The sequence below is a fragment of the Gorilla gorilla genome, chromosome 6 (assembly GCF_029281585.2).
Source record: "Gorilla gorilla gorilla isolate KB3781 chromosome 6, NHGRI_mGorGor1-v2.1_pri, whole genome shotgun sequence".
Classification (NCBI taxonomy): Eukaryota; Metazoa; Chordata; class Mammalia; order Primates; family Hominidae; genus Gorilla; species Gorilla gorilla.
In genome coordinates this window covers 44,109,804-45,263,236 of record NC_073230.2, presented here as the reverse complement: position 1 = coordinate 45,263,236, position 1,153,433 = coordinate 44,109,804, and the positions used below count along the sequence as shown (strand labels likewise).

The 1,153,433-nt window shown below is 40.5% G+C and overlaps 3 protein-coding genes, 2 long non-coding RNA genes, 1 other non-coding gene and 5 pseudogenes across 27 annotated transcripts in view; 4 read left to right on the top strand and 7 right to left on the bottom strand.

The window, feature by feature from the left end:
- Window positions 1-64,506: 64,506 nt before the first annotated feature.
- GPR141 (G protein-coupled receptor 141) lies at window positions 64,507-67,961 on the bottom strand. Its single transcript, XM_055347638.2, has one exon. It carries the CDS (start codon window positions 67,945-67,947, stop codon window positions 67,030-67,032), a length of 918 nt encoding a protein of 305 aa, XP_055203613.1. The 5' UTR covers window positions 67,948-67,961; the 3' UTR covers window positions 64,507-67,029.
- Window positions 67,962-221,871: 153,910 nt separating this feature from the next.
- On the top strand, window positions 221,872-222,872 carry LOC101138485 (adaptin ear-binding coat-associated protein 1-like; annotated as a pseudogene).
- Window positions 222,873-357,202: 134,330 nt separating this feature from the next.
- Window positions 357,203-949,360, top strand: ELMO1 (engulfment and cell motility 1). Of its 19 annotated transcripts, XM_063708468.1 has the most exons (25): window positions 357,388-357,920; window positions 388,412-388,529; window positions 412,360-412,455; window positions 463,478-463,628; window positions 490,328-490,368; window positions 491,368-491,440; window positions 529,880-529,930; window positions 542,355-542,524; window positions 557,452-557,487; window positions 568,698-568,797; window positions 576,876-577,027; window positions 579,214-579,292; window positions 584,162-584,206; window positions 585,224-585,274; window positions 588,463-588,585; window positions 590,402-590,533; window positions 670,208-670,312; window positions 706,845-706,953; window positions 790,269-790,405; window positions 908,756-908,919; window positions 916,083-916,195; window positions 925,617-925,724; window positions 933,256-933,338; window positions 941,991-942,068; window positions 947,974-949,360. In XM_063708468.1, exons 4-25 carry the CDS (start codon window positions 463,551-463,553, stop codon window positions 948,172-948,174), a joined length of 2,229 nt encoding a protein of 742 aa, XP_063564538.1. In that variant the 5' UTR covers window positions 357,388-357,920; window positions 388,412-388,529; window positions 412,360-412,455; window positions 463,478-463,550; the 3' UTR covers window positions 948,175-949,360. The 19 variants fall into 19 exon arrangements, with proteins under 19 accessions (XP_018886826.1, XP_055203611.1, XP_063564538.1 ...); XM_055347626.2 differs by lacking the exon at window positions 412,360-412,455 and having other exon boundaries at window positions 357,388-357,735; XM_055347631.2 differs by lacking the exon at window positions 388,412-388,529.
- On the bottom strand, window positions 386,481-386,620 carry LOC115935484 (uncharacterized; annotated as a pseudogene).
- LOC101138102 (small ribosomal subunit protein eS10-like) lies at window positions 430,192-430,712 on the bottom strand (annotated as a pseudogene).
- Window positions 455,001-455,100, bottom strand: LOC115935448 (uncharacterized; annotated as a pseudogene).
- Window positions 633,651-633,752, top strand: LOC115935502 (small nucleolar RNA U13). The gene has a single exon (XR_004071123.1). It is a non-coding gene; the product is annotated as a small nucleolar RNA U13 (small nucleolar RNA).
- On the bottom strand, window positions 910,584-919,986 carry LOC109027788 (uncharacterized). Its single transcript, XR_008667478.2, has 5 exons — window positions 919,748-919,986; window positions 918,954-919,076; window positions 913,414-913,573; window positions 911,778-911,862; window positions 910,584-911,143 (listed from the first exon to the last, which is right to left on the bottom strand). It is a non-coding gene; the product is annotated as an uncharacterized lncRNA (long non-coding RNA).
- Window positions 949,361-976,932: 27,572 nt separating the features above from the next.
- LOC134758910 (uncharacterized) lies at window positions 976,933-996,895 on the bottom strand. The gene is made up of 2 exons (XR_010134638.1): window positions 996,739-996,895; window positions 976,933-977,188 (listed from the first exon to the last, which is right to left on the bottom strand). It is a non-coding gene; the product is annotated as an uncharacterized lncRNA (long non-coding RNA).
- Window positions 984,086-984,820, bottom strand: LOC101135785 (nucleophosmin-like; annotated as a pseudogene).
- An 84,145-nt stretch (window positions 996,896-1,081,040) lies between the features above and the next one.
- AOAH (acyloxyacyl hydrolase) overlaps window positions 1,081,041-1,153,433 on the top strand; it is a 224,651-nt gene continuing 152,258 nt past the window's right edge. Inside the window, exons 1-4 of one of the 4 annotated variants that reach the window (XM_004045314.4) lie at window positions 1,081,041-1,081,556; window positions 1,118,869-1,118,964; window positions 1,131,708-1,131,774; window positions 1,146,396-1,146,495. In XM_004045314.4, the coding sequence (XP_004045362.2) occupies window positions 1,081,430-1,081,556; window positions 1,118,869-1,118,964; window positions 1,131,708-1,131,774; window positions 1,146,396-1,146,495 (390 nt within the window). In that variant the 5' untranslated portion in view covers window positions 1,081,041-1,081,429. Of the gene's footprint in view, window positions 1,081,557-1,118,400; window positions 1,118,479-1,118,868; window positions 1,118,965-1,131,707; window positions 1,131,775-1,146,395; window positions 1,146,496-1,153,433 lie in introns of those variants that run through there. The other 3 variants (XM_004045315.4, XM_063708467.1, XM_055347624.2) reach the window with 3 other exon arrangements.

The window sequence follows — 1,153,433 nt, the reverse complement described above, 5'->3', positions numbered from 1 at the left end:
CATTTAACATGTTTTATCTCAACAGACTAATAGATCTTTTAATACTTCTTAGTCCTCAAAATAAATTATTAAAAACTTTGTATTTCATGTCATATTATATAAGAAAATAGAATTTTGAAGAATAATTCATGCTGTTTTAAATTTTTACATTGTATATTTTAATAGCTAATCAACTCTTTTTTTTAATATTCTTTTTTTTTTTACTTTTTTTATTATTATACTTTAAGTTTTAGGGTACATGTGCACAATGTGCAGGTTAGTTACATATGTATACATGTGACATGCTGGTGCGCTGCACCCACTAATTCATCATCTAGCATTAGGTATATCTCCCAATGCTATCCCTCCCCCCTCTTCCCACCCCACAACAGTCCCCAGAGTGTGATGTTCCCCTTCCTGTGTCCATGTGTTCTCATTGCTCAATTCCCACCTATGAGTGAGAATATGCAGTGTTCGGTTTTTTGTTCTTGCGATAGTTTACTGAGAATGATGATTTTCAATTTCATCCATGTCCCTACAAAGGACATGAACTCATCATTTTTTATGGCTGCATAGTATTCTATGGTGTATATGTGCCACATTTTCTTAATCCAGTCTATCATTGTTGGACATTTGGGTTGGTTCCAAGTCTTTGCTATTGTGAATAGTGCCGCAATAAACATATGTGTGCGTGTGTCTTTATAGCAGCATGATTTATAGTCCTTTGGGTATATACCCAGTAATGGGATGGCTGGGTTAAATGGTATTTCTAGTTCTAGATCCCTGAGGAATTGCCACACTGACTTCCACAGTGGTTGAACTAGTTTACAGTCCCACCAACAGTGTAAAAGTGTTCCTATTTCTCCACATCCTCTCCAACACCTGTTGTTTCCTGACTTTTTAATGATTGCCATTCTAACTGGTGTGAGATGATCTCTCATTGTGGTTTTGATTTGCATTTCTCTGATGGCCAGTGATGGTGAGCATTTTTTCTTGTGTTTTTTGGCTGCATAAATGTCTTCTTTTGAGAAGTGTCTGTTCATGTCCTTCGCCCACTTTTTGATGGGGTTGTTTGTTTTTTTCTTGTAAATTTGTTTGAGTTCATTGTAGATTCTGGATATTAGCCCTTTGTCAGATGAGTAGGTTGCGAAAATTTTCTCCCATTTTGTAGGTTGCCTGTTCACTCTGATGGTAGTTTCTTTTGCTGTGCAGAAGCTCTTTAGTTTAATTAGATCCCATTTGTCAATTTTGGCTTTTGTTGCCATTGCTTTTGGTGTTTTGGACATGAAGTCCTTGCCCATGCCTATGTCCTGAATGGTAATGCCTAGGTTTTTTCTAGGGTTTTTATGATTTTAGGTCTAACATTTAAGTCTGTAATCCATCTTGAATTGATTTTTGTATAAGGTGTAAGGAAGGGATCCAGTTTCAGCTTTCTACATATGGCTAGCCAGTTTTCCCAGCACCATTTATTAAATAGGGAATCCTTTCCCCATTACTTGTTTTTCTCAGGTTTGTCAAAGATCAGATAGTTGTAGATATGCGGCGTTATTTCTGAGGACTCTGTTCTGTTCCATTGATCTATATCTCTGTTTTGGTACCAGTACCATGCTGTTTTGGTTACTGTAGCCTTGTAGTATAGTTTGAAGTCAGGTAGTGTGATGCCTCCAGCTTTGTTTTTTGGCTTAGGATTGACTTGGCAATGCAGGCTCTTTTTTGGTTCCATATGAACTTTAAAGTAGTTTTTTCCAATTCTGTGAAGAAAGTCATTGGTAGTTTGATGGGGATGGCATTGAATCTATAAATTACCTTGGGCAGTATGGCCATTTTCACGATATTGATTATTCCTACCCCTGAGCATGGAATGTTCTTCCATTTGTTTGTATCCTCTTTTATTTCCTTGAGCAGTGGTTTGTAGTTCTCCTTGAAGAGGTCCTTCACATCCCTTGTAAGGTGGATTCCTAGGTATTTTATTTTCTTTGAAGCAATTGTGAATGGGAGTTCACTCATGATTTGGCTCTCTGTTTGTCTGTTATTGGTGTGTAAGAATGCTTGTGATTTTTGTACATTGATTTTGTATCCTGAGACTTTGCTGAAGTTGCTTATCAGCTTAAGGAGATTTTGGGCTGAGACAATGGGGTTTTCTAGATATACAATCATGTCATCTGCAAACAGGGACAATTTGATTTCCTCTTTTCCTAATTGAATACCCTTTATTTCCTTCTCCTGCCTAATTGCCCTGGCCAGAACTTCCAACACTATGTTGAATAGGAGTGGTGAGAGAGGGCATCCCTGTCTTGCGCCAGTTTTCAAAGGGAACGCTTCCAGTTTTTGCCCATTCAGTATGATATTGGAAAGTCAACAAGGATACCCAGGAATTGAACTCAGCTCTGCACCAAGCGGACCTAACAGACATCTACAGAACTCTCCTCCCCAAATCAACAGAATATACATTTTTTTCAGCACCACACCACACCTATTCCAAAATTGACCACATACTTGGAAGTAAAGCTCTCCTCAGCAAATGTAAAACAACAGAAATTATAACAAACTATCTCTCAGACCACAGTGCAATCAAACTAGAGCTCAGGATTAAGAAACTCACTCAAAACCGCTCAACTACATGGAAACTGAACAACCTGCTCCTGAATGACTACTGGGTACATAATGAAATGAAGGCAGAAATAAAGATGTTCTTTGAAACCAACGAGAACAAAGACACAACATACCAGAATCTCTGGGACACATTCAAAGCAGTGTGTAGAGGGAAATTTATAGCACTAAATGCCCACAAGAGAAAGCAGGAAAGATCCAAAATTGACACCCTAACATCACAATTAAAAGAACTAGAAAAGCAAGAGCAAACACATTCAAAAGCTAGCAGAAGGCAAGAAATAACTAAAATCAGAGCAGAACTGAAGGAAATAGATGCAAAAAACCCTTCAAAAAATTAATGAATCCAGGAGCTGGTTTTTTGAAAGGATCAACAAAATTGATAGACCGCTAGCAAGACTAATAAAGAAAAAAAGAGAGAATAATCAAATAGATGCAATAAAAAATGATAAAGGGGATATCACCACCGATCCCACAGAAATACAAACTACCATCAGAGAATACTACAAACACCTCTATGCAGATAAACTAGAAAATCTAGAAGAAATGGATAAATTCCTAGACAAATACACTCTCCCAAGACTAAACCAGGAAGAAGTTGAATCTCTGAATAGACCAATAACAGGAGCTGAAATTGTGGCAATAATCAATAGCTTACCAACCAAAAAGAGTCCAGGACCAGATGGATTCACAGCCGAATTCTACCAGAGGTACAAGGAGGAACTGGTACCATTCCTTCTGAAACTATTCCAATCAATAGAAAAAGAGCGAATCCTCCCTAACTCGTTTTATGAGGCCAGCATCATCCTGATACCAAAGCCGGGCAGAGACACACCAAAAAAGAGAATTTTATTTTATTTATTTTTTGCCTTATTTTTATTTTTTTTTATTATACTTTAAGTTCTAGGGTACATGTGCACATTGTGCAGGTTAGTTACATATGTATACATGTGCCATGCTGGTGCGCTGCACCCACTAACTCCAATATCCTTGATGAACATTGATGCAAAAATCCTCAATAAAATACTGGCAAACCGAATCCAGCAGCACATCAAAAAGCTTATCCACCATGATCAAGTGGGCTTCATCCCTGGGATGCAAGGCTGGTTCAATATACGCAAATCAATAAATGTAATCCAGCATATAAACAGAACCAAAGACAAAAACCACATGATTATCTCAATAAATGCAGAAAAGGCCTTTGACAATATTCAACAACGCTTCAGGCTAAAAACTCTCAATAAATTAGGTAATGATGGGACATATCTCAAAATAATAAGAGCTATCTATGAGTCCCGTTTCTTTATCCAACTTGCCAGTCTGCCTTTGAAGTGAGGTGTTTAGCCTGTTTACATTCAAGGTTGATATTGATGTGTGCTGATTTGATCCTGTCATCATGTTCTTGGTTGTTACGTAGACTTGATTGTATAGTTGCTTTACAGTGTAAATAGTCTATGTACTTAAGTATGTTTTTGTGGTGGCCATTAGTGGTCTTTCACTTCCATATTTAGCACTCCCTTAAGCAACTCTTGTAAGGCGGGTCTAGTGGTAACTAATTCCCTTAGCATTTGCTTATCTGAAAAAGATTTTATTTCTCGTTCACTTATGAAGCTTAGTTTGGCTGGATATGAAATTCTCGTTTGGAATTTCTTTTCTTTAAGAATGCTGAATATAGGCCCCCAATCTCTTCTGACTTGTAGGGTTTCTGCTGAAAGGTCTATTGTTAATGTTGTGGGGTTCCCTTTATAGTTAACCTGCCCCTTCTTTCTAGCTGCCTTAATATTATTTCTTTTGCATTGACCTTGAAGAATCTGATGACTATGTGTCTTGGGGATGTTTGTCTTGTAAAGTAGCTCACAGAGGTTCTCTGAATTTCCTGAATTTGAATGTTGACTTATCTAGTGAGGTTGGAGACATTTTTGTGGATAATACCCTCAAATTTGTTTTCTATGTTGCTTGGTCTCTCTCTCTCTCTCTTTCAGGGGTGCCAATGTGTTGTAGGTTTGGTCTCTATACACAGTCCCACATTCCTCAAAGGTTTTGTTCATTTTAAAAATTCTTTGTTGTTTTATTTTTGTCTGACTAAAATAGTTTGAAATTAAAATAATTTGAAGAACTGTTCTTCGAGCTCTGAGATTCATTTCTCAGCTTGGTCTATTCCACTGTTAATACTTCTGATTGTGTCATGAAATTCTTTTAGTGAGTTTCTCAGCCCTATCAGATCAGTTTTGTTCTTTCTTAAAATACCTATTTTGCCTTTCACCTCTTGAATCACTTTACTGGATTTCTTAGATTCCTTGGATTGAGTTTCAATTTTCTCCTGAATCTCAATGATCTTCAATGCTATCCAGATTCTTAATTCTATGTCTGTCATTTTAGCCATTTCATTCTGGTTGAGAACCATCATTGGTGAAGCGGCATCATTGTCTGGGGTAAATAACCAAGGTTCATCATCTCATGCCAAGGAAATCAAGTATGCATATGCAAGAGGTAGGTTTAGGGGAGGAGGTTTAACAGGCAAAAGAAAGAAAAAGGAGAACACTTCTCTCTCCTGCTTTAGAGAGGGGTGCCCAAATGGGACTTCTGGCCCACAGTGGAGTGCTCAGGATTTTATAAAAAAGCTTGAGGAGGCGGTGTCTGATTTACACAGGACCCGAAGATTGATTAGACTAGGGTGACATTTACATAGCATGTGAGGAAGCTGGCTGCCCCACCCTAATCTTATTATGCAAATGGGATATTTGCCCTGTCAGCGCCATGTTGTCTTCGCCTTACTGTACATATGGTTTGGCAAAGAAAAGGAAAGAAGGAGCTGACATTTTGAACATGCCTAGTCCCCAGGTAGCTCCTTTCCTACTGGCATAGCTGCCATCACTTCCCCGTGCAAACTTCTAGCTTGCCTTTCTATGTCTGCAGCTCGATTTTACAGGTTGCTCCTTGTTAGAAAAGAAAATGATTTGGGGGCTGCTTTTCATTAAAAGGAAAACCTTACTAAAGACTTTCTTACCTCACTGTCTGCCTAAGTAATTTCTTTTTAACTCCTACATCATTGAGGAGCTAGTGTGGTCATTTGGGAATAAGAAAACACTCTGGCTTTTAGAGTTCCCTGAGTTTTTGCTCATCTGTGTGGGCTGATGTGCCTTTAACTGTGGTGTAATTTGAGTACAGTCAGTTGAATTTGTTTCTGGATGTTTTTAGAGGGCTGATGCTTTGTGCAGGGTCTTTATTTGTGGCTGAATTCTTGTCCTTGATTTTATGGGGAGGTATGTTAGCAATGTATTTTTGGTGTTAAAGTTTGGGCTTCCATCCAGTAGATGGCACTTAACCATAATGGCTGGTAGATAGGCTCTTACCCAGCCACATGATTCCTCTGTATTTCCTCAATTGCAGCTATGCTCTCTCTCAGTGCTCTGAGAGTGTGGGCCCCTCTCCCACTCAAGTGCTGGCCATATATCTCAGCTTGGCACTCCCAGGCTGTGCACTGTAGCCCCTTTGTGAACTCCAGCTTTTTGTTCTCTCCCTAGCTTGGGGGTGGCAGGGGTGGGGACCTTGACAGTGGCAATGGCAGAGGGCCTTTCACTTGTCTTTGAGGGATTCACCCCAGAGAAGCACAGAGCTGCTACCAATCAAAATGATCAGCTGGGGGTGGGGCAGCTGCATTGTGGGCCTCAAGCCAGGCGGCCCTTCCTGGTGAAGAGCTGGAGGATTGGAGGCTTGCTGTAAAATCAGTCTGGCCTCTTCTCCATAGAGCAGCTGTGGCATGGAGGTGTGAATAAAGCACTCAGGCTCTTTGTTCCTTGCCCAGTCTGGTGGCAGCAAGGGTGGGCATCCACTGCAGTGGCAGTTATAGAGGGCTGTTATTTGCCTCGGGGAACTCCACCCCAGAAAGACATGGAGCTGCTGCCAATGAGAACATTCAGGTGGAAGTAGGATGGCTGTGCTGCAGGTCCAAGCCAGGGGATGAAGAACAGAGAGGTCAGGGGCTCACCAGGAAGACAGACTGGACTCCTTTGAATGTGGTGGTGAAAGGAGCCGGGCACATTCCTCAGCCCCGGGCTCAAAACAAACAAGCCCAGTACAAACACATCCCATCCTCCCATCCCACCACATATCGCCATATATCTCTCAAACTTCCTGAGCCCAGTACAAACACCACCAGGAAAGTCTCCGATAAGGAGACAGCCGTTCAAAGTTTTACTGAAAGAGCGGGAACCAAAAGAATTCCTTTGTTCCCCTGTAACTTTCAGGCTATAAAAAGCAAACACTCGCATTGTTCAGGGCCCTCTTGTATGCTGTGGAATGGAGGGACCAGGTTCGAACTTGTAGTAAAGATCCTTGCCGCTTGGCTTTGACTCTGGACTCTGGTGGTCTTCTTTGGGGAACTAACGGTCTGGGCATAACAGTGGCTTCAGTGTGCTGGAGGTACAAGCAAAACAATCAGTGTCTTCATTCACTCCACAGCACAGTTTGTTTAAAATAATAATAGCAACTATGCATTCAATTATGTATACTTATGTGTATATCGTATGCATATATGTCTATCTGTGCTTATATATGCTTACATATAAGTAAAATGAATGACAGCAGTGATACAAGGGATAGAAGGGAGGAGTTTGAATTATTTTGTTATTATAAGGTACCTGCACTAGCTGTGAAATAGTACAGTGTTTTTGGAAGTTGCCTTGAAATAGTTATACATGTATATTGCAAACTCTAAGGCAACCACTAAAATAAGTGAAAAAAGGCATAACTGATATTCTAAGAGAGGAGAGAATATGGAAACATATAAAGTTTTCAATTAAAACCACAAAAGGCAGAGAAAGAGTGAAAGAAAAAATAAGAACAAAGAACCAAAAACAACAAATAGAAAACACTAACAAATATGGTAAATATTAATTCAACTATATCAATAATCACTTTCAATGTCAATGGTATAAAATAACCAGTTGAAAGACAGAGATTGGCAGAGTGGATGAAAAAAAATGACACAACTACATGTTGTCTACAAGAAACCCACTTTAAATATAATGACACATAGATTAAAAGTAAATGGATGGGCCAGGTGTGGTGGCTCACACCAGTAATCCCAGCACTTTTGGAGGCCAAGACAGGGGGACTGCTTGAGTTCAGGAGTTTGAGACCAGCCTGGGCAACATAGTGAGACCTTGTCTCCATAAAAAAAAAAAAAAAACCTGCATGTGGTGGGATGTGCCTGTAGTCCCAGCTACTTAAAAGGCTGAGGCAGGAGAATCACTTGAGCCCAGGAGGTTGAGGCTGCAGTGAGCCATGATCACTCCAGCTTGGGTAACAGCAAAAACTTGCCAAAAAAAAAAAAAGAGAGAGAGAGAGAAAGAAAGGGAAGGGATGGAAAGGAAAGGGAAGCGAAGGGAAGGGAAGGGAAAAGGAGAAATATGCCATACTAACACTAATGAAAACAAAGCAGGAATCACTGTATTAATTTCAGGCACAATGGACTTCAAAACAAGGAAAGTTAGCAAGGGTAAAGAAGGACATTACTTAATAATAAAGAAATCAATTACCCAAAAAGACAGAACAATCCTTAACATGTATGTGCCTAACAGAGTAAAAATACATGAGGCAAAAACTAATTATGCTGGAAGGAGAAATAGGTTAATCTACCATTATGGAGGAAGATTTCAGTACCTCCTATCAGAAATGAACAGATCCAGCAGGCAGAAAATCAGCAAGGACATAGTTTTACTCAACAGCAACATCAATCATCTGGACATCTGTAACTCTCTACAACAACAGCCGAATATACTTTCTTCTCAAGCTCATGTGAAATATTAACCAAAATAGACCACATTCTTGGCCATAAAGCACATTTTAAGAGATCTAAGATAATAGAAATGTCATGTAATATCTGGTGTATATCACAATGAAATTAAACTAGAAATCAATAACAGAAAGATAATTGGAAAATCCTAAACTACATGGAAATCAAACAAAATTAAATAACACATGAGTCAAAAGAGAAATTTCAAAAGAAATTTAAAAATTTTTGAACTAAATTGAAATGAAAACACAACTTATAAATGTTTGAGGGGTGCAGGAGAAGCAGTTCTTAAAGGGAAATTTATAGCATTGAATGCATATATTAGAAAAGAAGGGAGATCTAATATCAATCATCTAGGCTTCTATCTTAGGAAACTAGAAAAGGAAGAGCAAATTAAATTCAAGGTAATCAGAAACAAAGAAATAATGAAAATTACAACATAAATCAACACAGTTGAAGATAGGAAATCAATAGGAAAAAATCAATGAAACCCAATGCTCGTTCTCTGAAAAGACCTAGAAAATAGGTAAGATTCTAGCTAGGTCAACCAAAAAAAAAAAATTCTTCATATCAGAAGTGAAAGAGGAGACATCACGGGAGATCCCATAGACAATAAAAGGATAATCAAGAAATACTATAATCAACTGCATGAACACAAATTTGATAAGGTAGACGAAAGGGACCAAGTCCTTGAAAGACACAATCTGACAAAGCAAGAAGAAAGAGGCAATCTAAATAGGACTATATCTATTAAAGAAATTGAATCAATAATTAATAATATTTCAAAACAGAGAGCACCAGGCCCAGATGGGTTCACTGTTAAATTTTACCATACATTTAAGGAAGAAATTATACCAATCCTCTACAATCTCTTCCAGAATATAGAAACAGAGGGAATACTTCCTAACTCATTATATGAGGTCAACATCACCATAATATTCAAACCAGACAAAGGCACTGCAAGAAAACAGGACTACAGACCAATATCTCTTATGATCATAGACGCAAAAGTCCTCAGCAGAATATTAACAAATCAAATCCAGCAATGAATAACAAGAATTATATATCACACCCATAGTGAGATTTATCCCTGTTGGGCAACTGGTTCGACATTCAAAAATTAATTAACGTAATTCATCACATCAACAATCTAAAGAAGAAAAATCACATGATCATATCAATGGATACATAAAAATCATTATAAATTTCAAGATGCTTTCACAATAAAGCTGTCAGTAAACTAGGAATAGAGGACACTAGATAAGGAATATCGAAGGGTGACATAACACGCCACCTCAAAATATGCCACTTTGACATAGTATTACTTCAGACTAAAGGCACTTAAAAAACATCAGTTGCAAGAAGGCATTCTAATCTTCCCCTTTTCTTCCTGAAAACAGAAGAGAAAAACTCATAGGGAAGATGCCCCCTCTATAGCAGGAGAAAAGAAACATTCTTCAATAGAGAATCATATCCAGAGAATTCTGGGCAAACAGATCCTGTTAAAATAATTCTACCTTTTCTACCTTCCATTAGCCTCCCCATATAATTTAGTTACTTTTCCATCACTACCTCTCTTTGTTCAACCTAATATAAAAGCATACGAACTCGCCACTTCTTTGGATCATCATTTCCTTATGAGGACTCCATATCATATAAAATTTAAATTCAATTTGTATGCTTCTCTCCCATTACTCTCTTAAGTGAATTTAATTCTCAGGCTTAACTGGGACTTTACAAGGGTAGAGGTAAAATTTTGCCTCCCCTACAATATTTATCAAAAAACTGACAGCTAACATTACACGTAACGATAAGAAATGAGAAACTTTCCCACTAAGATTGTGAACACGGCAAGGATGGTCTTCTTACCACTTCTTTTCAGTATCATACTGGAAGTCCTAGCTAACCAAATAAACGAAGTTTTTTTTTTAAAGCATACTGACGGGCAAGGAGAAATAAAAACCATCTTTGTTCACAAATGACAGTCATCTATGTAGAAAGTCAGAAAGAATAAACCAGATAATAAAACCTCCTAAAACTAATAAGCACAGCAAGGCTGCAGGATGCATGGGTATTATACAAAAGTCAATCTGTTTTCTATATACCAGTAATGAAAGGTGGAATTTTACATTAAAAATGCAATAACATTTACATTTATGCCCCCCAAAATGATACACTTTTGTGTAAATCTAACAAAATATGTGCAAGATCTACATGACGAAAGCTGATGAAAGAAATCAAAGAGGAGCCCAGTAAATGAAGAGATATTCTGTGTTTACGGAGAGGCAGACTCAGTATTGTCAGGACATCAGTTCTTCCTAACTTGATTTATAGGATCAACACAATCCCAATTAAAATTCCAGCAAGTTATTTTGTGGATATCAACAAAGTGATTCTAAGATTTATGTGGAAAGGCAAAAGACCCAGAATAGCCAGCACAATGAAGGAGAAGCACAAAATTGGAGGATGAAGAGTGCCTGACTTTAAGACATATTACAAAGCTATAGTAATTAAGTTGGTGTGGTACTGGCAAAAGTATAGGCAAACAGATCAATGAAAAAGAGAGGCCAGAAATAGACCCACATAAATAGAGTCAATTGATCTTTGACAAAGAAGAAAATGCAATGCAATGAAGAAATGCTAGCCTTTTCAACAAATGTTGCTGGAACAGTTGGACATCCACATGCAAAAAATATGAATCTAGATTCAGATTTTATACCCTTCGCAAAAGCTAATTCAAAATGGATCACATATGTAAATGTAAAACACAAAAGTTTAAAACTACCAGAGGATAACATAGGAAAAGATCTACATGACCCTGGGTTTGGTGACTACTTTTTAAAGACAGCACCAAAGTCAGAATCCATAAAAGAAAGAAAGCTAGAATAGATAAATAGAAAGAAAAGTAGATGATTGATAGCTAGCTAGATAGAATGGGTTAAACAAGTTATATTATTATTATTATGGATTTTGCCTCTTCCTTTTAAAATTTTTAATATGGCAAGTAGAAAATTTTAAATAATACATGTGGCAATTATCTATTTTTATGTAACAAATAATCCCAGAATCTAGTGGTTTAAAACAACGATTTCTTTCATAATTGTGTGGATCAGGAATTTAGGCAGTATTGAGTGGGCAATTCTTCTGCGCCATGTTGTGTGGGCTGAGGTCAGTTAGTGGTATTCCCATGGCAGATAGGTTGTTCTGGAGGGCCCAAGACAGCTTCTTCGTTTATGTGCCTGGTGCCTTCACTGGAAGTCTAGCTATATCTGGGCACATCTCCATGTATCTCCATGTAATCTCAGGCATCTCTAGATGTTCTCCAGCATGCAAGTCAGACTTCTTTCATGGAGTTCAGGCTCCAAGAACCCATGCTTCAAGAGACAGGAAGCGGAGGTTGCTAGTTTCTTAAAACCTGCACCTGAGAATTGGCACAGCACCACTTTCCTTGTGTTCTATTGGTTGAAGCAATAACAAATTCCACCCATAGTAAATCATAGGAGATATAAATTCCACCTCTCAATTGGAGCAGTTTCAAAGAATTTGTGTCCATTTTCAATTTATCAACTTAATCCAGTGCAGTGGTTCTCAGATTTTAGCCTGCATCAAAATCACCTGGAGGGCTTGTTGAACCTCTAACCCACACCCAGAATTTCTGAATCAGTGGGTCTCAGGTGGAGCTCCACTGATTTTTCCTTCTTAGAATTTTCACTTCTAACAAGGTCATAGGTGCTACTGCTGCTGGTAGTAATGGTCCAGGGCTACATATGGAGAACCAATGGTCCAGATTTCAACATGACTAACAGCAATTCTTACCCACTCTTCAACTGACCCCCTTGCAATCTTTACTCTAAATGAGCCCAGTGTATCTCTATGTACATTATATGCTCATACCCCTAATTTTCAGGCATAGAAGTAAAGCTTCTAATACAGTACCGGGCACAGTTCTTATTGACTCAAACAACAGGCAAGGATATATTTTTATCATCAGCAACTGGAATAAGCAGAGACTAAGAAGCAGGTTGTAAATGTCAGACACTAGTGTCTTATGTGGCAGCATTCTATAGGTGTAAATAACTTACTATATTAGTTATCTATTGCTGCATAATACATTACCCCAAGACATGAGGACTTAAAACAACAAGTTTCAAGTCAGGAATCTAGCAGCAGCTTAGCGGAGTGGTTCTGGCTTAGGGTCTATCATGAAGCAGCAATCAATTCCCAGCCAGGCTGCCAACATCTCAAGGTTCAAATGGGAGAGGTGGGAGAGGATCTGCTTCTGAGCTTGCTCCACAGCTATTGGTAGGTCTCAGAAGATCCACTTCTAAGCTCACTCGCATGGCTAGTAGAAGGCCTCAATTATTTGCCACATGGGCTTCTCCATAGGGCTGCCTTATGACCTGGTTTCCTCCAGAGTGAAGCAATCCAAGAAAGAGAGAAAGAGTGCTCGAGATGGAAGCCACAGCTTTTTTGTAACCTAACCTTGGAAATGACATTCCATCACTCTGCCTTGTTCTATTAATAAGAAGTCAGTAAAAGGGGAGGAAATTCCACATGGTCATTATACAGGAAATATTAGGAGGCAGGAATCGTTGGAGCTCCTCTTAGAGGCTGCCTACCATATTAAAAACGAACTTGTGAAACCTAATGAATTAGTAAGTTGAGTGCTGACAATAATGAATACTGTCTATCTTGAGAAGACTGACTTAAAACACACCATGTGCCCTAAGAAAATTGATTAAATATAATTTGAGTGCACTGCCATTTATCCTGTTATGTGGTAGCAAAATTATAAAGTGGGTCTACTATAGCATTTTCAAATATAATTAATAATTATAGTAACAATAATAATGGCAAGTTATTATGCCTAGTCATTCCTGAAAGAGTTTTCTCTCTGTTGACTTCCTACGTGAGCTAATGTTTTCCTCCAAATACCAAAGCCAGTAACTGAAGCTTTACTGACAATCAGTAGTTTTCAAGAAGCAGCTATGTCAACTTAAGTATTCTCTAGAGCCCAGTTTATACTGTTCCTATTTCCAGGTTCTCTGGATCTTAAAAAATTGATAGGTGGAGATGGAGGGAAAGAATGTTCTAGGGTCAGAACTCAAAGACAGAGCAAATGTCACAACTTTTGCTCACAATGTAATTTGAGTACACTGCCATTTATCTTGTTCTGTGAAATTTCTGAGCAAATTTCCCTGGAGAGTACAGGGAAACCAATTGTTGTGCTTAGCTTAAGTTAAGTACTGCATGAAGGTAGTTAAGTCTGGAAAAAATGATGCAGTCAGCTTATATAGAGCTAAGAGATTGAACATATTGTATGGTAAATATAGAACTGGTAATGGTTCTCTAAAGAGAGGGGAACAATCAATCCTCATCACCTTTTTGGGAAAAAAACAATTCTGATGATGATTAAGATGAAAAATTTTGAGATCACAGTAACACTCATTCAATTAAAGCATTTTATCACAATGGTGGGAAAATACTGTGAAGGAAGAGACATAGGAATGCTTAATGTATACCCCACTTAAGAAACATAGCATATCCAGGCAACAGACAGTTGTTAAAGCAACACAAATTTCATTATAAAGAACTAAGTCAGAAGCTTTTCTCTCTGAATTATTTTGAATAAAGTGTACCCAGGATGCATGGTGGGGTACAAAACAGACAACTATTACTAGAAGGAAGAAGAAACTCTTGATTTGGGGTCTATACTCTTGATGGTCCATATGTCAGGTCAAAGAGCTTTTATCAGTTGAATGATGACAGCTGTCTGTATCAGGAAGAGGATCACGACCATTGTCATCCATAGTGACAATCACAGAGTAGTTCATGATAATGAATTCTCTGTGGTTAAGATCTTTGCAGAATTCAAAGCATCGTTGTTCTGAGTAACTTGGATCTATGCCATACTGTAAAAAAAAAAATTGACAAAAATGAGGCAACCCACCATCCAAATAATAATGCTTAAAACTACTACATGGTAGTTCTGTAACTGTTGCATTTGGAGTTTCTTAACATAAATGAGTAATCAGAGTATGACAATGGCCACATAGAAAACAAAAGTAAAGTACATATGCCCATATATGATGCTAACCACTCAGCAGGTAAAGAAATCCAAGCTCCCAGATGACTAAGACATAATAGCTGAGGTGGAATGGAAGGCTGACCAGGAGGATGGAGTGCAGCACTATGATATTGAAGATGATTGTACCAATCATTGATTGGCTGTTTGTTTTGAAGATCATACGTAACATCATAACCATTCCTGCAGTGCCACTAAGTACAACCACACTGTAGAGTGTCATGAGGATTATCCTACAATGCATGTCACAGTGATCTAAGTCTATGTTTGAGGAGTCTGACAGGGTGGATGTATTGATCATCTCCATGTTTTGCCATGCAGAGCTTGGACAAACCCCTAAGTGAAAAGTTTTACAAAATTATGATAAACATATTGAAGCTAAACAACTGTGTATTAATATTATTGAATTTGGCAACCCCAGATAATTATTTAAAAACCAAACCTATATACCAAAAAAAAATTGTCAGAGATTCCACCCAATTACCAAACATATTTAAGAGACAGAAGTTGGTGAAATAAATTAACAACAAAAGTTTGTTTGAATATAAAATTCAGAGCTGTGCACCTAGGTATTCTACAGACAAGTTTAAGCACACATATCAGGGTCAGGGCTAGTATGAGACATATTAGCTTCAGGGGTAAAATTTAGGGAAGGGCCAAAAAACTCAGGAAACAAAATAAATAATATTTTGAAGCAACATTTTTAAAATAAAAATTAATTCAAAATATCATGAAAAAAATAACAAAATTTTAAGTAAATGCAGGATCAGTATACATCCAGTCCACATTTAGGTCAGATATATAAAGGTCGTTCTCCTATTGTCATGCAATCCAACTGGGGAAAACGTAGAGAAAAAGACACTAATCATGTGTATTTATTGTAAGACAGTATATCAGACAACATTTTAGAATATTTTCTGTGGGATCTATTGAGCAGAAAGTAGCATATAATATATATATTTCCTACAGTCCTTTCTTTTTAGACCTGAATCTCTTCTTGCACTGATGTGTTACATTTTGGTGAAATGTTGGGGATTGAAGATGGTTCTTTTTAGTTTTTATTTAAGTGAGAGTTTAAGGGGCAGTGATCACGCAGCAGAAGGACAGAGCATTGTCGATCTGCCACCCTGCAAATAAGTGCCAACTCTGTCATTTAGTTACTGTGGGCCTGCCGTGAGTTACTTGGCTTCTCAGAGCTTCAACTGTGAAGCGAGAAAGGTTGTACTGCCTGACTTAAAGGGCTATTCAAAAATTAAGTAAATTGGCAGGGTGTGGTGGCTCACACCTGTAATCCCAGCACTTTGGGAGGCCGAGGCGGGTAGATCACGAGGTCAGGAGTTCGAGACCAGCCTTGCCAATATGGTGAAACCCTGTCTCTACTAAAAAAAAAAAAAAAAAAAAAATTAGCTGGGTGTGGTGGCACGCTCCTGTAGCCCCAGCTACTCAGGAGGCTGAGGCAGAAGGATTGCTCGAACCCTGGAGGCAGAAGTTACAGTGAGCCGAGATCATGCCACTGCACTCCAGCTTGGGTGTCAGAATGAGACTCCATCTCAAAAAAAAAAAAAAAAAGCCATATAAATGTTATCGTTCTTACGGCAAAACAACCACCACAAGATGATATTATTTGCCTCTTCCTCTCTACTGTAAGTAGGGGCAGAAACATAGTTACGATCCATAAAATTATGGTTGCATCAATAGCTATTTAGTAAATATCTAACTATTTAAAAACAAACAATAACTTTTCCAGACTTTTTTCTGACAGTATGAGAAACCCAGGCACCAACAGCTCAAAATATTCTCTCTGGGAAGACCTGTGTCATTTTCTTCATGTATCTCCTGCCTACCTGGCCAGATTGGAGTTTGATTCTACCAGAGTGAAAAGTTATTCCACAATGAAAGTCTAAATATCTTAGAGCTTTTCCTCTGCTACTACAGAATCTTCTTAGAATAAGTAAGCTTTTTGTTTGTGATAGATTATATTGGACTTGGCATATTTACTACCCTCAATAAGATTTTATGGCAACTTAAAAACATAATTACAACTGACATAGTGATCTAAGTTTTATGTGTTAAAATATGCATTTTTAGAAGTATATATATATAAAATGTAATGCTTATAAGCTTTTGGGTAAAATAGAGTAGGTTTATATGACTTAATAAGCAATAAATATGATACTGATTTAGTTTTAAAATATTGGTCATCCTTAAGTCTAAGCATACAGGATCTTTTAAAATAATTTCAAGAGAATGAAAAACCTAAATTATTTATCAGTTCCATGGTTTATATGAACATATCTCCTAAGGCGGTGTGATGTTTGGAAACAGACAGGTAGTGCCACACCTTACTACCTGGTGAATCATGAGACAGATACTTAACTCTGTAGCTGTTTCTTCAGCTATAAAAATGAGAATGATAATGCCTATTTTGTAAGATTTTTGTAGGTAGGAAGTTAGATCACATCTGCAAAGAACCTAACAGACTCTCTGACATCTTATAGGTTATTGAAGTGTTGACGTCATGTGTCCTTCTATAATGGACATAAAGATATTTCACAAACACAACGTGCAAAAGCCCATTCTGCTTAAATTGCCTCTCAGAAACCTACAAATATTTAAATTCATAAGGACAAATTCAGAAGGAGGGGATAAGTTACACAATCACTTTTCATATCCCTCAAGACCCTATCCTATGACTGCACAACCACTCGTAACATTATCTTTCAAAAACCTTTAATTTCTGGGATGGTACTTGCTTATTAAAACCAAGTAAAGACATTTTTGGATCTGTATTATACTCAGAAACAAATGGCTACACAAACTATTTACTTGTTCTTTTCCTGTTACAATTTGCTTAATATCACAGTGGGTATATAACCTGTAATATTATTTGCAATATCATCATAGGGGAATATTACCCCTAATATCATAGTGGGTGTACACCTGCTGTGTACACACTGTGATATTATTCATAATAACTTGGGGGATATTACTTCTAATATCACTCTGGGTGTACACCCTGTGATATTATTCATAATATCTTCAGGGGATATTACTCCTAATATCACAGTGGGTGTACGACCAGTGTGTACACCCGGTGATATTATTTGTAATGCCTTTGGGGGCTATTAATCCTAATATCACAGTGGGTGTACACTCAGTAATGATATTCATAATATCTTAGGGAAATATTACTTTTAATATCACAGTGGGTGTACAACTGGTACACCCTGATATTAGGAGTAGTATCTTAGAAAGATATTTGTACCCACCCAGTGTGTACAACCAGTGATATTATTCACAATATCTTAGAGTGGCATTACTCCTAATATCACAGTGAATGTTCACCCGATGCGTACACCCAGTGATATTAGGAGTAATATATTTGAAAAATATTACTTCTAATATCAAAGTGGGTGTATACCTCAGGGGATATTACTCCTAACATCACAGTGGGTGTACCCCCAGATATATCACAGTGGGTGTACACCTGGTGTTTACACCTGGTGATATTATTCGTAATATCTTAGATGGATATTCCTTATAATACCACAGTGGGTGTAAACCTTGTGTTATTATTCATAACATCTTCAGGGAATATTTCTCCTAATATTACAGTGAGTGTACCCCCTGAGATATTATTCGGAATATCTTAGGAAGATATTCCTCCTAATATCACTATGAATGTACATACACCCTGTGATATTATTCGTAATATCTTAGGGGGATATTCCTCCTAATATCACTGTGGGTGTACACCCTGTGATACTAATCGTATTATCTTAGGGGGATATTTTTCCTAATATCACAGTGGATGTATACCTGGTGATATTATTCGTAATATATCAGGAGGCTATTTCTCCTGATATTGCAGTGAATGTACACCTGCTCATATTATTCATAATATCTTACAGGGATATTACTCCTAATACCACAGTGGGTGTACAGTGGTATTAGAGGTAATCTATAATATCAGGAGGATAGTACTCCTAATATCACAGTGGGTGTACATCCAGTGATAGTATTTTTAATATATCAGGGGGATTTTACTTTTAATACAGAAGCGTGTATACACACGGTGATATTATTCTTAATATCTCAGAAGGATATTACTCCTAATATCACACTGGGTGTACACCCGGTGATATTATTCGTAATATCTCAGATGGATAATACACCTAATATCACAGTGGGTGTACACCCAGTGATATTATTTCTAATATCTTAGGGGGAAATTACTCCTAATATCACAGTGTGTGTACACCTGTGGTGTACATGCTGCAGTATTATTTGTAATATTTTGGGAGATATTTCTTCTAATATCACAGGTGTGTGCAACCTGTGAAATTATAAGTAATATCTGAGAGGGATATTTCTCCTAATATCACAGCAGTTGTACACACTGTGATATTATTCATAATATCATAGGAGGATATTCCTCCTAATATTAGAGTGGGTGTACACCCTGTGATATTATTCATAATATGTTAGAAGGATATTCCTCCTAATATCACAGTGAATGTACACTCTGTGATATTATTTGTAATATCTTAGGAGGATATTCCTTCTAATATAACAGCGGGTGTACACTCTGTGATATTATTCTTATTATCTTAGGGGAATATTTTCCTAATATCACAATGTACACCTTGTGATCACAATGTGTGTACACCTTGTGATCACAATGTGTGTACACCTTGTGATATTACTCATAATATCTTACAGGAATATTCCTCCTAATATCACAATGACTATACAGCCTGTGATATTATTCTTAATATCTTAGGGAGATATTCCTCCTCATATCACAATGGGTGTACACCCTGTAATATTATTCGTAATATCTTAGGAAAATATTCCTCCTAATATCACAATGGGTGTACACCCTGTGATATTATTTGTAATATCTTAGGGGGATATTTTTCCTAACATCACAGAAGGTGTACACTCTATGATATTATTCCTAATATCTTTGGAGGATATTCTTCCTAATATCACAGTGGGTATACATCCTGTGATATTATTCATAATATCTTAGGGGGATATTCCTCCTAATATCACAGTGGGTGTACGCTCAGTGATGTTATTCATAATACCTTAGGGGGATATTCCTGGTATCACAGCGGGTGTACACCCTGTGATATTATTTCTAATATTTTGGGAGTATATTCCTCCTAATATCACAGTTGGTGTACACCTGGTGATGTTATTCGTAATATCTTAGAAGGGTATTCCTCCTAATATTACAGTGGGTTTACACCAGGTGATATTATTTGTAATATTTAGGGGGATATTCCTCCTAATATCACAGTGTGTGTACACCTTTTGATATTATTCCTAATATCTTAAGGGACATTACTCCTAATATCACAGTGGGTGTACACCTGGCGTGTACACCCGTTGATATTATTCATAATATCTTAGAAGGCTATTACTCCTAATATCACAGTAAATGTACACCAGCGTGTACATCTGGTGATATTATTCATAATATCTTAGGAAGATATTTTTTATAATATCACAGTGGAGGTACACCCTGTTATATTATTCTTAATATCTTTGGGGAATGTTCTTCCTAATATCACAGTGGATGTACACCCTGTCATATTATTCGTAATATCTTAGGGGGACATTACTACGAATACCTCACGGTGTGTACACCCTGTAATATTATTCATAATGTCTTAGGGAGATATTACTCCTAATATCACAGTGGGTGCACACCCTGTGAAATCATTCATAATACCTTAGAAGGATGTTACTTCTAATATTAAGGTGGGTGTACACCCTGTGTTATTATTCATATCTTAGGGGGATATTATTCCTAATAATACAGTTTGTGTACAACTTATGTGTATGCCCTGTGATATTATTTGTAATGTATTAGTTGCTTATTACTCCTAATATCACAGTGGGTGTACATCTTGTGATATTATTTGTAATATCTTAGTGAGATATTACTCCTAATATCACCAATGGTGTACACCCTGTGTCATTATTTGTAATATATTAGGGGAATATTACTCCTAATATTCCAGTGGGTGTACACTCGGTTTGTACACCATGTGACATTATTTGTAATATCTTACGGGGATATTACTCCTAATATCATAGTGGGTGTACACCTGTTGTGTACATCCTGTGACATTATTTGGAATATCCTATGGGGATATTGCTCCTAATATCACAGTGGGTGTGATATTATACCCTGTGATATTATTCATAATATCCAAGGGGAATTGACTCCTAATATCACAGTGGATGTACACCGTGTGATATTTTTCATAGTATTTCAGGGGAATATTACTCCTAATATTATTTTTTATAAGGATATAATTTACCATAGTCATTTGCTAATCATGATCAGGGCAGGCAATGAGAGCAGTTTACTGGAACCAATACTTCGCTAACCTCAACAGTCTTTAAAACCATGTGAAAAATGAGGAAGCGAGAGAATAGCTTTAGACTGAAGGCTCACAAGGAGGAACAGTGAAAATGAAGAGCCCAGATGAGCCATCCCAGCCACAAAGGAATGTTTCTCTCTACAGTTAGTGGTGAAACACATTCGAGAATATTCTCATAAGTAAATGCTTCATTTTCACTCTCAATGTCTTATTTTCAGAAATATTTCTTATTAAAATTAAACACTTAAAAGGTATTTTTCAATGCTGTTTCTCATTGTACTTTTATGTATTGCCCCAAATGTTTCACATTCAGAATGAAAACGACCTGTGGCATGACTTCCTGTGAGACTTTTGTATTCTCAGCAGTAAGCGTCCAATATTTATAACTATAATTTTCCATTTTCAAAGGTCCCTTCTCTCATCAACTGCCATTTGGACATATGGTTTTCTTTGAAGTCCAATCCTCTGGTGATGTAACTTCAACAATGAGGGTTGTTTTCCTCAAAAGTTTTTAATTTTCATATGTCAACCTTCTCACTTTCTGCCCTAACTTCACAGTCATCTGTAGCTGTGCTAAGACATCAAAGCATAATTTTGAGGAAGTATTGGGTGACTACACCCTAAAGATGGAAGGAACTAGCAGTTACAGGCAAACTCAGCACCAAATCATATTACTGCTCAGCTACAGGAATTCAAAAGGACAAAAATGCATAATGCAAGTGCGTTATGGCCTACATTTAGGTAACAACTGATAAAGTTCTCATTTGCTTTGGAAAAGAGTAAGTATTGTCCCCCCCTGTGCCATCTGCTCCACAATCATCCAACAGTGCTTGTGGCCACAGAGATGTAAAACAACAGAATCCAAATGTTATGGAGCCATATGCTTAATTATTTCAAAAAAAGCTCTCAATAAAAGATAAGATTTCAATTCTTATTATCAAAATCAAATATGTACCAATTCAACTCAGCTGGAAAATTTCACATGAAACCAATTTTTCAACTAATTTTAAACAACCCTACTTAAATGAAATTAATTCAAAAATATAAAACCTGGGTTATAGTCCTGAATTTGGACGTATTATCTGACAGTTCCTTATTTTTCAGATAAAATGTGTTCCTGGAATCTTCAGGAGAATGTATGTTCCCATAGAAACCGTGCTATATTTAGGGATTGCTTGTCTAACAAAGGACAAACTAAGAAATAAGTTAGATGTGACCAAGAGTGGAGTATAAAAATAAAAATCAGCTACAATTTGGAACTATGACCAACACATATTTTAATTGTTCACATTGATGATATTAGGATTTCAAAGTACTAAAATCTGTACATATTGCATTTGCAACACAGCTAGAAGAATGCAGGTGTTTCATATATTTTCTTACTATACTCAGAATTCAGCACTTTTTTCTTGGGTAGTGCCAAGATTTTAAAGAAAACTAACAATTCCTTAACACGAGAGCTCAGAAATAATTTACTCCAGAATAGTACAATTCTCTTATTTAAGAGATGAAGCCACCCCAATTCGGAGTTTAGGAATTTACCACAAGGTCACAGGGCTACTTAGGGAGAAGATAAAGATGAAAACCAGGGTTTGTGTTCCAAGTCTTCATTTCCACTGCCCCATGATGTACACATGGCAAGGAATTTGAGATAGTCTCTGGCAGACACATTAACTATCTATGGCTTCATTTTCCACCTTCTTTTTGCTATCTGGAATCTTATTTTTGAGTTGGAACTTAACCTTTAAGTAGAAGTATATTTTTAAATCCTAGAGAATTAAAATTCTTTAAATATAATTATTTTCCCCCTCTAAACTGTTAAATTAAAACATTAACATAAATGATTAGCCTAATTTCATTTTCAGAAGACAAAGTGAATCTGTCCTCGGCTGAGGCAAATCCAGAGCAAATGCTGCTGGAGATGCCACCAACTTGCTCACTTCTCCTTTTCCATGGAAGTGCCATTTGAAATGGCCATTGCTGGGCAATCTCTGCCCTGAAAGAATGGGTGGAGGTCACTTTTCTTCTCTAGAGTCCTTAAATTGCCACTCTGAAGTATTTTTAGGAAAGTGGTAACAAAATCTGCATCTGCCAATTTCCAAACCTGTTTACACTCAAAAGTCATTAGCCAAAAACTTGAGATGCCAGGCTTGGTGCCCTGTTTGATCTAAAAAATCCCAGAGTCTTAGCCAACCTAGAAACTAGGAGTAGTGTGTAGGCTCTTCACACTAGGCACCTACATTCATAAAGTATCTCTCTTTATTCATCTTTCCTTCTCCACGTATGTGCATGTCTCACTCTGTCTCACTCTTGATTGAATGTATCCATGCTCTGGGATGCTTCCAAAGTGTTAAGATACACAGTGCCCTAAAAAGGCCATCTTTGGAATTTGGAGAACCCTCCAGCTGTAGTGGATTTGAGATGGTCACGTTGGGTGGCAGAGCTGGTTAAGAAAGGAGGATAAACTGAGAATCTCACAGCCAGGGCATTTCAGTGCTTTCCACTCAGGCTGACTCTCTGGGTTCTGTTGCTAAAGTATTTTACAGGGAAGAAACAGAACCCAGAGAGGTAGCCTGAGGAGAAACCACAAAACGGAGATTTCCCAGCAATGGTACAATAGACCTTTCTTCCATTGAGACATGAGATTTCAAATAAGAAGTGTCCAGATAGGTTATCCCATCCCTGTCTTCCACCTTGCAGATGAGAGATGAAGGCCCACAAAGGACATTCTGTCTCTCTCACTCCTCCCCCAGAGGAAGGTGATCCAAGGCAGCATTTCTGAGCATCCATAGGACCAAGAAAACAAGCATGTTAAAAAAAAAAAAAACATATTATCTGGCATTTATTTTCTAGTCTAGATATAGTCTCAAATAATGAAATCATAGTTGGCACACAAAAGTCTTGGATGGTTGAAAGCTGTGGATATTAGTCTTCAAATATTTATAAATGCATACCCTGCCCTATAAGAGTGCTCTCTACATCTAACAAAATGATAAATGATTTTAAGTGCAGCAAGAGAGTTGAGATTAGCCACTAAGAAGGGATCTCTAATGAATACAGAGAGAGATTTATGCTGGCCTACGACACCCTCCTTTTATATGCTTGACCATAATTCCTACCATGCCACGCTCCATCCCTTGGATTTTATTTTGCTCCTGGAGCCCACCCAGCTCTTTGCGCATTGTGATCTTTCCACCTGTGAGTTTCTCTGCCTGGAGTGCTTTTCTCACTTCCACATGTGGGGCAGTCCCTGGTCATTCCATTCTCAGTATTAATGGCACCTACTTGGGGAAGGCTGCTTTGACTGCCGTAGTGTTAGGAAACTGCTCAAGCACTATCACATTGTTCTATTTGAATTCTTTGCATATGACTTTCCACCAGATGTTTTTATTGCCCTATTACTTGGCTTGGGTTCCTTGCCTGCCTTCTGCTGAGATATTCTGCCTCCAATATCTTAGTGGACTTAGCCACTATACTTTAAAATCAAACAAGGCACCCCCACCTGGCATTTTATAGTCTTGATCAGTGTAAACAGGGAGGGTAAACAGGTTTGAGAATTAGCAGTTGCTGATTTAGCTAACACTTTTCTAACGATATATTCCACATGGCCCTAACTATATTGTTTATTGTTATTTCCCAATGCCCAGAATAATGCCTTGCACATATTTGTTCAAGTAATTCAATATTTTCAATGATGGTCTAACTATACATGATTTTCTGAGAATAGTCGTGGAATAACCCTTCTTTTGTAGATAGCTATTTAATCATTCTTAACTTGATTTTCAAAACTTTTCTGGGATCAGTGTTGAATGTGAGGAGAACTGACCTAAAAAAAGGCTCTATCAAATCCATATACATTATTTTGCAGGGAAGGAACAGAACCCAGAGAGGCAGCCTGAGTAGAAAGTATTGAAATGCCCTGGCTCTGAGATTCTCAGTCTGTCCTCCTTTCTTAACCAGAACTGGTACCCAAAGGGACCATCTCAAATCCCCTACAGCTGGAGGTTTCTCCATTTCCAAAGACGGCCTTTTTAGGGCACTATATATCTTTATTTTAATATTAATATGTGTGTTTCTTTATTAGTATAGTAAATACAGTATCTAGTGACAGGTTTAATGGTCACTGTAATATTGAAGTCATGATTTGCATAAATGGTATTCTGAGAATTTGCCACAGTTGCAGTGTAATGTCAAATGATCTGTGATTCCTACTGGTGACAGAGACACTGGCTTCTCTAATACAATTCTCCTTTTTTGTCTATATTTTTAATAGATAGAAATGACAGATTTAGTTATAGATGAGTGAAAAATAAAAGTCAATTGTTTTCTGATCCCAGTTCACAGTTGAGGGCATTGTATATCTTAACACTTTGGAAGCATCCCAGAGCATGGGTACATTCAATCAAGAATGAGAGAGGGAGGAGCAAGATGACTAAATAAAGCCCTCAATTTATCATCCTGCCAAAGGAATATCAAATTGAACAATTATCCACACAAGAAATCACCTTCTTAAGAAGCAAAATTCAGGTGAGCAATCACAGTATGTGGTTTTAACATCAGATCAAGGAAAGGGGAATGGAAGAGGGTAAGAAAGACAGTCTTGAAACACACCTTTCCCATCATTCCACAGCACCATGTGGAGCATGGAGAGATAATTTGTGTGCTTGCAGGAGGGAAAGTGAGTAATTTTGGGGCTTTGCATTGGAAATCAGTGCTTCCCTGTAACAATGGAGAGCAACACCAGGCAGAATCCAGCTTGTGCCCATGGAGGGAACATTCCAGAGGAGAATCGCTCATCTTAGTGGCCTGAACCTGAGCTTCAGTTAGCTTCACCACTGCAGGTTAAAGTGCTCAGGGTCCTAAATAAATTTGAAAGAAAGACAGTCTAGGTCACAAGGAGTGCAATTCCTGGGCACTCCAGTGGACTTGGAGTGCATGTGACCTAGTGAGACACCAGCTAAGATGTCAGGGCCAAGAGATTGCTTTCATCACCCTCCCCCCAACTCCAGGCATCACAGCACACAGCTCTGAGACTTCTTCCACTTGAGGGAAGAACAAAGAAGACTTTGTCTTGTAGCTTGAATATCAACTTAGCCACAGTAAAATAAAGCACCAAGCAGAGTCCTGAAGCCCCTGTTCCAGGCCCTAGCTCCCTGGGCCAGAAAGGAATCTGCTGTCCTGAAAGGAAGGACTCAGTCCTGGCAGGATTCACCACAACCTGCTGGCTAAAGAGCCCTTGGGCCTTGCATAAACATCAGCAGTAGCTAGGCAGTAGTCAGCATGGGCCAGGGCAGTGGCAGACACAGGGAGAGACTCTTGCTTGAGGAAAGGAGAGGGAAGAGTAAAAGGACTTTGTCTTGCAACTTGGGTATGAGTTCAGCCATAGTAAAATAAAGCACCAAGTAGACTCCTTCAATTCCTGATTTCAGGCCCTAGTCCCCAGATAACATTTCTAGGTCAAACCTGGGCCAGAAGGGAACCTGTTGACCTGAAGGAAAAGACACAGGCCTGGAAGGATATACCACTTGCTGACTAAAGAGCCCATGGGCCTTGAATAAACATAGTGATAGCTAGGCAACAGTCTCCACAGGCCTTGGGTGAGACCATACTGTGTTGGCTTCAGGTGTGACCCAGCAATGGAGGCCACAGGAGTGGTTCCATCACTCCTTCCCCAACTCCAGGCAGCTCATCACAGAGAGGGAGACTCCGTTTGTTTGGAAGAAAAGTATGGAAAGTGAACCAGAGACAATGCTTGGGAATTCAGAGAATTCACCCAGATCTTACCCAAGACCACCAAAATTATGCTTTTACAAGTCTGCAAGAGTCACATTGTTACTGGGCTTGGGGTGTCTCCTAATGCAGATGTGGCTGCAGTGAGTGACCAAAGACTTAAATCACAACACTCAATTCCCTTTGAATACTTGGAAAGCCTTCTCAAGAAAGACAGGTACAAACAAGCCCAGAGTGTGAAGATTAGAATAAATATCTAGCTCTTCAATGCCCAGATATCAGTGAATGTCCACAAGCCTCAAAATCATCTAAGTAAACGTGACTACATCAAACAAGCTACATAAACTACCAGTGACCGATCCCAGAGTAACTGAAATATGTGACCTTTCAGACAGAATTCAAAACAGTTGTTTTGAGGAAGCTCAATGAATTTCAACATAACACAGAGAAGGAATTCAGAGTCCTATCAGATAACTTTAGTAAAGAGATTGAAATAATTTTTTTAAATCAAGCAGAAATTCTGGAATTAAAAAATCAATTGACAAACTGCAGAATGCATTACTGTGTCTCAACAGCAGAATTGATCAAGCAGAAGAAGGAATTAGCGTGCTTAAGGATAGGCTATTTGAAAACACACAGATTAAACAAAAGAAAAAAAGAGTGAAGCATGCCTACAAGCCTGGAAAATAGCCTCAGAAGGGCATATCTAAGAGTTATTGGCCTTAATAAGGAAGCAGAGAGAAAGAGATCAGGGTAGAATGTTTATTCAAATGGATAATAATAGAGAACCTTCCCAAAATATACAAATATATTCATGTTTAAGTATAAGAATGGTATAGGCCACCAAGCATATTTAACCCAAATAAGAATACCTAAAGACATTTAATAATCAAGCTCCCAAACGTCAAAGATAAAGAAAGATTCATAAAATCAGCAAAAGAAAGAAACAAACAACATATAAAGGAGCTCCAATACACCTGGCAGCAGATTTCTCACTGGAAAGCTTAGAGGCCAGAAGAGAGTGGCGTCACATATTTAAAGTGCTGAAGGGAAAAAACTTTTAGCCTAGAATAGTACATCCAACAAAAATACCCTACATAAATGAAGGGGAAATAAAGACTTTCCCAGACAAACGAAAGCTGAGGGATTTCATCAACACCAGACATGTCTTACAAGAAATGCTAAGGGCAGTTCTTTAATGTGAAGGGAAAGGATGTTAACAGGCAATAAGAAATCACCTGAAGGTACAAAACTCACTGGTAATAATGAGTACACAAATACAGGATATTATATCACTGTAACTGTGGTGTGTAAATTATTCATATCTTGAGTAGGAAGACTAAAAGTCACACCTATCAAAAATAATAACTACAATGACTTTTTAATGCAGAGATAGTATAATAAGATATCAATAGAAAAGCAGTAAAAAGTTATAAAGTGGTGTGGATGAAGTTAAAGCATAGAGTTTTCATCAGTTTTTCTCTTTGTTTATTTTTGTAGTCAAAGTTTTATCAGCTGAAATAATGATTTATAAGACGTTATGTGCAAGCCTCATGGCAACCTCAAATCAAAAAACCTGTAACAGACATAAAAAATGAAAAGCAAGAAATTAAAACATACCATCAGAGAAAGTCACTTTCAGAAAAGAGAAGACAGGAAGAAAGGAAGGAAGACAAGACCAAGAAACAACCAGAAAACAAATAGCAAAGTGGCTATACTAAATCCTTACTTATCAATTAAAAACATTGAATATTAATAGACTAAATTATATAATCAGAAGACACAGAGTGGCTGAAAGGATTGAAAAAAAAAAACAAGATCCAATGATCTACAAGATACTTCACCTGTAAAGAAGCACATAGACTGAAAATAAAGGGCTAGAAAAATACTCTATGCAAATAAAAATAAAAACAGAACAGAAGTAGCTATACTTATATAAGATAAAATAGATTTCAAGACAAAACTTATAAAAGAGACAAAGATTGTTATATAATGATAAAGGGGTTAATTCACCAAGAGGATATTGGGTAAATATATATGCACCCACTGTTGGAACACCCAGATATATAAAGCATATATTATTAGACCTATATAGAGAGATAGATCGCAATACAATAATAGCTGGAGACTTCAACACTCTCCACTTTCAGCATTGGACACATCATTGAGACAGCAAATCAACAAAGAAACATTGGACTTAATCTGCACTATAGACCAAATGGACATAATAGATATTTATAGAACTTTTCATCCAATGGATGCAGAATACACATTCTTCTCAGCACATAGATTATACTCAAGGATAGACCATATGTTAGGCCACAAAACAAGTCTTTAAATATTAAAAAAATTGAAATCATATCGAGTAACTTCTCTGAGCACAATGGAATATAACTACAATCAATAATATGAAGAACTTTGGAATCTATACAAACTCATGGTAATTAAACAATATGCTCTGAATGACCAATGCTTCAATTAATAAGTTAAGAAGTAAATTTAGGCTGGGCACGGTGGCTCATGCCTGTAATCTCAGCACTTTGGGAGGCCGAGGCAGGCGGATCACCTGAGGTCAGGAATTTGAGACCAGCCTGACCAACATGGAGAAACCCTGTCTTTACTAAAAATACAAAATTAGCAGTGCGTGGTGGCACATGTCTGTAATCCCAGCTACTCAGGAGACTGAGGCAGGAGAATTGCTTGAACCCAGGAGGCGGAGGTTGTGGTGTGTCGAGATCGCACCATTGCACTCCAGCCTGGGCAACAAGAATGAAACTCCATCTCAAAAAAAAAAGGAAATTTAAAAATTTCTTGAAGCAAATTAAAATGAAACCACAATATACCAAAACCAATAGGGGTGCAGCAAAAGCGATACTAAAAGAAAAGTTTATAGCAATATGCACCTACCTCAGACAAGTAGAAATTTTTCAATAAGCAAGCTAATAATCAATAAACAACCAAATAAACAGTAAACAACCTAATGATGTATTTTAAAGAACTAGAAAAACAAGAGCAAACTAAGCCCAAAATTATTAGAAGAAAAGAAATAGTACAAAACAAAAGCTCAATGAAATGAAAAGTTGTTTTTTTAAAGATAAGCAAAATCAACAAATGTTTAGCCAGACTAAGAAAAAAAAGAGAGAAGACCCAAATAAATAAAATCAGAGATGAAAAAGGAGATATTAAAACTGATACCACAGAAATTCAAAAGTCATTAGAGACTATTCTGAATAACTATATGCCAATAAATTGGAAAAACCAAAAGAAATTGATAAATTTCTAGATACATACAATCTACCAAGATTGACCAATGAAGAAATCCAAATTCAGAATAGAACACCAACAAGTAATGAGATTAAATCTCCTAGCAAAGAAAACTCTGGGACTTCATGGCTTCCCTGCAGAATTTTGCCAAACATTTAAAGAAGAACTAACACCAATCCTACTCAAACTATTCTGAAAAATAGAGGAGGAGGGAATACATCCAAACTCATTCTATGAAGCCATTATTGCCCTAATGCCAAAACCAGACAAAAACACATCAAAAAATGAGAGACAGACAGAGAGAGAGAGAGAGAGAGAGAGAGATAGGCCAGTATCTCTGATGAAAATTTATGCAAAAATTCTCAACAAAATACTAGCAAACTGAATTCATCTGAACATTAAAAAGATGCATTATAATCAAGTGGGATTTATTCCAGACATGCAAGGATGGTTTAATGTATGCAAATAAATCAATGTGATACATCATATCAAAAGAATAAAGGACAAAAATCACATAACCATTACAATTGATGCTGAAAAAACATTTGATATAATTCAACACCCCTTCATGAGAAAAATCTCTCAAAAAACTGGATAAAGAAGAAACTACTTCAACAAAAAAAAGTCATGTATGACAAATCCACACCTAGTATCATACAGCATGAGGAACAACTAAGTCTTTCCTCGAGATCTGAAACAAGACAAGGATGCCCACTTTCACCACTGTCATTAAGTAAAGTACTGGAAGTCTCAACTAGAGCAAAGATATGGGGGAAAGAAATAAAGTGGATCTAAATTGGAAAGGAAGAAGTCAAATTATCCTTGTTTGCAGGTAACACGATCTTATATTTGGAGAAACCTAAAGACTCCACCAGAAAAACTATTAGAACTGATAAACAAATTCAGTAACGTTTCAGGGCACAAAGTCAGCATACAAAAATCAGTACCATTTCTATATGCCAACATCGAACAATCTGAAAAAGAAATTAAGAATATAATCCCATTTGCAATAGCTGCAAGTAAAGTAAAATACATAGGTATAAACTTAACCAAATAAGTAATAGGTCTGTATAATGAAAATTATTTTATTATAACTATTACTGATACTCAGTAATTTATAAAGGAAAAAAGGTTTAATGGGAACAATTCAACATGGCTGGAAGAGACCTCAGGAAACTTACAATCATGGTGGAAGGGGAAGCAAACATGTCCTTCTTCACATGGTGGCAGCAAGGAGAAGAGCCAAGCAAAAGGGAAAAAGCCCCTTATAAAACTGTCAGATCTTGTGAGAACTCACTTTCAGGAGGACAGCATGGAAGTAACCACTCCCATGATTCAAATACCTCCCATCAGGTCCCTCCCACAACATGTGGTGATTATGGAAACTATAATTCAACATGAGATTTGGGTGAGAACACAGCTAAACCATATCATTCCACTCCTGTCCCCTCCCAAATCTCATGTCTTCACATTTCACAACACAATCATGCCTTCCAAACAGTCCCCCAAAGTCTTAACTCATTCCAGCATTAACTCAAAAGTGCAAGTCCAAAGTCTTATCTGAAACAAGGTAAGTCCCCTCTGCCCATGAGCCTGTAAAATCAAAAGCAAGTTAGTTGCTTCCTAGATAAAATGGAGGTACAGGCATTGGGTAAATACGCCCATTCCGAATGGCAGAAATTGGCCAAAATGAAGGGGCTACAGACCCCATGCAAGTCTGAAATCCAAAAGGGCAGTCATTAAACCTTAAAGTTCCAAAATGATCTTGACTCCATGTCTCACATCCAGGTCATGCTGATGCAAGAGGTGGGCTCCCATGGTCTTGGGCAGCTCCACCCCTGTGGCTTTGCAGGATACAGCCTCCTTCCTTGCTGCTTTCACAGGCTAGCATTAAGTATCTGTGGCTCTTCCAGTCGCATGGTGCAAGCTGTCAGTGAATCTACCATTCTGGGGTCTTGAGGACAGTGGCCCTCTTCTCACAGCTCCTCTAGGCAGAATCCCAGTGGGGACTTTGTGTAGGGGCTCCAACCCTACAATTCCCTTCTGCACTGCCCTAGAAGAGGTTCTCCATGAGGTCTCTGCCCCTGCAGCAGACTTCTGCCTAGATACACAGGCATTTCCATACATCCTCTGAAATCTAGGTGGAGGTTCCCAAATCTCAATTATTGACTTCTGTGCACCTGCAGGCTCAACAGCATGTGGAAGCTGCCAAGGCTTGGGGCTTGCACCCTATGAAGCTACGACCTGAGCTGTACCATGGCCACTTTTAGCCATGGCTGGGGCAGCTGGGATGCAGGGCACCAATTCCCTAGGGGGCACACAGCAGGGGGGTCCTGGGCCTAGCCTGCAAAACCATTTTTTCCTCCTAGACCTCCAGGCCTGTGATGAGAGGGGTTGCCAAAAAGGTCTCTGACATGCCCTGGAGACATTTCCCCCATTGTCTTGATGATTAGCATTTGGCTCGTCATTACTTATGCACATTTCTGCAGCTGGCTTGAATTTCTCTGCAGAATATTGGCTTTTCTTTTCTATTGCATTGTCAGGCTGCAAATTTTCCAAACTTTTATGCTCTGCCTCCTCTTGAATGCTTTTCTGTTCAGAAATTTCTTTTCCAGGTATCCTAAATCACCTCTCTCAAGTTCAAAAGTTCCACAGATCTCTAAGGGAGGAGCAAAATGCTGCCAGTCTTTTTGCATAGCAAGAGCGACCTTTACTCCAGTTTCCAACAAGTTCCTTATCTCCATCTGAAACCACCTCAGCCTGGACTTCATTGGCCATATCACTACCAGCATTTTGGTCAAAGCCATTCAATAAGTCTCTAGGAAGTTCCAACCTTTCCCACATCTCCCTGTCTCTTGAGCCCTCCAAGTCTCTAGGAAGTTCCAAACTTTCCCACATTTTCCTGTCTTCTTCTGAGCCCTCCAAACTGTTCCAATCTACCCAGTTCCAAAGTCACTTCCACATTTTTGGGTATCTTTATAGGAGCACCCCACTCTCTGCAGTACCAATTTATTATATTAGTCTGTTCTCATGCTGCTAATAAAGATATACCTGAGACTGGGAATTTATAAAGGAAAGAGGTTTAATTGACTCACAGCTCAGCACGGCTGGGGGAGCCTCAGGAAACTTACAATCATGGTGGGAGGGGAAGCAAACACATCCTTCTTCATGTGGTGGCAGCAAGAAGTCCCAAGCAAAAGGGGAAAATCCCCTTATAAAACTATCAGATCTTGTGAGAATTCACTCACTTTCAGGAGAACAGCATGGAGATAACTGCCTCCATGATTCAATTACCTCCCACCAAGTCCCTGTGGGGATTATGGGAACTACAATTCAAGATGATATTTGGGTGAGGACATAGCCAAACCATATCAACTGTAAAAAGTTGATGCAAGAAATTAAGGAGGACACAAAAAGATGAAAAAATATTCCATGTTCATGGATTGAAAGAATTAGTATTTTAAAATGTCCATAATACCCAAAGCAATCTACAAATTCAATGAAATCCTTATCAAAATACTGATGATATTGGCCAGGTGTGGTGGCTCACGCTTGTAATCCCAGCACTTTGGGAGGCCGAGATGGGCAGATCATGAGGTCAGGAGTTCGAGACCAGCCTGACCAACATGGTGAAACTCAGTCTCTGCTAAGAAATACAAAAATTAGCCGGGCATGGTGGCACACACCTGTAATCCCAGCTGCTCAGGAGGCTGAGTCAGGAGAATCACTTGAACCTGGGAGGCAGAGGTTGCAGTGAGCTGATATCATGCCACTGCACTCCAGCCTGGGTGACAGAGCAAGACTCTGTCTCAAAAAAATAAAAATAAATAAATAAATACTAACGATATTCTTCACAGAAGTAGGAAAAAAAACCCTAAAATTTATATGGAACTACAAAACACCCCAAATAGCCGAAGCCATCCTGAGCAAAAAGAACAAAACTGGAGGAATCATGTACCTGATTTCAAATTATATTACAGAGAAATAGTAACCAAAACAGCACAGTACTAGCGTTAAAATCGGCACATAGACCAATGGAATAGAATAGAGAATCAATAAATAAATCCATACATCTACAGTGAACTCATTTTCAACAAAGGTGCCAAGAATATGCATTGGGGAAAGGACAGTCTTTTCAATAAATGGTACTGGGAAAATAGGATATTCATATTCAGAATAATGAAACTAGACCACTATCTCTTGGCACATACAAAAAACAAATCAAAATTGATTAAAGACTTAAATCTAAGACCTCAAACTATGAAACTACTAAAGGAAAATATTGGGAAAACTCTCCAGGGCGTTGGTTTGGGCACAGATTTTTTGAGTAATATCCCAAAAGCATGAGTATCAAATAATGGTCAAGAGGGATCACATCAAGTTAAAAAAATAGGGAAAAATATAATAATCTAATTTAAAATGGCATTTATCAGAAGAAGACATACAAATGGCAAACAGATATATGAAAAGGTACTCAACATCATTGATTATCAGAGAAAATGCAAATCAAAACTACAATTGGATATCATCTCACCCCAGTTAAAATGGCTTTTATCCAAAAGACAATCAATAATGAATGCTGGTGAGGTGGTGGAGTAATGGGAACCCTGATACGTTGTTGGTGAAAATGTGAATTATCATAGCCACCCTGGAGAACAGTATGGAGGTTCCTTAAAAAAACTAAAAATAAAACTAGCATATGATCCAGCAATCCCACAGCTAAGCATTTACCCAAAATAAGAAAATCAGTATATCAAAGAGATATCTGCATTCCCATGTTTATTGTGGTACTATTCACAATATCCAAGATTTGGAATCAATCTAAGTGTTCATCAACAAATTTTTTTCTATTGAGTTGCTTGAGCTCCTTTATACATTGTAGCTATTAATCACTTGTCAGACAGACAGTTTGCAAATATTTTTTCCCATTCTTTGTCTCTTCACTTTGTTGTTTCCTTTGTTGTGCATTTTTTTTAACTTGATGTGATCCCTGTTGTCCATTATTGCTTTGATACTTGTGCTTTTGGGATACGACTCAAAGAAATCTGGGATAAAGAAAATGTGGTACATATACACAATGGAGTACTATTCAGCCATAAAAAAGAATGAGATCCTGTTATTTTCATCGATATGGATGTAACTGGAGATAATTATGTTAAGTGAAATAAGCTAGGCAAATAAAGACAAATTTCACATGTCCTCCCTCATTTGTGGGAGCTAAAATTTAAAACAATTGAACCAATGAAGATAGAGAGTAGAATGATGGTTAGTAGAGGCTGGAAAGGGTAGTGGGGAAGTGGCAGGGGGCAGAGTGGGAATGGTCAATTGTTAATGGGTGCAAAAATATAGTTAGATAGATGGAATAAGATCTAGTACACACATACAGTCTACAGTAATTTATTGTATATTTAAAAATAAATAAAAGCATAATTGGAATGTTTACAACACAAAGAAAGGGTAAATGCTTGAGGTGATGAATACCCCAATTACTTTGATGTGATTATTACGCATTGTATGCCTGTATCAGAATATCTTATGCACCTCATAAAAATATGCACCAACATACCCATAAAAATTCAAAATTAAAAAGTAAATAAAATGAATGAAAAAACATTTTGTCCAATGTAGACTTTTTCTCTGATCTTCTTTTTAGTCTTAGATCCTTAAATGTTTTGTGCAAATCTTCACTCATGCCTTAGAGTACCAGTCTGATTTTAGTATAGAAGAAGCAAGTGACCTCTTTACAGGTTACTGCACAATGAGGTTTAATTTTTTTCATCTTCTTTATTCTATGTCTTTATGAAAGAAAGAAACTATTTATTTCCCCAGAGCACAGGAAGGGAGCTGGCATTTTTTCTAACAAATGATATACTCTGGACTAAAGAATGACATGTAGCTCAGATCAGTAGATTAAACTCAACTGTTCACAGAAACAATTATCTTAGAATTTTGACATCCAGAGGAATGTCAATCAAGATATAATCAACAATATATCTGATTAATGTGACAAGGAGGACTCTGTAAGAATTCACATAAAGCACTTTCTTCAGGGTATAATAATATCCAGAAGTTGTACACGTCTGTCACTCTAGTGGTTTAAAAGTTAAACTTCTAAAGCAGTATTTCTCAAATATTATTGTGCTTACGAATTATCTGGTGATCTTGCTAAGATGCAGATTCTGAGTCTGTAGGTCCAGGGAGGAGCCTGAGAGTAGGCATTTATAACCAGCACCCAGGTGATGCAGAAGCCACTGGCCCATGGACCACATTTTATGTGGCAAGACTTTACAAAACACTGTCCAATATAATAGCCATTTGTCACATGTGGCTCTTTCAATTAATTTAAATTAAATTACCTTTAACAATTTACTTCTTCAATAACGTTGGCCACATTTCAAGTGCTCAATCAGAGAGAGTTCTATTGAATATATTTACTAAAGAAAACACAATTTATCAAACAACTCCTAATCCCTGTGATCTCACCTCATCTCTCTTTTAGCTGTAGCCTGACAGCTTACATTTGGAGAAGAGCAAAAATCGGCTGGATAAGCACTTGGATTTGGAACTGGGGGCAATGGGACTGAAGAGAACCAGTGAGAATAATTGTTAAGGAATCAAAAGAACAAGCGGATTTCAAGAAAGGCATGATCAACAGGGTCAAATGCTGCTGGGAGGAAAAAGAAGCTAAGGCTTAAAAACTGTTCATTGACCTTGAGGAGAAGGACAGAGTAAGAGGGCAGGAGTTGGTGGAATATAGCATCAAACAAGGGTTTCTGAAGATGGAAGATTTTTGCTTGTTTACATGATAACTCTCAAAATGGCCATGAGGATATACTGGTTTTGAATGCTCAAGTCGAAATGGGCCCTGTGGTGACCTAGTTTATGCTCTGACAGTTCAGAGAACTCAAACAAACACCATTAGCTGTTAAAGATTTCGGTCTCCCGTTCTAAGAAGCAGATCTCAAGCCTTCAAAGAAACCTCCCATTTCCTTCTGGCTAAGTAGAAAAATAATTACTTTGTCATGAATACACCAGTGACTACAGAACTCTTCGCTGTTTTGCAGGCTCTAGTTAGGATGAGGAGCAATTTCACTAATCATTTTTTACTCAAAATCTCACCAGACCCTTAAAAATAAACCCTCTAGGCCAAGCCCTATGGGATTTTGCCAATCGAAATCTGAAGCCTTGTTCAGAATGTGAAAAGCAGTTTTAATTAGGAGCACAGGCCAGCCTCTTTTTAAAGGAAAGAAAACTTCTTAAAATTACATTAATTGCCCTATTATTAGTAAATTAAAAAAAAAACACAAAAGTCTGCAGAACTCAGTGATGGGTGAAACTGATTGCATTTTCCCGTTGCAGCAGCAGAAAAGCCCTCTCAAGGAGAATGGCATGCATCATGTGCTGGGGTAGATAAGGTTTAATTTCCCCCAGGCAGTGCCGCGCCTTGAACACTGAGAATATTGCTTCCTGGATTGTTCCAAATTACTACCAGAGCATTGCATTACTGCATTACATGCTGGCAAAGGACAGCTGACAAAGTTACTTGAAAGGACTCTTGGGACCAGTTGGACAATGAGAGTTTGGCTCAAATGAGTACTGCGTGACTTCGGGCAAACCATAGATTATTTTAATTCTTTTATTTTTAAAATAGTCAAAACATAATTTTTTCTTAAGAGATTTTTTTAGAGGAACAAAAAGCAAAATAAACAAGGACATAAAAGGCATCTTGATTTCTTCAAGTAGTTGAGCAGTGCTGACCCAGCTCATGCACCGAACATTAGTTGATGGCTTATACTTTTATTTTAAGCAATTTTTTGAAATCTGAGTTTCCTTTGATTAACTCATAGAGGTCATTCATGGGGACACGGTATCAGTGGACATCTGGGAGATGACATGATTGAGTTGAGCTTAATTACAGGCACTGGAGAGAAAGATGAAGACAGAAAGGATGGGACTGAGGGAATGGACACCACCAGGGGGCTTGCCCCATTGGGGCAGTGGGGCCATCCAAGGGCAGGCTCAGATGAAATGACAGACTCAGGCAGGTTTGACCTGGTGAGGACAAGGAAGCAAGAGGAGATCCAGGTGGTGGATGTATTCTAAACCCAGGCAGGTAGAGGCAATGAACCTGGTATTATGTTCATTCATGCATGGGCCCAGTGAGAGAACAGTCAGAGGGTATGTGGAACTTTCAGCTTTAACCCACTTCTGAGTCATCTGGGAGGCTTGCTGACATGACCCTTCCTGATGGACTGTGGGGAGCTGGGAGGAGACCAGGCATCCACACTTTTGAAAGCCGCTAGGTCATCCTAATACAGTTGATCAGATGACCACTTCTAAAGCAATGGAAAGGAGGCCTTGTCATTCCAGGTGTCAAGGTAGCACGCAACAGGGCCAGATTTTACCTGAGGCCCACCTAAAAAGGAAGCTAGTGTTCTAGAGAAGAAATAGAAGCAGAATCATAGTTGTGTGGACCAGGCAACAGGCTGATGAGCAGAAAACGATTAACTCGGGCTAGCCAGTTGTGTTCACCTCATACATATTGGCCAAAGCCCTACCACTCTTCCTGCATGACTATGGTCTGTGAGATATAACCCTAGAGGCAGGGTTTAGAGGCTGATCCAACCATAGAGAAGCCTAGAAGTTAGGGATACATCACATCTAGAGTAGCCTCAGTAGTATTTATTACCAAGTGATGCCTTCAAGTTGAAGAATTCCAATACAAGAGTCTTGGATAAAATGAGAAATTTTGTATCCCACATTACAAGAGATTTGGGGTGGATGGCTCCAGACTAGGTTATTCTTGAGCACTCACTGATGGCAGAACTCTAGCTTGGTTTCCCTGTAGTCTCATGGCCTTCTTTTCATGACTACAAAAAGATAAATGTTGCTTCAATTTTCAGGCCATCACACAACCTTCTGGAGAGGAAGACAAAGAAACTATATCTTCCTGGTGCCTCTTTTTATCAGGGAGAAAAACATTTCCTGAAGCCCTCGTGCAGATCTGCCTTTACATCTCATTTGACAGAATGAATATTTGTTGATTCCTCAGTCCATCTTAGAAGCATCATAGTTCACACTGTGGCTAGAGAAGAGCCTCTTTTCCCTGAGCCTACTCCTCCCAGTACAGAAAAGTATTGTGGTGGCAGTGAGCAAGGCAAGAATTGGCATATCTCTTTAAAGACAACACATAGTGCCTTTACCCTTTGACTCATGTGGCAAGGCTTGAAACCGCTCTAGCTCTGATGCCTTATAGTAAAATTAGTGGTTGTGTTAGATTATTGATGTTTCGTTTGAACACTGATGATTTTATGATCCTATGCTTTCTCTCAGCAACTAGTCTTTGGATTTTTTCATTTATTATCCAGTCATCAGGACTTTTACCTAAATTCTAGATACAATGGCTAAGTGCCAAGAACACATCTGTGCAGAGTTTACTGCATGAATTCTTTATGGTCTGCCCATTATCAAATTATGGCAGTAAAGTCATGGTCAAAGAACTAAGCTCCAAATACAACTGAGAAGACTGTAAGTCCTCCTTCCATTCATCCTCCTCTGAAAAACAGTAAAACAGTGTACATTCCCAGCACACAGCCTCCTGTGCAGGATTCTGCGGATCTTCTCTGTGTCATTGCAACCCTTGTTGTGATGCACTTAGCAATATTTCATAACTTGGATGTTTCCTCACTTTTTTTTAAAAAAAACATAAATTCCTTCTTCCTACTTCTTTTCGTTTTATTTTTCTCAAGGCTCATCTTAAGATATTGCACCTCTAACATATTTCCTTCTTCAAGGGAAAGTGTCTTAAGAAATGCTGTACAAAAGTAGTCTGGGTTCTGTTTTTGAAATGACATGAAATCATGTTTTTCTATATGCCCACAAGGACATTCATGCCTAACGATTTCTGTGAATAATGTAACTTAAAAACATATAGGCCAGGCACAGTGGTTCATGCCTATAATCCGAACACTTTGGGAGGCCGAGGAGGGCGGATCACTTGAGGCCAGGAGTCCAAGACTAGCCTGGCTAACATGTCAAAACCCCATCTTTACTAAAAATACAAACAAACAAACAGACTTCTTGCTTGGTTCCATTTATGTTTCATAATTTTATTATCTGGTTTGCACTTTTAAAGCTGTGGCAAGAGAATAAATACTAGCAGTAAGAGTATCTTAGTTGGCTTCTGTATTCCTGCATTCCCTTTTCTTTGGCAAAGGTACATTTTAAAAAATCTCAATATCAAACAACTTATGTTTGAATATTCAAAACAAGCTTTTTTAGGAACAATAAAAAATGTTATTGCAGAACAATCAGCCATTGTATCTAGAATTTAGGTAAAAGTCCTGATGGCTGGATAATAAATGAAAAAATCCAGAAGACTAGTTGCTGAGAGAAAGCATAGGATCATAAAATCATCAGTGTTCAAATGAAACATCAATAATCTAACATAGCCACTAATCTTACTATAAGCCATCAGAGCTAGAGAGGTTTCAAGCCTTGCCACATCTCACATGAAGGAGGATGCGGAGACAACCCATGTCTTGCTTGGGCTTATATCTTGGACCTGTACTGCTTAAGGCAGCAGCCCCAAGTCAAATGGGGCTGAACCCTTGAAATGTGGTCGTCCTAGTTGAGATGTGCTTGAAGGTAAACTACACACTGAATTTTGAAGTCTTACTATTAAAGAAAAGAAATGTAAGATATATTGTTAATATCCTTATATGGATTACAAGTTGAAGCGATAATATTTTTAACATATTACGTTAAACAAAATGATATACGAATTTCACCTATTTCTTCTTACTTTTTAAAAAATGTAGTTACTAGGAAATTTAAATTTTCTCACATGGCTGGCATTATATTTCTATTGTATTTAAACTTAGATGGTTAACTCTTTTGGTCCTGAATACTAACCCTATTGAATGAGAAGAGCATAGTCTGGCCTCATGGAAGGTTTGTCTCACTATGATTTAAGGAGTTTTGGGGGGGGCGGCGGGGGCATAAATTGTGATTTTTTAATTGGAAAAATAAAAAAATCAGCTCACAATGGGAGTGGATTTGAGGCAAATTGTGCAAGCAGATTTTCTTTAAGTGGCTAAGCAAAGTTTAAAAAGCAAGTAACAATGGAAAAAAAAATGTTTCTGGTACAGGACCAGCAGTACAAAAATAGTGTACGAGTACCTGGATAACATACCCATTTTGCAAAGTGCAACTTTTAAGTACACTATTTTAATGACTTTATTTGTTGCTTAATCCTTTGGATCATTATAAAATAGTTTTATGAATCAATCAATAGCCAGGAAATTTGAGGTATATTTCCTACCTCTATTGTTTATCGTACGTGTGTTGGTCTATAGTCCCACTTAAACTCTACAGCCCATGCCTGGCAATTAGGGACTAACTAACACTATGGATAGAGGTATATGGTTTTACCAGAATTCCTGACTGGAAAAAACAATCAGCTTTAACTGGTTAGAAGTCATCAGTGCTGGTTTACATATTAAATAAATCACTTCCGTAAGTCTGACAGTGCCTTAGAAAGAAGCACTTTTCCCTGGAGACTTCACCCATGTAGAGCACAGAACAATGAACTCCAGAGCCAGCCATTGCAGGGAGATGGAACAACAGTAAGGAAAGCTGAGAGAAGCATGGTGTCAGTCCAGGGCTATTCCCTGCAAGCAGCAGAAACTTTGCCTTGGCTGACATTAAACAGAAAAGGAGATTTTGCAAGGTTATTAGTTTGTTCACAGAATAATTGGGAAGATGCAGAACTAGTTTCTGAAAATAGGCATGAACGGAGGGCAGCCAGAACCACAGCCCAAATCAAGACTCAGAACTTGATTTTAGGGTGGTCAACGCTGCACTGCAGATGCTGCAGCTTCCCCTGCAGTCACTGTTGACCCTGCACACTGAGGCTGAAACTGCCACCCCCAGACTCCAGCAGCAGGTGACCCACTTGCACTGGTATGCTCAAAACTCTTTGCTGGTTTTAAACTGATAGTCTGGGCTCCTGAGAACCCCCTCTGTCCTCAGCAAAGCAGGACAGTTGGTCACACTAGTCGGAATAAATTCTCCACCATCCACGGCTCCCATGTTCAAGTGCTGGGCATGTATGTCTGATTAGACCCTGCTGGGTCACCTAAGTTCTGGCTGCCAGAGAGATGAAGAGAGAGGGTCTGGCCATCTATCTTCCCTAGTGGGTGGCTGCCCCAGCTTTCCATCAGAGGCTTATAACTAAAACATAAGCAGACTACTTCTCAGTAATTTAAGTTAAATAGAGGAAACGGAACACAAAGAAAAGCAGCCAGGAGCAACAGGAACTGGTGGCTCTCCTTCTGAGGCAGCGTCCTGTGGTCAAAGGAGGAGGTGCTTTGCTGGGACTCATTTTGTTCATTCGTAAGTTGGAGAAAGGACTCTAAAGGAGCTCATGTAAGGAAAGTGCCTAGCCCACATCACGTGCTCAAATATTTCTTTCCCCTTTCTTCTGTTTTTCACTTTCTTTTCTCACCCCTTCATTGGAATCTGATGTCACTGCTGTAGAAACTAAACTGATTTACATTCTCTACCAACTAGCCATTATTAAAAATTCAAGTAATAATGTGTAGAACTCATCAGTTACTAGAACTTATCAATTACTGTGTTTTATTTATTTATACTTTTGAAGTTACTTATGTCTTAGTTGCAAGTTGCGAGTTCTACATAATGCTGTGTCACTGCACATCTCTTCCCAAATCTGTGTTTGGTGACATCACTCGGATAGCTTGAAATTGGCCTGGTGGGAATTGGCAAATGCTACAAATCAGGGCTCAATCTAGACTTATGGAAGTGGTAGAGAAAATGTTGATAAAGCAGATTAAACTTAGAAGTGTGTTGTGTGTCTGTAGTTATTACACTGACCAGCACTGAAATGAAAAATACAGTTTTCTAGTATTCAACCACTATTACACAATTCAGCAGAGAAGTTGCTCACACCATGGACGAAACAGTGAATTTCCGAGACGTGAGTCTTCATTGTTTGACTTTTGTCTTACATGAGATAAACAAATGTGTCAACTAACTTGTTCATCAGTTGCAAACAAAGGTTGGCTATAGATAAGAGTTTGGTAAAAATTAATAAAAGCATTCTGTGGGAACTAACTGGCTGTATGGAATTTATAATAAAGAATATTGTGTATATACATATATATGTATATACACATACATACACACACACACACATACATACACACACACACACACACAGTTTTTTTTTAGGGAGAAGGGAACCAGTTGTTCAAAAATTACCAGTACACCACAGTGAGCTGCCCTCTTTATACGTGATCTATCTTTACAATCATATTATTATTGTTGTTTTTAATTTTTATTTTACTTTAAGTTCCTGGATACATGTGCAGAACGTGCAGGTTTGTTATATGGGTATACATGTGCCATGGTGGTTTGCTGCAACTATCAACCCGTCATCTAGGCTTTAAGCCCCAAATGCATTAGCTATTTGTCCTGATGATCTCCCTCTCCTCCTCCCCATACAGGCCCCCATATGTGATGTTCCCCTCCCTGTGTCCATGTGTTCTCATTGTTCAACTCCCACTTATGAGTGAGAACATGTAGTGTTTGGTTTTCTCTTCCTGTGTTGGTTTGCTGAAGAAGATGGCTTCTGGCTTCATCTATGTCCCTGCAAAGCACATGATCTCATTTGTTTTTATGGCTGCATAGTATTCCATAGTGTATATGTACCACATTTTCTTTAACCAGTCTATCATTGATGGGCGTTTGGGTTGGTTCCATGTCTTTGCTATTGTAAATAGTGCTGCAATAAACATACATGTGCATATATCTTTATAGTAGAATGATTTATATTCCTTTGGTTATATACCCAGTAATGGGATTGCTGAGTCAAACGGAATTTCTGGTTCTAGATCCCTGAAGAATTGCCACACTGTCTTCCACAATGGTTGAACTAATTCACATTCCCACCAACAGTGTAAAAGCATTTCTACTTCTCCACAGCCTTGCCAGCATCTATTGTTTCTTCTGTCAGTTCATCCATGTCATCCTCCGTCCAGTTCTGTGCCCTTGCTGGAGAGGTGTTGTGATCATTTGGAAGAGAAGAGGCACTCTGGCCTTTTGGGTTTTCTGTGTTTTTTGTTGATTTTTTCTCATCTTCATAAGTTTGTCTAGTTTTGATCTTTGAGGCTGTTGATCCTTGGATGAGGATTTGTGGGGACTTTTTTGTTGATGCTATTGTTGTTGCTTTCTGTTTGTTTGTTTGTTTAATAGTCAGCTCCCTCTTCTCTAGGGCTGCTGTGGTTTGCTGGGGGTTCACTTCAGGCCCTATTCATCAGGTTCACTCCCATGCCTGGAGAAGTCACTCGAGGAGGCTGGAGAACAGCAAAGATGGATGCCTGCTCCTTCCTCTGGGATCTCTGACCTCGAGGGGCACCAATCTGATGCCAGTAGAAATGCTCCCATATAAGGTGTCTGACAACCTCTGTTGGAGGATCTCACTCAGTTGGGTGGCATGGGATGCAGTACCCATTTAACGAAGCACTTCGGCTGTCCCTTGGTAGAGGGGGTGTGCCTCGCTGTGGGGAAACCTACTCCTCTGGGCTGCTCCGATTCCTCAGAACTAGAAGAACGAAAGACCGAGTCTGCTGGTCCACAGAGACTATGGCCACCCCTTCTATGGGCTCAGGCCCAGGGAGATTAGAGTTCTGTCCCTGGGCCCCTGGTTGGAGTTGTTGGAATTCCTGCAGGGAGGCCCCACCCAGTGAGGAGGAATGGGTCAAGGTCAGGCCTGAAGAGGCACTTTGGCCGTAGTCTGCCACAGCCGGTTTGTTAGGCTGTGGCGAATACCTCTTGGGACCCAACCGTCCAGCCTCCTTGGCTCCAGCAGAGGAAAAGCGTGGCCTGGAGCTATAGAGATGGCTGCCGCCCTTCCCCTGCCCTGGGAGCATAGTGTGTTAGGCAGCTAGCATTCCCAGTGTTGCCTGCCGCCCCTCCTCCAAGGAGCCCAGACGGCTTAGACAGCAGGCAGCTGCAGCTGTGGTGATGGCCTCCCCTCTCCTCAAGAACTGGGCAAGCTTAGGCAGATTCTAGCTGAGTGGCTGTTGAGAATCTGCATGACTCCATAGTTGGGACGCTAGGCCACGGTGGCTTGGGTTCACGAGTGGGATCTTCTGATCTGTGGGTCGCTCAGTTGCATGGAAAAAGCACAGTTTCCCAGGCTGGGTAGTGTGCTCACTCACCACCTCCGTTGGCTGGGGGTTGAGGTCTCCTCCGCCCCGTATGGCTCTCAGGTGGGCCGCCCATCACACTGCTCTTCCTTCCTCTCCGTGGGTCACCCCAGCCTCCTACTCAGTCCTGATGACAGAACCTGGATATCTGGGTTGCCAGTGGAGGATTCGCACACTGTTTGGTTCTTTTCAATGGAAGACTCTGATTGACACTGATTCTAGTCGGCCATCTTGGCCCTGCCCCCAAGTCATATTATTTTCCAAATCAAATAAAAATACATGATTGGACAGACTTATTTTCTGAATTGTAGAACTTTTTACATGAAAATGCTTATATACAATTAAATCACATTTAGTTTTATGTTTACTAGGTTGCCTTCACGAAAAAAATTGTCACATAAAACTAATACACAATTCTATATAAATTATAACAATGCATTACCTATTTGAACAATAATAATGTACTATATTATGAAAATATAATCAGAAAGACTTAGTGTTTAGCTTTTGCTGTGTGATATTGGGCAAATTATCCTGAGTATCAGTTATCTCATCTATACACTCAATTAATGATATCACTCTCTCATCCTTTTATTCAAGTCTTTTAAAATAATTTCAACTTTTGTTTTAGATTCGGGGATAGGCGGGCAGGTTAGTTACATGGGTATATAGGATGATGCCAAGGTTAGGAGTACGAATTATCTCAACACCCAGATAGTGATTATAGTACCCAATAGGCAGTTTTCCAGTCCTTCTCTCCCTTTCCCCCTCTAGTAGTCCCCAGTATCTATTGTTCCCATCTTCATGCCTGTGAGTTCTCAGTGTTTAGCTCCCACTTATAAGTGAGAACATGCAATATTTGGTTTTCTGTTTCTGTGTTAATTCACTCAGGGTGATGGCCTCCAGCTACATTCATGTTCCTGCAAAGACATAATTTTATTCTTTTTAAAGAACGTGTAGTATTCCATGGTATATGTACCATATTTTCTTTATCCAGTTTACTGTTGATAGGTACCTAGGTTGATTCCATGTCTTTGTTATTGTGAATAGTGCTATAGTGAACATGAATGTATGTGTCTTGTTTGTAGAAGGATGTATTTCCCTTGAGTATATACCCAGTAATGGGATTGCTGGGTAGAATGGTAGTTTGTTTTTTATTTCTTTGAGAAATCTCTAAACTGCTTTCCACAGTGGCTAAACTAATTTACATTCCCACCAAGAGTGTATAAGCTCAACAAATATTTATTGAGTACCTACCATGTACCTCACACAGCACAGAGTGCGTTGAACAAGACATGGTCACTGTTCTCAAGGAGCAGATGATTTCATGTCATATGAATTTTTTTAAATAACATGTAGAGTGTCAAACACGGCAGGCTCTCAGTAACAGTTGGTTTCTTATTTTCTTCTCATTTTTCCAGTCATCCAGGTCATATGGTCTTCAAAACTATGTACATTTTGCCCTCCCTGTGCTATTAAAGAACCTATAACTTTCTTCCCTTTGACAATCTTAATCATAAGATCACACACACACACACACACACACAAACACACACACAAATTGGAGAACAAAAATGTTTCTTCTGCAACTGGTCCTCTGACCTAATAAACCCTAAGTGTCAGAAGCAGAGAAGAGAAATTCAAAAATCAACTAAATTAAGAGCTGAAATAATACAGAAGACACTGTTTCCCTAGAAGCTGAAAGTGATATTTTCCTTACTCCTCTGTGAGTGAACTTAGCTGGCCCCCTGAAGTCTTTCCTGGCCAGAAATTGTCTGTGTAAGTTCCCTTTCTTATCCTCAATTTCTATCTCAAAGTAGAGCTATTCTGAGCTTGAAGTTTTATATGCGTCTGGTTTTGCCACAAAGGAAATTAAATCAGCACCTGGTAGAGATATCTGCACTCTCACATTCATTGCAGCATCATTCACAATAGCCAAGTTATGGAAACAACCTAAGTATCCATCAATGGATGAATAGATAAAGACATTGTGGTATATATCTACAGCGGAATATTCAGTGGCCTTATAAAAAGGAGGAGACACTGCTACTTGCTACCACATGGATGAACCTGAAGGACACTGTGCTAAGTGAAATAAACGAAATCACAGAAAGAAAAATACTACATGATCTCACTTATATGTAGAATCCAAATAAAAGTCAAATACATAGAAACAGAGAGTTAGAATGGTGGTTATCAGGGGCTGGAAGGAAAAAGAAATGGGGAGATGCAGGTCAAAGAGTCCAAATGCTATGATGTATGCTGAACAAGTCTAGAGATCTGATGTACAGCAGGGAGACTATAGTTAATAATATTGTATTGTATATTGAAAATTTGGTAAGGGGGTGAATTTTATATTAAGCATTTAAAATGAAAATGTTTACATATAATTAAATCACTTTAATTTTATGTTTACTAGATTCATCTTAACTGAAAAAAATTGTAACATGAAAGTAATACACAATTCTACATAAATTATAACATTTAATGCATTATCTATTTGAATGAGGCATGTCTCTAGATAATGTACCATAGTACAAAAATGCAATCAGAAAGACAGTGTTTTGCTTATGCCGTATGATATTGGACAAATTATTCTAAGTATCAAGTTATCTCATCTATACATGCAATTAATGATATTTCTCATCCTTTTATTCAACACTTTTAAAAATAACTTCAGCTTTTATCTTAGATTCAGGGGTACATGTGCAGGTTTGTTACATGGGTATATAGCATGATGCCAAGGTTAGGAGTACGAATGATCCCATCACCCAGATAGTAAGTATAGTACCCAGTAGGTAGCTTTTCAGTCCTTCTTGCCCTCTCTTCCCATTTCTAGTAGTCCCCAGTGTCTATTGTTCCCGTCTTTATTTCCATAAGTGCCCAGTGTTTACATCTGACTTATAAGTGAGAACATGCAGTATTTGGTTTTTTGTTTCTACTTTAATTAACTTGGGATGATGACCTCCAATTACATCCATGTTCCTGCAAAGGACATGATTTTATTCTTTTTAAAGAACGTGTAGTATTCCATGCTATAAAAGTAAAGGTACTCCAAGTTAAGTACCTATACTTTACTTACCTGTAATAATAAATTCACTACATGTATGAATACATCATGTTGTGCACTATAAATATATACAATAAAAAATGAATCAACTTATTAGTTCATTAATGAAAACACAGTCATATTTCCTCCAGTATTCAAACTGTAATGACAATGTCCCCAAGCACGTGGTTGGAAAGTGAGATTTTATTCTGGACTTCTATCCAGGTCATGCTAAGACTCTCTACTGTAGTTTATACTCCTGAATAATCAGCTCTCCTTGGTGTTTCCCTGCTGCTGCCATCTGTCTGGAGAACACAAAACCAGCTGTGCCCATGACAGCTGATCTCTAATCTGCTCACTTCTGGGCAGGTGGTGCAAGCCCCGTGTTCTGCTGGGACCCAGCGAGCAGTAAGCCAGTGTGATCCCACAGCTATAAGCTGGGCTCTGCTTGCCCAAGGAATCACCATGGTAACCAAGGCCCAGCCATCCTTGCACAGCTGGCACTCCAGCAACCCTATGTAATATGCTGTTTACAGCATTGATCCTTCAATGTTTCTCTGTAACAGATGAAAGTGTTTGACTCTTTAATAGTACACTCGACCAGGGGTGTCCTACAGCAACAGCCACAGGACGCAACACCCAACTGCTCTGGGCTCTGAGACAACAGCTCTTTGAGTTTGCATACATGCAGCCATCTTCCCAGTAGAAGATAGGAGGAAAGAGTAAAATAATGGGAACTGCATCAGGAAAGGGTACGGTACAGCCACAAATTGTGTCTTGATCCAGCCTTTTTCTGAGAATATCTAGGCTCTGGGGTTACATCCAAATCACTCATTTAGATCCACCCCTGATGGTGAGTTTCCTCCTAGGGTACCCTGTTGACCTTTCTTGGTAGCTGGTTTTATTTGCCACCCTTCTAGTGCATCAAACAGATTCTAGTTAATTATTGTAAACTTCAGAGATGATATTTGTGTTCTATTTCTCTTTCTTCCAGAAAAGTCCTTGGCTTCTAGGAAAAAACATAAAGCAGAATCAAATCAATACATAAGAGATACACTTTGCCTAACCATACACAGCAAGGTTTCTGTGTCCCAGACTCCTGCTAGGCTGACATGGATGACACATTCTTCTTTCAGAACAGTGAGTGGGGTACTTGATCTACAGCAACATTACTAAGAGGGACCATTGAGAGCAAAAGGGTCTATTTCAGTAGGTACGAAACTTCAGGTACAAAAATATAAAGTCTGCTCATCTCCAGCCCTAGGGAGAAAACTGCTTTCAATGGAAATGTGAGCTTCTCAGCCTGCATTTAAGTTCCATCTGTTATGACATCTTTTCCATGTGTTCCAACATGTTCCCTGGAAGAGGAGAGGACAATGCAGAATTACAGCTATTCCACAGGGAATATCCTCCAGCCTCCAGCCTCTGTGTGCTTTACTGGGAGAGATAGTGTACCATGTGTGAGTACTATCCATCACAGAATAGGGAAGAATAGTTGAGAATGACTGTGCAGAACTACATGCACCTGCCTGTTCACTCACTTGATGCTGCATATGTCACCCTTGCCTACATGGGCACAGAAAATATTTCTAACAGGTAGTTTGTCAAATATTTTGTTGTCCCCAAATTTAGTCAAATTCAGAGAATATAACTGGGCTCCTGTCTGAGATGACTGTCCAAATGTTCTTGGACATCGCTAGACTGCAGTTGAACTAGGAAAGCAGGCCCATCTCAACCTTTGCCCTCCTGATCCTGACACTTGCCTCTCTCCACTGTTTCTTCCTTAGTAACTAGCCCTCACGGACTCCTACTCAGAACCCACGTTCCAGGCACTCGCAGTGATTTTCTGTCAAAGTCAGCCTCCAGCGAGGATTAGTTTCTTCACACTGAAAGAAAAATGACTGGTCTGACCAAGTGCTGCTCTTCCCAAAAGCCCCAAAGAATGCAAAAGGAGAAGAATGAGAATCTGAGAGCTCCCCACTCTCCAAGTTATGCTTGCAGATACATCTTATTACTTTGGAGAAAAGCAAATCATCAAGACTGAGAGTTACACAAATTCTATTTCTTCCAAAACTCTGTAGCTTTAATCAAGGCATGCTGACACTAGATGTTGTCTGGTTTACGGCACCACAAAGTGAAATTAAATTAAATGATTAATTTACACTAGATTAAATATTTAACTGCTATGACCACATGGCAGACTTTGAAATAAAGATTGTTTCAGCAACAGCCCCTGCCTTCAAGGAGCTCACGATCCGGAAGACATATAAACAAATACATAAGAGCAGAGTATATCAAGTACCTGCCAACAAGTGCACATAAGGGACTGACGACTAGAACCACAGAGCCTAGGGAGGGTGCAGCCAGGTTTGTGTCCTACTAACACTCTGTGGAAGTACTGCCGTCCCTACCAATTGTCTTTTGGTTTTGACAAAAGTGATGAGATCGCTGTGGTAAGAGCTAATCAGCCACCTCTGAGAGCACTGGTTAAAAATCAGGTCAAGGCTGAGTGAGGTGGCTCTTGCCTGTAATCCCAGCATTTTGGGAGGCCAAGACAGATCACCTGAGGTCAGGAGTTTGAGACCAGCCTGACCAACTTGGAGAAACCCCATCTCTACTAAAAATACAAAATTAGCTGGGCGTGGTGTCCCATGCCTGTAATCCCAGCTACTCAGGAAGCTGAGGCAAGAGAATCGCTTGAACCCAGGAAGTGGAGGTTGCAGTTAGCCAAGATCACACCATTGCACTTCAGCCTGGGCAACAAGAGCAAAACTCCATCTCAAAAAAAAAAAAAAAAGAAAAAAAAAATCAGGTCAAATGCTGCACTAGTGTATGGCCAGAGAAGACAAGGCTCTGGCTGTGGGGCTTCCCCTGGAGGGCTCCCATCATGCGTGGCAATGCCAGGGGACTCTTCCACAAGGGGCCCAGATGATATTCTTTTACCTCACTTTTATCTGAATATCCTTATTTTAAAACTTTGGTTATTTGTTCTATTTCTGAAAATATTCACTTAAGCACCTAGGAAATATATTATTGAAAAGAAAAAAACACAAAAATGAAGAAATTGTATTGAATCTAGTTACACTTCAAAACTAAACCTTCTCTGTGAAGCTCAATTCTCTCTCCTCATTCCAACAGAGAGTAGTCATGTGATACCACCTCCTTCCAACTGAAAACCACCCTTTCTCCTTATCTGTGACTACGGTTTACTGTCACTAGACACCCAGCCCTCACAGCAAAAAATATCCCTTGGCAGATCGAATGAGATTGCCTCATGATCAACATTCTTTCAATTCTGCTTTTAATTGTTCACCAAAGGTGGCCATTGCACCATTAAATTCACCTTTTCCAAGAGTGAATAGATTGCTTTCTTAAACCTTAAAATATTACCGAAGTCATACACATTTACTACTTTAAAGTCCACAGGAGTAAAGACATTCAGAAAAAAAAAAGCCAATCAGAATCAACTGTGAGTACAGCTAAAATCTCAATTTAAATTCTTCTCGATAACTTTACATGTAAAGATAAACACACACACTGTATTTGTCATATGCTTAGTTTCCTGAATAATACACAAAGAACATTTTTTTCATAGAAAGAAAAGTTCAGCAGCACCATTTTTAGGACTGCATAATAAAATAAAACACCTATGGATAATAGGCAGGGTTGCACAGATGAAGGAATGATCAGCTCTTCTTGAAGGAATGAATTCTGTTCTGGGTTTTAAAGGACAGTCAGCAATTTGCTGGGCAAACAACAGAGACCACTGCTGGCAGCAGAGAAACAAGACAATGGCGTGTGCAAAGTCACTGAGGCGAGAAAACATGTGAAGTGCTTTGGGAGTTTTAAAGAAACTTCATAATGCTAAAACATAAGAAAGTTGTAAGTGATGATTTTCTTTCTAGAAAAGTAAGTAAGGTTTTTTAGTTTGATGTAGCCCTACTTGTTTATTTTTGCTTTTGTTGCCTGAACTTTTGGTGTCATAACCCAAAACTCACTGCCAAAGCCCATGTAAAGGAGCTCATTCCCTATCTTTTTTTCTAGGAATTTTACAGCAAGTCTTACACTGAAGTCTTTAATCTATTTTGAGTTGATATTTGTGTATGGCGTAAGATAAGAGTTCCATTTCCTTTTTTTGCATGTGCATATCCAGTTCTCCCAACAGCATTTATTAAAGAGACTATCCTTTCTCTGTTGAGTATCATTGGTTCCCTTATTGAAAGTGAGTAGTCCTTATATGTTTGGACTTATTTCTGGACTCACTATTTTGTTCCATTGGTCTAGATGTTTGTTTTTATGCCAGCACCATACTCTTTTGATCACTATAACTTTGCAGTATAATTTGAAATCAAGAAGTGTGATGCCTCCAGCTTTGTTCTTCTTGTTCAAGATTGCTTTGGCTATTTTGGGTCTTTTGTGTTCCATTTGAATTTTAGAATTGTTAAAAATGTCACTGCAATTTTGAATAGGAATGCATTGAATCTACATACTGCTTTGGATGAACATTTTAATGATTAATTCTTCTAAACCATGGACAAAGGATATATTTCCATTTATTTCTATCTAAGGACTGGGGGAATATATTTCTAAACAATATATCTGATTAGCGGTTAATATCACAAATATATAATAAATGCACATAACTCACTAACAACAACAACAACAAAAAAACTCAAGTGGTTTAAAAATGGGCAAAGGACCTGAATAGATGTCTTTTAAAAGAAAATATACAAATGACCAACAAGTATATAAAAAGAAGCTCAACATTACTAATCACTAGGAAAATGCAATTCCAAATCATATTACCTCACACTCCTTAGGATGGCCGTTACCAAAAAGACAAAAGATAGCAAGTGTTGATGAGGGTGTGGAAAAAAAAGGGAACCCTTGTACACTATTAGAGGGGCAGCTATTATGGAAAACAGAATGGAGATTCCGTAAAAAATTAAAAATAGAACTGCCATATGACCCAGTAATCCTTCTGTTGGGCATATATCCAAAGGAAACGAAACCAGCACATGATAGAGGTACCTGCACTCCCATGTTCACGATAGCCTTACTCATAATAGCCAAGCTATGGGAACAACCTAAGTGTCATTTGGTGGATTCATGGACTAAAATGGTGGATTTATGGATTAATATTAAAACTAATAGATATATATACACACACACACACATACACACTATACGTGTGTGTGTGTACAGAATAGAATGTTATGTGACCTTTAAAAAGGAGATACTTCCATTTATGACAACATGGATGAACCTGGGAGACATTAAGTAAAATCAGCCAGACACAGAAAGAAAAATATTGTATAATCTCACTTATATGTGGAATTTTAAAAAGTTAAATACATAGAAATAGGGATGGGGAGATAGTTGAAATGGGGAGATGTTGGTCAAAGGGTACAAAGTTGCCATTCTGTAGGATGAATGTTTAGAGATCTAATGACTAGCAGGAGGACTCCAGGTAATAAATCTGTACTGTATATGGAACATTTGCTAAGAGAGTAGATTTTAGGTTCTCTCTCCATAAGAAAAATAAAGGCAACTCTGTTTGTAGATGGGTATGTCAATTTGCTCAACTATAGCAATCATTTCACTATGCATGTGTGTAAGCAGACGTCATGCTGTACACTTTAAATAAATACAATTTAAAAAAAAAAAGCAGGCAAGGGCCAGATCAAGTTATGGAGGTCATAATGAGGAATGTGGGCTGTATCCTGCATGTCATTACTTTCTAAACTTCTTTTGAGTTGCATACTGACTTTGAAAATCTAGTGAGATCTATGGATTCTAAACCCTGAAAATACAGGCATACGAGGTACACACAAACATTTACAAATAATTTAGGAGAATCAGAGGCCTCTGAAGTTAAAACCAGTGAAGTATTTTAGGCAGCGAGGTGACAAAGTTACATTTGTCCCTGATTGGTTTCTAGTAATAATGCTTAACTGGGTTATATTCAGTCCCACACACATCCTTCAAATAGCTTTGTCACCTAAAAGAGAAAAGTAAACATATTGTGCAATCTCTAATGGCCATGTATAACAGTGATTTGTCATTTGGGATATGTAAATTCACAAAATAAAAACTTATACACTAAGAGATCTCTTTCTCTTAAACACTAACAGACACGCAAAATATAACCCTGTTCTTTAATTCTGCTACGTATATCTTGAAACTTTTGTCTTTAATTATTATCATCCTCTATAAATATTCATAGACCTCCTAGCAGAGCACTCTTCTAAATCATGTAGATAAAAGGGGAAAAGAGATTTTGTTCCTGCTCCTGAAAGAAGTAAAACTTTAGAAAGTCTGTAATGCTTTAAATCAGAATCTTTACCCAGCCTTAGCTCATAGTTATCTCAATTCCTTGGCAAAGTTCAGCTGTCATTGAGAAGGAGACTTGACTTCTTTTCTAGATGGTTTCTGTTTTCCTGTAGCTTTGTTGTGATTTTTTTTTTTTTTGTAACCAGAGGTTTTCCTCTGCCTGTCTTGCATAGAGACAGAGCACCAGCTTTCAGCCACATATACCTGGGCATAGCCACATCCATGTCTCTGCCAAATTTTAGCCCTGTGTCCTCAGACTAGTCACTTAACTTCCCTGACTCCTATTCTTAGCCTTGGAATAAGTGGATGATAAGACCTATGCTTGTTGTTATGTTACTGTGAACATGTGTAAAAGTAGTACATATAGTTTTTAATAGAAGAAGACTCCTGATTCATCAATGAAACAGGAAACAGCAATAACAGCAGCAAAAACAACAATGTACCAATAAATGTGCTATGAGTAGGCCATCATCCACCTTTCCTATGCCCATACCACAGCTCTTTTTCCCACTTGAACTCAGAGAATCGTTACAATTCTTCTCAACAGAGGGGTCCAGGCAGACAATACCATTCTAATGTAACTGGTCCTCAGGTTGAAGATTCTTTGATATCCTGAGCAGCTGATTCAATCACAAAGCCTCACAACACAGGACAAGCATCAACTCCTTCCCTAAAGTGCACACCTGCTCAGGGATAGGCTCTCCTCTCTTCCTTATTACATTTAGGTTATTGAAAAAGTAATTGTGGTAAGTAATTACTTTTAATGGCAAAACTGCAAGTTACTTTTGCACCACCCTAATATCTTTTGTTTATGTAGAAATGTTATTAATTTTTTAAATTAATCAAAGTCACTGAGAGAGAGACTCTAATTATGACTCCCACAACAATTCTGTCAAAATTATTAAAACAAGAACATAGCCTATTAAGGCCTAAGGCACTCCCGAAGTTTATGCTCTACTGGACCAATTCGCAAAGTCAAAAAGAGTCATTACAAACCCATCAGAATTACAGAATTTCCCCAAGCACATAATTTATCATCTCTGAAAGAATCATTTTTAAATCATCCAAAAGAAACCAAAAAAACCATTTTATTAATGAAAAGAACTTTTCAAAGAAGCGAAACCATGATGCTTTTAACTGAATACAGGCTGTATATGCTAAGCTGCTCAGTGACGGGCGATTCACTTAGATATCTACTCTGCTTTATGGCATTGTGCATATGGGCTGGCACTATTTCCACACCTCACAAATACCATCTCACTTGAGATCTGGAACCAAAATACCTCTGTCCCATAAACAACGCCATAGAACATACTCTCCTGCCCCAGTGCTAACCAAATCTGAGACAATATATTCTCCCTGTTTCTTTATTAATCAATACTGAGAACAAACAAAACACACTTAGCTACTTGCTCCTTGAAACACTTGCTTGTAGAATATAAGACTGTAAGCCAACCCAATCACTTATTCATTAGGACTAACAGCTTGCTAACTTAATTCATTTTACCACCCTCACCCTACTGTGTCCATCAAAGCACAGCTGTTTCATAAACTCTGCCCAATCCAAACCTTAATAAACACTCTTTAAAATCTCCCAGGCTGGCCTGTGGCCCTATAAATATCCTGCCCTAATTGCTCTTTTTAAGAAACTACTTAGACTCCATCAAGAGATGGCTCTGCTTGATCAAGAAGTCTTTCTGATGGTTTTTTGAGGAGATATCATCCAACCTGGTGAATTTTCACAGTAAGCTTGGGAGAGTTAAATGTTTTAAACTATCATCTTAGAGAAGAAGAATTTGAGGTTCTTAGATATTGAGAAACTGACTCAAACTTTATATGCTAAAAAATGGCAGATCATGGGTTCAAATCAGTGTCGAAAAGCAGGAATTCATTCCTTTACCCATTTTTTTATTCTTTCAACATATGTTTATTGAATGCCATTAAACCTTAGCTCACAATAACCAGGCAAAAATAATTTCCTTCTTTATGACACTTAAATTCTAGTGGACAAAAATTTAATTAATTCTTGTTAATTAAGAATACTTAACATAATTTGTGGTAATAATAAATGCCAAAAAGAATATAAAGTAGCCAGGTGTGGTGGCTCATGCCTATATTCCCAGCACTTTGGGAGACCAAGGTGGGGAGGATCACTTGAGGTCAGGAGTTCAAGACTAGCCTGGCCAACATGGTGAAACCCCATCTCCACCAAAAATACAAAAATTAGCTGGGCGTGGTGGTGTGCCCTTGTAATCCCAGCTACTCAGGAGGCTGAGGCAGAAGAATCTCTTGAACCTAGGAGGTGGAGGTTGCAGTAATCCGAGATCGCACCACTGCACTCCAGCCTGGGCAACAACATGAGACTCTATCTCTGAAAAAAAAAAAAAAAATATATATATATATATATATATATATATATATATATATATATATAAAATAGTATAAAATGTAGGGAATGAAAAGCTACAATTTTACATAGAGAAATAGAGAAATCAGGACCTTCTTTGCAGAGATGACACTGGAGCAGTTATGAATGATACAGAGGAACCAGCTATTTGAGGAAACGTTCCCATCAGAGATAACAGAAAATTCAAAGCTTATGAGGCAAAAGCAAAGGAACAGAAAGAAGTTGACTGAGAGACAGGCAAGGGTCTGATCATGGCGTTTACATTTTCATCTGAGTGAGATCAAAAGCCACAGGAAAAATTTTAGTGGAGACTATCATGATTTAACATCAGTACTATAAATTAGTATAACATTGAATTTATACTTTCACATGATGTATGGCTAATGTGCAGAGAACTGACCACAGTGCAGCAAAAGTGAAAACAGGAAGAGGGAGAATGTTGTGCTAGCCTGAGAAGGTAGTAGCAGTAGAAATGGCGAGAAGTGGTCAGATGAGAGACATGCTTTAAAGCAGAGTCATCGGTATTAGAAGATACAGCATATGTGGTGTGGGTGTGAACAAAAGAAAGGCTATCCATCCATATATTGTCTTCAGCTCCAAATCCACCCTCTACTGCCCTGCCATGAAACTAGCACGTTTCTCCCTTACCAATGGGTGGGATGCTAAACTAATCTTCATCATTACAAGGCGCTGAAGCAGCACTTGGGGAAGAATAGGCTTTTCTCCCTGGCTCTGGTACCTGCTTTCTCGTAGCAGGCTCCTGCCTAATGCACGCAATGCATGTGGCCTCCTCGTGGACAGCCATCCCTGCCCTTCAGAGAGCAGCTTCCAAAGGCATTCGGTTCCTTGGGCAGATGCCCAGCATGGCCTGAGATGCAGTTTCTCCCCTTAGACAGCTTTTTCTAATACCCCTATGAGTGGCTTTTCAGCAAGTTCCATCAGCAAAGCACCTTTGTGAACTTCTCCATCATCCAGGGGACCCACCCTTTCCTGCAAGGTCTGCATTTCAGTGCTGGGTGTGTGTGTATGTGAGGTGGGCTGGTGGGGGTAAGGAGACGGATTCCTTACCCAGGTTTGTTTTTCTTTGCATGCTTTGCCTCTGATCTGAAGATAGTGGCTGCTGGCTACATCTCCTACTCTTGTATTCTTTAGACATCTCTTTACCTCTTAGCAGCTAATCTCTCAACACTTCAGTCTCCTTTTATAGCTAATGATTAAACTTTCCCTGTTTAAATCACCAAGCAGTTTCTGTCTCATAATTGGAACCTGATGGACACAAAGGGCATTGAGCATAACTTCTTGGTATTTGGTTTGAGCTAATGGGTAAACAGTGATGCCATTTTCTGAGATGGGGAAGGCTGCTAAGGGAGGAAATCCAGTGTTTTGCTCTGGTGAAATTAAATTGAAGTTGCTTATTATTAAAAGCAGAGATTTCAAGTGTAGCTGGAATCTAGGAGGGAGGACAGAGTGAGAGATATAAATTGGTGAAGATCAGCATACAGATCACATTCAAAGCCACAAAACTGGTAAGATTTTTTAGGGAGGTGTGCAGAGAAAGGCAGGAAGGTTGCTGAGGATGAAGCCCTGTGCACTCCAACCTTTAGAAACTGGGAAGAAGAGGATGAATAGCAAAGAAATGGAAATGGAATACCTAATGAGGTAGGAGAAAACCCAAGAGCAGGAGACATTTTAGTAATTAAATGAGGAAAGTATTTCCATAAAAAGAGATTTCTCAACTGCATCCTACCTTACTTTGAGATTGAATAAGGTGAAGACTCAAACTTAACCATTGAATTATATAATTGATACCATTAATTACCTTGACAAAATTGGTATGGTGGAGTGGGGCATAAAGGAAACTATGGAACTGGGCCAAGGGAATAATGGAAGGTGAAGAACTGGAAACAGAATGCAGCTTTGGGAGGCCAAGAGGGGCGAATCACCTGAGGTCAGGAGTTCGAGACCAGCCTGGCCAACATGGTGAAACCCCGTCTCTGCTAAAAATACAGGAATTAGCCAGGTGTGGTGGCTGGCGCCTGTAATTCCACCTACTCAGGAGGCTGAGGCAGGAGAATCACTTGAACCCAGGAGACAGAGGTTGCAGTGAGCCGAGATGATGCCATTGTACTCCAGCCTGGGCAACAAAAGCAAAACTTCGTCTCAGAAATAAAATAAAATAAAATAATGTGGGTGTTACTTTCAAGGAGTTTTCTTGTAGAAAACTTATAAAGGGAGGCAAAGCAATAGCATGGCATTTACTGGAGATGATGGGAGTGGTTTTGTTTCATTAATACTGTATCATTTATGCAGACATGGGTAGTTCAGTAGAAAGAGAGAAAATGATGGTGCAGGAGTCTGAGGCCACAGTAGCAGAGGCAAAGTCCTGAGTGGACAAGAGAGGATGAGGTCTGTGGAATAAGTACGTATTTATATACCAACACTCAAGATTTGGTAGTTTCATAATTTTGGAGCATTTTTACTTCAAAAAATTATCTGCATTGATCTTTTAGCGTAGTATCTTATATTTAAATGTATTTAAAGGTTTTGTGGTTTTAAAGCATTAGAGCAGACAAAACTTATTAATATCATGCAGTAGAGTTGCTTTGATCATTTGCATTTAGCTCAATAAATCTGAAGTGAATATGTGAACACTCATATTTTCAAGTAACTCTGCATGACCCTCCTTGGCAGGCTGGATGTTATTCTCATCATGCCCTTCTGTGAATTTACTCACAACACAATTCATGGCATACACATGTTTACTCTGTCAGGTCTTTTTAAAAACATTCAAGGCCAGGCGCTGTGGTTCACGCCTGTAATCCCAGCATTTTGTGAGGCCAAGGCAGGTGGATCACCTGAGGTCAGGAGTTCGAGACTAGCCTAGTCAACATGGTGAAACCCTGCCTCTACTAAAAATACAACAATTAGCCAGGCGTGGTGGCACACATCTATAATTCCCACTACTCAGGAGGCTGAGGCAGGGGAATCACTTGAACCTGGGAGGCGGAGGTTGCAGTGAGCTGAGATCGTGCCTTTGCACTCCAGCCTAGGTGACAGAGCAAGACTCTATGTCAAAAAAGAAAAAGAAAAAAAAAGAACATTCAAACAGACCAACTGGAACAAACTTCACTTTGATATGTTTAACATTATTGGTCTTTTAATATCCATAAAAGGTAGAATTAATTTTAATCATCAAATACATCAAAAGTCAGGACTTCGAGAGAAATTCAATGTGTCTTCACTTATTGATTTTTTACAAATAATTCCAATCGCATATAAAAATTTATTGTTTTAAAAACTTTGCCAGATATTTTTGGAGCAATGTGTCATCTGGGGTGACTTTACTGATAACAACAGCAGATATAACTCATTTTGTGTCCATGATATACCAAGACAGGCCAAAAGACATCTAAGGCCAAAGACTGGAAACTGACCAATATTGTCAAGAAAATTGTCTGTGTGCGGTTCTTAGCACAACCACCATCTTTCAGATTACTTAATTATAATCTTATAAATGGTGCTTATAATAGTTCTAGTGCATTATGATATAATACAAATAGAGTGAATTATAAAAATATGTCTCTGAATATATCATTAAATATGTTTCACTTTAAGAAAAACTCAGTGCATCATTATTGCATTTCTTATTTCCCTGGAAAAACAAAATTTTATTATGAATCAGCACCTCTCGTGTGTGGATTGAAGATTACTTGGAGGTTCACTGACATTGGGTAGAGGGGGTTTGTACACACAAAAAAAGGGCAGTTTCTTCACTCCAGAATCATTCTGGGTACACAGGGCTGACCACTTTACACAAGGGAATTAATAACTATACAAAAGAAACTGCAAAGTTAGTAGAGTTTTCCATAATCCCTACAGCCTCTCTCTTGCCCTTGGGCACTTAGCACCAGGAACTGGTAATCAATCTCCAATTTTTACATTTAAGTGGAAGCCTCTAAGAGCGCCTGATAATAAGGAGTTGCTGAGAAGAAGCCACTGACACAGTTGATAAGGAAAACTAAGGCCTGGTGATCTCTTACTTAGGAATACAGGAATAAGGGGAAAAAAACTACATGTGGCCAATAACCTGAACTGCTCAAATGGTAGAAAGAGCACGTCTGAAAAGAATTTTCTGAATGAGACAGAAAGACATTGTAGACTGCACTGGTCAATTTTAAACCATTGATAAAACTCAAAATACATGTTTTCTATAGAACAAGAGGTTAAATGTGCAATATGTTAACAGGTTGTGATAAAAATGGAGATGAGGCAGAAATTTAATTTTAGGAAAGTTTAGGAAATAAGGTTGTGAAACTAAATATGCAATAAAAATTTAAATGCAAAGCAAAATTTTGAAGATGGTTGTGATAGGAGGAGACAGACAATTATTTCAGAACAGATATCTGGCTCTCTTTCTAATCTAAGGAAATAGTGACTTGGGAGCGGCTCCGAGCGGGAATGGAACATGAGAACAAGAGGCCAGGGAAAGCTGCCTTCCTATTGTAAGAATCATGGAAAAAACATTTTTCTAGACCGAGTGCTGAATGGATCTTATTCTAAAAGGAAAGTTAGGTTTCGCCAGCAACTTGCCTCCTGAAAAGATAATTTGGCCTCAAGATAACCAAGTGGAGTTGCTCTCCTATCTGGGGAAGACCCTGGAGTGGGAGAAGCAATGGCTTTGGGATGATAAGCCCCGAGATGGAGAGGAAAATCCGTCTCAAGTTCCTTTGTCTACGCAGGGGCATGCACAGTAATTGCCTGCTTAGAGAGTTCTTAGCCATGATATTTTAAACCAAAATCCAATAGACATTGCTTCCCATTTTCTGGCATTAGGCTGTGAAGGAAAATACTTAATACCTTTCTAATTGTTTTTCTTTCTTTTAGAGGTAAACATTTCTCTTGCCTGGCTTTTTTTGTACTAATTCTTTGTTCTTAAAATTCAAAGCATTCTCCAAGGATATGTCCAGATGTGAAGTGTTTTCCATTTGCTTTCCCTATAGATAGTCCCTTGATAGGAGGACTGAAGTCTTTCTATGTCTCAGACTAGCTTTTTTCTTTCTAATATTTTAACTTTCTCCATCAGCTCAGTTCTTGCCTATTAAAGTTTCTAAATATATATATATAGAAATGTTATATATATGTAACTAAATATATATAAGATATATATATATCTTCTAATTTAAAAAATTGCTTATTGTGATAAATATGCATGACATGAAATCAACCATCTTAGCCATTCTTAAGTGTACAGGTCAGTAGTGTGTCCCACTGTTAAGCACAATGCTACGAAAATAATGGAATTCTGAGAGGCAAAGGACAACTCAGAGAATGGGGTACCCAGCTGGGCTGTGGTAAGAAGTGTGCTGTGTTATACAGAATTGAACATCATTGGAGAGGGGGCCTAGATGTCTTTCCAGACCCTCCTGAGGGTGCCAGAGGCTGGTGTAGACTTTGGCAAGTGTCTACTCCTGACATGTAAGATGATGCTTTCCTGAAAACAGAAGGGAAACTCTTCAGACCCTTCTCTAAATTCCAAGGGATTCTTTTCTTACTTGACTTAAGGATGAGCTGGAGATCTTTATCCAAAATCTCTGATCAGGTTGCCAGTGGTTACATCTTTTTAACCACACCCTGTCCTCCATGAGATCTATGGCCCAGATCAGCAACAAAGGGCAGAAATAATTCATTGCTAATGACATAAACTATTAGGACAAACTGCAAATAAAATAAACCATGCTCTCCAGCACTTTTTTACCTCCTGTTCAAAACAGTCTTTGTTTGCTGCCTCCATTGCCCTGTCTTCCAAGAGCAGTCCTGTTTGCTCAGAACTCCTGAGCAAGACACACAAGCCCCTCCTGCTCTCAGCTAGCCATTCTCAGACCTGGGTCTCATTTCCCCAGCAGCTCCTGCTGGGTCTTCAGATTCCCCTGGTTTCCAATACCCATGGGTGTCCCTTGGCATGTTGCAATCTCTGGGCATTATCCCCGCAGTTCTGCCATCCCTGTGCCCCTTTACCATGGAGCTCTCAGTACCAACTGTCTACAGAATGCTGTAGTTGGCCCCTATAACAAGAAGAGCTTCCTTGTTCCTACCAGTACCAATAGGTGTGAGAGTATTTGGCCTATGTCTGTCTCATAGAGGAAAGTGGGCAAAATCTATCCAATCAAAGCTATGACAGAGTCCCAAATTCTAACTTCACACCAAAAGCCAATGACTGAGAATGGATTGACCCAATACCCTCCTTCAGAAAAACTGATTCTTAACCCAACAATCGAGTTTTCATGGCAGCTTCATTGAGGAGGATTTGGGGAGGCAGGAGGGATTTATTAACACCTCTTGAATCACTTTCCACAAAGTTCATTTCACCTACAAGTGAAACAATCTTTTTCTCCTTAATTTAAATGAAGTTGAGGAGGAAGGCAGGGGACTCAATGATCCTTTCACAGGAAAATTAAGGAATAAACAAGAGCCAAATAGTGTCCCTTTTAATGGGTGCCTGAAGAGATCTTTCTCCCTGGGCCTCAAAAATTATTATGTCTGGGTTAAAAATCTGGTAGATATTGATCAAGAGCCAATCTGAGAGTGGTGAGGCTCAGAAAAAGTGTATTTTTCTTATTAAAAAAGAAAATACACATGTATATTTTCTTCACATTTTTCTAAAAGTTGCATTTAATTGCTGTAGAAACAAAAGAAGTAATTTAGAATTGAATGAAGATGAGGTAAGTATTTCAAAAACACCGAAATATTTTTCCTGTTTATAATGTTAAAATTTATAAATTTCCCTCTTATTTTGTCCCTTTGTGGTAATTCAGTGGTTCTCAGCTTTCTCAGACCCAATACCTTGCTTTTTATCACAAATATTTGGTAATACTTTTACCATTCTAAAAGGAAATTTACAGATAATTTTACCGTTTCAAAATGAAATGTATATGCTTTCTACACTAATAATGTAAACATACACATTATTTTTACGTATAATGTTCTCACTGTAATATAAATGAGTAATGAAAAGAAAAGTTATGGATAACAGTATATAATTCAGTGTGTAAATTCTCAGGCATAATCACATAGACAAAATGAGTGAGTCTGTTGCTGACACCTGTATGTAATATCTCCTGAAAACAATAGCTACAAATATTGCTTACAGGTATGTTGTGTCATATTTTAATGTCATAAATGGTATTGCTACTTATAATGTCATTTCCAAAGGACTGAACAACTCTTGGTAAAGCTCAGAGGAAACCAAAGTAAAATCTTTCTTCAATCCATGATAGTGGCATTTCCAGAAAATTCAGAGAATTAAAGCTATACAAAAAAAAATTATGTGTTTACGAAAACTGGGTAAAACCTGATAGCTGCTCTGATTGTTATGAGTATATGTTTCACTTCATTAATATCTAATAGGGTATTCAAATAGAGAGCAAGACCTGATACTTCTTTATTGTACAGACAATTATGTGCAAGGCAAGATGTCTATTCCTTGGTTCCCACCACCAAATGCTAATACTAGTGCTCTCTTATAATGGTGATATCCAAAAATGGCCCTAGAGGCCAATATCACTCCCAATGTCACATGAGGTTCATTTCTGTATTGATTCAAGACAAAGAACAGGAAAACTAAAATTTTTCTATTTATTCCATAAATACTGATGAAAAAGATATTTTATATTATGAAATATTGCATTTCTATCTTTTGAGAACATTTCTAATAAGCCCTTTATTATAATATATGAAAATAACATAGTGTTATGTTAACATTATAACAGATTAATACAGAGATTAATTCTTTTGAATTGCCTGACCTCAACATATCTAAAATCTGGAAGAGAGTATGACATAATCTACAAGGTAATGAAATTCTCATGAATACTTTTAATTTAAATATTTTTCTAAATTTTTTTACATATTTATAGGTATTATAAATTTTCTTAAAACTATCAGGGGTCTTAGTAACTGTCTTACAAATTTTATGGTTCAAAATGAGAAAGAAAAAATGTAAAAAATAAATGGGAAAAAAGGCAAGAAAGAAAAGAAATATTACTTGTTTAAAAGGATATTTAAAAGAATATATAAAACAGAAAATATATGGAAACAAGTCGTGTTTGAACTATGTTGCTACTTCTGCTTCCTCAGAATTAATTTCTGTGGCTCAGTAATTTCAGTGGTCACAGAAATTCACAGAGGTATTTCTTATTCATCTGAGGAATTTGTGGATCCACAGAGTGATAATAAATTATGAAAAACTTTTAAATCCCGAACATACACCTTGATGAAAAAAAAAGTTCCCTTAATTCATTCCGTTATTCTATTCATGTTACTAATCACTTCGGGTTTTCTGAAGCATTAAATATGAAACTGGATCAGATCCTGGGAAAATTTTAAGATAAAACATTGAAGACACTGGAAGTATGGGCAGGAGCAAAAAAAACCCAAAAAGCAAAACCCCACAAGCCTATGTATCAACCTAGCCAGTAATAGAAGTTCTTGAAATAAAATCAGTTTAACATGCCACATGTCACAAGTTATTAATACAATTTTACAAAAAGTAATTCCGAATTTGAAAAGAAAATCCATATTATTTTATTATTATTACTTTAAATTTTATTTTAAGTTCAGGGGTACATGTGCAGGTTTGTTACATAGGTAAACATGTGTCATGGGAGTTTGTTGTACAGATTATTTCATCCCAAATATTAAGCCTAGTTCCCATTAGTTATTTTTCCTATATTTTAAAGGATTATAATTTTATTGCTTTCCAGTACATTTATTTATCCACTCTTCAAATATTCAGAAAACCTTCTTCATGCAACCTAATCTCACAGAGTCTAAATTAATGGTTTTTCTATATACTTCTCAAAAGTCCTCTTTTAAAAACATAGTTTTCATTTATTTAAAAATATATAATTTTAACCTGGAAACCATCATTCTCAGCAAACTAACACAGGAACAGAAAACCAAACACCGCATGTTCTCACTCATAAGTGGGAGTTGAACAATGAAAACACATGGACACAGGGAGGGGAACATCACACAACGGGGACTGTCCAGGGGTGGGGGGCTAGGGGAGGGAGAGCATTAGGAGAAATACCTAATGTAGATGGGTTGACAGGTGCCGCAGACCACCATGGCACGTGTATACCTATGTAACAAACCTGCACATTCTGCACATGTACCCCAGAACTTAAGGTATAATTTAAATATATATATATAATTTTAATGGTGGAAGGGAGCTCTAAAGATTTCAGTATAACTTTCTGTCCCCCCTAAAAATCTTAATTAACTGTGGGCCAGGACATCTAGAAATTCTCTCAAAAAACAGAAGAGAAAAAAATTTTAATCACTTCCCTTGGGAACTCATTTTAATGCCTACCAGCACATTGGTCAGGGATAGTCTCTAAATTACAGTTTCACCATTATGTAGATATGTCCAGTAAGCTTTTAAATGATTTTTGGAGCAACAGTGCAACTGGTGATAATTGAGGAAATTGATCCCCAAGTCCTTAAATGACCTTTCACAGGACAAATCTAGAAACCCTTGTTATAACAGGAGGCCACACGTTCTTTTTCTCTTGATTTCTAGACAGATGACTTCCTACCAGAGTTATGATACCTTAGAAAAATTTTTAACTATTCTCTCCCCTTATCAGTTTTTATCAGGGCATGAGATGAATGGGACATCTAACCTGGTTAGCGAAGGAGAGTTTGTGTCTTTGGAACTGGGTGGTGGCCAGGATTTACTTACCTAAGGTGAAGTGGGATGAAAAGAACTAAATGGCTGAGTTCAGTCCAAAACCTAACAGACCATGCTTCAAACAGAGGAACTTAGAATGAGCTAATGAAACTCTAAAACTCTTAAAACCTATGTTGCTTTCATGGGCCACACAGACATTCTGTACTGGAAAATAATGTAATATTGCAACTCCAGGTGGATTCAACAACACTGGTCTTTGTACGGCCATCACTCAGAGATGGGAGGGATCCCATAAGGACTACAATGAGGGCTCTTGCATTTTATAGTCCTTTTGTTTTGGGTAGATCAAGACATGGTTTTGATCAAGTAATGAAATACCATTCTTACCTCCCCTATACCCATTTTTATTCCCAATATAAAGGAAGCAAATATGAATACTGTAGTTTGTGGCTAACGGCACAAAACACAATTCCATAAGTCAATTATCTTTTGCTTAAACCAATGGCTTCCCCCAAAGACAAAGAGAAGCAAATCATAGCAGCTAATTGCTGTTACACTCAAGAAGATTTCGTTATAAAATGCAACCTTGCTGTTACAGGCATTGGAATGCGTCACAACATTCAAGTAATAGATCCTAAAGAACTGGTAGGGAAGGAAACAAACAAGGATGACCCCTATAAAAAATAGGTTTTTCAGCTGAGCCCAGAACTCCTGGTGGGATAGTAAAGAGTGGCGTAGCTTCTGCACCATCAACATAATGATGAAGACCTGGAAGACCAACAGAGTCACAGCAATGGCTATGACAAAAATGACTATCATATAGTTGATGACTTTCACATACGTGTAAGCAAGCTCTTTGTGAAATTTAAAACAGTGCTCCTCATTGTATTCCTCATGGATTCCATACCGGGAGACAACCAGGGGTACCACAATGACAATCACCAGCGTCCACATGCCAGCACTGGCCGCCACAGCATGCAGTTTTCTGTAGAATTCCACTTTGTCTTTGCACTTGAAGAAGATGAGGTATCTGGTGACCAGGATCACCACATAGAATAGGAACGTTAGGTACATGTGGATGTGCAGCATGGCACTCACAAATTTGCAGAAGGGCAGCCCAAACATCCAAGTCTTCTTGATGAGGTAGGTCAAGCGAAATGGCACTGTCAGCAGAAAAACGCTGTGGACCACCACCAAGTTAATGACCGCCATGGTGGTCACTGACCGGGTGTTCATTTTCACCAGGAGGAAAAGAATGGAAATGACACCCACCAGCCCACCAATGAGCACTATGAAGTAGAGGCTGATTAAGTGGGGTGTCACTATAGGATCGCAAGAGGAATTCCTGGAGGTATTGTGGCCAGGCATACTTGGGAAGTCACCTGGAGGAGAAAAAGCACCAGAGTAACTGACAAGCTTTCAGAGCTTTGTTCCTATCTCTTTTACAGCACTGACAATGTGACTTTGCCATTTATCTGCTTATATGATATAAACTTTACATGCTTTAAGAATGAAGATTATTTCCTATGAATGTTTGCATACCCTAGACCTAAAACACAGTAAGCCATTGATTCCTACTCTTTAATAGGAATAAAAATCGAATCTTAATCTTCAAGTTGCCCCTCAGAGAGATGTATGTAGATAAGACAATTTACATAAAACTTCAGGAGGATTGCAGACCATCTGGAGCTAGTACTTGGATACTAGTACTACAGTAACCCTTTAAAAAGTTGTAAGATGGATAGAAAGATCGATGGATTCATGAAGTATACAATTTTTTTTTCTTACGTGCATGATTATAATTCTCTAATTCTTTCTTACTTATTAGCAAATGACCCAAGAATATTCATACTTAATTCATTTAGAATACTGATTAATTTGACCAAAAATACCATCTAAGTCAAGAGAGCAGCAAGCAATAGGAAAGTTTACCTGAATTTATCATTACAGTTATGTTATCTTCTAGCAGTGAGTGAGGCCTTGCTAAGCCTTCCCATGGGCCCCACTGAAATATAGCATGTTTTCCAACTCTCTCATCTCCTACTCTCAAAGGCCTTGCAAATTCATGACAGAGCCATTGGCATTTATCCCCTGGACTCCTGAAAGATCCGCTCCACAAATACTCTCAATCCTTTCTAATTCATTCTCCATATTCTTATTCATTGCTTGCTGTAAAAGATTTAGTAATCTTTTAATTTCACTAAGAAAGTCATGTCAATTTCCTATCTAAATCCCTTCAATGGCTTCCCATCTCTCCTACGATAAAGATTGATAGCCTTACATGTCTGGAATGTTCTGGGTTACAGTGGCAAAATCTGATCCCTTGAGACAAGATTCAAGCAATAATCAAGAGATGAAACTGGCAGGCTTTAATGGATTTGACATGGGGAAATGAGGAAAAAAGAAGTGTCTTGATACTCTCAGATTTCTGACTTGAACAATTGTGTTATTAGAGGTATGTCTACTGACACCAGGGAGACTAAGGTTTGAGAAAGAACTCACTCCCTGACCTTTGCAACACATATGCAATTATTCTTATTCATTTATTGAATGTCTCTTTGTATAATGGAATATTACCCAGCAATAAAATGAACCAACTTCTGATACACACAATACTGATGAATCTCAAACACATTACACTAAATCATGTATTCTCAATGGGGTGATAGCACCTTGTGAGGGGCAAAACATTTTGAGGTGTGAAAAAAAATCTTACTCTGTATAAAGCACAGGTGTATACACAGTACATAGACATATAGATATATCTGTGGTATCAAAATTTCATTAAGTGGGGAGAGACAATTAGGGAAAAATATTCATTAGAGGGACCATAACAAACACAAAAAGTTGAGAAACATTACTAAATAAAAGGTTCCAGCCACCAAGATTATATATTGTATGATATCTTTTTCTAGAAAAAGCAAAACTAATGTGACAAAAAGCAAATCAGTTAGCCCAAGGTCTGGGTTGTGGGGGAAAGGATTAGTTTCTGTTTTATATCATGTTGGTTACCATTGTAGTTATTCATCAAAGCTCATTGAATTGTACACTTAAAATTGGTTATTTTTATTGCATGTAACTTATACCTCAATGAAACTTAAAAAAAAAAGATAATAATAACCCAACCTCACAGAGCCTTCTGCATTTGTGGGCATGGAAAAAAATTTTAAGGAATTGTGACTCACTTAACTGAACATGATTTTTTTGTTGGCTCTGCAACAGCTGTCTCATATTACACTGTGTATTTCATCCGTAGGCTGAAATCTCTCTACTTGCCTTTTATTTTTCCTTGTAGAAAAGTAGATTTATCAAGGAGACATGAAATTATATTGTGTTCACATGTGAGTCAAGAATGAATGTGCCACTATAGGTTCTGCTCACCATTTCCTTTGGCTATTGGCCTAGTAGGATTGACTCCTAATTGATGAAAATAAAGTAAGTAGCACATCACTTATCCCAAGTCCTCTTTCTTATTATAAACTGCCATGATCGTTGCCAGATATGAGAAACACATCTTCCATGTTTCAGGACTACACTACATCCTTGCCTGTACTTTGTCTTATTTAATTTAACCCTTACAACAGTTAATTGTGTAATGTATTGTTATACTGAATTTTAGATGACAAAACTGAGTCCTAGCAGGATAAGTCATTTGACCAAGGTGTCCAAAGCACACATACACTCCCAAAAACTCTTTATTATACGTTATGGAGAAGCATTGTGAATCTCCTAAGTCCAAGTTTCTAAACTGCAATACAAGAAGGAAAGGAGGCCATGAAGAAATTTGGTTCTACTCACACGGCTGTATGCCAACATATCTTGAAAGGTGCTTTTCTCTCTTTTTGGATATCTTACTTTCCCATTCCCTTTACTAGGCTTATAGTCAATCCCATAGGTTAGTTCACGCAATATCCACCCGAACCCTTTCTGGACTGCTTTTCTGTACAGACTTTTTGCATCTAGAGTGCTTGTACATGCCTTAGTTTCTGCTAGTCTGTTGCACTATTGCAAAACTTGGAGGTAAAAGTGAACCAAATGAGGGATGTCAATGTGCAGACAGATTAGACCAGAGGTGTCTAATCTTTTGGCTTCCCTGGGCCACACTGGGGAAGAAGAAGAATTTTCTTGGGCCATATAGAAAATACACTAACAATAACTAATGAGCTAAAAAAAAAAAAAGTTAAAAATAAATCTCACAATGTTTTAAGACAGTTTACAAATTTGTGTTGGGCTACATTCAAAGCCATCCTGGACTGTACGTGGCCCATGGGCCGCAAGTTGTATAACCTTGGATTAGACCATTTGACAAGACAGTAGTATGTTTATCTGGTTCCTCTGGGACTGCTGTAATAGAATCCTGGATTTCAAATACTAACATGATATATTACACATAATTTCAATCACATTTTACATTAAATGTAAATAGAGTAAACAGTCCAATTAAAAAATAAAGGTTGTTATACTGTATTAAAGAAACAGGATCCAGCTACATGGGTTTTAAGAAAGACATTATAAACATAGGAATTATAATAAAAGTGATATATTCATTATGAAATTTCCTCTTTATTTCAAATGATTATTCCTCAAGATCAACTTTTGACACACTCAAGCTTCTTTTCTTTAGTGTGTGTACTTTATATCTTTTCCCTTTTTCTTGCAATCTTTATGATTATTACATTTAAAATGTGTGTGTTGTAAATAGAAATTTTGACTCTTATTTAAAATGTTATAAATTCAGAGCATTTTAATTCCATTTACCCACTCCCTTATTCTCAGTTTTCATGCTTTTTATTTCTACATATCTAATTAAACCCCACACAATATTATTGTATTGTATCATTAACATTCAATCCCTAGTCATTTATTTTTGTCCATTTAGTTTTCTTATCCATTGATTTTTATGTCTTCTTGAATTTCTGTGTTTCCATTGGGTATAACTTTCCTTCTGCTGAAGAACTCCATTTTAAATTTCTTTCAGTACAAATTTCTTAGGGATAAATTCTCTCAGCTTTCGTATGTGTGTGTCTGAAAATGTTTTCATTTCATCTTTATTTTTAGGATATATTTGTAAGACATAAAAGCCGAGGTTGGCATTTCCTTTCAGTACTTTAAAGATGTTATTACATTGTCTCCTGCCTTTCATCATTGAGACTTCAGTTGTCAATATTGCCATTGCTTCTATTATGGTTGCATGTCTTTTTTCTTTCTTTCTTTCTTTTTAAGAAAGATTTTTTTGCACTTTTGCCTGGGTGGTTTTTTTTTTTTCTCTGTTTATACTGTTTGGGGTTCTTAAATTCATAGGTTAATGTCTTTTGTCACTTTTGGGAAATAATCAGTTTTACCCCGCCAAATATTGCTTTGTCCCAATCTGTTATCTCCTCTTAAGTTCAATTATAGCTATGTTAGACATTTTAACTGCTTTCCTTCTGTCTCTACTTTTTTTCTGAATTTTATATACATTTCATCCATCTCTTCTTCCCTTTTTCCATTTGCATATATTCTTTTTTTTTTTAAAGAGTCTTGCTCTGTCACCCAGGCTGGAGTGCAATGGCACGATCTTGGCTCACTGCAACCTCTGCCTCCCAGGTTCAAGCAATTATCCTGCCTCAGCCTCCTGAGTAACTGGGATTACAGGTCTCCACCACCACACCCGGCTAATGTTTGTATTTTTAGTAGAGACGGGTTTCACCATGTTGGTCAGGCTGGTCTCAAACTCCTGACCTCAAGTGATCCACCCGCCTCAGCCTCCCAAAGTGCTGGGATTACAGGCGTGAGCTATCATGCCCGGCCTGGATATATTCTTGTTCAGTGCTTTTATCTTTGGCTGTTTCTATTCTGCTGCTAAACCAACTAGAATTCTTAATACCAGATATGAAATACTTTCAGTTCTAGGCTGTGTCAGTCTTACACATTCTACTTTGTGAAATTTTCTCATCTATTTCATTTTCTTCACCTTTTCCTTTAATTTCTTAAATACTTTAATCATAGTTATTTCAAAAGCCTCGTCAAGAACATTTATAGATATATTTCTATCATCTGTTTTTTTCTCTTGGTTTTCCATTATGTAATCTTTTCCTTTGATATGTCTAGTAATTTACTAATAAATTCTGTATATTTTTCTTAAAAAAGGTAGTGGTTCCAAGTAATGTTCTTTTCCTTGAGAGGTGTCATCCTTTCTGCCACTATACTAACATTATTTTGAGTCAAGCCTTGTTTGCAGTTCTAGTAAGGCTTAGTGTACTTCTGGGTCTCCTTAGCTCCCTTTGTAATTTTAGCTACAGTCAATAGTCTTATCTCTGACCACTTTTTCTGATGAATCTGGCCTGGCTTCAAATCCTGGTCTTATAAAACTGCTGACATCTTTGCTATATTTTTCAGCTGTTTTAAGGCTTAGGATATTAGTCTCCCAGCCCCCCAAGTCCCAGAATTCATCAAAATGTCTTCATGCATTGGTGAAGAATTTGGATTCTCAGCTCTGAATTGGAAAAGCTACTGTTGTGAAAGAAGTTGCTTTGAGCTTTTCTCTCCTTGGGAGTCATGACCTCTTCACTAATTGCCTCAGCTGTGCTCCACTGTCTTCAAACAAATAACTTCTGTATTTTACTTTATTTGATTTCTTGGATTATTCCTGGTGGGAGCTCTAATCAGTTGATCAACCTTCCATCCCATGAAGATGCAGAAGCTAATGCAATTTTTAATGTTTCAGTAGTGCAATAAATTTTTACAGTCTTGAAATTAATTGAATTAACAAGAGAAAGGTAGCTTCCTCCCCAACATACAAAGATTAGTTCCCTAACTTTTATAAATTTCAATTATAATGTAAATATGTTATAGTACTGTTATTTGTACATTTTAAAGTGCATCTTCTAATCCCTGCTGGCAGCAGCCACACTCCATAACACCTTATCTTCACTCAATGCCTCAAGCTCTTTCTTGCCTTAGCACCAACACCTCTTCTCTCCCCTCCCCATCCATCTACTAATCCTTCAGGTCTTAAGTCTACTATCAGTTCTTCAGGGAAGTTTTCTCTGACTCCCATACTAGGTAAGATCTACTTGGCCGTCTCTTTCAGAAGATAAGTCAGAGAACTCCTACACTACATGAGATCTATCTGACCTTCTCTTTTCTCCTCTTCTGAAGATAAAAGAATCACCTCTACAAGGGTGATTAAATAATCACTTGGGTTAATGGGTGCTGGTTGCTGGTATCTTCCCTCTTCCCCCCAGATTGTAAGCTCCTAAGCTCCACAAGGACAAGGACTGTGCATGTTTTTATTATTTTCCACTCTTTTATCCATAGCAATAGCCAACACATAGAAGATAGTCTCTAAATATGAAGTGGAAGAGTAATTAAATATTCATAACATGTAGCTAAGAGAACAATGCATTACTTCAATTCTTGCTTCTGCTACTGTTTGCAGTGTTACTGTGAACAAACTACTTAACCTCTCTGAGGCTTATTTCTCTCACCTAAAATGTGGATAAGCCCTACCTACTTCATATAGTCATTATGAGACAAACTAGATAATTTATGCAAAATTAAAACAATATACAACATAATAATATTGATTAATTGAGTAATTAATGAGTTGGGACAGTCTCATTCTGTTGCCCAGGCTGGAGTGCAGTGGCATCATCATGGTTCACTGCAACCTTGATCTCCTGTGCTCAAGTGATCCTCCCACCTCAGCCTTCCCAGTAGCTAGGACTACAGGTGTGCACCACCACGCCTGGCCTAACTTTTGTATTTTTTGTGGAGACAAGGTTTCACCATGTTGCCCAGGCCGGTCTCAAACTCCTAGGCTCAAGAAATCCACCTGCCTTGATCTCCCAAAATGTTGGGATTACAGGCATGAGGCACCATACTCGGCCAATATTGATTAATTTATGAGATAAATATCTAACGTATGAAGTGGAAAAAATCTTCTAGGAATATTTTAAACATCAACTTTTGGCTGCAAAATTCCTGCAAACTTCTGTTTTTCTGAGGCGTCTAGCAAGTTGGCAATAACTGGAATGGTAACTTAACAGTGATGCTAATCCTAGCAATACTTTTCTTTTCTTTTCTTTTCTTTTCTTTTTCTTTTTTTTGAGACGGAGTTTCACTCTGTCACCCAGGCTGGAGTGCAGTGCTGGGATCTCGGCTCACCGCAACCTCCGCCTCCCGGCTTCAAGTGATTCTCCTGCCTCAGCCTCCTGAGTAGCTGGGATTACAGGTGCCTGCCACCACACCTGGCTTATTTTTTTGTATTTTTAGTAGAGATGGGGTTTCACCATTTTGTCCAGGCTCTTCTTGAACTCCTGACCTCAGGTGATCCACCCACCTCAGCCTCCCAAAGTGCTGGGATTACAAGTGTGAGCCATCCTGCCTAGCTGTAATACTTATTTGTGGTTTTCCTCATCCACGTCCCTGCTCCATTTGCTGGGACAAGTCACCATGTGTTATGGTGACATCACAGTTATTCCCAGGAGCTGGGGCTTCTTCCCGTCCCAAAACCTAGGACCCAAGCTGTTTATAATAAAATTCCTTGCCAGGCTGCATGATAATAAAAGCACCTGTAGATATAGCTGCAAAACATTCAGCTAGCCAAGCACATAGAGCCAAGTCCATATCTTCTCAGCCCCGCCCAGACCTATCCATGTACTCTATGTTACTCATTCTTGACTTGTCACCTGATATCTGGTTTTGGTTCTCTGCCTTACCTGACACACTTTGGTTCACTCCCCACCAGCTCCCTGGCTCAGACTCAGCACTCTTGATTGTTTCCCAGGCAAACCCATCTGCCTGACTTTAAAGCCTAATTTTCCCTTCTAGGAAATGCCTCTTCATGTCTCAGCTCCCCCATATATTCTTGCTACTTTCCTGTGACTACATCTCCACCTCAAGCTTTGTAATAACCTTCTCCCAATCAGAAAAGGTTTATCTGCATCTCAGGAGATTCTGCATGAACCACTGCTGTGCCAATCCTCTCCTTATGAACATCTAGCTCTTATAAAGAGTTCTGCTCTGCTCCTTTGTTACATATCTATTACTGAGACTCCTTGGTGGTGCTCTTTACCTGCTCATTATCTTCATAACCTGTTTATTGTTCCTATAGTGTAACCTTGAGGTCAAGTTCCATGATCCCACCTACCTACGATCACTTGTCCTGAAATTGAGTCCTGATAGGTTTTCCAGATGCTGCCTTTTATGTCTGCCTGAACCCAGCATGTTTCCAACTTCCAAATTCCTTTTTTATGGTGCTCTGTCCACACTTAATCAGGACATTGCACAAGACTTTCAGATGATCTGCATCAAATTGCAACATCTCCATTCTGTCCCATGGACTACAGCTAAAATTATCCTTCTGCTAAACCAGGCACTCTCTCAATCTGCCTGCTGGGGGCAGACTCTCGCAACTCATCACTCTCAAGGTGAGGGGGCTCTGACTCTAGCCTAGGTAATAGGTTGTTGCAAAAGTAATTGCGGTTTTTGCCATTCAAAGCAATGACAAAAACCGCAATTACTTTTGCAACAACCTAATAACAAAAAGAGAGGTTGCAGTGAGCCGAGATCACGCCACTGCACTCCAGCCTGGGTGACAGAGTGAGACTCCATCTCAAAAAAAAAAAAAAAAAAAAAGAGAGAGAAAGAAAAGGAGAAGTTAGAAAGTTCTTCCTTCACGTTGTGCACATGTACCCTAGAACTTAAAGTATAATAAACAAATAAAAATAAAATAAATAAATAAATAAAAATAAAAAAACAAACAAAGAAACCTCTCTTCCTCTTTCCTTTGCTTCTTTCTACAAGGCACTTACTCCCTTATTGTCCCCTTGAAGACCACTTCATCTCATGTAATGGACACCCTACTCCCAAGATGGCTCCCCAGCATCTAAATGCAAAGCAAGAACTAGGATGGGGCCAAATGGAGGAAGACCATGAAGCAACAAACATTTCAAGATTCACATTTAGTAAGAAAGGACAGAAAGGGATTGGGGCACAATTTTTTCCTAATGTGACAAAAAAATTATATATCTGTATAAGAAGTATTCCTTTGCGCCTGTAATCCCCGCACTTTGGGAGGCCAAGGCGGGCGGATCACGAGGTCAGGAGATTGAGACCATCCTGGCTAACTCGGTGAAACCCCGTCTCTACTAAAAACACACAAAAAAAAGAAAAATTAGCCGGGCGTTGTGGCGGGCACCTGTAGTCCCAGCTACTCGGGAGGCTGAGGCAAGAGAATGGCGTGAACCCGGGAGGCGGAGCTTGCAGTGAGCTGAGATCCTGCCATTGCACTCCAGCCTGGGCGACAGAGTATTCCTTTGCATATGGGATGCTATTCTAGAGATTGATGGGAATTTTTAATTAGTTGACCTAAAATTTTCTCTCTACATTTCTTTCAGAGAGACACCTCGTTCTCCATGTGCATGACTTGCTTGCAGCCATGACTACATCTGGTGCCCGACCAGCAGAGCTGGACAATCACCTCCCCACCTATGCAGGTACAAGGGGGATTGCTACATACTCGTAACAGCCTGTTCTCTAATCCCTGAGAAGAGATGAGTATGCAGGATCAATAACATGATTTTATCAGTATTACATTAAAGAAGTGAATTCTCCAAATTGAATTTGAAACATTAAAATCTGCAGATAATTCTCATTTGAGTTTTAATTTTAGCAGTGTCACATTTATCCTCCAGGGCATATTTCTTTGTACAGTGGTTTATTTCAATAGCAATTAATAGCAACATCAATTCAGCCAAAGTAAACATATTTGTTTGAACTTAGACCGTTAAATATTTCCTAGTCTATTAATTTATGTGTCTGTTAGAGTTGGATGCCCACAAAGAATGAAGGAAATTTCGAGCCTTTTCACAAAAAGGAAAGTTCAAAGCTTAACAACCTTGAAAGGAAATGTCTTCATTGCTAAAAAATTGAGCACATACAAAAATAATAAATGCTGCTCAGAAATGCTTCCAATACCTCACTTCAGAATATTAGCTTGCTATTTAGAACAGTCCCTGAGACTGTGGGAAAGCCAAGAGAATGTCTGAGAGACACAGTGAGCTGTGAAGCAGTGAGCCTGCCAGGTATGAGACAGACAAGCCTGAGAGACAAACACCATGGCCATGGCCGGGCCCTGGGACCCTGGAACAAGCAAGCCAGCACCTGCAGTCACAAAAACAAGTGCAACTGATGGCTTTGATGTGTGTTATATACAGAACCTGCCAAGTGTGGTTAAAACAAACACTTGCAGGTAAGAAATATGCAGTCTCTGATCAAATGAAAAGCTCTGTTTTCCTGGATGCCAGCTTTAGATGATATATGTTTAGATTTCTTAATATTCAGGTTCAGGTTTTGAAATTTGTCCTGAGCTTTGGGACACAGGCACTTTGAAGAGAAAACAACTGAAGCTTACAAGGTGCCCAGGATAGACTGTTTGAGATACACTTGTTGTTATTATTTACAGATCCACCTCACACTTTATTTTGTAGAAAAAGATAGCATGTGCCGTAGCTCAGAATTCGGAACATGCTGTCAAGTACTTCTGCAATGATTCAATGAATTCATGAAAGAGAGCGAGAGATCAAGAAAGTGAGGGAGGAAAAGAGAGAAGAGAAAGAAGGGGGGAAACAAAGAAAAGGAATAAGAAAAAGAAAGAAGAGAAGAAGATGAAGGGAAAATAGGAGAGTAGGTTCTGAGGGTCAGCCAGTGATGCTGGTGTTATACTCAGGCATTGAACTGACCGTAATATTTTCCTGGGCTCTGGTCTTTCTTTACACCTAGAAATGATTGAAATGTCTCAGTTACTTTCTCAGTTGATTCTCCAATATACTTTTGCTAAGGAGTGCAGCTGATCCCAGGAAAACCTGAAAGAAGGTAAGAGAGAGGTAGTTTCTGCTTCCACGGAGACAATCCATTCCAAATACAAGAAGCCAGGGAATTTTTTTTTTTTAAACAACGTTAACAACAGTTATTTGTTGATGCTACTTAGATATTTCACCTATATATCTTCATTGCGCTTTCTCTTCCCAAAATATTACCCCCACTCACACAGTCTTGCACATCTTTGAGGTGTAAACACAGACTGCATTTTCTTTCAAGCCCTTCAGGACCCCGGGACATTCTCAGCTGCTTTCTCAAAAAGCTTTACAGGTGCCTTTCAGTCCTTCCTTTGTTGTCTTATTAATTTCTCTGTTTTAATTATTTTAGTCATTTGTGGACTTGTTTTTAACTTTGAATTTCTTTCAAAACTAGCATATAATTTTTAAATAGTGGTCATGAGTTGTTAACTGAATGGGTGAAATAATGGTGAAAAAGTGCCCTGACTGGATTAAACATTTTTTGGATATGGCCACATTTGGATCTAGACCAACAACTGACATCAGGATCCCAGAAATAAACTGCAAACCCAGAGCCAGCTCTCTCAGGGGGCAGGGCTGCCTCTCTGGCTGGCTGTGGACCTCCTTGTCCCACATGAGGATCCCCTCTTTACCTCTGTAATTGACCTTGGAAGGTCATCATGAAGCCTGGCCTCAAACTCTGATTTTCCCCTGCCCTCTATCATGTCTCTGCTTAAAATCCTTCTTTGGTTACTGTTAGAGAAAAGAAAAAACTCCGAGTTCCTACCATGACATGTAAGCCCTTTGCAAGCTGGCCTCAGCTTCTATTTCAAGGGACACCTCCTCTCTAACCCCCTTCCTTCAGCCTCGAGCTGTGACTCAGACTTACCTGTCATTCTTGGAATGTTCTCTTTCATACCTCCAGCTTGTTTCTTGTTTCTCTAGGCCCCAAATGTACAGCTAAACAACTAGAATGAAGTCCAAATTGCATCATCAATGATTTCACTTCTCTTTTTAAAAACTTTCCCTGGCATCCCATTGTCTATGGGAGCTGTGGAAACTGACATATTAGCTGACCTGACATACCAGGCCAGGTCTTGCTGGTATCTGTAGCTCTAAACAAGCCTCTCCCCTATCCTGGTGCACCAGGATTCTCCCATCCTGCCTGCATGATTCTCTTGTGATTCTGGTCTGATCTCATCCCACACACAAGAGAGCTCCTCAGGTCTGCCTGAGGCCTGGCTGGTGGCTATTCCCTTGTATCTTATCAACCCCCTTCCCAAAGCCTTGCCCACAACCTTGCTTGGGTCTCAGTGGTCACTGTCCATGGCCTGAGGACTACGTCAATGTCAAAAGTGAGATATGGAAGTGGTTTCTGTGGCTGTTTTATAAGAAACCTATGGTAGAGCCAACATCAGAGACCAGCCTACAAAATGAGAGTCCTACACAATTTATAGAACCCTGCAAAATAACATTAAATAATCCAAATGCTCATTAGCGTGTAGACCTTAGTCACCAGAACCCCTCCCTGCACCATTTTAAAACAGACAAACAAGTATAACCTACTTTGGGATTTCTCACTTCATTAATTAAACAAGTGATATCACTCTAACTGTCTACTGTACAGTAGGTAGCAAAGATTCTGAAATGAATAAAACACATCACCGCTTTTAAATCTCCTTCTGTTTGGTAGGAGAGAAAGAGGCACATCAATTATTTACAGAAACACCTACGGGTACGTGAAAAATGCTGCAAGAATTCAGAAAGAGCAGTAGTTATTTAAGAGGTACTTGAGGATGAAGGCATCAAAATAAAGTAAAAGATGCTTGGGTACAGATATGTAGCAGTTACTGGATCTTGAATGATGCATTGAAGTTCTAGATGTAGAGAGGAGGAAATAAAGCACTCCAGGGAAAGAGAAGATTCTGGGCAAAGGCTTGGATGCACATTCGGGGAATTACCAATAGTTTGATGTACCTGGGACATTTGACATGTTAGGAGAACGTGGGTGAGAATCTGTAGATGAGGGTTCCCATATTTACGGCATGTTGCCACTCTAAGGATTTTCCATTTTATTCTGAAAATTATGAGGGATGCAGGGAATTTTAGAATACTAAATGACATCTTAATATTTCAGTTTTGAGAGCTTGTTTTGGCAACAGATTGGATAGTTGGCAAAGGGTTATTCAAGTTTAAATATTATAAGGATTGGAGCAAGATGACACCCACCTAGGAGAGCTTGCCCCCAAATTAAACAAAAATTGAAGAGTCTGGGCTTGGAAAAGAAAAGTACATGCTTCAGGTAACTTCATCCACATTCAACAGTAAAAAGACAAAGAACAGTCACTGGACATTTTAGGAGAGCTAATGACACATTAGATGGATACCAAATTTCCCAGACAAAAGAACTAACAGATGGGTTGGTTTGCTAAGAGGGCAAAGTGGAAAAAAGTAACTTTAAAATGTCCTCAGAGAGAAGAGAATGGTGTGAAATAAGACTCAGAGTTGTTATTTTAATTAAGATGTACCAAACCACACAATCAATGAGCTTATAAGAAGGTTGAGAATACTCCCACAGATAGAACCAAAAAAGGTCAAGAGATGGAAGATTTAAAAGAAAAGCTAAAAAACCCCAAGAACAAAACTATTGATAGAAGTTCCAACATCATCTGGAGACAGCAAAAGAGAATGAAATGCTCAGATAAATAATTAAAGGACATTTTCTACACATAGAAAAGATAAAATCTTTATGTTGAAAGGTCCCACCCAGCATTGAGCTAAACTACTAGAAAAGACTCAGATTTAGACATATAAAGATGTTATTTCAAATCACAAAGAACAAATTAGCATATCCACTTCGATGTATAATAAACATCTCAAACTTAGTATATCCAAGGCTGAACTGTGCCCCAGACATACACAAAAACTTCTTCCTTGCAAAGTCCTCGCAGTTTCACTAGTAATACTAACTCTATTTTCTACTTGCACACGTGAAAAATCTTACAATTATCCCTAATTCCTCTTTTTCTCCCATAATTCACCTCCACTCCTTCAGCAACTCCTATCCCCTGTCTCTCATATTAGTCCACATAGAGTCCATGGGCCAGATTTTTTCTATAAAGGATATTACTGATATAATTGGCCAAATATTAACACAGTCTGCAGATTAAATAATAGAATTGTATCATTGTTATTTTCCTGATCTTGACCATTGTATGTGGTTGTATAAGAGAATATCCTGTTCTTATAAAATATACACCACATACTATAAGGATAAAGGCAGCATGCTTTCTATTTATTATCAAATCAATCCAAAAAATTACAATATGTATATATACAAAAAGAGAAAAGCCAATGTGGAAAAGATTACAATTGGGGAATCTGGGTGAAGGTTATATTGGAGCTCTTTATCATTCTTATAACATTGTAAATGTTTTGTGTAAAATTATTTCTAAATTTAAAAATTATGAAAAATTACATAAAATAAACATAGAGTTGGTCGACTCTTCATTGCCTACATTGCAACAACTGGGATTCAGCCACATTAACTCTTAATGGGATTATTACAGCAAGCCCATGAATTCTCCCTTTTTTTACTCCTAACTCCCCTATTTCCAACTCAGCAACCAGAGTAATCTTTCAGAATGTAAATTAGAAGATGTCATTCTTCTTATCTCAATCCTCCAATGGCTTCTCACCTTTCTCAGAATCAAATCAAGATTTGGAAATGGTCTGAAAGGCCTTACAGGATGTGATCCCTCCTCCCCACTCTCTGTCCTTTGATCTCACTTCCTACAGTCAAAATGCAGTGAAACACATTTTAAACCTAAAATGCTCATGATCATACCAAATTAAAACACCCATTGGTTTCCACATGGCGGCAGTGAGGGAAATAATAGAGAGAAATTGTATGTGAATATCTCAATATGTTTTGGTGGGGAGAAGGTTAAAGGTACTGTTTAAGTGTAGAGAAATAAAAAAATGAATATAACTTCTTGATGAAAACTTAAGAGCAATCAATTAGTGAACCAAAGTTGCATGTATGGCTTGCAAATTATGAGAAGGAAAAATGGAACACAGTAATAGCAGTAACAGAGGCAGGAAGGAAAAAAAAAACAAAGCAAACATGGTAAATAGACATATTTTAAAATAAAAGAATGAAAAGTCCAGACATCTGAAATCACACGATTTATAATTTGTTCCTTCTTCCACCTACAAAAAGGAGAAATTTTGTCTATCACTCTGTGACTACACTAAAAACCACTGAATTGTGGTTCACCAACCATAAAGTTGTCCTTTGAAAAAAGAATGACTTTTATAGTTGGTGAATTATATTTCAGTAAAGCCATTGTGCAAAAAAAGAGAGAAAGAAATTGCATCTGAGCTGAGCCTTGGGGATGAGGGAGGAGGGGGAGAATTATTGACAGAGAATCAATGCTGCCGGTGACTGCCTTCATTCATTCATATCGAGGGCAGAGCAGGAAACTCCCTGGTTAGAGGACTAGGAGGATGCCGTGCCAGGAACCAGGAGCCCTGGATGCCTCACCCTGCTCAAGATCGCAGGCCTGGTCCCTCCGATGTGGCCGCTCATTCCTCCTTGCTCCCCGCTCCATCCCTGGCTTCACTTCTTTCTGCTGCACCTTGAACAGATGGGACTGCAGATTCACCTTCTTGATTCTTGACCACTCAATACAAGGAACCAGCCCTACCCAAGCCATGTTCTTCATAGCACTGATCACTGTCATCTCACTTTTTCTTTGTCATTTTCTGTATTCACCCCTTCTTCCAAGAAGAAAAGATCCATGAGAGTGGTCATGGTGTCTCCATCTCCAGGAAAGAAGGAACCCTTGGACCAGGAATCAGAAGAAAAAATCACAAATTCTTAGTGTCAGAGTGAAACCTAGAGATTATAGCATCCAGTGCACCCATTTAACTAAGGAAGACACCGAGGCCCACACAGCGACCTTTGAAAGCTAGCACGACTTGTCACTGGCTAAATTCCAGGTTCTGTGTCTCAGTCTGGGACTATTCCTGTGACACAGCACTACTAAAGGAAGACTCCAGAGGCCCAGCAGGACAGACAGCAGCTTCTAATCAACAGAACTATGCTTTAAGTCCAGCCCTATAGGCCCCACCTCAAGGACACCAGTTGGGAGCCAGGATGGATGTCCAGCCCCAGCTAGAAGAGGCATCACAGGTTGTTCTGAGAAAAGGTTATCAGCAGACAAATGGCTTCCTGCCTTTGAGCTCTCCTTAGAACGAATTATAGTTTGTTGTGTTTGCAGAAAACAAATAGGAACAGTCACTTTAATCACTCACTCAGGGAAACTCAAGCAGCAGTTCATCCAAAATATATTGAGAAAAGATTCTGGGATGGCAGCTCCCACATTAAGGACGAGCTCAGTGTAGCCAAAAAACCAAAACCAAAAAAATCTGTCTGAAAATATCTGAAGCAGTGTGGGAAACAATAAAAAAGAAATATCAACTCTAAAGAAATTCACTGCAGAAGGTTATATGCCTAAGTAACATATAAAAATTGCCCCCTGCTTTGTTCATATTCGAACTCTCTCTCACAGTCCTCCTCCTCTGTACATCCTATTTCTGAAGTTTGAAAGGACTCTCTTGGGTTTTCTATGGTTTTTTTAATAGCAAAAAAAATGTATATATACATTTTTTAGGCAGTTTCAAGTAAAGTTAGATCTGCAGCCTCACTCATCAAAGACATCATTTTTCACCAAAGAGCAGGCTTCTGGATTTGAGCTATCCTTTCTCTCCTCACTTGAGGAGTTCACCATTGCTGCTGACTCTCTAAAGGTGAGGATGCAAGTTCTGGTTACCTACAAGGGAAGTGGGAGCTGAAACTCAGAGGCTTTGTGTCTGTGTAGAGTGAGCCACACTGCTCTGCAAGGCACCCAGGGCACCCCTGCTGCCACCCATGTTCTCGAAAATAAGGAACTGTCAGTGAGTTCTTTCCATTCCCAGGGAGAGCCTTGCATAGATCTGTAGGTCTGCAGATATTGAAATGTGCTATGAATTCTGATCTTTGTGAATGTCCATCTCCTTACCAGAAATTTTGCTTCAAAGAAATCTTTCATTGTCCAGGAACTGTGCTTTATTCTCAGAAACTGTTAAATCTGGGGGACTGTGTTCCTGGAATTCCTGAGTGTCCAGTGCTACTACAGCCTTGTTGCCACCTTTGACACACCATCTGGCCTACTTAATCCACCCAACTTCAAAAGACAGAGAAACATGTCTATACGGACATGTAAGGGACGAGGCCTTCAGACAGGCAAAACATGGTATCCAACAATGCTGGTAACTTCCTTGCCTCCAAGCCTCCTTATGGCCCATGAAGCACTAAAATGTGATAGAGCAAGAATAGGACATCACTAAAGGAGACTGCTTTTCACATCGTCATTTCACAGGATTCATTCTGTGCTTCACCCAGTATCATAGTTTCCTCCCTCCCTCACCATGTCCACTTCAGGCATTTCACTATCTGCTTGCTCATCTTCCGTGCCATTCACTTTTTTTTTTCTTCCTAGTAACTTCTAGGGTTTTATTTCTTTTTATTTTCTCAGTGTTTCTGGGATTTTTTTATATTAATAAAAAAAGAGGCAACTAAAAGGCACTAAAGAAAAATTAGGCATTTCTGGACTCTTAGGCCAGGCACGGTGGCTCATGTCTATAATCCAGGCACTTTGGGAGGCCGAGGTGGGTGGATCACCTGAGGTTAGGAGCTCAAGACGCGCATGGCCAACATGGTGAAATCCCGTCTGTACTAAAAATACAAAAATTAGCCAGGTGTGGTAACACACTCCTGTAGTCCCAGCTACTCAGGATGCTGAGGCAAGAGAATCACTTGAACCCGGGAGGCAGAGGTTGTAATGAGCCAAGATCATGCCACTGTACTCCAACCTGGGCAACAGACTGAGACTCTGTCAAAAAAAAAAAAAAAGAAAGAAAGAAGGAAGGAAGGAAGGAAGGAAGGAAGGAAAGAAAGGAAAAAGAAAAATTAGAAGAACAGAATTTTTCCACTTTTTAAAATATTAGTGTATTTTCTGCTAATATCTTTCTATGCATCTGTGTTAGATTGTTAGATAGTGATAACATTGCACCTCAATTTTCAAACCATGTTTTTTGCTAGTAATGTATAATACCAAAGTACTTAGCCTTGGAGTTTCTGAACTTTTTTTTTTTTTTTGAGATGGAGTCTGGCTCTGTCGCCCAGGCTGGAGTGCAGTGGCATAATGTTGGCTCACTGCAACCTCCGCCTCCTGGGTTCAAGCAATTTGCCTGCATCAACCTCCCAAGCAGCTGGGATTACAGGCACCTGCAACCATGCTCAGCTAATTTTTGTATTTTTAGTAGAGACGGGGTTTCACCATGTTGGCCAGGCTAGTCTCGAACTCCTGACCTCAAGTGATCTGCCCGCCTTGGCCTCCCAAAGTGCTGGGATTAGAGGCGTGAGCTACTGTGCCCGGCTTTTTTTTTTTTTTTTTTTTTAAGAGAGGGAACCTCACTATAGTGCTTAGGCTGGTCTCAAGCTCCTGGCCTCAAGTCATCCCCCTGCCTCAACCTCCCAAGTAGCTGGGACGGCAGATGCAAGCCAGCATGCCTGACCTGTTTCCGTGCACTTTTATACGACCGTATAACATCTCATCAAGTGGATGTCTCCAAAGTGATTTAATCAAATTTTCAATGATGCTATGTTTCTAACTTATTGTTATAAATAACTCTAGGACAATCACTTTTGTGAATTTAGTGTTTTACATATTTCAGATTTTTCCAGAAGGTGGTGTCCAATAAAAAAGTGGTCATATGACATGAAAGTATTTGTGGATATAGACTGATAGTGCCAAGTTGCTTTATGTTGACAGACATGAAATATTTCCTTAAAGTCAAAAGTTTATTTCTGCTTTCTAATTTAAACTATTCCTGTCAAGAAGTTTTCCAATATGTTATCCAGATGACTTCAATCAACCATCAATCTTTATTCACTGTAGGTGAAATATACTTGTAGGCAAAATTCTGAAATGAACAAGACAAAAAAGGCTGTGGATAAAATACATCCTTCAAGTAACCCATTGCCCCCTGAGACAGACACCATACTTTCAGGCCTCAGCAGTCTACGCTGACAGTGAGAGAAGACTCTCCCAGAAGTTCTAAAAATTGTGTCTCCACTTTACACCCAAACAGAGACGTGGAGAAATTGTCAACCTTTGTCTTGGAGCCCAATATAATCTGCCAACAAGTTCAGCTGCCACGCCAACAAAAAATCTAGGGAGGACCAAGAATGGAAAATAATTTTAGGACACGTTGGGCATGTTTCTAATGGGCATTTCATCTGTAGAAGTAACCAACATCTATGGATGGAAAACACCACACCACCAAAGTGAAAGCCGTTCAGAGAAGACCTTTCTTAAATCAAAGCTACTGAGACATTAACCAGGCCAATCTGTCCAAGATCACCCTTATTCTGTCTTCAGCCCCAGGTACCTCTAGGTTTATGCCTTTTCACCAATAACGGGCACATCTATTGTAGCATAATGTATTGATAACTTTCGCCACCAGGTCCTGAGTGCCTCTTCAGTTCCTGGCACTAAGATGGAAATTTCTTATGTGATACTTATAATCCTCCCAAGAAATCCAGGACAAGGGTACTTTTATTCCAAATATTAGTTGAAGAAATGAAGCTCGGAAAAGTTAAGCAACTTTCTGGGTTCACTCAACTAACAAATGACAGCCCTGAAATTGGAGACCCAGGCTGTTTGACTCTGAAGCCTAAATGTTCTGCAGCACATCACAGGGTCACAGCAACACAGAAGTCCCTTTCCTATGAAACAAGAGAAAAAGTGACATTTCTTCACTGCTCCATCCCTGCTCTCCTTCGGAACTGTGGATTCCCCTAGACAATTGGTCCTTGTTTTTCAACTGTATTGTTTGTATCTCTATGACCAATTATCAGCGTATTGAAAAGCAGTTAATTAGAATACTAGAAGAGGACTTGGAGAAGTAATTAAAACAGGCCTACTCAAGTTCTCTAAAGCCAATAAATGTTTGAAAAGCAGTTCATCAGATTGCAATGTAAGAGAAAAATAAAACTGCACTAAAAATTTAATTCCCCAAATTTAATTTATCCCAGAGAGGGTTCTGAACCCTTTTCTTAACTTCTCTTTTTTTTTTTTTTTTTTGAGACGGAGTCTGGCTTTTGCCCAGCCTGGAGTGCAGTGGCGCAATCTCGGCTCACTGCAAGCTCCGCCTTCCGGGTTCACGCCATTCTCCTGCCTCAGCCTCCTGAGTAGCTGGGAGTACAGGGGCCCACCACCACGCCTGGCTAATTTTTGTATTTTAGTAGAGAAGGGGTTTCACCATGTTAGCCAGGATGGTCTCGATCTCCTGACCTTGTGATCCATCTGCTTCGGCCTCCCAAAGTGCTGGGATTACAGGCATGAGCCATGGTGCCGGACTAATTTCTTTTCCTTTTTGAACTCTTAAGTACTTAACTCTCTGCTTTTGTTGAAATTGGAAACTACACTCAGAGATTATTATGGTGTGCTCAACTCACATGCTCAGCTCCAGGAAGACCTAGCCCAAAGTGGGCCATGTAAAGCCATTGATGGGCACCAGGGTCAGGTATCTCTAAGTGCCTGCTGCCCTGTGCCCTGTGAACCCAGGATGAGTGCCTGGGGCAGGCCCTCTTTTGAAAGTGCCAGGCTTGAGTCATGGCACACCTTTTCTCTGCCTGCCTTCTGCCCAACTCCTGGTTCACCTCCCAGGCCCTGCTGAGTCCCAAGCCTTCCTGAACCCCATCAATCTCCCCACACCCTGGAACCCTTTTCTTTCATGTCGTTGCCCTGACAGTAGTTTAGATGTTCCTCTTTGACCAGTAACCCTCCAAGACTAGTCACCCCTTCAGAGGCTGGTTCCAGGCTGGCCCTGACACTCTCTGGGGGCTGCTTTCCCCATTATTCCTGCTGCTCCCCATTTCCAAAGGCTGCCCTGGCTCCCCCATCCTTGCCTTATTTCTAATGGGATCTCTGGAAGGATTCAAGCTCCTCCTCACACTCTCATTCCCTCATCTCTTCCAATAAGCTCATTCCCTGCTGTATCTCACAGGAGTCAAAGGAATGTTTTTAAAAAAAAAAATTCCTGACTGGGTGGAGAATAACTAATTTCACTCATTTCCTCAGTTTCTCACCTAATTCTCAGCCCCCTTTTTCTGGTTTTCTGCTCAGCTGCCTATGAACTGTACATTCTAAATATGGCCAAGGCGAACTCTAAGATTAGACAGTTTAGTCCCTTACAACAATAACTCATAATTCGCAGACGTGTGTGGCAAAGGTGAGTGTCAATATTTTTGAGGAAAGGAACTAAGTTGCTAGAATCATTTTGATCCTCCATATAAGATGGGAGAGGACCCATCTGTCAATTATTTAATACAAGATGAGATCCATGTTAGAATGGTTAGAAGAAGCTACTAACCATCAATGCTGGATGAAGGAAGAAGAGATGCAGATATCCAAGCATTATCAGGAAACTTCTTGCCAAACTGAAAACTTGCAAGATACAAAAACTTATCACTGAATCTGATGGTCAGACAAGATGACTAATCCCAAGAGTGTATGATTTGACAAAGCCCTGGCTTTTGCAGTCATATCTTACCACCTCTCATAGCTCACACAGACTTCCACCTTAGACTCAATCAACACAACTGTCTTGTGATAGTGCTGGTTACCAAGCAGCCAAAGGCATTTCTTTCCGGGCCCAACCTTTGATTGTGGCATGGCAGAACCAACCAGAACTGTGTGGACATTTTTAAGTATAAACTGGCCATGCTCCACATCACAGCTTTCCCAGGTCACAGGAGAAAGCTGAAATCGTCTGGTGAAACTCTTCACGCACAGGCAAGAAAGCTTATTCTTCTTGCCTCCATAATGCCCTCCAACCCTATCCCCCACCCTGCAACACACATACACGCACACACAACTTATCAGGGAAGCCTAAAATAAAAGTGTATTACAAATGTGAGCCCTGCTTAAGATACTGCATCTTCAGTTCTATGTCGCTGGTGTGCATTCAAAGCCTAATAGAAGCCCTTGGTTAAGGTTCAATGAGCCAGGGAGATCTACATAGGCTCTATCACCCTAGTGATCTCAGAAGAGCAATTGTTAAGTGGATGTAGACAGGGCTCTAGTATCAGTTTCTCTCTCATTTGTGCTCAGGGCAAATGTTGTTTCCTTTGCCAACCAGTGGCTTTTTCATGCATCTCCATAAATGAGGATAGCTCAATTTGTCTTAAATCAAGCTCATCAGCAGAAATGACTTTCTAACCCACATTTTCTCTAAACCTTTTTTTCTAGAATCCCTTCCTTCTTTCTTTCCTTCCTTCCTTCCTTCCTTCCTTCGAGACAGAGTCTCACTTTTGTTTCCCAGGCTGGAGTGCAGTGGTTCATAGCTCACTGTAGCCTCGAACTCCTGGGATCAAGCAATCCTCCTGCCACAGCCTCTCAAGTAGCTAGAGTAGCTAGGATTGCAGGCACACGCCACCATGCCTGCTAATTTTTGTAGTTTTTGTACAGATGGAGTCTTGTTATGTTGCCCAGGTGGCCTTGAACGCTTGGCCTCAAGTGATCCTCTCACATCAGCCTCTCAAATCACTGGAACTGTTTAATTTCTTTATAGCACTTATACAATGTCTATCTGTGAATCTATTTGCTAATTCGCATATGAATTGACCATTTTCCTCACTAGACTATAGTCCCCATGAGGGTGCTGAGAGTGACTATTTAGTTCATCACTAGCATGATACTAGATACCTAGTAAACACCAAATACTTTGCTGAACATTTGCTGAATTTAGGGCTTCTAATCACCCTTACTAGTTATAAACTTTTTAACAATTCTAACTTTCAATATAATTGACTTATTTCACCCCAGAGAGAAGAAGGAATACTTTGCAAGGCAATTAGACCAGGGGATCCACTTCCTGGTACATTTATCACACAATTATATTTAACAATTATACTTACGAGCAATGTAAACAATCAGATTTAAGATATATGTGTTTGCCCAAGAGATGTATAAAGATTGTTCAGTAATGAAGGAGGGACACACAGTAAAAGAAGAGCAGTCCTGCCCTCAAGGAGCTTATAATTTAGTGAAGGAGACAGATGCATGTTGTAGAAATTCATGAAGGTAAAATAAGATAGTGCATCAGAGCACTGTTGTGGGAGAACAAGCCAAACTGGGAGAAGGGGGAATCTGGGAAGGCTTCATGCAGGAAGCTGGTTTTCGAGTGACACTTGAAGACAGAAAGGATTTAGTACACAACGAGGGGGGTGAGAGAAAGAAAGAGGGGGCAGAAAACGTCAGGGATGGACAGCACGAGCCACAAAAGGCAGGCACTGATATGGAAACGTTTGTTAATGAACAAAGTGGTCTTCTCCATTATGGTCTGAAATGCATCAACCAGCAAATACACGACCTCCACCTAGACTTTGACTATCTACTCCTCCTTTTTCAGAAATGTCCTCAATCCTCTTAACCTTTGGGGGAAAGGGAGATTTCAATAAGAAATATATTTGCAATTATCTTTTATTGGTTCAGTTTTAGGCCACCTACTTTAAATGTAGAAGAAAGAAACTGAGCTTTCCTTTTGTAGCTTTGAAAACAGCTTTTCATTCTTCTTCTCGCAAGCCCTCATGCATATTTTCTGAACCACATTCCCTCATAGTGTCTATTATGTATTTAGGAAATGAAGCAAATTTTCACCTTAGTGGAAGACGCACATAATTACCAAGGCCTATCTGTCCTCAGATGCACCCATGGTTTGGACATGGCTTGATTCTCTTTTGATCATATCCATCATGTAAATTTGAGGCTCTTAGATAGAGGACCTCTCACCTATCTTCCTGGGAACCTTACATAGAGCTGAGCCCTTTTAAATGCTCACAACACCCTCAGCCCCTTGGCAGGCACTTTATCCATCTCCAGTCTGTAAAAGAAAACCCTCCCCTTAATACCTAGAAACAAAGAATTTGAGTTGAAAACTTAGCTGAAAGCTCAGGTATTTTGTGTCTTCTTTTAAAGCAAAAGAGATATAAGTAAACAAATACAGTTGAAACTTTATTCAGAGATAGAAATTCTTAAGAAGGAATCAGATAAGCTGACAGAAAATATACTTTGCAATACACTGGTTCCCTGAGCAAACAGCTAACTCAACGAAGAATATAGAAGTTACCATTTTTCAGCCAACAAGAAATTATACTTTTGTCCACACACTTCTGATTTTTTGACCACACTTATTGGAAAAACTGATCCCAAGTAAAACAGTGAAATTAGGTAATTTTTGTTCTTTGGAGCCCTATATTTTCTACTAAAACCCCGGGCATTACCTCTCCTCATCTTTATGTCTATCTTATTCCCTAACAAGTCTTACTCTCCCTGTGTCCCAGTTTCTCTCAGCATCATATCACACAGAGTTAAAAAAATTCCTAAGTACCCCTTCTAGCTCTAAGAAATCTTTCACCCCCTTTGAAAATTTTCCATTATTTGTACCAAAAAGTAATTCTCCTTCTCACTCTAATAGGTAGTTGCCACTTCTATGTCACAGCATTTCAGGTTTTGATTATAGTTATTAATTTAGCTCCTCCCTCTCCATAATAAATTATAGGCAGCCTGGACAGGAACTATGTGTAATTCTTGTCAGTTTCTCCCACCGTTCTTAGCAAGCGTGCTCTCTAGATGCGTCTTTGAAAGAATAAGTGATGTTGTGGACAGCTGGGTTTGCCTGGCTCCCAGACTCCCATGTCTGTCTGCCTTCCTCAAAGCCTGCCACTTCCATTTCAAGATCCCTGTCATTCTGAAAAGTTGACTCTGTCTCAACTCCAAGGATGGGATTCTTGACTTGGGCTATGTTAAACGGAGCAGTGCATTTCACCCCCACCCCACCCCTAATCACAATTGCTAGTTTGGGCTGCACATAAGGCTTATGGTGGTTTAATCAGAATGAATTTCAGGACTCGTTTCAGGAAGGGTGGGCAAAGGCAAATTCTCTTGTTTTAGGTAGTGGAATGTGTGCATTGGCGGCCTACAAATGCTGCCACCATGTTATTAACATAACAGAGGTCAATATTTAAACTAATACTCACCTCCTGATGCTAATACCTGCTGGCCACAGACTTTTAGGGATCTGGTAGAAGAACAGTGTTTTAATATGAAAGGAAACAAACAAAATTTCCTATCAAATTTTGAACCCATCAAAGCCTGACAACCAAAAAAGCTACATTAGAGATCTATGCAGTTTGCATTATCAAAATGCCATTGTTTCTTCATCTGTAATATGGAACTAACATTGCGATCAACTATGTAAAGCACCCAGCATAAGACTGGATACTGAACAATCACTCCATAAATATCATGTTTCCTTTCCTTTTCCTCCTCATCTCAAGGTTTTTTTTTTTTTTAAAGGAGGAAAAAAAACACTATTTAAAGGAGAAAATAGACTGGGCACAGTGGTCCCCAGCACTTTGGGAGGCCGAGGTGGGAGGACTGCCCGAGGCCAGGAGTTCCAGACTGGCCTGGGCAACATAGTAAGATCCTGTCTCTACAGAAATAAATTTTAAACAAGAATTAGACACGTTTGGTGGCTCACACCTATAGTCCCAGATACTCAGGAGGCTGAGGCAGGTGAAGTGCTTGAGCCTAAGGAGTTCAAGGCTGCAGTGCGCTGTGATCATGCAACGGCACTCCAGCCTGGGCAACAGAGTGAGACTCTGTCTCTAAAACACAATCAAATAAGATAAATAATAAATAAAAAACTTTAAAACCACTAACATATATCAATAGCCAACAATTCTTGTTAATAATAAATAAAAAACTTTAAAACCAGTAACATATATTAATAGCCAACAATTCTTGTTATAACATGTTTTGCAGAATTCAGGATAAAGACAAATAATATCCAGAAAAGAAATGCTATTTTCCAACTTTCATGAAGATAAAACTAACCCAAATCAGGACTCATAGGGTTTTTTGAAACTCCTAATGCTTGAGACACAGATGAATGGGAAGCCATTGCAAAGAACATAATAGCTTACATCCTGTTTCCACACATCAAAGTAACTGCCATGGCGTAACAGTGCTTGCTACACAAATGGCATATGAAAACAACATGAAGAAAAATAAACACGTTTTTGGACCATATCTTTACAGTAAAACATGTTCATTGGAAAGTGAGGACAATGGAAGGGAAGAAATTTCAATTGGCTTTCTTCAAGATTATTTAGATAAATTGAAATTAGTTTGACTTCTTTTTGGGTTATTCTTTAACTTAAATTGTCCAAGAAGTTAGGTAAACAACCACTAGTAACAAGAGTCCCAAGTTATTCAAAAATCCTTTTATAAACCCAACACTCTAGAACCTAGTGGGCTGTATGGCTGCATAGTAACTATCCTCTGCCATCTTATTTCTATGTTATTGCAATGTGAAGAACACCCATGCTATTATTATTCCCAAACTCTTCCAGAACTGTATAAAAAAATATAGTCCTTTAGGTCCAAGTTCACTGGCTAGTTCCAATAGCAAAATTATAGACTCTCACACCTTCGATTACCATGATTAAACATAGTAATTTAAATAAGAGACGAGAAAATTATACGGAGTCTGCATCCCAGTCCCTGTAAATCTCTTCACTTCAAAGTACTAGTCCCTGCAGCTTTACAGAGGATAATAACACGTGTTTCCACACTCACAGGCTCTCAAGAGAATAAAAAGAGATGGCACTAACACTTGCCACCCAAACATTCTTTACTACATCTCAGAGAAAAATCTAAAAACTCAAGTATGTGGGTAAGAGGAGGGGACATGATGAAAAAAAAAAAGATAAGTGAAAAATAGTAGAAAAACCATTGGCTTCATAGCCAAACCAAACTATGTGAATTCTGATCTTATTACCATTTCATCCTTAAGCAATGTATTTAATCTTCCTGAGTTCAGTTTTGTTTACATAATGGGGATTGCTCAATCAATACTGCAGTATTGCTGTAAGGTTTAAAGGAGATGACAAACAGATATAAAGGATTTAGTGTAGATTCTTCCATTAGAAGGTTCTCAGTATGTGGCAACTAAAATTACACAGGAGAGAAATAACGTCTCAGTCACGTAAATATATAACTGATGGGTATTCTGCAGAATGAACTGGAGGCTTTTTCACAGCAACTTTAAAGACATAGTATCTTTAAAGTGGCAGAACAATTGCAGATATAGAGTCTGAGAATTTTAATTGAGTAATAACATTGGAGGCAGACAAGTATAGCTTTGGAAGCATGAGGAACACAGAAAAGAATTAGAAGAATCTATACACAGAGAAGCAAAACAATTCTGAATGACACCAATCAGATTTGGATACATTGACTAAAGTGTTTTAACAGTTTATTCATAGGAAAGCATTATAAATTAACATCAGGCCAGGCACAGTGGCTCACATCTGTAATTGCAGCACTTTGAGAGGCCAAGGTAGAAGGATTGCTTGAGCCCAGGAGTTTGAAACTAGCCTGGGTAACATAATGAGATCTCTAAGAAAATAAAAAATAACAATAAAAAACTAGCATCAGAACCTAATGGTATTTTATCTAAATTTTCTTACATGTATTTAACTTAATTGATAACACATGGTATATATTTGTGTTAGGGACACTATTTGCCCAATTCTTCATGCACTGCCTATATGAACATTTCCTGACATATAACTTTGCAGTTTCTTCCACTGTAGGAGCATAATGTACCTCTGGCCCTCTTGACCCTGTGTTTGGCCAGGTGACTTGCTTTGGCCCATAGACCAAAGTGGAAGTCACAATGTGCTAGCTTCTGGCTCTGGCATTAAGAGATGGTGTTTCTGTACATTCCCCTGTGCCTCTATCATTACCATGAGAAAAACATGCTGGGCTAGCCCCTGGTTTTAAGAGGAAGATGAAGACACATGAAGCAAGTGAAATCATCCAGGACAGCCCAGCTAGAGTCAGCAGACACCAGACATGGAAGCAAGCCAAGCCGAGCTCTGCAGAGCCACCAAACTCAGCCTTGACCAACTGGCTGACCCTCAGCCAATACACAGGTCCATAAGGATAAATGATTGCTCTTTTGTGCTATTGAGTCTTGGGATAAACTTATTAGGTGGCATTTTGCTGGCAGTAGCTAACTAAACACAATGTTCTTCAGAGGCATCTTATTTATCTTATTTTAAAATTATTGTCCCCATCTGCTCATGCATTGCCACCAGAAGGGCAGCCACTGTTTCTCATCTTTCAGGTATCAGGTGTGCTTAAAAACAAAAGGCCTTTGATTCATGACCTGGTGTTCTTGACCTGAGGTATTACCTGGAGAAACAGAGGGGCAGGTAGTGTGAGGAGTAAATATCAGTCTAGCATCATTGGTCCAAACAGAAGCAATATTCAGTAGGCAACATTGATCACTTTATTACCCTCCTTGTCTTTGTTTCTTTCATCCTCTTTATTACTTGACCCACCCAGCCCTCAGACATACACACCCTGGGTCCCTTAATTCTTGGGTCCTCCTCCCTATACCATATACCACCGATTCAGACCAGCCCAGGAGATATGGAGATGAATAGTCACTGTTATCAAGGGGATCACAGGTGGGAATTTGATTGCTTCTCTCTTGCTGTGTACCAAAGGCCAGCCAGTTTCTCAGTATCCCAGGGATGCCCCCACCCACTCTCCCCCTTGGGACTTCTCTCTAGAGCAGATTCTGTCTCCCTGGGACCTACCTTTTGGATTTTCATATTCCCCTGTTAATCAAGTAACAGGAGATGAGAAACTCAAATACCCAGGGAGAGTTACAAAGCTTCTAGCAACTTTAAAATCCTAAAGGTGCTTCCTGGACTTAGATTCCTGAATTGTTATGAAATGAAGGTATCTCCCCTGACTTTGAGGGTATCTGTCATCTATTTTTACCATACAGACAGGACTGAGTTTTCTAAACCTCCAGCACTCTGGCTGCGACAAATTAAACCTGGAAGCCGTTACTCGAGCGAATCAGTGTACTCTTTTGTCTGGAGTTTAAAACTTGCACCTCTGGCATAACCTAGGTATCTAGATCACTGCCTGTTCAAGAATGTCTAAACAGATGCAGTAGGAAGTACTCAGGGACAAGAGAGGGATACAGGCAAAGGCTGTGGGATTTCAGAGAAAGGTTGCCTCCAGTTAGGAGATTCACATAAAGATATCTAGCAGTGTTTGCAACAGGCTTACATTGAGATCAGTGGCTTAAATTCGTCTGGAGAGGGAAAACCTTTCTTAAGGACTTGATTTTTAAAAGGAGGAGTTATCTCAAAGGAATGAACCTATGATGAAAAATTGACAACCCCCAGTAGTAGTGAGGCAGCTGAGTCTTCTCTATCTGTCACATCAGGTAGGAAACAGCGTGGTCAACCCACAATTCACCTGCTCCTGCCCCATGACTTGATTTTTCCACACTTACTCCCATGTAGCTCAAAGTGAGTTCATCTGTACTTTAGCAGGGCTGTAGCCAAGAAGATGCTCCCGTTAGCTGTTATTTAGGCAACACGTAGATGGATTAGTCCCACTAAATCAGTCAGTGCACTGGCAGCATCAGCATCACCAGGGCCCCACCCAGACCTGTTGAAACAGAGTCTCTGGGGTGAGGCTCAGCAATTGGGTTTTAAGAAGGCCTCCAGATGATTCCTGGTCATATTAAATTTTGAGAACCATTGATTTAGATCACCTTGAGCAAGTCACCTTTCCAGCCTTAGTGTATCTCTCTACAAAATGAAGAGATCAACTAGAATGATTTCAGTAGACCCCCGTAGCTCTGTTATTCTGTGATTTTAATTTAAGTAACATCAGTCTCTCCACTTGCTTTATTTTCTTTTTGATTCATTGATGTTGCAGAGTATAAAGGAAGATTTTGAAAGCCAGGTCACATGGTAAGTCATCCCTATTCTCACCCAGAAGAACCTAAAACACTATCAGTTACAGTAATCACACTGAGTATTTAACTAAGAAGATACAGAACTCTGATACTCAGGAGGGAAAAAATGTTGTACTGTTATATAAATAAGTAAATAGCAATCAAAATATTGTGTGTAAAATAAAAATACCCTCCTATTACTTTCTAGCTCTGTCCAGAAATAATAACCATCAGAGTCGCAATAAGCGTCCCTGGCACTCAGACTGTGGGCATTTATTTAAATACCATTTCCCACTAAAAGTACTATTTATTTACACTTATTAAAGTGAGTACAACAACAAATCAGCAAATGCAAGATACAGATCTTGTGTGGAACCCAATTCAAGAAATCAACTGTAAAAATATGAGGCAATCAGGAAAATCTGAACAGTAGTTGGCTATTTGGCAATTTTAAAGAATTATTTTGGGCAAGATGATAGGTTTTTCAAAAACCATCTTGTAGAGATACATACCAAAATATTTATGGATAAATGATATTATATCTGGGATTTCTGGGATTTTCTTCAAAATTATGTAGCTGCGGGGTTGGAGGGGAGACAGAGTAAATCACTCAGGGCAGCCTTGCATGGAGTCTATGTAGTTGCATGTAGCTGAGTAATGGGTACATGGGGTTTATTGCTCTCTACTGTGCTACAGATTTCAAATTTTCCATAATAACATTTTTAAATTAGTAATCTAAGAACAAAAGAGTAAGGGCAGAAAAAAAATACCCAAAAGAAAAAAAATCCAAACAATAACGAAAGATAGTTTTACTCCCATTTTCTATTATGAAGAGTGAGATGACTAAACTCAATGCCTCAAAAGGAAATGTTGCCTGTGGGGCATCCTCCAGGTCATCACATACTCTCAGTTTCTCTGCTTGCAACCCATTCTTGTTTTACTCTTTGCAGAGAGAGCTTCATGAACAGAGAATCCATGCTGTGAGAGAATGCTTACTGCGGGCGTGCAGGGAACCCGGCAGGCATTTGGCAACTGTTCATGCAATGAAAAATACTCAAAGTGGAAGAAAGAGAGGCAAGTTGACAAACAACAGACATCCTTTAATCCCTGCTGCTGTGATCCCAGCTCTTGTACGCAATACCCAAGCCTCCCTCACCCTTGAGTACTTACCTTGGCCCATTGAGAGTTACTTTGCCATTGGAGGGAAACATCCAGTTAAGCTGCCTTTTACAGGGATTTCTTTTATCCATGTCTTTAATAAGTTGTGTGGACAACGTAAAGTGACCATGCAAAGTGAAAATTAAAACAACAATATATTTTAATCTATAAAATTGGTGAATTAAAATATTGTGACAATCTTCAATGCTGGCAAAGGCAAGGTGATGTTGCTCATTAGAGCTGAAATTGGTACCACTTTCTAAAAGTCACTTTGGCCATATGTGGCAAGATCACTAATAGCAATCATGCTCTTTGGGGTGGTAATCCCTCTTCTAGGAATTATGAAGAGGGATACCAGCAATAGGTACAAAATACATATACTATATGCAAGAGATTTGTTAACAATAAGTTAAGTAAATTATGCTCCACTCATGTAATCTACTATGCCATTAAAATGATGTTTACTAAGAATATTAAATAAAATAGAAAATTTCTGTGATAAAGAAGACAACCCTGTATGCACACTATGATCTTTACCAAATAATCCAAATATATTTATTTATTGGAAGTAACTGTACCAAATATTTAAGCATTGCTGCTTTGGGCAGGTGGGTCATGAATAATTTTTATTTCTTACTGTGTACAATGATTTCTCATTTTTCAGCAATAATAATAAGACTATTTTCATATGTTCTTCTAATATACCTTCACCATGCAAAATTATCCTATATTTCTTAGTTGCCTAATGACAGAAACAAAACAGTCTTAGATGCACTCAAAATAGGTGGTATAGCTTGTGGATATATATATAATTTTACTTGGCTTAATTAAAAATATAGTTTAATAATACCTCCATTTCAGAGTCATTTAGAACATAAATGAGATATTACATATGAAAAAACCTTCATAAGCCTTTACATACATAGTTCGCTTTGAATGTAAAATGTTGAGAAGGCTTGAGTGAGATGTCAAACCTGAACACACATTGTAATCTATGAAATGTTGTAAAAATGGTAGCCCCTATGATGACTTATTTAAATGGGTACTTTAAGGAAAGCATTTGAGCTTTGATACCTTATTGCTCTTCTACACTCTAGGTGGCTCTTACATAATGAAGCTAATAGTTATGCATGAAAGGACCCTGTCTGTACGAGGTCAGTATCCTATAAATGCCACCCTGATTTCCCTCTTGAGTTTCTTGGAGTTATCTGCCTCTTCCCAGAGGAAACCCCTGATTTTACTGTATGCACAGCATGATATTATTGCTCTCAGACAGGATGCGTACTCATTTTTCCCAGGTCTTATAAGGTCAGCTTTAGCTTTCACCACTCTCTGAACATGGCACCTTATTGGGACACCACCATTCCAGTACTTCTTCTAAAGCATAGAGGAAGAAATGTGTCTTCCTAGTACAAAAAATAAATTCAAGAACAACTCTCTGCTTAATTCAAATGCAGGCTGCTTTTGGCCAGCTTTTGTGTTTTGTTTTGTTTTGTTTTGTTTTTTTGCCAGCAATTTGTCAAGAGGCAGCATGAAAGAAATGCTGGCAAAGACTAGAAATGCTCACAAAGACTAGATTCTGAGCTGAGCTCAATGACTAGATTAGTCATTTACCTGGATTCAACCACATGTCCTCATCATGCTTCAGTATGGCCACTTATAAAATTTTATCATTACATCTGTCAGGCTGCTGTGACGGTTTCAATGAGCTAACTTCTACATCCAAAGCATCTAAGAGGTCACATACTAGCTTAGAGGTCATATACACTCCAATGTTCTCTTCAATTTAGGAAATTTCTTTAGCATCTGAAAATTTCCAAGGTCAAAATATTCACACTCTGTTTTGAGAGGCAGTCTGTGGTGTTGTTAAAAATAGTTGCTGGAAAGTCCTTTATCACATTGTGCAGAAATCTGCCTCCCGAGAAAAACCCTGTTGTAGCATTGCAATGTAATTGTTTTTCCTCTCTAGCTGGCATTTCCTTGTCAACTGAATATTCCTGTTTTCTCTCTTTGCTCCCAACCTCCATCTTCCTCTGTGTCCTGTCATCCTTCCTAGTTCAGGCAAGTAACTAAAGTTTCTAGTGTAGTATATGACTATAAGCGTTGGCTCTAAAATCTTGCCTTTATCATTTACTAGCTGGGCCATCTTGGGCAATTTACTTAATGTCTCCATAATTTATTTTCCTTATCTGTAAATTGGGGTGATTATAATGTTACCTGTTTCATAAAGTTTTTGCACTATTTTACAAGCATGTGAATAATCTATATAAAACACATCATAAGACTTGGCATAGAGAGTACACTTGATAAATGCTTATTGTTGATGAGAGTGATAAAGATAGTATGGTTTTCAGTACCTTCCTCAGAGGGCCAGGATATTTGGACACTGTAGTTCATCAATGACCTTCATAAATTATAATGCCACAACTAGAGTCATAAAAATGTTACAATCAGGGAAGCTCAGAGTACAGTGGGATGTATACCACTTGATTTGAATATTAGCTGTCTGAAATTGAGCAAGTTGTTTGACCTCTCTAAGCCTACATTGATAAAATGGGGATAATGGTAATAACGGTATCTACTTGTAAGGTACAAACTATGTGCAAATCACCATTCTCAGCACCAAATTTAAAAATACTTAGAATTGTCTTGGCAAGAAGTAAACATTCTATTATTATGTAGACGTTCTGGGAGGTTCAGGATGCAGCTGGCTGCCTCTAGGGTAACTTTTCTCTCATAGGCACAGTACCTGAGGTTACCCTGCCCCTGAGAAATCCCACAAGGCTCTGACTACAGCTCTGTCTGGCTCCACCACCAGACACTTTTTAACAGGAAGGAGGTAAAGGGGAGGAGAAGAGGGTCAGGGAAGCACTGGAGGGAAAGGGAAAGAGGAAGAGGCAGTGGGAGTGGAAGAGAAGAAAACATACCAGGTGGGTGGGTGGTTGCTCTCAGGAGAAAGAAGAGGGAAAGCCACCAACTCAAGAAGGGGCAGTTCTTATTTTCCTTTGTCCATGCTCAGGCTATTTGCAAGGGTCTCTGGTCAATCATTACGATTTATATGAAAAGAAAATGTATGTGAAAAAGCGTCCTACAAAATTCACGCTGTCACTTGCATATAGAGAGGCAATGATATGGAGAACAAAGGATGTGAACTTTGGTATCAATACATTTTCCTTTTGTATAGTCACATTTTCATGACACCCATCATGAAACCTCTCCATTTGAGTACTAGGTTCAGCTGAGCCTCTGCCAAGTGTGGCCTTTGTTTGGCTAGAATCCTCTTAAAAGTTATTTTTGCCATTGATTTGTGAATTCTTTAACGCTTCCAGAAGAGCGGAAGGAACTATAGTGGGGGGTCAGGGAAGATATTCCCACTTCCTCCTGGTACTCACAGAAATCTGGAGGGTGGAAAAAAGCTCTTCACTGGGAGTGTTAAACCTCAAGCCTTCTTCTTGAATCTGGATAAATGCTTTTACAAATATTTTGCTGTTTAAAGTTCACTAAAACAACAGAGTACAACAGTGCTCTGAATTTTGGAAGTTCATCTATCCCAAACCAATGATTCTCAATCTGGTTTTTAAATGCTCTCCAAGTATTTCTCAATCTATTGACAGACTTGCACCATCTTGTCCCTTCTATGCATCCGTAGAGTCCCTGGCCACAAAGGTTAGCGTTAGACGCCATGAATGATAAGAGCTGTTACTGTGACACCTGCAGGTAGAACTGAAGAGAAGCCATTATTTGTGTGTGTGTGTAAATACCATGCAGGCCCGAGAGCTTCTGGAGAAAGAAGACCTGTAGTTCGCCAGTGGTTCTCAGGCTTCTTCTAAACGACCCTCATTGGAGCAAAGCAGCTGCCCTCTTTAGTGGTAGTTTCCAAAGATTCTCGCATTTCCTGATTTCTGGAACAGGAGCAGCAGCTTTTTCTGGTCTTTCCTCTCTCGGCCCGTTCAATGCTGTTGCAGCCTCTGATTCCCTACATTAGACCCCTTCCTGTTTCAAATACCTGGAGTGGTTTCAGATTTCTCATGGCATCCGGATTGATGCATCAACTGTGGCTGCCCTATAGAATTGCCTGGGAAGCTTTTGCAAAATAGTGACACATGGTTCTCACTTCTGGGAATACCGTATAGCTGTCTATATTTTTTATTGCTCTCCAAATATTTTCAATAGACATCCCAGAATGAAAACCATTTTCTTAACTGCAAATTTGAATTTTCAGCCTCAGGCTTTGGTATCTTTTCCCTCAGACCCCCATCTCATTGTCACTTCAAATCAGGTTTACCAAGTCAGAGAACTCACTTTATTTCTTGCCCTCAATATGTTTTCTCAACATATTGAGAAGAGGCCAGCAAGCAATTTCCAATGTAAAAACCCTAGATTTGCAGATGTACTTTCCTTCAGACAATTAGCATAAGCCAGAATCCAACTGATATATCGCAGTCCCCAGAATTTCCTTTCTCTACTGAGGTTATAGAAATAATATTATAAATGGAGAATACATTCTCTAGATGTATTTATGCTGTGATGTAAATAATTTATCAGTGATATAGTTTTTACCATTTAGTCTGGTGATCAAACCAACATTTAGAGTATTATTTTCTATGGCAGAATATTCTTCAAAAGAGCAAACACCTGAATTGTGGACTGCCCATCTGAAGTCAATAAAAATTCCTAAAGTTGCAGATTGAGGCCCGCATTCTGTTCAGAGCTTTAATAGAATGTTTTAAATTTAACATATTTTAATTGTCTTCAATATCAAAGTAAGCCCTTGCGTTTTTAGAGAAATATCTAAATAATACCAGGGTTACATTCAACTATACGTATATTTATTCATTTAATAAGTATTATTAGAGTGGCTATTGCATACTAAGTATTGGGCTTGTCACTGAGCATATAGCAATAACTCTGATGTGGAATTTGAGGCAGAGTCAGTTAGTGTTGACCTCGGTTCACAGTGGAAAGTACCCTAAAATGCGAAAAATCATTTTTTAAACATCTTTTAAAAACTCATGGATGAGTTAAAAATAAGTAGAAAGTCTTAGTAGAAAAGAATAATTTCATAAAACATAAATCAAGAAAGGTAAGCGAGTAAATGAGTACTAAAAGCAGAGGCAGCTCTGAAGTTATTCATCAGTGCTGGAGACTTAGATCTTTCCTGTTAACAGACCCATATACACAGGACAACAGGGACAAAGCCTGGGCCCCATATAAGGTGTAAAGTCAGATTGGACTGGACCACACTGATATGATTTAGCTGTGTCCCCATTCAAATCTCATCTTGAACTGTAATCCCTACAATCCCCATGTGTCACGGGAGGGACTCAGTGGGAGGTAATTGAATCATGGGGGTGGTTTCCCCCATGCTGTTCCCATGATAGTGAGTGAGTTCTCACAAGATCTGATGGTTTTATAAGCATCTGGCATTTCCCCTACTGGGTCTCATTCTCTCTCCTGCCACCCTGTGAAGAGGTGCCTTCTGCCACGATTGTAAGTCTCCTGAGGCCTCCCCAGCCATGCGGAACTGTGAGTTAATTAAACTTCTTTCCTTTATAAATTAACCAGTCTCAGGTATTTCTTCATAGCAGCATGAGAACAGACTAATACACACACAAAGCTACAACCTAAGAAAAGGAAAACACTTGGAAAAAAAAAAATCAACTCCAGAGAAAGACACAGTCTACTTACTTGTCCTAGTTTTAGCTTTGGGTGGAAAAGAAAAAATATATTCTCCCCACAAAAATTCATAACCATAAGACAGCCTTGTCAGAGTTTGGACAAAGGAATCTATACTATCAGTGGGTCTCAAAAAATCCCATGTTGAAAATTTAGTTTGAAATGGCCCAGGGTTTCTGGGTATCTGGCAGAAGGTAACTAGCAATAGCAAATGCCAATGCAAACGTACATATATAAAATAATGTAATATATTAAAAGTAAGTGATTTTTAAGAATGAATAGGCATTTTGAAAAATACCCAAAAATTACTTTTGGAAAGTTGTATTTTTGAAAGTGAAAACTATACTAATAGAACCAGAAAGAGAAAATAAAAATTGGTGAACCATATAATAGAGATGAAAAAAATTGCTCAGAATGCAACACAAAAAGAAAATAAGAGCAAATACACTGTGCAAGCTTCTTAGCACTTTACACATATTTCATCTTGCAATCTTTACAACAGTCTTATGAAGTAGATACTATTGCTCCCTCCATTTTAGAACTGAGGGAACTGAGGCACAGAAAGCTTAAGAAACTTGCTCGAATTTATATACCAACTAAGAGTTAAAGGCATCATTTCAACCCAGAGTTTGGATTCAATTCTGTTTCTTAGCAACTATGCTATGTTCCTGTAAGAAAAATGAAAATTACAAAAAGGAAGTCACATGGAGGTTAAATTTGTTCCAGAGTAGAAGATAAAGAGAGCAAAGTAAAGGCAGTTTTTTTGAGAGATAATAGCTGAGAAATTTCCAGAATTGATGAAAAACATCAATCATCAGATTCAGTAAGGCCAAAAGTTCTTAAGCAGGGTGAATAAAAAGAAATCATACCTAGACACAGCATAGTGAAACCACAGAATACTAAGGAAAAAGAAGCTGATATTAAAGGCAGCCAGTTAGAGAAGACAGACCACTAAAAAAAATCCTCTACACAGACAAACAGCTTCTTAAAAGTGGCAGTGGAAGCAGGAAGACAGTCGACTACTATCTTTAAAAAAATAAGTGAAAATAATAATCAACCTACAATGCGTACACAGTAAAATTATTTGAAGAATGTGAGCAAAATAAAGACCTTTTATACAAACGAAAATTGAAAGATAATACTACCGGTTTACCCTTACTAAAGGTACATATGGAGGATACATTTGAAAAACAATGAAAGTTACACAAGAAGGAAAATCAAATAATAAAGGAAGAAATGTTACCTCAAAACACTGTAAATATGTGGGTAAACATATTTTGTATGAATCAACAATATCTGATTTATCAGTTTAAAATGCTAGAAAATACTAAAATACTAGGCAACAATATTATATGACTTTGGGGGGACTTTTTTTAATTTTTATTTTATTTATTTATTTATTTATTTTGAATTGAACTAGGTTTTAATTTTTTATTTTTTTATTTTTTTATTTTTATTTTTATTTTTTTTATTTTTTATTATACTTTAAGTTTTAGGGTACATGTGCACATTGTGCAGGTTAGTTACATACGTATACATGTGCCATGCTGGTGTGCTGCACCCACTAACTCGTCATCTAGCATTAGGTATATCTCCCAATGCTATCCCTCCCCCTTCCCGGGGGGACTTTCTGTCTATGTGTTCCGAGATATGTGTATTGTTTGAGAAGAAAGTAAGATTATTTAACTTCAGTTTTCTTAAACTAATGTGAAAATTTGTATTTGACAGCAATAAAAGAGTAAAAATAGAGTGTATATCTTCCGAACTAGTAAAGGTAAAAACATGAAGTGAAGAAGAAAAAAGTTTACTTGATTAAAAAAGAAATGAAGGAAGGAGGAAAGGAAGGAAGGAAAAAAAGACAGAAGGGAGGAAGGGAGAAAAGGAGGGAAAAGGGAGGAAGAAAGGAGAGAAAAATAAAACCTACAACAATATTGACAAATAGTAAACAAAAAACTAAAAGGCAGAAATAGATGTACATTTTGTCAATAGATAATTTGTGTACCAAACTCTACAGTTAAAAATGAGATTTTTAAAATCAGACTTTATGTCTAAAAATTGCTTAGAAGGCCATTATTTAGACGTGTTTTAAATAAGATGACTTGGAAAGTTTTGAAAGAAAAAAATCTTAAAAAGTTATGTCTGACAAAACACAAACCAAACAAGAAAGAAATTGGTATGTCTATGTCATTATTACAAAACAAGCCTTAAACCATGTAGGCTGCTGCAACAGAAAGAAGTACAGCCTGTTGAAAGGGAAAAGGGAGGAGCTCCTTATTCTTCCTGGAAAGGTTAGGAAAGCATGGAAATAAGTTTGAGAGGAAAAAAGAAAATAAACATTTACCTAATAATTTTCGAGCAGCTGCTGAATCCTAACCTGAACCTAGATTTATTTGCATTCTCTCCATTTAATCCTCATGACAACTCTACGATATGAATTATTAGCTGCAGGTTAAGCAAGTCTTCTAAAGGCTTATGTGTGGTTGTGCAGAAAATTAAATACAATTCCATTGAACGAGAAAACTCTCCACATGAAAACTCAGAGCCTTAAGGATTTGTGTGTAGGGTTGACAGATAAAATGCAGGATAACCAGTTAAATTTGAAATTCAGGCAAACAACAAATGATTATTTTGTATAAATACCCCATGCAATATTTGGAACATAGTTGTACTAAAAAAATATTTACCATTAATCTGAAATTCAAATTTTACTGGGACTCCCGTGTTTTCATTTTCTAAATCTGGCAAGTCTGTATAGGAAGTGAAATAGAACAGAAGACAGAATTGAGCTGAGATCTAGTGGTGCTTCTCAAAGGCCTTTCCTTGGGTCATGAAGCAAGTCTCCCTCTATTCCTCTCCCAACAACCCACTCAAACATTAAAGTGAGAAATACATGGATGACCATTTTTCTATTATGATTTATATTTCCTATTATTAATAGTTATTACTATTTTCATAAATGAATGTACAATGAGGTACTGGAGAAAGAAAGAGACTTAGGAAAAATAATCATACATTTTCTTCTATATTCCATTTGAAGCACTTGGAAGACTTTTCTTTGCCAAATCACGATGAATCATAAGATGTATTGTCCCCAAGTTTGCAAATGGAACTACTAGGAGTATGTTCACTATAATAATGTCCTACCACAATGACATAGTTCCATGTACAATGGCGTATATGATCACTTTTCAGCATAAGCTAAGGATGCAAATCCTGTCTAGACTGGAAGAATAAAGCATCCACACTCAGGTTAATCAGACACAATTTCCTGGGGCAGGTGAGTTTACTAGGCTGGTGGTAGGAGAAAAATATAGGTTGGACTCTTCTAAAAGAGAATACTGTTTAGTGGCGATATTAAAGATTTGAAGATTTGAAGATCTGGCTTCAAATTTCATCTTACATATATAATATACTTGTGATAATGTTGGGATATCTTCCATATTTATCCATAGAAATATGTAGGAGCTGGGTATATGGTATAAATGAATGTATACATTGTATGACTAGGAGGTCGTTTTAATTAATTTGCATGAAAAATATCATTTGTATGTTATTTGACTATAAACATAAAATCATAACAATGTACCGTACCAGTTACCTATATATGTTTGTATTTGTTTTCCACATTTACAGAATAGGAGATTCTAGTTGAAAATTCCTTTTGCCTGAGATCAGTGGCATAGCATGTGGTAGAGGAGGTTCACAGTGAATCTCTCTCATGATATGCCTTACCTCATCTTTCTACCATCAAGCTACAGTGGAGACAATCTGACATGGTGGCGGTAGATAATCTTGCTTTTCAGGTGGGGTTATTATGCTATGCTTTGCCGAAAGAAGAATCTATAAAAAGGAAATTAGCATGCTGAGGCTCAATATGCAATGCCCTTCAACACTATGGTACTGAATTGTGATTTCCACATTTAGCCTCTAATCCTAATTTTTCAAAAAAGTAAAATGTAACAAAATACACTCTGCACTAAATTCAATCTGATCACATCATTTTAGTTCGATGATTCAGAAGATGATCCAAGATCTTCTTTTGGCCCAGAACATCAATTGAATAATTTGTAAAAATTGAGGGATAAGGTATAGTGGAAAAAGTGTGAGTTTCAGCACCAGCTCTACCACAATATCTGGATGACTGAGGACAAATTGTTCACCCTCTCCAAGCTTCAGTTTAGCAAACAAGAGTTATCATTTAAGGAATAATAAAAGGAAGGGCCAAGCATGGTGCCTGATAGACTGAAGGACAGAAAAGCTATTCAATAACCACTTTGGCCTCACAAGATCCAGTTGTCACTATACAGATGGAAAAAGCAAATGGCATGAGGCACCATGCTGATTCTCTGTCGTGTTTGGAAATAAGCGTTTTTAAAAATAAGTAAATAAATAAACCCCTGAAAAAACAAAACCTCACAACATTTATATTTGCTCATATTTATATTGATTACACATATTTACTTATTCAAAGCAACTTTAAATGTGTTCAATACATTTTAAAAAATCCAAGTTCATTTGGGATCTTGTTTACTTATCATATAGATAAAAAGTTTGCAAACTATAGCCAAAGGGCCCAATCCCACCTGCCACCTGATTTTATAAATAAAGTTTTACTGGAGCATAACTACACCTATTTGTTTTGTTTTGTTTTGTTTTGTTTTGTTTTTTGAGACGGAGTCTCACTCTGTTGCCCAGGCTGGAGTGCAGTGGCACGATCTCAGCTCACTGCAAGCTCCGCCTCTCGGGTTCACACCATTCTCCTGCCTCAGCCTCCCAAGTAGCTGGGACTACAGGCGCCCGCCACCACGCCCGGCTAATTTTTTGTATTTTTAGTAGAAATGGGGTTTCACCGTGTTAGCCAGGATGGTCTTGATCTCCTGACCTCGTGATTCACCCGCCTCGGCCTCCCAAAGTGCTGGGATTACAGGTGTGAGCCACCGTGCCTGGCCCACCTATTTGTTTACATATGATCTATGGCCACTCTTTCACTACACTGCCAGTTGGGTAGTCCTACTAGAAACTTTATGGCCCACAGAACCACAGATATTTACTATCTGATTCTTCATAGAAAAAAAAATTGCCAATCCATGATTCTGGATCAAAGTATGTTTTCTATTATAAGTAAAGTCAAAGCCAGGCCATTTCAACAGACAGGCAGGAATTCATTCGCATGCTCTAATGGTGCCCAAAGCACAGCTCAATAAGGTGACAGCACACCAGACTGGGAGTTTCAGTGGTTAAAAGTCAGCTAGGTCTGGCTTCAAATCCCACCTTATGTAGATAAGATACTTGTGAGATTCTCAGAAGGATCAAAGTTTATCTTGACGTAGGATACAGAAACTGCTCAACAAATATTCAATGTCTCAACACTTCTTCACCTTTCACAATTCAAATATATATCAGCTTTGCTCCTACATTTTCTTTTATTTCAGATGTGAGAAATTAAAAAAAGAGAGCAGCTCAAGTAAGATCACTCTAAGGCCATGACAAAGTGGTACAAAACAAGTCTATTGCACAATTTTGTCTAAGCACAGACAAAAACAAGGTCATTGGGCCACCCATAAAATACCAAATACCCCCTTTTCTGGTTAAAATTAGTGACTGACATTTCTTTACCTAATCATAAAGTTGTCCCTGCTTTCTGACAGCATCCAATACATAGCAAATCCCCAGTCACCCAACCAAAACCCAAATCCTTCCACAGACTGTTTCTAATACTCTCTTACTAAGTTGCCTCAAGATTCCCCATGGCGTGTGTTTTCCCTCCCCGCAATGAGTCATAAGCCCTACACACAGGTTCTCGTGGCCTTTGGCTGAAAGTCGTTGACTGATGGAATAGTGAGACAGGATAGTTTATTTACAGATGTTATAAAAACTAAAAACTGTACCATGGTGGTAGGAGGGAAGAAGGGTAATAATTTTGAATAATGCTCTGTCCTAGGCATTTTTCACACATTATTACTTTTGATCCTCACAATTTTCATTTGAGTTAAATATCACTCTCTTCCTTTTACTTACATGAGAAGCTGAGGCTTGATGAAGCTGACCAAGGCCATGCATCTGGAATATGGCAGGTGTGCTTGTTTCTTTAAAGTACTCAATAGCAGAGAGAATCATCACGGTTTTTATAAAGAAAGTCTAGGCGATAAGGAATAAACTTACTAGCCTATATTTCCCCCTGTGGCATAAGCCTCCTGTATGTATCCCATGCTGCCAGGCACAGGGGCCAGGATGCACAGGGTGTCTCTGAATATCTTAGAAACTTCTCTATTCCTCCTTCTCTTAAACTTAAGCCCTCAGAGCAGCTGTTAGTTATGTCCTTGGTATTGGCACTTACTATACAAGATTAGGATACAAGATGAGAGATAACCAGGCTCCTAACCACTAGCCTTCATAATCACCTAAAGAGATTAATCAAATCCCTGGTGCCCAGAGCCTCTTCTCAGACCACTGGATTAGAATTTGTGGAGAGACTGGTGCTGATAAGTGGTTCAGGTGATTCTGAAACAAACCCACTTTGAGAATCACTGCCTTAATGTGCCTGAGTGTCAATTTTCTTGTTGTTTATCCAAATGCCATTTGTACATTGAGACTCAGTGAAGAGTCAACCTTCTGATCTCGCCACCTTCACTGATCTCCCTCCTTCCTAAACCACCACAGTGTTCAGGGTCCACATCCGTAACTCATGCCTGAGCATGGAGGCTGCTGAGACACACTTAGAGCTTGAAGTCAAAATTCACTCTCCTGACTGGCTAGGTGACCTTGAGCCTTGATTTTTCCATTTGCATTATAAGGCTTTAAAGTTTTTAAAATAAACTTTAATTGTATTAGGACATATTCTAGAAAACTAGCTACAAAACTAGCTACCCACTCAGTCATTTGGTTAATGATATTTACTCAATGTTATTTTTCCATTTATGCTAACAAAGATTATCTAATCACTCTGTTTTTCTGCAAATGTCTCCGTATTGGCCTGTTTTAGATCTGTTCCTGTGAAGAAAATTTGACGCTTAACTTGTAATTTCTCGTAATTAAGTATCTGGGAAAAAAAACAGTAAAATAAGAATTATTAATTCTACCTCCTCTTTATAAATCATAAAGCATTTTACAAGTATAGATTTTCAGAAAGTCTTCTGATCTTGGCATTAGTTTTACATATATAAATTGTGTCCTTCTAACTAATTATAGTCTCCTGGAATGCATGGGTTATAAAAATATCTTTGAATCTCTCTCTCTCTCTCACTCTCTATCTATCTATGGTATTATAAAGATAAATTAGGTAAAATCATTTCTATTTTACTATTAAAATTTTTTCCAGAAAACTCAACTAAGAAAACCTGTATATGTTTGTGTCAAATTTACTGCATCTGAAATGAGTATGAAGGGTGACTTGGGAGAGGAGAGAGAGAGAGTAGGCATCAAATTAATGTGACAATTGTTTAACTTTTTAAAACATTATTGCATCTCATGCCAAAATTTTAAGCAAGGTCATCACATAGCATAAAGACTGGATCCTGTTCTACAAGGAGATTACAACCAAATAATAAGATTAAACCTAAACTAAAATTATCTTTGTAAGGCAGCATAGATGTGCTATATGAGTGCCATTATACTAGATGACACAGAGAAATGAGAACAATTCCATATGTGCACATCAGCGGTCCTTGTGCTGGGTTGAATAACAAGTCGCGCTGAGGAAAATGAGATGGTTGAATGCCAGGCATAGAGCATAACATTCCAAAGAAGGGAATTGACAATATATGTTTGCAGGAGCAACAGGTGGAGGACAGTGGGCGGTAATGCATGAAAAACACATAGCAGGGTATTCTTAGACAAGATTCCAATATGGATGCTCCTCAATTTTCAAAGGGGTTTTGTCTCTAAAAACTCATCGTAAGTTGAAAATACCATTAAGTTGAAAGTGTATTTAACATACCTCACCTACCAAACATCATAGCTTAGCCTCAACTACTTTAAATATGCTTAGAACACATCCGTTAACCTACAGTTGGGCAAAATCATCTAACACAAAGCTATTTTATAATAACGTTATTATAAATGATTTTTAAGCAAAAGTCAAGATTCAGAGTCTGTTTTCTACTGAGTGAGTATTGCTTTCACACTGTTATAAAGTTGCAAACTTATAAGTCAACCATTGTTTATATGGGGAATTGTCTGTACTTCCAAACCAGAGGTGGCTGGAGGCCAAGGTGTATGGGTAACTTATTTTTTTATGTAATTCCAAGAACAGATGCAAGAATTTATCTTTAAGCAAAAGAACAAATATTATGTAATTTCATTTATACAAGGGACCTAAAATTGTCAAATTTATAGAGACTGAAAGTAGAATAGAGATAATCAGGGGATAACCTCCACTGCCACACAGTGACAACACGACATGTTGGCTTGTCAATATACATTTTTAAATTCAAACACTACATAAGTGCTGAAAGAGAAAGTATAGCTGAGTGACAGAAAGATGGCTGACTAGAAGCCCCTAGCACATGTCCTCACCACAAAGACAGACAAAACAATGAATAAATAACTACATTTTAATAAAAAAGGCTAAAGCAGAGTGGCGGAGTTCCTTAAAGAAGTAATAGAAACCTGAGTGAACACGGAAACTTAGGATACCCACATAGAGAACGGAAGGAAACACAAGGACTCCTACATCCCATCCCCCAGCCAGGATCAGCTGGGAGCCAGGAGGAATTTCTCCCATTGTCAGAAGGGTGAGCAAGAGAGCCCTAGCCAACATCATCCACATTTTGGACATCTACAGACCTTGCCAGTGGGTCTCTACAGTCCTCACAGGCATTAAGTCGAGCTGAGGGAGCTGCCTGGAGTCCACACAGCTGTGCTCTTAGCAGAGAAGGAGTGGACACAGTGCCCCACCCCCAGTGGCCTGCATGGCTACTGTGTTATGCCATTTTGGAACTGGAACTATGTTGGAATGTGTCTTGCTCCAGGGGCATGGAGCTATGGGTGCCTCTTCATCCCTGAAGTTAAGCTGCCACAGAACCACCCCCATTCTGTGGCCTGAAATCCCCAAGTTGAGCTGTGAGCAGCTGTTACACCCTTCCCTGGAGACCAAGCGGCAGTGGAACCACTCTACCTGCTCCTCCATCTGCCCCCTTGCCTGGAGCTAAAGCTGAAGCTGTGCAATCCCTCCTAGGGAAACCTTGCTTTGGCAGAACAGCTCCATATACATCTCCCAGTCGTGGCTGTGCCCTGCCTTCAGGGCCCTAAGCTGAGGCTGCACACTGCCTGCTGGGAAAATGGTGCCTTAGTGGAATTCCTTTATCTACGCTTCCCAGTCACTGAGCTCTAGCCTTAGGATAGAGCTGTAGTTTGGATATTTGACCCTCCAAGCCTAATGTTGAAATTTGATCCACAATGTTGGAATCCAGGCCAAACAGGAGGTGCTAAGGTCATGGGGGTGGATCCCTCATGAATGGCTTGGTGCTCTCCTCATGGTAATAAGTGAATTCTTGCTCTATTAATTCCCGTGAGAATTTCCCTGAGAGCTGGTTGTTAAAAAGAGCCTGGCACTTTCCTCATCTCTCTTGCTTCCTCTCTTGCCATGTGATCTGCACACCTGCCATGTTTCTTGTACAGGCTGCAGAACCATGAGCTGAATAAACCAATCTTCTTTATAAACTACCCAGCCTCAATATTCCTTCATTGCAACACAAATGGACTAAGACAGGGCCTGAGCTGCAGCTGCACGCTCCCTGCTAGGAAAACAGTTCTTCAGCAGAACAGCTCCATCTACCTCTCCAGTTGTTGCTGCGCCCTGCCCCTTGGGGCCTGAGCTCAAGTTGCACAATCTTTCCTGGGGAAATGGTGCCTTGGTGGAGTTGCTTCATCTACTTCTCCCAGTTGCTGCTGCACCCTGCCCTGAGGGGCCTAAGCCAAGGCTGTGCATTGCCTCCCAAGTAAACAGTGCCCCAGCAGAGCTGCTCCAAAAGCCCCTCCCACTCGCTGCTGCACCTGTCCCACAGGACCAATACTGAAGTTGCACACTGCTTCTCATCCCTTCCAGTTACTACTGTGCCCTGACACAGGTTTCAGAGCTGAAGCTATGCCTGACATCCCAGGGAAACAGTTCCTTGGCTGCCCAAAGCAGTCATACCTCACCAAAGTCTAAGTTGAAGCAACAACCTGCCTCCCAGGAAATGGTGCCTTGACTGTCTGAAGTGGTCATACCCTGCAGCACCTAAGCCGAAACAGTGCCCTATATCCCAAGGAAATGGTGCCCGGGTCATCCAGACTAGTCATGCCTTCCAGGACTGGCTGAAGTGGCACATTGCCCCTTGGGAACTCTGTCTTTACAGACTTCAAGCTAAGAAGCTGCACATCTAAGGCTGAACTGACATGACACCCTACATCCAAGGGAAACAGCAATGGCTGAGCTGAGACACCCCACATTTACAGGCAAAACAACTCTAGTATTCTGCTTCCCTGGAGTTGGACTAGCCCCCTAGAGTCTGAACTACTGAGATACCCCTCTTCCGAGGGAGTAGAGTCATTGTTGTGCTGCTTCATGCTCCCCCAGGGCCCCAACAGCTGTGCCCCACCATTCCGGGGTACTTGCTGCCACTGTACCTGCTCTCACAGAGTCTGGGATGCTGCTAAGCCCCACCATCCCAGGGTCTAGACTCACCACTACAAGGTGCTTCATCCCCTTTGTCCCAAGTTGCCACTGAGGCCTATTGGCTCAGTTTACAGAAATACAGCCATATGTGACTCCTCAAGCCCATATAACCAAGACAATCCTAAGCAAAAAGTACAAAGGTGGAGGCATCATGCTACGTGACTTCAAACTATACTACAAGGCTACAGTAACCAAAACAGCATGATACTGGTACCAAAACAGACATATAGACCAATGGAACAGAACAGAAGCCTCAGAAATAATGCCACATATCTACAACCATCTGATCTTTGACAAACCTAACAAAAACAAGCAATGAGGAAAGGATTCCCTATTTAATAAGTGGTGTTGGGAAAACTGGCTAGCCATATGCGGAAAACTGGCTAGCCATATGCAGAAAACTGAAACTGGACCCCTTCCTTATACCTTATACAAAAATTAACTCAAGATGGATTAAAGACTTAAATATAAAGCCTAAAACCATAAAAACCCTAGAAGAAAACCTAGGCAATACTATTCAGGACATAGGCATGGGCAAAGGCTTCATGACTAAAACACCAAAAGCAATGGCAACACAAACCAAAATTGACAAATAGGATCTAACTAAACTAAAGAGCTTCTGCACAGCAAAAAAAAAAAAAAAAAAAAAAAAAAAAAAACAACTATCATCAGAGTGAAAAGACAACCTTCAGAATGGGAGAAAAATTTTGCAATCTATCCATCTGACAAAGGGCTTATATCCAGAATTTACAAGGAACTCAAACAAATTTACAAGAAAAAACAAACAACCCCATCAAAAAGTGGGCAAAGATATGAACAGACACTTCTCAAAAGAAGACATTTATGTGGCCATCAAACATATGAAAAAAAGCTCATCATCACTGGTCATTAGAGAAATGCAAATCAAAACCACAATGAGATACCATCCCACGCCAGTTAGAATAGTATCATTAAAAAGCCAGGAAACAACAGATGCTGGAGAGGATATGGAGAAATAGGTATGCTTTTACACTGTTGGTAGGAGTGTAAATTATTTCAACCATTGTGGAAGACAGGTGTGGTGATTCCTCAAGGATGTAGAACCAGAAATGCCATTTGACCCAGCAATCTCATTACTGGGTATATACCCCAAGGGTTATAAATCATTCTACTATAAAGACACATGTACATGTATGTTTATTGCTGCACTATTCACAATAGCAAAGACTTGGATCCAACCCAAATGCCCATAAATGATAGACTGGATAAAGAAAATGTGGCACATATACACCATGGAATACTATGCAGCCATAAAAAAGGATGAGTTCATGTTTTTTGCAGGGATATGGATGAAGCTGGAAACCATCATTCTCAGCAAACTAACAGAGGAACAGAAAACCAAACACTGCATGTTCTCACTCATAAGTGGGAGTGAACATTGAAAACACATGGACACAGGGTGGGGAACATCACACACCGGGGGCTGTTGGGGGATGGGGAGCTAGGGGAGGGATAGCATTAGGAGAAATACCTAATATAGATAACAGGTCAATGGGTGCAGCAAAACACCATGGCACATGTATATCTATGTAACAAACTTGCACGTTCTGCACATGTATCACAGAACTTAAAGTGTAATAAAAAAAGAAAGAAAAACAGCATGCAATTCAGCCCACACAAAAAAAAGAAGTCAAAGACAGCGAGAATTCTTAAAACAGCAATAAAAAGTATAAAGTCACTCTAAAGGAATCCCCGTTAGATTAACAACACATTTCTTAAGAGAAATCTAACAGGCCAGGAGAGAATGGGATGACATATTCAAAGTGTTAAAGGGGGGGAAAAAAACTCCACTCAAGACTACACCCAGAAAAGCTATCTTTCAGAAATGGAGATAAAAACATCTTTCCCAGACAAACAAAAACTAAGGGAATTTACTACCACTCACCAGCCTTACCAAAAAATGCTCAAGGGAGTCCTACATCTAAAGCAAAATGACAATCATCACGAAAACATGCAAAAGCATAAAACTAACTTATACAGCAGATACACAAAGGAGAAACAGAAAATAATCAAACTTTATACTACAGAAAATCATCAAACCACAATACTAAACAATAAGAGAGGAAAAAAGAACAAAGAACATACAAAACTACAATAAAACAATTAACAAAATAACAGGAGTAAGTCTTCACCTATAAATAATAACCTTAAATGTAAATGGATTAAATTCTCCACTTAAAAGATATAGACTGACTTGAACCCGGGAGGCAGAGGTTGCAGTGAGCCAAGATGGCGCCACTGCACTCCAGCCTGGGCAGCAGAGCGAGACTCTGTCTCAAAAAAAAAAAAAAAAAAAAAAAAGATATAGACTGGGTAACTAGGTTAAAAAAAAAAAAAAAAAAGGACCCAACTATATGCTGTTCACAATAAACTTACTTCACCTGTAATAATACAGATAGACTAGAAGTGAAGAGATGAAAAAAGATATTCCATGTAAACAGAAACCAAACGTGAGCAGGAGTAACTATACTTATACAGATAAAAGAAATTTTAATCAAAATTCTAAAAAGATACAAAGAAGGTCATCAAACAATGATAAAAAGGATCAATTCAGAAAGAGAACACACCATTTGCAAATATATATGACCCAACACCAGAGCACATAGATACATAAAACAAATGTAATTGAACCTAAAGGGAGAGATAGACTACAATACAGTAACACAGGAGACTTCAACACTTTGTTCTCAGCATGGCCAAATGATATAGAGAGAAAATAAACAAAGAAATATTGGATTTAAGCTGCACTTTGGATGAAATATACCTAATTGATATTTACAGAACATTTCATCTAGCAGCTGCAGAATACACTTTTTTTTTTTTTCATCAACACATGAAACAGTCTTCAGGATAGGTTACATGTTAGGCCACAAAACAATCCTCAACACATTTAAAAGAATTGAAATAATATCAAATATCTTTTCTTACCACGATGAAATAATCTAGAAACAAATAACAAGAGTGTATTAGGTTACTCTTGTATTGCTATAAAAAATACCTGAGACTGGGTAATTTATAAGAAAAGAGGTTTATTTGGCTCATGGCTCTGCAGGCTCTACAGTAAGCATAGTGCCAGTATCTGCTTCTGGGGAGACCTCAGGAAGATTTTACTCATTGTGGAAGGCGAAGCAGGAGCAGGCACGTCGCACTGTGAAAGGGGAAAGGACAGGGCAAGTGCTACACACTTAAATGAGTGGATCTTGCGAAAACCCTCTCGCTATCAGGAGGACAGCACCAAGCCGTGAGGGATCTGCTCCCGCGACCCAAACACCTCCCACCAGGTCTCATCTCTAACGCCGGGAATTACATCTTAACATGAGATTCGGAGGGGACATCCAAAGTATATTACAAGAGCAACGTTCAAACTGTAAAAATGCATGGAAATTAAAAACAAAAACAAAAACAAACAAACAAAAAAACATGCTCCTGAATGACCAATTGGTCATGAAGAAATTAAGAAGGATATCTTAAAATTTCTTGAAATAAATGAAAATAGAAACCTAAAATTCCAAAATTTATAGAGCACAGCAAAAGCAGTATTAAGAGAGATGTTTGTAACAATAAATGCCTACATCGAAAAAGTGGAAAGATTTCAAATAAACAATGTAACAATGTATCTCTAGGGACTAGAAAAACAAAAACAAAACAAACCCCAAATTAGAAGAAGGAAAGAAATAATAACGATTGGAGCAGAAATAAATGAAATTGAAACTGAAAAAAAATAACAAAAGAGAAATGAAACAAAAACTTAACTGTTCGAAAATATAAATGAAATTGACAAATGATTATCTAAACTAACCAAGAATAAAAGAGAAAATACCCAAATAAATAAAATCAGAAATGAAAAGAGACTGTACAATTAATAGCACAGAAATTTTAAAAAAAAAAAGGATCACTGAAGACTACCATGAACAACTGTACACCAACAAGTTGGAAAACCTAGCAAAAATGGATAAATTCATGGACACATACACCCTACCAAGACTGACTCAAGAAGAAACAAAAACTCTGAATAGACCAATTATTAATAATAAAACTGAATCCATAATTTTAAAAAAGTCTCCCATCAAAGAAAAGCCCAAGACCTCATGACTTTGCTGCTGAACCCTACCAAACATTTAGAAAATAACTAATACTATTTCTTTTCAAACTCTTCCAGAAAATTGAAGAGAAGGAAATTCTTTTAAGCTCATTCTACAAGGCCAGCATTAACCTGATTCCAAAACCTGACAAGGATACAACCAAAAAAGAAAATTATAGGCCTATATCCCTGATAAGCACAGATGCAAAAATCCTCAATAAAATACTAGCAAATGGAATCTGGCAGCACATTAAAAAGATTATTCACCATGACCAAAAGGGATTTATCCTAAGGATAGAAGAATAGTTTGACATATGCAAATCGACAAATCTGATATATCACATCAATAGAATGAAAGACAAAAGCCATGTAATCATCTCAATAGATTCAGACAAAGCATTTGATAAATTTCATCATAGCTTCCTAAGATTACCAGGGGCCTGAGAGAAGGAAAGAATGGGGAGTAACTGTTTAATGAGTAAAGAGTTTTAGTCTGGGATGACGAAAAACTTCTGGAAATGAGTTGTAGTCCTGGTTGCACAACAAACTAAATGTATTTAAGCCACTAAGCTATCTGGTAAAATATTTACAATGGTAAATTTTATATACTTTACCATAATAATAATTTTTAAAAGAAAGGGGAAAAGAATTGTCTTTATGGCAGACTCTCTCTTTAGTCAAGAAAGGAAAATTTTGATAAGCCCTTTAGTGGTGTGAATGGAAGGTAAGTGCTACTGGTAGTTTCAGAGATGCTTCCGACCTCCATGGACCACATTTCTGTTCAATGGGCCTTCCTCTTGTCAGATGACTATGACATGAACTTGTTTTTCACATCCCTAGCTGGGGCTTAACATGTGCGGAGAAGAACCTGAAATTGTGGAAGTGAAGGCAAGGAGAAGAGAGGACTTCTGGCCAGGAAGGATGAGTGGGTCTCAGTAGCATGGCCTCAGGCCAGGGCTAAAATGAATGATGGACACCTCCAGGAAGGGAAGTGCTGATACCTCCGGAAGGCATTCTCTAACTGTGAGTTTTATATCTCTTTTTACTACATTGTAATTTTATGTATTTATTTATTTATTTATTTTCTGAGATGGAGTTTTGCTCTTGTTGCCCAGGTTGAAGTGCAATGGTGCAATCTTGGCTCACTGCAACCTCTGCCTCCTGGATTCAAGTGATTCTCCTGCCTCAGCCTCCTGAGTAGCTGGGATTACAGGCGTGTACCACCATGCCCCAGCCAATTTTTGTATTTTTAGTACAGACGGGGGTTCACCATATTGGCCAGCCTGGTCTCGAACTCCTGACCTCAGGTGATCCACCCACCTCCCAAAGTGCTGGGATCACAGGTGTGAGCCACCGCGCCCGGCCTACTACGTAGTAGTTTTTAAAAGTTGACACAAAGCATTCAATATAGTCCATGGGCCAGCAAAGTACATCCCATGGGCTGGCCACTCGTTTTTGTAAATACAGTTTTTATCTGATCACAGCCAAGCTTATTTATTTATGCATTGTCTGTGGTTGCATTCACATTGCAATTGTAAGTTGTATCGTTGCAACAGAGATTGTTTGGCTCACAAAATCTAAAATATTTATGATCTGGTCCTTTAAGAAAAAGTTTGCCCCAAAAATAGCTTTGTCACAGATTTAAGTTTACTTGTGTTTGAGAGGGAATGGAAGGGGTCTTGATCACGTTTTGGAGTAAAGCCTTCCAGGGAAGTGCAGAGGTCATCTGAAAATGGAGCTCGGGACAGCAGTCAAAGCGAGAGGAGTGTGTGCTACCAGTCTTGAATTTGTAGAACATGCAAGCACTGCCCAGGGAGTCTCAGAAATCCTCAGAGAGGGGACTAAGCTTCCTGCCACACCCAAGTGAGACCTTGGATCATAAGACATATTCGAGCTCCCATTCATGAAGCATGTGGTCTTTGGATTATATTTGGGACTTATCTCAATCCTTAAGGAGATCCGGGAATATGTCCTCGGTAGAACTGCTAAATGTGTGAAGAAAATGGTGCTATTTAATATACAGTGATACTGCACAAGCTCACTGTATAATTGTATCCCAAAGCAAGTAGTATATTGCTATTTCCTAACAGCTTCTGAGATGAGGGGATGACAAGAGTACAGGTGAGAGGCACTTTTTTGAATAAGGATGTCTCAGGCATGACAGCAACTATATACAAAACTACTCAGGTTTTTCATTACCGTTTCTTAACATTTTAAATCTTAAATTTCCCTAAGAAGTGAATGAATCATATACTAGCTATTATAGATTGGATTTCCTTTAGTGGAATTGTCCCTGGAGTGAGAACAGAGCTACGGTTTGATTGATCACAAGTTATTCCCCTGCCCTGGGTAGCTGTGGGAAATTCCCAGGAAACAGTGCTCCGACTGACATCATCAATTGGGCAGGCAGTGGAGCTCAGTCTGAACTTCTTTATCAGGGAGCAGAGTGGTGCCCTAAATTCTACCAGACTTGACTTTTGGATTTCCCAGAAAAGCTACCATTTATGCATGATGCTCCAGCTGATACTATCTTCTACCCAGTCTCAGGACACGAGGGGCTCAGATGCTGATGGCAATGCTTTTCATTAACAAAATTTCACTCTCCACTCACGCCATCCCAGAGAGTAGGTTACGAGCAACCTTGTAAAAAGCATTTCTCTCTCCTATGTTAATTAAATTCCACAAATTTCACTCTTTTTAAAAAGTGACTTAATCATCAGGAACTGCAATATTGAGTTGGCCAATTATTTTGAAATCACAGTTACATCCAAATTTGAAAAGAGAAGCCATCTTTGGACTTAGCAACTACCGCTTTTAGGCCATCTGGAGTTCCAAGCCTTCAGTATCTATGGTATGTAATCTCCATGATAATACCTTCATCATTTCATTCACTTATTCACTCATATAACCATTCCAAAGATGCTGGGTACTTATTATGGGTCAAACCCTGTTCTAAAATATAAAGGTAGCAAAGGCATAGTTCCTGCCCTTAAGGAAATTATGTTTTTAGGAAACAGACTATGCTTAGGTTAAGTTTGATTATGACTGTCACGAATAATAACATTGTCATTCAAAATAAGATGGGACAATAACAAAATTTGGAAAATACTTTGGTATAATGCATGAACTAGCTTTGAAAACACTTTGCAAAGCAATGTCTCAGAAATCTTTGACCAACTGAAAATTGTTTTCAATGTTATTACTTTGAAAGACAGCACAGACTTGCACACATTCTAACTTCTTTAAAATATTTTTAGTCTGAGTCTGAGTCAGGAAGACTGCTTGAGCCCAGGGATTTGAGACCAGCCTTGGCAACAGAGTGAGACCCCCTCTCTAAAGAAAAAAAAAAAAAAAAAAAGGCAGGCAGGGTGGCTCACACCTGCAGTCCCAGCTATTCGGAAGGCTGAAGTGAGAGGACCACTTGATTCCAGGAGGTGAAAGCTTCAGTGAGCTGTGATTGTGCCACTGCACTCCTGCCTTGGAGACAGAGCGAGGCCCTGTCCCAAAAATATATTTTTTAACATATTATTTAACAATATATTTAACACATTATTTTAGTCACAACATGCTACGTCTCTTATAGTGCTAGCACAATGGCTTATACATAGTAGACACCAGTAAACATTTCACAGGCTCATTGATTTTAAATTTGGAAAGCACTTTTAGAAATTAGCTAGACCTGTGGTCCTTAACCATAATTGGATTTTGGACCACTTTGAAAATCAATCCGTGTTTTTCTTATTTAAAAAAAAAAAAAAAAAAAGCGCTGCCAGGCACAGTGGCTCATGTTTGTTATCCCAGTATTCTGAAAAGCCAAGGCAGGAGGATCACTTGTGCCCAGGAGTTTGAGACTAACCTGGGCAACATGAGCAAGACCCTGTCTCTATTTAAAAAAAAATTATTTAATTAGCTAGGTGTGGTGGCAAGTACCTGTAGTCTCAGCTACTGAGGAGGCTGAGATGAAAGGATCACTTGAGCCCTGGAGGTCGAGGCTGCAGTCAGTGAGCCATGATTGAGTCGCTAAACTCCAGCCTGGGCAACAGAGAGAAAGGCCCTGAAGAAAGAAAGAGAGAAAGAGAGAGAGAGAGAGAGAGAAAGAGAGAGAGAGATGGAGGGACGGAGGGAAGAAGGCAGGCAGGCGGGCAGGAAGGAGGGAGGGAGAGAAACACACACACGCACAAAAGGAAGAAAAGAAAAACACACACTTACATTTTTGCATGCAATTTCAGAGGATTGGTGTATCAATCTAAAGACCATCCAGGAACTCCCTCAGCTGAGCATCTCTTATCCAGTCTACAACTTCCATTTTATAATTGTTGAAAATCATTGCTAGAAGAATAGTTGGAAAATTGTGTCCCCTAAGTCAAAGCTGGCTCACTTCTTGTTTTTGTACAGCCTGTAAGCTACAAATGGTTTTTATAGTTTTAAATGGTTATGTAAGTACCAATATATTAGCCTCAGTTCTACCTCTTGGCTTGCAAAGCCTAAAATATTTGCTATCAAGGCTTTTGTAGAAAAAGTTTGCCAACCCCTGGTCTGGAATCCTTAGACAATATTCCCCCAAATTATGCAGCCAATTACTAGAAAACAGAGGACTAGAGTTCACACCACCTGATTCCTCATCCATTGGTCTTCCCATTACTTCTATTGACTGATTAAAATCCTAATTAATTGATTTAAACCCAATAAAACAGAAAACAAAGACATGTAATTCTGGAGTACTTAATAAGTAATTTCTCAGATAAGTAATTGTGTAGTTATGTAGAACGCTGAAGTCCAGAGAATTAAGTGACCTATCAAAAGTCATATAACAAATTTGTGAAAGAAACAAAATTAAATGCCTATATTCAGGTTAGGCATTACTGACTTATTGTTTAAAAACTTTGCATTATATTTCATTCCACATATTTGAAAAATATTACTTCTTGGAAGTAGAAAATACTGGTATAGAAAGTATTTTACTTAAAGTAAAATTATTTGAACAGATGTTGTTCTTTTTATTTATCTTATTTAAGAAGTTATTTTCAGATCCTTCCTGTTAAGTAGTACTTTAAAAGAGGGATGGAAAGAATTATAATTACCATTATTTCACGTTATTTTGAATATACTTCTTTTAGAAATTTCTAAGTACCTGATTGCTTACAGATTGTTTCCTTCTATCGACTAGGGCTGCCTGAATAGTTTCAAACTCTATCTGAAAATAATGCAGTAATAGAGTTAAAGGATTTTCATAACAAAAGGAAATTAAGACATCACTTAAAAGATAAGCATTTAAATAATTATACACAAATTCAGTAGTGCCAACTGCTCTAAAAAATTCTATGATATGTTTAGCTGGTTTTTTGAAAGAGAGATTCTGAAATCATTTTTGTTCATATTTACCAATAAATATTAGGTTTTACTTTCAGAGCAGCATATCCTAAGCAGTAAGAATAGAACAATTCTTTCTATAAAAGAGGAGTTGTGGTCAGAGAATAAGCTTGCTTTTTAGAGCAGAACCATTTGAAGATTCTGAATTAGGACTATGCCAACAAATTAAGTGTGCTTTATTTCTATAGCACTTTCATTCATGTCTCCCCAAACCTAAGTCGTCTGCACTTACCTTGAAAATCCGGATTTCTCAATGATGGCTACAGAGATGGGCCACATGTCTGCCTTCCAAATAGGATTCTGTTTCAACAGCATGGCAGCTGGGGCATTTCCATGCTCTGCATGCATTTGCAAAGGCTCTGGACAGCTCACCAAGCAAAAGGAAGTGAATGTGTTCTAAGTTCCTCAGAATGTCAACAGACCATAAAACCTCAAAACCATTTGAAACACAGTAGTCTTGAAAAACCAAGCTCTTGAACATGAGTAGTCCAGGTTGCAAACTACAGAGAGGCCAATTGTCAAGAAATATTTATGAAGGATTGATGACTACGATGAATCAAGTTTTTAAAATGTTATTCAAACTAAATTTTGTAGAGAATGGGGAACAAAGTGATATTATTAAAAACAAAAAGGGAAGGTAAACTGTGTATTGTTCTTCTGGTGAAGGAATATGTGTAATACTTCCTTTCAGTAAGGAGAAAATTTCCAGAGTTGCTCTATACCTCACTGGTAACTTAGGGCTCCCACTTTTATAATTGTGTTAATTAGCTGTCACTGATAAATGGCATTGACTGGGATATGGCACTATAATTATGTCATTTAATTAGAATTAAGAGAGAAAATATTTAAAATCAGAGTGTGCTATAGGGGCAGGGGAGGGGAGTAAATCGTCACAGCTTAACTTTTTAGACTGTCAACATTATCTCCAGAAGAAGCTGCCCACACAGTCATAGAGATGCACTGCAAGTATTGAAAAAAAAAAATCATCAGTTCCTCAAACTGCTTGAACTTTCCTACCATTTGATGACCACTCTATAAATTAGGATTTTATAAACTTTCTAATTACGTAAATCGGTGGTCCCCAACCTTTTTTGGCACCAGGGAAAGGTTTCATGGAAGACAATTTTTCCACAGACAGGGGTGGGGATGTTTTCTGGATGATTCAAGCACAATACATTTATTGTGCACTTTATTTCAATTGTTATTACATGATAATATATAATGAAATAATTATACAACTCATCATAATGTAGAATCAGTGGAAGCCCTGAGGTTGTTTTTCTGCAACTAGATGGTCCCATTTGGGGGTGATGGAAGACAGTGACAGATCATCAGACATTAGATTCTCATAAGGAACACTGCAACCTAGATCCCTAGCATGGACAATTCAACAATAAGGTTCATGCTCCCATGAGAATCTAATGCCGCTGCTGATCTAACAGGAGGTGGAGCTCAGGCAGTAATGCAAGTGATGGGGAGCAGCTGTAAATATAGACGAAACTTTGCTGGCTCACTCATGCACTGCTCCGCTCCTTCTGTGCAGCCCAGTTCCTAACAGGCCACGAACCAGTGCTGGTCTGTGGCCCAGGGGTTGAGAACTCCTGATGTAGACAGCAAGATAATATTATATAGAAATTGGTCAGTTAAAAAGTACTAATTTATTAAATATCAACATTTTCAACATTCCCCTATTTTTAAAATCCATTGTGACATTTCACTATTTCAAAAAGAAATTTTAAAAGGCATCAAAATGATACTGGCCCTGGGTTCTTTCTATTTTAAGGTCCCTAAGTAGAATGATAACTTTGGTAATTTGGGTTGATTCCTGGTATTCTTTACAATGCTAAAACACTCATTATTTTAGGCAAAATTTTTGCAGCTCTGTTTTCATCAGTTTTCACATTTCTTACTCCAAACATAATGTTCTAAGTGCTTCCAACTTTGTTTCTCAGTTTGAAGAGAAGGCCTCTGCATCAGGAAACTCTTCAATTTCAGCAGATGTGCGTTCTTTCTGCCATATGAGTTAAAATGTTATCTGCTTCAAAATAACTCATGCTAGAGATATTTCAAGCTTTATTAGTTGTAGAGAAGATTGTTGCTGACAAACCCTCCTGCTGAGAGCAGATTACAAAAATGAACAGAATGCAAAACCTATAAGTTTGAAGGCTTCAGAAAGCTGCCCAGGCAATGAGAGCTTGAAGAAATAAAATCCCCAGAAGACAGGAAGTACAAATCAGTGAATCTGATTTTCAACTCCTGAGTACTTTTTACTCAAGGCACTGCTGATTTGAAACTGGACACTGAGAGGTGAAGAAACAGGTGAAATACAGTGGCTAAGATGCTCAGAAGTTAAGGAAATCTAGTTTAAGAAGCAAAAAGAGACCACCAAGGAGGTGGTGCCGTTATAATTACCTCAAATTTTCAGTTAGGACCCCTGAAGGGCTACACCCTAGGAGACAGCATGTGCTAAAAATATTGTACCATCACAAAGTGGGAGCCCAATTTCAAATCACCTAAATTGCTTAATTAGGTAGACAATCACTGAATAGATAGGAGATTTGCCATCGTCATAACGACCTCCTCACACACATCAAGCAAAAGTAAATACTCTCTGGAGGACGATAACACTAACCAGATCAATGAATTGACTCTCAAACTTTTTAAACACAATGTCCAAATTTCAATAACTATTAAAAGCCATGTCTGAAGATAAGTCTAGAAAAACAGACCATGAAAATAAACAGAAAATAGAAACAAATGCACAAGGGCATTCAGAATTGATTGGCTTTAAAATAGCTGTAATTAATTGTTTGAAGAGAGTACACAAAATATAGAAAATTTACACTAGAGAATTTTTTTAATAAAATAGAAATTCTGAAACTGAAAAATAAAACAACTAAAGTTACTTAACTGATGAAGACTAATAGAAGATTAGACACAGAGGATGATGGAATTGAAATATATATAGGTCAGTAGAAAGTAGCAGATTGGGCTGGGCATGGTGGCTCACACCTGTAATCCCAGCACTTTGGGAGGCCAAGGCAGGTGGATCACCTGAGGTCAGGAGTTCAAGAACAGCCTGGCCAACATGGTGAAACCCCGTCTTTACTAAAAATACAAAAATTAGCTGGACATAATGGTGGGTGCCTGTAATCCCAGCTACTAGGGAGGCCAAGGCAGGAGAATCGCTTGATCCCAGGAGGTAGAGGTTGCAATGAGCTGAGATCATGCCATTGCACTCCAGCCTGGGTGACAAGCGCAAAACTCAGTCTCAAAAAAAAAGAAAAAGAAAAAAAAAGAAATACCAGATTGAATAATGGCAACAAAAAAAGATAAAAATTATATAAAATCACACAAAAGTCATGAAAGACACAGGGCAAAGTTTTAACATGCCTATAATGTTGATCTGGAAAGAAACAAGAGGAAGAATTTGGAAGAAATGATATTTTAAAGGGCAGTACATTTTTTAAAAAATCATAATAAAAAAAGACACAGACTCAAGAAGCACTATGAATCCCAAAGAGAATAGAAACAACAACAAAAACTCTACCAAGGTCCAATATATGAAATAAAAAAATGAAGAAAGAAATTTTAAAATTATGTTACACGAGAAGCTGAGATGATAGGATTGCTTTCAGCCAGGAGTTTGAGACCAGCCTAAGCAACATAGTGAGACCTCCATCTCTAAAGAAAAAACAAAAAACAAAACTTAAAATCTGTTCGGAGGCAAAAAACTTTTAAGTGTGCAACAATAAGACTGAGGACAGCCTTTTCAACAACAGCAATGGAACCCAAAGGAAATGGAACAACATCTTCAAAATTGTAAAAGAAAATAACTGCTAATTTAGAGTTCTTTATGCAATAAAAATATCCATCATCTTGATGACAAAATAATATTTTCAGACAAACTGAAACTATGATGATCTGTAACCCACCAACATGAACTAAGGGAAATGCTAAAAGGAGTGATTCCAAAAGTGCAAAGGCAATCCCAGGTGAGAGCCAGAACTGCACAAAGAAACCAAGAGCAATAGAAAGAGCAAATGTGTGGGTAAACCTATGTACATATCGAAGATTTACAATAACAATAGTAATCACCTAACAGGATTTGAAATATAGGTAGAGTCAAAATTCATGACAATAATGGGATAAAGCATGGAGAGATATAAATTGAATTCAAGTGTTCTAAAATCTTTGCATCTTCTTGAAGGTGGTAAAAGTACTAATTAATATTAGACTTTAATCAGTCAAGAATGCTCACCATCATCTTTGGAATAGTGACTAAAAAATAACAAAATTAGCAAGATAAAACAGGAAAAAATGGAATGAAGAAATATTATCCAAAAAAATGCCAAAAAGTACAGAAAAGACATATAGAATGAATAGATAAGTAGAAAACAAAGAGTAAGAGAGCAAATTTAAAACCCCAAATTTGATGATAATAATATGTAAGTGCACTGAGCACTTACCAGATTAGACTTTAAGGCAAGAAACATTATTGGCAACAAAGAGAGGTAATTTCATAATAAAAGTGTCAATCTTTCTAAAACATTACAATTCTGAATTTGTTGCAGTTTTAGTCTCAAATATGTGAAGCAAAACAATGACACGACGAAAGGGAAAATGGACAAATTTATTATCATAGTAGAAGATTTTAACAAACCTCTCTGTGATACAACAAGCAGACAAAAATTCAGCGTGAATATAGTACACTTGAACAATGCAATCAATAAACTTGACCTAATTCATGTACCTTATACTCAGCAAATGCAGAATTCACATCACATGAACAACCTCAATTAACCCAATGGTAGATATAAAGCAAATATAACAAATATAATAAGACTGAAACTATACAGAGTATATTTTCTGATAAAAGGCACAATTAGGCTAGAAATCAGTAACAAAAAGATAATGTTAAAACCTTTATATGTTTGAAAAGTACTCAATATACTTCTAAATAAATCACAAGCTAAAATGTGAGTACAAATGAAAATTAGGAAATACTGTTATTTGAATGATAATGAAAATTCAACTTATAAAAACTTTGATATTACAATTAAGGTCATATTTAAATGCATATAGTAGAGGTGGAAAGGTGAAATGAATGAAACTCGAGGTAAGCAGCAAGAAAGAAGAAAAATCAAGTGGAAGTCAATGAAAGATAAAACAAATATATAAAAGAGAAAATAAATCTACAAGTTCATTCTTTTAAAGACTAATAAATTCAATGAATCTCTAGAAAAATAGAGAAAAAAAGAAAGAGGGCATAAAATCCAAGTATCAAGATTTTTTTAAAGAAAGGGCTTAACTACACATCCCTCAGGTAATAAAATGCTAACAAAAAGATATCATAACAGTTTTAGAGCAATGATTTCAATAAAATGGTGAAATAATTTAAAAAGCCATAATTTATATACTATACTGCCACATGAAGAAATATATAATACAAACAGTTAATATCTAGTAAAAGAAATGAAATCTGTAACTACAACCCTTTGAAAACAAATTTCCAGGCCTAATGATTTTATGTGAATTCTTCTAAACATTTAGAAATAACATCAATTTTACATATATTATTCCAGAGCACAGAAAAAAAAGAAAGATTTCTAACTCATTTTTTGAGGTTATCATAACTTTGATAGCCAAATCCAGTGAGGAAATTATAATAAAGGACCTAAGCAAAGTCTACTCTGATTTATATAGACACAAAACTCGTACACAAAATATTAGCAAATAAAATCTAGTGATACATATATATAAATTATAGCTGGGCATGGTGGCTCAAGTCTGTAATGCCAGCATTTTGGGAGGTCAAAGCAAGAGCCCAGGAGTTCAACACTGCAGTGAACTATGATCAAGTCACTGCGCTACAGCCTGAGCAACAGAATGAGACCTGCCTCAGAAAACACACACACACACACACACACACACACACACACTAAGGCATGGCATTATGGTCAGGCGAGAAGTATTCCAACAAGACAACACATGTAAAAATCAGTGAGTGCAATTCACCACCTAGGCAAAATAGAGGAGAAAAATCATAGGATCTTCTCAAACAGAGGCAGAAAAATCGCGATAAAATTCAACATCCATCCATGATTTTTTAAAAGGCACCTACAAATGAAGAATAGATGGATACATACAAAATCCTACAGCAAACGACCTGCTTTAATGGGAAAATATTGAATGCTTTCCTCCTGGTAGCAAGTATAAGTCAAGGATGCCATCTGTTGCCACTCTTACTAAAGATGTTTTATTGGATCCTAACAGAATGCAGTGAGGCAAAATAATTAATAAAAGGTATAAATATTGGAAAGAAAGAAATAACACAATCTTTATTTCTAAGGGACATTATTTTATACATATAAAATACAAAGACTCCATAGATAGACTTATAGAATAAATTTGTTAACTATTGTAAAGCCAAAAGTTACATATTAATTTTCAAAAATCAATTGCATTTCACACTTGCAACAAAGAAGCAAATAATACAATTTTTAAAAATAATACCATTTTAATTAGCATCAAAATGAAAAAACTTCAATGCCTAGGAATAAATTTAACAGTAGATAAGCAAGTCTTCAATGTAGAATAATGTAAAATATTGAGAGAAATTAACAAAGATCTCAATGGGTGGAAGACTATGCATTACTTTCACATAAAAAGGTTCAATATTGTGAAGATAGCAGTGCTTCCCCAAAACTACCTATGTTCAATATATTCCTAATAAAAATCCAAATAAACGATTTTGTGAAAATTAACAAGTAAATCCAAAAATTTATATGGCAATGTAAAGCACCTTAAATGTCCAAGAAAATGGAAGAAAATGAAAATATTTGAAAGACTGAATTACCAGATACCAAGATTTATTTTAAAGCTAAAATTATTAAAACTGCATGGTATTAGCACAATCATAAAGAAGTATAGTATAGAGTCCAGCAAATGATCCACATGCATAGATGAACACTTATTTACAAAAACGGTGGCAATGTAAAGCAGTGGGGAAGAAGAAAAGAAGAAAGAGGGAAAGAAAGACAGGGAGAGAGGGAGGGAGAGAAGGAAGGAAGGACGGAAGGAAGGAAAGAAGGAAGGAAGTCTTTTTAATAAATGATGTTGGGTCGATTAAACATTCAAATCAGGGGGAAAAATGAATCTTGAGTTTCTACCTCACATTATTTGCAAAAAATCAGTTCCAGATAGATTGTTGACCTAAATGTGAAAAGTGAGACAATAAGGCTTCTAGAAGATAACAAAGATTATCTTCTTGACCTTGGAGTATAGGAAAAATTTTTTAAGAATACAAAACTCACTAATCACTAACAAGGAGACTGAGTCAAACTACTTTAAAATAAGACTTTATACTCATCAAAGATATCAAGACAGTAAAAAGAGAAACCATGGAATGAAAGCAGATATTTGTAGTTCATATAACTGACCAAAGATTCATATCAAATATGTATAAATGAGAAAAAAGATAGATAATATAATAAAATTAGTACATACAAAATACCTGGATAAGCAATTTGCAAAAGAAGGTTTTCTCATAAGTACAGGCGATGTTACTCATCTAAATTGGTCACTTGGTAAATGATAATTAAAAACAGCCATGGAATACCACTAAATATATACCAAATGGCTAAAATTAAAAAGACCACAATAGCAAGTATTGAGGAGGATGTGGAGCAAATAGAATTTGCATACGCTGCTAGTGGTACAGCTAAAGCTTTACTTCTCAAGCTCAACATTCCTTTGTCTCATGATCCAGCAATTTCATTATTAGATATGTACCCAACAGAAAATGCATATGTATATGTGCCAAAAATACTACAAGAATGTTCATAACAGAAAAAAGCACAGTAGTCAAAATCTGGAAATAATCCTTGATGTGGCTTAACAATAAAATCTATTCTTTTTGAAAAAAATATGGACGTGTAGTTGCTCTTTAACAATGAAAATGAATGAAATACTGTTACATGCAAAAACATAGATGCATTTCACAAACATAGTATTGAGAAAAGAAGCCAAAAACAAAGAATTCACTGTGTGGTTACATTTATATGAAGTTTAAATACAGGGAAAACTGATCTATGATGTCGCAAGTCCTGCCAGTGGTTACCACTGAAGGCATGGGAGGAGTGGGAGCAATTAGGGGAAGAAGGGGTACTTCCCTGCTATCTCTTGATCTGGGTGGCGAGCACTCAAATGTGCTGACATTGTGATAACTCATCTGGTTGCACTCTGTGATTTGTGCATTTTTCTGTGTAAACAATATACTTAAATAATAAAAGTTCATTTTTAAATGTTCCACACTAAAAATTTACTGGTACAGGTGATTTGGCACTAATTATTTTCACAGTTCCATTATTATTATCGTTATTATTTTATGATGGAGTTTTCGCTCTTGTTGCCCAGGCTGGAATGCGATGGCGCGATCTGGGCTCACTGCAACTTCCACCTCCTGGGTTCAAGTGATTCTCCTGCCTCAGCCTCCCTAGTAGCTAGGATTACAGGCGCGTGCCACTGCACCTGGCTAATTTTTGTATTTTTAGTAAAGACAGGGTTTCACCACCTGGGCCAGGCTGGTCTCGAACTCCTGACCTTGTGATCCACCCGCCTCAGCCCACAGTTCTATTATTTCTAAATAATGATTCAGCCAACATTCTGTTTTCTCACATGAAGCTTCACATTAAGTGTCCTCCTTTTCTGAATTACCTGCATGCTACAGCTCATTTTCCTGGGAACAATGCTAAAACATCCTCTTCCTCACTTTGAAATATATTTGTCCAGTGCTTTATCTCATTGAAATAAATGCCAGAACAATTAGTTCCAAATCCATATTTAGAGCTCATTTAGAACAAATTTGCATATGGCATTTGTGAGCTTCCAGCTCTCACCTATTAAATCAACGTGCAAAGTAAACTCTGGTTGAACTCTGCTGCAGATCTTCAAAATTATCTGAATCACCTAAAAAGGATGATTTCCATTATTGGGAATCCACACAAAAAAGAGGGTGGTGATAACATGCCAAATATTTAAAGAGCAAAGGAGGGATCTGTGAAGCACAGAATCTCAGTGTTCAGAACTACTCGCTGATACTGGAGATACCCCTCCAAATACCATCCAGTCTCCAGTTGTTCATCTTCTGACAGCTCTGGCATTTAAAGTTATTTATTACTTACAAACTGAAATGTTTCCTTATACTAACGACCCACATTTTAAATTCCCATCTTATAGCCAAGGAGAAAAAAAGTTTAATCCCTTTTCTCCCTGACAGCCCTGCAAGTACTGAATGATGATCGTCTTGTACGGTCTGAGTCTTCCCTTCTCCGTGTCTGGAACTGTGATCTTCTAAAGCAATATTCACATGATGTTGTTTTGAGTTCCTCCATTCTCCCAGCCACTCTGTTTACAACATCCTTCAGTTTCCATAAGTTCCTCTTTCTTAAAGTGTTCATCCAGAACTGCACCAAATGCCTTCAGTGTGCTCCGATTTGTGAAATAAAATTTCTCTCCTCTTATGTGGTGCTTTAAGAACTGCCTTCAAGCACAGCTTTCACCATCCTGTGATTTGGGACCCAGGAGAAGGACCTTTTATCAATCATTATTAAACTTTAGTTTGCTCCTGCCTTCTTCAGGACTTTTTAGATCCTAAGTCTGACCACTCACCTCATTCAAGATGTGAAAAACTGTCCAAAACAACAGACCTGAGGTACAAGTCCTCCACCAGCTACCTGATAGCCTCCAGTTGGGCACCAGTTCATTCACGAGTGTCCTTTGCCTGGAGGTATTCTCCAAATATCATACAGGCTGTGTTTCTGTAAGGTCAACATAGCCAGAAGCGGCCTTGCCAAATGCCTCGCTGAAAACCACATACCTGTGACTAATGAATATTGTCCATCTTCATTCTGATAACCTGTCCAAAATATCCCTTTTGCAACTGAGCTTTCCAGCCATGTGAATTAGGATGTAGATGCTGCATTCACAGTAGTACAAAGAGATTTGGAAGTTCATCTGCACTCAATTCCTCCCCTTCATCTAGCAAACTGAGTGCCTGTAGAAAGACCATATAGACTTTCTGAGCGTCATTTTGCTAATTACAACAGTGGGGTAATTGCCTATATCTCTATTATAGATTTTTTGAAAATTTCTTTGTTTTGCAATTTGTGTGACCTTTGTTTAAAGCAGTATTTTCTCTTTAAAGTGTTCAACAAATTTCAAACTTCACACTTCAGAATGATCTGAAACAGAGGCCACCAAACATCCCCACCAGTGCAGAGGCAAAGGTTCTTACCATTTAATGCATTCAGATACTATATTTAGTTGTAGAAACCTTTGTCACCTGTAAAGAAATGTTGTGAAAAGAAATAGTGATATCATGAAGATGACGAAGATGATGATGATGATGATGATGATGATGATGATGATGATGATGATATCCTGGCTTCCACCCTGAAGTCTACACCTGGAAGACTTCTGATGTTGGAATAACTTATGTCACTTGCTTGGCTTCTCAGAGTCTGAGAAATTGTATTTATACTCATGTCAGGATATTACAAGGTATTTTAGGGCAGTTGCTAGGGTGACAAACATATTTTATGGGGAATATGAATGCACCTCAAATCTGTACTTCATCTCAGCAAAGGACTAGATTCAAGTCGTGTGTAATTCTCAGGAAACAGAGTTACAGAGTATCATTTTTAAAGCAGAATGTGTTTTTCCAGAAACAGAGCAGCAGGCCCTGCTCTGTGGGAGAGAATACCCCTATAAATAGAGAAGAAATCTAATGGTATTTTGTCTTAGGCAGGAAGGCTTAGAATATCAGGGCAGAATTTCAATTTTTAATGTATTTATTCATCAATAAGTTTCAAACACACACATGTACACATATCAAATAGATCTAGTAACTGAATCACCAAACAAGAGCTTTTATTCCAGGCTAAGCCCAGTCAGCCCCCATTTATGAGCTTCACACATCCTATCCAAGTTTACTGGAAGAGTCTCCGACCTTTTCTTTTGACCTTAAACCTTAACTTCTTGCCTCATTGCCTACATTAGTCAGGGTTCTCTAGAGGGACAGAACTAATAAGATAGATGTATATATGAAGGGGAGTTTATTAAGGAGTATTGACTCACACGGTCACAAGGTGAGGTCCCACAATAGGCTGTCTGCAAGCTGAGGAGCAAGGAAGCCAGTCCGAGTCCCAAAACCTCAAAAGTAGAGAAGCCCACAATGCAGCCTTCAGTCTGTGGTCAAAGGTCCAAGAGTCCCAAAGCTGAAGAGTTTAGAGTCCGACGTTCACGGGCAGGAAGCATCTAGCATGGGAGAAAGATGGAGGCTGGAAGACTCAACCAGTCTAGTCTTTCCATGCTCTTCTGTCTGCTTTTATTCTGGCCATGCTGGCAGCTGATTAGATGGTGTCCACCCAGATTGAGGGTGGGTCTGCCTCTCCCAGTCCACTGACTCAAATGTTAATCTCCTTTGACAACACCCTCACAGACCCACCAAGGAACAATACTTTGCATCCTTCAGTCCAATCAAGTCGACACTCAATATTAATCATCACACTGCCAAGTCTACATTTACTCAGCTCTTGACAGTTTAACCTTAATTCCTTTTAGTGGCCCTGGGCTGCACCCTGGACTTGAAGGTAGATTTAGCTTCTTCAGTTCCAGGCAATCTCTCTCTCTGATGGAGTCCCGGCTTGGAACTCATCATCAATGATAGTTTTAACACTCACTCATTCCCTGAGAGGTTCAAAGAGAATGGCCAGCTCTTGCTTGAGAAAGATAAGAAACAGTTACGCTGTGTCTTCACCTTAGTGGCTTTAAAAGAGTTTTACTCTCTTTAAAAAAAAAAAAAAAAAAATTCTGTGGCTTACTGTTTACTTAACATCCTTCTCTTAATCCTTTATTTTGGTCCCTGAATCTTCAGAGTGTATTTCCTCCAAGGATGACTTTATCAATTCATTCAAAAATGCTTATTACACCAGGCATTGTACTTAACAGCGTAGGTCCAGAAGCTGCCTGTTAGTTTCATTCTGCCTTTGCTAGGGAACGTGTCATCTGCTTGTGCAATGTCACTCAACAGCCTCCTTGCATTTGCCAGCACTCCATTAGACACAGTCTCTTTGCCTTTGAATTCCTTCACCTTTATGCACCAGTCTCCCTCTCACACACTCTCACTTTCACTACCATTTCAACTTGCACATCGAAACCTTAAATTATCTACCATAATAAACTCACTTTTGTTAGATTCAATATCCATATTTTGTATACAGTTCAACAGAAAGGTGGGTCTATGAAATTAGGAACTATGATTTATCTATTTCCCTATATTATCCTAATTTCATAGGGAATTTTCTATGAAATTAAGAACGATGATTTATCTATTACTGCTTCACCAGCACTTAGCACAGTGGCACCAAACACACTGTATGTGCTCAAATGTTTGCTTAGTGGGCGGATGGACAGATGCTTACTTTGTGCCAGGCAGACAGTAAGAATTTCATAATTTTTTAGTATTATCCCCACAACAATTTTATGAGGGTAGGAATCATCAGTTTCGTTTTATAGATAGGGAAGCAAACTAGAAATATTGTGGTAATTTGCTCAAGGCCATTATTAACAAATACTATATATATATATTACTTGGTATTATGTTAGTCAGATTTGCATTTATGATATTTATAATCCTATTGCTAGCGTTTATTGGATACTTATGCCTTCAACAAATATTTTCTTCCTATTATCTTACAGAGTCCTCAGGCAACCCTGCAAGATAGTACAATTATTACATTCGTTGTATGTATTCTCTACGTGCAGGACAATCTAAATGAGAGCTGTTAAATGCGATCTTTTCACTTACTCACACTTCTCTCTCCATGGCCAACCCAGGAAATGGAGCATACAAAAAAAACTTCTGCTTTCCTAGAAACAGCATTACCTAAAGAAAATAAAATCAGTTTACATCTACAGTTGCTCCTCTGGTTCTCCATTACCAGAAAGTCATCAGGATCACTAAATTGTCATCACTAAATCAATTTGAAACTTCATCTTCCATTATTGATAGGGACCAGGATGGAACCACAGGTTTTGACATGCTTCGATATTATTAAATATATGTATTTGTTTTTTCTTACACATCATATCAGTTAAATAGGAAATAAAACTGTGGTGTGTTTTATGATAGGAAAACTCAACTATGAATCAGGTTTGTCTAATTTCTTCATTCTTCATTTAAATGTACTCTACCATCAGGTCAATATATCTATCAATTGTTTTCAGGTATTGAATCTTTCCTAGTCTTCTATTTCCTCCTCTTCATCTACAGAAACTAAAGTAAGTACCAAACACCATGAACCAAAAGTTGACACAAGGATGAAATTTCCTCGATTGACATTTTTGGAAAACACAGCTATTGCTCACCCAGGGATTTTCCCACTTCCTTTCAAATGGGATGTCGATTTTGTTTGGTTGAAAGTGCCCAGCTGTGGTGGATCTATTCTCAGCCAATAAATTTTTAGCCAGGCTTGGTGATGCACATCCTCCTTGCTGGTGATTGGTCTAAAGATGGGAATATGACGCAGGCACAGCCACTGGAGGTTCCTGAGAAAGACTTTGCTCTCCCATTTTTTAGGGGGTTAGCAGGGAGATAACAAAGACACCTGTCCTTTCTTTTTGAAACTGAGTTGAATGAGAACAAGCTTCCATAGCTGTACCCATGCGGGGGTACTTCTAAGAACAAGTACCCAACATGCTGAGGTTGGCATACTGGATTATTAAAGAGCTGGGTCTTTGACATCTGTCCAGGCACTGCACAAAACCCCTGTTCCTCCATGCATTCTAAAAATTCTAATATGAGATAATTTAATGTCTGTAACTTTTGTCATATTTAGTTAAGCTTTCCATTTCTTTAAGTGCAAAAAAAAAAATCCCTAACTTAATCAATATGTGTTACTAGTTGCAACTGAAGAGAAAAAGAGACCATTTGCATCCTTAAGAGACAATTTAACTGTGCTGCCAGCAGCCAGAGCTAACATGTGTCATGTCCCTCTGTCAACTTGGCCAAGTTGACAAACCACAATTTCTTTAAGGAAAAAAAAAAAACACAGGAATATAATACTTACCTCACCTGATTACTTTGAAAAGAAAATGTACATGACACATACCTGATATATAACTAGGGTCAGGTAACTGATAAATACAAGTTTCTGTGATTTCTTTAGAATTATCTCAGTGGGTGATGAAGTATTGCTGAGTAATTGATTGTTCTTTTTGCACTTAACTGATATTTTTTGTATGACAAAGGCTACAGGAAAGGCAGGAAAATCCTCTCTCTCCATATTTCCAGAAACCCCTCTGAAGAGCTTTTTTCATGAATGCCCACTGTGCCTTTTTCATTGATGCCACTTGCTATTTCAACCTTTCCTGTCCTAATTTATAGACAGTGTCCTACCACTGCAAAAACAAGCAAAGAAACAAAAAACAAAACACACAGACACATACACAATTTTCAGACCTTCCACCATCCAGCTAATTTTACTGAAAAGCTGTAAAATAAACCAGCAGGCAAGTAAAAGTAGATATTAGTGAAATTTCCCTGTTTTTTGTTTGTTTGTTTGTTTGAGACAGGGTCTTGCTCTGTCACCCAGGCTGGAGTGCAGTGTCATAATCATGGCTCACTGCAGCCTTGACCTTCCAGGCTCAAGCAATCCTCCCTCCTCAGCCTCCTGAGTAGCTGGGACTACAGGTGTACGCCATCACACCCGGCTAATTTTTTGTAGAGATAAGGTCTCCCTATGTCGCCCAGGCAGGTCTTGAACTCTTGGGCTCAAGTGATCCTCCTGCCTTAGCCTCCCAAAGTGCTGGGATTATAGGCCGTGGCAACTGACTTCCTGTTTTTTATCTTTCTCTCAGCATTTTTTCTAGAAAATAAATATTGCAAGACCTCATCTGGGGAAAACTGGAGCAACATCACGAACTCATCCCAATAGTATTTCTCTGAAGGGACACTGGTAAGCTTGTCCAATACCCAATATAGGTGAGCACCAGACACACCCAAACTGTGGCTGCACATGCCCTGAAAACTTGCATACGAAATTTTCCCATTCTCCTCCAGTTTTGGTCTAATTTTAGACAAGAAATCTTTTCCTATCTAGCTTTCTCATCTGAAAAAGGAGCAATTAATATCTTCTACCTTTTAGCCATTGAAGGGATTCACAGATTGCAGGAAAAACAAAGTACTTGTCACGAAGAAAACACCAGTGACTCAAATACCACTCTTAGAGGTGAGAAGACCAGATACATATGCGGATTCCTTCTTCCCCAGATATGATAAAATGCGTAATGCCAATGTGAACTTCTTGGCAGGGGGATTCTCCCTGTTAAGTGTATGTTTACCAGTCTTGGACTCATGACCATTAAGTCTTGACTGACAGACATCCCAGTGAGCCTGAAATCAAGAATATTTTCATGGTCTGTCTCCTTAACTTGCACTCCCATTGTGTTTCTGCTAACATATTTTGCCTGGGATACATTTTAGAAGCTAGGACTACTGTGATAAACTTTAAAAATATGAGGCACTCAATGACTTAACATTGAATTAATAACTTCAAAGGAACTATATTCTTCCAACTCCAAGACCGCAGAAAAAAATGTCAACTCCACCTTGTATCAAAAACCCATCAGGTTGACAGAATAGATTAAGAATTGACTAAGCTAAATCTGGAAGCTTGGTTTCTTTCAATTTTAACTTTCACAGCCAAGTAAATTGGGTGTCAGGCCTTACTTCTTTTGGTCTTTGATGTGTTTGGATTTTAACTTGCAAGAAAATTTATTCTTTGAACTCAATTCTCTCCCTTGGGTTATCATGATGGAAGTCACTTACATTCCAAATTGGGGTGTCTCTCTTTTTTTTTTTTTTGAGGCGGAGCCTTGCTCTGTCACCCAGGCTAGAGTGCAGTGGTGCGATCTCGGCTCACCTCCCAGGTTCAAGTGATTGTCCTGCCTCAGCCTCCCAAGTAGCTGAGATTACAGGCACGCACCACCATGCCCAGCTAATTTTTGTACTTTTAGTAGAGATGGGGTTTTGCCATGTTGGCCAGGCTGGTGTTGAACTCCTGACTTCAGGTGATCTGCCCACCTTGGCATCCCAAAGTCTGAGATTACAGGCATGAGCCATCGCGCCTGGCCTTGGAGTTTCTCTTCTAACTCAGCATCTTCATGTTATATCTGATCTCAATGCAGAAGCCTATTATGTAGCTAGATATAATATAGGATGAAAAATAATATAGTCAATAAAAATTTTAGCTTTGGGAACAGAGTGGCTACAGGGTTAATTTTATTTAACATTTTGTCCTGATCCTTTTCAGAGTGTTCAGTGAAAAAAAATAGTTAAAGTCCTAGGAGGACCCTAAAATGAAGAGTGATTGATATTAGAGGAGGAGATCTGTGCTAATAGAATCATAATCTTCCCTCCCAAAGGGGTAAACACAAACTCCTTGATTAGCATGAGCTTAATGGTTAACCCCACTGAATTAAGAGAAGCAGCAGCTGAGAAAATGTTAGATGGTTTCCAGAAGAGGAGGTTTTTCCTTATGTTCTCTTGCCTACCTCTTAATTCTCCCCACAGAGGTGAGAAAAATTATCGTATTGATGAACAATAGCAGTTGGTCTCCATACTTCCATATTGGGTGGAGCTAATTTATCAAAAGCCCTAGACATGGAAGAGATTATCTTTTTCTTCTTTCTCCTCTTCTACCTGGGACCTACGGAAGTCAGCCCCTCAAAGTTTCCTCCCTGAAGGCCATTCTCTGTGGTCATGAAGTTGGCAAGCCCATTTAGCTCTCACACCAAAACCACGGCATTCAATATCACTTTATATGCATGATAATCTTTATTTGGTCTCTCTGGATCCTTCATCTTATATCTCCAGTCACGTGGACCTCATGCAAAGAAACGGGCGCTCTTAGCCTCCCCTCCTCCTCCCACAGCCTGCACGTTGGCCAGTTTCTGTCTTCTCTCAGATTGTATCTTATACTCTTATCCTGTTTTGTCACCTTTCATCTCATTTCAGCATCCACGTTTTCTTGTTTGTTCTTGAGAACAGAGTAAATGCTCTCAAAGGCATTGTCTTTTCTTGTGAATAAACATCAGAAGAAGTTAATTGTTAGGATTCTTATATTTCTCCTCCACATGACTTCATGAGCCTTGAGTTTGTGCTGTTGCCTCTTTCTCTAAGTGAATGAGAGTAGAGACATAGTGATGAGGCTGCAGGAGAGAAGGAGGGTGAGGAGAGAAGAGGAAGGAGAGGGAGGAGGTAAGGAAAGGAAGAGGGGAGAGAATCCTCACTGCCTCAGAAAGGAGGTCCGCACAGTAAGTTAGGAGTTTCCTGATCTTTTTGCTTGAATATGCTAAGGATGCCTTTGTCCTGTCTGGCTCTGTAGTTTAGTTTCAAAATTATAATAAATGTTGGGCAACAGTGATTGCTCAAGACAGGACCAGTCATGCTATACAAACAGGTAATGCCTCATAGGGTTGACAAATCATTGAACAGTATGTGAGGTTCTTTCAGAAGCAATTGTTAAGAAAGAAGATTCATGCTGGGCAAGGTGTCAGAGCCTCAGCAACAGAAAGTGATTGTCTCACAAGTAGTAAGAAGAATTTACCAACAACAGTATACATTTGAAGAGGAAAGTTTTATTAGATAAAAGAACACTGCAGAAGAGTGCGGTGGGGTGCCTCAGCAAGAGAGAACTGAGCACACAGCGGTGGATTTTTCCTTGGAAGTATTTATGGGCCTTAAAGCGGGAGCTTAAGAGTAAATTGGACCACATTAGCCATGTAAATCATGATAAATGATTACATTTGCAGGAATTTTGGTGCTTTGACGTCAAGAAGGGTTATGCAATGAGCTTCGACATGCAAGCATTCCGGAGATGTATAGAAATTCTAGTTATAAATTGTGGGGAAAGAAGCCTGAAACCAGGTGCTGGCTTTAGATAATAGGGAAGTCTAATTACTTCTGAATTCCCCGGATGAGGAGTTTGCCTCTGGATGGTCTGCCTGATGGCCACCAGGTGATCTTTGCTTTCCTCAACGCAGAAAATAATAAAGTCGAACTAATGGGTTTGACTCTCAGTCCACAAACTAGGCAATAAGAAATGTCCTGTTTATATTCTAGTCACATGATTTTCTGACTTCAAGCCCCCATTCCCACAGGCTATAGAGAAAAACTTAACACAGTTCTTTCTGGAGATTCCTTATCTGCCCTGAGCAGTGCCTCATGTCCAGAGTCTCCAATGCTGCCAAGGCCCAGCAGGGCAGAAGGAAAAAGGCATCCGATCCTTCATTGCTTGACTGTCATTGCCCTATCAGGTGGCTTTAAGAAGACATTAAGCTCTCTGTCACTGCAGCTGATGAAAAACACAGGGAACATCTGCAAGGTACCCACAGCCCCATCTTTCCAGAAACACCAGGTAGCCTTTCTCTTGTATTCGGCTGCCCCTATGGCAGTATACCACCAGGACAGCACAGGATCCCTCTTTTCTTACAGCCAATAAATCCGGCTCCTGCACTGCCTCCAACCTGGGCAGACCGAGTCCTTCTCTAATCCCCATCAAACCACTTCTCTAGCCACAGATAATCTCCCTGAGGACCTGAGAATGTACAAACAAAAAACCACATCTATTTTTTTTTAATATCGTGACAAATTTCTGTGCTTGTTTCAATGTGGGGAAGAAAAAGGGGAATAGATCAGTAGAAAAAAATATATGAAACACTAACCAGCCATCCACCATCCTAACCACAAAAAACGTTCCTCTTATCTTTCCCCGCCCCCTGCCTCACAGCTCTGTGTTAACCGCATATTTGCAATAACAAAGGATTCAATTAAATGTAGAATTTTAAAATAATAATTGTGTTTTTCAAAAAATGGTATGTAAGAGTACCCCCATTTTTCTAAGAGACAGTTATTTTTCTCCTTTTCTCCTTTCCCCTTACCCCTACTTCTCACTTAGCCCTTTCTGAAATGCAAAATAACCTCCTGCCTCTCCCTCACCAGATACTCCCTAGAAGGCAAGCTCATCTCTGTGCTCTGGATCTCTCCTCTAGAGAGTTGACAGTCTATTTCCAGATCAAAGCATGTCCCCATGGAGCTCCCACCTCCAGGTGCATGCTTTAGGCATGCCCACTTGGCTACTTCAACAACTGACTCCTGCCCAGAAAGATGCCAACTCAACTGCCTAGTTGATAATTTCTGGGTATCAGAAGACCCCCTGCCCTTGCTTACTTCATTCCTTACCTAATAAAAGTGCCCACTTTTTGTTCCAAAAGCAAAGGGGCACATTCAAAGCAGGGTGAACTTCCTCCAAGCTAGCTTCAGAAATAAATTCCTTTTCTTGTACCAATGAGGCAAGAGAACAGGGTCTGGAGACAGGGAACTTAAGGCCAATTTATGCTAACTTCCTAAAAGAGAAAACACCAAGGTCTGGGGGCAGGAAATCTACGGCCAGTTCACACTGACTTCCCAATACCTCGCTTTTGTTATTTGGGCTCTTCATGCAGAGGGCAACTAACCTGTTTTGTGGCTACAAATACATATTTCCTTTGGATGCTTTGGAAAATTCATAATACTATAGTGAAAAAATAGTAATATACAATGCCACCACTCTGAAATAAACACAAATGAGGTATTGATATGCACACATATGGGTAGTTTTCAAGAATTTTATGTGGCAGGTTAGCTGAGTTGGAAATTAAGGGTTTGATTTTTCTCAGCTGTAAGAAATATTGTAGCCAATATTTCTATTTAGTTAGGCATTATACATTTCAATACTCAAAAATTTGGAGCCCAATATTTTATGAGGTTATTTTTACTATGGAATGTTTCTTTCGCTAATATAGAGTAACATTAAATTGTTCTGTTTAATTTTTAAATTTTTGCCTTAAATATGCTTTTAATATTTCTATTGTCGGCCTTGAGTCTGTTCATTGCTTCCTCATATCTAAATTTTACTTTTAAGTTAGTTCTGATTTCCCTGTTTTAACATTCGTTTTACTTTGAGAGTCTTTTATTTAGTAGGTAACTTTACTCATGACAGATATTATCACAATTTCTGTTTCGTCTTGCTCCTTGTAAGGCTTAACAGGAAGTATGGCTAGGAGGACTCAGGAAACTTACAATCATGATGGAAGGCAAAGGGGAAGCAAGCACATCTGACATGGTGGTAAGTGAGAGAGAGGGCGGGGGGGGGAGGGAGGGAGAGAGAGAGAGAGAGAGAGAGAGAGAGAGAGAGAGAGAAGAGAGAAATTGCCATGTATAAAACCATCAGATCTTGTGAGAACTTACTGACTATTCTGAGAACAGCATGGGGGGAAATGGCCCTCATGATCCAATCACCTCCTACCAGGTCCCTCCCTTAACATCTGAGGATTATGATTTGAATAACAATTCAAGATGAGATTTGGGTGAGGACACAGAGCCAAACCATATTACTCCTGTAACCGCCCAAAGGGTTCACCTTGCCCAATGCCTAGGCAGAGTCAATTTGTCAAGAAAGGGGAATTATGATGGAGAAAAAGTAATTCACACAGAGCTGGCTGTGTGGAAGATGGGAGTTTTATTATTACTCAAATCAGTCTCCCCAAGCTTTCAGGGATAGGAGTTTTTATTTATTTATTTATTTATTTTGAGATGGAGTCTCACTCCGTCGCCCAGGCTAGAGTGCAGTGGCGCCATCTCTGCTTATTGCAAGCTCTGCCTCCAGGGTTCACATCATTCTCCTGCCTCAGCCTCCTAAGCACCTGGGACTACGGGCGCCTGCCACCACGACCGGCTAATTTTTCTTAGTATTTTTCGTAGAGACGGGGTTTCGCTGTGTTAGCCAGGATGGTCTCCATCTCCTGACCTCGTGATCCGCCCGCCTCGGCCTCCCAAAGTGCTGGGATTACAGGCGTGAGCCACCGCACCCAGCCAGAGATAAGAGTTTTTAAGGATAATTTGGCAGGCAGGGGCTCGGGAAGTGGGGGGTGCTGATTGGTCTGGTAGAAGATGGAATCATAGAGGGTCAAAGTAAGTTCTTCTTGCTGTTTTCTTTTCCTGGGTGGGATTGTAGAATTGGATGAGCCAGATTACTGGTTTGGTAGTGTCAGCTAGCACATCAAGTGCAGGGTCTGCAAACTATCTCAAACACTGATTTTAGGTTTTACAATAGTGATGTTATCCCCAGGAGCAATTTGGGGAGGCTCACCAGTGTATGTGAGGTGGATCTATTTACACACAGGTGGAGTCTTCGACAATGAATGTCCTGATCACGTTTCACTAATAAGAACAAATAGAATTGGTATAGGAGGCGATCACACTGTGAAACAATTTATTTTAAGATCGCTCCATCTTGTCAGAACCAGGTGTTGTCTCTTTGCCCAAATGTTAGCTGTCACTCCTCAGGCTTTTTCAATTGAGACAAACGAGGCTTTCATTCCTATTGATTACCAAGTCCAATCAACAGGTTAGCACAATCAGTTTAGGGTAACTATATTTAAAAGAGCTGAATAGATTTAGCAATAACAACACAAAAAGGTTTCCCTCACATTAAGTATAAGATCTGACAGAATCTGTTATACATAATTTTGTGTATGTTCTCCTAACTCTTTTGCCTACAGAATAAATTCCAGTGCCTCTCAGGTGAAAACTAAAACCCTGGCTCTCTTTGTATGTACTAAATCTGTTTGTCTCCAATCACTCCACAGTTCTGACCACAACTTTTCTACTTGCCAGACCTGATTATTTACTATTTTCCAATTTAACTACAAGCTTTTATATCTTGATGACTTTACTCAGGTTTCCAAAATATATGCTCCCCTGCCTGTCCAAAGAGAAGACTTTTATTTGTTTCTCATGACTCAGTTCAAATATCTCATTCTTTGTAACCTCACCTTCCTTTTGAGTAAAATTATTTGTTTCTTCAAGCTTATTCCTATAGCAATTACCACACTGCACTACATTAGTATGTAACACTGATATCTTTGAGAGAAGGAACTGTGTACTATTTATATTTGAATCCCCAGACCTAGCACAAATGGAACAGACATCTATTCCTTCACTCATTTACTGAAAAAACAATTCATTACTATTAAATCAAGTTTAGCCTAAAGCTGCCTCCTTACATATTTAAGTTCGGCCTGAAGGTTTTTCTGTACATTGTGAACTATAACAAGTGAAGGTGTAAATCAACCATAGCCCACACCTGTGCCAATCACTGAGTTTTTGGCCAATCAAATGTAGCCAACTTTTCAAACCATGTTCAAATAAGGCAAACACAGAGCCGTAAACAATCCAGTTGCTTCTGTACCTCAATTCCGTTTTCTGTACATCACTTTTCTTTGGCTGTCCGTAAATCTTCTTCCACCACGTGGCTGCACTGGAGTCTCTGAATCTGCTGTGATTCTGGGGGCTGCTCAATTTGAGAATCATTCATTGCTCAATTAAACCCCTTTAAATTTAATTCAGCTGAAGGTTTTCTTTTAACATGACTTACCGTATTCCAGACACTATTCTAGGCTCTCACAATACAATAATGAAAGAACAAAGTCTCTACTTTTTTAGAACATCCTCAATAAAAAACAGTTTAGTGGAATTGAAACTTTTGAAAATATTATATATTTTAGATTGTATCCTTATGAAATTGGATGGCTGACTTTAAAAGAAATTTAGTCTAACTGATTTATTCTCCATCTGACTTATATGAGAAATCATTCCTTTGTGATGCTATTTAGCTGCTTTTTTGGAATTTATTGAAATAATTCAGTATTTTTTCTTCATTAAAACACACTTAGCACAGAGTTATGAGCTTCTTTCAAAAATTGTAAAATGAATAAAGTAGGCGTGAATGTTTTACTGAAACTTGAAACTGGGCTCAGCAGGTGGCCTTAGCACAAAGTAAGGGTTCACTAAGTATTTGCAGAGTGAATGAGTGAACGAATGTATTTACAGAGCAATGCCTCTGTTATAAGATAGTTATTGAGGAAGGTAAAATGATAACTGCATACTGGTTGCTTAAAATAGATACGATTTCTATATACAGTATATTTCTATACGTATGAGTCCATTTTTTTTTCTCAGAAATTCAAATTTTATATTCACCACAAGGTAGGATAGATTCTACTTGATTATTTGAAAAGATTTTATTTCTACAGCAGGAAAGGAATGAATCCATCTGTCAGAGGTGTTTGAACCAGGGCAATTCCATCTTGAATAGGGGCTGGGTAAAATAAGGCTGAAACCTACTGGGCTGCATTCCCAGGAGGTTAGACATTCTATGTCATAGGATAAGATAGGAGGTTGACACAAGATACAGATAATAAAGACCTCACTGATAAAACAGGTTGCATAAAGAAGCAGGCCCAAACCCACCAAAACCAAGATGGCCACGTAATACATTAGCATGCTAAGAGACACTCACACCAGCGCCACGGAAGTTTACAAATGTCATGGCAATATCAGGGAGTTACCTTGTATGGCTTATAAGCCGGAGGGGAGACCCTCAGTTCTGGGGAATTGCCCACTCCTTTCCTGGGAAACTCATGAGTAATCCACCTCTTGTTGTCCATAAAAATGGGCCATCAGCAGGCCTCAGGGATGCTTTGCCTATGAACTAGCCATTCTTTCATTCCTTTACTTTCTTAAACTTGCTTTCACTTTACTCTATGGACTCCCCTCGAGTTCTTTCTTGAGCAAGATCCAAGAACCCTCTCTTGGGATCTGGATTGGAAGCGCTTTCCAGTAACAGATTCATACCCTTAGTTGTATCCAACTACATATAAGTTTCTGAACATTCAAAACAAAACAAAACAAAAAAACACTGAATGTATTTGAAATAGAATGTAAAAGGTGAAAGAATACAGTAAGAAGTTTTAACACTGATGTCATACAAAAGAAGCATGTCAAAAGAAGTCATTTATAAGTACAGAGGTGGTGTACTCTGAAAGGAAATGGACTAATATCCTTGGCATAGTTGAGGTTTTGCATCTCAGTTCATCTTGCTGTGCACCAGCCTGTCAAACTGAAGTGATCTCAAAAATGGTGTGAAAAATACTGTCTGGGTTTAGACAGATTCTTTTGTTTTGATTTTGCAATGTTCTTATTTTTTGACACATCTAACATTTTTCCTTCCTGAAGTATTAAAGAAGACATTTTTAAAGGTTAAATATCATATGACTATCTTATTTTAAGAATCCCTGTATTTCTAAATTTCCAGTTGTCACTTTCATAGGTGGGTAATTTGAGACAAAATAAACACACACACACACACACACAAATATACAAAATTGTATACTTTTTACAAATATAGAAAACTATATTTTTATAGTTTTAAAGTGAATTTAATAGATAATGTAGTTACGTGATTCAAAATTCAAAATATACAGTAGAGTGACAATCTCTCATCCCTCTCTCTTCTTCCTCAGAGGCCAATAATATCATCAGTTTCTTGTTTCTCATTCAAGAAGTATTCTTTTCTATTTCTTTACTCCCCCCCACTTCCTTTCCATACATGGAAGCATAGAAACATACTACATACAATGTCATGCATGTTACTTTTTACTTAATAATCTTGGAAATTGTTCAATATTAGGACACAAAGTAGTTCTGCTATCTTTTCCTACAGTTGCATTGTTTTCCATTGTAAGAATGGGCTACAAATTATTGAAGTAGGCTATTAACAGAAAGCTATGTCTCCAACCTTATGTCACTGCAAATTCTTATTAAAATTCTTCAATAGATAGCCTATGTGTGGATATATATATGAGATAAATTCCTACAAATGGAGGAGTGGTTATTTTGGGGTTTTTTTAACATTTATTTTAGGTTCGGGGTACATGTGAAGGTTACATATGTAAACACGTGTCACAGGGGTTTGCTGTACACATTATTTCATCACCCAGGTATTAAGCCCAGTACCCAATAGTTATCTTTTCTGCTTCTCTCACTCCTCCAACCCAAGGATGGTTATTTTGAAAAATTATTGCCATATTATAATCTAGAGAATTCATTCCTATTTGTCTCCCTTACACCCATATCAAAGGGATGTTTCCCCACACCTGTCAATAATGTGTGCTGCCAAACTCTTTTGGTTTTGCCAATATGATAGGAGAAAAAGACAACTTCAATGGAGTGTTAGTTTATATTTTATTACCATGAATGATGATGACTATCTTTTTAAAAGCCTTTCGTGTTTGCCCACCTGTAAACTCTCAGTTCAATTCTTCACCCTCTCTTCTATTGAATTACTGGCAGCTTTTTTTCTTATATAGTATATATTTTCTATTTTAAGAAAATTTGCCCTTTGTTTTTTTCAATAAGTTGCAAATAATTTTCCCAGTTTGCTGTATGACTTTTGACTTTGCTTATGATATTTTTGCTATACAGAAATGTTGATTTTTAGGCACTACATTTATGAATCTTTTATATCACACTTTCTGGGTTTTATGTCCTAATTGAAAGGACCATTTCTACTTCTCACAGTTTCTTCTAGAACTTAAATGTAACTTATATTTATATATAAATATATATATATATTTACATATGCTTGGTCCTATTTCTAGACATTTATTTGGTTCTATTCATGGTGACATTACCAGGCTATTTTAATTAATTAGTTGGTTGTTATAGCCTTAGTATATGTTTTAGGGTTTGGTAAGGATAAATCAACTTCAGTACCTGCTTTTTACTGAAAAATTTTATTGCTATTCTTGCTTATTTTTTCCCACTTGAAATTCAGGATCATCTTCCCTAGCTATAACAGTTTTTAAAGTATTTACTGTGATCACATTACATGTATACTTTAAAGATAATTTACATCTCCATGATAGTGACTGCTCCTATCTGAGTTTACAGTATATCTTTTTCTATGTTTGCATCTTCTTTTAGTTCACTGCTGAGCATTTGCATTTTCTTCATATAGGTATTTATAATAAAGGCACATATTTATTTCTTGGTGTGGCAGTTACTGCAATTTGACACCTACTTCCACCACTTCTCACACATCCTCCTCCACCACAGAGGAGATAAAGCTGGAGGTCCTTCCACCAAACAGAAATGTTCACACAAGACTTAGAAGGCAGAAGTGAGCAGTGTGAGATGACATCTAGACTCAGGCAGATGGAATGTCCATGGGCATCTGCAGCAGAGGTGCCACTATCACAAGTACTGAGGAGGAGGTGGCAGCTTCGAGGTTTCCACTAAACAAACAGTGGATTAATCTGCATCAATCCTGCCTGTGAAGTAACCAAAATAGTTTCCCTGATTCTTGCCGAAATTCTGTAAAAAAAAAATTCTTTATGATTATTCTACCTGATATCCTGTTTCCTGCAATAATTAGAACCCCCTCCAAAAAAGTTTGCAGGCAACAGACCATAAAGGCAATTGGAATTTAGAATCAGCTCTCTGACTCAGTCTGGGTTAAAGAGTTAGCATTAATGGGTGGGACATCATATTCCATAACTCAAAGTGGTAAAATAGTTATGTCAAGGATCATCTTTGGGAGAGTAAGTGGCATCTGTGATAGACTACTTTGATGTGGCACTAGGTATACAAGGATCATGGAGTAGGCTGGCTGCGTCTAACTACACTGGAAGGTTAAATAATAGGACTCCATTTTTGTATTTTGGGGTTAAGACATGGTTGGTAGCCCTGGTAGACTGAACTTCTTACCATGGACAGCAAGCGACTGTCTAATTTATTTAGATTCACACACCATTAGGCTGGGTGTGCCCAGCAGCATTCTACCCTCAAGAGGAAGTGGTCTATATGAGACTGAGTTTGAGGAGATCCTGAAAGCACAAGTACATTGCCTGAGCAGCTGGTGAGCACTCCCAATGTGCCTACTCCTGCCACACGGCCTCTTCACTCTTCTCCCATATCTACAGCTCCATAGGGATCATCCTGCAACCCCCTTACTAAGGCCAAAAACAGTTAAGCACTGCACTATGTGCTGGCCCCAGTGGACTACTGAAGAATTACTCTCATCTCAGGGCTATCCCTAATGACTCAGGAATCCTCACAGTACTCACACCTCCAAGCAGTGTATCTCTTTAAGCCCTTTCCCTGAAAGGACAGGTGGCCAGATATTTATGCTCCTGTGTTGATGCTGGTGATTTGGTAAACAATCAAAGGTTCAGAAGGAACAAGATTTGAAGATTAATAACAAGGTTTGGAGAAGAGGTTTGTGCAGGTGCCTCTCAGAATGCTAGAAGAGTATGAGTATATTTGCATCCTAGAGAACACTCCTCAGGAAGTGTCTATAAAAGAGATTCTACATAAGAAAGTGAGCAAGAAGACATGCTCTATGAATGTCAGTCAGCCTCTTTCTCCAGACACACCATTGATCACAATGGGCTAATGAAGAGATGACAAGAGGAGGCAGGGAAGGAGATTCAATGTGAGTTTCACAACATGTACTTCCCCTCACCAAGTCTAACCTAACTTCAAGTCAACCAGCAGGGGAGACCAACACTAATTCCCAAATATAGCCCCATAGCCCAGGGGAACCAGATTGCACCTGGTGGCAGATCAACAGAATTGGATCCCTTTCATTATGTAATGGGCAGTGATATATCACATTCAAATAGAAACATATTTTTGTTATACTCTGTTGCCTGCAATTCCTCTAGCAATACCATCCATGGACTTAACAAAATCCTTATTCATCATAATGATACATGGCTTCTAACCAAGGATCACATTTTAGGCAAAAGAAGTAAATGCAATAGGCTGATGCCCATGGGATTCACTAATCTCACTATGTAATCCATCATCCAAAGATCGACATTATAGAAGGGTAGAATGACCTATGGGAATCTAAGATGTAGCCTCAACTAAGTTTTAAAAAAGCCTGTGAGTTTGGGATACTAGCCAATAGGTACAGAATATACTCTGAACCAGCAGCCGATATGTGATGCTGCTTCTTTTATCACTGAACTATAGGAGGAGTCTGAAAACCTAGGGATAGAAGTTGGAGTGTCTCTTTTTAATATGGCACAAAATGATATGACACAATATGAAAAATTTTCCTTCCTATTATCACAACTTTGAGCTGTGTTGGTTCAGCAGTCTTAGTACCCAAGAGACTAATGCTTCCACCAGGCAATACAACAATGGTTCCATCAAATGGAAGTTAAGAATGCAACTGGCCATTTAGTTCTCCTATAACATTGGAAAATCCGGTAAAATACATGCTTACTGTAGCATTTAGCTGACGTGATTGATCCCAAATATGAAGAAGCGGGTTTCCAGCTACATAATGGGAACTGAGATGAATATTCTAGAACATGGAGATTCTCTAGGGTGCCTCCTAATACCATCATGTGTAGTGGTTAAAACTAACAGAAGACTCCAGTAATTCCATACATTGCAGGACTCCAAGGGCTCAAATGAACAGGAATGGAGGTTTGGTTTACCTGATTCTTTAAAGATTTGTACAATATAAAGGGAATGTGGAAAGGGCAGGCAAGAAGTTATACAAACTTTTCCCTTATGACCATTTGCAGAAAGAAGACTCAATTCGCTACTCATATTCTTCCTGGTTTTCGTATGTGGATGTGCTCTTAGATTTTGTATGTGGATGTGTAATGTGCTCAGTGGCCACAGTGGGGTTTCCACTGGCACCAGGTCTCTTGGTGTGTTTGTGCATTTTGCCTTGCTGTATTACTTCATGATGTGTTGCTTCCAATACCAGTTCCCTTTCCCTTGTGGACATTCTGTAAGCTACTTAATACCATGTGCAATTGACTGAATGTGTCCCCTCCAAATCTTGATGTTGAAACCTAATCCCAATGTGATGGCACTTGGAGGTGGTAGATTTGGGAGGGGATTAGGTCAAGAAAGTAGAGCCCTCAAGAATGGGATTAGTGCCTGTGTAAAGCCCCAGAGAGCTAGATTGCCCCTTTTACCATGTGAGTACACTGCAAGAAGGCAGCAGTCTATGAACCAAGATGTGGGCCCTCAGCACACACTGAATCAGCCAGCACCTTGATTTTGGACGTGCATGCCTCCAGAACTCTGAGGAATAAATGTCTGCTGTTTACAAGCCACTCAGTCTATGGTATATAGTTAAAGCAGCTCAACACACTAATACATCAGGTATTTTCTCTTTAAACTAGCACAATTGGGTTATGTTGTCTGCAGTTAAGACAGACAACAAAAAAACACAAGAAATTTTTATTTTCTTTTATTTATTTTTGCTTCAGAAAACAGCTTCTTTTCTTTTACTATGTCTTCTAAAGTGCTATTTCTTCCCTTTTTGTGGTGGATGCTTGGGTATACAATTATGTCATCTGTACATAATAAAGTTTACCTATTCTTTTCCAATATTTATACATCTATCTATTAGTTCACTAAGACTGCCATAACAAAGTACCAAAGACTGCGTGGCTTAAGCAATGGAAATTTATTGTTTCACAATTCTGGAGGCTAGAAGTTTAAGGTCAAGGTGTCGGCAGGGTTGGTTTCTTCTGAGGCCTCTTTCTTTGGTTTGTAGAGAGCTGTCTTCACCTGGTCTTACCTCTGTGATTCTCTGTGTCCTAATCTCTTTTTATGAGGACAAAAGTTATATTAGATTAGGGCTCATCCTGATGACCTCATTTTAAAACTGAATTAGCCCATTTACTAAACCTATCTTCAAAGGCAGTCACATTCTGACGTACAGGGAGTTAGGAATTCAACATGAATTTCTGGAGGACACATTTCAGCCTATAACAATCTACCTCTTGTTTCATTTTTTGACAATATACTTATTTGACAAAATAATAGAAGTGATTATTGACAGTAAATACTGTCAATAGTATTTACTGTCAATAATCAGGAAGCTGATTTTGAAGGAAGGATTCCATTGTTTCTCCATTAAGTAGGATTCAGGATTTTGAGTTAAGATATAAGTAGATTTTATCATGTTAAGAAAGAATCCACCAGATCCAGCAATTCCACTTCTGGGTATACATCAAAAGGTATTAAAATTGGAATTTTGAAGATATGTCTTCACTCCCATGTTCATTGCAGCATTATTCACAATAGCCAAGACATGAAAGCAACCTAAATGTCCACAAACAGAGAAAGAAATAAAGATTATGTGGTATATACACACAGTGGAATGTTAGTCAACCTTATAAAGAAGGAAATCCTGCCATCTGTAAGAACATGGATGAATCTGAAAGACACCATGCTAAATAAACTAAGCCAGATGCAAAAAAAACAAATACTTCATGATATCCCTTACAGTCATACACTGCATAATGATAATTTGGTCAACAATGGATCACATATATGATGGTGGTCCCATAAGATTATAACACCACGTTTACTATACTCTTTCTATGTTTAGATGCACAAATACTTGCCATTGTGTTGCAACTGCCTACAAGATTTAGTACAGTAACATGTGGTATAGGTTTGTAGCCTAGGAGCAATAGGCCATACCACGTAGCCTATGTGCGTATTAGGCTCTACTATCCAGATTTAAGTAAGTACTGTACACTCTATGACATTTACACAATGATAAAATTGCCTAATGACAGCATTTCCCAGAATGTATTTCCATTGTTAAGCAACACATGATGAGTCGAAAATAGAAGCAGAGTATAGAGGGGTGGTTGTCCATGATCAAGTGGGCTTCATCCCTGGGATGCAAGGCTGGTTCAACATACGCAAATCAATAAACGTAATCCAGCATATAAACAGAAACAAAGACAAAAACCACATGATTATCTCAATAGATGCAGAAAAGGCCTTTGACAAAATTCAACAGCCCTTCATGCTAAAAACTCTCAATAAATTAGGTATTCATGGGACGTATCTCAAAATAATAAGAGCTATCTATGACAAACCCACAGCCAATTTCATACTGAATGGGCAAAAACTGGAAGCATTCCCTTTGAAAACTGGCACAAGACAGGGATGCCCTCTCTCACCACTCCTATTCAACATAGTGTTGGAAGTTCTGGCCAGGGCAATCAGGCAGGAGAAAGAAAGGGTACTCAATTAGGAAAAGAGGAAGTCAAATTGTCCCTGTTTGCAGATGACATGATTGTATATTTAGAAAACCCCATTTTCTCAGCCCAAAATCTCCTTAAGCTGATAAGCAACTTCAGCAAAGTCTCAGGATACAAAATCAATGTGCAAAAATCACAAGCATTTCTATACACCAACAACAGACAAACAGAAAGCCAAATCATGAGTGAACTCCCATTCACAATTGCTTCAAAGAGAATAAAATACCTAGGAATCCAACTTACAAGGGATGTGAAGGACCTCTTCAAGGATAACTACAAACCACTGCTCTAAGAAATAAAAGAGGATACAAACAAATGGAAGAACGTTCCATGCTCATGGATAGGAAGAATCAATATCGTGAAAATGGCCATACTGCCCAAGGTAATTTATAGATTCAATGCCATCCCCATCAAGCTACCAATGACTTTCTTTCACAGAATTGGAAAAAACTACTTTAACGTTCATATGGAACCAAAAAAGAGCCCGCATTGCCAAGTCAATCATAAGCCAAAAGAACAAAGGTGGAGGCATCATGCTACCTGACTTCAAACTATACTACAAGGCTACAGTAACCAAAACAGCATGGTACAGGTACCAAAACAGAGATATAGACCAATGGAACAGAACAAAGCCCTCAGAAATAATACCACACATCTACAACAATCTGATCTTTGACAAACCTGAGAAAAACAAGAAACGGGGAAAGGATTCCCTATTTAATAAATGGTGCTGGGAAAACTGGCTAGCCATATGTAGAAAGCTGAAACTGGATCCCTTCCTTACACCTTATACAAAAATTAATTCAAGATGGATTAAAGACTTCAATGTTAGACCTAAAACCATAAAAACCCTAGAAGAAAACCTAGGCAATACCATTCAGGACATAGGTGTGGGCAAGGACTTCATGTCTAAAACACCAAAAGCAATGGCAACAAAAGCCAAAATTGACAAATGGGATCTAATTAAACTAAAGAGCTTCTGCACAGCAAAAGAAACTACCATCAGACTGAACAGGCAACCTACATAATGGGAGAAAATCTTTGCAATCTACTCATCTGACAAAGGGCTAATATCCAGAATATACAAGGAACTCAAACAAATTTACAAGAAAAAAACAACCCCATCAAAAAGTGGGCAAAGGATATGAACAGACACTTCTCAAAAGAAGACATTTATGCAGCCAACAGACACATGAAAAAATGTTCATCATCACTGGCCATCAGAGAAATGCAAATCAAAACCACAATGAGATACCATCTCATACCAGTTAGAATGGTGATCATTAAAAAGTCAGGAAACAACAAGTGCTGGACAGGATGCAGAGAAATAGGTACACTTTTACACTGTTGGTGGGACCATAAACTAGTTCAACCATTGTGGAAGACAGTGTGGCGATTCCTCAAGTATCTAGAACTAGAAATACCATTTGACCCAGCCATCCCATTACTGGTATATACCCAAAGGATTATAAATCATGCTACTATAAAGACACATGCACACATATATTTATGGCAGCACTATTCACAATAGCAAAGACTTGGAACCAACCCAAATGTCCATCAATCATAGACAGGATTAACAAAAATGTAGCATATATACACCATGGAATACTATGCAGCCATAAAAAAGGATGAGTTCATGTCCTTCGTAGGGACATGGATGAAGCTGGAAACCATTATTCTCAGCAAACTATCACAAGGACAAAAAACCAAACACCACATGTTCTCACTCATAGGTGGGAATTGAACAATGAAAACACTTGGACACAGGAAGGGGAACATCACACACCGGGGCCTGTTGTGGGGTTGGGGGAGGGGGGAGGGATAGCATTAGGAGATATACCTAATGTAAATGACGAGTTAATGGGTGCAGCACACCAACATGGCACATGTACACATATGTAACAAACCGACACATTATGCACATGTACCATAGAACTTAAAGTATAATAAAAGAATAATAAAATTTAAAAAAAAAGTTGTGTAATCACTTACAGTGTATGAACAGAATATTTACAGCATTATAAAATATTTTTATAGTTTTAGTTTGTAGAGTTTACTAAGCTTACTTTTTAGACATTAATGCAGTTTAAATCGTGGAATAATTCTTTACAACAATAGGATGCATTTCAAATTTGACATAAGAAAGTCCTAATTTCACAAATACTTTTAAAAATCGCTTTTAATTTTTACTTGTGTCTAGACTTGAGGCTTTTTGTTAATTCTGCTCTAGAAAATGTTGGATTAGGAACCCCTTTTCTTCACTCCAGATACATACATAAAATTTTAATTATAAAATGTGCTATGGCTTTAAAGTGAAATCTAAGGTAATACGACTTTAAATGGGTTGCATGGTAACATATACTTGGTGGGCATTTTTGTACTGTTTAAAAATTTGAGTTCAATAAACAATGTACCGTTCTGTATGTCAAAAAAAAAAAAAAAAGAAGGGTGGTTGTCAGGGGCTGGGGAAAGGGGGAAACGAGGAGGTAGTAGTCAAAGGGTACAAAGTTTCAGTTAGGCAAGATGAATAAATCCTAGAGATCTACAGTACAACATAGTGCCCATATAGTTAATAATATTAATAATATTTTATTATGTACTCAAAATTGCTAAGAGGGTATTTTGTTGTGTTCTTATTATACACATACAATAATAATAATAACAGAGAGGGGGAGGAGGAAACATTTGGAGGTAATGGATATATTCATGGCATAGATTGTATTGATTCTTTCATAAGTGTATGCTTACCTCCAAACTTGTCAAGTTGTCTACATTAAGTATGTATAGCTTTTTGTAAGTCAAAACACAAACAAATAAAAACACTGCTGATGACAAAAGAAAAGGAAAGGAAGGAAGGATGGAAGGAAGGGCGTATTCTACTCTTCCTTGTTTATTAAAGTTTATTTTTCAGAAAGCAATGTAAAAATTGTATCAGTTATTTTAATATGACTGATACAAGTGGTCACTTTTTAAAATTTTTTCCTTTGAGCTGGGTGTGATGGCTCACACCTGTAATCCTAGAATTTTGAGAGGCCAAGGTGGGCAGATCCCCTGAGTCCAGGAGTTCAAGAGGAGCCTAGGTAACATGGATAAACTCCATCTCTACACAAACAAACAAACAAAAAAAATTAGCACAGCATGGTGATGCACACATGTAATCCCAGCTACTACAGAGGCTGAGGTGAGGTGGAAGGATCCCCTGAGCCCAGGAGGTCAAGGCTGCAGTGAGCCGTGATTGCACCACTGCACTCCACCCTGGGTGACAGAGTGAGACCCTGTCTAAAAATATTAAATTAAATTAAGAAATAATTTTTTTTTGCTTTGAAGTAATTGTAGATCCTCAGAAACTTATACAAATAGTACAGAGGGTTATATCATTTTTACCAGTTAGTATTATTGATCTAATAAATTTCCATGATAGATTTCCTAATGTTGAACTATTGCCTGCATTCTTGGAAAAAAGTCTACTTGGTCATCGTCTACTTTTCTTTATAATATGCCACTGGATCCTACTTGCTAAATATTTTGTGTAGTACTTTGGCATCAATATTCTCAAGTAAGATTCATCTTTTTTAAGCAATTATTAGGTGTAGATATCAATTATGTTCTCATCTTCAAAAGAATTTGTAAACTTATCTTCCTTTTCTATGTTTGAAGCACTGAAATTATTTAATTTTTCAAGGTTTGGTAGAAGTGTCTCAACTTGCTTTGTTTGCTTTTATCGTTGCTTGTTTGTTTTTGTGGGGAGTCGGTAGCTTTTAGATAAATTTCTCTATTTCTTCTAAGATAACTGAGCTATTTAGGTTTCTTTATATCTGTTTAGAGTTACTTTTGATAAATTATATTTTCCTGGAAAATTATTCATTTCATCTAGCTTTTCCAAACTTATTAACATAGGCTGGAGTAAATTAGTTCTTCATGATCCTTTTAATTTTCTCTGATTCTATAGTTATTTTCTCATCATTGCTTATTTTTGCCTATTTGTGCCTTTTGTCTTCTTAATTAGGGTAGCTAATGATTCATTTTCTTTTCAACAAGCAGTACTGAGAACTTTTAATTAATTCTGTCACTTTTCTCTTTTATAATTTATAATATTTTCAATTTTTATCCCTATTATTCCCAATCTAACTTCTTGAGTTATATGACTAATTTATTGACTTTCATTATTTACTAGTAGAATGCCTAATGCTGGCCGGGCGCAGTGGCTCACGCCTGTAATCCCAGCACTTTGGGAGGCTGAGGCGGGCAGATCACAAGGTCAGGAGATCGAGACCATCCTGGCTAACAAGGTGAAACTCCGTCTCTATTAAAAATACAAAAATAAAATCAGCCGGGCGTGGTGGCGGTCGCCTGTAGTCCCAGTTACACAGGAGGCTGAGGCAGGAGAATGGCGTGAACCTGGGAGGCGGAGCTTGCAGTGAGCCGAGATCGTGCCACTGCACTCCAGCCTGGGTGACAGAGCAAGACTCCCTCTCAAAAAAAAAAAAAAAAAGAATGCCTAATGCTATGCATGTTTCTCTGCGTGCTGCCTTCATGTCTAGATTGTTCTGCCATCTCATTTTAATTTCTTCTATACCATGAGTTAGTTAAGAAAATTTTTTTATTTCCAAGCAGTAAGGAATTTCTGATTTTATACTTAGTTTGCATTCACTAGTATATCATTCTTCATATTTTACTTTCAATTTTATAAATCACTTTGTGTTAAAATGTCTGAAATATACCAGAGTTGATTTTTGCTTGGCGATCCTATACAACAATTTCTTTCTTTTAAAGCATGTATATGTAAATATAATTTGCATTTATCAGTATGATAGTTATATTAGGATTTAGCTCTCCTTTGTGACATACTTTCTGCTTTTATAATTCTGTTTTTAAATCTGAGACTATTGGGCTCTTTGTTTTGTTTGAGAGTATGTGCTTCTTCTGATAATTGGAAAGCCTGTATTTTTCTTCTAATGGTTACTTTGTGGCTTTTTATAATATCAATAATAGTCTGAATCTTCTATTTCATAATAATAATATAATATCAGGAAACATTTTTTGGTCTGATTTTGATAATTCCCCATTCTGAGCAATGACTAATTGAGAAAGTACCCCCTTTCTCCTTACCTATCTCCTCTGTCACAACAGTTTGGTTTTTGCCTTCTCATTATGTGTTTTGTGTTGTTAAATATACATATTCCTCTACTACTTGGTTTATTTATTTAAAATGATGTCTTTTGGGTCCTGGGAATGAAAAGATAGATAAGACCATCAAGAAATTTAGAGCACCTACCAATTCTTTTTTTTTTTTTTTTTTTTTTTTTGAGATGGAGTCTTGCTTTTTTGCCCAGGCTGGAGTGCAGTGGCGCGATCTCGGCTCACTGCAAGCTCCGCCTCCTGGGTTCACGCCATTTTCCTGCCCCAGCCTCCCAAGTAGCTGGGACTACAGGCGCCCGCCACCACGCCTGGCTAATTTTTTGTATTTTTAGTAGAGACCGGGTTTCACCGTGTTAGCCAGGATGGTCTCGATCTCCTGACCTCATGATCTGCCTGCCTCGGCCTCCCAAAGTGCTGGGATTACAGGCGTGAGCCACCGCGTCCGGCCTAGAACACCTGCTAATTCTTATTAGTAATATCATATTAATATTGTCAGAGTTTATAACATTTACATGTCTTTAACCATACTGTTTCCATTTATCTCTTAATTTGTTGACAATCTCAAGTAGTGCCTTCAAGAAGACACAGGGATAATATTTATAGGAACAACATTCCCTGGACATTTGCATGTTTTTAACCACATCTTTCTCCACTTCACATTGGCATGGCAGTTTGACTTGGCTTTAAAAAAATCTTTTCTCACTTTCTTTCCATAAGGACTTTTTCCCTGAGGATATTTTGACCGATTTAGAAGGTTGTGTTGTATCTGAGACAACCCAACTTGCTTGTTTGTTTAATTATAAGTTAGTAGATCCTTTTAGTCTGGCTCGCCTAAAGATTTTTTTCCTTGGAAACCTAATAGGTCTACTGAAATCATTCTCCATTTTGACACATCTCTATTTTTCCTAGATCATGATATGCCTTATCAAGCATAGATTCAAGCTACCTTCTATATTTTGGAATATTACCTTGAATCATATTGTAGAATATCTGTACACCTCCATTTCTTCTTCTAAGACTCCAATTTTAAAAGATATTAAATCTCTTTTGCCTATCCTCTGTTTCAGGTGTCAGCAAAGTATGGCTCATCGGCCAAATTCAGCATACCACCTGTCTTTGTAAATAAATTTTACTGGAATACAAGCTATTGTTTACGACTATTTTGATACTGCAATAATAGGATTGAGTTATTATGACAGAGAACATGTGGCCTTCAAATCTGAAAATATCACTACTGTCAACCCCTGTTCTATATCAATCCTTTCTCTCTAATCCTTTTTAACTCTTTATTCCTATTTCATTTCGCTGGGCTTTCTTGTTCCTGTCTTTTATGTTCTGTGTTTTTTCATTCAACGGTATATTTTCTCCCCAGAGTTGTTTCCAAATGCTTTTATTTATGATATTTTAATTTTAGTCTTCTACATTTTTCTGAGTTCCACCAGAAAACATCACTTCATCTCCTTTTCTCTCAACATCTCTGATCACTGACTTCAGCATATATACACATATGTGTATATATACACACATGTATGTATATGTACACATATATGTATACACACATGTATGTATATATACATACATGTGTGTATACATACACGTGTGTATATGTGTGTATATATACACACATGTATATGTATATATACACTTATATGTGTGTGTATATATATATGGAATTTCTTTCTAAATATATTTAAATTTGTAGCTATATAACAGGTCATAACGTCAGACCTTCTCCATGGCAAAATTTTTCAGGTAACCGTTCTTTATTTGCGATTTGCTTTTCCTTTCTCTTTCTCTGTACTTCTTTTCTTGTAGCATTATTATACAGGTATTATTCTGATTCCCGTTTTGTTTCAGACATCTATTTGGTTGATTTGACTTGGCATCTTTTCAGAATCAGCTATTTTCAGGAAACAGGGACTATGGGAAGTACCAGGCCTTGTTTTAGAAAACATTTCTCGTGACTTGAGGACTTCTGTATTCAATATTTGGCCTTCGCTTCTTCCCAGAAAATGAAGCTAGGCAGCTGTGCAGTTGTCCCCCAAGCCACAGTTTCTGCATAACTCCTCCACATAGATGACTATTTCTAGTAACCACAGCTTCTCTACGTCAGCTTCATTTCTGCCTCTCTGGCTTCTGAAACCCAGGCTTCCACCATCAGCCTGAGAGTCCGTGCACACCTTTGGCTTTACAGGCTCTAGAATCCATCTGTCCCTGTGTGGCTCCTGAGAGGATTCTGCTTTCCCCTTTCCCTCCTAATTTCCACTTTGCTGGGTCCTTTTCCCACCTATTTTGTGGTTTGGCATTTCACGTCTCCTTTTTTTTTTTTTAAGAGTTTACATTTCTGTTGTTTTTTTTTTTTAATATCTCCATGTTGCTTTTTGTTGGTTTTCTAGAAAAGGTGGTTGAAATGCTGACTTCATACTGCATCATCACACCGATATCTGTCCTTAATAGTTTTAAGTTTCACTTTCTCAATCTGTTTAATGAGGTATTAGCTGCCCCACGGAGTTACTACAAAATGTATTAAGCAGTCAATGTAGATTTCCTAGAACATCTTTCTCTATCATCCTTAGTATCTACTCAGGAAAGGGTAAGAGGCTAATTCTATTGCTTCTCAGTCTTTCTTGCTAAGGTTTAATTTCAGAACCATGCTGCAAATGTAAAGTTGCACTCATGTCTTCTGGTTATCGGGTAAACTTCATGTATATAAAAATTAAATTAAATATTTCCCTTCTCAAAGTCTTTATTTAAGATGTTATTTAGATAATTATAGTAAAATACTGGGACTAAAATTTTAGGGCAAAAGTAGAAGTTTTCCAGATAAAAGGTGTATGGAAGAAAGCATTGTAGGCAAGGCAACAGAATGTATATTGCAAGAGAACTACCAAAGATGGTGGAATGTTTGAGACCTTAAAGAAATTCAGCATTGATGGCTGGAAAGCATGAGATCACAAAAGCCCTTTAAGGACCTAACTGTTCTGATCAAAACACTGCATCAATTGTTTAGTCTATTGTGAATTTAGCTGTGTTGATATACTATCTAATGGATTAAACTTACAAATTGGACATTTTTAGCACCCCCTTGAGCAGTCCAGCATATGAATTATAAATTATGATACCCTCATTGGAAGAACAAAGTTGCTTCACCTAATAGTTTATTAATATAAATGTCTTCGTTTTCTGAATAAAAATACTGTTAAAAATTATGTATATGTATATGTATACTGAGAAGAAACAGAATTAGCCTCTAACCCTTTCCTGAGTAGGTACTCAGAATGATAAAACAACGCTGTTCTAATAAACAAATGTGTGTATATGTATATTGTTTTAAAATTATGCATTCTGTGTGTGTGTGTGTGTGCATGTGTTCAGAAATGGCACGTATCAAATTAATTGTGGTTAACTCTAGAGAGAAAAGAACAGAACTGGAAAAAATAAATAAGACTTCAACTCTATCTAAGGTATTTTATGTTTTCTTCCTTTATTTAAAAAAATCTAAGAAAATGTTAACTGTTAACTCTGTAGAGCAATCAGGTGTCAAGGTGGAAAATTCAGTCAACAAGACAAACTGAAAGCAACAATCAAGCTTCCTATTCACTTACACAACAATGCAAGCAAGAGGTGCAAAGGGGCTCCAGCTCCCCCAGTGTTTCATTTTTCCTCCACAGAATGGAACTGGGTGAGGTTCAGGAATGAGGGGGAGTCATCTCACTGCTGAAAAGCCCCAAACAAAAGGCCTTTGTCTCTTCATGGACCCATGGACCTGGGAGAAGAGGAGAAGGGCTTCAAGGAAGAAAGTACTAAGTCAAAATGAGGAAAAGTGCTTCAGTCAAGGCTGCTGAGCAAGAGGCCTCTGGATGGCAGCAGCAGGGTGAGGAATTAGATATGCAGGTGAGCATGGCTGGTGGTGGTGGGGAGAGGGGATGAATTCTTGACTGCAACTCCCTGCAGAGAACTGCAATGCACTGGCTGTGCACCAAGTCTGTAGGAAAAGCTGTTTCCTCCCATAAAGCTCCAGGCTAAGCCTTGCATTTGCCCATGGTTAGGCCTAAAATATATGTAAGATTTTAACCTGGAGACAGACTCCTCAAATTCTAGTTATAAATAAAGTCATTTGTTCTCTATACCTTTCTGTATTTTATACTCTGTCGAAAATTAAAGTTATACATATACATTGAAAAAACAATTCAAATAGATACATAAATGAATAAAGTAAATAGTGAAAGTCTCACTGCAATCACATTACCCAGAGATATCCACTGGTAGCAGGCTGGTGTCTTTGCTCCTGAATATTTTCTGTGCTTCTATATACAAATGTATATAGAGAGACATATTTACAAAAATTGAGTAATTTTTAAATGTATTAGTCTATAACCTATTTTTACATTTAATAATATAGTACAGCATCTTTCCAAGACAAGAAGTATTGATCTAGCTCATCTTTTAAAATGGCTGCATAATTACAATGTACACAGCATTGCAATATTGCAGTGATGTGGCAAAATTTTTTGCCCCATATCTTACAATTTTCTAAATTGAAAAATGTAATTTATTATCACATTTGCTATAATTATAAAAAACTGCAGTGTACATTCTTATACTTATGATGTGCACATCTTTGTGTGTTTAGCTATTTTCCGAGTAAACCCTTAAGGTAGAAATGCTGGGTCAAAGGATATATTAATGTTGACATATTGCCAAACAGCCTTCCAGAAACTGTGTGCCACCACATGCATCTTCCAGGGCTACATGAAAAAATATCTTTTAACACACTGTTGCCAAAACTGGGTGTTTTAATAATTTTAATTCTTAACAACTGATAAGCAAAAGATAATTTTACTTTCAATTTGAATTTCTTTTACTAATAAGGTTTAACATTCTTTAATGTTCACTGATCAGAACTAGCAATTTTGTGAGTTCCTTATTCATTTTCTTTGACAAATTTTTCACCAAAGCTTCCTATTTTTCATATTAATTTTAGGTTGATATGTATTAGTACTACCTAGCTAGATAAATGCACACATATTTACATATATAAAATGCTGTCATAAGTATGACAAATATATTTTTATATTGTCATATTTTATGTGTTCTTTGCTTTTCATATGTGTTCTTTGCTTTTCAATTTTGTGATACTTCTTGACAAAAGAAACTTAATTCTTAGAAAACCAAATTTGGAGGAGGGGCAAAGATGGCCCATTAGAAGCAGTTGTAGTCCCAGCTCTCACAAAACGGCCAGTGAATTCTGCACCTTCAACCTGAGGTATCCAGGTTCTCACACTGGGACTGACTAGGCAGATGGCTTGACCCACAGAGAGTGAGGAAAAGCAGGTGGGGCGACAGCACACCCAGGAGTCCCATGGAACGAGGGAAGCCCATGCCCCCAGCCAAGGGAGGCAGTGAGTGATTATGCAACCCTGCCCAGGAAACCACTCTTTCCCTATGGATCTTTGCAACTCATGGATCAGGAGATCCCCTCTTGAGCCCACATCACAAGGGCCTTGGATCCAAAGCACAGAGCTGTGCAGAGTCTCAGCTGAGCAGCTGCTCACTCGCTTGCTTGCTCAGGCACGCAGGGAAACCTGGGAGTTTTGCATACTCTGGCCACAAGAATTCAGGCAAGGCGAGAGATCCCGTGCATTCCCCTAGGAAGGAGGCTGAATCCAGGAAGCCAAGCAGTGTTGTTCTGTGGGCCCCACTCCCACAGCACCTCACAAATTAAGACCCACTGGCTTAGAATTCCAGCCAGCCAGTGGCAGCAGTCTGGAAAGACTGAGACAGCAACCTGAGACAGACTGAGTTCCCAGTGGGAGGGGTAGCCGCTATACCTGCAGTTGGAGTAGGCCATTCTAACGGGCCAGCACTGGAGACTGGGAGGAATTCCCCACAACTGAGCACAACTGCTGTGCCTCATCATGGCCAGTCTGCTTCTTTAAGTGGGATCCCAATTCATCCCTCCTCACTGGTGGGGCCTCCCTGTGGGAATTTCAGCAACTCCAGCCAGGTTTATACAGACAGAACTCTGATTTCTCCCTGGGATAGAGTCTGCCAGGATGCTGGTTCTGGAGAGGTCAGGTAGTCAGTGCAGTGCACCTGCTCTGCCAAGGGGCAGCCATACTGCCTCTTTAAGCAGATGCCTGATCCTGTTCCTCCTGACTGAGTGAGACTTCCCAACAGGGGTCACTAAACACCTCCTACAAAAGTGTTCTGGCCAGCATCAGGTCAGTGCACCGCTGGGATGGAACTCCCAGAAGAAGGAGAAGGCTGACATGTTTGCTGTTTCACAGCCTTCACTGGTGATACCTCCATGTTTCAGGAGGGACCACGATGACTAGGGTCTGGAGTAGACCCCTAGCAAACCACAGCAGCCCTACAGAAGAGTGGTCTGACTGTTAAACAAACAAAAAACAATAACATCAACAAAAAGACCCCACAAAAACCCCAATCAAAGGTCAGCAACCTCAAAGATTAAAAGTAGATAAGCCCATAAAGATGAGAAAGAATCAATGCAAAAATGCTGAAAACTCAAAAAGCCACAGTGCTCTTCGCTTCCAAATGACCACAGCACTTCTCCAGCAATGGCAAAGAACTGGGCTGAGGCTGAGATGGCTGAACTGACAGAATTAGGCTTCAGAAAGTGGATAATAATGAACTTTGCTGAGCTAAATAAGTATGTTTTAATCCATTGCAAAGAAACTAACAATCATGATAAAACAAAACAGGAGCTGATAACCAGAATAGCCAATTTAGAGAGGAACATAAATGACCTGATGAAGCTGAAAAACACACAAGAAACTCACAATGCAATCACAAGTATCAATAGCAGAATAGACCAAGCAGAGGAAAGAATCTCAGAGCTTGAAGACTATCTTTCTGAAATAAGACAGGCAGACAAGAATAGAGAAAAAAGAATGAAAAGGAATGAACAAAACGTCTGAAAATGGGATTATGTAAAAAGACTGAACCTAAAACTGATTGGGGTATCTGAAAGAGACAGGGTGAATGGAACCAAGTTGGAAAACTTACTTCAGGATATCATCCTGGAGAACTTCCTCAAACTAGCAAACAGGCCAACACTGAAATTCAGGAAATCCAGAGAACCCCAGGAAGATGCTCCACAAGATCAGTCCCAAGATACATAATCATCAGTTTCTCCAAGGACAAAATGAAAGAAAAAAATGTTAAGAGCAGCCAGAGTGAAAGGCTAAGTAACCTACAAAGGTCAGCCCAACAGACTAACAGTGGGCCTCCCAGTGGAAGCCCTACAAGCCAGAAGAGATTGGGGGCCAATATTCAACATTCTTAAAGAAAAGAATTTTTAACCCACAATTTAATATCTGGCCAAACTAAGCTTCATAGCAAAGGAGAAATGAGATCCATTTCAGACAAGCAAATGCTGAGGGAATACATCACCACCAGGCCTGCCTTGCAAGAGCTCCTGAAGGAAGCATGAAGTACAGAAAGGACAGAAAGGAAAAACTGTTACCAGCTACTACAAAAGCACACTGAAACACGCAGACCAGTGACACTATAGAGCAACCACATAAGCAAATCTGCAAAATAACCAGCTAGCATCATGACAGGATCAAATTCACACATAACAATATTAACCTCAAATGTAAATGGAATAAATGCCACAATTAAAAGACACAGAATGACAAACTGGATAAACAGTCAAGACCCAGCAGTATGCTGTCTTCAAGGGATCCATCTCACATGCAAAGAAACACATAGACTCAAAATAAAGAGATAGAGAAAGATTTACCAAGTAAATGGAAAACAGAAAAAAGCAGGGGTCACAATCCTAGTCTCTGACAAAACAGATTTTAAACCAACAAAGATCAAAAAAGACAAAGAAGGGCATTACATAATGGTAAAGGGTTCAATTCAACAAAAAATGCTAACTATCCTAAACATATATGCACCCAATACAGGAGCACTGAGATTCATAAATCAAGTTCTTAGATACCATCAGAGAGACTCAGAGTCCCACAGAATAATAGTGGAAGACTTTAACACCCCACTGACAATATTAGACAAACCATTGAGACAGAAAATTAACAAAGATATTCAGGACCTGACTTCAGCTCTCAATCAAGTGGACCTGATAGATATCAACAGAATTCTCGACCCCAAAACAACAAAATATACATTCTTCTCATCGTCACATGATACTTACTCTAAAATTGATCACATAATTCGAAGTAAAACACTTTTCAGCAAATGCAAAGAACTGAAATCGTAACAGACAGTCTCAGAACACAGCACAATCAAATTTGAACTCAAGATAAAGAAACTCACTCAAAAACCACACAACTATATGGAAATTGAACAACCTGCTCCTGAATGACTGCTGGGTAAATAATGCCATTAAGGCAAAAATCAACAAGTTCTTTAAAATTAATGAGAACAAAGATACAATGTATCAGAATCACTGGGACACAGCTAAAGCAGTGTTAAGAGGGAAATCTACAGCACTAAATGCCCACATAAAAAAGCTAGAAAGATCTCAAGTTAACAACCTAATATTACAATAAAAGAACTAGCGGACCATGAGCAAACCCCAAAGCTAGCAGAAGACAAGAAATAACCAATATCAGAGCAGAACTGAAGGAGATGGAAACACGAAAAAACCCTTCAAAAAATCAATGAATCCAAGGGCTAATTTTCTGAAAACATTAATAAAATAAACTACTAGCTAGACTAATAAAGAAGAAAAGAGAGAAGAACCAAATAGACACAAACAGAAGTGACAAGGGGGATATCACCACTGACCTACATAAATACAAACAACCATCAGCAAGTACTATAAACAACTCTATGCATATAAACTAGAAAATCTAGAAGAAATGGATAGATTCCTGGACACATACACCCTCCCAAGACTGAACCAGGAAGAAATCAAATGCCAGAATAGACCAACAACAAGTTCTGAAGTTGAGGCAGTAATAAATAGCCAAAAAAAACCCTCTAGGACCAGACAGATTTATAGCTGAATTATACAAGATGTACAACGAAGAGCTGGAACCATGTTTACTGAAACTATTCCAAACAATTGAAAAGGAGGGACTCCTGCCTAACCCATTTTATGAGGCTAGCATTATCCTGATACCAAAACCTGGCCGAGATACAACAAAAGAAAGAAAACTTCAGGCCAGTATCCCTAATGAACATTAATGAAAAAATCCTCAATAAGATACTGGCAAACTGAATCCAACAGCATATCAAAAAGCTTATCCACCATGATCAAGTTGGCTTTATCCCCAGGATACAAAGTTGGTTCAACATACACCAATCAGTAAATATAATCTATTACATAAACAGAACTAAACACAAAACCCACATGACTATCTCAATAGACATAGAAAAGGCCTTTGGTAAAATTCAACATATCTTTTTGTTAAAAACTCTCAATAACCTAGATATTGAAGGAACATACCTCAAAATAATAAGAGCTGTGTATGACAAACCCACAGCCAATATCATACTGAATGAGCAAAACCTGGAAGCATTCCCCTGGAAAACCAGCACAAGACAAGGATGCCTCTCTCCTATTCAACATAGTGTTGGAAGTTCTGACCAGGGCAATCAGCCAAGAGAGAAAAATAAAGGGTATTCAAATTGGAAGAAAGGAAGTCAAATTGTCTTTGTTTGCAGATGATATGATCCTATATCTAGAAAACCCCATGGACTCAGCCCAAAAGCTTCTTAAGCTTTTAAGCAACTTCAGCAAAGTCTCAAGATACAAAATCAATGTGCAAAAATCACTAGCCTTCCTATACACCAACAACAGGCAAGCAGAGAGTCAAATTATGAATGAACTCCCATTCACAATTGCTACAAAGAAAATAAGATACCTAGGAACAATGCAGCTAACAAAAGAAGGGAAGGACCTCTTCAAGGAGAACTTCAAACTACTGCTCAAAGAAATCAGAGAAGACACAAACAAATGGAAAAACATTCCATGCTCATGCACAGGAAGAATCAATATTGTGAAAATAGCCATATTGGCCAAAGGAATTTATAGATTCAATGCAATTCCCATTAAACTACCATTGACATTCTTCACATAATTAGAAAAACCTATTTTAAAATTTATATGGAACCAAAAAAAGCCCAAACAGCCAAAACAGTCTTAAGCAAAAAAAAAACAAAGGTGGAGGCATCATGCTACCTGACTTCAAACTATACTACAACACTACAGTAACCAAAACAGCATGGTACTAGTACAAGAGCAGACACACAGACCAATAGAACAGAATAGAGAACCCAGAAGTATACCACACACCTACAACCATCTGATCTTTAACAAACCTGACAAAAACAAGCAATGGGGAAAGGATTCCCTATTTAATGAATGATGCTGGGAGAATTGGCTAGCCATATGCAGAAAATTGAAACTAGACCCCTTCCTTACACCTCATACACAAATTAACTCAAGATAGATTAAAGACTTAAATGTAAAACCCAAAACTATAAAAACTCTAGAAGAAAATCTAGACAGTATCACTTAGGACATAAGCATGTGAAAAGATTTCATGACAAAAATACCAAAAGCAATAGCAACAAAAGCAAAGATTGAAAAATGGAACCTAACTAAAGAGTTTCTGCACAGCAAAAAAAAAAAAAAAAAAAAAAAAAAAAAAAAAAAAAAAAAAAACTACCATCAGAGTGAACAGACAACCTACAGAATGGAAGAAAAGTTTAGCAATCTATCAGTCTGTCAAAGGTCTAATATCCAGGATCTACAAGGTACTTGAACAAATTTACAAGAAAAAAAAACATTAAAAAGTGGGCAAAATACATGAACAGACACTTCTCAAAAGAAGTCATACATGCAGCCAACAAACATGAAAAATAGCTCAACATCCTGATCTTTACAGAAATGCAAATCAAAACCACAATGAGATATCATGTCACACCAGTCAGAATGGTGATTATTTAAAAAGATGCTGGTAAGGTTGCAGAGAAAAGGGAACACTTTTACACTGTTGATGGGAGGTAAATTAGTTTAGTAATTATGGAAGACAGTGGGCAATTCCTCAAAGATCTAGAGGCAGAAATGCCATTTGATCCAGCAATCCCATTACTGGGTATATACCCAAAGGAATATAAATCATTTTCTTCTAAAGATATGTGCATGTGTATGTTCATTACAGCACTATTCACAATAGCAAAGACAAGGAATCAACCTAAATGCCCATCAATGATAGACTGGATAAAGAAAATGTGGTACATATACACCGTGGAATACTATGCAGCCATAAAAAGGAATCCTATTATCCTCAGCAAACTAATGCAGGAACAGAAAACCAAACACTGCAAGTTCTCACTTATAAGTGGAAGCTGAATGGTGAGAACACACGGACACATGGGGGTGAACAACACACACTGGGGCCTGTTGGGTGGACAGTGGGGACAAAGAGCATCAGGAAGAATAGCTAATAGATGCTGGGCTTAATACCTGGGTGATGGGTTGATGTGTGCAGCAAACCACCATGGCACACGTTTACCTATGTAAAAAACCTGCACATCCTGCACATGTACCCCAGAACTTAAAATAAAAGTTGAAGAAAATAAAAGAAAACCAAATTTGTCTTTTTATGGGTCTGCTTTCATATCTTCAAGGTCATGTTTCTTTCTGATTTGAATTACCATATCTGAAAATGTGAAAATCTGAAAATAACTAATTAATGGCTAACGTAAAAATAAGTACAGGGGGAGGGAGGGAATTTTTGCTTCTGGGATGATGGTACAGACATATTTTTCTCTGTTCTTTCCACTAAGTAAAAGTAAAAACCCTTCTCATTTTATATTAAGCAGACATAAGTAGACACTGAAAGGTGGAAAGACTAAGGCAGAGTGGCTGGGGTTCTCTGAACCCAAGCAATGACAAAGCAGTGAGTTTCCTGGGCTTTCTTTTTGCCTCATACATCCCAGATAGAGTTCTGGAGAAGCTGGAAACTCAGTGTGCCCAGACAAAGAAAGTTCCAAGTAACTTACTCTGTCTAGCAAATAGATAAAGAGGGAGCTCTTTAGCAAGACAGAAAATTTTTAGAAAAGTACTGCTTTATGGAAGCCATAAAACCACAGGACAAAAAAAACTGGCTCCATCCCCAGCCACACCAGCGAGAGTTGAGCATGAGCCTAGGCTCCCACCATTGCCAGGCCATAAAGAAACACCACCCACTGCTGATATGGTGTCAGAGGAGAGTAGAGAGCTGCAATGGCATCAGCAGAGAGCACATGGGCAGCTTGGACTTCCACTCCAGCCTGGCATAAATGAGGCTCCCTCCTGCAACTGAAGTGTGTCAAAGGAGGCCTGGGGAAGCATCAGGACCTTCCACACCACCCAGTGGTAATGATGCCACCCACCTTATGGTGTCAGGGGTGCCATGTGAGCATCAGGAATGAGGCATGCCTACCACTCCCAGCCACTCCCAATGGAGGCCTACTCAGCTACTGAGCTTCCACTTCCACCCAGTAGTAATGCAAAGCCCCAGCTTTGGATGTCAATGGAGGCTGAGTGAGGAACCTGGATTTTCCCCTATCTGGCTGTAATGAGGACATGCCCCTTCCTTGTCCTTCCAGAATGGTGTCACAAAGAGCCTGCTAAAGTGGAAAGCTAACTGAGATGCAGTCTCATAACATACTACCCCAAATGCCCAGGCTTTGGTCAAAAATCACTCCTTATACCACGACCAGGAAGATCTCAAACTGAATGAAAATGTATGACGTACGCCAACACAGAAATGACAGAAATATTACAATTATTTGACGACAATTTCAAAGCCACCATCATACAAATGCTTTAATAAGCAACTATGAACACACTTGAAACAAATGAAAAAAAGTCTCAGCAAGAAAATAAATGACATAAAAAATAAGCAAGGGGAAATTCTAGAGCTGAAAAATACAATAAGCAAAATAAACAACTCAATGGATGGACTCAAGAGCAAAATGGTGACACAGAATTTTAAAAAATCCATGAACTTGAACATAAAGTAATAGAAATTACCCAATCTGAACAATGGAAAGGGAATAGACTAAAATAAATAAATAAATACATACACACATACAAAAAACAGAACCTCAGGAACTATTAAATGATAACAAAAATCTGAAGTTCAGATTATTGGGGTTCCAAAAGGAGAGGAGAAAGAGAACAGGGCTAGACAAGTACTCAAAAAAATGGAAGAAAACTCCTAAAATTTCACAAAAGACATAAATCTACAGATTCATGAAGCTGAATGATTCCCAATCAAGATAAGTGAAAGAAATACACACCAAGACCCACCACAGTTAAATTTTTCAAAACTTGAAGAAAACGTTTTTAAAGAATCAAAAGAGAAACAACTACTTCTTATAAAGTAAAAACAATTTGAATAGCAGCATACTACTCATCAGAAACTATGGAGGCCAGAAAGAATAGCCATATTGTTTTCAAAGCACTAAAAGAAAAGAACTGCCAATCCAGAATCCTATACCCAGTGATAATCTCTTTCAGGAATGAAGGGGCAATAAAGACTTTTTTAAATAAGATGAAGGGAAAACCAAAAAAAATCATTTTTTTTAAATAAAAAGAATAAAAGAGTAGCTAACAGAAGTTTCCTAAATAGAAAATATAATAATAATAAAAGAAGCAGCCTTGGGACATCAGGAAGAGAGAAATAATATGATAAACAATAAGATGGGTAAATACCATTTTTCTCCTTTTGAGTTTTCTAAATTATGTTTGACAGAAGAAAGAAAAATCTTAACATCATCTGATGTTGTTCTAAATATATGTAGAAAAATTTTTTTAAATAATGTTATAAATTGGGAAAAGTAAAGCAGCATAAAGAGAAGTAAGCATATTTCATTCAAACTGGAAAAATGATGACAGTAGACTATAAAGAGTTACGTATGTGTAGTGTAATACATAGAACAACCACTGAACAAAAGCTATACAAAGTGATACACTCAAAAACACTATTGACAAATTAAAAGAGAACTCTAAAAAGGTATAAGTAACCCATGAGAAGGTAAGAAAAAGCAAATAAGAAATGAAAAACAGAAAGAACAAGCAGAAAATAAAAAATTACAAATCTCTTCCAATTAAAGACAGAGGTTGGAAGAGTGGATAAAAAACATGACCCAACAATATGAACTCTATTAGAAACTCACTTCAAATATGACAATATAGGCAGGCTGAAAGTAAAAGATATGGCAATGCAACCATTAATCAAAGAAAAGAGTGGCTACATTAATATCAGATAAAGTAGACTTCAGAGCATAAAAAAAAGAAAATCTCCAGAGACAGAGAGTAACATCATATAGTGATGATTTCATAATCCATCCAAAAGACACAGCAATCCTAAATGTATACATACCCAACAACAGAGATGCAAAATATGTGATGCAATTTTTCAGTTCAATCGATTGAACTGAAAAAAGAAATAGCCAAATCCACAATAATAGTTGGATCCCTCAAAACTCCTCTATTAATAATTGACTGAACAACTAGGCAGAATATCAGCAAGGATACAAATAACTCAGTAACACCATCAACCAGCAAAATCTAATTAACACTTTTGGAATACTCCACCCAAAGACAGCAGAATAAACACTCTTTTTAAGTGCCAATAAAACACATACCAAGAAAGACCACATCCTGGGTCATAAAACAAACCCCAACAAATTTAAAAGAGTTGAAATCACACAAAATATAATATCCAACCACAATAAAATGAAACTAGAAACCAATAATGATAAGATAACAGGAGAATCTACAGACACTTCAAAAATAACAATTCATGTCCAAATAATTCATGGGTCAAAGAGAAAGTCTCAAGGGAAATTATTTATAATAAATTAAAAAGAAAATAAAAATGTAACATATTAAAATGTTAGACACAGCTAATGCAGTTTTTTTATTAGTTTCATCTTTGCTTGTTTGTTACTTTGCTTTTGCAATCAGTATTAAGTTGTCATCAGTTTGAAATATTGGGTTATAAGATATTATTTGCAAGCCTCATGGTAACTTCAAATTTAAAAACCTACAACATATACACAAAAAATAAAAAGCAAGAAACATACCACCAAAGAAAATAACCTTCACAAAAATGAAGGAAGGAAAGATGGAAGGAAGAAAAGATCACAAAACAACCAGAAAACAAATAACAACAAAAAAAGAAAACAAATAACAAAATGGTAGGGGTAAGTCCTTACTTATTAATAACATTGAATGTAAATGTACTAAACTCTCCAATCAAAAGACATAGAGTGGCTGAAAGAATAAAATAATAACCAGATCCAACAATCTGTTGCCTATAAGAAACAAACTTCACCGGCCAGGCACGGTGGCTCACGCCTGTAATCCCAGCACTTTGGGAGGCTGAGGCAGGCCGATCATGAGGTCAGGAGATCGAAACCATCCTGGCTAACACGGTGAAACCCCGTCTCTACTGAAAATACAAAAAATTAGCTGGGTGTGGTGGCAGGCGCCTTTAGTCCCAGCTACTCGGGAGGCTGAGGCAGGAGAATGGCGTGAACCCGGGAGACAGAGCTTGCAGTGAGCCGAGATCGCACCACTGCACTCCAGCCTGGGTGACAGAGCGAAACTCCGTCTCAAAACAAAACAAAACAAAACAAAACAAAACTTCACCTATAAATACAACACACATAGAATGAAAATAAAGGGATGAGAAAAGATATTCCATGCAAATGGCAACCAAAAAACAGCAGGAGTTTCAAAAGAACTATAAAAAGAGACAAAGAAAGTCATTATATAATGATAAAGGGGTCAATGCAGCAAAAGGATGTAACAATTATAAATGTATAAGCACCCAACATTGGAGCATCCAAATATATAAAGCAAATATTATTAGAGCTAGAGAGAGATAGATCCCAATAAAATAATAGCTGGAGACTTAGGATGCCACTCTCAGCATTGGACAGATCTTCCAGGCAAAAAAATCAGCACTCTACACCAAATAGGTATTTACAGAACATTTCATGCAGCAGCTACAGAATACACATTCTTCTTCTTAGCATATGGATCATACTCAAAGACAGACCATATGTTAGGATGCAAAACAAGTCTTAAAACATTAAAAAAAATTGAAATCGCATCCAGTATCATCTCTGATCACAATAGAATAAAACTAGAAATCAATAACAAGAGGGACTTTGGAAACTACCCAAACACATGGAAATTATACAATATGGTCCTGAATGACTAGTGGGTCAATGAAGAAATTAAGAAAAAAACTGAAAAATTTCCTGAAGCAAATGAAAACAGAACCACAACATACCAAAACCTATGGGATACAGCAAAAGCCATACTAAGAGGAAAATTTACAGCAATAAGTGCCTATATCAAGAAGGTAGAAAAGCTTCAAATAAACAACCTAAGGATGCATCTTAAAGAACTAGAAAAGCAAGAGCAACCATACTCAAAACTAGCACAAGAAAAGAAATAATTAAAATCACGGGAGAAATAAATGAAATAGAAACAAAAAAATACAAATGATCAACAAGATGAAAAGTTGGTCTTTTGAAAAGATAAGCAAAATTAACAACCTTTTAACTAGACTAAGAAAAAAACAATGAAGACCCAAATAAATAAAATCAGAGATGAAAAAGGAGACATTAAAACTGATGATACAGAAATTCAAAGGATCTTTAGAGACTACTATGAGCTACTATATGTCAATAAATTGGAAAACCTAAAAAAATGGATAAATTCCTAGACACATAAAACCTACCATGAAGAAATCCAAAACATGAATATACCAATAAGTAATAAGATCAAAGCTGTAATAAAAATTATCCCAGCAAAGCAGCCCAGAACTTGATGGCTTCACTGCTGAATTGTACCAAACACTTAAAGAACTAATACGAATTTCACTCAAACTATTCCAAAAAGTAGAGGGGGAGAAAATACTTCCAAACTCATTGTATGAGATCAGTATTACCCTGATACCAAAACTAGACAAAGACACATAAAAAAAAAAAAAAGAAAGAAAACTAAAGGCCAATGTCTCTGATGAACATAGATGCAAATATCCTCAACAAAATACTAGGGACCTGAATTCAACAACACATTAAAAAGATCGTTCATCATGACCAATTAGAATTCATTCCTGGAATGCAAGGGTGGCTCAACATATGTAAACCAATCAATGCGATATATCATATCAACAGATTGAAGGATAAAAACCATATAATTTCAATTGATGCCAAGATAGCATTTGATAAAATTCAACATTCCTTCATGATAAAAATCCTAAAAAATCTGAGTATAAAAGGAACATACCTTAACACAATAAAAACCAAATATACAACACACCCATAGCTAGTATTACACTGAATAGGGAGAAACTGAAAGCTTTTCCTCTAAGATCGACCAAAAAACTGGAGAACTGATAAACAAGTTCAGTAAAGTGGCAGGATACAAAATCAACGTATAAAAACAAGTAGCATTTCTATACTCCAACAGTGAACTATCTGAAAAATAATTTAAGAATGTAATCCCATTTACAATCACTAGAAATAAAATAAAATGCCTAAGAGTAAATTTAACCAAAGAAGTGATAGATCTCTACAATAAAAATTATAAAATATTGATGCAAGAAATTAGAGAAGACACAATAAAATGGAAAAATATTCCACATTTATGGATTGGAAGACTCAATATTGTTAAAATGCTCATGCTACCCAAAGAAATCTACAGAGCCAATGCAACCTCCATCAAAATACCATGACATTCTTCACAAAAGTAGAAAAAAAAAAAATCTAAAATGTATATGGAACCACAAAAGACCCAGAATAGCCACAGCTATACTAAGCAAAAAGAACAAAACTGGAGAAATTATACTACCTGACTTCAAATTATACTACAGAGTTATAGTAACTAAAACAGCATGGTACTGGCATGAAAACAGACACATAGACCAATAGAACAGAATAGAAAACACAGAAGGAAACCCATACATCTACAGTGAACTCATTTTCGACAAAGGTGCCAAGAACATGCACTGGGAAAAAAAGTCTCTTCAATAAATGGTGCTGGGAAGACTGGATATCCATATGCAGAAGAATAAAATGAGACCCCTGTCTCTCACCATATTACGAAAATCAAATCAAAATGTATTAAAGACTTAAGTCTAAGACCTCAAACTATGAAACCACTACAAGAAAACATCAGGGAAACTCTCCAGGACATTAGGCTGGGCAAAAAATTCTTGAGTATTACTCCACAACCACAAGCAACTAAAGCAAAAATGGACAAATGAGATCATATCAAGATAAAAACCTTCCACACAGCAAAGGAAACAATCAACAGAGTGAAGAGACAACCCAAGGAGTGGGAGAAAATATTTGCAAACTACTCATCTGAGAAGGGATTAGTAACCAGAATATACAAGGAGCTCAAACAACTCTACAGGGGAAAAAATCTAATCATCTGACTTAAAAATGGACGAAAAGGTCTGAATGGACATTTCTCAAAAGAAGACATACAAAAATGACTAACAGGCATACAAAAAGGTGCTCAATATCACTGATCACTAGAGAAATGCAAATCAAAACTACAATGAGATATCATCTCACCCCAGTTAAAATGGCTTATGTCCAAAAGATAGGCAATAACAAATGCTGGCAGGGATGTGGAGGAAAGGGAACCCTCGTACACTGTTGGTGGGAATGTAATTTAGTATAATCACTAAGGAGATTAGCTTGGAGGTTCCCCAAAAACCTAAAAACAGAGCTGTCATGAAAAGTCGCAATCTTACTGCTGGATATATACCCAAAAGAAAGAAAATCGGTGTATCAAAGAGATATCTGCACTCCCGTGTTTGCTGCAGCACAATTCACAACAACAAAAATTTGGGAACAGCCTAAATGTCCATGAACAGATGAATGGATAAAGAAAATGTGATACACACAAACAATGGAGTACTATTCAGTCATAAAAGAAGAATGAGAGCCTGTTGTTTGTAACAACATGGATGGAACTGGAGGTCATGGTGTAAAGTGAAATAAGACAGGCACAGAAATGCAAACATTGCATGCTCTCACTTATTTGTGGGATCTAAAAGTCAAAATAATTGAACTCTTAAAGACAGAGAGTAGAATGGTTACCAGAAACTGGGAAGGGGTGGGAAGGTAGGGGAGAGGTGAGGATAGTTAATGGGTACAAAAAAAATAGAAAGAATGAGTAAGACCTAGTAATTGATAGCACAACAGGGTGACTACAGTCAATAATAATTTAATTGTACATTTTAAAATAACTTAAAGCGTATAATTGGATTGCTTGTAACATAAAGGATAAATGCTTGAGGGCATGAATATTCCATGTTATATGATGTGACTATTGCATGCCCGTATCAAAACAACTCATGTAATACTCCATAAATATATACACCTACTGTGTATACACAAATATTAAAAATTTTTAAAAAATGGCAAACAGGTATATGAAAAGGTGCTCCACATCATTGATCACTATAGAAATGCAAATCAAAACTACAGTGAGTTCTCATCTCACCCCAGTTAAAATGGCTTTTATACAAAAGACAAGCAATAACAAAAGCCAGCGAGGATATGGAGAAAAGAGAATCCTATTACACTGTTGGTGGCAATGTATATTAGTACAGTCACTATGGAGAACAGTTTGGTAGTTCCTAAAATCCTAAAAATAGAATTACCACATGATCCAGCAATCTCACTGCTAGACATATACCCCAAAGAAAGGAAATCAGTATATCAAAGGGATATCTGCACCCCCATGTTTATTGCAGCACAATTCACAATAACCAAGATTTGGAATCAACCTAAGTGTCCATCAACAGATGGAGAGGGAGAGAAGTGAGGATGTTTAGTGGCTATAAAAGTATAGTTAGAATGAATAAGATCTAGTATTTGATAACACAACATAGTGACTACAGTCAACAATAATTTATTGTACATTATTAAATAACTAAAAGAGCATAATTGGAATGTCTGTAACAGAAAGAAATGATTAAGTGCTTGAGGTGATGGCTATCCCATTTATCCTGATGTGATTATCACACACTGTATGCCTATATCAAAATATCTCATGTACTCCATAAATATATACATCTACTATGTACCAATGAAAAATTTTAAAAATTTCTAATTAAATACAATTTCTAATTGTTCAAAATAAAACATCTACTTGTATATCTAACAAAATATGTACAGATCTTATATGCTGAAAACTACAAATATTAATGAAGGAAATCAAAGAATACTGAAATAATGGAGAGACCTTACATGTTCATAGATCAGAAGATGCAATATAGTAAAGCTGTCAGTTCTTCCTAAATTAACATACAGGTGAAATTTGTAGACAAATGTTTACAGCATCTTTATGCATAACAACCCAAAATGAGAAACAACTCAATATCCTTCAACAAACGTGCGGTTAAGCAAATTGTGGTACTTTGTACAATGGAATATTACTCAACAATAAAAAGGAACAAACTATTAATCCACACAATGATATGAATAATCTCCAGAGAATTGTGCTGAGTGAAAAATGCCAATGCCAAAAGATTATATAGTGTATGAATTCATTTATATAATATCCTTGAAATGACAAAAGTGTAGAAATGGAAAACAGATTCATTGTCGTCAGTGGTTAAGGAGGGAGTGAGGGTAGGAAGGAAGTGGATATCACTATCAAACAAATCTCAGGTGTATTCACTTTCCCTGTAATGAGGGCATGTTTCTTTTTCATTCTAGCGAACTTACATAGAGTCATTTTCATACAAAGTATATACATCTTTTCAAAATGCACTTATGCACAGCTAAATTGTGGAAAACCAACTACACAGAAAAGTCTTTTATTGAGAGCCTTTCTTTCTAAGGCCCCACAGAATCAGAGAATCATTTTTCTAATGATTTCGGTGCATTTAATATGATTAAGCACATTTTTGTAATGAGATAATATGTTGCTAATGGGCTGAAAATTTTATAAATGACATAAAAATTTAAGGAACAATTATGATTATCCTACAGTCATCACTATTTTGACATGTAGATTCATATGCACTATTTTGACATTGTATTTATTGAAGAAATATAATTAACTATCTATTATCTCTTCTCAAGACTCCGGAACAACTTAAGATTTTACCATATTGTTAAGTGCAAAGTGATTCAGGAAATTTTATTCCCGTGTTGTTTTATTTTTCTTAATAAATATTTAATGTTTAGCCATTATTTTGTGACACAATTATTTTGAGGAAACAACAAGCCATATTATATTCTTAAAATATCGTCATCTTAAGCTCTATTTAATTAGAATAAACCCATTCATTTTGCTGACTAATTCAAGATAAAAAACAACTTGATGAAATTTGTTTCTAGAGCATTATCATTATGCTAAGAATTGTATTATAATACTGTTAAGAATAGTGATATAATGCCATCTACTTGTTACTTTGGAAAATAACTTACTGAGAAAAATAACTGCTAAAAAAATTGTAACCCACAAAATTTTTCAAATATATTTTAAATTATTATGTCAGAGATAAAATAACAACCACCAGGTATTTTTCTGCAATTTTTCAAATATTTTAAACGTCAAATCTTCAAAAGTCACAATTGTATTCATTGTAACACACGTTATTTTTTCAGTTGAAATTGTATTAGCACTGTCCCCAAATGCCCTAGCTGCTCTCACATATTTAAAAAGTACACTCCATGAATGTTTATACTTTACCAAAGTATTAATAGTTTTGATAGTGTTAATTATTTTAATGATGTAAATTTTTGTGGTTTATGTAAGAAATGTAGTTAGACTTAAACCCTAAAACTTTATAATAAACACAAAAGTATTTCTTTGCTTTTCTTTTAATAAGTAATCATGAAATAAACTTTTCATTTAATCCTTCATTAAGCTACATTACCTAAGAGCATTTTACTTGGGCTACATGCTAGATTGGTAAAAACAAATAAGACATGATCTCTCCCTAATGAAGTTCTAAATTTATAGCATAAAATGAATATATCATTTATAAGTACCATATGCTAATCTACTGTGCAACTGGAGATACTAAAGATGCCATTTAAATTAAATGCATGGCATTTCTATATATATTTTACTTCCGTTAGTCCAATAACATTTTAATAATAAGTAATAGTAAGCTAACTTACATAGTAAATGTACCAAGCATTTGCATATAATTCATTTTGAAGTTTTTTTAACATTTTCTTTTTCAATATAGAATGATGAAATTCAAATAATACATAAAGTTGCATTATAAAATATCTGAAAAAATAAAAAATTTTAAATACATTTACAATGTATTTAATTATGTGATAATTTATACCAACAAAAATACAGTATATATTTGAAATTGATGGGTTATTTTAACAAAATCAATTCAAGATTAAGGAGAAAACATAAATAACATGAATATACCAGTAATCATAAAAGAAATGTAGAAGTTAGGCAAGCTACACTCTCAAAATGAAAACACACCCAGATATGTTTACAGCATGTTTTATTAAACCTAAAGAAAGGCATATTTGTTGTTACCTAACCCGTTCCAAAACCAGAAGGAAAACACAGAAAGTTAACACCTCACTTACAGGAAGAGAGAAAAGCTATTGTATCTCATTCTGATGCCAAAATCAGCCAAGGAGAGCACAGTTATCACACCATCCCTATCCAGCACACACACACCTAGAGAGCAAGCTTATTAAAAAGTTTTAACGTCATATTTTTAGGTTAAATATTGTAGTTTATTAAGAGAAGAATGCATTATGATCAGTAATGTTTTATATAAGGAATATAAGGATGGTTTAACGTCATATTTTTAGGTTAAATATCATAGTTTATTAAGAGTAGAATGCATTATGATCAGTAATGTTTTATATAAGGAATATAAGGATGGTTCAACATTTAGAATTCTATTTCTGTAGTCACTACATTCATAAATTACTAGATTAAGAAAAATATTATTGTCCTGATAGAGCCTTAAAAAAATTTGACATATTCCTAATTTAAAACTCTCAGTAAAGTAGGAATAAAAGGAAACATCCTTAACTTAGAGAGTCACAAAGATGAAATGTTGGAGGCATTCACATCAAAGACGGGAAATACAAGGAAACCTATTATTATTATTATTGTTACTAGCCAATGAAATGGGAAAACAGATTTTAGAAAAAGAAATGATGTATAAAAATTAAAAAGAAACTTTTAAAAGTTATTATTTTCACATTATATAAATGTTTCAAGAAAATTACCTGGAAAACTATTAGAATCAATAATTCTAATAAGGGAGTTACCCCCAAATTGTATCTTTTTAATGTATATGCAACTGTCCAATTTTAAAGTGGAATCAAAACTGTGCCCATTCAAAATGGAGATAAAACTAAGACATCCAAAAAAATACCCAGAAATATTAAGACTTGAAAAGAATTGTACAAATATGCTGAAAAGTGATTTTCAGGTAAGAGAAAACCTGACATACCAGGATCTTGCATGTAACGACATCAATTCTCATCAAATAATTTAATAAATTCAAAGCAATTCAAATTAACCCCTCAATATTTTTCCCTTGGAACTTGACAAGTAGATAAGGAATCCCATCTGAAAGAAAAGTGCAAAAATAGTCAAGACAACTTTTTTTAAACAAACAGGAGCTTGCCATACCAGGTATCAAACATTCTATAGAGTCACATGAACCACTGTAGGTGGTATTGGTGGGTAAACAAAGAGATCATTGACTTCAAATAGACTCAAATCATGTACCCAAATATATACGCCAATTTAGTGTGTACTGTAGGTAGCCCTCTAGTCATATCTACCTACAATCTGTCCTTAGTTTTCACCTAGACACCAATGATTCCCATATTTGTATCTTGAACACTGTTTTCTTCAGTTGCTTTATATGATGTTTAACAGCAACTCAAATTTAAAATATCAAATAGAACTTTTAATTATCAGCCCCAGAAAATTAGTTCCTGACTCCATCTTCCTCACCTTAAGAAATGGCAATACTTTCTAGCCAACTGCTTAAGATGAACATATAGGTGTCATCTATGATTACCACTTTCCTGTCAACATCTTTAAGCAAGGCTGATTGACTCTACCTCCCAAATAAACCTCGAATCCAACTATCTCCATTGCTATAAGCTTAACCTGAGCCACTGCTCCTCTGACCTGGACTCCTGTTAATAATTTTTCTCTTGCTTCCACTACAGCCCTCTACAATCTATTCTCCCATATCAATGTGGTCTTCTCCGAGGAAAAAACAGAATCCATTCATTTGATATCAATATCCATTGTGCTTCTACTATGGGTCAGGCACTCTTCTAGGCAAAGACTTTTCTATTTTATTCTTTGCTATAGTCTTTCTACCTAAAAGAGTGCCTGGCCCCACCAACCACATTCTAGTGGTTGGTGCAGACAAAAAAAATTAAAAAGTGAAATACATCATAAGTTAGAGAGTGATAAACGCTAAAAAGAAAATAAATAAAGCAGGGAATAGAGATAAGGTATTTGGTTGGGTGAAAATTTAAATAAAGTAATGAGAGAAGTCCTTTCTAGGAAGACTTTTGAGGAGAAGAACAAAAAGGGAAAAGGAGGATGAAGAAGAGAATGCGTGAGCCATATTGATTCCTTGGGGGCAGGGATGAGGCAGTCCAATCAACAAAAATAGGAAGTCCAAAGGCCCTGATATAGGATCATGCCTATTATATTCAAGGACAGTGAGGATACCAGACAAGCTTAAACAGAATGAGGAAGATAAAGCATGTATAGATTATGTCAGAGAGATAAGAGGGAAGGTGTGGTGTTGGCCAGCGCTATGGACTAAATGATTGTGTCCCCCAAAATTTATCTGTTGAAGCTCTAAACACCAATGTAATGATATTTGAAGGTAAGACCCCATGATGGAACTAGTGTCCTTATAAGGAGAGAAAATGAGACCAGAACTCTCTCTCCTCCATGTGAGGACTCAGCAAGAAGCTAGGAAGGGAGCCCTCACCAGGAGTCAAACCTGTTGGCAATTTGTTCTTGTTCTTGGACTTCCCAACCTCCAGAACTATGAGAAATAAATGCTGTTTTTTAAGCTACCCAGTCTATGGTATTGTTATAGTAACCTGAGAAGACTAAGACCAGCAGAGAGCAGATCATGTAAGGAGTATGTCATAATAAGAACTCTTCTTTTACTTTGAGTAAGATGGGAAGCATGGAAGGTTTTGAGCAGAAAAATGACACGATCTGACCATGGAAACTGTGATGACAGGATCACTGTGGCTGCTTTGCTGACTGAAGACAGGCAGAGTGGGAAATAGTAAGCAGATAATGGAAACAATCCTGGCAGGAAATGATGATTGCTAAGCCCAGGTGGTGGTAGAGGAGATAAATAAGAAGTAATAGGTTCAGGAGAGAGATTTAAATATGAAGCCAAATGATGTACTATCAGATCAGATGTAGAATGTGAGAGAAAGGGAGACAATAAGGACAGAACCATGGTTTTTGGCTTAAACAATTAGAAGGACAGAATTTATTTTTTTATTTTTTTATTAATTTTTTTTTTTTTAGATGGAATCTCACTCTGTCACCAGGCTGGAGTTTTGTGGCTCAATCTCGGCTCATTACAACCTTGGCCTCCTAGGTTCAAGCGATTCTCCTGCTTCACCCTCCCGAATAGCTGAGACTACAGGTGCACACCACCACATTGGCTATTTTTTATGTATTTTTACTAGAGATGGGGTTTTGCCATGTTGGCCAGGATGGTCTCGATCTCTTGACCTCGTGACCCACCCGCCTCAGCCTCCCAAACTGCTGGGATTACAGGCGTGAGCCACTGTGCCCAGCCCAGAAATGGCTTTTACTGAGATGAGAAAGACTGCAGGAGGATCAGGTTTGAGGAGGAATCTTAGGAATTTTATTTCAAACATGTTAAGTGTAAGATGCCAATTAAATTCCGGGTGGATATGTTGGTTAGACAAATGGATATGTAAGTTTTGAGTTCAGGCTAGAGACAGAAATTTGGGAGCCACAAGTACAGAGGTGGTATTTAAAGTCATGACACTAGATGAGAGGAAGTTAATGAAGAAAAATAAGATATCTAAGAACTGAGCTCCAAGGAACTACAATATGTAAAGGTCAGGAAATGATATGGATGATTCAGAAAATAAATTAAGAAGGTAGAGTCAGAAAGACAGAGAAAAACAAAATAAAATGTAGTGTCCTGAAAGCCAGGTGAAGGAAATGTTTCAAAACAGCTTGATCAAATAGGCCAACTTCTACTAATAGCTCTGGTATTATGAGGATTAGTACATGAATATTACAGTTAACAATGGAATGTCATCATTGACTTCAACGAGAGCAGTTATGGGTAAAATAATAAAATAAAATCCTTCCTTGAGTGGGATCAGGAGAAAATGAGGATCAAAATGAAGCAACTAAATCTCACCCTCCACCCCCAGCACACATACACATACAGAGAGAAAGAGAAAAAAAAAAAAACCAACAACCAGAGCAAAACAGACAAAATATATGAAACAATGACATTCAAGACACTTAGCGTTAGACAACAAAGGATACTAATCTCTGAGAGATAGGAAATAAATGAGGTCAACTCTATGATTGCCCCAAAGTCCTGCCTTGGGAGAGTTTCTAAGCTATAGCCAAGGAAGGGGGAGCCCAGGAGGAGCCCAGCAGATCCCTTGATTTGAGATGGAGATAAGAATCCAGTGAGAACAAGGTGGCTACAGCACACAGAATTGAGTACTGCAGAGGAGAGGGCTGCAGAGGATCCTTGTTGAGTTTTCATCTGAGTAGCAATCAGTCCATGAATGTGAGGAAACTATCGGAGGCTGCGGGAAAAATTACCAGAAAAGATTAGAGGAAACCCAGTAATAACACAGGACTATAATAGTGACTGTACCTACCAGCCAAAGACTGGAAATCCACACACTGGAAAATGGACAATGCATAGAGTACTCAGAAGGATCTTGCCTCAGTAGCGGTGGAAAAATAAATAAATTCATGAAATACCATTAAATGCTTACATTAGAAAAGAAGAAAGGTCTCAAATCAATGACGTTAGTGTCTATCTTAAGAAACCAGGGAAAGAAGAGCAAATTAAATCGAAAGTAAGCAGATGAAAGAAAATAGCAAATATCAAAGTGGAAATCAATGAAATAGAAAACAAAAAAAAAGAGAACATTAAAGAAACCAAAAGCTAATTCTTTGAAAAGATAAAATTGAAAAACTTATAGCTAGACTGACCAGGAAAAAAAGAGAGAAGGTACAAATTTACCAACATCAGAAACAAGAGGTGACATCACTACAGATTTTACACATATTTAAAGGATGATAAAAACTTTGTAGCAATAAATTTGAAAACTTAGATGACATGGATGAACTCTTTGAAAGACACAGACTGCCAAGCTCATTCAAGATGAAATAGATAGGTTGAGTGGCCATATATTTATTGAGGAAATTTAATTTCTAGTTTTAAAATTTTAACTTGTAGTTCTAATAAGTTAAATTTATTTTATAATGTAAAAGTTGAATTTCTTCCCATAAACTACAGTTTCTTAACTAATGAGTTCCACCAAATATTAAGGAGGAAATAACAACAATTCTACACAAACTATTCCAGAAAACCAAAGAGGAGGCAATACTTCCTTCTCATTCTCTGAGGATTAAGACATTTAAGCAGGTGTTGCCCCGATTTAAAATATTAAAAAATTGAAAAAGACAAAGATATTAAAAGAAAAAAACTACACAGATATAGATATAGATAGATATACATCTTATGACCATAGATGCAAAAACTCTTAAAGTCAGAAAATATAACGAGAATAATATATCACAGATATTATAATAGTAATATGTGAAATATATTACATGGTACGATTATGTGATATATTTTGTCATAATATATTGTTATAACAATGTATAACAAAGATAACATTATGACCAAGTGGAGCTTATCCCAAAAATGTAAGATTGTTTTAACATGCAAAAATTCATTCACCATGTCAAAAAATTGAACAAGAAAAACCATATGATTATCTCAATAGACACAGAAAAGTCATGTCACAAATCCAACATCTGTTAATGATATGTATGTATGAAAATGTCTTGGCCAATTAGGAATATATGAAAATGTTTTCAAGCTGGTTAAGGGCATGTACTTTCTTTTGAAAAAATTACTGTAAGAGCAGGAATAAGACAACAGTGTTCACTCTTGCACCTTTCATTCGACATCATCCCAAAGGTTCTAACCACTGCAGTAGACAAGAAAAAGAAATGAAAGGCATCCAGATTGGAAAAATCTACCAAAAAGGCAATTAGATCTAAGTGAGTTTAGCAAGATTGCAGCATCAAGATACATACTTAAAATCTATACTATTTTCATGTACTAGCAATGAACAATCAGAAATTGAATTTTTAAAATATCATTTATAGTAGGGATAAATCTAACAAAAGATGTGTAATAACTGTACCCTGAATAGTATAAAATATTACTGAGAAAGATTCAACAAGATTTTAAAACAGAAAATATATGCTTAGTCCATGTGTCTGAAGGTTCAAGGTTGTTAAGACATTGATTATACCCAAATTTAATTGTACTAGTGCCCCCTTATTTGTGAGGAATATGTTCCAAGAACCCCAGAGGATGTCTGAAACCTCAGATAGTACTGAACCCAATATACACTGTTTTTTCCTATACATACATACTTACAATAACATTTAATTCATAAATAAGGCACAGTAAGAGATTAGCAACAGCAACAAATAATAAAATAGAACAATTATAACAATATACTGTAATAAAGGTTATGTGAATGTTCTCTCTCTAAATATTTTATTGTACTGCACTCATTTATTTTCAGACTTCAGATGATTGTGGGTAACTGAAACTGAGGAAAGGAAACCCATGGATAATGGGGGACTACTGTATTGTTTCAATGCAATTTCAATCAAAATCTCTGCAGGCTTTTTTGGAAAAGCAGACAAGGTAAGTCTAAAACTCATGTGTAAATGCAAAGGACCTATAATAGCCAAAACAACTTGTAGAAAGAACAAAGTAGAAAAGCTAACTCTGTATGATTTCAAGGCATATCAAACTACAGTAATAGAGAGTATACTATTGGCACATAGATAAACAAATGGATGAGTGGAACAGAATAGAGTCCAGAACTATATCCACACATATATGAACTACTGAATTTCAACAAAGTTACAAAGGCAATGCAGTAGAGAAGACAGAGGCTTCCAACAAATGGTACTAGAACAACTGATATTCATACACACACATACACAAAATTTTGATACTGTATTAGTAGAGTTCTCCAGACAAACGGAACCAATATATAGATTTATAAATATAAGAGCAGACTTATGGAAATTGGCTTACCTGATTACGGAGGTGAAATCCCACAATATGCCATCTGCAAGCTGGAGAACCAGGAAAACCAGTGGCATAATTCAGTTCAAGTCCAAAGGCCTGAGAACCAAGAGCTTTGATTTCCCAGGAAAAGATAAATGTCCTCACTGAAGAAGAAAGAGAGAATTTGTCCTCACTCTGACTTTTTGCTCTGTTCAGGTTCTCAACAAATTGGAGGATGCCTGCTTACGTCAGCAGTGATCCTTTTTACTCAGTCTAGTGATTCAAATGCTAATCTCTTCTGGAAATACCCACATAGACACACTCAGAAATACAGGCATATCTCAGAGATATTGTGAGGAGTTCCATTCCAGACCACTGCAATAAAGGGAATATCACAATAAAGCAAGTCACACAATTTTTTGGTTTCTCAGTGTATATAAAAGTTATGTTTTCGGAGGAGCCAAGATGGCCGAATAGGAACAGCTCCAGTCTACAGCTCCCAGCCTGAGCGACGCAGAAGAGGGGTGATTTCTGCATTTCTATCTGAGGTACCGGGTTCATCTCACTAGGGAGTGCCAGACAGTGCGCGCAGGTCAGTGGGTGCGCGCACCGTGCGCGAGCCAAAGCAGGGCGAGGCATTGCCTCACTGGGGAAGCGCAAGGGGTCAGGGAGTTCCCTTTCCTAATCAAAGAAAGGGGTGACGGACGGCACCTGGAAAATCGGGTCACTCCCACCCAAATACTGCGCTTTTCTGATGGGCTTAAAAAACGGCGCACCACGAGATTATATCCGGCACCTCGCTCGGAGGGTCCTACCCCACGAAATCTGGCTGATTGCTAGCACAGCAGTCTGAGATCAAACTGCAAGTCAGCAGCGAGGCTGGGGGAGGGGCGCCCACAATTGCCCAGGTTTGCTTAGGTAAACAAACCAGCTCGAACTGGGTGGAGCCCACCACAGCTCAAGGAGGCCTGCCTGCCTCTGTAGGCTCCACCTCTGGGGGCAGGGCACAGACAAACAAAAAGACAGCAGTAACCTCTGCAGACTTAAATGTCCCTGTCTGACAGCTTGGAAGAGAGCAGTGGTTCTCCCAGCACGCAGCTGGAGATCTGAGAACGGGCAGACTGCCTCCTCAAGTGGGTCCCTGACCCCTGACACCCGAGCAGCCTAACTGGGAGGCACCCCCCAGCAGGGGCACACTGACACCTCACACTGCAGGGTACTCCAACAAACCTGCAGCTGAGGGTCCTGTCTGATAGAAGGAAAACGAACAAACAGAAAGGACATCCACACCAAAAACCCATCTGTACATCACCATTATCAAAGACCAAAAGTAGATAAAACCACAAAGATGGGGAAAAAACAGAACAGAAAAACTGGAAACTCTAAAAATCAGAGCACCTCTCCTCCTCCAAAGGAACACAGTTCCTCACCAGCAACAGAACAAAGCTGGACGGAGAATGACTTTGACGAGCTGAGAGAAGAAGGCTTCAGACGATCAAACTACTCTGAGCTACGGGAGGACATTCAAACCAAAGGCAAAGAAGTTGAAAACTTTGAAAAAAATTTAGAAGAATGTGTAACTAGAATAACCAATACAGAGAAGTGCTTAAAGGAGCTGATGGAGCTGAAAACCAAGGCTCGAGAACTACGTGAAGAGTGCAGAAGCCTCAGGAGCCGAAGCAATCAAATGGAAGAAAGGGTATCAGCAATGGAAGATGAAATAAATGAAATGAAGCGAGAAGGAAAGTTTAGAGAAAAAAGAATAAAAAGAAACGAGCAAAGCCTCCAAGAAATATGGGACTATGTGAAAAGACCAAATCTGCGTCTGATTGGTGTACCTGAAAGTGATGGGGAGAATGGAACCAAGTTGGAAAACACTCTGCAGGATATTATTCAGGAGAATTTCCCCAATCTAGCAAGGCAGGCCAACGTTCAGATTCAGGAAATACAGAGAACACCACAAAGATACTCCTCGAGAAGAGCAACTCCAAGACACATAATTGTCAGATTCACCAAAGTTGAAATGAAGGAAAAAATGTTAAGGGCAGCCAGAGAGAAAGGTCGGGTTACCCTCAAAGGGAAGCCCATCAGACTAACAGTGGATCTCTCCGCAGAAACCCTACAAGCCAGAAGAGAGTGGGGGCCAATATTCAACATTCTTAAAGAAAAGAATTTTCAACCCAGAATTTCATATCCAGCCAAACTAAGCTTCATAAGTGAAGGAGAAATAAAATCCTTTACAGACAAGCAAATGCTGAGAGATTTTGTCACCACCAGGCCTGCCCTAAAAGAGCTCCTGAAGGAAGTGCTAAACATGGAAAGGAACAACCGGTACCAGCCGCTGCAAAATCATGCCAAAATGTAAAGACCATCGAGACTAGGAAGAAACTGCATCAACTAACGAGCAAAATAACCAGCTAACATCATAATGACAGGATCAAATTCACACATAACACTATTAACTTTAAATGTAAATGGACTAAATGCTCCAGTTAAAAGACACAGACTGGCAAATTGGATAAAGAGTCAAGACCCATCAGTGTGCTGTATTCAGGAAACCCATCTCACGTGCAGAGACACACATAGGCTCAGATTCATAAAGCAACTCCTGAGTGACCTACAAAGAGACTTAGACTCCCACACATTAATAATGGGAGACTTTAACACCCCACTGTCAACATTAGACAGATCAACGAGACAGAAAATCAACAAGGATACCCAGGAATTGAACTCAGCTCTGCACCAAGCAGACCTAATAGACATCTACAGAACTCTCCACCCCAAATCAACAGAATATACATTTTTTTCAGGACCACACCACATACCAATCCAAAATTGACCACATACTTGGAAGTAAAGCTCTCCTCAGCAAATGTAAAAGAACAGAAATTATAACAAACTATCTCTCAGACCACAGTGCAATCAAACTAGAACTCAGGATTAAGAATCTTACTCAAAACTGCCCAACTACATGGAAACTGAACAACCTGCTCCTGAATGACTACTGGGTACATAACGAAATGAAGGCAGAAATAAAGATGTTCTTTGAAACCAACAAGAATAGACACAACATACCAGAATCTCTGGGACGCATTCAAAGCAGTGTGTAAGGGAAATTTATAGCACTAAATGCCCACAAGAGAAAGCAGGAAAGATCCAAAATTGACACCCTAACATCACAATTAAAAGAACTAGAAAAGCAAGAGCAAACACATTCAAAAGCTAGCAGAAGGCAAGAGATAACTAAAACCAGAGCAGAACTGAAGGAAATAGAGACATAAAAAACCCTTGAAAAAATTAATGAATCCAGGAGCTGGTTTTTTGAAAGGATCAACAAAATTGATAGACTGCTAGCAAGACTAATAAAGAAAAAAAGAGAGAAGAATCAAATAGACGCAATAAAAAATGATAAAGGGGATATCACCACCGATCCCACAGAAATACAAACTACCATCAGAGAATACTACAAACACCTCTACGCAAATAAACTAGAAAATCTAGAAGAAATGGATAAATTCCTCGACACATACACTCTCCCAAGACTAAACCAGGAAGAAGTTGAATCTCTGAATAGACCAATAACAGGATCTGAAATTGTGGCAATAATCAATAGCTTACCAACAAAAAGAGTCCAGGACCAGATGGATTCACAGCCAAATTCTACCAGAGGTACAAGGAGGAACTGGTACCATTCCTTCTGAAACTATTCCAATCAATAGAAAAAGAGGGACTCCTCCCTAACTCATTTTATGAGGCCAACATCATTCTGATACCAAAGCCGGGCAGAGACACAACCAAAAAAGGGAATTTTAGACCAATATCCTTGATGAACATTGATGCAAAAATCCTCAATAAAATACTGGCAGACCGAATCCAGCAGCACATCAAAAAGCTTATCCACCATGATCAAGTGGGCTTCATCCCTGGGATGCAAGGCTGGTTCAATATATGCAAATCAATAAATGTAATCCAGCATATAAACAGAGCCAAAGACAAAAACCACATGAATATCTCAATAGATGCAGAAAAGGCCTTTGACAAAATTCAACAACCCTTCATGCTAAAAACTCTCAATAAATTAGGTATTGATGGGACATATTTCAAAATAATAAGAGCTATCTATGACAAACCCACAGCCAATTTCATACTGAATGGGCAAAAACTGGAAGCATTCCCTTTGAAAACTGGCACAAGACAGGGATGCCCTCTCTCACCACTCCTATTCAACATAGTGTTGGAAGTTCTGGCCAGGGCAATTAGGCAGGAGAAGGAAATAAAGGGTATTCAATTAGGAAAAGAGGAAGTCAAATTGTCCCTGTTTGCAGATGACATGATTGTATATCTAGAAAACCCATTGTCTCAGCCCAAAATCTCCTTAAGCTGATAAGCAACTTCAGCAAAGTCTCAGGATACAAAATCAATGTACAAAAATCACAAGCATTCCTATACACCAACAACAGACAAACAGAAAGCCAAATCATGAGTGAACTCCCATTCACAATTGCTTCAAAGAGAATAAAATACCTAGGAATCCAACTTACAAGGGATGTGAAGGACCTCTTCAAGGAGAACTACAAACCGCTGCTCAAGGAAATAAAAGAGGATACAAACAAATGGAAGAACATTCCATGCTCATGGGTAGGAAGAATCAATATCGTGAAAATGGCCATACTGCCCAAGGTAATTTATAGATTCAATGCCATCCCCATCAAGCTACCAATGCCTTTCTTCACAGAATTGGAAAAAACTGCTTTAAAGTTCATATGGAACCAAAAAAGAGGCCGCATCACCAAGTCAATCCTAAGCCAAAAGAACAAAGCTGAAGTCATCACACTACCTGACTTCAAACTATACTACAAGGCTACAGTAACCAAAACAGCATGGTACTGGTACCAAAACAGAGATATAGATCAATGGAACAGAACAGAGCCCTCAGAAATAACGCCGCATATCTACAACTATTGATCTTTGACAAACCTGAGAAAAACAAGCAATGGGGAAAGGATTCCCTATTTAATAAATGGTGCTGGGAAAACTGGCTAGCCATATGTAGAAAGCTGAAACTGGATCCCTTCTTTACACCTTATACAAAAATCAATTCAAGATGGATTAAAGACTTAAACATTAGGCCTAAAATCATAAAAACCCTAGAAGAAAACCTAGGCATTACCATTCAGGACATAGGCATGGGCAAGGACTTCATGTCTAAAACACCAAAAGCAATGGCAACAAAAGCCAAAATTGACAAATTGGATCTAATTAAACTAAAGAGCTTCTGCACAGCAAAAGAAACTACCATCAGAGTGAACAGGCAACCTACAAAATGGGAGAAAATTTTTGCAACCTACTCATCTGACAAAGGACTAATATCCAGAATCTACAATGAACTCAAACAAATTTACAAGAAAAAAACAAACAACCCCATCAAAAAGTGGGTGAAGGACATGAACAGACACTTCTCAAAAGAAGACATTTATGCAGCCAAAAAACACATGAAAAAATGCTCACCATCACTGGCCATCAGAGAAATGCAAATCAAAACCACAATGAGATACCATCTCACACCAGTTAGAATGGCAGTCATTAAAAAGTCAGGAAACAACAGGTGCTGGAGAGGATGTGGACAAATAGGAACACTTTTACACTGTTGGTGGGACTGTAAACTAGTTCAACCATTGTGGAAGTCAGTGTGGCGATTCCTCAGGGATCTAGAACTAGAAATACCATTTGACCCAGCCATCCCATTACTGGGTATATACCCAAAGGACTATAAATCATGCTGCTATAAAGACACATGCACACGTATGTTTATTGCGGCACTATTCACAATAGCAAAGACTTGGAACGAACCCAAATGTCCAACAATGATAGACTGGATTAAGAAAATGTGGCACATATACACCATGGAATACTATGCAGCCATGAAAAATGATGAGTTCATGTCCTTTGTAGGGACATGGATGAAATTGGGAATCATCATTCTCAGTAAACTATCGCAAGGACAAAAAACCAAACACCGCATGTTCTCACTCATAGGTGGGAATTGAACAATGAGATCACATGGACACAGGAAGGGGAACATCACGCTCTGGGAACTGTTGTGGGGTGGGGGGAGGGGGGAGGGATAGCACTGGGAGATATACCTAATGCTAGATGAGGAGTTAGTGGGTGCAGCACACCAGCATGGCACATGTATACGTATGTAACTAACCTGCACAATGTGCACATGTACCCTAAAACTAAAAGTATAATAATAAAAATAAATAAATAAATAAAACCCAGCACCAAGACTTAAAAAAAAAAAGTTATGTTTTCACTATACTGTAGCGTATTAAGTGTACAATAGCATTATGTCTGATAAAATCATGTACATGCTTTAATTTAAAAAATACTTTATCACTAAAAATGTTAACAATCATCTGAGCATTCATAATCTGTTTGCTGGCGGAGGGGCTTACCTTGATGCTGATGGCTGCTGACTGATCTGGGTGTTAGTTGTTGAAGACTGGCATGCCTGTGGTAGTTTCTTAGAGACAACAATGGAATTTGTCACATTGATCCCTCTTCCTTTCACAAAAGATTTATCTGTAGGATGAGATGCTGTTTGATCACATTTTACCTACTGCAGAATTTCTTTCAACATTGGAGTCAATCCTCTCTAGCCCTCCTGCTGCCTTATTGAGTTTATAGAATATTCTAAATCCTTTGTTGTCATTTTAACAATATTCACAGCATCTTCACCAAGAGTAGTTTCCATCTCAAGAAACCTATTCTTTGTTCATCCACAAGAAGCAACTCCTCATTCACTAAAGTTTTATTATGAGACTGCGGAAATTCAGTCCCATCTTCAGGCTCCACTTCTAATTCTAGTTATCTGGATATTTCCCTCACTTCCTTAGTTTATTTCCTCCACTGAAGTCCTGAGCCACACAGTCATCAACAAGGGTTAGAATCAACTTCTTCCAAATTCCCATTAATGTTTGTATTTTGACCTCGTCTCATGAATCATGAATGTTCTTCATGGCATCTAGAATAATGATAATGTTAGGCTTTGTGTTCCCAGCCAAATCTCATCTTGAATTGTAAGGTGTTGAGGGAGGGACCTAGTGGGAGGTAATTGGATCATGGGAGCAGTTTCCCCCATGCTGTTCTGGTGATATTAAGTGAGTTTTCATGAGATCTGATGGTTTTATAAGGGGCTCTTCCTCCTTCCCTCTCTCTCTCTCTCTCTCTCTCTCTCTCTCTCTCTCCCTCCCTCTCTCACTCTCTGTGTCTGTCTCTCACCTGCTGCCATGTAGGATGTGCCTGCTTTTCCTTCCAACACGATTGTAAGTTTCCTGAGGCCTCCCCAGCCATGTGGAACTGTAAGTCAATCAAACCTCTTTTATAAACCTCTTCCTTTATAAATCACCCAGTCTCAGGGAAGTTCTTCATAGCAGTGTGAAAATGGACTAATACAAATGGTAAATGCTTTCCAGAGGTTTTCAATTGACTTTGCCACATCCATCAGAGGAATTACTATCTATGCTAGCTATAGCCTAACAAAGTGTATTTCTTAAATAATAAAACTTGAAAGTCAACATTACTCCTTGACCCATGGCCACAGAGTGAATATTGTGTTACCAGGCATAAAAACAACATTAATCTCCTTGCAAATCTCCACCAGAGCTTTTGTGTGACCAGGTACATTGTTGATGAGCAGTAATATTTGAAAGTAATTGTCTACAGCCATACCACCCTGAATGCACTCAATCTCCTCTGAAAGGAATCTTTTTCCTGAACAGTAGGTCTCAACAGTGGGCTTAAAATGTTCAGTAAACCATGCTGTAAACTGTCATCTAAGCTTTGCTTTTACATTTCTGAAGCACAGACAGAGGAAATTTGGCGTCATTTTTATGGGCCCTAGGGTTTCAAAAATGGTAAACAAACATTGGCTTCAACTTAAAGTCACCAGTCACATCAGCCCTTAAAAGAGAGCCAGCTTGTCCTTTGAAACTTTGAATCCAGGCATTGATGTCTCTAGATGGCATCTTCTTCCAACAGAAAGCTGTTTCATCCACATTTAAAATCTGTTGTTTAGTGTAAGCCCTTTCATCAATGATCTTAGCTAGATCTTCTGTATAACTTGCTGCAGCTTCTACATCAGCACTTGCTGCTTCACCTTCCACTTTTTTTTTTTTTTTGAGATGGAGTCTCGCTCTTTTGCCCAGGCTGGAGTGCAGTGGTGCGATCTCAGCTCACTGCAAGCTCTGCCTCCTGGGTTCACGCCATTCTCCTGCCTCAGCCTCCTGAGTAGCTGGGACTACAGGCGCCCACCACCACCCCCGGCTAATTTTTTGTATTTTTAGTAGAGACGGGGTTTCACCATGTTAGCCAGGATGGTCTCGATCTCCTGACCTCGTGATCCACCCGCCTGGGCCTCCCAAAGTGCTGGGATTACAGGCGTGAGCCACTACCCAGACTCACCTTCCACTTTTATGTCATGGAGTTGGTGTCTTTGCTTAGATTTCATGAACCAAACTCTACTGGCTTCATGCTTTTCTTCTGCAGCTTCCTCACCTCTCTCAGCCTTCATAAAATTGAAGAGAGTTAGGTCCTTGCTCCAGATCAGGCTTTGACTTACGGGAATGTTGTGGCTGATTTGATCTACACTGACCACTTAAGCTTTCTCTGTAGCAGCAATAAGGCTGTTTCTCTTTCTTATCATTTATGTGTTCACTGCAGTAGCACTTTTAATTTTCTTCCCAAACTTCTTCTTTACATTCATACATTTGCTGTTTGGTGTAAGAGGCCTAGCTTTTGGCTTACCTTGGCTTTCAACATGCCTTCCTCACTATGCTTAATCATTTCTAGCATTTGATTTAAAGTGAGAGACATGTGACTCTTCCTTTCACTTAAACCCTTAGAGGCCTTTGTAGGGTTTCCTAATTGTCCTCATTTTATTTTTATTGTATCTCAGAAAATAGGAAGGCTTGAGGAGAGGGAGAGACATGAGGAAACCGCTGGTAGGAGGAGCAGTCAGAACACATATACCATTTATCAACTTAGTTTGCTGTTGTATATGAGCATGGTTTGTGGCATCCCAAAACAGTAACAATAGTTATATCAAAGATCACTGATCACAGATAATCATAACAGACATAGTAATAATAGAAACGGTTAAAATATTGTGAGAATTATCAAAATATGGCACAGAGACACAAAGTGAGCAATGCTGTTGGGAAAATGGTGCTGACAGACCTGCTCGATGCAGGATTGCCACAAACCTTCCATTTGTAAAAGATGCAAAAATCTATGAAGTGTAATAAAGTGAAGTGCAATAACACGAGTTGTGCCTAGACACAAATTGTTTTGGTTTTGTTTTAGTTTAAGTTTTAGAATAAAACAACTTGTCTGTATGATAGTTGGAATGACTCCATTGGGATGAGAAATTTAATTACATAGAAGCACAGAGGGAATATGGCTGGAAAAATGACATTAGTGACCATAAAGGAATGGCATCTGGGATATATGGGGAAATTGATTTAAATAGGACCAGGCACAGTTTATCTCTAATAATAGGAAAGAAGGGGGACTGTGTGGGCTCCGATGTAGGCAGATGGGTCAATGTCATGGTGGCAGCCTATGAATAGTTGCATCACACTCACCCATACCCCAGACACTCCCAAGGATCCAAGTTGAATTTAGAATAATAACCAGATTCCTCTAAAATGCTATCTGGGCTGGCTCTGCCCTGCTGTTCTGACGCTATTTCCTGATTCACTGGGCTCCAGCACTTTGGCCTTCAATCTCCTATGTGAACTTGCCAAGTTCAGTCCTGCCTCAGGCAACTTGCACTTTCTAGCCTCTTCTGTGGAATCTTCTTTCTGCAGATCTGAGCTTCCTGGCTGCTTCTTGTCCTTTATCTCAGTAACTACCGCCTTGGAGAGCCCTTCCCATACTACACCATTCAAATTAATTCCCATCACTTAATCTTTCTTTATCACATGACCTTGTCAGTTTTTGTTATGCACTTCTTGGTATTTGGAATTTTCTTACTTGATTACTTGTTCATTTTCTTCTTTCACCAACTAGAAGTCAAGCACCATGAGAGTGGAGGAGGCCATGCCTGTCCTGCTCATCACTGGATGCCCAGCACCTAGGAACAGGGCATGCTGTTTAACAGGTTCTCAACACAACTTCTTGAATAGGAAATTACATTTATCTCAAATCAGTAAGGAAATGATATTGAAAAAATTGGGTATCTATGAGTAAATAATATAGGTAGACTCCTAACTTATATCACATCCCAAATCAGTTCCAGATGAAATAATATTTTAAAGAAAATATACAAGAATATTTTTATAATCTTGGGATAGAGAAACTCTTCCTAAAGAAGATTTCAAGCCCTGAATTTATTTTTTAAAGATTGATAAATTGTTAGAGCTCACAATTGTTTAAAACTATCTATAAAAAGAAAGAAAAATTATGGTTAAATATAGACTAGAAAGTTAAAGACTGCCAAATTCATAAATAACAGATTAACAAAGATGCTAAAAGTACATTTAAAAAAATCATCCAATATTTTGCTTAATTAATAGTTTAAAATATTTGCAGGAAATTAACAGAACAAATTCAAATGACCAGCAAACACAAAAAGCTTCTCAATCGGGGAAATTGAAATTTTAAGTGTCAAGATTATTCCCCTCAATGGAAAATCTTTAAGTGACTGGTAATATTCAGTATTAGACTCTAGGTGAGTTGGCTCTTTCTTAGAGTGCTGGTGTAAATACAATTGGTGCAATTTCATAAGGACAGTTTGGCAATATCAATGAAAATTTAAATGTGCATACCATTTGAGACAGCAGTTCTAATTCAAAAATTTATTCTACAAATGTGCACCAAAAAACACATACGAAAGTTATTACTGACAATGTATAAGTGCTATTCTGAACATTTTAATTATATTAATTCAATGAGTTAGGCACTATTATTATCTTCATTTTACAAGTGAGGAAACTGAAGCACAGAAAGACAAAATACTTTGTCCAAGCTCATTTGCTTAAACATGCAGCTTAGGTTTGAATTCATCCCAAGCATGTACAGAGGCTGCATCCTTAACAACTATTGGAAACATGTTAAGGCCACCAGCAGGAGAAGGGTTAAATAAACTATGAACACCTTGGCCGGGCGTGGTGGCTCATGCCTGTAATCTCAGCACTTTGGGAGGCCGAAGCAGGTGGATCACCTGAGGTCAGGAGTTCAAAACCAGCCTGGCCAACATGGTGAAACCCCATCTCTACTAAAAATATAAAAATTAGCCAGGTGTGGTGGCAGATGCCTGTAATCCCAGCTACTCGGGAGGCTGAGGCAGGAAAATCACTTGAACCTAGAAGGAGGACTTTGCAGTGAGCCAAGATCGTGCCATTGCACTCCAGCCTAGGCGAAAAGCGCAAGACTTTATCTCAAAATAAATAAATAAATAAATAACATCCAAATTATAAAACTCTAATTTTAGGCCAGGTATGGAGGCTCATGCCTATAATCTTAGCACTTTGGGAGGCAGAGATGGGTGGATCACTTGAGCCCAGGAGTTCAAGATCAGCCTGGACAACATGGCAAAACCCCGTCTCTACAGAAAAAATAAAACAAAATACAAAATACAAAAATTAGCCAGGTGTGGCTGTACATGCCTACAGTCTCAGCTACTTGGGAGGCTGAGGCAGGAGAATTGCTTGAGCCCAGGAGTTTGAGGCTGCAGTGAGCCAAGATTATGCCATTGCACTCCAGCCTGGGGTATGGGAGTAAAACCCTGTCTCAAAAAAAAAACCAAAATATATTCTTTTTAAAGATATGTTGATAGGTAAAGATTCCAAAGACATATTATTGAAGATCAAAAGAGAAATTATTGAAGAGCAAAATCACAGAATAATATTTGCATAGGACTTGGATCATATTTATGTAAAATGTTGAAACCTCTGTATATATATATGTTTGTGTACAAATTATAGGTTGATCTGCAGAAAATTGTTTGCAGTCATATAGAGTACAATATTGGAGGTTGGAGGAGAAGAAATGGAGATTTTGGAGCTGAAAGGAGACTTTTCAGGTTTTCTCATGTACTTTTTTGCCTTAGTTTCTTTTCAGTATTGTATCGGCAAAAGTAAATCAATATACAGTTGACCCAGACAATGCAGGCGTTCTAGGCACCGACTCCCTGCACAGTGGAAAATCCAAAGGTAACCCTGACTCCTTCCACACTTTACTAATAGCTTACTGTCGACCAGAAGCCTTATCAGTAACATGAACAGCCAATTAACACATATTTTGTAAGTTATATGCATTATATAATATATTCTTATAATAAAGTAACCTAAGGAAAAGAAAATCATTAGGAAGAGAAAATACATTTACAGCACTGCACTATGTGTATCGATCCTGTAAGTTTCCATCTTCTGCTTACAACATGAATCATCTGTCTGAAATAGCAATACCTGCAGCTGCAGACCTCAGTCTCTGGTACACACCAAGCGGTTCAAGTCATGACTTTTCTCTGCTTCTTGGGAGCACTTCCAGCATCACTAGTGGTACTTAGTATGGATGCCATGGTGTCATTCAAGATTTACAGGATTGCACTAAACACGATGAAAACAAAATATGCAAAAACCTCAAGAGCTCACGTTTTGCTGTGATACACAATTTACTTGAGAGAGAAACTACTCACTCGGAGATGATTATCATCACACAGCAAGTGGATACTCACAACCCTGGAGCTCACCACAACAGCAACAAGAGGCAGCTAAAAAATTACTATAGAAGTACAATATGCTGTACAGTTAATTTTATGCAGTTATAATTTAATACTGCGTCTTTACATTTCTCTCAACTTCTATGCGCTATGCATGGTCTGTTAAGTGTTTGTGTGTGTTTTGATAAATTTAAACTTCTTATAACAGATTTGTGTATATTTTATGGTAGTAAATGATAAAATAGACTAGTGTCTACATATATTTTATACATTCATGACATACCTAACATTTTCTTAATTTTTTGATATTTCTAGACTACAATGTTTATATGAAAGTCTTTTTCAAATTGTTGCAAATCTCCAAAAAGTTTTCCAATATATTGATTGAAAAAATCTGCATATAAGTGGACCTATACAGTTCAAACCCGTTTTGTTAAAGGGCTAATCATATATACAATATAAGTAGAATTTAAAGAAAAAACAGTAATAGCCTGTACCCACCAACCAGCTTAAACATTATAACCTGACTTCTCTGAGGGTTCTTTGTGCTCTACTAAATCCATGTATGGAAATTACCCTAGAGGCAAAGGGATACATGCACACTGCCAAGCAAGTGTGATGGCTGTTTTATATCACATTATATTTTTTCATTATCATTACTTTTTTTTTCAAGGGTGGGTTTGAACTATATGGAAAATATGTGTATATGGTTTAATGTGAGTGCTCTGTGATTCAATTTATTGTTGAAATAAACAGCAGCAACAATATTATTCCTTTATATTCACATAGCCTCATTCACAATGTCATGGTCTCAGTTGTCTATTATGTGAATATGGGAAAAGCTACAATGAAAAAGCAGCACCAGAACTGGCCACCACTACAAGAAGGTTTAAAAAAAGTGCTAATGTCATAAAAATGTGTGTTATTGTTATTTACATTTTGCTAAATTTAATATCTAGATATAAAAATATTACATTGCAATCTAAGTGGTGTGATATAGAAAACCAGAAAAGAAAAAAACGGTATGATAACACTGCAGATTTCTCTAGACTGTAAAGAAAATACTTGCAGACTTACAGACTCATAGTTGGAAATGAGAATATGATATTAGTCAGGATATAGTAAGCCATATTCATGACAAAGTGTTAGCATAGATTGAGAGGTCAGCATATCAAGCCTTCTCCAAGATGTGGTCAGCCTCATACACATTGGATGTGCAGCACCTGTGGGGTTGAAGAGCTTTTGGCCACCTCTTCACCACCTCCAAACTCTGAAGCCCCATAACAGGGTTGGGATAGCCTGTGGTTGCAAGTAAATTCCAGAGCTATGATGCAGCCTGGCATCCCTTGGACTCACTCCACACAATCCCAACACACAGTCCCTCAGAATCCTCAGAAAATAAAAAAGGAGGTTCTGAAGTCACTGAGAGAAGAAAAGGGTGATTAAAATGACAATAGACACTAGGAAGATGGGCCTTGAAAGAACATCAAATTATGGTAGACGTTTCCAAAATGTTGAATATTACAATAAATATTGAGTTTTTAAATAAACTTATCCAAGATACCATCATTTCTAGAAGACATGGAAGTGATTAACTGGAACTTGCAGATATTCATTTATGAGTTTCATAGGAAATATTTTAGTAAGTTATGCAATTAAGGTTTTAAGCAATCCTCCTCTTGTACAGACCAAGGACTGGCGAGCTAAATGCTTTGGAATTTCTAACTAATTTTGCTAATGTGGTACAGAACAATACAGAGTTTATCTGTGCTGAGTTGTTTATGTTAACAGTAACAACAGTAAGAACTTTGCAGGGAGTGAGGGCAGAAAGTTTCATCTGTAGAACCAGTGCCATGTTGACAACTGGAATTACCTGGAATTCAGTAGTTCATTTTATTGGGATCACTAATATCCAGTACTGATTATCTGGAATTCAGTGGTTTCGCAGCAGCCCTTTTTAAGGGTAGACTGCAGTCAAACTGATGTCCCAAACAGAAAGGCTTCAAAAGACATTGAGATTTTTCATTTAGAAAATTATCCACCTGAGTGCAGTCTGTGTGTAAGGGCTACCTAGCCTTTACTATTATCATATTCTATAACAGGCATAGGCGAGAGCAACCCTGTTGTTACCTGCAGTCCCCAGCTTGCAGTGATGCAAACAGTTTTTGTGCTAGACCCAAGGATGATTTTATGCCTGTGCATGTAGGATCTTCAGGTGATGATTCCATCTGTGACCAGTGTCACAGTGCTCTTTGACACAAACCCAAGGATTGTGATAAATCAGTGTTGTGGGGAGAAGGGTGGAGAACCCATATGGATACTCCCAGTCTGAGGCCATCTGCTGCTCCAAACTTTGCTTAAAATGGCAGAAAGTGAAGGCTGCTGGCGGGGAAATGAGACATAAAATATATTGTTTGGAGAGTGCTTCAGGGATTTCTCTCCCCAGGAAAATGAAAGTGAAGCCTTTTATTATGGTGTCCCTAAAAAGTCTGCTTTAAAATTGATAAACATCTATTTTCTGGGGCTATGGGTTTGGAAACTCTAAACTCTCCAAGGATTAGAGTGTATGTGATTTCGACTGTAAGTAAGAAACTGAGATAAATACCAAAATTCTATGTATACTACACACCTGTTTAAGAGAAAGTGAGAGTGGGAATTTTAGATTGTATGTTATGCTTGGTTGTTTATAAAGAAATCTATGACTGCTGATTTTCTGGGGCATATATTTATCACCTATTATTTAGTGACAGGTGCTGGATAATTTGATTAAATGCTCCTAAATTTTATGACACAGATGAGAAGTTATGTTCAGAGACATCAAAAAATTAAATATCACTCTTTATATTTCATACAATTATTTGTATTTCTACTTTTGAAGCTAAGTAAGCTTTCACAAGATGTGAAATTTCTAGGAAGTAAGGACACTTTCCCCATTTTGTAAACATGGTTCAGAGTCAAAATTATATGACTCCTATGCTGATTCTAACATAACTCTCAGCATATTATGCCATGAAGAGAGAAGGGCTTCTGAAGTGGTACCAAAAATAAGCAGTGGAAAGAGTAGTAGCATTTACTCTATAGCGGATGATGAGATTGGAAGAAGGCCTTGAAGAGATGACCCTAATGGCCTTATGCAAAGTTTCAAACATGCACATCAGGGCATTGCTGCTTAAATTAATATGTTTAATCAGTAGCAAAGGACACATGGACACTCTCAGTATGTGAGGCCAGCATCCATTCTGCACAGCTATGTACAGGCAGATCGCCAGATGCCTTGGTGCTTTTCATTTCTGAAAGTTACCATCAGCACCAAAAGCAATACTGACCCATAGCATCTGTATGAAGCATTGGGATATCCACATGCCATGCTTCCAGGTGGCCGCAGTCCATCAGGCCATATTTTGATAACGATTATGGTGCTCTTTAAGTTTCATGGATATAATGTTAAAGGCTGTCATCCTACCCACTTCAAAAACACTATTCTCAGAGCTTCCAGTTGGGTCTATGTGGAAAGACTCACTTTTGTTTTTCAAGTTCACTTTTGGAGTCTCTCTGGGGGTCATACGAACAACATCTATCTACACCATGTTTTAAAATGTGGGTACTAGAGACATTATTATGTTGTCACAAACCTGTATCTTTTTGTAGATAAGTCCAAGAAATACTTGCAAGGCACACACAAACAAATCCTGATAATTTCAAAAATCTTCAGAAATCCCACTTGGGGTTGCTGAAGGTGAAATTTCACCCAGGCTATAATTTTCCCATACTGCACTCCGGGGCCAGTGGAGAGCCTTCTACTTTACCGAATCTATTCTGAAATTTCCCAGCATATCAAGGGCAACCACATGAATAAAGAGCACTGCTCAGCGAGAACCTGACGCAGAGTGGAAGTGAATGTGGTACTGAGATTTATGAAGTTTGGCATTTAAAAGAAACTTCCATGGACCTCTTTAGTGATCTTCGTGCCCACAACTTAGAAATAAACAAGAGGCTTCCAGCTTTCCCAGATGTATGAGACTCTATGCCAGAAAACACAAATGTCTCGAGGATTATCACCCTGTAGGGGATTTGCTTGAATCCCCAGCAGCTGTAAAAGAAGCCCACAGGAGACAGATTGCCAAGCCATTTTTTATTTCACGGGATTATAAAGTTGCCCAACAGTTAAATCTTTCCAACACTGCCTTAGTGAAGATACATGTAGAGCTTGACCATTTCCTGTTGTCTCTTTCTTATGCTATGTCCTGGTGCCAATTCATAAATGACTATACCTCTATGATTTGTTGGAAGGGTGATTTTAGAATCACCTGCCTAATAGAGAAGAGGGCTAAAACTGTCATTGCCTACTTTAATTCAGCATTCATTCACAAGGAAGTATAATCTACTCGATTGCTTAAATTAATATGTTTAATCAGTAACAAGGAGTTCCTTTATTTTAGCAGCACAGAACAGAGACTAGAACCATCCTGGAGCTGATAAGCTGGCTGAATTGAGTAGGGGATTTGTTCCTCAGGTGTATATTGCAGAGACTACTTCTAGGGACCTCGATCCATCAGGGCTAATGTTCTGCCCCATCTCGGAAGCATTACACAGAAAGCTAGAACAGTACCAAAATCAATGTTGATGTCTTAAGGAACTCATGCTTGTTTACTTCCTCAAAAAGGCAGGTAAATATGAAGACATTTTTAAAAGAGCAGTCCATTGTTTGACCAATTGAGACAGACCATGTGAAAAAACATCAGTGAACTGTCTACAACAAACATAGTTTGATGGCTTTAAGACACTTTCTTACTGCTGAGATTTCAGTAGTCTGACAACACCGCTTTTCAAAAAACTGAACAAGCCCTCTAAGCTGGGAAGGATGGAGCCGCTTGTGTGAGTGTGTGCAGTGTAATGTTCAGAGCAACAGAGCCCATGGCAACAATAAATTTAAAAAAAAATCCCACCAAGTATGACATCTCTGAATCTCAGCCTCTTTAACATGGTTCAAAATATATTTTGAAGGATAAGGGAAACTGTGCCACCATAAGAAAAAGTCATGGTTCTTTTTCAAAATGCTTGGGACTAATTACAGGTAACACTGGCCCCACAGATGTCCATGAACCAAGCACTCTTTTTTTCTGTAACCTTGCGTGATGCTGCCATAGTCTCCAAGGATACCTGTGCTGATTGTGTTCATTTCCTGGGGCTGCCATAGTAAATTACCATGAAGTAGATGGCTCAAAAGAGCAGAAATTGATTCTCTTACATTTCTGGAGGTCCCTAGTCTGAAATCAAGGTGCCAAGAGGACTTCCATAGCCTCTAAGGGAGAACCTTCCTTGACTCTTCCGGATTTGGTTGCTCCAGGCATTCCTTGGTTTGTGGCAGCATAATCTAATCCTAATCTTCCTAATAACAGAATAATCCATAATTCTAATCTTCATTTTTTTAACGACCTTCTCTATGTATCTTCTCCTTCTGTCTCTTATAAGGACACCATCACTGAATTGAAGAGCCAACCCAAACTAGGATGATCTCATCTCAAGATCTTTACCTTAATTACATTTGCAAAAGACTAATTTCAAATAAGATCACATTCTGAGGTTCTGGGTGAGCATATCTTTTGGTGGCCACAATTCAACCCACTGCAGTAGACCTAAACACAGCTGCATGAACACAAGCTGCACACTTGCTTCTTATGCCTCCCTGGAGGGTCATGACTGTCTTTCTTTGAGACGGTGTTATAAGTACATTCCCACAGGGAACTGCTACCATATCTTCCTGAATCCATGTGGCAGAGTCATGTCTTGCTATGTGATGGGAAGCCCAAAACTTTTGGAATTACTTCTGCAAATATCCTGACAGAGAAAAAGCATGTTCTCGGGTGTATTTGATTATCTAGTTTTTGCTGTCCTTGAGACTGCCCTCAATACTCTAAAAGGAAACATCCCCCCGATAGCACACTGTTTTCAGATTTTGAAAATGACGCAGGAATGACCAAAGATTTGGATAGTACTACAGCCCCCTTAAAATGACAAAATGTCCATGGGGCAAGAGGAAGGTTTTTTGTATCCCAAAGCTTAACCCACCTTTGCTTCCAACCCCTGAGCAGTCAGTGATGAAAGGTCCAGAGAAGCTGTATTTAGCAAAAAACTAAAGAATATACCTGCTGAGGAAAATGTGGTCACCACCATTACCCATATCATATGGATATGAGCATTAAAAAGCCTTAAATACTCTGAGTGTCTGAAAAAAAACTTTTAAGAAAAGATATAATGAGTCCATACTTCAACAAAGGTCTATGTTTCACACCAGAGTAAACAAGAAAAAGAGACTGCACCTTTTTTTGAACTAAGAGATCCATCAATCAACTTTTACCTAACCCAGCATAAATCAACCATATAAAAAAAATACAGAGCTGCTTCTGAACAAGATGAAGCAGGTATAGAGGTTAATGTATGGCTAGAAGGGCCATTAGAATGCAATAGGAAGCACAAAGCTGCTACCCCTGACAACAGGGACTTGGTCTGTTTGCCAAACAGTTGAGCACAGCTAACCAACACTCTTAAGGGTGGGAAATATTTATGAGACTCTTATCAGAACTAAACTTTCTATTTAATATCTTGAGGAAACATGCTCAGAGATATCAGCTGGAGCAGATGAAACTTAAATCACCAGGCAACGTTCTTCTCAGCAAAATTGCCTAGTACATTGGCTCTGAGGAAGTGAAAGATTATCCTGATATAGGTATATCAGAACTAAATATTTTGAAGAAAAAAATGACTTGCTTTGTTAAAAAATAGAGTTTTGTTTTCCTAAAAATAAGGGTTTTATAAACATTGTGCTTGCCCTCCTTAAAAGGGAAAAATAAGAGGTGACAAAGGGCAGGGGAGAGAAAAAGGAGAGTCCAAGCCTCAGGGCAAGGTGGTAAAATGGGTGATACTGGGCTGATGATGGCAAGCGCTATGAGGCTGGGCTCATGATGGACATACAGCAGAGGTCATAAACTTTTTCTGTTAAGAACAAGATAGTAAGTAGTCCAGGTTTCACAGGGCCAGATAGTCTCTGTTGCACTACTCAATTCTGACATTGCAGGATGAAAGCAGTCATTGATCACAAATAAACACATGGCTGTGGCAGTGTCCCAATAAAACTTTATTTACAAAAACCAGATATGGCCCATCCACATTCATGTAGAGAAGGGATGATACAAATCATTCATGGAGTTAAAAAAATTCAGAAACAGATTCTATATTATCAATTATAGCAATTTTTTAATGTGCATATTCACAGATGACCAAACACTTCACTGGTCCATCTCTTGGTAAGCAGTGAATGGAAAAAATATTTAAAATGTGGCCCCATGTCTGGACGTTTCAGTTACATGGCATTAAAATGTAACTCTTCATGTTTATATGTAGTGAAATAATGTATTCCATCTCTGAGTGACATCTATGACAGCATCCAAAACACTATAGGTGACCATGTTAACACCGTCAGCAAAAGCTCTGGTGAACCAGTATCTGCCCTCAGTTGCTCATATTAGGCAGAGAGCAGTGTTCTGGGAAGAGGAGACTGGACCATTCAGTGACTGGTCTAATGGCAAAATGTGTGATCTTGACTTTACTCTTCATGGTTCTCAGACAGCACTTGTTCCTTTCTGTGTTGTTCTCTAGCCTGCAAGAGAGTCACTTCCTGATTAAGTTCCTGGGTTCCCCACCCACATCCAGAGTCCCTAAGTCAATACCATAATCTTTAAAGTCAAGAGGATTTTTATAATAATCCCCACCGATAGTGCCATTATCCATGGATGACAGAACCCAACATGAGTTCTGTTAGCAACTGCCTCTGGAAGGGATTTTCCTGTTTACATTCTTGGCTTCCCTGAGGTATGCTAAATACCTTCCTACTTTCCCAGTCCACCAGGTACATAACATTGGCTGGGGACAAAACTCCAGCAAGACCCCAACATACAGCAAGCACCACCAGGGTCTCTCAGCAAACAGGGAAGCTGAAAGGATGTACAGTTTATAGAGTTTATGGGTAACATCTATACTATTTAGCAGTATTTTTTCTTGAAAATATATATGTAGTCAGGGTGAAGGTTCAAAAAGTGGAAATATCTACGTCTAGCAGTGAAATATGAATGTTTCTTAATGTCCTCATTTCCTCTTTGCTTTGCTATGTATTTCTGGTTACTGGCAGCATCTTTGTAAAATTTACCTTCTTGTGTATCAGTTAGCCTTTACTGCATAACAAGCTTCCTAAAACTTAGTGGCTTTAAACAACATTGATTATTTGTCATGATTGGCTTAGTCCTTTGAATGGTTCAACTGGCTTGGATTAGGTTGGCTCATTATTGCAGTCAGCCAGTGGCTCAGTGAGGACTGGATGGTCAAGTCCTCATATGCCTATACGCTGATGGCTGGCAGGCTGGTTGCTCCAGGGGGCCTCACTGGAACAATGGCTGGGACCATTGGAGTCTTTCTCCACATGGCCTTTCATCCTCTAGGGGCCCAGGCATGGCTGTTCACACAGTGGCCAGAGATGGCAAATCTAATGTGCAAGCATTTTTTTCAAAGCTTTCTTGATTTCCAGTGCTAATGTCCTATTGGCCAAAACAAGTCCCACGGCAAAGGTCAGAGTCGTGAGGGTGAGGATGCAGAAGGCATTACAAAATTGGGTACCACTTCTGCAACAATTTACTTGCTCTGGAAGTTGTGTGAGGGTGAATGCTCACTGCAGTTGATTTGAGTGCAGGTTTAATGAAGACCCTCATGATTTGGCTGGTCTTACTGATGGTAGTGCCATGAGTGTAGGTCAGGACTACACAACTTTCCTGTACATGTTGGCTTGTCACACTTTCCTATGAATGGAAAACGAGCAGTTTTTAGCCCAAGGTCATCATCATTTTGGAGAACATAAAATTCAAATTTTTCCAATCTAACTATATGCGTTGTATCTTTTAAAGGTCCAAATCTAACTTGGTATTTTTGAACTTCAATGTATAAGTGTCATTTGCATAAGATCTTTTTAAAATTTACTTTTAAAAAAAATTAAATAAAACCTGTTGCTATGGACTGAATTATGCCATCCTAAAATTCATAAGTTGAATCCCTAATCTGCAATGTGATGGTATTTGGAGAAAAATGGATGGTAACTGGAGCCTTTGGGATCTAATTAGGTTTAGGTGAGGTCATGAGGGTGGGGCTCTTATGATGGGATTAGTGGCCTTATAAGAAGAGACACCAGAGAGACTCCATCTATGATATTTTGTTATGGCAGCCTGAGCTGAGTAAGACATCTATGGAGGAATAATTTGCTCATCTTGATGTCTCCTCTCTTCCTCTTTTGGTGTCCGCTATGAAGTCTGAAAAAGCTAACTTGTTCACTTGGGGATTTTTGCTCTTCTAAGGCATAAATATCCTAAGTTTCATCAGGAGTCTTGAAACCCACCCCTTAATTTTCTATTTCTTTCTTTTCTATATTTTTAATGTGTGTGGCTTTTTAAGTATGCACCAACACATCTCCCCAGGATTATTTTTAATGCTTTTTAGTGACCTCAAGACCTTTTCTTTAAAAATGCATTACCTTCTACAGGCAACAATAATTTATCGTACATTTCAAAAAAACTAAAACGGTATAATTGGATTGTTTGTAACACAAAGAAAAGGTAAATGCTTGAGGTGATGGATACTCCATTTACCCTGATGTGATTATTATGCGTTGCATGTCTGTGTCAAAGTATCTCATGTACCCCATAAATACATACAAAATATATACACCTACCATGTATCCACAAAAATTTAAAATTTAAAAAAATAAATCAAATAAATAAAAAATAAAAAGAAATGATCTTAAGGTGACCAATTTGTCTTGGTTTGCCTAGAACTTTTCTAGTTTTAGCACAGAAAGCCCTACATGCCAGGGCACCCCTAGGTAGTCAGCAAGCAGGGATGGCTGGTCACCCTGCATGCCCTTCAAAACAAGCCTCCAAATGAGCCCCACACATATTTAGTGTTCCATGAATATGTGTGAATCCACAATTCTCCTCTATTTAGAAAGCCACATTTTTTTCTTTCTATTAAATAGTTCATCTTTTTCAAAGTACAACTCTCAATAATATATGTTGGTCCTGCTCAGCCTTTATTGTGATGCTGCTGCTGCTGAAAGGATGGTTGCTTACCAGCTATGGTGAGAAGTGTGAAAAGTGAGCCTCTCACCATGTCGTAGCTCCTGGCTCATGTGTTGTCGGTGATGAGATGTGCCTCAGCCAGGACATACCTCATCGGTGGCACAGGATGATTTCCAGCCAACCGATGCTACATCATAAATATGTGGATATGCAGAGGATTAAATCTCATACAGCTAGGATGCTGGTAGACTCCACATCTGTAGTTACACTCTGTAACAGGACCAGAGTGTCCCTGATGATAACATAACGGTGACCCCAGCAGGCTTTAGAGGCACCACAGGGTGGGGTCAGAACAAAGTTTAGTATGAGTTTAGTTTATAGTTTAGTTGCTTAGCTTAGTTTTATCTATACCAATGCACTCATTCACATTTTGTACCAAATTGTTGTTCCCCACTCTTGTGCCCTAGTTTGAACTAACATGTTCAGGGAGCATGTATCATGTTCTGGGATGCTCTAGGCAGGAGTCAGCACACTTTTTCTATAAATAGCAAGATAGTGAGTATTTTAGGCTTTCTAGGCCATATGAGCTCTGTTATGACTACTGAACTCTGCCATTGTAAAGCCAAAACAGCCATAGGCGATACACAATGAATGGGTATGACTGTGTTCCAATAAAACTTTATTTATAAAAACAGGCAGCAGGCCAAATTTTGCCTGTGGGCTGTAGCTTGCCAACTTGCAATCTAGTGAAATATAGTCAGATGCAGACTTCTGAAGCAAACAAATGTTAAAGTATTTTTGGGGATTGTAATAGAGAATCCAGTTTTATCCATCTTTAGACTGCTAAAGGTTTCAAATCATTATTTAGAAAGCCACATTAGTATTTTTGGGGATTGTAATAGAGAATCCAGTTTTATTCATCTTTAGACTGCTAAAGGTTTCAAATCATTATTTGGAAAGCCACAATTAGATCTTGATCTAATTGTTCAACTTTGGGGGCCACTCCAGAAATTTCACTAACACATTGCCACACTTCTTGACCAGGGGCTTTTGGGAGCGTGAGTGCAGATCTTCTGAAGCTCATCTGGGTTAAAAAACAAAAAACTCTCTGCACTCTTTGAGTATATAAACTGGGCAAAGCCCATGTTAAAATCTTTTGCCAGGCTGGTGCAGTGTCTCATGCCTGTAATCCCAGTGCTTTGGAAGACCATGATGGGGGGATCATTTGAGGCCAGGAATTCAAGACTCCATCTCTACAAAACAATTTTTTTAGTTAGCCAGTTGTGTTAGCCCGTTTTGTGTCCCTATAAGGGAATAACTGAGGCTAGGTAATTTATAAAGAAAAGAGGTTTATTTGACTCACAGTTCTGCTGGTTGGACAAGAAGCATGATGCTGGCATCGGTTCAGCTTCTGGTGAGGACTTGGGGAGCTTTTACTCATGGCAAAAAGGCAAGGGAAGCTGGTGTGTCACATGGTGACAGAGGAAGCAGAGAGAGAGGAGGAGGTTCTGGGCTCTTTTAAACAACCAGCTTTCATGTGAACTAACAGAGTGAGAACTCACTCATTACCATGAGGACAGCGCAATGCCACTGGTAAGGGATCTGCTCCCATGACCCAAACCTGCCCACTAGGCCCACCTCCAACACTGGGGATCACATTTCAACATAAGATTTGAAGGGGACAAGCATTCAAACTGTATCACTGGGAGTGGTGGTGTGAGCCTATAGTCCTAGCTACTTGGGAGGCTGAGGCAGGAAGATTCCTTGAGCCCTGGAATTTGAGGTTGAAGTGAGTCATGATCACACCACTGCACATTCCAGCCTGGGCAACAGAGTGAGACCCTGTCTCTTAAAAATACATATATTTAGCCAGAATAAACATCTCATCTGAATGTTGCTCTAACACTTTTCAAATTTTGCCTTTAACTTAAAGGTTCTCATTTCTTCAACTGGTACATAGTGGGCCTTGCCAATTGTTCTCATGTCTGGTGCCATGCACAAAAATGTTCCAAGCCTCTTTGGAATTTGCCTCAGTAACATCTAGGGACCTGGGAGGGTTGACTAGGAGGCTGAGTGTTTGTAGCCAATCATAAAATCTTGAAGGCCACTTGATATGGTTTGACCATGTCCCCACCCAAATCTCAAATTGTAGCTCCCCAAATTCCCACATGTTGTAGGAAGAACCCAGTGGAAGATAATTGAATCATGGGGGTGGTTTTCCCCATACTGTTCTCATGGTAGTGAACAAGTCTCACAAGATCTGTTGATTTTACAAGAGGTTTCCCCTTTTGATTGGCTCTGATTCTCTCTTGCCCACCACCATGTAAGACATGCCTTTTGCTTTGCTTTCTGCCATGATTGTAAGGCTTCCCCAGCCACTTGGAACTGTGAGTCCATTAAACCTCTTTTTCTTTATAAATTACCCAGTCTCGGGTATGTCTTCATCACCAGTATGAAAACAGACTAATACACCACTTAAACTCACCCATTTTAAGTGTCAGGGTCTTGGTAAATCATTCAACAGTCTCTACCTTAACTGAATCATTGTGAACAAAATGGACTCATTATATAAAGGCTTTTTAAAACTCACACTTTTTGAAATGTTGAAACCTACTCTCTGTTCAATTTCTCATCCCTTTCCCCAAAATGTTCCAAAATAAAAGAGACGTCCATTTTGGCTGCCAGTGGCTCCCCCAAAATAATAAATTTCTTTTAACAGTAACTTCCTTTTAACATGTGCCACAGTTATGTTAGAAAACTTTGTCATAAAAATAAGCATCTTTATTCACATAGGTTAACTCTAAGGGAAAAGCACCTATTTATCACATGAAGGAAGGTTTTTTCAGACAAGACCCATCTTGGGGACATGTCCAGACAAGCTGCAATGCAGTCGCTTTGGGCAGGTGGCTCCCTGGGGATGTCTACTCTGCCACAGCTCTGCTTTAATGATCTTGCAGAATGCTCCCATAACATCTGCCAAAACATCAAACTGAGCTGTGAAATTGTTGCAAACTCCTGTACGAGTTTGTCTATAAACAGTCCAGATTTGCTATCATAAAATTAACAGCTTCCCTAGTAAAACACAACATCTGCATCAGCCCCAGCAGAGCAGGTATTTTGAGTTTGCCTTCTCCTCCTCACTAGGTGCCAGGTAAAGCAGTTCTGAGCCCCAGATTATATGGCCATCCACCAGAAGGTATTTAGAAATGACCTGCTCAACCATGGTGAGCAGGAGACGGTGGAGGCTGATGGTCCATTCACACTGTCAACCATACCTAGGTTCTTACTTTCTTGGTCAGCCATAAAACCTTAGCATAGAAAAGGAAATGACATGAAACAAATGAATTCCTACAAAAAGTTAAGCCAACCCTATTAATATATAAAACCCACCTCAACTGGAGTTTCCTGCACATCAACTTTACTGATACATCAAAGCCCCAGATAATAATTTGTTGCACAGTCAGGGGCCAACCTCTTGAAACCATATCAGCCTACTTTTCCTTCTGCAGTGAGTTCTGGGAGACTTTTTCTTTCTGTCTCTTAGACCACTAACTCATCTTTACCCAAGGCAACTACCCTATCTAATCTACCTATTGTTTGTTTTTAATTGACCAGAATTCTATCTCATTCTTGACAAGTTATGAGCCCTATTTTGTAAATATTTTCTGTTGCATCCCCCATTAACTCTGCTTCCTCGCATAGTTCTTGTGTTTTCATAATATTGGTGACTCTGTTTACATTAGTAGTTTTCTAAAAATTTTTGGAGATTTTGGACTGTATCCTGCTATTTTAAGTTGATGGTTTAGTTGACCACAAATGTACTTTCATTATCCAAAGAGAATCCCTATTCACCTGTGTGTGACTAGAAGTCCTGACTATGGACTGTGGTGTTTGCTGAGAGGAGGGGCCAGGCAGAGATGAGGCTGGGTGGAGTGCAGGCTGCCACATGAAGAGGGAAGGGTTCTTTCTCCAATCTTCCTGTCCACCAAATGTTTTTCTAGGAGTCTCTATCAGAACTTTCTCTGGAGGAATTTATGCCCTTGCTTTAAGCTAGGGGCAAAAGTGCCACTTCCTCCAACTTAAAGCAGAAGTTTCAAGAGGTTATTTAATCTTGTTATTATAAAAGGAAATTAAATCTTGGAACCCTAAACTCATTAAGCCAAAGGGAAAAGTCAAGCTGGGAACTGGGTCAAGCAAATCTGCCTCCCCATTTTTGTTCCTAAACAAGATGGCTACAAGACGAAAAGCTACACGTCTCCCCCATATTTTGCCCACAAGGAAATTCTTAGTGAGCTGCAAGATCTTTTAAGATGTTTCTGTGAAAATTTCACCATGGCAATGCAAATTGATAGCTTATCTTTATAGGCACAGTCACCCCAGCCCACCACACACAAATGCATATCTGATTGTTCCCCTGCCCAATTTTGTCTATGTTATCTTATGTAAAATGCAGATTTCCTACATCTTTCCTCTGCCACATTTGTCTATGTCATTTTACGCAAAAAAAAAAAAAAATGCAGATTCACTGAGCCAGACAAAGGCATGAATAACCGTTTTTCCTATCCCCCTCTTACATGAAAATTGTGTGCTTCTTAATATCCCTCCCTTATCTCCTTGAATTTGGAGCCCTCAAATTCATCTTTGGAGAAAGGCATAGACCTGTCTCCTGGGCATGTCCTTAATTTTGGCAAATAAACCTCCTAAAATGATTTGAGACTTGTCTCATCATTTTTCTTTATTGACATTATCAAAAGGCAACTCTTGGTAAAAACATATGGGTTTGCTTTATCACTCTTTCTCTCTCTCCTGTGTCTCTTCCTCAATCTCTCTTTACCTCTCTCTCTCTCTACACATTTAAAACACATATATATAATTTTTATATTTATTCAATCCTTAAAATATTTTAAAGTATTATGATCATCAATTTTTATAGATGAAGAACTTTAATTGAAGGTTAAGAACTTAGTTAACTTGATCCACTTTGAAATAAGTAGGAAACTTTGTACTACACCTTACCTAATGTCATAGAAATAGACTTTAAAATATATTTGTATCTATTTTTAAGTGATTTGCCCCAACTAGACTTTGAATTCTATTGGTCAGGATAATGGTTTATTCATTTCTGTCACTGGTGCCCAACAGGTGCCTACCACTGGCTTCCAGATGGTAGGTAAAGTTTAACACAGAGTGTGTGCCATGAGCATGGTCTTCATTTCTGCTCAGAACCAATTAATCATCATGGCTGTAGCCCTGTGGATTAGTGCCTTGATGATAGGGCCACAGAACAGCTACAGGACACCCATGGAGACCTTGATGTCCAGCAAGAGAGGGTGGGAGCCCAGTGGATACTTGCGCAGGAGAGCAGTAGTATCTGGCCCAGACTGATAATGATTGTGAAAACAAATGGGATACCTCGTGGAGCTCCCTCAGGATTATTGTAGGGGGCTGCAGAAAGTGAACTTCATATGGGACTGCATGTTCTATGAGATAAGGCAATCAGCCCCCTAAAACTTGAGAATTTATTTATTTCTAACTTTCAAGTTCAGGGGTACATGTGCAGGATGTACAGCTCTGTGACATAGGTAAACAAGTGCCATGGTGGCTTGCTGCACTGATCATCCCATCACCTAGGCATTAAGCCCAACATCCATTAGCTATTCTTCCTGATGCTCTCCTTCCTCCCAACCCCCACCCTCCTACAGGCCCCAGTGTGTGTTGTTCCCCATCATGTGTCCATGTGTTCTCATCATTCAGCTCCCACTTATAAGTAAGAACATGTAGTATTTGATTTTCTGTTCCTATATTAGTTTGCTGATACTGGCTTCTAGCTCCATCCATGTCCCGGAAAAGGACATCATCTTATTCCTTCTCATGGCTGCATAGTATTCCATGATGTATAATATGTACCACATTTTCTTTACCCAATCTATCACTGATGGGCATTTAGGTTGATTCCATGTCTTTGCTATTGTGAACGGTGCTATGATAAACATATATGTGCATGTATCTTTATAACAGAATGATATATATTCCTTTGGGTGTATACCCAGTAATGAGATTGGTGGGTCAAATGGTATTTCTGCCTATAGGTCTTTAAGGAATTGCCACACGGTCTTCCACAATGGTTGAACTAATTTACACTCCCACACACACTGTAAAAGCATTCCTTTTTTTCCAAAACCTGGCTAGCATCTGTTGTTTTTTGACTTTTTAATAATTGCCATTCTGACTGGTGTGAGATGGTATCTCATTGCGGTTTTGATTTACATTTCTCTAATGATTAGTGATGTTGAGCTTTTTTCATAGTTTGTTGGCCATATGTATGTCTTATTTAAAGAAGTGTTTGTTCATGTCTTTTCCCCACTTTTTAATGGTGTTTTTTTCTTGTAAATTTGTTTAAGTTCCTTATAGCTGCTGGATACTAGATCTTTGTCAGATGAATAGATTGCTAAAATTTTCTCCCATTCGCTAGGTTCCCTGTTCACTCTGATGATAGTTGCTTTTGCTGTGCAGAAGCTCTTTTGTTTAATTAGATCCCACTTGTCAATTTTTGCTTTTGTTGCTATCGCTTTTGGCTTTTTTTGCCATGAAATCTTTGCCTATGTCTATGTCCTAAATGATACCATCTAGATTTTCTTCTAGGGTTTTTATAGTTTGGGGATTTACATTTAAATCTTTAAACCCTCTTGTGTTGATTTTTGTATACGGTATAAGGAAGGGGTCTAGTTTCAACTTTCTGCATATGGCTAGCTAATTCTCCCAGCACCATTTATTAAATAGGGAATCCTTTCCCCATTGCTTGTTGATGTCAGGTTTGTTGAAGATCAGATGGTTGTGTGTGTGGTCTTATTTCTGGGTTCTCTGTTCTGTTCCATTGGTCTATGTGTCTGTTCACATATTGGTCTATATGTCCATGGTACTGTGCCAGTACTATGCTGTTTAGGTTACTGCAGCCTTGTAGTTAGTTTGAAGTTGAGTAGTGTGATGCCTCCAGCTTTGTTCTTTTTGTTTAGGATTGTCTTGGCTATTTGGGCTCTATTTTGGCTCCATATGAATTTTAGATAGGTCTTTTTAAAATTCTGTGAAGAACTTCAATGATAGTTTAATGGGAGTAGCATTGAATCTATAATTTGCTTTGGGCAGTATGGCCATTTTCACGATATTGATTCTTCCTATCTGTTAGCAAGGAATGTTTTCCCATTTGGTTATGTCATTTCTGACTTCTTTGAGCAGTGGTTTGTAGTTCTTCTTGAAGAGGTCCTTTACTTCCCTTATTAGCTATATTCCTAGGCATTTTATTCCTTTTATGGCAATTGTGAATGGGAGTTCATTCATGATTTGCCTCTCAGCTTGCCAGAAAAGAGTACCTAGAATTAAAACTGCACACCTAAAACTACCTGATCTTTGACAAACCTGACAAAAATAGAGAGAATCGGGGAACAAGATAGCCAAGAAGAGTTCTCCCTGGGTAAAGCCAGATGTAAAGACCACTCTTGCAAAGGAACCCAACTTTAATTGGATCAGACTGGGGCAATGTATGGCCCAAAGCGTTGTCAAAAACAATGTAGTAATCAGCTAGCAATTGGAGGAGGCTACCAGTTAGAAGTGATATCAGCCTCAAGCTTAACTGGGTATTCAGGGAAAGAGATAGTCCAAGAGAACTGGACTATGTATAGTCATCTCTGGGAAGGGAGGTCAGAGAAACTGTGTACATGCCTAAGGCTGTGCCCTCTGAGGAGTGACATCAGAGCATGCACACTGCATGGGAAATAGCATGCACTGAAGTAGTCAAACCATGTCACTAAATAAATAAACAAACAAGAAAGCAAACAAGAATCTTCAAAGGGTTGGAAGGTTAGGAAGATCAATATTTATAGTTGCTATACGATATTATTGAAAATGTCCAGTTTTTAACGAAACATGATGAGACATGAAAATAAACTGGGAAGTATTACCCATAAATAGGGGGAAAAAAGAGCAGACAATAAAAAATGCCTTTGAGGGACCCAGATGTTGGACTTAACAGAAAAAGACTTCAAAGCAGCTATTATAAATATCAAAGAGCTAAAAGAAAGCACGCCAAAAGAAGTAAAGGAATATATGATAACATCTCACCAAATAGAGAATATCAATACATAAAATTTATTTGAAAGAACCAAATCAAAATTTTGGAGTTGAAAAGTAGAATGACTGAAACTAAAATTCACTAAAGAGGATCAACAGTAGAGTTGAGCTATGAGAAGAAACAATCAGGCTGGGTGTGGTGGCTCAATGCCTGTAATTCCCAGCACTTTGGGAGGTTGGGGCAGGCAGATCTCTTGAGCCCAGGAGCTTGGGACCAGTTTGGGTAACATGGCAAAACCCTGTTTCTACAAAAAATACAAAAATTATCTGCGTGTGGTGGCATGCGCCTGTAAGTCCCATCTACTCAAGAGGAGGAAGTGAGAGAATCACTTGAGCCTAGAAGGTTGAGGCTGCAGTGAGCCATGATCATGCCACTGCACTTCAGCCCAGGTGACAAAGCAAGACCCTGTCTCAAAGAAAAAAAGAAAGAAACGAAAAAACAAAAAAAGAAAAGAAAGGAAGAAACAACAAACATGAAGATAAATCAATAGAAGTGTTGTAATCTGAAGAACAGAGAAGAAAATTTAAAAAAACAACATGATCATCTCCATACACACAGTTAAAATATGTTTCACAATATTCAACACACTTTTATGAGAAATAAATACTCAACAAGCTAGAAATAGGAGAGAATTTCCTCTATCTGATAAAAGGCATCTACAAAAATCCCACAGCTAATATACTTAATGATGAAAAGCTGGAAGCTTTCCCCCTAAAGTCAGGAACAAGACAGCAATGACCAATCTCATCACTTCCATTCAACATTGTAGTGCAGGTTCTAGCCACGTAATTAGATAAGAAAAATAAATAAAAGATATCCAGGTTATAAAGAAAGAAGTAAAGATATCTTTAGTTTCAAATGCCATGATCTTTTATATAGCCAACCTGAGGAATCCACTCATAAATGAGTTATTGTTGCAAGATATAATACTAACCTACAAAAACCTACTGTATTCTACACAGCAGTATGAGCAATCCGAAAATAAAATTAAGAAAATGGAAGCCAAGATGGTGGCCGAGTTGGAGTATGAGTCTGTGCTGTGTGTGAAGCCAAACGTCAGCGTCTACTGGATTCCTCCCTGGGCCTCCAACTGTGATTACAGGGCATCTGACTGGAAATTAGGCCAGCCTGATTGGACTGGTCACCTCCGAATCATTTCAAAAGGGAAGACTGCCTATATCAAACTCAAGGATAAAGTTTCAGGGGAGCTCTTCACTCAGACACCAGTAGAGCAATATCCTGGTATTGCTGTGGAGACCGTGACAGATTCCAGCTGCTACTTTTCAATCTGGATTCAGGATGGTCCTGGGCAGAGTGCTGTCATTGACACTGCTGGCTTCACAGATCGGGGAGATGCCTTTGACTTTAATGTCTCCTTGCAGGATCACTTCAAATGGGAATCTGAGATTTCCAAGGAATTTCAAGAAATGGACGCTTGTCCTAACTTGGATCTGGGCTTCAAAGAAAGACAAACCATCAAGTTGAGTATGGGGAACATTACAACCAAGAATGGAGGTGCTTCTAAGCCCAGGACTGCAATGGGTGGGGGCCTGAGCTTACTCGCATCCCTGCCAGGAGGCCAAGTCAGTATTCCCTCACTGTCCTCCTCAGTTGCATCAGCAATCATGTCACCCCACCAGCCATTCCAAAATCTAACCATGGAGGCAGTGATGCAGATATCCTTTTAGATTTGGATTCTCCTGCTCCTGTCACAACACCAGCACCAACTCCAGTTTCTGCAAGCAATGACTTGTGGGGAGACTTCAGCACTGCATCCAGCTCTGTTCCAAACCAGGCACCACAGCCATCCAACTGGGTCCAGTTCTGAATGGCATTGGCAGGACATTAAGGCAGACTTGAGGAATAAAAATGACCTTGAGGGCACCAATCTGTGAGGGAAGTCAGAAACCCATTTCCTCTCCAGAACCAAAATGACTGGACAATCTTTTTCATACCTTCTCCATTACATTCAAGCTGGTTTATGTCACTCCCCTGTGTTGTTACTTGTACAGCCAAGAGAGTATCTATTATCTCCTGCTTAGTACCAAGGTAGAGGACTAGTGGATCTTATCATACTTCTGGCTGACTATGCAGGGCTCAAAAGGCCAGTGTCTCTTTGAGGAGGAATGATCTAATATCTGTAAAATTTGTCTTATCTTTTAAATTCTTCAACTTATTTCAAAATAATCTCATGACCCTTGTGTGCCTCTTTGTGAAGCTCTATTTAGCAATTCCAGGGAAGTAAAAAACCTTGCAACTTCCTTCTCCACTAACCCAGGACTAAAAATGGACAGGCTGACCTCAGTGTTTACAAATTCAGAATTTTGATAGGCGTAGATATGGAGTGTAGGGAGACCCCCTGAAACTATTGCTATGGAATAAAAGATGAAATGCTCCTGATTATTGTAAATACTAAGTTGCATGCACATTGTGTAAAGACAATGCCAGGATTGACTGCCAGAATGAGCCAACAGCACGTGATGTGCTTCCCCCTGCAGAGAGCCTATCAACAGACATGCTGTCAGGGAGGTTTCACATCACTAAGATTCCTATCCCAGAAAAGCAGATGTTCATAGCTCTGGGAATGGAATGCAACCCTTGTGGAAAGCCTATAAATGGACGCATGAGGGGCGCGTGTCCATATGGATAAGATAGGGCTATAAAGGCCCTCATCTTGCCACGGCTCTTCTAGGCCTCTTTAGGGTTAAGGCATACTCCCTTCTGAGAATTTCTGGTCTAACAGGTTGTCTAGCTTCACGTCCTGTTTCTATGGATTTTTTGTAACCAGCTTTTGCTGCAACTGTTACTGCTGATTAATATCTTCATAATCATAGGTTATGGAAAGACTGTGTTTCTGTTTCAAGGCTCTGTTAGAAATTACTGATGCACACACTATATTGTAAATTCTTATCTCTGTATACTGTACTTCTACGTACAGGTGTTACATTAAAGAATTACTTCATCCCCATGTGACCATCTCACCTCATAATCAAATGACCCTAAATCCCTCACTAACCTACCCCTGCCCTCACTAAACTTAATAATAAATGCTGGTATATCCAGTGCATTGGCGGCATCGCAGGACCAGAAGGCGATGACCCCCCTGAACCCGGCTTTCATTATCTTGTGTGTGTCTATTATTTCTTGACCTGCCGATCTGCCTGGGAACAAAGAAAGAGCCCCATTGCATTGCAAGCTGCTGGCCAGATCCCACAATAATGGAGAAAGACCCGTTTCCTGGGTCTCTGCTGTATAGCCTTCTTCAGGCTTATTGTACTCAGTGAACCTCCAGTGCTGGGTGCAGCTCCATCATCCTCTTGTGTGTTTACATGTATCTTTCTATGACAAGAGGGTTGTGCTGGTGGCACCTCCACTATTCTTTTCTGTTTGCTGAATTTGAATTGTGAAACATCTTTGACCAATGGGTGTCTCTGTGATGAAGGAGGTTCAAGAGGCTGTGCTTTCCAAGTGATATTCTATAGGAGTGTTTAATTTCTTGCAGCTCCATCTAGTTGCTGCATTTGAAGCATGGCATTAATTTGTATTTGCCATGTTATTTGACCTGAAGTTGAAGAGCATAGAGTTTTTAACCTGATCTGTAGAGCAGAGAGGCTGAAAGCACTTAACTCTTGTTTAGTACCCACATTGCCTTGCTGTCTGGGTATCTGGCCCCTTTCCATAAACATTTATTTTCAGTTCATGTAGTTCTTTAATAGAAAGCTGCTATTATTTGTATTGTCATTTGTGAAGGAAGTTGGAGAGTCACAGCTTTACCGTGACTGGTTTTGCCCAAGGCTTTGATACCTGTCACCCAGGGTTAAAAGCAAGTTGTTCTCCCATCACTTTCTTTCCCCTCTGCCCTGCCATTCCTTTTACAATGCTGTGAAAAGAGTTCTGCTTCTTAGATGAATGGGTACTTTCTATTTTGTTTCTAAATGAGCAATGTTGAGGATTAAATGGGAAGATATACTTGCTTCCCTTTTCTACCTATTTGGAACGTACACTCTGGCAGAACGGAGTCCTTATGTTTAGTTTCAAAATATATTACTTTCCTGGATTTCCTTCTTAACTTTTTCTGACTTTGGGTCCATTTTCTTTTCATTGCCTCATTTTCCAGGAAGCTCTATTCTTGAAGAGCCATGGCAAGACATATTAAAATTCCAGTAGAAAACACTAAAACGAAAGTCTGTAGAAGCATTAGTGACTAAATACTGGCAACCTATTTTCTCAATCTTCCTCCACGTTGTGTTCTTTGTATTCTAAGATGATAATATGTTATGTATTTGAATTCCTGAAAAATGGGAAATGTTTAAGATATATCTATATAAAGCATATGCTGTATTGGTGCAATAATGGTAATTAAAAATATGAAAAAAAGAAAAAAAATCCATTTATAATAGCATCAAAAAGAATAAAATACTTAACAATAACTTCAACAAAAGAAACGAAAACCTTGCACTGCAAGTTTTTGCAATATAAAACATCACTGCAAATTACAAAATTAGAAAACTATAAAACATCATTGAAATAAAGTAGAAAAACCTAAATAAATGGAAAAACATTTAACGCTCGTGGATCAGAAACTTAATATTTTTAAGATGCCAATACTCCCAAACTGACCCACCAATTCAATAAAACCTTTATCAAAATTCCAACTGGCTTTATTATGGAAATTGAAAAGCTCATTCTAAAATTTATATGGAAATGCAAGTGACATAGAATAGTCAAAACTACCTTGAAAAGGAAAAAGTTGTAGGACTCAATTTTTCTAATTTCAAAACTCACTATAAAGCTAGACAATAAGGTACTGGCATAAGGATAGATATATAGACCAATGAATTCAGAATTGAGAATCCAGAATTAAACTGTTACACTTATTGTCAATTGATCTTTGAAAGTGTGTGAAGACAATTCAGTGGGAATAGAACAGTCTTTGCAAAATACATAATCGAGACAATTAGATATACACATGCAACAGAAGGAATTTGGACCCCTACTCATACCATATGCAAAAAAATCAACTCAGAATGAAACAAAGACCAAAATGTAGGAGCTAAAACTATTAAACTTGTAGAAGGAAGCATAAGCACACATCTTTGTGCCCTTAGATTAGGCAATGGTTTCTTAAATATGACACCAAAACACACACAAAAAAAGACATAAACTGGACTTTTATCAAAGTCAAAAACTTGTGTGTGTCAAAAGACACTATCAAGAAAGTGAAAAGACAACCCACAGAATTGGGTCTGATAAGGGCTTGCTATCCAAAATACATAAAGAGTTATTATGACTCAATAATAGACAACCCAATTAAAAATAGGCAAAGAGCTTGAATATAATTTCTCCAAAGAAAATGGCCAATAACACATGAAAAGATATTCAGTATCATTAATTAAAGAAATACACATCAAAACCACAATGAGCTATCTCACACCCACTAGATTGGCCATAATCAAAAAATGAAAGAAGATAAAAAGAAGGAAGGAAATAAGTACTAGCGAGGATGTGGAGAAATTGGAACCTTCATACATTGATGATGGGAATGTAAAATGTTGCAGCCGCTAAGGAAAACTCTTTAGCAGCTCCTCAAAATTTAGACATCAAGTGTCCATACAATCCAGAAATGCCTCTCCTCGGTATGTATCCAAGAGAACTAAAAACCATATTTTCACACAAATATGTGTACATGAATGTATATAGCAGCATTATTCATAATAGCAAAAAACTGGAAATAACCCGCATATCCATCAACTGATAAATGGATTAAACAAAATGTAATCTATCCATACAATAGCCATAAAAAGGAGTGAAGTACTGATACACTCTACAACATGGATGAGACTTCTAAACATTATGGTAAATGAAAAGAACTAGACACAAACGGTCACATATATTATATGATTCCATTTATATGAAATGTCCAGTATAAGCAAAACCTTGGTGGATTAATGATTGCTGGTGGTTGAAAGGAGGGGTAATTAGGACTGACTGTGAATCAATATGGGGCTTCTTTTTGGAGTGATGGAAATATTCTGGAATTAGATAAGGACAATAGCTGCACAATATTGTGAATATGCTAAAATCCACTTGTAAAAAATCTAAAATCATGAATATCACATTATGTGAAAAAAATTTTTTTAATTCTTCAGAAGCTTGGGTTATGGAAAGCCTTTTCAGATATAACATCAAAAGCACAAGAGACAAAGAAAATAGATACATTTGAGTTCATCAAAAACTTCTTTTGGGGTATAACAAAAATGTTTTAAAATTAGCTTGTGGTGATGGCTGCATTCCTCTGTAAATATACTAAAAACTATTGAATTTTATGGTATATGAATTATATCTCAGTAAAGCTGTTAAAACCAAAAGCACTATGGGGACTGTGTTGCAGAGAACAGATGCAGGCGGCCAGAGTGGAGGTGCTGAGCCCAGTTTCCAGGCAATCCCACTCATGTGAGTGAAAGATGCTAAGTGGCTGGACTGGGCTTGCAGTGGAGGTGGACAGATGTGATTAGATTCAAGAGATAGGTGGTGGGAGAAATCTGCAAAAGTGTGAAAAGAAACATGAGGATAAATAATATGAGTCAGAAATTAACATGGTATTGGAATAATTTACTCTAATGAGCTCTTCAGAGAATAACTGCCAAATAAATCTAAATAAATAATGAGAATCTGCGCCTTGACGAAGATGCAAAATTATTCTTCAGTGAGTGTTCTGCATAAAAGGCAACATCTTTCTTGATTGCACTTGGCAACTTCCCAGAAATTCTCATTTAATTGTTTTATTGTAAAGCTGGATGTCTTGCTCTATCTACTAACACCTCCTTCCCTAAATTAAAGTTTTTGGCAGGATTTAGCGGGGAAGAACAGCACAGGCACTCAGGATTCTTAATAAAAAACTAGAAAGCCATTTATTTCAATATAGATATTTAAGCCTATTATGTTGTTAACTTAAAGGATTCAATAAATGGAGGTCTAAATTTTTAAGCATTTTTTTTTACCTCGCATCTTCAGGGTCTACAATAGTTAGCAAGAAAGAAACAAATTGGATAAGTCTGCATTGTCTTGTAAATATGAGTTATTTCTCAGGATGCTAAATCAAAGGGATTAAATCTGCTGATGCTCATCCAATCATTTAAATAAGTAATGATATATTTGACTTTTAGCCTCACATCTTATACTTCAGGTGTGAGCTTTAGTTCTATCAGCAAAATTCATCTTTTTAAATTTATTACCTTCCTTTTAATAATTGATTTCTTTACACAATGTATTAACTTCATTTCTGTTCCTGAGATTATCTAATTTGAAACTCATTTTATCAAATACCATTTTAACATCTGATTTAGTGTGTGTGTTCAGAATTAGATAGCCCAGAGGGAAAATGCTGTGCTGAGCCAACAACAAAAACATTATTTAAAAAAAAATGCTACACTTTCAGATGCAGTTGATATGAATTATTAAAAAACTTAGTTGATTGTGGTTGTCCCTGGGTTTCATATTCACTAGAGTCAAAGCCCATGTTCTAATTGTCTTGTTATTGTTGGGCAGTGCTTTGTTTTGTTTTGTATTCACAGCCGTGCTAAATAGAAGCTGAATTCCATCTTAATATCAAAATTAATGTATTATTATATTTGTCATTTATGCCACAGCATTAGGATGTGAGAATTTTTTCACCTGATAAGCTCTGCAAAGTGTTTATAGGAATTTCAGGATGCAAAAATCAGATATCTTTAGGGAAAGATAGCTTTTTTGTTCCAACTAGAATTTAATATAGCTTACAAAAATATAACAGAGTAAATTAAATTCTAGCTAAGGAAAATCAGGGAAAGAGTTGATTAATGAAGTTAAGGAAAGAAAAGAATAGGTCCATACAGAAAGCCTTCTATGGAAATGTTCTTAAATCAAGCACATTATGCAGTACAGCAATATGTATCCATTTAAGTAGACTTCAGATATAACCAAGCAACTGTGACAGGCTGTTACACCGACTGGAGTAAGATTCCTCCTATATTCTGATAATAACCCTTAGGCTTAAGTCACACTACGTATCTTTCCTTAACAACCAAATTAAGTTAGAGGGGAAAGAGAACAGTAACAGTTACTTTGTGCTTATGATAGGGCTTGATCCTAGCTTTATAAATTGATTTCAGACAGTTAGGACACCAAAAACTCCAAAGTGTTTTTTCTCAATGGTAGTATCAGTAATAGTAATAGCAACACAATTAACTCCAAAGATGCCAAGCCAAATTATTACAAGTAAAAAATAAAACATACAGTTATATAGCAAAGAGCTATATAACTCTTTGTCATATAGTAGTGCAAAAAGACAAAGATGAAAATGTTAATAATTACCCACAAATATTACTAATAGCAAGCACTCTACCAAAGTTACTTTGGAAAAAGGTAATAGCAAAGTTTCTTTGGAAAAGAAACATTGGATGAAGCTCCGTGAACACAGTGGGTCAGTATTTTCAGTTATTTGGTCCCAGAGCAGCAAGTATTACAAAACATGTAAGCTACAATGTAAGATATAAACACAGGATGCATAGGTGAATGGATATTTATTTAGGTAGAAGCCACTATTTCTTGAGTACTTACTATGTGTCAGCCATTGTATCTGGTGCTATGCGTAATCTATTCATTACAATAGAACTATTTTCCTCATTTTTAAAATGTTTAAATAGTGAGGTTTATTATTGTTCCAAGGTCAAATGTGGGTAGCATTTCAACCCAGGCTTGTCTGTCTCTAAATCATGTGCTGTTAAAAAATTATTACATCATGCTCTGTCTTATAATATTAACAGTTATAAAGGAAATGTTTACTGAGTGCCAATGTGTTTACTCTTTGATTACATGTTATGTGTTTCAAATACATGATCTCATTTGAGCTAGGTATTATTTTATATGTAAGATTTAGAAAGGTCAAATACTAAATAGTTTTATGACCACCAAATCCTTGGGGTCTTTTATTGATCTTCCAAATGCAATCATTTGAAAATTAATGTGTTTACTCGTAGAATTATAATAATCAATGCACAGGAAAAACGAGAAATATCTTTTTCTGTTTTAAAACTTTTAGATGAGGCAACTGAATTACAAACAATTCAGTGGCCTGCAAGGTCTGTAGACAGTGAGGGGTAAAGCCAAAATTATAGCTCCTGGGTCTGAGTCATGCCGTTTCTCTGGAATGCTCCTTACCTGAAGAAGCTATAGCGTTTGTTATTCCACTGCCCATCAAGCTTTTGTGACCTAACCATGGCTTTTCTCCTCTGGTGGTCTTAAAGGGAGACCAGGAAGCCGTTGCTTGGTGGAAATAGTGCCTCTGTTGTAATATATCATAAGATCATGATGGGTCTGTTGGCAGTTTGTTTTTTCTCTGGGGGGGTGTGTGTGTGTTGTTTTCATAAAAGACACTTTGGTGGAGATAATGTGCTGTTTAACTTCAGTTTAAAAATAAGCTTGTTTTTCAGCTTCTAACGTCAAAGACTCTCCAAATATGTGGAAATCTAATAAAAATCCATGATAAAAGACTTACATAAGCAGAATTTATGCTACACATCCATGTGAGACCCCAAGGAGAAAACAGAAGTGCTTTGCAAAGCAGAATCTAGAGAAAATTCAGCTTCCTTCTGAACCTACATATGCTGTGAGAACACAAAGGCCTGCTCCCTGACTGGTCTTGGCAGAGGAGAACCATGATTCATTCTTATTACCATGACAGTGGGTAACATGGGCTGTCATGGGGGACAAAGCAAGGCCAGTCTCCTGTACTGAACTCTGTAATGGCCAATATGAATGAGGAGGACAAAACAGCTGAGGACAGTTACATAATCCCTGTTCCTATGTGCTTTAGTAAAAACAGAAAAAACTTCACTAGGTAATCTGAACTCCTTACCTTTCTTGATCAACATGATGATGATTTTAAAAATTAATACCAGTGATAATGATGACCTCACAGGACTGTTGGGAAGATTTTTTTTTTAAATCTTGTGTCTGTGTTATATATAAATATATGTACTATATGCATGTGTACTGTATATATAGATGTAATACATATACACATATAAAGCACTTAGCACAGTATTCATCCAATCAGGCATTCACTCATTCAAACACTCAGTATAAATACTGGTTTCCTAGAGATTTATTTTTTTTTTATTCTGCCCTCCTTCTTTATCTCAACTTGATTTAAATATGTTTGATATATTTCAATTCATTATAGTTGTTATTGATGGTTCAGTTATTCCATTTTTTGAGACAAATGGGAGCCAATTTAAGTTGGTTCTTGAGTCCTTTTGATATGACTTCAATGATTTTCAATGATTTCCTTACTTTCAAGATTGAGGTTTCAGGCTTCTTCTGTACATTTGCTGCCACAGACCTGGAATCAGCCATTTCTCCAAAGATCCCTGGTTCCTTTCGTTAAAGTTGGGATTTAGAGACTATAGTCCAGACACTTGGGATGGTCATCTGTTCTGAGTCAGTAGTTTTTCTAGAACTTTTCAGTGGAAAAACTTAGAAAATATGTTAAGTTTTTATTTTGTTTTCTTTTGGTTTTGTTTCGTGAGACAGAGTTTCACTCTTGTTGCCCAGGCTGGAGTGCAACGTCCTGATCTCGGCTCACTGCAACCTTCCCCCTCAGGTTCAAGCGATTCTCCTGCCTCAGTCTCCCAAGTAGCTGGGATTACAGGCATGCGCCACCACGTCCGGCTAATTTTGTATTTTTAGTAGAGACAGGGTTTCTCCATGTTGGTCAGGCTGGTCTTGAACTCCCAATCTCAGCTGATCCGCCTGCCTTGGCCTCCCAAAGTGCTGGGATTACAGGCGTGAGCCACCGCACCTGGCCGAAAATATTTAAGTTTTTAAAGAGAAAATGCATTTGATATTTATAAAATTTATACTATTTTACCATTCAAATTTAAGACAACAGGTTCTGATGTAATGTCTTTGATTTTATATTTGTATCTCTTCCCTTACACTGAAAATATTGAACCCTAACAGCATTAATATAATTAACATCATTACTGGTTTTCTATGTTCTAATACATGTGTGTGTAGGCATACACACACCTACTTATCCACGTTGGTTTAGAATAATAATTTTAATAATATTATAAACACTATGATTACTAAAAACTGTTTAAGATTACTTTGTTATTTTTGTCCTTAGGATATATTCTAGGAGTATACTATCAAATAATTGTTTTTTAAAATCACTTGAAATAATTATTCTCTCTTTGGTAAAACAACCAACTCAATACAGGGGTAGGTTCTTTCATGTCATTTTGACTTTCATTATTTAGATTTAATTTTGTTTATAATTATGTAAAGAATGTACATTTTTCCAGTGTCAAATTTACTACATAAGATACATGCTAAGAAGTCTATCTTTCACATTTATCACTTCCACTCTGAGTTCTCCTTCTCCCTAATCATTCATGTTAGGTTTATCATTCTATTGTTGTTGTTGTTGTTTTTCTTATTTTGAGACAGGGTCTCACTCTGTCACCCAGACTGGAGTGGAGTGGCGCTATCACAGCTTACTGCAGCCTTAACCCCTCAGGCTCAGGTGATCCTCCCACCTCAGCCTCCCTGGTAGCTGGGAATACAGGCATTCGCTGCCATACCTGGCTAATTTTTGTATTTTTTGTAGAGACAGGGTTTCTCCATGTTGCCCAGGCTGGTCTCTAACTCCTGGGCTCAAGTGATCCACCCGCTGCAGCCTCCCAGAGTGCTGGAATTAAAGGTGTGAGCCATCACACCTGGCCTTTTCCATTGGTTTTTGAATATAAACAAATGCAGATGTAAGTATTTTGCACCTTCCCATCTCAGAAGGCAGCATAGTTTACACACTTCTCTCCAGTATGCCTTTTCCATCTAGTAAACTATCCTAGCCACATTTTCTAGTGCCTGTGGTGATCTTTAGTATCTTCTTCACGCTGCATAGTCCTCTGTCGTGCAGATCTTCTACAGCTTATTCTTCTACTATTAGACATTTGGCTGGTTTAATCTTTTGCTATTACAAATAGTGTTGCAATAAATAATCTAAGGCATATGTATTTTCATATTTTCGCTAGTTTTTTTAAATACTTACTAAAAGTGGGACAGCTGAGTTAAAAGTAAATGCATGTGTAATTTTGCTAGCTACCACCAATAGGAAATGAAAATGTTACTTTCCCTCAGCCTGGCCAACATTATTATTTTCAAACTTTTGCATTTTTGCCAATCTGATATGTGAGAAATAATATCTTGGTGAAATTTTAAATTGCATGTCTCTTACTCTAAGTGAAGTTAATTATCTTTTCTCACACTTATGGGTTATTTGCACTGTTTTTCTTTTTCTTTTAAAAGTTTGTTGAAACTTTTTATTTCTATTTCTAGAAGCTCTTTATATATGAAGTGATATAACTGGCAGTATTTTTTCCCATTGGTCATTTGTCTTTTTAGTTTACCTGCCATGTAAAAGTCACTTTTGGATTTTGAGTAATAAGTAGGAAATTATTCCACGTTCCTGGTGTATAGAGAAATTCATTCACATTTTCTTCTACTATTTATATAACTTTATTTTTCCAATTTAAACTACTAATTCATTTGGAACTTAATGCTAGTACACAGTAGGCAGAGAGATCAATTTTTTTTCTCTTTCCAAATAGCTATTTAGTTATCCTAACACCATTTTTTTTAGAAGTCCATCTCCCACAAAGATTAAAAAATAAAGTATTTGCTAAAAAAAAAAGTAAGAAAAAATAACAGAATAATAAAATTTCAGTAATACTAAAAAAAAAATATATATATATATATATATATATATATATATATATATTTTTTTTTTTTTTTTGAGATGGGAGTCTCACTTCCTTGCCCAGACTGGAGTACAGTGGTGCGGTCTCAGCTCACTGGAACCTCCACCTGCCCAGCTCCAGGGATCCTCTCACCTCAGCCTCCCAAGTAGCTGGGAACACAGGTGCATGCCACCATGCCTGGCTAGTTTTTTGTATTTTTGGTAGAGATGGGGTTTTGAGCTGGGAACACAGGTGCATGCCACTGTGCCTGGCTAGTTTTTTGTATTTTTGGTAGAGATGGGGTTTTGTCATGTCACCCAGGCTAGTCCCAAACTCCTGAGTTCAAGCGATCTGCCTGCATCAGCCTCCTAAATTGCTGGGATTACAGGTGTGAGCCACCATGTCCAGCCCTAAAAAAATTAAAAGTCCATCTTACTCATCCTTTTCATCCTCTTCCGCTTACCTTCCTTTCCATTTCCAAAACAATTCCCTCTTAAACACATTCAGTGGAGTATCCTCAGAGTCCAGGGAGGATCTAGCATCCGTGTGTGTGTGTGTGTGTGTGTGTGTGTGTGTGTGTGTGTGTGTGTGTGTGTGTCTGTGTTGACTGAAGACTACCCAGTGTTAGGAATCAGAACCCAACACAGGGAGGTAGACATTCACATGTTTGCAAACCCAGACATGAAATGTAAGGGCCAAAGCAGAGTGAGAGGCATCTATGCAGAAGGTAGGCCTGGAGTAAAGTCAAAGCTCTAGCAAGGAAAAGAGGATATCCATCTGCGGGAAAACCCTAGCATGCCTGTCAGAGCCCAGATAGCATAATGAAGCTATCTGTGTAGGGGAGCAGGCATGGCAACAGTGCTGGGAGATTGGTTATATTCAGAGGAATTGATCAAATGGGTAAATATATGAAGGATTTTTTGGAGAAGGAATTACAATATAGAACAAAAGAACAAAAAAATGGACCCTCTACACTGAAAACAATAAAATGTTGCAGACAGAAATTAAAGACTTACATTATTTCAAAAATAGATAATGTTAATATATTGAAAAACTCAGTATTTTTAAGATGTGAATCCTTCTCAAGGTGATTAATGGAACCAATGTTATCCTGTTCAAAATTCCAGCATTTTGGTAGAAATTAACAAATTGATTTTAATATTTAAAGGAAATATAAAAACCTGGAATAGCCAAAACCATCTTGCAAAAGAAGAAGAAAGTTAGAGGACTCCAGCTATCTGATTTTAAATTTTATTGTAAAATTATAAAATTATTAATAGACTGTGCTATGGCATAAGGACAGAAAGATTCATGGGTTAGGTCTTCTTTAGTTTCTCTCTGCAATAGTTTGTTGTTTTTGGTGTGGAGGTTTTACATGTTATTTGTAAGTATATTGTTTACTGTATTATAAATGGTATTGGTTTTTACATTTGATTTTCCAACTGTTGGTTGCTAGTATACAGAAATAAATTAATTCTGCAGATTGACTTTCTATCCTGTGAGCTTCCAGAATTCGTATAGATTGATTTAGAATTGCCAACATAGACAATCATGTCATCGAAAAATAAAACTAGTTTAACTATTTCTTTCTTCTGTATGACTTTTGTTTTATTTGTATGCCTTACTATACTAGCTAGGACTTCCAGTACCATATTAAATAGAAGTAGTGAGAATAGATAACTTTGCCTTGTTTCTGAATTTAGGGAAAAAACATTCAATCTTGAACCATTAATTATGTTAGCTGCAGTTTTTTGTTTCCAATAATTGGACTGAAAAAGCTTCCTTCTAGGTCTGATTAGTTGAGAGGTATTGTCATGAATAGATGCTTAATGCTTTTTCTGTATGTATCGAAATGGTCATATGGTTTTTCTCCTTTATTCTGTTAAGATGATGAATTATACTGATTGATTTTCAAATGTCAAACCAACTTCACATTCCTGGGATAAAAATCACTTGGTTGTAATGAACTATCATTTTTCTATATTTCTGCGTTTGATTTTATAATATTTTTGTTAGGAATTTTTCCATCTATGTTCATGACAGTTACTAGTCCGTAACTTTCCTGTCTTTTACTTTCTTTTTTTTTTTTTTTTTTTTTGAGACAGAGTCTCACTCTGTCACCCAAGCTGGAGTGCAGTGGCATGATTTTGGCTTAGTGTAAGCTCCACCTCCCAGGTTCAAGTGATTCTCCTGCCTCAGCCTCCCAAGTAGCTGGGATTACAGGCATATGCCACCAAACCCAGCTAATTTTTAGTAAAGATGGGGTTTCACCACGTTGGCCAGGCTGGTCTTGAACTTCTGGCCTCAGGTGATCCGTCCACCTCGGCCTTCCAAAGTGCTGGGATTTCATTGTTTTCTTATCACCTTTTTGATCCCTGTGGATCCTGTGTTAATGTTCCTCTTTCCTTCCCAATGTCAGTAAACTGTGACTTCTCTCTTCATTGTCTTTATCAGTCTTGCCAAAAATTTATAATTAGTAATTTTCAAAAACTACCTTTTGGAATTATGACTTTTTTTTTTTTTGAAACAGGGTCTCACTCTGTTGTCCAGGCTGGAGTGCAGAGGTGCTACCTCAGCTCACTGCAGCCTCAACCCCCCGGGCTCATGCAATCCTCCCACGTCAGCCTTTCTAGTAGCTGGTCACCTCCTGCTTTTACCTTTACTTTGGTCATCGCTGGGTATTTCCAAATTTAGCAGACACATTTCAGTGCCCCCAAGTGTTAGAGTGACCTAGTCATGCATGGAGATGAATCACTTAGGAAATGAACTTCAATTTGTCAAAAGTTACTGCTTGATTTTCAATAGAAACTATTTAACCATTAGAGATCTTTCACTTTAGCAAAGAAAGCCAAAGAAACCTTTTAATCAAAGAAAAAATACAGATAGTAACCCTAATATTATTTGATACAACTTACATTTTACTGGTAAGCCTAAATGTGCTAAATTTTTTGAGTTCAAGAACCTGGATTGTAAAAAACACATTATCTTTATAGTATACTACATACTTAATTGCTATGGCCAAAATTTTTCCAAAGAAACTTTGGGCTATTAATGAAAATTTAAAAATCATAGACTTAAACCTTGATTGAGAAACAAAAGCAGCTTATAACTGTACATTTATGTCACTGTTAATTAGTTCATCAGTTATTCAGTTAATGTAATAGAATTTTTTCCCTAAGAAGCTGAAATAAAGCTGGTGATGCATTTCATAATTGATGATATCTCTGAATTCAAAAAACGGTAAGTACTTTTCAGAGAAATTGTACTCTATGTTTCTGTGTTCATGAGTACAGTGGTTTTTAAATATTTCCTGATTTGTTTTTCCTAGCTGTGAATCATTTTGATTCCCCATATCTTGGCCAATACAAAAGCCTTGGTTTGAGAAGGTAGAAGGCCCGATGTAAATAAGTCTCAGTACAATGAAAAAAAATATATGCACACTGGTCTCTGGAATAAAAGGAAGAAGAAAGTGAAGGAAAGAAAGGAAAGCAGTGAAACATGCAGATCCTGACCTCCTCTCTCTGGTCTAAAGTCCTAGAGCGGGTTAGTACAGAGGGAAGCCTCACTTCCTGCCGGGGGCTCTGGGAGAAGTCCACCTCACAGGATGCCCTGCTCTGAACAGTGGTGGCTTCATCCAAGTAAGGGGGCAGCCCTGCCAGTTTGCAGGAGGGAGGGACAACTGTTTCCAGTACCCCTGTCCCTCCAGTAGTTTATCCAGAACTGCTTCCAGTACCCCTGTGCCTCCAGTAGTTTATTCTGTTAGTAGGTGTCAAAGCCAAGACACCAGTCTGGGCAGTCTAAATCCAGAAACTGAACACGGAGCTACCAAACTGTGCACAGGCAGAATCCAGGTTGGAGAGAATGACTGCTATTTCCAAAGTGTAGTGAACCTTCTTCCAACTACTAATGCTACTGTTTCCCCACCTGAGCTTAAAGGGCCTCCAAGCAGAGTCAGACTTTTGGAGAGGCTTTTGTTTTGCCATCCAGCAATGTGCAGGTAAGCCTGTATCAAGAGAAAGATGCATAGCCTTAGATGTATTCATTATGTTACTGTAGGTAGTCAGGCTGACATGAGCAGGGCAGAAGACCGCCCTCCTCCCCACCCCCCACCAGGAATGTCAGGCGACCATCAGGTGATGGTCAGACAATTCTTAAGCTGTCTCTCTAAAAGAATAATTGGTTGCAGCCAGCACCAGGGAACAGCACTCTCCCAATAGATGGAGAAAACCTGAAACTGAAGATCAGCAACTTCCTGATACGATCTCAGGAACTGGGTGACGGGGCTCAAGCATGCGCACTAAGAGGCAAAATGCTGGCATTATTAAAAAACGCCTCAAGGGAGCATGCGTACAACTCCAGCAAACACACTGCACATGCGGCCCCTCCCAAGTGCTGGCAGGCCACTGCGCATGCGGACAGCCCACCCCAAGGGAAGAACCAGGGGAGAAGCAACACTAGACCCCGGAAGTATGCCAACATGTAAAACCCTAAGTCAAAGCTCAAACCGTGCCCTTGATCTTTCATGTCGCCAACCTGGCCCTCTTCTAAGTGTACTTTACTTTCGTTCCTGCTCTAGAACTTTTTAATAAACTTTCACTCCTGCTCTAAAACTTGCCTTGGTCTCTCACTCTGCCTTATGCCCCTCAGTGGAATTCTTTCTTCTGAGGAGGCAAGAATTGATAGAGGTTGGTGCAGACCCATACAGATTCGCCACCACTCACATACTTTGGTGCCGCCTGCTCAGACACGTTCCCTAAGCGCTAACAATTATGTGAGAGGGAAATAAAATCACAGGACCCCAAACTCACTATGCTAAAGGGAAAGTTAAGCTTGGGAGCTGGGTCACGCAAAAACTGCCTTCCTTTTGTTCCCAAACAGACAGCAGTACCTTCACATGCTTTCTTTATCTCATAAAATGTAGATCTACTGAGCAGGAGAGGAATGCATAATTGGCTATTTCCCCATTCCTTTCTTTTCACATATAAAATGTAGATTCACTGAGTGCTAACCCGAGCCTCAAAAGAATATGACCACTTGCCTCCTTGCCTACTCACCCCCATTTTTTTTTCTTTCTTCTTTCTTTCTCTGCTCCCCCGTTGCTATTTAAATATTGAAGTTCTCAAAACGCTCTTTGGAAGAAGCACAGGACACAGATTCTACCGTGATTTGTGTTTCGTTTTCCTGGGTGTGTCCTCAACGTTGGCAAAATAAATCTCTTATCAACTGAGAGCTGCCTTGGTCACTTTTGGTGTGCAGTTATAAAGTAAGGATGAAAATATATAGCTTAAAATTATAAGGAAGAAGTTTTAAAATCAAGAAAAACAAACAAGAAGAACAGGTGAGAACTAATAAAGATAAAAGTAGGACATTTTAATTAATTAGAAAAGAAAAAATTGCAAGCAATGAATACATACTGGTTCTTTCAAAATGTCAGTCATCAAAGCAAATCTCTGAAATTCAGATCAACATCAAAATAAAGAAAACATGAATAGGAAACATCTGGAACGAGAAAGAATATAACTACAAATACCAGAGGGTTTTTTGTTTGTTTGTTTTAAGCTCTGGGGAATGTTACCTGTAATCATAAGCCAAAGTTCTGAAAATTTCATTGATAGTAATGACCTTTTAGGAAAAATGAGTAACCAAATTAAAACAAGAAGAGGAAAAAAATCTGAATTGAGCAGTGATCATGGAAGAAAAAGATAAAGCTGTCAAGCCCAAGAGCTGCTGGCCCCAAGTGAGCCATTCCCCAAGTCTGTTTGTTCAGATATTAAAGAAAAGACAATGAAATCACCTTTGCAAAAATTATAACAGTGAGAAAATTATGGTAGTAAAAGAGATCTGATCTAAGGCCACCTCCATTTGCCTTTAGCCTTCAAACTTACCTGATGTATTCCCAGGCTTGGGCCAAGCTAACTTTGGGAGACATTTAGTTTATAGTTTAAATCATAGTAGCCCTTCCTCAAAGCTCAACCGCCTTTTTAAAGCTAAGGAAAGGCCACCAGGCTAGAAGGATAAGAGGAGCCCAAATTCTGCTAAAGTGTAGACATAAACAATTACAAGCCATTATTCCGAAGGTCACAAGATACACAACTTTCCCAATTACTCCTGCAGATAACATCACTATTACAGAACCTAAGATTGGCCTTTTGAGGTATCTTTTCAGGTTTTTTGTATGTCTGATGACCAGTGGCTCCACCTGGACCCACCCATGGCTCCTGTGGCACCACCCAGAAGTGACTCAGCACACAGGAGGACCATTTCCCACACTCCTGTGATTATACACCCAACCAATCAGCAGCAAGCACCCATTATCTGTCCAGCTCCTCTCTTTCCCCAAACTATCCTTGAAAATCCTAGCTTCCAAATTTTCAGGGAGGCTGATTTGAACAATAATAAAACTCTGGTCTCTCATTCAGCGGGCTCTTGGTGTGCATAACTTTATTGCAATTCCCCTGGCTTGATAAATCAGCTCTACCTGTACAGTGGGCAAGAAAAACCCATTGGATGGTTACAATTATTGCTTAGGTATTAAGATTCTTTTTGAGCTTATAAACAAATATAAAGCTTCCTTGTTTATAATAGAAAGCTAGCATAATCCTCATAACAATTCTAACAGAATAACACACAGAGGACAAAAAATTGCATGTTGATTTATAAACAGTAATACACAAATCCTAAATAAAATAGAAATTCTAACTCAAAATCATAAATTTCAGAAATTCAATTATTATTAGAATTTCCAGTAATATTATTAGTTGAGCATTTCTCAAATATCCAATGGAATCTACAGTTACAGAATAAGTAAAAGGGAAAGAGCTGAGTGGAACAAAGTCAAGGAAATGTCTTGACTCTAAGCCTCCTCAGTACCTATAATTTGTTCAATGTTCCTTTTGCTAAAACACTTTGGAAGACCAGAAATGAGCTAACTAAGAGCCAATATAAAATTTCACAATGATGGACTAGGCATTCTTGGTAAAGTCAAAAAAAGAGAAAAATAAGTCAGCATGCTTATTTAAGAATGGTCATAAATTCTCACTGGGGTACTGACGTGAGAAAAGAAATCGCACGCTAATATGGGAAGGAAAAAAGACAATGTAAGTTTATAATGACAAGCTATCAAGAAAATAGCTCAAAAAAAGTCAATCAGTAAATGTTAAAATAATAAGAAAGTTCAATAAGCTAATCAGCAAAGAAAGAATCAAAAGTATAGTAACAAAAAATCAACTAATAGACAGACGGGCATGGTGGCACATAACTGCAGTCCCAGGTACTTGGGAGGCTGAGGCAGGAGGATCACTTGAGGCCAGCAGTTTGAGGATACAGTGAGCTATGATCATGCCATTGCATTCCAGCCTGGGCAACATAGCGAGATCTAGTCTCTAATAAATAAATAACTGCTAGGAAATATTTGGAAGAAGTTATCACTATTTTTAATAAGCACAAAATATAGGCATTGCATAGGAAAAAGGTAAAAGAAGTTTCCTGGACCTACGTGAACAAAGTGATACAACTCCATTGAAGGACATAAGTGAAGATTTTGACAACTGAGCAACAATATGAATCCGACAAAATGAATACCAAGTTATCTAAAGACATGTAATACAAGAAAAGCAAGTAACTTTTTGAAAAAAAAAAAAAAAAACAATCAGGGGACATGGCATGGGGGAGACGTGGAATCCCAGATGTAAGCTACGTGAGATTAAAAGCTAGAGTGTGGTATCTGAATGATGCAGGACACAGAGATTAACGACACATATTGGAAGGCTTTGTAACATCCTCTGGCATCCAAGAAAATTTATTCATTATAAAAGTGATTTATCTGATGCAAATTAAAACTACAATGAGATATCATTTCACTCCAGTTAAAATGGCTTAGATAAAAAAAAAAAAAGCCAGGCAATAATAAATGCTGGTAAGCATATGTAGAAAAGGAAACACTTGAACACTATTGGTGAGAATGTAAATTAGTACAATCACTATGTAGAACAGTTTGGAGGTTCCTCAAAACACTAAAAATAGAGCTACCACATGATCCAGCAATCCCACAGCTGGGTATACCCAAAAGAAAGGAAATCAGTGTATCAAAGAACTATCTATACTCCCATGTTTATTGCAGCCCTGTATACAACAGCCAAAATTTGGAATCAACCTAAGTGTCCATCAACAGATGAATGGATAAAGAAAATATGGTACATATACACAATGGAATACTATTTAGCCATACAAAATGAATGAGATCCTATCATTTGCAACAACATGAATGGAACCGGAGCTCATGATATGAAGTGAAGTAAGCCAGACACAGAAAGACAAACATCACATGTTCCCACTTATTTGTGGGATCTAAAAATCAAAACAATTGAACTCATAGAGATAGAGAGGAGAACAATGGTTACCAGAGGCTGGGAAGGGCAGTGAAAGGGTATGAGGAGGTAGGGATCATTAATAGGTATACAAAAAAATAGTTCAAAAGAATGAATGAGACCTAGTATTTGATAGCACAACAGGGTGACTATAGTCAATAATAATTTAATTGTACATTTTAAAATAACTAAAAGAGTATAATTGGATTGTAACACAAAAGATAAATGCTTGAGGGGATGGATATGCCATTTCACATGATGGATTTTTATGCATTGCATGCCTGTGTCAAAACATCTCATGTACCCCATAAATATATACACCTACTGTATATCCACAGAAATTAAAATAAAAAACAGTTTAAAGAGAGAAAAGAGTGATGTATCTCTTAAGATAAATTTGGCAGCATGAAACAGAAATCCAAGGATGAGAAATGTACCAAATAGGAGTTTACGTTTCTCACAAATAAGTGTCGGGACCTGCAGTGGCTACTCCAGAAAGCCACCTAGGGTCGGACCTCTCTAGCCTCCTGCCCCGCCATTTTTAGCAGGTGGGTTGCCCTTATGGTGGAAAGATTGTTACCTAACCTACAAGATTCACCTCATATTCCAGGAACAAAGAAGGAAAAAGAGAAAGTAATACTTAGCAGTGCATCCACCAGTTCAGGAAATATTAGCTTCGATAGTTCTGCTTTCTGGGTCATGCAGCCAGCTGCAAGGAAATATGGGCTCATTGCTCCCAACAATTGGGTTCCATGAGTAAAAAAGAATGGGAAATGGTTATTGGATAATATTATGGAACCAGCCATGAATGCATTTCAAATAAAAGATGAAAGGCTGCATTCTTTAACACGAAGGGTTGGGACACTTGGCTAGCCATCTAGGGGAGAGGAGACTATTAGAACTCTACTTCATGTATTATATGAATCTAAATTTCATGTGGATCAAAAAATATTACAACTAAAAACAGAAATGGTACAATTACCAGGATAAATCACAGGTTAGTATCCACGTTATTATACAGCGGGTGATGCCTTTCTATGCCAAATGCTATGAGCAGAATTCATGAAGGGAAGGATCAATAGATCCCATCGTAAAAATGTTGAAAACTTTTTAGCAATAGCTTTTATATTTTATTATTTTATTTTTATTTACAAAAAAAGCCATTAATGAACACAATCCAACCAAAAGCTATTTACTAACAAAAATACATTCATTATATATGAAAAGGAAAATATCCTTAATGTAAGATTTGGTAAGAAAAGAATTCATATAACAAATGGCAAAGATCATCAACACAGTTTGCAAGAGAAAAGAAAATTAACCAACAGATACATGAAAATGTGTTTAATTTCATTATTTAGTAAAGGAATGCCAATTGGCAACAATGAACTGCCATGTTGTACCTATAAAACTCTGATGATACTCAGTGGTTAAGGTGGTCAGGATACAGACCAGGAGAAATGGTGGAACTGCTTGTCGGTGGGCAATATAACAGTAGATGTATCAAAATCTTTAAATACCTTAAATGCCACTGCTAATGTTTTATTCTATGAAAATCTTTAGAGATCTGTGAAAAGTTTAGCTATGAAACTTTTATGACCATATTGTATTTGGAATGAAAATTTGGAGAAGCATAAATGTTCACCATAGGAGGTTGGGTAAATAAATTTTGTTATACAATATAACTTTATTTGGTCATTATTAATTAGCCTATGCTGAAATTTTATTGTTATAGAAATATTCTCCTGGTATATTTAATAGAACGTATAGGTTAAAAAAACATTAAAAAGCGATTGACAAACAGAGATTGAGAATAAGACACAGAGAGACATACAGAGAAGACTGAGAAGAATATATATTCAGAAGGATATATAAACATTTATAAATGTGGCTATGTTATGAACACAGGGAGGGGAACAGCACACACTTGGGCCTGTTGGGGGGTGGGGGACAAAGGGAGGGAGAGCATTAGGACAAATAGCTAATGCATGCGGGACTGAAAACCTAGATGACAGGTTGATAGGTGCAGCAAACCACCATAGCACACATACATCTATGTAACAAACCTGCACGTTCGGCACTTGTATCCCGGAACTTAAAGTGAAACAAACAAAAAAAAATGTAGCCATTTAAAGAAAATTTTGGTGTGTTTCATTTTGTGTCTTAAATTATATGTATTTTCTTTACCTTTATACGATGAATATACAATGTTTGTAATAACAACAAAAGGGAACAAAATATATGATCCTAATCATGAATAAAATTACACCAAAATAACAATATTTACCTCCGGATAAAAGGACTATGGGGTTTTCATTTTTTTTTTTTTAGGCTTTTCTGTATTTGCCTTCATGAACAGGTAAAACTTTTGTAATCGGAATTTTAAAATACTGTTTTTTAAAAACAGCCCTAAGATGCTCTCTGTTGCCCTCATAATAGGGTCTAAAGTTTATTCAAATGTATGTAAGTTCACTCACTATCTGGCCTTTGCTCACCACACCTTCTCTACTATAGTCCAAAACCGGAATGAACTACTCTCAGGTCTCCAAAAACAGCAAAGCCTACTCTCCCACTGGGTACCAGCTCCTGAAGACATGCCCTTCATTGATTTCTCACAACCCCTTCTGCTGGAAAACCCCCTCACCCTGCACCACAGAGCTAGGTGGGCCAGGTACCCCAGGAATACCCACATCGTTGTGTGAATCCCAGCCTATTCTATTTTCTGTTTGCTTGCCTTTCTCATTCCCTCAACTCTAAGCTCCTGCAGGACAGCACCTAGTGGGTGGTCAACAGGTTTTGCTGTCAATGGAGGCAATAAATGAGAAAGAGCAAGAATGGGACCAGTCTCCCCTGTGCCTTGGATCTCATTTACTTTATCTCATTGAATCCCAACCAAGATCTCATGAAGTAGGTATTATTGCCCCTCTTTCCCAGATAAGGAGACCAAAATCCAAAGAGTTAAGAATCTGGATCACCCTCAACAGCCCCTAACGCATAGTCAGTGCTAATAATTATACAACTAAAGACCATGTGTAGTCTGTGGTCATTTCTCTAAAGGCAAAATTAAATGAAGAACCAATCTAATTATCTATATGATTAAAACAAAAAGCACCTTGCTAGGAAAATGAGATAGGGAGTGGAAATAGGAACACGATGTTTATTTTACTTTTTCTTTTTTTGTCCAGAATCCTTTTGGATAGCTACATAGAGTGACTGAATTCATCTGCATTAAAACCCCTTGAGAATTTTTATAGTTTGAACCAAAGCAGGATAATGAAGTGAACCCTTCTAGGCAGGAAGGCAAAAGCAGACTTAAAAGATGATTCCTCTGTGTTACTTGGCCTTTATAGAATGAGCCGTGATGAGCTCCTCGAAAATGCATTATTGATGTGATGTAATAAGGCAAGCTTTCTTTTTCCTTTTCAAATAATGACTTATTTTATATTAATCGTGCCATGAAACATTGCCACTAAAGGTTGTTTTTCAGCACAAGTGAATTGTATTTGATTTCATGCTTTGCCTTTTCCATCTATTGCAATAGCTCTCATGTTTTGTCAATGAGGTTTTATTCATATCATTATTTGATTTCTCATTCAGCATGGACTCAATGGATTCAAGATATTTTTCTTTCCTCAATTATGCCTTTGTTCCCCTATTTTCAGTTTTCTTTGATTTCCAAGTGATTTCTGGTTAATTCATGCTTACCTTAATATTCCATTTATTTTACCTTCTTCTATAAGAAAACTCTTTAATTGTGCTACATTAAAAAAAGATATGTTTGCAAATAATTAGATATTTAGTTTTTTTAAAGGGCTGCCTATTCCTAATGTCTTGAAAAATATTAAAATCCACAGTCCTGTTCTCTCATTATACATGCAAATTCCAATTGCATGCAAGGTTGTTATTGGAGTACCAGGACAAACAAACTCAAAATCCAAATAAAGGGATTTTATTTAGAATACCAATTAGATGGGGAATGTTAATTAGGATTTGATACAAAATTTATGAATCCAAATTACACATAACTAATGTTCTTCCCCAGCTACATTTGGTAATGATTTATTTTCTATTTAGTATTCAGTTGGCATAACTTGTAACTGCATACTCATAAATGCATGTCCATTTTCTTTCTTTCTACAATGGAAAGCCTTCTGCGTGCCAGGCACCATGCTAGATGCAGTCTCAATTTACATGGAGCTTGTGGCTTGTGGTCTAGGAGACAGACAATGAAATCACACTAACAAATATATAATTTCTTTAGCGCACTGACATGAGTGCCCTAAAGAAATGGAGCACAGGCCCAGAAGCCTCTCCAGGCTGGGCCAGCCAGCTGAGACCTCAGGATGAAACAGAGGTAACAAGGGCTTGCCCTCTGCACCTCTACCCTGAGGTTCACTCCCTGCAATTAGGCACATGCTCCCTTAAACCTTTAAACGCAGTACCTGAAAATTCTGTTGGATTCCTGCCCTATCACACAGAGACATTTTCCCTACTAAATGCCTGAGCTGAAAAACTTGCTACACCTGACCTGGCCTGAATTTTGAAATTCAGTGGCCTGTCCAGTTAGAAAGTCTGCTTCTACTGTTGGCCGCAGCTGCCCACCTACTAAGCTTCATTTAAAACGTGTAGTCCAAAGTTTTCGGCTGTCCACAGCCAGGGGAGACTGTGGGACAATGGCTGGACAATGTGGAGTGTGGGGCTCCTGCGGAGTCAGGGGCTTCAGTAGCAAGGAACAGGCGCTCCCTGGACAACTCAGTCCTGTTTCATCGTTGTTCACAAATAAATTCCCTTTGCACCCCCAACACATACACACACACACACACACACACACAGAGAGAGAGATTGAGACTTCACATTAAGATGTGTACCCTTGGTTAGAAACATTAGAAAACAAGTGACAAAGCAAAGTGCTGGAGTCCATCTAGAAAACCTTAAAGCCAGAAAAGGAACTGAGTGAGTAAAAGGAAGAAATGGCCTTTTGGCAAATGCACATGGTGAAGGCAGACCTTACACTTGGGAAAGGCTGACTGGACCCAAGGTTCGGTGAGTTTGTATTTGGTGCTTGATGACTTCACATGGTTCACATGAGGTAAGTATCATCTTATGGAATTACAGAAAAACACAACTCAGAACTTGTCCAAGGTCACCTGGATTCTAAGTGGTAAAGCCTAAATTCAAACTCACTCATTCAGAGTTCATTTCATATCCTTATTTGGGGAGAAAATGTTAAAATTAAAAACATAATAAAAAATCCAGAGTTCATCCTGTGATGGCTAGAAAGCTCGTGTAGAAGACCCTGGGTGGAGAAGGAAAGGTTCTATGATCTGCTCATAGCAGAGACACCAAGATCAATCAGAACAAATTATCCATCTTTGGAGAGAACCAATTATTTCCAGAGTAAAAAAAAAGGCCTATATAATATTTTAATTTATTCAGTTCTCCAGTTGATAATCTTCAAGAGTCCAGATGGAAGGGTGACACTTTCATGTTTTTTTCTCAATCTGCTCCTTTGTTCTGCCATCCCTTGTCTAATTTTTACCCTAATTTCTGTAATAATATGAGCTACGTGTTTAACAAATATTAGTTTATTATCTTGATTCTTCTGTTTCCTAGATGTTTATTGTGATCAATAAAAGTATAACGTCAATTCTGTATTTGTGAAGGGAAATTCGTGGTAATGTGTGGGAAAGAAACATGCAAATAGTCACTAGTTTCCAAGACACTTGCATAATAAAAAAAAAAAGCATTCATTCTTACCACAGCACTGCAAGTCTATATTATTCACACCATTTTACATAGAGATAAACAGAGACTTAAAATCAAGGTCCTAAGATCATGTGACCCACAGGGTATTTGCCATGAAGTTACTGCACTGTAATATCTAAGTCTGCTACAATGGGGGAAAGGTGGTAATTAATGACGTTCCTCAGCAGTGTCACAAAATGACACAATTAGGGAATAAATTCTAGATTTGAAGTTAATCTTCTCACTGCTATCACCAGAGGGTGCAGAACGCTGATCCTGCAGGCAAACACAGCCACCTGAACAACCACAAACAGCAGACAGTGGGAGATGGTGCTGGGGGCTGTGGCATTACAAGCCATTCCTGAGGCTACCCAGCAGCAGCTGAGGACTGTGAGAAGGATGAAAAGGCAGGATGGAGATATTGCTTCATAGTGTAAAGGACAAGAACAGAGAGCTGCAGAAAGATGTTGAGTCAGACCCCACCAGGACTAGATCTTTGACACCAGTCACAGAGTGAGCAGAGTCAGGACATTAACAGTAAAAGCCTCTTGCATATTCTTTAGAGCTCATCAAATATGACCAGAGTTATTTCATCAGGTTTCTTCTACTGACAACAGAAGAGTAAGGGCTGACTATATTGGCTAGTGCAAAAGTAATTGCGGTTTTTGCCATTAAAGTAGTGGCAAAAATCGCAATTACTTTTGCACCAACCTAATACAAACCTATCATCTTCATAAGGTCCTAAACTAAAGCACCCGTGCAGGTGTTGCTTTGTACCTCTCTCTGGGTGCTGAAGTAACAAACATGACAACAGATGACCACCAAGACAGGTACACAAACTGGGTACACAGACTGCAGCTAGTTGCTGGGGCAAGGTTGGAGTGTTCTGTTTAATAGAAGAGGAATTTATTTTAATGGAAAGTGAAAGGAGGAGAAAGGAGCCAGTGGATTCTGTGGGGAAAGAAAAACAAAGTATGGTCTAGGGACCATACTGCCAGAAAGTGACTTTAAAGAACAGAAATGCCCAATTGAAGATTTTAAAGTTATTGTCTGTGGAATGTCTGATGAAAACACCCTCCTCTGCCCACAAAGGACTCTTCAGTAAAGTCTGCATTGTTCCCCAGTGTTTTCCATTAATGGATTCTTAGCAGAGAATCGACCAAGGGCTGAGCTGGGCATCTGGGTTGGTGCTAGGCAAAGACGGCTGCAGGAGCCTGGGGAGATGGGACAGCTGACACAGGCAAGGCCTCCCAGTTGGGCATGCCATTCACTGTGCTTAGAGTGAAGATTCTGACAGAAGTAGTGGGGAAGAGAAGAAGAAGAAACAAAAAGAGAGGATGAAGGAAGAAAAAAGAAAGAGAAGGAGGAGGGGAGGAAGGAAGCAAGCAGCACAAGGTTGTTTTTGAATGTGCAGAATTCTCTTTGGATGTGCAGAGCTCCAGAATTGAAACCAAGTGTCAAAGCCCTGCATTTTCTACTAAAGTGTAAGCATACAACAAAATCCCTGTTTCTAAAAAGTCATCCCACTGTACGAACTCAGTCCATGCTGAATTCAGAAAGCAGAGGAAGCTTGAATGGTTCCCATGACACAGTGAAAACACCCAAACTGTGTGAAGGCTTCCCAAGCCTTCCACCAAACAGCTCCAGGCTACTGGTCTAACCTTACGTTCCAATTCCAGGAGCAGCTCTATCTAGTCTGCAGCATTTCACGCTGTATGCTGTCTCCCTCTGGACGTCCCTGTTGTCTCCCTTCTTCACCTACCTAAGTCTTTTGCATTCTTCAAGTTCCTGCTTGCATTATGCCAGCCCTCCCCACCTATCAGGAGATAGGTGCAATTCCCTTCCCAATCTCGTCACTCTGTATGTCTGTTGTCTAGATCATCTTAAGCCACCTAGGCATCCATTTACAGACTCAGCACAGTGAGGGGACCTAATTGGTTCCCAATAAATGTAGATTGCCTTGAAGTTAAAGAAGTTGTGTCTCTAACAATATTTGCAGTGAAGCTAAATAATCTGGCTTAACAAAGTGTTCCCTCTAGAGGTTTCCCCAGGAAGATAAGGAAAATCACATTGCAGTGATCTAACTCAGAATTCGGATGCAGCAACCTAGCTTGGCTGTCTTACAGGTTGCTCCTGTGACAGCTGGTGTCTGATTTAGAAGTTGCCTGCCCAACCAGATATGTGTTTCTGTTAGATCCAATTAGGAGGATGAAATAGTGCCCAACAGACAAAAAGTCCCATTGATCTCGTTTCATTCACCTACACTCATATCTGTGCCTATATGCCAGCCAGATCTAGTGTCACAATAACCAGAGCACCAAGTTTTTGAGGCGAGTCATGGGCTTGGGTGGGCACATTACAGGGGGCTTATTGGATGCTCTGGGAGATGTGCATGCCAAGATGCCATTGGGGTTTCTAATTTCTTGGCCCGGGTCCTCATTGCACCAGCAGGAACCACAACTCCAGCGGACACCAGGGGACTGTCTGCGAGGCCCTTGTGTCAAGGCAGCAGATCTGATCTTCTGAACTCCAGGAATGCAGTGCCTGCCTCTTTTTTAATGCCCTAATTGGCACAGAAATTCCATCCTCTCGAGAAGACCACATGAGACAGAAAAGCAGTGTGGTGAACAAAGTGTCCTGAAATTGAAATGCTGCCCGTTTATTCCATGAGAACTTACACCCAAATGGAAATAAACATAACATTACAAAATGGTTTATGTCCTTTTTCTTATTTGCCTTTGCCAACATTATCCTTCAGAGCCACATACTGCCCTTTTTAAAAGACCCCTCTCAGATGGTGTCTGGACACAAACATCACTAACAGAAGAGCAGACACTGCTGAGCAGCATAGCCTGCCCCTGCTTCAGCTGGCTTCTTCAAGTTGGCACCATTTGAATGTGAGGGAGGAAAAATGGTAAAGAAAAGAGCTGTATTAGACAGACAGGGAGAGTTAAAGGGAGACAGAGTGAGCCAGAAAGAAAGAGAAAGACAGAGGCAGGAAGGGAAGGAAATAAAGTCTGAGGCATAAACAAAGACAGAATAATGTACAGACAGACATACAGAGCCTGGCAGAGCAGGCTGATGGAAAGACAGACAGACCACCAAGGGTGTTCCAAGACACCCTTCACCCAAGCCACTTCCAGGGCTACTCTGGGCTAAAGGGCATCCAAGACCACTTTCCCCAAAATACCACTCCCTCTGCTCCCGACACACTTCCTCCACTCTGTCCTCTCCTAAAACACATCAGTCCTCTATGACTCCAGGTACTCAGAAAGACCCAGCCTAGGATGACAGCAACAATGAAATACTTCACAGACAGACTGAGTAGGAAATAGACTCAAGGAAAGAGACAAGGGGAAAATGTCCTGGGGAGAAGAAAAGAGAGTGAGAAGGAGGAGACAAGATGATGCTGTGACAAGGTGGGCTGATACGATATGGCTCTGTGTCCACACCCCAGTCTCATGTAGAATTGTAATTCTTAATATTGGGGAAGAGACCTGGTGATTGGATCTTGGGGGTGGATTTCCCCCATGCTGTTCTCATGATAGTGAGTTCTCACAAGATCTGATGGTTTAGAAGTATGTGACATGTCCCCCTCCCTTGCTTGCTCTCTCCTGCTGTCATGTGAAGAAGGTCCTTGCTTCCCCTTTGCCTTCTACCATGATTGTAAGTTTCCTGAGGCCTTCCAGTCATGCTACCTGTTAAGCCTATGGAACTGTGAGTCAATTAAACCTTTTTCTTCATAAATTACCCAGTCTCAGATAATTCTTTATAGCAATGTGAGAATGGACCAATATAGAAAATTGGTACCAGAATTGGTACCCAGAGTGGGGCACTGCTATAAAGACAACTGAAAATGTGGAAGCAACTTTGGAACTGGGTAATGGGCAAAAGTTGGAACAGTTTGAAGGGTTCAGAAAAGACAGGAAGATGTGGGAAAGTTTGGAACTTCCTAGAGACTTATTGAATGGTTTTGACCAAAATGCTGATAGTGATATGGACAATGACGTCCAGGCTGAGGTAGTCTCAGATGGAGATGAGAAACTTATTGATTGAGAACAGGAGTAAAGTTCTCTCTTGCTATGCTTTTTTTTTTTTTTTGAGACAGAGTTTTGTTTTTGTTGCCTAGGCTGGAGTGCAATGGTGTGATCTTGGCTCACCACAACCTCCACCTCCTGGGTTCAAGCAATTCTCCTGTCTCAGCCTCCCGAGTAGCTGGGATTACAGCCATACACTACCACACCCGGCTAATTTTGTATTTTTAGTAAAGACAGGGTTTCTCCATGTTGGTCAGGCTGGTCTCGAACTCCTGACCTCAGGTGATCTGCCTGCCTCAGCCTCCCAAAGAGCTGGGATTACAGACGTGAGCCACCGCACCTGGCCATCTCTTGCTATGCTTTAGCAAGGTGATTGGTGGCATTTTACCCCTGCCCTAGAGATCTGTGGAACTTTGAAATTGAGAGAGATGATTTAGGGTATCTGGCAGGAGAAATTTCTAAGCAGCAAAGCATTCAAGAAGTGACCTGGCTGTTTCTAAAAGTGTACACTCATATGCATGAACAAAGAGATTATCTGAAACTGAAACTTATATTTAAAATGGAAGCAGAGCATAAAAGTTTGGAAAATTTGTAGCACAGCCATGTGGTAGAAAAGAAAAACCCATTTTCTGAGGACAAATTCATGCCCGCTGCAGAAATGTGCATAAGTAAAGAAAAGCTGAATGTTAATAGCCAGGACAATAAGGAAAATGTCTCTAGGGCTTTCAGATAACTTCATGGCAGCCCCACCCATCACAGGCCTGGAGGCCCAGGAGAGAAAAGTGGTTTCATGGGCCAGGCCCAGGGCCCTGCTGCTCTGTCAGCCTCAGGACATGACACCCTGCCTTCCAGCCACTCCAGCTCCAGCTATGGCTAAAAGGGGCCAAGGTGCAGCTGGGGCCATGGCTTCAAAGGGTGCAAGCCCCTAGCCTTGGCAGCTTCCATGTGGTGTCGGGCCTGTGGGTGTGCAGAAGGCAAGAGTTGAAGCTTGGGAGCGCCTGCCCAGAATTCACAGGATGTATGGAAATTCCTGGATGTCCAGGCAGAAATCTGCTGCAGGAGCAGAGCCCTCATGGAGAACCTCTATTAGGGCAGTGTGGAGGAGAAATGTGGGGTTGGAGCCCCCATACAGCGTCCCCACCTGGATACTACCTAGTAGAGCAGTGAGAAGAGGGCCACCATCCTTTAGATGCCAGGATGGTAGATTCACTGACATCTTGCACTGTGCACCTGGAAAAGCCACAGGCACTTAACCCCAACTGTGGGGTTATCAGCTGTGGGGGCTGTACCCTGCAGAGCCACAGTGGCAGAGCTGCCCAAAGCCATGGGAGCCTACCCCTTGCATCCTCATAAATTATGCTGGCAGAGGGCAGAAGCATTGATGAAGTGTTTGTTTTAAATAGCAATTTTTAAAATTCTTGCTACTCTGAACTGTGGCTTCACCAAAGAACCCTATTTAAAATGTGGCAACACTCAGTGGAAATTTGCATGGGAACTTTGGCTGCAAAGCCTGCCTCAGGAAAGCAGCCCTATTTAAAAACTGCTATATGATGAATGCTACTGTCTTTGTGTTTTCCTGGGTCACTAGCCTAGGAGACCACAGTTGAGAAAATGTAATGTGAGACATTGAGTCAAAGGAAATTATTTTGAAGCTTTAAGATTTAATGACTGCCCTACTGGGCTTTGGACTTGCATGGGGCCTGTAGCACCTTTGTTTTGGCCAATTTCTCCCATTTGGAATGGGAGCATTTACCCAATGCCCGTACCTCCATTGTATCTTGGAGGTAACTAACTTGTTTTTTATTTTACAGGCTCACAGGTGGAAAGGACTTGCCTTGTCTCAAATGAGACTTTGGACTTGGACTTTTGGGTTAATGCTGGAATGAATTAAGACTTTGGGGGAATGTTAGGAAAGCATGACTGTGTTTTGAAATGTGAGAAGGACATGAGATTTTGGAAGAGCCAGGTGCCAAATGATATGGTTTGGCTCTGTGTCCTCACCCAAACCTCATGTCAAATTGCAATTCTCAATGTTGGGGGAGGGACCTGGTGGGAGGTGATTGGATAATGGGGGTGGGTTTCCCCCTTGCTGTTCTTGTGATGATGAGTGAGTTCTCATGAAATCTGATGGTTTAAAAGTGTTTAGCACTTCCCCCCTCACTCTCTCTCTTTCTTCTGCTACCATGTGAAGAAGGTCCTTGCCCTTCACCTTCCATCATAATTGTAAGTTTCCTGAGGCCTCCCGGTCATGCTTCCTCTTTAGCCCATGGAACTGTGAGTCAATTAAACCTCTTTTCTTCATAAATTACCCAGTCTCTGGTAGTTCTTTACAGCAGTGTGAGAACAGATTAATACAGGGGCTATCTCCTCCAAAGCCAACTTGAGGGAGTGGGGATGGGTATAGGGCTTCACCTGCACTGGGGTCCAGACATCCCAGGAGGAGGAGTGGGAGCCTTTCTCTGCACACCTTTGTAACTCTGGTGCCAGCTATCTGGAGATCTTTGAGTCCTCCAGCCTTTAGAGCTGACCCTTATTAATATTTAAATGATGGTGGCTTATATACACTTAAGTCTATAGTACTCGAGTATCATGATATTCTGCAACTCATATGCAAATGGCTCAATAAATAAATAAATATACAAATAAAAAGTTAAAACATATACAGAGAAAGATAAATAAAGTAAATATGGCAAATGTTAATTCTTGACTCTATGTTGTGGAAACACAGGATGTCAGAGGGCTTTCCTTTTAACATTTCAGGATGTTTAAACTTCTCATTTATTATAGGTTGGAATTGTTTTAAAAATAAAATAAGAAGACAAAACAGTGGGTGCAGCTTTGATATGGTTTGGCTCTGTGTCCCCACCTAAATCTCATCTTGCAGCTTCCATAATTCCCACGTGTTGTGGGAAGGACTTGGTGAGAGATGACTGAATCACGGGGGTGGGTCTTTCCCATGCTGTTCTCCTGATAGTGAATGAGTCTCACGAGATCTGATGGTTTTAAAAATGGGAGTTTCTCTGCACAAGCTTGCTCTTTGACTGCTGCCATCCACATAAGATGTGACTTGCTCCTCCTTGCCTTCTGCCATGATGGTGAGCCTTCCCCAGCCACGTGGAACTGTAAGTCCCATTAAACCTCTTTCTTTTGTAAATTGCCCAATCTCGGGTATGTTTATCAGCAGAAAACAGACTAATACAAGCTTCTTTCCCAGACATGATGGAAAATACAGGGTGCACTCCTATTTCTTCCAGGCATTGCTTATGTAGAATCCACTGCATCACTTTCATCCTCCTGCTGAGTCTGCCACATTATTCTCCTCTCACATTTGCTGGTGTTCCCCCTTCTCTTTACTCCACATTGACCCAAAGATGGAACATTGCCCCTTCTTCCTGGATTCTCACAAACCCCACCCCCACAGAGATTGTGACCAATCACCTTTACTACGGATTTGGAGGCAAAGATTGGGGGCAGGGCTTCTATTACAGAACATCAACAGACAAAATGGAATATTTTGCAATCAAAATTTAACTAATTTTGCCTTTACAGTTTAAAATGAATGATATGCTTTACTATCTTATACTTGTAATATTATTTCTAATACAGTGAGAAAACGGAAGGGCAGTCTTGCTGTTTTTAGAGGTCCCCTGGCCAGCCCTAACACAAGGAGGGCCAGATTCAGGTATTTTTATGGGTCATCTCTTCTCAAGACCCAGCTCTGTCATGTTGCTCATCTGGTTCCCTTTCCTCCTTCACCCCCTCACTCCTCTGTCCACAAAAACTCTAAATTCAGCTTGATTTCTTATGCAGAGCCATTCAATTCTCTCTATATTGTGCCCTCTGCTTCCAAATGGTGTGGCTGCTTGTACAGTAGGAGGGGAGCTGCCCCCTACGGAGCCACATATCTATTAATTCATTTGGTTAAGCAGAAAACGATTTGGCCCTAAGAGCAATTATGCTAGCAGAGGGCAGAAGCATTGATGAAGTGTTTGTTTTAAATAGCAATTTTTAAAATTCTTGCTACTCTGAACTGTGGCTTCACCAAAGAACCCTATTTAAAATGTGGCAACACTCAGTGGAAATTTGCATGGGAACTTTGGCTGCAAAGCCTGCCTCAGGAAAGCAGCCTTATTTAAAAAGAACTATATGAATGCTACTGCCTTTGTGTTTTCCTGGGTCACTAGCCTAGGAGACCATAATTGAGAAAATGTAAAGAAATCTACCCCCAGCTCATTTTCCCAACCTGGTTATCTACCCAACTATCATTTGTATTCTTGACTCAGCCCTCCCGCTGACAGCTCTATTCAGCCACCTTGGCTTCTATTCAGTCTCTTGGACCCAGATCTCAAATCCCCTTTGGGGCCTTTCTTTGTTCATTCCTACTACAGGGTCGAGGACCTGTTCTGGATCTACTCTGTTCCTGGAATCTCTGCTTTCCATGCAATGTCTGCAATGTTTGGCCTCCTGTGAACAGGACTCAATGACCTCTGTCCCTTATATCACTTTGCCACCCCAAATGTGCACAGCCAGTGTGAAAACCTTCAGGAACAGAATCCTTGCCCTGTCACTTCCTCCACAGTCCCAACTCTCACAGAAGTTTCTTGTCAGAGAGGCAAGTTCCAATTCTTCACTTTGGGGGAAGCCAGTGCTCTCTCTGCCTTGTTTCTGTAAGGTCCTCTGAACAGGCTACACCATGGTTGAGCCATTGTGACTCCTGTGACTCACACATACAGGCCTCCTGCAGTCACAAAGCCTGGAGCAACAAGAGAAGCACTAAAGAAGAAGAAACAGCTAGTTCCTGCCTTAACTGATTAACCAACCTTGCAACAATCCACCAATGTGATATGTTCCTGCCCTACCCTAAATAATCAATTGACCCCGTGATATCTTGCATTGTGACCTTCTCCCACCTTGTGACTATGCACCCTGTGACATTCTTCCCCTGCCCGAAAAAACTGCCCCTAACTATAACTTTCCACTACTTACCCCAAACCTATAAAACCAGTTCCACTCCCACCACCCTTCGCTGACTCCTTTCTCGGACTCAGCCCACTTCCACCCAAGTGAATAAACAGCCTTGTTGCTCACATTTAGCCTGTTCAGGTTGTCTCTTCAATTAGACATGTGCATAACAATTTCTAGAACTTTGGATCATCAGAAAGAACCGTGGAAACATCACTGGTCTAAGACCAACCAGAGCCCTCCTGATTCTGAGCAAGACAACCTTGGAGTCTTTTGTTTGCAATAAACTGCAAACTTCAGAACTATAATAAGAAATAGAGACTTATTCAAGGTTCTCACTCTCCCATGCCCTATTAAAGGAAGTACCAGGAAATATTTAAATAGCACCTGCACCCCTGGATTGAGGCTTCTTCAGCTGCAGAGCCATCCAACTCCAGAGATGCTAGAGCATCGATTAGAGCCACCAAAACTCTGTGAGTCATCAGAACAACTCATACCAGAGCAGGGCACCCGTCTCTGCACTCTTATTATTTCATTCAGGCCAAAAGTTACAGTCATAATCTTGTCTTATCAGATTTGGGACACTCTGGAACAAATGTCATCCTAATTTTGGTAGAAACATAAAAGCAAGTAAGCATGATTTATAAACAAAGGGCTTTCAGCCTAGGATTTGCAAAAGTTCTCCTTCACTTTTATAATTTAGTCTATCTACAGAGGGACATTTAGACCTTATTGAACCTTTCCAAAAATTCTGCAACTAAGAGTCACAGCCTGTTAATCCTATCTGCTTTCTTGGAGTCAGGGGGTCTCTTATAACCACTACATGCCAGCAGGTGCTGTTCTAGGAAAATCTGCCTTCTTTGAGGAGCTTCTTCCCCCATACTGTGCTCTTTTGTACACCCCTGTAGTCTATCTCAGTGACTGGTGACCTCTTCCTCCTGGGCCAGAGTCCTTCCCCCGGGGTGGTATAAATAAAGCTCAGAAGAGACAGCTCTTTCCTCTCCTGAGATAAGATTTGAAAACTTTGAGTTCAGAACCACCAGCTTCCCCTGTGTCACAGGGCAAACCCCAAAATTGGGGTCAGCCCAGGAAGCCAAGTGGGTCCTTAGCTATATGCAGGAAAGAATTCAAGAGCAAGCCAACTGAGTAAAGTGAATACACATTTTTTAAGAAAGTAATGCAATAAAAACGTGGCTACTCCATAGGCAAGGCAGCCTTGAGGGCTGCTGGTTGGCTATTTTTATGATTTATTTCTTGATCATATGCTAAACAAAGTGTGGATTATTCATGAGTTTTCCGGGTAATTTATTGGGGGTGGGGAGTGGGGTGCCAGGTTGCCATGGCATTTGTAAACCCTCATGGCACTGGTGGGAGTGCCTTTTTGCCTGCTAGTGTGTTATAATTAGCATATAATGAGCAGCAAGGGTAACCAGAGGCCACTTCTGTTGCCTTCTTGGTTTTGGTAGGTTTTGCTCAGCTTCTCTACTGCATCCTGTTTTATTGGAGGGGTCTTGTGTCCTGTGTCTTGGGAAACCAGTGCCGCCAAACTCCTATCTCTCACCTGTGCCCACTGCATATCCCCAGTTTACCTGCAGGAGGAGAGAATGAACACAACACAAACAAGAGCAGCGGACGTTGAGTGACCCTGCGGGTGCCCGAGGTTTCGGCATGAGAAGTTCTCAGAAGAGCCCTGGGCACAGCCTTCCCCAGGTTCTGCTTTTAGGTGCTGTTTTTCTATTCTGATGGTGGTGTTGACTTTCTAAACCACCCTGATCATTCCAATAAATCTTTTCATGTTTAGACGGACTCAAGCTGGTTTTCTATTACCTGGAACTCAAAGAATCCTAACTAACAAATGGCCCATAATTTATCTTCATCATTCAAATAATTACTATGTGCCAAGTATTACATCAGACCTTGAGGAAATGTGGATAAATAGGTTGGCCTCTGCCCTTAAGGCATTCAGAATCCAGAGGAAAGAGGCATGGAGTAGCACTCCTTTCCCTGAGTTCCCAGTTCCTGGACTTCCCACCTTGCATGCCAATGAGTTGTGCACGGGACACTGCACCCCACTCTGTCCCCCGGGGGCAGTGGCTGCCCTTTTTGCCCCTTAAATTCCCATTACCTATGGCAATCATAAAGACCCTATGAAGCCTTGTTATGGGAATAAGTGAAATGCAGTAATAACAGTAATGCTGCTTTATGGTTTTCAAAGCCCTTTCAGATAAATCATCTCAAATGTCAAGAATATGCAGTTTCAGGGATCTTTATAGCACAAAATTGACGTTTTCTGGGCATCAGAGCCAAATAAAAACAACGTTCAACTTCCTTCCTTTTCTTATCTAATCTTAATTTGGCTTTCTAAATAGGCTTCCTGCCTATGAAAAGAATGGGCTGATGGTGGGGAGCTGGGGAGCAGGAAGGGTGATAAAGGTACCTGGGTAACTTGGTCACATTTTCTGAAAATCAAATGAATTGGTTTCTGCTGAAGAGAAATGTCAGGGCCTCAGGTACCCAAAGGCCTGATCCTCTGTGAAAGAAAATACCATCTCGTGATCCCAGACTCACTACACCAAAGGGAAAGTTAAGCTTGGACAATAGAAGGCCACATACCTCCCCAATGGCCTCCTGCAGAAATTGCTCACAAGGAAATTCCCTGTGAGCCCCTAAATCTTTTAGGACAGCAGTCCCCCAACCTTTTTGGCACCAGGGACCAGTTTCCTGGAAGACAATTTTTCCACGGATTGGGGCAAGGGGGAGGCATGGTTTTGGGATGAAACTCGTGCGCCTCAGATCATCAGTCATTAGTTAGATTCTCATAAGGAGTACATAACCTAGATCCCTCACATGAGCAGTTCACAATAGGGTCCGTGCTCCTCTGAGAATCTAATGCCACTGCCGATCGGCCAGGAGGTGAAGCTCAGGCGGTAATGCTCCCTGGCCCATATCGCACCTCCTGCTGTGTGGCCCGGTTCCTAATAGGCCACCGAATGGTACCCGTCCATGGACTGGTGGTTGGGGACCAACCCCTGCTTTAGTATATATATCACCCCATAAACTAACCCTAAAATCAAATTCTGTTGAACTACTTTCTGACAATGTCAATTGCTTGTTTAATTTCACAGGACAAGGACAAGACCAGAAATCATCCCTCTGTCTACCCTGAGATGAATGTATAACTGGCTTTTCCCTCTATTTCCTCTTTTCACATGTTTGCTTTAGCTTTTTGTTTGTTTGTTTTTGAGACAGGGTCTTGCTCTGTCATCCAGGCTGGAGGGCAGTGGTAAAATCATAGTTCACCGCAGCCTTGATCTCCTGAGCTCAAGGGATCCTCCTGCCTCAGCCTCCCAAGTAGCTGAGATTACAGCCATGTACCACTGTGCCTGACTAATTTTTTTTATTTTTTAACACTCAGGGTCTTGCTTTGTTGCCCAGACTGCTCTCAAACTCCTGGGCTTAAGTGATTCTCCCACCTGGGCCTCCTAAAGTGCTGGGATCACAGGTGTGAGCCACTGCACTGGACATTCACTTTATGTTGTGTAAAGTGTAGGATTTACTGAGTGGAAGACGATATATAATTGACTTTTTCTCTAGCCCCTCTTTTCACATGTAAACTGTAGATTTACTGAGTCTAATCAGAGCCTCCCAGGAATGTAACCACCTGCCTCCTCTTCCTTTTTTTTCTTTCCTGCTTATTCTTTCCCCTTTACTGATGTTCCCAAAACCCCCTTTGGAAAAAGCACAGATCACAGATGCTCCTGTGACTTGTATTTTTTCCCAGGCACATCCTTAACCTTGGCTAAATAAACCTCTATCTATTGAGATCTGCCTCAGTCACTTTTTGGTTAATAGCTCCAAGAGTGAGCTGGCAACCAAAGTTCAGGGTCTGCAAAGCCAAAGCCTCATTCATTCAACCTATTCAATCCACGAGCTCTACTGCATGCCAATTTATACCAAGCACTATGGTAATGCTCATGACTATATCCACTCTCATCAGGATTTTACCACTGAGTACAGTGGTTCTTGAATTGACCTGTGCTCTGGAATCACCTAGACAGCTTTTAGAAATACTGATCCCTGGATCCCACACCCAGAGACTAATTTATTTAGTCTGAGATGTGATCTGGATAGCAGGAGTTTTTAAATGTCCCCAGGCAACTCTAATGTGTGGCCCAGGTTGAGGCCACTGGTCTCGAAGAGGAAGATGAAAAAGCAGAGAATCACCAGCAAGGGTCTAAGCACCCGATGCAACGAAATCATGTGGGGCCCTCACAGCCCAGGCTCAGGATCCTCTGAGAGGCTCAGGAGCCCAGAGAAGGAACACCTCAGATGAGACCTGCCAGGTCATGCCGAATGGCCAGGTGAGGATGTTGGGAAGATGGGAGAAGAAGAGTGTTCTGGGCAAACAGAACAGCCAGTAAATGCCAGAAGAAAGTGCCCTGAAGGGAGAGAGAGCCTGGTGCATTGGCAAACAGAAAATGTCCCTACAGCAAAGGAGAGGCAGGAAGTGATAAATTGAGCTTGGAGAGGTGAGTAAAGATCAAAACACAAAAACCGAAGTTTTGAGATGCAATTCTGAAGACAGTGAGGAGGCATTAGAAGGTCTGCAGCAGGAGAATGAAAATGACCAGATGTGGGTAGACAGAGCACTCACCGTCTTTCTCTCACACTCTTGGAGAATGACTAAGAATGACTCTTAGGCTCAAGCCTGTAAGCAGAAAACAGCATGGAAACAGCATGGTTAATGCAGATAGGTGATTGTGTTAATGACGTATCATTTCACTTTTTAAAATCTTGTTTGTATCTAGTCATTGGGTTTGATATATTTATAACCTTCTTTTTCTCCCCAGGAGATCAAAGCAGCTGCATCATCTCATTAACCTTCACTCAGCATTCCTGGAGGAGATTGCCAGGTAAATTATATTAGGGAAAATTTGAAACGCTTAAAGTTCGAAACATTTGCCAAAAACTCAGTGTGATAAGCTGAGAAAACGCCAAGTTCTGGGGCTGCTTTTTTCCCTGATTCTTAGGGTCCGATTTATCTGCATGATGACATTGTTAAGAAGAACAGGTCAGCTTGGAGCATCTCTGCAGAACAGGGCAGTGCCGAGCTTCAGGCTAACCTGCACTTAGAGAAAAATCAGAGGGAAACAAAATTGCTTTTTGCTCAAGGAAACTAACAATTTCAGTTCCTGGGAAAATAGTCAGTTCATGAACTGAGCTATGAGAGAAACGATTGCACTGGCTCCCAGAGGAAACAGGATCTTGCCAACTCTCCCACTGCTAATAAAAATTTTAGACTATTTTACATTTGCTCTCATAAGGGAGAGACTAGATATTGCTTATCTAAAGCTAAAACACTTTGAATTTGATTTGACCTGGTAGATTTTTGCTAACTCAACAACTACACATTGAAACTGGCCCATTTATTCTGTTTTGAATCAGTCAACTGTGTTTCCCAACATACTGCCAACTCTTGTATGCCCAGAACTGATTTTCTGCTGCTCTTTCCTTAAGTTACCTCTCACCTGCTCACTTGAAAAAGGACGTTTAAATTTGCCTTTCAGTTCCAGTGCTGAGCTCAGCCCACTGCCAGAGATCAGACAAAAATGTCAGAGCATGGATTACACCAGTGCTTCTCAAACTATAATGCACTCCCAAATTACCTAGGGATCGTGTTAAAATGCACACTGGTAGGCCTGAGGATGGCCCCAGATTCTGCATTTCTAAGGAACTCTCAGGTAATGCCAGTGTTGCTGGTTCCAGGGCCATACAGTGTCTACTGGTTCTGAAGCTCTGAGACGATCGCTCCTCTTAAAACTCTCTCCCCCTCACCCTGCTTCAATTTTCATTATCACAGAATCATCTGAGTCTTAAAGACCTTTTGCCCTTCCAGTGTCTCCTTTAAAAAACATACTCCCTGGAGGATAAATACTTGATGCTCTCTCTCAGCTAACAGTATCAGGGATTAAGTTTCAGCTAGTTGAAATCCAGACCAAAATGCAGTAAGTCAGGACTGTGTATGCTGAAGAGAAAAAGGCAGCAAAGAACACAGAAAGGACCTAGTAGTGACTTTATCCTCCCCAATGAAAGAGAAACAAAACATGAAGCCACTCAGAGGAGTTTCAAACCACAGGATGTCACCGGGAACGCGTGCAGAGCTATAGCCTTGGCAATAAATCCCACTTCGGCCCCAGGATTGGAGGCAAATTAGGTCGCATTTTGCATCTGTTTCCTAACCTGTAAAATGGAGACGACAATACACACCCCATTGTACCTCAAGTTATGGTGAGAATTAAAAACGAAACATTTAATCCTAGATACTGCCAAGCACCTAGTATGGTAGTTCTAATCATTACTCAAAATTTAGTCAAAATGTAATTAACAATGCCTGTACAACTTACAAAATCAGATTAGCTGGAGTGTGGGGGTGAAGAGAATACAGTTTATCACACAGTCCTCCAACCCCTTCTCTGTTATTTGCCTTTTTGTATCTTGGGTCCCATGTTAGTTTTCCTCTGCTCCTTTCCTCAACATTTGATTCTAATTTACTTGTAGCGTTTTCCCCTAGGGAAATGTCCTATTCAAGAATAAGAAAAGCATCAGGAGTTACCATGAATTCCTACTGGGATACCTTGCTTAATTAGAAGACACCACTGTAAATCCATTACTTCACTTGCCCTTTACTAGCTGACCTTGGACAAATAATTTTCTCATACTTTTTTTCCCCTCTGTAAAATGGAAACAACAGCAGCTATCTCATAGGGTCATTGTAGAGGCTTCGACAGAATATTGTATATGGCCCCTTGAATATTGTAAATTGGAGTCTTCTGCTTCAGAATCCCCCATCAATGTCCCTTTGCTAATTGCATCAAATAGGCATTATCCTTGGGAGTACACAGACCAAGTTAACAATGAATTCTAGCCTTATTTCTTCTTTTTCTTTTTCAAACTTGAAATGCTCACTCCTATTTTCTCAACTTTTCTCCAAATTGTAGCAGCCCAAAGAACTGTTATTGGAAAAGCTGTATCAAATATAATGTTTTTGAGCTGTTCTTTTTTAACAACAGGTCTAAATGGGACAATTTCAAATTTCTAAGGAAGTCAGCATTTTAGCCACTCAGAGTTGGATGGGAACGGCTCTCAAGAAATGGAGGCATATAAAAAAGAATGAGATCCTGTCATTTACGACAACTTAGATGGAACTGGAGAACATGTTAACTGAAATAAGCTAAGCACAGAAAGATAAATGTCACATGTTCTCACTCATGGGCAGGAGCTAAGAGAAAAACATAAGTTGAATTCATAAAGAGTAGAATGATGGTTACCAGAGGCTGAGAAAGATAGCAGAGAGGGGAAGACAAGGTGGGGAATGTTAATGGGTACAAAAATACAGTTAAGACGGAATGAATAAGGTCTGGTATTCAATAGCACAATAGGGCAACTATAGTTAACAATAACTTATTATATATTGTAAAATAACTAAAAAAGTGGATAATATGGTTTGGCTGTGTCCCCACCCAAATCTCATCTTGAATTATAGCTCCCATAATCCCTATGCCTCATGGGAGGGACCTGGTGGGATGTAACTGAATCACGAGGGCAGGTTTTTCCTGTGCTCTTCTCATGACAGTGAATAATTCTCACAAGTTCTGATGGATTTATAAAAGAACAGTTCCCCTGCACACATTCTCTTGCCTGCCACCATGAAATACATGACTTTGCACTTCCTTCACCTTCCGCCACAACTGTGAGGCCTTGCCAGCCATGTGGAACTGTGAATCAATTAAACCTCTTTCTTTTATAAATTACCCAGTATCAGGTATGTCTTTATTAGCAGCATGAGAACAGACTAATAGAGTGAAATTGGAATCTTCCTAACACAAAGAAATGGTAAACACTTGTAGTGATGGACATTTCAATTACCCTGATTTGATCATTACACATTGTATGACTGTATCAAAACATCACATGTACCCCATAAATATATACAACTATTATATGCCCATAATAATTAAAAATAAAATGTAAATGATTAAAAGAATTTCTTAATTTATTTATATATATTACTTTTATAATGTATAAAAGTAATAATTACAATAATTGTTAAAAATAAATGGAGGTGTTAGGAACAATACTCTGGCAGGATCACAATGAGGTCTGGAGAGGAGCTCTTTCTTTCCCCTTTGGAACTCAAATCACCCCAATCCAATAATCAAAAGCAAAATTGCCAACATATGTTTTGTTTTCCATCACATGATGTTCAATTTGGGCCATGATAATATTTCTAAAATCCCATTTAATATAAATTTTGTTTTATATGAGCTAACAAATGGATCCTGAAAGCTATGGAACAGAGTGGCTGTACAGTATGTCATAAGTCACACTGGTAGGGTGACAGGCTCCAGGTTTCTACGTGGCTTGGGAAGCTATTAAAAAATATGAAGAAAATCAGTTCAATATTAGGTGTTTTTAAAGTCAAAAAAATCCTAATTTGGAAATCTACAGGCTGCTCCTCTTATTTTTTTTTTGACATGGGAAATGAAATGTTAAAATACCACTTGAATAGACAACCACCTTTCAATTATCTCATCCTCTATGGGCCCCAGTTTCCTTATCTATGAAATGAGGCTCGTTTTGGGTCAGAAGTGGCAGAGATTTCATTTTGTGTGCTATCCCTAACCCATGACAGCAGCTACTGAGGCCTGGACTGAGAGGTCTGAAGCTCTGTATCAGTCAGGGTTCTCCAGTGAAACAGAACCAATAGAACGTGTGTGTGTGTGTGTGTGTGTGTGTGTGTGTGTATGTGTGTACGTGTGATTTCTTACAAGCTATTGATTACAGAGTCTGAGAAGTCCCAGGATCTGCTATTTGCACTCTGGAAACCCAGGAATTCCAGTGCTGTGTTTTGAAGGCCTGAGAGGTGGAGAGCCAATAGTGTAGATTTCAGTCTGAGTTCGAAGGCCTGAGAACTAGGAGCAGGCGGTAGACTGATGTACAACTCAAGCAGTCAGACAGAGAGAGGGTGAATCCAACCTTCCTTCACCCTCTTGTTCTATCCATGCCCTCAATGAACTGGATGAGGCCCACCCACACTGGGAAGTCTGCTTTCCCCAGCATACCAATTCCAATGCTCATCAGACATCTGGGCATCCTGTGGCCCCATCAAGTTGACACAAAATTAACCATCATAGATAGGCTCTGTCTGAACTGGTGTCACAGTAGATAATTAATATCTGTTAGGAGTCTAGGGCAGAGTCGGTTAGAGTTGTGTCAATCATTTGTAACACATGTGAATTAGATGGTCACTGATGTCCTTTGCTTTCTCCGTAGGTATTGAGTCTGATTTGCCTACCATAAGATGAAGGACACATGTGGAGGGGGAGAAGCAGAAGATCGGATTGGAAAGCCCGAGAGTCATCTGGAGGTGCCCTAAGAGTGTAGCTTTGGATAACAGACATCCTGAAAGCTGGCTTGCCTGCCACTGAACACCACATGCAAATTCAAGCCCAGTGAATATGTGTGGTCTCAAGTGAAATCAAAAAAAAAGTTTTTTAAAAACCAATACAGATTTAGGCCCTCACAATTCCCTCAGCAACTGTAATGGGTTGAATGGTGGTCCCCAACATTATGTCCATTTCCTAACCCCTGGAACCTGTGACTGTGACTTCTTTCAAAAAAAGGGTCTTTGCAGAAGTAATGAAGAGATCAGATCATTCTGGGTTACCCAGGTGGGCACTGAATTTAATGGCGAGTACCTTTGTAAGAGACAGAAGAGGAGAAGACACATGAGGAGGAGGAAGGACTGTGGCCACTGAGGCACACTGGAGCCATGCATCCAGGGAAGCCGAGGTACGCTGACATTCACCAGAAGCTGTCAGAGGCAAGGGAGGGTTCTACCCTAGAGCATTAGGAGGGAGTGCGACCCTGTCAATAATCTCATCTTTCAATTCTGGCCTTCATAACTGTTTTAAGCCACCAAGATGGAGGTAACTTTTATGGCTGCTGGAGGAAACTAACACAGCAGCCTACAAAGGCAGTAGAGCAGCTCAAGCTTGGCCACAGGAGGAGTCAGGCCTTGTGCATAGGACATGGGCTCAGATCCCTACCACCCTTCCCAACTCCCCTGCTCTGCAGATCCCCTCCTTACACAGGATCCCCCAAGTAATCAGCACCCCCGCCTGCCTTCCTTTGGGCCTTGCCCCTCATCTGCGCCATCTCCGCCCTCAGACAGCCTCACCCAGGCTGCTCCTTGGGCCTACCTTGACCTCGGCCAAGTTCTCTAGTCCAACTCAGCTGCCAGGCTAGTCATTAATCATAATTCTATTTGCGCAGGATGCACATGGCCATGTTGGAGAGTCTGCCAAGCTATGCTCCTTCTCCTTTATTACCCAAGTGACAACTTGCAACTGCACACACAACCCTGCCAGCACTTGGCAGCTGAGGAACGGAGCAGGAGAGGCAGGGAGCACGCCAGCAAGTAAGTGCCCTGGAATAATGTCCGACAAAGAACCTTTCCTCTTCACACCGCAGGGTGAATTTGGAATTTGGTTAACAATCATTTATTGTATGTGGTCCAATGCTGGAAGAGAGGATTTTGAATGTTCCCAACACAAAGAAAGGATCGATCTTTGAGCTGACGGATATGCTAATTACCTATTTGATCACTAAACATCATATGCATGTATGGAAATACTCTGTACCCCATAAGTATGTATAATTATTAGGTGTCAACTAAACATATAAAAAAAGAAACTTTCCTCTCCCAACTTGCAATAATGCACAAAAGGGGTCATTTCTTAAATGTCATCTTTATAGCCTCTGAATTTCAATCCACAGGAAGAGCATTCACAGTAACAAGTGGTAGAATCCATTCACATCTTCGGACGCTGTTGCCCCTATCCTATCTTGTTCTAATGATGTATACTGCTTGCACACACCAAGGAAATCTAAAATTCATCATATAGCCAACCATACCCCCTAACTTGAAACTGGTATATTCCACCTCCACTTCTTATTTCATCCACAGCCATTTCTTTACATTGAGACCTCACCTGGAAAAACAGAACAAGCTGTCTTGTAAGCTGGGTCTTCCCCCACTGTCACAGAACATGGCAAGGGACTAAGATGTCATCTGGCTCCTGTGTTATGATGAGAAATGTGAGGGGAAAAAAAACTAGGCCAAAAATTCTGCTTGCTAGGTATTATGATACAATACTGTATATTACTAGAGTCTACTCTTGGCCATGTGTGTCAAGAGTAGTGATGTAGACCAATACTTAAAATCTGGGATACACCAGTTTTTTGTTATAAGAAAGGGATAATTAGAGCTTCCTTGCATAATTAGAGTGGGAATCAACATACCAAGTCTAGGGCTCACACATAGCAAGTCCTCAGTGAATATCAGCCACTGGCATTCCTGTTGCTGTTATTGGGATTGCTGTTAAAACCACCCTCCGCAAAGATATGTAATGGTTTGTTTCCCTCCATCTCCTACCTGCCCTCCACTATTCCCACTTGCCTCCACGTTTGTTCATCTAATGACGAAGGGAGGGATCAAGATGATAGAAGAAATGAAAGCAGAAACTTGGTTCCTGCTGGATCAGAGAAAGGGCCTTAGCCATTCAAAGACTAAAAGGTGCATTTGTCTATCAACCACTTTGCTTAACTCTGTTCTGTATTCTGCACGCAGAGTCATTATGAGACACTTCTGCTTCAGAAAGCACAGCAGCCTAAATGGCACTTGATTTTGTCTCCAAAACCACCAGCCTACATATAAACTATGCATCACCCCAAGAAACCACCTTGCTTTGTGAATAATTGGACACATGACTACAGAATGACACTGTCCAGACAGCCCATGCTGCCCTAATCCCTTCCCTGTAACTGGGAAGGTGCTGCCAGTTTTCTTTGGCCAAGCACAGAGGAAGTGTTTCCGTTTCTGTTCCCTCCAGCCTTGATGTTTGTCCACTGAAAGCCAAGCCTTGTCCTACCTAGGGTCCTGGCTCCACGCAGTGCATTAAGGAAACCATGGTGCCTCCCACTGTTCCCCCTTCAACCCTAAGCTTTGTCCCCTTATCTCAGCACCTGGATCCTCCCTTCAGCTCCCCCACTCCTCTCCTGACCTCTCTATGCAGCCATACCCTTCTGTTACCTGCACGAACCTAGCCCACAGCACAAAAAAAAAAAAAAAAAAAAGCAGGTTGCTAACCTTGTGTATGACGTCCTTAGACAAACTTCAACCCTCCTGATTGGTCCATCAATTTCCCTTCATGCTATGGTAGTGGTAACCAGATCCTGGGTAGTATGCCTGGTCAGCTGGGCAATGCTTCCACTTTCACTGCAATTTCATCACTCCAGTCAAAGTCGTCACTCATCACCTTGACGTCAGCCAATCTCTTAGAAATGTGTCTGATGAACTAATCACACATGCACATAAGTGGCTGAGAAAGCAAGGTTTTCCCCTGGGGACTGGTAGCAACTGGGGTAGGCATTCCCCTCTTTCTAAGGGCCATTCCTTGGGGTCTGCTGTTGGCCAAAACATTGGGACCACAACCTTTGTACACTCCTAAAAATGAATTATTTTAACTCAGGTCAACCACTTGGTATATTTGTTGGCTAGGGCTGCCATAACGAAGTATCACAAACTGGGTGGCTCAAACAACAAGAATGTATTTTCTCCCAGGCCCTGGAAGCTAGAAGTCTGCAATCAAGGTCTCAGCAGAGTGGATTCTTTCTGAGGGTTCTGAGGGACAATCTGTTCCATGGCCCCTCCCGGAGATTCTGGTAGCCTCAGGCATTCCTTGACTTGTAGATGTCTACAATGTGAAGACTGTCTTCACATTGTCTCCCTCTGTGCATGTCTGTCTCTGTGTCCAAATTTTCCTTTTAGGTAAGGACATCAGTCATATTGGATGAGGGCCACTGTAATGGCCTCATTCTAATTTAACCATCAGCAAAGGCCTTATTTCCAAAAAGGTCCCATTCACAGGTCCCAGGAGTGAGGACTCCAATATCGTTTGGGGAGACAAAATTAACCCCTAATACTTGGGTATAGCATATTCTTATTTGGATCAAGGATGCATTCCTCAAGACCCCCACAGAATTTAAAATTTTCATAATACAAAATTAATTTTTCTAAAGGTAAAACAATTGTGGAGGGACTACAATCTCAAAATGTATTTAATCAATTAATTAGTTTATTTACTTATTTATCTATTTTTGAGACGGAGTCTCGCTCTGTCGCCTAGGCTGGAGTGCAATGGCGTGATCTTGGCTCACTGCAACCTCCACCTCCCAGGTTCAAGCGATTCTCCTGCTTCAGCCTCTCGAGTAGCTGGGATTACAGGTGCCTGCCACCACATCCAGCTAATTTTTGTATTTTTAGTAAAGACCGGGTTTCATCACGTTGCCCAGGCTGGTCTGGAACTCCTGACCTCAAGTGATCGGCCCACCTCCGCCTCCCAAAGTGCTGAGATTACAGGCATAAGCCACCATGCCCGGCCTCAAAATGTATTTAATCCACAAATATGTAGCATGTTTGCTTTTTAATATTTCTTTATTTTCTCAATATTTTCTCTAAAGTTTCCCTTTGGGGACTCAAATTTACATAACCTCTACCACAAAGTGACTGATTTTTCAGCACAAGTCCAGGCAATATGGCTTAATGACAACTTAGATGATATTACGTGATTCAAAAAGTTTTAATTTTTAAGTAGCAATGAATATTAAAATAACAGTACAAAAATAACCAAAATCCCTTGCAGAAATTCTGGTGCATATAAACATGAGAGTGATCCACAGCCACCAACAATGGAAGCCACATGTTTCCATTAACCAGCTGAAGCAGCACTGTCATCTGGCAACGGCATGAACACAGCAGACAATTCCGGTGGGGGCCCTGCTTTGAAATTGCGTAAATGATTTACACTTTTTTTAATCTGGAGAATTATTGGGTTTTTTTCAAATTTACAGTGTGAACACAGCAGACAATTCTGATGGGTCCCCTGCTTTGAAACTGTGTAAATTATTTACACTTTTTCTAATTTGGAGAATTATTGAGTTTTTTTCAAATGTGCATAGCCAATTGAGACTTCGTTAATATTTTTAGGTCCCACTATTTCAAATTCATATCGTTCAAAATTGCATTCAGTGCCCCTGCGCTGTGTAACTAGCACTTTTCCTTCAGGAGGAAGAATCACAAGGCAGAACTACCCAGAGGAAGCGAGGCGGCGCAGATGGCGGCTACATGTGTGGTCACAGAGGCCAGTCATGTATAGATGAGGATAGAAATGGGTTTTAGATATTTCTCTGATCCTTGGTCTTTATGTTGTTTAGTATCTGGCCCTCTCTACCTAGCTCTGAAGGCTGACACAAGAAATACTACTTTTATTGCATGTTCTTTTGTCCTCCCCTTCTCCTGGCTACCAAAATAGGCCTGTCATCTCTTGATATAAAAGCTCAGTTCCTAAAGCAAAATGACCTAAAGGCAACACGAGGGAGGCAGTAAATACTCAGCAATGTGGTGTCGTGGTTGACCGTGAACCAAAAGTCCTGAGACTTGGCTTTCAGTCTTGGCTCTGCCACCAACTGGTTATACTTCCTGGAATAATTTGTTTAACTTCTCTGGGTTCCTACTCCTCCATAGTAAATGGCTTGTACATTTTTGCTAAATGGATGGAATGCCAAAGGCAACACACCATTGAGAATTGCTCAGCAATTCTCTCACAGAGAGAAGCATGGGTGATGTGATGAAGATCTCTGTCACAAGTCTTCTCATCTCCTCCCCACTAAACCCATGGTTTTCCTGAGTTTCCCAAGTAGTGCTGAGGCCTCACATGCCCAGAAGAGCAAGTAGGGCTGTTCCCACCAGTTTTGCCAGCTGTCTCATCCTCAAAGGCCTCACACAGCTCAGCTACCCCAGCTTTATAGTGTATGTTCACCCCAACCCCAGCAGGGAAGCAAAGGCTACCTTGGATGCGTTGCACTGACCCTGACACCTTGACAGGGCAGCAGGTCTTGGACAGGCCCATCCTTGGGCTTCTGGATAGAAGGGCCCTAAATAGATACGGCATCTTCTGAACTAAAACACGTGATTTGCTTCACAAGAGACTGGTGAGTTTTGAAAGTAAAATAATCTAAAAAATATAAAAATCAAATCACATTTAGCAAAGCCTCTAATTAATTGCCCTAATCAAAAAGGAACAAAATTGCATTAGATTCATCTACCTAAGAAAATCCATAATGGGGCATATGGTTACACATTTCCCCCTGATTAGTGAGCAACAGGAATGCTCTCCTCCCTAACCCAAACCATCTCTACTGTTATTTCCACAGATGAGCCCCATTTCTTTTTTCCAAAATCCTTCCCTCTCTCTATAAAGGAAGACATTCCTCTTCAGCCTCGTGAAAAAATAAACAAAGGAGAGAACACATCTTGTCCTAGCCTTTGGAATGTCAATATAAAAACATGTTCCACTCTTGGAGCAAAGGCTTGTTCTTTTCAGCCTATCTTCAGCAAGGGTGCTCCACAAAAGGGTCTGGAGTTTTACCTTTTGGTTCCATGCTCAACATCTGAATGGGTTTGTTTATTGTTGATTGCTGTTTGGGTTTTTGTTTTTGGTTTTTTTTTTAGCTTGTGAGTGTAAGAGTAGAGAGAGAAAGGTATTAAATAGTTAACTCTTGCCTGCTCCCAACAATACTGACAGAAACTGATGTCAATAAACTGATGTGAAAAATGAGCTGGGATTTTAACATGTGTGAACCAGGTAGCCCTTAGATCTGATGTGAAAATTGAAGACAGGAAGTTGAAGTCAGTAAAACAGGGCCTTGCCTTTGCAAGGTACAGCGAGAGCAAATAACTTGGAGAAATAAAAAGGTCTCCTAGGCATGAGCACCATTCTTCCCGTTTTCTTATGGAAATATTGCCCAGGAGAGAATTGATGAAGAGGTCAGAATACATAGTTATTTTAGAGCCATTTGGCAATTTTGTCTGTACTCAACCAAAAGGTCATTAGAATTGCAAACAGCTAATGTTGCATGCCAACTTGTTTGCAGGAGAAACCAATTATCACAAACAAAAGCCTCTTGTCTCAGATTGGTTTACTCCGACTGCTTTTAGAAAAAAGAAAAAAGCAGATGATCCTCCTGCTCTGATTTTAACGGGCCTCCCCCCGACCCTTCTGGCAACAGAGACCTTAGGATCTTAAGCCAAATGGGCACCTACGAAGCAAAGCGCTGCCACCTCCCTGGGATCTGGCCTCCTGCACTCCCAGCCTCTTGAACCCAATCAGTGCTTACGGGGAACCAAGTCTCTTCTAAGTTGTTTTCTTTATTTAAAACAAATAAATGACAGTGTTTGAAAATAACCAAGAGCTGCAGCACTAACTCTCAAGGTGAACTTGGCTGACTGAAGTGCACTTGCAGACTCTATGACCTGCTTGCTAGAGTGACTGTTTACAGTCATTAGGAGACTCTGAAGAATTGAAGGTCTTTCTGTGGATTTCTTGTTTTTTTGAATACTTAAAAATAGAGTTTTTTTTCTTAAGGGTATCATTTATAAACCATTTGACTATCTTATACTTCTTAATTTGCATATTTAAAACTTCTATGTAGTTGATCAATGTAGTACAGGCATTAATGATTGATAGTAATAAGGAACCATAAAGTTTAGAATGTGTTCATTTAGAGAGGCAGCACAGCACAGTGCTTAATGCACAGACTCTGGAGCCAGAATGCATTTGAACACTGGCTGTGTGACCTTGGACAAGTGATTTAACCTCTCTGAGCCTGTTTCCTCATCTGTAACATGGGCACGATCATCATTCATACATGAAGTCCTTTAAATGATTTACAAATAATGCCCTTTAAAAAACACCTTTTTATTTCCTCACATGAGCTATAAAGACTATAACAGTGCTGTATAGCTAATAGCTCATAGTATTTATAATTTTTCTGAGGCATAAATTTGAATCATGTGTTCTGTGAGAATGGCATGAAATAGCCTATCACCTGGTTTGAGAAACTGTCTGTTGCAGGTTAGGAAGGGAAGGATGAATAAATTAATAATGTTGCTGAATAATTGGTGGTCTTCATGAGAAAAGGAAAAAAAAATAGATTCCTAACTAGAGACATATACAAAAATCTACTGTAGACATAAATAAAGACTTAAATGCAAAGAACAAAACTTTAAATCTTTTGGAAGAAAACAAAAGAATACCATTATGGCTTCAGGAAAGGAAAGAGTGTCTTTAAAAAGACAAAATAAGGCTGGGCATGGTGGCTCACACCTGTAATCCCAACACTTTGGGAGGCCACAGCTGGCAGATTGCTTAATCCCAGGAGTTTCAGACCAGCCTGGGCAACATGGTGAAATCCTGTCTCTACAAAAAATTAGCCAGGTGTGGTGACATGCACCTGTAGTCCTTGTTACCCAGGAGGCTAAGGCAGGAGGATCCCCCAAGCCCAGGAGGTCAAGACTGCAGTGAGCCATAAGTGTACCACTGCACTTCAGCCTGGGTGACAGAGTGAGACCCTGCCACCAAAAAAAAAAAAAACCATTGTGGCAGGGGGAACTATTTTTAAAAGTTATAATATATTTAAAAACATTAAAATTAAGACCTGCTCACCAAGACATCATAAAAAGTTGAAAAGATAGGCACAACCTGGGAGAATATATTTGTAAAACATTTAACTGACAAAAGATTAATATCCAGAGTAAAAGAATGTCTATGAATTGATAAGAAAAAAGCAAACAACCTAATAAAAAAAATGAGCAAAACACCTGAATAGGTATTTCACAGAAAAGGAGACAGGAAAGGCCATCAAATATATGAAAATATGCTGAATGTCATAGACAAGGCAATGCAAGTTAAAATCACAGCGAAATACCATCCCACAACCACCAACTTGATGAAATACCAAGCATAGCATAAGGATAGAAAGCAATGATCAGGAACTCATGCACTACAGGTACACAGGTGCAACCACTTTGTAAAACAATTAGGTATTGCGGAGTAGAATTCAAAATGCTCTAACTTACAATCCAAAAAGTCCATTTCTAAGAGTGGATCTCAAACTTTGCTGTATATCACAGTTACCTGGTATGTTTTTTACAAATCCTGATCCCTAGGCTGTACCCATACAACTAAAAAAGAATCTCTGGCATAAGACCCATACATCAGTATTGTTTAAAACATCCAGATGATTCCAAGGTGAGCCAAGCTTTCTAGCCAGCAGCACCCTCTGGGCTGTAGCTTTTGACTGCTCTTCAGTACTGGCTGAAGTGGAGGAGACCCAGAATTAGCAAGACACCCAGTAGGCTGGGAGCCCCTTGAACAAAATCCCATTCAGGCTTCCCATCCACAACACCCTACGTGTAAGAAAGACATCCTCTCCAACTTGGATATTTACCTCTTGTGCCACACAAACAAGGAAGTCCTCCAGCAGCCCTTTGGTCCAAGACAAGCCAGGTTTTCCTCCCTAAATATCAGTGGGGTAGCTCCTCTCAAACTGTACAAACTGAGAAGTCTCATTTTTGGGTTCTAGGGCTGGTTGCTGGGAGGTCAGACAGGATACTGGAAGATGTAGCATTAGTCAGAGGTCTAAATTGAATGGTTCCAGCAGTTTGTAGCAGAAGGTCTCTTTTACGACATCCATTTAGCAGCACGGTGACTACTGTAGCCATGCAAGCCCACTCAGCAAATCAGAGCTTCCTCATTATTTTGTAACAGTTTATATAAAAATTTTTGATTGAATTTAAAATTGAGTTGTGTTAGCGAGGTATTTTCAATGTAACTCTTGTCAGTGAAAAAACAGAGCTTTTTGACTCATTATCATTTTTGAATTGTTATTAAATGATTTTAAAATTTTTATTACCTACCTTGACAGCAATGGTTTTCATCAGTGGTGACTATCAAGAATTTAAAGACATCATCATTTTAAATCTTGACCAGAAATTGCATGTAACCATTTCATGCATAAAGCCTGACTTAAAAAAAAAATTATGTTCAAGGAGGAAAGCTTAAGTTTCTCTTTTTAAAAATGTTGAAAGAGTCCATGCGGAAATTTTATACAAATTCATTTTTTAATACAATTATGTAATATAAAAAAATTCTTTTTTCACCAAGACCCATGGAGATGCCTCCAAACACCCTCCAGTTTACCCCTGTGTGTTGAACAAATGCTGTCATTTTCTATGTCTGTCATGATGGGTCAGGAAGTATGGCCGTAAAAAGAAACTTTTCATGAAACACATGCAAAAACATTTATAGAAGCCTTGTTTGTAACAGCAAAATACACTAGAAACCACCCCCAAATTCATCACAATGGAATGGATAAACGGTGGTGTGCTTATTCAATGGAGTAGAATGCAGCAGGGGAAACAGTGAACTACAGGGACAGGTTAACATGGAGGAATCTCAAAAGCTCATATTAGGCAAAGGAAAAAAGCAAGTCTCTAAAGAAAACTACACAAAGTTCAAAAAATAGGCAAAACAAATGACACATTTTTAAAAGAGGGGATTGATGATATTTTTAGGAGAAAATAAAGTCCCTAAATATAGCCACTCTAGCAATGCCCCTCACACAATCCAATCTCCACTGTACCTCACCCACATTGGCCCATGGATTCACTGCCTCTTCAGGCTACACCCAGAAAAAAGATGCTCTGCCGTGTCCCCAACTCATCTGGAGTTCCCTTCCCCAGATCTAGGGCTCGGCTGAGGGATAAAGAAGACCCCTTCACTTCTCAGGTATCCACTGGGGTCTAAGGTTTTGCATCCTTGAGTATCCTACCAACAAATCAGATTTGATTTCGTGTACTAGAAGCAAATCAAGCTCTCCCATCATCTTGAATTTTTCCTCACTCTTTAAAAACACAAGAAAACTCTTTTTCTGTCAAAAATCTTGGCTCCGGCTCTATTACCAGAAGTGTTCATAACAGTGGCGTCTATTCAGACACTGGACTGACTAATTCTGAGCCCGCCATCTCCCACAGCAGTGGGCAACTCAATAAGAGGAAGGCCAAGGCAACAATATGTTAGGAAACATCTGCTGTTTCCTTGAAATTTTATCTCACCACAGCAGAATTCATGGCACCACAGGAGCTTAGAGAACGGCTTTACAAATTTAGATAATGCTTTATTTACCTAATCCTTTGGGAAATCTACAGAGATATTTTTTTTCTCCATAACAGATGTTCACTACCTGCAACTCCCACGCTGTTTAATTTAACAATGCTTGATGGAAATATTTTTACCACATATTATATACTTTCCTAATTTATTCAATATATCATCCAGAAGACAATGACTGTATTTGCAAAAGAAGGTCACCTCATTAAAAATATTAATTATTGGCCAGGCAGGGTGGTTCACACCTGTAATGCCAGCACTTTGGGAGACTGAGGTGGGTGGATCACGAGATCAAGAGTTCGAGACCATACTGGCCAACATGGTGAAACCCCGTGTCTACTAAAAATACAAAAAATTAGCTGATTAGCCGGATGTGGTGGCGCAGGCCTGTAGTCCCAGCTATTCAGGAGGCTGAGGCAGGAGAATTGCTTGAACCCGAAGGCGGAGGTTGCAGTGAATTGAGATCACACCAATGCACCCTAGCCTGTCAACAGCGAGATTCCGTCTCAAAAAAAAAAGAAAAAAAATATATATATCAATTATTATCTTATGCTACCCAGTAGCTCTGGAAACTATCACGGGTTAGGAAAATGGGCAGGACACCTTGGCTTTCACTCACCCTGGCTGGTCTGTTCTTCTGTGTCCTTCCTTACATCAGCTATAGCTCATGGCTGCTAGCTTGTGGTCAGCAGTAGATCTTCTGTTTACAACAAGGTGTCCATGCTTCACCAGGTGTGATCCTTGGGCCAGCAGCATCAGCATCGCCTAGGACGTTTTAGAAATGCAGACTCTTTGACCATCCCCAGACCCACTGCATGCGGATTAACATTCTTTGGCACAGAATAATTCCTAGTATAAGGTGAGCTAGGATACTTGTCCCTTGCCATAACTCTGAACTGATATTGAGGCAGGAACTCAGTGAGGAAAAAAGAAAGTGGTAGGACAAAAAACAGTCTGAGACACAGGTGTTTTTCTTTTTTTATAGATGGGGTCTCACTGTGCTACCCAGGTTAGTGTACAATGGTGAGATCTTACCTGACTATGGGCTCGAACTCCTGGGTTCAACTGATCCTTCCACCTCAGCCTTTCAAGTAGCTACAACTAGAGGTGTACACCATCACACCCAGCTAATTTTTTTAATTTTTTGTAGAGTTGGGGGTCTCACTATGTTGCCAAGGCTAGTCCCGAACTTCTGGCCTCAAGTAATTTGCCTGCCCCGGCCTCCCAGATTGCTAGGATTACAGGTGTGAATCACCATGCCTGGCCCTGAGACACTTTTATGTCTGTAAATCTCATCAGCCCTGTTGCTACAGGAAATCATTACAATCACAATTACAAGAATGCACACAAACTTTGTCCTGCACAACCCCCAGATTATACTTTTGTTACTTATTTTTATCCTCTAAACATCCCTTGGTATTTATTCTGAATTAATTTCACTTGAATTACAACTTTCCCTGTGTTAGTAAAATGAGCATTGACTAGAGTGGGAGGGGCAAACAATGAAATCTGCTTTGGGCTCCCCTGACCCCTGTACAGATTGTATCACGTGTTATGAAGCTGGACTGCCTGGGTTCGAGTCCTGGCTCTGCCTGTGTCACTGAATGACACTGTACAAGTTATTTCAACTCTCTGTTCCTCAGTTTCCTCATTTGTAATATATGACAATGATCTTAACTGCACCTGTGTCTCAAGGTGAGCTTAACAATCATATAAATTTATGTATATATGTACATATATATATATGTAGTACCTAGAACCAAGGCTGGTAGCATTGGCAAATGCTCAATAGATCATCACTCTATCACTATTATTATCTTTTATTAGAAATAATTATATTTTTGTTATTATACTGATTATCTAAACCCAGACAGGAGGCCTTGAACCACTCATATTTGTTTCTTAACTCATTTGTTTTTAGCTATGAGACCTTGAGTAAATGTATTCACCATCTCTGAGCCTCAGTTTCCTCATCAGTAAAAAGAGGATAAAAATAGTACTTACCTCATAGTTGGCTAAGAGTAAAATGAGAAAAGTTTTTGTAAAAGTACATAGACCTGGCACATATGGGCCTTAAGCAAATGTTAGCTGCCTTCTCTCCTTTGCCATGAAAGCAAATAGTCAATACAACTAAATAAGATGTGTTATTTTACATGTAATTCACATTCAAGGTGCCAGTCACGTGTATCTTCTACTCACCGTGCAGGGCTCAGCTGAAATGCCCCCTGCAGTGATGTCTCCCCATTCTCCCTGGGGGCCCCATAACTCTATCCTGACTTCTCCTAAAGTACTTGCCTTACCGGGTCATAATGTGTCTTGCATGTGCATCTCCCAACTATGCTGTGCACTCCTTGGGGGCAGGTATCAGATTTTATTTATATTTATATCTATGTCTTTAGTACCCCAGGCAGGGCCTGACAAAGAGCCAATAGTAAATACTTGTTGCATGGGTGGGTGGATGAATTGGTAGGTGTGGGGGAGCAAGGGTGGATGAATGAACACCTAGGGTAGCTCCCTGGCCCATTCTGCCACGGAAAGATTTAGAGACCTGGGGCAGCTATTTTCTAAAACACAGTAAGTTGAATTGCATCTTACTGGGTAAACAGGGCATTACTCCATTACATTGTGAATAACAAACCCTTTCCTCCTAGGTACATATACAGTCAGAAAACACAAAAAAGTTCTTAGAATTTAGGCAGCCTCAATTCCATATCTGAGGAGTGTGTATATATTAGGGTTGTTCGAAGTTTATGCAAACCCTTTAGGATGGCATCCTAAGACCTCTCTGATCTTGCACCAGCCTTTCTCCCCGTCTTGTTTCTCCTGTCCCTTCACTACCTCCTGAGAACAGAGCAGTCCATGAACACTTTCCAGATGCCCCCTCATAGACAATTACCCCTTCTCTGCATTTCCTCAGAACACTGCACTATTTTTGTCTCTGCAATATTATTTATCCATTTTATAGCTGAGGAAACTGAGGATTAGAGAGATTAAGTAATTTGCCCAAAATCACACAGCTAGCAAGTAGAAGAACCAGGATTTGAACCTAGACTAACTGCAGAGCAAATGCTCTTGAACATTGTGCAAATAAAAGGGATGTTAACTTACTTTTGCAGTTATCTCGATATTACTCTGAAAATAAGTACTGATATGCTAGATTAGCACAAAGCATTAAGAAAAGTGATGAGTAATTGCCACAAATCGTAACTCATGGTTATTCCATGATTACTCCAATCTCTTTTTGAGGTTATTCCCATAGGAGCATGATATATACAAATACATATATACAGAGATAGGTATATAGATTATATATATGGATAGATATAGACGATATATCTATCTATAGATATAGATGATATATCTATCTATAGATATACATATAGAGATATAGAGAGTGTCAGTTTCAAATTTATAATCTATGTTACACCAAGCACAGAGTAAAGGGTAAAGTTCAAAGCAGGGTCAAATGAACAGAAATAATTATTCTTGCATTGGCTCCTTTTCCCACTTACTATTGCAGGAATTACAACTCCCTGCCAAGCCTCCCCGAGTCTGTTAATTTTATGGAATCCCTTGGGATATCATGGATATAAGACTGTGCTGGCAACAAACATGTGGCATTGAGCTTCTCTTCGCCTGTGTGGTTGGCACCTTGGATAAGGCTTGCTAAGGCCACCTCAGCTGTCACTGGTGTGGCAGTGCTATATTTTCTCCAATTTACCATCTGATGGTCCAACTATAAGGCAAGAGAATGCTTGTCTTCTTTTACAGTTCCCTTAGGACGCTAAACTCCAAAGTCATTTTAGATTGCCCCGTGTCCTTAGGGTGTAGCAAAACCAGTTCCTTTTGTTTCTACCTAGAAACCGAACAACTGGGCAGCTGACCAGTGCCCAGTATGGACCTTGAACCCCATCCTCCAGGGCCCCACCTTCTCCAGCATACACTGTCCTCCCAGTGCTTCAGGAACCAGACTCAAGGTCTGAATTTGACTTTGAAGCCTCCTGGATTTTGGTGTGCCCTGTAAATTGCTTAGGGTAATAACACCACCTTGCACTTTTATAGTTCTCTTCCAAATAAACAGTGCCTCCTTGTACTTTATCTTATTAATGTTTGTCACCAGTTGTGGAGATAGGCAAAGCTATCACTAACTGCCTCCAATTTGTAGATGATAGAAACATGGACAGGCATTAGGAAATACAGGGGGGAAAAAAAAACATGATACCTAAAGAAAGGCCAGATTCTGTCTTTGCTTAGTATAGGTAGAGAAACCTAAGTAGCCACTCAAATCATGGTTCTCAATTTCAATTACACAAAAGTCTCTTACCCAGTAGCTTGATTGAGACCAGATGTTCCTTTTCTAAGTTTAGGACAAAATGTGAAGAAATGTTTTCAAACACTGTATTCCTGAGGCCTTAGAGTCGATATGTGGAAGAAGGCTATGATGACACAACGGAATGAGATTACTGAGGGAAGTTTCAGGCCATGTTTAAAATGAGGATAGATTTTAATCTCTCTGGAATTGCTTAAGGACTTCCACAGACGGAAATAAATGATATGACTACAGGTGCTCCCCCACAATCTCGTGATTTGGGGTTTTTGTGTGTCATCTACAATTCTCAGTGTGACCAAAAGGAATCTGGAGAAACATTTTCCCAAGAAGGTTCTGTTCTTAAATGAGGAGTAGGTAGCTTATTTGATCACATAACTTTAGGAAATTCTCAGTTAAGCAAAATTAAACAGGTTTTTTTTTTTGTGTTTGTTTCTGCAATATTCCTTAAGTTTTTGCCTTTAAGCAATTTGAATTTCTATGAAAAAGAAACAGCATTCTCTATTTCCTTAACTATTTTCCACAACATTATTTTTCCAACAGCATTTTGAAGGATGGAATTTCACAAAATACATTTGAAAAACACTGGCCTCAACCCAATGTATAGGTATTATTTGTAGGAAAAACACTTTTGCTCCTGTGCCTAAATTATTTCCAAACTTATCAATGTTATAGATTTACTGCATTTGTACTTTTGAAATGTTAACACTATGAATTGTAATCTTTGTTTAAAATATTACTTATTAAAATGATTGTTTTTGTAAAAAAAAAAGCAGCAGAAATAGAGTATTTAAACAAGAGTTGAGAATAATTCTATCAGGTATTTGAGGTGCTTCAACAATTTTCCTGAAAATTTTATTGTGTAACAAAATGCAAAATCTCTTCTTCACCCCATAAGGAAAGGAAAGAAAGAGATGAGTATAAGTGAGCCAATGGGTTCCCAAAAGGCCACTTGGAGTTCATGAAAAAGGTTAGAGACCCAGAACAGAAAGCAAGGGATGTGAAGAGAGCTGCACTGAACTGTAAGGGTGATGGGTTTCATCCAGGGTGGCCTCAGTTTTCAAAATCCCTAATTTCTCTAGTCTGACCTTTTTACCCATGGTCTTCCAAGACACACCTCTGTCCTCAGCCATGCTTCCTTTTGGCTCTGTCAAGGACTAAAGCATATCCTCTCCTAGGCAAAACCTTGTGAAGGAGTGGCAGAGAATCTGCCCTTGGGTTTGCTGCAGCAGACCACACAGGAGTTCAATTAGTCCTGATGTTCAAGCTCAAATTCCAACTATCAGCCTTCATGGCTGCCTGTTAGGACAGCCTGAATTGACTAAAGCCATAAAGATCCAATCAGGTACACTAGATAATTAAAAGAAAACTTAATGCAGTAAAATTCCCCATAAGCTTCCTTAAAGAAATATATTTCTGGGACAGCTTTTGCCCCATCAGTTGCTCCTCACTCCGTTGGCTTCTACGTTTCCAGGAGAAGCTTCTCTTCCAGCTGCCTTTGAGCATCCCGTAGAATGATGACTGTCAACAGGAGAGACACTGCCTAACATCAACCACAGAAAGGCTCCCAAGGGGATAAGGAACACAGGCAGAGAACTGTATTTTCTTGATGTCTCTGCTCCTATGCAAAAAGAGGCTGTTGGAGAGAGGATTTACCCCACCTAACAAAATTGCCATAACATCATTGTAAATGACTTCCCAGTGGCTACTGCTCAATGCACATCACCCGCCACCACCCACAGCACCCACAGCCCAAATCCTAACACTTGGCAGCAATCGTTTGTCTTACACATATTATCTTATTTTCACAAGAAACTGGAGCTGCCAAAAGGCCCTGTGAACAAACACAGCCTGGCAGATGCCACGACAGGCCCGGAGTACAAGGCCCTGGAAAGGGGACTGGCAAGCTGACATGCCTCCCCACATCCCAGCAGGCAGAAAGAAGGCGACAGACACAAACTGAGCTGCATGTTAATGTCTCCAAAGTTCAGAGAACAGAACACAGGAGACACAGAAGGAGAAATTAATATGGAAGAGTTTCAAAGTGAAGCAAAACATTTGTCACTACTTCAGCCACTGAGTACATTTTCAGATTATTTAAAAGCAAAGGCAGCCTTATAAACAAAGTACAACTATATAAAATACATTTTTAACTGGAAAGAACAATCCAGGGATATTTTAAATGCTTCATATAATGGAAATATTTGTTTTTAAATAGGAGGAAGGAAAATGGTTCACTGGAGTCTTTTGAATGAAGGACCAGGAAAGCATATTTTCACAGTAAGTGGTACCATCTTGCCCATGGACCCACCAGTTTCCAGGGGTCCTTCAGGGAGCAGGTGAAATCACCCCAGGCCCAGTGCCACTCTTTGGTTATGTCCTCTAAGCTGCCACCTTGCCAAAAGGAGCTGTTCAAAATACAGGACTTTTCACATCCTCCCCTTACTTAAACATAACAGTGGCTCCTTTCTTGCCCTCGAAGTACAATCTAAAATCATCAGCACGGCCTACCAGTCCCTGCATGACTGCCTGCTGCCTGCCCCTCTGTCCTCAGGCATCACCCACATTCTCCCTATTCCATCACTCATTCTCAGGCTTTCTTCATCCCCCAACCTTACACATGCTGGTTTTTCTTCTCCTCTGCTGAGTCAATTATGAGCCATTCTTCAAGATCCCAGCCACATTTATTCTTCTCAGTGCTTCCCTCATACTTCTAGGCAGCATTCCTTTCTCCCTTGTCTACACCCCAGAATACTCTGTGCATCCCTCTGTCACGAAGTTATTTGGTATTGTGATGAGCTGTTAGAATGTTGGGGTCATGTTGGGATGGTAGGCTCAGGAGGCAGGTACTTTTCTTATTTCTCTTTGAATCTCTTTGATACCCTCTAAGCCAACATATCATCTGTTGGTCTAGAAAGATCTTTCTCTATTAAAATATGGAGAAACAAACAAACAAATTAAAAACATGAGGCGATTCATAAAATATCCTGATGCTTATGGAAAAGGTAATGCTTTCTGAAAACTTAGAAGATCACATTTCTAAAAATGGCTTTCAACAACAAAAGAGGAAGGAAGGAAGGAAGGAAGGAGGGGGAAGGAGGAAGGAGGGAAGATAAGGAAGGAGGGAAGGAGAGAGAATGAAAAGCCAGGGAAGGAGGAAGAAAGGAAGACAAAAAGGAAGGAAGAAAAAATTTAGCATATATTGGCTTGGTGTCTTCAAAATGACACGGAGGGTATGATCTTAAAAAAACAGGACCAGAGAACCATAAAGACAGAAGAGGTCAAGACAAAAGAAGAGATGTAATAGGAACTCCTGGAACTGAAAAAAAGGTAAAGAATTACAAAAGGCAAAAGCAAAACCAAGACTGAATTAGGGCAATAAAAAGTGATTTCTCATCATTCAGCCACACTTTCCACCCAGCACATAAGGTCCTGGCTTCTTCTTCCTACCCTATCTCTGCTACAGGAGTCCCAGCAGGTCTCCTGACTTAGTTCTCCCTAGTATGACATCTACAATTTCCAATCCCTACAGTCTAGAAGAATCTCAGCTGAGGGAGTGGGCAACAAGAATGGGCATGTAATCATCTTTCTTAGGCAGGTAACCTGTTGGATCTTGGTGACTGGATGCCAAAAAGCCAAAGAAAGTAAGCCATCAAAGTAAGAGAAAAGAAAACTAGAAAATAACAAAAACAGTAAAAATAAAAATAAAGGCGAGAATTTATTTTCCTCATAAAATATTCATTTTTCTTGTTTAAAGATTAAAAAAATACATATGCTATGACAAACATTAGAAAATTTGTATAACTCTATAACAAATATGAAAATGATGTAGAAAAGTATCCCCAAATTATCACTGCTGACATTCTAATCTATATATTTGAAATAACTTTCCATGCTAATACATAAAAAACTACATATCGATCATACACTCATACACATACCCTACACATCACTTTAAATCCCTGTTGCATGTATTCTATGAGAATAAATAAATCTAGATTCTCTAAGAGAGCATCCTAAAATGATAAAGGTGTATTACTTTCTCAGACCACAGACCATTGTTATTATCAATGAGTCTGCCTGTCACTCCAGAGCCCCTTCCAGGTTGTGATACTAGGCATTCGGAAGCAATATCTTCAGCATGTCTTCCAAGTTTGGAAAAGGGAAGAAGAACAAAGGTCAACGTGTGCTTCTGTAAGCCAGGCCTCCAAGAGATTGCATCACTTTTGCTCATATTCCATTGACTCTATATCAGTCACAGAGTCCTACATAATTGAAAAGGGATTAGGATATAAAACTTAGCTTTGTGCCCAAAATAACAGGAAACATACAGGTATTAGTAAGCATTAGCAATCTTTGAGATGTGTGGTAGTTTTAAAATATGTACACAAAATCTCTGGTGGAATCTAATTCCCCTCCCCCTGAGAGTGGGCTCAAATTCTAACATGACTCAGTACTAATGAAGAGAGTATGGTGAAAGTGACACTGTGTGCCTTCTGAGAGAACTGGTCAGGAAAGGCACTGCAGCTTCCTCTTTGCTCACTCTCTCTTCTTTCTTGAAACACTAAAGGAATGCCAGCTGCTGTGCCATGAAGATACTCAAACAGCCCTATAGGGAAGTTGAGTGTGATGTGGAATTTAAAATCTCTACAGGCCAGGCATGATGGCTCACGCCTGTAATCCCAGCACTTTGGGAGGCTGAGGTGGGTGGATCACGAGGTCAGGAGTTCGAGACCATCCTGACCACATGGTGAAACCCCATCTCTACTAAAAAAAAAAAATACAAAAATTAGCCATGCGTAGTGGCACACACCTATAATCCCACCTACTTGGGAGGCTGAGGCAGGGGAATTGCTTGAACTCAGGAGGCAGAGGTTGCAGTGAGCGGAGATAGCATCACTGCCCCCCAGCCTGGGCAACAGAGTGAGACTCCTTCTCAAAAAAAAAAAAAAAAAACCTCTACCAATAGTCAGTAACAAACTGAGACAGACTGCCTGCCAATAGCCATGTAAGAGGGCTAGCTTGAAAATGTATCTTCCAGCCCCAGTTGAACCTTCAGATGACCACAGCACCTTTAGATGACCATAGTCCCAGTCAACATCATGACTGAAACCTCATGAGTGATCCAAGCCAGAAACATCCAGCCAAGCTGCTCTTGGATTCTGACACACAAAAACTGTGTAAAATAATAAGTATGTATTGTTTTAAGCCATTAGGTTTTGGGGTAATTTGTTATGCAGCAATAGATAATCAATACAACAGAACACATACAGCACAAGCCTAGGTAAATATCACCTTTTTGCTAACTGGGGCTTTGGGCCCAGATCCCAATGTGGAAACCATAATGGAGTCTCTATAACTGTCTTGCTTAAACTCAGTAGCCACGGGAGTTAGAGGCAAAGCCAGCAGAGGCACTTACTTACACATTTCCTTTACATACAGACTCATACCCTAGCCTTCTAATTACTGGCTTTCAAATGGCCAGGCTAGACCAGACTAAAGAAAAACAGACCAAGGAAAAGCAAGGAAGAGAAGGGGAATCTGACTCTGACCAACAAGCCCCTGGAGGTAGGAGGAGGGCAAATAGAAAGCTTGCAGGGGAGGCAGCTTCTCACCCCTTTTAGGAAAGAAGTTCTAGAAGGAAGGAAAGAAAATTTGCAGAGAGAGAAAAGCAAAAAGAAAAACTTTCCATTCTGACCTAGAATCTAAGCCTCCTTTCCTTGTTTCTCAAAATTCTCCACCTGCAAGTGCCTGGACTCATTAAATATCTGTGTACTCAGATCCATTCACATTAGGCTTCCTCTGACCTGGATGTGGTAGGTTAATGCAGAGGCATTATTTTTCCTGTGCTTCTTCCCTGGAGGCTAAATGGTGTTATTTCCTGGTCTCCTATGGCTATCTTTCTCTACTTTCTGATAATAAAGGCTCTAGCCTGCTTTAATTCTCATTTCTAATAATAGCCTATATTCTCAAGTTCATTTCCACTTAATGTCATACTCTACTCAAGTATAATACAGAGTTACTCAAACAACCAACAAAGTGTTCCCAAATTGAGACCCTGCAAAGCTGGCTTTAATGGACAGAATATTTAGTACATGAATTGTTTATACACAGAGACAAACATTAATTATGTGAGTTCATCAAAGTCTAAAGTTCTTAAATGATTTTTCTTAATAAATTAAAACCCTCTCTTTTTATTGAATTCTTACTAATTATTTTCATCTCAACAGATAGCTCATAATATGCTCTCGGTGAATTATCAACAAATCCTGAATTCATGTAGCTGAAATTAAAGAAATATTTCACCAGTAATAGCTATTTGGCTATTGTCCAGTAGCCATTTATTCCTTGATTAAAACACTAACTTGCCTGGTGGGTCATTCCTACATGAATAGATAGATAGATAGATAGATAGATAGATAGATAGATAGATAGATAGATAGACAGACAGACAGACAGACAGGTTAGGGAGGGGGAGAGAAAGAGAGGAGATTTGGATGTGCAGAAACAAAAAGAAGAGCTGAAACGCATAAGACAAAAAGTCATTACTGCTTGGCAGAAAACACAACACATTAGGCTTTGAGACATGGTTCTATGCCCTGCTCTGGCATTTGTAACTTTTTTGCCCAAAGCAAGTAGTTGGAATCATTTTCCATGTCTGTTTCCATGTCTGTAGTAGGGAACACCATCACCCCTGCCCTGCCAGTAGTGTCGAAATACTTGAATGGAGGTGTCTTAGTCATTTCAGGTAGCTAAAATAGAGTATCATAGACTAGGTGACTTCAATAACAAACATTTATTTCTCACAGTTCTGAAGACTGGGAAATCTAAGCTCAAGGTGCCAGCAAATCCAGTGTCTAGATGACTACCTTCTTACTGTATCTTCATATAGCAAAGAAAGAGAGAGAGATACAGAGAGAGAGAAAGGAGAGAAAGGAAGCAAGTTTTCTTATGCCTTTTCTTATGAGGGCACTAATCCCATCACAATCATGGCACCCCAAGGCCTTACTCGAAGCCACTGAATTCTCATCATTTCACAAAGCCCACCCTGAGCTGCTGAGACTAACACACAGTTATAGTTTCACCTAGGATGCCCCTACTCCTACCTCCCCTAACACGATTGTCAAACAGAGCATGTTTCCTGCCCATATTTCCCACCATATATTCTGCTCACCTATGACATGGCATTTTGGTCAAAGCGTCATTGAATGAATCAGAAGCTGTGAGAGAGTTTCCACTTCACAAATAGTTTTCAATGTAGGTGGTACTTTACCTTAGTGGATTTGTCAACTGCTTTTTCAGGCTCAGGAATCATGGCAACCTGTGCAGCACAGAACTCAAGAAAAAGTAGCCAAGAAATCCATTAATGTGACAAAAAAAAACTTCAAATGTGCTTGGACAGAGAGAGGGTAAGACAGATACCTAACACTAATAAAGTGATTTATAGGCACCTGGGCGTCCTTAGAGGCCAAGGCCCCAGAAATACTTGTATTGTCATTGCAACTGTTTGTATTGACAAAATTAGTTTTTCATTTGCCAACAAAAAAATGTTCAAAGATGAGCTCTAACTTTTATTAATTCAGTCCGGATTTAGGGGGAGCTGGGGAAGAATTTCAGGAACATGTGGGTTTTTATAACCTCTACACAACTGATGAACACGCTAGTCACTTTAAGATCCTTTTCCACAGGGCCAGAAAGACCTATGCTCTCCAGCTTAGGTCTTCAGTCTCATCAGGAGGACCTCCTAGCCAGTTATGCCCACTGTCTACTCTATGTCTTCACTCAATGCCTTCCCTAACAGTCACCAGAGCTATGTTTATTAGAAGCTTCCCCAAAACTAGGCAGCTTGTAATAGATTTAGGGAGCCTGGCTTCTGCCAATGGCTGTCAAGAGTTTATAAATCTTTATTGCCATTGTCACTACTGTCACCATAGACAATGGATTAGGAAAAACCAGATCTGTTATCACACTAAATGGTAGACCCAAATAGTTTTGAGAGCCCTAGAAGGGTGAGTATGTCATATTTTAAAGTCAGAAGGAGAGTGAGGCTTTGCTCATTTTCTCATCCTAAGTAAGAACAAGCCCTGGGCTATGGCCCAGATTAATAACACTTAGCTATGGTCAAAGACCTGGCTTTGTGTCCTTGCAACTTTCTCCGCCTCTATCCCTCTCTTCAAAATTGTGTGATATGGATCCTGTTGACGTCTGTAGCAGACACCATGATGTACAGGGGGTCTTCAAAAGTTCATTGGAAAAACATATTATGAAAAAACTATGCATGGATTTCAAAATTTTTTGCACCAAAATAAACTCATAGTAACTTGTTATAAGATGTCTAAACAGGATCTAGTCTGAGGCACTAAGAAGAGCAAGACATCAGTTTGAAAAGAGCCCCACTGGAACAACATGCATTCTGCTAAAATTGAAATAAGAAAAAACATCAAGCTGATAATGAACATTGGGTGGAAGAATAGTGTGGTGTGAGGATGAGCAACAAAGTGGGCTTTATGCACTGCAAGGACAGGAATGAGAGGTGATGCAAGGGAAGCGTTAGCAGATTCCCAAAGGCTCTAACAGCAGAAAATAGATTGAGGAGGATAGAGAATGAGAGAAGAGATAAAATAACCACAACATCATCAAGGTCAGCAGCAGCCCTTGAGGAATGTGCTTGGTTCCGCTGTATACAGGCTAGACCTGAGCTGTCCTGAGGAGGGGTGTGGGTTCAGCACTGTGCCATCTGCCTGTCACTGCTCAGTATTTATTGAGTGCTTTTGAGCTGCAGACAAGGAAGTAAACACAAAAGGCAAAGGCCCTGCCCCCAGAGAGCACATGTACAAGTCGGGAGAAACTGGCAATAAACGCACTTATGTAGTATAGATGTCCGAGAGTAATGAGAGCTATAAAAATATTACAACAGGGCTGCATTGCTAGAGAGCAGTGTGAGGGCCATCTTAGGTTCGGCAGTGGGGAAGGCTTCTCAGGAAGGTCACATTCCAAGAGTGACAGGAGTGAGAGGCAAAGCATTTCAACGGAGGGAACAGCCAGGACAAAGGTCTCTTGTGCAAGGCTCTCAGGAGCAGCAAGCAGGCTGGCATCTGGGCACAGGGTAAGTTGGGGGAAAGCTGTGGCAGATGATGTCCATCCCTGTCCCTTGAATGAAGACTTTTTTTAACCCAATAGCATCCAAGCCTGGAAAAATTTAAAGCTCTCCCCAAGTTTTGCAAATTCTTGTGGATCTAGCATTCCCCGTGTCCTGTGGCTTTCAGCCTCTTTGTCCTCCTTTGCTGCATTGGTGTCACCTGGTGACAGCCAAGAATCCACCTACCATAGCTTTCTACAAGGAACTAACCACAACTAGCAGTGTACAGTTATCATATTATCGTATTTATTAAGATTGGGAGGTATGTGTGGAAAGAGGAACGGTATCCAGCCCACGGCACTCTGCCTTCTCCCTCACCCTTTCTCCTCCTCTCCTTCTCTTCCTCTCTTCCTCATCCTCTTCCCCGCACCCCCACCATGACAATTCTCCTTCCATTACATATTCCCATGCCCTTCCTTTCTCTGACCCTGGGAACTATTTTTGCCTTAAGTAGAAGTCTTCAAAGGTAGATCTCCCTAAGAAGGATTCTAGAACAACTGCTAACAGAATAAAATGTTCTCTATGTCATGACTCCTGCCTGGGCAGGTACGTGGGTAACAGCCCTGAGGCCACAGGACTTGGACAGGAAGAACATCAACTCCCAACCTTCAGGATCGGCTTGCACACAGACCTGCACAACTGTGTGCACATGTCTTCCAAAGAAAAAATTAGGTGGCCAAGCACGGTAGCTCATACCTGTAATCCCAGCACTTTGGGAGGCCAAGGCGGGCAGATCACCTGAGGTCAGTAGTTCAAGACCAGCCTGGCCAACATGGCAAAACCACATCTCCACTAAAAATACAAAAATTAGCCAGGCATCCTGGTGGGGGCCTGTAATCCCAGCTACTCAGGAGGCTGAGGCAGGGAGAATCGCTTGAACCAGGGAGGCAGAGATCACAGTGAGCCGAGATGATGCCACTGCACTCCAGCCTGGGCAACAGAATGAGACTCCGTCTCAAAAAAAAAAAAAAAAAAAAAGAAAGAAAGAAAAGGAAAGAAAAAATTAGGTCAGCTATAAATGGAGAGGACCCAAGCACTGTGAAACCTATAGATTTCAGCCGGGTTTCCTAGGGAATGATCTATGTTGCAGAGGTGTGGTAGTGTCCTCGGAACACAGGCATTTAACAGAGCAGGCTCAGCCTGCCTGACCAATAAATATGCACATTACTTTAATGCTGGGCCTGGGGAGGGTGTGTGTTTGGTGGGATGTTTTATTTTTATTTTGTTTTATTTTTCTTTTGTAACCTAGATTTAGTTGTAAGATAGGCAATGGTTTTTGGAAAGTAGATAGGCCCTAGATAATTGTAAACATTCCCTAGCCTATGATATTTTTGCAACGAAGTTTGTTTTCCTTTTTTCTCTATCCTGTCACCCTTTGACTTTGGATGTGCAGTCGTAATTATAGTAACTACCATCTGATGCTCCCCTGATATATGCCAAGACATTTTCCCTAATCTTTATAAGAACAAAATAGTTAATACTACCATCATTTTACAGATGAGGAAACCGAGGCTCAGAGAAGTTGCTTAAGGCCATGTAACTAAAACAGGGACGTGCCTGAATCCTTCTGAATTGAATTCCCATGGCCTGTCAAAGAGGAAGTCTTTGTCCTTTCTTGAGTACCTGAAAGGAATAGATCACTCTGCAGCTTTTGCAAAACAACCATAGGACAGTCCTTCCATTGAACTTGTTCCTTGGCAAAACCAGGGTGATTAGGTCACCAGTGTGTGCTGACTACCTGCCATGTGATCCTCAGTCCCAGGGTGAGCAGCTCATCAGTGTGTGCTGAGTGCCTGTCGTGTGAGCCTCAGTCCCTAGAAGGAGCGTGCAGTGCAGCAGAAGGGGGGTGTCCAAGAACTAAGAGATTGGGTCCCACCCTCCAAAGCTTCAAGTCTAATGAGCTTTTAATCATGACTCCTCGTGACTTTTTAAGCTGGCAGAAGAATCCAGGAGCAGGAAAGACAATTTTCACCCCTCACATTTCCTTACACCGTCCTCACCCCATCCTCTGGAGCTCACATAGAGGGCTAGTTGAATATTACTCTGTCCCAAATCTTCCTCATTTTGCCTTTGTGAGGCTCCAATAAGATAAAGTGTGTGAAAGTGCCCTGTAAACTCTAAATCACTGGAAAAGCACCGTGAGCAATTGTTGTGTGAAGCCCCAGTCAAGGACATCTGTGTTGCTGTTTCAGCATCCTCGCTGGGTGTGGGCCTCAGTTATAACTATTATCATTCCCAGCAGCAGCAGAAGCAGCATGAAATGTTTGCTGAACTCTTTATGTTGTGCCAATCTCTATGCCTAGCACTCTCAAATCTAATGCTACCTCATTTAAACAACCCCATGGAGCAGGTATTATCATCTCCATTTTACAGGAGAGGATGTTAGGGATTTTGTCTTTAAATAAGCAGCTTTAGATGAAGGTCAGGTATATTGCTTGCTAGAGCTGAGTATTTGGAATGCTGTGTCAAGTAACTCTTTCTTGGTTTAACTATGCCCTTCAATGAGTTAGAAGAATAAGTAAGGAGAGGTGTCCTTTGGGAAGCCATCAAATGTTTAGTAGGGGCCTTTCGACTAAGTTCCCAAACCCTTGAGTCATTGAACAATCATACAATCCCTAAATTCCCCTCATCATCAGGGGCATGAAAAGTTCCTAAACAGGTTACGCTGAAAGGTCACTGACAGCCAATTCAGGTTCTGGAGGGAAAGAGAACCAGGCTGTGACTTCTGAGGGTATCAGGCCCAGGCTACGGGTTCCAAGGCAAAGCATCTCAAGTCACCCCTGGTGCATCAGACTCTGCTTGGTCCCTCCCCGGGACTTCTACTCTTTCCCTGTTCTCTGCCCTCACTCCTTTCTCCATCCCCCGTGTCTCTCGCCACAAGTCAATCCAATATTGGAACTCTGCATTAAGAAAAGACGTCAACAATAATAGTAGTGTTCAATTACTGAGCCAGGTGATTTTCATGGATTTGGTTGTCAAATCCCCACACGTACCCATGAAGCACTGTTATTATATCTTCCAGATGAGAAAACTAAAACGCTTGGAAGAGACTTTGATAAGCCGATGCTGAAAGAGATAGCTGGGATGGGAACCCAAGCAGTGGAATACTGCTGCTTTAGAGACTATTTCAGTGATTTTTAAAAGATCATTGTATTCTGGAAAAGCCTAAGCATCTAAGAAGTTCACAGGTGAAAATGTGGCCATCAACGAATATGTCTCCAGAAAGTCAAGTCATTGTTCAGCCTAGAATTGGATTGCGAAGGGAAATAGTGACAGTTCCTCACCCATAACAAGCACTCCCTTAAAAATAAAAGTAAAAATAAGACTTAGGGATGGAACCGAAAGCCAGAGCCCCAACATGTAAGTCCAGACCCACTTTGACACTATAATATAACGAGAGCCACTGTGTGTGATGTGAGCATCTACTGCAGGGAACTGAGCTAGGTCTACAGACCATCTCCTCCATGGAGGCTTCCAACACCCCTGAGAAGGAGGAGCTTGCTAGAGGCCAGTGAGAGGGCAAACTGGCTTCTAAGAATTTTTCTGCAGGAGGCCAGATCTTGAGTTCTGAGCCACTTGCTGTGTGTTTCAGAAGTTTAGGATAGAAAGTCGTTTGCAGCTGTTCAGGGGCCATGCTGATGGAGCTAAAGTTGGGAGCTCAGAATCAGGCTAAGCGAACAAAGGATACAGGCTCCAGCCTGGAGGTGGGCCACTCACTAGCAGAGCATAAATAGGTGGGCATCACTTTGCCAGCTTTATGAGGACCCATGCAAACAGACCTCCATCCTGACGAAGACCACTCCAGGTGGACATCTGACCAAAACCAACTAAAGACACCTCTTGGCTTATATAACGAGGTAGTTCACACTACAATTATATAAATTACCTAGTCTTAGTAAACCAGAGTGGAAATATGAGTTATGCCTATAAGTCTAATTTTAAATAAAAATGTTCTCTATAACTTGACTTTGATTCCTGTGAGCCAGTTTATTGTCATATAAACGGATAAGAGTTTACCGTATTCCGAGAAATAATGCCTTGAATATTTTAACACAAGTTTTTTGCTCTAATGGTTTATTCAGCCACTAAGCATTTATTAAGTCACTACAACTCAAACGTAAATGTCATAAGAAAGCATAATATTAAGTGGGCATAAAACTGTTAAATAAACAGCAAAACAAAATCTTGTAGAAGCAGCAGATGGACTCTCTTAAGCCTAGTTGCTGTGTGGGAGGGATGGCTTGACAGTCTAGTGTGGTAAGCAACCCCAGTCAGGTCCTTCAGAGACCAAGGCAGGGAAGTGACTCTTCCAGACAGGAACTTTTTCTCTTCCCACCAAAGTCTGTTAAAACTATCAAACTCTCCCAGCACTGCCGGAACCGACAGTGAGAAGGTCACTCTGTTTGCTGTTGTATTTAAACAGCTAGTATATTTACAGAACGAGAACATCTCTCCAGGAATTGCACAGACTTGCCAAGAGCAAACAGGAACATCGGCAGCTAGAGCGTTAGAAATGCAGCAGATAATAAGGACTCTGTGACTTTAATTGTCAACTCATAGCCCCCTCAGGGAGGGCAACCAAAGTACATCAGTCCAGATGCCAGGAGACCCCCCTGGAGGGTCCTGTTGTGAGTGGGACCTAGAGATGAACCAGGTGGCAGCGGGAGGTTCCATGAGCATTTCCCACTACTCCACTAGGCTGGCGAGGAGGTAGCTGCTCAACCGTCCTGGCAATATACCAACATTAATTGGCTTTCTTTTTGTTGCTTGGTTGTTGGCTATACCTGTGCTTAGCAGAAGGAATACAGTGTGGTTTCGGTTTGTCTCAACTAATCCTTTTGCTGATTCTACAAATCACACAGTTTAGAAGCCCCCCAAGCACCTTTCAAGAAGCTTACCTAAATGGAGTAGACCTGAGGGACAATTATTGTCCTAATCCCAGGGTCGCAAGTAGTAAACAGCTACCTTTATGTTATAAGGTTTCAGGCAAAGGGTGGGATAATGGCAGATACTTGGGGCACAAGGTCTCGGGGGTCAGGCATACTAAAGTTAACTGATAGGTGATCACTGCATGCATGAGATGAACAGTGAGCAAGGGCCGTACTCTTAACCCCTGGAAAATTTCTTAACGTTTTAAAAAATGAGAAACTGCACTGGAAGAAACTGGTTCGTGAGATAAGGACATGGATCCAGTGAACCTCTGGAGCCCAAAAGGATAGAGTCAAACCAGGCTCCAGCATATGCTAGTTGTAGATCCTTGTGCAATTTACTTCTTTGGTGCTTATTTTGAGTCACAGCACATTTGTTTTTTTGTTTTTCTTTTTGTTTTTGTTTTACAGAGTCATGCTCTGCCTCCCAGGCTAGAGTGCAGTGGCTGGATCTTGGGGGCTTACTGCAATCTCCGCCTCCTGGGTTCAAGCAATTCTCCTGCTTCAGTGTCCCAAGTAGCTGGGATCACAGGCATGCACCACCACGTTTGGCTAATTTTTTGTATTTTTAGTAGAGATGGGGTTTCACCATGTTGGCCAGGCTGTCCTTGAACTCCTGGCCTCAAGTGATCCACCCACCTCGGCCTCCCAAAGTGCTGGGATTACAGGCGTGAGCCACCGAACCCAGCCAAGTCACAGCATTTTAACATGGAAGCACATTGCCAGGATTTGCTACACTGCTGCTCTCTCATTTTGTCACTTTGTTCCTGCTAACTCCCTCTCTCCTCCTTCATATGTTTGTCCCAAAACTCTTACATACTCCTTCGTTCATCTCCTCTCATTGTTACCTATATATTCTTATAGTATTTCATTATGAGTTTTAAAAATAAACATTTGATCACAAAATGACAAATACTGTATGATTCCTCTTACGTGAGGTACTTGGAGCATTCAAATTCGTAGAGACAGAAAGCAAACTGGCTAGGGGAAGGGTGGGAAGGGGCAGTTTGTGTTCAATGGATAGAGTTTCACTTTTGCAAGATGAAAAAACATTCTGAAGATGGTTGGTGGTGATGGTTTCCCAATAAGGTGAGTATACTTAATGTCACTGAACTGTATAGTTCAAAATGGCTAAAATGAGGACTTTTAGGTCTATTTTGTCCCAATTTTAAAAAACAGAAAACTTACAAAGCAAACACTTGACTCACTTTCATTATATTTACCTATAAGATTCACCAGAATAGAAATATTTGTCACACCCAGATCACCTCAACACTGTCCTGTAGAAAGAACTGAGGTGGACTAAGAGGATGTATACAATACCCAGCAGAGGGCAGAAGGGAGTCAAGGTGGCATTTTCCCCTAAATTTTGTATTTGTGATCATTTTTTCTTCCTCTCTTATTTGCTGTCTTAGTTTAATGTTCTCTCTAAAGGTGTAAGTCTTTCCAAGACAGCCATGTTAGAGAACAGAGGATAAATGATTCTCTCACAGAGCATGTTGGTTAAATTATTGCATAATTTAAATCACCACATAAAAACAATTGCTCAGTGGAGCTGGGTTTGTTAGTGGTAATAGAGTTCCAAACTAGGCTTTTTCACTTTATTCTGGCTGTATATTATTGACCCAGATCATTTTGCAAAGTACTCCACAAATAATTGTATTGATGTTCCCACAAAAGGATACTAAAAACCCTGCAAAGTCTCAGTGGAAACCCTACGGAAATAGTATTGTAAAATTAATGGGATTCAGGTTTTAGGTGTTCTTTCTCCCAGCTGAGCCATGTTGCCAGGACCAAATGCTATAAAAGTGCTGCCATTTGCATCAGCCTTAACTGATGAAATATCTATTTTTCCCCTGATTTGCTCTTCGCCTTGATTTCCTGGAGCATATTTGCAAGTTATCCTTGATGCACTATAATTATTTTGAGGAGATTGCTTTTTGGTTTAAAAGGATATTGCCGTTTTATTATTTTAGAACACCAAGGGAGTCATATTCAAGGAAGAGACCAGCATTTTAATGCTGGGCTTCTCTCTCGAAGGAAACCAAACTCTTCACTGATTGTTTTTTGACTTCTGGTTCAAATAGCCTGGGAGGTACAAGGGTAGCATGTGGATTCGCGTGGAAGGTTTTGTTTAAGGCAATGAGCATTAGCTCTCTTTGCCTTCTCCCAGGGCTGCCACTCGGCATCGAGTTAAAACGGTGACAGCAGCAGCAGCAGCAATATCTGCCCAGACAGTTCTGGTTCTTCCATTTACTCGAACAATTTGGATGCAGATGGCCTTTCTACTTCATGCATTGAATATGATTCAAGTCCCAACCATCCATTATTACTTCACCTGCCTTGAAATGGGAATTGTAAGCACTCTGATAAATTATTTGAAAGACTAATTTCCTCAAATACCCCTTTCTGCTATTAACTTGCAATTTTATAACATCTAAAACGTTCTGAAATTCCTGTGTGCATAGCTCCGAGTGAGTTGACAGCACGTGCCCCCTGCATCAATACTACAAAAAATAAGGGGGAAGGAGACACTATATTTCTCTTTCCTGGGCAGTGGAAGAATACTGCTCTCTAAGCCCAGCATGTGTGAACAATGAGTCTTTCCTATAGGAATGGTGGTGGAGCTCATAGGAATGCACACTAGGATAGGCTTCATTCATTTAATTTCTGTCTCCAGAAACACAGCCTTTTCCTTCCTAAGAATCCAGGTAAGGAGAGTGGGGGTAAATAGAGATAGAAAGATAGGAGGTCAAAAAAGAACAACTAAACAACAGAACAGCCCTATGTTGTTTCAGTGTCTGAAAATCCTCTGAGTTGTTGAACCCTGTGTTGTGCATTATGTGACTATCTGTTGCAAGATAGGGGGATGCCCTCTCTAAGCTCCATTACCCTCTGTGCATGGCGATCCATTGATAATAAGCTTCAAGAAAGCCAGCTTTCATGTGGAGCTCACCACATTTAGGAGTTCTGTAAGAGTTACTTTCATAACCCTAAAACCAGAATTTCCATGAGGAGAATCTAAACAAAGTGTACAGACTAAATAAACATCATTTTGAGGAAGGGAAGTCTTCAATATGGAAATCACAGTGACACATATGTTGGCAGGAGTTGCATGCTACAGTTGATTAAGACATAAACAACCTTCCTTGATAGAAAATCCCATACAGAAAGTCAAATCTGGCTGTTGATTATAGATCTCATAACAACAACATGTCTCTGGACTGAGCAATAGAGCTGAGTAAGGCACAGCAGGGATGTTGTGTTTATCCGGTCCACATGGAGGAGAGGGAGAAAGAACTTGCCTGTGTGGAACTCCATTGTGAAAGGCAGGCGCAGCTCTCCAGAGGCAAATTCCACTTGGCTCAGGCTCTTCGCAGGATTTGTTTCCATGGGTGCTGCCTAAATTCATCATAATGGAGACTGTGCTCTTCAGCTTCTGATGAGGGGTGTGGAAAAGAATCTATACCTGTGTGGAGTGTTCCCTATGTGCCTTGCACTATCTCTGTTTAATTAAAAACAAAAACAAAGTATGGAAAATTACGTAACAAGCACTGTCTCCAGATCCACACATGTCAACATATTTTTATGCTTGCTTCCGATCTCTTTAAATTTGAATAAAAGACACAAACTATCTCAGTTAAAATTAAAGCTCCCTTTGCTACCTGTCTCTGTCCCATTCTCCTTCCTTCCTCCTGCAGAGAAGCTACCATCCTGAATTTGGTGTGTATCATCTGTTGTGGATACTTTACCATGTCATCTCATTTAGTCCTTCTGACAACTCTTTGAAATGGATATTATGCCCATATTATAGATTAGGAAATTGAGATGCAGGGAGATCAGTATTTGCCCAAGATCACACAGAGAGTAGGTAAAAGAGTCGAAGTTCACAGCCAGCTTTCTCTTATTCAAAACCTGGGACCTTTTCACTGCATCTTACATCCAGAAGAGCTGGTCCTCTTCCTCATGTCACTGAAGACTTCAAAGACTTTTCCCAGCCAAATCATTTCACCTCATTTTATCTTGACTTACAAGCTTTACTTTCTGATTATTTAATGGCAACTCTCTTCTGAACCATTTTCAAATTTTTGCCCAGACATGGAAAGCTCAGCACAATCGTGATTGGAGAGTGATAAAATGGGAGAATTGCACGTCTTGCTGCATGCATTTGGGCATCCTATCTGTCTTCAAATATGCACAGGTGCATGGCTGCCTCCCTGAGTACCAACAATGCATTCCACGCTTCACTGGCCTATGCCATTAGGGAACTATCTGTAAAGTGGTTTCTTAAACTTCCCCATGAATATTTACACTTTGTTTTATAGCCATAACTCTCTGAAAAGGCTTTAGCAGAAAGGCAGAACGTAAGTAAACTTAGATTCAACAGTGGCTGCAGTACAAATTGAAGAGTCACTTTTGCAAAGCAATTTGGAAATATTTATCAAGTATAGTAAAACTATCCATAACAATTGACTTTAAGAACTACATTCTGAGAATCTGTCCTAAGGAAGTAACCTAAATAGTGGGAAACGCTGCCTTCAAAACCCTTCCCAGTTCTGATATTTATTATAGCAAAAACCTGGACTTAAAGTAATGGTCTAACAAATGTGTTAGCTATACTTTAGAAGGGCCCCTTGATTGAATCCTATATTGTCATTATGCTGGTAATTTTGATAAAAAGCCAAGCTCACATCCTCTCTTTGCTAATTCACTGTATTAAATTTGGCAAGCTAGCTAACCATTCTGAATTTCAAGTTTTTCATTTGCAAAATGCAAAATACTGACATCTACTTTAAAGAGTTGAGAAAATTGAGTGAAGAAAATATGAGTGTAGAAAATTGAGTAAGAAAATATGAAACAGCTTATCCCAGTTACTGAAACCAGATAGTGATCAATACATTATAGTAAATACAATAAATATCTATGAAAAAGATACAGACATAATACAGTCACCAGGGAATATGTCACCAAAAGAGTATAGATTCAGACATACAAAAATGAAAAGAATCTAATTTATGTTATGTATTTCTTCCCACAACAAAAAAGAATAAGAATATGATTGGGGTAATAGCACTAAATTTTTTTTTCCCTATACAGTAAACAATCTTGCTGTAATATTGTTAGGCAGATTTTATAAAATTTGTAAATAAAGTGATATTTTCAAAGCTGTTACTGTGTAAACTGAGACAAAGGAAAGACTTTTTCAATCCAAGAGAAAGAAGTTCTAGCATTGTCTAGATTCAGAGACTGTTATAATGGTGGAAACAGCCCTGGTCTCGTAGCCCCAAGACCTCTGGTCATGTCATGGGAGCAGCGTTTGGCTGCTGTGTTCTGCCACCCAAGGGACTGGGACCTGGTGATCCTCAGTTTTCTTACCTGTAAAATGAGGATGGTAATAATGCCTAGCTAGCAGATTTCTTGCAAAGAACTGGATAAGATCCATGTAGGTTGAAAATTCATTTGGTTTATAAAGGCTCATTTATGTTAGATTAAGTCATTTTAAAACAGTGTGATCTTACTAATATGGTGACTTTGTATTCACGTAAATCAATGGAAAGCATTGGTGATTAAACTTGAAAACTTGAAAAATATATATATGTACTCATCTCCAGGGCCAAGCTGACATTCACCCTTGTTCACTCTAGTGGCTACAGCTTACGTCAATGCTGTTGTTTTAGAGACAAACCTGCTTTTAAAACTGGAGTCAAGTAGGAGTCAGAGACCTTACTGAAATAAAACAATAGCTACTTAAGGATGTCCTTGAGCACGATGACCTTGCAAAATGCAATTATTATTACAGAATATTATGCTCTCAATACTTTGGCTTTCTTATTTTCACAGCTGAAACCAGAAATGCCAATTTATCCTAGAGTTTTTGGCATATTTGTAGACAGAAATTAGCTGACAGTGGGTTCATTTTTGGTCAGGTAATCTTCAGTTAGACATGACATTTATCTGCTAACTTAGCCAACATTTCCTAAGAAAGTTCCCTTCCCCCCTTGTTGCACATGCACACACATAAAAAACTACCTTTTATGAAGAGTTTTCCCCAACCTTACAGCCTTACCGGGGAAAAAAGGTAAGCAATCCATCAATGCAGCTGCTAACTTCAAAACTGTTGTAATAAGGTCCAAGTGAATATAAACAGCAGAATAAAGTATTCTATGCACAGAGATTCTTTTATAATGTGCTTCTAAAAATTAAGCTTTTCATGTAGAAATTGTCAAATAACTAGCTGTGCTCATTTCTGAAGAGATAAATAGCGACAGGATTTCATTATGTTACAAATTTTCAAATGAATTGGTTAAAAATCCCATCTGGCTAGCAGCCCCTGACACATCCTTCTATTTTCCATTAAAATACACATAAAGGTTTTTTTTTTTAATGACAGTCATAATACAATTTGTCTTAAAAAAAAGAAAAAAAAAAGATGCTTGCCAGAATCTGGGAGACATTTTTCTGTAACTCTAAGTCCAAAGTCAACCCATTGACAAAAACAATAGATGACTAATTGGTGCTTTCCTCTGAAAATAATAGAGGCTTCTATTCTAAAATACGAACAGATGTGCTTCCTCCTTTCCCAGCTTCAACCTCCTGATTCAGACTCTTCCATTCAGCCATTTTTCTAATGCTTGGGTAGAGGTTTTTAAGACAAGCCACGTACTGTTAGTCTTTTCCCAGGGTGCCTCTCCTTTCTCCATCTAGTCAGAAACTGCAACATCCAGAACAATGGGAGTTTATTGCATTCTGGGAGACACCATCCACCAAAGAGCTAAAGACAAGAACAGAGGACCCACATAGGTAACTGGACAGCCTAGGGACTGCAGGTTTTTAATTTTCTCCATTTGCACAGAGTATCAGGAATCTCAAGCCAGCAGAAATGTCCTAGATGAAAGCCCACTGAAGCCGAAGAAGTCTGCCATAAAACTGCATGAAATGTGAGGAAGAACGACATAGATACAAAATAGAGCCACGGGCATTCCACATACACTACTGTGTTAACAGCCACCCCACCAAGCCACTCTTTTTTTTTTTTTTTTTTGGGACAGGGTCTTACTCTGTCACCCAGGAGATTGGAGTGCACTGGCGCAATCACAGCTCACTGCCTTCCTGGGCTCAAGCGATCCTCCCATCTCAGCCTCCCACGTAGCTGGGACTGCTAGCACTTGCCACTGCAAGCAGCTAATATTTTTATTTTTTGTACAGACGAGGTCTCACTATGTTGCCCCCAGGCTGGTCTCCAACTCCTCGGCTCAAGCAATCCTCCCACCTTGGCCTCCCAAAGTGCTGAGATTATAGGTGTAAGCCACCACACCTAGCCCAATTTTTATTTGAAGATTACGTAGAAAAAAAGGGTTGGGGTAGCTTATGAAAAAAAAATCCTCATAACGGAAAGGAAATATCTTGAATACTTGAAGAAGTAAAAAATTTCTGAAATGATTTACTGCAGAAACTAATAAAAATCATTTTGACTACTCTGCCATCATCACTAGAACGCTAGAATACTTGGGTTCAAATCTTCCTTGCTGTATGACCTTGGGCAAATTACTTAATCATACAGATCTTCCTTCTTCTACAAGTGAAAAATGCAGATAAAAATATATTCTCTTACAAGGTCGTATTAAGAATTATACTGTATCAGCTGGGCGCGGTGGCTCACGCCTGTAATCCCAGCACTTTGGGAGGCCAAGGTGGGTGGATCACCTGACGTCAGGAGTTTGACACCAGCCTGACCAACATAGAGAAACCCGTCTCTACTAAAAATACAAAATTAGGGTGGTGTACTCCTGTAATCCCAGCTACTCAGGAGGCTGAGGCAGGAGAATCACTTGAACCTGGGAGGCAGAGGTTGCAGTGAGCCGAGATCGTGCCATTGCACTCCAGCCTGGGCAACAAGAGTGAAATTCCATCTAAAAAAAAAAAAAAAAGGGAAGAGGGTAGTAATGGTAGTAACAGGAGTGGTGGGGTGGTGATGGTGGCAACGTTTGCAGTGGCATGGGTGGATAACTAGACACCCAGCTTTATATACATTCTTATGCTAAAGAATATACCTGAGTTAACAGATATCGAATGGATTACTAAACTGCTCTCCAGTTTGGTAACAGAAACTGAAATAGTAATTTCAATTTCTATTGCCACCAAAAATGAGTGAGTCTGCTTTTCAACAACCCAATGCCCTCACAAATATAGAGTAATGTAATTAAGTACATTACTTAATGTAATATACTTAAACAATGGGATTCTTTTATCTATAAAACTTAAATACATATAAAACTTAAAAACTTAATGTGTTTAAGTTTTATAGACAAAAGTAGAATCCCACTGTTGTTTTAATCTACATCATCTCTTTAATCAGTACATGCTTACTGACTGTACTTTCTCCTCCATGAAATGCCTTTTCATATCCTTAAGCCATGTTTTCATTGGGATTTTGTTCTTTTTTCATTAATAACCATTCTAACATATTAAATCCAGCATTTCTTTTTAATAGACTGAAAATATTTTCCTGAGTTTATCATCTGTCTTACTTTTTTCTTTATAGTTCTTTAAAAGCACAGAAGTTTTAACATTTTTGATATCTAATGTCCTTTACCTTTTATATTTCATCTGGAATTTATTTTTAAATAAGTATGTGCCACTTTGTGACAAATATCCATCAAATTTTCAACTCCATTGAACTAACCAACGCATTCTCTTCATCCCCATCCCAATTTGAAATGCTTAATGTACCATATATATGTATATGCACACACACATATATACACACACCGTATATATATACACCCACACACAAATATACATACATGTGTGTTTTCACACTTCTACTTATTCATTTTTCTGTGGTTTAAAAGTGAAAAAAGGTACTTATTGTGAGTGGATTAAATAAATTATATTATTTCTAAACTAGCAAATCTTAGGAAAATCTAGAATGTGGCAAATATGCATGAAAAAAAAATGTGTATTCAGGGAAGTGTGTGCCACAGACAGGAAGGGGTAATAACCTCTTCATCCATCAAGCTGGAATTCAACACGTATGATGGTTCGCCACACAATGGAGTTTTACACAACCATTAAGAATTATAAAGGTCCCAGGGCAGGAACTCAACGTAAAAAATAAATAATAAAAATAAAATATTTAGTTTAAAATAGCAAAAAATAATTATGAAACTCTGTGTTTGACATTAATAAATGTCCATGAGATACAGTTAACCTTAAAAGCAATTAAACACACTGTACTGCATTTGTTTTCTTTAGTGTGGTTTCGTGTTTAAGAATACAAAGACAACATATGAAATGATATACACCAAATATATTCATAGTACATAGAATATATGTTAGTGGAATATTTAGTAGTAAAATAATGAGCTGTAAGTGGAAGAATAACTCCCCTCAAAATACTCCACAAGGGGACACAACAGCTTGACCAGGCGGAGCTCCAGGGTCAGAATGGGAGAAAAGTATTACTGTAGGAGAGGAATGGATGTGGCTGGGGGAGACTAAACCTTGTCACCAAGATAGAATCTCCTTAAGGGACAGTGCAAAGTCACAGAACAAAGGCTCAGAGAAGAAGGTATTCTCAGGCAAGAGCAGAGTCCTATGGATGTGGAAGTCAGGAACTCAGGTTCCTATAAGAGACCTACAAGATTGTTCATGTCATGGACTCAGGGGAAATTCACACTAAAGGCAAAGTTTTCAATTCTTTCCCTCATATGTTGCAATTCCCTTTAATTCCTCTGACCCTATGGTTGTTTTATTCCTCACAACCAACTTTGTGTCAGGTCACCACCTCCAATTCCCAACATGATCCATCAGTCTGCCATCAGGGACCTGTGAAGTGAGGGTCACAACACCAGTGCATTCCAGGCCAGAATGGGAATGCAATGAAAGGTCACCCACTGTGGTACGGAATAGATGCCACAGAGGAGCAGGGCTCAAGTGGAGGACTCAGGGGTGTATGGAAGACAATCTCCACCCCTCCCCAAATATGAGCAGGAAAGGACGTCTCATGTCATGAGAGAAGGTGACACTTGATGATATTAGTAATGCTGAGACAAGCTGTATGGTTTGTATTTCTGGCTCTGCCACTTATGAGCTATGTGATGTTAGTCAAGTTACCTAGCCTTTCTGAGCCTCTGTTGTATCATCTATAAATCAGGGATGAGAATAACACATTTCATAGAGCAGTTATGAGGGTAAAACATATTAATATTCATAGAACCTTAGCAGTATCTAGAACTTGTAAACAATGAATGAGGCTGGACACAGTGGCTCACACCTGTAATCTCAACATTTTGGGAGGCCAAAGCAGGTGGATTGCTTGAGCCCAAGAGTTTGAAACCAGCCTGGGCAACATAGTAAGACTCCATCTCTACAAAATATAAACAAAAGTAGCTGAGTGTCATGGCCTATGCTTGTAGTTCCAGCTACTTGGGAAGCCAAGGTGGAACGCTTGCTTGAGCCCGGGTGTTAGAGGCTGCACTCGGCCGACATTGTGCCACTGCTCTCCAGCCTGGGCAACAGAGTGAGACCTGTCTCAAAGTAAAAATAAAAATAAAAATAAATAAACAATGAATGTGTTAGCTATTGTACTTACAAAGTTATTATAATCAAAACTTTTTGTATTATCTGAATCTTTTTAAAGAGCACATAATTCTATTAAAACGTAAATTTATAAAAATTTATATTTATCTTTATTAAGCACCTACTATGTTCTAGGCTTTCATTGTACAGTATTATGAATATACTAAATGCCACTGGATTCTTTGCTTAAAAATAGCGATATTGGTAAAATACACACACATTACATAAAATTCACCACTTAAATCATTTTAAAATAGAGAACTCAGTGACATTTAACACATTCACACTGTTGTGCAGTCTAGTTCCAGAACATTTTCGGTGCCCCAAAAGGTAGCCCTGTTTTAAGCATCATTTCTCATTACTGTTTCCCTCAGCTTCTGGTAACTGCTAGTCTGCTTTTTGTCCCTGTTTCTCTATTTTGGACATTTCATGTAAGTTGAATTATACAATATGTGGCCTTTCATGTCTGACTTTTTAAATTTACTATCATTTTCTTCAGATTCATCCATGTTATAGCATGTGTCTGTATTTTATTCTTTCTTACAGCTAAAATAATATTTCATCATATGGACATACACATTTTGTTAATCTCTTCATCTGTCCATGGACGTTTGTGTTATTTCTACCTCCTGGCTGTTGTGAATAGAGCTTCTATAACCATGCATGTGCGTGTATTTGTTTGAGTAACTGTTTTCAATTCTTTGGGGTATATACATAGGCATGGAATTGCTGGGTCACATGGAAATTCTATGTTTAATCTATTAAGGATGCAAAGTATATTTTTAAGTAAAGAAAATAATTGCATAATAATATGAGAGGCAATAGAGAGTAATGGAGCCCCAAAGCAAGGGTTCGAATCCAGGATTCATCACTTACTAGCTGTTGTCACCTTAGAAAACTTATGTCCTCATTTTCCCATCTGTCAATTGGCAGTAATACTAACCCCTATCCCACCAGGTTGTTACAAAAATTAAGGGAATTAATATATGTGGTATAATTAGAACAATGCACATGATGTTACTTATTTTGGTTTAGTTCTGTTTGCATGCCTATGTATAGACTATATACATAATTGTTTAAATCAAACTATTAAGACTGGTTGCCTTTGGGAAGTGGATTTGAAGGATAAAAGACAGGGCGCTGTCAGCCGGGCGTGGTGGCTCACGCCTGTAGTCCCAGTACTTTGGGAGGCCGAGGCGGGCGGATCACTTGAGGACAGGAGTTCAAGACCAGCCTGGCCAACATGGTGAAACCCCGTCTCTACTAAAAATACAAAACAATTAGCCGGGCACGGTGGCAGTCACCTGTTATCCCAGCTACTCAGGAGGCTAAGGCAGGAGAATTGCTCGAACCCAGGAGGCGGAGGTTGCAGTGAGCTGAGATCACGCCATTGCAATCCAGCCTGGGCAACAAGAGTGAAACTCCATCTAAAAAAAAAAGCAAAAGACAGAGACCTGTCCTCTTTTTATTTTGTCTGTGCATTTCTCTCTGTAATGAGCATGTATTAGTAGTCACAATATTTTGAATTAATGAGGTTTTATTTTTAAGATGCAAAGTGACCCATTCAATGACTCAAAACCCTTCAGTGATCTTATAGCAGTGGTTCCCAAAGGCCTTCATGCTGGCTGGACACATAAAATCACTTAAAGAACTTATCCAAAATACAGATCATCCTACTCCTCATTTGGCCTTATTGAATCACAAGTTCTGGTTGATTCTAATGTGCCATGATGTTTGAGAACCAGAGAGTCTACACTATTTCCATGACCTGGTCTCTCAGTGTCTTGCAGTTTCATCTTCCCCTCTTCCTTCCTAATAAAGCTTCCCAGCCAGGCGCGGTGGCTCATGCCTGTAATCCCAGCACTTTGGGAGCCTGAAGCGGGCAGATCACCTGAGGTCAGGAGTTCAAGACCAGCCTGACCAACATGGAGAAACCCTGTTTCTACTAAAAATACAAAAATTAGCCAGGCGTGGTGGCACAGGCCTGTAATCCCAGCTACTTGGGAGGCTGAGGCAAGAGAATCACTTGAACCCAGGAGGCGGAGGTTGCAGTGAGCTGAGATTGTGCCATTGCACTCCAGCCTAGGCAACAAGAGTGAAACTCCGTCTCAAAAAAAAAAAAAAGAAAGCTTCCCACCTATTATTTGACATGCTCTTCTATGCCTCAGGATGTGTCTTTGCCTAGAACGCAAGCCCCGTTTAACTTCGTTCTTTGAATTACTAACCCCTGTTTATTCTTCAGTACTCAGTTCAAGCATTGTCTCCTCCAAGATCCACTGTTATCAAATGAAGTATGTCCAACAAATGAAATACTTAGTCTGTCCGAAAATGAAGTAAATTTCCTCTCTTTTGGTCTCCCAGAACATTCTTTAGCAGTAGCTCAAAAACATCTTCTCCACATACATTGAAACTGTTTTTTCCCCATGTCTGTTTTTGCTCCCACCCAACTGAGGTCTTGAGGGCAGAGACAATGTGCTGTGTAGCGATTCTTAACTAAAGATTTCACCATGAAATGAATAGTTCAATTTTATAATAAATACCTAAGTGTATATATATGTGTATTTATACATATATAATTATAATTATATATGTATAATTCACAGTAAACTATGTAGTAAATTACAGGGCACAGAGAACACTGGCCCAGTTTTTCCAAATTCATATTTAATATATGCATGCAGATATTTGTGCATGTGCATGGGAATACTTCTGAGTTAAAATAACCTCTGAAGCCAATGTTTCCTAAAGCCAGTTTCTAGAAACACTAGTGTCAGGAGCTCCTCAGTGAGAAGAAAGGATTTCATTGGTAATGAAATTAAACACTCTACGATAGCCTACACTAAGAGCATTTCTGGTCGTGTTATTTGACCACAACACTATTTCAAATACATCTATGAGCATTCAGAGAAAGTAGAGTTCTGTGGACCCACATTTTTAGAAATGCTGCATAACGTACTTAACCAGTTCTTTTTCTGAAGTGACAGAGTGGTCACGCTTAGTTGTCGTGGCATGGTGTGGAACAATTTCCATTGGAGTAGGCCACGCTCTTACTATGCTCTTACCACCACCAGAAGCAAAAGACACTTTCCAAGTGGCAGTCTATTTCAGGACAATCTATTTTATATTTTCCACCACTGAGAATTCCACTCTGCTTTCACAGGCAGTTCTTTCAGCTGAATGAATCGTGTTTTCTCCTTTGGGGGCGTGTGTAAATGAATTGCTAACCGTTTTGAATAGCACCCATCTGTGACAACAGTCATGCTTATGGGTGGCAGTTAATTAAGACAGCTTGGAAGATGACGATGTCTTACAAATAGGAAGGGAAGAAACAGGGACTGTCTTTTTTATACAGTCATATTTATAATATCATAATTATTGTATGTATTTATAGTATTATATTTATTGCTTGTATTCCATCTTCTTAAATTAAGGTATAGTTTTGGGACTATCAAAATGCACTCCTAATTTATAATGTTGCATGGGACAAGGACAGAACTTGGCTTCTCCTATTTTATTCCTGAAATCTTAGAACAGGAAACCCTACACTATCCATTTATGTTTGTGACTTTGCATTCAGCATAAAATTAAATTTTCTCTGGCATCATTTGTCAAGGAAGCTTTTAAAGCAGTGATTTCCCTGAGTTCCTTATGTAGGCAGTCCATCTTCATTTTATTTTATTTATTTTTTTGAGATGGAGTTTCACTCTGTCACCCAGGTTGGAGTGCAGTGGCGCGATCTCGGCTCACTGCAGCCTCTGCCTCCCGGGTTCCAGCGATTCTCCTGCCTCAACCTCCCTGGTAGCTGGGATTACAGCCATGCACCACCATGCCCAGCTAATTTTTGTATTTGTAGCAGAGATAGGGTTTCACCACGTTGGCCACGCTTGTCTCAAACTCCTGATCTTAGGAGATCCGCCCGCCTTGGTCTCCTAAAGTGCTAGGATTACAGGCGTGAGCCACCACACCGAGCCTGGTAGCCCATCTTTAAAACCACCAACATCACCCAACAAGTGTGGGACATCACCCAGCAAGTTATATCTAAGGATAAGGAACAATGTGAAAGTTGAGAGTTGGAAAGCTGACCAATTTCAGAACAAACCACCTCTCTAGCAAACATCTTATTACAAAATCAGAGACTCAACTGTAAACTCTGGTAATAATTTAGAAGATTAACACTCTGCCCTAAATCCCACAAAATAGGCATATCTAAATTATACACAAACTGCAGATGTGGCTGGGCAAGGTAGCTCACACTTGTAATCCCACCACTTTGAGAGGCTGAGGCAGACAGATCACTTGAGTCCAGGAGTTTGAGACCAGCCTGGGCTGGTGAAACCCCATCTCTATAAAAAATACAAAAAAAATTAGCTGTGAGTGGTAGTGTGTGCCCGTAGTCCCAGCTACTTGGGAGGCTGAAGCAGGAGAATCATTTGAGGCCATGAAGTCAAGGCTGCAGTGATCTATGATCGCACCACTGCACTCCAGCCTGAGCAACAGAGCAACACCCTGTCTCAAAACAAACAGGCTGGGCGCGGTGGCTCACGCCTATAATCCCAGTATTTTGGGAGGCTGAGGCGGGCGGATCATTTGAGGTCAGGAGTTCAAGACTGGCCTGAACTACATGGTGAAACCCCATCTCTACTAAAATACAAAAAAAAAAAAAAAAAAAAAAAAAATTAGCTGGGAATGGTGGCAGGTGCCTGTAATCTCAGCTACTCAAAAGGCCGAGGCAGTAGAATCGCTTGAACCCAGGTGATGGAGGTTGCAGTTAGCCAAGACTGTGCCACTGCACTCCAGCCTGGGTAACAGAGCAAGACTCCCTCTCAAATAATAATAATAATAATAATAATAATAATAATAGAAGAAGAAACAAACTGTAGATGAGTTAAACATAGTAATTATACAAGGGTGCCCAATGTACTATAAAACATACGTGTATCACATCAAAAATGATGAAATGCCAGCCTAAATCATTTCGAAAGTTTACCCTAAACAAAATACTTATTCCAGCAATAATTAATAATTTTAGGTATGTTATTAAATATATTTTTGCTAAGTGCTTAAGATTTAATGATACCTTGTGGAAATCAGAGCTCATTCACATCTCCTGGAAATGTTGGACAAAAAAGTCTGATTGCCAAATCTCCCTAGAGTCATGGAAACATTCAAAGCATTTTTGTTTTCAAAAGAACCTGCAATTACCCCTCTTTCCGCTAGGTGGTACACTCAAGGCCAAGAAAGCTTTCAAAGGGATAAATATGTTCTTTTTCAACAAGGTCAAAAAAAAAAAAGGATAATTTTTTTAATATAATTTTTTTTTAATTTCTTTTTCATTTCAATAGGTGTTAGGGGAACAGGTGGTGTTCGGTTACATAAGTTCCTTAGTGGTGATTTCTGAGATTTTGGTTCACCCATCACCTAAGCAGTCTTCACTGGACCTAATGTGTAGTCTTTTTTCCCTCACCCCTCACCTCCTCTCCCACCCTTTCCCCGAGCCCCCAAAGTCCATTGTATCATTCTTATGCCTTTGTGTCCTCGTAACTTAGCTCCCACTCATAAGTGAGAATATACGATGTTTGGTTTTCCATTCCTGAGTTACTTCACTTAGAATAATAACCTCCAATGGAGAGGATAAATTTTAAGCTTGAAGAGGCGACTATCTTACATCTGAATTCCAAAGTATTTGATGAAAAAAACAGAGACATTAAGAGAGAGAAGGAAAGGCCTGCTCAAATAGCCAGGGCCCCTCAAAGAGTGAGTCACCTACCACCAGGAATGACAATTAAAATTAGGCAAGGCCACCAGCCTCCAGTGTTACTGCATCAGAGTGGTGGGGATGAAGTAGGGAACTCAATTTGCTTTTCCAGCATGCGCTTGGCTTGACTGTTATGCAAAATTCTGAGAACTAAATTTAGATTGCTCTCAATCTTTCTAGTAGTCAGAAACCACAATTGGTTCATAAGTTTGTGATGTTCTGAAACCTTTTTTTTTCTGCTTCCTATATAGCTTGTATCTTGAAGGCCAGGGATTATAGGTTTCACTGTAAAATCTCCAGATGAAATTTTGCTAGCTTACTATCTCTCCAAGAAAATTCAGAGTGGCAGATTCAACTCTATGTAATAGGATATTTGGAAAGTACTTTCAGCTTTGCAGAAGGGGAAAAATGTATTTTATAGAATGTAATGAAAATGAATCTCTTCTGGAAAGAATGGGTGATATTTATATTAGATATTCAAAAGTTGAATCACATTGATCTGTCTTTTAAAGTAATTACATTGATCTCTGGAGTTTAAAGAAATGTATTGCTTACTCCCTGTGGATATTTTCAAACTTTAATTTTTTTTTACGCAAAGCAGTTTATTTTGTTTTTCCTAGTTTGAGACACAAAAGAAACCCATCTTCCTGAAGTTCAGCTAATTATTGTATAGGAATGTGTGTATAAGTGCGCATATGTGTATGTTGTAGGTATGCGTGTGTGCGTGTGTGCGTGTGCGCGCCCGCGTGCGCACGCTCTCTCTCTCTAGGACCCCCTGAAATGAATGTTGGTTGTTTTAAACCAGATTTTTTTTGTAGAGTCACAAGTTTGCTGCTTTAAACTCACTTGTTTTAAAATATTTCAAATGGACAATATTCTAAAATATATTTCCCACTACTCTAATTTCAACTGCGTAAAGAATAAAATGTAACCGTTTCATTACAACTTAGCACTATCAGTGTGAAAATGGATTCGTGGGCAGTGTTTGAAAGCGGCAGTGTCTTCAGGGTCCGCTGAGGTCCTAAAGGCCTGTTTGTACCTAGAGTACATGAACCCAGGCAACTCTGCTCTGGGAATTATTGCCTCTACATGTTACGGTTTTCTTATTTTTTTCCCCCTTACTTTCCATTGTTACTTTGTGTTGCTACCAACACACCAAGGCAGCAGGGAGGGCTCCTTCTGTTTCTAATCTGCAGAGGCCTTGGAAGGATGAGCGTCGTGTTTTGTTAGTTAGGAACGTGCGTAGCCCAAGTGGGAGAGCGGGGCCCGTTACGCAAGGGCCTGCTCCATGACGACAGCGGTGCATACCTTGCCCTGTGTCTAGTCTGGCTAGTCTGGTTCTGTGTTTTATTTTCTTGCTCCTGGTTGTTCTCCCAAAAGGTGAAACTGCAGGTGGTCGAATCGTGGGTAGTTGAGCTGTTGTTTCAAACAAATCTTTCTAATCTATTTTTACTTGTGGCTAGAATCACAACATTTATGGAAAAGCTTTGTGTGGCCCCTCAACTTATGTAACTCTTATGTATTTTATTTTTCATGTGCTACTAGCATATTTTCTTTAACAAAAATGTCTAAATGTGCTTCAGGGCTTTCATCTATCAAAAAGCATACCTGCATTATCACGTGTGTATATATGGATACATATAAACACATACGCATATAAACATATATACATGTGAGTGTGTGCTTATCATGAGGCAAGGTGACGAAGGGGCGCTCATTATTTTCCTTTAGGAAAAGGCTTTACTTGAATCTGTTTTCCTTGAGTTATTTTTATCACTTAATTATCTTTATCAAGGTCATTAAATGGAAAAAATGCTAACAAAAGAGGGCTAGTGGTACTTTACTAAGGAACAGTATAGGAGAGCTGTAACTGCTCGTCTGTTCTCTTGGGCAAAGTTGGGGGACTTGGTGAACAAAAGCAACAGTTTCCAAGAACAAACAATGGCATTCTCTGTGACCTGCAGCACAGCTGGCAACGCTGGGTTCTCAAACATTTAGGACCTATGCTAAATATTTCCTCCAGCCACGTCTAACCATGCCAACATCTCACACACATTGAAAAGTATTGCTTTTTCCTTTTGGTTTTAAACATTCCTTCTAATGAACAAAAACAGCATTTAATATTTTTAATTGAAGACTGGCTACAGTAGATTACAAATGTTACACCCAGGAAGGCATGAGCTCATTTCTCAAGACTTTGATCTGTAATTACAAAATACTCACCAGCTGTAAACTCTATGCAGGTCTTCCTAGCATGGCGTAGTCCCTGGTACATGGTAGGCCCACAGTAAACATTCCCAATGGACAGATTAACCAGTTACAAACTCACTTGTGGGTAGAGACTGAGTTTAGCGCATACAAGGATAAGTCAGATCGTGTCCGGAATTGGTGGGTTCTTGGTCTCGCTGACTTCAAGAATGAAGCCGCAGACCCTCGCAGTGACTTTTACAGTTCATAAAGATGGCGCGTCCAGAGTTGTTCGCGTCTCCCGTCTGGAGTTGTTCCTCCCTCCCAGTGGGTTCCCAGTCTCGCTGGCTTCAGGAGTGGAACTGCAGACCTTCTCGGGGAGTGTTACAGCTCATAAAAGCCGCACAAACCCAAAGGGTGAACAGCAGCAAGATTTATTGCAAAGAGTGAAACAACAAAGCTTCCACAGCCTGAAAGGAAGACCCCAGCGGGTTGCAGCTGCTGGCTCGGTGACCTGATTTTATTCCCTTATTTGGCCCCACCCACATTCTGCCGATTGGTCCATTTTACAGAGAGCTGATTGGCTTACTGGGAGCTGATTGGTCCATTTTGACAGAGTGCTGATGGGTGCATTTACAAACCTGTAGCTAGACACAAAAGTTCTCCAAGTCTCCACCCGTCCCAGAAGCACAGCTGGCTTCACCTGTCACTGGCACTACTTGTGAGACTGCAGCACGTAGCTCGGGCACTCCCGGAGCCCAGACGGAGCTTGTCCCAGAGAATCAAGAGGAAAAGAGGAGAAGCGAGAAAGAGAAGGAGACCTGCTATCCTGGCCAACATTCCCGCGAAGAGGGAACGGCGGTCCACGCACGGGATTGTCTCCAATCAAGCCCAGCAGGCGCCCCCCGGAACCCGCGCCGGCCAGCGAGCGCGGCGCGCAGCCCTGGCTCTAGCTCTGCCTGCGGCTCCGGCCCGCGCCTCTGCCTCCACACCTCCCGGCCGGCAGAGGGAGCCTTGGCCAGCCCCAGAGAGGGACCCCCGACAGCGCAGTGGCGGGCTGCAGGGCTGAGTGTGGCCAGAGCTGAGGCTGAGGCCAAGGAGGCGCCGATAGCGAGCGAGGGCTGCTAGCACTTTGTCACCTCTCAAAATCATAATATAAAGATGTTTTTATCTGTGTCCCCTACAGATTTCTTTACTCTTGTTTTCTCTCCTACATCTTGGAAAACACGTCACATTGTATGAGGAACAAATGACAAGTTACGCTATGACTTCTCAAATCTTTTCTGAATTCATATTTCATCTTAATTGTAGAAAAAGTAAGACAGGTTCATTGTAGAAAAAAATAGACAAAGGAAGTATATTTTTAAAAATCCTCATAATCTCACTCCCCAGAAATAACAGCTATTAAAATGTTGTGGTTTTCCATTTTTTTCTATATTTTTGGCTTTAAATTATATCTGTGTTCACATATTGAAATGATATACATATAATTTCATATTTTGCTTTTTAAATTTGATGATGTTTCTTAAACGTACACCATGTCAATTAAAACTTCTTTAAAAAAAAACATAATTTTAGGCCGGGCATGGTGGATCACGCCTGTAATCCCAGCACTTTAGGGGGTCAAGGCAGGCAGATTACCTTAGGTCAGGAGTTCAAGACCAGCTTGGCCAACATGGGGAAACCCCATCTCTACTACTGTGCTGGGCGTGGTGGCGTGCACCTGTAATCCCAGCTACTTAGGAGGCTGAGGCTGAGGCAGGAGAACTGCATGAACCTGGGAAGCGGAGGTTGCAGTATGCCAAGATAGCGCCATTGCACTCCAGCCTGGGTGACAAGAGTGAAACTCCATGTCAAAAACAAATAAACATAATTTTAATAGCCATGTTGTGTTCCGCTATAGATATGCCCAATAATCAATTTATCTATTGTTGAACATTTACATTATTTGAAATTTATCTTTATGGCCATCTTTATATATAATATTTAAGCATATAATGTTAGTGATTTTCTAGGAAATTTCTTAACTGTTTCCTAGAAATAGACTTGAATATTTTTAAGGCTTTTGATTAAGTATTGTCACATCACCTTCTAGTGTTGCTACAGTTTGTGGATTAAGGTCTACCAGCATTGTTTGATAACTGTAAGAGTAGCTGACAGCAACTATCTTTTTTTCTTTTCTTTCTTTTCTTTTTTTTTTTTATGTCTTATGGCCAGGCACTATGCCGCTATGCTAAATGTTTTATTTGTGTTATCTCATTTAACTTTATTCATAACAATATGAAATAGGCATTCTTTATATTCAGTTTACAGATAAGAAACTGAGGCAGGGACAGGTTATGTAATTTTCTCCCAAGGTCGTACAATCAAGTTGTAGACACTTGATTTAACTCCAGAGCCCTAGTCCTCACTGTGCTGAAAGAATCTGTCAGCATTGAAAAGTTCAGTATATATCCAGTATTTTAAATTTTTGCTAATTTGATAGAAAAAAAGACTCTCATTTTTGTTTTATAAGTTCATTAATATTAGCTCCTTTATGTGCTTTCCTGATATAGTTATTAGCCAGTTGTGTTTCTTCTAATGTGAATCATCTGTTTCCATCATTTGCCATTTAGTAACTCATATTATATAAACTTGTCAAACATTAAAAATTTTCATCCTTTGTGCCTATTGGTAGCTAAATATTGTTCTTGTTTGGTATTTAATTGTATTTATGTTTTGAACACGTGAAATCTCTTCATTTCTATGCAAATATATTGACATTTCTCTATGAGTGTTTTCATGCTCTGAAAGTCATCCCATATCTAGAGATCAGATCAATATTAAATTTTCTGCTAAACACTGTCTTTCCCTGTGTTGATCAATCTACTTTACCCAGAAAGTCTTGCTGACAGCCATGGATTTCTTCAATTTGTCTTAGATGGCAGTGATATCAAAGTGGAAACAAATATTTTCTAATATTTCTGGTACTCTAAAAACACAAGTCATAGAAATTTCAAAGCAGCAACTTTGTCCTCCCCATTGCTAGTAACAAAAAGGGAAAACAAAGGAAGCGTAGTTATGCATTGCTAATGACAACTGGAGCCAGAGGACTGGGTTTTGGTCCTGGGCATCTGATTTGGTGTCACGAATACAAGTCCTTTCTTTCCAGCACTGTCATTCATTGGGTTGGTTCTCAGAATAAGAATCCAAAAGAGTTACTCATGAAGTGTTACCTTTGAAATTTCAACCCTAAAAGGAAATGTTGCCAATCAGAGATATCTGCCTTCTGTGCTAGATTACAGCAGAGTAGTCTGTGTTTTCAAAGCTCCACATTATCTTATTATCTGGCGACAAAACTTCCAACTGCCACAATTAGGGCTCTTTTCATTTTATCAAGGCTATTTGCTGATAATTCTCCCTATAAAAGCTTTGCAATAAACCACTTTTTAAAAATTAGTATTTGCACCATCATAATTGGGGATGTAATATTCTGCTTAAAAAGAAGCATGAACATGTTTTAGGACAACCTTCTCCATCCACTCTAAAATCTAAGCCTAAAATTATTTACATGCAATTTTCAGTGATTTATTAATTATTAACTAAAGTAGGGCTGATGTTGGAATTTTTTTTTTTTTTTTTTTTTTGCTACTCATTACTAAACTACTCTTCAACTGCTAGAAAAAGAAAACCTACAATTATAAACAAGACATAAGCAACCCTGGTAACAGATCCACCTTTTATAACAAATAAAAATTTTTCAAAAACAATTAATGTTCCTTCACACGTAGTAAATGTTTGACTGATTGTTACAAGCAATTCCAATGGCCTCTGTTATATTTTTGAGGAAATTAATGTCTAGGTAACTGTGGATCTAGGTGCATTAACTTTAGACTAGTTATATGAGCCTAGATTATATTCATTTTAGACCTTAAAATCTTGCACTTGTTTTTGATCCAATTTTAGACTCTTTTATGATACAAGTAACTTATCAGCAAACAGTTAGTAATCTGCAAGTTATACAATTTATAATATAGGATATTGAGCAATTGTTATTTAAAAATAATAACTGTGATAACAATAGAAATGGTTCTCCAAATATAATGAGTAGTCACTACCTACTTTTCATACCACAAGGATAGAAGATGTTTTTGAAATCATGTGCACCAGCATTGAAAATACACCCAAGAAACCGAATGGAATAACAATTACTTGACAGAATACTCTGATCAGAGATGATTATGCATAACAACAGTGAAAATTTACAGATGCTTATTATATGCATTAAAGTTCCTAACCAATTAACATTTATTTCTGTAGAAAGTAGAAAAGTTCCTCTTCAAAGCTCTGCTTGGTTTAAAAATAAAATAATAGACACTAGGAATAATAGCTCCTTACTCTAAAGCCTCCTATCAATTATTAGTTCTTACATTTTAGCCCAGTTAGTTGCTTTGGCTTACTCAGGCATGCCTGGACAGGCCCAGGCAAGTCTTAGCTCATAGCTTATGCCTCTTCCTTATTTGGAAATGTTATTGCTTCCTTAAACCTTTGGTAAGCAACTTCCTTTTCTTCTTTGTTCTCCCTTGCACTTACCTATTTAGGAAAGTTTTAGGTTATTAGCAAATCAGGTATCAGTTTAAGACTCTGAAGTCCAGCTCCAGCCAATAGATGCAGGACACAGCAGTAAGGATGACCAAAATGCATAAGGGATAAATATGTCTGCTTTTCCTTTGTTCAGATATGCTCTTGCCATTATTCCATCTGCGGGGGGCACCCTTTCAGCAGAAAGTAAAGATTGCCTTGCTGAGAGATCCTTTGTCTCCATGCTGACATTTCTTTGTGGCACCGATTATCTGTTTCTAACAGTTTCTCAGGTGCTATAATTGTCCTTATATTATGGATAAGAAAATTGAGCCTTAGAGCAGTAAAGTAACTTGTGGTCAACATTCTGGTCAGGGACAAGGCTAGAGATTAAACCTAACCTGTCTGAATTCAGGATCCAAGCTCTTAACTCTTATATGATAATAAATGTTGACCACACTTTTTTTTTTTTTAACAAACCTAGGAACACAACTTTTAATAAAGCTGGCTCTTCCTTCATCCTAAGGTTCATTCATACAACATAGTATTCAAAATATCTGGAGAACTGTGTCTTACAAGAAGATACCAGGAGTGACCAGATGAACCATGAACACCTTCTTTTTTTTTTTTTTTTTTTTTTTTGAGACAGAGTCTCACTCTGTCACCAGGCTGGAGTGCAGTGGTGCGATCTTGGCTCACTGCAACCTCTGCCTCCCGGGTTCAAGCAATTCTTCTGCCTCAGCCTCCCGAGTAGCTGGGACTACAGGCGCACGCCACCATGCCCAGCTAAATTTTTTTGTATTTTTAGTAGAGACAGGGTTTCACCATGTTGGCCAGGATGGTCTCGATCTCTTAACATCATGATCTGCCCGCCTCAGCCTCCCAAAGTGCTGGGATTACAGGCATGCCACAGTGCCTGGCGAGAACACCTATTTTAGGTTACTAAGAGTCTTTGTGGGTCCCTTATTTTTGCAAGCTCCCCTTTCTGAATAAGTCACCACCTTTTGCATGGTAGGAATGGATTCCAGCAGGGTCTGGAATGGCTTTAACTGGGAGTGTGTGTGTGTGTGTGTGTGTGTGTGTGTGTGTGTGTGATGCCCAAAGAGTCCATGTGTGACTCATTTAAAACCATTCTTTAAGCAAATAGTGGACCAGAACTCTGAATATTAGGTGTGCATCTGGCTTTCTGGTACCTATTCTCTCTGGCTGTAAAAATGTTGCCAATGTCCTGATTGTGTTGATGTACTATATTATATAGGATGTTATCATTGAGGAACACTGAGTGATGTAAACATGGAACCTCTCTGTACTACTTTTGAAATTTCTCATGAGACTACAATCATTTCAAAATAAAAGTTTTAAACTACCATCAAATTTCATTTTGCCCAGGAAATGAACTCCTGATTTTTGCAGTTAGTAATTTACAACTAATCAAGGTTCTTCTTGGGGAATTTGCCATCAATTTGAAAAAGCACACCTGGGATGGACATGGTGGGTGGCACATGCCTGTAATCCCAACTCTTTGGGAAGCTGAGTCAAGAGGATCACTTGAGCCAGGAGTTTGAGACCAGACTGGACAACATGGTGAAACCCTATCTCTACAAAAAAATTAAAAATAAAAATTTTAAGTTAGCTGGGCATAGTGGCACACAGCTCTTGTTTCAGCTACTCAGAAGGATGAGATGGGAGGATTGCTTAAGCCTGAGAGGTTGAGGCTGCAGTGAGCCTGCAGTGAGCCATGTTGGCACCACTGCACTCCAACCTGGCCAACAAAGTGATACCTTGTCTCAAAAATAAATAAATAAATAAAAATAAAAAAGAATGGTGATTCCTCAAAGACCTAAAGACAGAAATACCATTCAATCTAGTAAACCCATTACTGGCCATATATCCTAAGGAATAGAAATCATTCTGTTATAAAGACGCATGCATGTGTATGTTCATTGCAACACTATTCACAATAGCAAAGATGTGGAATCAACATAAATGCCCATTGGTGAAAGATTGGATAAAGAAAATGTGGTACATACACACCATGAAATACTATGCAGCCATAAAAAGGAATGAGATCATGTGCTTTGTAGGGATGGAGCTGGAAGCCATTATCCTCAGCAAACTAATGAACTAATGCAGGAAAAGAAAACCAAATACTGCAGGTTCTCACAAGTGGGAGCCAAATGACGAGGCCACATGGACACATAGAGGGGAACCATACACAATGGAGCCTGTTGGAGGGTGGGGCGTGGGAGGAAGGAGAGGATCAGGAAAAACAGCTAATGGGTACTAGGCTTAATACCCGGGTGATGAAATAATCTATACAACAAACCCACATGACACAAGTTTACCTGTGTAACTAACCTACACATGCAGCCCTGAACTTAAAAGCTAAAAAAAAGAAGCACTCACGTATGACAGAGGCACTATCCTGTGTAACAAACCTGCACATGTACCCCTGAATTTAAAATAAAAGTTTAAAAAAAGCATTCATGCGTGAGATGGGCACTATTTGTTATTGTACAGGAAACACAGAACAACATCCATACATTTGTGACTTGCATCAGAGGGCCAACCACTTGCCTTCTTCCAGGTGTCTATCTGAAGTCCAGAATGCCTCTGAAATCCTCATTAGAAACCAAAGTTAGCCTGTTGAAGAAGAATCCCACATGCGTCTGGAGGCGCGACTCCCCCTGAGCAAGAAGAACTCGCCAGGTGACAGGATGAGACTTTCAGCAAGCAGGAAGGACTTAGCTGTGCTCCCCATCACGCCGCTGGCTCTGCATAGTTACTGATACCATATGTATCAGTGCCAAATCCTGACAGGGACAGATGATAGCAATGCTGGGTTCCAGGAAGGGAGCAGCAGTAGAGAGAAAAGCAAAGCAACCTTGCGCAGATGAGCAAGGCCCACCCAGAGCACGGCCCCTAGAGCACACTGGTGCCTTGTTTTCAGGCACAATGCTCCAGGAAATCTCCACCTTGAGCAACTGGAAAAAGTCCCCGAAATAAGACACTGACTGAAAACACTGGGGAAGGTAAAAAGGAAAAACATTAACAATTTGTTCAGAAGGCACCTATATAAAATGCAATCTTTACTTTTTGTTTCCCCTTCAAGGGGATTGGAGGGGAACTCAAAGGATTCCATAGCTTTGCCTAGTTAATGAGGCTGATTGTCGAAGTTCTTGGAACTCACTCCAGTCCATACAGACCAGAAATGTTTGTTCACAGTTAGTACTCAGAGGAACCTGTTAAAGTTCACATTAGGAGAAAGGTTGAAACTTTGAAAAGATAGAGCCATGAGCATAGCGTGAATTCTGAGGTGGAAGAAGATCTACCCACAAAATTTAGGAAGAAGAAAGGACAGGGCAGGGAATGCAAGGAAGTCTCACACAAGCCATTTCATAGACTGCCCTATAAGTGCCCATTCGTTATCTGACATCAACCAACCCAAAGCCCTGTTGGCCACTCTGGAAACAGATAGCTAAATAAGCCTACATTTTTTTCATTTGTAAAATGGTGAGTCAAAAAGGCAAAGGATTTATCTCATGCCTCTACAGATCGTTTATAATGTGGCTAAGTGGCCCAGGATAAAATCACCACAGTCAAAGTGATTCATGCAAGAAACCTATTCTGTTGAGACAGAAATGAGAATCCACATTAAATCACAGTCTATTCTATGCATGGGAGAATTGCAGTGAGCCAGCTCAGTGGATTCCCAGGCCCGTTGAAGGCTGAATGCAATTGTTCTTCTAAAATGGAGAAATCAGACTCCTTCAAAGTGAGGGTGCAGCCTGTAGTTCTGAGAGCAGGGGTGAGCAACCAGTGGCCCTGCCAAGCAGGCATCTGGAACTATATTCCCGGATGGCAGCCAGCCTGGGGATCTATTCAATTACTGCAAGTTTCTTGCCAGGAGGTTTTCACCAGTTCCACTATTTATCAAGACAATTGGACCCAGTACAAAAACCACCTTTGCAAATTGCCATTAAAAGGGCTATCTATGTGACTGAACTACGGACGTCCGCTGCTTGTTGGCATTTGAACTCAATGGTACAGTTACTGTATTTTCTTCTGGCTTTTAATACCTGAAAAAGGTGTAATCTCCTCTCCTCACCTTCCCTTCTTGCCCTAAAGTTCTCAAGCTTAGGGAATGATGTAAGTACAGGAGCAGGTTCATTGAGCAGTGGCCCATGGTCTGTTATTTTGCTCATGACCTGTTTTTTTGTGTGTGTGACATGAAAGTCCTTTCAGCTTCTCTCCCTTCCTCCAGCTGTCACCACATTTCTTGACTTTTTCTTCTGATATCTGTCAGTCTCCACTCTAGAAAACAAAGGTTGGGCTCCGGGCATTGGCAATGGCCAAGTGCAATGCTTTGTGAGCTCAAATCCTCACATCTTAGTGCTTTTCTGTGAGAAGTTGACTGATGTTGTATCCAAAGCCCTCCAATTTTATTGTAAATTAACCTAAACTGTAGAAATGTCTGATTCGTATTTTCTTTTTCTCCAGTGGTTCCTTTCTTTGCATTACATTTCATTCATATATTGATGTTGCAACTTAAAATACAGAACAAACATAAAGAACAATGTCTCATGCCACATGGAGCAAGCTGGTTGACAACCAGGACATCTGAAAGGGAGGCAATCCATTAACTACATACACATTAGTCTGGCACTTGCCGTAAATCATTGGCCCTCATCTGTTGTCTTTATGAAAGCTGACAATGGGCATTGTGAGCCATTCTAAAGGGTGGTCTAAGCGGCATGCCCAGAACTGCAATAAAGGTAGGAATTCCATCCACAGTGCGTTTTGCAAAGACACAACCTCATCAAAGTAAAGCCCCTTCCTTGAAAATAAGTAAAATCTGTTAACATATTACACTTTTATGAGAAGTATTTTTGTCCTTGGAGGCAATGGTAAATTATCTTGTCTATTGACAAAACACTTGAAAACTGCATTTCTGTAAGAATCTTTGCCTTTCTTCAAAAATACCTCATGGCCTATATTTATGCATAGAAGAGATGCACTGCAAATATTAGCAATGAAGAAGGCTTATTTTATGGCAAATGCAATCTGGTAGATTATAGAAAGAAGACCAATGTTGTCTAGTAATACAAATCTTTGGTAAGCATGAACTCTGAATGCATCCTACTGGATTTTTCCTACAAAACTACTTCTTATCTTAATAGAGTCAGTATTTTATTGTGTTCCCCTTTTAAAGACTAAGAGGAAAGATATGCTCCGGGTAACTGACTGCTTCTCATCAAACTGTATGGGGAGAATTAATTTAATGCAGAGTTTCTATTTAGAAAGAAGCTGTAAGAGGAGAGGACAACAATTGGAGCTTCCACCAGGCCGGGTGGTGTTTTATGTGCTAGAGAAGCACCTGGAAATCTGAATGACAGTTTTGAAAGATGGAAGATAAAGGAGAGGCGAGCAAAATTGAAATGGTGGGTGGGAGTGTGGAGCAGGCCAGGGTAATGTAGCAAAACTGAATCATCTCATCTGTATCAAAGCTTTTAAGAAACTTCTTTTTGCATCAAACAGTTTGCTATTCTCTCTGGTGACGAACTGTCCCATGAAAGCATAGATGATTTGCCTTTTTTTCTTTCCATCCCAATCAATTCTAATGGCAATTTTAAAATTTTAGTTTCTACAGTAAAGGATGTTCCCGTGAGACTTGAATTAAATTCTGAATGTGTGTCTTCTGCATATTATGGTTTTTGTTTTTGTTTTTAGTAAATGTTTGTTCTCCACCTTAAAAACAATGTGACTATTTATGAAGCTAACAAAAGCACTGTAGCTTGGAAAATTCCTTTGGCACAGACAGACAGGAGTGTTCAGCCACAAATGCTTCTGACTTAAAAGCTGAACCAAATAAAATTTGACAGCAAGGCGAAATATGTTATAGGCAAAGTGACATTTTATAATAATGGAATAATAGATGCAGAAGGGAAAAATGAACCAAGGCTGAAATATCATCTCAAATCCCGTGGATACTAAAGGGAAGGAATCTCAGCTAGACTTTTCCTGTTTTTATTAGACTAATAATTATGTCTGTGACTGAAGCACTCTTAAACTCAGAGAACTCCAGTATTCCTAATCACGTCGTCACCTATCTCCAATCACTTATCTATATGAGATCCAGACGATGCCTTGGTAGCATGCTAAAGTGGATAGATGCAGAAAGAAAGTAGTGGAAAAATCACAGGACCACTTTATCAAGCACTTCAATTTGGAACCAAATCAAGCAATGTGTTAAATCATTCTGATGAACACAACCCAACCCCAAACAACCGACAACTTGACATTAAATCAGATTACCAATGGAATTAATAAAGACCAAATCAGTTTACTTCCCTACCTTCATCTTCCAACCCCCTCCACTCAGCAACCAAAGTTAATTTAGGCCAGTTTCAGATCATAATCAGCAAGAGCCTGTCAATCACCCTTCTATTCCAGAGGACCACAATTGTAGAGAGGGTAAGAAGCACTGGTGTTTAGCTCTGGAAAAAGAGAAACTGCTAAGGCCTCTCTTAACACAATGGTTTGGATTAGGACGAAATGAGAGCCAGGTTTGCAAGGACAGAAAACTTGGTATGTGCATTCTTCTCAGTGCCGGAAAACATGCATTTGCCTCCTGCAAGTCCTAGTCAAATGCTGTTTGGGTTCACAGTGAACTCCTAGCTGAGAAAAGCCCATCAGTCCTTATTTTCATCACTTGGAAACAATATTTCCACAGAAGGATGGTCGTGGTATAATATAGAAGGAAAAAACCAAGGCAACGAGGAACTCACAATCATCAAATCAGTAGATTAAAAAAATGATTTAGATAGTACATTAATTGTTCATATGACATATATTTATTGATATCTACTTTATTCAAAATAGTGAGGTTCTGGAGGACAATCAGAAATCTCATTTCTGGACATGCAGTTTCATCTGGTCTAGAGTGGGATGTAGAAACAGGTCATTTTTTTTTAACTCCTGAGATGAGCCTAAGGATCAACAAGTTTGGAGTCTACTGATCTGAAACAGTGAACCTCAATCTCTGCATTGCCTGGTAGATTCAGAGAGGGAGCAATAGAATGGAATTAGAGCTAACGTGTAGAGAATTGATAATAACTCCAGTCTCTGTGCCTGCAGGATGGCATCAACAAGGCATATTGCCAGGGCAAAGAACTTTTGAACCAAATACTATGTCACTGCTTAGAAGCTGAGTGACCATGAGCAAGTCACTACACTCCACCAAAGGATAATTAATCCACCTTTCAGAGTTGTTTAAATACTCAAAGGGGATCATAACAAGGCCTCTGCCCAAGGCCAGGTCCGTGGTAACTGCTATGTTAGGCTCACCCTCCATCCTTCCTTCCTCTCACTTGGTGTGCTCTCCTTTTTTTCCCCTTTTACTTTTAAAAACTGTTTTCATTCTCCACAGCCCACATTCTCCATGAAGGCTTCCCAACGCCCTCCACTCCCACCAGCAAGGCTCACTAACCTCCCTTCTCTGTCCCCCTTCAGCCCTCACATTCAGGATCACACAACCTGATACTTAATTGTTCTCCCATGACCACATGAGGATGGCTTTGCTTTTCCTGCCTGGATTCTCCCTGAACACTCAGAGAATGTTTTCTTCCATAGAGGTGCAAAAGAATTACTTGTTGGTTAGTCAGATTTCCTGCTGGACTGCTGCCATAAAAGACGCCTAAAGAGGAGAGGAGCCTCCCTTTTCTGTGGGCATAATACAGAAGAGACAGGCCAACCCAACACTGCCACCGCCTATGGCAGGCATTAGTATTCTGAAAAAATCATCAGAATGCCAGTCTCCTTCCACCCCCACTCACTTATTTTGCTGGAAAAATGCAAAACCTGCATTTTTCCATGAACCAGATCTCACTCTATGCACGGAGTGAATGCAGTGCCTGTGTTTAGCATCCCAATGTGATAATTATGCATTATGCTTACTCTGTAGCTAAATCTTACATTTTTATCCTAAAATACAAAGAAATGACTAAATACTCCAGGGTGTTATCTTGCCCTTCCTCTCCATTATGATTTTTTCTTCTTATCCAGATTAACCCCTGCTGAAATGGGCCTGTAAAAATAACTTGAAAGGTGAATGATGAGAAGAGGGGAATTACAGAGACGTCCATGCCAGCCAACACATGAGCATGTGGGGAGAGGTCGCACTGTGTGTGTATGTGTGTGTGAATGCTGTGTGCCCGTGGAGAAAGCAGATTTTTTTAAATGGGGAACAAAAGCTGGGTTATGTAAGCAACACTGTTTGAAGTGGCATATGTAGCAAGAATGGAAACAAGGTATGAATATTCATAACTAACAGGGAAGAAGTGTTCATTTACAAGGAGGAAATGGAGATAGGATTCTGAATATTGTTTAACCACAATATTATACGGGAGGCATTAGATACGTAGACCTCATAATTTATCACACAAACACAAAATTAACTAGCTTTACTGCCTAACATTTTCCCTTCTTCAACACACTAATAGCCAGTTTATTAATATTTTCACATGTTATTTGGCCAATTTGTCTTAACAAATTTGACTCTTCCAGTCTCTCAAGACCTAAAAATGGAAGAAGAAATGACAAAAATAAAAGCCATATACAAAAATTAACTTCAAATGAATCAAAGACCTAAATGTAAAAGACAAAACTATGAATCTTTTACAAGAAAACATAAAGGTAAATTTTTGCAACCTTGGATTTCGCAATGGATTCATAATCAATGACACCAAAAGCATAAGCAACATTAGAAAAATATAGATAAGTTGGACTTAATCAAAATTAAAAACTTTTGTGCTTCAAAGGACACTACCAAGAAAATGAAAACCCAGAGAATGGGAGAAAATATTTGCAAATAATTTATCTGATAAGGACCTTGCATCTAGAATATATAAAGAACCCTTAAAACTCAGTAATAAAAAGAGATAAGCAACCCAATTTAAAAGTTCACAAGGGACCTATATAGACATTTCCAGAAAAAGATATACAAATGGTCAGTGAGCACATGAAAAGACGTTCAATATTATTAGTCATTACAAAAATGCAGATCAAAACTACAATGAGATACCACTTAATACCCACAAAAATAACCATAATCAAAAAGTCAGATAACAACAAGTGTTGGTGAGGATGTAGAGAGATTGAAATCTTCGTGCTCTACTGGTGGGAATGTAAAATGGTACAGCCACTTTGGAAAACAGTCCAACAGTTCCTCAGATAGGTAAAATAGAATTAACATTTTACTCAGCCATTCCACTCCTTGGTATATACCCAAGAGAAGTGAAAACATATAACCACACAAAAACTTATACCCAAGTATTCATAGCAGCATTATTTATAATAGCTAAAAGGTGGAAACCAAATATTCACCAACTGATGAATGGAGAAACAAAACATCTTCTATCTATACAATGGAATGTTATAATACATAAAAAAGAATGAAATACTGACATATGCTAAAACATGGATAAATCTTAAAAACATTATGCCAAGTGAAAGAAGCCAGTCACCAAAGATCGCACATCATATGATTTCTTTCATGTGAAGTGTCCAGAATAGGCAACTCTGTAGAGATAGAAAGTAGATTAGCAGTTGCTTATGGCTATGGAGGTTACAAGACTGTCATAGCTAAAGCATATGAGATTTTCCTTTGAGGTGATGAAAAATGTTCTAAAATTGACTGTGGGGGTTGCATAACTCTGTGAACACACCAAAAGTCATTGAATTTTATAATTTAAATGGACAAATCGTGTTATGTGTATTATATCTCAATGAGCCTGTTGCAAATGAAAAAGGAAATTAGAAGAGAGGGAAAAAAAAAGGAAGAAAGCAAACTCCAGGCTCTTGGACTCTGTTAGAAAACACAAACTATCAACTGAAATTCTATCAATGAAATCATCAACGAAATGAATGCTATGAAAGAAAAAATTGAAAATGATCAAATGAAACCCCTATCTCAACCTCAAATCCAAGCTTGTTCAACCCACAGCCTGTGGGCCACACAAATTTGTAAACTTTCTTAAAACATTAGATCTTTTTGCAATTTTTTTTAGCTTATCAGCTATTGTTAGCGTTAGTATCTCTTATGTGTGGCCCAAGACAATTCTTCCAATGTGGCTCAGGGAAGCCAAAAGATTCAACATTCCTGCTTCCATTTCATAAGTCTCATTCACCATGATGTGACATATTAGTGGTGAGTTTTACATAAGTGAAATTTTCTTTTTCAGACGTTTCTTTTATTGATACACAAAAAGCTGTATATATTTAATATGTACACCTTGATAAGTTTGAAGATAGGTATAAACCTAAGAAACCACTGCCACAATTAATGCCATAATCATATCCCTCACCTCCAAAAGTTTCCTCCTGCTCATTTATTTATGTTTTGACTGGTTGATTGTGATAAGAACACAACATAAGATCTACCTTCTTAGCCAATTTTAAATGCCACAATATTGTTAACTATAAGTGATATGTTGTACAGTAGCTCTCTGAGACTTACTCATCTCAGATAGAGATTTGATCCTCCGTACATTTGCTTTGAAAACCAGAAGCCCCCCAGTAAAGTTGATGGCAAATGGCAAACTAAGGAATAGCATTTGTCACAGTAATCAATCTCTTCAGAGTCTAAATTGACAGTATTTTCTCTTCTGCACGAAGCCAAGAACACAGGTAGAATGATCTTCCAAAATTTAATTGGGCAATCAGCAGATCTTGAGAATGAGATCAAATGACCACATTTTAACATTGGAATCAAGCATAGCAAGGACAAAGACTAGATCTATTTTAACATATTCACAGTATTTAGAAAATTAGCTCAGAATGAATCCTAAATCAGTTGTTCTCAGATTGTCCTGCAGGCTCCTGTGGGGAGCTCCAATGTAAACACACAACAGATTTTCTGGCTCTTGGGGAAAAAAAATCTATTGCCTTAGGTCAGAGATAAAGTTAGATTTTTTTCGTCTTGTAGCATTAGATTATAGATTTCAACGTGTTCCAGTTCCTCCCCTCTGTTGCAACCAGAGAAGCTCCACTTCTACTTGGTTTAAATGCAGAGTTTCTGCTTACAGAAGGAATTCTGTAGCTTAAAAAAAAAAATGTTGAAACCTGTACAACTAGACCATTTTAATTCGCAGAGCATCCTGAGTAGTTCCAGTCTCACAAGAATTTCTGCCAAAAAAAAATTAAATAATGAGTTGCAATAAAGGCCAAATTTTATTCACAGAGGAAACATCACAAGTTCACAGAAGACCTATTTCCTATAAAGAACTCCCCACCCCAATATTTCTGGAAGTCTCCTGGAAGTGTTTTGCATAAGCTCAAGGATAAATCACCATTTATTCATTCAGCAAGCATAGGCTCTGAGTGGCACAACACAAGTGTCAGCTGGGCTTTCGGTAAGGATGTCCGGCTCCGTCCTCACCCTTGACCTTCACTGTTTTGTCAGCAAGATCTCCACCTCCAAGCATGAGGGAGAGGGCATCTTTCCAGTCACTTTTGACCAGTGATTGTTTAAAAAATGCCTTTACCCCTTGCTAGAGGAAATATGATTCTGCCTAATTTTTCCAATGTTAACACATAACAGATTTTCTGCCTCCTGGGGAAAAAGTACTCTGTATTGCCTTAGGTCAGCGATAAAGTTAGATTTTTTTCATCATGCAGCATTAGATTATGGATTTCAAATTAATGGCATTTCACCTGTTTGCAGAAGAAACAGGCTTTAAAAATCTGGCTTTCAAAATGAGCTATTGCTGGTTTCATATGGCATCTAACTAGCAATTTAGATGCTAGTGAAAACCGGTCTCTCCCAACTTTCCCCTGAAACACCCAAGGAGACTCAGAGAACAATGAACCCTCAGACAGACCGCCCATCTAATGCCAGAGCATGTACAGCAGTTGCATTAACTCATGAGAGAAGTTCAATATTTGTGGATCTGAAACAAGATTTGGTGGCACCAAGGCAACATTCTGTGACTGAAAAAGCTGCAACCCTCCTACCCTGCTTCATGGACCTAAGCCTCTTCCAGCCATAACTTGAACAGGTATTCCTCTGCCTTGCCCATTCTGGGCACCAAAATGTTAGAGTAAACCAGCCTTTTCAGAAGGGACCTAGGTAGAAAAGATTGAATATTTAGATTTTTATCCCTATATTTGTATGTTTGGCCATATGGCTTCTATATTTTTTGGCCAATATTATGGTGAAAATTATCCTAAGTTTAAATTTTAACAGAAGGAATTCCATTTTGTTCACTGATGCATGCCCAGTACCTAGAATAGTGTCTGGCACACAGTAGACAATTAATATTCATTGTTTGGATGTTGTATATAATTAGTTTTTAAAAATCAGTAGGGTTACATTTGGCTTCTGGTCACATTTGCACCTTAATTTTTGAAGGAAATTTAGGCACAGAATTCTTTAATAATTGTCACATAAATAATTTCATTAAAAATTTTGTTATGAAATTCATCAAAAACTTAGAATAATAAAAGCAAGAGTTTGTTGGGAGAGGGAATAATGCATTTAATAAGAAACAAACAAAAATAGCTTTTGTCGGTTGGTAACCTTTAGGATACATCCCCCAGTCCTCTCCCCCCTCACCCAAACAAGTGCTAACAAGCTGGCTCATTTGCCAGGGCAGAGCTGCACGCTGTCAATGCTGCTGACGCTTCGAGGAAGAATAAATAATTACTTTTTAGAGCTATGCATTAATTTAAGCATTTGGGAAAATTCAATTTGTAAAAAATAAAGAATGAAATGGGAACCCTCCTGTGATGGTTAACACTGAGTGTCAACTTGATTGGATTGAAGGATGCAAAGTATTGATCCTGGGTGTGTCTATGAGAGTGTTGCCAAAGGAAATTAACATTTGAGTCAGTGGGCTGGGAAAGGCAGACCCACCCTCTGTCTGACTGGGCACCATCTAATCAGCTGCTAGTGCGGCTAGAATATAAAGCAGGCAGAAAAACGTGAAAAGACTAGACTGGCCTAGCTTCCCAGCCTACATGTGTCTCCTGTGCTGGATGCTTCCTGCCCTCGAACATCAGACTTCAAGTTCTTCAGTTTTGGGACTCAGACTGCCTCTCCTTGCTCCTCAGCTTGCAGACACCCTATTGTGGGACCTTGTGATCCTGTGAGTTAATACTTAATAAACTCCCCTTTATATATATCCTATTAGTTCTGTCCCTCTAGAGAACCCTGACTAATACACCCCCCAAAATAGTGTTTAATATCAGGATAGAAAGTATAGAGATGAAGATTTGGCAAACAGAACAGTGTATGGAAAGATAATGAGTTAAAACCTGGAAAAAATGCCAACTGTACAGTGCTGTGTGGCCAGCATACACTGGGTTCTCTACCTAGGAAAGGGGCTATTGCACTTCACACACCTATTACCATGTGTTTTCCTCTATCCAGAAAAGGTGGAGAACACTCACTAACCTTCTGGTGCAGATTCTAAAGGAAGTAACTTACTTGTTTTAGGAAGGTGGTTGGAGGTTTAAATGTACATGGAGGCCTGGCATCATGCTTCATGCTTGTAATCCCAGTGCTTTAGGAGGCCAAGGAGGGAGGATAGCTTGAGGCCAGGAGTTAGAGACCAGCCTGGGCAACAAAGCAAGACCCTGACTCTACAAAAAATTTAAAAATTAGCCAAGCATGGTGGCGCACACCTGTAGTCCCAGCTACTCATGAGGCTGAGATAGGAGGGTCGCTTGAGCCCAGGAGGTTGAGACCTCTGTGAGCTATGATTGTGCCACTGCACTCTAGCCTGGGTGACAGAGCAAGACCCTGTCTCTAGAAAAAAATAAAAAATAAGTGCACATGGAGTTAGAGGTAGCTCTGGGGACTAACCTTTCTCTTTTCTCCCTGCACCCAACTCCCATGATTCTTATGTCTAAATTGTTTTATTCCTTCACTCTCTCAGTTCTCAAAGACAACCACAAAGAAGTAGCCTAAAACATGTTTAATTCCTCTACTTAAAGGCACTTGCGTAGGTCCAGCTTGCCAAATTAGTAAATCAATCATTTCATGCAGTGACTTCTGTCCCAGCACAGACCTCCAGTTACCAGAAGACGAGGCTACCTACAAATTCCAAACCCAGAAAAAGGGTCTCATGTGAATGTGAGGAAACAGCCGCTATGGCCTGAGAACCATCTGCATCCTGGTCTTGGGGGTTTGCCCTCTCTGAGTGCTAAGAAAATTACAGGTGGAGAAGGAAGCATTCATCTTTATTGCTGTGCGTTAACTCATCACAATGTGATAGAAAAGGGTGGCCCTGGACTACCGACGGCAGCAGGAAAGTTATCTATCCTATGGTGAAAATCCAACCCTACCAAATCCACAATCCTACCAAGTCTTGGTAGAAGCTCTTATACCTCAATACAAGTTGGAAAATGAATTGGAAAAGTGAATTTTCTGAACATCATTTTCATGGAGGAGAAAAAAATGACAGCAGGTTATTGTCCCCAAAAGTGGCTTTTCCTGACTTCCAAAAATAAAATACAAATGAAAATGTGAGAGGGGGGAATATTCAACCACATCAAAAACTAAGATTTTCTACCACCCTATTACTGGAGTTTGGAAAGAGTGTTCTCTAACTCTAAAGTTGATGGGTTTGGATTGGAAAATGCAATCTGTGCCTTATCTGGGGGTGCTGGTTTGCCACAAAATGAGAAGAGCTTGCCTTCTTCTTGATCTGTTTATGTGCCTGATTGCCGAAACTCCAATTTTGGGATTATATAGCTTTATCTTCCTTTGGGATGAATAGGCAAACAAAACAAAAACAGAAACAAAATATGCCCATGAAAAAACTACTACCAGAGGGTAAAGAATGCCAAACATGATGCTGAAAACGGAGGAAAAACAAGCCTCCAAAATGGATTTCCTTCAGAAAGCAAAGAAAATTATTACAAACTGTCAACCTCAACAGGATAGAAGAAGCAGGAAAAATAGAGAATAAAAGATTCTAAGATGAGGGGGAGATGAATGAGATGGGAAAGGCATTTAAGAAAACTGAAAATCTAACAGCAGAACTCAAAATAACAACAATTAGGAGAAAAAATGAAAAATTCAGAAAATCAAATCTGTGATCAGAAGGACAATATTAAAAAAGCTCTTAGGAACACACAGAGAAAGAGAATGAAGAAATGAGAAATGACAAGAAATAAGATGATGAGTGTTTAGGACAGAGATTAGAGAGTTCACTGAGTAATTATTTGGTGTTCCTAAGGAAGAAAATGGAAGAACGGATCAATAACAAGAATCATTCATGAATGTAGAATACTTTCTAGACCAAAAAAATACTGAGGAATCCAACTCAACAAGTTACATTGCATTCCTAGAAAAATTAGATTACATCCTGACAAATGCTTAATTTACAAGAACTGCAAAGAAAGAGAAAACCCAAGCCTCTGAGTAGAAAAGTGGGTTACATGCAAAGAACAAAAAATCAGGCAGATCTCAGTCACTTCTCTGCGACATTAAATAGCAAAAACAAAATATTGGCAGAGTTTTGGGGGGAAATTGCAACATAAGAATTTTATCACATTTAAGAAGCTCTTGCAGTGTGAAGTCAATATAAACATAGTTCCAGATTTGTATTGATTCTGAAAATATATTAATCCTTTACATCTATTTTAAAAGGTATATATTTCATCTAAATGAGAAAGTTAAACAAAAAAACTCAAGAGTGTAAGTTTTATGGTGTCAAAAAGTCAGGCAGTAACAACTGATAGCTCTTAGTTTAAATAACTGTTTAAAATTTACTTAATGACACCAAAAGCAAATCTCAATTTTATATATAAAAAAGAAGATACAGACTACAAATGTGATTTAATTAAAATCTTAGTGAAAAACTTAAAATTATATTATGAAACCCAGGAATGAAATTGATTATGATAGAAAAAAGGTTTTCACGTTTCACAGTTTTTTTTGTTTTTTGGTTTTTTTTTTGAGACAGAGTTTCACTCTTATAGCACAGGCTGGAGTGCAATGGCACAATCTCCTCTCATTGCAACCTCCACTTCCCGGGTTCAAGCAATTCTCTTGCCTCAGACTCCCAAGTAGCTGGGACTACGGGCCCATGCCACCACACTGAGCTAATTTTTGTATTTTTAGTAGAGACGGGGTTTCACCATGTTGGCCTGGCTGGTCTGGAACTTCTGACCTCAGGTCATTCACCCACCTTGGCCTCCGAAAGTGCTGGGATTACAGGTGTGAGCCACCACGCCCAGCCCCACAGTTCTTATAATAAGGTGGACTCAAACAATTGCTCTCATTCTTGATTTTGATGTAAGATAATAACAATTTTTATTTAAAAAAAATTTAAAGATAATAACAAAATAAAATACACTATATATGACCTTCAAATCAGTGAAGATAAATGCAAACACATCATGATATGATCTTACTTTTAGTTTTTAAAATGCCTATTAAAATTCGATGTGTAACATGTGAAATGTATTTTTTAAAAATTTCAATGTTTTCTAAAATAAGCGTATATTAATTTTAAGTACAAAAAAATTTTAAGAGTTGTCGCTCATGCATAAATGGAAAAAAATTGCATTGACGTTTTCCAATCAATTGCCAGTGACTGACATTTGTTTGCTATCTGAAACTCACCATCAGAACTGTCCTTCTGTGCAGGCTCAAACAACCCATGAGAAAATGGCTTTGTGTAAACTTCCAGTTGGAGTCTTTGAAAAATGTAATCTGTGTGGCCTTAAACAAGTATTTACACATTTACTGAGGTTATATAGAGTGTTCTTCTTTTTTTGAATTCTAGAATGGCAATTGCTCCTGTGCCCATGTTTTTATTAGGTATGGGCTCTTAGAGGCTAGAGATTATTATTTTTTAATTTCCACTACCTAGTCCAGAGCCTAGGTATATGTTTGTTGAATTTAAGTGAAATGAATTGCTATAAAGTTATTTTGCCAGATGGTTGTTGCCATCAGCATGTTCATTTCCATTATTGGTCAAAAAGTATCAACATCACAGCCTCATGTTTCTTTAGTTGCCTCTTTAGCCATTTTAAACAATTCTTCCGTCTATATTTTTTTGACTTTATTCACACCTGTAAAACCCAGGTGGTGTCTGTTACTATATATGCATTTAATCATCCATAGCTTAAATGAGCCATAGTCGTGAAGCTGCATTTTCTGCTCAAATTTAAAACTCTTTCTCCATCACCTGTATTTATTTAGTTTCTGACTTTTCCCCTCAAGTTCTATGGATCTGAATTAATTTTAACTTCTTTGGAAAACTTGCTTAAGCAAACAGTTTAAACATGGCTTGCGTTTCCCACACTTTCAGGCCTTTTCTCCTGCTGTTCACTTGGCCCAAGCATCCGTTCCCCAGTATGTGTGTACTCATCTGAATGCAGCTGCTGCCTCCTCAGTGTAGCTTCTCCTTCGCCTATGGCTTTCCACTGCACATTACACAATCATTATGACAACGCTTATCAGGTAGGGCAGGACCCGTGTCTCCTTCATCCTCAGTCCCCTTGCTTAGAACACTACGACCCACATGCATTCGGTAAACCAGTATTTACCGAGAGCTGATTGCGGCCCTCTGCCAGACCTCCAGGATATAGCAATGAACAGGTAAACATGGTACTATCCTCATGGAGCTCCCAAGTTTAACTAATAAATAAGGTAACAGTTTGGGTTTTTAAATGTAAACATTTGTTATCTCACACAGTATTTTAAAAAAATTTTTTTTGAGATAGGGTCTTGTTCTGTCATCTAGGCTGGAGTGCAGTTGGCACGATCACAGATCCCTGCAGCCTTGAACTCCCGGGCTCAAGCAATCCTCCCACTTCAGCTTTCAGAGTAGCTGGGGCTACTGCAGGCATGCACCACCATGCCAGGTGAACTTCTTAAATTTTTTGTAGAGACAGGATCTCGCCTTGTTGCCCAGACTGGCCACAAACTCCTTGTTTCAAGCAATCCTCCTGCCTTGGCTTCCAAGAATGCTAGGATTACAGACATGACCTCCACACCCAGCATTAAGGTAACAGTTTCGACAGAGCAGTGGCCAGAATAAACGGAGTGGTATCCATGAGATGTAGGAGGGTCTACTTCAGATAGAGTGGTCTCCTGAAGTAGGGCTACTTCAGGAGAAGTTAGGCCAAGGTCTGAAGACAAGAAGGAACCAGCCATGTGGAAAGCTAGGTAAGTTTGCATCCCAGACAGACAGAAGAGTGTGTGTGAAGGCCCTGAGGATGGCATGGGCTTTCTCTGTTCAAGGACAATAAACAGAGCCAGTGTGGCTGGACCAGAGGGTGAGAGTCCTCAACAAGGGAGAAGAGTAGCATGAGCTAGTCAGTTATGCAGGGGACCCAGATAATGCGGCCCAGCAGTCATTGGGGAGTTTTGTAGTAGGCAGGGAAGCCATTAGCCATAGGTTCCAATTTAAGGTTTTTAAATATGGAAGTGACATGACCTCATTTCCATTTTTAAAAGATCACTGTGGAAGTGGATTGACGTGAGATGTATTTTCCTTGGACAGTGGTGCCATTTACTAAAATGGGGAAGAAGGAGGAGCATGCGTGTATTCGTCTGTTTTCACGATGCTAATAAAGACATACCCAAGACTGGGTAATTTACAAAGAATAAGAGGTTTAATGGACTCACAGTTCCACATGGCTGGGGAGGCCTCACAATCATGGCAGAAGGTGAAGGAGAAGTAAAGGCATGTCTTACATGGCAGCAGGCAAGAAAACATGTGTAAGGGAACTGTCCTTTATAAAACCTTCAGATCTCATGAGACTTACTCACTATCAGGAGAACAGCATGAGAAAAACTCGCTCCTATGATTCAATTACCTCTTACCAGGTCCCTCCTATGACACATGGAGATTATGGGAGCTATGATTCAAGATGAGATTTGGGTGGGGATGCAGCCAAACCCTATCAATGGGCTTTGGAGATAGCTGAGTTTTGGACACAATATGTTTGAACATGGAAGTCTCAAGTACGCAGGTGGATAAGTGAGCTTAAGTTTCATGGCAAATGTCTAGCTCAGAGATTTAATTTGGGTGATATTTGCATATATATGTATTTAAGATTATGGGAGAAGAACAGATCATTTAGAAAAGAATAGAATAGGACCCAGGCCACTTCCTGGGGCACTCAAACATTTGTAGGTCTGATAGAGGAGGGAAAACTGGCAAATGAGCCCAAGAAGGAGGGCCCAGTAAGGTGGGGAACTGTGACTTGGAAGAAAACAAAAGTAGAATATTTCAGAAGGACTAAACAACTCACTGAGTGGAATTCTGCTGGGAAAGTGAGCAAATCAGGGTGGAAGAAGTTCTTCTGAGCTGGTCAATAGGAGGTTGTTGGTGGCTTTGTCAAAGCAGTTTCAATGGCATGATGGAAACAAAAGTCAGAGTGAATGGATTGCAGAGGGGGCTGGAGGTGAGGAAGGAAAGAAGAGAGAGTTGGCCCTGGAGAGAAATTTTGCTGCCTAGGAGGTTGGAGAAATAATTTTCTCTCCATATCCATAAGGCATACAAAACAGGTTTTGTTTTTGTTTTGTTTTGTTTTGTTTTTTAGATGGAGTCTTTCTCTGTCGCCCGGGTTTGAGTTCAGTTGTGCGATCTCGGCTCACTGCAACCTCCACCCCCCAGATTCAAGTGATTCTCATGCCTCAGCCTCCCAAGTAGCTGGGACTACAGGCATGCACCACCACGCCTGGCTAATTTTGTTTTTTAGCAGAGATGGGGTTTCATCATGTAGGCCAGACTGGTCTTGAACTCTGGACCTCAAGTGATTCACCTGCCTCGGCCTTCCAAAGTGCTGGGGTTACAGGCATGAGCCACCACACCCGGCCAAAACAGAGGTTTTGAACACACTGTAGTATTTCTTTTTCCAGTCCACTTAAAATTTATGAGGAATCAACTGACCAAATAGCAATACTTATAATAAGTGGTTTGAGTGTGGGAGAAACCTTCCATTACTTATACTGCTTTTTTGTTAGTTTTTGTACTCTCCTACATAGCTAAATTAATAATAGGTGACATTCTGTAATTAAAATTTGCCAATCAAAATATACTATTTTAATACCATACTCAAAACTACCTGTGATGCAGGTGCTCTGACAATCCCACTTTATATACAAGGATCCAAGTCTTAGAGAGTTAAGAGACTATACCAGATAATGGAATAAGTACCACTTGTTACAGGCAGCACTGAGACCCAAATTCTGACTTCAGAGTCCGCCATTCCTAACCTCCGAGAAATAAGAGTTGGAGACAAGAAAGAAAGTATGAATGACATAAGATAAACACTAGAATTTTTGCCATCCCCATCAAAGAAAAGTGGTCTTTCCCAATTCATTAATAATTTTAGTAACAAGATGAAACTCCTTGTTGAATAATCTTCAGCAGTAATTTAAATAATTCTGCTGGTAGTTGAGAAGAAATGAATGGAGGCAGTAGGTGTGATCTTTTTTTTTTCTTCATGCGAGTGGGAAAGGAACTTAGGAAATGCCATCCACCTCCCACTAAATCTAGAATATTTAAGACGAAATGTTCTAAATATGAGTGTCTAAATATGCCCAAGACATTCATAAGGGAAGTGTCTCAGTGGAAGTAGTCAATTAAGGTTTACTGAATTTATGACTATGTGCTTATGTCAATAGTTTCTAGGCATATTTTTTTAAAAAGTAGATTCTCTAAACACTAGACTAACCGGAGCCCTGCATTCCATCAGCGTTGAAGGCAAGGTTCTAGGAGAAAAACTGAGTCTTGTCCTTTGCCTAAGAGATCACTAAATGTGTACACATCAGGAAAAGACAAAGAAACCTGGAACATAAGTCCTCACAGGATGGAGGGACCACAAGACAGAACACTCTTGGCTTTCTGTACCAATAGCTGCTCTGCCCATTCTGAGAGCAAAGAGACACAACTCAACTCTGGAGTGTTTCAGGCAGCCAGCCATTCGCTCATCTATGCATTTAGTCATCTTGAAAGTGATTTCAAGTTTTTGCAAAGTGCACAGCATTGCAAAAGAAGCAGTCCTAGCTCTTGAGTTTACAGACTTCACAAAGAAATGGTTTCCTTTGCTGATTTGCCAAGTCCCATAGGAATGATAGACACTAAAACAGGATGGTGAGAGAACTCAAAAGAAAGAAGTGACATGATATGCAAGACTTCATATCAACAGCATAGCATAAATGGTTTTTAATCTTTGAAATTTTAAGGCAGGTATGTGCCCACTGTTTAAAGTAGAAAGGAAATAAATAATTCCCTCAGAGAGCACTGGTATTCCTGGGTATACTTATATACAGTTGAGATATAATATACAGACAAATTTCTCTTTTTTCATTCAATGGTACGTTGTGTTTTGTACCACATTATGTAATTTCTAACGTTATTAAAAATTCTTCTTATATATAGACCATTTTTTTCTAAATAGTAACTTTTAAAAATAAAAATCAGCTCATTACAATGACTTTTTCTTTTCTTTTCTTTTCTTTTCTTTTTCCAGGAATAACTTTCTTCTATCTTCACCCTCCCTTTTGGCTACAGCCTTAAGAAGAAGTGGCAGACAAACATCTGAGATGAAGAGAGACCCTAGGTTCCTGACATGTCCAGCCTCTGAGTCATAGAGGTCATATAAAAAAGTAAGAGAGAGAAAATTGTGAGAGATAGGCTGCCCTAAGAGTGGAAGGCATTGAATGTTACACACAGTTTGGAGTCATTTGCAGACAATGGGTATTAACCTTTAGTTTTGGTCATGAATAAATAGCTTATTGGGAATATTAGCCTGGTAATGTGCAGTAAGGATTAAAAAGAGAAAGAGAACAGAAGCAGAAGACATTTATGAGTTTATTGATTTGGCACATTTCCAGAGAACAATTCAGTGACATATACCAACATGTACAACAGATTCATCTTTTGACCCAACTTTTTCACTCTTAGGAATTGTGTTTAAAGATGTATGTGCAAGGGTGTTCATTTTAAATAACAATATTTAAAATATTTATTTAAAATAGAGAAAACACTTTTATATCAAATCTCCAACAATAATTCACTCACTTCTATGACTGTAAAGGCATTTCCCCCAAATCCAATTAGTCATCTGATAGTCTTTGATTTTTTTTTTTTTTTTTTTTTGAGACAGAGTCTTGCTTTCGCCCAGGCTGGAGTGCAGTGGGTGATCTCAGCTTACTGCAAGCTCCGCCTCCTGGGTTCACGCCATTCTCCTGCCTCAGCCTCCCGAGTAGCTGGGACTACAGGCGCCCACCACCACACCTGGCTAATTTTTTGTATTTTCAGTAGAGACGGGGTTTCACCGTGTTAGCCAGGATGGTCTCGATCTCCTGACCTGTTATCCACCCACCTTGGCCTTCCAAAGTGCTGGGATTACAGGTGTGAGCCACTGCACCTGGCCAGTCTTTGAATTTAAGTTCTCAATAGTCCCCATAAAATCAAGTGCAGAGTTGTGGTATGGATTTTTGTCGTAGCAGAACAATTGTGAGCTCTGGAGTGAAAAATCTGCTTTCAGTCCTAATCTACCACTTGATATGTGTCTGAATTTGGTAAGCCACTTGATATGGTTTGGCTGTGTCCCCACACAAATCTCATCTTGAATTTCCATGTGTCATGGGAGGGACCTGGTGGGAGGCAATTGAATCACGGGGGCAGGTCTTTCCCGTGCTTTTCTAGTGATAGTGATAGTGATAGTGATGGTGATAGTGATAGTGATAGTGATAGTGATAGTGAACAAGTCTCATGAGATCTAATGGTTTTAAAAACAGGAGTCTCCCTGCACAAGCTCTCTCTCTTCTCTTGTCTGCCACCATGTGAGACATGCCTTTCACCCTCTGCTGTGATTGTGAGGCCTCCCTAGCCATGTGGAACTGTAAGTCCAGTAAACCTCTTTCTTTTATAAATTGCCCAGTCTTGGGTATGTCTTTATCAGCAGCATGACAATAGACTAATACACCACTTAACCTCTTTAAATTTGTTTCATCTGTAAAATAGGAATAATATGATATTTTTTCTTTGGTTATTGTGGAATTGAACAAAAATAAAAGGCCTTTCTTTACTTAATTTTTGCCTCACCAGATTAGGAATTTCAGATAAGGAATATCAGTACTTAAAATAGATTTTTTGCCTTAATGAAATAGGAACATACCCACAATCTACTGCCTAAGATGCTAAAATGTTTTTTCTTTATAATTAGTCTCTTTGGAATAAACCATAGAATCATTTTTCCCAATATTATAAAGCTTTCCAATTTTCATAAGTGCATATACAAATTAAAGAGGATCTCACCTCAATTATGAGTACTTAAGATAACATAATTATGTTATTCATGTGACCTACCTTGATCTTATATTCAAATCCATGGTGTATTTTCCAAAAAAGAAGGCCTAACCTTTTTAGGTTCATCTAAAACATTTTGCTCATGGAAACAAAATCCTACTTAGCATTTTTGCCTTCAGGCAAAGAAATAGGGAATCCTATTTGCCCTTTACTGTCCTCCTTCATGCCCTAAATATTAGACTCATTAGGGAAACAAATTCACATGCTTGGAAGCAAGTAACTACCGTGCTTGGTCATAAATGCTATTTTATTAACATGAGATTTAATGTTATTCCTCCAAATGTTATCCAAATATGTAGCAAAACTCTTTCTTTTTTTCTATAAGATTTAAGGACAATTACAAGCCTAAAGACTCAAAATTGGCAATAGTAAAATTGCTACACACTCCATCTTTTCCTTTCACATTTAATTCTCTCTCTTTCTCACTTATTTTCCTTTGAAGATAAAAAAACAGATAAGGTCATGTTTGGGGGCAAACAACATAAGGTGTTGACAATAAATTGCAAAAATTGGGACATGGATCTTAAGATAAAAGTGGTGTCATGGTGGATCTTTGAGAGTTGAAAATAACCTTTCATCAATCTGAGAGCTACATCTAAAAAATAGTGCACATAGAATTATAGATGAGCTAAATTTTTCTAGGTGTATATGTCTTCGGAGGGGTCAAGCTGGTGGATGAACTCAGTTGTGCTGACTCCTTGAGGTGTATGGTGACCCAGGACGGGTGGTTGGAAAATGTGGCTGTGATTCTTGGAGAGGTAATGAATAAGGGAAAAGCTGGAAGAGCAAAATGGCTCACAGTGCCTGATGATTGTGCCACATGCCTGGAAGAAGAGGTAACAGTGTTTCAAAAAAATTCTGAGTGGTCTCTGGAGGGTGCAAATGAGTGAGTGTTCCGCAGACTGAAAAAAGACATTTTTTAAAAAAACTAGTTTAAGGTGGCGTAATTTACATACAATACAATGCACCTTTTGAAAAATTAACCTTTTTTTGAGATAATCGTATACTCACATGCAGTTGTAAGAAATCAAGCAGAAAGATTCTATGTACCATTTACTCAATTTCTCCCAATGGTAAAATAGTAAAATATTGCAATATCACAACCATGATATTGACATTGACACAGTCAAGATAAAGAGCAGCTCTATCAGCACAAGGGTCCCTCATGTAGCCTCTATATAGACACACACCCCCTTCCTCTCCCCACTTCCTCACTCTCACTCTCTCTGATGCCTGCCAACCACTAATCTCTTCTCCATTTCCATAATTTTTTTCATTTCAGGAATGCTATTTAAATGGAATCATATAGCATGTGATATTTTAGGGTAGAGCTTTTCATCTAGGATAATTCCCTGAAAATTAATCTAAGCAGTTGTAGCAACAGTTCATTCTTTTTTATTGCTGAGTAGTTTTTCATGGTAGGAATGCACCACAGTTTGCTTCAGCAATCACCCACTAAAAGACAAAATGTATGAATTTTAAGGTTACATTTTTGATGAGTTTTGACAAATTAATACACCCATGGAATCATCACCACAATCAAGCAAAAGGACATTTACCTGAGATAAATGAAAATATATGTCCACATACAAATGATGCAGGTGCTTGTAGCAGTTTAATTCATAATACCTAAAAATTAGAAACAATCCAAATGTCCAACCACAGGTAAATAAATACATAAATCAATTATGATATATCTACATGATACAATACTACCAGCAGTAAAAAGCAACGACCTTCTGATGCACACAACATGGATGAATCTCAACAACATCACAGTGAAAAAAAGCAAGACATAAAAAAGCAATATGCTCTGTGCTTCCATTCATGTGGATTTCTGGAAAAGATCAGACCTATTGTGTCAGAAAGCATGTCAGTGATTGCCTAGGGCTGGGTGAGATGAGGGGCGGGGGTATTGGCTGCAAAGGGGCACAAGGTTTTTTTGTAGTTTAAGAAAACATTTTTGGGCTGGGTGCGGTGGCTTACGCCTGTAATCCCAACACTTTTTGGGAGGCCAAAGTCAGGAGTTCGAGACCAGCCTGGACAACATGGTGAAACCCCGTCTGTACTAACATTACAAAAGTTAGCCAGGCCTGGTGATAGGCCCTGTAATCCCAGCTACTTGGGAGTCTGAGGCAAGAGAATCGCTTGAACCTGGGAGTCAGAGGTTGCAGTGAGCCGAGATCACGCCATTGCACTCCAGCCTGGGCGACAAAGCGAGAGCTTGTATTAAAAAAAAAAAAAAAAGAAGGAAGGAAGGAAAGAAGGAAGGAAGGAAGGAAAACATTTTTTAACTCCAAATGTGGGGAGATTCTGTTGCTTAGAATAAAAGGGCCTTACTTTCTCAGAAAACAAGGAACTGGTGGAAAAAAAATTTGTTTATGGAGGATAGAAAACCTCTATAGAGGTTTAAGGAACCAAGGGATGGAAGACTAATGAAGCCCAAAAGTGAAAATAGAGGAAACTTAGAAGAAACCAATGAAAGCTTCAAACAGCAGAAAGCTGATTGGAGCAATATAACACCAGGGTCGTGACCTATCTGATGTCAAGTATGTAATATGTGAACCCCTCCTTCCTGGTTTGTGATCTTTACACAGCCATGTGCACTGTTCCTCTTTGAGCCTGCAGGAGAACTTGGCCCAGTAAACACAGAATGAAAGAGCACTGAGATGGCAGGAGAGGTCTTTGACAGGAAAATTCTCTAACTATCTGATTCCACAAATTGGCAAGACACAAAATTACTTCTACTAGCAGAAAACAAAAAAGGAATAATTACCTTGTTTTTCTTTGGACACTTCTATGACAGAACACAATGTGACATTTTCCACTGTGCTTTCCACTGCTTGGAGCCCTCTCTATACCTCCAGAAAGTATTAGTGTTGTTATAGTAAACGGCATGCTCTGGTAGAAAGAAGCTCTTTTAGCACAGTATGTATGCCCTCATCCCTGCCATGCCTAAGGAGACAGTACTAACCTGAGTTATATAGAGAGAGACACTGGAGCAAAAACAATGAAAGGCAATAGGACTGCAAACATTAGTTGAGTCTGAGAAGAACAAAAGAAGGCAAGTTCAAAGCCAGCTGAGAGTAGGACTGAACACCAACTCCAGGGGACCTGAAGGTAGGTGTGAAGTGAGATATGGTTACTGGAAGTCAGAAGTGGGGAAATACACTAAAGTAACTGGGAAGAAAGGTGGAAGAAAATTGCAACTGGGGAGAATTATCAGTAGATGCTAAAATTACTGGGTAAAATGTGGTTCTAGAATAGGATATTGGCACAATGTAAAGTATCCCTCCATAGATTGCTTATTATTTGTAAGTGAAAAATGTACCTTTTCACTGGAAAGCCTCGTTAGCGGTGACAACATTACCAAGTGTTTAAAGTTAGCACCATCATAGTAGGACAGATTGACAAGGATGTGATGCGTCTGATATTGATGTGATGCAATGTGAAGTCTCCATATCACCCATGAAGTGTTCTTGCCAAAAATGTTCAGCCTAAATCCCATGAGACCTAGTTTTTGTGGAAACGCAAAGGACAGCAGAATAAATACAATGACATGATAGGAAAAACTGACAAATCTAAAGTGTAAGATACTCTGTAAGAGGATACGCTGGGACCTCACAAATAGTAATAGTGATTGTAATCCACTGATAGATAAAAAGAAGGAAGTATTTTACCTTTTAATACTGTAAGGCATAGAAAGAGTTAATGAACAAGTTAGAACCTGGATGACTAAAGAAGAAACTCCAGACAGACTCTTACCCAATTGCTTAATGAGAAAAAAATCAGAGATAAAGACTAGCGCCTCAGCCAGGCAGTGGGGCTCATACCTGTAATTCCAGCACTTTGGGAGGCCAAGGTGGGAGGATTGCTTGAACCCAGGAGTTTGAGACTAGCTGGATTTAGAGACCAACCCTGTCTCTATAAAAAAAAAAAAAATACAGAAACTGGCTGGACATGGTGGCATGCGCCTCTAGTCCTAGCAACTCAGGAGGCTGAGATGGGAGGATTGCTAGAGCCTGGGATGTTAAGGCTGCAACGAGCTGTGATCGCGCCACTGCACTTCAGCCTGGGTGACAGAGCGAGACCCTGTCTCAAAAAAAACAAAAACAAAAACAAAAAATGGAGCCACAGTATGTAGCATTTATGAAATAGAATTAAGCATAAGTTAACTAAACAATTAAAGACGTAAGTTTTTATTCAACATAAGAATTCATTCATTTTCAACTCATCTTTTTGTGGTCCTTATAAAATCTCACATAAAAGACAACCCTTCAAATATTCTTTTAGCTTACCCCTCCCCTCAAAACACGTGGTAAATCCCAACTCATTCCAGTAAACAAGATTCTGAGGCTCAGAGAGGGCACCTTACAGAAAAATCTGTTAATTCAATGTAATCGGCCCATGTATTCTGCATCAGATAGCCACTGTAGGCAAACCTCAAGTCCCAGGTGTCTTTTGATGAAATAACTCAGGACTGCTCCCTCTAATGAGCACAATTTGACTTCAATGTTTTATTAACAAAATTTTAAAATATACAGAATATTTTATACAGATACAGAATAAAAGAATACTTCAGAGAATGCCTGTGTACCCTCCTCTTAGGTTCAAGAATTAACATTTTGCCAAATTTGATTTATATAGTTATATTGGAAAATTCCCTTCCATAAGCATACTATAATTTTTATATCTAAGAAAGTAAGACTAATTCTATAATATCATATAATCTCCAATGAATATTTAAGTTTCTCCAACTGACACAACTAATATATTTATAGGTTTCCCTCCAGAGTCAGGTTCTAATCAAGACTTACTCAATGCATTCTTTATGTGTGAGTCGATGTCTTTCATCTCTTTACTCTGGATTTGTCTTTTCATTTTGGCTTATTGTCTTTTCTTTTAAAAATCTTCATGAAATTGACATATTTAAAAATCCAGGTAAGCTGCCCTGCCCATAAGGAGAAGGCTTGGCTGCATGGAGGGACCAGGGCTTTGGTAACCACAGCAAGCGAGGCCCCCATAGCCACCTGTGGCTGAGAGTGAGCAGTGTCTACCCCCAACATGGAGGGTCTATCATGATGAGACCCAGAACAAAGAGATTTCTTTTGCTGTCACCTATAAACAGCCCAGTTCACTCCTATAATCATAGAGAGGGTGATAAACTCATAAAATAAACGGAGATTGGATCTCCAGTCAACTCAGCCAGTGGATGCCAAGTTAGGTTCAAGTGATTTAGAAAATTAAGGGAGGTTTGCGTTGAAGATGGTGGCCTGAGCATCTGTGTTTTCTCATTTGCTTCCAGAAATCCCACTGAAGTAACAAAACAGACAGACAGAGGGGATCAATAGGAAACCACAGGGAGAACAGAAAGGGAGGACCACAGTTCAGAGCTCTGAGGAATTTGTGCAGTTTAGAGAGCAGATGGGATCTTAGTGAGTGTCAACCCAAGTGGAGGGAGCTGTTACTTGGAAGAGACACAGAAGGCTGCTATAAAGGTCTAGGAGCAAATCTGTCCAGGAGACTCCATGCTGGCTTCAAGTTCAGAGCCTGCATGCATTGGGAACAAGAATGGACTGTGGAGCAATCATCAAGGACTGTGGTGACAGGAACAGGGTATGGAAAAGCTGGGCCAGTGGATTCCATCTATATTTAGAAAGTGACCGGAAGCTGTTCTGTTTACCACTGATTAACAAATGGAGAGCTGCTGTCTGCAGAGGTGGAAGATTTGCCTAGAAAAGGCTGGGGCTGCAAGTTTGTAATTGACATCCCCAAGACTGGCAGCGGTGAGCTGAGGGGATGAGAACATGCCTGCCAGTTCTGTGTACAGACACCCTAAAGACAGAACTGCTGGTATCCCCTATCCACAGAGCTCACAGGTGGTCCTCATAGTCTGGGAGAAGCCTGCTGGGGAAACGAAATTTCATAACAGCTGAAAACAGCCACACATCACAGACATAAATATTAGCGAATATAAACTAATGATTACTAAACTATCAGAAAAACACATCAGTGCCTGAGTTAAGAATCAAGGCTAAGAAACAGAAAAAATGGACCCCAGCTTAACAGACAACTCAGGAAACAAAGAGAATTTTAAAAATAAGACCCAATAACTTTTAATCAAAATGTCATCAGAGATTTGGGAAAATATTATGTCCTTAAAAGAGAAAATGGGCTGCCATAAAAAAAGGAATAATTAGAAATACTAAAACACACGATGGCTGATACTAAAAGAATTCAATATAAGGGTCAGAGGATAAAGTCAAAGACAACTTCCAGAGCAGCACTGAGCAAACAAAGGAAGAAAGGTAGGACATGGCTGGGCGCGGTGGCTCGTGCCTGTGATCCCAGCATTTTGGGAGGCCGAGGGGGGTGGATCACGAGGTTAGGAGATCTGAGACCATCCTGGCTAACATGGGTGAAACCCCGTCACTACTAAAAATACAAAAAATTAGCTGGGCGTGGTGGCATGCACCTGTAGTCCCAGCTACTCAGGAGGCTGAGGCAGGAGAATCACTTAAACGTGGGAGGCAGAGGTTGCAGTGAGCTGAGATCAAGCCACTGAACTCCAGCCTGGGCGACAGAGCAAGACTCCGTCTCAAAAAAAAAAAAAAAATAAGGTAGGAGATAAAAAGAGTTGATACAGAATACAGAAGGTCCGACACTGACTTACATAGAACTTCTAGGAAGGAGATTACAGAAAATAGAGTGAAAATGTTTAAAAAATGGGGACAAAATTCCTCAGGCTGAAGAGAGACAAGTCTTTAGATTGAAACTCCCTAAGTAGTGCCAATTGGGAAAAATGATAAAATATTCACACCCATCTCCATCCTGATAACAGTTCAGAATGGCAAGAATAAAGAGAAGATTCTAAATGCTTCTAGAAATGAGAACATATAACATAGGCACACACACACACAGACACGAGGCATACCACAGAAGAAGGTCACCTGGGCTTCAGATTTCTTATCAGCTTGAAGATAGGAACAACGCTTTTAATAATTCTGATGAAAAACATTTTGATATTTATGATCCAATAACTAAATAAACAATCAAATGTAACTGCAAAACAAAGATGTTTTCTGACATGCAGCTTCTCAGAAAGTTTACCTTCCATTTATACTTTCTGGAAAAAAATTATAAGGTGCTATGTACTTCAGAGGAGAAAGAAGTCTGTGAAAGCAGCAGACAAGGTATTCAAGAAACCGTGGAAATGAACAGAGAATAATGAGACGAAACCCTTGGCAAACAGCAGGAAAGTGGGCCAAACTGGGACAGAAAATCTGTTTTCCAAAACTTCTTCTGTCTTTTTTCCTTCCTCCCTTCCTTCCTTTTTCCCCTTCCTTTTTTTATTTCTTCCTTTTTCTAGAGTGGCTATGGAATCTTCTTTTTATATCTTTTCTTTTGGGGGGCTTGGTGCTAGAAGAAGGGTAGATATGCATCATGAGGACACTAGATTTCCACACTTAATATTACTTTTACATTTTGGATGTTTACTACACTTACATTCTGCTACCTTCTATCTTGACACTATAATTAAAGTTTATCTATAGATTTATTCTAAAAATTGAAAAACAGAATTTACAGCATTGTAATTATGCAATATTATTCATAGCAGAGCCTAAGAGCATGGCTGGACCTGAAGAGAAGGGGTATAATCCTTAGACATGGAGGATGATTTCAAGAGGAAAGTGGATTCCTTTTTATTTTTTTTTAATTTTTTATTTTTTGAGATGGAGTTTGCCTCTTGTTGCCCAGGCTGGAGTGCATGATTTCGGCTCACTGCAACCTCTGCCTCCCCGATTCAAGTGATTCTCCTGCATCCGCCTCCTCAGTAGCTGGAATTAGAGGTGCGTGCCACCACGCTCAGCTAATTTTTTGTATTTTTAGTAGAGACAGGGTTTCATCATGTTGGCCAGGCTGGTCTCGAACTCCTGACCCCAGGTGATCCACCTTCCTCGGCCTCCCAAAGTGCTGGGATTACAGGCATGAGCCACCACACCCAGGGGAAAGTGGATTTCATTTTTTACAACATAGAAGACTTCCATGTGTTTCAGCAATTTAAAACTCCAATGAGAGCAAAACACAAAGAAAGGCATGGTATCTCCATAAAGTATACTGAATTATATCAAAATTTGGGGCAACTGAGAGAATGTCAAAAGAGAGAATCTGTTTGATCTTGACCCTTGATACATTCTTCCTCAAAGGTGACAGGTTTAATGATGTAGCACTAGATCAGAGACTGAGGAGATTAAAATGGAAGGAAACCACAGCCCCAAATCTTTTTCTTTTTTTTTTTTTGAGATGGAGTCTTGCTCTGTTGCCCAGGCTGGAGTGCAGTGGCACCATCTTGCCTCACTGCAACCTCCGTCTCCCAGGTTCAAGCAATTCTCCTGCCTCAGTCTCCTGAGTAGCTGGGATTAGAGGTGCGTGCCACCACACCTGGCTAATTTTTGTATTTTTAGTAGAGACAGGGTTTCACCATGTTGGCCAGGCTGGTCTTGAACTCCTGACCTTAGGTGATCCACCTGCCTCGGCCTCCCAAAGTGCTGGGATTACAGGTGTGAGCCACCATGCCTGGCACCACAGCCCCAAATCTAAGCTGAAAATTACTACCACAAAGGTAGAAGCCATTTGGTTCAAGGGTGCTCTGAGTCTGGCATAAACACGCACAAAGACAGGAAAGTGCCCACGGGTACTGATTAATTGTGGGACTACTCTCTCTCTTCTCTGCCCCAACTATCACTTTTTACGGAGGAGCTCACAGCCTTACGCTTCCTTCCCCATAGGGCAGTGAATATGAGCAACTGGGTTGAAATGGAGGGGCTCCAGGTATCCTCTCATCTCCTGGAGGGGGATTGCTACCACACACTGGAGATAAACTACCGGCATGTCCACCTGGCAATCCATTTCTTCTTCTCTGGGATCACCAGTTGCAAGCTGCAGAAAATAGAAACAGCTGGCAGGTGAACAGAGAATCACATTAGTAAAGTTCAGCATGCAAACAAGGAGACATCCAACTTAAACTGAGTATAACCTAGGAAAGTAGAGGCAATAGAGTAAATTAAAAAAAAAATTTGGAAGAAATACTAATAGCCTCACAGCAATAAGAGAGGCTATTACATCCATAAAACAAGAGCAGCTGATGCCTTAGGTCAGGTTGTCCAGGACACATACTCTGAGACTGAGGTTTGCATACTGGAGGGTGACTTTGGAGTACCCTTGAGATCCACACTTGAGAAAAACTGAGGTAAGCAGGACTGAGCAGAGGAAGAAGTTGAGATGCAATGTAGTCACAACAGAGGACCCAGCCAACTTCATGGGGAGCTCTGGAGCTGTATTCGGGCATCAACCATCAGTTGTGTGATTGGATGATGCAGCACCTTGGTCCTGAGCCAGGGGATGAGGGAGTGTGCCCACAGCGCCCACTAGAGGTAATTATAAAAAAGTGCCAATGAGAAAATTAAGAAATTTAAATTATGATCATTAAAAATTTGAAAACCACTTAACTATATAAATAGAAAGAATAGACAAGGCTAAAGACTGACTTAACGAATTGGAAGATAGAGCCAGAGGATTGTCCCAGAGGGCACTACTAAGACTCATAGGAATAGAAACAATGAGAGAAAAGTTAAGTGACATGAATGAGAATATCAGAAGGCCCATGAGATAGAAAATTTATCAATAAAAAAGCTATTATACAATCAAAGAAATAATAGAAGATTAGGAAAGAGAGGTAAGTAAACAAAAGTTATGAAAACTTTTCAGAGGAGGGAGTTAATAAATACTGTCTGAAGTTGGTCAAACAAAATAGTACAGTTAGAAGCATGGCATGAATTACCAAAAAATTCAAAAAAGAAAAAACTCAGTGTGTTGACCTCTAGGGACTAGGACTGTGAATGTATATATTCATTATATATCTATAAATTAGTAAATATTTACTTACTAATAATATTTATTAATAATAGTAAATGGATGTATATTTATTTAAAACATTTTGAAGACAAAGTAAAGAATATTGGTACTTTCACCTGACTGTCATACAATCGATTAATAACCATTACAAGTGTATAGTGGTTAGCATTCATGTTGGCTCCATTTATTGCGCATTCAGTATGTGCTAGGTACTGTCTGAAAGAAGTATCATTATCCCAACATCCATGTTTTATAGGCTTAGAGAAAAATAAGTTACGTGGCTATTAAGAAGTAGAGCTAGGATTTTCACATCTGTAGACTTCAAAGCATGGACATTTAAATATTCTGTAAATTTGGCTCTCATGAGACTGTTCAGTCAATCCTCTTGTCAGTATTTATTGTAATATTGGAGGGATTCCTTGAGTTACTGATTAATACTATTTCTTTGGCTGTTGTTCATCAGACACCGGGTGGTAGACAATGGATATAGATCTAAGAAGTCTTGATAAATCTACCCAGCAAAACTCGAAACAGGAGAACACATCTGATTAATAGGTGACTTAGAAGTCCATGGAGATATTTTTTGTTTAAAAGCAGGGTGGAACAGCTGGAGCAGAGGGGTACTGGTGCAGACAGTAAATTTTGCATTTTTGGGTGGATGTTCTTCACCAATGGACAGTAATATAATGATTAAGAAATGGGGACACATTGGAGATGAATGCAAAGTAATGGTGTCACAGAAAGTCAAACAAGAGGGGATTCATCCATTTTACATCTTCAGTCTGTCCTCGACCTGGGAATAAATGTAGGTGATATTGTGTTGGACACTAGGCTACAAGAAAGCCAAGCAAGTTTAGTGTTTGGTTGAGCCGATGCAGGAAGACAAAAGCAAATTGCTAGTTTGAGAGCTTCCCCAACCAGAGTGAACATCAGTTCTACGTGCCCTCTACTGCAAATGTAACTAACACTTGAATTTCTCTAGTTCTCCTCAGCTTCTCCATTAATGCATGACTTAGGCTCCCATCATCTCTGACCTCAGTGCAATAATTCCATATCTGTTGGTTATGAATTGAATGCTTGTTCTCCCCCAAAATTCATATGTTGAAGCCCTCACCACAAATGTGATGGTATACGGAGATGGGGCTTTGAGAAGTAATTAGGTTGAGATGAGGCCTTGAGGGTGGTGACCTCCTACTGGGGCTAGTGCCCTTGTACGAAGAGATACCTGAGAGCTTTCTCTTGCTCTTTCTGCCATGTAAGGCCATAGTAAGGAGGCAGCAGTCTGTGGGCCAGGAAGTGAGCCCTCACCAGAAGCCAACCATGTCAGCACTCTGACCTCAGACTTCCAGACTTCAGAAGTGTGAGAAAATAAATTTCTGTTCTTTAAGCCACCCAGTCCATGGAATTCTGTTACGGCAGAATGAGCAGACTAAGACACTATTCTTCCCACATGCATTTTTGTCTCCCCACTAATTCATTCACTATTTAGTAGGATGACCTTTAAAACAACAACTGACCACAACAATCAGTTGCTTAAAACATTTCAGTGGAAAACAAACCAAATCCAAAACTTATTAGGCCTTTCCATCATCCTTAATATATCCAAATTCTGTGATATGACTCTCAAGGGCTTCCAAATTTTGGCTTTTGCCCATTGCTTTTAGATTTAATTTTGATACTCTCAGACTTCGGCCAAATAGACTTTTTAAGGTTCCTCCCACACTATGATTTCTCCTGGGGTGTCCAATTGTTTGGCTTCCCTGGGCCACACTGGAAGAAGAAGAATTGTCTTGGGCCACACATAAAATACACTAGCATTAATGATGAGCTAAAAAAAAATCACAAAAAAACTCATAATGTTTTAAGAAAGTTCACAATTTTGTGTTGGACTGCATTCAAAGTCGTCCTGGGCCACATGCGGCCTGTGGGCCGTGGGTTGGACAAGCTTGATGTGAACCTTCATACAAAGTTAACTGTTTTTGCTTAGAATCCTTCCTCATTACCAACCTACTTCCTTTTGTCTTTTTGTCCTGGATAACACCTCCTCACTCACCCTTCAGGTCTCAAATCAACAGAACTTCCCCAGGAGGCTTTTCCTGACTTACAGATGATGTTAGCATCCCTGTCTCCATACAGTCCTGCAACCTTCTGTCCTTCTCCTAATATTATACTCCTCACTTGTTTTTATGGCCATTTAAAATCTGTATTCTGAGCTAGAATGGGAGTGCCAAAAGGGGGCAAGCCATGTTTCTCTTGTTCGTGATTGTACTCTCCCTTCCTCCCTTTTAAACTCACATTTAAGGCATTCAGTGCACGTTGAATTAATGAATGATCAAGTGAAGGAATGCCCTCTCACAGCAGCCCTCTGCGTCATTCTGCTTGTTCCAGGGCTGACCCTAGTGGCTCTAAATTGCAGGTGTCTGCCTGCTGCCCAGATCTCATTATCCCTGGTGTAGCGGCTTCCTGGAGCTGAGGCAACTCTCTATGCCCCCAGAGCTGTTTGAAGACTGGAGGCAAACCAGCATGAGCCTGATTCTAACACAAGAAAAGGGAATAGATTTGTCAAACTGTAGATCAAGGAATTTAGTGCTGATTTGGAGCAGAAATCTGAAGCAAATTACTGAATGTATTATTAAATGCACAGGATCCATTTAGAATCCAATAAGTTTAAAAATTAAATTAGAAATTAATATTTATGAGCACTTAGGAAGGAGTTGATCAACGTGAGTCATCATTGATTAAAAATACAACAGGCCGTTATTGCAGTTTGGGGTTTCATGGTGACACTTTGCATGGTGACATTTTGATAGGGTCTCAATCCTCCTAGTTTGGAATTTTGTACACACAAGGAAAGATAAAGACATGGGAAACACAAGATCAAAGTATTTAAATATGAGAAACTGCCCCAAATACCTCTCTGTCCATTAACAATTCAAAGCTTTCTTATAGAAACACGGTGGGGGAATGAAGCTTAGACTTGAGGCTTAAGTGATTTTGATTTTCCAGCCATCTGTCCCTACCCTGCTCTCTTTTCCTCTACTTATCCTGAAACTAAGACAGATGGTTCTACAGAGGAGATCCTGAATCAGTCTCCCTAACCACTTGAGATGTGGATGAGGCTGGCCTGTCTGCACAAAGGTCTAGGTTCTGCCCAGGTGGGCTTACCAGAAGTGCAAGTGAAGGGATGCACTTGGATTCTGTTCCTTGCTATAAAATGGCCGTCCTCACTGCTAAAGCATGACCTAATGATTGAATGGCCCAAGCTGTGACCAGGAGCTGAGAAGGGACAGTGGCAACAGATCTTTCTCACCGTTATGGGTGGAGACTGACATGTGAAAAGAGGGAGTGGATGTTGCTCTTTTATTTTTTGAGTCTGTTAATATGACTTGTCCATTGAAGAACTATTGTAGATAATAATAGCTAACATTCAATGAGTGTTTCTATGTGTCAGGCCCTGTTAAGAATTTTTCATGAATTAACTCATTTAATCTTCACTTAACCGTATCTGGCAGACATGGTTTCAATCTCATGAGTTAAGAGTAATGCAGCCAGTAAATGGTAATGGTGGGATTTATACACAACAACCAGGTCCAAAGATGGAGCCCACATACATGACAACACCACATATTCCACTCTATTGCATCCATTGCTGACCACCAGCAGAGCTGAGGGAGAAGGCGGGTTCCTCTAAGACACTTGACAATACTTCTAAGATGTCTTTATGAATAGAAGAGAAAATTGAAGTTTGGCAATTGCACTGTTAAGCAGTTTATTAATAACCAGTGAACCAAAGAATGCTATTCTCCCAGCCTAGCAGAGGGAGCTCCTTAGTGGGATGTCATGTGGCATCTTAATATTTTTATGTAATCCATGGATATGGGGAGACACTGGATGCCTGAATTAAATCCTAAGGGACTTAGAGAAAGTGGATCAGGAACTTTGGTTCCAAAGATCAACTCCATGTTCCCGCACGTGGCCTAACCGTAACACTGTAAAGAATTTCCAGTCTTCCCGTTGCACTCCTATCAACATTGAGATGTATTTGAGAAAAAAAAAAAAAAAAGAGAAGATCTCAGGCTGTATTGTGTTTGCTAATGGTTAATTACGTAATTAATCTATAAGACAACTACTTTTTTTTCTTTTTTTCTTTTTTCTTTTTTTTTTTTAAGGGCAGAGACAGATATTCTTCTGGGAGAAGATGGCTCAAATGAGAGAGACTTGAAGCCATGTCACATGAAGAAGAGTCAGAATAATTGAGGATGGTTAATCCTCAAAAGAGAGTGTTTAGGTAAAATTTGAGGGCTAACTTCAAAGATCTGAAAGACTACTTCATGGAGGAAAGATGTGAAGACCCGGGACCAAAGGTTACAGGGGAGTGGATTTGCATAATTGCTGTGCAAGGAGGGAACAATTATGACAGCTAATGTTTACTGAGTGGTCACCACGCATGAACTAAAGTTAAGGTCTTTATATGCCTTAGCTACAAGGTTGTAGATCAAATTCATACTTATCACTACAAGCATCTCAGAGCATCGTTAGTAAAGACTCCATTTACTGACTACTTATTAAATTACTTCATTTAATAGTTGGTGCTATTGACTTTTGTTGTTATATCATTACTGTCTTATAGATGAGGAAATACAGAAGTTAAGTTGCTTTCCTGCAGTCACCCTGCTTTAGTTACTGGCTTAAAACCATCTGGACCCAGGCACTCTTGATACTAATACTGCCTCCCAGAGTCATGCGTATAATAAGGAGTTAGATCAGAGCTGTTCATTAAAAATATAAGGTGAGCCACTAATGAGAGCCTATGTGTAGCCTTACATTTTCTAGTAGCCACATCAGAAAATGTAAAAAGAAACTGGTGAAATTAATCTTATATATGCTTATATCTTAACCCAACACATGACGAATCCAACTGACTTACTACATCAAACTATTCTCATGTATTGCAATAATGTAATCAACATAAAAATACTTAACAAGTTAGTTTACATTCATTTTAAAAATACTGAATTTTATGTCTGTTTTACACTTACAGAACATCTCAGGGATAGCCACATTTCAAGTGCTCAACAGCTGCCTGTGGCTCTTGAGGGGGAAGATCTTAAAAGGGAGCTTAGTTTTCCACCTTGATTCTGATGCCTCCCTGCCCCCAACTTATTTCCTTTGCCAATTAGAAGAAAATGCCGAACTGCCTTTGACTTTTCCGGTAGAGCCAATGTAGGTATTTCTGAATTGGGGGAGGACAGGTGGTTCGCCTGCAACCCTCTTCCCTCCTGCCAGTTAGGCTGGGAGTTAACGTTTTTGATTTCTGCTTTGAAAATGATTTAAGTAGGTTGCATGAATTAAGTAATTTATTCTAAATACCAAATTATGGGTGGGACGTCTTGCCTTATGCAAAGTTATGCAAAATTAGGAAGTCCCTGGCTTAATTGGTTAGAAATACATCTTGTAGTTTCAATTGCAGGGTTAGTAAATACATAGCTGTCGACGGAGAGGGAGGAAACGTTTTTTTTTTTTGTTTTTTTGTTTTTGCCACTCTGTCCAAGGGTAGAGGCACAGCGTCAAAACAAACACGTCTTAAAGTAGCGTTCAAACAGCCCACCGAAGTTTCCCCTTAATATCCGGAACCGGTTGCCAAAAATTAAAAAAGGATGTGAAAAGATGCTACTCGCTTTTGGCCTCGCGGAGGTGGCGCTATGAGGGTGACGGAGTTAATTAGTGCCTCCAAACGACATGTGTGAGCTCATCGAAGTCATGCTCTGCACACATATTATTTATAGCAGATCTGAGGCATGCATGGTGTTTGACATTTCTGTCTTTTTAAGTAGGGGGACTTCAAAAAGTCGTGGGCATCCCCCTAGGCAAAGTGCAGTGGGCAGGGACCAGGCAGGGTGCGGGCGCAAGGCGAACGCGCAGACCACGAGTGTCCTGGCGCAGGTGCCGGGGGCGGCGGCTGCAACTCCGCAGCGTCCGCTCGGGAGGAGAGTTCGCGGCTGATCTCCGGATGCCTTGCAGATGCAAAATGTGTCTCTGGCCAGCAGGAGGAAGGAAGAGGAAGTGAGAGCAGCGGCAGCCGGCGGTGCAGCAGCCGGCCGACCCAGAGTGTAAGTGCGTGTGCTGGGGCGAGCGGGAGCGGGCGAGGATGGGCACAGGATAGAGGCAGAGCCACCCACGCCGCCGCGGCCCCACGCTGGGCGACAGAGCCTCCAGTTCCCCTTCAATGGTGGCGGGTCGCCGGAGCTCTGATCGCCGGGAACCCTTGCCGCTGCTGTCCTGCGACCCCAAGCAGGTTCGTAAAGTTTCCTGGGCTGGCGCCGCGCCCCGACTCGCTGACCTCGGCGCGGCAGGGGAGGGGGCCGGGAGGAGGCGTCCTGCTCCGGGGGACTCCGGGTGCCGCGGAGACACTTTTGTTTCCTCCCTGGGGGCGCCGCGGCTCGGGCGGGGGTGGCCGCCGCGCTCGGCAGGGTGAGGGCTGCGGGCGCGTCGGGGCGCTCTGCAACTGGGGAAATCTGAGCTCCGGGGATGGCGGGAGTGGGAGTGGGAGCGGAGGGAGGGGGCGCTGGAGGTGCGGCGCCCGCTAATGAAGCGCAGGGCCCGGGGCCCGGGAGCCCGCCGAGACGTTTCGACCAGGGTCTGCGGGAGGGGGGGCGCGGGAGGGTTGCGACGCTGGCGCGGGGTTATTGGGGACGGGGGATGTGGGGTCAAGATTCCTATAGAGCTAGAGAAGCGGCTGCAGCTCAGACTCGGCGTCTTCTCCTGCACTTGGGGATGGGAGGGAATCCCCCGGCGAGCGCGCTCGTGGGAGGGGGCGGTGATGGGCCAGAGGAATGGGGGCCAGGAGGGCCGGAGAGGGCGGTCTGGCAGCCGGGAGCCCCTGAGGCTCTGGTTAGTAAATACTCTCCTCCCGGGGACACACCGGGGTCTCCGCAGAGACCGAGAGAGGCGGCGGGGGGCTTTGTGGAGCTTCGTGGAAATCTCGGCTTCGGAGAAGCGACGCAGCGGGCGCGCCTTCAGAGAAGGGGGCGGCGGCATGCCAGGGGGCCCGGGAATCGGAGCGGAGAGTGGCGACTGCGATCGCCGGAGTCGCTTTGAGGAAGAGGAAATACAGAACTCAGCTGTCCCGGGGGTGCGCGCTTGTGTTTGGGGTTGGGAAGTCGGTGCTGTGCCGCGAGCGCGCGCGAGGCGGCGTGTGTGTGTGTGTGTGTGTGTGTGTGTGTGGTGTGTGTGCGCGCGCGTATGTATGTGTGTGTGGTGTGTCGTCGGTGTGTGTGTGAGTGTGTGTGTGTGTGGGGGGGGTGTGAGTCGGTGTGTGTGTGTGTGACCGCACAGCCAGGAACTCCCCGCGCAGTGACCCTCTCCCGCCTAGGGGGCCATTTGAAGTTGGAGGCGGGTCAGGACCTGCCTTGACCTAAAGGACCAGCCTCAGGCTTGGTCCCAGGTAGTGACCCAGCTCTGAGAGTCCCTGGACGGCTCCCGAGACTCAGTGAATATATTTGGGATGCCCCTCGCGCTGGATCATGGGCTTCCCAACACCGCTGGCCTTGAATGATTCGGGCCTAATTCGTTATGGTTAAGATTTCAGATAATCTAAGACGGGTTGAGGCCTCCAGAAGCGGAGGCTTCCTGTTGGGCGCTGCCAGTGACTTGGGGATGAAGCTATGGAAGAATATCTGAGTGTTTCTCTTTTGCTTCTATAAAAGTAATTAATGACCTGTATTTACATACCAAAACCCTGCGAGCAACTTTGGGACATAGAGGGATATAATCCTTCTCAGAATCACTTTGAGATTGCAAAGACTGGCAGCAGCTGTTATTGGGGTCTCCTCTGGCCAGGGTTCTCATATTATCTCACCTCCATGCCTACTTTCCAAGGTTGTTTCAAGCGTTAAAGTCCCATAATTTACAGATCTGGGGGAAAATAATGGTAAGTTGGGAGGCCAGATCCCCTGCAGGCACATCACGTATTTTTAATTTTTCTTATAGCTGACCTTTTGAAGCTTTACTCTTTATTATTGTACATTTCCTATCTCTGGAAGGCTGTGGTTAAATGTGCGTGCTGCCTTTTTTCTACTCTGTTTTGTTTGTTTTTATTAGGTTGGTAAATTTTGAGAAAATGACCTGGACTGCTGGGACTCTTGGGGAGGGGTTGTGTCAGGAGGGTACTGAACTGGAGAACAAGAAGTATGGTAGGTATCAGGGAGGGGCAGGCTGGGAGGCAGACCCGGATGGGAGTCTGGGGAAACTCAGGGCCTGGAGCAGTCATTGGGCAAGAAGATGGGCAGTTCTAGTGATGGTCATGCTTACCGTCCTTGGTAACTGCAGGCACCCTCACCGTCTTACATTCTTCTTTTTCACTGAGTTCTCTCCCTAGGGCCTTTGCCCATGATATTACAGGAGGAGCTTTTCTCCCACATGTCCAGATGACTCACTTCCCCTGCTTCTTTCAGGTCTCTGTCCAGTTGTCAGCTTATAGGGGGCCTTCCCTGGCTACCCCATATAAAATAGCAGCCAGACACTCCCTGGGCCTCTTACATTACTCAGTTTTTTGTCTTAGTACCTTTCACTCCCTGGCATTATACAGTCATTGGTGTATTTTGAGTATTGTCTCTCTCCCTGTTAGAGCAGAAGTTCCATGAGGTTAGTGACTACCTTGTCTTGTTTACAGCTCCAGAACCTGGATGGATTCTTAGCATGACGTCGGTGCTCAATAAGTGTTTGTTGACTGACTAAAAGAGAGGTGGCTATACTGGGAGAGATCCACCAGGGAAATATACCAGGAAAATGTTGCAGCATTAGTGCAAGTGAGAAGCCCAGGTAATGGGCTTTTGCTTTTTTCGCCGTCCTTTCCCCCATGCCAGGCCACTCTTCTTTTAGACTCTGTTCTGCCTTGAGTAGACTCCTCCCTTTTTCTGCCTGAAGAAAGGAGCAGAGAGGTGATTCCTTGGGAGATTAGATAACCAGTACACTTAATGACACATAACCATTCCAGATCTGGTGTTTCATCACTCTCCTTGGAGAAGGTCTTTTAAAGAAGTCTGTGTTGCTTTAGCCTAGGAGGAAGGGCATGATTGTAAGGGGATTGAAGTCAGAGGCATCTACTGTGTCCCATTCTGCTCTCCTACAATATGGAAGTGAAGACAGGAGGCTGTAAGGGAAGCTGTGTGGCAGATGCAGGGGAGATGAGAAATGCCTAGGAGAAGAAAAATAAAAGTGAGAAAACATGAAGGTGTTCTGCAGGTGCAGCTAAGTCTTGAACATTTACTAAATTACTATATTGAAAAGAAGCTAACACTTGAGTGTTTCAAAGTAATTTAACCCCTTTGGGTGTTTGGTGTGAGTGGGTGGGGCGGGTGGGGAACGGGCTTTAGAGCCTTTGCTGGAGGATGTGGCTGGGGGTGAGGCAAGGAGCTCACCTGATCACACACTTTGCTTACTTCATCAGGTTGCCTAATGCTCAAGGGTTAAAGGTGATCATTCCTATGGAGGTAACATTTCCCTTCCAGATCTAAGACAGTGGATACCATTAAGGTTTGTAACTCAAGCTTGTAACCACTTTTTGGTGCCTGAAACCATCCAAGTAGATAGTTTGGTTTATAAGACATTCTGTTGAATCTGGAAAACGTGGTGGATTAATAAACCCTCTCTGCATCACAAAGCCTGGAGTGTTTGCTACTGATTGTGCAACTTTAGTTCTGGTTCCTTCTAGTCAACCAGAGAAGTGCTTTTTAAGCTTATGGTTGTAACCCATGAGCGGATCATGATATCACTTTAGTAGGCCAAGACCAGCAGTTTAAAACGTGAAAGAGAAGAGTGGTGTGGAAAACAGCATTTCACAAAACAGACACCCAGTCTTAATGTCAAAGTATTGCTCAATGTAGGTAACGATTTTAAAAAGCCTGTTTCAATAATTCTGGGGAAAACTACATTTTTAACCAGCTTGCCAGGGATTCTGATGACGACGTTCTAGAGGGCTATAAGAAATACTTAGCTATCTCCTTTTAACAAAATACTGTTGGTTTAACCCCCTGCAGGAGATGCTATTTCCAAATGTTGAACCAGATGCAGTTCTGTCGGCTATTGACTTAACTCTTCAAAATGCTACTATTGGCCGGGCGCGGTGGCTCATGCCTCTAATCCCAGCACTTTGGGAGTCCGAGGCGAGTGGATTGCGAGGTCAGGAGATCCAGACCATCCTGGCTAACGCGGTGAAACCCCGTCTCTATTAAAGATACAAAAAAATTAGCCGGGCGTGGTAGTGGGCGCCTGTAGTCCCAGCTGCTCTGGAGGCTGAGGTAGGAGAATTGAGTGAACCCGGGAGGCAGAGCTTGCAGTGAGCCGAGATTGCGCCACTGCACTCCAGCCTGGGCGACAGAGCAAGACTCCATCTCAAAAAAAAAAAAAAAAAAAAAAAATGCCACTATTTGTAGAACTTGCCAGTGCGCTAGGCCCTGATGCTGCCATCTTGGAGGAACTAGAAACTCAAGTGACATGCTTTTCACTTTAGTGATGCAGAAAGGCAGTAGCTCCCTTTGCAAACTCTTTAACCTTACTTAGAATAAAATCGACAGACTATCCCCTTTTCTCACCAAGTTTTAGTTTAGAACTTTTGAGGTCTTTGGAAATTTACTCTGCTCAACTTCTCCTTTCATATTTTACATCTAGTGTTCCCCACATGAGTGATTCTAATTACAAAGACAGTTGTACTCTCTTCTGGAGGCAGCCACACTGCTGGGATGCATGATTAGATGAAGCATTTTAGCTGACCTGGGCTTGGATTGGCTATCCAAAGAAGAAAGTCAAAGGCTGACAACTCAGCCTGGGCAACATAGTGAGACCACATCTCTCAAAAAGTTAAAAAATTAGCTGGGTATGATGGCACGCACCTGTAGTCCCAGCTACTTGGTAGGCTGAGGCAAGAGAATGGCTTGAGTCCAGGAGTCTGAGGCTGCAGTGAGCTGTGATCCCACCACGGTGCTCCAGGTTGGGTGACAGAAAAAGACCCCATCTCTTTAAAAAAAGAGTCTGAGAACGTCTGCACTGTCCATAATAAAAGGATCATGAAGGCCAGTCATTCCACAGGGTGTGGCTTCCAGGACCATGCGTGTGGCCATGAAAGCCTTCCAGTATGCCAGCACAGCATTTTTAGGTTCAGCAAAGCCAGCCTGCATGTACAATGCACACACTGGTTGCAATGCTTATTTCCCTGGATAATTTGGGTTGTTTGAGTGTTAACAATTGGAACTTATCTATATTAGCCAGAACTAAAGCCTGCAAAGCCATATCATGATTCCTGATTACATTAACTACTTGTGTCTTAGTGCTGTATTTTCTAACCTGTTACAATATAAGTGCAGGTACGGTACGAGCAGAATTTGGTCATTGGCCTAAGGTGGGGTGAACAGTTAAGTATCAGATAGGAATACGTGTGGGAGAAGGAATGCTAGCTCATCAAACAGAATTAACTACAGTAACAAACTGGCATAGTGCTGAATCGAGAAATTAGTCACATGTATAAATAGAAGGAGACGATTCTCAGTGTTCCGGGCCCCCACAAACACTGATTTCCAGAATCTGAACAGAATTATTATTGGAACTTCAATTTTAGGAATTGAGGCTACAGTTTTGACTGTTTTAGTTCTAACAGTTAAGGTAGGAAACAAAACTTTCCTCAGTAGAAAACACTGGAAAGGCACAATTTGCTGGACTAAGGACTGAGATGTGTTCAGTGGGTTGTACTCTGGATAGGGAGCGGTGGTTTGAGGGAATGAAAATCAGGTAAGCCCTATAAAGCATTCTCTCAGTGGAGGTGGAGTCATAGGATCAATGCGACATTTTTCTCTGTGGCCTGACACACCCTTCCTCTGGGGATGCTGTTTTGGAAATGATGGAGAACAATCAGAATACTATTGTTATCCCATTTTACAGATGTGGCTTGGAGGAATGAAATGTCACAAGCATACTTAGAGAGTGCATCTGAGCCTTAAACCCAGCTTTTCTGACTCGTTTTACTGTGTTGTTTCTTTCTCCTGCACCATGATGTCTGCACTGGTTAGTTCCTTCTTTTGTTGGTTCCCTGGACTTGCCAGCCTCTGAGGCCAGGATGCCATGTGGAGCTATGCTGCAGTGGTGTCCAGAGAGGCTCTTCACTCCTGTATGTCCTGCAGATGGATGTGCCCTGGGTTGCCATGGTATCCAGGGATGTCTCTGCTGCCACTGAGTCCTAGTTCTTCAGAGTCAATCCCTCTCTTTGGGTATCTCATTCTAAAGTTGACCTTAGTTTTGAGAGTCAATGGATTCTTCTTTCAGGGACAGTATGTCCATCAGCCAACCTCATGATATTGAAGCATATGAGCCAGAATGCAATTTGTTAATAAAAAATGAGAACAGTATTTGCCAAGAAGAATGGGCGTCTATTCTTTAGCCAACATTTTTCCTCTGTGGATGAGTCATGGAGAAGGCAAAAGCATGGAACCACCTGGGAAGGAACCAGTTGGAAGGGGAATATACTTGACAGTGTTTTCCAGCTCATCATAACTTTTGCTAATTCTCTTGTTGATAGATTCATACCAACTAAGAAAACCAGAGACTGGAGTCCTTTGACCATGATGGTTTCTCCTTTGGGCGATGCTGAGGCTACTTGTACGGTTCTTTTTCTACTTGTAGGCTGTTGGCCATTTTACTGACCCATTATTTCAGGCAGTGTCAGCCTCAGTGCTATTGACATTTCGGGCTGGATAATCCTTTGTTGTAAGGGCTGTCCTGTGTACTGTCGAATGTTTACTGCCTTCCCTGGCCTCTGTTCACTAATGCCAGTACATTACTCGTTTGTGACAACCCCAGATGTCTCCAGGTATTGCAGATTGTCCTATCAATTTTCCTGTCCCCAAGCTGAGAACTGCTGCTTTGTCTTCCTGTGTTAGTGAGACCAGTTGTGTGTTATCAGATAGTCTAAACTTTCAACAGCAGTTATAAGTGCCCTAGTTTTCTACTTACTGGTTATTCCTTAGAGTCTAAGGTGGTGTATTAATAAATGAGAGGGCTCACCCTTTATGTTCATTTCTTTCCTCCAGCTCTCCAAGTTTCCTTTCTAGCTCTCTTCTCTCTTATACTGCAGTTGTTTCTCTAATCCAAATGTTTTTCAAGTTTCCTTTCCGTGAATGTTTCTTCCTAGTACCTGTGGCTGAAAAACACTGTAACTAGTGAGTTTTTGTCTCAGTTTCTTAACAACGTTTTGAATTCTGACCACTGGTTACTGCCTTAACTGTAACCTTTACATAATGGCAATAAGATAAATGAAATGAGGAAGGTGGGTAGCAAAGCTCAGCTTGGCTTGTTCAGAGGCCTTTGTCACAAGACAAAGGAAATGTCTGTGTGGGAATGAGTTAAGTGAGTTCAGTGCCTCCTCCTTTGCTTGTCAAATCCACCTTGACTAGTTGGATAGTAATGGTTATTGATATTCCATTAGTGTGACCAGGACATTGTAGCAGGTCAGGGAGAAGCCTTCAAGGTACTGCTTTATGCGAAGTCCTTTCCCACTTTGTCTATTAGATTTCTGTCCTAATCTTGCCATGTTAATTTTCTTATGTAATTATCTGTCAGCCTTTTATTTACCTTCTCTGCTTGGCTGCTGTCGTAGTCCAGAACACCATCGAGTGGCTTAAGTGCCGTAGAAATATTGCTGGGTTATAGACTAGCTATGACTCCCCTAGGCAGCCGCCTTCTTACAATTCACCAGCCCTATAGCAACCCTCCACCCTTCCTTCCGCCCTTTGTGTCTTTTTTTTTTTTTTTTCAGTTCAGAATTGCATTTAGAACGCCAGAGTTTTGTGCTGTGGGGTTCAGTGGCAGAGCTGGATGAGCTGTATTTTCCAGGCTGCTACACACAATTACCCTTAATTTTGAAGAGTAATCCATTTCAAAATAATTTTTTTTTCTGTTTTTGGTCTCTTTAGCCCAAATGCGTAACCACAGCTGGCTTTACCCTTGGCCCTCAGAAAGCATGTGGCTTGGGAGGTAGAGCTAGTGGAGGAGTTTGGTCAGATTGCTCATTTTTGGTTAAGTGAGGAGTGAATTCCAATAACACTCAGTAAGGCTGGTTTTTATTTGACTCCCGTCCACCCCTCCAACTCTCCCCACCCCACAGTTTCCTAGATTTTTTTTTTTTTTGAGGTGGAGTCTCACTCTGTCACCCAGGCTGGAGTGTAGTGGCGCGATCTTGGCTCACTGCAACCTCTGCCAACCAAGTTCAAGCGATTCTCCTGCCTCAGCCTCCTGAGTAACTGAGATTACAGGTGCCCACCACCATGCCTGGCTAATTTTTGTATTTTTATTAGAGACGGGGTTTCACCATGTTGGTCAGGCTTGTCTCAAACTCCTGACCTCGTGATCCACCTGCCTCAGCCTCCCAAAGTGCTGGGATTACAGGTGTGAGCCACCACACCCAGCCTCTTTTTTTTTCTTTCTTTTTCTTTTCTTTTCTTTTCTTTTTTTTTTTTTTTTGAGCTAGAGTCTTGCTCTGTTGCCCAGGCTGGAGTGCAGTGGCACGATCGTGGCTCACTGTAACCTCTGCCTCCTGAGCTCAAGTGATTCTTCTGCCTCAGCCTCCCCAGTAACTGGTACTACAGGTGCCCGCCATCACACCTGGCTAATTTTTGTATTTGTAGTGGAGACGAGGTTTCACCATATTGACGAGGCTGCTCTTGAACTCCTGACCTTGTGATCCGCCTGCCTTGGCCTCCCAAAGTGTTGTGATTACAGACATGAGCCACTGTGCCTGGCCCCTAGATTTTTTTATAGTGGACTTGTGCCTCAGTTATTCCAATTGTGGGCCACTCTGGGAAGTGACCACTACTCAGAAATTTTCGTTTGGGGGAGTGGGACCGATTCTTTGATATATTAAATAATAAGTGCTTTGTACATATATGTGTGTGTGAGAGAAAGACACACACACACACGCACCCATGCAGCTCTAATAATGAAAGGCCTTTAGAAGCAAAGAAACAATTATATCAGCTGCTAAATCCTGTTTTCTCCAGTGCTGTCACTTTTATAGTAAGTCAGCACAAATCACATGAAATTAAACATTTTGTCAAGGAATGAATATGTTTCCATCATCTCTAGGCTTACTCCACTGCCAGGAAGCGACTTTGACTCATTAGAACTACTTTCTCAATTACTGTCCATTCTCCAACTGAAGGTTTTTGAGAAACATTTGCTTGGGTTTATATGAGAGAAGCACAGTAAAGCTTTATTTATTAATTGTAGTATATTTTAAAAACAGATGTTGAGCTTATCCTTAAAACGTATATAAATATTTTCAAGCTAAACTATTGCTGGGCTTATAGCCCTGATCATAATGCTTCATTCAGTCATTCAAGTCAGTCAACAGCCACTTTGCTTGTAATTTGTATGCTGTAGCCTGGGCACTCCATATGTGGAGAAGGGGTAGGGAGGGCTGTAACAGGCAAATCTGTCTAGAGACAGTCATAACAGTATGCTAAAGGTATGTTTACCGTGATTGCAGATCACAGAGGTAGGTGTTCACAAATGAGGTGACTTTTGAGAAAGATCTGGAAAGCTGAATATTAAAAGAAAGAATATGATACGTCCAGGGAATATAGCAATCAGGGTGATGGAGGACAGTCTGGAAGGGGCTTTATGTCAGCAATCCCAGGACCTGGGCATTTGGATTGAGCAGAAAGGAAAGCCAAAGGCTTTTAGGCAAGGAAAAGATGCATTGTATTCCAGTGAGAGCAACCTGGAGGATAGATTAGATGGTACAGCTGGAGGGAGGGGCAGAGGAAAGATGGGAGCTCCTGCTAGGCCTGCTCAAATAAATACATGGTCTTGGTCAGATGAATAAATAAACAAAGCAGTGTGCTTGCTGTGCCAATGCAACTAGGAGACAGGTTGTCCAGCCCCCACCTTCCAGTCTGAGCCCCACAGCGGGTGCCAGCCAGAGTCCGAGCAGAGGTAAAGGAGGGGAGGCCAGCACTCACCGTGTTTGCCTGTAGATATTGGTGACAAAATTAAATGATTTGCTAAGTGATTGGATTTGGGAAAAAGGAGAAGGAGTCTTTGAGGTTTAAAGCGACATAAGCACATACTTGTTAATGGAGGGTTCAGATCTCCTGTTGAGTACAGCAGATGGGTGACTTCAGGTAAGTTAGTGACTTTCCTTAGCCTCAGTTTTCACATCTTTCAAGTGTAGGTAATATAAGTCCCCACGTCTTCGAGTAGCTGAGATGATTAAATGCAATCATGATTGTAAAGTAGAGTACCCTAAAAGCGTTGGGTTGGATTTGCTATTATTATTGAGGTTATTATCACTGATTCAGTAGTTTCTTTTTTTTTGAGACAGAGTCTCGTTCTGTCACTCAGGCTGGAGTGCAGTGGCGCGATCTCGGCTCACTGCAATCTCCGCCTCCCGGGTTCACACCATTCTCCTGCCCCAGCCTCCGAAGTAGCTGGGACTACAGGCTCCCGCCACCACGCCTGGCTAATTTTTTTTTTTTTTTTTTTTTTTTTTGTATTTTTAGTAGAGACAGGGTTTCACCGTGTTAGCCAGGATGGTCTCGATCTCCTGACCTCGTGATCCTCCTGCCTCGGCCTCCCAAAGTGCTGGGATTACAGGCATGAGCCACCGCGCCCGGCTCGATTCAGTAGTTTCTATTCAGGTTCTTTATTAAACTATCTTGCTAAAATCATAAAAAGACATGCATTTTGTATTTAATTTTCTTCAAGTGACCTAGGTAACTGCTCCTAAAGTCTTGACTAGAATTAGTTTGCTTTATATGTCTTTTCTTCAAGAAAACAAGAGGAAAGGTGGGGTTGGCAGGGAAAGAGGAGATGTTGGTCAAACCCAGATAGAAAGTTTCAGTCAGACAGGAGGAATAAGTTCTGGTGATTTTATTACACAGCATGGTGGCAATAGTTAATAATTATATATTGTATATTTCAAAACAGCTAAAAGGGGATTTTAAATGTTCCCACCACAAAGGAATGCTAAATATTTGAAGTGATAGATATGTTCATTAGCCTGATTTGATCATTCCTTAGGTATACATGTATCAATACATCCAACTGTACCTCATAAATATGAATGATTACTATTTGTTAATTAAAAATGGAACTTAAACCAGTACAGGAGAAGTACCAACTGTTAAAATACAGACGGGAATGAGTTATGATTGACTGTGAATTAAAATAACTGACGTAATGACTGAAGTTAGCAGTTTAGGGTCCTCAAATGAAAGCTCTTCTAATGTGTATCCCCAGTTCCATTTGAACTAACCTGAGATTTTACTGTTTTATTGTATTATTAATTTTTTTTACTTTGGGGGGAGAGAATGGAGATGGCTCCGTTGGAGCTCTTTCCCTTTTCTTGATTCCAGCTTTTGAGGTTGTTTGCATTTGTCCAAGTGTGCACAGGGGCCCTGGGAGAAACCCCATGTCATTGGAGTAACAGTGAAGGAGCAATTGTCAGGAATTTCATTCAGTTGAACTGGGTTTCATATGATTATGTTGCATATATAGGAGGTTCAGTGGGTCCATTCATGCTTTGGAAATGTCCCTTTTTCAATCATTTGGAACCTTCCACCAAGTAGGGGACTGTTGAAACGTTCATTGGCAGGTGGGTGGTTGTAAATTATTACATTTTCTTCTTTAATCTGAGCCAGATGATCAAGCTGTCAACCAGATTAGAAATTATCCTGGGAATAAAAATAGAAAAATAAAAGAAGAATGTCTGTCGTCCCAAGTGTACAGACCCAGTGTGGCCCCATTGTCCCAGCACATTCAATTACACCACCTTTCACTTTCCAAGTGCCGAGGGTTGGACAATTCATTTTATGGCCACCTAAGTGGAAGCCACCTGCTTCCATTTCCAATCGCTCTCTCTGGATGTGGCCGGTTTGTTTGGGTGCTTTTTCTACTTATTGCTTCTTCAGGAAGGCAGCAACTAGCTTACAGGCACACCAGCTCATTAAGCAGTAGCTCATGTACCCATTAAACAGTCACTTAGTAACAGCTTTTAAGGAGTGGGTTGAAAAGAGAGAAACCTTCATCTAGACACTAAAATGCCCTGGATAGAAGTATGGGTGTCAGAGAGCCATGTGCCATACAGAAACTGCTTCTCCAAATTAGTGCTTTGAAAGTGATAACTTTTGGTCTCCACCTTGACTTCCATTACTACAGTCATGAAAATCACTTGTCTAATGGCTGTATGCATATCTTCATTGGACCTGACAAATATACAGTCTTCAGCGTGAAAAATTTCTGGTCACTTTATTTTACCTAGGAGAGTGGTAAACGGGTTATTCAGCAACTACAGTGTCCGCTGTGTAGCAACGCCTCTTTTCTATATATCAGGATTGGTGTGTACCTTGAAATAGAATCCAATGGTAAATATATGTTTAAAGACCCATAAGAAGACTTAGGTAATGAAATACAGATCTACAGTAACTCACTGGAGAGTTATGTTCTTACCAAAATATCTAGCAGCTTAAAAGTGATTTCAAACATGTACCCATTTTACAGATGAGGGAATTCAGGTGTCAGGGAAGCTGGCTGCCCAACTTCACATAGACTCAAAACCATACCCTCTTTTCTGCAGCATACCATATGGTACATACCCCTGCTGCCAAGTTTTCATCACTTTTGCCTCAGTTGAACCTGCTACACTGGATCATTGTGTTGAGTTGAGCTACTTGGTGAAGGATGGCGAATGATTTGCTGCCTCAGGAGTGTGTAAAAGAGCACCGTCGGGGCAGCAAACCATTACCGCAGATGTGGCTGAGGATGGTAGAGAGAAGAGCGCGTAATAGAGATTCCTTTAAATACCCAGTGAGACATCCTTCCAGTCATAAGCGTTGTCATATAATTATTGTCAACTGGTTTAGGGCCATGTTGAATCTTTTCAAATGTGTTGCTAACCATTCTAGCATGTGCAAGTGTGTAATGAAACAGTCTGAGACTCGGCGTCTGGACCTGGGAATGATAAGACAGGCAGATGAGGGTGTCTGAAAATACAAGAAGTTGTGAAAATTCTCAGATTTGTTTTTATCTCAACATGTATCTTTAAGACAATTTTTTATGACTAGATCAAAGCAAGGCACAGAGAAATGGCATAACAGTAGTTTTAATGTTGAGTTTCACCCTTTCGAAATCCAGAAGTTGTATTAGGAATAGTTTGGTCCATCCATTAGAAGTGATAAGTGCTTTGAAGAGTATTGGATCATATGCAAGGGGCGGAAATCACCCTAAGACTTTAGTCCTTGGCTGGGGAGAGACTGCTGCCTTTAACTTTCAGGAAAGGGATAGGAGTATTTTAAATTCTTAATTGCTACTGTGTGCCTGAATTTGTTCCAGCATTTGATTTGGAAATACTCTTTATTTTTCTTCTTTTTCTTTTTCAAGGCTAGTCAAGTGAAGTAGTGGTGGTGGAGAAGGAACAAAGAAATCTGTAAATGGTTAAGATCAATTAGTTGTAAACACCTCGGCACTTGGACCAAATGGAAATATTCATTTGTTAATTCACAAATATTTATTGAGCGCCTGCTGTGTACCATGTGGTGTACTAGGTGATCCATAAACAATGGTGAGCCTCCTTCCGAGAGAAAAATAGGCCTGTTGATTTCATGGGCTGGGCTGCTTATACACTAGAGGAGGAAGGATGCATTGATCAAAGGATCACACAAATAAGTGTGATGTTTAAACTCTGCTAAGGGCTGTTGAAGGGGGAAGTTACTGATGCTCAGGGCGCCTACAACAGGGAGATTAATGTAGTCAGGGAGGTCAGGGAGGAGGGTGAAAGAATTTTACTGGGTACAGACAACTAGCACGTGAAGGCTGTGTAAAAGGCTGACCTTGGATGTTGCAGGAACTGGGGAGCAGAGTGCCTGAGGCAGGGAGCACTCCAGCCGTGGATTAGACTGGAGAGGAGGCCTGATTGGGATCATGGGGCTGAGCTTTTATCAAAAGGGCAAAGGGAAGTGACTGAAGAGTTTTACCCAAGGGAGTGACGTGATCTGATTTATGCTTTGAAAAGATCCTTCTGGCTTCAACCTGTAAATTTTACATCATTTAAAATTGGTCACAATGTGACTGTACAATCACTCCTGTTAGAATCTAACCATTTCTAAAAGAATCAATTTAGCCACTAGTGTCTTCTTTAAATTTTAAACAGCAATTTAAAGGAGTGATTTAGCATGGGTAATGCAACCACTTAGGAATGATGAAGTACCTAGTTCTGTGGTTCTCAGACTTCAGAATGCTTAAGAATCACTGGGGACCCAGGAAACAGCATTTTTAGCAGCCTCTCAGGTGATCCCAGTGCACGTGGTCCCAGACTTCACTTTTCTTTTCTTTCAAGAAGCATCATCCTACAAAGTGGTGACTAAGAAAAATTATAAACCTCAAGGTACCACCTAATCAGGCAACCAGAAGAGGATGGAACCTCCTTATCACCCAGGTTTGAACCTGGATCTGTTCTCCCAATACTGGGGGGATTTTCTTTCAGTGCACCCAAAATGGATTCTAAATCCTTTGAGTTACTTTTTTCATTTATTTTCTAATCCTTTCATATGCAGCTGTGTTCTCAGATCTGTGGCTCACTCTCTGTGTGTCTCTGATATTTTACTTTTCATCTTTGTCACCGTTTAATAAAAATCTTGTTCCATAAGTCCCAGATGAGGTTCGGGGACAGGCAGGGGTTCTGAGTGGGTGGGTTAGCCTGGCCTGATGAGGAGGGGAGATGAGAAGCCCCTCTGTAGATTTTACTTATTTTGCCCCCTGCAGCAGGAGACAGGGCATGTACAGGGGAGAAACTAGTTCATGACTGCCAAAATAGGGAATTGTTTTCAGGGACATAAAGACTCAGAGACACCAGGAGAATTCGTTTTTGGGGGGCTTTCCTTGAGGCACCCTGCTCCCTGAGGCCCGTCTTCAAGTACTGCTCAGAAGCCAGCAGTGAGGGATAAGGTGGGCTAATGTTTCTTCCCTTGCAAGTGAGCATAAGACCCAGAATTCCTAATCAGGTGAAATCAGGTTGAAGTGAATATTAAGGGGAAACACCAAGCAAAAGAGAAGTCATGCCAGAGGTGTCTGGCAGTTTGGTGGGCCGGGAGATAGAGGCCTCTGGCTTCCTTTGTGAGTGAAGTGCCTGGACCATATGATATGTGTGGATGGTCACCTCCTCTGAGAACCTTCCGTGACTTCTAGCATTTGCTCCTTGGACACATGAAGTGCTTCCCTCTGCTGGCATTGATTGTGCTTTCACACTCTGTTTCATGTCCTTCTCTCTTAGTAGCCTGGAGGGCTCACGGCAGGTGTTCCCAGGCTGAGCCCATAAGAAGTACTCAGTATATGTCTGCAGACAGAAGCACTATTTTCCATGTATGTGAGCACTGTGTCCTTTTAACAGTCCTTTAAAATGGTTCCTTCGTCTTTGAGTAAGGGCCCTGGGGATATTCTATTTAGGGACGCCTGGCATGTAACTCTCGCTGTCCTCAATTTTGCTGAAGACCCAAGGTCACTTATTGAGAGCCTCTGGGTGTTGGAGAGGCACACGGCCATGCAGTGCCCTAACCCTAGGAGGCAACAGTTACTGCCTTAGTGTCATTCCACTGTGCCAAAATCCACTCTAGATGTAACGAACATTACAGAAGAAGAAACCAACATTTTGTCATTGCATTACTCTCTGCAGAAGTATTCTTACTTGCTTGTGTACTTATAATTCTCTACTAGTCACCCAAGAGCCTACAGGGCATAGACATTTGAAGACCATAACTGGAAAGAACATAGAAAACGTTTCTTGGCTTTTTGTCCTTTCATCCACGGTTCAGCCAGTGTTGAATTTGAAGCGTCTGTTTTTTCCTCCCTCCCTCCCCAGTGCCTGTGGGTGACGAGGCATCTGTGATACACATTGGGGGTTGGGATTTTTACCACATGTGTGGTTACCCACATTTCATTTATTACATTCTGAGAGCACCGTGGCCTTGATAATATACGTTTCTAGACTATAATTGCATATTATTTTTCTAGCAGTTATCAGGGGTTTCAGCTAGCAATTTGAAACTTGATAGTGTCTTGGCTCTTCATCTCTGGAACAATTTATCCTGATGTTCAAGTGCAGAGCTGAGCCCATTTCTTATAAACCAAGTAGCACACACATGGTAAAACCCCAACTTAAGTGTTCTCAGTTCACTCTGGAAATGGAGCATATTCAGGCCTTTGGAACCACATTCTCAGACCTTTCACATCCCCTTTCTCCCTCAGTACAAGTACAATAACCAAACAACTCCTTGCTTCCCCAGTGTGGAGAACTTGGCAGTTGCTGAGCATACCTATTCCAATTATTCATTCCAGAACTTAAGAAATGTCCATAGGCTGACGTGTGGGACCCACTGGGCCCACTGTGAGGTGGACCTGAACTAAAACTTCATAGATCAGGCCAGGTGCGGTGGCTCACACCTGTAATCCCAACACTTTGGGAGGCCAAGGTGGGTGAATCACCTGAGGTCAAGAGTTCGAGACCAGCCTGACCAACATGGAAAAATCCCGTCTCTACTAAAAATACAAAGTTAGCCAGGCGTGGTGGCATATGCCTGTAATCCCAGATACTCGGGAGGCTGAGGCAGGAGAATCGCTTAAGGCTGAGAGATGGAGGCTGTGGTGAGCTGAGATCACACCATTGCACTCCAGCCTGGGCAACAAGAGCGAAACTCCATGTCAAAAAATAAAAAACAAACAAACAAACAAAAAACAAACTTTATAGATCACCTGGCCTCCATAAGTCCCTGCTAACTGAGGCCACAGTGATGTTTTGAGTATTCTGGAATTAGTGTTAGTTCAGAGCCATTGTCCATTAGTTCCCAAAACATCTCATTATTCCTTTTTCCCCAGTGCACAGTTACCATGGTAAAAGGTTGTACATAGGTCTTCTTGGGGAAGGCTGGGAGAAAGATTAACAGAATACATTTCTGGCAGTGTACCAGGGTCCTATTTCAAAGTGACCCAGCCTTCCTTTCATTCTAGTTGAGCCAGTGTAAACTCACTATAAACTGACTCTCAAGTCTGAGGATTGGTTGAGGGACCATGACTGTTTTTATGATTCAAATTAGACTTTTGTTCACTTGACCTAGAACTTTTCCACTTATACACATCAAGTAGAAATTTAATAGGCTTCTCATCTATTCCCACTTTTAGAAACACTGATCGTCTAGCCAATAGTATAGCCCTGTGCAAGTTAGACTATTCTTTTTTAAATTAATTAATTTTTTTTTTATTTTAGAGACAGGGTCTTGCTCTGTCACCCAGGCTGGAGTACAGTGGCATAGTCATAACTCACTGCAGCCTTGAACTCCTGGGCTCAGGCCATCCTCTCACCTCAGCCTCCTGAGTAACTAGGACTATAGACATGCACCACCATGCCCGGCTAATCTTTTTATTTTCTGTAGAGATGGGGTTTTGCTATGTTGCCCATGCCGGTCTCAAACTCCTGGCTTCAAGTTAACCTCCTGCTTTGGCCTCCCAAAGCACTGGAATTACTGGAAGGAGCCACTGCACCTGGCCAAGGTAGACTGTTCTGATTGCTGTGTTGACCTTGCTGTCCATTAAGGTAACTATGCCACACTAGAAAGTGCTCAATCAGGCTTTGTGCCTGTTGCGAGGCTTGGTCCCATTTGTTCCCTTAGACACTTCCCTGAGCTGCCTTGTGGGATCCAGACCTACACAGATCCAGGTTGAAATTAATCAGCACCCACTTGCTCTGTGACTTAGGGGAAATTTGTTAAGTTCTCATAGCTTCTGTTTCCTCTTGTATAGATGGAAATGATGCCAGTGTGTGGTTGTCAAGATAAAATGAAAAAATATAATCAATGAACAGCACAGTTCTTTGGCCTCGGCCGGCATACAGTAGATGTGAGAGTATGTATGAGTTTTGAACCTCTTCTCCAAAATTCTGTGGCCAGAGGCCATCGCGGGTTGAAAGGGATGGAATTAGGAGACACCGGTGAGCTCAGAGATGCAAAGAAATTTCACAGCATTTTCTGTTGTTTGCATTAAGACTTAAATTTCAAGTAGGCTGTGTTTTCCAGTATTGCAGTTTGATTTCTGGATTTTGGTTTTTGGTCGGTTCAGAGAAAATAAGGTCTGTCTGGGAGAAGCGACCATTTTTATACTTCCCATACCCTCTGAGGAGTGCCTTTTGTGAGCCCTATTTGTGGACTTCATTCATTAACTCATTCTTTGAGCACTTGAGGCCAGGAAATGACGATACATGTGGAGTGCCTTTGCCCTCTGCAGGGGAAGATGAGGTCGCAGTGGGCACAGCTGTAACGCGTGGCTGATACTCTCATGCAGGCAGAAACCCAGGTGGGGATGGCAGAAGAGGCCTGTGTCCTGTTGGCCAAAAATGTGCTTCATGGAAAATGATGTTCCTGGTGGAGCTCTTCGGGGGCTGGTGGTCCAGACATTGAATTTGGAATCAATAGGCCAGAGCCCTGTTTTTGGGGCTGAACCTAACTGTTGTCTGTGCTCTCCGTCAATGCCAAATTTTTCTCAGCTATTTATAAATGTGGAGGGAGGGTGCTAGGTGTGATTGATGGATCCCAAACACAAATCTGTAGGTCAGTCAGCTGCATTCAGAATCATCTCAGCAGCTTGCAAAAACTAGAATCTGGGATCTCATCACTAGAAATTCTGATTCTGGAGTAATTTCCTAAAATCTCTATTTATACAAAGACTCTGCACCAGGTAATTGTAGTCTGAAGCCCCCTTAGGGATGCCCTGAATATCTTCTATGTCCCTCTTCCCTCTAGTTCCATTCCTCATCCTTCACATCCTAATGCCATCTTAAATGTCTCTTTCAGAAAACCTTCTTGGCCTCTAACTGAGCAGCCCTCCATAGAGGATTATTAGTTCATGCCTCTGTGCAAGAAAGAAAAACAAAAACAAAATGCATGAGTTCATTCACTCTCCCATCTCCCCTGCTGGCCTGAGAGCACCTGAACATAGTGATGGTACTGTAGCCAGTCATCTGTGCATCCTCTGTGCTCTGCCCACTGCCTGGCATGTAGAATATGCCCAGCAGGGGATTTTCAGAGCTGACCAGATGGGAGAGTGGTGAAACTGAAGATCAGCCCTTTTCCCTGCCTGTTAGCACCTCTAGGAAAAGATTTAAGAGATGTTGCAAACAAATCACTCCAACGTATTTGGGATTGCTCATTGTGATGCCTGATCTGTGCCAGCCTCTTCCTACCACATCTATGACTGTTACAGGGGTAACTGTTCCATCCCTTAGTCTGCAGCACCCAGAATGGATGTGGAATCACTGAAGGAGGTGAGTGGGGAAGAAGACAAGTTGGATCCTGACAGTTTAAACCCAGGTGTTTTGCAAATCCATCCCTTAGTCTGCAGCACCCGGAATGGATGTGGAATCACTGAAGGAGGTGGGTTGGAAAGAAGACAGGTTGGATCCTGACAGTTTAAACCCAGGTGTTTTGCAAATCCTTCCAAAATATCACTTGGCTTTTCCTCTCCATACCTCCTCCCTTGCCCAGTTGGAAAAAATAACAACAACAACAACAACAACAACCTGCAGTACGTGTACCCACATCCTCCTCTGGATGAAATAGAGTTGCACAGAGAAAAGGAAAGTTGATTTCCTAGTTATTCTCCCACACATGGAGTTCTGGGTGGCACCATCCCACACTATTTGCATCACTGAGCTACACACTCTGCCAAGACTGCATCTTAAATTTAAACACATTTTGATGAAAATAGAGAAAGGCTGAGGAAGAAAGGTTAACACTTCCCCATAAGAGGTGCGTAAGCACTATACATCGTATGTTTTTCTTCTGGCTCTTGGATTAGGACAGAATGTTAATTAAAAAGTAAAAAGCTGATCTTCTGAGCAGCAATTAATTTCAGGATTGCTCTTCTTTCATCTGTTGGGTCTTTGCATTTCTGAAGACGTGGTGGAAAATATTTCCTAGGGGTCTTTCTAATACACATTTTCATTTGATTGTTTTGATCTTTAGGCTACATGTTGACTTAAAAAGGAACCAATATTACAAAAAGAAATGTCATTCCAAGGTTCTGGATTCTGATTATCGCTCTGGTGACACAGATGAGATTGGCTCCAGGCATATACACATTGGTTAGCTGGTTCTGCCCAATCCCTGTCTGGAGTTGAATGTTCCATTTAGTCAAGACTGCCAAGCAGCAACATAACTGGATTCATTAGCTTGAGTTCTGAAAGCTCCTCTTAAAAGTTGTTTTTGTATTCATACTACTTTAATATTTAGGGACAGGCTGCACCATTTTCTAGGTGCCAAAAGTGATCACTCAGTTTTTTTTTATTAGGTGCTATTTTAGATTCAAAAATATTTTATTGTTTATGAACTGTTTTGTGCCTTTGACCTAGTTCTCTTTTCACTGGGATATGTATCCTAAGAGGATGAGGTTTATGATATTAATAATACCTGCATTATTAATTCCTTTCAAATGAAACCAGCTGTCTCTGTTCCCCTCCAACGTGTGTGTGCACGCACACACACACACACACACACACACACCCCAAGCATACATCCTTCATGTAGATAAAAAGATAAAATGCCTTTGGGGTATCTATGGGGATAACTTATTTTTCTCCCCTATTGATCAGAATGCATGGAGGCCTGGGAAACTCTGCTGGAGTACCCAAAGCCTCCAAGCTGGCAGACTTGAGCACTATTGTCTTTATTGCTTCTTTTAGCAGGATTTTCCTGGGGATGGTGAATGTGCCATAAAGTAGGGCCCACAGGCCTTGCAGAAATGGAAGAGCATGCCATTCACAGAAGAAATGAGCTGTCAGCTCCCTTCTCCTCTTACTATAATTTGCTACAGCCTGGAAATGAAAAGTGACAGCTATTAAAAGGGCTTGGGAATAATTGCAGTTAAAAGCAAAAATAGCGATATTATCCACTGCCACTTAGGCTCACTTTTACTTTTGAAAAGGCTCAATGTTTGGAGTCCGTAAAATGTTTGCAGAATATCATCCTGAGTCATTTTATTTATGACTAATCTAAAATATTTTTATAGGTTTTCAGCCATCCCATAGTGGTGTTGGTTTTGGTGGCATCTGAAGGAGGGTGATATTCCTATCAGAGTGATCTGTGACACGTTGCAGTGTTGGTCACTGCTGACCCAGACTGAGGTGACAGGATTCTTCCATGCAGAGCTGCAAGAGTTCTAAAGCAGGTGTTTTTCCTGGAGGGAGAGCAATGGCTTTTTGTGAATTTTAGTTTTAGAATTTGAAAAAGTCTTAGCCTGAAACATATCTTTAAAAATGCCTCCTCATATCTCAGCTAACGTAGCACATCACAGAGATGTCACTGTATTCTGGAAGTTGATGTCATTCTTTCTTTGGAAAGCCATAGAGTCATCTCCGCACCTTCTGTGATCTCTGATGTTCAGATGTTTAGCTTAGAAACTAGATTTGAATCTCGTTTCTAAAGAAGACCCCCTTGTGGTCTGAACTACTGTATTGTCTTAGGGGGCTCAGGTTAGTGTTTGCAAAGGTTAGTTTGTGATTTTTTTCTTTTTCTCGGGAAAAAAAGATGTAGAATCTTTTTAGCAGAAGGATCTTGGATAAAAATCCTGAGTAAATATTTCTCGGTGTATGGCATTGAAAATGAGTTAGGTATAATGCTGGCTTTTAGGGAGTATTTAAATAGTTTTTTATTCATTTTCATGTGTCTTGGAAAAAGAATAACAAGGACATCAAACCTGTGATTTCCTAGATTTCCTTGTTTAGGATGAGACTAACATGCAATAATTGTAAGAGAAATACTGAGTAAAATAGGGCTGGGAAATGGTCTTTGAAGAACTAGAGTTTGGGAAACACTGATGTAAGCCAAAAACCTGGATTTTGTCTGTGCCACTTCTGAGGCGAGGCAAGGACTGACTTGCCAGAGTTTACCTGTTGGTGACCTTGAGACTGGAATCCAAACGAGATGCTGGTATGTTTGTGAATAATAACAAGCAGAGCTGACCTTTACAGAGCGTCTCCTGTGAGTGGTACCAAGTGATTTATATATGTTATCTCATTTAGTTCTCACTTCAGGCCTTTTTTGAATTAATTACTACTAGTATTTTATTTTATAGCAAATACAAGATGGGTGTGGTGGCTCACACCTGTAACCCAGCACTTTGAGAGGCCAAGTAGGGCGGATCATCTGAGGTCAGGAGTTCGAGACCAGCCTGGCCAACGTGGTGAAACCCTGTCTCTACTAAAAATACAAAAATTAGCTGGGCTTGGTGGCGGGCATCTGTAATCCTAGCTACTTCAGAGGCTGAGGCAGGAGAATCGCTTGAGCCCAGGAAGCAGAGGTTACAGTGACCCAAGATTGTGCCACTGTACTCTAGCCTGGGTGACAGAATGAGACTCCATCTCAGTAAAAAAAAAAAAAAAAAAGAAAGAAAGAAAGAAAAAAAGAGGGAGAGAGAGAGAGAGAACTCTTAAGTTTAGAGAGGCTGGGTAACTTGCCCAGGGCCATAGAGCCAGAAAGAGCTGAGGTGAAGGAAGGAGCACACCTCTGTCCATCTTAGCTCCCTGAGAATAGTTCACATCAAAGAAGATGTTGAAGAATGGATCCTTTTGTTGGTGTTAAACTGCTAGGCATGAGGGTCCAGAGCCTTGTTCTGGAGACTTGCAAATGATGATTTTTATAGCCTCATTGGAGTGGGGGACTCTGCCTAGGACATCCCCTGAGAAGTTCTCAGTATATCAACGTATTACAGATGGAGAAGACTCAAGTAGAAATCAGCTTTCTTTTGTAATATTGATGGTTTTCAAACTCAGCCACAGGTTCCCTTTTTCTCCAGTAAAACCCATGACATTTTGCAGAACCAATACTCTGCGGAGCACCTATTTGGGGAACCTAATGTTTTAAACTCATTTTACACATGGGAAATCTGAGGTTTGTGATTACTTGGCCAAAGCCAAAACTAGCTGTTGGCAGAGCTTATGTCATTAATTAATTTATTCATTCAACGGATAGACATCCAGTGCCTCCCATGTGCCAAGCATGCTGGGAATTGGTGGTACAGCATTGAACCAGTGGACAAGACACAGATATAAGGAGACACATGTAAATAATTCTGGATAACAATCATGATGCACTGAATGTTTGTGCCCACACCCCCACCCCTCCAAATTCTTGTGTTGAAATCCTCATACCTAATATGATGGTATTAGAAAGTGGGGTCTTTGGGAGGGCCTTAGGTCCTGAGGGTGGAGCCCTCTGGCATTAGTGCCCTTATAAAAAGGACCCAAGAGAGCTCTCTGCTGCTCTTTCTGCCATGTGAGACATAACAGGAAGTTGGCAGTCCACAGCCCAGAAGAGCGCCCTCACCAGAACCCAACCCTGCTGGCACCCTGATCTCACATTTTCAGCCTCTAGAACTATGAGAAGTAAATTTCTGTGTTAATAAGCTACCTAGTCTATGGTACTTTGTTAGAGCATCCTGAATTGACTAAGAAAACCATAAATCTATGAAGACTGGAAACCCTAGCATTTCCTGGGTCTTCTTAAGGCAGAGGGCTTGCCTTTTTCATCTTTCATCTTTGTTTTCCCAGTTTCTAGTATGAGGCAGTGATAACACAGCCTCAATAAATATTTGTTGAATAAGCTGTTGATGGATTGGAATCTTTCCCATTCTATAACAAAATGGTTTATTATTATTATTATTAAAAATATATAATAATTATTAGTTTTGGTGTGGGTTACTCTTTGGGAAGTTTAAAACAAAATGTTTCAAGAGGTCCCCAGATTGAAATAGGTCTCTTGGTCACCCTTGCTAAGAAACCCAGTTCTGAACAGCATTGACCTTGAACACTCATTTGACCTTGAACACAGGACAGATTATTTGTGAAATGAGTAATGTTTGAAAATCATCTCTGTAGGTTTTTCGGCATTACTAAATTGTGTCATTGGTTGGAATTTTCAGATCACAACCATATTTTGATTCCCAGGCTTTTGACCATTTTGCTAATGTGCCAGAATCTCTAAGGCCTAGCCCAATTGCTAATATTGACAAATTCTTGAGGAGTATATATGGTTTGTTCAGGAATAAAACGGATAGGACTCAGAATCTTATCAGCTCATACCTGTAGGTATGGGGCAATCCATCCATCTAGCAATTTTCTAAACTATGTAGCCTACTGTGGGATACTGAATCCCTGCCCGTGAGTACTGAGAAGGAGTCATGGAAGGGTGATAGCTTTCTTTGCATTATTTGTTTCTAGCATAGGAAAACTGGCTAATGTTCGTACAGTATGAGAAGTTTTTAGTCCACTGGACTGGAGATACGGAGCTGCCCAGGTGGTCAGTGCTGGCAGGAAAAGGTAAAGAAGATCAAAGCTTATGGCTTTTCTACTTGCCTATCTTTTTCTTGAAAGAATTTGTGGCTGACGAAGACCATTTTGCTCTGGAGGAAATGATGATCTGTTGGTGGCATGCTCCTGGCCTCTTAGTTTGCTTTGTTGTCCTGGGAAGTGGGCAAGTGCCCCACTGGACCTTGATCTGCATTCCACAGGGGACTCCCTGCTTTAGAGGGACCCCTACCCATGAGGTCCAAGGATGACCACCCAGCGTAGCCCCCAGCAAGTACTCACACACACTTCCTCCAGAGCAGATCATTTAGTTTAAGGGAAGGGCATCATCACTTTCAGAGATGGGTGTTTTAGTGATTAGACATGCGGCTTCTCTGGTAGAGGGCATTTATTTTTTAAAAAAGAGAAAGGGTAATGAATCGGACACTATCTGTCAAATTCTTTGCTAGGAGTGGAAACCTAAGTTTTCCCAAGGCCGTATTTCCCTGAGAAGAAATTGATTTTGGTATGATCCATAAAGCCTTGTAGAGTGAAATAAACTATTGGCAGAAAAGAGACAAACACATGTATAAAAAAAATAAGAATCAATGTTTCAAAAATGAAATACAGTAGAATACTGTGAGGTGTTTGTTTGTTTGTTTGTTTGTTTTCTTTGAGACAGGGTCTGGCTCTGTCACCCGGGCTGGAGTGCAGTGGCATGATCTCAGCTCACTGCAACCTCCGCCTCCCGGGTTCAAGTGATTCTCCTGCCTCAGCCTCCCAAGTAGCTGGGATTACAGGCACCCACCACTGCGCCTGGCTAATTTTTGTATTTTTAGTAGAGATGGGCTTTCACCATGTTGGCCAGGCTGGTCTCAAACTCCTGACCTCAGGTGATCCTCCCAGCTTGGCCTCCCAAAGTGCTGGGGTTATAGGTGTAAGCCACCGCACCCGGCCAACTGTGAGTTTTATTTAGCCTCAGAAGTATCTTTAGACATTAGGTAAAGAGACACAGGCTTAATCATATCTGTAGTTTACTGCAGGTTATAAGATGAATGTCTGATGAAATTATGACATATGTTACTGAAGGGAAATGGTGCCATGTTTTTCCCTATATATTTTAGGGTGATAACCTGTAACACAGAAGACATTGGTGCCTCACTAAGAGCATGGCACCAGGAGCCTGAAGGAGTGGGACCTGAGTCCCATTTTCTTGGTTTACCAGATAGGAAAATTTAAACAAGTTATGTAATGCTTTTGAATCTCAATTCCCCATCTGTAAAATGAGGGTAACAATACAGACCTCTAGAGTTTGCTGTGCAGACTTAACAGGCTTGGCTCATGGGCTGTGGCCAATAAATGGTAGCTTTTGTTATGAACTCTAGGTAGAAAAGTATCTAAATGGTTTTCCCCAAGCCGAGAGAGTCCGAAATGGCCTTTGGAGGTATCTTCAGACATCATGACTTCATTTAGTGTGGCATCATGCTTGTCTGATTTTTAGATTTCCAAAGAAGTCTTGTAGTGCATCATTACTAGAAAACATTTTGGAGTTTACACAATCAGTAAATGAGTTTTAAAACGCTTTTTTTTCTAAATAGGAAGGCAAGTGTTGCCTGCTTCATCTGTCTATTTGTAGACCTGTTTAAGTGTTTTAAAATCCATCAAAACATTTAAAATTATGAAAGCCATTTGCTTCATGACTTAACAAAATTCCTTAAAAGTCTTGTATATTCCTGCGAATAGCTGAATCCTCTAAGAGAAGCAGGAAAACCACACGAGCTTCTCTATTAATGTTGCTGATGTGTTGTGACTTGTACCAGGTCCCTTAGGCCAAAGCGAAGGACAGATTTTTTGGGGGAAAAAAGCTGATGAATTAAGCCAATAACTCCAACCTCTTGGCCAGAGAAATGTAAATTCTTTTTCTAAACTCACAGAAATAAGACTCTTCCAGGGCTGGAAAAGACTTTGATGAATAACGCAGGCTCATTTCCCCATTGAATTTATTCCTCGATGCTATGCATTTAATGGGTAGTCAATAAATATTGTTTGCCCGCTTTTTGTAGCTGTTTCAAATTGGGATGAGGATGAGTCTGTGGTGTTGAAATAGAGGAAAGCTGATTTTCTTATCCTGGGATAGGCTTTAATCTTGTTAGCCAGATGTTCTAAACATGAGAGCTAACCAGTCAGACGAGACCACAAATATCTGAGTTGCACAATGCAATTGGCTTGAGAACTGCATTCTTTAAAGGTCATCCTTTGTATGGGGACAGAGGCACCCCTTGTCTACATTTTGGGAGGGATAGGTTGGCTTCCTGGTCCCACTCAGGTCAGAAACACCACTGCCCATCACTTTTGGCCCCAGCTTCTTGTGGTTCAGTCCCACTGCATTGTAAACTCCAAGCAGAGGGGCCAGTTTTGACCAATGAAAATGGTTAACCCTTTTGGCCAACCCTCTTCTGCTGAAGTCTATAATGCATGGCTGTTTTTATCCCTGTCTGTTGGAAGAATATTCAGAAATCCATTGCAATCTAGTTTTGATAAAGCCTTTAATTTTCCACCCCTTTCTTTTGCAACTTCATCCATTTGCTGCATATTCAGCCCCTAAGAATCCAGGAATGAATTGATGTGCTGGCTTCAAAACAGCCTGGCGTTTAGGAGTTTTGATTATATTCGAGAATCTCCAGGCTTGACTGTTCTTAGCTTTGATATCATGAGGACTATCCTCACAGGGAAAGATTTATAGCATCTGGGGTGAGAACTTTAATTGTGGCCCAAAGGAACTTGTGATATTTTGATAAGGTGCTTGAGGAAGTTGTTGGATATAGAGCAGAATGTATTTCGGAAGGGTGCAAGCAATTTTGAGCCCTTCTGGCTGATCATTGCAAAATGGGTGAGCACTGGGAGATCAGAAAATATGTGGTGGGCAAGGTAGAAAGAACGTCAAACTGGATGAAATAAGAAAACAGGGGGGAAAGCTATTTGAGAGGAAACTTGGCATATACTTAGTATTTGTGTCTGTTTTTCTCTTGAAATGGGCTGATGTGTTGGCAGAGGCTTCTGGCTGTTGTCAGAGATATGAACATCTGTGCTCCTTTGCAGAAAACTCAGGATTCTAAAGTGTTTGGTGGAAATTGTTTAACTCTGCCACTTGCTGCATCTCCTCATTAGGAAGAGCTTAGTCTGTACTGCTCAGAGTGTGCTTTTAAGAGGAAGATGTGGCTTAGGGTTCTGGGCTTCACTTTTACATACTGCATGGCAGAAGCAGGTTTGCAGCAGTGAAATCTGAGGCCATCAGATACAAGTGTGCAGAGTTGGTGTAAATCAGTTTGCTTGCTTGGGTTGGAAGTAAGAATGAAAGATGCCAAATTAGTAAGGCAGTTGTGATACAGGCATCCGAAGAGAGCCAGCAAGATGGACAGGTCATGTGTGGCTAAGTTTTGGAAGGCTTTGCTTTAGTCACTGTAGTTAATGCTAAAAGCTGTTATAAATGACCCCAAAATATCAGTGACAATACAATAAGAGTGAAGTATTTGATCACTTTAAAGTGCATTCTCCTATTCCCCTAATTAATTCTGCTGTTCACCAAGTCTTCTAACAAAGTGGTCAGTGGAGTTACACGGGGCATCAGTGTCTAGCCAGCATGCCACCTTCCTTTAGCCAAAACCTAATCCCAGCTGTGGCACACGCAGGAAAGGCCAGGCAATGTAGTTTAGCTCTGTGCTTGTGGAAAGTGTCACTGGTTTACCGACCACAGCCTCAAATGTTCTTCCTGGACAGTGATGGATCCATCCACATTTTGTGGAGCCCCCTTTATGAAAATAACACAAAAATCAGGTGCAAAAGTGAATGGTTTATTTAGAATGAGAATGGGCAGGGCTTCGTCAAGTGGAAGGCTCTGAAGATTGCGGTTTCTTAGCTTCATGGTAATATATCTCTGCTCCTAATGTCCAAATATAAAATGTGTTTTTCCCCTTCTTACTACCTAATAAAACCATCTTTGCTAGGTGACCCATGGAGCACTTCGTGCTGTTGAAGTGTGCCAGGGCAGCTATTCTCACATTGCCCTTGGAGTGAACAGTGCTGCAGCCTTGCTGGGAGGCAGTTTGGCTATTGGTACTGAGAGCACAAGACTCGTCCTGTGCTTTGACTCAGGGGCCTTACCTCTCAGCCTCTGAAAGCCCCCAGTGGTTTGTATTAGGTATGTGTAAATCATGAAAACATCCTCATTCTCCAAAGACCGGTAAATGGTTGAATTATATCACCATGCAATGGAATATTGCAGCAATTACAAATGATGATAGGATGTTTTGTGCAAGGGAAAATGCATATAAGTGAAAACAGCATGATGTGAAATAGTGTGAACTCAATTATGTAAAAATAAGTAAACTAAAAATTACTGAAATAAATGATATGAAAATGTTGCCACTGGTCATCTCTGGATGATACACATATGACCAAACTTTATTCATCTTTATAGTACTTTTTTCTTCAACTCCATTTCCCTGCATTTACAATACAGACCAGGCACACACACAGGGCCTGGGCTGGGGTGCACATGGTATAGGTTTACTCTGCTTCCTCTTTCTCTGCTTCAGTCAGTGTAAGAAGACAGCCTTGGTAAGCACCAGGAGGCCTCATCTTTATAGTTTTCTGCATCTAGCAAATTGTATACAATTATATAAATAGTGATAGTTCTGACACCTCTATGTAAATGGCAATATTGCAGCCTTAATTTGCCCTAACATTTTACTGTTTCCAAAGTGTTATCACATATTATCATATCTAATTTTACAACAACCCTGAGAGGACAACAAAGAAAAAAATCATACATTTTTAGTAGAAAACAGATTAAACAAAACAAACCCATCCAATCACAAATGGCCCATGAATATATTGACATTTCCAGATAGCATCTCCATCTTCTTCCTCCTGTTCTCCTAATTAATTCTGCTGTTCACCAAGTGCTCTAACAAAGGTAAAAAATACTACTCTCTTCTCAATTATCATAGCCTTCTATTTAGATTTTTAATTACAAATATTTTAAGAGTATTATTTTGGGTTTTCTCCAAGCTTGGAAACCTAGCCTTGTTCTATCAGAAAATGCTTTCTGCATTTCAGCTAAGGCATTTAGAAGTCCACATTGGGTCAGAGCCTGCCTGCATCCTGAGCGGCTGTTTCTGTTCTCCCTGCCAGCATCCTCCTCTGCGGGCTCAGTCCTGGGGGGTAGGAGTGGGGTTATGGGGGAGTCTCTAGGACCCTGGGACCCAACACTGGAGAGATCTCAGTCACGCTGGGTGCTCTTCTTCCCTCGACTCATGTTCCGTAGCTGCTTAGTCTTGTTACAAGTGCCCGAATCCTAGCCTCTGCAGCACCCTGAGAGCTGGGCACTTGACTCTTACCATCCCCGTCTCGCCTCACTGCCCCTTCACTGCAGAAGCTGCAGTTTGCCTCCCATGCTTAACCTGATGACTGACACCTCCTTATAATACCTGCAAGATGACTTCTGTGATTCTGCCTGCCCGCATCTGTGTGTTTCTGGATTTTCCATCTCCACGCTTGGCCCTGCCTGAGACTTCTGCAGGTCAGCATCTGACCGAGGTTATCTGAGCTGACTCTGACGCATCCATGGTGTTGCTATTCACCAGATACAGAGTTGCACTGGCACAGCACAGTCCCTTCCCACTCCTGAAGCTCTCTCTCCTTGCCAGAGATCTTGCTCACCCCAGGGGCCTGGGCAGATCCAGTTCCAGATTCTGGAATCTCCCTATGGGCCTTACCTTGTTGCAATGTACTGGGCCAGGCCACCAGATATTGCACTTTGAAAATCTGTTTTGAAGTTGCTAACTGCTTGGAGTACTGTGGTGCTGCAGGCTGCTGTCAGGGGTAGAGGTATGGGGAGCAGAGATGCCTGAGCTGATCTAGAAAATACTTAGGGGTAGAATGCTCTAATGTGAAAATTAATTTTAAAAAACACACTGTTAAAGACAGTTCAAAATGTGCTGCACTTTCTATCTGTAGCAATCTCAAGTCCAGAAAAAGAAGGTGGAATGAAAATTTTGGTTTCTGTCTCTTAGCAGATAGGTCAGGTCAAGTGGAAAGAAAATGGAGGCAGGAAAGAGTAGCTGGGGAGAGCCTGCAATGTCGAGTTTGTTTGCTGGGGCTCCCTTAACATCTTTTGACGAACTGGGTGGCTTAAACCCAAGCAGATTTGTTCTCTCACAGCTCTAGAAACTAGCAGTCCAGAATCAAGGAGTTGGCCTGAAGGTTCCAGGGGAGGGTCTTTCCTTGCCCCTTCCAGCTTCTGGTGGCCCCAGGTGGTCCTTGGCTTGCGCAGTATCACTCCAAGCTGTGCCTCCATCTTCATATGGCTGCCTTCTTGTGTGTCTGTTTTTGCATGACGTTTTCCTCTTTTGTTTTTGAGACAGAGTCTTGCTCTGTCATCCAGGCTGGAGTGCAATGGTGCCGTCTCGACTCACTGCAACCTCTGCCTCACAGGTTCAAGAGATTCTCCTGCCTCAGCCTCCCGAGTAGCTGGGACTACAGGTGTGTGCCACCACAACCAACTAATTTTTGCTTTTGTGTGTGTGTGTGTGTGTGTGTGTGTGTGTGTGTGACGGAGTCTTGCTCTGTCTCCCAGGCTGGAGTGCAGTGGTGTGATCTTGGCTCATTGCAAGCTCCGCCTCCTGGGTTCATGCCATTCTCCTGCCTCAGCCTCCCGAGTAGCTGGGACTACAAGCGCCCACCACCATGCCTAGCTAATTTTGTTTTTTGTATTTTTAGTAGAGACGGGGTTTCACTGTGTCAGCCAGATGGTCTCGATCTGCTGACCTCGTGATCCACCCGCCTTGGCCTCCCAAAGTGCTGGGATTACAGGCGTGAGACACCGCGCCTGGCCAATTTTTGCATTTTTTTAGTAGACATCTTCCTCTTTTTATAAAGATAACAGTCCTAGTGGGTTAGCACCTGCCCAAATGACCTCGTTTTAACTTGATTATGTCTGCAGAGACCTATTTCCAAATAAGGTCACATTCACAGATAGCAGGAAAGGACTTCAACGTGTCTTTCTCAGGGGACACCTTTCCATGCATAACAGCTGCCTCTGGTCCAGTCTTTCTATCCCCTCTTCAGTGGTGTGTCCACCAGCAAAACTTCTGTGCCTCAGTTTCCTTGGCTGTAAAACGGTGCCCTCTTCTAGGATCGTTGAGAGAATTAAATGAAATCATGCTTGGCAGAGTATCACGCTCATAGAAAGTGCTCAGTAGGGGTTTAGCTTTTACAGCTAGTCGCTTGCAGTCATTTGATTTCATAAGCTAGGTTTGTGGAGAAATTGAGGAAGTGAATGAGCCAAACACAAAAGTAAGCACTGTTGATAGGACAGGTGGTTAACTCTTTCAGTGCCACAAAACACATTTTGACTCACCTGCACACAAATTTTGCTTACAAGGTTGTTGTCAGCACTAATTTTGCTCCAAGTATTTGCTTGATTAAAATCTCTTAGGCTACTCTTTGCAGCTGACCTATAACAGAAATAAATGAACTAACTAGAGATACTTTCTTTGTTGGGCTTCCATCTAGAGCTAAGCTTTACTTGGGCTTTCAAATTGTAAGCAAATGCAAAATAACTCTCTTGGGAAAATTCCAGAGAATCTAGGCCTTGAGCTGTTCTAAGCAAATGTGGCCCTCCTTTTAGAGTGGGAATCTAAGAAATGGAGATTATGCCTTGCCCAGTTCCAGGGGCATCATTCATACTGTGGTCTGTGCGTGTGCATGGACAAGCCTGCTCCTCTGGGTGAGGTGGCCATAGGTCCTTTCTGGGGTTCAGTAAGTTCTGATAGTGGCATTGTCATGGTGTGAAACTTCTCATTCTCCCAGTTTAATTATTCAGTGAGAATGGGATTCCTGAGATTCTAAACCATATTCCATAACTTTGGAAAATATATGTGTATATAAAATTTTCCATAGGGTTAAAACCTGAGAGTGGACTGCAAGTCAAATTGCTATTTTCTTCCCTGCTTTGTCTTTGTGAACTTCATATTGTCAGTTTTCCTGACAGTTGACAAAAGTGGGCAGTTTTGGTGGCATATCTGATTTAGGAAGTAAGTGCAACAATTTGAAAGCCTAAGTAAAGCTTAGCTTTAGATGGAAGCCCAATAAAGGAGTTATCTCTAGTTAGTTCATTTATTTCTGTTGTAGGTCAGCCGCAAATCTGAAAACACAGGTTTGAATTTGTATGCTCATTTAATGTTACTGATAATCTGAAATGCTGGTTTTTAGGACTGTAGATTTCATTATGGAATATGTTTTTAACTTAATTTGTATATGGGTCTCTTGTTGTTTTGGGAATTTTGTTCTAAGACATGTTGAAGCTGTGCTGTAGTTATTGGGTTTATGAGTTGTTGGGGTATTATTTATTTTTAATGTACTCTGTTCTTTCCTCTTCCCAAAGCAAATAATCAAGAACTAATGTTTAACTTTAAGTTGGATCCACTCACTTTATATTGAGAGTTATTATTACTTTAATTCACGTTTCTTTTCCCTGAAGCCCTGATATATCTTTGGGAAGATACATTTTTTCATGCATTAATTATTTTCTTTTTCAGTATCAATTGCAGGTATTACAGTCACAGCAAGAAACATCTGTTGTACCTTTATTATGTGCCAGGCACTGTGCTGCCTGCTTTATATGAATTATTATTACGATCATTAAATTTTTATATCCACGCTAGACTTTACATACTGTCTATCATAACTCACATTTTATAATAAGGACTTGAGACTGGGGAAATAAACTTGCCAAGTCGACACATTTGAAAGTGGTAGAGCCAAGAGTTGAACTCACATAGTCTCTGACTCTGGAACTATGCTCTTAAACCCTACACTCTTGATGTTGAAGATGTAGGGACATCTTTGCATTTGAAGACAGAAATGCACATATAGCCCAGAACTTTTCAGTGATTCCAAAGACCTCTGTATTTTCACGTAACATAACTTTGGGAGCCACAGATTCGCTTTGCTCAATCTATTTTGTTCAGGAGTACGTGCATGCTAATTTGCTCAGGCAGTAGCTGAAAGCAGTGAGAGATATTCCAACAAGGCTCCAGATTGCAAGAGAAATTAGTGTGGATTTAAAAATTAACAGGCTTTGTATGCATATAACTAAGAATCAACTTACTTGCCATGAAGATGAGTACTATGGCCCCAAAGTATGTATGTCAGAAGGTAGGATATTACTTGGTTTTGTGTAATTATTAATACCAAGGTCAAATCAACTTAGATAACTGGTTTAAATCATTAAATAGCTTTTTTGGCTTTAGATAGTTCTCAAGATTTTTACTGCACGCTACGTGCATTGCAGTGTGCAGGAAAAAAAAAGGATTATTAGTGTTTTTGCAATGTTCCTGCCCAGCGTTTACTTCTTTATTTGCTCTTGTTTTATTCCCACAGGGAAAGGTTCATTGTAACATACCCAGGGATGTGTGGTAGATTTTTCCAATGCAGCAGGTAGAATGACTTTGATGGTAAGAAACAGAAAATTGAATGCCCACTGGCTTAAACAATAAAAGCTTATATCATTGAAAAGATTAGAGGTATGGTGAGTTACAGAATTAGATTGATTTCAGCCACTCTCTGGGTCATTTAGGGTTTCTTTTTTTCTGTCTCTGCCAAACAGGATTGGACTTTGGAGTTGGCCACAGGGCAGATTCCCCCAGCACACCAGCAGGGTGGCGATCAGAGAATGCCAGAACAAACATTAGATAATTTTTAAGAAGAGTGACTTCGTGTATGTGTGCCCCAACAAGTATCCACCATAGCCAGTGACCTGGATATGCTTAATTTAGATTAATGAATTTATCCATCCTCTCTCTTCTCCACCTTGTAGGTGTTAATATTCTACATGTAATGTACAGGGGTTTTCCCCCTCAGATGTTTTTGGTGAATATTTCTGTAGTTGTCCCTAAACATAGAAAGGTTTTCCAGCAGGATACTAAGAGGTACTGTTTAGCATATTTCAATTTCCCATTACCAGTCCCACAGACCTGATAAGATATGGATGTTGGCTGCTAATATCAAATAATGTTTTCTAATTTTCTTAGTGGAAAATGAACGGAATGAATCATTGAAATGAATTCCATGATTCATTATGGAATCATTCACTCAATATTATTTTGATATTAAATGATATTAATTATATTAAAATATCATCATTTTGATATTAAAGTGGAGGTAAATTGACTTCTGTCATATACCTTTTCACTTTGCTACTTCACAGTTTCCCTCTGTTCTTGCCATGCTGAAGTGGCCTGGTGTGGTGGCTAACATCCCTAATCCCAGCACTCTGGGAGGGCGAGGCAGGCGGATCACTTGAGACCAGGAGTTCCAGACCAGAATAGGCAACATGACAAAACCCCATCTCTACTAAAAATACAAGAATTAGCAAGACGTGGTGGTGTGCGCCTGTAATCCCTGCTACTTGGGCGGCGGAGGCACAAGAATTGCTTGAACCCAGGAGGCAGAGGTTGCAGTGAGCTGAGATCACGCCACTGCACTCTAGCCTGAGTGACAGAGCAAGACTCTGTCTCCCCCACAACTGCCCCCAAAAAAGGAAAGTGCTGAAGGGTGTTTTCCTGAGTGACAGGCTGGAACCTTAGATGGCAAGAAAAAGAGAGCTAAGGGCATACTTTGCATGTTACCTGGATGCTCATTTTTGGCCAAGGGGATTTCTTCTGAGAAGTGAAAAATATCTTCAGACAGTTTGGTTCATTTGGTGATTGTCCTGCTTGCCAGGTTGCACCAACTGGTATTTTCTTCTTTTGTTCAGTAAATCAACCAAAGGCCCACTATGTGTAAGGTACTTTCTGTGGATTCAAAGTTGAACAAGACTTCCTTAGCCTTCCTGGTCTTTCAGTCTGGTCAGGGAGATGAGACAGACACACAAATAACCACAATACAAAGGACGAAGAGGAAAGGTAGGCTTGGAAAAAGGGCTGTTGGGCTTGGAGGAGGCAAGGAAAGATTCCTGGAGAGATGAGGAAAGTCTTGTGTGCAAGGGGAAGGGAGAAGAGGGAGGATTTCAGACAGAGCAAGTATTAAGAATCTTGAGCCTAAATGTTGTGAAGCAGTTAAAGTAAAAAAAAAACAAAAAAAAAATTTGGTCAAGTTATGTCTCCTATTAGTGACTTATTATTGTTTAACAAATCACCACAAAACTTAGTGGCTTGACCCAACAAGAATAATTTATTCTCTTTCATAATTTTAGTGGTTGAGGAACCCAGGAGCAGCTTAGCCAGGTGGTTCTGGCTAAGGGTCCTTTGTGAAGTGGTGGTCAGATGTCAGCTGGGGCTGCAGTCATCTGAAGGCTGGACTGGGGCTGGAGGACTTGTTCCAAGATGGTGTGCTCCTGTGGCTGACAAGCTGCTGCTGGCTGTGGATGTCTCTTAGGGCTGCTTGAGTGTCCTTATGACATGGCGTCTGGCCTCCCCCAGAGTGAAAGTTTCAGGCAGAGACAATCATGTGGCATCTATTTTCTCTGACCTAGCCTTTGAAATCACATAGCATAGCTTCCCACACACTCTGCGTGTTAGAGAGGAGTCACTAAGGTGGGTCTAGGGGAAGAGGATTCACCTTTTAAGGGGAGGAGCATCCAAGGATATGCACCCATGTTTTAAAATCAATACCGTTCTTGAAAAAAAATGACAAGCTAAAATGATGGTTGCATTAGTTTTTCTTTAGTTGTTGTGTCTGCACAGTGTTTAACTATAGTAGTTGGCACACTGTAGTTTTTTGATTAGTAAACTGTGGTATCTATAATGTCTTCATCTGTTAAACTAGTTGTTTAAAGTAGAAATTGGCAATTTATCCAAGAGACATCTTACCACAGAAGCCTCCTATAGAAGACAGATAAAGTAGAAGTCAGGGGCTCAGGCTGAGGTGGTGGTGAAGGGGGCTGGCACAGCCTTTCCTCAGTGTCCAGGAGGACCCCACAAACGCCCTGGCTCCTGAGAATAGAACTCTCTGGAAGCCATTTCATGGACCCATCCGTTCCTTCCTGTGATTTTTTTCTTTTGGAGTTCAGTTGTTCTTTTGAAGAAAGAACAAAAGGATTTCATGTTGTTTTGCAAAATATAATTGTAAGAATTATTTTCTGTATTACAAACACATAGTTTGAATGATGATGTGTAGCACTGAATGATGGTTAGAATAATTTCTTCCAAAACATTTTGTGTGTGTGTGTGTGTGTGTGTGTGAGCAGAGGTAGGAAGTAGTTGAGCGTGAGGAAGGGACTTTAATTTGAACAGAATTTTCTCCTCTGTGGAGCATATTAATTAAATATGTACTTGTACTGAACCATAACACTGTGTTTAAAGCAGTGAAAGACATGAGCCACCATTCTCAGCAATATCAAAGCTGAAGCCCTCCATGACCATGTGATCTGACACCATCATGACGTTCCTGCTGGAGTGGGAGGCAGAGTTCTGAGAAGTGGAGAATGTGATGCTTTTGAATTAAGTGTCTTTGATAATTACCAGAATAACGGAAAAAGTTTATGAACCAGATCAGGAAAAAATATGCTCATTAGTCATATGAATATTAGTTTTCTCAACATAACAATACACTTCTGAGGTTCCCCCTTCTTCCTTGGCCCCGCACACACACAAAAATGCCATTTCTGTGGACTGTATGGCCATTTCTGTAGACTGTATGAAAAGAGACCCTCTAATACAATAGAGAAGTTGGAAAAGCTGAATACATTCTCTCTCTCTAACTTAGCACACTTAAAGGGCAATAGCCAGAAAATTAAATTTTATTTAAAGAATTTTGAGGATGAAAAGCATGAGGATATTAATTTTTCTCCACTGTCACTTTCCACTTTCATCACTGCTACAATTTATTGTACCCACTTGTTCCTGGAAAAGAAAGAGCATAATAGCTTGTTACAGTGATTTCGTTTTAAAATAAAGTGTTGTAGGATGTTGAAAAACTAGAAGAAACCAACGGCTAGTGGTAAATGAAAGAGAGGGAACTTCGTTTGCTAAGATGTGGACAGGGAATAATATAGCTCCTTGAATTTATCCACTAACAATCCAGTATTAATATCTGTGGGACTTCCCATTTAGAATATTGGTAAGGTAGAATTAGTTGCTACATCTCCATAATTATTTCTAAAAATGGTTTTCTGAGAAGCAGGAAAATGTTATACTACTTCTTGTTCCTACTTCCTGTTCTAGCTGTTCCGGGTTTTATTATGAAAATGTGTAAGTGGGAGTAAAAGCCAAACTCTTACTTAGCAGAGTGCCTGGTGTGCAGTAAACAATAATTCTCTTCCTCCTCTATCCTGATGCCTTCTGCACTGACCCCAGGATCCACAGAGGGAGGGTGACAAAAAGTGACACAGCATATAGCTCATGAATTGCATCCTTTTCTTTAGTTAGCTAAAAACTCTTTCCACTCATGTCTTCTTCCCTTTGCAGTTTTTTTTCTCCAACAGGAAACCCACTGTTTTTTGTTTCTCTACCAAAATGTGTCAGGTTGCCTTCCTTTAGGGGTAGGCCAGCAGGCTCTATGATGGGCTCTAGTTTTTCTCATTGTATTAGTTTTCCCTTGTTTGAATGGAGAAAGTGATTATAAATCTGGATTACTGTTCATTTCATTTTCATCCATGTATGTCATTTATTCATTCATTTGTTCATTATAACATTTGTAGAAAACCCACTGTGTAGGGCTGTGTGTGTGTTAAGGGGCGGGAGGGACTAGAGCAGAAGGTTACTGGAACTGAGGCATCTGGCCCTCTGTCCCTGCTTTTTAGTGGCTCACAGTATGGGGTTGTGGGGAGGGTTGGAGAGAAAGACACGAAGACAAGTAGATACATTTCAAATAAGCATTTACTGAACCCTTGCTGTGATCAAGGAACTGAATTAAATTTTATGTGGATACCAGGTTTTACTAAACTTGTTTTTTTCTTTCAAGGAGATTATACTTTAGTAGAGGAGAGAAGACACATCTAATTTAGCAAAACTTTAGGGAGCTTTCTATGTGTCAGTCACCAAACTGCAATAGTACTGGGGAGTTCATTTTTTTTCATGTCAATTACATAAAATAATCCTGCCTATGCAAAGAAGTTAGAGACTCTCTGAGCTAGAATAATTACAGCAGGAATTGTAAAGGAAGTTGGAAGCAAAATAGTCATAGTAGTTAAGGGTTCTGACTTGGGAGTCAGATATATCTGGTTTTGGATCCTGGCTTTGTTGCTTAATAGCTATGTGACTTTGCGGGAAGGAGGGAGATAATTACCTTTTCAAGATTCAGTTTTCCTGCTTGCAAAATGGGGATTATAATGATAATATTTACTGTGGTAGATTGTATTTTCCAAAATGGTCATACCGGTATCTTTTATCCTACATGATCTTACAATATCCCTGTGAAACTCCTGCCATCTAGCAATAGGGTTTATGTTCCTTCCATTTGATCTTGAGTGGAATGTTGTGACAGCTTTGACTAACAGAGCATAGCAGAAGTGATACTATATGGCTTGCAAGGCTACATCATAAAAATGTTATTCACCTCCATCTTTCTCTGCAGTGTAGCTCTTGGAACCCAGCCACCAGGCTGTGAAGAAGCCCAAACAGCCCGTGGAGAGTCCCAAGTGGGAGGAATTGAGGCCTCTGGCCCACGGGCCTGGCTGAGTTCCCATCCAACGTTAGCCTCAACTTTCCAGCCATATGAGTGACCATCTTACAAGTGGATCCCCCAGCAAGCCCCAGTTGAGTTGCCCTGGCTGACTGTGCATGGAGCATAGACAAACCATACTTACCCAACCCTGCCCAAATTGTAGTTTCATGAGAAAAATAAAGTGATTGTTGTTGTGTGAAGCCAGTAAGTCTGGAGATAGTTTGTTACACAGCAGTACACAACCAGGACACTTGCCATATAAAGTTGCTAAGAGGAGTCGATGAAGTGATACATATAAATCAGCATAAAACTAGTGACCCGTTAATGATAGCTCTCTTCATTATTATCACTAGTTAAGGGAAGTTATTTAATAGATGTCAGCATTAGTTCAAAGTAAGGTCAGAACCTAAAAAGCTACCCATGAACTTTTGGCATCCAGTAGGTTTTAGGAATTTTGTTCACTTTTTTTTTTTTTTTTTCCACTTGCAAAACCCTGCTGTGTGTCAGCTTCTGGATCACCTTTCTGCTGATATTGTGCTGAGTTTGTTCTGAACTCTGTGCTTTCTGTTGTTTCAGAGTTTCACTTAGGCTTTCTGTGCCATGGCCCGATGGGTAAACAATGTTTAAACTTCCAGATTATTCTGTGAAAGTCATGCTCAGGGCTGTTATTTTATTAAAACAATTTTTTTGCATGTGGTAAAAAGCAACACAAAATTTACAACTTTACCATTTTAAGTATACAGTACAATAGCATTAACTATATGCACATTCTTACGCAGCAGATCTCTAGAGCTTTTTCATTGTGAGTGACTGGAACTCTATACCCACTGAAAAACAACTTCCCCTTTCCCTTCTCCCCAGCCCCTGGCAACTACCACTGTACTTTATGTTTCTAAGAGGTTGACTGCTTTAAATAATCCCTATAAGTATAATCATGCAGTATGGGTCTTTTTGTGGCTGGCTTATCTCACTTAGTTAGCATCATGTCCTCAAAGTTCATCTGAGTTGTAGCACATGACAAGATCTCCTTCTGCTTTAGGCTGAATAATATTCCATTGTATGTATATTCCTACCGTTTCTTTATCCCTTCATCTATTAATGAATAATTTAGACTGCTTCTCCCTCCTGGCTATTGTGGCTAACGCTGCAGTGTACACAGTAGTGCAAATGTCGCTCTGCTGTTATTTTTTCCACTTCCTACCAATAGCAGAATCTCGTTGAAATGCATTGGAAAGACAGAGCGTAGGGGCTTATCTGAGTTCTTTGTCATCTTTTTTCCAACTATCTTAGAGAGTGATGCATAATCAGGTAGCCAGACTGCCCAGATTCTTCCTGGGGGTTTCAACTTCATTATGTATATCTATTGTGTAACCGGTTGTGATTAGAATTAAACCTCTGCCAGGCTTTCTATTGCTTTCAGAGCAGTTTCACAAGCATTATTTTATTGAACCCTTGCTGCATGATAGCTATTTCTTTAGTATGGGGAACACAAGGTTACAAATATAGTGTGGATATAAAATCCAATGCTACTGTATATGTTTATTGTGGTATTCAATGTTCTTTACCAATGTAAAATTCACTTACAGACTTGACACAATTTTTTGAAATTACTATTTTTAAAATTAATAAATATTTTAAAAATTAATCAATTTTTTTCTAAGAGAAATTTTAGGTTTACAGAAAAATTGGGCACAAAGTACAGTTTCCATATCCTCTCTTTCCCCAGCAGGGCTTCCCTCTTATTAACATTTGTTACAAGCAATGAGCCAATATTGATACATTATTATTCATTGAAGTTCATAGTTTGCCTTAGGGTTTACTTTTTGTTTTTTACAGTTCTATGAGATTGAACGAATGCATAATGCCGTTTATCCACCATTATTCTGTCATACAAAAGAATTTTACTATCCTAAAAATCCCCTGCAGTCCACAAATGCATCCCTCTCTCACTGCATATTGCTGGCAACTACCGATGTTTTTATTGTCTCTATAGTTTTGCCTTTTCCAGAATGACATATAGTTGGAATCAGTCTGTGGCCTTTTTAGGCTGGCTTCCTTCACTTAGAAATAGCATTTAAGATTCATCCATGTTCTTTTTTTTTTTTTTTTTTTTGAGATGGAGTTTCACTCTTTCGCCCAGGCTGGAATGCAGTGGTGCAGTCTCAGCTCACTGCAACCTCTGCCTTCCGATTTCAAGTGATTCTCCTGCCTCAGCCTCCTGTGTAGCTGGGATTACAGGCACCCACCATCACGCCCGGCTAATTTTTGTATTTTTAGTAGAGACGGGGTTTCAGCATGTTGGACGGGCTGGTCTTGAACTCCTGACCTCGTGATCTGCCCACCTCGGCCTCCCAAAGTGCTGGGATTACAGGCGTGAGCCACCGCGCCAGACCCTCATCCATGTTCTTTCATGGCATGATAGTTCATTTCTTTTTATCTCCCAATACTGTGTCATTGTGTGGATGTACCATTGTTTATTCACTCACCTATTGAAGGACATCTTAGTTGCTTCTGAGTTTTGTCAAGTATAAGTTAGGCTACTGTAAACATGCGTGTGCAGATTTTGTATAGTTGTAAGTTTTTTCAACACTATTATAAATTACCAAAGTGTTCTCCACACAGGCTATATTAATTTACCCTCCAGTTCAGCAGTGTATGTGATTCTGTTTACTACAAATTCTTACTGACAGTTAATACTGATGAATTCTTTCATCTTTGCCTATCTGAAGAGTGAATGTGGGTATCTATCTTACTGTTATTTTAATTTATATTTCCTGATTATTAGTGAGTCATACCATTTTAATCTTGGAAGGACCTTTGAGATCCTCTAGTTAATGCTATATTTTAAAGATGCAAAAAACAAGACCAAGAATATTTTCTTGGCGTGGTGCGATGGCTCCCGCCTGTAATCCCAGCACTTTGGGAGGCCGAGGAGGGCAGATCACAAGGTCAGGAGTTCGAGACCATCCTGCCTAACACAGTGAACCCACCCCCCAGTCTCTACTAAAAAAAAAAAACAAAAAAATTATCCGGGCGTGATGGTGGCTGCCTGTAGTCCCAGCTGCTCGGGAGGCTGGGGCAGGAGAATGGCGTGAACCCGGGAGGCGGAGCTTGCAGTGAGCCGAGATCGCGCCACTGCACTCTAGCCTGGGTGACAGAGCAAGACTCCGTCCCATTAAAAAAAAAAAAATTCTTACTTCCTCACTTTCATTTTTCTTTCCTAAGAATATGTTTTTAGTTTCATTGCCTTATGCCCCTCATTGTTGTGGCTACTGAGTTCAGTGTCTCATCCAATGGAAATCTTTCACATTTGCTATGAGGGTGGAATATATACAAAGAGAGAGAAAAAAAAAGAAAGAGTAATATTGCAGATTTCTCCCTTGCACCAACTGCAGATTTTTCCCTTGCACCATCTTTATTTTCACTAACAAGAAGCTTCTGTTTCCCAAACTAATTATATACAGGGCCTGAACCAGCGTGAGTACTCAAGCGTTCCCATGAATGATGGAATGAACCCTAAGATGCAAGGAGTGGGAGATGAGGTCCGCTTAACGGCTTGAAAATACCCCTAGATCCCAGTGGTATCTCAGCTCTGCAGCTTGAGCTTGACTTCCGATTCTGCCTGTAGCTGCGGTGGACTGGGAATTACTGATAAGGGAAGCAAGTGTTGACATTTTCCATATTAGGATGGGTTCTCCAGTGAATTCTGACCCATGCTCTCGTGGTCAGCTCTCTTGAGGCCAACTTTCCAGAGGCTAGCTGTTGGGACCAGCGGAGTTGACCTCTGGGGCGGGACAGCATATGCACTGTCCTCTGAGGCTAGCAAGTTCAAGACACTCTGGTTTCCCCTGGAAAGCCTTTGGAGTATCGGAGGAGGATTGGCTGGGCTGATTCAGCCGGTCTGTATTTTAACTGCCAGGGAATGAATAAGCCTATCTTTCTGACTCCCTCCTTCCCATTAACAAGCCCGACACCGTGAGTCCCAGAAAGCATGCCACACATGACTTCAGTGCCCCGTGCACACAAAAGTTCAATTGCTTTGTGATTGCCTAAAATGTGAAATGAAGGAACACATTGCCTATAAGGATAACATTTGCGATTCTGTGCATTTCATTTCATCACACATATTTGTGTAAGTTAAAGCAACACGGAAGTGTGTTTGCTGTACTTAAAAGACCTATCTGGATTTTGTGTTTCTCCGTGATTTGGAAGAATAACTGCAGATAAGCAAGCTCTGGGTGTGACAGACAGACATGGGGGCAGAGGTGAGACAAGGTGGAGGCTGGGGCGTGGGGAGGGGGTCTGAAACATTGGGCATTCCAGGAGGAGGGAACAATATGTGCAAGGGCTGGGACCTGCAATAAAGCCTGACCTTTTTGGAGGAATTCTTAGTTTTTTTTTCCCCATTGTTGTTGTTTTGGTCTTGAAGTATAAAAAGCACCCATGCCTTATTCTTGGGAAAGATTCGTTCAGATAAAATCCCATTGTCACTCAAAGTTATGCTTTCTCACACAACGATTTCAGTCCCCCAGTGCTGGTGGCCCACATTACCACTGCTTCATTGGTCTGGCCACAGTGACTTCTCTCCTGGAAATGATTGCTCAGCAAATGCCTTATTCTGGCAAATTTCAGAGCCCATAGTTACAATGAGGACTCCTGAACATGAGCTGTTTGCATTTTATTCAGAAAAAAATTAAAAATTGGGGGAACAAAGAGGGGAAAGGATGTGAGCCAAGCAATAGCTGAATGTTTTTTAAAAACTAGATATTTTGTTTTTGATCAAGTAACGATTACCCAGTTGCGACCACAATCTATTTAGAACTAAAAATTTAAGCCAGCCTTCCAAGCCCCAAAGAAAACTATGGAAAAAAAGATCCAGGAAACTTTTGGTACTGGGGTGTAGTATCTCCTTTTTATGCTAAGTTTGCAAACCTTGCTACATTGCCACAAAGAGGAGGAACATTTCAACACTGATTAGCATCTGGGCCTCGCAGATGGGATGTGTTTGTTTAAACAGTGTCTTGGTTATAGGAGAACCTTTATTGGAACAACCTGAAGGGCCCAGGGAATTTATTATATACCAGGTTGTTACTTCCATTAACATGGAGAAGCATCTAAAGGATACATTGTTTGTCAGATATGTCAATATCAAAGGTTAAAAATAGCGTGGGACCTAGGGATGCACCAGAAAGCTATGCCAATGGCGGGGAGTGGCCATGATAGGACCAAATGAGAAAGAGGATAACATACCCATAGAAATCATGGCGCACAGTTACCTGTATGAGACAGCATGCAGTGTGCATAGGAGAGGCCTGCCACACGGAGTGAAGGTGGAAGGGGGAGCCACCTAGACATTCAGAGATGGGTCTTGGTGGTATGGGAGAGGGAGTGGACCAGTGAGGATGGAAAGTGCTGGCCCAAACCTTCCCATGCATACCTTAAAATGAATTTCTTTCTGGACTGATTGGAGAGAAAAAATGATTACAATTTTAGGGATTCTGTTTCCCACCCCTCATTTTCTCTTGCTTTTTTTCCCCATTAATATATTTTATTTTTTAGAAGTATTAGATTTACTGAAAAATTGACTAGATAGCACAGTGAGTTCCAATATATGCCTGCTATCCACACAGTTTTCCCTATTATCAACATCTTGCATTAGTGTGGTACATTTGTTATAATTAAACTAGTATCCATTATTATGAACGAACAACAATAGTTCATTAAGATTCACTTTTTGTGTTGTGTGTTCTATGGGTTTTGACAATTGCATAATGGGCTGGGCATGGTGGCTCATGCCTGTAATCCCAGCACTTTGGGAGGCTGAGGTGAGAGGATCACTTGAGGCCTGGAGTTGGAGACCAGCCTGGGAAACATAGTGAGACCCCCATCTCTACAAAAAATAAAAAAAATAGCTGGGTGTGGTGATGTGTGCCTGTAGTCCAAGCTACTCTGGAGGTTGAGGTGTGAGGATTGCTTGAGGACAGGAGGTCAAGACTGCAGTGAGCTGTGATCATGTCACTGCACTCCAGCCTGGGTGACAGAGTGAGACCCTGTCTTAAAGATAAATAAATAAATGAGAAAGACAGTTGCACCGTGTCATGTAGCTACTGTTACAATATCATACAGAATAATTTCACTGCCTTAAAAATCCACGATGCTTCACCTATGCACCCCCCTACCGTCCTCCTGACCTCCAAACCCCTGGAAACCAGTGATTTTTTTTCAGAGTTGGGGGGATTTCACTGTGTTGCCCAGGCTGGTCTCAAACCTTGGCTTCAAGTGATCCTCCTACCTCACCCTCTCAAAGTGTTGGGATTACAGGTGTGAGCCACTGTGCCAGGCAAACCACTGAACTTTTGACTGTCTTTATAGTTTTGCCTTTTCTAGAATGTTATATAATTGGAATCATACAGGTATTTAGGCTTTTCAGACTGGCTTCCTTCACTTAGAAATGTGCATTTAAAACTTGTCCGTGTCTTTTTGTGGCCTAATAGCTCATTTAAAAAAGTGCTGAGTAATATTCTATTGTGTATCTATACTACAGTTTATTCATTCGTCTATGGAAGGACATCACGATTGCTTGCAGGTTTTGGTAAATAGGAAGAAGAGTGCTCTAAACATTTGAGTGCAGGTTTTTGTATGGACATACATTTTCAACTTGTTTGGGTAAATACCTAGAAGCATTATTGCCAGATTGTATGACAAGATTACGTTTAACTCTGTAAGAAGGTACCAAACTGTTTTCAAAGGTGGTTACACCATTCCCCCTTGCTTTTTGATTTTCCATGTGACTGTAGTTTGGGAACAGAAATTAAAGATAATATGTGGAAAAATGCAGGTACTACTTTTAAGGTGTAATACCCTGATTCTGAAATATCCAGAGAAGTGTGTTCTACTGGGTGAGATACAGACTAACAGTGTCCTTTAGTATAAGGATATTAATTGTTTACTTAACCAGAAGTCAGGGATCAGATGGCTTCAGATTCATTAAATAGTTCAAGACTGTCCTCAAGGATCCAGACTCTCTCTCCCTCTACTCTTCCATAAGTATGTTGGCTTTCTGTCTTCTGCTCATACTTCATGGTCTTAAGATGGCAGCTGTAGCATCAGGCATCAAGTTCCCAAACACTTAGGAAGAAAGAGGAAGGGGAAACACCAAGAGCTATCCTTCCATTTTGTCCCTTTTTTCAGAAAAGTGAACACCCCCTTACCCCACGAAAAACCCAGCAGATTTTCTCTGATGTTTTACTGACCCCAAATGGGTTCTGTCATCACTCTAGCTGCATAGAGGCCAGGAAACAGTAATTTAGAGTCTCTCTAATTTCTGCTCTGGTTTCTTCCTGTAACGATATTCTCACTCACAACCTGGCCTCATCCATTTATCAAGCAGAATATTGCTGGAGCCACTTGTAACTTTTTGTCGCTATAGGGGAGGGGAAATAGCTTCTTCCCACTTATCAACAGGTTCATGACTGAGGCCCTTATAACAAAAGACAGATTGACAATAGAAAAGGATACACATGTATTTGATGTAAGTTTTACGTGCCACAGGAGTCTTCATAGGGAACGAAAGACCTGAAGAAGCAGGTAAACCTGTGTATTTTTATGCTTAGGTTTGGTGAAGAGTAGACAGTCTTAGAGATGTATGATTGGACAAAGGAGCTATCTATGATCTAACTGTAATGAACTGTGAGAAATTTAGCAAGGCCTCTTTGATCAGGTTCTTCCTCTCACTTCTATGTCTTCAACTCCTTTCCTTTGGGTATAGGGAAGGAGTCTCTCTCATATGGCTTGGCTGTGTGCCCATCCGAATCTCATCTTGAATTATAGTTCCTATAAACCCCACATGTCATGCGAGGGACCTGCTGGGAGGTAATTGAATCATGGTGGCAGTTACCCTCATGCTGTTCTCGTGATAGTGAGTGTATTCTCACAAGATCTGATGGTTTTTTAAGGGATTTTCCCCTGCTTTTGCTTGAATTCTTCTCCTTCATGCCGCCTTGTGAAGAAGGACGTGTTTGCTTCCCCTTCTGCCATGATTATAAGTTTCCTGAGGCCTCCTTAGCCATGCTGAACTGTAAGTCAATTAAACTTGTTTCCTTTATAAATTACCCAGTCTTGGGTATGTCATTATAGCAGCGTGAGAACAGACTAATACACTGTCTCCTGAGTCTCTTACAAAGTGCTTCAAAGAAAAGTCAGAAAATCCTTCCTCGATTTTATGATCTGCTTTAGGAGAAAAGGGGTGAGGGGAAGGTAAGAGTGACCTTCCTGCTTCTGCTGTTTTCTCAAATGCCAAGGTGCCATGTTTTAGGGTAGTAGGTCCTGAACCCATCCCTTCAATGTCCTTATTTTATCTGTGCATGAGGGCTGAATTATTCCATCACTTTAAACTGTGTTTTATGGAGCCCCATATTTCTGACATGAGTGTAGGTGTCTCTGCAGGGAGAGTGAACGGCATTTGAGAGGGCAGCGCTCTGGCTTCCCACTTCTTCCTGGACAAGCTTACCTTCACTTACTTAAGCTTCCTCCCAGGGTAGGGTTCCTAGGGGTTTTCCTTTGAATTAAACTTCTGCAGATAAAATTAAGGGTGAAAGCATTCAGTTAGGCGGATGTCTCTTTCAATTGTAAGAGTCAAACTTTTGGACCAAGATGAGACAAGGCTATTAGTCTTGTCCTAAGTCCTTTGCAAAATCCCTAGGATTTTTTGCCTTGAAAACTGTACCAAATACCCATATTGTGCACAGGTTGGAAGAAAATTGTTTTGTCTTCTGTCCTAAAGAAAAAGGAATTTCTTTGCCATTTAAAAAGCAGTTTAAATCCTAGCTCTTCCTTGTCAAGTTGATGGTCTGGAGCGGGTAGATAAGAAGATGGCCATCAGTCTAAGTGTTATTCCTAAAAAGTAGAAGTTTTGATCTTTCCTGGTATCTCTAAATGGAATTTATCAAATATTCTGGAGTAACTGAAAGGGGTGATCTGTATTCTCTTCCACCGTTTCCTAAATCTCTCACATGTTTTTGTGAAATTTGTGGACTTTTCAGATGGGCATTTAATATATGATATAGTATTAATTTGGGTTGGAAAATGTTCTGGGCTTTTAAAGTATATCTTAGTTAAAATGCTTTGTAATTTGCATATATGCCCTGAAGTAATTTTATGGAGTAGAAAAATACATGAAAACAAAAACAGAAACTAGGTCTGTGCTGAATTTGCTGTTGGGTGAAGCTGACTTTTTTTTTTTTAATTTTGAAATAACTCCAGTGGCTTCATGGTCCACACAGCACATTGTGATCTATGGACAGTGTACCGATGCGGATTCTGCCTGCCTGATCATCCTGGAAGGCACACTGGCTTTCCAGGCTTGTTGGTGCAGTATTTAAATAAATGAGCCCTGCTGTGTGCGAGACAAAGGGCCTCTGTACTAACTGAGCATATGCTATCTGATGTTCTATATTTACATGTGTCATCTCATTTACAATGTATAACTCCCTCCAAAATAAGTGTTATCTCATTTTGCTGTGGAAGACAGTGACACATCAAACTTGTACCATATTAAATAGCTAGGAAGTGTCAGAGCTGGAGCTAAAGTCTCCCAGAAGCTTGTACATTTGTCACTAAATCAGTAGCTCTGCCTCACTAAAATTAACTGGCATTCTTCACAAAAATGCAGGGGGAAAGGAACTAGTAAATTTTGGAATGCATTTTTGTGCCAGATAATTTGCACATTTCAAGTTGTTTAATCCTCACAACAATCCTGGGAGAAGGGGGTTTATGCCGTGTGTGGAGCGGGAGCTATAGTATTACTCCCACTTCAAGTCACGGGAAATTGAGGATTGAAATTATACAGGAAATGGGCCCTTGAAGATCATGTAATCTCCCCTAAAGATATAGCAGTAATGATGCTGCAGATGACTTTAGGTGGTGGAACTTCTGGCCTCTTTACCAAAACAGAGTCACTCAGCGTATTCTGAATACTGGAGGCCGATGTCATGCATTATCCAAAAGCATGTTGAATGTTGAATGTTCTACCCGAAGAGTAAGATGAAAGGTTCTGATTTTCCTCCTTCTCCATGTACTTGACAGCAGCTAGTGGGCAAGTACTTGGCTTCCCCACCCTGCGTGTGCTGGGCTCGTGTTAGACTGAGGTAGAGGAATAACATGTGCCTGGTGCAAGGTGGCTATGCCCAGGGCTTCCTGAGAGTAAGTTTATGCCCTGGCCCTGGTAGAATGCAAAATTGGTGGTCCCTTCAGCAAGAACTCACTGGCAGAAAATCCTTACACAAAACCTAAAACTTAAATTGATCTGCAACAAAATTGCCCAGGAACCCACTGCCTCCACTCCAGTCCCAGGAGAGATTTGCTCCCAGCTCTGTCTCCCTTCTGCACGAGTTTGTTGAATGAAGGACGTGGTCCCAGCCCTCATGGGCATTTCCTGGCAGAGCCTGGGCAGGCTATGACATCACAGCAGGGGGCAGATCAAGGAGGAGCCAGAACCTGGAACCCCTGTACCTCTGGATCCAGGTGGCTCCTGGATGGGAAGGCAGAGACTCAGCAGGAGAGTGAGGGTCGCCATTCACCCAAGAGGCAGGATGTGGAATCTGACCAGAGGGCTCAGTGACAGGTACCAGGCAGGCATTGGCTCGTTGGGCTGGTACAGGTACATAAAAGTACATGTGGGATACTGCTCCATGCCGCACTAAGCTGTAATAATGTTCTTGGAGCTGGGTTTGGCCTGCAGGAACAGGGTGCCTTGAAAGAAGCCTTCCTGTGCTTCTTGGGGGCGAAGGAGGGCCCCACATTGTAGATGCAGACCTGGCTCATGAGTCCAGCAGGGGGCTGAGTCTAGCAGAAGGGTCAAAGTGCTGCCCCAGCTGAAGTTATCCTTCTCTCCATTTTCTGAGAGGAATTAATGGGTGTTGGTGCAGCAGAAAACTTAGGATGAGACGACAGCAGCAGTACACGTGAGCAGGGGGTGTCCTCCCATCCCGCATTCTTTCTTGTGATTTCCCTAGGGAAGGAAACTTCAGCCAGTTAGTTTCCTTGCATAGAAAGGTTGACTTTTGTTTCAAGTGTCCAGGAATCTAACATCAGGAGGTAAATACAATCCTGGAAACAAAGCAGAAAGATAAACAAGGTTAGTGAATCCATCGCTTTCTGGTTCCTCCCTGAGTTGCCTTGTCTTTTTTCTTGAATGGAGCAGTGAAGAGGGCTTCAAAAGAAAGACAATGCAATGATTAATTGAATGTTTACATTTCCATGAATATATGGATTGGGTTTTTGTTTGAAGGAAACTTTGATGTTTTTGAAGATAGGAAGGGAAAATAAAAGGTAGTACATCTTTACTAGCATCTGTTATGTGTCAGGGAGGCTCTGTGCTAGAGCTCTGTGAGCTCTTTTAATTCTCACAGCAGTCATAATGAAATGTGTATTATTGGCCATCTTTTTTAAAATTTTAATTTTAATTTTAAGTTCTGGGATACATGTGCAGGATGTGCAGGTTTGTTACATAGGTAAACGTGTGCCATGGTGGTTTGCTGCACCTATCAACCCGTCACCTGGGTATTGAGCCCAGCATACATTAGCTATTTTTCCTAATGCTCTCCTTCCCCATATCCCACCTGCTGACAGGTATGTTGTTGTGTGTGTTTTTCTTCTCCCTGTGTCCATGTGTTCTCATTGTTCAGCTCCCACTTGTAAGTGAGAATATGCAGTATTTGGTTTTCTGTTCCTGTGTTAGTTTGCTGAGGATAATGGCTTCCAGCTCCATCCATGTTCCTGCAAAGGACATAATCTCATTCCTTCTTATGGCTGCATAGTATTCCATGGTGTATATGTACTACATTTTCTTTATCCAGCCTATCATTGATGGGCATTTGGGTTGGTTCCATGTCTTTGCTATTGTGAATAGTGCTGCAGTGAACATATGCATGCGTGTATTTTTGTAATAGAATGATTTATATTCCTTTGGGTATATACCCAGTAATGGGGTTGCTGGGTCAAATGGTATTTCTGGTTCTAGATCTTTGAGGAATCGTATTGTCCATCTTGATGAGGAAACTGAGGTGCACAGAGGTGATGCTGCCCAAAGGGAAATCACGGACAAATAGATCTGAGGGGTCCAGCTGCATCTTCACAGGCATGCTGTCCATAATGCCTTTTGTGCATGGATGCTGCCCAATGGGACTGTCTTACAGATGCCTTTTATGACCCATACCTTTACCCTATGTATTCCTCATAGAGTTGGTCCAAAGATGGGCTTGAGCCTTCTATCAATTTTCTGTCAAACCTTTGAGAACTAAATATTTCTCTTTTGAGCATGAGATATTTTAAGTGCTGTTATTCAAAAGAGAAGAAAGGGAAATGACAAATAAAATTAACAAAGTCTAATTTGAGAGGTCATGAAAAAAGTATTTTTAAGTTTTTTGTGGGTCTTATGTTGTTCCTTGCCTTGATATATAAGTAAATTAAATAAGGTTCAGTTGACTATATATTTTGCAGACATTCTAACCTGTTCATTACAGTTTACGACTGTGGCTGTCTATATTCCAGCCAGTTTATTTCTTTCTGAGAAAAATTCCTATCTTCAGTCTACCTCGGTCTCTCTTTGGGTTCAGCTATCGGGTAGACAGGTAGTCCTTTATGACATAATATGGTCATATTTAATGTTCTTCTTTTTCTTAGTGCAAGCACTTGATGCTACCAGTTGTCCTCTTATTACTCCTTTGCCAATGTCCTATGGAATTTCATGTATAGTAATTTCAGAATCACTAATTTCTGGCTGACACTTATTGAACTCCTGTGATGTAGTGTAAAGGAAAAATATATGCATCTAACACTTGGAAATAGGCAAATAGGCAAAAGTATAACTGTATGTCCCTTCAATGTCATAGTGAATTATTGTCCCCACTCAAGATTATCCAATTCTCTAGGGGTAGGTGCCTTTCTCTGCTATTCTTTAATTTACTGTTTGCTGTTGGTTGGGATATTTTACAATCCATAAGGGTAAATGAATACCTATAGAAAATGGACAGTGATGCAAAGGATTCCTGTGTGATAGCAGTGTGAATGAGTCTTGTCCGTTAGAAAAGATAGCCCCCAAATTGCCATTTTAATGCCCTATAAAGCATTACCTAGGTTTTTTATCTACTTCAGCAATCTTATTTTATCATTCTTTTCTTTCAGGGACTATATTAATGGCTCTGACATGCATTATACATTTTTTTTGCCTTTTTTTGTTTTGTTTTGTAGAGACGGAGTCTCGCTATGTTGCCCAGGGGTCTTGAACTCCTGGACTCAAGCAATCCTCCCATCTTGGCCTCCCAGAGTAGTGGGATTACAGGCATCAGCCACTGTGCCAGGCTGCTTTATGCAATTTAATCTTCATGTAAATCCTCTTAGGTGAGCTTATCATTATGTCTACTGTGCTTAGGAAGAAAGGAGACTCAAAGGTGTTCAAGTGGCCTGATACAAGATGGATGGCTAGTAATTTGGAGCCACCAAAAGAGCAAAGGTTTATCTGAATCAAGGTCCACTGTTGATTACACTTTGTGATGTTACCATGAAAACCCACGTTATTCTCACCAAGGACTGCAATGATGAAGTGCAGCTGAGGATGACTCAATAAGGTGCACAAAAGAATGTAGATCAATAAAAGGAAGAAATAAGTAAAGGCGAAAAAGCTGAGACTGCCTACAAAAAACTATGACACTATTGCATTTTTTCTCACCGTTAATCAAAAATAAAGTGTGCAATATGTCTGTGCACTTGTTTTTATTCCTTGTAGCACTACACAGTTTTACTTGGAAAGTCCCTATCTCCTACCTCAGCCCTGAATATTTGCTTACAGTGAGTATATAGAGAAGTGGTTTAAAATAAGAAGTAACAGAGGTGCTTGCTTTACATTAACAAAGCAAAACAAACAAGATGTTGAGAGAGAAGAAGAGCCATATTTGCTTCTAGACTCTAACCAAACCCTGGGTTTTCATCTTCCAGCATGTAAATGTACAGTTTCTAAGTTCAGCTTTTTATCACTGCAGGGTGTTTTCACTTTTTCTCAAGGATCTCATCAAGTTCTGAAAACAAAATTGGTTATAACTTACTTTCCTTAAAAGTAAATATATGAAGTGTGTCCTATGAAATTAAGTCAATGATGGGCTGCCCCAATTCTAGAATTACTGGTAGTGATTAGGGAAGCATAAATACATGGTAGGTGGCATTGAGAGAGGCAGGATGAACAACTCTTTTTTTTTTTTTTTTTTGAGATGGAGTTTCACTCTTGTTGCCCAGGCTGTAGTGCAATGGTGTGTTCTCGGCTCACTGCAACCTCCGCCTCCCGGGTTCAAGCAATTCTCCTGCCTCACCCTCCTGAGTAGCCGGGATTACAGGCATGCACCACTACGCCCAGCTAATTTTGTATTATTTTAGAAGAGACGGGGTTTCTCCATGTTGGTCAGGCTGGTCTCAAACTCCCGACCTCAGGTGATCTGCCTGCCTCGGCCTCCCATAGTGCTGGGATTACAGGCATGAGCCACCACACCCAGCCTGGGATGAGCAACTCTTAAAACACAGCTCTCTCTCTCTCTCTTTCTAGTACTGCAAAACTACTCCCAGCTATGCTTATGATAATTACTGCAGGAGGTAACACTGGGAACTAAAATGTAATTAAAATACTCAGCCTTCCATGATATTCATCCATGACTGCAAACTTTGGCCTTGAAACATTCCAGTAATCAGGATAAATGAAAATTTGCTGGGGTCTCAAGTTTAAGATATTGGGAAATTGTTCTCGTGTCTGGAGGTGCTGAGTTACCAACACCTACTCTTCTCATCTACATCCTGATCAAAGCCACCCCCATTGCCATGCACTTAACCCAGAAGCCCCCCAGGCCCTCCTGATAACTCTCAGCCCTTCACTTCTCACATTGATGCAAAATTCTGCAGATCTGGTGTTTCTGTGGAATCTGGTCTCTGTTTCCTCCACACTGTTCCTGCCCTAGATGAACCCTCATCAGCCTCTCTGCTCTGGAAGACGCTTCCATTGTCTCCTCATGTATATTCTTATGCACCTTGCTTCCCTTCTGTTCCCCAATTATTCTCCTTCTGCAGATGGGTTCCTTAGGTTGTTGTAAGAATGTCTTCATGATCTTGGCACTTGGCTTCCAACCCTTCAGAGATTCCTGTTTCTTATCAGCCCAGGTGTAGGCTCTTGCTGACCGTCTGAGGCCTGTCTGATCCAGCTCCTGTCTCCTCGTTCTCTAGTCTCCTCCCACCTGTCACTCAACTTAGCTCACAGTCTGACTGAGGTCCTATTTACAGCTTCTTCCAGGTTTCTGAACATGCCAGACTATGTTGAGCTGCTCCTTGGTGCTGGACTGCTTCCCCCTCCACCTGGTCAGGCATCTCCTTCTCACTGCTGTCCTGTAGCTTTCTAGTAAGAGTATTCTGTGAGAGACCATTCTCTCCTTTGGGGCAGGGTATTGTCCAACATTATATTAGTGTCCCTGGGCCTAACAGGGAGAGGCTCCCCAAAAATATAAGTGGCATGAATGAATGAATGAGTAAAAAGGGGGTTATTTCTTGCATCAAAAAGTTAAGGCAGCTTACCTCTACTTAGCTATGGAAAAATTGTGTGAGTAGGACTTAAAGTATTCTGCTATTTGTCCACAAACCATATCATCTCTCCTTTCCACCTATTTATCCCATCTAGGGGGCAGAGCAGGGAGCACTTATACCATACAAGGCAGAGAAGATACAGATCAAGATATGCCCAAGGCGCTTCTAGTTCAGCCTCTCCTTGGAGTAGGTAGGCCAATCTTTATGGGCTTGTGGGGATCTGAGCATAAAAAAGCAAGCTGAGGAACAAATGAACAGTGATTTTGGTTTTTGGATAAACCAAAACCAGGCACCGCTTGATAGCAGGCAAGGGAAAGGCTGCAGCTTCACTTTTCTGTGATATTTCCACCAAAAATGCATAACCTGAATCGAATCAGTAGCAGCACCAGACAAACCCAAATTGAGGAACAAAATAACCAGTCTATAGTCTTCAAAACGGTCAAGGGCAGAGGAAAACTGAGGGAAGCACTTTAGAATGAAGAGACTGAAGAGACACAACACCTTAAAGCAATGTGTGATTCTGAATTGGATTTTTTTTTAAATAATGTACTATTAAGTACTATTATTGGGACATTTGGTGAAATAATTTGCTATAAAGTACATTATCAGGACATTTGGTGAAATTTGAACGAGGTCACAAGAGCAAATAGAATGTGTATTAAATGTTAATTTTCTGATTTGAATGCTTGTGTGGTGGTTATATAGGAGAATGCCATTGTTTGTTGGCAATCTTCACTAAGGTATTAGTGGGTGGTGAGCCACTGGGTTGGCAAGTTACTCTCAAGTGGTTCAGGAAGAATGAAATTTATTTATATTATATCTGCAATTTTTTGTGAATTGGAGATTGCTTCAAAATAAAAATTTTTAAGAAAGAATAAAAATTAATGAACAAGCTTAGACTTTTCCTTGTGGACAAGTTGCCCAGGAAAGATGTTTCGTATTATGTCCTGATGGAAATGTGTGCAGAAGTGGTCTTGGTAGACCTTGGAATGAGTTGGGGGTGGGGAGGTGGTGAAGCCAAGGGGCACAACCAAGAGAAAACCTGCATCCTTTCTCAGCAACCCTCAGGAGGTGGCCTTAAGTGCAAACAGGCTCAGAAGACAGCAGGCTCCAGGGGAGCACAGTTACCTCCCAGGGCAGATGCAATTAGCAGATTTTTAGTGACTGGGGAGCCAGAGGCCAATCTGATGATTTACTGTAGGAAATATCATCAAGACCACTGGTGCTCAGACTGGCAGATTTCCTCCCTGTAGGCAGATGTCAAGGGAAGGAGTCGTAATCAGGAGAGCATTTGGTAAACATAGAATCACAGTGAGAAGAGCTAGCCAGTGTGATCAGAAAGTCCAGGGGCCTCCAGAGTCAGGACAGCCCCATCTCTCCATTCTGTAGGGAGGCCTCACACCTGGCAGCAGATGTGGAAGAGAGAGACTAGAGTGGGGCTGCCCTCCCTTGTATAGAGCTGGGGTAGCCTGGCAGCGCCAATTTGCTCAGATTTCATGGTTGGCCACCTCTGCTTCTGACTGACGTGCTCATGCTTTAGATATGCGAGTGGCCTCAGCTAGGTTGTTACCAAGTTCTGCCAACTGCAAAGCCCCATGGACTCTCGAATGGCTTTGCAGATCTGGGATCTTGTGTTCATTCTTTCTGGGTTGGTTTTATACGTTAACTGTCAGAGGCATATGCCACTTTATTCAGGTTCCTTAGAGCTTCTCCTTGCTACCCTGTACTGCCTCAGAGACCACTGGCCATGTGGGAACTTGAGTTAGAGATATGCTGACCTCTAGAGTAGCAACTTCCCTCTTTCTGTTTTGTTTTGTTTCGAAGTCTGGAGCCACATCAGAGGAAGGAAAGACTTTAAAAAAAAATGTTTACCATCCTGGAATATTTTATTATCTCTAGAGTTCTTTAACTTCCCCGGGTTGCAGACTTCCTTTCGAAATTTAGCCAGAATATCTATATTTCTCATTTGAGAACAGTGTGTCTCCCTGCTGGAAACTCAAGTTCTTCAATTTCTGGGTGCAAAGTCCACGCAGGACCATTGCATGTGTGTGGAGATTACAGTTCTCTTTCTACAACTGAATGCTGTCTTAGGGGGAGACACACACTTCCCTACAGGCTTTGCTGCTCTTTCTTGCACAGGTGGCCACTTCTCCTGTAGGCCTTCTGGGTACTTAGCCCTGGAACCTGTGGTCCCAAATGGTTCCTTGTATACAAGCCAGCTCTTCCCTGGTGAGTGTTACATGGGGGCTTGCCCAAATCTTGAAGCTCTTGAGTAGCAGAGGCTGTTTCTGAAGAGGTTCCTGAAATCAGGAATGTGGCATGCAAGTCACCCCCGAGCTGGGGCCTCTGGATGGCTCAGTGGCTAGAGACCCACCATGAAGGTGTGGGTCCTTCCATGAGTAACGAAGGCCATGTGCACCTCCTGGTATAAACTCTGTTTTCTTCAAAGAATTTTTAGAGAGGAAGTACATATATAGACTGGCTTACACTGGTCCAACATAAGAGTCCTCAACTTAGTGTAATTTTATATTTTATCTTTTGTCATAATATTATAAGGCCTTCCACACAAATGCCTTTATAAATAACTACTTCTGGGCTGGGTGCGGTGGCTCATGCCTGTAATCCCAGCACTTTGGGGGGCCGGGGTGGCAGATCACTTGAAGTCAGGAGTTCGAGACCAGCCTGGGCAACATGGTGAAACTCCGTCTCTACTAAAAATACAAAAATTAGCCGGACATGTTGGTGGGCACCTGTAATTCCAGCTACTCAGGAGGCTGAGGCAGGAGAATCATTTGAGCCCGGGAGGTGGAGGTTGCAGTGAGCTGAGATCGAGCCACCACGCTCCAGCCTGGACAATAGAGCAAGACGCTGTCTCAGAAATACAAAAGAAAGAAAGAAGTAAAGAAAGAGCGGTGGGGGGAAAGAGGGAGGGAGAGAGGGAGGGAGGGAGGAAAGGAGAAAGGAAGGAAGGAAGGAAGGAAGGAAGGAAGGAAGGAAGGGACTACTTTCCCAGAATATGCCTGATTTGGGCTTGATGTGAACATTGAACCACTTCCCTCTGTCACATATTCAGCTGGGGAGGGGAAACAGTGTCTACAGGGTCACCAGGTCAATTTGGTGTCCTGCCCCGGCCACCTGTGTGCCCTGGCAGTTGTCTATAACCAGATTGTCCTCTCATCTAAAAGTGCAAACTCCTGATAAGCTCATGGCCCTCAACACCTGGTGGATAGAAACAATAGCATGGGGGCTGGGGGGTGGTAAGCACCTATAAGTCTCAAAGAGCAGAGCCTTGGTTTCCATTTGCAAACAAACCAAAACAAACCCATAAGCCCTATGTGAACTCTGACATTAGTCTTTGACATCTGTTTGATTTTTTTACTGGGTCAGGGATTGTGATGAGTCCTAACCTATGGGGACCATGAAAAGGATTAGAAATAGAATTACTGGAAACACATGCTATTCAAAACAGGTAGGGCCTGAGTCTGCTTAGGAACCTGTAGCTTTTGCTTTTTTTCTGTCCCTGGGCCTCTGTGCGTCTGGGAGTCAGAATTTAAAAAAAAGGCAGAGTGTAATAAGAAATGTGCTCCTTGGGGCACCCTACTGACCTGTCTTTGTCAGTCAGATTTCCTACTTGATGGGAGGAGTTCTGCCACCCTCCACTCTGCGAGACCTTCCCTTGCACAGTGAGTGCGGGCTTCATGTGAAACCGTTCATGCTCCATGCAAGTGGCGCAAGCCTGACAGCTGTGAAGAAATGCTTCTCGGGTTCCTGCTCAGTTAAGGGGCTGACTTTATGCTCATAGCGACAGCTGCAAAATACAGATTTAGGGTGGAGGCACCAGGTCTAAATTCCAGTTACCGTTTGTGTTTTTAAAAAGTCTGCATTTTTACGTCTATGGTGCAGTTTTACAACTTGCTGCTGTGATAGCCTATACACAGACATTTCTTGTTCTTTTGACTTTTAACCAAATGATTTCTGGAACCAGAGCATGGGTGACTTCTCGGGGGATGAAAGCGCTAGAGAATCTGAATTTCAAGACGTGGGATAGGGAAGGCTATGAGATTTTGGAAGTTGGGCAACATGGGAGAGACTGTGGGAAGCATGCCTTTCTGCTTACGGTGATTAATTTTTGTTTCAAAGAGCAGCTCTCCCTAATGAGGGTTGCACATGCTGGAGAATTAGTAAGAATCTCGGGGGATGCCCGTGCTTCATTCTTTACGCATACCCCTAGGTAGAGGTGGAAGTATTTGGTTCCCCTAAACTCTTGACAGCCTATTTCCTATGGTTAAAGGAGAACTGGATTTCTCAGCAAAAGCTGAATATCAGGGTCTGGAGACTCCTGTGTCTCCCTACTACCTGTGACCAAGCTATTATTCCTGCCTGTTCATGCTCCACAATGTGGCAGGATGGAAGGTTTGTCTTCTACCTGGACGATTCGAGACTCTCGCATGCCTGAGGTGTTTTAGCAGTGGACTGAAGTGTACGCATTTCAGGTGACAACTTCATTGCTTCCGCTAGAGGAAATAGACATACTCGTCTACATGCGCATCAACACAATGGAGGGAAAAACGCTCAACTTTTTAAAATAGACTTTTAAAAACATTACCAAGACTGCTTAACAAAAAATCCTTTTGAACTTGGAAAGTCCTTTCTTCCATACATAAAGGAGAGGTTTTATGTGGCTGTTTTGCTTAATGTGGGCTGGTTTTATTTTGGACTCTTTGAAACCCAGCGTGAAGGCTAAAATTCTGCTCTGTGGAAAAGTCAAAATGAAAGGAATTGCCGGGTTTGGGTTGTGCTGAATTAAAGTGACAAGGTACAGATAACAGGGCACAGCCATGCCCACAAATTAGCCCTCTCTAATTTGCTGCTGTGGAAAGTAGTGCTTTGGTGTTGCATTGTTATTTCTTTCCTTGAATTAAAGTTTAAAAAAGAAAGCCTAGTTTGCTCAAAGGAGGAAACCGGAAAAATGTAAGCACTTCAGTATTGAAATAGCCCATGGTGCCCATGTTCAGGGAATTGTCTGAGGAAGTTCTGCTTCAAAAACATGGAAATTATGTGGTTTTGTTTTTAGAAGCCGCACTTCCAAAATGTGTATTGGATTATTTTGTGTGCTACTTAAAGCTATCCCTTCCAAAGCTCTTGTTGACATGCAGAACGTCTTTTGTGTGGGTCAGGTGACGGCGGTATTTTTATTTTAAAAACTTTTTTAAAGACAGGGTCTCTCTCTATTGCCCAGGCTGGAGGGAAATGGCACAATCACAGTTCACTGTAACCTCTATCTCCTGGGCTCAAGAGATCTCCTCCTGCCTCAGCCTCCCAAAGCACTGGGAGTATAGGCATGAGCCATGCCCAGCTGGTGGCAGTCTTTTGTGTGTGGTTTTTTTTTTGCACATGATGTGCCTTGGCATCATGGAGTGACTGCAGCATCTTTCTCCAAGATGGTATGGGGATCCAGAAAGACATTTGGTTTTCCCAGCCAGTGTGCCCTGCTCCAAATTATAATACTCCTTTTCCCCAGTTACAACTTCCCAGAAAGCTGAAATGTCATTCTTTGAAATGTAGTGGCACATGATTATAATATTACCAAAAAAAAAAATCAGTTACATACATTGTGTAATAAAAGTCAGGATTACTTATTACAACACTGTACATAAAAAATGCAGTATTTTGGTCTTGGTAAGTCTTGTTTTGTTCTTAGTATTTGTGTATGTTAACTCAAGGGGAGACCTGTTGTCTCTGTATCGAGTTGTCTGCTCCTCTGGTGGTGGGCACTTTCACACTCATAGGAGGCTTTCATTCATCTGTCTGGATAATAATGGCTCATTTCGCACTCTGACTTTTAAGGCATTGTTTCTCAAAGTGTATTCCACAGATTGTTACTAGATGGTGATGTTTAAAGGGTTCCTTGCACTTTGGGAGGCTGAGGCTGGAGGATTGCTTGGGGCCAGGAGTTAGAGACCAGCTTGGGCAGGCAACATAGGGAGATCCCATCTCTACAAAAAAATGTAAAAATTGGCCAGGCGTGGTGGCATGTACCTGTAGTCCCAGCTACTTGGGAGGCTGAGGCGGGAGGAACTATTGAGCCCAGGGGGTCAAGGCTGCAGTGAGCTGTGATTGTGCCACTGCACTTCAGCCTGGGTAACAGAGTAAGGGCCTGTCTCAAAGTAAAATAAAGGGTCCCATGGTTGAATAAATTTGAGAGACACTAGGATAAATAAAGCAAACAGTTTGATTTCCTGAAGGATTTTTCTGAGCCTTTTCTATACAAAAGTACATCATGACTTTTCAGGACAGCGAGTGGAACAGACATCTGGTTTCCCACAGGAGTAAGTTCCTAAGTGCCTGCTAGGGAAAAACACTGCCTCAAAGTTTGGCTCTATATGCCTGTCTGGAGTGAATTGTGTCCCCTACAAAAATGGTATATTTGAGTCCTAATACCCAGGCCTTTAGAATGTTTCCTTGTTTGGAAATAGGGTGGTTTTAGATGCAATTAGCTAAGATGAGATCATACTGGAGTAGGGTCGGCCCCTAACCCAATATGACTGGTCCTTATAAAAAGGGGACATTTAGAGATAGAAGCACACACAAGAAGAACACGGCATGAAGATTGGAGTGTTGCTGCTGTAAGCCAAGGAACTACCAGGAGCTAGGAGGGAGGCCTGAAACAGACGCTTCCCTAGTGCTGTCAGAGGGAGCAGGGCTCTGTTGACATCTTGGCCTTGTAACTTCTAGCCTCCACGACTGTGAGACAGTTAGTGATGCTTTGTTAAGGCAGCACTCGGAACTAATCCATTGGCACTCTTGGGTTGAGTTTAGTACCTCAGACTTCTTTTCAGGATAGGCCAGGGACATATCCTTTGTGCTAGAAGCTGCATACTCAAGTGCCTCTCTGGTTCTTTCTTTTCTGTGGGTTTATTCTTTATGCTATTTGTGATGTTTTCACTGGGGCCTGCCCTTACTTCCCATTGACCTGGAACAGAGGTTTCTACTCTTGCTATATATTAGAGTCATCTGGAGAGCAGGAACAAAACAAAACAAAACGAAACTACTGCCTGGGCCTTGCTCCAGGCCAATTAATTGAGACTCTCTGGGAGTGAAGATCAAATATTTTATTAAAAACTCTCAGTCAATTACAATGTGCATGCAAGGCTAATAACCACTGAAGGAAGCAGACACCAGGCCGTGTGCAGGGAAGGGCTTGGGGAGGAGGCTCCAACCAAAATTCGGCAGGGGATGGGAGGATCTTTGTTGAAACCAAGAACAAGTTTGGACCCTGGATCTCTACTTACCCGACCTGACTGTGGACCCTGGATCTCTACTTACCTGACACGAGTGTGGACCCTGAATCTTTACTTACCTGACCTGAGTGTGGACCCTGGATCTCTACTAACCTGACCTGAGTGTGGACCCTGGATCTCTACTTACCTACCAGGACCAGGTGCAGGTAGTTTAGCTGCTCTCTCCTGTGGCGTCCCGATTTAACACTTAGGGACAATAACGACTCCCTAGGAAGGCTGTCGTGAGGGTCTGTGGGAGGCTCTGTACAAGGGCAGTGAGTCCAGGGCTGTAAGGACTATGGGGAGACAGACTGGAGACCTGGGCTCCCCCTCTCCAGCCCCCGCCCCCTTTTCTCCGTGGTCTCCCTAGGCAGGAACCATCTACCTCTGTCACCTTCTGCCCATTTTCCAAACCTAGTCCTTGATTCCTCCCTCCAGCCCTCCCTCCCCAGCTACCTGCTCAAAACAATTGCAACATCCGATAGGCTTCCAAATCCAAGGCGACTTTCTGGCTGCACACCGTTTCTTCACCAAGAAAACACATTTGTTGAGGAAGTATGCTGATTCCTCAAGGAACCAGCTCCAGGGCTGGGCATGAAATCACTGTGGCTTGCACCACTGTGGGTTGCAGGCACTTCCTTAAAGGTGAAGTCATTCTGGGTAAAAGGCAGGCAACTAACACAGCATCTGAAAGACTGCCCTGGAGCTCTCCAGTTGAGGAGGGGACTAGATCTTGGTGAAGTTTCTGGCTCCTGCCTGGATCACAGTCAGCTGTGGAGCACGTAACAGTAGGACTTCCTGGGGAATTGGCATCTCCGGAAGCTGGGCCTGGCACTGGTAGTTTCCAAAATTCTCCAGGCGGTTCCTCAAAAGCCCTAGGGGCGGTTCTGCCTCTGTGAAGGCAGATTGGCCACCCCTTCGTATTTTGTGTGTGTGCATGCATTTTGCCATGTGGGAAACTAGGCGCTCGCTCAGCTGTTCACTCAACAAATGCTTATTAGGTGTCAATATTTACCAGACCCTCTCCTAGACACGGGATACAGTGGGAAACCAAATACTCATGCTTGCATGAAGCTTCTTTTCTATTCAGGGATCCAGAAAATAAACAAACAAATGTCTGAGATGATTTCAGACCCTGAGAAGTGCCATCAAGAAAATAAAACAGGGGAGTGGAGTGGGAAGGACAGAGAGCACCATTTTAGATAGGAGCCAAATCACACTTCTCTAAGGAGGTGACATTTGAATGGAAACCGGAGTGAAGAAAGGGAGTGAGCCACAGGGCAGTTCGGGAAATGTTGTGGGCAGCCGAACAGCCCTGTGCTTGGCCTGCTGGGGAACAGCAGGGCCAGTGTGGCTGGAGGGGAAGGGGAGATGGAATGAGGAACAGAAAAGGGGCCAGAAGACAGACCATAGAGGCAGATGGACCATAGCTGGGGCTTGGAATGCTTTTCTAAACGTGATGGGGTGCCTCCGAAGGTTTTGAGTAGGGCAGCCACATGACCTGTCTTAGGTCTCAAATGGATCATTCTAGAGCATCAACTACTGTGGGCAAGAGTAGAGTCAGAGAGATCAGCTACAGGTGGACTTTTCAGCGCTGTCCAGGGAGCAGCTAGGAGAGGTTTATGCATATGTGGCAGGTAAAATATTACAGCGAGGCTTTAAAGTAATTCCTAGACAGTGTTTACTATTCTTAGAACTTCAAAGCAAAGTATGGAATATATACTTTTTGCATATTGTCAAATAATTCTGCATCTTTTCAAATGTGATATTTACAGTGTTACCTGAACATGGTCACAAGCTCAAACGAATTTGTGTGCATTTTTACTCATGTCTTTTTTTGTGTGTACAACCGTTGCTAGTTTTATTGCAGATTAGAGTGAAAGAAGTAATTTGTTGAGGTCAGATTTCTGAGGCAACCTCTCAAGTAGATCTAGAACTTACTGTTTCCTTGACAAATAAACAAATTGGAAAGTTCTTTTTTTTTTTTTTTTTTTTTTGAGACAGAGTCTCGCTCTTTCGCCCAGGCCGGACTGCAGTGGCGCGATCTCGGCTCACTGCAAGCTCCGCCTCCCGGGTTCACGCCACTCTCCTGCCTCAGTCTCCCGAGTGGCTGGGACTACAGGCGCCCGCCACCGCGCCTGGCTAATTTTTTGTATTTTTAGTAGAGACGGGGTTTCACCTTGTTAGCCAGGATGGTCTTGATCTCCTGACCTCGTGATCCGCCCACCTCGGCCTCCCAAAGTGCTGGGATTACAGGCGTGAGCCACCGCGCCTGGCCTGACAAATAAACAAACTGGAAACTTCTAATTTTTCTTCGATCTAATTATTTTGCTCACTCCTGTTTATAAATGTTGTGCCTTTTCTAATGGCTTGCACTTTTTATTGCTATCTATAACACCTCATTAATCTTGTTTGAGTCCAGGTAATTACATGTGCATAGTATCATCTTAATCATGTCATTTGTTTTCAGTCTGTGTTACTAAAAGAGGTAATAATCTGTATTATCAAAATAGGTATGACTAAAATAGAATTCAATAGACTCTCTAAGCAACATATTCTATACCATAAGTAAAATATAGAAGCCATCAAAACCTGTATGTTTCGGCCGGGCACAGTGGCTCACGCCTGTAATCCCAGCATTCTGGGAGGCCGAGGCGGGTGGATCACGAGGTCAGGAGATCAAGACCATCCTGGCTAACACGGTGAAACCCCGTCTCTACTAAAAATACAAAAAATTAGCCGGGCGCGGTGGCGGGCGCTTGTTGTCTCAGCCACTCAGGAGGCTGAGGCAGGAGAATGGCATGAACCGGGGATGCGGAGCTTGCAGTGAGCCGAGATCGCGCCACTGCACTCCAGCCTGGGCAACAGAGCCAGACTCCATCTCAAACAACAACAACAACAACAACAAAAAGCCCTGTATATTTCAAACTTTACCTAAAACGTGTATCCTTTTAAATGTTGCCTAAAATAATCTATGATTAGACTCTTTTCCCGTAACATAGTTACGACATTAAAAGGAAATGTGCTAGAAATATTATACCCAATAATAAAAGGAATAATTAAATGGGCAGAACTTAAAGATGAATCCCCAAATAAAATTTCCAAAAATGTAACAAAATATGTAAGCAGTAGACACTTATATAAGTGTGCTCATTTATGAAACGTTTTGAAATTTTTGTCTCAAATGCCGTGTAACATAAATGACAAGTAAAATTTCATTAACTCACCAGGAAGATAACAATTTTAACCAAGTGGTCAAAGTTAACGTCTCTATTAATGGGACAAACCAACTATATATGCCCTCTGATATAGCATCACTCCTGTGATAGGTCTGCCAAAAATGCATAACCTGACTCTCATTGTGAGGCGAGATGTTAGATAAACTTTTCTGATTTTTTCTGTACTCTTAAAAAATGTCAGCGTCATGAAAGGCAAAGAAAGAATGAAGAACTATCCCAGACTAAAGGAGATTAAAGACACAGAAAAACTCAATGCCCTAAGCAATCTTGGATTGGCTTTTAGTCCAGGGAAGCAAATTCATTTTTCTTTTATAATAAAGGACATTATTGGGATAATTAGTGAAATTTAAAGAGGGCCTGTAGATTATATAATAGTGTGTATCAGTGTTAATTTCCTGATTTTGATCATTGTGTTGTGATTATCTAAAAGAATGTTCTTGTTCTTTAGAAATATACATTGAAGTATGGAGGGGGAAAGTGGCATCACATCTGCAACTTACTCATAATACAGTTGAAGGGGAAGGAGAACTATTCTGTTGTCTCTACCCTCCTAGGTTCTGGGCCTGGGGCCCTGCAAATTAGACTGACAAAAGACAGATTAACAAGAGATAGCAAACAGAAGTTTATTAGTACATGCAGCATGCGTACACCTGGGAGAAACTCAGTGATGAGTATCTCTGTGGAGTGGTTAGAACTTGGGCTTATCTAGTATCTTAACAAAGAAAAATAAATTTGCAGAGAAGTGATAAGACAAAGGAAAAGGGTTTTAGGCTTCCCAGGGTGGCAGACTGTGGGAAAGTAAATACATGGGGAATACTAATGGCAGATAAGGGTTAATTTAGTAAGGTTTGTTTGTGCAGGTCCATCCTGATGCAGTCTCATCTCAGGTGATAAGGTTGTTATCCCCTTCCTGGTATGGGATGGTGGGGACACCTTTACAAGAATTTATCTTCTGCTTTCAGGCAGATAGTGAGAGGGCCAAGAGCATGTCCTGTTTCTGCTTTTAAAAAAATTACCTTCAGCTCAAAATAATTCTTACGCCAAAGTGGCGTATTTTTGAATGGCATACTCTGAACCCCTTCACAGTTCAGAAAAAAATAATACAAGAAAAAGCGAGATAAAGTTACTGTGATAAAATGTTACTATTTGGGAAATATGGGTGAAGGGCATACTTTACGTTCATCTTGGAATGTTTATGTACGTCTGAAATTATTTTGAATGATCGACTCTAAATTGGGCTTAGGAGAAAACATTTTATTTTCTCCAAAATTGCAGAACACCCTCTATCCTAGTGGTTTCTAAGTAGTAGGAAGGAAACTTTTCCTTTTTAAAGGTAAGGCAAGTGTTTCTGAGATTGCCTTAAATGTATATAAAATAGCTAAAATATTTCAAAATTATCTTTTATCCAGAGAGTCTTGACATACCAGAAGAGCGAGTTAGAATGAAATGGACCAGTAGGAAGTATTTTTCTAATGTATAGATTGCTGAATTCTTAAAGAAAACTACTGTATAATTTTTTTTTCTTTTTCTTTTTGGCTCCTTAGGAGTCAACTTGAAAATGTATAATTTAAAATATCTTATTCCCGTTGTTCATAAACTTGCAGAGGGATCCTAACCCTTGTTATTGAGTGTGTTTTAGAAGAGGAAATGAAATTTTACTAAGAAGTGAGAAATTCACCATAGAAAGGATTTTTGGAATGATGGGAGTGGTCAATCCTGGAACCCTGTTGAAGACTCTCTCCATCCCTATGGACTGGGAAGAGGTGTGGACACTGGATTTCTCATGTTCTAGAGATAAATTTCCCTCGACATTGGTTTGTGGATGGTTCAAGCTTTAACTCTGAAAATTTTTATTTTTCCATAAGTTTACATTTATGTTAATCTTATGGTCTACATTCCATCATGAAACCACCCATTGTTATTGTAAGTACTCTGGGATTGCCTTGTGAATTGTCACTTAAGAGGTAGTAGCCAGTTCCCAGTGGTTTCACTCTTCATTAGTGCAGGGTTGTAGATTACTGACTACTTTCGTAGAGAATTAAGTCCACTTCATGAAGTTCTGCTTCTCAAACTCTGCCTTTGGTACTGGAACTTTAGTAAACCAGTAATCTAGGGGGTTTAAATAATTATGGTCACCCAGATTAGAGAAATGGTACTCTGAGAAAGGTTGGTTCTTTTCTTAGTAATAGTTGTCTTATGAATGACACGGACTGTGAAGTTGGACATTATCTGGGATCAGTTCTCACTCTACAGCAGCTGGGTAATCTTAGACAAGCTATCTGTGCTATTGGCAGATTCCGTATTTGAGAATCCAGTTACTTGCTAGTATCTATTTGTAACCCCCAAATCAGTGCTTAAGGCACTTTTGTGGTCCTTTGTGGATGAGCAGAGCAATGAAAAATTTGAGTCGCCTGATGGGCATGTTTCTAGCCCTGTCTTCTTGTTTCATTTCTCATACTGTAAACAAGTACTCTTTTTGTGGTCTATTTAATGCCATGTTTTTCACATTTTTGTGCTTTCTGTTGGTGATTTAGCTTTTTAAAATGGCCCTAAGGGTGGTACTGGCGTGCTATCTAATGTTCCTAAGCACAAGAAGGCTGTATGTGCCTTATGGAGGAAATATGAGTGTTAGATGAGCTTCGTTCAGGCATGAGTTACAGTGCTGTTGTCCATGGGTTCAAAGTTAATAACTCAATAATATGTATCAAAGAAAGTGTCTTTAAATAGAAACACACATAAAATAAAGTTGCACATTGATTTGTTGAAAACGATGTTGTGACATTACTCTCAGAGGGACCTAACTCTGTATTTTCCTTCAGGAGCGATCATTTAGTGTTGGCAAATTCAGTGTTTGTGGTGACTTTATAGAACACAACTACTTCTAATAGTGAGAATGGATTGTATTCAGTCTTTCTGACTATCAGCTTCGGAAAGTAACATTGAGACATCATCAGTCATTATGCCAGGGCAACACATGTAAACAAAGGCTATGTCAAGCAAACTGGGTCGTATGGTCATCCTATCCTGGGTAAAATGGATATGAAAATACCTCCTTTCAGTAGCATTCAGCAAATAATTGTCCATCCCCTATGTAGCCAGGTACTATACTGGGAAATGGGTGTCAGTGATAAAACCAACATGTGCTCTTTCTGCATGGTGTGTATAGTGTGTTGGAATAGGAAGACACAAAAGAATAAGCATACAAATTATCATATTGTCTGTCATTCAAAAAGCCACCAGGATGGCTAAATAGTAGAAAGGAGAGCTTTATTAGTAATATGGGTTTGCAAGCCAGGAAGAGGAAGTCTGTACATGGACTGAAGGTACTCTATCTTGGAAGAGGGGAAGGACAGCTTGGATTTTATGCCTCACAGGATTCATGCTACACAAGAGTCACGCATATTCAGCAGGTTTGGGGGAAAACCTGTGCATATTTATGAGAGGATCCAAGTGCATGCACAATGGGTAAACATATATGCAACATACATCCCACATTCACTTTGGGGCATAGTTTTAGAATTAAAACGAGGTGGAAAAGGCTCTTTACATCCATAGGTGAACTATAGGACACAAAGACAGTTTGTGTGTATCCTCTATAAGCTGCTGAAACTGGCCTAAGGTCTGCAGTACCTTATCCAAAAAGAATGTTTGTGAGGCCCGTCCTCTGTCCAATCAGAGTAGCGGTGGCCTGGGTTGTAAATCAGATTTAGGAGGAGTCTGATATCTCCTATTGTTTAGAAGTTTAGAGCCATAGGAATTTGGAAGTTTGCCATGCCAGCTGGGTCCCGACACCTCAATACATAAAAATCTTTCTTTTCTTAACCTTAGAGTCCATCTTAATTGATAAAGGGGTATCTGTTTTGATCTCTCAGATCACAAGTTATAGATTATGACCAGTTCTATGAAGAAAAACAATAAGCTTTTATTGACAAGAAGAAGTATAGAATTGGGAAGGTGGAATGGTGTGAGGCATGGAAGGCCTCTTTGAGAAGATGAAATTTAAAGCAAGATCAGTAGATGAGCTTCATTTTACCAGGAGAAGAGCTTCCCGAGTGGAGAATGAGGTAGTCTAGAGCCTGACCCCTTCAAGGAAGATCTTAGTGGCTGAAAAGTAGTGAAGAACAATATGATGAGGCCGGGCGTGGTGGCTCACACCTGTTAATCCCAGCACTTTGGGAGGCCGAGGTGGGTGGATCACGAGGTCTGGAGCCTGGCTAACATGGTGAAACCCCGTCTCTACTGAAAATACAAAAAAATTAGCCAGGAGTGGTGGTAGGCGCCTGTAGTCCCAGCTACTTGGGAGGCGGAGGCAAGAGAATGGCATGAACGCGGGAGGCAGAGCTTGCAGTGAGCTGAGGACACGCCACTGCACTCCAGCCTGGGCGACAGAGCTAGACTCCGTCTAAAAAAAAAAAAAAGGAGAATGTGATGCAAGATAAAGTCCTGTTAAGAATTCTAGGAGCAATGGGGATCCACTGAAGGATTCTGAGCAGGGAAGTAATAAGATATTTTACAGTTCTCTGGAGTGTATGGAATTGGAAGTGGAAGGAAGAGCAAGTGAATGCAAAGGACCAGTTAGGAGGCTACTGCAGGGGTCCAAGCAAAAGTGACAGTGGCAGTAGAGGTGAAAAGAGAAGATAGGTTTGGAAGAGATACTCACAAGGTCGGATCTGTTAGTTTTGAATGTGAATGTTTAAGATGAAAAAAAAAGATCAGGAATGATTTTCAAATTGTTTGAACAGAGGTACCATTTTCTGAAAGGGGAAATGTTGAAGGAGAAGTAGATCATGGGGCACAGAGTCAAGAATATAGCAAATTAAAGTTCATTTACATAGAAGACCATCTGTAAATATTAGTGTTTTTTTTTCATTTATACCATGGCAGTAGGAATTTTTAAAATGATATTTGTTCCTTTTATCTCCCTCTTTTTCTGGAGGGAGATTTGTAGATTTGTGTTTATCAGAGTCCAAATTTGGTAACCCCTCTTTCTATTTTCGTGTCAGTTTTCTGGACATTCTTTTGCATGCATTAGGTGGACAGTCAGTTAATACTCTTCTCCTCAGTTCTACCTCTCTCTACAAACTTCTGTGGTTTTCCTGGTGCAGGTTTCAGATCTGCTTCAGGATGCCAGGAAGAGAGAGAATGGGGAGCTTTATCTGGTCTAGATTCTTGTACAGGCCACACAGTACCCCAGCACTGGCCTTCTGAGGCTACAGCTCTTCAGTTCACTCCCAAGCTCAGCTGCTGTCCCAGGGCAGAGTCCCCATCCCAGCATGGCTGGGACCGTAGAAGCTTCAGTGGCAGCCATGCCATCAGCTGGACCAACCCATCCATAGGGACCTCCAGATTTTATTTCTGAACTTGGGTTGTACTTCTGACTCCTCCTCCCATCTTTGGGAATTGCCTTGGGAAGAAAACTTTTCTTCTTAGGGTTGCATGGTCTGAGGGATGGGGGCTGTGCATTAACTGTCAATAGACAGACTAAAAGGAGAAAAGACAAGGTTGATTTCCATATGCTGAAGTACTCTTTGATGAGTGCTACACAGACAGGTAAATTTATATACCAATTTAACAAATAAGAGTAGTGCAGAGCTTCAGTGGGAAAGTATAGCAGGCCCTGTTGTGCTTTTTGATGCTTGTGGCAACTGATTTTGTGCTTCCTGGTGCCAAGGCGCTGGCTTCTCCCAAATAGCAAACAGCCTTGGAGGGGGTCCAATGGTGGCTGAATTTCTCAGAGGTTCTGCTTAAATTCGGAATACTACTTTGGTGGGCTGTTAATCCCTTCAGACCCTAAATTTGCTTTCCTCTCAGAAGAATCCTGGCCCATCAGAGAGTCTAAATTGAATGCCAGGAGAAAAGGGCTCCTGGAGGTGTCTCCTATCCACATGCAAGTATATCTACCTTCTCCCCAGTGACCTGCTCTGTCTACCAAAGAGCGTTGAGAGGGGTGACCATCCTCTGTTCACAGAAAGGTGGTATTCCCCATTCTACCCTTGTTGGTGGTACTGGCGCATTCCATTTACGTAACTGTGTGAGGCCACTGTGTTGACTCATCCCTGAACCCAGAAGATCTGCCTCAAGTGACTTTTCACTTCGGCTACCCTGAGACACATGGCCTGGCACCTTCACTTTCCTGAAACTTGTGAGACATACCACATCCTATGGATATAGAGATTTTTAACTACAGATGGTCCCTGACTTCACCTTAAGATTTTTGGGGGTTCAATGGTGCAAAAGCAATAAGCATTCAGTAGAAACTGTACTTCAAATTTTGAATTTTGATATTTTTCTAAGCTAGCAATATGTGGTGTAATACTCTCCAAAACTTGCAGTCAGCCATGAGATCACATGATTTTGCCCACCTGTAGGCTAATGTAAGTGTTCTGAGCTCCTTTAAAGTAGACTAGGCTAAGCTATAATGAATGTCCTGTAGGTTAGGTATATTACATGCATATTTCACTTATGATCTTTTCAACTTAACAGGATATAACTCCATTGAAAGTCCAGGAGCATTGGTAATGGATTATTAAGGGATGCTGTGAGTTACCAGTTCACAGATTTCTTGCAACTTTTTAATCTCTGATAAATGAAAATGTTACACTCCAGTGGGTTCTTCTTGCCTGCTACACAGATAAAGCCAAAACACTGAGACGGTGGTGTTGAAATAGGGAATGAGTTTAGTTATCACAAGGCAGCCGAGCAGGAGGACAGGAGACATTTCTCATATCTGCCTCTCTGAGAGCTTGGAGGCTAGCGTTTTTAAAGGACAATTTGGTGGTCAAGAGGCTAGGGAATGAATGCTGCTGATTGGTTGTAGATGAACTCATAGGAGTGTCGAAAACTGTCTTCATGCTCTGAGTCAGTTTCTGGGTGGGGGTTACAGTACTAATTGAGTCAGTTCCTTGAGATGAGTCAGGTCCCTGAGGTGGTAGTTGGTTCACCAGAATGCAAAAAATCTGAAACATATCTCAAAGACCAATCTTAGGTTTTACAATCGTGATGTTATCTATAAAAACAATTAGAGAAGTTATAAATCTTTTAACTTCTGGCAACATGACTTCTGAGCAGTAAGCAAGCTAGGGAACAATAGCTGTTTATCACTTACCTATGCAGGTACTCAGGCCCCTCCCATAGTTAGCTTTGTCTATGCCCAGGAATGAGGAAGGGCTGTTCGAAGCAAGATGGAGTCAGGTATGTCAGATTTCTTTCACTGTCATAGTTTTTTGCAAAGGCAATTTAGAAAAACGTTTAAAAACAGTGGGCACTAGGTCAGGTCTGTGATCAAAGGTATAATTCTATACCTTGCTAACTGAATTGGTTCATCACTTCCTTCAAGAGCTGTAAGAATCAGTGTTTTTTTTGTTTGTTCATTTTTTTTTAAGTTTTTTTGGCTGTAAGTTTATTCAATGCGAAATAATCCTCTCCAGTTTTACTGAGGTGGCTGACCATGTTCACAACCAAATCCTCCTCTAAACTGGAATTCAGTTGCTGACCCAGCCCCAGCCTCTACTTTCTTGTTGGCACCAGGAGGCACAGCACTATGTCTGCACATATCTCTGTTGGCTTCCCCTCTTGTGAGTCTTGCAGGTTGCTCAGTCTCCAGACCTTTAGGCCGAGGCCTGCCAGTCTCTGGACGGCTGCGGCGCACAGTGGCAGGCACAGTCTCCAGGGTCAGATGAAGGTAATCACAGAGATACTGGATACCCTCATTGGTAAGGTACCAGTAGAAGTGTCTCCATGCAAACTGTTCCTTCACACAGTCTCGGGACTTGAGAGACTGCGTGGCCTTCATGACCTGAAGGTTGGGCACATTCTTGTCTGCCAGCTCCCGGTGCTTAGGCATGGGGGACATCCTTCTTGGCCACCATGACTCCCTCCTTAAAAAGGAGTTTATAAATGGCAATCTGGTTCTTCTTAGGCATCAACATCTTGGTGGCTCTGGGGTCTGGGGCCGGGGCTTGAATCATACCTGACTCCATCTTGCTTCGAACCTCACGGGCTGACTGCCCTTGCTATTCCTGGGCATAAACAAGGCTAACTATGGGAGGGGCCTGAATTCTGCTAAGACCTGCATAGGTAAGTGATAACCAGCTGTTGTTCCCTAGCTTGCTTACTGCTCAGGAGTCATGTTGCCAGAATCAGGTTTTTGGTTAGGAACCATTTAATATTTGTTTACTAGATTACAAAAACAGAAATATTTTCTTTTTCTTTTTTCAGTTACCAAGTGTTTAGCAAGGGAAATGTAATCTGCTACAACATGATTATGCCTTCTCTTGAACACTGTGTTGCTTCTAGGGAGAGGAAATACTAGAGGAATCAGGAAGATGGGAACAAAGAGCAAAAAATTACTTTGTGGAGTTAAGAGATTTTTTCTTTCTTTTCTTCTTTTTTTTGACAGACTCTTGCTCTGTCACCCAGGCTGGAGTGCAGTGGTGTGATCTCAGCTCACCGCAACCTCCACCTCCTGGGTTCAAGCAGTTCTCTGCCTCAGCCTCCCAAGTAGCTGGGATTACGGGCATGCACCACCACGCCCAGCTAATTTTTGTATTTTTAGTAGAGACGGAGTTTCACCATCTTGGCTGCACTGTCTTGAATTCCTGACCTCATGATCCACCCACCTCAGCCTCCCAAAGTGCTGAGATTACAGGCGTGAGCCACTGCGTCCAGCCAAGATATTTATTTATTTATTTATTTTGAGATGGAGTCTCGCTCTGTTGCCCAGGCTGGAGTGCAGTGATGCAATCTTGGCTCACTGCAACCTCCGCCTCCTGGGTTCAAGTGATTCTCCTGCCTCAGCCTCCCGAGTAGCTGGGACTACAGGTGCGTGCCACCACACCTGGCTAATTTTTTGTATTTTTAGTACAGATGGAATTTCGCCATATTAGCCAGGATGGTCTTGATCTCCTGACCTTGTGATCCACCTGCTTCGGCCTCCCAAAGTGCTGGGATTACAGGCATGAGCTGCCGCTCCCGGTGCCAAGGGATTTTTTTAAACGACTAACTAATGTTCTTTTTTATCTGGCAACCAGTAATGATGCATTGGTTATAGCATATATAGGTTTTAGCAAGATTTCAAAAAAATTATTAATTCTCGGACAACATGGAGAAATGAGAGCTGGATGCTAATATAGTTAGACACGATGGTTGCATAACAACAGCAAAACCTCAGCCTCCCCTCTCCTTCTCTCCCTGTGGGTACTTGGGTGACCCTGAGCTGATGTTCAGCTAGGACTCACTGGCATACTGGTGTTAGGGCCAGCATTCATTCCGATGGATCATTGTGCACCCTGTATTGTTGTTACATATTTTAAATATGCTCTCAGGGTGTAATAAACTAGAGCTCTTGGGAAAAGCAGACCAAAGCTGGGCCACAGCCACGTTAGCTCTTTGGGAACTTCATGCATGGTGCCCACACCCTACCTCTAGTTAAAATGAGAAACAACAATAAAATAAGTAACGAAATCCAACACTGTACATTTTCCCCATAATGATGACTTCAGTATATCTTTAGAAATATTAAGTAAAAATTATGTTTTATTTTCTCATTGATTGGGTGCTCCTGCTTTGCTGGTGCCTTAAACATGAGCCTTTGTTGAGCTCAGAGTAGGCCTCCCTGAGGCAGCAGGCAAAGGAGAGAACTGAGAATTAACGATTTGTTCTGTTTATATTTTGAGCTTCCATTGGTAGTTGTGTTGGTTTAAAGTGAGTGCAAATTATTTGCACAACCATTAAGCGTTTATGATAATGTATTCAGTTGTTTAAAATGAAAGCACTGCTAAAATTAAAAAATTAAAATAGCACCATAAACAAATAAGGCTTGGATTTTTTTTTTTTTTTTTTTGAGATGGAGTCTCGCTCTATCATCCAGGCTGGAGTGCAGTGGGATGATCTCGGCTCACCACAACCCCCACTTCCTGGGTTCAACCTATTCTCCTGCCTCAGCCGCCTGAGTAGCTGGGATTACAGGCATGTGCCACCACACCCAGCTAATTTTTTTTAATTTTTAGTAGAGATGGGGTTTCAACATGTTGGCCAGGCTGGTCTCAAACTCCCGACCTCAGGTGATCTGCCTGCCTCAAGCTCCCAAAGTGCTGGGATTACCGGCGTGAGCCACCACGCCTGGCCACCTTGTAATTCTTTTAATGGAAAAATAAAGCAAAATACTCAACAGAGAGGGATTTACTACAGAAGTGTAAATTGATTAAACTACCACTTTTGCATATTGGATTGGTGAAATGATTTGCTTTTCACTTTAGGTTAAGTGTGCCTTTCCCAGAACCGACCTCTGCTAGCGCCGTCTTCAGTGTTACACCTGATTCCATCTCCTGCTGCACCATGAAATGCTGACTCTCAAGGCAGACAATGGGACAGGATTTCAGACAGAACCATTTACCTGCCTGTGTGATGTTTCCCTGTAGGTGACACAGCACGGGTGCCACTTCCGTACCAGCTGTGGAAGTCTGGCTCTTCCCTTTAGTAGCCTCAGGATACAGGGCTGGTTCTGGCTTCATTTACCATCATTAAGAGCCTGTCTGACTGGAAGAGATGTTATCTCATGATAATTGTTCCCTTCTGCTCATTGCCAGGTTGGAAAAATAGATAATGGTGAAAAAGTGTGCTGAGAAGCACCAGTTGCCAGATCCCCTAATGAGTGAGGTATTAATCTAGAAATATAGTGGAAAATTTCCTTTAAATATGTAAACTAGACTGAAGGACTGGCAGAAAGTAGGGTGACAGTTGTTTATGAAATTATTGCATTTTTATTAGTTTGAAATACACTTGCATATGTTTCTCTTAGCCCTGGGGAAGAGAGAAAATTTTATTAGTGTAATTCAAAGTTATAAAAAGCACTCATTATTAAATTGCTATAACTTTAAAAATGAGATACGTAAGTTAGGAAGGATAAAAAGATAAATGCCTGGAAAATTTTATTTTGACCTGCTTGACTTTGTGAACTTAGAAAATAATAATGATCATTTATTGAGCATGTAGTATGTACCAGGGACTCATTGTAATCATTTAATCATCACAGCAACCCTATGAGTTATAGCAGTATCATTCCCATTTTACAAATGGGGAAACTGAGGCCTGTCAAGGTTAACCAATTTACCCAGAATCGCCTGGCTAGTTAGTGCTAGATCCAGGGTTCTAGCCCTGGCCTTCTGACCTCAGAGGTTATGGTGTTCATTCTTCATATTTTAAATGCCTCAGTCACTTAACTTTTTTGGGTTAGTTTCCTTATTTTTAAAATGTGGGGGCAAGACTAGATTCTTTATAATAAATTAGAGTTTTGGAACTGTGCTATCTTTTTTTTTTAACTGAAACTGAGCAGAGGCAGTGTTCATCACATACTCACTGCAAAAGGTCAAGAGAATGACTAAATGGTAATTACCAGCAGTATTTATGTAGCAATTTAAGTCATTTCGGGATTTTACCTTTGACAGTTAATAGTTATTAGTTTTAGTAACAGGGACACTGAGAGAAGGTATTTCTTAGTCTACATCTCAGTTGCTTCCTGATTTCTCTCTGAACCAACCTCCCCCAACCCATCTCTCCCTGGAGCTGCTAATAATCACACCTCAAGCAACGGAAATCGGCTGCTCTTCGCAACTCATCAAGGGAGTGATGACTAAATGCAGGGGATGAGTGAGAAGAGGGAATTCAGGCAACGATTAAGAAACAGGCCACTAATTAGGAGAACCAGGAGAGACTGCTGTTATCTTGTGCTATTCAATCTGGAAGTTACTAAACTCTACCACAGTAGAAAATGTGCGCCTGACTTCTTGAGGAAAGAAAAGAAACGTTCATTAGCAGATCCTAGATTCCTCTAGATTGCTTGGAGATTCCTAAGACATAGCCAATTGAAATATATATATATATGTACTTTCATATTTATTACTGAAGGAACCCCCCCATTTTGTTACTGTGCTTAAGTTTGGTGTTTCACATAAGTTTTCCGAGTAAATGAAAGCTAAAACTAAATAGTTCAAAATAGATTATAATGAAATGTTAAACCTTTATTAAGTATATGATACAAGCAAATGATGCGTTAGAACATCTATGCATTGTTTAGTGAAGAATTATAAGATGAATATCCATGTACCCATCATGCAGCCTAAGAAATAGAATGCTAGCAGTACTTTTCAAGCATGGATCCCATTCTCTTCCCTAACTCAAGTAAAGATTGTTCTGAATATTTTATTAGTAATCTCTTTGTTTTATTTTAGGGTTACACAAATATAAATAATTTTTTTTTGCAACTTTATAAAAATGGAATGATTCTCTCTGAGTTTTTCAGTGGCTTGTTCAGTATTAACATTGTTTCTGAGATTCAACTATGAGAATGTAGTTCACCCATGTAGATGTAGTTCATTTTTATTCTTCAGAGTATATTCCATTTTATGAATATGGGACAGTTAATTTTTTCTCAGGAGAGATAGACATTTGTTTGTTTCCATTTTCTTGCTATTAGGAGGATGTTGTAAATATTTTTATCCATCTCTCTTAGTGTAGATGAGCAAGAGTTTTTCCAGGATGTATACCCAGGAGAGGAGATTCTGTGTTGAAGGCTACACACACCTAAAATTTTACTGGGCAATGCCAACTTGTTTCCAAAGTAGTTGTGCCAACTTTAATTCTCACCAGGAGTACATGAAAGTTCCTGTCGCTCCACATACTTGCCAAAACTTGGGGGCTGTCAGATTATATACATTTTCTAGCCTTTTGGGTGTAAAATGGTGTCAGCTTGGCGGGGGGGTCTCTGCATTCCTCTGATTACTAATGAGGTTGACCTTCTTTTTACAGGTTTATTGACCTTCTTGTTTTTTCATGAAATGCCTGGATATGCCTTTTGGGTTGCTTGTCCTTTTCATATTGATTCATTGGAGTTCTTTATATATTTTGTGTACTAAATCTTTGTTCGTTATAGATGTCACTGTAGAGGCAGAAATGGGGTGATCCCTTTTCTCCCCATCATAAGAGTCACAGCCCACACCTTTATAACAAAATATAGATCAACAAGAGAAAAACATAATAAATTCATTAATGTACTTAAACACGGGAGCCATACAAAACATATGAAAACTCAAGAAAGAACCAGATGGTTGATGCTTAAATATCCTTTTCACTGGGGAGGAGGAGGTGGAGAGCCGTAAATGAATGGGCCCCAAAAAACACACCAGTGGTTTGTAAATGATTCTCTTTGGACTCTGAATGGGACCTAAGGATAAATAGTAGCTGCAGACAAGTTACAGGAAGGTAAGGGCAGAGCCGTGTTGTGAACAAAGGTCTTATTATGCAGATAACAGTCTTCCAGGTCTTCCCTTGGAATTGTCCTCAGGAGAGCAGAGGCGGAGGCTGACTGGGCATGGTGTCCTGAGCATAGAGACTTCTAGTCTCTCCTCTGGTGGTTAATGTTTCCTGGTTATTTAATGAGATTCCTAGGGAAGGAGTTTTGAGGCAATTGCATTTCTTTTAGAAGTTTTCTCAATCAGATAAGGGAACTTAAAGAGAGAGCCAGTCCTGGTGCTTTGAATAGTAAGGAGGATCAGAAGGAGTAGGGCGAGGTCAGAGGGAGACCTTGAGGCTGCTTCATTAGTTCAGCATGTCAAAGCACCATGTTTCAGGGTGTTTTCTGAGCCCCAACATTGAAGATATCTTCTCTCAATATGTGGTTTCTATTTTTTTATTAAAATTTTTTTGTTATATTTTTTCTTGTCAAACCTTTTAATAAGCAGAAATTCTTAATTATATTGTAGATGGATTGGTCAGTCTCTTTTTTTTTTTTTTTACATTTTGGGCTATATATAGCTTGCTTAAGAAATCCTTCTTACCCGTTGGTTATTAGGATATTCTTGTATCCTAAGATTTTCTGAGATGTCTGTTTTTCTTTTTCATTCAAATAGTTAATCTCTGGAATTGTTTTGTTTAATGTGGATTGTAAAGTAGAGGCTGATTTCATTTTGCCCCCTACATTGTCCCAATGCCACTTATTAAATACAGGTTGAGTATCCCTAATCTGAAAATCCAAAATTTGAAATGCTTCAAGATGCAAAGCTTTTTGAGTGCCGACATGACACTCAAAGGAAACGCTCATGGAGGCATTTCAGATTTCAGATTTTTGGATTAGGGATGCTCAGCCAGTAGGTATAATGCAAATACTACAAAACCTGAAAGAATCTGAAATCTGAAACACTTCTGGTCCCAAGTATTTCAGATGAGGGATTTTCATCCCTTCCATCTCCCCCAGCCACTGGTCTGCACTGTCACTTTTGGCACATATCAAGCTTCCATATGGGTGAAAGTCCTCCAGACTATAAATGTTACATAACCTTGTTGACATCTTTATAATATTGGGCTCTCTTAATCTTAAACTTTATATGTTTATCCATTTATTTTGGTGTTCTTTAATATTTTTCAATAACTTTTATTGCTTTATACAGAAATATCTTGTAAAATGCCAAGAGGGAAAGCTTCTTCCTTCATCTCCTGAAGGTTTGCTGAAAATATACTGACAAAAGGCCAATGAAAAGGAGAGAAAGTCATACAATGTATTTAATGTGCACAATGCAGGGGATCACATGAGAATGATTTACCAATAGCCCAATGTAGTCCAGATGCTTATATACCCTTCTATATGTGGGAGAGAGGAGATAGAGAATGTGCAAATAAGTAACAAAGTTCCCCTGAGCTCTGAGGGAGGTGTCAGGAAGGTGAGGGATGGAACTTCACTGTGAGCAAAGGTCATCTTATGTAGATAAAGCCTCCCAGGTAATCTATGAGAGTTGCCCTTAGGAGAATAGATGAAAAGCCTGTCCAGATGTGGTGATCTTCTTTTCCTGGGTGGTTGATCTTTTTGGGCTATTTGATGAGATTCCTAGGGAGTGGGGTCTTAAGAAATTCCAAAGACAGTCCCTCCCGGTTCTTTGGGAAAGAAGATCAGAGACAGGGAGGTGGAAGCAGGTCAGAGAGAAACCTTGGTTCTGAGGCTTATTTCTGAGGCTTTTCACTTTTCAAAGCACTTAGCATGCCAAAGCTCCGTATTGTGATGAATCATTTTCTGCACTCCAACACTATCTTCTTGTTTTATTATTATCATGAAATGTATATTTAAGACATAGTTCTTTCTGATGCTTTGTTCCTGGTGTATAGAAATGCTAATCACTTTAATATATTGATTTATACTCAGAAACCTTGATAAAGCTTATTAATCCTAATAGTTTCTGATAGACAATAATATCATCTGAATAATGAAAAATTTGCCACCCCCATTCTTAAAATGTTTAGAATGAGATTTCCAGTACAATATTGAATAGAGGCAGTGATATTTGACTTCCTCGCCTTGTTTTTGATTTTAAAGGAAAAGTTTGATGGCTCACAGTTGAGCATGATGATTGCTATAGATTTTCTGTAGATATCCTTTAGGAAGGAAGCTTTCTGCCATTCCTAATTTGCCTACTTTCCTAAGATGCTTTAAAAAATTATGATTGACTTGTGTATTGGTCCTGTTTGGCGATAGCAGAAAGGAGTTACATTTATTATCCGTGATTGTTTTTGATGTCTGCCATGGATATTAGTGGGGAGGGAAAGATAGGAGGAGGTAATATATGCTTATTATATACTTATTTTCTGATTGCTTTATATGCTATAAAATAATTTCATGCAAATTACCTCATTTGGGTTATTGTTTCCAATGTCTTTTGTTTGTTTGTTTGTTTGTTTCTGGTAGGGACTTAGAGGATTCTGATTCCATAACTCTGGCTGGTCTTATGCCCACCAGTTTTTCCTACCACATACGGGTGATATTCAATTTGCACTATGCTTAATTAACCTATTCTTTCTTCCTTAGTCTTCTCTAGTCTTCCATGTCACACACTTAGTGAATTGCACCTGTAGCCTGTTATTTTTCACTGTACTCCTGAAGAATTTTCTTAAAGTATCTAAGAAATCAGTGGTGCCCTTCTATTCTGATCCTTTTCTTCCTTCATTCACTTATTCACTTGCCAGATATTCATTGATAGCATACTATGTGACCACAGGTAAAACGGTGAAGAAAACATCCCTGCCCTCATACAGTTTACACTCCAGAGTGGAATTAGGAAAATAAACACATAGACCGGTGTGTAACATTGCAAGGTAGTGATGCGGTGAGTAAAGGAGTGAGTGGGAGAGAGAAAGAGAGGGAGGGATTACTGGGAATGTGTGTGTGCCAATTTTACTGGCATTAGGTTACCTAGGAAAGGCTTCCCTGAGGAGATGACCTTTGGTCTGAGTCCCAAATACAGTGAGAAAGCCAGCTGCGGGAAGTTCAGGAACAGCAGATGAATGACAGTGTGGTGCGTCTGGGGAACTTGAAGAAGTCAGGTGTGGTCACCAGAGAGCGAGCCAGGAGAAACTGGTAGGGGACAGAGAAAGAGACAGAGGCCAGGAAATGCTGGGCTTGCAAGATCCTCATTAGAGAGATTTTGCTTTTATTGATGTGATGAAACTATGTAAGTATATTTTAGTAGCACATAATATCTTTGTTTACTTTCTCAAAGAATTCATCAGTCTGTTATCTGATTTCTGGGAATAAGAATGCATCCTGGGCTTCGCTCTTGTCTCAGAATCTCCAAACTCAGTGATTGATGGGAAGAAGCTTCTTGTTAATATTTTTGAAATGAATAAAGAATCTCTCTTTCTCCATTAGAGGAGTTTGGAGAATGCTATTGCTGAAGTTGGCCTGGCTTACTGCACCATGTTGGGAGGTGATGCTACAGGGGGGAGATTACAGAGGAATAAGCCAGCATTGAGTTTCCTCTGTGGTAGAGGCTCATTGTGTGAAGACGGGAGATTCTCAGTCTGACTTCCTTCTCCAGGTAGAAACATCTAACTTAACCAAGTGTAAATGATTCATGTGTGACTCCATAACTTTGTCTTGCTTGTGCTCCTGTTCTAAACTCTAGGTGTTGGGAGATTGGAATGGATCTCATTTTGAACTGGATCTTAACTTCTTTGCTTCAATCCCCTGTTGATAAAATGAGATTATACAGCAATATTTGCTGACCTTCCTCACAGAGACCCTACGTGTGATGAAGTGATTTAAATGTTGAAAGGGTGGTTTGTTTTCTTAATATATGAGAAATAGTTAATGCTAAAGTCTGATATAAAACAATTATTAATAATAATTTTTATTTTTACTTTATGTAATGTAATTTAACTCTGAAGAAAAAAATGCTGGATATTCTTTTGAGACCACCAAAAGGATATGGAGATAGTTTCTTCCTTTGTCTTGTAGAAGAATAAATGCTATAGAAATCGAGGAGCAAAAATCAGGGCATTCTTTCTGAATTTTCTTTCTCATCTTTTAGCCCCTTTGAATATGGTGTGATTTTAGAAACAACTTAGAATTTAGAAACAACTTCTAGGTCATTTTAATAAACTTGGGAACCTCCTTGGTGGAGAGGTCCCTGTAAGTGGTTAATGGAAGTGAAATCTTATCTTGGGCATTCATCTATCAGATATTTTCTTATTAATGTAGTGGCTGTACTCTTTAGTAGGTTCTACAATACATATTAGCCATTTTACATTTTCTTACTTGTGAAGCTTAAAAACACTGCACACATTTGATACTACGACAGTACAGGAGGGACAATGGCGCTTATGATAACACTTTACTATGTCTCTGCCTCGAAAAAGTAAGTAGTGAGTTGGAATAATTGTTTAAGTGACTGAAAGAAAGGAACCTACTATTCAGGAAAGAAAACTTTTCAGATTGTCTGCGTTGATTAATGCATTGGTTAGTTCTTCAACTCCCCACTTTACCTCAGAAGCCACATTTTTTCCTGTGTTGTCTTCACCCTGGGTTTGAACTTCTATGATGGCTGAAATCAAAGTTTTGGTCATAAGAAAGAATGACTGAGATGAGTAGTTGGTGTCTGAGAGCTGGTGCTTTGCCCATGTTGGGTAGAAGAAGGCTTCTCTTCTGCTTTTTCCAGCGGGAGAGCTTCTTCAGGTCCACTGTTGAGCAGGTGTCCTGCTACCCGTTCTGTTCTGCAGTGACTTTGGTGTTGGTCCACACCAACTAGAGGGAGCTTGGGTACAGCGTTGACTCTGTGGAGCTCGGAAGCTCCTGGGTCCACTCTTATCTTGCCCATACTTCAGTAGGATCCCCTGCAGCCAGCCTGGGAATTGATCAGTGCTCAGCAAAACAACCTCTTTTATTTTCCAGTGTCCTTTTGAAAGACCCTTCACTCTGTGAAGTTTCACAGCCTTTGATTACTGCAAGAATTTAGGACATCATAGAATTTAAAACACAAAGTGGAAATGTGGCCTGGTGTTAGAAGTTATTTCCGTAAGAGGGAATGGCTGTGTTTTCCATTCGGTGGGAATGGACAGGAAAACTGCTGTTGCATTTCCATTCTCCGCAGTCTCAGATGGAAACGTGTGGGGGTGAGGAGCTTTCTGTTTGATAAAAGCTAAAAAGCCCACTCGCATTTCTAACCTTTCAAGTTATGACGGTCATTCACGACTGTCAAATATAATGGCATTTTGGACATCATCCAGGAATCGTTAACAGGTTCCAAGTGCCTTGGCACAAAGAGTTTACAAAAACATTCTGAGCTTTGTTAAGAAGACACTTCGGACCCACCTTCAATAGGATTCACTTTTTGTGTTATCTTTCTATCAATGGTAATAGAAAAGCCAATATCCTTAGTTGTCTGGTACCTGAAAAACAGGATATTTCCACAAAAGCACTTGAGTTTGCTCTCCTTCCTCAAGCAAAACTTGCCAAATTTTAAAATGGTGAAATGAGAAGAAGAAGAAATTTGGTTTTGAGTTGAATTTTCCCTATGTTAATTACAGAAGGTAAGTATTCTGAAAAAAAAAAATTAAGCCAGCATTAAAGCATTAAAGCATGCCTTCTAGAGCCTACAAGTTATTTTCCTATGTGTTAAAGGTTTTGAAAACAAGGGAAGAAGTCTCTTTCTCCCATTGGATGAACATTTAGGTATTTAGGTGAAAGCAAAAATGATCAAGTGTGAATAAAACTCTTCAGGAGATCTCTAGTTTAAGAATAAATATGTTTCAATATTCTTGCTTGTTTTCTGAAACTGGGAACGATTTTAGTCATAGATTTAACATCATATTTGGCAGAATACATATTTGGCAGAATACACTCAACCATGGGAGGGTCCCCTGTGTCTCTCTGGAGTCTCATTTTATATTAATAAAGGCATAGATGAAAACTGCTTAGAGTCTTTGGTTCTGAGGGAAACACTGATTGAGGATTGAAGTTTGGCCTGCTGAGAGCATGGTCAGCCTTTGCCCGTATATTGGCCCAGGTATGGGGTATGGTGTTGGGGGTATTGTCTGACTTCTGTGGGGAGAGGACTCCTTTATGTCAGAGAGGCCTAAGGCCCTGGCAGAGTGTTAGTCAGAATTGAACTGAGAGAGGGATTCCTGAGGGATTTGCATTAGTCAAATGAAGAAGCATGGGTGAGAGTGAGTGGTGGTGGCTGTGGGGGGTTAGAGTCCTTCTAGGCCTAGGGTGTGATTTTCTACTGAACTCTTCCCTGGCTTCTTTGGTTTTCTAGTCACTTGGTTTAATTTTTCTACCCTGATTCCTAAGCCCTGGAGGTGTCTTCCTTCTCTTTCAACTTCTACCAATGTTTAGATCTTGTGGTCACGTGATTTCTGAGAATTTAACTTCATAGCTTATCCTCTTGTCTTCTGACTCAAAGGCAAGCACATTCAAGATTTATTTTTCCCCTTCTAGCAAAAAATGAAAGGGGAGAAGTGAAAGGAGGTAGGTGTGCTTTAGAGTGATTTCAAGTAGCTGGGCGTAGAAAGGGAAAATGGAGAGGAAGAGAGACTACATTCCATTGTAGGAGCTTGGCATGTTTGGGCAACTGAGAGAGGGCTGGAGCCACTGACGTGGGATGGGGATAGGAGAGAGGAATGAGGTGAGGGAGAGAGAGATGGATGTATGCACGGGATGAGGTCTGGACAGGTGGGCCCTGGTTAGATCACACAGGCCTTTGTGGGCCATGTTAAAGACTTTGGATTTGAGCTTGAGAGCAGTGGGGAGCCATTGAAGGGATTTAAACAGAGGAGGTGTTTGAAAGTCTTTGTGGTTTCGACTTTGGTGGCTATGTAGAGAATAGATCTAAGGGCTCTTGCAAGAGCCCAGGTGGGAAATGTTGGTTTGGCCTAGGGAATGTTTGTGAGGGTTGAGTTGGATTGGTGGTGGCCTGGACATGGAGGGGAGGGAGAAGGAGTGTGAAGGACTCCTTGGTCTGGCACAAGCATCTGAAGTTATCAGAGGGCCCTGAAGTTGTCAGAGGGCCCCGAAGTCATCAGAGGAGGCTAGTTCATGCTCTGACAACAGCATCTTCAACATTTCAGGTTACTGCAACAGAGTTTGCAGTCTTGCAAAATCTGCTCTAAGTCCAAGTGACCCTCCAGGGCAGCTGTCCTCAAACTCAATGGTTTCGTCTGCCTTCCATATCAGTACACGTTCTACCAAATTCACTGTGGCAAGGGAAGAGAGAACCTGGCTCTCCAGTGCCTCTGTCACTTCCACTCACATGTCTTTAGCCACAAGAGTCATATATATGGCTGTGGCCTTATCCTGGAAGGGGGCTAGAAGTGCAGTCCCCTGGAGTGCTCAGAAGAGGGGAAGCAGGAAATCTGGTGTAAAGGTGTACCACAAAGCCATTTTCTAATGTGAGGAATCTGAAGGAAAAATAGCTTCTGGAGGAAAGAGTTCAGTTTTTGATATATTAAATTTGAGATGCTTGTGAGATACCTAAGTAGCTATGTCAAGTAGGCAGTTGGCTATTTGAGGGAGGGAGGGAAGAAGGAAGGAAGGAATGAAGGAAGGTTGGTTGGCTTGGGTTCAGGATATACATTTAAAATGTACCTGTGGGATTGGATGAGACTACCTAGAGGTGATGCCTGGAGAAAGACAAGGACTCAGAAATGAGCCCTGTATTAGTTAGTCTAGGCTAAACTCTGTTGTGGGTCCAAGCAATCTTAAAAGTGCTAGTGGCTTATCACAGGCTTACCCATGCCAGATGTCCACTGGGGGACGGTGGGTAGCCCTGTCATATTATAACTGTACCATCTGAGCAGAAACTTTGTGTTTTGTGTTCAATGTCTTGTGCTCAATACCTAGAAGCATACCTGGCGGGAGGTAGTACCTGGCAATACCTGGCACAAGGATGTAACGGAGAAATTATATATATATATATCATATACATTTCTATTGAGGTACAATAAAATCAATTTTCATTTAGTGATATTGACCAGTGTATGTAGTCATGTAACCATCACAACACAGTCAAGAAACAGACCATTTTAAAGCTTTATTTTATTTTTTATTTTCTTCATGCTACCTCGTATAAGAGAAATAGATCAGTTTCATCACCCTAAAAAGTTCCCTTGTGCCCCCTTGCAGACTGTGCTTCCACCTCACCCCTGGTAACCACTGATAGGCTTTCTTTTTGTGTGTGTGACTGGGTCTCTGTCTCCCAGGCTGGAGTGTGGTGGTGCAACCTCTGCTCACTGCAACCTCCACCTCCTGGGCTCAAGAGATCCTTCCACCTCAGCCTCCCAAGTAGGTGGGACCTACAGGTGTGTGCTACCACGCCTGGTTAATTTTTTTGTATTTTTTATAGAAACAGGGTTTCCCTGTGTTGCCCAGGCTGGTCTCGAACTCCTGAGCTCAAGCCATCCGCCGGCCTTGGCCTCCCAAAGTGCTGGGATTACGGGCTTGAGCCACTGTGCCTGGATGATATGCTATCAATATAATTTTGCCTTTTCTAGAATTTTCTAGAAATGGAATCATATAGTATGTTGTCTTTTATAACTGACTTCTTTTATTTAGCGTAGAGATTGGTATACATTTTCTGCAAAGACTCAGATAGTAAATATTTTAGGCTTACAGGCGGGATGGTCTTTGTAGGATCTACCTACTCAGCTCTGCTGTTGGTAGTATGAAATGTGTACTGAATGGGTGTAGCTTTGTTCCAATAAAACTTTGATTACAAAAATAGGGAGAGGGCCGGATTTGGCCCATAAGCTAGAGTGTGCCAATATCTGATGCAGCATAATTCACTCCGGATTTACTTCTATTGTTACATGTATCAGCAGTTTATTCTTTTTTATTGCTGAGTAGTCTTCCATTGTATGGATGACGTTTTGTTTATTCATCGATTGATGGACATTTGAGTTGTTTTGAGCTTTTGGCTTTTATGAATAAAGTTGTTATGAACATTCATACACCTATCTTTGTTTTCATTTCTCTTAGGTAAATCCCTAAGAGTAGAATTGCTGTGTCATATGATAAATATGTACTTAATATTTTTAAAAATGTACCAAACTGTTTTTCAAAGTCTTACTATTTATCAGCAATGTGTGAGAATTCTAGTTGTTCTAAGCTTTTATCATCATAATGAGTGTGTACTGAAGTAAATACTTATTAATATTCAAATGTCAATGGATGTAAATGAATCATTGAAAATATGTTGTGAGTATTGTCCAGTGTCACTCATATTTTAATGTGAATTTTTTACATGACTCTTATTCTATCTCATAGTTTTGCCATATATTATTAAACTATTTTCTATTCTTTAATCTTAAGGTTTTTATAAAATTTTCCTGAGAACAATGTAGACACCACCTTTGTAGATGGCAGTTAATTCAGTGTTAGACTTACTGATAAGGGGGCAGAGCGCAATTTCTCTTTACACTTTGCAGTTACTGAAAACCACACAGGCCTTACTACTCAGTTGGGCTGAATATTGGGTTGAAATCTTTGAAATGTGAGAAGCCTAATTTAATCTCACCTCTGAATAGGCAGCCACTTTAGCTCTTCCTGGGTGTACCGAGGACTACCCACAGGCAGATTCTGGATTTTTCTCCAAATAGTTATGTATCTGTTGGACCCCTAGAGTTTTGTCTTTTAAGTGTGTGGCTGAACTAATTTTTACCTGGAAAAACTTTATGTAGATGTTTGAAATGTCGACCTTGGTGTTGTTTTTTTTTTTTTAATTTCAGTTAAGTTTCATAAACTTTCACTTTAAGCCATGTAACTTCCCAGTGAACTCTCTTGCACCTGAGTGAATTGATTTGCTATTTAGGTTCTTTGCCATAATAAGCTCATTAAATGCTGGGGCCTGTTACCAAAAAGTGATTCTTTCAGTTTTGAGTACTTATTCTGAGGCTGTACTCTGACAGAGCAAGATGTCAATTAAGATTATTCCTTGTTAGTGGAAATAAAATCACCTTATCTGCTTATAAAAGAATCTCTCTGTTCTTTCTCTAAGGGGAGGGAGAGTATATTCAACTCACACAAAGTTTATCCATTCATGAAGTGAAAAGGTAAAAGCTTAGAAGTCATGAAAAGATCCCCGTTTTACCAGACCGGAAATTATGATCCGAGCCAGGGGCATTTTTCCGCAGAGCTGACTCTCAGAGGTAGTATCAAGTTGCAGCTTCTATCACAGCATCAAAAATGGAGTCTTTGTGGAGCTTGAAAATCTCAGGCCATAACTGATTCCTGTCCACAGAGTCAAAGTCAGAAGCAAGTTCACCGTGTCGCAGTCAGTATTACACGAGTACAAAGTGAAAAGGTGTGACCGTGATCAATAATGGAAAAGTGCATAAAGCCTTTTTCTTCCCTGTGAACCAGCCTGGATTTGGCTTTCACAGTCAGGGATAATGTGCCAGGCTCTTACTTGGTGCCGGGCACTGTTCTAAGCCTTGTGCATATTAAGGTCCAAGGAAGTTTAGGGTAATGGTTCAGAACACTGCCTTCGGATGGGCTAGATTGCTGACTAGCCAAATAAGTGACCAGTTTCCTCAGTGACTCCATCTACCCATGTTTAGGGTGGGGATTATGATAGCGCCTTTGTCACGGGGCTGTTGTGAGGACTGAATGTGTTAATCTATGTACACTCTTTAATAGGGTACCTGGCACAGGGTAAGTTATATAGGTGTGTTGGCTATTACTGTCATTTTAGTACTCATCCTAAGAAATTGTTGACATAGGTACTGTGGTTTGCTCCATTTTACAGATGAGTAAACTGTGGCACAGAGAGGAATTTTCCCAAAGCCACAAGGCTAGCAGGTAGTGAAACCAGGATTAGAATACAGACAGTCAGAGTCCAATCAGTGGTTGTTAACTGCTGTACTCTGCTGCCTTCCTGCTTATTAGGAGAAAATGGCTGTGCATTTTTAGATGTAATCTGCAGTAAAGCAGATAGTCCTGCAAGGAAGGAGTAGGAAGGCTGTATTTGGCACTGATGGCTTGGACTTTACCACTGGTTCCTCCAGATGAGTCTCTACACCCATTGCGTTGATACTGGTCAACAAATTGGTGGAGAGTCCATCTTCTATTTGGAGTAGTCCTATCCCAGTAAATGACATCACCACCTATTCTGTTATATAAGCCATAATCCTGGGTCGTCAATGACTCCAGCTTCTCCCTCTTTGTCTATTATCAATTGTTTTGATTTTTTAAATAGCTTATAAATCCATCACCTTTTCTGTCTCCACGACCACTCCAGCCCAAGTCACTGCCATCAGTCACTTTCTTACCAACCTACCCCGTCATCCTTGCCCCATGCCAGTCTGTTCTTCATGTAGGCAAAGGTAAAATGCAAATCTGGTCAGCTTGTGCCCGGGCTTAACACATTACCTGCTTTTACATTCCAGTCCAAGTCTGTCTGCCTCCAAAGCCTGTTCTCTTTTTTTTCCCCATCTTTCCTCTATAAAGTTTGTAGGAGTTTCAAATCAAGGCCGAGAAAAGTAAGATTTGAAAGGCTGAGAAAAGTAAGATTTTTAGGTGTCCAGTGGAATCTGGTTTTCTTTGACCTTTCTCATCAAATTCACACCTCAGATAACTAGGCCCCAGAATCTGTACCCATTACCAGATCTGTCAGCAGAACTCAAGTGTTCCACATGGGTTTACAATATCTGGTATTTTTCTGGGCAATAAGATGCAAGATGGCCTTCTCTAATTTTTTTCACAATTGCCTTCATCAGTCTAGCTAGGTGTTTGTGTGTCTGTGTTTGTGTACTTGTTTTTATTGTCATTAGTTTGGTTTTGGCACAATAGAGTCCTTGTCAAAGCGGATATTAGCAGGTTGAGTTTCAAGTTTGCTAGAACTGAATGCAGATACAAAGCATTTGAAATTATCAGCATACTGTTAATGGAGGCTAGAGGAGAAATCAAAGTAAATTTTCAGAAGTATGAAATCAGCAAACTGCCAACACAGGGTTGGAAGTTTCTCTATTTTCCTCTTACCAGCTTTTAATCTGATCATTTCCCAGGGAGTGCAGACAGGCTGTGGGGAAGCTCTCTGCCCATGCTAACTTGAGGGGAAAATGAGCATTAAAAAAACAATTCATTCAGAATGTTATCCCTGGGATACCAGTGAGCAGATCAGCAACCCTAGGATGTAATCAATAATACTGGCTTTCAGAATAGAACCACAGACCACTTTCCCCCCAAATATGCACCACAGACTGCCATTCAGCACCTCAGATCTTATTTATCTATGCATTTGAGCAGGAACAAGTCTTTTTGTTCTTAAGCATGGCCCACTGGCTCCACTGTCATCTTGATGTTTGTGTGAAAAGCTCTCACAGTATGGCCGTATGGCCATGCTGATAGCATGTACCCTGACTGTGTTTTATCTTAAACCAAACTGCAGCAAACTTGTGAGGCAGCTCAGATAAAAACTAGAAGGAAGAGATTTGTATCATAAAATCCAGGGAGTTTTGGCAGAGCCTCCTAAGGTGAAAGAGATGAGAAGGAAAAAATCTATAGGTTTGTTTGTCTTACTAGTGAGGGTAGGGTTGTGGCTAATAACTAGAGAGATAAAATATCTACAGCACTGAAAATGGGGGAAATTTGTTTTTTAACTGCATCTTTCCTGAGAAACATTCTGAGGTTCTGCTGTTTAGAGCCATGATAAGACAACCCTAGGAATGAAGCTGAGTAATCATTATGTCTTAGTCTCCACTAAAACCACAGCTTCTGGGGGGCAGCTGGGCTGAGGTCTCACCAGCAAAGCTCATTAGGCCCCAGGTGGATTATGCCTACTATAGCAGGGAAGGGTGTGATACCTGTGTCCAACCATGATATGGGCCACTGTTGACACTCCTGAAACCAAAGACAGGTTAGCAAGCGAAAAGCATAACACATTTATTTAATGAAAGTTTTATATAACATGGGAGCCTTTAGAAATGAAGACCAAAAGCCCCAGAAATGAAGACCCAAAGCCCCAGAAACAAAGACCCAAAGCCCCATAACTATTCTTACGCTTAGGCTTGATAAAGAATGGACAGCCATATAGAACTATGATTGGACAAAGGGTGTGACCTAATGGCAGTTTGACCGAGGAGGAACCTCAGCAAGGGCTGTTGGTTCAGATTCTTATTGGTCTGTCTGTGTAGCATTTCTTCCTCCTGGGTATAGGGCAGGACTCCTCTGGAAAGAGGGTCTTTGGGGAGAAGGAAGAAGGAAGAGAGTGACCTTCCTAGGTTTCATGGTTTACTTTGGTGGAGATAGGTTCTAGTTTCTATGACCCACTTTGTGGAAGAGGATTTTTTTTTTGTATTTATTATGCTTTTATTAAGAAATGCTTAAAGGATTTTGTGAATTTGTCTTCCTATCCATTGATCATTTTTCTTTTCTTTTTTTTTTTAATTATACTTTAAGGTCTGGGATACATGTGCAGAATCTGCAGGTTTGTTACACAGGTATACACATGCCATGGTGGTTTGTTGCTCCCATCAACCTGTCATCTATATTAGGTATTTCTCCTAATTCCATCCCTCCCCTATCACACGGGCCCCGGTGTGTGATGTTCCCCTCCCTGTGTCCATGTGTTCTCATTGTTCAACTCCCACTTATGAGTGAGAACATGGGGTGTTTGGTTTTCTGTTCCTGTGTTAGTTTGCTGAGAATAATGGTTTCCAGCTTCATCCATGTCCCTGCAAAGGACATGAACTCATTCTTTGGAGAAATAGGAATGCTTTTACACTGTTGGTGGGAGTGTAAATTAGTTCAATCACTGTGGAAGACAGTATGGTGATTTGTCAAGGATCTGGAGCCAGAAATATCATTTGACCCAGCGATCCCATTACTGAGTATATACCCAAAGGACTATAAATCAATCTACTATAAAGACACATGCACATGTATGTTTATTGTAGCACTATTCACAATAACAAAGACTTGGAACCAACCCAAATGCCCATCAATGATAGACTAGATAAAGAAAATGTGGCACATAGACACCATGGAGTTTTGTTTTTTATGAGTTGCTTCAGTGGGGAAAGAGAGATGGGAGAAAGGAGAGCAGTAGAGGTCAGAGAGACCTTGGTTCTGAGACCTTCCAGTCTTCTTTAGTTCAGAGTACTCAGCATGCCAAAGCTCCATACTTTGGGGTATTGATTGTTTTCTAAGCCCCAACACTACCCTCTGTCTATTTGCTGGGAGGATCAGACAGAAAAGGACAGATGTCACTCTGCAAGGCTGGAAGAACATACAGTTGGTGAAGATGTGCAGTAATAGTGGGGCAGATCCCCCTCTATGCAGAAGCTCCCCTGTGGGCCTTCTTAAAGCACTCAGCCACCTCGTAACTCAAGATGACATCCATTTCTCCTTGTGGAGAAAGGATTTAGAACAAGTTGAGTCCCGGTCACCTTTGTGTTCTCAGAGAACTTTCCTGGAGGACTAGACCTGTGGTCAGGAGGGAAAATGGTTCTCTTATTTTCCATCAGGGCATCTGCTCAGGCAATTCTCTGTGACTTCCTGCCTTTGCAAATGTAGGTCAATCCTTCCAGAATCTTACCCTAACTTTCCCCCCTCCGATTTCTGTCAACACAATCATTCACCTAGAATCTTTTCTACGCCCTCAAAACTTCAAATCTAAAAACTCCCTGAACTTAAAGCAAAGTTATTATTTCCTTTCTAGTGCCATAGCTCTTTGTCCAATTCGGTTATGATGCTTACAGCAAAAGGAATTCTCATGCAGTGTGGCTTCTGTGTGTTTCATGAGACTGGACTACAGATGTGTTTCCTCAGTTTCATTTATCCAGCTACCCCATGTCTGGCAAATGATAATACCAGGTCAGGCACTACTGTAATTGCTTTATAGATATTTTATCTTCATAATAATCCCATGAGAAAGGTACCTCTGTCATTCCAGTTTCACAGATGAGGATACTGAGGGTCACATGTTGTGTTATTTGTCCAGAGTCACAGCGTTTTCAATGTGGGTGAACCAGGATTAACACCCAGGCCAACAACTGACCCCAGAGCCCTCATAAAAGTCTGTGCTCCTCTGGGAATAAGGACGTCAGGCCAGGAGAAAGAGCCTAATGGTATTCTGTGAGAGGCGGCTATGCGGCATTGCATTATGCATCAGAATGACTAATTCTGTGCACGAGGGTTGTCAGGTGAAACCCAGTGGAGGCACAGCCCAGAGTTCTGCAGGGGCCTTCGCTGGTAATCTGATGCAATCAAATGTTCTAGGGGTGGTAGTTAGAGCTCTGCTGTTGCTGGAGAGAGGCCCGAGAAAGAAGTTTCACATATTGTTTTTTGATCAGCAGGTTTGGAAACTTTGAATGTTTGGCTCACAGGATGGTGGAAATGCTCCAGCACTTCCTGTGGCTTCGAGTCTGGGTTCTGTGATAGGGAACTGGGCTCGAGCCTTGCCTCCTCCACTGGGGACTGTCTGCACACATCACCGAGTGACAGGCTAGCTGGGAGGAAGGGAGCAGCCACTGGCATTACAACAGCTGAAAAGGAATTTGAAAAGCAAATATCCAGAAAACCAGAACAAGGGAGGAAGTGTGTGCATTAGTTTGCAAAATGATGAACTTTCCAGTTGAAATGCTGATTCCCAAAGTGCAAGAGAGCTTGGAGTGAAGGGAAGAGAGTGAGTGGCTCAGCTCAGGTCTCATCCTGTTTTTGAAAGAATTTTTCCAGGAGGAAAAGGAATCTGGAATAGGCCCTTCTCTCACCTCTCAGCAGCTCCCTTTCTATTTCTGTCCAGTGGGAACAAATGAATAGCTGCTGCTTGAAGAAATGCCGGAAGGTTTTCTGTGCAAGGAATTCTGGATTTTAAAAATGCATCACTGGCTTGAGTAATCCTTCACATTTGTAATTTTAATCTTTGAATTTGGTTTTAAGGAAAGAGTGGTTCATTTATTCATTCACTTGTCTGGAAAATATTGAGTTGCTCTTTACCATGCTGTCTGATCAGGTCTGGAACAACAGAGATGAGTAAGATATGAGTCCTACCCTCAGAGAACTCATATAAACAAATAGGATAAGGTGTGGAAAAGTGCTCTGGTAGGTCACTGTAAGCACCTAAGAAGACAGATTCAGGGCAGTTACTTCTAGCACGGGAGGCCGTGAGGTCAGGGAAATCTTTAAGAGAAACTGGTGCATGAGATTGGCACTGAAATCTAAATGGGAATTTTTGAAGCAGACCCAAGGGAAGGAAAGGACATTGGAGGTAGAGAGAACATTATGAACAAAGACAGGGTGAAAGCGAGAGGTGGAGCCGAGTGGGCTTCTGGGTTGGGTGGGGACTTGGAGAACTTTTGTGTCTAGCTAAAGGATTGTAAATACACCAATCAGCACTCTGTGTCTAGCTAAAGGTTTGTAAACACGCCAGTCAGCACTCTGTCAAAACAGACAAATGAACGCTCTGTAAAACGGACCAATCAGCTCTCTGTAAAATGAACCAATCAGCAGGATGTGTGGGTGGGGCCAGATAAGGGAATAAACGCAGGTCACCTGAGCCAGTAGCAGCAACCTGGGTCCCCTTCCACGCTGTGGAATCTTTGTTTTTTTTTTCACTGCTCGCAATAAAATCTTGCTGCTGCTTATTATTTGGGTCCGTGTTACCTTTATGAGCTGTAGCACTCACTGCGAAGGTTTGCAGCTTCGCTATTCACTCTTGAAGCCAGCGAGACCACGAACCCACCAGGAGGAAGAAACAACTCCGGACGCGCCACCTTTAAGAGCTGTAACACTAACGGTGAAAGTCTGCGGTATCACTCCTGAAGTCAGGGAGACCACGAACCCCCCAGAAGAAACTCCGGACGCATCTGAACATCTGAAGGAACAAACTCTGGACACACCGTCTTTAAGAACTGTAACACCGCGAGAGTTCGCTGCTTCATTCTTAAAGGCAGTGAGACCGAGAACCCACCAATTCTGGACACAAAAGGACCTTAGCAGGCTCAGGAAATGGCAAGCCATTTATGAAGAGGGAAGAGATAGCAAACGTTGGTCTCAAGTTCTCTAGTTCTTTACCCAGACCATAGCTGGCTGGGGGATGATCCTGATTTAGTCTGGGGGGTTCCTTTACGCATTGCCAGCAGCAGGTGCCGCAAATGGACCATTGGCAGTCTTAAGGTAGAACCAGTTTTCCATGTCTGACTTACAGAGCCATTGGATGTGCCTGGGGTTTGGGGAGCAGGGACTCGTTGGGTGGGGGAGGATGCACCGGTGGTACCTGGATGCAGGCTGTGAAAAGTTTATATCCTAGAGGTCCCAAGTCACCACAGATTTAAAGCAGGAAGTGAGATGTTCAAATGATCACAAATACAAGTATTCTGTTTCTTTTACTGTTTATCTTCCGTTGCTTTGCACAGTAGAAGTTGCAGTTAATAGAAGTTTTACTGTTCTGTGAATTGGAAAGAGTTACTCAAAAGAATTGGGCTACTTTCCTGGAGACAAGCCCATAGATGCAGGTGGTGATAATTCAATATGGGACTAACGGAAAGTTTTCTCTGCCACTTTCCATTACATTTCTGGCTAAGACTATTTAGCGATTCTTTCTGAGAAACCGAGGAGGCAAATAGTCTCAAAGTATGTCCTATGAGAAACGTGTGCCGCAAGATGTTTCGTTAAAAAAAAAAGTTTTCTGGACAGATACATTTGGGAAATATTATAGATTGCATATGGACATTTCACAGAACACGTGTTACGTTAAAGTCCCTGAGAAGTCCTGCAGTAAAGGAAACTTTCAAAAGAACGGCGTAGAGCCCAGCACAGTGGCTCATGCCTGCAATCCCAGTACTTTGGGAGGCTGCAGCAAGAAGTATCCTTTGAGCTCAAGAGTTCTAGACCAGGTAACGTAATGAGACTTCATCTCTATTAAACAAAAAAATGGCATAGTGGTTACGAACATGAGCTATCAAATCAGACATGTAGATTTCATTCTGGCTGGGTTCCGTATGTGGATGTGAGACTTTGGGCAAGATATTTAATGTCTTTACATCTTGGTTTCCTTGTTTATAAAATAGGCTAGTAATGGTACCTTATTCATAAAATTGTTTCTAAAAGTATATAGTAAGTGAACTAGTAAGTTATTAGTGGATATTATTCTATTCAGTTTTTTCCAAGAATCCTGACTCTTTATTTTTGCATTGCATTTATAAATAACTCAGAGAAGCGGTGCTGTGTGGGAAATGCTGGAATGAGACTAACTCCTGCAATCCATGCGTGACTTCTGATAGCAGTCCCACAGAGGAAAGGCAGGCCCTAGGTGCTGAGCGCTACGTCACAGATGTGGACTTGCAGCTATATGAAGCTCTAGAATTGGGGAGCAAAAGACCATTTCCTCTTGACTGCAAGGTTAGAGTGTGTAACTTCAGTCTGTTTTGCCTTCCAGTCATTTAATGACAAGTTTGGAACTCAGGACAGTAAACAGATATGGTTAGGTTGATGTATTAGGAGTTTTTCAATTGTAAGGGACAGAAACAACTCAAGCTCATTTAGCGTAATGAGGAATTTATTAGTTTGTCTATCTAGGAAGGATGTTAGGGTAGTACAGAGAACTGAAGGAAAAGTGTTAGGAAACTCAACAGAAACTGAACATAGCTAGGCCTCCTGTCCTTGTTCCCTTTTGAATGTTTTCCTCTTGACTTGTCTTTGCTTCTCCTTGCCTCATTCTTTCCTATTGTGGATGACCTTTCCCCATGGAGGGAGCATGGCTGCAGACAGCTTCAGCTTCAGCTTCATCCCCAGCAGAAGGCAAGAACTCCTGGTGATCTACCTGCCTCGTCCCTGCAAAGTGCTAGGATTACAGGCGCAAGCCACTGTGCCCAGCTGACAAATTTATGAGATCCTTATTAAGGATATTTATACTAGGTTGGATCACATTTATTGCAAATTTTTTTTCAGATTGTTATTCGTGTTTAAATTTTTTAAATACTTTAATATATAAAAATTACATATGGGTCATGCTAATCTTCTCTGTATTGTTCCAGTTTTAGTATATATGCTGCTGAAGCGAGCACTGTCTCTAAATTTTTATAAAGGTTTTTGGAATTCAGAAGTTTTTAAGCTTGCTTGTATCAAATCATCAGGCTCTTCTTTGACGCTTTCTGCCTTTTGTGTTTTATTAGTTTGCTAGGGCTGCCATAAAAAAGTACCACAGACTGGGGTGCTTAACTAACAGAAATGGGTTTTCTCACTGTTACGGAGGCTGGAAGTCAGAGATCAAGGTGTTATCAGTGTTGGTTCCTTCTGAGGGCTTTCTCCTTGACTTACAGATGGCTGTCTTCTCCCTGTGTTCTTAGATGGTCTCCCCTCTGTACCTTCTGTGTTCAGATTTCCTCCTCTTAAAAGGATAACAGACAAACATGCTGTATTAGGGCCCGGCCTGAAGACCTAATTTTAACTTACTTCTTTCGAGGTCCTGTCTCCAAATACAGCTACATTCTGAGCTACTGGGGGTTAGGATTTGAACATACAAATTTTGAGGGGGGACACAATTCACCTGTAACAGTTCTCATACTGAAGAGGCCTCTATCAACCTGAGAGGATTTAAGGATTTGAAGGAAGTCATTTAAACTAGTTAAGATTTAGTATCTTCATTAATTTACTGCAAATAATAACACCTGTCACTCAGGGCTGTGAAGAAGAGTGAGTAAAGTGCGTGTCCACGGTGCCCAGCCCCATGCCTGCTCTGGGCTCCTGTCTGCCACTCCTTCTGGCAGCTGTCCCCTAGCCTTCATGATGTCAATGCCAGACACTGGGAAAGCAAAGACTTTTCTCTGCAAGTTTCCATTATATTGCAAGCCAACCGTAGCTAATAGCACATTTCCCCACCTGTCAAGTAAATGGGCTGAATTGTTGCTGAGATTAGCATACATGGCTAGCGTGTACAGAAAAGGAAATACTGAGCCTCCCCACACTGGATTCCATTCTCTGTTTATTCTCTTTCTCCTGAGTGCTTGCATGTTCTGTTCTGAACACACCGTGTTCCCTCATTTCTGAAGCCGCAAACTTCCTCTTAGGCCCCGGGCTGTCTTCAGAATGGCCATCAGGTCCCTGATACGGGAACCTGAAATGACACCCCCACCATATACCCATCCATCCAGACCCTCCAGTGTAGGGCAGGTTGGGGGACATGTGCCCACCACTGCTGCTCCCATGGGAAACAAAGACTGGCTTCAGCAAACCTGGACACTCATACATCCTGAATAATGTCAGCTGACCACACCACTGACTTCATGTATTCTTTGACCTAGACACTAAAGGTATTGAGACAATTTCAGTCTGTTTGGCATAAGAAGGATGGTAGCACAAAGAAGAGAAGAGCAAAACTTTTACCCAAAGCCTATTTCGGTGGCCCCTTCTGAGGTTCAGTGTACCATGCAGGGCGGTGTTCTCAAAAGTGAAGACTAGGCCAGGTGCGGTGGCTCACGCCTGTAATCCCAGCACTTTGGGAGGCCGAGGTGGGCAGATCACCTGAGGTCAGGAGTTCGAGACCAGCCTGGCCAACATGGTGAAACCCCATCTCTACTAAAAATACAAAAATTAGCCGCGCAAGGTGGTGCCTGCTTGTAATCCCAACTACTCGGGAGGCTGAGGCAGGAGAATCACTTGAACCCGGGGGGCGGAGGTTACAGTGAGCTGAGATTGTGCCACTGCACTCCAGCCTGGGTGACAGAGTGAGACTTCATCTCAAAAAAAGAAAAAGAAAAAAAAAGTGAAGACTAGAGGGCTCCAGGAAGACAGCAGGGCCAAGAGGGAAGGGCTGCTTTCAGTGGGTGATCCTCCTGAAGCCCTTTCCCTTTCTGCCTAACCTAATGCAAGGGGAAAATGTGGTCTATGTCTTTTTCTATCAGAGACAACTCAACATTAAAAATATGAGATGAACAGCTCCCTTTCCACTATCCCCATCATCATTATAAACCCATTATCCATCATCAGTAGATAATGACTGTTAGCGGGACAGAGGACAGCTTTTCTGGTGAGGAAGGAAGGGGCTGAGGAGTGGAAGCAGATCGTTTCTCCAGCTGTTTGGTGTTTCTCTCCCATTGATCTGCCCTGGCCTCCACTGGCCCATCTGTTGGGCTTGTGAGTGCAGTAGGGGAGGGGACACACGGTTCACCAGGGCAAGTGTGTTCATTTCCCCAACACACAGCTTCTACAGGAATGGCCATACAGGCTTAATTTTTTTCTCAGTAGGGTTTACTGTGCAACAGAAAGACTACAAAGAGCATTAAAAGGTTCAAAGCCATTGCAGTCACCCAAAACTAAAACTATATGGGAAATTCAGAAAAAAACAACAAAAAGTGATCAGGTATTTGGGACCTTTGTGGAACCGAAAGAATTAATTAAGCTGTATGGAAAAACCTGTAGAGATGTAACAGATCTTTAAGAGACTACAGCAAGAGGCATGTTGAACTTGGGGCATAGAACAATGTGTAGAGAGATGAGTTTCTAGGTGGGAGTCAAAGCGATTTCTGTCTGTCATCTTCAAAATGCCACCCAACCTACGGAGACATTTAGTGGAAGAGTGGGCTTGTTCACGGGTTATAGAGTCAGATGTTACTGCTATACAGACTTCAGTACCTAACTCTAGAAGAAGTGATTCCTCTTTATTTAATCCACTCAACTATAAACACACCACTTAACATGCATATCGAGGTGATAGAATCTTAATATTAAACATGGAACAATTCCCATATTTTTGGAATGGAATAAAGTCAAGCCAGCAGGCAAGCAGGAACGGTATAGCATTCTCCGCCCATTCTTTACCCACCACCTGGGATTTGATAGTGACTTTGGAAGGCATGATGATTAGAATGTCTAGCCACCTGCCTAGACTTCCCTTTTGTTTCTCCCTTTAATGGTTCTTAAATTTTAGTTTGTATAAGAATTATTATACCCGGCTGTCTACACAACTTCTTGTAGCTGGTATTTTACTGGGCAATTTAAGTAATACTAGGTTATCTACTTTGGTAATTTTGACAACACTAGGCTCAGTACTGCTGGTAGCTCCAATGAGATGTTCATTGAGGAGGGGATGCATTCATACAACAGCTATGTATTAAAATGCCTGCCTGCCGTGGCCCTGAGTCTGTAACTGTGAATGCGATGTGGACCTTGCCCTTAGAGTACTCCAGATGTAGTGGGGAGAAGTTGACAAAGGGAGTCTAGTAACCCCAGAGTTATGCTGGGGGAAGCATAGGACACCAGGATGCTGACTTTGTTGGCTGAAGATTTTAGAATGTGTTTCCTTCTCAGTTATACCTCACCAAGAGGAGTTGGGCTTGTGTGCTGATCTTTCCTGGAGAGCCTGATGAGACCATGTGCCTTGTGTCCAGTTCAAGGATGGGATAGGTTGCCCTGATCATCGGTAATCTGCCTAGAGGATTTGCTAGCTTACCACCTGTATTATCCGTTTGCATGCTGCTAATAAAGACATACCGGAGATTGGGTAATTTATAAAGGAAAAAAGGGGTTTACGTGGACTCAGTTTCATGTGGATGGGAGGCCTCACAATCATGACAGAAGGCTCTTACATGGCGGCAGACAGGAGAGAATGAGAACCAAGTGAGAGGGTGTTCCCCTTATAAAGCCATCAGATCTCTTGAGGCTTATTCATTATAAGAATAAGAATAGTACCGTAAGAATAGTATGGGGGAAAACTTCCCCTGTAATTCAGTTATCTCCCACCGGGTCCCTTCTACAACATGTGAAAATTTGTCGAGACTGAGGGGAAGGGACTGTTGACCTCTAGAGGGTGGAGGCCAGGGATGCTGCCAGTCATCCTGCAATGCTCGGGGCAGCTCCTACGGCAAAGAAGTATGGCCCCAGCTGCTAATTGTGCCAGGAATGAGAAAGCCCAGGCTAGAACCTTTCTTCCCTAAATTTCATCAGAAGTAACAGTGATTATATATAGAAGCCTTAAGTGCTGTTTTCTTGTGAAAATATAAATTTAAGAGGATAAAGTCTGGACTTCTGAGGATAAAACATGAACTAGATTATCCATTCTGCAATTGTGCACCTGGCTGTATCCCAGAGGAGCCTTGCTATGCCCCCCTCCCTTTCTCTCGTGGTTTGTTAATGTTGGGGAAAACTGATGAGGTCTAATTGGGCTTGGTTAAGTGAATTCCCAAGGGGAAGCCTCCTTGCTCCTTTGCTCTCTCAGTGGCTGGTTTGTGTACAGCTCCCCTCTGACTCTCCACTGGAGCCATGTTATTGTATTCTCACCTGTTCAACAGGTTTTCCCTGAACGGTCTGAGAAGTAAATACCAGTTAAAGGGGTAGAAAAACAAGCTTGGCCTTTGATTCCTAGAAGGTTAGATGACCTTTTTTGCTGTAATTCTAGACAATTTTATGTAGAGGTGGGGGCAAGGTACTTAAAATGCATTTTAATTTTTATTATTTACTGTCTTAACCCCCACGATTGTGTATGCTTTCTTTTGAATAGTGTTACCTAAAATTCACACAATCTGTTTGCACATTAGAGCCTGCTTTCTTACTTCTTATTCTAGGATATGTAATTGAACTTGGATGTCGAACTGAAGTAATGTAGCACAGATAAAATGCGTTGTTCTTAGAGCTCTCAAGTATTCAAAGAGCATACAGACTATGGAGAGGAAGTCCGAAGTACGGATTGTTTGCTTGCATTTGCACATAGAAGACACTATAATTACTTAACAAGTCCCTATTGTTGGATATTCAATTGTTTTCAAGTTTTGAGACTTATAAACAAATTGGCATTGCTATGGTTAATAATTATTTCTTGAGGATAACATCCTAGAAAATTAAAATTACTCAAAGAGGATGCGAAATTTTAAGGCTTTTCGTATAGTTTGCCAAAGGCCCTCTGGAAAGCTGTGCTGATTTACACTCTGAATAGGTGTGCAGGGACACACAGCTTTCTTCTTTAGAAGTCACAAACCAAGAGGTGTGGTGGAAGTGTCCAGGGGGTCAGGAGTTCTCTGAACACATTCACTTACTATTCTTGCACTTACTTGGCTTCAGCAAGTCACCTGTTTCAGGAACATAACAGGCATGCTCCTGCCTTGGGGCCTTCGCACTTGCTGACTTTTTGGCCTAGAACCTGATTTCTCCAGACGTCCACAGGGCCCCCATCCTCACCTCTCAGACGTCTTTTTTTTTTTTTTTTTTTTTTTTTTTAGATGGAGTCTTGCTCTGTTACCCAGGCTGGAGTGCAGTGGCATGATCTCGGCTCACTGCAAGCTCCGCCTCCTGGGTTCACGCCATTTTCCTGTCTCAGCCTCCCGAGTAGCTGGGACTACAGGTGCCCACCACCACGCCCAGCTAATTTTTTGTATTTTTAGTAGAGACGGGGTTTCACGGCATTAGCCAGGATGGTCTTGGTCTCCTGACCTTGTGATCTGCCCGCCTTGGCCTCCCAAAGTGCTGGGATTACAGGTGTGAGCCACCACACCCGGCTTGAGACAGAGTCTCGCTCTGTTGCCCACGCTGGTGTGCAGTGGTGCGATCTTGGCCCCCTGCAACCTCCACCTCCCGGGTTCAAATGATTCTCTTGCCACAGCCTCCTGAGTAGCTGCGATTACAAGCACCACCACGCCAGGCTAATTTTTGTATTTTTTAGTAGAGACGAGGTTTCACCATGTTGGCCAGGCTGGTCTTGAACTCCTGGCCTCAAGTGATCCACCCGCCTCAGTCTCAAAGTGTTGGGATTACAGGCGTGAGCCACCGCACCTGGCCTCAGATGTCTTTACTCAGGTGCTGCCTTCTCGGTGAACCTTTCTCTGATTTTCCTGTTTAAAATTGTATTCCTGCCCCTCCCACACTGGTAGAGGCACAGGCTTCAGTTTCCTTCTCTGCTTGATTTTTCTTCATATCCTTTGTTGCTATATCCCAGATTTGCTGCTGTATATCCCCAGCATGGGGAATAGACCTGGCACTGAGCAGAGGCTCAATAATTATTTGTTGAATGAGTGACTAAACCACTGCTTTGTAGATTTGCTCTTGCTGGTTACCGCTGATTAGCTTCTCAGCAGGCTTCCCTAATCATCTTTGGCCAAAGGAGTAGCGGTTTTGTTTTGGTTCATTTCCTTTACTTGTCAGCTGCGCTGAAGTTAGTTATTTATATAACTGCTGGTGTTGTTGAGGCTTCCATTATTAACTCTGCTATCTCTATTATCTCAGTAATGTCCAGCTACTGCTGAGATCTGGGATAGTAACTCACAAGGCCTACTCTGGTCTGGTAAAGGACCAAATGCACATGTTTAAGATCTTCATTACAGATATCAATTTCTCAAAAAAGACAGAGAACCCAATAGAAAAGGGGCAAATGTTTGGACTGTTCACAAAAAGGGAGCGTGTGTCTTTTCCTCTTTATGTTCAACCTCACTCACAATAAGAGAAATATAATTTTAAAATACATTAAGATTTTATTTTTCAACCTGTCAGGTTTGCAAAAATTCATTCTGTTGGTGAGGCTGGGTGTAAATAGGCAACCTCATACAAGTCCAATGGAGAGAAATTTGGAAATGGCTATCAGTATTAACTGCATCTGTGTTTTGACCCAGCAGTTTTACTTCTGTGAATCTATTGTAAGGATGTACTTGCATATGTGCAAAATCAGTTATATATAAGTTTATGGATCACAGTTTGGTTTATGATAGCTAAACTTAAGAAATCACCCAAATGGCCCACAGCAGGGGACTGGTTCATCAAATAGGACACATCCACACAATGAACTACTATGTAGCTGTGAAAAGAATCAAGATGCTCTCTTTGTACTAACATAGAAGGATTTAGAAAGTATACTAAAAGAAACAAAAAGAACGCTCCCTTTTGGCCAGTCATGGTGGCTCACGCCTGCAATCCCAGCACTTCAGGAGGCCAGGGAGGGCAGATCACCTGAGGTCAGGAGTTCAAGACCAGCCTGGCCAACATGATGAAACCCTGTCTCTACTAAAAATACAAAAGTTAGCCGGATATGGTGGTGTGCGTCTGTAATCCCAGCTACTCGGGAAGCTGAGACGGGAGAATCGCTTGAACCCGGGGGGTGGAGGTTGCCTTGAGCTGAGATCATGCCCCTGCACTCCAGCCTGGGCAACAGAGGGAGACTCTGTCTCAAAAAAAAAAAAAAAAAAAAAAAGCTGCCTTTTATATAAAGAAAGTGGCAAATGTAATAATGTATTTTTGTATTTGCCTTCTATACTTGAAGAAAGTTTGAAGGGATACCTAATGACTTTGGATAACTGGAAGGATAAGAAGTGAACGCAGATATTGGGCCGGTGGGTGACACTGGGAGAAGAGACTCTACACTGTCCGTCTTTGTACACACAAACACACATACACACACAAGTTTGTATCACATGATTTAACAAAAAATTAATTTTAAAAAGAAATTGGGCTGGGCCAGGTGGCTCACGCCTGTAATCGCAGCACTTTGGGAGGCCGAGGTGGGCAGATCACCCAGAGTTCAAGACCAGCCTGGCCAGCATGGCGAAACTTTGTCTCTACTAAACATATAAAAATTAGCCAGGCGTGGTGGTGGGCCCCTGTTATCCTAGCTACTTGGGAGGCTGGGGCAGGAGAATTGCTTGGACTCAAGAGGTGGAGGTTGCAGTGAGCCAAAATTGCGCCACTGGGCAACAGAACCAGGCTCTGCCTCACAAAAAAAAAAAAAAAAAAAAAAAAAAAAGAAATGGGCTAGCCTGGGAAGAGGCAGCAGAGGATAATGGTTACCTCCTTTGTGTAAGAAGCACGATTCATTCAAGTGAGAATTCAAAGTCTGTTCTGAATGCCATTCAGTCCACATCTGTACATTTTCTGCCCCACCCCCACCCCCCCACCAAAGGTGCATTGTGTGAACCGACCTTGGGGAGGGAGTATGGGTGTGCATGTGTGTGAGCTCTCAGGGTGTTTCTCCTTCTTCATGATATCCTGGTTGCTATAGTGTGGAGATCTATTTGTGACACACAGAACACACTTTAAAGAAACACTGCTTCCTGACCATGACTTCCTGGGCAATCTGTCCTTCCGCAGACTGTTGAGTGCCAGACGTTTACATGCATGTCTGGACAGAGAGTGAGCCTGGCTCATTCAGACCCTGGGCACCATTCAGAGCAGAACTCAGTGGTAAGGAACAGCTTTCTTTCCACTGAAGATTCGCGCAAGCTGTGCCCCACAGGGCAGCGTCTCCTGGCGGCTTTGACTCAAGGGCGTTGGCATGGGCACCCCCATCTTTCTTCTTTCCTCAGGAGCCCATTGTACTGTTGGCTGTGCCCCTGCACCTTCAGCACCAAGGCACCAAGGGGAGCCGTTTTTCATACCAAACCACCAGTGAAAACAGGAAGTGATGAAGCAAAATTCACCCTGCATCTGCACTGAGTGACTTCTCTTTCTTTTTCTGTCATTCCTCATTAGGTATAGACACGTGTGGCCGTTTACGCTGTAGGATCCTCATTCCCACTGGCTTTGAACATTTTGGGGACTTACAATGCCGCCACCCGCAGACATCGTCAAGGTGGCCATAGAATGGCCGGGCGCCTACCCCAAACTCATGGAAATTGATCAGGTTAGTAACGTGACAGCATTGGGTGTCTGTTTTCAGTTTCCTTTCTATACTGGAATTTTCATAGACTTTGGATAGCTCACTCTTCTCCCTTTCTCTCTCTAGCTGTGTTGAAAAATCTGTGCAATGATAGTTGCAATGTGCTTGATTTCTGTAGCACATACAGTGATGGATGGGGTTTTTATACTCTTCCAGCATCCACTTGGATTGTGTCAATACAGGATTTGTGTCTGAAGCTAGGAAGGAGGTGGGAGGGACAAGTGGATCGGGCCCTGGGCAGTTGACACAGTGGAGGCTGCCCCATCCCTGCCTTGCCATGACACATGAATATGTGCAGATTGTTGGAACACAGGCAAGACAAAACTTAATTTTTAAAATCCCTTTTTTTTTCATTTTTTGCAGAAGCAGCCAAATGCATTGGTACTTTGTTACATTAACAGCTTTATAATGAAATTAGTATAGAGGGGTTCAGTCTTGGATTTCAGCCAATTGTAATTTTTATTTTTAGTGTAAAATTCACTATGTGTCTAGCATATTGTCTGCCATGTAGTAAATACTCAACAAATGTTTATTGAATTAAAAAATATCAAGAAGACTTATAAAAGTGGCTTGACCCATAAAAGCATCCTTTAACTTGAATCTTGAGAATTGTATGGTGTGATTCTCATGCACTATTTGATTATAGGTTGTCTCAGAATGGTTACTTTTGTCCTCACTTTACTGTAGTCACTCTAGAGCAAATGATTTAAGGAATAAAAGGTTGAGACCTATTATATACTTACAGATTTTATAATGTATATAATATAGGGTTCTAGATGGCTTTCTATATTTTCAAAATTACAATAACCATGGCAACTCCAATCTTTATGTTCTCCATACTATTTTACAATTATGATTTACAAATTTTTTCCTGGTCAGATTTTATTATCTGGTGGCAGATCAATGTGAGAGTTATATGGAATTGTGCGAATCCAAAGGAATCATTAAAATGAATTATACGGGTCAGCTCAGAATTAATTGAACTTAAACTCAAATGTAAGAAAGGGTAAATTTTTGGGATTTTTGTCAAAAAAGCTGTTATCAGACCACACATCATTGTCATTTTAACTGCTCTCTGAGGTAGTTTTCTACTGACTCAAGAAGGAACCTATACAAATAGAGAAAAGTAGAGATGCCTAATAGTTTTGGATACATTTGAGTCAGGCAACAGATGCTTATCTGCTTTCATATGTGGTTTGAGATGCTAGTTAAAATTTACCTTAAGAAAATGTTTGGAGATACTCGGTGCAGACTAAATGTAGTTTGGATTAGGTTTGGCCACAGCCTAAGAGACCAGTGGCTTCAGTGAGATGGAAGTTGGTCTCACACACGTGTAGAGAGGTCCTGAATGCCCCGCAGTGGCAGGCACTGGGGCCCTCTGTCTTGTTGCATTGCCCTTCTCAATCTGTGGGGCTTTGGACCACATGCTTGGGCATCACCTGAAAGCACATTAGAAATGCAGAATCTCTGGTCTTATTCCAGACCTCCTGACCCAAGTCTGCATTTTAACAAGATCTCCAGGGTATCCCTGTGTGTAGTTCAATCTGAGACGTGCTGAGCTGGATACCTGGTGCCCAAGCCCGGGTACTAATCAGAATTACCCAGGCACTTATTCGAAATAACTATTTTCAGTGGTCCCATCCCAAGAGACTCTAATTTAGTGGTTCTGGTAAACTATTTAATTTTGATTCTGCCATGGTCAGTGCAGTTTGGGAACCTCTGCTTTAAGACAGCAGCTCTTGATAGACAGTCCTCCTCCTTACCTGTGAGGTTAGTGTAGTGTTCTCTGCCTTTGGAGATGGCCTTTGCTATGTGTGTGTTTTAATATATATATTTTTAAATTATCTGTTTATTTTGGAATAATTTTAGATTTACAGAAAATTACAAAGATTGTATATGCTTACATTTATACCCTATTTCCAGTTTCCCCTTATGTTAATATCTTAATCTTGGTATATTAGTCAAAACTAAGAAATTGACATTGGTACATTACATTAACATAACTACCAACTTTATTTGGATTTCACCGGATTTTCCACTAATGTCCTTATTCTGTTCGAGGATCCAATCCAGGGATACGAATTGTCACGTTTCCTCAGTCTCCTTCCGTTTTGGACAATTTCTCAGTCTTTGCTTGTTTTTCATGGCCTGATAGCTTTGACAAGTAATTTTATGTTGATACAATTTTAAACACACAAAAATTGCCAGGATAGTACAAAGAACTCTGTACCTACTTTTTCTGAACCATTTGATGGAGCCCTGGAAGCACCATCCCCCTTCACCCCTGAACACTCAGTGTGTATGTCCCTAAGATTGTAGCCATTCTCTTACATAATAATCACAGTACATTTATAAAACCAGAAATAAATTGAATACTGGTATAATGCTATCGTCAAATTCACAGTTCGTAATCCATATTCAAATTCCATCAGTTGTCCCAATAAGATCCTCTATAGCTATTTTCTCTATGGTGTAATATCCTGTCCAAGATCATGTACTATGTTTATTGTCAGGTCTCTTTGATCTCCATTGATCTTTAGAAATTTCTCGGTCTTTATCTTTTGTGACCTTGACATTTTTGTAGAGTACAGGACAGCTATTTTAGAAAAAGTCTTCAGTTTGGGGTTCTCTCACATATCCTGCTGATCAGATTCGAGTTTTGTATTTTTGGCAGAAATGTAGAGAAATGATGTGTCCTTTTTGGCTCATCATATCAAGAGGTACATGGTGTTGCGTTGCCTAATTCTTGATAATTATTCTGGTTTTACAGATGACAAGTGTAAACAGTTGGTTAAATTATAGGCCTCCTATTAATCACATATGGAAACCTAGACAGGCAATTAGGAACCCAGTTCCTAATTGCCCTGCAGTTTATGGAATTACAATGAGACTTATGGAAGTGTTGCTGTCAGATGTTGTTTCTTGATTGAATCAGAAGTTGGCACAAGAATTAGAAGTATGTTTTCACATGCAATGAAGAGTAGAAGAAATGATTATTACTTGGGTTTTCTCCCAATCTTCTACCTTGTTCAGTAAAGATCACATAACCTGCCTCTCTCCCATAGCGTGTTAGCTTCATTTAGAAAGCTCTTTGCTTCTTTTTAGCCTGGATAGCTGCTATTTCACTAAAAGCTGTTTCCAAAAGTTGGGTTAAGCACTGCTGCTCTATTGTCTCCCAAAATTTTGGGTGCCTCTCCACTTATCACATTGTATTGTCCTTGTCTATCAGCTGAACCCAGTGGTCCTCAACCTTGACTGTGTACAAGAAGCATCCAGGGAGCTTGTACAAAATGCATATACCAGCTTGTGCAAAATGCAGCCCCAGCTGCAGAGATTGTGATTCTGTTGGCCATGGGCAGGACCTTTCATCTGCATCTGTGATAAGCACCAGATGAATCTAATCCAAGGGCTTCCACAGTTTGAGAAGCAGTCATTAGACTGGGAACTGCCTGTCTTTGAGTGTAGTTTCTCCTTGCCTAGTGAACAGTCCTTAAAATGAAAAGATATTTCATGAATGAATAACTGGGAGGCGGTGCTTCCTGAGTAGTGATTATCTTATCAGGTGCTCAGTTCTGCTCAGCCACCCTCCATCAGTGCCTGGAGTTTTCAGAGGGACGTCTGCCCATGATGGACTTGTTTATCTTCTTTCTAAATATTTAGGAGAAAATTCTGTGTTTCCACTCAGCAGGAAAAATCCCCAGGAGCTTCTTACACATGGACTTTGCTGTATCACAGGAAGGTCTCAAAAGAATTATCAACTCACTGGTTCCTGACTCCTGCTCTCGCCTTCACAATGTATTGTTGAGTTTCAAGCTCGGGGAGCCGCTTGAGGCTGAGGATGCTTGTTGTCTGGATATATCAAGGCTCCTGCATCCACTGTTCTTGTTAACCTATTATGTCCTGAATAATGTATTTGTTTCTCGGTCAAGAGTCTGGAATCCCAGACACTTCAATAAGCAGCATCTAGTAAGAGGCAGTGGGCTCCAAGGACATTTCAATCTGGATGTGAGCACTTGTTTTAGTTCCTTCAACTACTATAACAAAGTACCTTAAACTGGGCAATTTACGAACAACAGAAATTTATTGTTCACAGTTCTGGAGGCTGGGAAGTCCAAGATCAAGGCACCAGTGGATGTGGTGTGTGATGAGGGCTTGTTCCTCATAGATGGTGCCTTGTATGTTTCCCCACAGGCAAAAGGGGCAAACAGGCTCTGTCAAGCATGTTTTTATACCACCACCATGGGGGCCAGGTTTCAAACAGATGAATTTTGGGGAGACACAAACATTCAGACCATAGCAGTCCTGGAGCCCTGCTTTCTGTGAAAGGCTCAGTTAGCCTTGAGCCTCAGTTTCTTTGGGATAATAATTTGCTACTTTGATGGTCCTTGTGAAGATTAAAGAAATCATGTGAAAAGAGTGTAGCATGTTGCATAGCTTAGAGTGATTCCTCAATAAAAGCAGCCATTACTGCTGTTAGTTTAAGCACATTCTCATTAGATTAGAAAATTAGGTACTCTGGTTTTCCTTTTCACCTGCACTTCCATTGTGAACAGTTGCCCTCTGTTCTCATTCTTTCTCTGCCTAACTTTTTCAATGTTTAGGAAGGAGACAAAATTAAAAGATACGTGGGAGGCATCCTCTGGTAATAAAGAGGTGTCCTAATTGGACACATAGCCAATTTGTGCTATGGAATATTCACTGGCTCCCTAGTACTCTGTGATTTTTTTTTTCCATCTTGGCCACTCACCATTTCTGAGCAGCAGCTTTTCTGTTCCCTGCATAAACTCTTCAAGCCTCCGGTATTTCTTGTCTCTGCCCTGCCCCCTCAGGCCTTGCTTTTCAAGGAAGACACAGACCAGAAAGCTACCACTTCTGTCTTTGCCTTAGAACTTCTCTGCCTACATATTTGCATGGCATCACAGACTACCTGATGCCTTTGTCTCCTGCCTTCCTGTTTTGTTTTGCTTTTTCTACTGCTAGCAGAGGAGGGAAGAGGTGGTCCCAATTTGTTTCCAGTGCTTTCAGCTTATCCCAACCCCCAACCTCCAATGCTCCACATAGGTGTTTTTTTTTTTTTTATATATATACTTTAAGTTTTAGGGTACATGTGCACAACGTGCAGGTTAGTTACATATGTATACATGTGCCTTGTTGGTGTGCTGCACCCATTAACTCGTCATTTAACATTAGGTATATCTCCTAATGCTATCCCTCCCCCCTTCCCTTACCCCACAAGAGGCCCCGGTGTGTGATGTTCCCCTTCCTGTGTCCATGTGTTCTCATTGTTCAATTCCCACCTATGAGTGAGAACATGCAGTGTTTGGTTTTCTGTCCCTGCGATAGTTTGCTGAGAGTGGATCCAAAGGACATGAACTCATCATTTTTTATGGCTGCATAGTATTCCATGGTGTATATGTGCCACATTTTCTTAGTCCAGTCTATCGTTGTTGGACATTTGGCTTGGTTCCAAGTCTTTGCTATTGTGAATAGTGCCGCAGTAAACATACGTGTGCATGTGTCTTTAAAGCAGAATGATTTATAATCCTCTGGGTATATACCCAGTAATGAGATTGCTGAGTCAAATGATATTAGCCCATCCTTTCTACCCTACCTGGGGCTTTGTCGCATCCATGTTCTCTTCTCTTATTCTTTTCTTCTTCTCTGTCTTCAACAGTGAACTCTTCTGTTTTCACCTTGGAAAATCCTCCCCTTGACCTAGTAACTCTCTTTTGGTAGTATTTTATTCTGTTTTTCCATTCCAAGCTTATTTAAATGTTACCAGTATATGCCATCTATGTTGTTCCATGCTTATTTTAATCTTTGCATGAACAACAATTTACCTCTCTACGGGGCTCCCCTTTTTGGTGGCACCTCTGCCTTGGTTGTCCTCACCCTCTTGGTTACACTCAGCAAAGCTGCTCATTCTCATCTTCTTGAAACTCTCCCTTCCTTCCTCTAGCTTCAGTGCCTGAGATTCTTCCTCCCTGTTTGATTCATCTGGGATTGTTTCCTTCCTGGTTCCTCTTCTTTCTAGATCAGTTCCAACCTCAGTGCTAAGCCCTCTGGTCTGTGTGTTCACTGTCGACACTCTTTGTCTTAGAGTCCATGTTCGCTCATGATGTTAAAGTTTCACCTCTGCCTACATACATAACAGCAGTTCCCATCACCGGCGTAGCCTGCCAGCTAACCACTAGTTTCATTTCTCTGTTGGGTGGATATATGATTCCCCTCTCTAACTTCAGTTGTCTACAGACGAGACAAATGGTTAGTGAAACTGCCCATATGTTAACCTGAAGAAAGGAGTCTCACAGGTATTACCAACTTTTTGAGGTTATATCATGTAGAGGGGGGACCATTAGATATGTTCTTTTTTTTTTTTACCTTGACGCAGGGTCTCACTGTGTCACCCAGGCTGGAGTACAATGGCTCAATCAAAGCTCACTGCAACCTCTAATTCTGGGCTCAAGAGATCCTCCTGCCTCAGCCTCTCGAGTAGCTGAGATTACAGGTGTGCACCACCATGACTGGCTAGTCTTTGTATTTTTAGTAGTGATGGGGTTTTGCCATGTTGCCCAGGCTGGTCTCGAACTCCTGGACTTAAGCGATCCTCCCACCTCAGCCTCCCAAAGTGCTGGGATTACAGTCCATGAACCACCACAGTGCCCTGCCTAGATGTGTTCTTTATGGCCCAAGTGTAGGAACTCCATCCTATTTGTGCTAGGAGAGACATTTCACCTTCACTCAAGAAAAGCCAGCACAGGCCATCTCATCAGGCGAGGGGATCCATCATCTCTACCAAGTGTGCATCAGACAAATGCTTGGAGAAGATGTTCTGAGCATATTCAGGCCCAAAAAGGGCGATGGGAAGAGATACATAGTTTTCAACCTTAGTTCTGCTTCTCAAATGGCTTGGGGCAGAGGGGTGGCTGCCGAGGGCTTCCAGGCACTCCTCGCTCACTCCTGCTGCAGCACCTTTGTATTGTCCCATTTTCATTTGCGTATGAATTGGGGAAAGATTTTGTTTGAAAAAAGTTTATCAGTTTAAAAAAATAGACATGGATGATTCTTGAGCTTTCTGGTATTCCTGAGACTTTAGTCAGATTCTTTAGGGTGGCTTTGCATCCTTCCATATTTTTCATAAGCATTGTCCCTGGGCCAAGGTAATGTCTGCAGGCACTGTATGTGATTCCCAGGTACCCCTCCGTTTTATAGAAGCTGCTCCTTTAGACGCTTGTTCCCGCACATTCATGGTCTTTTTTCATCTCTTGCCGTTTCCTTCTAAAAGTATGCCACCTTGAATGCCCCCTGCCTTCTCCCAGCTCTCTACTGCTTTAAATCCTGGCTTTGCTAAGCACTGCAGAGAGCCTCCTTTGTACTCAAACCTTTTCTGATCGCATTATAATGCAGTCTTTTCTCCAGCTTTCTAATTTCTTATATCATTTTCTTTGCCTGTAGCTTTTATTTGCAGTTAATATATTTCACACGTAACATAATTTACATTTTTCTTTTTTCGTGCTCACTTCTCTTGAAATAGATTATAAGCTCTTGGAGGTCAGCCTGTGGCTTACATATATTTGTATCCTTTGGTTCATCACATTGATCTCCATTAGTGTGTGTCTACAATAGGTTTCAATTCTGAACAGTGAAGATAAGAATAAAACACTGGTGGTCTTCATTCTCCAAACAGAAAAATTATAATAGCATGCCTACCCCAGTATATTGGGAAGGGGTTAGTTCCCTAAAAGAAACACAGATGCATGTGTTTTAGGTAAGTGTGATTGCCTGCAGTTTTTCAACTACCATATTTCTATAGCATATTTAAGATATAATTCCATATGCATAAATTCGATTTACACAAGACCTTTGAAAAGCTCATTGAGTAAAACCCATTTGAGTTTTTGTACTTGACATGGAATTTTGCTCCTTAGTAGTAGTAATAATAACAGCAAGCACCACACACTATGTGGCAGGCAGTAGAAGGCCTTGCACGTGGGATTTCATCACCTTACTACAGCCTTCAAGATTGGCTTAGGCTCCCTATTTCATAGTTATTCAAAGGTTCATTAACTTGCCCAAGATTACTCAGCTAGGAAGGTACTGATTTGAATCCAGCACTGTATAACACTAAAACCCAGGCAGTTTTTTGGTTTTGTTCTTGTTGTTGAGATGGAGTTTTGCTCTTGTTGCCCCGGCTGGAGTGCAATGGTGCAATCCTGGCTCACTGCAACCTCCGTCTCCCGGTTCAAGCGATTCTCCTGCCTCAGCCTTCCGAGTAGCTGGGATTACAGGTGCCCGCCACCAAGCCTGGCTAATTTTTGTATTTTTAGTAGAGACAGGGTTTCATCACGTTGGCCAGGCTTAGACATTGCCAAATGTCTCTTGGGCGGTGGACAGAGTCTCCTCCTGTTGAGAATGGACTAGGTCAGGGGCTCCTGAGCTTGCTTCTGTATCAGAATCACTCATGAAACATGTTGAAAATACACAGAGGATCATTGTGTAGTGATTGAAGGTTCAGGGATCCTTGTTTTTATGAAGCTCCCCTGGTGATGCTCATGCTGTTGGACCTACATTTGAAAACATTGTTGTGAAGCCCTTGAAATTTATCACTCTTCCTGCAGGAGCTACCTTTGGCTCCCACGGTAACTTTTAGTGAGTCCTTTAAAGGTAGTGCCTCAATTTATCCATGAGGGAAATGGTCCTAAAAATTCTTAGCCTCTCCTTTACAGACAGTACAAACATAGTTTTAAGAGCTCATTTTGCTCCAATTAAGAAAGTTGTAATAAAGACTGTGATACTGCACCATTGCTTTCATACCATCATAATAGGTGAAATGACATTGGTAGAGGAATAGACATCCTTCATCTGATTTTTGCAACTTTTAGATTTGGTAATGTAACAGTTATTTCTTAAACTTCCTTTAAAATGAAGTGACTGGGGTACTTACTTTTCTGGTTTTAGCTCTCTTTTCTTGTGTGAGAGAGTCTATATAACCTCATAAAATCTTAAAAATTTGCCAAGTTTTTGAAGAAAAACACAGCAAACATATCTCTCCCTTTAACTGAGCTGAGTTTAATTGAGCAAGAATGAACTCTGGCATTCTCCTTTTCCTTCAGCAAATGAAATGCAGATTTTTAGTTTGCTCTGTAGGTGGGTGCTGGTGGGATTCTCTTCTGTTCTACTTCCTTCCACAACACTGCCACTCTGAGAAGTTTGGGCAACTCAGGACACTCTTGTATTAACTATGTTTTCTTAAGACTTGATGACTAAGACCTCTGACATTTCTAGAACCTTTTGTGAATGTTACACTTTGTGCTTATTTTCCTTTTAGGTCAACAGGTTAATTGTGGCAGGGTATCTAAATATGTGGATTTCAGTGTTGAGAAGGAACTCTGGGTACCCAGGAACAAACAGCTTGTACTTTAGGAGTATGTAGACCAATGTACAGTGTGTCCAGAACTCCAAGGAAATGAGAGCAGCCTCTAGCAAATAAAATATGTGCTTTTCTAGTTTCTTGTTCCTAGCTTTCCATCAAATGCATTCATGGGTCAATGGCATCACCATCATGCTTAACCCTCATCCCCACAATCTCCATAGCCCCTCAAATAGCAAGTCCTGTAAAATTAGCCTCCTAAGTGGGCTTGAGTCCATCCACCCTTTTTCCGTCCTAGCCGCCACTGCTGTAGCTTATTTCCCCTAGGTGGCTTCAGTAGCATAACAGCTGGCTGCCAGGCCACGCTTCTTCCTTCCCCTCCAATCCATTCCCCTAGGCCTAACATTCTGCACTGGCTTCCGTTGCACTAGAATAGAATCCAGATGTCCTTGCTGTGTTGGCAGGGCCCCCTGCCCCCAGCTCTTGCCAGTGCACTGCCTTGCTTAGTGCCACTCTGGAGTTCCCCAACGCCACCATCTGAGTTCTCATCATATGCAAACATTTTCTCCTTTCACAAACACAAATTACTTCCCACTTCCAAGTCTTTAAAAATGTCATTTTCTCTTAACTAGAAATTATCCTCCTCAGTTCTCTGCATGTCTAACACCTGTTTATTCTTCCATCCCAGATGAAGTGTAAGTTCCTTAGACCTTTCTCTAAGGCCTTTTCTGACTCTTCAGACCGGATGAGGGTGCTTGCTGTGTAGAACTTGTAACATCCCACAGGGCTCCACTTGTCAGCATTGTAATCACTACGTGATGCTCTGCATGGGCCAAGTTTGTCCCCAGCGCCAGCATAGGGCCTGCACATGGTAAACTCATAAGGAGTGTTGAGTAAAGGAAATAAGTGATATTTATACTTTTTCTGTCTATTGATACAGACAATAATACATGAACAGGAATGACTATGGTGAAGGCGTTCCTTGCCTTGTTTGCACCATGTATTCTAAATACATTATTACATTTTATAAATTGGCTTTAGGAAAATCTTTGTCTTTCCATCAAAGCCATCTGTAGTTAAAAGACAATCAGTGACTTTGAGACAAACCAGCTCAAAATGATGATGGATGAATCCTTACTCTGGGACAAACTCGTGGCGATCTGTTTGGATTGATCAGCCTCATCATCATGAGATGCTCATAATTTCCGGCTGTCATTTCTTCGTTGACCACCCTGAACTGTATAAACAACCATCCATCTGCCTGTCTGCCTTGCTCATCTACATGGCTCTTGTACCTCAAACTCAGCATATTCAAAACGGTCCTTGTTGTTCCTCCCACCTCAAACCCATACAGTTTTGCTTTTCTTCATGTTTTCCTTTTCTTGGTGACAGATGTGAACTACACCCAATTTGCTCAAGCTGACACCATGTGTCTTTTAGACTCTTTTTTTCTCCCTCATCTTTTTATCCAATCAGTCATCACAGAAAACTGTCTGCATCTGGTCTCGGTCACATCTGCTGCTGCCACCCTCTCTGGACCTCTTCCTTCTGGTCAGTGTGGAGGAGTACACAGAGCAGGAGAGAGCTTAAACATCGGTGTGTGTTGAGTATCCTCAAAGACAGCACTTCAAAAGAGAGAGCATAATATCTACACAAACAGGAGATTATGAGGACAAAGCAAATGGGTATAAGTTGTGAACAGGTGTATGTGAGAAAGAGCCAATTAGACATCTTATAAGTGAAAAATGCAGTAGTCACTGGACGTGGTGGCTCACACCTGTAATTTCAGCCCTTTGGGAGGCTGAGGCGGATCATGAGGTCAGGAGATCGAGACCATCCTGGCTAACACGGTGAAACCCTGTCTCTACTAAAAATACAAAAAAAAAAAAAAAAAAAGAGCCAGGCGTGGTGGCTGGCGCCTGTAGTCCCAGCTACTCGGGAGGCTGAGGCAGGAGAATGGCGTGAACCTGGGAGGCGGAGCTTGCAATGAGCCGAGATTGCACCACTGCACTCCAGCTTGGGTGACAGAGCGAGACTGTGTCTCAAAAAAAAAAAAAAAAAAAAAAAAAAGAAAGAAAGAAAAATGCAGTAGTTTTTCCCTTATCTGTGGGTTTGCTTTCCCCAACCAACTACAGTCTGAAAATGTTAAATGGAAAATTCCAGAAGTAAACAACTCGTAAGTTTTAAATTGTGCACTGTTCAGTGTACTGTGATAAAATCTTGCATTATCCTGCTTTGTCCCTCCAGGACTTGCAGCACCCCTTTGTCCAGCATATGCATGCTATAGACACTTCCCATTTGTTAGTCACTTAGTAGCCATTTCAGTTATCAGATCAACTATCATGGTATGGCAGCACTTGTGTCCATATGGCCCTTATTTTACTTAATAATGGCTTCAAAATGTAAGACTAGTGATGCTGGCATTTCACATATACCCAAGAGAAGCTTCCTTTAAGTGAAAAGGTGAAAGGTCTAGATTTACTAGGGAAGGAAAAAAAATAGTTGCTAAGATCTATGGTAAGAATGAATCTTCTTTCTGTGAAATTGTGAGGAAGAAAAATAATTCATGCTCGTTTTGCTCTCAAACCTCAAACTGCAAAAGTTAGGGCCACAGTGTATGAGAAATGCTTAGTTAAGACCAAAGAGGCATAAAATTTGGGGGTGGAAGATATGAAGAGAAACATATTCTGATTGATGGCAATCGGGTTCAGTACTATCTGAGGTTTCAGGCATCCACTGGAGGTCTTGGAACATATGCCCCTCAAATAAAGGAGGGACTACTGTATATGTTAATAAAATGTAAAAAAACAAAACAAAACCAACAGCAGAAAGATAAAACAATAAAACACAGAGTAACTCTAGAGTGGATTTGGCTAAAGAGAGAATTGGTTAATTGAAGGTTGAAAACAAGGAATTCATTCAGAACATGGCTCAAAAGAGAAGGGAATGAAAAATATTAATACAAATGCTAAGCTGTGTTGAAAAGGATAAATTAAGAAGCTATAATCTATGTCTAATTGGCAGTTCCACTAATAAGGAAATGAATGTTGGAGACAAAATATGTAAAGAGCTTCTGGCTAATGTCATGCTTCTCTGGAATTAAAGGGAAATCTGACAGTGAGAAAGAACAGGGGCTCTGGATTTGGCCACTTGGGTCTGTGAGGCTCTCCCATCAGAAGCCATGTGGACTTTAATACCGTGTCCAAGGGAGTAGAAAATGGAAGATCTCTAAGCAGGGGAGTGACGTGGTTAGTTGTACTTTTAGAAGGTGCCAATTGGAGAATTGTTTTTTGAGGGCAAAATGGAAAATGAGAGGCTAGATTGCTCTTGCAGAAGCCCAATCAAGAAACAACTATGCCATGAACTGGGACAGTGATAGGGAGACACAAAGAAGTTAGGTATGTGTCCCGTTGTGACATATGGGAAGACTAATTTGACAGAAAATTGATGATTGATTATGTGTGTGGGGTAAGGCAGAGTAAAGTGCTAAGGGCAGTTCTGAGATTTCTGGTATGAACAACTGGAAGGATCTTGGTGACATCTGCCAAGATAGAAAACATCTGTAGAGGACTGTTTAGGTGGACTCTCATTCCTCATGGACACCTTACAGAGGGGTACAGGAAATTGTTCAGGTGTCAGCATATCTCCTTTCATATTTCCTTCGGGTTTTGATACACTGGCCAGTTTTCCCATTTAACTTCTCTCAACCCCAGTGCAATCCCCTGTCATTTGAGATTGCACACCTGATTATGCTACTTCCCTGTCTAAAAACCCACATGGATCCAAATCTTTAAGAGTTGTCATATTTCAGACTCACTAAAAGAGAGAATTGTAAATATTCTCACCACAAAGAAATGATAAATATTTGAGATGATGGGTATGCTAATTACTCTGATTTGATCATTCCACAATGTACACATGTATCAAAATATCACTTTATACCCCATAAATATGCAGTTATTGTTTGTCAATTATAACTAAAATAAAACTAAAAGAGTTGTCTATAGGAATTAGGCATTTTTTCCTCTATCTTGCCTTTTGAGCCACTGTCTCATCTTTCATTTGTGTGACATTATCAGCTCCTCCATATGCAAAGAGGGTCATCCATTTTGCTCTGCCTTTGCATTTGCTGTATCTTCAACCCAGAATGCCTTCGGCAATCCAAACAGCACTGACTTGTACTTGCTTCCCTCTACCCACAGGCAGAATAAAGAGGACAGCTTTGAGAGTCACTCCAGATTGCATTGGCAGGACAGGAAACAAACAACAATATGAAGGAGAGAGGGAAGATGTAGTGTCGATTCCAAGTTTATATTCTGACAAACTAGAAGAAGATGAATAAAAGTTGAAAACTGGGAAAGAGAGTTTTGGGGTAAGATTTGAGTTTGAGGTTATGAAAGGATATGCATTCAGGTTGAAATGGTCTGAGACAGAAAGGACTACAGAGAAGTTGGGGTTGGAGGTGGTGATTTGGGCATCCAGAGTGAGCTTGAGCAGAGAGGCTCTCCTGGTTGGTATCAAACGTTCCAGTGTTAATTTAGGATTTTAAAATTTATGCATGAGGAAGGATCATCTACTATTCATATGGTGATGCTAAAACATTGCACTTCAAATAACATTTCTCCTGAACGTCGTATGTGCCAGGAACCAAGGCACCCAGCTCCAGAACCCACTCCACAGGTGTTAGCTCTGAGCACTTGGGCTTGTCGTTCATGGTTTTGAGGACTTGGTAGATTTGAGATGGAGTTAAAGGGTAAGGATTGTGGAATTGTACAGGTCTGTGTTCAAATTCTGACTCTCTTCCTTGTGCTGTGAGGCTTTGAGCAAGTTACACAGCATCTTTTTTTTTTTTTTTTTTTTTGTGGCAGGGTCTCCCTATGTTGCCCAAAGCTGGAGTGCAGTGGCATGATCCTGGCTTACTGCAGCCTTGACCTTCTGGGTTCAAATGATCCTCTCACTTCAGCCTCCCAAGTAGCTGGGACCACAGGCATGCACCACTATACTCGGCTAACTTTTTGTATTTTTTGTAGAGATGAGGTTTTGCCATGTGGCCAGGCTGGTCTCGAACTCTTGAGCTCAAGTGATCTGCGCACCTAGGCCTCCCAAAGTGTTGGGATTACAGGCATGAGCCACTGTGCCTGGCCAAATTACGTAACGTTTTAAGAATCCCTCATATGGTTTGCTCATTAGTGAAATACACTTAGTAATATCATCTGGTAGGGAGTATATGGTAGTCACTCAAAAAACAGTAGCTGTTGCTACACTGTGTCATAATTAGAAAGGCTGGCCAAGTGATGACAGTAAAAGAAGACAGTAAAGTCTGGGTTGATGATATATTGAAGGTAGGGGTGAAGAAAGTGTGAGATTGTCATTATTGTTTGCATAGTTTAGACCCTTCCTGAAAATCCTGTGTTACTATTCTTCAGGGCTGTAGGTTCTGCCTGAGGTTGCCACCATTAACTTAATGGGACATTTTTTGAGACTCAGAAGCCACGTCCCTCCACTACCTGCTGGCAGATGTCTCGTCATGTCCATTGCCACTCAAGAAAGGAGGATGAATTGCCATTAGTACATCCACTCAAAAGCACACAGACCAACTAGTAGCAAAGAGAGACAAGAAGTACAGAAAAAAATAAAAAAACTAAATGAGAAACATGAACTAATTTCATACTTTTTTGGTCACTTGTTCCTTTCAGTGTTCTTTTGACTGCTGTCTTACTTTCAATCTCAGGTTCCTTGCCATTGATAAACCTTCATAGTCCTGTGTGGAAATTGAGCCTGAACCCTCCTTTGCCTTCAGGGCTTATTGGCTTTCTCATATCTACTCTCCTAGCCTGATAACATCCTATCCATTGGAGCTGACAGTCATTTCTGTTTATCCTATTGAATCTGTCTGAATTTTTATTTTTAAGCTATGCACATAAATACAGTTAACTTTATAAAGGTGAACTTGACACACATAAATAAATTATTTCACATGGGTGAAGGTAAGCAGACCATAAGGCCTGAATTGATTCTCCCTGTGAATCATTCATTTCCACATGAAAGGAAACACTTGATTGCAAAGGCATGGTGGAGTGCAGTGGCCTTCTGTGCGTCTAGAGTCATCTGGAAGTACTTGGAAAAGACTGATATTAAGGAAGTTTGAGGACAATATGGGAATTAGGAAAGTGGTTGTTGTTGCTGTCAGATATAAGGAAATTGGGGAAAAACGTTGTTCTTGATATCCATAGCAACATTGATATGTAACAATATTCACTAAAATAATCAGGAACTGGGAGGAGAATCACAAAAGGTTATAATTGATCTAAGTAGTCCTTTATTTTTGCATTGTTCATCTCTATAGTTCTGTCGTTATCTAAAGTTGCAGTTTCCCTTCCAATTGAAGGGAAATACAATGTCTGCTGAGCAGAAGCATGTTAGAATATCTAAAGGAGAAGGTAGGTCTGCTTGTCTTTAACCCATTAATACATTCAACATAATTATTTCTATCTTTGTTTATCTTCATAGTTTAGTGATTTTTATGACAGAAAGACTGTACTTTATCCTGGTAAAATCTAATACCTAATTTGTTTCATGAAGCTTGAAACAAGACACTTTTGGTAAACCATTTAACTGTTTTTTTGAAGTGAATCATCATTTGTCAAGAAAAAGGTGGCAGAGTATCATCTTTCATTTTTTTTTTTTTTTTGAGATGGAGTCTTGCTCTGTTGCCCAGGCTGGAATGCAGTGGTGCGATCTTGGCTCACTGCAGCCTCTGCCTCCCGGGTTCTAGTGATTCTCCTGCCTCAGCCCTCTGGGTAGCTGGCATTACAGGCGCACCCCACCACGCCTGGCTAATTTTTGTATTTTTAGTAAAGACGGAGTTTCACCATGTGGGCCAGGCTGGTCTCGAACTCCTGACTTCAGGTGATCTGCCTGCCTCGGCCTTCCAAAGTGCTGGGATTACAGGTGTGAGCCACCGTGCCCGGCCCATCTTTCAGTTTTTAAAATTAATGTGATCCATGGTTTTACTACTGTGGAGAGGTTGCTGTAAGCCCCCTTTGTCATTTTTGATAATTGCTTGAATCTTGGGTCTGTTATTCACACAGCAACTGTTGTCAGAATACTTGCTTTCCGAGAACCAGCTGAATTTGCCTCAGGAAAGTGGGGCTTTGTCGTTACCTTTCAGATTCATCAGGCTGTTATTAGGAAGATAGGGTATGGACACAGCCTTTTCAGAACACATCTGATTCCTCCATACAAAAGTAGATGGCTCAGAAGCGTGGAGAGTGGTGGTAGGATCATTGGAAGAAGAGTAGAACTGTTATAAAGTGATTGGTGTCATTGACACAATGTCACGAGGCGCCTCTGGGAGCTAGATGGCTTATTGTACATTAAAGTTCCTTCAAGTCACATTGTACGCGTTGTAGTCAACATGCTATCCTCTCTCAGTGGTGTCCTGACATTTGAAAGCTAGATTTCTTTTCTTCCTGGGCCAACATTACTAATAACTGCGGAGCAGAATATGTTCAATGAATTTCTATCTATAAAAGCAAAGTAAAATCCCAAGTACTGTGCTGTACCACCTCAAAGTGTTAGAATAAAGCATCTGTCAGGTAGTTTTTTTTTAAGCACTGGAGAAATGCTTTTTAATAGTCTAGGACCAAAAACTTTAAGTCTTTGTGGAAAAGCGTTTTGCAGTTAGAGGGCCATGAGGCTATCGCTGGACGGAAGGGTGGAGGAGCGGTGGGGACCGGGGACCGCTTCTGTCCTCTGCTTGCTGTGATCCATCTTTAGCTGCTCCCCTGAGCCTCCATGGCAGTCAGGGAGAGACCAGAAAAAAAAGAGAATCTAAAAGTCTGGAAACAGAAGATGGGTTTTTAATCAATGTTCATTAACTGCATGCCTTTCCAGGCCCAGCAGCCACGCGCCTGGGAGGGGACAGTGTCCCACAGGCAGTCTCTGCCACCAAAGTAAGTGCCATACAGGTGGCAAAACACAAGAAGATGAATTTAAGAATAAACAGCAGGATGCGGCAAGTGCCAAAGGCAGCATCGGGGGCTGGAGTCACTTTAAGGAAGAAGGAGGAATTGGATTTTCATTCATTTATTCACTCAATTTGTTTAACCAGCATTTTTTTTAAAAGTGTGTGTGAAGTGTCCAAGGGATATAAGTAAATAAAAGAAGCCATCTGTAGATAACGCTGTGTAATGCCCTACTATGTACCAGGTGCTGTTTCAAGGATTTTACACCATTATCTCAATTAATCTTCATAACAGGAAGAGAAAACAGAAGCACTGAGAGAAGTAACAAGCCCAGGTTCCAAAGCCAGGGACTGCAGAAGCCGTCCCTGGAAGTCCTCTAAAGTCATTGATGGCCAGGTGCGGTGCTTACGCCTGTAATCCCAGCACTTTGGAAGGCCGGTGTGGGAGAATTGCTTGAGGCTAGGAGTTCAAGAACAGCCTGGGTAATATAGCAAGACCCTGTCTCTACAAAAAGTAAACCAGCCAGGTGTGGTGGTGCACACCTCTAGTCGCAGCTACTCAGGAGGCTAAGACAGGAGAATCCCTTAAACCCAGGAGGTTGAGGCTGCAGTGAGCCAAGATCATAACACTGCACTCCAGCCTTGGTGACGGAGTGAGACCCTGTCTCAAATAAATAAATAATAAAGTCATCCAAGAGCTCATAGTTGGGGGGAAGATAGAGAAAAACACGTAGTCAATAAAAATTCATCATTCTAAAACCTTTTCTCATGTCTGTTCACTTGATACCACCTCATGAACTTTTTCCCCATGTCATTAGAAACATTTGAAATGAGTAAACTTGATGGAAGCAGCCTTTTTTTTTCTGGGTGATGCCCATTTTGAGGCAGGCAGAGGCCGGAGAAGTGGATGTCAGAGCTGAGAACGGCAGCCCATGCTCCATAGTGGCTAAAACAGGTGTGTAGGCACATTGGCTGGGGGTGCTGCCAGCCTCAGCAGGCCAGTGTCAAGGCAGAAATGTGGGCAGCAACAGACTTGAGCTCTCCAAGGTGAGCATTTGGGCTTAGTAAAGTCCCCAAGCCAGGTGCCTTGGCCAACAGACAGGAACAGGTGGCTGCGCAGCCAGGGCCTGCCAGTGCTCATCAGAGGCGGGGCAGGGAGGGGCTCTGATGAGGGCTGACAGCTGGGGTGTCTCCTGGGAAGGTGCTTCCAGGAAGGCTGGACTGGCCATCCCCTAAATAAACAGCCAAGGACTCCCCTGGTGGCTGGGTCTCCAGTGCCTTAAAGGAACATGTACTCTGAGTGAGAGAGTGATCATATTTTTTTTTAAGAGATCAAGAAGAGGCAAAAGATAATTGTTTAGTAAGAAAGAAATAAGTGTTAAATCTAAAAGGGTGGCAGGGCATCCTTGTGATCCATGGATCCGCATAACGGGTTATGCAGGACTAAACCTAGAAGACAGCTCAGAGGGGAAACATGGATTTAGAAATTAGTGGTACCAGCATTGTATTATGGGCAAAGGAAAAAGAATATAGAAAGGAAAGCAAAAGACCAATACTCACTTTAAGGAATAGAGAGAGAGATAGATTGAAAATCAGCTGGTAGAGAATTTGGCCATTTTCAATAATCTAGCTTTTGTTTTTTTCCTCTGCCTCCTGGGTCCAAGCAATTCTCCTGCCTCAGCCTCCCTAGTAGCTGGGATTACAGGCGCCTGCCACACCCAGCTAATTTTTGTAGTTTAGTAGAGACAGAGTTTCACTATGTTGCTCAGCCTGGTCTCAAAACTCTTGACCTCAAGTGATCCACCTGGCTTGGCCTCCTAAAGTGCTAGGATTACAGGCATGAGCCATCGCGTCCATCCTTAAATCTAACTTACGTTACAAAAATTGGCAATAAATCTTCTTGTGTAGGAAATTTACTTTGTGGACTTACTGTCTCTAGTAAATTAACAAAGGAACTCTTTTAGAGAAAAAGAATTAAGATAAAAAGAGGAATACATCCTTAATAAGAAAAGCTACTCCTTGAATGTAGCTGTTGACACATGGTACTTTGCCAGTCAGATTCATATGGAAATGCATACTTCATTTAACAAATAACGATATTTTTGCAAATGTTAAAATTTCCCCGGAATATACTATAAAGTGAAGAAAGACTTTGATATGCTGCAAGATGACCTCACTGTTGGGAAGGGGAATGGGGAAAAGAATGTGGGGTCAGGGCCTCCGTGCTTATGGGCCTTGATCCCCGCACATAGAAATGTGGTAACTGCCTAATCCTCTAGGTTATTCTGAAAAAATTCCTGCTTTTGTTTTTCAGCTCACTGTTGAGTCCAAGAAGGCAGTTTTGATCATCCAAACAAAAAGCTTAAGATATTTAGTGATGATCTGTATAAATTATGGAAACATACTGAAGCAGTTAAAATAATTTGGCCTCAATACCAATTTTTTTTCGAGACAGAGCCTGGCTCTGTCACCCAGGCTGGAGTGTAGTGGTACTATCTTGGCACGGTGGTACTATCTCGGCTCACTGCGACCTCTGCTTCCTGGGCTCAAGCAGTCCTCCCACCTCAGCCTCCCAAGTAGCTGTTACTGTAGGCGCACGCCACCATGCCTGGCTAATTTTTGTATTTTTGTATTTTTTTTTTTTTTTTCTTTGGAGAGAGAGTTTTACTGTTGTCGCCCAGGCTGGAGTGCAGTAGCGCGGTCTCAGCTCACTGCAACCTCTGCCTCCCGGATTCAAGCGATTTTTCTCCCTGCCTCAGCTTCCCAAGTCACTAGGAGTATAGGTCCCCACCACCATGCCTGACTAATTTTTTGTATTTTTAGTAGAGGTGGGGTTTCACCATGTTGGCCAGGCTGGTCTCGAACTCCTGACCTCAGGTGATCCACCTGCCTTGGCCTCCCAATGTGCTGGGATTACAGGTGTAAGCCACCACATCCAGCCTTTAATTTTTATATTTTTTGTAGAGATGAGGTTTTGCCATGTTGCCTAGGCTGGTCTCAAACTTCTGAGCTCAAACTATCCACCTGCCTTGGCCTCCCAAAGTGCTGGGATAACAGGCATGGGCCACCACATCCGGCCCAAATATTTTCCAATAGAGTACAGAAGTTAATTCTTAGGGCCAGGTGTGGTGGCTCATGCCTGTAATCTCAGCACTTTGGAAGGCCAAGGCGGGCGGATCATGAGGTCAGGAGTTCGAGACCAGTCTGGCCAACATAGTGAAACCCTGTCTCTACTAAAAATACAAAAATTAGCCGGCTGTGGTGGTGCGCGCCTGTAGTCCCAGCTACTGGGGAGGCTGAGGGAGGAGAATCACTTGAACTCGGGAGGCGAGGAGGTTGCAGTGAGCCGAGATCATGCCACTGCACACCAACCCGGGCGACAATGCGAGACTCTGTCTACAAAAAAAAAAAAAAAAAGGGAGTTACTTTTTAGTTCCTTTAGGGTTTACGGAGTTATAGGGAGAAGAATCAAGCAGTTTCATCATTTTGAACTAAATTAATTTTTCTCCTGGGGCTTTTCTTTTTTCTTTTCTGTTTTTTTTTTTTTTTTTTTTTTTTTTGAGATGGAGTCTCGCTCTGTCGCCCAGGCTAGAGTGCAGTGGCGCGATCTCGGCTCACTGCAAGCTCCGCCTCCCGGGTTCACGCCATTCTCCTGCCTCAGCCTCCCGAGTAGCTGGGACTACAGGCGCCCGCCACCAAGCCCGGCTAATTTTTTGTATTTTTAATAGAGACGGGGTTTCAACGTGTTAGCCAGGATGGTCTCGATCTCCTGACCTCATGATCTGCCCGCCTTGGCCTCCCAAAGTGCTGGGATTACAAGCCTGAACCACCGCGCCCGGCCTCCTAGGGCTTTTCTTTCAATGAAATGAAAAGCAAATTATTCAGCGGGTCTACAGAAAGATATTAATATATTATTCATATCACTCTACTCTCAGGTCTTGGAGAATTGGACAGATAGACAGACGTACCTTACGTAACCTTTTGGGCAAATGTTAACTAAAAAGTCCATAAGGCAGAGCTGGCGTTTGGCTTGGAATTTACTGGTCAGGCAATGAGCTCATGTCAGATAGAGGGCTTTCTATAGGAAATGAGAACAAACAAGGATACCAAGCTAGTGTTTTCAAGATACTTGGGGTATCTTGGTTAGTCTTGTCTGCTTATGAGAGTAGAAGGCTCACCTCTTTGGTCATGCTTACTGATGGTGACATTTGTTTGATTGGTATCTGATTTATCATCTGTTGAATTACATTCTTTACCAGCTGGTGTTCAGTGCTCTTCCAAGCCATGAATTGCCTAATTCCTACATGAATCATTCTGCATGGGGAGTAGTGACAGCTTTCACTGTCTAACAGCTTATGGCCAGCGGCTGCTCACAGTCACCCAGCAGTGGTAGGAAATGGGAAACGTGCTGGTTAATCCAGGCTATCATTAAAAATAGTTGGCTTTTTTTGTTGTTGTTGTTTTTTAAAGGAAAGTTCGTGAATGTATAGATTTTTTTCATTTAGCAGAGGTGTATTGAGTCTCCTATTAGATCCTATTAACACCTACATACTGTGGTAACTAGTACTGAGGGGTGGGGAAGGCTACAGAAATGAATTAAGATGCCTTGTTCTCAAGGGACAGAGAGATAAGATAGATATGTAGAGTCCTCAGAAGTGATTAATTTAATGTGCTAAGTACACAGAGGGAGTAATTACATCTATTTAGGGAGATAAGGGGGCATCTGATTAGAGGAGGTGGCTTTGACATGGATGTTAAATGGTAAGTAAGAGTTCCTTGTTAGAGTTGGAACAGAAAGAAGGAGAGGGCCATTTCAACAAAGCAAATGGCATGAGCGAAAGTGTGGAGATGGGATTTTTGTTTGTTTGTTTGTTTTTGGTGACTCACCATAAAGATCCAGAAGCATGGGGAACGTCTACAGAATAGTAGAATTACAGAGACCAGATTGTGGATGGCTTTGGCTGACAAGCTAAGGGACTGACACTTTTTTTTTTTTTTTTTTTTTTGAGATGGGGTCTTGCTCTGTCGCCAGGCTGGATTGCAGTGGCGCTTGATCTCAGCTCACTGCAACCTCCACCTCCTGGATTCAAGTAATTCTCCTGCCTCAGGCTCCCGAGTAGCTGGAACTACAGGCATGCGCCACCACGCCCAGCTAATTGTTTTTTTCTTTCTTTTTTTTTTTTGTATTTTAGTAGAGACAGGGTTTCACCATTTCTGGCTAGAATGGTCTCAATCTCCTGACCTCATGATCCGCCCACCTCCGCCTCCCAAAGTGCTGGGATTACAGGCGTGAGCCACCACGCTCAGCTGGGACTGACACTTTTATTGGAGCAAACGAGTAATATGAGCAAAGTTTGTGGGGAAAGTCTAATTTTGTGTATTTATAGTTGACATGGGGATTGGAGAAAAAAAAATTGGAGATGTGGAGACTTATCTGCAGGGAACTGGTGATGGGATCTTTAGAACAAAGGTGGTAGGAAAGGTCTGGAAAGATAAAAAGGGAGAGAGGTTGTGGAAGAAGTAATGATGAGACTTAGTGTCTTGTAAATGTGTATGTCACAGAATGTATTAAGGAAGAAAGAGAAGACAAGGACAAGTTCGCTAGAAATGTGCCTCAAAGATCTGCTGAAAGTAGGCAAGTTGAGTGTAGGAACTGATGGAAGGTACGATTTTGGGTTGATTCGCTAGGGAAGCAGTTGATTGGAAATTCATGGCAAATAGTTATTAATGATGGGCTGGTACTCAGGAAAGGGTGCTGGGTCAGAGGAAGCAGAATTAAGGGTGATGAGATTGGGGTGTACGCTCAAAGATCTATTTGATGGCAGGAGTTGGAATGAGGAGAGTCAGGAGTTCAGAAGAAGAGTTAGGCGGTGAGAAGCAATGCTGTGGACATCACAGAGGAAACATCTACATAACCTATTAGCACCTTATATCTGAAGAGTGAAGACATAAGGGTTAACGAGACTCCTGGGCAGTAGTGGTGCCATAATGAGGGCAGAGAAGTCGTGGCAGAATCGGGTGTGGGATCTGAGGGATGTGTGCTACCATTGGGTAGATTGAGGGGTAGGGAAGTGAAAGTGATGATTTTTGTTTCCACTTTTAATAAGATACCTGCAGGAGAGTTAAAATGTTCTGTCTAACAGACTGTTAGAGATTTGCAAGAGAGTGTTTGGGGCTACAGCTGTAGACTTAGGACAGTTGAAGAGAATGAGATCCATGAGGAACTGACTGATTAAATAAAAGCAGAAAAGACGAGAAAAGAAATCTGGAGTTAGAAAGCTACAGGTAAAAGAGCAACTATGAAGGATTTGTTGGACTTCATTGAAGGATTAGTTATATGTGTAGGAGAATGAAGAAAATATTGCACTATATCATAGAAGCACTGGAAAGGGGGTTTCAAAAAGAAGGAAGTAGTAACAGTGTCAAATAAGGCAGACAGGAAAAGGAAAGTAAGAGAGGTGAAAAGGTTATTGGAATTAGTTTTTGGGTGGTGAGGGCTAATGTTTGATTGGGGTAGATGGAAGAATGGAGGGGCCCACCATTATGTAACACTCATTTTGATTGGCTAGGCTAACCTATGGGTGTTCACTCAACTATAATTCCTTTTCCTCTGTGGTTTAGTTTTTCTTTCATCTTTCTCTATTAAGTCTCTAAGCTTTGTGCATCTGTGGTCTTTATTCCTTTCATATATCCAACTTCATTATGTTCTAGGTATAATAGTACCCTAGAGACCTCTGTCTTTTAAAACTTGATTCTCTATCTATGAATCAGACCTGAATTAAAATCCAAGTAATTCCTCTGAGACTTCAGTCTCTAAGTCTAAATCTGGGAGCAGTTGCTTTTGATGCCTTCTCCTACCTCAACAATACCTTCTTGGCCTGACTTTTTGTTTCAATGTAATTTAAGACTAAAACCTGGCTCCGTTATTTATGTTTCATTTTTGAGGGTGCATGAAGTGAAATTTGGGGAGATTCTCTGATAAGTAATCACAGATCGATAGCCTAGAGGGATCTCTGGCAGCTGGAAGGGCAAAATCCTTGTCTTATGGAAAAAAGTTTCGTTTCTGAAGTTCCTTTGTCATTTGGTTGAGCGAATACATTTGTTCCTCAGCTCACAGCAAGAGCCATAAACAGTGGACAGCTTCTTGCAAAGGCCTAGGACTTATGTAACATGTAACTACAGTAGAACCCAATTGCCATTGTCATCTTATTCTAGAGGACAGATTCAGGATATAAGGAATACCCCCACCATCTTTCTGCTCCTCAGTAATTCTAGGTTTCCTTTTCTCTCCAACTGCGTTCATTTATTTTTTAACTTTTGTGGGTACTTAGTAGGTATATGTATTTGTGGGTTACATGAAATGTTTTGACACAGGCATGGAATATATAATAATTTTATTGTGGAAAATGATGTATCTATCCCGTCAAGCATTTATCCTTTGTGTTACAAACAATCCAGTTATACTGTTTTAGTTATTTTAAAATGTGCAATTAAATTATTGACTATAGTCACCCTGTTGTGCTACCAAATACTAGGTCTTATCATTCTTTGTTTTTTTTTGGAACTCATTAACCATCCCCACCTCTCCCACAAACCCTGCCACTACCCTTCACAGCTTCTGGTAACCATTCTTCTACTCTCTATCTCCATGAGTTCAGTTGTTTTGATTTTTCGATCCCACAAATAAATGAGAACATGTGATGTTTGTCTTTCTGTGCCTGGCTTATTTCACTTAACATAATGGCTTCCAGTTCCATCCATGTTATTGCAAATGACAGGATCTCATTCTTTTTATGGCTGAATACTTCACTGTGTATATGTTCCACATTTTCTTTATCCATTCATCTGTTGATGGGCTCTTAGATTGCTTTCAAATCTTGGATATTGTGAATAGTGCTGCAACAAACACCTCCAACTGTGTTTATAGTTGTAGGCAAAGACAGACATTCTTCTGCACACATGGTAGTGAATGTGCTCATAGAGGATTGAGCTCCAGTGGGGGAGAGTTCACTGGAGGGACACCGTACACTGAACTGGGCCCTTAGCAGGGGTTAGGGAGGCCCTTGGAGAGGACTATACAAACGGTGTTCAGAATTCACCAATGGAGCAGGCATAGACAGCATCACGTCCAAGGGTGAGGATGTAAGGAGGAAATGGAGCCCTTTCAGGAGTCCTAATCCTTTTTTGAAGTCTTTTGCCCTTTGTATTAATTTAATATAATTAATATAATTTAATTTTTATAACAGCCTGAGGGGTAGGTAGAACCTATTTCCATTTTACAGATAAACTAACTGGGGTTCAGCAAATGAAGAAAATTACAGGTTACTTACACTGCAAACAAGTTGATAGAGCTTGGATTTGAACTGATCTATTGGATTCAGAATCTCTTCGCAGATACCACATTGCCCTTCATATAGACAGGAGTAAAACCTGCTTATGTGTAGAGAGCTTTTTTATGGTTTTGTATCTGAAAATCCAGGACCATGTATTGTCCGTCTCTGATTTCTCATCTTCTCTTCCTCACTCATTTCTTGTCTGTGATTTGTTCTTTGGGTTGACATGATACTCCCCATCCTAGAGACAGACAGTGTCTTGTTTGCATCCAAAACAGGAAGAGTTTCCACATCTCTGGGAGAGCTGGTGTGTCTCTCTGCTGCATTCCTTCTATCTTGGGGGCAGGCGGAGCACAAGTGTGGCTGTTAGGCACAACAGAACAGCTGTAGTCACCCGCCAGTTGACACCAGGGCACATGGTGTCATGGTCGCATTACTGGAGTGTGTCTGGCTCAAGCTGCTGCATGATTGGCATTTATTGGGGCCATTGTCAGGGGAAGAATTCTATGTACTTTGTAAGAACCATTTCGTAACACCTCATTTTCCATTTGCCACATGTTCTTATAAAAATATCATGAATCCAAGCTTTTTGCATGAAGCCAAACTGCAGCTTGCCTGATTCATGTACTACTCCTGAGGGATTCTGGTTTTGACTTGGCCTCATGGGCTTCCATTTTCTGTGAGATCTTTGAACAAAGTTATATTTTCACCCTAATTTCAGTGTGGCTAAATTAAATATGATGCATATTTTGTTCAACTAATATGCTAAGTATAGAAAAAAGGACCACAGGGGTAATAAATCATTAATAAATTTGGTGGTGACAGCTGGTAGATTGTTACCTTGAGAAAAATAAGAGACTCATTGACAACAACTAAGAATAGCAAATGTAAATTCTCTTTGCTTAGATAATCTTTTTATGAAGCTTCTTCTTTTTTTTAATTTAAAATGATGAAACGAAACTAACAAAGTATTTCCTTTTTTGTTATTTTGCAGAAAAAACCACTGTCTGCAATAATAAAGGAAGTCTGTGATGGGTAAGTGTTACTCAGGATTTATCTAAGGCATTCTAGTTGATAAATTGACAAGCAAATAATATATTTCCAGTAGAATAGTAAAATATTATTCATAAGTCACCCACTGACTTGCTCAAAGTCAATAAGAATTACTGTGTAGGAATATCACACCCTTTTCCAACAGAATTCACCATTAGTCCTCAAAGAGCAGAAAGTGTGAAATGGCTGTTATGTGCACAGTGGGGTTGGCTTTATTTATTTTAGGAAGTTGTGTTCCTTTTGTCCTACCCAGCAGGGAGTACTCGAAAGGTTTTTGAGGACACAGTATACACTTGATCTGGTATAAACTGAGAGGACCACTCAGGTCCCCATAGAGGATGAAAGAATTGAACAGACAAGGCAGTGGGTAATTGTGCTGCTCCGTGGGATCTCACACTGATATGACTTTCCTGCTTCTTTGTGGCTGCTCTAAACAATACAAAGGAAATGTATATATGGTAGCTGCATGACTTTTTTTTTTTTTTTAAACCAGAACTGTGAAAATAGTTGTGTTAACTGAAATTTATATAAGGTCTAGAGTACTTAATTGGAGTGTTTCAATCTGCATCAACTATAGTGATAGGGGATTGTAGAATACAGAGACAATTAAAGTGTGCCAACTTTCAAAAACTTAAATTGCATTTATTTTCTTTGTTTTTCTTTCTTTGCTTCGATCCCTTAAAATAAGTAGAATTGTAAAGATTTGTATTTAAATCTCCCACACCAAGCCTTGAGGATGAAATGCTTAAAGGTGAGCAGTAGGCCTAGCATCAGGTCTAGACAGTCTACACATAAAATGATTGGTCTCAGGGTAATGGAAGGTAGGCTAAAGTCATTTTGCTTTAGGAACTGCATTGTGGTATATGTTGGGATTGGTCCAATTCCAATCACAGGGTGCTTAGTTCATCCAACACTAAAAAATTGTAAAAATGAAAATGGCCACTTTCATTTTTCTAATCAGTATACGCTTGTATTTTTAAGGTGGTCTCTTGCCAACCATGAATATTTTGCACTGCAGCATGCCGATAGTTCAAACTTCTATATCACAGAAAAGGTAGGTCAACTACATTATTTAATATGGGATACATATTGAAGGAAAGTAAATCATGATGATGTTTTCTCTGTTTGGGCCTAGACATGCAGGTCTAAATTTTAGGTCTCTACTATCCATGAAAATAGAGTCTGTAAAGCAAACAACTGCTACTTTAGAATCCACAAGATGATATTTGCCAGCTCAAGAGTAAAGACCAAATATGTTTCGTGTCTTGTTTAGCAACTGCAGTTGCCTTCTAACAGCGAATATGTCTCTCTTGCTGCTTGGTTAAAGAATATATTTGATACTTAATGACTTAGTTGGGTTTTCCTTTCTCAGATTTTGTTTTTTCAAAGTAGCCTCTAACCCTTGCTTAAAGTACGTGAAATAATGACAAGAAACCTTTTCAAATGTGGCATTATGTATGTAGGCACTAAGAGTGTTCTATGAATCTTGGGAACCCAGCTCTCTTCTTGGGTGATTTTAACTCTTTTTTAGCAAGATTAAAGGAGGATGAGGGATTTGTGAAGACAGCAATGGCCCTGGGAGCAAGTAAAATTAATATGTACAAGATCCCTGACAGAGGAAGGGCACACTGGAATTTATTGAGTGCATACTGCATGCCAGGAACTGAGCCATGCACATTACATCTGTTTAGGATTTCTTCCTTAAGACTAACCTGGGCTATAAAAATACTGGCTTTGGTTAACAGGTACGAAACTGAATCATTGAGGACAAATGGTTAGACTAATGCTTCATACTTGATTCTACAAGAAGCAAGTTTAGATTTTTGTGCTTCTTTGATTTTTGTCTTTTGGAATTTCCACAATACTTTTGTATCCAACACAACTTTAGGTTGAGCTCACTGAAATGCATATGAGCCAGTTTTGTCTTCTAAACTGATAATCTTGGGGGTCAGCAGGGAGGGAAGGAACAGCCTTGGTAACAGCTGTTATTATAACAAGGTGGCCAGTGCTGAAACAGAAGTGAGTACAAAGTACTCTTGAAGGAGGGAGAATCGGGTGGCCTCAGGCTTCAGTGTCTTGCAGGCTTTGTCCCAGTCAGTAGTCCCTAGAGTGACTGTAATTTTATCCATGAATCAGGTGGTGGTAGAAGGTGGAGGCAGTAACAAGGGTCCTACTTCCACTTATGACTCCCTTGCTGTACCCCAAAGAAGGAGGGAGGGCATTCAGTTCAGCAGGAGAGAGGCCTCAAAGGCCTGAATGCTTCTCAGAAATTGCTTCGTTCTTCCCAGATGAACACTGGGAATTTTGTAACTATGCTGTTTTCTTCTTCACATTGATTGTTACAAAGCTGGGGACTGGGCCAGGTGCAGTGGCTCACGTCTGTAATTTCAGCACTTTGGGAGGCCAAGGGGGGCAGATCACTTGAGGTCAGGAGTTCGAGATCAGCCTGGCCAACATGGTGAAACCCCGTCTCTACTAAAAATACATAAATTAGCTGGGTATGGTGGTGGGCGCCTGTAATCCAAGCTGTTCGGGAAGCTGAGGTGGGAGGATCACTTGGACCTGGGAGGCAGAGGTTGCAGTGAGCAGAGATCGTGCCACTGCACTCCAGCCTGAGCGACAGAGCGAGACTCCATCTCGAGAGAGAAAGAAAAAACAAAGCTGGGAGTTAACAAGTGAACTTGATTTCCTGGCATGCCTTGTATATTAAGTTTACCTTTGATTCCTTTGACTTAAACGTTTAGTTTCCTGTCTCTATTTTCCCTTTGCTTCAGTTTCTTAATGTTTTTCATTTATTTTATACTGCATCTATATAATTTGCATGCTATTCTTTGTGAGATTAAAGACGTTGTATAGAAATCCAAGTTAAATGATAGCAGTTAAAGGTATTGCCATGGTTTCATTCATACCAGTTAGTGAGTAGTGAAATCAATTCAATTAGTTGTCAGAGCATTAAACACTGGAACATAGTAGAGTAGATTAGGTCAGAGTTTATCTCCTGTGTTGCTTGTGAAATATTTGTTCCACCTACCCACATGTATAATACATGTAGATTACACTGGTGATTTACCCTGGGTTGTGGTAAAAAAGCTGTTGAGTCGTGAATAGTTCTGGCTCTGAATAATCCGTGCTGGTAGATGGCCCCCGGTGGTGTCTTGTCTTCTGTCACCATTGTCTGGAGACCTCAGTGTAGTGAAGATTACTAAAGATGGGGTTCTCAGACTTCATAGAGAACATAAGCATGGTACAGTGAACCCTTAAAAAAATCTGTAGGGCTTTAGATCCCAACCCCAGAGACTCAGAGTGAGTGGGACTTGGATATGGCCTGGGAGTTTTCATTTTTAAGGCACCCTCTGGGCAGTCTCATGCTGGATACCTGGAACCACTGGGAGAAACAGCCCTGGGGCCTATTTTCTAAAGAGCTGGAACCCGTGTGTACAGGACATTATGCCTTCTGTCCGGAAGTTGTGCACAAAGTTCAATTTAGGAATGTGGGCTGGGCACGTGGTTCACATCTGTAATCCCAGCACTTTGGGAGGCCAAGGCGGGTGGGTCACCTGAGGTCAGGAGTTCGAGACCAGCCTGGCCAACATGGCAAAACCACGTCTCTACTAAAATACAAAAATTAGCTGGGTGTGGTGGCACATGCCTGTAGTCCCACTCAGGAGGCTGAGGCAGGAGTATCACTTGAACCTGGGATGTGGAGGTTGCGGTGAGCCAAGACTGTACCACTGCACTCCAGCCTAGGTGACAGAGCAAGCCTCCATCTCAAAAACAAAAACAACAGCAAAAAACAAAGTATGTAGGAATGTGTTTGTGTGCTGCCATTTCTTGGCATAATTTGAAAATTATTAACATCATATAATGGTTATGCTTTTTTCCTAATTAAAATTCATGTATACTCAGAACATTCAAACTATTGAGAACGGAGGAAATTATTATTTTATGGTGCATCTTAGTTATTTTCTGGGAATCTTGTTTTGCCTTAGGACATTCTTGAAGTTGAGTTTATAAAGGACTGGCCACAAAGTCTGTCATGGAGTTTTTCATCTTCATTGGGCTGTAGCAGAGATTATTCTTTTATGAAGAGTTTAAGGAGTGAGAAGACTCATCTTCCCTATCATAGTTCTTTGTTTGTAAATACGGTGTCATTGCTCTTCCTCATGCAGCTGTCACTGGGCACAGCTGTGGGTGTGCATGTGTCACGGAGCTCAGCACGCACAGAGCAGGAGATGACGGTGACTCCTGGCTCCACAGGGTCGATCCTGGGCTGCCTTCAGTTTGCTGCTTAGTCCATCTAGTTCCTTGCAAGTATTCCTAAAAATACAGACATTTTTTCCCATTTTAAAAATAATGTACTTAGCATCATCTTGGTTACTTACAGCCCAGTGATTTGTTAGGTAATATTTTCGTCACCATGGTAACCAGTGACTCATTTTTGAAACTTGTGCATGCTGTTAGTTACTGATTTTCCCTTATATATGAAACCGTCTCTGTCTTTTCGCTGAAGATGAAAATCACCTGTAGTTTCAGAAAAAAAAAAATTCTCTAGCTGGCCAAACAATCCAATAGAAATAGTGGTTGATGGATGCTTGTGATTCTCTTCTAAGATCCTCCGGAAGGCACTTTCCCTGCTTTTCTAATGTTCTCCAAGCCCATTTTTTGAAATAGTCTTCCTTTGCTTATTAGGCCATTAACTGAGGTTTTTTTTTGGTGCAGTGGGGGGAAAATGTCATGTTAAGTAGCATTCAGCAGAAGCATTGCTTGGAAATGCCTCAGAGAAAGTTAAGATTCAATGATTCACAAGTTCAAATTCTGCTCTAGAAACTTAACTATTTCAGGGTGATGTCCAGGAGAGAGAGAGAGGGAGAGAATAAAAAATGATAAGTGAAGGGTATGTTTAGGTGGAATTTGTCTTTTGAATAAGAATTCTACTGAGACAGCACTAAGCATTGTTAGTTTATGACCCTCATCACAGTCCAATGATGCAGGTATTGGTGTCTTCATTTTACGAGAAAAGTGAGACTGAGAGAGGTTACTCAACAACTTGTGTGGGTCGTACAGGTCAGAAGTGGACAAGCTGAGACTTGGACCCAGGTAGGTCTGAACCCAGAGCTCTCTATGCCATCTCTGAGAAACCCTCTGTACCGTTGCCTCAGCCCCAATTTGTTTATGATGCCCTTTCTTTGGGCATCACTGTCATCAAGCCAGTGATCCTAATGGTAACTGCCTCAAAAACAATAAATACAGGAAGTTACAGACTATGAACACTGGTTACCAGCTTCAGTCTGTGGCTTCCTTATTCCTTCTGAGGGTAACTTGGAGGAAGTTGTAACAGGTAACCTTCCACTTACTAGAGCTTCACAAAGTGCATTTATATTTGCCTTTGGTATGGATCGTATAACTGCCTAAGGCAGTGTGATTGCACGAATACCATTCCTTTTAGACAAACAGGAAAATTGCCTTGTCATCCCTAATCCTAAGCTTGTATGGAGGTGAGTCCCCAGAAAACACAGGGCACAGTAGAGGAAGCCATGAGGAGGTTAGGTTGTGTGCTTGTGGATAATTGAGATTTTATTATGATTGCAGGATGATACTCACTTCCTCCATACTGAGACCTACTCTAGCATGTATGAAGTACAGTGATGTATCGCTAATGTCTTATTTAGATAAATTCCATATCTTGTAATCACAGAAATAAGCTAAGCCTCATTCAGGCCCTCTCTGCAAAGCTGGCCCCAGGCACCTTTGGTAAGGAAGTAGGGTTGTTTGGGGGGCACCCCCTTTTTTGTCTTTCCCACTTCCTAAGTGCCCTGGGTTCTCAGACAGCCCCTGAACCTCCCAGAATCCCTGGCAGCCAGAATTGTGCACTCCCTTGGAATTGTACATTTCATTCTGGTCGGGAGACGATTCCACTATTTTGCAGAATTCAGTTCAACTATCATGCTTTGGTAGATCCAGCTGTAAGTAAGCAGGGTAATCCCAGTCTCCAGAAAGGATTAAGGCTTAGAGGTAAGCAAGGATGAAGGCCTGGGAGGGAATCAAAGGAGATGGACAGGGAGAAGCCTGCAGTCCTATTTTCCAGCTCTGGTTTCTGTGCTTACTGTCTTTGCATCCTTGTGAGAGACCTGCTGTGACTTTTCAGTCCCTGCCCCTTTGCTTAAATCACTTTATGCTTGTCTTTGTTACCCTCAATCAAAGAGCTTTCTCTAGGGCAGGCATTTTAATTTGAGCAAACTCATGCCCAGGAAAGCTGTACATTTCCTAAACCAGCCAAATACCCTATGCAACATTCCCTTTCGTGCTGCCTTTGGTGAAGGACTCTGGATTTGATCAACTGAAGTCACTGTGGCTACCTCAGCAAGACACACCAGCAGCCCTGGGCTAGCTCCTCTTGGGCCAGTCCACAGGCAATAATGGGTGGAGAAAAATGTTCCTGCCTGATATGGTTTGGCTGTGTCCCCACCCAAATCTCATCTTGAATTGTAGCTCTCATAATTCCCACATGTTGTGGGTGGGACCTGGTGGGAGATAATTGAATCAAGGGGGAGGTTTCCTCCATACTGTTCTCATGGTAGTGAATAAGTCTCTTGAGAGCTGATGGTTCTATAAGGGGAAACCCCTTTCTCTTGATTTTCATTCTCTCTCTTGTCTGCTGCCATGTAAGATGTGCCTTTTGCCTTCCACCATGATTGTGAGGCCTCCCCAGCCACATGGAACTGTGAGTCCATTAAACCTCTTTTTCTTTATAAATTACCCAGTCTCAGGTATGTCTTTATTAGCAGCATGAGAACGGTCTAATACACTGCTTTTCCCTTTGGCCTGTCCCTTTATCTCTTCAGGGTTTCCTGACTCCAAGCATTTCTCCTGTGCTGCCTCTTCTTCCTGTTCTGAGACCCTGCTGCCTACTGTCTCCTCTGTTAAACCTGTGTCTTGCTACCCAATTATTTCCTTTTTGCCTGATGACCAAACCTGATTTCTGCTATGGATGTTGTGTGGATGCCCAAAGGCTGCTTGTATTCCTGTCCCCAGCCTTTGGCAAGCACTGGACTCTCCTAGACAGGCTGCTTATCTGGACTCTGCCACTCATCATCTGGGCAGCCAGAGAGAAATGGACATGCTGGGAGGAAAAAAGCCACATGTGAACACATCCAATAGAGGAGACTAGAAGTGACTCCCCAGTGTGTGCCAGGTACTGTGCTAAACCCTGGGGATATCTCTAACCTTCCTGATAATCACAGACAAAATAAATCTTTACCTGAAATTAACCAGTTACAGTGACAATGAGTGCCACAAAGGAGAAATGTGAGTGTCTGGGCCTAATTAAGCCTTGAGGAAGTGACATTTAGGCAGAGATCTAGGAAGAAAGGAAGGAGGATAGATGGGAACCTCTTAAAGTGGGCTGGATTGATGGTGTGCAGAGAAATAGTGATAAAGCCAGCATAGGACCATCCAGATGTGGCTGGAAAGTTTTGCATATGCCCTGATTGTCAAGGCTTTTTAAGGTCATCTTAAAGATCTTGAACTTCATCCTAAGATCATAGGGAAGCCTTGAGATGGTTTTAAGCTGGACTTGATGACAAACGATTGGATTGCAGACTTCCTTGTGATTACTCTGAATACACTCTGTTGGAAGAATTGTCAGCCTATGGCAGAAACAGTGAGAAAACTGTTGAATGGAGAGGAAAAGAATGCATGGGTGTTCTATTTTTTAATTAATTAATTATTTATTTATTTGAGACAGAGTCTTGCTCTGTCGGGCAGGCTGGAGTGCAGTGGCGCAATCTTGGCTCACTGCAACCTCCATCTCCCAGGCTCAAGCAATTCTCCTGCCTCATCCTGCCAAGTAGCTGGGATTACAGGCATGTGCTACCATGCTCGGCTAATTTTTGTATTTTTAGTAGAGATGGGGTTTCACCATGTTGGCCAGGCTGGTCTTTGAATTCCTGACCTCAGGTAATCCGCCCGCCTCGGCCTCCCACAGTGCTGGGATTACAGGCGTGAGCCACCACACCCAGCTGCATGGTTGTTTTAAAATTTGCATAGAGATTGACAACAAATGCTGGGTAGCACTTTGAGTCCAAGGAAAACATAGAACGAGATGATAGTCTTAAATGTCTGCCTTCGAAGAGCTTACTATCTATGATCTCTGTGACAGCTTGGCTGAGGGTAGTAATGATACACTGCAGTTGAATAAAACAGCTCATTTTATTTATTTCCAAAGTGATATCTTCTTGATAAATTTGCCTGTTTACACAGCCTGATAAAATGTTAATATTCAGTTACCTGATGTATTCATTCCTGTCCTTTCTCATGCTGCTATAAGGACATACCTGAGACTGGGTAATTTATAAAGGAAAGAGGTTTAATTGACTCACAGTTCCGCAGGGCTGGGTAGGCCTCAGGAAACTGACAATCATGGTGGAAGGGAAAGCAAACATGTCCTTCTTCACATGGAGGCAGCAAGGAGAAGTGCAGAGTGAAGTGGGGAGAGCCCCTTATAAAGCCCCTTATAAAGCCATCAGGTCTGTGAGAGCAGAATGGAGGTAACCACCCCCATGATTCAGTTACCTCCCATCGGCACGTGGGAATTATGGGAACTACAGTTCAAGATGAGATTTGGGTGGAGACACAGCCAAAACATGTCACCTGACTAATTTATATCAAATTTTAACTTCCCCTTTGGACATACCTAATTTTAGGATTCAGACACTCCTAGCATAGGACTTTAAGAAGGAGAAATGGATTTGCCCGGATTTGACAGTTAATGTGCTGCAATGAGAAAGATAATTAAGGTACAGTCCTTGTCTCCATAGAGTTTTCAATCTAGAGGAAGATTGGGTTGATAACAATTCCAGTCATTGGGGTAATTAGAAGGGGTCCTGTTTGAAGAGATTATTAGGAATATGATTTTTGAGTCACTTAGGTTTATAATTTGACCATATGATTCTGTGTACCTTAAAAAACCTTTTGACTAGGATATGAACTCTTCTTTTTTTTTAACATCATAATTGAGGTAAGATTTATACACCCTAGAATTTGCCCATGTAAAGTGTACAATGCAATGGTTTTTATTATATTCATAGAGTTCTGCAGTGCTTTATTTTTTCGATAGCAAAGCTGTGATATTTCCACCTCCAGTATTTTCATCTTCCAAAGCTCTTAGCCTTAAATGTAGATTTTGGCTCCAAATTTAGAGATTTGGATTCCGTAGTTCAAGGCTAAGGTTCAGGCATCTTTAACAAGTACAGCTGGTCCTAGTACCAAGCTCAAACACTTTCCAGTGGAACAGTGAGCAGCCTCTGGATCTTTCCGCTGTTCCTGCATGAGATGAAAAACCATATTTTGAATTCATACTGGCTTGTAGGCATGGACTCCCCATGCACTCCCTGAGCTGAGGGTGTCATTCTGATTGGTTTCCACTGTTGCCAACAGAGAATGAAGTCCAACCTCCTTTCTTAAGCCGGTGTTCAAGGTGCATCACAAGTCAACATTTTCAATTTTATTATTTCTCTTATTCCCTCAATTTTAGCCAAACTGCTGTAGTGTTCTCTAAATATATGTTGATTTGTCTCCTTGGTGTAGCTTTACTAACCTGGAATTCAGTTCTCTTTATCTCCCTCCTATTATTTCAGGTACTAGATTAGGTGCTGAGGATAAAGAGATGAAATGACGTATTCCTTGCTTCGAAAGCTGAATCTTAGAAACAAACACACACCTAGGAGCAGTGTCATTTAAATGACTGCCATTTCAGGACAACAGTTCATCCTCTTACCAATCCTAAATTGTTTGAGCTGGAAGAAACCCTGGCTTCTTGCCTAACATAACTGTAGCCCCACTTTTGGAGATTCGTCTCTTAATTCAGTCCTCTTATAAATCTCTACCCCTCCTCTCTGCTGCTATAGGTATTATTGTCTACTAGTTCTTTTTCTCTCAGGTATCTGTTAGCTGATCAGGACCTACATTGCTTTATCGTTGTCTTGAACTGTTGTTTAACTATTTCTGTGCTGATTTATGTTTTCCTCTCAGCAAGGTTCCAAGTACTTTACAATCAAAAACTGTATATTCCAGCTCTGTGTCTCACGTGGTTCTGTGAATATAATATGTAGGTGTTGGAAGATCGTGGGTTTTATGTTACATAGTTTTCTTTGTAAGATAAGAATACAATTAGTTGCTTAATAAATTATGTATGATGTTGGTTAATTCAATTACCAGAAGATGCACATACACGTTAAGATTATTCACAGTAGAGAAATTGTAGAGTGAATAAATGAATCTTAATGTTCCTCTTAGAGTCTTAAAATGGTGTTAAAAAGTTTAGTTTGGCTTTCAGTCTGCAACAGCTGATTAATTACCTTTTTAAAAGAAATATGCACATTCACACACACACACACACACACACACACTATCTGTACTGTGCTGGATATTGACCAAAAATTCTTAAAAGATACATGAGATTTCACAAAATGATATTCAGCAGGACATAGATTTACAAAAATCTCTTGTTCCCTCTCTACCAGGAATGACAAATGGTAGAGAGCCCATAGATAAATTGACTTGTATTCCCCACCCCCACCAAAAAATTTAAAAAACCCATGGATTTAGAATAAATGAGCTATTTATTTAGAATCCCTAATTTAGAATGAATGATCTATTTCAGAGAACTTGCTCAGCTCTAGGAGTTTATCTCCAGTTTACAGCAATAGTGAGAGGGAGGGAAATAAGGAACAGAGACCGTCTGGTCCCTTATAGTATACAAATAACCATCACAATGCAGATCATCAAACAGTAATACAGTTTCAAAGTATTATCACTTTTGTTCTCATTATAGCAAATAAAACTCTAAGAACCAAATGGTGTTTGTGAGAGATAATGTACTCAAAATTATGTTACTGCTCAATTTTGAGAAAGTGAGTTTTACTTTATTTCACCCTAGGCTAAGATCCATTAATAATCACATGACTCACCATCTTCAGTTCTTTATTTTAGGCAGTTAGCTCTGTGGGAGCAGCGTCACAGAAGAGTAGAGAGAATTGTTGGCTTACATACATACAAAACTTTAGAGCTTCTGTGAAGGAAAACATGGGCACTGACTTAGAAACCTTGCCGATATTTTCACCCCTACCCCCCACACGCTTTTTCATTAAATAAAGGAAAAACTTTGCTCAGTCACACACCACTGTGGTGACACATTTTCCAATAACCGAGGAACAACTGAATGCAACTATCTGCAGTTAGAATTCTCTGTACATATGTGAAAACAAGCCACTTAAAACAAAACTTGGAGCAGCAATTTTGGAAAACAGGAAAAACTCTGAAATATGCCATCTAGTTTGCTTGCAACACGGAAATCGTGAACCAAGAGTGTTTTACTTTGTTTTCTTTCTATTTTTTTGGAGACAGAGTCTCGCTCTGTCGCCCAGGCTGAAGTGCAGTGGCGCAATCTCGGCTCACTGCAACCTCGGCCTCCCGGGTTCAAGCGATTCTTCTGCCTCAGCTTCCTGAGTAGCTGGGATTACAGGCGCACGCCACCACACCCAGCTAATTTTTGTATTTTTAGTAGAGACAGGGTTTCACCATGTTGGTCAGGCTGGTCTTGAACTCCTGACCTCAGGTTATCCACCTGCCTCAGCCTCCCAAAGTGCTGGGATTACAGGCGTGAGCCGCCATGCCCAGACACCTCTGCCCTTTCTCAATCCATCAAGCACAACTTGTGAAAATTGAAGTGCATGTGTACACACACACACACACACCCTCACACACCCTCCTCAGATTGTCCTGACTTCCCCTAGGAGCTATCCAGCCCTGGCATTGGGCTTCAGCCAGCCATTCCTCTTTCCATCATCGTCACCCTCTTTTGCCCTGGTGTCTTTGCTCATAGTGACTCAAACTAAATTGGCAGTAGACTTTCTGAAGCTGTCTCTAAAAACATTTTTGGGTGGTTTTTGACTTTTCTAATTAGAGTTTGGGAACTGGATGGGAGCTATCATTTTAAATCATTTGCTATGTTTCCTCTAGAGAGGACTTGGAAGCATATATACTTATTTCAGGATGAAGAAAAAAAGACAGCCTAAGTTGAGTCACCTAAATGAGAGGGAGCTCGGAAGAGCAGGGCAGCGACCGCCACCAGCATTACTCAGATGTCGGTGGGTTTTATGACATGTTATTTAATGTTTACACTGACGGTTGGATAGAGGCTATAACAAGATGATTACACAGGCAGCTAACTTTGTAGCTTAGGCTCCCTAGCTTATGCTTGGTAAGATGCAACTGCCTCTAGAATTGCAGGCAAGGACAAATGCCAGAGGTCATGATAATTCCATGTTCTCCAGTTCAGCTATTAAACTATTGAATAGATAGACTGAAGTACTGAAACATTTAACTGTGTAATGCTCAGATACAGAATGAGTTGACACATGGGTTTCCTCCAAACAGGCACTTCTTTACCAAAAATGACCCTAAAAACACCAGAACACTTTTTCCAAACAAAACTAACTACAGTGAAAAGCAAAAACCATTATTAGTAAAGAAGATTACTTCTAAGAATGGCTCTGTGATTCTTATAATTTGTTTCAAGGCCAGAAACTTAATTGCAGATCTTCTAAGCATACTCCTGTTCATGTTTTTATACTTCTAAAATGAGATTTATTGTTGAACAGCAATCAGATTATGTTGGGCAAAGTTTTGAAATATACACTGTGTATATTTTTGTGTGTTTGTGTGTCATGGGTAAATGAAATATCGATGAAAAAATAGTGACTTTACTACTTGGAATGCCTTTTTGTTGTTTTTAGTCTGTTTTCTATTTTTAAAATATTTGTTAGAACCCATCAGGATGATTTTATGACTACTGATGGTTGTGCTCCACAGATGGAAAAACATTTCATTACACTCTTTGCTCTACAAGGTCAGAAACAAAGCTAGATTCCTTTACTTCGGTTATCCCAGTGTCTAGCACAATGCTCTATAAATATTTGTTTAATGGAATAATGAACACCTACTATGAACATAAACTGGTGACCCAAGGGCAGGCATAGGGGGCAGGCATGAAAAAGACCAAAAAGAAAAGGAGAAATAGAAGAAAGGTAGAAAGTTAGGCGGAAAGTCTGGGGAGAGATAAGAGGAAGATGAACTTATCTCTACCCAGGAAAGGTAGTGTGCCTGCAACTCTTTTCTGGAGGTGACACTCAGTAACATTAGGGCCCTAGGTTGCCCATTCTTTCCACTGTGATCAGAATCAAGTTACAATAATTTATTGTCTGATTGTTTCTTTCTGATCCCCATTGTTCTGGTTATCTATCGGAGCATTAAAAAACACCCCAAATTTAGTAACCTAAAGCAAAAATTCATTATCAGTAGAGATGATTACTTATACTCACTGTTTCTCCAGGCTAGGATTTGGACATGACATCTTCCCATCCATGATGGCTTGTCTCTTCTTGATGTCTGGAGTCACAACTGGGAAGACATGAATAGCTGGGGGCTAGAATCATTTGGAAGCCTCTTCTTCACTCATGTCTGGCTTCTGGGCTTGGATGCCTCAAAGACTGGGCTCAGTTGGGATGGTAAACTGGAGTGCCCTACATATGTCCTTTCCATGTGGCTTGGGCTTCCCCACAGCATGGTGGCAATGTTCTGAGAAGGAGTTCCAACAAGAGGGCACTTCCAGAGAGGAAGTGTTTGAAGACAACCAAGCAGAAGCTGCATGGCTCGTTATGACCTAGCCTTAGAGGTTTACAGGATCATTTCTGCTGTACTCTATCGCTCCAAGTAGTCACAAGCCTGCCCTGATTAGAGGGGATGAGACATAGCCTGGTGCATGGCACACACCTGTTGTCCCAGCTATGGGGACTGAGGTGTCTGCAGGCTGTGTTGAACTGTGATTGTACCTGTGAATAGCCACTGCACTTCAGCCTGGGCAATATAGCTAGACTCTGTCTTTAAAAAAAGGGGAGTGGAGGTGGGACATAGACTCCTCCTCCCCATGGAAGGAGTGGCAAAGAATCTGGGGGCTTTTTAATTAAACCACCCATCATTTCTTTACATTTCTCTTTCAGGGAAAAGTTGTCAGATAGGTATACTATTTTCCAGAAGTTATCCAAAGATTAAACTGTGTCTTTTACTTTTGCAATTATTTAACTTTTTAAACCAAGAGGAAGGACAAAGAAATAAAGTAAGAAAAATAGAAGAAAGTGTGCATCATACAAACATAGAGCAGCAACAGTGAGGCAATTTTCTCCATTGATAAATGATAGAGATCTATTGCTTCTTTTAAACGTGGGGTGGGGGAACAATAATCGTGTAAACCAAGAAATTTAGAGGGAGTTTATTTGGCACTTTGATATTTACACCTTCTTTTGACCACAATTTTGGGAGAAATTGGGATTCACCGCCTTTACCATGTCTGAAGATTAAAGTCAAAAAATAAAAGTGACTGCTTTGTTGCCATCAACTGCACTTGTAAAGCAGTAACGATTCTTTATTTTTCCAAGGCAGCCTTGTTCTTGGTGCTTTGACTGAGAGAAAGGGCTGGAGAGGGGTGGGTGGGTGGGTGAATTGCAGCTCTTTACTGTCTCTGGGAATGGCGTAAGTCAAGGCAACCTTGGTCATCAAGCACAAGCTTCATTTGCTTTTGAACTCCTATGGGGGAGAAATACTACAAAACACAAACTTTAAAAGTGATTCATTGTGATCTTATCTGAGATTTTTCATTTCATTAGGAGATAAAGAGGAGAAAATAACTTCCTCTTCCAATAGTTTTTTTTTTTCTGATATATTCTCATTTCTCATTTTTCCTCTGCTCCCTAATGCTTATTTTTCTTTCTCCTCTGGCCCTTTTCCTTCTGATTGTTTTTCCTTCCTTTCCTTCTCTCCATGACTTCATTCTTATTTTGCTCCATCTCTTCCTCACTACCATCTCCTTTATTGGGTTATTAGCCATCTTTTTAAAAACTTCCTAGTCTTGTCCACCTACTTTTATTCTACCTTTTTGATGTTCAGATCCCCCCTCTCTTGTAGCTCTAGACTTGTCAGCACTGTAGTTAGGTTTAGATTTTTAGATGCTAAAAAATGAGGTGCCACTTTACTGATTTATTACAACTAGTATAAAGCATTCTTTTTTCAGTGTCTGCTGCTCTGAAGCAAGCAGATACAAAATCTCAAGTATCTTCAAAAAACATTTACACAGATTAGGCATATTGAGACATATTAGAAAAAAGTAAATTAAAAAAGATCAGAATCCTATTACTTAGAGAATACCAACGGCATTCTACTATATCTACTTCAAACATACTTAAGTCTAGAAGCATATTTGTATTTTACAAGTGTGTAAAATATTATACACATTGTTTCACAGCTCTAGACTTAATATATAGCAGCCATCGTAACACAGTAGTTAATATACTCAGCCTACTTTATTATATAATGAGGATTAAACAAGGTAATGCCAACAACACAGTTTGCAAGGCACTTGGCCCATAGTCATTCCTCAATGAGTCATATTTCCTATTTATTTGTCAAACTTTCCTAATGGCTGAAAAGAATTCAACTCAATTCTTGAAGTCAGTTCTTTGTATTTGGACTTTTAAATTGTTTATCTTCCTCTCTCTGTCTTTTTTTTTTTCTTCAAGCAGTGCTAAAGGGGCCATTCTTCAAAGTAACTCTTTATGTAATTCCTTAACTATTTCATTATAAACTATTGATAAAAGTTGAATGATGAGTCAAAGAAATTGTGTCATCTAGGTATATGTGGCCATCATTTATGGAGGACCCCCTAGGTGCCAGGCACTTTCATGAGTTATTTCATTTAAGCTTTTAGGATTCACAGTAGTTTTAGACATTTGGGAGTTTTAGGTCACATAGCTTCTGAATGCTGGAATTGGAACTGAAATAAGATCTTTTATATTATTGTGAAGAAAGTTCCATTTCAGCAACTTTTCACAGGTGCTTCGGGAATTGCAGAAGGAGTTGACTTATAAAACCTTTAAAAATATTGTTTTGAATGATTTAAACATGAATCAAACAATCAGCGTAAACTCTGATAATGGATAGGAGCACAGTGAAGGCAAGCTTTATTATTATTATTAAGATGCCAGGCTAAGTTGATTTTGAGAGGGCCTCAATATAAAGCATTTCATTTCCTCCTCCCCCATGCATATATTTACACTTCTTATAAAATGTGTCATTGACTGGGAAGATTGCTTTTATCTTAAATCAGGCATGAATCCACCCACTCAAGAAAAATCATCTCAGCAAGTTCGCTGCTGCTGCACCTGTGTCCTTGGCTCATGGAAGGTCAGGGATAGTTCAGGCGTATTGGCTTGAGAGCATGTCAGGTGTCTAATGAAAGAGAAAACCTAATTTTCCTCTTTTCTGTAAGTTTTGAGTACTTTTCCCCAATTTCCAGTATTTATTATAAGAAAAGAGTTGAGATTAGATGTTATTTATACAAATTTACATGATGAAATAAATATCCAAGTATCTGGAAAGATTCCTGAGATTTCAAGGTAAACTTTTAAAAGCAATTTCCAGCTAATGCTCTGTGTTGACAGATAATGCCTTGTGTATGGTAAGTGGAATTCTGAGATGGCCCCAAGATTCCCACACCCCTAGTGTTACACACACATCTAATCCCTGCCTCTTGAACGTGATCTGGGCCTGTGAATAAGAGGGGCTATCACTTCTGTGACTGTGTCGCAGCGTATGGCAACGAAGATTTTGTAGGTGTCATTAAGGTCTTTAATCAGTTGATTTGGGAGTAATCAAAAGGGAGAATATCTTGGTAGGCCTGACCTAATCAGATAAGCTTTTAAAAGAAGGTGAAGCATTAACGAGATGTCTTCCTGTTGTCCCCGAGAAATAGCGAACTGCCATGTTGTGGAGAGGGCTACAGAGAAGGGCCCTAAGATCAACCTCTCAGAGCTGAGAGGGGTCCCTGGCCAACAGCCAGTGGGAAATAGAGGGAAGAGGGATCTTGGTTGTGTAATCACAGGAAATGAATTCTACAACAACCTGAGTGAATGTGGAAGAGGGCTCTGAATTTCAAATGAGGACCCAGCTGACTGACACCTTGATTTCACCCCTCACAGACACCCAGCTAAAAGGTGCTAGACTCCTGATCCATAGAAACTGTGGAGACAGCTAAAAGGTGCTAGACTCCTGATCCATAGAAACTGTGGAGATAAATGTATCTGTGCTGTTTTAAACTCTTAGATTTCTGGTAATTTGTTATACAGCAATGGAAAACTGGTAAATACACGGTGGGAATGTATTCACATTTCCTCCGCATTAAGTAAGGCAACAACACACAAAAGCACATTGAATGTGGAAGCTTGCTATATTATTATAATGATCACCTATAATATCAGAGATTGAGTTTTTATGTTAATAAAAAAGTCTTATTATTCCTGCCTATTACCTTAATAAAATGTACATTGACAAACCTAAGCTCAAAAAACATATTAACGTTGATACAATACTTCTTTCTCTATTTGGGCTCTGAGGCATTATCTGAGCTTTTTTTCCTCCTTCTAGAACAAAAAGGTTCCATTATTTGAAAACCACTGTCTTGACTAATAGGTGCTTTTTAAAAAGACTGCATTTTGGTTGTTGTAAGAATGTAACTGTTGGCAGGGAAAGGAAAAGCAAGATTGTGCAAGGCTAATTTATAGTCAGTACATTGTTTTAAAGTGTATGTTTATCTTTAATTGTTCTCTCATTACAAAGTAATGCATAGATGTAAGAAATCCAGCCATCGTTTCAGACAGATGAGTTTTGTGCTAGTGATACTGTTTTTTAAAGTCAGAGTTCATTTAAGTAGTAATTTAAAAACTTTTAAATCATACAATATTTCAAACATATCAAAAAACTACTACAAAAAATGATATAACGGACACTTGTACAGCCCACTGTCTGGATGTTGATAGATGTTAACATTTTGTCTACTGTTTTGCATCACCTTTAAAAAAACTTCCAAGCATAGCTAAAACCTTACTCTATCAAATTTTCTGTCTCTCCTTCTATTCCTCTCTCCCCAGAGGTAAGTAGTAGCCTGAAATTGAAGTATATCATTCTCATGAATGTTTTATAGGTTTTCTACGTAGGTATGTGCTTATGAATAATATCAAGAATTGTTTTATGTTTTAAAATTTAAAGCATTGATATCCTACTCTAGGTAACTTTTGCATTTAATTTTTTCACTCAGTAATATTTTTGAGATGAATTTTTTTTTTTTTTTTTTTTTTGAGACGGAGTTTTGTTGTTGTTGCCCAGGCTGGAGTGCAATGGCGGATTGTGGCTCATTGCAACCTCCGCCTCTTGGGTTCATGTGATTCTCCTGCGTCAGCCTCCCAAGTAGCTGGGATTACAGGCGCCTGCCACCACACCCAGCTAATTTTTGTATTTGTAGTAGAGAAGGGGTTTCACTGTGTTGGCCAGGCTGGTCTTGAACTTCTGACCTCAGGCGATCCACCTGTCTCTGCCTCCCAAAGTGTTGGGATTACAGGTGTGAGCCCCCACGCCTGGCCTGAGATGAATTTATGATATCCCATGACATAAATAAAACACAGTTGATTTATCCATTTTTTTAACCAATAATCACTTGTTTCCTCAATTTTGGTATCACAAAGAATACTGTACTATGCATGTATTTGTGTGGGGCTGTTTAAAAGTTTCTCTAGAATAGAATGGAGAAAGCTTTTGGATTAGAGGGAAGGTCATTCTCAACTTTACTGCTTTTCAAAGTGGTTCTACTGGCTTGCAGTCCCACCCACAATGATCAGCTTTTCTATTCCCCTTACCCAGACCAGTGCTTGTTTGCATAGCCTGGCTAATGTTAGCCATGGCTAGGACACCATGGGACTTCTCCTGTCCTTTTTTTTTTTTTTTTAAATGGCTTCTCGCTCAGTCACCTAGGCTGGAGTGCAGTGGCAGGATCTCGGCTCACTGCAACCTCCGCCTCCCGGGTTCAAGGGATTCTCCTGTCTCAGCCTCCCAAGTAGCTGGGATTATAGGTGCAAAGGAGAGAAAACCCAAGCCTATGAGTAGAAAAGTGAGTTATGTGCAAAGAATTAAACAGGCAGATCAAGATCTTCTTGCAGTGTGAAGTCAACATAAACATAGTTCCAGATTTGTATTGATTCTGAAAATATATTAATCTTTTACCTGTATTTTAAAAAGTATATGCCATCTGAATGAGAGAAAACATCAGATAACAAATTCAAGAGTGTAAGTTTTATGGTGTCAAAAGGGCAGTAACAACTGATAACTCTTAGTTCAAATAACTGTATAAAATTTACTCAATGACACCAAAAGCAAATCTCAATTTTATATATATGAAAGAAGATATAGACTACAGAAGTTACTTAATTAAAATCTTAGTGGAAAACTTAAAATTATATTGTGAAACACAGGAATGAAATTGATTATGATAGAAAAAGGTTTTTAAATTTAACAGTTCCTTTTTTTTTTGGATACAGCGTTTCACTCTTGTAGCCCAGGCTGCAGTGCAGTGGTGTGATCTCGGCTCACTGCAACCTCCACTTCCCGGGTTCAAGCTATTCTTCTGCCTCAGCCTCCTGAGTAGCTGGGACTACAGGCACCCACCCCCACACCCGGCTAATTTTTGTATTTTTAGTAGAGACGGAGTTTCACCATGTTGGCCAGGCTGGTCTCAAACTCCTGACCTCAGGTGATCCACCCACCTCGGCCTTCCACAGTGCTGGGATTATAAGCGTGAGCCACCACACCTGGCCTACATGTCTTTAATTTGCATTTCTCCAACTGCTGAGGCTGAGCATATTTTTCTGTGTTTATTATCTAGTCAGTTTTCCCTTCTATAAACTGCCTATACATTCTTTGTCCAATAGTGGGTTTGGAGTGTTTCATTGTCATGGATTTACAGGAGTTGTTTATATGTTGTGGACACAAATTCTTTTTCCTAAATTTCTACCCAGTCCATAGTTGTTTTTTCTATTGTGTCTTTTGTCAAACAGAGGTTTATAAGACCATTTTAATCGATCAGATTTGTCCTTTTTTCCCTTTTGTTACCTGGGCTTTTTGCATTTTATTTAAAAGCACTTTCTCTAGCTATATATTTTAAAGAGATTCTCTTGTGTTTTATTTCAAAAGTTAGAAAGTTTTGATTTTCATATAGGTCATCAATCTTTTTTGAAAGTGTGTGTAGGGGGTATTATATGGCGATCTAATTTTATCTTTTGATGGAGACAGCCAGTTGTCTTACCACTGTTTATTGCATTATTCATTACCTATCTGCCACTTCCATGACTTGGATTGTCACTTCTGTCATATGTCAAGGTTTTGTGAATATAGGGGTCTCTGTGGCTCTCTATTTTGTACCATTATCATACAGCTTTGATAGCTTCCAACTAACAAGACTAGATTTCTAGTAGAGTGAATGTCTGTGCCTTTTTCTTCCTCTTTCTCTTCTCTTCTTCAGTGTCATCATCTTCTTGTTCTTCTTTTTCTCTTCCTCTGTTCTTCCTCTTCTTCTCTGTCATCATCATCATCATCATCATCAAAATCACCCTGCTTCTGCCTTTTACTCCTCCATATGAATTTTAGCATATGCTTGTCAAATCCCATTAGAATTTAGATTAAAATTGAATTGAATTTATGGACTAATTTTGGGGAAAATTTGCATTCTCTAAGATATTGCCTATCCCATCTATGAAAACAATATATCGTTCTATTTATTAGAATATTCTTTAACATTTTCAATAAAGCTTAACCATTTTTGCCCTTAAAGTTTTTATACATTTATTTAGTAAGATGTATGCCTAGGTACCTCAGAATTTTGTATCCATCATAAATTGTACGTGTTTTAAGCACTTCCATTGTTTGTAGCTGTTTGTATAGCTCTTATTGAATAGTTTCTGTGTATAGCAAATTCTGTTGAGCTTAATTAATTTCTGCAAATACACTGAGATGTATTTATCATCTTTTAAAGATTAACAAAATAAGTATCAGAGATTACATAATTTTAATATGATTATATATGACTAGTGTACAGCCTGGATTTGAACTTAGTTTTAGCTAAATCTTTACCTTTTTCTGAGAGCCTTTCCTTTTACATCAGCTAATGTTTCTCTGACGTATGTTATCTTGTTTAGCAGGATTTTTTTAATACTGAAAAACTAAAATCTCATTATAGAGCCTGTATGTGAAAGAGGCACTTAATTCACCCAGTATATGCCTCTTAATATCAGTTAATTAATTCATCTGGATAGCCACATTCATGGCAGAGAGTAAGTCTATAAAATAAATGCTTTTTCTGGTCATTATCTTTGGATCAGCTCTTAAGGAAAACACCCATCCTAATTGAATTAGCGTGGCTTTCCCAATTGCTCACTGTCTTACTTATGCTTAGGCCTATGTTGCATTAGTCCCTCCCAACAGATCTGGAGGCAAGGCCTAGAGCATAGTGTGGGTGGTCCAGGGCCAAAGGAGAAAAGCTAATGTGGTAAGGTAAGATGAAGACAAGTTTTTAATGCTTGTAATGTTGGAACTGTTTAACTCTCTCCTCTGACACCTAGTATCCTTACTAACTCCTCCAGAAAAGCCTCAGATTTTAATTTCACTCCTGGCAAAAAAAAGAGAAAATAGAGAAGATAGAGGGAAAAAAATCTCGAATGCAATGCAAGTGAAAGCCCATTCTTTCTCTGGTGTGTGCTGCTGGGTTGTTTGCTTCCAGCTGTCAGTCCAGATCCCATTTGTCTGGGGTTTCTTTCTGGCATCCTCTCTTCATCTCATGCTAGGCCCTTCCTCTTAGGGCTGGAGCAGGTGCATTTCTGGGAATGGTTCTAGACAGCGTTTTGAGCCTCAGAGCACAGTAGTTATAGATGCCTGGGGCTGTTTGTAACTTTGCTTCAGTGTTGAGGCTGCCTGGTGCTGTGGCGTTAGTGAACAGCTGATGACAGATGGTTCATTTCTGTGCAGGATGTGTTGCAGACATGTGGATTGGTAGTGGAACCTGAGCAAATATATCTCAACTCTCTCTTTTAAAAAATGCTTAATAATAAGTGTGCCCATAGTAGGTATGAAATAAATATCCACTCGTTGACTGAAGGTTATAGCATAGGGAAGGAAAGGAAAGATGGTTTGAAATTTATTTGCATTGTGAGAGGGGGGAAGGGGTTGTTACCAGTGAGCTTTAGTTTATAGATATTTTCACTATTGTTCCAGACTCTGTTATAATATTCATTCTATTCACTCAAAAAGCATTTGATGAACACATTTGATATACCAGGCACCATTCTAGGCACTGGTGATGAACTAAACATGGAGATGCCCATTCTTCTTGGGCATCTGTTCTTTTGGGTGTGGAAACTGACAGGAAAGACTTAGAAAACGAACAAGGCAATTAATTTTAGATTGAGGTAAGAGCTATGAGGAAAATGGAGTAGGACAGCCCCGAAAAAAGACATGGGGGCAGAGTGTGGTGGGTGTTGCTGCTTTGGTTTACCCTGCTAAGCGCTTGGCCATAGAATATAGGTTCAAGTATGACCCAGAAATATGACTTGCCTAGGTTCATGTTTATAAACAACCAGATTTCAAAAAAATAAGACTACATGTGGGTGAACATGGTTTCCAGAATTGAGGGCTTAAGGCCTTTCATCCTCCAACCATATGAGTGTCAAAACTTATACACTAAGGCAGTCATTCCGCCATCAAGATTTGTGCTAACCAAGGTTAATGTCTGGGTTCTCCATCTCCGCATTGTGGTTGTGCCAGCTTGGGGCAATCAGCCTCACTCTGCAAGGCCCTGGTTGTCCATCTGTAGGCCTTGGCCAAGATTGCTTTAAGGCATCAGGGAAGGTCTCTTTAAAGAGGTGACACAAGGTGGGGCATGTAATCCTCATGCCTGTAATCCCAGCACTTTGGGAGGATGAGGTGGGCGGATCACCTGAGGTGGAGAGTTCAAGACCAGCCTGACCAACATGGAGAAACCCCATCTCTACTAATAATACAAAAATGAGCCGGGCATGGTGGCGCATGCCTGTAATTCCAGTTACTTGGGAGGCTGAGGCAGGAGAATCGCTTGAACCCAGGAGGCAGAGGTGGCAGTGAGCCGAGATCGTGCCATTGCACTCCAGCCTGGGGAACAAGAGTGAAACTCCATCTCAAAAAAAAAAAATTGACACACTTTGGGAGGGCAAGGCTGGCAGATCACCTGAGGTCAGGAGTTTGAGACCCACCTGGCCAACATGGTGAAACCCTGTCTCTACCAAAAATACAAAAATTAGCTGGGTGTGGTGGTGCACACCTGTAATCCAAACTACTTGGGAGGCTGAGGCAGAAGAATTGCTTGACCTGGGAGGCAGAGGTTTCAGTGAGCTGAGATCGCACCACTGCACTCCAGCCTGGGCAACAGAGTGAGACTCTGTCTCAAACAAACAAGCAAATAAACAAAAAAAAAGGTGACATTTGAGCCAAGACTGGAGGATAACAGGGAGCCAGACCCTAGCATTGTAGGAAAAGAAACAGCCAGCACAAAAGTCCTGCAGCATGAAAGAGCTTGGTGTGTTAGAGAACAAAAGGGAACAGGATAGTGAGCTGGGAGTGAGAGGAGGTACCAGATAAATTGTCGATGTTGACTAGGGCTGCATCACAGTGTCTTCTAAACTATAGTGGGAATTTGGATCTCCTTCCAAGTACAATGAAAAGCTACTATTTTATCCTGGGGTTCATGAACTTATGTAGGAGGAACATTACAGCCATATAAAAACGTAAACTTTTCATTGCTTGAATCACAAATGTCAGCAACAAGCCATGATAGGATAAGCAGTATCTGTGCCTTTATTATGAACAGAAATTAAAGTACATCCATTTATTACTGTTATCACAGTTATCTCTAAATATCATTTATCATCTTATGCCTAATTAGAAATTATGGTAGTTATTAGACCTTACAACAGATCTTGTTATTTAATGCTTTAATACAGGGGTCAGCAACTATAGCCTGTGGACTATGTCCAAGCTGCCACCTGTTTTTGTACATAAAACTTACTGGAACACAGCCAAACCCATTTATTTACATATCACAGTTGCAACAGAGGTATTCTAGCCTGCAGTGCTTAAAATGCTTACTGTCTGGCTGGAAAAAGATTGCTGACACGTGCATTAATAAAGCAGCGTATATATTACTATGATACAATTTTTTTTTTTGAGAAGGAGTCTCTTGCTCTGTTGCCCAGACTGGAGTGCAGTGGCTTGATCTCGGCTCATTGCAACCTCCACCTCCCGGGTTCAAGCGATCCTTCTGTCTCAGCCTCTCAAATAGCTGGAACTATAGGCATATGCCACCATGCCTGGCTAATTTTTGTATTTTTAGTAGAGACAGGGTTTCACCATATTGGCCAGGCTGCTGTCAAACTCCTGACCTCGTGATCTGCCCGCCTCCACCTCCCAAAGTGCTGGGATTACAGGCATGAGCCACCGTGCCCAGCCTATGATACAATTTTTAAAATATTTGGATAACTATTTGGTTTCTTTGCAAGCTTATTTATTTTATTTTATGCATTTAAAAACATTCTGAAAAGAAGATCCATAGACTTCACCAGAGTTCTCTAAGACATCCATGACTAGGAAAAAAAGAGAAAGAAAAAGAATCCCTATATTTCATTATCTAAGGCTGGGGATCCAAATGGGCGGACTTGTATTTATTTCCTCTGCCTGAGATTCTCTCCCTTCTCTCCCTCCTTCTTTGGCAGATTTTCCATTTCTTTTGGAGTGTGGTACTGAAGCTGCCTCCTTTTTATGAATAATATATTGGATCCTACACATTTACTGAATGAGCCAAGCAGAGGCTTTATTAGCAGTGTCCAGTGTAATGCCCATAATAACACTGTGTGGTGTGGGTGTGACTGTCTTCATGTAGCACTGCAGAAAGGGAGGCCCCAAGACGTTGTCTTGCCCATCATTCATTTACCCTGTATTCACTGAGCACCTATTGCGTGCCAGGAGCTGTGCCAAATTCCCAGGTGACAAAGCTGTTACTGGTGAAGCCAAGTTTTGGATCAGGCCCATCTGACACTAGTGTCTGGGTGGCTAATGCCACAGCAGGTTATGTTCAGGATGTCATGTGACACCCTGCTGCCTCAAGCTTGGCCACTCCTCCATCCCTAGTGTTTCCAGCGGCATTGTTCCTTGGCTGTGAGCTGTAAATGTTTTTATCTCATCCTCTCTCCACAGACCACTATTTGCATTGTTTTGCCTAGAATGGGCCATGGAGTTAGTATTTTCCCAGCTGTAGTAGCATCTTCAGTGATCCCTGCTCATGCCACTGGAATGGCCCTTTAATATATTTTTTTTTCTTTTTACAAGCATGAGTTTCTTTCCTATAAGTGCAGCTCTTTTTTCTTGTCTCTGTAGCACTTTGTGGCTTTCTGAGACCACAGGCTCTAACTTGCCCATTGCACCCCATGTTTAAGCATTTGCACATGTCATTTGATTGAGGGGTAAGTTAAAACTGCTGGCAGTGGGAAGCGCTGGCAATCAGGTCTCTTATCTCAAGTGGATGGAAAAATAAGGCTGTTCACCGTGGTTCGCTCAACTCATACAGGTCCCTTCTGTGCAAAACCAGGGAGATGGCTTCTCCCCTGGAAACACAGGCACTCCTCATTGGCTGGGTTGGGCAAATACCCACAATATTAGGCATTTTTCCTGCTTTTTTCCCCCATTGCAAGTGATGGCAATGTACAATGGGATTCTCAAACTGGTCACCAGTACTTAGTGCATGAACACACATTATATTCTATATGTTTGGTGCAATTTTGCTATTTTGCATTCTGCTTTTGTCACCACAATACAGTGTCCCAGGGTCCCATATTACTGAACATTCTTTCATAGCAGCACTTCGATGGCTACATGGTGTATCTTTGGCCTGCCTTACCATAATTTGCTTCAGTTTTCCTTTGTGTTAGGGGACATTTGCAAGACTTTGTATATCAGCCAGCATCTAATCAGGATACAGAAACCATACTGTTATTTAAACAGGGTATATTCCAATGTAAATCATTGACAACTAGTAGAAGCTGGTTAGTTGTGAGTAAAAGAGAACTCTTATGGGTCCAGAAGAAGCTGTTGCAGAAAAGAAGCTATGGCCTCCAGTTTGAGGAAGAGTGGGCAGTTGAGGAACTAAAGACCAAGAGCGGGCATTGCTCGTCCCCCAGAGTTCTTCAGAGAGGGCATGGCTACCACAGGGACATCACCACCCATGGGTGATACAGAAACTTGTCAGAGGAAAGCAGCTGGCCAGCTGGCTGTGCAGCACTATAGACGTGTCTCTGTTGCCAGAAGCTTGGGTAGGCAGAACTGCTTTGAAGCAGTCCCTGGTAGGGAGAGCAGAGCCCGGGTGCAGGAGGCCTGAGGCCTTCCCCATGGAATAGTAATGGTGGATCCCAAAGGGAATGTCCTTTCCCCAGGCAGAATCACTCCAGTGCCCTCTATTGGTGAAGCGTCACATTGCCGCAGCTGGCAACCTGTCAGAAAGCAGGGCCAAGAATGTTTTTGAGTTGAGAGACAATAAATGAATAACTGGAATATTTGGGCTTGCTTTTAGCTTTTTTTTTTTCTTCAAACCGTTTTGCAGTAAACATCTTTCATAAAATGTTGATTGCATCTCTGATGTGTTGGTAGGATAAATTCATAGAATTTGAACATTTCAAAGGCCTTAGTCATATGTTGCAAAACCATCCTATTGACTCTCCCAGTTGCTGTATATGGGAGCAAAGGCATATAGCCTTGTTATAGAACTTGTTACTCCTTAACCTTTTGAATCTTGGCCTTGTCTGCTGGGTTGTTAACTCTGAGGCTGGGAGATGCTCACAGCCAGCGATGTCAAGGTTGGAGCCTGCAGTCTGATGTAATAAGGGCCAAGCTCTGCCGTGGAGGGAGGGAGTAGTGTGTTGCTGAAGTCCTCCCTCACCTCGCTCAGTCTTCTGAACGCATTCCCTTCCCATCTCATTCACTGCTTCAACAAATTCATTTCCCTAAAACATCCCCTTCATCATATCAGTAATCTTGCTCAAAAGCTGTAAATGTTTCCTCTTTGTTTATGGCAGTGCAAATGAAAGAGGAGGGGAGAGAACTGACCTATGGCCCTGGGTCCGTTGCCTCCATTCAGTTGTTGAGGGTCTGAAGCAAATTGACATGCCCAGGGTCACGTGGGAAGTAAGTTGGTCAGGGCCAACCAGGGCTTCCTTCCTCCCAGTCCTCTGCTTCTCCCAGATACCAGACCACTGTTGCTCCATCTCCCTAACTCCTCATTGTCCTCCCAGCACAGCACCTGTCCCACGAGAGATTTTATTAATGTGTATCATACTCCCCTAGTGCTCACACTATCTCTGAACTCTTATGGGTCCAGAAGAAGCAGTTGCAGAAAAGAAGCTGTGGCCTCCAGTTTGAGGAAGAGTGGGCAATTGAGGAACTAAAGACCAAGAGCGGGCATTGCTTGTCCCCCAAGGTTCTTCAAAGAGGGCATGGCCACCACAGGGACATCACAACCTACGGATGGTGCATAAACTTGTCAGAGGAAAGCAGCTGGCCACTGGCTGTGCAGCACTATAGACGTGTCTCTGTTGCCGGAAGCTTGGATAGGCAGAGCTGCTTTGAAGCAGTCCCTGGTAGGGAGAGCAGAGGCCGGACGCAGGAGGCTTGAGGCCTTCCCCATGGAATAATAATGGTGGATCCCAAAGGGAATGCCCTTGCTGGGGCTGCCCCACTGTCTGAAATGCAAAGATGGCCCCCCTCAGCTGCTGTGCTCAAGGGGACTGCCTACACCTAACTTCAAGGCCAAGTCCAAGATTCACATCTACATAATTACATTCCATTACTGTTTAACAGATTAGAGTTAGTAATTCTTATCCTAGGGTATTAGAGATGTGGACATGAACTGGGTTCTACCCTGAGCTTTTAGTCCCCAGCCTAGACACCAGGCAAAAAGTAGGTATGTGCTGGCTCCTATCATGTGAAATTGGCTAAGGAAGCAAGCAACTTGGTGTCTTTGGACAGGGGGCTGCTTTTTTTAAATTAAATTAAATTTTTTTTTGAGCAATCGTGGACATCTGGTTGTGCATGTCCCTTTAAGGCGAGTTTGTCGTCTCCAGAAAAGCATGTTGTTCTTTCTCTCTATCTTCCACAAGTCCTTGATTAAAACACTGAAGGAGACAGACAGGCTCCTTCTGTCCTTTCCCTCAGGCTTGCCATGTCCTGGCAGATTCCCTGGGCTCCTGGGAACTGTCTACCCATCTCTGTCTGCTCCTTTTGACCCAGATCTTATTACAGATACAGAGAGAGCAAACCATTTATTGCAGAACAGGCCCTTCACCTTCATGTTCTGTGTTTATAGACCACAAATAGGTAGTTAATAGATATCTCTTAATACTTGTTCTTTCTTTTTTTGGCTTTGGGAATTGGGTACAGGATATCTGGGTCCTGTGGAAAGTGAAATGATGCGAGAAAAAGACAACAGCTGAAAATGGAATCCTCACTTAGGAGCATGAAAAAAGTAGAAAAGAAGTCAAACCACAAATTCTTCAAATTAATGGGTGGGAATGAAGTGCTGCCACTCTAATGGGGTGGCGGGGTTGCTGTTTCTGATGGTGAGCAGCCCCTGGAAGGCTAGAGCCTCAGTTATGGGGAATGGGCATTACAGCAGCTGACCACTTTTTCTTCCTTATCCTTCTTCCTCATTCCCACCTGCCTTTTTTCCCCTGTTTCTTTTTTTTGGGGGGTGGTGTCTGGATTTTATTTTAGGGTATTTCTAATATGCTTCCTTAACGGTTGGTCCGTAGTCCTGTCTGGAGACATTGCTCTGTAACTTAGCAACCAGCGTATCATATATTGCCCTCAGTTGTTTCATTAGCCTGAAGATGTGAACATCAAAAAAATGGACACACAGTTGGACAAAAGCAATCAGGCTTGCATGCAAAAACAGTCTCTGTGATGATTAAGAAATGGACCTGAAGAACAGCATTATTTTACAGTAACATATCCAAAGTAAGGGTGTCCTCATATCTGGAGAAAGAGACAGACACAGACAAGGATGGAGAGGGAGTGAGAAGAGACAGAGCCAGGGAAGATGCTGGAGCTGCCTGCCCTCCACAGGGCCTGAACGCAGGGGATCGGAAGCCTTCCTCCCTGTGGACCTCCTGTTGTCCTTGCTAAAAAACAGGAAGGAGAATAGAATTGGGATTTTTGAGTAGGCATAATTCTTCATTTATCTGACTAAGTAGAAAGTTGGCATAATGAGAAAAACAGATTTCAGAGGGAAACATATGACAACAATGACATTTTTCTGTGCCATCTTATTACCCAATCCACATGGAGGCTGAATCGATGAGCTAGTAAAGACACAAAGACATCCTATCGAGATGCCTGTGAATGGCAGGGGCTGGTACAGTCTGGAACTGCTGGCTATGAGTAAATATGACAGCAGGGCTTTGGCTGGCTTTCACTGGGCCACTTGTCATTCTCCTCGTACATTGTGTGCAGTCAGGACATTTCCCTGCAGAAATGTTCTTTCTGCTGCTTTTCTCATCATTTTTGAGAAGCTGGCATGAGTTTTGTTTGCTTCAGACTTTATTTATTACCTTGAAATTCAGAATATTTATTCCAAATGTCATGTGTAGTCTTAGAAAAGTTTAGACTGTGACGATTCTAAACTTCATTTTGCATCAGAATTACTTGGGATCATAGTAAAAATGCAGCAAACCAGGCCCCTGATTCACAAGCTATGGAGGGAAATCCCCAGAAATCTGCATTCTAACACTCACCCATGGTGATTCTAAAGCAGATGGGCTGAAGATCATAGGATAAATGAAAGATTAAAGACTCATTTTCCAGAGAGGGCATGTGGCAATTTCTTGGCACTGTGAGTTGATAGATACATTCTTTGCTTTCATGGAATCCCTTTCCCTGTTTGTGGGGGGTATTGCCTCATTGTTTTTTTCTTCCTCACACACTTTATTTCCCATAAGTTATTGGGGTAACAGGTGGTATTTGGTTACATAAGTAAGTTCTTTAGTGGTGATTTGTGAGATTTTGGTGCACACATCACCCGAGCAGTATACACTGCACCATATTTGTAGTTTTTTTATCCCTCACCCCTCCCGCTCTTCCCCCCAAGTCCCCACAGTCCGTTGTATCATTCTTACGCCTTTGTGTCCTCATAGCTTAGCTCCCACATATCAGTGAGGACATACGATGTTTGTTTTTGCATTCCTAATTTACTTAGAATAATAGTCTCCAATCTCATCTGGTCGCTGAAAATGCTGTTAACTCACTCCTTTTTATGGCTGTGTAGTATTCCATCATATGTGTGTGTATACATATATATATTTATATATTTTTATATATACCACAGTTTCTTTATCCATTCGTTGATTGATGGGCATTTGGGTTGGTTCCACGATTTTGCTATTGTGAATTGTGCTGCTATAAACGTGCATGTGCAGGTATCTTTTTTTGAATAATGACTTCTTTTCCTCTGGCTAGAAACCCAGTAGTGCGACTGCTGGATCAAATGGTAGTTCTACTTCTGGTTCTTTAAGGAATCTCCACACTGTTTCCACAGTGGCTATAGTAGTTTACGTTCCCACCGGAAGTGTAGAAGTGTTCTCTGTTTACCACATCCATGCCAATATCTACTGTTTTTTTTATTTTTTTGATTATGGCCATTCTTGCAAGAGTAAAGTGGTATCGCCTTGTGGTTTTGATTTGCATTTCCCTGATCATTAGGGATGTTGAGCATTTTTTCATATGTTTCTTGGCCATTTTTATATCCTTTTTTGAGAATTGTCTATTCATGTTCTTAGCCCACTTTTTGATGGGATTTTTTTTTTCTTACTGATTTGTTTGAATTCGTTGTAGATTCTGGATATCAATCCTTTTTTATATGTATAGATTGTGAAGATTTTCTCCCACTCTGTGGGTTGTCTGTTTACTCTGCTGACTGTTCCCTTTGCTGTGCAAAAGCTCTTTAGTTTAATTAGGTCCCAGCTATTTATCTTTGTTTTCATTGCATTTGCTTTTGGCTTCTTGGTCATGAAATCCTTGTCTAAGCCAATGTCTAGAAGGGTTCTTCCGATGTTATCTGCTAGAATTTTTATAGTTTCAGGTCTTATGTTTAAGTCCTTAATCCATCTTGAGTTGATTTTTGTGAAAGGTGAGAAATGAGGATCCAGTTTCATTCTCCGACATATGGCTTGCCAATTATCCTAGCATCATTTGTTGAAAAGGGTGTTCTCTCCCCACTTTATGTTTTTGTTTGCTTTGTCGAAGATCAGTTGGTTATAAGTATTTGGGTTTATTTCTGTGTTCTCTATTCTGTTCCATTGGTCTATGTGCCTGTTTTTATACCACTACCATGCTGTTTTGGTGACTATGGCCTTATAGTATAGTTTGAAATCAGGTAGTGTGATGCCTCCAGGATTATGGCTGCCTCTGTTGAGTCATGCAGGTTGTCAGGGAAGTGGGGGAAGGCCGGCAGTGACAGGCTTCACCCAGCTCCCATGCAAACTGAAGGGCCAGTCTCACTCCCACCATACAAAGTTCGGCTACAGATTTCCTTCTCCCTGTGGAGTTATACCCCCTGCTCCACTGGCCACCCTCCCGTTGGATCCCTGTGGTGCCAGGTGGTAATGGCCTGCTAGGGGACGCAGCGAGCTCCCAGGACCTTTCTGTTGCTTCCTCTACCCTGTATTTCTCTCCCGTCTCTAAATTGGCTCAGCTCCAGGTAAGGTCGGAAACTTCTCCGGCAAAGAGACCTTCAGCTTCTTTAGTGGGGGTGTGTTTTCGAAGAAGTGGGTCTCCCTTTCCTACTTCCACAATTGGGGCACTCACAGTATTTGGGGTGTCTCCCGGGTATTGCAGGAGCCAGTCTGCTTCCTTCAGAGGGTCTGTGGGTCCTCTCGGGATTACTGGTTTGTCCTTGCAGTCTATCTGGAGCTAAAATCCACAAAGCGAGCTTCCGCACGCTACTCTGTCTGGAGCTGCAATCTAGTCCTGCCTCCCGTCCGCCATGATTATCCCCTTCCCATTTGCCATTTTAAAGCCTTAGAGCCACGGCTCCCCATTGAGTTGCAATGCCCCAGTGAGGTAGTAGCCCTCACACACTTTTTGTTTGTTTGTTTGTTTGTTTGTTTTTGAAACGGAGTTTCGCTGTTGTTGCCCAGGCTGGAGTGCAGTGGCGCGATCTCGGCTCACTGCAACCTCCACCTTCCAGTTTCAAGCGATTCTCCAGCCTCAGCCTCCTGAGTAGCTGGGATTACAGGCTCCCGCCACCACGCCTGGCTAATTTTTTTGTGTTTTTATTAGAGACCGGGTTTCACCATGTTGCCCAGGCTGCTCTCGAACTCCTGACCTCTGACCCACCCTCCTGGGCCTCCCAAAGTGCTGGGATTACAGGCGTGAGCCACCGCGCCTGGCCCCTCACACACTTTCATACGTCATTTGATGCAGTTTCTTCTCTGGCCTGAGAAAAGTGACCTTGCCTCAGTTAAATGCTGGTTGGATTGACCCTGATAAGACAGAGATGACCTTGTTGCTCACCTTGTTGAGGGAGAACATCAGCATGAAACACTTTGTCAGTGTCTCAGGCAGAGGTGAATTCATCAGGACTCCACTAGAGATGCAGCACCGGTAGGAGATGTATAGGAACTGACTGCAAGGAATTACCTCATGGGATTATGGGAGCTGGTTAGGAAAACCCTAAATCCACAGGGCAAGCTGGAACTCTGAGACACAGACTGAATCTGCTATCTACTGTCCACAGGTAGAATTTGTTCCTTCAAGGAACCCTCGGCTCTGTTTTATTGTTAGTGTTTTGTTTTGTTTTGTTTTGTTTTGTTTTGAAGAGACAGGGTCTTGCTCTGTTGCCTAGGCTGGAGTGCAGTAGTGGGATCACAGATCACTGCAGCCTTGACTTTCTGGGTTCAAGCAATCATCCCACCTCAGCCTCCCAAGTAGCTGGGACCACAGGCATAAACCACTATGCCCAGCTAAACAACTCTGTTTTTAAGGCCTTTCAATTTATTGAAACAAGCCCATTGAGATTATCTAGGATAATCTCTCTTACTTAAAGTCAAGTGATTATAGACTTTCATCACATATACAAAATACCTTACAGCAACATCTAGATTAGTATATGCATAACTGGAAACTGTAGTCTAGTGAAGTTAACACATCAAAAAGGCCACCTAGTACCACACCACCCCCAGCCCTGCCAAAAAAAAAAAAAAAAAAGGAAAAGCTATCACAGAAAGTAAAGTCAGAATTTATTGAGAATTGGAAGTTTGGTTTAGTTGGGTCTTTCAAAGCATGCATGGGTCATGATACAACAGTTTGGACTGGTGGAAACTGCAGGCTTTGAGGTGAGGGATTCAAAGAACCTTAGGGTACAAACAGTTGATGTTTTTCATTTGAGTTTCTGGGTCTTTCAGAAAGTTCCTGTAATGAGCAGTCATGCCATCTGCCTAGGCAGGAGACTTCTGGAAGAATAAAGTTATGCCAGTGAAGACAGAGGAAGCATACAAAGTGCTGTTATTGCAGACATTGGAAGGTGTGCATTCTCAGTAACCAGCTGAGTGTGGGGGTGAGGTAGATGGTTTCTATTCTCAGCCCAGAGGCTCTGGATTTCTTTCTCATGAAGCGGGCCACATGACCCTTGTTCCCAAAGCCTGAGCCTTGCAATTCTCCTTCTTAGGAGAATATCTGTGGACAGATATGCCGGCCATATTGCCCAGCTGGCTCCTCAAGAGAGAGATGACACGTTTGCTAACAGCAAATCAGAGCTGGAGTGCCACCCCTTACTCCTGCTCTTCCCTCTTCTTAAATGGTGGAAGATCAGTCTACCTTTCAAGAGTCCCGTCTTCCTTTTCTTCCTGCATCTCCAGCTCTAAGCGACCACATAGGACTTTTCTCTGTTCCATGAAGATGTCTTGTCCTTTCATGCCTCAGAGCTTTGAGATGTGCTGTTTCCTCCTCTCCCCTGGGAAATCCTGCCTATGCCCAGAGGGCCATCTTGAATGTCATCTCCTCTAAAAGCCTTTGCTGCACACCCTGTTCTTCCCCTCTCTCTGCATCACACGTATGTGCTGTTGCAGTGCTGGTCACCCCCAGGTCTCTGCCATGGTACAGATGCAGTTATTATATGTCAGTTTCTGTCACTGACCAATTCCCAGCGGACAGGAATTAGTCCTGTTTAACTTTGTATCTGCCTTGGTGCCTCATCTGTGGCTGGCATACAGTAGTTTAGCTATTTATTCAACAGATAGTTTTTGAGTGCTGGCATGTGCCAGGTCATAGATGTCCACTCTTCTGGATGGGAGTGATATAGACATGATAAACTATCTGCTGTCATGGAGGTGACATCCTAGGGGTGAGGAAGACAGCCAATGAACAAAGAAGATGAATAAGTAAAAGCACATAGACAGCACTTATTGATGCTCAGAGGGCTGCTCCCTCTGAAACAGACTGAGGACTGAATAGGATAAAAAAAGTGGGTGAGAGATTCCCTGCCTCCAATACAAAGCATGCTTGTGAGACAGAATTCCTCCTTAGACATGCTGGTCAACTTACAGAAGAGGTATGCATTTGCTAATATTTGTTATCCTGCTGGGTAGACGTTTCTGTCCTTGGTGTAACATAGATTGTACTATTATTTTTATTTATTGTTTATGTATAGGGTCTAGCTAAAAACAAATAAGGGTCTAGCAGTGTGCTTTTTACGTGTTTTATTTTATTTTATTTTTTGAGACGGAGTCTCGCTCCGTCACCCAGGCTGGAGTGCAGTGGCGTAATCTCAGCTCACTGCAAGCTCCGCCTCCCGGGTTCACGCCATTCTCCTGCCTCAGCCTCCCAAGTACCTGGGACTACAGGCACCTGCCACCACGCCCGGCTAATTTTTTTTTGTATTTTTAGTAGAGATGGGGTTTCACCGTGTTAGCCAGGATGGTCTCGATTTCCTGACCTCGTGATCTGCCCGCCTGGGCCTCCCAAAGTTCTGGGATTACAGGCGTGAGCCACCGTGCCCGGCCTACGTGTTATTTTTGTGCTTAATAATAAACTGTGAACTCTCTCTCTCTCTTTCTCTTTCTCCCTATCTCATTTCTTTTTAGCATTTGCAATTTGCCAGGCTGTTTTAAGGACTTTAAATGGATTATCTCACTTGGTCCTCAGAACAACCTAGGAAATAGGCAGTATCCTCATTTTCCATGTGAGGAAGCCGGGGACATGAGAAAGCTGGGAACATGAGGACAGCCATGCCACTTGCACCAGGTTTTCCCGCTCGGAAGTGAAATCTGTGTCCAGTCTGGGTGGCCCCATCACTTTTAAGCTATGCACTATGCCTCCTATGTGGGATTTATGAAATCAGAACAATGACAAGCCTCTTTCTTTCTTAATGAAGTTTACATCCCAAGTTAGGCCTTTCAGAGCCAAAGGTGTCATCAGCATATGGTGAAAAAGCTGTAATCCAGTTGACTTTCTGGATAGTATATAGTCTCAGAAACAGTGGTCTACCATTGCCTTTGTTTCTGAGTTTGCTCTGCCTTTCTGTCAGGACCTTAAAATTTTTAATGTATATTTTAGTAGTTCTTCTACATATCTTCTTTTCATTTAAAGTACAAGACACTGATTTAAAAGCATGGGGGAAGGAAGGGAGAGAAGGTAAATGTAATTGTTGACTGAGAAGGCACAGGCAGAAGGTGCTGTTGTCTCTGGGACAGCAGTAATTGCTCTCATTCTTGAGCCAGTTCGAGTCTAGATGCAGTGCCTGCGTCCATTTCCTCTTGTTCTTATTCACCTCTAACGGTGCATTGTTCTTCCCACTTTTGGGAAGAGAATTTAGGTCTGAGGAATTAAGTAGCTTTTACTGAGTCCACTCAGCTGGTGAGAAGCAGAGCAGGAATTGAGCCCAGCTTTATCAGAGGATTTAATCATGCTTTGCTTTGAAACAAACAATCATCAAGACCCTTTCTTGAAAGCAATCTTGCTTGGGTTCCAAAAAAGAAGGAGTGAACCTTGAAGGAGTGCCTGAGGGAGCCTGGAGGCTAATGCAGAACTTTTCCAGCCCTCCTCCCAGCCAGCACCCAGTATATCACCTTGGGTGTGGCAGGGAAGCCCTGGGACTCTGGGGAGCATTCCTTAGCAGTTAGGAATCCAGTCTTGATTATTTGCTGTCATGTATGTTGAGCGACTGATGAACTCTTCCTCTGAGGGTAAATGCAAGGTCTGGCTCTTACCTTTGTCAGGCAGACAGAGCACAGCCTTTGTTGTCAGACTACCTGGGTTTGAGTCCTCTTATCCTCCTCCATGATGTTGGGCAAATAACTTATCCTCTCAGCAGCTTTGCTTTCTTATCTTTAACATGGGCGTAGAGTTATAATGTTGGTTACATAAGCATGAGAAACAAAAACTCCCAGCCCGGTTCCTTTCAATAAATGTTAGTTTATTGCTTTTGTTAGGAATGTCTCATTGCAACTCCAAATTTCCATGATTATTAGAAAGATTATTTCTGGGCCAGGTGTGGTGGCTTATGCCTATAATCCCAACACTTTGGGAGGCTGAGGTGGGCAGATCACAAGGTCAGGAGTTTGAGACCAGCCTGGCCAATATGGTGAAACCTCGCCTCTACTGAAAATACAAAAATTAGCCGGGCATGGTGGCAGGCTTCTGTAATCCCAGCTACTCGGAAGGCTGAGGCAGGAGAATTGCTTGAACCTGGGAGGTGGAGGTTACAGTGAGCCGAGATCGTGCCACTGCACTCCAGCCTAGGTGACAGAGCGAGACTCCTTCTAGAAAAAAAAAAATTGTTTCTAAACCCTCCTGGCAGCTTCATACCCTTAGGGCCTTCTTCCCTTCCTGTTTGGAAAATTTGGGAAGAATAAACTAGACCTCTTTCCTCTTGGGAAGGGACCTGCCTTAAGTCTTACATGAACAGGTGTGTCTGGACCAAGGGTTCAGTCAGCACGTCTGCTGGCTCACTCTGAGCGTTGTTCTCCATAATCACTAATATAAAGGATTTTTAGTTCTCCATCTTATTTTCTCAAGTTGTTTAGAGCTTGAGCAAAGAAAGGGTATGTTATGTATTTGGCTTCCTTAGAACTGTGTTGTTAGTATTTGCCATCTTCCTTTCATTTCTCACAGAGTCATAGAATTTTAGAGTTGAAAAGAAATTTTAAAAATGACTTGAATTCATTTCCCCAGCTCCTATCTCAGCCTGCCTGCCAAGAGGCATTCAGTACCATGTTTGCATGCTTCCGGTAACGATGAGCTAGCTCTCTCCAGAGGTGACCCAGTGCATCAGGGGATGCTCTACACTGGGCTGAATTGCACACATAGGGCCTGGATCTGGTGGTGTTGGGTTTTCGGGCCTGCCTGCACTTGGTGTGAAATGTTCAGATCTGCTTTTCTTTGGGAGGGAATACCGGCCTGAAGGCTGCCCCTTTTTGGGTGGTTCTTTTAGAAAATTCATTGTCCAAAAAGTCGTCAGAATTGGCTGAGGAAGCAAGCAATCTTATGTGTCTTTGGCATTTCATCAAGAAATTTCCCACCACCTCAGTGTGTCTGCTGAGTCCTGAGCAAACTCCAGCTTGTGGCTTGTCTTAAATTATGCAGGGTAGTGATCCTGAATGCAGATTTATTAACCCCCAACTTCAGCATACCAGGTAGGGCATGCAACCACGGTGAGTCCTGGACGGCCTCCTCCTGGAAATTGGGTGTGGTGTGTACTCTGCTGGAAGAAAATAAAACCACCAATGAAATTCTATCTTCAGTGTCAAAGATGCTGTATTAGTCTGTTCTTACACTGCTATAAACAACTACCCGAGACTAGTTTATAAAGAAAAGAGGGTTTAATTGACTCACAGTTCCGCACGGCTGGAGAGGCCTCAAAAAACTTAATCATGGCAGAAAGGTAAGCAGGCACATCTTACATAGCAGCAGGTGAGAGAGGGTGAGAAAGAAGCAAAGGGGAAAGAGCCCCTTATAAAACCATCAGATCTCGTGAGAACTCACTCACTCTCACGAGAATGGCATGGGGGAAACTGCCCCTATTATCCAATTGCCTTCCCCAAGGTCCCTCTGTTAACACATGGGGATTACAATTGAAGATGAGAGTTTGGCGGGGACACAAAGCCAAACCACACCAGATGCTAAGTGATAGCTTCGTAACACTTACTTCAAATATACTTGCCAAATGGAGGCTGACTGATTGGAGAGCTGCTTATTTATGCTGTTTGTTCTTAACTTCAAGGCAACATGCAAAAGGAATCAGCAAATGTTAAGAAACCAAACTCCTTAATAACCCTTTTAAAGAAACAGCTTTACTGAGACAGACGTCACAATGATTCACCTTTTAAAGGTGTCCAATTTGGGGGTATTTAGTGCATTCACAATGTTGTGCAGCCATCACCAATCTAGTTCCAAAACATTTGCATCACCCCAAAAGAAAACACTGGACCCATGGAGCAGTCATTCCCATTCCCTCCCTCCCCCAGCCTTAGGCAACCATTTATCCTAATGGCTGATTCTATTGATTTGCCTATCCTGGACATTTCATGCAAATGCAGTCATGTAACATGAAGCCTTTGTGTCTGGCATCTTTCACTTAGTGTAAGGTTTTCAAGGTTCATCCATGTTATAGCATGTATTGGTACTTCATTCCTTTTTTTTTTTCCCTTTAAGACGGAGTTTCACTTTTGTTACCTAGGCTGGAATGTAGTGGTGCTATCTCAGCTCACTGCAACCTCTGCCTCCTGGATTCAAGCAATTCTCCTGTCTCAGCCTTCTGAGTAGCTGGGATTACAGGCGCCTGCCACTATGCCTGGCTAATTTTTTCTTTTTGTATTTTTATTAGAGACGGGGTTTCACCATACTGGCCAAGCTGGTCTCAAACTCCTGACCTCAGGTGATCCACCTGCTTCGGCCTTCCAAAGTGCTGGGATTACAGGTGTGAGCCACCACGCCTGGCCCTTCATTCCTTTTTTATGACTTACTAATTTTCTGTGGAATGGATAGACCACATTTTGCTTATGCATTTATCAAGTAATGGACATATGTATTGTTTCTACGTTTTGGCTATTATAGATAATGTTTCTGTGAACATTAGTGCACAAATTTTTGTGTGGACATATGCTTTCAGTTCTCTTGAGTAAATATGTAGGAGTGCAATTGTAGGAGTCAGGAATTGTAGAAATGTAGGAGTCAGGTCATATGCCCTTAATAACCTTTTAAAATTACTTTTTTTGTTTGCTATACTTGGGACCCATATTCCTTTTCTTTGGGTTTGTATTCACTTCCTTTGTACTGAATATTGTCAGATAGAAAGTTAACAGCCTTTATAGAAATAATTAAAAATTATTCAAGTGAGAATAAACTGAATGCCTGTTATATCTGCTAGATTATATTTGCCTTTGTTCTCTTCTTTACCAAGCTTCTACTTGAAAATTTACAAAGATTTTTTCTTCTTTTCCAGAACCGCAATGAGATAAAAAATGGCACTATCCTTCGATTAACCACATCTCCAGTAAGTTGATCTTAGCTTCTAACTTCCCAGCAAACTCTTTGCTCTGCATTGCTGCTATATGTGATTGTGGGATATTAATTTTTGAGGTTGACTTTAGTGCAAAGCAAAAGGCTTCCAGAATGTCCTGACATGCAGATTCTGGATTAGCAGGAATGCCCCTCCATAGATTTCCCACTGCAGAGGAGGAAGACCTTATTCCAAGCGAAGGGCAAGCTTGTCTAACCTGCGGCCCAGGATAGCTTTGAATTCACAAATTCGTAAATTTTCTTAAAACATTATGCGTTGTTCTGTATTTTATTTAGTTCATCAGCTATCGTTAGCGTATTTTATGTGTGGCCCAAGACATTCTTCTTCTTCCTGTGGCCCAGGGAAGCCAAAAGATTGGACACCTCTGCTTTAAGGTTTGAGTTTGGAGGTCATCTTAACAACTTCTGTGTTACAGCTGGGATCACTCACCTGTACCAATTGGTTTTACCCACCTACTCACACATCCACCTAATGCCATCTGAGCAAATTCAGACAACAAACAAAGCAAACAAAACCAAAGTCGGTTACTTTCCTTTAAAGTCGATTACTTTCCTTTAAAGTCAGTGTGGCTGGGCGCGGTGGCTCATGCCTGTAATCCCAGCACTTTGGGAGGCCGAGGCAAGTGGATCAGGAGGTCAGGAGATCGAGACCATCTTGGCTAACACAGTGAAACCCTGTCTCTCCTAAAAATACAAAAAATTAGCCGGGCGTGGTGGTGGACGCCTGTAGTCCCAGCTACTCGGGAGGCTGAGGCAGGAGAATGGCGTGAAACCTAAGAGGTGGAGCTTGCAGTGAGCAGAGATAGTGCCACTGCACTCCAGCCTGGGTGAGAGAGTGAGACTCCGTCTCAAAAAAAAAAAAAAAAAAGAAAAAGTCAATGTGTGTGTGTGTGTGTGAGAGAGAGAGAGAGTTTAAGTATTTTGTAGCTTTAATGGGTTATTATGACAATTCATAAAAATAATTTAGAAATATTGACCACTTCACTGATCCATTGACAGCTGATTCTACATAAGAACTTTAGAGTCTTCTGAATTAAAGCTGCTAAACAAGATGCCACAGTATATTTAGACTATTGTAGCTGATGATGTCTCTTTTCTTGATCTTTCCTACTTGCTTGGAGATACTTTAGGTAGTAACATTAGCATATTTAACTATATTATTTTACAGTGCATTTCATTGCTTTCCTAAAAAATTATCTGCCCCAAATACACCAAGTGTTACTATTTTCACTCTGCATATGTGATGAAAACTGTGTCTAACTATCATTTTCAGTTTTCCACTGAAGCCATGTGGTAGACTAAAAATAAATTTAAAAATTGGGAAAAGCATCTGGCTAAAATTAAGCTGTGGGTACTGTAACTACCATAAATTCTTATTGTTGAAAATTACATTAATGTGGCTTAGAAACTCCTAAACATTTTGCCCAGTAACATCCTGAACCTAAAAACAGTGCTGAGCTCAATGGAGTGAGTTGCTACAGTTGGCTGAACTGTCTTTGATGCCTGCTTTGCTACTTAATGGAAATTATAATCTACTCATTTTTCAGTGGCTACATGATGAGCTGAGGCATTTTCGTTTGACTTTGCATCGGTCTTCTTACTCAAGTCAGCATGAATGAATGTTAATTTGACCTTTAGACCATTGTTTTATGTGTTTTTTGTAGTTTCTGATTATCCTGCTAAAAGTCATCATCTGCTTGCTGGACAGAAAAAGTAGACCTTGCCTTTTATTTCATTTTAGAGTCTAAAAGACAGCTTTTTAATCAAAGCCTTCTCTAAGCCAAAGAAGGAGTTAGTTTCATTTTTTTACTGCTGTGGATTTATGAACAAAAATTCCACAAGCTAAGTCACTCCTTGAAAGAAGGCTTAGATGTTAGGCAGAGTGAAGTTTTTCAGCATCCCAAAAGAAACTTAGCATGACTTGTCATCAGGAAGAATGGAATTTGTGTTCTTGAGATAATGATCCTCACATTCCCAGCTCAGTGAATGGAAAGATGTGAAAGCCAGTGTAAGAGACACTATTAAAAGATGGCAGCAGCCGGGTGCAGTGGCTCACGCCTGTAATCCCAGCACTTTGGGAGGCCGAGGCAGGCGGATCATGAGGTCAGGAGATCAAGACCATCCTGGCTAACACGGTGTAAACCCCGTCTCTACTAAAAATACAAAAAAAATTAGCCAGGCGTGGTGGCAGGCGCCTGTAGTCCCAGCTACTCGGGAGGCTGACGCAGGAGAATGGCGTGAACCCAGGAGGCGGAGCTTGCAGTGAGCAGAGATGACGCCACTGCACTCCAGCCTGGGCAACAGAGCGAGACTCTGTCTCTGTCTCAGAAAAAAAAAAAAAAAAAAGATAGGAGCCCAGCTACAAAAGACTGGCTTACATTTTCCAAAAAGCAGTGATCCCCAAACCTGGATCAGCTGTGGAAGTTTGAAAATGCTGATATCTGGGGCCTTAATAGAGAGGCTGGATTACAATATTTGGGAATAGGCCCCAGGAATCTGCATTTTAAGCAGTCACCTTGTGGTTTGGCTGTAGCCACAGGGTCTAGAATTGAGAAGTTACTCTATAAGCCAGAAATTTGGGATCTGTGAACTTTAAATAGGTCATTTTTTATAGTTTTGCATGTAGCTGAAAAATATACGTTGCATATGCTTGTTCATTTTTACATACACAATAAAAATATGTTAAAAACAACAACAACACCTATTAGAGTACCATAAAGAAGCCAGCAGATGGTGTTATACTAGCTTTTGAAGTTCCTTCGTCTGCCTCAGCTGCTCTCTCCCTGAAGCCAAATAAGGACATCTCAACATCCACATGGGTACACACACACCCACGCGTGCACACACACACTCCTGTTTTTATGTAACGTGTAGCTATGCTGAGTTTTACCTCCACTCTGTCAAAGGTGGTCTTTTTGTTGATTGATGAATTTGTTTTCTGTCTGCCTTTATCACAGAACAGTCCCTTCTGGATTGATCCTAGAGAAATGGTCACTAATACTAGAAGATCTAAACAAACAACCTGCACTGTTTAATTGATTTGTAATAGGCCTTGTACGTGGCTGCTGCTTCTCCACTGCATGGTACATCTTTAGACAGTCTCTCTAGTGGCCGTGTTAAACAAGCGTATCTTTCTAGTGTGGTATCTTTATCCATCTCCTGCTACCATAAAAAATACAGGCTGGGTGTGGTGGCTCACACCTGTAATCCCAGCACTTTGGGAAGCCAAGGTGGGTAGATCACGAGGTCAGGAGTTCAAGACCAGCCTGGCCAAGATGACAAAAACCCCATCACTACTAAAAATACAAAAATTAGCCAAGAATGGTGGTGGGCACCTGTAATCCCAGCTTCTCGGCAGGCTGAGGCAGAGAATTGCTTGAACCCAGGAGGCGGAGGTTACAGTGAGCTGAGATCATGCCACTGCACTCCAGCCTGGGCGACAGAGCGAGAGCCTGTCTCAAAAAAATATATAGCCAGGAACACACCCAGAGAATGTGTGCAAATGTGTGTGACCTTTGGAGCAGTCAGGATTTGGGGAGCTTCTATATGCAGAGCTGAGTAGTGTCTTGTAGTGTCTCCTACCTGCCATGATCATAATAGCTGTGGGCATAGAGTCTGAGGTCCTCTGTTGCATGCAGCATATTTTAAAATCAGCTTTGGCTATTGTTCGTATCAGAAACAGCTTGGCTTGCCAGACCATTGTTACTTTTCTGAAATTTTTGTTTTAAGAAGTGCTTATGGTGACTATATTTGTAGTCTTGAAGTAGAGAGAAACTTCTAAGTAGAACACAAAATGCAGAAACCATAAAGAAAAAGATCAATAAATTTGACTACCAAAAAATTAAAACAACCCCACAAAAACTTTGTGTTTGGAAAGAATTCCAGAAACAAAGTCAAAAACAACACTGGAAAAAATAATTGACAGCTGCATAATGGAGGTCCGGTTCATTCATTTGCAAGATTTTTTATGAGTGGATAAAGAAACCATCCCGAAAGACAGGCTGCCAAAAGCTATGAACAAGGGAAAAATAAACAAAATAATGTCTGTGCATGTATGTGTGTATGTATTTATCTGAGAAGAACTTCAATCTCTCTTAGAGATGAAAATCTACAGTCCTAGATAATCTAAGTGTGAGGAAAAGATGCTGTGGGGTCAGGATTTTGAAAATTTGAAGTAGAATCTATTTGTATGCCCTCTTCGGGGGCAATTTAGTGGTATTCACCTAAGTTTAAAATACATATACCTTTGTCTTAACAGTACTGCTGCTGGGAATTTATATAATAAATAGACTCACAAAAGCACTGCAGGATGAACACACACACACACACGCGCGCGCGCGCCCAAGCATGGCTATATGCATCATTGTTTTTAGTGATCAAAAACTAGGAACCTGTTATGTATCTATCAGTTGGACTAGGTAAGTGCAGTAGGTAATTTTTATGTTGTAGAATACTGTGCAGTTGTTAGTAAGAATGTGATACGTGCTGCCGAGGAGGTATCCCTAAAGTATGCCATTAACACAAAAGCAGGTTGCAGAACATCCTGTATAGAGGGATGCCTGTTATGTATGTGGAAGGGAGGTGTATGTATATTCAGATAAAAGGATAAAATGTTTCTCAAGGGATACCCACAAGAAACTGTTAACTTTGGGCTAACTTTATTTTTTTATTTGGTAACTTCTAGTAGTACTTGTGTGTGTGTGTGTGTGTGTGTGTGTGTGTGTATTTTTTTTTTTAGATGGAGTCTTGCTCTGTCGCCCAGGCTGGAGTATAGTGGCACAATTTCAGCTCACTAAAATCTCCGCCTTCTGGGTTCAAGTGATTCTCCTGCCTCAGCCTCCCGAGTAGCTGGGACTACAGGCGTATGCCATCATGCCCGGCTAATTTTTGTATTTTTAGTAGAGATGGGGTTTCCCCATGTTGGCAAGGCTGGTCTCAAATTCTTGACCTCAAGTTATCTGCTCACCTCAACCTCCCAAAGTGCTGGGATTACAGGTGTGAGTCACCATGCCCGGCTGTACTCATATATTTCTACCTATCTCATGTGCTGGTATTATTTTTAATTAAAGAAATACACAAATATATATTACAAAGCCATTATAGTACAAAAGAAGTGAATCATAATGCCCCATGCTAAAAACATGTCAAGATTGCAAACTATGAGATTTTTTGTGAACCCTATTATAAGCGAACTGAATTATTGCCCATTATGCCTTCTTTTGGCCTGTGTGGATGTATTATAGAAAGCAGAACTGCTCATCAAGTCCCTACTGTTGCTTTGTCAGCTGTAAGCATAATCCTTGCTTTCTACTCTTTCTGGTTTAGGGAGCCAGTATCAGCATTATCTAGGTCAGAGGGCCTGTCATAATGATTTTTGGGTCTTATTCCCTCTGGCAATAAGAAAAATAGTATTATCTCAGTCATTGTGTGGATTCAGGTTATCGGAGATTCTTAACAATAAGCCCATTAATGTTTTTTTTTTAATTCCATTTTTCAATTCAGGTTTTCAATTTTTCTCTCCTGGTTTGAGAAACTAATAAAGGGTTGTAACATGCCTTAAATTCTATTTATTGGCATCACTCTCAGCGGCCTAGCTTATGGGAGAAGAAGCCAGTGGAGGCTGGCAGGCAGAGGCGACACAGGATCCCCAGGCTGCTGCCCAAGGACAGATTGCAGGGGCGGCCAGGGCACTGGGTCGGAGTTTCTTGCAGGTTCAGGAGATGCAGGGGGCTTGGGCTACCTGCCTTGTAGGGAATTGGAGAGTTGGAAGGAGTGTCGTGGAGGGCAAGCCCCAGAACTTCAGGATGTGGTGCTCTTTGAGGAAGGATGTCCTGTTCCTCCCGGTGCTCTGGCAAAATTAACTGCGTGCTGTTAACTAGGAAGCCTGGACAGTTGCAGGTGTGCCAGCCACCCCCATGGAAATGGCATTTAAAGCTGTGGGCTGGAAGAGGTCACCATGGGGAAAGTAGAGGAGAGGGCTCAGCACAGGCCCCTGGGGACACTCTTAAGGTTTAGAGGAGGAGCCTAGCAAGAAGCCAGGTGAGAAAAGTGTTTCAAGGAGGAGGGAGTAGTACTTAGGTGTGTTGGAGGCTGTCCAGGTAATAAAGATGATGCGATGAGGGTGGTCCCTGGGCTGCCACCTAGAGGTATTAATAGCATGGTGGAGACACTCTCCATGCAGGGCTGGACAGGGACGCCTCATGAGAGCGGGGAGAATAGGAGGTAGAATGGAGGCAACACTTTTGAGCTACTCTCTCTTCCAAAACTTTTGCTGAAAATGCAAGCAGAGAAATGAGGAAGTAGCTGTAGGGAAACTGGGTCAATGGATGTTTTTACCTTTCTGTTATTTTTTTTAAAAATGGGAGATATTAGAGATTTTTGCAGCTGGAAATGATCTACTACAGAGAGAGAATTGATGATACAGAAGAAAGGGAGATAAATTTGAAGTAAAATACTTGAGAAGGCCAGGGGAGAGGAGATCCAGAGCTGAGGGGAAGAGCTGACTTCTGATAGGAAACAGGGTCCCCGCCACACAGCATCTATCAGGAGGAAGCAGAACTTGAGGGTAGAGATGCCAGCAGCTGGTGCTGTTAGAAGTAGGAAGATGAAGGAACTCCTGGCTGATTGCTTTGATTTCCTCAATTAAATGATCACCAGTGGAGGGGAGGCAGCAGAAAGGCATAGAGGGGGTTTAAGGAGAGTAGAAAAGGTATGGAGGAGTCATTCTGAAGGGACACAGCAAACATTCCAGGAAAATACTGGATTGCTGGGCAACATTGAGCGTACATTTGAAGATATCTATTAAACTGTTGAACCTAAGGATGTTTTTAGACTACTTTTTAATTGGCATCAGGGATCCAGAGTTACGCTAGAAGTTTCTTGGGGATGATTTTAACTTGTATCTTCAAGAGAGAGAAATGTTAAATGCTTGACACACACACACTACCAGTACCCTTTCCTGTGCCCACGGCTAATCCTTTATGAGCTGTTTCCTCCCTTGGAGTCTGAAGTCTGGGTCCAGAACACTTTCCTATCTGGGACATGAGGTAGCCACATCAAGCTGTTTCAATGGCCCAAAGTAAAACTTTTTTCTGTCCTTAGAAAAATACCAGAAAATATAACTTGCTGTCTGATACAGAGACCTACATGACTATTAGATTCTTTTCATGTGTGCTGGTTGCTTGAAAAATCAGAACCAAGGCTATCTTATTTTTTAAATAATGTTGACTCTTTCCTCCCAAATATAAAAATGGTGCAAATTCATTATGGAAAATGCAAAAAATAAGGCTTCCTGCAAAGAAAATTGTTTAGAATATTACAATTCATAAATAACCACAGGTCACATCTACTTGCCTTCTTTGACCATTTGTATGCAAATGTGTGAATACATATGTGTGCATACAGGAATGTATATATATTCATTTATAGGTTCATATATATATTCATTTATGCATTCATGTATATATGTGTATTCATTTGTACATTCATTTAGTGAAATGTGTTTTGAACTCATGGTAAATGCCAGACACACTTCTGTGTGCTGGGTGACATTACATTCTGGCAGATACACACACTCCACTGCGCATATTCCCACCTCCCATAAACAATAAAATATGTTTGCGTCTTGGCTGTTTCTCTTAATATTGCCTCGTGAGGATGTTCTCACACTATTTTACATTCTCTAAAAGTTCCATATGTAGTTCCATATGATATTTCATCCTATGACTATGTCATGACTATTTCACCATTGTCCTATTGGTAAACACGATAGTTGCTCAATGTTTGGCTATGAATGCTGTTTTAAGGGCTCCAAATGTACCACACATCCATCTCCGATATTTACATGCATCCATTCAGGGAAGCACATCACCACCAGGGACTCCTTCAGCTCTGCATGCTCATGAACACCCTAGGCTACCTTGTCTACTGCTTCCACATCCTCACTTCCCTCCACGCCCCCTGGCCTGCAGACCCCAGACACATCAGTCCTCTCCTTTCTCTCCCTCCAGACAGGCCAGGCTTGTTCCACCTGAATCAGGGCTTTGGCACTAACCATTGATGCTGCCCAGAATATTCCACTCCCCAATGTGGTGGGGTCCTTCTTGTCAGTCAGATCTCTCCTTGAATGTCACTTCCTTAGGTTGCTTGTCCCTGAAAACCACTCCATCTAAAGAAGCCATCAGTCACTCTCTAACACAAACCCTCCACTTTAGGTTTTGCTATGAAACATCAATATTTGATTTTTTATTGCTAATTTTAAAAGTTGTCCACCTGCCACACCAAGGTGGGTGAGCCCCAGGAGGTTGAGAACCGTGGCTGTCTTATTTGTTGCTGTATCCCAAATGTGCGGAACAAATGTCAAGCTTTTCAGAAGTATTTGTTGAATCAGTGAATGAGGATCCTGAGGATTTTGAAGGAACATTCCTTTCCACTGGATAACTGGAAAGACTTGTCTGAGAATACATATATTTATATATATAAAATATATAAAATTATGTAAAGAGTGATCTGCAATAACTGATATCTGAGAACAAAATTTCCTTACAAAACTCCAATCTTTTCAGAATAAAAACTTTGATTCCCACTTTTTTTATATAATAAATGTTGTATTTCCAGATTATTTAGAAATTAGAGAAGATAAAAAGAAGGTATATCCCTGCCTGTTCTGGATCCAATTGGAAAAATATTGCATTAAAAGGGTCCCACCAGTTTGACATAATATTTTGATTGGAGGTCACTTCTGGGACTCACCTCTGTGGAGCACCTTTTCCTGGCGGACTCCATGATGAGGGTTACTGCCCAGCTGAGATGCACTCTGTCACACTGTGGGTGGAAGGGAACCTTAAACATGATCTCATCACAGTTCCTTGGTGTACCTACCGATGGGGAAAATGAGGCCAAGAGAGGTGAAGAGAGAAGTTCACTGCAGCCCTGGAGGTAGCCAATGGCAGAGATGTAAGTAGCCCTGCCTCGGACTCCTGGGTCATGGAGGTTTCCATCATGGTCCCCTCGCCACCTGGCTTGCCACAGTCCTCCCCTCCTCTTTAGTGATGTGTCTCCTCCAGTTGTTCACCTATGTCCTAGGATAAAGAGGGAAATTTACCCTAAAGCAAACACTGTGGGAACTGCACTTTTTAAAGAGAAGTTGTCTCCTTAGATACGGGTACCAAGGGAAGGAGCAAGGCCTTTGGGGAGAGTTAAGAACAGCCTCATGCCAACAGAACACATCATTCTCAGGCGCTGGGGTGAGTGAAGGAGAGGGGTGAATAGTTCTGTAGGAACTTTCCAGGCCATTGAGTCTATGAGCTTTTTTGTAGTTTGACAATTTGGAGAAGGCTTTACTGCTATTACTGGGAGTGACTCCTTGGCTAAGATCCCAGCAAGTTAGGATATTGCTTTGCTATTCTTACATGTGACCATCTTGGTAAAATATTTTCAATTTCTATAGCAGCAACCCATGAGCAGTTGTGGGATTTGGGAGGACTCCACAGTCTTGATTCCTCTGCTTGGGACATTTGTCCTTTTCAGGTTTCTGTTGTTTCTCTCCTCACTTCTTTTATTTTAAAATTTATTTATTTACTTTTAAGTAGGTAAGTATGAAGGCATGTAAATGAATTAGGAAGAATAGATATAATAAAGTATATATTAATAAGAGTAGGTATAATAAATTCCATCTACTTAGCTTCCACATTATTGACTTTTTCTTTGTTTTCTTAGCAAAGGTTCTTCCTTAAAGGTGCACAGCTTTTAAAAGGGCAAGCACATTTTCTTTAGGTACTGTAAACCAGGAGGGCCTCCTTGTGTTACAGCTGGGGAAGATCAGGTGGTAGCTGAAAAACACAATCAGCTGGGCATGGTGGCTCACGCCTGTAATCCCAGCACTTTGGGAGGCCAAGGCAGGCTGATCACCTGAGGTCAGGAATTCAAGACCAGCCTGGCCAACATGGTGAAACCCTGTGTCTACTAAAAATTGAAAAATTAGCCAGGCATGGTGCAGGAACTTGTAATTCCAGCTACTCGGGATGCTGAGACAGGAGAATCGCTTGAACCTGGGAGGCGGAGGTTGCAGTGAGTCGAGATTGTGCCACTGCACTCCAGCCTGGGTGACAGAGCAAGACTCCCTAAAAAAGAAAGAAAGAAAGAAAAACACAATCAGAGCTGCTCATTCTATCATCACGGAGAGATGCAGCATCCTGAGTGATTTAGAGCGGTGGTCCTCAGCGTGTGATTCCCAGGCCAGCAGCAGCAACACTTAGGGGCTTGTTAAACACAAAACTTTTGGGACACCACCCCAGGCCTTTAGAACCAGAAACTCTAGGGGTGGCCCTTGGTCTGTGTATTAAGAAGTCATCCAGGTGATTCTTACACAGGCAACAATTTGAGATCCACTGTTTACAATGTGTTTTCTGGAGTCCAGCTGCCCAGGTTCTATTTTAGCCTCAGCACTGATAAGCTGTGTGACCTTGGGCAAGTTACCTAACTTCCCTGAACTTCAATTTCCTTTGTCAAATAAAGCCTATGATAGGACCTACCTGGTGGGACTATTGTGGAGATTAAATGAATTACTTTATGAGGTATTTAGAATAGTGGCTTATAAAAAGTGCTAGGAAACTGTTGGCTATTTTTTATATTGGTATCAACTGCATCAAACACTATTAGCATTAATAATGACAATGAAATAATTTTTGGGTACTCATTATTGTCATAACCTATATAGTAAATGCAAACATCCTTCTTGGAGAAAAAATACACTTTTCAAGGAATTTGAAATGATTTGCTTGGGTTAACTATTAAATGTTCATGTGAATGCTGTATATCCATTTGAAAATTTTGGAAAGTACTATATCCCTGAACAATTTTAAGAGATAAATAATTCTCACCCAGCTCTCCACTCTCCCTTTTAGTGTTTGAGTGATGTGTGGGTTATCTGTAGATCAGTGAATAGATAAGTAGGGAGGGCTCTCGTTTTCCTCCCTGCTCTTTTCCTTCTTTTCTGGTTTCTGATGCAACGTGTCTGTTTTTGGTTTTAATTAAATGGGAGACCTGCCACATCTGTGACCAAGTGATCGGGGCATGGGTTCTATCCCTGTCTCGGGTCCTAAAGAATTGCATCAGTTCCCCTGTTGAATCCTTTTCTCTTCTTGAGGGCTGCTTCCAGGTGACAGTGGAGGGGGAACTGGGCAGGGAGGGAGGGCTCTGTGGCTGTGGACCTGCTGGGGTGGAGTCTTTCTGCTCTTAGGACCTGCATGGATTCCCTCCCCCATTCCAGGCAGAGTCTGTGGCCAGCACTGGTTTTGCCTTCGATACCTAGGTGGTTCTCCTGCCTCCACTCTGCAACCTTAACCCTGTGATAGTTCGCAGGGGGTTCCTGAGAGAGTTGTAACCAGTTGTCTGTTGAGGAGAGATACCTCATTAATGGGGTCAACACCCTATCTTCTCCCTCTCTAAAATATAACACGGTTTCAAAAGAGAAAGCAAGTACCAGAGAAGGAGAATATGATGATGGCAGAGTGCTTCAACCACAGTGATTTTGAGTTAACTTGGTTATCTGTATTAAGCAAAAACACAGGCAGAACATTTTATTCCTTTGTTTTTCTTACTGCCTGCCTCAAGTGAAAGGTAGATATGAAAACCTTGACTTGATGAATAAAACATCTGGACTACAAATTATTACTCAGAAGTTCAGCTTCTCTAATATATTTCGATTCCTCTCTGTCCTGCATGTAGAAGCCAAGTGCAAATGCCTTAAAAGTAATTCTAGGCATAGCTGTTAATTTGGTTTCCTAATTATTTAGTTTTACATTCACACAAGTAGCCAATGCATGTGAAACAACATGTTGTTGAAAATTGAAATTTACAAGCATCGTTGTGGAGTGCTGGAAGATTTGCAGTAACCTAGAAAGATCATTTGGGTGGCTAATGAAGCTCCCGAACATGTGTAGGCAGTTATTACTCAGAGTATTGACTGAACGGGTGAGCGTGCTATATAAATTTGTGTAATTGCTTAACTAAGCAAATAGCTTTCAGTTGCTTTTACATAATAATTTTACTTAAAGGGTAAATATTTCCCCTTTCCTCCCTCCTTTCTGCCGCATCCTGTTCAGTTTCTAGGGCTTTAATATTCTTGTACTCTTGCTCTTGCTTTTCCTCGAAATGGAAATCCAACACTTTTGAGAAGAATGCAACTGCTTCCTGTCGTGACATGAGCAGACCTCGCTCTGAAGGTGGAGTGTTTGGGTTGGAAGCCTTGAAGCCTGTCCTTGAGATGCCCACTCTGTAATATGCAGATAGTCTTGCGCTTTTGGCTTTTGTATCTCTGTTCCTCATTGAAACATAAATCTGTTTTGCTGTTGTGGTTTCGTTTGTCAATACTCTTCCCTTTGCTTTTGCCCCATAAGGCTCAGAACGCCCAGCAGCTCCATGAACGAATCCAGTCCTCGAGTATGGATGCCAAGCTGGAAGCCCTGAAGGACTTGGCCAGCCTCTCCCGGGATGTCACGTTTGCCCAGGAGTTTATAAACCTGGACGGCATCTCTCTCCTCACGCAGATGGTGGAGAGCGGCACTGAGTAAGCGTCTTTTTTCCTAACTTCCACAGCTGTCCTGCGTGTCTCCGCGTTTTGAATATTGTTACATTCCTTACACTTGCAAACTCTGTTTTAAAGACCAGAGCCTTGGTTAGACTCAGGAAAAAAATAGTTTTTAAGATAGTGGCGAGGCAGTGGGTTTGTAATTTCAAGAGTTCTCCATCCTTTGCCCACCAACATCTAGTATCTGAGACAAAATAGAAATCCATCAAGTGCTAGAAATTTCAGGTTTATGTGGGAAAATATCACGCCATTATCTCAGAGGGCCTTGGCAACAATGAAATTATAACTCGACAAAACAATAGTCCCTCATATTCGTTGCCTATCCCTAAGAAAAATTTTCCCTCCCTCAATCCATTAAAAAATTAGATTACCTAATTATGTTTCTTTTTTCATTGACAGCTCAAGCTAGTTCAAGTTATGTTTCAAAGTATAAAACCAGGTCAAGATATAATCCCTGAAGTAATTTTAAAACGTAACACTTGAATGATTAAATACTTGTCATTAATTACTTGAAATTAAATGCAGTCAGCATGTATTAACTACCTACTCTGTGCATGCAAAAGAGTTGAACAACGGAAAATTTTTTCATATGAGCTTGCCTTCCAGAAATTGATGGTGACTATTATATGGGCAGAATTCTATTGCGTGTAATTCCTCCTGAGAGCCAGGCATCTAGAGGGCGGACCCATTATCTCTCTCTCTCTCTCTTATTTTTTTTTATTTGAGATGGAGTCTTTGTTGCCTAGGCTGGAGTGCAGTGGTGCAATCGCTGTTCACTGCAACCTCCACCTCCTGGGTTCAAGTGATCCTCCCACCTCAGCCTCCTGAGTAGCTGGGATTTCAGGCATGTGCCACCACACCCAGCTAGTTTTTTTTTTGTTTTTTGTTTTTGGGAGATGGAGTCTCACTCTGTTGCCAGGCTGGAGTGTAGTGGGACAATCTCGGTTCACTGCAAGCTCTGCCTCCTGGGTTCAAGCGATTCTCCTTCCTCAGGCTCCCGAGTAGCTAGGACTACAAGCGTATGCCACCACACCTAGCTAATTTTTGTATTTTTAGTAGAGATGGGGTTTCACCATGTCAGCCAGGATGGTCTCGATCTCTTGACCTCGTGATCTGCCTGCCTTGGCCTCCCAAGGTGTTGGGATTACAGGCGTGAGTCACCACGCCCGGCCTAATTTTTGTATTTTTAGTAGAAATGGGGTTTTACCACGTTGGCCAGGCTGGTCTCGAACTCCTAACCTCAAATGATCTGCCTGCCTCTGCCTCCCAAAGTGCTGGGACTACAGGCGTGTGACACCACACGCAGCTAATTTTTGTGTTTTTAGTAGAGACGGGGTTTCACCATGTCAGCCAGATGGTCTCGATCTCTTGACCTCGTGATCCGCCCACCTCGGTCTCCCAAGATATTGGGATTACAGGTGTGAGCCACCGTGTCCAGCCTGATTTTTGCATTTTTAGTAGAGATGGGGTTTCACCACGTTGGCCAGGCTGGTCTTGAACTCCTGACCTGAAGTGGTCCACCTGCCTCTGCCTCCCAGAAGTGCTGGGACTTGGGACTACAGGCGTGTGACACCACACCCAGCTAATTTTTGTATTTTTAGTAGAGACAGGGTTTCACCATGTCAGCCAGGATGGTCTCGATCTCTTGACCTCGTGATCCGCCCATCTCGGCTTCCCAAAATGTTGGGATTACAGGTGTGAGCCACCGTGCCTGGCCTAATTTTTGTATTTTTAGTAGAGACGGGGTTTCACCACCTTGGCCAGGCCAGTCTCAAACTCCTGACCTCAAGTGATCCACCTGCCTCTGCCTCCCAAAGTGCTGGGATTACAGGCGTGAGCCACCATGCCTGGCTGGAATCCATTAAATCTCAGCCTCACAGAGGAGATGAGTGTGAACTGTCCTTGAGGGAGTTGGAGTTCCATCATGAGGGAGGAAGGAATGTCCCTTCCTGCTGGGGAGCTTGCTCTCTGGTGTGACTGTGGAGCGTCAGGAGCCAGGCGGGGCCAGCTCTTATGTTGGTGGAGAGACAACTCCTTTAACCACTGAATGCTGAATGCCTGCTAGGATGAGCAGGAGGCAGCCCCTGCCATGTGGTCAGGTGCTATTGGCAGAGACTAGTAGAGCATACAATTTAAAGCATGTGAAATAGCTGAATCAATTAATTGCATATGAATATGCTAAGCTAATAAAGTACAGTGTCAGGATAGGCATTTATTATGAAAGAGTAAGTATCATTGAGAATGGAGGTTTAAAACTGGGTTGTTTAAAGGGTACCTGGTAATACAAAGAATGAATTGATAACTCTGCAAGTTAGAGATCTTTCTGGGCCCCTCCCCTTCTGTCCCCTTCCTCTCCTTTCCCTCCCTCCCTTCTCCCTTCCCTTCCTCCTCCCTTCTCCCTTCCCTTCCCTCTGCCCCTCTCCCTCCCTTTCTTCCTTCCTTTCTTCCTTCCCTCCTTCTCCCTTCTCTCCCTCCCTTCCCTTTGTCCTCCTCTCCCCTCCCCTCCCTTCCCCTCTGCCCTCCCCTCCCCTCCCTTCCCCTCTGCCCTCCCCTCCCCTCCCTTCCCCTCTGCCCTCCCCTCCCCTTTTCCCTCCCCTTCCCTTTTCCCTCCCCTTCCCTTTTCCCTCCCCTTCCCTTTTCCCTCCCTCCCTGCTTTCCTTCCTTCCTTCCTTCCTTCCTTCCTTCCTTCCTTCCTTTCTTCCTTCCTTCCTTCCTTCCTTCCTTCCTTCCTTCCTCCTTCTCCTCCCTCCATCCTCCCTCCCTCCTACACTTGGCATCATCTGGCCTCTGCAGTTGGTACTAGTGAAAACATTTTTTTTCTCATTCAAAGACAAGATATTCTTTAGAGTTTGGAGTTGGGGATCTTAACTCGCAGTCAAGTAGAGAAAATCCCTAGAACTGAATGTGAAGAACATCAAGTCAGAGAAGACTGACAAACAGGCCTGGGTGATCGGGAAAGGGTCAACTGTAGACAGGTATCATTTATTTTTTTCAAGGATGACGAAACCTCTGCTTATGAAAGTTTGAGCATACCTCAACGTGGAGTGGTACAGGGAAATGTAAACCCTGGATGTTGTCAGAATCCAGTGTGGTTACTGTAAGCTGGAGCTGGAGCTTGAATCAGCGAGAGGGAAGTTGAATAAGTTTAGGGATCCAAGGAGCTTGACAGAGGAATGGATACAGAGGGTCCTGTCTGTGAGGGGAGCTCCAGGCTGGAAGCTGGTCTGGAATGTGTCAGGATCCTATTGCCTGTTTCTGGGGAGCAGAGGAGGAGGACGAGTTGTTATAAACACCTTCACTCATCACTGGATTACTTCATGTACCTGCCAGACATGGTAGCCTATACTACATACCCCCCACGGCTTCTGGTGAGAGAGTGGGGCCTGGGGGAGGCTGCCTCGGCAACACTAACATGTTAAATAAAAATGTAAAAATGTTTACCCCTGTTTATTGATTAAGCTAAGTCCCAGCCATTGATATGTCAAGGACAATGCATCAGAGCCAGTTGTAACGTCACCTGCTGATATGAGTTGGTTCTGCCACAAGTACCTAGGTATCCAGGGCTTGAGCTCTGGCACATTCAGAATGATATTTGCAAATACTTCTGAAATTATTAGAATTGCAATTGTAATTACGGTTACTTTACCGTGGTAAAGACAGCAAAGCAGGGGCCCATGTGATCTGCATTCTGAACAGGGGCCTGTGGCGGAGCCCCTCACCTCCAGAGGCCGGCAGTTACAGACTTTGACAATGAAACTGCCTACTAGGAGCTTTTGTTTTCAGTTTCTCATTGCTTTACTTTGCTAGGGCTGCCATAACAAAATACCACAGACTGAGTGGCATAAACAACAGAAACTTTATTTTTCCTCAGAGTTCTGGAAGCTGCAAGTCCATGATCAAGGTGTTGGCAGGGTTGGTTTCTGCTGAGGTTGCTCTGGATAGTGGATGGCTGCCTTCTCTCTCTGTCCTCATGTGCACATCCCTGTTTTTTCTTTTTGTCTTCAAATCTCCTTTTCTTATAAGGACAAGAGTCAGATTGGATTAGGGACACCTAATGGCTTCATTTTAAATTAATCACCTCTTGAGAGGGCTTATCTCCAAATACTGTCCCATTCTGAGGTACTGGGGTTTAGGGCTTAAACATGTGAATTATGAGGGGCCACACTTCAGTCCGTAATGCTTATAAAAGGGACACAACCATTTTTGCTTTAAAAGAAAAAGAGTAAGAACTGATGCTATGTATGTGCCTTGTCAACATTCTTACTTTTTCTCAGTGCTGTGGCCTTACTTTATGACACATCTCCACCTGCAGAACAGTCCAAAAGATTCACTATTCCTCAGACCCAGGATGGGGGACAGCAGGTCTGAATTCTGTCTCCATGTTGCACACGTATTATACAATGTGAGAGAATGTCAATATTGAATGTACTTTATGTGAGCTAAAGCAACTGAATGCCTTTCTTAAAAAAAGGAGTATCACACTCATTAATATCTTAACTACAGTCACGCACTGCATAAGAACATTTCGATCAGTGATGGACCACAAATATAATGGTGGTCTCATGAGATTATGATGGAGCTGCCCTATACAGCTGTGCCATTTTTTATATTTTATACCATAGTTTTACTATACCTCTTCTCTGTTTAGATACACAAATATTTGCTATTGTGTTACCATTGCCTACATTACTCAACCTAGTAACATGCTGTACAGGTTTGTAGCCTAGAAGCAATAAGCTGTGCCACATTGCCTAGGTGTGTTGTAGGCTATACCATGTATGTTTGTGTAAGTACACTCTATGATGTTCACACAACAAAATCACCTAATGATGCATTTCTTAGCATGTATCACATTGTTAAGCAACACATGACTGTATTTATAATAATCAGTAAGCCGTCCCAGTTTGATACATACAGCCAGGTTTCAGACAGATAAACAGAGCTTAAGGCCAGGTGTTGGGTGAATTCTCTTTTGCATTTGTCTCTTACACTTTCCCATCACACTATGTTTGTGGGAAGGAATGATGTCTCTCTGGGTCACCTTTGGTGTCCCCCTTCCTGTTTTATTTAAGTTCAAAGTTACGCTATTTTCGGGGATGGAGGAAGGAGGGACTGCAGTTGCAAGGCCTCCTGCCTTCCTTCTGCTGGTCCTGCATCTCATGCTCAGAGGTGGCTTATTTAATAAACAGCAAATTTTTCAGATCTTTCGCTAAGATTAAAAAGGAAAGAGAAAGCCATTTTTCTTATAAGAAATCCTGGCTTCTCTGTTAAACTTAGAGCAAGACTTCAATTAATTAACAGGAAACCTTTGGGATAGAAACCACATAAATTAAATAGATCCTGCAATTTGGAAGGCATTTAGTCATGACTCCTGGGCAATGTTCCAGCTGGAGAAGGTGGTCGTTTCCTAAGCAGGACCCGTGGAAATTTTCGTACACATTGAAGAAATGTTGCTGGAATTTTTCTCCTTACTTTTAGGAATAATGAGATTCAGAGATGACTTGCCCGCCCCTCATTACCCAAGGCTGGGCTTTTTTTTTTTTTTTTTACTTTAAGTTATTGGCTACATGTGCAGAACGTGCAGGTTTGCTACATAGGTATACACATGCCATGGTGGTTTGCTGAACCCAAAACCCGTCATCTGCATTAGGTATTTCTCCTAATGTTATCCCTACCCTAGCCTCTCACCCTCTGACAGGCCCTGGTGTGTGATGTTCCCCGCCCTGTGTCTATGTGTTCTCATTGTTCAACTCCCGCTTACAAGTGAGAACATGCGGTGTTTGGTTTTCCACTCTTGTGTTAGTTTGCTGAGAATGATGGTTTCCAGCTTCATCCATGTCCCTGCAAAGAACATGAACTCATCCTTTTTTATGGCTGCATAATATTCCATGGTGTATATGTGCCACATTTTCTTTATCCAGTCTATCATTGATGGACATTTGGGTTGGTTCCAAGTCTTTGCTATTGTGAACAGTGCTGCAATAAACATACGTGTGCGTGTGTCTTTATAGTAGAATGACTTATAATCCTTTGCGTATATACCCAGTAATGGGATTGCTGGGTCAAATGTTATTTCTGATTCTAGATCCTTGAGGAATCACCAGACTGTCTTCCACAATAGTTGAATTAATTTACACTCTCACCAACAGTGTAAAAGCGTTCCCATTTCTCCACATCCACTTCAGCATCTGTTGTTTCTTGACTTTTTAATGATCGCCGTTCTAACTGGCATGAGATGGTATCTCATTGTGGTTTTGATTTGCATTTCTCTAATGACCAGTGATGATGAGCTTTTTTTCATGTGTTTGTTGGCTGCATAAATGTCTTCTTTTGAGAAGTGTCTGTTCATATGCTTCACCCACTTTTTGGTAGGGTTGTTTTTTTCTTGTAAATTTGTTTAAGTTCCTTGTAGATTTTGGATATTAGCCCTTTGTCAGATGGCTATATTGCAAAATTTTTCTCCCATTCTGTAGGTTGCCTGTTCACTCTGATGATAGTTTCCTTTGCTGTGCAGAAGCTCTTTAGTTTAATTAGATCCCATTTGTCTATTTTGGCTTTTGTTGCAGTTGCTTTTGGGGTTTTAGTCATGAAGCGTTTGCGCACACCTGTGTCCTGAATGGTATTCCTAGGTTTTCTTCTAGGGTTTTTATGGTTTTAGGTCTTACGTTTAAGTCTTTAATCCATCTTGAGTTAATTTGTGTATAAGGTGTAAGGAAGTGGCACAGTTTTAGTTTTCTGCATATGGCTAGCCAGTTTTCCCAGCACCATTTATTAAATAGGGAATCCTTTCCCCATTGCTTGTTTTTATCAGGTTTGTCAAAGATCAGATGGTTGTAGATGTGTGGCATTATTTCTGAGGCCTTGTTCTGTTCCGTTGGTCTATATATCTGTTTTGGTACCAGTACTATGGTGTTCTGGTTACTGTAGCCTTGTAGTATAGTTTGAAGTCAGGTAGCGTGATGCCTCCAGCTTTGTTCTTTTTGCTTAGGAATGTCTTGATTATATGGGCTCTTTTTTGGTTCCATATGAAATTCGAAGTAGTTTTTTCTAATTCTGTGAAGAAAGTCAATGGTAGCTTGATGGGGATAGAATAGAATCTATAAATTACTTTGGACAGTATGGCCATTTTCATGATATTGATTCTTTCTATCCATGAGCATGGAATGTTTTTTCATTAGTTTGTGTCCTCTCTTATTTCCTTGAGCAGTAGTTTGTAGTTCTCCTTGAAGAGGTCCTTCACATCCCTTTTAAGTTCTATTCCTAGGTATTATATTCTCTTTGTAGCAATTGTGAATGGGAGTTCACTTATGATTTGGCTCTCTGTTTGCCTATTATTGGTGTATAGGAATGCCTGTGATTTTTGCACATTGATTTTGTATCCTGAGACTTTGCTGAAGTTGCTTATCAGCTTAGGGAGATTTTGGGCTGAGATGATGGGGTTTTCTAATTATACAATCATGTCATCTGCAAACAGAGACAATATGACTTACTGTCTTCCTATTTGAATACCCTTTATTTCTTTTTCTTACCTGATTGCCCTGGCCTGAACTTCCAATACTATGTTGAATAGGAGTGCTGAGAGAGGGCTTCCTTGTCTTGTGCCGGTTTTCAAAGGGAATGCTTCCAGCTTTTGCTCATTCAGTATGATATTGGCTGTGGGTTTGTCATAAATAGCTCTTATTATTTTGAGATCTTCATAAGTGAAGGAGAAATAAAATCCTTTGCAGGCAAGCAAATGGTGAGAGATTTTGTCACCACAAGGCTTGGCTTTTAAAAGGTCTCTCTCCAGCTGGTACTGGGTGGGGCCATGGAGCAAAGTCAGTAACAGAGGAACAGTGAGGAAGTGTCATCTTGACAGAGCATGAGCACAGTGTTTAAAACCTGAGTTTAATTGTTCTATCCTTAATGGAGTTTTGAAATTTCATTCCTAATTTCTGCTTGAAACATAGGTGTGAAAGCAAATACAGCTGTGGGGAAACATGTTGCCCCAGCCTGAGCAACAAAAGGAATATTGAGGAATGGACAGTGTTTCCAGAAACAAATATCAAAAAGATGGATATCAAAACATTTCTCAGAAATGATATATTTTATTTTATTTGAAAGAAGGAAAATTGTGTCCACAACTCTTAAGTCCAATGTCATAAAAAATACTGCTCTTCTTTGGGTTTTAATAAAACACCACGGTCTTTGTCCATGCCTCTAAGCACACAGACAATGAGAAAGCCTACTTCTGTGTCCTTCCACTGTTAGTCAGTCATCACTAGGGGCAGAAAAACAGGGGAAACATTTCCAAGAATGAAAGGGCAGGGTACTTATAGTTTCCTTCCCGCTTGGCAATGTGATGGGAAAATTACGCTGCTGGAATATGAGTAAGCTGTAACACCACCCTGGGCAGGAAAGTCAACTGCGAACAAAAGTTAAATTCATGTATTTATGATGAACTTGGAAAGTTTCTGGTTTTTTTTTTTTTTTTGAGATGGAGTCTTGCTTTGTCACCCAGGCTGGAGTGCAGTGGCGCAATCTTGGCTCATTGCAAGCTCCGCCTCCCCGGTTCATGCCATTCTCCTGCCTCAGCCTCCAGAGTAGCTGGGACTACAGGCACCTGCCACCACACCCGGCTAATTTTTTGTGTTTTTAGTAGAGACAGGGTTTCACCATGTTAGCCAGGATGGTCTTGATCTCCTGACCTCGTGATCTGCCCGCCTCGGCCTCCCAAAGTGCTTGGATGGAAAGTTTTTTTAAATTAACTTTCTTTTCTTATGAAAAATTATCTGTCGTTTGAAAAGTATATAAATAAGCAGAAGGAAAAAATAAGAATCATTTGTAGTGTGCCTTTCCACAGATGACCATTTTTAATATCTTGATGAATATCGTTTTTTGTATATTCTTTTAGATACACACATATGCACAGGCTTTATAAAAGTAGAATTATAATACTCATGTTTTTATAACCTGCTTTTTGTACCTAACAATATTTCCATGTGATTAAATATTATTCTCCCCTGTCATTTTTGTTGCATGCATACTGTTTCATTTTTGCAGCTTTATAGCTTATTATGTACAATTAATATACAATAATTTGAAGAATGTGCATAGTACAGTGAACTATTTCCCTATTGTAGGACATTTATATTGTTTTCAGGGTTTTTCTCTGAACTTTTATTTTATTTTATCTTACTTTTTTTTGAGTCAGAGTCTTGCTCTGTTGCCTAGGCTGGAGTGCAGTGGCACAATCATAGCTCACTGCAGCCTTGACCTCCAGGGCTTAAGCAGTCCTCCTGCCTCAGCCTCCTGAGTAGGTAGGGACTACAGGTGCCACCACACCTGGCTAATTTTTAAATATTTTTTATAGAGACGAAGGTCTCTCTGTGTTTCCCAGGCTGGTGTTGAACTCCTGGTCTCAAGTAATCCTCCTGCCTTGGCCTCCCAAAGTGCTGGGATTATAGGTGTGAGCTACCGGGCCTGGCTTTCTGAATATTTTTAAATCAGCTTTTCTTTTAGCAAAACTTTTGTGGATATTTAATTTATTTTGTTGGAATAAAATTCCTGACTCAGAGTATGTATACATTTTAAAGCTGTTTTAAAATAAGAGTAGCCCAATAGCTTGCAGAAATGTTCTAATTTATATTTTACCATTCTTGTAGGAGTATGTCTATTTCCAATACCTTGGTCAATACTGGGCTGGTGTTCTGGTTTTCCTCAGAAAGATAGCGGTGGTATTTGTGGAGTTCTCACTAATCTGGGGAATTTATAAGTGCTGTTTTATTTGTTTCGTTGAGGTCATTTCTCCAAAATCTGGCTGTATTAGGAACATTGGAAGGAGTCCCGTAGTTATTTTAGTGATATGTGAAGTTCTTAGGTAATTGTCTTAAAAAGAAACATTAAGTGTATAAATTATTAGTTCCCTCCCCACTCTGTCATACATATGACACAGATGGAAAAGTCTAGTGCTGTGTGTATGTATATTACATGTATATAAAAATTGTCATCATCTTTGCATTAATACAAGAACAGTCTTGAAACAGGTTCCCTCCGTCTCATATTAACCTTTCGTTATTCAGATTCTTTTCATCTTGCCTGAACCAGAGGTGTTTTCATTTTCTGAATGTTGTGAAAACTGAGGTATAGCTTGAATTATACACTTTGCTTTGATGTTCCCTAGCACCCACACTTGAGATGGATTTGTATGTTTTATTGATTCAGCGAAATGTATATTACTGAGGGCTGAACCGTACTCCTCACACTGGGTTAGGCATGTGAGGCGTAAGAGGAGGTGTGTGGAGGATAACACAAAGACGTATATGACAGTTTTCCATTATGTGTGACCTTTTCCGGAATTTTGCCTTCACACAAAAGATGAATTTCTTTTTTGAAACTTTGTTAACCTCCAAGGACACAGATGATCAGCTCTAACTTATGCCATTGCCTGTGAGAACTTGGTGTCTCTTAGAAGTCTTGGCTGTTCTGGGAGGTCCAGTGCAGGCCAAAGCGATTCATCTACTCACTGCCTTGCAGCCAAGGCCAGCTGACACTATGCACGTTTTGCACTTTACCTCCTCAGAAGCCACAGACCCAGCCAGAAAGAAGCTGCTCCTGTGGTCTCTGCAGTCAACCCCAGCTGTGATGGCTGCCACATCTTCCCAAGGCTTTCTGCTGTTTTCTTGGAGCCTGCAGTGCACTCTGCATTGCTCAGGGAGCTCCAGCTGGAACAGCTCTTGAGGGCTCTCCCAGAAATTTGCATCACAAAGGCCAAAGAGGCCAACCTTCTTGGGCTTTGTCAGAGATTGTGTGGCAGAAAATTCCCTAAACAGGATCTGCCCCCTCCTCACTCCTTTTGCTTTCTCTGTGCGTCTTTGTCCTTCACTCTGGTAATGGAAATGAGAAAGGGTCACACAGCCCATTTGAAGAAGAGATTATCTTCTGTTGGCGAAAAAAAAAAATGCCGTTCCTTGGGCTGAGGTGAGAGGTTTCTGGCCACTGTGAAATATCAACCTTTCCAGAGTAATTTCTCTTCTAGTCACGTTTCTCTAAAACAATGGGTATATTGAAACACACACACACACACATACACACACACATAAAATCCCACTTAGGGCGATAGACAGATGTTGCAACAAAAATTTCTCTTCTCCTTATGCATAATCTGAAGCCAAAGTGAGGATGCAAATTTGAGGAGTAAGAAGCCCTGTGACTCAGCACTGAGTTATGTCTGTGCTCTGGTCAGGGAGAGCTCTCCAAGGTCAGGGATGCTGGAGGAGGCGGAACTCATATAAAAACCATAAGCATGCTCAGGCCCCAGGCCAGAAAGTTATTTTAAAAGTTTACATCAACTACTTTATGTATCACACACACACACAGACACACATTTTATTTCAAAACCATTTTAAACTTAAAACTTGCAAGAACAGAGCAGAAAATCCCCTCTTGCTCTTTTCCCAGAGACCCCATTTAAGTTTCACCTGTTGTCCCAGCTCTGTCCTTTAATGGAAAGAATCTAGCTCCAGGTGGCACCTTGCACCCAGGTGGCCCGTCTCCTCCTAGTCCCCTCTGATCTGGAATTGTTCTTCACTCGCTCCTTTTCTTTCATGACTTTGGTGTTTTTAAATTATAGGTCAGCCATTTTATAGAATACCCTGTAATTTGGGTTTGTTAAAGGGTAATTTGTTAAAGGTAATTTTCATGGAAAAGTAAAATCATAACTCTCATACAGATGTGAAAATTGATTATACAAATTGGGTAATTCTTGTCACACGCAACTAAGTCACAGTTGAGGAGCTGAGGCAAAAAGCACATGGGCACATGGCACCTGCTACAAGAATCGAATTGTCTGCAAGTCCAGCTGCTAAGATGGCCTGGTGTAACCCTAAGACCAGTTTAATCTAGTAGCTGCTGAAATGACCTGCTGTGACTTTAGGACTGGTTTTACCTACCACTGTCACTCACCAATCAGAGCTTAGCAGCTCTCAAAAATTCTAGTGCCTATAAGCTTTCTTTCAAAACCATAGGTAACATTCCTATTTCTAATAAAACTCCCAACCTTTCCTTTGTTCCTCAGACATACCAAAGTCTACCAGTCTATGTGTATGCTTCAAATTGCAATTCTATGATTCTCCAATAAAATGTTTAATTTAGAGGTTTCCCTCTATATTACATTTTGACTTCAGATACACAAATATGTGTTAAAATAATTTATTTTACTCACATGATATGATGAAACTAGGCAGATGTTATAACTTTAAAGAAAAAGTCAAAAGAGCACACATTTATATGAAGCAAAGGAATGTTGAGATGAATTGCAAATGAAGACACAACTAGTTTTCCACCAGTGGAAAGGAAGTCAATTAAATCACTGCCAGACAGGAGATATATAGATAGATAGATAGATAGATAGATAGATAGATAGATAGATAGAGATATATATAGATAGATATAGACAGATATATACAGATATATATATATATAGATAGACATCTATCTATCTATCTATCTATCTATCTATCTATCTATCTATCTATCTATCTATCTATCTCTCCATCAGTTACCTACATCTTAACAAAGCGTTGTAAAATAACTCAAAGCCAACAGGACTAGAATCTGATAGCCCAAAAGGATATGTTGTAGGCACTGCTTAGTTTTCTACTGAAACACAAAATTTTGTTTTTTACAGATTTATCCAGTGTTCTCTCATCACAACAAACATTACAACAAAAATTTCTCTTTATGAAGACCCTTATTGTATGTCTTTGGCTGGAATATAACAGATGGTTGTGATTTTTTTCCCCCCATTTCGTCCTGTTAATGGCACATGATATCTCTTTGTTTTATTACTGGTGATAACTTTGACCACTTCATTAAGATAGCATCTTCCAGATGTCTCCACTATAATACTTTCTCCCTACCTTGGCGGCTAATTCATGAAAAGTTTGTAGGGAGACACAGTGAAACTATGTAAAGCCTCATTACCCCAATTTCATGCATCAGTTTTGGCATTGACATTTCTTATCTGAATTAATTATTGCTCTGATGATTTCCAAAGGAAAATTTTCTAATACTATGATATCTTCTACATGTATTAGTTGGTTTTCTTTGGTAGTAAGAGCTCTGTTTTTTCCCTACGTATTTATTCACCTACATGTTTATCTCTAGTGGGGAACTCATACCAGCTCCTGAGAGCCACTTTTGTACAACTCTGTTCTGCTCTGCGTTCATTGATCTCATGTTGGTTCTTTAAGTTGGCCATAGTGAGAGTCATTACACTGTGGAAATCGGAAAATAATATCAAGCAGATTTGTGTGTTTTTCCCCAGAGATCTGGTGTTTCAACATCAGCACATCACTCTATAACAATGTGGACTAATTCATTCCTGTTTTATTCAGTGGGTTTAATCTATCACTATTATTATTGATTTTGATGCTCAGCGTGTCCCTGATGTGGCCTGTGGGAGCCCTTTCAAGCTGACTTCTGTGTCCTTTTGACCTGTATTGTGTTATGTTTTGAACATTTCTTTACTTTCTGGCTCAACAAGATGTTCCAGAACTATCTAGATCTCCTTGCCCCACCCCTAATATGAGCCACTTCCCCAAGGAGCCCTGGTTCCTTTTAGTGGAGAGTAGCCTCTGGCCCTTGCGTGCTGCCAATTTATGCTCAGGCCTGCCTCCCCGTCTCACCCTTTCACCCTGCCCAATGCCTTTTTGGTGAACGAAAGATGGGAAATAGTAAATATTTTTTAAAAGAAAGGCAGGTAAAGGAGGGGGAGCAGAAGAGGAATACAAATATCTCTTTATATGCATTTTTAATCCCCCTCCCACAAATTTTACCAGAGACTAAATTTAGTCTTTGCCTGGTGATTTGGATTTCTGAAATGGTTACATTTTATGTGGTTGAGAATGTGAAAATTTCTGAAGAGCAAAATCGTTTGTCAACCGTGTATTCAGTCCCTACTCTGGATGTGCCTCACATTACACTATTGTCACAGTGCAGAGTCCTAGCCCTCAAGCAGCTAGAAGGACAGTGAGATGTCCTGAGGCTTATAGCTGATGTGTCCTCAGGGCCTGTGGCCTGCGATGCAGGCACCACCTATGCTGTCTGAGGAAGAGAAATCAGAAGTCAGAGAGACTTCCTAGAGGAGCCCAGAATGAGCCTAGAATGAGATGAGTTTGGGGGTAGGACTTAGCGAGTTGGGCAAAGCAGGGATGGATGTTTCATAAAGAGGGAAGATCATACTTAAAGCCAGAGAGATTTGGCAGACTTGAGGAATGAGAGATGGTTTGGCCAGTTTTGAAACACTTGTTTCTTCATATTCTTGAGCCTAGTTTTTTTAAAAAAGCATAAGTATCCTTTCTTATAGCCAGATTTGCCTATTCTAAGCCACCAGCCCAGAGTTCAGTTTTGGGATTTAACACTAGTGCAATGTCTTATTGCAAAGAGATTGATTGCAGCATCTTCTCACAGAAGCAGCCACCTGAGAGAGAAAAGAGAAAGTAAAATTAGTGGACATTCTACCAAAGAAAGATAATAAAATATTTCTTTATAGTCTAGTGGTTTTTGGCTCAATGTTTTTTCATTGAAAATGTATCAATTCCCATCCCTATGGGTACCCCACCCCGCTCCATTGAACACAGACCCATTCTGATCTAAATGGACAGTTTTGGATGCCTTTACTCATCAGCAAATGCAACTGGTTAATGACAGTAGTTTAATGCTGATCTTTTGATTGTTTGTTTCTGATCATTAAAGAACACCAGTTTATTACTTTGAATGATGTCTTGAAATGGATAAAATTCTTTTACTTCATGGCAGTTAAATCTGTCCTAAATCTAATCCTGAGTTTTCTTCAAGATATGTTCTTTATGTAAAAATTGTTGCTTTTAAGTATGCTCCTCACATGGTTGTTTTAAATTTTGCAGGCGATACCAGAAATTGCAGAAGATCATGAAGCCTTGGTAAGAATATATGATCGATTGATATTGATGATTTAACCCTTCCTACTTTCCTGCATAATTGAGCCCTGTCATCTGACTGATTGTATAACTACGCATCTAGTATTTTGAATAAGTGATTTTTTGTTATTTTTGTTTTCTATTTGATGTTCTTTTATAAACAACTTCTTCAAAAATGTATTTTCCCCCCTTTTTTTGCTTTGGAGTAGAAAGAATATTTTATGTATGTAACCACTAAGTGATGCTGTAACCACAGAAAGATTGCTACCCTACTTCTGGAGCAGTGCTAAGCATAATTTTATGTATTATTTTAAACAAAACTAACTTTTATGTGGCCTGTGTGATGTTCAAAGTCAAAAGTCTTTGATTTTCTTCAGTGGCTTAGAAAGAAAACGGATTCACATTTTTAAAAGTATCCAGGATTGAAGGATGCAATGAAAATTATTTACTTTGAGTCTGAGAAAGTGCTCGATCACCTGTCTATGAAGTGAATTGTATGATTGTGTCTGAAGATAGAAACCTTCTTTCTTAGAGTTTTCCCTTCTAAGTTTCTTTCTTAACCATTAAACAGGGTGAGTCCAAATATGGTTCTAACAAACTCTTTGAAGTAGGCTGAACAGATTTTCATGGTGCCAAGCCATTAAGCAGATAATTTCAGTTTGAGAAGGAACACTGACCAGCGTCTCAAAGTGTGAACCTTATTTTGTAAGCTCTCAGAGAAAATCCTCATCACCTTCAATGTACTATAGTATTATGCTGGTCTCAAATCATTCACACACGGAAAAGTATGAGTTGCAGGAATTCTTCTGTTTATTAAATTCTAATAAAGTAGGAAGCAATATTGAGCTTCTAGGGTAAAGCTTCTTAAATTTCATTTTGATGTATTTAATACAGTAGAAGCACTTAATGGTAATGACAGTAGAAGCCACTTTTTATGAGACTTTATCCTGGGCATTGTCTCAATGTTTACACTCATTACTCCAAATCCACACTTACATTCAACATACAAGCTCGGTATTTCCTTGGTGCAGCAGTTAAAATCAGATGGAGGAGCTGGGATTCAAACTTACTTTCTCCCCAGCTACTTAACAGAATTTGCGAATATAGAGGAATTTGGGGCCCTGAAGCCAAAATAATTTATTTAAAATTCATTAGACAGTAGTTTTAATCTTTTGGTATGTAGATAGGCTGGACAGTTTGTAGTGTAGTTCATGATTTTTATTGATTAATCATAGACAGAAATGAATAGTCAAGGCCCTGGTTCTGGTAATGGCACAGTAGCACAATCAGACTAACACAGATAACAATTACGAAATCCGGACAAAATATTATAAACAAAACATCTTAAACCAACTATATGAAGGCGCTGGATAGCAACCCAAAACAGGCAGAAGGTAGAGGGAAGTTAACCCTTGAGAGACCAGATGGGTCTTTGATGGGATTTGTGTGTTTGAAGCTTTTTCCCTGAGAACACCTACTCATCCAGGCAGCATGGTGTGGCAGAGAGCCTCAGTCTTAGTAAGTTACTAAGAAGATGTAGTTTGGGACTGCAGAGCAGCTAGCTAATTAGAGGGAATCTATGAAAGACGAGAAGCTCAGAGAGTAGGCGACTCCACATCCACATGTAAACCCTGTCGCAGTCCACTGCTGATCACTGAAGTGCAAATGCACACTTTAATGGTAAAAACAGCAACTTAAAGATCTGAGCAAAGATGTCAGCTGTCACTCACTTCAGAGTTTAGATTTTTACTTCCTGCTAGAACAAAAATCATCACTCTTCAGAGGAACAAAACTGATATCTGAATATTGACAGTGTTTTGTTCACAATGTCCAGTATATAATAAAAATGTACTAGGTATGTAAGGAAATAGGAAAAGACGACCTATAGTTAAGAAGAAATGTTGTAGGTAGTAAAAACTGGCCCTGAGATGACCCAGATGTTGTAATTAGCAGATGAAGGTTTTTTAAAAACTTTTATAAATATGTTAAAAACTAAAGAAAAGTATGAGTGTAATGAATGCACAGATGGGGAGTCTTAATAGAGAAATTGAAACCATAAAAATAACCAGATGTCAGTTATAAAATTGAAAAGCACAGTAAAGTGAAAATTTTACTGTATGAGGTTGAAGATGTCAGAAGAAGAGATAGTAGCCTTGAAGATGTATCAGTATAAGTTACCTAATCTGAAAAGTTGATAAAATGAATAATGAGTACTTGACCTGTGAGATAATAAGTTATCTGAAATACATTTAATTGGAGTCCCAAAAGGAGAGGAAAAAGAATGGGGAAGGCAAATATTTGAGGAAATAATTACAGAAGAAAATAATGATGGAGATATATGAAGCAAGTTCTTCACACTGGAGAGACATGATAGTAGATAGATACTCAGATCTGTAGGAAAAATATGAAGAACAACAGAAACTAAATATATGGGTAGTATAAAAAGACAAAATGTAGTTTTACTTTCCTTTAAATTTCTTTAAAAGGCGGTAACTATATAAAGCAAAAATTATAATACTGTTTGGTAGGGTTTATGACATATGTTGATGCAATATGTATGACAATGAGAGCACAAAGGATGGAGGTATAAGAGCAACTACACTACAGCAAGCTTCCTAGTGTATAATCTTCCATTTAAGTAGACATTAATATACTAATGGTGCACATTGTGATACACAGAGTCACAACTAAAAACAGTGCAAGGAAGCATAGGCCAAAACACAAAGGAGGAATTAAATCAGACTACTAAAAAAATTTGATTAATTCAAAAGAAGGTAAGGAAAGAGAAGTAGAATAAAATATAGTTAAGACAAATAGAAAACAAGTTGGTTGACTTCAATCTAATCATATCAATACATTAAATGTAAATAGACTAAGCAGCTCAATGAAAAGGTTTAGATTGTCAGATGAAATTTTTTAAAAAGCATGGCCCAACTCTATGCTGTTTATAAGAGATGTGCTATAAAGACAAGGGCACATGTACATTGAAAATAAAAGGATGGAAAAACATATACCATGCAAATGCTAATAATAATAAAACTGAATGGTTTTATTATCAGGAAAGATAAGACTTGAAAGCAATATATTATCAGAGTTAAAGAGGGATAATTAGTAATAAAAATGGTCACCTCATTAAGAAGATTTAATCCTCCTTTGTATTTTAAATGTGTATGCACCTAAAAATTTTAAATGTGTACCCACATTTAAAATTATTATACATGTGTATAATAAAGTTTTAAAATACATGAAGCAAACACTGACTACTAAGAAGAAAAAGAGGCAAACCCATCAGCATAGTTGATGATTTTAAGACCAGTCTTTCCTAAGTGGTATGAAAACTAGGCAAAATATTAAGGATATAGATGATTTGATCAACACTATCAAAGGTCTTGCCTTAATTGTCATTTATAAAGCATCAGACTCAATAACAGCAAAATATACATTATTTTCAAATGCACATGGAATGTTCATCAAGATAGTCCATAGTAAGGCTCAAGAATTTTCAAATGATTAAAATTACACAGATTATGTTCTTTGATCACAAGGAAATTAAATTAGAAGTCGGTAACAATAAAATAGCCGAATAGCCTCGGATGTTTGGAAATTAGAAAACACTCTTTCATACTATCAAAGAGTCAAGGAATAACTCAGTTGAAATTATGAAATATTTTAGCTGAATGGTAATGAAAATACAACATACCCAAATTTGTGAATGCAGCTGAAGCTGTGCTTAGAGGGAAATTTGTAGCATTAAATATCTATGTTGAAAAGGAAGGATGGTTTTTTAAAAAAAAAAGGTCTAAGTTTCTACTTAAGAAGCTTTAAAAAATGTGAATTAAGTAGGAAAAAAGAATAATAAGAATACTAACCAATGAAATAGGAAACAGGCAAATAATACAGAAAATTAAAGCCAAATATTCATTAGGAAAAAAAAGAAAAGAGAAATCCAGATATCAACACCAGGGATAAAAGAGGGAATATCACTACAAATCATACTGACATTAGAAATAAAATAAAAGAATATTGCAAATAATTTTACGTTAATAAATTTAATGTTTTAGCACTTGGGGAGGCCAAGGCAGGTGGATCACTTGAGCCCAGCAGTTCAAGACCAGCCCGGGTAACATGGCAAAAACCTATCTCTACAACAAAATTCAAAAATTAGCTGGGTGTGACGCCTTGTGGCTGTAGTCCCAGCTACTTGGTAGGCTGAGTTAGGGGATTGCTTGAGCTAGGGAGGCGGAGGTTGCAGTGAGCCAAGATCATGCCACTGCACTTCAGCCTGGGCAACAGAGTGAGACTCTGTCTCAAAAAAAAAAAAAAAAGAAAGAAAATTTAGGATGAAATAGACAAATGCCATGGAAAACAGATTTACCAAATGTGTTAGTCATGGAAATGCATGGCTTTGATCTCCTTTCAGGAAGAACTTGCTAGTCAGCCAAGAAGAGTGCAGTTAGCTGATAGTTTTCAGTTATCACATGTTCCAGATTCATAGCAGCTTTCAGTACTCTCCAAAGGCAGCATTTAGTTATTGAACATGGTGGGGATACCAGAGCCTGGTCATTTCTACCCATTATGGGATTCCTCTAAGAGGCAGCATTTATTCTGCAGCGTTCCACTGAGTTGGCTGAGACATTTTCAGATCTGCATTTGCTTCTTCTTCCCCTTCCCTTCCCAGGCATCAGATCTGTTTCATGGTCCCAAGGCTTTCCATACTCAATCCTGCTTTCTGCCTGCTTTATCTTCCACAGGCATTGCCCAAACTCGTACTCAATCTCTGTTCTCATAACTCAGTCTCAGCATCTGCTTCACAGAGGACTAAAACTGACACATCAAAACTGACTCATGATGAAATAGAAAATTTGGACGCCCATAGTTATTAAAAAGATTGAAATTGGCTGGGCGCGGTGGCTCACGCCTGTAATCCCAGCACTTTGGGAGGCCGAGGCAGGTGGATCACGAGGTCAGGAATTCAAGACCAGCCTGGCCAAGATGGTGAAACCCTGTCTCTACTAAAAATACAAAAAAATTACCCATGCATGGTGACAGGCACCCGTAATCCCAGCTACTTGAGAGGCTGAGGCAGAGAATTGCTTGAACCCAGGAGGTGGAGGTTTCAGTGAGCCGACATCGTGCCACTGCATTCCAGCCTGGGCGACAGAGCGAGACTCCATCTCAGAAAAAAAAAAAAATTGAAATCATTTCTTGAAAACTTTCATACAACAATAACAGGTTACACTGGTGAATTCTATATTATGTATTATAGAAGAAATACCAAATCTAAACACATGCTTTTGGAAAATAGAGGAGAGGGACCAGTTGTCATTATTTTATGATACCAGTATCACTCTGATACCAAAACCTGGCAAAGACAATACAGGAAATAAAAATTATAGACCAGATGCAAAAATCCGCAGAGGCATGTTAATAAATACAATCAAGCAATATGTTAAAGGGATAATACCTTGTGATCCATAAGAGCTTATCTCAGAAATAGTTTAACATTTGAAAATCAATCAAGCAGCTCAGTGTTTTATGAAATAAAGGAGAAAACCTAAAGAGAAAAATCATCTTAATGGAGAGAAAGCATTTCATAAAGTCTAACGTATATTAATAATAAAAATTCTCAGCAAGCTAGGAATAGAGGGAACTTCCTCATCTTGATAAAGTAATCTACAAAAACTCCATCATACTTAATGTTGAAAGACTGAATGTTTTCTACCCTACAGACTGAGAATAAGGCAAATATGTTTGCTTTCTGCAGTTCTGTTCAACATTGTATAGGATTTCTTAGCTATTGCAATAAGTCAATAAAGAAACTAAAAGCATAATATAAGAAAGGAAGATGTAAAACTACCTCTATTCATAGAAAACATGATTATCTATTTAGAAAATTCTTAGGAATCTACAAAGAAACTGCTAGATATAATTGAATTTAGCAAGGTTTCAGGATACAGTGTCAATAAAATAAAAATTAATTTTTATATTTTAACAGCAACCATTGGAAAATGACATTTTAAAATTTCCACTTATAAAGTATCAAAATCATAATTTGTAGAAATAAATCTTTATTTTTAGGGATAAATTCATCGATAGACATGCAATATCTATTTATTTGCTAAAAATAAATAAATGAGAGGAAATAAAGACCTAAACAAGTGGAGGGATAGACCATTTCATGTGGTGGAGGACACAATTTTAATTAGATAGCAGTTCTCTTCTGACATCCTTTGGCAGGGACACAGAGCCAAAGCATATCATCTTTATACTATAGGTTCGGTGCAATATCAGTTATTTTTTAAAAGAATTACAAATCAATCCTAAAAACCACTGGTAATGTGTGGGACCTAGAATAGCCAAAATGATCAAGAATAAAGTTGAAGAGTTTCGTTGACTGATTTCAATACTTCCTATAAGGTTAGCTATCAAGACGGTCTGATATTGGTATAAGGGGGTAGATAAACAGATCAATGTAGTAGAATAGAGTCCAGAATCAACCTGCACTGAAATTTTTAACAAAGGAGCTAGAAGAATGTTTGCTGACATAAGTCATGCTTTTTGAAGGTAAGGGGTGTGTCTATAGGATGACTTATAAATCCATACCTTTCAATGTATATACATTTTACTTTTGAAGGTAAGGGGTGTGTCTATAGGATGACTTATAAATCCATACATTTCAATGTATATACATTTTACTTCCTCAAGGAGGAAAACGGATGGAAAAACTCAAAAGGCAGGGCAGAACTGTGGCCATTAACCTTGACAATTAAGGATCTATTGACTACAATTTATCATAGCTTTAAAAGTGGCCTTTATTTTCATCTTTTTTCAAATTCTGTATTGGGGCCGGGCATGGTGGTTCACGCCTGTAATCCCAGCACTTTGGGAGGCTGAGGCGGGCAGATCACCTGAGGTCAGGAGTTTGAGGCCAGCCTGGCTAACATGGCGAAACCCCTTCTCTACTAAAAATACAAAAATTAGCTGGGCATGGTGGTGTGCACCTGTAATCCCAGCTACTTGGGAGGCTGAGGCAGGAGAATCGCTTCAGCCTGGGAGGTGGAGGTTGCAATGAGCTGAGATCGCGCTACTGCACTCCAGCCTGGGCAAAAGAGTGAGACTCTGTCTCAAAAAATAAATAAATAAATAAATAAAATTCTGTATTAACGGGCTTGCCACTCCATGGAAACATTTGGAAGCACTATTCTTTTATAAAATTAGTAGCATAAATTTACATGCTTGTTTTGAGATTGGCTGAATTTTGTTGGAATGAAGATGGTGTCTACTAAGTTGATGAGAAACATTTATTTGAATCATTCCAGCACACATGGTGTGTTGGCTGTGACAGTGGCTTTCCACCAGCATGTAAAGTTTGCAGTTGGCTTAATTTGTGGCTGTCAGTACTGCACAATCTTTAGCCTAACAGTTTACAAAATACAAATAATCCAAACAAATAAAAATGTTCCTGGATGTGCCATGTGGTTGCTTTATATTTGTAATTCTTTTAGCCTTGACTCTCTATACCCAGCATTGATTTCAGAGGTAGAACTTGCCTTCTGCTTTCCCTGTTTGGAGCCTGAATTACTCCTCTAGGAATGGAAATAAACACCTATGTCAAGGTTCAGTAAGAGCTTTTATAGCCATCTCACTTGAAAGAGGTGATTGAATCCCTTGATTTGGAATGTAATAAAATTTTAGCATGGCCGTCCTTTCTTTACAACTGAGAGTTTGAAGTTGAATTTGGAAAAAGTTCTTCCATATGGGAACTTACTATGTCACCCAGCAACCAGTCCTAATGAATATGTTATATACAGAATATGTGTGTAATACAGAATATTATGTAATATGTATATATTATATACCTATGTGTATTTTACATAAATATTATATGCTAGTAATATATAAAATAGGCCCTATTATATATTCCTATCTGTCTCTGCCTATCTGTCATTAGATAGATCAAGAGAGCTATCCTTCCTCTGAGTACCTTGACTGGTGTATGCTGTGAAAAAGCTTTACTCTCACTTACCAATCATTCCCACTAATGGATACTTGAGAAGCACATATAACTCTATTTGCAGTCTCAGAAATGGTGCTGCACCTCCTTAACAGCCATAGAGATTGAAATCTTGACTCCCAAACAAGCATGGGGATTTGGAAACCAAATGATACTCTTTCTCCTTCTCTCCAGCTTTTTTTCCCCAAAGTCCTTGCAGCCTGTTCTGTCTGAGGAGTCTGTAGACAGAGCTCTGGAGTGTATTTTTGGGACGATTGACTGTACCAGATGTTACTAAGATCATTTGGATTAGGGTTCTATTGAGCAGGTAGCTAGGGAGCAGAGTCAAATTGCTTTCATATATTAGAGAACATAAATATACTTTATCTTTTGCTTTTAAAGGAGCTACTGAAGACTAATGTCATCTGGTTTCCTGATCTTAGAGATCTGAGTGCTGTCTAGCTAATGGGAATGCAGAGAAGAGTATTTTTTGTTGTTTATTGGTTTATTTGTTTTATTTTTCTTCGAGACAGAGTCACTCTGTCGCCCAGGCTGGAGTGCAGTGGCACGATCTTGGCTCACTGCAGCCTCCACCTCCTGGGTTCAGCCTTCTGAGTAGAGTAGCTGGAACTACAGGTGCCCCCCACCATGACTGGCTAATTTTTGTATTTTTAGGAGAGACGGGGTTTCACCATGTTGGCCAGGCTGCTCTCGAACTCCTGACCTCAGGTGATCCACCTGCCTCAGCCTCCCAGAGTGCTGGGATTGCAGGCATGAACCACGGCACTAGGCCAATAGTTTGATTCAGTAGTGTGTGTGTTTCTCTGCCACTGCCTGTTCCATTGCCTGTGCTGCTGTTGATGTTACTGAGGCAGGTTTTTTGCCTTGTACAGATGCTGTGAATGCTGTCCTCCCATGGCGTGTATATGGGAATTTTTTTGACATTTGAGGTCTTTTAATATGCTGGGTATGACCAAATGTCCACTATTAGTTATCATTTGGTTCTTGTTTTTCCTCTTTTTAAGTAAATAAAATAAATGAGCTAATATTGCTTACTGCTAATGCTGTATGTTATTATGTAATAATGTTTTCACAGTAATACTAATGCCTACCCAGTCTATTAATAAATCTTACTAATTGCTTTTATTTCCTGGCTCTTATTTTCCTGAGGCAATCTTTTTACTTTCTTTTCTTCTTCTTTTTTTTTATTTTGCAATCTGATATTTGGATTTTCTTGTGATCCATTGTCTGTAGAAAGATTCATTCTGGAATTTTTATTTAACCTTTCTCAATACTCTCTTCAACCCATTATTCCACCTGTCTTTCTAATGTTCTGTTCTTTTCTTCAAATAAGTTTGTGTTGTCTGGTTTGGAATTTCTTTTTGAGGTATGATCCTTTGATGCCACCTAGGGGGCACCTGTAAGATCGAGGTTGCCCTGTGCAGCTCTGAAAAGCCAGAGATATTAGCTGCTTTTCTATCTGGTCTGAATGGTTTGGCTTTCCTTGCATTACTGTTTTTGTTTTCATTTTCTAGTTCTAAGAACAGAGAATCCTTAACACAAGGTGAAATATTTGAAAATCTTGTCCTTCATTCACCTTTTAAAAATCTCACTTTTGCATAGTGAGAATGTAGTAACACTCACACGCTACTTACAATTCACTGCACAGCATTTGGAGGGCTTTAAGCATGTTTGCTTGTTTTCATTTCTCCAAAAATCTCTGAGCTAGGTGTGACTACCACTACCATCATCATCATCATCATCATCATCATCATCATCCCCATTTTTAATAAATGAGGAAACAGAAGCATAGGATGGTGCATAACTTGCCCACTTAGGGCTGAAGGGAGAACCCCTGCTGTCTGACTCCAGAAACTACCTACTTAGCCATTTTTGTTTAGCTGGTTGCATCCCCTCTGTTGCCCCTGGTCTCCGGCAGCTTTGGATCATTGTCTTTCCCTGAGAACCACTTCCCCTTTTATAGGTTCCATTTAGCATTACATCTTCTGTGGTGATGCAGAATTTCAAAGGTCGTTTTTGAGGCTGGGCTGATTAGGACAGTAGGAAGAAGGGAAATTGAGAAGCTGTTTTGAAAGAAATGTTACCTGTTTTCTATTCTACTAGTTGGAAGGTTCAATCTAAATATGTTAGGAGACTTTGTAGGATATCAATAATAGTATGCATGAGCCTACCAATGAAAAATCTATATAACCAACTTTATTTTTTAAGAAATTGAGCCTAGGAATCAGTGCTATTACATAATACAGTGTACAGATCCTGATTGGCATAATTCAATGTACTCAAAGAAAGAGTATTTATCATAAAGGTGTTAATATTTATAATGATAATTTACAATAAAGGTGAATATCTATAAAAGATTCTGTGTATCTAAGTCTCTGCTAAAGTGTTGTTTTGAAAGCTGTAGACACCAGGATATTGTCTAATAAGGGTCCTAGGTGGAACTCCATTTGCCCAAGCCTAATCTCTGTTTGGATTTTCAAACCACATATTAGACCCACCTTATAGCCTGCTGAATCTCAGCAAGTCTTTTGGTCAGCAAACCCATTATGTGGAGTGATTATCTCCATCGATATGCCAGAAAAGTTACTAACTAAAGACGAAATGCTGGCCAAAATCAAAATGAGTATGTTTACTTGCATATATGTTTGTATCTGTGTGTCCACACAGAGGGATGTATAGACCACTTTAAAAAAAGTGCTAATTCTCTTAATTGAAGTATTTTTAATTTTCTCTTTTGATGTGTATGGGTAATGAAGGAAGCACATTGCCCTCCCTAAGCAGCTCCAGATTTCATTAGCCAAGAAGCTTTTCTTTAAGCCATCATTTACTGAGTGTCTATATGCTACATACTTTATTAAGTAAGTAGCTCTGTGGCTAAATAGATATCACCATCTAGTTTTTCAGCTGAAAAAATAGAGGCTCAGGCAGGGTCAGTGAATTGCCCAGAACAACACAGCTCACCAGAACGAGAGTTGGTGTGAGCCCGGGTCTGTTGGATGCTGAAGCCCTGGTTGACCTCAGCAAGGCCGTCCTGCCCCTTCTTGTCACTCATGTTAGTGAAGAAGTCACCTGTGGTCCTGCTATTTGTCTCTTGATCTTTTAAAATTCTGCTTGTATTCACTTTCCCAGAACTTTCTTGCTTCTGTGTCTTTGCTTAGCTTTGGGGCTATTGACTCTTGTGCCTCTCTGTCTTTTTCAGCTTTGGAGACATGCTGTCCTTCACCCTGACGGCCTTCGTTGAGCTGATGGACCATGGCATAGTGTCCTGGGATACATTTTCGGTGGCGTTCATTAAGAAGGTAAGGTGGACTCTGCCTCTTTAGGCTTTCCTTACTGTCTTCTTTCATAGCTATTTTTCTCTGCTTTGAGGATGTTTCATAATTGTCTTTCCTTTAGTTCTTTATATTAAAAGATGGGTATGATTTTTTATAATATTATGTATCTGGGGGTCAGGAAACCCAAATTCTGTATAAAAATGATTGTAAGAGATTATAAGGGATTGCATGTGCGCACCCATAGCTCAGACCAGATAAGTGTGTCACACTGTTAATAACTGCACAAGTGTGTTAATTCCCCATGTGTGACTCTGTTGGTTTCAAGACCTAAACAGAGTTCCTACTGTCATCCTTCTTGAGCCTTTAATCCCCAACCTGGTGTCCAGGGAAAAGGAAAGAGGCAAACTATACTGATGACCTGCACACCTAGGTTGGAAGCAGGGTTATATGAAAAGGAGGGATGCCTGAGTCCATGTGTCTTAAGCAGAGTGAGCCTGCTTACTTGTAATCATGGTGCAATGAATATCTCAGACATCACCCAGTTCTACCAGTTCTTCATTTGGGAGGAAGCAAATGAAGATGGACCTGGTGCAGGAAGATGGGGCAGAAGAGCCCTACCATTCCTTGCAATTGAAGTGTAACAAATTTGCAACTCTGTTTCCATTCTTCTGACTAAAAATAAACAGTCTTGATCTTGTTACTCTTAAATGTAGATTAAATCATGGACAATTATCATTTATTGATTTATTTTTTCCTTTCTTTGTATTTGCGAAATGGTTTATAAATTCATTGGCATTTCTCCTCCCTACTACTGTATTAGGAATAAAGAGATGTTTGGAATTCATAACTTTATTTTATAAGTATCGGTTACTGGAAAGAGAATTTCAGTGAATCTGTGCAAGCCGGAAAATCAGAGCAAAATCCATTAAGAGTCACTTGAAGTTTTTAAGCCTTTTATTTTAAACTAATGGTAGACTTAAAGAAAAGTTGCAGCAAATTGGACTTTGGGAGGCCAGCGCAGGTGGATTATTTGAGGTCAGGAGTTCAAGACCAGCTTGACCAACATGGTGAAACCTCGTCTCTATGAAAACTACAAAAATTAGCCAGGCGCAGTGGTGGGAGCCTGTAATCCCGCCTACTTGGGAGGCTGAGGTAGGAGAATCACTTGAGCCTGGGAGGCAGAGGTTGCAGTGAGCTGACATTGCACCACTACACTCCAGTCTGGGTGACGGAGTGAGACCCTGTCTCAAAAAAGTAAAAAAAAATTAGTACAGACTGTTCCTATAAGCCCTTCATCCAGCCTCCCCTAAAGTTAACATTTTGCAAAATGACAGTACGGTTATCAAAATTGATGAATAAGCTGTGGTGCAATGCTGGCATTTGATTTCACCTGTTTTTCTGTGAATGCCTTTCTCTGGTTAAGGATCTGATCCAGGATCCCACACTGAATTTGGTTGTCATGCCTCCTTAGTGTCCCCAAGTCTGTGACAGTCCCTCAGGTTTTTTGTTTGTCATTTATGATTTTGACACTTTTGAAAGTTAACAGTCAGTTATTTTGTATAATGTTCCTCAATTTGGATTTGTCTGATATTTCCCTCATGGTTCAATTAAAGAAGGTTATGCATTTTTGGCAAGAATGCTACAGAAGTTATGGCACATCCTTCTCAGTGCATCCTTTCATGGGCATATGATGTCACTGTCCTCTGACTGGTGATGTTACCCTGGATTACATGATTAGGTGGCATCTGTAGGATCTCCCCACTGTAAACGTGCTGCTTTTTTTTTTTGGAAATTAATCATTATCTTAGGGGAGATGTTGCCTTGAATCGAAGGGCATGAGATGGCCCTAATCGGTTGAATGAGGGGGGTAGGATCAGAGGCCCCACAGGTGTCATGTCTGCACTATGTTTTATGTTCATTTAAGACAAGCGCTGATTGGAAACCCAGGGCCTTCTCAACACATCTCAGAATCAACTCTCTTTCCTTATGTAAATCCATAAAGCCAAAGGGGATGAGCAAAAGGAACCCTGTAGAAAACACACAGAAAAGGAAGAGGCCCCTTTTTGCCTGTATTTATCAGTGGTATGAATTGCTATAAAGGAAAGAAACTGTTGGAATTGCCATTAAGAGTAATGCAAAAACCGCAATTACCTTTGCACCAACTTAATAGCTAAAGAAGCCAAAGACATCCTGATGTGTTATAAAGTACCTTCCTGCCACCTTTGGTGGTGGCAGGGAATGTAAGCATTAGATTATGAGAGGAGAAAATAAATGGCACTATTTTGCCTCTCTAAGATAAGTTCCAGAGAAGCAATTCCAAATCTGAAGATAGTGAGTATCATTGATTTTTTAATACTTAACCAACATTTTAACTTTTGAATTTACAGCAGGCTTTCTTTTCTACCTCCAGAGTGCCCGGCTTGTCTGTTATGAGAGCCTCTTTTGCTATAGAATGTAACAACAATGTTGTACTGAATGTGAATTCCTTGAAATTATGTTCTACTTTCACCAACATTAGCTCTTTTGATTCCCCACAGCAATCCTTTCCAGAACAGAACAGATAGTCTTGTTATTTCTGGTTAGGAGGCAGGGATGCAGTGGCTTGCCGAGGTTGAATGAGGTCACATAGTGAGTGGGCGTCCTTGGTCACATGGTCAGGGTGCTTCTCCTCATCATCATGCACCTGTGCTTTCCAAGTGGTGGAAGGCATAGTTCCCGGAGCCTTGCTTAACCAGCCTGTCTCTTACATATTCCTCCCTGACCTTACTGCTAGAGTTAAGCAATTTCTTCTGCTCTCTGTTCCCCTGGGATCTCTTGAATGCCCCTGTTCCAGCACTTGTCACATTTCGGTGAATTTTTTATTCATTTGACAGTCTTTCCCAATAGAGTATTACCTCAGGAAGGCAGAAACATGGCTTTCTTCATGTCTTTATCCTCGGGGCCTGGCACAGAGTAAGGTCTTAATACATTTCTGTGAAATGAATGAATAAAATTTGCTTGGAAGCATTAAAAATACCCACAGAATTTGAAAAAGAGAAGGAAAAAAAAGTACTGTATTTAAATATATTTTAAGTAAAATTTTGGTGATGAGTGGAAAGGAATTAGAAAGCTGTGTTTCATTAAATGATGTGAGCAATGGCCAAAGAGAATGACAGTCATTTAATTTTCTAACAACTTAAGAAAATGTTTTTCATTCATTGAAATTAATTCAAAAATCATATTAAATGTAAGAAAGTAAAGACTGACAGTCTTGGTGGTTTAAATAAAAAATTAAGTATTTTTTAAAAAGCAGCACATTTAATCTATTTCACGTCCTCATTCCCAGTCTCATTTTCTTTGCATTGCTACTTAGAGATCTGTTACATGAATTTGAAAAAATAGTCATCAGAAAATTACTTACTTTTCTGTAAGGTTAACTTTTTTATTCATTAGCTGGACCAAATTCAGCACTTTGACAACCCAGGAATTGTATGCAGGCAACTGTCTTTTAAATGGAGCTTTATCTCAACAAAAATCGACTAGGAAATGGGCTGACAAAAGATGCCTATCTCTGTGGTCTAGAGTTGGCTTCCTATTAATGCCAAATTCATACCACTTTGGAGAAATATTTTTTTTCCCTGCCAGCCTCTGTCTCCTTCTCTATTACTTTATCTGTTTTGTTATGTGTGAATCTAGATTCTGGTTTACAAATTTTGGCTGCAATAAATAGCATCATTTCATAAACAGCTCTGAAACTTGGAATTCCTTGATACCAATATATAGTGTTGTTGCATTTTAAAGACTCGGCTACTTAGGGAGAGAGTAAGAAAATATGGATTAGAAAGAAAAGAAAAAAACTTTAGGTGTTATGAGTTGGTTTTTCCCTAGCCAAGTATAACATCAGTGCCTTCTTTTGGAAGGAAAGTTTCATATAAATGCTCTTGAAACCCTAGCTGTGCAGGAGAACCTGGCTCACCCCGCAAATGTTTTCAGTGCCTGGACAAACATCCCACCATATTGCTTTAGAGACCTGGTAATTTTTGCCTCTTAAAAATTTGAGAGATTTACAGGCATCTACCTAGATAATTTTAAATACAGGAGTAGAGCTTCATGTTCTCCATGGCTGGTTTTTTGTTCTGTTTTATTTTGTTTTTGAGACAGAGTCTCGCTCCGTCACCCAGGCTGGAGTGCAGTGGTGTGATCTTGGCTCACTGCAACCTCTGCCTCCTGGGTTCACGCGATTCTCCCTCTTCAGCCTCCCAAGTAGCTGGGACTACAGGAGCCCACCACCACGCCTGGCTAATTTTTTGTATTTTTAGTAGAGACGGGGGTTTCACCATGTTAGCCAGGATGGTCTCGATCTCCTGACCTCGTGATCCACCCGCCTCGGCCTCCCAAAGTTCTGGGATTACAGGCGTGAGCCACTGTGCCCGGCCCTCCATGGTTCTTTTAGGTTTTGATAACATAGGAGAATTTTAAGATCTCATTCTAAGTGATTCTAAGAAGTATTTATTGGATCGTTGATTCATGCACTGTAATGCCCCTTAGCTTCTTAAAAGTTACATAAGTATTTCTCTTATTTAGCTAAGATTTTTAAATGAATGAGCAGTACAAGGAGCTAGTGTGTATAATTAATTACTGCTAACTCCTCTTGCTTCTTCCTTATGTTACAGGCCTACTTTCGAGAAGCTATACTGTGGCTGGCTTGGGTTGGCTCACTTGTGTCACCCAAAAGTACAGTAATGGAGCTGGGATAAATTGAAAGGCAGAGGGAATCATTATTACTCTTTTGGGGGATAAAGGAAATGAAAATTTAAATAGGCATGAATAACCTTCTCTAGCTGTACGAAGATCTGTAGTTTTCAAACTGGACGTAGAGACATGTGTCCATTAACTAATTTATACATTCAGTTATAAGGAGTTGGTCTCAAGCTCCCTGGAGGACGACAGTTATTACATTCACTTGGATCAGCCCTGATGTGTTGATTATTAATACTCATTAAGTAAAAGTATTAGGTCATTTGAATATCTGGCTAAAACCAGTGACAAAACAAAAGAAAGAAGTTAAGTTTCAGAAAACCATTAGCATCTACTTCAGACTTGTACATAGGACTGTAATGCATTGAGTGCCCCAGGTGTGTTACACAAAATGCTCATTATGTAACATGCTTTAGGATTGCTGAAATGATTAGGTTATTTATGTCAAGGAAGAGGTGAATTACTAGAAACATGAATTTTAAAGAATACTTTCATGAAAGTAAGGGATTCATTTCTTAGGAGAAAAATAGTGAATGGAAATGGAATATGTATGTGGGATATAAATATGCCTGAATTAAAGCAAAGACAGCAAATTATTGTTACCACCATTGAGCAAGCCCACTGGCAGCAGGGAATAGTTAATGATTTATAGAGAACTTTAAAACCCTTTATGAGAAGGTATACTTCATATCAGAAAACACTGAGTGTAGGCTGGGTGCCGTGGCTCATGCCTGTAATCCCAGCACTTTGGGAGGCCGAGGCGGGTGGATTACTTGAGGTCAGGAGTTCGATATCAGCCTGGCCAATCTGGTGAAATGCCATCTCTACTAAAAATAGAAAAATTAGCTTGGCATGATGGTGCATGCCTGTAATCCCAGCTACTTAAGAGGCTGAGGCAGGAGAATTGCTTGAACTGGAGAGGTGGAGGTTGCAGTGAACTGAGATCATACCATTGCACTCCAGCCTGGGCAACAGAGCAAGATTCCGTCTCAAAAAATAAAAAATAAAAAAGAAGAAAACACTGAGAGTTCTGACTGAATATTTCAAGAAAGGAAATATTGTAAAAAGGATATTTATGGAAGTAGGCGACTAATTCAGGGGGTAAATTTCCATTTGATGGAAAACTTGAACATAAAAGAAACTGCAGAAGATTGTGTTTTAGTAACCCAGCAATGAGTTAGACCACTGGGCCAGTGTTATTTGTATATGCTCTGTATCAAAACGGAGACATGTCAGATGTATCACAGGGATATAAAATAGGCAGCTGGAAATATGAATCACCAATGATTATGGATTCTTAGAAAAGAGTGATAATTGGGAAGAGAGGAGTACGAAGACAATGAGATTGATAATCCCCCTTTTTAATTTTTGGCTTTTTTGGAATATCCAAATGGTGGCATCCTTTTGGATGCCAAGTATAGGCCCGCAGTGTACTTCATAGTAAATGCCTTTTTATCTGTCCATACTAGACTGTAAGGTCCTTGAAGTCTGTTATTTTCATCTTTGTATTTCCAGCTCTGTGGGACAGGGCAAGCCTGTTACATAGTACACAAGCAATGTATGTTACTGAAATGGATCACTTAATGATGAGTAAATATTGGCTGAATGAAAAGAGTGGATAAAGATGGAGGCGGAGGGTGCTTGACAATATCAGCAACAGCTTCTCGGGCAGAAGCCTCCTTGCATCCTTAAGGCACATCCAAATTTAATAAATAGAGACAAGCAGGGGAGCTGGGAATGAGGAGAAAATTAGTTGCAAGAAAATCTGAAGTATTGTCAATGAATTTCTTTATGAGTTCTTCAGTTTCCTAATACCAGTGCCAAGAATTATGCCGAGAGCGTGAAAAATGGTTTGGTGGGGTGGGGGAGGAGTCAGATAATTTATCCTCTGTTTAGAAGATGTCTAAGTTAAGTATTAAACCCTGAACACAGTGTGACAATAATTGGATTTTTGTCAGAGAAAGATGGCCCTAGGGAAAGAAGGGTGGCCTTAGCGTGGTAGATTTGGTGGATTGGAGCAGACTGTGAGGAATAAGTCAAGGGCTTGCCAAGGATAGTAAACATGTTGGAGAAATTTATTAGCCATGAGAAGAGCTGAAGCAGTCTTTTGAGAACCTTAAAATTTCCATACTATTCCTGAAGTTTGTATTTTAAAATAATAGCTTTTCGGAATGTAAAATCATAATGTCACCGCACTTCTTCACATTATTTCCCACGCCTGAGATCCAGATGTAGCTGGGGTAGGCAGAGTGTTGGTATCTGCGTCTCCCACCCCTCCTTTCACCTGGAAATCAGCGGACTAGGGACAATTCCGATGGTACCTGGGAACTGCCATGGTGTGCTGTACATTTATCATGTGCAAAGATGGAGAGGAGATGAGGCAAGTGGTCTCTGGGGCAGCAAAAAAGGGAGAAATTAGTGTTGACAGGGGGAAGCAGCAAGTGTTTAGTTGTCGTGGAACCAAGTTATTTAGCTTTTAAGAAAGCAGTCATTATGCTGATATAATAATGGCTTTTTATTGTGAGCTGTCAACAGACAGTAATAACTTTTAATGAGGCCTGTAAAATAAAACCTTTATGGTACCCATGTGTTTGGATTACTGCGATCCATTATTCTAACCTCTATTTTATTTTCCGCTCACATTGTGATTTATTATGTTTGGGGATTTAGTGATTAATTCCTTAGAGAATCTATTTTGGAGCTTAAAGTAGTATTTTAACTTTTAGTACTGCTCACTTAAATGATTTCCTGTTTGCTAAATTTGGGAGAGATGAAAAGAACTTGTTTTAACCATCAGAAATTGGAAGAAAGGGGTAACAAGTTTTTCGTTTAAGAGAGTGGCCAGTGACTGAGAAGTTGACAGTTGAATTGTGTTGACAAGTGAGATTTGTGCGAGTCCCTTAAGAATGCAACAAGAACATAATAAGCATATAAAAGCCATGGATTGTGTGGATGAAGGAGTAGCCTGGGAATGCAAGAGGAATGGCAATTAACATATGTTGACATTACCATCCCAGAGAAACACAGGCATCCTTACAATATATGTGTTGAAATTGTCTGCCCCTAAAAGATGAAACTCAGGAGAATAATCCTAGGAAATACAGAAAGAATAATCCTTGGAGGTGTGTCTTTTTTAAAACATTTGCTTATCAGTAAATTATAGAGATGAGATAAATCATGCTTTGTAATGATATCATGAACAATCCCTGGTTCAATGGGTTTCTTGCTATTTTGCTGTAATTCCAGGTCATCCTCAGTGCCTGGTGTTTCTTAAATGAGTTCCTGATTTGATTCATTTGTTCCCTTCTCCATGTCTCTGCTCTACTTACCACGAGCAGTCAATTGTGTCCCACTTGGATTTTCAGATAGCAAGTTTTGTGAACAAGTCAGCCATAGACATCTCGATCCTGCAGCGGTCCTTGGCCATTTTGGAGTCGATGGTGCTCAATAGCCATGACCTCTACCAGAAAGTGGCGCAGGAGATCACCATCGGCCAGCTCATTCCACACCTGCAAGGGTAAGCATGCCAAGATGCTCTGGGGAGGAGAAATGCTTCAGGAAGATGGCCACGGTAATGCACTGGGAAACATTTTATGTTGTTATAGTTTGGTTAAATGTACAGAAAAAGAATCTCAATTTGGCATATAACCAAACCATGTGTCACACTGGAATGGCATGGTTACTTTCCCTTGGCCTCTGTCCCTCACTGAACTCCAAGCTGGTTCTTGGCATTGCCTGTCCCCACGCCTGGCCCTTGGTAAGCTCTCAGTTTTAATGGATATTGGTAGATATTGGCAGAGTTTTACTTTTAAGAAGATAAAACAGGATGATTTGTTCTCTTAAGTTCTCTTTCTTAAACCACGTAAGTTAATGTTTTCTGTGATATAATGAGTATTTTCATAGTTAATTAGAAATGTAATGTTATGCATTTTTACTAGGAATTTTTAAAGGCAGACTTCTTTCTTAGTTATGCTCAAGGTGATTCTAGTGAGCTGCTTCTTTTGTATTTTATAATAAAATATAGGATTTTTTCTAGTGGCTTGAGCTATAAAATGGATGTAAGATAGCTGCCCCTGCAGCCTGCAGTCTTTGAGGCATTTTTCCCCTTCTTTCCTCCCTTAGGTAACTAGGAAGGTTGTCTCTGACGATACCAACCTGAGAAGGACTCTATTGTACAGTGCTACTTTAGAAATTCAAGTATTTTGGATTGCAGTGATAATAAACATTATGAGCTTGCTTACACAGGAAAGGAGGTTATTGGAACAATACTGGGGTACCTTGTAGAATCCAGAAATGACATAAGTAGCTAAGCCTTGAGAAGGAGAGAAACCATAGCTTCCCCGGAGTCCTCAGCAGATGGCCTTTTCTCTAGCATTTTGGTTGGCACTACAGTGACCCAACTCCCCCTAACTCTTGCCCCTGGTCCATTAGGTCACAATTACAAATTCTCAAGAGGAAACCCAATTGGCCCATTTGGGTTGGTGGTGCAGGGTGGGAATGGTTCTCTGAAATGTTAACTGTTGTGTTTATAATATAAACTACCAAAGCAAATTATATTAGATATTATTTTCATTTGGAGGTAGGAGGATTACCAACATTTAAAATTTAAGTCACAGAAGCTGAGGATTGTGGTGGCCTCCGTGATTGTGGCCTCAGAATCATAATTCTTCAAAATGATGATAATGTAAGGTAGCTTCTCTAGAAATAAGACCAGTTTCACATTTCCTTTGAATGTGAACTGTATTAATTTATATACTGTGTCGTTTCTGGGAATCTCAAAGGCACACATCTTCATCCCAAAGCACATTACCAAAGTGGAGAGTTTATTATTCTCCAAGTACTGTGCTAAGGATTTTACATGCATAATCTCATTTTATCTTCACAGCAATCCCATGAAATAAGTGTGTCTAACCCCATGTTGTAGATGAGGTAACTGTGCCTTGGGGGATACTCATGAATTTGTCCAAGGTCTCAGCCAGCCTGTGATGAACTGGGCTTTGCACCCTATCCTGGCCTAGTTCTAAGCTCCACCTCTCTCTCACTGGCCTGATAAGTTATTCCTAAATGTAGCTCATAAGTCACTCTTTGTTTATGCCTTGAGTCCTCCTTATTTACTGTTTACCACATGCCTTACATTAGAGCTTTGTTTCATTTTATTATTTCTGGTTCCATTCCAGTGAAAATCAGATTTATAAACAAACACCTGTTCTTTTTGTTATTGAAATGTTTATATTTGGAAATAGATTTTTAGAATATATAATAGAGCCATCCAATTAGCCCAAGAATGTGGAGACATCTGAAACTACTCCCTGATATATTTCATGTATCAGACAGAAAATTACACATACATACACATACACATACATACATACAGACATACATACATCTATTACTAGTAGTACATCAATTACAACATCCCCTAGGTTTATGCCTTTAATCTGAATAAGAGAGAAGGCTGCCTATATTTCTGGGCATTCTGCACTGACCAGTGTACTGTCAGCTAGTAATAGTAGTTGTATATTTACCACCTTGTGATGTTTGAAATGCATTCTCAGTGCAAAATGCATTTTCTAGGCCCTGCCTTTCTCTCTCACTTTTTTTTTGGGAGAGGGGGCTGATTTTGAGCCTCTTCATGGTTTGACCCAGGGCTAGCCTCTTCTGACTTCGTGTTCTGATTTTCTGAATTGGTCTCTATCTTTACAGGTCAGATCAAGAAATCCAAACCTATACTATTGCAGTGATTAATGCACTTTTCCTGAAGGCTCCTGATGAGAGGAGGCAGGTAAGTTGCATTTCTTTAGTCTTATGGCTATGTCAGGGCTAGGAACTTTGTGTGCAGAGAACGCCTTCTCCTTCTATTCGGGGACTCATTGGGCCACTCTGCTATCCTGGCCACAGATGGACTCTCCAGAGCAGCTATGTTCCGCTGCACGGCTGGCCCGCTGGGGTCCTTCCCAAATCCAGGGGCAAGTGGGTGGAGATGGATAAGCCCTTGACTGATGAGGGATGCTAGGAGTGTTCCAGCAGTAGAGCCTTTTCATGAAATGAAATGCAACCTGGAAGCCCAGATGTAAAAAGATGAAAACGCTGCTGTGGTGGAAGCAGAGTTAGGAGCCCCTGCGACCTTCTGTCATTTCATGGGATGCTCACTAGCTTGAGGGAAGTGCTGTTCTCATTTTCTGTATCAGGAAACAGACCCTGAGGGGTGCCATGTTTTTCCCAAGGAGGGAGGTGATGGAAGGTGAGAGGATAGGAGGGATAATATGCAGATGGCTGCTCCTTGTGGAGATAACTGCATTCATATGTCAGAGGGGCTCCTTGCTTGGTGAGATTACTTACTTCTGTGTGTGGATGTGGCTGGGAAATTGGAGCCATCTGTTTCCTCTCCTGTATAAAAGGAGCCGGGTGTGGTGGCTCACACCTGTAGTCCCAGCCCTTTGGGAAGCCAAGGTAGGCAGATCACTTGAGGTCAGGAAGCTGGGACTAGCCTTGTCAATATAGCAAAACCCCATCTCTACTAAATATACAAAAATTAGCCGGGCGTGATAGTGCACGCCTGTAATCCCAGCTACTCGGGAAGCTGAGGCAGGAGAATCACTTGAACCAACCTGGGAGGCAGAGGTTGCAGTGAGCTGACATCACACTGCTGTACTCCAGCTTGGGCGACAGAGCAAGACTGTCTTAAAAAAAAAAAAAAAAGAAAAAGAAAAAAAATGGAAGGAACCCCTTAATATACATACATGGAACCTTTCCTCTGATGGTGTCCTTTGTCTGTAGATCTTTCTTTCTTTCTTCACGAAGGAAAGGAGCATTACAGAGGGGATGTGAAGAAGTGGAATTTTGCCTTGTCTTGGAATTTAGGTCACACCTCAAAATCCATTCATGTTTTTTTCAATCAACATGTCATGTAATATGTTACCCTGGTCACAATTTCCTTCCTTAAAAAAGTGGGTGGGAATATGAGCTCTTTCACCCACCTAGAAACTATGCTGGGGAGCTTGATGGCAGTTGCCAGTGAGTTCGTTTAGAAGAAATTAGAAAGCGAACCTGCTACTGAAGGCCATGACAAGAATTTTTGGATTTTATTTTGCTTTTTCATTGCCAAGCATTTTAAACCTCAGTGACTAAACATGAGGGGTTCTGGTTTGTTTTCCATTTAGAATTTCTTATTCATCCCTGGGGGGCTGTGTTTGCACAAGGAGTGGTGTCACTTTATAGTTTCCTGGACATTTGATTTGGTGTTCGCTGGAGCCAGGTAGAGGTGCCTGCCCTCCACAAGCCTGTGCTAGGGGCAGTCTTACCCTTGCTGGATTTTTAGGAGTGGTTTGCAGATCTGAGGTGAAATAATGGATAGGGCTGCTTCTGTGATATTTTAGTCTAAATACCGAACTCATCATAACTCCCAAGCAGCCCAGAAGTTGTCTGGAAGCTCTCACTGTGTACATACACAAGCTTGACTTGGGCATTGGAGGAACTGGGTCCTTCTGCTGGCCAGACTGGGGACTTCTGGCCCAGCCGCATGGTAGCTCAGTGTAGCGTGTGGGGTCAGGAAGGTTGCATTCTGATCTCAACTCTTGGAAGTTTCCTTTCTCCATCCGTGAAAGAAGAGGATGGATTAGAGGAAGTGAAAGTTCATGCCCACTCAAAAGGCCATTTCACTTGGATCTCTGAATCTAGACATGAGTAAAATGCTTACTGCATCTTATTTTATACCAAACACTACTGTTCATTTGTTAAATTGGACTCTCATGACCATGGACAAATAGGGAATCAGGTGTCAATCTGTACTAACTTCAGGACATTGATAATAATGGTAATATAATGGAATGTCGATATAAGATTAGGTTTGGATTTTGTGAATCAAGCCTTTCTTTGAAAACTATGCAACATAAGACTGACAGGAAACAGTTTGGCTATATATTATTCTAATAAACCACCACAAAGAGTAATAAACCATGACAAAGAGTAGTCTAATAACCTTAAACCATTTAAGAAAGATTCCAACTAAGGAAGACTGTATATATTTCAGCAGAAATTTATGAAGTATTATATGACTAATTCAATCAAGCTCTAAAAATACCTACAAGGTATTTAATTTACTTGTCCATGGAAAAATGATGTGGACTTCATAAACTATAAACTCTTGAAATTAAGAATGTTGTTCATCAAAATAAAGGGAGTATCATGATTTTTAAATTTAAAAAAATTTCAGTGAGTAGCGAGATAGCTCTAAAAAGGGATTTCAGATTCAAAATGAAGAAAAGTTTGTTGGATATTACTTTCTGAAGGTCAGTAGAGGCCTGTAAAGCAGAAGACTGAGCTAACTGGTGATATCATGTGGGTTGCTGTGGATTTATATTAACAGCTGAGCTTGTATGCCTTAGTCTGGGCTCTATGTTCTAAGTAAAATAAAGTTTCAGCTGGTCTGAATTTGACGTTGGCATTGTTATTGGCGTATGTTCTGAAAAATTAAAAGTTCTGAATTTTTGGCAAATAGGAAAATTGACCAAAGTCAGCCATCAATGATAATATTATTGAGAGTCTGGCATGTGCCAAGCAGTGTTCAGTGTTTTATATTACATTATTTCATTTTATCCTCATATTCAGAGAAAGCCACATTATTTCTGTTTTATAAGTAAGGAAATTGAGCCTCAAAGGGAGTAAAGAACTTGACCAGGTTGCTGAGTGGGTAAGAATCAGAGTTCGAGTCTCAACCTTATCCCTGCTTTTACCTGCAAAGCATCCCATCCAACGCCTGTCAGAGATGTCACTCACAGAATTCTCCTGTATTTGCCAAGTAAACAACTCCCCGAAGCCTGGATAACACCAAGCCCATTTTCTCACTCCAATTAGATTGAAATATAATCTAAACATGTATTTACTGGATTTGCAGGAACACTATTTTTTGTTTGTTTTTTTGTTTTATCTGTTTAAAGCCTTAGAACCATTGCTTTGTTTGGAGTAGCCTGATTCCACTCCAGTCAAATACTTTTTTAAAATTTCATCTTTTTTTTGACTTGGGGCCAGACACATTCACAGGACTCCATTATCTGGGGTTTCTTTGAATTTGGAATGCTTTTAAACACTTACACCTTATTTCTGCTGTTACTGAAAAAAATGCCACCATGGTCAGAAGGACCTGTGCTGTTTTTTCCTTTGCATCTGTGAGGTAGGCCTTACTGAGAGAGGCCTGTGCTGGGGCCTAGGGTAAAGCTTCCTCCTCTGGGAACTCCCTTCCCTTCTAGGGTTCCCCCAGGGGTGGAGGCCTTGCTTTCCCATGCCTCTGGGATGTAGGAGATTCTCTGTTTCCTGGCACAAACGGAGGGAAGGGCTGGGCTAGTTTTGTCGGGGAGGAGGTTGCTGTTAGGTGGGCAAATGGATCCTTTTGCTTACAACTTTTACCATTATTCAGTTCACTATTTCAATGGCAAATATGTTGGTGAGATCCCTTCCAAATTTCTCTACAAATACTTATACTTTTGATAAGCACTATTTAAAAAACTTGTTAGTTAAAAGATTTGGTAGAAAAATCAGAAAATACTGACTCAAAAGGAAGAAGTTTGAAAGATTCCTGTAATTATATTCCCAGAGGCAGAACCACGGCAATTATTTACAACTCTTGTGACTTTCATGGTGCTACCTCCCTGTTTGTTCTGTGCAAATATTCTCCTAATACATCATTTTTTTTCACCAAATGTGAGCATACTACATGCATTGTAGTTTTTCTAAACTTCTTTTAAAACTAAACAATATTTTGTGGACATCTTTCCATGTCAGTATATCTGGATTCATATTTGTAGCTATCTATACTTTTACATAATTTTAATGCTATAAAATATTCCCCATGGATTCTCACATTTACTCCAATAATTCCTTACTATTAGACCAAAAAATGGAGGCATGGATATTTCTATTTTCTCTTTGACCAAGCTGCTGTTCCTTAGGAGGGTAGTATAAAATATTTATTTGTTATTTTATCAAACATTTATTGTCTTCTCGGTGTCAGACATTGTACTTTGGGCTTGGAATACAAAAAAGAAAAAGACAGTTTCTGCTCATGAAGGACTCACAGTCTTATGCAGACAATAAATATTGTAAACAGACAATTACAATGATTTCTTTAGTAGAAGTTGGACATACATTGTCCCTTCTAACTTTAAATTTTATAGACTGATAGACAAACATAGGAACAGAAATATTTTTTTCCATCTTTATGAGCAATAATTTCATCTTTTTAAAGGAAAGAAATTAAAACAGCTATAGGATCCTTTGAGGCTTTTATTTGTCATCTGGTCTAGGAGAAACAAAAAAACCACCACCAGTGGGCCTTTCTATGAAGATCAGCAAGAAAGCCCTGCTTTCTATGCCTAGTGGAAGGGAAGGTTCCTTCTGGGTTACCATTTGAGTTGTTTCCCAATGCGTCATTGCTCCTGCTTTCTTGTTTTCAAGAGTATAAGACCTAGTATTGGATGTTGACTTGAGTGCCATCTAGCTTTTTTGAGTCACCTTACAGTATTTAAGCACTTTTCAATGCAGTGGGTCAGCAGGGGCGTTCAAATACAGTGGTCAACCTCTAACAGAGTCCTCTGAATTTCCATCCCTTCTTCTCTCCTGCTTGCTTTCCTTTCTGTGGTGGCGATGACGCCGTTAGGTTGATGTAGAGAGCAATGTTGACATCCTTGATTGTCCTCTGACTGTAAGTCACCCACGTTCCCTTTGTTAGTGTAAAGTGGGCCCTGCTCTCCTGTGCTGCTCCTGTCCACCCCTGCTTGTATGCCCCCCTCAGAAATCTCCCCCACCCCCCATGTTCTTGGTTCTCTTTGCATTCTGCAAATTTGTTTTAACCTTGGTAGAAATCATGGTTCAGTTTTTAAACCATGGCTTAGTTTCTTCTCTACTCAGTAAGAGTAGCAACACCAAAAACACCCCCTCACCACAAAACAACAGTCAAGTGTCTTCCTGAATATGAGCAGTATTTTTACTTTAAAAGGCTCCAAGTGCTCCAAGACTATGCTTGATATACTATTTTCCCTTAGTCTCTACTTGTCAATATTTATAAAGGGAGTCTGTGCATCATTTCCTTTAATAAAATCACCCTTGAATCCTCCATACCAATCAGGAGATGCCAAGGCACGAAACAACCTGCAGAAATCAGGCCTTGCAGAGCTCAGTGAGTGTAGACTCTAGAGCTTTGCATCACCCGGATATTTGCCCTTCACTTAAACTCCACTCAGATCACTTATGTAGCCTGGTATATGTATTACTCACTCTTTGGTTTTGCACAGATTAAGATGAAATGACTTTTAGAAGATACTGGAATCTCCTTGCTACAGGCATGTGTTGCCTAATAAAAGCTTTCTGCACATACGTAGTCTAATAAAAGATGATGAGGCTTTCTAATAGCCATTGCTTTGTTTGGAGTGCCTGATTTTTATTTAGCACCCACCTTTTTCTGGAAGGAAGAAATTCCTAAAGAAAAGAAGTTTGCAGGTGCCAGATATCTTTCCTTTGCTTTTGGACATTGCTTTTACATTCTAAATAAAACAGTCAAAAAAATAATTTGAATACTACTGCCTGTTTGAGTTCATTATTTCATAAGAAATACTGCTGATATACAGTTATGAAGCACACCCCAGGATAAGGTCATTTTTGGCCATGTCGAAATGTAGCTTTCTAACCTAAGCCTTTGTGTGGGTGTGTTTTTCTTCCACAGGAGATGGCGAATATTTTGGCTCAGAAGCAACTGCGTTCCATCATTTTAACAGTGAGTACCTATGCGCTGTGACCTCTTTGTGGGGGAGGAGTGGCCTGGTGCATTTGTTAATCTCTTCTTTTGGCTTCAGTCTGTGGTTTGTTCTGTGACTTGCTTCTGTGGTGAAGCAGTAGGAACTCTAATGAAGGAAAAAGTGAGTTTTTGGAATTGGAATAAATAAAGGCTTTCCCACAAGAATTGCCTCATTGGATTGGAGGGAGGGGTTTCTGGAACTGCTCTGGAGAGAGAGAAAGGGGGAACGCATTCTGGCCGGAAGGGTTGGATAGCTCTCTCAGTGGGGCAGGTTAGGGAGATCAGGGCTTAAAAGATTCACCCTGATGAGGTTTTGCTCTTTCAATGAGGAAGCTAGCTGTAAACATATCAGGTACCAAAAGAAGTCCTGAGATGTTGAACATCAGTTTTGGGGGCCTCCTTGCAAGAGAGAGGAAGGAAAGATATAGATAGGAGCCACTCATTCGCTGCGATGCAAGATGACCTTAAACCTTGGTGGAAAAAAAAAAAAAGCCCTAAGTGTCACCTTGCAAATGTTTAGAAATAAACCAAATAACAAGATTTCCTGAGGCCTTACCCGCTATTTGACTTACCAGCTACTTGAAAGAAGCAGGTTGATTGATTGCCCTGCTTACAAAAAAGAAAAAAAAAAAAAAGGAAAAGAGGAAAAGAAAGAAAAAGAAAAATCTCTGTTTGCGTGATTCCAAAGAGCAGTTCAGCAAGCTTACAGTTAAAAACACTTGGTCCTCAAATGCAGGTTTTATTATTATTCAAGTATGGTGAGGCCAACAGATCAGGAGGTGGCTGGCATTGAAAAGTTTGTTAATTATAGTTCCCGAAAGGAGGGGGCATGCCGTGCCACTGGGGGATTGTGGGGGCAGGGGAAGCTCCTGAGTCAGGAGGCAGGGGAAGCCCAAGGAGACCTGGGCAAGAGCCCTTACTGTGGTTTTTGAGGGAAGGGATATGTGAGGCCAGGTAAGCTGGCTGAGCAGGTTTAGGATTGGCTAGTTTGAATAATTTCAGTGGGCTCTGGAGTTTATGGGCTGTCTCCAGTTGTCTGGTACCTGGCCCTGGGTGGTTAGGGCGGGAGAACAGTGGTCCTAAGAGTAGGAGCCAGAGCTTGTAGAGGAGTGGGGGGTGGGTGCCAAGGCTCTGGACTGACTCATTTGCATATGAAAGGAGTCATTTATTATCTCTAGGAATTGGCTAGACCTGGGAGGAGCAGTCTCTTCAGGGTCAACAAGGTCCCAGATGTCCCAACAGCAGAAACAAATGTCTAATACACACACACACTATCCCCGCTCCCTCTCCCACCAATACAAGTAAGCCATCAAAAATTAATGTTGAAAATAAATGTTCTAGATCCCAAAGCCAGTGGTAATGCCAGCAATTTGTGACCAAGTTAGTTCAATTTTAAACTTCCTGGCTGTCAAGGATGACAAGAAACATATGACTGTAACTTTCATTGTTTGGTAAAAAGAGCTCCCCTAGTTCTTTGGGAAAGATAAACCTTTTCCCTCTGGAACTGAAATCTGAAATGAATCTTGGGAGAGCATCTTAATACATTCTAGGTCCAATTGTGGTTTTGGAAGTGCAGAAGTATTCATAATTACTGTCCTTCTTTATATTGGCTCTCAGTAAATGTAGAAGCAGCAGCATCAATGGGTAGCTCAGTGTCTTCATGTTACCTTGATGTGGGAGTCAGGGTTAGAATGCCCTGAGATATGAGTGGCATTAATGACTGTGTTCAACCTGTCTCAAAAATCAGTTTGCTTCAGTGGGACTTCTTGTATGAGATGTCGATGGCTGAAGTTCGAGGTTGGTACTCTCCTGCAAGAACTTGGAGTGCAGTACTTTCGAGTTGCTAAGAAAAGAGATACCCATACGCTTTGGATACTAAGTGTGTGCTATGAGTTAACATGCTCTTCTGAAGATTGGAGGATAAGGGGTTTGATTTGCTCCTAACCATCCTGTTATCTATCTTCCCTGCTTCCCATAATTTTGGTTCGGTGACTGTATTCTCTCATTCCTCCCTGTCCTCTTTCTTCTATTCCTCAATCTTCTCCCACCCCTCCTCCTTGAATTAGCTATTTCAGCATGGCACTGACAGCTATGGTGTGGATTGCAGGTGGATGTCAGGTTGAGAGACACCCAGGCAGCACTCTAAGGACCTAGACTTCCTTCAGTCCTGGAGGAAGATCATTTTTCTCTACAATGGGGAGCTTTGTCATTTACTGAACGGCCACTTAGAAGTTGGTTTGCAGCAGTCTGTCTACACAGGAGCAACTACAGATTGCCAAGAGAATTGGTCTTTCAGATAGCATGCATGAGTGGGGCTAGCACAGTTGAAATAACTGATTTGATGGGTTGTTCCACCACATTGATCCATTGTTTGGCATTTTTAATGTACAGCCAGAATCTCTGTTGAAAAGGCTGTATGTTAGTCCCAAATGCTGAATGTTGAGTTGGTGGCAGCTGTCCCATTTCTGGGCAGGGGTGAGGGGATTGGGGGTGGACCTATCCAGTCTTCTTGTCCTGCCACTCCTTGTATGTTCTCTTTTCAGTTCTGTTTCTATGGGGAAAAGTCATTTTATCTTTCATTTAATTGTTAACAGTGAGTAAAGTAATTCACGAGCATTTGCTCTCTGCTTTTGATGGTAGACATCCTTGTGTAGCTCCCACAGTGGATTAAGATTTGATGGGTATTTTGCTTTTGTGTGTTCCTTCTAAAACTTTTCCCCATTTTGAAGTGGGCTCACCTGTCAGAGACAGTCCCAGGGTAAGATAATGGCAAAATTGCTTACTATGGGTATGCACCATTGGTTTTTCTGCTGCGTGTGACAGATGCTTCCATTGTAGAAATCCACAGTTGTCTTGGAGACACCCCCATTTCAAGCACATCTTCTCTTGACTTATATGGCTGCCATCATCAGTCCCTTTCCAGCGCTTTTCCCCTTCCACTCCCTCCTGCCCACAGTAGGTTTTTTCATGGACTGTGACCTGAAGATCATGAACCTTACTGGGCTCTGAAATTCAAAGGAAAGCTCTGAAATTCCCTGTGCCCTCACCTTCCTTCTCCATTCCTTATACCTCCCAGTGAAGACTGTGAGAGCCTTCTTGAGGGTTAATTCTAGTTGTTTCCTTTTCTTTCTTTTTTAAAAAATTTCATTTGTGAACCATCTCCCTAGCATGTCATCCGAGCCCAGCGGGCCATCAACAATGAGATGGCGCACCAGCTGTATGTTCTACAAGTGCTCACCTTTAACCTCCTGGAAGACAGGATGATGACCAAAATGGACCCCCAGGACCAGGTGAGTGCTCGTTGGACAGCAGTCAAAGCACAGGAAGGACCAAAAGTGTCATTAAAAGTCTTTTCTTGAGGTACCCTGAAACTAGGGAGTTTCAGAGTTTGATATGATGTCGTTTTATTATCATCTCAGAACTTAGGGGCATGGCTTCAAAATTAGGTGAATCTAGGATCAGAAAATATACCAAATGCATTCTTCCATTAGGCTTCAAACATGCATGTTCTTTCTGAATTTATTGAATAAGAAAGTTTGATGTCACATGACCACAGACTTTAGCTCCTGGCCCCAAGTAACATTTAATGATAGTAGCTTTGGAGTCAAGTTCCCAGACACCTAGGGCCTCTTGGTGACTCTATGTGGCATTGATTCTGTGGGGTTGAGGTAGCAATTTTCATTCTCCAGGGATCAGTGCCAAGAGCAGGGTCCCAGATTAAACCTGATTTCTGGGCCAGCATTTCTGTCGGTTGGCTGTTGGCTGTAACTCTCTGCTAGGTCTCTTGTTGTGCATGAAAGGTTATAGCTCCATTCAGAAGGCTTTGGGGACCTTTGCTGTGTGAGGGTAGAGTGAGAGGAAACAGCTGGGAACCCTGCCGTAGCACATTTTCAACTTAAACAGCGCTGCAGCTTTGGAAAGGAAAACACTCATTATTGGCACGTGAGGGCCTGATCTGTTGCAGATGTGAACTGCATATGTGAAGTGTGTAGCTGCCGCGGCACTTCATTCATGGAGCAAGGCCATACGGTTAAGAATGATGGAGAGGCTTTGAGAGGCAGTGAATGTGCCCCACGTTTTTGGCAAGGTGTGGTCATCCCAGGGAGAGAAGACTGTCATCTTACCACTTCTAGTGACAGAGAGCAGTGCCTCTTAATATTGAATGACATGACGCTCTTTGCTTGGAAACCCTTTTAAAAATTTATTTATGTATTTTATTGTGGTGGGATATGTATAACAGAAAGTTTACTATTTTAACCATTCTTAAGTGTACAGTTTAGTGGCATTAAATACATTCACATTGTTAGGAAACTATCACCACCATCTATCTCCAGAACTCTTTTTATCTTGCAGAACTGAAACTCTGTACCCATTAAACACTAACTCCCCATTCCCCTGTCCTCTTAGTCCCTGGTAACCACCATTCTAGTTTCTGTCTATGAATTTGACTACTCCAGGGACCTCATATAATTGAAATCGGACAATATGCATATTTCTGTGTCTGTTTATTTCACTCAGCATAATATCTTCAAAGCTCATCCAGATTGTAGCATCTACTGGGATTGCCATCTTTCAAAGGCTGGATAGTATCCCATTGTATGTCCACACCACATTTTGTTCATCCATTTACCCTTGGATGGACACTTGGGTTGTTTGCACCTTTGACCCTTTCTTTCTTTTTTGTCCTGTGTTGGTTTCCATGAAGTAACTTAGTGGGGTGAGGCACTTTGGGTGCTTCTTACTTTGTTCCCAACTGTACAGTATCCCCAGTTTCTCTAGCTTAGCTTTCTCCAATCACGACCCTTCCATCATATCTGGGCCTCTCAGTTAAGACTGCACTGGACTATCAATATTCGTGCTCCAGATAACTACTTGGCTAAGAGGACCACTGTGGAATACAGCCAGGCCTGACCAGTAGGGAGACTGACGGGGGAAGAGCGGTCTGCAAAGCCCTCACTTAGAACATTGGTTCTCTTTTATCTGTTTTTCTTTTGCCTGAATGCAGTGATTGATTTAGACCCCAGGGAAAGAGGGAGTATATGTAATGTCACACAATGAAAGCAGCTTTTTCCCCTCCCTTTTCTTTTTACTCCCTGATTCCTTCAGGCTCAGAGGGACATCATATTTGAACTTCGAAGAATTGCTTTTGATGCTGAGTCTGAACCTAATAACAGCAGTGGCAGCATGGAGAAACGCAAGTCCATGTACACGCGAGATTATAAGAAGCTTGGGTTCATTGTAAGTAAGCTATCTCCAGTATGCGCTCTCCCTCCAGCCTCCCCGGGCCTGACCTCAGCCACATAACTGATGTCTCTTCCGAGCGTGTGGTCCTCTTGCGCTCTACAGAATAGTTTCCACATTTCCAGATGTTTAGCTGGTTTAAACAGGATCACATGAAAATCTCTTCTGGCTTCAGTGAAATGGAATAACTTGCACAAGTGTGACTAATACTGCGTTTGTTTATTCAGTTCTGATTAAGTGTAACCGAGAGTAGTTAGCCCGGAATGTATCTCGACTTCATTAAATCTATTTCACAAGATGCTTAAGATTTGTGTTTGCCTTAAATGAGTGATGGCAGCTGTGGGATGGATCTTATTATTGGGTTACTGAGTTGATTACTTACATACATCAATTTTATATCAAAGTCAAATTGAAAGTCTCCTGAAATTTAATCATGATGACATTAACACAATTTATGTTTTCTTAAAAGGTCTCTCTTGCTATGAATGCTAATAGGTTGTCTCCTAGATTTTTTTTTTCAGTTTGCAAATCAGAACACAGCTTGTCCTGAATATAATCCATTGTTTTTATTTCTGTTTGCACTATATTCTCGATTTTCTCCCCATGAAGTCTCTGAGTGACCTTCAGCTAATATCAAATTCTGCAGGTGTAAAATTGGATTTCCATTTTAATCCCCATCATAAATGGCATTACTGAGACTTTGGCTTCGGTGATTAGAAATCACCAGGCATTATTTTGTAGTTCCAAATACTCTTTCCTTGGAAAAAAATATATACGCTATATATCTATATGTGTGTGTCTGTGTGTGTATATATATATATGGTGTATATATTTTATATATATACATATTCGTGCATATACATATATACAGACACACCCAAATATATATATATACACACACAATGTATATATCTGTATATATACTAATAATAATATTTATACATATTTTGACAAATGGTATCATGCTTTATGTGTTATTTGAGAAGGCTTGTCTTTCATGGGAATATTCTTTGAAAATGTTTTCATATTACCGTGTTTCATTACTGATTTGTTTTTCATTATTTAGATGTAATACAATTTGTTTAACCAAGCCCTTTTACTAAATGATTCAATGCTTTGAAATTACCGTAAGTCTATAATTAATATCTTACAGCCCAGAATGTATGCACACCCATGATCACATTATTAGGATAAATTTGTGGAACTGTACTTTGTATGAGATATGTCTTCAAGGCTTTTGATACTGTCTAATTGCTTTCCACACACAGAAAGTCATGTCCATTTTAACCAGCAGTGTTCATTTTTTTTAACTCTCTCCAGTAGTGTTTCTTAAACTAAAAAAACCTAAAAACCTAAAAAACTAAATTCTGTCCAGTTATTGTTTTTATAGTGTTAGTTTTAATACGACGTTTTAAATAAGAATACTTACTGAATATTCAGCTTTGCAGCTTGCCTTACAGAAGTATTCTGAAATCATTTTTGTATCATTATCTTTTATGTTTCAACCTTGGCATTCCATTTTGTCTTTTAGTTGAATCAATTTTTTAAAATTTTAGCAAAAAATGTCATGACTGGTGGAGCGGGTGAGTTTCCTGTACTTGTGTGTCGATGACCAAAGCTCCAGGGTGGCAGTGACCTTGCTGGCAGAGCCCCTCTTGCTAGAGTGATGGTCCAGGGAAGGTGGATGGGACTCACTTTCTACCTCACCCTCAATTCCAAGTTTTACTTTTATGTGGTAAGCAAGACATATCGAGGTCACTTGGGAAGCTTTGCGAAATCACCCAATCTCTCTTACCCTCAAGTCATTTCAAAATTACCAAGGAAGAATCAGGGCATGTACATTTGGAAAATACTCTTAATTGATTCCTCTTCTGAGGGAGAGCCTGGTTCTAGGGTGCTCCTGTGACTGCAATTTTATCGTCCACCTCCTGCCAGTGCCTGGATTTCTTCTGAGCTATGTAGAAAATCCAAAACCTGAATTCTTTCCATGTGCTGCCTCCGGGATGCATGTGTCTCTGTCCCGGTAGTGGTTTTCCTCGGGGGCAGTTGGATCCCAGAATGCACAGTATGGAGGGACTGTGGAGAGAGAGAGGTTGGGGGCCGATCACATGGAGGAAATAGGATTACTGTAGAATCTGGGTCCCTGTGAGAGCTATCTGGAATGGGGGTGTGTGCTATGAAGCATCTCCTTTTTATTTTCAGACCCTGTTCTTATGTGAGATGACCAGGGTATTCCAAAATCAGAGTACATTTTCTCAATGTAGCTCCATCTGTCTTAACATTCTTGTTAATTCCTTGTACAGTTTAGTCTTGATGTATCTCTGTCTTAGTTTTCCCTGTCTGGGGAGTGTTCTGCTTCATAAGTACAGAATAATAGTTTTTTTTTTTTTTAACTGAAAGTTAATTGGAGGTGGTTTTAAGGCCTTTAGCACTTATGAGGACTTGAAAAGTCATCCTAGAAAAAGCAAAGACTCTGAACAGAGAATAATCATAAGAGAGTGTTGGTTTTCTTTATTTTTCCATGGTTCTTTTTTAGTTTTTGATTTTAGTTATTCCCCTGCAACTTCTCCCAGGCCACAGTCTTGCATCAGAGAGTTGAGAAGTTGGAACGACTATTTAGTAATGATTTTGAATGCTGGAAATGATCCAGTAACTTTTGACAAGCAGATATTTTCACTTTTGAATACCCAGCCAGCCAGAAATAGACAGGCCTCAGTAAACAGAACCGCATGGTCATTGCACCACCTAGAGACGGTCTTGCAAAAACGCTGAAAGCTGGCTGATGATATCAGGGTCTGGCTGCAAAATCTCTAGATGCTGTGAGCAGTCTCGTGCAGAATTCCCTCTGTACTTCCCAAAGAGGAATCATCTTGCCTGTTAAACTCCTTACTGAACTTTAAGGATTAATTTGAGGTTTGGATCATCTTTTGGATCACTTTGAAGAAAAGTTCAGTTCCTAAGATTAAGACTGCTATTTCTCATGTTTCTGCTCCCAAGTAGGCAATGCCCAGCAAGCATTACATGACAAGGCTTTGGAGTTCACTGGGCCTAGATTTAATTTTAGCTTTCCTCCTTTTGAGCCATGGGCCAGTGGTTCAGTCATTTAACCTGTTTGGGCATGGGTTTTCTCAGCTGTGAAATTGGGCAGCATCTTTTCTGTTTTGAGGTTATGGGAGGGCCCCACAGGACCGTCTACCAGCGACTAGCACAGCAACTGGAACCAAGGTGCACTCAGCCAGTGCTACTTCCCTTTCTTCCTTTTGGAGAGAACACATCATAGAAATCATCTGCAGCCTTTTAAGTTTTCCAAGGTAAAAGTGGCCATTGCGCCAACAAGGCAAGAAGAACAGTTTATTAAAAGATAATAAACCACAACACCTTTGAGGAGGCAGATGGGCATCACATTCCTTCTCAGCACAACATCCCAATGGAGCAAATTTTTCTGATAAAATAATTCTAAAGTCACAATCTAGGTGGCTGAGTGGCTTGTAAGGTTAGTCATAACACAGAAAAGCTGCTTCATCTTCTGAAATCTCATTTTTTTGTTTGTTTGTTTGTTTATTTTTGGTAGCGTTTTGCTCTTGTCGGGTGCCCACCACCACACCCGGCTAATGTTTGTATTTTTAGTAGAGACGGGTTTCACCATGTTGGCCAGGCTGGTCTCAAACTCCTGACCTCAGGTGATCCACCCACCTCGGCCTCTCAAAGTGCTGGGATTACAAGCATGAGGCACTACACCAGCCATCTTCTAAGATCTCTTGTTATTGATTCTGTGGTTTCAAAATGGACAGGCCTTTGTAGGTCCCCTGGTGGGAAGAGACAGAGTTGTCTGGGATAATGCTATTCTTTTTTTTGAGACAGAGTCTCGCTCTGTCACCCAGGCTGGAGTGCAGTGGCGCAATCTTTGCTCACTGTAACCTCCATCTCCCAGGTTCAGGGATTCTCCTGCCTCAGCATCCTGAATAGCTGGGACTACAGGAGTGCGCCACCACACCCAGCTAATTTTTTGTATTTTTAGTAGAGGCGGGGTTTCGCCATGTTGGCCAGGCTGCTCTCGAACTTCTGATCTCAGGTGAACCACCCACTTTGGCCTCCCAAAGTGTTGGGATTACAGGCGTGAGCCACCGTGCCCCGCCGGGATAATGCTATTTTTAGTGGAACTTCTAAGGAAGGGCACATGGATTCCCGAGAGTAATGGAAGGCAGACTCTCACCTCTAGGATGACTTTATTTTGAGAACAGGGGAAATGCTGTATACAAAGTTGTCCCTCTTGATTGTAGCCGCCAAGACCTGTGCACCATGGCTTTCATACTCTGCAAAGTGTTGTGTTCCTGCCTAGAGCCCTTTCAGAATTTGTCTCTGGTTTATTTCCAATTTGTAGCCTCTCTATTTGTGAGTTTTTCCTTGTTCAGTCTACCGGACACGCATGAAAAAGGAGATGTCTGTAGTTCATCTTTCTGATCCCTTCTGAATCAAAGCAGATGTTAAAATCAGACAAGGCTTTTTTTTTTTTTTTTCTAGCTGCTTTGTTTTCCTTTCCTTTATCTTGACTGCAGAGAAAATAAGCTTTTTTTAAAAAAAATTGTTTCTGAACAATATAATGTGTTTTAACATGAAATATTTTACAAAAAAATTTCATCATATTTCAGGATCATCCTGGAGGGAAAAATGACTAAAATGTGAAGGTGGAAGAGGTTATGGGTAATGGTGAAAACATTTCAGAATTAAGATTCATGTTCAAATTTTTAAGAGGATTTTCTACGTTCTTGGGTGATAGAAGATAATTATCTGTAGTTACACAAGTATAATTACACAAAATTACATATGCAGGGGTTGGTGTCATCTTAATATTTTTTCAGCAAATAGAGATGGCAGGGAATGAAATGAACTGCAAATTTATATTTTTCTTTCTCTATCTCTTTCTGTCCCCATCCTAATACTACGGAAGGAAGCATCTTTGTCTAAATGCTACTAGGCTTCAACAGTCATTGTGAGAGTAACATTGTGATTAAGCTTGGGCTGTAGATTTGGGTTGCTGACATCGATTTCTGACTCTACCAATCACAGGCTGAGTGACTTGGGCAAGGTACTTGGCATTTTCATGTCTCTGTTTTTTATTCTTTAAAATGAGGGATAATAATTTTCTCTATCAATATGTGTGTTGTATAGATTAAATTAGTAGATACTTGTAAGTTGTTCAGAGCAGTGCTTGCTACATAGTCTGTGAATCTAGATGCTATTATTACGATCTTATGATTGATATTAATATTATTGGAATGGCATCCAGTGCTCTGTGACACCGTGACAGATTGTGATAGCAGAACATGAGAGTTGTAGGTTGTCCCTAGGAGGGTAGTGTGAAAATCCGTGGTGAAAGTAACAGTTAAAGGTGAAAGAACACTGGGTGCTTGGGAAACTGCAGGTCATTTATCATGGCCAATGTTTATGTTGCAGAGAGGGAAGTAGAGTTGCCTTTTGGAGTGAGGGAAAGGTTATAGAAGAATTTTAAATTCAAAGGGCTTTGCAATATACAGTCAGTCCTCATTATTCATGGATTCCGTATTTGCAAATTTGCCTTTTTGCTAAAATTTATTTGTAATGCCCAAATCAATATTCAACGTGCTTTAGATCATTCTTGGAAAATGCACAGTGGCAAAAAATTTGAGTTGCCCGACTCAGATGTTCCAGCTGAAGTCGAACAAGACACCAAGCCACCACCCTGCCTTCCTGTTTCAGCTGTCATGCTTCAAACAGGTGTCCCTTTCCCAGTCTGTCTAGGCCACGTTTTTCTCATTTTTGTGCTTCCTGCTTTCTGATGGTAATTTCAGTTTCAAATGGCCCTTAAATGTAGTGCTGAAGTGCTGTTTTTATGTTCCGAAGTGTAAGAAGGCTGTGACATGCCACGCAGAAAAAATACGAAAATATGTGGGTTTGTTAAGCTTTGTTGTGGCAGTAGTTACAGCACTGTTGGCTGAACATTCAATGTTAACAAATCAACAACATATACTAAATAGGGTGTCTTTAAACAGAAACACACATAAAAGAAGGTTATATATTCACTGGTTGGCAAAAGCGTTATGGTCAGAGGCTCGCAGAAACAATTTAATATTGTTCCTAGGAGCAATGGTTCAGTAGTTGTTAACTTATTTGCAGCAACTTTCTAGGACATAAGTACTGCAAATAAGAAGAGTCTACTATACTTGGAAGTCCCCAGGGAGCTTTTGGGAAGAAGTAAACTATGGAGAGGAGAATCCCAGAGGGTCCCGTCTGTGATAAGTGGGGAAGAGAAAGTCTGCTCTTAAATGGTAATGAGAGGTGAAGCCGGCTGGGCTTCTGGGTCAGGTGGGGACTTGGAGAATTGTGTGTCTAGCTAAAGGATTGTAAACGCACCAATCAGTGCTCTGTGTCTAGCTAAAGGTTTGTAAACGCACCAATCAGCTGTCTGTGTCTAGCTAATCAGGTAGGGGACTTGGAGAACTTTTCTGCCTAGCTATAGGATTGTAAACGCACCAATCAGCACTCTGTGTCTAGCTAAAGGTTTGTAAACACACCAATCAGCGCTCTGTGTCTAGCTAATCGGGTGGGGGACTTGGAGAACTTTTCTGTCTAGCTAAAGGATTGTAAATGCACCAATCAGTGCTCTGTGTCTAGCTAAAGGTTTGTAAATGCACCAGTCAGCATGCTGTCAGAACAGACCAATCAGCACTCTGTAAAATGGACCAATGCGCTCTCTTTAAAATGGACCAATCAGCAGGATGTGGGTGGGGCCAAATAAGGGAAAAAAAGCAGGCCACCTGTGCCAGCAGCAGCAACCCCTTTGGGTCCTCTTCCATGCTGTGGAAGCTTTGTTCTTTTGCTCTTTGCAATAAATCTTGCTGCTGCTCACTCTGGGTCTGTGCCATCTTTATGAGCTGTAACACTCACTGCAAAGGTCTGCAGCTTCATTCCTGAAGTCAGCAAGACCAGGAACCCACCAGGAGGAATGAAAAACTCCAGATGTGCCACCTTTATGAACTGTAACACTCACCGCGAAGGTCTGCAGCTTCACTCTTGAAGTCAGCGAGACCACGAACCCACCAGAAGGAAGAAACTCTGGACATGTCCGAACATCAGAAGGAACAAACTCTGGACACACCATCTTTAAGAACTGTTAACACTCACTGTGAGGGTCCATGGCTTCATTCTTGAAGTCAGCAAGACCAAGAACCCACCAATTCCGGACACATTTTGGCGACCCAGATGGGACCATCGCCTATCGCCAAGCGGTGAGACTAATGCCTATTGCCAAATGGTGAGTACCATCGGACCCCTTTCGCTTGCTATTCTGTCCTATTTTTCCTTAGAATTCGGGGGCTAAATACTGGGCACCTGTTGGCCAGTTAAAAGCGACTAGCGTGGCTGCCAGACTAAAGACACACGTGTCAGGCTTTCTGGGAAAGGGCTCTCTAACAATCCCTGACTCTTCGGAGTTGGGAGCGTTGGTTTGCCTGGAACCAGCTTCTGCTTTTCCTGTAATTCTGGGCTGAGCCGAGGGTCGACAGAGAGGAAAGCCATTCAGCTCTGGGGTCCCAACAACAAGTTGGTTGACCCTGCAGCCATGAGCAGAACTCTCAAAGGCATGTCGTCCAAGCAGACTCGCCCATCTATCCTATCTATTCTGACCCTTGCCGCCTGGGTCCTAATGCCTGCCAGACAAACTTCCTCTCGCCTCTCTTCTCTGAGGCTAGTCCCACTTCTGAAAAACCACTCCCTGTCTCTGGTGCTTTTCTAGTTTCTCCTATAAGAATTATTTCTAGTATAAACTCCAGGACTCTGTAACCTTCTTTAGGCACCTGGGCTCACCAATCAGAAAGATATAATTTTTGCCCAAAGCCCCATTGTAGGGGGACTATCTGGAATTTTAGGATCCGTCCTCAGACAGTCAGGCCTAACAAAAGCTATTCCTGAAGCTAGGATATTGGGAGCCTCAGAAATTGTATCCTTCCTATTCATATAAGTGAGGACAAAAGGCATCACTCTTCTAACTCTGGAGATCCCTTCCCTCCCTCAGGGTACGACCCTCCACTTCATTTTTCGGGCATAACATCTTTATAGGACATGGGTAAGGTCCCAATACTAACGGGAGAATGCTTAAGACTCTAACAGGTTTTCGAGAATGTGTTAGTAAGGGCCATTAAATGCAATTTTGCCCAGTCCTCTTTGTGGTCTAGGAGGACAGGCAAGGGTCCAGGTTTTCGAGAATGTGTCAATAAAGGCCACTAAATCTGACCTTCTTGGTCCTCCTTGTGGTCTGGGAGGAAAACTAGTGTTTCTGCTGCTCCACCAGTGAGTGCAACTATTCTGATCAGCAGGGTCCAGGGACTGTTGTGGGTTCTTGGGGAGGGGGAGAAACAAACCAAAACCGTGGGCGGTTTTGTCTTTCAGATGGAAAACACTGAGGCATCAACAGGCTCACCCTTGAAATACATCCTAAGCCATTGGGACCAATTTGACCCACAAACCCTGAAAAAGAGGTGGCTCATTTTTTTCCTGCACTATGGCCTGGCCCCAGTATTCTCTCTCTGATGGGGAAAAATGGCCACCTGAGGGAAGTATAAATTACAGTAAGAAGGAAAAGCTAAATAATTTCTGCAGATCATTCAGTACTGCTCAGTAGTACCATGTTGGAATTCACAGGGGAAGTATTATAACTTACTATGTTTCAATTCATTTATTTTAAAGCCAGAAACTGCCTTGAAATGGCTGCTATACCAAAATACCGCATCCCCAAAACCTGGTGAATTCTCAGAAAAATCATTCTAGGTGAAGAGAAGCCAGTCTATGGTGGACTTGCCTTATATTTCAGCACCGATCCCAGTGTGATTTTATCATAGGCTTTCGTCACTAAGAATGTGGTGCAGTCTCTTGGAGTACAAGGACAGCATTAGTAAGAATCTAGAATACATTTGTGGGAATTGGAGAAATTAAATTTTGACATTCACTTAATTTTTGTGGTATTCTCTTTTTGCAACAGGGCATCTCTGGAAAGCACAAGATAATGCAGGTTTTTGTCAATCGAATCACTTTTCCCTATATGCCTTATTAATAACTGGGATAGTATTCTGAAACAAGCACTTTGCTTTCAAATACATTTTAGATATAACCCATAAACCTAAAAGTAAAATGACAGTATATTTAAAAACACACATTTACTGAAATCTTATACAGTTATAGCTATATAGAATGCAGGAGGTCCCGGGGTGCTCTGCAGGGAAGCTCTGCCAGTCCTAGCCAGTCCACCAGACCCAGTCAGCCCCTTTCACCTGAAGGATCCTTGGGGGACGGGTAAAGGGATTACCTGGGATGGTTCAGGCTGCATGAACTCACAGAGATGTGCCTGTTCCTCAGGGACCAGATCTTACACTGTCTGCCTCCTTGACACTTTTATCAGATCGGACACTCTCTTTTCCTATCTGAAATGCTGCAGACCTCAGTTCTAATAACTTCTGAGGCATCCCTGGCCTCAACAAGCCAGGAAATTCCTTAGTGAACCAGAGCAGAAATAGCCACCAGGTGGCGTAAACACACAGCTGTTGGCTCTCAGCCAGCCCCCTGAACTCTGGCTGACCAGCTGCTGGGACATTCTGTTACGTTGCAACCCTGCTTATAAGCCTGAAAGATTTGAAGTTTAAAGTTTAAAGGCCAAGACAGGGGTTCTTGGGGTCTCCTTAGAGGGCTCTAAAGCTTTCATCAGGACGCGGCAGGAACTAGAAGCATTCTTGGATGTGCAACTGGCCCCCCTATTAAATGGGATTTGCCCGATGTTCATGGCAGATGGGCTTTTTCCCAGTACCTGAGTCTCCCAACTCTCATTCCCAGTTATTTTTCCTTACTCTGTCATGAAAGTATTTTAAGTAGGGCAAGCAATGTTTGCTTTCTGCTTTAACATGGAAATATAGGAAAGAATGCACTGGAAATGGAAAGTCTATGAATGTTGGCTGTAAAAACAATAATAATGTATTTGGGGGTTGAAAGTACTGTCCCATTATTAAAATATGTGACAGTAATAACGTGAGGAGGACAGGGTAGTAAAGGGAGTTAAAGTGAACCAGCATTGGTGGGGAGTTATGCAAAGCTGTATGGGGAAGTTTGATCTGACTCTTGACATGTGGTTCTCAGGTAAATAGAATCTTTTAGAATCATTTTTCAATTTTTTAAACAGTAGCCACTTCTGGAGCTGTATGTTCAGAGGTACTGTTGAGATTTCTGTTTTAATGGTAGGGAGCATTCGAGCCTCTTGAGCGTTCTTTTCTTTTTATCTCTAACTTTTGTTTCCTCACTCCTAAAAATATTAAGGGGAATTTATTTTTTTTTATTTATTTATTTTTAATTGAGACAGGGTCTCACTTTGTCACCCAGGCTGGAGTGCAGTGGTGCGATCTCGGCTCAACTGCCTCCTGGGCTCCAGCTATCCTCCCACCTCAGGACCACAGGCGCTCACCACCAGGCCCAGCTATTTTTTTGTATTTGTGGTAGAGACAGCATTTCACCATGTTGCCCAGGCTGGTCTCAAACTCTTGAGCTCAAGCGACCCACCTGCCTTGGCCTCCCAGGGTGCTTGGATTACAGGTGTGAGCCATGGTGCCTGGCCATAAAGGGGAATTTTAAAAGGGAAGAGAAGCGAAAGTGGGTGGCCTATGAAGCTGCTGATGGGTCAAGCAAAAAATGTCAGGAAGTTTTGTTGCACACTTCACTGATTGGCAGGTGGGTATCCTTTTCAGGTGGCCCATTCGTCACAGGTGAAGAGAGGATTGCCAGCACCCTGCCTGTACATGTTCAGGGTTGCCTCTGTGCTGTCTTTCTTGGATGCTTTTGGTCAAATAACAGAGAGAATGGCATGCCCTGTCTTCATGTTTAGTTTTATATGCAGAGTTGTCTTAAAGTTGTAGCTGCTAGTTGGGCACAGTGGCTCTCTCCTATAATTTCAGCAGTTTGGGAGGCAGAGGAGAGAGGATCACTTGAGGCCAGGAGTTCAAGACTAGCCTGGGCAATAAAGTCACACTCTTGTCTCTACAAAAAAAAAAAAAAAAAAAAAAATTTAATTAGCTTGGCCTGGTGGCATGCGTCTGTAGTCCCAGCTGTTTGGGAGGCTGAGGCAGGAGGATCTCTTGAGCCCAGAAGGTCAAGGCTGCAGCAAGCTATGATTAGATCACTGAATTCCAGCCTGGGCAACAGAGCGAAACCCTGTCTGTCTGTGGGGGGACAAAAAACAAGTTGTAGCTGCACATGTAGGAAAGAAAAAGTTAGCTTTGGAAAGCTCTCTTGAAAAACTGAAGAAGATAAGATTTATTTCCTGTCATTGAACCAAGTGAACCAAGCACATTAAGTCATGGGGCAGGGCCTCTGCACAGTGGGCTCTTCTCAGATAACTCAAGGTCTCGTGGGGCCATTTCCACTTCAGTGTGGCATCATCATACTTCCTAGGGGTGCAGAGAGATCAAGAACTCCCACTTAGAATACTTGCAGATCTTTCTTCTGTGACCCACCTTTGCTGTCAGCTGCATTGAGAAAGGACATCCAAACTGGTGCAGTGGGGCCCCTAAGGGCAGTCCTAACACAAGCTCTCTGTCACTGTCTCAGGTGAAGAGTTGGCCCATGTTTTGCTCTTACTGCAGGGCATGTGCTGTTGCCACCATTTGCATCTGTTTGGTGACTTTCGTATGTGATATGTTACTCCCTTCTTCCTACTCCGGCATGGGGAGGGAGCAAGGAGGAGTAATTATTGCTGGGAATAATTAATTTCAGAAGCACCCATGACCTGTGGACTCCTTCTGAAAAGGGGATGCGTGAATAATTGTACTTTTAAAACTTTGTTTTGTTTTGAGACAGGGTCTTGTTCTTTTGCCCAGGCTGGAGTGCAGTGGCATCATCATGGCTCACTGCAACCTCCACCTCCCACCTCAGCCTCCCAAAATGCTGGGATTACAGGTGTGGGCCACCATGTTCAGCCCGTTTTCATATTTTTAGAGGAACTATTTTAAGGGAAAAATTTTAAAAACAAATGACCTATGATTCATTGCCATGATAATACTTGACCTTCGTTCTTCTTTCTTTTTACGGTAATTAACTTTAACTCCAGACACAATTTCTCAGGGATGGTTATTGAACACCAGGTGAAGAGACAGGTTTCTTCCAGTCCTGTTTTTCCAAACTCCTTTCCTATTTAGCACGCATTGCTGTGCCTTAGGAGGGACATTTGTGGGCAGTTAGGGTTGAATCTGTTCTCTGGTCACTAGGGGGCGCGCCTATCAAAGGCATGTGTGTGAGAAACTCTGCAGGCTGATGGCACTTCAATAAAGAGCAGCTCTGATGTGTTCATGAAGTGGAGGACTTAGTGGGGACTCTTCTAAGTGGGTAAGTTTAGCAGGTTCAGAAAAATGCTTTTCCAGCCAGAATCTTCCTCCTTCCCCCTTTTAGCTCAAAATCTCCAATAACTCTGTCCCCTGGCTGTGGCAGAAGGAGAGGCAACATATTAAACAGTGTCAATCCTTCGTCTCTGAGTGTATTGTGCAAAATTCCTTGGCATCCTTTCTTTGCACACGTCACTTTGGAGCAAAAGGGCACCATCCAGCAGGTGCAAGGGTGACACATAGGGAACCAAGGGCAAAGAAACGTCAGGGTCTCGTAATGTATAAGCAAGTCAATTCTGTTTGAGGCTAATAAAACATAGCTTTTACGAGTGCAGCCTTTGGTGCCAGACTGCCTGGTTTTGCATCCCAGCTTCATTGCTCATTAGCTGTGTGATCTTGAACAATTTACCTAACTGTTTCTTGCCTCATTAGTAAGTTGGATATAGTAGTATCTCCCACCCAGGCTTGTTATGGACGTTAATGAGTTAATTGATGTTAAGTTCTGAAAAGCCTTGGCATGGAGCCAGTTTTAGTAAGTTTTTACAATTGATGATTGTCATTTGGATCTGATGGTGGAAATGAGTCTGCAGAATGCATTTACAGTAACCCAGATGACTGGGGACATTCTTCATTTGACTATAACCAGCTGGTTCTGAGAGTAGAAATACGTGGCTTCAAAAACAGTTAATCGTCAGGAGTGTTATATCCCAAAGTCCATGAATTCTAGAGAATTTCGTTAAGAGTGCTTAGCAGTGCAGGACTTTTATACCCCTCAAAGAGCCTCTTCAGTGAAGGAAGCGGTGGATTTTTTGCTCTGCATTTTTGCTACTCAGGAATTAGCATGTAGGCACATGGCCGAGGATGTCCTTATGCTTCCTGCTCTTGTGCAGATTTTCAAAAGCAGGTAAGACTCAAAACCACAACATATATTAAATCAGCATTACTGTCCATGACAGGAAGCATTTTTCAATTGGATGACTCCATCCACGATACCCTTTGGAGAGTGCCTTGGACCTAGGCTGGACAGTGCTAGGACAGAGGACCACCAGAGTCTGGCAGGGCTGAGTGGTGATGGGGTCCTGGTACCTGGGAAGGGTAGTTATAGGCATCCAGCACCTCTTCCTCCGATGATTTTCTGTAGGTGCCTGTAGTCGTGATTTTGCCTCTAGTAGGATCATATCAAAGCACCTCTGAGAATCATGCTGGTTATTCTGGGATGCAGGCAAGAGAGGGAAGGAATGACCAGTTAAGAGTCCTGTGATCCAGTTACCTGCTTCCCATTGACCTGCTTTTGATGGCCATCCAACAGCTCCACGCGAAGCTAGCATGCCTTCTATCTTTATCCTTTCTCCTGAGACAGTGTGCTGTTGTGATACTTTTTATTTTGTTTTCCATTTTTTCAAGTGGTGACTATTTGTCACAGTGCCCTTCCTACCTCTGAATTCAGTGTGATGTGACCTCGGGAGAGGAGGTGTGAGCACGACGTCCAGACTCGGACATGTCTGTTTCACGTCTGCCAGGAAGTAATTTTTATGCTGGGAGCTGGCTTCATGGCGTGGGATTCTAATTCTGGGGATGGCATTTTGTATGTGTAGGAAGACTGTCAAAACCTTTCCAATGGGAAGGGACAAGAACCAATTTGAGAATCACATGGTTACATAAGAACTGGCCCTGTGCAGGCATCTCTGCATACTTCCTGCACTTGTTCATTCTGAAGACGAGAGAAAGAGGAGCAGGAAGAATCTTCCATGAACTCTGCAAACCTACAAACTTTCCAATGAGAAGTGGTGCACACTCCCGAGATGGTGCTTGGGACAACATGGTTAAAAGGGTAAGGGGTATTTATTAACCCTTTGCTTTCTTGTTATTCCTGTCCCTCCTCTTTAAATGTTTACATTACCAAACTGGCTAGACTACTGAGAATCTATCATTTTTAGGTTGCCTGCTAGGGTTTCCACTGGTCTTATCCCAGTAAATAGCTGCAGAAAATAGCTGCAGTGGCCACACCCAGCAGCAGTAGTGTCTAGGGGACTCTTTGGGACCTGAGCCAGAAAGTTCCCATATGCAGTATCTCATTCTGTCTCCACAAGACACAAGACACAAAGATTATTATGTCTATTTTAGAGATGAATAAAAAGAGGCTTACAGCTTCAGAAGATTTGAAACCTGCCCACAATAGCTGCAGTGTTTCAGCAGGACAAGGAGACATATGCAGACTTAATTTTTGTTTTCAAGTTGTTTAGTCCCAGGTTCAGACACTCACGGGAGCAAGGCAGTGAAATAGATGAAAGTAGCAGATCTTAATGAAGCTTTATTTCTAGCCTCCCATGCCAAGGACACACCCCACTCCCTTGGAGTCCTTGAGAAAGCCACCAAATGCTTGTCTCACTGTGGCCTTTCCAGACTCAGGATGGTATTCCCACTAATGAAGACCACACACCAACCATCCACTTGCTTCTTCTTAAGGGAACATGCACAGAGCATTGTCCTTCCTGAATCTCAAGCTAAACCCAGCAGGAGCAAGGCCACGTTTCTATCTGGGGGTAGAAAGCAAAATTGTGCTTCCAGTTTTCCAGGGATGCTGTAAATCCTTCCCAAATGCTCACAGCAAGCAAGTGGCAGGGCCAGTGTTTGGCCCCTTTCACCCTGATGCCAGTCCTCCCCCACCTCAGCCTCGAGGCTGTGCTGTCTTGCTATTTAAGGAAAAGGGAACATGCTGGCTACAAGGTCTCAGTCGCTCTTTACATTCAATTCAGGTAAATCCAAGAGGCCTTGTCTCCATTCTCAGCTTATTGAGCCTCTGCCTGCTTTCTTGATGTTGTTCATTTGTTGATGACCTTGCTTCATAACCAGGGCAAAGCAGTGAGGGAAAGCAAGTATTTTCATGACAGGTCCTGAGTGCTCATCTTCCTGCTTCATGATAACCCAGAAATCGGCCTTCACTTTTTGCCTTCTATTGTTCATAGATGGAGCCTGAAGTTAGCAGATTTGAATTTGGTTCTCTCCATCCCCCCAGCCCTTTAATATATTTATCTGTGACATCATATACTAAAGCTTTTCCTTGTTTCTCGAAGGGTTCTCCCTCATTCCCACTGCAGCCTTCCTTGTCACTTATGAGCATTAGGGCAAAGGGAAAGGGCTGGAAAATGGAGACCAGGAAGAGGGAGGCCTCTGCAGTACAGCTTTTAAAGTTCAGGGGCATCTACTGGAGATGGTCCGTCTGGGACCAGGTCTGTTAGGAGAAGAGCCACGCCAGCTTTTTCAGAGAGGAAAGCTCTGGGAGGAGGTACAGTTCTTCCTCACTTTGGGAAAGCATCACAGATTCCTGCAACTGCTGCTCAGTGCAGGGAGCCCCGCCTCCAGCCAGCTGGGCATGGCTGGGCATCCAAACAGGCATCCAAGGTGTGGGACAGGGGCCTGTGGATTTCTTCCATCTATCTGAGTGGCTCACTGTAGAATGGCGTCCCATCGGTCACCTGTAGAGCACCTTGATAGTAACGGATCATGCCATGCAATAGGGTCATGTTGGAGTTTAATCTAGACTAAAAATAAGAGACGAATATGTTGATTCATTTGTTTGTGCAACCAACATTTATGAGCATTTATGATATTTAAGGCAGTGTGCGGACAGGCCTCTAGTCACAAAGATGAATCGGAGAAGCCAAGGCCTTCATGGAATTGATTGTTGAGTGAACTTCTTATCACTCTGGACCTCATGTGTGCTGTTCTCTCTCCTGGCACTCTCATCCCCTGTCCTCTACAATTCTCAGTTCAGAACTGAGTGTGTTGTATTCTTAGACTAGACACGGGGAGCCTGCTGGGAGCTCTCCCAGTCCAGGTCCTACCCTGTTTCAGCACGTAGTTTGTGCTTGCTTATTAGCCTGATGTCCCTCCAGAGGGATAGGACCTTGTCTACTTAGCACACCTTTGCATCTCTTGCACCCAGCACAGTTCCTGCCACTGGATAGGCATATGGTAAGTGTGTGTTGAATGAATGAATGAATAGATCAATTAAGGATTCTACCATTCAAGAAAGGAGACACCTTTACTTATAGGTAGAAGTTGATATATGCTATGAGAATCATACAAATAGACTATAAAGTGTTTCTGAAATTCCAAAAACAGATAAGGAGAATTTGTTTGAGGACTCCATGAGATTTTACAGTGGAGAGGACGCTGAAGATGAACCTTAAAGAATAGGGAGCATTTGGACATGAGTGAGCTGTGGAGGAGGAGGAGCATGGGTGACCAACAAGGAGTGGAAAGTGGAAGAATGTGAAGTTTCCTTCAATTTCTGCTCCTTTGAGGCTGGGCCATAAAATATTATGTGCTGTGGTGTTTGGATGATATTTGATAATTTGTAAGTTAAGAAATAATGCAGTTAAAGCTGAGGATTTCACTTCGGTGGTAGTAAAAAGATGGCAGGAAGTTGGAAGAGGCTGGAGGTGATATTGGCCGAAACTAGAAATAGAAGGGGAATAGAAAGGGAGAAAACAAATGTGAAAGAAGAGGTGTGGAGCACAGGGCTTGGTAACAGATTGGATATGGGGAGTGTTGCACAGCTTGTGTGGCCAGGAAGCTGGGTTGCTCTTTCTGCAGATAGGAGACGCAGCTTTGGGAAGGGGCTGGTTTGTTCCATTTAGGATAAAGGACATTTGAATTACTGTCAGGACTTTTCAGCTGGAGATAGCCAGAAGGCCAATGGAAATACAAATACCTAGCACAAGTTAACATTTGCTTGAGACTTACAGTAACCTGGCAAGTGTTTTGTTAGCCTATTTTAATGAAAGGGGAGCTGGGAAACTATAGAGCAGAGAATAAACTGGCCAGGACATACATCAAGTGTGTGACACCTGGGACTCCCGTCGTCATGTGTCAAGTTCCGTGCTTGTTCTGGAGAATTTCTCCAGGAGAGCCAGGGCTTTCCAGAGCATTCTGGATGAGAAGTGCCAATGAGATGTATTTAGAGGGACAAGTTGCTGAGGCAGCACCGGGTGAGATCATTTGCTGAAGCCTAGAGTGGGTTCTTCTCTAAGTGTGTACTAGAGTCACATGTTTATGTGTATGTACATGTATTACGTGTGTGTGCACAAGTGTGTGTGCATGTGTGTGCTCATCTGCCAGCAGGAGAGAAAATGGTGATAAGAGAAAACTGGAAAGAGGATGGCCCGTCACGCAGGGACTCTGATCTGTTTGTAAGAGCTGGGAAACACAATTGATACTCTTCCCGTAGCAGGCCATTGGTGCAGTCCTATTTTCGCCGTTTCCTAGTGACTCACACTGTATAGATAGTGCTGCCTTATTTTTAGTGCTGAGTATGAGTGTGCTGCGGAAGGCTGCCGGTTACCAAGGAGGCTGTGCCTCTAAGCTCCTGCAGGGAGCCCCCCAAGTGGTGACTCCAGCCTCCGTGTCACTCTCTGATAACCCCTGGCAGAGCACATCCTTAACCCGAGGGGTGACCGCTCTGTGCTGCCTTCCCTCCATCCCTGCTTATATAATGGCTTTTTGTTCTTATTCAGTTTACGTGTTAGAAAAAATTACCTCCATCTTAAAGGAGAGTTCTGGGAAAATGTTAGGCAGATCATAGAGAGCCAGGGGGCCTTGGTTGGATACAATCACTGTGCAGGTTGGGCTGCGTAGCCCCACCTGGTACAGGGGTTTTGAGTCAGCTTGGCCTCTTTGAGCCTCCCCTCTCACCAAGAATCCAGGGGGGAAGTGGTCAAAGTACTCAGGAAGTCCTCAGCATTTTTTACTTTACAAGGTAATACAAACCCAGCGAAGGGGTAATTATCAGGTTGAATTCTTCAGATCCCTCACAAAAATTCCATTTTTGGGTCTGAGCACACATCTGCAATGTTTTGTATTTTGATTTCATGAACTTTTTCTTTCCACTCTTTAAATATATATATATATAAAATATATATGTATCTATATATAAATTATATATAATATATAAAATATATGTATCTATATATAAATATATATCATATATAAACATGTATGTATCTATATATAAATATATATATCATATATACATATATACACACACACTTTTTTTTTTTTTTTTTGAGACAGAGTCTCATTTTGTCACCCAGGCTGGAGTGCGGTGGTGCAATCCTGGCTCACTGCAACCTCTGCCTCCCAGGCTCAAGCTGTCCTCCCACCTTAGCCTTCTGAGTAGCTGGGATTACAGAAATGCACCACCATGCCTGGCTAATTTTTGTAGTTTTTGTGGAGATGGGGCTTCTCCATGTTGCCCAGTCTGGTCTCGAACTCCTGACCTTAAGTGAGCTGCTCGCCTTGGCCTCCCAAATTGCTGGATTATAGGTGTGAACCACTGCGCCCGGCCCAGTTTTTTTTTTTTTTGAGATGGAGTCTTGCCCTGTTGCCAGGCTGGAGTTCAGTGGCACGGTCTTGGCTCACTGCAACCTCCGCCTCCCGGGTTCAAGCGATTCTCCTGCCTCAGCCTCCCGAGTAGCTGGGACTACAGGCACGCACCACCACATCCAGCTAATTTTTGTATTTTTAGCAGAGACGGGATTTCACCATGTTGACCAAGATGGTCTCGATCTCTTGACTTCATGATCCACCTGCCTTGGCCTCCCAAAGTGCTGGGATTACAGCCATGAGCAACCACACCTGGCCCTGGCTCTGGCCCACTTTTTACCAGTATTTCTTTCTGCTAATCAATGTGACACATCCTTATGGTGAAAACTTGGGAGAGGAAATTGTGAAAAACACACACACGAGAAATCACTCATAGTCCCACCTTCCACAGGCAAACACTGCTACTGTTAGCATCTTTCTTCTTCTGTGAACTCTGTCCTTTACACAGTGGAGACTGACCTCTATGTTTGATTTCCTAACATTTCCATGTGTCCTCAGTACACCTGGATAAACATCACGTGCAGAAGCCAGATAACATTTTTTGTGTGTGTGTGTGATAGAGTCTCCCTCTTTCGCCCAGGCGGTAGTCACTGGTGCGATCTTGGCTCACTGCAACCTCCAACTCCTGGGTTCATGGAATTCTCCTGGCTCAGCCTCCTGAGTAGCTGGGATTACAGGTTCGTGCCACCATGCCCAGCTAATTTTTGTATTTTTAGCAGAGACGGGCTTTGACCATGTTGGCCAGGATGGTCTTGATCTCCTGACCTCATGATCCACTTGCCCTGGCCTCCCAAAGTGCTGGGATTACAGGCTTGAGCCACCGTGCCCGGCCGATGCCAGATAACATTTTATTAAGTGGTTGAACCAAAATTTATCTAAACATTCTCCTATATATTTATGATTTTTTTTTACAAGAAGGGGTTCCATGAACATATGTGAGTAACTGTTTATCCACATTGAGGATTATTTCCTTAGAACAGATTGTTAGATTCTTGGGTCGGTCAAAATATAAGAACATTTTTGACACAATTATTTTTGATATTTATTTGTATCTTCTATTTTTAAGTACTTCCTTGTTTCCATGAGGTAGATTTTTGTTTGTTTTTTCTTTTTTTTTTTTTTATTATACTTTAAGTTTTAGGGTACATGTGCACATTGTGCAGGTTAGTTACATATGTACACATGTGCCATGCTGGTGAGCTGCACCCACTAACTCGTCATCTAGCATTAGGTATATCTCCCAATGCTATCCCTCCCCCCTCCCCCCACCCCACCACAGTCCCCAGAGTGTCATATTCCCCTTCCTGTGTCCATGTGATCTCATTGTTCAATTCCCACCTATGAGTGAGAATATGCAGTGTTTGGTTTTCTGTTCTTGCGATAGTTTACTGAGAATGATGATTTCCAATTTCATCCATGTCCCTACAAAGGACATGAACTCATCATTTTTTATGGCTGCATAGTATTCCATGGTGTATATGTGCCATGTTTTCTTAATCCAGTCTATCATTGTTGGACATTTGGGTTGGTTCCAAGTCTTTGCTATTGTGAATAATGCCACAATAAACATACGTGTGCATGTGTCTTTATAGCAGCATGATTTATAGTCCTTTGGGTATATACCCAGTAATGGGATGGCTGGGTCAAATGGTATTTCTAGTTCTAGATCCCTGAGGAATCGCCACACTGACTTCCACAATGGTTGAACTACTTTACAGTCCCACCAACAGTGTAAAAGTGTTCCTATTTCTCCACATCCTCTCCAGCACCTGTTGTTTCCTGACTTTTTAATGATTGCCATTCTAACTGGTGTGAGATGGTATCTCATAGTGGTTTTGATTTGCATATCTCTGATGGCTAGTGATGATGAGCATTTTTTCATGTGTTTTTTGGCTGCATAAATGTCTTCTTTTGAGAAGTGTCTGTTCATGTCCTTCGCCCACTTTTTGATGGGGTTGTTTGTTTTTTTCTTGTAAATTTGTTTGAGTTCATCAAGCTACCAATATCTTTCTTCACAGAATTGGAAAAAACTACTTTAAAGTTCATATGGAACCAAAAAAGAGCCCGCATCGCCAAGTCAATCCTAAGCCAAAAGAACAAAGCTGGAGGCATCACACTACCTGACTTCAAACTATACCACAAGGCTACAGTAACCAAAACAGCATGGTACTGGTACCAAAACAGAGATATAGATCAATGGAACAGAACAGAGCCCTCAGAAATAACGCCGCATACCTACAACTATCTGATCTTTGACAAACCTGAGAAAAACAAGCAATGGGGAAAGGATTCCCTATTTAATAAATGGTGCTGGGAAAACTGGCTAGCCATATGTAGAAAGCTGAAACTGGATCCCTTCCTTACACCTTACACAAAAATCAATTCAAGATGGATTAAAGATTTAAACATTAGACCTAAAACCATAAAAACCCTAGAAGAAAACCTAGGCATTACCATTCAGGACATAGGCATGGGCAAGGACTTCATGTCCAAAACACCAAAAGCAATGGCAACAAAAGCCAAAATTGACAAATGGGATCTAATTAAACTAAAGAGCTTCTGCACAGCAAAAGAAGCTACCATCAGAGTGAACAGGCAACCTACAGAATGGGAGAAAATTTTCGCAACCTACTCATCTGACAAAGGGCTAATATCCAGAATGTATATTGTTTGTTTTTTCTAACTACTTTGATTTAGTTGGGTTTTTTTTAAAAAACTATTCTAATTCTGAAAGCAGGATGGGCTTACCACAGAGAATTCAGAAATGTAGGTAATCAGAATCATTTACATAAAAATCAGCCATATTTCTATATATGTAAATAAAACATTGTTATAGTTTTGTAGTTTTGATGTATATCTTTCCAGATATTTTCTTTTTTTTTTTTTTTTTTTTTTTTTTTTTTTTTTTTTTTTTTGAGACAGAGTCTCGCTCTGTTACCCAGGCTGGAGTGCAGTGGCGCGGTCTCGGCTCACTGCAAGCTCCACCTCCCGGGTTCATGCCATTCTCCTGCCTCAGCCTCCTGAGTAGCTGGGACCACAGGCGCCCACCACCACACCCGGCTAATTTTTTATATTTTTAGTAGAGATGAGGTTTCACCGTGTTAGCCAGGATGGTCTCTATCTCCTTGACCTCATGATCCACCCGCCTCTGCCTCCCAAAGTGCTGGGATTACAGGCTTGAGCCACCGTGCCTGGCCTTTCCAGATATTTTCTATGCTTGTAAAAGTAAGTATGCTTTCATGAAAATGTGATCATATAGGTTTTTGAAATTTTTTTCAAAATGAATTTTTAAAAGAAAATTTCTGGTTGGGTACAGTGGGTCACGCCTGTAAACCCAGCACTTTGGGAGGCTGATGTGGGCAGATCACCTGAGGTCAGGAGTTTGACACCAGCCTGGCCAACATGGTGAAACTTCATCTGTACTAAAAATACAAAAGTTAGTGAGGCGTGATTGGCAGGGTGCCCGTAATCCCAGCTACTCGAGAGGCTAAGGCAGGAGAATCACTTGAACCCTGGAGGCAGAGGTTGCAGTGAGCCAAGATCATGCTACTGCACTCTAGCCTGGGTGACAGAGTGAGACTTTGTCTCTATATAAATAAATAAAAAAAATAACATTTCCATGTGAAAACCAGAATAGGATAGTTTATGATGTCATCTTAGTATATGCTTAGCTTCATCTGATAGACCGTAATGAAAGATTTTCTTTCTTCATGTTTTAGGTACAAAACTTAGATTAAAAAACATATCCCTATAGAAAGCATGTTGAGACTTCTCTCCACATTAGTCCGGGATTATTAAATAATTATTACTATTAATACCATGGAGATGAACATACATGCAACCTGCAGAACAAATGAAACGTGTTGCCCTGAAGCAAAGTAATTTTTTAATAATCAGTAGCCTATCAGCATAATGTTCATTTTATGTCTTCCTAAACTTTTTATCACTTGCATTGTGGTTTATAAATATTGACCTATTGATAAAGAGCCTTTGCTGCTGTTCTTTTGTTCAGTATAAGAATTTCTGCTAAATATCATTTCTTCTTCCTTTTTTTTTTTTTTTGGTAGGGACAAAATGATAAAATGTCTCTAGAAATCTGATTTGGCATGGTTTGTAGAGAGATTCATAGTCCAGGATTGTTTAACCACACAGAGTCTTCAGGGTTTTCTAGAGGTTTACATTCTGGTGCATCCATAAAAACCAACTGATAATGTCATTTTTTAGATAAAAATGTAGGATGATAGTATTTTATTCAGCATTGTGACTTGGGACTGACATAGGCTTTATAAATTATCGCATGATGTGGTGAATAGCTACTTGATTTGTTCCACAAAAATCTGCTGCCATTTATTTTATTTTTTTGTTTTTCAAGTTTTGGCAACAATTTATTATGCAAGATTCCCTGAATTCTTCCCTGGAAATGTGTCTCTCATTCTTTTGGGAGATCATTGCTTAAGCTAGGTAACAATCTGATTTCACGGAGAGAGTTAGAACTCATGTCTTTGAATAACCACAGTTACATACCCATGTAGCCGCAAGAGAGTGGGCTTCTCTCCTTCCCAGAGGTCTCGATGTTCATTATCTCTGCCCTTGGGTTGCCATAAACTTCCCTGTGTCTTTCTTCAGTTATATAGCATATGTTATATACACTCATTTTTCATTAGCTTCAGAGTTCAAGCAAATGTCTTCTTTGCATAATTCACTGGGATATCCTTCGGAATGCCTTACAGAAACCAGTGTTTCTCAAAAGGATTCATTTCTTCCCTGCTCATGTTCACATTAGAATCTCCATCTGTTGATGGAGGCTGAAAGTCTGATTCTTCTAAAGATGTATGTTATGCCTGCACTGTCTGTCCATCATATATAGTTTTTTAATTCCTTTTGTCCCATGGCAGTGCAGTTTGAATCTTTCATGTACATAAACATTCAAACATCATGATTAAAAGTATGGTGTTCCATACACAATTACCGAATTCTTTTAAACAATTTCTTATTTTTGAATGTATATGTTGTTACCAGTTTAAAAATTATTATATACAGTGCCACAGGAAATACACCTACAGCTTAATCACTAGAAGCACAGTTCCTTGGTTCAGGATTGGGCATATTTTATAACATAAATATAATTCAGGAGGACTAAAACAGTTATTGTCAAAAAGTTAATGAAAATCTCAGAAACACATGAGCTGAGCTGCAGCAATGATGAAACTTGTCTTTACTGAATATTCTTATAGAAGCTCCTCATGGAAGGCTCAGTCATGGGGTTGACTGTGGGGGACACAACCAGGCATTTCATACCCTAATCCCCAGCAAGATTTAGTGGTCCTTGGGTTGTGTTTTTAAAGATTTCCATGCATATTAGAAAATATTCCAGAACCAGTGACAATTTATACCATTACCATTAGTCTTAGAAAGTGGGTGTTTCTAATGCCTAGGCTGTTTCATAACGGCCTAGATAAAGATTTTCTTTTATCTTTACTAATTTTATGGTTTCAAAAAAAAACTCTTAAGATGCCTTTTCTCTAAATCCCCACAGCCACATTTCCTATCTCCCTATTATAGTCTTCTCTTGCTCTTAGTTATTATTATTTTTTATTTTTTTTTTACTTTCCTCCAGTGGCCTGTGAGTGTGTGTGTGTTTGTGTGTGTGTGTGCGTGTGTGTGTGTTTAACAAGAAGCACAGTCTGTATGTTAAGCACTAGCCCCCACTTTGAATAAATACTGTAAGGTACAACGTCATGTAATGAAGGATAGTGGAGTAATCCAGTTCTGCAAAAACATCTCATCAGTAAGTGTCATTTGGAACCTAAGGACTGGGGCTCTGTTTTCTGCAGCTTTTCTTGATTGGTTTTGGTCAAATCATTATTTTTTGGACCTCAGGTAATTTATTTGCAGAGTGGTGATGGTGCTTTTAAACTCCTCTCTTTAAAAAGTTATTAGAGATCAAGAAGATGTAGTGTGTGAAGTTTGTAATTTCTGAACCGTGGTAAAAGTGATTATGATTGCCATTGAAGACAAGATTTTAATGCACCCCCACCCCCCTGCTTTTTTTTAAACTCTGTGAATGAAGATTCTTGTCACAAGGTAATAGAAATGATTAGACAAAGGAGACCTACTGGCATTGACTAACTGGAGTCCTTCAGATGCCCCAGTTTGGGCTGGCGTAGGAATTTCTAGAAATGGGATATTCAGGGAGTTCCCTTGAAGAATGGCCTTGTGTCGTTATTTTTTTAAAAACTGTGCTGTCTCAGGCACTGTGAATTCAAGTGCTTAACAGTTTTTAGTCTACACAAAAATTAGCTAAGGCAATTCTTTAATTGAAATAGTCAAATTATCACATTTCAGTGCACCTGCGGCCTTGTAGTTACAGTAATACAGTTTACTACAGTTTACCTGCATGGTCATTTTTCTTTACTATCAGAATTCATTTGGAGTAGATGACTGATAATAAAAAACTGGTTATAGTAATCTCTATAGTAAACAAAGTTATTAAATGCTGTACACTAAAAGCATAATATGTTATTAGAAGAATGGGGTGAATTGGGAAGTTTTATTTAATCACTTTTACAAAATTTGTAAAACTGAGAACATAACTCATATTTTAACAGTTTTATTGATGTATAATTTATAGACCATATAATTCACTCATCTAAAATGTACAGTTTGGGTGCTTTTAGTATGTTTACAGGGTTGTACAGCCATCACCAAAGTCAATTTTAGAGCATTTTCATTATCCCAACAAGACCTATTAGCTGTCACCCCAATCTGCTCATCCTCCCTAGCCCCAGGCAACCAATTAGTCTACGTTGTCTATAGATTTGTCTATCCTGGATGTTTCATATAAATGAAATCATACAATACGTAGTCTTTTGTTACTGGCTTCTTTCACTTAGCATGATGTTTTCAAGTTTCATCTATGTAGTCTCACGTATCCATTCTTTGTTTCTTCTTATTGTCTGATTTTATTCTCTCATACACACACATCCCACATTTTATTTATCTGTTTATCAGTTGATGAGCATTTGGGTTGTTTCTAGTTTTAGTTATGATGACTAAAGCTGCTATGAACACTTCTGTACAAGTTTTTGTGTGGGTGTATGTTTGCATTTCTCTTTGTTCTGTACTTAAAAGCACACTGATTGTATCACATACTGACTCTATGTTTAACCATTTGAGGAAATGCCAGACTTTTCCAAAGTGCTTGCACCAATGTATATGCTCACCAGTAGCTTATGAAGATTTCAATGTTTTCAGGTCCTCATCAACACTCGTTATTATCTGACTTTTTGCTGATGGGAGGGAATGGGAGGGAAGTGGTATCTCGTTGTGGTATTGAGTTGCGTTTACCAGATGGCTGATAATATTTGAGCATCTTTTCTTGTGCTTATTGGTCATTTTTATAACTTCTTTGGGGAAATGTCTGTTCAGATCCTTTGCTTGTTTGTTAATTGGGCTGTTCATCTTTTAATCATTGAGTTGTAATAGTTCTGTATGTTCTAGATACAAGTCCTTTATCAGACATGACTTGCAACTTCTCACATTCTGTGGATTGCCTTCTCACTTTCTTGAGAGTGTCTTTTGAAGCATGAAAGTTTTTAAATTTGATTTTTATTTTGATATATATCTAGTTTGTTTTTTATTTTTATTGCTTATGCCTTTGGTGTCATAACTAAGAAATCATTTTTCAATTCCAGGTCATGAAGATGTATACCTACATTTTCTTCTAATAGTTTTATAATTTTCACCCTTATATTTAGTTCTTTGATCCATTTTGAGTTAATTGTGTATGGCATAAGGAAGGGGTCCAACTTCATTTTTGCATGTGGATATCTAGTTTTCCTAGCATCATTTGCTGAAAACTGTTCTCCATTGAATTTTCTTGACACTTTTGTCAAAAATCAATTGACTATAAATGTGAAGGCTTATTTCTGTATTCTTAATCCTGTTCCATTGCTATATGTTTATTCTTATGTCAAGTCCACGCTGTCTTGATTATGGAAACTTTGTAGTGAGTTTTGAAATCAGAAAGTGTGTGTCCTCTAAATTTGTTCGTTTTCAAGATTATTTTGGCTATGGAGGGTCTCTTGAATTTCCACATGAATTTCAGGATTGTCTTGTTGATTTCTACACAGAAGTCAGCTGAGTTACTGATAGGGATTGTATTGAATCTGTAGATCAATTTAGGAGGAGCGTTGCCATCCCAGCTTAACAATATAAAGCCTTCTAATTCACGAACATGGGATACCCATTGATGTATTTAGGTCATCTTTAATTTCTTTCTACAGTGTTGTGTAGCAGTTTTCAGAATATAAATTTTGTACTTTATCTTTTAAATTTATTCCTATTTCATTCTTTTGTATGCTATTATAAGTAGACCTATAGAAATGATCCCTAAGAAGAGTACTTCAAATTTTCTGGATCAAAAATCTTGTCTGGCTTGAGCCACGTAACCACGTTGTTACAGTCAGTCACATCTAGGGTTATGTGGTCCTTCCACGTTATATATATGGTATGTATATATATACAGTGCTGTTTCTCCAACAAAAGCTTGAATCTAGGGTGATCTGAGTGGGTTTACCATGCCCACTACAAGCCCCTGCCCAGAAAGTGGACCTTTGTTTGGAACTCAGTTATCACATAAATACTTAATTATTATTTTTTCAGGACTATTCATTTACTTTATGAAAATTAAAATACAGTGTTATTTTAACAAGTAGTAAATGGAAAGAATGAGTAATATTAAAGCTTTCATTTCTATAAATGATACTACTTAGACCTCCCTATTAAATATTCTGGGCTCAGTATCAAATTCTATTGTAAAATCTTTGAAAAGCATAGAAGCAGTTTCTAATTTAAAACTCTAGCTAGCTGCTGCTCTGCTAAGAATAAAGATTGACCACAAATTCAACTTAATCTGTAGATCCTTTGCATTTAGGCTATCATATTTGATTCAAAATAACTCCGCTCTTTAAGACAGTTTTTAATGACATGATGAGAGAGGAAATGCAAAATATTTTACATTAGCCTATACTCTATTTGTCCGTCTAGTTATAATAGACAGACTCATTATAAATTATGACTTCCTATTTCATAGATATGAAGATTAGTCAAATATGTAGAACAAGAGAAAAAAGGATAGCAATGAAGTAATTCGTGATGGACTTTTTTTTTTCTTTTGAGACAGGGTCTCACTTTTTGTCCCAGCTGGCATGCAGTGGCATGATCATGGCTTACTGCAGACTCACCTTCCTGGGGTCAAGTGATCCTCCCACCTCAGCCTCCTGAGTAACATGCCACCACACCAGGGCTAATTTTTGTCTTTTTTGGGGGGTAGAGACGGGGTTTTGCTATATTACCCAGGCCAATCTCAAACTCCCAGGCTCAAGTGATCTGCCCACCTCTGCCTTCCAAAGTGCTAGGATTATAGGTGTGAGCCACCATGCCATGACGGACTTCATAAACATAGTAAAAGGTTTCAGCCAAAGCAGTTTGATTTAAATGGATGTTTTAATCCTTGGCTTGCAATAATTTTATCCTCTGGAAAGTATGGCTTTTCAGTCAACATATTCATTTTTGGCCTTGACTGTGTAGAGCAATTACAGGAGCCCATATCAACAAGTGTCTTCAGTTGTTGCATTAGTGCCTGGAGCCAGAACACAAAGGTAGCCAGAGAGGGTGCCCCTAAACCATGTCTCCCCACATCTCTGACTCTGAACCACACATGCATGGAGCCTACTCAAAGCAACCTAGCTATGGACAGAAGATCTCACTAAGACCAGACTTGTAGCCCTGGAAACAGTTTGCAGTTTGTGCACAGACAAGAGAACTATCTGCTAAAACAAAGGAAGCAACACTCATTGGAGAAAAAACAGAATCCAGAATCTTCACCACCTAACATTCATAATATCTGGAAAAGAATCCAAAATTCCCAGATCATGGAGAATGAGGACAAAAGAAAATCAACTCCAGCTCGCAGATGAACCAGATGTTGAAACTAACAGACAAAAGGTTCAAAACGACTGTGATAACTATCCCCAATGAGAAAAACAAACCATGTTTTCAATGAATGAGAATCTTAGCAGAGAAATTAGAGGTGTTGGTAGAGAAATGGAAAACAGTAGGAAGCAACCAAATGGAAATTCTAGAAACAAAAAATAAAATTTCTGAAGTTGTATGTAATAATATATAATAGATCTTTTATAAATGTAAGCTATTATTATTATATAAGGGTAAAGATAAGGTATTTTGCCTTTATTATACATTTACCAGTGAAATCGAAGCAGATAGGACAATTCTATCCACCTTTTCATCTTCTAAACCTTATTCTCTTTGGCCTTGAGAAAAAAAAAAGTCTGGAATGTACTTAGTGAAGTGAGAAAGTTGAGGGAGGTGGGGGACATAGACTATGGCCCTTCCCTCTTTCCTGCTACTTCTGTCCTGCTGTGAGCACATCTGTGCTGTTGTGCTTTATAGAGAAAATTCCAGTGTACCTCCCTATTTCTCTCTCTTCTCTTCTGGGTCCTGAGTAACAGGAGGTCAGCTTTTCTAGGCCTTTCTTATCTCTTCCCCTGATAAAAGTTGGATTCATGTGTAGTGCACGAACAAATAAAGCTTTGGGGCTCTGGTTCCCTCCTCTTCTCCCCCTGCCTCTTCCTCCTCATTGTCACATCCTTATTGTAAATACTTTAGGGGCAGTTTATAAAAAATGACACTAATTACTGAAACAATGTTATTTACCACGTACACTGGCAGAATGTTTACTATGTTTCTTTACAGCCGGGGTTTATTTTTGTTTGATGTATTTAGTTGCTGTGAAAATGAACGTGTTGCTCACTCTCGATAGACCTGTTCTTCCTCCTCCTTCCTCCTTCTCCTTCTGTGCCAGATCGTCCTCCTCTTCAGCAGCTTCTCTTCCTTCATTAGGCCTTCTGGGCAGTTTTTAGGATGTCTGCTCCTAAACTATTTCCATTTAAAATTGTTCTAGTGTATCAACACACCAATCACTTTGACTCCATGCAAGCTGGTCTCTGCATTTCAAACCTAGCTTCCGTGTGTTAGTCCTTTTTGACATTTTTATAGGGTTTCTCCAGGAAAAAAAAAAGAGCATAGCAAAGGTATGAGCCATCCTTATGGAGTGCCAGCCTAGAGGGAAAGAGGAACTAAACATTGTTTGTATACTTACCACCTATGAGGGCCCCTCCACCATGTTTGACACACTCTTCTTGCAGCTAACTGGTGAAATAGATGTTTTGTCCCTGGTTTTATATCTAAAAATACTATACTGAGGTTAAGTAACCTGCCCAGAGTCTCACACGGGGTAAGAAGGGACACCAGAATTCAGTGATAATTGTATCATTCCCAAGCCTCTTGGCTTTTTAAATTTATTTACTCTAAACCATACTGCACCTCTCTAAGTAAAAGGTTAAGAGAACTCAGGAATGCAAATGAAAAAGCGCTTGTCAAGGGAGAGAGAAGAGAAAGAGAGAGGAGGGGGAGGGAGAGAGAGAGAGAAAGAGAGAAAGAAGGAGAGACCGATCGTGCCATTGCACTCCAGCGTGGGCAACCAAGCGAGACTCCGTCTCAAAAAAGAAAAAAAAAAAAGTAGAGAGAGCACAAGAGCACTCATGATCTTCCTATGTTGTCATTTTTAGCCTTTTTCCACCTTATATGTGCTGAGAGCTGTTCTGCTGCCATTTTCTCTCCCTGCCTCAAGAGCGCATTTAAGTGCAAGTGAATGGGGTGGGATTGTGATTGTTACAGTGAGTGATTGCTTAGAATCTGCCCTACCGTATCTGCCAGTGTATAAAACTCTACCGACGTTACCAAACTCTGAGAGGGTGTGAAGCTCTAGTTTTCACTGTGCTGAGCTGATTACCTCATGTCGTCACCAGGGGGCAGCACCTTCCCATGCCTTTGGACTTAGGAGCCTCGGGGTGGTGGGAAGCTCACATCAAACCCCATCCCTTAGCTGGTCACCTCTTACCTTCCAAGCCTGATCCAAGTTTGGACAAAACGGATGTAAATGTGTTTTTAATCTTTTTTTTCTTATTTGAGAGGGGGGCAATTGGAGGGAGGAAATACAGCTTATATGTTGGCATACGCATTTGAAATATTTGGTACTTTATAAGCAGGTGTTTTATGTGTATTCTGTGTTCTTTTCTCTACTGAGAAAATAACTATTTCCTTTGCTAGGGATGCAGTACTCAGCAATGCCTGTTGCAACCGTAAGTTACACCATATTTTCTCAAAGAAACATGGTAGTAATCAGAGGCCATTGTTCAAAGTACTGACTTTAGTCAGCTGACCTGCAATCAAACCTCAGTTTAGGCACTTACTAGCTGTGTGACCCTGGGCAAAATACTTAACCTCTCTGAGCATCACATACTCATCTGTGATATGAGGACTGCAATACATTCCTGCTTTCTTTTTTTGACAAATATTTATTGAGAATTTCTTTACTTGTGGAATGTGGTATTATGTCCTGTGTATAATGGTCTTTATATGTATCTCCCAGTTCAGTTTCGTATAAATTGGCCTCTTGTTTCTGTAACTAGGATTGCATTTCTGTCAAAAGTCTTGGCTTATACAGGGACGCTCAAAGGCCATCCAATCTGCAAATACAAGACAGAGCTGCCTCAGGAAATGCCCGATGATTTAATTAAAATGTGAAGAGTAGCCCACAGAGAGGACATGTGTGGTGTAACCCAACCCTGCAGGGATGAGGCGGGCATCCTCCTTCTCGGTGACTTAGCCTGGATCTGGGATGAGTAGAGGCTTGGAGTAGGTTCAGAGACGGTTCTCAGGACAAAAAGTTGACCCCTGTTTTAGGGAGGCTGCCTTGTGGCCACTGGGCATGCTGATGGTTTGCCATCTAACACTTTATGCCTGTCACTTGTCCCCATTTTGAGTCCAGGCAACTGTGACCCCTGGAATTATGGAGAGTCTCTTGGGACTGTCGTTATTATTTTTATTCTTACTGAGGTAAAATTCACATAACATAAAATTAAGCATGTTAAAGTAGACGTTTCATTTAGTACATTTATAATATTGCACAATCACCCACTATCTAGTTCCAAAAATCATTATTTTTTTGAGTTTCTATTTTGATATGATTTTAACCTAGGAAAAAAATTACAAGAATTGTACAAGGAACTCTGCATAACCTTCCGCCAGATATATTCACTGTTGACGTTTTGCCTTATTTTCTCCCTGGTGTTTGCTTTCTCTCTTTCTCTGTTTGCGTGTGCATGTGTGTGTGTGTGTGTGCATATGTGTGTGCGTATGTGCATGTGTATGTGTGTATACACATATTTTTCCCCCAAAAAACACTTTAGAGCATGCTGGAGACATTGTGTCCCTTTAGCACTAAATACTTAGTAGGTACGTGTTTCCTAATATGGCCCTATAGTACAATTATAAAAACCTGAAAATGTAACATTCATACAATTCTATTATCTAATCCACAGTCATGACTCAAAATTCATCAAATTTTCTTTACACTTTTTCTTTCCTAGACGAGGATGCAGTCCTCCATCCTGTGCGGATTTAGCCGTCTTTCTTTTTGCTCTCCTTTGATCTGGAATAGTGCTTTGCCTTTCTGTGTGTTCTTTGACCTTGACATTTCTGGGAGAATACAGACCATGATTTTGTGCATCATCTCTCTCAATTTGGATTTGGCGAATGCTTTTCATGATTAGATTCAAGTTCTTATATATCATCTCCCTCCCAAGGGAAAATGGGTCCTGATTTCCACATGCTAAACTTAGGAGCATCGATTATCCTATTACCCCTACAAAAACCAGTGATGGCGCGGAGACGGCATTTTTCAGCCTTGCATTGTAAAGCTGTCCCAATACTGTGGGCTATAGTGATATGAGGGTCAGTTTCCTGAAGATCATGGAAAATCTGCCGCTATTCCTTTAGTTTCGGGCATCATAGAATGGGAGGTTTATGGCTTCAAGACTGGAAGATGGTGATGCAGCAGCACATTGTGCAGCCCTTTGGGTTAAAATCATTCTTTCATATTGTGTGGCAAAATGGAATTTGCTTTATGTTCATTCACTTGTCAGATGCTGAGTGAGAAAATGACAATTTACAATGTAAATTCTTAAGATAATTAAGTCAGTCTTCTATGGCATGGTGAAAAATTCCCCAGGCTGCCTACTGGGCTCCTGCACACTTTGCCTAGAAGGATGAATTCTTTTCTTTACCTCGCTGTGTAACTTCCCTCTGCCAAGCAAAAGCACCTTGCTACCTTGAGAATAAATGGACAATCTCAATTTTTATATGTTGCTGATTTCTTTTGTGTACATGATTATTAATTTACAGCTTATCTTAGCAGCAGATCCAAGGAAGTGATTCTTTCTTTCTACTGTTTCCATGTAGCCAGCCTTGCCCAAGTCTTTGTTCCTCTTTCCCCATTCACATGTATTTGATAATTCAGCTTTTCCTAAAATATTTTGCCTTTTGTTTTTAAAGTTGAAAGAGCTATATGTAAGGCCGGGCTCGGTGGCTCACGCCTGTAATCCCAGCACTTTGGGAGGCCGAGGCAGGCGGATCACAAGGTCAGGAGGTCGAGACCAGCCTGGGCAACATAGTGAAATCCTGTCTCTACTAAAAATACAAAAAATTAGCCGGTTGTGGTGGTGGGCCCCTGTAATCACAGATACTTGGGAGGCTGAGGTGAGAGAATCATTTGAACCCTGGAGGCGGAGGTTGCAGTGAGCCAAGATCGCGCTAGTGCACTCCAGCCTGGGTGACAATGTGAGACTCCGTCTCAAAAAAAAAAAAAAAAAAAAAAGAGCTATATGCAAACATTCTGATTAAATTTGGATTACTTTTAAGCCACATGAACAAAATTCCCCTCGCCAGTCTGTTCCCTCTAAGAAAAAAATTAATCTGTTGCCTTTTTTTCTTAAGCTATCTATTTGGAAATAATTTGGGGTTGACTGAACTGTTGCAGCCATAGTACAGAGTGTTACCCTGTTCCCTTTACCTAGCTTCCGGCAATGCTAATATTATACACATTATGTCTTACACAAAGTATATTTATCAAAACCAAATATTAACAGTGTGTGATCCTGTTAACCAAACAGCAGAGTGTTTTAGGATTTCACCAGGTTTTTCCCTGATGTCCTTTTCTTTCCTCAGATCCCAGGTAGCATTTAGTTATAGTCTCATTCAACCTGCGACAGCTTCTCAGTCTTTCCTTATTTTTAATGGCCTTGATATTTCCTAGCAAGTCTGGTCATGTGTTTTGTAGACTGTTCTTCAGTTTGGGTTTGTCTCATATTTCTCATGATTAGACTGGGGTTATAGGTTTTTGGAGAGAACCTTACAGAGGCAAGGTGCCTTGCCACCTCGTATGAGGAGGTACATCTCTCCTGACTTTTACAATTTTTATTCTCTACTATTGTGTGGTTTTAAATATCTTTCTATGGTGCTAATACTGTTTTTTTTTTAATTAAAAAAATTTTTTTGAGACAGGGTCTGGCTTTGTTGCCCAGGCTGGAGTGCAGTGGTGTGATCTCAGTTTACTGCAACCTCTGCCTACTGGGCTCAGGCGATCCTCCCACCTCAGCCTCCTGAGTAGCTGGGGCTACAGGCGCCACCATGCCTGGCTAATTTTTTCTCTTTTTTTGAAGAGATGGGGAATTGTAGCTCCCATGACTCCCGTGTGTTGTGGGAACAACCCAGTGGGAGATAATTGAATTGTGGGGGCAGTTTCTCCCATGCTATTCTCGTGGTAGTGAATAAGTCTTACAAGATCTGATGGTTTTATAAGACGTTTCCCCTTTGCTTGGTTCTTATTCTCTCCTTGCCTGTTGTAGTGTAAGACATGCCTTTCACCTTCCGCCATGATTGTGAGGCCTCCCCAGCCACGTGGCACTGTGAGTCCATTAAACCTCTTTTTCTTTATGAATTACCCAGTCTCGGGTATGTCTTTATCAGCAGCATGAAAACGGACTAACATACTGCTAATCTCTCCCAGAAACACACTCACAGACACACCGAGATAATGCTTCACCAGCTATCTGGGTGTTCCTTGGCCCAGGCAAGTTGACATGTACAATTAACCATCACAGGAAGTTCCCCAGTGCCTAACTCCCTCCTGAATCATGGATTGGCTGTCTTGAGTTTTGGGGAGGGGCATTTATTCGGTTTGATGGATCTGTGGATATTTTAGAAAGCTGATTTCAATCTGTAAAGTAAACCTTCCCTTCAAATACAAAGAGTAACATAGATAGAGATTTTATCTAATTTCCTTTCACTGATGACCTCTCTAGGTCCCAGTGTATACCACATAGTAAGCAGTGAGTCAAGGAAAAGAAGGGCCAGAGTAATCCACAAACCTTAATCAATCCATGACCACCCAGCAGCTGGAGCAATCACTCTCTAGCTTTCTCTCATTAGGTACGCACTAAATTAGAAATCTTTAAGTAGTGTCCTCTTGAACACAGAGTGACAGGAATGAAATGCGACACATAACAGAGGAAAACAAATACAAATAGTTTTCAAAATAAAGTCAGTCTTTAGAAGGAAGGTCACTTTTGTTTATTTCCTAAGATTTAATTCAAATTATTCTCAGAATACATTTTAAATTATTGTGCTGTAACTTGAATATTACTAATTACTATGCTTCCAATTGGGGAAAACAAAGAAATTTAATTAGCTCTAAAGTTTGAGGACTATTGAAAGAAGCACTATTCCCATGCCACTTCTTTGTACTTTGTTGTGCTCATGATGTTTTTAATTGCTAGTATATTTTGCTTTATGTGTGAATGTGTTTGGCAACCATTGACACAGAGTGGAGTATCATGAGTTTTACAAGCCACTCATAGCAGAAAGTTTTCTTGACAGGGCACAGAAAATGAGATCTCAGATTTGCTTTATCTGACAATCTTCTGCTAGAACATGCTATGTTTAGAGTTCTCATTCTGAGAGTGTCTAATTGGAAAGGTGGTCTTCTTTAACTCCTTGAAGCTCTTAATTTCAGTTCCACTGGAAACTCTTCTTCCCACCTTTTATCTAGTTTGTAACATACAATGTCCATTTCTGCTGGGTCACTTTTCCCACTGGAAGATACATCTACAGTCCTTCCTAAGCATTTTTAATGGCTACACCATATCCGTACTTAGGCCTTGAGCTGTGTCTTCCATATTGGTCTATGCCAGTATTGTCTGATGTTGATTATATAGTCGTCTAAAAGCTATAACTGTGTTTTCCTTTTCCCTTCTTTACTTTGTCTTCTAACTTCTGTTTACTGCAACCAATATCAGCATAAAAGCAATAGAAAAATAAAAGAAAATGTGTTCCATGTTTCCATGACAGTGCATGCATTAGTTATTTTTGTTTTCTGTTTGCTTCCAGTTTTTGGTCATTTTGTAAATGGTCAAATAATTGTAATAGGAGGGAAAAGATTATTCTATGTTTTACTTGAAGCATTATCTCACAAGCACTTTTTCATATTGTTATACCACAATTACTTTTATGGCTGTTCATTCCATTGGGTTGATGCATTGTATATATTTTGATATTTTTAAGTACTGGACATTCAATGTCCTAGTATTTTTGTAAGCAATATTTATTGTACATTTTTATTCTTACAGCTTTCTGTTTCCTTTTCAGTTATCTCACTGCGATAGACCAAAATATTTGGAGACTTTCATGGTCGTTAGGCTATATGTTGCTTTTTGTTTTGTTTTATTTGTGACTATTTTTAGCACATTGTCATTTATAAGAAAGTACTTTGTCAATGCATAGGGAGGAGGTGACAATAAGGAAGCAGTCCTTTTCCTTGAAAGTATTGTTAGGATTCTGAGGAAGCTTTTCTAGGAAATGACAGTGAAAGTATAACAGTCGATGAGTCTTTGGGGAGCTTGAGAGATTGTTGAGATGTTAAAGGTCATTCTGAAATTAATTTGCCTAGCCCATTGTAGGCTATACTGAAATTATTATCTCTAGTAAATGACAATATATTCTCAGCTATATCCAAAGACTGTTGTAGAACCAGCCACGATCTCCTGTATATCATTCCAAACATCACTTGAAAGTTCTTTCTTGTGTCTAATCTGAATCCTATGCTGCTGTGAAAATCATTTTCAGATATTGCAGTTCAACTTGGAACTAAAAGTAACTATGTTCTTATACACTGAGAACAGAGACCCTGTCCATTCTAAAGTGATCATGAGTCGTTTGTTGGTTTTGTTTTGTTTTGTTTTGTTTTTTTTCTTTGAGACAGAATCTCACTCTGTCGCCCAGGCTGGAGTGCAGTGGTACAATCTTGGCTCACTGCAACCTCCGCCTCCTGGGTTCAAGTGATTCTGGTGCCTCAGCCTCCTGAGTAGCTGGGATTACAGGCGTGCACCACCACGCCCAGCTAATTTTTTGTGTGTTTAGTAGAGACAAGGTTTCACCATGTTTCCCAGGCTGGTCTCGAACTCCTGAGCTCAGGCAATCTGCCTGCCTTGGCCTCCCAAAGTGCTAGGATTACAGGCATGAGCCACAGTGCCCAGCCTGTTGGGTTTTGAGTTGGGCATGGGGAAGAGTGAAAGCCATGTGTCCTCAGAGGGTTAAGAAACCTGTTGGAAGGTGACCCTGGGTGTAACTCCATGGTGGGCCGCCTGTCTCAACTGCTGTTTGGTTTCAGCTGTCCTAAGGGGAGGACTGACTCTGCAGCCTGACAATACTTTCTGTGATGTGTTACTATTGTCATACCGTTCCAACTGGACATTGAAAATTTGCAGACAAATGTAAAGAGATTTGGTAGTGACTAATTTGCATTGCACAAGGTGTTGGTAGTAGTGAACAGCTTGCTATGAAGCCCGTATTCAAAATTTGGAAGGAACAAACACTATGGATATGCTCATCTCACCAAACTACCCAACCTGTTTTTCTTTCACTCCTTTTCTTTGTCTCCTTATTATTCTGCTGATCATTTTCTCTTTGCAGTGTTTCAAATGCTGTTTCTCTTTTCTTTTCCCACCTTCCTTTTTTCCCTTCCACTCCTTTTTTCTATATCACCTTTCTCTCTGCCCCCTCCACTTTATCTCAGGTCCCACTTTGCCATTGATTTTTTACCATTCTTAACCCCTTTCCTCTTTTATTGAGAAAATAGCCTTTAAATTTGGAGTGTGCTAAGAAAATGTCGCTTTATGCTGAAAAACTGCAGGATTCAGGGACTGCATTTGTGATGTGGCTTATTGATAGAAGAGAGGCTATGAAAGCTAGTGCTTACAAGTGATTTAAAGGTGACGGCTCAGTGTCTCAGGTGGACATGATTATGTTGTGGGACAGCTGGGTTCCATTTTAGCTTGATATTGACCTCTCCTTGCCATGTAATTAACAGTGTGCCAGCCACAGATCATAAAGTGAGTGCCGTTCAATGAATAACATCATGTACTGGTGCCTGGAGTTTGTTGTACCCATGGGACCTAGTGGGCACGGGGCATGCCTGGATATCTAGCCAGGAGTGACACTTAAGCTCAATTGCTGGATGCTGGATTACAAGAGCTCTGACATGCATCCTCAGATAGCCCGCTCGATACAGATGGCTGATGAGTTCTGAAGCTTCACGCTGATGTGTCCAGGAGCCCAGGGGCAAACTGACCCTTTCCTCTTTAGGCACAATGCCTGCGTCGGCTGTTTAGAAATCATCAGAAAACATTTTAATCTTAGGGGACTCGATTTTTGGTGATTAAACTAGACCCCTAAATAGAGTTCTCTAAACCCCAAACACAATGAACAGAGATTCATAGTGAAGTAGGTTTGCCTCCCTGAATGAGTGTTGCAGTGAATCTCGTCCTTTTCTTGGCTTTGGTGTTGTGTAGTGATTAACAAAAACGTGAGATGACCGCTGGGCATCTTTATAGGAAAAAGGAAGTGGGAGGGTATTAAGCATAGAATGGATGCTCTCATTTGCTTGAGATGTGTAGATTAAGTTGGGGTAGAATGGGGAAGGGCACAAGACTAAAGATTTAAGCCCCCCAGTCATGGTTTCATTTAATACGTTAAGGAATTTGATGAGGTAATTGGGCAGATTCAAGGCAAAGAGAGAGCAGGGCTGAGTATCAGTGATCTTCAGATAATCACTAAGGTATTATTGAGGACACAAGCCAGATGACGTTAGCTTCACCAGAAGATGGGCTGATGTGGCCATGGATTCAGTTAGTAATTCTTGGAATTGCTGGGGCTTGGGGCAGCCACCACCATGTGGTTTATCTTTGTCTAACCTCACTAAAGCCGGCCGAGCAGGCACTGTCTGTTTGGGGCTTTCAGGTTTGGGGTGGTGGTTCTCAGTAGAGGCTGAAGAGGAAAGAGAGGCCTTTTAAAAAGAAAATATTTCTTTTCTCTTCTCTATATAAGTTTTGAGCTTAACAGGCTTTGATCAAGAAGAATTTCACCTTGGGTTTATGTTTTGAGTTACATCTCCTCAAGACACTGCCATGGGGCTGGAGGAGAAGGTCAGAGAGAAGGAAAACTTGGACTGTGCTGAAACCCCTTCAGGCTCACTTATTTAGTTATTCACTCAGAAACAGCAGCATGGACTAGGAGATATCTGTGCTTTTGCAATGTAGCTTCACTACTTAATTTGAAATAAATTCCCTTATAATAGGTCCAATGTATAATCCGAGGCAGATTTGAAATAACATTCAAAGAGTTTTTGGCCATCCACTCCATTGCTTCCTTCCATCAGTGGGGATCTCTGTGACGTGGCTTGTACTCCCTCAATGGTCCTTTTTCTTGGAACCTCACATGGTAACTTTGGGCCAGAAGATGGTGTAGCATGAATAAGAAGAGGTGGCCTGCAGTCCTAGGTGCTGGTCCGTACTGGCCAGGACAGAGAATACGGGATATCACATAGTCTCTAAATACAATTTCAAAGAGTGCATCTCTAGAGTTAAGTGAGTTTGCCTTAAATTCTGTGCAGTTGCAGATGATGTAATCCATTTATAAACATTTTATTAGGCAGATTAAATTAAGATACAGGAAATGCTATTTCACATTTCGTTGAAGAGGAAAGTCAAGTCTTGTGAACGTTGTTTACTATAACAGAAGGTTCTTACGTATCCATCTCAACTCAATTTTCTTATTGTTTCAGGATCCAAGTTCCTTGCTGACTTCTACTCCTTGCACAGTAGAAAGTCAATCTGCTAGGAGCTTGCTGAGATGAGTAAGAGCCGTCTGCTAGTGAAGGGAAATTTGGACTCAATGAAAATAGTCAATGGAAACCTCTGTTTGCTGTATCAAGCATGCAGTACTTATACCCGTACATGGAACAAATTTTTTTTTAGCTTCAATGTTGTAAGGAAGATGGCAATTTTCCTTCTCAGCGTAACATATAAATGTACTACTTGGAAATCGAGTAGTTGGCTTGAGTTCTATTTCTGGTATTGTCGGCAATGTACTCGCCTAAGACAAGCCCTTTGACCACTAGCTATAGACTCTAATATCCTAATCAAGGTTATTAGTACCTTCTGATAGTAGCTTAGCTCCTCCATTTACAGCAAATCTTACTTTTTCTGCATTCAGCTGATGAAGTCTATGAAAGAATAGCAGGAATAATAAGCTAGTTTTGGTGTTTTGGCCTTTTGGATAGGAATGCAGGGAGGAAATGAAATGAGGGATGTCTTGAAATGTCTCACTTAGACTTTCTTATGTTCAGAGAAATACAGAGAGAACATTTCCTAGATATTGAGAGTAAATTTCTTTTCTTGAACTATCTTAAGTGCCTCAGAAGAGGACTTCAGTTTGAGATGACTTTTTTTTTTTTTTTTTAATGTGAGCACAGACAATTCTCTCTCCACCCTCAACCCTTTACACAATTTCTGAGAACAGCGAATTTCAACGAACGGGAGGAACAGAAATGAAGTTGACAAGAGAAGCCATCTAAAATTAAAACTCTCCATATGGAATTGCTTTTTCTTTTCCTCCAGAGAGTGTACTCACTCTAAGTCAGCTCTGTCTTTGAACATTTTCTTACAGGATAGTCATTGGAGGCTCTGATAACTCCTAGCTTCTATTATTGTCCAGCTTGTATCTTTTAAATGTCAAAACTATGTTCTTCCAAATGACAAATTTTTATTTTTAAAATATTTTTACTAACTTTACTTATATGTTGAACAGATAATAGTACAAAATTCAAAAACAAAAGACCAAACATGGTGAATTTTGTTGATTTTTAGTCTTTGGATTGGATCTGATGGTGTTTAGAAGTTGATGGGGTATAAGTAGCTCTCTAAGCTAGATTCTTTATTGCTTCCCATCAGTCTAAAATGTATTAGAAGAGAAAGGCGGCCAGGCGCGGTGGCTCATGCCTGTAATCCCAGCACTTTGGGAGGCTGAGGTGGGCAGATCACGAGGTCAGGAGATCGAGACCATCCTGGTTAACATGGTGAAACCCCGTCTCCACTAAAAATACAAAAAATTAGCCGGGCATGGTGGTGGGCGCCTGTAGACCCAGCTACTCGGGATGCTGAGGCAGAAGAATGGCATGAATCTGGGAGGCTGAGCTTGCAGTGAGCCGAGATTGTGCCACTGCACTCCAGCCTGGGTGGACAGAGCAAGACTCTGTCTCAAAAAAAAAAAAAACAAACAAACAAAAAAAAAAACAACAAAAAAAAAAAACATAGAAAGGCCTGGTTACAAGAATAAACTAATGGATTATTTTTAACTAATAGCAAGTTTACCTAGAAATCAGATATTTAAATACTGCTGCTGTATCTATATTTTTATGTCCATACTTTATTGTCCACGACGCCACTGATTGGTAGATACACATTTTATGTACAACTGAGAAAAAGAAACCTAGCCAGTTAAACTATTTCCCAGCACCTCCCGTTATTTAAATGATCTCTTAGGAAGGAATTGAGTGTATCTAATATATTTTTAAAATATATTTATTGAAAGAACTCTTCTGGACTTAACGATATATAGGTATTTATTATTTAACAGTCTTATAAACATATAAAAAATACAAGAAAAATACATCAGGTAAGTTTTACTCCTGAAACTTCTATACAAGAAAGTTTAAGTCTTCTGAATCACTTTCAACTCAAGACTTCAGTGTCTATATTTTGCCACGCAATTTGCCCTTTGTGCTATAAAGAATATTGGTGAAATAGTTTTAAAAGAATTTTTTTGTTTATTTTGCATTAACATCTTCTACAAAGTTTCTGGGAAAAATAAATTTATAAAATGAAAGTTCAGCCAGGCATGGTGCTCACACCTGTAATCCCAGCACTTTGGCAGGCCAAGGTGGGTAGATCACTTGAGGCCATGAGTTTGAGACTAGTCTGTCCAACATGTTGAAACCCCGTCTCTACTAAAAATATAAAAATTAGCCCAGCAAGGTGACACATGCCTGTAATCCCAGCTACTTGGGAGGCTGAGGCACAAGAATCGCTTGAACCCAGGAGGCAGAGACTGCAGTGAGCTGAGACAGCGCCGCTGTACTCCTGCCTGGGTGACAGAGTGAGACTCTGACAAAAAAAAAAAAAAAAAAAGCAAGCAAGGAAGGAGAAAGAGAGAGAGAAAGAAAAAGAAAGAAAGAAGGAAAGAAAAGAGTAAGTTAGTTCACTAATGCTGAGTTCTTAAGCTGTTTACCACTGCAATTTTGTCATGTTAACACAATTCTGACTGTTGCTGGGCTGGAAATGTAGAGGAACAGATCCCAGCACTTCCAACCGCCATTTGGTGCCTAGGGTTAGTAACTGCTCTGGTATATCTCAGGGTTTTCATTACAGTTGCTGAGACCCATTCTGCTAATTCAATTCAATGCTGAATTTTTAAATATTCACACATGAAAATTGCTTTGCGACTGCTGTCCATCTGACTGCAATTGAAAGATGCCATTCATTGTGAAATTCTACCCAAATTTAGAATTGGTAATAGACGAAAAGAAATGTGCATCTGTGCCGGGCACGGTGGCTCATGCCTGTAATCCCAGCACTTTGGGAGTTCGAGGTGAGTGGATCACCTGAGGTCAGGAGTTTGAGACCAGCCTGGCCAACATGGTGAAACCCTGTCTTACTAAAAATACAAAAAAAATTAGCTGGGCATGGTGGCATGCGCTTATAATCCCAGCTACTCGGGAGGCTGAGGCAGGAGAATCGCTTGAACCCAGGAGGTGGAGGTTGCAGTGAGCCGAGATCCTGCCATTGCACTCCAGCCTGGGTGACAAGAGTGAGACTGTCTCAAAAGAAAAAAGAAATGTGCATTTTAGAGTTAATGAAAAATAATGATTAAATATAGTTTCTAGAATTTTTAGTGTTTCAGATGAGAATTGTGGACGTTCACTGTGCTTATAAACCAAAATGCTAAGTCAAAAGCAAAAGCTCTTCCTGTTGGTTCCTAAGTGCGATGATTGGGTTTTCACATTCATGTGTGACATGTGCCTCCCTCAAATCTTGTGATGATGTCGGCACATGACCCATCTGACATGGGAAAAAAAGTGAAAATGTAAAAAGAAAAAGCAAAAGCTTGAAATTTTGAAATGTCTTAATTTCTTAGCGTGATTATCCCCTTCGTTAGAATGCTCGCAAATATTAACAATACATTTTTTTCAGGACATCTAAAGTGACTCAATTTGAACATTTTAAGTGGCAGGTTAAAAAAATTTTTTCCCAGGGAGGAGCCAAGATGGCTGAATAGGAACAGCTCCAGTCTGCAGCTCCCAGCGTGAGTGACACAGAAGATGGGTGATTTCTGCGTTTCCATCTGAGGTACCGGGTTCATCTCACTAGGGAGTGCCAGACAGTGGGCGCAGGTCATTGGGTGCCGTGCACCATGCATGAGCCGAAGCAGGGCGAGGCACTGCCTCACTCGGGAAGCGCAAGGGGTCAGGGAGTTCCCTTTCCTAGTCAAAGAAAGGGGTGACAGACGGCACCTGGAAAATCGGGTCATTCCCACCAGAATACTGCGCTTTTCCGATGGGCTTAAAAAACGGCGCACCACGAGATTATATCCCGCACCTGGCTCGGAGGGTCCTACGCCCACGGAGTCTCGCTGATTGCTAGCATAGCAGTCTGAGATCAAACTGCAAGGCGGCAGCGAGGCTGGGGGAGGGGTACCCGCCATTGCCCAGGCTAGCTTAGGTAAACAAAGCAGCCGGGAAGCTCGAACTGGGTGGAGCCCACCACAGCTCAAGGAGGCCTGCCTGCCTCTGTAGGCTCCACCTCTGGGGGCAGGGCACAGACAAACAAAAAGACAGCGGTAACCTCTGCAGACTTAAATGTCCCTGTCTGACAGCTTTGAAGAGAGCAGTGGTTCTCCCAGCACGCAGCTGGAGATCTGAGAACGAGCAGACTCCCTCCTCAAGTGGGTCCCTGACCCCTGACCCCTGAGCAGCCTAACTGGGAGGCACCCCCCAGTAGGGGCAGACTGACACTTCACACGGCAGGGTACTCCTCTGAGACAAAACTTCCAGAGGAATGATCAGACAGCAGCATTCACGGTTCATGAAAAACCGCTGTTCTGCAAACACCGCTGCTGATACCCAGGCAAACAGGGTCTGGAGTGGACCTCTAGCAAACTCCAACAGACCTGCAACTGAGGGTCCTGTCTGTTAGAAGGAAAACTAACAAACAGAAAGGACATCCACACCAAAAACCCATCTGTACATCACCATCATCAAAGACCAAAAGTAGATAAAACCACAAAGATGGGGATAAAACAGAGCAGAAAAACTGGAAACTCTAAAAAGCAGAGCACCTCTGTCTCCTCCAAAGGAACGCAGTTCCTCACCAGCAATGGAACAAAGCTGGACGGACAATGACTTTGACAAGTTCAGAGAAGAAGGCTTCAGACGATCAAACTACGAGCTACAGGAGGAAATTCAAACCAAAGGCAAAGAAGTTAAAAACTTTGAAAAAAATTTAGAAGAATGTATAACTAGAATAACCAATACAGAGAAGTGCTTAAAGGAGCTGATGGAGCTGAAAGCCAAGGCTTGAGAACTACGTGAAGAATGCAGAAGCCTCAAGAGCCAATGCGATCAACTGGAAGAAAGGGTATCAGTGATGGAAGATGAAATGAATGAAATGAAGCAAGAAGGGAAGTTTAGAGAAAAAAGAATAAAAAGAAATGAACAAAGCCTCCAAGAAATATGGGACTATGTGAAAAGACCAAATCTACGTCTGATTGGTGTACCTGAAAGTGACGGGGACAATGGAACCAAGTTGGAAAACACTCTACAGGATATTATCCAGGAGAACTTCCCCAATCTAGCAAGGCAGGCCAACATTCAGATTCAGGAAATACAGAGAATGCCACAAAGATACTCCTCGAGAAGAGCAACTCCAAGACACATAATACACATAATTGTCAGATTCACCAAAGTTGAAATGAAGGAAAAAATGTTAAGGGCAGCCAGAGAGAAAGGTCGGGTTACCTACAAAGGGAAGCCCATCAGACTAACAGCTGATCTCTCAGCAGAAACTCTACAAGCCAGAAGAGAGTGGGGGCCGATATTCAACATTTTAAAGAAAAGAATTTTCAACCCAGAATTTCATATCCAGCCAAACTAAGCTTCATAAGTGAAGAAGAAATAAAATCCTTTACAGACAAACAAATGCTGAGAGATTTTTGTCACCACCAGGCCTGCCCTAAAAGAGCTCCCGAAGGAAGCACTAAACATGGAAAGGAACAACCGGTACCAGTCACTTGCAAAATCATGCCAAATTGTAAAGACCATTGAGGCCAGGAAGAAACTGCATCAACTAACGAGCAAAATAACCAGCTAACATCATAATGACAGGATCAAATTCACATATAACACTATTAACTTTAAATGTAAATGGACTAAATGCTCCAATTAAAAGACACAGACTGGCAAATTGGATAAAGAGTCAAGACCCATCAGTGTGCTGTATTCAGGAAACCCATCTCACCTGCAGAGACACACATACACTCAAAATAAAGGGATGGAGGAAGATCTACGAAGCAAATGGAAAACAAAAAAAGGCAGGGGTTGGAATCCTAGTCTCTGATAAAACAGACTTTAAAGCAACAAAGATCAAAAGAGAAAAAGAAGGCCATTACATGATGGTAAAGGGATCAATTCAACAAGAAGAGCTAACTATCCTAAATATATATGCACCCAATACAGGAGCACCCAGATTCATAAAGCAAGTCCTGAGTGACCTACAAAGAGACTTAGACTCCCACACATTAATAATGGGAGACTTTAACACCTCACTGTCAACATTAGACAGATCAACGAGACAAAGTTATCAAGGATATCCAGGAATTGAACTCAGCTCTCCACCAAGCAGACCTAATAGACATCTACAGAACTCTCCTCCCCAAATCAACAGAATATACATTTTTTTCAGCACCACACCACACCTATTCCAAAATTGACTACATAGTTGGAAGTAAAGCTCTCCTCAGCAAATGTAAAAGAGCAGAAATTAAAAGAAACTATCTCTCAGGCGACAGTGCAATCAAACTAGAACTCAGGATTAAGAAACTCACTCAAAACCGCTCAACTACATGGAAACTGAACAACCTGCTCCTGAATGACTACTGGGTACATAACGAAATGAAGGCAAAAATAAAGATGTTCTTTGAAACCAACGAGAACAAAGACACAACATACCAGAATCTCTGGGACACATTCAAAGCAGTGTGTAGAGGGAAATTTATAGCACTAAATGCCCACAAGAGAAAGCAGGAAAGATCCAGAATTGACACCCTAACATCACAATTAAAAGAACTAGAAAAGCAAGAGCAAACACATTCAAAAGCTAGCAGAAGGCAAGAAATAACTAAAATCAGAGCAGAACTGAAGGAAATAGAGACACAAAAAACCCTTCAAAAATTAATGAATCCAGGAGCTGCTTTTTTGAAAGGATCAACAAAGTTGATTGACCGCTAGCAAGACTAATAAAGAAAAAAAGAGAGAAGAATCAAATAGACGCAATAAAAAAATGATAAAGGGGATATCACCATCGATCCCACAGAAATACAAACTACCATCAGAGATTACTACAAACACCTCTATGCAGATAAACTAGAAAATCTAGAAGAAATGGATAAATTCCTCGACACACACACTCTCCCAAGACTAAACCAGGAAGAAGTTGAATCTCTGAATAGACCAATAACAGGAGCTGAAATTGTGGCAATAATCAATAGCTTACCAACCAAAAAGAGTCCAGGACCAGATGGATTCACAGCCGAATTCTACCAGAGGTACAAGGAGGAACTGGTACCATTCCTTCTGAAACTATTCCAATCAATAGAAAAAGAGGGAATCCTCCCTAACTCATTTTATGAGGCCAGTATCATCCTGATACCAAAGCCGGGCAGAGACACAACAAAAAAAGAGAATTTTAGACCAATATCCTTGATGAACATTGATGCAAAAATCCTCAATAAAATACTGGCAAACCGAATCGAGCAGCACATCAAAAAGCTTATCCACCGTGATCAAGTGGGCTTCATCCCTGGGATGCAAGGCTGGTTCAATATATGCAAATCAATAAATGTAATCCAGCATATAAACAGAACCAAAGACAAAAACCACATGATTATCTCAATAGATGCAGAAAAGGCCTCTGACAAAATTCAACAACCCTTCATGCTAAAAACTCTCAATAAATTAGGTATTGATGGGATGTATCTCAAAATAATAAGAGCTGTTTATGACAAACCCACAGCCAATATCATACTGAATGGGCAAAAACTGGAAGCATTCCCTTTGAAAACTGGCACAAGACAGGGATGCCCTCTCTCACCACTCCTATTCAACATAGTGTTGGAAGTTCTGGCCAGGGCAATCAGGCAGGAGAAGGAAATAAAGGGTATTCAATTAGGAAAAGAGGAAGTCAAATGGTCCCTGTTTGCAGATGACATGATTGAATATCTAGAAAACCCATTGTCTCAGCCCAAAATCTCCTTAAGCTGATAAGCAACTTCAGCAGAGTCTCAGGATACAAAATCAATGTGCAAAAATCACATGCATTCTTGTACACCAGTAACAGACAAACAGAGAGCCAAATCATGAGTGAACTTCCATTCACAATTGCTTCAAAGAGAATAAAATACCTAGGAATCCACCTAACAAGGGACATGAAGGACCTCTTCAAGGAGAACAACAAACCACTGCTCAATGAAATAAAAGGATACAAACAAGTGGAAGAACATTCCATGCTCATGGGTAGGAAGAATCAATATCGTGAAAATGCCCATACTGCCCAAGGTAATTTATAGATTCAATGCCATCCCCATCAAGCTACCAATGAATTTCTTCACAGAATTGGAAAAAACTACTTTAAAGTTCATATGGAACCAAAAAAGAGCCTGCATTGCCAAGTCAATCCTGAGCCAAAAGAACAAAGCTGGAGGCATCACACTACCTGACTTCAAACTATACTACAAGGCTACAGTAACCAAAACAGCATGGTACTGGTACCAAAACAGAGATATAGACCAATGGAAAAGAACAGAGCCCTCAGAAATAATGCCACATATCTACAACTATCTGATCTTTGACAAACCTGAGAAAAACAAGCAATGGGGAAAGGATTCCCTTATTTAACAAATGGTGCTGGGAAAACTGGCTCGCCATATGTAGAAAGCTGAAACTGGATCCCTTCCTTACACCTTATACAAAAATCAATTCAAGATGGATTAAAGACTTAAATGTTAGACCTAAAACCATAAAAACCCTAGAAGAAAACCTAGGCATTACTATTCAGGACATAGGCATGGGCAAGGACTTCATGTCTAAAACACCAAAAGCAATGGCAACAAAAGCCAGAATTGACAAATGGGATCTAATTAAACTAAAGAGCTTCTGCACAGCAAAAGAAACTACCATCAGAGTGAACAGGCAACCCACAAAATGGGAGAAAATTTTCTCAACCTACTTATCTGACAAAGGGCTAATATCCAGAATCTACAATGAACTCAAACAAATTTACAAGAAATAACAAACAACCCCATCAAAAAGTGGGCAAAGGATATGAACAGACACTTCTCAAAAGAAGACATTTATGCAGCCAAAAGACAGATGAAAAAATGCTCATCATCACTGGCCATCAGAGAATGCAAATCAAAACCGCAATGAGATACTGTCTCACACCAGTTAGAGTGGCAATCATTAAAAAGTCAGGAAACAACAGGTGCTGGAGAGTATGTGGAGAAATAGGAACACTATTACACTGTTGGTGGGACTGTAAACTAGTTCAACCATTGTGGAAGTCAGTGTGGCGATTCCTCAGGGATCTAGAACTAGAAATACCATTTGACCCAGCCATCCCATTACTGGGTATATACCCAAAGGACTATAAATCATGCTGCTATAAAGACACATGCACACGTATGTTTATTGCGGCACTATTCACAATAGCAAAGACTTGGAACCAACCCAAATGTCCAACAATGATAGACTGGATTAAGAAAACATGGCACATATACACCATGGAATACTATGCAGCCATAAAATGAGTTCATGTCCTTTGTAGGGACATGGATGAAATTGGAAATCATCATTCTCAGTAAACTATCGCAAGAACAGAAAACCAAACACCGCATATTCTCACTCATAGGTGGGAATTGAACAATGAGAACACATGGACACAGGAAGGGGAACATCACACTCTGGGGACTGTGGTGGGGTGGGGGGAGCGGGGAGGGATAGCATTGGGAGATACACCTAATGCTAGATGACGAGTTAGTGGGTGCAGCGCACCAGCATGGCACACGTATACATATGTAACTAACCTGCACATTGTGCACATGTACCCTAAAACTTAAAGTATAATAATAAAAAAAAACAAAAAAAAGAACACTGGCTTATACCCTATAATACCTGATATTTAATAATAAAAAGAATTACGGGAGAGAAAAGTCTCTACACACACACACACACACAAAATTTTCCCTAGTAACTCAAACATTCGTTTTACTGTAAGAAATTCAGAAATCTGATTTAAGGATGACCTTCTAATTGAAAAGAGGAAAAGCAATGGAAAGATATCTGTATTTGTAACTGAAACTGGCTCAAATCATAGCTGTATTCTCCTTTCTTTGAAATGTGTAGAATTATAGCCAATGGGTTAAGAAAAATTATTTAAAACTTCAAAATAAGGCAACCAAGTAGAGCAGCATATCCTTTCAATGTCATATTGGAACATTTTTAAAATAAATAAACCTGACCAAGGATTATTTATTCAGGAGAACTTCTTTAACTTTTGTTTTTTACTCTTAATTAGAGTCTAGACACTGGGAAGTTGTGTGTTAATGTTTAGATTTTTGGCAGTAGCTGTCTAGTGGAAAAAAGAACCCTATGTGTTACACATTTTAGGATATTAACCAGCTTTTCATGTAACCTAGCAATTTTATACTAAAATTTTCAAAGGCTAGAAACACCTTCTCCATCAGCTCTCTTTGGATCAGCCTTATTTTTTTGCCGGTTTCTTCATTATTGAGTTGAGTATATCTTGATATATATTTATTCTATATTTTTACAAGTCCTGTTTTCAACTTTAAAAAATTTTTTCACTTTATCAAGATTTAAACCTCTCAAGTGAAATAGTTACTACTTGTCATTATGTTATATATTTGTAGGTTGACAAGTGCTCCTGGTGGTAGTTCATAGTGACCTGCAGAGATGAAAATGCATGTTTACGACGTTTAAAAGTAGATTGCTGAGCCTGTGCATGACTTAGACTTCATCAAGTGACTCCGATGTGATTGGCAAATGATTCTCCTTGTGTGGATGGAAGAGTTTCAGGGGCCAGAGCTGGCCTTGTGCAAGGAATCTAGCCAGAACATTTCAGAAGAGCCTAGGGATGCAGTGGTGCCCCACGAGGCTGCTCTTCATCTTTGCCCCTCCAGCACCTGGTGTGGGGTTTTTTAAGCTCTCAACCATGTGTGTGGTGGTTTCCTGGAGTTACCATCCTTGTCCTTCAGGGGATTTGAGGATTTGAGCCTCTGTTTGCAGAGGCTCCAGAAACGCAAGGTTGGGTCTTCAGAATGATCTCTAGGAAGGAACTGAGTGTATCAGACATTAAATTTACTTAGTTCCAGTTTACCCCCACTGTGCACTTTTTCTTATCTCTCTCCCTCTTCCATTAATCCCATTTTTCTCCCTCCTTTCCTTCCCTCCTCCCCTTTTTTTTGTGTTGACCTATTTACAAACTCCCCTCACTTGAGATGATGTGGAAGATTACATCACGCTTAACTGATATATATATATATATATATATATATATATATGATTACCTGAAGGCTTTCTATAATGCCTTAGTGGAAGCCTTTATGGTAAATGCCAATCAATGAAACACAGGGAGTAGAAATTTCCTGTGTATTTGAATGTTGCATTGATCACCTTATCTAGTGTACCTAGCCATTTTCTTAAGGTAGTAATTAAAGTGTTTCATACTTGAAGTGGTTTAGGGTCATGAATTTTGAATTGACAGAATACTCAAAGTACAGTGCTGTATTTTCTTATGTAGCTCATGTAGGTCAGCACTCAAAAGTCAGGTAAGATGTTGCTGAAAGTATAAATGAGTGGAAAACAAGAAAGGCTATTAAATTCTTTGCCAGAGAAATCTTCATAAATAGAACAAGTGACCATCCGGGTGGGAGACTGAAAATGTCTGTTCCTGAATTCACTGAGATAGAGAAGGTAGAATATCCCCACAATGTTTTGGGGGACTTTTGCTTCTTTAATTCATTGTCTGATTATGTTGATAAAACCCTGGGGATGGAGATATGTACAGTTCAACAGTCTCAGGAAGGAGGCCCCTTTAGTACAATGTTTAGGGGATTCAAGATAAGTGTGGGCTCAGAATGGTGTCGGGAATCAGAACCCTGGAGCCAGTGAGAAAGCCAAACTTCACATGAATGACATCTGAAGTCTAATAAGAGCTCAAGGTCAGTTGATGTCTTGAGGGGAGCCAGGCATGGTGTAAGAACCAGGATTTCTTCAAGAGGGAGCTTTAGAAGAATGTAGTGGAGAATGCTGACGCCACTCCAGACTGAAAGCTCATAGTCGACAGCTGCCTCCTCACAAGAGCCCACCTGGTTCTGGGTTCTGTTCACAGCATTTTCTGGGCATCATGTCATTTAACCCTCACAACAGGCCAGTGAGAGAGTAATACTATTACTTTGCAGTGTTGTAGGGGAAGAAGTGGCTTTAGAGAGGTGAACTTTGCTTCTAAGAGTATCAACTGATATTGAAGCTTGCATTGGAACCCAGGTTGGTCTCTCTCCACCTCTGTGCTGCCAGTCGTGATGCTGTGCTGCCCCCTATATCTGCTCCTCCCACCTGTTGCAAGTAGCCAGCCTCTTTCTTACCTGATGAAGACCATCAGGCCTGAAGGTCCAGGCTCTTTTGCTCCTGCAGAAAGCCCAATTGGGGTGGGACATCTGGTCATGCAGAAGCCACGTGACTGGTGGGCACAGGACTCCCAGGCACCTGTTCTCACAAGGGTGGGCTCTTCTGGGGACATTTGGGGGCTACTTATGATTCTTTTGAGCTGTCCTTTGACTTATTCCTTCCAACCTCCAACATAAAGGGCCATTCAGAGAAGCAGTACCTATGGCAGCTTTAAACCGCCCTGCTCCTCTGCTATTCTGTCTGACAGCATGAGAAGCCAGTAAAAGCTTCTTCACATCAGGGTGCCAGTGGGGAAATAGGAAGGAAAAGGGGGAATAAGAAGGAAAAGCACGCTATTTTCTACACAGGGGAGGATTTCATACCAATGTGTTCAGAATGGTTTTACAAAGACTGTGCATATATGCTCCAGGTCTGTTCAGGAAAGATTCATTTGTGGAGGATTGAAATGTTCCTATTAATATTTCTTATCTAAGAGAAACAGAGGCATCTACTGAATTTCACAAAATGTAATATGAAAACTGATCTCCAAGGGTCAGCTTTAATATTTTACTTCCTTCTTCATTGTTGAAAATATATTTCAGCTCTCTTTTACATACCAGCATACAGCACAGGGAGAAGATAGCATAATCACTGTGAAAATATTATCAAATGCAAGCACGCATTTGCATTTTTGGCAAACAACCGCTTTTGGTTTTACATTGTATTGTTCCATAATATTTAAAGCACAAAGTCCTGAAATTATCAAACCTACTTGAGTTTGCGATAGTCAGATACTAGTTTCATTGTGCTTTTAATTAATAAAATGTGGATTGTCTAAATTAAAATTTTCATTATGAAATATTTCGGCCATAAGGGAAAAAACAGAATTAAATGGTATTCATGTATGTGCCTACCACTCAGATTTTATAGATACTAACTTTTTGCTGTATTTTCTTCAAACGTGACTTTATGTTGTGACTATTAATAAAATAGCACATTACAGGTGTAGTTGTTGTATAGCCCCCTTCACATCCTCTCTTCCTCCCTTTCTCCTTTCATGACGCTGATGTATATTAGTCCCCTGAATTATTATTATTATTATTATTTGAGACAGAGTCTTGCTCTGTCACCCTGGCCGGAGTGCAGTGCCATGATCTTGGCTCACAGCAACCTCTGCCTCCTGGTTCAAGTGATTCTCTTGCCTTAGCCTCCCCAGTAGCTGGGACTATAGGTGCACACCACCACGCCTGGCTAATTTTTGTATTTTAGTAGAGACGGAGTTTTGCCACGTTGGCCAGGCTGGTCTTGAACTCCTGACCTTAGGTGATCCACACACCTCGGCCTCCCAAAGTGCTGGAATTACAGGCATGAGCCACCGTGCCCAGCCCCCTGAAAGTTTTTATGCTTTGACAACATGGTTGTGAAAATACTAAGTGAAATTTTCTTCAGAGCTGTATTTTGAAGTAGAGCCATAAACCTATTCTTTTATTATTATACTTTAAGTTGTAGGGTACATGTGCACAATGTGCAGGTTTGCTACATAGGTATACATGTACCATGTTTGTTTGCTGCACCCATCAACTTGTCATTTACATTAGGTATTTCTCCTAATGCTATCCTCCACCAGCCCCCCTACCCCCCGACAGCCCCAGTGTGTGATGCTCCCCTCCCTGTGTGCATGTGTTCTCATTGTTCAACTCCCACTTATGAGTGGGAACATGTGGTGTTAGGTTTTCTGTCCTTGTGATAATTTTGCTGAGAATGATGGTTTCCAGCTTCATCCATGTCCCCGCAAAGGACATGAACTCATCCTTTTTTATGGCTGCATAATATTCCTTGGTGTATACATGCCACATTTTCATTATCCAGTCTATCATTGATGGATATTTGGGTTGGTTCCAAGTCTTGCTATTGCGAATAGTGCCACAATAAACATACATGTGCATGTGTCTTTATAGCAGCATGATTTATAATCCTTTGGGTATGTACCCAGTAATGGGATGGCTGGGTCAAATGGTATTTCTAGTTCTAGATTCTTGAGGAATCGCCACACTGTCTTCCAAAATGGTTGAACCAGTTTACAGTCCCACCAACAGTGTAAAAGTGTTCCTATTTCTCCACATCCTCTCCAGCACCTGTTGTTTCCTGACTTTTTAATGATTGCCATTCTAACTGGTGTGAGATGGTATCTCATTGTGGTTTTGATTTGCGGTTCTGTGATGACCACTGATGATGAGCATATTTTCATATGGCTGTTGGCTGCATAAATGTCTTCTTTTGAGAAGTGTCCATTTATATCCTTTGCCCACTTTTTGATGGGGTTGTTTTTTTCTTATAAATTTGTTTAAGTACTTTGTCGATTCTGGATATTAGTCCTTTGTCAGATGGATAGACTGCAAAATTTTTCTCCCATTCTGTAGATTGCCTGTTCACTCTGATGATAGTTACTTTGGCTGTGCAGAAGCTCTTTAGTTTAATTAGATCCCATTTGTCTATTTCAGCTTTTGTTGCCATTGCTTTTGGTGTTTTTAGTCATGAAGTCTTTGCCAATGCCTATGTCCTGAATGGTATTGCCTAAGTTTTCTTGCAGGGTTTGTATGGTGTTAGGTCTTACATTTAAGTCTTTAATCCATCTTGAGTTAACTTTTGTATAAGATGTAAGGAAGGGAATCCAGTTTCAGCTTTCTACATATGGCTAGCCAGTTTTCCCAGCACCACTTATTAAATAGGGAATCCTTTCCCTATTTCTTGTTTTTGTCAGGTTTGTCAAAGATCAGATGGTTGTAGATGTGTGGTATTTCTGAGGGCTCTGTTCTGTTCCATTGGTCTATATCTCTGTTTTGGTACCAGTACCATGCTGTTTTGGTTACTGTAGCCTTATAGTATAGTTTGAAGTCAGGTAGCATGATGCCTCCAGATTTGTTCTTTTGGCTTAAGATTGACTTGGCAATGCGGGCTCTTTTTTGGTTCCATATGAACTTTAAAGTAGTTTTTTCCAATTCTGTGAAGAAAGTCATTGGTAGCTTGATGGGGATGGCATTGAATCTATAAATTACCTTGGGCAGTATGGCCATTTTCACAATATTGATTCTTCCTATCCATGAGCATGGAATGTTCTTCCATTTCTGTCCTCTTTTATTTTGTTGAGCAGTAGTTTGTAGTTCTCCTTGAAGAGGTCCTTCACATCCCTTGTAAAGTTGGATTCCTAGGTATTTTATTCTCCTTATAGTAATTTGAATGGGAGTTCACTCATGATTTGGCTCCTTATTCTTGGTACATAGGAATGCTTGTGATTTTTGCACATTGATTTTGTATCCTGAGACTTTGCTGAAGTTGCCTATCAGCTTAAGGAGATTTTTGGGCTGATACGATGGGGTTTTCTAGATATACAATCATGTCATCTGCAAACAGAGGCAATTTGACTTCCTCTTTTGCTAATTGAATAGCCTTTATTTCTTTCTCCTGCCTGATTGCCCTGGCCAGAACTTCCAACACTATGTTGAATAGGACTGGTGAGAGAGGGCATCCTTTTCTTGTGCCAGTTTTCAAAGGGAATGCTTCCAGTTTTTGCCCATTCAGTATGATATTGGCTGTGGATTTGTCATAAATGGCTCTTATTATTTTGAGATACATTCCATCAATACCTATTTTATTGAGAGTTTTTAGCATGAAAGGCTGTTGAATTTTGTCAAAGGCCTTTTCTGCATCTATTGAGATAATCGTGGTTTTTGTCATTGGTTCTTTTTATGTGATGGATTATGTTTATTGGTTTGCATATGTTGAACCAGCCTTGCATCCCAGGGATGAAGCAGACTTGCTCATGGTGGATAAGCTTTTTGATGTGCTGCTGGATTTGGTTTGCCAGTATTTTAATGAGGATTTTCACATTGATGTTCATCAGGGATATTGGCCTAAAATTCTCTTTTTTCGTTTTGTCTCCACCAGGCTTTGGTGTCAGTATGATGCTGGCCTCATAAAATGAGTTAGGGAGGATTCCCTCTTTTTCTATTGATTGGAATAATTTCAGAAGAAATGGTACCAGCTCCTTTTTGTACCTGTGGTAGAATTCAGCTGTAAATCTTTCTGGTCCTGGACTTTTTTTGGTTGGTAGGCTATTACTGCCTAAATTTCAGAACCTGTTATTGGTCTATTCAGAGATTCAACTACTTCCTGTTTTAGTCTTGGGAGGGTGTATGTGTCCAGGAATTTATCCATTTCTTCTAGATTTTCTAGTTTATTTGTGTAGAGGTGTTTATAATATTCTCTGATGGTAGTTTGTATTTCTGTGAGATTGGTGGTGATATCCCTTTATCATTTTTTGTTGTGTCTGCTTGATTTTTTTGCTCTTTTCTTCTTTATTAGTCTTGCTAGTGGTCCATCTATTTTGCTGATCTTTTCAAAAAACCAGCTCCTGGATTCATTGATTTTTTTGAAGGGTTTTTTGTATCTCTATCTCCTTCAGTTCTGCTCTGACCTTAGTTATTTGTTGTCTTGTGCTAGCTTTTGAAGTTTTTGCTTTTCTCTAGTTCTTTTAATTGTGATGTTAGGGTGTTGATTTTAGATATTTGCTGCTTTCTCTTGTGGGCATTTAGTGCTATAAATTTCCTTCTACACACTGCTTTAAATGTGTCCCAGAGATTTTGGTACGTTGTGTCTTTGTTCTCACTGGTTTCAAAGAACACCTTTATTTCTGCTTTCATTTTATTATGTACCTAGTAGTCATTCAGGAGCAGGTTGTTCAGTTTCCACGTAGTTGTGCAGTTTTGAGTGAGGTTCTTAATCCCGAGTTCTAATTTGATTGCACTGTGGTGTGAGAGACAGTCTGTTGTAATTTCTGTTCTTTTACATTTGCTGAGGAGTGTTTTACTTCCAATTATGTGGTCAATTGTGGAATAAGTGCGATGTGGTGCTGAGAAGAATGTATATTCTTTTAATTTGGGGCGGAGAGTTCTGTAGATGTCTATTATGTCTGCTTGGTGGAGAGCTGAGTTCAATTCCTGGATATCCATGTTAATTTTCTCTCTCGTTGATCTGCCTAATATTGACAGTGAGGTGTTAAAGTCTCCCATTATTATTTAGTGGGAGTCTGAGTCTCTTTGTATGTCTCTAAGAACTTGCTTTATGAATCTGGATGTTCCTGTATTGGGTGCATATATATTTAGGATAGTTAGCTCTTCTTGTTGAATTGATCCCTTTACCATTATGTAATGGCCTTCTTTGTCTCTTTTGATCTTTGTTGGTTTAAAGTCTGTTTTATCAGAGACCAGGATTGCAACAGCTGCTTTTTTTTTTTTTTTTTTTTTTTTGCTTTCCATTTGCTTCTTCCTCCATCCCTTTATTTTGAGCCTATATGTGTCTTTGCACATGAGATGGGTCTCCTGAATACAGCACGCCAATAGGTCTTGACTCTTTATCCAGTTTGCCAGTCTGTGTCTTTTAATTAGGGCATTTAGCCCATTTACATTTAAGGTTAATATTGTTATGTGTGAATTTGATCTTGTCATTATGATGCTAGCTGGTTATTTCGCCCATTAATTGATGCAGTTTCTTCCTAGCATCAATGGTCTTTACAATTTGGCATGTTTTTGCAGTGGCTTATACCAGTTGTTCCTATCCATGTTTAGTGCTTCCTTTAGGAGCTCTTGTAAGGCAGGCCTGGTGGTGACAAAATCTCTCAGCATTTGCTTGTCTGTAAAGGATTTTATTTCTCCTTCACTTATGAAGCTTAGTTTGGCTGGATATGAAATTCTGGGTTGAAAATTCTTTAAGAATGTTGAATATTGGCCCCTACTCTCTTCTGGCTTGTAGGGTTTCTGCAGAAAGATCCGCTGTTAGTCTGATGGGCTTCCCTTTGTGGGTAACTTGACCTTTCTCTCTGGCTGCCCTTAACATTTTTTCCTTCATTTCAACCTTGGTAAATCTGACAGTTTTGTGTCTTGGGGTTGCTCTTCTCAAGGAGTATCTTTGTTGTATTCTGTGTATTTCCTGAATTTGAATGTTGGCCTGCCTTGCTAGGTTGGGGAAGCCCTCCTGGGTAATATCCTGCAGAGTGTTTTCCAACTTGGTTCCATTCTCCCCATCACTTGCAGGTGCACCAATCAAATGTAGATTTGGTCTTTCACATAGTCCCATATTTCTTAGAGGCTTTGTTCGTTTCTTTTCACTCTTTTCTCTGATCTTGTCTTCTCGCTCTTTTTCATTAATTTGATCTTCAGTCACTGATATCCTTTCTTGCGCTTGATCAAATTGGCTATTGAAGCTTGTGTATGCTTCACGCAGTTCTCGTACTGTGGTTTTCAGCTCCATCAGGTCATTTAAGCTCTTCTCTACACTGGTTGTTCTAGTTAGCTATTCATCTAACCTTTTTTCAGGGTTTTTAGCTTCCTTGTGGTGGGTTAGAACATGCTCCTTTAGCTCGGAGAAGTTTGTTATTACCTACCTTCTGAAGCCTACTTCTGTCAGCTCGCCAAACTCATTCTCCATGCAGTTTTGTTCCCTTGCTGGAGAGGAGCTGCGATCCTTTGGAGGAGAAGAGGTGCTCTGGTTTTTGGAATTTTCAGCCTTTCTTTTCTGGTTTCTCCCCATCTTTGTGGTTTTATCTAACTTTGGTCTTTGACGTTGGTGACCTACAGATGAGGTTTTGGTGTGGATGTCCTTTTTTGTTGATGTTGATGCTATTCCTTTCTGTTTGTTAGTTTTCCTTCTAACAGACAGGCCCCTCAGCTTCAGGTCTGTTGCGGTTTGCTGGAGGTCCACTCCGGACCCTTTTTGCCTGGGTAACACCCCTGGAGGCTGCAGAACAGCAAATATTGCTGCCTGATCCTTCCTCTGGAAGCTTTGTCCCAGAGGGGCACCCACCTGTATGAGGTGGCTGTCTGCTCCTACTGGGAGGTGTCTCCTAGTCAGGCTACTCGGGGGTCAGGGACCCACTTGAGGAGGCAGTCTGTTCATTGTCGGATCTTGAACCCTGTGCTGGCAGAACCACTGCTCTCTTCAGAGCTGTCTGGTAGAGATGTTTAAGTCTGCAGAAGATGTCTGCTGCCTTTTGTTCAGATATGCCCTGCCTCCAGAGGTGGAATCTAGAGAGGCAGTAGGCCTTGCTGAGCTGTGGTGGGCTCTGCCCAGTTTGAGCTTCCCTGCTGCTTTGTTTACACTGTGAACATAGAACCGCCTACTCAAGCCTCAGCAGTGGGAGACACCCCTCCCCCTGCCAGGCTCCAGCATCCCAGATTGATCTTAGATTGCTGTGCTAGCATCCCAAGGTTCTGTGGGCGTGGGACCAGCCAAGCCAGGCACAGGAGGGAATCTCCTGGTCTACCGATTGTGAAGACTGTGGGAAAAGCACAGTGTTTTGGCAGGAGTGTACCGTTCCTCCAGGTAGAGTCACTCATAGCTTCCCTTGGCTAGGAAAGGGAAATCCCTGGACCCCTTGTGCTTCCCAGGTGAGGTGATGCCCCACCCTGCTTTGGCTCGCCCTCCATAGGCTGCATCCACTATTCAACCAGTCCCAGTGAGATGAACCAGGTACCTCAGTTGGAAATGTAGATATCACCCGTCTTCTGCGTCAATATCACTGGGAGCTGTAGACCGGAGCTGTTCCTATTTGGCCATCTTGGAAGTGACCCGTAAGTCTATTCTTAAAGTCATTTTTCTGTGAGATATAATTCCCGAAGTGCCTACTTGTTGGAGGAGGTTCAGGTTAGTATGATTACTATCAAAAAATACACTTTCAGAAGTTGGTTCCAGCTTTTCCTGCCCCTCACTCCTTCTCTGAGCAGCTTGATGGATCCTTCCCCACGTGTGTCCCTTATAGGTGTCCGCTCCGGCAGATACCCCTTGGAGACATATGCAGAGGTAACTACCATTTGTTTGGGTTTTGCTCCAACACAACCAGCTTATACACATTATACAAAAGCTTGCTTTTTTCATTTCTCAGTTCATCATGAACATGCTCACATCTAAGTAGATTAGTAATCTGGTGCTTTCTAATATATTTACATAGAAGTTTATATCACAAATTCTGTTCCTTTCATTTTCTTCTTTTTTAAACCAGAGCCTTTTCTCCTTAACTTCACTAAATGAAGCTACCTCTCTCTTTTGCAGCCTCCCTTCTTTCCAGTACTGAGTGTTAGCCATCTGAGTGTATGCTTCCCACCATTTCTAAATGCTTTTACGATCGTGTGTATACGTGTGCACATGCACGTACACACTCATCCACACACATGCACGCATAGGTATATTTGATCATTGCTGTACAAAAACGGGATCACACTTGCTACATTCTATAAACTAAGTGGCTGTTACTGTTGAGGTTTGAAAAACATAAAAAAAAAAAAAAGCCCAAACATTGCTCAGGGTGCCAGAACATACCTGGGAGATCCAGACCTCTCACCCAGGTCTTCTCAGACAGTCACTTTCTCTGCACCCAGCTTCAAATGAAGACCACTCCCACACAGCCCTGGCAGCTCAGGGCAGTGTTCGTGGGCCAGGCCTTCCCAACCTCTGCTTTGGGTTTGCAGGAGAACAGCCACCTCCCATCATCCAGATTTCAGGCACCGCTTCCTCTGATATCCAAGGTCATGTTAGACTGTACCTGGAACCATGACTGCATGAGGTTCACAAGGACCCCAAAGCTTTATTTTTTATTTTTTAACATAGTAGTTTTTGACTCCATCTAATCTGTTTGCTAAGGTTAGGGGCAATGTGGCATTCACATGCTATTTACCTAACATTTCCAATACTCTCATCCTCCATCAAGGTTATTACTTTTCTGGTTGGCAGTGGACTCAAATCCTCATTCCCAAAAGCTTGTTCTCAGGGCTGGGAAAGGCACAGTTGCTCTGTTGGCAGGTGGGCAGATTTCCATGGGCTAAAACAAAACTGAAGCAGAAGTCACCGTATTTCTGCTGCTCCTGATCCTTGACAGAGAAAGAGAGTGGAAAATTTCTCCTTGGTATTTGTTAGCTTTATCGTGGGGTGTCACACGATGCATTTGAAAAAAGTTAATTTGAAATTTTAATTTCAACACTGATTTTTAAACCAGAACTATGTCCGTCTCTCGTCTTTTTATCCTCAGCTCTGGCTGATTCCCGCTGGAATTATTTCCAATATGGTCTCCAGAAAACCATCTCCTTTCAGAAACTTTCAGGATCACAGGGGCCGAATGCGTCTGTTTAGCTATTAGGTTGAATCATATGATAACATTACATTTTTGTACATCAAAAATGGCCAGATAGTGTCACTTAAGTGGTTCAACCCAATATGTTTACCCTGAATATTTACAGGTCGGAAGGCTTGGGAGCTAGAAGGCCCCATTACGATTCTGTTACCCAGTTCTCAATATTTACAGGGGGCCACTTGGAGCCGGCCTAATTGCCCAGTTGGTGATGAATTGATTCACCTGTGCTGAAGCCGTCCTCATACAGTCCCCCTGACGAACTGTGAAGTGTAGTGTGAACGGTCAGGCTCCAGGAGGTGTAGGCTTCAAGGATCACAATAAAGGATGGGGGTTTTTTAAAGCCCAGAGGGCTATTCCCTGGCAGGAAAGGAAAGTTGGGCAAACACCCTGGAGGGGCCCAAACCCAAGAGACCTCAGGACCTGAGATTGCCCCTGACTCTGAGGATTCAAATCAGACAGATCCTCTTCCTGGCCTCTTCTATCCACACCCTAGTCTCCCCACACTGTTTGAAATGCTGTGGGCAGAATGCAGGCCACTCACACTGACTGCAGAGGGCTGACTTGGGCAGGTGGGCATGAGCCTTTCTGCCCAGCGTGAGTCCCTCTGGCACAGCTGGATGCTGACCTGCAGGGAGGCGCTTCAGCGAGTACTTGAGCAGGGTCCAGGATGAGAAGCCAAACTGTTTCTCATGTTCTCCTGCAAAATGAATTTATTTCCTTGTTAGAGAAGAGTGGGCACACCCCTAGTCAAATATAAGTGAAAATCGATGCATCTTTATTAGAAAAAGTTAGAAAGATATGGACAGATAGAAAAAAATTACCCATCTTCCCACCACTACAAATCATTATTACTACTACTTTGGCAAATTTCCTTCCAGATTTTAATGCATTCAAAAAATACATAATTATGCTAAGCCTTTGTCTTGATACTGCCAATCCATGTATACTTTATATAATAAGAATATATAGAAAATATTCTATATAAAATATACATTGACAAGGACTATATACTATAGAGATTGTATACAAAATACAACTAGCATGCATTTTATATTTCTACCGTTTTCATTCATCATAAGTAAATACTCTATGCACATAAATGTTGCATAGTGTTCCCTACAGTCGATTTTCCATCATGTAGTTAACAAATTTTTTTTTTTTTTTGGTGTAGTAGTTAAGTACGTGGACTCTGGACGGTTGGGTTCAAATCTCAACACACTGATTGTGTGAATGTGGGCAAGATGTTTAATCTCTGTTTGTCTCCATCTGTTAATCTTTAAAATAGGTCTAAGAGTTATATGTAGCCTGTTAAAGAAAAAAAAAAAGAATTCCACATAGCCTGTTATAGAAAAGAGACCAAAGTCTTCAGACGTTGCCATTTATAAGAAGTATATTGAAGGGAGGTAAGCTATGTTTACCAGCCATGGCTCAGATCCCTAGCATGTCAAAATTAGATGTCGTCTTTTATGTCTGAATATATCAAAGGCCCCATCTGAGGTTCGCCTTTAAACAAAAGAGGAGAAGAAATTTTGTGCCTAAGACACAAAATTTGGGCATTGAGTCACTGTGATACTAGCTGGCAGGGGAATGGGGACCTTCTAGCCATGAGCTAAGGTTACTGAAAACATTCCTTTCAACATAACATTTGCAGGACAGAGAATTTGTTGAGTGAGACATTTGGGAGCGTATAAAATCATTAGAGTATCCAGGGGAACAAAACATTAAACATTTACAAAGGGGCCACCGTGTTGTTCAGGGAGCAAAATATTAGCATTTCTTTGTTAATTAAGATTTTGAACTTTTGATTAAGGAGTTTTTAACTTTGTACAAGGACTGATTTTCTGATTAATTCATGGGTCGCTGGGAGGATCAAACACTTAGAACAAGAGTCTGCAAATGTTTCCTATAAAGGGCCAGGTAGTAAATATTTTTAAGTTTTGTGAGCCATATGCAAGGCTGTGTCACAGCTTCTGGATTCTGCTCCCTGGTGTGAAAGCAGCCACAGACAGTATGCAAATCAATAAGTATGACTGAGTTCCAATATGACTTTTGTTATGGATGCTGAAATTTGAATTTCATGTCATTTTCACGTCACAGATTTTTTTCTTTTGATTAAAAAACTATTTAAAAATGTAAAAGAAAAAATATTTTAGACTCTCAACTGTACAAAAAGCATTTGGCTCCTGGGCTGTAGTTGGCTAACCCCTGGCTTAGAGCAGGACTTGGCACTAGTGACTGCTATGTATGTGTTGGCTCCTACCCCCACAATTGCAGCTGTTGTTATCACCATCGTCACCATCTACATCCTTCTGCTATTATAAATAAAGCACTGAAGAACATCTTCAGGGAGAAAGGTTTTTGTCCCTCCCCTGCTTTTGCAGTTACTAACTGTGCTGCAGCCCTATGCTAGGGCCAGATGGTGCTAGGTTCTGGAGAAATCTCTGCATGCCTTTGACTTCCTGGGAGTCCATGTGTAACAGCTGCAGCTTGATCAGCTCCTCACTTCACCATGGCAGAGAGGTTTCCCCTCCCATGCTGATGGTCGTTCCTCACCAGAGGCTGCCTGGAAAGCTGTGCTGGGCTCCAGGAGAATGGGCTTCATGATGGATTATCAAGACCCACCTTGGAGTGATGTTTGCACATGTGCCGTGTTCTTTGTTGGACATCGTAGCCTGTGCTCTCCCTGGGGATGAATGAAAAAGGGAGACAGAGATGCCTACTGTACATGACATGTATTTATCCCTTGTTTTAAAGTGACGAGAGGTGGGAGAAAGGGGGTCATAAAAGGAGTGGTACAAGGAGGAGCTGGGAAGTAAGGGAAGAAAGAATAGGACATTGTTGCTAGAATGAGCCATGATATCTGGATTGTTCCAAATCCCCCATGCACTCAGCTGAGTAGAAAAATTGCAAATATCTTTATAAACCTTGACAATACTATTTCATTATTCATAAAGACTTTTTTAAAAATCATAACCAGCTTCAATTTTAAAGGAAATTTATTCCCAAAGCATTTTTTAATTGAGTTTTATGGTAATTCTTTGTATTGACTGTTGAATCAACATACCGAATAAAATATGCTCCAGTGTTTTCTTTTATTCAGGAAGTCTTAATTCTGCTTCTTCAAAATAATGAAGTGGTGAGAGTCAATTCAGATTTTCATGAATTACATACCTGGCAGTACACGGCCTTTTCTAAGAGTAAATTTAAAAGAGTATTATTTTTTAACTAGGAAAGTTTGCCTTAAATCCAGAATCGTTGGTGTATGATCTTTCATTGTGTTTTCCTGTGTAATTTATGAGTGTGTTTGTGTCTTTCTGTATTGTTAAGACTTTTAATAACTCACTTCTGAAATAGAAATTACTTGAAGGCAGGTACTATTTTTGTTTTAAACACATCTTTGGATGAAATGTATCATTTCTGTCTTGCACAGTGCCTTGCGTAGTAGTGGACGTCCAAAATTGTGTGATGAGAAGAAGGAACTCTAGGGGTTGCAAGGCATCTAGTGGTTATTTGCCTTTCCCTTCCCTAGACAGTGTCCCTGCTGTATACAGCCAGCCCTGACTACAGTATTGCTCAGGACAAAATCTTCTCTGCTCTTCTTGTTTCTGTAGTGGCACAGAATACTGTCAATACCCTTTCAGATGCCTGAAGACGTTGTTAGTCCAACTAACAACGGAAGTTAGTACAACTTCCATCTCAGTTAATCACCGCACCTCACACACCTTTCTTTTTATTTCCTGGGCTAAATAACTGGCTTTTTTTTTTTTCCAACTTTTCTGACATGCCTCTCTTCTCTGACATATCTGCTTCTTTCTGGCCACTCTTGTGTGCATGATTTCTTGTGTATCAGGAACTGGGTTGCATTGTGGCCTGCAGACTGTGCATTGTGTCCACATGTGACCTGGGCAGGGTCCAGTCCAGTGGAACCTCTTCTGTTCTTGTTGTGCTAATATTAATAAAACCCAACATGGCATAGCCTTCTGGCTGCCACATGAAGTTGACTCCTCTTGGACTTGTTGGCAGCTCCAACTCTTAGTTGATAAATTGAACGGTCATGGACTCTGCTTGGTTTCAGAACATTTTCAGGGAGGAGATTCCCTTAGTGACACTTGGAGGTGGTCTTAGAGCTTCATTGAACCTGGGGTATCACACCAGGGGTAAAGTTGTGGAGTTGTCCAGCCCAGAGAAACAGAGCCAAGGTTGGGACCAGGAGGTAGCAGGTGGGTGAATGGAATGAGAGAGATGAGCGGAAGTGTTAAGGAGGCCAGGCAAAGAGAAGAGGATGTACATCAGAGAGGGTGGTACACTGGGGAATCCAGGGGGCTTAGAATCTATTGGCCTAGATCCCTAGCATCTTCCTGGGTGTTTCTTTCATGAGGCGCCTTTGTGCCTCACCTTAAAGAATCAAATTTTAATGATGAGGAGCTGGGATGTCATGAATTATTCATGAGCCAGATTTCCCTTAATCTCTAGACATGTGCTTGAATTTCTAAAACTCTTTTTTATGGGACTTCACATTTCTCTGATTAAATTTCTTCTTGCTAATGGACCCCATATTCCTAGTCACCAAAGACCTTTTGAACCTAAAGGGGAAAAAAGCTACAGAATTGAGGTGGTGACTCTACCACTTACTAGCCATTGTCTTGCCCAAGTTGCAAGTTCTGACCTCATCCGTAGGGTGAGAACCATAACAGGTACCTCATCACTTGTTTTGATGGGTGGTTGGGAAGATAATTGGAATTTTGCATTTGGAGTGCCTGGTGTGAAGCCCATCAGTATCAGTGCCAACACCTTGTCACAGTTATTTTTCTGCTCTCAGGATATTCACCATGTCTCTCTCTTACGTCAGGTTTGATAGACTGTCTTCTCTGTTTTCATCCAATCTATTGATTCTTATTAATAAATTCCTATTACATATGGAGAGGGACCAATAGCAGAATCTGAAGATTCCTAGAGGCTACTTGTAAGGATCTTTGGGACACTGGTCCATGTTGGGGGTTACAAAGTCAGAGGCCTTCAACAGCCTCATTATTCAAATGTGTAAGCAACCAGGTGAGGAGAGAGTGGTGGGGCCCATGTCAACTCAAAGAATGTATGTCCTATCTAAAGCAGTCATTTCACTAAGAGTCACTGCCAAATCCAACACCTAGTACAGGGGGAGTCAAGGGCACCAGCTCCATGGGCTGCTGTGAATAGCTCCCTAACATGCGCTTGCATTTGGTTAATGTGGCTTTGGAGCAGTGGTTCTTATAGTATGGTCCAGAAGCCATCGGCAGCACCTAAGAACTTGTATGAATGCACATTCTTGGCTCCATTCCAGACCTACTGAATCTGAAGCTCTTGAGGTGGGGCCCAGCAACCTGGGGTTTAACAGGCCCTCTAGGAGATTCTGATGTTCTTGAGAATGATTTGGAAAGTGGTTCTCAACCTTGGAAGGACACTGGAATCAATGTTCTGGGGAGCTTTAAAAATCCAACCGCCTGGCTCCCAACCACAGAGCTTCTTATTGAACTGATTTGAGCTTGAACCTGGACACCAGGATTTTTTTTAAAGCTCCCCAGGGGATTTTCAGGTGCGTCTAAGACAGAGAACTGCTGTTCTCAGGAGCTTATTGAAACACCCACATACTCATTTCTCCTGGGTGAAGAGGTGAGGAGAGGGAGGCATGTATCATTTGACAGAGTTCCTAGATGACCTCTTTTCCCCTTACAGAACATGACCTTGAACCACCAGCCTCAAGAAATAGCCTTGAATAGGGCTTTTCATAGATTGAGTATTCACTCAATGTGATTTGTTTTAAAGGTTGCTTTTAATGCTGTATTTGTTCAGCAAATGTAGGCGCTCATATAACACAAATATTAACTCCTAAATCCTCAAAGGCTTTCCCCACGCTATGCCATCTGGCAAGCATTGTTATCATCATCTCTTTATTATCCACGCTAATAAAGGACTAGCATGGCACTGGTAATTGAAAAACACGTATCATTTAAAAATCATTCAGGCTAGTGCCAGTACTGTTTTCCCAACCAGGAAGCATTCAAGAGTAGAAATATTGCCTGATTACAGTTTGCTACTTCCCTGTGGAGGTGCTAATACATATTATTTTAGTGAGAAATTTGAGTCATTGGAGTGAGAAGCTTCTAAATTATAATTCCTGTTTCTGAATAAAGGGGTTTACTTTATTGACAAGAGTCCTGAGCACAGAGACAAGGAACAGCAAGTATATTTAAAATGCATGTGCACCTGGGAACCAGTGGATTAAAGCGTGATATAATATAGAAGCTGCATGGGGATTTGAGGAATGGTAGATCTGGATTCTAGATCTCCTGATATTACCTGTGTCATTTGAGATGAGCTATCCTCTCTACCAGTGGGTCTCAAAGAGTCCTCAACTAGCAACATCTGTATCACCTGGGGATTTATTAGAGATGCAGATTCTTGGGCCTCACCCCAGGCCTACTGGATGAGACTTGGGGTGGGGCCAGCAATCAGTGCTTTAACAAGTCCTCCAAGAAATTCAGATGCCTGCTCAAGTTTGAGCACTGCTGCTCTCCACCAGGGGCTCAGTTTTTTTTGTCTATAAAATAAGAAGACCAGCCTAGATTATATTTAAGGTTTACTGTAGCTCTCCAATGGCCATGGCGTATGGGCACAGAATAGGTTTAGAGATTTTCTGTCTTAGAGCTTATACTTTCCCTTGGATGTGTGATTGAAATCATTCCGCTGAAAAACTGACAAGCAGGTAACAGAAAAGAAACTGATTTCCAGGAACTAGATACTCAGACTAGATATCCAAACAGCGCCTTGGGTGCTCACTACAAAATAACTCATAATATTTTAAGCTGGTTGGTACTACTTTCCCAAAGTAAAAAAACTCTGGTGTTTTGGAAAGGGAAGCAGCCATCTCCCCTTTCTCTTGGGGCTGAGAGCTGTCTGCTGTGATTCACAGAGCAGCATTTCAACAGAAACTAACAAATGGCATTTCAGAAGGATGTACAGAGGTACACAGGCTTTGCAGTAAAACAAGGGAAAATTTCAAGCCATTTATCAAAGCCCCTGCAGCTTCCATTTCAAGACAGGTGGAAAAAAATAACATGGAACAAGAAAAGAAAATAAATCTGTATCCAAAGCATCTCATAAATAAGAAAGGAGTGGGGGAGTTGCTGGGCTTGCTGGGCTCTCAGAGTATTTTTGTCACAGTACAGAATGCTTTTAAATGTTTTGGCGTGAAATTCTTTTCCTTTTCTTGTTATTAAAATTTGTGGTTGTAAAATTATTTCACTGGCTATTAAAACCAAAAAAGGAAAGCTGAGAAAATGATACGTGGAGTGAGAGAGAGAGAGAGAATGAGAACATAGTTCATTCTGTACCCCAAAATATTTTTTATTTTTATCTAAAATGTAGTGATGCTCCATGATTTAGGGCACGTCATTGAAAATCAAAGGCAATTTTCTAATTGGCTTTTGTTCAGTAAGAGCCCATTTGCTGCAGAAAATTAGGATGTGGTTTATTGAACATGAGAGAGACATGGGTCTGTTATAATGTCTGAGGGGGTGGAGAAATTATAACTTTTACTAAAAAGATAGGCCAGTCGCGGTGGCTCACGCTTGTAATCCCAGCACTTTGGGAGGCCAAGGCGAGTGGATTACCTGAGGTCAGGAGTTTGAGACCAGCCTGGCCGACATGAGGAAACCCTGTCTCTACTAAAAATACAAAACTTAGCCAGGCATGGTGACGCATGCCTGTAATCCCAGCTACTTGGGAGGCTGAGACAGGAGAATTGCTAGAACCCAGGGGGCAGAGGCTGCAGTGAGCCGAGATCATGCCACTGCACTCCAGCCTGGGTGACAGAATGAGACTCCATCTCAAAAAAAAAAAAAAAAAAAAAATCGACCGGCTGCAGTGGCTCACACCTGCTGTAATCCTAGCACATTGGGAGGCCAAGGCTGGCAAATCACTTGAGGTCAGGAGTTCGAAATCAGCCTGGCCAGCATGGTGAAACCTCATCTCTACCAAAAATACAAAAATTAGCCAGGCATGGTGGCAGGCATCTGTAGTCCCAGCTACTCAGGAGGCTGAGGCAAGAGAATCGCTTGAACCTGGGAGGCGGAGGTTACAGTGAGCCGAGATTGCACCACTGCACTCCAGCCTGGGTGACAGAGCGAGACTCGGTCGCAAAAAAAAATAAATAAATAAATAAAAAGATGGATCTCAGGCCCACTCTGCCAGAGGGAATAACGTTGATTGAGGAGAACCTGCATTGAACATCTTTGTGAAATTCCTGGCAATGTTGGGTTGTTGATCAACCTGGTTAAAAGCCCATGCTCTGAGTTCACAGTCTGGCTTTGCCACATAACTGGCTCTAAAACTTTGGGCAAGCTACCCAATTGTCAGTGCTTTAGTTTCCTTTGGGGGATAATGACAGCATCTACCTGGTGGGAGTTTTGTGAGGATTAAGAGCTCCATATGCAAGACACTTTGCGCAATGCCTGGTGCATAGCAGGCATTCTTTTATTGAGGCTATTTGCTAATTAGTCACGTAGTTCTTTAAAGGAACCCTAAAACTCAATTACGTTGTTTTTTAACTGTAAGGATTTTTTGAAAATAGCAAATGAATGCCTGTGGAGGGATGTGATTGATAAAAGGAGGCTTGAAGGGCATATTGGGTGCAAAATTCAAAGAAGATTGATAACTCTTGAGCCATGGGATCTTCTCCTCCATCAGCTTCACTAACATATAGCTTTGGGGAATTGTTAGAATTAGGTTCAGAGATACTAATTTTTTCCCACTAGATTTCCTTTCTTATGTATTTATTTTTGAAACTCATATAGCAACACTAGAAATAGGTCTGAACTAAGTATCATGTGTTTCTCTTTTACATTTGGCTCCCCTCCTGTGTCAGCTGGCCTATGATGCACAGTGGCTAATATTGATTAGCCTGCATTTTTCTTAAATACAGTTTTCTCAGTCTATGTAAAGTCTAAATGCTAGCAGTACCAAAATAAACGCATTCAACTTCTAAACTGGTGGTAAGGAAAAGGAAAAAACTAGGAACAAAAGATGGTTGAGACATATTGTCCAATGAAATCATTGCCTGTGATGCCACAGCCAGGTGTGAGGTCTGAAGCAAGCTTCCAAACTCATCTGAGCGGCAGTTTCCTCATCAGTAGAACCGGGATAAGAATAGCACCTACCAGGTGTGAGATTTAATACATGTAAAGTACAAAATAGTGCTAACACCCAGAATGTGCTTAGCAAATGTTAACTTCTTAAATGTTACTTGTGTTCATGAGAATCCAATGTATCAAAGTGAAAATAATCAATTTGTGTGTAATGGGGAAGAAGTTTTACTATTCTTTACTAAATAAAAACATTACAAAATATTTAATGGCAAGTTACTTTTTAGACTTAATCTCTGGTCATTTATTTCCAATTAAGACTGGACCCCACTGTATTTGACATGCGGAATGGTTTTTATTTTTGTTACAATCATATTTATTTTGAGATGTATCCTTCTTATCATTAGTAGCAGTTCTCTAGTATTTTAAAAACTTTCCAACATTGGAATAAATGAATCAGGATAAAATGCTAAAATAAAATACTCAAATCATTGCACTTATTCAACCTCTAGTTGTGGACAGCGATGCTCTTTAAACTGTGGACTGTGGCCAGTAGGCAGCACTACTCTCTCATAGTTTCAGATATTGCTTATTAGCTTATAAACAAAATTTCAGATCAGCATGGGTAAGACAGTTTAGATGTATTCTTGAATAATGTAGAAAAGTGTGGGTTGTTTGATCCTCGAACAAGTGAACAGAAAGGCCTTCCAGCACCAAAGTTAGAAAAAAAATTGCCTTTAACGAAAATTGCCCTGGAAAAACAGAGATTCATGCTGTTTATCCAGGGACAAAATGAAAGTATGTTATTTCATACAAATTATCTGGATCATGAGGCAAAAGCAGTTTTCTTTCATACCTCTTTAACTTTTCTTTTTCATCTGTTTAACCTGTGGGAAAAACAACTTGTCTTAAATTATTCACCATTTAGATCTGAATTTTTAAATTTTCTTATTTTCGTTTTTTTTTGGTTTATTTCAGTAGGGTTTTGGAGAACAGGTGATGTTTGGTTACATGAATAAGTTCTTTAGTGATGATTTCTAAGATTTTGGTGCACCTGTCACCCGAGCAGTGTACACTGTACCCAATGTGTAGTCTTTTATCCCTCACCAACCCCCATTCTTTCCCCTAAGTCCCCAAAGTCCAGTGTGTCATTCTTATGCCTTAGCTCCCACATGAGTGAGAACATACGATGTTTGGTTTTCCATTCCTGAGTTACTTCACTTAGATTAACAGTCTCCAGTTCCATCCAGGTTGCTGTGAATGCCACTATTTCATTTTCTTTTATGGCTGAGTAATGTTCCATGGTGTATATAAATATGCCACATTTTCTTTATCCACTCATTGATTGATGGGCATTTGGGCTGGTTCCATATTTTTGCAGTTGCAAATTGTACTGCTGTATACATGTGTTTGCAAGTATCTTTTTCATATAATGACTTCTTTTCCTCTGGGTAAATACCTAGTAGTGGGATTGCTGGATCAAATGGTAGATCTACTTTTAGTTCTTTAAGGAACCTCCACACTGTTTTCTATAGTGGTTGTACTAGTTTACCTTCCACCAACAGTGTAAAAGTGTTCCCTTTTCACTGCGTCTATGCCAACATCTATTGTTTTTTGATTTCTTGATTATAGCCATTCTTATAGGAGTCAGGTGGTATTGCATTGTGGTTTCGATTTGCATTTCCCTGATCATTACTGATGTTGAGCATTTTTTCTGTATGCTTGTTGTCCATTTGTGTATCTTTTGTTGAGAATTGTCTATTCATGTTCTTAGCCCACTTTTTGGTGGGACTGTTTTTTTCTTACTGATTTGTTTGAGTTCTTTGTAAATTCTGGATATTAGTCTTTTGTCAGATGTATAGATTGTGAAGATTTTCTCCCATTCTGTGTGTTGTCTGTTAACTCTGCTAATTATTTCCTTTTCTGTGCAGAAGCTTTTTAGTTTAATTAAGTCCCTTCTATTTATGTTTGTTTTTGTTGCATTTGCTTTTGGGTTCTTGGTCATTAAGTCTTTGCCTAAGCCAATGGCTCCAGGGGTTTTCCAGTGTCATCTGCTGTAATCTTTATGGTTTCAGGTCTTAGATGTAAGTCTTTTTTTTTTTTTGAAACAGAGTCTCACTCTGTCCCCCAGGCTGGAGTGCACTGGCGCCATCTCGGCTCACTACAAGCTCTGCCTCCCAGGTTCACGCCATTCTCCTGCCTCAGCCTCCCGAGTAGTTGGGACTATAGGCACCTGCCACCATGCCTGGCTAATTTTTTGTATTTTTTTTTTTTTTTTTTAGTAGAGGTGGGGTTTCATCATGTTAGCCAGGATGGTCTCGCTCTCCTGACCTCGTGATCTGCCCACCATGGCCTCCCAAAGTGCTGGGATTACAGGCGTGAACCACCACGCCCGGCCTTAGATTTAAGTATTTGATCCATCTTGAGTTGATTTTTGTGTAAGTTGAGAGATGAGGATCCAGTTTCATTCTTCTACATGTGGCTTGCCAATTATCCCAACACCATTTGTTGAATAGGGTGTCCTTTTCCCACTTTATTTTTTTATTTGCTTTGTCAAAGATCAGTTGGCTGTAAGTATTTGGCTTTATTTCTGGGTTCTCTATTCTATTCTATTGGTCTATGTGCCTATTTTTAAACCAGTTCCATGCTGTTTTGATGACTATCGCCTTATAGTATAGTTGGATGTTGGGTAATGTGATACCTCCAGATTTGTTCTTTTTGTTTTAGTCTTGCATTGGCTCTGTGGGCTCTTTTTGGTTCCATATGAATTTTAGGATTATTTTTTCTAGTTCTCTGAAGAGCAGTGGTGGTATTTGGATAGGAATTGCATTGAATTTGTAGACTGCTTTTGACAGTATGGTCGTTTTCACAATATTGATTCTACCCATCCATGAGCATGGGATGTGTTTCCATTTGTTTGTGTTGTCTATGATGTCTTTCAGCAGTGTTTTGTAGTTTTCCTTGTAGAGGTCTTTCACCTCCCTGGTTAGGTATATTTTTAAGTATTTTATTTTTTTGCAGCTATTGTGAAAGAGGTTGAGTGATTTGATTTTCAGCTTGGTCGCTGTTGGTATATAGCAGAGCTACTGATTGGCATACATTAATTTTGTATCCTAAAACTTTACTGAATTTATTTGCCAGTTTTAGGAGCTTATTGGATAAGTCTTTAGGGTTTGCTAGGTATACAATCATATCATCAGCAAACAGTGACAATTTGACTTCCTCTTTATTGATTTGGATACCCTTTATTTATTTCTCTTGTCTGATTGCTCTGGCTAGGACTTCCAGTACTATGTTGAATAGTGGTGAAAGTGGGCATCCTTGTCTGTTCTAGTTCTCAGGGGGAATGCTTCCACCTTTTGCCTATTCAGTAGAATGTTGATTGTGAGTTTGTTGTAAATGGCTTTTATTACCTTAAGGTATATCCCTTCTATGCAGATTTTGCTGAGGGTTTTAATCATAAAGCGATGTTGGATTCTGTCAAATGCATTTTCTGCATCTGTTGAGATGATCATATGATTTTCGTTTTTGATTCTGTTTATGTGGCGTATCACATTTATTGACTTACATATGTTAAACCATCCCAGCATCCCTGGTATGAAACCCACTTGATCATGGTGGATTATCTTTTTGATATGCTGTTGGATTTGGTTCACTAGTATTTTATTGAGGATTTTTGCATCTGTGTTCATCAGTGACACTGGTCTGTAGTTTTCTTTTTTTATGATGTCCTTCCCTGGTTTTTGGTATTAAGATGATACTGGCTTCATAGAATGATTAAGGGAGGATTCCCTCTCTCTCTATCTTTGGGAATAGTGTCAATAGATTGGTACTAATTCTTACTTGAATGTCTGATAGAATTCAGCTGTGAATCCATCTGGTCCTGGACTTTTTTTGGTTGGAAATTTTCTTTATTACCATTTCAATCTCACTGCCCGTTATTGGTCTGCTCAGAGATTCTATATCTTCCTGGTTTAATCTAGAAAAGTTGCATATTTCCAGGAATTTATCCATCTCTTCTAGGCTTTCTAGTTTATATGCATAAAGGTGTTCATAGAAGCCTTGAATAATCTTTTATATTTCTCTAGTATCAGTTGTAATATCTCCCATTTTGTTTCCAGTTGAGCTTATTTGGATCTTCTCTCTTCTTTTTTTGGTTAATCTCACTAATGGTCTATCTTCTTTTTTTTTTTTATCTTTTCAAAGAACCAGCATATCGTTTCATTTATCTTTTGTATTTTTGTTGTTGTTGTTGTTTGTTTCAATTTCATTTAGTTCTGCTCTGATCTTCATTATTTCTTTTCTTCTGCTGGGTTTGGGTTTGGATTGTTCTTGTTTCTCCAGGTCCATGTTTGTGCTCTTTCAGACTTCCGATGTAGGCATTTAATCCTATGAACTTTCCTCTTAGCACAACCATTGCTGTATCCCAGAGGTTTTGATAGGTTGTGTCACTATTACCATTCAGTTCAAATATTTTTTTAATTTCCATCTTGATTTCTCTGTTGACCCAGTGATCATTCAGGAGCAGGTTATTTAATTTCCATGTGTTTGCATGGTTTTGTGGATTCCTGTTGGAGTTGATTTCCAATTTTATTCCACTGTGGTCTGAGAGAGTACTTGATATAATTTCAGTTATCTTAAATTTACTGAGACTTGGGCCAGGCACAGTGGCTCACGCCTGTAATCCCAGCACTTTGGAAGGCCGAGGTGGGTGGATCACCTGAGGTCAGGAGTTCAAAACCAGCCTGGTCAATGTGGCAAAACCCTGTCTCTACTAAAAATACAAAAAGTAGCCAGGCATGGTGGCACATGGCTGTATTCCCAGCTACTCGGGAGGCTGAGGCAGGAGAATTGCTTGAACCTGGGAGGTGGAGGTTGCAGTGAGCGAGATTGCACCACTGTACTCCAGCCTGGTGACAGAGTGAGACTCTGCCTCCAAAAAAAAAAAAAAATTACTGAGACTTGTTTTTTGGTCTATCGTATGATCTGTCTTGGAGAGCATTCCATGTGCTGATGAATAGAATGTGTATTCTGCAGTTGTTGGGTAGAATGTTCTGTAAATATCCATTAAGTCCATTTGTTGTAGGGTATAGTTTAAGTCCATTGTTTCCTTGTTGACTTTCTGTCTTGATGACCTTTCTAGTGCTGTCAGTGGAGTATTAAAGTCCCCCACTATTATTGTGGTGCCGTCTATATCATTTCTTAGGTCTAGTAGTAATTGTTTTATAAATTTGGGAGATCCAGTGTTAGATGCGTATATATTTAGTATTGTGATATTTCCCTGTTGGACTAGTCCTTTTACCATTATATAATGTCCTTCTTTGTCTTTTTTAACTGCTGTTGCTTTAAAGTTAGTTTTGTCTGATATAAGAATAGCTACTCCTGCTTGCTTTTGTTGTCCATTTGCATGGAATATATTTTAACCTTTACCCTTTACCTTAAATTTATGTGAGTCCTTATGTGTTGGGTGAGTCTCTTGAAGGCAGCAGAAACTTGGTTGGTGAATTCTTATCCTTTCTGCCGTTCTGTACCTTTTAAGTGAAGCGTTGAGGCCATTTGCATTCAATGCTAGTATTGAGATGTGAGGTACTGCTCTATTCATTGTGCTATTTGTTGCCTGAATACTTTGTGTTTTCTTCATTGTGTTATTGTTATATACACAACATGTATGTATTGTGAGATTTATGCTTTAAGGTCCTCTGAGATATATGCTTTAAGGAGGTTCTATTTTTTTCTTTTTTTTTTTTTTTGAGGATTTGTTTCAAGATTTAGAGCTCCTTTTAGCAGTTCTTGTAGTGCTGGTTTGGTAGTGGCGAATTCTCTCAGCATTTGTTTGTTTGGAAAAGACTGTATCTTTCCTTCACTTATGAAGCATAGTTTCACTGGATACAAGATTCTTGGCTGATAATTGTTTTGTTGAAGGAGGCTAAAAATAGGACCTCAGTCCCTTCTAGCTTGTAAGTTTTCTGCTGAGAAATCTGCTGTTAATTTGATAGGTTTTCCGTTATAGGTTACCTGATACTTTTGCCTCACTGCTCTTCAGATTTTCTTTTGTCTTAACTTTAGATTACCTGTTGACTATGTGCCTAGGTGATGATGTTTTTGTGATGAATTTACCAGGTGTTCTTTGAGCTTCTTGTATTTGGTTGTCTAGATTTCTAGCAAGGTAATTGAGGGAGTTTTCCTCAATTACTCCCACAAATATGTTTTCCAAACTTTTGGATTTCTCTTTTTCCTTAGGAACACCAATTATTCTTAGGTTTGGATGTTTAACATAGTCCCATACTTCTTGGAGGCTTTTTTCATTTTTTAAATTCTTTTTTCTTTGTCTTTGACGGATTGGGTTAATTCGAAAGCCTTGTCTTTGAGCTTTGAGGTTCTTTATTTTGCTTGCTAATTCTACTGCTGTTACTTTCCAGTGAATTTTGCATTTCTCTAAGTGTGTCCTTGGTTTCCAGAAGTTCTGATTGTTTTTATTTATGCTGTCTGTTTCACTGAAGAATTTTTCTTTCATATACTGTATCCTGTTTTTTATTTCTTTAAATTGGACCTTATCTTTCTCTGCTGCCTCCTTGAGTAACTTAATAATCTACTTTCAGAATTCTTACTCTGGCAATTCAGATATTTAATCTTGGTTTGGATCCATTGCTGGTTAGCTAGTATGATCTTTTGAGATATTAAAGAACCTTGTTTTGTCATATTACCAGAATTGTTTTTCTGGTTCCCTCTCATTTGGGTGGACTAAGTCAGAGGGAAGATCTGGGACTCAAGGACTACTGTTCAGATTCTTTTGTCTCACAGGGTGCTCCCTTGATGTGGTGTTCTCCCCCTTCTCCTAGGAATGTGGCTTCCTAAGAGCCAAGCTGTAGTGATTGTTTTTGCTCTTCTGGGTCTAGCCACCCAGCAGAGCTACCCAGCTCTGTGCTGGTACTGGCAAGTGTCTGCAGAGTCCTGTGATATGATCGGTCTTCAGGTCTTGCAGCCATTGATACCTGCACCTGCTTCAGTGGAGTTAGCAGGGGAGTGAAGTGGACTCTGTGCGGGTCCTTGGTTGTGTTTTTGTTTAGTGTGCTGGTTGCCTCCCAGGGAGCCTGTGGTGGTGATCCAGTTCCTTCAAAGGGTCTGTGAATTATCTCAGCTTTCCTGGTATGTTCCTGCGGTTGTTCTTGGAACAAAAGTTCATGATGTGAGTCTCCACATGCTACTCTATCCTTCCGAATGGAAGCTGCAACTAGTCCTGCCTCCTATCCACCATCTTGGAAAAACTGGCAGATCTGCATTTTCAGGATAGTTCCTGGTCATTGTTTTCCGTAATTAATGGTGAAGAGTAGATTGCTAATCTTAGTAAGAGTCTTGTGATGTTTTTGCTGGGTGATCTCAAGTAGATGGAGAGTTCAGATCAGCCAGGCCTTCTCCTCTTAGGCATATTTTTAACTATTTTTTATTTGGGTAAATTTATGGGGTACAAGTATAATTTTGTTACATGGATACACTGAATAGTGGTGAGGTCAGGGCTTTTAGTGTATCCATCACCTACATAGTGCATTGTACTCAGTAAGCAATTTCTCATCATCCCACCAATTCCCAGCCTTCTGAGTTTGCATTGTCTATCATTCCACACTCTATGCCCATGTGTGCAAATCATTTAGCTCCCACTTCTATGTGAGAATATGTGACATTTGACTTTCTGTTTCTGAGTTATTTCACTTAAAATAATGGCTTCCAGTTCCATCCATGTTGCTACAAAAGATATGATTTCATTCTTTTTTTATGACCAAATAGTATCCCATTATGTATATGTACTACATTTTCTTTATCCAGTCATCCATTGGTGGACACATAGGTGGATTCTATATCTTTGCTATTGTGAATAGTACTGCAATAAACATACGAGTGCAGATGACTTTTTGGTGTAATGATTTCTTCCTTTTTTTTTTTTTTTTGAGACGGAGTCTTGCCCTGTTGCCCAGGCTGGAGTGCAATGGCACGATCTCGACTCACTGCAACCTCCGCCTCCCAGGTTCAAGCTAATCTCCTGCCTCCACCTCTCAAGTAGCTGGGATTACAGGCGCGTGCCACCACACCCAGCTAATTTTTTGTATCTTTAGTAGAGACGGGGTTTTACCATGTTGGTCTCAAACTCCTGACCTCATAATCCACCTGCCTCAGCCTCCCAAAATGGACTACAGGCATGAGCCACCATGCCCAGCCAATTATTTCTTTTCCTTTGTGTAGATACCCAGTAATGGAATTGCTAGATTTAATGGTAGTTCTGTTTTTAGTTCTTGAGAAATCTCCATAGTGTTTTCCATAGAGGTTGTACTAATTTACATTCCCATCAACAGTATATAAGCATTTTCTTTTTTCCCTTTTCTTGCCATCTGTTATTCTTTGTCTTTGTACTAGTAACCATTCTGACTGGTGTGAGATGGTATCTCATTGTAGTTTTCATTTGCATTTCTCTGATGATTACTGATGTTGAGCATTCTTCCATATGCTTGTTGTCCATTTGTATGTCTTCTTTTGAAAAATGTCTATTCATGTCCTTTGCCCACTTTTAAATTGGATTGTTTTTTGTGTTGCTGAGGTGTTTGAGTTCTGCATATCTGTAGCTATTATTTCATCTTTGGGGTTCTGTGTGTTGTGTGTGGTGACCCTAAAGACCAGACAGGAAGGTTCTCAGACTTCCTGAGAGCAGGCAGATGTCAGGACCCTGTGGATATCTGAACTTTATCCAGTGTCTGTGCTCAGAGGCCTGTGGACTGTGTAGCCCTGGACAGTTCACAAAGCCCATCAATGTATGGGGCTGTATTTAACCTCCCACATAAGGATGCGGAGCCAAGGTGTGGGTAGGTCGTGGTTTCCTTGGAGTCAGCTTCCAAATTAAATACCAGAGGTGTGGCTTTACCCCAGTTTTTTTCTATCCAAATGCTGTTGGTTTCATTTTAGTGCAGCCACCAGAAATAATTTTTGCATCATTTTCTTTTTCTCACAATGTCACATGTCTAAGAATAATCCTATGTTTGAATGTTTAGCTTGGTTTCCTAATCCCAGGTACAAAATCTGGTTTTGCTGTCCTGAGGAGCAGTAGAAAGAAGTCCCTGCATCCACCTCAGTAGGTTTACATGGAGATAGAAAATGTCATCATGTTTGATTATTTGGACCTTACCTTGTAGCACTTCACTCTTGAGGAGAGAAATCGGATCTCTGGTGGTTGGTAAAATCTGCTGAAGAATTCACCTTATCATGATTTTGTTTTACTCACAGAATCATGTCAACCCTGCCATGGACTTCACGCAGACTCCACCTGGGATGTTGGCTCTGGACAACATGCTGTACTTTGCCAAGCACCACCAAGATGCCTACATCCGGGTAAGCAAGAAGCCCCTTTTCAGATATTGTGTGTTTCCTACTCAATGTTAATTTCAAACTCACAAATACGGAGGGATTACCTTTAGATGAGTGACCCCATATTTTCTGTCTTTCTTAGTAAACTAAAAAAAAAAAATCAGAATTAAGTGAGATCAATCAGGAGACTGAAGTGAGGATTTTAACTTTTAATTTTTTTTCTTTTGATGACATTAAAAAATACAGTAGATACTAGGAAAACATTTCATATAGTCCAATATTGAATTATGACAAAAACTCTTAAATAACAAGAAACAAAAATGAACTACCTACCAAAAACTTGCATGACTCCAAATTCAGAGGCTGTTGAGTCTGACACTGGAGGAACAATAAGATAAACAGAAACAAAGAGAAAAACGGGAAAGATGGGGAAGGCAGAGAAATGCCTTCTTACATTTCACGTCAGACTCGTCAAATTCTAGTCACAAAGGTAGATTAATTTGTGGGTGGAGCAGAAGGAAGTGGGGGACTCTATTTTCTCTGTGAAATGGAAGATGCCACCTGCTGAAGATGCCACCTGCTGACTGGGCATTGCTGGCATGGAGAATGAATGAATGGAAGCCGAAGGCGACAGTGGCGGAGAAGGCTCTCATCTATCAGGGCTGCTCGGTTGGAGCCCTGGATTTGTGCTGACACCTCTCCCCTGTCCTCAGGGTGAAGAACCCAGATTCAGTCAGGATGAGGTAGATCCAAGATTGAGATCAGGGAAGGATATGAATAAATGGGGCAGGGGAATTGGTGAGTGGTTAAAATGATGACTAGATGTAAGCTTAGAAAGTATTTGATGAACAAGTCGCCTAAATCAGGAAGAGTAAGGCTAAACTTAAAATATGGTAAGAGCATGTCCATTAATCTCATATTCTCTGTTGGATTCTCTGTAGCACTGGCTCCCTGGAGACCTGGGTTCGAGCCTGGCACTGTCATCATCTAGTGATGTCAGTGTGGGCATTTCCTTTGGTCTGGGCTCATGTTTCCTCTGTAAACCAGAGAGACTTGATGGTTCTTAGCTGGGACAGTATTTATTCCCCTAGAGAGCATTTGGCAATGTGTGGGCGTGTTTCTTCGGTTGTCACCATGCCTAGTGGTGTGCTACTGGCCAAATTCTGTAATCTATGGGACCGTCGGCACAGTGAAAAACTGTACCACCCAGCAGTGACCTCCTTGAATAAGGCCATGCCAGATCACTGAGTTCTCTTTAGGAAATATATTTTAAATCTGTGTGTTGTTCTATATATATGGAGTTTGGGAAGCTTTGACCTATTCTGAAATATTATTTGTAATCTGATTATATAGAGAATTTTATTGTCATTTCTCTGAAAGGTTTGGGATCAGGTGTTTGGTCAGAAATACAGTCCCACATAAGAAAATTGTTTTTCCATAAAACTTTGGTTTGACTTATATGCGAATATATTTTTTGCACAGATGGTTTCTAATAATGTAATCTGCTTTTGTAGTAAGTAAATTAATATTTTTGAGATACCATGTAGTATAGCCTTGGAGAGTTGAGTGTGAAAAGTAGAAGCTAAGTAGAAATTGAATTTACCACTAACTGATTAATGTTCATGGATGAGTGTTTCTAAAATTGGAGCTTATTGATGCTGAATGTATTGTTAATTGCATAAGAAGCATATGTCTCATGAAAAGTAATTTAATGTTTTAAGCCTGTTTTCCTCAATGTGTTCTTTAAACATTGTAAGTGAAATGAATACCATGGCAGCCTGACAAAACTTTATATTTGATCAGGACTTAAAAGAAAAAACCTATTTGTAAAGAGAAGTGTGGCTTTTGGTCCACATGCACTTGTCTTTATTGGTTAGACTTTCCTGTATCTCAGATGACTTTATTGATTTCTCAGAAGTGTCCTTTCCCTAATTTTTTCTGTGTCCCATTTGACTTTGGGGCATTTACTAGATAGAAAGCTAAGGCTATTTATGTGAATGCATAGGGTTAGTAGAGCATATATAAAGTCTGAAGATCTCTGCAAGGAAATTTTAGGGTGACTTTGAAAATAGATATCTCCATGATATGGCAGTAGTGCTGTAGGTAGTGAAAATAGTGATCTGGACAGCTAATTAAATTTTGATTCATGAGCTCAAAGGTCTTTTCTGAAACATAAAGATGGGCTCAATCTTTTCAGTTTACATTTTGATAAAAATCCGCTTTTTTGAGGATGTATATCTTCTCTATGAATGCAGTTTTTCATTTATTATTTATATCTTTCATTTGATAAATGCTTATTCTGTACCTGAATATAGCCTCACTATTCACTCTCTTTGCCAGTCAGATTTATAGTTGAGATTAAAAAAAATTGTAACACACACACACACACACACACACAAACACATGTATATATGCACAAATATTCCCTCGTTGCCCTTGTCACTCCCAGGTATCATGGTCCCTCACCCACTTTCTAGCCATGTGTTCCCAAGTTGTTTTTTGCCATGTGTTCAACTTGCCTGCCACTCACTTTTCAGCATCCTGCTCCAAGACTTCTCTCCATTGCTTTCTGGAAGCTGTATTGCCAAATGCAGAGCACTTTCCTCATCCTTTGTTTCGTTGGCCTTGCCCTTGACACCTGACACTCTATAGTGACCAGTCCTCTCTTGCCCAGCAGCCAGTGATCTGTCTTGGCTCTGTTGCTGACCGTTGCTCTTAGTCTCTCTGGCAGGTTTCTTCTCTGCCGGCCCATGAAATGCACAGGCCCCCAGGACTCTGTCTCTGGACCTTTGCTTGTCTCAGTCCTTCAGGCTGCACATTTCCTAAGTAACCATCAAATGCCCAGCCATGAGCCAAAGGATGGGGATTCCTCAAGAAAACAAGTTGCTCATGGGTCCTAACATTGAGGAGTTCACTGTCTAGAGATCAAAAGTAGAGGTGGTGGTGGTAGGGTGAGGGGTGAAGAGACAAATACCAGGCAGTTTCCAAGTCACTTGTCATGTGTCTTGATTGAGTATGCTGGGAACACAGAGGAAAGTCACCAACACAGATGTGGGGGTCAGGTCAGGAAAGCTTCCTGGAGGAAGTGGCATCTAGGCTCAGAACTGTTGAATAGTACTAGTTAACTAGGTGAAGGGAAGAGATGGAGAGTACTACCTCATGTGGATGGAACCATGAGAGCAAAGGTACAATGGTGCATGCTTTGTTCGGGGAGCCACACTAGTATAGGATGGCCAGGGCAGGGACTGGCAAACGGGGCATGGCTTGTGAGGCAAATGTGCTGCTTCAGTGGGGACGTCTTAAGCCATCTGAAGAGGTCTGTTGGACCTAAAGGCAGTGAAGAATTTCTGAAGTGTTTTAAATCAAGATGAGAATTAAGTTTAGACAAATCACTGTCCCACTAGAAAACCAATGTGAGAAATCAAGACCAGAGGCAAAAATAAAATGTGGGAAATTATAGAGAAATGGAGATAACTTGAACTAGGGGAGTGGGAGTGGCAATGAAATGGAGCAGTTTGAATGAGTTACTTTGGAACTAAAATCAACTTGACCTTCTCTGAGGAAGAGGGAGGTTTCTGCCTTGAGTGGGAGGTAGACAGTGGCACCATTAAGGAAACAGATAATGCAGGTCTGTGAAGGGGCAGGCATTTGGACCATCCAGACTCTTACATGCATGTGGGACATCTGTCTAGGAGGACATATGCCGTAGGCAGTGAGATCTGGGTGGCTGAGCTCAGACCCACGTAGACATCACAATCTATATTCTAACTCCTTAAGCATTCTTATTCCCTCCAATTCATTCTTCTGTATTGTTACAATATTATCTTAGTGGCCTCCTTGCTAATGTCTGGAACCTTCAAACCCATCTTCCATGCCAGTTGCTAGGATGATCTTCCTAAACAGAGTTCTGAGTGCTTCAAGGGACCATGCCTGGCCCACAGCCTATCTCTGTGGCTTTATCTCTTGCTACCAACTTCCCTTTCCGTCTTTCCATCCCCCCACCACCATAGTAGCCTTTGTCTATATAAATGATGGTAGGCCAAACTAGCCAGGCAAGTCTCTACCACTGTGTCTTTGCTCCCATTCTTGTTTCTGCTTGAGTGCCTGTCCCACATCATCTGCCTGTTGGACAGCCCTCATGGCAAAGGCCATGTTCTGTCTGAAGACTTCCTGACCCTCTACCCGGATGACTCCATCCACTCTCTTTGCACTGCGGACACACAATTTAAATCCTAGAACATTGTACAACCTTAAATGTATTTACTTTCTATTTCCCCTAATTGATTATAAATGTCTTGTGAGCGGGCACCAAGGTTCATTTATATTCTAGCCCCTGGCACAGAGCCTAGCACATAGTGGCTTTTAATCATTTCTTGTAATTCACATGAGTAAAGAGTTTTTTTTAGTTCTGGTTTAAATAGTCTCTTGACCATGATAAATGCTTTTTTTACCATTGGAGAATCATGGCTTTTGTTCCTCCTAACAGTTATAAAGGTATATTTTTGATATGTGAATTTTGTGATGGACAGCCTGGTTTCTCATGTTATATTTGAATAAAGTTTTGTAACTGTGTACTGATGAAAGCAGTGGGTGTAACTGAATTACCCCAAACTTGGACAGGCACAGAACATGAGGAGGAATTGCAAATCTGAGTATCCTAGTGTGCATGGAGTAAAATCTGGAGGCATAGCATGATTTCAGACTTCCGAGTCTTACTTACTCTGGGTATAATTGCTTTTACTTTTTCTAGAAATGTTTCACTCCCCAGCTTTCCAGACCAAAGGAATGGTACAAGGCTGTCTCAATAAGGAGACAAGTGGAGGGAGGATTCTTGGTTCATGCCCATGATCCTGCTGTCATTATTTTCAGAGACAAGATAATGGTACAGAGTTGAGCGTGTTGTAGATGTTTTGTTTTTCTTTTTTCTTACTCCCTGGAATGACAATTCTCAGTGTTTTGGAAGAAGGAAGCTTAGTGACTCCATTGGAAACAAAATCTTTAGACTTAGAGTTTATGTTTTTTGTTTGTTTGTTTGTTTAAGATACAGTCTCACTCTTTTGCCCAGGCTGCAGTGCAGTGGTGCATTTTCAGCTCACCACAGTCTCCGTGTCCTGGGTTCAAGTGATTCTCATGCTTCAGCCTCCCAAGTAGCTGGGGCTACAGGCACACACCACCATGCCCAGCTAATTTTTGTATTTTTAGTAGAGATGGGGTTTCGCCGTGTTGGCCAGGCTGGTCTTGAACTCCTGACCTCAGATGATCTGCCTGCCTTGGCCTCCCAAATTGCTGGGATTACAGGTGTGAGTCACCGAGCCCAGCCAAATTTATGTTCTTGATGTATTTAATTTTATTCACTGAGAACTACTGAAAAACCCAAATTACCTGGTTTTAGTTTGGCTGAAGACCTATGCTGGCCAATGTGGGAGCCAAGATTCAACCACAAAGCAGGAAGCAATGGCAAGGAAACCTAGGGCTCTCTCAAAGGTGGAACTGGAATAATAAGAAATACTTAAGAAAAAGGCTATGACTAGCAGATAGGGTGGTCTCAGGATAATGTAATTCTTCATGGTAATATTCACCTTCCCGTTTGGCCAGAGCAAATGAATACCTAGTGTGGGTTTGGTAACATGCAAGACAGGCTGCATAGTTGAGCTCAGTCTTCAAGTAATCCCTAGGAACAAGCATTGTTATCACCATTTTATAAATTCAGGAGCTGGGACTTAGAGAGGTACAGAGAGTTTGGTCTGTCAAACAGCCGGTAGACAAGCCTCCAAATCTCAGGCTTCTTCCAGTTCTGTAGCCTCTGTCTCTGGGCTTGAAGTATGATGAGGGCAACAGTGTTGTCATTCTTGGAATGGAGGGAAAGGGGACAGAGTCAAAGAGAGAATGATTAGAAAACATGGAAAGTCCACAGGACTATCAAACAAGTCGTCATATTCAGTTAAAGATCTTCTGAAATCTAGCATGGTCAGGAAGCCATTTCTAAAGATACTTGATTGACACCCAAAAGATGCTATTTTAAGGAATAAGTGAGCCCAGGGAAGGTATCATTGCAAAGCTTTTCATGTTTCAGAGATAGTATTTAGTTTCAGAGTAGTGATAGGAGAAGTAACATGCAGAAGTATTCAGATGTTCAGAACCTATTGTCAGTCATCTGACCCGTCTTGGCATTACAGTCAGACAGAAGCAAACTGTGCATTAATCCCAGGCTCTAAAAAAGTTAGATAAACACTTAACGCCCAACAATAAAATCCAAATGCATGCAAATGAGATGTTTCTATTATTGATTACATCTTTTTCAGAGGGAAAAAATACACATAGAAAACAGAAACAGTCCATCTTCTTAGGTGCTAAAAAGTATCCAACTAAAAGAAGAAAAATCCTTTTAACATTCATATTCATTCATTCATTCATTGACTTTTTCATGAAATATTATCAAACACCTACCATGTGCCTGCGTGGAGCCATGCGCAGTGGCTGTGGTGGTGAAGAAAGGCAGGATCTGATTCTGAAATACCTGAAATGGAAAAGCAATCAAGTGAAGGCAGTATTTGTTTATTTGTTTTTTACTTGAGAGATTCCTTGTTTCCTTTGGGATTTTTAGATGTGACTTATGCTGGGCACAACTATCAAGTTATAAGAACATTGCTTGGTACTTCTTTGCAGTTTTTCACAATATATTGAGCAGGTAAATATTTCATTATTTTGTAAGTTATTATACCGTTTATATCAGAATCACTTAGGCTTGCCTCCTTTCCGAGTGACCTAATTTTAAACAATGGCACTGCTTCTTAGAGAAGTATTCTGTTGGGCAGTCAGTATGGAATAGAACAAGCCTGATCCCTTTTCTCTGTTTGATTTGGCATGGTGCTATGTCATAAATAAAATATTTTCTTTTCTTTTATATATATATATATTTTAAATTATACTTTAAGTTCTAGGGTACATGTGCACAACGTGCAGGTTTGTTACATATGTATACATGTGCCATGTTGGTGTGCCGCACCCATTAACTACCCATTTACATTAGGTATATCTCCCAATGCTATCCCTCCCCCCTCCTTCCACCCCACATCAGGCCCCAGTGTGTGATGTCCCCCTTCCTGTGTCCAAGTGTTCTCATTGTTCAGTTCCCACCTATAAGTGAGAACATGCGATGTTTGGTTTTTTGTCGTTGCAGTAGTTTGCTGAGAATGATGGTTTCCAGCTTCATCCATGTCCCTACAAAGGACATGACCTCATCATTTTTTATGGCTGCATAGTATTCCATGGTGTATATGTGCCACATTTTCTTAATCCAATCTATCATTGTTGGACATTTGGCTTGGTTCCAAGTCTTTCCTATTGTGAATAGTGCCACAATAAACATACATGTGTGCATGGGTCTTTATAGCAGCATGATTTATAATCCTTTGGGTATATACCCAGTAATGGGATGGCTGGGTCAAATGGTATTTCTAGTTCTAGATTCTTGAGGAATCGCCACACTGTCTTCCACAATGGTTGAACCAGTTTACAGTCCCACCAACAGTGTAAAAGTGTTCCTATTTCTCCACACCCTCTCCAGCACCTGTTGTTTCCTGACTTTTTAATGATTACCATTCTAACTGGTGTGAGATGGTATCTCTTTGTATCTCTTTGTGCTTTTGCTTTGCATTTCTCTGATGGCCAGTGATGATGAGCATTTCTTCATGTGTCTGTTGGCTGCATAAATGTCTTCTTTTGAGAAGTGTCTGTTCATATCCTTAGCCCACTTGTTTATGGGGTTGTTTGATTTTTTCTTGTAAATTTGTTTGAGTTCTTTATAGATTCTGGATATTAGCCCTTTGTCAGATCAGTAGATTGCAAAAATTTTCTCCCATTCTGTAGGTTGCCTGTTCACTCTGATGGTAGTTTCTTTTGCTGTGCAGAAGCTCTTTAGTTTAATTAGATCCCATTTGTCAATTTTGGCTTTTGTTGCCATTGCTTTTGGTGTTTTAGACATGAAGTCCTGATTTCCATCTTCTAGGGGGAGGAGCCAAGATGGCCGAATAGGAACAGCTCCAGTCTAGACATGAAGTCCTTGCCCGTGCCTATGTCCTGAATGGTAATGCCTAGGTTTTCTTTTAGGGTTTTTATGGTTTTAGGTCTAACATTTAAGTCTTTAATCCATCTTGAATTACTTTTTGTATAAGGTGTAAGGAAGAGATCCAGTTTCAGCTTTCTACATATGGCTAGCCAGTTTTCCCAGCAACATTTGTTAAATAGGGAATCCTTTCCCCATTTCTTGTTTTTCTCAGGTTTGTCAAAGATCAGATAGTTGCAGAAGTGTGGTATTATTTCTGAGGGCTCTGTTCTTTTCCATTGGTCTATATCTCTGTTTTGGTACCAGTACCATGCTGTTTTGGTTACTGTAGCCTTATAGTATAGTTTGAAGTCAGGTAGTGTGATGCCTCCAGCTTTGTTCTTTTGGCTTAGGATTGACTTGGCAATGTGGGCTCTTTTTTGGTTCCGTATGAACTTTAAAGTAGTTTTTTCCAATTCTGGGAAGAAAGTCATTGGTAGCTTGATGGGGATGGCATTGAATCTATAAATTACCTTGGGCAGTATGGGCATTTTCACGATATTGATTCTTCCTACCCATGAGCATGGAATGTTCTTCCATTTGTTTGTATCCTCTTTTATTTTGTTGAGCAATGGTTTGTTGTTCTCCTTGAAGAGGTCCTTCACATCCCTTGTAAGTTGGATTCTTAGGTATTTTATTCTCTTTGAAGCAATTGTGAATGGGAGTTCATTCATGATTTAGCTCTCTGTTTGTCTGTTATTGGTATATAAGAGTGCTTGTGATTTTTGCACATTGATTTTGTATCCTGAGACTTTGCTGAAGTTGCCTATCAGCTTAAGGAGATTTTGGGCTGAGATGATGGGGTTTTCTAGATATAGAGTCATGTCATCTGCAAACAGGGACCATTTGACTTCCTCTTTTCCTAATTGAATACCCTTTATTTCTTTCTCCTGCCTGATTGCGCTAGGCAGAACTTCCAACACTATGTTGAATAGGAGTGGTGAGAGAGGGCATCCCTGTCTTGTGCCAGTTTACAAAGGGAATGCTTCCAGTTTTTGCCCATTCAGTATGATATTGGCTGTGGGTTTGTCATAGATAGTTCTTATTATTTTGAGATATGTCCCATCAATACATAATTTATTGAGAGTTTTTAGCATGAAGGGCTATTGAATTTTGTCAAACATTTCTGCATCTGTTGAGGTAATCATGTGGTTTTTGTCTTTGGTTCTGTTTATATGCTGGATTATGTTTATGGATTTGCATATGTTGAACCAGCCTTGCATCCCAGGGATGAAGCCCACTTGATCATGGTGGCTAAGTTTTTTGATGTGCTGCTGGATTCGGTTTGCCAGTATTTTATTGAGGATTTTTGCATCAATGTTCATCAAGGATATTGGTCTAAAATTCTCTTTTTTTTGTTGTGTCTCTGCCAGGCTTTGGTATCAGGATGATGCTGGCCTCATGAAATGAGATAGGGAGGATTCCTTCTTTTTCTATTGATAGGAATAGTTTCAGAAGGAATGGTACCAGCTCCTCTTTGTACCTCTGGTAGAATTCAGCTGTGAATCCATCTGGTCCTGGACTTTTTTTGGTTGGTAAGCTATTAATTGTTGCCTCAATTTCAGAGCCTGTTATTGGTCTATTCAGAGATTCAACTTCTTCCTGCTTTAGTCTTGGGAGAGTGTATGTGTCAAGGAATTTATCCATTTCTTCTAGATTTTCTAGTTTATTTGTGTAGAGGTGTTTATAGTATTCTCCAATGGTAGTTTGTATTTCTGTGGGATTGGTGGTGATACCCCCTTTATCATTTTTTATTGCATCTATTTGATTCTTCTCTCTTTTATTCTTTATTAGTCTTGCTAGTGGTGTATCAGTTTTGTTGATCTTTTCAAAAAACCAGCTCGTGGATTCATTGATTTTTTGAAGGGTTTTTTGTGTCTCTATCTCCTTCAGTTCTGCTGTGATCTTAGTTACTTCTTGCCTTCTGCTAGCTTTTGAATGTGTTTGCTCTTGCTTCTCTAGTTCTTTAAATTGTGAAGTTAGGGTGTCAATTTTGGATCTTTCCTGCTTTCTCTTGTGGGCATTTAGTGCTATAAATTTCCCTCTACACACTGCTTTAAATGTGTCCCAGAAATTCTGGTATGTTGTGTCTTTGTTCTCATTGGTTTCAAAGAACATCTTTATTTCTGCCTTCATTTCATTATGTACCCAGTAGTCATTCAGGAGCAGGTTGTTCAGTTTCCATGTAGTTGAGCAGTTTTGAGTGGGTTTCTTAATCCTGAGTTCCAGTTTGGTTGCACTGTGGTCTGAGAGACAGTTTGTTATAATTTATGTTCTTTTACATTTGCTGAGGAGTGCTTTACTTCCAACTATGTGGTCAATTTTGGAATAAGTATGGTGTGGTGCTGGAAAGAGTGTATATTCTGTTGATTTGGGGTGGAGAGTTCTGTAGATGTCTATTAGGTCCGCTTGGTGGAGAGCTGAGTTCAATTCCTGGATATCCTTGTTAACTTTCTGTCTCGTTGATCTGTCTAATGTTGACAGTGGGGTGTTAAAGTCTCCCATTATTATTTAGTGGGAGTCTAAGTCTCTTTGTAGTCTCTAAGGACTTGCTTTATGAATCTGGGTGCTCCTGTATTGGGTGCATATATATTCAGGATAGTTAGCTCTTCTTGTTGAATTGATCCCTTTACCATTGTGTAATGGCCTTCTTTGTCTCTTTTGATCTTTGTTGGTTTAAAGTCTGTTTTATCAGAGACTAGGATTGCAACCCCTGCCTTTTTTTGTTTTCCATTTGCTTGGTAGATCTTCCTCCATCCCTTTATTTTGAGTGTATGTGTGTCTCTGCACGTGAGATGGGTTTCCTGAATACAGCACACTGATGGGTCTTGACTCTTTATCCAGTTTGCCAGTCTGTGTCTTTTAATTCTTGTATTTAGCCCATTTACATTTAAGGTTAATATTGTTATGTTTGAATTTGATCCTGTCATTATGATGTTAGCTGGCTATTTTGCTCATTAGTTGATGCAGTTTCTTCCTGGCCTCAATGGTCTTTACAATTTGGCATGATTTTGCAAGTGACTGGTACCGGTTGTTCCTATCCATGTTTAGTGCTTCCTTCAGGAGCTCTTTTAGGGAAGGCCTGGTGGTGACAAAAATCTCTCAGCATTTGTTTGTCTGTAAAGGATTTTATTTCTTCTTCACTTATGAAGCTTAGTTTGTCTGGATATGAAATTCTGGGTTGAAAATTCTTTTCTTTAAAATGTTGAATATTGGCCCCCACTCTCTTCTGGCTTGTAGAGTTTCTGCTGAGAGATCAGCTGTTAGTCTGATGGGCTTCCCTTTGTGGGTAACCCGACCTTTCTCTCTGGCTGCCCTTTACATTTTTTTCTTCATTTCAACTTTGGTGAATCTGACAATTATGTGTATTATGTGTCTTGGAGTTGCTCTTCTCGAGGAGTATCTTTGTGGCGTTCTCTGTATTTCCTAAATTTGAATGTTGGCCTGCCTTGCTAGGTTGGGGAAATTCTCCTGGATAATATCCTGTAGAGTGTTTTCCAACTTGGTTCCATTCTCCCCGTCACTTTCAGGTACACCAATCAGACGTAGATTTGGTCTTTTCACATAGTCCCACATTTCTTGGAGGCTTTGTTCATTTCTTTTTATTCTTTTTTTCTCTAAACTTCTCTTCTCGTTTCATTTCATTCATTTCATCTTCCATCGCTGATACCCTTTCTTCCAGCTGATCGAATTGGCTACTGAAGCTTGTGCATTTATCATGTGGTTCTCGTGCCATGGTTTTCAGCTCCATCAGGTTCTTTAAGGACCTCTCTGCATTGGTTATTCTAGTTAGCCATTCGTCTAATCTTTTTTTGAGGTTTTTAACTTCTTTGCGATGGGTTCGAACTTCCTCCTTTAGCTCGGAGAAGTTTGATCGTCTGAAGCCTTCTTCTCTGAACTTGTCAAAGTCATTGTCCGTCCAGCTTTGTTCCGTTGCTGGTGAGGAGCTGCGTTCCTTTGGAGGAGGAGAGGCGCTCTGATTTTTAGAATTTTCAGTTTTTCTGCTCTGTTTTTTCCCCATGTTTGTGGTTTTATCTACCTTTGGTCTTTGATGATGGTGATGTACAGATGGGGTTTTGTTGTGGATGTCCTTTCTGTTTGTTAGTTTTCCTTCTGTCAGGACCTTCAGCTGCAGGTCTGTTGGAGTTTGCTGGAGGTCCACTCCAGACCCTGTTTGCCTGGGTATCAGCAGCGGAGGCTGCAGAACAGCGAATATTGGTGAACATCAGATGTTGCTGCCTGAATGTTCCTCTGGAAGTTTTGTCTCAGAGGGGTACCCAGCTGTGTGAGGTGTCAGTTTGCCCCTACTGGGGGGTGCCTCCCAGTTAGGCTACTTAGGGGTCAGGGACCCACTTGAGGAGGCAGTCTGTCCATTCTCAGACCTCAAGCTGCATGCTGGGAGAACCACTACTCTCTTCTAAGCTGTCAGACGGGACATTTAAGTCTGTGGAGATTTCTGCTGCCTTTTGTTCGGCTATGCCCTGCCTTCAGAGGTGGAGTCTACAGAGGCAGGCAGGCCTCCTTGATCTGAGGTGGGCTCCACCCAGTTTGAGGTTCCCGGCCACTTTGTTTACCTACTCAAGCCTCAGCAATGGCGGGTGCCCCTCCGCTAGCCTCGCTGCCTCGTTGAAGTTTGATCTCAGACTGCTGTGCTAGCAATGAGCCAGGCTCCGTGGGCGTGGGACCCTCTGAGCCAGATGTGGGATATGATTTCCTGGTGTGCCGTTTACTAAAACTGTCGGAAACGCGCAGTATTAGGGTGGGAGTGACCAAATTTCCCCGGTGCCGTTTGTTACCCCTTCCCTTGGCTAGGAAAGGGAATTCTCTGACCCCTTGCGCTTCCTGGGTGAGGCAACACCTCTCCCTGCTTCAGTTCACGCTTGGTGCACTGCACCCACTGTCCGACAATCCCCAGTGAGATGCCCGGTATCTCAGTTGGAAATGCAGAAATCACCCATTTTCTGAGTTGCTCACGCTGGGAGCTGTAGACTGGAGCTGTTCCTATTTGGCCATCTCGGAACCTGGACCCCAAATATTTTCTTAATTAAACTGCTACCCAACCAGTTGATAAAATCCTACCCAACAAAGCTGTTACCCAACGGAATTTGTATAATCTTGAGGTTTCCAGGAAAAAATTTAAAAACAAATCTTGGAAACTGTTTGTTCCTTACATATCTGGCAATTCTTTTTTGTTTTCTAGTTTTATCGAGATATAATTGCTTACCCAAAAAATCACATAATTAATGTATACAATCTGGAGACAGAACCTTGCTTCAGCGTCCCTCATAATTTATGATTAACATTTCATCTAGTTGGAAAATCTTTGCATACTGGCTGACTGTTATAGAAGATAATGAATTTCCTGAGGGGGGAAAATAGAAATGCCTTTAAAAATAAGATTAATCACAATGGTTTCTTGCAATTGTGAGACAGAGCGTATATATGTTTCTAATATTATGCCAAATCAGAAGACGAATATTTATAATATGTCAAGTAAATAAGTCTATGAGTAAAGATGGCTATTTCTACTGAAGAATTGTTTTCTCAAGATTGTTTCATTATAGCCACTTTTTTAAACAGATGAAGAATTTAAAGTATGTTTAGTTTACACTATTTTAAAACCTTTAAGTGGGTTTTTCCTCCTCATGATGCAATGCATATTACATCATACTTACAGAAAATAGTTGGGAGAAATAATGATTTAGATCCTTAACTAATGGTTGGGACAGGGAGGCCTGGATTTTTTGAGGCAGAAACCTCAAGAAAATGCTCTGAAATTACCTAGCGTGAGAAAAGCTACTATCTTTTGAGCCTTTACTATGTTCTGAGTACTTAACATACATTATTTGTAATTTCTCTTCAATGTTCCCAGACATGGGAAGATAAAGAAACCTTATGCCCTTTCCTTCCAGTCTGTAGATCTCTCTGTTCTTCTCCTCAAGGCCCACCTCAAGGTCAGAGTCATTTTGGGGAATCTCTTTTCAGCTTTTCCAGTCAGGGAGCTAAACATCAATGATCACAGCAATCACATGTTTGGAGCTCACTAGAACAACTAAGCTGAGTATTTTCATTTATTTCTTGCAGCACCCCTCTGAGGTTGCCACTGTTACTGTTTGCATTTTACAGATGAGGAAACTGACACATGGAGAGGTTAAGTGGTTTGTCCAAAGTCACACAGCTAAGGTAGTACCAGAGCTGAATTTTAAATCCAGATAATATGTGTCCATTGTCCATACTGTGTGCTTTTGAGAGGCTTATAGATTCATATGGAGGTGGTAGCCACAGTTCAAATGAGTCCTACAGATGTGTTTTGCTTCACTGACCCAGTGTTTTTAAAAAGAAGAGAATTTGATTGCCTTTTTTCAGGGCTTACACTCCCTCCCCAATTAACTTAGAGCCCCAGACACCTTCTTGTATTATGGCTGACTGCTTCATGCTTTCTAGTTATCTGCCTGGTACTTGAAGGCACTAGAGTTAGTGCCCGTTGATGATGATAGTCTGTAATAACATTTGTGAAGTTCTGAGCACACCGCCAGCACATAGAAGGTGCTTCAACCATTTGAGTTGATTGTTCCCATTCCCACTCCTTAAAGTAGTACTTGATTGATGTACAGCCTTCTGAGAGTTTCATATGTATTTGCTCGGTGTTTATCTTTTCATCCTTGTAAACTCCCAGAAAGCAGGCATTTCATCTTTGGTTGGGTGTTTATTCCCTGGCTGAGAATGAAGGACTTTAATCCCAACCTCCTGAGACTGAAGAAAAGGAAAAGGCATGTTTCCCAGTTTCTCCTGTTGTGAGTTTTAAAGAAAAAAAGTCACACGAGTATATTATAAACAGACTGCACTGGACCAGTGCTCTGGGAGCTCTGAGCATCATCAGCCCTCTGTACCAGGAGTCAGACCATAGAGTGGATCCCTCGCAGGACAACAGTATGCATTGAAGGGAACAGGAACCAAGTAGCCTCTGTGCATTAAGGCAGGGTGCTGGTGGAGGCGACGCCAAGACTTTAAAATAAACTAAGGGACTTCTAACATTTCAAGGGGGAATTTGGCGGTTCCCCAAGCGACATAATTACAGGACAGTGTGTAATGTGCAATTAAACTTAACTATGAAGCAAATGATTGGAATAATGCTTAGTGCACAACATTTTTTTGTTCCCATTGTGCTGACAGAGCCTCCCCTTCTCTCGTCCCTGAAATGGCTTCAACAGCAATTGCTCTTCATTTTTTTAAAAATAAAATTATATGTTGCAGTTAAACACACAATTCCATGTAAAGGAACCTTTTTTTATCTGAGTGACATTTTTCTTCTAGGTGATATGGAGAAAGGATTCAGTTTAGAATAACAAGGACCCCAAAGGCACAGCCTCGTTGGGACGTTTGAGTTTGCAATGATTCTTTGTCTCATAATTCATTTACTTTTTTCCTGGCTTTAATTTTTGTTCTTTCTTTGACCAAGGTCCACAGCTTGGAGGCTTGTTTGTATATACAGGATTTTTTCATGTTTTAAAAATAGTGGCATGAATTTCGTTGATTGTGAATAACCAAGCTGTTACTGCCAAACAATCGGGACCCCTTGAGAGTGTGAATATGTGATTAGATTTACTAATTGAGCTGGAAGGAAGAATTTCTGACTTCCAAAGCCAGTGATTTGAATGGAATGCTTCAAGCATGAGGATGAGATCATTGTTAAATGTGGGCTTGGTTTTATCTCAGAAGACCCCTTGTCCCAGGGAGGGAGGGTAGATTCCACAAACCTCTATTAGCTGACTGTAGCAGTGCCTGCGTGGTGTGCTCACACCACCTCGGATGCTCACCTGTGTTCTTGTGGTGCTGGATGAGGTGTCTGAAATCTGAAGCAGACCTGAAAGCTGGTAGTTATCTCCTTGTCTCTCTTGGTACCACTCCAAGCTGAGCATTAGGTTCAGAATGCTTGCTTGTTTGTTTGCCGTTGTCTCAGGTTAACTGAAAATACTACAGCATTGCAGAAAAATCCAAACAGCTCCACGTGGTGTTTTGAAATTTATCCCAACTGTAGGCTGAGTGACCCACAGGTTGGACAGTCTGTGAAAGCCCCAAAGTCTCAGTGTTTCCTTAGTGTCAGGACCTACTTTAGTGATCTCCGGGTCCAGGGCTGAGACCTCAGGAACATAATTATCTCTCCTTTTTTCTCTCTCTTCCTCCCACAACTTGATGGAGATGCCTCTCACTGGGCCTCTCCAAATATCCTCCATCAGATGCAGGATGTAGCCTGCCCTCTTGTTGCAGAGCTTCTTGCCAGAGATAATGGTGATATCCTTGCCCACACACTCGTTCCTGTGGAAGTCATTGCAGAGGCATATGTAGTACTTCTCTAGGATGACCCAGGCTGCCTTTCCATGGTTTTGATGCAAAAGCCACCCATCTTGGAGAGTCCTTGGTGAAAGAGGTTTCAGACTTTTTTACTTAGCATTCTCCAAAGGTTTTTTGTTGTTGTTGGTGGTGGTTTTTCTTTTTTCCTTTTTTTTAATTTTAAAACACAGTGGGACTTTAAAACAGTGATGGATTTGTAGAGAAAAAAATGAAACTAAGCTATATAGTGAACTATATGTAGTTGACATATTGTAAACACAAGTCTAATGTGAATTGAAAGGTTAAAAACTTCAGAAGGATCACATGTGCCTGACTCCCTCACTGAGGTACCAGCCAAGACTTAGCTCACAGTAACTGTTGTGGTTTCTCTATCTTAGATCCAGCTAGTATCTTTCCATTATTTCTCCAACCCAGTTCTCCAAATTCAGCCCATGTTGTCCATTTTTAGTCTTGTTTAGCTAGTTAAATATTTATTGAGTACAGTGCCTGCTCTGTGACAAGCCCTCTTTCTTTCTGCTGTAATTGACCAAGCTTCCTTTAATGCACCTTTAAATGTGCATTTTCTACCTTAGCTGTGCAGAGCTCAGCAGCTGCTGTGCTGGGGTTTCACTATTTCTTCTCCCTTTTCTGCTTTAATTGTTGTAATGCAAGAGTTCAAAGAACTGCAGCTCACTTCTTATTTCTTTGAAGGGGAAAGGTTTCTGGGACTCCTCTCTCTTCTGTTTTTCTCAAGAGAATGCAGACCTCTCTGCCTTTTTAATTTTTTAATTAATAGACACTGTGTTTTAGAACAGTTTTAGGTTTATAGAAAAGTTGAGCAAAAGTACAGAGGGTTCGTATATATCCCATCTCTCATTTCTCCCACACACAGCTTTCTCTGTTATTAACATCTCACATTAGAATGGCTCATTTGTTACAATTGATAAGCCAATATCTTGCAGTCTTGCTGTAATTGTTTATTAGTTCCAAGATCTTATGTATTAATTCTTCGGAATTTTCTACATAGACAATCATGTCCCCTGTGAACAAAGACAGTTTTGTTTCCTCCTTCCCAGTCTGTACACCCTTTTTTTTTTTCTTATTGCACTAGCTAGGACTACCAGTAAGATGTTACATAGGGGTGATAGGAGCAACCATCTTAGCCTTGATCCTGATCCTAGGGCAGAGTCAAGTTTCTCACCATTAAGTATGATGTTAGCCATAAGTTTTATGTAGATGTTCTTTATGTAGCTGAGGAACTGCTCTATTCTTAGTTTGCTGAGAGTTTTTTTTATCATGAATGAGTGTTAGATTTTACCAAATGGTTTTTCTGTATCTATTGATACCATTATACAACTTTTCTTCTTTAGCCTGTTGATACAATGGTTTACATTAACTGATTTTTGAATGTTGAATGAGCCTTGCATACCTGGAACAAATCCTACTCGCTTGTGGTGCATAATTCTATTTATAGATTGTTGGATTCTATTTGATAATTTTGTGAAGGATATTTACATTTATGTTCATGAGAGCTATATAGATCCGCATTTTTTTTCTTTCTTATGCCTTTGGTTTTGGTATTAGGGTAATACTGGTTTTATAATAAAGAATTAGTTAAGAACTACTCCTTCTGCTTCTACCTTCTGGAACAGATTGTAGAGAATTGGTATCATTTTCTTGTTTAAATATGTTATAGAATTCACCAATGAAACCGTCCAGGCCTGATACTTTCCATTTTGGAAGGTCATTAATTATTTATTCAATTCCTTTAATAGATATAGGTCTCTTCAGATTGTCTATTTCTTCTTGTGTGGGTTCTTGTAGATTGTGTCTTTCAAGGAATTGGTCCATTTCATCTACATTATCAGATTTTTGAGCATAGACTTGTTCATAATATTCCTTTATTATATACATGAGATCCATAAAGTTTACTCTTCTTTCATTTTTGATGCTAATAATTTATCATTTTCCTTTCATCTTGTTGAGCCTGGCTAGAGATTTGTTGTTTTTTATTGATCTTTTCAAAAAACTGGCTTTTGATTTTACTGATTTTTCTATATTGCTTTCCAGTTTTCAATTTCACTGATTTCCACTCCATTATTTTTTTTTACTTCTTTTCTTCAGCTTACTTTAGATTTAATTTGTATTTTTTTAGTTTTCTAAAATGGAAGCTTAGATGCTTGATTTTGTATATTTTTCTCCATTGCTTGAATTCCTCATTGATATTTTGCTACATATATCGTTCTAGCAATGGCTGTGCCTTCCATAGGGGTTCAGCATGGCTAAACCTACTCAGAACTTTGCTATTTAAATGTTTCATGGCGCTGAATATGGGTTGCCTTGATAGGGCAACCCAGTGACTAAAGTCTCTGGCACAATGAGTTACTCTTTATTCCATTAAGACCCAGTTACCAACAAACTAACCCCAGCAAATTCTATTTACTCTACTTTCAATCCTATTGACTCTACTTTCAAAATCCTATTGACTCTGCTTTCCAGAAACCTACCTCCTTTCCCCACTTCTACCACCATTACAGTAATCCAGTACATCAAACCTCTCTCCTGTATCTCCTGTAATAGTGTAACAGCCTCTGATTGATATTGCCTGCTCCCACACTTGCTCATCTTTTCTGTCTTCAACACAGTAGCCAGAACTTCAGGAAAGATGCCATAGTGATTCTTCCAGTATTGGTCAGATCACATCACTCATCTGCCTACAACCTCCAGTGACTCAGAGTAAAAACGTTCAGCACCTTTGCCACAGCTCTCAAGGCTCTGCAGTGTTCTGGCTTTCCAGCCTTACGTCCTTCTATCCTACTCCTTCCTCCCTCAACTCCACCCACAGAGATCAGCTAGGCCTGCCATAACAAAATATCACATACTGGGTGGCTTAAACTACAGAACTCTATTTTCTCACAGCTCTGAAGGCTGGAAATCTAAAATCTAGCTACTGGCAGGGTTGGTGTCTCTGAGGCCTCCCTTTTTGGCTTGTAAACGGCTGCCCTCTCGCTGCCTCTCCACATGGCCATCCTTCTGTGCACTCACACCCTGTTGGCACTGCTTCTTATGAGAACACCAATCATACTGGATTCGGACCCTACCCTAATGGCCTCATTTGGTTTTAATTACCTCTTTAAAGGCCCTATCTTCAAATACAGTCACATGCTATACAGCGGGTTAGAGCTTCAACATGTGAATTTTGGAAGGGTGCAATTCTGTCCATAGCACCCTTGTTGGCCGTGAACATACCAGGTACCTCTGGTCTCTGGGCCTTTTGCTTTTTGCTTTCTCTCCTAGGAATCTGTTCCTGGGTAGCCACATGGCTCATTGCCTCACTTCCATTAGTCTCTGAGCAGCTTTCTGTCACCTCCAGATATAAAGTACTGATTTCATCCTCTTGCTCCCTGTCTACCTTACCTCCTTTATTTCTCTCAAAATTTAATGTTTCTTACATGCTCGATATTCACTGTTTTCTTTATTTCCTGTTCACCCTTACTAGCCAGCAAACCTCATAAAACCACAGAGTATCCATGGTGTCACTGTGGTACCCCAGTGCCCGGAGCAGTGCCAGGCACACAGAAGGCAGTCAGCACATATTTGTTAAATGCATGCCTGGATTGAGTGAGTGGCAGGACTCTGCCCAGAGAGTTCTGGTGTTCCACCTTTTGGCAGGATTCACCCCATGGACGGAAACCACAGAAGTAGATCTCTATCTGGAACACGCTCTAACCTCTCTGGATGCAGCTGCCTTTCTGGCCTTTGTCCGTCCTGGAATGAAAACCAAATTAGAAACTATATCGGTATGCCCCAAAATGGCCTTGCCCCAGATATGCTGATGCTTGGGCTTGGGTGAGTCACTGCTGACTTCCCTTTTTGAATAGGATTCATGTGACCAGAGCCCAGCCAGTATTAGCAACCTGCCTACCAAATCAGAAGGGATTTTGTATTGGTATAATAAAATTTAGGTGGTAATGTTCCCAAATGTCCCTTTGTATTAGTTAAAAATAGCTTCCCCCTTAGGAACTATGCTGTACACCTGGTGCACCCAGTAGTGGTTGACATTGTCAGGTAATTTTATTTTTACATTGACCTTAATTTTATCAACTTTTTCCCTGCACTGGTAAAACCCAAGGTTCCAAAATTTGGCATACATCATAAATAATAGACAATATTTTTCTTGTATTTTATAAAGCAACTGAAACAATTTTAATAACAGATATAACAACCCTAACAACTAACTTCTCTTTGGTTGGTTTATCAAATGCTGCTCGGTAACACTGGTCCTGATACCTGGAGACTTTTCAAATCTAAGACTCTGGTTAATGTCATTCACACCTGTCTGCAAACTTGCATTTGCCAAGATCAGGAAGGCCAGCCTAGCCAATCTTTCAGTACTTGACTGGTGATGCTTCTATGCCACAGGGCCCTTGCATGTGCTTTTTCTGCTGACTCAGCTCCTGCTTTCTCCATCCCTTCCCTGCTTGCCCACTTATCCCCGGATTAATCCTGCAGAACCTCACATGGAAGCAAACTTCCATGTCACTCCCTTTATAGCACTTAGTTTGGAATTATATAATCGTATGTTTTATTATTTGATTATTATCTCTCTTAACATGAAATTTTTGAGCAGGAACCATCTCTTTTGCCCTATGCCCTTACTTTCTGTCACTGGACCATCTAAATTAAATGAATGATGAAAGATAGGATGTGTTGAATCTCTGAACAGGGTTGTGTTCCTCTTTTTTCCCCCTCTGAAGTCCTTTATGGCCTTAAGTGATATTTGTCAGAAGATCAAAACTGAAGCATAACTTGGAAGGAATCTCTTTTTCCTTGACCTGGTGGGACCATCAAATTGGGCAGAGTTTGAGCTACACAGGATAAAGCCTTACAACAAATCTCAGTTATGAAGGCCATGAAGATGTGCATATGTTTCATGAGCAGACATGAGTTCTCTATAAGCAAATGATGAAGAAGACCAACATTTAGTTAGTTTTCAGCAGAAGGGTCAGTTCTGCTGATAGCTTGGCAGCTTGGGGCTCTACTCTGCATATGGTAGGAACAAAAAGAAAGCTAAACTATATTGAGTAATGAATGTTTCCAGGCTATGATTATGAACATTTTATATGCATTACCTTATTGAATTCTCACTATCATTGTACCCATTTTGCAGATGAGAGCGCTGAGGCTCAGAGAGGTCAAGTAAATTGCCCATTGCTACAATAGATAGTAAGTTGCAAATGGGGACTTTGGACCCAGACAGCTCTGGCGGTGACTTTTTAATACTTGACATTGAATTTGGTAGTATGCTAGTACAAAAGTTTTTCTTAAAAGAAAATCTGATTAGTATTGCAGCATTTGCTGGTTTCTGTGGTATCAATACTCCTGCTGTGGCCGATTTCAAGCTCCCAACGGTCTATGGCCTGTAAGCCTTTTGAAAGTGATACAGCAGCTGGTTAGCCTGCTCTAGCACCAGCCACTGGATGTTGATGGTGCTTTTGCCTTCTCATGCATTATCCCATTTGCTCTTCTTAGCAATATGAGGGACTGTGGAATGGGTGAGATTAACTTACGTGTGCTGATCTTTTCAATGGGTGAGTCATGTGTCCAGTCCATAATGCCAAGTCATGGCCTGAGGTGAGAAACACTCTCTTACTGACTCTCTCAGGGCAGGAGCCTGCAGAGAACACAGAGCTGGACCAAGAGCCCCAAGGAACCTACTGTCAGAACGGCTGAGGTACAAACAAAAGAGGATCTGGACAGGAAGAGAGAGGCCCACATGGTCCTGAGGCAGCTGATGCTGGTAGAATGTGGTGGTAAAGGGGGTAGGAGAATGAAGTAACTGACAGTCTTTTCTGAATTCAGAATTTTCTTAATTCTCTGAATTCATAAATATGTATTTGATGTAGGAATTCTTCCCCAAAGAGCTTACCAAAAAATCCCCTACGCTCACCACCATACCCAGCCATGCAAGGGTGCAGCTGCTTGGAGGAGAGGAAATCCTGGATTCTTTCAGGATTAGGGAGTGGCTGTCATGGTCCATGGTTGGGGAGAGCCACAGCATGGGGCTGATTGGGAGAGTCTGGGGGGCCCCATAGCCCCTTTCTTCTTCCGTCAGAGGAGACTGTGGATTTTTCTTTCCCATAATAAATCTAGGTGAGCCGGTGAAATGATTTTAAAGGGAACTCCTCCATTGCTTTGGGAAGTGTGAAATGACATCATTTTTAGATTATGGTGTATCAATACTTATATATATATATTTAAATTATACTTTAAGTTCTGGGATACATGTGCAGAACATGCAGGTTTGTTACATAGGTATACTTTAAGTGGCAGAAATGCTGAGACCTTTTGACTTAACGTTTATGTTTTTAGAAATGTACTTAAAATAAATCATTTTGCAAATCAGCATAAAAGTTGCTGTGTAAAGATGTTTGTCATTAGCTCCAGTCAGGTGCAGATGTGAGGACCTCTGGGCAGAGGTAGGGGACCTGGAGATGAAGCTGAGAGTGAGGCTGGTGTTCCCTGGGCACCTGTGCAGATACAAATACAGCCAGGCAGCTGGGGCTCTTCGCCTTGGCAGGCTTAAGTACATTGGATTTGTGTCCTTTTATTTCTTAAAAAAGGAAAGAATTCTGAAATGAAGAAAAAAAGTAGCCTTTTTGGCATGTAACATCTGCGAGATAATTAATCTCCCTGATATTTCAACACTGAGGCTGTTTATCACGGAGGCTGCTTGGGAACCAAGAGCAGCCAGCCTCTCTGCAGTACCCACTACATACCTCATGTGGCAGGGGAGGACCTGGTTCATCCCAGAGGGCAATCTGGAGGTGGTCAAGGTTGCTTCCTGGTAAAAACCACGAGCGTTCATTGCTGTGGCCTGCAACACTCTCTTCCCTTTTCAGTTCATATCATCAGAGGTCTTTGTCCATTGTTGAGGAATTAAGAGAAATGTCCCATGCATCTTGTTCTGAAGAAATATATTTGAGTCTCTTGCTTTCCATTTTTTACTTTTCACCTGAAAGCGTCCAAGAGTTAACTGAGAGGCAGGCCAGTCTTCAGGTGGGGGAGACCGGGTGGGTGTTGAGGCAATGTTTCCAGCTGGAATGGGGGACTTGGAATCAGAACTGTTAACCAATATGCGTGAAGGGGAAGGAAATCCTATTGGGGGCATCATCACCTAGGAAACACGAGTCAGTTTCCTTTTCTGCACGCCAACATGGAATGCTGAGCCTGGAGGCCCCTTCACAGATTGTCCCTTGTCTGTTCCCCACCCTCACACTCCCGGATCCCCGGGGCCTTATCTGGGGAGGGGGGCGGCGGAGGGGTGCAGAATGGAGGCAGCGCGTGGGGTGTGTGGAAGGGAAGGGGACATTATTTTGCTGTGGGAGTTGGCTCCCTCTCATCTCATACATTTTCCTGCTGATTCTCACTCACAGCATTTACAGGAAGCATTTATAGCAAATACTTGCCAAATGTTTTCCATAAACACACAACGAAGGACATTTTTCACACATTCCAATGATCTGTAAATGTGTATTTTCACAATACACAAAGAAGGTTGAGTGTATGGTTTTCCTAAACAAGCCTTTGAAGTGTGGGCTTTGGCCCAGGGAGATTTGCTTCTGAGTGTTTTCATCCACATGGCCGCATCGTCCCTGGGGGCACACCAGGCACATGCTTCAATGCAGAGAGTCTCCAAGTGAGTTTTCTCCCCAGCTTGGATTCTCTGTGGGAATACGTGCCCTGAATGCTGAGTGGCCTCTGGGTTCTGAGCCTCCTCCTGATGAAGAAGGAAGTTAGAGGTTCTCAGTGCATCACATAAACCCTTGCTTCTGATTAAATCCACAAATGACATAGAATAGGGAATATGGAGGACAGGGATGACTCACTTAAGATGCATTTGAACATATAGATGTAATAAGTTATGGAAACACTCATGCTAAAGCCAGGCAAGTTGGTATTCATGTAAGGGATGGAGAAGGTGACTGAACCCTCTGTGGGCACTGCCAGCCTCACCAGAGGCCAGTCATGACTCGTACTGTCCATGCACTTGTTCAATAACTGCTTCATTACTGAGCACCTACTGTATGTGCAACTCTGCTGCAATGTCAGAGATTCACAAGTGAGAAGTGGTTCCCAACCTCAAGGGGTTGACTCTATCAGGGAAGGTAAGACACCTATACTTTACCATAATTTGGGGGCATAAAATGGGAATTGTTTTAAGAAAGATACAGATAAAAGGTTATCTCACTTGGGAGAAAACTCACTTGGAAAGTCTCTGCAATGAAGCCTGTATCTGGTGTGCCCCCAGGGACGATGTGGCCATGTGAATGAAAAAACTCAGAAGCAAGTCTCCCTGGGCCAAAGCCCACACTTCAAAGGCTTGTTTAGGAAAACCATACATAAGGTTTTATTGCATAAGGTTTTATGGAGAAAGTGACATCTGGATTGGGTCTGAAGGAGAGGGAAAATTGAGACAGGTGTGGGAGGGGCAGTGTCAGGGAGGGGTGTCGGGGAGGCAGTTTCCCTAGGAGGGAGCCATGTCTGGGCCTAGCCTGGTAGGACAGCTGTACCAGAGGGAGATCCTTCCTCTAGCAGGAGTAGGCAAGATTTATGATTCATACACAGAATGAGATGTGATGAGATGAACTCCATTTAAAAAGCTAGATGTAATAGGAAGAAAAGATTTCCTTTTCACATGCTTTTTTAACCTCAAGTAAAACAACTTATGGCCTAATTTCTTAATTAGGTTTCAGTCAGTTTTTTCACTGTAGCTAGCTTGTCATGTGCATAATCAGAAAATTAACATTTTCTGTTTGATAATATGTTCCTGAAATGGCCAATTTATTATTTGTCCAGAAGAGGATAGTAAGAAATAGTTCTCTCTCCTCACCTTTCCATCTTCTCAAGTCCATTCTCCCAAACCAGATTGAATTTCTAAATCAATGTGCTAAGTGAGAAAGTGAGGTGAGTGGGAGCTGACTTAGAGAGATTCATTTTATCACTAGCTTTCCTGGAATGTTTTTGTTTTGTAAAATGAATTATATTCAAATATGTTTCAGACAGTATATGTGGAGGTTAACTTTGCTTTAAGACAGCAGTAACTGTTCAGACAGTGGTGACAATTTCTCAATAAGAAGTCAGGGTTGAGAAATGTCAAGCTTAATTTTTCATCCAACAGTGACTGTCAGACAAAAGCCAAACCTCTTGGTATCTTTGCACTCTGGTGAAGGAGATGTGAGGCATTTGTATTCAGTAATGTAATGTTGAGCAGGTCAAAACTCTGCCATGTGATCTTGAGATTTATTGCTTAATACTGTCCAAGATGCATAGGGGCTTCTCTGCCTTTATTCAGCATCCATTTTCCCATTGTAATTAGTCTTTCTTGCATTCCACAGCTCACTTCTGGTGTGGAATGTTAAAAAGATGCCTTAGGAGAGAGTTTGACATCAGTTTCTTCTTCAAGGTTGAACTCAAGGCTCACCCTCTCCATGAAGCCCCGTCTGCCCATTGCATCTCATGTGCACCTTCACTGCACAAAGTGGTACTTCCTTGTGAAAAATGCAAACAATATAGAGGTACATAAAAGGAAGTGAAAGTTGGCCCATCTTACAAATCCCATGTCCTTGTATCTTCCAAGTAGATTGCAAGACCCTCAAAATGGACTTTTGTTCATACATGTATTTTTAATATCTAGCAAGTTGCTCAGCAATAATTGCTTAAAAATATTCATGGAATTAATGAATTGGTCAAAGGGTAATACACTGTAGGGATGTTGGGAAGGACTAGGGCTAGAATTCAGCTGATAGTTTGGGGAAGCAGTGCCTTGATTTTCAAAATATGGACCCTGGACTTGCAGCGTCAGCATCATCTGGGAGCTTAGAAATGTGGGACCTCAGGTCCCAACCCATACCTACTGAGTCAGAATCTTCATTTTAACAAGGTCTCCAGGTGATCTGTGAGTACTTTAAAGTTTGAGAAGTACTGGGATTGTATATGTCTGCAAAGTAATTTACAATGTGAACTTTAAAAAAAAATTACAATGAAGTGTGTGTGGTTTGCATTAAAGAGTATGTAGTAGAGGAGTTCTGCCTTAATGATACCACAGGACTTTGTACGAATGCCACACTTTGTTCCCCTCTGTATGACAGGGCACACCCAATGCCCTGTCCTTGGCTGTCCTGTAGGACTGTCATCCTGAGCCATTTCAACACCTATAGTGTCTTCGTCTATTTTTGCTGCTTTAACAAAATACCATAGACTGGGTAAGTTATAAACAATAGAAATGTATTTCTTATGGTTCTGGGGACTAGGAAGTCCAAGATTAAGGCATCAGCAGGCTTGGTGTCTGGTAAGGGCTGTGCTCTCTATTTCCAAGATGGTACCTTGGTGCTGCATCCTCTGGAGGAGAGGAGCATGATGTCCTTTCATGATAGAAGGGACAGAGGGCAAGTGAGAGCCTCCTTTCAATCACAAGCCCTTTTATAAGGGTGCTAATCCCAGTCATGAGAGAGAAGCCCTCATGACTTAATCACCTCCCAGAGGCCACACCCTTAATACTGTTGCATTGGGGATTAAGTTTCAACATGAACTTCGGAAGGGGCACCATCATTCAAACCATAGCAGTGTTCCTTCTAAACAGCACGCAACTTGTTTAAGCTCTAAGGCGTGGCTTCCTCATCTGTAAAATGCAGTCCTACTTCAATGGCTTGTGAGGACCAAATGAGCTAAACGCTTGAGAGTTTGCACATGGTAATCATCTAATATGTATTAACTCTTTTTTGTTAATCGAGACGAAATGCATATACCATAAAATTAACCATTTTAAAGTAAACTATTCAGTGGCATTTAGTACATTCAGTGTTGTGCAATCACTACCTCTATGTAGATCCAAAGACATCATCATCATCCCAAAAATAACCCCATACCCGCTAAGCAGTGGCTCCCCATTCTCACTTCTCAGTCCCTGGCAACCACCATTCTGCCTTCTCTCTCTATGGATTTTGACTCTTATTAATGATTTTTTTATTAGTCACAGGAAAAACAAAACAAACCAAAACCAATCAGATTTATTTCTTTTTTGTCTACTTTCATTGCTTTGCATGTCTTTAAAAACAAAAGGTTTGCTAATGATGGAAATTGGGAATGTAGATGTGACAGACCTGTAAGTCAGTGGTTCCCACAGTGTGGTCCAAAACTGGCAGATCTGTGTTAACTGGGAACTTGTTAGAAAGGCAGATTCATGAGTACACCCCAGAATGTCTGATCATAATTCTGGGGGTGGAGTCCAGCAATCTGCATTTTAATAAGCTTTTAGAGGATTCTAATAGAAGCTCAAGTTAGAGAACTATTGCTTTAAATAAACCTGGAGTAAAGCCTACAGGTGCCCACTACACCTGTACCCATCCTTGGGGCCAGGAACACATGTACTGGCATAAAAGGGGAGATTTTAGCCTAGCTTCTTTGGTGGGGGAGTCAGCTGGAGGATAGCCCCTGATACCTCCTGGCCTTTGAATAGTCAGCAGAGCTTGGCTTCCCTCAGTAATGTTGTGATTACTGTGTAGGCACAAACAGAAGTCATCCTGCTGTTATTTAATCCTTTGCCCTCTTTGTGCTACCTGAGGTGATGCTCAAAGGGAGGGCCTTTTGGCAAAACGTGGCTGTGATTGCTCTGTGTGTTTCACGCGTCCTGCTTTTGTTGCACTATATCAAAGTGCAGGGAGCATTTCTTTTTGGTTGATTAATGTTCAATTTGAGGTCTATTATGAAGCTCCAGGCTTTAATTACTATACCATTACCCAGTCAATTCCTTGCCATTTTATATTTATGACCTTTATTATGCCTCTGTATGTGCAATTGCCTAATTTTATTCTGGAAGCATTTCACCTCATTAGCTGGGTTTTATACCATTCTTCTCATTTGTCCAGATTGTTATTTATCTTGGTTCCCTGTGTGCATTTTCTTTTCTTTTTTTTTTTTTCACCAGTCTGACTCATTATATTAATACATTCTTTTTCTCCTTTTCCTGGGATGCATTGTTATTTGGCTCTTGGAAATATCGCTTTAAGTTTTTTGTCCTTTTCCCTGGTCGTCACTTATACTCACATTCTTAACCTGGTCATTTCCAACCTTCTGAAAGCCCATCTCAGCTGCCTGGCAGCACTGGCCCTGTCCAAAGGCCTGAGGCCTCCGCAGCCTGGACATACCATGGATGGCCGCCTCTCTCTAGGTGACCAATTAAAGCTCAGGGAAGATGAAGGGATGGAGTTTTTACTTAAGGGCATGCTGCTGAAAGTGACTTTTAAATATTCTCTTAAATCCTTTTCTAACTCTCTCTTCCTCAATCCCCTCATTGTCTCAGAAAACTTTAGGACTTGGTTTACTGACTTATTTTTGTGGGTTCCACCTCAGACCCTCTCAATCAAACCCTAGGGGAGCCTCCCAGCAGCCTGCCTTCAGTATGTTCTCCAGGTGATTCTGACACACATTAAAGTTAGAACCACTTTTCTTTTTTTTTTTTTCATTCTGAGAATGCTTTATTTTGCAGTACCATATAATTTTAACACACCAAATATATTTTACAGTAACAATTATATTCTTCACTCAGGCATAAGATCACCTGAGTTTGTGGATGTTTCTCAACAGGTTGTTGTTGTAGCATTTGGACAATGTGATTAGACAACACCCGGGGAGGTGGTCATTTCCAAATTGGAAGTTGTCCAGCATTATTAGGAACGTCTTGACTGGAAGAAAATTATCGAACATTAGTTTGGTCCTTTCTCTGTTCTTTTTTTTTTTTTTGAGATGGAGTCTTGCTCTCTCACCCAGGCTGGAGTGCAGTGGCGCAATCTCGGTTTACTGCAAGCTCTGCCTCCCGGGTTCATGCCATTCTCCTGCCTCAGCCTCCCAAGTAGCTGGGACTACAGGTGCCCGCCACCATGCCTGGCTAATATATATATATATATTTTTTTTTAGTAGAGACGGGATTTCACTGTGTTAGCCAGGATGGTCTCGATCTCCTGACCTCATGATCCGCCTGCCTCGGCCTCCCAGAGTGCTGGGATTACAGGCATGAACCACTGCCCCCAGCCTTCTCTGTTCTTTTATTTTTTTTATTTAATATTTTTTATTATACTTTAAGTCTTAGGGTACATGTGCACAACGTGCAGGTTAGTTACATATGTATACATGTGCCATGTTGTGCTGCACCCGTTAACTCATCATCTAACATTAGATATCCTAATGTTAGGTATCATAATGCTATCCCTCCCCCCTCCCCCCACCCCACAACAGGCCTGGGTGTGTGATGTTCCCCTTCTTATGTCCATATGTTCTCATTGTTCAATTCCCACCTATGAGTGAGAACATGCAGTGTTTGGTTTTTTGTCCTTGTGATAGTTTGCTGAGAATGATGTAGAACCACTTTTCTAAAGAGATGCTAAAAGAACTTGAGGAAACCCATGTAAGTCAGAAATATTATTTCATCCAAGTCCTTACTTTACCAAAAAAAGCAAGATTAATAACTGCTACAGCAACCATGTTTTGTTTTCTGTCGTGCTTTTTCAACAGCTTTTCCCAAGAGCGATAAGAATATTTCAGAAATGCAAATAGTAATACCTTGGAACAAGCGTTTATGTAATTATTATGGTGATAGTAGTATCAGTTGTCTCCATCAAGTGTTTGAGGTGTTTCAGGCACTAAGGAAATCTTTACTTCCATTTTGCTTTCCCATTTAATCTTTACGACCCTTTATGGATAAGTATTCCTTCACTCATTTTTATGGAGAAAACTGAGGTTAAGGGATATGTACAAAGTCACCAAGAAGTAGACTTTGTCTGTTAGAAATAGATCCAGGAAGTCTGTTTCTGTCCAGAGCCACAGTGCTGATCACTCCTTTGTGACCATGTGAAGGCCTTTCCTGCTCAAAGCTTTATTACTGTAATATTTCACCCTTTCTGTTTTCAATAGGAATTGGTAACCAAGAATATATGCTTTGGGGTTAGGCCATCTAAGCTTCCATGCTGGGTCTGTTTATTTCTGTGCTGTGTGACCTTGGACCAGTGACACATCTCTTTGTCTCTGTTTCCTCATCTGTACAGTGAGATGGCTTAGTATTTTGGCATGTGCTGGTACACGTGTGTGGAATGAGACAATCTGTACAAAGCCCTTCAAAGAAGACCTGGGAGAGAAATGCTTTCTATAAATGTTAGCTGTTAGCTGTTTGTTGCCTTTTGCTGCCATCTTGATGACATCCCTAAAGCTTTTTTCTTTTGGGTTTATTTACTTCCAGGCCTCACTTCCTTTCTAGGTAGATCTGGTGAACTAGCAGCCTGTGGTTCTGATCTGTTCTGATCTGTTATAGAAAGTGCTTGGCACACTTTCTATAATTTTAGTGTTCTTCTTTCTCTGCTCATTTAAAACCATCCTATTAGGGCTTGGATATGTTTGTTTAATTCTCTGGACTTGATTGAAATTCATGATCACAATTAACTTCTTGTGCAGCCCCCTTGAGGCAGCTCAGGGTTCTTTCTCATGATGGTCTTCAGTTTTCTTGGGACCAATCATCATTAGTATTGGCACCAAGGGAGAATGAAGGAGAAGTGACTCCCGAGTCTCCATAAGAGGAATCAAAACTGGGCTTACTCTTTGACCCTGGGGTAGGTCTGGGTCTTGGGATATGATCTAAGGACTAACACTTCATTCTGGGGAGTTGCCTGATACTATTCCTAAGGGGACATTGACCCTGTGTTGGAGTGTGGGGAGATCTCATTGATACTGATAAGGCTTCTTATTTATTTGTTGATTTAGTATGGGAGAAGATCTCCAGTGGGTCAGGAAACAGATTTGTGACATTGACAAGGATTCTGAGGACAATTGCCCTATGGTGGCTGGAACGCTTTAGTTTGAGGACTTTATTGCCAGAAACACCATGTCACGTATTGACTTGTTTTCTGCAGTTGTGATAACCTACCTTGTTTTAACCTGAGTGACTCTCTTCTAGGAGAGAGAGCCGGACAGACTCCATTTTAGTGTCTTCACTTGCAGCCCCCTTTATCCCCCTTAAGAGAATAACCAGTGCAAGCTGACTCCAAGAACATCCAGGAATGCACCTGCTGATAAGATACTGAGGCAGGCTATACCAGCAGCTCCTGGGAATGTGCTCGGTGGAAGGTACCTAAGAGCCCCTGCATTTATCTCTTAGTGATAGTTTAAGCCCCTGCACCTGGAACTGTTTATTTTTTGTAACTGCTTCTATAACCAATTAATTTTTTAACTTTTTGCCTGTTCTGCTTCTGTAAAACTGCTTCAGTTAAACTCCCCCTCCCCTATTTAGACCATAGTATAAAAGAATGTAGCCCCTTCTTCGGGGCCGAGAGAATTTTGAGTGCTAGCTGTCTCTCGGTCACCGGCTAATAAAAGACTCCATGATTTGTCTCAAAGTGTGGCATTTCTCTGTAACTCACTTAGTTACAAGAGGGTCCTTGTTCGTTCTTCACACTATTGTCACCCTGCATTCCTGCGGGAGAGCCCTGCTTAAACACCAGCACATGGGACTTTTTATCTTGCATTCTTGGTGTAAGCAGGTGAGGACCTACTTTTATCTCTCTCTCTGCCTCTCATGCTAAAACAACCAGAAGGCCTCTGGCTTACTTTCATGAGTCCCTAGAAGCCTGTCATCAGAGAGCCAGTCTCACTGCAGTCATGATTTTGGTTTAGCTGCTGGTAAAAGTGTTGTGTGAAATGTTGGCCATGGGCCATGCAGAAACAGGAAGAGAGAGCACAATAAAGAGATAAAAACACGACTCTCTGAAGGCAGTTTTAGGGACTTTGCCTTTGTTGTGTGAGTTGATATGCACGACAGTCCCATGAATTGGGTTTTATGTAAGGTCTTCGTATCTCACAAAGAGATGCAGTGCCTCATGCAAGTTCGTCCTAGTTGGCGGCACCTTTGTCCAAGGTCACCACATTATCAGTGCTTCTCATAGCTGCTTTGTGTCCCCTCTCTTTGCAGACAGTACCACCTCACACACACTGTCCTTCGTATGGCCTGTGGGGAGGCCACTATGCCTCACCTGACCGTAGGTTAAGTCAAAGTGAAATGGAAAAGGTTCACCGTGGAAGAGAAGCCTCCACAGGTGGCAGGGCATGGAAGAAGCCCTCAAGCCCTCTAGGGCTGGCTGCAGGAGGCACAGAATGAATTGGGCTCTCCCCCAAAAGAGAGAGCTTCAACAGAGAGTGGAAGAGAGAGTGTGCCAGAGACAAGCAAGTGAATATAAATCAGCCATGTGATGCTGAGGCAAGGAGGGCAAGAGAGCCAGAGAAGGGAGTCATATTTGAGTGAGGCTGGCCTTGGACTCAACACTTCATGGTCATGTCCAAGCCATAAATGTTCCTGATCTACACAATTGGAGAAGAGCGACAAGAAACACAGAGCATTCAGAGGAGAGCCTGGAATTTATGGAAGTAAAGTCTGTGGGGACACTGCAGCAGCTTTGGTCACTCACTATGAGGAATTGTCATCTTCAGGGGATAAATGAGATGACATAGAACCTTATAGCTTTGTCTAGGAGGAGCAGGGCTTATAGACAACTTCAAGGAGATAGAAGAAATTGACCAAAGTCCCCTTAGCTTCTTTAGACATGAAACCTACTGATTTTCATGGTAATATGTATGTGAAGCCAATTTGTAAACTATAAGGAGACAGGAAGAGATTTGGTCATTGGAGAGGGATCACCTGAGGTCTGGAGTTCAAGACCCAGCTCGGCCAACATGGTGAAACCCCATCTCTACTAAAAATACAAAAATTAGCTGGATGTGGTGGTGGGCTCTTGTAATTCCAGCTACTCAGGAGGCTGAGGCAGGAGAATCGCTTGAGCTTGGCGGGACAGAGGTTGCAGCGAGCCGAGATTATGCCACTGCACTCCAGCCTGGGCAACAAGAGTGAAACTACATCTCAAAAAAAAAAAAAAATTGAACTCCAGGACTGACACAGGCTAGCTCTGGGATGCTAGAAAGTCACCTCTGCCTTTTGTTTCAGCATTCTTAAGAGACTGATAATACCTACTTTATTAATGGATGGACTTGTTGGAAATCAATTGATAGAGAATGTATAAATATACTCTGTAAACGATGAAGCATTTTATAAAAATATAACTTCACATTGCACGGCTATCCAGTTTTTTTAAATAAAATATGCAGAAAGAATTTATTTTGGTGTTTGATATATTCTAAGATGAGTGGTAATAGCACCTTTTAGTACTTCATTTTGATTTCTGTTCTAGCATATTTGCCCTTAAAACTGAAGAGTAAGGGGGAAAATAAAGATGAAAAATATGCTTTGATATTTCCAAATGGAGCTTTTCAAAATGTCTCCGATGGACATGGTTAATATCAGAATGTTGAAATTGAATGTAGATGTATCAATGTGTTAAATAAAAGCTATCGTCCAGCTTAAGAATTATCTCTCACTATAGTAATATCTAACTAGTAGCATTCGTAATTGTAATCTTTTCTACAATATTTTTGTAAGAAGGTTGATCTTAAAAGTTACACAAGTAGCTTTAAATATTTGTGTCTGCCTTGACAACAGAAATCAGTCAGGAAGGTGGCGGGTTTATTTTTCTTTAGGTGGGCAAGTATGATAAGATGGATGGTGCATTAAAAAATAAAGAGCAGGACTTCTCCAAGCTGATTTACATATTGATTACTTAAATTACTACTTAATTTAGTGCCTGCTAATAAACTGTGCCTTGGAAATGTTTCCCAAGCATTTATTGGCTGCAGTAATTCTACCTACAGTGTATGCAGATCACAGCCTCATTAAATATTAATGTACTCATGAAATGTTAATAGAATGTTAATGTGAAATACAAGGGAATGTGCTCGCTGGGAGCTGGGAGCCGAGAAAAACTACCTGTCTTCTGTCTTCTCTTTATGTTCTGTCTTCTGGCTCTGTTTCTTTTTTTCAGTTCATTTCTCCCATCATTAGGAGCTTCAGATTTGCTCTCTGATCTGGCCGTCTCAGATACAAAATATTTAGAGGGGAAATAAAATTCACTGATTAATGGAACTTATTCTCCCCTCCTGCTTTCTGGAATGGGAATTTCTGGTTAGAATCAGAATGGTTTCCCTGAACAGGAAAAGGGTGATTCAGGCTGAGTGAAATGAAATTGTCTATGCTTGGGCAGACTGAGTGCATATGTTTTGGGGAGGCCAGCCCACTGCCCAGCTCACCTCAGTGGGCTCTGACCTTCATCTCTATCTGGAATGTTCTTTCTCACATACCTTGACATAACAAGGTCTTTCTCATCGTTTGATTCTCAATAGTCCGAGAACCTTCCTTGATCACCTGGTTATCTAAACTCCCCTCCCCAAGCATTCCCTGTTACTCTCTGTCACTCAACAAGTTATTTTTTATTTTCATAGCACTTGCGATAAACTGTAACTACCTCTTTTGTTTTTGTGTCCTTCAATTAGAATGAATGCTTAATGAGGTCAGGGCCCTTGTCTATTTTATGGGGCTCAGCCATCTTCCTGGTGGATAACAGGTGCTCAATTAATACTGTTGACTAAGTGAATAAAACACCTGTCCCTGCCACTGAAGAGTTCATATTCTGTGGAGGTGACAAAACAGTGAGTCACTGCACAGCATCATTGTAGATGCTACTGAGAGATGGTCATTCAAAGTGGTGTAGCTATTAAGGAAGTCCCAGACAACTCTTACTGGGGATGAGTTTTGGAGAAGAAGCTTTAGACATGGATAAAGTTCCATAACTTGAGAGTTTTGTTATTTTGTTTTGCTTTTGTTTAATCTATGTGCAGAGTAATTCCCTTAGTTGAGAGTGATAGGAACATCTCAAATTAGCTTAAGAAAAGAGGATAATTTATTAGATGGACAAAAGGATTTTCAGAGGAGGGACTGAGCAACCAAAGGGGAAAGACAGGGAAGTAGTTGTGCTATAGGAACAGGGGGACCAGTAGGAATAGGTGGAACCAGTCTCAAACACTTCTAGGTCTCTTGCTGTCTCTTGTCTCTGTTTTACTTTGCATTTTAGTTTTATTTTCTTTTTTCTAAGGACCAACATCCAGGTAACTCCTAAGTCCACACTCCAGGGTCACCGTCAGCATAGTTGAGCCAGTATTCATTCATTCTTTCATTCATTCTTTCATTCATTCATTTTTTCTTTCTTTCTTTCTCTTTCTTTCTTTCTTTCTTTCTTTCTTTCTTTCTTTCTTTCTTTCTCTTTCTTTCTTTCTCTTTTGAGGTGGATTCTCACTCTGTCACTCAGGCTGGAGTGCAGTGGCACTATCTTGGCTAACTGCAACCTCCGCTTCCCGGGTTCAAGTGATTCTCCTGCCTCAGCCTGCCCCCTAGCTGTGATTAAAGGCACCTGCCACCGCACCCAGATAATTTTATTTTAATTTTTAGTAGAGAGAGTAGTAATTTTAGTAGAGATAGTTTTTATTTTATTTTTAGTATTTTTTTTTCGCCATGTTGGCCAGGCTGGTCTCCAACTCCTGACCTCCAATGATCCGCCCGCCTCGGCCTCCCGCAGTGCTGGGATTACAGGCGTGAATCACCATACCCGGCCCCAGTTTTTCTCTTAGTATGAAGTCTCAGGGAAGGACTCTGATTGGTCCATCATGTCACATTTTCCAGGCATGATTTATTCAACTGATGCCAGAGGGTAAGATCTTGTAAGAATATGGACTTCCTTGGAAAATATCCTATTGAAGTTTGAGACTGAAGTCACAGAAGGAGTTACTATTCCAAGAAAAGAGGACAGAAATGGGAGGACAAGAGAGTTGTTTGGTCACTGAAGTAAAAAAGTCTTTATTGTACTATTCCAAAACACTCTCCACAAGCTTCTCTGTGTAAATGGGAACGAACAAGCAAAATATCCTCTTTTACAGGGTTGAAGAGGATTGTCAAAGATTTGGGGGGGATAAATGAGACTTTTTGGTCCTGTATACTTGGAGTACTATTTTGTCCTGGCCCCAAGAGTCTTCGTTTGGGGATCTGAAGTGGATCTATGTATTCATCTATTGGAATGAAGGTGATATTCTTGATGTTTTCCACAGCTGAATTTCCTTTCTAATCTGTTCCCTTTCCCATTACAGATTGTGCTTGAAAACAGTAGTCGAGAAGACAAGCATGAATGTCCCTTTGGCCGCAGTAGTATAGAGCTGACCAAGATGCTATGTGAGATCTTGAAAGTGGGCGAGTTGCGTAAGTATACCTATTTCCCACATGGGTGTGAAGCTGGCAGAGTCCCAGCTTCCAGGGTTGTGCCCCTACCTGTACGAAGAAATCCCAAGATGCCGACAGCTTCTTACGGTCGTCACTATGGATAGGTTGATTATTATTTGGCTCAGGTTTACAGCATACATACTTTTGCATGTCTGGTCTGGAAGTAAATGTGATTAAAACCTATGGGAATGGAGAAATTTGCAGATCATTGTGGCTGAGTTTCAAATATCATGAAAATGAGTACATATTAAAACAGGCTTGCTTCTGTTCAGGAAAAAAAAATCTATGGATTTCTTTTTTAAAATTCCAGTTTATAACCTACCAGTAGATCATTTTCTTTTCTTTCTTTCAAAGCAATTTTTCTCTATAAAGAAAAATTGAATACCTTAATGAAATTCTCTTGCTCTCAGTGTTTCTGTTGTTTGGAATACTTTCTGTAAGAAAGAAGAAATTATTAAAGAAAATGGGTAGCTGAAAATGAAAAATGTGGTCAGCAATATTTTTATTGCTCTTTTTCTTATATCACAAAATTTATGAGAGTACATACAGAAAAAGAAAGGATGATAATTTTCTTGTCTTTTGTTCATTGGCATAATTTAGCTTTAATCTACGAAGGTGGATATGATTTAACCTGTCCCTATTATCATTGTCGATGTTGAACCTTCTTAAAGTAGTTTACTTCCATTCCATCCAACATCTAGAAGCCAGCACACATATAAATCTTTCCTCACAGGCTTAATAACATGAGCACCAGAAAAGACTGTTTATACCAGAAAAATGTTGGGGTGTTTGGTATTACTGTGAAAACATAAATATTCAGTTGCCTGCTCGAGAGCTTAAAATAATGGCCTGAAATGATTAATGGGAGGAATCTGATGATTACATTGGAAAGAGAGTTATGTTTTATTTACAGTGTAGAACTGACTACAGGTACTGCTGAAATAAACTAGAAAATTTAATACTTAGTAAGGAAAAATACTAAGAAATTGAGCCTGGTTGGCCAAGTGGAAAACTTTATCATCTTCCAGTGTGGGCTCATGGGAGGAAGCAGCCAATGATGACATAGAACATGAGCATTTTTGCATTGGAACAGTAGCAGTGTAACCTGAGAGATCTCTGCATTCACCTACTCTGGTTTACAGCTCACCAAATGCGAAGATTTCTGTTCACATGGATCCTTGACTTGAGTTATCCTTCTTACTCCCTAATTACACTAACTCGCTGAGATTTCAGTGTGCAGTATCGCTTACTGTTTACTCAGCTTAAGGATATAAGTCCTAAATCAAACAAATCCTGCTGAATTCCTCTGTCTGATAACTGTGACTGTTTCATGTTTATCTCAATTTCATGGGGGAAATTGGTGAAAGTTGCTGGCTGGAAAGCATGTCTGGACCATCTGGGAGTTAATTTTCAGTAACTGGAGTGAGTAGTGGTGTTCTACCAGGCAGGTGTTTCTGTGTCCAGGGTACTGCTCTGCACTGCTGTTCGTTGTCTCCTCCTTTCTGATGACAGCCTTTGGCTGTTTATGCTCATCTTGATGGCAGCAGAAGGCCCACTCTCCATGTGTACCTTCACTCATGTTCTATGACATGCCGTGCCCAGCTATCTGCTCTTCTCCTTTGCCCAAGGGACATACGTCTGTCCTGCTAAAAGTAAACACATAAGAGTGATCTGGTGTAGGCGGTAGAGATTGCTGGGAATAGAGGGGAACTGAGTTCAGCTCTGCTACTTAGGGCCTTGTGTCCCTGAGTGAATTACTCACAAACCGCACTGTGCTCCTACACCTCCAGGTTCTCTCCAGAGCAGAATGTCTAGAAATGGATTGGTAGTATTTTGGGTGGTGATTTGAGTAGTTGTGTTCATTTTCTGGCTGAAATTGCAGTGATCTCAGTGAGAGAAGCTCTATGGGAACAGCCTTATTCAACCTGGGGGGAATAGTTTGGAAGAGATGGTTGAATTCCAGAGCAGGTGCAGGCAGGGTAAACATGACCCTGATGTGGTCTGGCCTCTGGGTCAGTGGGTCCCCATCCAGTGGGTGGAGGGGACCTCAGCTGGCAAGAATCTGGGCAGGTAGTCCTCCTCAGGTGAATGTTCATTTTGTGCTTGGGGATGGGGTGGGGACAGAATAGGGGATAGGGCTTGACCTCTGGCAGGTGTAGAGTAGCCCTCCTGGCCTTTCCAGGACCTGGTGGTCAATCCAGGAATCAGGGCAGAACTCCATTTGTGGGCTGAAGTAACAGAGTGGAGATGAAGGCAAACACCTCGCAGGTCCCTGGAGATGCCACAGATGCTCTTCATGCATTGAAGACTGTTCCATCTCCCACCTTCTGATGGAGAGAAGACTCCCAACATTCTGCCACAACTCACTCAGGCCTGGTTTCTGCATTGAGACTGGGCTTGGACAGCTGAGGCCTGGCATTGTCAAAGCAGTCTCTCTTCACCTAAGATGACAAACACATTTATTAATTTGTTCAATGAAAATCTATCCAGTATTTACAACATGCCACAGACTATGAGGGACACTGCAGGTACAAGGGAACCAGATATGGTCCTTATCCCCAAAGGAGTTCAGAAAACTTCCTATACACCTCAGAAAGTGGAAGAATGAGCTGGGACTGATACTTTTTCCTATGAGTTTTGTCATTATGTTTTTTAACACATGCCCATCATCTGTCCTGAAGAATAATTTCCCCAATGTTGTGATAGTCATAAGTTTAAGTTTTTAGTTTGACTTGTCACTTGCCATCATCTGCAAAGCCCATTCTGGAAATTTGTCAAGGCTTACAAAAAACATTCATGTTTCTGAAGCCTACATGCCCAAATGAGTTGTTTTCTGCTCATAAAATATTAAGGATTGTTACATTCTGATTGAATGCTAGACACCAAATGATAAAACACCCTGTGGTAAGAGCAAAATTGCTTTTTAATGGATTGCTTTTTGCCCATTGCCATATTAAATAAGTTACTAATATGCAAAGCTAAGCTGAATACACCCTTATGTTGAAAGAAATGCCTGTTTTTCTTCTGAGGAAAATTAGATTTACACACAAATCTATCTTCACTTGGTTTGTACGTGACTGTTTTTCTCCATTCCTAAGTTCATAGTTCTGAGCACTTCTCAGATTTGTGTTAATAATTAACTTTGAAGACCATGGTCACTTTAGTTCTATAAGCAAGTGCTAAGACCAAAGAAGTACTCAATTAAAAATCTAACTGCTGGGGAGAAAGGATGTTTACAAAAGTAGAAAGATCCAATTTTCTAGAAAGCATTTCTCTTTTGATTTTAATTTTTGGTCTCTTGAGGAAACCCACCTCTGAAATACCAATTATATTTTGGTGTCTAAAGCAAACATATTAATGTTCAATTAATTACTGATACCAAATATTTATGTTCATCTAAGGTTGCTTTAAAAAAAAAACAGCACTATTTTCCTGCTTCCCAATTATTGACATTGCAAGAAGCAAATGTTACCTCTAATAGCGTGGTCCAAAATAATGTCTATTTACATTCTCAGAGCACTTTGTCAAGGTTATTCAGTTGAAGGCTGTAACACTCTCAGGAGTTAAGAGCAATGGCATCTATGTTTATTAGTGAAGGGAAGACTTACTTGCACCTACTGCATAATGTCTGAGTTTACTGAGCTCAAACTGGAATTTAGGAAGCCAAAAAAAAAAAAAAAAAAAAGAAAAGGAAAGACAGTGTAGACAGAGGCAAGAAAGTAGAGTGATCGCATTTGGGCATCTGAATGACCCATCTTGGAATCACAGCTCAGTCACTGGCTGTATGCCTTGAGAATGTTTCTTCTCTGTTCTGAGCCGCTGGTTCCTTATTTATGAGATAAATGAGGAACTGTGCTGTGCACAGTTGGTTGGAGCCTTAAATGAGATAATGGATGTTGTCCTAGTTAGAAGATGAGTAATTTTAGGGCTGGATGTGGTGGCTCACGCCTGTAATCCCGGCAGTTTGGGAGGCCAAGGTGGGCGGATCACAAGGTCAGGAGATCGAGACCGTCCTGGCTAACACGGTGAAACCCATCTCTACAAAAAATACAAAATTAGCCAGGCATGGTGGCGGGTGCCTGTAGTCCCAGCTACTTGGGAGGCTGAGGCAGGAGAATGGTGTGAACCTGGGAGGCGGAGCTTGCAGTGAGCTGAGATTGCACCACTACACTCCAGCCTGGGCGACAGAGCGAGACTCTGTCTCAAAAAAAAAAAAAAAAAAAAAAGAATATGGGTAATTTTTTTTGCAAGTGATAGAACCTCAATTTCCATGAGCAAACTGAAAGTTAGGTGAGGAGGGTGCTGTAGCATAAATGACAGCTGGATCTAGGGCCTGGAACAATGTCCCTTGTTTCTTTATCTTCTATATATTGGTTAAAAGTTTTCTTTTTAACCTGCTTTATTCATGAGGCTCTTTTGTGAGCAAGACATATTTTCTCTTAGTTTCAGTTTCAAAAATTACAAAGAAGAATACTTAGGGACCTGGATGTGGTCACATATCCCCATAGCCTGGATTGGATAATTGGCAGCCCCAGTCAGAAGAACAAGATTGAAGATTGAGGGATGATATCGTTTGGCTGTGTCCCCACCCAAATCTCATCTTGAATTGTAGCTCCCATAATTCCCACGTGTTATGGGAGGGACCCAGTGGGAGATAATTGAATCATAGGTGTGGTTTCCCCTGTACTGTTCTCATGGTACTGAAGAAGTCTTACGAGATCTGATGGTTTTATAAGGGGAAACCCCTTTTGCTCCATTCTCATTCTGTCTTGCCTGCCACCATATAAGACTTGCCTTTTGCCTTCCACCATGATTGTGAGGCCTCCCCAGCCACATGGCGCTGTGAGTCCATTAAACCTCTTTTTCTTTATAAATTACCCAGTCTTGGGTATGTCTTTAGCAGCAGCGTGAAAACAGACTATTTCAAGAAAGGAGCAAGTCTTCAAAAGAAGAGTTATATTTGTGTGTGCAGGGTCAGTGAGAGTGGAGGGGGCAGGGAGTGGTGCCCTTACAGAAGACAGGAGGCATAGCACAGATGAATACACATGCGCTTATTGTCAATGTGAAGTCATTAAGAAGATGCCCAGCTCCTAGCAGGGGAAAAAGAAATAGTAGCTATTTTTTATTTTTGTTATTAAAGCACTTGTCCTGAAAGAAATAATAAATTATTGGCTGGGCATGGTAGCTCACGCCTGTAATCCCAGCACTTTCAGCGGCCGAGGCAGGTGGATCACCTGAGGTCAGGAGTTCGAGACCAGCCTGGCCAACATGGTGAAACCCCATCTCTACTAAAAATACAAAATTAGCCGGGCATGGTGGTGCATGCCTGTATTTCCAGTTACTCAGGAAGCTGAGACAGGAGAATCACTGGAACCCAGGAGGCAGAGGTTGCAGTGAGTCGATATTGCCCCATTGTACTCCAGCCTGGGTGATAAGAATGAAACTCTGCCTCAAAAAACTAAAAATATAAGTAAATAAATACATTGTTGATGAGTGCCAGGAATACTTGATTTCTGGTACAAATGGATCAATTACTCTCTTTTGAATAGGTAGAACCTTACCCAATTATATTCTGATGTCAGGTAGAGCTAAGATATTTTATTTTCCTCACTCATTCATTTATTCACTTAATAACTGTAGGGCTCCTCTATGTGTCAGGATCAGGGTCACTGTGGACATGGATTTAGAACCCATTCTCCATTCTCAGGCAGCTCACACTAACTGGAGGGTCCTTCACATAAATAAATGATTATAAAACATTTTTCCATTTGTAACATTACATTTGAGTCACATTCATATCTCTGGGAGGCAATACTTCATTACTTCTGTTTGTGAAGAACTGGGCAGGGCTGGGGAAAGGAGAGTCTTGCAAGGTGTGATAGAGAAGAAGAGATACCTGCACGTGGGGTTCACAAAGACGAAGAGATATCAGGCAGTCATGGCTGTGTGGATGGTGGGAGGCGGCTGTTGAAAATTCCAGGCAGTGAGAAATGGTAGGCTAGAAGACCTGGAGGTTCAAGGGATTCTAGTTCCATGTAGTTAATGCAGAGGGTTTGAGGGAGGAAGCAAAGGGCAGAGGTGCTAGCAGAAGCAGTTGTCAGATCACGAGTATTTGCCATGCAGAGAGTTTTGACTTTATCTAACAGGCAGTGGAAACCAATAGAAGGATTTTAATAATGAAAAGAAATGTCCCAGTTATGGGCATAACACGCTAGAATTAGATTATATTTTCTGGGTGTGACAGAACTTGTGAGCATGATGGTGTACAAGCTCACCCTAGTCCTGGCCTAATAATGCAGCAGTTAGGACAATTTCAGGTACAAATAGTAGAAATCTCAACTCAAAATGTCCTGCCAAGGACATGTATTGCATAAGTCCAGAGTTGCGTAGATCCTAGAGCTGGTTAGCATACCTGTCCGGTGATGTCATTAGGGACCCAAGTTATTTTCATCTTTCTGTTCTGTGTCTGGTAGCAAGATGATGGCTACCTTCACATAGTCAGAGGAACAAGAGGCCATCTCTTCCGATGGATCTGTTTTAGGTGTGTAGAAGTGTTTTTGAAAGACTTCCAGCACACTTTCTCTCATGTTTTCTTGGCTGACACTTTGGCCTGTGACTGTGCCTAGCCCAGCCATGGACAGGGAATGGGACTGTCCAGAGGTTGGATTAGCCATTACCCATTACCCATTAGTATAACATACCTCTCCTGAGTATGTTATGTGACCACGGGATGTTAGATATCTAAAGAAAACTGGAGTTATGTTAAGATGGGAGAAATAATTACTTGAAACCCTTAATTCTGTCTCTTTACAGTCTTTTCTGCAGTGTCCTTACTGATGCAGAAAACCGTAACAAATTGAAGCCAGATTACAGTCCTCTGTCATTTTGTGTTCATTGAGAATTGGGGAAATGCACTAGTATCTTTTTAAATGCAGCAATATCAAAGATTGCAGAAAAATGGAAATTGAGGTTTGATTATAATGCATTTCTTCTTTCATCACTAAGATGCTAGGGCTCCACTGCATTACTGTCCTTTTAGCAAATGGATATTTCCACTTCTTCAATTATGCTTTTGTGTGGGGGTTATTCTCAGGTGTATTTTGAAGAGCAGAATGGACATACATTTGTGATTGAAGCCTTGAAACAGTTTTGCCAAATTCACCTGTTTGACCGTTTATAATTAGATTACAATGTAATACTACTGCTCTGGGTTTTTTTTTTTTAAAAAGCAAGAAAGAAACCTACATTACACATTATGAAAATGTTCACCATTTCCTTACTTTGTCTTTCCATGGCAATATTTATTATAATACACCAGTGGTGCCGAGTGGAGCACCTTGTATAATTCATCACCCAGACACCTCTGCTTCAGCAAGTAAAAATAACACAGATGAGCAACCTGAAGGACTGTTTGGAGTGCAGCAGCAATTAGAATAGACACTTAACTCTGGGACATTGGTGTTTTTGTACCTTGAGAAGTACCATCCATCACTTTCATTCTTGGGGAAAACATTCTGGCTAAAGAAAACTCAAGAAAATTAGCTTTTAACAATTAAATCTCTTACGGACCTTTTTTTTCTCCAAATACGAGCTTGTACTCTTGCTTATGCAAAGTGGAATGCTCTCAGATCTTGATTCTGCCCTGAATTTTCACGTTCTACTCTTACATTCTATTTCAACCTTAAGTTTAAAGTAAAACGAAAACAAATGTTCTAAAGCCTAACTTTGACATTAGGAAGTTGCAGACACTTTTGGTCTAAATTAAAATCATCATAGGAGAGAGCATAAAAGTCATTTGAAGGTGATTGTTTTAAATAATTATAAAACTAATAGTGGGATTTATAATGGTATTCTCCAAGACAGGAGAGAACTTCATGTAAAATTCTTGCATTCAGAATCAGAAGCCCTTGTGATAGGCATAGTTGATACGAGGACTTTTGCCATGATGGTTAACCTTCATCTTGCCCCTTACTGTCCCCATCTGTAACATAGGGATATCATCATCAGTCATCATCAGTCATGATCGTCATCATTCTCATCTGAGAATCAGGTGAGGCAATGTTAGTTAAAGTGCTTTGTTAACTGTAAAATGCACTATTTGTGGAAGAAATAAATTAACTTGAATATGCACAAGCTTAGAGATACCAAGATGCATCTTGCAGCAAAGCCAACTGTTTCTGTGCATTTTGTGGATATCCTAAGAATCTGAAGTTCTGTGGTGCTTTGTTTGTGTTTCAGAAAGCAGTACTTGGAGATACTTCTGAAATTGCAGGAAAATGTTCATCCCCATAGGAAGTGGTTACAGAGAGCAACTAAACTTGGCAGTTTAAAAGGAGACTATACCAAGCACATCTCACTTATAAATGGATGAAAATATTTATTGTAGACTTTTTAAGTACTTACTCCTTTTTACATTATTTCTGAAAAGATATAGCTGGCCCCAATCAGCATCCATTCCTGTTGTCTCTTAGAGGTCATGGCTAAGAGGTGAGCCTGGTAGATTTGCCCAAGCTGGTAATGAGAGATACAGACCTGTTGAAAGGCACAGGCTCCCATTGTCTTCTTAACGCCTTATAGAAACACTTCTGGTTCATCTCAAGCATCGTTTGGGTGACTGTTCTGATTCCTCGCCTCATCCTCACTGTGGGAGGGCATTACAGCTCCCTCAGAACTCCTGTAGCACTTTATCTGTGTCTCTTTGTTATGCTTTCTACTGTTTATTAATACATACCCTTTTCTTTTTCTTTCATTCCTGGCCTCACTTCCCCTAAAAACTGGGGTGGTTTATAGGAAACCTTGAAGATAATAAAAAATAATGATAAATGGTAAAAACCAGGGCAAATAAAAAGTAAAATGAAAAAATGGATGATGAAAAGTACATGTTACAAAAGCCTTTGCATTTGCTAGCAGTGGACACTGAATTTGGCTCAAATATTCATTTGTCTCAGGGAAGCAAGAGGAGCTTGAAAATATGAAACAGGTCAGTGCTCCATCTCACATGAATAAGCTCAATGTGAAAACCCAGATGCTAATTTCAATTTAAACCCAATAATGTTAAAATAGTATTTCATAATATTTAATATATTCATTAAAGATGATGGACTAGGACACATTCTTATCATTAAAAAAAAAATCTGCCAGAAAGTGATAAGCTAGCATCATTCTTAAAATAAAGATACCAAAACAGCTTTCCCATCAAAAACTGAGAGTAAACTGGGATGCTGTATGATGCTGATATTATTCACCATTACTGTTTCTCCTTGATCTGGAAAACTTACAAACACATTAGAGGTAGAGTTCATCGATAGAAACAAATATTTTAAACTGTAGGTAATAAGACTTTCTATCCCTGAAGAAGTAAAGGATAAGCTAATGTGGTTTAGAAGAGTAGCTAGATAGTGAATAAACGAAAGTTAGTAGATGTTCCGTATGTCAGCAATAATTATAAAATGGAAAAAAAAGATTATAACAGTAGCAATGAAAATGTAAACTACTTTGGAATAATCCCAATGGAAAACATCTTGGAAACTTAGGTGAAGAAAACTGTAAGACTTTGCCAAAATATACAATAGACATTTCAAATACATAGAGAAGCAAAATGTTTTCTTCCTGGTTAGAAAACAATGTGAAAAAGTCGCAAGTTCCTCTACATTAGTGGACAGGCTCATATCACATTCCAAAGTATCACTGGGAATTGGGACGGAAACTTCATGGGATGACTCTAGACTTCATTTGAAAGAATAAGGGTATGAGAATTGGTAAGGGAGAATTGATATAAAGAATAGCCATAGAAAAATAATGTAAATAAAAATATATTTTTAAAACTTTTTTTTTTTTTTGGCAAGAAAGTTCAAAGATTTCCTTCTTTTTTTTTTTTTTTTGGAGACAGGATCTCACTCTGTTGCCCAGGCTGGAGTGCGGTGGTGTGGTCTCGGCTCACTGCAACCTCCGCCTCCTGGGTTCAAGCGATTCTCTTGCCTCAGCCTCCCGAGTACCTGGGATTACAGGAATGCACCACCACACTGGGCTAATTTTTGTATTTTTAGTAGAGATGGGTTTTCGCCATGCTGGACAGGCTGGTCTCGAACTCCTGACCTCAAGTGATCCGCCCGACTCAGCCTCCCAAAGTGCTGGGATTACAGGTGTGAGCCACTGCACCTGGCCAAAATAACTCATTCACCCAGGTTCATCTATAGTTATGCCAACATTTTGCCACATATGTTTTATCATTCACCCTCTTTTTCTCTCCTTCTCTTCACACACACACACACACACACACACACACACACACACAGTCATGTATTGTTACAAAAATGTTTCTTTTAGCCAAAAAAATTGTTTTAAAAAATATAACTTGAAGAAAAATTCAAAATAGAAGTATTTTAAATCAGTTCTAACTCCGGCCTCTTGAGTCTGAAAGAGCAAAAGGTGCTGGAGCCCTGCCTGGCAGGAGGCTTGCCCGGGAGGGCTGTGGAGGAGGAAGGGACTCTGCTGCCACAGAGCGAGGCTCCATCTGGAAGTGGTGTCCAGAGCCTGGCTGAGCACCTCTGCTTGCCCTTAGAGATCTGAGAGAGACTGACTGCCGCCTAGTTCTTCCCAAAGCAGGTCAACGGTGTTGCTGTCAGGGACCTTCCTTGGATGAAACTTACATCCACCTTCCCTTCTGGTCTTTTCCAATGCTAGTGGATGTCGTTTTCCTAAAATCCCAGTGGTTATATACATGAGGAAGTTTAAATTCAGGATACAAGCATCTTATAGCAGGAGAAACATCATAAAACAAAATCACAAATATAACAGGATTCCAATCAATGACGGAGGCCATTTGCAGGATGGCATCATCACGTCTCATCAGTAAAATGAGTATCAAAGTGACTAGTCTCATTCCAAAGGTGTAAAGTGCAAAAACCATCTTTCCCTAGTTACAGAGATGCCAGTCTCTTCTAAATCTCAAGCTTGGACCCACGGGTTATTTTTTTTTTCCAAAGCAGTAATCACCGTTCTCAGCATTTCTTGTAGGATCGTGATGTACCGGGCCATACCCTTCAAAGTCCTCGTAAGTTGTAAAAGTAGAATATTAGTATGGAAGGCAGCATGAAATTGGAGGGAAAGTATAAGCAGAATGCTAGAAGATTCTAATAGATAGTAAAATAAACTAACCTCACTAAAATAAAGTAAAACAACAGAAATCAGGATGTCAAACTGCACTGAAAAGATGACGAAATGCTAACTGTAAAGTTTTCAAAACCAAAATATACATGAGTGAAACAAACAAATGGAAAAAAAATAAAAAAACAAAACAGAAGCATACCCACAGCTAAAGTCTTTAAAACACTTTTTGCAGACACTGTGGCTTCCTACAGTGTCAGTTTTTCCCTCAGGGAGTCTGCAGTAGTTAGGGGAGCAGCTTGAGGACAGAAAGCTCTAGAATGCTTTTATTTCTCATCCTTAACCTGGAGGCTTTGGTTGTAAAGATTTACCTGATGGTTGGAATAGATTAGAAGGTGGATGCCAATCAGGTCTCCCAGCCTTGGGCACTTGAACTTCAGTCAAAAACCACTTGCTGATTTTGGCTGGGCAGGATGGCTTACACCTGTAATCCAACCACTTTGGGAGGCTGAGGCGGGCAGATTACATGAGGTCAGGAGTTTGAAACCAGCCTGGCCAACATAGTGAAACCCTCGTTTCTACTAAAATACAAAAATTAGCCAGGTATGCTGGTGGGAGCCTGTAATCCCAACTACACGGGAGGCTGAGGCTGGAGAATCGCCTGAACTCGGGAGGCAGAGGTTGGAGTGAGCCAACATCATGCCACTGCATCTCAGCCTGGGCAACAGAGTGAGATTCCATCTCAAAAAAAAAAAAAAGGAATTCGCTTTTTTAAAAAGAGGGAGACCACTGCCATTTATTGGATGCTTTCTATGTAACAGAGAATTCCCAGAGTCAATAATAAGCACATGTTACCTCTGTTAATCCCTGCAACATCTTCATTTACAAATAAGGAACCTGAGATGAAGGGAGAGGTTAAGTAGACTGAGGTGATGCAGGTATTAGATGGAGTGAATTATTGTGAGATTCTCCTGTGCTGTTTGCCCTTAACTATGGTGCAATGCTATCACCCACTGCTTTCACTTTCTTTGTAAATATCCTGTCTTCCTTACAGACTGTAAGCCCTTTGAGGACTAGACTCTTAGTGAATTCATCTTCCATCTTAACTTCTAGCCCAGTGTTTTACATGTAGTCTGCATTTAATAAGCGTTTGTTGCATGAATAGAGTAGCTGTCTGTTTGCTTCAGGGTCAGTTCCAAAAATATTCTTCAGACATTGCTAAATTTTTAATAAACTTTGCATTTTACCCTGAAACCTCTCAAACAACATTCTTGTTTTCTTCTAAAGTAAGTGAGAATGAGTTATACTAAAGGGCTCCTCTTCATCCCTCTCCCTCCTGCTCCTCCTCAGGGTAATTTGGTTGAGAAGGCCCACTGAGTCCAAATTTGAATTAGAAAATATCAACACTACAGTATGTTCCCCCAAGAGGAAAAAAATGATCTATTTTCAATCTTGTGTTTCAGAACACACAGCTGTGTGACTTCCTAATTTATTATATCCCCAACTGCCTCCAGACAGCTCTCAGCTTGCTGCTTTTTTTCTACCCACTCCCGCTCTATAGGAAATGGGTTCGACTTTAACCAGCACAGAGTTCAATCTCTGTTCTAGGCAGGACTCCAGTGAGGACTCCGAGAGGCCAGTAAACAGCACTTTTCCAAAGATGCCTCCTCCTCAGCAGGTGCACCTGTCCACCAGGACTTGATGGGAGCCAGGTCCCTTCAGATGGTGGCTGTAGGAAGCCAGGCTATCAGGGGCAGCTCCAGCTGGCAGGTCTTCTGGCTGCCTGTCTCTCTGGAGTGAGCTCGCTTTCTTCCTCCCAGAGAGAGCTTTCTGGCCTGTCTGCAGGGAGCAGGACACAGTTTTAGATCCCAGCAAACAAGCCCAATGTGGCTTCCCTTAATTTGGCTTCCCAAGGGTTTTGGCCACAAGAACAGATTGCAGCTGTGGCCTGAGCATCTTTAGAAGTGTGAATCACATTTTTTTCCCTGAAGAAGCTATTTTGAGCTTTATAATTACATATTTCCATGTTTTTTTTTTATAGAGTGAGTAAGGAGAATGACTTGCATTTTTTTAAATGGAAATCTGCTGGTTTCTTTGCTCTTCTGTCTTGTATAACTTAGTCCAGTGATTCCTGACTTGGCTGTGTATCAGATTCACTTTGGGGAGCTTCTGTGAAATGCAAATTCCTGCAGGGGAATCCAGAAATCAGCAAGCTTAATAGACTCTGCAGTTGATTCCTAGGCAGCCTGATGGCCCCCTCCCAAGTTTGGACCTACCCTTCCCTGGGAATTCAAATCATGGCTAAGTGGATATTACTCTGGGGTGGCAAGAGCCACTCACAGTGCCTAAGAGAGATTAAGCATTAGAAGACCTGGATTCTAGTTCTGGCTCCACTACCAAGCAGCTCTAGACAAGCGTCTCCTGTATGGTCCTCATGTTTCTAGGCGGGGAAATGCTGGGATTGTCCAGGTGGCGACCAGCTCTAAAGCTACTGTGGTACTCCTTGTTATGTAACCAATATGCTGACTGTAACCACTACATTAGTTATACTTGAACTTTGTTGTCACCTGTTCTTGAGTGACATATGTATAACCTGAACTGACTATTCCATTTTGTACAAGAGAATTATGGAAATGCCCACAGGCCTTGTTATAAAGGGCTCCTGGGGAATAGGCAACCTCAAAGCATGGACCAAAGGACTTACCTCTCCCATGCAGGTGTGACGACTCTCAGCTTTTGGACAGAGAATTAAGCAAAATGGGCTTTTCTGTTTGTTTGTTTGTTTGTTTGTTTGAGACAGGGTCACCCGGGCTGGAGTGCAGTAACGCAGTCACAGCTCACTGCAACCTCTGCTTCCCAGGTTCAAGTGATCCTCCCATATCAGCCTCCCAAGTAGCTGGAACTACAGACACATGCCACTACACCCAATTTTTACACATACACACTACACTACACTATACCAATTTTTTTTTGGTAGAGACAGGGTTTCACCATGTTACCCAGGCTGGTCTGGAACTCCTGGACTCGAGCAAGCCGACTGCTCTGGCCTCCCAAAGTGCTGGGATTAGAGACATGAGCCCACGGTACCTGGCTGTGAAATATGCTTTTCTCATTCTGCATGTTTTTCTCCTTTGAAATGTCAACCATCAGAATCTTTTGAGAGGAGTTAAACATTAATTTTGCCAGAACAGATATAGGAAGTGGTAAAAAAAAAAAAAATCCCTCTGTTTTCATTATTTTCTGCCAAACTGATTTCTCCCCCTCTATTTTCCCATGTAAGCATCCTCTGGGCTAGGTTTGGTGGCCACTCCATTATAATGCCAGTGCAGCTTTCGGGGACTGTTTCAGGTGCCTGGCCCATCTTTACGTGGAAACAGCAGTGTTTAAATAAACCTGACACATGGAGGAAGAAATGAACCTAAATGCAAATGCTATTAACATTTCTGCAAGTCATACCTATCCCCAAGAAGCATAGCTCTCATGTTTCTTTGTCTTTTATTGGCAATTTAATTGTTTGAGAAATTGCTTTTTACCAGAGTCCATAAGAATCCTACCAAAATGCACTGACTTATTTTCCCATCGACTTGCCGGGGTGAGAACTCAGCCTGCTGCTTTTCTGTGTCATTACCATCATCAGAAGAAACTTCAAATGTAAGGCCTCGTAGGGTTCATTGTTTTCATCATTTTTTTTTGTTTTTGTTTTAGATCAAGAGTTTACCTTAATGCACATCGTATTAGTCCATTTTCATGCTGCTGATAAAGACGTACCTGAGACTGGGTAATTTATAAAGAAAAAGAGGTTTAATGGACTCACAGTTCCACCTGTCTGGGGAGACCTCATAATCATGGCCCAAGGCAAAAGGCACATCTTACATGGCAGCAGGCCAAGAGGGAATGAGAGCCAAGTGAAAGGGGTTTCCCCTTGTCTCGTGAGATTTGCTTATTCACTACCATGAGAACAGTAAGGAGGAAATTGCTCCCATGATTCAGTTATCTCCCACTGGGTCCCTCCCACAACACATGGGAATTATGGAAGCTAAAATTCAAGATGAGATTTGGGTGGGGACACAGCCAAACCATATCACATATACTGTACCAAATTCTCCTAGGTGATTTTATTATAAAAATGAACTAATACACATATTACTTTATATCCTGATTCTTTTCACTTAATGTGTTAGAGACATCTTTCAGAAAATATGTTCACTCAAAAGTTCATTCAAACTTTTAATAATTGCATAGTATTCCATTTTATAGATAGGATCATTTTGTGGATATGGATATAAATAGTATTTCATTTTATGAAAGTATGTCTCCCATTGATGGGTATTTATATTGTTTGCAATTTTTCTTCTTATAAAGAACACCGGGATGAATATTTGCTTAGTAAGTACACTTAACATGTTAGCACTGGGGCTATAGCAGTGAAATAATCTGTCTACTATCCATTCCCTTAAAGAGCATATATTTTAGTTGGAGAAAGATAATAAACAGATAAAGAAGTATGTCATATGGTGAAAAATGGAGAAAAATGCAGCAGAAAAGGGAGGACTTATGAGATTGCCTCATTGAGAAGGTGACATTGATCACAATTATGAATGAAGTGAGGAAGTGGGCCAAGATAGTGTCTGGAAAAGAGTTTTCCAGAAAGAGGGAACAGCCAATGTGAAGACCCTGAGGCAGGAGTGTTTGCCATGAGAAAGTAAGAACACAGAGGCCAGTGGGGCTGAAGCAGAGAGAACCAGAGAAAGATAGTATAAGAGTGGGATAGAGGGTGGCCGGGCACAGTGACTCACACCTGCAATTCCAGCATTTTGAGAAGGTGAGGAAGGTGGATCACGAGGTCAGAAGTTCAAGACCAGCCTGGCCAACATAGTGAAACCCTGTCTCTACTAAAAATACAAAAAAAAAAAAATTAGGCATGGTGGCAGGCGCCTGTAGTCCCAGCTACTTGGGACACTGAAGTGGGAGAATCACTTGAACTCGGGAGGCAGAGATTGCAGTGAACCGAGATCACGCCGCTGCACTCCAGCCTGGGTGACACAGCAAGACTCTGTCTCAAAAAAAAAAAAAAAAAAAAAGTGGGATGGTGGGTGAGAGATTCTTCAGGTGCTTGTAGGCCCTTGTAACCAATTTGGCTTTTACTCTATGTAGAAAGAGAAGCCGTTGGGCAGATTGAGCATACATGTGACATTATGTGATTTATAATTTCAAAGAATTGTGTGGCTCATCTATTGAGATTAGACTGTAGGAGAGCAAGTTAATATACCCCACTACAATAAGCAAGTTGAGAGATGATGGTGTCCTGAACCAGAGTGTTAGCAGTGGCAGTAGTGTAAAAAGGTTGGATTCAGGATTTATGTTAAATGTAGAGCCAACAGGATTTTCCTGGATGATTGGATGTGGGGTGGGGAATAAGAGGAGTGAAGGATGGATGACTAGAAGCAGGGAGTCATCACTGAAATTGATGGAGGGGCATAGAAGATTAGGAGTTCTGCTTTGTTTGTGTTAATTTTGAGATGCTGTTTAGACATTTAATTGGAGATGTTGATTTCATGTTGGATATATGTGTCTGGAGTTCAGGGGATGGTTTTGAATTGGAGATGTAACTTTGAGCATCAACAGTATATAGATAATAGTTAAAGCTATGAGACTGAATGAAAGCATTGAAGAGGCCCTAGAATTGATCCCTAGAGCACCCCAAGATTTAGAGGCTGGGGAGAAGAGGAGGCTGGGGAAGGAATTGAGTGGGGCTCCCAGGGGCATAGGAGGAAACTCAAGAGAAAGTTCAATTCAAGGTGAAGGAGAGATTGCAGTGTCATATGCTGCAGGTGATGGGGTTAAATGAGGACTGAGAACTGACCATTGATTTTTAGTAAGGTGGAGGTCAGGGTGACCTGAACAAGAGTGATTTCACTGGAGTTGGGGAGGAGAGAGCCCAACTAGATGGGTTAAGAGCAAGTAGGGGCAGAGGCAATGGGACAATTAGTAGAGATGCATGCTGCTCAGTGTGGGCCGCTGATGGCTGTGGGGAGATAGTGAAGAAGAGCCTTTTAGAAACATTTACACCATTTGACATCACCACAGCCTTCAAGCCCATGATCCTTTTTCTAGTGATTAATTTTCATTATACTTTTTCAAGAGTGTCTGTTTCTAATCAACAAGTTAGACATTGAAAACAAACTGGTTTTCACTGCAGATAGTTTGAGAGGTACTGATAGAGATGACCATTTAAAGGGGCTTTGCTTCACAGTGATACAGAAAATAAGGTGGAAGCTGAAAGGGAAGTTGTAGTCAAGTGAGATTTTTTTATTGGTGGGAGAAATAACAGCATGTTTATATGCTCCTGGGGAAGATTTGGTAGAGAGGGAAAATTTGATGAAGAAGGAGACCTATATCTTGGTCTTTACACACATCTTAATAATTTCCTTAGCCAAGTGTCTACCAACAGATTCTGAATTAGATAGTGCATACTTTTAGTATTTTTAAATTCACAGGTAATATATGCTCAATGCTAAAAAATTTAAACATGCAGAGAAGCAGAACCAATAATTATCTATTATTCTGCCACCAAGAGGGATTCATATATATCTTTGTATGCTTTTTGGGCATTAAAACAGGATTAAGGCGTGTATTTTTAAATATTATATTATTTAATATATTGTTACTATCACGATAACAAAAATATAATTGTATCATTATTTAATGTCTGCTTAGTGTTTCATTGTGTGTATCTACTATGATTAATTTGACTAGACTCATTGCAGGATATTTAAGTATATTTCCTTTTTTCATGAGAAATAGCACTGTGATGAACATCCTTGTAATTCCATGTGATTATTTCCTGTAAATTAATTCTTAGAAGAAGTTCTATGTCAAATGGTTTGAAATCTTAAAGCTTTTTATTTATTTACCAAATTAACCCCTAGAAAGGCTGGAGCATTTGCACTTCACTGAGCAGTCATGTAGATTCAGATAAAAGGCAGTTTTCGAACTAATTAAAAAATTGGAGGTAGAGGAAGAAACCTAACTGAGATGGTGGGATTTGAGGTGATCATATATAGGGAGATATTAAGATAGATGGATTATTAATAGATATAGACATGAGAGAGACTTACAGATGTAGGCATGGTAGATTTATGCATATTTATGATAGAGATTTATAGGTAGAGATTTATAGATAGGGATTTATGGATGCTCTTTCTTCATCTACACTATAGCCATATTATTACTTTCATGTGCCCTAGGTACTTTTGCCTTTGTGGGTCCCTTCCTTCATAAAACAGTATTAAAACTTAACATTTTATGACTGCATTATTATAAAGATGAATATAATCATGCCCGGATTCATTATTATATATTCATTATTCTATTTACGTTTTCCTTCTGATTTAAATTGAACTTAAAATATTTTCAGGGGCCTCTGAAAGCATCATGGGCCTGCAGCACTGTGGCTGCTGGGCCTCCTGACTAGGTCATCCTGATTCTGCTTCTCTATACTCTTTATATTTTTGATAATGAATAGACATTACTTATGACATAAAAAATAAAAGAGGAAAATGTCAAACTAAATGTATAAATATTCATGCTTCCTATGTAGGTTTCTTTCCCTTTACTCACGAAGGCAGGAGGTACATTCCCCTTTGCTCGTATGCTCTGGATCATTTCTCCCTAACAGTGGGTTAGACTGGAAGGCCTGGCTCCTGCAATCAAGAAAAAGTGAAAATGCACTAGCTCCTCTCTCCACCTGTGGCTCCTCCTGACCCCTGGGGTCACCATTTACCCCGTTGTTGGTGCCTGAAACTTGCTGCCATCTTCAGTCACTGCCTCACATCCACAGTCAGCCAGTGGCCACGTCCTGTTAATTCAGTACCCATATTTCTTAAATCTCCTGATTTTTCTGCATATGCACTCCCATCACTCTAATTCAGATCACCATTGTATGGCCTGCGTACTTGCCTCCTCCAATCCGCCCCTGCTTCATCCTGCAACTGTGTATTTTTTCCTACAGCATTGTCAGACCTGTCTAAAACTCCTCATTGGGCCACGATTCCTCTTAGGCTGAAGCCCAAACTTCTTTGCAACACCACCACGCACCAGAAATCTCGGTGTGACGTGCTTCCTCTTCACCCTGGGCCATGGCCCACACTGGATCCTCATTCCAGAATGTCCTTTCCATCCCTGTGCTTGTACAATTCAGACCCACTTCTCAGCCTCTCCCCCTGAGGGCACAGCTCCCTGAGACCTGGGCTTAATCCTGCCCTTCGCCCTGTTGAGGCACATCTCACACTGTATTGAATTGCATATTTGCATATCTTTCTTTGCAGCTTTTCTCCCGCCAGCTCCATCTGCCCCGTAATTAGTATCAGTTCCATCCCAATTCTAGTATAAGATTGTCCTTTAATCCAACATGTATGTAAAGCTTGGAGAGGCTGCACAGGTTGGAGCGGGGCAGCTAGTGGCTACCATACTGAACTGGACAGAAGACAGTTTTGTTAGAAAGTTAAATTCTTTGTTGCTGGGGGCATAATTGGGACAGTAAATAATCCGTAAAACCTCCCAGTCAGCACAGGCAGTCACGTGAGATAGTAGAAGGCAATGGGAAGGCTCTTAGCCGCAGTGCCAGATACACAGCCTGTGCTCAGCAGATATTGCCTGTCACAATCATCCTGATGGAGGCAGCATTGGGAACCTGGCTGGCCAGGAGTTTGCCCTCTGGGGGCTGTCTGTGGTGGGGGGTTGTGCACCCTCAGGATGATACCATCACTGGCAGTCGGAAGGAGGTGAGAAACCAGCAGATGGGTCCTGCTGCTGCTAGATACTCACCAATGGAACTCAAGATCTTTGTTCTCTTTGTGTGGGATGGAGCCCCAGATTCTTTGCTGCCCCTGACCTTGAGGAAAAGTTAGAATCATAGCCAATAACACTTACTGAACTATTTTGGCTAACTAGAGGTTTGGGTTTTCAGGTGATAAGGAAACAAATTTAAACAGCCAAACAAGATCAATCTAACCTTCTGGTTGTTGACTGTGTTGTTTTTCCCTTAAAACACTGTGCATTGTGGCTGGTGAGATGGGCAAAAGAGACCGTTTCCTGAACCTTTATTCTTACTTCATCGGATCCCATGCCACGTGGTTGTCTGTATTTATGCTTAAGATAGTACTATAATTTCTGTCATTTTTGAGTATTCGTCTTCAGTCATGACCTTGAGTCCTTTGATTTCTAGCTTTGAGTAGTTCATGAGATGTGGTTGTGGAGGCTTTTTATCTCAAGAAATAGGAAAAAAAATAACTGGAAGGAGGCAGTCAAATGGATTACTCTCTGGAAGTAATTGAGAATAGTGACTCATCAGGGGGTAACGAAATGACTTTAGTGAATTTTGGATAGTGGTTTCAAAATGGAATAAAATGATTTTTAGAGTGCCTCACAAGTAGCAAAGGGAAGTGTTTCATTAAATCAGTTTTACATTCATCTGCCTGTGTACTGGGATGTAGTACAAATGTGTTTCATACTGTAGGTCACGGCTGAAAGAGTTTAAAAAGTTCCCCTCAACTCCCACCCCATTATAAGGCAATTCACCTTGAAATTACTTACTCAACAGAGCATTGTCTGTTTTCACATTAATGAATGCATTATACATTTTTTTTATTCAAATTCATTATTTTGTGTCAGGGTTTATCTTAAGGGATGAGTTGCCTGGCACACAGTGATACAAGGAAGGGTGATCATCGTCTGTCACCATCCAGTTCCTGCTCACAGCCTTTCTGTTGGTGCCACTTCTGGCTCTTTGTGATGTCCCCATATCCCTAGGCTTCTCCCCCTCCTAGAAGGGCTTCTTGATAGATTAGAAAATAAGAATGAGTGACATTTCCTACGTGCACATAAGAAGGAGCCACAAGACATGTCTTTTAAATAAAAGGACAGTGTCCATCGTTTTAGCTGCCAAATAGAACCTTGGTCTCATCCTCCTGGAGCTAGGCCTTAAAACAGCTTCTGTGTTTCTCATTTGTCTCAGTGTTTTGCCAGGGTTTTATGGAAAGATAATGTTCCGTTTAAAATATTTCCTAATGAGGCCGGGCGCGGTGGCTCATGCCTGTAATCCTAGCACTTTGGGAGGCCGAGGCGGGTGGATCACGAGGTTGGGAGATCGCGACCATCCTGGCTAACATGGTGAAACCCCGTTTCTACTAAAAATAAAAAATAAAAAAAAAACAAAACATTAGCCAGGTGTGGTGGCAGGCGCCTGTAGTCCCAGCTACTTGGGAGGCTGAGGCAGGAGAATGGCGTGAACCCGGGAGGCAGAGCTTGCAGTGAGCAGAGATCGTGCCACTGCACTCCAGCCTGGGCAACAGAGCGAGACTCCATCTCAAAAAAATAAAAAAAATTTCCAAATGAAAGCCATCAACTACTATCTACGTAAAAGCCCTGTATCTAAAACCCAGGCAGAAATGGCTGGCTGAATGTTACACACCTTTTATTGCTCCTGGACATCTTCACACACAATCCAGGGAATGGGAATAAATGCGGCATGAGAAAGCAATTTCAGGGTCCCGACTAATAAGAAAATGATTGAGTAGTCATTCACCCCCATTCAAGCCAAGGTCTGTGGAAAAACCCTTACTGCTTTGGGCCTTGAAAGTCTCTGTAATCTGGCTTCTGCCTGTTTTTTGCCTTAAATTTCTAATGCAATTCAAAAGAAAACTAACGACGAAAGTCAGCTTGCATTTTGCCCATTTGCAACTCCCTAAACAAGCTAAACCTCCTCACTTCTGACTCTGCTCTTTGGTACGTTCTCTCCCTAGCTGCTTCTGGTCTAATATTAACCCCACATTCACAGCCGGGTTATTGCCACCACCACACAAAACTCTGGGGGCCCTGGATCCAGGCTAAGTATAATTCAGTGCACTTCTGTGGGGCACCTACTGTGTTGCAAGCATGATGCTCAGATAGGACAGCAAAGACAAAAGGATTCTTGTCTTCATCCCCTCACCCTCCTGAGAACCCAGGCCACAGAGTTATTAGGCAAATACCTACTGGACGTCAGCTATGTCGCAGATCTCATTCCAGGCACTGGGAGTTTATTGATCTGGTGAAGATAACCGAAAAGTGAATCGTGAGTTATTTCTTATTTGTTTATATTCTAACATCATTTTAAGCTACTGAGCAAAGAGTAGTTCTATAGAAACAAAACAGAATATTAATAAAGCTGTTTTACCCACAGTAATCCTTTGATTTCTACCACTGTTTAGACAAGTGACATAGCATAGATTTTATTTCCAAATATTTTCTATTATATTTAAATTATACTATATGTTTATACCCTATATATGAATTTATGCATATATAAAATATATAAATGTATATGAATAAATGTATTTACATATATACATAAATATATAGTATTATATTGATATATAAATATATTTATATACTTAAATATATCTTTTGCATACTATATATTTATACTATATATATTTAATTATACTGTATTATAACTTTTGAGAAGATCAGTATTTTCATTTTTTAAAATAGTCACATAATTGTTCTTGAATTCTTTTCTGCCATTTCCCTACTCCTCCTAAAATATCACACAAAATCTGGACTGTATAAGATACATAGAAATATATTTTAATATTATAAAATCAATACATTAAAAATTTTAGTGATCAGGTGCAGAGTGGCTCTTTCCTGTAATCCCAATACTTTGGGAGGCCAAAGCCGGAGGGTCTCTTGAGGCCAGAAGACAAGTCTGGGCAACACAGCAAAACCCTGTCTCTACAAAAAATAAAATGAAATTACCTGGACATGGTGGTATGTGTCTGTAGTCCTAGCACAGACCCAGGAGTTCAAGCATCACAGTGAACTATGATATGTTCGTGAAGGATACAGTGCCACCGTACTCTAGCCTGGACGACAGAGCAAGACCCTGTCTCTAAGGAAAAAAAAAACATGCACACACAAACACACACATACAAAAACAACAATAAAAACCAGATGCTTGTCCGCTGTTGAAAATGTAGAAGTTTTAGAAAATGGGAATGGTATTTAAAGGAGAAAATTAAAGCCCCTTACTATTCTGCCACCATGAGATAACAGTGTAGGCATAGTGATGTGTTCCCTTTTAGCCTCTACTATATCTATATTTGTATCCTCACATTATCTGCATAAATACATATGTTTGCATATACATGTATATATAAAAAATGTGGGATCATACTGCCTCTGAAGTTCAGAATCCTGGTTTCTTTTTTCCTTCCCTCAAAATTATCATCAATAACTTCTTTCTATATCTTAAAATATCCTTCAAGGGCATATTCTTTAATGACTAGATAGCATTCCATTGTGTGTGTGTATATATATATATATATATATGTATCTCATAATTTATGTTCAAAAGATGTCTATTTCTATATATTGAGATTGTTTCCAAATTTTTACTGTAAAAAACACCTCTGGCTATATCTACCACCAGAATTAAAGCAAAGGATTCATTTTTAATGCTTTACTTAGAAGAAATTCCTAGAAATGAAATTGCTAGTCAGTGGGCATGTATGTATAGTTACTTAGATGGATATTGCCTAACTGCCCTCTGAAAAGTTTCCTTTGATGTTTCTGGCCCCTTAGCAGGGATATGATAAAATTATAGCAACAATAAAAGAAAACCAAGAAACCTCTTTGTCAACTTGAGAGTTCAAGATATTGTCTCATTCTTGGCTCTTTTATGAGAAAGGTTAAACATTTTTTGACATGTGTATTGTCCATGTGTATTTTGTGTGTCCAAATGGTTGGTTCTGTTGTAATTGCATGTGAGTGGTACTCGCCTTATGTTTTATGAAGAAGAGAAACCAGTGGCACCACCTCACTGCAGGCTCCTCCTAGTTAATGGTGACGCATGTTATTGATGTAGGAACCATGAAGGTTGACTCTTTAAGTAATAAGGGGAATGGATGATTCCTCATTTGGGATGTGTATGGAGTGGTGGTTTTACTTATGTAGTTTACTGCTTTAAAGATATTAAAATAGAGGAGCTATATTGATTTGCATTCCGAGTTCATAAGAAGTTAAGTATTGAGGGGCCTATATTAGTGTGTTTTCACGCTGCTGATAAAGACATCCCCAAGACTGGGCAATTTACAAAAGAAAGAGGTTTAATGAACTTACAGTTCCACATGGCAGTCACATCGCACGTGGATGGCAGCAGGCAAAGAGAGCTTGTGCAGGGAACTCCCATTTTTAAAACCAGCCGATCTTATGAGACTTATTTACTATAATGAGAACAGCACAGGAAAGACCCACCCCCATTATTCAGTTACTTCCCACCAGGCTCCTCCTACAACACGCGGGAATTGTGGGGGTTACAAATCAAGATGAGATTTTGGTGAGAATACAGCCAAACCATATCAGGGCCTAAGCCCAATTTTCAGAGGAGACCCTTTTTTGGTGCTTCATGCACTTTAAAACACTTTGTTTTTTGAATTGCTGAAAGCCTATAGAGTAGTTGGGTTAGTAGCTAATTTTTGTAAGTTTTAGATTCTTTTTGAGTTAATACTTTTAGATTTAAAATAAAGAATGCTCCTCCTGATTCGCAAGAAGAACTTGTTTACTCTTGAGCTTCAGCTCCCAGCTGAAGAGCTCTCCTGAACCTTTTTGAGTACACTAATATTATATATATTGTGTGCATGTGTGCACGTGTGTGTGTGTGTATTTAAAAGCTAGATAATATTCCAAAGAAATGACTGACCTAAGATAATGTTTGAAATGGGAGCATTAACAAAGTTAGTTTTGCCTGAAGGGAATTTTTCTTATTTTAATCTACTAGCAAAATTAAAGAGCCTGGGGGATGATCTTTTTAGCTATTGTTAGTAGAGAAAATATGGTAGCATGAGTTTTGTTTTTTTAAGTTACACCAAATAAAGGAAGATGTTATCAAATTGTATTGTCTTCCTTACTTGTTGAATGTACTTAAATTTTTTAGCTTAATTAAATCTGGGGAGTGGGGAAGGTAGAGACTATGTGTACACCACCATTGAGCTCTCTCTCGAGTTGAATTCTCCTTAGGAGATTTGAATCAAAACATCCAAAATTGATTTTGTTCTTGAACAATAGTCCCACTCAAGACTCTGAAACACAGTTATGAAATCTCTTGCTAGTTTCTTTTTGAGAGCGTGAGGCCAGCTTTGGGAAAAATACATTTTTTTTTCCTAAGATTGTGGGCATGGTGAAGAATATGAGGTTTGTATGTGTAGGGGTGGAGGTGGAAGGGATGAATAATTTATTCTCTTTCTTTTCTACCTACTATTCATGTAAATGGAATCCTACAATGTGTAGCTTTTTGTGTCTCTCTTCTTCCACTCAATATACTGGTTTAATGCCAGTTGAGGTTCAGTTTTCTTTCTTTCTTTTGTTCTCCTTTTAAGTTAGAGTCATCGAGGGATAATTTATACAGTAAAATTTACCCTTTTTTGATGTACAGTTCTTTAGTTTTGGTAACTGTATACCATCATGTAACCACCATCAAAATCAGGATACAGGCTATTTTCAGTTCTCCTAAAAGTTTTCTCTGGACAATGAGTTTTGCCTCTTTGACTAGTAGTTCTCAGTTGGTGGAGGATAATCGGTGGGGGAATGTGGTGAAAGTAAATCTAGGCTCATTGACATAAATCTCCACTAATCTCATTGAGTTAAATGTTAGGATGATGCACTGATTCCTCGATGAGAGTATGCCTCCCCTTTGTGAATTGTATATAAAGGAATGTCCCAGAAGAGAAAATACATCACAGATGCTCCCCTTAACTGGATTACCCTACTTAGTTTATTAATCCAGGTGTGGTTAGTTCCACAGGGTGAGCCAGGAGCCCTGCCTGACAACAGAGTAAAGCTGGTACCCATCATTCTGATATCCATCACGTCATCTTTCACTAGAAGCCAGGAATGGCCAGACCAAACAAGAAAGCCTTGCTCAAGACACGTGGGACCACAGATGAGAACAGGAGGCTGGAAACCCGTGTATTTGCTGATCGTGGTTTCCAATTTACAGCTGTTATCCCAGACTGATACTTAAATATGTGTTTTAAGTATAACACACACACAGAGTTCACAAATTCCAACGGAAATCAAGAAAGGGTGCAATATTTTCAGTGAACTAAATTGATAAAGAAGTACTTTTTATGGTCTTAGCCCTCTACTATAGATGAAAAAGAAAGAAAGAATACAAGAGGATTGCATCTTCATATGAATTTTTCCCAGCCTCTCATATTCTCATATCCTCTTCTCGTCTGTTTAATCACACTCCCCAAGATGTGGAAGGCTTGTGAAGAGCCACAGAATGAAGAGACTTAAGCAGCATGGGCTCCTCTGCCATCCAATGGTGCCAGGAACGTAGGGTGATGAGGATGTAAGAGGATGCAGTGGCAGTTTTCCCTCTTTTGCCTTCTTTGATTGCTATCTCCTTACCCCTAGAGGAATATCTTCTGTGTCTGATTGGATGAGGGGAAGAAAAGAAAATTGCATTTATTTGAAGCTTAAAGTTTAGCCAGATGGGAGCCAGCTTAAGTTTCATTTGAATATAATTTTGTTTTCTCCCCTCGTCACCCTCCTATGTTGAGTTGCCTCTGACAACTGATAAAATTCACATTTTCAAGCAAATCTAGGATTTAGATATAAATATGCAGAGAGAGCACAGAAATTAGCTCATGTTCTCAAAGTTAAAAAGGGTGAAATTGGAGTAACTTCACATAAGAAAAATTTCAACTTATGCTGGTAAGATGGATCGAAATAGAATATAACAATATTTTAGTTATAAAATTCTTCCAATTCTTAATTTTTAAGTCAGTAGAACATTCTAGCAAAGTTTATTACTAATTCTGAGACCCATTTTCTCATCAACTTTTAGTGTGAAATCGGAGATCGGTTCCATTTGAAACATTTCTTCCAAAGATTGAGCTAAAAGTGCTTGTTATGAAATAAATTATAAGTTTGGGGCATGTTATGAGATGTGAGACTTTAGAAATTTTAGCACCTATTAGTCATTCACTTTTCTTTGCTACAGTGAGGCACAATTTGAGAATTTCTCTTCTAGGGAATTTCTTAATTTCATGTTTGCAGCTGCTAGAACTTTTCTGATTTTAGTAACTCTGGTTCTAGATTTTTCCCCTGCCTCATACATGAAATGGTTGGGAAGTGATGGAGTGGATTTGTTTTGACTTTATCAGACCAAGAATTAATTTACTAATTTGAGTGGTTTTCATCAAGAAACATATTCTTTTCCTTCTAAATAGATCGCTTAGATCTATTTAGAGAGGTCTTAGGACCAGACTTGTAAGGTGTAGATAAAGCACATTTTTTAAATGTATTCCTTTTGTCTCTAGTTAGACTTACTGGGGAAGTGGGGAGGGGCTTACTGGCCAACCCTGGGAGTAAATGGTAACCGTTTATTGGAGCTCTTAGTGGTTTAGAATGGGAGTGGAGCTGTTCCCACCACTGGGAGGCTCCCAGGGAGCAGCAGCTGCAATCTTAGAGGAATGAAGGAGTGTCCTACTGTCAGGATAGAACCCTGACTCTTACATGGAGAGATGAGGCATTTGGAGACATGTGACCCATCATTTCAAAATGAGGTCATTAACACTTTTATATTTCACATGTAGAATTGTCACTTAAATTCAAACTGCTGTTTTATAATTATTTTGTATTAGCCACCTTTATATTTAAGATTTATAGCCTTCAATAATTTGGGGGACCATCTCATGACCTAGGAGTCGGGCTCATTACTATGTAATGTTTGCTTGTGGGGCCCAGACCTCCTAAAGGGGATTTCTGTAGGAATCCCTCAAGCTGTCTGTGCTTTAGTGAGCACCACTATCTCCCCTTTTGTAAACCAGCGTGAACACTCCTTAGTTTCATTATATCATTATATTGGGTAATGAACCAACTGTAGTTCTCTCTACTCTCTCAGTTATATAAGTCTGAGACATTGCATGTTAATTTCTGAGTTACCTGTATCTTAAATGTTTTGTTATTTTATGAAATTGATTTTCTTATTTGTGTTTTACTGAGGCATATGCTAAAATTCATCTGCCTTAACAGAGTGGGCCTCATAGGTATACTAGCAACTGCAATAAGAAGAGATGGGGTTATGTCCTGGGAATTAATGGTGACAATAAGTGTCATATACATTGGCCACTGTCAACTGTGACCTCATCACATCTTAATGGTCACAAATATTCTATTACTAAGAATAGGTAAAGTGCCAAAGGTTACAGGTGGTTTCCTAGAGCGGGTTCAAGAATATCTCTTTAACGTCACTCTCACTTGCTAACATACTGTACTTTCCTGAGACAGGGAGACTAGGATAGAGTTTCACCCGGACAGCTGGGAACTGCTTTACTGCACAACCCATCTCATGTTACCACAGCCTTCATTTAGGGCCTGCCTGGGGAAGGGATGAGGCATGTGAACTTTCCCATGTGTCAAAGTGAAACACGTGACCCACAGTCAGTTCCACTCGAGAGCAGTAGACCTGTGCCCAGGCCATCTGTGCCTGCTATTACCTGTTGGTCTTCTCCATTCTCTTAGCCCAGTATTTGGTCTCTAATGTTCAAATGCAAATGTTCTGAGTACCTCCATAATACTGAATTTTGGATTCTCATAACCCCAAGCAGAGTTCGAACTGTTTTATTTATAAGTGAGAATAGCTCGCCTAGAGTTTATATTTCAACTCATCCTTCTGAGATTTGTCAGTGACTCCAGTCCGAGAAGAGCCTTCAAGAACACATTTATTAGCCACATGACTTCTTTCAAAGAAGCTTTTTTTTAAACCTTTATGGTATTAATAACAGGAAAATTCTGTCTTTTCAAAAAAAAAAAGATTATGTGAGTTTCAAGCTGTTGCAGACTAACAATTTCTATTTCTAGTTTGTTAATTTTATAATTCTAAAGTTAATAGAGATAACTTAGAAACAAGGTTGTTTTAATGTTTTAAATGTCTGAAATCATTTCTGAAATTATCTCTCTCGACATCTTTTCCTTAAACAAGGCTCCGCTTCTTTTCATGATGATGAAACAGATAACTGTACATAATAGAATAATTAGAAAAGGAAGTATGGGAAGAAAATAAATATCTGTACGTAATACAATAATTAGAATATGAAGTATAAGAAGAAAATACTTTGCATTTCTGTCGCTCTTTGTTGCACATACGTTTAGATATTTTGTTCATCGCTGTACCCTGCTGACCAACAGACCTGAAAAGTAGTGAGATGCTCAGCACATATGTGTGGACTGTATACTTTTTTCCATGTTGATTTCTTACTTTCTTTTCAATTGATGGGGCACCTTAGCACCATGTGATCAGAATGTTTACTCTCAAAGCATCACGTCTGTAGATGAATGCTTGGGTTGCCTGCCACCCTCAGTAATCAGTGGCATCTATAAATTTAAACCTTTACCTAAAAATGAATGGATGAGTTTCTGGAGAATACATGGATTCTGATTTTTATGAGATCTTCTTTAAATTCTGACAAAGTTTGTCTCATAAATTCAGTCTGTAAAAAATATTTCCTGCCCCAAAAGTTTCCCAGATAGAGAATTTACTCTTAAGTCCTTTCGATGGGTATTGCTGTCTAATCAGTCAAAAAACTTCTTGTAGGTTATTGTGACCCACTAGTTTTTCTTAGCTGGGTAATGCAAGTGGATTTCCAAGTATCAGAGCAGATCAAAACATAGTGCCCTCAGTTTCTGGATTTTTAAAATTAATTTTGTTCTACCCTAAAAATGATGCGAGCTCTTGAGTCCAATGTTCTCTTTATCAATAGCTCTTTTATTTTTTAATTGGCAAATAATAATTGTACATATTCATGGGGAACACAGTGATGTTTTGATATATACTAGGTATAGTGGTCAAATCAGGATAATTAGCATATCCATCATCTCAGTCATTTATCATTTCTTTGTGTTGGGAACATTCGATATCCTCCTTCCAACTATTTGAAACTATATATTATTATTAACTATAGTCATCCTACAGTGGTATAGAACACTAGAACTCTTTGAGGCTCTTTGAGGCACAGAGGCCTACTGGCCTGTAGCCACAGTGCCTTCTTTGGAGAATGACCCCAGAAGGCCTGGGTACTGGGTACCAAGGGACAACCCAGTGGCCACAGCCAGGAAAGGGCCTGCATCTGTGCTTGGAGAATCACTTCGTGCTGAGAGAGATTCAGTTTTGCCTCATTCTTGCCATTGCCCTCAAATGGCTAAATACTAGATTCAGAGAAGTAAGGCTGTACACCCAGGCATAAGTGCTTGCATTAATGGACATGCCACATTCAGTGCCTTACAGTTTTAATTCCATCTCTTCCTCGTGTGGTTGTGACTTACCTGGTTGGCAAGTTTATTCATCTGTTCTCATGCTGCTAATAGAGACATGCCCGAGACTGGGTAATTTATAAAGGTAAGAGGTCTAATTGACTCACAGTTCCACGTGGCTGGGGAGGTCTCACAGTCATGGCTGAAGGTGAATGAGGAACAAAGTCATGTCTTACGTGGCAGCAGGCAAGAGAGCTTGTGCAAGGGAACTCCCATTTATAAAACCATCAGATCTTGTGAGACGTATTCACTACCATGAGAACAGTATGAGGGGAGCTGCCCCATGATTCAGTTATCTCCACCTGGCCCTGCCTTTGACATGTGGGGATTATTACAGCTCAGAGTGAGATCTGGGTGGGGACACAGCCAAACCATATCAGTGAGTCACAGACATAACTTTTCAGATTGTTTCTTTTTCCCAGATTGCGTGAATGTTGTTAGGGCAGGCAGTGTCTCTATGCTTGTTTTGTTCCTCCAGTCCACTAGCACGAGTGTTTTCATTTTCAAAATAGATACATTCAGACAGAGAACCCAAAAAGAAAACCTATGCAGAGAAAATAAACTGGCACTTTTTTCCATGTGGGTTGGTACTAAAGTTATGAGATGAGTTAAGATTGTCTCAAGAGAATTTGGAGTGGGAAGAACAGAGGTCCAGCATGCAAACCCATGGAAGACCTTCATTTAAGGGCTTCTAGAGGAAGAGGAGGGTGACCACATGAAGGAGTGACTTGAGGGGGAAGGGCAGAACCAGAAGACATGGAGGCACCAGTGAATGCTGCTAAGAGTCAAGTTAGAAGAGGACTGAATTGTTTCCTGGAGGACATTGGAGTCCTTAGCTAGCGCAGTTCTCATGGAGGGATGGAAGGAGATGGAAGGCAGAGTAGATGTCAGGCCTGGGGTGATGGAGACACCTCTTTTCAAGATGGTAGCCACAGGTGGATGCATGCCTATAATCCCAGCTACTTGGGAGGCTGAGGTGCGAGGATCCCTTGAGTCCAGAAGTTCAAGACCAGCCTGGGCAACATAGAAAGAGTCCACCTCAAAAAAAAAAAAAGGGTGGGTAGCCATGAAGGGGAATGAAGACATAGGGCAATAGCTGTTTGGGGTGGGAGGTGGAGGTGTGTGTTAGAACCCTGGCTGGGTTTTCATTTTGTTTTTGTTCATGGTGGTGTTTGGGAGTGAGTTTGTGTAAAGATGAGAGACACTCCAACATAAATCACTAATGGACTAGAACCAATTATTTTCAGCAAGTTTGGTAGCCAGTCGTTAAACAGTGGGCAGCTCAGAATTGGCTATGGTGGGAATATTTACACTACAGAAACTGGCAAACACAACTAAGACCTTACCATCCCCACCAAAAGCTAGCTGTTAAACAGGTACTGCATACTGCTCAGCTTATCTGAATACAGATAGACAGGATCCACTGTAGGCAGGAGAGACGTGCAGGAGAGAGAGGAGACACTGATGGAGCCTAGTCTCTGCAGATGGGGAAGGAGATAGGATCTGAGTACTTATGAGGAGATTGGCTTTTAAAAGCAGGAAGGGTTTTAATAGGGTAAGTAAGAAGGATGAGAGAGGAGAGAGCCAAGATTCATAATAACAGTGATAATTATCAAGGCTAACATTTCTGAGTGCGTATTGTGTGCCAAACACTTCTGCAGGCTTTGCCCGTATTATTTCCTGTAACAGCTACACCACTGAGGCAGGTAGTGTCCTTGTGTCTTCATAGATGAGGAATCCGAGGCACAGAGGGTGAAGTAGTTAGCCCAAGGCCCACTGGCTGTCAAACCTTGGACCCAGGATTGGAACCTGATGATCTGATGCTCCAGCCCTCATACATAGTCCCTGCAGTTTCTACTGCATCGCAGAGGATATGCAGATCCCAGGGCAGGAGCTCCCTGGGACACAAGCTCCATACCAATGGTTCAGTTTTCTCTATGAAGGATGCAGCATCACCCTCCTAGCATGAGGGGAGTCAATGAGCAAGGTTTAAAGACAGTAGAAAATTTATGAAATGATGTTGTACAGCATGTGAGAGCAGGATGTCTAGAGGAACACGAGAAAATGCCCAGGCAGTGTCAAGGGCCCAGATGATGGTTTGGATCCTGACTGTAGTGAGGCCATCTGGTGGGATTGTGTTCTTGCAGACACTTCAGCTGCTCCATGTAGGCCCAGAGAAAGAAGCCCATGGAGCTCCTCTATAGTTAGGACTATGACAAGTGGATATGGCAGAAGACCCAAGGATGAAAAAATTTAGGAATTTAGGCAATTTGGCAGAAAGAGCATGATTGTAATAATGGACCGTGGAATCTGCATGGGAGAAAGTGGTTGTGGTGGCAGGAGGGGGCTGGTTGAACTTGCGGTTTTGACCTGGTTGAAGAACTACAGCAGTGGTACTTACTACTTAAGGAGGTAGGAGAGGAGGCAGTCTTCAAAAACTTGAGTGTTGGAATGTGCTGATTCTGGTAAACGTGCGTTTTCTCAATACTCTCAGCTCAAGGGTGACTGCGGAGGGAGATAGCGGAGGGGAATCGAGTGAAGGGTCATTGGAGATGAGGCCAAGGGTCATACAAGTGGATTTAAAAGCAACCCAGGATGATGGTAGAAGCTGTGATGAAGAGAAGGACTGTGATCATGGCTTGAAAACACTTACTATTAAATAATATGTCATTTGACTTCCATATCTATTGCTGATACTATAGGTAATGTTTATAGTTTAGTTCCAAAACTAATTTGTTGTATTCATTAGGGAAGGAAAGCATATGCTTATCTTATAATTTTTTTTAACTTTGTTTAGTACTAACTGTAGGACCTTTTATTAGTTTTTATTTTGAAGATTTAGATTCCTTACTGAACCTGAAAATAAGTACCAGCATAGTAAAGAAATCTTAATTGGGTGAATTTTCACCAGGATTTAGCTAGTCACCAAAAGCTGCTTATTGATTTAAAATACAACCTATAGCCCTCCTCAGGTAATACAGTCAGACTTGGTCCAGGTGTAGACTTGGTCCAGGTGTGAGCTTCCATTTGAATGACAATCACATAAGACTTGAAGCTTTGACTTTCACATAAGTTTCAGATTTCTGTCCCCTTTTCTCTGCTGGTCTTTTCATTGAATCCTAAGAGAATTGGCATTCACAAGTAGTAGTAAGTAAGGTACACCACATGTATGGTAGCTAATTTTCTTACCAGGAGGATTAAATAAATTCTCATCCTGGGCCTGCATGTGTAGGGGAGCTGTGTCTGTTATTCTCTCTCTGATGCCTCTGGAATGTCTAGGCTCCCACTTATTGGGCTATCAGCTGGTCAGGTCATACCAGTTGAAGGAAACCTTTCTTTTCCTGGAAAGTAGCCTGCAGTGAGCTGCTCATGCAACTGTCTTTTCCTCTGGACCTCATCTTGAGGAGAACTTGCTACTCAGTTAATACAAAGTTCGACCTAACTGTGGTTTCCCTTGCTTAGGGGCAGTGTTTCCTCATGTTCTAAGTGGGATTAATTTTCATAACTTAATTTACCAGGTCCAGGAGGCAAGATGCAGTTGCTATGGGAACGGTAACTGAATTTCCTGGCTTTTGTACATTTAACACATCAACAGTGATGCTAAAGTGACATAAGTATTTATCCCTTTCCCCACTTTCATTTCCTTTTCCCTTTGTAGATGGATTATTGTTGGGGAAAGGAGAAAGAGGATTTAATTTCACAGCCCAGTTTATCTGATTAGTGAGTCATAATATACACTCGGTGAGTTATTTTCATGGTAGTTACATGTCTAAAGGATGCACATGTCTAAACCACTTCCCACCTTTGGTGCTGGTTTTGACAGGCTTTCTGACATCCCAGAGATCCACGTAAGAAATTTAGAGAGAAAAATGTTCATCCTCATAGCATTTATTGAACTTAACATGGCTTTATGTACTGTGGTAAGTGAATTGCAAATTTAGAATGCTGGGCTCATTCTCATTTCTTCTTAATCACCATGAGTCATTCCTTCACTAACATTGAAAGGCCTATCAGGTTAGTTATCTATATACACACAGAGCGTGATTGTCAGAGAAATACTTGCATTGCATTTCTAGGCCACATAATCTTTAGCCTAACATTTGCATATTAATGGATAATTGTAAAACATTATGTAAATTATACATGGTGGTGAATATATTATCAAATCAAATGGCCTTTAGGGGTAATTACAGGATGCTGCTATGTCAACTAGGATGCTGCAGGTTGAATGCTGAACGCTTCTCATAGAATGAAATATAACCCAGCCAGGGTTTATTTGTGTCCAAAGTCACGAGTTGCCTTTCAGTGTGACCCTCCATTTTTGTTAAATGAAGCACATTTGGGGTCACAGAATATTAGGAATGAAAAGGATAAAATCCTGAATGAAAAATATTAAAATGCGGAAACCTTTTAGGTTGGCAATTAATCTAAATATCTGAATCGTAGAGAAAACCCCATGAGTATTGATGCCATTCAGTGTATTTATTTCAATATAATTTGTTTATTGTTCTTTTTTATTTTTAAATAATCCATGCTCGTTATAAAAGGCAGCAGACAGCATAGTCTCCTTAAGGTACCCCATTGCTAAATGACTTGATTCTTTTATTGGCTGCTTACGTGTCCCCTCCTTGAAGACCACTGGTTGATTTATCACTCTTCTCCACTAGTCCACCTCAATGTCTGTTTTGTATATGGTGGCCACAAAAGCATTGTGGACGGAGAAAAGGACGGGTGGGAGTGAGGGAGGAAAGAAGTTGGGTCAGTAAGTGCTACCACCATGGGATTGAATTCTGGGGGCAACTCTAGTCACTTTGTTCCACTATTCGTTAGGCCTGCTGTATTCTTTGTTTCAGTAAAGCTTCTCTCTAGAACGTGCCTTTTGCATTAAGGAGATCTCTACTTTGTGGCTGTATCCAGTGCTTTGAAGGAAGGCTAACTGTATGTAGAAACCCTTAGTTTTATACAGTAGGTGACAGACCAACTGGTCTGTAGGACCAGTTATGTCTGTTCCTTTCAAATTCCTTGTATCTTCAACACGAAGGAAAACTACCTTTTCTATTCTGCTAGATTTCCATGTAAAATGACGCCCCCCATCCCCATTAATCTGTTTCTGGCTCTCTGAGCACTCTGTTCTGTCAGTGACAAATGAAAGTAAAACAGTTTATGCCAAAGCAAACCTAAGGTTGTGACAGGTATCATCTTTGCAAAACCAAAATATAAATGATAACCAAATTTGGGAAATAGAGAGTAGTCATTGACAGAAATAGTCATTCAGATGTGTACTTGGAAGTCGGAATCTTAGTGTAGGAGCCTTTGTGGCCAGAAACCTTCTGTGTCTCTGTCCTCCCCTCTCCCCTCTGTGCCTCCCTCCTCCCTAGCCCATCACCAAATTGGGCCAGAATCCGGTGACTTGGGACATTACCCCAAATTTTTGACAAATTAATTTATTTACTTAGTTTATAGTGTAAATGAAATTTTAAAAAGGCCAATGATCTAATATTTTATGGGCAGTAAAACTCAAAGGAATTATTGACTGAAGTTTTATGTTTTGGTCACTTGGGTTTTTTGTTGTTTTTTATTTTATTTATTTTTTGACTTTTAGGTTCAGAGGGTACCTGTGCAGATTTGTTACATGGGTAAATTGCATTTCACTGGGACTTGGTGTACCAGTGTCACCCAGTTGGCATAGTATCCAATAGTTAGATTTCAACCCTTGCCACCCTCTCTTCCCTCCTAGTAGTTCTCAGTGTCTGTTATTCTCCTCTTTGCGTCCTTGTGTACCCAGCGTTTAGCTCCCACTTATAAGTGAGAATATGCAGTATTTAGTTTTCTCTTCCTGAGTTAATTCACTCAGGATACCGGCCTCCAGCTGCATCCATGTTGCTGCAAAGGACATGATTTCATTCTTTTATATGGCTGTGTAGTATTCCATGGTGTATATGTTTGGTCAATTGTTTAAAATTCCGTACACCCATTTCCAACTAAAAAGAAAAGAACTGTGCCTCATTAAAAGACAAGTCTTCACTTTCTCAGGGCCAAGGCTGGAATTACATGATTAAACTTTCACTTTGCCTCTTGCTGGTTCTGTGACACCTGACAAGTTACTTAATTTAGGTTCTCTTTATGAAAGCATGGGTAATAATTCTTACCTCATGGGACTGTTATGAAGGTCAGTGTGATCACAGATATGAAAGTCCCTATCAAAGGGCCTAATCCATAGTAGGTGCCCAGTCCACATATTTCCTTGTAGGTATCTTGTTTCCATCCTCTTCCTGAGGTGGTATCACAGAAACCTCTAAAAGTGATTGTCAGAACTAAACGCCAACAGGTGGCCCATGTGTAGTTCTGTGCCTGCCCCTGGGCAAGTCATTTATTTATCATTCCTTTCCCTTTTCGCATTTCCAGCTCTGAGTGGTAATTTGGAGCCATTGGGATCTAATGAGAAAATGAAAGGCATTGTTACCATTATTGCTCTGGTGCCATGAGGTCTCTGGTGGGAACATTTGAGAGAGGAAGACAATAATAAAGAAAAAAGAAACCTCCCTAGAATTCAGCTGTGCTGTCTGGGGCCTCCTGCACATGACTTCAAAGCCACATTTCCTTAAGTGGCCATTAAAGTCTGAATCTCCTTCCCAGCTAAAAATAATTTCAAATGATTAACATAACAGTGAATGATTTTTGGCTCTGTGAGATATTATTGATGGCAGTTCATACTGAAAAGCAGTGAAACACAGAAATGGCTTCTGTCACACAATGAAAGAGGAAAAATTATAACAATAGTCCATAAAATAGTTTCTACTATGCTATACTAGAAGATTGACGCACATATTAGTTTTCAGCAAGGATAAGTTATCTGATTTTTATGATGTTCCCATAAAAAGCTGACACATTGGCCCTAAGCTTGCATTCCTGCCTTGAAATAATTTTAATCTTCCACTCTTGACAAGCACTGCAAAGGGTTGTGACTTGCTGGAACCCTGTTCCACAGAGCATCTGTCTGTAAAAGCCCCCACTGGAGTGATATTTTCCCTGGTGGATCAGAATTGGCTCCCTTGGGTTTATTTAAAATACTCATCAATATGGGAAATATATTGGAGTGAATATAAAGGAGCCATCTCAGGGTAGTTCACTGAGCATTGGAAAATATTCCAGCATGAAACTGTCATCTGAGACTCTAACCACAGGGAGACCTTTCCTTGCCTCAGGTGGCCTGAGTGGGACATCCTGAGCCAATGGGATGCCTCATGTGTGGCGATACTGTGCCTAATGGGTATAGACCCTTCCCCAGCATCCCCCTTGGTCATTTCTTTGGTGTCCCCATGAAAGGAAGAAACCCACGATGGGTTCCAGAAATCTCTGAGAAATCCTTTTTGGGTATGGATGATATCACACTGCTAACTAAAGATTTTCAGAACATTTCACAATCTTTGAGGAGTCCTTTAACCAAGTACTCTCAGATGAGGATATGGGCCATGTGGAATCAGGGCCAGTTGGTTTCCTAGAAGTGTCTTCTAGGCTTCCTTGGTCCTGGAGTATCCCCAGGGCTTCCTGCATTGAGATTCTCTGGAGGAAAGGTCATATTACACTCCCACAGAAGGAATGGAGCCCTCATGGAACCTTCAAAAGGTGTGCATTTACTCTCATGCAGACACAGAATCATTTCGCGTCAGTACCTCCAGTCAGTCTGATGAAAGCCTGGACAGATTCCCTCCTTTTCCTCACTCTCTTCTCTGCCCACTTCTGGTTGGCATGTCCCCCACCCCAGTGCAGCAGGAAAGTGAAGGGACAGGTTAGGTGAAGAGAGCGAGAGAGAGAGAGGTTGGTGCATGGCCTCTTGCCTTTTAGGTTTTTTAAGTGAATTTAAAAATCTACAATGAAAATATCATAAGCTAGCTAAAAAATCTCTCCTACGAGGGTGGGATTTTTTAAATTTTGCACCTCTGTTGCTGTGACTTGAGTGAAACATCCCAGAGAAGATGACTTAACATTTGTATGAAACCAGCCCACAGAATCAAAAACAGTGAGAAGGAGAAGGGACCTTAGCATTGATAGAGTCGAAGGAACTCTAGACTGAAGACCTTGCTAGCCTGGAGTGGAGTTTCACTGTTCAGTAGCCAGTCATATAATGTACACTGTGTGTGAGCGTACATGCATGCACTTACCTCTGTGCACACATGTGTGTGCCTGTGTAAAGTTGCCCTTTGTCTTTTCTTCGTAGCACTGAAGGAATAACCTTTTTCTGTAACCAAGTCCTGCCAAGTTCTTTAGGGTTAATAACATCTTGCTCTTTATTAAATGGTGGTAATGGTATAAGAATTTTCAAATGGTGTTAGCTGACACAATAGGAAGTTGGTAATATTATGGCAATGCACAAATGTAACAGAAAATGTTTTCTGGTCTGAAAGTAGAGATCATTAACTCAGTGAACTGCCAGTACTCCCCTCCTCTAAAACCAATTTTTAGATGAAGCTTGGAAATGTGAAGAGAAGTGTTCTCACTAATCAACCCAGAGGTCAATTCATGGTGGGCATGTGCGTGTGTGTGTGTGCACATGCACACATCTGCGTTGAAAAGGACAAACTAGCTTCTCCTCTACCAATGATGCTCTGAATTTGCTGGGCTAAGGTGGTGTTACTGAAGTGGATAAAGCTTCTGTATCTTGGGGACATCTGAATGAAGGAGTAATGAAGGCCTTGTAAAGAACAAAGCTCATGAAAGCATGAAAGAAGCTCTTGTGTAGATTATTTCATGAGAACCTGATGGCTTAAGGAGAACTTGATGTCACTTCAAAATCATTTTCCCATTTTCTACCTGGAGTGACAGGTGGTAGGACACATCTACCCAACAAAGGGCAGGCTGTGCCTTCTGGTGATCACTAAGGGAGTCAGTCTTCTAACACTTCATTCTCTTTAATCCTGTAAAGTTAGACATATTCCTAAATGGTTCTTAATTTTTTTTTCAAAACACATGACAACTGTGTACCACAATATCATTGATTTTAACATCTTATATCAGAGTCAGGGTGTAAAGCCCACCACAAATGTATTAAAGGAAAAAATAATGTAAAACCTGCGACTGGTAATATAATTTCCCACAAAATGATTAGAATTTATTTCTGCCTGGTTACATGTTTGTTTTCATTTATTTAACAATTATGTGTTAAGCCCCCTCTTCCTCATCTTTTCTATATTATACCTAACCTACTAAAAATATAATACAGATATTTTTGAGTACTTATCTTGTGTTGGACATTTTTTATAAGAATTTTTACATTAATTATTTAATACTGAAGCCATCCTATGAAATAGATACTATCTTCATTTCCATTTGACAGATGAGAGAACCTATTCAGAGGTGCAGTAACTGGCACAAGATGCGCCAGCTGAAAGGGGACCAGATCAGAGCTGGAACTCAGGACTCTGACCCCCAAATCCCCCAGTGGGCTCCACTGTTCTTGCCCTGAGTATATCATTGTATTTCTCCCCCTGCCCTCCCCACCATCACATGCACACTCACACAAGGATGAAATAGGCTGTTTGGATGATAGACGTTTCCATCTGTTGGTGCCAGGGCACCTTTCCTCTAAGCGTTCAAAGGGATCCTGCCTTTGGTGCCTTTCAGCCTGCTTTTCAAGTCAAATCTGTTTGCTTGGAAACAACCAGAGGAAGACTATGCTTCTTTAATTTTCCATGTCATCCTTTTCCTCTTCAAAAACTGATGGATTAAATAAACTCAGTTTGTGGTAGGGATATCCTGTCCTGTTTTCTGACAATCACCGACACTGCATCCTAATGGAGCATGATCTGGTTTAAGCTTGTTCCTGGGAGCTCTGCTTTGTCTAAGCCAAGAGGTTGCAGTAGGAATTCTAAAGGATGGTGCTCCAAGAATTATTTATCTCATTGTGAACTGACATGTGAAAAGCTGACCCTGCCTGGTGCCCCTGTCAAGAAAGTCACTTAAAAGAAACTGCAACTATTGTTGCTTTGTAATCACTGCATTTCTTCCCTCTTGGGTACACAACCTTGTAAAGAACTGGCTAGGGATCTATAGTCAATAAAAATAGCTTGTGTTTATAAATCACCTTTCCCCCAAAGTGTGAGAATGACTCAACAAATTTTACTAGAACTAAAATCTTCTTGAAATATTATTGAGGAAAGCCAGACCATTGTAAATTGTAAATTCTTTCTGGGTAGGATTCTACCTTTACATTTCTCTTGTTCTTCCTAAAGCACCAAATGTTTCTGAATGTCTTGTGATTAATTGATTCCTAATTAAAGTTAAGTTGAATGCTAAATCTTAATGAATTATATGGAATAAAACATGAAAATTTAGGGCTGCCCTTACAGCCGAGACTACAGATAGGACAATCTCCCTTAGAAAGATTGTGGCTGCCCACTGTACCTGGATGGTGTAACTCCAGGGTGCGTGGCTGACAGGGACAGTGAGGATGATGGTGCCCACTAGAATTGGCACCACTCAACTGGATGCAGTGGTCCAGTTGTGGGTACTGCAGGACCCAAGGCTTAACACAGATGTGGTGAGCATGTGTGTTGCCTAGAAGCCTTTTACCCTCAGAATTCAGGGAGACAAAATAAAACGAATGAGAGATTTCCACCCGCAGGAGGGCTGGAGCTAACATCCTCTTGAACATTGACTCACAAGCTGATTGGGGCAGATCCTGCAAAAAGTGACCACATTTCATTGGCTCTTGGGAGGATATTTGGGCAGGTGAATGTGGAAGGGGTTAGGTAGCTTGACTGCTACAACTTTGATTCTAGATTTACACACATACTTGAAAGTCTGAAGTTTGCATAATTATGGACCCAGGAGTCTTTATTTGTCTCCTGCCATAGTCTTAATTGCCAAAAGATGAAGCAACTGAGGTTCACAAAGGGAAATCAGCCTGCCCAAATCCACAGGACTCCTAAGTTGTTAGAGATGGCATTCACCCAAATCTTTAAAGCGTATGTTCTTCACAGTATATTCTGTTGCTTCTAGTTTGGACAGTGTCTTTTCTGTAGATGCATCAGCTCTTTGTTTCTTGTTGTCATTTCTGTATCTGCATCCACTGGTCACAGAAGCCATGTGCACACATTCATTTTAATGTCCAGTGTTTATGTTGCAGGATGAGTCACAACCGCTTTTTGACATGGCTGAAGGGAGACGTGGATGTAGTGGGAAAGCTAAATGATAAGCTTCTTAGAAATGTGTTCCCTGGGTGATGGAATATGCTCAGTGCTATTGTTTTTAAGCTAGCATTCCTGCTAGGACAAGAAATGCAATACATATGCTAATATGTGCATGAATGGTTGGAAAGATGTTTGAATCAAAGAAGCTTGTCTGTTTCACATTTACAGCCAATGGAAAATGAAATTTTTGTAGCAGGTTTTCAATGAAGTTGGGAGAGGTGCCAGAAACTGGAGATTGCTACATAGTAGCGCCTTCCTCTGAATTACTGTAGGCATGCATGCTATCTACAAGGGGTTAGATAAAATGGCTGCCAGCTTTGAAACCCAAAGATTCTCTAAAATACTACATGAAACAGACAGATCTCTCATATACATTGAGTGTAGTATGAATAAACAGAAGTTCTTAAATTTACCTTGAATTGTGATTATACAAAATGATAAAAATTTTCACATTTTTCTCAAGATTTCCTTAAAATATTTAATAAAACATTAGTACATTTCACCTATTATTACTAACCTCAAAGCAAAATGGCCCCTTGAAACTGTGTATTTCTTTATGATAGATAACACACACCACCTTCTTCCTTGCAGTGCCGTTCTTATGCTCATAACCAATCTCCCATTCTTCCAAGATCTTTGAAAATACAGGCCATGTCTTATGCATCTTCTTGGTAGGCTGTTAGTTAGTGTATGCTAAGGGGCTGAGGGTGAATGTCATCATTATCACAGTCTTTAAAAGTAGATTCTGAAACTTGCCACTGACATTTTTAAATGGATTTTGGAAAAGACTAGGTTTTGATGATTAAAAGAGAAAGTAACAAATACTGGGAGCCATTTTAGGTATACTAAATTTAATTTCTACCAAAAATAAATGTTTTATGTCATAAATATTAAATTACACAGGTATCCTAAATATAGTGTATCTAGGATTTAGCTTAAGGACATGTTTACAGATTTCTGAGAATCATTTCCCTGGAGGAAGCATGAGTCTATCCTTAGCTGCGTATTTTTTAAAGATTTGAATCCATAATCTGAATACAGGAATGCAAACTATACATTCAGACTTTTCAGGATACCCCAAACCAAGAGGAGTATTTATTTCATAATTAAAGTTTTTTTAATGTTCTAGTAGACTGAAACCATGGGACAAATATCAATATTTGTTTAATTTGATATAATTCTGTAGACTTATATCAAATAAAACATATCAAATTCTATAGACTTAATCAATTGCACATTGCATACATGTAGAACTGAGGAGACTTTGATCAATAACCTGAGGAGAAAGGACTTAAGCATTTTTGTTGACAACCCTGTCAATCTAAGCCATGGTAAATGACTGCTAAGTAAAACCAGTGCAGTATCCAGCTACACTCACAAAAATATAGTTTCCAGATCCAAGAAGGGAGTTAATAGTCCTGTGATAAATATACTTGCCTCAGATAATATCTGGAACATTAGGAATCATTCTGGGGCACAAGAGCACATCCAGAAGAAGGTAATGATGTCTGGAAGCAACAGTCGATGAAACGGGGTGTGATTAGCCTTGAGTAGGGAAGTTTAAGAGGAAGCACATGAACTCTCTTCAAGTATTTCAATAATCATCAAGTGAAAAGATATTTGACTTACTGCATATAACTCTAGAAGATAAATCAGGACCAATGTTTGGAATTGTTAGGAAACCAGACAATAGTCTTTTGTTGTTGTTGTTTTCTCTCTCTCTCTGTGTGTGTGTGTGTGTGTGTGTGTGTGTGTGTGTGTGTGTGTGTGTGTATGTTTTAACAAATGAAAATGCCCTGCGAAGTTGTGGGGCACTTCTCTTGTGTAACCAAAATTACATGGCAGTCTTTCATGGACGTTGCTATGATTCAAGTTAGAGTTTCCTTTTTGTCTTTTGATTTTTGGCCATGTGCATATGTACTAACTTCTCACAAAATAAATAACCTAAAGACTTTTTTAAATGTGTTTTGTCCATGTCTGGAAATGAATGCAGATTCTTAGAGGAATAATCTGACAAAAGTACTTTCAGGGATATAAAAGCAGAGAACTGGATTCTTTCTGCCTGACACCCACCCAACCCCAAGACATCTGCTGAACATTTTGTAAATCACAGACACTGCTATCAGGCTTTCTTTATGGAAGAGACAGATTGCATCATTAGGGAGCCTCAGACAAACACGACCTGGGGGGGTTGGTGCTCTCCTTGGTGCTGAACGGAGGCTGGGCCTTTGGGCTTCCTTCCAGGCTAAGGTTGGCCCTAACCTTATCCCTACCCTGCAGCAATTCAGGTTGCACCTCTTGCCTGTTTATCTGATAATTCTGCTGCCTTTGCTAATTCCAGCTGGTACTGTGAATACTTTGATTCCCCATTCAGTGACCTCTCTCTCAAGAAAGATGAGTTATGCAAGAGGTTGAGATTTGGATAAGGAGCTGTGTAGCAGGTGAAACATCACATTCATAGGTCTATATTGACTTATTAAACTATTGCGTCTTCTGTAACTTCCAGAGTCATCCCATGGTATACATTCATTGAATCTTAGTAGACTTAGATATGAAGGCAAATATTGGATATGGTGGGTTGCAGCCTGAGAAAGAGGGCCTTAAGGGTTTGATGAGAGCTCTGATAGAATAGATACAAAAATTGGAATTTTAAAATGTTTTTTATTTCTCTAATACATACAAAGCACTGTTCTTGATGGCTGGAGATAGCAGTTATTTAAACTAACATGGCTTTGCATGAAATGAAATAGCTTTGAGTAAATGTCACCAAATGACAACAGGAATAACTTGACAACAAAAGCAGAGATTGGATGAACTTGGCCTGTCTGGAGTAGGCAGTCATATTCTCCTGATAAGAGGAGAACACTGCTGGGCTAGCAGGGAAAGGTGCTTCTGCCCTTCTGTGGGGTTTCAACAGACAGAAATTCACTGGTGTGAGCATTGCTCCCCAAGAGCCCAGGCAACTGGGATTGAGCGAAGTGAAAGCATCTTGGAGATCTCAGAATTAAAAGGAAGAAAAAGAGATGCTAAAGGAAAAGAAAAACATGGATCATAAGGGAATGAAAGGTCTGAGAACCTCTGCTGTTTAATGACCTCTGCCCTACAGAGGGCAGCTTTCTTTGAATCCCATGAACAAATATGACAAAAAAAAGTCTTCTGACCTGAGCCTCTGGTTTATCTAATTGTCCTAGAGAGAAGGATACAGCAGGCTCCCAAGAAGAAGCCACATTTGGGGCAGAGCAGCTCTGTACCTTTCACATTTTTGCGGATTAGCTTTTATAAAAACCTGCACAGAAGACAAACCATTTAAGGTTCATAAATTATATAGCCAGATTTTAATAGCAAAATTCCTTGAGGAAAGGATTCATTTAAACTAGCTAACTAGTTGTAATTTATAGAACAGTGTTACACCCAATTATGTAGTTAGTAAATGCTTTCCACAGTTCATGTGAGTTTGGTAGAAAGAGAGACAAAAAAAAAAAAAAAAACACCTTTAAGTATAAGGGTAAATAAAAACAAAGTTTCAGGAAATATAGCAAGTGAAACATTTAATCCTCAGAATTCGTCAGGTGAGAGTCTGTGATTAATATTTCACAGAAAGAACTTGGAAAGTGAAATAATTCATACTGTCTCATAATTTAAGCCAGTCTTTTAATATCTGGTCAAACTCAGGTTCAGATTTATTAGTCTTACAAAAATTATCCAAATTAGGAAGAGTCACTAAAGAAGCAGCCCATTTATTGAATAGTTTAAAACCTTTTTATCCTGAGTAAAATATTCTTCACAGCTAAAGTGACCCAGTGTACATTTGCAAAGCTCTTATTATCATATCTCACCCAGCATGCATAAGAGGCCAAGTAGACACGGTTCATTTTTTATCACTTCTCATTTCTTCTAGCACTGCAGTTCTTTCCAAAGTTTTGATGCTACTTATATCTATTCTGAACGAAAACAATATCCAGTCATTTGTTTCACAGAATGGCTCAGATCAATTACTATGCATTTACCCAAAAAGGAAGGAAGCTGAACACGTCAAAGAAAGAATTTTTATGGGAAATACCATAGTTTACAACAGGGCATCCTGTCTGAAGCCCTTAGAATAAACCATGATGTCTTCCATATTTGTTATCTTCTGTGGTTAAATTGTCTCCTTGGATGGTCATTAACCTTGGTTGGAGCAGACTAAATATTAGGAACAAATGTTTGACATGTCTTTCACTGAAGTGCAGATAAGGTTGTGATTAAAAAAAAAAAACCTTTGAACTTGGCTTCTGCATCTATCAAATAGGGTTTTTTTTTGTAATTGTATGTATTTAAGGTGTACCACATGATGTTTTGAAATACATATACATAGTGAAATGATTTCTACAGTCAAGCCAGTTTGGCTTATTTCACATAGTTACCTTGTGTGTGTGTGTGTGTGTGTGTGTGTGTGTGTGTGTGTGTTGTTCAGAGCACCTAAAATCTACTCTCTTAGCAAATTTCCAGCATACAATACCATACTATTGACAGTAGTCTCCATGCTGTTTTTTAGGTCCCCAGATTTGCGTGCACTCCCTTGCAGAGTTGTTGTAAGGCTTGTGCACCATAGCAGAGGAACGGCTAATTCTTGGTTTTCTTTCAAGGCTATGATTTGCACTATTAAGAAATAGAACTGGGGTCCAGGCATGGTGGCTCACGCCTGTAATCCCAGCACTTTGGGAGGCCAAGGAATCCCAGCACTTGGGGAGGCCAAGGTGGGCAGATTACCTGAGCTCAGGAGTTCAAGATCAGCCTGGAAAACATGGCAAAACCCCATCTCTACTAGAAATATGAAAAATTTGCTGTGTGTGGTGGTGTGTTGTCCCAGCTACTTGGGAGGTTGGGGCACCAGAAATGCTTGAGCCTGGGAGGCGGAGTTTGCAGTGAGCCAAGGTTGCACCACTGCACTCTAACCTGGGCAACAGGGCAAGACTCTGTCTCAAAAAACAAACAAAAAAGGCTGGGCCAGGTGGCTCACACCTGTAATCCCAGCACTTTCAGAGGCTGAGGTGGGCAGATCACCTGAGGTCGGGAGTTCGAGACCAGCCTGACCAACATGGAGAAACCCTGTCTCTACTAAAAATACAAAAAAATTAGCTGGGCATGATGGCACATGCCTGTAATCCCAGCTACTCGGGAGGCTGAGGCAGGATAATCGCTTGAACCTGGGAGTCGGAGGTTGTGGTGAGCCAAGATCATGCCATTGCACTCCAGCCTGGGCAACAAGAGCAAAACTCCATCTCAAAACAAACAAAAAACAAACAAAAAACAAACAAATAAAAAAAACTGGGGAGTAAATTTTTATTTCTGCCAAGCAGTTTTACAGCTCTCAAACATCTGGATATCATTTGCCTCTGGAAGTCTTCCACCTTCATAGGAAATCTGTGATGGACCCCTCTCCTCCTGAAGAAAGCCTACAGAGGGCAGCTTTCTTTGAATCCCATGAACGAATATGACAAAAAAAAGGCTTCTGACCTGAGCCTCTGGTTTATCTAGTTGTCCTAGAGAGAAGGATACAGCAGGCTCCCAAGAAGAAGCCACATTTGGGGCAGAGCAGCTCTGCACCTTTCACATTTTTGCCCATGGTTTCCTTTGGAAGGGAAAAGCTGAAATGCAAAAGGAGAAGAGAGCTGGAGGCATCACATAGTTTTAATTGGTTTCAAAGGGTCACCAAGCAGAATCTTTCTGTAGCAGAATAGCTTTTCCTTGGGAGCTGATATGGTCAGAGAAGAATCCTGGCCCAAGAGCTGAACCGGGGCCCTTTGGGGAAAGGGCCTGGGGAGTCCCAAAGTGGCACTGTCCCTGCTCGGTTGCAGGCAGTGACCCTCTCCCCACACCCGATTCAGTGACAGCTGTGTCCTGAGTCCAAGGTGGTACATTAGGTGCTTAATGTTTATCCCTTAAGACAAACGTTAACAGGGTGGTCGCTCTTAAAACGTGGCCTTCCCATTCCAGTGGGAAGACAGAGAAAACAAGTTAAAAAGAAATTAAATAATTTTAAATTCTACCAAGTTATGAATCAAAAAGAAAGCAAGGGCTTGCTTTCCTAGTGGGTCTCCCTCTCCACGTCACTTCCCCTAAACTCATTGGGAATAGCCATTTCCATTCTGTTTTCATGTCTGTGAAAGAGAGAAAAAGCTGCCCACATCAAGAAATGTAATTCAACCCCTTTCAGCAAATACAGGATATTCTGAGTCAACGGAACTTTAACTATCCAAACAGGTTACTGCAGGTACCTAGGCCCTGTTTTTAAGTCTTTTAAAGGACATTGGCTATGTGATTTTGAGCTAAGGTAATACATAAGAAAACATCTTGAAAATGTTAAAGGAATCACTCTGAAGATTGTCTCATGAAATGTGTTTAAACAAGTGTTCAGGCTAAGTCTTTCCATGAGAACGCTCAAATATACATTGTTTACTTGTTTGGTTTATTTGCCATGAATAAAATAAACGATCCATGTTTTCGCTTTAGAGTTGCCTGTGGGTTAGATGGGGGAACAGATCTCAAAACAGAGGCTTCTGCTCTCTGGTACCAAGGAGTCAGAGTCTTGTTCAGCATTTAAAGTCACAGAATAGTCATAATGATTATGCAAATGCACAGGAATCTTCTTTCATTTGCTGTGTTATGAAAGAATTGGAATCAGTTATATAATGTAACTGGTTGCTTTATTTTTTATAATTTAAGGGAATTTTATAAGTGTGTAATTGAAAAAATAGATTTTTATGCTAGATTTTACTGTGTAAATTAGTGACTCTCAGTGAGTGTTGTTTTTATGCCCCAGGGCACATTTGGCAGTGTCTGGAGACATTTTTGGTTGTCCCAACTTGTCGGGGTGCTACTGGCATTCAGTGGGGAGAGGCCAGGGATGCTGCTAAACACCCTTCAATGCACAGGACAAGCCTCCCTCTCAACAAAGAATTAACCAGCTCCAGACACTAATAGTACTGATGTTGAGAAACCCTAGCTTAAATCAATACTGTTTTGTTATAAATTTCAAGATGTGAAGATTTAGTTCTACAAGGCAAACCAATGATTTATGATAAGAGTGGAATGATTTTTCAGATAAACCATGATTGTAAATATTTAAGGTACTGACATATTCTAATCAAAGAAAGCAGGGTTTTTTAAATTTTAAAATACGTTTTTTCAAAAAAAAACTATCACAATTTTTTTTTACTAGGAAAATTGGGAAAGAGAAAACTAGTCTGTACTGTATGAATTCTTTCCTGGAGATACTTATCTGATAGGCTCAACTGAATGCACAAAGATCTCTTGCTGACAGAGATAATTTATGTACTAAAAATTATATACTTTATTTAGGGAAAAGCCTTTCCAATGCATACACAGTCTGTTTAGCCACAATTGAGACACGTTTGTAGTGACAAGCCATGGTTACGCTGTATGACATTTAACTAGAATAAGCCCAACGACCCAGTCAGGAAAAGAGGTGGTAACTGTGTTGCAGCCAGAATTTCCTTACTCAAAAAGATCTGGAATGTTAATGTATTGATTCTATGGGGAACAGGTGACGCTGGAGTAGCTGAACCTGCCCTGCTGGGCATTAGTCCTCCCTTACATACCTCTTGTGCTTGTAAGCCGAAATGAGCCCAGCCTTAACTGGACCAAGGTGTCATGTCAGTCCAGTTTTGAACCTGAATCCACTGTTGTGGTCAGCCCAGCTGTCTTGCTTAGGTGTTTTAAAGCAAACACCAGCTATAGAGAGAGAAGGAAAGGCAGAGACAGGAAGGAACACCGATTAATGAGCTATTTCTGATTTAACAAGCTATTCTGTTAAATTGGCCTATAAAATGAAATGCCAGGTCATTTGTATTCAACAAACTTGTATTACAGACAAAGTGCTATAGGGTGGGGACAGAAAGGTGAGCCAGCCATAGATAGCTCTATGCCTGTAGACATTCATTTTGGTTCAGCTCTTTCTCTTTCTCCTTTGCAAGTTAAATAAGCAACAACAGTGACTACCTAAGACCAACTATGACATCTTTCTAAAAAGTATAATATTTGGAAAATTATGATCCTAAATCATAATTTTCTTATCAGTGAATCTGGCTTGTAAACATAGAAGGAAAATTTCTATTTCATTAGCAAGCACATAGTGAGTTGTTCCAGTGTCTCCCAGTGCCTTTCACAAGCTTGAAAAGGATTTGAAAACCCCTTTGTTCTTTGTATTGGAATCACTTAGCATTCCCAGGTTCCCTTAAGAAAAAATCAGAAGGTGAATTTGTGTTAGCAGTTATTTTGCTCCAGAAACTCCCTTGATCTTTCAAAGATGCCCCTTCTTGACCTAAGAAAATCTGATGCAAGATACACATTGTGGCCTTCCCCTTGATCCCTCCATGAGTTTCAGAGAATTAAGATTAACGGCAGACATCTCCTTCATTCTTTGATTTGTCTCATACTTTGATTTCTTTTTGTTTTGTTTTGTTTTCATCATTCTCATTCCCCTGTTTGATTCACCAATGATTGCAAAATATCAAAATATAAAATGTAAACTGCTGGTCTAAAGAAAGAAAGCATACTGGGGTTCTTTCTTTGGCCAACTCAAAGCCTGAAAAGTAGCTCCAAGTGGGTCAGTTCCACACTGTCGTTCTTTTACAGGAAGACCACTGGGCAGAGGCCTGGGCTTTTTTTCTCATTACTGAGGACTAATATCTTGGGATTCCTTATGAGCAAAATGATGCTTGATGTTTCTGGCAGTGTCATCTGAGATGTTCTGACTTACTTATATGTGTAGAAAAGCAGTTTCTCTCTTTCAGAGGCCAGCCCTGAGTTAGTCTATTGAAATTGTGTATAATAATTACTGGATAGTTATACATATTCTCTATAATTTTAAAAGGAGTCAAGAAAAAATTTGTTATAGGCAACAGTGAAAGATCAACTGACTCTTTCTTGGCTTATTTATATTCAGGAAGCAGGAAGATTGTGTGTAGGTAAAGGTGGACATGGTGATTATAAACTTAGGATTGATTTGGATTTTGGCAAGTTGCTTCTGTGGGCTTAATCCATTCAAGCCTGCCTCCCGTGAGACAGCCTGGGCTCAAGGGCCACCTGGGTGGAGGAGCAATCACGGGATTTGCAGGAAGCAGACAGCTCTGCCTACCTAGGAAGGCTATCCTTCGCCTCTCAGAGCCTATGAGATAGGGATAATTCTAAACCTCATAGTGGTTGTTATCTAGATAATGTGTGGTAAGCTGTGGGGAAATGCTTTGTTAACTCTGAAGCATTGCATGAAAGATACTTTCCATCATAGAAATATAGACTGTTTCATAATCCTAGACTATTTTAGGGAATCTGGGAAAAAGAAGACGTATTTAACTATTTTCCTTTTCTCTTAATTCCTTTGTGGAATGAGGCACTGCATAAATATATATATTTTTAAAAAACCTCTTCTTCCTCCCAAGTTCAAATAAGTGGTATTTTTACTTCCTCTCTACTAAAATTTAGTAGAGAAAAGAGGAAAGAGAAGTTGCTGCTGAGCAAAAGAAGTGAGCAAAGGAGAAACATTTTTAGAAAGTATTTGAACTATTGTGATTTGGGAGAAAAAGAGAAGTTTTTTAAAATAATAATAACATGCCATATAAGTTCTGGGCAACAAGCAGATAATGCAAATCCTCAGAATCTTATACCACTAAAAGGTTTTTTAGTGAAAGTTTGTTTTTCAGTCCAGTTCAAGAAAAACACAGAGCACACTGAGTTCCCATGTCCCCTGCATCATTTATCCTGTTATTAACATCTTACAGCAGTGTATTATATTCATTACCATTAGTAATAGTAATAGTAGCTGAAGTCCATACATTATTCAGATATCCTTAGTTTTTATCTGATGTCCTTTTTGTATTCCAGGATTCCATCCACAATACCACATTGCATTTGGTCATTGATTTCTATTCCAGGTGGTCTGGATTCAGTCTTTACTGGTAGTATGCGTCTGTGTGTAAAACTAGTTACTCTTTCTAAGGGTCTCTATTGACGATGCTAGTAAAGCATTCATAGCTTCATGCCGGCGTAGTAATATTAACCTCCATCCCAGAGCTTAGCTGTATAGCCACTTTATCTAAGCAAAACATAGGCAACACCTAGCGTGGAAATTAATAAATAAATAGCCCACAGCAGCCACAGCAAGTGACAGCACATAGCTGCTAACATTACTTCTCTAATTCATACTTTATTAAAGAAGGGAAGACTAGGGAAGGGGAGGACTTGAGGATGGAAGCCAAACAAACATCCAGGCTTGGATGTTACATTTGAGATTTCTGTGAGACATGAGAATGCAGATAGTTGGAACCATGCATCTCGCTGAGGAAAGAGGGAGGAGCCAGGAGACTGGGTAAGAGTTCATCACCCAGAGAGTGAGAACCGGTGTTGGAGCAAAGACCAGCAGACTGACCTCCAGGTTTGGACATTAAGAATAGGAGGGGGAGACAGTGAAGCAGGCACCCATCATAGGGAGAGCTGAGAGAGAGTGCCATCCACATGGGGAGGGCTGGTCACCACCTCAAACACCGTGTTGGGCGAGTGAGATGGTGACTTACCAGGCACCCCGGGATTTGGTAATGTGGAGATGGTGGGAAAGCTACAGCTGCCTCATTTTTAGCTGAAGACAATAATAGTGCAGACCTAGAATGTTGTGAGTATTAGTATATAACACATGTGAAGTGCTTAGTGCAGGAAGTGTACACTCACATCAGCTTTTTTAGTGGGATACAGTTTACAGATGACTTTCATGTAGGTTGGCTGCTCTGAGTCTTCCATGTGATCTGAAAGGGAGGAGTGGCCATTACAATCATAGTCCCTGCTGACTAGTAAGGACCCTCACCCTCTGGCTGTGACAGAGTTGTCAATCCATCCCTCATTGAGCATTTTCACACCTAGCCTGAGCATAGCCTTTTTGCTGTATTTTGTTTTGTACAAAAATAAAAACAAACCTGTTTGTTGTAATAGTTTTTTAAAATGAGTGGGCTCTAGAGCTTTTCCCTTATAAATAAACATCTCATGCTTCACCCTCCTCCTCTTTGAGTCTGTCTGACATGTATAAAAAAGACTACTTCATTATTTCAAGTCTTGGGGAATGGAGATGGCATCACCATTATAAAGAGACAGAGGAACTTGGCTCATGAACCTGAGGACCCCCGAGTTCTTGATCTAAAGCAGGCAGCAAAGGACGCCTGAGTTCTTGATCTAAAGCAGGCAGCAAAGCTAGCCTTTGGCCCCAGTTCCTTGTGTGCTGGGCTCCCTGCTCTGTGTGACTGTCTTGCTGCCACAAGTTCCAAACTCTCGTTGGTCTCCATCCTGCCTGCACATTAGATTCACCGGGAACCTTTCAGATAATGTTCATGTTCTCGCTCACACTCTGATTTTCTGATTTAATTCGTCTGGGATAGGCCCAGACATTAGTATATCATTGTAATGAAGTTTATTGAGATATAATTTACACATAGTAGAATTTCCCCTTTTGAGTACAGTTCTCTGCATTTTGACATGCGTGTAGGCATCCATTCATACGGCCGACTCCACAGTCAAGATCTGACCATTTGCATCACTCCAAAACCTCCTGTGTGGCCGCTTTGCCATCCTTTCCCCCAACACCTGGCCCTGGCAGCCATTCCTCTGCTTTCTGGGGCACCACTAATTCTTAAATGCAGGTGATTTTTAATATGCAACTGAGTACAGCTGCCTGGCAGCCTTTAATAAGATGCTTGGGGCACAGGGACGAGAACTGCTGGACTCAGTTAACACAGTACAGGATCATCCATCAGATGATCTTAGACTTAGGCTTTCTTATGGCTTTTAGCTGAGACAAGACAGTTCTATTGCCCACTCTTGCTGCTGTTGTTTCTTTGTTTAGTGGTAATTGGAAGGGAGAAGGGACTGGAGTGAGAGGAGGCTCCCGGCATTGTCTGCGGAGAGCAGGCCTCCTGAACCTGCCACAGTGAACACTGTGAGGGCACCAGATATGTATGCAGCCATTTTTTAGGTGACTGGCACTGTTCCCAGCAATGTGGACACGATAATGAACTACATATACAGCTCAAATGGGGCTTGCTTCAAGTGCATGGAGATAGGCAATGAACAAATAAACATACATGCAAAGAAGAAAATATCATGTATCAGAAAATGTGATGTGCAGAACTGAATCCAAGTGATATTCCAGAGTGTGGGGGCTAGTTTAGATTGTGAGTGGCCCAGGAGAGCTTCTCTGAAGAGGTTACATTGACGCTGAGACTTGAATGTTACAAAGAAAGCAGCCATGAGGAGTTAGTGAATATTCCAGGCCAAGGGAACAGCCAGTGCAAAGGCTTTACAGTTGGAAATGAGGCTCATGGGCATTAGAACATAAAGAACGATGTTCTCAGGATGTTCAGGATGTCTCAGATTTTGGAAGTGAATGTCTGGTCACTAATGACCCATTTCTACTGTCTTCTGATAGAGCCTGCATCTTTTCCATACATATTCCCAGTCCCTACCTGGAATTACAGCTGACCGGGCCCAAAGACATTCAGCTGAAACTGTGGCATCACTCACAGGGCAGTTGAGCAGCTCTGTTTTGGGCTGATGGGCTCTGCAGATTAGCACAGGAAAGAAATAAATCAGAATTCAACTAACAGAAATCAGTGCCTACCACCAGCAGTAGGGTTAATATGGAAATATTTAATTCATCACTACAATGTGCCCCATACAAACTGGGTTTAAAAAAAAAGCATGGCTCTGAATATTCCTTTACAGTGAAATGTAAAATTATGAAACTCAAATTCCCAGTGCATATGTAACACTCACTCTTTCTTTCTCTCTCTTTTTTTTTTTTTTTTTCAAAAGTCAGAAAAACAGAGTCTCACTCAAACAGCCAAAGTTGGAGTTGGAGTGCAGTGGTGGGATGGTTTTTGTATTTTTTTTTTTTTTTTCATAGAGACGGGGTTTTTCCATGTGCCCAGGTTGGTCTCAAACTCATGAGCTCAAGTGATCCACCTGCCTCAGCCTCCCAAAGTGCTGGGATTACAGGTGTGAGCCACCATGCCCGGCCGTGTAACTCTCTTTAACAAAATAGGGCTGTCAAGAATACACTAAAACAATTACATATATTGTGAAACGTAAATGATGAATCTCTCTACTTTTGAAAGTGTAATTAGCGACAAGTGTTTCATCAACATAGAAAATAAGATCAAGAAAACCTGTGTCCACTTTGGTGCAACTCAGTGAATGAGAAAGGGTGCCGTTGCAGGGCTCACAGCCAGTGTTCCTGGCTGGGGGGTTGCTTTTCTGCCACGTTAACTCATGTGTTCTTGTTGGCAAGGTCACCACCGAGCACAGCTTGATCCTCATATCTTCATTCTCCTTTCTTCTGCCAGTATTTCAGGGGCTGTGACTTCAATTTAAATTTATGCATTTATTTTACACGTATGTGATAAACTCATCCTTTTTGTCTCTGGTGATACGTTTCAAACAGTGTCTCCCCGCTTCCTTGCTCCCCACTTCCTCACTCTGGCTGTGAATTTCTGGGAGATGTTGGACTTGTGAAAAAAAATACAAAAACACTCACTCCTGATAAACGTGTGTGTCTTTCCTTTGGCACACATAGACCACTGCTGCAATCCCAACTCGGGACCACAGATCAGCGAGGTGGGCCAAGACCTTCCAGTTTGAAATAGACCTTGTATATTTCAGGGTCCTCTAGTCTGTCCATGATGAATAAGGCTTTATGTTGTTCAGGTTATGGCTATAAAATGACAAATGATCACATTAATCTTTGTGTTATTCCTTTCCCCTAAGGACATTATAGGGACAGCCAAGGTCAGTGCAACAATGTAACCTGAGAGTCATTTTTCCCTCTTTCCTATAGAGAGTATTGACATTACCTATTGTATATGCCCCTCTTTTCTCTGATCTCAACTTCCTACTCCCATATAGCTTTTATTTATTTTATTTTATTATTATATATTTTTTGAGACGGAGTCTCACTCTGTTGCCCAGGCTGGAGTGCAGTGGCATGATCTCGGCTCACCGCAACCTCTGCCTCCTGGGTTCAAGCGATCCTTCTGCCTCTGCCTCCTGAGAAGCTGGAATTACAGGCATGTGCCACCACGCCCAGCTGATTTTTTTTGTATTTTTAGTAGAGACGGGGTTTTGCCTTTGTTGGATAGGCTGGTCTAAACTCCTGACCTCAGGTGATCTGCCCACCTCGGCCTCCCAAAGTGCTGGGATTAGAGGAGTGAGCTGCCACGCCCAGCCCCATATGACTTTTAGAGTGCTAGAACGCTAATAATACAGGAATAAGGGAGGCACATTTGCTGCTTATACCCACCAGGATATAGCTGATGAGGCAGCTACATAATGCCCTGTTCCTCCTTCACTGATGGAGAAATACACTAACAGGCAGTAACATTGTGTGTGAAACATATACTACTTTAGGTTTGTGACTGGCTGTTTTTGTTCCACTATAAACAAAGCTGTACACTGGGGAGGAGTGGGGATTTGTCATCCACAGAGTTCTGCGTGTCACATCATGCACATGCTGATGGCAGCTGGGTGCTGCTATGTTTACATTTTTGCCATTCCTGTATCAGTTAATGTTTTTGTCATAATGATGCTAAGTCCTTTACATGGGAGTTCTCTTCTGTTGGTCTTGCATTGGAAGACCTATTATGCAAGAACTGTTTGTACAATATCACAGCTACTTTTGTCCTTAACAAAGTCACCATATAACCATTACCCCTGGGGGTAATCAGGAAAATGATCCCAAACTATTTGTTTGGCTTTATTTAGTTTTGTGCTTTGAGGATGGTTTTTGTCTAGTGGTAGGTGTCTAAGTTGAACACCTGTCTCTCTAAAACTACTGTCCAGTATATTAGCCACTAGCCACAGGTAGCTATTTAAATTTGAATTAAGTAGAAATAAATAAAATTTTAAAATTCAATTTAATTCCTTAGTCACACTAGCCCCATTTCAAGTGCTCAGTACACACACATGCACACACATATACACAAAAACACAAACATTTACATTATCACAGGAAAGCCTACTGGACAACATTGTAATATACTGTAATACAATGTAATGTTACATTACAGTACTGTCCAGTAGAATTTTCTGTGATAACATTTTAAAAATCTGAGTAAAATTTAAGAAGTTTACGTCTTTGCACTTTTTAATTATTCTGGATCAGCACCTGTAATTTATCTTCAATCAACATGATGTTGCTCATGTAGAGAGAGATTAATTCATGTCAACAAATAAAACCAACAATTTTATTTATCTAAATAAACCGTGTGAATTATAAGTATTTATTGTCGATAGCTAGGAAGAGGAGTTAGACACAGGCTGAAATAGAGTCAACTGGCCTCAGGCTAAAAAAGAAAATTTTCCCCTGAGGAGAAGGTGCAGACTGAAACAGCTTCTGCTTCCCTGTTTCCATAAGGACAATGTTGAAGGGTTTGTGTGCTCATATAGTGCTTCCTTCTGATGCTGTAACTGGAAAAGTCCAAACTGCCCTCTCAGCATTTCAGTACCACTTATTGTTGAGTCAGTATAAGACAAACTGGAATGATAGATCTGTTCTCCAGTTTTGTGGGGAAAGGAACAAAGACACAGTTTGCTGTGTGCCCTGCCCACGAGCAGGAGCCTGCTAGAAGAGAACCTGCCCTTGTATCTCCCCCTCCTCATGGCCTGCAGTCAGAGTGCCCAGGAGGCTTCTAGGTGTCAAAGCAGCTCTTATTATTATGGAAAGAATGTCAGCATTTTGAAACAAAGAAAACCAGTTGACTTCAAATCATGGCATGTCATAATCTGTACATTCTGCCCCTTGATAAGTATATAATGTAAAGGACCATTCATTTTGTGAGCCTGTTTGCATCCATGTGGTTGTCCTTGCAAACTAAATCTTTTTTTTAAAAAAATTGGAGCAGTGACTCATTTTCTAAACTTCATAAAACTTTTTCTAATTCTTTCAAGAAAAAGCATGAATCTCAGAGTTTCCAAGTGCTACTAACTTAAGTGTGTCCTCCCTCCAAATGTATATTTTGAAGTTCTAACTGGCAATGTGAAGGTATTTGGAGATTGGGCCATTAGGAGGTAATTAGGTTTAGATGAGTTCACAAGGGTGGGGCCCTCATAATGGGATTAGTGCCCTTATCAGAAGAGACACCAGCCAGCTTGCCATCTCTCTCTTTCTACCATGTGAGGAAACAGCAAGAAGGCTTCCATCTGCAAGCCAGGAAGAAGGCCCTCACCAGAACCCAACCATGCTTGCACCCTGATCAAGAACTTTCAGCCTCCAGAACTGTAAAAACAAAGAAATTCCTGTTTTTTAAGTCACTTAGTCTATGGTATTGTTTTATTGAAGCCTGAACAAACTAATACACTAAGTTTGGAAGAGTAATATTGGAAGAAAAATCTCTAAGCAAGAAAGAAGCTTGTCATACCTTTTCATTTCCAGGCTCTGCTACTGAGAATCCAAGATGTAGGTGATGATTAGAAAATTCAAAAACAGCAATGACTTTTATGTAAGAAGGAAGATCAAAAAATCTGTCCCAAAATACCTTGAGCATCCTTTGGGTCACTGGTGTGGAGTTAATTTCTTGCCTCCACAAGGCTTCTATTAAAATAAGAGAAACAGTTCTGGGAAACTAGGGTGCCCCCTGGGTGAAGCTCCAGGGGTCATGAGCTTGCACAGGCAGGCCAGCAACCTAAAGCATCCAGGGACAGGATGAAGGTGGGGCTGAGTTCAGGTTGTTCCCCCTTAGGTGGGAGCCAAGTGGGCAGGAGAAAAGTCAGGAACACCTTGAGCAAGGGAGACATGGGAACCAATGGAACGGGGAGGGCGAGGATGAAGGTGGAGCTGGAGGCTCTGGGAAGTTGTTGTCAAGGGGATCGGGACCAATGCTTGTTTTGTTTAGCTTTCAGTGACAGGATCTGTACATGGTTTCCTGATTGAAAAGCACAGAGCCACAGAGACAGCTAAGGAATATATCTTTTTAAGATATAGGGGATGATGGGCAAGGCAGGTGCATCCACTCAAACATGGTATCTGTGTTAAGTTGGCACCGTGATCCCTGAAAACATTTGTTTCACTCTTGATTGCAGTCTCCAGGCTCTTTCCAATGTGCTACCTTTTCCATAACTTCCGTAGTTCTTTTATTTAGTACTAAAATTTTAGGGGTGTCAGCTGCCCAGATTAACGATATCTTGAAGCCATATACATTCACGTGTCTGTGTGTGCATCTCAGTATCATTCATTCAGACAAAATGAAGTGACGTCATGAAACAAAACACAAAGCTTATGTTTTGGGTTGGTGAGGGAGTCGGACTAGTGAGCAATTCTGTGAGTTCTGATACAAAACTTCTGTTGACCCCAGCTCACCTGATACTAGCCCCTTCCTCTCTTCTACTCTGTCTGAATTTTCTTTAGAACAGAGTTTGCTTCACTTGACTTTGTTGTCAGTCCCTTGCTAGGGACAGAAAACCTGTGCCCAGTGTGCTCAGACCTTCCGATGGCCCGATTCCTGGCACTGCTTGCTAAGTCCTCACCACAGGAAATGTTTGTGCCTTCCTAGGTAGCAGCTTAATTATTTTCCCATCTCCTCTGTCATAGGGGTTAGCGGACAGAGTTGGCTGGAACCCGGTAAAAGAATGGCCGATCACTTTTTGGCTTGACTTGGGGAAGGAAATGCAAGCATCAGTGTCAGCCTGTAATAAATGAAAGGTTATTGAAAATAACAGAACAACGTGTGGCTCTTCCACATCATGCACAGGAACTGTTGGCATTGAACATATTCACTTGAGGAACTTCTTCATCTCAGATTTTCTTTCATTAAAACATTAAAGGGCATATTCTAGTCTTTTATATAGGAAAGTCACCATTTGATTGGCTGTGAGTTTAACTAGTGGATCTGGAAAATTCCACAAATTAACTTTCAACTCCTCATTTATTATTTCATTAGAAGAATATCTTTTATTCTGTAGTAACCCCATGGTATTTCTCTTTCCTTCTCATTATTTCTCCACTTCTTTCCTATGCCTGGCTCCTCATTTACACTGGCCACTTCATTCTCCTGTGATTTCTATGAACTCAAGGTTCAGAGTGACCTTTGTTTCTTTTATCTTCTCTTCCACATAAAATTTGCTGAGAAGTTCTTTTGAATATTTTCTTGCCTTGGGAGCCAAATCCTGGTGCTATCACTTTTGGGTCATTGGATCCTTAACATAGCTTTCCTCCAACTCCAATATCTTGCATCCATTTTAAAAAGAAGATGAAATTCCGGCACCTACATGTGTGGCCCCCATTGGTGGACTTCCTCCTGATTTCCCATCATTTCCTGGAAGTAACCTCCTATAACAATCCTAGGCCGGGCATGGTGGCTCATGCCTGTAATCCCAGCACTTTGGGAATCTGAGTTGGGAGGATTACTTGAGGTTAGGAGTTTGAGACCACCTTGGGCAACATAGTAAGACCCCACCTCTACAAAATAAAAAATTTTAAAAATTGACTAGATGTGGTGGCACTTACCTGCAATCCCAACTACTCAGTAGCCAGAGGTGGGAGGATTGCTTGAGCCAGGAGTTCAAGGCTGCAGTAAGCCAAGATTGCACTATTGCACTCCAACCTGGGTGACAGAGTGAGACCCTGTCTTAAAACAAATAAATAAATAAATTAGTAACAATCCTGACATTTGTATGATATTAAGCATCTTCAAAGGTACTTTGTATACACATGAGTTTGCTAGGGCTGCCATGACAAAGTACAGTTGACCCTTGAGCAACATGGGTTTGAATTGCATGGGTCCACGTATGCATGGATTTTTTTTTCAATAAATAGGTTGGAAAATTTTTTAGAGATTTGCAACAATTTGAAAAGACTCCAACAAACTGTGTAGCCTAGAAATATCCAAAAAATTAGGTATGCCATGATGCATGAAACATATGTAGATACTACTCTTTTATCATTCACTACCATAAAATATACACAAATCCATTACAGAAAGTTTAAATGTATCAAAACTTACACAAACATTTACAGACCATACATGGCATCATTCACAGTCAAGAGAAATGTCAACAAATGCAAAGGTGCAGTGTTAAATCATAACTGCATAAAATTAACTGTAGTATGTACTGTATGACTAATGGTTTCATAGCCATCTCCTTTTGCTGTTGCAGTGAGCTCAAATGTTGCAAGTATCTGCTTAACACACCATGTGATGGTAATCATCTCCAGATAAAGTTTTCTCTCTGGTAAATTGTGTATTACAGTGAAAAATGATCTCTCATAGTTCTCTTTTATTTCTCATCAAGTTTAGTGTAATCCTTTAAACCTTGAATAACATCATGGACCCATAGGAAGTGCCACTAATCATGCTGGAAGTGCTTCCAAGAAGCAAAGTCATGATATTATAAGAAAAAGTTGAATTGCTTGATATGTACCAAATATTGAGGTCTGCAGCTGCAGTTGCCTGACATTTCAAGATAGATTAATCCAGCATAAGGACCATTGTAAAAAACAAAAGGAAATTCATGAAGCTGTTTCTGCAGTTATGCCAGCAGGTACAAAAATCTTTCACTTTTTATGAAATACGTTTTAATCTCATAGTGAAAATGCAGCTTTTATGTGGGTGCAGAATTGCTATTAGAAAAGCATAGCTATAGACTTGAATATGATCCAACCAAAAAAGAAGTCATTCTGTGACAACTTAAAGCAAAAGGAAAGTGAAAGATCAAAATCTGGAGAATTTAATGCCAGCAAAGGATGGTTTGATAATTTTAGAAAGAGATTTATCTTTAAAATTGTCTAGCTAATAGGAGAAATAGCTTCTGCCAACAAGAGGAAGCAGGTGAGTTCCAAACCGCCATTAAGAAAATCATTAATGGGAAAGGATATCTGCCTGAACAGGTTTTTAATGAAGACAAAAGTGCCCTATCTTGGGGGAATGGAAAATGCCACCAAGGACATCTATTGGTAAGGAAGAGAAGCAAGCACCAGGATTTAAGGCTGGAAGGACTAGGTTAACTCTACTGGTTCTGGGCAAATGCATTTGGGTTTATGATCAGGGCTGCCTTTATCTATAAAGCTGCTCACTTCCAACCCCTGAAGGAAGGAGATAAACACCAGCTTCCAGTCTTCTGGTTGTACAAGAAGGAGCTCTGGACAAAAAGAACACTTTTTCTGGATTGGTCCCATGGATATTTGTCCCTGAAGTCAGGAAGTACCTTGCCAGTAAGGGACTGCCTTTTAAAGTTCTTTCCATATTGGACAATGTCCCTGCCACCCAGAACCCTGTAAGTTCAAAATCAAAGAAACTGAAACAGTCTACTTGCCCCCAAACAACATCCCTAATTCAGCTTCTAGATCAGGGAGTCATAAGGACCAGTAAGGCTTTTATCTGGTTTACTTTATTGTAATAATACAATATATAATACATGTAACATGCAAAATATGTATTAATCAACTGTTTTTGCTATCTGATAGGCATCTAGCCAACAGTAGGATATTAGTAAAATTTTGGGAGAGTCAAAAGTTACACATAGATTTTTGACTGTGCAAAGGGTTGGTTCCCCTAACTTCCATGTTGTTCAAAGGTCAACTGTACCACAGACTGAGTGGTTTAAACAACATAATTTTTTAAAAAAATCATGATTATGGAGGCCAGAGTCTGAGATCAAGGCATTGGTTTGTTCCCGAGGCCTGTCTCCTTGGCTTGTAGATGACCATATTCTCGTGTGTCTTCAAATGGGCCTCCCTCTGTTCATGTCTGTATTGTAATATCCTCTTCTTATAAGGGCACCAGTCCTATTGGATTAGAGCCCACCCTGTTGTCATTTTAACTTCACTCTTTAGAGACCATTTCTCCAGACACAGTCACATTCTGAGGTACTGGGGTTAGGACTTCAACATAGGAATTTGGGGGTGGGAGGTCACAATTTAACTCATGTTATTACACATTTTTTTCCCTCTGATCTCTCAACTGTGTGAAGTTGTGAGGAATTAGAAGTAATTCATCTCCTAAATGTATATCTAATTTGTACATGGGAATACAATGTAAGTAAGTGCGCTAATGCTCTAATTTTTTTTTTGCACAGCACTGTCTCTCTTATCTTAAACCTAATTCAGAGAGTTACTAGCTAACTGTTCTCTTCCTCCCTTTATCTTCTGTTGTCTTTATTCCGCACCCCTGAAGATTCTGAACCACCCACTCCTTTCTGCCTCGGGCAATGAATAGTCTTTCTCTTAGTGTCCTCCACATGTCCTCTTCGCAGTTCTTTAGGGATCAATTCTGATGATCTTAGTCTCCAGTATTCATGTCCCTGATCTCACATCATGGGACAGATTTGCCTTGCAATTTCTTTTCCAAATTCTGTATTCTTATCAGAAACATCTGTCATCAAAACACTGCATTTGCCTCATTTCATCAGATATTCAGTGTACTGGGACCCTTGTAGCCCTACTCCCTGGGAAGGGACATTCAGGCCTTGACATTGGAATGCCGGCTTGCTGGAAAGTTGTAATCCAGTGTCTGTTTGGTGTATTTTTTTTTTTTTTAACACTAAACACATGGCCTAGACATTGGTTTTGCTTCATTTTCGCTCAACATTTATGATAATAAAGCTTTGTTTTCATAGATCACTTATCTCCTGAAAAATTCACACTGCTGTGAACACGATCCAGCCTTGCAGTGTGTCTCGGAGGTAAGTAGGTGGCAAGTATTTTTATCCCCTTTTATTAAAGCATAGGCAGAGCTCACTGCACAAGGATCCCCTGGAAGGGGGAGCAATATGGACTTAGCCCGTCTGTGCTCCTCCTGCTCCATTTATTTGGGCACCATAAACCCACCCAGAACTGCACACAGAAGTGTCTCCTTTGCAGGCGGATGTATATGCATGCATTTCAATGGCTTCCAGGAGACAGCGATTATGGAATGTGGAGTCTGAATGTAAATGGAATTTGAGATGAGCCTGACTAGTAAATTATTCTGAAGGAAAAACACATTCAGAAATATGATTTTATCGCTTCTCGGCATTTTGGCTAAGATGAAGTGTAGAAGTATGATTTAGATTCCACCCATCCTTAGGTGCAATTCAAATGCCAGTTTCTCTAAAAAATAAAGCCAACTCTTCCCCTGGACTCTCCAGACACTTGACCTGTCCTTACTTTGTGGTGTATAACTCACTGCACTTTATCTTGTTGCTCTTCTGGTCAGTCTATGCCTGATCCATCTCTGTGGATAAGTACTCAGAAATGTTTTCTGAAGTGGAATGAAAGGAACTACCTCTATTGTTTGTAACTGGCACAGAACCCAACAGTTTCTGCCAGTGGGAGGTCATGAGCATCTTGAGGCATCCAGAAGATTGTCGTGGTTGGATTGTCCTCTCACTTTGCTTCATGCTCACTGCTTGACCACTGATTATTTTGGAGAATGTCTCTCTCCTTGGCCAAGGCTTTGGGTATTGTAACCAAGAGAGAATGATCTAACCAGCCATTTTATCAACAGCGGCTCTGAGAGCCCAGCGTTGGGTGCCAGCCCTGCAGAGGGACATTGTGAAGTATCTTTATATCCTTCGAGCATCCCTCCTTTCCATCAACTGGCAGGGCGGAGCAATAGCATCCAGTTACTGACCTTCCAGGAATAATGTGAGCATTGGATGTATTAGGCCTCCAAAGTATATCTGTGCTGCTCTGATAAAAGGTGCTTTAAGTAGGGTTGCTTGTTAAAAATAAGTAGTGCCAATTCTCAGGCTGCCCCCTGTGTTTTCCTTTCCCTTGCTCCCTTAGATGTTTTTCAAAGGTGCCAATAAAGCCTGCAAAACATGGGTAATGAAAAGGAAGGGAGAGCAAGTTCTTTTTGTCATAAGCGTGAACTGTGAGTCATCTCTTCTGAGTCACCGTGAACATACAAAGGAAGCCAATCAGTAGGGGTGCACTCTAATAGGATGTTTCTCCAATGACTCACGCAGGCCTGGAATGAGGAGCAGCCTGAATCAAGCCAAACAAGTATATTTTTAAATCTGGAAGGGCGCGCTTCCTGGTGCAATATGATGATCAGTCCTACACACTTACATGCTTATTTTAGCCCAGGCACTGAAATGTGTGGGCATGGTCTCCACGGAGCCTTCTCCTGTGGTCATGTTTTGTTTTGCCAGTGGGGAAGGATGTTTAATGATTAACTGTCACTATCAAGAATATAATATTTCAGTGCAATATTTCAATGTGAGGAGAAGAATAATTTTTGAATGTGGTGACTTCAAGAACTCGGCTCCATTGGATAAGGCCTGCTTCACGTGTAAGCATGCATTCCACAAACATTTTTTGAGGCCCTAAGTACTGAATATATAAAGACAGAGAAGGCATAGTCCTAAGCCTCAAGGGTATTAGAAGTTCCACAAGGAGACAAAAAAGCAAACAGAGCATTGGAAAATTGGCAGAGGGTCAGATGGAGACACTTAGAAGGCTCAGCCCATAGAGAATGGGCGTAAAAGGATCCCCTGGAAGTGGGAACAACTGCTCTGGATTCTGAAAGACCTGCAGGAGTTACCACTGAGGAGTGAATTGAGATGAGGAAGGGTGATTAAGGCAGAGGGAAAAGCATGTATTAAGTCTGGAAGTCTTCCAAACAGTTTATTTTATGTTTTTCATTATTGTCTTATTTTCTCAAAATTTTGCAGTTGTTTTCTTCTTTTCCCTTGGCAAATGCATTCTGGAAACATTTTTTCAAGCTGACCCAGAAACCATCTCATTCAGGGCAAGTCAGGGTCCGTGTTGTGAAGAGGCGTTACTTTATCTGAAGGATTTTAAGCAGAGGCTGTAAATGTGGCTATACTTAGGTTTTGATGAGCTCCTCATGGAAGACAGTGAGGGAAATGGATCTGTCCCGAGACTGGGAGACCATTGCAGCCTTTTGTCTTAATCCGGAAGAGCAGTGATGAGCACCTGAACCAAGGTCAGTGGCAGTGGGAAAGGAAAGGAGTAAATATAATATATTTGTGAGATGGTGATTGAGAGAAGAGTCAACTGAGCAAAAATAGCTGAGATGGAGTACCTAGTAAGTTTGGATAAGCCATAAAGAGTAGGAGTTACGTTTTGTCAATTTTGACTTTGAGGTGGCTAAGAGACGTGGCTAAGATGGGCGTGTCCAATAAGGAGTTGTCTGGAGCTCAGGAAACTATCTTGGTTCAAAATAGAGACTTGGCATCTATGAATGTAGAAGCTACAAGACCAGATTAGTCCTCCTAGGGCAGGAGTGAAGAGTGAGAAGAAAAGAATGGTGAGAAAAGAACTTTGGGCAGAAGGAAAACGAACAAAAACAAAAAACAAATCTATGAAGGAGACGAGAAAGAGCAAGGAGATTGGGAAGAAGAACAATTATCCAGGTATCTCTTCTCCAGTATTAGTGAGCTGATGCTTTTTTCCCCTGTGAGGTAGTAATGACTATCAAATAATTTTGAAGCCATTCATAAGGAATCCACAAGAGTATATACACAACTCGATAGAATGTCTTTCTTACTAAGAACCATGTTGTCATATTGGGTATCTTATTGTACGTTATATTAACCATATAAGATATCCTGGGTCACTGCTATGTGTTGGAGAATAGAATAGTAAAAATGCTCTCTGGTTTTAGAGAATTGGCAAGTGTTTATAAAATGAAAGTTTCAGAATGCATTTGTCAGGGGAGAGGAAAAAAAAACAGTTTCAAGTATTAGTAACAAAATTGAATGACTAAGAAATGAAATAAAATATCTGCAAGGAATAGGAACAAAAATGCCTGAGAGTATCAACTTGTATTTCACATAGGAGGAAGTTCTGAACAATTTCATCAGTATTTTTCTTCCTTTAAAAGCATCTTATGTTTAGTCTCATCCTTAGGTTTTCATTAAGTTGTTTTCTTATCTGAAATGGTCTCTCCTTAGTGAAGATTTTTAAAAAGAGAGAGAGAGAAAGATGGCGGCCAAGAAGCTGGAGAGGAAAGTAGCCCTCACTGAATTTGGTTTAGGGCAAATTCTCCTGGAGGCAATGTCTGTGATTGGATTATAGCCACCTGAAAAGACTTGCAGGGATCTTATAGAACCTTCGGGGGTTGATTATCATTATAAGTCAGTAAGACTGAAGAAAAAAAGTAGCAGACATCGAGTATTACGAACAACTTAGGAGGAAACTAAGGTTTTAAAAAAGATCTTCACCCATTAATTTAAGACTCTAATTCTTCACAGACATACATTTCTAAGGCAAAATCTATACATGCCTCCATCCCAGTGGCCCAGGAATAAAAAAAGAATGTTTTATTCGTAGGAATACCAATTAGCTTACGATGCTGTGGAGAATGAAAAAGTAGACTCCTTATACCAATAACAAGAGTTTAAGCCTAATTTTATTAGGGCATTTTTATGGTGCAAATAATTTTTATTAACTGCAAAACCAGATTCCCTTCCAGGATGTCTGTATGTTCAATACATTCTGAGAGCACACCCTAGTGAGTATGCTGTGTTATACTCAAATTTATTTCCCAAAATACCACCAAAACACTAACATCTGTTGTGTTTGGTTGTTTTGGTTTGGTTTTGAGGCTCTTTCTGTGAAATAAAGAAATCCAGTCCTTACATAATCTTCATAATCGTCGTGATTTTTTTTTTAAAGAAATCAGTGTGCATGGAATTGTTTGTAATGATTCAAACTGATATAATTTGGCTACTTACTGATGAGAGATTCTAAAACCTGAGACACCTGGGGTAATCTTTGATATGTATGTGATCAGTCAGGATCAAAGAGACCTGTGGTCTTTTTCTGTGAACTGTGGGCAAATTCACATCTCCTACTGCATAATGGCAGCAATTATGTATTTATTTAGCTTCTGGGCCAAGGAGACCTCTGAGTACACTGGTTGTGCACAGATCTGGTTAAGATCACAACCTCTGAAAGCTGCTTGCTTCCTGCACGTACGTCTGGTTCTGCCTCTCTCTGGCTGTGTGACTCGGGCAAGTCACTTAGCCTCTCTGTGACTCATTTTTCTCACCTATGAAATGGAAATAAGACCCAAACCTGCCTTATGGGGGGGTCATAGGAGAACTAAATAATTTGATAATTGTAAAACACTGAGAACAGTGGCTGTTATATATTAAGCACTATATAAATGCATGGCAAGAAATAAATTGGTCTGATTAGCTTGATTTTCTTAATCTTTCAGGATATTAGCCTTGTATTAAAGGAGATGGATTTGGTATCATTTACTAAAATCAGAATGTACAGCCTGGGCAACACAGCAAGACCTTTTCTGTACAAAAAATAAAGAATCGGCTAGGTGTAGTGGCACATGCTTATAGTCCTAGGTACTTGGGAGGCTGAGGCGGGAGGGTCGCTTGAGCCCAGGAGTTAAAGGATGCAGTGAGCTGTGATCATGCCACTGCTGTCCATCCTAGCAAGACCACAAGACTTTCTCTCAAATAATTTTTTTTTAAAGAGCAGGATTTATAAAACCAATAAACAAGTAGTCCTTGAAATGAAAAGTCTGTGAATTGTCTACTTTTCTCCCCAGTAATATTAAAACAATAAAATTTCTATGGGAATACATGTCTGCCATGGATAAATTGGAAAATTCTGTGCTGTTTTATCAACTGTAAGGATTGCATGTCCAAAAAATTATGATAGTTGGCAAGATCAAGTCTCCATAAAAATGGTAGGTCAGAGAAAAAAAGAAGTGGAATCAACTGTTTTTTAAAATCACGGCAAATAAGCTTTCTAGAAAGTATTAACTTTCTGCCTTAAAAATTTTCCATGAAAGGAAATACTTCTCCAGTGAGCAGCAAAATACCGGGAATTCTGTACCCAAACTGGTGTTAAACCCTGGCTCTCCCTCTTGTTAGTTCTGTGAGTCTGGGAAAGATCCTTTACCCCTCTGTGCCTCTGTTTTCTCATCTGTACAATGGGGATGATAATAGCTGCACTAATTTTGTAGAACTGTTATGAAGATTAAATGAGAAAATACTTGTTAAAAAAAAAAAGACAGTTCTCGTAGTATGGTCATTGCAATATTCTAAGATAAACAACTCACCTTTGTAGGCTGCTCTCTTAATTTGCTGAAGCAGATTCCCCCAAGTGTCATGTTATTCAGATTACGTCCTTTTCAAGTCTTCCAGCCAGCTGTTACTGGTTTGATATTTAATGCCTTATCCTTTAGCATTCCTTTTTTTTGGTAAATCTCAGTTAAGTGCCTGTGTGAAGCTTGACCTTTTCCTAAATTGTTATCACAGTGCTTGAGGATATGCTTCTTGGGGTCTGGGGTTGCGTTCATGTGCTAAGAGCGCCTCTCTGTGTTCCACTCACGACCTTTCCCACACGAGCTTGGGTAGCAAAGAGCTATGGTCCTTGCCACCCTCACTTGTTTAAGGGACTGAACCAAACAGTAAATAGGCAAAAATATTAAAATATTTAACTCTATTTTTGTTTACTAGTATACATCTCTATCCTTTCGAATCTCACATTGGCAAAAGCATGATTATCAATGGATCATTCCCTTAACATCCCCTCCGTCTCCTTTAAATGCCTTTGTCCAGGATTAACACATAGTTGACAATGTTATGCAGTCCTTGAGGTGATATGTTTATCATGACAGAGGCTGAGATGAGCACTAAGCCCAGTACCCCTGCTCAAAGTAGGTTCCTGTAAATGGGGCAGGTGGTGCATGGTAAAGGGAATCCCCTTGCTGGGGACTAGGTGTTGGCAGTTGTACAGAGGAGGGCTATGTCTCTGTATTTTAAAAACGTAATCAGATTTGCTTTTGTTTTCTGTTGAATTTGTGCAATGAACTTGCTTCTTTGTGATGTTATTCATTGTTCTCTTTTAAGAGAACACCTACACTCAGTTTCAGAAAGTTGGGGGAGAGAGGGAGGAAGAATGGGTTATTTTGAAGGATGGACTATTTTAAGGCAGTGGGTGAAGCTTGTGGGGAGCCTTCCAGAGCGCTGTGTGTCTGTGCTGGCCCAGCTGCAGGAGGACTGTGGTGTATGTTCGGGGATACTCCACTATATGTGCCTGAAGTGGAACATAATGAAAGCCACATAGAAGAAAAGCATGTAGCTGGAGGCATGAGGAGGCAGGAAACCAAGGAAGGGAGTGCAGTCATGTGTTTCTGGAAGGCTGGCCATGTGAGAGCCGTGAAGGATGCAGACATGACAAAGCCAGCCTCCCCACTTTCCCTAGGTTTCTAATCAGGCATGGGAATCCAAATAGAAGGAGGAAATGAAAGACCTATGGAAGCATAAAGAAGTGGGACAGAGCTTTAGAAGTGAAGTGCCATTAGCAGAGGTCTGGGCTTTGGAGGTTGACTCAGTGGGCTCCAAGTAGAGGGAAAACCAAGAGCTAAGCATGTGGAAATGCAATCAGGGGTGGTTTGTTTGACACAGAGGTGTAAATTATGGTTGAATTTAGGGTGCATTCACAGAGAAAAGCAAGAAGTAGTGGAGTGGGCTCAAGTTTAGATGAGTGTTGAATGCCTTGCTAAGGTATTTGCATTTTTTTCTAACAGCTACAGGTGATCACTACAAGGTAATGACTTTTGAAGGGGAGTCAGTTACAGAGCACCAAAGACAAGAAAGAACCTGTGCAATGAGCAATCCTTGGCATTTATCCTTAAATTCACATTTATCCAATACAGAATTGCTTATTTTTAGCCCATTTTGCCAGCTCCCTAGACCTGGCTAATGCTCTGAGCCCCAGGTTAAGGTGTAATCTAAAGTCACACCATGGCTCTGCAAGACAGACACAGTTCTTACTGGATATTCAGTGAGGGACATCCCAGCTGCTCATTAATCTGCCTGTATCCCAACATAATCCTCGGGTGCCCATCTCACATGGTTGGACAGGCAATTACTTATATCCACAGTAAATTTGCCATATGACAGTCTCTTAATGTGCCACTTCTCTGAATAATTTTCCTCGTAAAGGAAGTTTTAACAAGGGTATGCAGAAATCACTTCTTGCATATATTTTCCTTTGCCCTGCCTTGAACTGTTTACCACACAACTAGAATTTCCCTTTTCATCTTCTGCTCTTCCTTCTTGTATTAGGGTTATCCAGAGAAACAGAACCAATAGAAAAAATAGATAGATAGATAGATAGATAGATAGATAGATAGATAGATAGTATATATAATATATATATTTGGAGAGACAGAGAATCCTTATAAATCTCATGTATATATAGAATATATATGATATATATGTACGTAAGTATATATATATATGAGATTTATCATGAGGAATAATCTCATGTAATTATGAAGGCTGAGAAGTTCTACAAACTGCCATCTGAAAGCTGGAGACCCAGAAGAGCTGGTGGTATAATTCAGTCCAAGTCCAAGGACTTGAGAACCAGGGGAACTGATCACGTAACTCCCAGTCCACAGGCAGGGGAAAATGAGATGAGATGTCCCAGCTCAAGCAGTGAGGCAAGAAAAAGGGCTAAGTTCCTCTTTCCTCCACCTTTTTGTTCTATTCAGACCCTCAAGGGTTGGGCGTTACCCACACACCTTGGGAAGAGCTATCTTATCTACTTCATTGAGTCCACTTATTCAGATGTTAATCTCGACTGGAAATACCCTCACAAACACACTCAGAAATAATGTTTAATCTGGGCACCCATTGGCCCAGTCAGGTTGATGCATAGAATTAGCCACATCTCCCTATGCCCCATCAATACCACTCCCAGAAGATAAGTAAAATCTATTTAGCAAGATAAGTGTGTTTCATACTCAGTTTTGCATTGCTAATTCACATCACAAACTTGATACTCCTCTCCAAAAAATTTTTTCATTGTTGTTGTTTTTTACTGTTATTTTTTCTCTTTGGGCCAAGAAGAGCATTTCTTAGACCTAAAAGCAGCTCCAGTAAATGATTATTTTGCCAACGGATGAAGGGTAAATGATCCAGCTTCTGTTTCTGTGCACATCTTGATTGTTTTCAACTGGAGGACAAAGGAAAAGAGTAAACACAGAGCCTATTGGCAAGACCATTTTTCAATGATAAGCAAATTCCCAGGGGTTACTTAGCATGCACTTACCAGAAATCTTAATTTGCTGGAATTTCTGCATATTTTGCCTTTCAGTTCAACATCTCACAAGATGACCTTGGGAATGCTGCTCTATAACTTTCTAGGAGATCAGGGTACCTTTCTAACACGAAGCTAAGTAAATAAGATTTCACCACAAGTTAAACCTTAAATCAAGGACTTTTTTGAAAACAAATCATATTTGTATTCTGTGTAACGTTTTATGACTAATATTTATGAAGTGCTTACCACATGTCAGGTGCCGGACTAAGCATTTTATGGGAATCTTTCCACTATATCTTCAGTCGATTCTACAAGATATGAGTTTTTGTTATTCCCATCATAGTAGAAGAGTCTCAGGGACATGAACAGACTTGGTTGGGATCACACAGTTAAGTGGCAGAGGGAGAATTCTAGCTGCAGTCCTAACTCTAGAATGACACTCCTATCTACTTTGTGCTAAGGTATTTACCTGGTTCATCACTCATCCATAATACGCTGAAATATCAGTTCACTGGATTCCAGAATAACAAGAATCCTCAAATCACCTGAATTTTAATTTCACTAAACAGAGACCAAAATAAGAGTAAGAAAAGAGATGGAAAGTTGTCACTTTATCACACTCCTATTTTAACCCCTTTAATGGCTTCCCATTGAAGTTCACCTCCCTAATGCGGTCTACAAAGCGTTGTGTGAACTGATGCCTGCCAGTTTCTTCAGCCTTGCCTTTTACCAATCTGCCCTTGCTCATGAGCTCAAGGTCACACAGATAATAAGTGGCAGTGCCAGGATCCAAACTCAGACAGACTGGCTCCAGGGCCATGCTCGTAACCGTCTTGCTAGTTAGATGGATGGATGGACCGACCGACAGATGGAATAATGTGCACATGAATGGATGGACAGAAGGAAGGAGAAAAGGAGGGAAGGAGGGAGAAAGGAAGCACCCATAAATGGATGAAGGAAGGGAGGGAAGGAAAAAGAGAGGGAGATGATTTGAAAGAAACGTGCAACACTTCTTAGAGTTCATACACAACTAGTCAAGTCTATTATAGTTTTTGCATTGACATCTGCAGTACCCTTCAATAAGACTGGGATCTCCATTCACGAAACAAAATGCATGCATAGGCCGGTGGCTCATGCCTGTAATCCCACAACTTTGAGAGGCTGAGGTGGGCAGATCACTTGAGGTCAGGAGTTCAAGACCAGCCTGGCCAACATGGTGAAACCCTGTCTCTACTAAAAAAATACAAAAATTAGCTAGGCTTGGTGGCACGCACCTGTAATCCCAGCACTTGAATCCAGGATGCGGGGGTTGCAGTGAGCCGAGATAGTGCCACTGTACTCCAGCCTGGGTGACAGAGCAAGACTCCATCTCAAAAAAAACAAAATGCATGCATATACTCGTTTATCCATCCAACAGATGAAATTAAACTAAAGTCTAGGTATGGAGAGGTACCCCCTGCCCAACTTCAGAAGCTGATAGCAGTTAGATGATTGGTCCAGGATGCCTGCATAAACTAGTTATGTAGTTTTTTACCCAGCCAGTAAACCTAGTTACATAAAATGTCAATCCCTATTTCTAGAGGTGATGGGCAGGATATACACACTCATTCTGAAAAGCCCACTGAAATCATATGTATGAAATGTTATAGTTTTATCCTGTCTACTGGATAGACAGGATATCTGCTCCTGGAAAGCTCATATTCTACCTTTTTAAGTTAACTTTTCATAAAAAGTGTAACTTACATAGAGGTGTTCAAATCCAAAGAACACACACAACTCAATGAATTTCCAAACCACCAACTGCCCATGTAACTACTATCTAGATTAAGAAAAGATATTAAACAACCCTCAGAGGCCCTCTTGGGCCATCTTCCCACTCTCAGTTTCTTCTCTCTTCCAAAAGAACCAATACCCTGTTTGCATTATCATCAGTGAATTTTGCCTGTCTTGAGCTTTAAATAAATAGGATCATATCCTATGGTCTTTTTTATGTGGGGCTGTTTTTGCTCCACATTATATTTGTTTCAGTTCATTCATGCTATTGTGAAAGTTATTTGAATACACTCATATTGTATGTAGCATTTTTAAAAATAATTTCTTCGTAGTAAGTATGCTGCTGTATGAATAAACCATAATTTATTTATCCAATCTGCTGGATGGACATTTAGATTGTTTCAAGTTTTTGGCTGTAACAAATAGTGCTGCTGTGAACATTCATATACATTTCTCTTGGAATGCATATGTATGCATTTCTGTTGGGTTTATATCTTTGGCTAGAATTGCTGTATTATAAAGTAAGAATATTTTAGCTTTAGTAAATACTGCTAAACTGTTTTACAAAGTGGTTGAACAATTTTACACTCCCATCAACAGTGGATGATGATTCCATTTGTTCCACATTCTTATCAACACTTCATGTTTTCCGTCTTTTATTTTAGCCCTTCTGGTGGATGTTTGAAAGTAGCTCATTGTTGTTTAAAGCTGCATATTTTTTTCTGTGACTTAAAAAGCTTAGCCCTTTTCATGTGTTCATTGGCCACTTATATGTCCTATTTTGTGAAGTGCCTATTTACATTTTGCCCATTCTTCTACTGGGTTGTCTGTCTTTTTCTTAGTGACTTATAGGAGTGGTTATATATCATAGATCCAGTTCTTTATTAGATAATGTTGAAGTTTTTTCTCTATTCTAAAGTTGCCATTTTTATTGTATATTTTGACAAACAAGTTCTTGAGTTTAATATAATAGAATCAAACAGTTTTCTTATGATTAATGATATTTCTGTTTTGTTTAAGAAACTTTCGCCCACCTTAAAGTCATGAATATATTCTTATATGAAAACAACTTTATTGTTTTTCCTTTTGCACTGAGATCTATAATCCATGCAGAACTGATCTTTGCAGATGATATGAGGTAGGGAGTCATAATTCATTTCTTCCAGATGCATATACAACTGGCCCAGTTCAACCAATTGAAATTCCTTTCCACTGCAGTGTCATTTTTGTCATAAATCCAGTGACTGTATATATGGGTCTCTGGACTCCCTATTCTGTTCTATTGTTCTGTTTTTCCATCCATACACCAATACCACACTGTCTTCATTGCTGTCATTTTACAAGTCTTTATATTTGGTCCCAAAAGTTTTCCAAATTTGGCATTTTAGCTAGGTACAATAATAATTACTTTGTTATTAAAACTAGTAACGACTGACATGTATTGAGTTCTTTATCTCGGTTAACATATGAATCACTCTACATTTAATCTTAACAGCAATCTGATAAGATAGAAACCATTGGTTTTTCTTTTTTTCTTTTCTTTTCTTTTTTTTTTAATGGGGATATAGAGGCCTGGAGGAATTTTCAGGTGATCAAGGTCACATTGCTATTAAATAGTGACGTCAACATTTGCATGCAGGCCAACCTGACTACAGAAGCTCTGCTCTTTTATTAACTGTGTGCCTGGGATGTGGCCTCTGATTACTTTTGCTGAATTGGCTGTCTTTTGGTGCTATGAGGCTGATTTTCAGCCTTAACACTAGTCGGTATTTTTTTTCCTCTCTCCATGTCCTCAAAAAAGGCCCAAGGGAAGGTGAACAATGAAGCATTGAATAAATTTCATGCTATTTTTCAGTATAAATTTTATACTATTTTTAGGATACAAAAGACTATCCAGAGTTCTATTAAACCAGACTTCAGGAGCTCAGAAGAGCTGCGAAGGTTTAAAGCCTCTGATCCCCTGTCCTGAAATAGCAGGGGTGGTAGCTTCTATCTAGGCTGAACTCATAGGCAGTGAAGGAACTTCAAGTTCTTGACCCCACTCTCCTCTTTTCACCTCTCCCACCTACAAAAGGTTCTGAACTTTTAGCATCTCCCCACGCAGTACCACCTTCCAAAATCAAACTGTTAAGGAATACCAGGTTTAAAAATAGAAAACTCAAAGTTTTCTAAGTACGGTAAGATTATTTTTATACAAAGGAATAAATATACATCTGCATCAGAGAATTCATAAATATATTATCCAGACTGACCCTAGAACCACAAATAGTTCTAATGTAAGTTTCTGTGCTGTGGATCACCAGGCAGATTTTAATGACTGCTCTAACAGGTTTTCTGTGTTAAATGCCTTTGTGTGTATATGATATATTCCATTTTTCCTGTAATTCATAATGTTACAACAAAACATCCATTGTGTTAGGCCAGGGCGTGTGTTTTTCAAAGTGCACCATTTCCAAAGGCAGTTGCAATAGCTCATGAAGTCATGGTAAAAAATATTCATATTTGCCCAGTGCTCCCAAATCTCTGTTATTTGTAAATGGGTTCAGAGTCTCTCTTAGCATCACCAAGGTCATAGAAAGGATGGAACAGAGCTTTTCAGCATCTCAAAATGTGTATTTGTCTTTAGAAAATTCCTGTGAGAGCGAAAATGGTATGCATTTTCCTGTCATCTTATCATTCTATCATTAGTCAAGTAATTTCCTTATGAAATGGTCTGCATTAGGTAGGATTAACAAGTTGAGAAAGTGTAAAAACAATTGACGATTTTCTTATGAAAGAAAGAATAAATCCTTGCTCATCAAACATTTGCTAAACCTATCAAATACCACTCTAATGTCTTCACACTCTAAATTAAATGTGTAGTCATCCTGTCAATAAAGGAAATAGTAGTTTGGGAACTAAAGTTCAGTGCAGGCAGACTCTCTAAATTCTACAATTTTGGATGGGCTTTGGGGAGTTGAAGATATATATCTGGTATATATGTGTATGGAGACTGCTGGAATTTTTGACTTGGCAGGGGTCTTACAAATCCATTAGCCCAACTCATTTGCAGGTAGGAAATCTGGAGCCCAGGGAGCTGCAATGACCTTTGCAAGGTTATGGTCAGCTCTAGACCCATTCCCTACACTCATTTTTCATTGCTTGTTTGCTACAGTGCAGTAATCCTTGTTCTCTGAGAGCCAGTGACAATACCTGCCCCACTACATATTACCCAGTGAAAAATAGGAACATATCTACTTTGACAGGCAAAGTGGTACATAAGTGTACAGCATTTTATTTTTATTTTTAAAAATATGTATGTTCAGGTTATAGCTGCTTTCAAAGCTGGTTTGCTTATAAGTGAATGAGATATCAGCAAATTGTACCCTCAGTCCTGAAAATATCATAATATTCCAGACTTAAAAAACCATTGTGTTGGGTTTTTAAAATAAAGTAAAATCTCATTGTGTTAAAAATAGTGTGATTAAAACAATTTCGTTTTTAAACGTCTCACTATTTTTGTCCCATTGAAAGTGTCTCTGTAAATTTCATTTATAAAATATTGTCTGCTAATTCTTTTTTCTCAATAAGTATTGTTTTCCTTTAAAAACAATAATAAACCTCACCCTTCCTGGTTTTCTTTGTTTATTTAAACCTAAGAACTCTATTCTTAGACTTAGGCTATCTCTGCAAGGTGACAAGCTCTCGTGTATAAACGTGTAGCCTGGGAGAGTCTCCACTTGATAAATGGTGAACATGGACACCCTGTTGGCCCACACTTGCATTGAGCTTGCTGTCTTAGTCACTGTTCCCATTTGATCCTCACAGCGAAATGATGAAGTTTGTTTCCAAATACACAAAAGCCTTTTCACTGTTTCTTTTGTTACCTGTCAAAGACCAAGTTATTCTTACTTTGTTATTTGCCTGTATCTTCCTGCAAAGGAGGAGTCTTCAAGAATCTTAGAATGATGGCAGGCCAACCCCTTCATGTGGAGGTCAGAAACACCAGTGCTGGAGATACAATGCTGGGTTTGATTTCTGGCACTGTTGCTGCTAGTTACTCATCTTCACAGTTCCTCAATTTTCTCATCTGTGAAACAGGGATGATAATAATAGGACCTTTGTTGTTATTACACATTCAGAGAGTTCAGACAGGAAAAGCTCTTAGAATATTACCCCACACAGTTACCTCCTCATGTGAAATTTCAGCTTTGAAGTCTGAATAGTTCAGCAGGTTTTTGACATATCATCAAGAATGATTGGTTGACTCTAACCCCCCCACCTTATCTATGGGACCCTAAAGGCCATTCACCAGATTCCTCTTTCCTTCCTCATCTCCTAGAATTGTTGGAGTCTTTAAGAAGCTGTATAATGTGCTGAGAATGATGATTAAAAATAGTAACTAATAGCCACCGTTTACTAAGCCTATGCCATGTACTTGATTACAAATAGTAACTAGCTGTGCATGATGGCTCATGCCTGTAATCACAGCACTTTGCGAGATCAAGGCGGGCAGATCACCTGAGGTCAGGAGTTTGAGACCAGCCTGGCCAACATGGCAAAACCCCATCTCTACTAAAAACACAAAAATTAGCCAGGCGTGGTGTCGTGCACCTGTAGTCCCAGCTATTTGGGAGGCTGAGGCAGGAGAATTGCTGGAACCCAGGAGGAAGAGGTTGCAGTGAGCCACGATTGCACCTTTGCACCCCAGCCTGGGCGACAGAACAAGACTTCATCAAAAAAAAAAAAAAAAAGCAACTAATAGCTACCATTTACTAAGCCTATGCCATGTGCTTGATTAAAAATAGTAACTAGGCCAGGCACAGTGGTTCACACCTGTAATCCCAGCACTTTGGGAGGGTGAGGCGGGCAGATCACCTGAGGTCAGGAGTTCAAGACCAGCCTGACCAGCATGGAGAAACCCCGTCTCTACTAAAAATACACAATTAGCCAGGTGTGGTGGCACAGGCCTATAATCCCAGCTACTTGGGAGGCTGAGGCAGGAGAATCGCTTGAACCCAGGAGGCGGAGGTTGCGGTGAGCTGAGATCACGCCATTGCTCTCCAGCCTGGGCAACAGGAGCAAAACTCTGTCTCAAAAAAAAAAAAAAAAAAAACAGTAACTAATAGCCACCGTTTACTAATTCTATGCCATGTGCTAGGCACTTTACTGCACACTTTATATACATAATCTAACTTGATGCTTATGGACTTTATGTAGTTATATATTTCACAGATGAGGAAACAGGTTCAGGGGGGTTTATTTGTCTAAAGTTCTGTGGCACGCTAGGGGGCATCACATTTAATTATTCGAATGCAAGTCTGTTTCACTCTCACCACTGTACTATCCTGCCTCCTCATTCCTGTGTTTTCTGTGACCTCCAGTGATCTTGAGTACATGTTTTCTTATGCTATTGTCAATGTGCTTGCTTGGGTTTTTTTAATATATTAGTAATTTCACATGGCTTAAACAAATTACATACCAACAAATTGTGTACAAAGAATTACGTTCAAAAGAATTCCAATTCCATTTGCTGTGGTGACTCCACAGTGTCATCAGGAGCTCCTACTAACTGTCTAGGGTATAGCCCTCGTTTTTATGCTGACAAAATGGCTGCAGGAGCTCCAGTCATCAGTCCTGTGTTCCAGACATGAAGAAGTTGAAGTGGGGAGGCAGAGACAAAAGGCCACAAGTCAACCAAGTCTTTCCCCTTTTAAAGGTCTTTCCTGGGAACAGTGCCCAGCAGTTTTCACTTATCTATTATTTGGGATTGGGTCATATGACGACTCTTAATCACAAGGGAGGCGCAAATTGTACTTTTTTAGCTGGGCACATTGTTGTCATGAACAAAACTCAGGTTCTATTAACATGAAACCCAGCTGGTGAGCTTTTTGAAATAAATCAAATACACTCATCCAGTGTGACCTTTCCCTAGTGCCTGAGTACCTGGGGAAACCTTGATACATTAGAGAAGCTGAGAAAGATAAAATATCTTCAGGAAGAAAAAAGGGTTGGTTCAGCAGAAGCTAGGAACCAGGTAGATGATTTCTTGGGTGCTCAGCAAGGTTGAGAGTGCAGCTTTGCCCAGACCCAGGAAAGGAGGAGTAAGGTCCAGAAGGGGAGCGTAACCCTGGTGATTCCAATCTAACTCCATGTAAGCCACAAGTAGTAGGAGGAAAGCAGAGGAATCTTACACAGTAAATATACATCAGCATTAATAGGTGAAGCTGTGCCTCTTGTAAGATCTTACTTCATAAATATTTTCTGTGGATAGAAAAACAATTGTTTCAGATTTGTGTTGGCGGAGGTGCATTGGAGGCAGGGTTAATTGAGAAACAGAATGAGGAAAGCAAGTGAAGCAGAATAACGATGCGCTTTGGAGCCAACTCGACCTTGAATTCTAGCACCACCACTTGCAAACCATGTGACCTTGGAGAAGTCACCGAGCCTTTCTCAATCTCCTATTTATAATCTTAAAAAGAAGTTAGTAATATCTTCCTTTTGTGCCTGACATAATAAGTGACTATGAAGTCTGTCATTCAGTGCCCCGTGCGTGGCTGCTGGCGGTGCTGGCCTTGGTACTGCTATCTCATGGCCGAGTGTTCTCAGTCAGCAGGCACTGGCTACGCACTTGCTGTGATCCACATTGGACTGCAGGTCATGATCTGGGTTTATGTTGAAGGAGGAGTACGGGAGACCTAAGAGAGTGGGTGGAGGAATTAATTTTCAAAGCAGCAACCACAAAGAAATGCAATGAGCTCTTGATGTCAACTAAGGGAGGAAGCCTGCTGCTGGGTCAGCTGACTGTGGGTTTCAGACGCTCATTTGGGGCCAACTAAAAAAAGCTCATGATGGAAGGTGTTATTTATCCAAGTTTTACCTTTCTCATATATAAAATGAGGATGTCCATAAGGCCTACCTTCCAGGGTTGTTACAAGAATAGTGCTTGTAGAGCTGTTGGCATGCCATATGTACCCAACGAATTATCTAGTTAATTATTAATGATGTCACTTCCCTCCCTCTTTACCCAAGCAAGAGTAGGGCTTGCGAGTCTCAGCTTTTTCTGGCTTTCTTAGCTCCACTCATCACATAAAAACTTTAGGGCATAAAGTACACAAATAATCACACTAGATCCAAAAATGATACTGTGATAATGTGATTAATAACAAATTCTTAGATGGCAATAGTGTTTTAAGGTACAGCTGAAGATTTGTAAATTTCATTGGCTTTGGTGCTTAAAAAAGGGAGACCAACCGCTCATTGCCCAGGACAGCAAACCACACAGTCTGCCAGTGTTGATCTTCTGAGTTTCTTAAATAGCTTTGTATCGCAAGTCAAAACTTCACATTTGCCATCTCTCTGCTAGTAACACAGGCTGGGGTGGGATCACTTATATGTTTTTGCTTCTAACTGTTGAAATGTGAACAGGCTGGACTAGGAATTAGTGTGGAAAAATCACAGAAAAACTCACATTCCTGGAAACAGTAGGCAGGTGCAATATTTATTGTCATCACCACCACTTCCATCCATATAGGTGTTAACTTGTATCCTGTCCAAAGCACTTTGCCCTCAGTTGGCTTATTTGATCTGCTTTGAAGCCTAGGGAGAAGGCAGAGGCGACTTCATTTCCTATTTTTTCTTTTTTTCTGTTTTTTGGGAGACGGAGTTTCGCTCTTGTCACCCTGGCTGGAGTGCAGTGGTGTGATCTTGGTTCACTGCAACCTCCACCTCCTGGATTCAAGCGATTCTCCTGTCTCAGCCTCCAGAGTAGCTGGGACTACAGGGGCATGCCACCATGCCCAGCTAATTTTTGTGTTTTTAGTAGAGACAGGATTTCAGCATGTTGGCCAGGCTGGTCTCTCAAACTTCTGACCTCAGATGATCCACCCGCCTCGGCCTCCCAAAATGCTGGGATTACAAGTGTGAGCCACTGTGCCCAGCCCTCCATTTTTTTAGTTAAGAAAATTGAAGCTCAGAAAGGTAAAATGACTTGCTCTGGATTGGCCTGGGCTGCACTTGAACCCAAATCTTCTGTCCCCCCACCCCACCCCCGGACTCTTCCTACAGGACTGTGCATTGCTCCTGGCCCATGCCCTTACTTTATCTGGAAGAAAACAGCATTACCATGTCTTCAAATCGGGTTGTGCCCTTTAGAAATGGTGAGCTGTGCAAATAAACACCACTTTGCTGTTGTTTTAAACTGTTAAGAAGTCTGAAATTCACTGTATTCATGAAGGTTGAAGAGAGAAGAGGTTGGTGTATAATAGCTTGGTAGCCGTGTATCCTTGAGTGTGTTTCCATGAGGCTTGATCAGGGTTTGTTCACTGGGGGCCTGCTCTATAGGATTCTAAGTAGATTCGCTGCTCATCCACATGGCAGGCACCAGGGCTCTCCCCGAGAACAGAAGCTCTCTGCTGTAAGCCTGCTCCCACCCCTCCCTCCATCCTGTCCTGGACTTCCAGGGCCTGAAACCCTACCATTCTGAGCCTTGAGGATGAATTGACCTTAAAAGAGATTCCAACAGCAAATGAAACACCTTGTGTTCTCACTCAGAAGTGGGAGTTAAACAATGAGAACACAGGGAGGGGAACAACACACACCGGGGCCAGTTGGGGAGTGGGGGGGACTGGGGGATAGAGAGCATTAGGACAAATAGCTAATGCATGCGGGGCTTAAAACGTAGGTGATGGGTTGATGTGCTGCTGTTTAAAAGCCTGAAAGTCATCCAGTTCTCATGCAAACCACCATGTTACATATATACCTATGTAACAAACCTGCACGTTCTGCACTTGTATCCCAGAACTTAAAGTAATATTTTTTTTTAAAAGAAGAGATTCCAAATAAAATAGAAAGACTTTCACTGTATGTAACAGCATATATATTTATTTTTTAAAAACCTTAGGGTATTGGTTCTGGGGGTCACAAACCTTAGTTCCTTGGGCTCCACAGTATCCTCATCCATAAGATATGAGTGGTAAGAGGAACTGTAAAGATCAAATGATGTATAACGTACAAAAGGGCTATAAAAATGTAAGCTTGACAGATGGGATGATGGGAGGGGCTGGGGTGCTGGTCTGAGGAGGAGGAGGAGGAGGAGGAGAGTAGGGACCAGACCTAAAGTTCCGAGCACTAGGTGTGACCCAAGGAAGCTCTACAGTGGGGGCTTGAAGGCAGTTTTGGCTGATTTTATGGTTTTGCCCAGGACTGGACCAGTTGCCTCCTTCAAAGCCATTCAGGTTGCTTTGACTTCCAGCCATCTGTGCCTGGAAATGTAAAACAAATGGTTAATGGCATCAGATGGTTAATGATCTCAAATGTTCCCTGCTTACTGCCATGAGAGAGAAAAGAGCCCCCTGGAGAAATAATCATGGATGCTATTTCCAAAGTTGCAATTAATCGTGTATTCAGGAAAACCCATCTTCTGCCAGTTATTCTGATAAGAAAGACGAAATTGAGGGTGACGGAGGAGCTGTGCCTGAGAGGGCAGTTTGAATAATCTGTATAAGGTCAAGAAGGCAGATATAGGGCTCATAATCAACACAGCAGTTTTGGAACAAAGCCAAGAGGGTCATGTCCTGGCATGGGTTAGGGACTGACTTTTATGAGTCCAAAAATATGTGTCTAAGGCTAGGTCTGACTATCTGGCCTTAAACTTCCAAGTTGTATGGGGGCCATCCTTTGGTTGCTTTTTTCAAAAATACTTTTTCACCATTATTGCCTGAACCAAAGATACCTCCGCTTGTCTCCCTTTGGGGCACATACCTGTGGTTATGTTCTCGTGTTTCACTGTTTTAAAACTTCTTCTCTTATTTTCCATCTCTTTCCTCCAGCTAGTGAGACCTGCAACGACTTCCACCCAATGTTCTTCACCCACGACAGATCCTTTGAGGAGTTTTTCTGCATCTGTATCCAGCTCCTGAACAAGACATGGAAGGAAATGAGGGCAACTTCTGAAGACTTCAACAAGGTAATGTGGATCTCGGATAGAGGCAGGGGATTCCCGCAACGCTAAAGGGGCCTGCTGCATGGTCCCTTGGCTGTGTGCAGAAGGCAATTGGCAAGGTGGGGAAATGAGGAAGATTGCAATGATAGTTGCTTCAAGAATGGAGAAAGACAAACGTCCCTCTGTAGACATGAATCTGTGTGCTGGGGATGACCTCATCCCTTTGGGGGTACGCTTGGAGCAGCTTTGTTCCTTTGTCTAAGTTGGAGCCACCAGCAGAGAGTTTTTCTTGGGACACGTTATCAAGGTGAACGTTTCCTTTCATAGCATTAGTTTGGGATGCCTTGTCAATATTGCAAGATCTGTCGGGGAAGGGGCCTTCCCTCCACCAGTCCAGGAGATTGGTACAGAGCAAATGAGATCAGGAATACTGCTCCACCTAGTCCGGTGGTTTCTTTGTGGATTATGGATGTGTTGTGATCATCTGCCCCATGCTACGTCAAAAAGAATTTTTATTAAAATGAAAGATCCCTTTCCAAGAACTGAGTCATTAAGGTTATATGCAACATTTCTTGGTTTACAGTAAGCATTTGATCCTTTGAACTGAGATGTCCTTTGGTTTTCTATATCATAATGTCTCACAAGAGTGTGACTTTCACATTTCCATTTGTGTGTGAATAACGAGCAGAGGGAAGGGCATTGGCCAACTTAGAGCAGAAGCACTATCCATGCTTTCATAGAGAAGCAAAATCTTTGTCCTTAGATAAAGGCCTGAGTAGCAATAATAACTATTGCAGCCTTTAGTACTTTTAATTTGCTGCTATATACAGCTGTGACTGTGGTCAGGCCCATCACCCATGACCACTCTCACCCAGCACTAAGGGCTGTGACTGTAAGAGTCAAAGGGTCTGGCCCTCAGTCATACTGTGGGGCTTTCATGGGCGTGCTTGGTGCATAACATAATATCTGAATTTCACCTGCACTTAATATACTTGTTGGTCATTGCCTCCCTGTCACCTTCTCCCTGGATATACATCTCATCCTTGTTTCCCACTATGTTTCTTGTTTGTGGCATCTTGAACCAACACCAATTGAAAAGAAAGAAAAGCAGGAAAAGGACCTAAGCTTCAGTCAGGTCCTAACCTGACTTTCTTCCTCAGCACAGCGATCTCACTTGCCATATCATCTCTGTCATCCCAACGATCTGTCCTTTGCATCTTGGTCATCGATTGAATTCCTTGAAATAGACCCCAGTAATGCCCTTTTGTGGAGAGCACTGGTCTAGAAGCTGCAATCCAGAGCTGTCGTGTGTCTGAGCAGCTATGCCGGAGGACAGGCTAGATTCAAGAAGGGAAGTGGAGAAAAGAAGCCCATTAATTTCCTTATGATTATAACTGCAGCCTCCTAAGTGTACTTCGCTTGATTATGAGAGACTTTGCATTTCAGGTGCAAATCATCCCTGGGAAAGAGGGAAGGAGGAGCAGGGAGGCCTTTGTTCAATCAAACCAAAAAAGAGAGTTAAATCAGTAGTCTTTGAAATTGGCTAAGGGACTAAGGCCACTTTGCCCTGGATCATTTCAGCTCTTTCATGTGCTGCTGTGTGAAAGCCATCCAGTCCTCAGCTTTGCGAGCTGGGGACACCTGTTCCTCCAGGAGAAGGAGACCTCACCAGTTGTTATGGATTTGGGCATCAGATGTCTGCCTTCTGAGAGATCTCATTTATCCTGCTTTTCCTAAATTATAAATTCTGCATTTTGCAGAATAATATCTGCAAATAATAATGTTTCAGATATTATTGTTGTTGATCTAGGCACAGATAAGCTGTGTAGAAAATATTATGAAAGTTCTGCAGAGGACTGACTCTGGGGATGAGCATTCAGACACTTAAATCCTATAGAAGTTACATTTTGTAACATGAAGCACCAAGAGTTCCTTGTTAGCAAAGGAAGCCAGAGGCCCCAGGATGGAGGAGGTGGGCACAGCTGGTGGAGGGAGGTGACCATAGCTCTAGGGTCCCTGTGGCTTATCATGGCCATGTGTTCAGATTGGTGGCAGACATCCTGCCTGTTCAGGGCCCTGCCAGGTGACAGCAAGCCCCCCAGAGTGTCACTGTGAAACTTTTATCATAATTAGCCTATATGGCTGTGAAATCTCTTCAGCAAGACTTAAGAGCCAGGTTTTGGGTGCAGTTTCTTACTGTAGCTCTAATGCCATTTTTTGCATTGTTTACAGATCATAGACTAATGCTGGGGGTCACACCTCTATTGCCAAGTAGGGATGACAGTTTATGGCTCAGGACAGGCAGCTCCAGGCCTGAGGGCCAGAGGTTCCTGCCTCACATCCAAATAGCCATCAGGCAAGAGCAGATATCAGAGGAAAATCCAGGATGGGAAGGACAAGGAATTTTAATTTTCTACATTAAATACTTTCATTGTGTTTGCTTTTTTTTTTCTTTTTTTCAGTACTATGCTTGCCTTACTTAGGTAACCAGAAAAATATATCAGGTATTTACATTTTTGTCATGTGTATATCACTTTTCTGTTGCTGATACAACAAATTACCACAAATTTAGTAGCTTAGACAATGCAAATTTATTTTACAGTTCATAGTTCAGAAGCCAGCGATGGATTTCACTAGGACAAAATCAAGGCGGCAGCAGAGCTGTGTTTCTTTCCAGAGGCTCTAGGAGAGAATTTGTTTCCTTGCCTTTTTCACTTTCTGGTGGTCACGTGCATTCCTTGGCTTATGTCCTTGTTGTCCATCTTCAAAGCCAGCAAAGACAGCTTGAGTCCTTCTGAGATGCCATCCCATCACTCTGATCCCTCTTCTGCCTTGGTCTTCCACCTTTAAGGACCTTGTGATTACATTGGGTGACCTGGATAATCCGGCATCATCTTCCCATCTTAAAGTTGGCTGATAATAACCTTAATTCTGTCTGCAACCCCAATTCCCCTGTGCTGCAGAAGGTAACGTATTCTCAGGTTCTGAGGATTGGAACGCAGGCACCAATGGGAAGCTGTTATTCTGCCTGTTTCCAGTGTGTATTTGATTTGCAGCTATATTAGGTTTTTAGATGTGTAGATCAGTTTAAATTAATGAAACATGGACAGAGGAGCCTTTTGTTTGCTTTTCTTTTTGCTGGTAGACGTAATACCTGTCACAGAGTTCTGCTAGTGACAGCTCAGATACAGATATAATTATGTCCCTTTTCTTTTATGGCCCTGTTCTGCCTCCACCAGCCTTTTTAAAAAGGAAGCCTCTTTGTGACAGCTTCTGGTTCATTTTGAAGACTGCCTTTCTGATTTTTTTCTGCTGCCCATCTATCAGCCACTGTTCTGCTTTACCTGATAATAAGTTGGAGAAGAGAGAAGAGCTGAAAGTTAAATCAGTTCACTTTTCTTCTTGTTATTAACTTGGTAGCAGAGGAGATTGAATTTAGGAACAAATGTGAGTTGTGAGTTACTGATAGATTTAATGTTTTTTTCTTATTCTCTGACTGTCCAAATTCAAATTCAGAAATATCTTTAAAAAGCCCAACATGAAACATAATTTCTTTTCAGCTTTCTTGGACGCTATCTCAGGTTCTTACCACTGTAAACAGAGCATGGAAGGTGGATTTATTTGTCAACCCTGAGACCCAGGGCTCTGTGAGCAGGGCTTAGCTATCTGTCTTCTTTAGCTCCTCACTGGAGAAGGAGTGCCCCTCAATTTAAAATTTTGATTTGCCCAACAAACTATGCTGGATTCTATCAGAGGCAGGAATAGCTTCTGCAGCCCGCCTTCCTTGGGACACCAGTTTATAGATATCTAGTGCTTGGTAGTTAATGCCACTGCTGGAAGAGGGTGTTTGGAAAAGCAGCTGTCGTCTGCTCTTCCGGGCTTGGGAAGCAGCAGATGGAATGTTTTTTATTTATATAAGAGAAGTAGAATTGAAGAGTGATTAAAATATTTATGCTTTGAAAAGTACTTTCTTTCAGTTTCTCAATTTCGCACTCTGCAGAATAATCCATTGATTCAGGCCATTGAGTGTGTGTTCTATCATTACCAATATTTTAGAGCATGCATTATTCATTTTTATGGGCATTAGAGAAGAGCTAAACTGCAGCTGGATACCTCAGCACACAAGTAGCCCCATAATCATTTCATTGAAATCCTCATTTTTGAGCGGGATAAGAAAGGGGACACAAGTAACTTGGATATTTTAGGTATGGGAATCTCATTTAAAGCATGTGTGGCTAACTACTCCACTGTAAAAAAAAATGTAATGAGAGTATACACTTTAGAGTATATGTCTGTGTGTAGCAGTGTTTCTCAGCTTTAGCTGTACGTCAGAATCACCTGGGGGCTTTTGAAAACCCTGTTATCCCACCGGCCAACCGCACCACAGATTAATTAAATCATCGGCGGTGGGGTGGGCGGGGGAAGCTATGAATGAGTATTTTCATTAAGGTAGATTTGATCATTAAAGGTGATTTATGTTAATAGAATCGCCATCATTAACACATGTGATACTTATCACAAGCTACTGTAAATTTCGTGCATTGATGGAGTAGGATGCTTGTTGACCTGTGTGACCCAGGTTTTCATCCTGGATCTGCTATTCCAGAGCTCTATGTCTGAGAATCTAAAAATAATAATAGTTTTTAAAAGGATACATCACCCTGTCTTTTGGTGGGGTGATAATAAATTGAAGTAATTACTGTAAAAATGCTGTGAGGAAGTAAAAATGGCATATGTAGTTGTGGAGTGTTCTTTTGTACTGAATAAGATAAGGCCTGTCTATGAAAAATGAGTAAATCGCCCTTTTCACAAACAGACATTCTTTGGCTATGTTAAAAAAAAAAAGTGAAGCTATGAATTTCACAGTAAATTCTGAACTGAATTAGTAACCCCTGTAACTTTGACAAAAATAGGCTTTAAGCTGAAATTTTCATGGATTTTGGAAGTGTCTTCCTCCAAACAACTTTATTAGGTACCTTAGTTTCCCGTGTGAAACACACGGTAGCAACCTAAAAATCAGCAGGTCCCATGATTTTCACATATTTAATGGCTGGTGAGAATTAAGTCCTCCCCAACAGTTATTAGTTGCCCAGATCTCTTCGCTGATGATTGACCCTTTTAGAAACCATAAAAATATTTGTTCCTAGCATTGGTGTTACTTTAGACGCTATCAAATCGACATTATAAGCCAAGATCAGATGATTGTGCCATACTTTCAGATTACCAGAATGGAAGAAACTAATTTGAAAAATGAAGTCACTCTAGAGTAAAAGCACTATCTTGAAACTTTATCTAGGAGCATAATAAACTAAGCGCACACAATAGAGCTTAGAATCTCAGGCTTGCAAATGAAAAACCATCCCTTAAAATAGCAGAGACTGTGCATAGGGAGGAACCCAGGCCCATTAAACAAAGCTGCAGCTGCCCCTGGCCAGGCTGTGAGCTTCAACCAAGTCAATGGGAGAAAATCTCAATTAGGAAGAACGGGAGAGCAGGACAGAAGGAAATATCCTGAGAAATCCTCTATGAAGATTATTCATAGGAAATAACCACCAGCTAGTCACATCTAGTGGATTATAGTGTAGGATAGAAAAGGGATTGTGTTTAAAACCTTAAAGGCAGCTAACACATGAATAAAAAAGGGAAATGTGTTTGCTTCTCAAACTGTTTGCAGCTTACTGACTTTCTGTGCATGCTTTTCAGGGGACAATTATATATTCAGGAGTCTCCTTACTAGGGCAGTTCAACTTCATAGTGGTGCAGACGGCGCTCTGTTGGTTAGCTGAGCTGGCCTAGGGAATGAAAGGTGGTCTGTAAGTCTCATCATGAATAAACATGAGTCTCCTCATTTGCATGAGGCAGGTGACTGTAAAATATCTTGGAGCAAGCTGTGAAAGGAAGCTTTGTGCATCCATGCCCAGGGGAAGCTGGGAGGACTCAGCGTTGTTTATCTTCATTAGAATTCCATCTAGTGCTGCTGTTATTGATCTGAACTGGGCCTGGTGTGGCTAATAAAGTAGGTGTATGTTTTAATTGAAACATGAATATTTGAGTAGAGGAGAAGTCTTTTAAAGAGCCCTAATGTCCTACACTGAGGTTTTCCATTTTTCAACTGTCTAGGCCATTAACAAGCATATTTTTTCAAAAGGCTTCTGATGTTTCACAAAGGTCTTAGGCTTGCCACACAGGCAGTGGAACCTCCTCTAGAAGCAAATGCATTATATGAATAGATTTAATTATTATTTCTTTGATATTCCCTGTTGAATAGGTAGCAAAGAGTTTCATATGTGTGTCTGTGTTTAAGCTATTCGTGTAAGATAGTGTTACCTATTTCCATGGAGTTTGCCACTTTCTTTTGGACAGCAATCAAGATATGTCCTCTCCAATCCTCATCAGTGTCAATTATACTATCCAGAGACAGCAGAAAGACCGGGAAAGTGACTTTGGTAACTTACCTTTTTCAATAAGTGTATGTTCAAATAGACCCCAATGTTATACATAAACAGATATGTATTAATAACAGGTAACATAACCCTGGCCAAGTCAGGGAAGCACTGTGGTATAGAGCAATATTTCTCCTTCTCTTTTGCATTATCACCCCACTAGAGAGTTTTATAGGTATTTTTCGCCAATCACCCTCCCCCTGAAATTGTAATTACAGATGTATCGTATATGTCTTTGTGTATGTATGTGTACCTGTGCCTGCTGTGTAAAAAGAGTAATATTTACTCCTCCAAGAACCATTTTTGTGCCCTCCCTAAGGATGATGTCCCCACTCCCTTATCAAGAATGCATGGTGCAAAGGCAAGAACCAAGGCTGAATTAGCAGGAGGATCTGGTGGCAGTCCCAGTTGGCCCCTCACAGCAGTGTGACCTTGAGCTTGTTCTTTAACCACCAAGTCCTTTCTCACCTGTAAACCGGTAGTGGCAATAGTAATAAATAATACTTCCCAGAGTCACTGTGGGGATTAAGCTCTCATTAGGTTTGCTTTGCAAATTGTCCTATACAAATAGGAGGTGCTAATCTCAACAGGCAAAACCTAAAGTGTCAGTAATTTGCACTTTATCATGCAGTGTAATTGAGCTGCCTTGATTTCCCCAGATAGTTTGTTCAAATATCCATAAATACAGATTGTTTTATACCTCTGTATGGGGGTGCGTTGAACTTTAGTTTGGCCATAGAGGGGATTTTGACCACTGTGGTCACTCCTCCCCAGCCCACCCACAAACAGATGTACTGCAGGTGAGGCAGGGGGCTGGGGACAGTACATAAAAATGCCAAGGGCCTCCCTTCCAGCTGGGTAACCTTGTGCAAGGGACTTGGTTCTATTGGCTTCAGATTCCTCATCTGTGAGATGGGAATAGGTAATTACCCACAGCTAGGATGGCTATGCACCCTGATGGCATCAGGCAGATAAACTGGCAGGCTCAGCACTGGCCTGGAGCCAACACCAGTCCACAGTAATGGAGAGCAGGGAGAAGACCAGGTGACACGGGATTCCAAATGCCTCTGAAAAGGAAAAGGATGCTCATGGCAACACTGAGAGCAAACATCTTCAGGAAAGGTGGACAAGCTGCTCCCTCAAGTTTAGTGATTAACTTAGTAGTGACTCTTTTTTTTTTTTTTTTTTTTTTTTTTGAGACAGAGTCTCGCTCTCGTCACCCAGGCTGGAGTGCCATGGCACAGTCTCGGCTCACTGCAACCTCTGCATCCTGAATTCAAGTGATTCTCCTGCCTCAGCCTCCCAAGTAGCTGAGATTACAGGCGCCCGCCACGAGGCCTGGTTAATTTTTGTAATTTTAGTACAGATGGGGTTTCACCATGTTGGCCAGGCTGGTCTTGAACTCCTGACCTCAGGTGATTCACGTGCCTTGGCCTCCCGAAGTGCTGGGATTACAGGTGTGAGCCACCATGCCCAGCCAGTAGTGGCTTAACTTCTAAGTGTGTTGCCGTGGTGGTCTCAGCTGCATGGGGTCCATGGCAGCTTTTATGAAGAACATAGAGAAGACCTCAGAGGGAGACCAATTTTCAGGGACTGTCCTGGGGTTGTGCACTGTACCCTGCATCTCCCAACCCTCTACCCGCTGAATTTACAGCCCTGGCAGCATCTCTTTATAAGGAAGGAGCATGCGAGGAATCTGAGTCATCCAGAGAGTTGGATTTTGTTGACCCTGTTCATGTAATTTTCTTTTTTTCTTTTTCTTTTTTTTTTTTTTTTGAGACAGAGCCTTGCTCTGTTGCCAGGCTGGAGTGTGGTGGCGTGATCTCGGCTCACCGCAACCTCCAACTCACTGGTTCAAGCGATTCTCCTGCCTCGGTCTCCTGAGTAGCTGGGATTACAGGCACACACCACCACGCCCAGCTAATTTTTGTATTTTTAGTAGAGACGGGGTTTCACCTTGTTGGCCAGAATGGTCTCGCTATCCTGACCTCATGATCCACCTGTCTCAGCCTCCCAAAGTGCTGGGATTATAGGCATGAGCCACTGCGCCCGGCCCATGTAATTTTCATAAAAATGGTTAAACTATTTAAAAACCTGTTTAAAGGTTGACTGCTATCTTTAGCTGAAGACATTTTTAATATGTTTTGCTTTCTGGACATTTTCTATAACAGGAGCATTTATAAAAATGGTCTTGACCAAGAGTGAATCTTACCATTTTGAATAAGCCTGACAGTAGTAAATATACTTCTTGGGTATTCCTTTGTGTTCAAGATTTTGCATGAGGTGCTTCTCATTTCTGAAGTCTTTCTAGAGCCAGTGTCTATGTTTCTTTGCATGTGTAGCACGTGCTAACTTGAGATTTGCCAATTAGGAGGAGAAAATAATTGATTTGTTCTTCTGCTGGACAGCAGTGAGATATATCAGTCCCTTGGTTCAATTTCTGACCATCCCTGAGCGTGAGAATAATGACGACTTTAAGTTAACTGCTTTCCATAACTCTGTTCAGTAACTTCTGAAACTTCTTTCATTTTATTAACTATACATTGGGGCTGTGTAGAAACCAGTTGTTAACTGGTTTCTATGACCTGAGTTCCAGATTCGTTTGTGGATTATATGAAAGGCTTGATAATGGCACATAAACCATTTTATTAGTATATGTCCAATTAAAAGGAAATTACCTACATTTTAAGTAAGGCATGATGAGATTTAGGCATTTTAAATTAAAGGGCAGATAGGAACCAGAGTTGGATAGCTAAGAAGGGTACCATTAGGTGGGAATCTCTCATGAAATACAAGGCCTCATTGATTTAAAAAAAAATATTTATCTTGTAATTGCAAAGTAAATGATGTTACATGGGAGGTTGAGAACACATTTCCAAAAAGAGATGAGTCTCCTAAGGCAGAACAGAAGAGCACATAGGTGCTGTCATATAGGTGCCCCCTATTGCCAACTGAGGGTACCAGATGTTGTGATGAATGGAGGATTGAGGGCAACAAGGGGCCCTAGACAAGATAAACCAAGCAGTCAGAGTGAGAGAGTGGGATCAGAAGCTATTTGCAAAGACTCCAAAACAAGAGCTAGAAGAAGTTAGGAGATCCTAAGTGAGATTTCCAAATGTTTTCTGCAGAATACCAGATCTAGGTGCTTGGTAGTTAAAATATATATAATGACTAAATCATAAAACATGCATATTCAACCTCTAATTTACATTGGTTATATGTCTGTGCAAATTTTTCAGAATTGTGCTCTTTTATCTGAGCAACAGTGACTTATGGGTCAAGATTATCTGCCTTCATTTTTCCAAGTAGGAGCTGAACACTGATCTTCCTTGTTCAACCCACACACTGACCCTCCTGCTCTGTCACCAGCATAGAGCCAAGTCATTAAGTCAGACAGGTCCAAAGCAAGGACAGAGGTTGAGAGGCCAGAAGAAGGTATCAAAGTAAGGCTACATTTGGCAGTGGTTCCCTCCTTCTTTTCTCTTTTCTTTCTTGTATTTGAGACGTTGTCTCATTATGTTGCCCATGCTCATCTCAAACTCCTGGGCTCACACAATCCTCCCACCCAGCCTCCCGAGTACCCGGGATTAAAGGTGTGAGCTACCACTCCCAGCATTCCAGCCCCTTTTTGGCAATTATTACAGGGAGAAAAAGGAACATTAGAACTTGAATTTGAGAGATGATAATTCCAAACCGAATTTCTTCTTCTGCCCGCCTCCTTCTTCCCTTTATTTTCTGGTTTCTGTGTGTTTTCTTCCTATTCTGGTAAAGTTAAAATAATAGATGCTCAGGCCAACTGTGTAGGAGGAAGTCATTTAGGCAGGTAATCAGCTCAGATATCAATCGGACCACCACCTTCCTCAGGAAAGTGCTCAAGCCTGCAGCTATCACTTTTGGCAACAACTCACTCAGATGCCTCTGAGTTGTCCCTCTTGCTTTGTCCCTAGGAATACCTATACCCTAGAACTTATGTCAGTGAACTGCAATTGCCTATCTGGCTTCCTAAGAGCAGAGCCTTGCTCTTTCTGTATTCTAAGTATCTAGCACCATGCCTGGGATCTAGAAGGTACTCAAAGTTACTATCTCACCACCATCATACATACAGCACAGCCACATCAGCATTCCACATCTTGGTTAATAGGGTCACTATCCAACTTACTCTTCAAATGCTATTCATTCTTTCAACAGATATTTATTTGTGTCTACAACACAGTGCTTGTGGTAGACACTGGGAGTACAGAGGTGAGCAAGACAGGATGGTTCCTGCTGTCATAGAGCTGGCAGTCTAGTAAGTTTCTACTTAGAAATTTATGGGCTAGTCCCTCTTTGTGAAACTGATTAGTGGCCAAAGTCAGTACAATCACCACATGGTCCTTTACCTTTTCATCATTGCCTCAGTTTCTGTCTTCCTCTTCTGTCACCCCAATGTGATAGATTGAATGGCTGGTCACAGTTCTGCACTGCTTCGTGGTAGCAGCATACTTCCAAATCCTTGCCATGACCTCATGATGGGTGAAGTGAATTTCTTCACCCTTTGACTTTTGTCTTGGCCAGGTGAACTTGTTTGGGCCAGTTGAGATGTGCATGGATGTGAAACGAGCAGAAGCTTGACTGTTGCTCAAGTGATTGAGCTGGGCTTTTGCACTTTTACCATCATCATGAGAACTACATACCTTGGTAGCCACTGCTCCTTCAGTGTAGGTCCCAAAATGAGATATATGGAGCGCAGTTTTTCCAGTCAGCCCACAGAGCTTGAAAGAGCCACCTCAGCTGACCTGTAGATCTGTGAATGTGAAAATAACTTCTTACCTATTGGAGTTGTTTGTTACACAGCATTAACGTGACAATAGCTGACTAAGACAGCAACTGTTACACCAACTTATCTCCCAGCTTGGAAACCTTTCCATTTTCCGAATCTCCTCCAACACAGATCTGACCATATCATTCTTGCTTTTAAAACTTCTGTGGCTGTTCATTGCCTGAGTCATTAAATTTTGTGGCCTCAGCAAGATGTTCAGATTTATCTTTAATTCACCTAAAGTACTTTTTCTGCTTTATAACCATATCTTCACCCTGCACCTACCCTAGGCTCTACCTGAACTGCCCACCATTTCTTGTACGTGCAGTTGCATTTTCATATCTCATTCCCTCTACCAGAAACATCTTCCCCCATCTGCCTGTTGAAATTTCACTTATCCTTTAGGATTTTGCACAAGTGCCACCTTAGCAAGATAGTTACCGTCTCCCTTTTATTTATTCAGAATGAAATTTTGTACGTCTACTCCCACAGCATGGAATTCAAAATTTTTTGGAAAATATCTTCTAGTTCTATAGTAGTTGTTTATTTTTAAGTCTGTCTTCCCAAATAAATCATATATTTCAATATATCATTGGAAGCAAGAGCTAGATTTTATGTCTTAATATCCTCCAGGTGCTTTTAAGTAGTATCTGCTCAAATACTTTGTGTTGAGTGTTGAATTAATTAATGGCCAGAAATGTTTAATTCAATGATCATTAAAAATGGTCCACATGACCAGTAAGCTGAATTCATATACACCGTCTTAATATGGGGTGGCCACTGTTGTTCAATTCCTGAAGGCCATGGGTATTTTGAAATTCCACACAATAAAGAATTTTCTGGCCCCAAATGCCAACAGGCCTTATTGAGAAACACTTCTAGACCCCTCCATCAGAATCTCTTCAGATGCTAATACTCTGAGGAAGTTATGAAATGATTTTGCCATCTGTTTCTTAATAAAAATGGCAGTTGTCATTATTTTTCTGCCTATGCAGCTTTATATAAGGTGAATAGAAAGCTTCAAAGACATTGAACTTTTGCAAAAGAAACTGAATTGTTCTTTTTCCAAGAAGATTGGTTGGAACTCCTTGTTAAAAAACGTGTGTGTGTGTGTGTATACACATATACCTATATGCACACATACATATACACACACACACACATATATATATATATCCCTCTGTTTCATTTTCACCTTCACTCATTTATTATATTGCTCTTAGGCCTGCTTAACCCACATACCCTGGCCATTCCGGGAGCACTGTTTTTCGCACTGGCCTTGTTTCCAGGCCAGTGGGAAAAATAACATCAGTAATGGCGCTTATTCTTTCCCAGGATGGCTGCCGAGAGACCTTCCAGTGCAAAGGACAAATGTGACTGTCAACCTTCCATCCCATGTAGGGGACTGGTACTTACCCAAGCATGCCTAGGAAATACGTGCTTGTGCAGCAGGAATGTTGAATCACATGTGTGAACACATCATGCCGTTCACAAAAATTATCTTTTGTATTTTACCTTTACCTCCCGAAGTTATCTTAAATTGGGGGAAAAAATGCATCCCCCTTAGAATGTCATAAGAGTGGGAAGACCCAGTTCTTGCCACAGTGAGAGTTTTAAGTGCTGGAGGCAATCAGCTCCCCAGAACTCTTCTGGTCCTATTCTCCTCCTTTCTCTTTCACATATTTGTTTGCGTGGCTTGGCTGGATCCGAGGTGTATGGCATATGGCTTTTTGCAGCTTGAGCTGCCACAGAAGTAAATGTCATTGGCATATAATGCCAGATTTCCATTTTGTGAATCACAGAGCACGGGATTCTGTCCGAAAGCTCCCTGGCCACTATGTGTTCTTAAAGCAGAAGTAGAAAAGGGTAAGACCCACGCATCACACAGAGATGCTTTTCCTATTAAAATGTATTTATTGCCACAACAAGTATATATAAAATGGACATACTTTTGCCCCAGCGTGTGTTTGAAAAAGGTTCTTGGCTTGTTTTATTGTGGTTTTGGCACTGGGCAAGCCTGGACATTTGCTTCCAAGCCTCAGCTGAGCAGATGCTGGTCGGTCAGGGAATCAGATGAATAAAAATTTGCTTGTGCGTGTACCAGAAAAAAAAGGCTGTGAGTAAAAGATAATCAATGTTTTTTGGATGCAGTTTACCAGAATTTTTTATTCATTACATTTTCAAGTTATAAAAGCTTTTAGGCTGATAATGGAGACCTGAAGCTGCCACAGATGCAGCCTCAGCCTTTGCTCCCCTGCATGGCTGAGAAATCAAGAGAGAGATTTGCAGATTCAAACACACACACACACACACACACACAAAGATGACATGGAGCCATATGCAACTGCCAGTATTGGACTGTTTTTGTCTGACAAATACAGCAATTTCAAATGGCTCAACCAAAAATTGTTGTACATTCATGGAATCAATGGTATTTACCCATAAGCATTTACTGTTGGTTTCTGACACAGTCTTCTTCTGTTATTCACAGTACCTATTTCTCTTTCATGTTCTTTTATTCTGTGATCATTTAACTCACCACAATAAGTTGTAGTAAAGTCTAAGTCAGGAGCATTGGCCCTGGACCCAAGGAGTGGGGTTCACACCCTAGCTCCTTCGTTTCCTTGCTGGGTGAGCTTGAGCAGGTTAATTGCCCTGCCCTGTATCCCGGTCTCTTCGTCTAGAGACTGATCATCATGGAGTTGTTTTGAGGATGAAATGAACCAAGATTAGGTGGAACCACATGAAATGGCCAATATTGGACCATTTCTGAATTGCAAAATTTGTAGTTCTGTTCTGCTCATCTTAATCAGTGAAAAGCATTTGGGGCCATTCCCATGAGGGAAATGACACGAAGATCACACAGCACACATGGCGCTCCAGATGAGGCATGGAGAGGCATGGATTCTAGTCCAGCTCTGCCTGTGACCTCCTGCATGACCGGGGGCTTTTCTCCTATCCTGCACTCACCACCCTCCCTCCTAGACAATGCTGTGGCCCCGGGGATGGCCTCCTTCTGTGCTTTGAATTTCATCCCCTCTCACCTGCTCTGGGGCTCTGTCCATTATCATTTCTAATCTTTGCATCATTAGTCTCTTCCTCTCACATGCTGTCTTCTCACCAGAATATAAACACACACAAATCTCCCACATTTTTAATAATAAATAAATGATTTTCTCAACCCCCTATTCACCTGTGCCCCTGCAGCTCGGTTTCTGAAGTCATTGCCTCAGTTTCCCAGCTCGCCTTTTCATGTATTAATCCACTGCAGCCTGCCTTCTGCCCACACCGAGAATATAACTGAGCAAAAGAAGAGAAATAGGACTCTAAAAAGCACTAAAATATAGTGTCAGTCCTTGAAAACCTCTTTAGCCACAAAAGTCACTGATTTTGACAAAGAATGGCCTCCGATGGACAGTTTTAAATCTCAATCTTGTTTGCCACCTTTGTAGCCCTTGACCCTGTGGACCACTCTCTCCTTAAAAATTTTTTTTACTGTGACTTTGGAAATGAACATACATGCAAGATAGATATAGATATACAGATGTAGATACAGACATATATATATTTATATATGTATACAGTGCACCTAAGATATATGTACAAATGGCACATTGAATATATGTGGAAGAAATAAAATAACTATTATTGTTCCAGTTACTAGCAATATTTTTAGAAAAAAATTAAAGGATAACTAAAAATATAACTGAGCTCAAGAAAAGAAATATGACTCCAAAGTGCATTAATATATATTTTGAATACTTGAAAACCTCTGTAGCCACAAAAGACATGATTTCTAAGAGGCAAGTGGGAATTGAGAGGAGTCGTTGAGTTGTTCTAAATTTAAGACTGGAAAGAAGTCACATTGTTATGAATCCCTGCTCTGATGAAGAAGAGAGACATCAAAAAATTTATAAAAATACGTCTTTTATCCCTTACACCTTCATGCTATTCGCATCCTCCCCCACCCCCATCTCTTCTCTTCAGCCTAAAAATATACCAAAATCATTCCTTTCCTTAAACAATATTTTCCAACCCTGTTCCTCTTTCAAGTTCTTATCCAATCTCTGTCCGTCTCTGCACTGCCAAATTTTCCGGGAGAGAATGACATCTCCACTTTCCCACCTCCTCACCTCGACGTGGTCTGATGTTCACCCACACCCACCTGCTGCAATTGCTTCATTTAGCTCAAGGTCACCTTCTGATTGTTCTTGTTCATCCTGTTCCCTGGCTCTGAGGCACTGACTTGTGTTTCCTCCTGTGCTTCCTGGGATCCTCTCCATTCCTCATTCCCATGGCACTGACCCCTTTAGCACAGGCATTCCCTGAGGCCCTCCTCTTTTCCTCTCCTACCACCGCCTCCTCCCCACCTTCAACCAGCACCTGAGACAGACAGAACTCCCCCCTCATCAGACAGAATTCCACCCTCATCGTCTTCTGAGCTGCACCCCTGTGGATGGTCTGCAGACTCCTCAAACTCGGGATGTCCAAAGCTAAACTCTCCATTCTCATGGCTCCGTTCCTGCTGCTGCTTCTGTGGGCTCTAACTCCAGGAGTGACATCACAATCACCCCATATCTTGGACTTGAAATCCAGGAGAGATCTCTGGCTTCCCTACCTTTTCTCTCTAGTAGGTCCCCAAGTCCTACTGATTCACCACTCTATGAGAAGGGCCACCTGCCTTTTAATGCTGTGACTCCACTTTCCTGCACCATTATCTCAGCCCCGGTCTCTGTGCAGGAACACATGCCAGCATGAAAAATCAATTGGCTTTTGTCAGGCCGTAAATACCACCAAAAGAAAATCTAAAGGTGTTGTTAAGACAGAAAAAAACAAAATCATTTTCCTTCTCTCCTGGAAATAGCTTAAATTTTTTTTCCAGTCTTAAAAGAAATCATTCCTCTCAAGAATCACTTTCTCCTGTCATAGCTTAGCCACCCTGTGCCTTTCACTTATGGACTCAGTTTGTTCTGTATCCTGCCTTCCTGCCACCATCATCTCTTGTGTAGACGATGTGTTTGTCTTTTAATTGGTCTTCCTAAATCTGGACTTGACCCAAGCCTAAGTTCTCTTTCCCCTAGCTGCCAGAAACACCTTTCTAGGACACAGCTCTTCTCATGAGACATCTGTCTTCAAAAACCTTTGGCTCTCTCTTCTTCCAGCAGGATAGAAAAACTCCACATTCTGTCCTAAACCACTCTTCCAAACAACATGCCTATTATGTCTAGCAGCACACCTCCTACTAACCTATCGTTAGGCATACTGAGTGCCCAGCATGCCTTGCACTTCCCAGTATCTGTCCCTGATTGTGTTCCCTCAGCAAGGAGGAACCTTCACTCTTTCCGGTGAAAAATCTGCCTGTCTTTCAAGGCCCAACTCATGGGCCCTGCAAAGTCCCTCCATGGGGACAGGAGGAATTTTCCCTCTTATGTTCACTTTTCTTCCCCTCTCTTGTAGCACTTAACTTACTCAGCTATATGCTAAGTTTCGAAACTTATTTTAGCCAATTATCTTTGATTTAAATGGGTTCCCATTCATTCTCTGTCCCACCTCATGGCTACCTTGAGGCAATGCTGCAGAATTCCAAAGGCTTGAAAATCATATCTACTCTCTCTGTTTCTTGACTCTACCCCTAAGAACCAGGACTGATTCTTACTCACCTTTCTACCCCAGAGTGCCTACCAAAAAGAAAGAAAGAAATATATATGAGCTTAACAAATGTTACTTAAATTGAATTTTTATCCTATTGTTGAAAAAAATAGCTAATAATGTTTATTTTTAAATCAGCTGATAAGGTCTTAAAAGGAAAAAGCACACTCTAGAACAAACTTTGCAATCTACAGAACAAACAGTCTTATGGACTCAGTTTGGCATTGAAGGGCATTGTGTGGCTATGACAGGAAAAAGAGTGATTCTTCTAGTGGCGATTTCTTTTAAGACCAAGACGAAAAAAATTAAGCTATTTCCAAAAGAAAAGGAAAGGGAATATTTTTTTCTGTCTTAAAAACGTCTTTGGATTTTCTTTTGGTGATATTTATTGTCTGACAAAAGCCAATTGATTTTTCATGCTGGAATGTGCTCCCACACAGACAGGGCTGAGATGATGGCAAAGACTTCCCTTCCCAAACCACGCTGGGCTGAGTCTGGAGAGCCCTGGCTTCCAGCTGTTTGTGAGGTCAATTACACCCCTCTGCATGGGGAGGAGACAAGGTTCCTTTGGCTCATCATCCTTTGGCTCAATGTTGGAAATTCACCAACATTGATTATCTCATTTGTAGATTATCTCATTTGTATAATACAGCTATTTAGAATCATAGTCATTCAAGGGGGGAAAACAAAGATGTGCATATAGATGTTCATTTCATTGTTACTTATGAGTGAGAAATTGAAAATAGCCCAACTATTCAACAGTGGGGATTGATAAATTAATTTATGGATACATTTATTTATCTGTTAAAAATTTTTTTACTCATTCAGAATGATATTCATGAATAGTATCTAAATATCAGAAACACGTTTTGTACTATATTAAATGTGAGTAGAGCAGCCTGCAAAATTATATCTCAACTAAATAAAACTACAAACTAAAAAGGATTGAATGATTTTTTTTTTTTTTTTTTGAGACAGAGTCTCACTCTGTCACCAGGGTAGAGTGCAGTGGCGTGATCTTGGCTCACTGCAACCTCCACCTCCTGGGTTCAAGCGATTCTCCTGCCTCAGCCTCCCAAGTAGCTGGGACTACAGGTGTGCACCACCATGCCCAGCTAATTTTTGTACTTCTAGTAGAAATGGGGTTTCACAATGTTGGCCAGGATGGTCTTGATCTCCTGACCTCATGATCTGCTCACTGCGGTCTCCCAAAGTCCTGGGATTGCAGGCGTGAGCCATGGCACCCAGCCAGGTTGAATGATTTTAACAATGGCTTCTATGATGTTGGGTTGTGGGTTTGAAAGAAAAATGGTTTCTTCTGCATAGTGTGATTAATTATATTTTTCTTTTTTACTATGTCTTTAATGTTCCCCATCTTTGCTACCTAACATGTATTATCTTACAATTATTTTTTTAAAGAAACACTTTAAATTTTGTGGGTGTGGAACTGGCACCAAGCTCCAGGTGTGGTCTGATCAGTGGTGTCAGTCTAGGAGGAATTTCTTTATCTTGACATTCCATGTTATAAATTCAGGCTAATTTTCTTTATTCTTCCTTGAAATAGAGCCTGGGTTTGGGCCAGCTTTGCCAGCCCAGCTAGTGCCCAGCATCTTAGCCTGAAGTTGATTGGTACTGAGATCAAAAGCCCTTCAGGCTTGATTCAAGAAAGACTCATTAACTGGAAGGAAGTTCTGAGCAGATGTGATACCCTTAAAAAAGTAAGCCACATTGCAGACAGAGCTGGACCCAGCACCTAGATTGCTTGTAAAATGGATTTCTGAAAGGGGTAGTGTTCAGGAGTGCTTCTCAGAGCACCCTAGTCCCTCTCAGACTGAGATTGCAGGAGTGGGAGGAGGAAGGAATGGGAGACAACAGGGGATGAGTCATTGAGATGTTTTCAGATATCCTCATCCCATGGCTGTACCTACGATGCTGGATAGAATGACAGAAGTACTCAGAAGAAGGCTTGTATAACCTCTCTAAGTTTAAGGTTTGCAGTAGGATTTTGTCTTCTTGGCTAAGCTATCAGATACATCTAGAGATGGTATTCCTGGTGTTGTATTAGTAAATCCAGCCCTAGAGGGTTCCCAGTATTGGCAAGAGCTGTGAAAAGAGCTAAGTGTGCAATAGCCATAGCACATATATTGTATGGAAAGAATGCAAAGGAAAAATTACATAGAGGAAGAACTTTATTTAAGAGAGCATCATATGAATAGAAGCTCTCCAGGTGAGCAGAATAGAGTCTGCTTGGAAAAGATATTAAATATAATGAAATTCATGAACAGAAAATGTAAGAAATGGAACTTTATTATTTTCAAGATATTAAGTCTGTATTCTTGGGTTCCCAAGACTTGAAGGAAACACAGGGCAACATGTTAAATTGCATTATCTCAGGCACTTCCTAAATATTACTTGAATAAATGCACCAACTCCTCACTTCCCAACTGGGATTTTTTTGTGTGTGAAATATGTTTTCTCAGTGTATGTTCAGAATAGCTGAGAGGTCCAACACAATAGACTCTCACAAAACATAAGCAAGAGCACTTATTCAAGGTTCAGTGTATGTGATTGTTTGAAAGATTTGCTTCATCGTTCTCATGCTTTTCATTGTGTGGAGAGAATTGTAGGCAATGCATTTTGGAAACCATGTTCTAAATTTAGCTTGAGATGACTTGGTGGGGGTAGGGATACATTTTTGCATTGTATATACATGAATTGGTTATTGCCCTTCAGGGCCAATTTTTATTTTTAATATCAAATTAACTCTTTTCTGCAATTAGTAGCTTCAAGTTGCAGGCAAGTACTGGACAATAAAATAAAATTATATTTTTTTCTAAATTTAATTTCTCCACAAATTAGGTTATAGAGCTTATTCTTGATGAAGATTGAGAATAACCTGTCAAATATCATTTGCTTAGGGGTCATGGTTCACATTTCAAAGCTTCCTTTGATTGGAAGTATTCATAGATAGAGAACAGTTTGAAGCGATCTGGCTCTTACATGCTGTTGCTATTGAAAGATGGGTTTAAGAACAGCAATCCTGTTTTTGTGATGGCAGTGCTGGTTCGCTAAGACCAGGCACACACTTAGTTGGTTTGTTTAGAGAGGTTATGTGTTGTTGCTGATATTCATTGTGTGACTGGTTTCTGATAAAGCCAACTTACTACCAAGATCCAAAGTTAAAACAACTGGGTTTAAACAGGACCCACCCTAGAATTTCATATGGTGACTCGTTGGGCCTGTGGGTACCCTCCCCCTGTGGTTCCATGTCTGGCTCTGTACAGACCTCTTGGATCCCCCTTTAAGCTTCTCTGCTTTGTCCACCCGCTTCAGAACATGACCTCCCTGGACTTGACTGCCTTCATCTCTAGTTTCTTCTTCTTCTTCCTTGCTTGCCAGGGTAAGCTGAGTCTGCTTGTGTTCTTGACCTTGTTGGTTTCTGTCTTGCTCATCAGACCCTATATTCTTCCCCGCATCCCTGATGCACTCTTTTCTGTTGTAGTTTAATCCCTGTTGTCACAGGAGACCGGAATGCATAGGTTATCTGTGAGCCTTTTCATTTGATAAAATACCTGTGAATGTGTGAGAAGAAAGAGCAGAAAAAGGAAGGGCATGAAATGTTTAACCATTTGAAAAAACATGGTGAGCCGTGGGTTTAATCTCTGCACACTGCAATGAAATTTGTCCTCTAATGAGAATATCAGAAACTAGTTTTTTTCTCAAAAGGTAGAATTATTTGCATGTGAAATGGGTGTGTTTTGGAATTGGAAGAGGTTTACTTATTCATTAGATCTGAAAACCAAGGAGGATGTGATGAAGCTTTCCTTTTCCTATGGCGAAGAAGCTGTTTCTCATTTTGCACCATCTAAAGGATATCCTACCATTGGCCCAGTCGCTTTTTGTCACCATATTGCCAGTGGATGTGCTTGGCAAGACTGAGCTGAGAATTTTGGCATTTTCATTTTTCCTTCTGGCTTGATTTTTCATCAGCCTGCAATTCTGGAATTCATTTCCATGGTATATTTGGAAAATTCAAATTGGCAAGTGATAAACACAGAATTTCACCAACTATCCCTTTGAAGGCTTTCAACATGATCAGAGATGCATCATGTTGGCCCTTGTTCTTCAGGCCCTTGCTCTTCTGGGTCAGCCCATTCACTTATTAGGTCTGTGATGCCCCAGGAACTTCCAGAGCTTGACTCTCCAGTCCTGTGAATGCAAATCATGGTCACCTCTCCAAGCCTGGTGCTCTGGAAGAGGCAGGAAGAAATGCATGGGTTGGGGATCTGTTTATAAATGGGTATGCATTTTGTGGATCCTGGTGTTATTTCTTACTGTTTGTAGGTATCACTTACATGTTAGGCATTTTGTGGGTAATAAAAAATAGCAAAGCCCAGGGAAATAAAATTCATATTAATGACTCATATTTTATAACTCAGCCTTAGGATGCTTGGGAATAATCCCACCTGCTCCAGCTGCTTGCTTGGGGAGCTGTGAGGCCACAATGGGGTGTGCTGCTCAGGGTGCTCCACAGATGGACACCTGAGTTTGAATCCTGAGTGTCCCACTTTACTAGATGGCAACTGGAGACATGTCATCTGAATGTCTTGAGCCTTTGTTTCTCCATTTGGAAATGGAGCCTTTTATAGCATAGGCCCATGGTAAGAACTGCATCTGCATTTTTTGTTACTCTCCTAAGCTTCCACAGATGTCCAGGCTTATCACAGAGAGCTCAGCATCCTGGGACCAAAAGATAAAGTGACAGTGTGGCAGGGTTTGCACATTCTGCTCAGGATCATCTCTCCATGAAAGTGAGGAAAAGAGATGCAGGTGCCTACGTATGGGAATGTTTCTATGGAATATTATTGATATCTCCCTTTGAGGATAAAAAGAGTTGTAAAAGGTCTTCTGACTATGTTCAGTTCAGGTTTTGCATATGTTTTGGTCTTAAAAATGCACCATGTAAAATGATTAGAGATAATTATATACTGGTCAGCCCAAATACTAGAGAAATATCTCTCCAAAGTCTCTTGAATGAAATAAAGTAGTTTCACTGAGCCAGTAGTGGCTACACCTCTGACCCACTGGGGAAGAGTCCCCACTTCCGATCTCACATCCTTGGGAGATATGGTCTGATTCAGTCTGCACTGGGCCTGTTGCTGTTATGGAAGTGATATCAGTGTGTTTTATGTGTGTGGGCTCATGCATGTGCACGTGTGTGTATGAGGGCATTCCATAAGAGGGCTGAGATGTAGGTGGAGAAGAGCCTACTGCATATACACCCTAACTGTTTGGAATTTTCATGAGGCTAAGTACCCTGATGACCTCCCTCATAAGAATGAATTCATCAAACAAAACTCGTTGCAGCATAGCCATGTCGTAAACTGTAGAGACCATTACCATCACCTTCATTGCCAGCAAAGAACATGAATCCTAATGAAATGGATACTCAGTGGAAGCATCCAGTTTGGGACCAGGAGCTGGAAAATGAAAGGAATGGGTATAAGTGCCACCTCTCTTAGTGCCCGGTAAATGGAATCCCTTCATCTGCCTTTTAAAGGCTCAATATAAATGGTGCTCATTTCAGTTAAGACCTATAGGTGAACTAAGGAGAATTTGGACAGCCAGTTTAGAAATTATTCTATAATAGTCACCATATTTTTTATTCAAAAATACATGCATACCACCTAACATTCTTTTTTGATTTGTGGATTTATTTAAAAAGTATTACAAATGTATAAGAATTACATCAGATTTAGTAATAATACATTTAATAAATCATGCTTATGGAAAGGAATAAAATTTCATGAGATTGAATCTGCCCCAAGACAATATGGGATAAATGGTACTGACAGTGCCTGCTCCAAACAGAACAAAGAGTACAGGTTGTAACGTGTGAGCGAAATAGAAAGGGATTTCTTATGACCTTTATTCAGATGCCCAGCAGTGATTCCCACCCCACCCCCTGAATTTTCTGAGTATTTGATACTGTGATTCCCTTCTCCTTTTGTGGACAGCACATAGTAAATCTGAATGTGTTCAGAAGCTGGATGATAGGCTACCTATCATCCATGTGGAGCCTGTGGAGTACAAGTCCATTAGGTGTATGCAGAACAACTTCATGCCAGTTCTTGGGAACTTGACAAGCAGTCATCCAAATATGATGCTAACAAAATCTAGGTTTCCCTCCTTTTGAGGCTCCCCAGCAGCTCTGTAAGCTTGTATGTACTTTTTTCATCACAGTCTAGAAGGCGAAAAAATCGCCAGAAAGTCCAGGTTAACTAAATAGAGCACCCAGTCTGGGATCTCCATAACAAAACCACTGGACAAGATCCCATGGAAAAATTCTTTGGAAGTTTCCTCGAAGATGCTATAGCTATTTTTTTGTGAAGCGGACCCTCTAAAAATATCGATGAAGTCACTTATTTTCTAGAACTAAAACCATGACTAGCTAGGTGGACAAAAGAGCTTATTTGCTAGCTTTCAAATAGATGAAGGGGAGAAGGATTGAAGGCTAAAATAAAATTATCTGTTTACCTTGCAATTTTGTCTTAAAAATGAGTTTTTCAGGATAAAAATTACCTTAAAAAACTTATGACGTTTCACATAGTGTCAACAATAATAATACATAGTCTTCCTACCTTATTGCTGATGGTTCTAATAACATCTGTATTACCTAGTGAATGTGTTCTTTACGAACTTGCATGCTCTCTCTTCATAAACCTCCTTACTAGGATAACTACCAAGCACCAGACTGTGCTGTCTACCCACCCTCCACTTTAACTTTGGATTATATGATACAACCAGGATTTGCAGTCATTCGAAAGAAAGATGATCTTACTCTCATATAGATGGTCTTTTGTAATGGCTTGAAATAGTGAGACCCTCTGTCCCATTCTCCAAAAACTGCCTTTTTCCATTTTATATGTGGAAGATTAATTTTGGGGTAGTCTTCTCCTCCTTTACAAAAACATCTCTTAGCAGTGGTTCCTAAACTGTGGTGTGCGTAAGAATTCCTGGAGTGTTTGGGAAAATATTCGTGACTCTACCCCCTGAAATTCTGATTGGGGAGAGATGCACTTGGACCCCAGGAATCTGCATTTAATGAGAATTTCTAATGTAGGTGATCCTTGTGGATCACACTTAAAGAATCTAGAGCTTGAATCCCTTGATTCAAATCCTGGCTCTGCTACTTTTTTGTTGTTGTTGTTATTTCAGTCAAGTTGCTTAACCTCCTTACGCCTCAATTTCCTCATTTGTATAAATAGTGTAATAACATCTCACAGGGCTTTTGGGAGAATTAAATTGGTTAATCTAGACAAAGTGCTTAGAATGCACTGGATTATGAACTGCTAGGTTAATTCCTGAATTAATTATTAATTGCTGGATTAATTCCTGGATTATTAATTGCTCAATAAATGTTAGCTAGATCAACCCAACAAATCACAGATGTCTTGAAATAGATTGTTTCAATCAGGTTGGTATTCTGTTAATCTGTCATTCATATCAGCTGAGGAATATATATCTTGGGTTATGTTGGTGTGTTAGGATGGGCAAGGAGTCATTTAATTGGAGCACTGCAATGCGTTGTCATTGCTTGTAGGATAAGAACCAGACTCCTTAACTTGGTCTCTAAGCATCTGCTGGTCTGGTCTTACACCATCCTCCCAGTCATTCTCACTGTGATCCATTCACATTTGGCTTCTTTCAGATTTTCAAAGATGCCATGTTGCCTCCTAGCACACATGTGTTTTGTTTGGGTCACTCTTCCCCTCACTCTCAATTTATCAACTTTTACTCTTCCTTTAGATCGTGGCTTGATGTCACTTTCTCTGAAATGCTTTTCCTGATCTCACTAAGTGATTATTTGTGCTAAGAGAACACAGAGTTCATAGCTCTGTTTTTATACTCCATATCACAGTTATGCTTAATATTTTTGCCTCCTCTATTAGAGTCTGCAGGTTGTAAGGCAGAAACCTTGTCAGTTTGTTGTATCACTAGCACAAGTGCCTGGCATAGATACTTGCTAAATATTTGTTGAGAAAATTATTAAATTTTGATTGAGGAAGACTTGGATGGAATGATGGTTTTGGCATAAACTGAGGATTTGGACAGCCTTCAAGAGGATGGGAAGGCAAAGGGTGGGTGTCCCCATGGCAGAGGAGACTAGGCAGGACAGTTTAGAGGAGATGTTCCAGAAAGATGGTAGAGAAAACCTGAGCCATCCACCACCCTGAGGGTGAATGTTGTCTGGGCGGAGCTGAGAAAGATTGACAGTGTTGGCGTTGGGTGCTGTGGCTGGGTGAGACTTTCTTCCTACACTTAGTGGCATAAAGAGACGAAATGGAAAACCAGGATTCATATTCTTGAAGGTGCAAATCCAACATCAAGACCAATGGGCAGCCAGGCGTCGTGGCTCCCACCTGTAATCCCAGCACTTTGGGAGGCCAAGGTGGATGGATTACCTGAGGTCAGGAGTTCGAGACCAGCCTGTCCAACATGGTGAAACCCCATCTTTAATAAATATACAAAAATTAGCCAGGCATGAAGGCACATGCCTGTAATCTCAGCTACTCAGGAGGCTGAGGCAGGAGAATTGCTTGAACCTGGGAGGAAGAGGTTGCAGTGAGCCGAGATCACACCATTGCACTCCAGCAAGACTGTCAAAACAAAACAAAACAAAACAAAACAAAACACCAGTGGGCTATAGCTGAGCATTTGGAGTTGGATGGCTATGGGGTTTATACTGAGCTTCATTTAGGAAGAAAGGAGGCTGAGGGCTACTGTTGCTGTTTAGACAGTGGATGTGTTGTAGATGGATAGTTCAGCTTGGCTTCAAGAATCAGAAACACACAAAGAGCAGGTCCCAGCCTCCTCAGAAGCCTCATCTGGGTCATTATGGGCTGAGGGTCCCAGGCTTGCAGAGACCTTTACGGAAGAGAAGGTTCTCCTTGAGGTTGTTATGATGCCAAGGCAGATGACGATAGGGCAAAGAGTAATTCCTTTCTCTCTAACATAAGCCCAAATCGGTGCCTTCTGTGACACTTACCATTTTCCATCAATCTCTGTGGAACTGAGGGCTTCCGCAGACCCCTGAGTGAGATTGCCACCTTATGAGCCCCCTCAAGTCTGACCAGGATGTGCAGCCATTCACTGCTCAGTGGCGACCCCTGCTGCTAAGGAGAGAGATGGCAGCACATTCAGAGTTGGTGACATTAATTCTAGTCATGCAACCCGGGGAATTTGGAGCAAGCAGGGGAGGAGTCTGAGGGGATGAAAATGGGCTGAGAAAATCCAGGGAGATCCCTGGTGTTCAGGGCTCCTTGATGAGGTGCTAATGCAGAAAAGAGCTGGGCCTGAACACTCCGTACTTACAAAATCTTCCACAAGCCGCCAGTGTAATCGCTTCATTCCAAAGGTTTGCTAGGAACCACCGCAGTGCCCTCTGAGGAATACCATTGCAAACTTTAACTTTTATTTGCGGAGCTCTCAGGGCTGTTAGGCAACAAATATTTTTAAAGATACCCCTCTAATTCTCTAGGTTAAAAGTTGCAGTAATTTTAATTAGGGGTAAAGGCTGTTTATGTTTGTTTACATCCTGGGTAGGAATTAGAGTGTAGATCCTCCCAGTGGGACCCCTGCTGGGATGCTCTCCAATGCTTACATTCCTGGGTATGTGAGCACCCCTGGTGTGCATGCATTGTGTGTACATGGCAAGGTATCGGTATCGTGAGGTGGTTCTATGACATTTCTGGACAAAAACTGTATGTGAAGAGAAGGTAGGAGAAAGCAAACTCACAATCAAATAAAAGTAGAGAGAGGGGAAGAGATGAGATTGCAGTTGATTATGGGTCTGGCAGCAGATGTTCTACACGAATCCAACTCGCTGCAGCCAGTCTGTTTCTATGGCAACAGAATCAGTAATTATTGAGCCCAGGCACTCCCCCCTTCTCCCAACAAGGTGGAGGCTGATGAATATGAGCTATCTCCAGCCCATCACCAGCTTTTTCTTTTTCTTCTTGTCCTTATTTGTTTTTTAGTTCTTTATAAGAAAAAGTGGGGGATATATTGAGAAGTACCAAGAAGGGGAGCTATGTGTTTATTGACAAAAGAGCATAGGACACTAAAATAGAAACGAAGTTATTATTTTTCTCTTGTGATACTCTAAGAGAAAAGCTCTTCCTGGAAAAGCCGATGATCTCTGAAGATGCTAAATAAATGAGCAGGAGTTTCCCTGAAATGGAGGCGCCCTTTGATTGGCTGATCTTTCCTCGACTCCTGCCAATCGGAGCATCCCTGGGCTCCAGCTCCATAAACATAAGCAAAGCTACATGCTTATTCTTCTGGACTTGGAGTGTATACCATTCAAAGGTGTGCGGCGGGTCTCTGTTCACATGGCTCAACTGGAAACCTGTTTCATGAACAAGCTTACTCAGGAACCATCTGGTGGTATTCCAGCACATTGTTCCTCAGGGGGACGACTCTAAGTCGCTTTGTGGTGGCAGCAGCTTAGAATCAGTATTTGTGGTTGGGAAAGATGGACTTACGGGAGCTTGGTGAGTAAACCTCCGTCTCACACATCTGTCCACCGGTATTATCAGCCTGAGCTAAATGTAGCTTTGTCCTATTGTCTGCCGAGAAAACTGAATTGGAACAAGCACATGGAGGAGCGGGCATTCAAGGGTTCCCATGATGTAGGAGACTCTGAATTCAAAAGACTGCATGCTTTGCTTGGGTCTGATCCGATTTGTAGCTGACTGTACATTATACTTGGACATTGGTTGTCTTGTTAGGATTAGTGTAAGGAGCAGAGTTCTGCTTTATTTCCCTGGGTGTTGATGCATTTCAAGAGAAAATGCTTTTAAAGCTACATTAATAATAAGAGTCAACCCTGTGTATTGCTAGGAAGAGAGAAAAAGGTGCAGGCACGGAGCCCGGAGCCGCTTGATTGTGTTGCTGGTGTTTGCATTGTGAAGAGAGATATTATTACAATGGTCTGTCAAACACTTCTTCAGACCCCCAGCCACGGAACGAAGCATCTCTTCTCCGTGTGCCACTGTTCTCCGCTTGGAAAATGTGTAACTGAGCTAGGTCATGTCCTTTCCTTTTATGAAACCTGTCTCCAAATTGAAATATGTTTTTTAATTAATTGCAAAGATAAAGTGAAGTGCAATTGGAAAGATTTTAGCAGTCAAAAACCATGCTTCAAAATGACTCTATTTTGCATCCTTTCAAACCCCTGAAAAACCAGAGAGGGTTTGCAAAGTTATATTCAAGGATTGGCTCTCTGCCAGGAAAGGGATGCTCTGAGCTATTGCTCTGCTCCCTGGGGTTTAATTTTCTGACACTGGTGATGAAATTTTCAATTTCGTTGGGTAGAAACAGGAAGAACAAGAAAGCAGTATTATAAACAGGCAGTGGAGGGGCAGCGTGGGGAACGAGAAACTCTTTGCCTGTAGGGACCCTTCTAGCTGCAAACTTAAAAATGTATGTGGCAAGATGCAACCCAAGCACAGAGCAGGATTCCAGACGAGTTATAATAATTCTGAACGGGGAGAGGAAAGGTAATGCCATTGGCTTGGGTGTAGAGAGTGGGGGCTGAAGTTGGGGCTTCTATCTCTGCCTAAGATCTTTTCCGCTGATTGTCTCCTGATTTTGAGGATTCATCATGTTACTTTTTTTAAAATGTGATTTCCTGTCTTATGTGCCTGAAAGTGTCATAGCACACTTGATGTCTTCTATTTACAGTCCACTTGACTTCAAATAATGGAGAGAGGAAAAGAGAATGAAGCATCTGGTTTATGAAGAAATGCACATGAAATAGTCAAACAAGAGAAATCTTATTGGGTTGTCCTTTTTAAAAAATGTCCTTTTGAACAGGAGAATGTTGTGGGTCTTCACGTGGCTCTAGAATAGAATTTACTTTATCCTAAATGGGACCTGTGATGAATGGTTAAAGAAACAGAAGAGCTAGAAAGCTTTCGCCTATAGAAGACTCAAGGCAGGGTGAGGGCGACTGGGTGTCTGGGAGAGACCTTCTACTCTGTCTATTAAAGAAGTAGGGCTGACGTTGCAGGAGAGGGAGAATTTCCTAACTGCAGGTGACAATGCATCAGGGACACCTGGTCACTTGACAAGGTCAGTGACCTGTTTGTTAGCTGAATGCCTTTCTAGAGATGTAGGCTGCTCTCTGATCCCATGAGGCTCCAGATGGCTGGATACATTGAGAATTCTGCCTGACTGGAAGAGCTCGTGTGCATGTTAACTCTGCCTGCTGCACCACACTCCTCAGTACACCTCGATGCTCGATTTTGAGGAAGTCTGGTTTCTAGAGGATGTGCATTAAGTGACAGTCAGCTCGTTAGAGTCAGTGTCCATTTCGCCTTGGCCTCTTCTCTCCCCCAGTAGTGTCACTTTACATGAGAGAAGTGCTGGCACCTGTTGGTAAGAATGAGAGAAGAAACCAGCTTTTTATGGAAGCAGTAAAAAATGTTTACAAAAAAAAAATCTAAAACAGTAGTTCTTAAGCTATTATTAGATCATGGAACTCTTTAAGAATGTGAAAGCTATGAACCTCCTCTCTGCTCCCCCCGCCTAAAAATGCATTCATGCACAAACACATAACACATTGATAATCAGGCATTTTAGGGTAAAGCAAGATCCCTGTCCTGGGGGAATAGCCAAGAATGTATCATACCCTGAAGTTCATTGTCTCCTTCTTTTCAGATGGGTCCGCCAAATGCTGCAGCCCCATCTCAATCTGTCCTGAGCATTTACTGTGTGCCAGGCACTGCTCAATACATTTTATATGTAGATATAATAATTCATTGAATCTTCCAGCAGCCTTAATGGGACTAATTTTTTTTGCCTGTTTTAGATGAGGAAATTTAGTCGCCAAAACATTAAGGACCTTGCCGGTGTTTATCCAGCTAGGAACTGACAAGTGCTTGGTGTTTCATGCATGTCGATGTACTTGTTGGTGCATTCATATGTGGAAGGAGAGTGAGTATATAGGGGAAGATGGTTTCATCAGCCTGTCAGTCAAGTGGAGTCAGACCACAGGTAGTTGAATGAAACAATCATCACAATAATTAAAGTCAAATTGAAAAGGCATTTTGGGGTGGTTGGGTGAATTATTAATAACGCCATTTGGGAAGTTTGAGCTAAGTAAAAAGCCCATCACAAAATGCCCCATTGGTTGCCCCTTTATGTTACTGTGTGATGCACCTTCTCATTCCTGTAGCATTTATTTGCCTGGTATGATTTGGGTCAATTTACCTAGGAGACCAGTTCCTTCTGGGCCATCTGGGAGAGGTGACAGGTCACCAGTGTCCTATGGCTGCCCTTTGCTTGCATTTGCCAGGAATGATTTGCAGTGGCCAAAGCAATGGCGAGGGTGATGAACAACTAGGAACAACCAGGCAGCCAGTTTGGGGGTGCCCATGAACTGCAATGGCTGTAGGAATCACCGGGGCTACCACGCTTTCTCAAGACCTTGTGAGCAGGGTAGGCGGGCCCAGCTCAGAAATAGAAACTGTGTTCCTCAGAGTTTGAGGGAGAATTGATGGCTGCTAGGGCAATGTGGAGCTGGATGGGTGTGTGAATCCTCCACTCCTGGTTCAGCCACTGCATCTCCCCTTCTATCTGTTTTATAAATGGATTCACAATGAAGATGTAACAATAAAAAAGAGAAGGAAGGGGTTAGGCTGCTAGAAGGAAGAATAAAAGCTATTCATCTTATCTAGATGTCTTATGTGACATAAAAAAATGAGCAAGATTGCAATGCTAAGTGGAAAGGAATCTGTAGGGGTCATGGTAACAGGTTTTTAAACATGGGTTCTTGGCTATGCTTGCCTAGTATTATGCACTTTCTAGTATTATACGAGGTATGTAAATGTGTAGAAGACATTTTAACAAGACTACAAAAAATGTACTACAGGGACAATATAGCAGATCTCATTTTACATCGATGCTGTCCAATGGAAATATGATGCAAGTTAAGTATGTGATTTTAATTTTTCTAGTAGTTCACCTGAAAAAAGTAAAAAGAAACAGGCCAGTTAATTTTAATGATATGTATTATTTTACCTGCTATGTCTAAATTATTATTTCAACATGTATCTACAAAACTATTAACAAAATATTTACGTTGAATTTTTCATGTTAAGTCTTTGAAATATGACATGTGTTTTACATTTACAACACAACTCAATTTGGATACTGGATTTTCACAGGAAATCTGTATTTAGATCTCATAAAATTCATAGTTAAAAAAGTAGATTCATGTGCACAAGTTGTTCCAAACATACATCAAAGTTTTCCAATAACTGAATTGAGTATTGGTTTTTAAATTTAAATGAGCTAAAATTAAATAAAATTTACAATTCAGCTGCACAGTCACACTCACCACACTCACTCACCAAGGCTTCCCTAGCCACGTGTTTAGTGGCTACTCTACTGGATGGTGTGGCACTAGGATCTCAGAACATTCCTCGCACACTAGGCCAGTAACTTCTCTCACTCCATCATCATGCCATGGCACCTTTATCTCTTTTACCTCCACAAGGTACCTGGACCACCTGCTCTGGTAACAGAGAAACAGAATGTTAGTATTCACAAACATGTTAACTTTTACTTTCACCGTTGCTCATGGTGAACTCAAGATGGACAGCTAAATCTTAGTTTCTCCATTACACTGTTTGGCAAGGGGGAATTAAAATAGTATGCTGTTTCCTCTTGCAGAAAGTCGGCACTCATCCATCTGTGGCATTTCTTTCTTCATCCTTACTTATCTTGGCCCTGCTATTTACTGTGCTCTGTGGCCCCTCTCTCAACTCAGTATGGAACGTGGGTTTAATTTTAATTATAAACAAACCATAACTGAGAAGGTAACTCTGTTACAAGCAGATAATTCTTCATGAAGACAAGTATAAATTCAGGCTAAGGAGTGATTTAATTGCTATCATCTTATTCAATTCTACAAATTTTGTTTAGCGAGAAAATATTGACTAAATAGTTCTTTCAGTTAATTTGGTCTTCAAATCCGTGCCTTCAATACCAGATATTATCCTATATCTTCACTCCCCAAAATATTTATTTTAATGTAAAACTCACCATGAAAAAGTAATCAGTCTCTTCAATAACTAGATCAAAACCATCCTGCAAAGCCTTCCTAGAGGCATCTAGTCTTAGTCTCCTAATGATGTCCCCAGTTGATGATTTCACCCAAATCAAATGGGTGAAATGAGTGAGCTTTGGAAAAGTTTAAGAGGACTGAGCTTAGAGTGAGCTTTGGCCTCCATTTGCCAAAGCTCACTCTAAGCTCAGTCCTCTTAAACTTTCCCTTAGCTCTATTAAGAATTCTGCAAAACAGTAAGAAAAAAAATCCATGTGATTAAATACCATCTTTCCTATCAGGAATGCCTTCTGACCCAGTGGTCCCCATTTCCTGCATTTTGGACAGAATTCCCAAGAATGCCTTGTGAATGTTGGTTGGAGTAAATTGTGTGGGTCCTTTACAACTTCTTTCTTTTGATAATATTACTTAACATTTTGTAGTGAAGCAACACTGGTGGAACAAATAGATTAAACCATAGGCAGGGTTGGATCTCAGAGCAAGATGAATTGCTTTGCGTATCTGCTGATTTTCAGCCAAGCCAAGGCCTAATACTCTCAGTCATGAATGGAAATTAGTGATTTGGGATTTCAGTGAGTGCAGAGATGCTGGGAAATAGCTGAACATCACATACGTAAAATTATTACAATAAGTATCTTTGGATTACCACAGGATTTGGAAGTCTACTAATTTGCTAGCTCATTTCAAGCAATCTATGATATTCTAGAAATACAGGACTAGAAAATTATTCATATGATGATAAGCGGTAATCTAGAATCCAATGCTTTAAAGTGTGATTTCTAGCTTAGCATCTAAGTTTTGCAAGTTATTTAACCTTTGTGCTTCTCAGCAACTTTACATGGGTAAACTGAAGTTTAGACTTGGTGACTTCCTATGTCATATATGCGTCAAACTTCTGAACTATCTATCCGTCTGTCTTCTGGCGCCCATGTTCCATTGAAAATAACGGTCTTTCCAGGTGTATCCAGATCGAGCTTCAGAATACTTCTTAACACAGCACTAAGTCAACCACTAGTGAGATATCAGAATTGTCTTACAGCTGAAACTGATTTTTCATCGCTCTCTTCTGTCCTTGCCTCAGCTCAGTGCCTTGTGCAAGACTTGAAAAGAAGCATACAGGGAATTATCATCAGTATGCAGGGTTTTGGTGATAAGGCAGACAGCTCTTTACTCATCCTCTTGCTCAGCTGTTCCGTGGAGGTGTTGCCATCTGACAAGGAGGGCTGCAGCCTTGCGCTTTGGGAGCTAACTTCTCTTTTCCTTTGAGCTGTAAGTGATGAGAGACCTGTCAAGGAGAGCTGTTCACTGGCATCATTCCCAGACCTGGAAGTATAATGAAATAAAGTTTCTTTCCAACTTGGTTGGAATTCTTGCAGCTGAATATTTAAGATAGCATCTGGGGCAGTTCTGACATCCACTTGCCTGGTTGGAAAGAAACACCCATCAGCTAATGGAACTCAGGCCTTCACACTGGTAGCCCAAGTCAGGGCTGCTCTGGGCAACTCAGTTCTAACTAGAGTCATCTAGGCCACAGGTCCCAGCAGGTGAGATGGAGCCCCCTCCTTGCCTAATGAGCCAGCAATTTGAAGTCCGCATTTCAGAAACTTTGTCATATACAAAGAGGGATATCAAAGCAGGAGCTGGTTTGAAAACCACCAACATTGGCACTGTCCCAATGTTATTCTGTGGATTGTAAAATAAGGGCTTACGATTATGCTTCAAATCTAATATCTCCTAACAACTCATCCTTGTTTGTTGAGGAGGAATAATTGGAAACCTATTTCTAGGGTAGCAAAAGCTCCAGAATGTGAAGCTACAGTGATGTGTAGTTTCCTGGTTTTGGAAGCCAGTCAACATCAAATGATATTGTGCTTCTAGGGAGATGCCTGGCGGCATTCAAGAAGGCTGTGACCTGCCATAAATAATCGGTGGCTTTTACATTTGTAAGTCAAGATGTTCTTGGTCTCAGCAGATGGCCCATAAATCTTTCTGGATAGCTGAGCTTTAGCCATCCTACCCCAACTCTTTCTTCTTCCTGAAGGTATAATGAAAGCTTTGAGAAACATGTACATTTTTGGTTCTTTCACATGCAGGTTCCCAGCCACTTCTTGATGACTTTCTTCTCCACACCCCCTCCACTCCCACCGGCCATGCACTTCATACCCATGATGTATTCTGTCAACAGAGGAGAAGGGGTGATTTCTTTCTCTGTCACATCTGGACATCTATTTACTGTGAACTTATAGCATCCTAGATCTTGAAGTAACCTGAGTCCTAGGATGTCAAATAGATTTCATCTGGTGACAACTTAGGTCCCCTGGTGTGGCTTCCTGGGGCTCTACCTCTGGGCTCCATGAGCCAACAGGGAGTGAAGGGAGGGTAGTAGCATGCAGTTACCTTATTACAGGTAAAGAAAGTGAGGTTCAGAAACATTCATTGACTTGCTAATATCCACTGTTAACAAGAGACAAAGTTCACATTTTCTTGCTCAATTTATTCAACAATCAATGTTTGCTGAATGCCAACCCTGTATCAGGTACTGTTCTAGGCCTTGGGATTCCCAGCTGTGAGTATATATGGATTAACCTGCATGGAGATTTATTTTTCAGGCAATCATTAGCCTCAGAGTTGGAATTCCCCAGAATATGGAAGCTACAATAAGAAAAAAATTCAACAAACCACATTTATTTATGTATTCACTAAGTCATCTGTGCATTCACCTATGCATTCATTTCCATGCCTGTTTACCTAACGAAAATTTATCCACTTTCAAAAACTGGGCCCTTGTAAGAGTTGTTTGAAAACTACTTGAAAGTAATTGGTGAAAACAAATTGTCCAACAGCTATCTTTGCCTTCCGCCCTCCTTCCCCTCTAAACACCTAAGAGAAACTGAACTGTAAAAACAAAATCAAGAGGTGTAGCCATCCTAGTTTCACAAAGCAACCTACAAGGAGAAACCTGGGCGGACCAAATTTTTTCTACTTTATCAAAAGTTTCTGAACTGTTAGAACCGTTAAGGAGAAAGAATTTGCAACTAAAGTGATCTAGAACTGTTGCAATTCCATGTGACTTGGGTAGAAGTATAAATGGCAATGGATATGAAAGTCTCTTATCCCCAAATTTGAACACCGTAGGTAAATATACAATAATCCTATCCACTGTGTGTGGTGATCTGTCTCTGTCTACCACTCTGACTCCCCATTACTTGCTTCAAGGCCAGACCAATGTCAGAAACACTTGCACTGATGGTTTTAAGAGCTGTACTCTCTGTGTGCCAGGCATTTTGCATATTCCTTTAGTGGGATTTCTTAAACCTTTTTAAAAATTTTCAGTGTAGTGATCATTTTAAAATTACCACATGGCATGCTCTGTCAAGCAACAAGTTTTATGGAAGAGTACATCCTCCTATGCTCAAAGGATAGAGGGCCAGACTCAGGGAGACTCCAATTCTCAGTCTCTGTCCTTTTCCTAACAGTTTCAGTAGCGTGTTAAAAGCAGCGTTAAAAGGCATTTTATCCCCTTTTATAGATAAGGAAACAGACACAAAGAGAGTTAGCTTATTATCCGGTTAGTAGTGGCAGAGTGAAGTTCAAATCCAAGTGTGTCTTGATTCCCAAGCCCACGTTTTTACTGAGGTCAGGTGCCTCCATTTCAACACCAACTGTAGGTAGATCTATAGCTAATACACTGGAAAAGTAATCTTCAACCTGGGTGCTCATTCTCCTGAATGGTGTGAAGACTTTTCAAGGGAAAGGAAGGCATGGATAATTAGCCGTACAATAATCCATTTTCAGATTCTCAGCTTCCACACGTACATTAAAACTGATCATCTTGCAACTGCACCTGTGGCTTTCACACCAACTTTTCCCAACCACTGTTCTCCCTTTTGATAAAAGAAAGGCCCCTGCTCACCTCCATCAGGTCTTACTATGATGTGTTGCTCAAAGTATATAAACCTTCTCTGAGAGCCAAACAAAAGGACTTGTGACTTATCTTTTAAATAAGGAACCATAAGTGGGTCCCTATCACGTTAAGAGATGTGTTCCCAATGGGATACTTCTCTTGGGTTTGGAAATTATGTATCAAAATTTGTAATAAAGTCTTGTTTTAATTAGTTTATACTAATAATAATTATGCTGTTAAGCTCAATCAAGAAGAAAAGTTTTATTAGCACCTTCTGTTCACAGGAAGTATTTTTTAAGTTAGATTTCAGTGTGTACGTGTTTTTGTTTCAGAGAAGTATGATAGGATGATAATAAAAGACTTTTAAGCATAAAATTCCATTATGATAAAATTCTGTATGAGTAGAATTGAGGTAGAGTGGGGAAAATGGGAAGTAAAATGGGAGTTTTGGTTCTAGGTCAGGCATTAGTGGATGATGGCCTGTGGGCCAAATATGGCCCACTCCCTGGACTTGTAAATACATTTTATTGGGACACATCTGTGCCCATTTTTCTGTGTAGTGTCTGTGGCTTCCTTCATACTACAGTGGCACAGTTAAGTAGCTGTGACAGAGATTGCCTAGAAAGCCTAAAATATTTAGTATTTGGGCTTTTACATAAATCCTATTGACCCCTATTCAAGGAGGAAAATATTGATAACAATTTCCAACTATTCGAGAAGAGATTATTTGTGTATTTTTGAGTCATATGGATCTCAAATCACTATTGTATGTACATTCAACTATATATTGAAAAGATGACATACAATTTTATCTTTTTTTTTTTTTTCAGGCAAGTGTCACTCTGTTGCCCAGGCTGGAGCGCAGTGGTACGATCTTGGCTGACTGCAACCTCCGCCTCCTGGGTTCAAGCAATTCTCCTGCCTTAGCCTCCCAAGTAGCTGGGATTACAGGCATGCACCACCATGCCCAGCTAATTTTTCTATTTTTAGTAGAGACGCGGTTTCACCATGTTGGTCAGGCTGGTCTTGAACTCCTAACCTCAGGTGATCCACCCACCTCGGCCTCCCAAAGTGCTGGGATTATAGACGTGAGCCATGGCTCCCAGCCAGTTTTATCTTTTAAATGTCAATATTGTAGTACACTGAAAATTATATTCTTTGAAACTATTTCAACTTTGATGAAAATTTTCTGTTTTGTTTTGTTTTGTTTTTGAGACTTGCTCTGTCACCCAGGCTGCAGTGCAGTGGTGCGATCTCAGCTCACTGCAACCTCTGCCTCCCGGGTTCAAGCAATTCTCCTGTCTCAACCACTCAAGTAGCTGGGATTACAGGCATGTGTCACCATGCCTGGCTAATTTTTGTATTTTTTTAGTAGAGACGGGGTTTCACCATGTTGCCCAGGCTGGCCTCGAACTCCTGACGTCAAGTGATCTGCCTACGTTGGCCTCCCAAAGTGCTGGGATTACAGGTGTTAGCCACCATGCCTGGCCTGATGAAAAATTTCATCTGTTGACTTAAAAATGTCTGAGCGATACATATAGTTTTTAAAATAGGGAGTGGGGAGATCACTGCTGTGTCCGGAATTGGTGGGTTCTTGGTCTTACTGACTTCAAGAATGAAGCCGTGGACCTTCGCAGTGAGTGTCACATCTCTTAAGGTGGTGCGTCTGGAGTTTGTTCCTTCTGATGTTCAGATGTGTTCAGAGTTTCTTCCTTCTGGTGGGTTCATGGTCTCGCTGGCTCAGGAGTGAAGCTGCAGACGTTCGCAGTGTTACAGCTCTTAAGGTGGCGCGTCTGGAGTTGTTTGTTCTTCCCGGTGGGCTCTTGGTCTCGCTGGCTTCAGGAGTGAAGCTGCAGACCTTCGCGGTGAGTGTTACAGCTCATAAAAGCAGTGTGGACCTAAAGAGTGAGCAGTAGCAAGATTTATTGCAAAGAGCGAAAGAACAAAGCTTCCACAGTGTGGAAGGGGACCCGAGCGGGTTGCCACTGCTGGCTAGGGCAGCCTGCTTTTATTCTCTTATCTGGCCCCACCCATGTCCTGCTGATTGGTAGAGCCCAGTGGTCTGTTTTGACAGGGCGCTGATCGGTGCGCGTTTACAATCCCTGAGCTAGATACAAAGGTTCTCCACCTCCCCACCAGATTAGCTAGATACAGAGTGTGGACACAAAGGTTCTCCAAGGCCCCACCAGAGTAGCTAGATACAGAGTGTCAATTGGTGCATTCACAAACCCTGAGCTAGACACAGGGTGCTGATTGGTGTGTTTACAAACCTTGAGCTAGATACAGAGTGCCGATTGGTGTATTTACAATCCCTGAGCTAAACATAAAGGTTCTCCACATCCTCACCACAGCAGCTAGATACAGAGTGTCGACTGGTGCACTCACAAACCTTGAGCTAAACACAGGGTGCTGATTGGTGTATTTACAATCCCTGAGCTAGACATAAAGGTTCTCCACATCCCCACACCACAGCAGCTAGATACAGAGTGTCGACTGGTGCACTCACAAACCTTGAGCTAAACGCAGGGTGCTGATTGGTGTATTTACCATCCCTGAGCTAGACATAAAGGTTCTCCACATTCCCACGAGACTCAGGAGCCCAGCTGGCTTCACCCAGTGGATACCATACCGGGGCTGCAGGTGGAGCTGCCTGCCAGTCCCGCGCCGTGCGCCCACACTCCTCAGCCCTTGGGTGGTCGATGGGACTGGGCGCCGCGGAGCAGGGGGCGGCGCTCATCGGGGAGGCTCCAGACGCACAGGAGCCTATCGAGGGGGTGGGAGGGTCAGGCATGGCGGGCTGCAGGTCAGGAGCCCTGCCCCGCGGGAAGGCAGCTAAGGCCCGGTGAGAAATCGAGCGCAGCGCCGGTGGGCTGGCACTGCTGGGGGACCCAGTACACCCTCTGCAGCCGCTGGCCCGGGTGCCAAGCCCCTCATTGCCCGGGGGACTGCAGGGCCGGCTGCTCCGAGTGCGGGGCCGCCAAGACCACGCCCATCTGGAACTCCAGCTGGCTCGCAAGCGCCGCGCGCAGCCCCGGTTCCCGCTCGCGCCTCTCCCTCCACACCTCCCTGCAAGCTGAGGGAGCTGGCTCCGGCCTTGGCCAGCCCAGAAAGGGGCTCCCACGGTGCAGCGGTGGACTGAAGGGCTCCTCAAGTGCCGCCAAAGTGGGAGCCCAGGCAGAGGAGTCTCCGAGAGCGAGCGAGGGCTGTGAGGACTGCCAGCACGCTGTCACCTCTCACTGCCTTAGAAGACAGGATCACGAATGTGGCTTCCATAGTTCAAGACCATCCTAATGATGGACTGGAACTTGTTTCCTTCTCATGGAGCAAATTGAGGCCTATGTGGGCATCTCAGCCCTCACTCAGGCTATTGTTCTGCAACTTAGAGGGTAGCTGATAGAGACGTAGGGCCCTAATGGGACATTGTTAAAACACAGTCTCCTAAATGTCAGTGCTCGGTTATATAGATCAGAAAAATTTTCCCTGTACTAGCACTTCTGATTAGCCAGCTAGGGGAGAAAAAGAACAGCAGTCTCGCTCCAGGAGGCAGAAGGCTGGCCTTTATCCTGATGTACCTGTAGGATGGATGGGAGCCTGCACCATGCTCTGGCTTCACGGATTGGGCTGTACCACTCAAGTGGACATTTAAGCCTGCTTAGAAACCTTGATGCATGTTATAGTTTGAAATATGCCCTCCTCAAAAATATATACCAGAGTCCTGGCCTGGCATGGGTGGCTTACGCCTGTAATCCCAGCACTTTGGGAGGCCGAGGTAGGTAGATCACCTGAGGTCAGGAGTTCGAGACCAGCCTGGTCAACATGGCAAAACCTCGTTTCCACTAAAAATACAAAAATTAGCTGGGTGTGGTGGTGGGCGCCTGTAATCCAAGCTGCTCGGGAGGCTGAGGCAGGAGAATCGCTTGAAACTGGGAGGTAGAAGTTGCAGTGAGCCGAGATCGCGCCATTGTACTCCATCCAGCCTAGGCAACAAGAATGAAACTCTGTTTCAAAAAGCTATAGATATAGATACAGATATAGATATAGATATAGGTATAGGTATAGGTATAGATATATAGATTGAAGTCCTAACCTCAGAAAGTTCCCTTATTTGGAGATAGGGTCTTACAGAGGTAATCAAGTTAAAATGAGGACATCAGATGGACCCTAATCCAGTGTGACTAGTGTCCTTATAAAAAGGGAACGCTGGATACAGAGACAGACATGCATAGAAGGAAGATGATGTAAAGAGACACAGGGAGGAGACAGTCATCTACAGGCCAAGGAGAAAGGCCTGGAACAGAGCCCCTTACAGCCTTCAAGAGGAACCGACCCTGCTGATGCAGACTTCCAGCCTGCAGAACTGCGAGACAATGCATTTCTGTTGTTTAAACCGCCCAGTGTGCCATACTTCGTCACGGCAGCCCTAGCAAACTGATAGAGTGCACTCAAAAGCACAGATTCTTTTCATGGACTTTCCAAAGCCCAGGGACTTCTGTTTCTTCTAGCTGTGTTTTGAAATTGTGACATGGCATGGGTCATCAGGATACGAATTGTTATCTCCTTCCCGTAAGAGCAGTTAAGGTCAAAGACTGGAGCCAGAGCTCTTGGGTTTAAGTCCCATTAGCTGTGTGACCTCTGGCCCTAATGGTGTCTCTTGTAAAATAGAATAATAATACCTGCTTCTTAGATTACTTGGAGGACCAAGTGAATTAATAACATGTAAAACTCTTGGTGCTCGGCACATAAGTGCTGGACAATGAAACGTTCGTTGCCATTGTTGGGGGGCCAGAAAGCAACCACTGCCTGAGAGCACCCCAGACCCATGAATCACACAGCAAGAAAGAAAGCCCGCATGGTTCCCTGGAATTCTAGAAGTTTTATTTGTGAAATTACCTTACAAATGTTAGAGAGGTTTAAAAAAATCTCTGCTTGTCTTTTCTCTTGTTTTATCCTGTCTTATTCTTGGAAAAGTTAATATTTGAGAATAGCTAGCATGTCCTATTAATCCCTTTTTCAGAAAAGGACCCGCTCCGACACCAGTTGGCAGTTAGGTTTCATCAGTCACTCGAGATTATGGATTAACTCACTGATCTTTTTACCCTTTGAGCTAATTAGCCTCTGGACAAATACCGCTAGTCACAGAGGCCAAGCACAGCTGACCAAACACATTTCAAAGAGTAAATTTAGTGAGTAAATAACACCAGGCTTAGATCTCTTGGTAATACTGCTTTTCTGAATCAGTGGAATCTGGATGATCTTTCCTTCCCAGGGAGAGATGGAAGTGTAATGTTTACAACCCTTCAAACCAACAGAAAAAAATGTAACGAATTAAGTCAGCTACTTCCTCCCTTGACTCCTCCTGTTCCCCCATTTAAAATGATTTCTTTTCTTATGTCTTCAAATAACAAGCTCAGTTTGACTTTAAATGACTTAAGTGTATCCTTTGGGGTGATTGTTCAATAGACCTCTTTCAAAGGGAGGCTTCCCTGTATGCCCAGCTGAAAGGCAATTTTTCTCAATTTAATTTAATTATCACCACCTGCCAAAACTTTCTCTCACCTCCACAAAGCACCTTGAACAGTTCATGCCTCACCTTGGTGGTAAGGCCTGTTAAGCACTTGTAGATAATTATCCTCTTAATGTTTGGTGAAACTCAGTATTTCTAGACCTTTCGTTCTTTGCTAAAGAAGACTTCTCCAGGTAGTCCTTTCCAAGCTCCCTTCAAGTTGTAATGATTCATACACACAACTTCACCAGTGAGGCCTCCATACCTGGGTTTCCACAGTTGCAGGGAGAACATCTCCCAAGGGTGGGCCCATCTCCTTGGCAATGGCAGTGAGGATGGTGTGTCCATTCTGATGTCCAGCTCTGTCAGGTACCAGGTAGCTGGAATGGCAAGGCTCCTGGCCTCTCCCCTCATGTCTCCCTCATGTGAGCAGCCTTATCCTGTGCGTCGATGTTCTTCTGAATGCCATGTTTTTTCCTAATCCCACTCTGGAGAATCAGGAGTTTCAGACTTAGTGGCCAGCTCTGACATTGCACAACCACATACCTAAGTAACTCAGGTTTTGTGTTTTGTTCTTGCATTGAGGAAAAGAGAAGACAGGAAGCTATTGTGCTCTTATTTCAGAAGAGTGGTAAAAGTGTGGTCATTTTGTCACTTGTCACCAGTATTCAGTGATTCAACAAAACCTTTATCAAGTGAATACTACATGCCTAGTAATGTGCCAGGGACATGGAAGGAATTCAAAAAGAATACAATCCAGCTTTGCTCTCAGGGATCTTAGAAAACAGTGAAAAGCTTATAAGATTGTAAGCAACATTAGCTAGTTAACCACAGAGTGGGAAGCCTCCAGTGGACTAAGTTGCAGTCCACTGTTTTGTGGCTACCACATTTAGAAAAAGCACACTCCACACTGGCATGGTTTTCCCAACCAGGTTATCATGTCTGCTGCTCAGCTGCATCTGGATAAATTGTGTAATATGATTTTATTGTATAGAATGCAGTGCATGTGTGTGTATTTGACAGAGGAAGATTACCAAGAAATAATTCATGGAACAAAGAAGGTATTAGGACAGCATACAGCATATGATCCTTGGTGTGTGTGTGTGTGTGTGTGTGTGTGTGTATTAAGTGTATGAATGTATTTGTGTGTGTGTTTGTGTGTGTGTTTACATATATAAGGAGAGCCTGAAAAATGAATACAATGCTATCAAGAGTGGATAATGATGGAGAATGAGACTGGAGAATCCAGAAGAAGAGTTTTATTTTTAGTATAGTATTCTTTAGTACATATTTTTACTATCGATATATTTTGACTTTTATAATAATTTTATTTAACCATCAAAGTGAATTCTTGAAAAATAGAAATCTTGTTAAAATATTAATAAAAATAAAACCCCTTACAATAATATGAACAACAGGGAAGCGACTAAAGGGGTTCATAAAGGGAATGTTTTACTCTTGACTTTAATTATTAAAGAAATATGATTTATTTAGAGTTTGTTTTGGAAATATTTAAAGCAATGATTTTCATCCTTTACTGGATATAGTCACCTTTTGAGTCTTTTAAAAATTAAGACCCAGCCCCAGGATCATCCCAGACTTTCTAAGCCAGAATTTCAAGTGAGGCTTAAGCAAGTGTGTTTTTAAACAGCACACACACCCCCTACTCCACACCCCCACCACATACTACACACATATACCACCAGCAGCTTCCTCAATCAATTCTGATGTGCACCAACTTAAGACATAAAACTAGGGAAGTGATGCAAGTGGGGGGAAGCAATTGTGGCTGTAAACATACTGAGTTAAACTTCCTGTGAAATGACACAGATCTTAAATTGGGTTGAAAAACAGTATACAATATCATGAATATTGAATTCACCACATATCATTATCACCCAAATATGAGAAAAAGCTAGAAATGCAAGAAGAAATGAACAAAGATATAGCTGGACTGACATTCATTACACTATTACTCTATTATGTTAAAATATAATCTATAGAATACTTCAATAATATAATTAATGTGTCAACTAATAGGTACATATTGAATTGATACCTTTAAATATAGCTGTGATGGCATGTCTTTACATTATAACTGTATTATGTTAAAATATAATATATAGGATACTTTAATAATATAATTAACGTGTCAACTAATAGATAGGTACATGCTGAATTGATACCCTCCACTGAGAGTATGCCTTATTTTTCAGTATCCATGCAACTTTTTCAAAAATGCATCACTTACATGGCTAAAGATCCTCAATAAATTCTCAAAGGCTTTTAAATAACCACTGAACCAAAGAGGAAATCTAAACTACTACTAAAGATTACAAAAATGATGACAGTGAGAGCATCACATGCCAAAACTTATGGGATATAGCCAAAGCTGCCCTCAAATAGTATATTTGTAGCCCCAAAATTATTATTTTTAAATTATTTATATAGAAAGAATGAAAACAAATGAACTCAGGATATAACTCAAAAATTTTAGAAAATAACAACAAAAGCACCCAAAGAATACAAAAGGAAAGACAATGCAAGGCAATAAACTAGAAAATAAAAGAAATAATAGAATCAATAAATGAATCTAAGAACTATTTCTATTAAGGCAATTATTTAATAGAAATAATTGACAATTGACATTGACAATCTATCAAATAAAATGTAGAGAAAATGTAAGAATTAACAAAATTTAATTGAAAATGACATAGAGACATAGAGCTGATTAAAATATTATTAATGAATTTAATGGGTGGCAATATGCCAGTGTGCTTTACAAAGCTCAATTAGTACACCCAGACACGCATGCCTGCACAAACAAAACAACTATGGGCTATCTGTGAATAATATATTTGGGATAAAATATATACATTGCTAATAAAGCAAAGTATCATACTTTGCCAGTTGAAGTATAGATTAGTACAGTCTTTCTGAAAATGGCAATATGTATTAAGAACTTAAAATTTTCTGTGATATTTATCCTTCTATTCCAAGTCAAAGACTTTATCCTAAGAAAATCAGAAGTGCAGAATAAATATTCTTTGATATTTTAAGAGAGACTTTAGGAAGACTCATGTCATTGGAGTGAGCTGATGATATTAATGGTTGTGGGGAGAAATAAAACCAGTAGAATTTCATCTAGAAAGAAAAGCATGGAATTATAAACTTAAAAATAATTCTGGAAGACTCTGCACAATGTTAACACTCATTATTGGAGTGTAAGGATTACAAGTGATTTTTAACTTCTTCCTTTTATTTTTATATTTCTTTCTAATATTACTCAATTGGAAGGTAATATTTCTATAATTAGATAATAAACTTACTAAAACAAAAATTTAATATAAAAATAATGGAAGGGTTATAATAACAGGCAAAGCACATACGAAAATCATGCCTGCATAATATATTGAGACTGAGGATGCCACCAAATCCTGATGTTCCCTGGTTAGTTTGTTTACTTTCCATTTCCCTGAAAGGGGCATGAATGAGAGGTGGAGGGAGAAGATATTAGCTAGGATGCGTTCTCTTTCCAAAGCCTGAATTCTTTTTTATTTCGTGTTTCCATCATTGGGTCTTTTATCATTAATCTCTAAGATGTCAGCTGTTCATCACCAGGTGCCTGAATCCCTACCAGAAGCTCCTTTTGGTGTTACCTATCCAGGGACACGGATTTCTCTTGCTCTTTCCTTTCTCTGTCCTTTCTCTCCCTGAATCTGAGCTGCTTTCTGGAAGTGGTCAGCAGCACCCTCCCTTTGCCAGAAGTGCAAAGTTTGGCCAACACTCCCCCTAGTGGCAATTTAACAAACTCCTGAACTGACCAACCCAAAAGCCAAGGACGAGCACTGATGCCACGCTGAGTTAGCTGGGGCACTTGTTAATTAAAGACATATCACTGGGCCCTACCTCAGGAGTGTGGCCCAGAAATAGGTATTCTTTTTTAACAAGCATCTCAAGCATGGGTTTTTGTCCCATTTGTACCCTTCCTTTGTCATTTTTATGGAATACATAGTGATTGGGATTCAGTTTTTTATAGAAACTTGATTCCAATTTTTAGTACTGAATGTGAAAAAAACATTCAAGCTTCAAATCGATTGGCCTAAAGCATATATTTCTTATATTTTAGAGAAGAGAGGCAATATGATAAGAGAGAAGCTCTTGTAAACTAAATATACATTTCTAAAAAGAATAGAGACCAGAGGCGTTTGTTATAATGTCCTCCAGTGAACACTTGTGAAAAGACTAGCTGCTACTTTATTCTACCTGCAGCTATGTCAGTGTATAAATTACAACCAAGCACGTTATACGTTGGCACTGTTGCTTTCTTATTCTCCATGTCTATTTCTAAACATCCCCTATACCTGAAATTTGTTCTCCAGTGGCCAGCGAGCCAGCCTCTTTGGAGCAGCCTGCTGATTTAATCAACATGCTGCTTACCATGTTTTCCAGATGGTTAATGCATCTCTTAAATAAAACTGGCCCTAATTTGAACTGGTGTTTCTATTCTGGTCCTTTCTGAAGAACAATTTGTCTTATGGTCAAAGTTTCTTTTTCATTATTTCTCTGTAGGCTCTGGTGATGTCTTTTTACCACTTCTTTGTTTAAAACTGTCAAGTGGCACATTAATTCAATTCATTGATGCTAATCATACATGGAGGAAAAAGAAGACAGTTCATATTAATATCAACACATTCCTCAAATCATTTATCACTTACACGTAAAGTTGTAGAGAACAGATTTGTCAGAATTATTGATTGAGAAAGGAAAGAGCCCTTTGTTGTGGAACCATAGATTGGTGTTTTCTCTTCATTGCTGCTTCTGCTTCGAGAAGGAGTGTAACCTTGTCATGTGAAACAGCATTATTTGGGGAGCAGTAGATACAGGCCGAGTTTTTAGGAGTCTCAGTTAAAAACCCGTGGTCTTAATATTCAGTGTTACACAAAGGATTTCAAATATAAATAACCTTCACGCTGACCCATAGATTCAGGTCTGATTCCCATTTCACAAATGGGAATACGGCCAAGGTATACAGTTAGGTCATATAAAAGTGACATTAAACTCATGTTGGCAGAATGCCATTGTGGTGTGACTTCTGCAATAATGAATGGCTGAAAGTAGGCAAGATAATGTAAGACTTGAATGGGGTTGCATTCTGAAAGGAAGGCAGCCAGAGGTCCTGAGAATTAAATGGAGGAGCTGCAGTAAAAATATGGCTCTATTACACCAAGCATTTTCCTCTTTTCCTTTCCATTGCCTGTCTGAGATGATATGGCAGAGTTTAAAAATAAATGAAGTGTATTCATTTTTCCTTCAGAGTTTTTCTTTGAAGGCATTTGGTAAGGGGACAAAATGAAATATGAACACAGGCAGGATGGGGGATCAAGACATCAAAATGTTAGCATTATATCCAACATATATATCCTTATGTGAGGAGGTATGCTTGCTTCCAATTAAGGTGACATCATACAGGCAGATGTGTTGCTTCCAAGCAGTGTTAATGATCTGCTAGGTAATGCAGAGGAAATGATGTGTTTGGAATGGGTTTTTTTTCCCATTTGTACCTTTCCACTTCTTTATGGACTGCAACATGTAATGACTGGGATTAGGTTTTTTATAGAAACTTGATTTCAATTTTCAGTACTGATTAGAGACAGGATTCTTTTGCAGGCATATCAGTTATGTTGATCATTGCTTTTCACATTTTATTGTAGCTGCCAAATCCTTATTATAAACAGAGTAGAACCCTACATATAAAACCCACAAAAGGGCAACTCTGAGGGAAACCAGGTGGAGCATCTCGGCAATTCCCCTTACTGAGCCATTTTCTCCAGTGCCTCCCTCTCTTCTCCCATAGCTGAGTCTGAAAACAATCTTCTGGGAGAAAGAACAAGGTTTCTTCTGTTTAACCTAGGGGAAAAGTGCCTTTAATTATTCATTCATTCTCTGCTGGAACAAATATTTATTCGGTGCCTATGATAAGCCAGGCCCTCCCTCTTCTAGACACTGGGCTGCAGTAGTGAGGAGGAAAGACAAGGGGACTGTCCTCAGGGAGGCAGCGGGGGAGGCAGCCAGGCCACCCCAGCCATGATGCCATGAATACATTAAGAATGGGGAGAAACGGATCTTAGGGAGGGAACTCATGGGGAAAGGATGGTTGGGTAAGGCCTGTGGAAGAAACCAGGATGCTGAGGAAGAGTGGCCACATCAAGAGCTTGGGAAAAAGTGTTTCAGGCCAGGAAAGCTCCTGAAATCCCAGAGACAGAGGTATTCAAGGAATGGGAAGATGGCCAGAGCCCATCCTGGATGTGGGATGCTGGGGGTGATAGTGGCCAAGAGGTCAGAGGGGAGCAAGGCCAGTTGGAGAACTTGTACTAGGCTGTGATGGAAACTCAGTATTTTTCATTTTAAGTTTGCTTTTAACCTTGGTTTAATTGTTTATTATTAAACATCTTATGACTAAGCTGTTTATATTTGTATTCCTTCGACTTCCAAAATGGCTTTGTGGTAACTCACGTATGCGTTGTGTATGCGCAGGTTCATTTGGTTCATAAAAGCTCTAGACCATGTGGAGGAAGAAGGAAGTAGGTTAACTGTAGGGTATTGTAGTGGGATTGAGAATTTAAAAGCCAGAGTAGAAAAAACAAAAAAAGAAAAGAATGCCTTACATAATTCTAATTAGTTAAAAAAGGAAGGCCCTTCATTCTTAAGGAAAGAAACATCTACTACTAAATTCTAAACCTAATGTACAGACTTAAGTTTCCAAATTACAATGGTTCCACTTAAGATTTTCAACTTTATGATGATGTGAGAGTGACACACATTCAGTGGAAACCATACTTTGAGTACCCATACAACCATTCTGGTTTTTACTTTCAGTATAGTATTTAATAAATTACATGAAATATTTAACCCTTTATTATAAAATATACTTTACGTTAGATGATTTTGCTTACCTGTAGGCTAATGTAGGTGTTCTGAGCATGTTTAAGGTAGGCTATGCTAAGCTATGATGTTCAGCATTACATGAATTTTCAACTTAAAATATTTTCCACTTACGATGGGTTTATTGGGACATAATCTCATTATAAGTCAAGGAATATTTGTATTTCACTGAGTCTTATACAATAATTCATCAATAATTCTCTTTATGAATATTAAATGCCAATATACAAAAAAACTATTGGCACTCTAGGGAATGCAAGCCTTAATCAGACATAAATTCTGCCTTCCTGGATCTTTCAATTTAATAGGATATATAAAGAACCTACACAAATAACTGTACTACAAGACAGCAGATACAAATATTAGTTTTCATGGGATCTAAAGGTAGGTTATCTAATTGCTTTCTGTCAATTTCAGATATCACATTAAAGCATGACTCTGGGACAGTTCAAGGTGAGGGGAAAGAGTTAAAGTAACCAGTCAGGTTTATAGCTTTTCTGTAATCAAGGACTTGACACACAGTACCCAGGGGCAGGGCAGAAGGGCAGGTTATTTAAGATGTCCTTCAAAGTTGACTCTATCAGGAGTCTGGGACACAGGTGTTCTGCATAACTAACTGAAGACACATTGGGTATAGACATATAGGTGACAAATCAACACTGTTAACGAAATTTCAGTGGTGCTTTTTGTTCCTATTAAGACATATGTTTTATATAGAACTAATTCAATCTTGCAGATGAAAATTAGAGAAAGTAGGCATCCTAAAAGGAAAAATGCCTCTAATCCATCCACCCGAAGAAAAACTGCAGGTATTTTGGTATTTGTCTCTTAGACATTTTTCTGTGTTTGTGTGAGGGGAGTATCACACTATCCCAACTTTTCTGTCGTCCCTTTTCCTCACCTCTTTTCACATCAAGACATGCAGTTCAAAGATGCCTTTATTTATTTATTTATTTATTTGAGATGGAGTCTCGCACTGTCACCAGGCTGGAGTGCAGTGGCACAATCTCGGCTCACTGCAACCTCTTCCTCCCAGGTTCAAGCGATTCTCCTGCCTCAGCCTCCTGAATAGCTAGGAGTACAGGCGCACGCCACCACGCCCAGCTAATTTTTGTATTTTTAGTAGAGACAGGGTTTCACTGTGTTGGCCAGGATGGTCTTGATGACCTCGTGATCTGCCCACCTCGGCCTCCCAAAGTGCTGGGATTACAGGCGTGAGCCACCATGCCCAGCTCAAAGATGCCATTACTAATTACTACATGACACTCAAGTGTAACTCTATCAGGATTTATTTAACCAGTCTTCTAGAGTTGACACATAGGTTGTTCTCAGTTGTACGCTATTAGAAATAATACTGCATGAACATTCTTAAAATAAATCTTTTCTCACTTTTCCAATTTTCTCACTTTTCCAATTTTCTGTAATACTTTTCCAATTTTCTGTAATACTTTTCCAATTTTCTGTAATACTTTTCTAATAGTGGGGAGAACAGTGATTTGTGATTCTACGTCTTACTGAGTCACACACATACCCAAAGCTTTTATTTAAGATCTTTCTTTCTTGATGCTAACTGCAGACAATGCTAAGCTTTCCTTTTTGCAGAAGGAAGGAGGACTTCAAAGCACCTAAGGAGCTCATGAATTTTAGATTCTCCTTGGTTGTGCTTTTCTTCCCACCCCCACCTCACCCCCATTAATTCCCTTAGATGCATAACTCAAGCCAGAGCTTGGAAGGAGCTTTCACCTCCTTCTGTTTACTCAACACCTACCACATCCAATTAGTCACCAAACTCTACATTCTTCCTCCTGAAAAATGCCCTGACTCTCATGCTTGCCTTCTTCCCACGTCATTCATCTTTCCCTGGTATTTTTCTGTAGTGACCCAGGGTCACTACAGGAACTTCTTCAGTGCTCTCCGCTTCCTGGGTTTGGCTCCCACGCTAATCCATCTTCCGTACTTCATTTTCATGTCAATCTCATGATGCATTCCCCTGCCTCAAAGTTTTTAATCCGTCCAAATTGTTTTCTAGATACACTTCAAACTCCTCAGCTGGACATACCGGCCTTTGTTTCTGGATCAAGTCACCTAGGCTGAGGCCTGAGAATCAGTATTCTTTAAACTTCCCCTGTGATTTCAGTTCAAGCAGCTTGGCTCTTCAGGGGCCCCCAAAATGGGCACTGTGGAAATACTGGTCTGCTTGGAACCAACACTAGGTCACGAGGCCAGTTAGAGCTGGAAACTTCCCTAAGCTACAGCCAAAAATTTTCTAGTACAGTGTGGTTATTTTAGGAATAATTTAAAAAGCATTTCACCAAAGAGCAGCATTTTTGCAAGTATAGATTAAAAGATCATTTCCATTTAGGAAGCCTAATTTAATTAAGTCACACAATTTTTGAGGTATGAAGGCTTTTCTTGCTGAGTCAGGATTTTTTGCTTCTCTGCTAATGCAAAGCAGGTAGTTGAAACTGAAGATTTGCTCTGGGATACTACTATTTACATGCCTGGCCACATTAAAGGTCAGGGTAGAAAGTACTGTTCTGTGGGACAGAGGGGCAAGAGGGTATTTTGTTTCAATCTTATTAGAGCACTATGTTAAACTATTTTTTTCAGGTAGAATGTTTAAATTTTAGGTTCTTTATGAAAAAATGCTTAAAAGCTATTTAATGATTTGTGTTTCTTATAGGCAAGGTATTCATAAATATCAAACCATTAAGGAAAAGAAAAAGATTTTTGAGCAGTTATATGTTTCCATTGAATTAATGGTGAAGTTTTCAGAAAAAGTACTTTTGTGAAACTGAAAAGGATATTGCAATAATAGCATTTTATTTTCTATTTTATCTTTCATCTTAAAGTAGTTTGATGGATTAAAACTCTGTAATTTTCATACCATGTAATGTGAGCTCCTAGTATGGCTACTAATATTGTTAATATCACTTCTGAAAAATAGAGAGATTAGCTTTTAAAACAGCTTTGGTTGCTTTTCTTTCTCTTTTTTCCTCTAGTTTGTAATTTCCACAAAGACTGTCTCTGTCTTATTCATACTGTGTCCCCGTGCGTGGGTGATGGCAGGCCCAGGGTACATATCTTCTGAGCTAATGCCTGCATGATGAAGAATGGAATTTTGTGTAGCAGGCCTCTCTGAGAAGGTATATGGGAAGGAGAAATTTGATCCTTGACCTAGAGGAAGCTTATAATAGTGGAAAATACTTTTTCCTAGCCTGTCTGAGTTTTCAAAGTATTGTGCTATTGATATGGCATCAATGACCGGAGGAACTCCAGGGTGCTTGGTCTTGCACCAGTTTAGATAAAACTACACAGACACACGTGGGGTGGTTTTAAGGAGCCGAGAGTTTGTTAGGCAAGAAAGAAGGAAGAAGAAAATAGCTCCCCCGTATAGAGACAGAGGGAAGGGGGATTTGAACAAAGAGAAACCCCAAGTGCGGCAGAAAAGTGGTTGCTTATGTTGGGATGCTGGAGGAGGCAGTGTCTGGTTTGCATAGGGCCCAGTGGATTGGTTTGGTTTGACTAGGTGTGTCATTTACGTAACACTGATCTTCATCAAAGTCTTATCTAATTCAAGGGATCTCCAAGCTGCCTTTTTACAGTACTATTTTCAGTTTGTTGAATGGTTATTTCTTAAAATATAAGATGTAAGTATTAACAGTATAGATAGATGGGTGGATAATGTTGTCTGGTCATAGCAGTGTCATAGAAAAAAAATAAAGAAGGTTTAAGGGGTGAGTGAGTGGGGGGGATGGGGGGCTGCTTCTTCAGTCATGCTTGCTGAAGGTTGTTTCTCCAAGGAGGTAACCCTTGAGCTGTGAAGAGAGAGCTACAGAACTACAGCTGGGGGAAGAGCATTTCAGAAACAGAGAACAGGCTTTAAAGGGCTTGAGGTGGACAGCAAGCTTGGTGTGTTTATTTAAAAAGCAAGGCAAAAAATAAAATAAAATAAAATTTTAAGAAGCCAGTTGGTCATCGTGCCTGGAGGGCAGTGAACAAGGAGAGGCCTGTGAGTGGACTCAGAGAGCTAGTCTTAGAGCAAAGGGAATTTCCTCTCCACCCTCTGAAGTTTCCATAATTGAGTCTGCTGACATCAACTGACAGTAGACCAATTAACTGGAGAAAAGGCAAATAAAGTTATTACCTGTGTTGTTACCTGTGTGGGGGGCACACAGTACTCACAGGAAAGTGAGTACCCAATAACTCAATGAGATTTAGAAATGCATGTACCCTTCTTCATTTGAAAGAGGGAACTGGGGGCTGTAGGCACATTTAGAGGAAAAGTAAATGGTTTTTAGGGGAGACGAATGGACAGGAGGAACAGACAATAGACTGAGACAAAGTTCCTGTAGGCCGGGTGTGAATGTCAACTCTGGTCTTTCCTAGGAGTTAATCCTCCTTGTTTGATGAGATTATATGCTTTGGGAGGCCAAGGTGGACAGATCATTTGAGGTCAGGAGTTCAAGACCAGCCTGGCCAAAATGGTGAAACCCTATCTCTACTAAAAATGCAAAAATTAGGCAGGCGTGTTCACACATGCCTGTAATCCCAGCTACTTGGGAGGCTGAGGCAGGAGAATCGCTTGAACCTGGGAGGCAGAGGTTGCAGTGAGCCGAGATCACGCCACTGCACTCCAGCCTGGGTGACAGAGTGAGTGAGACTCCGTCTCAAAAAATAAAAAATTAGAGACACTTTTTTAAAAGAGATTATAGAGAGGGAGCTCAAGACAATTGTATTGCTTCTAGAGGAAATTCCCCCAGTCAGACAAGGGAACTTCAGAGAAAGCCCCTCCCTTCACTTAGGAAGAGGCAGAGGGGTGAGAAATGGAGACAGGAGAGGGCAAAAGAGACCTGGTTTCTGAGGCTGCTTCTTTAGTTCAAAGTACGCAGATGTCAAAGAGCCATACTTTGGGGTATTATTTTATGAGCCTCAACATTAGCCAGGGGCCAGATTTTTCAGGGGCTTGAAAACTGTGGTCAGGACTTTGGCTTTTATTTTGAGTGAGGCAGGGAACCACTGGAGAATTTTGAGCACCGGAGTGACATGATCTGCCAGATTTTAAAAGACCACTGAGACTGTAGAGGAATGAGGGGACATGAGGCAGATGAGGAGGCCCCTGCTGCAGATCAGGCAAGGGCAGATGTGGCGTAGACTAAGGTGGAGGGGTTAGAGATGACAAGGAGTGGGCATGCTCTGAATTTATTTGAAAGGTAGAGCCGACAGGATGCACTAACTGGATATGACAGATGGGCAGTGTGGTGGGAGAGACTGATGAAGTCAAGTATGACTTTAGGTTTTGATGGCACCACTCATAGAGATGGGGAACATAGATTCAGGCAAGCAAGTGGAAGAAAGAGTTGAGCTTGGAACTGTTGGCTGTGAGATGCCTGGATAGACACCCAAGTGCAGATATAGAGAAAGCAGTGGAATAGATGCATCTGAGTTCAAGGCAGAGGTTGGGACTAGAGACTAATTTGTAGTTGTTCACACATAATTGATACTAGATCAGATCACCTAGGGAGTGAATGAAGACAGGGAAGGGGTCCAAGGGCCAAACTCAAGGCATTCCAATCTAGTCAAGAAGATGAAAAAAACCTAGCAAGGGAGACTGAGGAGGTGATGCCAGGAGGCAAGAAGTATGCAAACAACAAGAAGTGTGGTGTTTTATAGTGCCAAGAGAAGAAAGCCTCCTTAGGAAGAGGCCATTATCAGCTGTTTCAAATTCTATTGTAAAATGAAGATGGCAAGTGATCAGATTTGACCTCATGGAGGTCACTGGTGCCCCCAGTGAGAGCAGATTCAGCTGTGATTCACCATCTGATTACAGAAGTTATCTTATGATTGCTTTTAGTTTCTTAGTGAAATGAGGATCTAAGTTATCTGATGAAAAATGAGGAGGGAGGGAAGGACTCTGGAGGTTTGTGAATAGAGGAGAAGCTGTACATAGTTGCCTGAGGAGTGAATCAGCCAGAAAAATACAGTCAGATTTCAAACAGAACTAAGAACTCTCTTGTTAGTTAAGGTCATAAATTTAAATGAGACCAGACAGCACCATTGTATGCTTTTCTCCAGCCTGTTCAGCTGTTCAGGTGGGTGGAGGAGGCAGAGAATAGGATTTAAGCTAGGTTGGTTTTGCTAAGCAAATATGATAGAGAGAAGAGGTACTGGGGATGTATTCATGAATACAAAAGGAGAGATTATAATTATAATGGAATAGAAGTTAGGTAATGAGGAAAGTGAAGCCATGAATGGGGTGATGGACAAGGAAAAGGTGGCAATGTTAAAAGTCACAGCAGGATCAGAGAACTTTTGGAATGTGTTGCAGGTTGCAACTGATTGGAGCCAGCACTGTGGGTGGTAAAATAATTTACAAAGACATTAGTAAGTTAAAGAAAGCAATGGGCAGCACAGCAGAGAAGGAGCTGTCTGCAAAGAGACAGGATCTGGAGGGAAGTTTTATAGGGTGGTGCTGGAGGGGCTACCTACAGATAAGCTTGTGCTGCTGGGGCTACATGCAAAGCAAGGTATTTGGGAACAGGATGTTGTGTCAGCAGGTTGTTTGTGGTTAGCCTTCTCTCAGAACAATTGTTCTCTCCACAATTGGGGCATCTTCCTTGTTGTATACTTATCTTATCAGGACTCCACAGAATGGGCATACTAGAGAGAGTGAATTGGAAAGACACAAGATGGTGCTTGTAAACTTACAACTTCAGCAATGGTTCTGTATTTTCAATGACAAAGCTTAGGCTACAGTCACAGCAAAAGCTGCTTTAGGAGATTATAAAGGACAAGATCTTTGGGTTGAGGAGGGTTGTGGAACTGATAAGCTAGATATTGGGTAGATCATCTGTGGGTATTGAAGTTACTAAGAATGATGATAAAGAGAAGGAAGGGTAAGAAAATCGTCAATGAATTGTGGCATGACCAGGTGGAGAGTAAGTATCATAAAGAGGGATAGTGGATAGTATAATGTCAGGCACTTCAGAGGAACTGGGCAGGGGGTTAGGGAGTAAAAAGGGTGGTGGTCTGGAAACAGAAAGGAGCAAGAGGCACACCTATCTGGCCTTCAAGACCAGCAATACCAAGGGTGTGGGACAAAAAACTTAGGAGGCTGCGAGAGAATAGCAGTTGCATGGAGAGTCAGCTAGGTTTCTGTCAGGGCAAGAAAGAGAAGCAAATGCCTGGAAAAGTTACATGAGAATTTACTGATGACAGACCCTGAGGTCCACAAGGCACCTTTTAAAGGTTTGGTGATAGTAGAGAAGAGGGGAAATAGGAGCTTAAATTAGGGAGTAAGCAGAGCCTTTGACACAGTGGATCTGTGAAAGCCTGGGTGTTATGGGATAAGCTGGATGGAGTCTTGGGCTCCTGCTCCTGACTGAGGTGCCCAGGAATAAGAGGTGTGACAGGACTGCTTCCAGACAGGAGAATGGGATACTCAGCACTAAATGTAGCTACTTACAGGACTGGTATTTATGGTGGTTCTCATGATAAGCTGGGCAAGATTGGAGAAGGGAGAGTGAAAATTGCACCAGAAGCTCAGGGCACCATGAGGACTTTGTGGATAGATCATCTGTGAGGATATTGAAGTTACTAAGAATGATGATAAAGAGAAGGAAGAGTAAGAAAATCGTCAATGAATTATGGCGAGTAAGTACCATAAAGAGGGATAGTGGGTAGTATAATGTCAGGCACCTCAAAGGAACTGGGCAGGGAGTTAGGGAATAAAAAGGATGGTGGTCTGGAAGCAGAAAGGAGGAGCAGTGGTCCAGTAGGGGCTGCAGAGCTGCAAGGGCTTTGCCTCAATCCTGTCAAAGGCAACCTCGAGGTTTCCAGGAGCCATACTCCTTCATTTGTTCATTACTTTCTAGATTAGGAAATCACCACTCAGCGACTGGGGTCTTTGCCTGAATGTGTTTCAGAATTACTAAGTTGGTTGAATGCTTCCACAAATACTGTTTTCATGGAGAGCACTTCATATTTACATTGGAAAAGAGCTGGTGCCATCCTCTCCACAGAAACAAGGCTGACAGCCCTTAAATAGCTTTGGCTATCTCTTGGGGAGATCACAGTTTGTGGGAAATCGACAACATTACCATGGAACATAACTTGGAAATGATATTTTTCTTTGCTCGCCACTGAGCATTTTGGACTTGGGAAACAGGCTACCAGAAGAGTAGTTATTGGGAAAGGGCAATCAACACGTGCTTTCCTTGGCTCATGATTTCTTGCCATTTTTTCCGGCGTCGTAATCAAACCTGTAGGCTACTGATTATTTACTCATTAAGTTCCACTTTCTCACTCTTCCCATTTCAAAGTAGTCATTTAAAAAATTGCCCGATTGATGATTTTTATATAGGAACGACATATTTTTTATGAAAGTCTTTTTCACAACTGCTAAAAAGCTTTGTCACTATAAGCTGTCACAAGATGGCATCACTTGGTAGTCTTCAAGTCTAATTAGTTTTCTTGTACGCCTGGGTGCATTTTTGAGCTATAAAATAAAACTTGTTGAATAAAGTGACCTTTTTTTATATGCAGTCTAGCCTATTTCGGAATTGTCCTTTACAAACATATAACATGATGATTGATCAGATGGCATTTGGGTCTGAAATTACTTCTTGGATGTAGAAGAGAGCAAGGCCTTGTTTTAAAAGTTTCTGACTTAATTATTTTATTTCAAAAAAGACAAGAAGGCACATGCAGAATTTGAAGGGAGTTATAGATTCTGCCCAGACCAAGAGAAGGATAAGAAAATCATCAATGGATTGTGGCATGACCAGAAGGAGAATAAATAACACAAGGAAGTCTGTAGTCCCATGGCAGGCACCTCAAAGGAACTGGGCAGGAGGTTAGCAAGTGGAAAGGATAGTGGTCTGGAAGCAGAAAGCAGAAGCAAGAAGTACACCTATTCAGCCTCCAAGAAATATATGTAGCCTTCAGGACACCCTAGACAAGAAAAGGCTTTCAGAAAGGGAACAGGTATTGAGATAAATAAATTTGAGATGGACACCTACTTTGCATCACGACACTGTGCTAAGAGATAGAGATCTAAACATGAAAAAGGGATCTTCTAAAGCATCGAGTGGTCTAGCAGAGGAGAGAGACATGGAATCCAGTAGCCCTGTTGAGTTAGCATTATACTGAAATAGAGAAGTGAGAACAGTTTATCCTCTTGGGTGAGTAGGGAGCTGGGATCTTACAAAGAACAAGAATGGAGATATCTGAACTGGACTTTGAAAGAATCAAGAATTTACCACCCATTTTGGATAGGAATGGGCTAGAGGGTGTCAGGGAAGGAATTTAAAGATGAGGCAACAGCCTGAATAAAGGATTAAGGTCACAAATAGGGTAGACTTTGGGACCCTGGGGAAGTAGCAAGGGACAGCAAGAAGTGATTTGGATCCTTACATATGGAAAAGACTCTGAGTTTCCTGGCACCCTACCTTTGACAGATTTAGGATGAATAAAAAGATGTATATGTGTTTCCAAGATGTTACAGAGAACAGTCATATTTATTTGATACTTACATACTCCAAGATATTCAGAAATCAGATTATTGTACTGAAATAATGCAGAATTGGACCATTTTTCTATGACAAGTCTAAATAATTTATCTGGTGGATGTTTTCATAAAGGAAGGTTTTACACCTGTTCAGTGTGTGGTTTATCCAAATACCTTTACTTCGGAATTTGTGCTTGAAAATAGATTCTGTATCTTTTGGCGAATGGGAGCCAAGGGGTATAGTGGTGAGTATGAAGGGAGATGAGATAGGGTAGAAAAAGAAGCAGCTGTAGAGAAAATGTAGTGTAGAAGCAGATAGTATAGGAAAAAAAGATTTGAGCTGAGAGGGGGGTTTATTTCCTAGTGTGACCAGTTAGGAGCTACTCGACCTTAGACTAAAGTCCCTTGACCTCCTGGAGTCTGATGCCTTCCACCATGTAGAGGGAGGTGATGAGCTATTCTGAGGCTCATAAGATACAACGTGTGAGGCATGAGAGAGCCCCTTTTGTGTGCCATAAAACTCTGTAGAAATGGGAGCTGATAGTCCTGATATCTTGGTATACTTTGAGAATTTAGCTTTGTTACAACTTCAGGGTCACGGGTTGTGGGATGAATGGCTCACTGAATGCTTCTCAAGCTTTTGGGATGCAGGAACATGTCTCACCTGGTACGCTTGTAAAAACATCAAATATTGGGAACCATCTCCAGAATTCCTAATTTAATGTGATTAGGACAGAATTTAAGAATCTGCATTTTGAGCAGACATCTCATGAGTTGCGAAGACAGTGGACCGAGGAGACCATTTTCTTTTAGAAACCGTCCTAAAAGATCTTAAGTTATGTGCATCCAGTAAAATCAGGCCAGAAGTTGCCCAGCCTATTAATAAAACCTTGGACTCACCTTCTGAGAAAAAATGCAGGCACCCCTTGCTAGGCTTCTGAAGGTCCTCTTTGACAGGCACCCCAGCTGAGATTGGCCTTGTTCTCCTGCACCAAATAAAGGAGTTACTAGCATTTTTGAACTCCTATGTTGTGCTTGTGGGGGAGGATCCAAGAACAGATTACCCTGCTTGCTGCTAGCAGAAACCCAAACCCACTGCAGTCTCCCATCACATTGACCATTCATTTGTCAGCAGTGCCCCTGGGTGGGAATCAGGCTAACGGCCTTCCAAAACCTCCCTTCCTGTCCCTGCTTCCCCCACACCCCTGCCTCAAGGGACATCTGTGATGCACTGGAAGGTGACCTAAACATTTGGCCAGAACCCTAATTCTGATACTTCTGGTTCTGTGACCTCCATTAATTCCCTTACTTTCCAAACCTCCAGTTCCTCACCTGTGAATGAGGAAGGTGCACCTGGGCTGCAGCATTGCTGTGAAGATGAAGCAAGTGCTTGAGGCTCTGTGAGATCCTGCTGTGTGGGGTCTGCTGTCCAGATCATGAGAACTCTTGCCCCTCAGGAACTTGTATGTAGATGCTCTTCTGAGCAACAACAGTGAATTTGGAAATCCTGCCTAGGAATCAGAGCAAGGGTCCAAGTTGTAGGCATGGAGTTGAAAGTAAAAAACAGCATTTTAATTTTTACTACAAGATAATTAGCTTCTGAATAAAGATAGTAATTTTGTATTGAAACATTTAATTCCCCTTCTTCCAAAGTTCCTACTGAAATGACTAATACACACACACACACACACACAACATACCCATACACTGTACCAGAGCTGGAGCAGGGAAGAGTGAAATCTCCTCATTCATTCAGCAACATGCAAAACACACACACCTTTAAGTTGCCAGATTCTCAATGGATTCATTTTATATGGCTAAGATTGTTACATGTTCAACAGTAGGGGAACAGCTAAATAAATAAAAAACCGAGTTGTCCTTAAAGAGGATGGTGTATAAGCATCATTATTTACATATAAAAAGTATTGTTACACTAAAAAGATTAAAAAACAATATATACAATATTATATTACAACCATGCTTAGAAAAACCTTTAAAAGGATATGCACCAAAATTTTTGACAGTCATTTTCTGTAAATGATAGGAATAGTTCACCTTTTAAAATATTGCTTATCTATTCTGTCTAGTTTAATTACTTTGAATTTAACATACTTGTGTAATAAACACATATGTCTGACAGGTTGTAAAAACTGGGGCTTTTAGACTTCAGCTGCAGACCTAAAATATTTGCATAGCTAATTAGGGGCTCTTGTGTGATGTCCATCTTTATGTCAAGAGAGTAGTACCTTTAGGAGTAGTATGTCAAGAGAGGCGCGGTGGCTCATACCTGTAATCCCAGCATTTTGGGAGACTGAGGTGGGTGGATCACAATGTCAGGAGATTGATATCATCCTGGCTAACATGGTGAAACCCCATCTCTACTAAAAATACAAAAAAATTAGCCGGGCGTGGTGGCGGGCGCCTGTAGTCCCAGCTACTCGGGAGGCTGAGGCAGGAGAATGGCATGAATCTGGGAGCTTGCCCTGAGCCGAGATCGCGCCACTGTACTTTAGCCTGGGCGACAGAGCGAGACTCCATCTCAAAAAAAAAAAAAAAGAGTAGTGCCTTCCATTATTTGGCACATTGACCTCATTATATTGAAATGTCTTGAGAGTCTTTCACTCTCCAGTGGGTCACCTAAGAAATGCTTTGGGAATAACAAAGAGGTCTGTCTCCTCCAGGAGATGATACTGCTCTCTTCCTCCTCTGCTCTCTGCGTATTTTTTTTTCCTTCCCAGCTATTCACACACCAGTAGAATTTCTCTTATGTAAGTGGACCTCTCTTGAGACTCTGTGATGGAAAAGAATGTATTCAGTTTTTTCGCCCTTTTTTGAAAAAGCGTCATTACAATTCCCGCTTCCCATCCATTCATTTTCATAACTGAGTCTAGAGTGATTTCTTTTTTCTTTGAACTTTACTTGAATGTATCCCGTCCCTTTCATAAGAGCCACTTCTACCTGGGAGCCTCAGAAGGTTACAGTGATGATATGGAGGTGCTGCCTTATTAATCAAACGTTTGCTCTGTGCTGGGCATTAATCACTTAAAGCTGCACAGCTGGAAAAGATTCATTAGTGTCTTCTTTCACTGTGCTCATCTCCCCGCCCCGCTTGCTCTTGGAGGCATTTATTAAAATGCCACCAGTGCTTCCATCACCAGCTCCATCTCTCTCCTACCTCCCGTGGCCACGTGCTGTGTTTGGCCCCTGGGTACAGAGAAAGATCACTAAGAGGTTACCAAACAGAACATTAAAGGGCCTCTGATGGCTTCTTTGACTGATTCCTTTCAAATCTGCCTGGATCCTCTGGAAGCTTCTTCTCAGGATGCATGTTCCACACTGAGCCCAGTGGCTGCCCTCAGCAGTGGATGCAGGCCTCAGAGATGCTGAACACCTCTCTGGCATGGGTTTGCGTGGGATGCACCTGTTCATCAGTCATGCCCCCTCCGTCTGGGGACATCCTGCTGGTGCCCAGACCATCCTCCCTGCTTCCTGCTTCCTTGCCAGATCCTTCTGTAATCCACTTCCTGACTTCCACATAGAGGTCTTTGACTTCAGAGTCCCTTGCTTTGGCCTTTAAACCCCCCTTCATTTAATCATTCTTCAGTAAACATCTATTGAGTGCCTGCTGTATGCCAGGCTCTGCAGCAGTCACTGGGGACGTAATTCTGTGCCAGAGAAACATGGTTCTGACCTCATGGAAGTCTCTAGCAGAGAAGACATGTAAAAGCAAAACAGAAGAGTAAACAAAGCAACGTGGTCTCAAGTGTAAGAAGTGCTGTGAAGTCAACAAAAAGAGACAGAGACAGAATCTACTAGGAGTGGGCACCATATTTTGAATGGCGTGGCCAGAGAAGACTGTGGTCCTTGGACCAACACCAACAGCATTGCCTGAGAACTTGCAAGAAATGCAGATTCTCAGACCCTATCCCAGACCCACTTCAGTCTGATTCATCAGAGACTCCCCCAGCAGTCTGTGTTTAATGAGCCCTCCAGGTGGTTCCAGTGGCCACCCGAGATTGAGAACCACTGATTAAGGCTACGTGGTGGAAAGGAGGTAGGTATGTGAAGTGTGGAGGAAAGCACCTTCCAGGCTGAGGGTCCAGATGAGCAAAAACAGGAGAGAGCTTGGCTTTTTTGAGGAACTGAAACCAAGACCATTTTGGCCGGAGCCAAGTGTTGGTGATGTGGGCAGGGATTAAATCAGATAGGCTCTTGCAGACCAAAGTGAAGGGATAGGATTTTAACCTAGTTAAGAAGCCCTTGAAGCATCTTAAGCAATGCCTTGCACTGATCTGGACTCCCTTTTAAGATGATCTCTATTGCTGAGTCCAGAATAGATTGGAGTGGCTTAAGAATGGAAGTGGGAGACCAGGAAGGAGGCTGATACACAGGTCCAAGCAGTAAATGGAGGTGGCCTGGACCAAGGTGGCAACAGTAGGAATAAGGTAAGAAGGTACTTGTGAGATATGTTTTAGAAATAAGCTCAAAAAGACTTGTGGACTGATTAGGTGTGGGCAGGGGTAGTGGTGGAGAGGGGGAATCATGATTGACTTCCTGGTGTCTGGCTTCAGTAACTGGGTAGATGGATGGGTCATTTACTGCTCCAGAGAGGCAAGAAGCAGACACGCCCTCTCGGCCTTCCTCTCAGACACTCCGTAACATGGTGGGTCTGAAATCCCACTGTAAACAGCTTCATGGAGTGCATCCTCAGCTTGTCTTCATGGGCCAGTCCTCAGTTCAGCCCAGACCCCTGAGCCCTCATGGAGATGAAGGAGCCGTTGCTTCGATCTCCATAAGGGCTCTGTCCCTCTAGCGCAATGTCTTGTGTGCAGTGAACATTTGAGAAATACCTAAATGACTCGGTCTGCCGGAAGAGCAGTATTCCTGTCAGAAAAATATTGAGTCAGTCCCCAGCCTTGATTAAAGATGTATAATTGTTACCTTCACCTTAGGAAGGAGAAAAGAGATAAATTGCCTGGCGCCATGAAACACAGACAGCCCAAGGGGTTGAACCAAAGACAGAAGCAGAAGATAGGAGTGGCCAGGGGCCCAGGAGAAAATAGGAGAAACCTGTGGCTTGGTGGTGAGTGACCCTTTACCCAGTCACCCACTGTGAAGAGTGAACTGCAGGAGGAAATGGGAAGGAAAACAGATCTTTTAACTCTGCTCATCTCCTGCAGAGAAGGTGGGCTGGTTACATAAAAAGCTACTGTGGGCTGCTCAGTTCCTGAGTCTTGCTCACAGGGCTGAAGGAAACATCACCTCTGTCTCTCACAGATGTTAATAATGAGCATGCCAGTCAATCCACCCAGTCAGGAGTCGCTCATCTCCAGCTGTCCCGGGCACCTTGTTGATAGTGGGTCTTGCATAGTACATTGTTTCTTGTTTTCTGTGTCTGTTTAGGATATACAGGGAGCTGTATCTTCTAGATTTAAATGCTGAAAAAAAGTGGTGAGTGAGAAGGGGAGAATGGAAATGAGATATATAGGAGCATGGGGCGAACATAGCACGAGTGAACTCCAACCGAAAGAGCCATAACCTACATCTGAGAAGCTAATTTTGCAGAACCAGCTTAGCCATGGGACTTTGGGGATTTGCTTTGGAAAGATGTTTGCATTGTCTGTGTCATTGGCATGAGGCCACACAGTAGTTCTCAAACGGGAGGAGGATTTTGCAATGTCTGGAGATAGTTTTGTCACATCTGGGTGGGGTGGTGGAGGAGGGCACTGGTATCTAGTGAGTAGAGGCCAGAGATATGCTGCTAAACATTCTACAGTGAACAGGAAGGATTTGCCATGGGGATGAGGGGAGTTGGCAATGTCTGGAGATAGTTTTGTCACATTTGGCTTGGGGGTGGGGGGCCACTGACACCTAGTGAATAGAGGCCAGAGATGCTGCTAAACATTCTATAATGCACAGGACAGGCTCCCACAACATAGAATTATCTGGCCCAAATGTCAGTAGTGCCAGGGTTGAAGAACCCTGGAGTAGACCGAGTGAAAAGGACAGAGCAAGAGAACCTGGTCTGATGTCTGCCACCGAGACAGTGCACCGAGACAGTGCACAATGTGCCATGCACATTGAGAAGGGGGCTCCTCAGCTGGTCTGTCATCAGAGGAACCAGATGAGAAAATTCCGTGAAGTCCCACCTGTCTTTTCAGCTCTTGTGTGAGTCTCCCTGAAAATCAGCAGATATTTATATCCTCCATTTGTGGCCAAGGCACAAGGCAAGGGAATGTGGGGGAAACACAGTGGAATAAGAAGTGGTGCCATTTCCAGTTCAGTGATAGGGTCTCTCATCATGCAAGGCAGATGGAAGTAAGTACCTCTACCATAGGGTAAAAAAGTGTTATGAGATCTTTGAAGAGTGAGTGAGCAGGCCAGGCATGGTGGCTCACGCTTGTAATGCCAGCAGTTTGGGAGGCCGAGGCGGGTGGATCACCTGAGGTCAGGAGTTCGAGACCAGCCTGACCAACATGGTGAAACCCCTTCTTTACTAAAAATACAAAAATTAGCTGGGCGTAATGGCAGCCACCTATAATCCCAGCTACTCGGGAAGCTGAGGCAGGAGAATCGCTTGAACCTGGGAGACAGAGGTTACAGTGAGCCAAGATCGTACCATTGCACTCCAGCCTGAGTGACAGAGCCAGACTCCATTTCAAAAACAAACAAACAAAAAGAGTGAGTGAGCAGTACCTTCTATAGGGAGCATATCCTAGAGGCTCTGCCGTATGGTGGGAAAATGTTCAAATCCCTTTTGCGTCTTGATGTATATAGCAAGGTGGTTAAAAGCATGGATTTAGGAACAGTGAGAACTGGGTTTGTATCCTAGCCCTCAGTTGCCTTCTTCATAGGAAGGAGATAATTGTAGGGTTATAGTGAAGAAAAAAATGAGATAATCTAAAATGGTTCAAATAGCACCTGGCACACAGTCAAGAGGTCAATAAATGGTAGAGACTGTTGTGGTATGGAGGAAGTTACTGCTCTGTGGAGGGGTAGTAGCTGTGTGATTTTATACAGTAGATTTAATTTTTCTGAACCTCAGTTTCCTAATCTGTAAAAGAGAGACGAAATGATGTGCTCTGTAGAACCTTTGTAAGGATAAAAGGACAATGTATGCCAAGTGTCTGGTGCATAGATGACATTCTAACTCAATGTGAAATCTTCTCCTTACTCCGGACTTTGGTTGAAGGAGTCTGGTGTCTTTTGCACATGATGATGTCAACTTGGGTCCCTCACATTGCCTTAGTGTCCTTCACCCAACCCACCAGTGCAGGACATAGTGGTCCTCCCCACCCCGCCCATTGTCTACCCCTCTAAATGATTTTAAGAACCAAGTGTTTGTCCTCTTAAGTACTTATAAACTTCTCTAAGATAAATATTTTATATAAAATCAAGTACCTCTTGATCCTAGTTATGTTTTTCACCACTTATCTATTCAAACTACACTTATTGAGCATCTACTGCATGCTAGGAACTGACATAGGAGTTGGGGATAATAAGTCAAAGAACGCACAATAACTCACTTGACTGTGTCTATGATAGACAAGTGTTTGCCTAGCTTATGTCACTTGAACTCAACCTTCATTAATTTTGCCATATTATTCAATTAAATAAACCTGGGCTACATCCTGAAAGAGGAAAGAGAGTCAGCCAGAAAAAGAATCCTCAGGGCCTAGGTGGTTGTGGGGAGGTGATGGGACATTCCAGGCAGAGGGAGTGGCCTCTTGGGTGGAGGCCAGAAGAGAGAAGGATGCTTCTAGGTCACTGGTCAGAGTTTGAGGAGGAAAGGAGCAAGAAATGCAGCAGGTGAGGAGAGCCAGGTCACCTTAGTAAGGGCTTCGTATAAATTGCTGTGGAGTTCAGACTTTGACCCAAGGCTATTGAAGACCACAGAAATATTTTAGGCTAAGGAAAGACATGATCAGATCTGTGCTTTGGAAAGAAAACTCTTTGGACTGAAAAGATTAGGAGGCCAACGCCTGATCCAAGCAGGAGATAAACACCTGATCAACGTCATGGCCCAGATTGGGAATGTGGTCAGTACGTGTTTAAGATGTGGGATCAACAGGTTTGGGTGGTTGATAGGATGTGATGGAGAGTGAGTTGGAGAATGAGAAACTGGGGATGATTTATTGGTGGGTGATAGTACCTGCAATTGAGATAGAGAATGTGAGAATAAGAGCACACCAGGAATATGGGAGAGATGAGCTCAGTGGATAAACTAGATGTGAAGTGCTTTGGGCACATCCAAATGGAGATACTTGTCCTGTTCAAAGCTAGAAAGTGAATTAATACAGAAACAAAATCAAATACCGCATGTTCACCCTTATAAGTGAGAGCTAAACGTTGGGTACACAGGTACATAAGAGTGGAAACAGTAGACACTGGGGACTCCCAAAGCAGAGAGGGAGCGGGGCAAGGTTGGAAAAACTACCTATTGGGTACTGTGCTCACTATTTGGGTGACGGGTTCAATAGAAGCCCAAACCTCAGCGTTGTGCAGTATATCCATGTAGCAAACCTGCACGTGTACCCCCAAATCTAAAATAATTTTTAAAAAATAACAAAAAGATAAATTGACAATTAAAAAATAAATTAATGCATTGTGATTGTTTTTAAATTTTGCTGAAGAGCCTAGAGAGGAAAGGTGAGTGAGATGGGCTGGAGAAATTGGAGTTACAAGAATTAGATAAAACTGTTAAGTCATTTGAATAGATGATCTCACCGAGGAAGAAGGTGGGGAGTGAGAAGAGAAGAAGGGACCAGGACTGTGCATCTGCATTTAAGGGACAGGCAGGAGAAGATGAACTCCCAAAAGACTGAAGAGGATAATCAGAGAAGTAGAAGAGATGACTATTTTCAGTGAAAAATGGAGGATCTTGATGGTTTTAGAAGAAAGTGGGTTTTTAGGGAGAGCCCCCAACCCCTCATCCTTACCACAGATAACAATAGTCCTTTGGAAGGCGCGGAGCAACACAAACACAGAGATGGTTGCGGAAAATGCCGTTCTCATTTTAACCAAGGGTGGCTTTGAAGATTAAATTACAAAGAAGCAGTTGGGAGAATTCCAGTTTTGGATCTTGACAACTCTTTGTCTTCATAGCATAGCATGAGGGTCCAGTGGCCACTTGGGCGACAGATGCACTTACCCTGTAACCATGAATACCACTCATTCTCTCACTTACTGGGAGGGGACTGTAGTCCTCATAGCTGGCCCCAGTCTCCCTTTCTAGTGATGGAAATTTCCATTATTGACAGGGAAACAGCAGGCTAATGGCACAGATGAAATGTAAATTTTGACAGCCCCGACAGGTAAATATTGGCTTTGCACAAACAAGTTTCTATAAATAACCTGTCTGCTGCAGAAACTCCACAGATGGCAGCAGGGCTGCCCAAGTGTTGATTTTTCCCAGGGTGCTTGGTGCAGAAAAGCACAGCTGTCAGCTTTGCTGTTCCTGTTCCCAGCTCAGGCTACCTCTGCTGTGCCTGCCGACTGTCCACGTCCCATCCTCCTTTGGCAGGAGAGGCAGGGACAGGTGGAGATCAGTCATTTCAGTAACCTACCTCCGATGCCTTTCATTCCAGGATTCCAAAGGGGTTTCTTAAAAATGTCACTTCCTTGGGTTCTACAGTCCAAAGTGGGAATTTGTCTGATCTGGGGATGTGTTCACCCCTTTTAATTAAAGTTGGTCCAGTTGAAAAGAAAATTGGATGGAGTGAGATACAGTCACTCTAGACTGTGTGCCACATGGCCCTGTTGCTAAAAATAGTACTGTCAAGGACTCTGGGCAGCATGTCAGGCTATTATGTTAGCAGGCATGGACTCTGACTTAAGGGGAATGTGAGGGGTATGGAGCCACAGCGAGTCATCTCACTGGGGAAATTTACCCGATTTAACCCCATCCAGGGAGCTAAGGGAAACACAGTGAGCCACTATTGGAAAAACAGAGGCATTCCTATTTTTCAGCTATGCAACTAAGAGCCCATAACTCTAATAAAGCTGATTGAGGTAATGACATTCTAAATGATCGTTCTAGGGATTCCCGGAAAGCTTCGTGCTAAGTTAAATGCCCGTCACTGTGGCTGGGCTCCGGTTTGGGGTATGCCTGTACCTCCCTCCTTCCCTCCCTAATGTTTATTTTCTGCTCCAACTTCTTTCCTTAGGCTCATTGACTTAGTGCATTTGTATTGTAAGCCCCTTCAAAACCCTTTTGAAAGTAGAAAAGGAAGAAACCATATAAAAGTGAGTCAGAGGATTCTAGAAGGTACCTAAGATAGCAATAGTAACTTAAAAAATTATTTTGTATCCTACAAAGGCTTTGAGAAAATGTATGACAATAATGGACCTTGTGCAATTAAACAATCATAATTGAAAATTAGGAAGAAAACAATGTTGAGAACTGGAATAGGAAATCACCTGTGAATAATGAAGTAATGATGGTACCACACCCAGAGCAAACTTGTGGCGTTTTCTTTAGCCTTATCCCCAGAGAGTAGAGCAAAGCTGGCCCTGAGTCAGCAGGCGTTGGAAAGGACAGCAAATACACTTGCTGTTGCCCTGGGTTCGCAGAGTGAATTCAGGACCCTTTATTCCCACTTCAAGGCAACCAGTCACTGCTAGGATAGGCTCCTTTGCTTTTCTGGTGGGGCAGCCCCTTCTAGCTCTAATTCTACATTAAGAAGGTGTACTAGTGTTTTAGAGCTTTGGGCCTTTTCTCCCAAATCTTGTCTCCATGTATGAGGGCCTATGTTTTCACTAAGGGCTGGGAACACTTCCCAGGCTGGGCTACATCCACTCCATTGTGCTTCCCAATTACTTTCTATACAACTGGCTTCCGGCAGGCAACAAATCAATGTTTGTGAAGTCCTGTTGACTTCAAGGAGCTCTGGTCATCAGAGAATCTGATCTCCTCATTGGGGAAGAGACCAGAGACATGCTTCATGAGTAAAATTACAGCTTGATATTCACCAGTAGAACTTAGCAAGATGCTCAGCAGAGAAAATAATGAATCATCTTTTGCTAAGCCTGTGAGAAGGATAGAAAATATTATACAGGAGGTCCCAGGAGTAGAGTGAAAATCATGTGGGCTTTGAAATCAAGCAGACTTTAGTTTGAATCGTGCACTCCTTTGTGTGAGCTGGTGGACTTTGGTCAAGTTTGAGTCTCTTTGAATCTCAACTTCTCCATTTTAAAAATACAGATGGTGATAATTGGATTCTCAGGATTGTCGTGCCCAAGAAGCAGCCTAGTGTCAGGTGGCAAGCAGGGATTCTGGAGCCACATTGCCAAGTTCAGATTCCTGCTCTGACATTTACTAGCTGAGTCATCTGCAGCAAATTACTTAGCCTTTCTATGTTCATGTCCTTATGTTTAAAATAGGGAAAGTTGCCATGAGGAATAGTTAATCTATGTAATGTTCTAAGATCACTGTGAAGCACATAAGAGCTGCATGTGTTCTTGTGGCAATACCAGGTGGCATTGAGCAGAGATGCCCCACCTGTGGTACTCCCCACCTCCATCTTGCTCTCTTACTCTCCCTGTTCTTTTCTTGATCATTTTTATGTTTCCTGATCATTTTTTAAATGTGAAACCAGCCCCATTGTTGTGATTTTCCTAAAGGATTGTGCAGACCCTGTCTAGTGTATATCCACCCTCAGAGCAGAAGTTAGCATGACTTTCATGGAAAGCCAGGAAGGGAGCTCTCAAGGAAAAAGATGAGTGTTGTTATTCAGAACTGGGGTTAAGGTTTCATTTCCTTTTTCTTATGAAAATATGTTCTGCAATTGAAAACAAAAGTGCAAAGTGTTCTGAAAACTAAAAGTAATATACATGTTTCTTGAGTAAGGAGTGAATGAACTATTTAGAGGCATATAATACACTTCACTTATTTGAAACATTAAATATTCCAGTTATTCATTCATTCAAACTTTGTTACGTAGCAGTCGTACATGGTTCTATGCCAGATTCTGGGGATAGAAATAGGAACAGGACAGTCCTTATCCCCCAAAACTCCAATCAAATTGTCTATGAATGAAATTGGTGATCAAGCATTTGAACAAAGAGCCTCTCATGACTGAAGATCTAAAATGCCAACAGAGAGCACAGAGACAAGGAGGGGCCAGTGGCCCTTGTGTTAGGATGAGTGTGGCAGCTTAGCTGAGGCAGAGCTAAAAAAGGTAGGGGAAAGGGAAGACTGGATTTATATAAACACTGTGTTACTCTGAATTTTTTAAGCATAAAAGAAAAGGTATTGTTGACAGTCACAGAACTGCGTAACCATAGTAGATAAGGGATACTGAACGTACACAGTGGAAGGACTTTAATGAATGTGTCGCCTGCTCATTTGCATGTTCACCCGCCTCGACCCGCTGCAGTGGCCAGCGTTGTCCCCAGTGTACAGATGTGGGAACTGGAGCTCAAAGGGAATGAGGCAGTAGCCCTCACCATGAGCACCTCTGAGGTAGGACCCAGGTTCCGCAGGTAGTCTGTGTCACACTGAACTGTCCCACATGCCAGCCTGCTGCGACCATGATCTAAAGGTGGCTGGTCATGGTGATTTTTGCTGCATGAGAATTCTGGAAGCTCTCAGTGGCGTGCTGTCAGGACTGCCTTTTTCCTTCTAGATCCTTGGACATCTTTTCTTCTCTTTCCTGGGAGCATCTTATCAGTTACTGAGAAAGGCCTTTCTGTACTATGTATTCATTTTCTTGGGAAGTGTTCATTATAAGTGTAGATTTTTTACAGAGCCTAAAAATTTTCCTGGCTGGGGCACTAAATCTAATTAGCATGCAAAGCTGTGTATGATCTCATGTTATCATTCCTTCAAGCCAGAACACAGTGAACCCACCATCAAAGCAAGTGCTTTCTTAAAGAAAGGTAAACTATGCCATTTGTCCAGATTTATTCCCTCTCCATGCAAATCTATGGTTTTTATGTGACTGAAGATAATCTGTTGTCTACGCCAAAGAAAACGTCCTCTTCATTTCCCTCCTGAAATCCCCATCCATGTCATAAGCCTCCTCAGAGGGTGGCAGCACCCACCTGTCTCCTGAGACAGAGAAAATGTTGCTTTTAAGCCTCACTACAATTTGAGGGTTGTCACTTGTAATTACTTTATATTTCTATTTTAAGCATTGTTGACATGCTCTGGTAAATCATTTTGTTTTTCTAGATATAGCTGAGGGATCTTAGAAGTAAGTAATGTGCAGCTGCGCTTCCTGATAGAAGAGGAAAGACGTTCTAGATATGGCAGAGAGGGGGATGCCTCCTTAGGGAGTCAGGGTTGGGTGCCTCCCAGTGGCCTTTACTATTCTTTGATCCACATCCACCAGGTTATGAAGCAGCTACCTGGAGGTCTGGACTGACAGGGGAGTGCTTTGGACTATTGTACCTTAAAAAAAATTGTCTGTGTATAGCCATTGGTGAAATGATGATTGTATAGTCCATTGGTTTTATGTAAATTACAAATTAATGTTAACCTCTACCTCTAAAACTCTTGCTCCCTGGAAATCATTCAGCACAAAGCTAAGGTGATGCTAGCTTACTAACGCGATTTCAAATCCAAGGCACCTGGGGTGGAGTAAGCAGAAAGGCTTAGGAAGCAGAACTCAAGTCCTGCCACTTCCCAGGTGTGTGATCTGAGGCAAGTTGATTTACATCTCTGAGCATCAGTTTGCTCATCTGTGAAACCAGAGGAATGAGGCCCCCCCTCTCCGGATGTTTTGTAGAGTGAATGCAGTATCTTCCAAATGGAGAAGATGAGTTCAATCCTTTGAAAGTACATGTTTGGCCATTTGCCCAGGACTGGTCACAAGACTGAAGCCGTGGAACTTCTTCCTAGAGATCCAAATTATTAGGTTTGGCATTCTATTCTAATGGCCCTTTAGCAATGCCATGCCAAATGCTCAAAGTGACAATTTCTAAAGGGAACTGAGAAATTCATAGGTGTTATGCTAGGAGATAAAAGGCCTCACATGACCAAATGTTTGTGATATGCTAGGTTTAAGAAGTTGAACAGATTTAACTTGTAGATGTTAATATGTTTGTAGATAAGAGATGGAGTTTCTCAAAACATTACATCATAGAATCCTTTCCTTTATCTCATACTCCCTTTCTTTCTTCTGCCCCACCCAACACATCGTGGAACCTGTGTAACCCAGAGCTTACTCTGAAAAACACTGATCTGAGGAATTCCAAAGTTAGTGTTCTCAGCTCTTGACACCTGTGCTAGCAGAAAGGCACATTGTCGTAGACAATGCCAAATACCAAACACTATATAAAAAGCAAATCTGTGACTTCTGAATATACCTTATAGTAAGTGAAGGTGATTGATTCGAGCACTAGGCTTTTATTCTACATGTTTTTTATTTAGCTGAAATTTCAGAAATCAATTTATTCTTTTAGAGCCAATCTGGATAAGAAGTGATGGAATTTATCCAAAGAATGTAATACATAATTGGAAACAAACTTGGAATTTCGTTTACATTATTTAGGCATATTTCATAAAATGCAGAGCTGAGAGCCGATGCTATCTCCTTCATGAACCTTCTCTAGATTTCCCAGCTAGAAGTTGTCTTTTCCTTCTCCAGACCAGTTATCACACTATCTGTGCCTCTCTTGTGCATTTGTAACTTTCCTAACTATATAAATCTTCCTTTATAAGTGTCGCTGTTAATGCCAGAGCTAATTGTGTGCATGGCTTGTCTCCCCTGCTGATGAAGAAACTCTTGTTGTAGAGTCCCCCAGTGCCTAGCAGAGAGCCTGCACATGCTAGACACTCAGATGTTTGACTTGGTGAGAGTTTCTTTTATTTCCCTAAGATTGTTAATTTGTCATTATTATTGTTACTAATAGTTGTCAATTAACTAATATTTCATGAACATCTATGTGCTAGGCAATTTGCATTGATTACTGTACTCAATATTCACAACAGAACTCTGAAGTAGATACATGCCCCCTCCAAAAAGAAACTGAGGCTTTAAGAATTTATAAGTATCTTGCCCAGTATCAGAACTAATATTCGAAACTACAATTGTATCTTGCCCAAGCCTGTGCTTTAAATCACTAAATTACCCTCTTAAGGGCTAAAGAATATACAAATACCTGCAATCCAAAAGGGCAGCCTCAGAGGAGCTTTGGTAGTTCCCCATTCTCCTTAAGTCCCACTGTAGAAATAATCACCCCTAGGAATGAAAGACTTGAATACTACTACTCACTTGCTTTCTCACATACAGTGTGAGTGTAGAAGGCTCTCCTTGGCCTATTCTATCTAAGGTTGCTTTCACCAGATTTGCCCCAGTGTGACTGTAAGCCCTTGTTAAGCTTGGGTTAATTGCCAATTTAGGCAAGGTTCTCATTTAGAAAGTCCCTTCAGGGAAAGCAGCCTCAGAACTAGGAGATGGTTGTCTATTTACTCTTCACTCACCCAGCTGCTAATGGGGTTAGGGGAATGGCAACAACATATGCCACTCCAGATTCTTCCCATTTACAAAGTCTTGATCATTTCCACACCCAAAATCCTGTCAATTGCCACCTGTGGAGTCAGGCAATAAAACCAACCAGTATTTATTGAGCACACGTCACATGTAAGGATAAGGTGTGTGTTATGAATTCATTCATACTGGTTTGCTTTTGCTAGGAGCATACAGTGTGGTGAAGAATAAAACAGGAAATTTGTTTTCTTATTGTGGGTCAGATGCCACTCCACGCATGCCTCAGGCCAGCCACTTGGCCCCTCTGCCTCCCAGATCCCTGAGCAGTAAAAGCAGGAGGGTGGGCTTTTGCAATTCCTGCTCTCTCCTTGTCGGCCTGGCTTTCTGAGAGTGGGGCACCCCCCTCCCCCCCCGCCATCCCAGGGAAAGGGTTGATCTGCACTTTGAACATGGGAACCCTTGTCTATGTGTGGCATGGTCCAGAGCCACAGCAATGCTTCTCATGTATTCTGTTCACCACTTCATCTCTTAGAATATTTTAAAAATGTAGTTCTTGGTTAAGTGAGCTGAATCAAAACATATCCAAGTTGGAATAGGATTTACTCTGTGTAGACTTGCTGGAAGTGAAACACACAGAGCCTGCGGGAAGAGTTGTTCTATGAGTACTTGAGCCCCCAGCCTGACTAGGTTAAGTCTTCTATGAGTACGTGAACCCCTAGCCTGACTAGGTTAAGTCTTCTATGAGTACTTGAGCCCCCAGACTGACTAGGTTAAGTCTTCTATGAGTACTTGAGACCCCAGCCTGACTAGGTTAAGTCTTGGAGCAGATCTTAGACTCTGTCTTCGGTAAGTGGCCAAGTCTTTGGCCTTTGTATGCTGTGGCTAGGAGATTAAAAAAAAAAAATCATTTCTTAGATGTGTTAAAATACAGTTATGTCCATAGTACTTTAGGGGTTAGTCTCTATTTGTATTAGCTTAAACAATTATGCAGGTAAATACATGTTCATTTTTTTTTTTAATTAGCAATGTCTATAGCTTTGTTTTTAAGAGACAAGGTCTTGCTCTGTCACCCAGGCTGGAGTGTAGTTGTACGATTATAGCTCACTGCAGCCTGGAACTCCCTGGCTCAAACAATCCTCCCACCTCAGCCTCCCAAGTACTTAGGACTACAGGCATGCACCACCATGCCCAGCTAATCTTTGATGTTTAAATCAATTGAATTTTTTGAAAATTGACGTCACTGAACAAAATAGACAAAAAATCTCTCTCATGGACCTTACATTCTAGGTAGCCATTGATGACAACTAAAATAGAGAAATAGGATTTTCTCATCCAAGAACACAGTATCCAAAATGAAGAAACTGTAATAAAGGCCCTCTTAGCTCATGCATCAGGAGTTGGCAGCTGATTAGTTAATTAAAAAGTTGATGACAGTGGTTATGGTTAATCATAATATGATATATGCATACCTTAAATATTTTGTTTTAACTTAAAACATACAAATGCATGTTAAATCACCAACTTTTTAATGCAAGACTCAGGCTTTTTCTTAAATTTGCAGATTGGAGTTTCTAATTACCATTCTTAGATAAACCATGCCAAAAAGACATCATCTGTGATTTCCAGTTTCAGTTTTCTTAAAGTGGAACAAGCTCTGAAGACACTTTTGAAGTTATCTAAGTACAATCTCTTCCAGTTTTCTGTGGTTGACCCACCCACATGTGGTTCAACAGCAGGTTTGGCTTGGTTTCAGCAACTTGTTTTTATCCAGTCTTTCAAAGCATTCAACTTGGAGCTTTTTCTACTCATATTTCATCAGTGTATATAATATGCAATCAAATTACATAATTACAATGACAACTATAACTGGAAGAAACACATTTGGAGACAAAGACCCCTAAATCTCACATCTCAGCTGGTGGGATCAGAAACCCAGGGGCATTCCAGCATCTTGACTGTGAGCTTGGAGTGTCAGCCTGGGCAACAGTCAGTATATTTTAGAAAAAGGATGGAGGATGTTTCATAAACTGGCAAGTCTGTTATGGTGGCCGTCTTTTAAGAGGACTCCTACTGTACTCCTGGATGTGACCATAAGCAGACATTATTTGCAGCTTCTAGAATAGTGTTTCTCAGCCTGAGTTCTGTGGCACCTGGCAGTTCCATGGGTGGCCTCAGGGGCCACTAGAGAGTGTTAGCAGCAAGTCTGAATCCCTCCAGCTTCCTTCAGCTGTAGGAGCTCCACTTTTGTTTTATACCTCTCACTGCTGCATTTAATTTTATTCAAATAAAAAGACTGAGCAAACCATTATTATTTTTAAACGACGGGTATTGTGGTGCTTTTAGGGAGGAAATCTTAGACTATTAGCAGTAACATACACTATTGTCAATAGAGGACATCTGATAACAGTCTGAAATCCTTTAAAGAGACAAGTGATTTTAAATGTCTGGTTTACACTTGATTTTCTTCCATTACATGTTTCTGAATGAGCACTGTGTTCATTGCTTAGGGCTGCTGTAACAACGTACTACCAATGAGGAGCCTTCAGACAACAGGAAATTATGGTCTCATAGTTTTGGAGGCTATGAGAAAGTTATGGTCTCCTAGTTTTGGAGCACGGCTCACAGGGCCTTGCTCTGTCTGAAATCTGCAGGGGAATCTCTCCTTGCCTTTCACGGGTTTCTGTTGAATTGCTGGCCATCCTTGGCATTTCCTCGCTTGCAGCTGCATCACTTCAGTCTCTGCCTTTGTTGTCACGTGGCTTTCTCCCTGTGTGACTGTCTTCATATTGCCATCTTCTTGTAAGGATGCCAGTTATACTGGACTAGGGGCCAACTCTGCTCCAGTATGACTGCATCGTAACTAATTACATCTGCAATGGCACTGTTTCCAAATAGTGTCACATTCTGAGGTACTGGTATGAGGACTTCAGCATATCTTTTGGGGGGAGCAAAATTAAAACCATAACCGGTGCTAAAGATTTGTTGAATATAGTTCTTTCCCCTGCCCCTAGAGACTGCCAAAAATAAAACAAAGCCTCCCAACATTTAAAATGCCTGTGATGTCCCTGTGCCCGAATAAAACTGAAGTAGATCCCTGGGAGAACCCCCTAATTGAGGTGAAGCAGTGTGGCCCAAAAAAGAAACTACAATAAAAGGAAATACCATATTTTCAGTGCTTACTCTATACTTAATCCTGTGTTAAGCACATTCTTTTTTTAATGTATCTTCCCCAAAATCCTAACAGATATCTTTAGCTTTTCATATGCTTTCATTTGTAAGCAACAGAAAACCAAACATTAATGGTCTTTAAGAAGAAAATGGGCCAGATTCGGTGGCTTACACCTATAATCTCAACACTTTCGGAAGCCAAGAAGGAAAAATGGCTTGAGGCCAGGAGTTTGAGACTATCCCAGGTAACATAGACCCCATCTCTACAAAAAATACAAAAATTAACTAGGCGTGATGGTGCACACCTGTAGTCCCAGCTACTTGGAAGACTGAGGCAGGAGGATCACTTCAGCCTGGGAGGTGGAGGCTGCAGTGAGCCATGATTGCACCATGGCACTCCAGTCTGGGCAACAGAGCGAGACCCCCATCTCTAAAAAATAAAAATAAAAAATCGAGAGAAGAAAATGTATTGGCTCTTTAACTAGAAGCCAGACTAAGGTAGAATTCAGGGCCAGCGTAATCCGGGGCAGTAGCCCATTTCCCCATGATTCCCTGGGCTCTTCCCTCCTCTGTGTGGCAGCTTTATTGCTCAGTGGCTAGTAAGGGGGTGGCAGTAGTGAGGGACATTTGCACACCACATCATCCCATGGAAGAGACAGGGCTCTCTTCAGAATGTGATCCCAGAAGGATGGAAAATAATTACAGAAACACTGAGTCCACCCTCTGCTTGGTCCTTGGCTTGAATTTGTGCCCACTTCTATTTCTGAACCAAATACTGTCACAGTAAAAGGAGTTGCACTCAGACCAATCAGGGCTACCTCTGGAGGTGGGTGGGGTGGTCAGCATTCACTCAGGTGCTAGGGCTGCCTGGAGGGTGAGTGGACACCTGAATAAAACAGGGTCCTCTTAGGAAGGAGGAGGGGGCAATCTTAGGTAAGCAACCAACAGTATGCACTGCAGCAGGCCCAGGGTACAGATGAAATCACTCAGATTTAGGGAGTCGCTCACTTCTTTCCAAAATCACACAGCTTGTAAATGTTAGATGAACATTCAAGACCAAATGGCTTTGACTTTTTCTTGTCTAGCATACCACCACCTATTCTCTTACTGGAGGGGCCAGCCATTTTCCTAGGCTTTTTGGAGTAGTAGTGTAGTCTTAGCTTATTAGAAATGGCCTTCAAAACCCTCAGCTGTGCACCTTATAGTAAGAGCATTAAGAGCCTCAAAATGTGTGTGCCCCTTTGAATGAAAAATGCTGTTGTGGTGTCATTGAGTGTTGAGAGAGAATTCTGGGGGTGCCTGTGCTGGGAGAATGCCCCACCTGAATAGACAGCCTCAGTAGAACCACTCACTAAATGGTTTGCCTCCTTTTGTGCCTTAATGCACTTGGATCAAGATATCAGATAGGTTGCATCATCAGATAAGGGTGTCAACAAAAAACAGAGCTGCTCTCCTCAACTTTGCAATTAGGCCAGTAGAGTACTAGTACTTTTTTTTAGAAGGGACAAGGCTGTATTAGTCCTTTACGTGTGGCTGATAAAGATATATGCAAGACTGGGCAATTTACAAAAGAAAGAGGTTTAATGGACTCACAGTTCCACACGGCTGGGGAGGCCTCACCATCATGGCAGAAGGTGAAAGGCACATCTCACACGGCAGCAGATGAGACGAGTAAGAGCCAAGCAAAAGGGGTTTCCCCTTATAAAACCATCTGATCTCGTGAGACTTATTCACTGGCACGAGAACAGTATGTGGGGAACCGCCCCCATGATTCAATTATCTCCCACTGGGTCCTTCCCACAGCACGAGGGAATTATGGGAGCTACAATTCGAGATGGGGTTTGGGTGAGGACACAGCCAAACCTTATCAAAGGCAATACCCAAACAGCCTCTCAGGAAAAACTTGCAGTGGTGGAGACCACGGTGGTCCTGATAATATTGTTCACAGTAATAGCAAATCTCCCAGATGGAAGAAAAATTTTCCTGTGTCCCTGGCATCTCACTCAAGTGATGAGAAATGAAGAACAAGCTTCCTGGGCTTAGACCTTGGGGACAACCTGGGTCATTGGCTGTAACCTGGAGTTGAACTCCTTCTGTGCATTTTTCTTTAGAATTTCTCTGGCCCTTAGCTATTTAAAGCTTTCTCTAGTGTCACCAGAGGAGGATTACAAAATCCAAGAGTTTTTCAAGGACATTTTGTTTAGTGAGCATCTGACTTCTTGTCAAGGAGAAAAAAACTATTTTGCCCATTATTAACCTTCATGCTAATTGTTTCTTTTTTCATCTGCTAATCATCAAAAGCGCATGTTTTCATTTCCATTTCAATTATTTGCATCCAAAGCAGAAACAGTCCCAATGTTATTAACTTTTATAATGCCCAAAAGTACACAGCTGTGAGCCCTACCTAGCCATGCCTGAGGGTTCCCATTTCCCTGGGAAGGCACTCTCAGCAGGTTTGGTCTCCGAGCTATGTGCAGGGAGAGGGGACTAGAGTGTGGATGCTGCGAAGCCCAGCGCTGTTCCCTCCGTGCAGAGCTGCCAAAGCAAAGGCAGATGTTGTCAGCCCTTGCCTCACTTTCCCAGATCCACTACCCAGGCTGCTCTCTTTCCTGAGCCTTTTAAGAAAGCGTTGCGGCAGCCTCTCTCATTGTCTTGGTTGGGGGAAGGGCTGAGTTAAATTGGCCAGGCATGTGACTTGTCATCCGCGTTGCCCTAGTTCTCCACAGTCCGTTTCTTGCTATCATGGCCCAATCTCTGCAAGAACTTACTCTCCCTTGCAAATTCCCTCCAAAACTGTGACTTACCCTCAACCCAGCCCTCTTGGCTTCATTCCCAGAGGGGTCTCTCCAACCCCAGAAGCCACCCAAAGCTGCCGGGATCCTGCTGGGAGAGCCTGTATCAGCACATTTCAGACCTTTCCATACCAAACCCTTTCTTCAAAACAAAACAAAAAAGGCTTAGCGGAAACTCAGTAAATAATTGCTGTACAGCAGAGCTGTTGTCATTCAGATGGGAGGGGCAACTTGAAGTCCTGCCCCTTGATACTCCGAGGTGAGCCCTGCCTCTTTTGAACATTGAAGATCACAGACCTGAAGTCACAAGCCTGAAGCCATGAAGCCTCAGGCCCGCTGCCTGTCTGGCAGGTGCCTCAGTGCTACCTGCCTCTGCATTCTCCTCTCCAACTTCTGCCTGCTCTGCCAGATTCCCCAAAACTCCCTGAGTTGTCATGTATCTGGAAGAATCCCACTGGGTTGCCCTTCATCCCACAGAGATGGAGCCTCTTAGCAGGAAAGCGTTGCACACATCCTATTGCCCTGGTCCTAGACTTCTGTCCTCCCAGCACCCCACACCTGTCACTCTAGGGCATCCAAGTGCAGAGAGTATTTCACACAGAGCATTTAAAGTGCTTCTTATGCAATTGTGATTTCACAGCTCACTTCTCACCTTAGAGGCTTAGCAGGAACTACTATTCGTCTTCCCATACCAAGTTCCAAGATAAGAGTGGAGATGTAAGCCCTTGAGGATCTTCAACTAGAAAATGACCTGGACTTTTTAGAGAAAGCGACTAGTTCTTCCTGTCTGGGGCACCTTGGACCAAATGGATTAATATCCTTAAAAATGCCATTGTACACTCTGTTCCCTGTATAGTTTTAGCTATAGAAAGTTTGTGACATTGTGAAGAGTCCTATCTAAGCAAGCTTGGGATACAGTGATTCCTCGCCTGCAGGCTGGAGTCTCATAGTCTTCTCAAAGCACGGGTGAGTGGCATAAAGATACTCTCTAGCCTCACGTGCTCTGAGCTGCTTTGAGCAGAAGTTAACTGGGCCAAAAGGACACCTCGTTGTCCCTCTATCATGGCAGTGCGGGATTGTGATTGAGAATGGGACAGAAGTGATAGCTTCACAACTTTTCAGAGTCAGTCTCTACACGATCTCTGAGCCCTGGCTGCAGCACCAGCCCTTGGAAGGCATCCACCCACTGTCTCTGCAGCACCCCAGAGGATCTCAGACATGGAGAGCAAGCATTTCCCACTCATCTGTTGCCTGAACAAACATCTAGGGAGCTCTTGCTGTCCCGGGCACTGAGCTTGGACACTCAGTGATGAATGGAGCACACAGAGGGTATTGCCAGCCTGACAGAGCAGGCTGAAGAGGTACAAGGAGCCCGCATCTTGGAAACATCCAAGAGTCTAATGGATATTAGAGGCACAGAGAGAAGAATAAAATCAGATCTCATCTTTGCTCTGTGTCTGTCTCCTCTCTGATCCTCTCAGCCTGCTTTTTCTTCAGTTACAGAAGCATAAGACTCCATAGAACCTTCTAGCTTTGTTTCACTTCGTTCACTTAGTTTGTTTCACTTACTTTGCACTATATTCTCACCGCTGCCCTTGCCCCCACAAGAGTAAGCCACAGTCAATCCTTTTCTGAAGTACAAAGACTTGCATTTATCAGGGTCTGAATTCAGGAGATTTTTTCATCCATGCATTTCAAGATTCTTAATTAGAAGTAGATAGACTCCTAAATCTAACAAACTTTTTTTCTCCATTCATGAAACTGGAAGTGACAGAAGGGTATTTAGCACATTGCTTTCTTTTATCACGTATCGCCCAGTCCTGAATTGATTTTCATTTGTCTCCCAGTTAATCAGGGAACTCCTTGAGAGAGAGAAAAAACAGAAAACTAATACTTCTTATGAAGGAAACTGAGCCATGTACCATGTGGGAACCCTTCCCTATGTGTGGACAGGATCCATGTCTTATTGAACGGTGTCTAGTAGTGCCTTGGTTGCCTCTTTCCACAGCTATACTAAGTGTTCTGTGCATGAATGAATGAATGAATGAAGTTAACTCTCCAAAGAGCAGATCATCTTACACCTCAGCATGTGTTTTAGTATATTGAATCTTTAGTCTTGTGTATAGTATCTGGTTACCTGAAACAATGTATTATGCAGAGCTTTCTGATTTTCTTACATATCCTTAAAGAGAGAAAGATATACACCAAAGTTCCTAGAACATAAAATTTGCTCAATTAGTGTTTAATACACACAGATGGTTATTAAGAGAAGTCTGTAGCTAGGGAATACCATTCTCCCTTTCGTGGAGGATGTATCTCCTTCCACGTGTGCCCAAGGTTACGCAGCTCAAGCATTGGATTTGTGTTCAGGTTGCATGTATTCAGGACATGCACTCCACCATGTGCTGGGTGTGCCACTGGGAGCTGGCCACGTGCTTATAATTTAATCCTACAGCAACTCTGCAGAGTCTATATTAGTGTGGTGATTGGGGAGATGATGAAACTGAGATCTGTTTTTTTGAGACGGAGTCTCGCTGTGTTGCCAAGCTAGAGTGCAGTGATGCAATCTCGGCTCACTGCAACCTCCGCCTCCCGGGTTCAAGAGATTCTCGCGCCTCAACCTCCCTAGTAGCTGGGATTACAGGCACACGCCTCACCACCTCCAGCTAATTTTTTGTATTTTTAGTAGAGACAGGGTTTCACCATGTTGGCCAGGCTGGCCTTGAACTCTTGACCTCAGGTGATCCACCCACCTCGGCTTCCCAGAGTGCTGGGATTACAGGCGTGAGCCACCATGCCTGGCCTGAAACTGAGGTCTTAAGAAGAGTTTTATTTAAGGCCACAAGTTCTTACACCCCAGGACCCTATTCCAGTATCATCCATTATGTCTTAAGCAGCTAGTACTGGTCCTGGGAGATTGACTCTCTGGGATAAATCCCGAAAAGCTGCCTTAAATGTTCTAAAGGAAGCACATTTTATTCCACATTTGTATCCATCCTTTTCATTCTAGCATGGTGCCCAATAAGCATGATAGTGACCAAAGCTTTCATCTTATTAAATTCTGTATTATTTTAGACTACATTTCTTAACTATCAAATTGACAAAAATGAATGAAGTGCAATAGGAAAGAAAGAAACTGTTATCCATGCTGACCGCTTTTGAGGACTGATGGAGGAAGAGATAGGAGACTGAAGGTGCGCATGTTCTCACCTCAAAGTTGAGTCTGAAAAGGTTCACTGAATTTTTCTGCGTGTCCCCTTTGTGCAGAAAGAGAGGAAGCGTGTCTTTTTCACCCTAGAAAACATGCTTTGACCGTTTTTGCCCTTGCCTTATTGGAAAACAGCTGAAATTGTGAGTATGACATGTTTGGAATGATAGACTTTCTCACTAAGGGAGGAAAGCAGAGTCAAGCTTATTTTAAAAAATCAGTGAGGTGTTTCTAAAAACACAGCATTAAAAAATGATGTGCCTGAGCATGTTCTGTAGAAGATGATTTTATCCTATCTTAGAGGGTATTTCAATTATTACTACTCTTTTGAGGAGCAATGCCCCTGGAATACAGGAGTGAGTAACAGAGCACAGCATGTGGCTTGGGAGGCTTCCCACTAAATGCAACTTAGCAAATTAAAAGCATATGTAATTTTAATGACAGCCTAAGAGAAATGAACCTCCAAAGGTTAGGAAATTGTAGTTTTCATTTGAGGGAATTGCATGGAGCTAGACTTTCTACTCTTTTTATCTTAAAAAGGCACATCCAAAAATATTACAGTATATGAACATGGACTAAAATTCACTGAATCTGCCATTTGAAAGCACGATACAGCTTTTGAATTAGCCTAACACTGGCTTGCTATTGATTTTGTTAACATAACTACATTGGGCCCAAAAAGCCACCTAACCATTTCTAGACACATCCAGAGGGCATAAGTATTCCCTGGCAAATAGTAGCTTGCCCATGGGCTGGGGAGACCCGTACCCCAGGGTAGTCAGTTCAGTTGCATTTTATATAGGCAATGAGCTCATGACTCCTCAGTGACTGGATGTGTTTCCCAACTCTCTTTGATTTGGGTTGACCAGTGCTCCTCACAGTAGGGATGCTACCTAATGACCAGCATAATCTCTCAACATAATTTAGGGCCTTGTGGAGATGCACTATTTCATTAGGCCACTTGGATCTCATGGAGCAGCAGACTATTCATTTTCTCAATCGCTCCTGAAGGGATATGCAAAGTTGATGAACCTCTTTACTTAAACTTTGGGAGTAACTCATTGACCGGACAAGCTCTGGCTTGTTTCCAGGGGACTCACTTGGGAGTAATGGTTTTCAAGTGCATTTGAAAGCCAGTACAATAGATTTGACCATCATAGACTTGAATATATAATATTTCAGTATACATCGCCAGCTATTTTCACATTCTTGTGTTACAGTGAGTCTAAGACATACTCTCTATAAAAGTCATCAGCTGCTTGACCCATTCATTGTTTATTTTTTCAACAAGTATTATATGAGTGCTGACCATTCTGGGCTGGGCCACACTAAACACTGAGCTGGAAGACCATAAAGTATGCTTAATAAGGGTTTGGAGGGTGGCATATTGCCCCATTAAGAAATATTTATATGATCATTTTAATCTCAACTTAGAGAAATTTTCAGTCTGATGCCTTGATGTGTATTTACCTGTGCCTTGATGTGCATTCCATCATATCTAATGCCTTGATGTGTATTTACCAATGCTTTGGTGTGCACTCCATCAGAAAACTCAGATTTGAGAGGCAGGAGACTTAACAGGGGAGTGACCCTAGGGAACTAAGAGGAGGTGGCAGCACTTGCACTTTCATGTGGAGCTTGACCCCACTTCTATGTGGATGAAAGAGTCAGTGCAGTGCTGGTGGTGCGGCCAGCCCCTGGACATCAGGAAGTAAGCCTGGCAGGAATCCATACCCCAATCTGTAGCTGCCTAGACCAAGCTTACCCCATTAGAGGCAGTACTAGAGAGTATGGGCTTTGGTTCTAGCAGAGTCTCCTACTTGCTAGCCAGGTGCCCCGAGTAAAACTCTTAACCTCTCTCAACTGCCCTTTCTTAGTAATCTCCACTATTAGGGCAGATGCAGCATGTAGCTCAGTGGCTGGCCAGATAAAACTTCCATAGGTGATGGTTGCCCATGACTAGTGAGGTCATGCTGCTACCAGTCCCTCCTGTCTTTCTGGTCCCTCATTGTGGGTGCACGTGCTGTGCAGCTCTTTGTGTGTCATATGCCACGCTTTAGTACATTCTCACCTTTCAGAAAAGCTCCCTTTCACATTTAATCTAGCGGAAGAAGACCCCTAGCTCCTCAGCAGGACTGTCTGATTCCCTGAGGCCTCTCCCACAGCCCTGGTGGGTGGGATGACTGACTGCACTTTAGACCATAGGTAATAGTTACAGTCTGGCCTGGGAATGGGGCTGAGAGTTTACTCGGCCTGCTGCTTCAAGATGAGCATTGTTAACCAGGCAGTGGGAACCAAACAGGGCCTGAAATAGGGGTTGGTGTTATCTCTCTGTTGCAGGGTGTTGCTGCCCCTGATGCATTTCTTGTCAGTGCTTCTTGGATGGAAGGAAAAAAAACGATGGTGTAATATACTGTTCTTATCAGAGACTTCACTTTTCAAATACAGAATGCCATTTGTGTTTCACTGAGGCTGTTGTAATTGCCTTCTGCACCTGATTTACAGATGGTTCTTTTTGACTGGTTACACTAAATGATTTGCTTAAAGTCTTATTGATTGGATGGGGAAGGGTAAGCATTGCCGTCAAGGCCCTGTTGAGTCGGTGGGAAAGGAGGCAGAAGGAGATTTAGAATGTTTTAAAATAATCCTATTCTTGGATAGAAGTACAGGTGGCAGGAGACAGCCAGCTTTCTGTTTTCTCATGCAGAGGGAAAGTGCACTTACGAATCCTGGCGTTAATCCTGAAGCCTCACTTGAATCAAAGGAGTTTATCTTCTTGGTTAACAAGTGGCAAATAAATAAATAAATAAATAAATAAATAAATAAATAAATAAATAAAACTTTTGAATATTCTTTTTCTCTCATTTGCCTTTTAGGATTTTCAGAGATTTACTATCACCCAAAGACAATGCTAAAGCACAAAGCGATAAATTTTGGATTTCTGAACAATCAGAGATTGACTGGCATGAGTTATTAAGATTAAATCCAAGGCTGGCTTCCCAGAACTGTTGTGAGATCAATCACCTATTTACTGATATTTGAACTCCCACATCTCTTCCCCTTGAGCCCATTACTGTAGTTAAAATGACAGTCCTTGAAATTAACCAATTTATTTAAACATGTAAATAGCCCTTGGGCCCCTGTCACTCATTCATACTCTGGTATGAACTAGTTCCTTCAAGTTTGATCTCTAGAGTGATGCTAAATGTATAGGGAAGGCTATGTGTTTTACCAAAAACAAAATAGTTTGGGACTGTCTCCCAAAAGTAAGGCTGAGTATGGAACCACTGTGTGGTCCCCAGTTCTGGGCTGCCTTGTGTACTGTAAGCTTTCAATTCTGCTACTCTGACTCTTCACAAGGGAAGATTATAGCTTACTTCTTGGTGTTAGTGTGAGAATCAGCCTAGGTAAACTCTAGAACTGTACTAGCACTAATTTAAACAAGGATTTCTATATATGGTTTTGCTGTTGAGCAGCAGATTGTAAATTATATTCCATGGAATAAGTGTTCGAGGTATTGTTAACAGGCATAACACGTAAAAGTGTTCTGTCGCCCAACAAGTTCGAGAAGCATTAGGTTAAAGAAACAATCTTGATTTCGCTAGTTGTTTCTAAATCTCCAGTACTATATATCTTTTGCATTCTTCCTTGTTCATTAAACTCATTTGCTAAGGAGTGTCTCTTAAGGCAGGGATAGCATAGTGATTAAGGAATCTGGAGCCAGACAATCTAGGTTCTTGGTGTGGCCCCAGGCAAGTTGCCTCGGTTTTCTTGTCTGTAAAATGGGAATAATAGTTATCTACTCCTAGGGTTGTTGAGACAATTCAATGAATGAAACCATATAAAGCATTTTAAAATGTTTCTAATGCATGGCAATTTGTCTAGAAGTGTTAGTCTTGTTATATTTTTTGAAACCAAAAGGCTGGGTATCTTTTTAAATGGTGCTAATCACCAAGAGACAATTCCCATAGGAACTAATCTTATCAGGCTAATTATTGTTTCCTTTAAAAATAAGTTATGGGGATTTTAATTTTTCTCTAACACATATGGAATTAGGAAAAAATTAATGCAAAAAGCAGAACACATACTAAATTATGGGATTCTGTTGCATTAGGAATATAGAAAAATATAAATCATGAGTATCAATATAGGAATTGAAAGAGGCCTCTGAGCTTCAGCAATGAGTTACTAAATGGAAACATCAGAGTATCCGATCTTATGTTATTTGCAACTCTGTATATTAAGAGCACACGTGAATGAATTGTCCCTTAGGGTTAGTGTAAGACACTAAGTAGCTGGATTTTCCTTCTATCCTCTTCCTCCTCACACTAAGGGGAAAAGGAGGGGAGGGGAAGCTTTAGTCATATGGGTTTAAATACAATTCTGAGTGGATCCCAAAGCTGGAAAAGGTAAAACCTGAGACTCCAACCTCAGCTGGGGGGGTCACTTCTCCCATGGGACTCTAGGGAGGTCGCACAAAGAACTAATTTGCCCTAACGCTGCAATACTGAAGAACAAAGAAAAAAATGCCCACCTAGGTTTAAAAATTCAAAGCCAAATTCTTCAGAGGGATGGGAGTTTAGTGAGGCCTGGGTCCTACCCTTGTCACTAACTATATGTGTGACCTTGAGTGAGTCACTCCAGGCCCAAGCCTGGTTCTTCACCTGTAAAACAAAGGGACTATCTGTGATTGTCCTGAGACTTATGAAGCAGAGTAGAGATGAGGATGGGCTCTCAGTCTGGAATTTGGAGTTCTTCCCTTCCTCCACCTCTTTGCCTTGGGCAGCTGGGATCTCCCTTATGTAACACATTCAGGAAAAGGAGGGCAGGAAGGTAAAAATATTACCCTGCAGTTGTAGCCAAGCTGGGTTCTGGGGATGGAAGAATGAAGATGAAAGGGACTTGGAGGGAAATGGGAAGGAACAGAGCCCATGTAAAATCGAGATTGATTCCTCTGGACCTGGGCAGGCATCTGTAGTCAGTCCTGGGTGTCGCTGCTGGGTCTGCACTGAAAAAGAGGCCAAGGGGGTGGTGCTGGGGGATAGAAACATCCATCACCATTGCTCAGAGTGTTTAAACTTCCAGAGATTGTCATTAAACAAATTTCTGCTGCAGCCTGGCAGCCCTCACAGACATTTGTTGGAAGAAAATTACGAGTAGGTGATTTGTCAGAGGTAATAGCCAGGCTGAGCTCTGGATCCTTAATGGCATTTGGACCTTTTGCCTTTTTAAAAATTGCTTGTTAAAAAATTCATTTTCCAGCCTGTCTTTGTAATTAGAATTGGAGGGGTCGGGGCAAAGTGAAAAGAAAAGGACCAAACAGTTGCTGGGCTTTCAGGCCCTGCACTGGGGCCCCAGGAAAATTGAAACAGGTTGGGGGCAATATAGGGACCCAAGGAGTAATGGGACAGGAGAGACTCTGCTCATAAGGAAGGGAGGCTTTCCTGGAAGTACCTGGTCATTACCTGCCAGGAATAGCATCCTTTCATAAATTAAGGTCTTATCTTTTGTGCAGCAGCCAGCCCAGAGAGGCCAAGGCCAGACACGGCACAGGGAGGATCTGAGGGGCTGGGAGCTATGTATAGATTGCAGGGCTGCTCTTCCCAGACTCTGGAAGCGTTCAAGCACTCAGAGAGTCACGAAAAAATGATCGCTCTGTTTGTTCCTTGAAGTATAAAAATGGTTTTATTTTTAGACATTATAGTGTTTTTAAAAATCTACTGGCAGTTGTCTTCAGATGCAGCCTTGGGAAGTGGAATGGTGCATGCAAGGGTGGATGCAGGCAGAAACTTTACAAGGAGTCAAAGGTTTCTCAGCTGCAGCACTGTGGGCATTCTGGGCTGGATAATTCCTGGTTGGCGGTCTGTCCTGTGCATTATACGATGTGTAGCAGCATCCCTGGCCTCTGCGCACTAGATGCCAGTAGCACTCCCACCACCACTGGAGATGATCAGACATTGCCCTATGTTCCCACAGTGGGTAAAACTGTTCTTAATTGAAATCACTTCTCTATCCTCAAAGTCATCAGCTTTTTTTCCTCCACAGAATGCAAAGTGAGGGCAGAAAACACAACCTTTCCCAAAGCTGTTGCATTGTTTTTCTTCAGTTTTCAGTGATTCCCCCAGACCACCAAGCTCTCTTGTGCCCACCTGACTTCCAGTTGGCCAGTGCCACCCCCCACCATGGGGGTGCTGTTCCCCTCTGTTCTCTGATGGCCTCCATCAGATGAAATGATTCTACACTCCTCCTCCCCCCTATAACATAATAAGTTTAGTGCACACTGTTCTTGTCATGAAATATTTGCATTATATTTACCAAATATATTTCCTTTAAGTAAAAGTTTGCCAAATGTGCTGCTTCAGCAGGAGAAAACACATTTTTTACTCAGTGTTTCCACTTAGCTTTGTTTATGTGTGTTTTTTAAAGGCAGTGCCAAGAGGACGTACTCATCCTGAGGTCTCTGGGGTTCTATTTTTTTGTACAGCATTGGTTTTCTTTTACACCGTTCCAGTATTTGGGGTTCCAGAATGAGAGCAAGGAGATATGCTCTGCCAGCAGGAGGGCCCTCGCTGGGAAGCACCTACATATCATGTAGGCTGGTGGTGATGCATACTGAGTGGGCACAGCCTCCCACCCATGGACTTGCAAACCTCTCGCACCCAGTTTCAGTGCACCCCCAAAGAGGAACAAGAGGCATTTCTCCTAGGAAAGATGAGCTAAACCGTAAAGTCAAGGCCAAAGCAGTTGGGCAACAGTCTAAAATCTAAATGTTTTATAAGTTCTAAATTTAGAGTTTGGAAGTGGAGTGTGGTTGAAACAAGTGGTGTTTAGAAGAGCAGTTGTTCTAATACAGAGTTCTCATGACCTCAGCGCTCCTTGTTCACAACCCTTTAGTGGCTCCTGCAGAATGAGTTCAGCCTCCTTGGCCTGGAGTACAAGGCTCCTATAATTGCCCATAATTGCCTCATCACCAGTCTTTTCCTCCAGCCAAGCTTCCTCACTGTGTTCCACACATATAGAACCACTTTCAGTTTTCTAGATGTGCCAGGCTATTCCACAGCTTTGCCTGGAATGTCCCTCTCTTCTTCCCTTCTGCCTGGAAAATTCCTACTTATCATTCGTGACCTATCTCAAACATCTCTTTGGTGCTACTTTTCTGCCCAATACCTATAGTATATTATAGTTCTCATAATATATTGGAATTATTTATGTTCCTTTCTGAATTTCCAATACATGGTACAAAGTAGAAATTCCCTGAATGAAATTGAATGGATTAAGGCATGATCCTTATCCCAAAGAGGTAATTTAGGATGTGCCATTCTTGAGAAGATTTTTTAAAATCAGTTACTAAGTTCTAAATTCCAGAAAGTGCCTAGAAAATTCTATAGTCTTCACCCAGCCTCTTCCTCTGGGGAAGGCCTAGATAATCTTAAGCCCATGTATTAGGCCCTCTGATCCTGTGGATCCAACCAATACAAGGGTTTTTATCATTATTTTCTTCCTTGTAGGTTTTCAATGGTCATAGCTTCCTTGGAACTGTTTTCTTAAACTGAAATTGAATTTCCTCTTGACAACATTGACACACACTGTTTGGCTTCAAGATGTGAGTCCAGTTTGAGGATAAATTTCACTCATTGTTATGCTAACAAACCCATTAGTTCTATAAGGTTGTGTTCTGTCCTGTGAATTTGGTCTTTTTCCTCCTTTCCTTTAATTAATTAATTGGCATCTGAGGGATGCTAGAAAGGAAAAAATACCAAGGACCTCACAGTCCAGTGAGATAGCTAACCCATCTAATAGTTCCACTGCCCACAGAAAGGGCTTCCATGGAGACAGGTACTGGAACTTGAGAGAGCCTACTGGAGGGAGTGACAGCTTGTGGGAAAGTCTAGACACAGCCTTCCAGACGAGGGACTGGGCTGTGACAGTGAGATCCCTAGAGACCAGTGGTGTGCCCATCCTCCATGACCACTTTGCTGGTCGTCATTTCTACTCATCGTCACCTTTAAGAAAGACAGGAGGTGCATTGAGAGACTCTGAACACTTTCCATAGGAAGCATGCCATTAGAATGAAGTTTTAGGCTAACACTCAGCCATTATTTAAAAAGCTGTCATGAAAGATGAATATGAAAGGAGGGTTCTTAGGCCTTGATCGATGCTGGCAGCTGAGTGTAGCATCCACATGGGAACACTTACTATTGCCTGGAACTCAGCCACCATGCCCCTTTGATGCCCTCCCGGCAGCAGCAAGTTAATTGTTAAGTCATATTCATTTATAAGGTGGAGCTTGTCATTTTTTTTCTTTGTCTTACTTGTTTTCCTTCCTTTCCCTTCTCTGTCAAGTCATCTTTGGGAAGGTTTCTTAATTTTCAGAAAGAAAAGATCCCGCAATCCAAGAATAAAACTAACTATAATGACAAACTGGCCAAAATAAAAAAATGACAAATAATCTGTGGGCTGAAATTTTCCCAAAAGCCAAGAATAAATAAAATGTCTTTTAAAGTGTCTGGTGGAGGAGGCTGATAAAAGAACTCAATTATCTGTTGGTTTTTTTTTTTTTCTTTTTGCAAGTCTGTGATATCTGACTTTAAAAGGGAAAAAAGTGATAAAATGTTTAAGAGTATAAAATAAAATAGAAGTTCATGAGCTTTTGTGAATTTTGAGGTTGAGAGAAAATATAGTCTTAGTAAAAGAGCTAATGAATCTGTGGGTTTGCTTTCAAAAATAGCATCATTCAATCCGCTTCCTCTCCTTTATGTTAAATTACTTCAGTTGCACAACTAGACACCTGACCACCTATTGATTTTATTAGAACTTTAAACTGGTTTACTGCAAACAGATACCATACTTTTTTTCCCCCAAATTTGCCTCATTTCCATAAGGGACTAGAAAAAAACAAAATTAGCAAGGAGCAAATATTTAGAATTTCAAGAGTTTGATGGGGAATAGGGAAAGCTCCACAAGAAAAGAAAAGAGATCTGACAATGCCACACAGGCATACACAGCGGGGTCTTACCACTCTTAGTTATTATTTGACTTTACCTGGGCCCTGTCCAATCTCTAAAGCCCAGCAAATGCCCCAGATGAGATCCTTCCTTAGAGAACTTTCACAGGAGATATACAGCCTTGAAAAATAAAAGACTGCCATAATTGAGAGGTTTGTGCAAGGAATCCTATCCTAGCACTTTCTTCACTGAAGAGCATTTTGGGAGCTTTTCTGTGTGGAAAATGAGGAGTTCTAGAGAATGCATTATAGTTATTGAATGCCTACAAGTATAACCACAATTTTACTTGACTCTTGAGCCAGGTGCAAGAAAGAGAACCTCTTCCACCTGTCAAGGAAATCACAAACTAGGTGAGAAAGGAGTAGTAGTCATAATAATAGCAATAATAATAACATCAACATAATAAGAGTTGTCATTGTGTTTGCTGCTGTGTTTCTGGTGCCAGGACATAAATGTCTGCTCGTGGGTATCATAATTTTCACAAGACTTTAGATACTGTTTTTGTCCTCATCTTACAGTTGAAGCAACTAAGGCCAAGAGAGGTTTAATAACTTTCCTATATCAGCTAGCTAGTAAGTGGCAGAGCCAGGTTCCAAAGGCAGAAGATTTGGTCCAGTGGGCCTGCCTGCTCTTGACCACAAGGCCACACTGCTTCTCAAAGACATTGTGTTGGTCCATTCAGGCTACTGTCACAGCGTACCTTAGACGGGGTAATTTGTAAATAACAAAAATTTGTTGCTCACTGTTCTGGAGGCTGGGAAGTCCAAAATCAAGGCACCAGCAAATGTGGTGCCTGGCAAAGGCTCACTTCCTGCTCCATAGATGATGCCTTCTTGAGTCCTCACATGGTGGAAGGGACTAATAAGCTCCCTTGGACCTCTTTTATAACTTCAGTAATCCTATTCATTACAGCAGAATCCTCATGACCTAATCCTCTCCCTTCAAAGGCTCCACCTCTTAATATTTTATTGCATTGGGGACTATATTTCAGCATATGAATTTGGTGGGGAGACACAAACGTTCAGACCATAGATGAAGACCTTGACACTGCTCATGGAGACCTATAAAAAGGATTTGGGGTGCATAGAGAAGAGAGTGACTTGTGGGAGAGTTAAGAAGGACTTTTCAAGCAAGACGGCATTTCAGGAGACACAAGGTGGTCAGTCTAACAGTAGAAAATGAAATCAGCAGTAGAAAACAACATGGAAAATTCTGTTCTTAAATTACCATGTTGGAGAGGGATTTAATATGGCTATGTTTTATGCCAGATTTTTTTAAAAGCCTTTCATGCATAAAACTATAGTGATCTATTTAGATTCATTAAAATATGTGCACATATATATGCATGAATTTCATTATGTGGATATGTAAATTAATGTATTGGGTGAGAGATTATGTTTTAGAATATAAACCAAAAACCATGTTGTGATTAACTTTAAAGAACCATCTAGTTTTGGACATTGTGGCAGTTGTTTTTAATATCCACAAATCAGCTGAATTAGGAAACATAAGCTATATGTTTGGACTTCATATTTAGAGCTATATGAGGTCAGCCTCTTCCTCCAGAGGCACTGCCAGATGATAGTTGCTTGCATGGGGCAACAGTCCAATGAAACAATTAATCCAAATCTCATTCAGAGATGAGAAGCAACTCATTTCATTCACTCATTCATTCATTTTCACATACTCATTGACTCTTCTATTCAGCAAATATTTTTCAGGTAGTTCGTAAGCCCTATAGTTGACTGTGTGGTGGCCTGGCCAAGGGGCATATTAGCCAGAGTAGAAGAGGCAAGAGCTGGGTCTTAGTGGCCAGGCTGAAGGGATAAAGTGTGAGGTTGGCCCTTGCAGAAGAAAGTGATTGGACATCAGTCCAGAGTAGAGTGCCCAAAGGAAAGAACCAAAGCATCCCTGATCCAGGCCACTGTTGATGTCAAAAGGGGTGGGGCTTTTGGCATCTCATAGGGCGTTCCCAGTCGTGACACATTATAGTTCTGAATGGTTCACATAATTAAGGCATTGATTAATTCCTTAAATGAATCAGAGGAAGGGAGATTGAAATGATTAGACAGGTTGTTTCATTTGCAGTCACATTAGCAATGGGGTTCAGGAAGGGCTCCCATTCTGATGGGAGCTTTGGATTGCAGAAACTCTTCCCCGTGAGCCCAGCATCGATCACGGAGCTTGGAAATACAAACTAGAGTTTCATGAGCAATGGGGAATCAGAGCTTCTTTTAGGATACTTGATACTGAGTGTGCAGCAACACACTTTGATTGGCAGCAGCCTCCCTTCCACAGTTGCCAGGCCTACTCTGTTCTAGGCACTGAGTGTACATTATCTAATTATCATAGCAACCCAGCAAGGTTGATGCCATTATCCCATTTTACAGATGAAGAGACTTAGCCCATAAGTGAGAGAACCAGGTTTCAAATCCAGAGTTCTGTGACCCCAAAGCCCACATTCTTCCTAGTTTACTATGCTACTTCTCCTGAGCCATTCTGAGCCTCAATGACTTGCCAGAGAGATTGGTTCAGGAATTTGTCAGGGATAGCCTGAAGTCCCAAAGTCTTCAGCCAGCATCTGAGCAGTGTTAGAAAAGGCTGAGACTCACACGATGCTGTATGCTGTGGGAAATGTCATAGACATGAACGATTATCCTAGTCACTATTAACCAAATGCTGGATAACATGGAGCACATAGTGACATTCAGCAGAGTTACATTCTCTGCCTTCTAGGATCTTGCAACCGAAGGTGCATATTTACTTGCTTGAATATTGAGCTGTGAGAAGAAAAGTTGCTACGTTTGTGCAAGTTCTATTTATTATGGATGCTAAATTCCTATAAGTTAGCTGAACCATCCCTAGAATAAAGTACTTCATTTTAGCTCAGGTGCCAACTGATTGACTGACTGAATGAATGAATGAATGAATGAAGGCATGCTTGCTTGCTCTTACAGATTAGCTCTCTTGCTATGGGTAAACCAAAAGAAAAAAAAGTATTTTTCCTTACCCCTTAAAGTGAGTCTACTTTGTTTTGTGGGAGGTAGCAATTTATAGACCTGTCTACACTTTATTTTCTAAAACTCAAGTATTTTGGAAGAGCAGATGGGGTACCATACTGTATACACTAATCATATATTTTGAAATGTATTTCTTTTTGAGCAATTTGGTGACGCTTTATTTAGCAAAAGCCCTTGAAAGTTTCAAAAGCAACAATCCAAAGAACATGAGTGGCTGAGAGCACAGCGGACAGACAGACCCTCCGGCACAAGGCTAATGCTTTTCAAAATGTACTGTGGACCCTGGCCCTGGCCCCTATTCCTCCTGCCCTTAGAGATGATAATACACATTGTCACTGGGGGAGGGAACAAGTGGATTGGGCCTGATTATCTGAATTTTTTGTAAATCCCCTGGGTGACTGTGATATGCACCCAGGGTGGAGAACCAGCCTTCTACACTCATATCTGAGTGTTGCTCTTCTTACCTCATTCTCTTGAGACTCATATTTTCACTTATAAAATTATTAGAGAAGCAAAAGAAAACCCCATCCCTTTTACATTTTCTGAGAGCCACAGGGGGAGCAAATAGGTGTTGAGCACCTCCTACATTGCCAGAAGTTTGACTTATAGATCTGGTTTAATCTGTACAAGAACTCAACAATGTTTAAAGAATTAATTGGCCCTCAGATATGGAGTTGAGTTATGCATACTGCTCAGTTCATAGCTTATTGTCACCCTAAGGCCATGCAAGACCCTCCTCTTATTTTGTTATTGTTCCTCTTCACCCCCCATTCCCTACACCCATTTCCTTCCCTCCACAGAGAACCACCTAATATGCTAGAACTAAAATGAGTGTCTTTACAAAATATATATTATTTTTGTGTGTGTTTGTTTTAATTTACATAAATGATAAATCTCTGTAATATAGACTATATAGAAAGTAAGAATGCTTATTTTTTCACTCAGTATTATGTTTTCAGATATATCTATGTGGTATAAACTTCCCACATTTGCATAATATTTCATTGTCTGCATTTATTCCATTTTGTTTATATCTTCCCCAGTTGATAGACACTCAGCTCCCTGCTACCACAAAGAATTCTGCAGCTAACATCCTTATTTGTGACCCTTGGGGACCTTTGTGAGAGTTATATCTGGGATACGTGTCCAGGAGTTGGATCCTGGGGTCCAGATGTGATGTATGCCTCTTTAATTTCAGATTGTTTTACTTAATAGAAACAAATCAGAGTTCCCATCTCCTTACATCCCCATTTGGTATGAACCACCTTTTGAATTTTCATCATTCTGATGTCTGAGAGTGACATTTAATTGTTTTAATTCTTATCTCCTGGATTACTAGTCAGTTTGAACATCTTTTCACATACTTTTTACCCATTTGGATTTTTCCTTCTGCAAATCGCATTTTTATATCCTTTATCCAATTCTCTATTTTTCTAATATTCTAGGTGTTAAGCCCTTGTCAGTTTCAGAGGTTATAATAATTTACTCCATTTATAATTTGACTATTTATCAATAATTTCTTTTTTGAATAAAAATCCTTACAATTTAATGTAGATAAATCCAACAACTTTCATCTGTGGTTAGTGATTTAAGTATCTTTTTTATGAAATAATTTTCCACTCAAAAGGATATTATTCCTGTTTTTGTGAATAAGGTAGTTATTTCTTATTCAGTACTATTGCCTAAGGTCACACTACTACCTAGCAGCAGGATTTGAAACTATTAATAATTACCTGTTAATAAATTAAATCGTGTTATTCACATTTTAAAAGCAACCAAGTATTATTTGCACTAAAACATTTTCTGAGTTTTAATCAGAGATCTCAAAAAATTGCATCCTGCAGCTTCTATCAGTCAGATTTCACTGAATTTTCCTTTCTGCCCCTAAATTCTTGCAAAGTATCTCAAATCGCATTACAGCCAGGCTGGTTGAAATTACAGCTTTGGCCTTCATTAAGCTAATTACCACTTGTACCCAAATGGAGCCATTTCACTCCAATAACACTGTAAACCAGTCCTTCCTCTGTGATGTCTCTGCCTTGCCTAGGAAAATATGAGGCTGATGTCAGAATTTTCTGTCTCCTTAGAGCAGGAGGTTTCCAGCTATTTCTCTAAGGAGCTCTGGGATGCAGCTCAAGTGTTTGATAGGCAGTGTAAGAGGAATGAGGGTGGAAACTGGGGAACCAGAGGGAAGGCTGGGCACAGGCCCCCTCCTCAATTTAGCCCACACAAGTGTTGCCTTCTTGGTTTTGTACTTTAGGCACTATGTAAGTAAAATCTATTGGAAAAGGGATTCTACTGCTAAAAGGAATGGGGGAGCTTGGAAGCACTGTCTTAAAAAACTAGACTACTTAATATAGACTGATTTATTTTCATCTCTCTGCTCATGTTACATTTATATAGTGTTTTACATTTTGGAAAACACTGTTACATTATTTGAGTTTATAAAACCTGATAAGGTAGGCATATCTCAACCACTATGGCACAATTTTTCACAATTAAAGCTCCATATCACAGAATCTGTCCCAGCAGGTGACTGAAAGGCTGCATCTCAGGAGTGTGGCAGGGATTATCACCGGCTTGGGTAGAAGCTGGACCTAGATGATCCCTAATCTCCCTGCTCGTGCAAAGATGCTATGACTGGAAATGACGAGAGAGGAAAGTTAACACCAAAAGAATTACCTAAACTAAACCTCCTGCCTATTGGAGGTAGGGATGATGAAATTCCCATGTTTATGGAACACCTGTTCTGGTCTAGTCATCCAGGTGCCGCCTTCCACTGAATCCTTACAGCAACCCTAGGAGAGAGGTATTGCTATATCCATTTTAAAGGTGACAAAACTGAACTTCATAAAACTAAAGGGAAAAGCTTAGATTTCCTTCCTGAGCTCGCCAGCTCCCATACCACTGTCTGTTCTTTCCACTCACAAGGATGACCCCAAATAAACACCACATCAGTTAGCCGCCCAGAACCTTATTTAGGTAGTGGCTGTTTGGGGAAGGAAGTTCTTTATAAGTACTTCTGTCTCACACTGGGTATCACGTTGATGCTTACATCTTTTCCAATGCTCACCTCCTGCCTGGGGGTCAAGCCACATCATCTCTGGTTTCTGGCTGCATTCATCCTCCTTATTGATCAGGTCACTCGCTGTGACTCAGCTGTTAGCATCTCTCCTGCTTTGATATCTTGGATTGCCAACACAAACCCATGCTATTTTTGCTTTGCCTCAGAAAGGAAGATTGGAAGACAGCAGTCCAGCCTTCTGGTTTACCAAGTTGTTGATTCTTCTTGGCTTTCTCCATTCATTCATGAATTCTTTCTGTACTTCAAGCCGAAAAGATGTGTGTGGCTGGAAAGCCCTTTGTGGTGGATCCATCTCTAAGGCTGAATGGGGGCTGAATGTGATCACAGCTTTGGAGATCTTTGCTTTCTCTCTTCTGACTAGAATCCTTTACAGTATGAAATCACTCTTTCCCCCTCCTATCTTAGATAAAAGAATAAACATATTGAAAAATGTGGCTGAGAAATTTTGTTTCAAATATGCATATATTATGAGTAGTGTTCTGAGCAAGACAGAAAAATTACCAAAAATAAATGCATGTAAGCTTAGCCTTTTATTAGTAGGGCTGATTGTTTAAGAAACCACTCTGTTAGCACCAGGCACAGTGACTTGAGCCTGTAATCCCAGCTCCTCAGGGGGCTGGGCAGAAAGATTGGCTCACTTGAAGCCACGAGTTCAAGACCAGCCTGGGCAACATAGCAAGACCCCATCTCTTAATATATATATATATTTTTTTAATTAGCAGGATGTGGTGGTGCACACCTGGATTGCTTCAACCCAGGAGTTCAAGGCTGCAGTCAGCTATGATTGTACCACTGCACTCCAGTCTGGGCAACAGAGCAAGACTCCATCTCTTAAAACAAACAAACAAAAAACTGCTTTGCTAAATGAAAGCTGTATTGATTTCACAATTTGAATTTCTGAATTTCTGAAATCTTGCATTTTATACCAGAAGGCAGTTTACTCGTGTGTCTGATCATTCTAAACCAATGGAGAGTTAAGAATGTACATTCATTTTGGCTGGGTGCGGTGGCTCATACCTGTAATCCCAGCACTTTGGGAGGCCGAGGCGGGCAGATCACAAGGTCAAAAGATCGAGACCATCCTGGCCAATATGGTGAAACCCTGTCTCTACTAAAAATACAAAAATTAGCTGGGCGTGGTGGCCCACACCTGTAGTCCCAGCTGCTCAGGAGGCTGAGGCAGAAGAATCACTTGAACACAGGAGGCAGAGGTTGCAGTGAGCCGAGATCAGAGACTCCGTCTCAAAAAAAAAAAAAAAAAAAAAAAAAAAAAAAAAAAAAAGAATGTACATTCATTTCATATAGTACCTTACATTGTACAAAGTGCTTTCATATGCATGATCTATTTTACATAATTACTCTATAGGGTAAATTTTATCATCTCTATTTCATATAAGCAAATTAAGATGTGAAAAGCCTTAAACTTTCTAATATAGTACTAGTTTAAAAAGCAAAGGACGTTTAGTTTGCAGTCACCTAGCCCTAACACATACAAGTAATTTATCTCTTTAGCCACAAACAATACTAAGTTGATGAAGAAATAATATTATACTTTGGGAGAGCTGATTCATATGAATTGTCATTCAGCTGACACTCAGGTCAATATCAAGGAGGCAGGATTCATGGAAGTAAGCAGGGTTTCATATCATCCGTGTGAAGCCAGGGCTCTTATTTGTGAGCTGCTTTCCTTACCCTTTCCTTTCAAGATAGCTTCCTGTACCTAGCTGCCACTGGCCAGTTTCAGTCAAAGCCCCAGCAACTTTCCGGAGGTAGAAAAACACGCATGTGCATGTTCACAAAATATGGCACAATTTCAGTTTGTTTGTAGAACTTTCAGGTAATAATCCTTGCTTTAAATGGGACATGGAGTTTTAAAACTCCAAACAAATCTCTGAACTACCAAGTCCTATATTGAGAGACTGTCAAAGATCCTACCCCACTGCTGTATGATTGGAGGATTCTAGCTAGGACCACATGCTTTGTTATCAGCACAAGTCAGTAGATCAGCAAACAACTGCAGTACCCAGAAACTATAGCATAGGGACTCATTTTAACTCTTGTATACATCACTCAAAACCTTTTCCTCATGACCTTCTGGTTTGCCTGTTTCACAAACTCCTCTCCAAACTGTCCCCCAAGGTGGGGCTAGTAGAATACATGTTCAGGCTTTGTTATTATTTGTTGACTCGTATGTGGCATTTCTTGTCCCAATTCATTACATAAGGCAAAGATTCTACTGTAAGGACAGTAAGAATGTTGAACACACACTTGATCTTCCACTGTATCCTCAGCTTCAGTTGGTCAAACTCTGTGTGCAGAACTCAACTCACTTTTGCTATCACAGAAATATAAACATTCTGCAATTTTCACCTCCCAATTTTGCCTCTTTTTACAAGCTCTGTGTAATTTCCTGTGAAACAAACTTATTAAATACATTCTATTCCCCCATCTAACCTTGTTGACATTCCTCTCCTCTAATACAATAGCCTTTCAGATTAACAGGGTCCCCAAACAGATACAGAGATGTATTAAAGTTTTCTGTTATTTAGTATTTGCTGGGTACTTGCTACATACTAGGTTTCCCTCGAGGAACCCAGTCTAATGAATGTGGCCAATGTGAATTTATAAATTACACAGAGTGTAATTAACATAGCAGCAGACCCGGAATTTCATGTTGTGCATGCTCCACCGTTCCTTATCTGATGGGGTGAGTCGTTCACTTAGAGCAATAGCCCTCCCGAGCAGTGTGCTAATAAGTGCTTTGGAGATGGATCCTCAGATAAATCTTGACTTTGAGATACTTTCACAGCTTCACAAAGATACACAAAATAAGCTTTACAGTGGGAGGTAGAAGTGATACGTGCCGTACATATACAGAAAAACAGAGGAAACTAATATTTATTGAGCATATACTGTGCACCAAAAATTCTTTTCAACACTTTCACTTATGTTATCTAATTTAATATTCGTAACTATGCTTGAGGCAGATATTATCTTCAGTTTACAGAGAAGGAAATTAAGGCTCAGAGGTGATAAATAACCTGCTGAAGAAATCTTTGTTCCAATACTCATGCTATTTCCACTCTATATCACTAAAATGCCTTACAAAAGATATCAAAATAATAAAGTGAGAAAGAATATGACCCATTTAGTTTCAGTTTTCTCTCGACTTCAATGATCTCTTTCCTCCTTTCTACTACAGGTAAGTAGATACCTGAAACATCCTAAGGGGCTGGCCCTTAGGAGCTTTAACTATTATGGATATTTTAGTAATTTCAAAAATAAATCCGTTTGGATTTGGCCCAGCAACTCCCTCCTGTCTTTCTTCTATGATTTACACAGTCTCCCTCAGTACTCATGTTGGAGATAATTAACTGTGCTGCCTTTCTAAGGTGTCTTTCCATAGGTGTGCCATCCTAAGCATGGGCATTCCTTAAGGAGAGTTGGGCGTGGCAGCACCTTTTCTTGTAATCAGGGCCTCTCATACCTTTTTTAACATAACCACTGACAAACCCTCTATAGTATCCTTTCTTGGGTGGGAATTATTACAGCTCCAGTACATCTATGCAGTATCTCAGAAGTTGCTGGATGTACTCACTAAATGACCCAGATTTCATCTTTCTCACAATTTAACACTTTAAATAAATGCCAGCAAGCTTCACCACATTAGAAGATTACTATATGTCTGAACAACTTGGATATCAATATTTGTCGTGCAGCCTTCCTCGGTGTAACATCTAAAGCAATACTCATTTAGCTGACGTACATTCTCTGCATGGTGTTTACCCAACAGTCATCACTCATGTTTGCTCATGAGGTGTTGGGGTGATGAGCCGAGCTGCTGTATTCTCAGCTGGGCCTGGAGCCTGCTTAGTTTGGCACTGATTAATGATATGTGGGGACTGATTAATGATATGTGGGGAGCAGGCGGTTTGCAGAGCCACCTTAGAAACCCAGTTAGCTAAAGACAAATAGTTGAGAGTTGGCCGATGGGAGCAAGGGAGGTGGGCTCTTGAGAAAGGAGAGTCATTTTGAGAGATATCAGTATCACTTTTGGTGATCCTAACTAGAGGAAGGGACAGATTCTGCAATAGACAACGCTTTTGGGTCTGGCTTCTTGGTAGACGCCCCAGGATCAGGTCTAAGGCGTGTTACCGATGTATTCACATAACAGCATCGTTTCTCTGTGCTTTGAGTTTCACCATTTATAAACCTGCTTAAAGAGCTTATCTTCTTCCTAATCATACCTTGAGACAAAATGCACTTTATATCAGTAAAGTATCATGAGATGTTCGTTTGGAAGCCCTTATGCCAAAAGAGCAAGCATTTACAGCCTTGCTTTTTATTTACCAAGTGTATTTTACACTGGAAAAGGTTTCAATATGGCCCCATATAGTATTTATTTTGCCTTATGTCCTTCCTATGTCTCGTTTTTCTTTCTTATTTCATTCACCTACTGTGTCATGTTGGTTTGGCATCCACTTCTTTTCTAAAATTGTATCTTTTGTATTTTTTATTCTTTAGGTGGGGCAGTGAGGAAAGGACGCATTGATCTTGAAGTTGTAATGTCTCAGCACCCTGCTTGGGGTGCCATCCTTTTAGTGGCATGGCAAAACCAAGCACAAAATATTTTTTATTGTCCTTTCCAGAATAGATCCCTTTCTCCACAGCACCATGTGGGTGGTTGTTCCTGGCAGAGAACACCTTTCTCTCTCATACTGTAAGTTCCGTTGGCAACTCCTGACCAGGGACAGTAGCAACATCGATTTCCTAAAGATAAATAACCCCTCGTTTAGAAGGCATTTTCTCACTAGCTTATTCAGAATACTCAAGTCAGAAGTTATAAGGATGTCCAAGCCCATTCTGGGGGAAAAATACAGAGAGGTGAAAGGATGTGCTGAAGATTACACAGGAGCAGTAGGAAAAGAAAGACACAAAGCCAGGGAGGCACCACGTGTCCTCCTTAACTGTTCATCTTTGACTGTATAGCTTCATTCGTCTGCTCTAAGATCTTGCATTTCCAGCCATCGTTTATATCTGGTCCTATCAAAGCTCGTTGACCAACATTCTCTCTTTTAACCCTTCCCCTACAGTGCAAGGTCTGCACTGTACACTCCATTTATTGGGAATCTGAGACCTAGAGAGGTTTAGGAATTTGCCCAAGGACACACAGATGGCAAGTGAGCAAGCCAAGGGTTTGGAATCAGTTCTGCCTCATTCCAGTGCCTGTTGTTTTCTTTCCATCTTTCACTAGAGCCAAACTGATCTTGAGCAGTTGCCTTTCCATTGACCTGCAAAGTTCTAACCACTCCCCTTACTCCACTTTTTAGATTGAGATTATACCCATCCTGCAGGACCCATCAGAGCCTGCTTTGTTCATTTAGTGTTTCCCAGCCACCTTGAAATGGAAGTGGTCTTTCCTCCTTTGAATCACATGGCACTAGAGCCTGTTCATTTGGCACCAGTGCCTGCAAAGGAGACAGCCTGGAGCAGGTAGGAATAGGGAGCTTTAGGTTCAAATCCCTGCTCTGCCACTGTCTGGCGTATGATTTTGAGTAAGCCACTTAATTCTATCTTGGCAGATCCATCAACCTGACCTCTAAAGTCCAGCTTAGCCAAAAATTCCAGGATTCGAAAGTTATTATTATATTATTGCTAATAATATTGTGAGTGTGAGTTGAGTTCTATACTAATCTGTGCCTCCCTCACCCCTACTTTCCTGCTATCTATGCCCACCTCACCCCTAGTTTCCTGCTGTCTATGCAATGCCTTACACAGAAGAAGGGGCAATGGAGTATTGATAAGAGACACTTTTTGATCTTCAGTTGTAACTCACTCCCATTTATTTGTCTGTTTATTCATTTGGTCATTCATTCATTTATTTATTGCTGGCATTGAAATTTTCTATTACTTCCCAAGATTGTTTCTGAGATCTTCTGGAGGCCTCACCAGTACTTTGGGACAATATGGTCATAGGTTTGGAATTAAATCCTTGAAGAAAAAGACTTTCCATTTTTTTAATATAACCAAAGCAAATAAGGAAAAGTCACTCTTACAATGTGAGATATCAGAAAACAAAACTTAGGCAAATAAACCAAAAATACTTTGTAACATTTTCAGCATTACAGTTTTTTCAGCATTTAATCAATCTTTGTGTACCTGTACGTATAAGCCCATAGTTACCAACCCACACACACAAAAAAAGAACCAATTAATTTAAATGATCAAGTTCATGCCATGTTCAATGGCGCGTGTCCCCTTTTGCTCCTAAAATCTTTGATCGCTTTTTAGCTTCTACAGTTCCTTGGGCATTCATTGTAGGAGATGGCCGTTCTGCCTGCCCCATCAGGAGACGCCATTTTGCAAAGCAGAAACCATCTTTGTCCCTTCTACCCCCAGCAAATTCCCTGGCTCCCAGTTTTCACCTGTCAGATGTCCATGCTAATTCCAAGACTCCTTTATCACAATAATAACAGAAGTAAAATTCTCATGGTGGATGGATTTCATTTATAATAAACACCTTTCTTATTCACTTACTACTTGAGTGCTTACTTACTACTCAATAGGAGCTATGCATTACTCACTAATCTTTTCACCAACTTAGTGCAATACCATTCATTAATCGTAGGTTAAAGTTAAAAACATCTTTCATTCAACTCTCACATTCTGAAGTCAACTTCGGCTCCATGTTTCCATTGTAATAGTTTAAAGCATATGCTTTCTAATTACAGAACTTGGATTCAAGTCTCTCTTCTGTCATTTACCAGTATAAATGCCCTGAGACTTGTTTTCTGCAACTGAAAAAAAAAGGGTAGTCCCTATTTGGTAGGATTCTTGTGACAATATAATGAGTTTAAAGATTCCAAGCTTAGAGCACTGTGCCCATGCTTAGTAAACACCCAGGAAATGCTAATAGTCAGCATTCTGTTGCCTCTAGCAGATAGGAGGTGCTTTATATGCACCCAACTCACTTGATACTGTACCTAATTAGGTGGGAAAAAGGGTGGGTATTGAATTTGTTTTCAGTTTTTAAACATACGTTTTCTAATTCAAGATGAGATACATGGTAAGGTCCAACATAAGATGTACGCTCTTCTTAAATAAGAAGTTGAGAACTGCCATTACACTATGTAGTTTAAAATTTATTTATTTTTGAAGCCGGCTTTGATTGTCACTTTACAAGATGTATGCCGTTTTTTCCCTTCTTTCACACTATCTTTAAAAAAAAAATAACAAATCTTAACATGGCATTGGCTTTGCTATATAACAAAACTCTAATACAAATTATATCCTTTTGGAAATCATTTTGTTTTTAATAAACAAGTAGCAAGAACATTTTTGATTTATAAATAAACATTACTTCTAAAAAATCCTCAGTAATTTCACCCAAATTATAATTCTAAGAAAGTTCCTTAGACATTGATTATAGTCAGAAATTTTTCTTCTAGTTACAAAATCATTGAAATTTGAAAAGAAGGAAAAAGGTGGTTGTGCTAAACATCAGTAGGTCTAGAATTTGTTCACTATTTCAGTTTATTCAACAAACATTCAACAAGCTCCTTCTGAGCTGAGTGCTTGGCACTGTTCTAGGACCCATAACTGTGTCCTTACAGCAACCAGCACATCATTGTCAGAGGTGTTAGTATTGACTTCAGCAGCCAAGATGGGAAGTGATATAGAAATTCTGTTTAGCTGTTGGATCAGATAATTTTCACAAGGACATAAAACTGAACACAAGTTCAGGCCTGGAAAAACACTTGGATTAGTCCTCAAGGAAGTCTAGTTAGTGCTTATTGGGACATCTAAGAAAACCTGATCCAAAGTTATTGACCCATCCTATGTGTTAGGTAAGATTAACTAAGTGCCCACCAACATAGGAGATGGAGGATAGTGCCATTGTGAATGCCAAATTTAGTGGATTGGTGGTGGCTACTTGCAGACAGAGTCCAGGTTCAGCAGAAAAAAGAAGTGCCATGATAGATTAGTGATGTCTGCCATTGGCATGGGAGAGAGGAGTGGTGGGATATGTGCCACATAATTGTTGTCTATTCTGTGTCCTCCAAAGGACTCATCAGTAAGGAAACGGACTGCATTCGGGTGAGAGAACGGCAGACCCAGCAGATTTCTGGAAACCATTGCAATAACTGGCTTCACAGCTGTGAGAGGTAGAACAGAGGAGCAGAAAGGAAGAGGGATGGAGTGGAGAAACACAAGAACCTTTTCAGATCTTGTTTGGGCTCACTGACTTCACACGACTGAGGAACTGTCCAGGTTTTGCAGAGTCAGGGCACTCTGGGCTGTTTTAATTGTCTGAGTTTTGTAGCTGTGGTGGGTGACAGGTTCCCCTTTAAACGTAGTAAATGGCTTGCAATTACTTTGGAAAGCACTCTTCTGCCCTGGGACACTGTAATAACCAGCCATAGAAGAGAAGAGGCCTAGGGATTTATGAGGGTGTCCCAATTTTCAACCATTTGGGAGAAATACAGCAGAACATTGGTACAGCAGTGTGTTGGTAAGAGTTAATCTATCACTGCTCCTCTCTCAACCCTCTCTTTCCCTCTGCTTAAAAGTATCACAGGGATTCGTCCCTGGCCTTCATGAAGACTTGCCAGAATTTTTTTTTTTTGTTTGCACATAACTCTAGAAATACAATCTAGTTGACCTTCAGTTTCTGGACCAAAGGGGACATTTTCCAGGTATGAGGGATTTTAAAATTCAGTGGTCATAAAAAGACAAATGAAGCATGGTCTCTTCCTTTAAAGGGCTCAAGGTCCTGCTGGGGAGACAAGTAGTGAATAAATAATTTCACTGCACTCTGAGATATATTGTTGTTAAAGCAATAGGGTAAGAATAGACATATATTTCTAAAAGCAAAGAAACAGTGGTGTGCATAATAATCACTTTGTTTTCCTGCCCCTAAATTGTATTGATAATAGCACTTACTGAGATCTACTCTTATAATTTGTTTACACAGCAACTTTCTAAGCGCCCTTTTTTTGGGGGGGAGGTCTTGCACTGTCACTCAGGCTGGAGTGCAGTGGTATCATCATAGTTCACTTGCAGCCTGGGCTCAAGCAATCCTCCCACCCCAGCCTCCTGAGTAGCAAGGATTACAGACATGAGTCATTGCACCTGGCCTCACCTAAGTGCTTGAGTTTCTCAGTGGTGGACACTGGTCTGGTTATTCTCTCTGCTCCCAGCACCTCCTCACCCAGTGATTAGCACATATTAATCTTGGTAAATGTTAGCTGAGCGAATATAGGCCTGAGTATACTTCTAATGCTTCTAACATAATACCAGGCATCAACAACTTATTAGAAAAAATGTAGACAATCAAAACATATGTATTGTTTCAATATTTCATTAATAATTCAGCTGAATGTATTTGAAAACTAAAATGGTGTTTTCAATTTCTCAACAAAGAATGGGCCACTTAAAATATGACACAGTTTGATCTGTGCTGAAAGGGTGAAAACATAATATTTTCTTGTATATATCACAGAATCTTGATGAGTAGGCTCTGAAGTTCAACTTTGTGGCCACTTCCACTGCCTGGTCTGTCTGTTGAGGCAAGTTCATGAACAGTTTCATTTTGGTTGATTGTACTCTCCTCCCAGGGTGATTTGCTGGAGTGGTCTTCAGTTTCCTCTGAGTTCAGCAGCCTTGCCTGATGGCAGAGCTGGTTTATGGGAACCAGACCTGCTTTTCGTACCTCATTTCCCCTGTGGTCTTGCTTGAGCAGTCTGCTTAAGAAAAGTTTATCAAATCTCCTTTCCAGAGGGGCAGGTTTTCCCATTTCATTTGTCACTATTTAACAGCTGATGCAAAATAGGCTGGCAGTTCTAAGTTTGTGGGGCTTCGGGTTTTACCCTTGATATGAGACAATGGACTTTTCATTTATTTCTTTGTAGTAACTAATCTTAGAGGAGTTCAAGGCTAATTTATCTGTATCCACTGATATTCCTCTTCTCCATCTTCTGTTTAGCTCTTTCATTCATTCACTCCACAGATGCTTATAAAACTGGTATTAAATACCAGAAACATAGAGATGAATTGGGTAAAACCCAATATTCATAGACATTGAGGAGAGATCACCACAGTGACCATTGACTCCTTCTTTTCAGGCCATACCAATGAGTTGAGTGAAGAAGGGGCAGTGATTGAGTATCAGATCTGTTGGTAAACACCCTGAATGTTGAAAGGGATGCCTGTGGGTATCATTTATTCATTAACAAAGACGATAAGGATTTGCTAACCATTCCTAGCATCTTGTGTTTTGGCATCATGATTGTGTAACTTGGAAAAGAAAAATCCATCCAGTCTCAGGTACTTCTTCAATGGAGTTCCTCCCCTGATTTTGGGGAGCTCCTAGGGAAGTGAATTCACCATCCCTTCCCCACCAAGGACAGGCAGAACTTAGGTGCAAGAAAGCAGCACCCCAGGAGTTACTCCATGTAGTTTAGGAGACCTTCCATATGGGACGGTCATTCCTTGTAACTACAGAAGGATTTGTAAAAGGCCTTGTTTTCACGCCATGTTTGGCAAAGTATGGATAAATTTGAACAGGCATTAGAAAAACCAACAGTAGCATGATTATTAAAAATGTATAGCCATTTTCTCCCAATCCTGTTGGTGAAAGAGTTTTCCAGAAAAGAAACTCTATTTCTTTCTGCTTTTCCCCCACCCTGTCTCCTCAAGGTCACATGTTTGGAACTGACTTGCTTGACATGTTTATTTAAAGCTGTGGATTAAATGCCACCCACTAATGTGATTTGCTTGGGCTTTGCCTGAGGCAGGCTCCATTAGACACTGGTGAAAATAGCTTCCTGTTGTCCAGCCAAGTCCTTCGATTAGCTAACCAGCAAATTTAGCCCAATTGCTGTATTTCAATTTGACTCTCTATTTAAATGGAGAAAAGCAGCTTTGTCACATGGCTGTTTGCCTCTTGATCGCTCATCTCAAGAGCAGACTGCAAAGAGAAAGCGGTGACCCCAAACCTCACCTTTTCTGTCTCCTCTTTTGGATCAGCTCCCTGCAGATGCTAAAGAAAGTGAGAAGGATGTTGCTTGCATAAACATTGTTCTTCAACTGAGCACTAATTGAGTTTAAGATGAATTGCTGGTTAATGTTTTTGCTTATTTATTTTTACCCGTTATAAAGATGCCTTGAGCCTTAAATTAAAGTGCTTTCTCATGAGGTGCAGGGCAGTTATTCATGGCCTGTGTCTGAGTCTTAGGAGTGGGACAACACCCAGTGAGCACCTGTGCTGAACTGCAGGGTAAGACATTGCATAACTAGTTATTTAGGGGGCTAACACCAAGGCCCTCAACACTCCTATTTTGGATTATGATCAGATTCTCAGGATGCTTGAAGCTGCCTGAGCACTGCTATCCCCTGCCATCCATTCCTGTTTCATTAGAAGCTGCAAATCCAAGCAAGGCAGTGGCAGCACTGGGAGCAGCTCCCTTCCCAACTGCTTCAGTGCCATCTGTTTGGCTCTCGAGGCACATTTGAAAAGTCACCTTTTATACTTTCATCACAGCCTGTCCTTAGGTTCCCCAGGCGCTGCCTGGACACTGCCAGCCACAAGCCTGCCTGCTCAGGGTGGGCACTCATTGCTGCCCAGCTCTGATGGAGATTCTGGGAACACTGACCATCACTGCTGCCCAAGGAGGTATGGGCTACTTTGGAAGATGTTGGCTGCCCTTGCTAAAGCAGGTCCCTACACAGTGCCTGATCCAGGTAGCCTGATGCCCTCCACATGCTTCTCACTGAGGCAGCCCAGGGGGAGTGGTCTGGCCTCAAGTAGCAGGTGGTGTCTGAGGGACCAGCCCAAGCAGGCTGAGAGCAGGCACAGTCCCCTGTCCGCCAATCTGACTGTCCCCAGTGAGAGTACCAGTCCTATCCATGCTGTCGGGAGCAGTTGAAGATCAAGCTTTAGGAAAACTGTGGGCAGTAACAAGCGGAGGACTCAGCTCTTTGGTTGGCATCTGTAAGTCACATTGGGCAGCACAGAGGGAAGGGTGCAGGCCCTTTCTCCCTTTTCGCTGGAACTGCAGTCATTCCTCCTTCCTACCTTCTTGTGCTGCCTAATTCGGACCAGTGTTCCTCCACCCTAGCTGTGCATGCACCTCCCCTGGAGAGCTTTGCAAAACATGACCCATGTCCAGAACCCATTCCAGGGTCAGAATCTCAAGGGATGAGGCCAGGCAAAGACATCCTGTGAATTGTATTATACAGTGAATGTTGAGAACTACTGATTTTAGAGGCTATTTCTTTCCGGTAGTCATTTGGTGAGCCCATTATTCATAAATTAAACAGATATTTTCTCAATTATTACTCTGTGACTGGACTGTGCAGGCTCTGGAGATGAGATAGTAATAAAGGAGGGCACAGGTCATTACATTATGGTACAGTCAGTGCTATGATGGGGCTGTGATGGGAGAATGGGGACAGGAACCCTGACTGGCTGAAGTGCAGCAGGTCGGGAAGAATGATCAAGGGTGGTAACATCTAGGCCTAGGCTTGACAAATGAGCAGGGGCTAGAAGGAAGGTAATAGTCATGGATAGGAGGAAGGGCAGGAATGAAGGCACAGGAGTGAAGTTCAAGCACTGAGAGGATCCTAGTGAGACAAGATTGTGGGGTGCAAGGGCTTGGCCAGGTAAGGACGTCTCTGTGAGATGGGCAGGTAGACGGCAATGCATTGGAGAGGCTGGCCTTCACCCAAGAGGCAATGCTGGGCCCCTGCAGGGTTTAAGCAGGTGAATGATATGATCAGCTTTGCATTTTGGAAATAAGCTGGCTGGAGTGAGGAGCTGGAAGGGGCACAGTTGAAGTCAGAAGGTTGTTGGGTAAACCAGGAAAGGCAATAGGGCAAGGGTCCAGGGAGAGGTCAATGAGAATGACGTGAAGTAGAAGGAACAGATATTCAAGAGGCAAAGTCAACATCCCACCACTCCTGAAAACTCTGATCCTCAGAGCAGAATTCCTGACTTTCATCAACATGCAGGTTCCCAAGCTCAAGAAGTTTCATTATTTTGATCATTGCTACATCACTTGCCATCACTTACCAAAGACACCCTCAGAGTTACGGATGGTCACAAATCCAGGTATATGGCACCCAGAGAACAAGACTTGGGTTGTCAGTGGTTTGCATTCAAGGATAACTCAGGAAGAAGAAAACCAATAGAGAAAGTTTCAGTCTGCTGTGGACCATTATTTTTTTCATGGCACTTAACTTCATTTTTGATGTGATGCCCCGTAAGCTTCGCATTGGTTGGGTTGTGAAATGCCATCCTACGGAGGAGGACTTACCAGGACCTCACTGCCCACGTTAAGCACAGCACTGGCTTTGGCTCTAAATTAGGTCTCATCACCCCTTCAGACAGATGCTCACAGGAGCTTAGAGCTCAGAGGGCCATTAGGGACACACTGAAGAAACAGAGGCAGGAGAAGTTAATGACTTGCTGAGTTCTCTTATTACTGGATGCCACGATTAGACCACACATCCTTTGTGAAATGCAGAGAAGCTTTTTCGCTTTTATTAATGAATAAAGTGTTTCAAATTCATCTGGTATAATTGAGGACACATGATGAAATTGAGAGGAGCCAGAGGTTGCACACTGGCTGAGCTGTGATTTCAAAGCAGTTTCTCTTCATTTACATTAAGGCTGACCCCACAGGACCCTAGACAAGGAGGCCCTTCACCAGGGGACTGCAGTGGTGGAACCACAGTGAGAGGTGAGGCAGAAAAGAGCAAGGACAGGCCAGAGCATCTTCCAAGCCCTGAAACCATTCAGGCAGAGTCGAGAATACCATTTGATGAAAACACCTCTCTTTAATCTGTCGGAACCAATTCTGTTCGATTTGTCCTGAATATAATCTTGAACCACCCTGCATGTATTATAAAACACCCAGAGTCATCTCGTGAAGATATATAAGTTGTTTGCAAGCTGCGAGGGGATTTTTTTTTTTTTTTGGATAAGATGTCTAGGACTGTGATTCAGAGGGAACCTTATAACATATTGGGTGCAATGCTCTACATCTCTTAATCCTAATTAAAGATTATTACCCCTACTTTATAGATAAGAAAACCAAGGTTCAGAGAAGTTGAGTGATTTTCCCAGCTTGTAAGTGACAGAACCAGACTTTGAAATGACTTCTGCCTAACTATAAAGCCAGGCGTTGTTTTTATTTTACACTAGGCATTGGCAAGCTACTCCTGCAGGCCAAATCCAGCCCACCACCTGTGTTTTGTAAATAAAGTTTTATTAGAACACAGCCATGCCCATTCACTTATATATTGTCTGTCATTATATAAGTTGCCATGGTAGGGTTGAATAATTGCAGCAGACACTATATGGCTCACAAAGACTAAAATACTGCTGTCTGCCCTTAACAGAAGTTTGCTAACCCCTGTCTAAGCCTCATTGTCCTAAAATAAATTCAGAAACCTCAACTGCTACTCCTTCAGCCCAGACAGCACCTTTATTTTCTCTCTCCTTCGTTTTAATATGCACGACACCACTCAGCAAAATGTCCTGCATGCATGGCCTGGCCTAGGTACTCCACTCTCTGATCTGGTAAAACTATAAAGTGAAACTATTTTGAGTTTCCAGAAGCTGACCCAATTTTAAAGACCTCTATATGGAGGTAGGCCAGGGAGGGATCAATAATTGTCCCTACCAGGTAAGCCATCAGTTTGTACCCTCACTTCTGACACTTTTTCTGGGCAAGGCCATTTCTCCACATTGTACCCTTAGAGTGTAGCCCCAAAGCGATCCCTGGCCTCTGGGAAATTATCCTTCCCACACGTGAGCACTTAGGGTCTTCTTCCCCCAGACCCCTCTGCAGGCAGAATCTTTCCAATTCTTTGGTTGTTGTGAGCCTTCAGTCCTTTTGTTGTGTGTAAGGAACATTCCTGGGAAGAAAAATGGTCCAGCAATAAAGTCTCCCCCACATGAATCATTTTTAGCTAGACTGGGTTGGCATCTGTTTTTCCTAAGACAGCCTTTTCTCGTCACTGTGAAGATAAATCAATTTAATGGACACCACTGGTTGGGGGTAGATTGTACTTTTTTTGTAAGTATTGACCATCCATTAGTGGCAGTGCCCAGCAGCATACACCATTGTGCCTTCTCCAGAAACCCTCCACTTGGCTGTAGATCTATCCCCTTCCAACTCTGCCCTGGAAGCAAGCCCAAAATGACCTCTGGAGCCCTAAGATGCCATCCCACGGCCACGGGCTTTGTTCTTTGGCTTTATGAAAGTGTGCTTTATAAACCTTGTTGGCAGACTCATAATTCTGCTAAGGACTTATTAGTTGTTTCAATCTACAGATCAAAGGTGGGAGCCTAAAAGCCTTTGACATTGCTCATACCAACCATATTACACTCTGGGATACATTGTATTAAGTACTATGGGCCATCATACAAGTAAGAAATAGTTCCTGCCCTCCAGGGACTTACAATCTAGACAGCATGAAATGTACACCAATAACTAGCTTCACTGCTTGCTGGTGATATGACAAGACTTGCTGGAAGTTGTAGATGCCATATGGAAGACTCAGAAGGGGTACTGGATATTTGCTGAAATCGGTGGTTCTCATACTTGAGCATGCATTAAAATCACCTAGAGAGCTGTTAACACAGATTGCTGGGTGCCACTCTTAGCATTTCTGATTCAGTAGATCTAGGGTGGGCCCACAAAGTTGCATTCCTACCAAGTGGCCAGCTGATGCAAGTGTGGCCCAGGAATACCCTGTCCAAAATATTTTTATAGGAGAAGCTTCTTACATATGTAATTTCCTTCTGGGATTGTAACAGAACTGACATTTGTTGAGTGTCTAATATGTTCTATTCAGTATATTAGGTACTTTGGCTATAATATTTTCTTTAGATTTTACAACCCTGTGAATTTCATATTATTACTAGCACTCTACAATGAGCAAACTAAGGCTTAGAAAGAGGAACTTACATTTGTCACATATCCAGTATGTACCATGAAGGATGTGGGGCATTATCCAATTGAAAACTTTTTGAATTCTAAATGATTAGTACTCCTAGTTTAGGAGTGGTAAAAAAAAGATGAGTAAAGATAGTAAAAATGAGTCTGAGAGAGATTAACTATCTTGAGGAAGGTCAAAGCCCCAGGAAACATGCATGCTGGATTCAAAATCACGTGTTGGGTTCTAAAGGCTGAGAAGCCATACTGCAGCTAGTACCTGTCTGTTTGCCAAAAGCTACTAATGTAGATTCCAAAAGCATGTTTTCTTTCATGCTTGAAGCATGTACTTCCTACCTCCTTGCCTTTGCTCATGCTGGTCCTTCTGCTTAGAATTCCCTTCTCCCTCTTCTTCACCTGAGTAACTCCCATTCATCCTCCAAGCAAAATGTTGTCTCAGCCATGCAGACTTCTGTAACATCCCCTCCTTGCCTCAACTAGAGCAGGAATAAGGACTACTTTGTAAGCGTCCCAACATACTTTATATTATCAAATTCCTTCACAGACCCCAAAGTCCTCTAGTGACATATCCTTGGTTACAGAAACAAAAAAATCCAAATTTTTCATTTTAGCAATCAAAGCCATCCCCCATCTGACTCAGCTTGCCTTTCAACCACACCTTGCAGCTCCCTCATTTCTCCAACTAAACAAGACCGCTGAACACTCTTCCCCACCCATGGCTATGTTCTCCTTCCCCCTCCAAGCCTTCACTCAGGCTGCTGCTGTCACCAAGAATGGCCCCTCCCCTGCACCTCAGCCTGTCTGCATGTGGCCTTTCCACCAGCCCCAGCTAAAGCCCTGGTGCTATGCCCTCAGCCCTTTGGGAGGGCCTCCATGAGTGTTCATGGAGTGAACACCTGACCCCTTGCTCCCCTGTGACATCGCGTCTTCCCTTGGGTGAGACAAATATGTGTCTTTCCGCTGTCCCAGGCTGAGAGCTCATCCGGCACAAGGCCTCTAGTGTCGCATCATTCCTTGCACTGAGTAGGTGCTCACAAAACATTTGTTGAAGAAATGGATAAATGATGCTGGATGAAGGTTGTGGGTTAAAGGTAGGATGGGAGAAGTGATTAGACAAGGAGCACGTGGAGCCTCAGTAGGTCTTGCAATAAAACACAGGAGCACATTTACATGACCAACAATGAGAGCAGGGGACATAGGTGGACTTTGCCAGAATGCTTGATTCCATTTAGGAACCTCCTGTGCTTGTACCTTTAACCCGGTCTTCCAAGGAGCCAAAAGGATTTCTCCATTTGAAGTACAAATGTCTTGTGGGACTCTCACTTTTTTTGTAATGTGTAACATTATTACAGAAAATATGGGCTAAGAAGACTTCAGAAACACACCACTGACATGGTCCAGACATCGACTGAATGATGGGGCAATACCAACAACAAATGCAGATTCTAAGAGCGTGCTTTCTTTGATGTCTGTGTTTAATTCCATTGATTTTCTGATGTCTCCGCAACACTGTCTGTGGGTTTTTCAAACAAATGGTAAAGGGTGTGATGTTTTCTAAAGAAGATAGAGTTAAGGATGGTGGTTGTGAATGTCTTGATTTGTGAATGTCTTGCACATGTGAAACATTAACAGAGACATAAAGCTATCAGTTGTAAACTTTGTAGCTAAATTGCAAAGGCACAGAGGAATGTTTGACTTATGTAGCTCTTTTGTCTTCTTAAAAAAATTAATGATACCTTTCACAGAGGTTATTTTCCTTGACATGCAGAGTGACCATAGAACTTCTCAGAGCTGTTGCCAACAAAACTGTGAAGTGAAGTAGGTGAAGCTAGTCTTTGCCTCCACCAACCTCTGTCCTGTGCTTTATACCCACTGCTTATATCCCTTCCTCTGGGGCCAGGTGCCTGCTTTTTCCTTCTGCCTATCAACCTAGTCTTAGGAAAAGTTCTATACTTTCTTCAAACTGAATTATAAGTGATTTGGGGAAAATTCAAAGGATTGCTCTACTTATGTATTCTTGCATCTAGCAAGGTTCAAAATCTTAAGCTAGAGGAATGGGGCTCTAGGAGTGGATTTTAAGCCTAATCTATAAATAGGAGTTAAAGAGTTCCCCACATTCCATAAGGGATCATCTTGATTTCCTTGCAGAGGTGCACCCATGAGCCTGTAAATGCAGGTGATTTTTAAAAGTCACTTGTTGAATTAACTTTGCTATTTCCATCCAGCTTCCTTCTCCTACTCCTCCCTTTCCCTGGACAATCTCAGCCCCACACCTGGTCCTCCTCTTGGACTTCACCATATGTATTTGTTGGGATTCTTTGGTTGCACGTGACAGGAACAAACTATCATCCAAGCTATCTTACAAAAAAAAAAAAGGCTCTTGTAACCAAACAATGAAATGCAGGGCTTGAGTCACCTTTACAGTTGAACAAGGCTTAACCATTAACGCTCTTTCACACACACACACATACACACACACACACACACACACACACACACACGTCTGTTTACTTTGTCCTTCTACTGACATTGGTCTCATTATCTTCCCCTTTCCTATATATGAAGGGACATAGTCTCACAGCTCTCAATTTGAGGGAAAGAGAGCGTGCTTCAGGTCCGCCTCAGGACATGGCAGAAAAGTCTGGGGAAGGATTTTGATTGGTCAGTTCAGGTCATGTGCCCACTTAGGAGGCCCAGTGCTGTGTCTAGGTAGATGTGGTGTAAACACCATCATCTCTGTGACAGCCCCTTAAGAAACACATGACATGAGGGAATCATCTTCTTCATCTGTAAAATGAGGGGAGTGGAGGTCACTCTATAACTCTTAGCTTTAACCTGATTCTATTTAAAAATCATATCTTCATTTTTGGTATTCTTATCACTATATCTTTGTCTCTCGCCATGTCCAGCCTCCCACAAGAAAGCCAGATATCATTGAGAAACAGTAATGATCTCCTTGGCTCAATTCTGAGTCTCTCTAAGTGGGCAAAGCAGCACCCCTATGGTGCCCTTCATATGATACAGCAAAGCATTATAGTTCAACCTTGACCAAATTTAATCATTTATGCCGCATGATGTAAGATGATCACAATTTCCAAATTTGTCAAGCATCCCAAATTTGGCATTTTGCCTAAGTTAAAAAAAAAAACAAACAAAAAACCAGCAGATCTGGTGAAAGATCAACTGGAAATTTGCCTGTATGACATTATGCTAGGGGCATGAAACAATGCTTATGCAGTTGGTTCCAATTCAGATGCAACCCAGGTTCAAAGCAGCTGATACACAGTGGTGTTCCAGATTATCTGTCTATTTCCATTCCCATGAAATGTCTTCAATGAAAAGCCTATCTACCTGCCAACAGAGTCCATCAGTCTGTCATCTTTATCATTTCTGCACTTCTATTGTAATGATCCTTGGCCATGTCCACCTTTCTTATGAGACCATTAGTTCATGGAAGGCAAGAAATATATCATATGCATATTCGTTCAACATCAAATCTATGCCAAATCCATCCTCGTAGGTTGCTTGGGATCCTAGGATTCAACTACATATATGTGATTTGGGGCAAGTCATCAATCCTTTCTCAGTCGGTTTCCTTATCTTTTACATAGTGATACTAGCACCTCCTCCACTGCATTGGAGGGAGGATTAAATAAGGTGATAAACAGCAAACTGCCTAGCACAGAATTCAACATATAGCAGGGTGCATCTGTGGTTTGTCTTATTTTTAAGTTCCCAAATGACACGAAGAATGGTGGCATGGGTGGCAGCATAGTCGGGTGTTTACAATCCTGATATCCAGTCCCAGCTCAGCCACTTAATGGCCAATGGTATGATTTTGAAGTTTCGTAAAGTTTCAAAGCCTCAGTTTCTTCATATGTAAAGTGGACTTGATGGTAATATCTACCTCATAGGTTTGAGTGGATAAAGAAAGAAAACATAGATAAAGCACCTACCATAGCATCTGGCACATAGATAAATGGTATCACTTGTTGCTATCACCTGTAATGGAGAGTGAAAAAAGAAGCAGCAAGATTCCGCTCTGAGATGCTTCTGTGTTTTTTCTGGTCTTTTCGTGCTGTATGCATCCTGATGAAGATGAACCCACATTAATAGAGGCAGTGGTTATTTGCCTCCCTGTGGGCTAGCACTGTCCTGAGGCAGAAAATTACAGTATTCTTCTTTTTTCTTGAAGCTTCCAGTGGGATATGTCTGTTCTAATTTAATAAACCTCTTTTTTTAGCGCCAGGCTCAAAGAGGCAATACCACATGTACATTTCCAAATGCGTAATTAGTATGAACACTCAAGCCCTAACTACATGGGGAAAGCAGTCTGGGAGAGGGGGGTGTGAGTATCTGTTCACATTCATTTGAACCAGCGCCAGCCAAACTTCCACAGTTAATTGTATCTCAGCGATTTTCTCCTGGAAAAAAATAATTACTATGCAGGGCTCTAGCTGCTGCTTGGCCTTGGTTCATTCCTGACTCTTGAGTTAGCATTGTTTACAGTGTTGAGTCAGCAGCAGTCACATAATGTGTCAAGCAAGTGGAGTACACCTCCCACCCTGAGCTTCCCCACCCCACCAGTTCCCTGTTATCAATCTATTTCCTTCCTTGTGTTCCAGCAATGCAAGAGAAAATGGAAGATGGGCATAATGGAAGTTGACTGTTTTGGAAAAGCATGCTCAAGGTTCATGCTGAGCATGCGTGCAGAGGGCACCAGGGAAGCAGGGAGCCCTTAACTCGGAAAGACTTTTCTGAATGGGAAAGGTCAGCCCCCAGGAAAATGATGGTCTTCCTTTCATCTTCAGGTAATGCAGGTGGTGAAGGAGCAGGTTATGAGAGCACTTACAACCAAGCCTAGCTCCCTGGACCAGTTCAAGAGCAAACTGCAGAACCTGAGCTACACTGAGATCCTGAAAATCCGCCAGTCCGAGAGGATGAACCAGGAAGATTTCCAGTCCCGCCCGATTTTGTAAGTTACCCAGTATTGACCTCTATCTCCCAAAAGACTCTAACCCACTATTTCTAGAATGACTGCCTGTCATGAAGCTGGGCTGTGTTGTGAGCTCCTCAGGGAAGGCCAGCAGAAGACATTCCAAGTATCTCCATTTAGTTAGGGGAGTCTCAGCAGCTCCTTGAGGAAGGGCTGGGCTGAGTGGAGTGGGCCAGTTGCTGGAAGAATGGATCTAAACCAGGAGCTGGCCCTGTTAGTGACAAGTCCTCCAGGGATTTGTAGATTAAAAGTTTGGACCTTTTCCAACACTTGAAACAATTTTTTTTTCTCTTTGACCAGTGAAACTATATTTCATGTGGGTGCCCTTTGAATAGCAAGACCTTGTGAGCCAGCCAGAGTGAGGCCCATCTATTAAAGCACTATGAAAATGAAAGTAGCATGAATCTAAATGAGTGGGAGTGAGAGCTTGAGAGGAAGAGAGTGAACTACCTCCTCTTTGCCCTGTTGGCACTGGTTGGCATCGGAGCATGCTATATGGCCTTCATGACTGTGAACCTACATTCCTACAGTGGGGAGGCAGCAAGCCCCACTTCACAGGACTTTGCAAGAAATGCCACTTGCAACCATTGCAAAATTTCATGTGTTCCAATCTTTGAAGTGTTCTGAACTCACACATGAGGGGTATTTTGCTTGCTTCATCTTTTCTTAGAACTGCTCTGTTTCTCTTCCTTTCTCCTGTTCTAAGAGCTGGGTCAATTTTGTTACCCTTATATTTTAAAGAGGAAAAACATAGGGAAAGGCATATGTGTTTGATGTTTATTCTCATTTTGTCCTCAGAAGACTGGACACAGCTTCTTCTGAGCTTTTGCATGAAGCCAACTTGTAACATAGTTTTAATTCTGAAGGCAGTGCTCCCCCACCACACACACCTGCTCTCTTTCTGTTTCTGATTCTTTCCCTTTTTGTTTGTTGCTCTCCAGTATTTGACACTTCTAATGCTTGGCAATTTGTAATGCACCCTTCTTGCTATTTCATTTCTTTACATCCCTGTGAGATGGGCAGACCTTACTCCCATGCAAAGGCTAGGATAGGCAGGTCTTACTCCTATGCAAAGGCTAGTCTGGAGGGGTGAAGACCATGCCAACAAGTGGAAGAGCCGGGACTGGGCCTCGAGTCTACTGACCCCTCAGCTAATATTGTATTTGCCCTGCCCTAGCTTCTTTGCAATGTGAGAGACTGAAATGAGGTTTAAAAAGTGCACAGGTCTATAAAAGGACAATAGCTAAGCAGTAACATCTACCGTACATTTGTTTTCCAATCTTAAGAAGCACTGTTAGAAACTGTGGAGTAGAACCCTGCAGACTAGTTGGCATGAAGTTAGTTAGCGGGGCAGGGAAAATGCTTCCAAGGCACTTTGGCTTCATCATTGCAAAACCTAAGTCATACCTGTAAGCACCAGCTAGCCTTGACAAGAGGTACCACTGGGGTTTTGCATTGGTCCTCAGCCAGAAGACGGTAACAGCTAGAAACACCAAGCAGGATGCACTTTGGATAAGTGACTGGCTCCTCAGAGATGCAGTTTCTCACCTGCAAAGAGGGACAATGGCTCCTTGCCCCATCCCAGGGCCTACAGTTTACTGGATTTCATAACATGGTTCAGCAGATGTATAAACGTAGGACACTTTATTATGCTTTTTATAATAAGTCTTAAAACCTGAAGGGAGACTTGCGGAATCACTTCCGTTAAAGCCAAGTAACTCTGAATTATGTTTGACCTTGACTTTTTCCAAGTAAGAATGTTAACTTCATGGCAAGTACGAACATTTTACTCCTACTTTGGCTTTATATCTTCACTTCCTAAGACTTTGCCTGTGACATTCTGAAGTTTCTTTCTCCTTTATTATAAGATGCTCTTATCTTTGAAACTATCCAAATATGAAGGAAATCTCCTGCATGGATGTAGCTTTTGCATCATCCCTCAGCCATGGACCAAGAAGTACCATGGCCCACTGGAGTTCTTGATATCTGTAGCTGCAGCAAAGTCACAAAGAGTGGTTAGGAGCCACAGCATTTAAGCAGGTGGGCCAGGGACCAGTTTGATAGTGACCCCAGTCTCTGAAACCGGCAGAGGGTAGCTGCGATATGTTTTGCCTATTAGAGTGATCTACTAGACAGGAATTCATTATGCGGTTACATGAAGTCTAACTTCTGCCAGAATGGCTCACACGATAAATCAAGTCACCTAAGAGAAAGAAATAGAGGAGTAGACCATGTATGCTTGTTTTCATTCATTTGTTCATTTCACAAACATCTATTGAACAACTCCTACATGCCAGGCCCTGCTCAAAGTGCTGGGGGCAGGCAGAGACCCAGAGACACTTGGTCTCCCTCTGTCACAGGCTAGGATTAGGGGTGGGGGATTTACCATAGACTGGGCTCATTGCTTAGTTACAGGAAGAGCACAGAGGAGATGGATCTAACCCAAGCTTGAGGGTTAGGATATTGGGATTTTCGAGCTGAAAATCACCCTTAAGGCCATCCAGTTCAAGCTTTTCATTTTGCAGACAGGGACAGCAACTTGGTTGGGGCCTGACCACCAGTGGGGAATCCCAGTGGCCATCAGGCCGCCCTCCTCCCTCTGTGTGTGCCACACACAGCATGGTGGCAGACCTCAGCTCCATGCAGACCACTTGAGCAATACACCCTTTTGTTATAAAATGGTCGTTTTCTGAGAAGAAAAATGTAAACTCCATGTGAATAAATATTTTGGGGGAATATATATTCAGTGGGTTGAAGAAGCTCTGTTTTATTTCTTAGCTCTTGACTAATTGTTTCAAAGAGGAGGTATTTGTTATGTCCTATTTAGTGCAACTTACCAAGGAAGATAAGTCCATCCAATTAATCGGAGTTAATGGATATAAAAAGCTTGAATAGTCCAAAAATCGATCATTTAACACTATGCTGGAGAGGAAGGGGAGATGTAAAGACAAACATCAGTGAAAGCAGGGAAGCAAAATGTGTAAAACTTGGACCCAATTTGCTATCAGACTGACCTGGAGTCATTTACAAATGTGGCTCTGTAAGCAAGTTATGTAATCCATTCTAAGCCTGCTTTTCTCATCTCTAAAAATGAAGATATCAAAAATGTCTACATCATTGGATTGTCATAAGGATTTGACAAAGTCATGCATGAAAAGCACTTATCATATGCCTGGGACCTAATATCCACTTGAAGAAATGTTCTGTCTTATTAGCCCGTAACCAGAATTTAACAAGTTGTGATACTGTTGATATGTAAATGATAAAACTGACACTGTGCATATATTTATATTAATATATGCCTCTCCCTTGTCTTAGAAAGGACAATAGAAATCCATGGGAAAGAAAAGCAAAAACAAACAAAGCCAGGAATAAAGCTGATACCTACCCTGCAAATCTGCATCCTCGCTAAAGATCAGCCGCATGCTTCACTGAAAGCTTTCTCATAACCAATGCAAGGGGGACAGTCTGGTCAGTTAGACAATGTTCAGTGTTCAGACAGCTGACAAATATCTAATGAGTGCCTGCCACGTGCCAGACACTATTCTTTATGTTGGCAATTCAGCAGTGAAGAGAACAGACATATTTCTTACCCCTACAGTGATTATATTTTAGTAGGGAGAAAAAAGACAATACACATGGTGAATAAGATGACAGCATGTTAAGAGGAGATACATGCGGTGGAGACACAAAGCAAGATAAGGGAAATAGAGTGCAGTTTTAAATAGGTTGGTTAGAGTAGCTGTGTCTAATTAGGATGGTGCCAATTGAGTACAGACTTGTAAGGGACTAAGGGAGCAGGCCATATGGGTATTTGGGAGAAGGGTACTCCAGACAGGGAGAACCACCAGGGCAAAGGCCCTGAGGTTGGAGCAGGTCTGGGTGTTTAGTGAATAAAGAGGAGGCCAGTGTGCTGGAGCAGAATAACTGAGGGGGAGAGAGCAATGGAAGGTGAGGCCAGAAAAGTGCAGGGAGCCCCATTACACAAGGCCTTGTTGGGGAGCCATTAGAGGGTTTTGAGCAAAGGAATGATGTGATGTGACTTAGGTGTTTAAATAATCCCTTTGATGCTGTATTGGAAATAGACACTAAGAAAGCAAGTTTTTGGAAGCAGGGAAATCAAATGGGAAAGCTATTTTAATAACCCAACCAAGAGATGATGAGAAATGATTATAGTGTACTGAAAATGAGATCCATTTTGAAGAGAAGGGACAAAGGTATTTCCTGATTGATTAGGAAATACCTAAGGGGTGTAAGAGAAAGAGAGAAGTCAAGGATGAACTCATGGTTTGGGGCCTTAACAACTAAAGGACAGAGCAAGTGGAGCAGGGAATCAGAAGTTCAGCTTTGGATATGTGAAGCTACGAGACGTCCAATTAGACAGTCAGACAGATGAGCTTGGAGTTCAGCAGAGAGATGGACAGTGGGTAGTTGTTCAGTAGGGCAGACCCCAAGTCAAAGAAGAAATCTCACCAGTCTAATGGTGCTGTCTGTCTTCTGTGTATGGCAGTGGCCCCACTGGGCTTGAACTTGAAATTGTTTTCCAGAAACAGTGCTAGACTTTGAATTGCTCTTCACACACTCTTTAAATCCTCTCTCCTTTAATCTTCCTCCTTTTATTTATTGGCAAGACCTTTGGATAGAATGAGAAAGATATTTATCAAAGCGAAGCTAGTAAACCCATGACCGTGGCCTGATTGACCCCAAGCTCAGAATTTCAAAACCCAGTTATAGCCCATGGGGTTATTACCTGGCTTACCCCAGAGGGCAGATATCAGCCACAGAAACATACTGTAGGGCTTACTTATGTTTTCTTAATGTGTATGAATTTTACGGCTACTGAGTCCATTTGCCAGGAAAGAAGAAATTGCTTTGAAAAAGAAAGAGCTGGTGGGCACCTGCTATGAGCCGGGTAGTGCAATAGAAAGAAAGAAAGAGCTGTCTCATTTCCTTCATTGCCTGGTCATGTTTTGTAGTCCTTTGAGGCTTATAACAAAAAAAAGGGGGGGAGTAACTCTTGTAGCAGCAGATTCTCTTATTCTGTTAGTGCATCCTCAGAATATGGTTCCATGATGAAATGCGTTGTGACAGGCACCTCTGGGTCTTACACAAAAAAGTCATAAAGCATCAGTTAATATTACTCAGAATTCCTTCAGTTGTTTCCTTCTCTTGGTCTTCATCACTGCATTCTCCACTCCATTTTAATAACTCAACCCTGGCCTAGTGAAACTGTTATTTAAATACATATATCTATAACCTAAGAATTGATGAAATTCCAAAACTCTTTCTCCCAGATTTTCTCCATCCTCTGGTACCATGCCTTTGTCTGCACCCTGTCACCTGGACTTGGAAGTTGTGAGCAGTGATTTATTGCTGTGTGCAGCTCCCTGGCAGTTACCCACTTTCTTTTCTACTCAGTGCAGGGTTCTTCAAAGCTGCAATTTACTGAGTCCATTTTAGATAGAGCTAAGCGCTGATAATAAATAGTTTAGTGATCTGAAAGCCTGAAATGAGACCCTAAGAGACCTGTACAGGGAAGGCTTTACAAATGTCCCAAACTATTATTAGGACTGAATTTCCATATTATGCTTTATAGATGTTCAGTTGGAACAGTATCAAATGAGGGAATGTTTGAGGGCACTTAAGCCTCAAAAAATGTATTAATGGAGTACTAGAATACCCTGTTAGATGGCCTTATCCTTTTATGTAACTTTTTTCTTTTTTCTCATGAGTAAATCAAAACAGTTTGCACAAGGAAAACCTGAGTCTGTGCCCATATTCCACACGTAACCTCCATGAGTTGTTTCCCCTTCTGTAAGATGGGAATGATGGGAATGATGACATTAATACTTTCCCCAAAAGCTGTTATTTTCAGGAAGGAGGGAAGGAAGGTTAAATGAGCTAAAATTGCATATTGCACTACCCGGCTCATAGCAGGTGCCCAACAAGCATGAGTACCTTTCTCACCTCGGAATGGAGCACTGTGTGAGAACAGGTTGCCTGCAGTTCAGTGTCAGGGCAAGTCCAGAGTTAAGGTGGAAGCTGATGAATGTGTGAGCCTTGACTACGGGGTAATATGGGCCTGTGGACTGTTTGGCTTGAGGAAAGGAGAGAATGTCACCAAAGCAAGTTCAGTTGTGCCTTACATTCCTGCTCAGTGTTTAATAAAGACTTGTACTCTGTCTCATTTGGGAGTCACAGCAGGAAAGATTCTTATTCCCATTTTATAGATGAAGAAACTGAGACTTAGATGAGTTACATGAAATGCTAGTCGTGGGCGGAGCCTAGACTGAAACTCTAGTCTTCTGACTCGTAGATCTATGTTCTAACCAGTACTTCTTACACTGCTATGAGGAATGGGCTCTGGATCTCCCTGTCCAGCTTCAACTAGAATAGTTTTGGCTTTACTAGACTCAAATGCTAGGGCACTACATAAAATTTCGTATGATAAAAATTTCTGCTCTAAAAAAAAAAATTTGAAAACCATTTCACTCTATCATGATATCTTTGCAGCATAATGGATCTCAAACTAAATTATATTGCATTAGCCTGAGACAAGACACAAATAATCTTTCATTTTTCCCATCATTATCTCAGTCTCTGTGGGCTAGAATCTGGGACAGTGTTGTCCCCATTTGTGAATGATGGAATTGGAAGCAAAAGTGGTCCTGCGGTTTGCTCACTACAGTGTTTGCTGTGGAATAGTAATCGTGTGGTTGCCTAATATGCCTGTTTAATCAGATCACAAATACAGTCTCAGAGTTTAGCTGGTACAGGGGAAAAAAGTTGACCAAGGATTGATTGTCTTAGCAGTGCTGAATGGATTTTTGCATAACTTTGTATCCGTGGCTTTGTAAAATAAAAGAAGAAATTTTTCAGGACACTTTGCTCTGGAAAAACATCACTGAAGTAGCTGGTTCTTTTGTGGAATTCTGTAAATGTCACAGAATCTATTGTGGTGTTGTACTTATGCCCCTGGCCACTGACTCTTAATAAACACTTCTCTAAAGCACCAAGTTGGAGGTATCAGATGCTCATGAAAAGATGCACTTGTTCTCCCCTGCCCATATGCCCATGATGTCCACCAAGCCACACTCTGTTTCTCAAGGCATGCTGTGGAATATGTGTTTTTCCTCTAACAGGGAACTAAAGGAGAAGATTCAGCCAGAAATCTTAGAGCTGATCAAACAGCAACGCCTGAACCGCCTTGTGGAAGGGACCTGCTTTAGGAAACTCAATGCGCGGCGGAGGCAAGGTATTGTTTCTGGGGACACTCCAAACTTGGATAGGGTAAACAGTGGCCCGCTCCCTGGAGAATCACAAGGGCATGGTGTTGGTTTAAGGGTAGGCCATGCAGCATTGTACTCAGGACAGGAATAGCAGTCCAGGTCGTTTCTGGTTCCCATGCACACCCAGAGAGAATCAAAGTCCACAATTACCAGAAGAGCCACAGAAATGAAGAGCCATTGTTTGCTATTTAGTGCCACAAAACTGCTAGTGGTGGTGTCAACAACAGCTGACGTGTATATGAGCCTACCATGTGCCAGGTGCTTCTGAAACTCTAGTCTTCTGACTTCCGGATCTATGTTCTGGCCAATACCTGTTGCAATGCATTACTTTATAAAGCATTTTATCCTCACCATGACCCTAAGAAGTAACTACTAGGATTGTGCCCAATGTACAGATTAGGAAATAGAGGCACTAAAGGGCTAAGAAACTGGCCCAAAGTCACAGAAGAGCAAGGATTCAAACTCCACAGCTCCAGGACCCTTCCTTTTAATGACTCCCCTTGCTGTAGGAGAGCTGGCACTCACTGTTGGGTTTGATCTTGGAGCTTCCAGCATGGATGGCCCTTATTGTCAAATCTCCCACACTGCTTCTCTTCTAGGACAGAATTATTTTATATGTGGATATAAGTAACAGTGAACTAAGATAGGGTAGCATCACTTACATAATTTCTCAAGGCAGATTTCTGAATTGTCTCTATAAATTCTAACCCCAAAATGTCAAATTCAAATGGATGTCAAAAGACTAGACCCAACAGGTGGGAAACATGTCTAGCTGTTTCTTTCCTGGACAAGTAAAGCACCCTTGACTGTTTTCTTGCTCTCTTGACATGCTGCTGATTGCACAGCTAGAGTCTTCATACCACACTCTCCTAGAAGCAAACAGCCAGAGCATAAAACTGAAAAGTAAGATTTGGGAAGAGGCAAAGAGATTGAAGAAGAGGCAGGAGCAAGCACAGGCATTAGCAGCTATACTAAGAACACCCACCAGTTATGGCCCAGGAGAAACTTTGGCAGATATTTTGAAACCTGCTGGATGCCCTGCTAAGCCATAGAGCTCACCCACTAATGACAAAAATCATTTTGTGTTTGTCAGCTGAACTCATCCCCTGGCCATTTACTGTAACTGTCCTGTGCTGCATATTCAGTAAATTGAAAGTATTTCTCATGTCACCATTAAACATCCCATTGAGGAACTTCCAAAGGCAGAAGAACTTCCTGGAGGAATGAAAATGCAGTTTCTTCCCAGAGAATGAGAAGCTCTTAGAGTGAATTTCAAGCTGAGCCTCGGGAGAGGACAATGGGCAGAGTAATAAGGGCTGGGTTACAGAGAAAGCCTCCTATTAGTGAGACCAGTGGAAGAGGGAACTCCTCCCTCCCATTCAGCCACTGAAGAATGAGTTCATGCCCTCCTCTCATCACGTTCCTTGCATCGGGCATCATATCAGAGTAAATGGTGTTCCAAGAAGACCACAGGGCTCAGTGGCAAGGACATAGCCCTGGAACCAGGCAATGTGGGTGCGATCTTGCCTCTACACCTGTCCAGCTGTGTGACCTTGGGCAATTTCCCCATCCGAAATGGGGATAGCAATGCCTGTCTCCCAGGGCTATCATGAGGAAGAGAGGTGATTATGAATGTAGCAACAAGAAACAGCAAAAAAAGGGAGCTACTGCTGTTCTTTAAGATTGTGTAGGAAAAAAGCAGTGAGCCAGAGTGAGTGGACTTGGTGCTAGGCTTCTCAATTCTTTAATTAACCACCTAGGTGTCTTTAGGAAGGACACATGACCTCTCAAGGCCCCAAGTTCTCATCAGTAAAGTGGGAGGACAGGATTAGGGGATCCAGGAGCTCGTTTAGTCAGAGAGTCGGTTGTATGCCCTGATGTCTTTATTGCCTTTGGAAAAATCAATGTTTGGGATATATTGCTCCCATAAAGATGATTTATAAGATTTTTACTTACTTGATATTGGGCAAAGGGCACAGAAGTTTTGGGGATGGGAAATGGCAAATAGACACCCAATGCCTCTGCCGCTGCCCAGCTAGAGTCCCTCACAACCTAGCTCCTAGCACCAATTTAACCTTCTAGTCTACTGCGTCATGAGACTTCCCTGACTAGGTTGAAGTGGGTAGGTTCTATCAGAATAATCCTGGTTCTAGATGTATTAATTACAGGGTTTTTTTTTTGTTGTTGTTGTTTAAAAAATGTTAGTCCCGTATCTGTAAATTTTTCCAATTTTCTAAAAATGAACTACCCCTGAACAAAAAAATATTAGCATCTAGATTATAAATTTATGAGTTGAGCTCCCTAGGGAGCATGACCATCTGTGTTTAATACAAAATCATCCTTCCGAGTGCAGAAAGGAAGGCTTTTTGGTATTTGGTAAATGGATTTGAAATCTGGTGACTGGCTCTGTGCTTAAAAATAGGGATTCAAAGCAGACTGTGCTGAAATTGGTTTCCTATCACCCCATCAAAACATTCCATTTAGATTTACACAGATTAATGAGAACATGACATTTTTAATCCCTTCGAGAAAGACGCACTTCTACGTGAGATCTCAGACTGGGGTGGACAACCGCCTGCCTGGTGCCACCACAGGTTAAAGAGCAGACACTCCCAGTGCAGGAGCCAGCACCATACTCCCTCTAAACTTGTCTGACAATGAGTAGGACACAGATGAGTGAATTTAAGTAGTTAACTTTATAAGGGAAAATATGAAAGAACTTACAGCTCCACAGAACTGGAAAGTGAAGGAACAAATAGAGAGCGCTCGACTGTGCCACGTTTGGCTAGCAGGTCCCCGAGTTGATACTTGCCGATCCTTCTGCCTGTCTCATGTGCAGCTCTGCTACTGGAATAGTCAGATGCAGACATTTACAGATCTGGGTTTCTGGGAATTCTAACCACATTAGGACTGGGAGGTAATATATCTCAAAAGACACAATAAGCTGGGTTGAAGTCCCTGTTCCCTACTCACTAGCTGGGTAGCCTCGGGCAATCTGCTCAATGTCTTTGTGCTCCTCTTTCTTCTTTCAAATGGGGATGATGTTAGTTCCTCTATCAAATAGCCATAAGGGGTAAGTAAAATTATACTTCTATAGCACTTTGATGCTTGGCAGATTATCAAACATTCATTAATGATGTTTGCTATTAATTTTAGCTCATAGCGCCTCAGAATATAGATTTTTTTTTTTTTTTGAGACAGTCTCACTCTGTCACCCAGGCTGGAGTGCAATGGCATGATCTTGGCTCACTGCAACCTCTGCCTCCTGGGTTCAAGCAATTCTGCGTCAGCCTCCGCTGGGATTACAGGCACCCGCCACCATGCCCGGGTAATTTTTTTGTATTTTCAGCAGAGATGGGGTTTCACCATGTTGGCCAGGCTGGTCTCGAACTCCTGACCTCAGATGATCCACTTGCCTTGCCTCCCAAAGTGCTGGGATTACAGGTGTGAGCCACTGCACTTGGCCAGAATATATATTTCTAAACACAGGAGGTGGAGTAGCATTGGAGCCCACACACCTGCATCACTCCACTCTCTCCCCAAGCTTATACGTATTGACCACGAAGTATAAGCTCTGGTCGCAGAATCCTTGGCTTGGAAATTGCCTGGCTTCTGTGTTCCCTGGACTCCTGCAGGAGAGATTTCAGATGAAACCCCAGAAGCTGTCTGTGTTAAGGACACTGTATTAGTCCATTCTTGCATTACTATAAAGAAATGCCTAAGACTGACTAATTTATAAAGAAAAGAGGTTTAATTGGTTCACGGTTCTGTAGGCTGTACAGGAAGCATCACAGCTTCTGCTTCTGGGGAGGCCACAGGAAACTCCCAATCATGATCCAATCATGGTAGAAGGTGGGGCGGGGGCAGCGAGGAGCTTCACATGGCCACAGCAGGAGGAAGAGGGAGGAGGAGGTGCCACACACTTAAACAACCAGATCTCAAGAGGACTTTATCACTATACAGTACCAAGGGGAGGATGGTGCTAAAACATTCATGAGCATTCCGCCCCCATGATCCAGTCACCTCCCACCAGGACCCACCTCCAACACTGGGGACTACAATTCCACATGAGATTTGGTGAGGACACAGATCGAAATGATACCAGCCACTATTTGCTTCATGAGAATCTGTAGGCTCAAGAACTGCCCCCTACTTCTCTTGTATTTTAGAGATGAAGGTCTTTCAGAATCACTTGCATTGAATGGCCTTGGTAAGAGTCCAGGGCTAACATTGGAAATCATTTCAAGAAGTGATAAAATGAAACCTCCTGCAGAGGACAGTGTCTGTTTCATTGACCAGCATTCCCTAAGTGCTGACATGACAGGCTTATCTTGGAACTCAATGTTGGGCAAAATGCGTGCCTACCACTCCTGCCAACAAGGCTGGTATATCTTACGTTGCTCTGGAGGCCCCGTCAGAAGACCTAGAGCCAAGTGGTGTGTTCAGGCACGGTAACCATATTGCCCTGTTGTGGGGAGCAGGCCATTCCTTTCTCCATCCCTGGTTGAAATTTTATTTTAATATTTTGTTACAAAAAGGCAGGTATAAATAAATACATATTTTCAAATTATGAAAAGCCAGTTCATTTTCCTGAAAAAAAGGCACTTCCCAATAGGTCAGAATAATACATAATCATTGTTCCCAAAAGATGGAGGGACAGTAGTGTGGACGAGAGGGACTGCCATTGACTAGAAGAGCAGGAAAGTACAAATATGTTCTGAGAACCAATTCTGGAAGATGTAGGATCCATACTTTATGTGTGTTTTACTCATATAATTATGACCATTGTACATATGAAGAACAGGGATTTCTGAAGTTTTTATAATTAGGCCAAGGCCCCGCAGCTAATAAGCATCAGGGCCAGGTGTGTCACCCAGCTATGTGTGACTTCAAGGCACCTGTTAGACCAAATCATCTTGGAAAGTACCTAGGGACTCCGGTGTCATTTGCTCTGAGCAGCTGTGTCCAGGGAGGCAGAATTCAGAATCAAAACACAAATCTGTCCTTTTAAGGAAAGCTCAGTGAAGTGAGGAAGATTTGATGCCCTTTGTCTCTGTATCGATAGTTGTTTCCCTTTTTTGTACCAACAAAAAAATCTTAGATCTCATCACCTGAAAGATGACATTTCCCTTTAAACACATTGCTGGGTCCCTCTTGTTTTGTGACTTGGAAAGTTTGGACCTTAGGCAGAAAGCTGACCTTGTTCTGAACACACAGAAGACTTGGCACATTTTAGGTTATCCTTGGGAAAATTCAGAATCCTAATGGAAGTGTTCTAAAGACATCTTTTAGAAAAACCTGTTCTCCTCCCTAATACAGGACTCTTAGGGCCCCCGGGGTCAGCCCCCAGCTGCTGACAGCGGGCTCTACACTCAAAACAAAGATGTGTCCTGATTCCATGGCAGTCTCGGGGTTTGGTTCTTGCTGTGCCCTGTGTCTCACTGAACTGGCTGGCATTTCACACCTACCAGTGGTTGCCATTGTTCAGCTTGCTGGGCTCTCCTGGAGACCCAGGGACCAGCCCCAAGCTTGTCTTGGGCCTGGATGATTGAAGACAGACGGTGGGCTACACTGTCTGATAGAACTACCTACGGCTGTTTAAGTTATTTAAAATGAAAGAAAATTTATAGTTTGTTTTCTTAGTATTGGATAAAACAGATATAGAGAATTTCCATCATTGTAGGAAGTTCTGTTGGAGGGCACTGCAAAAATTACAGTTGACAGTGGTTATTAGCTCCATAACAATCTATGTGACACTGGGAATAGCTTTAATCAGCCCTTCTTACCAGGCTTGTGAACTCTGAAAGCAGCTCTTCCCTCTTATCCTTCACACACGCACACACACGCAAGAAAAAGATTGAAACACGAAATTCTCCCTATATTTTGTTTTGGGTTTGGAGATGAAGCCTGGCTATTAACGTACTCTCATTAGTAATTGACTGGAAGACCTCCATATTAACTCGTTTTCTCCGAAATGCTAGTAAACAATCTTTGATAATGTTCTCACTGCTTCCTGCTAATTGCTTTTAGTGACGCAATTCACTCTTTCATCACCCAGAGGGATAAAGGAACAAGTAACATCATGCTGGGGTTTGAAAGGAAAATACACATTTGTCTTGCCGTAAAAGAAACTGCAAATCAAGCTGCTGCTGGTGGCTGACACTGAAACTGTCTCACCCAACATGTCGACGCACTGTGCTGATGCTATCCTTGTAGTGGCTCTCCCTTCAAGACAGAAATACACAATGTCTAAGCCTTCCAAAGCTAAGGACTCCAGTTTTACTGTGAGGAAGATACTGGCTGAGTAGCCTCCCATTTGATTATGAGTCAAGACAAGTTTCTCAGCGTTTTCAGCCCCTTTTTTCCAATATTTTGCCATCCATCCAAGACTTCCTAATTGATGAGCAGTGGATGGAACACATCACTTATATCTGTGATGTACCAATCTTTTTGCTTTTTATCATTTTAGTAGTAGACAGAAGAAGAGAAACTTGTATAGGATAAGAGAATTAGCCAGAGGTAGGAGGAAAACCAAGGCAAGATGGTGTCATACAAGTCAAGGGAATTTCAGCTTTGGAAAGGAAAATCTGTCCGCTGCAGACCCTTTGGGTTTTCTTTAAACAAACATCAACTCCAGCTTTGCAAGGAAGATGGCTGTTTTGCCTCTTGAAACTCTGACAGATAGCCACTGTTCTCTAATCATTTCTGTATGTAAGAATATGTTGCACAAGAGATTTCTGCATTCCTATTTTTCTCCATAGTATTGCCAGAGTTGCTGATTTGTCCCGGTTCCTACTTCCCAGACCTGGGAAACAACATCTTTCTCTCAGCTGCCTTGAAGAACTGAGGGAGCTCCTTTTCCTTGAACTCCTTGGCCTTGTCTTTCATGTCTACCTTCCATTCTAATGATGTTTCGCTACACATAGTAGAGTGCTGTGTGCATTGTAGACAGCCACTCAGCAAGTATTCATTGGATAAACAAATTTATCCTGAAAGTAGAGCAGCAAAATTTTCGAAGTCTTACAAATCAATATATCTTACACATGAATATTAAGTTGTGCAATTTACTCTACAATAATATGTGTTTGTATTATACTGTGCACCAGTTAAATTTCTTAATTCCTCCCCTCAAAATCACTTGAGTGTCATTGATCTTGTTTGATTGTGACACATTGGCTTGGCTTCAAGTCCCACTGCTGACCCCTAGAGTTTACTTACCCCAGCTTGAGAAGCAAGGGATTCCTATAAAGCACAGGCCAAGACCTAACTCACAATAAGCCCAGCATGTCCAAGTACCACTTCTCACTGTCTTCCTTCCCAGCCTCTATCACCCTTTAGTCGCTCACACAGCCAAACGTATCACCTAGATGCAGCAAGGAAAGGAAAACTTTATAGCAGATTTCTCCAGTTGGCTTTCTGGTCATCACAGCCACGTAGGGCAGGGGAAAGTATCCATGGGGAGAGGCAGCCCCCACAGGCCCCCAGGAGCACTGTTGATGTTCAGAAAGCCATTGCCTCCTGCTCTGGAATTCACACTTCCTATTGTAAGTTACAAGTCAAATCCCCAAAGTTGCTCTCCTCATGAAAAACCCACAAGTACACATTTGCCTAATTTAAATGTCTGTGAATTACTCAGAGAATAACTGTTTTCTCCCTTTGAAATGCTCTCCCAGAAAAATGACCCACGTTTGGTATATACATAGCATAATTTTGAAATTTAGCAATTTCAAATATTTTCCTAGCTGTTAAATGACCCTTTTCCCACTCAATTTTTTCCACTAGAGTTCAGATTCCTTTAAATCTATGGATTGCCGTATTCTGACTATGCTTCGGAATTCTCAAACTCTATTTAAAGATGAGGAAGATAAGAATCACAGAGACACTCTCCTTTTGTGGATCAAATTTGGGCATTTTCTTTGTTCATTGTGTGGCTTTTACTTCCATTCTTAAAACTTCTATTTCTATTAAAAGAATCATAATTAAACCATGGGTTTGCAGTGACAGCAATTTTAGAGAGAAAACCACTTTTCTTAAAATATAATGAAGAGCTTTTTAGTTAGAGTGGCTTGAAAACAAATTATATTTCAGGCGCAATAATGAGGTAACTTGGCCAAGGCCTCAAAGGGTACCAACCGCACAGTGGTGCAAAGGGGCTTGTAGGTGACTTACACATCATGCCTTAGGCATTTTGATCAGGTCCCTTTGGGTCTTCATTTATCAGCTTAGCCAACGCCAACTGTGCAACTTTTATGTGTCAGACACTGTGCCAAGAGATTGGGATGTTGCAATTATGAAGACAGTGACTGTCATCAGAGAGACTGTGACTCTTCCACACTGTCAGGGCTGGAGTCCTCTTCTCCTATCAATATTAATTGTTCACAATACACCCTCAAGGGCAAGTTACTTACTTAGGGTCTGTAGCAGATAATGGGAGATACTAAGGTGTTAACATTAGGCTCCAATATTGCCAGTCCAAGCCAAACTGGTGGTGCAAAGAAGACTGTAGAACATCTCAGAGGATGGGGAGAGGCCCTTCGGCTGCAGGGATAAAGAGGGCTTCCTGGAGGAGACAGCTGCACAAGCATTGCTGTCACAGTTCAAGTCCCTAATCTATAAAAAGTGCTCTTTGCCTCTTTCTTCCTGCCTCATAGGCTTACTCAAAATTTCTTCTCACTTTTGAGAGACTGAGGCAGTAAAGTTGAGGAAGTTGTTTATAGAATGACCCTAATCTCCTGGTCATACCTATCCAGAGAAGTAAATTCTGGGAATTGGAGAGGAGAATGATTGTGCATGTCCCCATTCTTTGGCTAAATCCGTGAATTATTTAGATGATTTCCTCATGAATCCCACCCACCATGTGTATTACCAGTGTCCTAACAATTCGTTCATGATTAATGTGTGTGTGGTAGCCTAGGGTAGGGGTTTGTTGTATCAGTTAAAATATGGCCTTGGACACAACTGTCTCAACAGTCTGAAATTCTCAGAGAGGAAAGTGGAAGCAGAAACATTCTGAGAAATCTGTTTTTTTCTATATCTCCCTCCCTCTTTTGTCAGTAAATGAATAAGGAGCAGTTCCCGTGGTGGTTATCATTAGTGATAACATAACCTCTGGAAACCACCACCTCATAAAATCTATTGCTATTGAGCTTGAAGGGTTCAGTGACTTTACTAATGGTTACCAAATGTATACCAAGCAGGACAGGTGATAACTAAATATTAAAGTCAAAAGGGAATTTATTGCCCAGGGCCCTAGAATTCATTCTTCCTCAAGACTTAAAATCAAATGAACTGCTTGTTTCCTCCAGGCAAGAGTATTAAGAAATAACCAGGCTAGTATTTTAATAAACCACAATCACTTACCTTGTAAACTTGTGTTTTTTCTCTCAGACAAGTTTTGGTATTGTCGGCTTTCGCCAAATCACAAAGTCCTGCATTACGGAGACTTAGAAGAGAGTCCTCAGGGAGAAGTGCCCCACGATTCCTTGCAGGACAAACGTAAGTAGCTCTCCTTGGCAGAGGCCTGAGTGGTGGTCGGTTGGTTGTTTCCTAGTCACAATATATCACGCAACAAAACTATCAGCCTAAGTAAGCCCTTTGAACACATCTCATCTAGTTGTAAGTCTTTGCCTGAGCCGTCTCATCAAGTACAAGACCTGGATGGACTTGGGGTTTGGAACTGAATAGGGGAGAATGTAAAATGGATGCAAAGGTATCTTAATTGAAAGATGTAAACTTGGGGTTCAAATGTCCACTTTTTACATTATTTATCCAGGTGCTGTGTCAAGGAGCAAAAACAATACAAACCTGATTCTGTCAGCTGTCTTTTTCTGAAAACCCAAAATAATTTCTTATTTTTGTAACTTATATGCCTGACCCCTACAACATTTATTCGTTACAATTTAGTGTATCCCATAGTTATGACACAGAGTTAATGGCAGAGCCAAACATAGCTAGTTTACCTCAAAGACACTTTGAAAATGATGATCAGTTACCTCTACTGTTTGCTAAATATTTCTCTTGTATATTTTTTGGCTTTTTATATATGTTGTCTGTTTTAACATACATGCTTTTGAAGAGACAGTAATGTGCAGGATTCTTTTAGCCCCACACGGAACCAGGTGCCAGGTTGACAGTGTTAACAATACAAATTAAACAAGTATTATAGAAACACTGAAATACACAAGGGTGATAAATTAATTTGGAGGAGAAATGAGATAAAATGAATGTAGCCTCAGAGGATATCCCAAGTAGAAAAATCCGAGAGGGAGAAAACATTCAGAGCACTTTTAAATAACCTGTAAAAGTCACCTTGACCTTGCAGTGTTCAGATAAGCGTGTCCCAGACAGCGTCCTTACCCACAGTCTCACACCTTCTGTCCTGTTACCCTGGGGCCCATGGAAGTCAAATCTGGATTACCTTCCTTACAGCTCACGGCCATTGAAGGTGAAAATAACCCATGAGTGGGAAATTTCCTGAGACATTCAGACTCTGCGCTGACATCTCAGGCAGACAGCCTAGAACATTCACTCTTCCTCCAGCTTAAAAATGGGACAGTCTGGTCTTTGTGATGTCACTTAGTTCAGAAAACGATCTCGTTTTCTTTCATAGGAAAACTTTCTTCCCAGCCCACATTATTGGCTCCCTAAGTCAGGGGTTATAGAAAGAAATCTGAAATCCACTGCTGCAGAGAGCCTGGGACATTGTCTATGCCTCCCTGCTTTGGGGCAGGAGTTAGGGGTGTCTTGGGCCTCTACCTGTAAATGAGGATCCTCCCTTCACAGTTCAAGCCTTCCCCACCCCACCTTGGCCAAGCTAGACCAGCGGTTCTCTAAACATGGTCCCTGGAACATCAGCAGCAGTATCACCTAGGAACTTCTTAGCAATGCACATTCTCAGACCCCATTCCCAGCCCTGCTAAATCAGAAACTCAGTGGGTGGGGACCAGCCATCTCTGTTTTAACAGATGTTCCCGGCAGTTCTGACATGCACAAGTTTGAGAACTGTGATTCCCCAAATGTGGCTTTCACTAACAATTTAAAAAAAACAAAAAGTTTAAGTAAATTAATAGCATGTTGCTAACTTTGAACTTGGGCCAAAAAAAAGGATATTAAAAAATAAAATCTAAAGTTTAATATCACAACCCTTTCATAAAAGAAAGGACCCTCGATTACAAGAAAAAAAAAGTAAGAAGGACCTAATCTTAGATAAAAGACAGTCCTTTCTGCTAAACTAAATTAGCCCTCTGAAAAACTCACACCAGCATCCTCGTTTTTCTGCATTTGCTATTAACTGGTGAAAAGCTCACTGGTGTAAACTCCCTTGTGAACTAGGAACTGACCAGAGAGCCCAGCGATGTGGAATCACTGCTCTGCAGCGGTTAAACAGAAAGAGTTGCGGTTATTGTTGGTTGAAGCAAACAGCAGCTCCCTAGGAGGTCCCCCACAGCCCCCTTCTTAACCTGTCACAAGGGGAAAAGTGGTCAGGACAGAACAAACACAGCTTGACTCCCCATATGGTCCAGTGAATCTGCTCTCCCACTAACAGGACATAGTGTTTAGCCCCATGTTTATAGGGATGTAATCACTTCTCAACCCAAAGATAGGCACTTGACAGACAGGTTTGCCAGGTGTTAGCACAGCATCCCCATGCTAATTGGCCAGCTACCTAGGAAATTGGCAGCCACAGCAACAAAGCCTTGTGTAGGGGCAGTTCCTGGTCTTGCCCACAAGCTGATGCCCCCCAGCTCTGCTAAGACCCTCACCCCCAAGACTCCAGGGTGAAAATAACTAACCTGGAACTAGAGGTGCTGATGCCAGGGAGAGCCAGCTTGCCAGGGTGAGTGCAGGAGAGCAAGGCCAGAGCTGCACATCTCCACACAGCTTTTCACAGTGGCCACTGAGCAAGGCTGGTTCTTGAAGGGGTTGTGACGGCCCCTCCTGACCATGCCTCCAAAACTCTTAGCAACCGCTTTCCTCTGAAATGAAGTTCCAAAGCACTGCTCCAAAAACAGTATATCCATTGCAAGATGAACTAAGAATGCATACTTGTGTGGATCTATTTATCTGCACAAGTATTTATCCACACCTTGTGGGAGAGTGTGTGTGAGAGAGAGAGAGAAAGAGAGTGTGTGTGTACTAGGAAGACTGTATCCTTCTGCACATATGTGCTAGAGAAATGGGTATACTCATGTAATGAATTGAAATGAAGCAATACTGTGCCTGAGACAAAAAAAAGCCCGGCCTAATAAGCTGAAGTTTCTTGCTGCAGGCCTGCCACCTTGGTTTGCATTTAATTCCAATTCTGCATTCTGCCTGGAGCAAAATAGCCACCTTTTGGAACCCTTAAAAGTCAGAAACCTCATTCCACTGGAAAAATGAGACGTGCCTTTAATTAATGTTCCGTGTCATTGCTCTTGCCACATACCATTGCCCTCTCTTGAGACCAAGGCAGAGATTGTCTTGTGCCTGTTGAGTTAATCCGTGCTGAATACTGAGCTATTGATAAATCAAATAGTATAATGGAGTTTTCTTAATACAGATAGTGCACATGAGGATTGAGGGTGCCTCCTTGGCTGTCTTCTCCAAAGCTTTAGGAAATCTTTCTTTTTGTATTCCTTTTCTTTGTCAGGAAATTTGGCCTTTGAAAATCGACATCTTCTTACATCCCCCCTCTCCCCATATCCCTCCCAAGCTGACTTACAGGTTGTCATAGCCCCCAATAAACATAGGACCCCACTGCTTTCCAGCCATGCCCTGGGTTCCTCACTGCCTCCCTTTGAAAGAATCTAGGCCAGCATTCCTCACTCCCACATCAGAGAGGGCAGGGAGGAAAGTGCTGGCTCACCCTGCCCATGTGGAGATGAAGCCTGCTCCAGTGGATGCGGAGAGCGGTGACACAGGGAGGCACCGTGGGCAATTTGGGTCACCAAAGCACAGCGAATAATTCAGGTCTCTCCATCTACAGAATTAACTCTGATTATTGATAATGGGAATAATTGCAAATGGCATTTATTGAGTGCTTACTATATGCTAGGCCCTGTGCTAAGGGCTTTACATAAATTATTCTCAACAACCTAAAGTGGTAGATAATATTGTCCTTATTTTACAGAAAGGAAACTGAGATACAGAAAGATTAAGTAACTTATTCAAAGTCATAAGATTAGTAAATAGTAGAGAAAGATCTGAATGTAACTGTCTAACTCCATGGCCCAGATTTTCACACGCTACTGTGTACTGCCTAGATTAAAAGCCAACAATGATCTCAGCTCCAGCATCAGGATTTAACTCTCAGAGCAACCATATGGGATAGATAATGTTAGAGTTACACATTGCAGACAGGGAAGTTGAGGCTCTCAAAACTTAAGCCCAAAGTAGTAGAGGCGGTTGGTGGATGTAGAATTCAAACCGTGGCACTCTGATTCCAAAGGCACATCTCTTCCCCACCATTCCATGCCATGTGGCTGATCTGCTAGGCCACAGAGACCAGATTCTTCATGCAGCTATCCTGGGATGAGCCTGTACCTCCTCATATTTCTGCCCACAGGAGCTTCTACTATGGAGCTGTGCACACAGCAAGAGCTCAAGGCTTACTAGCTACTTCCTTTGAATGGTTTCTGCCTGAACTTGGATCTCACTGATGAAAGCTGAAACTATTTTAATCATGGGTGGCCACATTTGCTTTTTCAGTAGTATTTTTGTTTTAAATCACAATTAAACTTCCTTCCACAGGTATTAGCATTCAAAGAGTTTCCTGAATGTCCGAAGTGATAACCACATTTGGGGCTGTGCTCAGCATGATTTGGGGGGCTGGCCCCTTACAAAGGGAGAAATCATGGCCTAGCAAGGGAACATGGAGTGGAAGAAGAAGCACTAAACCCAGCTCTTTTCGCCTACTAACCTAGCTGTGTATCATTGCATAATTGATTTCCTCCCTTTAGGATCAGTCTTCCCATCTGTAAAATAGGAGTGTTGAATTAAGATGGTCTCAACCTAGCTCAAACTGTAAAAAGCATTGAAAGAAATGAGGCCATGCCCCAGGGGGTAAATGTGGTGGGAGGGTGCGTTCTTCACTGGTGACCCTGATTCTCACAGATCTGGACCCCACTTCTTTATCTTGCTTCCACACAAAAGGCCCCATCAAAATGCTAGCCTGGCTTCGAAGTCATCAAGAGCCCCCTGCAGCCTCCTTAGAGTGTAGATTCTGGAGATATGAGTCTGACCCCTCTGTTTCTGCTCATGAGAATAGAGAGGGCATCATTTGAGCCTTTCTAATGCCTAATCTTCTGGTGCATCTAGAAGACAAACTATGCAAAAAGCAACCTTTAAAAGCTACACTGTATTTTTAGAACTTTGTGTTTTCCTTTTAGTCATAATCCTATGAATGATGTAGCAGCTGGTCTCTAGGACAAGGGACAATGCATATAAAATAATATATATGTACTTCCACAAAACCTAGTGAAAAAGTGACGCTTCTCCTTGGAAGCCTTTCTATTAGAGATTCTGAAGACCACCCCCCAGGACAGACTATGGTATTACTCTTGTCCCATTCCATACAATGGGTTTTCAAAGCTAAGGGCTAACTTACCAATTGTAGCTTGTGGACACTGTCTCTAGTTCATGGACCATGCTATATATTATAACAAAAAAACTTTCTACAAGGCACTTGTGACTCAAACTCTATTTGAATCTTGAGAACGTTTTTTAGAATGAGTTTGTTGACTATATCACATTCACTTCAATGGTGGGTTTTCCATTGGAAAGTCAGCCAACTTCCCAGAGTATCCAAATGTCCCTTCCTACAGTAGGGATTAGGCAGCCAGATCAGCTACTGAGGGAAAGGAGGCCAGTTCTTGGTTATGAAAAGGGATTTGAGGAGAACTGAAATCAGTGTTCATGGTCAAAGGTAGGTTCAGGAATCACAGGGACCACCCACAGGAAGATGCCAACCCCAAGGGGGTCAGGCAAAGAGGCAGAAAAGGGGTCTGAGATCAGTCAGAAGGGGCTGTAATGCTACCTTGTGCTGCAGGGATAAACAACCCCAAAATCTCCATGGCTTGCATAACAAAAGGTTATTTCTCACTCACGTTATACAACATACACAGGTTGGCAAAGGGCTGCTCCATATAGTCACTCAGGAACACAGACCAGTGTGCACCATGTCTTCCATCCTCTCACTTTCTGTTTATTTCCAACCCTAGGAATTGCCCTCTGACTATCGTCACCTTGTCCTCCCTGAGCCTCCTCTGCCCATCCATCCATTCCCTGGGCCTCTCCTGTGACATCTGGATGGAACAGGTCACTCCTTCAGTTTCTGCAGCAGGGGAAGACAGAATGGAGGGCCTCCACCTAGAAAAGAAGCATTTCCTTTCACATTTCATTGGCTAAAATTAATCACATGACCTGACTGCAAAGGTTGCTGGGAAGTGTAGTTTTCTGTGGCCAGAAGGAAAGGAGAGACAGCTATTCATAACTACAAGTAATGTCTACCAGAAGGGTCCAGAATCAGGTTGCAAGATGTGGTGAGATATGGCAGGGGAACCTACAGAGATTCCTGGAGGACTCATCACAACCCCACTCTTAGGGTTACAGAGAGGCCTAAGAGTGTCAACAGATATGGACAAAGTTGTTAGTAATTTTAGGGTACCTGGAAAATGTTAGCATTTGAGGCCTTCTTGTGTATTGTTTTAATATTCTAGGAGTGTCAACAGATATGGACCAAGTTCTTAGTAATTTTAGGGTACCTGGAAAATGTTAGCTTTTGAGGCCTTCCTGTCTATTGTTTTAGTATTCTAGGTATTCTGTAATTTTATCCTTATCTGTGACCTTCACAACCCAATTTCCCAGTGAAAGGATGTGAGCTTTAACTGTGAAATCTCTCATCATCTTCATCATTAAGAGAGTCTAAGGAATTGATTACTTGGCATTCTCACACATCCCAAATTCTTGGTAAAGCCACACTAGCCAGTGTGCATACCTTGATTCATAAACCCATATGGGGCTGGAGGGTTAGGGATTGGAGAGGGGCAGATGACTTTGCATTATTTTAAATTAAGGTTCCAAACCATCCTATTGCCTTCTTTCTTTCAGTTGATCTTTTTGTTTTTAATTTTTTATTTTCATTTCATTTTTTGTAGAGACAGGGTCTCCCTATGTTGCCCAGGCTGGTTTCAAAGGCCTGGCCTTAAGCAGTCCTCCTGCCTCAGCCCCTCAAAGTGCTAGAATTACAGGCATGAGCCACTCACTGTTCTCAGCCTCTTTCACCCGATCTTATCAAAAGTTTTAAGTGCACAAACCCTTCCATATCTTTTCTTATCTTCCTCCAACTCTAGAGTAAGACATGAGATAACATCATTTAGTCTAACTGCATTATTTCCAGAATCCTGTATCAGAAAGGAATTCTCCCTTTATTTAATTGAGTTTAGTTTTGTTGTCTGTAAAACAGGGATAATAAAACCTGCTTTATAGAATTAATGAGATGGCAGAGAAAGAGATTTTGGAGAGTGAGAGTTCAGAACTGTTTAGAGTTGGATAAATTTTTTGAGATAGGGCTGCTTTCTCTCATCCAAAAACTCAGAAACTAAATAGATGCAAATGCTGTAACAAGAGACACTGATATATGTAAAGCACTTGGCATTGCTCTTGTCACACAGGAGCCCTCTGTAATATCAGTATGAGTATCACTGTTGTTATTACAATCACTGTTATTTCTACTGCTGCTTCTAATGCCATCACTTCAAACAGTACCATGATGGGTGTTTTTTTAGGTCTTTGTTTCACTGAACCAAATTCTGCTTACAAGCAAGCTCTTTCTCTCCAGGGATGCTTTTTACCAGAATATAAGATATATTTTAGTTTCTAATCCTGGGACACTACCTGGCTTCTCTTCCTCTTTTCAACACTCTTCTTTTTGCAGTAGTTTCTGGGAATGGTAACCACAGTAGCGGACCCAGTGCTTAGTCCTGTTTCTTTATTGACATCAAAGTTTTCACATGGTGTAGTTACTTGCATTTTCTTTTATGAATTGCAGTGCCGGTGGCAGATATCAAAGCCGTGGTGACGGGAAAGGACTGCCCTCATATGAAAGAGAAAGGTGCCCTTAAACAAAACAAGGTATGATTTCCAAATTATTGCAAATAGCTCTATTTGCCCAGTGCGGTCGGCAACTGCAGCCAGCCTAGCCCTCCTTTATAGCAGTGTTCATGTGTGTGCGTGTGTTCAGACACACATCTCTTATTCAGCTCTCCTGTTTCCTGTCCCGATTCCTTTTACATCTCTTACCCTTATTCTTTCTCTTTCTGACCCCTTTTCTGATGCTCACCATCTTTTCCATTCTCTCACTTCCTGTCTACTTCCAACCCTAAGAATTGCCCTCACTATTGTCACTTTGTCCTCTCTTGAGCCCGCTCTGCTCATCCATCCATCCCCGGGCCTCTCCTAACCTCCCCCATTTATGTTTATTTCTCCCTTCTCCAACTTCCACCCCAATATCTTTCATTGTCTTCTGCTGTAATCATGCTCTTAATATCCTCCCCGGGATCTCAGCGAAGCCTGGGACAGGCAGAGAGCAGCTGACTCAAAGAATCTTAGAAAACTTTAAAGGCCTGATACCCTTCAGCATTGTGGAAAGTAGGCTGTGAAATATCTCCAACTCAGACTAAAGGAGAAAATTTTCCCAGAAGTGTGTATTACTTAAGCCATGCAATACCTTTCACCATCCCCTCCTAGTTTACCAACCATTCCATTATCATTCCATTACAGAGGGCACAGGAGGGAATATTATTTGAAAAGACAGAAGAATTTCTTTTGCCCGCCGGAAGTATTTGCCCTTGGAGAGGCCGTCAGGGAGCCAGTGCTTTGTTTATGCCTCTTAGAATCTTGTCATCTATACCATTCATGAACAAAAGTATCCAGATTATCTGGAGCACCCAGAAAATCTGGTACCAAAAATGTCACATAGATCAATAGGTTGCATCTTTATTTCCAGTGTCAGTATCTAAGAGGGACACCAAAATAATACACAATCTATTTACCAATCAGCGTTAGAATAAATAGTTTCCACTGTGTAATTTCTATTGTTATAAGACAGGGAATCCAGTTCTTTGCAGGATGGCCCTATCTATAGTTAAGGAAAAACAAAAGTACTATGAAAATACTGTTCAGGAAGGCAGAGGGCAGGGGATGCAGCTGAAGAGGCTGATTGTAAGATCTTTCCTTCTTAAGTTCTATAACTCACCTCAACTCCATGGGAACTCCTTCTTTGTTGAGCCCATCACAGCATTGTCATGTAATGCATTTGATTGGCAAGCATACTGATGGCAGGGCATGCCCAAGAGGCCAGGATCTGTGGCCTATCTGTTACACAGCACCAACGAGGGTTTCCGTTTGTCTCTTCTCCATGCTATGGGGAGACAGAGATTCTATAGCTCAGCAGATTAGAGAAGCATCCTTAGCTATAGCAGCAAATCTCCAGTTTTCATGGTTTGCCTCCTGTGGAGCAGACTTTCTTCAACACCAGCCAGGATTACCATATGCTGCACATGTCAGGTATTCTCTCCACAATCTCGGAGAGCACTGGCTCTGCTCAGCTTCAGCCGAGGAGGTCCCCACAGTTACGTAACACTTGGGGCTGAGCTGGAAACAGTGTGGAGAAATTGGCAATAATAGGGGTCTGGGAGTCTGCAACCCAGAGAAGACAAGGAAGGGTGTACCTGGAAAAATAGCAACCTGCCAGAATTCAAGTGTGCTAAATAAAGATAGAGGGAATTATGTAAAATAGGTGTGGAGGGACTTCCTGTTTCAGCCCCAACATATAAAGAGCTTGAGAGTTGTGCTCCCATCCTCAGAATAAGGAGAAGCGGGCAGGGTGTGGTGGCTTGCGCCTGTAATCCCAGCACTTTGGAAGGCCAAGGCGGGCGGATCACAAGGTCAGGAGTTCGAGACCAGCAGCCTGGCCAACATAGTGAAACCTCGTCTGTACTAAAAATACAAAAAATTAGCCAGGCCTGGTGGCAGGCACCTGTAGTCCCAGCTGCTTGGGAGGCTGAGGCAGGAGAATCGCTTGAACCCAGGAGGTGGAGGTTGCGATGAGCCGAGATCACGTCACTGCACTCCAGCCTGAGCAACAAGAGTGAAACTCTGTCTCAAAAAAAAAAAAAAAAGAAGAAGAAGAAGAAGAAGCAGAACAAAGCGGAAATCAACAAGTTTTCTTGGACCTATCCTAGAAGGTTGCAGGCAAACCATCACTATGGAATGTGGAAAGTCAGATGTCCAAGAAGACATAATAATCCTTAACATGTCTGAACTTAACATGAAGATATCAAAATCCATGAGTTATGAAACTGATAGAACAGAAAGGAGAAATAGACAAATTCATTATCATTAATATATTGGAGACTTCAACATCCCTCGGTCAGTAATCAATAGACCAAGCAGGCAGAAGATCAAGAATATTGATGACCTGAACAGCACCATAAATCAGCTTGATCTAATTGACATTAATGGAATAATCCACTCAGCAACGGCAGAATACACATCCTTCACAAGCTCAAAGGAAACATTCACCAAGATAGACCACATTTTGGACCGTAAAACATGTCTTAAAAAATTTAAAGAATAGCAGTTAGACAAAGTATGTTCTCAAATCACAATGGAATTAAACTAGAAATCAGCAGCAGAAAGACAGCTGGAAAATCCCCCAAATGTTTGGAAATTTAACAACACACTTATAAATAACCCACAGTTCCAGGAAGAATTCCCAAGAGAAATTACAAAATGTTTCAAACTAAATAAAATGAAAATCCAGCTTACCAAAATGTGTGGGATGCAGTGAAGGCAGTGCTTAGAGGGAAATTTATAGCATTGAATGACTACATTAGAAAAGAAGAAAGAACTAAAATCAATAAAGCTTCCACCTTAGGACACTAAGGAAGGAGAGCAATTTAAGCTTAAAGCAAGCAGAAGAAAAGAAATATAAAATTTAGAGTAGAAATCAATGAAACTGAAATCAGTAGAGAAAATCAACAAAACCAAAAGCTGGTACTTTGAAAAGATGAATAAAATTGATAAATTTCTAGCCTGGCTAACCAAGAAAAAAATGAGAGTCACCCATATAACAGATGTGGAGATGATTTCATTTGAACATGTGAGGTAGTATATTTGGCCTTGTATCAGAAAGGAGACTAAAAAAGTAAAACCGAGTAAATGATGTTTTGCAACCTTTATTTTTCACATATTGTCACGACACTCATAAAACATGGGATGGATGATGATGGATAGATGGATGATGGATGGACAGCTGGAGAATGATGGATGGATGGAGTACGCCACTGTAAACAGATAAGACTGCAAATAGAGGCTACTTCCTGGGACTCACTGGCCCATATTTCTAGCTACTGTGGGCTCTTCCAGTCTGCCATGAGGGATGAGACTAGCAGAATTTCAAGCAGCCTGGCCCTTTAATTAGCATATACATGGAATTTACTTGTCTTGCAATGTTACTAGTGTTCATGTATACCATGTCATCAACCAAAACATCAAAAGGCAGAAGGAAAGCCACGATTTTACCTGCTGAACCCCCCAACCCACACCCCTTTCCCCGTACTCCAGAGGTGCCCTCCTGTCTACCTCTGGGACTTCTGGGTAGGAAAAGGGGACCTGCAGCCTAAAAGGAGAATTGACCAGAATGTGTTCATAAGAGGTCTGTCAGTACACAGTGGATGGACGACAACCAAGGCAAATTGCTGGCTCTTTGGACAGTTTTTCCAGCTGTGGAACAGCTTTTGACATTTTGTGCCATGAGACCCATGGTTAACTTAATCACCGAGCAAGGCAAACTGAGACACTGGCATCTGTAAAAGAGATACTTTGTTAATGGCAGAGTGTTGGTAACTGATCATCCTCTCACCCATTCAGTCTCTGCTGATGTTCCCAGCAGGGCCCTGAGAACAGAAAGAAGAAAATTGGTCCTTTCCCTCGAGGTGTCTATTGCAGAGGCATTTGTTCATGTAGTCAGTCATCCACTCAGTCAGCATGGGAGTGCCTGAAATAGCATAGGACGTAAATGGGGTAGCTGGGGTCCTGTCTTTCTGGAGCTTAGAGTCTGCTATGTTTAACAGAGTTCAGTGCAGCAGGCACATTTTTACGGAGACAAGAAATGGTGGGTTCTTCACACAGGGATCAGAAAGTTTCTCACTGAGACTTGAAAAGAATTGCCATGAGTAGATGGAAATTCAATTGGAAGGTTTTGATTTGCAAGGATTAAGGATTCTAAATTCAAACTCTATAATTTATAAAAATAAGCTGATTTGTGGCTGTGTGCTTTAAGGTGGGCATTCTTGGTGCTTGTCTCACTGGATTTGGGGCTTTTAGTTCAACAGTCAACATGAAATCACCAGAGTGAAGATCCATTGATTCAGATAGGAATATATTTGGTGTATGAGAAGCTTCCATCTTCCCATTTGCCAGAATTAAGCATTTGTTTTTCCAGTGTGATGCTTAAACCTGAAATAGGAAGCATATTCTACTGAAGCTGATGTTCTAGCATCAGTTTGAAAACCCTGGTCTTAGCCAAAAAGTCCTTTATTCACATTTACTTCATTCATCATCCATTCATTCATTCATCCAGCAATGTATTGAGCATCTCCTTTGTCCTAGGTGCCAGGAATCCAAAGATAAATATGACCTGGCCCCTGGCCCTAGGTGTCCAGTAGATAAGATTTATATTTAAATATGCAATTACAATTCAATATGTCTATGCCAAAAAAAATTAAACACAGAGGGAGCCTGGGAGAGTTGAGAAAAGTGATGCAGGTCGTGGCATCTGATCTAGCTTTAGAAAAGGAATTGGCCAGGCAGAGAAGTGAGGAGAAGACTTTCCAAAAGGAGGAAAAAGTCTGAAAAGGCACAAGGGCCTTTGCTCATGTGAAAAGCATCCTCTAATTGGGAATGTTGAATTCAGAGTATAGGATGGATGGGGATGGGGAGAAGAATATGGATTGGAGAACTATTGGCCAGTTACGCTGCTAAGATAGATTGGGGCTGGAGAGTTGTAACTGCCTGAAGAAGGTAATCTCTGTTATGTACTACATGAATGAGTGCTTTTTGCCTTCTAAAATAGAAACTCAAATTCTTAGATATCTGGACAGCAATAAGCTATAGTTCTGAAATCTACTGCTATTTCTGTGACCATAATTTAACACCCACACACATGCCGAGTTATATCCTGTGTCTTTTATCAAAAGGTTTTACCCTCATGATGACCTGGATAGATAGAGAACCAACATAGTTAAGTGAATGCTAGCAAAATGGCCATATGTGGTGAGTTACCGTCAAACAATGTAAGGATTGGCAGCCAACACTGCACACTGAAAATACGTTGCATACAACTCAACTCTTGTTATCAGTCGATTCCTCATTTGACCCATGGAAGATGGCAGTCCCCAAACCCAGGAACCGTTTTCCTGAGCATCTGCTGACACAGCGTACCTTGTCTTCTGTCCCAGGGCCAGAGTGTTGAATACAAAGGTCAGGGGCCTCAGGGCATGGAAGGATGTTCACTTTCCTATGCCTCCACTCTCCCTAGAACTCAGGCTTCCTCCACATGACAAGGTGGCAAGCAGGCATCAGTGCAGCAGAGAATGGAGAGAAGCTGCTTCTAGATGTAATTTTTCACTGCACTAAATCCAGAGGAATAAAAGAGCTTCAGTCATGAGCAACAAAGCCCCTGAGCATTCGATGTCTCAGTGAGTGTTGTGGTGTGTGGAGGCAAGTAGGCCCTGAGGGGGGCACAGATCAGTGACAGTCTACTCCACCACCACCTGGCGCCTTCTCCCTCATGGACAGTGTGGACAGGTGGCAGTTTCTGGAGTGTTAGCCTGAGAGGTGCCATTGCTCCTGGCTCTGCAGCCTCCCTGCTCCAAGTGCTGAAGAGCTGACCTTCACCAATGACTCAACAACAGCAAGCCAGAGACATCAATAAAACCCATTACAAGCGATAACACCCTTTAACACAGACATGCAGCTCAGAGAATTAATTCCTCCCACCCCCTCCCAGGCAGTTTTGGTGAAATTAAAGTGGGAATTGACATTCTCACGAATTTCCCATTTCCTGCCTGTGTTTATCAGGAATCTAGGTCATGACAGTTCTGATCATTCATGTCGTGAGTGGTATATGTCATAGAAGGGCAAAGCCGAAAGTTTGCCTGCTCCTTTTCCTTCCTTCTCCATCCCCCTGCAGAAGAGAAAGTATCACAGCAATAACCACGCTGACACTGTGGTCTCAAGTGACTTCAGCACCCTGTCCGGAGCACATCTGGGCTGCAGTGCTGTTCACACCAGCTCTTGTCAGCAAGGGGTGATCAGCCACGTGATTTCCCTGAGCAGTCAGGCACTTGTCACCCAGGGTCAGCCCAAAGGGGCCTGGATGAACTTTACCTTTTCCTGTTTACCTCCAAGGGCCCCCTCACGCCACTGTAATATCCTGACTGGTTGTTCAGAAGCAAAGCTCACTCCCTCTTTTTTCTTTCTTCAATCTCTCAAGTATGAGTCAGAGAGTTTTCCTAATAAATGACTCTAAGATTAGTAAAGAAATCATCATTTTAATGAACATGCCAAATCTGAGTACAATTTGTATGAATTTTTGAAATTATAGCTTAGCATTTTGTTGAAAAAAAAGTTGTAAGAAGAGATAATGACCTATGACCTATCACCTTACCATAATTATTTTCATTTCCCATATTTCTTTCCAGTCTCTGTCCACAAGTAGGAATTGTTCATAATTGTGATCAGTGTTTACATGGTGTTCATGTCTCGTGCTTTTCTCCACTTAACTTTGGCTCCCTATAATTATCTTACTGAATGGCCGAATACATTTCCCTTGGTGGCTAATTTATGATTTCTTCATTACCCAAAAGAGGGAGAGGTTAGTTTCTCATAATGTTCTTTCAGATAATAATATTTGGCTTTTGCTTTCTTTTGAATTTTTCTTTTGAAATTATCTCAGGCATAGCATCTCTGGTTCTTGATATGTATTTTCATATTGATTTTTTTAAAAAAGAATGATATGAATTTATAGTACTAATAGTAAGTCTGTGACTATTTTAATTATAAATTAAAAGGCCCAAGAGAGATGGTTATGGGAACAGATGCTATACTTAATGGCAAATTGTTTTTGTTGGTTTGTTTGTTTCGGTGCCCTTCCTTTTTACATTATTGTCTTTACTGGGTAGGCCTGAGTCAAGGCCTAAAGAAGAATAGAAAATGAGGAGAGCATTTTTGCAGAATAGCTCCCATTCCACGACTCAGCATTCTTTCCTTCGCTTGTTTCTATTTCTGTCAAGGTGAGGAGACCTTTTGAGTGTGAGACGCTGGTAGATCTATCCTCAGAACAAGACCTGCCCCCTCTCAATGAGGGACAGCTGGAGGTGAACCAGACACTGAGAACTCCACGAGAGCCAGAAATAGTTAGATGATGGACTGTGTCAGGACAGGGATGCAGCCACTTTGGAATAATTCTTTAATCCGTCTGAAATTCTGAAATCTGTAGGCACTGACCTCATCTTTTTGCCTTTTATCTTTCTGGGGCATTTTTGCTGTGAGTCACAGGCCAAAGACAAACCCTCTAACAGATATTAAGGTAGAGAATGATGTGAAGAGATTGGCTCCCTAAGAAAGAATGTTTTGTGGGCAATTACTGAGCAGTGTGGCTCACAGATCACAGGAGGGGAGAGGGATGGTCATCACTGGTGCCTAATAGAAGCACAGAGAAGGAAGGCACACTGGAACCTCCATGCTGGAACAGTGTAGAGCGTTGGTTTGGATACACTTGGCTCTTCTCTTCCAGACTAGGAGTCCTCAGGATGCTGAGATGAGCTGATGACTCTTCATCTTCTGCTGACCGCCCAGACCACTAGAATGATCATCTTACCCAGTATTGGTACAGCATGTACAGTTTGAGAAGTGTGGCTTAATGTACATATTAGACATGGCACTGAGTGCCTTGGTCATTGGTCATTCACCTGCAATGAAATGAAAAATGTCACTTGGTTCCTAGACTTCTGGGCCTGGCTGATTGTGTGCACTCCGTAGGTTTTCACCAATGAGTGAGCCCATGCTTCTCGATTATACCTTGCAGTCTCTGCTGGGTAAGACCTAAGCTTTGTGTAGCCTTTGCTGTACAGTAGCTTAAAGGTCAAAGGACAGATATAAAGATAATGGGTTCACCTAGCAGCCTCCTTACAGCTGGCATAGCGTCCACATTTTAGGGAATTCATACCTCTGTGGGCCTCTCTGTCTGTCTTAGGATGATAGAAGGAAGGGCAGTCCTTAATCCTGTTGATTGGGAGTTTACTGGGTTTTTTTTGTTTGTTTGTTTGTTTGTTTGTTTGTTTTTGTGGCCTCTCTGGAAGGGAGATGCTGAAGAAAGGAGAGTAACACAGTTTTGGTGGCGGGCGAGGAGGCGGGCGGTGCTGTCACCTTGGACACTCATTGAGCCTCTCTAAGCCCCGCCTCATAAAGGAGATGAAAACACTTGCTACATGGGCTGCATGCGAATTAAATGAGATAGTTCGCAGACCGCCCTGAATGGAGAGAAGGAATCATGCCATGAACCTTGAAGAGCATGGTTCCTCCTTCCATCAGCCTCATTGCAGCTCCGCTTGGCTAGACAAGCTGGCCCTATTCCATGGTCAATGTGCAGCCATTTGCAACTGCAAAATGAAATGTGCCGATTTTCCTTAAGGTGCTGTTTTCTCTCATCTCTTGTAGGAGGTGCTTGAACTCGCTTTCTCCATCTTGTATGACTCAAACTGCCAACTGAACTTCATCGCTCCTGACAAGCATGAGGTAAGGGTCTCAGGGGTGATAATTTATGAGATAATGTTATCTTTCCTCAAGAAAAATATAGAAAGAAATTTTACTTAAGAAAAATAGACCTGCCTGAAAAAATGATGACCCAAGGGGCATCTTGCTGACTTGGAGTAGAATAGAAACCTCTTGACAAACTGCCCGTTGCAACAGATTCAACTTCTTAGTAGCTTGATTGATAGTTCATGGTAAAGAAAAAGGATGTAAAAGGCCTCAAATGCAGCAAAGGTATACTTGTTAATCCAGAGAAAGAAGCGGCCCTGGTTACAGCTTTGGTTTTCATTGAATTTTTCGTTTTTGGTCTGGATTTTCCCAAGATAAACTGGTCTCTCTTCTTTAAAACATCTGAGGAAGTAGGTTTTCTACCAAATTTCTTTAAGCTATTTTAAGAGGTTTAGGGCTGTCTCTGCTGTGGGGATTTTATTTTCGAGATGCTTTTATTCCTTTCTGACATCTTGTTATATGTATAATTTGTTTCTCTTCTTGCAGCACGCTGTCAGCTATATTTAAAATATTTAGCATAAATCTAGGAAAATGCATTTGTAAGATAAAGTAGCAGTTATGGCTGATTTAACTTTCATAAACTGGAACCCAACATCATGCTTGAAACTTTTATTTTTAGATGATACCATTCAAATTTTTGTTTTGCGTGTGGTTGCATAAACAGCTTTAGAAAGGAAGAGAACATTTTAATAGAATCTGACTTTTGTTCCCCATTTCCCCTAGGACATTTAGCTCATTTAGAAGTTATTCAGTATCTAGTTTTCACTGGTTTGAAGCTTTTGAATAAAATTGTATATCCCAAAGAGAGAGGAAAGATTAGACACAAATCCTGCATTTAGAACGGTGCTTAAATATAATTCTGTGTCACTTGACATTTAGTTTGCTGAAGGGTAAGACTTTGTCTTCATCTTTCTGAAAATAGATACTGTGTTCTACTGTTTCTGTTTTTAAATAAAATTGTGGTTCTACACAGGCCACCATATTCAAGATGTATAGAGCTGTATACAAAACTACTTAAAATAGTAGAACTTTGGATGTTATTTAAGTCTCTGCAAGGCTGTTTTCCCCAGTGTACATTAATTCCAGATCAGGATAAATGCTCTGGGACTGCCAGATTTTTATTCATATCTGCCACTTCTTGTAGATACAATGAAGAGAAAAATGCCATATGCTTGTGAACACTTTTAATTACTTCAGACCACTTTCCTCTCTATTACCTCATTTTATTTCCATAATTATTCCATACAATAGAAAGTTCTATTACAGACATTCTCATTTATCAAATGAGCATGGAGAGACCTCCCAGAACTGAATACCTCAACAATAGAAAGGTTAACACAGTTGGCCCTTGAATAGCATGGGGGTTATGGGCACCAAACCCCCCACACAGTTGAAAATCTGCCCATAACTTTTGACTCCCCAAAAACTTAACTGTCAGTAGCCTACTGTTGACCAGAAAGAAGCCTTCCCCATAGCATAAGCAGTTGATTCACCACATTTTGTATGTTATGTGGATTTTATACTGTATTCTTCCAATAAGGTAAGCTAGGGAAAAGAAAATGTTAAGAAAATCATAAGGAAGAGAAAATATGTTTACTATTCATTAAGTGGAAGAGAATCATCATAAAGGTCTTCATCCTCATTGTCTTCACATTGAGTAGGATGAGGGAGAAGGAAGAGGACGGGTTGGTCTTGAGGTCTCAGGGGTGGCAGAGGCTAGAGAGGTGGAAGAGGTGGAAGGGGAAGCAAGAGAGACAGGCACACTTGGTATAAGTTTTATTGAAGAAAAAAAATCCATGTATAAGTGACCCACACAGTTAAAACCCATGTTGTTCAAGGGTCAACTGTAAGTATAACGACCCTGGCTTACTCTCTGCCAGGCACCATTAATGCTTTATATGTATATTTCACCCCAGTTAACCCTCATATAACTCTAAAAGAATCCCCATTTAAAAGAGGGAAATGAGGCAAGAGAGCTTAAGAAACGTGTCCAGGGTCACACAAGTAGTAAGAGGACAGAGCTGGAATTTAAACACTGGCAGTCTTGCTCCAGAAGCCCTACACTTAACCCCTGCACTGTGGAGCTAGGAAGAGAAAGAGCAGACATTGAGCTCGCACATTCCTGGCAGGCCCATCACTCAGTTTCTACAATCACCAACTCATGGCCAATCTGGTTCACCTGTGCTCCCATCCACTCTTCCACCATCACCCAGCTGCCACCCCTGATTATTTTGAAGCAAATCTGGATATCATTTTATGTATAAATATTCCTGTATGGATTTCCCAACAATAAAGACTCAATTTAAAATCATAACTGCAATACCCTGATCACACTTAAATAAATTAATAATGTGGCATTTATTTATTAAACCATGTGCAGTCAGTTTTCAGATGTCTCTAATTGTCTCATTTGTGTTTTTTTCTTTCATACTTTGTTCAAGTCAGAATGCAAATAAGATCCATGCATTGCAGTTGGTTGACATGTTTCCTAGGTTTCTCTGAATCTACAGGTTTCTCTTTCTCTCTGTCTCTCACAATCATGAGCATGTGCCTTTTTTCCTTGAAATTTATTTATTGGGAAAAACAGGTCATTAGACCTGTAATGTTAATAGTCTAGACTGTGCTGGTTATAACTTTATGTATTAGCTTACTGCTGCTGTTGTAACAAACTGCCACAAACTTAGTGTTAAAGAACACAAATTTATTATCTTCGAATTCTGGACTTCAGAAGTCAAATGTGAGTATCCTGGGCTAAAATCAAGGTGTCAGCAGGGATGTGTTCCTTTCTGGAGCCTCTAGGGAAGAATTTTCCCTTGTCTTTCTCACTCAAGAGTCCACCTGCACTCCTTGGCCTCCATCCATTGCAATGGCTGGTTGAACCTTTTCATCACCTCACTTCAGCCTCCTCTTTCGTACTCAGATCTCCCTCTACCTCTCACTTCTCTGACTCTGACTCTGACTCTTCTTCTATTTCCTTCTCTCACTTTTAAGGACCTTCGGGATTACATTGGGCCTGCTTGGATAATCCAAGATAATCTCTGTTTTAAGGTCAGCGGATAGCAACCTTAAGTCCCTTTTCCATGGAACCTGACATATTCACAGGATCCAGGGAGTAGGATGTGGGTGTCTTTGGAAGGCAGGTATTATTTTTCCCACCGCATTCTGCAATATAATTCATATATTCATCGGTCCCCTGTATGTCCTGTGAATTGTAGTTAAAGGATTAATCAAATTCAGGCTCCCTTTCTAAGCAGCAGCAGTGGTGTTTGTACTTCCATGGTGACTTCTTGCTCCCCTTTCTTGGATATTAGCAGCCAACAATGATCGTTGTCTGGATCCTTGGAACCATTAGAGGTTGCAAAAGGTTGATATACTAATTTTATTATTCCTTCTTTATTAAAGGGATATATAAAGAGAAACTGGCCTCATCAACTATTTGGTTATCCTAAAGTTATACAATTTACATATGGTAGGCAGGATAAATACTTGATTCTCTTTACCAGTTTTCAAAATAGTAAGCATCTTTCAAAGAAGAACAATGAGGCATTTGGGGGCAGGGGTTGAGTAGGAAATCATGCTTTTAAACAGAATTGTGTCTCAATATGTTGCAGTTACTGTCATTATTAGTTTCTAAGTTATCCTGTCTGGAACAAGTAGGAACACCATTGGGTTGGCATCTGAGTCCTATTGGGAGGACCCCTTACGTCTTTGATAACTTTCTGGCATTCTGGTATGATGGAGTATTCCAGGTTTATCTTTATGTTTCCTGCCTTTTCTCTGTGAAGCCTTGATTACTTGTAGTGGGAAATGATATTTAGTGACCAGAATCTAAGCATGAGGTGTGTTTATGGTCATTGCACACCACGATGCAGTGGTTCTTGGTTGGTCATTATTTTTTAGCCCTTTTTGGGGACAGAGCTAGGTGGTTTTCTTTTAAGATAAACTAATGAATTGATACTGATAGTTCCAACTCAAATTCAGTATCAGTACTACAGGGTTTTTATTTATTGGTCGATGTACTTTCACATAAAATTTTCTGTGCCTGTTGTTTCTAAAAAGAAACATGCTGCAGAAATGTTCCTGTGGGTTAAACTAATCTATACTAGGAAGCTAGCCACGCCTGGGAAGGCTGTGTGAAAAGAACAGTAATCCCCAGGACTTGGGGATTTACCATGAAACAGCACGAAAGCTGGAAGGGGCCTTTGAGAATGTAGAGTTCAGTGGCACCGGTACCTGCATGTTCATTAGAGTTTTCTAGGAAGCAAAGTCTCCTCACCCTAGATCTACATGATCAGGATCTCCAAGGTAGGAGCTAGGTGTCTACTTCTGTCAAGGTTATTTATGAAGAAATGGATGGTTAGACATGTTCAGAATCAGATCATGAGGACACTAATTCTTCCGGAAATCCCTTAACACTAAATTGATGTTTCGATGGGTTAAATGCTTTGGCTGAGATCACATAGCCAAGGTAGAACCAATGCCCTCCAAATCAATGCTGCCCTCCTGAAACACAGATCTCATAATACACCCATTGTGCATCTCCTCAGCTTAAAAAGGAGGACCGCTGATGTGCATCACGGAAGATTTCCATCACATCATGGTGACTGGAGATTTATATAGTGCTTGCAGTATACTTTGGTTACTTTTATGTTGAGATCTGCTACCATGGAATACAGTCCAGATAACCACAGTGCCAAAGTAGGTTAAAGAGGGTCTGGAATTGCTGCTTGAACTAGTGAGGCAGAAAAGTTGGGAATCTGGAGTGCATGGTAGAAGGAAGACCACTTCAACAGAAGAGGAGAACAATTGCTGTTATAGAATCCTATATAGGACTATTAGAAACCTAAACTCCAGTGCATGAGCGGAGCCCGGCATCCAGAACGCCAAGCAGCTTTCTGAGATGCTGGCATCAGGGATGCCTCTTTCACCAGGTGTCATGGTTCTCTGTCCATGTGAGTACAGAACTCCAGCCTCTGGGAGGGGAAGCTAAGAAGAGAAAAGCAGGTCCTCAGACAAGGCACAGTTCTTCCTTCTCCCTCACAGAGATCATAGTCTCCTGGAGAGACAAAAGGCTATGAGAGGAGAAGAATCAGACTCTTAGTTGGGTACTGTGAAGGGCTTTCCAAAACAGATAATATCCCCAAGTATCAGGCCCCAGAGACCTGGTGAAAAGAAACCTTAGGAACTAGAGACAAAGGCTAAAGAGGTCCCCAGACAGGCAGCCAACCCTCCTCCCATTAAGATTGCCCAACAATTTTAACCATTTTGGCTGCCAGACACTGGGCAGCATAAGGCTATTTCCTAGCCCTTTAGCTGAGAAACACCAAGGTGGGACTGCCATTGGCCATTGGCTCCAGGGTGGGACAGGGCTGTCATTGTGAATGCTAGGATCAGACAGGACAGGCCGAGATGAGCTACTAGACTAGGAGCCATGACTGGAGTCAGCAAAGAAACCTGCTTCACCTGATGTTGAGTCCAGGGCTGTTCGGTAGATTCCACGAGTACCTAAAAGTCATAGACTCCCACATAGGTGTTACATTGCAAGTCATGGAGAACTCCAGTCCTCAGCTGTTACAGAGAAGCATTCTTTGCAAAGAAGAGCACAGGCACTGGAGTCAGATTGCCTGGGTTCAAATCCCACCCGGTCTACATAATACTGAGTCACTTAACTTCTCTGTACCTCAGTTCCTTCACCTATAAAACAGAGATAACAGAAGTATCGACTTTATATTGAGATGTTGCCAAATATGAAATGACGAAGTAGGCAGAGCCCTTAGCACACAGCCTACTGAGTGATGAGTATTCACTGTTAGCTATTTTTACTATTAATACTTCTGTAATTGCCACCAGTAATGATCGCTGTTGCCTCCCTTCCTGCCAGTACTGTATCTGGACGGATGGACTGAATGCGCTACTCGGGAAGGACATGATGAGCGAACTGACACGGAATGACCTGGACACCCTGCTCAGCATGGAAATCAAGCTCCGCCTCCTGGACCTGGAAAACATCCAGATCCCTGACGCACCTCCGCCGATTCCCAAGGAGCCCAGCAACTATGACTTCGTCTATGACTGTAACTGAAGTGGCCGGGCCCAGACATGCCCCTTCCAAAACTGGAATACCTAGCTAACAGGAGAGAGGAATGAAAACACACCCACGCCTTGGAACCGTCCTTTGGTAAAGGGAAGCTGTGGGTCCACATTCCCTTCAGCATCACCTCTAGCCCTGGCAACTTTCAGCCCCTAGCTGGCATCTTGCTCACCGCCCTGATTCTGTTCCTCGGCTCCACTGCTTCAGGTCACTTCCCATGGCTGCAGTCCACTGGTGGGACAAGAGCAAAGCCCACTGCCAGTAAGAAGGCCAAAGGGCCCTTCCATCCTAGCCCTCTGCAGGCATGGCCTTCCTTCCCTTGGGCAGGAAAGCCAGCAGCCCCAGACTGCCCAAAAACTTGCCCACCAGACCAAGGGGAGTGCCCCAAGGCCCCTGTCTGGAGGAAATGGCCTAGCTATTTGATGAGAAGACCAAACGCCACATCCTCCTTTCCCCTCTCTCTAGAATCATCTCGCACCACCAGTTACACTTGAATTAAGATCTGCGCTCAAATCTCCTCCCACCTCTCTCCCTGCTTTTGCCTTGCTCTGTTCCTCTTTGGTCCCAAGAGCAGCAGCCGCAGCCTCCTCGTGATCCTCCCTAGCATAAATTTCCCCAACAGTCCACAGGTCCCACGCCCACTTTGCGTCTGCACTGTGATCGTGACAAATCTTCCCTCCTCACCAGCTAGTCTGGGGTTTCCTCTCCCTGCCCCAGGCCAGAACTGCCTTCTTCATTTCCACCCACGCTCCCAGCCTCTTAGCTGAAAGCACAAATGGTGAAATCAGTAGTCTCGCTCCATCTCTAATAGACTAAACCTAAATGCCTCTAGGACGGGCTGTTGCTATCCAAGCGTTTGGTGTTACCTTCTCCTGGGAGGTCCTGCTGCAACTCAAGTTCCACAGGATGGTCAAGCTGTCAGACATCCAAGTTTACATCATTGTAATTATTACTAGTATTTACAATTTGCAAGAGTTTTGGGTTAGTTTTTTTTTTTTTGCTTTGTTTTTGTACAAAAGAGTCTAACATTTTTTGCCAAACAGATATATATTTAATGAAAAGAAGAGATACATAAATGTGTGAATTTCCAGTTTTTTTTTAATTATTTTAATCCCAAACATCTTCCTGAAAATAACATTCCCTTAAACATGCTGTGGAATAAAATGGATTGTGATGATTTGGGGAGCTGGTGTTTTGATTTAGTAACTTAGGTTCTTGCTACTCAGTCATCAGCATCACCTGGGAGCTTGTTGGAGATGCCAGCTCTTCAGCTCCGCCCTAGACCTGCTGAATTGGGTGATGTTTATGTACATTGGTTTGAAAAACACTGCTGTGGGAAACCCTCCACCATTGCTAGGTCACCATAGGCTCTGAGCATCAGTGGAGAATGTTACTTCTAAGAAGACCATCTCGACTCACTGAGAAAATCAGACCCACTGTATGAAAATATCTATTCCTTTTACATTGTTGTCTCTTGACCATGACTTTCTCTTTTTTCTTTCTTACCATGATATAATTTATAGAATGGGTCTAATTAAAGACATCACAACTTTGAGGGAGCACATTTAGCAATGAAAAGAATGCATACCCACAGACCTGAAATAAGCCAGAACTAAATAAATCTAACTGTGGGTTAATAAATTATAGGTCAGAGCCCAGCGAAGGATGTTTCTTAAGTCATTTGCACTGGAGGCATTATCAGGATTGTAAACTCCCAGCACTGGGAGGGATGTCAGAAGGGTCCAAGCATGCAGTATTAAGCATGGCACAGCACAAGCCACTCTGGCCTCACAGCACAAGCTGTGGAAGCATCCAGGTCATTTCTCTTTACCGTCATCAGGTTGTGCAATTACAGATTGACCTGGGTTGAGATGATATGGTCCAGAGCACTGCATGCATTGCAGGAAAAAAGTCCTTTGCAATGCAAAGGGGTTGCAAAAAAGTCCTTTGCATTCACAGGGGTTCCTTCTTCCCATCAGAGCACTCACACCTGTGTCAAGCTGTTAATTCCTTGATCATTAAGCTTCGATGTTATTAACATGTACTTGCTATCAGGAGCACTTATTAATCTACCCATCATCATGATAAAACAGTAAGTGTTAGGTCAAAGACAGCAAACAAAGTCATATTATTTTTATCTTATGGGTTACAAGATCCAATCCATGAAAAAGGGAACTTTCTGGACCAGGATCTCTGAGGTCCTGAGACACTGGGTTTAAGAAATGTATCTGTCCTGTGACCTTGGTTGGGGAGATCCAGCCCCTCTCTCTTCTGGCACTCCAGCTTTGGTGCATTTAATAGAAAGAAACCTTTTCAGGACTATGAAAGGCAGCATTCTCCAGCTCCTCCCTAGACCCTCCTTTGGACCTGTGAGATCTAAAGAGTATGCCATCTGTTTCCATTCATTTTGTGACCATGTGGGGAAGGATTGTTGCCCATATTTGGCCACCTCACCTTCTCTCTCCAGGCTGCCCAAGGCTTTTTTTCCCATGCAATGAGCCTGCCGCCTCCAACTCATCTCCTGTTGCCTGCAGTTTCCTAAGCCTGGGCAACTCAGCCAAATCCAAGGCAGAAGTAAAGTAGGAAGACTGATGTTGTCATGAAGTCCAAGTTGCATTCTGCTATTCATCTTACTCAAAATAAAACTGATTACTTAATTTGAATCTGCTGATGTTTAAATTCCTCTCTTATTCTTGTTCAGAACACATAAGAGGAAGGAGAATTAACTGGCCTCTGAAACCTCTGTGACAACATTTAAGGGCAGGGAAAGCTAATAGTAATTGCAAAAGAAAAAGTGCAAGGCTGAATGTTTCTTGAGTCTATTTGCAAGTCCGTTCTAAGCCGTCCTTCAGTTATCAACTACAGCATGTCCTGTCCACCTGCTTTTACAATGAACAAAGCAATGGGTGTCCCCAATGACATGCATACCAGTCATCCATTTTGTTTTAGTTATGAAAATACAATTAACACAATCATTTTAAGGGGAAATGAAATATCCATTCAGTAATCAAAAGTGTGCTTAGAGATAGGCCCTAGGAACTCAACAAGAACAAAATTTGTAAAATTGAGATTTGTAAAAATGAGAACAAAATTCATCAAATCAGGGAAATGACAAGCAACTTAGTCAAATATAAAACCGAAAAGTTGCAGCACAGTGTGGTAAATAGCATTATATAAATATGTACAAGGTAGAATAGTAGAAAGGAGGTTGTGAACAACACTTTCCAAAATGGTATAAGGGAAAGCAAGAGAGGAGTGGAAACTTGAGTAAGATCTTGAAAAAGGGATGTTCACCATGTAAGAGAGAAACCTAAGTAGAGTAGAGAGTGTGAACAAAGCATGGAGGCGGCTGATCTGGAACGACTCAGGAATCTGTAGGTCATTCAGTGTGGCTGCTGTGCCGGATGCGTATGAGAGAGCAAAGGGTGATAACACTGCAGAGGAAGAAAAGCACAGATCATGAAAATCCTGACAGTTGGCAAGGACGTTTACTTGCGGGCAAAAGAGAGTGCATTAAGAGGTGTGATGTCAGATTTGCCATTCAGAAGTATCACAGATACAAAACAGCCTTGTGGGGGCAAGCTTGAAGTGGGAGAAAACTGGAAGCAGAAATATTAGCAAGGAGATTTTTGAAATAATCCCAACCGGCATTATTTGAGCTTAGACTTTGGTAGTAGTAATAGAAATGGGGAGGAGGGTAAAGTTATTAAAGAGGCAGAATGAGCTGGAAGCGGAGACCTCATTAGCATGGGGGTGGGAGAGAGAGAGTGCAGAGGACTCCTGAGCTCCTAGAAGAGGTAAGAGAGAGGGCTGTGAGCAAAAATCAGGAAGAGAGGAGGAACAGAAGAGTTTAGGAAATGATAATGAGATGAAATAATGAGATAGTGTGCATTTGGTGGACTTCTCCAAACAGAAAGATAATTTGAGGCAAGTCATTTACTGTGTGCCTGTTACTCATTTATATAATGGAAATGTTATTACTTGTGAGGATTATACATGAGGTGACTGAAAACTGTCAGTGCTCAAAAAGGAAATCCCCTGCCCTCCCCGTCCCTTCCCTTTCCTTCTTTTCCTCTGTCATCCACGGTGGTTTGAGGGTGGGATCTTTAGCATAGCTAAACTAGATGATATGCGATCAATCTCTCCAGATCCATGGGGGATTGGTTCCAGGAGCCTTTGGATACCGAAACCCAGGATGCTCAAATCCCTTATATAAAATGGCATCATATTTGCATATAACCTATGCACATCCTCCTGTATATTTTATATCATCTCTAGATTGTTTATAATACCTAATACAATGTCAGTGCTATACAAATAGTTTGGAATCTATCATTTTCAAAGTTTAGAGTTTGTATTGTGTTTTTTATTGTTTATTTCCCCAAATATTTTCAGTCTCAGTTGGTTAAATCTGAGGATGCAGAACCTGTAGATATGAAGGACCATTTTTCAACCAATTCAGTCTGTTTTACAGTAAAGAAAAATGAGAAAGAGAAAAGAAGAGTGGAAAATTTAAGAATTTTGATATACTTCTTGAATTAAGGATTGGAGGTAATGCAATAAAACCACAATTTAAGATAAATTCCAGTGGGGAGGTAGTGTGTATGCTATAAACCCATATAAAAATATAATTATACCCTAATCACTTAAGGCATTAGAAAGAGGAAACTTTCATGGCTGGAGAACAGAGAGGAATATGGGAGAGAGAATAGAAGATAAGATGGAAAAAAGGTAAAGAATCTTGACTGTCTTGCCAAGAAGTTGGAAATATATTCTTTATGTGATCAAGAGCCACTGACATATTTTACCTGGGTAAATGGCATGACCAGATTTGCATTTTAAGATCACGACTGTCACACTGGCAGTAGCACAAAAGAAGAGTCGTGGAAGGGTAGGACTGGAGGCTGAATATGTGTCAAAAATGCTTCACTTTTAAAGAAGGCTGAATATCAATCATTCAGTCAGTCAAATTACTGGAAGCAAATGGAATCCAACAGAGATTATATACAGGGTGCTGTAGAAGAGACGAAACTTGATCACCATTGCAAAAGAGAGCAAAATAGAAGTCTATACAGTTAGCCCTTGAACAATATGGGAGTTAGGGGTATCAACCGCCAGCACAGTCAAATAATCCAAGTATAACTTTTGACTTCCCAAAACCGTAACTACTAATAGCCTATCTTTGATCAGAAGCTTTACTGATAATATAAACAATCAATTAATACATATTTTGTATATTATATGTATCATATATGGTATTCTTAAAGCTAGAGAAAAGAAAATGCTATTAAAATCATAAGAAAAAATATATTTGCTATTTATTAATATTAAGTTGAAGTGGATCACTAATAAGGTCTTCATCCTCATCATCTTCACGTTGAGTAGGCTGAAGAGGAGGGGTTGGTCTTGCTGTCTCGGGGTGATAGAGGCAGAAGGAAATCCACATAAAAATGGACTTGCACAGTTCAAACCTGTGTTGATTAAGGGTCAACTGTATTTTCAAAGTTCAATATATAAATACAAAAATAGAAATAAGACCAAATGTTTCTCAGACTGGCTGAAAAAGCAAAATCAGGACAAATGCTGGTTACAAGATATGTGCCTAAGACAAAATGACACAATAATTGCAAATACAGAGTTGAGCAAGAAATACCAGCAAATGCAAAGTCCCACTGCAATGAGTGGAGAGAGGAGGTGGTGGGGAAGGAGCAAATAAACAGCAGGCAAAATAAAATTGAAAATACAAAGATAGGAAAAAGAAAGTTATTTTATAATACAGATGGTCCTCAACTCGCAACAGAGTTGCATCCCAATAAACCTTTTGTAAGTTGAAAATATCTTAAGTCGAAAATGCATTTAATATACCTACCTACTGAACATCTGAGCTTAGCCTAGCCTACCTTAAATGTGCTGAAAACACATTAGCCTACTGGGCAAAATCAGCTAACACAAAACCTATTTTATAAGAAAGTGTTGGATATCTCATATACTGCATATTGCAAGCCCAGGAGAAGATCAAAATTCAAAATTTGAAGTACATTCAAATTGCAACAGTTTCACACCATCACAAAGTCAAAAAATCTAGGTGAACCATTGTAAGTTGCAGACCCTCTGTACTCTTTCACGTTGATACTTTTTTTCATGTCTCTGTCCGTGTGCTAAATAAAATAGAATATTTTATTCATCAATAATATCTGCATGCTAAATAAAATCACCTTGAAATATATAAACCAAAACTATTATATATAGAAGAGAAGTGATGAGCACCATTCCTTAGGTAGAGACTTCAAATAATGGCATATATATGATTAACTGAATTTGAAAGATGTTTTGGATCCCTTCTCTACAAAAAATTTAAGAAGCCAGACATGGTGGTGCATGCCTGTAGTCTTAGCTACTCTTAGCTACTTAGCTGAGGCAGGAGGATTGCTTGAGCCTAGGAGTTTAAGCCTGCAGTGAACCATGACCGAGTGACTGCACTCCAGCCTGGGCAACAGATTGAGACCCTGTATCCAAAAAAAAAAAAAAAAAGAAATAAAAAATAAAGATATTTGGATATACATAGTCTACAAAAAATATACATAATATATCTTTGGAAAATGTTCCTCATATAGATGGCCACAAAGAAAATCTTTACACCATAAGACAGAATGTAAGTATAAAGAACTTCTGGTTTCATAGCAATACCCAAAACATCCTCCCCCCAAAACAATTATTTCAAATGTGGCTAAAAATTTAAAACAATAAAAATCATTTTAAATGATTTCCCTGATCTTCTGTTACAAAAAGGGAAATCCACAGGTGTCATTGATGAGGAAAGAACTGAAATCCAAAGCACTAAACTTGTGGCTGAGGCTGTGGCCTCCCCAGGGTGTTAGTTGTCTTGAGAGAGGTGTAAGTTCTAGTGTCCAGGTGGGCAATTTAGAGACCAGACCTAATTTGCATATTAATGAGGAAGAGAACTGGTGTCTTCCCATAAAAGCCAGGATCTTAAGATGGCTACACCCTCATTTGCAAGTTAGATGTGGGGGGAAAAAGAAACCTAACCATTGGCACAAGAAGCTAACATGAAATCTTCTCTGACTAGGCTGTGGGAGAAAAAAGACTCACAATCTATAATGAGTAAGAGTAAGATTAGATACCCCAAAACTTGACATAATAGAATAAAAACGTGAAAATAAAATAAAGTGCCTGCCTTGGCCTCCCAGAGTGCTGGGATTACAGGTGTGAGCCACCACGTCTGGCCTAAGGTAAACATATTTTAAATAGAATTGAAATCCCCAGAACAATAAAGAGATGACAAAAGCAATAAAACATGAAAAATACAGTCATTGGAAAAATGAACTCCGTATCACGTTAAATATAGGTTAGACACAACTGAAGAGAGAATTAATGAGCTGAAAGACTGATCTGAGAAAAATTACCCAAAAGGCCATGCAAAAAATTGAGAAAAAAAATTAACTGTTAGGCAGCTTGCAGGTGAGAACTCTAATAGAAGTTCCAAAACGAAAGAAGAGCAAATGGTGGAAATGCAGTATTTCAAGGAATAATGGCTGAAGATTTTCCAGTAAAACAAATCCTTAGATTTGGAAATATAAAAAGTCCCAAGCAAGATAAGTAAATATGCATTGATAAAAATCACAGTGACACTGAAAAACACCAAAGACAGAGAAAATGTGAAATACCTAGAGAGAAAGACGATCACCTTCACAGGAAGTGTTAGACTAACAGAGGTTGCTACTTCAGTAGCAACAATGGAAGAGGACTCTTGAGTAATTTTTTTTAATATACTTTAAGTTCTGGGATACATGTGCAGAACATGTGGTTTGTGACATAGGTATACACGTGCCATGGTGGTTTGCTGCACCCATCAACCCATCACATACATTAGGTATTTCTCCTAATGCTATCCCTCCCCTAGTCCCCCACCCCCCACGACAGGCCCTGGTGTGTAATGTTACCCTCCCTGTGTCCATGCGTTCTCATAGTTCAACTCTCACTTATTATTGAGAATATGTGGTGTTTGATTTTCTATTCCTGTGTTAGTTTGCTGAGAATGATGGTTTCCAGCTTCATCCACGTCCCTGCAAAGGACACAAACACATTCTTTCTATGGCTGCATAGTATTCCATGGTGTATATGTGCCACATTTTTTTAATCGAGTCTATCACTGATGGGCATTTGGGTTGATTCCAAGCCTTTGCTATTGTGAATAGTGCTGCAATAAACATATGTGTGCATCTGTCTTTATAGTAGAATGATTTATAATCCTTTTGGTATATACCCAGTAATGGGATTGCTGGGTCAGATGGTATTTCTGGTTCTAGATCCTTGAGGAGTTGCTACACTGTCTTCCACAATGGTTGAACTAATTTACACTCCCACCAACAGTGTAAAAGCATTCCCATTTCTCCACATGCTCTCCAAGATCTGTTGTTTCCTGACTTTTTAATGATTGCCATTTTAACTGGCATGAGATGGTATTTGGCATGGTGGTTTTGATTTGCATTTCTCTAATGACCAGTGATGAGGAGCTTTTTTTCATGTTTGTTGGCCACATAAATGTCTTCTTTTGAGAAGTGTCTGTTTATATCCTTCTCCCACTTTTTGATGGAGTAGTTTGTTTTTTCTTGTAAATTTGTTGAAGTTCTTTGTAGATTCTGGATATTAGCCCTTTGCCTCATGCATAGACTGCAAAAATTTTCTCCCATTATGTAGGTTGCCTGTTCACTTTGATGATAGTTTCTTTTGCTATGCAGAAGCTCTTTAGTTTAATTAGATCCCATTTGTCAATTTTGGCTTTTGTTGCAATTGCTTTTGGTGTTTTAGTCATGAAGTCTTTGCCCATGCCTATGTCCTGAATGGTATTGCCTAGGTTTTTTCTAGGGTTTTTATGGTTTTAGATCTTACACTTATTTAATCCATCTTGAGTTAATTTTCATATAAGGTGTAAGGAAGGGGTCCAGTTTCAGTTTTCTTTATATGGCTAGCCAGTTTTCCCAACATTATTTATTAAATAGGGAATCCTTTCTCCATTGCTCGTCTTTGTGATGTTTGTCAAAGATCAGATGGTTGTAGATGCGTGGCATTATTTCTGAGGCCTCTGTTCTGTTCCATTGGTCTATATATCTGTTTTGGTACCAGTACCATGCTGTTTTGGTTACTGTAGCCTTGTAGCATAGTTTGAAGTCAGGTAGCATGATACCTCCAGTTTTTCTCTTTTCACTTAGGATTGTCTTGGTTATTTGGGCTCTTTTTTGGTTTCATATGAAATTTAAAGTAGTTTTTTCTAATTCTGTGAAGAAAGTCAATGGTAGCTTGATGGGGATAGCATTGAATCTATAAATTACTTTGGGCAGTATGGCCATTTTCATGATATTGATTCTTCCTATCCATGAGTATGGAATGTTTTTCCATTTGTTTGTGTCCTCTTGTATTTCCTTGAGCAGTGGTTTGTAGTTCTCCTTGAAGAGACCCTTCATATCCCTTGTAAGTTGTATTCCTAGGTATTTTATTCTCTTTGTAGCAATTGTGAATGCGAGTTCACTCATCATTTGACTCTATGTTTGTCTGAGTATTTTTATGTCACAGCGTACGTTGAAAGTTATGATGCCTGTACAACACACGAGGGTAGGCAGATAAGGCTGCTCACCAGGAAGGGCCACAGCCCAAGCCCTGCCCTGACACCCTGACAACAAGGCCATCAATTCTTCTGCATACCAATGACCAGTCCACAGTGCACTGCAATGAGGAGAGAGGTATGCACCGCAGCACCCGTGGAGAGGCTCTGGAATGGAGGTCTGATGATATGTTTTCATAGCATTGAGAGAAGATAATTTTAAGTAGAATTGTATTCCCAGTTAAACTCTCACTCAAGAATGGAAACAAAATAAAGACATTTCCAACAAGGTTAAAGGGAATTTGTCACTCACAGATGATCTCTAAGAGTAAGGGAAAGAAGGATAATTTTGAAAGTAATTCTAAACCAGAAATAGCTGTGTAAAAGACACAATAATAATAACTAATTTAAAGTGTATTAAGTTTTAACACACCTTATAACTAATAATAACTAATTTAAGGTGTCTTAAAACTATGTGGAATTAAAATACAGAAGAATGTAACGTACAACGAAAACATATAACGTAACCTAAAGTACTTTAACCTCCTTTTACTTTTCAGAAGCTTAGAGATACTGATAATCTTTAGACTTTAAATCAACTCTACATGTTAAAAATTGGGGAATAACTATTGAAAATATTAGAAACAAAATGTGTGACTTCTTTATCAACAGAAGAGGAAAAAGATAAAGAAAATTAAATTAATTCAATAATAAATAAATAAGAAAAAATGAATGCTTTAGTGAAAAATGTGAAAAGGAAATAAACAGGCAATTAACAAAATATCAGTATAAATGACCAGGGGAATAATTGAAAAAAAATGCCATCAAAAAAACTTGAAGAAATACACATTAAAATGATACATGTTTTTGGCCTTTCAACTTGGCAAATTTTTGTATGATTAAAGATAATTTCTCTTAATGTATAAGTGGTATTTAAAAATCAAAAAACACAATAATTCAGCATAGTATAATCCAAAATAAATGTGAATTTAAAATAGTAAGTAAATTCTGTATGAATAAGCAAAGAAATCAATAAACAAAGGAAATGTTTAAGATCACAGATAATATTAAAAGGCACATTAACATCATAAGACAAAATTTGAGAACATTTTAAAAATATTCCATGATGGTGAAAGGGTAATAAAACAGGCTCTCACAATCTCTCTGGAAAAAAATTTGGTAATATATAGCCAAAGTTTTCAAAATATGACTGACTCTTGACTTTGCAATTTTACTCATCAAATGGAGCTGCTCTGTTTGTTTTGTTTATCTGTTTATTTGCTACGCCCCTATGTATGATTTTGTTTCATGAAAGGATTCCAGTGTTTAAAATAAAATTGTAAAACCTCAGGCTAAAATAAACTATGAGACATCCATTTATACCATGACACACATGACTAACATTCACAATCATGTGAAGTGGCCCGTTGAAAGGAAAGATGTTAAGAAGATGTTAACTGAAAAAAATAGCTCATAAAACTGTATGAAAATGTATATGGATTTTATTTTAGAATGTCAGTGTGTGTGTTGTATATATGCCTAGAAACGCATTCAGAAGGATATACACCAATGTGTTTTTTAGTTTTAGTTTTTGTTTTTGTTTTGTTTTGTTTGAAACAGAGTCTCACTCTGTCATGCAGGCTGGAGTGCAGTGGGGCGATCTCAGCTCAACGCAACCTCTGCCTCCAGGGTTCAAGTGATTCTCCTGCCTCAGTCTCCTGAGTAGCTGGGATTACAGGCGCCCACCACCATGTCCAGCTAATTTTTGTATTTTTGGTAGAGACAGGGTTTCACCATGTTGGCCAGGCTGGTCTCCAACTCCTGACCTCAGGTGATCCTCCTGTCTCAGCCTCTCAAAGTACTGGGATTACAGGCATGAGCCATCGCGCTCGGCTCTACTAACGTGTTTTTAATAGTTTTCTCTGATTGACTAGAACTCTGGGAATTTATATTTTCTTGTTTGTGTAATGAAAATCTATATTTCAGATTTTTGTAATGAGCATGTCTTGCATTTGAAATAAGAAAAATTTATTTTGCATTTTTAAATCCAGTGTCAGCAGATTAAGGACCTGGACTAACTTTATCCACTGGATCCCCTACATTGCCTTCTTGCCCACTGCACTCTAACTTCCTGCTTCATTCCAACCTCTACCAATGCACCACGCTTCTATTTATCTACCACCTATGGTTGACACTCAATTCGCTTCCCTTGACCTCTGACCTCAGCTCTCCCATTTCTTCTCTCATCTCACTCCTTCTCTCACCAGGCCTTCCTGTAGTCTCATGGGCAGTGGTACCCCTACCGTCACTCCTAGTCTGTCTGTCTCAGATTCTTGCAACAGCCTCCAACAGCAATGAGTATACCTGCCTATTTGGATGATGCAATTTGATGGGTAAAATTATAGACTCTTAGTAGTCACTAATCTGACCCACTGTCCAAGTATAAGAAGTCCATCCTCAAGCCAGCCTCTGCTGGACAACTATAGAGCCAAAAACCCAACTAGCCACCAAAATGCCCCCTTTGAACACAGAATAATCTGAATATACACAAGAATGTAAGAACATTCATTACATTTAGTGACTTCCATCTAACAGCCCCCTATGCACTCCTTAAGACCACATGGATACATTCAATTTGACTTCTTCACAACAACCTTTCAATATTTGAAAACAACTATTATGTCCCTTTTAGTTTTCTGTTTTCCCATTTCTTTTCAACCCTTCCTATGTGACATGGTTTGCAGCTTAGCTTCAATAGATAAATTTTAGTTCTATCATGTTCCAGTTAAAATAGATCACTTGAAAACCATTAGTTTTCTAAATGTGTTTTGACAGTCCAGCAAACAAAAGGCTTTACTTAACTTGCAGAGTAGTTTTGCACATTTAAAGCTGAAGAACACAACCATTTTCATTTTATTATGCCATTTCATTTTGTTTTTGGATTAAGGTAACAATGTTGCCCCAAAACTCTAAGAGACTGAGCAAGATCTGTTGATACAAAACATAGTTTTTAAGAAGAGAGGCATAAAAAAATGAGACACTAAAAATTAATAATCTATGAGTGCTTTTCTAGCTAACTCTTCTGAGTGTTTGAGAGGAAGGGAGAGACAAAATATGTGTGTGTGATAATTACTAATTGTTGAGGAAAGGCCCAATTTGGGGCCAATGTTAGACTTCTTCAGTTGTTAAAAAAATATATATTAGCTTTGAAGGCCTGTGTCAAATTCCAGATTCAATACTTGCTTGCTGTTTGACTTCAAGTAAGTTATTTCCTGGTTGATAAAACTTTGTACAATCTTTTCTAACAATGGTTGAAGGATTATATTAAATCATGTTTATAAATTTCAACGAATAGTGTCTAGTATATAGTGAATACTTGATAAGTAGTGCCTACTAAATACTTATTGCTAGATCTTTCTACTGCCCAAAATCAAGCACATGCCCACTTGGAGGCCCCCCCTTGAGTTTTGGAATCAGATTACACTCACCCCTCCTCCCAAATTTGTTGCTGACCATGTGGATTTTATAATTAACTAAAACCCTCATACTTCTTTCTCATGAATTAACAGTGTCTCATTTTTCAAATCCTACTATCCAAATCTCATCCTCACCTTCCTGTTATGGTAGTGCTAGGTGTTAAGCAAATAGGCCCAATTCCGGATAGAGATTACCTAGAAAACCAACATCTGTGGTCCAACCTGCAGGAATAGAGCTAAAAATGGAAACTGAGTCAACAGGCAGGAGTCAGGCAGAACCAGCAAAAACTGGTACCAGGGTCAGGAGCTAAGGGGTGTTCTATATGGCACCAGAAATAATGGCAAAATCCCTGCAACATGCCTTTATCGGACATCGGGCATGTGGTGCTTGTGTGGTTTTGGCTGCCATTGATACTGAGTTAGCTACTGTTGACTGACAACCTGGTGCAAGGCATTGTGCTAAATACTTTCCTTGCATTTTATCACTTCTCTCTCTGAATACCCCCAGGAGGTTGGTATTATTACCTACTTTACCTATAAAAGTCAAAAGCTCAGAGCGTTTAGGTCACTTCCCAAGGTCACACAGTAAGAAAGGGGTTAAGTCAGGGGCTGTTAGGCTTTTCCTGACCCATGGGCTCTGCTGTCCTCAAAAGGACAGTTTGTGTTAGACTTTCACCCTTTTATAATTATGTTATTCACTTTCTTGATCCCAAGTTTGGGGCTTTCCATTTCTCTTTTGGATGGAGGAAACAGGCCACTACATTTTGCTAGTGGATATTCTGGTCATAAGTTGTAAGAGAACTTCCTCGCTGTTCTCAGTATAACCCCCAAATGTGGATTTATCCTGGGTTCTGCCAACTTGCCTCTTCCTGGTCCTTCTCTCCCTTCTATATGTGCTCGTAGATAACTTCTCCTTGAGATCACAGTGGTCCTTGAGAGCTGCAAGGTAGTTCTTTGAGAGGGTTACATTCCAAAATATATGCTAGAAGTTGTTATTCCGAAATATATGCCTTTCAGCGCCATAGGGTCATGCCTTCGCGACAAGAAACATCCACAGTTCTTCCAATAAACAGCTTTCCAGCTTTCTCGCATTATAGACCAGTAGCTCTTTGAGAAGTGAGAACATTCCTTCTCAAGACTGGATCTTGCATTTTTCTTTTTTCATTTGGAAAAGAGTGATTTGCCATCATCACAAAATGCAAAGCAGAAGGGAGAGTAGGAACCTGGGCGGGGTGGGGCTTGGCCTCAGCGGAGCCTGCTGTGGGCGATATTGCTGTGCTGGTGCAGTGGCCAGCTGCATGCAGCTCTCTAGGAGCAAGTGCCCAAGGGTGACATCGCCTCTATGAAGAGGAAAGCAATGTCACATCCTCCTTCCCTGGCTTGAGGCCCTCTGTCTCTGGCACCTACCGTGAGTGGAGTGAGGAGAAATGAACAGTCATACATGCAATTTCATTTGGCTCAAGTCATCTCAGCATCTGTAAAGCAAGAATACATCCATCACCAAATAAAGTCATTATTGAAGCAGCTGTTACCCAGACATGACTCTCAGCTGGGGAGGTGGGAGAGCAATTTATCTCTTAGCAGCAGCTTGCCAACATCTAACCTGCGATTTACAGAGGAGAAGAAATCCTCAGAATATAAAGTTCAGGCAGACATTTCAGAAACGACTCTTTAATTCTTCTTTTAAAAAATCCATTTTTTAAATATGTAAAATACTCAGAGAAAATTTAGAAAGTTCAAAAACAGTTACCCAGGGGAAAAAGTTATATCTATCAAGAAAATAACTATCATTAATATTTAATATATTTTCCTTCCAGGCAAATAAAACTGATAATATACTGTATATTTATATGTACTTGTATCACCAGTTGATGGAATCAGCTGGGGAGAATGAATCTATCATACACCTGCCCTCGAAGTAGCCAGGTTTCATTGGGGCCTCCTCCAGTAATCCCATTCATCTTCTTCTGAAGCTCAGTATCTTGTTTCCTGTGACCATTCCCCATGACCTCTGGAAAAGCCTCCTGGCAGGTCTAGCTGCTCTTGACTTCACACACAAGATATCTCTGTATATTTCTCAATGTTCAGCATTCATGGGTGAGAGGGACAGCAAAATTAAGTAAATCCCATATATCACATGGAGGAAAGTTGCAGGAAATACTTCGAGTCAGACGGAAATGAGAAGATGCAGGATGCTAGCAGACCATTCACAGACCTTCACTTGAAGAACAAAGAACAGAGAAATACTGGCCAAGTCAGGCTGGATTTAGATCTGCTTCCCTTATGCTCAGTAATTGGAATTCACTGCAATTCCGTTGGAGTACTTTCCCTGCAATTCCGTTGGAGTACTTTCCCTCAGCCCTCTTTAAAGCCTTTTTAAACAAAAGGGAGATCTACAAGGCATATTCCTTAGGGGAACTCATGAATACTAATATATATCATCCTCTAGGGCCAAGGCATTATTGACATTTAGGGCCAGATAAGTCTTTGTCATGGGGCTGTCCTGTGTGTTGTGAGATGTTTAGGAGCATCCCTGACCTCTCCCCACTAGACACCAGTAGAACCTGCCCCTCTCCCCCTAGTTGTGACAACCAAAAATGGCTCTAGACATTGCCAAATGTCCCTTGGGGGCAAAATCACCCCAAGTTGAGAACCACTGAGCTACATATAATAATACAAATACAAATAATACAATATAATCAATACAAATATAATATATACAATACAATACAAATATAATAATACAAATACAAATAATACAAATAATCCTATTTGCAAATCACAAAAAACACTTAGTAACAGCATCCCTAGGGTCACTAGGGCTGAGAGCATCATAGCTTTCTGGGATTGGAGAGAGAAACACCATAAAAATGGATCCACATAGCTCATTTATTTAAATCCTCAGAACAACCTTTCAAAGCAGGCATTATTTCCTTCATTTAACAGGTGAGAAAACTGAGTCTCAGGGAAGATAAGTAACTTGCCCAAGATCACGTAGCAGGTACACAGCAGAGCTCCTTCCTCTGCAATAGTGTATCTGGCCAGACAAGATACACTAAGACACGATAGTATTCCTGGATCTCAGGCAAGGATATCTTAGAAATTCTAAATGTATAAATTCTAAATCAGAAGACCTAGAGCATGAGGAGATGGGCTTGAATGGAGGCCGACTTGAGTGACACCAAAACTGAGTAATTCCACAAAGATGTTACCCATTTCTAAATCCTCTGGTTTGTTTAGAATTACTTTGTCAGCAAAACTGTCGTTAGAGTATTTTATGTACTGATTAGACCCTGCAATTAAGCCTCCTTTGATAAAGGCACGTTAAGACTAATTTTAAATCTTATTACCGTCAGCATGACATCCACTTGAGGCTGTTTTTCAAACAAGTGGCAGTGGTTTGCCCAGGGATGTCAGTGTCGGAGTTCGTTGCTAGAAGTCTCTGCAGCGGCATCTTCCTCTCCCACTCCTGTCATCCTCTCCAGACACTGTCTGTTCACAGCATGTTAAGCTCAAAGTGCCTTCATGCAGAGAAAACCCCAGTGCATCTCTGAAGAGCCCAGACATGCCGTGTGTCTAAGGTTGGCCTGAATCACATAGCTACAGAAGATTGAGTGTCTAATCAGATTAGTGAGAGGAAAGGCTCTTGGGCCATGGCCTGCAGTCCCTTGAGTTGAATTCTCCTGTATTAATAGAAGCCATAGGTGGCTTTTGCAGTCCCTGCTTCATTGTGGAGGGATAAAGGCAGAGAGAGATTGACAGAGATTATTAAAAAGCCTCTTGGCCCCAAAGCCTTCCATATGGTAGCTCAGATCTCTTCTGGTCTTCCTTTGAATAAAACATATGCACCGGGCACGGTAGCTCATGCCTGTAATCCCAGCAGTTTGGGAGGCCAAGACGGACAGATCATTTGAGGCCAGGAGTTCGGGACCAGCCTGGCCAGTGTGGTGAAGCCCCGTCTCTACTAAAAATACAAAAAATTAGCCAGGCTTGGTGGTGCATGCCTGTAGTCCCAGCTACTCGGGAGGCTGAATCACTTGAACCTGGGATGTGGAGGTTGCAGTGAGCTGAGATCATGCCACTGCATTCCAATCTGGGTGACAGAGTGAGACTCCATCTCAAAATAAATAAATAAATAAAACATATGCTAAGCAAGACAGGAACTGTAAAAGCTGATCTCTCCAGACTTACTTCAACCAACTGAGGAGCCAGCCAGTCCATTTCCATTGCTTAAAATGACACCATGCCCAGAAAAGTCTGCTGAGTCATACCAAGTGAGGCAGCATGGGGCAGGACCAGTGGTATGGAATTAATTCTAGAATTACTTCTGGACATCGACCTGGACCCACTACTAACCATCCTTTTTCTGACTCAACAGTCCCAAGTGACTCTGAGGTTGCCTGCTTCATTAAGTTGATGGTGGAGACATTAAAGGGCTAAATGAGCACAGGGTGGGCAGAGATGGGGTGGAAGGAACAGATCTGGAGGAAGATGGTTGCATTTATGTAGGACATAGGAGTGTGAGCACCTGTGGTACATTCCAGGAAATATGCCATGGGAGGAGGCGAGCTTTCTCTGCCACAACCCCACACTGACATATCATTCTCCCCATTCACTTGAACCCACCAGGTCCCTGCTCCCTTATCTACTCAGACTTCTAATTGAAAGGGGGACCTATAGGGAAATGGCAAGGCAGGGTCTTACAAGAAGATATTTGGGGGGTGGGAAATAAAGGGAGAAGAAGGAAGCTCCTGGTTTCTTTGCATTTGAGACCAACCCTTCAAATTCTGGAAAAGAAGCTAGGCTGCAGCTTTCACCTCCAAGCTCAGTTACAAGGACCTCAGTTCTTGCCCCTGAAGGACCCCTGAGTATGGAAGTGTCCATTGCTCCACAAACAGCAACTTACTTATTTTCGTGTGCTTTTCTTTATTGACATTATTGGTTTTAATAACTGTTATGGTTTGAGTGTTTGTGTCCCTCCAAAATTCATGTTGAAACTTAATCTCCAATGTAATACTATTAAGAGGTGGGGTCTTTAGGAGGTGATGAGGCCATAAAGACTCCTCCTTCATGAGTGGGATTAAGGCCTTTATAAAACAGGCTTCAGGGAACATTTGGCCACGTGAGAATGCAGCAAGAGGCGCTTATAAGACACCTAATGCTGGTGCCTTGATCTTGCCTTGGACTTACCAGTCTTCAAAACTGTCAGCAATAAATTTCTGGTCTTTATAAATTACTCAGTCTAAGGTATTTTGTTATAGCATCACAAACAGACTAAGACAACATCTCAACTTTAACATGCTTTTTTGTTAGGTCATTTTAGTTGTCCCTTATCCTTTTGATTTTTGTTTCCTGCAACTTTTTTTGCCTTTCTAAAGTGTCTAGAAACTTTAGAGACTATTTAACTGCTTGCCCATTCAATCATTAACCTTCTGGGTTTTACAGCCAGAGCTTCCTTTTTAATTATTTTTTCATGCCTTCATCTTTAACATTCTATCTTACATCACAGTATATCAATTTAGGTTTGTTTTAGCTTTTGAGGTTCAGGTTTTATTTTTAATTGTTTAAATTTTTATTTAAATCTTTCCTTTTATCTATTTGAATTTTTATTTTAATCATTTTACTGATTGATTCAAAATAACTTTTTTTTTTTTTTTTTACTATAAGTTCTGGGATACATATATAGAATGTACAAGTTTGTTACATAGGTGTATGTGTGCCATGGTGGTTTGCTGCACCCATCAACCCTCATCTAGGTTTTAAGCCCCACATGCGTTAGGTATTTGTCCTAATGCTCTCCCTCCTCTTGCCCCCTCCATCCTCTGATAGGACCTAGTGTGTGATGTTCCCCTCCCTGTGTCCATGTGTTCTCATTGTTCATCTCTCACTTATGAGTGAGAACACGCGGTGTTTGGTTTTCTGTTCCTGTGTGCGTTTGCTGAGAATGATGGCTTCCAGCTTCATCCATGTCCCTGCAAAGGACACAAACACATTCTTTTTTATGGCTGCATAGTATTCCATGGTGTATATGTGCCACGTTTTCTTTATCCAGTCTATCATTGATGGGCATTTGGGTTAGTTCCAAGTCTTTGCTATTGTAAATACTGCTGCAATAAACATACTTGTGCATCTGTCTTTATAGGAGAATGATTTATAATCCTTTGGGTATACACCCAGTAATGGGATTGCTGGGTCAAATGGTATTTCTGGTTCTAGATGCTTGAGGAATTGCTACACTGTCTTCCACAATGGTTGAACTAATTTACACTCCCTTCAATAGTGTAAAAGCATTCCCATTTCTCCACATGCTCTCCAGCATCTGTTGTTTCCTGACTTTTTAATGATCGCCATTTTAAATGGCGTGAGATGGTATTTGGCATGGTGGTTTTGATTTGCATTTTTCTAATGACCAGTGATGAGGAGCTTTTTTTCATGTTTGTTGGCCACATAAGTGTCTTCTTTTGAGAAGTGTCTGTTAATGTACTTCACCCACTTTTTGATGGGATTGTTTGTTTGTTTGTAAATTTGTTTATGTTCCTTTTAGATTCTGGATATTAGACCTGTGTCAGATGGGTAGATTGCAAAAATTTTCTCCCATTCTTTAGGTTGTCTGTTCACTCTGATGATAGTTTCTTTTGCTGTGCAGAAGCTCTTTAGTTTGATTAGATTCCATTTGTCAATTTTGTTGCAATTGCTTTTGGTATTTTAGTCATGAAGTCTTTGCCCATGCCTATGTCCCGAATAGTATTGCCTAGGTTTTCTTCTAGGGTTAAAAGAACATTTTATTCTAAGTTTTAAAAATTTCTATTCTTAAAATTTTATCCTGTCTCTCCCAATCATTGTCTTAATAATTTTCTTTTTAATTTCTCTTTAATAAATTCATTCTTATTTTAAGTTTGTTATTTTTTCCCATTTATTTGTTGTTGCTGTTGTTCATGTTATATAGAAAGCTAGGTTTTTTCATGCAGGTTCTGGATATAATTCCCCCAATTCCCACGCTAACCAGAGATTAGATTTATTTTCTCTTCTAGTTGTACATTTTCTCTCTGGATAGACCTAATAGATTTTTTTCATACAGATTTTTAGAAATGAATTCTAAAACAAAGTATACACACATACACATATTCACTCCTCTTACCTCATGAAACAAAATTTCTTCCTAGTCAATAATTCTGCCTCTGCAAATGGCATATTTGGAGGGCTGGAATAATGATGTATCACTGCATGACATTATAAAGAAGGAAGGATGGGTTTATCTCTGCTTCCAAATAAGTCAAAGAACAATAGACAAGAGAGATTCCAATGGGCTATAGTCTTGTCCAGGGAAAAATGGATGTCATGGGAGCAATGGAATAGAAAATTAGACCATTTAAAGTGGTAACCTGAATGTGAAGTTAGGCTTCATAGGAAAGAGCAGTTTGAGAGTTAGAGTTCTTGATCTCTACCGTGTGCTGAAGGCACCATCCTAAATACAGACATGGCTTCCTTTCATCGTTATAATGACAACTCTGTGTGGAAGGTATTACCCCCATTTTACAGATTAGAAAACTGAGGCTTAGAGAGGTTAAAAATTTGTTCATGACCACATAGGCACTAACTGTTAGAACCAGGGGATGAGCTAATGCTCTCTGGTTCTAAAGTCTGTGCTCTAGATACTATGCTCCTCTTCCTCCCTGGATCAAGATGAAAGAGGAAAAGACTGGAAAGCAAACAGCAGAACGTGGAAAATGTTCTCCAAATAGATAACCAGGGAATTTAGGAACTCTGAGGTAAAGAGGAGCTCTAGTAGCTGCGTTTGCTGCCTGGGAAATCTGGAGATGAATGGGAGGAAGAAGACCAGGACATTCACCATTGACCAGAGATAAGGCACACAAGGGAGAGAAGGGGATCACAGTAGGACTAGAAGGAGTATTGAACCTCGTCTGCTGGACTCATGCCATTCAAGTGGGAAGTAGTGCACAGGGGAGCCCCCGGCTGGTGGAGAGGGGTGTAGTTTCCTAGGGCTGTCATAACAAACTACCACAAGCTGTATGGCTGAACTCAATATTCTCTGACAGTTGCGGAGCTGAGAAGTCCAAAATCAAGGTGTCAGCAGGGCCATGATCTGCTTCCCAGCCCTTGGTCATTACAGGCATTCCTTGGTGTTCTGCAGCTTGCAGCTGCATGACTCCATCTCTGCCTCCATCGTCACGTGGACACCCTCCCTCTGTGTGTGACTTCACATGGCATCCACCTCTCTGCTGTGTCTTTCTGTGTCTATTCTCCTCTTCTTATAAGGACACCAGTCAGATTAATGGCATACCCTACTCCATTATTATCTCCTCTTAAATTAACGAATTACATTGACAACAACCTTATTTCCAAATAAAATCACATTCTGAGCTTCAGGAAGAACATGAATTTTGGGGAGCACTAGCCAACCCAGTGCATGGTAAAAAGTGAAGTAGCAAAACCTGGAAGAGCCTGAAAGACTCTATCACCAGAATCTCAACCTGGAGTTCTCAAGCTTGGCTGCACTATGGAATTGCCTGGACTGCTTTGGTTAAAGCAGGTTAATCCTGCTGCCTGAGCCCACCTCTAGAGATTCTAATTTAATTGGTGGCAGTGCAGCCAGGCTTTGGAGTTTTCTAAAGCTTCTTAGGTGATTCAAATGTGTAGCCAGGATTGAGAAGCACTGCATGGAAGCTGGTGGAGTTGAGAAGTCAGCCAGGCTCCAGTTCATGGTGAGTCAGATACTTGGGGTGGTTTTATCTCACAGCCCCTTAAATTCAGGAAGCTATTGGATTAGAGTGTGAGGAGCTCTGGACTTGGTCTTACACACAGGTTTAGGTTCAACTCCCTTTTCATTAGTCATTTACCCTTTCTGAACCTCAGATTCTTCTATAAAATGAAACAGTTGGACTAGATGTGATCTGAGTATCATTGGTGCTATTAAAAAACACTTTATATCACTTTATCACATTCATTATTTGGAAATATTGGGCATCTGCTATTAAATGGCTTCTTAACCTCAGTGACCTCCACCAAAAAATAAGAATAAATGCTGGGTAAGCAGCCTACCAATTTATACACTGGGTAGAGGTAGAACCCATGTTCTTTTTTTTAACCACTATCTTCTTAGAACATGGCATAGTGTCTGGCACACAAGGAGCACTCACAATTAGCTGTTCACTGTCTGATTGGTGTTTGAATAAGGAACATTCCAAAGCAGGATAACCTACCCCAACTCCCACTCAGGCCTGTGGCCACAGTAGCAAATCCAATGCCAATAACTAAAACTTGGTCTGACATTTTGAAAATAATAAGCTCTGGCTCCTCCTCTTGCCAGCTGAAAGGTGTATAGAAGTTTAATCCTTCTTCCTGAACCTCAGTCCTCTCATCTGTAGGATGGGAGTGATAATTCTTACCTAGTGAAAGAACAGTAAAGATTGTAGATAAGTAAATTTTGTAGCATGGTGGTTGGCAATAAATACTGAATTATTTATGTATATGTACTGGCCCTATCACTGATATTTAAAAAAAAAAAAAAAAGAAAAACCTCTGAGGGGTTATGAGGAGATTTACATCTAATTTAAGCCAGAGGACTACAGTATTGTTAAATAAAAACAGGAATGAGTCCCTTCTTAAGATGTTACTGTTTAGTACTGTTAACATTTGGAATTGAAGTAAGTTACATCTATAGAAATTTTAGCCTTTGATTATGTTAGGCATTAACTTGTCACCAAACCTCACCTGTGACATAAAATATATTATGTAAAATATGTAACTATTTTTAAAGGCAGCTAATGGGATCAATAATATACTTTACAGCATTGTTCCTCATTAGTTACCTATTGTTCTGCCACTAATTACCACAAAATTAGTGGCCTAAAATAATAAACATTTATCATTTCACACAGTTTCTGTGAACCAGGAAATCAGGAGAGGCTGAGCTAGGTAATTCAGTCTGAGGATCCCTCATGAGATCTCGTTCAAGGTGTCATCTGCAGTCATCTGAAGGCTGGACTGGGGATGGAGGACCTGCTTCCCATGTGACTCATCACATGGCTGGTATGCTGACACTGGTTCTTGGTGGGAGACCCCAGTTCCTTGCCATGATGGCCTCTCTGTAGGGCTCCTTGAGTGTCCTCAGGACACAGCAGCTGGCTTCCTCCAGAGGGGATAACCCAAGAGAATCCAAGGTGAAAGCTTCAACGACATTGATGATCTAGCCACAGAAGTGGTACTTAATTGTGTCTGCAATATTCTGTTGGTTACTAAAGTCAACCGTGTTTGATACAGGAAGAGAAGCACAGGGAATGAATCCTAGGAGATGGTGATTATTGGGGCTTATCTTGGTGCAGAGCCCCTTCATCATTATCTTTGTTAAAAACATAAATTCCTGGCCCCATCTGCATTTTTAGCAAGGCTGTTGAATAACTGCATGATCTACACTAAAGTATGAGAAAAATTGCTTTATTGTACTTAGATATATCTACATATATACTTTCACATACATACAAAAACACTGAAGTTATGGCTATTTGTTTTGGAGACTGAGTTAGGGTGTCAGGGTAAATGTCACTTTTAAAATAATAAGTATGTGCTACTTTTATAACAAGAGTTTTAATTAAGTGATTTTAAAAATGTTATTACACAATCCCTTTGGATTATTTTCTTGTGATGACCGAGTCTCTTTGACTTTAAGTTGGAAAGTAGAACAAGTTACAAGAACATAGCCTCTAAATACTGAGACTATCTTCCCCTACATTAAGACAGAAGTTAGAATTCCGTGGAGTAACACTAAAGGAAACTCACCTGTTCTGGCCCTGCCCTGTTCCTCTTCAACAAATTGGAAGCTAATCAAGGAAAGCCAAGGTGGCCCAGTTTCTCTGCCTTTCCCTGCCTCTCACTTAGCTTCTATACACATCTACAGGATAGAGATCAAACATTTTGGCAGAGATAAACATTTTGGCAAAGAGTTCATTGGTGCGAGTGAATGAGGATGTCCTTGTTTTAACACTCCAACTGTTTTCATTGTCCTACTTTTAACATTTATTACTCAGCCCTATGCCCCTTCTAGAGATGTTTCCAGATCAAAGCTCCCCAGCTGATTTTAATTGGTCAAGACTAAAAGCTAATCAGTCTTCTCTCCAGGGATTTTAGCCAAGGTCAGGCCCTGAGCAATTGGGGTAAGTATAGAAAGAAGAATGGAGGGGAGAGGAGGAAAGAAATGAGAGAGAGGAAATTTGCAATTCACATATCTGGTGGGGCACTTGGATTAGGGCCTTGGGCCTATCTGGCTTGGTATTCTAATATCCATTATAGACACTTCTCAGTTCTTCAGAAAGTGTGGGGGCAGGGCCTCCGTGCCCAGAATCACTCTTGTGTGCTGCGAGTCTCTGCCTCCATCCCTCTTTGTGTTTATCATTTGGGCACTTTTGCTTCACTAGGACAACCCTGTGGTTAACACTCTTTTAAATTAATCCAGATGGCATTGCTAATTATCTCTTTAGGATAGAATCCTAGAAGTTGAATTACTAAATCACAGAGTATGAACAATTTTGAGACCCTTGATTCATGCCCATTCATGAGGCAAGTGTTAGTTTTTCCTAACTGAATTATAAGCAAGTGTTCTGTAACAGACATGTATTTATTGGCATATGAATAACAAATTATTAGAAATACCAGGGCTTTAAGCCCATTAATGTACATGAAATTTTACTTCCTCCAATCCACTGGTATTGGTTGAAATGTTTAAAACTGTTTGCTCACTGGTAGTCCCCAAGGCTTTCAAGGAGAATGTCATGCTGTATATAAAATTTGAGGATTCCTGATCCAGGGTACCCAGACCAATGTGGAATGTATAGTTCAGATGATCCAGCCCCTGTCAGCTGATAAATAAATGAAAAAGTCCATGCATCTTGATGGTTGTAGAAATGTAGGCCTTTGCATACAATATACTAACATTAAGGAAGGTTTTATTTTTTTTATCGAACTTTAATTCCCACACCATAAAACTGACCCTTTGAAAGTGCATTTCAGTGGTTTTTAGCATATTCACGTGTTATGCAACCAACACCACTGTCTAATTCTAGAATATTTTCATCACTCCAAAAAGAAACCCTATATTCATAGTGGTCACTTTCCATTTCTCCCTCCCTCCAGCCCCTGGCAACCATGTCTGCTTTCTGAATTATTTTGCCTATTCTGGACATTTCATATAAATGGAACCACACAATATGTGGCCTTTTGTGACTGGCTTTTTTCACTTAGCACAGTGCTTTTAAGGTTCATCCACGTGGTAGTAGATATCAGTATTTTACTCCTTTTTAACACTGGGTAACATTTAATTGTATAGGTATGCCACATTTTGGCCATTTATTCATCAGTGGAGAGCTTTTCATGTAAACTTTTAGGTATAAAATTCACCGAGAAAAGAATGCTAATCATAATTGTATACTTGAGAAATTCTCACCAAGTGAGTAACCAGTACACAGATCCAGAAACAAAGCATTACCAGCACCCCAAGAGCCCCTGGGGTCCTTTTCCAGCCCCTAATCACCCTCCAAGCATAACCTTTTAACTCTATAAATTAGCCTTGCCTGTTCTAACTAATGCCTTAGGTTAGTTTTGTGCGTTTTTGAAATTTTTACAAATGAAATCATGCAGTATGTATTCTTCTGTCTTTGGTTTCTTTCACTCAACTTTTTATTTTTGAGACTTATTCATGTTGCTGCATATAGTTGTAGTTGATTCTTTCTCAGTGCTGGGTGGGTTTCCATTGTGTGAACACATACCACAATTTAATCATCCATCCTACTGTTCATGGATATTTGGGTTTTTATTTTTGGTTATTGCTAGTTCTGCTGCTCTGAATTCTTGCACACGTTCTTGGTGAATATAGGTACACATTTTTGTTGACTATATATCTAGGAGTGCAATTGCTGGCTCCTAGTGTGTGTCAATATTCAGTGTTAACAGGTACTGCAGAATAGTTTTCTAAAATAATTATGTCAGGTTACACTCCCACCAGCAATGTGTGTTCCAATTGCTTCCTGTCCTTGCCAACACAGAGTCTTGTCTGTCTTTGTCATTTTCGCCATTCTGGTGAATGTATACTGGTATCACCATTGTAGTTTGAAATTATTTCTCTGTTGACTATTGAATTTCAGAACCTTTTCATATAGCTAGTGACCATTTGGAAGACCAGTTTTTTGAGGGCCCATTCAATGGTTCCCCCATATTTCTATTGTATTATTTACCTGTTTCTAATTAAATTGTAGAAATTCTTTATATTCTGAATGTGAATATTTTATTTTATATAGGTCTTATAAATATGTTTTATGCTGTGACCTACCTTTTCCACTCTTAATGATGTCTTATGAAATAGTTATTAATTTTAATGCAGTCCAGTTTTCTTTATGGCTAGTGACTTTTTTAAGAGATAGGGTCTTGCTGTGTTGCCCAGGCTGGATTTAAAGGCCTGGGCTTGTTGAACCTCCAGCCTCAGCCTCCCAAAGTGCTGGGATTACAGGCACATGCCACCATACTTGGCTAATTTTAAAAATTACATTGTGTTTAAGAAACCTTTTTCTTCCCCAGGTCTTGAGATTGTGTTTTGACGTTAAAATGCTTATTCTCAAATTCATACTAAATGGTAAATGTATTTCTCTTATGGCCTCATCAAGAGGGATACTTAATGTATTAGAGATGTTCTGAATGGAAATAAGAACAAAGGAAAAAATCATAGCATACAATTTATCAACACCTAGCAGAAAACTGCAGTCCTCTATTAGCCTTTAAAGGAATCCAATCCAGGGTTATCTCAACTGGTGTTCGTTGCTGTATCTCTAATGCCTTTCCAACTTGTATATCATCCTCATTTGTGGCAGCAATTAGTTTGACTCATTAATCTCTGTCTTTTCATCTGAGTATAAACCATACATCATGACCTATTAAGTCAGTTTGTAACTGGTCCAGACAGGAGTAAGGAACTTTCTGGTAAGAGCTGCTCGGCAATGTTCTGATAGATTTATCTCCCCATCTGAACCCTTCTTGAAGATGCCAAGTGTTCTTTCAGTTACCAATCTGGTGACACTTTGAGCATCATTATAATTTATGTTGGAGAGAGTCTAGGGGGCAGGGAAGAGAAATTAACCAGATTTTCTGTGACATTGCACTGTCACATGAAACAGAAGGACTGTACACAGGCCAGCTTCTCTCCAAGGGTCACAATGCCTTCTCCAGCTCACCCGATATGCACAGTATTGGTATCAAGCTAATAGTGATGACTGATTCTGACACAGTGTCACACTGCAAAATGCAAAATATTATGTTCCTCCAAATTAACTGATGCTAAACATAAGCAGAGTCACACAATCAGATTGTGTAAGAAGGAATGATTCACTGGGTGCTCAGAACAGCTAGCCAGTGCATCAGAGGGTGTCTTGTGCCCTTCAGAGCTCAGCACCTGCATTTTGTAGGGATGGGAGGCTCTGTTTAAGCAAGCTTCCTTAAGAAGCATAACAAGCCTCACAAAATGGGGCTGCTGGGAGAATTAGGACAGTGAGGGAATGAGAGACACAGCCAAAATGGCATGTATCCACTCTGGTGAACTCTTTAATTCATTCACACAGCAGATGTGGGATATTGACTAGGACTGAAAACCGTGGGATTGCTTCCTCAGAGGCTGGGCAAGAGTGTGGATTGAGGAAATATGACAAAATACATTTGATCTTGTCTCCAAAATATCCAGTTCTCTCAAAGTTTGAGAGAAACCCGTAAAGAGAAAGCTAAAAGTATGAGTTACTTGTTAAAAACTGCCAGGCGTGAAAGTCAAGGATTCCCAAATACTATCCAGTAGTAATCATATTTCTTTTCTAGCTCATACAACAATATTTCAATAAAATAATCTATGAGAATGTTTCCTATTGCTCTTCAGAAAGGGTCAGGGGTGTTGGGGGGAAGAGGAAACTAGAATTAGCCACCTGCTAAAGGGAAGGGCACTTACCTGGGCACCAACATCTTGGGAACCCCTTAGGTGGGAGCCACGGGATTCGGATGGGCTTCTTAAGGAATGAGGTCCTCTCTGGTCCCCTTTGCCAGCTTAGGGCCTTGTTCTTGACTTTTTCTGCCTGGGCTTCCCTTCCTAGCCCCTTCCCATGGCCTGCTCTTTTCACCCTTCAATCTCAGCAAATGCCACTCTGCAGAGAGACATTCTCCACCACCCTATAAAGAGAAGTCGCCTCTCACTCCAGCCCTATAGCTAGTTGCCCTCATTCAGGTCACCTGTTTATTTTTTCTGTGCGTGTTATCATAATATGCAATTGCCTTTTAAAGTATTCATTTACTTTGTATGAAGCTTGTATGAGATAGGGACTTTGCCACTGTTGCTCACTGCTGTATTCATAAAGCCTAAACCAGGAGCTGGTACTGCAGATGATCAAATGTTTGCGGAATAAAAAATTGACGATGACAAAAAACGGGTTAAGAATTACCAACCAACATCCCAGAATATAAATGACATACTTCAATTGACTAAAGCATCAATATATTACCAGTTCTGAAGATAGTCATTTCTGATAATAAATGTATAGACTTTCTCACGGTGAAGTTGGTGTGGTGTATTAGTTATCTATTGCTTTGTGGTAAATGACAGTAAAACTTAGCAGGTGAAAATGATAATCATTTATTATCTTACAGTTTCCGAGGGTTCAGGGATCCAGGATTGGCCAAGCAAGGTGGCTCCTGCTTAGGGTCTCAGATGACGTTGCAGTCAAGCTGTCACTTGGAGCTGCAGGATTCACTGAGGGGGCAGGATCCACTTCTAAGCTCACTCTCATGGTTCCTGATAGAAGACATCAATTCCTCCCCAAGCTGGCCTCTCCATAGGACAGTTCACAGAATGGCTTCCCCTGAGCCAGGTGATCTGAGACAGAGAGAACACAGGCAAATGAGAGAGTGCCCCCAGACAGAGGTTGCACCCTTCTACGACCTAATCTCCGAAGTGATGTGTCATTACTTAGGCCATCTGCTATTGGTCACACAAAGCAAACAGGCACAACATTGAAGGGGGCTATACCAGGGTGCAAATTACAGGCAGCAAGATCATTGGGTACCATCTGGGAGGCTGGCCACTCCATGTGGCCGAGAGGGCTCTCCATTCTGGTCTAGTCTGTCTCCCTCATCCCTCTGGCTAGTCTAAGATCTGCTGATCATTAGGGTACATCCTGTTCTATTCTTGCTCCAGGTTCATCTGTGTTGAGATGTCTGTTTTGGAGCAGAGTCCCTCATTCTCAGCTTATGAATTAACTCACTATTCACTTTAATGATACACATTTTCAGTGATACAGAGATTTTACTTCCCTCAAATATAGCCTGCAGAACACTGGCCACTGATTACTTTTATCCTCAAGTGGGTTTTATTTATTAATTTATTAATTAATCCTTTTATTTATTTTTGGCAGCATGTTGCCTCTGTGCTCTAATTGGAGCCTCTTTGTGCTGTAACATCAGTGTTGGTCCTGGGTTCAGCCTGCCCTGTGGAGTAGGGAGTGGAGTTCCTTCTACTCTCTTTGGTCTGGGCCGAAAGTGGCAGACCTCTCAGCAGAAACCTGTGGTGCTGTGAAATATCATATGTGGCCAGTTAAGCGTTTGCCTTTCTGCAGCAGCCAGAGATATAATCATTTAGCTAATGATTTCACGGATGGACACCACATTGTATGCAGAAGAGTAAATTCCAAAGTTGGTTCATCTGAAGAACTCCCTGGGCAGCTTCTGAAAAAAGTCCATTTCCTAGATATGATTACAAAATATTTGGGTTCATTTTGTCAATCTTCACTTTCAAGCTCCTTTGGAGATTTTGATGATCAGAGAAGTTTGGAAACACTTGGGGTAGGCTAACATAAACATAGGAAGTAGTAAAGAGGCATTAAAATGAAGACATATCAACATTTCATATGTGCTAACACATGTCCTGAAAGCAAATGAGATGCTGTCTATTTCTGTAACTTGCTTGGGCAAAGTCCTGAGAATGAATTCCCCGACCAAACTGGCTTTCCCCACTTTTTTAGCCCCCAAACTCCTAATGTACAGGTTTTCTCTTTCTCAGTGGGTAGGGAGATGGGAAAATCTGACCCTTCCAAATCTCACGGAATGGGTTCTTCAACTATAAAGGGAGTTTTGTTACCAGAAGAAATGGGAAGAGAGAACAGGATAAACAAATGCAGATGGACACCTGAGCATGCCACTGTGGAGAAATTGCCAATTGCTGGCATTATATATTCATTCACCTGTTTAGTTTGTGGCTTTTAGTAGTGCAGTCCAGCTTAGAAAGAGGAAAAGACAACAGGTTAAACTACCTCTTCAAGCCTCTTCTGAGAGGTAGATGATGCCAAACTTGAAAATATTGCATAGTATCACACCCAATTTCTGCTCCTGGAGGGATGTCTAATGGTGCTGCAGAGAAAACATTTTGGTGCCTGTGTTTAAGTACAATGAGGAATGATTTCAGCTCTATCTTTAAGTCAGAAATGATTTTTCCCTCCAAAAGAATTTTAAACTTGCCTACAGTATGCTAAGCACGCAGTCATCAGAGCTTAGAGTACAGGGCAGAACAGCCAGAACAGAGACTCACAGAACCTACACCCACGGCCAGTGCTGGCCAAGTACAGTGGAGGCAAACAATGCCTATTCTAGAAATCAGTGATAAACACTCAGAATAACACGGTATTTGTAGAAAGCACAACCAAGTACTAAGACTTTTTAACGAAGGTTTTTTTTTTTTTTTTTTTTTTTGAGACGGAGTCTTGCTCTGTCACCCAGGCTGGAGTGCAGTGGTGCCATCTCTGCTCACTGCAAGCTCTGCCTCCCGAGTTCACACCATTCTCCTGCCTCAGCCTCCTGAGTAGCTGGGACTACAAGCACCCGCCACCATGCCCGGCTAATTTTTTGTATTTTTAGTAGAGACAGGGTTTCACCGTGTTAGCCAGGATGGTCTCGATTTCCTGACCTCGTGATCTACCCGCCTCAGCCTCCCAAAGTGCTGGGATTACAGACATGAGCCACCGTGCCCGGCCTTAACCAAGTTTTAACAAGGGTGAACAATTGGTCATCTCCTTTATAAGTCAAGAGAAATGTGTAACACCTGGGAAAAGAACAGGCCAAGGATGGGTATGATACAGGAGTCCCCAGTCCCTGGGCTGCGGACTGGTACTGGCCCACAGCCTGTTACGACCCTGGCCACACAGCAGGAGGTGAGTGGCGGGAGCGAGCATTAGAGCCTGAGCTCCGCCTCCTGTCAGATCAGCAGAGACATTAGATAAATTCTCTTAAGAGCGTGAACCCTATTGTGAACTGTGCATGCAAGGGATCTAGGTTGTGTGCTCTTTATGAGAATCTAACTAATGCCTGGTGATCTGAGGTGGAACAGTTTCATGCCCTCACCCACATCCGTGGAAAAAAGTTGTCTTCCACGAAACGGGTCCCTCATGCCAAAAAGGTCGGGGACTGCTGCTTTAACACAATTTCAGACAGAATAAGCCAGGGATTAACACCAGAATTTATATCTATTTTTTTCTTATTTATTGTATACGTATATATATATATATATTTTTTTTTTTTTTGAGATGGGGTTTTGCTATTGTTGCCCAGGCTGGAGAGCAGTGGCACGATCTCAGCTCACTGCAAACTCTGCCTCCAGGTTCAAGTGATTCTCCTGCCTCAGTCTCCCGAGTAGCTGGGATTACAGGTGTGTGCCACCATGCCCGGCTAATTCTGTGTTTTTAGTAGAGAAGGGTTTCTCCATGTTGGTCAGGCTGGTCTCGAACTCCCGACCTCACGTGATCAGCCCGCCTCGGCCTCCCAAAGTGCTGCGATTACAGGCGTGAGCCACCGCGTATGTTTTCGTTAATCGTTTGGGTCTAGATTTTCTCAATGAGTCCTTTGGTTATCTCTATCCAGTCTGAGCCAAACTATTCTTCTGAGAATTGTGCCAGGTGGTTCTTAGCAGACATGGAGAGTTAAGATTCCAGGGTTAAAATCAGCTGTATACTTTCCCTTCCAGAATTCTATCTCAACAAAGCTCATTTCTTCCTAGGAGTATGCAACCATCTCCAATGCTATGCTACCACACAAATCCTTCTAAAACAGTTGCTAATTTTTAATCAACCAAATTTATATATTTTGAATACAAATTTTCTTTTTAAAAATATCAGATGGCATTTAACTATTTATTTCCTTCAGTGTTTCTTTCATTGATTTGTTTCAGAAACTGACAAGAACTTGTTGTTAATTGTGTTTATAAGTTTTATAATGAATAATACATTGTTTTTGACAATGATAATTATACTTCTCTATTTATAGAAAATGAGTGCAAAGAAAACAAAAAGTAGTCATTTCCATATCCTCAATTATTTCATCTAGCAATGCCTTCACATTCTAAAGAAGAGCTGTTTAGTTAGATTTTTAAAAACTTAATGTCTGCTTATGGTTTCCTTAATGAATTCCATTACTTTCGGTTGTCTCTTATCTTTTCTTGTAAGCATCACATTATTTAGTCTCTTGCTGCCTACAAGCCAGTCTACATCAATATGTATGAATATATCTCTCTTCATTTTGGCACATGTAAGAATAAGCATATCTTATTATGCCCATGAACACACATACACATGCGTGCAGACACATATACTCAGACACACATGACATACTTATGTGATCACATGCATAAAGAATTTGTCTCCCCTAATCAAACTTGGAGTCCGTACAGTACAATAAATTAGCAGGGAAAAGTAGGCTATTGTTATTTGATCTTCTCCAACTCCATATACCATACATTTTTAAAATTTAGTTTTTAATCAAAGTTATACATGCATACTTATACAGTCAAATTGTTTTACCAGAATTATTACCAAAATCAAGCTGAACCAAAACAATAACCTGCTCTCCACCTACAACCTCAAGTTTCCATTCCTAAAAGGCTACCTTTGCAGCTTTTTAAACTATTGCTCTTGTTTTTCACCTGCGTATCAATAAATAACATATGATTTTTAGCACTACTTGTGATTTTCAGCATTAGGCAGCATAAAATGACTTCCCACTATGGAAGATAAGGATTTATCTCTTTTTTACTCTTTGCCCCACCATTATCACATCTCCTCTCTCTCTCTCTCTCTCTCTCTCTCACACACACACACACACACACAAACATTTCTCTTCCCCTCAAACTCCAGTTATACTTATGTCAAGTTTTTGATTAATTCAATATTTAATATTGATATTATAACTATACAAATATAAATGCTATTCTCAGTTGAGCCACATAGGATATGCGCAACTATTTGTTTTCTGCGAAATTAATAACTGGATTTTTTTTTAAACTGACTTAGTTTGATGGTTGATTTTATGTGTCATGTTGACAAGGCCATGGGTACCCAGTTACGTGGTTAAACATTATTCTAGCCATTTCTGTGAGGGGTTTTCTGAATGAGATTAACATTTGAACTTGTGGACTGAGTAAAGCAGAGTGCCCTTGCTGATGGGGTGGCCCTCATCCAATCCATTGAGGAAGTGAATAAAATAAAGAGGCTGAGAAAGGGAAAATTTGCTCTCTCTATCTTGGAGCGGGACCACTGGTCTTCTTTTGCCCTCAGACTTGAACTTGGACTGGAACTTACACCATCAGCTCTCCTGATTCTCAGGCCTTTGGACTCAGTCTGGAACTCTACCATCAGCTCTCCTGGGTCTCTTGCTGAATACAGATCTTGGGACTTCTTAGCCTTTGTAACTGTGTGAGTCAATTCCTTATAATAAATCTCTTTATCTTTTCATCTTTCTCCTTTTCTCCCTTTCTTTTTTCCTTTTCTTCCTCCCTCCTTCCTTCTTTCCTTCTTCTCTCTCATCTATCATCCATCTATCTATCTATCTATCTATCTATCTATCTATCTATCTATCTATCATCTATCTATCATCTATCTATCTATCTATCTAATCATCTATCTATATCTATCTATCATCTGTTTGAGTATCTTTCTATCCATCATCTCTCTTATTGGTTCTGTTTTTCTGGAAAACCCAAATGAATACACTTAGTTTCATTTATATTTGCTCAGATTCTTCCGCAATCTTCAAAATCTCCTCTCAATACTTTTGAACACATCAGGAGCAAAATATCCTCTTCTCACAGATATTCTCCCAGAAGCCACTGAACTGTTGTGCTCTGTCTTCCATGCACAGTGGGCGTCTAGGAACTTCCTTCACTATCATCCTAACTCTTTCCAATGTATCTCCTGTTTCTTGGATCCCATGGCTTCTGCTTTCTTGGTTTTTACCCTCATTTTGGATTTTTTAAATTGAGATAAAGATCACAAAACATAAAACTCACCACTTTAACAATTGTAAACTGTACAAGTGGTTTTTAGTATATTCACAATGTTGTGCAACCAATACCACCACTATCTAATTCCAGAATGTTTCATCACTCCCAAAAAGAAACTCCTTACTAATTAAGCAATCACTCCACATTCCACTCTTTCCCTAGCCTTGGGCAATCACTATCTAATTTCTGTTACTATGGATTTGCCTATTTAGGACATTTCATACAAATGGAATCATACAATATGTGTCCTTTATAACTGGCTTTTTTCACATAATATTTTCAAGCTTCATGCATGTTGTAGCATTTATCATTACTTCATTCTTTTTATGACTGACTCATATTCCATTGTATGAATGCACTAACTTTTTTTTTATCCATTCATCAGTTGATGGGGATTGGGTTGTTTCTACTTTTGGCTGTGATGAGTAATGCTACTATAAAAGTAGTGTTAGTGTACATCTGTTTTTAGTTCTCTTGATAGATACCTAGGAGTGGAATTGAATTGCTAGGTCATATGGTAACTCTACATTTACCCTTTTGAGGAACTGCCAGACTTCCATAGCAGCTGCAGCATTTTGCATTCCTACCAGCAATACACAAAGGTTCAAATGTATACATCCTCACAAAAATTTATTTTCCTTTTTTTTCTTTATTATAGCCATCCCAGTGGAAGTGAAGTGGTAACTCATTGTAATTTTGATTTTCATTTCCCTAATGATTAATGATGCTGGACATCTTTTCATGTGCTCATTTGCCATTTGTATATCTTCTTTGGAGAAACATCTGTTCAAGTTCTTTGCCCACTTTTAATTGGGTTGCTGTCTTTTGTTTTTGAGTTGCAAAATTGATTTAAATAGTCTATTATTAAACCCTTTGTCAAATATATGACTTGCAAATATTTTTTCTAATCTGTGTATTGTCTTTTAACTTTATTGATAGTATTCTTTGGTGATGCAATTTTTTAAATTTTGACGAAGTCCAATTTACCTATTTTTTTGTGCTTTTGATGTTATATTTTAAAAAGTTACCTATCCAAGATCACAAAGAATTACATCTACATTTCCTTCTAAGAGTTTTATAGTTTTAGCTTTTATATTAAGTCTTTAGTCAATTTCAAGTTAATTTTTTTCGTTCAAATATTTATTGAGCAGCTAAGGAGATACAAACATGATTTAAAACATGGTCAGAGGTGAGGCAAATGCACAAGTAATAGAAAGCAAAGGGCAAGGTTCATTGAATCACAGCAGTCAGAAGAAAAGTGCTTTAGGGAACCAAGAGTGACATGGTTTCCAGCCTGAAGAGGCATGGGTGGCAAATCAGAATAGGGAATTGAGATTAAAATAGAAAACTTTAGTCTGGATTGTTGATGACACTCAGTGTGGACTATATTTGTCTCTCCTTTTTCTCTCTCCCCACCTTTGGGCTTAATTTACTAGCAGTCCCCTGGACTGTTCAATATGCTTTTTGTATACTTGCTTGCATTTTTGCTTTAATGTCTTCTACAGAACTAGGTCCTTTAGGTGTTTTAGGAATTTTTTCCTGTTTTTTGAAGGATTCTTGTCCTTTTGATCTTGGTGTTGATGGTTTTCAGTCTTTTCCATTCTGATTTGACTTTTGTGCATTTTTGGCTCAAGTATCTTGTATAGATTTCTTCACGGGCGCTTTTTCTTCAGTTTCCTCATCACCAAAATCATCATCATCTTCTTCTTCATCAGCAGCAAGTTTTACTTTTTTCTGTGGCACCTTGCTACCACCTCCAGGGGCAAATCACTTTCCAGATATACTTAAGAGTTTCACATCCTCCTGTTCTTCATCTTCTGCCTCTGAATCTTCCTCCACAGTGACTAAGTGCTGTCCACTAATATGCACTGGCCCTGAACCACACTTCAACCGTAAGACCACTGGTGGTGTTATTTCAAAGCCCCCAAGGGAAACTGTTGGCTGTACAGACATTTTCAAAGTTGCCAGTGTGACTTTAATTGGACTGCCTTCGTAATTCATTGCCTCTGCTTCAACAATGTGCAATTCATCCTTTGCACCAGCCCCTAAACTGGCCGTTCTTAAAGATAACTGATGCTCATTTTCATCATTATCCACTTGAAAGTGATTGTCAGCCTTTAGTTCACAACGGGAAAGATTGTTCTGGGGTCTCAGGGGACTCATGTCCATGTCCATTGAGTCTTCCATTGAGTAGTGGAACGCACTTAGGTGGGAGAGAAGGCAGACATAGATAAACAACTACTGCTCAAGAGAACAGCCATGCAGGACGGAATCACACCAGGGCTCAAGTTAATTTTTAATGTCTTGTGAGGCAGGGGTCCAAATTCATTCTTTTGCACGTGGATATACAATTGTCCCCACACTATTTGTTGAAAATACTATTCCTTCTCCATGGAGTGATCTTGGCACCTAGTTGGAAATCAATAGACCTCAGATCTGTGAGTTGATTTCTAGACTCTCAATTATACACAATTACTTTACATGTCTATAATGCCAGTAACACACTCTTTAGATAACTGTTGCTTTCTAGTAAGTTTTGAAGTCAGGATGCATGAATTTGTAAATTGCTTGGGATAGTTGCCCTCTTAACAATATTAAGTCTTCCAATCCATGAATATGGATGTTTTTCCAATATATTTAGGCCTTTTTTTTTCATTTCTTTCAACAATGTTTTGCAGTTTTAGTGTACAAGTCTTGTACTTCTTTGGTTAAATTTATTCCTAGGCTTTCTTTCTGATGCTATTGTACGTGGAATTCTTCTCTTAATGTCATCTTTAGATTGTTCATTGCTACTGTATAATAGAAGCATAATTGATTTTTGTATATTGATTTTGTATCCTGTAAACTATTTTATTTATTTATTTCTTTTTTTTTTTTTTTCTGAGACGGAGCCTTACTCTTGTCACCCAGGCTGGAGTGCAATGGCACAATCTCAGCTTACTCCAGCCTCCGCTTCCCAGGTTCGAGTGATTCTCCTGCTTTAGCCCAGTGAGTAGCTGGGATTATAGGCGCCCACCACCATGCCCAACTAATTTTTGTATTTTTAGTAGAGATGGGGTTTCATTATGTTGGCAAGGCTGGTCTTGAACTCCTGACCTCATGTGATCCACCCACCTCAGCCTCCCAAAGTGCTGAGGTTACAGGCATGAGCCACTGCACCTGGCCATATCCTGTAGCCTTGATGAACTCTTTATGAGCACCAGTGTTTTGGGGTTTTTAAATGGATTCTTTGGGGTTTTTTATATATAAGACCATGTCATCTGTGAACAGAAATAATTTTACTTCTTTCTTTCCAGTCCAGATGCCTTTTATTTCTTTTACTTGCTAATTGCCCTGGCTAGAACTTCTAACATAATATTGAATAAATGTGGCAAAAGTGGACATCCTTGTCTTGTTTCTGATCATAGAGGAAAGTTTTCACTTTTGCATCATGCTGAATAATGTTATCTATGGGTTCTTCACAGATGACCTTCATCAGGTTGAGTAGTTTTCTATTTTTTGGTTTGTTGGGTGTTTTTATTATGCAAGAATTTTGGATTTTCTCAAATGCTTTTTCTGCATGTATTAGAATGATCATGGCAGTTTTTTCCCTCCTTCATTCTATTAATATGGTGTACTACATTGATTGATTTTCCTGTGCTCAACCACCCTTGCATTTCTGGGACAATTCCCACTTGGTCATGGTTTATAATTCTTTTTATACAATTCCAGATTTTGTCTCTAGTATTTTGTTAGGGATTTTGCACTTATATTCATAAAGAATATTGGTCTCTAATTTTACTTTTTCTTGTAATGCCTTTGTCTTTTGGTATGAGTGTAATACTGGCCCCATAGAATGAGCAAGGAAATGTTCCTCTCTCTTCTATTTTCGGTGTTAATTCTTTAAATATTCGGTAGAATTCACCAATGAGGTCATCTAATCTTGAACTTTTTTTGTTGAGAGTTTTTTTTTCCTAATTGCTGATTCAATTGCTTTGCTTATTACAAGTCTGTTCAGATTTTATGTTTCTTCTTGAGTCAGCTTTGGTAGTTTATGTGCCTCTAAGAATTTGTCCATTTCATCTACGTTATCTAATTTGTTGGCATGCAATTGTTCATAGTATTCTCTTAAAATCTTCTTTAGTACTGTAAGGTTGGTAGTACTATCTAGAAAGTATCTAATTTCTCTCCTGATTTTAGTAATTTCAGTCTTCTCTCTTTTTTTCTTGGTAAATCTAGATAAAATTTTGTCAATTTTGTTGCTCTTTCCAAAGAAGCAATTTTTTTGTTTCAATGATTTTTATCTATTGTTTTTCTATTTCTGATTTCATTAATTTGCACTCAAATCTTTATTACTCCTTCTGCTTGCTTTTCTTTTTCTCTTCTTTAAGGAGTGATAAAGTTATGTTATTGATTTGAGATCTTTCTTAAGAAAGTTGTTCATAGAATTTCCATCTGAGCACCGCTTTTGCTGCATCTCATAAGTTATGATTTATTTTTGTTTTTTATCTCAGAGTATTTTCTAAATTCTATTATGAGTTCTTATTTGACCTATTTATTCGAGTGTGTGCTTTTACATTTTCTACATCTTTGTGAGTTTTCCAAATTTTCTTTTGTTACTGATTTTTAATTTCACTCCATTGTGGTCAGAGAACATACTTCAATCTTTTAAAATTTATTGAATCTTGCTTTGTGGCCTAACATATGGTCTGTCCTGGAAAAATATTCCATACGCACTTGAGAAGAACGTGTATTTTGCTGTTGTTATGTAAAGTTTTCTAGGATGTCTGCTAGGCCTAGCTGGTTTACAGTGTTGTTTAGGTTTTCTATTTTCTTGCTGATCTTCTATCTAGTTGTTCTATACACTATTGAAAGTGGGGTATAAAGTTTTCTGACTATTATTTCTGAACTATTTCTTCCTTCAATTATGTTAGTCTTGTTTCATGTATTTTGAAGCTCTGTTGTTAGGTGTATACACATTTATAATTGTTATATTTTCTTGATGGGTTGGTCTTTCATTATCATATAATGTCCTTATTTGTCTTTCATAACAATTTGTCCTAATGTCTGTTGAGTCTGGTAGTAGATTAGCCACTTCAGTTCATTTTGGGATACTGTTTGCATGAAATATCTTTTTTCATCTTTTTGCTTGCAACCTATTTGTATCTTTGAATCTAAAGTGAGTCTCTTATAGGCCTAATATAGTTGGGTCATGTTGTTTTTTTTTTTAAATCAATTCTCCTAATCTCTGTGTTTTGATCGAAAAGTTGAACTCATTTACATTTAATGTAGTTACTGATAAGAAAGGACTTACATCTGCCATTTTGCTATTTGTTTTCTATATATCTTGTCTTTCCATTCCTTAATTCCTCCATTACTGCTTCCATTACATCCACTGTGTATCAAATAGATATTTTAGTGTACTGTTTTAGTTTTATATTAAGTGTACTGTTTTATATTAGTGTACTGTTTTAGTTTTATATTAGTGTACTGTTTTAATTCTCTTGTTATTTATTTTACTATATATGTTTTACTTATTTTCTTAATGGTTGCCCTAGTGATTATAATTATATAATTAACAACATATAATATTAATTATGTATAATAACAATGTATAATTATATAATTATATAATTAACATTATATATTGTTATAAACTATAACAATCTATTTTGTTAATTTTGGTAAGTTTACTTCTATATAGCTCCTCTCCCTTTGTGTTTTTGTTGTCACAAATTATATCCTCATCTGTTGAGTGCCCATAAATAGTGTCTCAGTCAACTCAGGCTGCTATAATAGAATGGCATAGACTAAGTGCCTTAAACAACAAAAATTCATCCTATTCCGGAATTTGGGAGGCCCAGATTAAATTGCCAGCTGATTTGGTTCCTGGTGAGGGCCTCTTCCTGGTTTGCAGACAGCTGCCTTCTCCCTATATCCTCACATGTTAGAAAGAAAGAGACCTTCTTATGAGAACACTAATGCCATCCTGAGGGCCCACGCTCCTGACATCATCAAAACCCAATTACCTCCTAAAGGCCCCACTTTCAATCACCATCATATTGGAGATTAGGACTTTAACATAAAAATTTTGGAGGAAGAAAAACATGTACTCTAGTAAATATAGACCCATAATTATTGTGTTTTAAATGAGATAGGAAAAAAGAGGAGCTAAGAAATATAAAATTCATTAATACTTACTTATATATTTACCTATGCAGCTATCTTACCAGTGTTTATTATTTCTTCATCTGATTCAAGTTATTGTCTACTCTTACTATCTAGAGTTCTTTCATTTCAACCTGAAGGACTACATTCAGCATTTCTTGTAAGGAAGGTCTACTGGCAACAAACTCTCTCAATTTTTGTTTATCTAGAAATGTCTGAGTTTTTCCTATTTCTAAAGGATAATTTTGCTGAATATAAAGTATGGCCTGCCATCAAAATTGACCTGAGCCTTGATGTCAAATGCTTTTAGTTAGAAGTCAGTCACATAGGCAAGCAGTACCCATGTAGCTGACCCTAACTTACTTCTCAGTCTCCAGCCTTTCCACAGCTCAAATTGATACAACATGGCCCAAGGCCCTAGATATACAAAGACATGCTTATCAGGCAGTATATTCCAAGGGCTGAGAAATTATCTCCCAACAGCTGGTCAAACACCAGTCCTGAAGATCTTTGGAATGTGCAGGATGTAAACAACCTAGGTCAACTAAGTCAATGCTTAACTACACATATATTAACACATTTAATTTTTATAACTATCTTGTTAGATAAGCGTTTTTCAGTTGGTGCCCCAAGAAATGTTAAAAGTATTCCACAAAAAGAAATATTTAATGGTTATATAAGTACTGGGAATACTGCACACTATTACCAAATTTAATATTCATAATGTACATTAACATATTAAAGGCTCTGAGAAATCCTGCAGAAAAGAAACCTGTTTAATTTTGTTTAATCCAGCATTTCCTAAATATGGGTATCTATGGACTCTATTTTCCAAGGAATGCCTATCAAAGTGCAGTTTTCATTGAACATACTTTGGGAACTGCCAAGATAGAGACAACCAGTTTTACATGGAACAATTGAGGTTTGGCAACTGGCATCATAACATGCAGCTAGTAAATGGCAGTGCTGGACCTCAAATCCAGGTTTGATTCAAAGTCTTATTCTTTCCATCATTTCATACTGTCTCCCAAGGATACATTTTCTAAGCTTTTTGAGATAAGAAGATGCATTTTAAAAACTGAACTAAATTCATACATTGCCTTTCAGATTTTTTAATTACCCACCCTCTATATGTACATGAACATGATCTCTCCTTATCTATTGTCTCCTATCTATTGCTCTATATGTTATGTTAGAATAGAGATGTTATCACTTGAGAGGAATCATATAGGCAAGGTACTCATTTTGGGTTTCTAGTTAATGGAACAGAGATATAATGAACTATAAACATAATAAATAAGTACTTATTCTGTACATTACAAGGTGATATGAGCTGTAGAAAACAATAGAGAAACCTATGAGCAATCAAGAGTGTAGAGTAGAAGAGGTGCAATTTAGAATAATGGGGTCATGGGAGACCTCTTTGAGAAGGTGACCTTTAAGCAAAAACTTGAAGGAGGTAAAACAGTTAGCCATGCAGATCTGTGGAGGAAGAGTATTCCAGGTTGAGGAAATGAGCCAGCAAAATCCCTTTGATAGTATTCCCTGGCATGTTCAGGGTCAAGCAAGGAAATCAATGTGTTTGGAGCAGGGTGAGAGGAGGGTAGTAGGAAATGACTCCAAAAAGGTAATGGGAATAGGGGTTGTGGGCAGTTATACAGGACCATTGTTAGAACTTTGGCTTTTACTCTGAGTGGGATGGAGATATATTGGGGTCTTGACCAGAGGGATGACACCATTTGGCTATTGCTTTTAAGTGATATTTGTGCAATGTTACAAATAGAATAATAAGAGAAGATGGCAAGATCAGAAGTAAGAGAAGAGTTAGGAGGCTTTGGGAATAATCTAGGTGAGAGATGATAATGGCTTAGATCAAAGTGGTACCAGTAGAATCTGGATATATTTTGCAGGTATAGTCAAGAAAATTTCTGATACACTGAATGAGAAGTATGAGAGAAGACAGTAATCAAAGATGGCTCCAAAATTTGTGGGCAACACAAGCAGAAGAGAGTTGTTATCAATTGAGATTATTAAAAATGTGAAAGGAATAGATTGGAGCAAGGCAAGATAATGAGTTTAGTTGTGAATATGCTAGGTTTGAGCAGTCCATCAGACATCCAAGTAGAAATAACAAATAATTAGATGGAAATATATGCCTATTGTATAGAGAAGGGCTGAGGTTGGAGATACAAATGTGGAAGCATCAGCATATAGATTTAAAGCCATGAGACTATGAGATCCTACTAGATGGAGAAGAGAACACAACCAAAGACTTAGCTGTGGGGTAATCAGTGTTAAGTTGTTGGAAAAAAGAGGAGGAACCAGCAGAAAGGCCAAGGAGGCTTAACAATTGAAACAGAAACCAAATAAAGAAACCATGTTAAGGACAAGAAAGAGAAATCACCTGTCAAATGCTGTTAAGTGAGATTATGACTCATAGCTAATCAATAGTTTTAGCAGTTTGGTGGTCACTGGCTGTCTTGACAAGAAGGGTTGCATTGGAATGGTGGGGGTGAACACCTATACAGAACTCGATTCATTTATTCACATGACAAGTACTTAGTGTTACAAGTACCTAAAACCTACAGTTTGATGCCCTTCCTTTCTATGACTTGTAAATGAAAAAGATATCACTCTTAGATTTAAGCTATAAAATTAACACCTAATTGATCCATGGGAGATATACAGAGCTAAGGTGAGAAAAAAAAAAAAAAAAAAAAAAAGATGACTCCCTGGTCAACAAGGCTTGAAAATAACTTGTCAGAAAGTATCAAGAGATCCAAGGTAAGACTGAGTCTACTAGGATGAGAATGAGTTGACAAGGAAGTATAGAAAGGACTTCTCCAGTTAATGTCAGTTCTATCTGGGGAACAGAAGTCTTAGTAAGCATCAAGTATTCTTATATCGTTAACACTGAGTTCTCATTTAAGTCCATAAATTGATGTTTTTGGATCAATGCCTTAGCCTTATGAATACGGTTAATGTGACTCAGCTTCTGAGAAATGAAGCCACACTCACTGTCTGTGTTGATTAGATCAAGTTTCTGGGTCCTTAATGCTGAGAGCTGGAAAAAAGCCCCTACTCCCTGATATTCCCCCTGTGGGGAGACAGCCTTCCGGACTGCCCCCAGGAGTAGCCCTCTTCATCGCCGTCTGAATTGCTATCCCAAGAACTTTTTATGTGCAGACACTTTGTCATGAATTTAGGGTTTATAGGGAAGTAAAAGAACATTCCTGGGCTCAAGTGTTCACAGGTTCACCAGGGGCAATAATACATGAAAAGTTAGTAACAAGAGAGAATGACAAAGCAGAAATAGCACATGGTAATATATTCAAGGGCCAAATGAAGGTATATAGACAAAACTTTCTGCCAGCCCCTCTCCTTTGCCCACACCTCTCCTTGGGACAAAGAGCTGCTATAGCCAATAGTTCAATTCCTTTGGCTTCGAACAGAGTGAATATCACTTTCCAGACATTCCTGTTTCATGTGATGTAGAAAGAAGATGCAGTTACTTTGGAAGCAAGACTTGTCTCCTAATTCTGTTTCTTGCATTTAATTGTTGCGTGACATTTGGAAAGTCAATTAACCCCTCTTGGCTGCAGTTCTTGCTCCTGTAAAACCAGAATGAAAACCACTTTTCTTGTAGGATTTGGTGAGGATTAGAGAAAAGGTATAGAAGAGCCTGGGAACACAGATGATAAAACATGAAAGATTGCTTTTATCAATCCTGATGCTTGGGCTAGTCTGTCAGATTATTTCCCTCTAAGCCAGTGTGTCACAGCCCATGGGTTTGAGGAATTAGCTGTGAGCTGAAGTTGAAACTTAATGCAATTCACTCAACCTTTACAAACCTCTGTTTGTTCTTCTGTAATGTAAAGGTTTTAAAACTCATTGGGCTCACGTAAAACTGAGACACAGACAGTGTCAGAAAGTGGTCTAAAGTCAGGAATATAGTCAGGCACAAATTCAAGGTCCCTTCATCTTATCCTACTCCCTGTCTCCGCTGGGATCTGGTCTGTCCAGCTCACTGATGGAGATGATGAGGCTTGGTGGAAAGCAGCTGAACATCAACCCTGATATCATTTTTCTTTTTTTTCTTATAAAATCAGTCATTTGATAATAACTTTAGCTAAATCTATGCCTTCGCCTGTGTTCTATACTGGTGAATTACAATTGTAGAATCTTTGTACCATTTGCTAAGATGGTTGTTGGGAAAATAGCATGCCATTCTGGGGATGGGTGGAGCTTATCAAAGTGCTTCATATTCCATTTAAACCTCATAGCAACCTGGAAGGTGTGTACTGGTTTCTATGAGGTGTGACCCACCCACAGGTTACACAGCAGGTGTGTGCAGAGCCAGAACTAGGTCTCTGCTCAAATAACTCCCTAGGAGAGCAACAATTAAATGCAAACATCCAACCTTCATTCTCCTATGCTTTCTATCTCTATGAGCTCAATGCTAGTCCCTTGTAAATGTCAATCAAGGTTGCCTGCACTTCAGCTCTCCCACTGGCCCATGGTTCTGCTATATTTTGTTTGGGTCTCTCACTCCCCAAAGTAGCTCAGGCAGCCCCTTTAGTAACCAGGAATATGTCAGGGAAATATCAGCCTCTGATTGGGCCTGAAATAAGCTGACTGTAAGGGCCAAATGCTTTAATTTTGGAACGTGAGCTAAATAAAAAAAAGATTCACTGTTTGGGGAGGGTAGGAAGAGAGTCCATCCTGCTATGGTGATTTCTAATTAATCAGACCAGAGCAGAGTCTGTGGGTTTGGCTCTGTAAATAGAAAGCAGATGCCACCATGGAGGCTGCCCAAATAAGAAAAATAGCAGAAATGGCTTCAATCTGTAACAAGTTTAATGAAAAAGATTTGAAGAAATGATGTGTAAGTTTTTAAACATCTTATTGTAATTAGTAGGAGGCGTGTATAGCCAAAACACCTTATTCTTTTCAGAGAAAAGCTGCCTAAAATATGTTTCCAATAAAATTTCCGAGTCTCCTTATCAAAAGCAATCAAACAAAAAAAGGATTTAGGGATGTAAACCGTTATCAACTGGACTTTCAAAAGCAACCTATATTTACAAAGTGCAGTCCTGTTCTCTCAAAAGCAAGATCACATATTCAGCGGGTCTAGCCTATGCCAGACACTTTACAACTGTAATCTCATTGAATTCTTATAAAAACCCAGTGAGGGAATTGGGTTTTTTTTTTTCTAATTACGTTCTTCTTGATGAAGAAACAGACACACACAGAGTGAAGCCAGTTGCTCTAGGTCCCACACCTGGCCAGGGTGTCACTTGGTGTGGACCAGATCAAACAGGAGAAGCTATGGTGTTTTGCCTGGTGGTTTGGAGCATGACTTGCCTGGGTCTAAATGCCAGCTCCGCCCTTACTGGCTACAATACCTTGGGCGAGTTACTTACTTAAACTCTTTGTGCTTCAGTTTCCTAGCTATAATTTAGGGATGTTATACAAACGGACAATGGCCAGACCATATATGACAATGGAGCTCCGATCCTCAATCTCTACAGCAGTAGTCCCAGAACAGTCAGGATGTGGGCAATGACTGCCAGCTTCCCTACTTTTTGCCCTTCCTTCCAACCCAGAACCAACCAGAAACAGCCAAAGCCACATATGCTCCCTTAACAAATCCCATAAGATGCCCCACTTCTAGTTAGCAACCTCTGCTTTGCCATGCCAACAGAGCATATCTGAAGCCTCCCTTTCTAAAGCTTTCCCACTTCCTTGCCTGCCTTTGAGTCACTGCCAAACACAAGAGGTGGGGGCTGACTCCCTCCTGTAAGTAAGCCCCAAAAAGCCTCTGTTTGTTCTCCTTTGAACTGTCTTAGTTTATTTCCACAGGGATAATAACAGTACCAACCTCGCAGGGTTGTCACGGTGTAGTTACTAAAGCAGGTGAAGTGCTTAAAACAGAATTTGACACATTAAATGCTCACAAACACAGTTATAATATTTAAAAATCAGTTTCACAGTAGAAAGGCAGGCTCCAACACATGATTTGCATATGAGAAAGTTTAAGAACTACTGTGGTGTGGGAATTGGGGCAGATATATAGTTGAGACCTCCTATGGCCTATCCTAGGCAATATTGTTCAGTATTTAACTCCTTTCCCTCTCTAATTTCCAAGACAAAGATATAAAACAATTAAGAAACAGTCTAGAAGGTGGACAGGACAAGCCCAGCTATGCCCCATTCCCTAGCTCCCTGCACCCACTATCTTAGCCAAAAGGAGCCAAAAGTGAGAGCAGTCATTGGGGCACAGAGAAAGAGGCAACTCTCAGCCTATGAACACTTGGAAGTATAAAGAATGCAGTTTGTTCACCTCCTGACTACAGCTCTCATCCCCGTGAGTTGGAGCAGGAACCCTTCTAGGGGCCTGTGGGCACTGCCAAGTATGGAAATAAAGGAAAATCTTGAGTTCCTTCAAGGGAAATTCTAGGCACCTACCTAACCCTGAGACGTAAATGAGCAACTTGATAAGCAAGAAGGTAATAATAGTTTTAAACAATATCCAGGGGGCTATTGTTTAATACTAGTTTTAAACAATAGCCAGGGGGCTACTGTTTAATACTAGTTTTAAACAATAGCACAGTGTCTCACACCTGTAATCCCAGCATTTTGGGAGACCGAGGTCGGTGGATATCTTGAGGTCAGGAGTTCAAGAGTAGCCTGGCTAACATGGTGAAACCCTGCCTCTACTAAAAATATAAAAATTAGCCAGGCATGTGGCTCACACCTGTAATCCCAGCTACTTGGCAGGCTGAGGCAGGAGAATCACCTGAACCTTGGTTCAGTGTTCCAGTGAGCCAAGATTGCACCACTGCACACCAGCCTGGGCGACAGGGTGGGACTCTGTCTCAAACAAAAAAACAAACAAAAATAGCCAAGGAAGTTAGAGTCAGGAGATGTTTTGCTCCCTATAAAAACTAAGAATAGGATCTTAACATATGTCCCTGGGTTGTTTTTCAGAAACCCAGACCCCCACCAAATGAATCTGCTGGCACACAGACCTCCGATAAGGGGGAACTGGGACTGAACTCTGACTGCTGTTCGCCCTTCAAAATTTCTTCCTGAGGGGCCTGTAGGAGGTCAAGCCCACGAGCCAAAGCTAATATTCTTTTCTGCTGATCCCAAATTTTCAGACAAAGCTTCACCTCCTAAACCAAATCAGAAACTCTTTGAATCCACCTGTGACCTCTACCCCTACCCACCTCAAGATGTCCTGCTTTTTCAGTTCAAACCAACACATAGCCTTTGTGTACTGATTTATGGCTTTGCCTGTAACCTCTGTCTCCCTACCTTTAAAAACCCTTCCTTGTCAGCCATTGAAGAGGTTGGGTCTTAAGCATGAGCTGCCCTGCAATTAACGCCTCACTTTCTCAAGCTGCAATCCTGATGTCAGTATTTGGCTTTGCTGTGCCAGGCAAGCAGACCCCAGTTCAGTTCGGTAACACCTGCTGTCTTTGGAATGCATGTCCCCTATGTTGGACTGAAATCACCATTGCTACTCATACTTGAGAAAGAAAGGCTTCTCTCTCTAAGAGGAAGCAAATGAAGGAAAATCACCAGACATTTGACAAGATTCAGTACTTCAAAAGATAGAAGTTTACACAAGGAATCAAAGAAAACATCTCCCTACACAACAGACTATCAACAACCAAATGCAAACAACATTTCTGAAAAATATGTTTTCTACATAACAGAATTTGAGAGAACATTATACCTTTGAAAGGCAATCAAAATGATGAGAGAAAAGATGACTTGAATATGAAAAACGTGGTTTGTGGATTATTAAATGCATGAGCTGATTCAGACGATGGTCAAAGGCATCCCAGTGCTTTGTAAAGGGAGAGCTCAGATTGAAGTGATTACTATTGTTAGTGGTGATTGTCTTAGTATCAGGAAAGAGGCTTTAAGGCAGTTCATCCAGACATTACCTGCCTCCAGGTGTGATGCAGCAGGAAGCCCACGGTTCCGCCTCTGATTGAGCCTCGCCAAAAAAAGTGAAACACAATCCAGTCAAATATTTAAAGGTAACCGTTTATAGAAAACCTGGGTGAAGAGAGAAGGACCAGTTAATTGACACCACCAGGATGCAAATACTGAGTACAGGACATTTTATAAGACAACTGACTGGTATAAAACAAAAGGGAAGGAGGGAAGGGGGCTGCCCTAAATTAGAAGGGACTTACAAGAAAAAAATTACCAAATGGGAAGTGAAGAACTTGTTTGAATCTTAATTCAAACAAACCAAGGCAAAAAGACGTTTTTAGAAATGTTCAGAGAATCTTGATTACACGACTGAATACTGTGTGATACCAAGGAATTTTTGTCAATTTTATTAGGTGTGATAGTGTATTCAAGAAAATGTCCATCTAATCTTAGACATGCATACCTCAAAGTCCAGGGATAAAAATGACATAATGTGGGCTGGGTGTGGTGGCTCATGCCTGTAATATCAGCATTTTGGGAGGCCAAGGTGGGAGGATCACTTGATTCCAGGAGCTCGAGACCAGCCTGGGACATATAGTGAAACCCCATCTCTACAAAAATAAGAAAGTTAGTCAGGTGTGGTGGCACGCACCTATAGTCCCAGCTACTTGGGACGCCAAGGTGGGAGGATCACTTGAGCCCAGGAGGCAGAGGTTGCAGTGAGCTGAGATTGCACCACCTCACTCCAGCCTGGGTGACAGAGTGAGACTGTATCTCAAAACACACCACACACACACACACACACACACGCACACAAATCACAAATGACATGATGGCTGGTATTGTTTTAAAATATCTCAACAAAAGAGAAAAAAGGAATAGATAAAGAAAATGTTGCAAAATCTTGATTATTACTCAGTCTGGCTGCTGGTGATATGGAGGCGTTGTAGTTTTCTTTGTTTGGTCTTGAGGTCTCCCTTTGCAGACGGGCTGTAAGCGCTAGCCCTGCCCTGACAGTCAGGAGTGCTTAGAGTGTGCCTCTGGCAGGATACCTGTGGATGGCCTAATGCCTCAGTGTCCACCCCATGACTCATGGGAAACTTGTTTATACTGGCAGATGCTTTTGTGGCTCTTGTCTGACTTCTGTCTGGCTTATTCCTTCCAAAATAGCCATTCTCTAAGAGAGCCCTAATGCAACTCACACTAGTAAACTCCAGTTGTATAAATTATCTGTTAAATGATATCTCCTGGTGGAGTGGGAGCAGAACAAAAATTTTGTTAATGATATCAAATATTTACACAAAACAATTTATTTGGTAAAAGTGACTTGCAGATTGACTAGTTGACAATAACTTCAGTATCATAAATGAAGGAATTGTTTCAGAGGTGGCATGTTCTGGTCCCTAAAGCAGCAGTCCTGAGTGCTCTCCCAGCTGTCATATTTTTCATTTTACTAGCCACTCTGAAGATTTTGAGAAGAGCCATGTAATTGGGAAACCATTTGCGACTTAATATAACAAATGATTTATACCCCTAATGAATATAAAGTGCTTGCAAATAAAGAAACAAATGATCAAAAGCCCAATGGAAAAATAGGCATAGTACATGAGTAGGCATTTTCCAAGTAGAAATACAAATAGAAAATAAAATGTGAAAATGTCCAACAGTAATCAAATAAATGTTAACTAAAACTGTGATCACCTTTTCCCCATCATCAGTGGTTATCTTTAAAGGGTAGGATTATAGTGTCATTTTTTTTTTTGCTTATCTAAATTGTGTAATTTCTATCAGCAGTATCTAATAAATATATAAAAGGATAAAAAGAAAAAAAGAAGTTAGGTTCAGGTGTGTCAGTCAGGGGAGACACGAGACAGAGGGAAGGCCACTCAACAAACCACAGGAAGTAACAGAAGCAGTGCATTACTTACAGATCCCAGAGAAAAGGGCAGCCCTCCTCACAGGGCCAATGGGGAGCTGGTAACATGCATTACCAGGTGCGTTTCCTGTGGGAAGTCCGATTGATGGGGTTATAACTAGCTGGTCCCAGCTCTGTGGAGGCACACTGTAACAGAGGTGTCACTGTGGCACATCTGTGCAGTCCCTGTGGGGTGTGGGAGTCAGTTGGGTGAGTCAAGCAGGCATCTATATGTCCCACGGGGAAGTGGTCACCAGGAGGCAGTTGTATAAGGCAGATATCTAGATCAACCAGATTGAAAAACTGGGAAGAGGTGCAGAACTGGACAGTGTGTTGAGGGTGACTAAGCCCTGCTTCTGGTATGATAAAGTCCAACTTATTTTCAAACATGGATGCTGAGGCAACATAAAATTATGGGAATTCACTTCAGGGGGTTTATTGTGCTCTTCTATCTTTTGATGTTTTGTTAAAATGTTCATTTTTAAAAATTACATAACTTACAGTCAAATGGACATCATGTTTATCTGATTCATTACTCACAACAGGCAGCTATTGGAACAGAATTTTCTTTTTTGGAATCTTCCACTCAGTCTAAAAATCATCACACATGGACTTTGCACCTTCAGATCTACAGGCATTGGAGCATGTGGTGGGTGCCGGGATGCTCTGTCTATATCCCCTCTTCAGGATGGAGAAACTATTTCCCCAGCATCCCAGAGGGTTGCCTACTGATGTCTCAAAGCTGAATCCCTTCCCAGGAACCGTCCTTGGCCAAGGGGAGCTGCCCCTCCCCAGGGGCAGTTCACATCCATTTTCAAAGCTGTATAGGAATAAAGGCCCCCTTGCCTCAATATGGAACAGCCCTGAAGGGCTCCAAATCCTCCCATAAGATGGCTGAGGTCTTTGTTGTGGTTGCTTTGCCATTGAACTTGTCTTTCTGATCAAGCCTGCTCCCATTACTCCCCCAGGGGCGTTACTCTTTACAGCAGTGACCAATAAACATCCTACACACAAATCTCTATCTCAGCTTCTGTTTCCCAGGAAACCCTAACCTAAGCTAGTGTGGAAAGGCCTCCACTACCTAATGTTGAATGAAAAAAGCAGGTTGCAAAACAGTATGAATAGAACGTTTCCACATAAATAATGGAAAAAAAAAAAAACAAAAGCATACATTTCTATATGGGTATAAATACACAGGAAAAAAGATGGAGATATACATCTTTTTACTTTGGGAAAGGGAAATGAGTTGGGAAGATGTTAAGGGCAGTTTTCGTTGTATTTTAATTGCTTCAACTTTTACCAAAAACATGAATTAATCTGTTACTTATATTTTTCAAAGTAAGTCAATTTTTTTCTTTTTAGACATGCAATGAAAGCAACATTCAGCAGACACTTATGTGAGTTGATAAGAAGATGATATTATGTCTACCAAAACTCAGACAAAAGGCTGAAGAAAGAAATACATGTGAATACATTTAAAAAGATGAAAAGTAACGGCCGGGTGCAAAGACTCACGCCTGTAATCCCAGCACTCTGGGAGGCCGAAGCTGGTGGATTGCTTGAGTCCAGGAGTTTGAGACCAGACTGGGCAACATGGCAAAAGCCCATTTCCACAGAAAAAAAAAAAAGAAAAAAAAATTAGCCGGGTGTGGTGGCACATGCCTGTAGTCCCAGCTACTTGGGAGGCCGAGGTGGGAGGATCACTTGAGCCTGGGAAGCGGTGGTTGCAGTGAGCCAAGATTATGCCACTGCACTACAGCCTGGGTGACAGAGCGAGACCTGTCTCAAAAAAAAAAGATGAAAAGTAGATCCAGAGAATTATATATGTGTGTGTTTCACATGAAAGAGAAGTTTCAGAAGCAGGAGAGAGCAAAGGAGAAGCAGCAATGATTAAACAAATCAGAGATGAAAAATGGCTTTGTTTCAAGCCATCTTCAGAACCAGGCAAAATATCCAGAAAGAAATGCAAACCTATGTGGTGGATGGAATAAACTCAAGAGACATGGAGAAAAATTTTACAGGCATTCAGGGATTAAAAACAAGTCTTCCAAATATAGAAACAATTTAGTAGGCACCCGACTTCTTGAAAAATACCAAATATGAAAAGTCAACAGAGAAGAACCATGGCACTTGATGGGGAAATAGCATGGCCTGGGGCTTCCGTATCCAATAAAGTCATATTTAACATGTACAGGAACATCAGAAGGGTGTCTTGTACATGCTAGGACAAAAAGCAGCGTGTTGGGACACTTATCCTTAGTAGAAATTACTTGTGGAAGTATTGATGGACAGTTGCTCCAAACCAAGAAGTTGAGTCTGGAGGTTGGATAGGAAATTGATGGTGATGAACAATAAAACAAAAATTCAAAGGTTTGGATTACTCTAAATAATTGAGTGAAACAATGCAAATGTCAAAAATAGTCCTTTAATGTTCATGACACTAAATTAACCAAATAGCCATTACTATTATTAATCTGGATGGAAAGTCCAGTGTCTATTGGTAAAACCCAAGGGGAGATGGTAGGCAGGAAGAGAAGAAGAAAGGAGAAAGCATGAGTCTGCTGACTCTCCCATAGTTTATGGAGGTATTCAAAAGAAATATATTGTCAGCTGAAGATTATCATTGGTAGACAAAAATTTAATTTCTAAAGAAATAGAAAAAAATAGGAAAATCTGGTCAGTGTAATAAAATGTAAGAAAAAGGTGAAAAAAAGTTTAAAAGTACAAAATAAGAGGATAAAAACAGGGTGAAAAAAGTTATTAAAGTGGATATGAATGTATTAAGTAGAAGAATTAGAAACAAGAAACATTCAGCTTTAGTTGAATAAAAAAATTAATTAAATGTGGTTTTCCAGAGACTTGACTAAAATTAAGAAGGTTTAAAATAATGAGGTGAATACAGGCACACTAGGCAAAAAAAGAATGTAGGGATGGCAATAGTAATATCAAATAAAGTTGAAATAAAGAGAGTCACTAAATGGGAGAGAGGGCTGCTTTAAATTTTGAACAATATCTACAGTAAAGATACAACAGCCATGAATGATGATTGAGTCTATTCACCTAATCACATAGCATCAAAATATTGAAAAATATATTCAAAATAGGAGGAGACATTGACAAAAAAAAGTATCCAATAGTCAACTTTAGTATACTTGTCCCAAAAGAGTAGCAGAGAAATTCACTAAGAATGTAAAAATTAGTATAATTAATGAGCTTGTATCTCTAGCTAGGTAGCTAGCTATTGTTGATTACATTTATTACAACCATCCACTGTATATTGACAAAAAATCAATATCTTAAACTAAAAAGCGTATCTCAATAATTCCAAAAGAGACATTATATTAACCAGAGTTTTCACCAAAATGCAATACAACTGCAAACTAATTGTCAATTCTTTTTTTTTAATCTACTTAGAAACTGAAAAACACACAGCTAAGTAACACTGAAATCAAAGAAGAAATTAAAACTGCAATTAAGGATGATTCAGAAAGTGATTATAATGACTAGAATGAATCCACATTTTAATGGGCTATGCCCAAAACTGTATCAAAGACATTTCAAAAAGAATAAAAACACATGACCCATGCTTTTACCAATATTGATGGACCCAAGAAAATGAATAAGTGTATACAGTAAACTAAAATTCATAAATTAGAAACAGAACAGTTAATAACCAAAATAAGGAGATTCAATTTTGACAAAGCTAACTAATAAAACAAAGGAGATAGAACACAAATATACAACGTTAAGAGTAGAAAAGCATATATTACTGCAGAAAAAGAAAAATATTACATTATTAGGGAGGACATGAATGAGATAAAAATGAATATAAGTAGCTACATTCTTGTAAGTAAAAGATCCTCAAATAAAAGAAGATTTTTTTAAACAAGAGATGCATCTAATAGCAAACAATCAGAAAGTTTGAAGAGAAAAAGGAAGGGAGAGGTCTACCAAGTGAACATAAATACACAAAAAGTTTAGGGTGGCAAAATTGTCTGACAAGGTAGAATTTAAGGCAAGAGCATTAAAAAGAACAAAGAGGCTTATTTTTAGTGGATAGGAATATAATTCACAGTGAAAATATGGCAGTCATACACCTTTACATGTCAAATAACATAGCCCTGGGCTCAAGTGATCTTCCAGCCTTAGCCCAGAAATAAACAAAAACGGAAAGACAAGAAAAGCAAAGACCACAGTTGTGATATGCGGTAGAAAAACCCCTGGAAAACCTCTTTTAATGGGCTGGGGCTCTTTAGTATTGCCATGTGAAACACCATCATTCTTATTGGAAACAAATGGAATTAATATAATAAACTGGCAGTTTTTCCAAGCTCCATATTCCTTCCCAGGGAGACCATGTAATGTTTGCAAGATTCCTCTGAGCACTCTCTCTGTCTGGAAATGATGCTTGCTTGCTGTTTAATGTTTCTATTAGGGAAAAAGAAAAACAAACAAATAAAGATGGTCCCTTAGCATTTCAAATCTAATAGCATTGTGACTTGATGTAATCCTTGGGCACCCTAATTACACTCCAGCAGAAGTAATAAGAGAGGAGGTAACACCACCCACTGGGGACCAGCCACCTAGTAAAACCCATCAACCTTGACCCTTTGTGACAAGGCAAACTTCTTGTGCTTGCCTTTTATTGGAGGAAATTAGACTGACATGGGAGTTTGAGATTGGAGGAACAGAAAAAAAAAATGTTATTGTTCTTCTTTAGCAGAGGAACAAAACCAATCTGGGTAACATCTAAAGGTTGTTTATCCTTGTTTTGTGTTGGTTGGGCTATGTCTTTCAAGCCATCAAGCCTCCATCTCATGGCTTTTAGAAGATTCAAAGTCTAGCTCAGAGAAATAATCATCTCTACTTTTGGCAATGTTTAAAACCTGATGGAAAGTCTTATGCAGTTTTCTTATGAACCAGGAATTCAAACAAAAATACATAAAGATTTAGAGGCTCTGAAACATATGTTTGTTTTAACAGATATACAGCTGTTTACCCCACAAAAAATACATTTTTAAAAATTACCCCGAGATATTTACAAAACTTTGTCAAAATTGACTAAAAAGACATAAACAAATTCAAGGGTAGAAATTCTATAGGTCTCATTCTCTGATTCCTCCATTCATTCATTCATTCATTCATTCAATATTTAATGAGAATCTATTATTTGCCAAGCAATACGCTAGGTGCTGGTGATAGAGTCAGAATATAGGAAAATAAAAAAATATATAGTAAGCAGAAAAAAAACCCTCATGTTTTTGAGTTTGGAAGGAACTCAAAAACTATTTCTCCCTAAATAACTCTGGAATCAAAGAATAAATCAAAAGTGTAATTATAAGCTACTTAGACAATATTAATGATAATTATGCCACATTCTAGTGAAAATTGTACTTGGGGGAAATTCATAGCATTGAATACTTACATTATTAAAGAAGCAAGATTTAGAATAAATAAATGTAGTGCTTCTGTTAAGTTTCTTTAGCTGCCAAAAAAGAAAAAAACAAAAAACAAAAAACCCCCCCAAAAACTAAAAAGCTGATCCTGGAATGTATTCAAAGGATTCTCCAACCCTCCATGAGCTGTCCATTGGGAGACTCCAATTTTTCCATTGGAATATGTCACAGAATCAAAGGAGGAAAGAAAGGGAAGTCAGAACTAAATATTAGGAACTCATGGACCTTTCCTTTAAGATGCTGAAATTAGGATGACGCAGTTACAACTGCCATCCATCTCTGAATGTCTCCACACCAGATTCAGCTTCCCAGGAGAGAATGTCTGAATGAGTTATCTTAGGTGATCTATCCAAGGTGAGCCAGGATCCCATTACTGGGGGCCCAGTGGAATCACAGGTGGCAGAGGAAAGAACAGTTTTCTTTTTTTTTTTTTTGAGACGGAGTCTCGCTCTGTCACCCAGGCTGGAGTGCAGTGGCACGATCTCGGCTCACTGCAACCTCAGCCTCCCGGGTTCACACCACTCTCCTGCCTCAGCCTCCCGAGTAGCTGGGACTACAGGCACCCACCAACACGCCCAGCTAATTTTTTGTATTTTTTAGTAGAGACGTGTTTTCACCGTGTTAGCCAGGATGGTCTCGATCTCCTGACCTCGTGATCTACCCGCCTCGGCCTCCCAAAGTGCTGGGATTATAGCTGTGAGCCACTATGCCCCGAAAGAACAGTTTTCTAAAGAAGAGGACACTGGACAGAAAAAAAATGAGAAATGTCCATGGCACTAATCATTCAATTCCAGACGCTAGAAAAACAGGACAAATTAAACCATAGGACAGTAAACACAAAGAATTAACAAACAAAAGTAGTTAATGTCCAGTAGAAACTCTTTCTACCACAGTTAGGAGAAGTTAACTGAAAAATTCAAAGAAAGCCAGGAATCATACAAATTAACATGTACTTTATTTAAACCGAAAACATAAACGTGCAGTCATTCCTCAAGTTTTGTGGCAGAGTCTTTTCTTTGCATGGGGCCCACCGATTGGAATGTGCCATCATCTTCTTCACATAAACCAGTCCCATAATGCATCTTCTATAACTGTTATTTTCAATTTCTTTAAAATGAGAAGAGAAATAAACAACCCCTTGAGAAGTAATATGAAAACTAAATCCTAGTGTCTTGAAGCTTTTCCCGAGATTTTATTCATTCATTCACTCATTTATTTTGAGATGGGGTCTCACTATATTGCCCAGTATGGTCTCAAGCTCCTGAGTTCAAGTGATCTTCCATCCTTAGCATCCTGAGTAGCTGGGATTACAGGTATGCATCTGGATGCTTTCCTGATTTTGACAGTTGTCTCTTCCACATCTAACTTAACAGCAATATTTAAGCAATTTAAAAAAAATATGAAGACTTTCCAAAATATTCAACCTAGTTTTCTAGGAAACAACTTTTTCTAAATTCATATTCATTGGTTAATATAATATGTAAGTAGATTATATAGTTGCAATAACATTCACAACTGGCATAAACCGTTTTATAATCCCACCACTCAGCTGGGGAGAGAGGGAGAGGTACCTATGAAAAACTTACGTCATGATTGTGAACATTTTAGATACATCAGGTCAGTTGGTACATTTTACAGTGAGTGAAAAAATTTGATAAATGCAGTGAGTCAGTGGATATTGGATTAAGAGAGCTTCTACTGTACTGATAAAACCACTACTCTTTTCTCTTAATCCCTCCCACTCCCATACCCTGATTCTAAAGGGGACAAATCTGGAAATTTTACCTATCTCCATTCCCTCAAAGAAAGAAATAAACAAATACGTTAGGAATGGGAAACAAACCATTAACTGCAGACACGGCATGTGATTAAAAACACAGCAAAAGAATTTAGATAAAGTGATATGCCAGTGAATTTCAAAATATGAATTAAATTGTTTTCTAGAAAAATATAGATTCCAAGAAAAGGTAGAAAACTTGCATAGAACAGTAACCAGTAGAGAAACTGAAAAAACAAACAAAAAGGTAATTGAACTACGTCTATCCCAAAGTCCAGATAATTTTATTTTATAGGAATATTTTTTCCTTTTTTTTTTGAGACAGAGTCTTGCTCTTGTTGCCCACACTGGAGTGCAGTGGTGTGATCTCTGCTCACTGCAACTTCCCGCCTCCTGGGTTCAAGCAATTCTCCTGCCTCAGCCTCTCAAATAGCTGGAATTACAGGCATGAGCCACCACGCCCAGCTAATTTTTTTGTATTTTTAGTAGAAACGGGGTTTCATTATGTTGGCCAGGCTGGTCTTGACCTCAGGTGATCTGTCCGCCTCGGCCTCCCAAAGTGCTGGTATTACAGGCGTGAGCCACCGTGCCCGACAATTTTATAGGAAATTTCTATCAAATCTTCAAATACAAATAGTCTAGTTTTATTTAAATCATTTCAAAAAATAGAAAGAATTAAACTCTCTAAATTCTTTTTATAAGGAAAATATAATCTCTATACCAAAACCTGAGAAAAAATAATACCAAAAAATAAAAACTTAAGATCAATCTTAGGATTATAGGCATAAATACTGTTAATACAATATTAGCAAACTGAACCTAGCAGGGTCACAATAGAATAATATACCATGAGCAAGCAAAATTAGCTATGAAGTGCAAGGATGGCTTAACGTTAGAAAATCTCTCTGTAACCCACACATCAATTAGGGCTTCCCTGTTTCTCAGGAATCTAGACTCCAGTCCTGAGTATGGAGCAACACGAAGCAGTTCTTGTAAATCCCAGGCCTTATTTATTTGGGCTTCTGCCTCTCACCAGCCATCTAGGGCCAGTCACATAACAAACTGTAAGCCTTTTCCTCTTCTCGTTTTTCCACAAAAAAATAATTTTCCTTATTTATTTTTAGAATGTTCTGAAATTTATTTTACATGGTTACTTTACTAAAAATATAAACATATCACACATGAGGAATCCCGTTGAGGGGTTTCTGACACCATGGTGATATTCTTCCTCCAATTTCATTACCTTCTAAGGCCAGTACTCTCCAGAGATGACCCTTCCTTCGTCTGGAAAAATGTAGTCCTTATTCCAGCTCCCACTTCCCCTCTGATTCCTTCTCACCTATTCATCCCCATACCACTCTGGAATTTATCTGAAAAATATGTTCTCATCAGAAATCATTAATGTAATTATCACATTAACAGAATAAAGGAGGGGGCAAAAACATAAAATCACCCTATTAGATGCCCAAAGACATTTGATAAAATTCAGCTTTCATTCTTGAGTTTTAAAATAAATAAAATCTTGTCAAAGATCATGAAGATTTATTTCTAGATCAAATACTTGGCATTATGCTTAACACTAAAACAGTAGAGACAAGTAATAAAGCATGAAATACACGTGCCCACCATCACCTGCATCTATTGGGCAATCTTGTTCTGAGAGTGCTAAGATATGCAATTGAATAGAAAATTAAATAAGAACTATAACTATTAGAGACAATTTACCACTATTTTCAGAAAATATAAACATACGAGAATTGCCTGAAAAAAATATTAGAACTCATAGGAGAGTTCAGTAAGATAGTTATAAATAATAAAAAAGTTACATAGCCTCCCTACAAATCAACTACACCATCATTAACCTGTTAGACAATAAAACAGAAAAGCTACACAATAACCACACAAACAGAATTCTGAAGATTAAATTTAATCAGAAATGTGTTAGACTTTTCTAAAGAAACTAATTTTTTTTCCTGAGAGGCATAAAAGAAGAAAAATAAATGGCAAGGCTGCCCATGTCATGTTCTTAAAGAGAAAAACTTGTAAAGATTGCATAATTGTATTTCTACAACAAAGTAATATTTAAGTTAAAAATATGCAGTATATACTTTTATGCCATACTTATAAGAGATGCATGCACATGCACCCGCACACACACATACACACACACCTGAAATTATATTCCTCCAAATCTCTAGTGTGATTACTCTAAATTGTGGCATTGTTGGCAATGTATCTATTTATTTAAAAAATTATTCACTATATTTTTATTTTAGGGTTTCACGACAGGACCATAGTTTACTAATGAAAAAAAGATACATACATCGTGGAGGAAAAAGCTGAGAATTATTGAGTTATTATTCTAGATTTTCTCTTTTCATTAAAAATTAACTCAATGTAACCTAGAGCTCCATGCAAAGAGCCAGCATTGCCTTCCTTTCTATATTTTTAATATTTCTTTGGCTACATATTGCATAATTGTCTATTTGTTCATGATTTCTGAATTCAGTTATATAGCCTAACTTTCTCTCAATCTGCACTGGTTACTTGTGAGATAATAAAGGTAATAAAACATACAAACATATGCTAAGCGATAGGGTAGCCTCTCTGGCAGTATCTTCCCATCTGCTGAGCCTGCCCCACCTTCATCTTGCACCACTCGGTAGCAGCTGGGAATGCCTCAAAAAACTGGGAGTCAAGACTCAGTTCAACTTGTACTGAGATGTCACATGCTCTTACAGAGGCGGAAATACCACTATAGTACAGATGTGTGCTTGGTGAAGGGGGCAGGCAAGCAGAAGGAGGGCATTCCACTGCCATAGTTTCCATTCTCATCCACAGTAAGACAGGCTCTTGAAAATGCACACAGACACACTCGGCTGAGTAAAGCCTTGCAGCTCAGAAGGAGCACCTGTGGCCTAATTCTCCACAGCTCAAAACAGATGCCCATGACTGTCCAGTGCAAAGTCCTGGCTGGGAAGCACAGATGTTTGGATCACAGTCACTGTGGACCAATGTGCAAAGTGCTTTGAGCATCAGACAGGCCAGGGGTCAAAGCCTGGCTCTATCGCTGGCTCCACTGCCCTCAGCAAGTCATTCAACCTCCCCTGATGGGCTAGGTCCTCACTTAATGTCATCAATAGGTTCTTGGAAACTGTGATTTTAAGTGAAACAACATACAACAAAATCAATTTTAGCACAGCCTAAGTTAGATAAACAGGAGTGAAGTTCCTACGGCATATTTCTGGTCACAAAAATATCCCCAAACTTCTTATTGAGGACTCAAAACACTTCTAATATTAAACACTGAAATGAATGTGAGTGAAATGTACATCTAAGAAAGGTTCATAAAAACAAGTAGATAATTATTTACCCACGTATTCCAGTTCCGGGTCTCAGGTGGCTGGAGCCTCTCCTGGCAGCTCAGGGCACCAGACAGGAACCCGCCCCGGACAGGGCGCCATCCCCATTGCAGGGTGCACTCACACGCATCCACACTCCATCAGACTGGGACAAAAGAGACACGTCGAAGTACCTGACATGCACATCTTTGGGATGCGGGAGGAAACCTGAGGCCCTGGAGAAAATCCACGCAGGCATGGGGAGAATGTGCCAACTCCACATATACAGTGGCCCTGGCCAAGAATCAAATTTTGTTCTCATCAATGTTATAACAAAATAACATTGAACAAAACAATTTTATTTGAGGACCTCTTGTACACTGAGGAGCAAAACCAGATTTGCTCCTGGAGCTTAGGTTCAGCAAGATCCAGCTTGTGAGAATGGGGATACCTTGCAGGGCTATTATGAGATTTCAAATGGGATTAACTTCTGCAAAGCATGAATGTGAACTACAGCAGGGGCTTGTCAATTGTTCTTTCTCTTCAACCTCCACCTCCACCTCCCTTATTGCCTCCTTTCCTTGCTCTTTTCATCCACTCTATTGCTCAGTAACTCCTCCAAATGAGCCAAGACAGAAGATGGGAAAAGACAGCAAGACCAAATTAACAAAGCTTTCTATGGCTAAGAAGACAAAAGTACTGTGACAATGGGAGCTGAACAGTCTACTAAAAACTCAGCTAAGGAGTATCTGCAGAGTCTACATGGACATAAACATGTCCTGCCCATCTGTAAAGTCACGTCCAAAGGTTGACACATGATGTATTTTTGTCTGGTTAAAAGTTAGCTTATCTGTAAAGCCACGAGCTAAAAAATAACCAAGTCATCCAAATGTTTGGGCAAACTCTAATGAGAATGGAGCCTTCCAGAGAGCTGTGTTTGTCTTTGTTTTCTCCTGGTGTTTGACTTTGACACCGACTTCTAATCTCAGATGTCATATTAAGAAAAATACACACCAGGTTTATTTCAAATGCATGATAGGTGAGCTGACTAATGAAACTTGGCTTATTTCCCTGTACAGATAGTTCTTTTCCTGCTGAGCAATAATAACAATATGTAATGTGGTTTATTGTTATTCAACGTACTCAGCACCTCTCACTCAAATAAAGGCAGGCTTCAAGGGCATTCATCTTTATGACAACCATGAAACGTATCATATGTAAGATCCTGAGCTGTCTCAAAAGACCAAGCTGAACAACTTCTCCAGTAAAATGATCATAGGAGAAAAATCATTGAGAAATGAAGGGAGACTTTTCACCTGTTGAGCTACAGGCTGCTATGACGAGTTGCGTAGCCGATGACACCCTGCAAAATCACAGCCATAGTCATTTTAGAATTTGGAGTGAGAAGGGGAATGGTGATATAGTTCATGTTTTGCCATTGCGGAGAGGGTTCCAGGGCATCTCCGGGGCTGCAGGCTTGGCCCCTCGGGAAGTCAGCAGTCTCTTGCTGGATAGGCCCACCCTCCTGTCCCACACCCAGAGATAATGATTTTATAAGTCTGAAACTTGAAGACCTGAGCATCAAACTTTTTAAACTCTCTGGGTGATCAGATGTACAGTCAGGGCTGAGAATCAGAGCTCCAGATCTCACTTTCTAAATGGGAAACACACCTGGGCAGGACACAGGCCTGGAGCTGCCGGATGTGGGAGGCCAGGCATTGGTAACCTGCCAGCTCTCCGACATGGTGGGGAAGGAGGGCTGGCCTGAGCCATTGTTACTCCCACGGCAGGTGGGTCTACACACAGCTGTCTACATTCTAGGGAGGATTCTCCACCAGACGGCGGGACCTCCAGACAGAAGCCAGTTGAAAAGAAAGTCTGTTTTCTCCTAATAATAGACCTTCTGTTCTCTGACATGAGGCAGTGTTTATCAACCCCTCAAAAGATTCTTCCTGACTCTCCCATCATATAACCTATGTTCATTGTGTGCTTGGGCCAAATATCATTGAATAAGCTGGAAATGATGATCTCTCTGGTGGTTTTCAAAGTTGTTTGTTTGTTTGTTTTTTGTTTTCCCACAACTCCCCCAATGCCCAAACCAAAGCCTGTGTGAAATTCTGATCTCCATAAAAGACAAACGCAGAGGTGCTGGGGTGACATTGGCAAGCAGGAGCCCAAGGACTCTCTTTGGACCTGGCCCCACAATGACAGCCCCTGAGGAATCCCCTGAGAAACACAGACTGAAAACCATAGATCTGGTCCCATCGTCTTCCAGGCTCTGAGAAGCTGCCTTGTCCAGGGGCATCTGCTAGTAAACAGATTCACCTGATCTAAACCCAGGTTCCCAGCCTCAAAAGCAGTTCTTGCTTAGCCAAAGGTCTCAGCTACACTGGTAAAGATGGGCTTCTCTGGAGTCTCCAGGAGACATCCAGAATGGAAGGAAAAGGGCCTAGAGGCCTTGTCCTCAGGACTCTCAGAATGCTGACCTGTCCCCACTCTGTCCCTGGCCACTTGTCCCAGCCAACATTATAAAGTGGTACAGGGTACAGGAGGCCGGGCTTGGTGGCTGACATCTGTAATCCCAGCACTTTGGGAGACCAGGCTGGTGGATCACCTGAGGTCGGGAGTTCGAGACCAGCCTGGCCAACATGGTGAAACCCTGTCTCTACTAAAAATACAAAAATTAGCTGGGCATGGTGGTGGGCGCCTGTAATACCAGCCACTTGGGAGGCTGAGGCAGGAGAATCACTTGAATCCGGGAAGCAGAGGTTGCAGTGAGCCGAGATCATGCCATTGTGCTCCAGCCAGGGCAACAGAGCAAGATTCCATCTCCAATAAAAATAAAAAATAAGAATAAAACAAAACAAACAAAAAACAGTATAAGATTGGCCAGGATGTTTCAAAGGGGAGGGAAGGGATGGGACCAAGCTCCCTAACTCACCTAGGCTTGCGCGGCTTCTCTGTGACAGAGGGGGGGTATTTTCAACAGTTGACACCCACCTCCTTTTCCTGAATCCCCCTTGTCAGTATGGCCACCTTCATGTCTTCCCTGGGACCCACTGCCCTCTCCTGCGAGACTCAATCAGATTGCTTCTTATAGGGTATTTCTTTGAACTCCCAACTGACCTCCCCAACTACCTTAAATGGCAATAATATTATTATTCCTAGAACTACTACTACTGTAGCTGCTGCTTTGACCACTGCCTTTATCCTGTGCAAAGCACTGTGCCAAGGCACCACATGCTTAGCTTACATGGTTCTCACCACCATCCTGGGTAACTGGGACCATTACTGGCTTCCTTGCCAAAGAAGGGACAGGTTTAGTGCTGGTATACATTTCCTATCACTGTTGTAACAAATTACCTCTGACATAATGTCTTAAGACACAAATTCATTAATTTATAATTCTGGAGGTCAAAAGTCTGCAATGGAATTTACCAGACTAAAATCAAGATGTTGACAGGGCTGCATCCCTTTCTGGAGGCTCTGTGGGGAGACTCTGTGTCTGTATCATTTCCAGCTTTCTAGAGGCGGCCCACATTGCTTGGCTTGTGACCCGTTCCATCTTCAAACCAGAAATGGTGGGTTGAGTCCTCACATCGCATCACTCTAATCCTCAATTCTGTCTCCATCTCTCACTTATAAAGAAATTTGAGATGACTTTGGGCCCACCTAGATAACCTGGGATACGGCCCCTACCTTAAGGTCAGCCGATTAGCAACCTTAATTTGATCTGCAATCAAAATTTCTCTCTGATATGTATGCAACATATTCACAGGTTCCAAGAATTAGAACATGGACATCTTTGATGGGGCGGGGCATTATTCTGCCTTGCTATAGAGATATTATGCAATTTGGAGCTAATAAATGGAGTTTGCTGGATCTGAATCTTGGTCTCTTTGATTCCAAATCCTCTTCCATGAACTCCAATGCACATTGCTACCAGTAAAATTCTACCAACAACATCCCTTCCTAAGACCGTCTTCTGTGGCAGGCACGATCTTGGACACTGGTGGTTCATATATGAATAAGAATTAACCACAGCCCCAGACGAGCTCACAAGCTTGTGGGGGAGAGGCGCTTGCAAATGTCAATAAATAACTATAATGGTAAGTGAGAAAGAAGTGTATGCAAACGCTGTGGGTGCACAGAGGAGTGAGTGATTAATTCCACAGGACTGGGAGGCAGTGTGGGATGGGGTTGGAGAGGATATTTGAAGTAGATCTGAAGGATAATTAATTCACTAGGCAAGGGAGGCGGTGAAGGATGCTCCATGCCTAGAGAATGCTGAGAGAGGCTAAGCCATGTAATTGGCTGAATGTTTGTGGGAAAATGAATTCATTTTGTTGTGGCCAGACAGAATGTCTGAGGTGAAAAGATGGGAACTGAGGTTGGAATGGGTTCTGATATTGAAGGGTCTTAGAGGCCATGCTCATGTTCATTGTGGAGAAAACTGACCTCCATCAAAGGATTTTAAGAGAGAGAGAACCATGATCAAACCTGTACACTGGATGCCTCATTCTGGTAACATCTCAGAAGATAAATTTGTTGGCAGGTTGGAAGTGAGGGGGAAGAGGCTGAGGTCAACATCCAGGTGAAAGATCACAGGGGTCTAAGGAGCGCCATGACCATGGGAATGAAGAGCAAAAGGCAGATTGAGACTGTTCTGAGGTGAACTTAGTCAATATTTGTGGCTGTGTCTTGGAAAAGGGTCATGGGGTGAGGGGCAGCAAGGGAAGTAGAGTCAGGAATTCCCCACCAGCTCTGTAACTCGGGGCTACACGGTAGCCCCCTAAACTGAGGTAGAATTTCATCCAAGCCCACCCCATCATTCATTGCCAAGGATACTTGTAAACTCAGCATCACAGATTTCTAGAGGGAAAAGCTTCTCTCTGGAGCTTGAACCTATTTACAAAATCATGCAGAAGAAATTGCTCACGGTGACTGATGTGATTCCAAATGCTGAAGTAAGATTGTGCATGTGTGTGTATATGTGTCTGTGTGTGTCTTGGGGGAGGTATCCTTTCTCTAAAGCAACTCCTCACATCCCTGCCTGCAGAAGGGGCTCCCCTTTGCCCCACCACACAGGACCACTGTGAGCAGAGATTCATCCTCCTGCCTCCTTCCCAAGCCACACCATTCCCTTCATCACTCCCTCTCACCTTGGCATCTCCCCAGCTCTCCAGGGGAAAGCTAGAACTACGATTCTAATGGCCAGTTTGGTCTTGGCAGGATCTGTTAAAAGAAACTAGGTCTTGGGCGTGTATGTGTTTGTGTGTATAGTTGGGTGTCTGTGCTTGTGTGTTTCTGCATGGGTCTGTGCATGTGGATCTAAATGTGTGTGTGTGTTACAGTTGCCAGATTTGGCAAATAAAAATACAGGGTGCACAATTTAATTCGAATTTCAGGTAAATTATTTCAGCAAATCATTCTTTTAGTATAAGTATGTCCGTGTGTATTTACGCATGCCTATTTAGGGCTTATGTATACTAAAAAATTGCTCATTTTGTATCTGAAATTCACATGTATAACCCATGTGATTATGCGTGTGTGTTTTGTGTAAAAGCCTGTGTGGTTTTGTTTTTGCCCATGTGCTTGGGTGTTTGTGTGTATCTAGGTGCATGTTTGTGTGTATAGGTATGTGGTTTTCTGTGTTTGTGTGCTTATGTGGATCTGGGTTATAGGAAACCTAATAAGAGATTTGCCCAAGTCATCTAGGCCTGGAGAAAAACGTCATTCTCAGCTTACCAGAGAAAAAGGAGTCAGATTTTTTTCTGCAGTTAATTAATTTTGACTTTGAACAAATCACTGCCAAGTGAGAAGGCTGAACTAGACTCATTCATTTAGATATTTATTGATCATTCTAGGAGCAGAAGGTGCAAAGGCAAGTAATTCACAGAGGACTCACGGTCTAGAGAAAGGACATCAATACTACTGAGGAGGTTACGACGTAGTAAATGGCACCATAAACATGTATGCCGAGATCCCCATAACTGTGGCGATACCTTCCATTTCTTTGTGTCTGTGAAGCCAGCCCTGCAGTGAAGGCAGGCAGATATTTCATTGTGATGCTTTTATCACTTTGAATCTTTAAATTATGATTATTGGTAGAAGCATGCATGCAGCTCTGATAAACACAGATTGCCCAGGCATCAGCTGCGGGAAGCATTGCTCCATCCATCAAATGTGTTTGTTTTTAATAGTAGCAGTGCTCATGGAAGCCAGGAAATGTCACTGGATTCAGATGTCACTTAAACATCTGAAGCATTTCTCATCACCCTTCCTGTCACCATGAGCAGCGTACCTTGCAGCGTTACAGGGCTGCCTGCTTCCCTGGGGGGGCATCTCAGCTCCCTTCAGAGTCCATGCCTGACGTTTATGCTTCTCCCTAAGTTCGACACTGGTTTTGCTCACCCAATATTTTCAGGCTCTGTCTCTCAAAATAAAGTTAGCTGGCTAAGTGAGATATTGGCCATTCTGGCTTGAAATCTGTCTCAAGCAAGCTTTCACACCCCTACAGAAAGCTGCCTTAATATCATAATTGAGAAATTATGTAGGAGTTTTTGAATCTGATGATATATGGTTAGAATACAGGCCGAGCTGTTATCACAAAGAGACCTCAGGGGCTGCGACAAGATAAGTTTGTTTTTCACTTACCTGATAGTCTGAGCTCAAGCTGTCCTGGCTGGTGCGGCAGTCCCAGAGGGACAAGGAGCCTAATTCCTTCTGGCTTGATGCTTGGCTGCCCTGCTCGCATCAGTACGGCCCATCACAGCAAGCAGAAAGAGGGAGCAGGGAGGCAGCACAAATCCATTTCCTTTCAAAGGCAAGCCTGGACGTTGCATGCATCACTTCTGGCTACAGACACAGGTGACGATGTGGCTGCACCAAGCTTCAAAAGAGGCCAGAATGTGACTTCCTCAGAACTGCCATGGGGCCTCTATTGCTATGGCGGAAAGAAGAGTGGGATGGGGGCAACTGGCAATCTCTGCTCTAAGAGCATTGGTGTCAAAATATTCAAGAGCTCTCCGGACAAATAGCCCTCAGAATACACTTGTCTGTTTGTAGCTGGAGGTGCAAGAACAACCTTAACTGAGTGCCCACTGTGTTACAGATGATGTGAGAATCAGCCAGTGTCTTATATTATTTGATCCTGATAGGCAAAGTGCCTGAGGGGTGAAGTGACTTGCCCAATTGGCATGTAGGTGCCACAGGAGGCACTTGGACCCAAGGCCTTTCCCACACACCACCCTGCCTCCTCTAATCTGCTGGTGATGGAATGACTCTCTTGGACGTGTGCTGGGTTTTCAGGTGCCAACTCACCATCACCACCAGCCCTGTCTAGGTCTCCTCTGCACCTCAGAAGCAAAGCAGGAACTACATTTCCCAGAATGCCATTCCCAGGAGGACCCACATGCCAACCCCAGTGAGGCACCTAGCAGAGGCCTTTATCCTGCATTGGTGGCTTTATCCAGCCCCCAGTGCAGAGGGAGCTTCACAGCAGCTTTCCACAGGCTTCTGAGAACCCCTGGCTTTAGTGTTTCAGGCTGAAATCTTGGTAGGTGGCTTCTCAGCCCTTTGCACCCTCAGATCTTCCTATAATACATAGGCTCCCCCTACCTGGACCACTCAGACTGAACGTCACAGACACAGAAGGTAAGATCACGTGATAGTGCGGAGGTCTTTCTCTCTGGCAGAAAGAACATTCAAATTGGAACTGGGTGAACTGACATTCTTACCCACCAAGCTGGCCCTTGACCACATCACTTAAGCGGTATGAGCATCAACATTTTTCACTCATCAAATGCGAATAACAATATCTACAAAATTATGAGGGCTGGGCACAGTGGCTCACTCCTGTAAATCCCAGCACTTTGGAACAACAAGGCAGGCAGATCGCTCAAGCCCAGGAGCTTGAGATCGGCCTGGGCAACATGGTGAAATCCCATCTCTACAAAAAAGAATACAAAAAATTAGCTGGGCACGAAGACATGCACTTGTAGTCCCAACTACTCGGGAGGCTGAAGTGGGAAGATCGCCTGAGCCCGGCAGGTCAAGGCTACTGTGAGTTGTGATCAAGCCACTGCACTCCAGCCCTGGGAACAGAGTGAGACCTTGTCTCAAAAAAATAAAAACAAAAAAATAACTGGGAAGGTCACATGAGATACTATATTTAACAACAATTAGGACAACAAGAAAGTAGGGTGCTGCTGTTATTATTTTTGCTAATAATAATAGCCAAGCATTTTATAGGCATTATTGCATTTAATCCTAAAACAACTCTGGTTATACCATTTCTATTTTACAAACAGGAAAACTGAGAAACAGAGAACTGAATTAACTTGCAAATGATCACACAGCTAGTTCTTGACAGAGCCAGAAACTGAACCCATTCTCTGTAGTTTCAGTGCTCACACTCTTAACCACTATTGACGTGTTTCCTGTTGATACTGACACATTTCAACTAGCCTGTTTATTTTCACCTTCCTCCTCAGCAGCTTACCACAATTACCAAGTATAAAGACTAGCAAGGAGAAGAAATTATGAGCAGCAAGATGTATGAAATAACCTCCTAATAATTTCAAGAACCCAACATAAAAGTGGTCTATCTGGCAGGGTGCCTAATCCCTGAGTAATTGCAAGGACAACTTACTCTCAACTTGGGGCACCTATGCCCTGCAGGAGACATTTGGAAATGTCTGCAAACATTGTCACAACAGGTGGGGCGGGCATAGGGGGCCAAGGTGCTACTGAAATCTAGTAGGTAAAGGTTTGAATGCCCCTAAATAGCTTACAATACACAGGACTATCCTCCCCGCTCAACAAAGAATTATCTGGCCTAAAATGTCAATAGCATCATTGTTGAGAAAGCCTGGTTTCGAAGGTGTTATGGGATTTCCTGTGCCTAATATGGATCATGTGGGACATTCTCTATGGCTGTGTTGTCCAATGTGATAGTCATTTGCCACCTGCGACTATTTAATTTTAAATAAATTAATAATAAATAAAATTAGAAATCTAATTCCTTAGTTGCACTAGCCACATTTTAAGTGTGCAATGGCCAGCTGTGGCTAATGGCCACCATATTGGACAGCAGAGAGTCATGGAACATTTCCATCATCTCAGAAAGGTCTTTTGGCCAATGCTACTGCAAGATCTTCTCCTGGTCTGAAACTGTGTTAACTGTCTCAAGCTGTATGTAGTTCCTTGCATGTTATAAAAAACCAAATATTAAACCATGATTTTTAAAACAGATAAAATAGGGCATATTCATTAAACCATAAAAAATGGTCTTCTAAATTAGAATGCTTTGAATATAGTTGATGACATCTCCTCGTTAAGACACTGCTTTATTTGTTTATAGATCATTAAAACTGGGAAGAGGATGGGAACCTAAACCCAGAGTTGGCAAAGGCACTATCAATCGATGTTCAAGAAAAGGACTTGAGGGAGGCAGTTCTAAAATTGTAATCTAAACCAAAAGTTGTAGAATTTTTTAGTTTAAAATAGGATTTGAGTAATCTATTTTGGTTCTGAGTTGTATAATTCTTTTTAGGGGCCACAAAAGTCTTGGAGAATCTGGTAAAATGTGCTGATCCACATCAACAAGCAGATACACACAGAGACCATTTTCTTTTCTTTTCTTTTCTTTTCTTTTTTTATTGTTGTTGTTGAGAGGAGACGGAATTTCACTCTGTCACCCAGGCTGGAGTAAAGTGGCACAATCTCAGCTCACTGCAACCACCGCCTCCTGGGTTCAAGCGATTCTCCTGCCTCAGCCTCCCCAGTAGCTGGGATTATAGGCACCTGCCACCACGCCCGGCTAATTTTTGTATTTTTAGTAGAGATGCAATTTCACCATGTTGGCCAGCCTGATCTGAAATTCCTGACGTCAGGTGATCCACCCACCTCAGCCTCCCAGAGTGCTACTGCGTCCGGACTACACAGACTCTTTTCTATACAAGTTGATGTGATTCTTGGCTTCCTAAAGCCCCCTCTGTGTTCCAGTTGATCCCTACACACTACCCTCACTTCACAGATGAAGTAATTGAATGACTGAATGAATCAAGGGAAATGAGGAGTTAAGTGACTTGTCCACAGTTTACACAGCAGCAGGACCTCAAGCAGAGGCAGATATTCCAATTCTCAAGCCTTATCCATTCATTAAGAAATATCAGTTTACATAAAGTAGTAAAGGAACTAATCTAGCGTGTGCTATAAGATACACTTGTACTGTTTGAAGTTCTTCTGCTTGCCTTCTATGATGGGAGAGGATGGGGCAGTACTTAAAAAGAAAAGGAACAGCCTTCAAAGTTGCCAGAGGGTAGAATAGGGAACTACACACTCATTGTCCACTCCACAGACTGAGTTATGAAGCTCTGAACAAAGAAACATGTTCTATGATTTCTGATCTAGAATTTTTTTTTTTTTTTACCAGAATGCTGCTTCTTTGGTGATACTCCATTGCCTTTCTCCAGACGGCACATTCTCAGTAGTAATATGAACACCTCACCTGATTTGATAGCCTCCATCCTTCTTATTAAGGCTTCGAGAAGCGCAGTTTGTGAATTTGCCTTTGAATAGCTCATTAAGTTATTTGCTTTTGTTCCGGACTCCTGTCTCCTCTCCTGTATTCTGCCTCCTTATTTGTGCTTTTTCTTTAAAGCCAAAAAAAAGCCTAGAAAACTCCCTTATGCAAAATTCCAAATTCAGCTGTGCTTTTACCCGTATACTTAATTATAAGAAGTCGTGCCTGCTCTACACTTACGGCTTTTCACAATGTGCCATTATGTAGAACAGCAAGCAGAAGCAAAAGGTAGTGAACTTCATTGGCAGTCTAATCTGCACAGAGCTATTGCTATTGAAATGCTGTAAATAGAAATAATATTCAAGAAGAAAGAATTTGCCTCCAGGGCTGTGCCCAATAGATCTACTTACAAACCCCAAACAAAGCCTGTCGAGTCAAGTATACTTAGCCCAGTGTCTGGAACATAGCAATCCTTTTTAAAATATTTGTTGAATGAATTAACTGATTATTTTCATTTTTCCCCTCACCATTCATTCTCTGCTCTCCACCTTCCTTTGCCCACCTCTGTCCTGACCCTTGGGGCTCCTTATTTAGCTCTCCTGCTGAGTGGCTTTCCACTGGCTACAGGCCACTGGAGGTTGGAAGGTGGAAGGAGAGACACATGAGGTTTCTCTTCCCATTTCCTCTCCTCCATGTTGCTCTGACATGGCTGTGCCCTCCACAGCTACAGCTTCTATGGTGGCCCCACCTCCATGGCCCCACCTCTCACTGAGTTCCAGGAACATTATTTCCTCCTTTTTTCCCTTTAGTTTGAAGGAGTTCAGGAAATATCACCCTGAAATGTGCTGCTTGGTATGCTGGTTAGTTCCCACTGGGGGCACTTGAGGAACAGCAAGTACAGGGAAAGGCTTTCTCTGAACTTCCTTCAGAAGGAGTTCAGTTGTCATGACCTCCCTCCCTGGGGAACACAGGAGAGACTTGAGGTTGACACCATGCCCAGACAGACTGTCATCGCTTCCTCTGAGGGCTGCTCAGAGACGGCTGTTATTACCCAAGAGAAGTTTTGTCTGCAGAACAAGGCACCCTCTATGCACCACACATTTCCTTCCCCACCCTCCCCTGCCCTGTGTGCTGCCAAGCCCCAGAAGCCCCATGTCCCTATTCCTTCTGTAGCTTAGGATGCTAGAGAAACTTCAATCATCTGACCCATTTTTCAGTCTCATATTTTGTGAAACTCTAGGCATATGTACCTAATTAAAATGGTTTTTTCTCCTGTTAATTGGCCTTATATCAATTTAATTCATAGCCTAGCCAAAGAACCTAGGAAGGTAGAGGAAAGCCATATATGGCTCCCCTACGGGGTCTAAGCCTGTTAACAGCTTCCTACATTGCTAGTTCCTGGATGTCTTCACATCCTTTTGGTTCCTTCAACCCCACCTGCATCTCAATAAATCATCCATTCATTAAACTCTTTCATTGAACTAGATTAGTTAAGTTTTGGTTTTTTCCAGTATCCTGACCGATACAGTGAATAAATGAAATAGATATATAAATGAAAAGACTTGAAAACCGACTTTAAAGTAATTTTGAATATATTGTTTTTAACATTAAGGAATAAAGCCATAAACATAAAAAATTATTTCTCAAAATAATAAAATCTCAATTATTAGTTTTACCTAAATGTAAGTTATAGTATGCTCAAGTATACATCTATTTTTATTTTTATATTACATATGCCAGGGGCCAGGGGCAGGTAATGTAATTGGGAAAACTTTTCCAAGTGTCAAGAAAAAAGCCACTACTAAGTGTCAAGAAAAAAACCACCACTAAGCACACTAATAAATGATGTCTGGCAATTAGCTCGTATGTGCATTCTAGAGTAGAAGTTTGCTACACGCATACATGTGTATATTTTGCAAAACAGTCTTCATCAGTCATAAAAGTGATAGATGTTGCCTGGTATATCATCTGGGGTCCAACTTCTCACAAAAAGCAAAAACCTTTTTACACCATAACTACGCGGTTTTAGGAAGGTGGGCCCCAAGGTGGGGGGTCAACATAGGTATGTTCTGCTTTCAAGTTACAGGTAGAAGCCATTTGCAGACACCTCATAATCAAAAGAGCCGGTCCTCAATCCAGAACCAAGACTTGAATTACTGGAGTTTAGAAGTGTTGAAAACTAGAGTTCGAGCCGGGCACGGTGGCTCATGCTTGTAATCCCAGCACTTTGGGAGGCCAAGGTGGGTGGATCACGAGGTCAGGAGTTTGAGACCAGCCTAGCCAACATAGTGAAACCTTGTCTCTACTAAAAATACAAAAAATTACCCAGGCGTGGTGGCAGGCACCTGTCTGTAATCCCAGCTACTCAAGAGGCCGAGGCAGGAGGATCGCTTGAACCCGGGAGTCGGAGGTTGCCGTGAGCCATGATAGTGCCGTTGCGCTCCAGCCCAGGTGACAGTGCAAGACTCCATTAAAAAAAAAAAAAAAGAATAAAAGCTAGAGTTCTCACCAGAGTTTGGGTGACAGAGGCCTGAGCCACTAGCCTGGTGCTGAATGAATGCTCTCTCTGCCATCTCACAGACACACTCTCCCTAGCATGCCAGCACATGCTAGTTTTTACCCTCGCTTTCTCTCATGATAGTACATAACATCTTTCTTATTTTAAAAGTAAGAGATGTCCAACATAGAAAAATACTACAGAGTTAAAAATAAGCAAAAGAAAAATAAAACTTAAAACGACCCATCATCTTTCTATATTGAGATAACCAGTTCTAGCAGTTTGGTGTCTCTCCTTGAACAGGCAAATGATTAATGGCAGACTAGGGGAAGAGATGATAAGTGGATATTTCCCAGCAAGAACTTAATCAAGTGTACATGTTTTATAACTTGCTGTTTCACTTAACAATATGCTTTAATCCCTCTCCGGGTTATTGCCTGCCCTTCTACAGCATCATTTTTATAACTGAAAAATATTTTATTGTATGACTTTGTTATCATTCATTTACCCAATTCCCTATTGTTGTGTTGTTGGAAATTTAGATTCTGTCCAATATTCTGCAATGTAAATGTTGCAGTAAAAGATATCTTTATAATTGCTTGCTTTTTCAATGGCAGGGTTATTGTAATTACCTAGATATTTTTAGTGCAATGGCAAAGAGCTTTGCTCATTCTGCTTACATCTGAGGGTATGGCTGTGATTATAGAAAAATACAATGGTCATAGTATCTACTGAGTCTTAAGGGATAGGACCTGCATATTCAATCCAGAGCCCCTGCTGGAGCCCAAGTTCTCCTTCTATCCAAACCCTTTCCCCACATACTGCAATATCAGACTGATAATCTTGGATAATTAGTTAAAATTTTATTCAATATTGCTTCTTCCTAAGGAATGCTAAACAACAAAATGAAAGGAGGCATACATTCATTTCTAATTCTTTCATAGACTCACACCTACCCACTACATAAATGGCTTTTTAAGACATGTCATGCATTTCATAAAAATATATAAAAATGCACATGCATATGGATGTGTGTCTCCACTGGATAGCTCATGCCATCTTCAATGTTCCTGTCCAAAATATTCATAGGTCATTGTGTGTTTGTTGGTTCAGATCCAGAGCTCAAATCCATCTTTGATCAGCAAAGATAGATTACTTCTGCTGCTGGTAAGGACAGAGTAAGATCCTACCAGACTGAGCCTCCTGGACATACCAATTGTAAGCTTTGGACATAATACAAGCAGCTTCTTGAAGACATATGAGAGTGAGAAGAGCAGGCAGACCCAGGAGTGGGGTGGTCCATGCTCAGAAGAGGGAAGTTATAGGGACAGCTTTTCACTTACACCCAAGTGTAGTCAGAGCAGCCTGCAGGGTGGCAGGGCATTGGTGGAAAAAAATCACCATCTCTCTGGCCTGCGGAAGGGAAAGCTGAATCCAGGGCCACCATGGCTGCTGGGAAGAGAAAGGGAATGCAGGAAGGGAAAGAGTCCGAGGGAGGATTTCCAACTTCTGTCTGCTCTCAGCTCTGGCTGACCCCTAAGCCACACATGCAGAGTGTAGACTAAAAGCTGAAATGATAACAAAATATTTTAGTCGAGTCAAAAGCAACCACCCAAAATAAACAGTTTGCAGTTAATTTTTTTCCTCATTGAGGCTAAATAATGGAACATAGAATCTTCATAACTTTACATTCATAATGTCCAGGATACAATGCAAAATTACCCAAGTTACAAGCGAACAAAAAGATGGAACACATTTTCAGGAGAGAAGAAATATCAACTGAGACCAACCCTGAAATTATTTATATATTGTAATTAGCAGACAAATGTTATGAAGCAGCTATTTATAATTATGCTCAGTGGTGAAAAAAATATGTTAACAATGAATAACAAGATAGAAAGTCTAGGCAGAGAAATAGAAACGGTCAAAAGAATCAAATAAAAATTCTAGAACCGAAAAATATGATGTCTGAAATAAAAACGTCACTGGATGAATTAACAGCAAAATGAAGAGTACAAAGGTTAGAGCAAGTGTGCAGAAGAGAATATAGCCCATGTTGTGAAATCTGTCAGCCTCAGTTCTCTCTCAAGACAAAGCAACTTTTGTAAAAGTGATTTACCAAAATCTAAATGTAGTTATTACTAAGATCCTGGCAAATATTGTAGTGTGAACTTGTTTCTATCCATTCTTCCTCAAGGCTATTTGCTTTCTCGTGTCTCTCTTCCTCCACAAATGAAGTTCCATTAACTCTAAAGTCCCCTTCCTTTTCTTGTGTACGTATTTAATTATGCCTGTCTCCCTTACTTGACAGTGAACTCTGTGAGGGAGTGTGAAGGAAGAAAGAAAACCGCATTTGAGTATCTGTGAGGAAGCAAGCACTGCACCAGGAAATTGTCATACTGTACATCATTTGGGTGTGCAGGAAACAAGTCTGATTTGCACAGGAACCAAGTGAGATTCAATGCTTGGTATATTGCCTGGTTTTGCAGCTTTTAGGCAAACACAACCTGCTTCTTTCTTCTTTCAACTCTGATGCACTTTGTTGCAGGTATGCAAATTTACATTTTCAAAATCATATATTAACCAACTTGATACCAAAAGACAAAGTCTGAAATGAACAGACTATTGATATAATAAAAAGACACGGTGAAGTTGCTAAGGTGAAATTAGAATGTAGATGCCTACAAGCTCTCCAGGGAAATGCTGTAAACAACTACATGGAACTCCGTGAGTTAAAAAATCAGATAAGAGGGCCACCAGTAGAGGAACAAATGCAAGTCAGAGAGGGCTCATCATTAAAATGATTTAGTGCAGAATCCACTTTTGGGGAAAACACTTGGGGGATAAAAGGAGAAATGAAAGGAAGCCAACTGACATCATTCCAATGTATCTTTTTGTGGCTATTAAGATAATTCTGGTTGTACCTGCAGGGAATTCATTACATTAATTACTACTCCGACTCAACTCATATTGTAATCTTCGCTTGTGCTTACATTTGTTAATCCCAGGAAATGTGCTAACCCTTTAGGTTGGTTTACGTCCTGCATCTAGTCCTGACTTCTCCAACCAAAGTAAACCCTTAGATCATTGATGGGCATCACTGCCCTTGGTTTAGTGTCTTCCACCTTTATGCTGGTGTTTGACCCCTTCTTGGCATTTTCTCTAAGTCTCTCAACTGAAGGCAGAAGTGCTGCTCTGTTTATGGCTCTGGATCTGTGTCCTGTCATTGAATTGATTTCCTCCCTTGGGCTTAGACTTTCATTCTCTCCCTCTTCCAAAGTACTTTACTTCAGTAATTGCTCCCTGCTCTCATTTTTCTCCAACCCTTCCCTCCACATTTCTCCCATTCTAATCTTCAATTCTCCCCATTCTGCCCAACACTCCTCACACCAAGCTGACCAATGAGCTCCTATTGCCAAATGGTGGATGGGTTTTCAGTTCTTATTTTGCTTGATTTATTTGGCATTTAACAATTGAGCACATCTTCATTTTTAAAACTCTGTCTTACATTTGCTTCCACAAACTGCCATCTCCTGGTTTTCCTCCTATTGCTCTAAGGCACATTCTTAGTTTTTTGCATGGAGTGCTTTTCCCCCATATCGCTGCCTTCCATATGTCTGTTCCACAGAGTTCCATCTCTGGGCCTTTGATCACTTGGTCCTCTCTCTTTAGGAAATCTCATTCGCTCTTAGCTTTCCAGTGATAACTCACATGCCGGGCACTGTCACATCTGTATCCTCAGGGCAGAAGATTCTCTTGAGCTCCAAAGAGTAAATCTAATTGCCTCATTATGTTTCTCCTCTGCCCAAACTTATTTCTCCACTTATATTTGATATCTTGGTGAATGCCACCTCCATTCACTCTTTTCCTCAGACATTTTAGAATCACCCACATTTCTTCTGTCTGCCCTAATCCCCACAGTAAGCCAATCATCAAGTCCTGTAGATTCCGAAAATAGTTCTCAATCTTATTACTCCTTTCTATCATTTTTTTTCCAGAGGCTGAATGACTGCAAAATGTTTCTTAGGTGGATTTCCTGCTTCTTAGTCTTGCCCTTTGTCCCATATACTGTCCCTGCTTGTTTGCTAGAATATGCATGTTTGAAATTAAGTCTGTCACCACTTAATGATGCTGTCCCATTAAGAGACAGATTCAGGAAAAAGTTGGATTCTGTTACATGGCCATTAATTGTCCTCCTAATCCAGCCCTGCCTTCCTCTCATGCTGGGGCAGACTCTTTGTTGGCCCCATATCTAGTCCACTCTTGATTCTCTCTTGGCATTGTCCAGCTAACAACTGCATTTCCCATAAGGTAAAGTGTGGCCTTATGTGATGAAGTTTGCACCTTACTTGCTTAAAAGAAAATTGCTTGCCCCAGACTTCTTCACTTTCTATGTCCTTAAGCTGGAACACAAATGGCCATGGCCCATCCCTACCTGCAAAGGTAGAGGAACAACATGGCTCCCAAACATCATCATACAGCAAAGCTACCTGCCAACCTTGGCCTGCTGGATGGTTGCATAAGAGGGAAATAAAAAGCTATCTTATTTGGGCCACTGTATTTTGGGGTCTTTTAATACTCTGCTCCAGTCTTTGCCCTAAATAGTAAACCTGCTTTTTCATTATGTCTTTGTTTTCCTCCTCTCCAGTTGGATTCTACGTCCCATCCATACCAGACAAGTTGCATTCTCCAAATGCTGTGTACCCTCTTGCCCTTCATGTTTATGCACATGCTGTTCCCTCTGCCTAGAGTGTGTTCCCATTTTTCTCTGCCTGAATAACTCCTATTCATGCCTTAGGACTCTGCTGAGGCATCAACTTCCATTTGAATCCTTTTCTAACATACCCCTACACCAACACTGTACACATACACTCCTCTTTGCTCCCACAGCATCCTCACAAAGTCCTGTGATCACTGGTTTACCTATGTGTCTTCCCTTTGTGAGCATCTTGATGGCAAGAGCTATCTTTTATCTCTGACAAGGTCACAAGCCAAAGAATGTGGGCATCTTCTTGAAGCTAGAAAAGGTAAGGAAATGGATTCTTCCCAGCACCTTCAGAAACGGACATAGCTAACCTCTTAATGTTAGCCCAGTGAAACCCATTTTGGACTTCTGGCCTCTGAACATAAGATAATCAGTGTGTGTTTTCTAAGCCATGAGATTCATGATAAGGTGGTGCAGCAGCAATAGGAAGCCACTAGAAGTATTATCAACTGAATAAACTTGGATAAGTGAGTGAACGTCCCTAAACCTCAGCCTCCTCCTATAATATACAAATAAAATTCACTCCCTGGTGGTGAGGATTGAATTAGATCATTGATATAAAAAGGTTGGCAAAGTGTTTGACATGTCATGAGTGGTCCATAAAGGGTTGCTATCCTTAGTAATATCATCATTAGAATCATCATTACTATTATTGTTTACTAATTTGCCTGGTACATCTGGGGTAGAAAGGAAGAAAGAGACAGAGAAAAAGAGATAGAAAGTAAAATAACAAAAGCCTGCTTTGGAAACCTGCAGGCATATTTGGTTTTAGCTCTTTTGCAATGTGTCTTCTCAACTCACAGAGTGTCTTTCATTTCCTTTTGCTTTCTCTCTCTTGGTTGAGGTAGAAAGATCTATTTTAAATTTAGTCATTTCAAAGTCTCCTTGGCATCGCATAAATGTCGCACCATTAAATATATATTCAATGAGTGCTCAAGCAGGCTGGCTTCCTTGCCAAAAAATGGAGCACTGGAGGTGGGCAGGTGAGACACGACAGACACCACACCTGCCCGTAGACTCTGCTGTCCTTACCTACGAGGACTACATTTTCTGAGCTCCAAATGAGGATGTGTGGTCTGACAAACATTTTTTCTCCTGCATTTTAATTTGTTTGTCTGAAAAGGCTGTCACAGACATTAAATTAAATCACATGAAATTCAGAGAATAAGCTTTACTGTGAAGACAAAATTCATGCAAAAATTCAGAAAAAAATATATATCAGTTTTTATAATATTTAAATTTGAATTACTTGCTACTGTCTAGAATGCAAGGTTTGATTGACACAATGCTGGGTTTTTGCTTTGCTTTGCGTTTCTCTGGTCAGGTAGCCCCTTCTTCAACTCTTTTTCTCTGAGGCATGCTTTTTCCATTCAAATCAGAACCCCACCTTCCCATTAAAGAAACAGGTACGTGATGCTGAGCTCGGCCAGTGATTGGCCCCATGAATGGCACACAATCCAAATGGCGCGAATTTCCTACAGACAGGTGAAGAACATGACTTTCTCTCCTCTTGAATAGCAAGTAGTGCAGATGTACGTAGAACCCGTTGCCTGCCACGCTTGCTACCACAAAAAGGAAATGCATCTGCAGGAAGTGAAGGAAGCCAAAAACCAGAAGGAAGTAGGGCTGAGAAATGTAGAGGAGAAAAAAAAACCCTAATGACACCTTTGGGCCCTCAACCCCAGCTTCACCTGGCGTCACTCACTGCCTCATACTGCTCCGCACACGAGCTGATAAATCTTTTTTGAGTGGCATTTCTGTTGCTTGAAATGGAAAAATGGAAAGAGCCCTGGCAAATACAGAGTCATTGCAAAAATATTGTCAAAAGGAGACCTTGGAAGAAACAAGCCCAGAGGTGAGGAAAACAGGCACAGGAAGAGGGAAGAGTGGACAGAGCAGGCAGTAAGATAAAGTGGGAGGAGAATGAGGCTCAGAGTCAGGACCCCAGGGTTAATGTTCCAGCTCTGCCCTTACCAACAGCAGGACCATTAGTGATGCTGCAGCATTTTAGTTTGATGGTCTTCAGAGGGGAAGACTGGGCTTCTGCCACCATACAGAACATGGAGAGCTGTGGGAGGCTCACCTGGGATAGTAAATGTGAGCACTCTTTGTATTAAAAATGTTAAATGCTTACAGATGGCACTTATTACATGGAAAGCAGCACATTTTAAAAGACTATGATGGAAACACAGACTAGAAATGAAAAGGTAGGATTTAAGTAGCTGAAATCTTAAGAGAGGAATATGGAAATCAGTTAATGATTAGATCTCCTTTAAAGTATCTAAAGGGCAGGCTTTCTGCTGAATGTCAGTGGCTTGAGTAAAAATACATGCAAAATAAAACATGGAAAAACTAGAAAACAATTCTAAGGCTGTGTATGTGATAGGAATGGGAAGAGAGAAAAGAGAGGGAAACCAACATTTGCAAGGTGTCTGCTATATCTGAGACCCTAGGTATCACATATACTATCTCACTTCATCCCTGAAGCAACACTGCAAGAATCAGGTATTACTGTCCTTATCATATGTTTGAGGAAAATAAGTCTCAGAGCTTACATTCAAGCTCAGGTATTATGATTCTATAACCAAATCACCAGACTACACCAATACCCAGATAATACATTTGAAACTAGAGTTTGGGGGTTAGATGGAGGTATGCTTAGTTTGCTTTCCAGATTATAAGAACCAATCAATCAATATTTTAAAGAAGGCTAGAGTTTACTTAAATAAAAACATTTAGTTGTGAATGGTTTTCTGCTGGATTGAAAGTCTAGTGCTTTTAACAGCCCCTAAAAATGTGTTTATCTTTACCTCAGTGTCAAGAATTGTGAAGGGTCTGGGAATTTACCCTATTTAGAAGCTAATAAGCTAGCCTGTTACTATTTTATCAATATTAGTAGAAGACATAAGACTCCTCAGCTAGAGACAAAGGACTTATTACTCATGGCAAAAAGGGAACCACAATTTCATGTTGGTTTGTATCTGTTGCTTCCCCATACCCGCTCCCCAAAGTCCTGTGAGAGTGACAGAGAGACCCCTTGGGGTGCCTGAATATGCCATGGGTTGTATTACGTAGGGAAACACTGAAATTAGAGGATTCATTGCTTTTACTGTGAGTGGAACAAACCTGTTCTTTGTCTGGGGTAAGATGTTGTCTTAGTCCATTTGTGTTACTATAAAGAAATACCTGAGGCTAGGTAATTTATTTTAAAAAAATAGGTTTATCTGGCTCACAGTTCTTCAGGCTGTACAAGAAGGCTGGCACCAGCATCTGCTTCTGGGGAGGCCTCAGGAAGCTTCCATTCATGGTGGAAGGTGAAGGGGAGCCAGCATGTACAGAGATCACATGGCCAGAGAGGAAGCAAGTGGGGAGGTGGGTGCTGTGCTCTTTTTAACAACCAGCTCTTGGGGGAAGTTCCACAGGAACAAGAGCAAGAACTCACTCATTACTATGAGAATGCCCCCAAGCCATTTATGAGAGATCTGCCCTCATGACCCAAATACCTCCCACTAGGACCCACCTCCAGTATTGGGGATCAAATTTCAACGTGAAGTTTGAAGGGGTAAACATCCAAACTATAGCAGATGCTGTCTCATTTCTCAAGATTTCCTGTTGTAAACACAGCTCTGAGAAATGGCCCAGATAATGAGTGGTCAGGCCCTTGCATTGTTGGCATGCCCAGTAGGAGTGCATAGGGAGGCTTGGGGCCCTGGTAGATTGCCTCTCCCAGCACCGAGTCCTTCCTTTGGCAACACTGAGCTCCTGATGCCTTCTTGTCCTCTTCAACTACAATTTCATTCCTTCGCTCTCTACTGGAACCATCCTTGCACAGATTTCTTATAGCTGTTTCTCTTTATATTTTCAGATATCTCTCACTTTATTCCCAAAGTTCTTAGAAACGCTTTCTTCATGCCTCCCCCTCAGCACCAGCGTGATACCTTTGTGATGTATTAACTTGGCTGGGCTGGACTATAGCCCCAGAATTCCCTTTCTAGTATGTTTGCAGTCAGGGCAGGCTACAGGGCATATTCTTTCATGGAGTAGGAGGACAGAAGGGAGGAAGCAGTTGTTTTTCCATGTTGTCCCAGTTCTGCAATCTAACACTAATCTAGATGCTACTGTGAAGGGATTTTACAGATAGAAAGTACCTAATCAGTTAACTTTAAGTTCATCAGAAGGGAGATTATTCAAAGCAGACCTGTCTCAATGAATTGGAAGCCCTTTAAAAAAGGGCTTAGGGCTTTCCTGGGCTAGAGGCTGCACCCAGTTGCTGACCCTGCAGGTGCCCTCCATTCCCCTTGGATCTTCCTTTTTGACCGACTGCCTGGGGATAGCAGTTCCACCCTGTGCCTATGGGATTCCAGCCTGCTGGTGGTTCATCCTTCCTGTCTACCTGCCCTATGGACTCTGGGCTTGCCAAACCCATTCCTACAACATACAAGCCAATTTAATGTTTATAATGAACATGTATAATCAAAGTACATACCCTATTGGATTTGCTTCTCTGACTGAATCCTGACCAATTCATGCTGAGACTTAATGGAAACTGTACATTTGATGAGACTGAGACCTTCCTGCCAATCCAACAATATTCTCAGTCTTTATTGTGCATGACCTCTCTATTAACATCTTCTCTTTAAATCACTTTTCCCTTGGAACTGGAAGTACCCTTCAGACTATCTTCCTAGCCACTCCTCCCTCCCTCTCTGTCTCTCTCTCCTTTTATGCTTCCTCTTCTATTTCTTTAATTATTTTTTTTTGAGACAGAGTCTCACTGTGTCACCCAAGCTGGAGTGCAGTGGCACGATCTTGGCTCACTGCAGCCTCCATCTCTTTTGTTCAAGCAATTCTCCTGCCTCAGCCTCCTGAGTAGCTGGGGCTACAGGTGCGTGCCACCACGCCCTGCTAATTTTTGTATTTTTAGTAGAGAAGGGGTTTCACCATGTTGGCCAGGGTGGTCTCGATCTCCTGACCTCATGATCTGCCCACCTTGGGCTCCTGAAGTGCTGGGATTACAGGCATAAGCCACCGCGCCCGGCCTGTTTCTTTAATTTTGGTTATTTCCCCAGGAGGATTCTTGCCATGTATTATATGTCTTTCTCCTCTCATACGAATGCTTTGTTATCCTCCTAGTGTATACTTTTCATTTTTACCATCTTAGAGTCTCTTAGTATAGTTTTTTCCCAGCCCAGTTAATTAAAAATGCCTCAAAATGGATACAAGGCCCAAGGCTGTTTGAATCTTATGTTCCTCTGTACCCTGGCGAAACTGCCTTCATTATCATCATCATCACCATTAATTGAGCCTTGATAGGCACTACATACTATTTAAGGTGTTTTATGAACATTGTCTCCTTTAAACCTTACAACATCCTTATGAAGTAGACAGTATGATTCCCGTTTTTCTTATGAGAAAACTGAGAATTGTGGAACGACTATCTAACTTGCCTTAGGTCCCACATGTAGTAGATGCCAAAGTTAGGATGTATACGCTGAACCCAAGCTCCACCCAACTGGCTATACTGCTTTTGCCAAAAGACATGAGCAGTAAGAACACAATCAGTGAAGACCATTTAAATTCACAGGATCTAACCAAGCAAGGCAGAGCTGAACAGGTAGCTGCAGCTTAAAAGTTAACAGTAGCCTTCAGGAGACTATTGAAACCACTGCAGCCATAGGTCTATCCTAGCTGGTATGATCACAGGTTTCCCTTGCCCTTGGTTCCTAATGCAACTTTGCAGAGTTTCTGGATACCTTTCTGTACCCTCAGACAAAGGACAGCCAGTCTTTGCCTTGCTAAGCTGTTTGCCTCCAATGATGAGCAACAGCCCTGCTACCAAATCATACTGTTGCTTTGCTGACACTGTTTCACCGCTCCTGACCCCATGACCTTGACACTATTGAAGCTCAATCACACTATGTCTGGCAGGCACCATATCTGACACATCCAATAGGCCAGGGGATTTGGTGATCGTTTCTGCTAATGTCAAGTCAGTGCAGTGTTATTGCAGAATCATGGTGCTTAAAACATCCTGCAATAGAGAGCAGTAAAATATTGTTACAAATAGAGGGAAAAAATTGCCTTCTTCCCAAACAAGAAATTTGGCAACTGTTTTGTCTTGGCTAAAGCCTGTAGGTTCTTGGCATGGTGTTTATTTTATGGGCCAATCATCAAACCCTGATGTGGCTGTGAATAAAAATTATATAGAAATAAAGAACAAATTACAGATATGGCTATAAAAGCCTTGATTCCAAAAGAAGTGTGCCATGATGGAAGAACATCTTGGCTGACTCTTCTCTTGGAAGAGTAGGAATAGGGTAATTACCTGCTAACTATTGAGACTTTTGTCCTCTGCTTCCTGAAGAAATTCTTGTTGATAAATTTACATTTAATCATCTCCTTTATGTTACATTGATGGCTTCAGTTTGCTTAAACATTTATTTAGTTGGTTATGAACTTATTATAAAGTTGGTTTGACAAGTTCACTGCATCAATTACCCCAGCCAGTAGAGTAACCACCACTCCCTTCTTTGTTAGTTTGATGCCAAGAAGAGCCCCATAGTGGCAGGGAAGTAGGCTCAGCTCCCAGTTTAATTGAACACTGACTTTGTCTACTGGTAGAACATTTCTTCCTATGGCAGAAATCTTGAGATTCTTGGGATAAGATCAAACATTACTGAAGCCACTCTCGTTTTCCTTGGCTCCTAGGCCCACGCATTCTGGTTACAGAGAAGATGGCACCAGATATTGGCTGCTGGTTTAAGACACTTTCTTGTAAGGGATTGTCATCAGGCCGTTCCGTTGATCTGCCAAGCCATCTGCTTCTGGGTGACTGGAGAGAGTAGCAAATGTCAAAGGCAAGAGCCCATTACCACATCTTTGCCAGCAAATAAGAACCTTAGATGGTGGTAACATTTTGTGAGATACAATATCAAAGGACAAAGTATTTGCAGGTCCATAGATGAGAATGCTGGCAGAAGAATTCTGAGAAAGAAAGGCAAATGTGTATCTAGGATATGCATCTATTCCTGTGAGGATGAATCACTGCCCATTTCATGGAATGGGGCTTTGTTAGGGACTCAAAGTTGGCCTCTGCTGTTGGAACCCTGGGCAGTCAGTAGTGGCTGTAGCCAAATCAGTCCACTGATTTGTCCCTGTGGCCACTCTGTATGTCAGCTTATTGAACAAGCACCAGTGTGGCCAAGGAAGGAGGCTGGCTGACAGCCACCTTTCCCACCTGTTTATTGAGAACTTTTGCCAATCAATAGCTGAGAACCAGGTGCCAAGAATGGTTATTAATTTGCTCCCATAAAGAAACCACATCCCAAACCTCAGCTGTGATTGCCATGCCCACCTGATTAAGTCTGGGACAATCTGTAATTATTCTCTAAGACCCATCTGGCTTTTGTACTGGCCAAAGAGACTAGTTAAATGGAGGTGTGATAGGAATAATCCGCCTCTCCCAAGACTCGGATGGTGACCTTTATATTTGCGGTTCCTCTAGAGATGCCATCTTGCTTTGGGTTTATTACTTTGGGGTTTCCACTTGGTTCCTCTTATGGATATAATCCTCATTCTGCAGGGTAGGGAGCTAATGTGAGTCTGCCACTTGAGCATATTGATTCTCACTATAGTTTGGGGGAGAAAAAAAAGAATAAGAACTAGGTAAAAAGATACGCTTTTGCATGCAATGGATTACCAGTGTCTTATCCCTTTCCCTCTCCTCCCAAAGTTATCTGTGCATTCCTCAAATATGGGCAACCCAATCACACAATCTCATTTTGAGAGGCTGTACCCTGGGGCCACTCCTCTCCATATTAATTACTATGTAAGTCAAGATTCCAGCAGAAAACAGATAGTACATTCAAATGAGGTAATTGGAGAGTGCAATAAAGGGACTTTTTACAAAGGTATGGGAAGACTTAATGGAAACCAAGAAGAGGTAGGGAAGCACATGGTATTAGCAATAGTGGGGAGCATTAATTTGAACCCAGGGGGAGGGAACAGCTATTGTAACCCAGAAAGAGCTGTAACCTTCAGTGAGGATTATAACCACTGCTAACCTGTGGCCTAAGAAGAAAGGAGCTTGAGGGCAGAAGCTCTCTTTTGCTAGAATTAATACTCTGACCTCAGTGTGCTACTCAGAGTTCTACCAGTGTCATCCATTGGCTCAACCGAATGGGAAGCCAGAGGCCCAGAACAAGAGGGCTCATGGTGAAGCTGGTATAGACCATCATCCCAGGAGAATGGACCTGGAGGGGCTAGTGGAGGTGCTCCAGTACATCATCCCCACCAAGAGGTCCACCCACCCTGAGCATTCTAATATAATCGACACATTGCCAGGCCCCAGCACTCCCCATCCCCCTTATCCTGTTCTACTTTTCCACCATGGCACTCAACACCGGCCATATGTAATTTACCTATATTTATGTTGTGATATATTCTATGTCTCTCTGCTAGAGAGTAAACCCTCCTGGCACAGGCATCTTCACCTGTTTTATTCTCAGACATATCCAAATTACCTAGAACAGTGCCTGGTACAAAGGAGGTGTTCAATAAATATATATTTATAGATGAAAATAATGAATTGTGGATAATAGGAGAGACATACAGAATAATGCAAACCTAATTGCTGATATGCTAGTGATGAGTCTCTAATTTTCTAGATGCCTTAAGAGTTAGAAAAAGCCCAGGTATAGAAAGAGGAGAGGAAGAGGGAGGCATCAGGAGAGGTTTCATTTATGTCAGGAAAGGAGAGAGAGACAGTGAAGACTTTGTTTGGTTATTTATGTCTAGTGAATCTCAAAAAAGTATTGCTGTATTATTTAACCTGAGGATTCTCTAAGGAAATCTGACCAACACTTGAAGTGGCTCACAGTCTAGCCAAGTTATCCCGAATACTCTCACCCCCACATCCTTTCCCTACCCACTTTGCTCAGTACCTCCTTCCCCTTCATTTAGCTCATAGTATTACCACAGAAGCTTGGGGAAATGAATGGATCTGAGGTTAACTGGAAAGAACCTTCACTCCTTTAGTTTCCTAGATCTCCTCCCCCTTCCCTAATACATTTATGCCATTAAGAAAAATAACATCAGTTAAAAAAAAAATAGCCCAGGTGGGGCAAGCATCTCGGAGCAAGGTTGAGGGCACCTGCTGCTCTTGCCTGCCTGGCAGGCCTTTCTCCTTCATTCGGTGACAACATTACATTTTACCTGGGAGGTGTTTTGCACTGAATTGTACATACAATGTGTATATTGAAGCCCTAATCCTCAACGGGGCTGTATTTGGAGATAGAGCCTCTAAAGAAGTAATTAGGGTAAAATGAGGTCATAAGGCTGGACCCTTAATCCAACATGATGAGTGTCCGGGTACGAATAGGAAGAGACCCTAAGGATGTGCACACAGCAAGGAAAGACCATGTGAGGCCAGCAAGAAGGTGGCTGTCTGCAAATCAAAAAGAGAGACCTGAAGAGAAAACCAACCTCCCAACACTTTGATCTTGGACTTTCAGCCTCTAGAACTGTGAGGAAGTAAATGTCTGTTGAGAAAACACATGCCTATTGAGAAAATAAATACCCATTAATAAAACAAATGTCTGTTGTTTAGGCCACGTAGACTATGTGCTATCAGTGCATTTTGTGATAGCAGTCCTAGCAGACTAAAACAGGGAGATTAAACTTTCGCCATTAATCATAGCATGAGAAAATCAAATATGCCACTCTCCAGCTGAGACATCTGCAAGCCAAGCCCACCACTCTACCCAGCTAGATCAGTTCTCTTTCTCTCTCTGTCCAGGGAATTTTAATTCCAGAAGGAAAGATTGCAATGGTATTGCAATGGCACTGTCAAAACTGACCATCCTCAAGTTCTTCCTCTTAAATCCACAGGAGCTGTTCTGCTCCTGCACTTTAAAAATTCTGGTTGGTAGCTTTTTCTCCAACTCAGTAAGCTACCTGACTCCTGTGGTAATGTTGTCTTTCTTCCTTTTTTCTTTTGTTTAAGTGATTCAGAGTCATTTAGAATACCAATAATAATTTATATGTGATTCTCAAGCAGCCTAAAAATGGAAAAGCATTCCTGCCAGAATCTAACTTCTCTCCAGGAATTAATTCCATTTTATACTTTCATTCAAACTCAGTTTCCATAGATAGAGCATAGTTTGAGTGATGGATCTTGGAAGATGAGCCAGTATGCAAAAAGGAATACAGAAGGGAAACACATCGATCTGAATTAACCTTCTGGTTAAGCTGCCAGTAACTGCTGTGGAACAAGACAGCAGTAGGGCTTTAGAGACCAAAATATAGTTTGGGACAGACCAGACCATATTCCACGTAATATAGACTAAGGTTTTCACCAGTTCTTTGATAGACTTAGTATCAACACCCCATGGATGGTCTTTAGGGAATGTTGAATACAAAGGCATCTAAGTTAACAGTATCATAACTGGTTATGATTTTCATTCCTGGTTATGATCCAATAATTCAAAATCCACCCAGATAATGTAAGATCTATATGTGTCCTATCTGACTACCGTTGTCAAAATTCTGGTGGAGAAAATCAGGCCCGCAGGATTAGCTATCCAAATGTAGTTTATTTCTGTCTCGGAGTGGTCCACCATCGGGACTGGCTTCACAGGCAAGTGACCTATGCAGTCACCCAGGGCCAGCCTCAGAAGGGCCCCACACTTTGTCTAGTGCTGTGCCATAGCCATCCTGAAATTTCTAATTTTTTTTTCTTTGAGCTTGTGTTTTGTAAATGAAGTCCAATGGGGCAATAGAGCATGGGCAATGAGCAGAACAGACTTTTTATCATGTGCATGGTCCTGGTCCTCACCACCCCATGTGCCTTTGAGATGCACCATGAGTATAGAATCCTGGTTGGCCCATATGCATTGGAGTTCAGCAGGACTCAAAGGGAGTTCAAGGTCAGTGTGTTATGTGTACAATTGAGTGAGTGGGGGGCCTGAGGAGTCCTGAAGGCTGTGCTTTCTGTTCCAGCCAGAGCTTTCTTCACATGCAGAAAGGAGGCAGTGGTATCCTGAAAAACACGAATGACCAAGGAATCCTGCCATAGCCTTTCTTATTTTTGTTAGCTCCCTGTAGTCGCCAACCATGTACTGAAAATGATGGCACAGAAGGAAAGGGAAAGATAGGCCATTTCCTATCTTTCCTTTCAGTCCTTCCTTCCTCATCAGTAAGCCAAAGGCAGAGTGTATTGGTAGAAGTTGTGCACATAAAGAAGTGAAATAAAAAGAATGAGGGTTTTGTTTTTGTGCAGCATTTTCACTCTTTTGGAGAGAATAAACATATATGAATGTATGAAATAGGAAATAGGAATTGTGTGGCTTTGGTGATTCCATATAAGAGTTAAGTGCTCTTATATTTGCATTTAAACCTCATAATTGCACTTTAAATTATATTGCACAATACTAATATGAATGAGAAAATTCAAGCTAATAATTTAAGGGTTTAATTTTTCTTTCCTTAGAATAATATTAAACAAAGAGATAACAAACATCACGACAAGGCCAGAGAGAAACTGCAGAAGAAAGAGAAATGAGATCTGTATTTTAGTTAGTACCCTGGATGGGATTTTTTTCCTGTTATTTGAACAAGGGCTCCCACATTTTCATCTGGCACTGAGCCCTGCAAATTATGAAGCCAGCCCTTCCCACAAGTGCATGAAGCATCAGTTCATGTCGCTTTGGGACATTTTGGTTGCAGTATGACGGGGGCAGAAGTGGACATTGAGAAGGATTTGTATGAACATCATGAAGTGAGCCACAGGGCAATAAAAAACAGTCTGGAAGGAAGGTGGTGGCTGTAGCTAGTGTTCTTTAGCAGCTCACTTTGTGCAACCTGTAAGGAACAAGAGAGACAGCATCCCTAAACAAGGGATGCTTTGTGTAAAGAGGCAGGAAACTGCTCAGATAAGAGCAATTTCGAGCTGAGAAATGATGTTATAGAAAGGCTCTTTTCTCTTATAATCACTGATAACCTTCTGTCTATTACTTGAGTTCAATACTGGGATATATTTGTGCAGAAAAGCTGAGAGCTTGCTCTCAGAAAACCCAGGGAACAGTGTAATAGATCAATTGATTTGTCAAGCACAGGCAGACAGAAACAATTTCCTTGGCTAGACTTAGTTAATGCAGATGGCTGCTTCCTTTACCTTATAATACACCTCACACTGGCCATGGATCATGTTCCCAGAGGATGTCACTATTTCCCTGGAAAGCTCTAGGCTCTTTCTCTAGGCATTTTGAAAGAATAAATAAAACAGCACAGCAAGAGCCTGAGGAAGCCATTAGCAGGAGGTGGGTGTACCCGAGAGAACAGTTAGATTAGTAACATGCCTGCTGGTAGTCATGTTAAAACCAGTCCTGCCTCCATTTTCTGTGTCCAGTCACCAATAGTGCACATGAAGCTCCTGGGGGAAAGGAAGACAAAGAACTTGCCAACCAAATGCTAATTCTTGATACCTGAAGTGTCAGCTCCAAGTTTCTGTCTGATTGACAGTGATGGCAAGCTATCCAGAAGCACAAGATGATGTTCTTCAGCATTGTAGCTTAAGAACTTAACCAGGCTACAGCCTGATCACCCTACTCCACGCCTCTTCTTCCCTGCACCCACTCTATGCCTTATCTTAATACTTTGAAGGCAGGGAATAGAAGAGGAAAGGCAGTTGCCCCACGCCACTCCCCTGGCCAGTATACAAATATTCATTACACTCTTCACATTAAAATGCTCCAACCATGGCTAGTCCTATACAAGAGAGATGGCCCGAGTGCTAGACTAAAGGCATTCCATTGGTAACTTCTCTGTTTTCAGAACACTCTGACAACCCTAAAGTAGCTTTTAATTCCCTGCTGACACCATAGCATTCTTCCCTTCATGCCTTTATTGATGCTGTTCCCTCTGTTGGGATGCCTTCCCTACTTCTTCACTGGCTAGTATTCATTGATCCCATTTCCTCTTCTTCTGGGCTACACAAGAAAGTCTACATTTCCCAGCCTTCTTTGCTATTGGTGTAGTCATGTGACTGAGTTCTAGCCCACAGGATGTGAGAAGAAGTGATGCAGGCCACTCCCAGGCCTGACCTATAAGAACCTCCTACACAAGATCTTCCAAGCTCTTCACCTTCTACAGACTACAGCAGAGGACCACAACAACTTGGAGAGCCACGGAATAAGGGTGGTGGGGCCATAGGAAGGCAGCGGTCCAGGTTCTTTAATCACCACTTGGGAGAGCAACACCTGCTGATGACCAGGACCATCTATTTGGGACTCTACCCCAGTGAAAAATAAACTTTTATTATGTGTAGGAGTTATCTGTTTCAGCAGCCAGTGTTCCTATAACTAGCAGAACTGACTTTTGATAATATTGCCCCTCTTTCTAGGGATCATGACACAATTGTAACCCAGGTGTTTACTACTCAGAGTCCTCTAGCCAGCTGGAGGCTCCCTGTTCCTTGATATTTAATTTTAAAGGCTGAAATTCCCTTATACTCAGGGGACGTTTCAGAGCTCTCCCTCTCCCACCTCCATCCCCACTAATATCCCCTGGGGTTTCTGAAAGACATTTCTCCTAGTCTTATCTTGCTCTGATATCATACGAGTTAGAAAGGATATGATAGGGTTCTTGGTTGTTTCTTAGAGTAACATTGCCTTTTTTCTGTGTTGCAAGCAAGTACTGGTTTGAATGGAAAGTGTGGTTTCTTGGGGCTGTCAGTGGCTTGCTTATTCACTGGCAGACCCAATGCATTCTCTTTGTACTTGTTACCAGGGCAGCTCTGATGAAATAACTGGGAAAGTTTGTTTTTTTTTTTCTTACTGTTTTTCCTTAGTCCCTTAATTTACAAGCACAGCTGCTTAAAGAAACCGAATGGCCTGAGATGGCGCCAGAGCTTCTTGATCCCTGACCAGATACCAGAGGGAGCTAACACTCCCAAACTGGCACAAACAGGAATAGACAACCCCTAGTTGCCTTTGGGTCATGAACATATCATAATAATGTTAAAATTCCCTCCCCTAAAAGAAAATCTCTACCATTTTGTGTACATGTGATATATGAAGAAATTTTTATAAATTTGAGCTTGTGTGTCTGGAGTCCCACCCTCCACATGCTAACAATGCCTCTCCCTCCCTGTACCCAGTCCTTCACAACCCCACGCCTTCTATTGTTTAGGGAGAAGGTGCATTTAGAGCAAGAGATCACGTTCTTCATTCTCTGGCCAGTGAATGAAACCTGACGGCCTTTTCCAATTGGATATTCTTTCTTTGAGACCGACATCAACTTGGGAAAGAATTCAGTTTGTTGGTGACATACTCACTTTGAGTCTTGCTGAACCTCCACACTCCACGGAACCACTGGGTCCGGAATTGGTGGGTTCTTGGTCTTGCTGACTTCAAGAATGAAGCCGCGGACCCTCGTGGTGAGCGTTACAGTTCTTAAAGATGGTGTGTCCGGAGTTTGTTCCTTCTGATGTTCGAACATGTCCAGAGTTTTTTCCTTTTGGTGGGTTCGTGGTCTTGCGGACTTCAGGAGTGAAGCTGCAGACCTTCGCAGTGAGTGTTAACGGTTCATAAAGGCGGCGCATCTGGAGTTGTTCGTTCCTCTGGGTGGGTTCCTGGTCTCACTGACTTAAGGAGTGAAGCTGCAGACCTTCGCCGTGAGTGTTACAGCTCTTAAAGTCAGTGCGTCTGGAGTTGTCTGGTCCTCCCCGGTGGGTTCATGGTCTCTATGGCTTCAGGAGTGAAGCTGCAGACCTTTGTGGTGAGTGTTACAGCTCATAAAGGTGTTGTGGACCCGAAGAGTGAGCAGCAGCATGATTTATTGTGAAGAGCGAAAGAACAAAGCTTTTCTTTCTTTGTTCTCCACAGCGTGGAAGGGGAACCAAGCAGGTTGCCGCTGCTGGCTTGGGTGGCCTGCTTTTATTCCTTATCTGGACCCACCCACATCCTGCTGATTGGTCCATTTTACAGAGAGCTGATTGGTCTGTTTTACAGACCAATTGGTCTGTAACAAACCTTTAGCTAGACACAGAGTGCTGATTGGTGCGTTTACAATCGTTTAGCTAGACAGAAAAGTTCTCCAAGTCCCCACCCCACCCAGAAGGCCAGCCGGCTTCACCTCTCACCGCCCGCATCCATCCTCTGCTGCTGGGGCATTGCAAATGTTCTATGGGAATGGCCAGCAAAGAGCAGCTGACATGCATATTACGCCTCCTCCATGCTCCTGCGCATGTGCTGCTGCCCCATGGACTTCACTTGCAGAGCAGAGTTCAGCAATAATTTTAAGAGGGCATGAGCACTGCATTAAATCTTAAGTGGGGCTCTTTCAGCTTGGGGCCCTATGCAACCTCAACGGCTATGGGCCTGTGAAGCTGGCCTTGAAGAAGGACACTTCTCCCACTCCTCTCTCCAGCAGGCAGAGCCTCTGAGTGGGGACTGAGATAAAAGGACAGATCAGGAAGGAATTGATGAGGACTGTGCGAGATGTAAAAGCTTCTTCTGACTCTTCCACTGAAATCACCAGTCATGCTTGTGAGGTGGATTTTCCTCTGGGAATGTAATTAAGTGCTGAGTCATGCTTCAGGCCTGGTGGGGACAAAAATATAGCTAGAAGCTGGGGCACTGGCGTACAGGATACACACTGCCTCTTGCCCTCTTTGGATTCTCTGTCTTCCGTAGCTCTTCTCACCTCTTCTTGGATTGAGCCTGTTCCCACCTCCGTTTGTCCTTCCTTCTTGCATTGCCTTTGGAAATGCAAAACATATCTTACTCTATTTGCAAAACAATTTGCTTTCTCCTTGAATTCCTCTTGTTGATCCTGCCTGGATAGGCCAAATTGTCCCATCAAGGTGATCTGCTTAACAAAACAAAAACAAAACAAATACACAAACAAAAACTGGGTTTATTTCCTTAAGGAATTTGACTACCAGCATTTATGTGTTTTTTTCTCCTGGATTCTCTGGTAACAAACCTCCATGACATGGCTTAGGACACTCAGAAAGCCTTTCCAGGCTCCCAGGTGGGTTTGGGAGCTCTTCCTTGGGTCTCCTTTAAAATCACATGTGTATCTCACATACAAATGCGTAGACATATACACATTGTCAAAGACAGACCCAGCTAGATGTTAGTTAAAGCAGTGAAAACAGATTTTATTCAGTAATTACTGATGGGAGGAGAAAGAACTGAACTCCATTGCGATTTGCATAGAGGTGACTGGGATTGCAAAGGGAGTGAGGGAGTAGGGAGGGGGTAAGCAGGGGCTCAGCAGATTCAGAGAGGCAAAAAACTGCGAAGGGTTGGCCAGCGTTAATGCCTTTGGGCCAGCTGTGTTTGTGAGTTGACAAGTTAGGATTCTACCTACCTACTGAGATGGGGGATAGGGGCCCTAGCCTTCCTGATGATGACTTTTCACAGTAATGGCTTTCGGGTCCTTGAGAAGGATACTTCAGAGTTATAGGAGACGCATATTCACAAATGTAAGCCCTTTTTGTTTTTATTTTTAAATAAATGTTATTGTGTATATTTTAGGTACACAACATGATGTTATGAGATACTATATAGTAACATGGTTACTACAGTGAAACAAAATAACGTTTGATCATCTCACGCAGTTGCTCATCAGTCCCCACCCCAGAGCAGTTATAATCTACTCATTCAGCAAAAATTCTGAATACAATACACAGTTATTAACTGTATTTTTCATGTTGCACATGTAGAATGAGCAAGTCTAAGCCCTTCCTTGTAAATGCTCTAAGGAAAGAGTAAGGAACCTAACATCAGATGTTGGCTTGAACAAATAGTAAATTCTCCTGGCAGGTTTTAGCTTCCTCAGGCAGGCATTTATGTAGGGGCTGGGGCATCCTATGGACAGGGACGCTAGAAGCTAGGCTAGAGTTGGGTCATCTCTTAGTACAGAGGTTTGTACTGAGTCATTATGTGCGAAGAGTTCTGCAGTTCTCAACATATACATAATCTTTTTCAATCAACTTCCAGAGATTCTCATACCACAGCATAAGGCAGCCCTGCCTAGAGAAAGCTCACTTTTACAGACCATGTTCTAAGCTCCAAAGGGCAGTAGTAAAAAAAAAAAGAAGAAAAAAACGGATCCAGTGCAAAATATTGTGCCCCCTAAAGACCTGCTCTGGACTTCCTAATCCCACAGTCGAGAACCATGGAATTCATAAACTTTCTCCTTCCTCACCAGGCTGCCAGGAAGCTCAGGTTTAAGTGACTTGGTTAATCATTAACAACTAGGCTAGCTATGGGGGTTAGCAAATAGGTGTTACATTTTTTTTCTACTGTTTTGGTTTTCTATTTTTATTTCTGTAACCTTGTTGTTTATATTTCCATGGGGATGAGGATGGAGAAGTGGGAAAAGAAACAAACTAAAAAACGTACTGCGCTCATGCTGAAGTTCTGCCTCCAACATTTTCATGAATTGTATGTGATGTGGTGTGGAGTGTTATAAGCTTCATTCATTCATTAAGAATTCCTGGGATGAGTATTTAATGAGCATGCCCTTCACACAGAGCACAGTTGTCAGGGCACAGTCCACTGGGGGAAGGGAGGGCCTTAGTTTTCTACTACAGCATAACAAATTACCAGAAATGTAGCAGCTTACAACATACATTTATTGTCTCACAGTTTCCACAAGTCTGGAATCCAAGCACCTCTTAGCGGGATTTCCTGCCTCAGGTCTCACAAGGCTGGGATGGAGGTGTCAGCTGGGCTACGTTTCTTCCTGGAGGCTCTGGGCGAGATCCCCTTCTAAGTTCACTCAGGTTATCCACAGAGTTCATCGCCAAGGAGATGCGGGACTGAGTTCTGGGCTTTGTGCTGTCAGCCACAGGCTGCCCTTAGCAACTAGGGGCCACTCACAGTCTTTCACACATGGACCCCCCAATGTGGCTGCTTACTTCATTGAGCCAGCCAGAAGCACCTCTAGGATGGGTTTAACAGTGTGAAGGCGTCTTAAACTTAGAAGTGACATCTGCCACCTTTGCCATATTCTGTGGGATAGAAGGAAGTGCCAAGTCCTGTCCACCCTTGAGGTGAAGGGATTACACCAGGGAGTATACAACAGGAGTCAAATATCATGGAGAATACTGGGCAACATGGCAAAACCCCATCGCTACAAAAAAAAAAAAAATACAAAAATTAGCTGGGTGTGGTGGCATGCACCTGTAGTCCCCGCTACTCAGGAAGCAGAGGTGGGAGAATCACCTAAGCCCAGGAGGTTGAGGCTGCTGCCACTGCACTCCAGCCTGGGCTACAGAGTAACAACCTGTCCAAAAAAAAAAAAAGAAAGAAAGAAAGAAAAGAAACGTTATTATCCCACGGGCAACAAAGATCACATCAGCTTAAAAGATCATGGAGGCTTTCAGGAGTGGTGGCCACCTGGCCTGGTATCTGTAGGCAGAAGAAAAATTGTTGGAAGAGAGTCTGGAAAGATAGGCTGGGACTGGATTTGCTGGGCGCTAAGTGCCAGGATTTTCAAATTTATCACACAGGCCTGTGCTTCCAGAAATAGGCTAAGTGGCATTGTGCCAGTGGTTGATATTTGAACCAAGTAAGAACAGCTCTTCACGGAGCATTGATTTTACTAGAATACTTTTCTGAGGAAAACATATGAATTTTTTATATTAGAGTAAGTATCATAGAGTAGAATGCAGAATTAAAATTTATTTCTCTTAAGATGAAATTTGAGACTTCAGATGATTTTCTCTCTGGCTGGCTGTGGTGGAAATTTTTGAGCAGGAAGACCCCTGAGCAGCTGCTGGCCAGAACAGCTTTCAGATATGGGGTGCAGGGCAAGGGCAGCCAGAGACATAGGACGGAAGGGGGACACATGAGCTCTCAGCCGCTGTGGGGTCAAGGAAGGCTTCCAAAGGGTTCCTAGGCTAAGCCAAGTGGTCCCTTACCCGTATGAGAAGGAGTGGCAAGTTTAAAATGGACAGCAGAGACCGGGCGTGGTGGCTCACGCCTGTAATCCCAGCACTTTGGGAGGCCGAGGCATGCGGATCACGAGGTCAAGAGATTGAGACCATCCTGGCTAACACAGTGAAACCCCGTCTCTACTAAAAATACAAAAAATTAGCCGGGCCTGGTGGCGGGCACCTGTGGTCCCAGCTACTTGTGAGGCTGAGGCAGGAGAACGGCGTGAACCGGGAGGCAGAGCTTGCAGTAAGCCAAGATGGCACCACTGCACTCCACTCCAGCCTGGGCGACAGAGCAAGACTCCGTCTCAACTAAAAAAAAAAAAAAAATGGACAGCAGAAATCTTAGGGCACAAAGAAGGCCTGTGTGAAATTTTCCCCCCAGGATCAGGGCTATTTCCAAAGTGTCTTGTAGCTGTGGAGGGAAAGGGGACATTCTACCTATCTTGCACTCTCCTTTGCATTTCAAAGAGGCGAGTATCTCAATATTTAGACCAGCAGTTGGCAAACTATGGCCCACGGGCCAAATCCAGCCCACTGCCTGTTTTTCTACAGCCTAGGAGCTAAGAATGGTTTTTACATTTTTATATGGTTGAAAAAAATAAATGAAGAATAGATTTTTTGTCACAGGAAAATCATATGAAATTCAAATTCCAGTGTCCCTATGTAAACTTGAATTGGAACACAGCCTGCTCACTCCTTTATGTATTGTCTGTGGCTGCTTACACACTACAATGGCAGAGTTGAGCAGCTGCAACAGAAAAGCCTAAAATACTTACTATCTGGCCCCTTGTGGAAAAAGGTTGGCCTGGTTAAACCCTGCACAGCGGGGAGGTCCCCAGGGACGCTAACCCTCTGCCAGTAAGCCTCACCCTCAGCCTATCTTCTGCAATGGTGCCATCTACACCTGCATTTCCCAACCTGTGCTCCAACACATGGGATTAGAAAAGAGAACAGAAAAGTCTCCATAGTAAATAAATTAAGTCCTGTTTTTTTTTTAAAGGATAAAATGATTTTATTACTGCAGATATTTTCAGCTCTTTATGCACTGTGACCATCCACATTGGGGATATATATCTTGGCATCTGCCAAACTTATTTGACCACTCAACAAATTTTTAAAGAAATATTTATTATTATCTCAAAATCTGCCATGCAACACGGTTTTTTTTGTTTTGTTTTGTTTGTTTTTGTTTTTTTGACGGAGTTTTGCTCTTTTTGCCCAGGCTGGAGTGGAATGGCCCAGTCTCGGCTCACTGCAACCTCCACCTCCCGATTTCAAGTGATTCTCCTGCCTCAACTTCCTAAGTAGCTGGGATTACAGGTGCGCACCACCAGCCCAGCTAATTTTGTATTATTATTATTTTTTTTAGTAAGAGACAGGATTTCACCATGTTGGCCAGGCTGGTCTCAAACTCCTGACCTCGTGATCTACCCACTTTGGCACCCCCCAAAGTGCTAGGATTACAGATGTGAGCGACCACACCTGGCCGCAACAGAGCTTTATAAATGCTACTCTAGAGTTTTACCAGATATCAGGAAATTGTCTCCTAATGTGGGGAAAAATAAATCCTCCTTCTTAGTGAAGCACCCTTGGCTCAGTCCATTGCCCAAGTTGGAGTGCATTGGCACCATCATGGCTTACTGCAGCCTCAAAAGCCGGGAGTTGAGGGATCCTCCTGACTCAGCCTCCCGAGTAGCTGGGACTACAGGTGTGTGCCACCATACCCAGCTATATATATATATATATATATATATATATATATATATATATATTTTTTTTTTTTTTTTTTTGTAGAGGCAGAGTCTCACTATGTGGCCCAGGCTGGGCCCTGTTCATTTAGTGCCCTCTTTGGTCATGGGAATTTGATGTGGCAATTGCTCATGCGGTCCCTTCCCTCACTGCAGGCACGCTCACTCTTTCACTCCCCCATCTGTTCCATTTCCTCCAACATTTCCCCCTCCAAGACATGGGAAAGCCGGAATTTTCAAGCCACCAGTTATAACCCAACAGTGGGTCACAGAATAAATTTAGAGGGTCAGAAACCAGCATTTAAAAAAAATTAACATGTAATAGCCTATAAAATATCAGAGTGTGTCTCAATAGTACTCGGTGAAATTTTTTTATGGATTCTGGATCATGGTATGAAAATATATTTCTAAATTTTGGTTATGGTCAAAAACATTTGAAAGCCAATGTGCTAAGATGCCAACAACGTACAAAAGCATAGCAAAGCTTTGTAGATAAGAGTTGTTTAGCAAAAGCGTTACATCTGTCTCACTATTCATTGTCTTGTGTTTCATCCCAGTGTGTGCATCTTAAATTGCAAACACAATGACTCAAGGACTGTGCCTTTTGTTTGGCCTCTGTATCTTCCACTCGTCACTGACTGTGGGACTTCCTTCCCTCCAGAGGCTGCATAAATATTTGTTGCTGATAATGAAATGGAATTTACAGTTAATAGCATCAGTTCTCCAGCCTAAGTTTTCTATCCCACATCCCACTTCTGCATGGAGTCCCAGAGTTTTCTCTACATACAACATAATATCACCCTAGAAGTAGTGCTTTTCTTTTCTTCTGCAGAAAATATACACACATGGCAACAAACTCTTCCTACACTGTAGCTTTCCAGCCTCAACTCCATTCTCTCTTGCCAGACACCCTCTGCTGCAGCCACTGTCTTCGGGAATCTTCCATGCCTCTCTGTGCACTGTGGTTCCCTCTGCTTCATAGCTTCTCCCTCCAGACTTTTCTCCTGCTGAAATCCCTTGTACTGGTAAAAGCCTGAGTTGCATAGACCTTCTCTCTACAAAGCCTTTTCTTATGGCCCAACACAGAGAGTTACTTGCATCCTTTGTCATGACCGCACAGGACTTAGTGCCTCCATCTGTACAGCAACGATGACACTAAATTGTAAGCTTTGACGTGCCTGTTTCTTACCCTGACCATTAGCTTCCCCAGGGCAAGGACTGTGTTTTATTCATCTCAGAATCATCCATGCCTGGCATGGCAGGACACGAAGTAGGTTCCCCATAGTATTTTAAGTGTGAATGAAAGAGATAGTATAAAATATTAGAGAGTGCAAAGGTTTACTTATGAAAGAGACCATAGTACTGCCTCGCCCCACCTCCAACCCCTCCCGAGGACCCAGGACAAAGCTTGTTCAGCATGTTGCCAAATCCTTCGACCTGTTCATGGGATGGATGAGTGGAGGTCAGCATGACTTCCAGGTATCTCAGGTGAAGAACAGGGCTGACCCTCCTGAGATTTATAGTTAGGCCATTTCACAAGCAAAGGAGGACGTTTAATTGCTTGTGGAGCTCTGATGTGATCCACAAGTCCAATATAGCGAGCAGTGGATGATTAATAACTTGTGGAATTAGCCCACATGTGAGCTTTATAACAGCTGTGAATATTGGGAACTACAGAATTAAAAGGTGGGGTTTTTTTCTGAATTTCTGGCAAGCTTTTCTGTTTAGATCTCTCTCTTTCACATTCCTCTCTCTATCCACCCACCACCCCGACCTGAGAACCTCTTTGCCTTTGTTTACCCCCAGAGCTAGCACACCAGCACCGAACAGGATGGCCTGCAGCTCCCCAAACCTGCCTGTGTGGCAGCAGTCATTCATTCCCCTGTTCATCAGAGCAGTGCTTTTCCCAGAGGTTGCCCAATGCACCCAAGACTGAATGAGAGTCCACAGTGAGCTTCTTTACCCCAGCCACAAAGAAGATGCTGAAGATTGAAAAGCAGTAAATGCAACTTGTTGGATTCTAACAGGAAATCCATGAGAACTTTAGAAACACTTACCTTGGAGGGGGTGTCGTATAAACCTCAGAGTAGAGAAGGAGAGAAATATGAACCCCAGAACTGTCCTGGCCCTCTGCCAGATGTAAAAGGTACATCATTTATGACCTTTACTGTCTTCGGGTTCCTAGGAAGCAGAAGTGAGATTATTAAAATTAATTGTGGGCTGGGCGTGGTGGCTCACATCTATAATCCTGGCACTTTGGGAGGCCAAGGCAGATGGATCACCTGAGGTCAGGAGTTCAAGACCAGCCAGGCCAATGTGGCGAAACTCCCTCTCTACTGAAAATACAAAAATGAGCTGGGCATGGTGGTGGGTGCCTGTTGTCTCATCTACTCAGGGAGGCTGAGGCAGGAGAATCGCTTGAATTCGGGAGGCGGAGGTTGCAGTGAGCCGAGATCGCGCCACTGCACTCTGGCCTGGGTGACAGAGTGAGACTCCATCTCAAAAAAATTAATTAATTAAATTAAATTAAATTAAATTAATTGTGAGGCTGCCAGTACTAGGCACAGAGATCCAAAAGGCACCAAAGAGAAGATCATCATCTTTCTCGATGGAAGCCGACAATGGATTCATTTCAATTTTACTAAGCAATCCACTGTGCCAGGAGCTGTACTAAGCTGTGAGGCTCTGACAGCTAAATACTGGTTGTTGCAGGAGCAAAGACCGTAACTCTAATGCTTATCATTTTCCTTCCAAAACATGCTTCTACCTGATGACCATTTATTAATAATTCAATACACTACTGTCCACCTCAAGGCCAAAGCCAGAGTTGGTGTTGCCTGCATCACCTTCTTGGATCCCACATCCCTTATCCAGTCAGCAAAACCTGAAGACTTCACTCCCTAGATATTTTAAAGTCCTACCCTTGTCAGTAGCACCTCCTTGCTCCTTTGCATGAGCAGCTAGCCCTTAGGTGACCTAGCCTGTGCCTAACTCTCCAAGCCTTGGCTCTCTCATGTCCTCCTACTCTGCACCCCATGGGGTTCTGCACTGGATCAGCAAACATAACCAGGAGGCAAATGACAAGCTGGGGACAGTATCTGTAGCACATATGAAATTCCAACAGTTAACATATAACAAGCTACTACAGATCAATAAGAAAAACATAAGCAGTCCAAAAAGGATGAAAGCTATAAATAGGCATTTAAAAAAGAAAAATGTAAGACATGGGAGGGAAATAAATATAAGAAAAAGGGCTCAACCTCAATAGTAACAAAAGAAATACAAATCAAAACAAGGGCATGACATTTTCTGCTGGTGTTAGTGAAATAAGGGGGGAATTAAGATCTCTCCTATGAGCTATGAAGTACAAATTGGCAAAGAATTTCTCATAAGAAACATTGCTGTATGAAAAAAAAGTCTTTAGAAAATCTGCATATCATTGACTAAGTAGTTCCACTGATATAAACTTATCCTAAGAAAATAAGGGGTGAATTGGGAAAAATTTTCAACTTGGAGATGTATAACACCATGTAGTTTTTAATGGTAAATTAATGGAAATAATCCAGAGTTCCAACAGAGTGTTAAGTAAATTCTATACAATAAACTCTGCAGCTATTTAAAAGGGAAGTGTGAAAGCATAATTGTTGACATGAGACAAGTGATTATTGGTAAGTTTTAAGAGAAAACACTTTATACAAATTTATGTACAATATTTTATTTAAATAATTTTCTGTGCATAAAATGTCAAACTGTAGATAATGGTTATATCTAGAATAAACTTACAGGTGAGGAAATTTTGGGGAATCCTATCTATACTTTTCTACCTTTGAACAATAAAATGATTTCTGTTTTTGATGAAAATTGGTTTAAAAAATGACTCAAACAAGATTGCCAAACTTAGAGCTATTATTCAATGCAAAGACTTGAGCAATTTAATTTTTAAAATAAAGTCAACAATTTAATCCAGAAGATATTCATTAATTTTCTAAGAGCCAGGCATGGTTGTGTGCTGAGGTGAGCTGTACCTCAATGGTAATTCACACGGTTGCTTAAGTAAATCTTGTGAAATTTCAATTTATGAAAATGTGGCTTGATCTATGAATTTTGACTATTATGCCAAAGCTATTTTGGTGTTGGTTGTTAGGTAATATAAATAAAACATAATTAAGAATAAAATGACACATTTACAGGAGTATACACATCTGTCAAAACTCATCTAACTGCACATTTAAGATCTGTGCATTTTGCTGTATGTAATCATATCTCAAAAATGTGAAGGCAGACAAAAACATTAAAAAATCTTACTTTTAATCTTAAATTTTTAATGAATCTCTAAGGCTACTATATTAAATCAACTAAAAACCAAAACAGGCAGACTTCCACTTCTGACCATGATGGAGTCGTTGGTTTCAGACAGACCTTCCACTGAAAATAACTATAAAAGATGGGTATAAAAACACAACAAGAATAAGTACAACCATTTGAAGCCATCAGCAAGATACCAAGGTTTCCCCAAGAACCTGGAGTTTCAAAAGACAAAGTGAAGATCCTGTAGAAAAGAAAAACACATCAAGGTGAGCCAGGCATTCTGTGTTCAAATGTCTCTCAGTGCATTTTCTGCCCCTAAGTTGTGCTGGCATGGGACTACATAATGAGAAAGAAAGAAGAAAGCAGCTGCTGAGAAGGTAGAATCTAAGTAGAAATTCTGATTTTGTGAAGTGCTACAGAGAAAAATAAATGAGTTGAGGACATGCAAAGGAGAAGCATAGCATTATTACCCTGCTTCATAGAATCCCTGATTGTTATGATTTGAATGTTCCCGCCAAAACTCATGTTGAAATTTAATTGCCATTGTGACAGTAGTAAGAGGTGGGACCTTTAAGAAGTGATTAGGGGCCAGGCATGGTGGCTCACGCCTGTAATCCCAGCACTTTGGGAGACCTAGGTGGGCAGATCACCTGAGGTCAGGAGTTAGAGACCAGCCTGGCCAATATGATGAAACCCCATCTCTACTAAAAATACAAAAATTAGCCAGGTGTGGTGGTGTGTGCGTGTAATCCCAGCTACTCAGGAGGCTGAGGCAGGAGAATCGCTTGAACCTGGGAGGCGGAGGTTGCAGTGAGCTGTCATCTTGCCACTGCACTCCAGCCTGGGAGACAGAGCAAGACTGTCTCAAAAAAGAAAAAAAAAAAAAAAAGAGGTGATTAGGTCATGAGGCTCCTCCCTTGTGAATGGATTAATGCCTAATGTCATTATTGTAGAAGTGGGTGAGTTATCAGGAGTTCGGCCCCTTTTTCTTCTCTGTATCATGCGCTTGCTTGCCCTTTCACCCTTCCACCATGGGATAACACACAGAGATCCTCGCTGGTTCCCAGCACTGTGCTTTTGGACTTCCTAGCCTCCAGAACAGTGAGACAAATAGATCTCTTTTCTTTATACATTACCCAGTCTGAGGTATTCTGCTATAGCAACAGAAAACAGACTATGACACCCATGTTGTTTCAAAGTTATCTGTCTTTACTCTCACTGTATGTGAGCAGAACTAAAATTAAATGGAAACTTTCATCTAAGCTACAAAGTCTTAGTGGTATAAAGGATTCTGTTAATCTTTTAGTTCAGTTATTCCCAAACCCCACTGATTCATGGACTCTACACAAGTCATCACCAAGTCCATGAGAGAGGCCTGGTGTAGTGAACATTTAACAAGTGCTGCCAGATGATTCTTACTTTCAGGGAAGTTTGGAGTACAGTGATCTAGGGCAATGATTCTCAGAGAACTGGAGCTTGCATAGCAACATGAATATAACTTGAGGTGCTTGTTAAAAAATAGAGGTTCTTGAGCTTCACTCTGAGTGTCTCAGTTTGTAAATTACCACAGGTGATTGTTGTGTGCAGGTAGGTGTTGACTCCAGGTCCAGCCCACCTCTCCCAGTCTCCATCCAATGATTGTCCAGCCCACTCATGACTATTTCCAGAGAGGGGACTTCTAGGCCCCTTTCCCTGCCCATGGAGGTCACTACTTGAATATTATTGTAAACCTTTGTCAAATATTGTCTCAACAAATTTAGGAACGTATATGCCTCTCACACCCAGTATTAAGACACAAGAATCAGACTTTTAAACTCAATTTTTTATGATATCATTCTAACAAAAGACTGTTCCCACTCATTTTGTCAGGAAAAAAAAATGCATTTTTGACTAATCTCTTGTGATGGCCACGTTTATAGGTCCTTTTGGGGGTGAATGGAATTTGTGGATCCATCTGAAGACCACCATTTTGCTTCTCAAAGACTCCAAGTGTTAAGTGGTTGCTCTATTAGGAAAAAAACTTTTTTTTCTTCCAGAGAGGAGAATTAAAAGATAACCAGAGTCAACTTGACAGTGCAGAACATGGGATCTATCATTCATAAACACCTCCACAGTCTCGCAGAGAAGAGGAGGGAAAGGCAGCTGTCAATAAGAACATGGACCCATTTATTTGGCTCCCAAGGCAGAGGTGCAATGTAGGATTTTAACTTTTCCCATGGATAGCTGGTGTTGACGAAGAGAAGAAACCTTACTTGAGACAATAAAGTTCAGATCATAAACATTCACAAGCATAAGGAAAAGCATGTACAATCATGATGCAATTCCCTTACACTCTGCTTCCACTGTTTGCTAATGAGCGATTTTATTTCTCTGAGCCTCACTTTCCTCATCTGTAAGATGGACTAGTCACACCTTCCTTACCGTCCAGAGTAAATGGGAGAGTAAATGAAAACTGCCTAACTCATTGAATGGCATTCAATCTACAGTAGATATTTTTCAGTTGTTAATAATGTCCTTACCAGGTCATTTTCAGATGCTCCTGAGTTAGAGTCAGTCAGGAATTTCTTTAATTGCTCCAAAAGGACACAGCATTGTCAGCCTCTTGGCTAGTCCATATTAATGTGATAAATTGGTCCCGGCAAGTGGGCTTCTAGCTTGTCTTCCCTCATGTCCCAGTCCTTGGTTTGCTTCCATCTCTCCATGTTTTTCTAGCTACTCCAGAAGCGAGGTCCTAACTGTTCTTGCCCTCCCCCTGTCATCCCTATCCTTCTAGATGCTTAATTCCAGACCATAAGGCTGGGATCTGACTACCTGTTGTTGATGGTTTACTCTGCCCTCCAGGGGACCTAGAGGGTTTCTGCATACCTTGTGTCACCCCTGAGAAGAAAGCAAACCAGTGACCAACATGTTCAGAGAGTGGAACTTCCCATGGAAGGGCAAAGCGTTGACTATTTCTGCTTTCTCAGAATGTTTTTTTGGGAATCTCCACTTTTGGTCCCTGGTCTTTTGAGATATCTCTTAGGTCATTCTCTCTTTATTGGGTTGTTTTTCTTTCTTCTCTCCCAAGAATGAGTGCAGAAAGTGGACCCAGCATTTCCCCGAACTGGAGACATTCCCTTAAACCCAGAAAGGCTTCAAAGAACCAAGATGAGGTACAGGAGAGAAAAGATACAGAGCATGAAACACACCAGCACCTAAAGTCCGGCTTCTTTAAAACTCCACTCCCTCTGGCTCTTCCTTGGACCCATGATCTGTGGCTCCTTGCTGGAGATCTAATAACTCTCCTGGGAACACCCCTGACTCTGACTGCCTGCCTAGATTTATAACTTTTACTTGCTATAGGGGCTCCCTACCTTAACCACCCCCCTTCTGATGTCTATATACCACAGCTGGTCCTTCTAGATTTGAAAGCTCCCAACACTAGCATTAGAGAGAGAAATGTTGGTTTTGCCATATGTCCCAGTCATAATCAATAGCTTCTCACTAACATGAGAAGTTATGTGCTCACTTGTATCTGGCTCTGCTTATGATGGGGAAGAATTCAATGGGCTTAGAGGATGAAGTCTATAATTCTATTCCCCAAACCACTTTACTAGAGAATTCTAGGCTGTTTAAAATCTCCACTGAATATTCTCGAAGAGAGGGAGAAAAAGAAGAAGGAAAACCCTTATCTGCTCTGATTTTGCATCCTTGAGTCTGACTCACCCCTGCAATGCACTAAAGTCAGGCAACAAAGAGAATCCTTTAGCTAATCCCTTGAATCATCTGTTCTAACACCAACCAGCTCCTGACCTCAGTGTTGGGCCCCATTCCCTGCCCCTTGATCTGGTATATGAATGTGACTTCCTTAGTCACAGTGTCTAGCCTCCTCCAAGGACTTGGGTTTGTGCTACCTGTGGGTTCTTCTCCTGCTAGACTTTTTTTTTTTTTAGCTTTAAAAACATTGCTCCAATTATGATGAAATATATGTAACAGAAAATGTAACGTTTCAGCCATTTTAAATGTAGAGTTTAGTGGCATTAAGTACACTCACATTGTTGTGCAACCATAACCAACATATCTCTAAAACATTTTCATCTTCCCCAAACTCTGTATAACCATTAAGCAATAACTCTCTGTTCCCCTTTGCCCCCAAGCCCCTGGAAACCACCATTCTACTTTGTGTCCTTATGAATTTGAATGCTGTAAGTACTTCATGTTAGTGGAATCATACACGATGTAGTCTTTTATGTCTGGCTACTTTCACTTGGCATAATGTCATCAAGGTCCAGCCATGTTATAACAGATGTCAGCATTTTATTCCTTCTTATAGCTGAATTATATTCCATTGTATGAATATGCCACATTTTGCTTTTTTATTCGTGCATCAATGAACACTTGATTTGCTTGTACGTTTTGGCTAAGGTAAATAATGCTGCAATGAACATCGTTACATAAATATCTCTTCAAGATCTTCCTTTCAATTCTTTCAATTCTGGTATATCCTAGAGTGGAATTACTGGATCATATGGTAATTCTATTTTTTTTTAGAAGTTCCACCATATTGTTTTCCATTATAGCTGCACCATTTTACATTCCCACCAACAGTGTCCAAGGGTTCCAATCTCTCCACATGCTTGCCCACATCTGTTATTTTCTGTGTGTGTGTTCTTTTTTAATAGTAGCCATCCTAGTAAGTATGAAGTGGTATTTCACCATCATTTTGCTGCGCTTCTTGACTAGCTCACCCACTATCAGCCCTTCTTGACTACCCAGCCCTAGGAGGCAGCCTGCCATGCTAAAGTCTTGTCTGGACCTATAGCAGGAGGACGGTAGTTCTTAGAACTCATAATAGCTCCCTGATACTGTCATTTGTTGAGCCAAATTGTTTCTTAAATCTAAGATATATAATATTTCACATGCACAGTTAAGGCACAGACCTGTGAGGAGGGAGTGGTCAAACAAGATGACTTACCAAGTGTTAGATATCTGTGAATGAGCACCATCTCCAGTTCTCCATTGCAAACTAAAGAAGCCCTCTCTCAGGAGGTTATGCAGCTGTAGGGCTCTTTATGTTACATGTAGCATGTCAGTAGAATAACCATAACGATGGGATAGAAAAATAGTGAGTAAATGAAAAAGGTAGACTGGCAGACTGGGGTTCATGTTGGCAGAGAGATGACAGGGACAGGGAATTAAAACAGAAACCACAATTTTCAAAACATAAGCCTCAGTTTTGAAGCAGGCCAATTTCTCCCGACCACACCGTGGTGGGCATCACAGACAATCTAAGTTCAAACCTTGAAACACCAGCTCTTTCAGGCCCATTTGTTCCCAGATAAGACCATAGAGAAATTGACCTGTCAGTAACTCCACACAGACTTGTGAATCCCAAAGATAAGACCACTTACTTTTCCAGAAACTCCCCAGTTTACAGAATCTGATGAAATCCTGCCAACACCATCCTGTGACTAACTCCAGCCCCCAAAGCTTTATTGGGTGCCCTTGTCTTAATCCACCCTTTTGAGATGCCTCAAGCTTCCCCACAGCGTGCGGTTTCCCTTGCTGTGGCGTTAATCAGCCTAACTTTGTTGACTACAGGTATGTTCCAGGTGGTCTTAGGCTACAGGACATTGAAGAAGATTAAATTACATGCAATGCCTAAAGCTAGTTCTCTGCAACTCCATGACTCTGGAAATGCCCAAAGCCTCTCTTTCTGGCCACCTCTCGATTTTCCCCCAGCTCTCACCTTCTCTATCCTCTTTCTCCAAGCTCCTGAAATGCCACGCTGGACACCCGGTACTTGTACTTTTATTTATGCAGGCTTCTTACAAAAATGAATAATTAACATCATGAGAAAATTCTCAGGCTGACCTGAGAATAAAGCAATCAAGACCACATTAAAATTATATCTTTTTTTCCAAGACTCATTAAGGAGCTGTGAGAAAATCAGTACACCAACCTGTTGTGAAACCCCAATGTAATGTTTAACTAATTTTCTGCCTTTGAGCAATATCCCCACCATTAGCTTTCTTTTTTCCTTACTGGCAGTTTTGCTTAATTTCTTTAAGGTGACATAATGAGAGTGAAAAGAAAATGTACCCTGTGGTTCTGCAGCCACCCCCTACAGCTCCACTTTCTGACTCATGGCCAGGAGAGTGCCAGCTCTGTTTTTCCAAGTCCAAGAGGGAGGAGGGTACCTCTTCTCTCCACCCCTACTGCTTCCCGAAATCACTCTCTCTTCTTTCTGGACTTTGCTTAATTTACTGGGGAGAGTGACTGATCCTTCCTGGCAGCCTAGGGTGAAGCCTAGACCCCTTATTCGTACCTCCCCGCTTCTCTCCCATCCAAAATGTTGTTTTGAAAGCTGTTTTGTTCCCTTGTCCTCCCTTGCTCCTGGTGGAATTGATGGGTGTACAGGAGGCAAACCAGTCCCTTCATGGCAAATTTCAACTGAGACAGAGAGAAACTTGGCCCTGCAACACGTAAGCTCGGGAGCTGTTGGTGGCCTTCCCAACAAAAAACGAGGCAAGACAGTCCAAAGCCAAAGGGAAGATGAAGTAGAGGCTCAGAGGAAAATAGAAAGGACACCCTTCCTGGGCTCTTTACTGTGTCCCCCGGTCCAGTCCTGTGCCTTCCCTAGGTCCTGCAGTCTCTGTTCTCTGATTCCATGAGCCTCTGCAGTGCCCCATCCATTGCATTTGCTCAAGTTGGCTCCCATGGCTTCTGGTTTTTACAACCAGAAGAGCCTGAGAAAGGCGCCAGGCTTCTGTAGCTCAGTTTCATGACCCAGGAGAGCCTCACTCCCTTTAAAAGGTGAGCGTGTTCCCTGGTCCCACTAACTGCACCAACCCCCTTGGGAAGCCATCCCTACTCCCTAAACTAAGCTAGCCTCTCTTGGCTCTGTGCTCCCTGCCTCTCCTGTCAGGCTTCTGCCATGGCCCTTAGCCCTTCAGCCTGAGGTCACTCACAAGCCTTACTAAGAGATCCCACTGGCAGGCAAGGGCTGGGTCACCCCCACTCCGGGCCCCTCCATCCTTATCATTGTTGCCACGTGTACTGGGCTGCACATGCTGCCAGCTTGCTTGCTCAGGTTCATAAGAGGTTGCTTCCTTATTAGGAATTTTCCGTTCTTCCTGTGCATAATGTGCAGGGCAGTTACACTTCAAACTCACCAGTTAGTAATACCTCTGTTTCTGTGGGTTGGAGTCTTCTTTTGGGGGTGGCCAGGCTGCTTGTGCATCAATGCTTGATCTTCCAGATCTCCCTACCCCTTACTTTTCAAGATGACCTCTGGGTGTGGGGAAATCGGGGAGTTGAGGGAAGTGAGGAGGAATGGACTCTAACTCTACGTATTTGATTCCTGTAGTCCTTTGGTGTCCTGGAAAGGACTACATGTGGATGGCCCCTATACCATGCTGACCTCTGGAGCTGAAATCTGTAGCTGGCGCATTTGCAGTTGATCTCTGGGCTCCATCTCAGCCCCGTAACCCTCCCCCAAGTTTTGGCCCCAACCAGGTCCTTGCTGCAGCCCTGACCAGGGTACTCTGCCCTCCCCCCATAGGTATGGGATCTCTTTGCCCCTGGAGTAGCAAACATCATCAGCCACATCCTCAATAACTTCTGCTTCTTCTACAGGCTGCATATAAGGCTTGGGAATGCTAACCCAGGCTCCCTGCTACATCTGCTGTACCACACTGTCTACTCTGCTGCAGACACCCCTCCCAGGGTCCCAAACTCCACAATTTTTTTTTTTTTTTTGAGATGGAGTCTCGCTCTGTCACCTAGGGCACCCCACCCTGGGTCCCAAACACCACACTTTCCACTCTGCTGCAGGCACCACTCTCAGGATCCCAAACAGGAAATCCCTCTGCTCCTGGCTACCCTCTCAATCCTTCTAACACCTGGGAGCTTTGGTTTGGGGCTGAAAGGTGGAGTCATATATTTCTGACTGTGTGTTCACCTGTCTCTGATCCTCTTCTCTTCCCCCACTTTGCTGCCTCTAAAGGGACATGCTTCCCTCTCCCATTTTGTTTGACCTGAAACCCTCTTAGGTCATTCCCTTCCCCTTACCTAGGCCAGTGCATCTTCAGGCCTAGGTGCCCAAGGCAAAGCCTCTGTGGAAGGAATTATGTGCTGAATCCAGTTTCAATCAACGTGAAAGCTGCGGAACAATTAAGAGTAGGGACTGGCCAGGCGCCATGGCTCATGTCTGTAATCCCAGCACTTTGGAAGACCAAGGCGGGTGGATCACCTGAGGTCAGGAGTTAGAGACCAGCCTGGCCAATATGATGAAACCCCGTCTCTATTGAAAATACAAAAATTAGTCAGGCATGGTGGCGCGCGTGTGTAATCCCAGCTACTCAGGAGGCTGAGGCAGGAGAATTGCTTGAACCCAGGAGGCAGAGGTTGCAGTGAGCCGAGACTGTGCCATTGCACTCCAGCCTGGGCAACAAGAGCGAAACTCCATCTCGAAAAAAACAAAAACAAACAAACAAAAGAGTAGGGACCACCAAAAGTGAAAATATATTGATTTAACAGCCCCCAAATATTATACCTATTAAACATATATTGAATGCCTAGTATGTCTCTGGAGCTCTATATATTTTATAGTTAATGAATATTATATTTTATATCATATTATATATTTTATATGTTATATTTTATAGCTGGCCCACCTAGCAGGTATCATTAGCATCATTTGTAGATAAGGAAACTAAGACCAGACAGGTTAAACTGCAAGTGCGTGGAGGCAGGATTCAGACCTAGATATGTATAATTCCCAAGTTTAGTTCATCACAGCACACCATCTTCTGGGCATCTGGTACCCTCATCCAGCCCTAGTTGCCATCTGGAACATGCTTTCCTGGTGTTAACTGAACAATCGGATGAGGAAAGAATGAGTGAAGGAATTTCCACCAAAAAACCCAAAGACTTCTTGGTATATCCAAAGGACGGTAGAGATAAATAAAAATTTCACTGTGTTTTTTCTTTTACAGTAAGTGTTATTCTATTATGCTTTGCCGCTAACAAAGCACTTTTGTGTAATATCTCATCTGGCCATTGTAAGGATCAAGTGAGGCAGAGGAGAGGGCAGATGTTATAAAGCCCATTTTACAATGGGAGAAACTGAGGTTCAGAATGCATCAAGATGCACACAGCAATACGACTGGGAAGCAATCTTCTAATTACTTCTCTCTCCACCTATGTATGACATGGCACTTTACTCATTATTGAATTATTGATTGATACAAAAAAACTTGTAAGATTTAGATCTAATAACACAGTGACAATCCCATTTATGTGGGGAATGCTTACCCAGAATGTCCAACAATGCTGAACACAGATGAAAAAGGAAATGTAGGTGAAATAAATAAATAAAGCGTCTTTAGGGTCAAAAGAGATGCCACAGTAAAACCCCGAGAGGTTATGGGGTTCCTTAATAGGAGAGTCCCTTGAGCTTTCATTCAAAGCCCATTTTCTCTTTTTTAAAAAGTCAATTATAATTTCTTTGGTTTTCAGCTTTTAGCAGATTAAAGATAGCAAATGGGAGCAGGGAGGCATGCATGTTATCTACAAGAGGACAGTGAGGGAGGAGACAGGCAGAATATAAAAAGCACACACAAGAACTATGAAAGCATAACAATCTAGAGCCAGTCAGTGAAGAGAAACAACCACTTACATCTAAATGAACTCCAGCCTATCCTCCCTTGCAGATATTGCAGAGGACAGAGCAAAAGTAGATTATGGGAAATTTGATCTTGCTTCTGCTTTAACCCTTTGTTCTTTTTGAATGGAATGGTTAATAAGTGTATCAGTTTCCAATTGCTGCTGTAACAAATTACAACAAACTTAGTAACTTCAAGAAATACAAACTTACTATCTTATAGTTCTGGAGGTTAGAAACACAAAATGGGACTTGCAGGCTAAAATCAAAGCGTGGGCAGAGCTGCACTCCTTTTGCAGGCTCTGGGAGAGAATCCGTCTCCTTGCCTTTCCAGCTTTCAGAGGCTGCCTTTGTTCCCGGCACATACTCACTTCCCCTTATTGCTCCAACCCCTGTTTTCATGATCAGGTCGCCTACTCTTACTTTGAACTTTCTGCCTTATGATTATGTAGATCCTTATGATTATATAGGGCCTATCCAGACAGTCCAGGATAATCTCCTTATTTCAATATCCGTACTATTCTAAACAGCTGCACAATCTCTTGTTATGTAAAGTAATATATTCACAGATTCCAGGATTAGGACATAAACATCTCTTGGGGGTGATTATACAGGCTACCACATTAGCAAGTGAATTTCACAAACAAAGAATTTCATAACTAATGTCACCACTTTACTGTCTAGAATCACTGCTCCTCAGCAGGGGAAATGGAGGCAGCCCACACTGGTGAGCATCCACCTGTTCTTCTCTGAATGGCCAAGATGTGGTAGTCAGCAGATTTTGCAAAAGGCAAAAAGAGGAACACAAACTTATACAAAAGGGCATATTCAAACATGTAAAGTGAATGTACAAGGGAACTTTGGCTTTATTCCCACAACTGGAAAGAAGAAATGAAAGCCAGTACATGGTATCTGGCTTGAAGAGAGGAAACAAGGCCTGGGCTGGGGTTTCCCACACATCATCTTGTGCCAGCAGCCCAGCGCAAGGACTGATGTTCACTCCAATGACCTTGCTCAAGGGGAAGAGCTTGTATCATGATGATAATAAAAAAACAGGTGTCCCCAAGGTTTTCACGCAATATCTCAATCTAAGGGGCTAAAATTAAAGAGGAAAACTTCATTTCACAGAAACTTCACATATGTGGAATTCAGAGTAAGAACTTGAGAAAAGTAAGAGCTTCCAGACCAGGGGTCCTTGGGCCTGGGATCCATGAAAATAAACAAGTTAGTTTCAGGGGTCTGTGATTTTTTTAAATTCATGTGTAAATGTTAGTGTGCTTGCCTTAGCTGCTTTTTTTTCTGGAAAGAGGATCCATAGCTTTCATCAGATTCTCAAAGGGGTCTGTGACACCATAAAATATAAGATTCTTTTTTGGATTATTTTGAGACAGGGTCCCACTGTCACCCAGGCTGGAGTGCAATGGTGTGATTACGGCTCTCTGCAGCCTTGACCTCCCAGGCTCAAGCCATCCTTCCACCTCAGCCTCCTGAGTAACTGGGACTTACAGGCACATGCCACCACACCTGGCTAATTTTTAAATTTGTTGTAGAGACAGGGTCTCCCTATGCTGCTCAGACTGGTTTCAAACTCCTGGGCTCAAGCGATCCTCCCACCTCTGCCTCCCAAAGTGCTGGGATTACGGGTGTGAACCACTACAACCAGCCTAAGATTCTTTACATAAGGTGGTCAATTAGGAACAGATAAAAAAAAGCCTCATATCATTAATTTCCTGATGCAAGAAGTTGTTTCCTTTTATCTATGGAATATGCTTAAAGTCAATATAGGGACCAGCACATGCACAAGCACGAGAGCCCAGCCTCAGCTACTCCTCAAAGGGCACCGTAACACAAAGAAAAGCAGCTTCCTACTTTACAGGAATAGTGGGTTTGTGAGTTTCCCAACAAAGGGCTTTGCATATCGGTGCCAGCTCTGATCGTGTGGGTGAATACTAACAAAAAGCAAAGCAATTTAACCATATTGAAATAAACTAATTTGCCGTATGGCACAAGTCAACAGTGAGGGCAGAAATCTTTACAAATTTTCTTAATCTCCATGTCTACAACAGTGCTTGACTGTAGGTGATCAATAGTAGCTGATTAATAGACAAGCATTGAATGAATTAATTAATGAAGAGTTTTCTAGAACCCTATGAAGACTGTGGATCCGCTTAATATAGGCTGACTTTATAATTTCTTTTACCATTAATAAGAAATATGGCTGAGCACAGTGGCCCATGCCTGTAATTCCAGCACTTTGGGAGGCTAAGGCTGGTGGATCATCTGAGGTCAGGAGTTCGAGACCAGTCTGGCCAATATGGCGAAACCTCATGTCTACTAAAAATATAAAAATTCGCCAGGCATGGTGGCTCATGCCTGTAATCCCAGCTACTAGGGAGGCTGAGGCAGGAGAATTGCTTGAACCAAGAGGCAGAGGTTGCAGTGAGCCAAGATCGTGCCACTGTACTCCAGCCTGGGTGACAGGGCAAGACTCTGTCTCAAAAAAAAAAAGAAAAAAAGAAAAAAAGAAAAAAGAAAAAAAGAAATATGTATGATTTTGTGTAAAAGCCACATATTGGCATTGAACAGAAAATTCTGACAATTTCATTTATAATTGTTGTAACAGGTCACTGAAACATTTTTACTTTTATCAATGCAGTATTTCTTTATATTTATGTTAAAAATTCACGTATGAGAGAAAATGGAGAGGAAAGGCCACTACCTGATTATTTCCATCCATATCATATAATTTAAGACCTATGACTCCATGGACATAAAAGACCTAAGTTTCAGAGCTGACAGTGACAGGATGAAAGGTTTCTGTTTCTGTTGATTGAGAATGAACTATTTTCCTGCATGGTGGAATTCAAGCACATTATTCGTGGGTGCCATGCACTTACTGTCTTGTTCTTGGTGTGGCCTGTGTAAGCCCCTGAATCAGTTCTACATGCGCACCTTGAGGCAGCCCACCAAACAATAGCCTTTAGATAGGTCTGTTTTAGAGTCTGAGCAATTTCTCAATCAAAGAGTGGAAGGAAAGCTTCTGAATCTGAAATTAAGATTTTTTATATCATGACCTGTAGCCATGAGGTTTTCTGACCCCTCCAAGAGGGAACGCTCATCAGGATTTTTGAAGCAAGGTGCTGGCTGGTTGCTTTACCTGCTAGGTTTGCGGAGAGACAACTTCATATGAGCCATGTTACAGGAAACACCTGGCTGGATGATCCCATTGTCTTTTGGCTTGAACTCTGGGAGAGCAGAGGCACTGGACAAGGCAGTGAGAAGGTGGTCGTTCTGGAGGAGCTAAACCACTTCTGAGTGTATTCCAGCAAAGCAGTGAATGCCAGGGGAGTGGATGGTCTAGCAAATGGCCTGCAAGAGTCTGGTTCCAGGAGAAGACCCAGGGATGAGGTCTGAAGGCAGAGTCGCTCTGGGTCAGAGCAAACTGGGCAGGTGGAACAGGTACTAGTGACTCTAGGTCATACCCAAGACACCAGCTAATTTTTTAGGTATTAATACAGGCATCACAAGCATTTGCATTTTTTTCCAGGAGACAGGAAAAGGCATTGGAATGATTCAAAACTCTGGTTCTATCCTAGAGTGACTTCGAGCTGGGGACATTCTAACTTAGATGGCCTCAGCTGCAAAGCCAACTGGACTCCAGCCTTGCAGACCAGTGAGGATGGAAATGATTGCAAAACCAAGATGGACGATGTTGAGATGGACTCAACCCTGCTATTGAGATTGGCCCTTACAGGAGAGGATATTTGGTCTAGCATTCAGAGTCTAAAGGTACAGAGTGAGAATTTATTTCAGGCAGATATCAATAACCCCGAAGGCCCAGTCCAGCTGGTAGGGCGTACCTGAGATGCAGGCAACGGGTAACATGCAAAGTCAGTGCACAGTGGGATGTGGTTTGAGAGATTAGTGCCCCTCCCCAGTGATATTTCCACAGCCATCTGTGGGATGGGGGACTGAGGCCATTCTAGCTCCTTAGGAAGGGGCAAGAGGTCATTGGAGGCAGGGACCTGGTGTGTAAGAGTACTGGGTGGGAATCAGATCAGGCAAGGACCAGGAGAGATTGGCAGGGGGCTGAAGGGTCAGGCCTAGACACTGAGCCAGCAGGCAGTGCAGAGGGCTCGTGGCACCAGGGCTTACCCCAAGCACAAAGGCCTGAGATGGATTAGTCCCTAATTTCAGACCTCTCTAGCTGTGGATAGCTGACATATTTTCTTTCTCTGGGATAAATTAGATGCGGACCTGGGAGGACCGCATTTTCTGGGAGAAGCCCTGGAATACAAGATTTGATATACTTAAAGGGAGCTCACATTCCCATCAACCTGGAGCAACTCACCTGGGAATGTCTGAGTTGGCCTCAAAGTCTCAGCCAAATTCGGACCTGTCTAAGGAATGTGGAAGCTGAAACCACCTTCACCTGGATCTTTGCCCCGTGGCAACATCCTTGCCCTATGAATTGCTGCCTACATATATGGAAGTTGAAGATAGGAGACATGTTTTAGCCAAACAAATAACATAAATGATTTTTATTATGGAATTAAATAATTATGTAGATATATTAGAGCAAAGTTATTTTATCTGGATTGTATTTTGGCCTATGTGTCCTATTCAACAACAATCTTTTTAAAAAAATTTACATCCTCCTGCAAAACATTTATTCCATTAAAATGTGAATGACTAACATCATAATGGTCTCTTGAAAGCAGGATATGGGAAATCAGGGCATCTGAAGGAATGTGGAAAGAAACAACAGAAAGGATTCTGGCTTTGAAATTAGTAACCGGGCTTTCATTCTGGGCTTTGACCCTGGCCAAGTCATTTCAAGCCCCTTGTCCTCACTTTCTGTACTGTTCTGACTGTGTTACCTGCTTCTAACCTGATTCAGGAGTCCTGGCCCCTTCCTTGACTCCAGCCGTATGGGTGGAATCAACATAGATGTCTCACTTGCCAGCTCTGGGAAGATTCTATCAGCCTCATGGTTGAGGGTAGATAATAGGTTATCCCAAATCCCGATCCAAAGAGTAAATGTTGACAAGATTCTACAACCTCAGTCCCCACCCCAGTTGTGATATGTTCAAGAAGCTCCAGAGAGATAACTTCGCCTCCCTGCCCTCACTTTCCTTTCCCTGCCCCATCACGGTAACAACACACACCCCAAAACAAGTGATATCAGTATTATTAGGAGACTTGGAAAGTGCGAGCCAAAAAATGTAACCTTTGCCCCAATGTGAAGATCCTTGTTGTTGAAGGTTTCCTGTGTTTCTTTTCTGAGTCTGGGTTCATGTTCTTTTGGGACATGCAGCAATTATTCTGATCACTAGAAAAGTCTACTGCTTTTGGACTGATTTGATCCAAATTGAAGAACCCTAATACTCCCCAAAGCACAAGCACCGAAGAAATAACGCAGGTCTGCCAAAGCCCTTAACATGAGGCCAGCTCAACTGGCTGAGGATACACCAACCTCCAATCTCACACCCTGTTCTGATTATCTACTGTTACATACAAATGACCCCCACATTTACAGGCTTAGAACAATGACCATTTTATTCTCTTTTTTGTTGATTGGCTCAACTGAGCAATTCTTCTGCTTCAAGTAGTGTCAACTGGGAGACCTGGACACAAAACAATACTCGAAACTTTATATAATAAAAGGGAATGCAAAATGGTAGAGTCACTTTTATTTTCTTTTTTTAAGGGAACAGAGATTTATTTATTTTTGCTTCCATTAAAGATATTGAGTTCATTTCTTGTCTTGAATGTTACAAACAAGACAGAACTTTTGGTCCCATGAAATTCACAAATGTAGTTACTTTTAAAAACTATACATTTTAGAAATATTGACTGGTGACCAACTTACACAACTTCCATGGAAAACTGCCTTACTTCAATCCTTTCCCAGAGACTACAGACAAATAATGAAAACAAGTTTGGGGCCAGGCACTGTGGCTCACGTCTGTAATCCCAGCACTTTGGGAGGCCGAAGTGGGTGGATCACCTGAGGTCAGGAGTTCGAGACCAGCCTTGGCCAATGTGGTGAAACCCCGTCTCTACTAAAAATACAAAAATTAGCCAGGCATGGGGGTGGGTGCCTGTAATCCCAGCTACTCGGGAGGCTGAGGCAGGAGAATTGCTTGAACCCGAGAGGCAGAGGTTGCAGTGAGGCAAGATTGCGCCATTGCACTCTAGCCTGGGTGACAAAAGCAGAACTCCGTCTCAAAAAAAAGGAAAAGAAAACAAGACTGTATCTGCACAATTAGCAATTGACTTCATATTTACATTTCTATTTATTTGGACCAGTAACATCTCTTTAAAATAATGATATTTCCTAATTTTTTAATTAAAATTTTATTTTATTTTATTTTATTTTATTTTAAGTTCCGGGATACATATGCAGGACGTGAAGGTTTGTTACATAGGTAAACGTGTGCCATGGTAGAGTCACTTTTAAAAGCACTCTTTGGGGCATGGATGGAAAATAAAAATGAAGGCCAATTCAGACTGACCCTCTAGGCTTCAGTCCCTTAAGGTACCAGGTACCAGGTCCCAGTCCTACAGCCTCACTTCACTTTGCCAACTCTGCAATCTCCACTTACGGCAGTATTCTCCTCCCACCTGAAACGAATTTCAAGCCTGGCAAGAAGTAATTCGTTCCAGCTAAGAGCAGTTTGGGCATCTCTGAGCTGTTGAAGGAGGACCTGCTGCTGCAGGCGCAGAGACCAAGGACCCTCTGTGTCTTCTCTCTCTGGCAGGCGAACATCCGTCTGGCTGCCCCCTTCCCCGCTGCTCTTCAGAGCAGCTCTGGCTTGAGGGTCTGAGCTCAGTTAGGTGACAGCAGTGCTGCGCTTCTCCACTCCTCTGGCCTGGGTCAGGCCTGCAGTCTTTAGGGAAATGAAGTTTGTCATCTTATTACAAAAATTGTAGCAGAAGAGGAGGAAATTGCAAGACTTCAGACTTTACAGCCTGACAACATAACACTCTCATTTCCTGTTTTCTCTCTGCCCAGTTTCGGGACTGCATCTCAAATCCTAACTTGATGCTCTGCCCTCAGTGCATCCTTTGCTGACCTGATTCCTCGGCATTTGCATCAGGGTTTAGTTCTGAGACCCAAATTTGCTGTCTTTAATGCACTTCCTTTACATAATCCTCCTGAGAACATTAAAAAAAATCCCCATCTATTTAACTGTACTGGCATAATATCTAACATTGCCTCATTTTTCTCCGTTTTGCTCACTTATCCCCCCATGAACATTTGAGTATCTGCCATGAATCAGCTACATATTCTACAGTGATGGTGCTCGATAACCTGCTCTCCAGGAACCCACAGCCAATAGAGTAATCAGATGACCAGCCTAATGATGAAGTGCCTGGGGAGTGGTACAGACAGAGCAAACACTTGTGCTTAGCAAGGGACAGAGAAGGCTTCTAAGAAGAGGAAGGCTTAAGGAAAAGGAGGCATTGTCCTGGAAGATAAGGAGAAGGAAGTCCCATCCAAGTGAAAACTCATGCAAAGGCACTGAGGCATGAACGTTTGGGCCTGTCTGGGAGCATCCCAGGTAACTCAGTGTGACCGTACATAGGGCACATGTGAATGACTAGAAACATGCCCAGAGAGAAGAGCAGGTTCCAGATGTTGAACAGCTCTGTGAATCCTTCTGAGTAATTTGCTGTGTATCTGGAGGGCAAGGGGGAGCTTTGACAGGTCATAAGCAATAGGATGATATGACCTATCGTGTTTTAGATTCGGATTAGTATTTTTCTTTAATTTTATTTTTTAATTGTGCTCCTGGACCTTTCTTTTTCTCTAAAAGTCTATATTATCTTAACAAAAGGTCATTTAGGCATATATTTATAGTGGCTATTTTCCCAAATCTATAAAAGGATATTCATCCCCACTCCAACTTCCTCCCATCACCCAACCCTTCCATGGAAAGCATTTGGCAGCTGTTTGGATGTGGATTTGGATTCAACATTTTGAGCTCTTCCTCTGGGCTGAGCACCATGTAAAGCAATTTTATGATCTTCTCCCTTGTCCCCCTATTCTGTTTGTTCCCTAACTCCCGGTACAATAACATGGAATATCAGAAAGAGAGACCTTTAGCCCTCATGCAGGAACTTCAAAGAATCTAGTAATAAACTGATCTGAGCTTACATTGTGCATTTGGGGCAGCTGAGGGGTTGATCCCTCCTGCCCATGCAGGAAAATAGTCACTGTCCTCTGCAGTACAGGTCAGTTCTCAGCGTTGTCATGTGTTTAGCCACTTCATCTCTCAGATCATTCAACCACGACCACCCTAGTTTGGCCATATCATTTAAGAACCCCATACAATTGCAGTGTTCTACATCCTACAACTGAAACATAAAGCTGTTTTTGGCACTTTGTTCATGTTTAATTTGAAGCTTACTGGATTTTACTTGGGCTTCATCTATGAACGTATCCCCAGAGGAGATTTAACTAATTTTTTTTTAATGTAGTGGCAAACCCCTGGTAAGGCAGGAGCCTGTCTGTTATTCACAATAGCCCTCCAACCACAGGTTAGCATGACTCATCTGAGTCTCAGCTATTTTCATGAGGATTTTTGTCAGCTCTTATTTTCATGAGCTCCCAAGGACAGATTGGAGGCAAAAGTGGGAACATCTATCTGCTCAGCACTCAAAGAAAACCCCACTGGGGAAAACAGGCAGAACTGTGTGCTTCCTTTCACCTTCCAAAAACTTATAATACACAGTGATCAAATATATTTAATTTAGACAAAACATTTACATACTTTATACATGATATATATGGTGAACAATTAATTCCCAGTATCCCGTTTCCCTTTTTTATAACCCTGATTTTTTGCTAAACACTTTGCCGACATCTTCCCTTGTAATTAAGGTGGTCATACGGTGCTATTTCTCAGCGTCCCTTGCAACTAGGCATGGCCAGTGAAATGTAAGCAAAGTGTCAGGGGAGACTTTTGGGGGAAGATCCTGTATGTGAAGGTGTGAGTTCCTGGAACATAGACATGATGACTCAAGCTCTAGCAGTCATTTTAGACCTTTAGCTCATCTTAAGGATGCAAGTCAGCTCTAACAGTGGGACAAGAAATTAGGAGTTTAGGTCCCTGAAGACATCATGGGACTGCCATACCAGCTCTGAAGTGTCCAGCTCTGGACTTTTTAAATCTACAAATGAATGAATAAATAAACTTCAAGGTTGTTTATGCTATATTTATTTTGTTTTATTCTGTTATGTGCATTCAAAATTAACTCTACATTTTGGAGGTCTAGGTAAAAGTAGTTTAATCCCACCCTGCCCCCAATTTATAGCATATGTGTGTCTAAAGCCCTCCCCAAGATATTATACTTGCTAATCCCTGAGGTACATATTTGCATGGCCACTGCACCTATGCACTTGTTTCTACTTGTGTCTCCTTAGCCCTGTCATTCTCCAATCCAAACATCTCAAGTTTCCTCATTGGTTTCTACAAAAATGCCATTCACAATCTGGGCAAAGTATCATTTCTCCCATACATAGCACAACAAACTTACAAATTCATATAAGACCTTCCTATTAGCTCTGGTCTTGTTGCCACCCCACCTCCCAACACTTCTCTCAACATTTCTCATTCTCTTTAGCCAAGAAGAATCTGGTGTCTCATCTGTCCCTGCTTCTCCCTTCTCTCTATCTGTTATCCACTCTTATCCCCTTCCATGCGTCCAAATTCTTCCACCATACACATAAAAAGCAATTCACTTGCCATGGCTCCTTTCCCCAAGCCCCAAACTTTCTACCAGGTGCCCAGCAGACAAAAGAACTTCTATTTAATGTAATTCATCATCTTTAGAAGAAAATTGTGATTATAAATGGCATACTTTTTCCAATGTATGTAATATTTCTGGAAATTGAATAAAAGTGTCACAAAACCCCGATTCTTAGTGGGTGTGTATATATCTCTAAAAATCTCAAGAATCTCAAAGCATATGAATGAGTGGATGGGGAATGAATGGGGAGAGGGTAGGAAAGGAGTGTTGAAGAACAGATCCTATTGTTGGCTGGGCCAGTTTGCAGTACTGGGACAACCATCACTACATGATGAATGCCTCAAAGATTACTGATGTATTTCTTGCAGCTCTTCCTGCTGGATGCTATCAATGTACCTCTTAGGAGATAGGTTCTCTCCCACTATGTGATTACATCACATGTTCCTCCCACCAGTGAGAGTATCCATGGTTGGTCAATCCTCTGGGCTTTTCTGAAGTCCTACTTTGTACCTTTGTGCTTGTGTTGCTAAAACAAATTCATTTAAGTGTTCTGAGATAACATACAAAGGAAACCATATTAAAATTCCAATACCGATTTAGGTTGTGACATCAGGAAGATGACATAACAGAAGATCCCCAGGTTGTGACATCAGGAAGATGACATAACAGAAGATCCCCCAGCATCACTCCTCATACGAAAATATTATCAGAAATGATTTGAAGACAAGAACATCATTCTGAATATACAAGGATTCAGCAGGAGAAGCAGAGAAGTCTTTTGGGCCCACAGAATCATGAGTAGCTGAAACTGGTGAAATAAATTGTCATTTCAAACTGCAAACCCCTTCCCCAAGCTGGCACAATGCACTCACAGAGAAGTTCCCTAGATTCACAGTTTCCAAGACGAGAGGAGGGAATTGAAGATGAATGTATGAGCTCCCCAGCAGTGTGGGAATCTTCACGGGAAGCCCATTCTGGTCCTCTCCTATGGGAAACACTAGGAGTCCAGGAGAGCTGAGCCACCTGGGGTGAATTGAGGACAAAGAGCGAAGGGCTGATCACAGCGACTGGCACAGGAATCATGGCAGCTAATCAGCACCCCGATCAGTGACACCATGTTGAAGAGACTGGCCAACACCATGGCACCACAGGGGGCATGATTCACAGGAAGGCCTGAATCCTGGCAGGATTTTCCACAAAGTTCCAGTGCTTACTGGAGCCTCTCTGGCGTAGGAACAACTAAAAGGTCAGGATTAAGTTCTGGTGCTCACTTAAGTCTTCCCCAGACTAGGAAACAACAGAAAGACAGTAATATAGTTCCAGGGCAGCATTTAATATCCAGTACCCACTAGAAGTTTTTACCAGACTTGGAAACAACAACACGGACAACAATTTACTTCTGGAGCAGCGTTTAAGTTTTTGCATTTGTTGTAAGTGTTCCCCAAACCAAAAAACAACGACGAAGCAATTAGTTAGTTCTAGTGCAGTGTTTTAGTTTCAGAGCTCATTATAAGTCCTCCCCAGAACAGGAAGCAACAACAGGCCAGTGTTTAAGTACCAATACTAAGAAGTGAAGGTGAACCCCACCAAAGAATACCTGCAAAAATGGAAAGATATGACTGTATCCTCAAATGTGCTGGCGTCAATGCAAAGATGCAAGGATTGTGAAAACTCAGGGAAACAGGACACCAACAAAAGTAACCAAGAAAACTCCAGCAATGAACCGAGAAGCATTGAAGACCTATAAAAAGTCTGACAGATAGGTTAGAATAATGCTCTTAAAGAAGTTCAGACAATCATAAAAAGAAATAGGTAGAAACTAAATAAAATTCGGAAAACAATTCAGGAACAAAGTGAGACATTTGACAAAGAAATAGAAACAAGTTTAAAAAACTAAATAGAAATTCTAATAAAAAAAACTGAACCAAAAAAACTCATTAGAAAGCTTCAACAGTAGACTTGATCAAACAGAGGAAAGAAATTAGAAAGCTTGAAGACAACCTACAAAATAACCCAATCAGAGAAGGAAAAAAGAAAAAAGAGTGAAGAAGCCTTCGATAATTATGGGTCACCATCATGTGAAGTAATCATGTGAAGTAATTTCTTTAAGTAGATTTAAGTTATTCATGAGGCAGATGAGAGACAGAAAGGCATGGAATGCATATTTAAAGAAATAAGGCTGAAATTTTCCCAAATCTGGAGAGAAATGACAGCATTTCAGGAAGCTCAGAGGTCACCAATTAAATTCATTCCAAAGAGGAATTCACAAAGGCACATTATAATCAAATTAACAAAAATCAAAGACAAAGAAAGAATACTCAAAGTAGCAAGATAAAAGAAACATATCACATTCAACAGAGCTCCAATATGGCTTTCAGCAGATTTCTCAGCAGAAACCATGCAGGCCAGGAGAAAATGGGATGCTATATTCAAAGTGCTAAAAGAAACCACCTGCCAACAAAGAACACTGTATCTTTTCTGACCACAATGGAATTTTTAGTTTTCTAAAAATCAATAACCAAAGAGCATTGGAAAGTGTACAAATCCATGGAAAGTAACCAACATGTTCCTGAACAACAATTGGGTCAATGAACAAATTAAAATAAAAATTAAAAAATTCCTTGAGACAAAATAAAAACACACCATACCAAAACCTATGGGACACAGCAAAATCAGTTCTAAGACAGAAGTTACAGCAATGCCTACATCAAAAAAGCATAAAGATTTCAAATTAAAAACCTAACAGTAGACCTCAAGGAACTAGAAAAGCAAGAGCAAACCAAACCCCAAATTAGTAGAAAAAATAATAATAAACATTAGAGCAGAAATAAACAAAACTGAAATGAAAAAATACAAAAGATCAGTAAAACAGAAAGTTAGTTTTTTTAAAAAATAAGCAGAATTGACAAACCTTTAGCTAGACTAAGAAAAAAAAGACCCAGATAAATAAAATTAAAGATGAAAAATGAGACACTACAACTGATATCACAGAAATACAAAGGATTATTACAGACTATTTTGAACAACTATATGCAAATCAATTGGAAAACCTAGAAGAAATGGATATGTTCTTGGGCACTTACAACCTCCCAAATTGAATCATGAAAAAAATAGAAAATCTGAACAGACCTATAATGGGTAACAAGATTAAAGCAGTAATGAAAAGTCTCCCATCAAAGAGCAGCCCAGAACCTGGCTTTTATGCTGAATTCTACCAAACATTTAAAAAAGAAATAATACCAACCCCACTCAAACTATTACAAAAAGTTGAAGAGGAAGACACACTTCCAAACTCATTCTGTGAGACCAGCATTATACTAATTCTAAAATCAGCCAAGGACATAACCAAAAAAAGAAAACTATAGGCCAATATCTCATATGAGAATAAATGCAACAATCCTCAACAAAATACAAGCAAACCAAATTCAACAACACATTAAAAAGATCATTCACCATAATCAAGTGGGATTCATCACATGGATGCAAGGTTGGTTAACATACGCAAAGCAACAAACATGATCTCTATCACATTAACAAAATCAAGAACAAAGATTGACCATTTCAACTGATGCTAAAAAAAAAAGCATGTGATAAAATTTAACATCCCTTCATGATTAAAAACTCTCAACAAAGTGCTTTGAGGACATACCTCAAAATAGTAAAGGGCATATATGACAGACCCACAGCTAATGTCACACTGAATGGGCAAAGACTGAAAGCCTTTCCTCTAAAATTTGGAACAAGACAAAGTTGCAACTTTTACCACTTTTATTCATCATAGTACTGGAAGTCCTGAACAACAAATGGGTCAGTGAAGAAATTAAATAGAGCAATTAGGTAGGAGAAAGAAATAAAAGGCATCCAGACTGGAAAGGAAAAAGTCAAATTAGCTTTGTTCACAGATGACGTAATCTCATATTTAGAAAAATCCAAAGACCCCATCAAAAAACTATTAGAACCAATAAATGAATTCAGTAAAAGTTGCAGGATACAAAATCAATATATAAAAATCAGTAGCACTTCTATACACCGAAACTGAACAGTCTTGAAAAGAAATCAGCAAAACAATCCCATGTATAATAACTACAAAGAAATAAAATACCTAGGAATAAATTTAAAGATTTAAAAACATCTCTGCAATAAAAACTATAAAATACTGGTGAAAGACATTGAAGAAGACACAACAAAAATGAAAAGATATCTCATGTTCATGGATTAAAAGAATTCATATTGTTAAGATGTTCATCACCCAATGTGATCTACAGATTCAATGCCATCTCTATCAAAGTACCAATGGCATTCTTCACAGAAATAGAAAAAACAACTGTAAAATTTGTGTGGAACCTAAAAATAGCCTGAATAACCAAAGAAAAAGCAACAAAGCAGCTGGGCATGGTGGCTCATGCCTGTAATCCCAGCACTTTGGGAGGCCAGGGCAGGTGGATCACTTGAGGTCAGGAGTTTGAGACCAGCACGGCCAACATGGTGAAACCCCATCTCTACTAAAAATACAAAATTTGCTGGTCATGATGGTGCACACCTCTAATCCAAGCTACTTGGGAGGCTGAGGCAGGAGACATTCAACCAGGAGGTGGAGGTTGCAGTGAGCTGAGATCATGCCATTGCAATCCAGCCTGGGCAACAAGAGTCAAATTCCATCTCAAAAAAAAAAAAAAAAAAAAAAAAGAAGAACAAAGCTGGAGGCATCACACTACCTGACTTCAAAATATACTACAAAGGTATAGTAACCAAAGCAGCATGGTACTGGTATAAAAACAGACAAATAGACCAGTGGAACAGAATAGAGAACCCAGAAATAAATATACATATTTGCAACCAACTCATTTTTGACAAAGGCTCAGAGAACATGCATTGGCTAAAGGATAATGTCATCAATAAACAGTGCTGGGAAAACTGGATATCCATATGCTCAAAAGTAGAACTAGACCCCAATGTCTCACCATATACAAAAATCAACTCAAAACAGATGAAAGACTTAAGTGCAAGACCTGAAAAACTATAAAACTAGTAGAAGGAAAAGGTGGGAAAATGCTTCAGGACATTGGTTTGGGCAAAGACTCTTTGGGTAAGAACTCAAAAGCATAGGCAATAAAAGCAAAAATAGACAAATGAGACTACATCAAGCTAAAAACTTTTTGCATAGCAAAGGAAACAATCAACAGAGTGAAGAGACAATCTGCAGAATGGGAGAAAATATTTGTAAACTACCTACCTGACAAGGAATTAATAGCCAGAATATATAAGGAGCTCAAACAACAGCAAAAAACCTGATTAGAAAATGGGCAAAGGATCTGAATAGATATTTCTCAAAAGAAGACATTCAAATGGCCAACAGGTATATTTAAAAATGCTCAGCATCGTGAATCATGAGGGAAATGCAAATCAAAGTCACCCTGAAATATCATCTCACCCCAATTAAAATGGCTATCATCAAAAAGACAAAAATAGCTGATGCTGGTAAGGATGCTTTGAAAGGGCACTACTAGCACACTGTTGGTGGGATTATAAATGATACAGCCCACTATAGAAAACAGTATGGAGCTTCCTCAAACAACTAAAAATAGATCTAACATATAATCTATCAATCCCACTGCTGGGTATATATTCAAAAGAAAATCAGTATGTTGGAAAGGTATACTGACATACTTTGTAGTATAAACCCATGTTTATTGCAGCACTAGCCACAGCAGTCAAGGTATGAAATCAACTTAAGTGTCCATCAACAGATGAATGGATAAAGAAAATGTGGTACATGTACACAATGGAATACCATCTGGCCATTAAAAAGAATGAAATCCTGTCATTTGCATCGACATGGATGAAACTGGAGGTTATTATGTTAAGTGAAATAAGCCAGGCACAGGAAGACAAATACTGCATGTTCTCACTCACTTGTGGGAACTAAAGGTGATCTCAAGGAGGTAGAGAATAGAACAATAGATACCAGAGACTTGGAAGGGTGGGAAAGGGTGAATTAAGAGAGGTTGGTTAATGGCTACAAAAATACAGTTAGATGGAATAAGTCCTGGTGTTGAATAGCACAGTAGGGTGACTTTGATTAACAACAATTCGTTGTATATTTCAAAATAGCTGGAAAAGAGAATTTCAAATGTTTCCAACACAAAGAAATGATACATATTTGAGATGACGAATATCCTAATTACCCTAATTTGATCATTACACATTGCATGCACGTATTGAAATGTCACATGTACACCAGAAATATGTACAGTTATTATGTAGCAATTTTTAAAATCTTGATTTAAAAACCTTCCCCCAAAATTTCAATGCTATTGAGAAGAATAATGTGAATTCATTGTCAGCTTCACATTCATCTAACAGTTAATATTATGTTTTTAAATTCATGTTGTCTCTCTAATTCTCACAATTTTCTTAAATATTGACATTATATGACCTATTCTATAGTAAAATAAACTGGTATTCTGAAAGGTGGAGCAGCTTACCCAGGGCACACAGCTACTAGGAGGGGAGCTCATGACACAGGCCCCCCAACCTAGCCCAGAGCTCTTTTAATGAGCCCTCATGCATCCTCAGCATGGGTCAATTTACCCTGTCCTTAGCAGACAGCAGAATAGAATAGAATGAGGCTAGCGTTAATAAGCTCTGACTGAGGAGGAGGGGAGCAGCAGAGGGCCTGGTTTTGGTAGATGGGAACTGAGGACTGCTGTACACAGTCCTGGGCAGCCAGGAGTAACAGGGCAGCATAGACCTGGGCCTTAGAGAGAGGAGAAAGCCTAAGACAAGACACGTGTTGGTGACAGTGCCAGCTTTTACAGGATCTCCCATCACCCACCTCTTTTTTTTTTTTTTTCTGATTAAGGAACTTGCTGTGGATGAGGTGGTTGAGGCCAATGCGGTCAAAAAATATTCAGGAAGCACATTCATACTGAACAAGCAGACCACAGGTGCAACACTTGGGGATCACAAAGCCTTAGCCTTCCATGGCACAGGGGAAAGCACTGGTTTGAATCAGAGCTGTTTGAGTGAAATCAGTAACAAAGTGCTTCAGGGAAGAAATCTCATTTTCAAGAGCAGATTTCGAGATGATTCAAAATTGGAACATCTGACAGTGGGGGCCTGCAGGAACATTCTCCAGGGCCTGACTAGTTGTTCTAAACCACAGGTAGGTCCAGGGCCTTTTGGCAAGCTGTGCAAAGATCCCAAGTCATTTGCACTCAGTACTTGATGAGCAAAGGCAGCCCTGTCAGGGGCAATGATACCAGCCAGTGTGAAGGACACCTGTGCAAATGGGAGGGTCCACTCCATCCTGGTGACGGAGAGGGATGTTTTGTTCAGTGGTCTGTGCACACGTGCACTTTATTCCAGCTTCTGCTGGCGAAATCACTTTCTGATTTCTGCTTTCTTCCTTTGATCATGCCCAGTAAGAACTCACCCTCCAAGCATGAAAAAATCCTTCCATTACTGAAAACCTATGTGTCAGGTTTTACCATGACATATTCCTACGAAGTAGATAGTCTCACCTCCCTTTTCCAGCTGAGGACCCTCACCTCTGGAAACAGGAAGGGGCTTGCTCAATACTGCACAGCTAAGTCAGCGACTCCCACTGTGACCAGCCCCGAAGCCTGAGCACACTAGAGAGTTTCAGAGCCGACCATCCCTGGGATGGTTGTGAATGGCACTGCCTGGCCCACATACATGCGATGAAGGGCACAAAACTTGCATTTCCTGCATACCAAGAAATCCCTCTCACTCTAAGAGTTTCCAGACCTGCTCGCAGCTATACATTGAGACCAGGAGAGCCTCAAGAGGCCCAAAGCCTGTGTCAAATGCTCTTCCAGAAGCCCTCAGGAGAGTCCTCACCCATTTATGGATTAGACAAACTAGACCACACACTCCTGGAGTGCTGTAGCATAGCTGGAAGGTATTCAATAAATCCTCCCTTTTCCTGTCCTCACCATTTCCCATGTATGACATGTTGGCCTACAACTACCATGGGTGTCTTGGAATTCTCTTGAAGCTGGTCTGGGGTGCAGGTTTCATCACACTCCTGCTAGGGTCATAGACAGATGCACTAAGCACTTACTTCTTGCCAGCCATGCTGCTTTGTTGTTTGGATACATCATGTATTCGAGTGCTTCCAGCAGCGCATTGGAGCAGATATTACCGTTATCCCAATAGAAATGAGCTACTTGGGAGGCTGAGGTGGGAAGATCACTTGAACCCAGGAGGTCAACACTGCAGCGAGCTGTGATCACACCACTGCACTCCAGCCTGGATGAAAAAGCAAGGCCCTGTCTCAAAAAACAAACAACAACAACAACAACAACAAAAACAAGACACTGAAGGGGGGAAAGTTACATCACTGGTCTAATATATTACTCAGAATAAACAGTAGACATGAGACGTAAACATGAGCCTTTCTGTCTTCACAATCTGAGTTCCTAATCAATCAGTCCTTTATTTAGCCTCCCTTGGAAGTCTCTGGAACTTCTCTAGGCCTCACCCCTGTGGTGGTCCTAGTGACCCCAGAGCTCCTCTTAGTCACAGAGTGAAGAACTGAAGCAGCAGCACCTTAGAGTCAGAGGAAGTCACAGGCCCATGGACGCCCAACGATATCCTCAGTATCGGGCTGGAAGTGTAATTAGGGAAACACTCTGACTTGTGCTATCTCTGCAGCAGGTTTGGGAATTGTAGCCCCATCGGTGCTTGTAAGACTAATGACTGCACAAGAAATCTTCAAACCATAAAAACTGGTATTTCCTACATCCTGGAAAGGATGCTACTCTAAAACTTTGCCTGCTACTCCAAATGCTATTTTTTTAATTGCTAACAATTTAGATAGCTTCTATAATATTTCAGAATTTGTAATAAGCTCCCTCAGAGCCTAAGCAGAGAGAAACAGAATCACATGACCTCCTACACTTACCTAGACTGTGGTACTTTGACCCTGTCCTCTTATCTTGACTGAGAATGGCATATGATTTTGTTTTATCTTATTTTAGAGAGAAACATTTAGATTATATGTCTTTTATCTATGATCTGGTTCCGATTTTTTTTTTTCCTCAGAAAGACAGTGTTCAGTTCTATTCTTCAGAGCAGAAAATCAGTCTCTTAACAAATCATCCACAAAATGCACTTCGAAATTCTGGAGGAGAAAAAGATGCATTGTGCACAGCCTAGCAACTGTGAATTGATTAATTCTAACCCATGTTTTTTCTCATTAGATCTAAAATCCCACCATGCTAACTGCCCATTATTTTCTGCACTGCTTATTTTCTGCACACCAAATAAAAGGCTTTGACCCTTCAAGGAATAACCCAATTTCTCCAGAGGAAAGATATTATTTGACCAGAATATCCTTTTACAACAAAATAAGGATCACAACCTTACCATATAAAGCTGTTGAAAACAAGACTAAGTAAGTTCTGAATGTAACCAATTAGAATTTCTACAATATGTGGTTGCTGCTGATCAAATTGTTAAAGGGTTGTGTGCTTGTGGATTAGTTTTTTTTTTTCTCTTTTCTTCTCAGTTTTGGCTTTAGTATTGTTTTGTTTTGTTTTGCAAGAATGAAAGGGGAAGGGCCTCCTAACCAACCCAACAGATCAGTTCCGGCAAGCCTCGAGGCTCGCGGGGTTTATGGTCACTAACTTCACTGAGCCAGGGAGCACAGAAGTTGCTGCCACTGTGCAACTTGGGTTTTCTTTATCCTGCAGTCTTTACCTCAGCAGAACCGCACACCACAGACTCCCTCCAGCTCTTTGTGTGTGGCTCTCTCAGGGTCCAACAAGAGCAAGCTGTGGGTCTGTGAGTGTTTATGTGTGCTTTTATTCACTTCACACTTATTGAAAAGTGTGTATGTGAGAGGGCGGGGTGTGTGTGTCAAAGAGAGTGAGGAAGAGAAGGAGAGAGAGATCAATTGATTCTGCAGCCTCAGCTCCAGCATCCCTCAGTTGGGAGCTTCTGAAGCCGGGTGATCACTTGGGGTGCATAGCTTGGAGATGCAGTCCCCCTGGAAAATCCTTACGGTGGCGCCTCTATTCTTGCTCCTGTCTCTTCAGTCCTCGGCCTCTCCAGCCAACGATGACCAGTCCAGGCCCAGCCACTCGAATGGGCACACCTGTGTAGGTATGTAAATAAATATTTTTGTATTTTCTATGTAGACATAACAATGGGATCCAGTACTTTGCTTGCATAATAAATCACATATTTTATTAAATCAAGAATTGTAAGATTCCAGGTAAGGCACCAGTAACCTCACTGACACAGAGAAATGTAGAGTCTAAGAGTAGACATTGACACTACATACATCTATGTGAATAAAAAGCATACTAGTTTAAATTGGGCATAAAACTCTTCCACCTCATTGGCGACTGGAATTTTTTCTTCTTGTATAGGTAACTATTATTTCAGGCTATTTTAATCTGAAATTTTTACTGCTTTTCATGGGCTTTGACCTCATATAAACACATCTGAGTTTGAATCACTGCCCTCCTCCTACCCTTCTCTCCCATTTCCTACTGGCTGTGGAAACCTGGAGCAATGTACTTAACCCTCTCCATGCTTCTGTGTCCTTATTGGTGAACTGAAGTGAGTGAGACCCATCTCATAGGGGTACCGTGGAAATTGTGACTATGCATGTAAATCTGTGGCATGTGCACACAGTAAGGACTCAACCATCTTAGCTTCCTTCCGTCTCTCAGAGAATCCAGATTTGGCGATCACCTGGAGACGCTGAGCATTGATATGGCTTCTTGGCTTATCTGTTAATGAAGTGTTTTATTTCCGAGAGGTTTTTTTGTTTGTTTTTTTTGGATGAGAGTAGGAAGTAAGGTAAGATCTTTGATATTCACATTGTAGCTCTCATAACATGGGAATTCTCATAATAGTGGTGGCATTTAGATGGTACAGTCCATGGAGCCACATAGACTCAGAACTCTGAGTAGTAAGTAATTGTTCAATGAGCAGACCTCAAAATACAATCCTAGCTTGAGAAGCCAGGAAAATAACTCTAGGATAAGTCTGATGGCCACATGCTGCAAATGGAAAATCTGGACACAGATTCTGACACTTAGGAATTGTTTCTGGAGACAATATGGAAATATATCTGAATTTGTCCTACTTCCTCAAAATCATGGCCTCAGGTCATTGTACATGTTAGGAGATGCATCTCTACTTCCAAAGTCCTTTTTTTTTTTTTTTTTTTTTTTTTTTTGAGATGGATTATCGCACTGTCACCTGGGCTGGAGTACAATGGTGCAGTCTCAGCTCACTGCAACCTCTGCCTCCCTGGTTCACACAATTCTCCTGCCTCGAGTAGCTGGGATTACAGATGCACACCACCACACCCAGCTAATTTTTTGTATTTTTAGTAGAGATGGGGTTTCCCTATGATGGCCACACTGGTCTCGAACTCCTGACCTCGTGATCCGCCCCCCTCGGCTCCCAAAGTGCTGGGATTACAGGCATGAGCCACCGCTCCCAGCCTCCAAAGTCTTGTTTTAATTAAGACCCAGATTCCCCAAGACTATTTTCCAGAGACCTGAAGGCAGAGGTGTGTGGTCCTTTGAACCATGCCTGGGAGATCATCCTCCCCCAGTATTTGGTTTCCTTAAATAACTATTTATCACCTTTTCATTTTTCTCAAAACAAAACCCTACTGCCCATCAAATGGAAATACACTTGAGAAAAGCTCAGATGAAATCAGTTTTACTTCTGGGCTCATTGCAAACTAAATGTTTGAGTTTGGGCAAGTTGTCAGGGCTGAGATCCTTGGACCTTCACTTCAGTAAAATGGACAGGAGGTACACATTCCTTTCTCTGCCCTGTTCCCAGTGAGGTCATAGAGATTAAGAAGGAGGTGTTGGGGAGATTTCAGGATGGGGTTGCTCTGGTTTTTCTATTGCTGCATCAAAAATTACAATAATAACCATTTTGTTGTATTATGATTTTATGGGTGAAAAATTTGTTCGAACACTGGCTGGTGATTCTTCTTCTCCATGTAGGAGTGACTGAGGTTAGGAGGTGGTATTCGGATGGTGGATTGATGGATCTGGGACTGACAAAAACAGCTTCACTCGCATGTTTGGCACCTTAAGGGTGAGGGAATGGCTAGAGGGTTGGCTCATCTGGGAGTGCCATCAGAGTGCCCACACATGGCTATCTTGGGTAGTAGGCTTTCTTACCTGGCAGCTTAGGAATCCCAGAGAGAATTCCAAAAGACAGGAATTAGAAGCTGCCAATCTTTCAAGTTTTGGTTCTGGAAACAGGCACAGCATTACTTGCCATCTTCCATTGCTCAAAGCATTCACAAGTTCCTCCACCCAGACTCAAAGGGAGGGGGCAGAGACCCTTCATTTTGATGGAGAGGGTCAAGAAATGTGTGGTCATCTCTATCACTCACAGAGGTTCACTTTGGTTGCTCATACAAATTCTCATGGCCCCAAGAGCTTGGAGACTCTGTTGCTGATTAGGTTTGAGGATGATTTAGCATCCATTTTCCCAGCAACTCACAACTTCTTCTGGTTAACTCTGTCTGGGTGACTTATTCACCTGTTGTCATAATAGCAAGAAAGGTGGGGGCAAGAGGAGTCCAGTCTTGTGATGAACACTTACTGAGCACTGCCTATGTGCTGAGACAGGGGCTGAAGGTGGTCCAACTTGGTGCTTCACTGATTGAAGTTGGCTTCTGGGGGAGACAGGATTAGAAATGTGTGTGCAGGGGAGTTTATTGAGAAGTGCTCTTGGCAAAAAGACCAGCAAGAGAGGAAGGCAGTGGGGTTGGCAGGGAGAAGGTGGGCTGTGCTGCAGCCATAAAAGAAGTCCCACTGAGAGCTCTGGGACTAAAATAGCTCTTCAGAGTTGTCCTGAAGTAGGTGCAGGTCTTGGAATTCCCACATCAAACAGTCCCTCGATGTGACCTGACCACAGGGGAGGGCTGTAATTTTGAGACATCTCCCATTGGTGGAGACAGTTCTGGCAAGGGACTCTGATGCTGGCATAATCCTTCAGACCAATGGCTCCAGAAGCTGGGGAGCGAGCGTCTCCTGACAGGGGATCCTGGGGTGTACTTACTGAAAGGGTTGCATGTGGGAAGCATATCAGGAAGCAGTGAGGTCCGCTCTCTCGCAGCTGGTGGGAAGAGGAAGAAGTGTGTGGAAGAGGGGAGAGAAGAGAAGGAATTGTTGATTGGAGTTCTTCTAACTCTACATTTGTTGCCAACACCCTAACAACTTTCTGACAAAAAGCAGGATTACATGACTTCAAACCCTCCAGCAGAAAGGTGGTCCCCAAACATTTCCGTGCACTCAGTTCTCACATGGCCACTGAATGTGCGAGACCCTGCGCTCAGAGCCAGGGATACACAGGTGAAGGAGAAGAAGGATTTTTAGAATGTCTGTCTTCAGGAAATTCACTGTCCAGTTTAGAGGAAAACAAAAACCTGGAGCCTTGTAAAGATTACAGTCCTTTAAAATGAATGTTGAACTGGGCCCTTAGTGCCCTTGATAATACCCTTTCTCTAAAACTCTTTAAACTGCCAATGCCAGAGCCAGCAGAGCACCATGAAGTGCAGGGCAGAGGCTCATAGCTTGGAAGCGGGCACTGCGGACTCCGCTCATAAAGCCACCTGGGGAAGATGAAGTAATAGCCTCAAAAAGAGTGTTTAAAACTTTAAGATTTTAGGTCGTGTGTGGTGGCTCACGCCTGTAATCCCAGCACTTTGGGAGGCTGAGGTGGGCAGATCACGAGGTCAGCAGATTGAGACCTGCCTGGCCAATATGGTGAAACCCTGTCTCTACTAAAAAAAAAAAAAATGTGTATATGGATATACAAAAATTAGCAGGACGTGGTGGTGCATGCCTGTAGTCCCAGCTACTCAGGGGGCTGAGGCAGAAGAATCGCTTGAACCCAGGAGGCAGAGGTTGCAGTGAGCCGAGATCACATCACCACACTCCAGCCTGGGCGACAGAGCGAGACTCCATCTCAAAAAACAAAACAAAACAAAACAAAACAAAAACTTTAGAATTCTAGGAACATTTCTACCTGAATATTGCTAGTCAAAGAAGGAAGCTTCAGTTATCTCAAAGATTCTGTTGCATTCACCTGCTTGCTGAAAGAACCCAGGCCACAAAAACTTTTCTGAGCAAAAGGTGATTCGGCAGCTGGATTTCTGATCATCCCAACTGAGCAAGAATGATTCATCTTTTTTTTTTTTTAATAAAGACAAAGTCCTACCCTATCACCCAGGCTACAGTGCAGTGGTACAATTATAGCACACTGAAGCCTCAACAGCCCAGGCTATAGTGATCCTCCCACCTCAGCCTCCTGTGTAACTGGGACTACAGGTGCACACCACCATGCCTGCCTAATTGTTTTATTTTTATTTCTGTGGAGACAGGGTCTCATTATGTTGTCCAGGCTGGTCTCAAACTTCTGGGCCCAAGCAATCTGTCTGCCTCAGCCTCCCAAAGTGCTGGGATTAAAAGCATGAGCCACCGTGTCCAGCCCTCTTCATTTTTGTTAGTTGTCAGCTGTCTTTTAATTGCCATTCCAACATAAATTCTTACCTTGATCATTAAAGGATATCCTTGCCTTGATTTGTAAGATCATAATAACCTAAAATATTTATATCACCTTCCCAACACATGGAAGAAGTTCTTCCTTCCTATTTTTCTTCAAGATCAACTGAACTAGTTGGGTTTCATCCATTTTTATGAAGATTATTTTTGAGTAATCAAATTTGCTTCTTACTCATAAAGTTTGTTTTGCTACTGGTCTCCCCAACACTTCTCCGTGGGGGTTGTACCTTCCATCTTTTCTCTGACTTGAATGTGGACTAATTGGAGTGATGCCTGGAGAAAGTCACTACAGCCAAGTGCTCTTAAGCCACACAAATTACATTTGCGAGTTAATAATTATAATAATTGCCAACATTTATTGGACACTGACTGTATGATAAGCCATCTTCCAAAAGATTTATGTGTACTAACCCATTTAATCATTACAATGACCTTATGAAGTCTGTATTATCATTATCCTTGTTTGGTAGGCGAAAAAATAAAGACAGAAATAAGTAACTTGTTCAAGGTTACATAGTTAGTTAAAACTTGGCTTATTCCTCGCTTTAATTGTGATTATGTTATTGTTGATGTGATTAAATCAGGGTAAAATATTTTTCCCATATTGTTTTAAATAACAGCTTTATTGAGAAATATAATTCATGTATCATAAACTTCACTCTTAAAGTGTAAAAGTGGCATTTAGTATATTCATGAGTTGTGCATTGATCACCAGTATCTAATTCCAGAACATTTCACTGCTCCACCCAAAAATCCAATTCTCTTAGCAGTTACTCCCCATTTCCTTCTCTCTATAGCCCTTGGAAATCACCACTCTACTTCCTGTCTCTATGGGCATTTCACATAAATACGATAATATAAAACTTGGCCTTTTGCTACAGGCCTCTTTGACTTAGCATAATGTTTTCAAGGTTCATTCATATTGTGGCATGTATCAACCCTATTTCTTCTTACAGCTGAATAATATTCCACTGTATGGACATACTTGGTTTTGTTACTTATTCATTATTGATGGACATTTGAGTTGTTTTCACTTCTTGGTAATTATGAATAATTCTGCTATGAATATTCATGTACAAGATTTTGTGTAGACATGTGTTTTTATTTCTTTTGGGTATATACCTAGGAGTGGAATTTCTAGGGCATGCGGTAATACCATCTTTAACATTTTGAGGAACTGCCAAACTACTTTCCAAGCAGCTGCACCATTTTACATTTCTACCAGCGGTGTATGAAAGTTGTAACTTCTCCACCTTCTTGCCAACACTTAGTTATTCATCATTTTGCTATCGCCATCATAGTAGCTGTGGAGTGAGATTTCATTTTTGGTTTTAATTTGTATTTCCCAAATGATAATGATGTTAGCATCTTTTCATGTGCTTATTGGCCATTTGTGTATCTTCTTTGAAAAAAGATTTATATTCAAATATTTTGCCCCTCTTTAAATTGGGTTTGTCTTTTTATTGTTGAATTGCAAAAATTCTCCATATGTTCTAGATACACGTCTTTTTTCAAATATATGATTCACAAATATTTTCTCCCATTTTGTGTTTCCTTCCCCCACTTTCATAATGGTGGCCTTTCACGAACAAAACTGAGTAATTTTGATGGAGTCCAGTGTATCTATTTTTTTCTTTTGTCTCTTGTATTTTTGGTGTCATATCTAAGACCTATATTTTAAAATTGTTGTTGTAGTTATTAGTTTTCTTTTGTCATATGCCCGTTCCTTTGTCTTATTTCCCAGACACCAAGTTCCTCACCACAAATATAGCAACCAGGAGCGAAACTCCTGGGGTTGCAAGTAACAGGAATTAACTTAAACTAGGCTAAGCAAAAATAAATAAATAAATAAATAAAATAAGAGAAAAAGAGGAAATTTGCTTGTGAGAATTCCAAGAGTGAATTTTAGAATCAAAAGGAGAAAACAGGCCTACAAATCAAGCTAGGAAACAAAAAATGTTGGCCGCCAGGAACCCAGAGAGTTCTCTCTCCCGGTGCCTCGCCACTGCCTCCATCTCTATCCCTACAGAGCAGCTGGTTTAATGCCCTCCACCCTTTGGCTGACTACTGGCTCCCAAAAGCTCTGAGTTCATATGTGGTAGTTCAGCCCGCAGAAGTGTGTTCACCTTCTGGTTACCAATTCCAGCTTCCCAGCAGAGAGAATTTGGGCTAAGTCTTTAGTTCACTGACTAAGGGGCGGGTGGGAGTGGGGAGAGCTCAAAATACAGAGATGGCTGCCAGGCTCATGGCACGAGGGGATAGCTCTCACTGAAGCAGGGTATTGCTGTAACTGGAGGGATACTCCAAAAGGAGCCCTCACAGAAGTTACTGAGCTATTGAGCCTACAGACCCATCACAAACAACCCCAGCTCCAATCCCAAAGCATAACCCCGCAGTGGGGAACTAACCAGAAGACCTGAGGACGTGGCCATAGATGTATTCCCAAAGCAGATTGAAGCTGTGGAAAGCCCCAAGATCCCCTTCCCCAGTTTACCATATTTGTTAGCACTGAACAGTATGTCCCATTTGAACACTAAGCAAATGCAAGGTCGACTATGCTTTTTTATTTATTTATTTATTTATTTATTTATTTATTTATTTATTTATTTATTATACTTTAAGTTTCAGGGTACATGTGCACAACGTGCAGGTTTGTTACATATGTATACACGTGCCATGTTGGTGTGCTGCACCCATTAACTCATCATTTAACATTAGGTGTGTCTCCTAATGCTATCCCTCCCCTCTCCCTCCACCCCACAACAGGCCCCGGTGTGTGATGTTCCCCTTCCTGTGTCCACGTGTTCTCACTGTTCAATTCCCACCTATGATTGAGAACATGCCGTGTTTGGTTTTTTGTCCTTGTGATAGTTTGCTGAGAATGATGGTTTCCAGCTTCATCCATGTCCCTGCAAAGCACATGAACTCATCATTGTTTATGGCTGCACAGTATTCCATGGTGTGTATGTGCCACATTTTCTTAATCCAGTCTATCATTGTTGGACATTTGGCTTGGTTCCAAGTCTTTGCTATTGTGAATAGTGCTGCAATAAACATACGTGTGCATGTGTCTTTACAGCAGCATGATATATAATCCTTTGGATGTATACCCAGTAATGGGATGGCTGGGTCAAATGGTATTTCTAGTCCTAGATCCCTGAGGAATCGCCACGCTGATTTCTACAATGGTTAAACTAGTTTACAGTCCCACCAACAGTGTAAAAGTGTTCCTATTTCTCCACATCCTCTCCAGCACCTGTTGTTTCCTGACTTTTTAATGATCGCCATTCTAACTGGTGTGAGATGGTATCTCATTGTGGTTTTGATTTGCATTTCTCTGATGGTCAGTGATGAGCATTTTTTCATCTGTCTTTTGGCTGCATAAATGTATTCTTTTGAGAAGTGTCTGTTCATATCCTTTGCCCACTTTTTGATGGGGTTGTTTGTTTTTTCTTGTAAATTTGTTTGAGTTCATTGTAGATTCTGGGTATTAGCCCTTTGTCAGATGAGTAGGTTGCAAAAATTTTCTCCCATTCTGTAGGTTGCCTGTTCACTCTGACGGTAGTTTCTTTTGCTGTGCAGAAGCTCCTTAGTTTAATTAGATCCCATTTGTCAATTTTGGCTTTTGTTGCCATTGCTTTTGGTGTTTTAGACATGAAGTCCTTGCACACGCCTGTGTCCTGAATGGTATTGCCTAGGTTTTCTTCTAGGGTTTTTATGGTTTTAGGTCTAACATTTAAGTCTTTAATCCATCTTGAATTAATTTTTGTATAAGGTGTAAGGAAGGGATCTAGTTTCAGCTTTCTACATATGGCTAGCCAGTTTTCCCAGCACCATTTATTAAATAGGGAATCCTTTCCCCATTGCTTGTTTTTCTCAGGTTTGTCAAAGATCAGAGAGTTGTAGATATGTGGCATTATTTCTGAGGGCTCTGTTCTGTTCCGTTGGTCTATATGTCTGTTTTGGTACCAGTACCATGCTGTTTTGGTTATTGTAGCCTTGTAGTATAGTTTGAAGTCAGGCAGCGTGATGCCTCCAGCTTTGTTCTTTTGGCTTAGGATTGACTTGGCAATGTGGGCTCTTTTTTGGTTCCATATGAACTTTAAAGTAGTTTTTTCCAATTCTGTGAAGAAAGTCATTGGTAGCTTGATGGGGATGACATTGAATCTATAAATTACCTTGGGCAGTATGGTCATTTTCATGATACTGATTCTTCCTACCCATGAGCATGGAATGTTCTTCCATTTGTTTGTATCCTCTGTTATTTCCTTGAGCAGTGGTTTGTAGTTCTCCCTGAAGAGGTCCTTCATGTCCCTTGTAAGTTGTATTCCTAGGTATTTTATGCTCTTTGAAGCAATTGTGAATGGGAGTTCACTCATGATTTGGCTCTCTGTCTGTTATTGGTGTATAAGAATGCTTGTGATTTTTGCACATTGATTTTGTATCCTGAGACTTTGCTGAAGTTGCCTATCAGCTTAAGGAGATTTTGGGCTGAGATGATGGGGTTTTCTAGATATTCAATCATGTCATCTGCAAACAGGGACAATTTGACTTCCTCTTTTCCTAATCGAATGCCCTTTATTTCCTTCTCCTGCCTGATTGCCCTGGCCAGAACTTCCAACACTATGTTGAGTAGGAGTGGTGAGAGAGGGCATCCCTGTCTTATGCCCGTTTTCAAAGGGAATGCTTCCAGTTTTTGCCCATTCAGTATGATATTGGCTGTGGGTTTGTCATAGATAGCTCTTATTATTTTGAGATACGTCCCATTGATACCTAATTTGTTGAGAGATTTTAGCATGAAGGGTTGTTGAATTTTGTCAAAGGCCTTTTCTGCATCTATTGAGATAATCATGTGGTTTTTGTCATTAGTTCTGTTTATATGCTGGATTACATTTATTGATTTACATATGTTGAACCAGCCTTGCATCCAGGGATGAAGCCCACTTGATCATGGTGGATAAGCTTTTTGATGTGAGGCTGGATTTGGTTTGCCAGTATTTTATTGAGGATTTTTGCATCGATGTTCATCAGGGATATTGGTCTAAAATTCTCTTTTTTGGTTGTGTCTCTGCCAGGCTTTGGTATCAGAATGATGCTGGCCTCATAAAATGAGTTAGGGAGGATTCCCTCTTTTTCTATTGATTGGAATAGTTTCAGAATGAATGGTACTAGTTCCTCCTTGTACCTCTGGTGGAATTCGGCTGTGAATCCATCTGGTCCTGGACTTTTTTTGGTTGGTAAGCTATTAATTATTGCCTCAATTTCAGAGCCTATTATTGGTCTATTCAGATTTTCAACTTCTTCCTGGTTTAGTCTTGGGAGAGTGTATGTGTCGAGGAATTTATCCATTTCTTCTAGCTTTTCTAGTTTATTTGCGTAGAGGTGTTTATAGCATTCTCTGATGGTAGTTTGTATTTCTGTGGGATTGGTGGTGATATCCCCTTTATCATTTTTTATTGCATCTATTTGATTCTTCTCTCTTTTCTTCTTTATTAGTCTTGCTAGCGGTCTATCAATTTTGTTGATCTTTTCAAAAAACCAGCTCCAGGATTCATTGATTTTTTGAAGGGTTTTTTGTGTCTCTATTTCCTTCAGTTCTGCTCCGATCTTAGTTATTTCTTGCCTTCTGCTAGCTTTTGAATGTGTTTGCTCTTGCTTCTCTAGTTCTTTTAATTGTAATGTTAGGTTGTCAATTTTAGATCTTTCCTGCTTTCTCTTGTGGGCATTTAGTGCTATAAATTTCCCTCTACACGCTGCTTTGAATGCGTCCCAGAGATTCTGGTATGTTGTGTCTTTGTTCTCGTTGGTTTCAAAGAACATCTTTATTTCTGCCTTCATTATGTTATGTACCCAGTAGTCATTCAGGAGCAGGTTGTTCAGTTTCCATGTTTGAGCAGTTTTGAGTGAGTTTCTTAATCCTGAGTTCTAGTTTGATTGCACTGTGGTCTGAGAGATAGTTTGTTATAATTTCTGTTCTTTTACATTTCTTGAGGAGTGCTTTACTTCCAACTATGTGGTCAATTTTGGAATAGGTGTGGTGTGGTGCTGAAAAGAAAGTATATTCTGTTGATTTGGGGTGGAGAGTTCTGTAGATGTCAATTAGGTCTGCTTGGTGCAGAGCTGAGTTCAATTCCTGGATATCCTTGTTAACTTTCTGTCTCGTTGATCTGTCTAATGTTGACAGTGGGGTGTTAAAGTCTCCCATTATTATTGTGTGGGAGTCTAAGTCTCTTTGTAGGTCTCTAAGGACTTGCTTTATGAATCTGGGTCCTCTTGTATTGGGTGCATATATATTTAGGATAGTTAGCTCTTCTTGTTGAATTGATCCCTTTACCATTATGTAATGGCCTTCTTTGTCTCTTGATCTTTGTTGGTTTAAAGTGGTTTAAAGTCTGTTTTATCAGTGACTAGGATTGCAACCCCTGCCTTTTTTTGTTTTCCATTTGCTTGGTAGATCTCCCTCCATCCCTTTGTTTTGAGCCTATGTGTGTCTCTGCATGGGAGATTGGTTTCCTGAATACAGCACACTGATGGATCTTGACTGTTTATCCAATTTGCCAGTCTGTGTCTTTTAATTGGATCATTTAGCCCATTTACATTTAAGGTTAATATTGTTATGTGTGAATTTGATCCTGTCATTATGATGTTAGCTGGTTATTTTGCTCGTTAGTTGATGCAGTTTCTTCCTAGCCTTGATGCTCTTTACAATTTGGCATGTTTTTGCAGCGGCTGGTACCGGTTGTTCCTTTCCATGTTTAGTGCTTCCTTCAGGAGCTCTTTTAGGGCAGGCCTGGTGGTGACGAAATCTGTCAGCATTTGCTTATCTGTAAAGTATTTTATTTCTCCTTCACTTCTGAAGCTTAGTTTGTCTGGATATGAAATTCTGGGCTGAAAATTCTTTTCTTTAAGAATGTTGAATATTGGCCCCCACTCTCTTCTGGCTTGTAGAGTTTCTGCTGAGAGATCCACTGTTAGTCTGATGGGCTTCCCTTTGTGGGTAACCCAGGGGTCGACTATGCTTGAACAGGCTGTGCCTCTTTCTGCCACTTTTCAAATGTTGCAGAATCAATAATAAGACATGTTAATTTTTGCAAAACATTTCTTTACATGGGTGATTTAGGGGGAAAATAATCCTTGTGTTTCTAAGTCATTGACATTTAAATTAATTCACTGAATGTTCGTTTTTTTAAAAGCACTATTTGGTACTCAGGAAGCTTTTTAAAAGGTTAAGAAAAAACCTGAGTTTTTCCCTTACTCACATTTGGTTAAATATAAAATGCCTTCAGTGTCAGGTTATAATCCCCTCTCCACACCCGCATACCACACACAGAGTGGTCCAAGATGACTTCATAGTTTGATTGATGAACACAGAGGTGGCCGCATAATTTCAAGCCAGTGTGAGCAATAAAATAACAGTGTCACTGACAAGAATAGGAAGGATTTAGACAGAGCCAACGGAGGGTTGAAAATTTATTATCACAACTTAGACACACAGAAATTTCACTCTATTTCTCTATAACTAAACGCTTGTTCATAAGACACTGTTTCTGCTGATAGCAGAAAACATTTCATCTTGCCATTTATGTGGTTAAATTGAGTCTCCTTTGGTAACTAGCTTTTCCTCTTCCTTCCCTCCTCTGTGAGGGTTGATCTTAGTTCTCCAGGAGGACTTACCCGTCACTCTGATGTTCATGGTTCTCAGCCTTTGGAGGTGGTCTCTGTCCTCAGCCCTAAGAGCGCCAGCAAGTGAAGTTTCAGGGTTGGTGGGGTTCATGGTCTTGGCTTAGCCACGGCATCTGAACATTGGCCCTGCATCTGACTCACCACACATTCCACCCTCATGGGCCAGGCAGATCTTCGAGGTCTAGCTGGACCACCCTCATTCTCTGGACACAGCTACTGCCCTCTGCAAGTGCCCTTTACCGTGGCGGTTCCCATACACTCTCTCTTCTCCATAATCTCCTACCTTTATTTTTAAATTATCATTGCATTTAACCCCAACTTTAGCACAAATGGTAGGTTTCTGATCATCTGAATTTTTCACCACCTGTCTGCCTCTCTCTTTCCTGGATTGCTCTGAGGTTGAAACCTGAAGAGAAAGACCACAGGGACACTCTGAGAAGGGCCTGTGACTTTGGGGAAAGGTCACACAGTGAGCAATACCGAAAGAATCCATGATGACAGCATGCTATGCTTCAGGAACAAAGGAAGTAATTTTTTTTTTGTAAATGTGTTAATACTGTAGGTAAGAATACAGAATATTTTAAAATTTGTTATGGAAAAGGGAAAAAAGAAAAAGTTGTAAAGCATTAAGCAGAGTAAAATCCCCATTAAGTTATAATGTGCCCACCTCTCTATTGACAGAGCTATTTTGCTAGACAGAATGAATGCCAAAATAGTCATAGTGATTACATGGCTGTCTCTAAATGAAGACATTACTAGTGATTTATATTTCCTTCTCAGTAATTTTCTGAATTTTCCACACTTTCTATAATGTGCTTGTGGAAGCAATAGTAAGGCATGGGGTTAAGACCTGCAGAGTGTGGGGCTCTCAGATTTGAATCCTGGTTCTGCCACCCTGTACAGATGTGACGTTGGGGACATAGCTTCACCCTCGGCACCACTTCATTCCCCTCATCTGCAAAATGAGAATTACACAGGGTGATGTGAACAGCCTGTCACTTAGAACTGTGCTTGGTACATAGCAAGGACACAAAAGGGTTGTGATTATCTATTCTTTTGGAAATCAAGAAAGAAATGCATAGAAACTGTGCTCCAGAAGTCGTGAAATTAAACCTATTGTAAGGCAAAAAGTCCTGAGTAACTGAATAATTTCATGGCAACCTGTATCTTAAGTAAATAGAAATTCTCAAATCTTGGGTGTTTCAAAGGAAGATTAATTTATAAAGAAAGATTGCACAGTGTATTAGCTTTCTATTGCTCTGTGATAAATTGCCACACACTTAACAGCTTAAATCAACACAAATTTATTACCTCACAGTTTCTGCACATCAGAAGCCTGGACATAACATAATTGAGTTCCCTGCTCGGAGTTTTACAAGGCTGAAGTCAAAATGTTGGCCAGGGCTTCAGTCTGATTTGAGACTGTGGTCCTCTTGCAAGTTCACTGGTTGTTGGCAGAATACGGTTCCTTGCAGTTGCCGGACTGAACTCCCATTTGCTTCCCAGCCATCAGTTAGGGATCACTCTCAATAACTAGAGTCTGCCCCTCTTCCTAGGGAGTGAGTAGCATAGCTATTTCTTTCTTTCAAAACCAGCTAGAGAAAACTCTACATTTAAAGGGTTCCCTGAATATGCCTGGCCCATCTAGGAAAATCTTGATTACCCCAAAATAAACTGATTGGAGTCCTTAATTACATATGCAGAATCCTTTTGTCATTGCCATGTAACAGAATATAACCATGGAAGTGATATCCAGTCATTTTCACAGGTTCTGCCCTTATTCAGAAAAGGGAATTAAGTAAGATGTGTTCATCAGGAGGCAGAAATATTATAATTCTACCTACCACACATAGAAATGCTTTTAAAAGACCAAAAAGAGCCTTCAAACTTAACACCCAGATAATATCACAAGAGAGAATTTATGTGACTTAGTTCCAAAGTGACTCACCAAATAGACATGAATACATAATGGAAATCAATAGATGAAGATTAAGTTGCAGACTGAACAAGTTTTTTGGGCTTTGGGGGTTTTTGGTGGTTTGGGTTTGTTTATGGTTTTTTGTTTTTTATATGCAAGCTTTTTCTCATGGATTTCACACTCTGGAAATTTGGAAAGAAAACATAATCACTCCAATGTCATACCTTTTTGCTTATAAAACAGTTGTTTTTCAATGTTAGGAAAATCCTTGCCTGAATGTTGCTTTGGAAAAAAAAAAATCTGTCTTTTAAAATGACCCTTGCAATTTAACAAAATGCAAATGTAATTAGAGAAGTCTAACTTGCCCTTTGGAACCTAAAATCCCTAGGCTCCTTCAGATAAAAATAAGTACAAAAGAGAATTCTGATGATGATCGCATGAAGGTGTTAGAAATTCCTCTGTGCAACAGACTAAGTATAAAACTGGAAAAATTATCACAAGCATTTCAGGGCGCAGGAAATCATCAGTGGCATACAATGAATTGAGAAATATTTATTTTTGAAAAACTGCATGAACTTCAGTAAAAGCAATTATACTGTGGCCTCCTTGCCTGAGGCTGCTCTGTCTACACTGCCCTCAGCTTGGTTAGTGAGAACAGTAGTTTTATCACTGTGGAACTGGCTGCAAAAACCAGCTGGTTTACTGCTAATGGGACAGATGATTTCACCGAGGTGTAAAGATCCATGGCTCTCCTGGCCAAAAGTGATGGAGGCCGTTGGGAATTAACAAGCAGAACCTACAGCTTTGCTAGCTCAAGGTTTGATCCCTGATGAAGCAACGGTGATCAGCCAGAAGTTTAGCAGGGAGATCCTGGAAATAATCTGGAGAAGCGCATCATGGAAGGGCTGAGATAAGCTCTCTACGTATCCCTAGTTGATTGGGAAACCATGCATGTGTCGGGGGAGACCTAAAAGAGCTCAGCAGAAAGTGAAAGCCCAGAGGAACTTGAGAACTGGCTGCCACTTAGAATATATTCCCTAGCTCACATGTGGATCGATCAACAGATGGTGACTCTTTCACTTGAACAGTTAGAGGCCGTTGTAGGGTTACCACACCTTACAAGCTTGAAGTGTTTCAGCAAAAGTTGCTTGATGACTCTAAGCTATGTAGACACAGGAGTGATCCTTAGAAAGCCAGGCTAATAAATGAGCAGAGATGTAAAAAACTCTACACTCCGGGGTAAACAGATCCACAGTTGAAGCCCAGAAAGTTACTAGAAAAGAAGAGACAACAACTCTTAGAAAAATAAGACAAAATCCAAAGTTGCTAAATGCATTATTTAAAACTTCCAGTTTTCAACAACGAAAAAAATTAGTAGACATGTAAAGAAACAGAAAATCGAGATCCATACTTATGAAAAAAGCAGTCAATAGAAAGGGACTCTGAGTGAATTAAAGACTTCAAAGTGCTGTTATGGGGATATCCACAGAATTAAAGACCACCATAGCGAAAGAATTAAAGGAAAATATTGTGACAGTGTTCAATGTTCAGCAAATAGAAAAAATTTCAATAGAGATATAAAATTATAATAAAGATCCAAATGGAAATACTAGACTTAAAAATCAATAATTGAAATTTAAAATGTACTAGATGGGCCCAACAGAAGATTTGAGTTCAAAGAAGAAAGAATCAGTGAACCTAAAAACACATCAATACAAATTATCCCAACCAAAGAATAGAGAAAATAAAGCTTGAAGAAAAATGAGCAGAGCCTCAGAAACATGCAGTATAATATCCAGTATCTCAACATTTATAAAACGGGAGTTCCGGGAGAGGAAAGAGCAAAGGGAGGAGCAAAAAGTCTTTGATAATGTAATGATTAACACCTTTTTAAAAATGAGGAAAAGGCCAGGTGCAGTGGCTCACACCTGTAATCCCAGCATTTTGAGAGGCCAAGGTGGAAGGATCACTTGAGTCCCAGAGTTCAAGACAAGCCTGGGCAACGTAACAAGACTCCATCTTTACAAAAAATAAAAAATTAGCCCAGCGTGGTGATAGGTAACCAGCTACTCCAGAGGCTGAGGTGGGAGGATCTCTTGAGCCTGGGAGACAGAAAAAGACCCTGTCTGTTTAAAAGAAAAAGAAAAGAAAAGAAAAGAAAAACATTAGCCTACAGATCCAAGAATCTCAAGAAACTCCAAATAAACAAAGAAGTAAATCTTGATACCTTATAGTCAAACTCAAACTTCTGAAAACCAAATACAACATAAAAATCTTGAAAGCACAAACAGAAAAATGACTTATCACTTACTGGAAAACAGTAATATGACTAATGGCTGAACTTTCATCAGAAATTTGTAGGCCAGAAGGTAGTAAAATGACACGCAGCACTTCTTTTTATTGTGCTTCATTTTATTGCACTTTGCAGATATTGCATTTTTTACAAATTGGAGGTTTATGGCAACCCTATGCCAAACAAGTCTATCGGCACCATTTTTCCAACAGCATGTGCTCACTTCATGTCTCTGTGTCACATTTTGGTAATTCTCAGAATATTTCAAACTTTTTCATTATTATTATATCTGTAGTGTGGCTCTGTGTTCAGTGATCTTTGATGTTACTATTGTAATTGTTTCGGGGTGCCATGAACCACACCCATATAAGACAGCAACCTTAATTGATAAATGTGTGTGTTCTGACTGTTCCACCAACTAGCTATTTCCCCATCTCTCCCCCTCTCCATTGCCCTCCCTATTCCCTGAGACACAACAATATTAACATTAGGCCAATTAGCAACCCTACAATGGCCTCTAACTGCCCAAGTGAAAGAAAGAGTCACGCAAAACTCACTTTAAATCAAAAGCCAGAAATTATTATGCTCAGTGAGGAGGCATGTCTAAAGCCAAGATAGGCCTCATGCCAAACAGTTAGCCAAGTGGTGAATGCCAAAAAAAAAAGAAAAGAGAAAGTTATTGAAAAAAATTTAAAGCACTATTCCACTAAACACACCAATAATAAGGAAGTGAAACAGCCTTATCATTGATGTGGAGAAAACTTTTCATGGTCTAGATAGAATATCAAACCACCCATGCTATTCCCCTAAGCCAAAGCCTAATCCAGAGCAAGATCCTAGCTCTCTTCAATTCTATGAAGGCTAGGAGAGGTGAGGAAGCTGGAAAAAAAGTATAAAACTATCAGAGGTTGGTTTATGAGGTTTAAGGAAAGAAGCTATCTCCATAACATAAAAGTGCAAGGTGAAGGAACACATGCTGATGTAGAAGCTGCAGCAAGTTATCCAGAAAATCTATCTAAGATCATTGATGAAGGTGGCTGTACTAAGCAAATGATTGTTAATGTAGACAAAATAGCCTTCTATTAGAAGATGTCATCTATATGACTTTCATAGCTAGAGAGGAGAAGTCAATACCCAGCTGCAAAGCTCCAAAGGACAAGCTGACTCTTGTTAGGGACTAATGCAGCTGGTGACTTTAAGTCAAAGCAAATGCTTCTTTACCATAATGAAAATCCTAGGGCCCTTAGGAATTTTTCTAAATCTACTCTGCTTGTACTCTAGAAATGGAACAATAAAACTTGGATAACGGCAAATTTGTTTGTGTATGGTTTACTGTATATTTTGAGCTCACTGTGGAGACCTACTGCTCAGAAAAAAGATTTATTTCAAAATATTACTGCTCATTGACAATGCACCTGGTCATCCAAGAGCGCTGATGAAGAGGTACAAGGAGATTAATTTTATTTTCATGTCTCTAACACAACATCTATTCTGTAGCTCATGAATCAAGAAGTCATTTTGACTTTCAAGTCTTATTATGTGAGAAATACATTATTTAATTAGATCCCAAGTGTCGGTTTTGGCTTTTGTTGCCATTGCTTTTGGTGTTTTAGTAATGAAGTCTTTGCAGATGCCTATGTCTTGAACGGTCTTGCCTAGGTTTTCTTCTAGGGTTTTTATGGTTTTAGGTCTTATGTTTAATCCATCTTGAGTTAATTTTTGTATAAGGTGTAAGGAAGGGGTTCATTTTCAGTTTTCTACATATGGCTAGCCAGTTTTCCCAACACTATTTATTAAATAGGGAATCCTTTCCTCATTGCTTGTTCTTGTCAGGCTTGTCGAAGATCAGATGGTTGTAGATGTGTGGTGTTATTTCTGAGGCCTCTGTTCTGTTCATTGGTCTATATATCTGTTTTGGTACCAGTACCATGCTGTTTTGGTTACTGCAGCCTTTTGGTTACTGTAGCCCTATAGCCTTGTAGTATAGTTTGAAGTCAGGTAATGTGATGCCTCAAGCTTTGTTCTTTTTGCTTAGGATTGTCTTGGATATACGGGCTCTTTTTTGGTTCCATATGAAATTTACAGTAGTTTTTTTCTAATTCTGTGAAGAAAGTCAATGGTAGCTTGAGGGGAATAGCACTGAATCTGTAAATTACTTTGGGCAGTATGGCCATTTTCATGATATTGACTCTTCCTATCCATGAGCATGGAATGTTTTTCCATTTGTTTGTGTCCTCTCTTATTTCCTTGAGCAATGGTTTGTATTTCTCCTTGAAGAGGCTCTTCACATCCCTTGTAAGTTGTATTCCTAGGTATTTTATGCTCTTTGTAGCAATTGTGAATGGAAGTTTGCTCATGATTTGGCTGTTTGTCTATTATTGGTGTATTGGAATGCTTGTGATTTTTGCACGTTGATTTTGTATCCTGAGACTTTGCTGAAGTTGCTTATCAGCTTAAGGAGTTTTTGGGGTGAGACGATGGGGTTTTCTAAATATACAATCATGTCATCTGCAAACAGAGATAATTTGACTTTCTCTCTTTCTGTTTATCTATTTCTCTTGCCTGATTGCATTGGCCAGAACTTCCAATACTATGTTGAATGGGAGTGGTGAGAGAGCACATCCTTGTCTTGTGCCAGTTTTCAAAGGGAATGCTTCTAGCTTTTGCCCATTCAGTATGATATTGGCTGTGGGTTTGTCATAAATAGCTCTTATTATTTTGATATATGCTCCATCAATACCTAGTTTATTGAGTGTTTTTAGCATGAAGGGGTGTTGAATTTTATTGAAGGCCTTTTCTGTATCTTTTGACATAATCACGTGGTTTTTGTCATTGGTTCTGTTTATGTGATGGATTACATTTAGTGATTTGCATATGTTGAACCAGACTTGCATCCCAGGGATGAAGCTGACTTGCTCATAGTGGATAAGCTTTTTAATGTGCTACTGGATTCAGTGTGCCAGTATTTTATTGAGGATTTTTGCATTGATGTTCATCAAGGATATTGGCCTGAAATTTTCTTTTTTTATTGTGTCACTGCCAGGTTTTGGTGTCAGGATGATGCTGGCCTTATAAAATGAGTTAGGGAGGATTCCCTCTTTTTCTATTGTTTGGAATAGTTTCAGAAGGAATGGTACCAGCTCCTCCTCTTTGTACCTCTGGTAGAATTTGCTATGAATCCATCTGGTCCTGGGCTTTTTTGGGTTGCTAGGCTATTAATTACTGCCTCAGTTTCAGAACTTGTTATTGGTCTATTCAAGGATTTGACTTCTTCCTGGTTTAGTTTTGGGAGGGTGTATGTGTCAAGGAATTTATCCATTTCTTCTAGATTTTCTAGTTTATTTGCATAGAGGTGTTTATAAACTAAAGAGCTTCTGCACAGCAAGAGAAACTGTCATCAGAGTGAACAGGCAACCTACAGAATGGGAGAAAATTTTTGCAATCTATCCATCTGACAAAAGGCTAACATCCAGAATCTACAAGGAACTTAAACAAATGTACAAGAAAAAAAAACAAACAACCCCATCAAAAAGTGGGCGAAGGATGTGAACAGACACTTTTCAAAAGAAGACATTTATGCAGCCAACAAACATAAAAAAAAAACCTCATCATCACTGGTCATTAGAGAAATGCAAATCAAAACCACAATGAGATACCATCTCACACCTTCAGACAGAAAGAAAATAACACCACATGGTAACTTGCATCCAGTTAGAATGGTGATCATTAAAAAGTCAGGAAACAACCGATGCTGGAGAAGATGTGGAGAAATAGGAATGCTTTTACACTGTTGGTGGGAGTGTAAATTAGTACGACCATTGTGGGAGACAGTGTGGCGATTCCTCAAGGATCTAAAACTATAAATAACATTCAACCCAGCAATCCCATTACTGGGTATATACCCAAAAGATTATAAATCATTCTACTATAAAGACACATGCACACGTATGTTTATTGCAGCACTGTTCACAATAGCAGACTTGGAACCAATGACTTCGTGTCCTTTGCAGGGACATGGATGAAGCTGGAAACCCTCATTCTCAGCAAACTAACACAGGAACAGAAAACCAAACACCACATGTTCTCACTCATAAGTGGGAGTTGAACAATAAGAACACATGGGCACAGGGAGGGGAACATCACACACCAGGGCCTGTAGGTGGGTGGGGGGCAAGGGGAGGGATAGCATTAGGAGAAATACCGAATGTAGACGACGGGTTGATGGGTGCAGCAAATCACCATGGCACGTGTATACCCATGTAACAAACCTGCGCGTTCTGCATATGTATCCCAGAACTTAAAGTATAATTTAAAAAGAGAAAAAAATACATTACATAAAGTTATAGCTGCCATAGGCACTTATTCCTCTGATGAATCTCGGAAAAGTAAATTGAAAACCTTCTGGAAAGGATTTACCATTTTAGATGCCAGGAAGAACATTCATGGGAGGAGGTCAAAATATCAGCATTAAGAGTTTGGCAAACGTTGATTCCAACCCTCAAGAATGATTTTGAGGGGTTTAAGACTTCAGTGGTGAAACTGCAGATGTGATATAAATGGCAAGAGAACTCGAATTAGAAGTGAAATCTGAAAATGTGACTGAATTGCTGCAATCTCATGATAAAATCTAAATGAATGAGGAATTGCTTCTTATGGCTAAGCAAATAAAGAGGTTTTTTGAAGTGAAATCTACTCTGAAGAAGCTGTGAACATTGCTGAAATGATGACAAAGGATTTAGAATGTTTCATAAACTTAGTTGATAAAGCAGCAGCAGGGTTTTAGAGGACTGACTCCAATTTTGAAAAGTTCTATTGTGGGTAAATGCTATCAAACAGTATTGCCTCCTACAGAGAAATCTTCCATGAAAGGGAGAGTCAATGTGGCAAACTTCATTGTCTTATTTTAAGAAATTGCCACAGCCACCCCTACCTTCAGCAACCACCACCCTGATCAGTCAACAACCAACAACATCGAGGCAAGACCCTCCACCTGCAAAAAGATTATGACTTGCTGAAGGCTCAGATGATCTCTAGCAAGTTTTACTCGTAAAGTCTTTTTAAAATTAAGATATGTACATTGTTTTTAAACATAATGCTAGTGCACATTTAAAAGACTCCAGTATGGTATAAATAAAACTCTTATATGCACTAGGAAACCAAAATTTCATGTGACTATTGAGTTATTTGCTTTATTGTGGTGGTCTGGAACTGAATATCTCCGAGATATACCCATACTTAAAATGCTCAGAGGAAGAAGAAGCTATCAACCAAGAGTTCTGAATCCAGTTAAAACATTATTTAGAAATGAAAGTGAAATAAACACATTCCCAGATAAACCAAACTGAGAAAACTCAGTGCTGGCAGACATGCCACACAATAAATGGTAAAAAAGAAGTCCTTCAGACAGAAAGAAAATAACACCACATGGTAACTTGCATCCATAGGAAGAAATGAAAAGCACTAGGAATGTAAATATGTAGATAAATATAAAATAATAGTATATATGTATATGCACATACACACAAACGCTTCTCTTTACTTCAAAATAAAAATTTGTTTAAAGCAATAATTATAAAACTGTATTGTTGTATTTATAACACTTCTAGATATAAAATGTATGACAAAAATAGCCCAAATACAAGGTGAGGATGGAGCAATATTAGAGCAAAGTCGTGAAATCTTACCACAATTAAATCAGTACTAACTTAAAATACATTATGATAAGGTAAAGATGCACATTGTAATCTCAGTAACCACTGGAATATGAACATCTAAATAAGAAATTACTAAAAAATGTTACGAGAGGAAGTAAAATAGTGCAAAAAATACTTGTTTCCCACAAAACAGATAGTAAACAAGAAGAGCAAAAAAGCAACCCAAGATGTCCAAAAATAGCGGCCATATGAAAATGACATTATATGTGAATGAACTGCACACTTCAATCAACGACAACATGATTATACTGGATTTTAAAAGGCAACATCTAAGTATACTCTGTCTGCTAGAGACAACTTTTAGACTCAAACACACAATAGGTTGAAAATAAAAGGATGGAAAGCATATATCATAAAAATTGTAAGAGAATAGAGATAAATATATTAGTACCAGAAAAATGCACTTTAAGATGTAGAATAATCCCCAAAACAAAAAGGTATATTTCATAATGAAAAAGGGGCTATTATATCAGGTAAGAAATAATAATTATTATATTTATATATAATATAATTGTCAATATTAATTATGTATATGAACTTAATTTAAAAGCCCCCAAATACTGAAAGAGTTGAAAAGAAAAACAGGCAATGCAACAATACAGTTGAAAATTTCAACACTCCTCTCTTCTTAATCGATAGAATTAAACAAAAAGTATGTAAAGATACAGAAGACCTGAATAACCCAACTAACTTGACCACCTAACATCTACAGAACACTCCATTCAATGACAACAAAGCATTCATGGACCATTCTCCAGGATTGACCATGTGTTATGCAACAAAGTAATTATCAATTCATTTTTAAAAATTGAAATCACATAAATATTTCTCAAATTAAATTAGAAATCAACAATAGAAAAAAGTTTGGAAATATCACAATAGGTGGAAGGTAATACAACACACCTTAAAAAATTTTTAAAAAGACTCTGATAATTCAACAAAATAGCCCTAAATAACTCCATTAAAAAGTGGGCAAAGGACATGAATAGACATTTTTCAAAATAAGACATACAAATGGCCAACAAGCATATTAAAAAATGTTCAACATCACTAATCGTCAGAGAAATGCAAATTAAAACCACAATGAGATATCATCTTATGCTAGTTAGAATGGCTATTGTTAAAAAGTCAAAACATAACAGATGTTGAAAGGATGTAGAAGAAAGGGAAGGCTTATACACTGTTGGTGGGAATGCAAATTAGTACAACCTCTGTGTAAAACACAGTGAAGATTTCTCAAAAAACTAAAAATAGAACTACTTTTCAAACCATCAATCCCACTACTGGGCATCTACCCAAAGGAAAAGAAATCATTGTATCGGAAGACACCTGCTCATATGTTTCTGTTTATTGCAGCACTATTCACAATAGCAAAGATATGGAATTAATGAAGTGTCCATCAATGGATCATTGGATAAAGTATGGTGTGTATATATGTGTATAAATATACAATAAAATACTATTCAGCCATAAAAAAGAATGAAATCATGTCTTTTGCAACAACATGGATGGAACTGGAGGCCATTATCTTAAGTGAAACAACTCAAAAACACAAAATCAGATATTAGACATTCTCACATATAAGCAGGAGCTAAATACTGTATACACATGAACATAGAGTGTGGAATAATTATGACTGATGAAGTGAAGGAAGGGAAGGGAGTGAGGAAAGAGAAATTACTTAATGGGTACAATGTACAATATTTGGGTGATGGTTACACAAAAAGCCCAGACTTCACCACTACACAATATATCCATGTAATAAAACTGCACTTATACCCCTTATATGTATACAAATGTTTTTTAAAAGAAAGATAAAAATGAGAAAAAGAAGAAATCAAAGGAAAATTACAAAATAAATATAAATCCATGCATTTACAGCCAATTCCATTTTTTGACAAAGACACCAGGAACATACAACCGGGAAAGAACAGTCTCTTCAATATGTGGCGCGAGAAAACTGGATATCCATGTGCATAAGAATGAAACTAGACCCTTGTCTCTTACCATACACAAAAATCAAATCAAAATGGATTAAAAACTTAAATCTAAGACATGAAACTACAAAACTACTAGAAGAAAACATTGGGGGAGAACTCCAGGACATTAGTCTGAGCAAAGAATTTTTGTGTGTAAGACTTCAAAAGCACAGGCAACAAAAAGAAAATTAGACAAATGAGATTACATCAAGCTAAAAGCTTTCTGCACAGCAAAGAAACAATAAACAAAATGAGGCCATAACCCACAGAATGGGAGAAAATATTTGCAAATTATCCATCCAACAAGAGATTAATAACAAGAATATATAAGAAGCTCAAATAGCTCAATAGCAAAAAAAAAAAAAAAAAAAAAAAACCCAAATAATCCAATTTAAAAATGGGCAAATGGTTTGACTAGATATTTCTCAAAAAAGACATATACATGGACAACAAGTAGATGAAAAACATTCTCAATATCACTAATCATTAGAGAAATGCAAATCAAAACTACAATGAGATATGATCTCACCCCCAGTTAAAAAGACAGGGAAGAATGCATGCTAGCAAGGATGTGGAGAAAGGGGAATCCTTGCTGGTGGGAATGTAAATTAATGCAGCCACTGTGGAAAACAGTAGGGAAGTTCCTCAAAAAACTGAAAATAGAACTACCATACGATCCATCAATTCCACTGCTGTATTTATATTGGAAAGAAAAAAAATCAATATATTGAAGCAGTATCTGAACTCCCATGTTTACTGCAGCACCATTTACAATAGCCAAAATATGAACTCAACCTCAGTGCCCATCAATGGATGAACACATAAAGAAAATATGGTACGATACACAATGGAATATTATTCCACCGCAATAAAGAATGAAAGCCTGTCATTTGCAGCAACAAGGATGTAACTGGAGGTTCCTATATTAAGTAAAATAAGCCAAGCACAAAAAGACAATTATTGCATATTCTCACTCATACATGTGGGATAAAAAAAATGGATCTCATAAAGATAGAGTAGCAGTGGTTAGCAGAGGCCAGGAAGAATAGGGGGAGGGGAGAATGAGGAGAGGTTGATTAATGGGTACAAATGCATACCTAGATAGAAGAAATAATACCCACTGTTCAATAGATTAGTAGAGTGACTAGAGTTTACAGTAACCTATTGTGCATTTCAAAATAGTTAGAAGAGAATGATTCAAATGTTTCTAGCACAAATAAATGACAAATTTTTAAGATGATAGATATCCCAATTACACTGATTTATCTTTAAACATTGTATGATTGTATTAATAATCACAGGTGCCCTGAAAATATGTATATCTATTATGTATCAATAAAAAATAGTAAAATTATTTGAAAATTAGAAAATAGTTTGGTCTAAGTGAAAATGAAAACATAATATATTAAAATCTATTGAATGCAGCTAAAGCAGTGCTTATGGAAAAATTTATAACTTTAAACACATATTAAAGAGAAAAATCTAAAATTAATAATATGTTTCCACCTCAAGAAGCCAGAAAATGAAGAATCCAAAGCCAAACTGAGTAGAAGGAAGAAAATAATAAAGATCAGAGCAGAAAATGGTAAAATAAAAAACAGGAATGCAATAGAGAGAATCGATGAAACCAAAATATAGTCCTTTTGAAATGATCAATAAAATTGATAAACCTTTAGCTAGATCACTTAAAAAGAAGACATAAAGCTACCATCAAAATCAAGAATAAAACAAGAGGGGACATCACTGTAGACCCAAAGGAAATTAAAAGGATCATAAGGAAAGATCGTAAACAATTTTGTGCCAAGAAGGTAGAGGGAGAGTTTAGATAAAATACACAAATTCTGAAAGGAGACATGATTTAAGAAAAAATAGAAAATGTGAATAGACCTATACCAAGTAAAGAAATGAAATTCATAATTAGAAATTGTATTCGTTTCCTAGGGATGCTATAAAAACATTACCATAAATTAGGTGGCTGAAAATAACAAGACCTTACCCTCTTACAATTCTGAAAGCTGGAAGTCTGCACTTAGGTGTCCACCTCTTTCTCCTAGCCTCTGGTGGTTGCCAGCAATCCTTCACATTCCTTGTCTTACAGCTGCGTAACTCCAGTCCTACCCACATCATCCCCTGGCCATTTTCCCTCTGTGTGTTTGTCTTCACGTGGCATTCTCTTCTCTGAGCGTGGTTCTCTCTTCTTAGAAGAACATGGTCATTTTGGATTAAGGACCACTCTATCCTAGTATTACTTCATCTTAACTAATACATCTACAAGAACCCTATTTTATATAAAGCACATTCTGAAGTCCCAGGAAGGGCATGAATTTTAGGGCACTGTTCAACCAGGTACAGAAAATCCCAAGCCTAGATGGCTTCACTAGTAAACTCTATAAGGTACTTAAAGTAGAAATAATGCCAATCCAAGACAATTTCTTTCATAAAATAGAGGAGGAAGAAACACATTTCACTTTATTTTATGTTTTTCTGTCATGTAAATCCAGACAGAGACATCACAAGGAAAGAAAATAACAGACTTTTATAAACAGATGCAAAAACCCTTAACAAAATATTGACAAACTGAATCCAGCAACATGTAACATGAATAATATACCATGACCAAGTAGAGTTTATCCTAAAAATGCATGCTTATTTAACATCTGAAAAGCAATTAATGGAATGCACCAAATTAGTATAATAGAGGCCACAATTACATTGTCAGCCCAATAGAAGTAGGAAAATTATTTGAAAAAATTTGTCACCCATTTATGTTAAAATCTCTCAACAAATTATGAAAGAAAAGGTGACTTCCTCAACCTGATAAAGGACATCTATGAAAACCCTACTTGTGACTTTTTGTATTTAATGATAGCAGACTGAATGCTTACCTCCTAAGATCAGGAGGAAGGTAGAAATGTCCATTCTCACCACTTCTAGTCAACATTGTACTCAAGATTCTATTCAGTTTAATAAAAAAAGAAAAATAATAAAGGCATGCAGATTGGAAAGGAGTAAGTAAAACTGTATTGTCAGACAACATAATCCTAAATATAGAAAAATCCTAAGGTATCTACAAAAAAAAACTACTAGAACTGATAAGCGAGTTTAGCAGGATTCAAAATTGATATACAAAAATTGATTTTTTTTTTCTGGAGACGTAGCCTCGCTCTGTAGTCCAGGCTGGAGTACAGTGGCATGATCTCGGCTCACTGCAACCTCCGCCTCCCGGTCTCGGTTCAAGTAATTCTCCTGCCTAAGCCTCCCGAGTAGCTGGGATTACAGGCATGCACCACCATGCCCAGTTAATTTTTGTTTTTTTAGTAGAGACGGGGTTTCACCATGTTGGCCAGGCTGGTCTTGAACTCCTGACCTCATGATCCACCCGCCTCAGCCTCCCAAAGTGCTGGGATTACAGGCATGAGCCAATGCGCCCGGCTTGATTTTTTATTTATATTAGCACCAAACGTTTAAGAATTAAAATTAAGAAAACAATCTTACTCATAATTAATAAAAATACTTAAGAATAAGTTTAACAGCAGAAACGCTATTACTCTACACTGAAAATTACAAAACATTGCGAAGAGAAATTAAAGAAGGCTTTATGGAAATGAAGAAATGTGTCATGATTCAATAGTGTTAAGATGGCTGCACTCTCCAAACTGATCTATAGATTAAACACAATTCTAATCAAAATCCTAATAGGAGTTTTTGTAGAAATTGGAAAACTGATTCTAAAATTTATATAGAAATGAAAAGAAGCCAGAACAGCCACAATTTTGAAGAACGGTATTGGAGAATTTACACTACCTGGTTTCAAAACTTACTGTAAGTACTACAGTAACTGATACAGTGTGGTATTGGTGTGGGGACAGACACAGACAAGTGATGCAAAATAGGAAGCCCAGAAATAAACAGGTATATTTATAGGCAACTGATTTTCAACCAAGTTTCCCAGATAATTCAATGGCAAGAGGGTAGTCTTTTAACAAATGGTAATGGAATAATGGGATTCTATATGTAAAAAAAGGATGAGGGAGAACTTAGATACTTATTTCAAACCTCACAGAATTGTGAACTCAAAATAGAATATAGACCTAAAGGTAAGAGCTTAAACTATAAAACTTCTAAAAGGAAATCTCCGTGACATTGAATGAGGCAAAGATTCTTAGCACTGTCCAAAAGGAAAAGTTGATAAGTTGTACTTTATCCAATTTAACCACTTTGCTCTCCGGAAAGCATCATTAGAAAACCAAGATTAGCCACAGACTTGGAAGCAATACTTGCAAATCCCATAGACGTTAGTATAGCAATGATTGTTTTAATTAACATGATTGATAATTTTCAGTTTGGAAGGATGCTGTTTTAATATATGTAGTGTGGCACTTAGGAGAATATAAATTTTAAAGTAAAATAGTTCAGAATTTGAATCGCTGGTTAGCCACTGCTGATCTGAAAGGATTAAAGTACATTGCTTAACCTTTCTGGGCCTCAGATTTCTAAGGAAATCTGGAAAGAAGCAATCTCCTGAGAACATTGTGAAGATTAAATGAGATAGAATTTGTAAAAAACGCCTAGCAGACAGCCTGAAACACAAAATGGTATTCTAGAAATTTTCATATTTCATGTTGTCCCAAAATGTATTAAGGTAGAAGGCAGCTATTAAGAAGCATATTTAATAAGTTATGTTTGATAAAATAGAATTTGCTTTTTTCTAATTATAAAAGAATGCATGGTTTTCACAGAGATTTGGATATAGAAGAGTACTTTTAAAAAATATAATCAATTGCAATTCCCAAATCCTGATGATCACTATTGATATTTTGGTATTTTGGTATATTTTCTTTCAAAATTGTCTAGGTATACATTTGTGGGCTTTGGAACTTGTTCTATTCATTTGTTATATTTCTAAATTTGAACAGTTAAATAGACAGTCAACAAAACAATTGCGAAAATTTTGGCAGTAGTAAGCATTTGTTGTCAGTTGAAAACTTTCCACCTTAGCAAGTAGGTTTGTGTATAAAGACAGAATAATATTGGGCAGAGTGTAAAATTATTTTTTTCTCTCTCTCTCTCCCTCTCTCCCTATCTATTTACCTATATATCCATTCCATCCATCATCTGTCTATCCTCTTTGCAACCATTCATCCATCAATCTATCCATCCACTCATCCATTCATTTTTCTATCATCTATCCATCCATTCTCTATATCTTTATATGTCTAACTATTGGTCTTAGAATGCAAATATTGAAGTGAGTTGAAAAATGATGTTACATTCTTCTGAAAGAAAAATCGATTGATTAATTTCTTTAATAATAAAATATGGATTTGTCATTTCGGTTTATACAGAGGACATTTTTTATAACTTCAGTGAAGTAAATCTCAGCTCCAACATTTGACAAAAATGTATATAAAGCATACCTTAAGATAAAGGAATTTTTTTAAAAATATAGTATAGACAAAGGTGTATTGAAAAGGACAATATTTTCATTATCCAATTATTTCTGAGTGGTTTTTTGTTTTGTTTTGAGATGAAGTTTTGCTCTTGTCACCCAGGCCGGAGTGCAATCTCGGCTCACTGCAACCTCCACCTCCAGGGTTCAAGCTATTCTTCTGCCTCAGCCTCCCAAGTAGCTGGGATTACAGGTGCATGCCACCACACCTGGCTAATTTTTTGTATTTTTAACAGGGACAGGATTTTGCCATGTTGGGCAGGCTGGTCTCAGACTCCTGACCTCAGGTGATCCGCCCGCCTCAGCCTCCCAAAGTACTGGGATTACAGGCGTGAGCCACCACACCTGGCCCTGAGTGCATTAGGCTTTCACAGGGTCTTGCTAAGTAAAATAGTAACTGCTATAAATTTTTTTGCATACTCCCCCCGCAAAAAAATGAGAAAGTAAAAGATGATTGATTTAACATATTTTTATAAGTCAGGTAGTATCTAGTTCTTTGCTTTCAATAAAATGGAAGGGGAACTTAATGAAATTGTCAGTTTATAGACCATTTAAAATAATTTTCAATGACAGTTCACTCCAACATGTTTGGCATTTCCCTCAGAAGAAGTTCAAAGAATTCTGTGACATTGCTATATCAAAGGTCCTTCAATTCTGATCTATTTATTCAAGTAAACATGTTTCTCAGTACTTATGTGTTTAACAATGAAAAAGAGGAACAAAAGTGATGCTGAACTTTGTCACTTTACATGAATAAGTAGTATTTCTGAACAGACATAGGTACCAATTAAAAAGTCTCAAAAATGTCATTAAGAGGTGCAATTCCAATAACATTTTACCTTTATCGCCTAATAATAGTTTATCAAATTGGCAATCTGTTGCTTAGATAAGCTAATTTTACTAACAAAGAAAGCTCAATCCAGACTCCAAACTTGAAGTATCACAGGAAATTAAAATTTTTAAGTTTTATACATGTTTTTAGTATCGAGATCAATACTAATACTTTATTGATCAATAGTGTGATCAAAAAAATAATTTCAACTATAAAAATACATTAAATTTGGATAAAATTCTGTGGTTGAAGAAGAATTCAAGGAGGTGGGCTTTTCAATTCAAGAAGAGGAATTATCATTGCAAAATTAATCAGTGTGAAATAAGAGTTTGGTCATATATTTTTAAGTGGATGAGACTAGGTAGAAGTCACTATAGTATTTAGATACCTTTGGATACACATAGAAGGTTACTGTAACAGTTCCACTGTAATATTTACAGTCTGTCCAAATTTATATCTTTTGTAACTAGATTGATATCCATTAATAATTTCTTGATATCCATTAAAATGTGTAAGTTCGTAGTTTTTCAAATTTATTTTAGAAGATACAGAGCAAAACATTGAAGTTCACAGTCTGCACTCTAGACTACTTCCTGAAGCCTATAGTCTGTAGTATGGCCTTCAAGGTGCTTCACAATCTAGCCCCTTCCTACCTCTCTCACTCTTCCATTCCCCCTGACTCTGAATTTTAGCCTTGGCCAACTCTTCTATTTCTTACCTCCAATTCTTAAAAAATCCTACACTTTTTCAAGTGTAGGAAAGCTTTTTCTCCTTTTTCTGATGAATGAGTTCCTCCTATCCCTTAAGACTCAGCTCCTCTGAGAGGCTATCACTGAGAGGTTACACCAGTGTGTCCCCAAAGCACTACCAGGTTCCTCTATCACAATACTTACAGGTTTCTGGGATTGTTTATTTAGATATCAGTTTGCCCCACCGGTCTGTGACTTCTTTTATTCACATGTGTCTGTTCAAGCTTCTGGGCACATAGTAGGTGCTGAAAAGTACACGTTGAATAAATGACAGGATGAATGTGTCCTGACATCTTCACTTTCATTTTTAGTATATTTCTAAATCAGCTAAACCAGTCACCTTATGTCTCTTAACACAGCCTGCTCATTTCTTCTCACGCCTTGCTTGGGCTCTGCTCACTTATCAATGCCCTAAGCCTTTGTTTTCACCACTAATTGCCCAAAACAGTGCCTCTCTGGTTGACAATGTTCTTGGCAACGTTGGCAATTTTGAACCCACTGAGCATTTTCTCATAAAAAAAAATGTTTCAAGTAGTAGTTAGGTTAGGCCACAGAGTCTAATCTACTCAAATGTAATGCAAACACTAGTTGTCTGCAATAAAAGAAGATTCAGCCCTATGAAAGTAAAAATGTTGTTGATAATGCAACATATTTTTCAAAGATGAGCCTCTGTGCCTTTATTTTTCAAAGAGTTCGTGGAGAAGATGTGTCTTCCCTGTGGTGGCCTTAGTAGACGGGAGAGGAACTAATGTTTGCTAAATGCCTGCTCCATGCCAGGCACCATGTGCATTTTATGTGTGGTATCACGTAAGCCTCATGACACTTTTGCCAGATGTACAGATAGCCTTTGCTGTATTACAAACCACCCCACACTTACACAACCATCATTTATGAGCCCAAGATATTCTGTGAGCTGGGCAGAGTTGGATAATTCTTCAGTTGGTCTCCTGGGGCTCACTCCTGCAGCTGTGCTCAGCTGGTAGATGATGAAATGGCAGGGGCAGGGTGATCTGGAATGATCTAGGTGATCTGCTGGCTGAAGCACCTCGGTTTTCCGTCATGGGGCCTTTGCAGCAGGTTGGCTCAGGCTCACAGCTGCAGTGTCAAAGAGGGCAAAAGTGGAAGCTGAAAAGCTGTTGGAGGACTCAGTTACAATCTGACACACTGTCCCTTCCTTCACATACTGGTCAAAGCAAGTCACAAGGCCAGATTCAAAGGGCTGGGATATAGACACCATCACTTCATGGGAGGAAGTGCAAAAACTATGTGGCTGTTTCCAATATACCAAACAAGGGGCATTGTTATTCCATTCCATGGGTGCCAAAATCCTACCGAATGCACCAATTCATAAGTAATAGAAGGGGTATTTGAGTCCAGGTCTCTCTGACCTCCCAATTCTTCTACTCTCTATTATACCAGAGCACCTTACGTAGCCTTCCTTTTCCTCCTTTCCATTCTCTTTCTCCTCCTTTGTCTCTGTCTATCCATGTCCAGACTCTAAGATGAGGAAGCAGAAGAAAGAAAGGGTAAGGTGCAATGAGATTCACACCAGCGTTGTGTGCCACGCTCTCTGAGTAACTAGCATCTTAGGGAAACAAGGCCAGCAGTAAGATACATTTTAGGTGATTATTTTTACACCTTTCTTTCTTGTTTTCTTTTCACCAAATATTGTGTTCAAGTCTCAATTTCCCCTGTTACTAGCTGTATACTTGGCAAGGTACTTATCCACTCAGCCTCCATGTGCTCATCTGTAAAATGAGAGTAATAATTTGTAGATCTATGAGTTGTTGTGAAGTTCGAATGGGATAATAATATATGCAAAAAACATTTTGAAAACCATAAGGCACACGCTAGCAATGTGATGAATTATTCATGCTTCTACTCGGGGTCAAAAAGGAAGTATAGTCATGCTGACTGTGGCTCTGACAACTGCCAGGTGCTTTCAAGGCTTTTCAGCAAAGTGTGGGTTTCAGACAAATGGGAAATCTAATAGACCACTCTCTGCAGTTGGCTGTATTTCCAGCCAGCACAGATATGATTATAATTAGAGTTTCAAGAGCCTGTTTCACATCAAAAGGATTCCTTGGCCCAGTCTGCAGTCTACCTGAGGTATGTAGCCAGGCGTGATCCCTCTGGCAGGTGTTTTTATTCGGGCCCATTTGCTTCTTTTCCTGTGCTACCAGGAGTGTCTGTTTCTATTGTACTCATTATTTTCAGATACCAGGTGAGAAGATATTTTCCATATGTGAGATTTCAGATGGTGACCACTGAGCAAAATGCATAGCTCTCGCCCCCTCTTCTCACTTCCTAAATGAACAGCAACTCTGACAAATTCACTTTAACAGAGCCAGGCCTTTTATTAGCAGCCAGAGAATAGTCTGTAATGGGAGGAATTACTCTGCCCGTGCATCTCTCCCAGGAAAAACATTCGTTAGCCTGTCAAGGAAGTGAAACCTCTTATTAGAAACTGTAGAAAAGTCAGTTTCTCCATTTTTGCTGCTAAAGGATTCAGAACACATCTCACTGCACACCTGAAATTAACAATTCAACTGGAAGGGGAGGTGAGCCCAGTGGAGACAGGCGGAGATGGCTGAGTGAGCAGGACTCCAGATCAGAGCTGAGCCCAACCTGGGTGTTCATGATTTCAAACCCCATTATGGCCTTTCCTGCAGGGTCCTTTTGATCATCATAACTCTTCACTGGGCAAAGTGACGATAGCGGTAAGACTCACCCAGTGTTCAGAGACAGATAATTTTTTTTTGCTTCTTTTTATCTAGCTAATGATTTTCCAATTTTAGCCAGCAGTGCTGAGAAGCCACAACTGTCATAAGAGTCCTTGATGGGATTTCTCTGAGTGAAATTCAGAAGAAAAGCCCATATGTGTAAGCACAAAGAAGCAGGCTGGTTTCAAGCTGCCCCATTCGCTTTGCATTTATCCTTCTAAGCCACGGATTAAAACAAATGCTAATGATGGAGTTGAATTTTCAGGGAAAGGAAACAGCATCCAAGATTTATGATCACTGGGGTCATAGGAATGGAGACTCCTCAAGGACAAATTCCAAGGAAAGGTCACCTTATGCCCTACGATCACCCACTATTCCTGCTGCACCAAACTATCGTTGGTTTTCAATTCTTGCATCTCATCAAGTCTATTATGCCATTGATTGCAAGAATATTATTTTAGATATTAACGAGAAAAGTTGCTGCTAATTAAAGTGAGAAACATATGGAGAAATATACCAGGCTGTTTCAGGCCACCAAGTCTTTTTTCTCTCTTGGGAGTGCCTCTTCTCTCACCAGCTCTTCTCCTGCCTGTTATGGTCTCTCCAAAATCACATCTTCCCTAGCTTTTGACCGGTATTTACCATCCAGTTCATGTGATTTTTGGAAGTTCATTGTGAGCTTCCTGTGAACAAAGATCATATTCTATTCACCCGCGGCCCATCAAAGCCATGGGAGGACACAATGCTCCAGCACTTCTGCCCCGTCAGCCACTTGAGGATGCAGCAGAAAGTGCCATCTATGAAGGAGAGAGCAAGCCCTCACCAGACACCAAATCAGCCAGTGCCTTGATTTTAAATTTCCCAGCCTCCAAAACTATGAGAAATGAATTTGTATTATTAGAAATTACACAGTCTCAGGTATTTTGTTATAGCTGCATGAACAGACTAACATATAACCCAGTCTCCACCATATTCTTCCTTGATTGTGAGCAGCAGCACATCATGACCACTTGCTACAGAAGCTGCTGTTTGGCTCTAGAGAGGGCACTGGTTGTTTCATGCCAGAATGAGGAGTGGAGCCATGTCCACAAGTGGAGACTGGAACAGAGAGGAAGCAACTTGGGTGAGATGACTGAGCTGGGAAGCAACTAAAGGTGCATCCATTAGCCCTTTGCTAGGGAGCCCCCAGCAACCAACCACTGCAGTGTAACTTATGTGGCTCTTCACTTAAGGCCAGGAGTTCGAGACCAACCTGGCCAACATAGCAAGACCTCATCTCATATATATCTATATACACATACATATGTGTGTGTATGTATATATACATCTATATGTACATACACATATACATGTGTATATACACACAAGTATACCCATATACATGTGTATATACACATAAGTATACCCATATACATGTGTATATATACACATAAGTATACCCATATACATGTGTATATATACACATATACATATACACATATATGTGTATATATACACATAAATATATGTGTGTGTGTGTGTGTATATATATATACTCAACTTAAAGTATCTTGCCTTTATTCTCCAACCCAGGCACTGTGCCAGGAACTCAGAGTTAGAGATGGTAAGACCCCATTCCTGCCCTTGAGGAACATATGGTCTAACTCTAAACTCTTAGAAATAAAGTTTCAGAAAGGTAGGTACCTTGTTCAAAGTCACACCATTTGTAAGTGGCTGGTCCAGTACTTGAACTCAAGTTTATGTCAAAGCCTCTCTCTCTTCAACTACACCATACTGCACCCTCTTATCACATAACAATATAACTACTTATCATTATTTTTTAGTTGTAGTTATTAAAATTTATTTAGCTCTCTGATAATTTATTTATTATCAGAGACATAAACTAGGGTGTAAAAGTACATTATTAATGCCAAAAATATTTACTTATATTAAATGTATTGGATATATTCATAATAAAAGTGAAATTGGTTATCTCTCTCTGGGTGGGTTGAGTGATGTTTATTATCTTTTCTTATACTGTTCTGTATTTTGTAAAATTTAAAAAATAAGGTTGCATTGTGTTTATATTTTTTGAAAAGTTATTTTTTAAATAAAACAAATATATATGAAAATGTAAGACCATAAAGTGCTGATAAGCGTCAGCTACTAAATTAATTGCAATGTAAGGAAATCCTCGAGTGCCATGCATTAGGTTAGAAACACAGCCAAACAACCTTGATAATTAATGGTGATCAATGCATCCTTAAGTAGGTACTCTCAGAGCCCAGGAAGACCGTGGTAATCCAGATTTCACTGTCAGAGATGTGGTGAACCTTTCTCTTTGTCCAGAGAGAGGGGACAGAACATCGAGGCCAAAACACCATCAGATATTGCAGCATCTAGAAAGTTGAAGTCTCTCGTTTCTTCACTGGCAATCTCTCATTTTATAGAAGATTTTACATCTTTATGTATAGGAATGTCCAATTTTATTGTTCATATCCGTTATCAGCCACCTTCCCTCAAGGAATCCTGCTGGGAATTTGGTTTAAATGACACCACGTATGTAAATGTGGGTCTCTAGCTCCCTGCACCGATGGATAATCAAGAGCCTACTGCTGGCCCAGGCTCCCTGGAACATTTTGTAGGACATAAACCTTCCTTTGCCTCCTTAGAAGTGAACCTCTGCCAGCAAGTGTCCACTCTTCTTACTGCAATGAGATCTAAAAATTTCTTCTCACATATTTACTGATCTTTGACCAACCACTTGTTTATACGAAAAAAAGAGTCCCTTTTCTTTAGAAAAAAAAAAAGGTTTGGTTTTCCCCTGCTGCTCAGTAAGTTAAGGCAAGCGATAGAATCTTCTAGGAATGTCAGCCTAGGAGCTCTAGGCATTCACACTTACCACATATCAAAGTAACAGAAGGAATATATTCCTAACTTAATACAAGTGTCCACCTAGACACTTACCATGTTCATGCATGCTTTCAAGTAGTATGCTTTATAGCTGTGAGGTAAAATAATATTTTACAGTGTGTTATGATTTCAAAGACACACTCAGTCTCACTTTTATCTCATTTAACCATCACAGCAGCCCTACGGGAAACATATTACCTGCTTTGCAAGGAGGAAACCAGGTTCAGAAAGGCCACATGGTGAGTTCAAGATTACTAAGTCAGGACTCAATCCTAGATCTTTCGACTTCAAATGCCAGGCAATTTCCATCGCTTTTCCAAAATTAAAAATTTTATCCTGGATTCTCCTTCTACCAAGCGAATGTGTAGGATGGGAACAATCCTATTCTGCAGCCATCTACTGCAGAAAGGGAGAAAGTGGGGGAGGAGAGAAGCTAATATCTATTGAGCTTCTGCTCCATGTGGGCTGTTTTCCTTGCACTATCTCATTTAAACATCATCACTTTCTCTGTTTTGGAAAGGTTGGCCTTCTTAAGGACACACACACACACACACACCCTTTCTTTCTCCTGTCCCTCCAGTTCAGTTTTCTGTGTGACACTGATTACATGTTCTTCTCCTCCCTGGCAGGGTGTGTGCTGGTGGTGTCTGTAATAGAACAGCTTGCTCAAGTTCACAACTCGACGGTCCAGGCCTCGATGGAGAGACTGTGCAGCTACCTGCCTGGTAAATATGGGACGAGTCATACTGCTGAGGGTCTGCTTGTCCTCTCACTCATGAGTCATGATGACTGCCTTTACTTCCTGCCCACACTTACAGAGAAGAATCTGATTATGCTATTTCTGTGGGTTGATATTCTTGTGGGGCTTATAGAAATTAAAACCAAAAAAAAAATGCTCTGGGCAACTTCTCCCTGACATTCATTTTCCATCATGGCACAATGAAATTGCTGTGGACCCTTAGGGAATAAAATGTTGAATGGCCAATTGTTGTTTGATGTGTTACATTAATAATAATTTGCCTACTTACTGATCATTGCCTTAAGTACTAAGAAGTCAAAATAATGAATAACTTCCAATAATTTTGTGTTAACTTGACCAACATTCACATACCAAGATGTACACCTAGCCCTACCAACACAGAACTTTGGGTTGAGAGGACAACTGATCTCAAAATTTCAAATGGGAAAATAATCTAGAACATTTCATTAATTTAAACTGGATCTCAATAAAATACCTTATACATCCACCAAACGAAGAAACTGATTGGTGGTTCAAGCAAGTTGCATATTTGTTTTTCAATATTAGTAGAAATAAAATATTAATCATATTTCCATTATAGAATACTGTTACTTGAACAGTCGTAATGAATAAACTTCTTTGACAGTCAAATTTTTATTCACTTAATGGGAACTAATTCATCTAGGGTGCCTACATTATTTTTTCTGTTAAGTAAGGTAGTTGGAATAATGGCAATTGTATCTTTGATTGACACAGTATGCTGTGCCAATAGCATCAAAGTCTTTTCAGAGAAGTTATTGCGTTTAGTCATAATATGCATTCACAGGCTAAAATGTTTAGAATTCAAAAACAAAGACTGGGAGATGATAATACACAAACACATGTGTTTAGAATGTCCCAAATGGACCATTAAGATTTTAACATATTCACATCATAATTACATCTTTCTTTTGTGAAGTTAAAACATGGCAGCTAAACTTCAGCTTTCCCTTCTTCCAGTTCCATTCTCCCCTGCCCCACCTCCCTAGAAGGAACCCTTCACGTGAACTTAATGGGTATCATTCTCGTCAGATTTTATATTTACACATTCACTTGTACGGATTCATGAATATGTGTAATATTGTTTTGCCAGTAATGTTTTTGGTTTTTCTTTGTAAAAACAAGACAAATGTAGAAAACCATGCAAGGTTACTGAAAGATGAATGCCCTAGGAAACATAGCCTGGGTCAAGAAAGAACAGATCAGTGGCCTCCCCTGAAGTCCCATCCACATGCTCCATCCCATCCTCCCCCTACAAAAAGCTCAATGTGCTGATTTTTATGGTAAAATTATTTTATTTATAGCTTTATCACTCAGTGAGCATCCCTAGATATCGTAACCTTGCCTGGTATTTAAATGTTTGATGTGTCTTTTGAGTCTATTTTAATCTATAAGTTTCCTTTCCACCCCTTCCTTTTTCTTATCACTTAGCTGTGGAATTTGACCTGTAGAGTTGCCCACAGTCTGGATGGTGTTGATTGCATTCCTTTAGTATAATTGAGTATGTTTCTCTGTGCTCTGTATTTCCTGAAAATTGGCAGCTTGATCAGAGGTTTGATCCTATTCCAATCTGATTTCTTTGACAAGCCTATAAATGATATTGTTTTCCTTCATCAGGAGGCCGCCATAGGTGCTTTTTTCTTTTCTCTCTTCTTCTTCTTCTTCTTTTTTTTTTTTGAGACAAGGTCTCAGTCTGTCACCCAGGCTGGACTGCTCACTGCAGCCTTGACCTCCTGGGCTCATGAGATCCTCCTGCTTCAGCCTCCCAAGGATCTAAGACTACAGGCACACAGCATCACACCAGCTAATTTTAAATTTTTTTGCTGAGACAGGGTCTCTCTGTGTTGCCAAGGCTGGTCTCTAACTCCTGGCCTCAAGTAATCTGTCCATCTTGGCCTCCCAAAGCGCTGAGATGACAGGTGCGTTGTGAGCCACTGTGCCAGGACTTTCTTTTGGTGATGGTCACAGCTGTCGATGTTCAATGATGAGATCTATTAATTTATTTGGGTTTTAAAACTGTGATATTCTCATCTATTATTTATTTCTTATTTATTAATTGACATATATTGGACACTTCTCACATCATATTTTAGAAACATTTTTCCCACAGTACTTAGTGGAAAGGCATCTAGGAAAGGCAGGATAAATGCTTGATTCTTTTCTTGTATCAGTTTTCAAGGTAATGCATTGGTTTTCTGTTATCATCTCACAGCAAGCAGTTAGTTTTTCCTTAAAATATCATGATAAACTTATGAACTTAAACATACCTGATGGGTTTCAGTCAAGTGCAATTATTATCCTTTTGAAGCTCAGATGATCCCATTGAGCTTTGACCAGTGGCACCTCCTTCAAGCTGACTCAAGTCCTTTGCACATGAGCCTCAGTAACCTTCGATAGTTTCCTCACTAACTGATATGACAAAGTGTTCCAGCCCTATCTGGTACATATCAAGCCTGAGGCTTCAAATCAGTAATTTCTCTTAAAAGCCCTGGTTTCTTTTAGTGAGAAATAATGTTTCAACACCACAAACCAGATGCTTAGGAATGTTCATTGTTACTGAGTTGGTCGCTCTTTTTTTTTTTTCTTTTTGAGACAGAGTCTTGCTCTGTTGCTCAGGCTGGAGTGCAGTGGCTCGATCTTGGCTCACTGCAACCTCTCCCACTCTTGTTCAAGTGATTCTCCTGCCTCAGCCTCCTGAGTAGCTGGGATTACAGGAGCCCGCCACCGCACCCGGCTAATTTGAGTTGACCATTCTTTCTAGGCCTTTTCAGTGGACAGAAATAGGAAACATATGTATATACATTTACACATGTCAGCTTTAAGATACAATATCTGAGTTCATACTGACACTTCAAATTCAAGATCAGAACCACAAAGTGTTTTTCTTAATGTCTTCTGTATTACATCTGTATCTCCTTTCCACACAAACTCCCAATTGTCAAGCACAAAGGGATTGATAGAATTAAAATCTCCAGTCATTACTCATTTACCTATCCTTCCTTGCACATAAAACAGTCTCAGAATATCAATTCTAATGATACCATCATTAATATATTTTCTAATTCTTATGAGCAGTTAAAATTGTTTTTTTGCATATGCCTTTCCCATTTCTGCACCCTTTTTAATCATTGTCCTACCTTATCTGAGCATATAGCCACTACATATAACACCTATTCCCTTTTTGCCCTCATTTAGTCTTAGCTGCATCAGCAACTGTATGATTAATGTTCACCACCAGCCCTTCTATGAATTCTCTCTCTAGTTGAATTGCTGTCTAAAGTTCATTCCTCCAGAAGGGCTCATAGCAACAAATATTCCTTGAATTCTTGCATGTTGATAACAGGCTGTCTGCGCCCTTTATACTTGAAAGTCAATGCTTTTCTGTGTATAAAACTCCTTGGCACGTGATGTCTTTCCCTGAGCATCTTAAATATAGTATTCAAAAGCCTATTGATAATCTAATTTACCTTGTCCTTACAAGTTATTTGCTGTTTATACTTTGAAGTTCAGAAGATTTTTTTTCTATAAAACTTAGTCATCTAACTAGAAGATAATTTGGTGCCAGCTGTTGTGTATTGATGTTCTCAGGCATGCAGTGTGCTCTCTCAATGTGATTTCAAATATATATTTTCTAATTTTAGGAATGTTTTAGTGTTTGTTCGGTTTCCTTGATTTTGTTATTTTCTTCTGGGATTTCTATTATCCACATTTTGAATCTTCTTTGCCTGTCTTTGCTATTTTGCCTATCTCTTGAATTTATTTTAATCTCTTTATTTGTTTTTTATCTTAAAATTGTTCCTCCTCTCTACCTTCTATTTCACTTAAGACCTCATCTACTGTTTTCACTTGTTCTTGTATTCATTCTAGTTTAGACTTCACTTCTTTATTCTTTATTTCATGTTTTATTTTTTCCTGAGTTCTTTTATTCCATATCTGAGTTTTTCTAATTCTTATTCTTGCTATTTTTTCATGTCTTATATCATTTTATTAATGCCTCTTAGCTCATTTTAAAATAATATGTTTAGAAATAATATGTTATGTTTTAATCCTTTTTTGGCATGACTTTCTGGCATGCTTTTACTATCTGTAGGGATGTTATTCTGTTCCTTAATCTTTTTCTTCTTATAATAACTTTGTATGGGAGTTGACCTAGATACATTTCTGTTGCTCATTTTTATGTGAAATTAGTTTTCAAAAACTCTTAGAAAGAGAGGTGGTTCGGGGTAGTTTTTCTAAATGCACAGAGCTCCTTCTTCTGTTGTTTTGGGGTAGTGTTAAAAAAAATTGTGGCAGCTTGCTTTCTGAGATTTTTCTGACTGTTTCCCTATTTACTTTCATCTGGACTTTCTCTATCCCCAAAAGTTTCTCCTCAGTGTGGGCCTTGCCCTGGAAGGGAGCTCCAGTGGGTCCCTTGTGGGTGCCAGATGACTCTAGCCGCTAATTCCTTCTAGTCTTGAACTCCTTGCATTCACCAGCTATTGATTGGGCAAAACCCCTCCCCGTCCAGCGGCTGTTCTCTAATTGGCCTGCCATGCTTTCTACTCAACACCTGTCAGCTATCTGGGGATTCTCCTGTTCTCAGTTTTATCTGTCATCCATTGCTTCCCTCTACTTCCTCCCTTACAGAAGTTGATGGCCCATAGGTCTTGCAGTTGCGAAGTGGTTTATTCTCACCTAATTGCACATTGGGGTTCATGGATATACCTAGCTTTGTGGTAACTGCTTTCTGAGGGTTTTCGGTCTTGCTATTCAGGTACTCTTTATTTATTTATTTATTTATTTATTTATTTATTTATTTATTTATTTATTTCTGGAGACAGAGTCTTGCTCTGCACCCAGGCTGAGGTGCAGTGGCGCAATCTCGGCTCACTGCAACCTCTGCCTCCTGGGTTCAAGCGATTCTCCTGCCTCAGCCTCCCGAGTAGCTGGGATTATACCCATCAGGATGCCTGGCTAATTTTTGCATTTTTAGTAGACACCGGGTTTCACCATGTTGGTCAGGCTGGTCTTTAACTCCTGACCTCAGGTGATCTGCCCGCCTCGGCCTTCCAAAGTGCTGGGATTACACTCCTTTTTTTTTTGTAGAGATTCAAAGAGATTTCAAAATTCTGCTGCCTCCACCACCATCTTTCCATACTCCTCCCTTGCGAAGGCTTTAATTTGACATCAATGGTCTACTGTATGCATTGCTCAGCAAGTTTTTTTTTTCACGCAACATGATTTTAAGATCTATACATGTTAAGGCATATAGGCCTAGGTCAAGTCTCTTAATTACTCTATACTTCTTTACCATATAAGTTCTATATTTTATTTGTTTATTCCTCTATTGAACATTCACAATTTGTTATAAGCTTTACTTTGTATTTTCACATCTCTGAGTTACAGAAGAAGAAGAAAAATATTATTACCATTTTACAGAAGGAAAACAGTGAAGAACAGTCACAGTTATCATTAAGCCTTGTTTTAACTGGTTGCCTTTCTGTGTGATATACAACATTGGCAGGTATAACCTCAAGTTAGATGTTCTCTTTTTTGGCAAAGTTGCGTCGTCCGAAGGTGAACGACCGACTAAAAATCCTATTTCCTAGATTATTCCCTCTTCTTAATATACTAGCAAAATATAAAACAACCCAAAACAAGATTGCTGGTTCAAGGTACCATCTTAGCTTCTTCTGACTTCGAACAGGAAATGTCAGAGCCTGGTAAGATCAAGTGAGAGGCTGAAAGTCAGATTCTGGTGAAGTGGAAACTGGTATTTCACCAAGGGAAACAAGATAAATATTTTGGTTTTCAATGATGGGTAGCCTTTTCAATTGGAGCAATTTTAAAGGATTAAGAAGGTTATTGGGAGTTATTTTCATTTTATCAATTCTTGTTTTACCTCCAGCTGAAAATAGAACACTCAGTTCAGGTTAAAGGACACCATGGGCAGTATTGCTTCCATTTTATGGATGAGAAAAACAAGACATAGAAACAGAATGGTTATGTCAGTTGTATGGGGTGGCAAAGATAGACGTTCTCCTAGCTAAGGATTTCTCCTGGAAGACATAATAGGCCTGACCCACAGTGCCTACTGGGATCCAGTATTGCATTGCCTTCTGTCTGGTAGGCCAGGTGACTGGGGGACAGAAGGATATGAAATTAAGCACATAAACACACAATTATTTTTAAATTATTTTTCAGTGAAGTATTACTTTCACCTCCAAAGCTAAAAAAGTACAAAAAACAAAGCTTTAGCAGAGAAATTGCATAAGCACCATTCTTGAGAATAATCTCTTAGTAAATCATGTTGCCTTTCCCTGTGCCCTATAAGACAGTTTTTTTCTAATCGTGCAAAGCATTTCTGACCCTCAGTTTCATCCACTGCTTTTGCCTCTGGCTCTCATTAGGAAGCACTTTGGAAGAATCTCGGAATTGTTAATGGAAAATGATTAATGGAATCATTCTCACTAGTCAGGGGTCAACAGAATCATATGCCCTGAGAGTCTTGCTATAACTTCACTTTCCTGGGTCACCTATGCAGAAATCGTATCTCTGTGGAATATAATTGTTAAAAACTCATGTAGTCTTAAAAGAAAGAAGGCACTTCATGCCTACTCTGGAGGTTCTGAAAGTCTGAATGCATCCCAGAATATGTACTTATAAAATTGTGTGGTTGGCCGGGTGTGGTGGCTCATGCCTGTAATCCCAGCACTTTAGGAGGCCAAGGCGGGCGGATCACAAGGTCAAGAGATCACGACCATCCTGGCCAACGTGGTGAAACCCCATCTCTACTAAAAATACAAAAATTAACTGGGCGTGGTAACATGTGCCTGTAGTCCTAGCTACTCAGGAGGCTGACGCAGAAGAATTGCTTGAACACTGGAGGTGGAGGTTGCAGTGAGCTGAGATTGCACCACTGCACTCCAGCCTAGGGACAGAGCAAGACTCCGTCTCAAAAAAAAAAAATTATGTGGTCCCTTGGTCCCACCGTGCTTCAAGTTTGTATATAATAATGTATACATATGTAATAATGTATACATATGTAATAATGTATACATATGTAATAATGTATACATATGTAATAATGTATACATATTATACATATAATAATGTATAACAATATCTGCTATACTTGAGGTAGATAAGGCATCAAATAAAATGTCCTAAGCACATTGAAATGTATACTACAAATAACAAGACCTTTTGGAGTAAAATATTTTAGTCTCACCTGAACCACTTGCTATGTTGTGATCTTAAGCTCTCTAAGTCTTAATGTTCTTGTCTATAGAATGAGGATAAAAATAATTACTCCCTCAAAAGATTTTTTTTGAGGCCTCAATACTTTTTTTATTTTTATTTTTTATATATATATTTATTGTACTTTAAGTTCTAAGGTACATGTAAACTAGTTCAACCATTGTGGAAGACAGTGTGGTGATTCCTTAGGGATCTAGAACTAGAAAAGATTCTTATGAGAAAGGAAGTGATGGTAAACATGAAGGTAACTTACAAATTGGAATGTCCTATGTTTTATTTACACATACATCTGTATACACCCAATGTATGATAACTACTTAATTGGTCTTATTTTAACTTTATTTTGTCCTTTGGAATAGCCACATTTTCTTTTTTCCTGTGCTGTTCCAAGTCTCTTTTAATCTGTAGAAATTAAATACTCTTGTATGATCCTTGTCACAGGCAGAGTTTAACAGTATAATTTTTACTTTAGCTAAGCTACTGTCAATATGTAAATGCCAAATTTTTCTTCAGGTGTTTCAGTAACAATCAGGTTACCATCTGATCATGGCTGACTGGGGGTAGCTGGCTCTTTCTGGAGATTTTGCATATTTCTGCTTTGTACCCTTACGGATTGCTCTCAGAATTTAGCTCTCAGAGAGCATTTCCTGTCCCATATCAGCCATTGCTCCAGGGGCCTCTCAAGCTAACAGTCACAGAAGACTACCGGAAACTGTTCAAATGGTTCTGCTCAGGAAGGAAGGAACCTGCAGCCATTCTCTTTGACTTGAGCTAAACAGAATTCTAACACGCGTGCGCGCGCGCACACACACACACACACACACACACACACACACACACACACACACACACACACACACTGCTTATCTTACCAGAAAGAAGATGAATTTTCTCTGCCTTTCAGCCAGTATTAGAACTTTATCAAAGAACACCCTAATGTCCGTTTTTAAATTGCTCTGCTCTAGGCTAAGCCAGTTCTGCATTAGCAGTACTTTTAACTTTTTTCCAAAGCTCCTTCATTTAATTTGGAATATCTCTTACAAAAGTCCCCAAACTTAGCAGACATTATAGTGATAGGGACCAAATCCTACACCCACATTTTTCAGATGAGGAAATGGAAGTCCAGAAAGGGGAGACAATTTCTCGAAGGCCAGAAGCCAGCGGGCTGGTACTGAATGAAATGCAGGTCTCTGAGTATACTGTGACATCAGAGCTTCTTGACCCTCTCCACAGTAGCACCCCTAAAAAGGATCCCAAGGGAGAGGGAATCTGTATTTAAACACTTTTATTAAGCTACAATTCACATACTATACAGTTCACTCATTTAAAGTGTACAATTTAGTGACTTTCAGTACAGTCATAGAGTTGCGTGTTCATCAGTCACCACAATCAATTTTAGAACATTTTCATTACACCAGAAAGAAACTACATGCCTTTTAGCATCCCCCCCCAAACACCCACTCTTTCCAGCCCTAAGAAACCACTAATCTACTTTCTGTGTCATAGACTTTGCCTGTTTTGGGCATTTCATATAAATGGAATCATACAATATCTGGTCTTGTGTGACTGATTTCTTTCCCTTAGCATAGTGTTTTAGAGATTCACTATGTTGTAGCATGTATTATAATTTTATTACTTTTTATGGCTGAATAATATTGCATCGTATGGGTATACCATGTTTGTTGATCTGTTAGCCGATAGGTATTTGAGGAGTTTACATTTCTTGGCTATTATGCAAAATGCTGCTATAAATATTTGTGTACACGTTTCTGTGTGGACATATGTTTATATGTATATATATAAACTGGATCACATTGCTAGATCATATATAAACTGGATCATATTGCTGGATCACATAGTAACTCTATGTTAAACAGTCTGAGGAGCTGGTAGGCTGGTTACAAACTGGCTGCACCAGTTTACATTGCCATCAGCATTGTACAAGCTTTTGATTTCTCCACATCCTCACCAACACATATTATTCTCTCTTTTATTATAGCACATTATAGTGGATATGAAGTTGTATCTCATTTTGGCTTTGAATTGCATTTCCTTGGTAGCTAATGATGTTGAGTATCTTTTCATGTGGCTTTTGGACATTGGTATATCTTCTTTGGAAAACTGTCTATTCAGATTCTTTGTACATATTTTAATTGGACTATTTGTCTTTTTATTATTGAGTTGTAATCGTCCTTTATATATTCTAGCACTGTGATAGGTCATTTGATATATGATTGGCAAAAATTTTCTCCCATTCTGTGGGCTGTCTTTTTACTTTCTGTTGGTGTTCTATGAAGCACAAAACTTATTGTTATTTTAATGAAGTCAAGTTTGTCTGTTTTTTTTTTCTTCTTTTGCTTGTGCTTTTGGTGTCCTATCTAAGAAAACATTGCCTAACCCAAAGTCAGTAAGATTTACACCAGTGTTTCCTTGTATGAATTTTACGGTTTTCACTCTTACATGTAGGTCTTTGACCCATTTTGGGTTAATTTTTGTATATAGTGTGAAGTAAGTGTCCAAATTCATTCTTTTGCCTGTGGCTGTCCAGTTGTCCCAGCACCATTTGTTAAATTCCTCCAATGAAATGGTCTTTGCACTTTTGCTGAAAATCATTTGACTAAATGTTAGGGTTTGTTTCTGAACTATTGATTCTATTTCATTGATCCATATGTCTGTCTTTATGTTAATACCATGCTATCTTGATTACAGTAGCTGTCTAGCTTTGAAATTGGGAAATGTCAGTCCTCCAACTTTGTTCTTCTCTTTCAATATTGTTTTGGTGTTCTGAGTCGCTTGACTTTTTGTATGAATGTTAGGATCTGCTGCTCAGTTTCTGCAAAGAAGTTAGTTAGGATTTTGGTAGAGATGGCATTGAATCTGTGGATCAGTTTGGGAAGAATTGCCCTCTTAACAATATTAAGTCTGCCAATTCATGAATATGGAATGTCTTTCCATTTATTTAGGTCTACTTTAACTTCTTTTAACAATGTAGTTTTCAGAGTATATATTTTGCACTTTTTTCGGTTAAGTTTGTTCCTAAGAATTTAGTTCTTTTTGATGCTACTGTAAATGGAATTGTTTTCCTTAATTTCAGTTTTTATTTGCTCACTTCTGCTACATAGAAATACAATTGGTTTTGCATATTGATCTTGTATCCTGCAACTTTACTGAACTTATTTATTTGTTCTTATAGTTTTTAATAGATTCCTTAGGATTTTCTACATGGAAGATCATATCAGCCACAAGATAGTCTTACATCTTTACTTTCCAATCTGAATGCTTTTTATTTCTTTTTCTTGCCTAATTCTCCTGGCTAGAACCTATAATGCTGAATAAAAGTAGTGACTGCAGATATTCTTATATTTTCCTGATACTGAGGGGACAGTATTTAATTTTTCACCACTAAATATCATGTAAGTTGTCAGGTTTTTTGTAGATAACCTTTATTAGGTTGAGGACGTTCCCTTTTATTCCTAATAAAGTCATGAAGCAGTGTTATGTTTTGTCAAATATCTTCTGCCTATATTGGATAATCATATGGTTTTTTTATGTTGTTGATATGGGAGTAATACATTAACTGATTTTCAGATGTTAACCCAATTTTGCATTCCTGGGATAAATCCCACCTGATCATGGTATATAATTTCTGTATTGCTGGATCTTATTTGCTAGTATTTTGTTGAGGATCTTTGTGGTTATATTCATGAGAGATTTGGGTCTACATTCTTTCAGAGGAAGGTTTCTGGTTTTAGTATCAGGGTAATATTAACCTCATAAATAAGTTAAGAAATGGTCACTCTGCTTCCATTTTTTGGAATAATTCTTGATAAATTGTTATTAATTCTTTAACTTTTTTGTAGATTCACCAATGAATCCTATCTGGTGAAGCTAGCTGGTCTTAGGCTTTCCTTTGTGGGAAGTTTTTAATTACTAATTCAATCTCTTTACTTGTTATATGTTTCTTAAAATTGTCTATTCTTGAGTCCATTTGGGCATTATGTGTCTTTCTAAGAATTTTTTATTTTATCTAAGTTACCTAATTTATTGCCATGCACCTGTTCATAGCATTCCGTTATAATCCTTTTTATTTCTTTAAGGTCACTCATAATGTGAGGACACAGTTTTAATTGCCTACGTCAAGAGCACAATTTATTTATTTATTTATTTATTTATTTATTTATTTATTTATTTATTTATTTGAGACAGAGTTTCACTCTTGTTGCCCAGGCTGGAGTGCAATGGCACGATCTCGGCTCACTGCAACCTCCGCCTCCCGGGTTCAAGCGATTCTCCTGCCCCAGCCTCCCTAGTAACTGGGATTACAAGCACCTGCCACTACACCCAGCTAATTTTTTGTGTTTTTAGGAGAGACGGGGTTTCACTATGTTGGCCAGGCTGGTCTCAAACTCCTGACCTCAGGCGATCTACCCGCCTTGCCCTCCCAAAGTGCTGGGATTACAGGCGTGAGCCACTGCGCCCAGCCGAGCACAGTGTATTTAAAGTCTCGTACTTTTTTGTCTAAAAAGTCATAGAATAGATCTATTTTAATACAAAAATAATATTTCACATTATTTAACATTAAGCAAAATTGAAGTACCAGGGAGCATTCCCATATTTATCTTGTTTCACCACTCCATCATCCAGCAAGGCCTGGGCCCCCCTATGTGAGACACATCATGACAAGATAGATTCTCCTCAATCAGGTTTTCTAGCTCTTTCCAGGACAGCTGATCTGTCCCTAACTCTGCTAAGATCCTGAGTTGAATTACCAGGGCTCCACAGTAGACTCACAAACTGGAGAAACAGGACCAAAGAGCTAACAAGTTTCACTGTGTGGATAGAGGAACTCACAAAACATTCATGTGCTCTCATAGGTCAGGGGAGATTATGTTGTTAGTAGGAGTATTTGTGTGGCATGTATCTATGTCCTGTGATGAAGGTGGCAGTGCAGGATCACCTGTAACTGTCATCTCCTTTTACCTCTGGGATAACAACAGCAAAAACAAAGGACCCCAAGTGAAGTATTTTCCTTTGAATAAACACCAGAAAAGACCATTTCTAACAGAGCTACGTTTCAGATGATTGACTAATGCAAGTCTCATTTCTTTCAACTTCAACAAATGAGGTCATAGCCAACATTCAGGTATTCCCTGTAGAAAAAAAAAGAAAGAAAGAATGAAAGAAAAGGAAAACCCAACATTAAACTGTGTTTTTAGAATAAATTGGTTGTCTTTAACCTGGACGGTTAGGTGGCATTCACATAAACCTGAGACAGAAGTGATATTTAATGCGTACATTAGCTGTAACATTTCCTTCAAATCCTTAAAATTAAATCAAATTAATCATAAATTAATCACTCAGCTTCAGTTCCTAGCAAAGATAATCATTATTAAGGTGTGTTAAATTCGTTGCAATAAAAATATATTCAATTTCCCTCTTTATATTTTTTAGAAAAACTGTTCTTGAAAACCACCTGCTATTTAGTCATTGACAAGTTTGGATCAGACATCATAAAACTGTGAGTATGCCATGACACATAACTCTGATTCCATTGCTGGGACATGGGAGGAACAAGAAAACTGGGAGGTGGGAGGCTCTGTGTTCAGCATGATGCGCTTTCTGGACAGGGCTCGAGGTGTTATTCCAGCTCTTGGTAATAGTGGAAAATTGGAACCTAATTTGGATCCTTCGTCACTCTACGCAAAGGCTCCCCTTGAATTACAGTGTGGTAACCTGTACTTGGGTGATTGAACCTTTCTCCTGAGCCCCCTCCGCCTCCCTGGATTCCCAGGCCACATATTCTCTCCCCACTTAGCTGGTTTCCTGGCTTCTCTCCGCCTCCCTACTCCCAGCCCTTGCTCCTCGCATTATCACGGTCTGCTTTTTCTTTTACTGTTTTCCTTTTTTTCCTTTTTATTTTTTCCTGAGACAGAGTCTTGCTCTGTAGCCCAGGCTGGAGTGCAGTGGTGTGATCTCGGCTCAGTGCAACCTCCGCCTCCCGGGTTCAAGCAATTCTCCTGCCTTAGCCTAAGAGGCTGGGATTACGGGCATGCGCCACCACACCGGCTAATTTTTGTATTCTTAGTAGAGATGGGGTTTCACCATGTTGGCCAGGATAGTCTCAAACTCTTGACCTCATGATCCGCCCACCTTGGCCTCTCAAAGTGCTGGAATTACAGACATGAGCCACCAGGCCCAGCTACTATTTTTCTTTTTTTGAGCTCAGGGCACTGAATCAAATAAGCCCTATTTCTCAGTTCATGGCACTCTCTCATCAATGATCCATACATGGCTGTCTTACACTTTTTATATTCTTATTTAGTTACTTTGAATACTGAAATAAGCTCCCGAACCCACCACCCAAAACAAAGTCTAGGACCTTGACAATAACTTTCTCTGCTCCTATGGTCCCTCCTCTTTATTCTCAGGCTTTTCCCACCCAAGTGAGCATCATCCTAAATTCCATGTTCATCCTTCTTCTGCTTCCTATAAAAAAAAAATGGAGGTTTTTCTGTAGTTTTATTATGTATAAAATATGCAAATATAAGTCATTCATTATCATATAATACATGTTATTATAAACATTTTATAATTTATTATACATAAATTATATGTTTAATTGCTTTCTGGTTTTAACTCTTGTGAACAGTACTCCTAGGAACATTCTATTTTTTTTTAACTTTAAGTTCTGGGATACATGTGCTGAACATGCAGGTTTGTTACATAGATATACATGTGCCATGGTGGTTTGCTGCACCTATCAACCCGTCATCTGGGTTTTAAGCCCCACATGCACTAGGTATTTGTCCTAATGCTCTCCCTCCCCTTTCCCCCACCTTCTGACAGGCTCTGGTGTGTGATGTTCCCCTCCCTGTGTCCATGTGTTCGCATTGTTCAACTCCCACTTATGAGTGAGAACATGTGGTGTTTGGTTTTCTGATCTTGTGATAGTTTACTGAGAATGATGGTTTCCAGCTTCATCCGTGTCCCTGCAAAGGACGAGCACTCATCCTTTTTATGGCTTCATAGTATTCCATGGTGTATATGTGCCACATTTTCTTTATGCAGTCTATCATTGATGGGCATTTGGGTTGGTTCCTAGGATCATTCTTACATGATTCCTCTTCAAGGGGCCATTAGCCTTACAGCAGAGATGTTCACAAGACAGCATCCCCCTCTACAACAGGGTAGCCTAGAGTCTACAACATTTTAAAGACAGAAGGAACTTAAAATCATACAGGCAGGGAGGTCATCAGTAATCTGTCATACTGTGCATCTGCCTCTCTTAATAGCGATCTTGCTCTGTTATGGCAAACAATTTTTCATAACCCCTGGGCTGTGTTTGGAAGGTAGGGACCCTTTATTCTTAGCTAGTGCCACTATTATTGCCACTGCCTCCTAACAGGACTCCAGGCCTACAAACTTGCCCATTGCCCTGCAGTTTCATAATCTACATTATAGCTAGACTAGTATGTTTTAATGCAAACCTAACTATGGTACTCCCTTAACGTAAAATTATTCGAAGTCTTCACATCCTCTGGAGGACTCCTAGCCCCATACACAAGGCTCATCAGGAACTGGTTTCTGAGGGCATTTCCAGACTCACCCCTTGCCACTCCATAGCACACTACACTCCAAACCACTTGTAGTCTCCCCACACACCAGGAGGTTTCTGCCTCAGGATCTTTGTACGAGATGTTCACTCAGCTTGGCACATCCAAAACCTCTACCCTCTACCTCTACCCCAAACAAATCTTATGAACCCACTCCTATACACACAGGCAAACAGGCACACACACACACAAACACGTGCACACACACAGACATGCACACACGCACACACACACACACGCATGAGCACATGCACACTCATACAGACATGTACATTCATGAGCATGCACACATTTTCCTAATACCCTGTGCAAGCCCGCAGCATGGCATTTACCACAGCTGTTTGTAACTGAATTATCCATTTACTTTTCTAAGTTGCTATCTAGATGGAAAACAGTTTGAGGGCTAGGACTACATTTTATTCATCTTTGCATCTATCTGCAGGTACTTAGCAAAATACTGACTATATGTTTATGAAAGTAAAAAAGAAAGTAAGAAAAAGAGGTAGGAAGAGTTGGGGGGAAAAGGAGAGAGCTTTGTATCTCCAGGCCCAGGTGCAATACTTAAGCATGGAAAGTCTTCAATAAGTGTTTGTTGAATTAATACTTTTTTTTAAAAAAGTATGATTACAGATGAGCCATGACTAGATTGCTGTGTAGAAAGCTTTTTAAAAGTATGAAGACAGAAAAAAAAAGAAACCCTTTTCGTCTATTTGATGAATCTATTTATACACCTAGTAGGAGGAGCCTAGATCAGGGAACCAGATCAGCAAGCTGAAAAGTCCCAGAACTCAATGGGGGCAATACATGCAAATGTCCAAAAGGCGGTGCCAGAGAGCAGCTCCCAACAGCAGTGTGCTGGGAGTTACCGAGAAGTGGCCTGGGTAATTCAGACACAACTTGCTCTTCTGTACCTGGCTATAGAGTGGTGAGTGTGAGAACCAGTGAAGCACAAGGATCAGAGAAAGGACAGACACAATACTCATCACTGCAGATGCAAACTGTACAGCATGTGAACTGTACAAGAGACAAGCGGGCATAGGTATGGAGAAAGAATGGGACCAGCGGGCCGGGCGCGGTGGCTCACGCCTGTAATCTCAGCACTTTGGGAGGCCGAGGCGGGCGGATCACGAGGTCAGGAGATCGAGAGCATCCTGGCCAACATGGTGAAACCCTGTCTCTACTAAAATACAAAAAAGTTAGCCGGGTGTGGTGGCGCGCGCCTGTAGTCCCAGCTTCTCGGGAGCTTGAGGCAGGGGAATCGCTTGAACCCTGGAGACGGAGGTTGCAGTGAGCTGAGATGACGCCACTGCACTCCAGCCCGAACCACATTTTTCTTTCTAATAAAGAGACTAATTCTCGCTAGCATGAGGTGGGCCACTTTTGAAGAACCACAGATGTAATAAATGAATAAATAACAGATGTCTGATCCCACCTTCGTGGTTCTGTCTACCATGTGTTTTGTTTGTCCATAATTTCCCACTATGTGTATTAGTTGTGAGCTGATAGAAATGTTTCCTCATTGGGCATGTTCTTCATACAGCTTGTTTTAAGCCATCAGACACAGCTCGAGATTGATGGAGACCCTGAAAATGACAACCTCATGATTTAGTTTTACTTGAATATCAGTCTTCCAATATTAAATGTATTTTCTAACCCAAAGGGCATCCTTCCTTATTATTTCACACCACTCAGTTCTCAATAATTCATGGACTAATTATGCAGCAATTACATTTCCTTCCTACAGGCAGAGCCACAAGATGTTAAAAAAAAAAAAAAAAGGATACCTGAGAACTCAGGGGTTCCCCTAAGAACCTGAGTCATGCAGGGAGGAGCTACTTCAGGGGGCAGCTCAATCCCAGCCAGTGACACAGCTGGGTCCCCTCTGTGTGTCCTAGACCGCCATTGCTCTCTCCATTCCTGTAGCAAGCCTGACTCTGGTCTCTGTCTGGCTGTGTTGCTTTCTGGTATCTATTTATGCTTCTCTCTAAATCACAAATTCTTATGTCCTAAGCCCAGGAGCTCTCTGAGATCAGGACAGGCATAAACTACTAACAGTTTTAAGAAAAAAATGCAAAACAGAATTGATAACAATTATGGTATACCTTAGATGTAATTAATGGCTTTGGGAGAGGCATTAAAAATACAGGGCAGAGCCACTGCACTCTGTGACTCATGCCTGTAATCCCAGCACTTTGGGAGGCTGAGGCGGGTGGATCACTTAAGGTCAGGAGTTTGAGACCAACCTAACCAACATGGTGAAACCCCGTCTTTACTAAAACTATAAAAATTAGCCAGGCATGGTGGTGAGTGCCTGTAATCTCAGCTACTCGGGAGGCTGAGGCAGAAGAATCACTTGAACCCAGGAGGTGGAGGCTGCAATGAGCCGAAATCATGCCACTGCACTCCAGCCTGGGCAACAGAGAAAGACTCCATTTAAAAAAAAAAAAAAAAAAAAAAGGTGGGGGGGGGAATATAATTCTGTTATTCACAAGATAATTACAAGATTTATGGAAATAATTAAATTCTAGTACACTATAAAGGATGTGACCTAGAAACAAGATTAAAGTATTAAGTTATATGAAGAAGATCTTCCAGTTCTGCTGGGGGATCTCTGTGACTACAATTTGTATACAAAACCTCCTTTGAAAGTAATGTCACAGGTCTAAATATGAGCACTTTCAAGTGAAAAAGGCTCTATTCCCCTAACCCTGCCACAGGCTCTGTTACTCTGCCATCTGGTCATCCTTGCTCCCCTTTAGATTTATGATGATTATGATGGTCATCATCATCGACTGTAATTCTACCATGATTCTAATTCAAGCAGTCAATTAGCTAGCTATGCCAAAGTGTTGAAGCCCTGCCCTTCCTGCATGCTGCACTCTGTACACTTCTATAGCTGTAAAGGTAGTAAAAGGAAGTAAATGAAAATGTGATGGGTTCAACATTATGAAGTTTGAAAGTCACCACTCTGTTCTAACAGCAGGTTAAAAAGCTGAACAAACTGAAAAACCAACAATACTTCATAGATCTTTAAGAGAAGTAAGATCAGGGCTGGGTGTGGTGGCTCACGCCTGTAATCCCAACACTTTGGGAGGCCAAGGCGGGTGGATCACTTGAGTCCAGGAGTTTAAGACCACTTTGGCCAACATAGTGAAACCCCGTCTCTACTAGAAATACAAAAATTAGCCGGGGGTGGTGGTGCACCTCTCTAATCCCAGCTACTCTAGAACCTGAGGCATTAGAATCGCTTGAACCCAGGAGGCGAAGGTTGCAGTGAGCTGAGATAGCACCATTGCACTACAGCCTGGGTGACAGGGGGAGACTCTGCCTCCAAGAAATCAAACAAACAACAAAAGAAGTAAGATTATTGGGCAAGCAGCTGCCTCCAAAAGTGGGGAGAAACAGGTGGATACAGAGAATCACAACTTTCCAGGGCAAAAATTGCCACAGGAGCCAGCATTAAAGAAAGATAATCTGTACTGTAATAGACAAATTGCTGGAGCTAGACGTAGACAAGACTGTGTTAAAAATTCCAGGGGAACCAAGTCATAGGGGTGTGCCCACTCACTTTTTTGTGAGTTTTACCCCCAAGAGTTCAACTAATTTCTCACAGTAGTTATTAGAGACACACACACACGCACAAAAACCTCTCATGTTTCTGATGGTAGGAGTGAGGGAGCAGGGGAGAAATGAAAAAGAGTAGAAAACAAAAATAAAAACAAAGAACAAGGGTAACAAATAAAAAACAGTAACAAATATGGTAGGTATTAACTATATCAATAATCATTTTGACTGTCAATGGTTTAAATGCACCAACCAAGAAACAGAAATTGTCAGAGTGGATCAAAAAATTAGACTCAATTATATGCTGTCTAACAAGAAACTCACTTTAAATATAAAGATAAATATAGATTAAAAGGAGATAGAGAAAGCTATACCATGCTAGCATTAATCAAAAGAAAGAGTAGCCATATTAATTTGAAACAGAACATACTTCAAAGTGAGGAAAGTTATCAGGGATAAAGAGATAAAAGTTACATAATGATGAAGTGGTCAGTTCTCCAATAAGACAAAAATTCTTAATATGTATGCACCAAAAACAGAGCATCAAAATATGGAAGGCAAAAACTGATGGAACTGCAAGGATAAATAGATGAATCTATTATTGTAGTTGGAGACTTCAACATCCCTCTGTCAGAAACGGACAGATCCAGCCAACAGAAAATCAATAAAGACATATAGTAATCTTCCCTTATCTGTGAGAAATATGTTCCAAGACCACCAGTGGATGCCTGAAACCATGGATAAAAGTTACCAAATCCTATATATACTATGTTTTTTCCTATACACTCATATCTATGACAAAGTTTAATTTATAAATTAGGCACAGTACCCTTGTGCCTTGGGGCTGTTATCAAGTAAAATAAGGGTTACTTGAACATAAGCACTGTGAGATGGTGACAATCAATCCGATAACTGAGAAGGCTACTGAGTGACTGACAAGTAGATAGTGTATACAGCATGGGTATGCTGAACAAAGGAACAATTCACATCCCAGGTGAGATGGAGTGGGACGGTGCAAGATTTCATCACACTACTGAAAACAGCATGCAATTTAAAATGTATGAGTTGTTTCTTTCTGGAGTTTTTCATTTAATACTTTTGGACCACAGTTGACCACAAATAACTGAAACCGTGGAGATCAAAGCTTCAGATAAGGGGGGACTACTGTAGTTGAACTCAACAACACTATCAATCAACCAGATATAATTGACATTTAAGGACTGTTTTATCCAACAACAGCAGAATACACATTCTTCTCAAGTTCACATGAAACATTCACCAAGATACATTACATTCTGAGACATAAAACACATTTTAATTTAAAAGAATAGAAATTATATAATGTCTGCTGTCAGACAACATTGGTATTAAACTAGAAATCAATAAAAGAAAGAGAACTAGAAATCACAAAATACATGGAGATTAATCACTTCTAAATAACATATGAACTTAAGAAGAAATCTCAAAAGAAATTTTAAGGTATTTTGAACGAAATAAAATTGAAAATAAAACTTATCAAAATTCATGTGATGAAGTGAAAGCAGTGCTTAGACAGAAATTTGTAGCATTGAATGACTATATTAGAAAAACATAAAAACCTAAAATGAGTCATCTAAGCTTCTACCTTAAGAAACTAGAAAATGAAGAGCAAAGTAAATCCAAAGTAAACACAAGATAAATAATAAAAATCTGAGCAGAAAACAAGGAAATTGACCACAGGAAATCAATAGAAATTTAATATAGAAATAGAAAATTAATAGAAAATTAAACCAAAAGCTAGGTTTTTTGAAAATATCAGTAAAATTGATAAGCCTCTAGCCAGGCTAACTAAGGAAAAGAGGGATAACACAAACTACTGATATCAGAACTGAAAGAGAAGACATCACTACAAATCCCACAGATATTAAAAAGATAATCAAGAAATATTATGAATAATTCTATGCCCACAAATTTGATAATCTAGAGGAAATTGGCCAATTCCTTGAAAGACACAAACTGCCAAAACACACAAGAAGAAATAGACAATCTGAATAGGCCTATATCTATTAAAGAAATTGGATCAATATTTAATAATCTACCAAAACAAAAAACACAAAGCCCTGATAGATTCACTGGTAGATTCTACCAAATATTTGGGAAAGAAAGTATACCAAGTCTCTATAATCTATTTCAGAAGATAGAAGCTAAGAGAATACTTCCTAACTCATTCTATGAGGTCAGCATCATCCTAATACCAAAACCAGACAAAGACATTACAAGAAAAGAAAACTACAGACCAATATCTCCCATGAATATGGATTAGAAAATCCTCAGCAAAATATTAGCAAATCAAATAAAAAATGTATAAAAAGAATTATACGCTATAAATAGTGAGATTTATCCTAAATATACAAGACTGGTTCAACATTCAAAAATCAAATATTGTAATCCATCATATCAACAGGCTCAAAAAGAAAAATCTCATGATTATATTAATAGACACAGAAAAAGCATTTAACAAAATCCAATACTCATTTGTGATTTAAAAAAAACTCTCAGTAAACTAGAAATAACTAGAGAGAAACTTTCTCAACTGGATAAAGAATATCTACAAAAAGACTACAATGAACATCATACTTCATGCTGAGAACTAGAAGCTTTCCCACTAATATGAGGAACAAGGCAAGGATGCTTCTCTCACCACTCTTTTCAACATTGTACTGAAAGTCCTAGCTAATGCAATAAGAGGGAGAGGAAATAAAAAGTCTACTGGTTGAGAAGAAAGAAATAAAACTAACTTTGTTCTCAGGTGACATGATTGCCTATGTGGAAAATCCAAAAGAATCGGCAAAAAAAAAAAAAAAAAAATTCTAGAACTAATAAGCAATTATAGCAAGGTTGCAGGACACAAAGTTAATATACAAAGTGAACCACTTTCCTATATATCAACAATGAACAAGTGGAATTTGAAATCAAACACAGGATACCATTTACATTAGCACCTCTAGAAATAAAATACTTATGTGTAAATCTAACAAAATATGTGCAAGATCTATATGAGGAAAACTACAACACTTTATTGAAATAAATTAAATAACTAGATAAATGAAAAGATATTCCATGTTCATGAATAGAGGGAATCAATATTGTCAAGATGTCACTTCTTCCCAATTGGATCTGTAGTGATATTGTTTGGATGTTTGTCCCCTCCATATCTCATGTTGAAATGTGACTTCTCATGCTGGAGGTAGGGCCTAGTAGGAGGTATTAGATAATGGGGGGCAGATTCCTCATGAAGGGTTTAGTGTCATCCCCTTGGTAATGAGCGACTTCGTGCTCTGAGTTCACGTGAGATTTGTTTGTTGAAAAGAGTGTGGTACTTTCCCCCTCACTCTCTCACTCCTGCTCTCTTCATTCTTCATGTGATACTTCCCACTCACCCTTTTCCTTCCACCATGATTGAAAGCTTCCTGAGGCCTCACTCAAAGGAGATGCTGGAGCCATGCTTGTACAGCCTGCAGAACAGTGAGCCAAGTAAACCTCTTTTCTTTATAAATTGCCCAGCCTCAAGTATTTTTTTATGGCAATGCAAAACAGCCTAACACATGTAGATTCAATGCAATATCAATCTGAATCCCAGCAAATTATTTTATAGATATTGACACATTGATTCTAAAGTTTATATGGAGAGGCAAAAGATCAAGAATGGTTGACACAATATTGAAGGAGAAGAACAAAGCTGGAGGACTGATACTACTTGAAATCAGGCTTACTACAAAGCTACAGTAATCAAGACAGCAGGGTATTGGTGAAAGGACAGACAAATAATCAATGGAATGGAATAGAGAGCCCAGAAATAGACCCACATAAATACAGTAAACTGACCTTTGACAAAGGAGCAAAGGTAATATGATTTAAAAAAAGATGGTCATTTCAACAGATGGTGTTGGAATAAATGGACATCTACATGCAAAAAAATGAATCCAGACACAGACCTTACATCCTTCACAAAAATGAACTCAAAATGGATCACAGACATAAATTTAAAAAACAAAACTACAAAACTCCTAAAGTGTAGGAGAAAATCTAGTTGACCTTGGGTTTTGTGATAACTTTTTACATAGTACAAATAAATAGACTCAGAGAAACTATTTGCAAAGTATATATTTAATAAAGATCTGTTATCCAAAATAGACACATAAGAAAACTCTTAAAACTCAACGACAAACAACCCAGTTTAAAAAAGGTGAACCTAAAACTAAAGATCTTAAATGACACCTCACTTAAAAAGACATACAGATAACAAATAAACTTATGAAAAGAAGCTCAACATTATATGTTGTTAGAGGACTGCAAATTAAAACAATGAGATACCACTGTTCATAGAATGGCTAAAATTTAAAAAAACTGAAAAAAAGTATAGTTTCTTATGAAACAAAATATAGTCTCACCATACAAGCCAGGATTCATACCGCTGGGTATTTACCCAATTGAATTGAAAACTTATGTCCACACAAAAACTTGCACAAGAATAGTAGCATTATTCATAATCATCAAAGACTGGAAGCAGCCACAATGTCCAATCATATAAACAAATTGTGGTCCAGCCACGCAATGAAATATTGTTCAGCAATAAAAGGAAATGAGCTCTCAAGTCATAAAAAGACATGGAGTAAACTTAAATGCGTGTTACTAAGTGAGAAAAAACAATCTGAAAAGGCTACATACAGTATGATTCCAACTATATGACATCCTGGAAAAGGCAAAACTACGGAGACTACAAAGATATCCGTGGTTACCAGGGGTTAGGATGGAGAGAGAGACAAATAGGCATAACACAGAGCATTTTTAGGGCAGTGGTAATCTACTCTGTATGATACTATAATGGTGAATACAAGTCATTATGCATTTGTCCAAACCCATAGAGTATACAACACCAAGAGTGAACCTTAAGGTGAACTAAACACTTTGGACGATGATAATGTGTCAATGCGGGTTTATCAATTTTAAGAAATTACTGGTGGCAGATAATGATAATAGGGGAGCCTGTGCATGTGTGGGGGCAGGAGGTCAATGGGACATCTCTGTATTTTCCTCTCAATTTCACTGTAAACCTAAAACTGCTCAAAAGAAAAAGTCTTTTTAGAAATGAAAAATGTGACTCTCTTGGCTTTATTTGCTGCTCTAGGAAAGAGAAAAGGTGGGAATTTTTCCTGTGAGTTTGCAGACTGCTTAAAGATTCAGCAAATGAGGCGTAATTTAGGCCTTCTGTCCCAAGGCTGAGCAAGAGTACACACGCCATACTGCCACTTATGCATCTTGCACATTCTAGTGGTTTTAAATTTGTGTGGATTTATGGGGTTCAGCATTTTCTCTCTTTATCCAAACGACTACTTGTCACTTTATGTCTTTTTGATGATAAATCATCTTAGAGGACCTAGAGGGACACCACATGTCCAGTTCCCCTCTTCTACTCTCCAGCTCAGAGATGGCCAGCCTCACTCTCTGAGTGGTCCACATCTCCACTGTCACATTCAAGTTGCCTTACTTGAAGTTGTGCCCTATTAGGGAGGAAAAAGAGAATGGGTCTTGTATATCACATGATGAGTTGGCTCTGCTTGTCCTGGATTGCCACAGATGGGATACTAGCCTTAGGTTAAAAACAAAGATTAACCAGAGCCCTATTTATCACTCTCGAGTCCACTAACTACCAGACCCCCATAAAGACAGCAGTCATCAGCTAAATAAATGAACAATTAAGTTGAGAACAGATGTGTGAAAACAGCCACCCTCTCGATTTACTGACCCCTGGTAGACATTAGTTTGGTAATGGACTTTATCTGCAGCAAGCAGCCTGCTTCACTGCTTAAAAGGGATGGCGTCTTTGATACTTTTAGTTGCAGTCTTACCCCCTGACTTCCCCTGAAGGGACCTGAGGCTAAGCAGGTGACTTTCATGATGAACGCTGCATTTCCCTCTTAACTCAGGTGCTCACAAAAGGGTGATAAACCATCTTGCCAGCCACACCTTTAGCTGCATTCAGCTGGAATTAAATTTGGGTGGCCATGGTTCCAGCCTGTTTTCACATATTGGTTATCCTCAAAATATTTGGAGATTTCCGAGGTGGCCCCCCTTTCTGTGACGGGCTTCATTAAGATACATTTTCATTAACACAGGGTAGTTCTTTCTACTGGAAGGTGCGCAGCAGAAATAAATGCTCAAGGCTCCTCCCAGTGTTTGGAGGTGTAGCAGTCCCAAGATAGTATTTTTAGAGATTTTTAAGGATATTTTGATGTTTACCAACCGTTACAACTGCTGCTTACTCACAAAGTGAAAATCAAGAGTGTTTTTCTGTTTTGTTTTCTTTGCTTTTTATCATTCTAAATTCCGTTTGTTATTCTGCATGCCCAGGTGTAAAATTCCTTTGGTGGAGCAGACCAAACCCAATTGAGTCTGTGAAATGGGCATCAGGGAAAGAAAGCAGAGAGGAGAGTGAAGGGAGCAAGCCAATTCCGTGACTCACATTCAGGCCAGGGATTAAAAGGGGCCATGCACTCCAATTCTAACCCAGGGGTGCTCAAGGGTTGGCCCATGTGTGAGCTGTTACTGCTTTCAGTCACAAGATAAAAGGGAAAGAGGAGGAGGCAGAGGAGGCTCAGGGAGAGAAGAGAGGTGTTAGTCATTGCAGTGATTGTAGAGGTAGTTGTTATAACGGTTGGGTGGGGAGAGGTTGGAGTGGATTTATTATAAGAACCTAGGGCACACAGATCAGGGGACTAAAAGGCAGGAAAATACCCAGGCCTCTGAAAGAGACTGAAAATAGGACAGTAAACCAAAGGAACCCAGGGAGTGTGCTCTCTTCCAGCTTCCTCACTGCACGCGCTCTGGGTTCTGCCCTCAGAACCCATCCTGCAGACTGGCTTTCCGGATACTCAGTCCACGTGGCAGGAAATTACGACAGCACCATCCCAGCTCACTCGAGCTTCTCTTATTCTGAGAGTAGCCCAGGGTGAAGCCGAACATTTTTAACACCAATTCCAAATGTTTGAAAGAATCAGATTGGTCCTTCTTGAAACAGTAGTTTAATGAGATCTAATCAACTGGCTGGGAGCTATGGCATATAAACACCGTTACCAGAAGCCCGCACCAATGGGCAAAGGAAGACAGTGAAGTGGTCATGTGAGCTGGGAAGAAACGCAAAGAAAGTACTTTCTAGACTCCATCACTGTCCCTCCGCAGAATACAAAGGTTGGTCTCTGGGTATTACCAGCCTGTGTTGCTGGATTTTTTTGTTTTTGTTGTCTTGGTTTGACTTGTGGTTTGAATCAATAATTTGCTTCAAAATGTAATAAGAGTTTATACTTATAGAAGTATATAAGTAGAGTTTATACTTATAGAAGAGTTTATACATTTGCTTCAGAATGTAATAAGAGTTTATACTTGTTCATGTCATTTGAAAAATTATACTCATTTTTCTTGGTAAGAAGAGTTTTGGGAGTGGGAAAGAAAAAATGAACATGGAATCAGATACGTTGAATCTAGATGTAAACTAAATGTTTTAAAAGAACTGTCCTTATACCATCCCCAGGGAAACAAACAAGTCAGTTACATTGTACTTTCTTCCATAAGAATAAGAAATATGCCCAGCCTGGCGCAGTGGTTCATGCCTATAATCCCAGCACTTTGGGAGGCCGAGGTGGGTGTATCACCTGAGGTCAAGAGTTCGAGACCAGCCTGACCAACACAGTGAAACCCTATCTCTACTAAAAAATATAAAACTTAGCCAAGCATGGTGGTGGGTGCCTATAATCCCAGCTGCTGGGGAGGCTGAGGCAGAAGAATCACTTGAACCCATGGGGCGGAGGTTGCAGTTAGCCGAGATCATTCCACTGCACTCCAGCCTGGGCGACAGAGCAAGACTCTGTGTCAAAAAAACAAAAACAAACAAACAAAAAACTCTGTTCCCGAATAATTGGGGAGACTGATTTGAGTAATAATAATGTCAAGCACGTCTGTGTGAAGAGACCACCAAACAGGCTTTGTGTGAGCAATAAAGCTGTTTATTCACTTGGGTGCAAGTGGGCTGAGTCCGACAAGACAGTCAGCAAAGGGAGATGGGGAAGCGGTTGCTTTATAGGAGTTGGGTAGGTAATGGAAAATTACAATAAAAGGTAGTTATTTATTGTTAGCAGAGGAGAGGGTTGCAAGGTACATGGTGGAGAGATCATAAGACTTATTGTCCAGAAGAAGAATGTCACAAAGTCAAATGATCAACTAAGATAGGGCAGGGACAAGTCACGATAGTAAAATATTGTAATTTTACTCAGTTAAGGCAGGAACTGGCTGTTTTACTTCTTTGTAGTTTTTCTTTGGCTGCTCCAGACTTCTTGGCTCCTGCAGGCCATCTAGACAGATATGTGCAGGTCACAGGGGTTATAATGGCAGAGCTTTGGCTCAGAGGCCTGACAAAACTCTGACCTCCCGCAGGAAAAAAAAAAGAAAAAAGAAATATGTTTATAAAGGAATAGAATAGATTGTTTGGATTGTGCCTAAGAAAGTAAGGTTAGGTGTTTAAGGCTATATCGTAAATGATTTTTCACTATAAGGTTACCATGTTTCAAAGGCCCAAACTTCAAAATATTGTTTCCGTCAAATTACATCCCTGCCCACTTTTTCTTTCCCAATTTTATGTGTGGCTTTGCCTGAAAAGAATCCCAGCACTCGCGTGAGAGGCTGACTGGCAGCTCAGTGCTGTGCATGCCCCATCCTCGCCTTTAGGACCTCATTCTAAATGCAGAAGAGAGCAACGTGGCAGGAAATCATTACCATCCAGCAGCTCCCCGGGATTGGGGTCAAAGGCCACTCTGCAAGGAGTTGAGGGTATTAGAATCCATTCTGGGGATTTACCTTTCTTTGCAGTAGCTTCTATTTCCTAATGCCTAAGAGATCTGAATAGCCTTTGTTTTGCACCATTTCCCTCCAGGCTTAGCGCAGATATGAATGCTGATGTGGTATGTCACACTCTGGAGTTTTGTAAACAGAACACTGGCCAACCATTGTGTCATCTCTACCCTCTTCCCAAGGTGAGTATGTAATCACTCTGAACATCTGTTTCCAGGGACATGCAAGGCCTTTGGAAATGTTAGAAAAGGAGGCTTAGCTTTTACTCGCTCAGTGTTGTGGGGACAGGGAGAGGCAAGATGACATTTTCAATTACCCCGCAAGAAATAATATTCCTGCATTTTGGCCTAGATCCCTACTCCCATGCTAGAAAGAATGTCTTTGCTGTTCAGCCATTGTGGACTGTAATTTTGAGCTGGCCTGCCAGTAGGTAGGAAATCTGATCAAAGAGACGCAGAGGTTTAAATCCCTATCACTTAAAAATCAAGCAAGTCACTCTCACAGAGTGACCAACTCATGCCAGTTTGCCCAGGACTTTCCTGCCATGAGCGCTGAAAGCCCCACATCTTGGGAAATCCTGGGCAGTTGGTCACCCTACGCTGAGCTTTATTGCTCTTACTCATAAAATGGGTTATGATAAACTACCTCCCAGAGTGGTTTATTGTGGGAAGTCGGTGAGCTAGTATGTAAAAAATGCTTAGCACAATAACTGATACAGTTTTTAAAGTGTTAACAAAAATGATTGCTAAATGATCATTATTGATAACATTATTATTCAGTGATAGCTGTTCAGAGGACCCTGTGTGCATTATATCATTTTGTGTAGCTTTTAATTAGATTGCGGAGAGGAGGCTGCAAATGTTGACACAATTCCCTCCCCACCCTCTGGATGAGAGGATAATATTGAATCCAGTTAGGCCACAGAATATTAATTTTCAGGAGCTGCCTGTGGAAAAAAATTCTTTGCCTTCTTTCTTGAATTGTAGTTTTTCTGGATATAACACAATAGGTTTCTATTTTAATTGTAATTTCCTTTTTATTCATGTTAAAATGAAGTTCATTTTAGTGCTTTGTGGCCTAACCAATGACCATGATTTTGCTGATGGACAGTATTAAATACATCAGCCTGTCTCCTTGAGCAGGAAGGAAGAGATGCAACTACCTGAGGAACGTGTATATTTCAAGCTTCCTCTGTCACTGACTAAGTGCCAATTAAATTTCCCCTAATTCCACCTGAGAAGCTGCAGACTCCACTGGTACCTAGAAGAGTTAGTTAACTTTAATTAAAAAAAAAAACTTTTCATGTGTTCAAATAGCATGTGACTATTGTATCATAATATCATAATATTTTCTGTTTGACATTGCAAGGAAGAAATGGGTCTCTGTGTAGAAATGCAAGTGACACAGGTTTTGTGATTTCCTTAAATAATAATGTCATGTATACATTACACCCACAGCTACACATAGTCGCAAAAAGTTCAGCTTTAAATTGTTCCATTTAAAATCGCATTCTTTATTTTTATACTCTCTAGAGTTTACTTCTGAAATTTCATGTCCTTGTCTTCCTACCCTGACCCCCTTCTCAATTCCTAACTCTGTAAAATTTCGACTGCCTCTTTGGCTGCAAGGGAATTGGAGGATTTCATGTGGGAACCGCCACCTTCTACCCCAGCTAGCATTCAGTGCTGCTGGGCAGCCTGTGACGGCTCCCTGGACAGCCCCCTTCACTTTCCTCTGACGGCTGTTCTAGGCCTTCACCCTCTGCCTCGGGTCCCCCTCTCCAGCCTCTATCTCTGCAGATGACCCAGAAAAGAGGGACAATGGGTGTACACGTGGACAGCTTCACTCTCCTCTGCCTCTGGGCTTCCCCTGAATAGTAGTAACTGACATTGACTGGGCACTCGCTTTGGGCCCAGTGCTGGTGTAGAGGCTCACACTTGATCTTGTTTTGTTCCCAAGCAGGCCTAGGTTGGAGGTGTCATTTCGACTCCTTTTTACAGTGGAGGAAACTGAGGGTTAGAGAAGTTATGTGACTTCCTGAAAGTCACTTCCCGAGGAAAGAACAGAACTGGGTTCACACCCCGGTTGTTCTACTCAGAGATTGGTTGAGCTCTAACGTGGTGTCAATGTTTCAGAAACTCCCCTGGGGTGTCTTCTTACAACAGTCAGCTGAAATCCTACCACCAGAAACAACTGATGTCGAAATGTGTGTTTCCTTTTAACTTTTCAAATAAATTATATTGTATTGAGAATTTATTTGAGAGTTATGATAATGCATATACAATTTTATACCCTACTTTGTTCCCTTAACATTACATTTTGAGCATCTATTTTTCAGTGGTATATAGCAGACCTTTTTATCATTCTGCAAATCACTCCTACGTAGCACGTATGAATGCTCAGGTGGAATTACCTACCTGTTAGGGACAAACTGCCCCAAAAAAGCTTCTTGGTACTGCCAACACCCCCCCCCCAACCTCTTTGTGCCACCCCTCCCCTTCCCCCAAGCCTTTTTACATTTCGAAGCCCTTATCTAGGTGCCATGGTGAAGTCAGCAGACTTTACCTATCAGACCTTGCAGCAATAAAGCAAACCCCAATTACAAACCATCCAGATGGCACAGGGGAAGGTCGTACAAAAAAAAGTCATAAAAAACGTAAACAAACTTTACTTACATCCTTCGGTACATAAACGTCACAAGGTGATATGTGGCAGAGTTAACCAACATACAACCCCAGGGTCTCTCTCCCCCATATAAACCCCTCATTTTGTAAGCTCAAGACTGCCTCCTCTGTCTGTAGTAGAGCAGCCGGCAAGTTAAATAAAGGCTTGCCTAAACTTGGGTCTCTCTCTCTCGTCCTTTCTCTCAGCTGACCTTACATTACCTACTAAGGGTGAGTGAAGACACAAATGCAGACGTAGATAATGTTCAGCCTTCCAGAAGGAATTCTCATGACTCTCCTAGTCAATAGTCCCCAGAGTAGCCACTATTCCGAAGTCTATCGCCACCGGCTAGTTCATTTTTAGGAAACTCTGTCCTTGAATGTCGTATCAAAGGCCTCACGCGGTATATGCTCCTTTGTGTCTGGCTTCTTCCACCTGTGAGTTTCATCCCGTGTTGGGTGAACAGCATCATTTCATGTAGAATTCCCCCAATCATCTTTTGATGTAGCTCCTGCACTACTGTCCCAGTGAGTCCAACCAAATCTGCTCTTTCCCTCTTTCTAATACATTTTTTTCCACATTGATGCCACAAATGCCTTGCTGTAGGAAAAATATGACCTTCCCACCCCAGCCCAACCCTTTGCCTGGAAAGCAATTTCTCACTCTGTCCTTCCACTTGGTGGATTATTCCTCCCCATCGTTCATGGCTCAGCTTACATGTCACTTCTTCAGGGAGGCAGGCCCTATTAGATAGCCCTCTTATCATAGCTCCTGTATATTCCTTTCTTGAACTTGCCACTTTACAAGATATATTCCTGTGTGACTGCCTGCCTGTCTCTACCACTATCCTCTGAACTCCAGGAAGGCAAATTCTGTCTTGTTCACCACTGTATACCCAGTGTCTAGGACGGTGCCTCACACATACCAAGGAAATGTGTATTGACGCAATGAACGGGTGAAGTGCCACTAGCTTCTCATTTGCATCCCTGATGGAAATTCTGACTTTCCTCATGTGAAGGCCTCACTGATTTTCCCAGGGCATACTTATGATCCTGAACATGGTTTGGGATCTCCACTTTGCCTACACAACTAAGTACAAATTTTCACTTAGCTTTTCAGGACCTTCCAAAAGCCTTTCCAGACTTGCCTTTCCCTCTTAGATTTGTGAATCCTATGCTGCAGAGAGCAGCAAGGGACTGGCTCTGCCTTGAGCCATCCGCAACCCTCCCACCCTGCACCTTGGATCTTCACCATTCCCTCTACCCAGACCACCTTTATCAACTCCATGCCATCCCTCAAGCTCATGTCAATGGTCACCTTCTCTGTAAAGTAATTCCTAACTATCCCAACAAAATGTTAACTCTCCTTTGAATAATCATTGTAAAATAACTGTTTGAGCACTTATAATGTGCTAATATTGTTCTAAATGCTTTATGTGTATTCATGCATTTAATCTTATGGAATAGGTATTGTTGTCCACCCTTTATAGATGACGAAGGTGTGGCAGAGAGACATCAAGATACTAGTTTCTAGTTTCATAGATTTCCTCACTAAGATGCAAGCACATGGGGGCGGGCAGGCCTGTACCTTGCCTGTCTGTCTTTGTTCTCTCCACCATGCCAGGCACATACTTACTTGGTATATGGATAAAAATGAAAATAGCAGAAGTTGGTATTTATTGATGGCCCGCCAGCCGCTGCACTTAACATGCGTGATCTCATTTAACTGTGCTCTTAGGTCCATATTTATTTCACAGTTAAGGAATTTTGAGACTTGAAGAAGTTAAGGGATTTTCCCAGGCTATACAGCTAGTGAGGAACACAAGAGGATTTATCTAGGGTCTGTTTTTCTTAAAGTCCAAATTCTCATTCACTGTGCTCTCTGCCTCACTGAGACTCCGTAGGTGTTGTCACATTGAATGGAACCACTGCTCCTGGGCCAGCTAATTCCTCATAAGCAGGACTCTGTACGCTCTATGTCTGGCTTTTCACACATTTCAGACTCTAGTGCAATATAAATAATGTGATGCAAGCAGTCTCCCCTGTGATATGCATGCTGCAGGGATGGAGAGGATAGATGGGCCCCTCTGTAGCAGGGAGCTCATAGCGCAGAAGCAAGCAGTGCAAAGCAACAGAGATCTGGCTTCAGTGGGGCCAAAAGTTAAAGGTGGAACTGCATTTGGGGCTCACAGTGAACCCCTATTCATCATCTACAGCCCACCTGAAATTCCAGGCCCACTTCTTGCCGGTCCTGTGGACATGTCTCCCTACCACTATCTACTGTGTGCTCAAAAAAGGACAAACTTCATCCATAACTAATTAAAGCAAGAAAAATCTATGATGTCCCACTGGTACAAGAAGAAGAAGAAAAAGGAGAGAGGAGAAGAGGAGGAAGAGAAGAGGGACGGGGAGGAAAGGGAAGGAAAAATAGCTGCAGGCCTCACTGCAAAGACCACCCAGGTGGTTTTGTGTTACGTATCTTGGGAGTTTATTTTTACCGCTCCTCTCATTTGCACATGAAACAGCGCATTGATTGCTGCTGGTGTGTGTGTCTGTGTGTGTGTGTGTACGCACACACGCACAGGGATGCATGCACCTGACTGGCTCTCCCTTGAGCCCTCCCCGACCCTCCCACCATGTCCAAAACCATGATTCTAACACCACAGCTCACAAATTGAAAACCGAATGCAACTTATTCGTGTGTATCCAGTGGCTCTTTAAAGCTCTATTTTTTGGATCAGAATGTTACATTGCATGAGCCCCTGCTTGAGCCAGAAGCATCCTGGAGCCTCCTTAGTTTTAAGCCACTCCCGTTTGGGTCCCCGAACCTTGAGATCTCCAGGCAGACCTCGTAGCTTTGAACTGACTCCTTTCCTAACCACAGCAGTGCTGGAGGAACATGCTGCATTTACCAACATCTCCAAGGCACACTCAAGACTTACTTCAGCCACTTTGATCTACATTAAAAGAGAATCATATTCAGAATGTAAGCCCTGTATGGAGAGAGGTTCTCCTTATTTCCCTGGGGCCTCCTGAACTGCTGGGTGGCAGGGAGACCTGCTGCCTTAGGAAAGCAACCCAGACTTTGAAACAGCTTTTCCCACAGTGAGTTACATTTCTACAAGAACCAAAAGCTCTCTGATGCTGAGTGTGGGGGAGGGTGTGTATGCACAGGGAATCATATTTCCCTGGAATCCAAACTACCAGGAAAGTGACATAAATGGGTTTGGCAAGAAGTAAATTTGCACTCTTTGTATGAGAAAGTGACGCATGACAAATTCTGGTTCGCCTAAGCAATAAACAAGCTGACCTCAGGAATTCACTTTTATTTTTTAAACACTAGGTGTCAAATAAAATACCTGGCATCTCTTTTAGTAGACTGTCTCAGGTGGTAATGTTTAGAAAAAGAATCACAGATAGACAGGAAATTGGACACTTCCTGAGATTCTGTAATCACTAAATTTCATTCTGCACAATCCACAGAACCTGATGCTCATAATGCTGTTTTTAGCCCTATGAGCTCACAGCACACTGTCAGATGTGTTATTGTCTAGTCTCCCCCAAACTCTGTTATTTCAAATAAACGTTTTTTGGTAATAATTTCAGATTTATAAAAAGTTGTGAGGATACTGCAAGAGAGTATACTGTTCACCCAAGTTTAATTCCCCACAATGTGAACACATTACTATTACTTAGTCAAAACTAAAGAAGTCAATATTACTACTGTATATACCTTAGTAGCAAATCAAGTCCAGACTTTATTTGGATTACACACGTTTCTCCTCTAATGTCCTCTTCTGTTCCAGGATCTAGTCCAGGACATGCATTGCATTTCTTTTTCATGTCTCCTTAGTGTCCTCTGGTCTGTGACAGAGTCTTCATCTTTCCTTGTTTTTCATGACCTTGGCAGTTTTCAAGGATACAGGTTAAGTACGTCGGTAAAATGTTCCTCGAATTGGGATTTGTTTGATGTCTTCATCTTGGTTCAACGGTGTTAGGGGTTTTTGGAAAGAACACCACAGAGGTGAAGCACCCTTTTCATCACATCCTATCAGGGCTAAATGATGCCACATGGCATTGCTGGTGAGCTCAACCTTCATCACTCGGTGAAAGGGTCGTTTGCCAGGTTTCCCAACTGCAAAGTCACTATTTTCCCCCTTTTGCTTTACTCTGTTCTTTAGAAGTGAGTCTCTAAGTCCAGCCTGCACTCAGTGAGGCCAGGGAGGACCAAGCCCCTGCTCCCAGAACATGGAATATCTACACATATCTTTTGAAATTATTCTATGTAAAAAACATCTCTCTCCTCCCTAATTTATTGAATTAGCCAATCATTTATTTATATTAGCACAGATTCTTGTATACGTATTTTATACTTTGAGTTATAATTCAAATATACACTATTTTATTGCACAAATTTTTCCAGTTTTCCAGTTTTGCTACCATTGGAAGCTTAGGGT

What these genes read in the sequence shown, in the direction of transcription:
- GPR141 (XM_055347638.2), bottom strand. Translation starts at nt 67,947, where the DNA reads ATGCCTGGCCACAATACCTCCAGGAATTCCTCTTGCGATCCTATAGTG.
- ELMO1 (XM_055347629.2), top strand. Translation starts at nt 463,551, where the DNA reads ATGCCGCCACCCGCAGACATCGTCAAGGTGGCCATAGAATGGCCGGGC. An exon ending in ATGGTGGAGAGCGGCACTGA is followed by an intron (nt 542,525 to 557,451) that starts GTAAGCGTCTTT and finishes TAAATTTTGCAG; the next exon opens with GCGATACCAGAAATTGCAGA. An exon ending in CTTGAAAGTGGGCGAGTTGC is followed by an intron (nt 706,954 to 790,268) that starts GTAAGTATACCT and finishes TCTTTCCTCCAG; the next exon opens with CTAGTGAGACCTGCAACGAC.